Source organism: Anas acuta, chromosome 12, assembly GCF_963932015.1.
Source record: "Anas acuta chromosome 12, bAnaAcu1.1, whole genome shotgun sequence".
Lineage (NCBI taxonomy): Eukaryota > Metazoa > Chordata > Aves > Anseriformes > Anatidae > Anas > Anas acuta.
In genome coordinates, this window is record NC_088990.1 from 11,196,254 (window position 1) to 12,021,890 (window position 825,637).

At 50.5% G+C, this 825,637-nt stretch overlaps 26 protein-coding genes, 2 long non-coding RNA genes and 1 other non-coding gene across 97 annotated transcripts; 12 read left to right on the forward strand and 17 right to left on the reverse strand.

The window, feature by feature from the left end:
• Positions 1-7,098: 7,098 nt before the first annotated feature.
• Positions 7,099-31,963, reverse strand: RBPMS2 (RNA binding protein, mRNA processing factor 2). Of its 6 annotated transcripts, none has more exons than XR_011100581.1 (9): positions 31,545-31,963; positions 20,548-20,625; positions 19,609-19,647; positions 18,987-19,049; positions 17,974-18,124; positions 17,269-17,417; positions 14,314-14,476; positions 8,536-8,605; positions 7,099-8,303 (listed from the first exon to the last, which is right to left on the reverse strand). XR_011100581.1 is itself a non-coding variant. In XM_068695471.1 (8 exons), the coding sequence occupies exons 1-7, from the start codon at positions 31,602-31,604 to the stop codon at positions 8,543-8,545; spliced, it is 603 nt and encodes a 200-aa protein (XP_068551572.1). In that variant the 5' UTR covers positions 31,605-31,963; the 3' UTR covers positions 7,099-8,303; positions 8,536-8,542. The 6 variants fall into 6 exon arrangements, 2 of the variants coding, with proteins under 2 accessions (XP_068551572.1, XP_068551571.1); XR_011100580.1 differs by having other exon boundaries at positions 8,532-8,605; XR_011100583.1 differs by having other exon boundaries at positions 14,309-14,476.
• A 21,311-nt stretch (positions 31,964-53,274) lies between these two features.
• Positions 53,275-66,609, forward strand: OAZ2 (ornithine decarboxylase antizyme 2). The gene is given in 6 exon segments (XM_068696383.1): positions 53,275-53,309; positions 56,306-56,381; positions 56,383-56,463; positions 61,593-61,768; positions 63,479-63,564; positions 65,130-66,609. Coding segments are annotated over 6 exon segments (573 nt in total). The 5' UTR covers positions 53,275-53,289; the 3' UTR covers positions 65,264-66,609.
• Positions 65,998-116,732, reverse strand: ZNF609 (zinc finger protein 609). Of its 4 annotated transcripts, none has more exons than XM_068696380.1 (10): positions 116,559-116,732; positions 104,132-104,989; positions 80,713-80,938; positions 73,800-73,887; positions 71,350-73,702; positions 70,723-71,086; positions 70,302-70,477; positions 69,592-69,808; positions 69,408-69,477; positions 65,998-69,285 (listed from the first exon to the last, which is right to left on the reverse strand). In XM_068696380.1, the coding sequence occupies exons 2-10, from the start codon at positions 104,876-104,878 to the stop codon at positions 69,279-69,281; spliced, it is 4,248 nt and encodes a 1,415-aa protein (XP_068552481.1). In that variant the 5' UTR covers positions 104,879-104,989; positions 116,559-116,732; the 3' UTR covers positions 65,998-69,278. The 4 variants fall into 4 exon arrangements, with proteins under 4 accessions (XP_068552481.1, XP_068552480.1, XP_068552483.1 ...); XM_068696379.1 differs by having other exon boundaries at positions 104,132-104,992; XM_068696382.1 differs by having other exon boundaries at positions 69,399-69,477; positions 104,132-104,992.
• Positions 116,733-118,048: 1,316 nt separating this feature from the next.
• TRIP4 (thyroid hormone receptor interactor 4) lies at positions 118,049-149,485 on the reverse strand. Of its 2 annotated transcripts, none has more exons than XM_068695536.1 (13): positions 149,327-149,485; positions 148,594-148,760; positions 148,252-148,388; positions 145,238-145,471; positions 144,228-144,306; positions 142,353-142,482; positions 141,822-142,037; positions 141,126-141,252; positions 140,206-140,393; positions 138,887-139,011; positions 137,704-137,795; positions 121,998-122,100; positions 118,049-118,281 (listed from the first exon to the last, which is right to left on the reverse strand). In XM_068695536.1, the coding sequence occupies exons 1-13, from the start codon at positions 149,410-149,412 to the stop codon at positions 118,214-118,216; spliced, it is 1,752 nt and encodes a 583-aa protein (XP_068551637.1). In that variant the 5' UTR covers positions 149,413-149,485; the 3' UTR covers positions 118,049-118,213. The 2 variants fall into 2 exon arrangements, with proteins under 2 accessions (XP_068551637.1, XP_068551638.1); XM_068695537.1 differs by lacking the exon at positions 118,049-118,281 and adding an exon at positions 118,330-121,815.
• A 3,978-nt stretch (positions 149,486-153,463) lies between these two features.
• Positions 153,464-252,946, forward strand: CSNK1G1 (casein kinase 1 gamma 1). Of its 7 annotated transcripts, XM_068696185.1 has the most exons (16): positions 153,956-154,064; positions 165,814-165,899; positions 170,865-170,972; positions 192,953-193,369; positions 198,370-198,410; positions 203,159-203,228; positions 223,737-223,888; positions 230,603-230,837; positions 232,974-233,059; positions 235,134-235,218; positions 236,434-236,582; positions 238,162-238,266; positions 241,964-242,071; positions 244,394-244,500; positions 246,725-246,748; positions 249,675-252,946. In XM_068696185.1, the coding sequence occupies exons 4-16, from the start codon at positions 193,192-193,194 to the stop codon at positions 249,727-249,729; spliced, it is 1,395 nt and encodes a 464-aa protein (XP_068552286.1). In that variant the 5' UTR covers positions 153,956-154,064; positions 165,814-165,899; positions 170,865-170,972; positions 192,953-193,191; the 3' UTR covers positions 249,730-252,946. The 7 variants fall into 7 exon arrangements, with proteins under 7 accessions (XP_068552287.1, XP_068552285.1, XP_068552292.1 ...); XM_068696186.1 differs by lacking the exons at positions 153,956-154,064; positions 165,814-165,899 and adding an exon at positions 153,464-153,599; XM_068696184.1 differs by lacking the exon at positions 165,814-165,899 and having other exon boundaries at positions 153,903-154,064.
• Positions 246,783-282,855, forward strand: B2M (beta-2-microglobulin). 2 transcript variants are annotated; one of them, XM_068696195.1, is made up of 5 exons: positions 246,783-246,788; positions 279,546-279,640; positions 279,745-280,023; positions 280,784-280,818; positions 282,156-282,855. In XM_068696195.1, exons 2-4 carry the CDS (start codon positions 279,565-279,567, stop codon positions 280,795-280,797), a joined length of 369 nt encoding a protein of 122 aa, XP_068552296.1. In that variant the 5' UTR covers positions 246,783-246,788; positions 279,546-279,564; the 3' UTR covers positions 280,798-280,818; positions 282,156-282,855. The 2 variants fall into 2 exon arrangements, with proteins under 2 accessions (XP_068552296.1, XP_068552297.1); XM_068696196.1 differs by lacking the exon at positions 246,783-246,788 and adding an exon at positions 249,340-249,345.
• On the forward strand, positions 253,730-255,570 carry PPIB (peptidylprolyl isomerase B). The gene is made up of 5 exons (XM_068696192.1): positions 253,730-253,918; positions 254,117-254,230; positions 254,337-254,430; positions 254,926-255,110; positions 255,200-255,570. Exons 1-5 carry the CDS (start codon positions 253,763-253,765, stop codon positions 255,320-255,322), a joined length of 672 nt encoding a protein of 223 aa, XP_068552293.1. The 5' UTR covers positions 253,730-253,762; the 3' UTR covers positions 255,323-255,570.
• SNX22 (sorting nexin 22) lies at positions 254,948-257,659 on the reverse strand. Its single transcript, XM_068696193.1, has 6 exons — positions 257,225-257,659; positions 256,856-256,939; positions 256,627-256,731; positions 256,456-256,550; positions 256,306-256,379; positions 254,948-256,184 (listed from the first exon to the last, which is right to left on the reverse strand). The coding sequence occupies exons 1-6, from the start codon at positions 257,291-257,293 to the stop codon at positions 256,081-256,083; spliced, it is 531 nt and encodes a 176-aa protein (XP_068552294.1). The 5' UTR covers positions 257,294-257,659; the 3' UTR covers positions 254,948-256,080.
• Positions 257,798-270,421, reverse strand: SNX1 (sorting nexin 1). Its single transcript, XM_068696183.1, has 15 exons — positions 270,244-270,421; positions 268,311-268,413; positions 267,290-267,423; positions 265,962-266,028; positions 264,809-264,852; positions 263,716-263,857; positions 263,112-263,190; positions 262,325-262,400; positions 261,625-261,738; positions 261,408-261,501; positions 260,709-260,914; positions 259,460-259,603; positions 259,038-259,118; positions 258,554-258,625; positions 257,798-258,212 (listed from the first exon to the last, which is right to left on the reverse strand). Exons 1-15 carry the CDS (start codon positions 270,376-270,378, stop codon positions 258,162-258,164), a joined length of 1,542 nt encoding a protein of 513 aa, XP_068552284.1. The 5' UTR covers positions 270,379-270,421; the 3' UTR covers positions 257,798-258,161.
• On the reverse strand, positions 273,199-279,283 carry PATL2 (PAT1 homolog 2). 4 transcript variants are annotated; one of them, XM_068696180.1, is made up of 19 exons: positions 279,156-279,283; positions 278,658-278,760; positions 278,177-278,460; positions 277,900-277,968; positions 277,748-277,813; positions 277,494-277,661; positions 277,229-277,312; positions 276,681-276,835; positions 276,300-276,383; positions 276,080-276,218; positions 275,790-275,910; positions 275,614-275,711; positions 275,277-275,321; positions 275,015-275,148; positions 274,609-274,768; positions 274,117-274,257; positions 273,941-274,038; positions 273,713-273,862; positions 273,199-273,483 (listed from the first exon to the last, which is right to left on the reverse strand). In XM_068696180.1, the coding sequence occupies exons 1-19, from the start codon at positions 279,177-279,179 to the stop codon at positions 273,444-273,446; spliced, it is 2,163 nt and encodes a 720-aa protein (XP_068552281.1). In that variant the 5' UTR covers positions 279,180-279,283; the 3' UTR covers positions 273,199-273,443. The 4 variants fall into 4 exon arrangements, with proteins under 4 accessions (XP_068552281.1, XP_068552279.1, XP_068552282.1 ...); XM_068696178.1 differs by having other exon boundaries at positions 277,229-277,315; XM_068696181.1 differs by lacking the exon at positions 279,156-279,283 and adding an exon at positions 278,924-279,054 and having other exon boundaries at positions 277,229-277,315.
• Positions 282,856-283,003: 148 nt separating the features above from the next.
• Positions 283,004-290,884, forward strand: TERB2 (telomere repeat binding bouquet formation protein 2). The gene is made up of 7 exons (XM_068696197.1): positions 283,004-285,534; positions 286,213-286,294; positions 288,187-288,332; positions 288,597-288,658; positions 289,113-289,225; positions 289,320-289,411; positions 289,919-290,884. Exons 1-7 carry the CDS (start codon positions 285,471-285,473, stop codon positions 290,062-290,064), a joined length of 705 nt encoding a protein of 234 aa, XP_068552298.1. The 5' UTR covers positions 283,004-285,470; the 3' UTR covers positions 290,065-290,884.
• Positions 290,885-291,434: 550 nt separating this feature from the next.
• On the reverse strand, positions 291,435-294,296 carry RPS17 (ribosomal protein S17). Its single transcript, XM_068696194.1, has 5 exons — positions 294,149-294,296; positions 293,798-293,949; positions 293,291-293,396; positions 291,687-291,752; positions 291,435-291,560 (listed from the first exon to the last, which is right to left on the reverse strand). The coding sequence occupies exons 1-5, from the start codon at positions 294,149-294,151 to the stop codon at positions 291,480-291,482; spliced, it is 408 nt and encodes a 135-aa protein (XP_068552295.1). The 5' UTR covers positions 294,152-294,296; the 3' UTR covers positions 291,435-291,479.
• Positions 292,604-292,736, reverse strand: LOC137863387 (small nucleolar RNA SNORA71). The gene has a single exon (XR_011100887.1). It is a non-coding gene; the product is annotated as a small nucleolar RNA SNORA71 (small nucleolar RNA).
• A 234-nt stretch (positions 294,297-294,530) lies between the features above and the next one.
• On the reverse strand, positions 294,531-329,710 carry CPEB1 (cytoplasmic polyadenylation element binding protein 1). Of its 4 annotated transcripts, none has more exons than XM_068695757.1 (12): positions 329,563-329,710; positions 324,826-325,003; positions 315,882-316,070; positions 302,315-302,541; positions 301,145-301,394; positions 300,783-300,896; positions 300,419-300,508; positions 299,320-299,456; positions 298,252-298,450; positions 296,781-296,875; positions 296,496-296,576; positions 294,531-295,934 (listed from the first exon to the last, which is right to left on the reverse strand). In XM_068695757.1, the coding sequence occupies exons 1-12, from the start codon at positions 329,575-329,577 to the stop codon at positions 295,824-295,826; spliced, it is 1,686 nt and encodes a 561-aa protein (XP_068551858.1). In that variant the 5' UTR covers positions 329,578-329,710; the 3' UTR covers positions 294,531-295,823. The 4 variants fall into 4 exon arrangements, with proteins under 4 accessions (XP_068551858.1, XP_068551856.1, XP_068551859.1 ...); XM_068695755.1 differs by having other exon boundaries at positions 300,404-300,508; XM_068695758.1 differs by lacking the exon at positions 329,563-329,710 and adding an exon at positions 329,383-329,508 and having other exon boundaries at positions 300,404-300,508.
• Positions 329,711-330,068: 358 nt separating this feature from the next.
• On the reverse strand, positions 330,069-340,690 carry AP3B2 (adaptor related protein complex 3 subunit beta 2). 2 transcript variants are annotated; one of them, XM_068695751.1, is made up of 28 exons: positions 340,394-340,690; positions 338,512-338,587; positions 338,354-338,428; positions 338,151-338,246; positions 337,905-338,065; positions 337,645-337,711; positions 337,306-337,488; positions 336,979-337,155; positions 336,648-336,745; positions 336,360-336,414; positions 336,133-336,204; positions 335,904-335,966; positions 335,543-335,675; positions 335,352-335,461; positions 335,099-335,275; positions 334,814-335,000; positions 334,607-334,725; positions 334,286-334,397; positions 333,825-334,023; positions 333,570-333,750; positions 333,435-333,489; positions 332,778-332,884; positions 332,460-332,691; positions 332,278-332,362; positions 331,643-331,740; positions 331,521-331,544; positions 330,719-330,857; positions 330,069-330,495 (listed from the first exon to the last, which is right to left on the reverse strand). In XM_068695751.1, the coding sequence occupies exons 1-28, from the start codon at positions 340,504-340,506 to the stop codon at positions 330,345-330,347; spliced, it is 3,345 nt and encodes a 1,114-aa protein (XP_068551852.1). In that variant the 5' UTR covers positions 340,507-340,690; the 3' UTR covers positions 330,069-330,344. The 2 variants fall into 2 exon arrangements, with proteins under 2 accessions (XP_068551852.1, XP_068551854.1); XM_068695753.1 differs by lacking the exon at positions 331,521-331,544 and having other exon boundaries at positions 340,394-340,688.
• A 16,039-nt stretch (positions 340,691-356,729) lies between these two features.
• LOC137863033 (uncharacterized) lies at positions 356,730-358,856 on the reverse strand. 6 transcript variants are annotated; one of them, XM_068695844.1, is made up of 7 exons: positions 358,729-358,836; positions 358,549-358,566; positions 358,264-358,338; positions 358,102-358,167; positions 357,655-357,856; positions 356,943-357,151; positions 356,730-356,862 (listed from the first exon to the last, which is right to left on the reverse strand). In XM_068695844.1, exons 2-7 carry the CDS (start codon positions 358,564-358,566, stop codon positions 356,842-356,844), a joined length of 591 nt encoding a protein of 196 aa, XP_068551945.1. In that variant the 5' UTR covers positions 358,729-358,836; the 3' UTR covers positions 356,730-356,841. The 6 variants fall into 6 exon arrangements, 5 of the variants coding, with proteins under 5 accessions (XP_068551945.1, XP_068551944.1, XP_068551947.1 ...); XM_068695843.1 differs by having other exon boundaries at positions 356,943-357,175; positions 358,729-358,830; XM_068695846.1 differs by having other exon boundaries at positions 356,943-357,175; positions 358,102-358,119; positions 358,729-358,829.
• Positions 358,857-361,799: 2,943 nt separating this feature from the next.
• Positions 361,800-364,515, forward strand: NR2E3 (nuclear receptor subfamily 2 group E member 3). Its single transcript, XM_068695927.1, has 8 exons — positions 361,800-362,046; positions 362,592-362,742; positions 363,053-363,156; positions 363,234-363,488; positions 363,568-363,749; positions 363,890-364,121; positions 364,195-364,300; positions 364,383-364,515. Exons 1-8 carry the CDS (start codon positions 361,989-361,991, stop codon positions 364,513-364,515), a joined length of 1,221 nt encoding a protein of 406 aa, XP_068552028.1. The 5' UTR covers positions 361,800-361,988.
• A 463-nt stretch (positions 364,516-364,978) lies between these two features.
• Positions 364,979-557,893, reverse strand: MYO9A (myosin IXA). 18 transcript variants are annotated; one of them, XM_068695727.1, is made up of 44 exons: positions 557,874-557,893; positions 515,334-516,254; positions 486,863-486,957; positions 483,095-483,157; positions 480,569-480,668; positions 477,782-477,838; positions 473,585-473,682; positions 470,796-470,922; positions 463,177-463,266; positions 443,381-443,497; positions 436,594-436,728; positions 421,088-421,209; positions 419,728-419,869; positions 418,704-418,899; positions 414,276-414,395; positions 409,294-409,369; positions 404,768-404,911; positions 403,904-403,943; positions 402,089-402,211; positions 398,141-398,221; positions 396,921-397,031; positions 395,501-395,623; positions 395,020-395,169; positions 394,454-394,764; positions 391,818-393,476; positions 390,454-390,535; positions 389,687-389,902; positions 383,808-383,920; positions 383,222-383,379; positions 381,904-382,127; positions 381,293-381,409; positions 380,411-380,602; positions 379,851-379,898; positions 379,017-379,128; positions 378,075-378,136; positions 375,128-375,320; positions 374,647-374,775; positions 373,804-373,909; positions 373,555-373,686; positions 372,152-372,275; positions 371,019-371,072; positions 368,192-368,394; positions 367,849-367,991; positions 364,979-367,678 (listed from the first exon to the last, which is right to left on the reverse strand). In XM_068695727.1, exons 2-44 carry the CDS (start codon positions 516,174-516,176, stop codon positions 367,227-367,229), a joined length of 7,983 nt encoding a protein of 2,660 aa, XP_068551828.1. In that variant the 5' UTR covers positions 516,177-516,254; positions 557,874-557,893; the 3' UTR covers positions 364,979-367,226. The 18 variants fall into 18 exon arrangements, with proteins under 18 accessions (XP_068551828.1, XP_068551835.1, XP_068551834.1 ...); XM_068695734.1 differs by lacking the exon at positions 557,874-557,893 and adding an exon at positions 551,017-551,121 and having other exon boundaries at positions 389,687-389,899; positions 390,454-390,532; XM_068695733.1 differs by lacking the exon at positions 557,874-557,893 and adding an exon at positions 551,017-551,121 and having other exon boundaries at positions 380,414-380,602; positions 390,454-390,532.
• SENP8 (SUMO peptidase family member, NEDD8 specific) lies at positions 551,234-557,841 on the forward strand. The gene is made up of 3 exons (XM_068695750.1): positions 551,234-551,372; positions 551,684-551,842; positions 555,212-557,841. The coding sequence occupies exon 3, from the start codon at positions 555,255-555,257 to the stop codon at positions 555,891-555,893; it is 639 nt and encodes a 212-aa protein (XP_068551851.1). The 5' UTR covers positions 551,234-551,372; positions 551,684-551,842; positions 555,212-555,254; the 3' UTR covers positions 555,894-557,841.
• Positions 557,894-559,827: 1,934 nt separating the features above from the next.
• On the reverse strand, positions 559,828-567,962 carry GRAMD2A (GRAM domain containing 2A). Of its 3 annotated transcripts, none has more exons than XM_068695747.1 (11): positions 567,820-567,962; positions 567,579-567,692; positions 567,426-567,474; positions 565,733-565,805; positions 565,551-565,654; positions 564,713-564,811; positions 563,692-563,763; positions 562,564-562,626; positions 561,151-561,476; positions 560,956-561,063; positions 559,828-560,840 (listed from the first exon to the last, which is right to left on the reverse strand). In XM_068695747.1, exons 2-11 carry the CDS (start codon positions 567,680-567,682, stop codon positions 560,837-560,839), a joined length of 1,002 nt encoding a protein of 333 aa, XP_068551848.1. In that variant the 5' UTR covers positions 567,683-567,692; positions 567,820-567,962; the 3' UTR covers positions 559,828-560,836. The 3 variants fall into 3 exon arrangements, with proteins under 3 accessions (XP_068551848.1, XP_068551849.1, XP_068551850.1); XM_068695748.1 differs by lacking the exon at positions 567,820-567,962 and having other exon boundaries at positions 561,151-561,250; positions 561,323-561,476; positions 567,579-567,806; XM_068695749.1 differs by lacking the exon at positions 559,828-560,840 and having other exon boundaries at positions 560,952-561,063; positions 561,151-561,250; positions 561,323-561,476; positions 567,820-567,847.
• A 124-nt stretch (positions 567,963-568,086) lies between these two features.
• On the reverse strand, positions 568,087-586,293 carry PKM (pyruvate kinase M1/2). Of its 3 annotated transcripts, none has more exons than XM_068695745.1 (12): positions 586,135-586,229; positions 581,760-581,819; positions 581,382-581,551; positions 580,880-580,971; positions 578,458-578,589; positions 578,052-578,238; positions 576,977-577,247; positions 576,589-576,739; positions 575,632-575,784; positions 572,350-572,516; positions 569,192-569,373; positions 568,087-568,897 (listed from the first exon to the last, which is right to left on the reverse strand). In XM_068695745.1, the coding sequence occupies exons 2-12, from the start codon at positions 581,798-581,800 to the stop codon at positions 568,791-568,793; spliced, it is 1,653 nt and encodes a 550-aa protein (XP_068551846.1). In that variant the 5' UTR covers positions 581,801-581,819; positions 586,135-586,229; the 3' UTR covers positions 568,087-568,790. The 3 variants fall into 3 exon arrangements, with proteins under 3 accessions (XP_068551846.1, XP_068551845.1, XP_068551847.1); XM_068695744.1 differs by lacking the exon at positions 572,350-572,516 and adding an exon at positions 571,676-571,842 and having other exon boundaries at positions 586,135-586,228; XM_068695746.1 differs by lacking the exons at positions 572,350-572,516; positions 581,760-581,819 and adding an exon at positions 571,676-571,842 and having other exon boundaries at positions 586,135-586,293.
• A 1,348-nt stretch (positions 586,294-587,641) lies between these two features.
• Positions 587,642-594,704, forward strand: PARP6 (poly(ADP-ribose) polymerase family member 6). 8 transcript variants are annotated; one of them, XM_068695611.1, is made up of 22 exons: positions 587,643-587,795; positions 588,852-588,929; positions 589,049-589,143; positions 589,349-589,409; positions 589,514-589,604; positions 589,685-589,751; positions 590,013-590,162; positions 590,412-590,589; positions 590,804-590,857; positions 591,121-591,216; positions 591,305-591,397; positions 591,525-591,650; positions 591,742-591,807; positions 591,951-592,018; positions 592,196-592,244; positions 592,663-592,775; positions 592,877-592,949; positions 593,106-593,175; positions 593,678-593,757; positions 593,869-593,932; positions 594,079-594,163; positions 594,236-594,704. In XM_068695611.1, the coding sequence occupies exons 1-22, from the start codon at positions 587,793-587,795 to the stop codon at positions 594,336-594,338; spliced, it is 1,863 nt and encodes a 620-aa protein (XP_068551712.1). In that variant the 5' UTR covers positions 587,643-587,792; the 3' UTR covers positions 594,339-594,704. The 8 variants fall into 8 exon arrangements, 4 of the variants coding, with proteins under 4 accessions (XP_068551712.1, XP_068551713.1, XP_068551714.1 ...); XM_068695612.1 differs by having other exon boundaries at positions 592,666-592,775; XM_068695613.1 differs by having other exon boundaries at positions 590,412-590,562.
• A 614-nt stretch (positions 594,705-595,318) lies between these two features.
• On the reverse strand, positions 595,319-606,595 carry CELF6 (CUGBP Elav-like family member 6). Of its 8 annotated transcripts, XM_068695621.1 has the most exons (14): positions 606,301-606,441; positions 604,469-604,746; positions 604,038-604,120; positions 601,068-601,116; positions 599,882-600,010; positions 599,714-599,793; positions 599,110-599,253; positions 598,811-598,955; positions 598,561-598,710; positions 598,378-598,440; positions 597,647-597,727; positions 597,404-597,547; positions 596,711-596,866; positions 595,319-596,463 (listed from the first exon to the last, which is right to left on the reverse strand). In XM_068695621.1, exons 2-13 carry the CDS (start codon positions 604,530-604,532, stop codon positions 596,739-596,741), a joined length of 1,260 nt encoding a protein of 419 aa, XP_068551722.1. In that variant the 5' UTR covers positions 604,533-604,746; positions 606,301-606,441; the 3' UTR covers positions 595,319-596,463; positions 596,711-596,738. The 8 variants fall into 8 exon arrangements, with proteins under 8 accessions (XP_068551722.1, XP_068551718.1, XP_068551717.1 ...); XM_068695617.1 differs by lacking the exon at positions 604,469-604,746 and having other exon boundaries at positions 599,882-600,007; positions 606,301-606,595; XM_068695616.1 differs by lacking the exon at positions 604,469-604,746 and having other exon boundaries at positions 597,647-597,724; positions 606,301-606,595.
• A 2,495-nt stretch (positions 606,596-609,090) lies between these two features.
• Positions 609,091-620,560, reverse strand: HEXA (hexosaminidase subunit alpha). The gene is made up of 14 exons (XM_068696476.1): positions 620,292-620,560; positions 615,670-615,768; positions 615,245-615,310; positions 615,041-615,087; positions 614,688-614,798; positions 613,717-613,818; positions 613,509-613,641; positions 612,963-613,143; positions 612,579-612,665; positions 612,167-612,239; positions 611,576-611,753; positions 611,186-611,276; positions 610,727-610,831; positions 609,091-610,229 (listed from the first exon to the last, which is right to left on the reverse strand). The coding sequence occupies exons 1-14, from the start codon at positions 620,524-620,526 to the stop codon at positions 610,166-610,168; spliced, it is 1,572 nt and encodes a 523-aa protein (XP_068552577.1). The 5' UTR covers positions 620,527-620,560; the 3' UTR covers positions 609,091-610,165.
• A 9,957-nt stretch (positions 620,561-630,517) lies between these two features.
• ARIH1 (ariadne RBR E3 ubiquitin protein ligase 1) lies at positions 630,518-685,678 on the forward strand. The gene is made up of 14 exons (XM_068696475.1): positions 630,518-631,039; positions 652,188-652,255; positions 660,013-660,157; positions 664,722-664,814; positions 665,190-665,245; positions 668,764-668,830; positions 669,836-669,942; positions 670,658-670,700; positions 672,010-672,081; positions 678,684-678,814; positions 678,911-678,968; positions 680,276-680,536; positions 681,364-681,476; positions 684,048-685,678. Exons 1-14 carry the CDS (start codon positions 630,674-630,676, stop codon positions 684,130-684,132), a joined length of 1,665 nt encoding a protein of 554 aa, XP_068552576.1. The 5' UTR covers positions 630,518-630,673; the 3' UTR covers positions 684,133-685,678.
• Positions 685,679-686,290: 612 nt separating this feature from the next.
• BBS4 (Bardet-Biedl syndrome 4) lies at positions 686,291-726,283 on the forward strand. Of its 5 annotated transcripts, none has more exons than XM_068696491.1 (16): positions 686,291-686,411; positions 688,114-688,165; positions 703,719-703,798; positions 707,856-707,919; positions 708,716-708,827; positions 709,465-709,537; positions 711,364-711,417; positions 712,921-713,048; positions 714,851-714,905; positions 715,751-715,819; positions 717,028-717,180; positions 717,319-717,490; positions 718,012-718,081; positions 721,492-721,633; positions 721,995-722,205; positions 723,181-726,283. In XM_068696491.1, exons 1-16 carry the CDS (start codon positions 686,388-686,390, stop codon positions 723,330-723,332), a joined length of 1,611 nt encoding a protein of 536 aa, XP_068552592.1. In that variant the 5' UTR covers positions 686,291-686,387; the 3' UTR covers positions 723,333-726,283. The 5 variants fall into 5 exon arrangements, with proteins under 5 accessions (XP_068552592.1, XP_068552593.1, XP_068552591.1 ...); XM_068696492.1 differs by having other exon boundaries at positions 686,306-686,411; positions 708,769-708,827; XM_068696490.1 differs by lacking the exons at positions 686,291-686,411; positions 688,114-688,165 and adding an exon at positions 698,874-699,035.
• Positions 726,284-732,376: 6,093 nt separating this feature from the next.
• ADPGK (ADP dependent glucokinase) lies at positions 732,377-739,576 on the reverse strand. 2 transcript variants are annotated; one of them, XM_068696496.1, is made up of 7 exons: positions 739,268-739,576; positions 736,856-737,081; positions 735,568-735,630; positions 734,941-735,061; positions 734,232-734,428; positions 733,945-734,043; positions 732,377-733,375 (listed from the first exon to the last, which is right to left on the reverse strand). In XM_068696496.1, exons 1-7 carry the CDS (start codon positions 739,480-739,482, stop codon positions 732,827-732,829), a joined length of 1,470 nt encoding a protein of 489 aa, XP_068552597.1. In that variant the 5' UTR covers positions 739,483-739,576; the 3' UTR covers positions 732,377-732,826. The 2 variants fall into 2 exon arrangements, with proteins under 2 accessions (XP_068552597.1, XP_068552596.1); XM_068696495.1 differs by having other exon boundaries at positions 732,377-733,378; positions 739,268-739,575.
• A 30,974-nt stretch (positions 739,577-770,550) lies between these two features.
• On the forward strand, positions 770,551-778,337 carry LOC137863251 (uncharacterized). The gene is made up of 3 exons (XR_011100775.1): positions 770,551-771,067; positions 771,381-772,511; positions 772,611-778,337. It is a non-coding gene; the product is annotated as an uncharacterized lncRNA (long non-coding RNA).
• A 7,015-nt stretch (positions 778,338-785,352) lies between these two features.
• On the forward strand, positions 785,353-804,765 carry LOC137863201 (uncharacterized). The gene is made up of 3 exons (XR_011100744.1): positions 785,353-785,498; positions 785,842-786,000; positions 803,193-804,765. It is a non-coding gene; the product is annotated as an uncharacterized lncRNA (long non-coding RNA).
• Positions 804,766-825,637: the final 20,872 nt, after the last annotated feature.

The window sequence follows — 825,637 nt, forward strand, 5'->3', positions numbered from 1 at the left end:
TCATGTGAGAAGGTTACGCTGGAATGACGTGACCAGTGTGAATTGAAATGGAAGTAGCTATAACTATACTATTTTCCACAGTCTGCTGAAAACAAATGAACAAACAATTAAACAAAACAAAACAAAACAAAACAAAAAAAAAAAAAAAAAAAAAAAAAAAAAACAAAAAAAAAAAAACATTAATTCTGGTGGCTGGGGTTGGCTTTATCCACAGCAGCTCAGCCCAGGTCTCCCCTTCTCATCATGACTTTGACCTTGGCCACCTCCTCCCTTGCATTTGGAGCTACCCCTGCAGGTGTTTCCAATCTAATATTCACACTTAGGACTTTGCTCAGAAACAAAAGCCCCATAGTTTTGGCTATCCCCACTCAGAAAATGTGAGAAAACCTGCCTTGTTTTTTCCAAGCCTCACTCAACACCATCTTCTGTGTCACCACTGTTTGCTTCCACTTTCTAGATCAAGATCCTTAAGTGCACTGCAGCTTTACTCTGATCCGATACACAAACAAATACCTCTGGGAGATCGCCTTTCACATAACCACAAAATATTTCAGACACCCAAGGCACTTACCAGCTTTAGCTGTGTGTGTGTATGTGCGTAATAATATTTTTTAGGAATATAGACAGTTCAAAAAGCTGTTAGCTTCCATTTTCCATTTACATAGTGCTTTTGTAAGGGCATGTGTGATGAGAAGTGCCTAAACACTAAGAAATGCTTAAATGCTCTGGAAAATACTGGCTGCATTCAGTGGGTAAGATAAATGTAATCCCTAAAACAATATGTATTTTTTTGTTCTGAGCTAGAAACTTTCTTTCTAGAGCAAAGATCTGTTAAAACAAAGTTTATCCACATGTATTAAGTGATAAATGACTTCCTATGGAACGTGGCCAGAGAGAACTGCTCAGCCAGATGTATCCCTTCTCCCCTTCAATGTCTCCGTAAAGTGCAGGAATCAGAGAAAGTCTGAGGGCTGAAGGGATCTCTGGGGAGCTCAGTCCACACTCTTGCTCCAAGTCAAGGCAGGGTGCCCAAGGCCTTCTCCAGGCATGCACTGGAAGTCTCCAAGGTTGGAGATCCCACTTCGCTTCCCTGTCGCTGTCAGGCAGCTCCATCACTCTCAATGTGATTTTTTTTCCCTTATATCCAACTGGAAATTCCCCTTCTTTCCCTAGGGGTTTCGTTTTTTCCCTAACCACAGGATTTCTCCATCAGAAGTGAAAAATAAACATTTTAAAATAGAACAGAGACACTTAAGATAAATGTTAAGAAAAACTATTTAGTCTTAGCACAGTATTAAAATAGCTTTAAGCTTCTATGACCTGTTTGTTTGTTTGTTTTACGTATATCAGATATAAGCTTTCTTTCATCTTTTTAATAAAGCTGTATCCATCTTCTGAACTCAATACTTCCCAAGTTGTTACCTTTCAGTCTTTAGCAATGGTAAGTTTTCTGTTTGTTTGTTTGTTTTGTGTTTTTGTTTTGGTTTGGTTTTATTTTGTTTCATTTTCTTTTGTTTTGAGAAAGGAAACCAGGACAACAGGCCAAGTGGTCCCTGGGATTTCCAAGAAAGCCTTTTTTTTTTTTTTTGGACCTTAAGAAAAGTCCCTGTCCAAGTGCTCAGCTCAAGCCAAGAGATGGCGTTTTAAGATGCAGCTGTTGAAAACCTCAGTGATAGTGTTTTAGAAAGACGCTGCTGCATCTGGGCTGACCTGCAAAAGAGAAATATTTCACCCCAGTTTCCCCAGACCACCCCCAAAACCACCTCTGTAAAATAGGGAATGTCCTTGCAGGTGACAATTTCCCTGGAAAAGCAATGTTTCCTTACTGATCCCCATCTCTAAGTGCCTACACTAGAGGAGTAACCCAAAAACATGGGTTTTAAAATGAAATGTAATCAAGTTTTACCCTTTCTCCTTGTCAGCATTTTGATGTGCTCAGGACACAAATGCAAGGAGTGGTTCAGGAACAGCAGAGTCACAACTTGTGGTCAGTGATCTGCTTGGGAGTGCTTTTCTTGCAGAGATGAGCCCCTGGGACTGGAGATGCTCTTGTTGAGTAATATCCTCATAAAGACTCAGCCGTGGGGCATGGGGAGTGGTGGTGGTAAGCCTGATAAATGCATTCATTTCTGGGTGAAAAACTCGCTCCATGCAGGCGATTCAGCAGGGCAGCGCTTTCCATGCCCAAAGCTCTCAGCCACTCCACCTGCGAAGCCTTCATCCCTGGCTGGCCTTGATTCATCCAAGAGCAAGGATGAAAACCGAAGGGTTTTGTCAAGTGGTCTGGCCTCACAGACTCAGAGAGCAGCGGAGAACTTCAGCACATTTCCCCATGCAGCGGTGACACCGGAGGTGACGCCTGCTTCCCAAACCCCCAGGCACCACGAGGGCCGCGTGCTCCAGCATCTTGAAAGGACAAGCACCCCTGGGGAGCCAGTTCCACCCAGGTCCTGCTGCCGGCTGCCCAACCCTGGTGTTTCAAGTATTCCTCCAGCACAGAAGCCGTATTTGCACATGGCAGTCAGGTCTGGGATTTAAAAGCCAAAACGCTGGTCGTGAGAGGCTGGCAGGAAGGTGGGTGAAGCCACAAAGCTTCCTGCAGTACAGGGATGTGCTTATCAGGCCATCTATCAACACATTAGCTGCCTTAGGGAGCCGGGTACGCGGAAACAGTGCTGGCTGCTGTTGACTTTGGCCAGTGATGGTACCTGAGGCTCGGCCTGTCGGCAGCACCAGGGCCTGTTCCCAGAGCAAGGCGCTGGGAGGAAGGGGCTGGAGCCGTGGGGCCAGCAGGCACCTCGTACAGGGCCACACGTGGGCACCCTCAGCTCAGTGGCTTCTCCCAGACTGTGTTTTTCCACCAAAATTTATCTCAGCTCACCCATTGCTTTCACCTTTCCCTACGGTCTCCTCTGTGCCACCGAGTGCCACAGTGCAGACGTAGGGGCACGGCTTTTCCCCTGCTGCCTTGGGAAAACAGACAGAAAAGCCGTTTTCAGGGGGACTTCCAGCACTGCACCCACAATTTCCCAGCTGGAAATACCCAAAAGGCCCAAAGTGTGGGCCTGAGGCCTGGCTCACGACTCCCCAGCACACGTCCAGCTACCTTTTGTTGGGGCTGGACAATCTGAGAAACTCCAGCATGTCCTACATGAGCTTGGCCCAGCACTGGAGGTGGGCAGAGAAGGGGAAGCCCCTGCAGGAGAAGCAGGTACCAACCTCACCGAGAAAGCACGAGGAAGACCATGCCATTTGGCGTTGACATGTTGGCCCAAGCTGAAATCCTCCCCTTGCCTGCTGAAATTCCTGTCCTGGTGTGAGTGGCATGGAGATTTGGTTCCCAGGAGATTTTTGAGGGTTCCCAGTCACTCCGGTGACCTGGAGGGGGACACCAAGAGTGTGTCAATGACAGTGATGCTCAGGGGATGAAGCCCACCAGATGAAGCCCAGTGGATGAGGCCAACCAGATAACGTGTGCTCGGTCTGCCATGCCTGGAGGGTGTGGGAAATGGAGGGAAGGGGTGAGCTGTGGGTTCCCATAGCAGGACAAACATCCAGGAGACCCCAACCCATCTGCATCATATTGAAGCTGAGATTTCTCCTGTTTTGAGTGCTCTGGATGAAGGGGGCAGGATGTTTTTGCATGCATTTGCAGACACTTCTAGGGGGTCTATCAGGGTCTGGTGCTCACACTCTCTCTCTGGCCCGGGGCTTGGGTTGCTGCAGTCAATTCTTTCCTCTTGGTCTCCTGCCCAGCAGCATTAGGGTCCATGAGCTGCAAGTCCAGAGGTGGCTTCTGCTCCCTCCAGGCATCTTGGCTCGCTCAGTCCTTCCTGATCTCCTAGTGCCATCTGCTGCCTCACCCCAACACCGCCGTAGGGTGGTGGTAACACCCGTTGTCTCCTCATCCTCACTTGCAAAAAAAGATGGACCAGTTTGCCCACTGCCAAGCTTCATTGGTTCCCTGACATTTTCTCCCCTCTTTTTCAGGAAAAAGGACCCCCAAAAGCCCATGGGGTGGAGGTCTGTGTGGTTGCTACACCACGGTTCCTAATGAAGAGCTGAATGTCCCATTGCCATGTCACCACACAAGGCTGCTGTGTTTTTTTGCCTTTTGATTTTAACGAGGAATGCCAGAAGCTGCTCCCTGGGACAGGCACCCAGGGGGCTTTCCATTCTCAGGGGATCCCCCCCGATCTCAGACAGTGCTGGTGCCCGTCCCACCGCAGACAGGTTGGGCTACACCTGTTCCAGAGCCTCCCAGCAAGCCCACTGAGATCCAGTGGATCTTTTGGGTGGCGATGCTATAGCTGACCAAAATTAAAATAAATAATTTTTTTTTTTTTTTTTTTTTTTAAAAGTGATCTCTTCCTCTGTTCACGTAATACAAAATGTCTTAGTTTAAGTGCCTACACTTTGCCTCTCCCAAGGGGAAGAGGAAGGTGCAAGACAAAATCCAGGTGTGTGTTCCCCTTGCCATCCCAAGCTGCAACAACCTCCTGCTAAGCTCTTGCTTCGGAAAAGTGTCCAGCTATCGTGTGCTCAGGTCTTGGATGCCACCTCCTGGCTTTCCCACTGTACTGTGCAGCTCATTAATGTGCCTTGACTCCAGGCTGCTCGTCTCAATGCACATGGCAAGGGCCTGTCCCGTCACGACAATTTGTCCCTACGGGTTTTATATGATCCCTATGCAGCCTCTTATATTTCACCTGTATCCTTCTGTGCTCCCTGTTTGGGATATCGAGATGCTGCATCCAAGTCTCTGCAGACTTCTTGTGGGGTTGGGGACTAATTTAACCAGTGGGTGGTTGGGGGAATAGCAAATCAGAGGGATTTCTGGAGTTGTAAGACAGTCTGCTGTCTTATCTATACCAGCCTGGCAGGTGATCAAAACTCGTGAAAGGGGGCACTGTGCAATAAAGAAATGAAAGACAAGGTGCAAACAGCGTGTTCCCCGCTTGTTCTCCAGCATATCCCGGCTCTTTCTGCCCTCACAGTGATGTTTCTGGCTTGGGTTAGCCTACCTGTATGCCCACCAGCCAAACCCACCTCTCCCAGAGGTGTGGTATCACCAAGCAGCTTGGCCAGTCAATTTTTATTCAGCCCCACATGTAGCGTCTGGGCTGGGGCTCTGCAGAGCTGGTCCGTGTGCTGGTCCATGGCTGAGGCTGTTGATGTCTGTGCGGCATATGAGGAACTGGAGGACATCACTGGTCCTGAGGTAAAATGGTCTTCAGCCATGAAGGACTTTGGCCTGAGAGAGGAGGGATGCCGCGTGGAAAGACCATGACAGAGGCTTTTCTGCCTGCGCTGCCGCTGCAGACCAGCAGATGGAAGCTGCTGGGCTTCGCAGGAGCCATTTTAATTACTTGCAGGAGCTGTTTGCATTGCTTTCATCAGCAGAAATAGGGTGAAGGTGCTAGAGCACGCGACCTGTGCGGCCTAGAGGCATCTGGGCACTCTCAAAGACCAGTGACAGCAACAGCACCAAGAGAGCAGCAGCTCTGCCAAACACCCCTGGCCTCGGGGACAGGAGCTGTGGTCCCCTGCAATCAGCTGGTCTGTGGACCTTTCCTATGAACCCCGTTTCAAGCAGGAATTGAGTATTGCACCTGGATGTCCCACTGGCCTCCATGAAGATGCCCTGGCTTGCTACAAGCGTGGCTGGGATGCCCAAGCTCTGCACCCTGGAGCTCCGTGCCAGCAGCCCTTCCTGCAGGACACAGCGCAGCCAGGTTGGGGTCAGGGTAAATGCAAGCAGCACCACAGCTTCACACCCGTTAAATGCATCAGGGCAGGGGCATCGCTGGTGCACACATGGTCCTGTGCCCCTTGCATGCCCATGTGGACACAGACACGTGCCTACTCCTTGCCCACCCATGGTGGCACCGGCCCAGGGACCCTCGGCGCAGACGTGACCTACTTTAGCTCCGAGGCGAGCCGCGCTGCACCAGTCCCGGTGTAAAAGCTTAATAGAGCCAGGCATAAATTATTCATTGCCTGGCCATGTTAATGCATGTGCTAAAGGCTTTCTTTTTTTTTGTTGTTTTTTTTTTTTTTTTTTTCCAAAAAAAAAAATCTCCTTTATAATTTAAAGCCTCGCACGCTCCCATCGCCGCGGATGCTCTCCAGAAGTGCTTCCGCTCAGGCGAGCAGCTCTGTGAGATGCGGGTGGAGCTGGCAGGGCAGAGCTGCCCCGCAGCTGAGCCGGCCCCGATTCAGGCAGCAGCAGGGAGGGCAACCGCTGGCCCCGCTGCCTTCACCCCATGACCCTGCTCTGAGCCGCTTCCCCATGCGGCCAAGCCTGTTCCCAGGCACGGTGGCCAGTGGAGCTATTTTTAGAGCCGCCTCTTTCTCTTTTTTTTTTTTGGTTTATTTTCCTCCCGCTCCTTGCCTTGGCCAAGCAGCCTTGAAGCCCTGGGGAAGAGAGGAAAACACCGAGCCTTGGGGCAGGGCGCTGCGCAGGGTCCCGCTGCCTCCACATCCCACCCTGTGTGCTGTACCACACAGGGAGGCCACGGGTGGCACCCCATCCCGCTGTGCTGGCGGGGAGAAGGCGTTGTAGGGAGGCAGGGATCAGGGAAGCTCCTTTACGAGCACAGGGCCGCCCTCCCAGCACAGTTAGAAGCCCCCAGTGATGATTTTGTGCCATCAGGGCCCCTGGAAAAGCAACTACCCCTCGGCCAGGGCCGCTGCGCCCAGGGCTGCCCTGGCAGGTACTGATAAGGGCAGAAGCGCCGGGGGAGCCTCTCGCCCTCCTGCAGCCCCAGCTCGCCCCGAGCCCGGCAGCGGAGGAGGAGCTGGGCGCTGCTGCAGCTCCGCGGCCGTTTTGCCTTCTATGGACATCTCTGCAGCGAGGAACTGCGCTGGCACGGAGGAGAGGCCACCCCAGGCCCCAGGGAGGGGGAAGAAAAACACCCAAAGCCATCGTGGTTGCCTGTGCTTAGAGGCCTCTTGGAGAAGCTCAGCACCAACAGCCCCTTAACCACGCTGCCCTGTGGCCAGGGGGCAGAAGGAAGCCCCCAAACACCCCTGGCAGCCCCACACGCTGCCCCAGGCCATGCCCAGCCCCAGAAGAAAACACTCCAGACCACCAGAAAGAGTCACAGCAGCCTCTGGGTATATTTTTGTTTGTCTGTTGCATTTCATATATTATCCAGTTTCACATTCTCATAGGATCAGCAAGTATAGAGCAACTTACTCTCAAATCTTTTAATACAAGCGAGACAGCCATGGTCATATAATACTTAAAGCACTTCAATACCAAGCAATAAGATGCTAAAACAAAAATTGCACAATTTCTTGTTTACTATGCCTGACTGAATCATTGTTACAGAAGACAACCCTTCTCTGTTCAAGCTTTTAACTAAACATTAACTTATCTTACAGGATTACAATTTCTCTTTTAATAATAATAATAATTAATTGCACACAAACACACAAGAAATTCTTTATGATGCATAAATATTTCCTTATTACACATGGTACAAAAATACTCGTACTTTTTTTTTTTTGTTCGGTATTCCCATAAGGATGGCTGATTATTTGGCAGGACTGGATGCTCTCCAATCAGAGGGATGTGGAAAAGAAGAAAAAAAAAGAGGTTAGATATTTTACAGCCTTTCTATATATAGCAGTCTGAAAGAAATAATATAAGAACCCTGACTTTAAAACGGGAGAATGGATGAGAACAGAAACCCAGTGCATCGTACTTGGAGGAAAAAAAAAAATAAAAAAACATTTTTCAAATTCTTCTGGTCGTACTGGGAAGGGGGAGGGCGGAGGTGGGCGAAGGGGTGAGACAAGGACAGTTAGTATTTCTCAGAGCCAAGTCTTCACCGACGCAAGATGAAAACCTTGATGGATCAATCCGTTGGGCCAAGACCTGTTGCTAACGGTTACACAAACGCTAGAACAAACAAACTTACACTCACACATACACAAGTTAAGTGTTTTAATTCATGCCAGAAAACATGCAAAAACCCGATTTGCCTTTCGTTTCCTTCAGCCGAGCCGCGGGCGAGGCGAGCCCGGCACCGAGCCCCCCGCCACCCCGGCCGGGTTGCGGCACGGCCGGGCGGTGAAGCTCAGCCAGGGAAGAGGTCCTGGGGGTGGACGGACAGACAGCGGGACAGAGGGACGGAGGCGGCGTGCGGCAGCTTCACAGTCCGGAGGGGGGATGCGCCGGGGCCGGGCGCCTTGTCCGCTGGCCGCAAACCAAAGCGAGAGGAGTCGGAACAGTCGTCCCTGGCACATCCCTCCGCGGAGAGGCGGGGAGGAGGAACACGAGCCGAGGAGAGACGCTGTGGGATAGGGGTGGCAGTGAGTGGGGCTGGACGCAGCCGTGCCCCAGCCCCGTCACCCCATGCCCCCACAGGGAGCGGGGCTTGACCCCGCTGCTCATTATCAAGACCCAAGCATGTCCTTTGTGGGGTGCGTGGGGCTGGCGGCGGCCCAAGCTCCCATCCCTCCTCCCACCGGAGCTCAAGGACAGGCAGGACAAGGACAAGGCTCCAGGAGCGATTACTTACTTACTAACAAACTAACAAAACTGACGAGACTTCCATCCTTGCTGGGTAGCTTCGGAGGGAGGATACCAGCGCATCTGGAAGAAAAGAAAGCCACGCCAGAGGTCCGTGATCCAGAGTAATTGCAAACCTTCAGCTCCATTAGGCCACCGGAGAGGCACGCTGAGCGGAGAAGGCTCCAGCAGGGGAAAGGATGTGCCCCAAGGAGCACCCCAAGGGCTGGCGGCTTGTGCACAGACAGGCTGAGACTCACCAGGCACCAGGACCTTACCACGTCCTCCCTTAAGGAGCACAGCAGGATCCCACCGCTCTGAAGGGAGCTCGCTCCCCCTCTCATGGCCTGCCTCAACATCCCCAGTATTTTCCAAAGCCAGAAAACAGCGTCCAAACTCACACCCAGCTCGCTACAGCACACTGGGCAGCACCACCCAGGCTAGGAAGGGTCCTCACCACCAAGCCACATGGGAAGCTCATTGCTCCAGAGCTGTGCGTGAGGGGGCACACCCCAGATTTACACCCCAAATTTACAGCTCTCCCCCCCAGAACAGGCTCAGGCAGGGCAGAGGAGGCTCAGAGCAGGCACACAGCACCTCAGTGTGGTGGCTGCTCTGCCTTCTGCCACCACAAGGCCACACACTTTAACCAGGCAACCTCCCCTTGGCACGGGTAAGACCTGCCTCATCCGCACTGGAAGAGACCAGGGGCAGTGATCCAGCCATCCGGAGAGGCTCCAGGCAGAGCACACCACAGGAACAACCTGTAGAGCAATAAGGCAGCAAGACGCAGAGGCTTCCTCAGTCTTTGCAGCAGCATCTGCTGCTCAGGGCTGCTCCTTGGCAAGGAAGGACCCAACAAGCAGGCAGAGGTACAGAAACCAAACAGGCACTTTCAGCCTGTCAGTAGAGGCAGGGAGCTGGCAGCATCCAGTAGAATAGCATCAAGACATCCAGATGCTCACGTTCAGTTTGCAAGACCAGCGCATCAGGCTGGGCCACTGCAGGCTGGGACGGCAGCCGGCGATGCAGGAGATGCTCCTGCAGCCAGCACACTGCCGAGCAGATGCACTGGGGTGCATGCAGCAGAAGTCTTGCTGTAGTCACCCAGCAGTGGAGATGCAGACCTGTGTCCCTGACTCCAGCTGCACGAGACCTGCCAAGGGCTGTGCACAGGTCTCCAGAGCTCTGAAGACAGCCAGACTCAGTGACAGCCCTGGGATTACTCCCCAAGATAGGAACATCCCTGATAGCCCCTCCAAACCCCACTCCCTGGGAGAAGCAGCGGTCTGTCTGTTGATGGAAAGGCTTTGCACGCACCGCTGTAACACAAACACACAGCAAGTGCCAAGACCTTGATATGGCAGCCTCCTTACAGAGGCTGGAAGGGACAACAAGGTCACACCACCCAGAAAACACAGCTGCCTGTGAAGGCTGCATCCTCCCTCCACCAGCACAAGAGCTGTGACACCACTAACAACAGCCCCGAGCAGGAGCTGGAGAACTTGGGGTCCTTCCTGTGATGCTTCCCAGAAGGAGAGAGCCCTGCAGGTTTCCTCAGCTAGGCGAGGGCTGCTGGAAGCCAGGCTCTGGTACCTGCACCAGCACAGGGCAGGATCAGCCCCTTTCCCCCCCCCATCACCAGGAGGTGCTCGCTCAGCAGAGCTGCAGCCCAGGTCCTCCTCCGCTGGCTGACATCTCCCACTCCAGCACCCTCCCCTCGACAGCTGGAAGCAGTTTCCTCCTGCCCAGCAGCAACAGGAAACTCCCCCGAACTTCACAAGGCTGCGAGCGCTTAACCCCGGGAGCAGCCACCATCCTGCGCCTGCCCAGTTGGGTGCAAACACATGCAAGGCAGCCACCCCCATCCCCAAACCCAGTGGCTCTCCCACCCCTCCACAGGGGGTCTGAGCCAGCTCCTGCTCCATATACAGCCCAAAGCCTCCAGCAGCTCCAGCTCAACAGAAATCCTGCTTGTTCACAGCTCTGGCACAAATACACCTCCATCTCTGCGCCAGGCAGGGACATCCCAGGCCAGGAACCAGCGGGAAGCACCAGAACAACCAGATCTCCTAGCCAAGGGGGACACTGTTGGAAACAACAGCCCATCAGGACAATTTTTTCTTCACATCTCTCTTGGGTGCCTTGCTTGTCCTGGGATGCAGAGGTGCTGTGAATGGGGGCACTGCAGCCACCTGGAGGAGGCCAGGTACACCAGGACATGGCAGGGATGTCTCAAGGGCTGTGATGCACCAAGCCAGGTCAGAGCACTTCCCTGGAGGAGCCCACACCTGAGGGCTTCAGGGAGGTCTGCAGTCTCTCCAGGTGGGCTATCCGTCATGTAGGAAGCTGAGGCAGGGAATGGGGATGGATATCCAGGAGGGGGCTAGGGAAGTAGAGCAAGGGAGGCTTTTACTGGAAGACACGCAGTTGTTTCTGGAGCTGCATTAGCTCACAGTTGGAAGGGAGTCTGGCCACACCACTGCAAACATCCCCTGCTCGCCTGCCCGCAGGGACAGGACAGACACCGCCAGCCAGCTGCAGCCGGCCTCAGGTCCCAGAAAACAGCTGGAGAACAGCAATGTGTGCCTCCACTTGCCATCTTCACAAAACCAGGGGAAACGACAGGATCAGCACATGGGGCAGAGACATGCCCCATCGGGGCTCCATTCTCCTTGTGAAGGTCTGCTTCAGCTCTCCCGGTTGTGCTCAGAATTTAACAGCCACTTCTCTTGATTGCCTTCCATACGGAGAGCAGGAAGAGCAGGCCAAATACACACAGCGATCCTCAAGCCATCTTCAGCTTAGACAGCCCGTCCTTCCTCCTTAGTCACTTGTGGGTCTGCTCATCTTCACCCTGCAGCCAGCCCCAGTGCCTCAAGGAGCTCAGAGCTGTACCTACCCCAGAACAGAACCAGCAGCTCCCATGTACCAGAAAGACCTCCCTGTGTGGCCAGGAGGAAGCAGCCCCTCCTCTGGGCTCCCAGGAGCTGGTAGGACCCCAGCAGCTCACGACGGGCAAGGACAGCCTGCAGAGGCACACCACCAGCACTGACACCAACCAGCAGGGCTCTCCGGACGCCTCCAGCCTCATTTCAGCTGAACCTCCTGCTTCCAGGGTCCTGCAAGAGGGCTGGCTTGAGGAGATGAGCACACGAGCACTTGCATGCTCTGCAAGACCCGAGCAGCTCAGCCTACCATGAAAAGCCTCACTGCAGCTGAACCGAGTGCTCCCCGTGCGGCTGCTGTCAGGGAGGATCTGCACATCCCGTGCCGTGCTGAGAAGCACATGGAGGAAGACAGGCAGTGATCCAGCCCTGTTCCTCAGAAGGGGAATTTCAACACACATCCAATGCTCTGAAGCACTCTGGGTTGAAAGCCTATGCTCCAGAGAGTGGAGACCTCAAGCAAGCAGTTCTCCTTTTCCCAGAGCAGGAATGAGGTGGGCTGCTTCCATTTGTTGAGCCAGGGAGAGCTGTGCCCGTTGCAGTTCAGGGAGTCCCTTCTGACAGCACCTTGGTCCAGTTTGCTCCTCAGGTGTGACAGAGAAGGGCTGCTGAGCAGGTACCCTAAAGAGCTAAGAGCATCTCACGTTTGCTTTTCGCTGGCTAGGAGGAAACAAGTGGCTTGGGGAGAGCTTGCTCAGGGCTCCTTGGCCAGCACTGAGTCACTGGATTTTAGGCAAACATCACAGCCATGAGGTTCTTGAAGTACTCTTCACACTTCTAAGGATCCAAGCCCTGAAAAAATAATCCTGGTAAGTCCTATGTGTCAGCCCCAAACAGGCAATGGGTTATTACACAGAGGAAATCCACCACAGTTTCCAGCCTCCCGTTGCAGGGAGGGTCCATCACAGCTCAGCTGCCACAATGTGAAGTCCAGCAGATTTTGCAGACAGGACCCTAAGATCAAGCCAAGTGGTACACAAAGGGAAATCCCCATGGGCTGTGGATTGCCTTGGTGCCCACCGCTCCCAGACTCTGCCAGGCTGGTGGCACCCCGGTGGTCCCACATCACAGCAGACAGCAGCATCCAACAGGAGGCAGGTACTGGAGGAGAAGTGCAGCACCTGAACCCATCCCAGCAGATCTGCTCCATGCTCCCAGCTCTTTAGGACCAGCACCCGATAACAACCACTGGGACCAGCCTCATGTCCATCCACAACAGCAGCCACAGCTCAGGAGATCCAGCTTGCCCTGGGCAAGCTCAGGCAGCGATCAAGAGGGAAAGGCTGGAGAATTTCTCAGAGCACTGGCCTCCTCTTCCGTCGATGGGCTCTGCCTCAGCTCCATGCTGGGAAGCCTCAGGGTCCTGCTGGGCTCTGCATCACCACCACACAGCCACGAAGCAGAGCTGGGACAGCTCCTTCCCCTCCCCTGGGCAGTCCCAGCTTCAGAAGCCCACCTTCACCACCCCCTGAAAACCTCCAGCCCATGTTTCTGCTGCTGGCAGCAGCTTTGAGGCTATGATAGCACCTCAGGCAGCCCACCCCCAACAGGATGGGCAGCTGGGAGCTTTCAGTCCACAATTTGCTCCCTGCCTTGAGAGCATCAACACCCTGCTGGATCTCCTGCACGCACCATGCAGTGACTGCCACCAGCCTTACCCACACATTTATGGGATGTTCCTCTACGCTGATCTCAGGGCAAGTGCTGCCACCACAGCTGGAAGCATCACTTTGCAGAAGAGCACTGAGAGCCCCTGGTGTCTCCTGGTGCTCAGTCAGAGGCTGGCTTAGGGACACTCCAAAACCCAGTTCCACATCAGAGACACAACACAGCCCGACTCGGTCACACAAACGCTAGACGAAACAGTGCAACAGGTCTAGAGAGACCAGGTTTCCACCCTGGTGGAAAGATCTCCCTCTTCCCAGGGCACCGTCTCAGCACGTCTGTGCATCCCACAGCCTTCCAAGGATAAAGGCATTCCTCAGCCCCCATCCTTGAGGACATCTTTCCCCATCATCACTACCACAAAGGGGAGAGAAAAAAAAAGTCTACCCAGAACCACTGCAAAGAGAAGTGATCCCAGACTCAGTTCCTTCAGTAGATGACCACAGCAACCGTCCTCCCTGCCTGCCAGTCCCAGGCCAGGCCACCTTCCCTCTGCCCAGCCTCCCAGCTCCCTACACCGCTCCCAGGCCACAGATTCCCCTCGTCGCAGCTCACGAGAGCTGCATCCTGCCTGTGACTGCAGGCTGCAAAGAGAAGCCAAGCTCCAGGTAGGAACTTGCTCCACTTCCAGTGACTGGAGAGGAAAGAGGTGAGATTAGACCCATGAGTAGGGGCAGGGTCTGTCCCGATATGCGATTCTGGAACAAAGTGACCGGCAAGTGCTGTTGTCTAACGTGCCCGGTAGAATTTAGTCGTGTGCTACCGCTATCACGTCACTCACCTCCCCCACCGTGTGCCAGGAGTGAGGTCAAGGTGTATTTCTGGTTGCCCTCAAAGGGTCGTGGTTGGGGAGAAACCAGGTTTCCTTCCTGCCAAGGGGCAGGATCATCTCTGCCCCGGCTCAACCAGGCTGCTCCCCTCCCGCCGGCAGGACCTGGCTGAGCCTGGCTCAGCTGGGAGGAGTTGATGTAAGATGGTGCCATGCTGTGTGCGCCATGTCATGTGCTGCCAAGTTGGAGATGTGGGTTAGAAAGAAGGCCTGGTATCTCATTCCCCAGGCTCTGGTGGGTGGGTAGCGTGAGGCCCATGCACTGGGTGGGCAAGGAGATACGGGCTAAAGAGATGGGCAGAAGCTTGCAAATCCCATGGTGCACCTTGGAGGAGAGATGGTTACCTTACCAGTCTTTCCAGACGGGGCTGCCATCATGCTTAACACTTCTAGGAATGGAGCTGTAGTACAGCCACTCCACTAGCTGCAATTAGGCATCACTAGGGCGTCCCATCTCCAGGGACAGCTCTGAGCTTCAGGGCTAGCCTGCGCTGGCATCATGGCTGGAGTTCACTAGGGACATCAAAGGAGGGATTTGAGAGAGGGTGGGAGGGAGGGAAGGCAGGTGGGACAGTCTTAAAGTCAGGGGAGTCCCCGCAGGTAGAGGCTTTCAGCAGTGCCACAGTCACACCGGCAGCACGGAGGGACCCCATCCCCATGACACGGCGATGCCGGGAGCAGCGGGGTCAGTCTTCTGTGCACGGCTTCCCAAGATTGCCTAATGCACGAGCCAGGGCCAGCAGCCTCGTGCCACCTCCTGCCAGCCCTCCAGGAGGCTGCATTGTTGCAGCACAGACAGCAGCCACTCTCCTCTCAGACTTGAGCACAGAGATGCAAGAGGACGAGCTCTTGGAGTTTAAACCTTTTGCCACAAGCTCCCTTTAGCTGCTGCCTCCACCTACACGCTCCCTCTGCGATTAATGGAGCTGCTGCAGCTCCTGGCACCCCATGAATGCCCTCCAGCCAACACCAGCCTCTGTAGGAAGAGCTGCTGCTGTCCTGGAGAACAGCCCATGTGTCCCCCACGCTGACAGCGAGGTGAGCCAGCCTCACCAGGGCTCAGCACACCAAGACCGAGGCTACAGCTTTCAGCCCAGTTTGAGAGCAAAAGTCATCTCTTCTCACGCTGACTCAACTCCACCCTGCCTCAGCTCTGCAAGGGAAAGGCTTCCAGCCTAGAGAACAGGCAGCTCGGAGCGGCCACCCTGAGTAATGTTTAACCCCATAAAACTTTATTGGTAACGTATGCTGCGCCAGAATGTCTCCTGCAGGGTCACCGCCAGCTCAAGCACAACACAGTGAGCAGCAGCCGTGGCTGCTCAGCCAGCCTGGCTGCTCGTCTTCAGGAGAGGGAGCTGCAGTTTGGAGGGGCTACGCTGACTCCCCTAGGGCTTACAGGAGCATCACCTGCTTGGGCAGGGGATCCCTCGTCCTCCTGAGAGCTCCCTTGAGCTCAGGGGTCATACTGCAGGCCAAAAGACTTTTGGATAGCTAAGCTGTCTGCCCAGAACAGGTATCTTGCCAGCTGGGGGGCAGGAACTCAAACCCCAGCAGAAGATGTGGCTGAAGGCCTCCTTCGTTTTGGGAGAGCAGAGTTCTTTCCTCCGCCCAGCACACACCATAAAGTTTTGGTGTCTAACCTTTCTGCCCCTGCACAGTCACCGATGATCACCCTTGAAGGAACCACAGTAATGGTTTCACCTTCCTCAATTGTCCCCGGAGGGAGTGTTCCTGGCCCTCCCTGCTAGGGCAATTCTGGCAGCAACAGCCCTTGGCTCCACCACCCCATGCAAGGGGCAGGGATGGAAAGGAGAGACTTCTGCTCCCCTGGGCTGCCCAGGAGCAGAGCACATTCAGGTGCTCCTGGAGCTGTGGGCACCATCAGTAGCTCTTGGAGAACACCAGCAAACAAAACCTCCTGACTGGGATGGACCTAGTGAAGGACCAGCCTCCCTGGAGGCCTTTGAAAGATGGGGCCAGTGTCTGGTCCTGCCCTAGGCCCCACATCCCTCTTGCCTACCCTGCAGGAGCTTCAGCCCACTGCTAGCTCACCAGCAGAAGGCCAAAAGCAGCAGAGGACAAGCCTACACAGGCCAGAAGCTTGCATCCCCTCCAGTGTTTCCATCTTGCATTTGGACACAAGCTTGGGTTGAAGCCATTCAGTTACAGTCAAGATGCTTGCAGGAGCAAGAGGATGATGAAGGGCCAACTCAACTGCTGGCCAGGTAGACAAGGTGACGGGACACAGCTCTTCTTCCTTTCAAGCTAAGCAGGGATGAGCAGAGCTAACTGCCCTGCTTGGTGGGGCAGAAATAGCAGAGGTTAAACCCCAATGCTCTGGGGACTAAGCCCAGAGCCCCACCAGCACTGTTACAGGAGCAGAGACAGCAGTAGGCAGAGCACAGCTGGTGGTAACACCAAGCAGGGTTGGGACAGGGGCTCCAAGTTCTCCTGCACAAGTTCTCCAAACAAAGCACCTTAACGTGGGGTGATGACATATCTTCTCTACTTCAGCTTTCTTTTTGCATTTCCCCAGCTTCAGGAGATGTTATACTGGTGGTGGTGTCTCAGTACATTAAAACATTCCAGTATCAAACCAGTACAGGCACCCCTACACCTCCTGCTGTCAGCAAGCACACCCCAGGGACACCAGGCAGCTGGATGCACCACCACCAGCATCTCCACAGGCCCACACACCAGTGACCCTCTCTAGCCTGTGCCCAGAGGGGCTAACAGTTCACCACTGGCTCATGAACAGAGCTCCTTGCAGTGGCAGGGCTGCGGTCACTCATCTTCTGCAGGACATTCCCCTCCAAACAGAATTGTTTTTAAGTTACCTGGCCCATGGGGTTCCAGCTGAGCCCCTGAGCTTCAGCACTGAGCTAAGCTTTCACTTCACAGAGGACATCTCCTGGCTATCCTACATGCTGGCACACAGGGTATCCTCCCAGCAGTCACACCAGATTCTCTGGCCAAGGGTACCAAAGCCGGCCAAAAATTGAGCACTGACTTTCTCCAGCTGCCTGCCTCTGGCACAGGAGGAAGGCTGGACCTGAAGGGTCAGAAGCCAGCGCAGAGCTCTGGCTGCACTCAGGTCACCTATTTTTATCCAACAGGCTATGGCTGAGACATCTGCCCCGTGCTTTGTTCAGGGCTGGGGGCCCCTGCGCATGGCAGCCGGGAAGAGGCTTTGCCCAGGAGTCAAGGTGCAGAGGCCAGGGTCGAGCTGGCCAAACAGAACCCCGAGAGAGCAAGAACCAGGAGAAGGGGGGAGAGGAGAGCGCGGTTCTTGGCGAGCAACTCACCTGAGCGTGAAGAGCAGCGGCCGCAGCAGCGGCCGCCGGGTACGTGAAGGCGGCATGGGGGATGGCTGGGGTTAGCTCCGTGGTGTACAGGGGGTAGGGAGCCCATGCTTCTGGGGACGCTGGAATAAGAGCTGCTCCAGTCAAGTCATCTGGACAGGGGGAGACAAGGTGACAACCTCTCAGCGGCCGGAGCCAACAGCCTGCTTCAGGGACGGGCTCTGGATTTTTCACCCCAAACTAAAACCCTGCACTGCTGCCCCAGCAAGGTTTAAAATATAATGCAGGTAACCCCCTGCATTCTGCTCCTCTGGCCTCCCAGCCTTGCCAGGAGCATGTCCCATCCCTACTCCACACCCCACAGGGGCACTAGGCTTCATGCCTGGGCCACCACCAAGCCTCAGCAGGGCTGCCTGCCCCACCAGGACAGGCTGAGGGTGCATGGCACAGGGCCAGCCCTTTATGCCTTGCATCTAGCTTAAAGCACTTGTGCAGTACCACTGCAGCTACCAGAACCAACTCTGCTCTCCTGATGCTTCTGGTGTTGGCCAGCAGCCTCGGCAGATGCCTGTTGTTCTCCTACAACCCCAACATGCTGAGAGATTTCAGCCAGAGCAGGTGGCTACGGTTCCCTTGCTACACCAAGCTCTGACACCAGCATTCCCAGTGCCAGACACTGCCTCCAGCTGCCCCCCCCAGCATACTCACAGGGGTCCCGTGCAATGAAGTGTGCGCCCAGGGCAGGGTGGATATTGGTGGGGTTTGGTGTAGCCATCAGCTTGCTCTTGGCCATCTTTGTGTTGGCTTTAGCAAACTCTAGCCGCAAGGTCTGGGGGTTCTCTGGGTCAAAGCGGATGCCCTGTCACAGAAGAAAGCACAGGAATCTCTCAGAGGAAAGGCTTCCTATCCAAGCACAGGATGCACTCATGGAGTAGAGCCTAACCAGGGGATCAGGGCCATCACCCTGCAGTCGCACACCCAGTTTTTGTCACCTCATGTTTGTATTTTCATTTTTAGCTGGCCCAAGGTCACTACTTCCAAGATGAGGGACTCAGCTTTGCTCTTTAAGTGCAGTTTGCCAGCCAGCAGAGCAGGGATGTAGTGCTCATCGGGAAAGATGCCCCATCTGCTGCCATGGAAATGTCAGGGTGGGAAGGCTGCTCTCCTCTGACACATCCTTCTGGAGCAGGTACCTTCTGGCTACAGAGGTCCTGGCAGTCCAGAGCGCAGGACAAGGACCTGCTCTGCTGAACTGACACTTTCCACCAGGACATTTGGTAAGCAAGGCTTTAAATGAGGCTGTCAGCACCAAGCAAGCCTTGTGGCCATTTGGCAGAGCTTTGCAGCGAGCCTGCTTCACTGCCCAGCTGGGCTGGTGTGTACAACCTGGAGCCCCACAACACTGCTGGGACCACGGGCTGAGCACCGCATGCCACGACAGAGCACTGGGTGTTGCTGTACCTGTTCACTGAGGCTTAGTCTCCCAAAGGACCCTGCATCAGGTACCCCAAGCCAAGCACAACTGACATCAGCCCTAAACATGACTAGCCCTCCTACCTGCCTGGTGCTGCAGGACCATTTATTTGGTATTTGTGGGCAAATACCAAATTTGAGACTCCCTGACCCTTCCCATGCTGCGGGGAAGCCACACATCACCCCTGCCCACAGCTCCAGGTGGAGTGACCACAAGGTATACAGCCCCCAGCCCTCCCAGTACTCACATTTAAGGCATTCTTCGCTGCTTCAGCACCAGCCCGGCTGTCAAAAGTCACAAAACCAACTGGCTAGAAGAAACAACGCTGATTTCAGTTTGGAAGCCTCTTCCCACTCCTCAGACCACCCTGCCACCCTCTCTCACCCAGACAGCTTATAGGAAGCAGAAGAAACCATGTGAAGCTGCGCAGGGCTTTCAGGCAGAGCTTGAAGGGGCTTGAGTCAGTGACCCCTGCTCTGTCTGCTCCCACCACACCAAAGTGCTTTGGCATTCCTACACAAGTGGGCACTTGTCACCCCAGCAGCCCCCCAGCAGAGATCCCCCTTGCCCACAAACAGAACTGTTGCTGCCTTGGTTAGGATGGGTCTAGGGGAGGTTTTCTGGTGAGGCTGAAGCACCATTTCTCCTGCAGCACCCATCAATACGGGCAGCCATGGGCAATATGGAAATGCTCAGCATGTGCTGAGAGCTTGGGGCCACCAGGAGAGTAGGCAGTGAGCAGAACCCAGCTGGGTACGTGGTGCTGAACACAGACAATGCTTTAAACAGTGAAGTGGCATCTGCACCCCTTCCCTCCCAGCACATCCAGCAGAAGCCAAAGATATCCCAGCACTGGAAAAGGGAGGTACCTGCTTTGATGTTAGCTTGATCAGTGACCCTTCATAACCCTAGAGAAAGGAAGAAAGCGAGTCGGTGTCAGGTTCCTGAAGGAGCCAAGCTACAAATGAGAAGTGATGCAACAGCTCCAGGAGCTCCTGCAGCACCAAACCCTCCACAAGACAAGGTCTGCAGCAGAGGCAGATACATTAACCCATCTCCCAGGGAGCCATCCTTCTCTTTCCCACCAAAGGAGAAGAGAAATCAGTCACCAAGCAGAGCAGGTATCTCAACTAACCCATTCTTCTAGTCTGCTCAGGAAGGAACCCTCTTTTCCAGCTCCTTGTCAAGCTATTAAGATATGAAACCCTTGCCTGGGTAGCACACAGGGAGCACAGAGCACCCTGTGCTAGAGGAGCGTGAACAAGGACTCCTGGGGAAGAGGCTCATTTCAATGCAAATTTCTCTGCTCATTCCCCAGCTTCCCAGGTCCTGCACAGAAGGACTCCACAGAAGGACTTCCAGGACATTAGGACCAGACCTTCCAGAACCTCAAGCTGGCCACTTCCAGCAGCTACAGAGCCACCACTATCTCCCAAGCACTGGGGAGCAGCAGTACATGGGAGGAGAAGTGCTACCCCCAGACCCCAAGGTGGCCAGAGGGGAGATATCTAGTGAAGGTTGTATAGGAACTGGGTCCAGACAAGTGGTAGAGGAAGGGCTGGTCCAGTCAGGCAGCAGTGCTGACCACACAGCCAGCGTCAGGCTTGGAGACAGCAGGATTCCAACAACAGGCTCTAAGGGAGGCTGCCAAGCTGAGCACAACCCACAGGACACCAGTCCCATTTCCTAACGGGCTCCCAAAGCTTCCACAGAAGGCCTCACTTCCCACTTCATTCTTGCAAGGTCATTTCTGCAAGGCTGGCCATAAGATAGCATCTTTCCCCCAAAGCCCAAGCCTGAAGACTTACCTTGAATGGTCGGAAGAGTAGGTAGAGCTCTCTGGGTTTGATGTCCACAGGAAGACCACTGACAAACAGAGTCCGTACCTAGGAGAGAGGTCAATGAGATCTACTGAAAGGAGACGTTCAGGACTGAAGTGGGAATAGAGGACAGTACAGGAGCTCTGTGTGGTGGAGGCAGGGCATCTCGCACCAAAGGTGGCCTCACAGGCACTCACACTTCCCTATATCAGAGAATTACTGTCACAGATGAGATGCACCCAGTCCTTTTCCTCTTTCCCCAGAGGATTTAGGCCTTCACAAAAATCCAGATTCTAGAACAGTTTGGATTGAATAGGGTGTGGACAGCAGCCCCAGTCTTTGACTGGACCTTGATGACTAAGACAAGACTGTACACCATCCAAAGCACTAAAGCAGGGTGAAACATCTCACAGCTCCAGGAGAGACTGGTACAACCCTGACGTGTCTCTCCAGCTCGTCCCACAGACATGAAGTGGGAGATCTTGATCTCCTTTCCCTAGCCCAACCTAGCACCTCACTTCAGCCAAGAATTCAGAGACAGCCCTCAATTTTGTGAGCCAGCTCACTACTACATGCACATCTTTTACTTCTGCAAGAGCCCCAGAACATCACTGGGGGAGTGATTTTGGGTCCACCCCAGACCTTTCAGAAGTCCCTCTCAAAGCATCTCATAGTGTCCATCCTACTACAGCCAGCCATGAGCCAGCTGTGCTGCACCAAGTCCAAGGAGACCGCTGCTCCTTCCAAGCCCTAGAGGTAATACACCAAATCCAAACGTATTTGTACAAGCACAGATCCAGTACCAGAGGAAGATCTCAACAGACAGCGCCAGAATTCACATGAATAGCCAGGAAGATGCAGCAGTACTACAGGCTGATGGAGAATGTTGCTGAACACTCAGACCATCGCAAGCACCTTCTCCCTGCACTGGGAGATGTTGGCTGCCAGCCTATTTCCATAGGAAGCAGCACAACGAAGCTGCCAAGATTTCTTGTAAATCAGCACTGAGCTGGAAAGGGAAGTTATGCACTACAGAGGTCACCAAGACACCAGTCATCGTTAATAAGGAGCAGGAGACCGCAAGCTCAACTCAGCCAGCACCAACAGAGAAGCAAGGGAAGACAAAACTATGGGAACAAGATGGAGCTCTTCATTCCTTGCTCCGAACTACCTGGCTATGCCACCCACTGAAGCAATCCCAAAGACATCTCTGGAAGCTCATGGGACAGCAGCAGAGCATCAGTGCTCAGAGAGACACCAAACTGCACCAGAGACATTTGGGGTGGACGCAGCAGTAGCAGAGCCCTTGTGCTGGCCCTCTTCCAGCCGGGAGTTCACACTCCCGTTACGTTCCCATGGCAGAAGCATTCTGCTCCCACACTTCAGTTTTTTGTTTCCCCTTCCCCGGAGGAAGGGGGTTGTACCTGACACCTCGTTAAACCTCTTTTCCCACCGAAGTGAGCAGCACACTCTTGCCCTGCTCCTGGGCTGGAAGCTGTGGCCACCAAAAAAATTAAAAAGAGGGATGCAGCAGAGCCTCCACACCCTGCGGGTCTTTGGGAGTAGCCAGATCCAGACTCCTCCAAGCAAGGAAGCTTCTGCCGTTTTGCCACAGGGAATACACATCTCCTTGTGCTCCTGTGCCCAGGTCAGCAACACCCATCACATCAGCCCAAGTGGCAGCGTAAGCCCTCCAGGATGGACAGTGAACACCAAGTCTTGGGGTGCTCTGCCCCCCTTTCTCTCCACGACCTGAGACCAAAGCCTGCCACCACCCCCGTTAATGCACAGAGCCCTCCTCCAGTCCAGCACATCTGGGATGCAGCCACTGAGCATCCCTCCTACCCCAAGTGCCAGCATTCCCAGGCTCAGTCCTGGGGTCTTTCCATCCCACCCAGCACCTCAGATGAGGTCTCAGTGCATTCCTCGGGGCCATTTCATACCCAAACAGAGCAGGCAGTGGCAGCCAGCAAGCCACAACAGCACCTTGAAGACTCCAGGCTTCAGCCTGAGCTATGCGGAGCGGCTGCTGCACGTTCCCAGAAGACACGCAGCCATCTCTTGCAGGGGAGGACTGCGCGGAGCACGGTGGCACACGTGTGCCTCAGCCATGTGAAAGCACCATCCCTTTTCAATATTTCAGGATTTGAGTGCGTTCAGCCCCCAGAATGGATGTTTCTTCCGAGCAGATAGAAATCTGCATCCCTGTTGGGTCTCTAAATGGTCCCGTGATGTGCAGCTGGGTAAGTCCTTGCGACAGGCGTGACAGAATGGAAGATGTGCAGTTGCTTGGGGAGGGAGAAAGTCGGCTACTCAGAGCCCTTACAACAGCCTGAACAGAGCAGCGCAGGTGCCTAGAAAAGCTCTTTGTCAGAGGCAACAAGCTCCTAATGCTGTCCCCATCAGCTGCTGCCAAGGACAGGAACAGGAGACCTCCTTTCACAAGCTTCAAAGCTTCCCTTGGCCTCCAGATGCGGTCTGTCACTGCACATGGCTTTGGAAGGGGGACCCCAGCTGACCCACAGCACCCCCCAAAAACCAGCACCGCCCCAGAGCAAGCCTGGCCAGTCCTGCATGCCACAGGATCTGCAAGTGAGGTGTCCCCAAGGGTCTTGAGACAGATTAAGGAAGGGGCCTGCTCAGAGGAGCAGGTTAGGAAAGGAGATGAGACCAAGTGGCTGGTTTTCCAAGATCCCTGCAATTCAGCACATCGGTGAGCAATCTGGCAGAGGGCAGGGGGAGTGAGACCAAGATATTCAGGGAGGAGAGCCTGAGGCAGGCAAGAGACCCATTCAAGGTTTATAAACAGAGCAAGGCAAGCCAGACACTATTTCTCAGACCAGGTGTGAGCAGGAGAAGAGCAGAAACCATAAAGCAAAGGAGATCTGCAGTATTTCAACAGGAAGAGAGCAGGAGGCATCTCGCCAGTCTAAGCATTGGGCATGCACTGTGGGCAGCCCTGGTCCAAGAAGGAGGAATTATATAGAAGAGCATCAATAAAGGCTTTGGACAAGCACCTTCCAGTGTATTAACTACACTGGGACTCTCCAGACACCCCTTTGCAGCCCAAGTCCTGCCGGCTTTGAAGCCACCAGGACAGACACATCCACTCTTCCAGCCCTTACCCTCATGGTGCCACAACGGGGTGCTTTAATCAGCCCGCCCTGCCTCACCAAACACCGGATCCACTTTGACATTCATCCTCTCCACAGATCAGCTGGAAAAGCCACAGGGCAAACGTTATTATATATAATATATACATAACAAAAATAATGTGTGTGTATAGGGCTAGATCAGAAAGTACCTAAGCCAAAGTGGACGTTCAGCAGGAGTTTGGAGAAGATACTACAGAAAGCTCTCCAGAAACACCTTGTTCTGATGCTCTGAGACTCAAGTGGCTGGTAGCAGAGCAGAGGCAGCAGCTCAGAGCAGCCCCTTCTTGCCCAAGCTGCTCCTCACCGTGCACACAACCAGAGAAGCAGAGCAGCTCTCGCCTAGGACAGCCCAGCAGGGTCACGCTGCTGGAGGCCCTGCAGAAAACACGCTCCCTTCCCTGTCCCTGCCCCCTCTGGGGATGTCCCCAGTCCAAACACCCGGCAGAGATGGAGGAGAGCCATGGAAAACAGGATTCGTGCCAGGAGGGACAAGACCATCTAGGCCATCTCTTGAAGAGGGAGGATCCCAGCGCTGCTTCCCACGCAGGAGCAAGGGAGGGACAAGGACAAAGCCAGTTAGTGATCAGATCCTTGGAGGCTCTAAAGCCGTCCTTGCACAGCTGCATCTCCCAGAAGAGAAACGCACCCAGTGCGAGCACAGCCAGGTGCTTAGCACCAAAGTTTCAGCCAGCACAAGTCCTGTATATCCGCATCTCCTGCCTATGTCTTCTTTAAATAAGCGCTCGAAGGGGAGCCCTAAGAGCAGCCAGACGCTGCCCTGCAGCCCAGCAAGGGTCAAGTTATGTCAAAAATGCAAAAACACAAGCACCCGTCTCCTGCAAGGCTGCTCTGGTAGTTCTCTGGGCTTTCATTAAGAGATTGCTCCAAATCCTCCCACAAGCAAGCGAGGCAGAAGGGGAGGTTCTGCAGGATGAGGCTTTTAGCTGCGTTTCCCACATCCCTGCGTTAACAAAGCTGTGACCACTCCAGCTCCCATCAGAGCCCTGGAGCCATGCTGACATAGGAAGGGAGCCCAGCACCCAACAAGCTCAGACAGCATCCCAAAAGCTGTCCCCACTCCAGGCATGCAAGCCCACCACCCATCCCCTGTCCCTGTAATGCCCCACTGGCTGAGCCAAGCTGCCCCATAGCCACCTCCTGCACCGCAGCTATTCCTGTGGGAGCGCAACCCCAGCTGGGCACCCAGCACCCCAAGGACTGGGGCTGCAGCCCCCAGGATGCTGCTGAGCCCCAGCGGCCGCGATGCGGCTGGGGCCACTTGACACGAGGCTGCTGGAATGCAGCAAGGCTGCAGGCAGCCCCAGGAGCAGGGACTTATAAGGCATGGATGGGAAAGGCGGGGAGCCAAGCGTGCAGAGCTCGGCTGCAGAGAGGGGAAGGCTCGGGAGCGCTGCTGCCGGGGCTGAAAACCGATGGGGACTCTCCAGATGGGCTGCAGGGCTCCTGCCGCTGCTCCAGGTGGAGCCAGCCCTGGGCAGTTTTGCTCTTCTGCACAAACACCCCCCCAAATAAAGAAAACAGAGGAAAGAGGCAGCTGATCTGCAGCTCGCGGGCTGGATACCACTGAGCCCCAGGGCAGGATCAGAGCTGGAGTTGGGCACCAGCACTTGTCCCCCTGAGGCTGGGGCGTTCTGCACAGCTCTGCTCCCAGCTGGATCAACCCTTCTCCAACAAACCCACGGCAGGCAGGGGGACACCACCGGGGCTCAGCCACCCCTGCGGTCAGGGCAGGAAGCAGCTCGAGCAAGGGGAAAAAGCATGGAGAGGCACCAGCCCCTGCCTGGAGGAGCAGGAAGCACATGGGTGCCGATAAGGCCAGGCACAACGGGGCAGCACCCAAGAATAGGACATGGCCGGGGCAAAGGAAGTGCTGCTGGTTACTGTCCCAATGGGGCAGCTCCCCAGCTCAGGAAGATGCCAGCACAGCATCCCCCCTTCCTTCCACCTGGCCAAGAGGTCTGCTGGGCTAGGAGACACACGGGTGGTGCAGACAACATGCTGGACGCTCACCTCCACACTGGTACCACCCAGCCCATGTGGCACCATGAGGTGGCAAGGGACCTACAGACCTCTCACCAGCAGCTGGAGCCATGGGCATCACCCACGGGGAGGGCTCAGGAGCACATGCACCATGGAAAGCTTCTACAGACCAGCTCTGCCTGCTCACACCCTGTGTCTCCTGCCAGGAGAACAAATAAGATGAGACATGTTCCTGCCCTGACAGCAGGGTGTTGGTCTGGATGCAAGACCCTCACAAGGAACATCCTCCCCTTGGGTCCTTAAGCTTGTGTCCAAGGTCTCTGCCCAGCCACAAGTCAGATTCCTGGGCACCTTTCAGTCCTACATCTCCTCTACTCATACAGAGTACACCTGGAGGCACACAACCCCCTCCTCAAACCAGCCTGATGTAGGGCAGCACACTTCTGGCCACACTTTGCATCTCCATGGGCCAACACCAAGCAAGTCTTCCACAAAACCTGAGCTATGGTGAGCTGCAGGGTTTCATCAGTTCTCTGCTATTAATGCTAGCTACAGGAGCATCACTCTGATCCCAGGGAACCTTTTGGGATTATCAGTAGGATGCCTCAGCACTGAACCACCATTGCATTAGTTCAGTTCCTGGCAAGACAAGGCTACTAGACAGCGGGCAGAGGCCATCCTACCCAAGAACAGACCCTAAATGCCAACCCTAACCAGCACCAATCCCTAGCCTCCACACAGCGCTCTTCCCCACAAGACCCCAAGTGGGCAGCCAGCCTGTAAGAAACAGAAAACAAGGCAGAGGCAAGACTATCAGCCCAGAAGGAGAGCTTCTGCTGGCTCCCAAGACAACAGCTTTGATACGCAGCCAAGTTCTAGGACCCCACCCCACACTAACACGAGAACCCACCATGTCCTTAGCAGGGAACATGCCATCCCAAACTGGGAGGTGCAACCAGTCCACAGCCTGTTCTGGGCTACGCAGCAGGGCTGGAGGTTTTCCACGTGAGTAAGGCTGTCCTACTTGTCCCTTGGTTTTGAGCAGCCACAGCCTGTGCCCAGGTAAGTTTGGGCTCAGGAACAGAGGAAAGAGTTGTGCGAGGCCAGCACACGTGGTCCCATGCAGCCATGATCCAAACACACACCCCCACAAGCTCTGAGCACACCAAGGAAAGGCTGGAGGCAGGATCTCCTACCAACATCCTGCCTCCCTGTTCTCCCAGAGGGATAACATCCGTCTGGTGGGGCTCGAGACCGTTCCTTCCCACAGGGCATGCAGCAGAGGTCAACATCCTGCTCCTGCCCACATCTCCAAGCAACTGAGGGAGCCCCAGGCCCAAAGAAGTCCTCACCGCCCCAGACACACCAGGCAGAGCCCAGAGCTCACAGAAGTGCCCTACCTCCGCACCTTCTGCCATTCAGCCATCACCCAAAGCATCACAACACAACACCCTTCATCGGGGCTGAACCAAGGGGGACAGCAGGCCCTGGGGCAGGGGGGCCCTCAGGCCTCCCAGCCACACCAGGACCCTACAGGACAGCGGGCAAAGTACCCTTGCCAAGCTCATGGTCTCAGCTTCTGCCACAATGAGGGCAGGTTCACCTGGCACAGATGCCCTCATGGCATGAGGGCCACCACTTGCCCCAGGGTCCCTCCTCACCAGACGCAGCGGGCTGCCTCAGGACCACAGCTACACATGGCAGTGTGGCCCCAATCCAGCATCTCCAGCACTGAGGCTGCATCCCTCTGCCCCGCTGCCTCACCACGAGGAACTTCACAGCATTCGGCACACAGGAGGGATTCAGCTCCAGCCATCCCACGTGGTATATGGGTGTTTTAAAGCACAAATGGATCCTTCCCACTTACGGCCTCTGCCATGTGAGACGCCCCTGTGTAACAGTGACTGCTGCTGTAGAAGGCACTGCCCTCTTCCAGGGGTGGCCTGTGATGTAGGGACACGTGGGGAAGACACCTCAGGGCTTCCTGACAGGCTGAAGGAGCTGGGGTGTTCGGCCTGGAGAAGAAAAGGCCCTGGGGAGACCTCACAGCAGCCTGCCCGTGCTAAAGGGGGCTGCAGGAGAGCTGGGGAGGGACTTTTTGTCAGGGTGTGGTGATAGGACTAGGGGTAACAGCTTCAAGCTGAAAGAGGGTAGATTTAGATTAGATATAAGGAAGAAATTCTTCACTCAGAGGGTGGTGAGGCCCTGGCCCAGGTTGCCCAGAGAAGCTGTGGGTGCCCCATCCCTGGCAGTGCCCAAGGCCAGGCTGGGTGGGATCGGGGCAGCCTGGGCTGCTGTGGAGGAGTCCCTGCCTGCAGCAGGGAGGTGGAATTAGATGGCCTTTGAGTCCTTCCCAACCCAAACCACTCTAGGATTCCACAGCATAAAAGCTTTGGGACCACTCACCTCCAGATCTGACAAGGAGACCAGCTCCCAGGCCAGGGCTCCTAGAGAGCAGGTGAAGCACCTGAGCCTTTATTTCAGGCACTCGGGGCCAGGACAGGCAGAATGAAGCATTGCCCCACGATCCAAGCAGCTCAGTCTTCGTGACTCAGCAAAGCCTGACCTGGCTGAGACCAGCAAGCCCACGAGAACTTCTAGCTCCAGAAGCGCTCTGCACCAGCACTGAGGAGTCACGCTTGACTTCACACAGTGCCAATTCCTCCAGCACAGACAGGGCACCGGGACAGGAGGAGATAACAGGGAGACTCCCACAGCCCTCTCCCAGGAACAGGGACTCATTGGTAGGCCGAGAGGAGTGGGAACACTGCAGTTCCCAGACCCTCCACGTGCATGGTGACTTCAGGGTGTTTGCTGGGCCAACTATCTGTCAGTAGCAGAAAGCCGCGTCTAACATCGAAGATACTCTCACCATGCACAAAAACAGCTCTGAAGTGAATCACCAGCCAGACAGAGCACAAGGAGATTACCAAGTGGTGACCACAGCCCCTGCACCCGCAAGCTCCACATAGCAAAGAGCAGCATCACAAAGTCATTTGACTTCAGAAGGCACATTAATCTTATTTGTTTCAAGTCAGAGAGCTAGAATCCACGCATGTAGGAGGTATCTAGGTCCACTCAAGTGGAGATTACAGAAATCAAGAAGCGTCTGGCACCAGTCCATGAAGGGCTACAGCCACCCAGCGCGAAACACAGGCTGCTCACCACTGGCATTCCTGGATGCTTCTGGCAGCCCCAGCGTGCTACAGAGCTAAGGAAGGCCAGGGACAAAGTACTTGCTACACATGCCAAACCAGAGCTCTGCCCGTCCTCCTTCTGGAGGCTGCAGGGATGCCGAGAGCCTCCTGCCTCCCAGAGCGGGGTATTCTCCAGCTGCTGGGTACCACCACAGCCTCACCATGGGCCAGCAGTCTAAGATGCCCCTCTCCCAATGGAGAGGCCCCGAGGTGGTGAGCACACAAGCTCCCCCGGCTGCTCGAGGGGGGCACGCAGCACCCAGGCAGCTGCCAGTCTCACGCTGCCCCTGGGGAGTGCGGGGACATGAGCTGCCATGCAGATTGGCGGCTGCCTGGAAAACTAAACAGAAGATAGCAGCAAGTGGGGAGGGAACGGCTTTGGGGAGGTGTCGGGTGAGGAACAGCAGGGACTGACATTCGGCCCTGTTTGTTTAACATTCCCATTAACGACCCAGAGAGGAGCAAGAGGCATTCCTGTCCTCCTCATGTCACCGGGCAGGAAGGGGCTGCGAGGTGCGGGGGCTTGCAGATTAGATAAAGGGAGAGGCTGAATTTGGGAGCCTCATACCACTGCATCTGGGGCACACAGTGCCCTTCTGAGAATGCTCTGGGAAGTAGCAGAGGAGGCTTGGGGCGGGGTGCAGCCACAGCACCAGGATCTGGCAGCATTATCAATGCCGTTTGGGAAGATATTCCAGCATTCCCTGCTACTTGTGTTGGGATTGAAGGAGTCACCTTCGCATTAAATGCAATTATTGATAGAAGGGAGCAAACAGACCTATAGCAAAGGGAGCTCTGGGCAAGCATCTAGGCTAGCCTGGGACACAGCTGAGCCCCCAACCACAGCAGCACCCTGAACACAAGGTCACTCCTGGTCCTTGTGTCACCATTAGCTTCCTCTGCTGAGAGGATGGCTTCTGCTCAGCCACAAAAAACCCTTTGGAGGGCTCAGAGTGGCCACCAGGGAGCCTAACGAGCAACTAACACCGTAATTTGTGGTGACAGCAGGATCCCAGAAGAGGGCTTCCCAACAGCAACCCCACCAGGCACAGGGACACCCCCACCAGCCCATCACCTCCCAAGCACCCTCAGCCACCTCCGGGACGGTCAGACATCCTCTGCTTCCCTGGGGGCAGGGTGACAAACACAACCACGATACAGACCTAGCAGGGCGTGCCAGACTGTCCCCCTCCCCACACACAGCCAGAGGCGGCACGATGGAGAGCAGGGGACACCTCTGCCGCAGAGCCAGCCCCACGCTCTTTAATTCTGTTTTTCAGCCACTAAGCATAACCTTGGAGAACACCAGACTCCCAAAATGTAATAAGGGCACACCAGCTTCCAGCACCCAAGTGGCCAAGCCACTGCCAGGCTTCCTGAGCACCACGAGCCCACCTGGCCACCACCGAGCCAGAGCTGCGATGCACCACACGGCATCAGCCTCGGAAAGCTTTGCAGGCCAGTGAACAATCGGATCAAGGAGCCGCATTCAGTCTTCTGTGCGCACGTGAAAACCCCCTGGTACTGAGCACCCAGAAAGCAGCGTGGGTCCCCAGGTCCCTCTCTACACTCATACACACCAGTGCCGCCCAGTGAGGCAGGGACGTGCCACCAGCAGCATCACAGCCACGTCCCATCGCGTCACCTCAGCCTTGCTCAGCAGAAGCCGAGCCGCGGCCACCACCTGCCCATCCATTCCGCCCCATTACCCGGGACTCCACGCCAAGGGTCGCAAGGGCCCCGCAGGCAGCTGGTGCACGGGGTCTGTGCGGCCCCGGGGGTGGCAGAGCGGCCCGGGCGCCATGTTGCGGCGGCGCGAGCGCACGGCGCACTGGAGGAGAGCGAGGGGAGGGGGCAGCGCATCTCCCCGCTCCCCAGGGCTGGGTGCGGAGGACTGCAGCAAAACGCTGCCCAGGCTTTTTCCCAACGCCAAGATGGAGGAGAGGAGGCAACCCCATCAGACCAACATCGCCCCAACACACGGCGGTAGCAACGATGTTGATGCCCAGCCAGCGGATCCGCAGCCTTGAGGGCTGGGCTCCATGTGCTTCAGCAAGTGGCTATGGACAAGCAACCCTCCTCAAGAGCCCTCCCAGTGCAGGATCCGGCTCATGACAGCTGTCCAAGGGATGAGGATGGCAGCCAGGGCGGCTCCCAGCCCTCTCCAGCCCCAGCCGTGCTGCCAGCACACATGGCACGGGCTCCATCACCCAGGTTTGCCCATCCCTACAGCCCATCACTGGTGCCTGGATGCTACAGCCTGGTCCCACCAACCATGGGGGCTTGGGAACAGGACTCTGTCCCTCAAGGCAGCGAAGCCCCTGTCCCATGAGGCTATGAGACCACCGGGCTGCTCTCTCCCAGGGCTCACTACATCAGCACTGTCAGTCAGAACCCCCTGCCCTCAATAACCCCGATGCCACCATGCTCCAGCTCCCCGACTCCCCAAATCTCCAGCTCCCACAGCTGGACCTCAGCCCCACAGCCCAACGACGGGTCCCTCAACACCCCCATACCCCACCCCAATGCTCCATACCCCCAACACCCCAGACCCCCGAGGCTCCGGAGCTCCCCGCTCGCAGCTCTCCGGACCCCCGACGCCCCGGTTCGCGGCCCCGCCGTGAGCTCCCACCTCCTCCTCGACGTTGCCGCCGCCGTTGGTGTGCTCGGTGTCCTTGTTGAGGTTGCTCATGGTGTGGGACCGGGGAAGGGGAGAAAGAAAGAGAAAGAAAAAGAAAGAGAGGGGGCGAAGGGGAGGGTGCACAGCTGCTCCGGGGCTCGGCGGGGCCGGGCAGGGGAGCGCTGCCGGTGCTCAGGGGCGGTGCGGGGCGGTGCGGCGCTGCCCTCCCGGTTCACATGCGGTGACCCCCGGGCTCCGCTCCGCTGTTAAGGACCGGACCGGGCCGGGCCGGGCCGGGCGGAGCTCAACGAGCCGCAGCTGCGGGGCCGACGCGCCCCAGCCCCAGCGCCAGCCCCCGCCGCTCCCGGTGCCGCCGCTCCCGGTGCCGCCGCCGCCGCCGCGCACCGAGCAGCGGGGCCGGGACCCGCCCGCCCCCGCCCCGCCGCCCCCGGGGCCGCCCCCGGGCCGCCCGCCGCCAATCCCGGCCCGGCCCGCCCCCGGCCGTCGGGGGGGTGAGGGGTGTCCAGGGGCTTTTTTTGGTCGGGTTCTGTTGTGTTTTTTTTTTTTTTTGCGGGTCCGGGTTTTTTTTGTTGTTGCTTTTTTTTTTTTTTTTCTCCTCCCTTTTCCACGAAAAACTTTCTCAACTTTGATGAACTTTCGGGCTTCAGCTTTTTAAAGAGACCGGCGGCTCCCCGAGCCGGCACCGATCGCTCCGGGCTGCCCCCGGGGGCTGGGGGAAGGCGCTGGGCTCCCCCCGGGGCTCCGAGGGGCTCGGGGCTGCAGCTCCGAGCAACGCCGTTACCCCCGTGAGAGCCCCGAGCCCCCGGCACGCACCCCATGGGCTCAGGATGCGCGTCCTGTACCCTAGAACAGCATCCCCGGGGCGGCAGCCCCAAATTCCCTAGGACAGCAGCCCCACATCCCTAGGACAGCAGCCCCACATCCCTAGGACAGCAGCCCGAGTCCTCCTGCAAGAGCAGCCCCGCGTCCCAGGCGCACAGCCCCGCTCTCAGCCAGCTCTGATCGCCTGCTCGGCTCCACGGCTGGGTGGAAGGAGGGGAGATGTCAGCCCCACCCTGTCCCCCGTGGTCCCATTGCTCCCCCGAGCATTGTGTGCTCCCGGTCCTTGGCTGCTGGGGTTGGCCCCGCCTGGAAGTGCTCTCTCGCCCAGGCTGAGCAGCATCACTGCTCACAGAACCGCAGGAGCGCAGCACGGTTGGGGTCGGAGGCACCTCTGGATCCACGTGCTCCGACCCCTGCCCAAGCAGGGAGACCCAGAGCAGGTTGCCCAGGACCACGTCCAGGCGGCTTTTGAAGATCCCCGTGGGTGGAGACCCCACAGGCTCTCTGGGCAGCCCGTGCCAGTGCTCCATCACCTGCACAGCACAGGAGTGCTTCCCGATGTTCAGATGGAGCCTGCCGTGCTCCAGCTCGTGCCCAGTGCCTCTGCTCCTGGCACTGGCACCACTGACGAGAGCCTGGCTATCTTCTAGCAGAAATGTTCCAGTCCTTTGATCGTGTTGGTGGCTTCCTTCACCCAGCCCCACAGCCAGCTCCCCACCACGACCACGTGCCCTCATCTCCAGCACCATGTTGTCCCACCAGGGCTGAATTTCACTTCAAAATCAGACTTAGTCCATGACCAAGACTCCAACCAATGCCTTGCTTCCAGCAGCAGCTTGGGGACAACACTTCATTCATGTGTGTGCTGTGAAGGGGTGTGAGGATGGCTGGGTGCAATCACAGCTGATTTCTCTGCTGACACCTGGGTTCGGTGCCCTGTTCAAGCTCCCACTCCTGACTCGCTTCTCCACCTGGGTGCACGGAGGCTCATCAAGACAATTTCACCCTAAACTAAGCCACTAGCATGACCAAGGAGATCTGCGTCCAGCACCATCACCAAGGGTTCCCGTAGTCAAGCGAGTGCCCACTAGGCCATGTCTTCATGGGAGGTGTCGTGGTTCTCATGTGGCCAGTGGCAAGGAGGTGGCTTCTTTTAGTAAGGCTACGCAATGAGCTTCTAAACCCAAGAGCCTGATCCCTGCCAGGATGCCGTCCTCCAGGAGGGGGGTGGGAGGGAAGGAAAAACAAAAAAGTGCTTTTTAATTAAGAAAACCAATTATTTACAGTGTTGATCTATGGTATTTTTTTTAACTTTACTCCCCCAGCCCTGCCAAACCAAGGGAGAGCCCCTGCTCCACCCCCACAGCCGGGTCATCGGCCAGGCAGGGGTGACCGCTTCTCTGCTCAGCAGCAAGAATGTCGAGCAGACACGGAGCTCTGCACAGCTCTGGTGTTGGCCTGCTTGAGCAGCTGATGGACCACCTGGGTCCTTCCAGGTGACACTTCTGTCCCTTATTGTAGGTGGCAGCCTGAGCTTGGCCATCCGACGTGGGCATGGTGGTTCACTTGGCAGGAAAGCTCCTTGTGGGGTTGTTGGGCAAGAGCAAAGCATCCTGCTTGCAGGGCCACCCCTCAGAGCTGCATTCGCTGGCAGCATCCCGATGTCCCATTGTCCTGTGGCTCCTAAGTCCCATCGATGTCCCCAGCAGGGTCACCACCAGGCAACCTGTCCTGTCCCAAGGGGCTTCAGCGAAGCAGTGTGTGCTGCAGCGAGGAGCCCCTGCTGGTCCAATTTCTCCTCCACAGGGAGAAGATGATGCCTCCCATCCCAGCAAGCTCACAAGGGTGGACAAAAGTTGGGACAAATGATGCAGTTGCCACTTCCAGCTTGTGCAGGAGAGCCAGTCCACCAGAAAAGTGTGGGATTTGGGCTGAGGACTTCTTCTTTGGGTTGCTCTCCACTCCCCGCACCCAGTTGGAGCTTCAGCTGCATCATCTGAGACCACATCAGCTGGACCTGGGTGACACTGGCTGGGGACAAGCTTTACAGCAACGTGTTTTCATGCCAGCACTTTGCACCCTGGAGCACCTCCCGTCCAACAGTGTCTACCTCTGCAGTCTGGCCAAGGCCTGCATCGGGACATTGTCCTTGCTGTGCCATCCTTGGCAATGCAGTGGAGAGAAGAGCAGAGATGACCCCCAGCAACCTCTTCCACGTGGCTTCCCGTGGGGCAGGACCCCGTCTGGCAGGTGCTGGGAGGCAACACCAACAGGGCTTGGAGCAGTCAGCACTCATGGTCAGCTGGAAAATCATATTTCCATCTCCAGAGCAACCCCCAGATCTCTTGCTTCTGCAAACACAGGGATGTGCAGTGTGCACAGGGGCCCGCCCCGCCACCTGTCCCATGCAGTCACACCACTGTGTCCTGTAAAAGATGGGAATTTGGTGATGGCGCTCACCAGGGAAAGGTGCTCAGCTGTCAGGTGCTCATAACCATCAAGCAGGTCCTGGGGAGGGTACTGCTTAAGTACTTTAGATTAAAATAGTTTGCAGTCAGCTGAGAAATCAAGGTGAAACCTGATGAGGTTCACCAAGGAGAAGCGCAGAGTCCTGCCCTGGGGAGAACAAGCCCAGGACGTGCTGGGGGCACCCAGCTGGGGAGCAGCCTGGTGGAGAAGGCCCTCAGGGACATGGCTCTGGGTGGCTCTCCCTGAGCAGGGGCTGGACCAGGAGCCCTCCAGGGGTCCCTTCCAGCCCCAGGCAGTCTGTGATGCTGTGGAACAACCAGGAGTCGTTCACCCATCTGTAGGGATGCAAAAAGTTTCACCTGGGGGTTGTCATGGAGGGTGCCTCGGGTGCCTGCTAGCCCCGAGCCCATCACAGGCTGTGCTACACTGCGCTGTGCTGTTTTGCTATTTCTCGCTGCTTATCTGGGGCAACAGCTGAGCCTTGGCACTTGTCCCGGAGCAGAGAGGACGTTCCCGTGTTGTTTCCAAAGTGTTTGAGGTACGGGGATGGGAAAGTGCTCGTCCACCAGGCACAACACGGGGGGATTTCCGCTGCTCACTGCTGACACCGATTCCTCCTCCTCTCACCCTGGAAAGCTTTATGTCTCCCCAGACCACTCCTGCCAGCACCGCTCTGCTGCTCGGCTCCATCCTGCCCCGGAAAATCCCTGATTTCCAAGGGAGCAGAGCAGAGCAGCCAACCCCGCCGTGCTGACACTGTGGGGAGAGATGGGCACGTGCAGGCTGGGTGCTGGGGTCACCAAAACCTCTTTGCGGGACCATAAATTAATCCTGGAGACCTTTCTGGCCACCAGCAGGAGGAGGCTTTAGGGCTGAGATGGTGCTTTTGGTATTAATCAACATCCAAACATCTGGAGACTCATTACCACAGAATGTCTTGGGCTGGAAGGGACCTTACAGATCATCTAGCTCCAACCCCCTGCCACCCTGGAGCCCCCCAGAATGGGTCCCCCCTCCAGGTGCCCATCACAGGGCTCGTCCCTCCTGCACCTTCCCTAACACCCACCAAACCCTCCCAAGCTGTGGCTGCTGTCCCATGTTGTGTCGTCTCCCACTCCCAAGGGACGTGTAGCTCCACCAGCTTTCTAAATGCCCGCCCGGGAGCTGTAAGCTGCCAGCAGACCCCCTTTTAACCTCTTTTTGGCCAGACTAACCCAGCCCAGACCCTTGGCGACCCTTCCGCGGTTCCTCCACCTCCCATTCCCATCCCCAACCTGCGCAGGGAGCTCGCTCTGGCCCCACAGCCCCTTTACACCTCCCCAGCCCGATGTAGAGGGGACAGCAGCCAGCTGGGGCAAGGCTGAGAGCAGCCCCCAGCCCTCTGTGTGCTGAACACCCCCGCACAGCTCCCACGAGGCCCGGGTGGACGTGTGTTGGGCTGTCCCATCTACCCAACGTGTGAGCCCTGCTCTGGCACTTTACGGCTTTGGGTTTGTGAGAACACCACGAGTTTCATTTCTGAGGGTGCCTCGGGTCTGTCGGCACTAAATCTCATTTCCTGGTACTTTTTAAAAAGCGATTTATCCCAGCAACGCCCATTTTGCAGATGGGAAAACTGAGGCCTAGAGCATGCAGCATCACTGAGCTGGTAAGCAAAAGTGCCGTGGCCTCTCCGGAGACGGAAACACTGACAGAGAGAGGGTGATTGCAAATGGCACGAGGGCTCCAGAGCAGCAGAAGGGTGCCCGAAGGCAGCACTGCAGCATTGCCCCCCTCGGGCTGCTCTGAGCCCCAAACTGGTCAGCTCAGCGAGCTGCGGTGGCCGCACTCCCTTCTGCAGCCCGCGGCACCCCAAGGACCGACAGCAGCACGGCTAAAGGGCGAAGGATGAGAGATGTGGCAGGAAAACTGGCACCGAGCACGGCCGGGATTTGGGGGCACCTGGGTACCGAATGATGGGATGCAAACGGCCCGAGCAGTGCAGGATTTTGGGTGGAGCAGCAAGGAGGGTGCTGGGCAGAGGCAGGGGGAGAGCGGGGCTCATCCAGCATCGTCCGCCTGCAGCAGCTACTCCGAGGGTGGCAGCGAGCGCTTTCAAACTTTAATTCCTTCCCGCACGTCACTGCCCGTCTTCTCCGGCTCTGCCTTGCCCCAGGAGGACGCGCTGAAGCTAACCGAGAAAGACAGGGGCTCGGAGGTGTGTGCAAATGCTTGCTCAGACGCACCAGATCGCTGCAAAGCGGCTTTTATGGGCATTTCGGAGCGGCTCCTGGCAGCGCTGCCGGAGCCGAGGGCCGGGGACGTTCTCCGCTCGCCGCGCCCCGTGACGTCTCGAGGCCGCTGAGTGGGCTTCGGCCCAAAAAGGGGCGAGGAGAGCTCGTGTTTACGAAATTTGAATAAAAAATGCGCCAAACAGAAATGCCTCTCTGGAGCCAGGAGCGCGAACAATGAGCCCACACGCTTCTCCCTGATGGGTTGCAGATGCAGCACGCCTGCAGTCCCCCGGCGGAAGGAGAGGAGGGCTTTTGCAGTTTATTCACCCAGGAAATGAAGATCTCGCTTTAGTCTGCCCCAGAACTCCTCTTTTTTTTTTTTTTTTCTCTCTTTTTTTTTTTCTTTTTTTTTTTTTTTGCCTTGAGGGTGAAATACGCAGGAAAAAAAAAAGTTATGGCATTTTCCCAAGCTTGTGCAGTGCTTCAACAACGCGTTGTTATCCCGTTAGTTTCATAATTAATGTGTTGCTCGAGCTGTCATATTAATTACAGGGGAATGAAGCAGCGGGAATTTTTTATACGGACCCTTGTTAAAGGTCCCAGAGCCAGCTCTCCCTGGTGGCAAGCACTTGTGGAGGAGGGCACCGTGCTGGGACACTTCTGGGGGTCAGCAGCAGCAAGCAGCAGCCCCTGATCCCAGCCAGGATCACCCCCTGCCCTGGGATGGGTGCGGATGGACCCTGTGCCGTCCTGCTCAGCAGGCTCACCTCTGACCATTAATTCTCTCCCGACCTCCATCCTCTGTTAAATCACCTTTGGGCCCAACCAGCAGACCACAGAACATGCTGAAGGCAGGAGTGCTCCCCACATTCACCATTAAGCAGCTACGAGTCGAGAGGGGTTGCGTGATGCGTTTCCCTGGTCATCCCAGAAGAGATGACCAGATCTCCTCCGAGGGAAAGGAAGGCCCGTTTTCACGCAGGGTATTAATGTCCAGCCCTTTTATGCACTGGAGACCTTGTAAAGCAAAACAACAGGGCTTGTTGTGGATGAATCCTTGGCAACACGGCCAACATACACATGACCTTCCGACTTGGAAAACAGATGGCCAAAAACCCAAGCGAGCGATCCCACCGCACGCAGCGTCACTCGGCTCCCCTGGCGCCGTGGCTACGGCCGCGGGCTGGGATGCGCCGTGGCTCACAGAGCCCAGATGGGACGTGCAGGGCTGGACACCTCAATCCTCAGCCCCATCACAGGGGAAATGGCAGCACCGCCAAGCATGGCACGGAGAACTCCTGGTGGATTTGGCCTCCCAGGTCCTGCCTGCCTGGCCAGAGCTGCCCATGGCCTCCTCCCGGAGCCAATGCTTCCCGTTCAGGGGCTGCTGGCTGCTCCTGGATCATGTGGATAACGAGGGATTAGCAAGCCGGGGGAGGATGGGAGCTAAATGAAGCATCACCACCGCCTTGGAAGCTGCTGCTCTATCGATGCTGCCGGTCCGGATCCGGAGGGCAGCGCGCGCAGGCAGCCTCCATGAGGTGGGGGTAGGAGAGCCACCATGGGCAGCACCGTCCCGCAGCCCCTTGTGCCATCCCTGTGCAGAAGACCCTGGCCACGGCTTTGGCCAAGCTGAGGAGCCTGTGCGGGGGCTTTCAAGGGCTCCACGGCTTGGCCAAAGCCAGGGGGTTCCTGACGGGAGCAGGGAACATCCCGTCTCTGTCCCCAGGGCACCCCATGCTTCTCCTCTCGGCATTTCAAGCCTTGGCAGCAACCCAAAGCCATCTATCTTTCCAATCCTTAGTCCCAGAAATGCCAGACTTGTTTAAAATGGGCTGTTTAGATGAACCCGTCTACGTTGGTATGTTGGACACCCAGCATGAAAGACTTCAGCTCGCGATTAAAGCTTGGCACAGCCCTGAAACCACAGAAAACAAAGAGTTTTATCATGGGACGGTCCCTGGGATGAGCTGTAATTAATTCTGCTCTGCTTTGACCACAGCACATAAACACCAACGGCAGTGAGCGCCGATTTTCCAGGGCTGGCCGCTATCGATCGTTTCAGCTGATGGGGCAGGAGGGGACAAGCTGCATGTCCCGGGCTGATGCCTGCCTCTAGGCATTTCCCCAAATCCCAGATTCCTGGGAAACACCCATTGCATCCCTGGCCATCAATGCTCTGAGCATCGACGGCACTTCCAGGACAAAGCTTTACTCTGGTCAAGAGTCAAACTTCACTTGTTTCCCCACCACCTCTCCAGTGACTCCCCATCTGCGGTTCCCCACCAGCTCCAGCCCCACCATTTCCCCTTCCTCCCACCCCAAAGTGTTTGTGCGCGGACTTCCCAGGAATCATAGGGAATAGGGCCTGGAAAATTCCACCCTCAGCAGGGAACAACAGGCAAGGGGCTGTGATGGAAACTGTTTTGCAACCTCCGTTATTCTGCCCCAACGTTGGCAGCCCCGGCAGTGCCTCTCGCCCCGCTATCTCATCGGTCTCTCGCCCCCTCGGAGCGCCTGCCCCACCACAGCCCTGGTCTCTCTCCTTCTACACACGCTTGCCAAGGCACCCAAAAAGTTCCCGTCCGAGCCTGGGGAGCTTGGGGGTCCAGCGAGCCCCCCGTGCACGCGCCCTGCCAGGCAGGTCCTGGGAACAGCTGATTTATAGGCTTGTGCCTCGTTCTGTTTACGCCAGGCGAGTTATTTAAAACGAGGAGAGCGAGAGGAGCCGGGTTTTGTTTAAAGTCCAGCGAGGAGATTTGCCTTAAATAGGCAAGAGCTGAGATTGGAGGGGAGGCCGGCAGCAGCGCAGACCTCCGGGGTGGGAGCGGAGCCGGGCACCGCGGGGGGAACCAGCAGGGGGGGAGAGGTGGCAGCAGGCTCCCGGTTAACCCTTGGGTGCTGCTGGTGCCCCCGGCACCGCAGACGCTTCCCACCGGTCCCAGCGGGGAGAGAAGGGGCTGGCATGTCTGAAACGCACCAGACGGCAGCCCTGGGGGGGATGTAGCTGGGTCTCTTGAGCCAGTGTTCACTCTGAAACCTAATGATGGCAATTCAGAGAGCTGCTTGGTGGGCTGTGTTGGAGCAGCCACTGTGTGTCTGCCCCCAGGGGAGCCTCCACAGCCCGGCACGGCCCTGGTGATGCACCCCAAGCAGGGAGCCCCCCGATTGCCCCCCTCCAGCCCTCGAGGCCCCCTCCATAGGGGCGAGGAGCCGCACTGATGCAACAGCGTCCCGCGGGGGCATGCCATGAGCTGGGTTTGCTCAGTGCTGAGCACGGATCTGATAGCTCTCTATAAATACATCCGGGGTCACCAGCAGGGACGGGGCAGAGCTATTTAAACTCAAGAGGGACACTGGCAAAAACAAAAGGCTATATATAAACTTTCCATCAGCGGCGCCAGGCTGGGGGGGAAGGTTTTAACTCCTGGAGAAAGGAGGTGGAGGAAGAGCCCCCAGAGGAGTGGGGCGAGGCACTGGGATGGGGCCGGACATGTGCCTCTGTGTCCCCAGGGCGGGCAGCCCCCTCGTCCCTCCATCCCCATCCCCAAGACCAGCAAAACCAGTGCTGGCAGAGGGGGACAGGGTCCGGCCTCAGCGCCGCAGCTCCCAGCCCCGCTCCAGGCAGGACAGCAAGGGGCAAGAAGCTATTCAGATATTTTTCCACTTTCTTGACTTATTTGGTCAAAGCTGCTGATGCATTAATCAGAATAATGAGTAACGTGGGTGCCTCCGAGCACTGCGGGGGAGGCAGAGCTGCCGGCGCTCCCTGTGCTGATCCCCGTGGTGCTGCTGGTGCCTGCGCTCCCCAAAATCCCTGCACCCCTGCTCACCCCTGCACCACCACCTGCTAATCCCAAACCCTTGCAACGTCGCCAATGCCTGCGTGCCCGGCTGATCCCTGCACCCTGCCTCTGCATCAAATCCACATTGCCCTGATGTTTGCACCCAAAACTGCCGGCACTGCCACCCCACACCCAGTGGGGTGGGCAAAGACACCTTGCACCCGTTCCCACTGCTCTGGTGTCCCCGTTGAGTCCTTCTGCCCATCCCCGTGAGCTCTGACGCTCACAGGATTGCCATGGTCCCAAAATACTGCAGCCAGGGGAGAGGAAGAGGAGGGGGGATGTGGCTGTGAGGTGACACAGGGAGCAGGCAGGCACATGGGACATCGCCCTGCCTCTGTCTGCAGCTGGTTTTGGGGTGGATCTGGGCTTTGTCATGAACACCAGCTCGGGATCCCTGCCCCACTCACCCCCCTCGGAGGTCGTTCTGCTCCTACATTGCCACTCCACTATTTTGGGGCTCTCTGGGGGCTGAAGGGAGGAGGCAGCAGCGCTCGGCACAAGGGATGTGCACACCCTCAGGGGAAACCCCTCTGCCCGCACTAGCTGTTGGCAACCCACCCTGTCCTCACTGGAATAAGAGCACGATGAGCACAGAGGTGGATGCAGCGTGGGCTTTCGCATGAGGCCCATACACATCCACACCCATAAATTACAGCAGAGCTGCCCCAGCCTGCCACGCTCCCAAATCCCCTAAGCCGCAGCCCCGATAGCAGCCCTTCTGGCACCAGTGTGAGCAGAGGCACGTCCATGGCAAAAGGTTCAGGAGGTGCACAAGGAGGGCTGCAGGGGCGGGGCTGCACCCGGGCACAGGCTGGCACCATGCACCCCGCAGTCCCACTGCCAAGCCCCCACTGGGATGTCCCCTCTCCTGCACGACCCCACGGTGCTGGAAACGGCTTTCATTCCTGTTCCCCCAGCCAAAGAGGAGCTGCGAGTCCTCGGGGTCGCCCCATGGAGGCTCCTGCAGGGCTCGGGGACACGCACAGCATCCTTGGATGGCGAGGACCACGCACACAGGTCTGGGAGCCTGACGGTGAAATTTGGGGCAGGCGGCATCGCTGCTGAGCCGGCGCTGGGGCCGCATTCCCCAGGGACAGATAAAAGCACCGGCCGGGGTCCTTGCTACCGTAAAAGGGTTGTCCTGTCACTCGGGCTGGCCTGGCTTGTGTCAGCGCTGCGGGAGGAGCTGTGCATCACTCAGCGAGCGGCTGCCACCGCAGCCCTGGTGGCTCGATGCCACCTTATCGGCGTGGCGAGGAGCCGCCTGCCTCGGCCACCGGAGCATCCCTGAGCTGTGTCACCCGTGACGGGGCCGAGGATGCCAAGGACGGGCACGGGGCAAGCAGGCAGAGCCCAGCAGCGGCCCCGAGTGCGGCCGCACGCCCGGCTGGAGCCGTCGCATCCCATCAGGCTCAGCCGGCTGCCGAGCACTCAGCCCCTGCTCCCCTGCCCTCTCCTTGCAAAGGGAGAGCCACCCGCACTGGGGCGATGCAAGAGGCAGTCCTCGGGGTGCCCAAAATGCTCCCAGCAAGAGCTCGGAGATGCCCCCCTCCCCCTCCCCACACTCTCCAAATTCACCTCCTTCCCTTCCCCAATCTCTGGTCCCCCCCTCAGCTCCCTGCCCCATTCCTCCTTGACCTGCTGACAGCCTCCAGCTGCCGGCCCGGCCCCCACATATCTCTTGATGCCCCCGCAGCCTCTGCCCACATTTTTGCAGGGCAGGGGGACGCCACATCCCTCTGTCCCCATTTTGGCACAGCCCCGCTAGCCCCTCTCCATGCCAGCCCCCCCCCTCTCCCCAGCTTTTCCTTCACGAGCCGGTGGCTGCTATCAAATATTCATGGCCCTGCGTGGTAAATAAACATTACAAATTCATGACTTGCTGAATTAACAGGGTCTGTCTTGGGCCGCTCGGCCAGGCGGAAGGAACAGCGGTATGCCGGCACCAGGCAGGGCAAAGCAGGGAAGGAAGGGGTGTCCGCCTGTCCTCTGTGTTCCGGGCACCCCAAAACCGATGGCATTCACCCCCAAAGCAAGCCCCTCGTACCGGGGATCAGCCACTGCCCGCAAATCCTCCCCAGACCCCGCAATCCAGCTCGCCCCCGAGCTGCTGCCGCCTACAGAGAGGAAGGACACGAGGCTCGGGTTTACGGGCTTGAACAATATTTAGTGGTGCACTATGGTTACAGGACTGAAGCGGGTTAATAGATAACAGGGCAAGTGTTCACCCAGCGCAGGAACCGAGCTCGGGTGGTTTTGCTCGGCACAAAGAGGCCGGGGGAAAGTCAGCAGTGAAAGCAGAGCTGTCGGAAGGAGCTGGGTGTGTGCGGCTGGTCCAAAGCACGAGGAGAGGGTGAAAAGATTGCGTGGGCACGTGAACGTCTCCCTGCATCCGCAGAGAAGTGGGATGCAGGGACAAGGAGGGGGCAGAGGATGGGAGAGGCACGGCAGTACGAGGTGAGACATCACCCCGCCTGGTCCCGCAGCGTGAATGCTGAAGGAAGGGATGGAGGATGGGATTTCCAGGCCTGGCACGACACGCAGCACAGGGAGACACACCACGAGTGTCACCAAAGCAGTGCCAACGCCACCTCTCGAGGGAGCAGCATCCAGAGCTGCCTCTGCTTGAGGACAAATAAAAAACCCAGAGGGGAAAACATTTCCGTGTGAGCAAAAGCAGCGCTTCCCGTGCCCCTGCCATGCAGCGAGGCCGCGACACGTGGACGGCAGCCGGGCTGGCCGGGATTTGGCACGCTCAGCCCCAGCTGGGCCCTTTCGCCGCGCGCAGCCCCCTCCTCGCTTATCGGTTCCCACCGCCGGCTGCTCCCCCCTTCCCCTCCGCCCCCTCCAAAGGGTCAGGAAGTTCCCGTGGTCTCGCCTACCCCGGGGCGGCTTTCACACGGGACGGCAGCGTGGCCGGACCCCCCTGAGGATGCTCCCGACCTGCCGCCCCCGGCCCCTCGGCCACCGGGGAGGGGACCGCGGCATCAGCCTGCTCGGTGCCAAGGCCGAGCTGCGCAGCGCGGTGCCACCAGCTCCTCTCCCACCCTGGTGGCACCAGGGAGGGGTTTTGGGGGACTGCAGGGTGAAAGGAGCAGCTGGGGAAGGGAAGGGGTGAGCTGGGGGAGGCAGCAGCCAGCACCCTGCCATCTGGGTTTCGGGGTGCCCAGGAGGGGGCTGCAGCGACAGTGACAAATGCCATGGCATTGCCACCCGAGCGGCCACAGCACAGAGCAGCCAGGCAGTGAGCAGATCCCAGCTTCCTTGCTGGATCCACACCCAGAGAAACCCAGGGAGCTTGTACGTTGTTTTAGCAAACTGCCGAATCCACAGGAAAAAGCTTCTTCCTGCACACTTCTGCTCTTTAAAATCGAAGATGTTGTCGGTCTTTTTTTTTCCCAGGGAAGGCAGCCGCGAGAGCTCGAAATCCTGGCTGGATGTGAGCGAGATGCAACGCTCAGCTCGTCGTGCCGGGAGAAGAACGCTCGTTGTGAAAGAGTGACCCCAACCGTTGTGCTGCAAGGAAATCTCCCTGCCTGGCGCGACGGCGAGAGCAAGGCGAGGCGCTGGAAATCCGCTGCGGGGAGATGCGAGACAGGGGCAGAAGTCACAGGGTGCTGCAGGCGAGGCAGGGAGCTCAGCGGGGTTTGGCCAGGCGGAAAGGGCTGCGAGGGTCTGGTTTGGAGAGGGATCTGCTTTTGCTTTAAAAAGTTTGGAAATGTTTTGGAGACCGGAACGCGCACGGCCCCGTTCCTGCTGTCACCTCCCCGGGACCAGGAGGCTACCGGCTGCCCGTGTCCCCAGGCAGCCACGGGAAGATCATGCAGGAGGTGAAATAAACCCCATAAAATGGAAGAAAAACACTATTGGGAACACAGGGGCGCATAGGGTGAAGGGGGGAGCACTGCTGTATCCCCAGCCCCAGGGGCTCTTGTGGCAGAATGGGAGCCCCAGGAGAGATTTTGGGGAGGAAGGACGCCAAATCTCAGCCTTTTAGATCACCTGGAAGCAGGACGTGGCAAATAGCTTCCTTTAAAAAAACGTGCTAGCAGATCCTAAAGTGGCACTTTAATATTCTGTGGAATATTTGGAGGTTTTAGTGTTCAGAAGATCCTCCAAACTTCATTTAAAAGTAAAAGAGGAAAATGATGAAAGGTGCTGTGACAGCCGAGCAGGAAGCCGGGTGCGTTTCAGCGGGGGAACACAGGCAGCATCCGCACCGCAGCCGCTGGGGCCGCTTCCCACGACCCTCTGTGCATCCTGTTCCTCACGGCCCTGGGACACAGAGACGGAAACGCTGGGGTCTGCGGGGATGGGATCCACAGGGATGGGATCCACAGGGATGGGATCCATGGAGATGGGATCTGCAGGGATGGGATCCGGGGGACCAGCACTTCACCCGCATTGCTGGCCCCATGGTGCCCGACTTGTGCACGGATGCTCGGGAGCAGCGGGTTATGCCCACAAGGTGAGGATTGCCCATCACAGTTTTGGCACGCCGTGTTAAAAACAACCGCTGTGTTTCTCCAGGCTGGGAGCTGTAGGGTGAAGCCACCAGCCTGCCGCGTCCCGCAGGTACCTGCGAGGGAGCCAGGCTGCATGCTGGGCTGGCTGCGAGTCCCTGGTGTTGGCTCCAGCCCAAAGCTACATCCTCTCGCTCCCGAAGCTCGGGCCGGAGAGGCCGCACCAGCAGGCGGATGCCGGTGCTGCACAAAGAGGTGCAGGAGGAGGCAGGAGCTTTCCCACCAGGCTCAGCCCCTCTGCACGCAGACGGCACCTATCGTGGGTGCTGCTCACGTGCGCACTGGGACAGAGCTGCCAAAAAAAAAAAAGCAAAGCCAAAGGGTCCTGGTGACAGCTGCCCCTTGCAGCAACTTGCTGAGTCCCTTCTGCAGGACACTGTGCTCTTCTAGCAGCAAATACTCCCAGTTATGATGCCATTTCCAGTGGGTTTAATACTTTTATCCATAGCCTGAGCACATGTGAGAGCTCCAGCATGATGCGTACGCTGTGGAGTGTAGCTTTCGGTACCGTATTTGGGAAAGCCCTCCGTGAAGGTATCTCATGGAGCTTTTTATCAGGGTTTCAAAGGACTGCAGAGAGCCTGCTCACAAATCCCTTCCTCAGATGTCTGATGGGCATTTTCTGAAGTTCTTCCATGCGAAATATTTAGGCTGTTCCCAAGCTCACGTTTTCTGGGCAGCTGGAATCGGAGCCCCAAGACTACAGGCTGCATGTGGAGACGACAGCCCTGCAGCCCACACGTGCACAGATTTGGGTCACACCTGTAAAGGAGAGAGGTCCCTGGGGATATTTTTAGATGTCGGCTCTTGAAGAAAAGGTTTTTGGTTTCCTAGGGACTCCTCAGCAGCTGATGCACCTGCAACACAAAGGTGTTTCTGTCCCAAGTCTGCGCAAAGCCGTGCAGAGCCCGGAGAGGCCCTTTTCCTGTCTCCCCCTCATTTCTTTCCTCTCTCCATTCTTCGTGCAAAGCTTTGTTCAAACAACACTTCCCAGGAACAAGGAGCACCGCAAGGTAATCAGCACGAGAAGTTTTGGCATCTGAACGTGTTCTGAGCTGAGAAACCCTCAACCCGTTTTCCATTGCTCTTCTAACAATGCTGGAAAACAATGCTCAGCACACACCCCTGCAGAGAACCCGCCAGCGAGAGAGCTCACACGAGACGGGGCAGGCGCTGCACGGCGGGCGGGCGCGGGCAGCAGAGCACCCAGCCTCACCCCAGGCACGTACAGGCACCCGTGGCTGCTCTGCGAGGCACACGAGTGGAGGAACGGGCCCCTCTCCTAGGAGGAGAGGCTGAGAGAGCTGGGGCTGCGATCAGATGGCCTCCAGAGGTGCCATCCAGCCTCAACCAGTCTGTGAGATGTGATGGTGATCCTCCTCTCCCCACCCAGCTTGGTGCATTCATGCAGTGACAGCCCCTGGAGGGTCTGCAGGCTTCTCGGCAAGATAAAAAACCAGAGCCACTCATCACCTGTCTTAAAAGGAACCCACCAGAGGAACAGACATTTCACTTCTCCAGGCTACAAGAGGGCTCTTCCTCTCTGCGTGCCTGAGCAGTGATTTCTGGGATTGTTTCAAGTCAAGAATGCAATTTTATAAAAGTAATTTAAATTGCATCTAAAAAAAAAAAAAAAAAAAAAAAAACTCGGAATATAGCAACTGTGAAGCACTAGTAAAAGTGAATTTGGTGGTTTGGAGACGGCCAATAGAAAAGCTTGCATTGCACCAAGCAATTTAGCTGTGTCATGAATAAACAATCAGCCTGTCCCACTTAGGAAAATATCCATTAAGCCTTAAAGAAGAAAATTCTAGGAGACAAGTACCGGTGCCTCTTTATTCTCATTCATGCTAAAAACATCCAGAGAGCAGCTTTAACTGTATTTAGAAAATATAAGGGAGCCCATCTCAAGAAAATCAGCAACTTCATGGTTAGCCAGCGCCCCGGCTTGCGGTCGAGACGCAGCAGCCGCAGACCGGAGTCAGAAGCCGCGCTTTGGCTCCCAGGCTGCGAGCGAGGCGTGCAACTTTGCGGGGCAATTTTCCTCTCTGTGCCTCTGTTCCCAAGCGATCCGGAGGGCGAACACACAGCCAGCCTCAGCGGGGAGCCCCGAGCGATTTCACTGAGCCTGCAAATTCCTGTGGGGCCACAAAAACATGAGCTTTATGAATCCAACCGCACGGGAACAGCAAGGCACCGAGCAGAAGCCCTTGCACGTGCAGAAAGCCACGAGAGAGATGAATCTGAGCACACAGGTCTGGGGGTTTGCAGAGAGCACGTCCCCGAGCTCACACGTGCACAGGCAACATGGAAAAAGAGGAGCGGTGTTACCCTCTGCAGAGCAGTGCACGGGATGGGACAGAGGCAAGATTGGGGAAATATCTGGATACGAGACCTCAGCTGCAGCCTCGGAGTGATCTAGAGCATGAAAACAGGCCCGGACACATTATTATGGGGGTGTAGAATTGAGAAAAACAATATTATTACAGCAAACAGAGGAGGTGCTTTGCCTGGACAGGTCCTTGAGCTCCTCGGCTCTTTGTTTCCAGCAGCTTCACCGCCAGCTCGGGAGGTGTCAGCAGGCAGGCGCCCTGCAGCCACGAGCAAACCCCCGGTCCCGCAGCCATCAGGCTGCCCAGGCCACGCAAAGCATCCAGCACCACCTCACGTCCCTGAAACCCGGCCCCCAGCACCAAAACAGAAGTAAAACCAGCTTCCCAGCGAGCCTCGTTGTGCCAGCGTGGAGAACACGGAACAGCCTGGTTTGGGCTAAGATCTGACAGCTCGATTCGAAACACCTCGGGCTCCGCTCAGCCCAGCTTCACACTGTGTCAAAAAGTGGCCGAGAGGAGACCCCTGACGGCGCCTGTTGCTCCCCGAGGACAGCAAGCGGAGCTGCTTGCTCCCAGCTCACGTGTGGATGCCTGAGGAGAGGTGCACCGAAGCCTGCCGTGCCTGCGTTAAACGAACAAGGGAGTGGAGACGTGCCAGGAAGGATGAGCTCATTGCAAAAATAATTGAAAGGGCTTTTACAAGAATCAATACAAAGACCTCACTGGCTTCAGATGCGCAACGTGCCAGCAGCAAGACACCTCCTCACAGCCCCTGCCTGCTTTCCATTACTGTCCGTGCAACCTCCACCAGCCTTTTTGCCTTCTGACAGCCACAGCATTTCCTTCTCACCCATCAGTGTGCAACGCAAACAGGCAGCTTGCTTGGCATTAGCTGGAGGCACACGCGTGTTTCTGTGACGCCAGGAACCACGTTCCTGGGTTTACATTTTTAACAAAATCAGCTTTCCAAATGCCTCCTTTTCCCTGAGCAGATCTCTCCAGCAAAGCACCCCTCTCTCTTCGTTACCAGTTTACCCTCAGCTGTTTCCCCAAGGCTCATCGTTGGTGCTTGGGGCCAGCCACCAGACCCTGTGCCAAGAGGTTTGGGCCAGCTCTGGGAGCGCGACCTACTCCATGAGCAGCCAGGGAAAAAGGGCTCTGGGCACACAAGAGAGGGGATGCCGAGATGATGCAGAGAAGAAGCTTTGGGCATCCTCCCATCCCGGCAAAGCAAGGCAGAGAAACACAGAAGCCTTTATTCTGACTGAGAGAGGAGCGAGCTAACCTTGCATTGCTGCCGGCCAACTGCTCTCGGCTGACGCAGCCGCAAGCTGGGAGCCACATGCCCGAACCTCGCACCTACACGTTCCTGTCTTTGCTGCAGGCTCTGTACTTCACGGCTTACTTTTTCCATCACGCCCCGTTCCCAGGTTGTGTTATGCCAGGCAATCACGGGAGGAGGACCTGTCTTTTTCCAGTATTTTAGGAAAAACCCTGCCCGCCTCTCCAGGGCAACCCATCCCAATGCTTTGCACAGGTTTGCTGGGGACTTGCTCCGGCATGTGTCTCAGCATCTCACCCCATAACCACCCCATCGATTCAAGCAGAGCCTTCACTGGTGTCTGCAAAGGTGCTGGGGCTGGCCCAGAGCATCTTCACAGGGCGTGGGGCTCATCACGGATACACAAGATCACAATGGACCATCTCGTGGTGGGTCTTGTCTCCTGCTCTCATCCCCATGATGCCATCCAGATCCTTTTTCTTCCCTGCCCACACCCTAAATTTGTGCTGCACGACATGACCTGCGCTTGGTGCTGATGCAGGAAGAGGGATGATGCCTCCTCCCAGCACAGCAGAGGAAAGCCAGCCGTTTCCATGATGTCCACTTCTTCTTCTGCCTGCTCGAGCCCTGGGATGTACCCGTATCGCCTCTGCGAAGCTTGAAGCTCAGCGTGCTCTGAGACAACACGTTCCTTGACCTGCTTTTCTCTCATCACTAATTCACACCCAGCAGATTTTCAACTTAGCTCATGCATGAACTCTTCACTGGCACCACTTAGTGGCTAAGTAACCAATTCTGACAAAGCTCATTAAAAAATGAAAGCCATCGACGGCAGCGGCGTGCCTCAGTTCTGACCCCCAGCTCCAGGCAGGTCTGCCAAGGAATCAACTCCTCACGATGGAAACGTGAAGGAACAGCACAACGCCACACCAGCACAGCTTGCTTCAGTCATTAAAAGCCATCTCTGAGGCTGACGCTCACATGAAAACCTCGAGACGTGATTCCAGGCTCCCAGCTGTGCAGACGGACTGGCTTCCATGAACTTGTCCGCGGCTCACCCAGAAACACGGGGAGCCAAAATCAGGTGTCAGGAGCGCTGCTGGTGCTGCTACAGCTGTAACATGATCCAGACGTGTCGGCACAGGAAGGCCGAGCTGGCAGCGGGCTGGGAGAATCGAGGTATGAAAACAAAATTCCCTGGCAGCTTTTTTTTTTTTCTCCTAGCAAAACAAGATCCTAATGTAGAAAAAGAGCAATCACAGGAGCGGGGATGAAAAGACTGCTGTCGAAAACATAATTACATTCCCAGATGCCTCTTCAGCCCTAAAAAGTTCTGAATGACATGTTTCTAAGGATGTTTTTTTTTTAAATAACTACAGGTGATTCATTCCATGGAAAGCTACCAACCTTTTTCCATCTTCATTTTGAAGCCTCTGGAAGTGTTTTTGAGTAGACAACACCCTTCCAGCACAGGCAGCGAGGCCAGGCGGCTGCGGGTCCTGAGGGATGTGCTTGAAGGCTACAAAGATGAGGGCAGAGCCAAGGGAAAGGCACCCGGTACCCAGCGGGGGAAGAAGGAGAGGAAAGGGCTACAGCTTCCCTGGTGCCCTGCCTTATCTGAGCGGCTGCATCTCCGCGAGGTCAGCAGGAGAACCGGGGACTGCATTGCCACGGAGCCGCTCAGAGGGGGTGAAGGCGCTCCCGGACGTTTCTCACATGAACTCGAGGACAGCGCGGCCGGGACTGCCGCCAAGGCAGAGCACAGAGTGAACATCCGAGGGACAGCCTGTCCCGCAGGGACCCGCTGTCCTCCTCAGGCCCCAGCATCTGGGCAACATCTCTGCCGTCAGCCCCACATGCAAGGAGGCTGTGACCACGCAGCTGTCCTCCTGTCCCCTTCTCCTCGTCCGTCTCCACCTAGTGTCTTCTGGCTCAGGCAGCTCCACGAGGTGCTCCACAAGGATCCGTTCCACATCTGGAACCTGGGATAACTGACCCTAAAACTGGCATGACAAACAAACAGCAAGGCTATTCAGCCCGACCTTGGACTGGCTGCAGCACAAGAAGCGTTCCCAGGCCAGGAGAAGATAGAGGAGAACCAGGCAGTGCTCTGCTGGAGTGCCATGCAGGATGCTGTGCTAAAATAACGCACTCTGGGACCTAGGAATCTGCCGGCAACTGGATTTTATCTGAGAAGTAAAAATGGAGAGAAGGGTAACAGCTCACCAGGGAGAAGGGTGGTGGTGCCCGGCAAAACCTCACAGCTCTTTGGCCAGGACAGCAAATAAGGGACAGCAGAAACACCCTAAGCACAGCAGCAGTGCCCAGCTTTGCAGAGCAGGCGAAGGGAAAAGCCACAAGAGCCACAAAAACCGCTGGCAGGCACCAAGTGCCTCGGGAGCCAGGCTGGGGTAAGAGCCCAAGCAGCACGTCTCTGCTCTGCAAAACATCCAGAGGTGTGGGAATTACAGACACAGGCATGCTACAGACACGGGCACATGCAGGCAGAGACACCCAAACCGTCTCAGCAAAGCGTTTGGAGAGCTGCAAGCAGCAGCCAGAGACCTCGTGCTCGGCAAGCCTTCCTTGGCGCAGATGGGGACACGAAGGGACACGCAATAAAACCCTTCCCGGGGGATACAAAAATAATACCGTGTACATTCCAGCTTCCCGAACAACAATCGCCTGAGAAGCAGGCACTGTGGGAAAGTCTCAGCTCGCTTTTCCTGGGTATTATAAATAGAATTACGGCTGCGAGGCCATTTAATGGGCTCCGTTTGAACTCGGGCCCTGGCGGGAGGCCAGCTCCCTGCACAACAGCTGGCCCCTTCCTGACAAACCAAAACATGCGTGTGGCGGCGCTGGGAACCAGGAAGCCCCGACCGAGCGCTGCCCGTCAGACCCCGCAGGCTACGGGCCCGCAGATGAGGACAAGGAGGCACGGGGGCGGGCGGGCAGGTGTGAGGTTTCCCAAGATGTTCTCCAGCTTGCGTCTCAAAGGCCTGAAGAACTTCTCTTCCAGACGGCTGCCCGCTTCCTGAGCCCCCCGCAGCCTGCAGCTTGCTCTCCAGGCTCCGTGTCTGTGCCCAAAGGGCTGTCGGTGCCATTCCTTTAGGGGATGCTGCTCATCGCGAGAGCCCGCAGAGCCCTGCAGCGGGCAGCTCAGCACACTGGTGTTCGTGTTCCTCTTGTCGTGCTTCACGCTCCCACCCCTCTGTAGGTCTGTATGTCCTCAGACCACATGGAAGGGGCATCTGCATCCTCCAAGCAGTGGGGGCTGCAGACACCACCGGGGCCCAGCTACTTCACAGATTGCTCAGAGTGGTTGAGGTTGGAGGCACCTCAGGGTCCATCTCTGCCACCCCTGCTCGAGCAGGGACACCTGGAACAAGGCACCCAGGGCCACGTCCAGGTGTGGTGTGAAGATCTCCGGGGAGGGAGGCTCCACAGCCTCCCTGATCAGCTCTGTCACCCACACAGTAAAAAAGCACATCCTGATGTTCACAGGGCACCCCCTGCCCTCCAGTTTGTGCCCAGCGCCTCTCATCCTGATACTGGGCACATCAGGAGAGCGCCTGGCTCCCCAGCCTTGTCTCACACCCCACAAAACCCTTGCAGAAACCCTGCAGCAACCCTGGGGCTGCTCCAAGGGCAGGAGGGGCTGGGAGCTGCCTCAGCCCAGTATCACACAGCCCCAGGGCACACCATGTACCCCTGCACAGGGACGGGGGCTGCTGGATGGGTGCAGGGCAGGGCCATAGGGCGGCCATGGGGCTGGGGCTCCCCTCATGAGGGAAAGCTGAGGGAGCTGGGGAGCAGGAGGGGGAGGCTCTGGGGTGAGCTCATGGTGACCTTTCAGTACTGGAAGGGGTCTTGTGAAACACATGGAGAGGGACTCCCCCCTCAGATACTGACAGGATTTGGGGTGTGTGTGCTTTTTAACTAAAACAGAGGGGATTTGGGTCAGGATGATGAGGAGAGGGGAGAGCGCAGCGCGCATGCGCCACGCGCCTTTGTTTGGGGCGGCGGCGCTACCCAGCGGGCCCGGCGCGCGGGGAGCGGGGGGCGTGGCCTCAGCGAAGGGGGCGTGGTCTCGGGGTAGGGGGCGTGGCCACGGGGGATGGGGCGTGGCCTCGGGGGGAGGGGGCGTGGCGCGGCGCGCGGCGGGGGCAGTCGGAGCGCGGCGGCGGCGGAGGGCGGAGGTGCGGAGCGGAGCGGAGCCCAGCGCAGCCGGAGGCAGCCGAGGATGATAAACACCCAGGACAGGTGCGCGGCCTGGCTCGGCTCGGCTCGGCTCGGCTCGGCTTCTCGGTGGGCCGCCGCTGCTGGCTGAGCTCGGGGAGCCCCGGCCGGGTGGGCCCGGAGGGCCGCGGCCTTCCCCCGGCGGAGGCGGGCAGGGGGCGGCCGGGCCCCGTGTGCGGGCAGCGCCCTGCGGGGCGGCTCCGAGCACGGGGGGTGCGCGGGCATCCCCTCGGGGGGCTCCCCAGGGCCGCTGGGGCTGTCCCCGAGACCCTCAGCCTGGTGGTGAGGGGCTGCGGGGGGTGCGGGGCCGGCACTGGGCTGTGCGGGGTGTTTGCGGGGTGTTTATGGGGTGTTTGTGGGGTGTTTTTTGGGTGCTCCTCTGCTGGGGTTGCTCTGTGCGGGGCTGGCAGCACAGGGGCTCGTTCCTCTGGGCTGTGCTCATCTGCATCCCCAGGGCAGCCTTTAGGAAGCAAACAGGTTTGTTTTTGTAACACTGAGGGGGCTGCGTGGGTCCATCCACTTGGCACAAGTCTTTGGCGTAAGGAAAAAAACAACACCAAACCCACCCAAATGTGGAGCCTCCTGGACCCAGCGGTGCCGGTTGTTGGCATGGATGGAAAGTGGCAGCGGCCTGGAGGTGCTGGAGAGCCGGCGGGAGCGGGCTGAGGAGCAGAGTCGTCGTCCCCTGCGCTGCCCAGGGCCGGGGCACGGCTGTGGGGCCGCTGGCAGCGTGGCGAGTTGAAATGACACCCGCTGGGTGCACTCGCCAGCAGCTCCCATTTCAGGCAGGACTTGGTCAAGAAGCTCCGGGAGCTGCTGCAGTGCAAGGCGCTTGCTGAGCTCCACGCCTCTTATTCTGAGCTGCTGGAAAGCAAAACGAAGAGGAGCTGCAGCGGATGGGAGCTCAGCCCTCATTTTAAGCTCTAAACGGGGTGCGTCGAGGGACGAGGCTTTGCTGGGCCAGTGCATGAAGTTCTTCGCAGGACTGCTGCCGATGCACATCGGGATGAAGCAAAACATCTTAATTTGTGCCCCCCACACATACTTGCACCCCGGGGCTGCTTTTAGGGCCCTGCCTGGCTGCAGCTGCAGAGTTTGGTGGGAGGAGAGAGGCAGCGTGCAGGTCTGGGCTAGGCAAAGCCCCAGAGGGCTCAGCGCTTGAAGGGGTCTTGTGTTTTGACTTCTACATGTGCCAGAGGAAGCAAAACTGGGAAGTGCCTTGAGCTGCTTTGCATGAAAACTGCTGCCTCTCTTTTTTTTTATTTTTTTTTCCCACAACTACACTTCATTATCCAGCTTCTTGATGCATTGGCTGCAAGTCGGAGAGAGCTATCAATAGTACATTGTTAGCTGGGGGGGTGAGGGAGGAGGGAAGGGAAAAACAAAGCTGCCAACAGCTTTCTGGGGGTGGGGAATTGCACAGCAAAGTGCTTTGTCATGCCTCTCCACATCCACTACTACTGAATACACACTGGTCCATTGATAGCCCCAGTCATGCCGTGCGGAGGGACTGTATTAATACGGAGTGCGACTGAGCATGTGTGGAAGGGATTTTGCCCTCAGACATCTTCGATGCGACTGCTTAAGCTCTCTTCCGAGCGTGTCTGAGCAGCCTTTTCTGCAAGCAGCATCGGCTACACGCCACGGCCGCGTGGGAGCACCTCCGGAGAGCCCTGCCTAGCAAACCTGGAGGAGAAGGAAACACGTGGAGGAAGAATATTTGTGTTTCCTGCAGAAAGATTAGTTCGGTACGAGGTGGACGGACAAGATCTTAGCAGATTCTGCCTGTGTTGTCACCGTGTTGGCAGGCTGTTGGGTTGGGTTTTTTGGCACCCGTAAATGTTCCGGTAGTTTGTTTGCAGCCTGTTGGTGTGTGTTCCCTGCGTGCTGTTTAGGTGATGCAGCTCAGTGCTGGGTGCTTTGATACCGAGGACTGCCTGGCTCCTGGAGTGAAAAACACCATCCTGGAAGCACCTCAGCTGAGAAGCTTCAGCACAGCCAGCCAGTTGTGAATGCTTCTGCAGAGGCTGTCCCGTACAGCCGTGTTCCTCTGTCAGTTTGCCCATTGAAAACCCTCCCGTTCCCCTTTATTTCTCAGGGAAGCTGTGCCCAGGTGGTGTTTGCATAGCTCTGTGCTGGTGCGTTTCATCGTGGGAATGCTGGAGAATGACGGGCGACTCTGCCTTGCTTCTGCAGGCTTCGGGAGCGGAGTAACCGCTGCTGCCCCGTGCCTTGGCAAAGAGCTTTTACAGTGCTGAGAAAGGAAGCAACGCTCCTGGAGTAAAATAATTTGATTCCATGAATGTGCTGAAAACTAGAATAGATGTTAAAGCCCGTGTTAGAAGTGATCCTAAAAGAGCATACGGATGAGATCCCAGCAAACTCAAAGACCACAAGGGGAACTCTTTCTTCTTGCGTTAAACTCTTAAAATAGATCTTAGGACAAAGTCTGTGGGGTGAGCTTGTAATAAGTAGGGTTGGGCTGAAGGATGCTTGTGTGGTGTTTCACGTGCATGTGAGGATGGCAGCTGGGATGCTGCGGAGTACGTTCAAGGTATCTGAAGAACCAGCCCTTTCGCCTCCTCCCTGTTTTGAAAATGTGAAACTTAAACCTCCTCCTTCTGGGCCCTGTTGATCTATTTGTAGATATTTGTCTACAGAAAATGTGTGCTCATCTGGTCATGCGTTTCCAGCCATCTGCTATTGGCAGCCTTCCAGGCGTCCCTTATTAGCATGAGGTTGCTCAGCACTCTCTGGGATCTTGGCTGCAAAGCCCCTCCTCCATTTCGAACAGAGCGCTGCCCTTCCCCGATACAGCAGTGCCTGGGCAGCAAAATGTTTTACCAGAGACCTCCGGGCACCAAAGGCTCGGCAGCTGCCCCTCACCTCCCGCAGAGGAGCGGGAACACAGGCGGTTTGGGGTTATGGGGAGCTGGAGTATCAGAAACTTGGAGTATCAGAAACTTGGACCCCTGCTAACGTAACCTGGTGTTTTTCTGTTGTCCCTTTTTGTCTTGCAGTAGTATCTTACCTTTGAGTAACTGTCCCCAGCTGCAGTGCTGCAGGCACATCGTTCCAGGGCCTCTGTGGTGCTCCTGATGCCCCTCACCCACTGTCGAAGATCCCCGGTGGGCGAGGGGGTAGCAGGGATCCTTCTCTTTCAGCTCTGATATATAAGGTGAGAAAGATCGGATGTCTAAACAATGCTCCGTGTAACAAATCTGCTCGCTTCCTTCCGCAGCCTGATGGAAATAAATGCAAAAGTCTTCAAGGTAATAAATGGGGGAGGCTGCTAGCTTTTTCAGCAGCCCTGCTGGCAGATGACTGAGCTGCTTGCAGCTCTGCCTTGCTTAAGTATCACCTGTTTATTAAGAAACTTCTTATCAAAGGTGTGCAGCAAATGACTGGCTAGCCCAGTTCCCAGAGCCTGTTTCAGCTGCTGCCTGCAGAGCTGGCGTTATCAGCATGTGAAGCAACTTCTTACATGTTGTGCAAAAAGAGGAAATGGGAAGCAGAAAGGTGAAATGCTGGGAGAGAAGGGTCGATAAGCTCCTTCCCGTGCCCTGGTCCGGAAGGTAACGCTGCCTGAACCTCACAAAAGCAGGAGGCTCACAAACGGGAACGTTTCTGGAATGCACGCAGAGGGTGAGTCAAGATCGTGGGGTGTTCGTGGCTGCAAACTGGCGTAGGAGTACGTGGGTCTGTGTTGCTTTTGTTCCGTGGCCACCCTCATTCTAAAGGATCTATCCTTTTGGCCTTCCGATGAATTGGCTCTTTCTGTGGAATAATCAGCACTTGTGCAGCTTCTCTGCGTTACGTTACAGTGCTGCACATCTGTCTCCCTTCTGGGACAGGCACTGTTTTTCCCCAAGCCAGGGTGTAAAGTGCTATCAGATGAGGCTGCCTGAATTTATGCTAAGCTTGCAGATCTGGCTGCTCAGACAGAGAATTGCTGTCATAGGTGTTAGACTTGATTTTAATTACCCCGTGGGAGGCAAGCAGCCTTCGTATGATGAAAGGATGCAGGCCCTTTCAGGTTGCAGCTACCAAAGTCTCCTGTGGAAACTCATGAGAAACAAGAGACCTCGGGGCTGCTTTCAGAGGAGTTTGCTTTAATGCAGAGCTGGTGAATTTGTAGCGTGTGCCTTGCCTGCTTGCCTTGTGAATAAATGTCAAGCTCTAGCCTCTTCATAACAATGTGACATCAGCTTAATGCTGTTGAATTGTCGCAGATGTTAGAGGGATGTGGAGTCCAGAGAGGCAGCAAGCAGCTCGGCTGGCTTCGTTTCACACAAAGAGACAGCTTCAGGAGGGCTCAGGACGTGAGCTGCATTCTGTCAGGGTCTGATAGGTGACAACTAGGTGACCCTGCAACTTCAACTCCTGCAGGCCAAGTTTGCCAAGCCTTGTGTATGCACCAAGTAGGACCAGAAGTGGAAAATAGTCTAGACGTGGAGGAGATGCTGGTGAAAAGAGTCACAGTTTGGAGGCTTTGAAGTATTTGATTTCAGTACAGCCTTGAATCAGCACAGAAGCCCTCGGTGGTGGTGTGTAGGCAGGGCTTGCTGCCTGAGATCTCCTCCAGATAGCTGCTTCTCAGAAGTCAGAATACAACTTCCTCCAGGGCTTTGCTGACAAAACCCACCTTGCCACCAGAACCTGGCAGAGGATTGGCCCCTTCCTTCATGTAGCTCATCCCAGGGTGGAACAGGTTGTGTTTGTAAACCACCTCCAGCAGTTTAAAGTCCCACCTCTGATGTGGCGATGGGAGAGGGCCTCAAGTTGTGCTGGTGTGGCAGGGGGTTGGTTGGATGTTTGGAGAAATGCCTTCACTGAGAGGGCTGTGTGGCGTTGGAAGTGGCTGCGTCACCATCCCTGGAGGTCTCAAGAAACATCTACCTGTAGGGTTTTGTAACGTGGCTTCGTGGTGGACTTTCCAATGTGAAGGTTGGGGTTGGACTCGGTGATTTTGGAGGCCTTTTCCAACCTGAACAGTTCTGTGACTCTCTGCCCCTCTCCACAGCTCGCTGAAGGTACAGCAGGTATGGCAGGCTGGGCTTTCCAGACAGCATGACCTGGAAAGGCATCTGGGCCCAAAAGCTTAAGTACTTTTTCCAGCTGTGTCAGCTGTTCCAGTTCAAGGGCTGACCTTTCTGAACGAGCCTGCCTCCTCCTGAGCGTGCAGCACAGCGCTCGTGTACAGCAGGTCTATGAATCGGGCTGCTGGGGCTCCCAGTAGCTGTTGGTATTTTCATTTTAAGGGACTTGATGCTCCACCTTTTATTGAGGGAGCTCTGTAGAGCTGGGAAAGCAACGGTGATGGGAGTCAGTGCTGGGCAGCCAGGAGGGGCTTTGTGCAATGTCCATGCTCTGGCCAGCAAACTTGGCAGGAGGCTGCAGGTGTAGTGCATGCGGACAGCAGGCTGCCTGCGGGGGCTTCTGGAGCTGCCTGGCCGTGGCAGAGCTCAGTGTGCATCCCTCCATCCCTGCCGGCACAGAGGGGCCTCCCTCTGTCCTGATCGGGGTGCTCAAGGAGCGTAACTGGGTTTTGCTTGATGTGAAAACAGGGTTGTGCTTTGAGCAGGTTCCAGCGAACTCTGGGCTGCTGCTTCCCAGGAACAGCTCCTCTCCTGGGGATCTCGCTAGCTCTATTTTGATACACGGGAATAAAACGCCGGCTGCCCGAGCCAGGCTGCGTAAGCGTAATTCTCACAGAACCAGGGGCACAGCTTCTGTTCATCCCTGCAGTTTCGCTGCCTCTGCAATAGCGGGATGTGTACTGGGGGCTTGGAAAAATCTCCTGAGGTTGGGAGCCTGGGGAAGGCTTCAAAAGCGCCTGACTTCTGGTTGCAGCAGGGCTACGTGACGGCAGAAAAGCTCTTCCCCTGCTCTCACAGGCTTCTGCCAGCCTTCCCACACAAACGCACGCGTGTGCCTCCCCCTGCAGCGTGTCAATCCCAGCCTGCTTTACTCAGCTTCCTCGCCCTGTTCTTGTTTTGGTGAAGTATGAGAAAAGCATCTGTGAGCCTGTCTCTTCCTTGAGAGATCTCTTCTGGAATGGAGATGTTCTCTGCACAGGAAAACAACTGGAAAAGGCTCCCATGAAGTCACCGGTGAAAGATGTGCATAATCCCCTTGTTTTGCTCTGTTTTTAAATAGGCCTCTGCGGTGCAGAGCTCTCGCTGGGCTCAAACCTGACTTTTTCTGCAGCTCTGCTGTGTCTCGCTCAGCAGCTGTCTGGTTTAACCTCTCCTGGAGCAGCTGCTGGTGGGCTTCTTGCTGCACTGGGCTAAAAGCCGTGGTGAAACCTGACGGCAGGCACAACCACGCAGGCTCCTTTCAACCTGAATGAATAAACTATTTCCTACAGGATATTTACTCCGATGAAGTGTAAATTGTTTTGCAGTGGGCCTGCACTCGGCTTTGTGCGCCTCAAACAAACGGCAGCTTCCTCTGCTCCCCTTACCAGAGCCAGGCAGTTCCTGATTTACATGCAGAGCTCCCTCGCCGCCAGCATTAACATGCCCACTGCCTTCTCCCTTGTCACAGCAGACAAACCAAGGGGCTGGACTGTTTCAGTGTATGTGGTAATAGGGGTTAAGCCACTGGGAAATGGGGTGGAGGAGCCCAGCAACGTTCTCAGAGGGTTTTGCTGAGCATTGCCCTTTCTGCTTACACCTTAGTAGTATAAAACACCTGCAGAGCAACATCCCCTGCCCACCCTGTGGCTGTGAGGAGGAATTCTGCAGCCCCAAGCTACACTAAATGTCCCCAGGTGTGGATGTTACGGTCAGAGATGTGTAGATGTGCCTATAAGGGATTTATCGAGGGCAGTCTGGTGAGGTGCTGCTGTTCTGCACCCAAAGCACTTGTTCTGTTGTCAGCCCAGCTGCTGGTCAGCAGATCAGAGCTCATACTGAGCTGCTCAGTCACTCACCCTGATAAAATACAATTCCCAGAGGCTGGACAGACCCCTGCCCAGTGACCCTGTGGGTTAAAGCACCTCCCACCCAGATGTTCCTGAAGCTCGGGAGCAGCACAGGCTTGGCTTCTCCTCCCTGGTTTGCTCCTGCCCATCAGAGCTGCCCAAGTTGCACAAGCTGCACGTGGGACAGCGTGCACCAGCCTGCAGCCCAGCACATGGGAACAATTCAGCTTGTGCTGGAGTTGACAGCGTTAACTCTGGAGCCTAATGAATTTCTGGAGTTGTGACACTGGGGCTTTTCGAAGTTAAATGTGGAAGATATTATTGGGCAAGCCAACTGCCTACAGAGACTGCCAGGAGCAGGAATGGCATTTAACCACGGAATTGTTTTCTAGGAACTGCTAAGCTGAATTTGAGGCTGGCTGCATGCTTGTTAGAGAAGCGTTAGAGGGGGACATGTATGTTTGTGGTCTCTGGAAAAAGACTTTGTCACAATTTTCGCATCGGCGTAGCTTCTGTCTATTTTGGGGGTCTCTGTGCTATGCATTCTCCTCCCTTGTACCGGGAGGCGAGCCATTTGCCATACCAGTTGGCTGTAAAATCTGGGAAAGCAATTTGTGGTCATCCCTTAAACAAAAAGACTGTGCTGGGGACTGGGGAGACAAAAGTGGTCAGGCTGCCACAGCAGATGCTATTGCAGCTCGTCGGTTGTGTTCTTTGAAGGGTAGTTCATGAACCGCCCTCCAAAGATGTGGCTGGGAGCTGCGGTGAATGAATGGACTCTTGCTGCCCAGAAATTGAATAAAATGGGAATATGCAAAGCTGCGTTCTCTTGAACAGAAAAGCATGACTAGAAAATCACTCCAAGGCTGGAATACTCGTTTTGGTGTGTCCCCGAGCCAATGAAAGGGGAAGGGAAAAGTATAATGTTCTCAGTAAAATTATTATAGCATTTATTTTGCATTTGCATCCCCCCTGCCTGTTAGGATGTAGGGTTTTACTTTTCACTCCTATTTCTTTGTTAGGCCAGAACAAAAGCGAGGTGTTCTGGGAAATGCAGGCAGCTTAAAACAATAGCTCTTAACCCCTTGTGGGTGTGAGGGGCGCTGAGACTCAGGCATGAGTTTGTGCCTCGTGGTGCATACCTTTGTGAGCTGTGCTGGGTCTCACGGGGCTGAATTTTAGGGGCTGGCAGGACTTCAGGCACACACCGGTGTGCAAGGGCTGATCCCAGTTTTTTGGGAGGGGGCTCCCGTTGAAAGCACAGCCCCTTTGCATGTTCACTGAAGTAAGGTCTCTTACACTTTTGGTCTGTAGTTTCACGCTTAGTTTTCTTTAACCTTAAAGCCTATTTCACGAGCTCTCCTCCCTCCCCTGTCCAGGACGAGAAGATCACTGTTAACCAAGATGTCCCAGTGCACGAAGGGAAGCCTCATATTGTCCACTTCCAGTACAAGGTCACAGAGGTGAAGACCTCCTCCTGGGATGCAGTGCTCTCGAATCAGAGCCTCTTTGTGGAAATCCCTGACGGATTATTAGCTGATGGAAGCAAAGAAGGGTGAGTTTGGCATCCTGGAGCTGTGCCCACAGGGAGCAGCATTTCTCCTATGCTGGTGATGTTCCATGTGTGGGGAGAACGAGCTGTACATACATACAGTGCCTCTCTTCCTGATCTGTACAGCTAAAGCACGTCTTTGCTGCCTTGTCTTCACAGAAGAGTCCTGTTAGTCCTCCATATGTATTTTTTCCCCCCTTTGGAGACCGTTTGAGACAAGTTACTGTTTTTGAGGTCCTGTGCTAATGAAAAATAAGCAAGAAATGAGTGGAGTGATTCTTTGCATACTTTGTGGAAAATTCTGTTCCGCTGGCCAATTGGCAAGTATTTATTTTGGCAAGTGTCTTCCTCTCTTTCAGGGAAAAACTCCATTATATTGATGTGCTCCTTCTCATCAGTAGGTGGTTCTGCTCTTGGGCTGCTGCCATGCAGGCTTCTGGCTCTGCCAGAATCTGATTTTTCTCTGCTGGCAGAATACGGGAGTGTTTTGTCCAGACAGCTCTGCTCTGGGAAGTTTGTGTAAACGCAGCTTCCAGAGCAGCTACTTCCTGCCAACTGCTTCGCCAGAGATCTCCGCTGGCAGGGAGCGCTGTAGCGTAGATGTGGTTTCACCAGATTCCTGTGCAGAGCTCACTGAAGCCCTCCCAAATTTCCAAATAGGGTTTACCAGCAAATGGCACAAGCTAATTGCAAAAAAACATCATTGGGCACCTTCAGTAAGTGCCAGTATCCCTGCTGCCTCATGCTCGTCTCCTTGGAATCTGAGTCCAGATAAATGTTTCTGCATAATTTCCGCAGTCAGCCCATAAATCCTTTGGCTGTCCGTGTGCCTGCTCTCCTGGGAGCAGGTTCTTCCGTGGGGGTATTTACCCGCCCAGCTCATCATGACTTAAAGCACGATTTTGCAAGATTATTTTTAGCTAGGTAAAACAGCCTAGTAGAGGCTATAATTAAAGTAGTTCATTACCATATTAACAAAATCCTTGCAAATTTAATCTCCCTCGGTGCGCTCCAGTCTCACTGACTGCTGTTTAATTAGATCTCGATTCGAGCCCTGTTTGTCACTGCTCTAGCAGCCTGCATCGTAAATGGTTACAAGGCCGGCAGCACCGCGCGGCTCCCCGGGGCTCGGATGGGGTCAGTGCCACTCTGCTCCCGTCAAGAGAGGGGCAGAAATAATTTAGCTGGAAGGAAGCTGGGTTTCATGATGCAGCTTCTCAGCTGTGCCATCCAGATAATATGTTCAGGAAACAGCTTTGCCTGTGCACATGCTCCTGCAGCGATGGTTTTCTTTTCTGCCTGGCGTGAGCTCTTTTATTTTATTCTATTTTTTTTAAATCTTTACATAACATGCAAAACTTAGAGATCCCGTGTGGTGCCAGGGGAAGGAATGTAAACAGCTGTGATATTCAGCTTCCCACCTCTGAAGGCTCGTATGCAAAACTCCTGGCTGGCGGGGCCGTGCGTGCTGGCAGGCGGGTGCCAAGGACACGGAGCTGTGGGGTGACTTGGTGCAGGACAGCTCCCGGTTTTGCAGGGCTGGACATGAAGGCAGGAAGTCCATTGTTTCAGCACCCATTGTTCGCTGGAAGGTGTCTGTAAACAAGTCATCTTTCTGCCTGACAACATCCAAACAGTTGATAGTGCTCAGTGGCTTCCTCAGGACAGGACTTCCTATAGCTGATGTTCTTTTGTCTTCTTCCTCCTTGGCAGGTTATCAGCTCTGTTGGAATTTGCTGAAGAAAAAATGAAAGTAAACTACGTCTTTATTTGCTTCAGAAAAAGCAGAGAAGATAGAGGTGAGAACTCAGCCCTGCTGGGAGGTTTGCTCCTTAGATCTAAAATGGTGCTGCTGGATCTGTACAAAAATCCGGTCATCCCAGGGCTTCGGGAGACACGTGCTACTGCAGGAATTGTTACATGCAGAATTTCTGTGGTGTTCTCACAAATCAGAAATGGTTTCTCATGCAGGAAATAAGCCCTGTCTTGAGACTGAGGGAGAGAGAACATCTTGATTTCTCCAGCTGGATATGCTGTACTGTCCTGCAGTTAAATTATTGCTGGTATTCTCAAGGAGAAAGCTGCTCCTGAGTAACTTGGAGTACTTTCCTGTCCAGAAGTGGTTAATAATCCTTCTTGGGTAAGGAGGGAAGGCATTTGGCACCAGGATTCTGTGATTTGCAAGGGGAAACCAAGGAGAGGTTAATACGTGGTAAATGAATACTGGTAGCTTGTTGCCCTTGTGCTCATCTGCTTTTTAAAGATCTCCTGGCACTTTTGCCCTTCCTAGACCTACAGGTAATCCTGACCCTGGCTATAGATGCTTAGGGCTTAAGGGGACTGCATTAGGATCTAAAGATAGATGTGTCGGATGAGTGATTAGAGCACGGAAGTTTGAGATTTGTGATGAGGTACCAAGCTACGTACGTGTCACTTCAAATCCTACTAGACGCAGGCTAGTAACCAAGCAATTACCATGGCAGGAATAATTCAAATCTTAATTCTAATTTTACTCTGCTGCTTCGCAAGCTGCACTGCCTTCTCTGAAGTGAAGCACGTTGTTACAGCTAAGCTGTGCTGACCCCAGGAAGCTGTGGCTCCACGTTACGATACCAAGATTAATTTCCAAACAGAGTTCTTGCTCTAGTGTGTCACCAGCAGTAGCTGCATAGGTGACCTCCATGGTGGCTGTTTACAGGGGACATCTGATGCTGGGTTTTGCTCGTTTTTAAAAAGCACGGGAGAGTGTTGCTATTGAACCTGGCTTATTCGTACGAGCTCTAGACTCTGAGTCTTTGTACAGCTGAAATTCAGCATCGCCTTGAGGGCATGTAGGAGCTGCTCTGCGTGACTGTGCAGAGCTCTGAGGCCAATCATCAGGAGGTGTCACAGAGATGAGGTGCTGTGGCAGAGTGGCTCTCAGGTCACAGGGGAGCGGCTGCTGTAGTAACAAGGGGACACACACCCTGCTAGTGCCACGTAACCTCGCCTCACCCAGGTGAGCACGCGTGGGGCTCCGGGGCTGCAGCTCTCCTGGGGCAACGTGCGCAGCTGAGCGGAGGCTGCAGCGAGATCCAGGTCCTCCTCATGGAGCCAGCAGATCTCTGACTGCTCCCGGAGCAAGTAGGTTCCCACCTGCTGCTGCACGACCTGCTTTCAGGGCTCAGCAGGTGCTGGGAGCAGCCCCCCAGTTCAGCACGGAACAGAGGCATCGGCGTGCAGCTGGTGGGTAACCGGGCGGCTGCCGCAGTGGAGTGCACAGCTCGAGTCCCCCTCTCAGCCAGGAGTGATGGTGGTGGCTTCTAGGGCAGCACAGGTACAGAGGATTATTCCTGATGGTAACGGATTTCCTTCTCTTTGGTAGCTCCACTCCTGAAGACGTTCAGCTTCTTGGGCTTTGAAATCGTGAGGCCTGGTCACCCCTCTGTCCCGTCGCGGCCAGATGTGATGTTCATGGTGTACCCCCTGGATCAGAACTCTTCCTCTGACGAAGAATAGTTGCAGCGGGGGACGCGAGTGTGACCTGAAAATGCTTTTGAGGGGAGAGAGGGTTACATCTCCTTTCTTGAGGAAAGGGAAAACAAGCTTCTGTTGGACTGAAACTGCATTTCTCATTGTTAGATTGGCCTGTGTATCCTCAGAGTTGACTATCTCATTGAAACGTGTTGCCTAGAGAACTATATATACACATGTAATCACCAAATAGTAAATGGAAGATGTTTATGAACTGGCATAGGAGCTCTTTACATGCAGCTGTGTGGTGTGTTAGCCTAGAGGCGCCTCATGCCCCGGCCACGTGGGGGCCCGGCAGCGTAGGGGAGCACAGCGGTAGATGCAGCATCATCAACTCCTTGACTTCTCCACATCAGTGTTGGTTCTTTCCCCATCACCTGATGTGTGGTGTGCGCTCATCTGACCGGCTACCTTTTAATTTTCACTCAGACTCTTAAGTGTAAGGCATGTTTGGGGTGTTAGACACACGGAGGAGACGTGAGTTAACCTTTAACACTACATTAAAACCCCTGTGCATCTCTGCTTTGGGGCAACCAATGCTGTTTTAACTCATCTAACTTTTTTTTTTTTTTTTTTTAAAGAAAAAACACAAAACCTTCTTGCTCTTCCAGCTTTTGTTTAAACAGTCTTACTCTGTTCAATGTTACCACTGCACTATCACAGCATTTAATAAAAGGGGCATTCAGATTAACTTCACCCAGCTGGGGCTGCTTATTTAAAAAAGGAACGGAGCCTTTTTCGTGCTGCAATGGTACTCTGCTCTGCTAGGGTCAAGCGAGCGTTTGGAGCAATGCCTCAGGTCTGGGGGAGCGCTCCCTTCACCTGCTGGAGTCGCGCTTTCCGTGGTTCAAAGAGCACTTGAGCCTTGGGGCTCCTTCCCAGGGCGAGGCGAGGGGCTGCCCTCACACCTCTGTCCGGGCCCTTCCAAAGAGAGACGCTCGAGCCCCGAGAGGAGACATCGGCTGTACCCAAAGCCAAGGGAGTCGTGCGGGGGGCAGCTCGCGTTTCACTCGTAGCGCTGGGGAGCGAGGCTGTGCTCTTGTCTTCGTGCCACGTGGACGTAACCTGGCTGGCTTCCTTCGAGCGCCACATGAGAAGGGTGTATTTATAAACCGGGCCCTGGAGCCGTGTCGCGAGCTCTCTTCCTGGCCTGGCTGCTTGCGTGTGGAATTGTCTGTGTGTGCTTTGTTCTGCTCTCACTCTTCTGTGGAGGATTTTGTTAAAAGCTGAAGCCAAGCCATTCCATAAACATCATGGTCCGTGTTTTCTGTCTGGGGGAGAGAGGTGGGGCCGGGCTACGAGTTTGTGTGAATAAATCATCTTAAAGTTTGCGTCTCGTTGCCCTCCTTCCCCTCCAACACAGTGAAACAGGATAGACGTGGGCTCGAGGGGCGAGGAGCTGGGGGCTCTAATCCCTTTTAGAAGGGGACTTTGGGGGGATTTTGGTTTAAAATCAGGTGGTTGCTGTTTGTCCACCTCTGTCTCCCTGTCCCTAACCTGCTGGGGTGGGAACAGCTGTGCTCCTTCCATGCTGGTGGGGCGTGAGCTCCCAAGTATGGCTGTTATCCCGAGCTCGTTAAGAACCCGCAGTTATTGGTGCCTCTCCAGCAGGCACCCCACACTCGCAGCTGCTGGCGCTGTCCCTGGCCGGCTGGACCTGCAGTGGGGCAGCCTTGGTGAAGGGCTGAGGCTGCGGGGCTGGTGCCAGGGGAGGACAGGACCCCGCTGCGTGTGCCTGGTCAAGGCTCTCACTGCCCCAGTTCCAGCACACCCGCCCCATTAAATAGCTGTTGCCTGTTAAAGCCTCAGTTCCTCCTGTTACCTCTCAGCAGCAGATCTTCCCGACAAGTCCCTCATCAGTTATCCCTTCAGCTGCATTCCTAGGGCTTTGAATGGCACTGGGATGCTGTGCTGGCAGGTCCCCGCAGGCTGGGCACCGTGATGGTAGTGAAGGCCCCATGTCCCCTCCACCCCAAAGCCCAGCGTCCATGTTGGCTGGGGATGGAGGAGTCGGGGGGAGCAGGGACAGGAAGAAAAAGCCACCCTCACAGGTTTGTGATTGTCTCTTAAAAAGATTTATTCTCTCTCCTTGCCCAAATGTACAAAGGCAAGAAGAGTACAGTTTGTATATATATATATTTATATATATATATATAAAAAACAAGGAACTTGGTAATAATGTACACTTTACAGAAGGGCAGAATCAGGAAGACTGAAATGAAACCCAACACAGCAACTCCAATGGAAACGAGCGCTATAAACATCAACGGTGCAACACCCGGGCAGGGGCTGGGGACAGGGCCCCAGGGGGCTTCTGGGGGTCCCGCGGGCAGGGGCTGGCCCTGGGAACGTCCAAGGGCCCTGTGCTGCTTCAGCTGCTGGCTCACTTGACACCTAAAGGGAGAGGCAAGCGGGTCCCAAGGAGATGGGAGCAGCCCCCCACCCACCCAGGCACCCTCCTCGCGTGCTGGAGCAGCCTCGGCGGGGTGCACCAAGGGGCTCCCCGCATCGCCCCGACCCCACCACCTCGCAAAGTCAACGAAGAGAGGAAAGAAAAAAAAAAATGAGTCGAACTAAGAGGCGTCGAGGAGAGCAGGCTGGGGCTGCCACACTGCCGTGGTCAGAACCAGGGCCAGCGAGCATCTCTCCAACCAGGTAAAGTGGGTGAGGGGAACGGGGCGGGGAGGATGGGACGGGACAGGGGGAAGAAAACAAAACCCAAAAACAACAGCTTTCAAACAATTGCTTTTTACAGTATGTACAGAGCCCGGCGGGCAGAGCATCCCGGTACAGCGACCCCTCAGGGCCGGGTGTGACGCGCGCGCACGCACACGACGGAGACTGCCGCAGACCGAGGGGACCCCCCTGGCACTTCCCCGGCCTGGGAGGGACGGCGGCGGGCAGGGATGGGGGGGGACAGCCGGGGCGGCCGCGGGCCGAGGTAGCGAGGTGGCCCGGGGGGAGCCACACCGCAGCTGGGGCGGGCAGAGGACCAGAAAGCCCCTGTCCTGGGGCGCCGGGAAGCGGCTTCGGGGGGCTGGTGCCCTGCACCCCGGGTGCCTCCGGCAGAGCCTAAGTGTGCTTGTTCCTCGCCGAGCTCTGCTCGCAGCCTGGGGAAGCCGACGGAGACAGGGAAGAGAGGACACGAAGCGTGGCCGCTTTCCCTGGGGCGCAGGGCAGAGGAAAGGCCCCGGGGCAGGGTGGGTGGGTTGCAGAGTCACAGCTCAGAAACCAACTCGGAAGCCTCGGAAATGAGCTTCAGTCAGGGCTGGACCGTAACAAGGCACTGGGGGAGAAACCCTGGCAGCAGGGCCGGGTGGTGGGTGCTGCTCACGGCAGCCCCCAGCGCCCCAGCCCGGAGCCGTGGGGCTGGGAGAGGGGCTGAGGCCGATGGAGGCAGGGAGGCCGCCTGACCTGCTGATGTGCACACCCCCATGGCTGTGTCCCACGAAGCTGCCATCCCCCCCCCATGTCCCTGTCCCCTGCCTTGGCCCTGTGTCACCCACACAGAGCTGCTGGAACTTCCTTTCCTGAGACCGTGCCTCCCCTTGGGGATCGGCCCCGCAGGTTGAGCCTCACGGGGGGGGACACAGGGAGGGGGCCCCATCCTGCACCGCCCGCCCCAAGTCCTGTGATGCTCAGCCCCAACGGAGACGTGGCAACTCGCAGGGGCACAGCAGGGCCACAAATCCATCGAGAAACCTCAGTGCTTCCGTTTCCTCTTCATATGCACCAGGCAGGCGATTCACTTCCATCCCAAGTGCCGGTGCCCAGTAGAATAAATATTTCCGTAGGTACCAGCTCGCCCGCTCGCCAAAGGGGAGGGTGTGGGGGGGATTCAGTGTGTGTCCGACGGGGGGGAGAAGACAGAGTCTGCCTCAGATCGCGGCAGGAACGTCAAGCAGAACAATTAACACCATTCAACTGATGTCTAAAGGAGTCTCCAGCGTGTCCCCATGTGAGCCAGTCACATGTCTCGTACAGCCCAGGCGTCCCGGCCTCACGTCCTGCCGAACCCAAGGCCCTGTCAGCCCCTGCCTCCGCCAGCCCCCGCCGAGGGGCGAACCCCAAACCTGCGGCTCGAGGCGGCCCCGTGTCCCCCCCTCGCAGGCAGCCTTACCATTCTCACCTCCGGGGCGGTGGGTATAGGGAGGGAGCGGAGCCCTGCTGGCTGGCCACGATGGCTGTGGAGGACAGACCTGCAGGGAGAGGTCTCGTCAGGAGGCTGGGGAGCGCTGGAGGCGGCCAAAGCAGAGCTTGCCGCGGGGGCTCTGGCTCCCCAAACCCCGCCAGGGGTGAGGTGGGGCTCTCACCTGTTGCATAGGGCAGGTTGTACTGCGCCGGCAGCAGCGAGTACCCAAGGTGGTGGTGGTGGTGATGTGTCGAGAGCAGGCGCTGAGATGGTGAGGTCCGGGGACGGTCCGCGCTCCTCTCCCCGCTGCCAGCTCCCCCGACGCTGCTGCAGCTCCCGCCGCCCCCCACCACTCCGCAGCCGCCGCGGTCCCTCTCCTGAGATGTCTTCTCACTTATCTGCAGAGTCAAAAACAAGCGGGCGCTGAGGGATGCAGGTGGGCAGCTTGCAGTGATGGGGCCAGCTCCGTCCCCACCACCTCGGCTTGGCATGGGCACCCCGGGCTGCACAGCTGCCCAAGCGGCTGCTCCACCGTGCCCCGCTGGGACAACATCGCCCCTGCCTTGTCTAAAGGCTCCCCACGGCGCTGCTGGCACAGAGTGGAGGTGATGGGATAGGTGGCAACCAGCCCAAAAGCTACGGGGAGGTTGCAGAGCTGGTCAGCAAATCCCAGCCAAGCAGCTGGGACACAAGCCAGAGGTCGCTCCAGGCCTGAGGACACGTGGAGTTGTCCCCGTGCCTCCGGACCAGCACATTTGGCTCATCCATCCCAAAAAGGGCTGCATCATGGGACTACTCTACAGACCCACGTCTCCTGAAGGAGTTGCTCCAGGCACCTTCCTGAAGCTGCTGCACAGAGCTAGGCCAAGCCAGCATGCTCCTGAGCCTCACCGTGGGCGATTTGCTCTTGTAGTGGCTGGCGTGCTGCTGCAGGATGTCCAGGGCCTTGGACTCGGAGCTGGATTTACAGCTGACGCTGGGGCTGGCTCGGGACTTGTCGCTGTCATCGCTCCCGGATGCCTTGCTCCCGTACGGGGAGAAGGAATAGCTGGAGGGAAGGTACGATCCTGGGGGGAAAGAAGGCAGTCAGGGCATGGGGACACAGTGGGTTTGCTGCACAGGAGCCAATAAGTTGTGGCTGCAACCCGGTGAACATCCCAGCAGCGGCACAAAGACCACAGCAGATGCTCCCCTGCCCACCCCCTGGTCGCTCCCAGAGCCTGACCCACAAAGACTACCAGGACACAGGTACAGCCTGGGGAGGGATGTCCCCCCAGGGTGAGATGTCCCCGAGATGGCCGTGGCTCCCTACCTGGGTAATTCTGCATCATGACCGTGGGCATGGCCCGGTAGCTGGGGTGGTTGGGGTCGTACGACTGGCTGTAGGAGTAGCCGTGCATGTAGGGGATGTAGGACTGATGCTGTGTGAGGGGTGAGGACACGGGGACGTGGACACTGGGTCTGGGGTCCTTTCCCACCATGCGAGCCTCCTCGGTGGGGGTCAGTTTGCACTCGGAGCTGGTGCTCTCCTTCCCGTCCTCCTTGGACACATCTTTGCTGCGATTTCTTTCTTCCTTCAATTTTCTGTCCCGCTCCTCTTTCCACCGCTCATCCTCCGTCTTGATGTCCGAGTACTTTGCAGGGTAAACGTAGGTCCACATACGGGGCTCTGCTTCCTGCAAGAACCAGATCAACGTCAGAGCAGCTGCCTCCCCCTGGCCCTACATGCCCCAAAACTGGGCTGGACTGGGAAGAGACCAGAGCAGCCCCCTCCCTTCCCCAGCCTCATCCTTGCCAGCCCCAAAAGAACCTCGTGGAGTCCCATCACGGCAGGAACAAGTCCTGGAGCAGAGGACAACACACGTTCTCCACACTGACGGCCCCAGCCAACCTATGGGAGAAACCCCACCGAGGGGACAGTGAACGAGCACTGCATTACCTGTCTGTACCAGAGCACGGGGTCCACCTCCGCTTGCCGGCCACACTCGGAGCCAGCCTTCGTCTCAGCGGTCTCCTTCCCGAGGTGGCCGGCCTCGCTCAGCTTCACCTTCAGTCCCTCGGCCACCTGGCTGCCAGACAGCTTGGACGAGTCCTCCAGCTTGGGGATGATGACGGATTTGGCCATGTCGGCACCTCCCTGCTCCTTGGCCTTGCTCAGCCCCGACTTGACGAGGTCCGTGAGGCTCGGGGCCTTGGTGAGCGTCGGGGGCATGGGCGGCTTTTGCTTCCACTCCTCCTTGAGAGCTGCCTCCCTCTCCTTCAAGCCCAGCTCCGCTTTCTTCTCCAGCCCTCGCTGCTGCTGCTGCTCCAGGCTCTGCCGCTGCTTCTGCTGCTCCTCATACTGCTGGCGGTAGGCAGGGTTGGTGCTCAGCAGGTGAGCGTGGTAGCCCTGCTCGTTGTAGCCGTAGGGCGGCACGTAGGCGTACTGGTTGTAGTAGAGGGACTGCATGTACATGTTGGGGCGCTGCTGGATGACCGAGGGCTGCTGGCTGGAGCTGCCGAGCTCTGCCTTCTTCTCTTCGCTGCCCTCGCTCTTCACCTTCACCTCCGGGTTCTCCTGTTCCTCGTCCTTCTTCAGCTTCAAGGCTTGTGTCTCAGCCGCAGCCTGGCTGCTGGGGTTCAAGGGACCTGGGCTTGCCTGGGGGTAGCCAGGGGAGTAGTAGGTTTCAAAGCCTTGGTAATAGGGAGACTCTTTGCTCTGGGGTTGTGGGGGGAAAAGAGCTTTTTTGGCGCCTTCCTTGACCAACTGCTCTGGGTCCTTCGCCTTCACGCTCTCCAGCTTGCCCTCCCCATCCTCCCCAGCGTCGGAGATGTCCGAGTAGGCTGGGCTGTTGGTTTTCACTGAGCTCGCCTCTGCCCCGTTCTGAGTGACGACGTGAAGCGGGGTCATGGGTTGGGCCGGGTTGGTGTTCTCCAGCCTGCTGGCACCACCGATGGAGGGGCTCGGGGCGTTGTCAGTGAAGCTGTAGATCTTATCTGCCTCAGCCTTGATGCTGGCAAGCCGGCTCTGGTGGGGGTCGGACGAACCGTTCAGCAGTCCCTCACCTTTTGTCCCGAGGTCGCTGGATTCTCCCCGGAAGGGGCTCTTGCCTTCCTCTGCTCTGCAGACCTTGCCGGGGGTCAGAGGGTTTTCCACCTCTTTGGGCTCCTTCTTCTTCTTGTCCTTCTTCTTCTTCTCCTTGGAAGGGGTGAGGGCGGGGTTGACAGTGAAGGGCTCTCCCATCACTGTAGGTTTGGGCTGGATGGGTTTGAGCTGAGGGCTGTTGGGCATGGTCTGGACCACGGCGGTGGTGAGGCCCGTGGAGGAGCCAGGGCTGGCGGCGGTGAGGGTGGCCGTCTGGAAGGTGTAAATTGGCTGGGGGGGAATGGCTGGTGCGATGGGTCTGGCAGACTTCAAGCTTTTGGAAGGCATCTTTTCCTGCTTAGCACCAGATGCCTTCTTGGACTTGTCCTTATCAACACACCTCTTCTCCAGCGAGTCAAAGCCATCGTTACTCGTTTCATCGGCCACCGAGGGCCCGTCCTCAGAGCCGTCGTTGGACAGGGCACCCGGGTCGGTGTCTCCTTCCCCCCCCAGCTTCTTCTTGCAGGGCACCTTGGCGCTGAACTTGCTTGATGGGGACGGGCTGTGGGGCTCCATCAAACGGACCTTGGGGGTGGCCGAGCGAGCCGGGGAGAGCGAGCCCTTCTGCGAGACGGCGGCACCGTTGCAGCTCCCGATGTCGGCGTGCAGGGAGGGCTCCTCGCCGTACTCGCTGTCCACATCTGCCTCCAGCTTGCTGTCATCGTCCGTGTGCGCGTGGGCCTGGTGGTACTTCAGCCCGTTGATGTGCTTGTACTTCTTGTTACAGTTGGGGTGGGGGCAGTCGATGAGGATGGGAGAAGGGCAGTTTCGGTCGAGGACAGCCGGCTCCACCTTCACCGTGGCGGGGGGCACCGCCGCCGAGCCCATGGAGTTTGTGCGGATGCGTTTGCTGCCCTTGGAGTCCTCCGAGCTGGAGTTCAGCTCCATGTCGGAGAGGGGTTTGCTCTTCCGCTTGGTGACGGAGGAGGGACTGGCCTTCACGTCCTCCGCCGTGCCGCTGGGCGGCGTGCGGTGGTCCGAGGAGTTCTGGCTTCCCCGGCGCCCTTTGCTGTTGGCTCCCGCCCGGGTCTTGCTGCTGTTGCTGGTCCCTTTGCTGTCCGAGGCGGCGGCCGTCTCGTTCACGGGCGTGTTGCTGTTGGGGCGCATGCGCTTGCCTCTGCCCCGGCCGTTGCGCATCTCCAGGTCGCTGGTGGGAGAGTCGCAGAACCTGCGGAGAGGAGGATGAGAATTTTATTACACGATGGCCCTGCCACGCTTCCCAGGGGAAGGGGCCCAGAGGTGGACGAGACCCAGCAGGTGCTTACCGGGGAGGCGCCCAGTCGTGCTGCGTGCAGTCGAGCAGCGTCCCCACGTACGTCTTGTTCCTCCAGGTGACGTTGACCACCAGCATACCTGCAAGGCGAGGGGACAGCGTCACACGCATTCACGGCTTGAGGGGTACCACGAATGGAGCTCAAAGCCCCCAGGCTCCACGGGTGGTGGTGGTGGCAGTGGGAAGGTGACCTCCGGGGAGCCAGGGCTGCCCGTGTCCCCACGGAAAGGCCGGCGGAGGGGACGCTGCCGCCACTAGATGGCAAGCTGAGCCCGGCGTCCCTGCGCATCACCCGCCTCTGATGGCCACCCCACGGCCCCGCACTGGGGCAAGGAGAAGCCAGCTCTGGGGAAAAGCCCTGTCCCCTGCTTCGCTTTGCTCCTGCGCCCCCAGGACACCCAGGGAGACCCCCGGTGAGGCGTCAGCCCCTCGATGCCGCACCTGGGACCGTGTGAAGGTGTCAGGCAAGCTGTGCAACAACGGTATTGAAAACCACCAGGAGAGTGGACATTTCAGCTTTGGGCAAGGAAGAGAAACAGCCCAGTGAGCACAGAGCCGGAGGAGAGCCCTGCCGAGGATGCAGCCTCAGCCTCTTTGCTGGGGGTCTTGTGCAGCATCTCCTGGCTCTCCCCAGTGCTGCACGTGGGTAAGACCCAGCCTGCGCCCGCCCCGGCACTAGCACCTTCACTGGCCTCTCGTGGCCAGCAAGCTGCAAGTGCTTCCACAAGAAAGCAATTACACTAAATAATCTCAGGCCATTAGCAGAGTGAAACTCAAGTGGATATTTCCTCCCAGCGATGGACTGCTCTGATTACTGCATAACTAATTTGACCAGGAGCAGAGTCCATTGCGCTGAGTGCATTTATCTGAGCAAGGTAAAACTTGGGAGATAGAAATCTCATTTACAAGGGCAGACGAGTGCAGCTAGATATACAGCCGCACGGCCCTGGAAGATGGATGGAGCCGAGTGAGCCCAGAGCAGCTGTGCCTGAAGCACATTTGTAAATCTCGGTCCACATCCTCGCTTGCGAGGTGCCAGCAGCCAGCTGCAGGCTTTGGAGTGATAATGTACAAAGCGGAGAGATGCTCGCGGAGCTGTGGCCCGAAACGCGGGTTTCCTAAACAACAAGCAAAAGCCAAGTGCTCTCTGTTCCTCCTGGAACACACCGGCAGCTCCGATGGCAGCAGGTCACGGGAAGGGGAAGCAGATCAGCAGGAGGGGAGGACGTGTCCTGGCTCCGGAGCAAGGCGCAGACCTCATGAGGCAGCGGATGCGGGTAGGACACATGCAGGGAACGCAGCAGGCAAGAAATGAGCAGCGAAACCAACATGGGGGCCACAGCCCCACACGAGGAGAACGTGGGGAGAGAGGGGGTGCTGATCCCAGCATGAAGGGTGCCCACGACGCCCGGCCCAAGCCCCGAGCCCCAGCACAGCTCATCCTTCCCCCCGCCAGCTCTTTGAAGGCAAGCTGCAGCCACAGCCATCAGCCGCCCGTCCCCCTCCGCCTTCCCGCGTGCTGCTAGAAGTTAATTGCGTGACAAGCCACCAGAGGCTCTGCACATCCCAGGGCTGGCGTGTGATATTAGAAAGGACGTTCTGGCGTTCCTCCCTGCTGCCGTGAGCACAGCAGATGAAAGACGGGGGCTGGCACGCTCGGTGGCCGCCCCTTCCTCCCCTCCGCAGCAGCAGCCCGGCGCGGGGCGAAGCACAAACCCCGCGCCACGTCCCAGCCTATATTTAACCCGCTGCAACCAATCGCGCCAAATCCCCTCCTAATCCTCCGACAATAACCCAGGACAATTTAAAGCAGGGGGATAGATGCTAAGCAGCTTTTTAACCCGCCGTCCCCTGTGGCAGGAGGGGATGCTCGCGGATGCAAGGACGGAGAGCAAGGAGCAAAGCCCTGCACTCGGCGCAGGATGGCAACGTGTCACTGCTGTCCCCGTCAGCCTTTGTCCTTGAGCAGAAAAGCCCTGGGATGCATCGGGCTCTGCTTGAGGAAGCTCTCCCTGTTCCCATGGAGGGCTGGAGATGCTCAGGCACAAAGAGCCAGCAGCCTGCAGCCCCTGCGATGCTGCTGTGCTGTGCGAAGCCCGCTGGGATGACTCCAGCCCCACCTGCCTGCACGGGAAGGTGACACTTTGGGAGCGCTCCAGCGATCGATCCCGCCCAAGCCTGGCTGCAAAGCGCTAATGTCACTGCAGCAGGGCCCAGTCGCACCCGGCAGGGGAATTACAGGAGGGCTGACGCTGCTGGGCTGCTGCTGAGGAAGGCGGCAGTGGTTTTTGCCGTTTTCCTCCACAAATAAAGGCAGGGAGAGGCAGCCTGCACAAAGCCAGGAGCTGGCACGGGAGCAGGGCCCTGTGATGGATGCTTCAGCTTCACACCAGCTTCAGCCCAGGCAAGGCTGTGCAACACTGCTGGAGGAGCTGTGCCTGCGAAGGGAGCCCTCTCCCCATGGCCTGAAGCCCCTCCAGGAGATGCTCCAGGATGGTCAGGGATGGAGCGGGGCCCCAGGGGTCGCACCGAGCCCCCATCCTCATCCTCCCAGACAATCGACCCCGGCTGAGCTCCCAGAGGAGCACGGCACAGCAGGTCGCAGCTCGAGAGCCTCCTTGTAAACAAGTCCCTTAATCCAGCGCCCGGCGGCTGAGGCCAGCCCAGCTGCTGTTCCCCAGGGCAGCTCCACGCGTGCCTGAGGGAGTTCGGCACCGGCAACAGCCCTGTCTGGAGCAGAATATTGCTCACCTGTTGATAAAACAGCCTTCACACCAAGCTGACAGATGCTGAAATAAACAGTGCTTTGAGAGTGATAAGCAGTGCATTAGCTCTACCCGAGCTCCCTGCCTCCCCGCACTGTCAAGCATTCTGCCAGCAAATATTAGATAGGAAGCGGCCGCGCTGTGGGAGTACCAGGAAATTATGCATAATAAAGCTCCACTTCTCTCCGACGACGTGCGAGCAGCCGCCTGGCTTCCAGGGCTGATGCCTCCCCCTCCGATGGGTGCCAGAGGGGAGGCAACTCTTCACCTGCCATCGCTGATCTGAAGCCGAGAGCGGTCACGGCCACGCCGTCATGGTTTTTGGAGGCTTCAAAGGGCTGCGCTGAGCCCGGGCAGGCTGCTGAATGGCTCGGCAACCTTGGAGGGGATTTACAATCGCTCACGACTTTTGGAAATGCCATTAATGCAAATGAGAAATCCATATTCCCAGGCTCCTCTCCCTTGCTGCATAAGGCTTAAAAACTCATCTGTTTCTGGGTTCAAGTTCTCATGGCTACGAACGACGGATTTTGCTCACAGGGGATTGTGTCTCCCCCTCTGATGCCCCAAAGCCCAGCTCCAAGCAGTGCAGTTGTGGCCCACCCCCGATTTAAAGCAGCCCCAGCAGGACCCTCAGCAGCAATGCTGCTCCCAGCCACAAGGCAGGGCTGCAGGATCCAGCGAGGCAGCGCGCCGGGCATGCAAAGCCAGCAGGCTGGGAGAGGGCTCCCTCCTGGTCATGGCGAGACCTTCCAGTGCCTGCCGTCGCCTCCAACCCTGCCCATCCCTATCACCTCCCAGCTGCACCCCTCCTGCTCCTCCCTCGGCTCACACCATGTCTCCGAGCTCATGCTGGGATTTTGCAGGTTGGGCAGAAACAGGAGGCCGCTTGCCTCGTTCCTACAAGGGTTTGAAGCCCAGACAGAAGCTTGTTTGGGTCACACACAGCCCGGTCAGGTGGGATCTGGTCTGGTCCTGCTCCTGCTGAGCGTGGGCAGGGATCTGCTGGCCCACAGGTGACACCAGCGGGGAGGATGGAGGAGAGCCGGGAGCTAACGAGGCAGCGAGCGGAGCGATGCTCTCCGGTATAATTAGATCAGTTAATAGTTGCTGCAGATCGAAATCGCACCTAACAGAATTAGGGAAACTGCCAAGACAGCTGCTCCCATGAAAGGCATTTAACAAAACACATTCCCTGCACAAGACGGGCTCAGTGAAGGGGCGGCCGTGCATGGAAGCTTCCTCCATGGTGGGACAGCCAGGGGTGGAGAAGATGATGGTCGTGGCCATGAGACACTTGGACAAGGTTGGAGGATGTCATGGAGCTCCTCGGAGCTTCACACTCCCTCCTCTGATGGACCAGCTCTGCTTGTCCTTCCGAAGATGCGGCAGGCTTTGTCTTTATGACACCTTCTCCACAATTTCATGGCCATGAGGACAACCCAAAAAGCATTTCATGAGAAAAGGGAGCCACGCTGCCTTCCCCCATGCAGCCGACCCCTTCCAAGGAAGAGTTCACATCTTCAGCAGCCAGAGCTGGCCGTGAGGCAAACCCACTGGAAGAGGAGCTGTGAAGCCGGATGAGCCCAGATACACTTTTGCAGGCACGCACAGAGCGGTGCCGATCCCCTCAGCTTCTTGGCGTGGTCAGGAGCGAGTGGAGAGGAGCAGCTGGCAGGAAGGTCAGTGCTGGAGCGATGACCGCGGGGCAGAGATCCCTGAAGGCCAGCTGGCACGGCCGAGCTTCGCTGCTGCTCCCGCTGCCTTTCCCCAGGGTCCGGTGGGGCTGAGGCCCACGGAGGCTCCGCTGAGGCTGCGGCATCGCGAGGATGGGGACAGAGATGGAGCGTGGTGGGGTGGAGGTGGGAGGTGCCGCAGAGGGACTCAGCCGTGCCGAAGGACACCTCGTGCAGCTCTGCAGACCTGCCTTGCCCTGCAGCCCTTCTCCATCAGTGGGGCGAGGAGAGATGCTCGCCACATCTCCTCCAGCAACGCCCCTAACCCTGCCGGGAGAGAGGCGCCAGGCAGGGAACTGCTGAGAGGGGGATGGATTCACCCTGAGCTTCCAGGTGTACACAGCCGAGCAGGAGCGGTGCCACTGCTACGGGAGCTGATGTACGTGGCAGACTGGGAACGACCGAGGGAAACAGCAGGGTTTGTATTCTGCGTGACAGGAGTGCAGGGTTTGCTGCAAAAGCCATCGCTCCTGACAGCAGGAACCAAGCCGCAGCCAGCAGAGGCAGGCAGAGAAGGATCTTTGCACAAGTTCATTGAATTACTGCGGACTAAAAATAGCCGAGCTGCAGGAATCGCAGCGCGCCTCCGAGGCAGGGTCTGAGCCGAGAGCTGCACAGGCGAGGGGAGATGCAGCAGGACAGGCAGAGCGCGGCGGCTGGGGAGGAAGGGGAGGCTGCACACAAACACCCAGCAATGATGCTGAGGGAGAATGGAGCTGGGAGACCAGCAGCACGGCCGCCTCCTTCGAAGGATCGGAGGGCCCCGCGCAGCCACCAGGGCTCGTGCGCTTTGTGGAGCGATGCGGAGCTGCCATGGGAGCAGAGCACGGTGCTGGCACGGGCAGAAGGTTAGCACTTGTATGGCAGCTCCCCAGAGTGCCTCTTGTAAACCCCCAGCCCTGAAAGCCTGGATGAATCCTGCTCCGCTGCTTGCACTTCAACACCTCCCAGCCAGCCGCGGGGGCTGAGGGGAGGTGTTTTGGCTCTCTGCCTCCCGCGGCCTCGGGGATGCTCTGTTTGTTCCTCCTTGCATGGCCAAATGGGCTCCGCTGTCCACCACACGCACCTTTTTCCAATTTCCACCAAAAAATACAAAATAAAAAATCTCTCCAAGCTCTCATCAGCCCTCCCCATGGGGGGCTCCAACTGTGCCAGTAAAACCAGAGCCCTGGGGCTTTCCAGCTGCAGCTCAGGGGGGTTCTGGAGTCACACAGGACCTCATCACCTTGGAAGCACTGCTGCTGGGCTGGTGCTGACCCTGACGGCTTCCCAGGCAGATCCCACAGCCCTGGGCCCAGCAGAGCAGCAGCTGCACGGCCGCTTGTTCCCTTGTCCTCACCAGCAAGGCGAGCTCCATGACGAGGATCCCCGGGGTCTGATTTTACAGCCTGTGGCTTCCTCCTGCCTTGGGAGCAGCAGAAAAAACCACCCTGACAGCTCCCCGCTGCCTCAATTCAGACGAATTTTTCCATAGTGAGCAGAAGGGGAAGCAGGGAGGGCTGAGGAGCGTGAGACAGCTGGAGGTCCCCGTCCCAAGCTGTGCTGGAAGCGGGCCTCCAAAGGAGCTCTTGGTTACTGGCCGAGGCAACCTGTCAGCTGGCCCCTGTCACCTCTGCTCCTCCTCACCTTTGTGCCTCTGGGCTCTGCTTCTGCTTCCAGAGCCAGCTGAAGCCAGACGAACGCGAGGAGTTCACCCCAGGCCTCCAGAAGCAGCAACCTCCCATGTCCCGAGGAGGCTGGAGGGAAGGCCAGGTTCCAGCGCTCGCCGTGGTCCGCTGAGCCACCTATTCATCCCTGTGTGACTTGGCAGAGCCCCAACAGCAACTAAAACCCATCAAAGGAGCTGGGAAAGCAAACCAAGCTGTGCGCAGATGAGACGAGCTCCAGCGGAAAAAGGTTCGATTGGCTTGGCAAGAGAGACGAGAGCCTGATCTCCTGTCGAGTCTATTTTGAAAGCTCCGCTGGGGTTTTTTAATCCAGCAGGAGATTTCTGCTGCCTCCCAGGGCTTGAGCGCTTTTGTGACAGACCTGCAGGTTGCCAAGTAGAAATGAAGTCAACTCTGTCGAGTTCCCATTCGGGCTGGCATGGCCTCTCCTCTGGCACCTCCAGGAGCAAGTTAGCTCTTGCAGAAAGGCAGAGAAATGGCAGCTTAGATTTTCGCCCACTGTCTGGGCGACAGGATAACACAACGTGCTGGGCTGACGCAAGTTTTGGCCTGTTACTCCCTTTGCTGCACAGACTAAGAGCTGCTCCCACGCAGCTACTCTGTCCTGACCACCCAAATTGCAGCAGAAAGCCCAAGATGTGCCAACGAGCAGCACAGCAGGGACAGGGGAAGAAAGGGATTGCCCCAGCTCCACAATTTCGTTCTCAGAGAGCAAAAAGCTCGCCGGTGCCACTTACCGTCCTCAGTCTCCTGCCAGACGATGCCCTCCAGGTTCACGCTGGTGCCAGGCTCGCAGGGGCCGAGGCACTCGGGCTCGGTGGCCAGGGCCACGTCGCAGGTATTCACCCCCACGGAGCGGGTGCGTACCATGATCTGCTCGCAAGGCGACGAGATGTCGTTGTTGACCACGGGGACGAGGAGGTGCAGGGGCAGCACTGCGGGCGTGGAGACCGGAGACTCCATCTGCAGGGAAAGAGAAACAGGCCGGTCACCACCGGGAGGGGAACAAGTATCAACAGGCAGCTACATTTCTGGAGAACCTCGAGCCCAGGGCAAGCGCCAGGAGGCGGTTCAGGTCCCACACCCCAACGGAGGACAAGGATCTCGTCGGTCTTTCCCACCCCGGCGTGCCCACAGCCACGTAACCCCGCAAAGCCAGCGCTTTGTAGTCATGCAGATCACGCCCCTCGGCCCCCCGCGGGAGATAGCAGCTCTGCTGCTGAGAGCCGGTGCCAAGTTCCTTCCCCGACCGCTTCTGCTGGTCAGCGTGCCTCCTGGCCAGCGCTCAGATGTTAACGCAGTCCGTGACTTTGGACCCAATGGCTCATTAGAAAAAAATTACAGGCTTCTGCTCAACTGGCAGGACAGGCCCAACGAGCAGCGGTCTCTCTGCGGTGCCCGTGAAAACCAACATCCTCCTCCTCCCACAGCTACCCCGTGACCATCCAGAGCCACACATCCCCCTCCTCCACGCGCGCCTCGGCTCCGGATACCGAGCGCCTTGCACGCGGAGAGCTCGGAGAGCCAGCAGCACAACACAGCCAGCATGAGCGTGGCCAAGGCACGGCCGAGCTACGGGAACAACGGCGTTAGGAGAGGGAGGGCTGGCGCTGCTTCTGCTGCTGGGCCTTCAAGCCAAGCCACCCGCAGGCGGGCAGCACGTTTGGGGCTGGCTGCCCCTCCCCTGCTCAGTCCCCTCTCTCACAAGGAGGTTTGCAATCTCAGTAAGACGCCGAGCAACCTCAGAACAGAAGCAGGCTGAGGAAAATAATCAAATCATCAGCAAGCGCTGACCTGGGTTTCGGTTTCAATCGGGGGATGATCTCTCTAGAGCATCCAGCCCTGCACCGAGAGACATCTTCCGAAGCCTCTGCTGAGCTGAGCTGATTACAGCCCTGCAGAGGCCACGTTTGCTGGTCACCGAGGGGACACGGACACCCCCACGGCCACATCCAACCTCGCTGCTGCCTCTCCTTGGCCAACGTCGCTGAGCACAAAGTGCTCAGCCTGAACTGGCACCAGCTGCCAGAATTACCTGTTGACGCTCACACCTTACACCACCCTGCCCCAGGGTTTACACGCGGCCACCCTGCAGCTTCCTGCACCCCCAAAGCCTCTCCAAACCCTGGGCGATGCAAAGCACCCGAACAGGAGCCAAGGCGCCGCAGTGACCGCGTGGCGGAGCGGATCGCGCCTGCCAGCAGGGGACACGAGCACGGCCCTCCCGGACAGCGTGGAGGTCTTCAGGCTCTGGTGGATGTTTGCTCTTCCAGCCGTGTCCTCCTGCAACCGTCCTCTGCCTGCAGGGCTCATCGGGGCGCATCCAGCCCGTGAGGCATTACCGATGGCCCGGAGGTTTAAAGCAGCAGTGGCTGGACCCCGCTCGCTCGCTCTGCGTGCCGGCAGCACCAGCTCCCCCAGGAGCCCTTCCCCAGGTCTCCAGCACAGCCCCTGAGGCCACCCAAGGGCCAGCTAGTCCTGCAGGAGGTTTTTGGCATAGAAAGCTCACCCTCAGACAGCTCAGCCCCCCAAGCACGCCAAGCCCATCCTGTGCATCTCAGCGGATCCAGGGCAAGAAAGATGCTTGAAGGAGGCAGCAGGCTCCTCTGGAGGGGGGCCAAGAAAGCAAACTGCTCCCGAACGCTGTGCTTTCCGAATCCGTGCGAGTTCCCCTGCAATGAAACACGCGGAGAGGAGCGGGGAAGGGATGCGTGGCTTCGGTGGAGCCCTCGCCCCCAGCACCCCGAGCCTGCGAGCAGCGGCCAGCTGCCTGCTTGTGCGTGCGGAGGAGAGGAAGGGCACCTGTGGGTTTTGAAACTGTTCAGCTTCCTTCCACTTTGCAACAGAAACCACAGTGCAGCACAGGAGCGTTTAATTACAGTTCCAGCTCTGCTAATTATCGCTTGGTCACATTTGTAATCTGCATTACGCCACAGCGCATAATAAGCAGCTCGCTGCGATCTCTCTAATAAGCGAGGAGGCTTTATGGGATTTCATATTTCACCCTGCACTGGAACAAACAGAGCCTCATTTATCAGCCATTGGGAAAAGAGGCAGCTTGCCTGCTCTTGCCCAGAGCTCGAGAGCAAAAAAGGCCCAGGGGCCGGGCAGGAGCAAAGCCCCCAGAGCTGGGGACACGTCCCAGGCAGGCGACAAACCTGAAAGCCAAGGCAGAGGAAGAAGCGGGCAGATCAATCCCCAAATTCCCCCCGCCACCCCCCCGCATGCCTCTTATCTCCCAGCGCCGCAGCTTTTCATCCTCCTGCTTTATGGAGGCGAGCAGATTCGCCTGCTCGAGGCTGGGGGCAGCGGCAGCGCACGAGGGCTGATGTGGGGAAGGAGAGCAGCAGGCAGGCAGTCTCGCCGTGGGAAATAACTGCGTGGCACGGGGGCCCTGGGTACCGTCGACCACCCTCACCCTCTGCCATGGGGCAGGGTGCCAGGAGCTGCTGCTGTCCCTGCCATCTCCCCCAGGCAGCGAGCATGGGGCTGGGGAATGGAGCAGGCTCCTCAGAGCAAGCCCTGCGCTGCTGCGGCTTCCAGCACCCGGCACACACACACACCCCTGGGCAAATCCCTTAGTGATCCTGGGCCTGAGATCCCCTTTTGGCAGAAGGGGATTTCTTTCTCTTTCCTTGCAGGGTTGGTGCTAAGATTCGGGAGCACAAATGCAGCCGGAGGGAGCTTGTTTGTCCTCCGACAAGAGTTCAAGCAGGACGATGTTTCCCATGCCGGCTCCGGCCGTGCACCCGCCCCAGCCGAAGCCTCGCTAATGAAAGCCCTTTGTGTTCCTCGCCGAGGCTTTCCCATCACGAGGAACGTGCTCTCACCACCGCCGAGGACAGAGGTGGAACGCAGCCAAGCCCGGCGAGCGGCGGCCAGCACGATGGGAAAAAGCAGCTCCTGCCATCCCGGAGCCGCACGCCGCAGCCTCGTTAGCGTCCCTTGGCGTTAAGGGGACGCTACGTCTCCAGGGCAGCCATCAGCTAACGGCAGAGAGAGGGGAGGGCACAAAAAAATCAAACCACGGGGCTAGTTTTGGTGCCAACCTCTGAACCACCTTGCAGGGTAAAAGCAGGACTGGTATTTATCAATGTTTTAATTTGCTCACAAAGTCATCCAGGCACGAAAAGTGTGTTTCTGGGCACCGAAAGCCAACAGATGCACCCAAAAAAAACAGGAGAAGAGCAACCAGCGCTGCACCTCAGAGGGCAGAGGTGTCAGCAGCCGTGAGGTGTCAGCGTGCCAGCAGAGCTGCAGTGCCACGCACCCGGCAGCGAGCATCCCGCGGCGTGAGACTGCCTGGAAGGGCCCTGCAAAACCAGAGACAATAAGAGACAGTCAGTGCTGGGCACAAGCTGGGTGGCGAGGACCAGCCGCGGAGCAGAACTGCTCCGTTGCAGAAGAGTTGCTTGAGGCTGCAGCCGACGCTTCCCACGTCCTCACCAGGCTCAGAGCGTCAGCTCTTTTGGGAGCGTCAGCGCTGTCGCTCCTGCCCTGCCTGCTCAGCACAGCCCCAGCAGCTCTGCTTTTTCCTATTACAGCCTGGGAACAAGAGTTTCAAACTCCTTGAGGTGAGGTAACCATGGAGTAGATCCATCCCACAGGTGAGCACCTTTGGTTGGCACCTCCAAAGCTGAAGCCGCAGCACCTGAGGTGCCTCTGCCCTGTGCAGGTGACCTTGGCTTTCCAAGGATTGCCAAGAGGTCTTCTCCATCCTGAGCCCCAAAGTTGGGTGTGCAGAGCATGAACCACTTGCAGAGCATCTTGGGGATGGGAGGAGCCAAACATCTTCATGGCAAGGAGCTGAGAGGTTCCTTTGGGCCATGTCCTGCCCCCCAGTGCCACCAAATGCCACTGGCACAGCCCTGGGCGCAAGGACACAGCTGGCAGCACGGTCCTAGGCACCGACCCCAGCACCGCCACCCACTGCCCTTCCCTCCTGCCCACTGACATCAAGATGGGAAAAAAACAACAAAAAAACATGTTTTAGGAGAAATCTCCCCTTCCCCATCCTGGAAAAAAGCCAGCTTCAAGCCTCACGTCAGACATTTTAACGCATAATTAAATGCTGTTTGGGTAGGAGATGAGGATTTTTCCAGCCCCTGCTGCTCAGCGTGCGGAGTCCTCTAAAGGAGCGTTTCTTGGCCCAGGTTTCCCCCCTCCCCGGCCCATCGCTGGGGGCTGCTGGGTCAAGTGCAGCATCGCTGGTGCCAGCCCTGAGCCGGGAGGGAGTCAGCGAGACCAAAACCACAGGATTGGGTCTTTCAGGTTTCTTCCTGATGACAGCAAGGAGGCAACCAGCTCCCGCTGTCCTCAGGGATCACGGCACTGCCCCAGCTGCCCCCAGTGAGGTGGGCCTGCCAGGAGGAGAGATTTAGGGTGGATGCCTGGAAAACCAGCAGCCCAGCAGGCTACCCAAGGAAAGCCACCGGGGCTCAGCTCCACGAGGAGGACGGAGCCACGTGTGTCCTTGCAGCAGGGCTGGGAAATCGCTGCCTTTTGGGAGCGGCCCCCAGGCTTCATCGCCGCCCCCCCACAGGCCTGCGCCGTGCTTTCTCTCCCCGTCACCGCTCTCCGCTGGGTAAATCCCTGCTCGAACACAGCCAGGCTTATCTCAGCACTTGCAGCATTTCGAGATCAAGAGGAGGCAGACGCTGCAGAGCCACAGTCTTGCATGTTACTGCGCCTTCAATAAAGCCAGGAATAGCACCCAAGACAGACGTGCTGGCACCGAGTCACCTGCTCCAACCGTTTACGAGACTACCAGAGCTGCTCCAGCAAAAGAAAATGAAAAAAAAAGGTGTCTTGGAGAGGAGAGAGGTGGCAAAGAGCAGCCACAGAGGGGACAGGTGACAGGAGCAGGAGTGGGGAAGGAGAAGGCTGGGATGGCAGCCCCATGGGGTGACAATGGGATTGGTGTTGGGCCAGCTGCTGCCACCGACCCGTCTGCACGACAGGAGGAGCAGCAGGCTCACCCCTTCCTTGAAATAGAGAAGCACCACGGCTCGCTCCCACACTGCAGGGTGGCTGCGGGAAGCTGGCAGGGCCGCCCGCCTGGCAGCTCCGCTTCCTTGGGTCACCCTTTTTGTTGTTTTTCCCCCCAGTTTCCCTACCTCAGTCTTGCGAGTCTAAACCTCACTTGGCCCCAGCGCTTCGCACCATGGCTCGGCCGCACAGGCAGCGTGCAAACTGGGAGTGTTAATAATTAAGTCATTTCATTAATTAGTGATGCCCATCCGAGCACGAAGTCTTGCACAGCCCAAGCTCTTCTCTTTAGCAAGCCGCAGCGTCTCTAAGACTACCATGTCCTAGGAGCAGGCCATACCTGGCAGTGGGATTTCTACGACTGCAGTATCTCTAAGACTACAAAATCCTAGAAATATTTCTAAGCATTTCCACTATTTCTAAGAAATATTCCTTAAAAGTATTTCTATGACTATAAAATCTTCAAAAATAGCTTGGCCAGATGCAGACCAGGCTGCAAAGCCTCAGAAGCGGGAGCTGGAGCGGCGAGAGCAGCTTGCAGGAGACCTGGGTGCAGGAGCAGCAGATGGGACTTTGCTCAGGACACCAAATCCTCCTCGCCTCTCCCAGCCCCGACTCGGTTTGGACACGGTGTCGGAGGAGGAGAATTTGATGGTTTTGTCCTGGTGGCTCCCGGGAGAGCAGCGATTGTGCTCAGCTCTGGACATCTCATTACCGAAGAGGATACGGATAAATTGGAGGAAGTTCCGAGAAGAGGACAAAAACAAGGAGGAGGCTGAAGGGATTGATTCGGAAGAGGCAATTAAAGAGCTAAAAATACGGAGAGCTCGGTTCAGTGACAGCTAACAGGGGACACGACCGTAATCGACAGCTCCGTGGGGAATGAAAACAAGCAGAAGGAGAGGAATGGCGCAGGGTGATGCAGAGGGTAAGAGCAAGGAGGACTGGGATGAATTAAGGACAGGAATGTTTAAGAAAGGCATTGGCCACAGCCTCCTGGCAGTGAAACTGTTCCTGAGCACACGAATGCTTTCCAACGGGGAAAATCCTTCATCCTTCCCCGCCCTCCTCCTCCCCTCCCCACATCCCTCCACGGCTGGACCAGGAAGTTCATAAACAAGCAGATACAGAAAAAATCCTTCATTCATCTCCTCGGCCTATCTACAAAGAGCAGTCGGCGAGCTGGAGTGTGTTCTGAGCAGCTCTCCTGGGCAAGAAACCCAGCTGCCTGCAGCTACAAGCGGCGCCGGGTACTTTAAGGTCTCGTGGACTCCTGGCTCCGAGGCAGGAGAAGCCAAGCTGTGCGCCCAGCGCTCAGGCGTGGAAAATCTGTTTGGGGCTGGGGCGGGAGGGAAGGAGATGAAACGAGCTCTCTGCAAAGCACGACGCACCTCCAGAGGCACGGGAACGGCTCCTGGAGCAGCTCTGCCACCCGAGAGCTCTGCTCAGAGGGCACCCGGCCCGGCAGCACGCCGAGGAGTGCCGCGGCTCTCCGCCCTGCCCAGGCCACCATGGATTTGGGGGAAATAAGCAATCCCGTCTGCCAGGCGCTGCATTTGGAGCCGTGCAAGAGCGTTGCATGCGCCTGTTGTCGCTGGGTATTTGAGGCTCCTGGAGAGGCTCAATTCCAGGGCGAGAGAGACGTATTTCAGTGTGATAAGCGGCAAAGTCTACAAGGAGTTTCAGATCTATTTATCCCTCAGGCAAGAGGAGACATCTTCCTTCCATCTATTTAATATTAAAGAGCTATTTTGGTATGATTTTCACGTCCCAGTCCTTGCAGGCTGCACGTTTAGGAAGCTGCCCGCTTGGCTCTTATCTCTTCTTCTTTGTAGGTTTTGCTCGAGTTGCCAGGAGAGATGCTCGTGGTTTCTAGTCACAAAGCCAGCTCTGTCTGATGGCCTGATCGGGAGATTACAGGAGGGGAGCGAGCGAGAAATAAGCCAAATCCCGTGATAGCCACGGATGGGGGCAACAAGAGGAGGACGGCACCACACGCCCGTGCCAGGAGATGCCAAACACCTTCCCCTTGTTCTGCCTCTCTGTGCCACGGGTCCTGCGCCTCCCCCAGCTCCCCACATCCCAGCAACCTTCCCAAAACTGCCTTGGGAGCAGCCCAGCGCATTTTGGGCACCTGTAAGAGCGTGGAGCAGCGCCGTGCCCCACATAGCAGGATGCTACGCTTTCAGCCGTGCTTCTCCTTGAGAGCACTCGATGTAAAAATAGAAAAACATCTTCAAGTGGCTGCTTCATCAGCTCCTCTGGTCTGCAGCAAGGCAAAGAGCTCAGATCTGAAATCCAAATAAGCACGGGGACCCTGAGAAGCTCCACAGGGATGGGAGCGAGGGGATGCTGACACCGCCCAGATAAGCCCCTGGAAGCTTTTTGCCCTCCAACCGTGCATTTCTCAGCCTGCGCACGGAGAAACCCATCGCCAAATTTAAGCTAATGACTAATTGCTCTCCTTCGCCACGGAATGAAGCCCAACACTCGCTTTTAACAAGACAGAAGATGGTCGCCACCAAAAAAAATCCCATCCCAGGCCAGCAGCAGACACGCCGGCACTCCTAAAACAAAGCAAAGACGCTGTCAGACAGAGCAGGCCCACCGCAAGTGATCCTAATGTGGTGAGAAAGAGCAGGATGATAAAAAAAAAACAGGCATTTTTAGCACCAGACTCCTGCGGCCAGGGTGCTGCTGCCCTCGTTTCTCCGCCGAGCGCTGCCTGGAGCAGAGCTGCTGTGCTCAGCCCGTGCAGCGCCAGCCCGTGCCTGGCACCGCACCCACAGCATCTGCTTCGGGCTGCTTCAGCCCGGTCCCAGCATCAGGGAGTAAACACCAAGGGCTCAGCACTGGCCTGGAGGCCGTGGTCGGGCATTGTTCTGTAAAGGGGAGGCCTTCCCGGACAGGGATCAGTCCTTACGAATCCTTCCCGGACAGGAAACCTGCTGCCCCACAGCACCATGTCCCCAGGCTCCTTGGGAACACATCCCCACGTCCCCCACACCCCCAGAATTCTTCATCTTTGGTTCCTAAACTGAGATTGTCTTCCAAGTCTGGGTTCCTGGGGAACACAAAAGCAAGGTGACTGGGGCAGCACAGACCTCCCTGGAACGCCGCTGTCACCGCCTGTCACACATGGGTGCCGTGACCCTGCAGGAGAGGGTTCCCCATCAGCTACGGGACAGACCTCTGACTACCACAACGGTTGGCCAACAGCATTGGACACCTCCACTTCAGCCTGAAGAAGCAAAAAAAAACCATTTCTGCCCCCAGATCCCTGCAATAAACCCCTCTGAGCTCCAGCTACACCTGGAGAACACAGAGCGGGCGCATCTGCTCGCACTGACCTGCTCCTGCCTCGTACCTGAGGGAAGGAAGGATAATGCTTTAGCTGGGAAAAGCCACACCAGGCGCAATACGGACTGGGGGAGAGGGCCCCGGGCACCAGCTGTGAGCTCCAAGGCAAAGAGCAGAGGTTCAGGGCTGCCTCGGACCTGAAGGCAGGGAGGGCGGCTGCTGCTCGAGGGATCAAACGCATGCGGAAGCAAAGCCTGCCAGGACAAGAACGGGAGACGAGGGGCGCAGCAGCGCTGAGATCCACTTCTCATTTGTGGAGACAAAAGACCAAACACCTGCGTTGGAAGGGCACCGTCTCGGAGAAGAAAGGGGATGGCTGACAGGTAACAGCGATGCTGCTGCACGGGGGGAGCCTGGCACAAGAACTGCAGGCGTGCAGGGATGAAAGCCTCAGGGCAGGCTGCGGGAAGCTGGGAACACGACGGGGAGCCCCATTTCTGCCCCACCAGTGCAGCACAAAGAGGGGGGGACCCCCCCGGGAGGCCAGCAAGCAGCGGTACCGGTGCCGCCTGGCTGAGGTGCTGCTCGGCCTCCTCCTCACCCTGGCAGGCAGAGGAGAGCGAGGAGGGTGGATGTGAGCGTGGAGGCTGCAGACACATCTTGTTTTAATTGCATCAGCAATCGCTCAGCAATTAACGGCAGCGAGGAGGAGGAGGAGAAAAAGGAGGAGGTGTAGGGCAGCAGAGAGGAAGGGAGGCAGCAACCGACCCTTCCCCGTGTGACAAAGCTGTCGCTTCTCAAGAGCCACCACAAGCCCCTGGGTCAGGACAGCACCCCCAGCACAGACAGGCAAGGACCAGAGCTCGAGCCTCCTGATGACAGAGAGCAGGGGAGCCAGGAGCAAGTGGAGCAGCACCAGGAGCTGTAACAAGGACAGAGCTGGGCTCTGCTGCATCTTTCAGCCACGAGGAGCAGGTGCTGATGGAGAAGCCCCAAGGCAGCAGCACCGACAGCTGGAGCAGAAACCTCGGAGGCAAGGGAATGGAGCAGGAGCTGCTGGTCTGATCCACAGCTGGAAAAGCCAGCCTCAGGGGGCAGGCAGACGGATGAGGAAAGCGTCCATGGGAACAGCCCGCTGGTGGTTTGCAGCCTTCCCACCTCACCTTCACCTTCCTCCTTGTCGCACCCGGCAGCCCCACCAGGCCCAGTGGCTCCCGCTGCAGTTGGAGCCCAGCGCTCGGTGATTTTTTGCTCTGTTCAGTGAGTGCCGGTGCCTGCCAGCGCTCGCAAAGCTCAGGGCCTGACGGTGCCCCCGCCGAGCGGATCCGCCTGCAGTTCATCCAGCGACGTGAAATGGCTTTCAGCTCATTAACGAGCCTGCCGAGATCAAGGGGAGTCAGAGCTGCTCCATCCTCACCGGCTGGAAAGCGCCGCAAGCACGTACGCCTCCAGCCCAGCACCGGGATGTCGCATTTACAACGCTCCCTTTGCTCATTTCCCCCGCTTCCTCAAAGCCTGAGACACCCCAAAACTCAGCTCCAGCGATCCATCATCCAGCATGGGGGCAAGCTGAGTCCTTCCCAAGCACTGGGCCAGATCCCAAGTCCTCTGGCTCTCGTTAACAAACCTGCTGGCGGATCCAAAACCCCCTCTCCAGGGAGCTGGGCTTCAAATCCAGGAGGAGGAGAGGACAAAGCTGCCTGCACCCACCAAGGAGACTTTTTTGCTGCATTGATCTCCCTGTTTCTAATGGGGGAGGAAAAGGATCAGCTTTGAGCACGGATGCACAAACCCCACTCGCAGCACGTGGCTGCTGGCACACTTTCACCCCTGCGGGCTGGAAACCTGATGCACCCCCAGTCTGAGCACCGGGCAAACACCAGGAACCCCAGCTCCACTACAGCAAAACCAACACCAAAGCTCCCTTGGCTCCCCGAAGCCAGGCTTTTAAAGAGCTGGAGATCTTCAGCTCTTCACCCAGCGATGAGGAGCGATGGGGAAGGGCAGCGCTGCAGGGCAGGGGAGGCACAACGCAGCGCCCTGCGTGCCACGCCGGGTCACCTATCCACAAGGGCCTTGCCTCCTCCTCGGGCGGGGAGCCAGGCCGATTACCCGTCATATGCTGCAAGACGCAGTGCCAACAGCCCGGCCGAGATCACCCAGCTTGTTTGCTATAAAAAAAAAAAAAAACAACTCGGATGCAGGCAAGCGGCTTTTGTTCAAGCCCTTGCTTGCCTGCGGAAGGTGAGTGAGCACATCAGCCTGCGCTAAAGCATGTAATGCCCGCAGGCTGCTCCTCCCTCGCACTCCTGGAAAGAGCGATGGAGAGCAGCAGGCAGGAGCGCTGCCAGCGGGGCAGCCCCCTCCCGGCTCGCCCCGGCATCGGCCCTGGGGTGCTGGCAGCCTCATGGCTCTGCCGGCTGCTCCCCGAATCCCAAATCCCGCTGTTGGTGAGGCCAAAGGGCTGGTGCTGGCGATCGACTCAGGCTCCTGGCACCAGGTGGATGGGAGTTGCTGAGAAAACCATCTCGGTGTGCAGGGCACAAGCTTTCAGGGGGGCTAACGGCGCGTTAACCTCTCTGGCTCCCTTCTCTTCTACCGTGTGAAGCACACGATGCCATTTCGTACTCCTCAGGGAGCATCAGAGCCTTTCCTCCCCTTGGGATCAGGAGTGGGAAAAGGTTCGTGGCGCTCCTCTGACAGCCCTAGAGAACAAGCACAATGCAAATCTTAGCACTTCGGAAGAGCGTTTCATCCAGACTTGTAAGAGAGAAACTAAATTACATGGAAGAGAAAGGCAGGAAATGATGGCAGTGAACTTCAGAAGTGCTCGGTGCTTTTTGTTCCCTCGGGTTCTGCCAAAGACCTCAGAGGATGCAGATTTTCTGAGGGTGGATGTTCAGAGCTCCCCCAAAACAGGGCGCTCAAACAACCAAAGCGCCCCCCAATCCCCTCTGAAAACCCAGCCCAGCGCAGCGTGACCTGGTGTTCTGAAGGAATCCCTGGGCCTGGAAGACCCAAGCAGCCCACACACCATCACCATCGCTCGGAGTGAAACCTCTTGGTACAGATTTGTGGGTTGATGTACAGGGAGCCACCTTTTCCAGCCTGCAGCCCCCGAGCTGCGTTGTCCAGCCCCAGCAGAGCAGGAGCAACGCCTGCTGCACGAGGCTCCTCGAAGGGCTGAAGCCTCAGCTGCCCCGCATCTAAATAACAAATCTTCACCTGCGACTTCAAAGGCGGCGGCACGCCGGGAACCTGTCATTAGGTAATTAGGAACCTGAATTTTCACACCCAGGATCTATCACTGCGGGTCATGCCGACATCGAGCCGCCCACTGCACCGGGCTGCAGCCACGGGGAGGAGAAGCTCCGGTGCTGGCAGAAAATGGGAGCTCGAGGAGCCGGGAAGAGAAATAAAACCTTGGGTTTGCGAGCCAGGCTCTGTCCCAGCAGGGCTTGCGTGCTAGAAGTTTAAGAAGGGGTTTGTTTGCTGACAGCTTAAAGGATTTAAGGGAAGGATTAACCATGGCTTTGCTGATGAGAGAATCGGTGGCAAACTCGGAGCAATCCCATGCGCATGGGGAGAAGCTGGAGGAGGATGGGGAAAGGAGAGCAAAACCAGCAGGGACAGCCTGCTTTGTATGGTGAACTCGACAGGGAGCTGCTCTCCCCAGCGTTACCAGCCCAGAAGATACAGGGAAAGCCTAAGGATGACCAGGTGCAGGGTCTCACCTTCACGGGGGAGCGCTGGGACTGAGCCTGGCCATTTGGGGAACCAAAGGTGCCCAGATGCTGTATGGGCAAAGCGTTTACAGCCAGATCAGCCTCACATCCAGGAGGATATCGCAGAGAAAAGGCGGCAGGAGGCAGATATGCTCCAGATCGGCCACACGCAGAGGAAGATGCCACTGGAGAGGTTCTTCCTAGCACAAGATGTCCGTCACCGAGCCCGACGGGGCTTGGGAGCAGATGTGGACGGCTCGATGGGCTTGTCTGGAGGGCTGCAAACCCGCAACGAGGCCGTGCTCCTGCTGGGAGCAGCTCATCCGCCCGCCCAGCCCCTGCCAGCCGCTCGGCAAACGAGCACGGTCCCCTTAAGGGCAAGCACCATCCAGGCAGATTTAGCTGGAAGAGGGTGGGGAGATTGCTGAGCTGGAAGCCACGGTCTGAATCTTATCTGCTGCTTTAATACCTATCAGTGGTGATACAGATTAAAGGATTAGGCGGGATTACTGAAGGCAACCCCCCTGGCACCAGGCAGCCGGGGTGCAGCGCTCCCCTCCTGCACCCGCAGCCCTCCGGAGAGGAGCTGCCCCCCGAAAGCAGGACAAGGACGCTCTCCGTGAGCGACGGCAGCCCTGCAAAATCAGCCCACCCGCAGGGAGCAAGGCTGAGCTTCCCAGGAAGGAAAAGAAGGCTCGCCAGCTCTCACCAGGCCTGTTGCCCCTGCGGTTGCCCTACCAGCACAAGTTCAGCAAGTCTTCAGGGACCGCTGGCACCAACGCCAGGAGAAAGCATCTCGCCGTGCTCCACCCTGCTCCTTCCTACCCCTCTTCTACCAACGCGTTTGTGCAGCCCTGGGAACCCGACTGCTTAAAACCTGCCTTTTTTTTTCCTTGCTGCTCGGCACAGCTTTTAATTGGATCATTTCCCTGACCCAGTTCCCCACATGGCGGCACAAACCCCCGAGCAGCAGTGTGGGAGGATGTGGCCAGGACACCTCCCGCAACGCCCCGATGACCACACAAGGACGCAGAAGAGCTCCCATACCCGAGCCCAAGCTGAGCACGTGCTGGAAAGAGATTTCCCCTCGAGGCTCCCTACCTTCCAAGAGGTGCCTGCAGCCCGATGGCGCTGCTTTCACGTGCGAGTTGGCTTTGGTGGGAGAGCCCACTGGTGGGGCAGCTGAAGAGGAGCGTGCCACCAAGCCAGCGTGCCTCCCGTAGCAGTGAGTCCCAGAGCAACCACCCCCAGCTCTTGTGGCACTGCCCGTCCGAGGGGCTTTGCAAATGAGACACCAAAAGGTGGAACCGTGTCCACGTGCTTCCTCCTCGGGGACAGCTAGAGGAAGCAGAGCAGGTCGCCCCTCAGACTAAGCCACAAACAGAGGGAACAGAACACAAGTGAGCACAACACTGAGATTTCGATTTTAGTCTAGAAAAAACAAATAGTGTTTGCCCCCCAGTCCCCGGGAAGGTACGAGCTGCAGAAGCTGTGCCGGGTGCGACTGCCTGCCAACAGCAATAAATCCGGGGCTGGAGCCGTGCTGCAACCCGCCGCCAGGACAGATCCATCAGCCCCTCCAAATTCTTGGCCCTGACCAAACAGTGGCTCCCTCCGGAGCTCGGAGGGCCTCCTCTGGGTTAGCAGCACAATTATTTATGGAATCGAGGCGCTCAGAGTTGGTCACAACTTTAATCCCCCGCAGTGTCATCTCCAACAACTCCCGGCTGCGCTCGCGCTTCGCTCCCTCCAGCGCTGCCATCCTTTTAAACAAAGCGCAGTGGTGGCGAGCTCGAGACCGGGTGGGGAACTGCTCCCCGGGACGTGATGGCCGCTGGTGTTGTCACCAGGAAGCCCAGGTGCCAAACACAAACCCCACAGCATGACGGGATGCGCACGCCCAGCCCAACCAATGCAGTGGCCGTTAGGAGAGGCAGAGCACATCCCCAGGCCTGGGCTGGAGCCCTGAAAGTCAGGAGAGCGTGGAGCTCCCTCCAGTAAATCCCCCAACGCACACGGCTTCATGCGTTTTTGCTGCATTCTGGTATTTCAGAAGTATTTTGCTTCACGGCCGTGCCGCTGTGGAGCACACACACGTAGCTCCTCGTCACCGTGCCGTAGTTCTCAAACAAAGCCCCAGCATACGGACGGGTGACTTTTCGTGCAAACACTGCCAGAAGGAACATGACCAAGGGGGCAGAGTTGAGGCTGCTGTGCTCAGCTCAGCTCTGAGCTTCCCAAGTGCTGAGAACCAACCGCTCGGCTCCGGTACCGCACCAACCTACTTCTCAGATGGCTCCTGCAGGTATCCGTGTCGCGTTGCCACCGCTGCCTCCTCGGCACCTCAACGCTCCGCCAGCTCTCGGGCTGGGTGCAGGATCCGATATTGTCCTGGTGGAGCAGTTCGGTCCCCATCAGCCTGCCCACGTGTGCTCAGGTCCCTCCTCGCCAGGAGCCAGCCGTGAGCCCCCGAAGCTTCCCTGGCCGCTCTGCCATCACCTTGCCAAGCAGGTGACAAACTCGGATGCGCTCGCAGAGCAGTCAGAGTCCTGCAGCCCCCAGCGGGAGCACTCAGGGGCTTCCTCCGGCTGTTTGTCATGCCCACACGCCACGGGTTTTACAAGAGAAAGCCCCGAGAGCGGCACTTTGTCTCAGGCAAAGATTATTTTTGGCAGGTTTATCAGAACGGCTCTCACTCCCTTAACCTCTTCTTGGATGAAAGCACATTTAGAAGAAGAGCCCAGATGTTGGAGTATCAATAAAACACAAAGCAGCGGTACAATGCAGCCTTGGAAAGCCTGCTATAAATAAACAACTTTTTTTTTGGGGGGGGGGGGGGGGGGGGTTGGGGGAGTTGCTCTCATAAACCAAATCTACATGCTCACCTCACCTGGAGCTGGAAATAAAAGTTGCCTTGGGTTGCCCATCTGCCGGACATGTGCACAAAAATGCTCCTGCAGCTCTCTTTCCCCTCACTGGTCAAGCAACTTGTACTGCTCCATGGATTTTCAATCAAATTTCCCAAAATAAAGATTTGCAGAAGGAATTATGTGAGAGTCAAAGCCCCAGATGAGGAACTCGAGCCACAAGAACACCATGAGAGGGTCACCACCAGTTCTCAGCCAGGTCTGGAGGGCAGAGATGAGTCTCCCATTGCAGCAGCAGCTTTATCCGAGCAGGGGGACAGCTCTTCTGCTGCTGGGCTGGCTGCAGACCCCACAGCTCACCACTGGAAGCTCTCCTCTGTTGGCCATCCACGGATGCTCTGGACCTCACACCAGCATTTACCACTGCTACCAAAAGCTTCTCCAAGAAACCCAACCATCTCACACTCCTGCCCCAATCTGCACAGCAGTTATTACTGTAAATCAAGCCATTCTCTCCTCCCAAGCTGGTGCTGGACATCTCCAGCAGATCTGGGATGCCTTTCATCAGCTGACAGCAAGCCTCCAGCGCCAGGAACAAAGCTCACTTCTTGGTCCCCTCTCCGAGCTTGTGGGGAGCAGAAGTGCTAAATGATCTGCTCTCACAGCCCAGGAGAAACCCAACCCGGCCGCAGCCCCCATTTTCACCCTTTCCATTCATCAGCAGTCTCGGCACGAAGCGGGGTTGTCAGAAGATTTCTTGGATTTCCTTAAATTCTTCTGCCAAGTTCTGATTAAAATCCTCCTAAGTGGTTTTCTCTTTATTCGATTTCCTAGAACCGAGCAGCGAGGCAGTCCTGATAGCGGCGCTGAGTGCCGGCGTTAATAGCCACCGACGCGGCCGGGCCACCTCAGGCTCCCACGCAGGCTCGTTAGGATCAATGGCAAATTGAAAGCGATTCCCTTCCCATCTCCCCTATCAGGCCATCAGCTCCCAGAGGAGACTGGGTTTTAACAGCCCTGCTCGTGCGATGCTCGAAGCGCTCTGTCTCACGTAGCACCTCCGGGTACCTCTCCAGTGCTGCATTTGGGAAGCTTTGACCAGGGACGAGGGCTCCCGAAGGGTATGGGTCTTGCTGCCCAGGAAGGGCCAGCTCCACCGAAATCCCACACGCTCTGCTCGGCGCTGGTGGCTTCGGAACAGATCTCCCTGCCGGCGCTGAGCCCTGCCAAGCTGAACTCTCGTTACGTGCCATCAGGTTTGGAGCCCGTGCCAAACCACGGCCCGCCTTGCCCAGAAAATCTGGCTGCTTTGGTGGGCCGCAGGCTGAGGCGCTTGGGCTCCTGCCCAGGCACCAGGCACCTGCGAGCCCGGTCGCGCTCGTTCGTGCTGCCGAAGGCTGGAGACGCGAGGGACACCGTGAAGGGGTGGCCGAGAGAAGCCCCTTTTTCGGGGGTCTCCGACCCGAGGGCTCGCGCAGGCCTGAAGGCAGAGCAGCAGGAACCACGAGGCAGCCTCAAACAGGAAAAAACAGAAGGGAGGCTGCGAGTCCCTCGGCGCGGAGACCTGCTGGCTGCTGGCTGGGACACAGCTCCACCAGAGTGACCCCAGCTGACCAGGCACATTTCAGGGTGGTTTCATGCACGCAGCCTTTATGTTCTTTTTTTTTTTTTAATGCAAGATCCGACCTCGCCAAGGGCCGTGGCTCTTCCCCCGCCAGGTCTGCAGCTACCAAATGCTCTGCTCGTGGCTGTAGGGTCTTGAAGGAAAGGCTGCTTTCCTTCAAAGGGACATTCACAGCCCTTCCTGCAGAGGCTCAGCCCCTCCAGCTCCCTTCACCCTTGTACACAAAGTGGAGTATTAATAGCCGGCCTGGAAGACCATAAAACACTAAATACCTAAAGGGTTCCTGTGCCTTGAAATGTTAATGCTAAGCAAAAAAAAAAAAAAAAAAGAAGCCTTCCTGTTAGCAAACGGCTCGGGTCTGTGATATATATACACGCTGGCCTTCCTCCCCTGCAAGCCACAGAACAGCAAACAGCACGCCAAGCGCCGCATCGCCGCGCTGCTCACAAGGCGCCCCATAGATGCTCCCAGCTCCCCGGCCAGGCCAGGCTGGCTTCGCCAGCTCTTGCTGATGACTTCGTTACCACCTCAAAGATCCCGCTGGCTCCTCGCCATCCTCCCCTTACAGGATCCTTTTCAGCTTTCAAAAGAGGTTTCCCGGCCTCGCCCTGGAGCTTTCCTCTTCTTTCAAGCCTACCTCCCAGCTCGGCTGTGGTGCCCCTGCTCCCTCGGTCTCGCCAAGGTCACCTCATCTGTGCCGGAGGAGATTTAGGAGCGGGGAGTGCAGGGAGGGCTCCCACGCTGCCAGGCTGGCTGGAAATACTCGCTCAGAGCCGGTACGGCCGCGTTAGCTGCATCCCTCGGCGTGCCCAGCGCGGGACGGCGCTGCTCCATCACCGCCCCACGTGCAGGTCTCTGTGCTGGGCCAGCTGGGGTGCAGTTCTGCCCCATCTAAGCCATCCGGCCATCCGAAGGATGAGGGGGGCTGCTCCCAGCACACAGGCAGCGAACCGGCATCCGAACGACTGGAGGCAGGGATGGGGTGAGAGGGGACGCGGGGAAGAGCGCTCATTTGCATAGCACCTGGGAAAAATCACATCGCATTTACATGGCTAATTGGGGGAGCGAGCTTCCTGGAATGAAATTGCTTTCTGGCTTGGGGTGGGAAAAAAAAAATAAAATAAAATAAAAAGAAGAAAAATAAAAAAAAAACACCGCCATTTGTAGCTGTAATTGCACTCTCTCCACCTGCAGCACCTGCCAGCCCGCCAGCTCCCGGCGCGCATCCCGCTGCGTTTGGGGCAGACTGAGGCAGGGAGAGGGAGGCAGCGGCTCCACGTTCACCCCCAGGACGCAGGAGGGGCAGCTGAGAGCAGCAGGACATCTGTGGGATGCAAACTGCCTCGGAGCTGCATCGTATCCCACCCCTCTGAAGGGGTGGGCAATGTGAGGACCTCCTCCTGCTTGCTCTGCCCACTCCCCATGTGATTCACAGCAGTGTGTTTGCAGGGACCCCGAGCGCACAAGGGACAGGCAATATTTTAAGATCAACCTAGACAATTAACGACTTTTAAACCAACTTCAGTGTCAAGAGCAGGGGAAACATCATCAGATAGGAGCACGCGCTGTTACCACACCATGTGAAAAAGCTTTGTGGTTAGCTCCATCCTGCGAAGGGACATCCACAGCGCGCCAGGACGGACCCGTGACTGTTTTGGTTGGCTCGGAGCTCACGGTAACCTCTGGCTCAGCGGCCATGAGGTCGGCCACAGATTTGCCCGGCTGCCCAACGAGGATGCTCCGAAGCCACCCAGCCGTGGCCCCGCGCTCACCGGTGAGGTATCGGGAATGCAGAGCCACCACGGCGTGGGGATTGAATGGCACCAAGGACACTGCGCTCACAGAAAACCCGGAGAAGGTGGCCAGCGCTCTGTGAGGCAGCCTTAAAAAGCAAGGGGAGGGAGAAGGCAGAGCGCCGTGCTCCGCGGCCCTTCCCAGCGGCCTCCCCGGCTGCCAGGTGGAGGAGCAGATTTGCTCATTAGCGGATTATTCCTGGCACACTCCCCTTGCATCAGCTCCCCGGAAGGGCTGCGAGAGCAGCTCGCCGGTTTTGAAGCCTTCGGGGTTGCGAAGCGCTGGAGACGCCAGCGAATCTTCCTTTAAAGAAATCTCGCTCAGCCAGATAAATGGTGCTGTGTAGCAGGGGTCATTAGGCTAATAAGCAGCCACCGCCAGCCTGGAAGCAAAGCAACAAACACAAGAGAATCCACCAAAGCCAGTTAGCCTCAAAATCTGACCCATCTCAAGCAGTTACCATCTGCTAAGGAGTCTCCTTTGGAGGAGAAACCGGGCACATGAGTCAGCAGGATAGGTCACACGCTGGCCTTTTCATCCACAGCTCACATCACAAAGCGGCTGGGGAGCCGCGAAGCACACAACGGAGCGGGCTGACGGCTTTTCTGAGCTGGGGAAGCGGCGTGCACCCAGTGCAAACCCCTCCACCTCCTTCAACCTCCTCACTCCCACGTTGGCATTCTGCCCTTGTGCCTTCCCAGCTCCTCCAGCGTGGCCGTGCTTCGTGCCACCGTGGCCTCGACGGGGAGCCGCCAGTCCTTGTCTCCAGAGCACCATGGATGTGCACCACAACAGGGCTGAGCTTTGAGGTGAGCCCCCAGAGCTGTTCAGTTGGCTACAGCAACGCAAACAGGTCGTGCATGGACCTCGGCGCCTTGCCTCGTCCTTCCTTCTCACTGCTAAGGCGGGGAAATCCAACGGGAGGAGATGAAGATTTCCCCTGCCTGCACTACGGAATCTTACGAGGTGGGATCAGCCAAAACTCCCAGCCTGCTACATCTAGCAGCTTAAAAAAAAAAATAAAAAAAATGCACACATATAAATAACCTCTCAGTAGGAGCCAAAACTCAAAGACTAACCCCATGGTTTTAAGTGAACAAGTCCAATTTCCTCCTTTGTAGCTCTTGACACATGTTGGCTGCGTGCCCCCTCCTCGCCTTGTTCCTGCAGCAGAAGGCTCTGCACTGCAGGTCAGGGGACGATAAGGAAATGAGCAGTGTAATTTCCAAGGCCTCCAAACGCAGCCCTGTCAGCAGCTCCGGAGGCGGCTTACTCAAGCATGGCTGGAGAAAGGAAACCGCAGCGAGAGGAGCCGGCAGCTGCTGCCGCGCGCTCCCCGCCGCCTCCCGGGCGCCCTTGGCTCGGCCTCGGCCGGGGCTGCCAAAGCCGCTGCAGCTGCAGCTCCCTGAAGGAGCCGGGGCGAGGGTGGGGAGCGCTGCGAAGAGGCGAGCCCACAACGGGCACTGCCCAACACACACGGGTCAAAATCTCAAGCGCACAGCCAAGCACGAGGCCAGGGAAGCGCACAACGCTGCTCCCAAGGGCACCCTCTGCATCCTCAGCGCGATGGGAGTCGCCATCAGAGTGGCCCGGGTCTCGCCAAAGCCTCGCACGGCACGGCAGGGAGCTCAGAGGGCTTTGCAGGTTAGAGCAGAGAAGCTGCTTGAATCATTTGGTATCGGAGCAAAGGATCTGCCCACGGAGGGGTAAATATTGAGGCCAATACACGGTGTGCAGACAACAAAGCTGGAAGCTATGAGCGATGTGAATGTGCCACGCTGCTTTACCTGTGCCATCATCAGCCAGCCAAGAAGGGGGCGAGCAAGAAGCTGGCGATGGCTGACACCCTGGCAGACGGAGCTGCTCACACCAGCGGGATGAAGCGAGGCAGTGGCACACGATTAAGGACCACGGGCAACGTGCTGCTCCCACGATCGGGTCGGGTCCAAGCCCACAGCAGTCTCAGAGCATCCGTCTCTGTGAGATGCAGAGCTGGAAGAAAATGCAGTACCCAAAGTATAGAAACATCCCTACGTGGAGGGGAAAGGCAGGGTGAAAACACCCTGGTGGCTTCTGACCAAAATGCCCAGACCCACCCCCCGCGCTGCCCCAAAGCACGGCGCACGTGAGGCAGCGAGGGTTTTCTGAAGGGCCGCGTCTCCAGCGGCTTCTGTTTGCCTTTTCCTCGTTTGCAGCAGCGTCACATCTGGACACTCGTCAGCAAAAACGCCCTCCTCCTGCTGAACAACCTCTCAATCAAAACAAAGCCGGAGCAGCAGCCAAGAGCTGGGAGGCTCTTTTGTTCAGTGCTTGACATCCCCTGGCTGGCCAGCACCGCCGTGCTCCCCCAAAATGCCTGCTGCCCCCCAAAAAATGCTGTGCCCCAGCACCAGCGAGCCCAGGCACTGGTCCACACACACCAGAGACGGGTGAGGCAGCACAAGGCTCCCTGCGAGCATTAAGCTCCCGATCCTGCCCCCACAAACATTATCTGGGGAGGAGCAGCGCCTGCAGCACTCATGCCCAAGCTAGAGGAGGGCACGCAGGAGGCCAGGATGCGGCCAAGGGCAGACACACACCTAAAAAAAGGGTGTTGGGGCTGTCGCATGGCAGCTTCACCCCGGGCAGCAGCAACCACAGCAGACATCTGGTGACAGCGGCAAACATCTCCTGCTCGCTTCGCTGCCGCGACGCACAGATGTGAGAGGATGGCGGAAAACCAAAGCAAGGCTCTCCTACACCCAGCAAGGACTCGAGGGCTGCAACACCCTGCCGGGAGGTATTTAAAGAGCACAAAAGAGGAAGGAGGGGCAAACGGCGATCTGCCTGTGGCACCGAAGTACCTTGTCAAGGAAAAATACTCGCTGCAAGAGCGCTCTCGACTCCAGCCGGGAAGGCACAGCGAAAGCTCCCGGCCCCTCTTCTTCGTTTCCCGGGCGGGAAGCGGCCTCCCCGCCACGCGCCGCAGCCCAGACAGAAGCGGGCGCAGGGCAGGGTGAAGCGGAGGCCAGGTTGCCGGAGCCCAAAGGTTGGGCTGAGTCACGGCGTGACCGTTCCTGTTTCACTCTGAGCCAGTTTCTCGCTTCCCAGCGGGGTTTGCCTCGGGGCGGGCAGGAAGCCGTCGCCCTCCCGCAGCCGGCACGCACCTCCGCCTGCTCTCCAGACCTCGTGTGCTGTCGTAGATGGGTACGGGCAGCTTTCCCCCCAGCCCAAACCCCACAGACCTTCCTCCAGACCCAGGCTGTTCACACGGGGCTCAGCCCCACCAGGCCGTGCCTCCCCCTACATGGTTTTGCCCGACTCGGGGCGGGTAAAGCAGCACGGGCGGCCTCGTGGTGCAGCTGGATGATGTCTGCTCCCTGTCTTCACAACCCCTACCTCACCTCGGTGCTTCTCCCCGCAGGTAGGGCTTCTGCAGCTGAATCGGTGACAGAAAGACAGTTTGAACCACAAAATGCAGACAAGGCAGCGCGGGGTACAACCGAAGGTGCAGCCAGCAGCAGATGGCTGCTCGGGAGGGGAGCAGCCAAGCACGCTGTGACACTTCCCAGGCTCCAGCCCCCCTCGGGGTCTCCTCAAGCCAAAAGATGTTGCCCCAAACAAGTGCCCAAAGCACTGCTCCTCCACAAACCCACCCGGGTGCATAGAGCACCGCTAAACGTTCGGCACCTGCAGCTTTTTGTGGCCTTTCAAAGCCATCACACGGAAGAGCATCTGCTCCTCTTCCTGGAATCATTCACCCCGCTTCTGCTGCTGGGAAGCACACGGAAACAAGGCGCCTTCCCCACGCCACTCCTTCATTTTACAAGCTTCAGCCGACTGCCCCGGGAGTCTCCTTCCCTGACACACTCAGTAGCTTCTCACCCCGTGACCCGTCATCCCCACCAGCCTTTGCTCCAGATTTTCATGCTCTACACTGTGTTTTCTGTGTTTTTTTTTTTGCAGATATCTCCCCAGCATCTTGCTGATCTCAGCAACTCTCCCAAATCTGCTGAGCGCGGCCCATCCTTGCGTGCACCAATCCCTTCCTGGTGCCCAAAATCCCCCTGTCACACCCAGCAAGCATGTGCAGGACCCTTTGGGAGCAGGCCAACGCCTCCCCACACACCTGCCAGTCACGGCTCCCTCACTCGCCACCTGCACCGACAAGAAAATCGCTCCATGGGCGCACCAGGGCCACTCGGATTCAGGGGCACGGTGACACCGCACATGCGACCGGCACAAATGGGCTTTTGTGAGCACGAACACGCAGATGGGCGTGCCTGAGAGTACCCAAAGCGCTGCTCGGACAGACAGACAGACACGAGGCCAGGGCACGCTCCACCAGCAGGAGCTGCGGGGCTCCTGGAAGAGCAGAGGGCGTCCGTAGGCTGCTCCTGCCCAGACGCAGCGCCAGCTCAGCATCGCCGCCGCACATTAGCAGAGGAGCGACACGGAGCAACCACCCACAGCAGCACGGTGGCCCCAGGCTGATTGTCACCGCGAGTGGGACAAAGCCCACGTACCAACAGCAGGCCAAGCAAGGCGGCTCCCGTCAGCCCCGCACCTTGTGCTTGCTCACACGCCCACGCAGAGCCCGCGTTTACCAACAGGCGAAGGTCTCCTCTGCAAACGAGGCAACTGGAGAGAAACACATTCCTCGGGGAGCTCCAGCAGGAGAGGTGAGGCCGCTGGGAAGCAGAGCGTGGCAGCCAGCAGGCTGGAGACCCGCAGTGCCCCGCTCTGCTGGAGGTGGCACGGGAGCAGGGCATCACCCTCCCGTCTGCCCCGGCTCCTCTTGCAGAGCTGCAGGGACCGGGGGTCTCACGGGTGCTCGGCACCGCCGCCGCCTCCACCCGCAGCCCGGCCCCTTCCTTACCTTCTCCGATTTGACCTTTTTCAGCTGCCGGCACTCGCCTTCCCCGTCCTCCAGCTCCGACTTAACTCCCAAAGGATTGAGCGCCGCTCCCGTGTCAATAGCTATACTCCCAAGCTGCTCGGCAGCAGCAGGCTCCGTTCCCTGGCCACCATCGTACTGTCCCACCCGCACCGCCAGGGCCAGGGGCTGCAGCACACCAGGCTCCTTCTCCGACGGAGCCCCCGCACCCTCACTCCTTTCCTTCTTGCTTTTGGATGAACCACCCTCCTTGTCCTTCTTGGAGCCGGCCACACTGCGAGATGCCTTGGCCGACTTCTCCGAGCCCTTGGGGGTGACGGCAGGCACCAAGCCACCAGAGTTTGCGCCGTCCCCAGAGCGTCCTTGAGCCTCCTTCTTGCCGCCAGCTCCCTCACTGGGGGTGAACAAGGAGGTCCCCGGGGTTGGCTTGCCACTGTCCTTACCACTCTTGCTCCTTTTCGACTTGGATTTGCCCTCCTTGCCTTGCGGGCCTGGCACCGGGCTCACAAACTTGATGTTATCGGGCAGGGTCGCCACCGCGTTGGGTGCCGGCAGCCCCACCTCCTTGGAGCCCGACATTTCCAATTTCTGCTGATCCTTCTCCAAATCAGCGTCCAGATCAATGATGAGATTCCCTACGCCAATGTCCCATTCATCCCCGCTGTCGTACGTCTCTACCGGGTTCGCATCGATTCCTTTCCCTCCGGAAGCTCCGCTGCTCAAGGACATCTTAGAGTTAACGGCCCCTCACGGTTCAAGGCTCTTCCCTGCCTCCACGGCGCGGCTGCACCTACGTCCTTGGGCTGCCAGCGGTCGGGGTCTGCCCAGGTGACGGCATCGCTGCTGAAAGGGAGAGCAGAGAGAAGAGTTACAGGAGAAGAGCATGGCAGGCACTCCGGGCAGGGAGATGCACCATGGGCAGCATGCAGGCAGGGAACGGGGACTGAGCTGTCCCCACAGCAGATCCCCTCCAGGCTACCAGTGTCACTTTGCATCCCCAGTTACCCAAATCCCACATCAGGCCCAGCCAAACCTCCGCCGCCAGGCAGCAGGCTCCCTCCCTCCGCATCCCCTCCTCGCTGTCCCTGCAGCAGGAGCCATCTGGCAGCGGTCCCTCGATCGATACGAGGCCCTGGCAGGTCACAGCTCCCGGCTCCAACAAGACATTACTCACACATTCCCCGCTCGCCATTTCCCTCTGAATTATTGAGCGCTCCCCGCGCGCTGCCCCTGGGATGGAGGATTGATTCCTCTCCTGCCAATGCCACCCACGGCCAGGGGCTGCTTGGCGGGGGCTCCTCCCTGCTGCCAGGGACGAGGTTTAGTGCCTTGGTGGCAAATAAATCCCAGCCCCGGGGCACCTGCGACACGACCGGCGCTTGGAAGCATGAGAGCCGTCACCGAAGGCCAAATCGCAGAGGAAAGCGCCGGCTGCCCAGCTCACGTGCCCCAAGGTGGGACGGCAAGAGGTGGCACCGTGCTTCAGGGCCCTGCTCTGAATTATCTGGCTCCAAATGAGGGAGAAGGCTGGGCTGGGCCATGCGGGTACCTGGTTTTTAAACAGCACAGGGCCAGCTCCCAAGGCACTGCACACCGACACGTCCCTGGAGGTGGCGGGGCGGCGAGGAGAACAAAAAAGCAAAGCTACACGCGAGGTGGGAAAGCACTGAAGTCCCTCACTGCAATGAGCTGGTGGCAATTACATTTACGAGACGTAATTAACACATGAAACGGCCTCTTCCCAGCAGCTCCCTGGCCCCAGTCTCCAGATCTCGGAAGAAATCCTTGACCACCCATTTGGATGAAGCTCCTCTCCAGCGCCATCGTCCTTCCCCTTCCCGCCGCGCTCGCGGCCTGCTCCTGCTAGTATTTACGAGCAGCACTTCAAAAAACAGGTGACTTAAAGAGAAACGAGAAAAAAAACACGCACGCACACACAAATTTCTTCAAACCCCAGCAGGCAGGAGCCTGGAAAGCAGCTTCATGGTGCGTTTCCAGAGATGCAAACACTGTAAAAATGCCAAGGATTCTTTCATCAGACAGGCTGCCGCAGCCAGACCATTTTCCATCTGCTCCCCACAGCATCCCCAGCTCTGCACAGCTAATAATCCACTCTCTGACAGGTCATTACGGAGATTTTTAACCCCAGGAGCCAGGGGCTAGCATGCAAGCTGAAAATGAAAAGCACTGACCTCTCGTTTCAGCGGCAGGGAAAGTGCCGAATCAGGAGATCACTTTGTGCACCGGTGTCGCTAACGGCTTGCCAAAGCCACCCCACGCATTTCTCTCGCCTTCCTCTTCCTCCTCCTCCTCCTCCTCTCCCGGAGCCCTGACTCACCAGCATCCCCAGAGCCCCTCTCCCCGGCCGAGCTCTCCAAATCACCGCCAGGCCGAGGAAGGCCGCGGCTCCTCGGGAGCACAGCACGGCCTCCCTCTGCGCCATGGCACCCGCGGCGATTCCTTCAGCTGGAGGGGTAAAGGATGAGGAGCCAGGCGGCCCAGAGTTTGAGCCGGCAGCGGTCCCTTCCCCAGGCACACAGGGCTTGGGGACGTGGGACTGGCACGAGAGGTAACGAGGCTGGAGGCCGAGGAGCACGGGGCCACGCGGGGGTGGGACGATGGCCGAAGGGGCAGAGATTTGGCCCTGCAGCCTCCAGCAGGCGATGTGCAGTCTGCTGGGCCCAGCATCACCCCCTGCCCGTGCATGAAGGGATACACTGCAGCCAAGTATTAGTTTTGTCCAGAAAATACGAGGAGCAGATGAGGAGGACCTAGGTCTGAAGCTACGCAAACAGCAGCAGCGTCTGATTCCTCCCACAACAAAAGCAACGAGCCCACGAGTCCAGCGGAGAGCCGGGCACAACCGAAGGTTTGGCAAACAGGAGGAGAAAGCGTTCACCCAACGCAGGAGGCGGCAGAAGGGAGCCCGAGCCCTGCCGGGGCAGGGAAGGGAACCGCAAACAGGATGAACAAGAACGGGCTGGGGCTGCAGCAGGGAAGGAGAGGCGCGTCGTGCCGCGAGCACTGCAGGAGCCGGCCTCCAGCCCGGCACAGAGACCGCGGATCCGCGCCTTCTGGCCTTGGGTTCGAAGGCTGTGACCCCAAAATGAGATTTGGGTTGGTGGCTCCCTCGCAATCCAGCCTGCATACGTGGGTCCCAAGCATTTCCCACAGCTCCCCCAAATGCCGGGTGCTGCTCGGGTGCTCCCCGCTCTCCTATCAAGGGCAGCACCGCTGTGAATCCCGGCATCTCACGGAACAGACCGGAGGGATTGATCCAGCCATAAACGTGGCCTTCCCCTTACCTCCTGCCATCGCAGGATTGATCCCCGCACAACATGAAAAGCATGTGCTCACTTGTTGGCCTGGAGACCTGCCAGCAAAGCGTTTTAAGAGCAGTCCTGGAGCACAGATCCGACAAGGAGACAGCTTTCTGCTTGGGAATGCTGCACACACACAGCACCAGACATGAATAATTCAGCTCCATTAGGTGCCGAGACCTCTACAATCCACATCTCTGCACTGGGAAGGAGCCAGCGTATTAGAGACAAACCTGAAAGTTCACTTTCGGAGCTAGCAGCCAACTGCAAACACACCTAGAGAAAGCTATTCAAACAGAGCCAGGCAGCACTTCAAAAAGCACCAAGCCGAGAGCTGGGAAACCGCACGAGCCCCGGCTCTTTGTGCTGAAATACGCGCGGGATGCTCCGAGCCCGGCTCGCCGCCGCGCTACCAGAGGCCAGGAAACCAAGCTGGGGAGCGGCTGCAAGCCCAAGGGGGGCGAGGGGCAGGAGAAAGCGCTTCTCCTGGCGACAAGGCAGCCAGCCCACGCGTAGCAAGGCTGTCTCATACCCATGTGCTCCAGCCCGCAGCGCTCCAGGATCAGCCTCTGGTGGCTTCCAGACATGACTGACTGCAATTTTCACCCTGATTAACTTTCAGGAATGCCCGCGAGAAGGAGCGGCAAAAGAGGACGGAAAAAGCTCCTGGATGCGGCGCTTCCCCCGGCTGGGAGCGGAGGGCTCCGGCGCGCCGGTCTCGCGGGCATCCATCCCCGGGGAGGCACAGGGCAACGCGGGAGCGTGGTCCCTCCGTGCCACGAGGCCTTTCCTCCCGCCGCCCCTCGCTGGCAGCCAGCCTGCAGCTTTCCCCATACGCCGCCTCAACACCAGATCCCTTTTTGTTTCCTTTTACGACTAAAGCAAACTCCGAGGGGACGCGCCTCCCTTTCCAGGGCCGCCGCGCTCTCTCCCCGCTCGCCTCCTACCGCCGCGTTCGTAATCCCCCAGCTGGGCTTGTTTGGGTTGGATTTTTGTTAAGTAACTCCCGTGTCTTTTCTGCAGATTTCTTTTTAAGATGTTCCTTTTCTCCCCGCCCCCTCTCTCTAGAGATGGGGGAGAAAAAAAAAATAAAAAGAGAGAGAGAAAAAAAAAAAAGAAGAGAAATGTTGAATGAGAGCCAGCTGGCACGCACAAGAGGAGACGGAGAAATCTGCACAAAGGAGCTTCCTCACTCACTTGCTGCTTTCAGCTCCAGAAATCCGGCAGGGGAGGAGGGTTTGCTCTCCCCCGTGCATCAGTCAAGCCGAAGCAGACAAAGGAGATTTACCATGACACCCTCCAGAACTGCCACCCGACAGGGGCAGGGTTCCTCGATCGCGTCCGCACGGCGGGAGCCCGCGGCGTTGCGAAACCGAAACGCGGGGCTTCGAAAGCGGCCGCCCGGCGTGGCACCGGGCACGACCCGCGCCGAGGAGCCGCGCTCCTGCCTCCGCGCACCGGGAAAACTTCGGTGGCTCCCGGCTCGAGCGGGACGGCGCGGGCAAGCTGCCAGGAGCCAGCAGGCTGAGCCCAATTTGAATAAAATGGAGCCACCCTTCTCGTTTAATATGGAGGTGCGCCCCAGCGAGACTACATCTTCCAGCATGCAATGCAGCTGCAGCGCCCGGCGAGCGCTCCAGAAACTTACGCCGGGACTCCAAGTTTCCGTGGGCTGAGCCTTGACACCAGAGATGAACCTGACGCGGGGCACGAGTCGTTTGCTGGCGGTCGGTAGGAGCCTGCGGTGTCCAAACGCAGGCTGGGGATGGATGGGAGAGGGGAGCCCGTAGCCGAGGGGAGGCTGGGAGGCTCTGCCCACAGCAGGGTTTCAGGGTTACCAGTCGCGACGCCCACCTGCACCCAAACGCCCGGGTAAGCATCAATGTAACACTCAGCATCGGTCAAAAAATGTGGTTCAGGTCAGAGCTCTAGCTCGCATCCACCCCATATCTGCTGGGAACCCTAAAACGCAACCTTCGTGGCAACGTTCAACAGAGATTATCACAAAGAAGAGCAGCAAAACCAGAGGTGCAACAAAATACGGGCACACAGCACCAGACCTGAAGGAAACGCTTTGCTGGGCTAGCTACAGCTCAGCATTTACCTCTCCTGACACTTATTTAGCACCGATGCCAGACAGGCATTTAGGAGAAGCTCATTCAGGGACTGAAAACCCTCAGTGCTCTTGAACAAGGCTCGAGAGCAAAGCCAGCCCCGGCAGACCCCCACTCGCACACGCTCCCCTCAGCCCCCAACGAGCCAAACATGACCGGCAGCGACGTCACCGCTGCGTGAGGCACACAGAAAGGGGGGACCGAAAGGGAGGAAACGTTTCAGGCCTTCCTTATATCAGGAAACAGGAAAAGTGGCACGAGCTTGTCTTTAATCCTCCCATCACTCTTGGAAACGCCAGCACCAAAGTCACAATTTTTTGTTTGTTCGTGCCTCGAGAGCCGGTGGCTCTTCAGATTTACGGGTATTTTGGTTTGGGGCTCCTCAGCCCTCGTGGTTTTTTCAAGCTACCTGCCTCTGCACTGAATCAAATGCAACTCAGACATCTTCTGCCGACACGCAGGGAAATCCAAGGGCTTCCCATTTCAAGGCAACAAATGGCAAGAGAAACATCGCTTGTGTGCATGATCCTCAGCACCATCAGCAGGCACCAGGGTACCTGCAAACCCAGGTGAAGGCACCAAGCACCACCTCCTTCCATTCCGATACAGGACAACAGACACACGGCACCTTCTTGGCTCTCCCACAAACACGGAGCCACCCCCGGTACCTGGCTTGGACCTGCCGTGCTCACCAACACGCACACGGGGAGCGTACAATCAGGGATGCTCAACGGGGATCTGCTCTTGCACCACAGCTGCTCCTCAACTTGTACGTGAGGGTCCAACAAGAACCAGAATTACAGCACCGTCCTCACCCCAATCCTACAGCCCCCATCTGATCGGTGCAGATCACGGGTGCCGCCAGCTCCGAGCGTGGACCTTGTGGATGCTGGCAGCTACCTGGTGGCACCGGCAGCCCCTGGGAGCCACACCTGGCCAAGACGGGCTCAGAAACGCTTGGGAGCAGTCTGCAGAGCGGGATGGGTGCTACCAGCAGCGCCAGACCCAGTGCGGGTGCTCTCCTACCACGCTGCAGCTCGCTCCCGTTGAACCCAGTGAGCCACGCCGCTGCCGGCTGTGTCCAAAAATAACATGAAACACTCGAAACGGGACATCTGAGCGAAGCCGTTTGACTGGCACCGAGCTGTGCGTCGTGACGCTTCCCACAGGGACATATGGGACAAAGCTGGGGGTTGATTCTCCCTCATCCACGGAGCTGTTCTCCATTAGGAAACTGGAACGAACGCAGCCGTGCGTATTTCAAACCGGTCTGGTTACACCCTTGCTCACCCCAACACAGAAAGGAGCTGATTTATGAGAGGCTTAGAGATATCTGAATTGGTGCCCTGTCCTCGCCCACAGCCTCCAAGGGGGACCGGGCCAGAGAGCGCTTAGAAATAACCAAGAAGGCTCACAAATTGCAGATAAAGCTCCACGCAGGCTGGAGGGATGCCAACAGCCTGCAAAAGTCAGCAGCGAAAGGAAGCAGCGAGATGGATGCGATCAGGAAAGATCCCCAAAACATCAGTCACGGAGATGGGAAGAGAGAAAAGCTGGCACCGAGCGAAGGCGTGCAGCGGGCATAAACAACTGGCGGAGCAAACGCCGGGAAAAAAGGCAGCTTGGCCTTCTCCCCCGCTCGCCCAACGCTGTCCGCAGGGCTGCAGAGGCGCACCGGTGGTTCTGGCAGCAGCCCGAGCTGCTGGGCGGTGGTGGGAGCAGACCGGGCACGTCTCGGCAGCGAGCTGCACCCTTCCTCTCCAGGCCTTGGGAGGCAGGGAGGCTGCTCGCCTCGCCTCAGCCACGTCGGTGGGAGAGCACCCGGGCAGGGGGTGGTTCACAGGTCGACCTCTCCCTCCTGCCTTCACCACCCCAAGGAAGAGCCCCGGGGAGATGTGAACCAAGGGCTCTGCACCAGCTCCCAGCCACGCTCCCACCTGGGGCTCGACACAAAGGAAGCACTGAGCACATGCCAGGGCAGCACGATGCTTGTCCATGGAGGAGGACGGAGCGCTGCGTCCCCACCGCTCCTGGGACCGCAGGGCAGAGGCAGCGAGCTCCTGGGCTTGATTTTAATTTGAGGAGAGAGCACCGGCGGCCTTGGCCTTTTCCCAGGTGTCAGAGGAGGAAGAACATCTCTCCGCCGCTCCAAAAATGAAGGAGCCGCCACTTCCCCTCTTAATGCCTTTAATTCCCCTCATTCAATAACCAATTAGGGCACCTTGGCTACGCGAGCAAAGGCTTCATTTGCAGCAGAAGACTGTACGTGCGGCTGTAATCCCTCTTGCTGTCAAGCCATCAGCCTGGGAACACTTTGGGAAAAACCAGCCAGACTGCGAAGTGCGGGAGGAGGGAAGGCGGGCGCAGACAGGGACGGATGCAGGCACAGAGAGTACCAGACCAAGAAATCCCTCCAGCGCTTTATTTCCCCACCACCACCTTCTTTTTTTTTTTTTTTAAACGAGAGGGATAATAAATAGGTGTGTTTCACAGATTAATAAAGCGCATTTGCAAAGCTATGATATACATCAGAAAGTTGCTAATTCACGCTAATGGCCCATTGCAAATTACCGAATTTTGTGAATTAGCCAGCACGTAAAGGAATACAATACAAAAAAAAAAAAAAAAGCAAGAATCATGCATCAAAGTGTACTCGGCTTGTTTTGGTAGCTGTAGCCCAGCTGTAATTACTTGCGGCAATAAGTACAAAGGGAAGGTATGGATTAGATGCTAAACCAGAAAAAAAATGAAGAGAAAAGCTTCAGGACAAGAACCTTCACTGCAGCATCGCCCACCAAACCTTCTGGGAAGGAGCGTGAATTCTGCCGGAGAGCCTCCACCTCCTCCACGGGAGCAGGGCAGTTTGTGCCAGCCCCCCTCACACCTTCAGGAGCTGCAGGCAGGCTCCTGAGCTCTCCTCGAAGCACCAGCTCTCGGGGTAACTCAGAGCCAGATCTTGAGGGTCAGCCACGCGGAGATGCTCCCGTTGCACCACAACCCAGGAGGGGCTCCCTGGGTTTGTTAACAGCGCTCTGAAATCGCCTCGTTTTGTTACCGATAGATCATGGTACCCATGCCAAACGATGAGATGCTGCACCTGATGAAATGCAGTCCACAAACAGCCTTCCAGCTGTCCCGAGAGGCTGAGCAGACCCAGCAACAGCTCAAAGGGAACATCTCAGGCTGAAAAACTTTTCCGTGCCCATGACACGCTCGGTGACAGAGTGGCAAAAAGGGAGGTTATCTTCCCTCTCCTTGTTTCTTTTCTTGCTCCAGAAAACAAGGAAATGCATTGCAGAAGTTGAGCACTTAATGCTTAAATACAAGATCAAGATTCTCCTGAAGTTCTCTTTCCTCATCCACAACCACGCACTCACATCCTTCTGTACCTCTCTCCCCACACACACCCCCCTCACACCGCATCAGAGCTGACATTTAAACAGGTCCATCAGAGATTTCTTTGCATGTGAAGGACACTCAGCTGCGAAAAAAGCAAGACAACATCTCAGCTTCAATTAGGAAACAGATTTTTCACCGGAACCCAGAAGTGAAATAGGCATTTCCTTCACAGAAACTAATACATTTGACACACAAAAAAAAGAAATCTCAGAAGCAGCCAAAGTCACAGCCAGGTTTCCCAGACAGGCAGCCAGCCCCTTTTCCCTTACTACAAGGCCATCAGAGCACAAACTTTGCCTTCTCCCTGAAACCACGCTGCACCACAAGGCACTGATCCCAGTTAGCAGGAAAGTGCCTTTTTTGTGCTGCCGTGCCCTGATCGGGTCTTTGCCTTCCCTTGCACGAGAGCTGCTGAGGTCACATTGCTCTGCTCTGCACCCGTTCCACAGAGCAACCCCAGGAGCTGGGGAGGACGAACGGGACCATGAGGCTGGGTGCCAAATGAGCTCGCTGGTTCCTCACCTGCTTCTGCAAAGGCAGCCGAAGTACCCGTGTGCTCCGAGGCCACCCCAGGGAACCACCCGAGCCAGCAGAGCTCCGCAGAGCTCCCACACGCTTCACCCGTGCCCACAAAGCATCAGCAGAAAAGAGGTGCCAAGGGGGAACCCCAGACTAACGCTGCCTGGCCATCTCCAGGAGCTTTGGGAAGGTCGGCGTGCACAAACATCTCAAAAAGCCTTCCCACGAACAGCCAGCAGCCCCTGGGAAACGCGAGGCAGGTTTGGGAACAGCCCCGTGACTCTCGCAACACCATCTGGGGAAACTGCTGTCCACATCCCACAGCACACAGCACCAGGCTGCCCTGAAACAACGTACCTGGGAGCAGAAATACCATCCTCTTTACATAAGGCTCGGGATAAAGGGGACAAAGAGGCTTAGTGCCTTACAGCTGGCACCGGCATTGCATCAGCGCCCCGAGGCCTTAATCCGAATCTGAGCGCGGCCGCGTGGGAACGCAGCGAGGCTCCAGCCCACGGGGTCGACAGCAACAGGGCGAGTGAACAGAGGAGAAGCGTGCCCGGGAAACACCAAGGCAGTCAGTGCCAGAGACCGCTGCTCTCGCCGGGCGGCTGAGCAGCCCCAGGGCAGCTCCCGGCCTTTGTCACGGCCCGCGGTTACCGGCCGGGCACACGGAATCGATCCACGTGCGCAGGGACACCCGCGCAGAAGCACCAGATCCACGAGGCAACTCCTGGTGTTCTTTAACTCATGCAAAAAGGCAAGGAACGTAAAAAATACTGCGAACGCAAACCTAGAGGCAGATTTAAATTCAACATTGCCCAGTTCTCAAAGAGAACAAACCTGACCGACCTTGTTGTACATCACCAAGACGCACAAGCTGTTAGGTAGCTTCGACGTGGCTTGAGCATCCCCCCGCTGCCTTCCCGCCTCGTGAGCCATTTCTTCCCGCAAACGCTTCCAGAGAGCCAAAGGACTTCAGAGGAGAAGCTCTGGTGGCCGCAGGGCTGCGACCCAGGGTCACGGCCGCATGGCTGCTCGCGCTGCGGTTCCTGCAAGGGGCCTTTGCGACCTCGCCACTGCATGGAGGGAGAAATTATCCACCCTTCCCACCCAGCCCACGGCGCCAGGCTGCAGGTAGCTGAGCGTCCCTTACGCCAGCTTCTCCCTCAGAGCCAGGCTCTGCAAAAAATAATGTTGCCGCTCTGCAGGCGCGCAGAGGATGCGGTAACGTGCGCCGAGGCACCTCCACGCACAGCCCGGCACCTCCAGCTAACGAGCAGCCGAATGGCGACGCGCAAAGCGCACAGGCCCTCCGCTGGAAATGAAGTCCAAGCATGAAAAAAAAAAAAAAAAAGCCCCAGCGCCCCGGTCATACTCAATTACAGGTCATTACAACTTGTTTGATAATTAATTTCCTCTGGTGGCTCTAAACTGGCTCGGGGCCCTCGTCCTGAATGCGAGGCTGGTTTAGGTAAAACATTAAATCCTCGTTTTTTTGCACCAGCGAGATGGCCACGCTCCTGGCGCCGTGCACATCGCCCTTCCTCGGCGAGCTCTACCCCGCGGGGAGAGGAGAAAACGCTGGTGGATTAAAGGGGGTGGAAAAAGGACGAGGATTTCTGTTTTCGAGACCAAAACGGCCTCAGAACGATAAATTATAAATTATTCCGTTCAAAAGCTAATCAATAAAATAAGCTGACTGGATTTTTCGAGCGCTGTGCAGGGCTGTGTACTGCCAACAAAGAGCTAGAAATGTGCAGCATAATCCGATGCCGGAGTCATCACACAAAGCGTGGAAATAGGTTTTCCTGAGGATGTCCAGGCGAGGAAGGCTCGCACACCAGCATCGGCCCTGCTCTGAAAGTCAGCCCCGACACCGGCATCCTTATTCTTCTGGAGGGGGGGGAAAAAAAAAAAGGGCCCGCGAGCTCTTGGCCATACGTCACACAAAAAAATTCGTCTAACACCTCCTCCGAGGGAAAGGGCCTACCCAGAACGGGGGGAAGGGGGGAAAAAAAAAAAGGAAAAAAAAAAAGAGGCCTGCTGGGAGGTGGAGGGGAGCCAAGTCTGACAGACAAGACCTGAACCTGTGACCTTCCCTGTGTACACAATGGGCGGGAGGGAGGGAGCGCTTTATCTCAGGAGCGCCCGTTCTCACCCCTCGGCTGCACCCGGAGAAAACCGGAGCCGTTCGTGGCCACCGGAGCTGCTCGTGGCCACCGGAGCTGCTCGTGGCCACCGTGCCCGGCCGGCAGCTTCGGCACTTACCGCAGCCACGAGCGTCCCGGGGGGCTCGGGATGGGGCTGTGAGGAGCACGGCGATGGCTCCAGCACCGGGTGCTTGGGGTGCTCGGGGTGCCCTCGATTCCAGGCAGTGGAGGAGCCCCGTGCCCTCCAGCGGGTGCCCCCCCCGCGCCCCCAAACACAACTTACGCCTGGAAATCGCCTGGCAGGAGGCTCTCGCCCGCTGGCGGGGGGCACCCACGAGGTCCCTGCGGTGCCCAGGGCGCTGGGTGCGAGGGGAGCAGCCCCCCAAAAAGCCACCCCCGGGGGGGGGGGGGCTCCGGGCACCCTGAGGCACAGCGGGGACGAGCAGCGACCCCACAGCACCCAGAGCCCCACGGACACGGGGGGGGGGGGCTCCAGGGAGGGGGGGCGGCCCCTGCACACCCCCCACCCCCCAGGGGCCTGGGGGCACAAGGCGAGGCCCCCCCACACTGAGGGGTTTGGGGGGGGCAACGGCCACAGAGGGGGAGGGGGGGGCGTGAGGGGGAACCGGGACCAACGGTCCGGGAGGGGGGAGGGGGCGGCCCAACGGCCACCGGGGGAGGGGAAAAGAGGGGAAAAAGGGGAAAAAGGGGGAAAAAAGGGAAAAGGGGGGGGAAGCGGGGGAAAGGGGGGGGGTCCCGGCCCCAACGGCCGCACCGGGGGGGGGGCGGGCTCGGCCCGTGACGATCCCCTCAGGGAGGGAGGGAGGGGGGGGGGTGGGGGGGGGCACCGGGGGCGACGCCGTTCTCCGCCCCCCCTCCCCCTCCGGTCGGTGTCGGCACTCACCGGGCTCCAGCTGGCGTCCCGGCCGGCCCTAGGTGTCCTCCATGAGGGCCGCGGGGGGGGCTCCTGCCTGCAGCGGGCAGCTAGGGCCGGGCGGCGGGGCCCGCCATGCCGCCGCTCGGGGCAGGCCGCGCCGGTGTCCGCCTGGCGGGGCGGGGCGGGGCGGGGCGGGGCGCGCGGCCGCGGGATCGGCTCCGCTCGGCTCCGCTCGGCTCCGTTCGGATTCGTTCGGATTCGCTCGGCTCCGCTCGGCCCCGCTCGGAGGTGCAGCTCGCAGCGCGCCGCCTCCGTGCCCGGCTGGCCGCAAAACGCGGAGTGGAGCCGAGCGGAGCGGAGCGGGGAGCGCCCAGAGCTGCCCCAGGACGGGGGGGGTTTAGGGGAGGGTTTGGGGGCGCCGTGGGCTGGGGGTGGCTCCCAAGCCAGGTGGTGCAGCTGAGAGTCGAGAGGGGGTGTGGGGCAGGTGCACAGAGGTAATTCTCGGTCTGAAGCTGCTCACAGGAGCCGTGGGGGCCGTTTGGTCCCAACCCCAACACCCCAAAAGAGGGGAACCCCAATGGCACCCATGGGGACCCCTGGAAGGGCAGGGGGGCACCAATGGGACGGGCACTTGGGGCACATCCACCAGCTCCAGCCCCAACACATGGCAGAGGGCACCTCCTGGCACTGGGCAGCTCCCTTGGGGCAGGTTGTGGGGGTCCAGGAGGGTCCCCAAGGAGCAGGAGGAAGGGGCGGCAGCGCTTTGTGGGGGCTGCGGCCACACCAAAACCCCCCAGGGACTTGGGGACACCGAGGGCACGGTGGGGCAGAGCCTGGAGCGAGGTGGCACCGGGGAGCACGGAGGTGTGATGAGCAGGGGCAGGTCGATGCAGGGAGCTGCTGAATGTGAAGGATTAAGGAAAGGGGGAAATGAATCTTGCTCACAAGGCACAGAGGGTTTGTAACTCGCACACAAAGCTGCAGCAGGAGCAGCTTTTGCAGGGAGGCTGCTGCTCCAGCACAAACCAGGAGAGAGATGCACGGCCCAAAGGCACCATGCACCAACCCTTGGGGCAGGTGGGACCAGGGCCCACCTCCCACCCTGACTCCATAGATGTGCTGCGGGGCTGCAGGGTGCAGGCATCACAGCTGCTTGCAGCCATCCCACGAGCCCCACGTGGTTTCTTGGCCCAGCAGAAGGCATCGAGCACTGCAAGCCCTGCCGAGCACCCGGGAGCAGTCACGGTGTGCCATCCTGCGAGGCCAGAACGCGTCCCAGCCCAGCGGAAAGGCACGAGCTGCCTCTTTGCTTTGGAGGGGGACGCTGCCACGGCTGGGACAGAGCCAGCTCCGAGGGGCTGGGACGGTGGCTGGAGGCTGTGCCGCCTGCAGGCTCCCTGGGATCAGTCGTGGGGTCCCCACGGGGGACAGACACCAGCACCCGAATGTGTCACCGCATCAGCTCCACCTCCCACCCACCCCTTTCCGTGGCGCTGGGCCCTGGGCAGGGAAAGAGCTTGGTGAAAATACTTCTTTTAATGTTTTCCGAGTACAACACAGAGCGATACCCAACGGTGACATCGCAGCCTCCTTCCCGCGAGCACCTGCTCCAGAGGCGAGGGCCGCGGCAGCACCCGCGGGTGGCGGTCCCGGTGGCAGTGCCTTCATGGGAAGGTGGCAGCTCACAGCACTGCTTTCTGCTTCATCAACCCCTTCTTCGCTCCCTGATGGATCTTAGAATCCAGCTTCCCTGGAAAGAGAGGGGTGGGGGGGAAAGGGAAAAAAAAAAAAAAACCACAACCCTCATCAGTCTTTATTTTTAAATGCTATTTGCATTGCAAATCAGCTGGAGGCAGCGAGGTCTCCTAGTTAGTGTGTTGCTGTCACATTTAATTATCGTGCTTGAGGAGCCCGGCGTTTCCAGCCGCCATGCCTTCCCTCCGCAGGCGCGACACGGGAGCCAGGGGGGGCTCCAGCGAGGAGGAGAGCAAATTAACATCCAGGAGGAAAGCGATCGCTTTGCTCGCCCCCAGGATGCATGTCAACACGTTCGAAGGAAGCCCGCAGAGAGCGGGGACAAGCGGCGTGGCAGGGATGCGGCACAGCGAGCGGGCGGGGAGGGTCCCCCTCGCCCTGCCCAGACCCAAATTCTCCAAAGCAAGGAGAATTAGGAGAAGCTCCAGCCCAGCTACAGCACGGCCAGGGGAGCTCCCGGGGATGAGACGGCGCAGGCTCCAAACCTTTGGGCACTGCTCCTACAACTGCTGGTAAATGCCAGCGTGCCACGAGAAGCAGAAACTTGGCCAGAGACAACGGCTCTCATCCAGTCAGAGAGCATCACCTTCTCATCACGCTGAGAAAACTTCTCGTTTTAGCTCACAGAAGGGCCTGACAGCGCTTTTTTTCCAGGAGAGGCAGATGACAAAGCCGCTTTGCTCGTGGTTGTCCTAATGGGATCTCACCCCGGCCTCCCTGAAACTGCCTCCTTCCTTCAGCTTGAGTCACGGGTCAGCCTTGCTCCTCTCTGAATACAGAAGCCATAGATGTGCAAAAAAATACATATAAAAAAAAAAAAAAACATGAGTGAGCACTTGCAATTCACTGCGCCATCGCTCCACAAATGCCTACACCAGGCTATGGCTGTGGTTGAAATTGGTTGCAGGAACCAGGTGCTGCCGATGCCTCGGTGCGGCAGCTCCCAGGACCCAGCAGGGTGGCTGCAAAGCTCCCGTGTGCTGCTGCTGCCATCAGAAATAAACAGCAAAAGACCAGGCCCCCAGCAGGGCCGAGGCAGAGCATGCGGATGCTGCACGTCAGCCCTCCGAGTCACCAAACCGTGGGGTTTTGGCAGGAGAAAGGTGGCGAGTTCGTGCTCACTCCCCGCTCTGGTCTCCCAGCGCCAAAGCTCTGTCACGTCCAGAGCTGTTAGCTCCGTACTTAGCATGCCTGCCTGCTCCTCCCGGGTCCCCGAAGTGATCAGTAGGCTCCTCTGCTCTATCAGCTGGCAAAGATAAAACGTCACGTGGGTAACCTTTAAGAAAAGGCTAAAAATAAGGCAACGGCCCCAGGGTCCCCTTCTCTTTCCGCTCAGTGATTTAAGGACTCTCGTCTCGCAGGCAGCGCCGCGCTGTGTCCCCTCTCCCAGCCCCACTGCCACGCTCCTCCAGCCCTCGGCTGTTCAAGGCAGCTTTGGGAGCGCTGCTCCAGGGGGAGCTTTGCCCAGATTGAAGGAAATCTCCCCCGAGAGCCAGGGCTGAGCTTTGTCCCCACACGCTGAGACTAAGCAGGGACATGTTTGGGGAAAGCCGTGGTCACAAATGTGACACAAACGCCGTGCCCATCCCTTCCACGCAAACAATAACCCTGGCACCGAGTCGAGCTCTGTTTCTTTCTTCCTTCCCCAGGCTGCTAGAAACGACTAATTTGCAATGGAGAAGCATTCAGATGTCATTGCGGTGAGGTCCATGCTGTTATCTGGCAAGGAAAGCCGCTCGGGCTTGGCTTCCCAACAAGACAAACTGGCATTTTGTCACGGTTGAGCCAGGCTTCAAGGAGACCGGGGCAGCCAGCGAGCCCAGGTGGGGACGTGAGCCGGTGCAGCCGCTTCCAGCTCGGAGAGCCCCGCTTTTGACCGGCTCTCACGTGAAGCCAGCCCCTCATAAAACAGTGTGCCACCACCAGGAAAGGTCAAAGGCTCCCCCGCTCCTTCCCCCACCCGTCACAAACACTGTCTGTGTCTCCCCGGAGGGGGACGTGCAGCTCCACGACCTCTGCGCCGCAGCTCCCGCACTCTCTTGACAGATCCCGTGGGGAGGAGGGCAGGGGAGGCACGGCCAGCAGCAGGAGCGGGCCACGCGGGCGGCCGCGAGCGCAGCCGGCTTCCTTCCAGGCTGTTAGGCTGATCCTGCTCCAAGCAGGAAACTGTCACAACACAAAGGAGACGATGTGACAGATGGGGGGGCAGGCAGCGCCCGTGCCCGGAGAGGCAGACGTGCAGGAGGGAGCCAGCCCCGCGCCACGCAGCCGCTTCCCCTTCAGCCACCGCAGCTCTGCAGGGGCAGATGTGAAGGGGAAGGGGCACGGCGGCCAGGGCCTGAAAGAGTGGAGAGAAGCTGAAAATATAAATAAAAATAAAACGAAGGACACGGCAGCTGTTCCAGCGATGAGGCTGTTGTAGCGCAGCACAGACATTTCCATCCCAAATAACTCAGTACAGCCCTGACTGCTCACCGGCGCGCTGGAAAAGACCTGTCCCCGGGGGAGGACAGCGCCGCTAGCAAGATCCAAGCCCTCACATGAGCTCTGCAGCTGCAGATCACCGAGCATTGTTTGTTGCCATCGGCTGAAAGCACCTCCCAGATGTTGCTACAAAAGCCAGGGAATAAACCAAATTGTTTTGCCCTTCCACCCGCTCGGTACCACTGCAGGGAAGGTACACGCCGAGCGCCCGGGGAGAGAGCGAAGCCGTGGGAGAACGGTGCTCCTGCGAGTGGAGAAAGGGGAAAAAAACACCTCAGAAACAAGACAAAAACCCACACTGTGCTTCAAAAGGCCTTATTAACCAGTCCTGAGAAACCCTGCCGCTCCTGCGCCACCAGATAACTACTCCCTGAGAACCACGCTGCAAATGAGAAAGAAAACCCAGCCATCAGCTCTGCTAAACAAACAGCCAAGACTATTTCTGCTTATGCTGCTTTTAGCCTGTCAAATTAATTTTTCACATCCCCTGAAAGCATGTACGGTGCCTTCCCCAGGCTGTGTGGTGGGGAAGCTGCTAATAAGGATGGAGCTGACTGCAGACTCCCCAGCTGCTGCATCCATCCTCCATTCTTTTTACAGCAGCGGGCAGGAGGAACTGGCAGCCTGCGGAGGGCTGGTGGCTCATAAAAGGGACTAACGACGCTGGCAAGCAGAGCGCGGACAGATGCTGCGGCGCTTCCCCGCCAGCTCTGCCAGGACATCCCAATCCTGCCGGCCCGCGGCTGGGCTGGGGCAGCGCATCCATCTGGCCCCGCAGCCCTCGTTGCTTCAGCCTCTCACCTCCTCACAGGCGATTCGGAAAGGAAGGCAAGCAGCCAGCACTGAGCATGGAGCAGCGTCACGCCCCCCTCCTCGTCTGAGGATAAAGGGAGGCTTCTGCCTCGCGTCCTGACCCAGGCTCGGAGAGCTCGTGCCAGACGCGGATCAGCTGCAGACATGCGTTTCCTCAGAGCACGTGAGCGCTCTCTGAGTCCCGAGTGCTTGCAGAGGCAGGAAGAGGCATGTATTTAGAAGGAAACAACATCTGGGGAAAGGGGAACCGAAGACAAAAATATTACAGATGTATTTGAATCATTAAACAAACACCTCCAGATCAAAGAGCGCGGGGCAAAGGTTGTGAACTCATATGGCAAAGGCAAGCAGAGGTGGTGATGAGAGCAGGCAAGAAAGGCCAAGGGGGGCATCTGTGGAAACTTTACTACTTACAGATTTTGGGTTTTCCTTTGATGGGAAACTTCACAACCATCTCCTGGGGATTAGTGCAGATAAAGACAAATGGAGACCCAGACTCCTGGCTCAAATCCGGATACTGCAAAACACAGAGACACACACACAGCACAGTCAGGCGAACTGCAGCGGGCGTGAAGGGAGCTCAGCAGTGGGGAGCAGCACAAAAGGAAGCGCTTCCAGACAACCCCTTATTTCGGAGCCCAGCTATATATAGGCTGCACCAGCTCTGAGCCAGATCAAGAACTTTTAATGAAAGCAGTACGCTTGCAGGTTTGCCCCTTCTCATTTTTGCCTCTGCTGGGGTTCGCCCTGTGTCTGGAGCCGTGCACCAAGCAGATCCCCGCACGCTCCCTCGGCACAGACCTGCGTTTTGCTGCCTGAAGGTGTGGTTTCACACTTGGCTTACGCCGACCCAGAGCGTGGGCTGTCGCTGCGAGGCTCTGCCCTCCCAAGCTCGCCGGCTCACCGCCTACCTTGTGCTGGCTCTAACAAGCACGAGTGATCCTCAGCCTGCTGCGCTCCAGCTGACTGCAAACAGCACAGCGGCGCTTCAGCCAGAACAGCCTGGGCAGCCAGCACAACGAGGCCATGACCACCAGAAGAGCAGCAACACCTCTTCTGCTGTGACAGCCCTCCCAGCTCCAGATACAGCCCCATCCACTCCCCATGAGGCAGATCCGTGCTTGGTCCAACCACGCTGATTTGGAGAGCACGCACCGTCCTGCTGTGGGACACAGCCCTCGAGAATCACCTGCATCTAATGGGTGAGCAACCAAGAGCAGCGGGTAGGAAATGGGGCGTTATGGTGCAGCAACAGCTCGGCCCCAGAGCCCTTACGCAGCTTGTGACAAGGCCAGCTCCTCTGGGCCAGGCACCTCAGGACAGGAGCTCACACAAAGGTCTCCTGAGAGATGTGAAAACATCAGGGAATTTTACAGGAAGAGTGTAAACAGAGCACTTCTCTCGTTAACCACAGGGAAAGGGAAAAAAAACAACACTGGGTGAGAGAAGCGCATGGAAGTCCTGTCTGGATGCAGCTCAGCCTCGCTGGGTTAGAAGGGAAATGCAACAAAAAAATGCAAATACCAACCAGCCCTTCAGACCCTCCGTTGGTCGCAGACCTTGTGCTGCCGGGAGTGCTATCTGCCCCTCCAGGTGAGGGCAACGAAGGAGCTCCAGCCCAGGAAACGCTGCAGAAACAGGCAGGGGAAGCTGTTTCCCTTCCCCGGGAAAGCTGCCTTTTTCTCCCCTGCCTTCCTCGAGCAGATCCGCTGAGGCTGGTGTACGGGACAGGATGCCAAACCAGATGGAGCAGTGTGTCCTGGCAAATCCCCCATTTGTTACTAACAAATGACTTCTAGGCTGAGTGTTTGAAAAGCTCTCCCTCTCTCACAGATCTGCCAAGATGAGTTTGGATTTGCCCTGGAACAGCTGGGCATGGAGAGCAGAGCAGGGAGCAGCCCACTTCGCCGGCGCTGTAGCAGGGTTTGGCAGCGCTGCCGGCAGTTAGGGGAGATTTACAGAAGCCTGACACTAGGAGTGGATCAACTGGAAAGTGTTTCCAGCCCCCTCATTTTACAACAGCGTGGGCCACGCTCGCCGAGCGAGAGAGATGTACAGGCACTGAACTGCTCTGTGCAACACCCGCGCTGGGAGGGAAGGAGCTGCGCTCATCTGTGCGGCACGCAGACGCCCTGCTGCACTGAGCTGGCATTGGACAGGTTTCTCCCTTTCTTTTTTTTTTTTTTCTCCTCTCTCTAAGCCACGTTACTTGACTTGCTTCCATGGCTCCACGCCGATGCCAAGGATTTTCATTTCCCATCTGCAGGGAGGGAGGATCTTGGAAGGTTACAAAGCGCCAGTGTGAATATCCCCGGCCAACGCCTGGTGAGTGCGAAATGCTCGCCCGGCTTTATTGCTCTCGGTATCACACGGCCGAGCGGTCGCTCTTCAGAGCCAGGCATCTGACTGCCCCAGCAGCTCCCACAGCAGCGGGGTCTCTGCAGCTCACCCCGTCAAGCTGGGGGGACTCAGCCCCCTCCCTGGGGACAGCGGTGGTGTCCCTGTACGACACGTGGCTCGGCCACGGCTTCTTCAGCCGGGCTGCACACCCAGCATCAATGTGCCATGGAGGACTTGGTGCCTGCAGTGGCTTCCCAAATCCCTCCCAGGTGGAGCTGAGCAGCAGAGTGTCCCCCTCGCCCCTCACACAGGCCCCCACAGTGGGGAACAGCCTCACAACAGGCACTGAAAGCCAGGCTGCTTCCTCCGCTGAGAGATTTCATCCAAAACCAGGCTCAGCCCTTCAGTTCCACACGCTTAAAGCTCAATCCAACCCCAAGGCCGAGATGGATGCCACAGCTGCGACTTGGGTTTACGCTGCCATGCCGCAGCCTTTCATCTCCTCTCCCAGGGTACGGTTCTGTCCGCGTGCCAACGCCGCGCAGCCTCCGTGTCCTGCATTTTAAAAGCTTCAGCCCTTCCTCTGGCATTTCGCCCCCAGGAGGCAGGGAAAAGCGCCTTGGCGAGGGGCTCCCAGCTCAAACTCCCGACTGTACCCACCCCAGAGGTCTCCTGCCCTGTCTTGGTGAGCACCAAAGGTGGAATATTCCTGCCTCCTGGGGCTGAGAAAAAGCCGTCAGCCTTTCATCTGCTTCCAGAGAGACGCACTCAGGTGGAGGAACGGGGGCTGAGCCTCCCAAAGGGCCAGGCCCTGCTCTCCCCCTGCTCCCAGATGCACAGGCACGTCCCAGGGACTCACCAGTCCCTTCTGGCACATTGATTCAACTCATTCATCCTGCAGAAAGTTAGTCCCACCAGCAGCACCCTCCTGTAGCACTGTGCAGTCACCGTCCAAGGGAAGAGCAACGTAAAGAAGCCATCTGTGGGCACCGTGCCCCCATACCAGCACCAGGACCACGACAGACGTCGTGGCAGCACAGGGGCTCTCCCCGCAGCTTAGCTCAGTGCTAGGAAATCAGCTCCCACCTGCCACGCTCTGAAGATGCCTCTCCTATCGGCGACTGCTGGTTGACTTCTGTTCTCGTCTCAGCCACTGGCACCGGGACGTGGAACACATACATTTGTCTCTGTTAAATTCTCCACAGCTGCCCAAGTGCCTAATGAGTAAAAAATTTGTTTCTCAAAGTGCCTTTGGCACTTTGGATGGCTTTTAATGGCAGTTACACTCCTTGGCCACGCTGAGAAAGTTCTCCTTCTGTTCAGCTTTATGCAATCCTTCCCATCCAATTTCCTCCTCAAACAATACCCTGATTCCTCCCTCTCCCAAAAACATTTTCCCGAGGCAATGGGATTTCCATCCTACTGTTTTTATCAACTGTGTGCAGCTTTTCTGGACCAACAACTGACCCCTCAACGCTTCTGCTTTGGGCAGCAAGAGGTCAGCCGCGTCAGTCTGCAACCTACCACACAGTAAGCTTAGGAGGCAAAGGAAAAAAAAAAAATCTACTTCCAACTACCATGGCCCACAGACAGCAACTGCTGCCCATCAGCGCTTTAGCAAGCGTGAGACTTGTAGGAAAATGCCAAAAGCCAAATCTAGAGTGCCAGAGAAAGAAGACAGAGCATGTCCCCGGTAGAAATGGCATGCAACAGCTCTTTTTTCTTTAAATAAAACTCCAAGGTGAAGAGAAAGGGCAAACTGCACTCCCTCACTGCAAGAGGCCAAGAATCCCACCCAAGCAGGAGTTTTCATGGGGGATGTTCCTTCCCAACGCACTCGTCCTATTAATCTTGAACGCGTTAAGCAAGACAGGTGCCAGTAGTGCAGGGCTCTGGCATTGCCTCTCCAGGGAATCAGTTCAGCATTTAGGAGAAGGTGGCTACAAAGGCTCTCCAATTCTGCAGATAAGCCAGAAAGCTCTACAGAAAGGGGTTGCACAATGTAACAACAGCATAAAGAATAATTTGGTCTCCTTCCAGTCCTTCTGCCACCTCGTAGCAGGCTCGCAACGTGGCTGTTGGGAGGACGGTGGGCGCCGTGGGCTGCAAACAGCAGGCACAGTTTGCCAACTGCTGCTCCAGCCCACGTCTCCGCGTGGTCCAAAGCCCCACGTCCACCCCGCATGCGGCTGCGTCAGCGCAGCCACCGCCCTCCCTGCTCACCCCGGCCACCAGCAGATGTAAGCTCCCATCTCTGCTTCCACTCAGGCTTCCATTTGCTGCTAACAGGTTTGTAAGATCCTAGCTGTGAAGAGATTAGCAGGGAGGAGGAAAAAAAAAAAAAACACACCACCACCAACAAAAAACAGATCTCAAGGCAGCTTAACGCACAGAGAGAGCTCGAGGTTAAATGGAGCATCTGAGCACGAGCTGGAAAAGGGAGCTGCGTGCTGGGCTCCTCCAAAAGCCAGCCACCAGCTTCGCCAGCGCCCGCCCTCTCTCTGGAGCCAGCGCTTTGAACATGCATTAAGCGGCTATCAGATGTCCCCAACAGCCACCCCAATCAGGCTGCAGGCAGGGATAATTGCTAATGAATGTTCCCTACACTTTGTTTTCGCCGTCCCTCATCTCCCATCACCAGCTTGTCAAGGCCAGAAATAGCAGCAGGCCTGCCTTGCCTCCCCACTCCACAGCCCACAGCAAAGAGCAAAGGAGGAGCTCAGAGGCAGCGCGAGATGAACCCATCCTCTCTGACACTCTGAGAAAAATCCCTATTTCCCTGCAATTTCTCCCCCAGCAATCTGTTAAGGTGACAATTTTTTCCCCTAATTTTCCCCAGCTGGATGTGGGTGCCATGCAGGGCTGCCCAGACCCCGCTGGATGTTTTTCATCCCAAAGGACATCCCCGCTTTCCTCCCGTTTCTCCCTTGCTGCCTGTGCCTCCCAGGGCTCCCGGGACGGGCACTGTTTCTTTGGGAACCCGCAGGAGCGCTGCCCTCGGGCCAGCCCACTCGCACCCTCCATTTCTTCACCCCTCTCCCTAAATCTGCAATCGCTCTATCCCAAGCGCCTCGACCAGAAGGCAAGGGGATTGCAGCAACCGAAGGAAAACGTGCCAGGGGAGCGGAGCCGTCGCTAACGAGATGAGCTCTGCTCCGGTGAATCCAAGGCAGGAACAAAGGCGCCGCGTGCGACGGAGCAGAGGTTCTGCGCAGCACAAAGCGCAGAGCGAAAAACATCCCCCGGCGGCTCCGCCGGCGACCTTTCGAGCTCCTCTCTCGCTCTTATCACCACACAAAAAGCCGAAGGAAACAAACAGGAGATCGAAGGCTAAAAATACTGCGTGGAAACAGCCCCGGCGTGTGCGTGTGCCCCCCCCCCCCCCAGCCTGAGAGGCAGAGCTCTGCAATGCGGCCTGCTCTCCTCGCTCGCTGAGCACGGCACAGCCCAGCGCCCGCAGGCCCCGGTGGCGGAGAATTGCACTCTGGAAGCTGTAGTCCCGCTGGGCCGGCCGCCCTCGCTCCATCTTACGGCCACCAGGGCCGGGGGGCCGCTGGGGTGACCCCGGCGGAGCACAAAAAGGAGGTGGAGGTCGCGGTGAGGGGACGGGGGTGTTCGGCAAGGGGTGAATCATTTTCCTGGCATGGCTGCTCGGAGTGCTGAGGGGAAGGCAGCCGGTGCTGCCAGGCAGCGCAGGGCCAGGACACCAGCTCGAGCCCTGGCCTCCGCTTCCCCCGCCGCTCTCGAAGAGCTTCAAAATAAAAGAGGCAGCACTGGAAAGCGAGGCTGTCTGGAAAGAATAAAAGCGAGCAGAACCCATGTGTTGGCAAGAGCGCTTGATTATTCCTCACCGTAAAACACATTCAAGAGGGAAAAAAAAAAAAAAAAAAAAAATCTTGGCAGAGACGGTGTCCCTCCGAAAGAGCTGGGCTGCTGTAAGCAGGCCCGCGCGCAGCCATAAATCAGCCTCCCCCAGCAGGCAGAAACACGCAGCGGGCTCTGCCCCGAAGCTCCAGGAGTTACGAGAAGCTGAGGAGCGAGGGGAACGGGCGGCAGAGGGCTCCCCGCGAGGCGAGGGGAGGTCTGCGAGCCCGTCCGGCCTCCCCGCGACTTCCTTCACCCAGTTCTCCTCGTGATTTGTGGGCCAGGCAGATCCACTCTTCTTTCATGCCTCATAAGCTTCATAGCTGTCAGCCTAACATAACAGGTAATTAACTACTAAACAGCCATTTTCTCCTCCTCTCCTGAGGGAAATTGCTCACCATCCAGCTAGAAAATGTTTCTTTAGTGGTTTGCAAAAAAAGAGAAAAGAAACTCAGTAGTTCCTGGCAAGCGACAGGGCTGCCGCGGCCAAATGGGGGCATTTATGGCAATGCTCGCGGCATGGACGCTAGTCCCTGTGCTTGTAGGATTCAGGAGGAACAGAGCCCTCAAAACGGAGAGCGAGGGCACGTATCTAGCTGTGTAGCTGCCAGTGCTGCAGACTCCCTGATTCCAGTTCATGTGCCACCAGCAATAACCCAGAGCCCTGCTCACAGCTGCCCTGCGGGCTGCAGAAGAGCAGCTTAGGTACAGCTGCAGACAAAATGGATCCAGGGCTCGAAGCTCAGTCACTGGCCCTGCAATCAGGCAGCAGGTAGGAGCTATTTAACACCAAGAAAAAAATAAATTCCCCCGTTTCTCGCTGCGTGCGGGTCCAGCCTTCGGTGACAGGCAGCCCCAGCGGCGTCCTTCCTTGCCGCTTGCCCAAGGACAGGCGTGTTGAAGCAGCTTTTCCCCATCTGTTGTTCTGACAGCGGCCGTCTCCACCGCCTCGTTACACGGACGGTCACTTTCGGGGATTATCTAACCCATCCTGGCACAGCAGCCCGCACGCTGAAGTGCTTGAGGGCACGGCAAAGACGACTCCGATGGCCAAGGGACGCGGGTTTGCTGCTGCTCCGAGTGGCCTCTTCCCGGCAGCCAGTTTTGGGAAGTGCTCGCAGAAAACCAAGCGCTTCGCTCTGAGTTTTGATCTCCCTCACAACAGGGTCTTGCATCACGCTTCCAACTTTCAGCAAGCGTTCAGGCATCAGCTTTTAAGGCCCCATTCCCGCTGCCTCAGCCCAGGCCAAACGGGCTTCTGGCCCGCGACAAACACAACGCTTTCCTAAACAGAAATCCCAAAGCAGATCCAAATTTCTAGAAATGCCAGATTTTATAGCCTGAGGCAGAAACATCCAGTACTGCAGCCTTGAGAACAGGCACCTGAGGAGCTCTGCACGCAGCTCTCGGGCAAAGACCACCGCAGAGATACAGAAGGGAAGGCTGGGTTGGAGGAGGGATGCTCAGCCACGTTTGATCCAAATCAAGAGAAGAGGCAAAAAGAAAAAAGCAGGATGGCAAAAAACAAAAACAAAAGCCGGCAGCCAAACTTTTGTTTGAAAGCCTGTCAGGTCTAGACTGCAACGTGTGAGGAAGGAACAGCTCAAAACCACAGCTGCTAATGGTTATGGATTTGGCAATCAAAATGTCTTTGTTAAAAAAAAAAGTTAACTGCCTTACTATTGAGGTTACAAACCGCAGCCTTGATGCATTGTTGCAGTCAACATCCTCCCTGCTGTTTTTGAGAGCTTACATCTGCTGCTGGCAGATAATGTGCTGGCATAGGCTCCCTTCATGAGAATGCACAAGGAATTTTGCTAGCCTGCCTTCCTTTCCCCTTCTTCCCACAACGATGCCTGTCGGTTGGTGCCTGTTCTGCCCCTCGCAGGCCTGGCTGGTACCGAGCAGACGCGCGGGCAGCGGGGGCGGCAGGCTGGGAGCCCCGCAGGATCCTGCCCCCGGCCGGGCTGATCCATCCATGGGTGTTCTCCGCCTCCCAGCCCGGCTCGAGTTGTGCTTCTCCACCACAAGCTGTACTTTGATTCAAAGGGCAGGGGAAGCAATTAAAATGTAATAAGTAATAACAGGACTTTGAAATGTAGATTTAATATTTAAGCTCGTTCTGGTGCACTGGATTTGAAGCACTGAGCTGTCTGCCAGGGCCCTGATCCTCAGGGAGACCCGGGGACCCCAGCAGTGCCAGGGCACATCACATCCCCTCTGCTCTCCCAGAGTCAGCCTGTGACACAGGACCCAGAGCCACCAACACCCTTCTGAGGCTCAAATCTCAGCCCGAGAGAGCACCCGCCCGTGGTAAACCTACACGCAGCGCAAGAAGGGCCCGAGACATTTATAGAGTGCCTGACGACCATCGGGGGAAACTGGGTGGACTTGGAAAAATATTCAGTAGTGTAATAGGCTCAGCTGAAAGAACCATTTCATCCTCCTGTGCCGAGGGACCGTGGAGGCAGGGCTAACCTCAGCTGCAATGCAGCCCCACTGCTCACGCTGTCAGACGAAACCACGGCAATAAGGAGGAAAGAGGCAAAGGGAGGGGGGTGGAAATGAGGGGAAACCAGGGCACCTGCTTCTGCTCAAGCCACTCAGAGCGCCTGCACCCTGCTAGATGCAGCCAGGCATTTTCAATCAGCTTCATAAAATCCTTACCCCTCGCTTTGAAACTCTGATTTATGGAAGGCCAGCACAGCCAAGCTCAGCAGGTGAGGAAGATTATTTGAACTTGGAAAAATCTGACTTTGGTGAGCGCAGCTCTGCGTGGATAAAGCCTCCACATCCCTGCCCTGCTTCATTTCAGCAACCGCCACTCCCCACCGTGACCCTTGCTGCTCCCTTGCTGCCACCCCTCGAGGCTGATGATGCCGGCGGCAGTCTGCCCGTGCTATCGATTCCCTCACACCAACACCGCGCCGCTTCTCACGGGTGAAGGTGTGACAGAAGCAGGATGTGCATCCCAATGGCCTGCGTGCTCAGGGTTAGGGAATCGATGCCATGCAGATGAAAGCTGGAGCAAGCACAGTCCCCGAGCCCTCGCAGGCTTACGGCAGCGGCTGTTTTTGTAGCTGCCAGCACCCTCCCCACCCATTTAGGGTCACCGGCTAAAGCACGGTCACGGCTCAACCCAGTGGAACTAGGACTGGAAAGCCAGGGCGCAGGGCACCTGAGCAGCAGCCAGGCTTGAGGTCGATTTTATCTAAGCCTTGGTTTCAGGATTAATAAAAACCAAACAGCAAGAAGAAGGCAAGTATCAGTGACCACATCTGAAAGAAAAAAAATTCCCAGATCACTGACTAGTTTGTTAAAAATGGTAGCAGAGGCTAAGTCCACAGTCATCATTAATTAAGTCATATGCTTCAGCCTTGGCTTCGTTTTTTTTCCCTAGGGTCTATGAAACCAGAGGAGAGGGCAAGCTAGCCTCTATCATTCGATTTCTTTGGCATGTTAATGCATTCCTAAATTAATCATCATCAAGTGACAATCTCTCCTTCATCTTAACAGACTGAGCAGTGGCCTCAGTAAACCTGCTGGCTTATGCAAGGCAGCTGGAGCATTAGAACAGCCTCTGATGAAAACCAAAGCACTTCACATACGGAAAAACTCCCCCGTCTCTTACCATCTATAATCCAAACCAGCTGCATGCCTACTCCGCTCTGCTTCTCTAACCAAGAACCAGAGGTGCTTTATGCCTTGAGGAAGTACAGGGAGAAACTGAATAAAGATACGCGTCACCTGTAGGGCCCTGCAAGCCAGACTGATGCCTAACACCACTGCATCTTGCAGCAGGCTCCACGTCAGAGACAAATTCAGCTCAGGAGAACTCGGGGACCTGTAAAGTTCAAAGGCCTTTCTGTCGGTTGCAATCATTAACAGCCGCCTAGATATCCTTCCTTCGGCAACAATCTGATCTAGTCCTCAAAGCCCTGACACCCTGCTAAAAACCCTGCGTTGGCAGAGGTGCGATAACCATGCCTCGGGAACCAGAAGGCAAACATCCCGCTGGCGGGGGCGAGCAAAGGTGTTTCCTGCCAGCACGCGCCGGACAGCCACACCACTCCAAGGCAAAACATTTGTCTCGCTTCCAGCCCGTGCTAGGAAGCCTTTACGTCAGGGAGAAGGTCCTCGTGAAAAGCCGTACCTAAATCTCTACATATTTATACTGTTTTCCAAAGTACACTTCAGTGTACGCATTCACGTTTCTCCCTCTCATTAACCTATTTCTTGGGAAAACACCACGAGCGTGCTATTGTTCCTTTATCTGCAGATAATCTAAAAAGGCACCTTCTGGATGCTAAATACAGAAAATTTCTACCTCCCTTCCTCACTCCTGTAGGAGAAATTAAATCGAGCCCCGTACACTTGTCGCCCAAGTCTCATTTTTCTGCTGCTATTTTCATTGGGGAGGGAAGAGGAGGACAAGAGATTAAATGTAAATTTCCTGAGGGGGTAAGAAGGAGCCTATTTAAATGATAGTTGCAATCTCGTGGCACAAAAATAGCTTAGACATGTTCCCTGGTGCAGATTTAGGACACTAAGCGATCACCTCGAAATGAAAAATAAACACTTTACTCCCGTCAAACATAATTACCTGATATTTCAATCCAAGATTATAGCTACCGCTAGGTATCAGTATCTGTGTGTGCTCGCATTTAAAATAAGCCCAAACACACCTATCAGCTACTAAAATAGCAGCAACGGAAATGTTCTTTTTCCAGTTAAAATCACAGCCTCTCTGATCAAAGTCATTAGCAAAATGAGCGTGGACTTCAGAGCACGTTAAAGCAGCATAAGCGTAAATCGTTCTGCGCTTGCTTTAGACTGGTGCCAAGCCCTGCCTGCACCATCCCGTGTTTCCCCAGTTACCGCTGCTGAAGTCACCGACACCTAATGCAGGAAAAGAAAGGCAGCTCCTTGCTCTGCTCGAGGTGTGGGTGACGTCAGCCCGCGGCAAGGAAAAGCGGTCGTTAACGCTCCGATCTTGACAGGGGAAAAGTTTCCAGGTCACCTTTCGCGCCGAGCAGCGTAACAAAGGGATCATTCTGATCTGAAGCAACGCTTTTTGGGTGGCTGCCATTAATAGGAGGAAATGAGTTCAGAAATGAGTCCAGAAGGCACTCTGAGGAGGTGCGAGATGTCTAAAGCTCCACTGGAAATACTGAGATTTAAGAGCCACACAGAGGATCTCCTGGCACCAGCTAACCACCCGCCCTCAGCAGCGGGCTGGAATCGGAAAGCAGCTTTTGCTCCACTCCCCTGTGCACAAAATGAGCTACCCCGAGTGCCCTGGGTGGACTTTCCTACTCGGTAACAGCTTGGGCTCCGAGAGCAGCCTCTATCCAAAGATCAGAGCACAGCTTCGAGCTACAAAATTAGGTGTATGTAATCTCCAACAGGGAAGCAGTATTTTATTTTACACGCGGGAAAGGCACCCAGAGGAACTGATTTAAGTAGTCCACACAGTAAGTAGCACAACTGGGATTAGGGCAATGTCATCTGACATGATGCTGACTTTAATCACAAGGACATCTCTCCTCAGAAAACATCTTCCTCTGCTCCCTGCCAGCTACTGCGTACGAGATCTTGTTCTGTCATCACTTTTCGCACAGCCCTGCAGATCTGCGGAGCACTTCAGCAAAGTCAATCTGCCTTCAAACGCTGTGCACAGGGCAGAGCTGCAGGGCAGACCCCTCCAAAGGGGTTACGCGAGGCCAGACGTGCGTGTCCGGTAATAATGCGGATAAACAACCAGTCCCTAATAATAAGGCAAGCTCTCAGGGCAGGGATTTGGTCTGACTCTGTTGGCGCAGCCTTCTGTGAAAAGAGGCACCATTGCTTGATTCTGGTTTTTGAGCAAAGTGTAAAAAAATATTAAACGATGATAATGATAGAAAAATACCAGCAGGGTGCCACTAACATCTTCATTAACAACCTGACAGAGGACGCAAACAGCAAGGAAATTAAATCTGCAGATGGTACTAAACAGGGAGCGGATGACAGCATCAAAAGGACAGAGAAATAACAGAAAAGTCAGAGGAGGGACGGACCAGGAAAAGTCTCCTTTGCTTATGGGAAAGAACGGTCATAAGAGTCAAAACCAAGTCCTGCGGCTGCCGAAAAAGGCAGGGCCACCATCACCAGACAATGAGCACGACAGGAAACTATTTCATCTTCAGCTGGTGGGTATAATCCACAAATGTGGTTTGCCCTGTACTTGTGAAATGGTTTCTTCTGGAAGACGCAGAAGCTTCACATGAAAGTTGGCAAAGAGGAGAGGTGTGAGCCTAAGCACAGCGCCTGAAAAGCGCTCTGCTGTGGCTTCATCTCCGAGAGGTCTCTGCTGCTGCACCACGGCACTTACCCGCTAACATACTGCGGGTCTGCAGAAAATTGGCAGTGTTTCTGCGTGCTGTAAGCGGGGGAAAAAAACAACGTTCTCCTTTCCTGCTCCCCCAGGAGCTCGGAGGAGTCTTCGTACACAAGAAATTGCTGGATTATGCTGCTGACAAGTGGCTTTGGTGCTGCTTGCTGATGAACCTCAGCTGAATCATCAGTGTGATCAACAGGGATTTCCTGCTCCCAGCGAAATCCAACTCGGATTTCTGAGTTGGCGCTGCACACATTTTCATCTTGCTAGCACTTGCAATTAAATTAATCTCAGCTTCTTTCAGATGCACTTGCTGCTCATGCTACTCCAAAAACACACACATTTTCTCAAAAACCCACTTCAGAAGGATGCTCACATCTCCAAATTCAATCTTACAAGCCAGAGAAGTGAACGCTGCATATAGTGAGCCTGGGAAAAAGATTTACAAAAGCACCCAAAGAAGACAACAAATTAGGAATTATAAAAATCTTGCAATACAGGAGCAGCTGGTAAAATATAAACCTGCACGTGCCATGGCTTTGTGGCACCAAGGAGAGAAGAAAATCTCTTGCCTGTAGGCCTCGTAACAGCGCTCCTGGAACATGCTACTCGTCTCCTAGTACCTCTGCAGCCAAATGGTGTCAGAGAACTGGGAGGAATTTATAGGGAACATTATTTATTGCGAGTTTTCTCTGTGGGAACAGTAAAGACTAGTTACCTATAGTTTGATTTCAAGATTTTACGAAGCTGTGGCTGCCATTTTACCAATGCCTAAAGAATAAACTCATGAAGGAAGAGGAAGGATGGGGGTTGATTGTGCATGATACAGGGGGAAAAAAATCCTATACTGACCCCAGTGTCCTTTCCTCTTCTCTCTGCCAAGGTTTGCTCCCATACAAAGGCCACATATGTGCAGATTGTTGTAATCCAGTCCCAATGCTCCCTCTGCTGCTCGTACTCTAACCTCTCCCCCTTCCTGAAAAAACTGCCCCTGAATGAACAGAGACGCAGCCTCATCAGTAATATTCTCTTCATCTGTAGTTCCCAGGCATCTCTCCTAAATTCTGCTTGACAAAACCTCACGGGATCTGGGAAGGCCAGAAAAGCACTTCACAAGGAACAGCCCCCAACCACTGATGCCTCTCCAACTCTTCATGGCTAGAAGGCACCCACCAGCCCGGTGTGTTCTCCTCCTCTGGCCCAAATAATCCATTTATTCTTTCTCAGAAGCCAGTCTTGTTCACTACCAAGCCCTACGTGTCGGTGTCTGGTGACTCCCATCAGACCAAACCTGAGCTGTACCGGGGCAGTGGAATGAACAGACACGATGCAGTATTGAGAGCAGCGCTGCTGCGTGTGGCACTGAGCACAGGCTTTGTAAGTTAATAAAATGCAGCCTGAGGAAAGCAGCTGCTCCATTTTTGGGGCATGGAGGCAAGTCACAGCATCACAGAACAGACTCAGAGCCCAGGAGGCCTCTGGACCTCCTGATCAAAGCAAGGTCAACACTGAATTCAAGCGAGGTCGCTCAAGGCTCTGTCCTGCCGGGTCTTGGAAACCTCCAAGGGTGGAAACCGCACAACCTCTCTGGGCAAGGCCTGCTCTCACGGGGAAATACGGTGTCTTAAGTCACACTGAAACCTCATCTTCCAATTTACAACCTCTGCCCTCATCCTCCTGCCACATACATCAGGAAAGAGCCTGGCTCTTTGCCTCTGTAAGTTCCTGGTAGGCAGTGGAAGGTCTCTACAAAGTCTTCTTCCTCAGCCCATCCTCACAGGGCACATGCTCCAGCCCCTGTCCACCTCAGAAGCCTCCACTGGACTCACTTCAGTTTATCGGCCTGCTTTATAAGCACAGCAATCCAGGTGTGGTTTAAATGATGCTGAGCACAGGGAATGATCACTTCTGAGGGCCGTAACCCTGCTGCTGATGCAGCCCAGGATGCTGCTAGTTCCAGAACTCCCCTTTACCCTCCAGCCACTGCTAAATCCATTAAACAGGAGGTTTGAGGAACAAACCCAAGGAACAGCACCCGCAGCTTGCCTCCAGGGAGGTTACAAGCCAACCACCGCCACACCTGGAGCTGAACGGCCCAGCCAGTTTTTAACCAGTCCACCTCCCCGGGCTGTAATGGCTCATCTCGGATACATGCCCATTGCAGGGGATCCCACAGACAGCCCTGCTAAATGCAGAGCAGGAGACATTCACTGCTCTAACTGTTTGCTCATAGAAGGCAGCCAGATTAATGAAGCATGACTTACCCTAGGTAAATCAACACTGGCTATTCCCAGTCTCTTTCGTGTGCTCCAAAATGGCTTCCAGGAGCCATTACAAGAGCTCCAGCAATTTCAAAGGACCGAAGTGAAGTTGGCAGGCCTGAAGTGCCTGGGATCATCCCTCTTGCCCCTTATAAAAATGGATGTAATATTCACCTTTCTCCAGGTAATGGGGTCCTCTTCTGATCTCCACAACCTTTCAAAGATCAGTGGCCTCAGAAAAGCATCTGCCAACTCTCTCAGCAATTTTGGATGCGCACCATCAGCGCCCACCGACCTGTACAGGCTGAGATTTCCAGACATTCCTAACAACACCCCTGCACTACGGGTAGCTGCTGTTCTCCCTGAACCTTGCCACTAGGGATAAGATCTTGGGGAGACCTCGTTGCAGAAGCCTCAACCATACCTGTGTCCCTGGTCACCAAATCATCTGCTTCATTCAGCAGAAGCCCCACTTAAACCTCCCTTGAGTGTCTTGACCCACCGTATCCTCCAGCTTCCCCCCCTTCACTGCACCCAGGGGCTCAGGATGTCGACAAATCACTGCAGTAACTGCAGTCTCTGCTGTCCACACTCAGGGAGTGGTTTGCTGTCCTCCAAAACCAGCCAGACAGGTACCTGACCCTAGTGCAGAGTCCTCCCCAGGATAGGAAGGTCAGCACAGTTATCCTGCCCGGCTAGGCAAAACTTTGAGCCATTCTTCCTGTCAGGATGCCATGAAGTTTCTTTAAGAGAAACAATCAGTGCTTTAGAAGAAGTCGCATCCATGTGAGATGTCAGCTCCCCAAATTTGCCAGATGAGGATAAAAACCAGAAATACATTAACGCATGCCTGTTTTTCCACAGTTCCTCACAGCCACAGCATTCTGGGGCACATCTGTCCACGCAGCAAGGGAAGCAACAGCTGCCAAGAGCCACTGCAGCATGGTCTCTCAAGCTAGCGTTGGTTTAATTAAACAGCTACAAGTCCTTATTGAAAAGAGTGTCACAGTAGGTGAGACACTAGTTCCAACCCAGAGAGGCTGGCCAGAGACTGAGTCTTTATTAGTCCCCCACACCCTTCCAGAGCTGCTGAGACACATTACCTTGCACAGCCGCTGGTTATCCACACAGGACTGCGTGGTAGCAGTCTCTTCTCTCATTGCGCTTTAAGATTTTTATTCACCACCTTCTCCAGAGCATCTCACAGACGCAAGTTACACTACTTGAAAAGCTTGCTGCTATTGCAGGCTTGTAAAGGTCTGTTTGCTGTACTTACCTGCTCATTAAACTGCTCTTGTGATAAACAATCAGTTATGTCCACGCAGCCTAGGAGGCACCCCGAGGGATAATCGCTTGGAAATTCCACATCTGCATCAAAAGAAACATCTTTTAAGGGCTCCACATCCATACACACATAGCTGGGGTCCTTCCAATCCCCAGGTGCCCTTCACTCCCTCCGTGCACTTGTACTTTCTGAAGCACAAGAAAAAGCGATTTTAACACCCTGTAGGTCTTTTTTTTTCCATTTTTGGAGGAGAAAGAGCACGCTGCCCAGGACAGCCTCGCACTAGGGCTCTGTCATAAGCCACATGTGCTGATAGAGTTAAAGGGTGTGCACAGCTCTCCTCACACATCCTGAGCCTGGCATGTGCCAGGCTGGGGGTATTCATCAGAGTGCCCTGCTCTCAAGCTGTGATGCTCCGTTTTACCAGTCTGTCTGATAGCTCGGGGGGGGTCTTAAGGGATCAATCTACCCCAGCAGCCCACAGACAGCAACAGCCGAACATCCACGCAGACCCACTCATTTGCTTCCAAGCACAGCAAGAGGTTTCACAAAGTAAACTTGCACATTGAAGCAAATGAAGAGGAAGGGTCGAGAACAGAATGAAGCTTAGGATCCTCACCATGACAGGATGAGGGCTGGGAGAAAGAATTACACACACAACCTTCTCTGCTTAGCTTCTGAGAAAGGAACACTGCACAAACAGGCGTGCAGTGCAGCCACCCGCGTTCACCTGCCCACGTGAGAGAATAGCACCACGGTAACCTGCAGCTTTTCCATCCTGATTCCCACAAGGTCAGAACACATGAAAAGCCTTTAACATCACTGGGAACAGACTGAAGCACAAGCTACTTCACGCACAAACAAGCACACACTCAGTATCTTATTGCGTGAGCCCAGGATAAAATAAAGTCCTTTGCTGTCAAAAGTTACCACGGAAGTCAGGTGCAATTTGTCAGTGTTTGTGCTTGGAAAATCTGACCAGTCTAAGGACGAGTTAAATTCTGCTGCCGTACCCATTCAGCTGATGAAATGCAGAAAGGATGAAGAGAATTTCAAGAACAGAAGGTTAAAAAGTGAAGCAGTAATAACTGCTCAGCAGAGAGGGCTTTCTGACACTGCTCATTACGTGGCTCAATGTACCAAATAATACAAAGATCCAAGGAGAGAAGTTCACCTTTCCGGAGCAGCATTCTGTAGGTGGTCTCCAGTTCAGAGATCTCCTGAGGGGAAGGTCTTTTAGCAGTGGCTGCAATCCATAACCGCCCTCTATGAGATGTGTACCAGGTCCTGCCCTCCACCCTAGAGAACAAAGGAGAATCTAGGACTTAAATTTCAACAGAAATCCCACACGGACAGATTTTCAATCTATAGCTTCTCTATGTAATTCCTGTTGCTAAGCATTGCCCTGACTATATAGACCTCAAGCAACTCGCCAGCTCTACAGAGAAAAGCTGAGAGGGGCAAGAAATAATGCCACAAGCAGAGCATGTCCTCATTCCTTGAGAGTAACAGCAAGAAGGGACATCAATCCCTTGCAAATACAACAGCATGTCGGATGCGAGCAGGACAATCTGCTCGTACAATTTGCTTTCAAGCTCCAAAAGTTACGCGCAGTGAGCATGCAGTCTAGGGACTAATAAAGGACCACACAGCCGTATGAAGAAGTCGTTAGCAGCGGCTCTCGGAGATCCCAGCACGGGCACTCGACATCAAGGCTGCGGCTGTATCAGAGCAGCTGACAGCATCCCCAGCCCACCTCGATGCAGCTACGATTTTTGGCATCTTCAGCTGGAGAAGTGAAAACGCTTTGCTCTCTAACATGAAACATTCTTTGAAGGAAAGGAGAATAAAGACTAAAGAAGAATCCTTGTTCTACATTAATGGCAGGAAAGGTGAGTTAACATGCCAGAGATGTCAGGTTGAAGGAGCTTCTCTTTGGAATCTGATTCCTAAGCCAGAGGAGAAAGGTGATAGCAAGATGTGGGGTGTTGGTTTTTGGTTTTTTGTTTTTTTTTTTATTGTTTTCTATAACAGAAGTCAGTGCCACTATCAGCTCATTTATGATGAACAAAAAGACCAGATTTTCATCTTATTTATCTTTCAAGTCACAGACAGGTATGCCCTGACTATACTCCAGAAACCTCAGCCTCTCTCTAAATTTACCCTATATAAGAAGCTTCTACCTTCCAGCTTAGCTACTTTCACGAAAAACAGATTCACCAGCCTTCTCCAACCACCAGTACGCTGCACAGACTTCCCGTATGTGAACAGCTTTGCATTTTACACATCCCTCACAGTTATTTTCCTCTCAAGAAAAGGAACGTTTCGAATTAGAGTGCTAGATAAGCCCGTGGATTAACAGCTGGCAAAAACCAGCTCTGCACAGTCACTGTACAAAGCAAGTCTGCAAAGGTCCTTTGAGGAACTTCCCATCTTGCAAGACATGAAGCATGAGCTGGTCAGGGTAAGCCACAGTTCACGCCACCCCTTTACCTTTTGATTCCTCTTATGAGCAAGGACGCCCAAGGCTGGTGCATGCTGAGGCACCAGCCATCGTCTGAGATCTCCTGTAACTCTCGATCCTGAATCCGCAACCTGTTCCGCTCCGAGCCAAGCTCATCTCCAGCATCCACAGACCGCATGGCTTTCCTGTGTGGGAGCAAACCAGTTTGGTCCACCCACTTCAGTGTTCAAAATAAACAAGAAAAAGGTTAGTACCCCTCTAGTAACAACGTATATATCTACCAAGTGCAAATACTATTTGACGTTTCCCTTTGCTTAAGGACAGTGCTAATATTCTTACAGGGATCATTCTTTCCTCCTTACAAGCAGAATGCTGCACTTACACGCCACACTTTGGCAATAGGAAAAGCAAGGTAGTGAATCCACTGTGTGGCTCTTCCTCCTTTCTATTCATTGCAGCTAAACAATGGATTTAAAGGAAAAAAATGCATGCTGGTGTCTTAAAGTATTCTTAGGAAGATACAAAAAAGCATAATTGCAGCTGACAACACCCAAAACTGGTAATCATCCAGCTTCCAAAATGCTTAGCACATACCCATCATGTCATGACTGAAGTGGAATTAGAGGCTAGAGATTATGCCCATTGAGAACTGGAAATGTGGCAGAAAAGGCTTCATTAATAGAGCTGCAAAGTGACACTGCCTTAGGAATTCTTCCAAATTCCTGAAGAGGAGGCAGGAGACTACAACCCAGATAAACCAAACCTCTCAAGAGCTGGGAACAGAGTCGGGCACTGGCAAACTTCTATCTCCAACTCAGATGGAGAATGAGGATCTGAGACAGGGGAAGAATGAGGAGCTACTACAGAAATACTAGAATTCACAATTCTTAATCTCAGCTCTCCCAGAATTAGCCAGCTCTCTGGTGTAAAACATTCATCCCATACTGACCAAAGGAGCAGGCTGAAGAAGACGGGGATTCACTAAAACACCAGAATTCGGAGTCATCTTTGCTTCTGGGCTCCCAGCTGGCTTGCTCAGTGTGCCGCTATTAATGGCTTCAATGGTTTCATCCAGTCTGCAAACACAAACAAGAGGCATGAGAATTCCCTGCTTCCCTCTGGCAACATCCCCCTCCTCTCTGTGCAAGCAATTCTGACCCAAGACATTTATTTCAATTTTTATATATATACATATATGTGTGTGTGTGTGTATATTTTTTTTTTTTTTTACCACCTCCCCTAAATTGATCATTTCCTCACTTAATTTGAGCAGCCAGTCTTACCTACCACAGAAACTCAGCCTGGTTGGAAACTGTGACTACTTGGTTCTGGTGAGATAGTCCTGCAACACCTCTTTCGAGAGCATTTATTTTTTATTTATTTTTAACAATGCCAGCTCTGTGCAAGTCTCACACAGGTGGCCATCTCAGCAGACCTGTGCTGGAAGAGAGATGTTGCAAGCCAAAGAGACCCTCGAAAAGAAAAGGACGGAGGAGTGCAACCTAGGACGAGAGGTGCCCTTTAAGAGAACGGCGTGCTCAGCTTTCCTTACACTTGCTCATCTGGATTCAGCCAGACCCCCCTCTGTAATGATTTTCACCTCCCTGCTCTGAGGCATGCCTTTGTGCTGCCAGTTCTCACTCACTTGCTGTGGTATTCAGCCATCCCACCGTCCTCCTCCAGGATCTGTCTACCAGCGAAGTCAATGGTGATTTTTTTGGCAAGCCGGGAGGCGTGGCGCAGCTCCCGCAACTCCTGCTCTCTCTTCTGGAGGGCCTCCCTTTCTTGCTTGGACAGCCACTGGTTGGAGTCCGTAGCAAAATAATCCGATTCATCGTCAATGACCTGGGTTCGACGCACACTGGCAAGAAACAAATGTAACGGTAGATCAGCACAGCAGGACAGGCATGCAGCGCTGCCTGCCCCAAAGCTTCCCTTCTACCTGCTCCATCCAGAGAGCTGGACTGTCACGGGCACAGCACAAGGAAATCCAAACAGGACACATTTCAGGTGCTCACTTTTGTTTCAGTGAATGTGAACGCCAAAGTCCAATGTTAAGGTGTTGGTAGCTACTGCCCAGGTTTTATATTACTGAAGGAACTCCATAACCTTTCTGTTAGAGGCAGCTTTGCCTGCCAGATAATTTATTTCACCCTAGTCACAGCTAGTACCTTACCTTGTCCTGTCAAACTCCAACAGCTTGTCTTTGTGTTTCACAGCCATCTCCAGGCCTGCTTTGAATCTAGCTTCTTGCCGAGGCAGTAAGTCTTTGCTTATGGCATCCAAATTCCCTGAATTTTCAGCACCTGAGAGAGAAAATAAATCACAGTTCGATATTCAGGGACAGGATACTTGTTTAAAGTCTGGTCTTGGTGGGGCTGGCTGCAGAAATGCCCCCTAAAACAAATGTCATTCAAGGAACGAAAAGAGGCACCGAGATCAGCACCTTTCTAAACCAGGTTTTGATTTTCCCTCTAGCCCCTTTTCAGACTCCTTCCTCCAAGGAGGAGAAAGCACTTGAATGCCAGTGACAATGTCAAGGCAGTGTTTAGAGAGAAAAATCTTAGTCTTTGATTCTCTGTTAGCCTTTCCCTAACAATTTGGTCAATGCAAACTTTGCCCATTGTCAACCGCAGGCCAAATTACCTCCTAAGCATTGTTACTGCTACAAAGAGACTCTTGGCCACAATAGATCGCTGCCAAACGTTAGTTGTGCACAGAGCAAGCCTTGCATCTGCTGCTGTATGAGCTTCTCACAAATGAAATCCTCCCCCAATACACCTCAGCAGGTTTTTGAGACCGGCTATTGTTAGAGGAAGAAATATATTCCCAGCAATGATCTCTTATTTCTTACCATTTCTGGCAAGGAGCCAAAACCCAACCAACCGAACAAAAGGAGAGAAGGTCTGCCTCACAGCCACAATGGAACAAGCCAATGCATTTCACAGAAGCAACACGCAGCACAACGCCTTTATTTCAGGGAAACAAAAGGCCTGTATTCCTCTATCTCCACCAATCCCCATTTTTCCACTCCTGAGCCAAACAGCTATCCACATTTCGGCCTTCACCTACACAGATAACGTAACAAAGCAAGGCCCAGCAGAGCAGAAGCGGAGGCCAATAAAACATGTAAGAAAGTGGGATCCTGAAGCACAACAGGCTCTCTACAGCAAGATTATAAACAGACTGACTCTGACCAGCTATTATTCCCGAGGACTTACAGGACCTCCTGCAGCTCTACTCAGAAATTGACACTGAGACCCAAAGTAAATACTTCCCCAGTTCCTCAGCAAAGTTTATTTTTCAACCAAGAACATTGTGACCTTGGCTATATTTCAACTAAACTCAGACAAACATCCCCGTAACGCACAGGTCTTTGCTGGGAGACTGGGCATTATTTCCTTTTGCTTTCCTTGACTCTGTTCTTATTTTTAGCTCCCAAGATAAGTGTTAGATGAGAAAAGCCATTAGAAAATATTAACCAACACCTCTCTAGACCCAGCAAATCAGATAGCAGCACTTCATCTTCCACAGCACACATTCCACATGGGACTTATCCTCATTTTCAAGGACTGCTGCAGCAATCCAGTTCATATGATTGATTCAGGAATGCCTAACAAGCAGCCCTGGGGCCTCTGGGTAAGGACGTTATATGCTGCCATCTGACACTGGCACTTGTCGCCTCCGCTGAAGTCCAGAAACGCTGCCGAGCGGACACAACGAGCCAACATCCCAGCTACCCTTGTACACCCAGCAGCAGTGGGGGCAAGTGGCTCAGTGAAGCCTGAAGCAAACACAGCTCACAGCCTGTCCTGGCAATTTATGTCCCAGACAAACATTGAGGTGCCAGCTCATGAGAAAATATTTCCTTTCGGTTTTGCTGGCAGTTCTCTGTAACTCAGGTGAACAGATCTAAACACCTCATACACCAAGACACAGACGCTCGTTCCTTCACATCAAGGCAAGTCCAACAAGTAGCAGAGCGAAGCACAGCAGGGCTCCTGCCGCTGCACGAGGGATTGGATTTATTACTTTACAGCTTGCTACTAACCTGCCATGAGCTTCTTCAGCAGCTTCTGGCTCTTGTTTGAGTCCCGCTGAAGAATGTCCTGCTCTTCTTTAGTGCATACCTAAGGGGAAAAAACAAACAACAAAAAAAAAAAAGACTAGAAAGGACGTTGCATGCATGACCAGCATCAGAGCTCAGGGCAATTGTTCAGAAAAAAGCTGTTTAAGGTGGCCAACACAGCCCATGCCTTTCCTCCTTCTGCATCATCTATATGGGCAGAACCCTGAAAGCTTGCTCTTTACTACAAACAGTCCCTGAAATCTGTACAGCCTGCCTTTAATTGGTTCTGTGGGCAGACATACTGCTGGGGTCTCTCAAAGGACAAGAAATACACTCTGAGCTTCCCTGAGCAGATAAACAATGCTTAACTCATGGGTCCTTTCTCTTGGTTGACCAAAGGGAGTAAAACGGATCTTTGAAAAGAGCAACAAATCTAAAGTTTTCTTCATCCAACCAATGTTTCCTCCCTGCTGAAATTAACCTTACTGAGCCTGCAGTCCATACCTTGCCCCCTCTCTCACAATACAGGACACAAGAGACATCCCAAATGACGCACACAGCACAAGTGCTGAAGGAAACAGCACGCTACCCCAGCCACGTCTTCTCTCCCTCACAAGCCTAGCATGGCTGCGCCCAGGAAGCAGCTGAAGTCTCACAAGTGTTTTGGGCACTGCTGCACAGGAGACTGACATAAATCAGGCAAGCTTCAAAGCGATGCAAATTATAAGGGCAACCTCTCCACTCTCTGAAGCCGCACATCATAAAACCAACACAAAAGTGACTTAAAACCACAACGGTTCTTCTTCCCCTGGAAGGAGATGGTACAGGTTCTTTCCTGCACAGCTTCAGATTTTGGAGCACGTTGCTAAGGGAGCTTTGATCTGAGAGGAGAGGCTAATTCAGCCCTACACCATTTAAAAACCCTGAGCAAACCCCGCTGCATTCCAGCATAGCAAATAAAAAAAACAAAACCAAAACACTTCATTACTAACCAGCGAGCCACAAAACAAGCAGGGTCCAGAGCCCTCCTGCTCACAGACAATGCGCCCACAAACCAAGCAGTTGTTGATGAGCTTGTGCTTCTGGCCCAGGCACTCGCAGGCGTGACGGCCGGGGATCAGGACTGCCAGCCTGTCTTGCCCTTCCTTGGTATACAGGCTGACATATTTGGCCTTCTTCTTACAGGAATTGTTGCTGCTGCTGACTCCAGCGTTGTTCTCCTGTGCCTGAGAAGGAAAAATAAAATGAACAAACTGTATTCAGACTGCAATACCAGCAGCAAAGAGACAAGCATTGACACTTGAGCAGGCTGGAGAGACTCAGATAATCATTATTCCACCTAAATGGAATGAAACTGCCCCAGATTCACATCAAGACAACTGAAAGGCAAGCTTAGACCCGCCAGAAGTGGTCCAAGAGCTCTTAGCAAATCAAGGACATGAGGATGTTGCAGGCCCATTTGATCTCTTTGCTGTCTCCGAAAGCTGAAATTGCTTGGGTCTAGATGGCAGGTGTGCCGCCTGCCCTCTGGCCTGGTGTTATCAACCCTCTGGTATTTCACAGCTTCAAACAGCAGCTCAGCTACTCCCAGACACGCACTCTCATGGGCTATTTAGATTACAGCAACCCCCTCTTTGTAACTGTGAAGTCCTGCGCACGCCTGTCCCCAGAAACAGAGGTGCTGCTGGCAGGTGGGACCTCTTCCCTCACAGCCAGTTCACCAGCAAGAACTGTTCGTGTTTTCCACCCAGCACAGCCACTGGAGCAGAGGTTTGCCATGCCCTGCACATTTGAGTTTTTAGCTGCAATGTAAAGTCTTCTCATTCATGACTTGGCATCAGCGATGCTATAATTCACTGCTCTGAGTTGCAATCAGGGACCACACATATAGGTTTGGATTAGGCTGAAACAGAGAAATCCTGATCAGAAATGAAGTAAGATACTTTAGACGATGGCTGAATTAATAACCCGACGGTGGAACTCTCTATTTTCTCCCTCAGCTTCTCCATCTTGATCAAAGAAACAAATCATTCCCCCACCCACCTGACATCTCCAGCAGGTATCAGCTGAGAAGCGAATAGGTCTGGAGCAGTTAATCCAGCGCAGAAATCATTCCAGAGGGACAGAACAAAGCCACATCAATCCTGCTACTGTTTTTTTCTGGCAATACTCAAAACCAGATGCTTTGAAAATAAGCCCAACAGACTGCAGGCACAAACCCATCTCAAAACACTAGTTGAGACTGGTTTCAACCAAGAATTACACACTAGCCATGACCAAGAAGAACCAGGACTTACTGCCCTTGCCTATTTCAGCAAGCATCACTCCTACATAAATGCACTCTCTAGCCTTTACTTACCCTATCTGTGACACTTGAAAATCCTCTTGCAGCTCAAGCACAGCATCTCTTTGCCCCTCTCAGTGATAGTAAAGAGGATTTCTAGGATCCAGAACAACTGTTTCTTTCACCCCTGAACAACAACTCCCTCCCTCCTTGCCGCACGCTTGAGGATTGCCCCGCTTCCTGACCCAACCTCTAGCTCCCACATCACTTGTCCCAGCGACGGCACCGAGCTGTGGCTTTAGGACACCTCTTGTCCTGTTTTCACCAGCTTCCTCCACTCCCCGCTCTCAGCCACACTACTGGTTTAGAGACAAGGAGACAACATGTTTCCAGTTCCTCCAGCTCTGCCCAGAAGAAACATAAGCAGATAAAGCAACCTTGGCTAGCAGACCTTGACAGAGCTTTCTCAGTGTTTTTACTAAGTTAAAAGATACCTGCAATGAAATGGCACATCAACGTCCATTTTTAACTGCACAGTTCCAAAAAAAGTTTGTTGTTTTTTTTTTGTTTGTTTGTTTTTTTAAACCTCTACAAACATTTTAAGCACTTGCACTTACCCCACTACAAAAACACCAGTTTAAAAACATAACTAAGTTCCACTATTTAGTCAGGTGCAGCCCTGGCTTTTAGGATTTGGATGATGCTCCACAGCTTCGTGGCAGGGGTGCACCTGGGTAAATCACAGGGTTCAGCTTTGGGATGCACAAAGCGTTTGACATTTGTGGCACAAAGGACACTAAATCTCACTGCAAATCTAACAATGCAAGCCCATCGCCGTGCACTTCCACACTCTTATTTCCACAGAGCACACTCATATGCTTCAGACAGCTACCCGGTGATCTGCTGCATTCGATACAGATCAGGAGCACAGCTCTCCAGCTGGATCCACCTAAGAAAGGAGCTCGGGTTCCCAGCAAGTAGCTGTAACGCCCTAGGTCAAAGCCCTCTACAGAAGAAATAAAATCCAGTAACTCAGTCTGGGCAAATACCACAAAATTTGACCTCAGAGATCTCCACGTCTGATGTGCTCACACTCAGAAACAGTTCTGTTGAATGGAAAACAAGTCTGCTACCAAATGTGTTAACTAACAAAAAGAAAGGCAATGAACACTTGCTGCATGGGTTTGTGCTGCCTGGAAACTGCAGGATTCTCATATTTTGAAAGTTCTTTTGTTGGAATTTATGCACACTTCAAACCATTTGTCCACAGAATCGAACAGTGTCTCCGGAGGGAAACAGCCAAGCCGGACTGCCAAACCAAACCCAGCCTCAGCTCTCAGGTTCCTCTGCCTGGCAGTCAAGGCCTTCTCTCTGCAGCAGCAGGAGCCTGGCAGCCAGAAATGTGTCAGCTGTCAACTGGAGCTTTATTTGGTGGGACTGGCAAGTTTTAAATTGAGCAAGAAGGAACATTTCACCCACGTGGTGGATTTCTTAACTCCATAACCTTGAGAACTCCACTCTCACCCTTTCCAGATCTTTTCTCTGCCCCGTGGCAGTGGAAGACCCCCGGATACATACAGACAGAAGCACACAGTATGAGCACCGCCTGTCCAGATTGCAGTCAGCTTTGAATCAAGCCGCTGCACCAGAGTGGCCACCCCTCACCACCCCCTGGGACACGCCGCCCCACACAGACGGTGCTTACATGCCAGCTGCACCCACCTTGGCCAGGTCGATGGGAGTTTTTACTTCCTCCACAGGTGCGCTTGGCTCCACATACGCAGGTGTTTCCTGTTTGTTCCTGCCTTTGCGTTTCCCCTTTTTCGCTTGGTCTCCAGCCCGAGGTGCTTCTGAAGTCTCTGGAAGTCCGTAAGCACAAAGAAAGGCTCGGGAACTGACAGCAAGAGGAATACGTCCCTGACCTCCCACATCCAGCTGGGGAATGAAAACTGACTCCACAAATAGGATCAGCTACTGCCATTCATGGCAAAGAATTGTCTATGAACAGAACGACCGAGGCAAGCTCACTCGGTTTTGCAATTCCTCCCTCCCCATACCACTCACCATCCTTTTTCCGATACGCCGGTAAGGGCTCAGAAGGCAGCTGCGAGGATTTCCGCCACCGGGACAGCAGCTCTTCTACAAACCGACTCTTCTTCCCCTCGGTCCCCTGGAGGAGGTCAACGACGTACTCCCGGATCTCGTCCTCGTCTGATATTGACAAGATGTAGCTGCAAGGGGCAGAGAAATGGGTAAGGGGGGCTCGGTTCTGAGGAAACCCACGGCCTGATCCCGTAAGTCCTACTAGTCGCATATGCATCTCTCCTCTTTATAACAGGTTTCTGCGTAGTTTATGGTAAGGAAAAGGTTTTCTAAGAGAAATACTGAGGCAGACACTTGGGGAAATCCCTTATGGCTTTCCCTGAAAAATAAAAAAAAATGGGAGGGGAGGGGAACAAGCTATTTCTTCCCCCTTTCCTGGGCAAACTGACATTGCCACTGCCCCTTCCGCCAAATAATAAACAACTCTCACTCAGACATTGCTTCCTCTCATACAGCACACAAGAATAAATAAATAAGAATAAATAAATAAATAAAACAACGACAAGCTCCTCGTTAACCACACAACTCCCCCTCTCCCCTCCCTGCCACCTCCCAGGGCCACCCAAACCACCACCAACAACAACCCCCGGCACGGCTCTAAAACAAACGTTTCCCGTTTGTGTCAGCTGCAGAGGCTGAGGAGGAAGAGGGAGGAAGCCCAGGAGCACCAAAGGCCGAAGGGGGGTTGCCTCACCGCACCACCTCCTCGCCCACGTCCAGCCCGAAGTCGCCGCGCAGGTGCTGGACGCACCAGGCCAGCAGCGGGCTGGGCGCCGCCATCTTCTGCCGGGGGCCGGGAAGCGCCGCGCCCGGGCGCTCCCCTCAGAAACGCGGCCGCGGCGCTGCCGTTCCGGGCCCTTCCTAAAACCAACCCCACACGGGGAGCGGTGTCTCGTTGTTAGCGTGTTTGTGGTGTATATAGATGGATATACGTGTTTGTGTTTCCGTCTCAAAGGGTTTGCTGCTTTGGGCAAGGCAATGAGCAGCAGGTGGGCTCTGCAGGCTGTGCCCGCTTTTCAAAAAGCAAACAAAGATGCCTAAAACAGCAATAACGCGGGATTCTTAGCGCACGGGTCTGTGGTGTGTGCCAGCACCAGGAGGTGGAAGGGAATGGGGAATTAATCCACCATTAAAGGAAAAAAAAGCCAACACTAAAAGCCCAATTAGCCAAAGAGGCGTTAACATGAACATAAAATCACTTTTAGATAAGGGAGCAGTAACTGTTGGAAAGGGAGGGAGGTTGTTTGCAACCATCATCTGCTGAAACACTGGGCATGTTGCAGAAAAGGAGTGAGATTTCTTTACGACACAAGTAGCAGAGGTGGCACAGCGAGGCCCTCGGCTGCCCACGCCTGCAGGGCACAGCTGGGACATCCACATCAGGGAGACCACCATGAACATTTCGGAGCACAATCGTCCACTGAAACCACCCCTCGGTGTCTGGGCTCTGTGCGTGGTGGGCCAAATGAAGAGCCAGCCTTCCTCAGGCACAGCAGTTCTCACCCCCATTCCCCGTGTGCCCGCCAAGCATCTGGGAACCACTTGAAGCCTGGTGTTGGAAACGAAGTGCAGTCTTGGACCCAAATGTGACACGTTGTGGGGCTTTCCATGCTCCTAGCCAGGGTGGCTCACTGACTTCTTTTAAAAAATGCTGTAGGCAGTCAGCAAACTGTTTGGAGCTGAGGCTTCCACATCTGCGAGTGCCTTGGAAGGGAACAAACTTCCCTTGCTGGTGTTGGCGGCACTGCCTGGCAGCTGAGCACAGCCATCAGGGCTGGTCGCAGCGGGGAGCAGTGTCACTCCTTCTCCTCTGTCAGTTCATCCAGATTTGCACTGTTAAAAAAAAAAAAAAAAAGGTGGAACAAAGTTTGTGTTTGGTTGGAAAAATAACGATTCCTGTCAGACACCTCCCACAGGGAAACAATAGCATCATTGCTCCGAGCCAAGCACAGGCTGGGAAACAACTGTGAGAGCGTGATTGTGCCCTTAAATTAAGTGACGGGGAGGAAGGGAAGTGCCCGCGGAGCAGGAGAGGCTGATGCTGCCTCTGGGATGGAGCTGAGCTGCCAGAAGTGCGAGGAGCCGGGACAGAGAGCAGCGTGCCCTAAATCTGCTCCAGCATGGGGGCAGCTGTGCAAGGCAGCACTTAGCCTCAGCTCCCAGGCTGTGCCTCAGCGGAAGGGCAGCCCTGAGGAGAGCTGGCTGCCACCTCCTGCCCGGGGACCTATTGGGGCTGCTCGGCTTGGCCAAGAGGCCCAGCAAACAGCTGTGGCAAGCACAGAAGGCTTTCGGCAGTGCTCTGGGCTGTGAAGGGAGGTGGGCTAGGGGCACGCCGCCCTGGCAGGAGGAGGTGGGTGCCCACCCGCACCCCACACATGGCCAGGGTTTGGTCCTCCTGCAGAGCTCTGACCCAGCTGGCCGGACCTTTGTATCCTCAGAGGAATAATGTCTTGCTGTGAACTGTCTCTTCTGGTGAAACTCAGCTTCGGTATCCAACGATCTCGGGGGGGTGCCTAAAAATGGGTGCGGTAATTGGTAGTTGAGGCAAATTCTCTGTGCTCAGACAGGCTGTGTTTGCATGAAGGCAGCAGCAGCGCGAGTCTCCAGAGCTGTCAGCCCTGTTTCAGAAAAGCTTTGGGGACTGCCAGCAAGTTCTGTGTTTCTGAAACAATTGCTGTATCTAGCTGACACTTCAAAGATCAACTTGTAGTCAGTGCTACTGACTAAAGAGGTAACGGTGTGAAACATTCTTTAAGGCAATATCTCTGTTCTCTTCTCAAAGAATGAGTGTTTCGCAAATACAGATAACCCTAAGCTGTTGGGGAAGCCCTGTAGGAAGCTTTCCCAAATTATCTCGAAGGCCCCGCAAAGCAAACGAACAGAAAGACTTTTAATTGCTTCCTACCTCTTGGAGAAATTAAAGATGCTTGTGCTCTAGTGCTCCAAAGCCTTCTCCTCTTCCACTTGCAATTTGTTTGCCTGAGTTAGGACTGGGTGCTGAAAACACTACAGAGAACACTCAGTGCCCTTCTAAAACAATGCACATCCTCCCAGGGCATTCTGGAAGAAGCAGGAGCTGTACTTACTCAATTCTGCAACTTTTTTCTTTTTTTTTTATCATTATTGGAGCCTTGCAAGCAGCTGCTGGTCGAGTCCTGCTAACTCTTGCATTGCTAACACTTCTTACAGAGCTCACCCCCTGCCACTGGACCCTGCAGAAGATGGCACGTCCTCTGAAGAAGAGCAGGCGTGATCTGACCCTGACTTCAATAACACATCGTGCCCTCTGTATGTTTATGTATTAAAAAAAAAAAAATGTTATTTACATTTGTTATTAAACTTCAGAGTTGTTGTGGCTTATGTCCAGCTGTTGAACAGAACCAAAAGTATAAGTTTTACAGAGCACAAGAAAATTGCGGTAAAATTATTGTGAAATTAATATATGTTTTTGAAGCTTAGCATTCAGAATGAGTCACTGCTTTAATTTTTACCTTGCTTCCTTGACTTCCTCAGTGACTCCTGCACTTATCTTTTAATTGCTTTTCGCTTGTCTGAGACTTGCATGATCATGCTACTTCTGTTTTTAAAATGCAGATCTCTGATTTTCTAACACACAGAAGCATTCTGAAAGTCCATCTGTCATGTCTTTATTGAATTAGAAATTGTTAATGACAACCTCTTTTTCAGAATAGGGGAAATCTGGATTCAGAATGGGACAAAAAAAAGGTGAGGTGTAAGGGGAGTTGTCACTTGCTAACATCTTGTACGGCATCCCAGTACACAAACACGGTGTCTGCATGTCCCAGGGAGCAGCAGGCTGAAAAGATGGGCTTGGGGATGGGGCCAGAGCCTCAGATCACTTCACTGGAGGGAGACACCAAGTACTCATCCGTTTTAATTTATTTTATTTTTATTTTATTTTATTTTATTTTATTTTTATTTTATTTTTTAAATAAAAATAAATTACTGCAAAAGGTTCTGAGCCCAAAAGAGGATGTGACTCTTAATTAGAGTGGGATACTGCAGCGTGCTGGTGTGAGGAGCCCCGTCCTCTCTCTGCTGAGAGGAAAGAGGATCCTTCCCACCCCTCACAAGCTGTTCGGCCTGCTGGACATTAAAGGTGAGGTTGAATTAAAAACCAACTGTGTTGTTCTAATGTTTGTCCCAGGGGGAGAGTAGCGCAGCCTCTGGGTTGCTCTGATGTACAGGTCATTGAAGAGCTGAAATCGTGTGGTGTTGAAAACAAATTCAAGACGAGGATAAACTGGCTGTGTGCCTGTGCTTTGTGTCACTGCACCACACGACAGATTCCCCCGTGCTGTGGGACTTCCAGCACTTTGGGGCAAACACTATTTTCTAGAGAACTTCTCAGGAAGAACCATCAGCTGCAAATCGAGTGTTATTATTGCTATTACTGTGAGGTAGTATTCACTTTTGAGTTTCAGGTTTCTGAGGCCACTTCTCAATTCTTATAAGTTTAAAGGATTACTTGATAGCAATACTCTCCTGTTTAAATCCAGATGAATGCTGCTACTTTTTTAATGGGGAAGGAGGAAAACACAAAACCAGCTAAAACCCAGTGGTCTGAGTGCCTTGTGTAAGGAGGTTCAAAGATTTAGCTAATAAAATAGGAGCAAGCAGGGAAATACCAGCAAATGTAAAACCAATTTCTGTGTCCCAGCACCGGCTGATTTATTAATCTCATTAACACACGTACCAACATCCACAAAGAAAACAAAAGAGAAATACCCCGCGCTGACAATAGATGTCAGCAGCACCTCCAGCTATCAGGTACGGGGCCGTGCCAGTGGTTGGGGCAGCGCGCATTTTGCCCCTTTCTGTACCAAAAAGGTGCCCGTGCTGGGAAGGGACCTGAAGGCACGTAGGAAAGCGGATACGTGCGGGACGTGTGAACAGCAGGGTGTGGAGCTGCTGGTTGCTTCCTGAGGCTCGGCATTTCACAGCAGGTAACGCTGCCACCAAAATCCCCCATTTTGCTGCCTAAAATCGCTGCGGCTTTCCCAAACCCGGCACGGGAAGGAGCCGTTCTCATCCCCTACATGGGGAAATGTTCTCCAGAGAGCCCGGGCTGCTTCTCGGAGCCCTGATCTTGAGAAACAACCACAGCTGGGAGAGCGTGGAAGGGCTGCAAGGAGCAGGGAGGGGACGGGGGGAGCCCGCTGGGGGCCGGCAGCTTCCGCATAGCAACCGCGCGGCGTCGCCATGCGGGGCCCGGCCCGGAAGCGCTGCGGCCCGGCCCGGCCCCGCCGCTTCCCTGCCATGGGGCGGAGCCCACCGGGGCCGGGCCCCGCCGGTTGTTTCCGGGTCAGCGCCCGCCCCGCTCAGCGCGGCGGAGGCAGGAGCAGGAGGAGGAGGAGGAGGAGGAGCAGCGGGGGCCTGGCCCGGCCCTGCCCCGCGTTCACCGCCGCCAGGTAGGGCCCGGGGGGCTCCGCTGGGCTCCGGGGGGCTGCGGGGGGAGGGATGCGGGCGGGTAGGGGGGATCCGGGCGGGTAGGGGGGATCCGGGGGATCCGGGGGGGGGTTCCGGGGGTGTCCTCGCTCCGCCGCCGCCTCCTTTGTGCGCACTCGGGGGCGCGGTGCCCGCAGCCGGCAGGGCCCGGCCTCGCCCGCTGCCCCCCCCCCCACCACCACCCGGGGTTCGCTGCCGGTTCCCGGGTGGAGCCGAGCCCGGGGGGCGGAGGAGGGGAGGCTTTGTTCGCCCCCCCTCCTTCGAGCCCTGGTGGCACAAAGAGCCCCGGGAGCCGGCCCGTGCTGCCCGGCTGCTGGAGGAGCCGGGGTGGAGCTGGGCGGCTGTGCCCCGGGCTCCTCTCCTTGTGCTCGGGGATCCCCACGGGCAGGCCCCGGGAGCTGCTGCCCGAGCTGCGGGATTTTGGTGACCACCAGCAAGGTGCGGCTGTCAGGACCTCAAATGTAAACACCGGGGTGTCCACCAAAGGTAATTGTGTCTCAGGGAGGTTTAAAGAAGAAAGGCGTGCTCAGGAAGCTTGGAGGACACCAGTGAGAAAGCCACAAAAACGTCCTCTTGGTACTGGAGGTCCTGCTGGCGTGGTGGGACCCCAGGACAGGTGGTGCAGAAACCTTGTGGCAAAAATCCGCTGCCTCCAATGAAACGCTCGACCCTGAGATGATAAAATCAGTGCCGTGCACTCGTGGCTTGCATACGTAGCTGTGCCCTGTTTAGATACAAGTGTTTCTTCGAACGATGCTTGCCCTCAATTTGCTTTTTCTGGACTCAGCAGAGCGCCCAGCTGGTGCCTTCTCCTTGTTGCTCTTTTTTTGGAAGAGCTGTTGGGTTGTGAAGACGAGGCACGGCCCTGCGAGAGCTTGCTCTGGGAGTCCCCCTAGCAGAATATTTTCAGTTGCTTACCTAAAGCCCGCCCTGGTTTAGGCCAGGCTGGGTTTCCTCCTGTGTTGTTCGTTGTGGGAAAGCTCTTCTGCTCTCCTCTGGCCATGATGGTGGAGAACTCGCTTCAGATTCTCACAGCAAACTTATTTCCAGCCAGTACGTGCCCCTCTGTCTTTGTACCAACGTCACCTTTTTGAAAACACCTCTTTGTTCCTCCAGCACTTTCCAAGAGAGCGCTCTGCTCTTGGGTTCTTATTTCCAAGCCACCAGCACCAGCCTCCCAGTTGCTTTTTCCCAGATTATCGGCAGGTCTCTGCTGCACACGTGTTTTCCTTAAACTAATCCCTGACCATGACTGTCCAGAGCAGGGTGTGTGATGCGGGCAGGTCTCACGGGGATGCCGTGCGGTGTCACAGATAATTCCTTTGTGCCCGTATCTCTCACCGCTCATTCAGTTCGGTGGCTCTCAGGTCACAGCAGCAAGCGTATATCCTGTGTCTCTTTCCCTTGGATTAAAGAGCATCCAGTCACCAGTCCAGCTTTTTGCAAAGCCTGAAGCACCTGGCCTTACCTCGTTCCATCCCGTCCCATCTGTATTTCTCTTCTGTAGGAGGTTTTATGCAGTTCCAGTTCTCATTATTGTCAACAATTCACCTTTTTGTGTCAAAGTCACTGTTGCAAAGTATTCAGGTAAGCCTGATCCAGCAGCCAGGGTCGGAGAACAGCACTGCGAGAGGAATTGTTAGCTGGCTGAGGGCAGCCTCATCCATGGCCAGTTGCTGCCTACTTACTAACTTACCCTTTTTTTTTTGTGGTGGATGTCTTTTAAACTAATTTCCAGCTCTTCTGAAACAACTGGTTGCTACACGTCCTCAGCTTAACAGATGGAGTCCTGTATAGCGCCCGAAAAACGGCTTCCAGGGCAGACCAGTGATCCACCTGGCCCAGTGTCCAGTGAACTGGGAACCAGCAGCAGGTGCCCAGGAATGGGATCGCACAAGTATGGCAGATCTAATCTGGGAAATAATGCTCTAATTTTTCCTCATTCCAGTGGTTTGTGAACTTTGAGGTCATAACATTTGAACTCAGTGCCCTTCCACATTTCTCTTCCACAGATCTGCCCGCTCTCTTTGAGTCATCGTGGTTTTCGCAGGGAGGCACAGAGCTGGACGCTGAGCCTTTAGCCCACTTGTTGTGTAGCCCACCTGCAAGGAAGGGACAGAAAACACAGAACAAGGCTGTCAATAAGTTTAATAAATAAAAAGTTAATAATAAAAAACTGACAAGAAGCAAATTCAGAACAAATTCTTTCCTCACTTTCCCCACAACATCTGGGATTTTAGGAGACTGCTTTTCATCCTGGCGGTCTCTTGTCCTGTCTGAGCTGTGCTGCTCTGCTCAGACTCTCCTTTCCACATCTCTCCTCGTGGCTCCTGGCCGTGCCGCAGCCTTTCTGCCGAGGGGATGGATGGCACTGGGCGCGAGGCTGGTCATCCCGTCAGCAGGTGCCTCTTTCGAAAACGCCGTGTGCGGTGGATTTGTATTTCATTCCCTGTCATTGCCTTCATAATTACAGGCGCTCTGCCTGTCCCTCAGTGAGCAAAAGCCGCGGTGCTGCTGTTTTTTGTGGGCACGCTGTGGTAGCCCTGCTGTCCCGGTCCTGGGCGTTGGCCTGAGCTCCCTCTGTCACTCTTCATATTTGGAGTTCGTCGGTCCCGGCGTGCTGTGCTTTGACTCTATCACCCACTCGTATCGTGAGGTTTTACTGCAATTCCTTAGAGTCATTGCTCTTATTTACTGATAATGTTAAATTATTCAGGGTAGCAAATGTTGTCATCTCGGCATTGCCTTCCCTTGCACAGTTCAGTGGAGTTGAGCAGAGTGCTGCGGTGAGTCCCCTCCGCTGCAAAACTGACCAGCGATGCCTTTCTTTCCCAATTCTTTTCTTTTTTAAACCGGTTGTTTATGTCTGTGAAGAATTTTTCCTTTTATTCCATGGTAGTTTTGTTCCCTGAAGAGCTCTGGTGAAGGATCTTGTTATTTAGTATACTTTTTTTTTTTGTAATGAAATATATCAGCTGCCTCTTTCATGTACTCTCACTCCTTCAGGGGAGGAAAAAAAAACAACAAAAAACAACTCTTAACTACTCCTGAGACATGACTTCATTTTATAAAATATAATTAGCCCAGTGTCCATTTAGTCTGCTCTTTAGGACAACTCTGACTCGCCTGGTGTGGCTGCCTGGTTTGCGGCTGCTCAGATACCTCTGAATTGCTCTCTGTTCCTCTCTGTCGTGTCACTTGTAGCATATTGATTTTTTTTTTTTTTTCTGGCTTTGATTTTCATATTACTAACCTTAATCCCAGTAGGATTTTTTTCGAGGAGATGAGGTTCTTGTGAATCAGCTTCTCTTCCCCCAAAAGCTGCATCATCCTCAGACACGTGCTCTTCTAGCTGCTGGCTCTCTGCTGAAGTGTCAGAGGAGTCTTTAATCTTGATTTCAAGTGCCAGTACCCTGGTGCTATTTTGATTAATCCAGACTTCTCGTTCTTCCAATTGTCCCCAAAACTTCTCGGTTCATAATGAGTCGGAGCCCGAGTGTGGGAGCAGTTCTTTAAAATGCTGTCACAGAACTCTTGGTCATCAACTTCCCATTCTCAGCCCCCAGAAACTTCCCTGCCTCATATGACAGCAGCGCTCGCTCCTGTGGACCACAGCCAGCAGCTCCTTCCCAACGTTATTTAGGAGCGTGTTCCTGCAGAAACAGGTGGCTGCTGGACAGGGCCCCACCTGGAGCCACGCGTGGCTCGTGGCACTGAGGAAATAATGGTCATCGTGTGGTCGTGTTGATCTTCAGAGAGCCGAGAAGACCAGAGGCTTCAGGGTCTAGTGGTGTGGAGAGCGCAGGCTGCAGGATATGCTATGGCGAGGTAAAATCTCAGACTTGTGCCTCCTTGGTTGTTATATTTCGTAATCAATCCCCATGACCTTTCTCTTACAGAGGGAGGAGGTATTCTAACGCCTTGCTAAAATGTCTCTTAGATTTCTGGTTCATCAAACACTTCTACCTTTTGAAAGGCCGCTTAGAGAAATAAAGCAGTCAACAAAACCAGTGCTGAAACGCTACTGATCAGGGTGAGATCACCACCATTTTCTCTTGGCTCTTCGTCTGTTATTTCTTCCCGTAAACTCTGTTTGGAGAGGCTCGCTCTGAGAAATGGATAGGTGTCTCTTACCTGTCTGAATCTTCTGTTTTGGTTTGCTCGTCTGTGAGCAAATCTCTTCTGGATAATAACTTAATAGCCTAAGGAGTTGACAGCAATTCTACCCAGAAGATGAGTCTGACAGTTTGTGCTTTGTGGAAGACAATTGAATGGCGTGGATACGTTCCTCTTAGCATTTAATGCAGAAATTGGAGGTATTCGTTTGTGAGATGGAGAAACTGCTTTCCTGTCTGCCTCTGCTTTCCTGCTCCTCTTTTTCTCCCTTATGATTATATTATGACATTCCTTTAGGCTGGCAAAATTGCAGCTGTTTATAAAGTGAAGTTTTCTTCGCAGTCCTGAATCTGCAGTCATTTTTCTGAAGCTGTCATGTTTCTGTAGTCTTCTGAGGTGAGTTGGCCATATAGCACATGGTACCTTACAGAAGGCCACAGAACTTATCAGTATCTTGAGTAGCTGCTGTCCCCTCCGTGTGTTTTAATGTGTATTGATGAGTCCTGACAAGTCTGTGGCTTGTGATAAAGCTGAGAACTATCTGGCATAGCAGTATTCTGCAGAACAACTCCTATTTTTCCCAGTTCATGAGGAATCACTATTTTAGTGCCAAAAGTTAGGTTAAATAAGTTGTAGGAGAAACATGCTTAAACTCTGTGAAGCCAACCTGCTTGAAGCACGTATTTCTCAAAGCTTTTTGTTTCATGTTGCAGAATATGGTAACTTCCATCTTACCAATTTGCTGTGCAGCTCCATTCATAATTTAAATAGTCTTAGGTGGCAGTAAATCTTGCCTGCTTATGAGGTTGAAAGCTGTGTGAGTTTCTTCTTAAATACTTACCTTTGTTACACCTGCAATGAGGGTAACGTCCTGTTTGCAGAAATAACAAACAAGCTGTTCCTTTGCACATCCACTGAGTTACAAATCAGAGGGTGCATTCATATGCAGCCTATTTTTTTTTCCCTTTCACATTAATAGAGAGCACACTACAGGAAAAAACATTACAGGCAATTTGTTTGCATATGTCTAGTCTTGCTCATGGCAAGGAGAGGAATAGGAATTGAGTTACTAATCTTTGACAGTGTTTTTTTTTCGGTGAGTTTCTGATGTGTAGCAGTCTCAGTGTCTCAGTCTTGCAGGGTTTTCAAGCCTTCGTTCCTTGTCAGTCAGAATTCCTTGTAGGTTTGACTTCTGTTTATTTAGGTCTATTAAAAAAATAAAATAAAAATCAGGGGAAGTCCTGTAAAATGTGGCTTCTAAAGTATAAAGTTGTTCCATTGGCAGTCACAGTTCTGGCAAGTGTAATGAAACAATTCAGCTTCTCTGAAATGTGGTACAAGTTGCTTAATTCCAAGTCCTGCAGCAACCCTGCTTTAGCTGCTCTGGCTGTCCTTAGGTACCTTCTAACTGTTCTTGTAATGCGCAAGGCTGACTTCTACAGCTTCATTTTATTTCCTAGATCTTAAGAGAACAAGTTGGAGCGAACAAATGAAACTTATTAACCTGTAACATCTTACTTTAATGAGGCAGAGACCGCACACTTTGTAGTTGCCTCTTTTCAAGTGTGTTAGACTTCAAAGGTCTCACCTTCGGGAGCCTGATGGAGCCTGGCTCCTGCTGTTGCTCCGCGGCAGAGCGCTTTTGGCAGGGCTGAAGCACCAGGTAATGCCGGGCTGCTTTGCCGTGGGAGGGAGGGACTGCGGCAGCACTTGTGTTAAGCAACTTCTTGGATGCTTTGGGAGGAAATTCCAAAATGCTCCGTGTGCTTCCACCGGGCAGCGTGGTTCTTCCCCGCGCCAGAAAGTGCTCGCTCCCTGTTTACTCGTTCGTCTTGCTGGGTGTGGATTGCCTCGGCTGGCTTTGCTAGCGCCGGAGCATTGGTGCCGGGTTCGATGGTTTGGGGGTCCTCAGGTTCTCTGGGTCATCGTCCTGGGGCCGAGATCAGGCCTGCAGCCACTTAAGCATCTGGTGTTGCTTCCCAGCTGTCCTCTGTTTGGAAAGGTTTTGACAGGTTTCTAATTCTGAAAAAGCTCTGTGCAGTGTTGGCAGCGCTAAAGCTTCAGCTTTACTGGTGATAGATGCAACACCAGTGCTGGTAAATCAGAGTTAGGCAGTGTTCTGCTCCTGCGGAGTGTCTGCGCTGAAATTTATGGTATTCGGTGGTTGAGATTCAAAGCTGGTGTTAGGCTCCAAACCACTACGCAGCCCTTTGTTTTTGTCTGGCCTTACTGGCTGCAGCACTGGTACTCGGTGTTTTTTTATCGCTTGTGTTAGCAGTTACTGTGTGTGCCAGAGTGCCTTCACTTGTCCAGATCTATGGTTTGGGGCGTGGTGTGCTGGAACCACTTGTTCTGTTCCTTCTGGGCTCTGCAGAAAACAGAGCTTCGACAGCAAGGACACAACGCGAGCTACGGTGGGCTCCGGGGATCCCTCCTGGCCAGGGGTGCTGCAGTGGTGGGCTCAGGGGCAAGGAGCTGCGGGGGTGAAGGTCGGATGTTCAGGCAGCCTCCTGCTCTCAGAGACTCAGGGGAATGGGGTGTGACTTAGGGGTGTCTAGCTGGACCCCGTGTGCTCAACATCCAGCACGAGAAACCTTATGCTCATGTTGATGTGGGGCGGTGATCTCAGTAATCCTAATTTTGTTATGTTAAGTGTGATTGAATGTGCTCCTGTTCAAGTGTTTTGCACCAAAGTAGGTTTGTCAGGGTCTGCGAAGCCGGCAGGGCTGAGACAAATGGTGTAGTTATTCCTCAGTGAAGTCTTCAAACCAAATTCTTTAACTTTCATTTTGAGTGTAGGTTCTCTCGAACGCTTGCAGTGATCCTGGCCTGCGAACCTCGCTTGAGCGCTGTGATGCTTCCGTGGGCTTGCTGCTGATACTGATCCGAAGACCCAACGCAGCTAGTGCTGCTGCTGGAGGATCTGAGTCATCCCCGTCTTTCTGGCTTGGAAAATTAGTAAATGTGTCACAAAGCTGTTTGCTGTGACACCTTTTGGTAAACTGGAGCTTGTCTTCGCAAACTGTTCAGTCAGTCCCTGGTAACATTTACAAAAGCTCGGAGAAATCCCTGTGTTGATCAGCTCTTCCATGGCGTTACGCTTGTAGTGCACGGCGTGTTAGAGTCGGAAATCTGCTTGCTAAGGAGGTGTTCTAAAATACATTTGTGCTGAAACCCCATCTGTTAAACCTGCTTGAACTCCTCTCTTACCAAATCTAAAACTGAACGTAGTAATAGTTTACGCCACTCAAACAATCCTACCTTAAATGCTAGCTCTGTGTAGTATCTGAATGTCTCCTCTTTCGATGAATTGCGATCGGGCTCCCCGCTAATAGCTTTGAGATCATTTGCAATTAAATGGAGTCACGTCTTCCAGGGGATTTACCCTTGGACCCCTGCTCAACACCAGTATCCTTTCTTCCCAGAACTAATAGAATTGCCTGAGGCACAGGTGGCTAAATTTAGTCTCTTAGCAAGCTAGGTATGACCTTGTAACAACAAGGACTTTTTCCACTCATCTATAGATGCCAAAATCAGAACGTAAAGGCTGAATTTCTGTGGTGGACAGAGCTTTGGGGATCAGTGACGCTGAAAAGCTTTTTGTGTTGGATAATCGGCTGCTGCTGGCAGTAATTCCGTGTCTGGATGCAGTTCAGAAGGCCTACAAGTGATCTGCTGGTACAAAGTGATCCTCACCGATGGGTATTAAGGCTTCAAAGAGGACGGAGATGGCTTGGTGTGTAGTGGGGATTACTTGGGAATGAACACTTCCAATTGACAGCCACGCTGAAGATTAGGGATGGGAAGTGGAAGTTGAATCCAAGTTATCTTCGTCCGGGTGTGATTTCCTAAGTGTGTGAATGGTAATATTTGCATCAGGGTGAGGTTAAAGTCATCCGTACGAAGCAGTGCGTTATTCCAGCTTATGGGAGAAGCTGTCAGCGTGTGAGACGGTCTCGCTTTGCACAAGGAGGTAAATCCACATGGTACAGCACATGCCAGAGCTGCCCAGCTCTATATGCTGTCTGCCTGATCCTCCGTGTTCATCTTAACAGCTTTTTGTTACAGCTGATTCCAGTTAAATTCATCCTCTGAGTGTAATAAGGAGGTTACCTTTATATATAATGGGGTTTCTGGAGCTCTTCTGCCATCCCCAAGAAATGCCACACTTCTCTGCAGATGGTAGGACGCTGCCAGCTGAATGGGAGAAGCTGCTGCTGGGAAGTAGAACAGGATTTTCAAGTGTCTGCCAGGCTTCACGGTGCTCAGGAGTGCAGTGAGCGGTGTGGTTTTTTGGCTTGTGAAAGAAACTCCTTGCAGGTGAGTGGGCAAACCCCTTAGCAAGGGCACGGCTGGCTGTTTGGGGCCGACAGGGCTTATCTGTTCTCCCTGCCGTTGGCTGGGTTGTTGGCACGCTGGTCTCTTGCTACAGGTAGCGTGTGTTGTTTTTATTTTTTGGAGGGATGAAATCTTCATCTGATTAAGTGCTACGGTCATTGAGTAACGCTGAAGGAATTTCAGTGCGTGAATGTCTGTGAGCGCATTGCGCTGCGCGTTTCTGCCTGTTGCATCTTCAGTGGGAAACACACAAAGAAGGGCAGCTGGAGGCAGTGGAGCATCTGAACTGCCTGAGCCTCTACGGTTTGGAAGCATTTATTTGAAGAGCAGGCAACAAAGCTCTGGGTCTCACTGTTCGAGGAGTTTGTGGAGGCTGCTGGCCTAGATGTGTTCAAAAAGTGGTCGGAGAAACCCGCAGTCCATGAGTCCCCAAGGTGAGTGCTGGTGGGATGGGGCACACACGTCCATGCCAACATCTGTGATCCGCTGCGGGAATGCCAGCAGAGGATTTCTTGTTGAGTGTTCAACTATTCCTGCTTTGTGAACCCCCTTCTGTGGAAATATCGGGGAGAAAATGCTTGCAAAGAGCTCGGGAGGATGGCTCATGGATACCTAGAGGAGGGGAGCTCTCGAGGTGCTTCTCGGCACGCTGTGCCTACCTGCAGCTCTCCCGTCTGTGCACAAGCAGAGATTTCACAGAGTGCTGTGGTTTATGTGTAAAGGCGCGTCAAGGTGGGACGGGTAGAAACTGAAACCGGAGAAATTTTAGAAAGGGACAAATGAGGTGATTGAACAAGAAGTTCTCGGTCACTTTAAAAGGGAAGATTCCTTAAATTCCACCTTTTTTGTGCGGCGAGTGGGAGGAGGTGATCATAATGCTTCTCTTCAGCTCTCCTAGTGTGGGATTGCGAGCAGCAGACAATCAGGCGTTCCTCCGCAGGCGGTGATGGGCTAATAGCCCAGAACTGGGTCGTCACAATAACCAGCCTGGCATGCACCTACTAATGTCCTGCTCTGTGTCACAGGAATTACATAAGGTCCCCACAGCAGTGATCACAACACGTCGCTGCTGTTTGCCTTGTGCTCGTGGCGTGGCTGCCCAGCTGGGGATTGCTGCTGTGGTTTCTTGGCTTCCTGATCCACGCCTGCTGAAAATCTAGTTCCAATCAGAAACTGGGCTATCAAAGCGTGCGTTGGCCAGCGAGAACGTGCCTGTGGTCTTTTCAGCACGTTTGGGGAGCTGTCGATGTTTGAAGGCTGCGGCTCGCAGCGCTGTGCCCACAAGTGGAGGTTTGGGTCCTGCCTTTCCCATGCGCTGCTCCTGCTGCTCGTCTAACCTGTTCGTGAGCTGCTCTGCCTCTAACCTGGCACAAATCTCTCCAGGTACGGCTGGGTTGTTTTTCTCCTCTTATTGTAATGAGGCAGACTCCTTCACAAGCGGGCTGATAACAGAAACCAGCAGGAGTTCTGCTCGGGGTTGCTGCAGCGCCTGGGTTTGCTGCATTTTGTGGGGAGCGAGCTTTGAGTTGTCTTCAGAGGTCGTGTTTCATCCTTGTGTGAGTTCCATATTGTATTTCCCACTTTCTAGAGTGTGTTACGCATTTATTTTCATTGGCTCTTAATGTTTTCAAGTGATTATTTTTTATTTTTTTTCAACTACCATTAGCCACAACTCTGTGAGTTTAATTGAGGGAAGTATCACAAGTTTCCAACCTGATAGGCACTTAATAAAGCCATCTGGCTGGCTGGTAGTTGTTAGCTGTGGTGTTGGCCTCCACTAGAAGGAGACAACAAGTGGAGGAGGAGAAACAGGATAATGAGAAGCTGTGGAGAACCTGAAGTATGCTGGAACGAAGCTCTTGAGGAGTAGCACAAGTGCTGATGAACGGAGACTCGTGGGCTTCTTCTGGAAGGTGTCACCTCACTGTCACCCAACTACGTGACAAGCTTTCTGCTCTGCCGTGGTCATGGCCTGAGCCATCCAGGTAGGGAGAGCAGACCCCAAATTGCAGCTTGTGGGTTACTGGTTTGTGCTGGGGGAGGAGTATCAGCTGAGCAGGCAGCTATGCTGAGCGTTCGGAGTGTTGATGACTTGGTGAAGCAGCGTATGAAGTGGGGGAATGTTGAGCAAATCATCACAGCTAGGAGAGGTAGGTGCTCGAACAGCTTGATTACACTTTTCTTCAAAAATGCATGAAGAGCTGAAGTGTCTCATCATCAGGTGTCAATCAAAGGCATCTTGCAAGAAAACTTGGACTAGATGAGATTCTTAATTTTTCTTTTGATGTGTGCTTGCATGTTCCAGCCTGGGATTGAAATCTAGGAGTGTGAACTTGTGTAATAAGACAAATCCAGTTTGGGATGATTTCTTTTAGACTTCAGAGGGATTTGCAACCCTTTCTAGGAGGGACTGGGGAGTGGCAATACTCCTTGTATGGATGTTGTCAACTCCAGGAGAGTATCAGCTGTGTAACCTGGGGAGGGATCCTTAGGGAGGGAAATCCAAGGTCTGAGCAATGTGCATGGCAGTGCACGTGGCTAACGGTGGCACAGCACGGTCTGGGCACTGCGTGCTTCAGAGGAAGGTGCCAGGTGAGCGGAGGCACCGCAGACCAGTTGTGATCAGTGTTCCTGAATGCCTGCTTTGATAAGATAACAGGAGTTCAAAATCCCACTTCCAAATATAACTGCCTATATATGCGTCGTATTTGATCAAGGTGTATGTTCCATTTCAGTCCTTTTCTCTGAGCTCGCCTCGCGCTCAGGCCGTTAATCGGGGTGGTTTGGTTGGGTGCCCCTCTGCTCCTGCTCCAGGGAAGCCAAGCAGGAGGCTCGTTCTTTGCTCTGGGGTTGATTGGGGCCCACACATGCCAGGAGGGCAGCCCTCTTCTAACTTCTCACCTATCGCTCTGGTATATTTTTGTCATCAGAATAGGGCTGTCAAGCTAACTGTCTCCGTAGCAGCCTCTGTGTGAGTGAAAAGTGGATGTTTTGTGTGTTTATTTCTCCTGGAGCTGCACACCGTTGCTCTTTCAGGCTCCTGTTTCTTGCACAGCTTCCCCAGTTGTCTGGGGGAAAAGTTAAATCATCTGGAAGCGAGAAGTGAAATACTGCTTGGGTGGGTTTTGCCCGTTTGATTTTTCCAGCTTTTGGAGGCTGTGTCAAGCAGGTCAAGGTGTCGGGAGCAGAGGCTGGTGTCTGAAGGATAAAGTACAATTACTTCTGTGAACATCTTCCCTAACATCTTTGTCCACTCAGGCTGAGGTGTCACGGAACCACCTAGCGCCAAATGATTCATTGCCACTGGAAACGTGCGGTCTAGCTGCCTGTCGGGAACACCTCAAGTAAGTATAGGCAGTGAAAACTTCACTTAATGAAATTTAGAGTAAGCAGGGCGCTGCTCTGAATGATTCAGGATTTAAAGAATTTCCTTTCGTGACGTTCACGTGCTGGAAGCAGGGCTATCTGAACTCGTCCGCGTGTTTTCTCCGAATTTTATGGTCTCCTTGACTTATTCATGGCACCGTTCCGTTCCCTTTCATCACGCAGGCCATTGGCATCAGTTTTGAAGTCCTCAGCACTTTGGTGCTAACAAAATGTAGGCTTCCTGCTGCGCAGGCTGTTAGAAGTACGTGCAGGTTTCAGCAGCCGTCTGCAGCTTGGGTGTGCAGAGATTGCAGTTTGGCGTGCTGCAGTGTAACACAAAGTTTTTGGTTGCTGTTCTGCTTTTGTAAAAGGAAAATTGAGATCGAGACCTGCTCGCTGTACTCTGCTGCATCTGAAATGTGTGGGCTACTCATGAGACTTGAGGGAATTGAGAGAGAGATGCTGAATGGTATTTGCAAGGCTTTGCAAGCAGCAGTGTGGTTTTTTTAACTTGTTTTTACCTAGGTGTCAGACGATAAATACTGTTCTGAGCACTGCCCGAGTACAGTGCCAGAATAAAAGCTGACTTTTTATTCTCCAGCTGAGCAGAATAAATGTAGATGTCAGCTTTGGGGCGTATTCAGAGAGGAATTTGCAAATTACTGAATCCACACAGGGGCTTTGCTTCAAGCGTGGTGGTTAAGGCTGAGAGCTGTGTGCCCAGCTCTTCTCCAGGTGTTGAATGCAAGTATTTATTTCTAGTGAAAAGACAGGAAAATACCTGACAAGGTAAGATTTTTCTTCCTGACACAGCTACTTTCCACCTTCTGCGGGCAGACAGCCTTAATGTGCGCCGTGAGCCTTTTCTGCTCTTATGTCCGCTAGGCATAGGTTTTAATATCTCCTGATAAATAAGCAGTATTTGCTAATTATTCACTGATAGCCTGCAGATCGCTCTCTCTTGTGAAGAGAAATGTCTCCTAGTAGGGAAGGCGAGCCTTTCTCTAGACAAAGCTTTTGAAAGCTTATGTGTTTGACTTGGAATAGAAATGTTCCGTGTTTTTATGCCCAAACCATGTAGAGGTCTCCTGAGAAGTCTCCTGCCCACCAGAAGGGCCCTACGGAAGCCCTGTTTTTCCACGTGGGTGTGGAGCTCTCTGGTTAAAAATCTGCTGACTGAAATGGATGTCGATCCAGGTCTGATGGGTGATTTTTCAAATTAAGCACTTGTTCCTGTAGAGCTACAAGTTCTGCACGTGACCAGTCAAATTTCTCCTTGTTCAAACTTGAGGCAAGCGCTGGAGCGGTGTGTTTGCCCAGGAGGTTTTGCTCTCTCTTCGTGCCCCTGGGAGCCTTTCCACCCTTTTGTGGTGCTGGATGGATGGTGTGAAGACTTGGCAGTGGGGTACATCCTTTAGGCCCGAATTTTGCTATTGCTCCCATGCTTTAGTTTGTAAAGCTGTAGAAGCCTCAAGCCTAAAGACAAGCGTGTGTTTCTCCAGTGTTATCCAGAGCTTTGTGCTGCTGACTGGCAATAAAAGAATAATGAGGTAAAGTACAACAGATCCGAGACCTGTCTGTGTACCAGCTTCCCGAGAGCGCCTGTAAGGAGGGGTTTTGTGGAGTCATCTTCCCTGCCGTGGAGGAAGCGAGGCCCTCCCCTGGGAGCTGAGCAGCATCAGCGGTATGCCCTGAACTCACTTTGGAAATCTCATCTCTTGTCTCTGACTGGCACAGATTGCCATGGCCCCACGAGGAGATGAAAGATCTGGCCATGTACATTAAGGTAGCAAATTCAGCTATTCACGAGGTGCCTTCAGGGATGTTAGTTTTGACTCTGAACCTAAAACAAACTGCAAAGTTGGCTTCTTGGCTGCTCCTTGATTTGAGAAGTAATGGGGAAAAATATCTAGTGATACTGAAAGCCTCTGCTATGTCCTCGTCCCCTCTCACTGACAGCTAGAAGAGGGTTTGGGTGTCCATGGGGCTTGCCCAAACAATATGATGTATCTAGACACGGCTTCACATCTCTGAGTGCTTCCTATCTTTCTGCTTATGGCACTCCAAAATAAGTTTCCTCTTCCTGAGGAGAGTTCTTTGGTGGGAACCAGAGCGTCCTGGCTGAAGGATTCTGCATTATTCCTGTATGGCCACGCAAATCCAAGGCCTGTTGCTTTCAAGCTGAGATGTACGTCCCCGAGCCTGAGGCCTATAGCTGGTGCCATGAAGGAGATGTCACAGGAAGTGCGCCAAGTGTCTGGAGGTACTAATTAAGCACACAAAAGTTTAATTATCTGTCAAAAGCTGGAAGGGGTCTGTCCTGCTGTTTGTGGTTTTGGACAACATCTTTCATTCTCATTCCTTCTTTCTGTAGCAGCCTCAGTCTTCCCGTAAAGAACAGATGCCCTCACCTGTCTTCTGCATAATTTTAGGTTTTGGGCCGTGAGGCTTTCTGAACGTGGAAAGGCTGGAGCTCATTACCATGATAAACTTGTGCTCCAACCGGGTTGGCCACATATTCTTGCTTGTTAACCATTGCTTTTTCTCACTCCAGGAGGTGGCTTAATTTTGTGCCACGCTTAACAGCTGAACGAGGTTGCTGGCTTCTAGTCCAGGTTTAATGTGTGCTGCAGCTGTGAGCTGGATCCTCCCATTACTCCGAGCTCCTCCACACTTTGCTTGAGCGATCTTGCTCCAGACAGGACTTCTGGGTGAGCCCAGCATCGTCGGTGCGTGGCTGGGTTAAGGCTGGAAAATGAGCTCCATCTTTTGAGCTTCAAATGCTGCTAGGAGGCTGGAGTCCATCCGAGGCGGTGCTGTTATGTGAACGCGGGAGGAGCTGTGTTTGCTGTGCTGCAGGTCGAAAGGTCTGTTAGCAAATGTCTTGTGTGAGGTAGGGACGGGTTTTCATAACTTGGCTTTGCCAGCAGGAAATGGCAGGGATGGACCTGCGCTGGGGATCTTCTGACGTTGTACTTTGACTCTTCTGTAGCGTGCCAGCCTTCCCATTCTTCAAGCAGAATGTGAATAATGCCTAACCCCAGGTTCAAACTCTAGCCTTAGCAGAGCGTGAAATGATTTATTTAGCTTTATTCCTGAAGTAAATCACCGTGATGTGGAGCAGGTTATAAATAGCCTCCTGTCTAGCTTCCTTGTTGGGAGATGCGGCTTCTCAGAAGCTGGTATTTCTGTGGAGATACCAAGGCAGTCTTTGGTCAACGATCCCTGTTGGGAATTGGAGTGCATTGCTTCTCTTTTCCTTGTAAGTACAACCAGGGCACGTTCAAGGTGCTGAAAGAGCAAGCTTCACTGGGCTAAAGGTGCTCAGCGTTTACATAGGTGGACTGCCGTGTTAATGGGCTGCTCCTACCTTTTGCCCAGCAGTGCTGCTCGGTGCTTTGTCGAGTAACTGCAACCCCTCCTCTGCTGGGAGTAGAGGACTCACGATTTTCTGTTTCCTGTAGGGCTTGGATTGGGACGAGTTTGGCCGGTTCTTCCCTGCTGTAGCCTTTGGCCTGGTCAAATCACGTAAAACAGTTCTGCTTGAAGTCTGCCTTACGTGCTTTGCAATAAAATATCGGGGGATGTACTCAACCTCGCGCCTCTCTGCTCCACTGCAAGGGCTGTGCGCTGGAGCGCTTGGGCTGTGCCGTGTTCTCCTTGCCTGTGTGGCTTCATGGACAAGCTGGTGCTGGGTAATTGTAGGCGAGGATTAATGACGATGCCTGCTGTGAGCTCAGTGCGACTTCTGAAGTCCGGTGCAACGCCGATGAGCAATCCCCACAGGTCCTCGAGGAGAGGGGTGGTGAACACCTCTGGAGGAACGTGTGCGTGACTGGGGCTGGACTGACAACAGGTTTATAGGAGTACAGGGCAGAGAGGGACCAAAACCTTGTGTGCTTTGGTCCAAGTGGTGCCTCCTGGCAGTGCGGTGATGACTTTGTGTCTTGTACTTGATGTTGGAAATGGGAGAAGTACGTTCCTGGCTGACAGGGTGCAGGCCAAGTGACAGACATCAGCTTCTGCCGTGGCCAGGGTAAGGGGACCGGTTCTCCCCATGTGCCTACGTTACAAGCAGGCAGAGGGGACCGTATAGACCCTTAAACTTCTCCTGTAATAGTTATGAAAATAAAATAAAAGTGTTAGCTTTGCATGCCCCTGGACGTTAGGGAGCCTGGTTTTCTGTAGCCCATTATGGAGCATCACATGTAAGGGAGTCTGACGTGGCACTGCAGCATTTTGGGGCCTGTTTTGAGTGGACTGTCAGTTTTTTTGGAATTGAAGTTGCTTTTAAAATCAGGATTTTGGTTAGAACAGCCCATGCTCTTTCTCCAAAGGAAGTTAAACACCCAAGTTGTGAATGCAGAACAGAGTAACCTGTATTTGCTCATTCAAAGCAGAGCTTTCCAGAAATATTTTGGAACAGTTTCATTTTGGTTCTACCTTCACCTCCCTGTCACAGTGGCTATGGGCACTGGATGTTTTTTGTTTTTTAAGGAAAAAGACACAAACAAACAAAGCCTCTTGTGCTGACCAAACTGCCCGCAGCATCGCAGGAGGTACAGTCAGCCCAGGGATGCTGCTGCGGGTTTGGGAACCTGTTTCCCAAGGTGGGGAAATGCAGTTTACCAAAAACAAAAGGCAGAATTTCCAGACAGAAACTTTTGTGTTTTAAGAAAACCCTGTTGTCTTCTGAACTGAAGTTTGTGTTATTGCACAGAAGGCTGTTAGTTTGCCAAGACATGGGGGTAAGAAGAAATACTAGAATTTGTCTGTAGGAAGTGCTGTTTGGCTCAGTTTCTCCTGTAGCACACATGGAAGTTGCATTAAACTGAAAACTGTAAACCATGCTTTTGTTTCTTAGCAGAATAAAGCAAGATTGGAAGTTGCTGGCTTTAGCTGTTGCCTTTAGATTTTCTAGAATGTTGTCTTTTGCCTTCCAGATTGATTACGGATATGACTGGCTGGCTGCTGTGCTGCTCCTATGCCCCAGCACTTCCTGCCCTGTGATTTCAGATAGCAAACACAAGAAGTGAATTGCAACACGTGTGGTGAGTACCATGTGGCTCCATACTCTGGAGGGTCTTAGCATGCACCTCTTACCTCTGTTCCTAAGCAGTATCTAAGTATTAAGTCTGTGGAGTTATACCAGGAGACCCAAATGCAAGCAGTTCAGTTCCTATGCCTTATTTCCTTTTTAGTATTTTCTTTAAGTTTTGCCAGGATTTTTCTTACCTGAAGTAACTTCTCTGGGATCTTGCATCTCTGATCTACTTCCCCTAGCTTTATTTTTAGAAATATGCATGTTGAGCTGAAAAGTAGGTAGCTGCAATGCTGCCTGTCAACGATGAATATATTCAACAAGGAAATGGGGCGGGATAGTCAGGGAGAGTCCAAAGTCTTTTGTGAGGAGCTGAAGCTTCTAGGCAAGTGTTTTAACTCTGTTACCAGGAGGAGAATTGATGTGCTTAGTAAATGAGCATTTGTTCTGGTGTGACGTGTAAAATATGGGCTGGGTTGCCTATTCTGCTCGTTTCATCTGTTAATTTTAACAGAAAAGTTGAAAGATGCTGAGGGTTTTCTTCTCCAGAACAGAGAAAGCAAAGGAAATAACGTTCATGGGTGGGTGTTTGACGTCATTGTGGATAGATACCTTGATTTCACAAAACAGGTGGTAGTGATGAAAGTAAAAAAGCGAGTGTTTGGGTTTGATAAGAGAGGACCTTGAGAGAGCAATGTGCCTCTGCTTAGCATGCATTTTTGGGGTGTTCGTAATGAGTACTGCAGGAGTGAAAGTGGCACTCCAGTTTCCTTTCTGGGCTTCTGAAAAAAGGCAACAAACTACTTCTCTGTTGTTGTTTGAACGTAAGCCAGTGCAGACTCAGTAACACTGATAAAATGCTTTGGGCCTTCAGTTTCAGACTTTAATGGTCTCATCCTTTTGGGGTGCTGTTTCTACTTTTGAACAAAATGGGTCCACAAAACAAATTCTTTTTAAATTGTAACTTTAATTTTAAACTCTGTGTAGTTACACTTTGTGTAGACACCCTAATAAACTTCTGACTTTTGGTAATTTCAGTGGGGGCGGGGGGAACAAATGAGCAGCTGCTAGTTCGATGTTTTCAGTAGCTTCATGCCTGGGGGAGAAATCGGTTTTCAATTTTGCTTTGTACGGTATGTCCAATTATTATGCAGTTTCATCCCCTGAAACTGATTTATCTCTTTTTGGTGCCAGTAGTAGGAGTGCCGTTAATTGTCTGAAAAGTCTTTAGTTGGAGCAATTCAGGCTGGTGCAGTACAGTGCTTTTAATATCTTCGTATGAACGCAGCAGAGACTGTAGGCATCCGACTCTGCTTCGTTTTTACATTGTTTTGTCTTAAAGATAAGCAAGCCCCTGGAGTCTGAAGCAGCCCTCTTTGTTGATGTGATGTTGCGGAGGGTTGCTTTCATGACAGAAGTCGCTGGCTTGTTTTTGTTCTTCCCTGCCTGCAAGTCTGGGATCTTGAGAACTTTTTTATCAGATGAAACTGTTTCCATGGGGTTTGGGATCACAGTGTGCTGTTCAGCTTGAGAGAAGCTTCTGCCCAGCTCGCAATGTTTAACTTTCCTCCCTCGCTTGCTTTCTGTTCAGCCACTGACACAAAGATGTAGATTTTTAGCACAGACTGCTAGGCAATGTGAACGTGAGATCAGCTGCTGAGGAGACCCAAGTGCATGTTGTTTTCTGATTGTTGATAATGCATTTCTGAAGCTCTTTATCGGTTCCAAGACACTGAAAAGTGCTGCTGTCTCAGCCACAGATCTTGCTCCCGAGCTGCCTACGCTTGTATCCTGTTCCTGCCTCCTGTCTTATCTTTCTGTGTATTTTAACACTTAAACCAGCTCTGGTTTTCCTATTTCACGACTTTCATTCCCCCGTGCTCCTCTGTAAGCCAGCACCTTACCCATTCAGGGAGCCTCCATCTGCACGCTCCCTCTGCCGGGATCCCCAAGCAGAGGCACACCAGCAGGACTCTTCCCAGCTCCAGCAAAACCTGTGCCAGGCCCTTCTGCTGGTGTGTCTATGCTGTGAAAACATGCTTTGGCTGTACAGGAGAGGGGCTAGCTCCCCAGCCTGCCCTGTTTTCCTCCGGTGTGCTTGGCGAACCCGCAGTGCCTCCTCAAGTTCAAGGAGCGTGGCTTTAGGAGCAGATTTTATCCCAGGTGACACAGATGAAGAGGAGCAACAGCAGCTGATTAAACGGTGAAAATCCTGGATTGAGCAGTTGCTTGTGTGGCTCATCTCCACTGTTCCCAGTAAGTGGAGCTTTGGAGTGGCTTTCTGCCTCATAGTAGACACGGTAGGTGCAGGTATGTGGTACACCTGGACCAGTGGTGGCTTGTGCTGGACAGTACTGTGCCATCGCATCGATTGGGGTGGGTTGCAGATGGACTGCTCCATGAAATACCAACTCAAGCCAGCTGGACCCAAAGCCTGAGCCTCGATGCACAAAAAGGGGGACAGCGGTGAAATCCATAGGTGCCTCTGCTGCTCTGGGGCTGCATACTGAGAGTCATCCTGATGATGTGTGGTAGCTAAAATATCCTGCACGCGAAGCTTTCTAGTTGTATTAGTCATCCATCAGGCTTCTGGATTATTTAAGTGCTGAAGCTCTCCTCAAAGAACAGCAATATCTATTTGTAGAAAGGTACATAATGTGAAGTGCAATTCCAGTATATTCGAGTTAACGCTGCTTGAGATGTTCTTGGGAATGCTGCCTCCCCTCTTGTGGGACTTCGTGATCTGCAGAGCCTGTATCAAAGATCTGTAAGCTTATAAGGTGTCTTGGGGACTCAAATGGTGATGCCATTAGGGTTTCTTTTCAGCTATGAACTCTTTCTGCAGCCACACCTCCAGCTGGGCACAGTGTGGCTTCACCTGTTGGGTGTTGGTTGTGAAGCACTGATGTACCCAGAAGGAGAAGGGGACAGTGACCAAAAAGGTGCTCAGCAGCTACAGAAAAATATTCTTCCATTAAGTTGGGGGGCCTAACTCAAACTGTTAAGGACCAAAACCACCCTGTTTAACTCTTCAGCTTGCTCAGACTTGATCTGAGCCTGAAAATGCCTGGAGCTGAACTGGTCCACCCCGAGCTGTAACTCAGCTCTAGCAGGCTGCTTAAGGAAGGTCTCTAGGACAGCTGCTAGCCAGAAGGTTAATTACAGTACAGCACGATTATATTTCCATACACTTAGCAAAAACTGGAGTCTTTATTGCTTTTGTAATGCATACAGGTTAACTTCACGATATTCTAACCCCAAAATTAAACACGCAGTTTCATGTAATGTTTGAGATTCGTAGGCTGGCAAAACGCTTGTTCTTCCTTATGCGGTCTGGCTTTTATGTAACTCATTATTTCTGCTCAAATGTTGCAGATAGTCTGTTTCCTCTAGCAACAGCCACCAGATGTTTAGCTGAACAAGACTTAATTCTTTAAAATTGACCTGTAAGAAATGTGTGAAGGCGAAGCCGGGGGTGGAACAATTGTATGTCAGCATGATTTCCATTTTCTTGCTAAGAATCCAGTGCAAGCCTTGCAGTTTCATTTAGCAACGATGGATCCTTATTTTTTGTGGTATGCTACGAGGCCTTTTCCATGGTTTTTAATGTTTCCATAAATGTGTTGTTTTAAGGTGGGCCGGGAGGAGGGAAGTCGAGCTGTCTAATGAGGGTTAACATGGCTTGGGCAATTAGGGCTGTATGGGCTGGGTCTGTCTGGTGGATCTGCAGCCGTGCAGATCCTGCTGTGAATTCTGGTTGTCAGCAAGGTGTCTGACATACCTGTAGGTCACCTCTGGTCAGCCCTGGGCCTTTGCTGGGCTGACTGTTTCACAGTTCCTTGGGAAGCTGACTCCTCAGTTTCAGTGGTAGGTGGAAAGAGCCCCCCAGTGTGTTATGGGGAATAAAGACAGGACAAGGGGAACAATTTTAAACTTTTTTTTTTTTTAAAGAGGTTTAGATTTAGACATTTAGAAACTCTATTTATCTGTACTTGAGAAGTGCACGTGGGGTAGAGAAGTACAGCTCTGCAAATGGTTTCAGTTTTCAGTATCTGCTGGTTTAGGTTAGAGATGCTTCTGCTGGAAATGATGATTGTCTAGTACCAGAAATGCTTCAGGACATGGTGCACATGCTCCAGCCTTCTCATTTAGGGATTCCAGCATGTGTTAGCCTTTGTTTTGGTGCTCTTTCAGAAATTCTAGATGCCTCCCACAAAGTTTTGACACAGCTTAAGGGGGAGGTGACTTGAATATCCTTCTCTTGTAGTGAGGTGTGAGGCTGGTACTCACAGTAACGCTTCAAACTCCTATCCCTTGTGCTGCTTGCATCAGGCTCATGCTTTCAGTAATTTTCAGAACCAGTGCATGATGATACTTACAGTAAAGCCTTGCTAAAATGAGCTTGTGAGCAATGTGCTCACTGGCTACTTGCTGGATTTTACTGCTGTCACCTGATGTTGTCATCCTTGCACAACAAGCTCCTCCTTTAAGTATATTATAGATATCAAAAAGGAGATGGTACTGAATTATTTTGCTTACTACCTGAAGCTGATAACTGAAACATTACATTGAATTGAAACATCACCTAAATAATTGAAGTTCAGCGTCTCCTGTCCTAGCTTTCCACGCTGGGAAGGGGGAGGGAGACTGTGCCACCTCCTAGCGTTTCAAAAACATGTGAGGGTGGGAGATGTGGCTGGGGTTCTAGCGAAAGCTGTTGCTGCTGCAGTTAACACAAAGGAAAGCCTTTATGTTCTTGGCATGCTGCTATTATGCAGCATACAAAAAGCGCTTCCCCTGTTTGGTAATTTTCAGTAGCTAAAGTCCTCAAACATGCGTCTGTTTTGAGTTGTTAGAGGAATCATAATGTCCAATTGTCTGCAAGCTTCTTAACTGTTCATTTAACAGCAGCACTGTGACAGCTTGCTGTTGCTGAGGAGGGTGATAGCATCCACCTGTAGCTTTCCTCAGGCTGTTTCTGAGGCTTTTTTAACCTCTCAGGAACCTGATGGAAAGCTGTCCTGTTCTGGTAGGTGAATTGGCTTGCCGAGAGGTCAAATGAGTGCTAGAGCCTGGAGAGACTGGGAGGGTTTGCTGGATGGAGAAATAGGAGCGTGCCTTTGAGGTTTAGTAGATGTTAAATGGGTTAAGCAGTCCTTAAAACACTTCTGGTGTGTAAGGGCCACAAAAGTGACCAAGGCCAGGCTGGATGAGGCTTCGGGCAGCCTGGGCTGCTGCAAAGCATCCCTGCACATGGCAGGGGGCTGGAGCTAGATGGTCTTTGAGTCCCTTCCAACCCAAACCATTCTGGGATCATGCTGGGGACTCCCTGCCCCTTCTAACCAGCTCCTCTGTTTCCTGCAGCCCCCAGGAGGCAGCTGAAGCCTGGCTTTGGCTTGCGTTGCCCTCCCTCATGGGACATGGGCAGGTCGAAGGCTAGCACCAGGCAAGGCGAGGATGCAGTGAATGGGAGCAGGGAGGTGGCAGCAGCTTGGGAACATTTGTGCTCGGTGCCTCCTGTTGCCTGGGGAGCTGCAGGTCTGTCCTGAGCCATGACCCCAACCTGAGGCTCCTGGCTCTGAGAGGCCTCTTGGGGCTGGAGTTTCCTTGTCTCTGCTTCATTTCAGTTTTCACTCCTTGGTGTGGCTGCTAAACTACGAAGGTTGTTGCAGCCCAGGCTAATCATGGTCTGCTACATCCCTGGGGATGGGTGGAGGAGTCTGAACTGTGGTGTGGCGGCAGCATTTCAGACTTGCTGGGTGCTTTAGGGGTTTTATGTAGCCATTTGGGGATTCACGTGAAGTTGGCCACTAAGAACAACATGAAAAACAGAAAACGTTACAGGGATAAACGGATGGCTGGCTGAGAGAGGTTTGCATGCAGCTTTCTTCCCTCAGGTCGTGAGAAATCTGGAGGTAAAAGCTTAATTGTGTTTCGCTTTGAAGGCTTTGGAAGTTTTTTCTCATCACGTTGAACCTTTTCTCTGTGCTTCAGCACTTGCAGCTTATGGAATATTAAACATGTCACCATGTATCCGAGCTGCTGTAAGAACAAAACCAAAATCCAGAAACAGAGTACATATGGAGCTTTGACTCGCACCCAAACTCCGTCGTTACGCTGTCATAAATAGATCTGGGAAGGCTGTTTTCAAGCGGTGCATGGATGCTTAGCCTCACTGGTTTTGCTCAGACGGAGGCGGGGAGGGACATCAAGAAAACTAAAGCTAATTAATTGATATAATATGTATATGGTCACCAGGTGGATCAGGTATAAGCTGCTTTCTTACACAAATACTCAAATTGGAAAAACTGTTGTACAGTAACTGACATTTTGTAAAAACAAAAACCCACCACTGACATGCACCTAGCACAGTAATCCAACAATAATTCCTGGATTAAGAAATTGCTAAAGGCAAATACACAGTTGCTGTTGTCTGCTCTTCCTCTAGCAGCAGCAGAAGTTTGCAGTCTTGTAGCTCATCACTGTAACAAGGGTAGGTAATGAAGCTTCTGTAGCTCACGTGCCAAGGCTCTGGCAGTTGCTTGACATCTGTCTGGGCTCTGTAGATGTGATCAAGCAAGGTTTCACTCCAGACCACGTTGGAATGCATTTAGGTAGGCTTTCCTCTCTCCCACGCACAGTTTCACCTTGTCCCAAGGCTCGTTCTGATGTCAAACTGATGTCATAATCAGGACCTGTGTTTTCTGCGTATACCTGTTCTTACTTTAAACGGTGAACTTTTCCCAGAATGGCAGAATGTTAGGGATTGGAAGGGACCGTGAAAGATCATCTAGTCCAATCCCCCTGCTGGAGCAGGAGCACCTAAATCCGGCCACAAAGGAGCTCATCCAGGAGGGTTTTGAAAGTCTCCAGAGAAGGAGACTCCACGACCCCCTGGGCAGCTGATGACCAGGAATCGCCACTAGGCAACATTCTGTGATTAAAGGCAAGCATGGAGAGAGGTCTCAGGCTAATGAAGAAAAGCCGTCTCGGGAGAGACCGAACCCAGGAGTGGGCCCCAGTGAATCAAGGACAAGGTGTCACTTCCGAGCTGTGAGACTCCCATCGCGGAGTTGGGAGTCAGCCCCGCATCCCCAGCAAAGGCTCAGTGGGTTTGGGCTGGCGTGTAGGCAAGAACAGTTTGTGCAGCACAGGAAGCTCTGAGGGAGAGAGGCGCTCCATTTTGGGTGGAAAAGGAGTCTTTTTCTCTCAAAAGAGAGAGAAGAGGGCATAGAACACCATCTCCTTTGAGCAGCCGAAAGACACTGCTAATTTCTGTGTTTCACCTGAGACAAGCGATAGACCCCAATGCTTCCTAGTCTCTGAGAACAGCACCTTTCCCAGAGCAATTCGTCCTCAGACAGCCCATTGCGCTTGTAGTTCCTTGCTTTTGCCCTTGGTGGTGGTATCCTGAGGAAATCTCTGTTTTTTAGGTACCCTCAGGCTGCCCTTGCAGGAGGCCAGCAGCGCCTTCCAAGGATGCTGCAGGTTGCCAGGCCCGGTTCCCCAGCTGGCAGGCATTCTGTGCTGCCAGGCTTTTAGGAGACTTTTGCTGTCAGCCTTTTTCCCAGTCGGGCCAGGTCACCTCTGTGGCTGCTCCCATCCCCACCACTCTCCCATTCCCATGATGACTTCTCGTCCCCAAGTCTCACTTGGGGACCCGCCACCCGCAGCCATTCCCCGTCAACAGCCGACATCCCCAAACCACTTTGTGGTGCGGACAGCAGGAGAGGGCTGCGTTCAGCCTCCCGCTGACCTACGCCGGAAGAAGTGCAGGCAGAGGCTTTGTAGGGTGGAAAAGTCCTAATTTAATAGGGGAGTAATTGTGGCTGCCACCCCCAGCCAACCCCCAGCTGAGGTCCTTTCAGATCTGGGGATGGGCCTGGCGGCCTACATGGTCGCCGGACCCCGGCTCCTCTTCTTGGACCCGACGCAGCCAGGAGATATCGTTGAGGTCGACGTACCAGATGTCCTCATTGAGTCTGTGCCCGGAGCGCCTTCGGGCCATCCCCCGTTCTTGAAAGGGGCTGCGCTCCCTGCGCCGGGGCGAGGCACTGCGGGAGCGGTAGTTGGGGCTCCTCTGCCGCCGCTGCTGCTGCTGCCGCTGCTGCCGCCGCCCCATCCCCGCGTTGCGCTCCAGTCCTCGGCGGGGACGGGGGGGTGAGGCCTCGCGTCGGGGGGGTGAGGCGTTGCGTTGGGCGGGTGCCTCCAACCGTTCAATGGCCACAATGCGCCTACGGCACATTGGGCAGGTGAACCTCTGAGTGGCCCAGGGCTGGATGCACTGCCGGCAGAAGCAGTGCCCGCAGGGGCGCATCCGAGACGTGTCGGACAGCTGGCCCAGACAGATGGGGCAGGTCTGGTCCCCAGGGGCCTCCTCCTCTGGCTGCTCCCGCTCTTGCTGGTTCATTGTCCCTGCAGCAGCCCCAGCGTCGAGATGGTCTTGTGTGGAAAGCTGCCCTGGTGCAGGGTGGTTGTCAGCAGGCTCCGGTCTTCCCCTGCGGGTCGCTGGCAGGATGTCGACGCTTCACGTCTCCCTGGCTGGACCTCAGCACCTTGCTTGCCACCAGCAGGACCACTAGAGAGAGAAGCAGGAAGAAAACATTCTAGCAGCAAATCCACATTAGCTTTCTAGGTTCGGCCAAGTTGTCTAGAGTACTAGAGCAGTAAATGTTCTTCGTATGGACTACAAGCAATGCTATTATAACGGCAGCTCTGCTTCTGAGAGGTTATACTTCGAAGGCAAGACTATACTTAGGATAGGTGAGGACCACGTAGGTATAGATATTTGATGACATTACCGAAGGACCTTGATGGCTGGCGTGCAAGAAGAATGGCTTCGAGTGTGCTTTGCACAACACCTCCGCCTCCCGTCTTCCAGCAGTGGGACCTCGAGCAATTGAGTGCCACGAGCTGGACTGGCCGCAGGCGCGCCGCTCAGGGCTTTTATAGCCAGCCACCTTTTGTGAGGTCGTAGGGTGACAGTGACTCTGTGGTTCCATCACAAGGGTCTCGGGGTGCCCCTGATGGCAGCACTGACAGACGTCACCTGACGGCTGTGGGACAAGGCTGAGGTGAGATGGCTGCTCCACGCTGACAGGAGCCATGTCTGCCAGGCTGGGGTCCAGGCCCAGCCTGCGGCCTGAGAGCTGGGGATGTCCTTGACGTGCAGCTGGACACCCGAGCATTGGAGACGTCCTGAAGAGACCATGGAAACAACGAGTATTAAACCCAAAATATGAAACAGTAACCTGAAGGGATGTCTGGAGTTGCTCAAGTGTTGTATCGACTTTGCGTCATGAGAAGGCTCAGCTCTAGCCCCAAAATGCAGGCTGCGCTCTGTCATCCTTACTGTGAAAAAGTTTTGTCTCGTACTTAAGTGGAACCTCCTGTGTTCCAGCTTGCACCCATTGCCCCGTGTCCTATCATTGGATGTCACCGAGAAGAGCCTGGCTCCATCCTCCTGACACTCACCCTTCACATATTGACAACCATCGATAAGGTCACCTGTCAGTCTCCTCCAAGCTAGAGAGACCCGGCTCCCTCGGCCTTCCCCTCTCAGGGAGATGCTCCACTCGCGTAGTCATCCTCATGGCTCTGCACTGGACTGTCTCAAGCAACTTTAAATGTAGATGGGTGTGAAAGTGCAGAAAAAGGGGCTTTCAAGAATCTTTTTGGTTTAGTATTCGTAGCCGCATGGGAAGCTGGAATGGCTGCAGGTTGTTGCAAGGCCGATGTTTGGGACTTCACAAGGTTAGGCTTTGAGCAGCAAAATGTCAAATTGGCAGCAAATCCTGGAGGCTGATACTACAGATAAGCCAAATGGGAAGAGGCATGCGTTCAGCTGGTCTGGTTTCCAATTGAAAAGTCAATCTTTGTAGGCAGGCAGGGTTCATAGTGAGAAATATTCTCCCCAGATGCATCCATGTTGTCCTTGGGCTTCAGGAACCAGTGGCTTCCTCTGCTCGTCGCTCCTTGCGTGTTGTTTATTTCTTTGGTCTTTGGCTTTGGTTTCTCCCCAGTGGTAATCCAGGGGAAGCCAGGAGATGTCTTGTAATCTCTTTCCACCAAACTCCTGCCTTAATGTTATTACAGGGGCTTGTTTGGGTTCTTGAGAAATCTTTAGGCTTCTCCCTGCAATGTTGCCAACTCTGACTCCATTACAGGATGGGAAATACAGTCGCGTGGAGCTCTTCTTGCTACACTTAAAACTTCCTTGCATTTTTGTGGTGGTCTGTTTTGGGGACCAAAGGATAGTACAGGCCTTCTTAGCATAAGATTGCACTGGATGCCTGTTTTCAATTGCACCGTGCAAATGCTTCATCAGCTTCCTTTTCCGCTTTCCTGCTCACTCGTCCCTGAGCAATCCTGTTCTTAAGGAATGGCTCTGGAGTTGGCTGCTCAAAAGAAACACCATTGAAATTCATCTTAAATTTCATTGTTTGTTGTACTCCACAAGCTTTGGGGCAATCGACTTTCATCAAGCTTTCACCGTGGGACTTCCCAGAAGAACGGGGCAGGCATCAATACAGGCTGGGAGCAGCCCTCAGGAACTTCTCTGGGGACAGACAGTCACTTCTGTCCTGCAGCTCTTTTGCATGCTGTTGGGACTCCTCTCCTGTGTGTTCCTTTGTGTTCTGCTGTGTTATGGGGCTCGTGTTTTGTTATTTCTTCGGTGAGGGAACATGTGTGGATCTCTCCTCTGGCTTTGTCAGAACAGCTGCAGAAGTGGAAGGTCTTTGAAAACCGTCAGATGGGATTGAAACGCACGAATGGGTTCAGAAGCTTGCAAAACGGGAATACTGACGCATCTGAGGCCAACACAAATCTAAGTGCTTTAGGAATGGAGCGAAGTGCTTCCTTTTTTTAACAGCAAGACTTGGCTTTGCTCATGTTCACACTGGCTGGCCTTTACAGGTACGTGCCTTGCCTTCTGAATAAATTGCCGGACCATAAGTGGGTGGACAATTTGTTTATTTTGCCATAATGTTTGCTTTATATAGGCATTTCTCAAGTTTACAGCAAACAGAGGAGCCACGTCATGAGCTGTGCAAAGTCTGTAACATGAGGGAAAGAAGAGAACAAGGAAAAGCTGGCTTGTGAAATTGCCTCGTTGAAACTGGAAAAATCTCTTCTTCCCTTTTCCCCTGCTAACCTGCGCACCGTTTCCTTCAGCTGACATTGCTACATCAAATGCCTGCGAGCCTGAACGATTGTGTCAGTGCTGCTTGTTTCTGCTGCTCGCAGTCATTGCTTGAAACTGAGCGTGCTGTAGGTGGGCATCCCGTCGTGTCGCTTCTGATGCAATGCGTGGAAGTGCCCGACCGACCGTGGTGAGGGGAACAGCAGGCACCTCGTGGTGTGCCTGTTCTCCGCATTCGGTAACCTCAGTGGTCACCACCTCTGGCCCGGGGGGGTTAAATCTGGGTAGAAGGAGGCAAGGTGGCCTGGCAAATGCATTACGGCAGCTGAGATGTTTATTTACTACTAACATACTGTTTGTTGATCTTAGAAATAAGCATTGTGTGGTGCTGGGATGCAGACAGAGGGGTATTGGTACCAGCTGCAGGGGTCTGCATTACTGAGTTTGTGCCTTTAATGTGCCCTTAAGCAAAGGGAGAAACTCGACTGTGTTGGCCAGGTGGGTATAGCCGAAAGCAATCTCCACGGCTTATCTCAAGAGAAACCAGATAGTACTTGCTGCTTTCTCTTGCTCTCCTCGTGCCACCCAGGCGTCGAGCAGCTCTGTGTCAGGTCTGTCAGCACAGGGTGCCACACAGCCCTCCTGCGAGTGCCTTTATCGAGAAGCTGTGCCTTGTGAAGTGCAAGTAGACGAAGGACAGATCCTTCTGCCACATCTGGAAGAAGCACTCTTCCAGCACATGAAAACCTTTAAGCTGCTGTCAGCTTCATCTTGGCTTTCCCTGTGGGTCATTGATCTGGGCTGGGTCCTAGCCATATCAAGGGAGTAACTAGGTACAGACATTAACCCTCCGAACATCTGTAATTGTCTAATTGTGTATCTTGTGATGATGATATCTGATTGCTCTGCTGAAGAAGTGCAGGTTTTTATGGAGCTGGCAGTGTTTGTGTAGGTGTAGCCTATCCTGCCGCTGGTGGGCACAGAATGAAACCAGTAACCCAGCTTGTACCTTGTACTGGGAGGAGGCAGCTTATAGCTGCCAGCAAAACCACACCAGTGACCTTCGCTTGGTGTGAAAAAAAAAAAAAAAAAAAAAAGCGAGAGGCTGGATTATTTCACAAAACTGTCACAGAGCTCCTAAGCATCTCGTAGCCCTCCTGCAAGGGGGCTGTACATCTCCAGCAGGTATTTTGCTTTGTCTGCATGTCACTCTTGGCACCTTTTCAATTGTGAAACTATCAAAATCAATCTCTTTTGACAGCTAAACTGCTTCATAAGGATACACAGTTGAGAGCTTGGAAAAAAGGAAATCGTAAATTTCAGAGAAAGGAGAAGGTTATTCTTGATGGGCTATAAGGATGCTACCCTGTAGGATAGGTGGGCTTGGGGCTTTTTGACAGGTTGTTTGGGGAGTGTAGCACAGCTGCAGCGAAGACTTCATGAAGTTTTCATAATCCCTTAATGGAAAGGGCAGGCAGATTGCTGCGGCAGGTTTCAGGCTCTGAGTGTAACGGTGCCTTAAGTATTACGCTCCGTCTGTAAAAATTGTTCCTGGGGTTAGCAAAGGACTAAAGAAGATGATGCAGACACTTGTAGCCAACTTCTTTGCCTGCCTGCTTAGTGCTACAGGATCCCTTTTTAACTGAAGCGAGCTGTACCAGTAAAAACCTGGCGGCAGGGAAATGGTGTGCTGGGAGCTGCTGCCCTTTCCTGAATGTAGCTTTTAGATTTGCTTATACTGCAGCAACATATTTATCAGCCCTAAACAAGCATGATTTCTTAACCGCGAGCATCGATTCTTTCCTCTTCGGCTGCATTGTGCTCTCTAACCTGTGTGTGTGGCTGCAAGGTTTGTCACCTCTGCCCGCATACTGAAATTGCGTTAAGGGCTGGGGCAGATTTCTCTCCCTGTGCTCTCAGGTACATGGTTTCCTCCTTGAGAAGCAGCTCAGCTGCAAACAAAATGTAGGTAACGTCAGTTGAATCCCTGCCAAATGTCTAATCTAATTACATGAAGCGGGAGCATGGTCCTGTGACTGCTGGAAAAGGCAGCCCCTTCACGTAAGGAGAGGGTGGAGTTCAGGCACTAAAATGAAAAGATGATATATGCTAAAATTGCTCAGTATTTTTATATGTTCTCTTTTACTATGCTATCGTGACCCCTTTTGGCATTGCCATGACTAATTTTTAAGAGCCATCCGTCTCTCTGCTGCGTTTCCACTCTGTTGACCAGCTCTTGGGAGGAGTTCCCAGCGCCGAGCTGCCTGGAGGCAGGGACCAAGAGACATCCGCTGGGCAACGCTGGGAGCCTGCAGGGATTAATCCTGCCTGGTTTATGGTGTGTCTCTTCTCAGCGCCTAAATCCTTGTAACTTCAATCCTTTCTCACACAAGTAATAGCTTCTCGAAGGGTTTACTGCCTCCTGCAGTGCTGGCAGAGCCTTACCCAGCTTGTCGGTGGTGAGCGTGCCGCTGCTGGGACGGCGTGCACATGCATAGAGCTCAGTGCCCAGCGAGGCCAGACGAGCTTTCCTGTGTCTCCTGAGCCGTCAGGTGCTCAGCAGCATCACCAGGATGTTTTCCTCCTTGGCTGCCTGTCTCTTGGTCTTTGCAGCCATGTTCAGGGCATTGTGCTGTGTAAGTAACTTGATTGTGACTCCTGCATCTGACCAGCAGTGACTGAAGCTCTCTTTAAGAGATGTGAGCCTTGGCAGGGGTTTAGTATCCTCCTGATCCAAGACAACCAAGAGGCTACTTTGATCATTCGTGCTCTTTTTGAGGCACCCTGAGTGTTGGTGGGTCAGAGGAACGGCAACGGGTGTCCTTGGACTGCCCCATGGAACTCTGCAGTCTGGGGACCTGGAGCCTTCCAGCCTCCATGAGCCCCTGTTCTTATTGATAGTGGGTGGCACTTGACATGAGCTTGCTCTTCCACAGGCGAAATGTGTACCTGATGTGCGCATGTTCATCTTGGTGCACAGCCAGGTCAGAATGTGCTTCTCAGCATCACTTTGGATTAGTCAGGGCTGCCCGTCAGCTCGAGCTGTGTTTAATTAGCACGACTTCTACTTACTCCTTGCTATTAAAGGGTCGTTGGTTTTCTGTGACCCTCTCTGTTCGAGTTCAGGAGGACTTTTCTTCTAATAAGAGGCATTTCACCCCGCACGCGCACACCGTGAAAGCCGTGTTGGCTCTGAACTTGATACTCGCGTTCTTCTCTGAAAGCAGAAAAAAAGCATTTCATGGTTTGGATAGTGCAAAGGATTTTTTTTTTTCTTGCCTTTAACTGCCAAATCACCAGTCTTTTCAAGCTCTCCAAGCCTGTCTGCAATTCATCCTCCAGGCTGCTTTTCCTTGCCAGGCAGATGAAACAGTCTCAGACTATTGAGGTGCATCTGTGTTAAATTACGCTATAAATCCCCAAAAGCAGCGCTGCTCCCAGTGATCCCAGCCTGCTCCACAGGTGAAGCTGCAGCGGTGGTCTCGTTGAGTGAGGACTGTGCTCGTTGGTGGTACCAGTAAGTGCAAGCTATGTCCTGCAGCTGCTGTATGCCATCAGAGCACCCGAATTTGCCTGATGGGGCTTGTTCCTTGGAGATGCACGTGGCTGTCTGGAAGTAACCTATTCTTTAGTAGGCTTGCCCCTTTTTCCTTCAAAAACCATTGCTTGAAAGAAAGGAGGTGGCATAGGTGTGCCTGAGGCTCTCTTTTTGCTGGTATTTACTTGGTATTTTAAGATTGGGAAAAGAAAAAAATAAGTTTATGTGGTGGCCAGATTCAGAAGAGGACGTCTGCTGAGTTCTTGTCCTGCTCAGTGTCTGTTACAGCCCCTTCACCACTGCCAATTTTTGTCTCATTTCCTCTATAGCATCCTCATAAATATCTGTTTCTGCTGGAACCTGATCCCGCACGGCCGTACGCAGCCTGTTTTTGCAAGCAGATGGTATCTTAAATGTCACGCTTCTGCTGGTCTGCGGGAGCCTTGCAGAGGCTGGGCTTGGTGACTGTAATATCGAGGTGTAGATCTCAAAACCGGTGCGTGTGCGACGGTTCCCTCCTCGGGCTGCAGCGCTGGGCTTGTGCATGCAGCTGTGTGTGGGCTGCGCACCTGCAGCGTTTGGAGCGGGGTTTGGCTGCCTGTCAGCCCTGCATGCAGGGGGCTGCGCCTCTGACTTGTGCAGCAAGCCTCGGAAGCCGGGCTGGAGCTGGGCTGGCAGTAGCTCTTCGTCTTTTTTCCTCTTCCCAGCCTAAACAAACAAACAAAGCCTCAGGTTTCGTTAGGGGATTTTTTCTCGTTTTAAGCATCCAACTGTTCGTGTAGCTGTTCCAGCTTCGTGCAACTCCTAACGAAGTGCACTAACCCTCTCCTTCAGGCAGTCTGTGGTCTTCAGCCCTTTGTTACGTGTGTAGGAATATGCACACGTGGCTGCTGCAAATATTTGGCCTAAAAGTGAGTGGGGAAGGGGAGTCAGAGACTGCCCTGCATCACACAAACCACCTCCCCGAAAATGGTCTGTTTTGTTCTGAGATTCTACATGTGGAAGAAGGAAATTACTTCTTCCCCTCTGTAACACTCCCTGCTTTCACACTGAACTTGTATAAAGTCTTTGGAGGACAAAGTTCAGGAAGGAACCTACAGGATGCTCGTGGTGAGAGGATCAACATCCAGCCTGAGCCTCACTTAGAGAAGTCACCTGCCAACGTGTTCAGGTGAGGGTTACACAGTTAACATGTTTAGGAAGTTCACAAGATCTTTGGGAAGACTTCAGTCAGTTTACTTGCCAATAGGGGAAGTGAGACTTCATTTGGGTCCATCCCTTTCTGTGAAAACTGGAATTGTAGTAAGTCAGCTTGACAGTCCTGGGCATCTATGAGTAAGGGGTGAGTGTCATGCTCTGTGGTTGTCCATCCCTGTCCCTTCCCAACAATTTAGACTTAAGTACTGTTTGTATGCCTCACCTTTTTTTTTTTTTTCCTCCTTCCTGCCTATAAAGCGCTGAACAAAACTAACTGCATGAGCTGAAGATGAACTCATTTGGTCAAGTGATTCAACAGAAGTGACTCGTAGTGTGTAAAAGGCATCTGTAGCATTCAGGGTTGGAAGGAGCCTCCCACGTGTGGGACATCTGACATGGCATGCAGCCGCCTGCTGTAGTCTGCAGCCAGCTTTAAACTGAAACAGAGAATATTAACCTACTTTTTTCCGTTTTTCTGTTGTTTTTCACAACATTGAGGATGCTAAAACCAGGTCACTCTAGTGCTGTTTGTGGCTCTTAAAAAAAAATATAATTTTTCTTGGGGCCAGTTGGGAAGTAGCACGGGCAGAGGCAGGACAAGAGGTGGGAGGTCATGGGAGGATGAGGTGAGGCGCTGGGATGAGGAGGTGTGAAGGGCGCTGAAGCTGATGGAGGTGTTTGTGGGGAAGAGAGCAAAGCTGTAAGTGAAAGGTTGGCTGATCTCATTTTAATAAAGGAAGAGCGCTGATGCCTGGGAAGCTGCTAATGCATGCAGTGAAACACGGGACACAAAGCCAGCTTGTTCCTCTAAACTTAAGAGTGTAAGCTAATAAATGGAGTTGACAGGTGCTGAGAACGGTGTGAATGCATCATGTGTCCTGGTTTCAAAAAAAAACCAAACTCATAACCTTCACACTGACTGCTAGACCTCCTCCAGAGGGTGGAGGGCTTGTCCCGATCCGTGGCAGAGCAAGCGAAGCTTTGTGCAGCTGAAGGCTTCACTTTTTGCACAGAATGAGCGTGGAAGTTGGTGATCTCACATCCATCCGCTTATAACATCTCAGCTGAGAGCCCTGGAGGATTTTATGGTCTTTGAAGTCACATGGAAAAGAGCAGATCTTGCCTGGAAAACACTCCCCAGATCAAGAGACTTACCAAAAGTATTGCATGAGCACGTGGGGTGGATGTTGGAGGAAACAGTGTGACGGCACGTGCCATGTCCTAAAGCAAGAGTTGTGGAGATGCTTTGAGAAATGGAGTTCCTGTTTTCATACAGAGTGGGGTGAGGTCACTCATCCCAACAGAATATGGGGCTTTCTTCAAGATCTCGCCTTAAAAAAGGAGGAAAAAGGAGTTGTAGGGGTGAAGTGCCTCCACCCGTTAGCTGAGTAATCCATACACCACGCATTCGCAGCCTAGTGCATTTTGAATCCCTTGTGAATCAAAAATGCACATGGAGCTGGATCAGGCCTGCTTGGTTTGATTTGAGGAAAGGATTCACTTGCAATATTGGTTCAGACAGAAACTGTCTGAAACTGTGCCGCAAAGCAAGGCTGACAGCTCTTGTCCTTGTCTCAGAGGGCTCTGGAGCATCTCAAGCAGGTCAAAGAAATTTTCGGTGCAGAGGAAGCAAGCTTTGCCTTCGAAGGGTAGAAATAAAGATTGCTCTGACTTGTCCGTGCTAGTCTCATTCGCTTTGCCCTTCGCTGCTGCTGCTTTCAAACTGAGGGACTTTGGGGAAACAGGGTGGCTACAAGCAGTGCCTGTACCGAAGCAGAGCTGCGGCGTGCCTGCACTGTAAGGAGAGCTCAGCAAGCAGTAAACCTTTCTTTGGGAAGCCTTTCTCCGTGCTGCAGCTGATCGCAAGGGGCAGGACAGCTGCCTTCCCCGCCGGCTGGTAGCGGGTGCGCAGCTCCAACCGGGTGGTTTTGTTGGTGCAGGAGCCGCAGTGATTTAGATCTCAAGTCCTAAGTGTTTGGAAGCGTGTAAGATACTAAGCTGGCTGCTTTATTTAGCTAACTGTGCTTTAAGTAATTTCCTTTCAAGCCGGTATCTTTTATTAAATAACCGTTCCCCTGTCTTCGAGCACATTGTAGTGAAATGAATACTGGAATTGAACTGAGTCACCATTAGGCAAATATGTTCCTGCAGCTTTCTTTAAATGCACGTAACTTTCGGGAGCAATCTTGCTGAGTGGGTGGAAAGGTAGGAAGGAGAATCATTATGAAAAAGTTTGAATCGTGGCAGGAAATAGTCCTGGTGTTCTGAGCAGTCTTTAAATTTTAATGCGACTGACTTCAAATTGCAGTCTAGTCTTCATTCTTCTGCCACCCCTCTTCCAAAACCAAGTGCTTGTACTTTGTTAGCCTTCCAAAGCCATGTTTGATGCCAGATACTACTACTTCCACTATTGCTACGATATGCCCTCAGTATGCTGTTGGTTTGTAGTAGCAATAGTGGAAGATCTTTGTGCAATTTGGTGTACTGACAGCTGGGATCAGGTTGGCCGTAATAAAGACGTTGTCAAACCTCTTATTCGCTGCTGATATGAATTCCTGTTTGCAGGAGGCTTTTCAGCGAAGAAAGAGGATGTTTTGTGTTCTCAGATTCAGGCGTGACCTTTCCAGCCTTCCCCTTGGGGAGACCTTATACAAATTAGCGAAACGCTGGGGAAGGATGGGGGCGTAGGAGCTTATAACTGTTAAAATCTTATTTCACAAGCCAGAAAATGCGTGGTGGAGCTCTGTGCGCTTCATCTGCCTGCAAAGAACAGAGGTGCTCGTCCCGCCTGAGGAGCAGTGAGCAGGATGGTGCAAGCAGAGCAGCCCATTTCTGCTCTCGGGTCAGAAACCTGGCACGTGGGGCTTGGGCTGAGTCGGGACTTGAGTCTGGAGGAGGGGGAAGCCGTATTTATTGAGGCTCAGAGGGGCTTGAGCAGCCCTTATGGGAATGACATCCTTGTGTCATGGAGCAGTGACCGAGCAGCCACCTCAGGCTGAGGATAACTCAAATATCAGCTGTTTGAAATATGTTAAACTGCATCTCTGCCCCTGGTGGCTTTTGGCTAAGCTTTACAACAGCCAGTGAAATGCCTGCTGTATCATTGCCATCTTTTGCTAGCAGATCTTTGAAAAGATCTGCGCCCAGCATCAGAGCTGCAAAGCAACCCTGTTATTGGGATGCATCTGCTGTCGGGTAGGAAGCTGGTAGCTCTTCATGGCAGAACGGGCAGAAAGAAGGTTAAAAAGTTTCTGACATCGTACAACAAAATGGTGAGCTGTGGCATGGTGTCTGCCCAGTCCACCTAACGCTCATCACGGTTGTTCTGAAGCCATTTCTGGTGACTTCAGCTTACATTGACTTTTCTTGCCCTTTCTGCTGGCTGGGTAACTGTTAGCTGAATGAGCAAGAAAGTCTCGAGAAAGAAAATCAACTTGCAACTTTATCAAAACAGTATTTTTCGTCCTTCCTTTGCTGTAATCAGTCCCTGTCATGCAGATTTTGCTTCTTCCTCTCCAAGTTTTCAGCCCACCTTCCAAGTATCTCCTCAGTCTACAAACTGAAAAAAAATGTGCACTGATTTTTTTTTTCCAACAGTTAACTGGGAATGGATCTAGCTCTTGCTGAAGACTTTTTTGTTACCCTTTTGTGAGGTCTGCAGTTGTTGCCCGTGGATTTCCCAGCCTAGATGAAAATAACAGCTTCTGTCTGCAGGGAGAAAAAAATTCCCCTCTGGCTTTGGTAGGATCAAGGGTGTTTTCTTAACTTGTTCATTCATGGGATTCTTCTGTTCTGCTCATCTTGCTGGTCTCTAGGCCAGCCCCAGAAGCACCCCTTCGTCCTCAGACACTCCATTTCTGTTCTCCCGTAGTCCCAGTGACGGCCCCTTTTTTGTGGGTTGTTTTTTGAAGCAAGCCTTCTCCCAGGGCAGGCTGGGGTGGGGCCCAGTCCGTGTGCTGCTCTCATATCTGGCAGAGCATCGCCATTGCTCCTGCGAGCTGATTTCACAAAGCAAATAAAACCGTGCTGGCACCTATGTAAACAGCTTTGAGGAAGAGCAGCGCTCCCTCGCCCTGTCCCAGTAAGTGCTGCTGCTGGAAGCTGTGCCGGGGCTATCTGTGCTGGGAACCAGTTTGCCCCGTTTACCTCTAACGGTTACTTCCTGCTAATCCACATCCAGTTTGAAGCGTTGAAGCTTGAATTAACGTGTAGTGGAGGTAATACTGAGTGCTGAGTTCCTTGCAGGTGAGCATCTTCGAATATTTTCTCTCTGGCCGGCCCAGCAGTGACCGGCCGTGGCTGGGAGCGACGTGCTGCTGGTGCCCGGCAGGCACAGCACGGTTCCTGGGTGGTGGCAAGACCTCGTCTGCTTTTCTCTCTGGAGAGGAGGCTGCTGAGTCATGGGCTCGATACAACACCCTGTGGGTTGTAGCCTGGGCAGCCTGAGCTAGGCTCCTAGCGTTAGCAGATACACAGCTAAAGGTGGGTTTTTGTGGGACTGTCGTCCTGCATGAAGCGGGTCCACGTGTGGGGGCGTTTCCTGACCCTATTACTGGCTCCTCTTCGGGTACTGAAGGTTTTCTAATATGCTGCAGACTCGCACCTTCCTATGGAGTCTCTTTAGAGTCCCTGTCCAGTATAGAAGCCTCCGGTGAAGTATGAACAGAGGCAGTAAAAAGTAATTGCAAAGTGGGGTTAAAGCTGTGCCTTTTTGTTTAATCTTTGTGTTTTTTTTTTTTTTTGCTGAAGTATTTCTGATCTAGGGGAGGGGTCTCTGATTTAGGGGAGGGAGCTCAGGCTGGGGAGAACTGTACCTTTTTTTTTGTGTGTGTGTGAGCAGATAGAACGGCAAATGGAAATGAACAGAAAAGGTCGGAGTTGTGCTGCAGACCAGTTTAGTGTTCAGAAGTCGGAATTTCCAGCTTGCAGCTAGCAACCTGCATGCTCTGCAGGACCCATTGCGGATGACTTCTGCCTTGTATACAGACGCCTCAGATCAAAACAAAGTTTCAAGAAATAAAAGCACACCACAGCTGAAGGTTAGGGAGAACATACTCATATTTCAAAAGAGTTAATGCTTTTGTTCTGTGCCACTGGTTTGTGGATGGGTAATAATTCTTGCCTTTCATTTTTGGAGGACTGGAAGTAAGTAGGTTAGCTTCATTTAATTTCATAAAACAACCAGGCAAAGCCTTGCTAAGTCCTCTGAAAAATACGCTACACATGCATTGCTCCAGGAGGGCTGAGGCTATCGCCTTAGTAACTTTTGAACCCTTGCAAACACAGTTGGGTTTCTGGGCGCACCTGGTGGTGTTCTGCTGCTGGTGTCCCTCCACGGTGACTCAGGTTCCGTGGTTTCAGGCAGCACATCTCTGCTGACTGTTGAGCTGCCTCCTGACTGCCAAGCAAGCGCTGAAACTTCAGCGTCCACACAGAATTAGGAATACAGACCTTAGAGGGACACAACCCAGTGTGTGTAGTCCTGGGATGTGGGGGGTATTTCCAGCAATGTTGATTCTAGCTGCAAATAATACAGCTTTGTTTATTCATTTTGGTCATCTCTGATATTCTATCTTCAGCTGGCAAGTATGCTGGAGGTCAACTTAAGGACCTAAAATGAAGGAGAATTTGACTTTTTAGTGTGGTAGATGCATGCAACTTTGTAAGTGCTTCAGTATTTTCTTTTCTTGACACCTCTCCATTGCTCCTTTCTATTTTTTGTCTGACTTTTGTATAATCCTTTAAATATGTATGAAGCAAGAGGAAAAAAAAATGTAAGAGTTGCTTTAAAGGTAGAACGTGATTGCCTTGTGGCTTCCACCTGACGCACCATTGTGATAGGAATCGCTTTTGTCATTATGGGCAGCGTTTGTCCTGACAACTCCAGCAGCAAGTGGTGGATGGGCAGCACTTACTTCCCATCGTGATGTTGAGGCTTTTTATCAGAAAACTGTTAAGACAACGATGAAGTTCCTCTATAGCTGTTAATTTCCTCGAGGCCTAAATGGCTTTGGAAAGTACTGGAGGTTTGCCACATGGTACATTTCTTGCTTGGTATTTTAAAATAACGATTTTTACTTCATATATCTTTTTTTTTTTTTATTTTCCCCAGGTGAGAAACCAAAAGCAACTTGCCTTTATTGAGTTCTCAAGAACATAATCGACCACTTGGTACACTATAAAGATGCATTAGGAAACTGGATACGGTGCCAAAAGAACTCCACGCGTTTCCATGACTCTCTTGGACCCTGACTGAGATACTTTTGGATTACCTGTTTCTATTCCAAGGACAAGAGTGCACGCTCAGATTCCCTTCTGCCAGCTCGCTGGCAGAGAGATTTTTCTAAGATCATGGACCATCCCAATAGGGAAAAGGATGAAAGGCAGCGGACGACGAAAGGGATGCCGGGGAGGAGCGGCCATGGTTCTCGGCCGAGCTCGTCTGCGTCTTCAGGCGTTCTTATGGTGGGGCCCAACTTCAGAGTGGGCAAGAAGATTGGGTGTGGGAACTTTGGAGAACTCAGACTAGGTAAGAACTAGCTGTTTTAGTGGCCTGCATTATCCAGATTAGCATTTCACCACTGGAATATAAATACGTAAAAACTTACCCTGGCTTGAGAACAGCATGTGTCTGTTTCCCAAGTGTCGAGCTACCTTACCTGAAGCTTCTGACTCAGAAGATGTAACTGTTAGCATTATTTTTATTTGCATAAAGTCAAAGTGAATACACTGGAGAGGCCAAAGATGCAAATTTTGAACAATCCCAACAATGAAGACTGTTCTCAACGCTGATTGTCTTGCCTAAGGTGAAAAATCTTTCTAACTGTCTGGATTGCTAAATCTTGCTCTCAATCTCTTTTCCATAAGCTAGGGCTCCCTATGAAAGTAACGACTGAGACCCGTTTCCTAGCACTCTCATCTTCCCAGTTCCACGTCCTTCACTGTCCCCAGAGCCCCATTTTCTGCCCTGTCACCTGCTCCCTGACCTGCCCCCCGTGTCTGAGCGGGGCGTGCAGCCTGTGCCCATCTGGCCGCTGCGTCTGCTGCGTGGCAGCCCCTGCTTTTTTCTTGGTCTGTTGGTTTTCTGACCGTGTGCCTTGCAGCTGGCCGCCCAGACAGATGGCTTTGTGGGCTGCCGCCTGTTGGGCTTGTAAGTCAGCCTAGACAAAGGGCCCGTTAGCGGGGCGTTGGGTTGTTTTTTAAATGAGGTGGGGGAAGCAGGCTGTGTTTTTAATTACATGCTCCTGAGCTCGCAGTGTGTGGTTCTGGGGTAGCTTTTTCAGATCAGAAGCAGCAGCTTGCGGTGGTCTTGAGTGCCTCAAAACAGCTGCTTTTTCCTTCTGTCTGCTGAACAAAGTGGTTTGCTGCGCTAAGAAACTCGAGGGTGCTGAAGGCAGGTTGGCTGATACAAATACTGCTCTCCCCAGCCTCGGGATCTACTCAGAATTGAAGTAATCTGCGTGTCAGGCACGAGGGATGATGGATACATTGATCAGGCAGTTGTTTCAGGTAACCAGAGGGTTATAACGCATAACTACCGAGAGCATCTCTGTGGGTTCCTGTGCTGAATCTGTGAGATGTGTCTGTCATTCCGAGGTGTGCTTACTGCATCTGTAGGACACGCGGCTTCCCCGCAGGATGAGGAGCAACCGGCTTCTATTGGTAAATGGGTGGTCTTGGTTTCAGCATGACATCAGAGGAGGTTTATTGATTTGCAAGGGCAGAGATAATGCTCCAAAGGCGGAAACGCTCCAAGAAGCCAAGGGAGGGACAAAGTTTTCCAATTTCCTGAATGTGAATGCACATTATCTACAGCTGAAGAGAGTACAGGCTGGATCCTTCCAGTAACGTAACTTGCACAGCTTCGTAGCATTTTCAAAGACCCTCCCCCCAACAATAAATATCACAATATAGCCAGATCCATATGGAAAGAGCCATTTAATTGCTTTGCCATCCACACAGCATCGAGCATTCAGCAGCTGTGTTGGTTCCCCCCAGGTAAATGGTTCAGCTGGAGCCCAGATTCTGGTTTTTGTCTCTGTGGTTGCTCTTCTTCCCACATTTCTCTGAGCAGTGTTGGATTTCTGTACTAACACATTGTTTCAAAGGACTTCATACAAGAGATTTCACTTGTGAGAAGATCTGTTTACAGAGAAATTTGGTTTTAACCAGGGGAAAAAAAAACACCTCTTAATCGAGTGGTCGTTTTTTTTTTTTTTTTTTGGTTCAGTGGTTTGGGGTTGGTTTTTTTTGGTACACTGGTAAACGTTTTGCTAATATGTGTTAACCAAATGTGCTGCAGCCTGCTGCATTTGGGCAACGGGCAGTACATGCTGATAATGGCAAATAAAACAGGAAGCCTGTATAGAAGCTATATATTTTTTTAACTTCTATTACTTTTTGACAGTCACTATAACTGTAGGAACTCTTCCGTTAATTATCAGATCTTTCTGTTGCACAGATGTGATGCTAATGATTGCTGAGTTGTGCGGTGGGGAAGGAGAAGCAGTGTGTCTGAAATAGGAGCAAACAAGTCCCTGATAACAGTTTTGTTCTGCAAAGATGAATGGCGTGCCCTCTGTGTTGTGTTTTTTTTTTTTTAACATGATTTCAGAGAAGTAAAGTGTCAGCGAATGCTTTTAGTAACGCAGGGAGAACAAAGTCGTGCACAGCCTGTAGGCTGACAAGCAAGGGGAAAAAACATTTTCCAATTCTCCGAAGGATTTCTCTTTTCAGGTGCTGTGTTTTCACTCAAAGCTCTTCTGGAGCACCAGACAGAGGGCTGATGGCTCCGGGGGAGGGAGGGAGGTGCTGTGCACCGAGGCAATTCTGTAAACGCCAACTGAGCTGCTTTGGGCTGATCTCTCTTGCTCCAAATCCAGATAGCCCCGGGGGTATTACTTTTTTGAAGCTGTCGGTCACGTGGAGCTGAGCAGTTGGATTCCAGCCTGCAGACGAGCTGGGGTGGGAGGGAAGTGAGCACAAAAATCAGTGCCTGGCCCAGGGTAAGACGAAACACGCTTAACCGATGGCTGTTCCCTTGGACAAGCTGCTCAAATCCTTGGGTTGACCTCCTCAGAACTCACCACATGGATTTTTTCTGTCTTCACTGGAAAAACCTCTGGAGCTTGAACAGCTTGTGGGCAGGTTCAATGCATCAACTGTCACGTCTGCATTTACCTGAAATCCTGAACCATAAGAAACGTTAGGGATAAATAAACCTCTTCGATGGTCTTGTTTTTCTCCCAGTGTTTAGCACTTTTATTTAGTACAGCATAAAACAGATGCTAATGTAAAATTATTTGAGATTCTGTAGGTTCCCTTCCTTTTAAATAAGCATGAAGTTCTGGACAGACCAGTGGCTTATTTTAATGCAGAGATGTAGACTGGAGCCCAAATCTTTTTGCTCCAATGCAAACATAACCTGGCATTTTCAAAACTCTGCATCCACTCATGTAAAAAGGAGCTCATACGGCTTTTCTCCCTGTTTGAAGGGAAAAAAAAATGTTAGGAGAGCTGGATCCAGCCTGTGGGTTGGTGCAGTAGCTTATTAAGAGAGGATACAAAGGGATTTTTGGAGAAGTGTGTTACCCAGAGAACCTGTGTAGTGTTCTGAAGCCAGGCGTTGGCCTGGGGCGTGCACAGGTCTCACAAAGATCCAGCATCTCCGCAGCGAGGTAGTGATCGGTGAGCCCCAAGGGAGCACAGGCTGCTCGCTTGTTCACTGCAGGTGGATGAGATCTGGGAGGGCACCTTGCTGGGAGCAAGAACTGCCCAGCACAGCCCTGTGCTGCAGCTTCAGGTCCTGCTTGAAAAAAGGAAAAATGTATAAAGGTGTCTGATAGCGGGGCTGGTTATGTCTTTGCCCTAATAAGATCATCGTGTGCCTGCTGGGCTGGAGTAGTGCTAGAGGGGTAAGCGTAGGTTATAGGAAGGATCTATACTGCTGTCCCTTTTTTGGAAAGACGTGTTCTAAAAGGGATAGTGAGTGTGGTGCTACAAAATCAGTGTGACCTCGTGTCACACTGGGATATGGTCTCAGCAAACGCGGTGCTGTCTGGGGCAAGCTCTGCTTGGTCTTGAGGACGGCTGGGTGGGTGTTTGCTCCACTGCCCAGCCCTGTGCTGTCACCAAAATGTCATCCATACAGTTTTGAGCTGGACTGGAAGGTCAAGGCATGACTCCTCTGGGTCACAAGAGGTTTGCACTTCGGGCTTTTCACTTTGACCTGTGTGAATGTGCCCGTGTGCTGGGCGCATCTTGCTGCCAGGGCTTGGGAAATCCACGCTGCCAGCTTTCCCACGTTGAGGCATCGCATCTCATTTAGGACATACAGTTCTTAATTGTCAGTGGATCTTCCCAAAACGGAGGCATGGCGTTAATCGCTGCCCCATCAAAAGCTTTGCCTGAACTTGAAGAGCCTTTGTTAGCACAGTTGTATCATCTTGGGTGTATCACGGCTCCCTGCTGACGGAGATAAGAGGCAGCTTCTCTTTGTGACTTGCTGCTCTGTGCAGCTCTGTCCTGTGGGCAGTGCAGCCTTTGCTCTTCCATTTAATTTTTTTTCAGCTTTGTGTAAGGAGGCTTACATGGAGGCTGCTGCCGGTGTCCTCCTCCACCTTGTGGAGCCAAAGGAACGCTGTTTTCCAGTGTCATTTTGCTGTTTGGGTGGCAGAGCCCAGGAGCTGGCTGGGGGCCCTGCATGAGCCGTACCCCCCGTGCTGAAGCTGCGGCGAGGGTCCCACAGTCCACAGGATCGAGTGTTCTTGATGCAGCTGCAAACCTGCTTTCTTCCAGCCTGGACATCATAGCTTTTTGTAACAGATCTGAAGAAATTGTAGGGTGTGTTTGGGGTCTGAAGAATGAGTTTTATTCTTCTAGTGTAACTTCTAACAGCCTGGGAGCAGCTGTGTAGTTCGCTGGTACGGTGCTGTATGAGAGCTGTTGGCCGTAGCAGATGACGAGGACTGCCTTTCTGCTGCCACCAAGACAGCGTTTTGCCTGTCCTGCCTGTTTGTAGAGGAAGAAACAAAAGCCGGGTGTTGGTACGGAAGCTGTTTGTGTTGCCTACTTGCAGTAGTCTCTGATCCGTAGCACAATTATGCTGGTGAAGCTCCCTACTGACCATAGGATAAAATTGCTCAGTGTCCAGAATCAAGTCACTTCTGAAAGAAATGATACTGACTCTTCATTTTTTTATTCTCCAACCTTTTTTTTTTTTTTTTTTTAGCATGATGTGGATAATAAAACATATGTCTGCGATACCTCCTCAAATGAACATAACTGCTACTGTAAAACCCAGTTACCTTATGCTGGGTATAAGAGGGTGTTTGTCTGCCCTGGTGGGCTGCTGCAGCTTCTTACTTTGAGACTGAAATTGTTGGAGGCATGAAGCTGAGAGAGTAATTGAGAAAAGTCAGTGATCAGTGACACTATTCTGTGTTGTCTTCCAGTGACACTATTCTGTGTTGTCTTCCTAGCTGCAAGTGTTGAATGTGCAACTAAAAGATTTTTCTTTTTCCTTCACAGGCAAAAATCTCTACACCAATGAATATGTAGCGATCAAACTGGTAAGTAGGAGCTTCGGGTGCCCTTAAATCACTCGTACCTGGTGCTAGAAACTCAGGCAAAAAGCAGCTTCCCCACTCAGTGCTTATTGCTGCTCTTGATCTCAGCCAGATTAACAGGTTTAAACAGAGATAAGTTCTTGAGAATGCTGTGAACTCGGAAAGCACCCAGCCCTTCACAGTATGTAAATGGTCAGTAGCTGCGAGCGCCTTGTTCCTCTTCCCAAGGTGGCAGACAGCACTGATGGCAGGCTTGTCACCCTTTCCTCGGCCCCAGGACCAAGCCTTTCTGTTACAGACCCCATCAATTCTCTGGGCCGTGACCCTGCAGATGCAACAGGCAAAACAAGATCCAATCCAGCCAATCCTCTAGCTGATTTGGATGTCCAAGGATATGTGCTCACAGCCTCTTTGGTGTGATTTTTTTCCTTTTACATTACAGGATGGTAAAAATGAATCAAACCAGCTCACCAGAGCATGGCAGGGGTTGCATTTAAAAACAAAACCTTGGCCCCAGCAGCAGAAAACTTCAGAGTTTGTACATGAAATAATGTTCACAACTCCTCATCCAGTTGTACCAGCCTCGGTACCCAGTTACCAGTTTTTCTGCCTTGCAGTCTGTGCGTCCCTCCCCAGGTGGATGCAGTGGCAGTGTTCATGTTTCTGCAGTGCCCCGGCTGGCTCAGGTAACACTCCTCTTCTGAAGGAGCGTCAGGGCATGAGGGCACTACGGTCAGCTGTGGTTTGAAGCAGGAGTCTAAAGGATGGGGATGCTCCTAGCTCCGCCAGATTTATAAAACCATACCCTGGGAGTTTGATTTTATGCCTTAACTGTCTGTAAGCTAAGACTTTCAGTAGTCTCTTGGGGGGCCTTGAAATTTGATGCTGAAATACCCAGTGCTCTTCTTTCCTCTGCGTGTTCTTTAATCACAGATCCAAACCCTAGAATCTGAAGTTGAAGTTGTAACACTGATTTGGTATTAGCAGCAAGTGTGCCTGTTTTTCCAACCGATGTCTTGCAAAATGACAGCAGTCATTCACATTAAAGAAGATCAAGATGGACTTGGTGCATTAATTCTGATTCATGTTGAGATGCCCCAGACCTGACATCTCTAGTGTTCTCCTTATGTGATGCGTAGTGCCTGAAAAATAATTAGTGCTCTGCAGGAAGGCCTTGTTTTAAAGCCTGTTGGCAAAAGTCAGAATATAATCCCTAAAATAACAAAATAAATGTTTGCAGTGCAGCTTAAGGTGTGCGTGGATATGGCTGCACATCAGGAGGAAGGACTGGTGCTCGTCGCGTAGCTCGCTCTGTAGGCAGATGGGACAACAGAAAATGTGCTTGTGTGCACAGACCTGGCGTTTCATTGAATCAATAGTGCTTCTGTTTTTTTTGCTTTCAAAGATAATCCCACGGAGTTATAGCCTTGGAAGGAGCAAGGAAGTAAGAACACGGCAAACATGCAGCTGTGTTTGTTCAGAGGATGCTTGTTTCTCTCACGGCACTGCCTGCAGTAACACCTTCCCGTAACCTGAAGCCAGGTGGCAGAAGACTGAGGCAGCAATAATAAAGCTAATCCATTTTTTCCAACAGCATTCCTTCTCTTTTTTTTCAAAGTATCTGAGTGGTTGAGTGTTAGCACAGTCACTTTCCCCCACGTTTTATTTGCACTGTTACAATTCCTGCTTCAAAACCTCCGACCCTGGTTCAAAGGACTGGAATTGCCATCCCGTGGCTGTCCTGCACACCTGTGCCAGTTTTGTGAAGATCAATGAGGGATCAGAAGCAAGGACTTTTTTTGGTCTCCTAATCTTGGACCACAGGAGTGGGAATTACTCTTCCTCCTCAGCAGCAAATGTGTTGCTCTGTGTGTATTTAACTGCGATCACGAGGGAAGCAAGTACTTCTTGGTGGGAGATGTATTTTCTTCCAGGCTAGGCAGTGACGTGCTGCCTAATGCCAGGGACTCCCTGCTTCCCCAGAGGCTTAGAAATATTGTGACTACATTGTGGATAGCAAGCTCAGGGGAAGAAGTGCTTCTTTTGAGAGGGAGAGCTCCAGTTCTTTGAGGCAGCCCTTCGGCTCCAGACAACGTGATGCAAGAAGTCAGCGAGCTGATTGACTGTGAGCCCGTTTCCAATATGTTGTTCTGGGGCTGGAGTAAAAATAATGTTCCTGCTTTTCAAATATTTTTCTAAACAAAATGGCATTTACAAAGCCAGGTTAAATGCAGGGACAAAAGGTCAGGAGAACTTGAGACCAAAACCAGTTGTAAGTAGTCTTGCTTTCTTCCCTAGGCAATACCTGCATTAGATCTTGTTTTCAACTTTTTTTTATAACAACCTGCTACATTTCCAAAGATTTTCTTTATACTTCAGGTAATCTGCAGCCTAGTGGCTGCATTTGCTGTGTTTGAAGGCAACTTTTTCTATTTTATCTGCATCGTTGGACCAACTCAAAGCTCTGCTCAAATTCCTTCTAGCTGCCTGAGATTCTTGTAAAACTGCAACCCGGCTGTCTCTGCTGTTTCCTCCTCCTGTCGTTATGTTAAAGATGAATGGAGGGAAAATTAGAGAATTATGTGATGGGTGCCAGAGAGTTGATCAGAAAACGCTATGAAATTCTGTGCTCATCTCTTGGCTTGTCTGCAGGGGGTGAGGATGTCTGAGACTGTGTTGCGTCTTGGAAAATGGGAAAATGGGGACTGCTGCCTGTCCTCTGGCTTGTGTGGTGTCCCCACACAGCTCCTTGTCCTGAAGATTGTTTGGTTATGGGCATCTAGAGTGTGCAGGAGGTGAGATGCATTAGCCCTGTTTACTAGCTGCATCTTCTGAAGGTTTTTAATGCTGACTCACACGTCGTGGGAGTTTCTACAAAGTTCCCGATGATGCCCGTCAGTTTCAGCTGTGGGTTTTGTATGCTGGGCAGCAGCAATTCCATTATTTTCAGCACAAATGCAACATCTGCCAGCGTCCTTAAGCCCTTGGCCTGCAGGACAGCCATCTGCTCCGGTACGATCTTCTTGGGAGCTGCCACGACTGGCAAGCGTCCAGAGCTGCAGCTCCAGCAGCTCCTGATGCGGAGAGGCTCGGGCTTGGCTTTCCACTGCTTGTCCCAAGCAGCCTCACGTCCTCACACATTAATCCCTCCACCTGTTTGAACTGCTCGCTGCATAGGCTTGGGCTCCTGTTGCCCTAAATGTCCTTGCCGTGGAGGTGCCTGAAGACTCTCCCTCAAACCAGCATCAACAGTTATCTTCACGTGATAGTGATTGTACAGCAGACAGGTTTTTGCAATTCTTTGTACCTGCATTTGGTGCAGTATCAGGTTTCTATTTTAGAAATACTTTCTGATTAGCAACGTGTGCCTGGTGAACCTTTTAAATATCAAGGTTGAGAAGCAACCAGGAGCAATATTCCCCTTGCTGGCGAACGGGGGATGACTTGAGCAGGTGATGAACAGCTTGGCTGAAGTCCAATCACCAGAATTCCTGTACAAAAATTGTTCTTTTAATCTGAAAAGAAGTCTTTAATGTGGAATTCAGGCCAAATGTGGGCATTAATCTTAGAGTACAGACCACAGGTGGAACAAGACAAGTGGATCTGCTGAAGCCTTGTGTTCCCCTGCAGACAGCAGAGCTGCTGAAGGTGCCCTGTCAGACTCCTGGCTGTGCTGCACCTCCTCTGGGTGCTCTTGCTGTAACTCACCGGGGCTGATATGAAACATCATTTAGGGCTACTCAGCAGGTTTTTTAAATTCAGCCTAGTTTTGGTGCCGTGAGATGAATTTTATGTAGTTTAGGCATGGAACATTTATCTCCTGACATGCAAGAAAGCAGCGGCAGCAACAACAAAATTGAGGCCAGGATTAACTTCAGTTCCAAGATGTCTGGGCAGGAGGTGAATCCCCATCACTGCCTACAAGTGCGGTGTTATTGAAAATGTAATTACTCGGCTCTCTTAATCCTCTCCATGTTAACTTCGTATTTTTAGAAGCTCTGTAATCATGCATGTTAATGCGCTGCAGATTGTAGGCATTAAGTTTTGTGCAGGTGAGTGGCAGCTGAGAAGTGTAGCATCTTGGGTGTGTTGCAGGCTTATCCAATTTTTATCCCGTGTATAAAAACAGAATATTCCTGAGTGCTTTGAAATGTCTGAATGACACCTGCTAGTGAAGGGAGAGACTTCTCCCTGCATTTCTATCAGATCTCTGGCTGTGCTGTCGTGCTTGTTGCAAACAAGATGATAGGTTTATGTAACTGCGGTCTGATTTAAAGCACGGTATATGACTCAGTATTTTTTCAGAAATACAGGCTAGTGACCAACAAAAATATTGTGGGCAACCACAAGTCCACAGACTGAACGTGTGACTTAATCTTCTGCAACTTTGACTTTCCTCCTACAAAGGTACTGCCTGTTCAGGGTCACTCTTCAAGGATCAGGAACTTTGTTGAACAATTCTTGAATTCGACTTCCATGAATGAGATTTTTTTTTAAATAAGGAAGTTAATTCTCCTGCAGAGCGCATATTGCAAGTCTTTCTTTTCAGCATTTTGTTCTCTATTTGTTTAAGTGACGTCTAAGGGTGAAATCAATTGTTTGACTTCATCTAGGATGTTTTATCTAGAAACTTGAAGCAGTATGTATTGTCACAAAACTCTAAGCATATTATTAAGTATATAAATATTAAGTAATTAATATAAGTATATATTTTTTTCAAAGATTTCAGGCAACTTATTTTTTTATTCTAGGAACCAATAAAATCACGAGCACCGCAACTCCATTTAGAATACAGATTTTATAAGCAACTTGGAAGTGCAGGTAAGTAAACCTACCTTAGGCTTATCAGAAGGCTTGTGATTTCCTTGTTAAATCAAACATTGCCATCATGTTTGTTGTGTACCTCTAACATGAAACCTCTAGCTTGAACTTACTGATTTGAGCAAGTTCTTTTGTCACATGCAAGTTTTTGGAAGAGATTTGGTCAGAATAACCTCATAACGATACTGGGTAATTACTCAGACCTAGAAACTATCATTAGTAAACCGGTTATTGTGTTAGCGAGGATTGATTAATATGGGAAATACCCATGTAAGTGTGTTTGTAAGAACACAGGAACCGTCGATGGATGGGAAGCATCATAGAATGATGCTTCAGAAGCGTGATGGAAACTCTTAAAAATCTAGGAAGCTGTGCAAAAAGCTTGGAGTTTTTCTAATAAGATACTGAAATACCTTTTTAGTTGAGATTTGCTAAATGATAAATGATGAAGCCCACTAGCTCAGTGTGACAGTAACATATGTAAAATATGAGGAAAAATACAACAAACCAAAATTGTGGGGTTCTTTTGTTGGTTTTGGTTGGGGGAGGGGGGCAAACAGTAAGCTCTTTGATTTACCTAATATAAGGCTTGAGCCTGTGTCTAAATAGCATTTGGATTTTTCTTCTGTGAATTTATGGTTGCTTTTTAAACCTATGTAGACTCTTAACACGCACTGTTTCCAATGGAGAGGATTTCCACAGCTGCACAAGGAAGACCTCTGCTTTTTCTGTGCCTTGATAATACAATGCCATTGTTTTTTTGGCAAGCTTCTTAAGTCACTGTAATTTTTCTTACACTTGTGAGTTTTGCCTTGTGTTCCCTGGATGGACCCGGCTTTCACTCGCAGAGGATGTGTTCTCATACCACCAGGTGGTAACAAAATACTAAGCTGAACAGAATGAAAGGTAGATCTGCTCTGAGCTCATAAAATGCAGTACCTGAGCAGTCATCCCACAGCTTTATTTTGCTTGTTTCAATTTTTTCTAACCAGTTTACTAAATTTTGTGTACCACATCCTCTGGTGTCTGGGGTACTGTTGTACTCTTTTTTTCAGCTTTATTCTCCTCATAGCATGCAAAATCTGCGATGTGGAAACAAAGTGAGTTGGCACTATTAGAAAAACTAAAGTATTGTTGTTTTCTATTTTTCTCTTTTTAAACAGGTCTTATCCACTAAAATATGGTGCTGTTTCCTATGTACTTTATATTCTGATGTTTACACACAAAATGTGATGGGTTAATGTCATCACTTAATTACGGTTACCTGTGCTTTTAAGACTTAGTGTATTTCTGCTGAAGCCTTTGTAAATAAGTCAAATGCAGGTTCACAGGGTGAATTCTGCCCTTCTTTCCCTTCTTGATTTTTGTTGATGTGTGTGGTCTGTGTAATACTGCAGTGGGCATCTCTCATGACACATGAATGAGTCCCAGTGTGCTTTTTCTACACCTGCCAGCTTTCTACCACTCTTTAAAGATGTTATTGAGGAACTTAAAAACTAATTGAATGATGGAGGCTTTATTTTGTTTAGACTGAGTATTTTTAATGGGTTTTCTCCAGTTCATAATGAATTTAAATGTCTCATCCTACAACGCTCACCCAGATTTCTGCCCTGTCTGATCCTGTGCGTGCTGATGGAAGTATTTCTGAATATGCTGCCATCAGATGTGGAAATCCTGCCTTCGAGATCTCTCTTCTCGTTACATGGGGGGATGTCTGTCATCTCGAGCTCTTTGCCAGTATTTGTCAAGAGACTGTTGGGAGGCCTCCTGAAGGACATGACTTTAATTTCTAACTCTGTATGGTCCCACAGGCATCACAGCCCCAGCTCTGATAACCTGTTGAATGCCATTAGAAGCTCTCACACCATAGTTTTGCTAAAACAACTGGAAACAGGCCAGAAGCAAGGGTGGAGGATGTGAGCTGTATCTCTGGTCTCTCCATGAAACTTGGAAGATTAACAAAATAAATTTTGGTGGAGTCAGACTGCCAGGACCAGGGAGTTTTCACTTGGTGCCTGCACACCATGCTGAGATTTAGGGGAAGGCCGCCTGTCTGTAAAAACAGATTGGTGCCACATGTGTGACAGCTTTGGAGGAATAGCTGGGACTGTTCTCGGTGATGTCATTAATGCCAGGCTCTTTTCAGAGATCCTTGCTTCAAAAACTTCAGCTGCTCAAGCAGCCAGCCTTGAGCCTCCAGTAAGCAGGACTGGTTACTTTAAATTATCTTAGACTTGCCAAATTGAGACTAAAAGTGGCCAAACCCATGGTGCGTATGACTCAGCTGAGAACAACAGTAGTGTTGCGTGTGACATACTGTTCAATAAATTAGCCAATTAATCTTGCCAAATAATGTGCCTGACTGTGAACCTCCCACCGTTAACCTGAGAAGTAATACTAGTAAAAGCATTACTGCACCGCAGCAGTAGCAGCGTCGTCCTCTCGTTAGTGCAACTGCTGCGTTCAACTGCCTGTACAACCAGATGGTCTCAGTGAGCAGCATCTCTAGGAGAAGTCAAAATCGTCATCACTGGCTTTTATGTGCAGCACTTGTAGACAGAAGGCATTTTTTTCAAATGAGAACAGCTTTGGTGATTTCCCTGGATGCTCAGAACAAACATTTTTAAAGTATATTACTATAAAATCATGGGAAAAGCTAGGCTGGAAGGTAGCAGCTTACCATGGATCAAGCAGGAACGTTCTTATAGGGTTGTCTGCATGCATGTGGGTCTAAGAAGATGTATTTCACCCCTAGCAGGCTAGTGGATGTGTCTGGTGAAGTTGGTTTGCTAGTGGGGACGTGGGTAGCTGTTGCCCAGGAGCTGCTAGTGAGCTGCTCAGTTCGCCCTCATCTCCTTTTCCACCCTGTCCTCTGGCACAGCGCTGGGATTTATGACTCTTTTGGAAGTAAAGATGCGTTTTCATGATTGTTCCTTTGACTTTGCTATCCCTCTGAAGAGAAGAGGCAGGGGCCTGCTGCACGGTGACCATCTGCTGGGTTCTTCTGTCTCACTGTGGAATTAAATATTTAATAACCTAAAGCAGTGTATGACTGCTTTACCTTAATGTATGCCATGAAACGAGTGAAAATCAAACAAAAAACACAGGCATGGAGTCCAGCTCCTGATGGCCAGTCCATATGGTGCCTCAGGCAAGGGTGAGTATTCCTTTAGGTTTTAGGTAGTCTAGGAGACGCCTGCTTGCGAGAAAACTGGAGTAGTCTTACCAATTTCTGTGCAAATTTCTTCTGTTGCACTCTCATTGATCCTGCAAGATGCTGGTGTCATACGCTGAACTGTTTCATGGTTCTTTGCTGTGCAGTCCAGGTGGGTGTGCACGAACATCTTGACATACGTGTGGGCTTCGGTCTTGCCTCGCTGCTGCATCTCACTCCGGGGCTGGTGTTAAGCTCTGTGTGTGTCGGTCCCGATTTTTTTTTTCTTGCTGGATAGCAGCTAGCAGTGAATGTGAGTAGTACAGCTGTCTGGGTATTCCCCCAAACTTATCTTGTGTACAGCCACTTAAATCCGCTGCTTCTGTGCCTTGGGGATGAGGTGAGCTCACCCTCTGACTCGACCAGGTGCTGCTATATCTCCTGTGGCTGCCAGAAGTTCATTCTCCAGCGTGTTCCCCTGGATGAAGCATTTGACCACATAATTTGTCCTCTCTGTACTTCAAGTTTGTGGAGTAAAGGCCCGTTTTCTTAGCATTCACAGAAAATTTTGCATCACCAGGCCGTGCAGCCCGCAGGTTGGCAGGTGGAGGAGCTTCATCCCCACTGCAGGCTGGTGTTAGTGCCTGGTTCCCCGTGAGTACTGGGCTGCTGAAAGCTCGTGTTGGGAGAGCAAACTGACTGCTCTGCCCATGGTCAAACAGCCCCAGCTCTGAGCTCCTGTGATGGTTGTGTTTCCTGGGTGGTGTACCAAAGGGCAAAGCTTTTGCTTTGCTTGAGCGGACCCCTGCTCATCCAGCAGCATCCCAGGGGACTCTCTGTGGTGTGGGGGAATAAAGCAGTTCCACAGGCTGCAGGATCACTCTGGAGCCCTGCTGGGCCACCTTCAGCACCTGGTGGCACACAAAGGTCTTAGCAGTTGCACTATTTCTTGTGGGCTTTTTGCTTATTGGCCTGGTTTTAGGACCTTAAGCGGAAACAGTCTTATTTTTTCTATGTGAATTCTAGATTCTCACCTTTTCTTCAGATTAAACTCTTCTAAAGACTTATCGAGGAGGACATCTCTTCCAAAGTTTTTACTGGAAGCTCATCTTTTATCAGCAAATAGTACCCGTATTTCCCAGTCTTTCTCAGCCTTCAGCAGCCTTTGGCTTGAGCCGCTCTTTCCCATGCGTAACGTGGGCACACAGGAGAACGTGGCCACGTTTTTTCTCTCTGCCCATCCCATCATTTGGAGTTTGGCCGCAATCTGCAGCCTCTCCTCCTTTGCATCTGCTGGCATTCCCAGCCAGCGAGGCTGTCACACGTGGAGATACTGGACTCTCCTGTTTGCTCGCTGCTCTGATCACGATCTGGGCGGCAGCGAGGAGCAAGCAGCGCTGCTCAAGCCTGTTGTGTGAAAGGTGGATCCTGCTCTGCGCTCTGCTGGAAAACTCTCCAAATGTGTTCTGTATTTGTCAACTTAAAACGCTGCTGTGTTTCCTGCTGTAGTTAAGTTGCTGGAGCTGATGGGCTAATACAGTGAATACAGAGATGTCTTAGGACACCTTTTAAACACCAGCCATTACTTTAGATGGAATTAAAGATCAAATGGAGTCTGGAACCTCCGTGTTGCTACTCAGTGCCATAAGCACATCTCTCATCTGCTAAGTGTTTAACATCGCTTTGCCAATGGGAAGCTGAAGGCTCTGTTCATGACTGCTTGCAGAAAACCATTGCGTTCAGAGGCACAGGAGCGTGGTGAAGCTGTCTGCACGCCAGGGAGCCGGGCAGCTCCTCTCTCCTGGAGGCTGCGGCAGAGCCACGAGGCTGTTCCACATCACTTCGTGTGCTGCAGTGAGATATCTGGAGCTGCGTCGTGTGCCTGTGCAGCCACAAAGCTGATGCCTCTCCTGATCCAGCCGCTGTCACATCCAATGTAGCTCAGCTGAAACGGAGGCCAGTTGTGGAGACCTCGAGGCAAGTTTTGTCCAAAAGCTTTTCTCCTTTCCAGCTGTGCTGGTTGGAGGGGAAAAAAGGGTTATCTCCTCCTATAAACCCTGCTTTGCTGAGTAATTGAGGCAAACATCTCTGCATGGCTATATTCTCATGAAGCTTTAACTATTATTTCCCCAAAGTTCGGCATGTTTGTCAGCAAACTCTAAGCCTTTTCTTGAGGATGAGGAGCCCGCTGCCACATGAGAGTTGCTGTACTGCTTTTAGCCCACTTCCTCTCTCTAAGGACGTGATCATGGCTGAAAAACATCTCCAAGCAGTCAGGAAACTGCTTTTTGATCTTGTGCTTCTCCGCAAATAAATAATTCACCGTGGGCCTGGGAAGTATTGACTTTCCAGCAGTGACCAGGAGATGTACAGGACTGAATTTTTGTTCCTACATTTCAAAGCATCCCTGGCACCTCTCCCCTGTGGTTGTTAACAACGGACGTGATGCCTTCCCCGCGAGCTCTGCGTTCGGGAGGTAAGATGGAGTGCTGCTTATTTTCAGGTTTCTGCTGGCTGCGTGGAGCTGATGATTGAGTTCCTGCATAGTGACAGCTTCTGCCTGCGCACATGGTGTGAAGGAAGTCATGCATTTTTGATTCAGTAGTAGCTTATTTTTGTATCAGCTGGCAGATGAGTCACGCCGGCCCCGACTCCCTCGCAGTCCCACCTTGGCACATGTGATTCATCGCAGCCCGGTGTCAACATGCGTTCGAGTTTCACGCGATGGCTCGGCTGACGGGCTGTAGCCAACGCTCTTCCCCAGGACGGGGAGGTAATATTGGCAAGTGGATGTCAGGCGTAATTAGCCTCTGTGGTGTCATGTCGGAGAGGAGTCGGATGCGCTGGAGAATCCCAGGAAACCGAGAACATCTCCTCTCTCCCCTGCCCACGCAGAACATGAGTCACAGAGAAGCAAAGCAGAATATACTGAGTCAGGGAGGGATATGTTGTTACATATAGAATATCGAAGGGTTCTGCAGTTTTGTTTTAATCCTTGCTCTGTAAACAAGTTCACCTCTAATGAAGTATCGAGTCTGTGTGTTTACTTTTGGACCTCTTTCTGTTGCACAACTCGCTGGAGTGAAGCAGTCTGTTTACTTGTCAGGAAGCAGGACCAAGAAAAGTGAAGGTGGTATAAATAACCGAGCCTTTTACATAGTCTAGTCAATATTTGCATGTATATTTTTCAATGTAGCTGTAGCTGTCTGCTACTCCATACTGTCTATTAAGTTGCTTTTCAGGATTGCCTACGTTTAGCACGTTTTTCTCATCCTGTGTTGATCTTGCTTTACTCCTGACCTGCTGCACACTTGGTACGTACCGGTCTCTGCAGAGAAATTCTTTCCGTGCCGGTTGCACAACGCTGTCATTCATCAGCAATTAGACAGGGGTCATTTCAGTAAGACGTGCTACGTGGATGGCTGTAAACAAGTTCCCGTGGTGGAGCGTGCTGCCAGTACCTGCTGCTTCGTGGGGAACTCCCTGTGTGCAACGCTCTTCCCCGAGGGAGCGGGAGTAACTTGGGGCTGCGTAAGTGAGGGCTCATGCAAGATGCCTACACCCCTACCTAATTAACGAGCGCAAACATACGCGTTAGCTGTTGCTGTGGTCGCTTTAATCTTCAGAAATCCCACTTGGATTTGCCACCTGCTTTGAAGTGCCAGAAGCGCTTCCATGGCCGGGTGGTGATCAGGGAGCTGGTCCGGGGCGTGCCGGGGTGTCCCTCTGGGCTGCGGAGGGGATTTGTGCTGGTGCAGAGTGACACAAGTGCCCTGCTTCCTTGTAGAGTAAACGTAGTTTGTAGCCATCGCAGTGGAAACTCTAGATGAGTACTGCAACCTTGTAGTTCGAGGTATTTGGAAATATCTTACAGCAACTGCGCATTCACATTCTAAGTATTTGATCGACAACTTCTTTCTGTGCAAGATAATACAAAGTTGACATCCACTTACGCTGAAAGCAACTTTTTCTTTTGGATCACATCCCATGTTTAAGCAGTTCCCTATTTCATATCCCTGGCACAGACACTAAGCTATACTTTTAAGCTGTTGGCTTTATTTTCTAACAGCAAGCAAAAACTCTTGTACCTTCATTCTCAGTTCTTGCAAGGTGCTGCAAAGAAGCTTGCCATTGAAGGTAAGTCTGAGACGCCTCAGCAAGAAGTGGTAACGGGTATGGTTTTTATTCAATTGAAAATTAGTTTGTTTAAACAATGGGCAACATACAGAGGTCCCTGACAAGGTTAGCTGTGCCCTTGAAGAATAATGATCAACATCTCCAACCATTTGTATGCGTTCGTTATAAAGTCAGGGTAGTCCAATGAAATTCTGAGCCTTTGGGATCTCTGACTTCAGAGCTTTTGATTTGCAAAGTGAAATGCAGTGGAATACTGTAACATGCCCAGCTACAGCCTGCCCGCTTTCAAAGCAGGCTTGCTGTTGATCTCTGAGGCACAATATTTTGCTATCTAAAAATATATACATATATTTTTTAAATGTGGCAGTTGCATTGCTAGGAAGGGCTTACTGAACTTGCACACTTCAGCATCTCTTTTAACATCAGAAGTTTTGACTTCCTTGGTCTAAATTTAGGCTTTGTCAATTGGAAGCTATCAGATGCTTTTACAGCAAGGCCATTAATATTTGAATATGAGATTAGGGCAGTTTCCTTTTTATGTTTCAAAAAGTCCTTGTGCATCTCCTACTCTTCCGGTATTGGTTGCAGTAATTGCAAACCAGAACCCAGCGACACCGTGCAGAGCAGGGAGGGGGAAGGCTGGGAAAGGCGGCGTGCTGGGAAGCTGAGAAATGCCCTTCCTGCAGACGGTTTTCCTCGAAGCCCGATGATGTGCCTGCAGCGGTGGTCGTAAATCTGTCACAGCCGGGCTCTGCCAAGTCATCCAGATGCCTCCACAGGCTCCTCTGAGGGACAAAGCCTCGTAAGGGCAGGGGGTGCGATGTGCTTGCTCAGCTGCTGCAGCGATCCGCCTGTGCTCGTGAGATGTTTGAGGTACACAGCTGTAAAAACAATGCAGGTTTTTGAGAGCCTGTGTTGAGTACTGTCTCGATTCAATCCCCGATGTAGTGGGATCCTGTCCCATATTGGTTTGGAGTTTGCATTTCCAAGCTCTGCCCTGCCTGCCAGTCAAACTATGCTCCTCATCCTCCTCCCATCTCTAAAAGAGGAGCCACTGGCTCTGCCCCTGCATCTCAAAGGGGTCAAGCTGTGACAGCAGGTTGGTCAGCAAGGTCTGCCCTGCATGGAGGCTTGTGGTTCCATAAAGCTTTTGTCTGAAAGGGGCATCATTTTTCCTTCAAAACTCTTTTTTCACCTGCTTGTACTCAGCTATCTTGAGGTGGAGCAATGACACGATACCTGGACATATTATATTATTTAGTGCATCTGAATTTGTTCTGATTATTGAAGAGAACCTTCTGTAATAAGAGGGGTTGGGAGGCTTTCCATCAGTCTTTAAAGGACTGTGTGGGTAACACTTACCTACTAGTCTGTCAAATTCTTTTTTCCCTTCAAAAACTACAGCTGTTTGTATAAGTGGGACTGATGAATGCCAGCCTTTTGAATTGCTGTGGACAGCTTAGTTTTGTTTGACTCTCAGCATCCGCCTGTACTGGGTCTGGCTGGGATGTTAACTTTCCCTGCAGCAGCCCATACAGTGCTGTGCCTGCACTTGTAGCAGTGGTATCACACCGGGGTTGTGTCTGCTGCTGAGCAGTGCTGGCACAGCATCAGGACTCTCTCTAACCCTCCTAGGGGGTGGGCAAAAAAGTGAGAAGAGAAACAGCACCAGGGCAGCTGACCTAAACCAACCAAAGGGATATTCCATACCATGTGGTGTCACACTCAGCAATAAAAGGGGGAAACAGGAGGAAGAGGGGAGGGGTGGGCTCTCGTGAAAACGTTGGTCTTCCTCCTGAACACCAGCTACATGCATTGAGGCCCTGCTTCAAGGACGTGGTCAAGCATCGCTCATTTGTGGGAAGTAGAGAGTAATTTCTTTCCTCTGCACTTCCACGTAGCCTTTGTTTGTTTTGTTTGTGGTTTTTGTTCCATTTTTTCTGTTTTCCCCTTTTTCTTTTTTTCCCTTAGTTAAATTGTTTAGTTAATAATAATCTTTCTTTAATAATAATAATAATTTTTTGGTTTTAATTAAATTATCCTTAGCTCAGCCCGTGAGTTACTTTACTTCTTCCCCTCCTCATCTAAGGAGGGGGAGTGAGAGTGCAGTTGTGACGTTTGGCTGCCTAGCACGGTAAAACCACCACCCCGTCACCTACCTGTTTGATGCAATTGCAGGAGCAAACGTCGATCTTGTGGCTTTTCAATCAGTTGCTCTGTTGGGTCCTGCAATAAAGCAGCTTTGATGGCAACACTGGCACAGGAGGGTTCATGTGGCCGAGCTGCACGGGTGCCAGCAATGCCACCTAGCCTGTCCCCCTGTGATCACTGTGCAGGGTCTGGCCAGCTTCGAGTGTGGCCGAGTATTGTCTCGCTCCTGGGCACTCAGAGCTGGGGCTGCGTGCCTGTTAGACTTTATCCAGCTACCCTGGACCTGTCTGATCTGTCATCCAAGAACCAAATGTTGTTGGATCGCCGTGGATGCTGCTCGTACGTGCCAGCTTTGCCTTATGTTGCTGTACCATCCTGTCTCGAACAGCTCCTGGTCACTGCGCAGAGGCGTGGGTTGGAGCTGAGCTGTGCTTTAAGCTGTCAAATTCCTTCTGCGGTAGCACCACGAGGCAGCAGCAGTGTCACCCTGCTTTGCAGCTGGCCGGCACACTCACTGTAAGCTTAAAGTCTCACCTCATTCACACGATAGGTTTTTGGCATGCGGAGGGGGAGGAAGTAGGCGCCAGTAGGAGCTCAGCCTCCAGCTGACAGTCTCCAGTGGAGTTGAGCTGATGAAGGGCAGGGGCCACCTGGGATTTGGTGGGATCAAATCAAAATGTTTCTCTGGACAGCAGAGAAGAGATTCAGCAGAGGTATTTTATTATTGCTGCTTTCTTAGCGGTTGTCATCTCCCCAGGATTGAGTAGCCTCTTCCTTGCCAGTGCTTCTGAAGTTAAATTTGTGTGCAGCTGAGCGCTCTCCTGCAGCCTAGAAGCTCTGTTAAGTAACCTGTAGCTTATACGTGACATAACGCACGTAACTTGTTCTCAAAGCATAGAGTACAGTCAGCGGAGGATGCCCTTAGTTGTCTTAACTCCCCTTAAAAATGAAGGAGCCAAAGCCTGCTGCTTCGTTCCCTTCCAGCAGCTAGAGCTGTTCCAGTGCCAGAATTACACAATAAAGGAAAAAATGGCAGTTTCTATGCTACTACCCAGCAGAACCAAGTCAGTCATCACAGACGTGATCCGGATTTGCACCAGCAGGACAAAACTCCCCCAGCGCGTGGCCGGTGGCACAGCGGGAGCAGGAGGCGGCGCGGTGGAGCGACGTACGCCTTGGAGGCAGAAGCGTTGTGATGTGGCTGTAGCTGGTGATGAAAGGGCTCTGAGCTGCTGCTCGTGGCCGCAGCGTTGTGTTCAAGGTGTGACACCGCGGCCACCGAACTGCTGTGTTCGTTTTAAGTGCCATTGTGTAGGCACTTGGCTTTTGATGGCTTCAGAGAGAGGCTTTGGAGGTAATTTTGATGGTTGGATCCTAGCGATCTGAAAAGTGACCTTTCTCTGCTCTATGGGAGCTTAAAAACAGCCTGGGAAGGTGATTCACTGTGTGGCTGTATTTTAATTGCACAAGAGCTTTTTGTGCGAATCCCGCTGCCTTCAGCAGGCTGCTGTAACCCTTCACTTAACCTGCAAGAAGTTCAGAAACGGCAGCACCGCAGCTTCTCACGCCTTTCAGCAGAGACACAGGCTCCGCTGAGTACAGAAAGAAACCCAGAAAGCGACACAGACTGAAACATGAGGGTAGAGCAATAATTACGTGAAGTTAAACCTTTGATATTTTCTTCCATCCACGTCCCTGTGTTTGCAGGTACGTGGGAAAAGGTAGGTAATTAACTTAAGCCAGAACTTTCTGGGGTGGTTTAACATAAGTATTCTAAAATTCTGGTGTTTTGATCCTCCTGCTGAGCTGTTGCCTTATGTGCCAGCTGTTGCTGTTGCTGGAGCAAGAGAATGTGCAAAGAGTTTAGCAGCATAAAATGCAGCAGAAATGTGGAGACTTGAGTGAAATCATTTCCCTTGAGCCCTGGAGGTGAAATGTGGAATTTGGTCTCCCGAAACTTGCCAAAAAAGCAGGTCATTGTGTTGTGCTTTTGTCTTTGTAAAGAACCGAAACAAATTCACTCGTCTGTAGTTTACTCACTACAGCTAAAAAACCTGCCCACAAACAGGTGTTTTTGGGTAAATCTTGTGTGTAACAGATTTGAAAGCCTTCCTGCAGCTTAGCCTTCCCAGCAAGGGCTAATTCTCCTCCCTATCTTTTGGCCAGATCAGGTGCTGGCGTACTTCAGTCATCTGATGCCATGCTGACAGCATTTGAGCAGAGCTCTCTCTTACTGTGTGTTGTATCTGTCTGAAATAATCTCAGGAAAAGTTTGTTTTAGCTGGGTCATCAGTGCAACTGGCTTTGAACTTCTGCAAGGCTTTGAAAGGTGAGCGCTTGCGGTAGCCAAAGGCTGAGCAAAAAGTGTTGGTTTTACTGTACGGCTGGATTTGACTTTATGAATACAAATTTGAGCATCCTCTGGGTGCTCTCCGTAAAACTGCTTCTTTGTGCATGTGAAGAGTTGTTTAATAGAATCTAGCCACGTTATCAGGAAACCAGCGTGTACAACTCCAGGAAAATGAAATGCTGCCCCATGTTAATAACACAACGATTGTGAAAATTGTTTTTCTGTAACTGAAGTAAAATTAAATTGTTTGGATTTATACCAGCAGCAAGAACAAATATGTTCTTCCTTCTGTCCTTCCCATATCTGTTTTTCTTCTGTTCCTTTTCCCGTACTTTTTTTTTTTTTTGGAGACTCAAACACAAGCTACTCAAAACACAGCGGGGACTCAATGCATCCTGTATGTCCTGAGAAGAGGCACAAAATCTGCTAGCTTTCTGGAATCAACTTGGAGTCTTGAAGACTGTGTAGCAGCCACACTTTACTTGCAAACACGTTGAGATGGGAGCAGTTCTGTCTGCTGGTGGCATGAACACGACTGCTGTACTTCTGAGTGCTAGCTCTTCCCTTCAAAAGCGTCTGGCTTGGTTGCTCTGTGGTCGTCAGGGGAAGGGGAATTGGTCAAACTATGGTTTTGGGACATTTTCCCTTGCTCTGTTCCCCATGGGCTCTCTGCTGCAGCTACTCCTGCTGGGCAGTAACACTAAGGCATTTAGCACTTGCTGGAGAGGAGATGATTCAGTGCCCAACTGAAGCAGGAAAAAGATGTTGCAAAAAGCTGGCAACGGAGAGCTTGGTGTCTGGCAGCAGCCGGAGCAAACAGAACATGGGGATGTTGGGAGGAACGTGAATAAGAGGAGCTCGTAATGGTGCTGTAAGAGGGCTGCTGAGATGACATCTGGAGCAGGGGGAGCAGTTTGAGCTCCGTGTTACGGCGATGTCTAGAATAAATGGGGCTGGGAACAGAGAAAGCCAGCACCAAGGCTTGTTGAGCTTCGAGGAGGTGGCTTGTCTTCGCAGCAGCCCCCTCGGCTGCCTTCCTTGGTAGGCTGTGGGTGAGGGAGCTGGGTGGGCTCTCACTGCTGAGCGGGTTCTCACTTTGCCGAGTGCCCTTCTCCCCGAGGAGCCAAAGGAGAGAGGGGGCAGGAGACGAGGATGCTCTGGGGAGGTCCAGTTGCTCTTCTCCCCGTTCAGATAAGTGAACAGAGGGTAAATCGGGGCTCTCAAAACAGAGTATTGAAGCTGAGGAGGGCAGGGAAACAATCCAGAAGCTTTGCAGCCCTAAGCTGGGCTGAAAGCACTCGCGATTCCCAGGCAAGGTCGGTCACCTCTGTGATCCCCATCAGAGCAGCGGGAGGGGAGCAGGGAGCTCTCTCCATCCCAGGCTGTTCCCATGAAGGGTGTACCTCTGAGGAATGAAAGAGGTTAAAATGAGAATCTTAATTAAACCACTTATCACGTTTTAAATTTCCTGAAGAGATTGAGAGCACTTGATCATGCTTGTAGTAAGTGCCTAGTGACGAACGGCAAATCGAGCACTTCGGTAGGTATTCTGAGGACTCGGCTTGAGTGGAAGATGCTCCTTGCTGACAGATCTGACAGGTGGGATCTTCGCCAGTGACTGGATCACCATCCTTGTCCCACAGACTTTTTGGTCTGAACAGTTTAGTTTCACCTATCAATGAGAGGTTTCACAGGCTCCTACAGTCAGGCTCTTAAAGCAGTGCCATGTGGCCACGGATCTGAACTTCACCAAATGTGACCTTCCTGCAAAGAAACGGCCTTAGGTGATCAGCAGCAACACCGACAGGAGGCTTATGAGATGTAGTAAAATCTCTTTGTAAGAAAACTCACAAGGCTCCATCCTGTCTTGTGGAAGACTTTTATAGCACGTCCAGTTTGGAGTCAGCGTGCTCCTGGGCTAAACCTGGGCTCCTGCAGGCTTTCCTCGGGTTAGCAGCATGACCAAAAGCTTCATCCACTGCAGCCTCTTCAGCTGAATTGGATATTACTGGGCTAAAAATAGGCTATTTTTAAAGCAGTGTGTTGACTTCCTTTTCCTAGACTCTCGGGACTTGGGTACCTTTCAGTCCTTACCGTTAATGATTCTCCACTGCAGCAGTTGGGGTGGAAAGGCTGCCTGTGCTCGGCTCCGTTACAGATTTACTTTTAATCACTTGAGCTTGAAGAGTGAACCACGACGAACACACAGCTGATTTTTCTAAATAACCATGCTGGAAGGAGGTGGTGTTGAGGGACCTAATGACAGCTCGAAGGGAGTTAGGTTGTGAGGAGCCCTTAACATGGCTTGCTCGTTATTGACAGCTGGGAAGGTTCAAGCTGCTGGCATTTGAAAGCCATGCTTTTGTCTCGCTGGCTAATTGGTTTGAGGCTTACAGCCTTCTTCCTGGGCTTTGAAACTTCTGCAACAAAAGTTCCCCATCCCTCTCTCGTAGAGGAACTTGGAGGCTGGCATGAAGAGGGAGGAGCACTAGATAAGTCTGGACCTGTTTCTGGCTGCCAACAGCACTCCAAAATGGTCTTTCCAGAAAGCCTTGGATGTACACGTGTGCTTCACGCCGTCGTGTCTCATCTCCTCATTGCTGTCACTGAGGTCCAAACGCAGACTGTGGGTGGAAGGCCCGCTCAGCCCGTGTTGTGGCTGCGGCGTTTTCACCTCCTCTTTAGCCACTGGTCCCTCGGAGCGCTCATGTCCCTGTGGGAGCTCGCTGGAGCTGGTTTTCAGCTGCATCCCCAAGGTCAACCTGGTCTGCAGCCGCACGTGTCCTGCAGCCCACGCACAGAAATTGGGCATTAAATCAGTGTGGCTTCGCTGAGTGTCCTGTGGCCAGCTTTTGGCATATTCCAAAATGTTCATCCGTGTGTTGTCATGGACACAGCAAAGTACCTGCTGCTGACTTCAGGGAATGAAAGCATTCAGCTTAATTTCATCCGCCACTGGTAGTGATTGCTCTGATGACACTCAAACATGCTAAAGACAAGCAACGTGTGCTCTTTTCTATTTGTATTTTTTGCCTAAAGCTTTGTTTCAGTCCTGAAATGGAAGCAGCCTCGGTGAGGGGCTGTACTGAAAAGCCTTTGCAGTCTCACTTGGATATAAGACATCTCCGAAACCTACCATCAAACGTCTGAAAGACCTCTGAGGCAACTTTATTCCAAGTAACAAATCTATCTTAATTTTTCACCTCTGTTTCTATTTTTTTTTAAGTAGATCCTTCAGAAACCTGAAGGTCAGAATGAGCCTTTGTAATTTCAGCCTGCAGAACGTGGCTCGTAGACATAACCTGTTAACCAACATACTCGGGTAAATTTAAAGCTGCTGCAGGGTGTGTTTCAAGAGGTTAAAAGAAGAAATCTTGGCCCAGCTGATGTTGATAGCAGAGCTTCTGTTTCGGCTAGGATGTTATTCTGATTTGAAAATTAAGAGAAGGGTAGATCCTCATTAGTGTAATCAGCTTAAATGGGTTGACTACTCTAAAGCAATTTGTTTAATTTGTTTGAAACATGTTTAATTTTAGCTATAAATGTTCAGCTCTCGCACAGTTGCTATTTATGCTGTTTATCGCGTAATTTTGTGTTCTGTGATTTGTAAAAATAAACCTTTTTTTTTGCTCTGAATGAGAATTCTGTGACAATCTGCATCCTATTCATCAGTGCTGCTTTAAAATCTTGCCGAACTTTTTGTGCGTTAATGCTGCAGGGGGGCTGTTGTGCCTCTGGATGAGTTTTTATGAAGGCTTGTTCTTGCCGCTCACGTAGAGCGCGTTCCTGCATGGAGCATCGGCCGTTTGCTTGATGTTGGATTGCTCCCCCTTCCCTCTGTCCCTGGGTATCTCATTTGGGCTTTCTTAGCAGTGCCCCACTGCTATAGTTTTCAGTTTTGAAGCCTGTATGAACCTTCGTAAAGGAATCAAGCTGTAATTGCTCTTGAAGCTGAAGACCTCAGCTCCTCGGTATTTGGCCACACGATGTCTAAGGGCAGCGTAAGCCAATTTACAATGGGAGAAAAGAAGTGGTGATTCAGAAGCTAACAGTTTGGTTCACCTTTTATGAAATGTGGCTGCTTCCTGTTGCACTGGTGGATGGGGACTCAGGTTTTGCACCTCAGCTGATGTAGATGCCACACGCAGCTTTCTGTGCCCACCTCTTCTTGGGTGCACTTTAGGTTGCTCGATGTTGCACCAGGTTTTTTTTCTTAGCCTCTGAGAGCATCAGTACGTGTTCTTTGTATTCACAGCAGATGGTTTCTGCTTTCCGTGCCTTCCACGTGGAGCAGATGCTACAAAATCAGATTTCCCTTGGGCATATCCTTTGATTGGCATCTCTGCCATTCCCCATTTCATAACTGGTGCTGGAAGCCGCTTTGGACTGCCTGCATGGCTTGCACAGCTGACGCCTGGACTGACGCGGCTTCTTGGAGCATACCGAATGTCAGATGGGTTTCTGGGGCTGTTGGTCCCATCCGCACTGCCGTGCACCTCCTCCTGTCCCTTTTGGTGGCAGCTGTGCGGTCGCAGCACCTTGGGAAACCCAGGGCAGGAGTCGTGGGGCAGCGCGGGAGTGCGGTGGTGGCGGCAGAGCTTGAGTTTGGGCTTTGATGTCTGCGTTTGCTTTCATTCCAGCAATGATGCTTTAATCTCCGAAATGCTATGCTAGGTTTTCGCTGCGCTCAGCTTGAATTTCTTCCAAGACACCGCACTGCTGAAATAGCAGAATTTGCCTGTGGATTCCAGCACAGCGCTCAGTCTCTGTTTAGTGCGTTGATAAACTTTCCGCAAGAGCAAGGGTGGAGTGGGACCTCTTACAAATTGTCAGACCAAACCACTCAGCAGCACGACTGAAGCCGTTAAACAAATTCCGATGACTTCTCAACTGTAACAGGCTGCTTTTGTCTCCAGAGGGAAATCTGCACATGTCATGCCTGGGTTTTCTTGTGTTAATGTGTTGGTCTTGTTTAGCGCCGTGGAGAAATGACTTGTTCAGAAGTTATTTCATGCATTAATTGGGTTAAACTGGTCATGGTTTGTATCTGAAGTGTTGAGTTGTATCACTGAATCGCCCAAATCAGACTCTGCTCTGCCTGTAGCTTTTCGTCCTGCTCTCCTTGACTCCAGGCGTGCTCACCGAGCACAGGCTCCTTTACAGCACAGCCTTTTCCCTCGACCTTTCCAGTCCCCTGCCAGCACCACTGCTTTGCTTTAAAAACCTCAAGTTTGACTGCCCAGACAAAAGATCCTCCTCCTTCGATCCATCTCCTGTTAAAAAGTTCTTCTCAGGTATTTACAGATCTATGGGTGATGTTTGTGAGGTTCCTGTGGCAATGGACTTGGGGGGGGTTCAGGACATGTTGCTTGTTATTGAAATAGAGCCAAGCTACACCCTGAATTACACAGCTGAGCTCTGATTAAATTACATTTTACATAGATTTTCCTAGGTTTGTAAGAAGAATTGGTTCGGAGATGCCTCTATCTTAAACTTGCTGAGGACCACCCTGAAGCCATCTGGCCTGGTCGGCCTGCTCAGGCCCTGCAGGTAGCAGGCACCATTAATACCAAAACTTCTGCTTCCAGCCTTGCCCCTTCCCAAAAGATACTGCGTATTGACTTGTGTTTGAGTGAGCTGAGGCTGCGTTACCCTGCCTTCCTCCTAACTTTATCGTGGGTGTAGAGCTGAGGAGCCCTGGCTTGGGCTGGGGTGCCCCAAAAGGCCGGCCAGCGATGCTCCTCTGGAGCCAGGATGCGTGAGCAATGCAGCCTGGGCAGATTCCTCCAAATGCCCTCTGGAAAGGAGAGATGTTTCGCAGCATTTTTATTCTAGCAAAGCCGGTCTGTAAGTTCTTGACTGCAGAGCTGGCAGCAGCGCTGCCCAAAACCCTCAGAGAAAAATCGAACCCTTAAAATATGCCTGGAACTAATAACGTCCTCTGGAGGCTGGCACTTAGGATGCTTTTTTTTTAATGTTCTTAGCTACAGCTTCACCTTGCAGGAGCTCCCACCTAGGGCAGAGCCTTCGTGAGGCTTTATCCTGCTGCGGAGGCCGGGCAGGGTGCTCCAGGCTCGTGCAAAGCGCTCGCAGTTGATGGTGAAGCGAACTCGAGGAGCTGGGACCCCAGAGAGCACGGAGTGGCTGCGTTGCTTCCTTTCCCACGTGAAATCCCCATCTTCTGGGTCTTGCTGTAATCCGTCTTCCTGGTTCTTGTGTCCAGTAGGAATTTAATTTTGATTGCAGTGAACTCTCTTTACCAAGTAAGGCAGTAAATTTATTCCTTTTCCCCGTGCTCTGGGAATGGGATTCTTTGCCTTCCTTAAGAGCCTTTCTGCAATTTTATTCTCTGCTATTCCGTAATTAGCACACTCCTAGCCTGAGTGGCTTCCTTCCTGATTTGCACTTTTCAAGACTGTTCTCCTGATGTAGAAACTGTGCTACAAGTACTCGGTGTATAGACAACTTGAATTTATAATGGTCTCGGTTTGAACTTCTCGTAGAATATTCTATTATTTTCTAAAAAGTAGATGATTTTTAGTATTAGGGAACATTATTTGAAAACAAAACAGCAATTCTGTTTTGGTTGTCTGCCATTATGGCTCCCTTTTTTGGTGCTGAAATACAGATTTGTTTCAGTTCTGAGTCCTTTCTGTGTTTAGTCCTTTTTACAAAGTAACGTAGGTAAGTCCTCATCAGGTTTTACTGAAAACCTGATGGCTCTCTGTAAGCTACTTCAAGATCTATTGCAGTTGTTCAAGCCTTCAGCACTGAGCTGATGGCATTAAATTATCATTTATGTTTGTTTGGGGTATTTGAAAATGCTTTAGAGCTGCCTGGGTCACATCCCATCATTGCTTTCTGAATTGCCTCTGTGTCAGAGCCCCGTTTTCTCAGAGGACCTCACTGCTGTTAATGCTCACTAAAATGCAAAGCTCTGTTAAGAGCAGCAGCCTCCCGTGCTCGGATTGCCAGTGCCAGCCTGGGTAAATGTTTTACGCAGGACGTGAACTCTGGCTGGACTGGGAATTCCTGCAATACTCCGTAATACCTCATTAATGCATCCTGACGACTGATGCCTAATATGATTCCCCAAGCATGTGATTTAACGAGATTAAAACCATCCTACAGTAATCTCTGCCATGCCGTATTTTGTTCTTTTTGAGTAATTTATGAGTGTAAGTTCTGCAGTATTTAAGCTCTGGTAATCTCAGTGCCACATTTCTTTTACTGGTGGGCTGATGAGTGCCACTGGGCAGGTTACCAAGCTTTCTGAGCCTGCAGCAGGGGTAAAGCTGGTGGGTTTCTGACATCTCCAGTTCTGGTGTTTCCCTGGTTTGCTGCTTTTACCTGTGCTGGGCTAGGCTGACGAGCACAACACAGGGCAGATGAAAACAATCTAATCCCGGTGTCTGATAAACAGTGAGATGTTTTTTTCTACCTTTAATATTGATCTCCTATGTAAACAAAGTGTGTGATGAGGTTTATAAACGTTGTCCTTTCAGGCCCCATGCTGTACAATTTATGGACCTCCAAGGAGCTTGTTTTGTGCCAACAGGCTGCGTGCGTTGCAGTGCCCCCCATGCTCAGCCATTGCAGCAACCAGCAGGGCACTGCACCTCCATGCGCTCAAGCAAAGATGTTGTTTTGACATAGCACAAAGACGCGTATTTCCAAATTAAAATCCTTCCATTGTGCTTGGGAAGTGCTTATGAGACATGGGCTGGAAGTACGCTGACAAAAAAAAGTCTGATGCACAGCTTGATGCTGATGCCAGGAGGCTGAGCGCCCGTGCTAGATGCTGATTAGAAAAATTTGCAGTGAGCTCTGCACTGTGTCCTCCCCTCTGTGGGCTGGTCTGACTTTCCTGTTTGACTAAAAGGAAATTCGGGTAGTGCTGTGCGGCTCGGTGAGTGTTCAGACACAGAGGCTGTTTTTTGCCTTCGCTGGTGCCTTTCAGAAAGCCAGCCGGCACAAAGGCGCTGGCAGCTGGGCATAAATATTGCATGCTCTTGCTGAGAAATCCACTGCTGAGCTGTTAGGTGGGAAGGGTGGGCTTTGACTCCTACCAGTTGTGCCGAGTTCTGCGTGCAGCCTAGCAAAATGTTTTACACACATGCTTCATGACGGCGCTTGTTTATTTTCATGTGGTGATGAATGAAAATGTAAACCTTCGCTTTTTTTTTTTTTAATGGAAAACTTTTGTTTGCCTTTCTTGTGAATGTAATACACGTAAACTTTACGTAAGATTGTGCTGAATAACAACAGTGGATTAACTTTGTTTAAAAAGCTGCCCTTTTCTGGACGTGCCTGATGTTCTGCAAGGGCTGTCATCTTCTGACACTCAACGGAGAAGTCAGGCCCACGGTCAGGTTGTGCTCTGCCTGGTGTTAGTGCAATGCAGGGAACTCCTTGTCTTGTTACACGAAGCCCAAGCCTCTGTGCTGCCAAAGCTAGACGCTTTCATGTGGTCGTGTGAGTGCTTTGAAATCCATTTGTCTGTTCAGGGGTGTAGCTGAGCAAAGCCCGCACTGATTTGGCCTTTGGTTCGTTCGTGGTACATGCTGAAACTTATTTGCTCACTGGGTGAGATCAAACAGAAAGGACACTCGAGAGGTAAAAACAAAGGCTCTGCACAGCAAAAGGCTTACACCCAGGAGGAAGGGCATTAACGTCGTACCGCTGACTGATTTCAATTCTTTTCATATTCTTCCAGCTGAAGGGCTTCCCCAGGTTTATTACTTCGGACCGTGTGGAAAGTACAACGCCATGGTACTAGAGCTGCTTGGTCCTAGCTTGGAAGACTTATTTGACCTCTGTGATAGGACGTTCACTCTGAAGACGGTATTAATGATAGCCATCCAGCTGGTGAGTAGCAGGCACGGCAGCCTCCGCGAAACAACCTGTGCTTGTGTCAGGTCTGCGTTAGCCAAAGGGTCGGGCTGGCACAGCGTGAGGTTCAGGGATGTCTGCTGGCTGGAGACAGTCGTCCTCCAGAGAAGAGAGGAAAAGCTCTTGCTCAGGAGGGGAAGGTTGGCTTACGCTCAGAGCAACCTTCAACAGCAGAACCAGTGAAGCTGGATTCCTGTGGACCTGTCCTGTGTCCCCTGCATGCCCCTGCCACAGCACCTCCCCCAGCTCCCTCTCTCTGCTGGGTCATCCTCCACAACATCTTATTCCTTACCCGCGACACGGGGAGCACGGCATCCTCCTGCACTCCCACCAGTCGTACTGGCTTAGTGCTACCAGGGTGCTCAGAGTCTGAAGCCTCTCAGGGCAGCGGGAGCTGAGCTGTCCTTAACCACAATACCGGTGTTTGAAGTCTCTCTTGGTCAGATTTGGTCAAAATTGGCCAATGTGTTTAAAAAGCTAATAGATGGAAGGTGATAGATCTGTGGGCACCATCACAGAGACACTTTTTGCCTAAGGAAACCTGGTTAAAAGGGGTAGCTTTGAACTGAGTTTGAGTGAACCACATGAAAACTGAAAATACTGAAGGTGGCGAGTGCACTTCCACAAGTGGGTTGTGCTGGTCACTTCTAATTTTGGGTTGGCTTGCTGGCTTTCAGCCTGTGGCCTGCAGATACCTAAGTGGCATTGCAGAGGTAGAACCATGTATTCACGTAAATGGATCCGTGAATACAAGTGTTAAGAGAAGATAGTAAAGGAGCAGAGAGTGTGATATTATTCTAAATAAACTGAACTGTGCCATGACAGAATCTCAAGTGGAAAATTTTGTCACAGATGAACAAGTTTGAACTGTGCTGGCTTGGTGTTGGGTGCACATGGCTGATTAGTCCGGTTTTGTTGGGTTTGAGTGGTCCTTCATCACTGGAAAACCAACTTATAGTTCTGGTTTTGGTTAAATCAGCTGGCATCAGTTGGCAAAGCCTTGGATACAGTTTTGTAACCTTCCCATTGTGAGGGTGCGCTCCAGAAACAGCATTACCATTTTGGGTAGCTTTTCTGCAAGTGCTTAAAAAAACTCATAGCCCTTCTCATAAGCAGTGGGAACAGAATAGCAACATGGATATATTTTTAAGTGCATGTATATAACATAGGGCAAAATTGGGCTGGAACAACCTATGTCCATCAAATTTGACAGGCTTATATCTCCTACAGTTGTGCCAGTGAAATTTCCTAGTACTTGTAGGAATAATTTTATTTCTGTGAGGCTGCTGAGGAAACCGAGACCAACACAGAAGGGTCCCTCTGCCTTTCAGCAAGCCCTGTGGTTGTAGGTTAGTTCTGTACTCGGAGGGTCTTCACTGGCATCGTCTGCTGATGTGACCTCGCCTGGCCTGCCAGCTCTTCGTGACACTGACACCGGTTTGGGAAATGGATGCTCAAGGTGAAGGACAGGAAATGCAATCACAAACGGAGCCGATTTTCTCTGTCGGCAGTGGTTCTCCATGTTCCCTGGGGAGATGCATTAGGACCTTTTCAGTCTTTTCAGGAAGATTTAATGAGATACCAGCTTGGAGTGGATGTGTTAAGGAGACACGTTTGGCATCTTCAGGTGTGCCCCATCTCCTTCCCTGGAAGGTTTCCTGGGACAAGGGCTCATTTGGTCCTGAAGTATTTTCTGAAGGGGTTGGCACTTGCTGCTCAACTGGAACAAAAGCCCTTTGCTCCAACCACAAGGCTTTGGGGAAAATTGTCTTGGATTTATCTCAGTTCCTACACTAAATCATTACAGTCACTCTGTCACGCTCCATTGTGAGGGAGACATAAAAGAAGAGGAGTTGAATGTCACATTCAGTGGTTTTGCCTCCATAAATTGTTTTGCCGTTGTTTTTGACCAGCCAAGGCTGCTTAAGCTGCTGCTGTTCTAATCTCAGTCACAAGGAGACATAAAACTTCACTGCCAGAATTCAGTGCGCTGCACCAGCAGCATTTCTCTCCTGTGGTGTTTGACATGGCCGTTAACAAAGCCAAATGTCCAGGGAGACTTCCAGAGACATGAGCAGCCTGGTACCACCCAGAGAGCAAAGAGCACCTGCCCTGCTGCAGGGAGGGAGGGACTTCACAGAGAGGTGCTGTTCCAGTTTGACAAAATGCCATCAAATTACTGGTTTTTAGCCCAGGAAGACCACCCAGAGGTAAAGCAGTGTTACTGGTCGGCGAGACCCCTCTGGGAGCACTCCAGAGATGTGCCCAGTGCCAGGAGCTGCCTTTGCAGTTCCTCTCCTGCCTTGGGCTTGGTCCCTTCTGGAGGGGAGGAAGGAGAGGTGTACTGTGGATAATTTTGCACATGTGGAGCAGCAGCAGCATGTGTCGTTCTTCCCTTTGCTAGCTCACAGCAGGTTTCTGCACTAAAAGCATGCTGTCCCTGAGCTAGTAGGATAATAACAGTGTGCACTCCTCTCTCCCCTAATTTTTTCTCCCCTCACTTGCATCCCCATGACCACAGGGGGGTCCAGTCCCTCCTCTACTGTCCGTGTGCTCCCTGCTGCAGGCTCAGCCCGGCAGCAGCCAGCTGCTGCTTTCCACCTCCCCTTCAGCTCCCTTCTCCCCATGCTCCCCCAGCAGCCTGACCACTTTGCACAGCACGTCTCTGACTCATCTGTGCTTATGCTGGATGCTAAAGGTAGGAAGGAATGCAGTGTGATGGCACCCCACCTCCTTTTCCTGTGTCCAGTGGTCAATTTTTAGCCAGAGGCATACACAAAAGATGTTTTTTAAATAAGCACACATGCTTGGCTGGTCTTAGCTTGACAGGTAGCAGCAGCTCAGGGCTGGGTAGAACCCTTTAACTCCACAGATTTTAGGAGAAGGAAAACCCTCTGGGAGAAACAAACACCTGGTGATGGTTTTCAGGAGAGTAGCTTGAGATTAAGGGAAAATTTAAACTTGGTTTCATGTCAAGAAGACTCTGCTGGCTGAGGAAGATAGAGCCTGGATGATGATGAATCTTCAAAGAAAAAGGAGAACCCCTTTGGAGTATTTTCTGGTCAGATGACACAGTGGGGAAGTCCACCTCGGCCGGGGATGAGACACAGCCCTCAGGTTTGTCACTAGGCTTGGGTGTTTTTCTGGTAGGCGTGTGCTGTGCTCGGAGCTGTGGGAGCAGCTCAGCGAGCTAATTTTTCTTAGCCTAATTCACTGCTTCACACATCTCAGTGCAAACCTGTGTCAAAGGAGTCCTCCTCTGCTTTTCCTAACCCAGTGGAAGTTTTGGAGCTGTGTCACTCCTGCAGCTTGTGCGTTCACGATGCTTCACTTTGCTCTGTTCAGAGTATCAAAAGGGAATCTCGTCCTCCAGGTGCAGCTGAACAGATCGAGTGGCTGACATTCCTTAGCTACATAACACATGGAAATAAAAACATGGGCTCACTGATGCTGGTCCCTACAGCCCGTGAAGCAGAAGTCGTCTTAGCTTAGAGGAGCTGACTCAGTGATCGGGCTGGGGAAGGGAAGAGCACTTTTTACTCTGGCTTCGATTTTTCACTCTTGGCTGCATCCAACATCTGTGATGCTGCATTGACAGCTCAATTTGTCAGGAATAATGTGATTTGCAACCTTGCTGTACGTGCTCGCTGTCGGAGCCAAGGAGCACAAGGCCCCTTGTGTCAGGCATTGTGCAAGTACTTCTGGCTGTGACCCAGACCAAGTGGTGGTGAAAAGTGACCGGTGACCATCAGACTCCAGCCATTAAACGTGAAGTTTCTGATCTCTGCTGATCTGATCTGTATTCAAGCAGGTGATCTGCAGAAGAAGGGCTGAGATTTATCATGAGGATGTACAGATAAGATTGACAGCAAGATCAGATGATCAGCAGCTACTTTTTTGGGTTAAGAGGGTTTATCACAGTTCTCCTTGACATGAGAAAGGAAAACAAAAGCATGGTTTTATTTGGCATCTGGTTAAATGTCACAAATACCCTTGCATTTCTCAGCTGCGGGGCAGGGGTCCTGCTGTGTGCCAGCGGATGCTCTCCCCTCGCAGGGGGTTCTGTGATACCTGAAATGGGTATTTGTGGCTCCAGAGATGGGCCCCTGAGTAACTCGGCCAGCTGTGGATGCAGAAATCCTGCTGTAAGTCACAAGCAGAATCTCCTGTGGCTCTGCTCCATCCTGCCTCTGGACTGGGAACTCACGCCAGCCTCAGCTCCTGCACTGACCTCCTCTTCTTCAGCTGCACCGTGTCTGGGCCAAGGCCGTGAGCGGTTGCTCCGAGGAGCAGCTGCTGCAGCGGCACGGCACGGTTCTCAGCAAGCCTGGAGGGGAGACGCAGCACAGATCGGCACCCGCTCCCCATCCCCGGCAGACATAAGGAGGGCACGCATCCTGTCACAGCAAATAAAGCACTGAGGCTGCTTCAGGAAGCATCTTTCTGACGTGGAGAGCCTCTTTCAGCCATCCCTGGCTGCGTGTGGTTTTTCCAGCAGCACATCAGGAGGTGTCCAGGCAGATGGAAATAAAGAAAAAGGACAATGAAAGACCCGACAGCGTGTGTGTCTGTGTGATGGGAGCAAAAAAGGCAGGTACATAAATATCTCTAAGCGCTGCTGGAGTGCATTGTTTCAACGGACATCTCAGCCATCCAGATTGTTGTCCTGGCCAGAGCAACTCGCTGTCAATTAAATAAAAAAAAAAAGGCTTTTTTTCACAGCTGTGTAATTGCTGTTGTCTGTTTCAACAACTGGGCTTCTCCGGTAGCAGAGGCAAATCAAATGAGGTAGTCAGGCCACGCTTGAAAGCTTGTTATGTATGGAGAGGCTGGGAAACCCTTTGTCCCCATTTTAAGGGTTGCATCTTAATTTGAATTGCCTCCCCATATACCTTTTTGTCTTCTAACCTGCTGGTGTGTCATGTAGGTGATTCAAAGCGTGAAGAAGGGCTGAAGTGCAGAGCATCTGCTCTGTTCTGCATCATCCTGTAATTGATTAGAAATAATGGCTCTTAGCCGTGGAACCCATTTTCTCAGTACATTGAAATAAATCACTGCTTAAAATGAGAGAGGAGGGGAACTGTAACACGTGCTGTTACCTTCTTTGAAGAGCCTTTTAATAGTCCTGTTTTTTTTTCTTAAGACCGAGGCACCTGCAGTCAGTTTTTTCCTGTCGCCTGCCCTCCCTGTGCAGAACTTTGTTTTTATTAGGAGAGCTGCCCCCTTCTGCCTGTTACTCCTTTGCAAATGGTGAAAATGCAGCAAGTTTTCCTTAAAAACAAGGTGTCTGATAAACCTCTGGGAGCAGGACAGAGTAATCTCACATGCCCTGCAGGGATGAGGCTCTGATTTCACTGCCTGCAGAATTAAAGAGCTTCATTTGTTTTGTCTTGGCAAACATTCGGAGGTACCTGAAATGGCACCTGGGCTGTCAGATCCGGGCACGTGGAGCCTTCAGCCAGGCAGGCATCCAAGGTCAGGAAAGAAAAAGAGAGAGATGGGTTTGAGAGCTGAGGATGTGTCCAGATTCAGCAAGAAACAGCTCGCAGTCAGAGCAGGTCCCTGAGTCTGCTGCTATCACGCCGTGAGGCCGCTGCAGTGGCATAGCAGTGACCTCTGTGCGCTGGTGCTCGTTGATACAAAATCTGGAGTTTGTGAGAGCTTTGCCATGTTTTTTGTAGCATCATGAGCCTGCATGCAGATGGGTAGATCTAAACGGCCTTTCCAAAGCGTCTTGCTGGAAAATACGTACCCTCTGATGTGGGGGGCAGCCGTGGACCAAGGTAGCCTTAAAAGGGGATTTAGATCTTTTCAATTAAAACCTAAAGAGGAAATAAACATGGAATTAATGGAAGTAAGTTGTTAATTATCTTCACTTGGAATCATCTGATAAGTCGGGAACACAGAAGATAACTGCTTGCAGACCTACTCTAAAATCACCTGCAACATATTTCTTTTCAGAAGTGCTGTTAATGGTGAGCATCTGAATAAGGAGAGTGCTGAGAGGGGGAATGGCCCCTTCAGCCCTTGGAGCTGGGGGTACCTGCCTGTTTATTTCGTCTTCAGGGGCAGAACAAAGTTAGTCAAAAGCTGCAAAATATTCCAGCTATTTCTGTTTGACAGCTGGTGAGATGAATTATTATTTTTGGTCAGCATCAAGGCTCCCACCTGCCCAGAATCCCCCTCTGTGGAGGATCTGGCGTGTGTAAGCCAACATATGGGTCGAGGGAGGAAGGTGGTAAGACACAGAGCAACAAAGGAAGGCTGTGGGCAAGGGAAGAGCTCTTGGTAACCGGTTTAGTATATTTAAAATCAATACCAAGAGGCTGCTGCTGCAATTCTCTGTGGAATCCTTCCAAGAACGGTGTTCTGGTGGTAGTGTTTCAGAACGAGCCTGTCCAATTTCTTTTCAGTTCAAGTCAGGGAGCACAGTGTGGTAGCTGGAGAAAGGAGGGGATGACAAATTCTTTTTCCAGCTCTGCACCAATTAACGTGACCCAGCTCAAACAGTAACTTCTGCCTTGCTGTACTCCATCTGTTGTGTTTCTTGTGGGATATCGGAGTTCTCAGATAGCACCAAGCACTTTCAGGAGACTTTGTGATGGGCTAGCAAAACCTTGCTGTGCCGTTAGCTGGGAGAACATCACAGCCGGTCTGCTTGGGAATAACTTTTGCCTCATCCTTTTGCAGATATCTCGAATGGAATATGTGCATTCGAAGAACCTCATCTACCGAGATGTCAAGCCAGAAAACTTCCTTATTGGCCGGCAAGGCAATAAGAAAGACCACGTCATTCACATCATAGACTTTGGACTGGCGAAGGAGTACATAGATCCAGAAACCAAAAAACACATACCTTACAGGGAACACAAGAGCTTAACTGGAACAGCAAGATACATGTCCATCAACACTCATCTTGGCAAAGGTCTGTGCGGTCGGTGCGAGTTTGCCGTGCCGAGTACTGTAGAGCTCTGATTATTGCTTGGTTTACGGCTCTGTCCTGCCCTTTGAGGTCTTTGCAAACCATGCAGCATGGTGATGCTGTTTACAGCTGTGAGGTTTTACACTTTGGGGTTTTTTTGAGGCATTGAGACAGCTAAAATGTTGGAACTTGGAAGCCTTGTAATTATAGTTGTTATTAGGAACTAAACAGCTGGTAGCAACCCTGCTCTGATAAAAGGCAAGTAGGCGGGTTGTAATTGCTGCACTAAATGATGACCAAATAGATTTTTATAGCACAGCCCTGCACGGGTACCTTTCAGTTTCAGGTGTTACAGTTCAGTGTTCCCTGACCTAATAATCGGTTGGAGAAAATGCATAATGTTTTCCTTAATGACTTAACTAATTTTAAACCTGTCTTCTATCTCTTCTCCTCACTGTTTTGCATCCCTCTTTCATACTAGAAAATTACATTTCTGTGGCCGAAAGGAAAAAAAATAAAAATTAAATGTTTATATTCACTTAAATTCATGAGGGTAGTAAGATAGTGGAATATTCCTTGAGCAGCCTCCCAGCTAGGAGATCAGGGCGTTGCTGGCTTTTGGATCTCTCGGAGAGCTCTCTCTTTGGGCAGTAAGAAGGGATGGGCCCAATTTCTATTTTCGGAAAACCCAGCGGAGATTCAGGAAGGGATGGAGGAAGTGAGAGGCTGCAGTGGGAACAGGCCTCTCGCCAGGCTCGGAGGCTGCGGGTGGGATTTTCTGCAGGGCACGGCACTGCCACCACCTACCGGCGAGTGACCTTGCCATCAGCACGCCGATGTGTTTTCTCATCCCCTGCTTTCATCGGGTGGGAGGATTGGGAAGGAGTGCTGGAGTTGTCCCCTTCGCGTTTCAGGACTGAGCAAAGTGCAGCAGATTGATTACAGTTTTTCCGAAAGACGAGTGCTTTCAGCCGTCTCCCTGAGAAGTTTGTCTGCATCACTGCACTAAATTACCGAGCTCTCCCTTTTTTTTCCCCCTCCTTTTTACAGCTGTATCAGGGTGACATGCAGGAGCCATTATCCTGATTCCCTTCTGCTGACCCTTCTCACCTCCGGACCGTTTTGCGAGTTCCATTTGCTGCTGTGTGAAGGGGAGTTGTGCTGTGCAAAGCGCTGCCTTTTTCTCCCCTTGCAGATTATGCAGCATCGGGGACAGCTCACGCGCAGCTTGTTTTGGTGTGTGGGCTGCATGACTCGATTTGCTCCGTACTGCGGGTTCTGAACGCGTTATCTGCCTGCAGGTGGAGGCTGGCAGGGGAGGAGGTTGCACCAAAGCACTCTGCGAGCTCTGTGAACCCCAGTCTGGTGCTCCCTGGGAGAAGGGCTCGAACTGCAGCGCTCTGACCTTCCCTGTAAACACTTTCCTGCAGTGTGCTGGGAAGCCAGAGACAGCAGATGATGGATTTTGGGGTCCCCGTGCTGTTGAGGAGCTCCAGGGCTGTTTGCTCACCCAGCAAGCTGAAGGGTCACGCTGCCACCAGGGCAGCCTGCCTGGGGCGTTTAAGGATGCTTTTCCTTTGGCATGAGGCCCCTCTTTTTTCCCCTCATCTATAATCATAACATCTGCATGGCAACAGCAGCAAGTGTCTCACAAGCAAAGCAGTACCAAAAGGAGCTATTTTTAATCCGCTCTGATGCGATGAGCTACAGAAGCAGTCGGGAGAGGGCTGGCACTATGCAGCACGGTAGTTCCCTGCAGCTGGCTGCAAGTGTCCCCTGCCTGTTCTGCGTAGTTCAGAGGAAATAACACAACCCAGCACAACATCGCGGCTGTACCATGAGCACTGGCAGTCCTCAGAACAACTGGGGAACTGCTTTATTCCTCTGCGATTAATACCTCCACCTCCCATCCTTTGTGCCTCACCTTGGGCAGTCTGGCTCGCAGTTCTGTGTTGCCTCCCCTTGTTTAGCTGATACGTTCATGTGTTTTGTGTCTGTTGTAACAAGGTTTCAGGTACTTTTACTCGGAGCTGCAGACAGCAAGCGAATTTCCCTGGGATATTGCTGAAATACGTCTGGCTACTGGTCAGATCCCTTTCTGCAGCTGCAGCAATAATTTGTCATCTCTTCTGTTTTTAGAGCAAAGTCGTCGAGACGACTTGGAAGCCCTCGGCCATATGTTTATGTATTTCCTCCGAGGCAGTCTGCCCTGGCAAGGACTGAAGGTAGGTTTGAGTTTTAGGTTTTGCCCTTCAAAACTTTACTTGGTTTCTGCCCAAATGTGAGTCTGGCAGGAGAAAGTTTGCAGAATGCAAGCAGAAGAACTGTTCTCTCTGTCTGTCTGCCGACAAGGCGTTAGCTTTACCTACAGAAGGTACCGGGACAGAAGCGTTTTTCCTATCACATCGGGTTTCTGTAGCTTCACTGGGTCAGTACAGCTCTGGAGAGAAGATGCAGCAGAGGCAAATGAGCGACTGGGCCAGGGACAGTAATGAGAGGGCTGCCGAGCTGTCGGAGCAGCTTAGCTGTAATGTGAACCTGCCCCGGGAACACAATGGTTGTTTATGAAGTTCCCGTTACGGCACACAATGCCCCAGCTGCATCTGCGATCGTGTTTATAATGGGAGCCATTTGATGGTTTTAGACGTGCAGATGGAGTTCAGCCTGAAAAGACATTTTTTCTGGTGAAAGTATGGAGCTTGGCTTCCCTCCAGAGACACTGGACACTCGGTGCTTAGTTCTGGATTATAAGTTTATGAAATATCACGTACATGTGGAAGGTTGCAAGCAATTGAGTTATGGCAACTGCAGCTGAATGAAGCAGTCGTAAGTCGTCCGCTGGCTGTGGGGTGTTGGTAGTTGCATCATTCTGTCACCTTCCTGGTGATGAAACTGCTGCATTCACCTTTGGAATTGGAGTGAGGGAAGGGACTGAATGTGATCAGGTTAGGAGAGGGTTTATTAGTGAAGACAGTGACTCCTGTTAGGCCTGTTAATAGGGTTTGAAAAAGCAGCTGAGCCTTTGGGCTCGCAGGCTTCTCAGCAGAGTGCTGCTATGGTCAGTGGCATGATTGAAGCTGCTAAGCTGCTCTGTCACCAGCTATCCAGAGTTAGCCTCAGCTTCGCTTTGTCAGACATGTGCATAAATGTCAGAGACAATTCAGAAAAGCACAAGAGGGTTCTTCAAGCATGAAAATGCTTCTGAAAGGAATCAGAATCTCTCTGACATTAGGTGCGCCTCCTGTGGTAACTCTGAGTTTGTTACTCTAATAATGTTTTGTTTCTGGTTCAGTTGAAATTATCTGCTCTAAATTGATCCAGAAAATTACTCAAAAATAATTCCAGGTTTAGACAAGGCTCTGCAAAATTTCCTTAGATTAGTGCTGAGACTGCTTCTTGGAGTCCTGCATTTCTTTAGCTCCAGAGCACACCCACACTCTTCAGCTTGATCTAGAATACGATGTCTTCACTCTTCTCAGTTTCTTCTGCTTAATCTTTTGGTCTCTGCTGTCAATTCTAAAGTCCTGAGAGGACATCTTACAATGCTAATTATGTGGCTGGCAGGTCTAACTGGCATATTTTGAAATGGAGGCAATAAAACATGTTTTTTGGGTGCCAGCTGGAGTAGTTCTCTGCTTCAGGAGCGATTCAGGTGGGGAAACCATAACTGAAGGTTGTTTCATTCTTCTTGACGGCCAGCTGTTTAATCAATGCTAAGTGATAGGCACTTTGGGGGGTGAAAGGACAGGTGGTGTGGAAGTAGCACGGGACTTGGGAGAATTGTGACTGATATAAACTGATTTGACTTTGTGGTGGCTCAGTAAAAAATCAACGTGTCAAAATCATCACAATTTAACTACTTTTACAGTTGCTTATGAAGCTGTTCTGATTGCAGATGGCTCTAAGCCTCAGTCTGTTCTTTGCTGGAGTGTCAGGATCCTGATGTGCTATCAAAGTATACGCAGCTTTGTTTTCTTGTCCCATGAAAGCTTCCCTGTACAGTGTTCAGGACTGGGTTGGTAAGAAATCAGCCCTGTGAGAAACTAACCAATGTTCTCTCTTCGAAGCACTGAAGCTATTTTGAAAGCATCACTGGATATTCTTTGCTGATGGAAAATGTACAGGGAGAATTACAGTATTCCTGGTAGTGTAGTCTAGGATGCAGTTCAGCTACAAGTAACATTGTCTGATACCACGGAGGCTCGATATTAAATACTTTGTTTTTCTTCCCATCCAGCATGTCGTTTATCACATGGTTGAACTCTTTCTCCACAACTGTTTTGTCTTTGTGCGCTACAGGCTGACACCTTAAAAGAGAGGTATCAGAAGATTGGGGACACAAAGAGAAACACTCCGGTTGAAGTTCTCTGTGAGAACTTTCCAGGTAAAGCCCTGATGGGATCCCTGCAGTGCAGCTGGAGGTGGCCATACCTTGTTAAATAAAGTATTCTGGTGGTGTGCATCTGTTACATCATCGTCCCTCAAGCAGGCAAACAACTGGAGCTGGTGCTAGAAATTAGCACATCCTGTGAGCTTGTGACTGTGGCTTGTAATGAGTGTAGCTCTTCTCACTGAGGAAGCCAGACAATGCCTCATGTTGCTTCTTTTCTTTTTGGCTTGCTTCCCCAAGAGGACCTCATTACTGTCCTTCTCTCAAGTGACTGCGTTCGATCTACTGAGTTAATCCTTTTCCAAATGAAAGGATTTACAGCTGCTAAAATTTTAGGTGGCCAGCTTAAATGTGTGTCACCCCAGCTTAAAGATGGGGTGATATCTGGGCAGAAAAAGCCTCATTACTGCTGGTGCTCAGGGGTGCTCCAGGGTGCACACCAGCATCTCCTGCTTTCCTTCCCCAGCTGGTTGCTGAGCATTCAGATGAAATCGCTGTGGCTATTTTATGTCTGTGCGAGCAGGCGTATGTGTGAGCATGCTGTTGGCAGGCTCACTGAGTCGTCGTTTATTGTACAGTGTGTTTTAGTGTTTGTTTTGTACAAAGGTATAGAATACAACTTGTTGTGACACTTGGATTCAAGGTAGAGCAGCAGCTCCCTGGAGCAAGTGTGGGACTTCCAGCTTTGTCTGAGGAACATTTGAATTGATTTGCATTGCAGACCACTGCAAAAAACAGTGCTTTTTAAAGGAAGGCCAGGGTTAGAACTGGTAGCCCAGACAATCCTCTCACAGAATGATGCTCAATGCTGCAACACAGCCCTTGGTTTATAGCCACTCATTGAGAAGATTCAGAATAAAAACGGACTATTATTAGACTTTGGGCAGGGCAGGAGGGCTCTAGAGAGCTGAGTGAGATTCATCGAGCAATAAAAGACTGGGTAAAGACCTGCTGGATATCCTCAGCTTCTATCAGTCTATGGGGCTCACCTGAATTTGGTGAAGCCTGGACAATTCTCAGCTCTGGGGATTTGGTCATGGGTCCAACTCTGAGCACTGCCTTGCCTAGTGCCATGGCAAGGCCTTGCTGGAGTTAATGGTGAAGCACATTTCCAGCATGCATGTGTAGCCTCTGCTGAGAGGCTTGCAAGTGATGGAGCTCATGTGTGAGCACAACTAACGCTGCTTCTGTTTTCCCCTTTTTTAACAGAGGAGATGGCCACGTACCTCCGTTATGTTCGGCGATTAGACTTTTTTGAGAGACCAGACTACGATTATTTACGAACCATCTTCACAGAGCTGTTTGAAAAGAAAGGCTACACCTTTGACTACGCCTATGACTGGGTCGGCAGGCCAATTGTAAGTCAGTCCTGCAAAATGCAGGGCCTTGCCTTCCAGGTGCTGCTTCCCAGCCACCTGGCTCTTGGTTTGTCCAAATAATCCCAATTAGTGCCAGCGAGTTCAGGATCAAATCGTTCACATCTTTTCTCTAGCTAGCACAGGTTGAACACAGTGAGAAGCCCTGATGTTGTGTTTGGAGGTTCTTGTGGTGCCCTACGTTTCCCTAAGGGGCAGAAGGCCCCTTCCCACCTCTTTGGGTTTACCCTGGTGTGGGTTTTTCAAACCTGATTTTCGCACTTGAGGCCGTGAACGGGACTGGACTTAATTTGCTTTGGTCTAGCACAGGATTGGAGACCTTTGTAATCGATATCTAAAGACATCCATCTTACAGCAGGAGAGCATACTTGCTACCTCAGCACGGAATGATGGAAGACCTCCCTAACGCTTGGGTATAGGGGAGTACAGATCTGGGCAGGGCTCTAACAAATGCTCAGAAAACAGTAAACAGAAAACCCATTCCGATCTCAAAAGATCCTGGGGCTTACCCCATTCCAGAGGCTGGGCCAGCTCTAAATATTAAGCACATGGCAAGGAAACGTGGGAGTATCCACGCTCCATTTAGCAGCTTTGTGACACCAGGTGGAACACAACTGTGATCCTGATCCACCTCTTCTATTGTCAAAAGCCATTTGTATTCAGGAAGACCTTGGCCAAAAGATGTGTCACGGGGAAATCTGATAAAAGTGTCTAAAGCTCTTCCGCTGGCTGCCTGTCTGATTTGTGTCCGTGGTGCAGCCTGTCGCTTGTATTTTGTGGCGTGCTGCTGATAGCCTTCTTGCTGATAGACAGTCACTGTGCGCCGCCAATGGCAAAGGCGCCCGTAAATTAATTGTCACTGGTGCCAGATCAAATGCCTCCAGCGCTAAACTTGGTGCCATTGCCAGTGATTTCCAGTCCCAGCTATATTTAGCGTTACCAGTGTTTGCTGTGCCCAAACTGGTTCATTTTAATAAGAAATCATTCCATGAAATCATTCCGTGATTTTTCTCCTCATTTTTTGTTTAATTACAAAGGCAATTGATAAAAAGCCCCCTGTAAGACAAGCTGGCTGTTGCTGACAACTGCAGTGGTTGCTATGGAGATTGGATGTTGTGAGCAGGGATTACGACTTTGGTGAGAACAGAGCAGGTGAAGCTTTAATTTTAACACGTCCTGTTTCTATGCAAGTGTGGTTTTTAAAAGGAGCAAGACAATGAGATGAGGAAAATAAGCCTGGATATTTGCAGTCACAATAATCTTATTTGAGACACATTTGGAGTGATCTGCCATTGGTACAGATAGGCAGCTCTGTCTTTTTGATTCAGTTTTCTGTAAGATGTTTGGTGTTGATATCCAGCAAGCCACCAAATCAAAGGGATTTCATAGCCCTTACTGTAATTATCCTTGGATGCTGTCAGTACTTTTGGGCAGCGTTTTGATGTTTTCCTGCATTGTCCTTGCATGATGGGAGCCATCCCGACAAGTTAGGTTTGTACACACATGCTGAGAGACGTGTTGTAGTCATTGGCTTCATCCTAACGAACGCTTTATTTTCCAGCCTACTCCAGTGGGATCGGTTCACGTAGATTCTGGGACGTCTGCAGTAACAAGAGACAGCCACGTCCATAGGGATCGACCATCGCAGCAGGCCCTTCGCAATCAGGTGTGTTACTCACCGCTGCTTTGGCAGGACTGCGTTGTTTGGCATCTTTCTGAATTCCTCTTGGTCTGGAGAAGCAGAAACCCTGTGCCAGTAGAAGTTGATGGGACTGATTCTTGCTTTGTTTGTGGCAAGTGCATTTCTTGCTTAATTTAGGAAGACTGTGGTCTGAGCAAGACTTTGTCAAAGCAGCAGATTGCTGAAATACTCTGTTGGCCAGCGGAACTCCTCAGGACCGCAAGCCAAACAGAGTACAACTTGGAATGGGTCATAGTTTGTGGGTAAGCTCTTTATCTCAGCTGTCCGGTGTGGTCAGACTAGCTGACCAGCCTGGCCAAGAAGCACCTTTGGGTGCTTTTACTCACAGCACGTGGACTATGGAGCAGACCAACAGTTGTGGCTATGGTAGCCTGCTCCCAGCTGCCCTCTTTCCAAGGACTGTGCGGCTGTAATAAGATGTCCCCATGGACACGCACCATATCCATCTCGGGGTGTCCTGTTTGTGGCACGGGTATTGCAAAAAGGCAGCAAAAAGGACTGCCAGCGTAGGGTCCTGTGGGGAGGCTGAGCATCATGGTCCAGATTAACTTCAAGTTTCTGAATTTCCCCATTTTTTTCTTTCTAGTCGTAATATTTTCTTGGTGTTGTTGAGAGTCTGGATTTTCTATATTAACAGAGCTGATCAGAAGTTCAGTAGATCTCCAACTGCTGGCTCCTAGCTAGAGCTATTGGTGCTCTTACCTCCCAGTGAGTGGTTCTGGGCTCGCTCTGCTCCTCTAACTGCTGTGTGCTGTTCTAGCTCCTCGTCTGCGGTCTCTGCGCCCACGCAGCTCATGCGAGCTGGGGTTTGTGTGCACAGAATTGAGTGTGAGATGAAATAACCTGTCTGGGCTCGGCTTTCCTTGCTCCATGCAGCTGGGCTCTGAGTGATAGAGCACTTAATATAGACTAGAATCCATCTAAAGCCATCAGCTACAATCAGGATGAACATCCCTCGTTAGAAGTGTTGCTTGTAGGAAGCTGGATTGTTTGAAGCATGTGTGCAGTACTGGATTTATGCATGCTTATTAGTGTGGACTGGTATGAGAGCACTAGTAAAATAATCTGCTTTAATATATTGCCTGATTAATGCATTAACCCCCTTTTTGGGTGGCAGTTTCTAGTTGTCCGCTTTGACAACAGACCTTCACGTTGTGTACACGAGGCATCTTGTTTCCTTTAACAGACAATGACGCCTGGCTTCATTTTCAAGCATGTTAGTTCACAAATTATAGTGTGTAGTACAAAGACAGCTGGCATATTCCCAAAATGCTATTCAGACAACCTTCGGCCCTTGTTCTTCTGAGTTTCTCAAATTATCTGGATTCTGTATTGTGGGCACCTTCTGTCATCGTTTTCACCTAGACGTTATTTAGGATATGCTGAATTATGTTACATTCCTGATATACACAGCAAATAAGTTTCCCCTTGCCAAAACTTAAACAGTTCTTTTCCAAGGGATATTCCTTTTAACTGTTGAGCAAACTATTTCTGTAAAAAGGAGGAGAAAAACTAAATTTCTAGAGCAGTGGATTGGAGACATGGGTTTGGGTCAAGTAACTGCCTAGATCTCCAGAGTTAACTGCTTTATTTTTATTTCCAAGTATACTAACAGCAGATTCTCCTTTATAATGTTTGGTTTCCCAGTAAAGACACTGATAAGAGAGTGGTCTCCTTGTTGTAGCCTTTTCCTGTAGGAAGAGATTTACTCTCTATCAAACATGGGTGAGCCCTGCCCTGTCTGTTTTAGATGCCAGTCATGTCTCGCGATTTGGTAGCTGGTAGGAAGGTGATGAGTGTCGACAGGAACTTGTTGCTCTCCAATTCACAGGCACCGCTTCTTCAGTGCCATTCTTCGGGCTGCGTTGTGGGCTGCTCAGCTCAACCCTACTTCAAAACCAGTTTTGAACCCACATACGTGGGTGTAGAGCCAAAAGACAAAACTCTGGCTCTTGTGGTTTCTGAAGCCTTTCCTAGAAACTGCTTCTGGGCTCCTAGGCAGAAGCATGCTCCTCCCCGTGCTGACATAGGTGATACAACTTCAGCACCTGGGCTGACCAAGCAGCTTGGTGGTATAGTGCTTTGTAGGAAGCAGCACTCAAGATTTGTCTTCTACTAGCTCTTAAAACCTGCAGTTAAGTTCTCCAGTCCTTCATAGTCTTGTGACCTGCAGCAGCTAAAGAAGAATTTCAAGGAGTAATTCCTTTCAGTGCTACCAAGTACAAAAAGTGTAAGCAGCATCTCAGGCTGATGGGGCAAACATTTAAAAAGATTTACGAGGACAAGCCTGGACAAAGCCACCTCTAGGGAAATACTGCCTGTGAACTGGATGTGGTGACGGCTTGGATGGAGGAGATGCACTATGAGTAGCTCAGAGAGGGACTCAGAGGTCACTTACAAAGGAAATGGTGGCTCATACTGTATGAAGTGCAGACTTATTTTCTGCTCTGCAACTGCAGGGAGTAACACAAAGCAGTGCTGGGGAAAGGCAGAGTTTGGGCACTTCTCTTTGAGTAGCCAGTTCAGCTTCGCTGCTGATAACTTGGGGTTTATTCGCTTGAGCCTATTGTTTCCTGCCCTCTAGCTGGATTAAAGCTCGTTTGTGTGGCCAGGTCCATGATGTCTGTTCAGCATCCATTCTGCCAGGTGCGTGTGTGCTGTGAGGGCTCTGCTTCTCTGCCCTCTCTTCTTTTGAATTTGTATTTCAGCTTTGAAACCTTTGCTTACCTTTTTATATGGTGTCCAAGGAGACACCTTGTAAATGTGTCCCATCAGTAACTTCATGCTTGTTACATCCTCTGCCGTTGGCGTGAGACCTGACACAGAGCTGCCTGTTCGTTCTGTGCTTCCTGGTCTTGGGAAGCAGATGTGCTCCTTCAGCTGGCCACCTGGCTTTAGCTGCACTGCGGTACACTGGTGCTAGGTGACCGACGGATGTGTATCATCAGTGCTGCACAGCCTCTAAGCAGCTTCACATGCATGTGCACAAGGGTTTTTCTAATAAAACAAATCCAATTTGAATAATTTCCTTGCATCTATTGAGGACAAAAAAGAAACTGATAGTGAAAGTTTCTTGCTGCTGTAGTTTTCTGCAGAAAAACAAGAAAACAGCAACCCTCACTCCAGTAAAGGAGGTGTGGTGGATGTTTCCTTCTGCATCATACAGGTGAATTAATGTGTGGAACTGGCTCTTGGTGAAATAAAATGTGGCTTCATTTAAAGTTGCAAATTTGAGTTTAAAAAATGTGTATTTTAGGGAGGTCAAGTTTGTGTATCCAAACTTGCTGCCATGTCCAGTTCTCTGGTGCGTGACCTGACATGGACAAACATATTGTCAGCATGTTTATTTCTCTGCTGAAACACATGGAAATGAAGCCGTGTAAAGAAATAACTTGCTGAGTAGATCTGAGCTTTCTCATCATTTATTACCTAGAGAAGAAGAAATCCACTGCTGCGGTGGATAGAGACAGCTAAAGTACGGAATGATGTGTACTTGGTAAAGTGAAATTTTAGCCTAGCTGAATGTCAAATGCCTTGCTTTTTGCAAAGACAAACAAAACAAAGCACTACTAACTCACTAACAAGCACACTTTCGTTTTTTCACCTCATTCACCTGTTTCCCTCTCTTCTGTTTCTCTCCTGCTTCTGGACTTGCGAGCAGGCGTCATCAGATCGCCGAGGAGAGTGGGAGATCCAGCCAAGCCGGCAGACGAATACCTCGTACTTGACATCTCATTTGGCTGCAGATCGGCATGGAGGATCAGTACAGGTACCTTCTCCCCGTGATCTGCACAGCCTTGTTGTGAGAATCTGTGTTAAATCCCCTGAAGTCTCCTTGAATTGCAGTTACAGCACCGGGGCCAGGAAGGCAGTTTCATAGCGGTCACGTTTTGTGGGGTGCAGGCTGTGGTGTCCAACACGGCTGCTGTTACTGCTTCCATGAAGCCTTTCCTCTGAGAGCTGTTTAGGACCAGCGAGTGCTGGGTGATGGCACTGTAGAAGGTGGAGGAGCAGAGGATGGGTGACAGTGACAGCATTAAAGGTGCACTACAGCTAAGTTCAGAAATTCCTGAAAAGACTGCTTGTGATCCTTAAAATATGCCTGCCTCTGGTTGTCACTCAGGCTGGCTAATACTCTTGCAATATTGCCAGAGTAAGATGGCTGGAAATGCTGGAGAAAAGATGCAAGGCTCATTCAAGCAAACAAGAACTGTCTAATATTGCTGGCGAGGTGAACTCCTTGGCAGAGGTTTGCCTGTAAGAGCTGGCTCCAGTGCCAGACACAACTCTAGTGTGAGTTTGAAAATTGGCTCTGGTGAAAGGGGAAGTAGGGCCTGGTGTGGGACAGGGCTGAGCTGAGGAGACGGGAGGACTTACTTCTGGAGCAGTGTCTGTGTCTTACAACTGTCTGGTTTGTTGTGTACTCTTCCTGAATATGTCTTGAGACTGCTGTTACGCCAGTATGAGACCACATGCTTGGGAAAAGCCAAAGGCTGAGAAATTCATAGATAAGGAGGAACCCGTGTATGTATAGCTCTGATCTCGGATGAGAGCAGACAGTAAATGGGAGAATTCAGCCCTCAGGAACTATGGAGTGGGTGTCTTTATTGGCATTGTTTTACATAAGGGGAACAGTTTACTTGTGCAACGTCAGCATGAGCTTCAACTCCCCACAAACAATGCCCTGCCAGAGTAACTACAGCAATAAGGCAGCCCTCGTCTGAATTTGACCATGAGGGTTGCCTGCCTGGGCAGCTTACAAGCATGTGTGCTACTGTGAGCATTAAAATTCTGCTTATCTGCAGCCAAGAATGGGATGTCTTCTGCTGTGAATGGCTGCTCTGCCTGCAGCGTGATGGATGCTCGAATTTTTCTCAACAGATGCCCCAGCTAATGCTGAACCCCTGGGAAGTCAGGAGTTTCAGGAGGCTGTTTTCGTTATGGGAACGGTTGAATTTGCCACATCAGAATGGAGTGGCAGCACGTTAAAAAAAGGAGGAAGAAAAACAGAGACTTTTGTAAATTGAAATTTAATGAGAAGTAGCTGAAGAAAGTGTGGGAAGGTTACTGGGAATAGCACAATTAACTGCTTGTGTTTATCAAAGTTGTGTGGGAAGTGTGAGGGCCAGGAGAGCTTGGGTGGGCCTACACTGTGATGGGTCTGGGAAGGGGGCATGAAGAGAAACTGAGGGGCTCTCTTGAGAGGAGAGCTCTGAAAACCCAATGAGCTTGGTCCTGACTTCCCTTGGTGCAGAGACTGGGCATGGGACTTGATCTGCAGAAACAGCAACTGCTGGTAGGACTTGAGTATTCAAAACAAATGTGCAGATGCACTTAATTGTGAGGAGACATCTTTATAGACCTGGCTTCTTTCCCTTTGTCTCTGGTGCTTAGTGGCACTGCCACCTGCAATAGAGCAATCATGAATTGTCCAGAAAATAACATGTTCTCCTGGCGGAGGAACAGCTGCTGACAGCTGGGGATCTGGATAGTTATCCCTGTAATGGGCACGTTGAAGTCAGCCATAATGCAAACTGAAGCAGAAGGAGATCATACAAATAGGTTTTGGGCAAGGAGGTAATTCCAGAATCTGGCAGTGTAAGGAGTGAGATCTGGGGGCTCTGGAGTGAGTTTATCCCACACTAGTGGCTGGTGACAGGACTGAGTCACTCCCCTCTAAAGGTGTCAGGAGAATGCAGTCAGCACAGTGCAGTTTCTGTGTGCGTGTGAGGCTGTCGATCAGTCTTCACACCAATTTTTCTTTAAAAGACCCCAAATTGTAGCTTAACCTCCCACAGACGTTCAGGCCTGTGCTGGGCACAGCACAAGTGTGTACTAGTGAACAGAGTCCCCTGCCTGGCGTTCTGCTCTCACGAGCCAGATTATTCTCTCCAAACGGCTGCTGGAAGCACAGCACGTGATTTCAAGGCATCCCAGGAATCCCACAGCCTGCTAAGAGGGTGCTGGGAGACAGGAACAGAAATTTTGCAGACTTCCCATGCCTACAGCATCCCTTGTTGAGGCAAGTGGAGACGCCACGTGCCACGTGCTGTGTCCAGGGGCTTTAACGGGGCATTTGTTTGTCTTGCAGGTGGTTAGCTCGACCAACGGGGAGCTGAACGTGGACGACCCGACGGGGGCACACTCCAATGCACCCATAACGGCGCAGGCAGAGGTGGAAGTGGTGGAGGAAGCTAAGTACGTTCGCTTTACAAACAGGCTTTCCACTGGTGTGGTCATTTATCCTCCTCCTGTGAAACGAGTGGGGATATTTACCCGTGGTGAAGTACTCGATGCTCGTGTCCCATGACCTTTTCCTGCATATTGCTGCTTTTGTGCATGGTGCCTTCGGTGCTGCTGCTGCTGCTTCTTTTTACACTTGTCGTGGCTGGAGAACGTAACTCTTACTCAGAGCATGTGTTGCAAAATAGACAGTAGCAGAAATACCAAGGTAATATGAATTATTTCAGGAATCCCGGTGAGCATCCCCTGTTCCAAAAGGAGAGCTCACTGTACGCTCATGCTGAGAGCGTAGGAGTAGCTTGAACACAGCTCAGTGAAGGAATTGTTGGTCTGAAAGTTAACACTTTATTTCTGGCTCCCATCCACAAGAAGTGGATGCCAGGTATCCATAATGGTCCTAAAGTAATTCTTGTAGGGACTTGATTTATTTTTTTCTCTGAATTCTCTTGGTCCAGTTCTCCAGAAGCTGAGAGAGAAAACAGTAGCAGCCCTTCTGCTCATGGGGAACTGTGTGCTCACTCTGAGCAGACCTCTCCAGAGCTTGTGGCAAAGAGTGAGAACTGATACACAAAGTTACTGCTTTGACCATTTTGGCCTCCATCTGGCACCATCAATATCACCTTTTGCATGATCCTCAACACGAGACCTTCTTGGTACCTCTGAGCTAGAGCAGGACCACAGCAGGGTCACGGTGTAATCCCAGCTTCCCAGTACGAGGGGTAAGCAGGCCTGGTTGTGATCTGACTTGACGGTGTTGGTGCTGCTTGTCTCAGCCGCTTGTCTCAGCCTTTGTGGACACTTTTGGTAGGAATGACTCGTGGGAGCATAGGAAGGAAAGCTGGCAGCTGTGAGAAAGGGTGTGTTGATGGAAACCGTCCCTAGGAATCCGTCAGGCCGAGGCCTGCTTTCCCACCTTATCACTGTTGTGCTGAAGGTCTTTTGCTGTCCGTCCCTCTGTCCCTCGGGAAGCACTCCTGTGTGCTGTTCCTTGCTGGTTGCCGGCCTGGCGGGATCCTGGCTGCGAGCTGTCCGAGCAATGAATATTCTTTCTCCTCCTCCCAGCCAAAGGAGCGAGCCGTGGGTTTGGTACAGGTTCCTCCTAAAGCGTGGCAGGGAGGGGGAGGTCTTGAGGTGCGACTTGTAGAGTGGAAAATAAAAAAGTGCCTCTTAAATTTGGGTAGCATGGCCTGCAGGAAAGGCAGGCTCAGTGTCACAGGCCGTGTCTTGGTCACGATGACTGAACTGGGGCCTCCTGGGCTTGGGGCTGCTCCTGGGAAGGACGGGGCAAATCGCCACCAGAGAAGCGTCAAGACGGATGAAAAGAAGCGTGCAAGGGCTGTGTTGCCCAAGCTGTGTCTTGTGATTTGTTCTGTCCCTTTCCAGGCCCTGCCTGGGTGGTTCAGAATTGGTTTCGGAGGGTTTAACAGGTTACTGTGCAGCAGAGCACAGTCTGCTCTGCACCAGCAGCTTTGGGGGACTCCTGTCATAATTCCCTAGTGTGCAAATTCCCTAGTGCTTCATTCCTCTTGCCACGAGGAGGGCTGCATCATCTCTCCTTGCATCTGTGATCATAAATCCCCTTGGATTTTTAGACTCAAAAAAACTGCTTTGTTATAAAGCAGGCCAAAAAGAGTTAGAACTAGACGGAGATCGGGCTCTGTGTTTCGAGGTGAGGTGCAATGCTGGAAAGGGAAGGACCCTGGCACTCCCGGCAGGCAGAGGAGCTGTGCAGTGCTGCTTGGGGGTACTGTGGGGACGAGCTGCCAATCCCAGCCCTGGGGTTCACTGAAACCATCTCACTGATGGTCACACACGGCCGTCCACACTGGCCTTCCTGCGGTTGGAGCTGCAGGGGACAGAGCAGTCTCCCCGTCTGGTGGCCCAGAAGCCCTCTTTGATCTCAGCCGCTGAAAAGAACCTCACGGGGCCTGTGCCTCCGTGGAGAACGTGCAGTGTTTACCCAAGGCCTCAAAACCCTGCAAAACTTGGCAATTCTCAGCGGCACCGTGGCAAGGGCAGAGGTGGTATGAGGGCTGGGGGCGGGCGGTGGGCAGGCATGGTGTGTGTCTGCCAGTCTGCACTGCATGTTTGCATGGCTGCAGTGACATGCTTTCATCCCACCTCTGTGAACTAATTGCTCTTTCTTCCTTTCTGTGTTTTTTCTCTACACTCTCTGTAGCTGCCTGAAAATGCTCAACTTGTGGTGAGTCCCTCTCTCCAGTCCACATGCAAGGGGGAGCGGACCAGACTAGACTGGGGTTGGCAAAATCCAACCAACCAAGCCATAAAAAGGCACAAACTCAGAGCCAACCCAGGGCTGTTTTGATTTAGGACTCTGCTGAGAACCACACGCAATCCTGGGGAGGGTGTGGGCTGTGTCTGAGAGGCCGCATTGGGCCGAGCAATCAGACTGATCTTTGAATTGATCTATGCAAAAGACAGATTTTAATCCTCTCCTATTTGGCTTCCCATCTCCCCCAAACTGTTACGTCCGTGTGCAGATGATGTCTAATGGAGCTGGGCAGAGTCGGGACCAGGCTTGCCAGGCATCTTGCAGGAATTCCTCACACAGACGGTTACGAAGGGAAAGCCTTGCTCTGGGTATGGAGGGGAGGGGAGCAGCCACTTCCTAGGAGAGGTTCCTGCAAAAACAGAGTCCAGGGCATCGTTAGAGAGGGTGTAAAGAAATTACAACCATTCATGGCATTAGTGACAGACACCCAGCTGGAGCTACTGCTTGGAGAGAGTGGGTGGGCGATGGCTGCCTCCCAAGCAGGCTGACAGCTCGGGGGGGGGAAATGCCCTGCAGATGAGAGCTCAGGTCAACTGTCCACAGAGGGTTTGGGGTCAACGTCAGTCCAAGCCCAGCTTAGGTATAGGTGCAGTTTATCAGGCTCTCCAAGCTGTAATCCCGGCCTCAAAGAGGCCCGTGGAGGTGAGCGGGGACACAAGGTGCTGAGCTGAAGCTGGAGGCATTTTAGGCCCAGGCAGCACCCTGGGGTGCTGGTGGGAGGGAATTGCTGCAGAGTGAGGTGGTGACGCCGCTGTGTGGTGAGGAATGTCCTTGTTTGATGAGAGACTGACCCGCCTCTGCCCTGCTCTCCATAGGCATTGCCTCCGATACCTCTGGCATCTCTGGCTTCTCTGTATGTCATAGTCTGGGGCTGTTCTCTTGGGCATTGTCTGCATGCACAGAGATCACGTTCTGTAACTGTCGGCCTGCCTTATTCTTTTGTTTTGGTGTTCTGCCTCTGCCTGTCTGAACTGCCAGGACTTCCTTTCCTGAACCCTTCCCTGGACCGCTGAGTAACAGCCTAAAAAGACAGTCTCAAAGAAAAACAGCCAAAAGTCAGCCAGCTCCCTTCGTACAGTGCCCAAGGAAACACGCGCTGCTCAGCCCTCTTCCCTTCCCAGCTGCATGTCAGATCATAACTCGTGCATTTCCATCACCTCTCCCCGTAACAGTCCTCCCCCCTACTGACCATTGCCCAAACCATGAAGGAAGGTGGTTGCTGTGGGAGAGAAATACTGTGACAGGTCAACTAGAGAGGGTGGCAGGTGGGCTGGGACAATCAAATACATGCCCAGTCCTGGAGCAGGGGGGGACAGTGCCAGTAGTGTGCAGGAGCATAAAGCTTCAGGCAGCACGCTGCAAGCATCAGACCAGGGAGTAGTGATGGAGTGATCACAGCTGGCAGGTCGCTCTGGGACAGCGTTCCTGGAAGGACACCTCTGTCACATTTATTCTCGGCTCACCTCCAAGCTGGACCTGTTAGGGGTGCCTAAAAGAAACCTAAAGCCAAATCATGGACGTTAAACTGCCCCCGGCTCTCAGTCCATGCAGGAGTGTGCGATGGGAGGTCGCCCTCCTACAGCTGTGGCTTTGAGCTCTGAATGTTGCCGGGGATTTCAGCCTCCCCAGCAGATGGTCTGTGCTGTGGTGGTGGTGGTGGGCACCACTGCTTGTGCACCCCGAGGTAAGGCTCGTGCTTCCAGGGGCAAGCACACTCTGGGTGAAGGTGAGAATCTATTCCTCTAGTGCCGAGGGGACAGCAGCTTAGTGCCGGCTTTTCAGAGCTGTGATGGACCCAGCTGAAAGTAATTTGGAGACGTTGTTGCAGGGTTTTTGAACACTTTCGGTCTGGCTGTTGGTAAAAGATGCTCGTAGGAAAAAATGGTTGTTGCATACTCACATCTGCTCTTGCTGCTCAGCGCCATGTCCCTTGCACCAGCCTGGCAAAGGGGGCTTTCAGCTTCACCCGGGCTTCTCCGGAGATGGCTGTAATGGCAGGAAGAGAAAGATACATAGCTCAGGAGCACAAACGTGCACAGAATGAACACGTTTCTTCTGTGCAGAGGGTTCCTGGCAGCAGACCGAGGTTAGGAAGACAAATGCCTTAAATGCCAAATCATTCGGTAGGAAGCCAGCAGGACTAGAAAACCTGGGCGACTGCTTTCAGTATTCTCCCATAAGTGAAACCACCACTGCTCAAGGTTCAGCTGCGCTGAATGTTTTTCTCACCACCTCAGCCTCCACTCTCCATCCTTTGCTTCTCCTAACCCCCGGGCACTGTGCATCTCCCTCGCGCTGGAGGAGGGAAGAAGCAGGTGTTCTGCACGCCTGCACTGAATAACGCTTTACAAAGGTGGAAGCTCTGGTTATTGTGAAAGGTTCAGCAAAGAAACCTGGTCCCCGATCCAAGATCTCTTTGGAACTTGTCCTTTTAGTGGGCGGTGTCAAACCCATGTGTCTCACAGAGCAGCCAAGGCTCACTGGCCCCCTGGCCAAGAGGGAGCGGAGTATCTGGATCCTTGTTTCACTGCTTCCCCGTTTGGCTCCTCTTGTTCCTGCCCCAGCTGAGCCTCTAGAGGATGCCAGCCCTGCCTCGGGGCTCTCAGGGGGCTGTGCCCCGCTGTTGCCCGTGGGCAGCAGGACCAGGACCCGCAGCGTTCGGCCGCGGGCGTTTGCCCAGGCACAGGTGGGCCGTCCACCCGCGAGCTGCTGCCCACCTCGCGGGCAGGGCCGGCGGGGCCCGGGGCCGGGCGCGCGGAGCTGTTGCATGTCAGCGAGCGGGGGCTGGCCGGGGAGACGTGCGTGGGGCTGACTGTCCTTCTCCTTTGTGCCCCAGGTGCTGCTGCTTCTTCAAGAGGAAACGGAAGAAGACAGCGCAGCGTCACAAGTGACCGGTGCCTCCCGGGCCTTGCAGGAACGCCACCTGCACCTGCGGCTCCTGCCCTGTCTAACTGGAAGGGGCTTCTCTTTAGGGGGGAGGAGGAGGCATAGGAGGAAGAGAGAAGAAAAAAAAAAAAAAAGTGACATTTTAAACCAAAAAGAGAAGAAAACGTTCCAAAACAAACCACTCTGGGGTGGATCTGCTGAATGGTCTCCCTCGTTCACTCCAAGCCTGAAGCTCCTTTTGGGACCAGGACTGTGGCTGGCTCAGGTCTTGGTCGCCCTGGGAGGGGGGCTGGCTGGCTGACCCTCCTTCCCGTTGTTTACGGCGAAGGCATCGTTCATGCAAACCTGAGGACTGTGCTTAGTTCCTGCTCACTTTACTCCCCTCCCTCCCCTGCGCTCTCGGCTCCTCGGTCCTCCTCCCTCCTTAATTAAGAAAAAGAAATACTGTCGGCTCGATTGGCTCTCGAGAGGGCAGGAGGATGCAGTCTGGGCGAGAGAGTTGCGTGGGAGAAGGGCCTGACTGCTGCAGCAGTAAGACACAGGTTCCCTTTTAGGCTCCTTGGGAACAGTTACACTGTAATGTGCAAGCTGTGAGAAATTTGCAATCTACTGTTCCAGTTAGGTTTTCTGGCTCCCCTCGACACCTCCCTCCTCTGACGGTAACAGAGCAATGTGGATTGTTTTAAAGAAACTGACGTTGTTGCACTTTTTATTATTTTTAGCATTACAGATGCACATTGTATCTGTGGATTTCTGCGTGGACAAGTGGTGCCAGCGCAGACAGACATTCAGCTGGGAAGGCGGTGGGGTGCAGAGAATGCCCACAGGTGGGGATGTTGACAGCATCCGCACAACCCTCGTGCCAGTTTGGGGCTCTCGAAGCCCGCCTTGGGCCGTGCGCTGAGGAGAGCATTACTTGAATTTTCAGTCACCCTTTCTAGCTGCCAGTGAATGTCCCTACCATGGTTTCCTACGCCGTGCCTGACCCGAGCAGCCTGGAGAGGAAAGGCCGCCGCAGGAGGGAGCGGTGTCAGCTTTGCTGAGCTGGAGGAGGTCGCTCTGGCCAAAGGGGCAGGTCAGGATTAAGGTACCTGGGAACCCGGTGTTTCCCAAAGCGCAGGCATCTCTCGGTGCGTAACTGGGCAGCCTTCTCCAACCCCTCTGGTAGGGTGGTTGTGAACACGCACCTTCTGCGAGACAACGTTAGCAGGAGCAAAGCTTCCCCAGCAGAGGTGGGAATGCTTCACTGCCTTAATACTGATTCCATCTCCAGACGGTCAGGTGGGTTTGACTGCAACAGCCTTCACGCCCCCTCTGCGAGCTCCCGCCCTGCAGAGGAAGCCACGGTTCTCATGCACCGCTTTCGAGCCAAACCCACAGCTAGCAAAGGGCTGGGGGCACTTTGCGCAGGCGTAAAACCTCGCATCCTGCTGCAGCATTCCCAGCTTGAGGAGGCCGAGGTTGCTCGAGGGTTATTGTGGACGTGGCAGGGCTCTGGGTGAACTCGAGCAGCCTTTGGGGAGGTTGTGAATAGTTTCCTTGTGCTTTCTTTTCACGCGTGACACCTGACCAGGCTGGGACTGTTCGCTTGAGGGCCTTCACTTGTAAACTCGGGCCTGGCTCACCCCGGTCCCTGAATTCCCTGGAGAGTATGAAGGGAGGAAAGGGCGAGACTGGATCTCATTACCCGCTCTTAAATGATAACCTGCGCAGCTTGGAGCTCGTGTAGCGGCACTCACGGAAGGTTTGGTTCCCCTTGCTGGGCAGAAGCAGGCTGAGAGGGCAGGAGATCATCCTGAGCAGGGAGCCCCTGGGCTGGCTCTCCGTGCTTCCTCGAAGCAGGCACGCGGCAGTGCGGCATCGGCATGGCAAAGCCTCGCTTCTTGGCCAGGATCCCTTCTGGGTGTCCCTCAGCCATCCTCTGCCAAGTTCTCTCGATGCCTTACCCTGACGGAGCACGGCTCTCAGGCGTGGCTGCACCTTCCTCTCCCCAGCGGCACCCTAGGCTGCAGGCTGGCTTGCTCTCCGCTTGCGCACCCACCGGGAGATGCGTGCACCCCCGTTCTCGCTCTGCAAAGTGCTTTCCTCCAGGTGTAACGTGGGCCGGGGCAGGAAGGGACCGTCCATCTCCTGCATGCAAGTGCCGGGGCACTTTGTTCTCTCTTCCCCTCCCACTTGAGGGAGGACAGGGACCGGCTGTGTTCCACCCTTCTCTTTTTGAGCTCCTCCGCTGCGGGTGGCTCCCAGAAGTCCCACGTCTCTGGCACAGGCTGTAGGAAACCTCTCAGCTGTAGGAAACCATGGTTTGGCGTCTTGGGGAGGGGAAAGGGGGCACAGGCGCTCCCCGGGGAGCGGCCCCGTGTGCTGCAGATGGAGCCGGGCCCTGAGACACTTCTGTTGCTGCCCTCCCAAGCCCCACTAAGTGCCTGTCACCAGAACTCGATTCCTTCTGCATCTCCTGCCGTGTTTGGTCATTCCTCGCTGCGTCCGCTCAAGGAGCAGCTTGTAGTTGCAGCATATGTAAGTGTTTGCAGGGTGAGGGAGGGCGGGGGGAAAGGGGCCATCTCAACAGTTTTTGTTCTTAAATGTTTTTTTTAAAGTGAATGTATTTGATTGTTTAGAAACTTTCCTGACCTTGTTTTTAAGTGGGTTGGTTTGAAAGCTATTTCACGATGACCCGCTACTGCTTATCTCTGGAGATACGATGTTCTTTTAATCCTATGAAGATGTGTTTGTAGGGGAGGACTGTCCCCCCACGGCATGCTGGTAATGCTCACTTGTACCAAGCCCTCTTGCACTATAATCGTACGTTGGACTCTTCGAAAGGGCAAAGATGTTGTTGTGTGTGTTTTTTTTAAAAAAAAAGAAAGAATGCAGGTTAACAGTAAGCCCCGTGCTTGAGGAATCTGCTGTCCCCAGGGAGTCTGGAGGTGATGAGGAGACACAAGCCAGACTGAGCCAACTGTTCAGTGCTAGGAAGTAGGGCATTAATCCTGCCTGGGCCAGCTCCCCCGTCCTCGCTGGGAGTCGCCAGCACCTGGGAGACCCCCGGGGGGCCTCGGCTCAGCCCCCAGCAGCGTGGGGGGAGCGCCTGGCGCCGCACCCACCCCCCAGGCGCAGCCCTCCTGCAGTGTGGCCCCCCCAACGTTGCGATGCAGTCTTCTGAGGTGTCAAGTGAGATTTTTTTTTTTTTTCAATAAAACATTGCACTGCTGCATTGTTCTCCATGAATAGATGTGTTTATTACCCCTTCCTGAAAACATTGCTCAATGAATGTCTTCTTTGCCTCTGTTGGGCTCTCTTGGTACCCTTCCCTTTCTGGGGGACGCTCCGAGCCCCCTCTGAGGGGCTGATGCACACATGGGATCTCCTGGGAGCTTCTGCCCACTTTGTGCTGGACAGCTTGGCCAAGGAGAGGTGGCACCCAGTTCTCTTCTCCCGGTGCCCCCACGTTCCCACCTCAAGCACCCTGCGCCACAAAATGGCTCACAGGGAACACGAGGACGCAAACTGATGGAAGCCCCGAGCCATTTCAGTGTGGGGGCGGTGATGGGGAGGTTTGTCAGCACACAAATAGCCGCTGTGTGTTTATTCTCAGTACAGGTGGAGAAAAGCACTGGGGAAGGGGCTATGTGTTAGCAAAAAGAGCAGCTTTTAAGCTGCTTGAAGCGATGGGAAAGGAGGGGGGGGGGTCCCTCATGGCGCCCCCTCACGGGGCTCCCTCAGGGCTCCCCTCAGGCGCCCAACGGCCGTTGGGGGGGGGGGGGGGGGGGGGGGCGGCACGCGGAGCCCGCCGCGTTCCCGCCTCCTCCCCTCCCCCAATCAGCGCCCGCCACGCCCCGCGCCCGCTCCTGATTGGCCGCACCAACGCCGGGGCAACGTGGCAGCCGCCCGGCGGCCCGCACCGGCCCCTCCCCCTGCACCCCCCCCGCCCTCCAGCGTTGGTCTCGCCCGGGCGTGCGCAGGGCCGGGCCGGGACGGAACCACCTGGAGCGGCCGAGGGGGGGGGCGGGGGGGAGTTTGTCGGGGAGGGGCCGGATGCAGGCGGCGCGGCGGGCGCTGCGGCCGGGCTGCGAGCGGCGCAGGATGAAGGCGCTGGTGGCGGCCGCGGCGCTGGGCGCTGCGCTCCTGCTCCTGCTGCCCGCCGCGTCCAGGGCCGACGAGCGCAAGAAGGGGCCCAAGGTCACGGCCAAGGTCGGCGGGGAGCGGGGCGGGGGTGGGGGGGGGCTGAGGTAAAATGGGGGGGGCGGTGGGGGGGGGGCAGCGCTGAGGGGGCCGCGCCTCAGGGACCCGCGCCTGAGGTGGCGGCGCTGAGGGGGCCGCGGGCCCCAGCCCCAGCCCCAGCCCTTTGTGTCCCTGCGGGGCCGGGTAACGCCCCTGCCCCCCCCCAAGGTTTACTTCGACCTCCGCCTGGGCGAGGAGGACGCGGGCCGCGTCGTCATCGGGCTGTTCGGCAAGACCGTGCCCAAGACGGTGGAGAACTTCGTGGCCTTGGCCACCGGAGAGGTGAGGACGGCCCCGGGGGGGGCTGTGGGGGTGGTGCCCCCCGGGCCCGCCCTGGGTCTGAGCGCGCTGATCTCGCTTCTCTTTCCTCCCCCCCACCCCGCTGCAGAAAGGGTTCGGCTTCAAAGGCAGCAAGTTCCACCGTGTGATCAAGGACTTCATGATCCAGGGAGGAGACTTCACCCGCGGAGATGGCACTGGAGGTGACGCGGCCCGCAGAGGCCTGGGGGAGGTGGAGCGCGGTGCTGCAGCGGGGACGCAGCTCGGGGACCTGGCTTGGGAGCGGTGCTCACAGTGGGGAGGGGTGGTGGCTGCAGGACCTGGGTGTCCCGGCTGCTGGGTCACATCTGGTATTGACGAGCCTCCTACCAGCACTTAGCAAACATCAGTGAAATCAATAATGGCAGCAGCAGTGTTTTGGGCTTGTTAGCTCTTGCCTCACCTCATTGTCACGCTGCAGCCGCTGGCGTTGTGCAGTCAGGTCTGCTCTTGCACAGCCTCTTGCACCACTAATATGGGGGCACAGCCCCTTCTGTCCAGCTCATGGCTCAGCTTTTAGCTCCCTCCAGCTGCCAGTTTCTTCTGGTCCTCAGCAACCTTGTGGTGCTGGTGCTTAGATGTGCCTAGCCCCCGCCCCCCCAGTACTCCATCCCTGACATATTTCCAAGAGTGCAATGCAGTCTTTTCCCCCACCTTAGGGAAGAGCATCTACGGGGACCGCTTCCCTGATGAGAATTTCAAGCTGAAGCACTACGGCCCAGGCTGGGTGAGCATGGCCAATGCTGGCAAGGACACCAATGGTTCCCAGTTCTTCATCACCACAGTGAAGACACCGTGGCTGGACGGCAAGCACGTGGTGTTCGGCAAAGTGCTGGAGGGCATGGTAAGGGGGAGCGCAGCACCGGGGTGGGAGGGCACGCTGGGAGATGCACACAGCCACTGTTATTCCTCTCACACCTCTGCTCTCCCCAGGATGTGGTGAGGAAGGTGGAGAACACCAAGACAGACAGCCGGGACAAGCCCCTGAAGGATGTCACCATCGCCGACTGCGGCACCATCGAGGTGGAGAAGCCCTTTGCCATCGCCAAGGAGTGATCCACCCCGCTGGCTCAGCGACGCGGCGGGGCCCTGCGCTGCGGGGACCCGGCTGCAAAGGGCTGCGGGCCTGGGGCTGCCCCGCTGCCCCCCTGCATTCCCCCGCAGCCTCCCGGAGCACGGGCAGCTGCTGAGCCCCTGCTCCTGGCCTTCCAGCTGGCCAGCAGGCAGGACAGAGCGCTGGCTCTTCTTTCCAACACTTTTGTAAGAAGCACATGCACCAATAAATGTGACCAATGTGTTTTTTACAGAGGTGCCCTGTCTGCTCTGTCGGGGGGGTGGTTGCATGTGGAATCCCCAGCCACGCACACAGCGGGGCCGCCTTGTTCCTTCTGGTTCTCCTAGGCTCTGAGGAGAGGGGACCATCACCTGCCAGGTGTGATGGGTTTTGTGCCTCCCAGCCCTTTCCCCATAAGCCCACCCTCGTGCTGCCACCTCTCTCCTCCCTTCTGGGGCTCAGAGCAGCCCCACAGCTCTGCCCTCACATCGCAGCAGTCAGACGCAGCCACCGCTGGCCACTGCAACCACAGTGATTTATTGCACGGAAGCCCAGGTGCTGAGCGCTTTCCTCAGCATGTTTCAGCCCCCAAAAGGCTTCTCCCACAGCCCTGAGACAGAGCTCCTGCACATCGGAAAGTCGCTGTGGCGGGGCTTCTCCCACCGCTCCTTCACCAGTGCTCGCTCCATAGGCAAGGTGTTGGGGCCAAGATCCTTCATGTGCCCCCACCCCGTGTCCCTGCCCTCCATGCTGGGGGTGCTCAGGACCCCGGCTGCCCCTCGGCCACGGCTGCACGGGGGGAGCAGCTCCAAGGGGCGTAGAGGCCCTGCAGCACCCCGCTCAGCACGGTGTCAGGGAGCGCATCTGCAAGGAGAGGAGCAGGCGCTGCTCTGTGCCCCGCCTGGCAGCCCCGATAAATGCAGGGCGAGGCACAGGATGCACAGCACCAGGGGACAGCGGTGTCACCCCCGTCCCTGCGCCTTACCTGTGACTGGCAGCCGCACGTAGGGGTCAGTGTGGAAGCCGAGGACAGGCCGCTGGGAGGGCGGATGGCTGGTGCTGCAGGGGGAGAAGCCCCTCAGCACCTGCAGTGCCCTGCTCCCACCCTGGGGACGGGGGAACCCCTCAGACTCACGGGGCGCTGCTGCCCTTGGGGTCCTGCTGGCAGCGCCGCACCTTCAGGAAGTCCAGCACGTCCTGGGGCAGCTCCTTGTTGCGACACAGGACGCCCTGAGGCAGGGACGGGGGGGACATCAGCACCCCCAGGATGCGGGGTGCTGCCGCCACCGCCCGGTTGGTGCCTCACCTGGATGTAGAGCTCCAGGCCCTGCCGGCGCTGCTCCAGCACCTTGGGCACCCAGTTGGGGACCCGCCGCGGGGGGAAGTCGGGCACCTTGCAGGTCTTCTTGATCTGGGGCAGAGCGGGGCACAGCATGGACACGGGGCCGGGCGCTGCGTGTCCCCTGGGAGGGTCCCCAGCTGGGGACACACACCCCGAGCGCTCCCCCCGGTCCCGTTGAGCCCGGGGTCCTCACCCGCTTGTGCAGCGCCTGGAACTCGCTGTAGCGCTTCGCCACCGTGTGCCGCCGGCCATTGCACAGCACCTCCACCAGGAACACCTGCACCTCCTCATCCTCACCATCACCCTCCCGGGGCAGGAGGCCCCACACCCGGCCTTGGGACAGGTGGGACACCCCAACCCCAGGACCAAGGGGGGTTTGCAGGGACCAACAGCCCCCCCAACCCCTATAACAGCGGGGTCAGGGTCCTCAAAGCCCCTGGAGATCATGGGACCACCACCACCATGCGGGGCAGACGGGGAGCGTTGTGATGGGGTAGACGGGGACACCCCAGGGGACAAGCAGGGACCTCCACCACCACCACCACCACCTCCCACCCCTCACCGTGTGCGCCTTCTCGGGGCTGCGCGCTGTTGCCTCGGGTTCCGCCGCGGGGATGGAGACGACGATCATGGCCCACCGCCACCACTGCCACTGGGGCCAGCTCCTGAGGGGACGCCCCGTCCCGCCCCGGCTGCTGGGGGCCGGGCCCGGTAGCAGAGCAGCCTCCTGCGAGCCTTCGTGCTTTGCAAGCCGAAGGTAACACAGGGATAAGAGGAAAGGAAAGTGGGAAGTCAGCACAAGCTGGCTTTCTCTCTTTCAGTTGTTTTTCTTCAAGGCAGAAGACTCGGTATCGGTTTTGATCAGAGCTGCTGCAGCCTCAGAGCTGGAAAGAGGAGCATCGAGGCCCCAGGCTCCTGCAGCGCCAGCTCCCGCCCCAGGCTGAGCTCAGAGCCTAAAAACAGCAGCCTGGCCTTATAGAGAGAGCTTAATCAGAAGCCGAGACAGGTGGCTCAGCCAGGCCCAAGGTCAGGGGCTTCTTAGTCACAACAAAGCCGGAGGCACCGCAGCCTCCCACCAGCCTCCTGCCGCCAGCCCCCGTCCCTCCCAGCCCTCTCCCAGCACACCACACGCCTGTTTGCCCTGATACAAGTTTTATTACATAGTCGTAATGGCACTGCAGGAGTAAGATAGTCGTTAGAGCCCTAAAACCCAGCCTGAAAAATATACATTTACATATGTCGTTAACCCCCCCTCGCTCTTCGCCTACTGCAGGGCTGGTCAGAAAGCAGGAAACTAGTTTCTCTTCAGTAAGAAAATATATGTTGCTAAATGAAAAATATACAGTTAGAAGAGTTACTGGCTCGTAAGCTGCTTGTCGGGGGGGGGTTAAACCTCTACCAGCTCCCGCGTGTTTAAACTAGGGTTCATTCACATGTAAAAGACAGAGGTATAGTGTATAAAAAGGCAAAGTTCAGGTGTGCTCGTTCACTTGGTCCAATTAAGAAATGGCCTTGGCTTCAGGCAGGAACGCTTCCCAGTACTTCACCAGCTGCAGAGAGAAGGAAAGAGTCAGGAGCCAGCAAATCCAGTCCAGCACTAACGAGCTTCAGCAGGACTGAGGAGCTGTTAGGGAGGCAGAAGCTCCTCTGACACACACAGCTTGTGGTCAGGGCAGGGTGTGCAGCCCCCCCAAAAAGTCAGGCATCCAGCGGGGTGTGACTTTTAACGAGCAGCTCTCCCGTTAGCTGCTGTGGGCAACGTGCCCCGCTCCAGCCTGTGGGGGGCAGAGGGGAGCAGGATGCTCCCACCGCAGGGGGTTGTGCCTGGGGGGGCTCTCACGGAGCTCCAGGAGGTAAAAGAGGGCTGGCTGCTGGCACCGGGGACACTCACCTGCTGCTGAGAGTTTAGTAACGTCTCCAGGTACTTAGTCACGTGTTTTCTGAAGTCCTTGGATTTCTCTTTCTGCAAGAGACAGTTGCAGAAGTGAGAAGGAAGCTGCCGCAACCACCACTACCCCCTGCCCTTTGCGGGGAGGTCAAAATTCAGGGGGAATTTTCCTGTTCCTCCTGGGGTCATGTTGGAGGTTCCCAGCTGCCTACATGCCGGGTGACCAGCACAAGAGTTGGAAATGAGAGGGTGAAGCTCAGTCCTGGCTGTGAGCAGCAGGACAGATGAGCAGGCCTGGAGGAGCTTTGCACACCTGCCCTTATTTTGATGAACATGCCCGCCTGAATACTCTGAGCAGGAGAAAACCCCTCTTTAGCCATCAACAGCAGCTCTGCTGCAATGATGCCCCATTCAAACGTGCCCAAATTTGCAACCATTGCCAGCTGCTGGGGGAAAAACCACACACCGAGGGCTGGGGCTAACCTACCTCGAACCGTATCACTTCCTTGCGGATCACGGCAGAAATCCGTTCAAAGTCCCTTTCATACTGTGTCACGCGAGACTCCCACTGCAGAGAGAGGAAGCACGCTGTTTCCAGGGTAAGGAAGCTTTTCGCTTCCTGTCTGAATAGGTTTTGACTGCTCCAAGAGAGCTGATGCCAGCACTTCTGGGCCTCACATCAACTCGCCGCGTGGCTGCACCCTGTGCCCAAGCTTCCTGCGAGCCCAGCTCCCCTTATGCAAAGCCACACAGAGCGGGACCAAGAGCAGCCCCTCCTGCAGCCTTTGTGGCTCCCTGAGGCCTTGCTAAAGGCTGGCTTCTCCTCTTTGCAAGCCTGGCAAGAGAGACCCATCCCTTCAGCTCAAAACATCTCCTGTCACGCTGCTCAGAGAGCACAGCACGTCTCACCTCTGAAATCTCGTCTTTGGCCTGCTGCAGCTTGTCAGGTTTGTTGGCCCAGAGCAGCCTGGCCTCCATCTCCCTCTTCTTCTGCAGCATGGTCTGGGCGTCCTGCCACCGCTGCCAGGTCTTCATGCGCTGGTCAAAAGCTCCCTGAAAGGAAGGAGCAGAGGCTGAGCTGGCACATCCCCAAACAAGCTGGGAGCAGCGCGTCGGGTGCGCGGGGCTGAGCAGCAGGGCAGCCTGTGAGCAGCACAGCTGTGCCCTGTGCCACCTCACTGCAGCCGTGCTGGTGACGGTGACATCCACACCATCAGCAGAGCTGCTTCATCAGCCAGGTCCTGGAGCTGAGCACGGCCGAAGCTCCCACACAGGCCAGAACACGGAGGGTTTTCCCCGCTGCTCTGCCAGGAAAGGAGCCCGGGCACTACAGCAACCAGCTTCAGGAGCAGCTCCAAGGCCTCCCTCGGCACAGAGCCCCTTTTGTTACTTCACTGAGAACATTGCAGGGCAAGGAGCTGCCTTCACCAGTCCCACACTGGTTGCCCTGCAGAGCACAGTGACCACAAGTCACTGCTGAGCACTTGAGCACCTGCCAGGCAATACTTTCATAAACCACCAGCCCAAGCAAGGAAGAGCTGTCAAATTTCTGAGCGCGTCCAGCCAGATGGTGGGGAAGAGCCAGAAGAACAGAAAGCAGTGCCTGACAGCCTGGTCAAAAGCACAGAGCAGCCAAAAGACGGGTGAAGTCTGAGGCAATGTTACAGCTCCTTAGCAGAACATCCTAGACGAGTCCTGTTACCTCCAGCACCATCAGAGGTCTCGGTCCTGCCCTGCAGCACCCACCTCTCCCAGTAAGGACCAAGCAGGCTGTGTTCCGGCCTCTGCAGACTCCAGAAGCAGCTGCTCAGAGATGGGACAAGTCTGGGGCAGAACCAGGTCAGCCTGCCAGACCTGGAGGTCACTTGGGGCTTGTACCATTCAGCCTCCAGCACAGCAGCCTGCGCACCAGGCAGGCTGCAAAGACTTCGAGACCCAGGCCGTTCCCCAGCAGGTGCCTGGCAGCTCTATTTGCAACACAGATCGTAGGTCACCAAAGTACAGCCTCTGCAGCACCTGCAGACTTCTCTGGAAGGGCTGAGGCCACCTAAAGCCATGAGCTTGCTCCTTATCCCCCCTGAGGGACCTGCACTAGTGACCTGCACTAGCACTTTGCCCTACAGCTTGGCTCTGAGGATTACCCCAACAGAGTGCTTACCCTTACAACTGAGAGGAGGCGGATGTAGTCTCCCAGGAGCTCGGCCAGGAGGAAGAAGTCATTGTTAGCCTGTTCCTGGTGCAGCTGTTCAATCTTCTCTTCCACCTCAGCCAGCTGGGACAGTGCCCGGGACAGGGCCGTGTTGTCCTCCGAGCTCCCCAGCATGGCCAGGCTCTTTGCAAACTGTGCTGTGTTCAATGCTAGCTCTAGTGAACGGAATAAGAGAGTCAACCACGGGCTCTGCTACACCAGCTGCTCCGTGACACAAGCCCCAGCCTAGAGTTCAGCCCTGGGAGCTGGCAGCTTCTGCAGGACATTGGGAACCCCAGCGAGAAGCAGCAGGGGGAGGACAGGCACAGGTTTGCAGAAGTCAGGCAAAACATGCAGAGGAAGGAAAAACATTCCTGCTCCTTGCCAGAGGACTGCTTGGCAATTAGCAACAAGATCAGCTCTGCTCTGGTTTGCTACAGCAGCTTTCACCCACCAGGGCACTATTTCACATCTAAGCTCATACAACTGGGCAGAAGATGAGGAATTATCATTTTACTTCTGTCTCCCATGACAGAGAGGCCAAGAGTCCCTTACAGCAAGGAAGCACTGCCGGATCTTCTCACACCTGCTCACTGGTGGTCTCCAGCCAGGCACAAAGCTTAGCTGTTAAGGCCCAAGCTACAGAGCAAGTGGTACCAAGCTCGTTACCTTTCCTGTGGTTCACTAGTGTTTCCACAACAGCGTGCAGCTTCCGTAGCCGCTGCTCCTCGCACTCCACCTCCTGCAGCTTCTCCTCGAACCACTGAAATGGACAGACCCAGAGCTGGTTCCCACATTCTCTGCAGGGCTGCAGAGCCGTCCTTGCACCTCTCACCAAAAGCTGAGTGCAAGGACGAGGACAGCCCCGAGGTATCCAAATACTTACTATGTCCGATTCATTCATCTTAATGGTCATCTTACTGACAGCGTCGGTAGCTTTATTGAACATCTTCAGTATTCCTGCTCCACTCAGGGCCTGGGTGCCTACTGCTCTTGGCAGCTGTAGAGAAATAGGAAAGTTTGCTCTGCCAGAGATAACAGTCACTTCTGAGAGCAGCCACCCCAATGGCATTATTTCTGCATGTGGGCCCCTGGACATTGGTGTTTCTGCACCACAGCTATGACAAAGGATTAGCCAGGCACTGCCCAAGCAGTGGCACAGCCTGAAGAGCATTTCAAATAACAGGACTGGAGTTTTCAAGTAAGTGAGGAGTTCCTGAACCCTACACTGTATGTGGGTCTGTCTGATCTGCTTGGCCAACGTAACAAATCTGCCAAGAACCCCTCACCTCAAACAGAAGGCTATGCTCCCACTGTGAATTTCAGAACACTCAACCCTTGTCCTCTACGTGTGTCCCCACCGTGATGTAAGCAAGCTTGGCCACAGCTTGTTATCCGTGTATAGTTCTTAGATATGCACTAACACACAGAAGAGGCCCTATTCGCCCCATCACTGGTTAAGGGCTCTTAGAGGATCCTGCTGCTTCTCACGGAGCTTTGAAGCATCACACCTGGTTAACTTCTTGTGCACTGTTAACTTCTGTGCTCCCAAGGTACTCGTAGCTACATCATTTCACCCCACTGACCTCCTCCTTCTCCAAGAACTCCCTGACGTCCGGGTCTTGCAGCATGGTTGGATGGCTGACAACTCTCCGTAGGTACCTGGGGAGAGGAACACACCAAGAGTTACCTTTGTTGGAGCAAGCCTGGCTCTGAGACATCTCGGTGAGCTGCAGCGTGCTCATTATTTCCTCTGAAATGGCAGTTCAGTAGCTGAAGCCAGACCCAACAAGTCGTTCTCGTCCTCCCTCCCTGGGGACTCTAGTGAGACGAGTCAGCAAGACCAGAGCCGCACTAGTACTCACTGTATCAAGGTTACTTGATACACCAACTGACCGAGCTCCAGTCTGACATTCCTTTACAATGACACTTCTTCAGAGGCTGAAGCTGGAGGCGTACAGCATCCTGGTGCTAACTACAGCAGTCAATACAGGTGGCAGAGCAAAGGCCACTGGTGGCTGGATAGTTAGGGTGGCAGTTAAAGAGACCAAGATATTTCTCACCTGATCTGCTCTGCTTGTACTGCTATTTAACATCCATCTTTTTTTGGCTCAAGACAGCTCAGTTTCCTCTCTGCCTTGTCAGCAGAATTTGGCCAGATCCGGATCAAGCACCAGCAGGGGCATTTGAAGCAGGAGACGGTTTTAAAGTCAAAGCAACCTTAGAGTTGCAACTCTTCAGTGGCCTTCAGGTTCACACTAAACCTAGCACCAGACTGCTTTTCTCGTGTAGGGAGGAGAGTGCAGCCAGGCTGACCTTTCAGAGGTCCCTTGCTTGGCTCAGGCACGAGGGGATAGCTGTTGGGATCTGTACCTCTCTAGAGCAGCCCGTCTTTTTTCTAGGAACTCTGCAGAGGAGGAATCTTCTTTCCCAACTTTCACTTTGGTCATTCCTAGCATAGAAGGAAGGCGCAATTAAGGAGTGGCTTCAAACTGAACGTACAAGGTTGTGAGGTCTGTTACGGAGTGCAGACTACCAGGGTGATGGTAGAGGATTTCGACCTTACATTGACAAGAGCTACTTGGAAAATTGAAATCTGCTTACGCCTACATCTAACACAGATCTGCATCCAGAAGAGAGACAGAGCAATGCTAAGCAAGATTTGAGGGGTTACAGGTCCGGACCCAAGTGAACAACAATTCAGTGACAGTGCAGAGGACAAGGTTTTACTCTGCTTCAAGCAGATGCAGAGCCACCCATCAAATCTAACAAGGCTTCAAGCCCAGAGCTCCAAGTATGGAGCCAGCAGAGTTTGGTTTGTGCCACAGAACCCACATTATTTTATGTGCCTGCTTCCCATACTGCTCTGCAGCTTGCCTCTCAGCTTGCAGACTGCAGGCAGGCCTGTTTTTGGGGCACAAGGATCAACATCAGAAGGATGAGATCTAGAGCACCGCTCTGCACCTCCACCACTCACCTATGAGACTCTTCTCAGGCGGTGGAGGCACGATGAACCCATTTTGGGCATGCTTCTCCGACAACTTCTCATAGAGACCCAGAAAGTCACTGAACCTCCTTTTCACTGAAAACTGCTTGCTCCTGAACATTGGCATGCTCGTCTGAGGGAAGAGACGAGACTCAGGTCAGACTCACCCAGGGAAGCTTGCCTGTGCATGCACTGTGTGCACTGTCACTTCTGGGGATGGAAATAGGGCAGCTTGAGCTCTGTGGGATTGGAGGAGCACACCAGGCTGCACTGAGCAAGCTTTGGCCTGGGTTTTCAGCAAATCACCTCCTAAGAGCCCTCCTTGTGGTGATGCTGCAGCATTAAAGCCACTAAATAACAGAGCAGCTGTTACTGTGGCCACAGGATGCCTGATAAACCCTGCCCACTGCCTAATCCCATCATCCCTGCTCCCCACAAGAATAGGGACCACCGTTAGGTTAAGGCTTCAGGGGCCATCAGCAGCTTTTGACAGTATTTGCAGAGCAAGGCTGGAGGATAACAAATCCCCTGTCCCCATCACACAGCAGCAGCTTTGCACCAGAAGATGCAGTGCCTGTGGCCCAACAGCTGCCGGGCAGACAGCTAGGAAAGGCTTTTTGGAGAGCTCAGAGAAGTGCCCAAAGCTCCAAAGCAGGGCAGCAGCTGCAGAAAGCTTGATTTCTTGCGACTAGCCCAAGAGAACAGGTCCTGACAAGAGACTAGCTAGCTACAGCAGCAGCTTTTCAGCAAGAGCTGCATTAACATCAGCCACAGAGCAAGCATCTGGGGCTCTCCCTAGCAGATGCTATTCCTGCTGCTCAATCCAATGCTGAGCGGAGGTATCAGCCAGGACTGCAGTGGCTGGAACTGGCTGGAAAAGTCAGGCCCCTTCCAAATAGATTCAAACTTATTTCTCAGCTCATCCTTTGATCTGGAGGAGTGGATTATAACTCACGAATCCATGTAGATTCAGACCTCCCATCTATTTAGGTCTCCGTTGACTTGACATGGAAAGGACAACCCAGCAGCCTCAGAGCAGGGAAAAAAAAGGCATCTTATCTCACTGGCAACGAGTTACACCTACCTGTGTTGACACTTTGTAGGCTACGTACGCATTCATGCCATCCCCTGTGGGAAACAACAACAAGGCGTTAGTATCCCAACACCAGCCTTTTGCATCACCTGGAGGCTTCAGTACCTCCTGGCCTCTGCCTGCTTCGCTGGTTCTGATCCGAGCCCCAAATCTGCACGCAGACCCTCAAGTGGCTTCCTCCTGCAGGACCCTGGACCCCTGCCCACTGGGCATTTCCCCAGCCCGACTGCTCAGCCCTCCTTTTCCTTCCCCAGGCAGACAAGGCTGACAATCAGATGCTTGTTAAGCTGACGGCGTTTGGGCTAACTCCACACATCTGCTCAGCACGTAACAATTCAGCGGCTGTGCAGCACATGAAGTAGTCTATTCAGAGGATGCAAGTCAGACGGCCCCTGGCTGCGTGTGGTTTGATTCCGAGACATCACAGGCAGTTTTTTCTCCAGCTAATACAGAAATCCCCTTGTCTGGGGAAAGGAGGGTTTACCTGGTGGTTCAATCAAAGGGCATCCTCAGAAATCAGATAATGACCCAACACACCTCTGATTTACAAGTCAGCGCGCCTCCCAGCTCCAGAAGTCACGAGCTGGCTGGGATCATGTGGGTTCTCTGCAGACTGCCCTGGAGCTGGCTAAGTTGCTCTGGTCCCCACTTTCAATAGAGAAAGCCCCGTGCTTCTCAGAGCCCCACAGCTGCTGGGGAAGGTGCCAGAACATGGGATATTATACTTGATTTTAGGCTAAGGAAGTTCTGCCTCCTCCTTGCCAGCTGCACACAGGACAGGACAGTGCTGCCTAGAGGTCAAGCAGAGCTGTCACCGTAATCCCCGACACCAAACTCTGCTGGTGTTAGCATCATGCTTTGCCCTCTTAAAATCCACGCCTGGGTCTCTGCTTTCGAGCTGCCTGGTTTACTGAACCTGCTGCTACCTTGCTTGTTGGGTCCTAGACTTTTTGCTTTCTTTAGCTTCATCTCCTCGAGATGTTGGAAGAAGTTTTGCAGAAGTCACTCAACAGTCAGGTTTGTGTTTGCAGAGACAGCTGGAAAGCACAACGTGTGGGGACAGCAGCTGCATTCAGTGCTACCACCAAGCCTCACTTGCCTAACTGCGCTTCACCCCATGCAGCAAGACAGGATGGTAACTCACCAACTTTCTCTGGATCACTCACTCCTACAGTCAGCTCAAATTTGTCTTCCTGTTCCTCTTCTTCCAGCTGTTTAAAGCAAGCACACAAGGACAGCAAGTTAAAACTAGAAATCCAGGCTTCAGTGCACTCCAAACCATGAAGTCCCACATGTTAGTGTGCTCGTCACACTGCCGAGGCATCTTTGGTATTTCAGTCTGGCCAAGGCAGCTCTGTAAAGCCCTTGGGCTTCTCACTGATGTTGAGTCTCCACGTCCCAAGTATCCCAAACTGGTTTTGTCTTTACAATGCTGTCTGCTCAGACTGGTGCACAAACTGATCAGTGCTAAGCTGAAACTCTGCAGAGCGCAGCCTCAGCCCACCTCTGTGCAAGATGATTCCCTCTAGGCTCCTTTACATCATTTCTGTTTGCATTTGAAACTGCAGAAGGCACGGAATGCACACAGGAGGCAAGTTACACTGTGCAGGCATGCTGGGATGGACAGCCACGGCAGCAACCGGCAGACCCAGTCTGAACTGGACTTTCAGTCAAATCCTGCTTTGCTGAAGGTCAGCAGGCAGCAAGAGCAATGGGACTGCCTCTGACAGACCACAGGGGCTTCGGGCTTGCTCGGAGAGCATTACGCTTCCTGGTTAGCAGGTAAAGCACCAGGCCTCACACGGCCCCTGGTTGAAGAGCCTTAAGGTGAGAGCATCTCAGTTCACCGATCAGCTCAGCATCCTGCCCTAGTTCTGCGTTGCTTCTTCACTTGAGCTGGTCGGGAGCTAGCCTGAGACACCGACAGCGAGTCAGTCCTGGCAAGCTCAGAGGTGCTTGGGGCAAAAGAGGAGCTCTTTACTTGTCTCCAAAACAGTTTTAGTCTCCATGCAGGAGAAAACACAGAATTAGGCCCAGTGTCACCTAGCTGGGCTTGGCAACCAGACCACAAGTTCCGCTGAAGGAGTTTGCACTCCCATGTCACCCAGGAGCCTCCTTTAAACAAAAACGAGAGCAGTTACACCACCTGCCCCGTCTGTGGCAACAGGGGGTGCTAGAGCTCTGAATCCGAGCTCAGACCCCCAGGGACCAGTCAGCTGCTCGCTCTTCCAGCGCTGGCAGCAGCCTGCACCTCGCACGCGAGCAAGAATGCTGACGGGCTGACCTCAACCCTGCTTCGGTGGTATCAGCCCCAGACCGACGGCCTGAGATAGAAGCCAGGGCATCCAATATGCCAATTACATTCACTGCAGCGTTTAAGATGCAGCTTTACATCGAAGTAAACAGACAGGTTCCTGCCAATTACAGTCCCAAACCAGCAGGGCAAGTCAGAAAGCTCAGAGCAATTCTCACCTCCTCATAGCTCTTTGGAGGGTTTCTAGAAGAGCTTGCAGCTACTTCTAATGAGGGGGCAGGATTGGATGCTTTGGCCAGTTCCTTCTTCTGGTTGTTTTGCGTGCTGTCTAGAGACAGCTCTACAGTGGCATCTGTCAAGAGAAGTTTGCAAGGGTCAGCCTCTCTACTTTGTGTTTCTGAAAGTTTCAATATTTTCAGAGAAGTTCACGGGATCTAGGCAGTAACAGTAATCTTAATTAGCACAAAAAAAACACACAGGGAGGACATCTGTATGCATCGGCAAGAGCATGACTTCATGCACCTTCGCTGCAGCAAGAGCACCTGATCAAACCTGCTGGAGAACGTTTCGTTAATCCAACAGACTTCTGATTCTAGGGACAGCCAGACCACAGTTCCTTGCTGCTGCACACTAGAGCAGCTACAGCTGAGCTGGATTTTTACACAGCACGTAAACCCGCTCCTTCCCAGGATGTTTCTCCACCCAGAAGAAGCCAAAGCTTCCCTCTGTTACCAGGCATCCCTTTCAGCTGTCTCTGCCAGAGGTGTCACACCTAGCCGAGGAGCAGGGCTGCAGCAGATCTGACCCTCCTCGTTTCCCCTGCTGAGGGGCGTTACACTCCCTGTCCTGGGAACAGCCACGTCTCAGCTAGAGACGCTTCCTCCACCTGCACGGAGGGAGGAGAAGGCAGAGAACAAGAAGCCCTTCGACTCTGGGAGGACACTGCCTTGCAGTTTAACAAAATTCTTGAACCCCATTTTTAGGCAGCTTCAGCTTCCACTGCACGATTAATCCTGCTGCACGATTAAGCTGGAGACCTGGAGGAGGCGACTGGACCTTCCCAAAACCACCACCAGCACTCAGTGCTCCCAGAGCAGACTGCAACACACAAACTTCAGATAAGGACCAGCGATACTCCACAGTAAGCACAGTCTAGCCACTCGCAGGTGGCTACAACGCAGATGGCTCCCAGCTCAGAGGGCAGAAAGCCCCAGGAGTTCTCAGGACAAACAGACTCACCTGCAAATAAGTCCTGATCGTCTTGCTCTACGCGAACCCCATTTTCTTTGGAGCTGCTGCTCACAGGGAGAAGTGATTCCCTTTTCGGTGCCGGGGGCTTGCTCTGAAAAAGAATTTAAAGAGCACAAAGAGGTTATCTCCACTGAGGAACAGATGGTGGGGGGCCAAACAGCCCACCTTCCTGGCCACTGCCACACAGGGTCACCACTACAGACCCAGCAGGTGCTTCCCTTCTGCACCTCTGCAGTCCCAGCAGAGTACACATATCGCAACAGCTCGCGACGGCCACGACAGGCCTGGCCGTGCTATTTGTAGCCTCGTGCACAAGAACCATGTGGGGCTGAGCAGACCTCTCAGGAAAACCAAGCTTTTGCTGCCAGTGGCAGAGACCCACGGCGATTTGCTTCCCAGCTCGTGCCCCCTCCGCCAGCCTGTGGCCAAGCAAACAGGGGAGCTCCCCACGTTAGGTGCATCTGGGGAGCCATCTGGATCCCCTGCTCCTGCAGGGGCTCTTCGAGCAGGGAGGAAGCTCTGTGACAGGGTGAGGCAGGCACTGGTTTCCCTACCAGTCTTGCAGCTCTCAAAGATGGAAAGTTTCTAGGAACAAGAAAGTATCACGCCCTGTTCCACTTCTCCATCTGTTACCACGGAAGTTCAGAGCTGCAGCCTCTTTCAGAGCAGCCCATGACACAACGCCCACCACATCTGAGGCCCGACAGAGCGCACCCCTTCACCCCCCCGAGGCCGCCTGATATAAGCCTGATGCTTCTCACAGGGAAGCAGATCTCAGAGCTGACCACTCAAAGCCATCCCTAGAGGACCGTGGACAACAGGGATTGAAGCTGCACAAACAGATAAGTTCCAGCTTTGGTTATAAATATGCTGGCCCCAAACATTTTCTCACTGCCACCCCAACGCCCACAGCTCTGCCTCGCCAGCAGCTCCCCTGCTGCACAGGGAGTGTTTTGCTAACACTCAAGGGCAGCGAGACAAGCAAAGCCACCAGGGCACGCAAAAGAGCCAAGTATTAATTATGACAGTTGCTTCAACAACATTAAGCACTTGATAAGCTGCTTTAGCTTAACAGACTTCAGATTCTGCTACAGGCCACCTGATTTGCACAAAAGCCTGTAGTGGTCAACACTCATCTGCTTTAGCAGGCTGCCCCCACCACAAAGCAACAAGCCACAAACATTTTTATTTCTTCAGCGAAGAACAGTCCTGAGAAGCTCCAGACCATCACCACGTCCTGGTGTTGGCAAGAGGGCCCAGCATTTTTGGACACCTGCTGTCAAGTCAGGACTGTGCTTTCCCACGTTATTTTCAAAACATGGGACTGCTCTGTTCTGCCCAGACCAAATGAACAGTTTCACCCTTGCAAGCAGACACACACGGGGCAGTGTGTGGATAGCAGTCATGTCCCAAACTGCCCTCATCTCTGCTGCGAGGCCACCAGCAGTGACACGCAGCTCCGTTCCCTGGTGATGGACAGCTCTGTGTCTTTGGGCCAGCTCAAAGGAGGGCGAGAGTTGTGCCCTGGGCAAATCCATGGGCTGGGAAACTGATAATGGGTGATGTTGGATGGTTCCTGCCTTGCTTGCTGGAAAAGCCCTGAGTGCAGCACACAGACCACAGTGTCAGTGATCACAGGGGATGACACGCTCAGCCTTAGCTCGTAGGGCTAAAGAAACCAGTCCCAGCACCTGTCAGAGGAGCTGGCTCCCGGCTGCCTTTAGCTGATGCTGCCACTCAGCACAGCCTCCGAACCCCAGAACCGGCGGTGGGTGCTGGGGGGCGGCAGCCTTGAGCCCCAGCCCCAGCCCCACCCCCAAGGCCTGGGCCCGAGCTGCCGCCCCCAGCCCCAGCGGCGGGGCCTCCGCCAGGCCCCGGCCCCCGGGGCCCGCCCCCCCTCCCGGCCCAGCCCCGCACTCACGGTGCCGGCGAAGATGTCCTCGCCCTCCGTGTCGCTGTCGGCGGCCTCGCCGTCGCCGTGGGGCGGGGGAAAGGGCGGGGGCAGGTGCGGCCCGGGGGAGGGGGAGCGGGAGCCGCCGGCGCCGCCCGACGCCATCTCCGCGCCGCCGCTTCCGCCCTGCCACAGCCGGGACCGGAAGCCGCCGCCGCCACTTAAACCGCGAGGGCGGGGCTTAGAGGCGGGCGGGGCTCCGCGATTGGGCGAAGCCGCCTCTCAGCCACCAGGGGGAGCCAATGAGCGCCGCTGCTCGAAATCGGGAGGTACCATTGCACGGGCGGCGGGGGGGAGGGAGGAAAGAGGGGAAGCGCTCCCCCCCCTCCCCAACAGGGGTGGACGAGCCCCGAGCTGAGGGGAGCCCCTGGGGCTGGGGGGGAAAATGGCGATGGGGGGAAATGGGGGCACAGCACACACAGGGGCACAGCACACACAGGGACAGAGCTCTCAGCTTACTAAACCTTGTGCCTTTGAGTATTTGGTGTCAGACGTGACTGCAGGTGGCCCCTGTCCCTCTTTTCTCCTCCGTCCCTGCTGAGAGGAATGCGAGGGGCTGCGCCCTGCTCCTCTGTGGAACAAAACATAACAAACAGCAGCTGTCCTTATCTCACAGGCCTCGCTGCTGTCCTCCTGCCTGCCTGCAAAGCCGTAAAAATGATACAGAGACAGCACCAGAACGTTAGAGCTGATGCTTTCCCACACGGGTTCACCTTACAAGTTTTATATCCTGAGTGTCTGACCTGGCCCTTTTTCCCATGCCCTGACACCAACCTGCCAAGTGTCACCCTCTTGAAGTGACAGCTCAGACAGCTCAGGTGGTGGCTGTTCAGCAGAGCACAGATTTGGAGGTTAAATGCTTCATTCTCATTTGACACTGCCTTACTTCTGAGGCTGTACATTACAGAGCTCAATATGATGGTCACCATCCACACAGAATCACAGAATTTCTAGGTTGGAAGAGACCTCAAGATCATCAAGTCCAACCTCTAACCTAACACTAACAGTCCCCACTAAACCATATCCCTAAGCTCTACATCTAAACGTCTTTTGAAGACTTCCAGGGATGGTGACTCCACCACCTCCCTGGGCAGCCTGTTCCAGTGTCTAACAACCCTTTCAGTAAAGAAGTTCTTCCTAACATCTAACCTAAAACTCCCCTGGCGTAACTTTAGCCCATTCCCCCTCGTCCTGTCACCAGGCACGTGGGAGAACAGGCCAACCGCCACCTCACTACAGCCTCCTTTAAGGTATCTGTAGAGAGTGATAAGGTCGCCCCTGAGCCTCCTCTTCTCCAGGCTGAACAAGCCCAGCTCCCTCAGCCACTCCTCGTAGGACTTGTTCTCCAGGCCCCTCACCAGCTTCGTCGAGGAGATCAGCGTGAAGGAATAGATTAATCTACTCTAATTTACATAGGATTTGAGCTTGGAATACATACCATTGTTATTAGCCAAAGGATAAGATGACTTTCTGGTGTGAAAATCTCTTTTGAATATACAGGAGGCTTTGGGGGGGGTCAAGTTTAGACCTCTCCATGCCATAGACATCCCCAACCAGATGCTTAAACATATGTGTCCTAAAACACTTTGGGTGCCCCCTTTGCCCAGGAAGAGCACATCTCCCACAGGGTTAGGAGAAATCCCACTGTACAGCTGGAAGACAGGCAGGAAGCACAAAAATTTCTACACTAAGACCGAACATTACGGCTAGGCACCCTCTCTTGCCTAGATGAGGACCTTGAGGATAAGTTTGTAGCAGCGTTCTGGTTAGCTTCTGGGGGCTGAAACTGAAGGTGCCGATCAGCAAGGATCAGACAAGAGCTGTATGCATATATATAACGTAAGCAAGCTTTATTATGAGCTATTTACATACATACCAGCCCCAGGGTGATGACAAGGGTACCGATGAGCATGGTGCTTTTCCCAGTCATCGGTGTCCACCACCGTGAGACCCAATAGTCCATACTCAGGCAGGTTGTGGTCGGCGTCCTGCCAGTGCAGTAGGCATCCATGTCTTGTGGGCACCACCACAGAGGTGACATTAACCTCAGTTGATGTTCCTGCCTCATGGGACACAGAGCATTTTGCTCCGTTTATACCCCACCCCTGCATGCTCCCAGACCCAGAGCAATTGGCAGCCCCGGTCCCAGGGAGCACCCAGCAGCCCCTGACAGGTTACTGCAATTATGCACAGCACGAGGGGCCAGCGCACGCATTCCCGATGGCAGCATTTTTTTTCCATGCCAGATGAGTTATGGCCTGGCACCATATCTGCTGAACAAACAATATGCGTTATCACAAGGGCAGAGTTCCACCTTGTTCGTGTCACAACAGCACGACAGGGCTTTCCACAGAGCGTTTGTCTTACCCTGCTTCCATTTCACACCAGGTCAACCTAACAGGGTTTTTAGTCCTGACACAAGCAGTCGTGGTCTATTAAGGTATCTCAAGGAAGATGTGGTAACTTCAAGGTGTCCTGTCATGACCATGTCTCTATCTACATGTCTTAGACTAAGACCTCAGCAGAAAGAGGTTCTTTGTCCCTAGCCATGTGTTCAGACCCCCATCCTCTGTGCACACCCAGATGCCCTCAATGTCCCCTCCTGTGCGCACAGACCTTTCCTTTCCCCTTATACACACTCATCTGACATTGACCTCTATGCAAGCTCTGACCACAACCTCTCCCCTGCTGATGGGCTTTTTTCCCCCTCCTCTGTTCCCCATCAGGCCCATTTTCATCATTGCCTTTTCCTCCATCCCCCTATACCCTCTTTACTGGGTCCTCTGGGTCTTCCCCCCCTTTGCTGTCTTTTCTGCCCTTTTGGATCCCCCTCCATCCCCAACCAGGGGGTCTCAGGGCCCATGTCCCAGTGATGCCTCTATCAGAGCCTGGGGACTCAGGCACAGCAGTGGCTGCCCACAGGCGCTTGTTAATCACCTCTTTATTTTATTCCAAGTGCTGTACAGAAATTCCCCCCCAAAAGTGCTCTCAGTGCCCCTGTGCAGACCGGCCTCAGCACCCGCCACAGGCTGCTGCGTGGCGCGAGGCCGAAATAAGTTACCCGCGTTCCCTTCCAGTGCATCATGGCTCACCCAAAGTGCCCCACACCCAAGTTGTGGTTGCTTCAAAACTCAAAGTCCTTTTATCAGGCCCTGCCCCACTCTCAGGGCTTAGCACGGCATGGCAGCCTCTGACGGCAGCGGGGAGCACCTGTGGGGAAGCAAGGTTGGAACATCAGCTTGTCACACCACTGTGGGGGCAAACTGGTCAACGTGGGCTTGTGTCCACAACAGAGGTTTGTAGACTCATGTCCAACAGGGCAGAGAGAGCCACCAGCACCACCCATCGCTCCTCTCCATGGTCCCCCCCCACCAGATCCCCTCTCTCCATCCAAGAGAGGTGGCTACACACAGTGCTAGGTGGTCCAGGTGGTACTCACTCCATCTTGGCCTCCAGGTGGTGGACAGTCTGCTTGTCCAGGTAGCGGCAGAAGAGGGAGAGGAGGTTGCTGGGCAAGAAGAGTGGCTCTACCAACGAGGCCTTGGGCACTTGTGACAGCTCCCGAGCGACCAGGAACACTGTGTCTGTCCTGGAGGCACCAAGGGGACAGTGAGAGCCCTGTTGGGCAGCCAACCCCAACCCTACTCACGTGGCCCCATGCCCTCACCATGTCTCGAAGTCCCTGCCATGTGGCTCCAGTGGTGTCTCAGAAGACAGCAGCCCCTCACCACGGCTCAGCAGGGAGTAGAGCAAGGTGATGCCAAACTGCAGAGAAGCAGCAGGAGGAGCACCATGGCTGTGTGTCCATCCATGATGGGCACATGCTGGGGATGTCCAACATACCTGGTTCTTCAGGGCCATAGCCAGCGGAAACTCGTCAGACTCAGGCAGGGGCCTGGTAATCTCCTGCAGGACCTGGATCAGCCTGCTGAAGGTCATCCTGCCCACCACCTCATTCAAAGGGCTGTAGAGCAGGGGAAGAGACTGGGCAGGGCAGAGGGGAGAGCAGGGATCTGAGACCGCTCAACCCACCACGGACACAGCCCCATCTCCACCCCACACCTTCAGGGTTTCGGGATGATGCAGGGGACAATGCTGCATATCCCAGGAGCATACAGCCACCAGGACTGCTTTAATTCCTCCTGGAGACCTTTCTCCTCCTCCCCGCAAGGGCAGAAGCAAAGCCCTGCACCTGCCCTTCACAGCAGCCTCTTCCCATGCCGACCCCACCATCCACCCAGCCTTGCTGGGACCCATCAGGATGGCTGCCCACAGGCAGGGTGACAGGGAAGGGATGCAGCCCAGTAACCCCCTGCCCCAGCTGGAGGTGCTCGCCTCATCCAATGCATCTTTCTTCATGAGGAAGGGCAGGTGGTGGGTGATGGTCAGCAGGATCTTCTCTGCTTGCTCTGAGGCCAGGTGGGGCAGCAGCCGCGCTGTGAGCTTCTTGCCTTTCCGCACACACAGGACCTGCAGGAACTCATCCTCTGCCTCCCTGGGGACAAAGGCTCTGTGTTGGCACAGACTCTGAGGGACCTGAAGCCCCTCTGCCCATCTGGGTGAGGAACCAGCATCACATCCCTCGCTCCTGCATAGCTCCAGTGGAGGACAAGAGTTGCATGTGGGGTCACTACAGATTATGGTGACACACAGAGGATGAGAGCCCATCACCTAATGACTGGGAACTCAGCTAGGACCAGGACACGCTGCCCACCCCCACCTCACCACGGCCCGAACTCACTCCTCACTGCTGCAGGCTCTGATTTTCAGGGCCTGGTAGATACGCCCCGCTTCCTGGGTCTTCTGCTCCTGCTCCTCTGGGGCCAGGGACACCTTCCGCTGCATCTCCTCCACCTCCAGCAGCTGCAGGAAGAGCTGGAGGAATAACGTGGGATAAGGCAGCGGTTTGGAACATCAGACCTTCCCCACAGAGCTCCTTGGATGAGACCCAAGCCCCTGCTCCATCGGCACCGTGCCCCAAAATCAGGGCCCCGGCCACTCACCCTCTCGATCCTGTGCAGCGCTCGAAGCCGGTGGCTCCCCGCAGCCTTCAGGAGGGGAGAAAGGAAGGCAGAGTTACAGCCAGCACCAGACACCGCCGCCGGCAGAGCACTGGGCCAGCTGCTCCCTGGGGATCAAAGTGACTTCAGGACAAAGACCAACCCCGCACGGAAGCCACGGCCACCGCCGGCTGCCCCATCCCACCCTGCTGATGCCACCAAGGTGTCACCCAACCCATACCCAGAGCCAAGCAACACCCACACTGCAGCTCCTTATTGCTCCTGCTAAATTGCTCCAAGACCTTGAAGCAGGCTTGGAGCCCGGTGTCCCCTCACCTACCTCCTCCACCAGGGCATGGTGCACGGCATCAATGGCTCGGCGGGGGCTGTAGCAGGTGGACACAGCGACCTGGCCCAGCGAGCCAGCGATGCGCACCACTGGAAGAGAGCGGGGGGCACGGTGAGAGCATGCCCCACACCCCGCACCCCACCCCGGCCACCACCACGGCCCCTCACCAGAGTTGTAGGTCTCTACTTTCTGGATGAAGGGCGTCACCAGCTTGGGGGGCTCCTGCTTGTTGCGCCCACCCATGAGCTCCTCTTCTGCCTGCTTGCGCTCCAGCCGATGGTAGTAGGTCTGCGTGGGAGCCAGGAGGGCAGCTTGGGACCATCCGAGCCCTTTTGCCCCCCGTGCCAAGCCCATTTCTGGATGGGGCTCAGCACCCCAGCTCCCTCCAGCTCCCCAAGGTGGGAAGCCACAGCCCCAAGGAGCTGGGTGCCCCACGGGACCTATGGTAGAGGCTCACCTGGTAGTAGTAGTCATCATCCATGTTCTCACTCTGCAGCTGGATCATCTCCACCTTGACGACCCAGTCCTTTTCCTTGCAGGTCATCAGCCCAGCGTAAGGGTCAGCTTTAGGGGACCACAGCTTCTTAGGGGAGACACTGTCACGGGGGAGACCACAGCCTGCCGTAAGCACCCAGAGCCCCCTCGGGGCACTCCCAAGACCCCCGGGCCCTCCGTACCTCTGCACCGTGCCGCCTTGCTGCTGCCGCTGGGTCAGGATGCGCTGGTGCTGGGGGTGCAGCTGGGTGAGGTGGCTGGGCATGCTGCAAAGGGGGACAAGCGAGGGCTGCAGACACTGCGGTGGCTCCAGCGCATCCCCTGGAACACCCCCTGGGTCTGCTCTCAGCATGGTGCCACAAGGGCCACCACCTCCCCTGGTTTTCAGACCATCGCGCTCCCGTCCATCCTGACCTCACTCAGACCAAAAACCTCTTTGCCAGCACAAGCCGGGCTCAGCACCCACGCTCGAGCCATCCCCATGGAGCCACCAGCTTCTTTAGGGGGCCGCAGCATCCCTCCCCTGTGCCCAGCATCAAAACCCCACTCGCCGTGCCTTCTACCTGAAGTTGAACTGGCTGCTGGCCGAGGGGCTGAAGAAGGGAGAGGGGTCCAGAGAAGGAGACATGGGGCCGAAGTGCATTGCGAGGGGCCGCGGCGGGGTGCCCACGTTGGGCGACAGGGGCCTGAAACGGGCCGGGGGCGCATACCCTGTGGACTGCAAAGGAAGGAAGAAGCAGTCAGGAGGCAGGACACCCTGCTGTCACCTCTGAGGGCTCCTGGAGGGATGGGCTGGTTCTGCCAACACCACGTCTTGTGCTCCCATCCCAGGCAAGGGTACCCTGGAGTCATGCTGCTGCCCAGCACGCCCCAGATCCATCAGCAGTGCTCCAACGTGCCACCAAGCACAAGGTCACACCCAGTGCAGGGACAGCAGGACAGATTTGTGAAGCCGTAGCTAACACCTTCCCCATCCCGTATGGAGAAGGGCACCCAGGATGAGACCAAGATGGAAAGGCTGCTGCTCTGGGGAGGTGCTGAGCGGTGCTTGGAGGTGGCTCTTCCAGGCCACGGCACCATCTGTGGGGACAGTGGTGGCCTGCTGCGTTACCTGCTTGGAAGCAAAGGGAGAAGAAGCTCTGCGGGCTGGTGGGAAGGGCCGAGGGGAGCACGTGGAGCGCAGCATCAAAGGTGGCTGCTGCAGGGACAAGCAGGCATTACTGGGACCAGCTGGGCACCGGGAATGTGGTCACAGCCACGAATCCCAGCCTGATGGTGGGTTTCATAGGGGGACAGAGGCATTGCAGAGCTGGGGACAGCTTCTGGAGCAGAGAGGGCAGAGGAAGGGGTGAGCAAGACTCCCTGAGAGCCCGTACCTGCCGGAGGAAGCGCTGGGAGAAGGACTTGGGGGACGTCCCTCTGAAGTCAGGGCGCTTGAGCCGAGGAGAGCCCGCATACCCCCTCTGCACAGGGGAGCTGAGGAAGTCGAGGGCCACGTTGGCAGCAGGAGGGGGCGTCTCCAGGACCTGCAGGATGGCTTTGTCCTGTTGGAAGAGGTGGCAGGAGGTGGGAATGCAGCCCTGTCCACATGCCACAACCGGGGACGCGTGGGGATACCCCCGGGACCCACCTCCAGCACGGGGTGGGGTGGGATGCTGCTGGGGCAGGAGCCCCACACCATGGGCTCCATGGCCAGCTGGAAGACAGAGAGAGGTCAGCATGGGGAGGAGAGGGGCAGGGGACACTCAGACCCCGTCACCAAGGAGGAGGGGACATTTTTACCATGTCCTCTTTGCCAAATTCTGCCCAGACAGAGCCAATCCTGCTGTCCAGCACTGCTGAGTCCTGGCTCTGGGAGCAAAGAGGACAGTTAATGGCACACACCTGGCCACAGCACCACGGACCTGCCCTTGTCCCTCCCAGAACCACTCCTCGCCCTCTGTAGGGCACAACCCACGGCGTGTGGATGGAGGGACAAGCAGCAGGTCCATGGCAGTATCACTGCTTGGACACTGGGGGCTCAGCGCTGGGTCCCCCTCCCACCCCACTCAGGCATCACCTCCAGCGTGGGCTTGCTCTGCACAGCTCTCATCACCGCTGGGTCTCCCAGGTTGTTGGGCTCATCCTCATGCTCTTCCTCAGCCCCCAGCTGTTCTTCTTCCTCCTCAGAGCCCACCTGCTCAGCATCAGGCTCCATCCCACCTTCACCCTGAGGCTCTCCCTGCTCCTCTGGTGGTTGCTGCCCCTCATCTGCTTGGGGCTCCTCCTCGGTCTCCACGAGCTCAGGGCTCCTCTCCAAAGGCACTGGGGTTTTCACAGCATCCTCCTCAGTGGAGTCACGGTCTTGCAAGGGAAAGCAGAGTGCGTTGGGGTTAAATAAGCGCCCAGGAAAATGCCCCCAGGCTCCCTGCTGAGCTCTTTGTTAGGCATAAGGACACATCCCACCTGGGGAACACCTTCCTCACCCCCAGCCTCCATTCATCCTCATCCCACCAGGTGCTGGCTGGTCAGCCCGAGTCTGGGGCTCCCTTGAACCTTACCCAACCCAAATGTCATCTCATTGTACAGGTCAAGCTCCTCATCCTCCTCAGCCATCTCCTCCAGCAGAGGCACATCTTCCACTAGCAGGTAGTCCTCAAGGATCTGGGGGGCGAGAAGGCAAAAGCAGCATGGGCACCAGCGAAGGAGACAGATGGGGGAAGAAGAAACCCTTAACAGGGGGGCACCCAACCCTTCCTGGGAGCTAACCCCACAGCTGCCCTGCAGCTGGAAGAGACGAGCAGGAGCAACCCCCAGACACCAGCACCTGCCCCTGGTGGCTCCCGGGGACCACCCCTGACCCCTGTGGGACCCTCCCAGCTCCGCAGGGACCGAACACCCGCAGCAGCAGGCGGGGAGCACCGCGAGGAGCTCGGTGCGGAGCCCCAGCGCGCCCCACGTGCCACCATTAGGCTTCAGAGTGAACACCCTGCCGGGACGGGGCAGGGCCGGGCAGGACAAGGCAGGGCAGGACGGGACGGGGCAGGGCGGGCACTCACAACCCTCTGGCCGCCCTCCGCCATGCCGCGGCGCCGCCCTCCCCCGCCTCCCTCTACGGGGCCGCGCTGCCCCCGCCGCCGCCTTTTACCGGCCGCCGGCAGCGCGCATGCGCGGCACGCCCCCCCGCGGATAGACCACGCCCCCCTCGGATAGGCCACGCCCCCGCTGCCCCGTTAGGGCGGTGGAAACGAAAGTGAAAGCGAAAGCCGCGCACTGCGCACGCGCAACGCGCCCTCTGCCCGCTCTCTCCAACCTTTTCGCTGCCTGTTTGCCCGGATACAAGTGACGCGGCGGGGAAGTCGCCTCGCTATTGGCTGCGCGCCGCGGCGGTGATAAATAGGAGCGGGGCGCGCGCGGGAGGGGCCACTCGGCGAGGGGAGCGGAGCAGCGCGGAGCGGAGCGGGAGGCATGGGGCTGGCGGCCAAGGCGGCGATCGTGGCCCTGGTGGCGCTGGTGGCACTGCTCGGCCAGGGGCAGGCCAAAGGTGAGTGTCCGGCGCTGCGGGGGGCGCGGTGGCGGGGCTGTCCCCGGTGGTCCCGGCGCTGTCCCCGGTGGTCCCGGTGCTCAGCGCTGCCTCGCCCCTCACAGCGGCCCCCAAGGTGCAGGTGTACTCCCGGCACCCCGCCACCGCCGGCACCGAGAACATCCTCAACTGCTACGTGGAGGGCTTCCACCCCCCCAAGATCGACATCGCCCTGCTGAAGAATGGGGAGCCCATGAAGGACGTCAAGTACAATGACATGTCCTTCGGGGACGACTGGACCTTCCAGCGCCTGGTGTACGCCCCCTTCACGCCCACCAAGAGCGACGTCTACACCTGCAGGGTCAACCACGAGGCCTTCGCGGAGCCGCAGTCCTTCAGATGGGGTATGGTTTCCTCTCCGCGTGATGCATCCAGAAGCCTCGCTGATTTTGGGCTCAGCCTCTCTAGAAACAGGGCGCTGTCATGGGGTGTGTTTTGAAGGCTTTGTTCTAGACATACATGAGCACCAACAAAAGTAACTTGGTTTGAAAAGACTATGTGCCAAACCCATGCGAGAGTTAGCTCGCAGCAGATAGGAAAGGTTTGCTTTGGCATTGCCAAAGGTCCTGTAGGTAGTTGTCCTCTGCCTTCCTGGCCTGCCTATGCTGGGCCTGACAACTGTTAATAGAGCTCTCTGGGTGGATTTATCCAAAAAAAGATGGGTGATGCAATGATTTTTGGCTTTAATCTAGTGGTAAAGACTGACACTTACTGTTTAGATCACACTTACTGAAATTCCTGTCTTCCCCTTGTGTGCCTTGGTTCCCAAGCCGAGACTGTTGGTGCTCCTCTTAATGCTGATGGCAGCATGTGAACATGAAGTTCTGGTCTGAGGGCTGCTGGGCATCTCCTGAGGCAAACCAGGATCTTTCCAGCCCTTGGTTGTTGGGTGAAGCCTTCTAAGTGTAAAGCATGATGCATAGGGTGAACATAAAGAAGAATGCAGCAGTGGGGAGTGATTTTTTGGTGATCTGGTCTGTGGTTAGTGGCAGGAAGCACAAAGCCAAGCAAGGGCAGCTCTCTGAGGCTGTTCCCCACAAGGGTGGGCCCTATAGTGACTACTGTTTGCTCTGAAGACTAATGCTGTGTCTTTCTTTCTTGTAGAGCCAGACTTCTAAGATGTGCCGGGGATAATCATGGTGAGTTACACTCGTATTTTGTGTGCTGGTGGTAAAGGGAACATGGACTGCTCTCTGTGGAGGGAAGTACGTAGCTTGCAGAGTTGAGGAACAAGAGGAGTGACCACAAAAACCCCATGGTGTTGCCACTAAATGGGGGCTGAGCTGTTCTGAAGCTCTTGCTACTTACTAAATATGGCTAATCCTGCACTGGGCATAGGGTGGTATTTTGGCAACTTGTGATGTGCGAGGCACAGATCGGTGTAAACAGCTAGATTAACTCCTGATAGAGAAAATTGAGGATGTGTGGCTGAAAGACCTGAAACTGAAACTCCTCTGAGTACTCCAGCTGAGGCTGGGTAATTATTGACATTGTGCAGGATAAGCCTTTGCCAGGCCTTACAGGAATTACCCCCCTCCCCGTTGTTTCAGAAAGTGTTAACAAGGCTTTTAGACTGAGACTGAGTCATGAGTCACATGGACTTTGGAAAAACCCTGGGGCATTGCTTCTTAAGATGTAGAAGGATCAGAGTCCTTTCCTTGCTGCTGTTTTCTCTAAAGGTCTCTCCAACAAAGGCTGGGAGGGGTGTTGGTCTTCAGGGACAGGAGAAAACTGGAGGTGAGGTCACCAGCTTCCTGGGATGAGGAACAGGATATACTCTTAATTAGCAGCAGAAATGTGTGTGGTACTGAGGGATGGGGAAAGGCTCAGGAAATTCACCCAGAGTGGAAAATGGTTGGATTGGAAGAATATTTAGAAGGGATGCCACCAGCGGTTAGATATTTTCTTGTAGCTGTTGCTTGGGATATGTTGCTGAAGTAAATGGGCCTGTGATTTGATGCAGTACAGACAATTCTGGGTTACAGAGCTCAGAAAAGTGATATGGCACCTCTGCCACTTTCCTGGGGATGGAAACCCAGCCCTAGAGCTGGGCCTGGGGTGTGCCGTGCCCCAGTGGTTTTGGTGGGATGTCAGGAGGTCTCTGATAGTGAGGGATGCCAAGCTTGGTTGGGCTGGGACTGTAGGGCAGGGACAGTCCTGACTTTGCTGGAGTCTGGGGGTAAGGATTTACAGAGCTGGGTTAGAGGAGCTGAGAGCAGGATAAAGCAAGAACATCTGTGCAGGCATTGTTTAGGCTGCAGAGCACTGATGGTCTTAACAGGGGATTGCTTGTTGAAGTCTGAACCCCCCGGGTGGAAGGGACTGAAAGTGGTTTCTGCAATGCTCAACGGTGGGTCTGTGTGCCTGTAGCTGGGACTCTGCAGTCAGAATTCCCTTGTGGAGAGCTCTTCCTAAACAATAATTACAACTGAAGCTATGCAGAGTGACTGATGTTAGTCTTCTCTCTCCCATGCAGATCTGAAGAATTTTTCCCTGCAAGCCTAAATGAATTTGAGCTTCTGTCCTTTCTACATATGGAAAAGAGCAATTGTCTTCATCATGAAATTCCTTCTCTTCACAATGTTAGGGGTCGCCTACAGTTAACAGTGGTTGTCTGAACTCGGGTTCCTGGCCTCCTTCACCATGAAATTAAAATACTGAGGAATTTGGCATCAGAGGAAAAGTGGGCTGGGAAGGGCCTGAACACTGCAGCACGTGGCAGATGTTCTGCAAGCTCAGTCATGCTGTGCTGCTGAACCACCCTGACCTGGCGTTAGGATGGAGGTGCAAAGTGAGCTGATCTGGGGGGGAAGGAGGGGAGAATTCTGAAAATTTGGCTGTGTACCAGGAGATTTGTAATGCAAATTTACACCTTCAAAACGTGTGCGTAACTACCCCCCCCCCCATAATATAATTAAAAAAAACATCCTCTAACATCTGCTCTCTGTAAGCATGTCTGGCTGTAGCGACAACTGGTTGGTTTTGTAGAATCATTATTAAACAACTATTATTACAGCTTATCATCAAAATAACCTTACCCCAAACTAGTATGCTAACTAGACTTTTCTGAGCACATAGGTATAAGTGTCTGCATTACCCATTAGAAAATTGTAGCTCTTTAGTGGTCTGCAGTGTACCTAATTTTTATCTAAATACAATCAGAAAACTTAAAAGGAGTCTGTCTTTCTGAAGTATATGTGTCTTTAAAGTATCTCTCCAGAGTCCTGTACCAGCCTGAACCAATTTTTTGGACTCTGATGGGTTGTGGGCTGATGCAGAGCATGGTGGAGCTGCACTTGGCTGCACTTTTTTCCCCCACTGAGAAGGTGCAGGCACACTTTTCTTTTGGAGGGGAGCCACTTAGTCCCTCAAAAGGGAAAAAAATAACAAACGAAAGCAGGACATCTGGCTAATGCTTTTCAGGGCATGTGCTGTCAAAGATGGACTGAGGGGAAGCAGGATGTATCAGCTAGTTTTGCTTCCTTTTTTTTTTTTTTTTTTTTTTTTTTAAAATTCTGCAAGGGGCAAGCTACAGCACATGGCCTCATGGGGGCTGTTCTGTCACACCTCAAGCTCAACAAGAATTTGATGGCATTACCCAAAATGGTGATACTGCAGGAGCTATGCTGCACAGCTGGGCAGTCTGCTTTAATTTTATGAAGCAGCTGTTGTGATTCCTTGATCCTCCTAGATCAAGGAGGATCTGATTAGTGCAGAGCTCACACCTGAACAAGGATTCTTGGCTACCTGGTGTGTGTGGTTTATTGCACTTGCTCTCATGGGTAAAGATTCACTGCGGCTTGCATATGCCAAGGCATCACATACTGAAGGTTTACCTGATCTTGGCTTACTTCACAGCCTTTTCTGTTATATTTGCACTTTCCGTGATGAACACGGAGAAGAGAACCTGCCATATGCAAACCTCTGGCTTTCTGCTTTGCTTGAAACTATGTTTTACTCAGACAGATTGTTCACTACAAGGGGCATGCTCTCCTAGCCTCGGATTGGAATCAGTCAGGAACTGCTAGCTGACTGGGAATTTCTATCCAGCAGGAAAGGTGTGCAGGCGGGGCACTGGTCTTACCCAGGGCTCACTGTCCATCTCCTTCCAGACCCTTTGTTCAACCCAACAGTCTCTCAGGTGGAGGGGGTGGATGGAGACCTTGGGGTCTCCACTGGGGTGTTGGTGGTGGGTTACATATTCCCTATCCAGGAAAATCCTGTGTGAGTACAAAGATGGGTTCAGGACCTGGGAAGTTGGGGGGGTTCTGAGGAGCTGTACTCTGCAGGAGCAAGGGGAACCCTCGGGAGCATTCAAACCAGGGTGTCACAGTCAGGTGGCTGTACAAAACACACGTCACCCAGCCTGGGACAACAGAGCTCACCCAAGCCACTGCAGAGCTCAGCTTGCAAAGTCAACCATGCTCTGAAGATCAGCCATCCCCACCAGTGGTAGAAGATGGTCTGGGAAGGAAGACAAGGTTGGGAATTCCCCTCCAGAGACCCCTGTGGAGCAGCACAGTCTGCTGCAAGAACCCAAGGTGGCTTGAGACATAGATGGCGTTCTGGCCTCCTCTGTTTTAGGGGGAGCCACCAGATACCTGCCACCACCCTGGCTTCCCCTTTACTGGCTGCAAACACATCGCAGAGTGATGGCTGGGTGTCTTGCACCAACAGGAAAACCTCCTCCTAATTAAAAAATTGGCTCCGCACAAGCTGAAAACGCTATGGCACAGGTGGTGCAAGAAGACCACGTTGCTGAAGGAAACATCCAACAACATCATGCTGCACTAGGGAAGTCGTTGCCCTGATTGCATCTGTGGGCTTTTTGTGGTATTACTTAGGAATTATTTTGTCAGCATACTCAAAAATCCCCTTTCTGGGGAGTATGACGCATGACAGTCCCAAAGGCTGGTGAATTTTGGGATCATTTCTAGAAAAAAGTTCTCTGTTTGAGGGGGGTCCAGCTGGGGGGGGGAGGGGGGTGGTCCAGAGATATCTGGGATGTACTTGCACTACTGCTGCAGTTTTTTCAGTGCAAGTTCCTAGGGGATGGAATTGTCGAGGGATATTTTGGCAAGTATGAAGCATGAAACAAGCCTCATTTGTGCTTTATGAATTACGAGCAGTTTTGCTGAAAGCAAGCTGTTTCCCAGATCAACCAAATATGTGTTTTTAGAATGGGTTACTTCTTCAATGTCACATCACCTTAGAGTCTCTGACACTTCACCAGTTCCTGCATGACAGGGAGAAAAAAACAAAGGGCTCAGGTAAAAGAGGAGGGGAAAAATCTTTCAAGACACAGCTGAATATAGACGTCCTCCAGGAAAAGTGAAACACCAAACAGAAAAGTGAAAAACCAAACAGAAGAGATCCTGGTGCGCCTCCAAATGCTGATCTTTACGTCTTCAGATTGTGTAAAAAAAATGATGAAAAATGAGTATGAATCAAAGACCAGGGCTTTCTGCTTCACCTTTCAGTATGGCTGACACATCACTTGCCTGTTTGGGGCACATTCAGCTCTGTTCAGGTTTCCAGAGGTGTCACCAGCCAGGCTACATCATGGAGCATTTCTGGAGGACATGGTGGTCAAGCCTTGTACATAAACCTACCTCAGCTGGTTAAAAAGTCCCACTTGACCCACCTGTGTGCCTAGCTGAAACCACCCTGAGCTATTTTGGGGCTCCAGAGGCACTCAGAGCCCTCAGCAGGTCCCTCCCTGCCTGGCTCCCCTCAGCGTTTCCCGCCACCGCCATTGCCCCTCAGGCTCCTGCCTCAGGGCTTCTCCACCATGTTCCGGGGCCGCCATGCCTGGTTCTCCCACAGCGTCCAGCCCGGCCCTCAGCAGCTGTGGGGTGAGCCCTCAGTGGGGCAGGGACCCCCTCTGAGGAGCCCAGCATGGGTCATGGGGAGACCCATGGCTGTGGGGCCCATAATGGGGCCTGGTCTTGGACACCCCGGGTGCACTGGGGTGTGAGGGGACATGTTTGGGGTGTAGTGATGTGTCAGGGTGTGGGGACAAGGGGTAGGTAGTGCCCCACTGGTGTGTGTGGGGACACATTCGGGTGGTGGGGGGACACACTGGGATGTGGGGACACATTGGGATGTTTTGGGGTGTGGGGACACATTGGGGTGTGTGGGGATACACTGAGGGCCTCGGGGCATGTTGGGGTGTGTGGGGGCTGTCTTGGGGTGCAGGGGGACACATTGGAGGGATGGGGGCACACTGAGGTATGGGGATGCAGTAGTTTGTTGGGGTGGGGGGGGGCAACACGGTGGACGGGGCACACTGGGCTGTGGGTGAACACATTGGGGTATGTGGGGACATGTTGAAGGTGTGTGGGGACATGGAGTGTGTGGGGGGACACAGTGGGAGGTGTGTGGAAAAGTGTTGGGGTGTGTGGAAATTCTTTGGTGTTGGGGGTGTGTATTTAATGCAATGTGGGGACAAATTGGGTTCTGACGATGTCGGGGTGTGTGGGCACACACTGGGTTGCCTCCCGTCATCCTCACCCCTGTTCTTCCTCCTGCAGTGGCTGGCGGGGGGCTGCTCACCCGCTGGCAGGATGCTGACTACCTCTTCAGCAGCGATGCCGCCCACCCCGACACCCTCAGGTTGTTCCTCTCCCCAGCTGTCCCCCCCCCCCCCCGCTGCCACCTCCTCCATTTAATGGGTGTAAACATCCTCTGCAGGTCAGGGGGGTGTTCTGGAAGTGCCTTGTACAGTTCCTGCTGCGGTCTGCTGGGGTTTTACTCTTAGTCTGCTCTGACACAGAGCTCGTGCATGTGCAAATCTGCACTTACAATAAACTGTGTCTAGAGCTATCCCAAACAAAACATAAAATGGCTGTGAAAATAATGCAGCTTTCCATGCATGAGGCTGGCTTCAACCCAGCACTGGGGACAGTGTTGTGAGAAAAGGACGGTGCTGATACTGACATAGCTTTTTGTGTGGTGTCGTGGTTTAACCCGGCTGGCAGCTAAACACCACGCAGCCGTTCGCTCACCCTCCCCCCTCCCTCTCTGGGATGGGGGAGAGAAATGGAAAGTGAAGCCCGTGAGTTGAGATAAAGACAGTTTAATAAGACAGGAAAATAATAATAACAAAATAATAATAAAAATAATAACAATAATAATACAATGGTGATAATAGGAAAGTAATAATAGTATGTACAAACAAGTGATGCACAATGCAATTGCTCACCACTCGCTGACCGATGCCCAGCCTAACCCCGAGCAGTCCGGCCCCTTCCCCCCAGCTAGCCACCCCTATATATTGTTTAGCATGACTTCAGATGGTATGGAATACCCCTTTGGCTAGTTTGGGTCACCTGTCCTGGGTCTGTCCCCTCCCAGCTCTTACTGCACCCCCAGCCTGCCCGTTGGCAGGACAGAGCAAAAGGCTGAGATGTCCTTGGCTTAGTATAAGCACTGCTCTGCAACAATTAAAGCATCGGGGTGTTATCAGCACTCTTCTCATCCTAAGCCAAAACACAGCATTCCACCAGCTACTAGGAAGAAAATTAATTCTGTGCTAACTGAAACCAGGACATGTGGGAAGCGGAGCAAGGTAGGAGCTGATAAAACTGCATTCACACTCCAAGTAGTACTAGCAAAAATAAAACCCACCTACACTTAGCGCAGGTACAAGACCTCTGCACAGAACCAACTGATAAAAGCTTTTAATTGTGTAAATTGAAGTAATAGTGCTGCTTTGTTCTCGCTACCTTTGACCTGACATGCTAGAAAAGCACAGGGTCTAAAACAGAGCTGACACCATCCCCAAGGCCGTGGGGTAAACAAGGAAGTAACCACAAGCAAAAAAAAAAAAAAAAAAAAAAAAAAAAAAAAAAAAAAAAAAGCCAGGGCGGAACTTTGTGACAGCAAGCCTGGAGACGAGAATAACCCAGCCGGAAAAGGGTTGAATTGATATTTTCCTTCTGTTTCATATAAAAATAATAGAGCTCGACAATGTTTTTACAGGAGAACTACAGAAGTGAGAGATTATTCAGGATCTTCCTCCACCTAGTGAATAGCTGTGTAACTTATCATGCAAATATATTTATGTGAAAGGGAACGGTTTCTCCTGATCCTCTGCACCAGGCTTTCCTAGTGGCTGAAATAAGCAGGTTGTTTTAACACATTATTGCTTAGAATTGGCTTAGATTTTGTAAGCCTTCAGACACCGAGGCCAGCTTTGGGAGTGTAATCCAGCAGATCCTTAAACAGAGCCCTTCCTTCAGCCACAGCATTCCCTGGCACATCCTGCTGGAACAGGATGTTGCTGGTAGAGTCTCAGAAAATAACAGCTTTTCCTTGGGTACTTTTTCACCCTGCAAAAAGGCAAAAACATCCAAGCAGGTCAGTTTTAATGACAACACACATCCTTTCACACTTGTTTTACCCAAAGCTGCCCCCTAGCCCTGTATCTCCAGATTGATCGAAGCCAAAGCTATTCCTGTTCTGCTTTTATTTCAGGCTTACCTTCAGGAACCATTCTTTTTCAGAATACACGAGAGCCGGGAGTACTTGGACGGCAGAGCTACAGTTTTCCATTCCTGCTACCTCTCTGCATGGGCAAACACCAGTGCAGAAATGAAGGAGTCAGTGGTTCTGGGCCACTTCGTTCTGCCTCCTGCCTGCCTGCAAGAAGGTGAGGGAGAACATCAGGTGGGTGCTGCGCTCTGTATGCCCCAGTACACACAGGGGTGCCAGCTGGCATCAATCCTTGGTCCCCTGTGCCCTGAGGGTGGGGGATTTCCTTCTGCTGGGAGCAATTCTTCCTCCCTGAGGCTGAGGAATTAATGCTCCGTCTATTATACCGTGTTAGGGAGCAATGCCACTCAGTGAGCTCCTGCACCACTGGGCAGTCTTCTTATTTCATTCTTTTACGGTCATTTACTTTTGTTCACGGCAGAAATCAGAAGAAAAATTGGTGGCTTTATTTGGGAGCAGATGGATGATTCCCTTGCAGAGCAGGTAAGATGAGAAATACATACTGCAGGAGGTGGTGTAAAAATCAGTTGTAGCAACTGGTTTTCATCCCGGACCCTCAACCCAAATACAGGATGAAATATTCTTGCACTTGTTGTGCTGCACGTGTCCCTCTCAGTGTGACAACCCAGGAACAAAACACTGGCACATGCAGGAGGGATTTTCTCTCTTGCCCACACAGGCACCCTGTCTGTACATCCTAGGGACTGCCTGTTGCTGAGGTCCGAGTTCAGCCCTTTTGGTGCAGCATTTTCTTTCCCCATGACAATTCCTACTATGTGCTGTCTTCTTGAAGGGATTTCTCAGTACTTTTGAATCAAAATTCATCATCATCTTTATAACTTTATTATAAAATATGCTGGAAATCAGAATTTCTAAAACTGCCTCAAGGCAAATGGACTCAGGGCACAATTCTAAATGATCTCTGTGCTGAAACCAGCAGAGACCTAATGAAGATCTTCAATCTAATGAAGATCTGCCGGATGAAGCAGAGATGGTAAGAAAAGACTGCAAGCAAGATGTGAGGGAGGATGTACGGAACCTGTCTGAAAGGTATTTCTGGCCTCGATGGTAGGATTTGGATATGCCCTTGCCTTTCAGAAGATACCCAACATGAAGGAAATAACATCTTTCTCCCCCAATACAGCAGTGAAGAAAACCCAGGCTCAAGAGCATCGACCCAGGGGGAATTTTCATACCATGCACTTAAGGAGTACCCGATGAATAACATGGTGACAGGTAACACATAGCATAGGTGGGTTTGTAATAAGTGGAAAATATGCCCCAAAACAGCTGTGGGTGCCGATGAAGCCATACTCACCCCTTAGGATTGCTCTTTCCCCCTTTACTCTTGCTGGACTCAAAAATGGCTACAGGTTTCACCTGAAAGATTGTCATTTTTTGTTGACACTGCTAATTTCTGATGGAAACTGCTTATTGCTCATTGTCCTAATTTGCGTGGCATATGCAAATATCAGAAGTGGTGCAGCAGTTGTGTCAGGTAAGAAGGTTGAGCTTCCTGGGTGGTAGATCAGAGCTGTTTCCCTAGACATTATCTGACACCAATTTCCAGTCATTAGAACCTTGAGAGCGCAACCAGCCTTTGCTGTAATTCCAAGGGCACAGCTGGAATTGGTCCCCTCCCCTCAGCACTGCTCATTTTCCATAGTTCTAATTTCAGCTGAGAAATGAGAAATTAGGTAACTCAAAAGCTCCCGAAGTGAGACTGGCACTTTCCATTCCCAGGCTACACCTCTGCTCGTGACATGAAGAAGTACGTTGGAGAGCTACGCGATTTCATTCCTGGCACCTCGGGTTACACAGCGTACTGGATTCAAAACGAAATCAAAGTTTACTCTGATGTGAAAACTAAAATGAAAAGAAAATTGTAAGTAGCAGGAGGCTGTTCTCATCAAAAGCTTAACAGAGTGCTGCCAAAATGCTGTCAGCCTGGTACGGCAACTCAGTTCTGTTTAGCAACATCCCATGGTTAGATTCTCTGATGCCTTACTTACTTTTCTGCAGACTGATGGTTATTTTTACTGTCAGTCTGTGTTCTCACCGTGTTTTAGTTAAACAGTGAAGAAATTGGTGGTATTGAGCTGAGAATTCTGTATTAAATCTCTGTGGTGTTTGAGGGGATTTATAGTTTAGCCCTTTGGTTCATCCTGACTATGGCTCAGCATGTTCAGTGTACATTTAAACACCTGGCTACGTTTGTTGTAAACATTTTATTCCTAACTATTTAAAACAAATTCCACAGAACACATAAATATAGATGAATCTCTGAAAGACCAAACCCTTTGCCTTTTTATTTGTATGGAGTACTTAAGAGGGTCATCCTGTGACTGCGTGTTGGAAGAACACGCAGAGCAAAGGAAGTGGCTTCTCATCACAGCCCCACCTGTAGGATCCAGTGCCCCACCAGACTGCGTGGCCGCCACCATCACAGTGGGCCTGGGACCCCCAGTACAAACACGGAGCCTCGTGGGCTTGAGTGGGTTTTGAGCACAGGCCCTAAACGTTCCCTCAGCAAAACCCACCTCAATCATGGGTCCGAGTGCTGCAGGTGGTTGTGCCAAGACCCCTCGCCTCACCAGGGGTGCCCAGGGCACCGTGACCACAGGTTGTGGTGCTGGATGATGCCAACAGCCACGGCAGGGACTTGCAGGTCCTCTGCCTGTGCACAGAGGATGGGAGGAGCCTTGGGGGTGAAGGCCACAGCTCTGCCATGGCTGCTGCACCCTGGGGACATCGTTAGTGGGTGGGGTCTTGCTGGGGGCTTTGGGGCCTGTCTCCATGGGGGAGCTTCCACCACACAGGGCTCTGCTCAGCCCAGTTTGTTCCCCTCATAGAAATAAAATCCGGTTTCTCCCTCTTTCATTTAAGCACTAAAAAGTCACAAATGCGGTTATAAAAGGCAACTTTTATTCTGGAACAGCACGGCCCTGAAAGCTACCCACTCACAAGCAGCACAGCACAAAGCTGGGAGGTGCTGATGGCAAGGACACACCACGCTCGCCCTCTCCTGGCTGTGCGCCGCCATCCTGAGAGCAGCAAGCACGCATGCCTGCAGGAAAACCTGTAAAATAACAGCTTTGCACCTCACGCCCCAAGGAAAGACCCCCAAAAGGCGTCCACAAATGTGAAGGTGTCAAGTCCTCTTCACACAGTGAAGCCTTAGATGTGATACCCCGAGATAAACTGCCCTCCCCTCCTCACCCCTGCGCGCACAGGTTTCGAAAGACCAAGCAGTCCCGAGTTGGTTTCCCACATTTATTGGAAAAGTGACATAACAGCGACCGCCTCAGAGAGCTCCTCGGGGTGTTTTGAAGTTCATCCCCACCGTGGGCTGCGTGACCTGCAGGTTGGACAGGCTGCCGAAGTCCTGGAAAAGAGACCGGGGTCAGTCACCGCGCTGCCGGCCCTAACACCGCTGAGGGAGGAGGCAAATCCCTCCCAGCAACACCAGGCAAATAAATCCCTCCCAGTGAGTACAGCTCAAGCTACTCACCAGAAGCTTCAGCATTTCCTTGGTGTCTGGGTCCACTTCGATGATCTCCTGATCGAGGGCAGAGACCTGGGGACAGAAGCGAGGCAGTGGTTGGGCAGTGCTGCGTGGCCCAGCAGGAAGCCCCAGGGGCCAAGTCCGCGCTGCCACCACGACGTCCCCACCCAGCACGGCCCAGCAGCATCCTCCTCGTGAGCCCTGCTGACCAGCACGGTGAGCAGCTCCAGTGCCCTCACTGGGATGAGCCAGGAGGACCCCAACCAAAACACCGTGGAACCATCTCAGTTCCACTCTCCAGAACCCAAACCTTGGCCTCTGTGTGCCCCCTTCCACAGAAGGCTACGTTACACCGGTACCTTCCTAAGAAACAATGAGTAACCCACGTTCAGCTCATACAGCTGTAGCACCAACGCTCCTTCGCTGCTCAGGAAGAGCTGTGAGCTTCAGGGTGACTTCTGCCACCAGCACCACCCCACCCGGCCTTTGAAAGGCAGCTGGTATAAAACACCCCCGCTGTTTCCTCCAGAGCTCTGCTATCTGCAGGGAACTGCAGGAGGCAGCTCTGCAGGTCAGCACAGCTCTGGTCACACCTGGAATTTGGGGGACGTGAAAGCACGTGGAGCTGCTGGTATTTCCTGAGTCATTTCTGGATGCCAGGAGTGAGGAGTCACACCAAGCTGTGGCACCGGGCTCATCACCCCACCTGGGGCTACAGAACTATCTGTTCATCCCCGACCCAGACTTTGCACATCGATAAAATCAACCTTCCACATAACCAAACCCTGCACCAAACCCCAGCACCGATTTTGGAGGGCTGAAGAGCAGAGATAATGGTCAGACCGACCACTTATACAGCACGGAAGGTAACAGCACTACAAGCAGCTGAGTAAGGAGATGTGGAAGAGCAGCGAGGAGCAGCTTGTCCGAATGCTACAGGGTTTGGGAGGGACAGGAGCAAACCCACCAAACACGGGAAACGCTTTCAGGATTCCTCTCCCTGCACTATCAATGACCAGGCCACGCACCAGACCTTGATCACTTTCGAATGCAGGTTCAGGAAAAGGGACCGGGGCGGGCACTTCTGCGCGAGGGCCCCCAGAGCTATGTGTAGGCAAAACACCGCCCGCACGGAGATTGGGGTCCCGGTGGTGCCCCTCCACCAACCGGGATTTTACCGACCGCCTCTGGGATTTTACCAACCACCTCTCTTTAGCGACATCTACTGCACAGCCGGCTTTAGGCCGCTCTGAAACAGTTTTCTGTGTCATGTTATTTCTTTCCTCATTTAAAGCGAGGAAAATGGAGGATGGGTACCACCTTCTGACCAGCAGCAGAGCTGAAACGCAGGAAGTCAGCTGCTCTTCCCATCCCACGGCACGGAGTTTTTGAGGAAAAGCCCTCAGACAGGAGGCCAGAATGTGCTCCAGCTCTCCTCCTTTGACCCAAGCCCTCCTCAGTTCCTCCCCAACGATGTTTAAAGACTTTTGGGGCCAGTAACAAGAAAACACTGCATCTGGGTGCTCTTTAGCACCCCTGTGATAGAAGGCACCCCAAGGAGGATGGGCAGGCCCCACAATGTCCGTGCGGGAAGACGGCCGTGAGCTCACCTCTGGGACGTAGTTGTCCCTCCTCTCCCTCTCCTCCTCCTGGAGTTTGATGGAGATGCCTCTGACGGGGCCCCTCTGGATCCGCTTCATCAGGTGGGTGACATACCTGCGGGACACGGGGCTGCCAGGGGGACACTCCGCGCACCGCGGGGGCCTCGGCACCTCCGAGAGCACCGGGCACAGGGGAACAAGGGAAAATGTGCAGGAAAAAGGGGAAAGCGTGCAGGAAAAGGGAAAATGGATAGGGAAAACGGGAGAACGTGCAAAAAAGAGGGAAAATATATAGGGAAAAGGTGTAGGAGAAGGGAAAGCATATAGAAAAAAGGGGAAAACGTGTAGGAAAAGGGAAAACGAAGGAAAAGAAGGAAAGCATATAGGAAAACGGAGAAAGCGTGTGAGAAAACGGCGAAATGAATAGGGAAAACGGGAAAACATGTAGGAAAAAGGAAAGCTTATAGGAACAAGGGGAAAACGCGCTGATAAGGGGGAGCGGGGGGGCAGCCTCACCCCGCGATCTTGTTGCGCAGCTTCTTGCTGGGGATGATGGCGATCTCCTCGCACACCCGCTTGTTGGTGTGGAAGTCGTTGCCCAGCCGCGTGTAGTACTTCTCGATGATGACCCGCGCCGCCTTCTTCACCGTCTTCGTCCTAACGCGTCCCTAAGGGGGGGGAGGCACCGCTCGCTGCCGCCGCAGGCCCCGCTCCCCCACCCACCCCCCGCCCGCTCCCCCCGGGGGTCCCGCGGCTTCCACCCCGCTCCCCGCAGCTCCCCGGGGCCGGCCGGGGGCAGCGGGGCCGCGGATGGCGGCGGATGGAGGAGGATAGAGGAGGATGGCGGCGGATGGGGCCGGCACTCACCATGTCGGCGGCGGCCGCGCAGAGAGAGAGGGCGCAGGGGAGGGCGGGAGGCGCCTGGGGACGCCGGGAGCGGGCGGCGCCCACAGCGCCCCCTGGCGGCCTGGAGGAGCTGGGCGGAGCTTCAGTAAAAGGGGCGTGGTTTGGGGTGTGGCCACGCCCCCAGGGATCCTCCGGGTCCCTAAGCCTGCCCCAGCGCCTCCTCTGTGCCCCCTCTCACCTCGCCCCCCAGGGAGCCCACCCCACTCTTCACCCCAAAACACTTCGTGTGTTGGGGTGAACACACTTCGTGTGTTGGGACACAGCCCTGCTGTGTCCCCCCCCAAGCCCCTCAGGTGACAGCTCACCCATCCCCAAGCAGCAAAGAGGAAGCGCACAAGATTCATTATTTTTTTTGCTGCAACGTGTTTATTATGTGCCAAAAACTACACCACAGCTTACTCCACGCATCTGTAGGAGAGTGCAGTCTTGCCTGCATATACTACAATGAGGTAGAGACTTCACACACAGCTTCACGAAAACCCACAAAGAGCAGCTGGGATATGCAACAATGCAACATCAGCTCAGCAGGAAAGAGGGAGAAATTATGACACTGGTTCTTTGGCACACAGCTTCCGATAGAGGGGAAAGTAAAAAAAAAAATAACTATAAAGTTCTCAAATCCCAGCAGCATTTCAGTCGACTGCACCGTTACTTCATACATTTCTTAAACAAAAGGAAAAGTACTTGTCCCCTCTAAGAGAAAGGGCTCCTATGAACCTTCATCTGTCCACCGAAACGCAGCCCTTTTTTAGCTAGTTACAAAAGAAAAGTAAGTCCTGTGACTTTGTGATTAAAAACCTCTATCAACCCCCCTTAAGTGCAACTTAAAAAAGTGCAACAAACTATTTAAAACTATATACAGCAGCTCAGAGATCGTTTATCCGGTCCAGTTTCAAATCCAAAAATCCTGTCCTGTTCTGTTGCAAACACCTCGATTTACAACTTTCCACCAGCAGCCCCCAGACACAAATTGCAATAATGTTAAAAGCTGCCAGGAAAGAAAAATCTCTCGTTTCAAACGACTTAAAAACTGTTTAAGAGTGTAAAAAGGAACTGGTAAAAACCCTCGAGCGTAAAATATGAAATATGATTTGGTTTAAATGAAGAGCAAAGTCTCCTTGTTGTTACAGTAAAAAACGCCAGCTGAACATTCAGTTTATGCCGTTCAGATGGGGGTTAAATGAATGGAAAGGCACTGTATGGCAACTGCAAAAAAATGGAGCCAATGAGACCTGCATTATTACCATCAGTATTGCAAGGAATGTAAAAAAGCGCCTTTAATAAATAAAAAACCTAGGTGAAGGCATCTGCATAAACACCTTCTCAACACGCGGCCCTTTTTGCTTCTCGTCAGCAAACTAGGAACCAAAGTCTGGGAACTGCAGAATCACTTGAGGGGTGCTCCCCCCCTCAAAAACCCCAAACAAAACCCGACAAAATTCACTGTGCATTAGTGCAGAAACAAAAAGACCAGCAAGTGCAAACGTGAATGTAAGATTTCCCCATTAGTCCTCAGGAAGCGCGTTCCCAGCCTGGGTCTGGCACCAGCAGGCACGCTCGTGCGCTCTCCACTTGGCAGGTTAACAAAAGGACTTTCTCCTGCGCCCGCGGCGGCCCCCGAGCCCCGGCGGCCGCTTTAGCTGGAGTCTCTGTTCTTCTGGTTGCGCATCAGCGGGCGGTGGTGACGCAGGACCTCCATGGAGTGCTGCCAGTGCCAGCAGGAGCGACAGAAGTACTTGAAGCAGATCTGTGGGGAGAGCAGAGGGCAACGCTGCCGGTCAGGATGGGTGGACACAGCACACGGCAGCCTGCGGGCTGGCAGCCCCCCTCCCTGGTCTCACTGCCCACAGCAATGCAGCAGCTCCGAGGGCTGCTCGAGCAGAGGGAGGGAATTCCAGCAATGCTGCCAGAGGGCTCTGCCAGCGCTCGCTGCTCTCCCACTCCCACCTCCTCCCGGTGAGGTGGAGCAGAGCATGCTGCTGCTGCTCCATCTCCCATTGAGACTCCAACAGGGAGCTGCTGGACTCCAGCCCAGCTCCTTCAGCAGTGAGCAGAGGTCAGCCAGCGTCCTCTACATTTTGAGCAGCCTCAGGACAGCAGTGGAAGGCTGCCTCCGCCCCGGTGAGCAGCAGGAGGGCTCTGCCGCCTCCAGAGCTCTTGCTTCAACACCTCGTCCTCCCCAGCAGGGGAGCCTGGACAACAGGGAACCCCAAACACTGCAGCCATGAGGAGTGGAGCCTGCTCCTCCCTGAGGAAGTCCCTGCACAGGGCTGCCAGGAGCAGGAATGGCACCAAGGGAAAGCATTACCTGGTCTCTGCAGAAGAAAGGGCCAGGCTGAGCGCTGCAGACTTGGCACATGGAGTCCTCCAGGTATGGGTCAATCTGAACCTGCGCAAAAAAACAGGAAGTTGGCACAAAGCCGTGGCTCTGGGCAGCCCCAGCAGGGCCACGCCACGCAGGTCACCAGCACCCCTCACAGGGACACAGGGCAGGCCGTGCTGGTCAGGATGCTCCCAGCAGCATCGCCCATCACACACATACACAAGTCCAGCTCCCTGGGCTGCCCCAAAGCCCCTCCTGCCAGCTCCTCACCTTTTTAGTAAACTTGGTAGTTTTGATTTCCACAAAGGCAGCGGTCACAGCCTTCAGGTAACTGCGCTGGTTGTTAAAGGTGACACGGCCAGACCCTGGAAGAAGCCAGACCACAAGCATTACACCAAGCCTGCACCCTGAGGCAGGAGCCAGGGGAAGATGAGGAGCCCCACACACCACCCGCCTCCTCCACCAGGCAGGCACAGCAGGCAGCTGAGAGCAGAAAGGATTTTCCACACCTGCATGAGCTCTGGGGCCAGGACAGGAGGAGCAGGAGCAGCAAGCTCCACGCCTGCACCTGAAATAAGCCAGTGCCGAGACAGCTCAGCAGCTTTTATTTTAAGCCTCCCACTCATCCCAGAGTCTTGCTTTTTTGCATCTTCACTGCCAGTCAGCAGTGCTCCTGCACCACTCATTTCCAGCAGAGTTTTCTTATGCTACAGAAAACCCTATCTGTGCTCACCTACGAGTTTCCTTTCTTGGAGTAATAAGAGCTTTGGCTGTTACACGATGCTCCTGCGTGCTGGCAGCTAGAGCTGAAGGCAGCAGGGATGGGCACAGCGCAAAGTGCCACCCAGAACACATTTACGTTGTCCCCTCAGCACCCAGCCAGCATCACGGGACAGAGGCTGGGAGACCCGGATCTGTTCTGGGGCACAGAGATCACATCTGGGGACTCTTCCTCTCTACAAGGGTCACTTCCAGCTCTCAGTGGGATCTCCTGGGACTGTCCCCAAAAGCCACTTCAGCAGTGCCATGAGCACACCCCAAACCCAGGCCCTGGGCACCCAGCTTTGACCAGAAAAGCTAGGAAGCTGTCCATGGACAGCAATGAGCAGCAGGCAGCTCAGCACTAGCCAACTGAAGTTGTTCCTGCCTGGTGACAATCAAGAGACTCACAGTCCCTTCCAGAACACAGGGCTCACTGCAGCCTTCCCATAGCTTGAGTCTGGAAAACTGCTCCTGATGGTCTGTTGCAGTGTTTTTCCACACAGACCAGCATCTTCAGTGCTAAGGTCAGCAGCCAGCAGGCTTGAGTGTGCCCCAACACCGTAACAGCCACAGCTGTCCCTTCTCTGGGGATGGAAGAGCTCAAGCAGCATCTAAGGATCATTAGCAGCTGACTGTGCGCAGCACTGAACCAAGGCAGAAAACCCTTCAGCAACACTTGAAGAGGCATTAAAAACCTTGAGCTGCTGCAGAATGATCTGGGAACTGGAAGGTGCCAGGCACATCATCTCTGCCAGCACCCCCAAGGCTTGTCTCGCATCCCCGCAGCCAGGAGGTGAGGAACACTGCTGGTGGAAGAAGCTGGCTGGACATCTGCTCCCAGAGAGGTGGAGGCAGATGGCTGTCTGTCCTGCTGGCTGCTTGTCCTGCAGAGCTCAGCGCCCTGGGAAGCAACCAGCAACGGGCATGGCTGCAGCCTGCACATCTCCTCAGAGCGCTCCCTGGCAGGAGCGGCACTCACCGATCGGGTACTTGTGCTTGTCCGTGTCGATGCCAGCGTAGACCACCCCTCCGAACAGGTCATACATGACGGCTGCCAGGGCCTCTGCGTTCAGCATCCCGTGCAGAGCCCCCACAAACACCGTCTTGCTGGGATCCAGCCGCTGCGACGGGCTGCGCACAAAGTTGCTGTCTGCCAGCACCCACGGGATCACCTGCACCTGAAAGCAAACAAGCAGGTCAGCAGGCCAAGGGCCTGTGATCCCAGCACCGGGCTGATCCTGTACCCTCAGAGGGCAGGAACCCACCCAGGCCCTCAAGACTTCACCCCTGATCTGCAAACGCCCCTTCAGTTATGGCTGTTTAGGGTCCACATCCAGGGCATGAGCTCTGGAGCTCCAGACACCTCAGTAGAGCTGGGGCCTGCCAAGGGAACACAAACACTCCATGCTGCTCTGTTTCAGCCAAACTGGAATCCGAAACACCAGTCCACTGGGGCTGGCAGCCAGGAAACAATCCAGGCATGACCAATTTTACCTACTGCCTGCACCTATGTTTACAGCCCAGTCAGATGCCTCCCTGCACAGAAGCCTATTGTTGGAAGGAATCGATGAAACAACCCACCCACTGCCAATTTCAACAGGAGCTTCCATCTGCTAGACAGCTGATATAGGGTTCTGAAGAGGAGAAACTTCTGCCAGAGCTAAATCACCAGGCACAAAAGTGCTGCCAATAGCCAGACACCAGGAGAGCTGTCTGGAGTGCAATTAGTTTGCGCCTGTCTAGATAAGACCTGAATCTCAATTCTTTAACTCCACAAACTTGTGCAGCTGCACCTGATCTACAGCTAAGGCCCCGCTCACTGGTGGGCCAGTCCAAGCCCTTGGCTGCCGCAGCGCCTCCAGCACACGGGTCAGCCAGCCAGGGCTGTGCTGGGCAGCAGCTGCTGCTTCAGCTGCAGATCCAAAATATCTGCCTGCAGCACACACAGGAGCCATCCATTCCACAAGCAGGCAAGGTCTAATAGAGAACCAGAGGGATGGAAGTGTCTCCGCAAACAAAGGGATGCAGAACTGATGGGCCTGCTCACCTCTTTGCAGCGCATCCTGCGGCTGGACATCTTGAAGTAGTATTCACTGAGCCCGTCAGGACTCAGCAGATCCTGGGAGCATGCCTGGAGCAGAGCACGCACAGATTTCTCTGACTCAAACACCAGGTAAACGTATCCTTTAGAGATGAAGGGAGAGGAACAACTGTTAGAGCTGCACTGGGGGAGGAAGGTCATTCCAGCTTGCAAACACCTTCAAAAACACTCTGATAGCACCCAAAGTATCTGCACTGCATCTCTTGCAGGCCCCAACCCTTCCTCTTGGGAGACAGCGTTACTCCTGCTCAAGCACCACACACAGGATCCACTGCTGATGCACAGAGCTGGGGAAGAGCCCCCTGCAGCACGGGGCTGCTCCTCTCCATCAGGAGTCACCGTGCTCAGGGACATCTGGGCCACTGCCTCCTGCAGCCACCTCTAGACACATCAAGTGGCCACAGCCAGCCTGGACACAGCATGGGCTGCAGGAGAGCAGGCTCAGTTTCGCACTTCGGACATCTCAGGAGCATCAACACAGAGCTGTACACCACTGTCAGTGCCAACACGGTGCCTTGCATTGCTTTGGTGGCTGAGCAAGGCCAGTAGGCACTGCCAAGGCTACAAACCAGCCACTGCATTTGTTATGCGGTAACTCGTTCCTGCTTACACATCAGCCCAACTATTTCAGACAGGAGTAAGCCACGGGGCTGTTCAACTCAGTGGTGCCCGCAGCTTGCTGTGAGCACACGTTTGTATTCACTGTGGGTGCTTTACACCAAGGGCACACATGCCTTGGGTGCCTGCACCAGCAGAGGAGGCTGGCAGCCACCACCAGAGCAGGACAGCCCCGCACTGGGCTCTGGAAGCACCAAACAGGGGTTTTGCACCCCCACGCTTCCACCCAGCCCTGCTAGGGACAGGTTAGAGGTGACAGTGCTCCGCAACCCTGGTGCTGACCCCAGTGTGAGCGGGACATTTACCCTAGGGTGCTCTGTACCATCCAGTCACCAGCATGCAGCCGTACCATCCCAGCATCCGTGCTGTAACATAGCATGGGAAAAAAGTAACCCTACCGTGTCGCTATTACCTTTAGGCATATTACCTTTGGGAGGGCAGCGTGGGTGTTTGCCATCCTTACCAGGCCACTCCACACTCAGTGAGCCAAACACACGGAAGGTGTTGATCAGTCCAGCTACACACAGAAGGAGAGAAGTCAGTGCCCCTTCAGATGGCTCCCCCCTGCAGCCACCTCCTCACAGGGCTCTCCTGAAGGCCTGAGCAAGCTGTACACACACTGTGCCACCACATGCTGGCAACTCCAGTGGGAGTTGTGGCTCTTTTCACAGAGCTTCAGCTCCTTCCCTACCCCCAAGCTGCAGGGGAGCTGGCAGCAGCACCCCAGGGAGGATGGGAGCCCACCAGATTCCAAAACCCAAGGCCTGCGTGCATGGCCGTGGGCTGCTCACCTTCCGTAATGTCCCAGGGGACTCCACCTAGGAACACTTTGCAGGAGTAGACAGGGTTCTTGTAGTTTCGGGGAGGCAGCTGCCCACTCCAGGTGCAGGTTGCTTCATTCACAGCTTGGACAAACAGGCAGCACTCAGAGGAGGACCATAAGGACCACATCCCCCGTTACCCATTCAGCAGATCTGCAGCAGTGAGGCAGCTGCCCAAACGGCCTCTGCCTGTTTGTCCACCAGCTCATGGACCCAGAAGCAGGCCTGCATGGAAGCTCTGAGCTGCTGCAAGCTCATGCCAGGCCACCCGGTCCCCTCCCAGAAGCCACCACTACGCACTGAAGCCTGCTGAGACCCAGCACCCGACTTACCTGCTGCTTGCCTGTGCAGCCTGGCTTCTCTTTCAATACTAAAGGGGTCTTCTGGGGAGTCCAGGAGATCCCAGGAAGGCCACGCAGAAGCTCCAGGCCATCTTTTCGATGCACTGGCTGGGGAGGAAGTTACTGCAGCCAAGGCCGCTTGATCTTGTTCCAGCCGTGACCCCACTCCCATCTTGAGGGGGTCTCTTGACACCCCACTGAGGGGCAGGAAGGGCAGAGGCGGGGAGATGCGAAGGCTTGACTGCAAGAGAAACTCCACATTAAAACCCAGCTTCCTAGCAGGAGGACGCAGCACTTGAAGTCATGCACCACACCAGGAGGGGAGGCTCTGGGGATGCTCCTGCTCTGACTGAGGTCTGGCAAAGGCAGGAAAGCCACTGCCTCACCTCACCAGGGAAGAGGTGACCTTCCCAGAGGAGATCCCAATCCCCACCCCACACAGGAGTTAAGGAAGCAGCAGTGCCAGAGCAGAGCCAGGCGCAGCTGAGGCCCTGGCTTTATGCTCCGATCCCGAGGAGGAGCAGCCCACAGTGTGTGCAGGAGCACAGGGCACCCTGCTGGCACCCGGAGCTGCTGCTCACACTGCAACGCGGGTGGACCCAGCTGCACAGACTGGGTCACCGAGACAGGCGCTCGCCTCGCCTGCCGGCTTCCAAATTTAGCTGTGCTTTAGGGAGCACAAGCAGGCTAGACCCAGTTTGCTGTGGAAGAAACAGGCCTGTGCTGGAGGAGCACAAAGGGGAAGGGCAATGAAAGGCAGAGACAGGAGCTTGAGAAGCCCAGGCTAGAGGCAGCTGCGCTACTCGGCCACCTCGCTGGTGGAAGCAGGACACACACCCTGCCACACACCAGCTCAAGCACTCAGACCCTCTGGGAGATGCTTTAACCCATTAAGGCTGCAGGCACAGAGCAGCAAAACATTTAGAAGAAAAATAAGGATTCTGCTAGGCTGTTCTGAGGAAGGACTGCATGAGCAGCCCTTCTTCCAAACCCTGGGCTGCAGGAGAGCTACATCAGTGCACACACGGCAGCTCCCTCAGCATTCCCTTCCCAAGCAGGCAGGCCACAGCCCCACGCATCTCCCACACTCTCCAGAAATGCAGTGAGACACCACGAACCAGAGCCCAGGCTGCAGGGAGCAGGCGCAGGCCCCTGACTTACGATCAAGTCCGAGAGGTGGTCGGAGCCCGAGCTGAACCCGCTGGTGTCCGAGTCAGAGGGGCTGCTGGAGCGCGAGTCCAGGAGGGAGCGGGAATCCAGGCGGGAGTTCCTCAGCGCCGGAGTGGAAAACTTTTCCGACAGGTCTGAGCCGATGGGGTCTAGTGGCAGGAAACCCAGCGGGGGCTTCCCCAAGACGTTCCCCAGAGGGTTACTCAGCATGCTGAGAACTGCAGAGAAACGCAGCCCATCAGTGCCGCAGCACAACGCCTCCTTCCTCCTGGGCAGGGCCCAGGAGATGCCGGGTGCCATCGCCCTGCATGCGGGCGGGGAGGGAGGTGGCAGGCTGGGAAGAGCGAGGCCTGACCCACCCACGTGGGATCCCACGGGGGCACGGCTCCAGCCAGCTCTGGACAAGAGGAACAAGTCTCAGCAAGCTGAACACGTCCCCAAATCAAATGACAAGAGCAAAGCATTCAGAAACGGTTTTAATTATTCAGAGGCTGTGAGACAAGGCAGCCTGCCCTGAAGCTTTCGGTTTTCAGCAAAGCAAGTTCAGGATACACACGATATCCTCAGCCTCACAATGTTTTAACCCAAGTTTTCAGGAGAGGAGAGTCTAAAATGCTGCCCAAACCAGACGTTAAAAGAAGTGCTATCACACTGAGGCGCACTACAGCCACTGGACACCGGTGTCACCCCAGTGCCAGAGAGCTGTCGAGGGCACACGCAGCACTGGGATGTACCTGCCCCAAGCCCCATGCCTTCTGGGAGCTGGCACCTCTAACCTCACACTGCAGTGAGGAGCTTCAAAACAGCAACAGAAAACCCAGCCAGGCGCAGGCAGGTCCGAGGCATCTGAGGCAGAGCCAGTCCGCAGGAGCTCTCAGCTCCATCCACAGCACCTCCCCGCATTTGTGGAGCTTTATCCCCAAGAATTTCCCCAGCAAGAGCACAGACCTCTTCCTTCCCCCATTTCAGCCGTGGCACAGGACTGAACTCAGCGCTGTGCTAAAAGGAGACTTGGAAAGAGACCATCTGCAGGGTAAGGTCACGGGGAGCTTTTCAAATATCTGCTTAGCTCTCCCCAACACACAGACGAACCAGCAGAAGCCAGACCGACCCCGCAGCCACAGGAAGCCTCGGCAGTACTTACTGTCGGCAGAGCTCGAGCGGAGCAGCCCTGCGAGCAGCAGGAAGCCGAGGGAAAGCTGCTGCAGACGGCTGAAGCCGGGGAGGAGACTGCTCCCTCCTCGTCGCAGCACAGAGCAGGGCAGAGCATCTCCCAGCCCAGGCGAGCTGCGCTACGCTGGTTCGCCGACTTCTCTGAAGCCACGTGATGTGTTTAAAAATACAGCCAGCGTATTGTTCAAGGGAGACAGCTGAATTTGTTAAACAGGCTCAAAAATCTGATTAGTCACTAAACAGTACAAGAGTCAAAGCAAAGCAGCTGATCCCACAGCCCAAGCCTCACAGCTGACAAACGCTCCAGCACAGACGCCCTCCTCCACCGAGCTCAGTGGGTTCATAGTACTGGTCAGCAAGCAGCCCCATGGTGACCCCGTGTGCGGTGGGCACTCCCGGAGTGCTACAAACATTGTGCTGACAGCTAGCAGCCAACGCAGTCCTGTGCCTCCTCTCCTGGCTACAGCACTGCTTTTAGAGGTTCGGGACCAGAGCCCCAAACAGGTCACACCAGCAAGGGGTCAGGGGCACATCAGCAGCCCCCAGAGGTGTTAAGGGGTTATCGGTAGTGTCACCCTCATCCCCGCCACCATGCTGGCTTGCTACGGCTGCAGCTTATACATTTGCTCCCAGGATTGCTGGGATGTCACTGCAGCTAGAAATAGAAAAACAATGAGGCCGAAAGCAGCGTCTGCAAGAAGCAGGATTGCTGGCCTTAAAGGGATCGAGTGCTCAGGTGTCTGAAGAGCATGGGGCACCTGAGTTTCAGCACCAACCACCGCGCTGGCTACAACCAACCCACCCCTGACCTCTGGCCAGGAAGCACTGGCATCCTGCAGTTAATGCAGATGGACTCCAGCCACCCCAGCAGCTTTCTGACAGATCCCACTGGCAGCACTCAGCCACGGGCTGTGCTGAGCTTGTGGGAGACCCCCATGCCCCTGTGAGTCCGAGGGCTTATCTCGGCACCTACAGCTGCTCACAGGGAGGAAGAGCTGCCAGCCAGGCTCGGCATTTGCTCCTTCATGCTCACTGAGCGATCAGGTTGCATCCCCTGAAGCCAGCCCTTGCAGGTAGCCTAGGAAACATCCGCACTGGAGACCAGATCTTGTTTCTCACTGCACCCCTCCACCAACCTGGAGCACTCACACAGCTCCCTGCTGGCAGGGTCACCCGCTGAGCTCCCTCCTTGGGGAAAGACCCACCAGAAAAGGCCACCCACCCCAACAGAACCTCAAGTCATTTGGACCACTCAAGACATCCAGGGATGTTGCCTCATCTCCCCTCCCAAACACGGAGCCTGCAGGAGAGGAGACTTTAACTATCTTTAGTGCATAAGCAAGATGTATCAGCAATCTCCAGTGTCAGGAGCATCCCTGGAGATCCTGAAGAGGAGCAGCAGACACCAGACCACTTTTTTCTTAGCCTAAGTAGTTAAAAGCAAACAATCAAGTATTTTTCACACTTATATGGGAAATTTCAGCCTAAGGGTCCACACGATTCCCTTCCACCTGCTCACACAGCAGCCCCGGCATCCAGAGCACAGCGGGTGGCAGAAAGCTTCTGGAACTTTTCAGGCCACCGCTCAGAGCTGCAGGAGAGGCACATGCCAACTCTCCTTTGCAGGGGACAGCAAAACCAGTAGCTTTTAATAGAAACTCCGCTCTGACTTTTGACTCACTGCTGCAGCTTTAATGACTGAATTCGGAGCCAGCATGCTCCATCTCCGAGCACGTCAGCCAAACGCTGACAGATTTAAGAGCTCTGTGGAGCAGTCTCGACACCCGCGTGGCACTCTTCCAGATCGCAGGCGTTCAGGACGCTCTCTAGAGAATGAGCATTGGAAGATCCAGTCCTGCTTTTCCTAGTAAATGCCATCAGGATGCTGCTGCTGCAGTGTGCCCTCTTAATTCCTGCATCATCGCGGAGCCCCAAGAGGTAGAAGCATCTCGGGCCCATCACACCCAAGCCACACATTTCACAGCAGAAGTGTGCAGCCACACAGCCCACAGCCATGGCCAGGCTTAACTTTCATCCAACCCTGTCCTGCAGACCCCAAGTCATCTCTCGGCCCTACTACAGCCATATTTCACATGAGCCCACCCCATCTCAGACCAACAACTCCCCCAGCACAAGCCGCTGTTCTCAGTGTGCTCCCTGGGAAAGGAGCCCCAGCAGCAAGGCGTCCAACACCCAACGCAGCCAGACTCAGAAGAGCTTTTTTCCTTGCATGCTCCAGTTAGATTTACAATTTAAGATTTTCAGCACCTGCTCAGGATCTTGAAGCATATGGCTTTCTTCCCCGCATACTGTTATTTACAGCCACTTAAGGATTAGACCTTCCTGGTAGTTTTGACCAAGCCTATTTTACAAGAAATGGCTGTAAAGATGAGCCCTGAGCAGCCAGGCTTACCACTGCCAGCAGTTCAGGGAAGGACTCTGGGCAAATAAACCACCTTACCGCTACGCTGATGACAAATGACGCTTTACTGCCTTGAATAAGACCTTAAGATAAGCAGAACACTAGAGACAGAGCAGCCACTGAATTTTTATTCCCAGTGACTCGAGCTGACGAAGAGCCCTGCCACCATTAAGCTGTCCTCGAGGACTCCGGCCTCAGCTTTGGGCTGCAGGAGACCACCCAGCAGAAGGAGCCAACAGCACGTTCCACACAGCTGCTAGCAGAGCAGCGCCTCTGCCCCGTGGTGCATCTGTTCAAGGCAACTTACCCAGAAACAGAGCCTTGCCCAGAGCAAGGGCACTCACATCACACTTCTCACATCCCTCTGCTCAAGATCTTCCCCACACCATTGGAACAGCAGCCGAAGCTTCCCCAAAGAAGAAGTTTGCCACGGGGCAGCACGCACTGCTCTCAGCCCCCTCATAAGTGTGGGTAGCAGCGTGCACGCACACAAGAGACTCCCGTTCTGCCGAGCAGCATGCCAGGCCCCAGATTCCTGCATTACAGGCAACGTCTGGCACCTGCATGCTTAATGTGCGTGCAGTCAGACACCGCTTTTGGCAGTGGCACCGAGTGCTAGATGAGCACAGGCACCCACTTTTTGAAGTCGTGCTCTGAATACATATTTCAGCCTTTGAAAGCTCGCTGCAGGGCTGGAGGAAGCCTGTTTAGAAGGGACCAGAACTTGTACAAGCAGGTCAACAGCACTGAGATGGTCGCTTCTGCTGGCTGGCACCACCAGCAAGGGTAGAGGCAGGGACATTTCAATCTCCAAACACTACTCACATTGCAAGCCTGCCCCCTGCCCTGATCTCCTTGTGGAGGCAGGGATGAAGAGATCAATAGGAAGACTCACCAGGAGAAGCAGAGGAGATGATTTTCAGAGCCACAGCACTTCTGCTTCCACTCAGTGACACCTGCCGTGCCCAGAGGCTGCAGAGCTGCATGCACATTTGGGGCACGGCGGCGGAGGAGGGAAGCAGCGTGACCAAGGCCCTGGAGACTGAACACAGTGCAGTTTTCTTTGTCATTCGTCAAATAAGCTTGTAGAGGGGAAAAAAGGCTGATGTCCCAAACAATAGCCTGCTGCAGTTCCAGAAAAACAGCTTGTCTGCAGTTTTTACCGCCCAGCCAGACTCTACCCGTGTGGGGTGGGAGCAGGCTGACTGTTTTAGTCAGCCAAAAAGCAGCACCTCCTACAGACACGAAGCAGCTTCATGGCATGAGAAACATTTGCATGTCTGAAAGGCAAACGGGCACCTTAACCACCTCCTACAGCTACAGCCAACGTCTCTGTAGTTACGGCAGAGACACAGCCAGACAGGCTGCCAGGGTGAGTTCTTCCCCTCCACCACAAACAAGCACCAAGCTGCTTAGAACTTGGCCTGCTCAGCACAGGAAAGAGGAGATCCATACTCCAAACTAACCTCATGGGGTTTCTGCACTTCTCACCTGCATCCATGGCACCTTGTGCTGCCTGGGGGAGCCAGCAGGCCTGCAGTTACAAAGGATCACAGAGAAACAGGTAAAATCTGCAAAGAACTGCTAATGGCAAAAGAAAAATCCGTCCTCCTAAGCACAGAAGCAATGGGACAGTACCTGGAATGGACAAGGGAGAGCTGCAGCCTTAAATGTTCAGAGCTCACCTGAGCAAGACCTAGCACTACTGATCAGAGCAGCAGCCTGGATACCTCCTGAGGTCTTGCTGAAATCCTCCTCCTTCCATTATGCTCCCATCACTCCAGATGGAGCAGAGTCACCGCTGTTATGAGAAGAGCTACGTGAAGGCAGAGGCACAGAGCTGCACATCACAACACAAGTCTCAGTCATCTTGAACCAAATGCCAACATTCAAGAAAAGTAGAGCCCAGACCAGCAGATGTGATCAAGGATCCACTTTAGACAGTGGTTACTACTGGCAATCAAGAACTATTGCACAGCCCTTTTTTTTTTTCTTTGTTTCTGAACTACAGAAGAAGAACTCTGCCCTGACGGATTCTTCATTTGGGACAAAGAAGAACTGAGGATATTCAGGCAGCTATTTCTGGTTTGCTAAGAAGGGGCAAGGGAATAGAAAAAAGCAGCATGATCCCACAGCTGAACCACAGAATTAGAGTCAGGACACCTGAGGTCTATTCTTGGTTCTGGCACCAACATGGTAAGTCACTTCCCCGGCGTGCCCTGAAAAATGGAAACAGCAGCAGAACCAGGAACAGAGGCTTATTGCATTAACGTTTGAGAGCACAGGTCCTCCTCCTGCTCCGAGTGAGCAGGACCTGGCTGACAGCAAGCTTAACTGCTTCTTGAGGCAGGGAATTTACTACGATGTTTCTGGGAGGGGAAAATGGATGCCCAAGGTAGATGTAAAATCAGCAAGGACAGCTAAAACATGATTCAGGATTTTAGAAGCGCACAGGTAATTGCATTCACTAAGCAGACTGCCACAACTGCATTCGTCTTAAGAGATCAGAACAGTGAAATACAGCAAGGTTTAACACGTATCAGTCCCAGAGATATTTAAAAGCCAACATATTCAGGTCAAATTCTGCACAACAAGCTTCGGTTTTGCAAGCCTCAAGAACAAACACTTCTATATTTAAGTACTAAACTCCTCTCAATTATCTGCTGCAGCGTCCAGGGTGCAAACTCCGCAGCATGTGTTAGTTTCCGTGATAACAAGGCTGAGGCTGACTCATTTTCACTGCTCAGCTGTATCACAGTTTGTGGGGTGTCAAGTCGATCAGGATACCAGCTTTAGGAAAAGGAGAGCTCTTTGGAGGACAATGGGGGAGCAGCATGCTGGAAAAACCCCTCTGGGCAAAGGAAGAGCAACTAAAACAGATTGTTGCCCCAAATGCAAGCCTCTTTGGGAAATGGCACACAAGGAGGGGAGCCAGGCATTTCTCCACAGCCTTCTCACACGGATGGCCTTGGGACATGGTGCTGGCCCAATTAGTGTTTCTTTTTCTTCAGCCCCCCTTGGGCTACATTCCTTTCCCCAGTCTGTGCCATTCCGCATGCAGGGTCTTGGAGAAGGCGATTTACCTTGAGCCCACAGGCAGGCAGGTTCAGACCAGCCGCCCTCCAGCAGTGCCCTCACACAGCTCCACGTGAACACACTCAGCCTTGCACACACTGCAGGGTTTGTAACAAGGCAGGGAGATAAAAACACACTTGGGACTTCTTCTGAAGAGCTACCACGTTACCACAGCTGAGCTGCAGCAGGCAGACTTTGATACCTCGCTCTGCCCAGCAATAAGCAGCCCTGCCACTGCTTAGACACCTAGCAGCACAAGGGATGGAAGAAAACCTGTCTGTCCTATCCCTCATTTGATTGGCACAATTTTGGGGATGAATTTTACCCCAGGCCAGAGCTTGCATACATCTGAAACACCCTGCCACCATCTCCAATATCAATCACAGTGGAAAAGAGACTAAGCTGCTAGTCGCCTGGGGCAGCTCAGAGCCACCAAGGAGCAGCTCAGATGCTCTCCTTGGGAGGAGACACTTGTAAGGCTCATTTCAGCAGCTAGATGAGAGGCACACGCTTCAAACTACAATCTGGTGTCAAAAGCTTATAGGAAAGCTCCACGAGCCCCATGTATTTGTACACACCAGCATTACCAGGCGACAAAGCAACAGATAGCTTGTCTATGAAGGGTGGAGATCTGCCAGTGCTGGAGCATTTTCTCCACCACACCTCCACCAACGATCAGATGCTTGAGAAGTCTGTGCCTTCCTTGCACCCACACTCATCCGCCGTTACCTCCACAGGCTCAGTGGCCAGGCAGCAGCAACAGCCCCTCAGATGCTCTGGAGAGCACACTCAAACATCCTTCCCTCCCAGGAGGGACCAAGGGAAGAGATTTTTGGTGGGGCGTGCCTGCTCCTGCAAGCCATCTCCAGCACAAGCCAGGAGGCTGCCCTGACCCACTTTAGCTCTTGCTGGGTGAAGGCAGAGATGCTGGGAAGGTTCCTGTTCAAGTTGCTCACCTATTTGCATCTTCTGCCTTACAACATTAGTGCAAAAAAAAAAAATCTGTTTAGGAGAAGCTGCTCAAATGGAAGATCTAAAAGCCGGATTAAGAGCAGCTTCCATTAGAAGCCAATTGTAAACTTGGAGCTTGGATACTTGTTATACTTATTTGATACATGAGTTATTCTGTTAAGGATCAAGCACCACTGCCCCACAAACAGCCTGCAGCTATCAAGCGCTCCGGGCCCTCTGCTCCTCAGCACAGCCAGCTCTGGCCAGCAGCTGAGAAGTCAGCCCATGGAATGTGATCAGCCCTTACCGAGATGTCCTCAAGAAACAAGTGCCCATTAAGCATCCACACTAAGCACGCCCTCAGAAAAGCCCTACAGGAGCTAAGAGGGCACGGGGCAAGCTTTTAGGCAGGCCATCGCGTAGGCAGCGCTGCAGTACAATGGGCACACAGGAGACCCTGCAAGGCAGGCTAGCTTCCAGCTTGGAAAACTGGACATCCTCCCTTATTGTGTTATTATAAGGGATCTCCACATATGAGGCACTGCAGCTGTTTGTACCAAGCTGCCGCCCTGCTTGGGAGCGGGCACTTGGCACCGTGCTGCAGCACAAGTTAGCCCAGCAGCAAATTAAACAGAATGGATGCCCTGGGGACTTCCTCACCCAGATCCTGTCCCTCCAGGGTCTTCCTCGAGCTCTGCAGCTGAGCACTCTGAGCCAGCAGCTCCAGCCCTGTAAGAAGGGCAGCACCTGCTGTGTCGTGCTCATTAGCAACCACCCCAGACTGATCAGTAACACTCACCAACCTCCTCTGCAGCCATGGCACACACCAGGAGTCTGGATTATCCTGCAGAAAGAGGGGTGCTTCCTGCTTCCTTCTGCCAAAGCTAACCAGCTCTGGAGGAGGTGTTTTCCCAGGTGCCTGCCACCACAGATGCAGTGTTTTGAAGACAGTCTGCAAACAGACGGTCCTGGGGGAGCAGCGTGCAGGTCCCTCCTGCTGTTGTTGGGAAGAAAGGCTAGGAGTCCATGGAAACAGCCACGCTTCTTCCTGTGCAACAGGTCTTGTGTCTTGAAAGACACATCCCCCCCCTCAGAAGATGACAGGCTTTTGCCTTGCAGGCTTTAGAGCCTCCTAAGAGAGGCCCCAGCTCCTTGCCAGGCAGCACACAGACTGCCCACAGCCCTGGCCCAGCAGACTTTAAGCAGCTGCAGATGACCAGCACATCCACGCTTACGATGCAAAGAAGTCACTGTGCTCTGGGAAGCAGTAGAACTGGGAGCCCCTCTTGAAAGGATCCAAGACCAAACTCATCTGTTGCCACACCAGCAGCCTCATGGTGATGCTTAAGAATTCAGGGACATTTTGGAATTGCACATCTGCTCAGGCTGTTCTCACCCAAAGACAGCATCCCATGCTCCAGGAGGCAAAGACACCATCAGCAGTTTCCCAAGACACTGATAGCAGTGTTCAGAACTTATTTAGGAGCAAGGGAACAACAATGGTGACATCCCAGAGCAGAGCTGAAAACACTCTGGCAGTCATTGCCCCCAGAGACAGTGCTCAGCAAAAGGCCTGAGGCTGCAGATCTCTAAAGAGGGGCTGAAGGATCAAGATCCTTCTCTTTACAGGGACATGAGCAGAACAAGGAAGTCTGGAACTGACACCAAGCACTGCTCACACCTGTGTTAGAGCCTATGGAGGCCACACTCAGCTCAGGGAACAGGACAGAAAGCTCCTCCAGTGCATTTGTACCATGGCAAGCTTCACATTAACAGACTGGTTTTAGGATGATTTCCCAGTGGGCGAGCCTGCCTGTCCCACATAGGGAGGCTGAGACTAACCAATATAGGGCAGACCAGGCCAGCCAGACCAAGCAGCTGGCACACAGGCAGAACAGCGGTGAGGGAGCCGTGAAATCCACACTGCTGTCACTGGTTGTCTGGGCAAGAACTAGAACAGGACCCCATTTGCTCATGCTCCTTTAGGAACAGGAAGGATAAAGGATGCCACCGAGGGCAGTCCTGCCTTGCTGCCTCTTACCCTTTCCTTGCCCCTGCAGAGGGAGGAACACAGAGGTCTTGAGGCAAGCAGCTGCCCGCTGCTGGGATGCTGTAAAGGGGAAACGCTGCCTCCAGAAAGACAGCTGGGATGCCAGCACTGGAAGTGCTTCAGGCCAGTTTCCTGCAAAAGCCCCTCCCCAGGCCACCGAGCAGCTTTCTGGGGCTCGATGAAGTACTTCCAGCCTGACAGATCTAGTGGCAGCAGCGGGTTTGATGTGCCTTCCCAGCTATGAGACAGCAGTTCACTCCTACAGCCAATAAATGCAGGCAGCTTCAGCCTGCAGCAGCTGCTGCCTCCCGGGGAGGCTCTCTCCAGACACCAGCTTCAGGGGCTGGCAGTGCGTCTGGCACGCTCTCAAGGGCTAAGTACACGTCCTCAGTGCATTACGGTGCTACACCCAGAAGGAAGGCGCATTATAACAGGCCGGTCCTGCACAGCCATTCCAGCATCCCTTTGGGAAGGGGGACAGAGGCAGGACTGGAGCATACAAACCGGCTTCACCGCACCCTGGCCTCCTCTGGTGTGGCACCGGGTCCTGCTGTGCCATGCCACCACCCTGGGTGCGCAAGGTGACACCAGGAGGGTGTGCAGCCAGCGGGTCCTCCCCTTCAGCTCCGAGCTCCGCGCTGGCAGGGACGACAGGCAGCAGAGGAGGTCCCAGCTCGTCAGTGCTCAAGCACAGGCACTGCAGGGGACCACATCAGCAGTATTTTTAGCCTGACTGTTACTTGTGTTTTTTTTTTTTCCTCCTCCTTTTTGCACTTCCACCCTTCCAGCCACCTCCCCATGGGTCTGCGCAGCTGAGTCACTGCTGGAACCTTCCAAAGGCATTGGGTGCCAGCAGCACCATCCCTCCCCAGCCCCTAGAGACTGCCCAGCCCTGACACAGCTTCGCCTGCCTGCAGAACACCCCCAAAAGAGTTCCCAGCCCTGGGGAGCAGGCTCATGCAGCCTCCTAAGCTGCAATGCCGGGTGCTAGGAGTGCGCGGACATGGAAGCACCCAGCCTATGTCTTCCTTTCAGCCACAGCATGGTCAGGCCACCCACGAATGTCCGCTAGCTTCTCAGATTTGCACAGCTCACAGCCCCAGGAGTGCTCCTCCACCACCCAGAGAGGAGCTCCCAAGCTACATGGCTTCTTCTCCCCTGGAGCTTCACACTGCTGCTCCAGGGCCCTGGCAGAGCAGGCAGCCGCAGCTCTGCAACCCCAGGAAGCGTAGGCAGGCTGAAGCCATACCACAGCCACACGCAGACCCCAACATTTCACCTCCCCAGTGAGCAGATACCATCCCCACAGCGCTTGGAGCAGGACTGGAACAACTGGGCAGGCCCAGGAGCATACCCGGCCTAGCTGCTGCACATCCTGGAAGGGAGGGTGGGATGGACAGGCAGAATGCAGCCTCAGAACACCCCAACCATACAGCTGGGGTGCTCTGAAGGCCTGAGGCTCCTCCAGGGAAGCAACACAGCTGCATTTGGGCTGGTTTATGCCCCAGTCATCCCCACCTCCTATACCAAGGGAATAGGAGGAGTGAAAGTGAGAAAGTCTTCTCCAGACAATGCTGGGTGCCACCTCCCAACAGCTGCTGCTACCAAAAGCACCCAGGGGATGCAGGCCACCCAGGCACAGCCCCTTTCCACTGCTCCTCCCAAGCCTCTGTGGCAGGAGCTCCAGCACAAGACGCTGCAATCCACAGGGGCACAGCCTCTGCTAGCAGGGAGATCACCACAGCACCTTCACATCACCCCCCAAATTCACCTCCCTTACAAAACCAGAAGCCCCCTGCCCTTGGAAGGGCACACATCCCCCAGCACCAATCTACGCAGCTCAACCTGCGGCACACAGAAGCCTGCCACAGGCTCATGCAAGCGCTGCTGCCTGCCTGGCAGAGCGCTGCAGAGATGTCTGCACCTCTGCCAACGCAGCCTGGCAGGAAGCTGGCCAAGAGAGCTGGGGACGGCCGCACCGGATCAGGTGGGGCTGGGACACCAGCACGGAGCAGCCACCCCAGTGCGTGACAGCCCCAGTTCTGCAGCACTACGACCCAGCCCTGCATGGCATGGTTAGTGCTGGAGGGATGGTTCAGCACCGGCACAGCCTCCTTTGAGTGATCCTTTACATTAAGGTCCTACAGCACAGCCCAGGGCCCTACAGTCTGCTGGCTGCCATAAGGGGCTCTGCGCACAGCCTGTTCTAAGGCATCTGTCCAGCCCACAGCACCGCTAACTCCCATTCCTCCATCCCCCCACCATGCTTCAGCGGGGGTTGAGCTGGCAGTGAATCAGCTACAGGACACACAGTGAGCGTGGTGTTCCCTGGCTTGTTCAGGGAAACCCAGAGGACCATGTGCTGGAGGTTTCATACAGCAACCACAGCCCGACCGTAGCAGACCCTGGTTGCCTGCCCTAGGGCCCATGAGCTCTGTCTTGCAGGAACTGGATGTGGGAACTTGAGCGAGCTGCGCTGACAGAACTGTCATTTTAAACTCTGCCACCCCACAAGCAATTTTTATGACCAATGCAGTGACATGCTGTGTTGTGTCCCAAAAGCTCAGCTCTTCCTATCCAGGGGCAGCACCCCCTCAGAGCACACATGGTGTAAACAGCTGGGCATCAGAGGTGGTCTGCAGCACCCCCTGCCCCCCCCCAGACACCCACATGGCACTGCCCAGGGGCTATCTACATTCCTGTCAGCAGCAACTTCATGCCTGGGGCCTCCTGTGTCACCCAAGTCTGCGCAGAGATGCACTACCCTTTTAACAAAGCAGCAGCGTGCTGCTATAAAGGGATGAGTTTCTGTAGCAACCAGGCTGAACTTGTACAAACTCTGCCAAAGCACTAGATCTTTCCATGGACTGATACTTGAATGAGCACGCCAGCGCTGGAGAAGCTGGTCCTTACAGCCCTGCAAGGCTGGGAAATGAACATGTCCCTCTCTACCACACCCCCTGCCCCGTGACAGGGAGCTGCATCGAGTTTGTGCACGAGGCGCCCCTTCCTCATCCTGAGCACACACGGTTTGACAGAGAAAGCCGGTACCTCTGCAGGAGTTAACTGAGCCCTGCGTGGTGCTGGGGAGTGCCCAGCACCCCCAGGACTCCCCATCCCATCCAAGCTAGGGACACCGCACTGGGGAAAGGGAAGCCAGCAGCACGGCTGCAAGCCCACACCCTGCCAATCACATAGGTTTGCGCCGGACCACAGGGGTTCAAGCAAGAAGCCATTCTGCTGCACCTCCTCCAGCCCGCTGCTCGGAGCGGACCAATGCTTCCAGCCAGGCAAGGCTCCCTCTGAATCCTCCAGGCTGAAGTAGTTTGCCAGGTGCTGGCTGCACCTACCACACCCCAGAGGCAGTCGTGCAGCCAGCACTGCTGCTGCGCAGGGGCGAGCACTGCCACCGGGACTCTCGCAGCCAGGCAGGGGGTCTCTCTGCAAACACCCGGCTGCAACGCACCCTGCCTGCCGCTGGGGATTTTCTCCGGCCACCGGAGCGAAGTTGGGCTGCGCTCGCAGGCGGCGTGGCTCAGTGCCCTAGCACCACACCCCCCACCCACTCCATGCAGTGGCAGGGAGAGGATTTCTCTTCTCTCGGCTGCGTTATTCCTCCAGCAGCGTCACAGCGACAGCAAAAGATAAGCCCGGGCACTTCTGCCTGCAGTGAACTGACAGCAGAGCAGAGGGGGCTGTGGCACAGCCAGCCACAGCCTCCCCAACTCAACCCTGCCCTTGCCACCACGTTACACAAGCACTACAGGGCGACAAGCCCCCATCGGAAACTGCCAGCACCCTGTTACACAAGCAATTGCTCTGCATTAGCTTTAAAAGAGCAGGAAAAAAAAAGGAATCCAGCAACTGTTGCTGCATGTGTCACTCACCGGACTGTGTGCTGGTTTGTGCTGCAGCATCAGAGTCCTGGGTGCTCCAGGGTCTGTCCCACCCTGTCAGGTTGAGGGACTGCAGGCCAAGGCACAGGTCGTTGGTGTCGGGGAGGCCACGGGAAGACTCTTGCGTGGATGTGGGGAAAAGCATCCTGCTTGCCACTGCTTCTTCAGAGTCCTGGAAGTCTGCTCAGATTGAGAACAAACAGAAGCTTGAGAGTTCAGGGCTGCTTTTCTTTCGAAAGGAGTTTTCCGAAGCGTTAAGCCCCAAGGCAGGTCTGGCGCTGCTCTGAAGCCACTGCCGCCGCAGCCAGCGGTTGCACCCCAAAAGGGAGGGCTACCATATGTCCAGAAACCAGCCCCCCACCCCCCTCAGCCCCTCCACCTTCCTATCCCGCCTGCATTACTGACTGGGTCAGCATGTGACCAGGCTGCTGATGCTTACTGTGCTGACAGTGACGTCACTCAGCCATGCAAGAGAACCGCATCAGCTCTTACAAAATAGGGGTAAGAAGAAAGGATGGATTCCCCCGAAAGACAAGGCAGCAGGCAGGAGGAAAAGGGTGCAGCTCCGGTAAGCCAGGCAGCACAAAAGCAGAGCTCCACGGCGCAGCAGACAGCGATCCCCCCAGCAACGACAGCAGACAGTTAGTTTTAGTGCTACCCAGCTCTCCTGTCCCCGCCTCCCTCCGCCCACAAAACCCAAAAACACTTTAGTCCTGGACAGCCTCCAGCTGCTGGCTCCAGTTCAGAGCCCGATGCAAAGCTTCACAATTCTGCTAGCATAATCTATTCGGTTCAGCTTGGCCACTCTGCCTCCCTGACTCTGCATTGTTTACCACTGAGTAACAAGGATAACCTTCACCCCCTCCCCGCTACCCAGAGGGAAGCGCGTTATCCCTGTCCGGTCCGCGTGGGCACATCACACCGGTGTAGGGAGCGCAGGACCCGTTTCCCATCGGGAATTTCCATGGCCTATTTCCCTTCCGCCTGCCCAGTCCCCCCCTGCCCTGAGCCCTCCCCTCCCCTGCGGGAGGTGTGCGAGCCTACGGTACTGGAGACGCCGGATTCCTGCCTCGGTTTAAGCTCGTGCCAACAGCCTAAGGAAATGCAGCAGGTTCATAGTCTGCGAATTCCAGCTTAATGCGGGATCTGGGGGCTGATGAAACCACAAGATGCTCAGCCGTGCTACCCGAAATCTGAGTCAGAGGGCATTTATAAGCCAGCTCCAGGCAGTGGCAGCTGTCTCCTCCTCCTCCCCCTGCCCCCTTCCCTCCCACTGTGCCATCAGATGTGCACCTCGCACACACGCCGCTCGCGGCTCTTCAGCGACTCCAGCCCGTCACGTTATCCCTCACGTGCGGCCCTGGCCACCCCAGGCAGCCTGCTGGCCTCCACAGGCCTCCTTTTTTGCGCCCACAGCCGCATCCCTCCTCATTCAGCACCCAGCACAGCCAGGCACTGAGGTGGGGCCCTTGCCTTCACCCCGTAGTTGTTTCCAGGAGCTAAAACACCACAGTCGGGATGCAACCAGCTAAAACTGTACCCACTGACAACCAGCTGCCTCCCTGGCCACAGCATCTTCCATGGTACTCTGCTGGCATAGCATCCGCACAGCTTTTCCTGCTCCCCTAGTATGCTAGTACGAGCTGTAGCACCAATTCAGTCAAATCGCTACCAGGCGCCTGTAACAGCACCGAGTATTTCTCTGAAAGCATCGTGCCGCATCTCCGGCTGGGTGTTTTACTGCATTAATTCCTCCTGTACACTTTTTGGATTGCTCGTTTTGGACAGGCCCTAAAAACATTTATAATGCAGCTGTAGGGAGGAGAGGAGAAAGGCACATTGCTCAGACAACTCAGTTCCCACAGCAACCATAACTTGCCCATATGAATATGCAACATTTCTGTGTTTATGGAAATGCACAAGTGCTCTGCCTGAGTCCCCATCCCTGGCAGGAGGAGGCTACCTTCCACCTGGGGAGCAGGATCTCACAGGTTTTGTACCATCTTCACCATCAACTCCCATCACACCTGATGTTCTGACAAGCACGAACACAAGCATGAAGCATTTTCTGACAGCAGAACTCAAATCTCATCCACAGCCCCTCTGGAAAACCCACAACTTAACAAATAAGGAAAATAGGGAACGAACTCAAAGTGCTCACGCCACAGCATCCTAAGCCAGACATGCCAGCTTTCCCTCACTATCCCTATTTCTCAGGAAATAAGCTATTTTGTTTAATTGAACCCAATCAGATTTGGGTTCAGAGCTGTGTTTCTTTCTGACGACTTCAACCTACATTGAAGACAAGCTCTCTGCAATTCAGTTTACAGGCATAGCTGCTGAAACACAAAGCAGGATTTACTTTGATAACCAGCATTTCTTAATTAGACCTTCTCCCAACCGAAGCAAACAGCCAGCACAAGCCTGCTTCCCCTTTAACGGCAAACAGCCACAGAGAAAGATAGATATGGGTCATCAAGGAAAAAAATAAAAAGGGAATTTAAAATGGATTTCTGGAATGCTTATTTTCAAACTCAGAATGGAAATTTGCTACAAAACAGTCAATTGTTAATGGCACACATGTAAAACTAATAGGATGTGGGGCAGGAGGAATTAATTTCCTACAGAAATCCAGTCTGAAGAGTCACAACCTCAAGTCAGTTGCAAGTACGTGCCTACCAAATATTAGTTTCACTTTGCAATCTGACCCAGCCCGGCCCAGCCCAAATGCTTTGCCGCAGACTTTTCCAAGCCCCGAGAACCAGCCCAAATCTCTCCAACCTGGATTTTTCCCTGGAGTTGCCCCTGGAGCCCAACCATCATGGCAGAGGGAGCCGTGCTGCGGCGCTGGGCTCATGCCTGAGCCAGTTGGGTTTTGTTTCAGCAGCATCCTGAGAAGCAGGTCCTTAGCGAAGCGCTCCCGTGCGAGTCTCAGCAGCTCTCCCAGGCGACGTCCTCCCACCGGTCCGGGACGTCCCCGGAGCCAGGGCGCACGGCAGCACAGGCTGGGCAGCTTTCCACACCACCGCCCCGACAGAAAGCTGCATTTTTCAGACTTCAAATGTTAGCCCCACATTTAAGGCATTTCAAAGGCTTCTTCACAAGGAGCATCTCCACACGGCTCAGCCCTGAACTTGCAGCTCAACCCTACCAGCAGGCTTACGCAAGCCCCAGCCACTTGTCCCCACCCCAGCACTCCCTCCCCACTCACACCAGTTTAGGCAGATGAGCTTCCACCCTGGAAGCTGGGCTGGGGAACCGATCTGGTTAAAGCCACGCCACCAGGAGTTAGTTTTAGCCTGGCTCATTTCCCCAATCTGGTATGCAGTGCGGCTGCACCAGCCAGGCATTTCAAACAGGAAAATATTTAGAAAATTACAGCTTGAGCCTGAGTGGAGAAGACAAGGAAGGACTGGCACCAAGCACCACGGCCCGCAGGCAGCTTGCAGAGGGGTTAAGGCAGCACGAGGAGCCGAGCACAAGCCAGGCCCTGCCCCACAGCAGCAGCATCCCTCAGTGCCATCAGACTCGTTCTGCAAACTGACACAAGCAAGCACCAAGGCTTCAGACATCCAAACCCTCCAGACGCAGGCCACCTGCTAAGCCAGCTAAAATCCAGCAAGCACGCTTTGTCTTGAAAACTGGGAAAATACAGAGGGGAAAAGAAGGAAGCAGAATGGTTAAGCACACACAAACCAAACACTCCTCCTGCTGCTGTGGCCATGCAAGGTCCCCCTTCCCTCCCACACACTAATTTCTAGCGGAGCCTGAATGCAGAGGAAGCCCCTCCACAAACAAGCGTGGGCACAGGGGAGGGATAAGAGCTCTGCTGGAAAACAGAGCGGAAGGAGCTCTGTTCACCAAGAGATGCAGCTCCAAGGCATCTTTGTGCGCAGCAGCATTGTGAGCTATAGCTCTGAACTTCCAGATCAAATCCAGAGAAGCAGGAGGCCAGGAGAACCCTGCTAAGCCCTTCGGGTCACAAGCGGAAAGGCGGCTCACAGCAGGAGCGCCCTTTTGCCTTTCACACCTTTTTATCCCTCCGGTTTCAAAGGCTAGGAACTGCATCCATGAAAATTAAGCTTCTCAAATACATTTTGCGTACAAGGCAGACTACAACAAATCTTGAGCGAAAGCCTGTAGAGGATGAGCCAATTGTATTCCTCAGGTACACTGGGGATCATCAGGGGCTTAGGAAAGCTCTTGTTAGGCATAAACCTACTAGTTACAAGAGGTTTTTCTAATACGCAACTAAGCATCTTCCCTGTAATCTGAAAAACTCCTCAAGTGGAGAAATTCATTGCTGCATGAACCGTTTCACAGTCAGCTGAAGGAGTTTGACTTCTTTTGGTAACCACAAGCACTTGAACAGCTAGCAACCAACTATTTAAGAAACTAAGAGGGGCTGCAACTTTGGCTCACTGCTCTACCTACTTCTGAGAGACTGTCACAGCACTAGCGCCCCAAAACCCGCACAACCAAACACCATCTCAGCACAGCAGGTCACAAAACCCTCAGGAAACCTGCTGGATCTGCAGCGACATCCCGTTCTGCTCTCCTGGGTTTGTGTCCAGGGCATCCGGCACTTATCTGGGGCAAGCCACAGGCTTGCCCTGACTTAAGCACCACTGTGCTATGCTTTGGGTCACCATCCACAGTATTTTTCCCCTCATCCCCGTGCCATCTATCCAGTGTTTCCGTCTTGGTGGCTGCAGGGCAGTGAAGGACAGAGGCATTTACATTACAGTACCAGGGAGGACTTTTTCGGTGGCTAAACAAGGGATGCCATTAACAGCAGCTGATGGCAGGCAACAAGCTGATTTAGTCTTGGTCAGCATTCATCCTTTAGCTTTCCTTAAAGGAACTCCCCAGAATCATTAAGGGCTGATGGGTCTCAGCTAGCAGCCTTTTATGCTCACCTTGGCACCTCAAGCCACAATAAGCAGTTTAAGCATACCCCAATCCTTTGAACAATAGGCTGTCAGTTTACAGACAACATACAGCTACACTTGGGGTACCTACAGCCACTTCAAGCCCTTGTTTTCAGTCCATATCACCTTTAGTTGAAACAAGTCCTTTAGCCAGCTGAACAAATGGGCATACAAAGGCTAAAGAGAAGCTTTACTCGCTGTTCCACTTAGGCTGGAAGTTGTCCCTACAGAACAGACAGGATTTCAAAAGCTTTCCTACCTAGATCTGGTAGCCAACAAGGCCAGGCTTTGAAGCCTGGCAAAGAAAACCACCTGAACAGCTGTGCAACAAAAGCTACCTAAAGAGAATGGCTTCACTCAAGTTCTTTCTCAGACCAGCAGCGAGCACACACTTTAGCTTTACATTTTGGGAAGAACCAACACCAGAAGCTGTGGCATGCAGGGCCACAACAAGCTGATGTCTGTGTGACGCAGCCATGCTGAAGAAGTTTTGCCTTTCACACTGATTCAGTGCTCTCTGAAGAGAAGCAGGTGTTTTGAAGCACTGCGTGATCCCGTCTGGGAAGCAACCAGACAGGTTCCACAATTACAGCCTTCATGGCCAGCAGCCACCGTGCTGCCGCGCTGTACCCTTCAGTTTGGGCCTGACCTAAGCCTTGTGCTTGGGAAGCTCCTGGAGCAAGCACCCATAAACGACTGCGGTGTCAGGCTGGGCCTGACAGCTCAGATCATTTTGATGAGGCAATTAAGTTCACCGAGGATTATCATTAACTGCAAACTGATCTTTATAGAGATTTAACATTAGGTATGCCCACTTAAGTCTTCAGTGGCAGTCCCTTCCGCCACCTGGATAACTCCCCACCTGTGTCAGGAACAGGGCCCTGAATAAGCTCGTTGTCTCACATTGCTCAGCCCGATGCCATGGCCATCTCTGTGCTGCCTCGCTGTGCACTTCACCACACCGAGCAGGGCATCTCCACACGTGTTTCCCCAATAGCATTAGTGAAAGGTCATGAACTTCTGCAGTCCCTCCTCCTCCACCACGTGTAATCCTCTTAAGACTGAATGGGGCTTCTTAAACACACATTCAATCCAGGATAAATTTAGTTTGACCTGAGGAAGACAACTGAAAAGCTGTAGGGACCATGAACAGATTAAAAGTACAAGTTTCCCCTACTGGAATACATCTCTTCCCCAAGCCCTGCCACCAGAAGAGAGGAAGTCAAACAGAGGCAGTACTTTTAACTGCTACAGCTACTACATTAAGGGTGGATCTCCAGGCTCATTAAGTTGAGACAGTAGTGAGGACTGCAGGAGCTATGAGCTTTATGTTAATGTAGCCTAACTACTATGCACAATGCACAAGCTGTTCTTGCACTGAGTAAAAGCACTAGAGGCTCACAAGTTCATCAGGAGTGATTTAACCCAGAGCCAAGTCACCACATGAGAAGTCCCTGGCTCTGACCAAGGGACAGCTCTGCAAGGCCACCTACCCAACAGCCAGGCTCACTAAGAGACCCTGATCCAGCAGAGCCTTGTCCTGCTCACTCAAGAACACTGAGAACCGACCTGTAGAACTGCAGCATTCAGGCCCTCGCTACCTCTGGAGAGGTCCCAATGCAGACTAATGAGGCAAGGCCAGGACTGCTGGTGGGCTAACACGCACCAGACAGATGCTGGCCCACCCAAATATTTGCAGTTGGTAGTCGCTGAACCAGCCAGGATAGCTCAGGTTACTTTATTTTCAGTGTCTTGTGCAGCCCAGAGGCATCTTCTGGAAAGGTCGTGTTCCCATTAAATGGTGAAGGCACCAAAGGCAGCCACTTCCTAGCCCTGGCTCAGCAGCACCCAGCATCACCACTGTGCCAGCAGTCAGCACCTACTTGTGAGGCCAGCCTCACCTGCCAAGCAGGAACAAGAAACATTTATTACGATTTCCCTGAAAGCACAACTTTGCTTGCACCACAGCAGAAATAACATGCAACTGGAAGCCTCCTTTTTCATGGAGAAGTACCATCATACTTGTCCTACAGGAAGGTCTTCCACAGAATTAACTTGCTGACAGCCTGAAGCACACAGTTCAGCACCACAGAAGGGAGATTTACCCACTTTCCAATTAAGACTCCACCTCCCAGCAGCCCTGTGACAGGAAAGACCCCACTTCATCTAAGAAATACCACAGCAACTGACAGACGAGAGATTTACATGCAGAGGGTCATAAGCAGGTTCATTTCATGCCAGTCCTTCAGAGAAGAGCTTTGGAAGACAGCACTGTAAATCAGCATTGCTACACCAGCTCTAAGCCCAGACCTAAAGCCAGAACTAACCTACATCTTCACCAGGTGTATCTGCTCTGGTGGGGTGAGACATGTCCAACTAAGTCAAGTCTCAGCTTACTTGCCAACATTAATTAGGAAGTGCTCCATTCACAATTAAAAATGGAATATGAAGGGCTATAGCTAAGACTTCAATGAAGCAGCCAGAAAGAACCCTCATGAACCCAATGAGTGTATTTTCCTTTATTTTAGGTTTAATCCTCTATTATTACTCCAACACATCAAGGCCAGATGCAACACTGACAAGCACTGTTTTAAGGGACAAGAATTTCTAACCAGCTCAGTACAACAACAATCTCAGAAAAAGCACCACTTATGCATGCCACTGACCTGAATGAGTTAATATTCTCTATGCAACTGCTTAAAAGTTAAGAGCATATCCTCCAAAACTGTTTTACTTGCCATGTTTCAAGCAATGCTGGGTATAGATCCATACCCAGAAGCGAACAATTCACTTCCTCCAGCATTTCTGCAGCGCCAGCACAGGATCACATGGCCAGATCAGCCCCTAGTCCACAGCGCTAAAGCCTTCAATACGCAGGAGATTAAGCTGCACTGGAAGTCATCTGGTAGCAGTCATTTCACTAGGCCAGCACAATGTTGCACTACACAAGCACCCAAACCAACCACAAGGTGTCCAGAAACCAGTTTGCAGCTTTCTGTGACCATTTGGTTGAGGCTACCCACTGGCACAAGCAGCTACAAAGAAAGCTTGCAGTGGCCTGCAAGGTCACCAGCTGGTGAGGTTTTCCCTTTACTTCCCACTTTGTTTTGGGACCAGTCCCAAGGGTCTGTTTGCTCCCAATAATGGGAGAAGTGTTTATTGACCCTATAAATTCAGAGGCTGGAGGAGCAACAGCAAATCTCTTTCAAGAACCCAAATCCTTGGCACAGAAGTGCACTGGCAAGAGGAATATCAGGCTCTGGGCAGGTACATTTACTGGCAGATCTCACCCACTGTAAAGGGACAAAAGCACGTCCTTCAGTTACATAAAAATAAGTCTGGACCCAGTACTCTTTGCTTTGGCACCGAGCCTCCTGTTTTGAGGCAAATCAAGTGCAAGGCAGCAGAATATTCCCACTGCCCTCAGCCCGCACAAAGCAGGAACTTGCGGTACCAATTGCATAATCTCAAGCTCCTCTTTGAAAGTTTTCTCCTACGTGCACTGCTCTGTGTGTTCTTCAACACGAGATTAACTACGCTGTAGCAAACCAAACACGGTTATTCAAAAGCCTTTTGCATTTAATGCATGCAGCGGATCAGCCATAGGAGCCACCAACAGACTAATCCTGCCTCCAGGAGAGGCAGACTGCTTTACTGATGGAACCACCTATGCCAAAAGCAGCTGGCAGATGATACATTACACACAGGTCAGGCAACAAGAGCTCACATCCTGCCCACGCAGGACCTGGGGGAACATGAAGCCAGTCTTCCCAGGCACTTCCACACTGCCAGAAAACACTGGGTTATCCATTTCAGGCTCACAAAGCCCCCCCATCACCAAAAAAGCATTAGACCCAACTTTGAGCAGCTCTTTGTTCACAAGCAGGTGCCAGCCACCACACCACCAAGGAGCACACCATGTTTGCCAGGTCCCAGTAAGCAACTCCCCCATCCTACCAACCCCTGGCCCTCAAGCTTGCCTCCAACCCAGCCAAACACATCACCTGGCAAGATGTCACGTTTGCTTTTTGTGACAGGAGTGGTGCAGACTCCACTGAAATCCAAAGAGTTGTCCAGCATGGCGTTTATTCGGCGAAATATATCTGCATTGCTGCAAGTGGAAAGAGCAGGGGCATCCGGGCTATCCCAGCAGTCTTTTATGCTCCTCCCAGTATCTTCTTTCTGTTAAGAAAGAACAAGCATTAGTGTCAAGCACACTACCCACCACCTTACTTTCAACACATTGTGGAAAGCCTGGATTGCCTCCAACACTCATATTAGCTTTAGCTCCAGGTCTTCGCAAGGTTCAGGCACAATTCTTTGTACTAAAGGAACAGTTAAGCAAAAGGGTCAGCAGTTTGTCAGCACTGCACGCCTGAGCAGGACCGCCCCAGTCACAAGCAGGCACCAGCTCACCTAGGCTGGGTGAACTTTAGACCAGGAGCCACAGCACCCAAACCTGTTGGGCTGCTAACACAAGCTCTCTGCCTTCCTCCGGCACAGCACAGACCACGCTCCTTATCCCCACGATCAGCATCCTGACACCAGGGGACACTCGTGGCCAAGGCAGCCACCACCTGACACCACAGGGGTTCCCCCCCCACACACAATACGGCTCACTTCACCGCTCTCATTTTGGAGCTCTGGACAACATCTTGGGAAAGCCAAGTCAGCAGCCACGCAATCACTCCAGGCTTATGGAAAAAACAAGGCTTCCCAGCTAATCAAACAGCCCCAAAGCCCTGAGGTGTCACTCGGCAAGGTGAAATGAATCCCAGCCTTCTCTTTAGTTAGCAGCTCCTTATCAGAAAGGGGTTACCCAACAACAGCTCTGCTTTATCACCATCCTCCACCCGCACTGACCTACCCATTTCAAGGTTTTTTGGGTCTGACCATCCTACCACAAGCCACAGCTCTCAGTAAAGCTTCTTCTGCATGCCAAGAGCAAAACCCTCCTGCTTCTTGGTGCCAGTCCAGAGCCCCAGCAGCAGCAGCTGCTTCCCCCAGCTCTGCCTGGGAGCCACTTCCACACCCAGGCTTGCTTCAGTGCAGCTGCACAGCACTTGAGCCCTTGCCACTCTAGAAGCTACTAAATCTCCAACCAGCATTTTTGGACCATAGGCAGGTCTCCCCGCCACCCAAAAGCTACTGCAGCAGAAGCCTGCTCCTGAACACGCTGAGCAAGCAGTATTGCCGTCAATTAAGACACACATTAAAGAGAAGCGCAGGAAGGCACAGCCACTCCGGTTTTGGCCTCTGGACCAGAATCCCTGCCATTAAGCAAATCTAGCTGGAGCCAAATTCAAAGAACTGAATCACAGCTAGGCTGGCAAACGAGGCCTCTGCTACTCCAAGACACACAAGAGCCTATAGCTTTAAATTGGGCCATTTGTATTTGTCAAGGAGCCGTTTAATCCATCCACCATTTGGATGTGATCCTGACAACTTGGGGCCTGCCTTCCCCATGCTCCTGCTTCGCCCAGCAGCAAGCCCGAAGCACCAAGCTGGTTTTCCTCCTCAAATTATTCCATACTGATCCTTCCAGTGCATGGCCGGTAACAGGGTGCAAGAGGCAAGCCTAAACCAAATTTCACATGGTAACGGGAACTTGGCCCAGCCTGAGCACAGAACTCCCAGTTCCCCCGTTCCCCACCTCGTGAGCAGTTTTACTGCCATGAAGTATGCTCGGTTTTCCACATCTCAGTCAGCTGCAAGCAAATGAGCCCCTGTCCTGGAGGAGGCAGCAATAAGCCAGGGAATTGCTAACTCCTGTGCAGAGGCAAGCAATTGATTCAAGATTTCAGCCTGCTTAAGATTATTGCATCTAATTCAGCATCACTGCCTGGGCTATCTGTCTGTTAAAAGACCCAGCCCACCCTCAGATAAGGCCCTGGAACTCTGTCAGCACAGCACAGGAGCATTTACAAGCCAAGAATAAACAGGTAGGGCTCAAAGCAAGCTTCAGGCAAGAGTAAACAGGCAGAGCAAGCTTTAGGTCATCTTTATAAAAAGCAGCTGAGGAGTACAGAAGCTCAATTTAAGAAAGTATTGCCAGTCATCTTTAATAAAACAGAGTGCCGCATCAGGCTGCTTTGGCACAAGTGTGAAATGCCACATTCTCCTCATGTTACTGCTACAGAACCTCTTAGAGCAGAAGGCAAAGCCTTTTCCTCAGAGTTTGTGCTAGCAAGACAAAAATAAACTCCAGCGGCAAACCAGATGCCTGACCCATTCCTGCTCATTTAGCATTTGATGCTTCCCACAGCTGGCAGCACCAGTCCTGCCACAAACAAGAACAGAAAACAGCAAGAGGATGGCCAAGCATTTTTACGGAATTTCCTTTTACTTAGAGCTTTTAACTTTGAAGACTGAAGGATATCCTAGAGATACTGCAGGCACCACTGACTTCAGAGCTGGCATCCAACGCTTTGCGTAGGCAGTGGCTCGTGTCTCTGCATCTTCCCTAGTGAAGCTCACCCACCTCCCTGGCCCCCCAAGCCAAAAATACTCCTTTAAAAGAGCTCTGCAGGTCTCTGAAGCATGCAGGGTCCAAACAACTGGACTACACAGGCTGCTGAACAAAAGGAATTTACAATACATAGCTGGAAAAAACATCCACATCCCTTAGTCTCACCAGGGGTTAACACCAAAGCACAGGGAAACGTGTTTGAGGCTGCGTGCTCCAGGACCTGCTCCCTTCTCACTTTAAGCAAAGAAGCATTCTTGAATGCAGTGAGGATTAGCTTTCAACACTCCATCTTGAAGGACTTTGCTGACCAGAGCAATACATCAATATTCTTGCTCCTCTGGATGTCCTCTGCACCACAGCAACTACAGCCACAGCCCACGCTTGAGGCTACCCCCCTCTGCCTTCACCAAGGCACAGAGATGTGTGCCCAGTGCACCACAAGGCTCTGAAGCCCCAGGGAGGGACCATCAGGCACCAGACACCTGTAGCACCACACTCCAAACAAAAGCCACCTGAGCAAGATTGGGAGCACCTGGCTTGATGCAAAAACAAGGCAAGAAGTTTCTGCCCCCACAGAGCAGCAGAAAGACAGCTGATGTGCCACCTCACCTGCTTGCTCTGCATCCAGAAGCTGGCAGCCAAAACATCATTGTACTTGCAGCCATCAGGTCCCTGGGGTTCACGTCTTATCAGCCCCCCAAAACCATGACTGCAGCTGCACTTGAAGGAGATCCCACACAGGACACCCACAAGACACAGACCTGCTGCAGCTCAGTCCATGGAACAATGCCTGCTCACGTAAGCAAAAGCCACTAAAGATATCTAAGTGGAAACAAGACACACCTGGTGGAAGCCTAGCATTTAAACAGCAGATAATGAAATCCCAGGGCCAGGCAGCACCCCCAGCAGCGTGCAGGATTAGGATATCCTAATCCTGAGGGAAGCCATTAAACACAGCTCAGCTGCCAGCATAACCGAGATGTGCATTAGCTCCTTAGGAACAGGCAAGGCTCGTCCACCTCAGCTGCGATTCAGCCTTGACTCGTTATGCTTTCCACAGAAATCCCACTGAGGCAGCATCACGCTGATGCCTGAAGGGGTTCTCAGCCGAGAGGGCCCTGAATCCTGAAAATGTAAGATGTTGCTAAAATAGCATCAGTTTCTACATCACTAAATCAAGACAGCTCTTCACTTCAATCAAAAGCAGCTCTAGAAGTCTCTTACTGAGATGTTTTGCTCCCCAAACCAAAGTCAGGTGCACTAACAGAAAGCACTACTCTGAGGCCACTGCTCCTACCAATTAACACTGCTTAACGAAGCAGCAATTCAGCCTGTCCAGGGCTGGCACCGGCTGTCCAGGGCGCTCCCCACCAGTGGGGCCACACCAGCAACTGCTCCGTGGTTTGCATGGAGAGGGCCTCGAACACATCTGCCTGGAAAACAGCCCCGTTTGGGAAAGTTTTCTTTGGATTTACTTTTATGTGGGAGTGCTGACTTCGGAATTACACCAGTTTAGCCAAAATCCTTGTTTTGAAGGAAGTTTCACCGCTAACCACCTCCTTTTTGGTGTTTGTTTTTTTTATTTTCCTCAACTGAATACTTTGAAACGATTATTTAGAAACAATTAGCACCCCAAACAGAGGCTTCAGAAGGATATCAACAGAGAATAAGGCTCGGGACTGTAAGACAAGAGCCCTGACCTCCCCCAGAGCATTCCCCCCACAGGTGCCACCACACCGCTACCCTACCCCCCAAGCAGCCTCAACAAGCACCAAATCTAGCCAGGTGATAAAAAAAAATAAGACGTAAAGCCTGGAGAACACCCCACACAGGTGCAGGAGCACAGAGAGGGTGCAAACTACTCCTAAATCCCAACCACTCCGCCCTCCCTCCGCCTCCAAAAAGCGGCTTTGAGCCACGAAGCGACACCACGACAGCCAACAGCCCTTCAAGGGGGGGCGACCCTGAGGGACAAGGGGCTGGGGGGGGGGGAAGATTTCGCCTCAGCGCTCCCCCCCCCCCCCCCCGCAGCCCCCTCAGCGCCGCGCTTCCCGCCCGATCTCCTCAGCGCCCCTTCCCGCCCAGCGCTCACCCGCCGCGCGCCGCCAACGTGCGGGGCCACGTGAGGGGGCGGCGAGGAGGGGAAGGAGGAGGAGGGAGGACCCCGCGCGCCGCTGCGCCCCGCCCCTTCCCCCCCTCCCTCCTTGCTGCTGCTGCTTCCCGCCCGCCGCGCGCGCGGCCGCCTGAGCACGGCGCGCGCTTGCTCGCTCACCGGCGGGAACGCCATGGGCGCTGCACAGGGCGGGGAGAGGGGGGCGGGTGCTGGCGGCAGCGCTGCGCTGCGGGCCCCCGGCGGGGTTTTAAACGCGGGCGCGGCGCATGCGCGCTGGCGGCGCGGCCCCGCGCGCCCGCCTCGCGCCCCCTCACGACGCCCGGCGGCCGTTGGGCGGCTCCTCAGGGCGGGGGGTTGGGGGGGGGGCTCTGACACCTCACCGAGTTGCTGTGAGGGGAAAGGCTTTTTTTTCCTTTAAAGAGACATTTTTTTTCCTTTAAAGAGACATTTTTTTTCCTTTAAAGAGGCATTTTTTCCTTTAAAGAGGCATTTTTTCCTTTAAAGAGGCATTTTTTTCCTTTAAAAAGCCTTTTTCTTCCTTTAAAGAGACATTTTTTTCCTATAAAGAAATACTTTTTTCCTATAAAGAGACTTTTTTTCTATAAAAAGACGTTTTTTTCCTATAAAAAGACGTTTTTTTCCTACACACGCAGCGCAGAGAAGGGTGCGGGTTTGAGGAGAGCTTTATTGGCCATAATAAATAAGGTTACAGCGGGTGGCTGTGGATGAGGTGAGGGAATAGAGCCAGCGTGTCCTCACCGAGCAGCACAGCGGCCATCCTACCCTGCTCCTTCTTCACAGAGGCAAAACCAGCCCGGGTGTCACCGCCTCCTGTCCCACCGCCAGTGCTGGGGTGAGGAAGAACCCCGGAATAGGGGCAGGGAGGGTTTGGGGGAGTGGGGTGGGGTGGGGAGGGTGGGGGGGTTTGTGGCAGGGCCCTGTCACTGTGCCAGGGCCTGGACGATGTCCTTCACCAGCATGGTGCCGATCACCATCTTCTCGCTGTTGACGGTCAGCTGGGCTGCGGCTCCCTCGCGCCGCTCCAGGGTGACGAGCACCAGGCTGCCGCTGGTCACCGTCTTGGCCGCAAACCTGCCCGCCAGCGAACAGGGCGTCAGGGTGAGCGGTGCTCCTCTGTCCCCCCCCCCTTGTCCCCTGTCCCCAGCCCCTGGGATGCTCCTGTAGGGACTGGGGAGGTGTCTGCCACCTGCAGCCACTGTCACAGTGGGTCTGGGGGCAGGTTCCTGCAGGCTCCTTGCCCTTATGGCGTGGCACAGTCCCCAGGGAGCTGAGGTGCCCCGGGGTGCCTGGTTACCTGTATTCATTGTCAGCTCCGCAGGGCACACGTCCCACGTTGGCAGCCGAGGTCACTTGCTGGACGATGGCATGGTCGCTCCGGCATTTCTCAGGCAACGTCAGCTTCTCTGTGATCTCGCTCATGCCCGTGAGCTTCCCTGCAGCGGGCAGCAGAGCCCCTGCCTGTCTCTGGCCACGCACCCAACCCCGTGCCCACTGCTGACACCAGTCGTATCCCCACCAGGTCCCATTTTGCTGTCCCCAAATCGAGCCCTGGCTCCTGTCCCCTCCTGTCCTGCCCCAGGCTGAGCTCTGTCCCAGGCCACCTTGTTTCTATGGTTTCTGTGTGGCCTCACATCCACATACTGTCCTGCTTGCTCCTCTCCAGCTTGGCAGAGATGAATTTGGGAAAAAACCTTTCCTCCACAACCCTTTCTGGGCTTGTCCCTGTCACCGTGCCTGGTGACATCAGCCTGCAGCCACGTCCCTAGGGACGGGCTCCTCCAGGCAGCAGCGTTGTGGGGTGATGGAGCCAGGTACCACGGTGCCCTGAGCACACCCCAACAATCTCCAGCTCACCACAGACCCCGTCTGCTCCGGGAGCGTGGCGACAGAAGGCCAGGGTGTCCCCGTCACTTGCCACAGAGTGACACGAGGTTCCTGTGCTGGGCAGGGGTTTGGGGACCCTGTGCAGCCCTGCGGCACTGTGGGGCAGGACGGGACATGGAGGTGTCCCACCGCCCCCACGCCCCATTGGGGCACCCCGGTGCCCAGAAGGGAACGAGGGGAGCTACTCTAGGGCCAGCCGAGCTGCCACTTACCCTTGCCCTGCCGCGTGAGGTGCTCTGCGCCACGGCACGGGTGGCAGGGGGACAAAGCATGCAGTGAGTGCCACCATGGGGACAGTGGGTGCCCCCCCGCCCCGACCCCTGCCCTCACTCACCCTGCTCCTTCCTGAACTCGTTCTCGCTCATGAAGACGGGGGCCATCAGCTCCCCCACTGGCGGCTGGATGGAGACGTAGAAGTGACGCGTGTGGGTGCTGGGGACACAGGCAGGTCAGAGGGGATACGCTTGAGGACCCCCTCCCTCCCCCTGCCTCAGGCAGAGAGACAGCTGGAGGGAAACTGAGGCAAAAAATGGCTCAGGAATAGGGAACCCATCAGGCTGGACTTGGGACTGCTGCCACCTCCTTGTCCCCTGGTGCCTGTCTCACTGTGTCCTGGAGCACCCCATGTCCATCCCAGTGTCCCCCCTCCCCTGGAAGGACCCTGGGGTGCATCCTGGTGTCCCCATCCCCTGGAGAAACCCTGTACCTGTCCCTTGGAGCTCCCCATACCCTGTCCTGTTGTCCCTTGTCCCCTTATGCTCCCCATGCCCTGCGCTGCTGTCCCTTGTCCCTCAGTGCCCACCCAGCTCTCCCCAGTGCCCTGGAGGACCCCATGCCCTACCCTTCTGTCCCCCAGCGCCTCATCCTGCTGTCCTTTGTCCCCTGCTGTTCCATGTCCCATGGAGGGACGTCGGTGCCCATCCCTGGGACCCCCACCCTGTCCCCTCCCTCCTGGCGCTGGGCACTCACCACAGCTGGAAGTTGGCCGCCTGAGTGGAGTCGCAGAAGTCGATGCCCATCACCACGCTGGTCGTGTCCCCGGGCGCCAGGCTCTCTGGAAGCACCCGGCTGTCACCATGTCCCACCTCCCCTCCTCGGGCCGTCCCCCCCATCCCTCCCGAACACCAGTGCCGTGCCGTGCCAGGCCGTACCGATCTCGGGGAACTCCTGGATCCGCATGCCCGAGAGCGGCTTGGGCTCGCTGACCCGCAGGCTCTTCACCTCGGCGTCGGTGTTGTTGGAGATGTGGATCTGGACGGCCACCATGTGGGGGTCCCCCGGGAAGGGCCGGCGGCTGAAGCAGTACTCAACCGAGAGCCCCTCACCCGCCATGCGGTGCAGCAGCTCGTAGGTCCTCACCGCACCGAACGCCGGGCTCATCAGCTGCCAGGGACCGAGGGACGATGTGGGCCACCGAGCACACCCCGTTGGGTGTTGGGGCCCCAGAAGGGGATGTGAGGGACACTTACAGCGGGTGCCAGGGAGGTGTCGGTGAGCGTGAGGCCCTCCAGGTCGGTCACCAGGCTGGTGGAGACGATGCTGGTGGAGGGGACGGGCTGAGGAGGTGGGGGAGTGACTGCGGGGAGAGGAAAGGGTTAACAGAGCTCCGATGAGCCACAGCCCCTTGGGGACACCGCATGGGGACAGCCTCAGTGCCATAGCCCCTTGGGGACACCACATGGGGACACCACATGGGGACAGCCTCAGTGGTGTAACCCCATGGGGACACCACATGGGGACAGCCTCTGTGGTGTAACCCCATGGGGACACCACATGGGGACAGCCTCAGTGCTATAGCTCCTTTGGGACAGCCTCATGGGGACACCACATGGGGACAGCCATGTGGGGACAGCCCTAGTGGCACAGTTGCAGGGGGGAAGCCCCTCAGATGCCACCCACAGGGCAGGCATGTGGGGACAATCCCATGGGGACAGCCCTGGTGGCTCAGCCATCTGCTCCACAGCCATCCTCATGGGACAGGGGACATCCAACCCCCAAGTCCCCACCCCTGTTCCTGCTCACCCAAAGCCTCCACACAGCCTTGCAGCTCCCCACCCCAGGTGTCCGTGCCTCAGTTTCCCCAAAGCCACCACTGTGACCATCCCATGTCCCCTGCGGCCACTCACAGTCATCCAGGTCGAGCAGGGAGATCTCCTTGGGGCCGGCCCTGCTGCTGGGGGGCTGCAAAGGGGCAGGGAGATGGGGAGGGGTGAGCAGGGGGGCCGGGGTCCCCCTGGCCTCCCTCCCAGCCCGGTCCTCACCGCCTTCCTCCGCTTGGCCTCCACCACAGCCGGTGCCTCAGTGCCAGAGTCTGACCCTGAAGAGCTGCTCTCAGAGGCGCTGGCCTCCTCTGACGAGGTCTCTGCACGGCCCTTCCTCCCCTGAGGTCCTGCTGCCTTCTTGGCCTTCTTCCCCTCGGTCTCCTCCTCCTCCTCGCTGGGGCTGCAAGCAGAGGAGGCTTTAGGGGAGGCCAGGACACCAGCTCAGCCGGGGGGGACGCAGCCTCCTTGGGGTACCTGCCCGCACTCCCCACGGAGGAGGCTTTCTGGGGGCCTCCCTTCTCCTTCCTCTTCTTCCTCTTCTCCTCCTCCTCCTCTTTGTCCTCTGACTCCCCGCTGCCTTCCTCCTCATCCTCCTCATCATCCTCCTCGCTGCTGGAGCTGGAGCTGCTGGAGCTGCTGCTGCTGCCGCTCTCCTCGCTGACGGACTCGGGCTCTGCAGGGAGCACAACTCAGCCGTGCTGCTGTGTCCCCCCCATGTCTCCACCATTCCTTGCTGTGTCCCACCACATCCCTCTGCTGTGTCCCATGTCCCCACAGCTGCCCGTGTTGACTTACAGCGTCCCCACATCTCCCCCCACATCCCTGCTTCCCCCTGCCAGATCCCTCCACGTCCCCCATCCCCACCATGATGGGATGTCCTCATCATGGTGTCCCCCGCCTGGTGCCCCACCGTGGTGGCACCACCAGGTCCTCACCACTGTCTGCAGACTCGGTGGGCCCTGACTCGCCCTCTGAGTCAGAGTAGAAAGGTTTCTCCACCTTCTCCTTCCTCTTCTCCCGGCTGGTGCACTTGGTCCACTCGGGAACCTGCAGGCACAGGGCTTGTCAGGGTTTTCACCCACGGGTGGGATCCCAAACAACTGCCTTTACCCTGCTCCTGCCCCCAGGCAGTTGCGTGGTCACCAGAGAGGGGACATGGGGCAGCTGAGCAGCACCTGGGCCCCTTCTGGGGCTCTCCCAGGACCGCAGTGACCTCCCCATTATAGTCCCTCATGCAGTCCGGGTTGCCCACGCACCTCCACGTTCCTCACGGAGGGGTCGGGGGCTTCATCTGGCCAGTCCGGCAGCTCCTGGTACCCAACAGCCTTGGCGTTGAGCAGGTGGGACAGGGAGCCCAGCTGGAAATGGTCCCGATCTATGGCAGGACGAGAGGTGGAGGCAGCTCAGGGCCAGCTGTGCAGCACCAGGGTGACATCTCGCCCCTGTGCAAGCAGGGTGGGTACCTTTGAAGGAGGACTCCAGGATGGGAGCGGGTTTTTGGGCCAGGAAGAGCTTCTTGGCATATTTGTTGAGGGCCCCGCTCTTCTCGGTGGGCACAATGAGCTGGCGGATGAAGCGAGCCCGGTCGCGGATGTCGTAATTCTGGTCGTACTTGGCCAAGTTGAGCACGTACTGGGTCAGCAGCTTGCTCTGCACCAAGGGGCACGCTCAGGGCTGGCCTCTTCCTCCCACTGGGGAAACTGAGGCAGGCCATGGGACCGTGTCCCCAGGAACATGCCCCCAGGTACCTGCTTGGAGTTGGTCAGGTAGAGCTTGGCCGCCAGGTTGATGACCTGCAGCTTGACGATGTCCTCCTCATTGGTGAAGGACTTGGCCATCTTGCGCAGCACATCGGGTGCAATCTTGGGCACGTGCTCGCAGTACTCGCCAATCAGCCACAGGATGCTGGCCCGTGCCATCGGCACCTGCAAAACACCCTCGGGAATGTGGCATCGCTGTCACCCCCTCTGGTCCTGGGTGCCGCGCAATGCCCCAACCCACCTGGATGTTGTCGGTGAGCTTGGCCATGTGCTTGATGATCTCGCTGTGCTGAGCTGGCTGCATCTGCAGCAGCTTCTTGATGACCACCACGGATTCGGCCACCACCAGCTCTGTGAGCAGAGACCTGGCCTCAGCGGGGTCCTCCCTGAGGGATATGGAGCCCTCGTCTCACCCCCGCCATGAGTGCTCACCATCCCGGTTGGAGAGGAGCTGGACCAGGCCGTTGAGGCAGGTGTCCCGCACCTTCCCGATGTTGGTGGCACAGCGCCCGATGGCTTGGATGGTGGCTGCCACGAAGTCCTTGTCCATGCTGCGGATGTAGGTCTGTGCGGGCACAGCACGTCACCCCTGTGCCAGCACCGGGTGTCCCCCCCATGTGGTGGCCACACATCAGGGCTTTTTGGAGCCATCCATGGGGTTAGCACATCAGTCCTCTCCTCCCAGTGGGATTCTCCTCCATCCATTCCCCTCTTTCCACCCCCCAAGGAGGTGTTTTGGCATCCATAGCCATGACAGAGTTGCACCCTCGGTCTGCCTGGGGTCTCAGCATACCTGAAACTCACGCAGGATGGTGGAGATGTTGGTCTCGTTGGCCAGGTTGGTGAGGACCTCCAGCTGCAGGAAGGAGAGAAGGACTGTCAGCTTGAGACATGTCCCAGGGACACCAGATTCACAGTGTCCTCCTGTCCCCAGAACATGGAAGATGGCTGCTCCATGGGGAAGAGCTCCATGGAGCCCCAAAGCCACCAGTGATGGGTCCTGCCAGGTGTTTCCAGCTCACCTTGAGGATCTTGATCTGTGTGGGGTCCGTGGAGCGGATGTAGAAACTCTTCAGATAGGGCTCAAACATCCCCTGTGCGGAGAGCCAGCGGTATCAGTGACACTGATGTTCCCACCATGCCAAGGCCACCCACAGGCAGGTGGCCCTGGTGATCAGCTGCCAGCCAGCCCTCATTCCACTCCAGAGTTAACAGGCCTGACTCTTCCCGTACCAGGGCCAAGACTCACCCGCCTCTTGATGGACATGGTGGCCACGTTCTGCAGCACAACATACTGGACCTCGCTGTGGGGACAGAGAGGGGACTCCATCAGTGGGGCAGGCCAGACCTCCCTCCCAGCATGTCCCCATGAAGACGGAGCAGGACCCACCACCACGGTGATGCCACCGTGATGCTCCCACCCTTTGTCTGGGTTGGGAAGTTTTAGGAGTTTTCCCCAGGGTCTTGGGGCTCCCCATGGGTCCCACTGGCCATGTTCTGTGGGGTGGGAGATCACCAAAACCCAGGTGCCACAGACCTGTGACTCCGCAGGAGCCGCACCAGCGCCTTGGCAATGACACCAACCTCTGCCTTGGGTGCCAGATGGAAGTAGAGCTGTGCCACAGCCATCACCACCTGCGGGGAGACACCTGCCTGTCACACAGTGGTCATGGGGACATCCCAGGGGACAGTTGTGTCCCCCAGTGTCCCACCCAGCAATACCCAGATGAAACCCAGCCCTTGGTAATTCTACCACTTGAGGTTCCCTCAAAACTTTCCCAACACCCTGGTGGCTTCTTGGCTGGTGGGGACATCATGAGCCCAGGTTGGACACTACTGGTGGCCTTGGGTACAGGGCGGGGGCTCACCGCAGCATTGCGGCTCTGCAGCAGGGGCTTGGTGTTGCGCAGGAGCAGGCGGTGGTCAGGGTCCATGACATAGGGCTTGCGCTTGGCCAACGAGGCTGCCTCCGCCTTGGCATCCTTGGTGTCCTCTTCCTCAGAGCCATAGAAAGCCTTCTCGGCGCTCTCCTCCAGCAGGGACTCCTGCCAGCAGCACTCACCTTCACCCCACCACCCCACCCCAACCACAGTGGCAGAGCAACAGGATGCACCACGATATTGGAGCATCCCTGGTACCAAGGTGGCCAGGGGCACCCCAAGGTGTCCAGGACACCCTGAAGCTCCCAAACTCACGTTCTGGTTGGGGCTGAGGAACTGGGTGCGCGCGTAGCGGGTCAGCATGTTGATGATCACCACTTGGCCCCACTCCTCCACGTCGATGAGCAGGTTACAGAGCTTGCGGTAGTTCTTGTGGATGAGGTCGATGCGCTCGGGGCAGACCTCCTCAAATGCCATCACCACGCTGCCGGCCACCAGCTGCGGAGGGAAAGCTCGGGGTGGCTCACTGGGGTGGTGGCATCTCCACAGGAATGCTGGTTTGGTGGGGATGGTGACATCCCCACAAGGGATGGCTTGGTGGGGACATTGGCACCCCCACATTTTGGGGGAGGGGAGACATGGCGCCCTGCTCACCGTGGTCTTGTCCGCCAGCAGCTTCTCAATGACTTCGATGAGCTGGTCCTTCTGGTCCGAGTCGAGGCTGTGAGGGAAGAGTGGGATTGGTGCGGGTGGGAATACATCCAGCCCCCCAACTCCTCCACCCCTGCTGGCACCAAGCAGCTGGGACCTCCCCCAACAGGGTCTGCATTCCCAAAATTTAGCAACAGAAAGACGCACAAAGCCTTCAATGAGTTGTCCCTGTTCTCAGCAGCCATCTGGCATCCCCCCGTTACCTGTAGAGCTTGGGGATGGCATGGGCAGCTGTCTTACGCACGTATGGGGACATGTCTGATGCGGCCTCCTTGATGGCCAGCATCATGATGGGTACAATGATGGGTACGCGGATGCTGGAGAGGACACGCAGCGCGCTGGCACGGATCAGCTGGTTGGGGTCCTGCAGGGACATAGGCATTGTTGCAGCAAGCTGGGACAGCCTCGCAGCCTCCCCTTTTGCCCCCCAAAGCATCCAGGATGCCCACCTTGAGTCCTCGCTGGAAGGTGGAGATGGAGAGCAGGGCCAGATCCTGCTGCTCCTCCGCATAGCGCACCAGGTACACGTACACCAACTTCTTCACCTGCGGGGTGGAGTTGGCCAAGGTGGCAGGGACCCCCAAGCATCCCCAAAACCCTCCCAAACAGGGAGCATCCCAAGTCCCAAGGACCCCCATGGGTGCAACCTCACCTCAATGTTCTTGCAGGCGACATTCTTCACCACGGCTGGGAAGAGGTCAGAGGCATTTTTCCCCCGGGCGATCATCTAGGGAATGAAGGAGCAGTGTGACATGGGGTGGCTGGCACAGCATGGCACGGCACAGCACGGCACGGCATGCAGCAGCTCACCGCCACGATCCTCTTCATGGCCTCCAGCTTGAGAGAGTCCTTGTTGCTGTCCAGCATCTCCTTGAGGTCATCGTGCCTGCACCGTACCAGGATGGAAAGTCCCATAGGCCGTTTTTAGCCATTTTTATTCCTTTTTATTCCTTCTTTTGGCCCTATCCAGTGGGAGAGATGCCCGCGCCGTGCCAGCAACCTGACCCTCCAGTACTGTGCAATATTGATGGGGCAGGAGTTGGGTTACAGCCATATGAAAAAGGAACCGAAGGGACTGGCATGGCACTGGCCACCAGCTCTGTCCCCATCCTGGCCACCAGCTGGACATCCCTTGTCCCCTCCTGGGCATGGTGGTGCAGATGTGCTAGTGCACCCTAAGAAATAGTGCCCTGGAATGGTCAAATCCAGCACTTTTGTCACCTTCGTCACCTCTTATAAGGCTGTTTGCCATCTATGTCCCTTTTATAAGGCACATCTGTCCCTACCAAACCGGAGGGGGGGCTGCAAGTCTGCATCCACCCACAACAGCCCCATCATCATCAAGGGACAGCAATTTTCCCCAAAGAGCACAGATTTGCACCAAACCAGCCCCAGCATTTTGTGACACCCTTCTGGGGCATGCTGCACCCCAAAGCCCCCTGGAACGATGCTTAGCCCCAGCCACTGCTGCCACCATCCCTGGGGGGCTCCCTGGGGGAGTCTTACCGCGGTGGCTGCTCGGTGCTGGTGGCCACCTCGTCCTTGGGGACAGCCAGTGGCCGCAGCTCGTCGGCGTGCAGGGCGCTGTAGCAGGTGGGTGGCCCAGCCTCCGTGGCCAGCACTGGGCTGGTCACCTCCTCGGCCGCGTCACCGCCTGCCACTGTTTTTGGCCACAGCAGCTTCTGCACGGGTGGCAGCGAGAGCATTGCTGCGGCCAGGGGTGGCACTGGGGACAGCAGGGACAGTGGCAGGGCTGTGGCCCCGCTCCTCCTCCTGAAACCTGATGCTTGGCTGGGTTGGGTTGCAGAGTCAACCCAAGAAGGCCACCACGGGATCTCGCGGTCCCAAGTGCCTCCTGCCCCACAGCTAGTGGGACATGGCAGGGACATGCTTCCCTGGGGACTTCCAGTGGCTCAGCTGCAGGTGGGGACATCCCCAAGGGGATGGGACAGATGTGGGTGTCCTAAATGGGTGATGGGGGGGCACCTGGGGGGCTCACGGGGACAGTGACAGATCCAGCATGGTCAGTGCCGGGCTAGGGGACATTGCCAGGGGCTCAGAGTGGGGGACAGTGACGCAGTGGGGGACACTGCTGTGGCAGGGGGGAAAGTGACAAAGTGGGGGGCATTGCCAGATTGCCAGGGGATGAGGAGGGGGGGTGGTGACAGCGTGGGGGATGCTGCAGGGGTTTGGGGTAAGGGACACTGCCAGGCTGCGGGACACTGCTGGGGGGGGCGGGGGAGCAGGGGGAGCAGTGACAGAGTGGGGGATGCTGCAGGGGCTGGGGAGAGGGACACAAGGAGCCCCGCTTTCCCCTTTTACACTGCCCCCTCCCTGTCCCCCCCCACCCCCCGCTGTTCTGCATCCCCGTGCCCCCCCAGCAGCTGCCAGCCGCAGGTGACATCCACCACCCCTGCGCACCCCGTGCCCCCCATGGGTGGGGGGCACGGGGACCTGCAGCCCCCAGTGCCGCAGCAGATCTCAGACCTCTCCCCCTTCCTCCCCCCCATCCCTGCTCCAAAACCCAGCTTTTTCCCCTCAAACCGCCGCCGCATCCTGGTGGCCTTTGCAAAAAGCGATGCATCCCCATCCTTATCCAAAGCCGCGTCTCCATCCCAAGGCGGGGGGCACCACCAGCCCGCTGCCATTGTCCCCAGGGTGTCCCCGCGTCCACCCCCCCCTTCATCCCCACCTCTTGTAGTCGGAGGCGAAGATGCCGCCGCTGGCAGGGTCGTGGCCGTACTCGGGCTCCCCCAGGCTGGAGGAGCCCCCCTTCTCCTCGCCGTAGGCCGGGCTGGCCGCCATGGCGGTGCTGGCGCAGGCTGGGATGCGCAGGCCGGGGACGCCGGCACTGATGTCAGCGTCGTGCGGGGACGGCCACCGCCACTGCTTAAAGGCACCGGGGAGAGCAGGTACCCACGGCACCCACCCTACCCACAGCACCCACCCTACCCACGGCACCCGCGGCACCCGCAGCACCCTGGGGGATGCTTGGTGTAGCGGGGGCCGTGTGGTTCTGGGGGATGCTCCCACGTGGCTCCCCCCCCTCCCCAAATATAATAAAAGGATGGGTTTGCTCCCCCAAAATGAGGTGGTCCCCAGTCCTGCAGTTTAAAAGAGCCAATCGCATGGGATCTTGTTATTTGGGACACTTGTAACTATCTGAGATATCATTATTTGGGATATCATTATTTGGGATATTATTATCAGGATATTTTTATTATGATTCAGAATATTATTATCTTCGCTGTGATTTTCATCATCATCACTATCACTATTATTATTATCACTTACAATTATTATTATAACTTACTATTATTATTTACTATTATCATCATCATCTACTATTATCATTTATTACTACTAATATTATTACTACCATTGTTATTTTTATTATTTACAGATTAAGTAACACTATTCAGAGATAAGCCTCATTGCTATTAACAAATAATCAGTATGTTCAGAGAATTCAGGATTTCATCATTATTTGAAGATAATTCAGAAGTTCTATTCTTTTTCCACATTTTAACATTTTTTATTTCATATTTTCATATAAGACAGAAATAGCTGAAATTTCAGAAATGTCAGCTGGGCAGTTACTTCACCCAATCACTCAGGATATGAAGCAGCAAATATGAGCAGACTAGGTGGAAATGATTAATAAAGCAGCTGATTAATGTTTCTTTCCCGCGCAGAGGGTGCAGAGTGGTGTCTTTGAAATGATCCAGCGCAAAAAAAAAGAAAGGAGCACCCCCGAAAAGTCATGATTTGCAGGAAGCAGATGCGTGGAAAGGCAAAGCGTGGGGACGAAGGGACATGGCTGCCCTGGACATGGAGGGGAACGGGCCGCTGGCCGCCCCTCACACCTTCTGCTTGCTCCTCTGGAACACGAGCGGCCTGGTGACCACCACCCTCCTTGGAGACCCCAGTAACTCCTTGGGGGCCCACCCTCCTGGGGACCCAGGCAATATAAGGAGGACATAAAAACATTAGAAGGCGTCCAAAGGAGAGCAGCAAAGATGGTGAGGGTCTGGGGGCAAGCTGCGTGAGGAGTGGCTGAGGGCCAAGAGCAGAGCAGGCTGAGGGGAGGCCTCATGGCGGCCTGCAGATCCCTCACAAAGGGAGCAGGGGGGCAGGCGCTGAGCTCTGCTCTCTGGGGACAGCGACAGGACCCGAGGGAACGGCATGGAGCTGGGATGGGGAGGGTCAGGCTGAGTGTCAGGAAAAGGTTCTTCACAGAGAGGGTGGTCACACGGAACAGGATCTCCCAGCGCCACTGTACGGAACCTGCCAGAGATCAGGAAGCATTTAGAAATGCAGTTTCACTTTTAGATAGTACTAAAAAAGTTTCACTTTTAGATAGTGTGGAGCCAGGAGTTAGACTCCGTGGTCCTTGCGGGTCACTTCCAACCTGGTATATTCCATGATTCTGTGACGTTCTTATGGACCAGGAGCCTCTTGGGGAACCCAAATCTCCCTGGGGACCCCAGCCCTCCTTACGAACCGCATCCCTCCTTGGGGACCTCAGCCCTCCTGGGAGACCCAGCCCTGGAGGGAGCAGTGACACTCATGCAAATACTCACTACAGTGCCATGGCTGTCATTCTTCTTGATTTTAACCTGCAGGAAAAAGATGTCCGTTTGTCTGGGGACTCGTTTGGCCCACTGCACATGCGCTGCCCTGTCTCCATACTCACTGCCTCTGAGTAGAAATCGGACAAGTCCAGCAGGTAGAGTGCGAAGTGGATGCAGTTGTTTTCTGTGAGACTGTACTGGGCTGTGCTGTTCATCACCTCCCGGACTTTTTTCTGGAAAGCATCAAGGTCAAGCCCACCCTTTTTCCTGTAAATCCGGCATTTCTCCCTCCTCTTTAACATAGCTTGGAGGCCTTCCTTGCTGATTTGTCCTCCATCTGCATGATCGTCTGTTTCTGGAAAGGAAAGAGCTGTCCATTACCACGTGCCTTCACTGGCCACTGCCATGACCTGAATAGAAGATGGGGAGCATGAGCTCACTCTGGAAGTGGATGATCTCCTCATCCCCACAGTAGACGGCAACATGCTTGAAGAATTCTGGTACATATACAGGTTTGTTCTGTAAGGGGAAGAGCAGGACATCCCCAGGCTGCAGTTTGCTCTCCACCGGCAGCTCTTCAAAATTTGTGAACCAAGGCATAAGCACCTCGAACAGGAACCCGGCTGCCTCACTCACTCTACTGGAAGAATGCTTAGGAGAGAAAGGGAAGATGCAGCTTCAACATGGGGCAGAAGTGGTCCCCATTGCCCCAAAACACTGCCAGTGCAGGTCTTGTTGTGTACCCTGCCCCAGGACAGCACATCCCCTGCAGAAGCACTAGGAGGAAAGGCGAGAAATCCCAAATCATTCTACTCACACTGGACGACATCCTCAGGCCCACGTTGAGGGTGAAGAATGGCTACCTTGCACCAGGCTGTCCTGCTGTGGTTCTCTGTGTGCTCAGGGATGGGCCCCAACCTGCACTTTACCCTTGCAAGCACTGTTTGCAGGGCTGGTTTTCAGCACAGTTGGTTGATCCTGCCTCTGTCCTGATGCCCTTTGGTACCTGCATCTCCTAAAATGGAAACAGATGGGCCAAAGGCTGTTGTCACCTCCCACCCTGAGGTGGCACAGGGCTGCTCCTTTCTGCTGATTCCTCCTTCTCAAGCCACAAGGACATTTTATCCTCCCTCAAAAACCCTTTCATGGGCATGAAGCAGCCCAGGAGCTCTCCCACGGGTGTGGGAGCTGACCAAGTCCCCAGAAGAAAGCCCACAGAGACCTGGAGCAGCTGCCGTGGTTTTGGCTGGACATCCTGGGGCTCAGACTGAGCTCAAGCCAGTGGGACTGTCACCTGTGGATGAGTCCACATGGCAGCACGCATACCCTGAAGTGCCTGTGACCACACAAAAAAATCCACACGAGGACAGGTAGACCTTGAAGCATCTGCAACCATGGATTAGTCCATGAAACAGCAAGTAGACCTCTAAGGGACTGTGGCCAAAGGAAAATCCCAGGCTGGAGCAGGGACAAGGGTTGGGGTTAATTGCAACCCTACGGCCTGGTCCAAAAGAGCAAGGGGTGAGGACTGCAATGGAAATGCCTTTAAATTGTTGTAAGCCATGATCTGTGTTGCATATTATAGGAATTCCTGTGTCAGGACTATAGGACTGAGGTGGATGGGCCTCACAAGAAGTAGTGCAAGAACAGCAGTGACCTGACCTGAGATGGCGTTGGCATCCAATAGCTCCATGCAACACACTGCCCCTCCTGCCCTGAGTGACTGTCATAACAGATAGAAGCTAATCATGGACTAAAAGAACTCAACAGACATGTTATGGACATTTGGCAGGTGTGGTCCATAGACTAAGGCAATTATCTTTGTGTATTAATCAAAGGGTGGTGGCTAATGCGAATGTCTTAGAAAGCGTGGGACCTGAGCATGGTGTAAGTGGCACGGAATAAAGGGTGGATATTGTCATGGTTTCAGCTGGGAGACAGTTAATCTTCTTTGTAGAGGCTGGTGTGATGCTGTGTTTGGGATTTTTGATGAAAATAGTGGTAGAAACACACTGGTATTTCGGCTGATGCAGAGCGTTGCACACAGAGCCAAAGACTTTTCTGCTTCTTCTGCTGCTCTGAGTGAGGAGGCGGGGGGTGCACAAGGAGCTGGGGGGATTGGGAACAACCCATGCCAACGAGGCTCCTCTACCCTCTCTCCTCCAGGCAGGAGGCAGCGACCTGAGGGACAAAGGTGAGTTTATCTGCAGGGGACACCAGGAAGCAGCCACTTCCTTCTTGGAAGGCAGGAAGAGCAGGGTGGCGTTGGGCTTCTGAGAAGGGAAAGCAAAAGTGGAAAAGCCCAATGCTGGTGCTGGACATCTCCCACTGGGGCAGGCGGTGGCCGAGGGGCTTAAAGCCAGTGTTTGTCCCCGTAACAGACAAGTTGCTGTGGTGTCCTCATGCTGCAGTGGTGCAGGGTTTCACGTGCAACCTTTTATTGAAAAGCTGTGGGCACATGCCAGCACCCACATCCACACCTCGCATCCCATACCCCACACCCTCCAGCCTTTATCCCACATCCCGCCGGTGGCCCAGGAAGGATGCTCCAGCCCTGCGTGCTTCCCAGGTCGCATCACCAGCTTCTTCACTGTAGCTCTGGGGACATCTAGGAGAGAAGACAGCTCCAGTGACACTCAGCCGGGGTGGATATTGCGGTCCCCTAGGCTTGGGGATAATGGCACCCACCATGTCCCCAGCGAGCTGGCCCAGCCCCAGCAGGGCAAGAGCGAAGTGGACACAGTTGCAGGTGACAGCATCGTACTCCAGCACCATGTCCATGGCTGCCTGGGCCCGCTGCTGCAGGGTGGCCGCATCCAGCCCCTGCTTCATCCGCAGCACCTTGGCAGGGCCCCGTGTCCGCAGGAGGTGGCTCTTACTGTGCTTGGCCACGATCCCTGTTGGGGACGTTCCCGAGGTGCCTGTGGGGTGGAGGTGATGTCCCCCAAGAAGGTTGGGGTCACCGAGAAGAGTTGGGGTCACCGGGAGGTTGGGTCCCCAAACAGCGTTGATGTCCCCAAGGAAGTCTGGGGTCATCAAAAAGGGTTGAAATGCCCAAGGAGGGTTGGGGTCATCAAAGAGGGTTGGGGACACCAAGAGGGTTAGGTCCCCGAGGAGTGTTGGGGTTATCAAAGAGGGTTTAAATTGTTGTAACCCATGATCTCACAGAATCACAGAATCACAGAATTTCTAGGTTGGAAGAGACCTCAAGATCATCGAGTCCAACCTCTGACCTAACACTAACAGTCCCCACTAAACCATATCCCTAAGCTCTACATCTAAACGTCTTTTAAAGACGTCCAGGGATGGTGACTCCACCACCTCCCTGGGCAGCCTGTTCCAATGTCTAACTGGGTTAAGCTGAGGTTAAGGGTTAAGGGTTAAGCTGAGGCAGGGGAAATTTAGGCTTGACATCAGGAGGGGGTTCTTCACAGAGAGGGTGGTTGCACACTGGAACAGGCTCCCCAGGGAAGTGGTCACTGCACCGAGCCTGTCTGAATTTAAGAAGAGATTGGACTGTGCACTTAGTCACATGGTCTGAACTTTTGGGTAGACCTGTGCGGTGTCAAGAGTTGGACTTGATGATCCTTAAGGGTCCCTTCCAACTCAGGATATTCTATGATTCTATGATTCTATGATAACCCTTTCAGTAAAGAAGTTCTTCCTAACATCTAACCTAAAACTCCCCTGGCACAACTTTAGCCCATTCCCCCTCGTCCTGTCACCAGGCACATGGGAGAACAGGCCAACCCCCACCTCACTACAGCCTCCTTTAAGGTATCTGTAGAGAGCAATAAGGGCGCCCCTGAGCCTCCTCTTCTCCAGGCTGAACAAGCCCAGCTCCCTCAGCCGCTCCTCGCAGGCCTTGTTCTCCAGGCCCCTCACCAGCTTCGTCGCCCTTCTTTGGACCCACTCAAGCACCTCGATGTCCTTCTTGTAGCAAGGGGCCCAAAACTGAACACAGTACTCGAGGTGCGGCCTCACCAGAGCCGAGTACAGGGGGACGATCACCTCCCTAGCCCTGCTGGCCACACTGTTTCTGATACAAGCCAGGATGCCGTTGGCCTTCTTGGCCACCTGAGCACACTGCTGGCTCATATTCAGCCGACTGTCCACCATCACTCCCAGGTCCTTCTCCGCCTGGCAGCTCTCCAACCACTCATCTCCCAGCCTGTAGCTCTGCTTGGGGTTATTGCGCCCCAGGTGCAGGACCCGGCACTTGGCCTTGTTGAACTTCATGCAGTTGACCTCAGCCCATCGGTGCAGCCTATCCAGATCCTCCTGCAGTGCTTTCCTACCCTCGAGCAGATCGACACATGCGCATAGCTTGGTGTCATCTGCAAACTTACTGAGGGTGCACTCAATGCCCTCGTCCAGATCATTGATGAAGATGTTAAAGAGGACCGGCCCCAGCACCGAGCCCTGGGGGACGCCACTAGTGACTGGCCTCCAACTGGACTTGACTCCATTTACCACGACTCTTTGGGCCCGGCTATCCAGCCAGTTTCTAACCCAACGAAGCATGCGCCAGTCCAAGCCAAGAGCAGCCAGTTTCTTGAGGAGAATGCTGTGGGAGACGGTGTCAAAAGCCTTGCTGAAGTCAAGGTAGACCACATCCACAGCCTTTCCCGCGTCCACCCAGCGAGGTGGATAATAAAATATTTGTATTATTATTCAGAATATTATTATTATCATCGCTGTGATTTTCATCATCATCACTATCACTATCATTATCATCACTTACTATTATTGTTATCACTTACTATTATTATTTACTATTATTATCATCCTCTACTATTATCATCATTTATTACTACTAATATTATTACTACCATTGTTATTTTTATTATTTACAGATAAGTAACACTATTCAGAGATAAGCCTCATTGCTATTAACAAATAATCAGTATTTTCAGAGCATTCAGGATATCATCATTATTTGAAGATAATTCAGAAATTCTATTCTTTTTCCACATTTCAACATTTTTTATTTCATATTTTCATTAAGACAGAAATAGTGACTTTCATCTGGGCAGTTACTTCACCCAATCACTCAGGATATAAAGCAGCAAATATGAGCAGATTAGGTGGAAATAATTAATAAAGCAGCTGATTAATGTTTCTTTCCTGCGCAGAGGGTGCTGAGTGAAATGATCCAGCGCAAAAAAACAGAAAGGAGCACCCCCGAAAAGTCATGATTTGCAGGAAGCAGATGCATGGAAAGGCAAAGCGTGGGGACAAAGGGACATGGCTGCCCTGGACATGGAGGGGAACGGGCCGCTGGCCGCCCCTCACACCTTCTGCTTGCTCCTCTGGAACACGAGCGGCCTGGTGACCACCACCCTCCTTGGAGACCCCAGTAACTCCTTGGGGGCCCACCCTGCTGGGGACCCAGGCAATATAAGGAGGACATAAAAACATTAGAAGGCGTCCAAAGGAGAGCAGCAGATATGGTGAGGGTCTGGGGGCAAGCTGCGTGAGGAGCGGCTGAGGGCCAAGAGCAGAGCAGGCTGAGGGGAGGCCTCATGGCGGCCTGCAGCTCCCTCACAAAGGAAGCAGGGGGGGCAGGTGCTGAGCTCTGCTCTCTGGGGACAGCGACAGGACCCGAGGGAACGGCATGGAGCTGGGATGGGGACGGTCAGGCTGGGTGTCAGGAAAAGGTTCTTCACAGAGAGGGTGGTCAGAACATGTAACAGGATCTCCCAGCGCCACTGTACGGAACCTGCCAGAGATCAGGAAGCATTTAGAAATGCAGTTTCACTTTTAGATAGTCCTGTGTGGAGCCAGGAGTTAGACTCCGTGGTCCTTGTGGGTCACTTCCAACCTGGGGTATTCTATGATTCTGTGACGTTCCTATGGACCAGGAGCCTCTTGGGGAACCCAAATCTCCCTGGGGACCCCAGCCCTCCTTACGAACCGCATCCCTCCTTGGGGACCTCAGCCCTCCCGGGAGACCCAGCCCTGGAGGGAGCAGTGACACTCATGCAAATACTCACTACAGTGCCATGGCTGTCATTCTTCTTGATTTTAACCTGCAGGAAAAAGATGTCCGTTTGTCTGGGGACTCGTTTGGCCCACTGCACATGCGCTGCCCTGTCTCCATACTCACTGCCTCTGAGTAGAAATCGGACAAGTCCAGCAGGTAGAGTGCGAAGTGGATGCAGTTGTTTTCTGTGAGACTGTACTGGGCTGTGCTGTTCATCACCTCCCGGACTTTTTTCTGGAAAGCATCAAGGTCAAGCCCACCCTTTTTCCTGTAAATCCGGCATTTCCCCCTCCTCTTTAACGTAGCATGGAGGCCTTCCTTGCAGATTTGTCCTCCATCTGCATGATCGCCCATGTCTGGAAAGGAAAGAGCTGGCTATTACCATGTGCCTTCTCTGGCCACTGCCGTGACCTGAATAGAAGATGGGGAGCATGAGCTCACTCTGGAAGTGGATGATCTCCTCATCCCCACAGTAGACGGCAACATGCTTGAAGATTCCTGGTAGATATACAGGTTTGTTCCGTAAGGGGAAGAGCAGGACATCCCCGGGCTGCAGTTTGCTCTCCACCGGCAGCTCTTCAAAATTTGTTGTGAACCAAGGCATAACCATCTCGAACAGGAACATGGTTGCCTCATTCGTTCTATTGGAAGAATGCTTAGGAGAGAAAGGGAAGATGCAGCTTCAACATGGGGCAGAAGTGGTCCCCATTGCCCCAAAACACTGCCAGTGCAGGTCTTGTTGTGTACCCTGCCCCAGGACAGCACATCCCCTGCAGAAGCACTAGGAGGAAAGGCGAGAAATCCCAAATCATTCTACTCACGGCACTGTACGACATCCTCAGGCCCACGTTGAGGGTGAAGAATGGCTACCTTGCACCAGGCTGTCCTGCTGTGGTTCTCTGTGTGCTCAGGGATGGGCCCCAGCCTGCACTTTACCCTTGCAAGCACTGTTTGCAGGGCTGGTTTTCAGCACACCTGGTTGATCCTGCCCATCTCCTGATGACCTTTGGTACCTGCATCTCCTAAAATGGAAACAGATGGGCTAAAGGCTGTTGTCACCTCCCACCCTGAGGTGGCACAGGGCTGCTCCTTTCTGCTGATTCCTCCTTCCCAAGCCACATGGACATTTTCTCCTCCCCCGGGAACCCTTTCATGGGCATGAAGCAGCCCAGAAACTCTCCCATGGGTGTGGGAGCTGACCAAGTCCCCAGAAGAAAGCCCACAGAGACCTGGAGCAGCTGCCGTGGTTTTGGCTGGACATCCTGGGGCTCAGACTGAGCTCAAGCCAGTGGGACTGTCACCTGTGGATGAGTCCACATGGCAGCACGCATACCCTGAAGTGCCTGTGACCACACAAAAAAATCCACACGAGGACAGGTAGACCTTGAAGCATCTGCAGCCATGGATTAGTCCATGACACAGCAAGTAGACCTCTAAGGGACTGTGGCCAAAGGAAAATCCCAGGCTGGAGCAGGGACAAGGGTTGGGGTTAATTGCAACCCTACGGCCTGGTCCAAAAGAGCAAGGGGTGAGGACTGCAATGGAAATGCCTTTAAATTGTTGTAAGCCATGATCTGAGTTGCATATTATAGGAATTCCTGTGTCAGGACTATAGGACTGAGGTGGATGGGCCTCACAAGAAGTAGTGCAAGAACAGCAGTGACCTGACCTGAGATGGCGTTGGCATCCAATAGCTCCATGCAACACACTGCCCCTCCTGCCCTGAGTGACTGTCATAACAGATAGAAGCTAATCATGGACTAAAAGAACTCAACAGACATGTTATGGACATTTGGCAGGTGTGGTCCATAGACTAAGGCAATTATCTTTGTGTATTAATCAAAGGGTGGTGGCTAATGCGAATGTCTTAGAAAGCGTGGGACCTGAGCATGGTGTAAGTGGCACGGAATAAAGGGTGGATATTGTCATGGTTTCAGCTGGGAGACAGTTAATTTTCTTTGTAGAGGCTGGTGTGATGCTGTGTTTGGGATTTTTGATGAAAATAGTGGTAGAAACACACTGGTATTTCAGTTGCTGCAGAGCAGTGCACACAGAGCTGAGGACTTTTCTGCTTCTTCTGCTGCTCTGAGTGAGGAGGCGGGGGGTGCACAAGGAGCTAGGGGGATTGGGAACAACCCATGCCAACGAGGCTCCTCTACCCTCTCTCCTCCAGGCAGGAGGCAGCGACCTGAGGGACAAAGGTGAGTTTATCTGCAGTGGACACCAGGAAGCAGCCACTTCCTTCTTGGAAGGCAGGAAGGGGTGGTGGCATTGGGCTTCTGAGAAGGGAAAGCAAAAGTGGAAAAGCCCAATGCTGGTGCTGGACATCTCCCACTGGGGCAGGCGGTGGCCGAGGGGCTTAAAGCCAGTGTTTGTCCCCGTAACAGACAAGTTGCTGTGGTGTCCTCATGCTGCAGTGGTGCAGGGTTTCACGTGCAACCTTTTATTGAAAAGCTGTGGGCACATGCCAGCACCCACATCCACACCTCGCATCCCATACCCCACACCCTCCAGCCTTTATCCCACATCCCGCCGGTGGCCCAGGAAGGATGCTCCAGCCCTGCGTGCTTCCCAGGTCGCATCACCAGCTTCTTCACTGTAGCTCTGGGGACATCTAGGAGAGAAGACAGCTCCAGTGACACTCAGCCGGGGTGGATATTGCGGTCCCCTAGGCTTGGGGATAATGGCACCCATCATGTCCCCAGCGAGCTGGCCCAGCCCCAGCAGGGCAAGAGCGAAGTGGACACAGTTGCAGGTGACAGCATCATACTCCAGCACCATGTCCATGGCTGCCTGGGCCCGCTGCTGCAGGGTGGCCGCATCCAGCCCCTGCTTCATCCGCAGCACCTTGGCAGGGCCCCCTGTCCGCAGGAGGTGGCTCTTACTGTGCTTGGCCACGATCCCTGTTGGGGACGTTCCTGAGATGATGTGGGGTGGAGGTGATGTCCCCCAAGAAGGTTGGGGTCACCGAGAAGAGTTGGGGTCACCGGGAGGTTGGGTCCCCAAACAGCGTTGATGTCCCCAAGGAAGTCTGGGGTCATCAAAAAGGGTTGAAATGCCCAAGGAGGGTTGGGGTCATCAAAGAGGGTTGGGGACACCAAGAGGGTTAGGTCCCCGAGGAGTGTTGGGGTTATCAAAGAGGGTTTAAATTGTTGTAACCCATGATCTCACAGAATCACAGAATCACAGAATTTCTAGGTTGGAAGAGACCTCAAGATCATCGAGTCCAACCTCTGACCTAACACTAACAGTCCCCACTAAACCATATCCCTAAGCTCTACATCTAAACGTCTTTTAAAGACGTCCAGGGATGGTGACTCCACCACCTCCCTGGGCAGCCTGTTCCAATGTCTAACTGGGTTAAGCTGAGGTTAAGGGTTAAGGGTTAAGCTGAGGCAGGGGAAATTTAGGCTTGACATCAGGAGGGGGTTCTTCACAGAGAGGGTGGTTGCACACTGGAACAGGCTCCCCAGGGAAGTGGTCACTGCACCGAGCCTGTCTGAATTTAAGAAGAGATTGGACTGTGCACTTAGTCACATGGTCTGAACTTTTGGGTAGACCTGTGCGGTGTCAAGAGTTGGACTTGATGATCCTTAAGGGTCCCTTCCAACTCAGGATATTCTATGATTCTATGATTCTATGATAACCCTTTCAGTAAAGAAGTTCTTCCTATCATCTAACCTAAAACTCCCCTGGCACAACTTTAGCCCATTCCCCCTCATCCTGTCACCAGGCACGTGGGAGAACAGGCCAACCCCCACCTCACTACAGCCTCCTTTAAGGTATCTGTAGAGAGCAATAAGGGCGCCCCTGAGCCTCCTCTTCTCCAGGCTGAACAAGCCCAGCTCCCTCAGCCGCTCCTCGCAGGCCTTGTTCTCCAGGCCCCTCACCAGCTTCGTCGCCCTTCTTTGGACCCACTCAAGCACCTCGATGTCCTTCTTGTAGCAAGGGGCCCAAAACTGAACACAGTACTCGAGGTGCGGCCTCACCAGAGCCGAGTACAGGGGGACGATCACCTCCCTAGCCCTGCTGGCCACACTGTTTCTGATACAAGCCAGGATGCCGTTGGCCTTCTTGGCCACCTGAGCACACTGCTGGCTCATATTCAGCCGACTGTCCACCATCACTCCCAGGTCCTTCTCCGCCTGGCAGCTCTCCAACCACTCATCTCCCAGCCTGTAGCTCTGCTTGGGGTTATTGCGCCCCAGGTGCAGGACCCGGCACTTGGCCTTGTTGAACTTCATGCAGTTGACCTCAGCCCATCGGTGCAGCCTATCCAGATCCTCCTGCAGTGCTTTCCTACCCTCGAGCAGATCGACACATGCGCATAGCTTGGTGTCATCTGCAAACTTACTGAGGGTGCACTCAATGCCCTCGTCCAGATCATTGATGAAGATGTTAAAGAGGACCGGCCCCAGCACCGAGCCCTGGGGGACGCCACTAGTGACTGGCCTCCAACTGGACTTGACTCCATTTACCACGACTCTTTGGGCCCGGCTATCCAGCCAGTTTCTAACCCAACGAAGCATGCGCCAGTCCAAGCCAAGAGCAGCCAGTTTCTTGAGGAGAATGCTGTGGGAGACGGTGTCAAAAGCCTTGCTGAAGTCAAGGTAGACCACATCCACAGCCTTTCCCGCGTCCACCCAGCGAGGTGGATAATAAAATATTTGTATTATTATTCAGAATATTATTATTATCATCGCTGTGATTTTCATCATCATCACTATCACTATCATTATCATCACTTACTATTATTGTTATCACTTACTATTATTATTTACTATTATTATCATCCTCTACTATTATCATCATTTATTACTACTAATATTATTACTACCATTGTTATTTTTATTATTTACAGATAAGTAACACTATTCAGAGATAAGCCTCATTGCTATTAACAAATAATCAGTATTTTCAGAGCATTCAGGATATCATCATTATTTGAAGATAATTCAGAAATTCTATTCTTTTTCCACATTTCAACATTTTTTATTTCATATTTTCATTAAGACAGAAATAGTGACTTTCATCTGGGCAGTTACTTCACCCAATCACTCAGGATATAAAGCAGCAAATATGAGCAGATTAGGTGGAAATAATTAATAAAGCAGCTGATTAATGTTTCTTTCCTGCGCAGAGGGTGCTGAGTGAAATGATCCAGCGCAAAAAAACAGAAAGGAGCACCCCCGAAAAGTCATGATTTGCAGGAAGCAGATGCGTGGAAAGGCAAAGCGTGGGGACAAAGGGACATGGCTGCCCTGGACATGGAGGGGAACGGGCCGCTGGCCGCCCCTCACACCTTCTGCTTGCTCCTCTGGAACACGAGCGGCCTGGTGACCACCACCCTCCTTGGAGACCCCAGTAACTCCTTGGGGGCCCACCCTGCTGGGGACCCAGGCAATATAAGGAGGACATAAAAACATTAGAAGGCGTCCAAAGGAGAGCAGCAAAGATTGTGAGGGTCTGAGGGCAAGCTGCGTGAGGAGCGGCTGAGGGCCATGAGCAGAGCAGGCTGAGGGGAGGCCTCATGGCGGCCTGCAGATCCCTCACAAAGGAAGCAGGGGGGCAGGTGCTGAGCTCTGCTCTCTGGGGACAGCGACAGGACCTGAGGGAACGGCATGGAGCTGGGATGGGGACGGTCAGGCTGGGTGTCAGGAAAAGGTTCTTCACAGCGAGGGTGGTCACATGTAACAGGATCTCCCAGCACCACTGTACGGAACCTGCCAGAGATCAGGAAGCATTTAGAAATGCAGTTTCACTTTTAGATAGTCCTGTGTGGAGCCAGGAGTTAGACTCCGTGGTCCTTGTGGGTCACTTCCAACCTGGGGTATTCTATGATTCTGTGACGTTCCTATGGACCAGGAGCCTCTTGGGGAACCCAAATCTCCCTGGGGACCCCAGCCCTCCTTACGAACCGCATCCCTCCTTGGGGACCTCAGCCCTCCCGGGAGACCCAGCCCTGGAGGGAGCAGTGACACTCATGCAAATACTCACTACAGTGCCATGGCTGTCATTCTTGCAGACTTTAACCTGCAGGAAAAAGATGTCCGTTTGTCTGGGGACTCGTTTGGCCCACTGCACATGCGCTGCCCTGTCTCCATACTCACTGCCTCTGAGTAGAAATCCAACAAGTCCAGTAGGTAGAGTGCGAAGTGGATGCAGTTGTTTTCCGTGAGACTGTACTGGGCTGTGCTGTTCATCACCTCCTGGACTTTTTTCTGGAAAGCATCAAGGTCAACCCCACCCTTTTTCCTGTAAATCCAGCATTTCTCCCTCCTCTTTAACATAGCATGGAGGCCTTCCTTGCTGATTTCTCCTCTATTTTCATGATCGCCCGTGTCTGGAAAGGAAAGAGCTGGCTATTACCATGTGCCTTCACTGGCCACTGCCGTGACCTGAATAGAAGATGGGGGGCATGAGCTCACTCTGGAAGTGGATGATCTCCTCATCCCCACAGTAGACGGCAGCATGCTTGAAGAATTCTGGGCAAAATGGAGGTTTGTTCTGTAAGGGGAAGAGCAGGACATCCCCGGGCTGCAGTTTGCTCTCCACCGGCAGCTCTTCAAAATTTGTTGTGAACCGAGGCATATGTATCTGAAACAGGAACCCGACTGCCTCACTCGCTCTACTGGAAGAATGCTTAGGAGAGAAAGGGAAGATGCAGCTTCAACATGGGGCAGAAGTGGTCCCCATTGCCCCAAAACACTGCCAGTGCAGGTCTTGTTGTGTACCCTGCCCCAGGACAGCACATCCCCTGCAGAAGCACTAGGAGGAAAGGCGAGAAATCCCAAATCATTCTACTCACGGCACTGGACGACATCCTCAGGCCCACGTTGAGGGTGAAGAATGGCTACCTTGCACCAGGCTGTCCTGCTGTGGTTCTCTGTGTGCTCAGGGATGGGCCCCAGCCTGCACTTTACCCTTGCAAGCACTGTTTGCAGGGCTGGTTTTCAGCACACCTGGTTGATCCTGCCCATCTCCTGATGACCTTTGGTACCTGCATCTCCTAAAATGGAAACAGATGGGCTAAAGGCTGTTGTCACCTCCCACCCTGAGGTGGCACAGGGCTGCTCCTTTCTGCTGATTCCTCCTTCCCAAGCCACATGGACATTTTCTCCTCCCCCGGGAACCCTTTCATGGGCATGAAGCAGCCCAGAAACTCTCCCATGGGTGTGGGAGCTGACCAAGTCCCCAGAAGAAAGCCCACAGAGACCTGGAGCAGCTGCCGTGGTTTTGGCTGGACATCCTGGGGCTCAGACTGAGCTCAAGCCAGTGGGACTGTCACCTGTGGATGAGTCCACATGGCAGCACGCATACCCTGAAGTGCCTGTGACCACACAAAAAAATCCACACGAGGACAGGTAGACCTTGAAGCATCTGCAGCCATGGATTAGTCCATGACACAGCAAGTAGACCTCTAAGGGACTGTGGCCAAAGGAAAATCCCAGGCTGGAGCAGGGACAAGGGTTGGGGTTAATTGCAACCCTACGGCCTGGTCCAAAAGAGCAAGGGGTGAGGACTGCAATGGAAATGCCTTTAAATTGTTGTAAGCCATGATCTGAGTTGCATATTATAGGAATTCCTGTGTCAGGACTATAGGACTGAGGTGGATGGGCCTCACAAGAAGTAGTGCAAGAACAGCAGTGACCTGACCTGAGATGGCGTTGGCATCCAATAGCTCCATGCAACACACTGCCCCTCCTGCCCCGAGTGACTGTCATAACAGATAGAAGCTAATCATGGACTAAAAGAACTCAACAGACATGTTATGGACATTTGGCAGGTGTGGTCCATAGACTAAGGCAATTATCTTTGTGTATTAATCAAAGGGTGGTGGCTAATGCGATTGTCTTAGAAAGCGTGGGACCTGAGCATGGTGTAAGTGGTACGGAATAAAGGGTGGATATTGTCACGGTTTCAGCTGGGAGACAGTTAATCTTCTTTGTAGAGGCTGGTGTGATGCTGTGTTTGGGATTTTTGATGAAAATAGTGGTAGAAACACACTGGTATTTCGGCTGATGCAGAGCGTTGCACACAGAGCCGAAGACTTTTCTGCTTCTTCTGCTGCTCTGAGTGAGGAGGCGGGGGGTGCACAAGGAGCTGGGGGGATTGGGAACAACCCATGCCAACGAGGCTCCTCTACCCTCTCTCCTCCAGGCAGGAGGCAGCGACCTGAGGGACAAAGGTGAGTTTATCTGCAGGGGACACCAGGAAGCAGCCACTTCCTTCTTGGAAGGCAGGAAGGGGTGGTGGCATTGGGCTTCTGAGAAGGGAAAGCAAAAGTGGAAAAGCCCAATGCTGGTGCTGGACATCTCCCACTGGGGCAGGCGGTGGCCGAGGGGCTTAAAGCCAGTGTTTGTCCCTGTAACAGACAAGTTGCTGTGGTGTCCTCATGCTGCAGTGGTGCAGGGTTTCACGTGCAACCTTTTATTGAAAAGCTGTGGGCACATGCCAGCACCCACATCCACACCTCGCATCCCATACCCCACACCCTCTAGCCTTTATCCCACATCCCGCCGGTGGCCCAGGAAGGATGCTCCAGCCCTGCGTGCTTCCCAGGTCGCATCACCAGCTTCTTCACTGTAGCTCTGGGGACATCTAGGAGAGAAGACAGCTCCAGTGACACTCAGCCGGGGTGGATATTGCGGTCCCCTAGGCTTGGGGATAATGGCACCCACCATGTCCCCAGCGAGCTGGCCCAGCCCCAGCAGGGCAAGAGCGAAGTGGACACAGTTGCAGGTGACAGCATCGTACTCCAGCACCATGTCCATGGCTGCCTGGGCCCGCTGCTGCAGGGTGGCCGCATCCAGCCCCTGCTTCATCCGCAGCACCTTGGCAGGGCCCCGTGTCCGCAGGAGGTGGCTCTTACTGTGCTTGGCCACGATCCCTGTTGGGGACGTTCCCGAGGTGCCTGTGGGGTGGAGGTGATGTCCCCCAAGAAGGTTGGGGTCACCGAGAAGAGTTGGGGTCACCGGGAGGTTGGGTCCCCAAACAGCGTTGATGTCCCCAAGGAGGCTTGGGGTCATCAAAAAGGGTTGAGATGCCCAAGGAGGGTTGGGGTCATTGAAGTGGTGAAGTGTATTGAGGTCACCAGGAGGGTTTGGGCTCCAAATAAGGTTGAGGTGCCCAAGGAGGATTGGGTCCCCAGGAAGGCTGTTGTCAACAGGGAGGGTTGGGGTTGTCAAAGAGGGTTGAAGACATCGAGAGCATTAGGGTCCCCAGGTGGGGTTAGGGTCCCCAAGGAGGACTGGAGACACCAGGAGGGTTGGGTCCCTAAGGAAGGTTGAGGTCACTAAATAGGGTTGAGGTCCCCGAGGAGGGTTGGTGTCACCAAGGAGGAGATGCTATGCCCCATGTCCCTTGTGCAGGGATGCTCCCCCCGCCACTCACCTTCCAGGTGGATGATCTCCCCATTGCCACAATAGACACCAGCATGGGCACCCCACCAGCCAGGGCCACCTGAGGCCAGTGGGAAGAGGAAGAGGTCCCCAGGCTGAGGCTCCGCCACCCCGTTGGGCACAACATCAAAGTGTTGACCGAGCAGCCCCTCACAGAGGAAGAATGCCGCCGTGCTCGCAACTCCTGCCACTGCCTGGGGACACCACCATGTGTCACCTCCAGCCAGCTGCTGTGGGTGCAGCACTGACCCACTGGCTTGTCCCCATCCCACAGTGGTTTTGGGTCTCCATGGACCAGGAAAGGGGCTTTGGAAGTCATCTGCAGCTAGCACAAGTGGACTAGGTCCAGAGCACCCGTGGGTGCTGAGTAAAAGCCAGGTTTGCCCTGTTATGTGATGGGACGGGTGGTGTGGGACATGGAGGGGATGCTGGCACTTACCTGCTTGGAGCTGCTCACCTGGAAGGACAAATACTCACGGTCACCCCGGTGGCACTGGGACCCAACCTGCCCCAGACCCGGACAAATTTGGGGCAGCGTCACCAAGGTACGTCCCTTGATGTCACCCCCCCACCTGAATGGTGCCACCCAAACCTGCCGCACCCAGGAGCTCAGCCAGTGCCAGGGCTGGAGGAACAGGGGGACCTTGTCCTGCAGGGTCTGTAGCATGGAGCTCACCTGGGGGGAGAGAGCAGGACCAGAGCCACCCTGGTGTCACCAGATGGGTGGCACCCATCTCTTGTGGCACCCAGCTCACCCTCAGCACCCTCCCCATGCACCCACGTCCCCTTGCCCCCAGACTCAGCACAGACGGTGCAGGCTGTCAGGACCCCAGGGTGACACCATGGGGACAGGGTGCGGTGGCCTCCTTGGTGGCTCCCCAGCTACCTGTGCCAGGAGGTTCATCTGCAAGGACAGATATGGTGGGGGCCACGGTGACGTGCCAGCCCCAGCTTGGGGACCGCGGTGTCCCCAGGTCCTCGGTGGTGCCACGTCACTGAGCACCGAGCCCTGGCCTCGGGCACCGTGCCATCACTGGGGACGTGGCTTCACCTGCGCCCCCCTTACCTTGGGGTCTCCTCCGATGTCCCCTGGTTCTGCTGCAGTCCCCAAGCTTCAGGACCCCGACTCGCTGGCAGTGCCCGCGCCCAGGAATGTGCCCAGACTGTCCCAACCGGCCCCACCACTGCCACCGAGCCCGCCCCATCCCAGTGACACGGGGCCCTCCCAGGGGGACTGTCCCCACCTGGTGGGACATTTCCTCAGCAAACTCCTTGGGTGACTGTAAGGTTTTCACAAGACGCCTTTTATGATGGACCTGAGCCCATGGCCACCAGGGTGGTGCTGCCACCCCCCTATGGCCACCAGAATGTCCCCAGGGAGACGCTTGCCCCTGGGGCCGGGTTTCATGGCCAGGTCAGCCCCGGAGCCACATTAAAGTTTTATCTGGGGGTCAGCAAAGGTTTTGGCAAGGATCAGCACGGGTGATCTGGGAGCTGTCACCGCCCGCTGCCACCTGGCGTCATTTGTCACAGCAGGGGCACAAAGGGAAAAGGAGCCTCCGGTAAAGGAGAGCTAACGACGGGTGAAACCGGAGCCTGGCCTTGACACGGCTGAGCGCCGGTGGCTGCGTTAACCCATCACAGCTACCACTGGTGCCACCAGGGGCTGTGTGGGGCCAGCAGAGTCCCTCTTGTCCCCTTCCAGAACTTTGTGTCTTCTTTTGGTTTCTTTTGTCCCCTCCTGATCCCCAGCTCTTGGTCCCCACCATCCCCACCTGCACCTCACTGCCTCCTCCTGATCTTTGTCATCCCCTCCTGGTTCCCATTGTCCCCCCCGGTCCCTGCTGTCACCTCCTGGTCCCCACCATTCTCTCCCATGCTCCATTATCATCTTCTGGTCACTATCAAATCCTCCAGGTCTCCATTGTCCCCTTCTGATCCCCTCATCCCCTCCCAGAGCCAGTCAGGCCTTTCTGGTCATCATCACCTGTCCCCCGATCCTTGTTGTGCCCTCTTGGGCTCTGTTATCACCTCCTGGTCCCCACCATCTCCTTCTGGTCCCCTCTGTCCCCAGCTGTGCTCCACCATCTCTCTGAGGTCTCGATCAGGCCCTTCTGGTCACCATCACCCCTGCCTGAGCCTTGTTGTCCCCTCCTGGTCCCTACCACCAGCTCCCAGGCTCCATCATCCCCTTCTGGTCCCATCACCTCCTCCTGGTCCCTGTCACCTCCTTGTTCCCGTCACTCCCCTCCAGTCCTCATAGTCTCCTTCTGGTCTCCACCATCAACCCCTTCTGGTCCCCATCACCCACTCCTGGTCCCCACCTTGTCCCCTGGGTCCCCACCACCCTCTTCAGATCCCCACCATCACCACCAGGAGCAGGGCTTCCGATGTCCCCAGCTGAGCCATCCCCTGACCGGAGAACATCCGTGTGCTCCCCACGGCTGCTGGGATTAGGGCACGGGTCTCAAGACCGCCAGCAGCATCTTGGGGTAATTAGTAAATTAGTAATTAAATGCTGGGGAGAAGGGAGGGGGGCGATCCCAAGGTTTTAGGCTGGGTAATCCCGCGGCATCTGTCACGGAGCTGGGTCACGGGCTTTAACATTTGCTCCTTCACTGGGGACCCCAGCACTGGGGCCACTGGCGGCCCCTTGGTGGTGGCACCAGGCACCGGCAGGTCCCCGACTGCCCCCATTGCCCCATCGGGATGCTGGTGGGGACACCGCAGTGGGGACCCATGGGTGGGGGTCCCACAGCCGGGTGCAAGGGCAAAATGGGGATGGGAGCAATATTTTTGTAATTATTGGATTTCCTCGGCATGATGATTATTGGCCGGCAGCAGATGGCTGCCGGGGCTAATCCCCCTCCCAAATCCCAGCTCCGGAGCTGGCTTTTTACCGGCGGCACAGAGCAGAGCGCGGCGGGGCGACAAATTAGCCGAGTCAGCGCCTATCGCCATCCCAATGTGGCCAAAAACTGTCATGTCCCACTGCCATGGGGGTGCCCCTTTATGCAGTCCCTCCCCATCCCATAGAATCACTAAGGTTGGAAAAGAGCCTTCAAGATCATCTGGTCCAAACATCCCCCTACCATCAATATTACCCAGTAGAATATGTCCCTAAGCACCACATCCAACCCCATCCCCATCCCATTCCTATCCCATCCCATCCCATCCCATCCCATCCCATCCCATCCCATCCCATCCCATCCCATCCCATCCCATTCCCTCCTCATCCCCATCCCATCCTATCCCATCCACATTCCTGTTCAATCCTCATCCTATCCTATACCAGCTCATCCCCTCCCCATCCCAATCCCATCCCATCCCCATTCCCAATCCCACCCCATCCCCATTCCCATTCAATCCTCATCCCACCCCATTCCAATCCCACCCCATCCCATTCTATTCCACCTCGTCCCATCCCTCCCCATCCCCATCCCATCCTATCCCTGTCCCAGTCCCCCCCCACCACCACCCCCCCATCCTGTCCCCGGTGGCTGCAGGGGGGGGTTTAGCACCTAAAGCCCTCAAATCCCAAATTGTGCTGCCCTTTCACGGTGAGGGTTTAGCGGCCGTTGCGTAACCCTGGGGCCACCTGGCCCCGCACTGCCACGTCAGCAGCCACAGCCCAAAGCCCCAGGAGTCCCCCCCCCAGGGGGGACACCAAGGCTGCTGGCCTCGGGGGGGGGAGTGGGGACATTCAGTGGGGGCACAGCCCCATGCACCAGCACTAAGCTGCTTGGGGTGTGTGGGGGCTTCAATCATCTCCCTCGATCAGGGCTTGTAATTAATTGCTTGGGAGCAGGGAAGGGGGGAGTGTCACCCCTCCACTCCGTAATTACCTTTTTTTTTTTGTTATTCCCCTCTAAACTCCTTAGCAAGGGGCTTATGCGCTTACAGGGCCTGGTGGGCGCAGCATGGATGGAGGGGCCAGGACACCCCAGCCTCCCCCCGACCCCAACCTCCCTCCCACAATCTCAGCCCTCCACTTCTGGGGGCGGCTGCATCGCAGTGCACCCCCCCCCCCCCTCACCCCATGTCCCTCCACGGGTGGCTTTGGTGGCTTTGGTGTCGCGGGGTTTAGGGTTACAGGGAGGCGGCCGGGCTGGGGCTCAGCACCTTTTTAATTCTTCATCGCGTGGCTGATTGATCGCCCCCCCCGCGCAGACACTAAAGATTAAGACGGTGACAAACAGGCGGCTGCTTACACAGCGCCCGGCGCTAATCTGCCTTGAAGAGAGCACGGCCACGGCCCCCAGCCCGCAGAGCTGCCGGGAGGTGGGAGCAGCCCCGCGGCAGGGACAGGGACGGGGACATCCCGGCATGGCTGCGTCGCCGGTGGGGTCGGTGGTGAGCGCCGGGCTGGAGGACAGCCCCTCGGGTAAGAGCCAGCGCCCCGCTGCACGGGGTCTGCCGCCGCTGTCCTTCTTCGGGATGCTCGGGGTCCTCCACCGTGGTCCTTCTCTGGGATGCTTGGGGTTCCCCATGGTGGGCCTTGTCCAGGATGCTTAGGATCCTCAGTGGTGGTCCTTATCCATGATGTCCAGGGTCTCCTGTCCTTATTCTGGATGGTCCCGGTCCCCATCAGGGTTCCTGCATCCCCCTGCTGTGCCCCTTCTCTGCAATGCCTGTGGTCCCCGAGCCCTAGGTCACCCAGTGTCCCCAGCCCTAGGGACACCTTTCCTTCCCCATTTAAAAGTCCTGTGAGAGCTCCTCGCGGGGCATCCCGGGGACATGGGAAGATGCTGAGCCCTGTGGAGTCCCCGTTCCTGTCCTCTGGGACATCTGAGGTCCCCCGGGCTGGACCCGTGGAGGTGGGAGTGACCCCATCACCTGGGTGCTGGGGACAGTGGGGAGAGGTGAGGTGGGACAAGGGACACGGGGGTGCCCCTGATCACCCCGAGCATTGTGGCTCTGCTCCCGCAGGGCTGAGCCCGGCCCCCGGCAAGGCGCTGAGCCCCGTGCTGCTGTGCAAGGTGTGCGGGGACACCAGCAGCGGGAAGCACTACGGCATCTACGCCTGCAACGGCTGCAGCGGCTTCTTCAAGCGCAGCGTCCGCAGGAAGCTCATCTACAGGTGGGCAGCGGGGGGACGGGGACCGGGGGACAGGCAGCGGGCAGGGGTCCATGGGGACAGACAGAAACTGGGAGTACAGATGGGGACTTGGCGTTCATTGGGGTAGGACACCCAGCAAGGGAGGGTTTTCTCAGGGACAGGGCACCCAGAGGGGACAGGACACCCACGGGGACAAGGATGTTCGCTGGGTAGAGGCCACCCCCCAGGGGACAAGACACCCAGCAGGGACAAAGTGCTCCCAGCATGGGACACCCCTGGGGGGGACAGGGCCACCCCTGCGGGCACAGCCGGGTGCCACCTCTCCTCGCAGGTGCCAGGCGGGGACGGGGCTGTGCCCGGTGGACAAGGCGCACCGCAACCAGTGCCAGGCCTGCCGGCTCAAGAAGTGCCTGCAAGCCGGCATGAACAAGGACGGTGAGCGTGGGGGGACACGATGGGGAGGGAGGTGACCATGGGGGGTGGCCGCTGTTGATGCCACCGTGTCCCCGCAGCCGTGCAGAACGAGCGTCAGCCCCGCAGCACGGCCCAGGTCCGGCTGGATAGCATCGAGCTGGATGCTGAGCTGCCCCCCGAGCACGTGGCCGCCACACGCGAGGTCCCCTCGGTCCCCTGCCCAGCCCCGCGTGGCCCCGGGGCCACCGCTGCCACCACCACCGTCCCCCGTGCACCCACACCGCCCACCAACCACCGCTTCATGGCCAGCCTGATGACGGCCGAGACCTGCGCCAAGCTGGAGCCTGAGGACGGTGGGTGGCTGTCGGTGTTCGGGGGGACTCTGGGGTTGAGTCCCCACGGCAGGGTGACACCATGTCACCGTCCCCACAGCCGATGAGACGGTGGACGTGACGGGCAGCGAGCCCGAGCGGGCAGGCAGCGAGTACCAGGTGGCACCGTACCCGGCGGCTGGCCCCGAAAATGTCTACGAGACCTCGGCACGCCTCCTCTTCATGGCTGTCAAGTGGGCCAAGAACCTGCCCGTCTTCTCCAACCTGCCCTTCCGCGACCAGGTGGGGACCACCCCAGTACATGAAAGGTGACAGCGGGATGGTTGGAGCCTCCCTGAGCTCCCTTCCTGGTCATGGGAGATGTTCCTCTGCCCACCCGTGGGTGCTCCAAGGGGGTTGATGGGGTTTTGGTTGCCCCCAAGGTGATCCTGCTGGAGGAAGCATGGAGCGAGCTGTTCCTGCTCTGCGCCATCCAGTGGTCCATGCCCCTGGAGAGCTGCCCGCTGCTGGCTGTCCCCGAGCCGTCCCCTGGCAAGCTGCTGCCGGCCACCATGGATGTCCGGGCGCTGCAGGAGACCCTCGGGCGCTTCAAGGCACTGGCAGTCGACCCCACTGAATTCGCCTGCATGAAGGCCGTGGTGCTCTTCAAGCCAGGTGAGGGGACACGCCTGGGTCCCCCACGGCCTGTCCCCACGTCCCCCTACCCCAATGCTTGCTGTCCTCACAGAGACCCGCGGCCTGAAGGACCCCGAGCAGGTAGAGAACCTGCAGGACCAGTCGCAGGTGATGCTGGGCCAGCACAACCGCTCCCACTACCCGGGGCAGCCCGTCAGGTACGGCCGTCCCCATCCCCAGCGGGTGCCGGGGACACTGGGGGTGGTGACACCACCCACCACCAACCCCTCTGTCCCCCAGGTTCGGGAAGCTGCTGCTGCTCCTGCCCGCACTGCGCTTCCTCTCCTCCGAGCGCGTGGAGCTGCTCTTCTTCCGCCGCACCATCGGCAACACCCCCATGGAGAAGCTGCTCTGCGACATGTTCAAGAACTGAGCCCCCCCCCGCCGCCACCCGGCCATCGCTCGTTGGCTTTTGGGACCCCCCCATCGCACCCCTGGGCTGTTTGTTGTCCCCTTGTCACCCCCTGGGGCTCCTCGTCCTGGCCTGAACGTGCCCGAGGTGGTGGCCAGGTCCATGGGATGCGCCTCACGGACCGGCTCCCCACCCTGGGGGGCTCGCAGCCTGCCCCCCATTTTGTACTCAGAATAAAGAGGGCTTTTGCAGCCAGCCTCCTCCTGGCCTTTGTTTGGGGTCTGGCACTGGGGACACAGGGAACACTGGGCTGGAAAAAGCAACAGAAAAAACAGATTTCCAGCACCAAATGGAAAGCCAAGAAGCAAAACCCACCCGAAGACATGGAAACGGGAGAAAATGTTACCTTTTTGGGGCACTTCCCACGGCGCCAGCCCCCCCGAGCATCCCCCCTGCACCAAAGACATCACCCAGCGCCAGGCGCTCCTCGTTACAGCTCTTTAATAAGCGAGGGGTTCACTCGGCCACCAAGCCGCTTTGTACAGCCACACGGTATACGTCGGAGAAATATTACACAAAAATTGCACTTTATACAGAACGACGGCCTTATTGCAGGAGGGAAGGGAACAACATTAATTAAGAAATTAAAGAGAACCCGCGGACGCGACATGACAGCTTGCCAGCTGCCCCCCTCCCCGCTGCCAGGGGAGAGATAAATCATTCTCCTTTATATAATTACGCTTTTATTTCTTTTTTTTTTTTTCTTTTTCTTTTTTTTTTTTAACAGGTAAAATTTATAGAGAGTATGACACAGGATAATATATCCTCTTACAATACATACTTTGTTTTTTTTTTCCTTTTTAATTTACACTCAGCATACTTATAAATTACTTAAAAAATTTCCGTTAAAAATAATAATTAACAACACGCAGCCCATGTCCTTTCCAGTAGTAAGTACATTCACTTGGTACGAGGAGCGGATCGTCTTCAAAACCTAACCTTTTGCCTCCCCAAAAATGGCAATTTACCCTTGAGGGGAAGCAAGCTGGGCGCTGGATCCATGCCGAGTGGGAAGCGGCTCAAACACCCAATTTTCCATGATTTCTGGGGACCCAACGCTGACTGCACCAGGCTCTTGCTGGGTGCTCGTGCCGTTTACAGGCTTTTCCCCAGTAAATTCCTGCCCTTGTGAGCATCGCCGCGCCCCTGCCCCGCTGTGCCCCGCTCTGGTCCTAGCACGGCCCCGGCCCGTTTCGCCCAGCGACGGGGGTTTCATTCCTCCCAATCCCAAGCAGGGAGGCAGAGCAGGGACAACGCTTTCTTCCCCCATGCAGCTTAAATCATTTCCCCTTTCCAAAATAATAATAATTAAAAAAAAAGGAAGAAGAAAAGGAATGAAATAAATAAATAAAACATCCCTTGAAATAACTGGCACTTGGGCTGGGAAGAGGGGGCTGCACTGCAGGACCGAGCCGATGCCGCGAGCGCTGAGGGCAGGAGCAAGACTGGAAGGAGCCGAGCATCCCCAGCCCCAGTCAAACTAATGCAAAATACCCAGGAAGACACAATTATTGGTATTTTCCCCCTTTTTCTTGGCGTTTAGGGAAAGGAGCTGAGCCTCAGCCTGCAGACGCACGGAGCGAGCAGCCTATCCAAAAGGGCAGATCCAGCATTTATTAATCCAATTAGCGTCCCCGGGCTCCTAATCTCTCCTCTCTTCCAGCGACCGCGGTGCTTCTCCGAGCACCCGGGCTGCAACCGAGCTGGTGCGGGAGGGATTAAGCCCCCGGTTGTTGGCGAGCGCTGATAATTAGCGCGATCACGGGCACTGCTTCCAAGTGACGCTAATTACAGCCCCGTGGATTTCTCGCCAAAGACGATGTGCGCGGTGACGTGCACGCTGCCGCCAGGTGACGGGTGGGACAGCGGGACGCCCGCGGTGACCCCACTGTGCCCATCGCTTCCCTTGCCCTGGCACAGAAAAATAAAACTCCTATCTGGGGAAAAATAGTTAAAAAATAAAAAAAAAATATTTACAATAAACTCCAGTAAGCCAGAATATAAACAGATAGAGCTTCAAGTAAGTCCTTGATTATTATTATCATTTTTTTAATACTGATGGTCTCAAAAAAAACAAAACAAAACAAAACAAAAAAAAACAAGAGGAGGGTGGTTAGGTCACATTGAAAAACAAACGAACAAAAAAAAGATGACTTTTGGCAGATTTCCTTAACGCTTTTCCATGCACTTGGCTTTTGCTTGAATGACACGATTACAGCGCAGGGGTCTCGGAGCCCACTCCCGCCGGCAGCGCGGCCGGACCCAGGCGCCTTTGTGGGCTTTTGGGCTTTGCTTTCCACGCATTCCTACTTCCTCGCTTGATGATGGGACCTCCAGCCACGGGCAGCTCGGCACAAGGGTTCGGCTGCGGCGCTGTCACCCGGACAAAGAGCAACGCGCCCTTCCCGAGGTGGGACCCAGGGCTTTCCATTTCCCCACCGACGTCCTTCTGTCCCTCCTCTGTCCCTCTGTCCCCAGGCCGCCTGCCCCGGCCGCTCCCGACCCCACACCGTTAAGGCCACTGCTGAATCCGTCCCCACCAGCCTTCTGGATTGAGCGCTCGTCTTCCTCTGGCGCTGGCGCCCAAGCAATTGGTGAGGAAGATGGTGACGATGATGATGGTGACAACAGGGGATGCTCGAGGCTTCGCCACAGGGCCGGGGGCTCACACCTCACACCATGAACTCGTTGCTCCCCAGGAGGACGAGCTGCTGGCCGGCGGCCCGGTCGGCCTCGGGGTTTCTCTTGCGGCCCGTGCCCCCCTCTGGTGGCTCTTTGGTTTTCGGGGGGGAATTCTTCACGCTCTTCAGTTTCTGCTTGCCCTTCTCCGGGTTGAAGGTCCCGCGGGTGGTGAACTGAGGGCGGTCGTCAGGTGGCCCCGAGGTGGGCTCGGGGGGCTCACCCGGCCCCCCCGCTCGGTAGAAGGGCGATTTGGAGTACATCTGGAAGCGCTTGCGGGGCAGGTGGGGTAAGCAGGAGGTGGATGACTGGGAGGAGGAGGAGGAGGAGACGATGGAGGCGTCCGCCGTGTCCGCCGCGTCCGGCCGCGTCCTGGGGTGCCTTCGCAGCCGGCTGGGCCCCTCCGCCTTGGTGGGACGCAGGGAGCTAAGTGCTACGCTTCGCTCTGAGGAACAGGGACCACGGGAGGGTTAGTGGCCTGGATCCGGCCTTGGACAGGCACCTTGTCTCACTAACGCCAACCGCACTGCTACATGCACAGCAGGCAGCTTGGCTGTGGAATGGCCTAACCAAAAAAAAATAAATAAAAAAAATTCCAGGGAGGCTTTTACTCACCCGAACGATCGGAGATGGCTCCTTCAGAGTCAAAGTTTAGGTTTTCAGAGCTGTCAGCAGTGCCGATGGAGGCTTCGGATTCGAGCGTTTCATCATCAGAAGCGCGGGGCTCCAGCGTCAGCATCTCAAACGTCAGCTCCTCCCTGTGAAAACCAACCCCGTGACCAAACAGGACTGAAAAAGGGGGGGGAGGAAAACAAGAGGGATGTGGAGAAGTCCTCCAGCTTATCCCAGGAACAACACACCAACCCTGGAACGCAATCACACTCAAGTCATGCCCGAGCTGAACCTATAAGCATCGGGTGTGGGAGTGAGCGTGGCTTGAACTGCAGGCCAGACTCACTTCTCCTTCTGCAGGCTTTCGATCTGCTCGGTCAGCACCCTCTCCTCCTGCTGCATGGCTGCTTGCTGCTGCTCCGTGACGTCCATCTCCATGGCCTCCTCGCTGCTCATGGTCTCCTCAGGGACATCCGACACCGAGGGCAGGCGTACGGCGACGGGAGAAGTCGGGCTGGGGTAGGTGCCGCGCCGTATGCGTCCTTTGCCCTGGAGATAAACGTCGGTGTCAAACAAGCCCCCAGACAGGATTATTTGGCAAGCCTGCAGGACATCTCAGGCACCGGCAGCTTTCTCCCCTGAGTGTTCCACTCCCAAGGAGCAGAGGAGATGGCCCCAGCCTCTGCTTGCACCCCAGAGGCTTCAAAATCTCACACCCAGCTGGGAGATGTACCAGGAGCACTCAACACGCTGGGGATGGTGGAGATGAAGCCAACGCACCTTGACCAGCTATGCACGACCCAAAAAAAGCCAAGCACATGCTGCTTCTACAAATCCGGGTGGAGCGAACAACAGCGTTGGCTTTGGATGGAAGGAAATGCGGGCATGCACACGGAGACACTGCCTGTTCTTGGGGGGCTCGCCCTCCCCGGCAGGGAGGTGTCACGAGACTCAACACAATGGTGCAACGGGACGGCGGGTTGAAGAGGAGGAGGGTCTGCTAATCAGGTGGGAAATGGGAGGAAGCGCTGCATGAGAAAAGTGGGTGAGGAACAGCTGGAGAGCAGCAAAAATGAATGGTCAGGGAAAACATCATTGAAAAATGATGATCAAATGCAGCAGTGCCACAGCTACTGACTTGCACCTGCAGTTAAGGGGAGATTTAATGCAGCTGTGCCAGCAGCCCCCGCGCTGAAGAAATCTGAGAAAACATTTATTTTTACTAGTATTAAACCTTCTGACTATGAAAAAGTTCTCAAATGGGGGTATCATGGATGGATACACATGCAGCTGGCCTCTGCTTTAACGTTGGAGGAACAGCTCCACAGATCTGCTCCACACGGTAAAAGAAAAATACTGGTTTTGGATACGAAGGATGCTGTGTAGTAGCTACTGGGGCACACAGGTTAGAAAGATTTTAATTACGACTGAGTCGTAACTGAACACAACTCATCTTCTGAATTCAGGATCCTGAGCTGACCATGTCTTAGGACACCAGTGCAAGGTGGAAAACCCATCATTTGCCTCCACTCCACTCAAAAGCTGCCCTCATCCATCAAAAGATCATTTTATTTCTTAGGTGGTGAATACAGATCCCCCTTCTAGTTCTTGCTGTGCTCTGCCCCGTTCGCAAGCTCGTTGCTATCCATCTTCGCTTCTCTAAGGATATCTAAGCACTGTAGCTGGGACACCTCTTGGTCTTTCTCACAATCCACATGCCCAGAACATGGTACGAGAGACTCGTTTTTTTTTTCCTTGAAAGCAAAAAACTATCAGAAATGTGAGCAGAGATCTTTCTTCAAGCTGCAAAGCATCCCTATGCTGATGTTAATGGGACACAGCTCTTGTGGGAGGCAATGCTGAGCATTTCTTCCACCTGCAGTGTCTGTTAAGTTCTCCACCCCACACAAATGCTGCTGCCTGGTGCTGAGACATGAGATTTGCTCCATTTTACCCTTTCATCTCCCAGTGTCGCACCTGGGAGATCTCTTCTCCAGCCACAAAGAAGCTTCTGCACCCCAGAGCAACGTTGCTCTGATGGCAACCTCATCACGTGGGCTCCTGAGCTGAGGCACAGCCACCTGAATCCTATTAGCAAAAACCCCTGAGCTCCCAAAGATCCCCAGCACCTCGTGTACTGCTCTCCCTGCCTATGGGGTGGTCAGCAGCGAGCGGATGCTGCGGTGACGACGTACACGTGGGCTTTCAGCAAAGCCCTCTCCTCTCCCCGCTGCTGCGAGTGGAAAATTTCCTGACGGCTCGGATGTGCGTTTGCTCACAGCACAAGGGCTTGCGCCTCTGCCGCTGGCTTTCCTGCGTCAACCGAGCGTTTGTCTGGGCTGAGATGAGGGCAACACCACTTTCTGGTGTATTTAATGCGTCTGCTAAGCCTGGTGTTTGCTCCAAAAGCCCCCGAGCAGAGGGCTTGCAAAACAGTGTCCAGGGTGGCATGGTTCAGACCCAGGTCTCCTTTTTCCCCAAACAATTGTGGATGCAGAAGGGTGGGGAGAAGCATCATGGGCTGCAAGTGGTGTAAAGAGAAATAGCTCCACAAGCTTCCCCCTATCCTAGGGCAGCGTTTGTGGTCTGTGTCTCTCCTACGTCCACCACGGTCTCCCTGAGGAGCACATTGCTGCAGTGGCTCATGCTGGGATAGAGAGGTGAGGGAGGGGTGGGGACATCAGGAGCTGCTGGGTCCCCAGATTCATCCTGGGCTGTCCCAGCCATCAGGGTGCAGCTGAGAGCCCTTTGGTGGATGCCTCGCCATCCCCCAAATCCAGCCTGCAGGATTTACCCACCGTAGCCAACGCAACGGCTTCACGGCACGGTGCCTAAATGCATCCCGAGCAGAAATCGTGGGTGGAAGAGTCAAAGAAAGAGAAAGTCAGAGAAGCACAGAATGGGAAAACAAAAACACTACAGAAAAACAAGACGTGAGGGCGAAAGCTGCTTTTCAGGGAGCTGCATGCAGTGAGGGCAGCCCGCGGGGGAGCCCGGCAGATGCGACCGCTCCTGCTCCTGGGTGGGAACCGGCTGGTCCAAGAGAGGCGCCTGCACGGGGACAAGACGGGAACGTCATGGACAATGGCCGGTGGCACGGGGCTGGAATGAGCGGCGGTCACACACAATGGAGGGACGCGGCTGGCACAGAGCACCGTGCAGTTAATACATACCGGGATTGAACTGCGGGTTATGCTCATAAATCTAACTGCAATTAGTACGGGTTTCTGGATTAGAGAGGACATGAAAAGGAAAGCAGAAGGTTAGAGTGCACATGCCATCGCCCTCCAAAAGAACCATTTTTTGTTCATTTTTGTCTTTTTTTTTTTATTTTTTTTTAACTGGGATGAGTGAGGCAGCTCTCTGCTGCATCTGCGCCAGCGCACGGCCGAGCCCCAAGCTTGGCAAAACGAATCCGGGAATTGCCTGGGCTTAGTCCCAGAAGCAGCACCCGTGGTCAGAAATGCCCCAAGGGCAACAGCGGGCAGCTCGGCCCCATAGCACGAACCCAGGCCGAGTCTGTCCTGATCCCACAGCCAAAAAGCCAAACGTAGCGCGTGTCGGCAGCCCGCTGGTGTGCCGGAGCGAGATGGACCCAGACCCTGCCGTCGCTCACCCCAGAAGCATGGAAGCTCAATGAGATGGTTCAGGAGCCTTGAGGGAGCTCGGTTTGGGTTTGGATAGCATTATTGAGCTCGTCTGCACCAAAAAGAGGACGAAGCAAGGCCGTGGTTATGGGTTGCTTCGGTCCAGGTCTCCCCGGTGTTTGTGCATGGGGTGACAGTGAGGTGGTTGTAAGCAGAGGGCAAACAAAGGCTTGATTCAACGTAGGACCCAGTTGTTCAAGTGTGTAAAATAAAGCCTGAAATGTAACCAGGAGCCTCTGAGCTCAAGCCACTACATCTCCACGGTGCCTTCTCTCAGGCTTCTGGCAGACTTTCCCCATCACCTTTGCTGGACTCTTGTTTTTGTGTAATTCCCTGAAAACCCGAGGAGCTGCCATAGGGCTGGGCACGGGTCCTGTGCTGCTTGGGGTGGGATGGTTTGGCAGGTGCAAGGGGGCAGGGAGGCTGGAATAAGCAGGGGGAGGTAAGGCAGGGTTGTTTTGAGTGAAAGGAGAGGACAGGAGAGAAGAGAGTGTCAGAGCCAGAGGGAGGTCTGACTTTCCCTGCTGCAAGACAGAAACCCTCCGGGGCTGTGACAGACACACCACGGGAACACCTCATCTCCTCCTGGCTGCAAATTCCCTTGGAGCAGGGAAGGGGACACGAGTCCGTGAGCAGCAGGGCCGGGCGCAGCGTCTCACCATCGACCTGCGGATCAGGGACAGGCGGCTCTTGGCTTTGTTCTCAGCAAACTCCAGGCTGTTGATGTCCTTGAGACGAGCCTTGTATTTGTTCATCTGCTCGATGACAATTAGTTCTACGCAGCTGAGGGTAACGAAAAGACAAAATTGGTGTCAGAACGAATTTTATCTGAGCTGCCCCTGCTTGGCACAAAGATCTGCCTTGCTTGAGAGCTCCAGCGTGCAAGGATGGAAAAAACCAAGGAAATTTCCTAAAAAGGGCAGTAAAGGACTTTGGATGGACCAAGGAACTTGGACTAGGGGAATTAAAGACCCCCAAGGGTTAAAGCAGAGAAACTCCTGCCCTGGGAAGGGAGAGATGGGACAAGGAGAGGAAGATGCAAACCTGTGAAAGGCAGGTTGCTTCTGGGCTGCAAATGCACACAGACTTGTTTGCATGCAGCTGAGACAGTAACGCAGCAACACAAGCTCATTTAGCTGTCTGAGCTGACTTTTTAATGCTGTTGGGATCGTGTTTGGGGAAAAAAAACTTTCCATGTAATAAAATTAGAGGATGTGCTATAGCTGAAGTCTACAAGAGAAAATACAATGAAATCCCTTGCTGGGACAAGTTTAGGAGATTTATTCAAACTCACTCAGAGGTAGGCAGGGGAGTCTAGTGGGAATGTTTTTGGTATTTAAGGCCAAAAAGGGTCCTATGAGGTGGGTCTCCAAGCACATTCTGGTCTTTAACAATTTTAATACACTTAACTGGAGGCTAAAAACCTCTTTCAGTAGCCCAGCCCTTCACCGGATGGTTTCCCACTACAGTTCATCTCAAATGTCTCCATTATCCATTTTTAAATCTGCTTAGTGAGACAGGCTGAATTTGTTCAAGTGCTTCACTTTTTGTAAAACCTTTGCAATTATGTCAAATACCTTAAAGAAATCTAAGTAGACAGTATTGCTGCCTACCAAAAAAACTCATCTTCTTCTCAAAAAAAACACAACCACAAACAAACAAACAAACAAAATCCCAGCAAATTAAGTAAGAATAAAGACTTAGTTGTCTAAATGAGATTAACCACATCAGCACAAACTCCACTTATTCCTGCTAAGATCTGCTGGGCATGAAGGATGGAGAGAGCATGTTTTAAAATCCTGGAGAGCGAGTTGATCTGCTCTGGTGGATCCTCCCTTCCTTAATAATCCCCATTAACCACCGCTTGGCTGTTGAGAAAACATTAAATACTTCCTTAAGATGCAGTTAATATGCAAAGCTGTACGGTGTTTGTCATTTCCAGGCTAAAGCTCTCTATTTCTGAGCCATCTGACGGTACTAAAGGTTATTGAGTCGTAAGTGGTGACGTGGCCACAGCCACAGAGCAGGAGCTGGACCATCCTGCCCAGTGCCACATCCTTACGTGGTTGTTTTACTGATGTCCTGAACGCTCTGCAGTGGGTCTGTTGTGTCGGGGCAGCGGAGGATGCAGGGAGCAAAGACGATGGCCAAAGCGTTAGCTGACATTCGGTTGGTCTCCTCCTGGAGGGCAATCCTAAAAAAAAAAATAAAAAAAATACAAGGATTACTAGAGAAGCCAGGGATGAAGGCAGCTCCTTTGCCTCTGCCACTGGCAATGAGGAGTTGCAGCCTCCCCACTGGTCCTGTGTACCTGACGAGGTGGAAGATGAGGCGCTCCAAGGTGCTCAGATGGGTGCGGGAGAGCTGGTCGATGACTGAGTAGACTCCCCGCACCGTCTCCTTCCTCTCTTGCAGGCCTGCAGAGAACACAACAGCCTTGTCACGGGCACTGCTGGAGGCCTCACTGCAGCCCCCGCCACCAGTAAGACATCTCCATGGGGGCTGCAGCAAGGGCTCTCCTCCCCCTCATTCCTCTCTCAGCAGGTTCTCTCTGCCCTCCTCGCACTTGGCACGCTCTCAAACACATTCATTTTTTATTTTTTTTTTTTGAAAGGGTTGTTTCTTAGAGCCGGGAGCTGTAAAGCATACTGTACTGCTAAAAATAATATGTTTCTACTTCTTTCTCCTGTTTAAAATGGTTCATTCTTCATGCTTACCATCACCATTTAACAGACAGACCTGGATAGCAGGTTGAAATCTGCTGAACTCTGATGGAAAAACCCTTCAGCAAAAAACAGACTTTGAAACTGGACAAATAAGACTGGGTAAAATCAGATGCTTTGGGACTGAAGAGAAAGAATTAGGCACATAAAGCAGCTGACATTTCCCTTAGGAAATGATGATCTGGAGATGATCTGTCCTTTAAAGATCACCTTATCCAATGCCTCACCACGGGTACGGACACCTCCCACTAGACTAGGTTGCCCAAAGCCCCATCCAATCTGGCCTTGAACACTTCCAGGGATGGGGGTGGAGGGTTCCACAACTTCTTTGAGAATGGTGAGACCTGGGAAGATGTTGCCCAGAGTGAAAAAATTCTTCCTTATACCCAGTCTAAATCTACCCTCTTTCAGTGGCAAAGGATGTTCCTTACCCATCGCCCGCAGAAACTCCTCGTACAGCTCAAAAGTCATGAGAGGGTTGGGCAAGTCTCGGAGCCACTGCTTAAAGACACTGGCAATGACGTGGATGTTGTAGTCATCTAAATTCACATTATCAATGTCTGTTCGTTGGGGTTCAGCAGTGCATTGAGAAGAAGGCACAAAAACAAGAGATAATGATCAATATTAAGCTGTAAGTGAAGCCAGTGTGTGGGTAAGCTATACCTCTATGACAGAAAACATCCCTGTGCCACCACACTGCATTCAGCAGCAGGAAATCTGGCATCTGATTTCAGCTTTACAGGTTAAGACTAGAGGAAAACACATTTTCCAGGGCAAGAAACCTTGGGTGGTATCAGGACTTATTTTCTTGCTGGCACCATTTCTAAGACAGAGCTTTCCCTCAACTATAATTTTTTTTTGTGTTGCACCCAAAAAGAACCAGCCAGGTCTTCTGTCATTTTTCCCTTTTACCTGTATCAAGTCCTTGCCGCAGCTCCTTGATCTTGTTGGTGGACCCTGATTTTCTGTAAATGCCCTCTGTGTACAGCCCATGCATTTCTATGTAGTTGATCAGCTTCTCCACCAGCACTGGCACAGCTCGCTCCTCGCTGGTCAGCCGGGACAGCTCCACGCCGAACTGCCGAGATGAGAGCTCAGGATCATACTGACGGGGAAGAGAAAAATGCAAAAGAATTGAATTCTTTCAGTTCCTTCCAGAATTCCTTCCAGAAAGTAATGTGTCAATGTTCAGGCTGTTTCAAACCATCCAGTTTACCTGCAAGTCACAAGCAAAGGGGGACAGGACGCCCCTGGACCTTAACCCCAACCTGTTGTTTCACTATTACCAGCAGCCTCACAAATGTGCACAGTCCCAGCTTGCAACACAAAATCAGACTCTGGGCATGCGCCTGAAGTCATAAACATTTGGGTTTTTTTCATTTAACCACCACACTGTGGTTACAGTGTTCTTAGCAGCTGGGCATATTCCTCTCATCTCCTGCCCCTCTGGCACCATCTCCAGGAATGACTTCACTTGCCTGAAGATGATGCACAAAGCAGTCCTAACAAAATTTTGACACAAATACCCAGTACCAGCAAAGGGAATGTGAGACAGCATGCACTGCAATGCAGTGATGAGCAAGATGACCCTGAAACAGGTCACAGCTCCTCTTACAACCACTCCTACACCTTTTCCCATTCAATGTCGTCCTTTCATCAAAGAAAACATTATCAACCTCATGAGGTGATGTGAGGAAGATGACCATGGTATGTTCTGCAGTGAAAATGCCCCAGGAAACAACAGGTGGGGAACATCTAGTCCCAGCTACCAGCTGAAATTCATAGTCTGCTCTTCTACCAGCCCACTTGGCTGCCGAAACCACCACCAGATGTGACGCCACAAATGCTACAGGCTTCTTCAGTCCAGTGGGAAGACAAGTAACTCAGAGACATGGACAAAGCAAGGGCAAAAGCAGTTCCACATCCACCAAGAGAAATGAGCTCAGGATTTGCTCAAGCTCACCACTGTAAATCTAGAGAAACAGATCCACTCTGGGACAAGGTTAGAAAGCAGTTACAAAATTGGCCATAGCCAGAAAACAAAGACATCCTTCTTAAAGCATACTACACAGTTTGTGGCACTCTGTTGCTGAAAACAACCCTAAAAATGTTAATCCACCAAGCACAGACAAGCCAGAGCCTTCCTACAGGAGGACCTCAAACTGCCCAAACAGAGACACTGTAAATTTATTTTCTTGAAGACAGTACAAAAACTTTCTTGTGCAGAGAAAAAAAAAACACAAAACAAAACAGGAAATGAGAAGGTTCCAAGCATCTCTGAGCAACCATTTAGAGCTGCAATTATTTTTAGGTTTCATTTTTCACAGAGAGGAACAAAAAAGGACTGAAAGATCAACTTAGGCAAATACATCAGTATCTCTTTCACAACATTTAAATACGAAACTCACTTCAGATAGTGCTATTTTCCTGCAAAAGTCCCCTATTGTCCTGAAAAATTTTCATGGCCTCAACTCCCTTCCTGCTTCATTTCTGGGCGGGTGTGATGGAACCATGGCCAAGATGATGGGCTCAGACTGCAGACCCAAGAGCATGAGGACCAGCCTGTGAAATAGGCATCTAGCAAAGCCTAGAGGTCTCCTCCCTGTAAAGAGGAGGCTCGGTTGTTCAGATCTCAAATCACAGATGCAAAAGGTCTAAAAATACGCAAGGGAACGTCTTTGAAAAAATCAAGTGATCTCATTAAACTTCACAGATTTGTAGAACAAAACCTCAGAGAACCCATTCCCAACTCTTACAGAGACGGACTGCCAGAAAAGGAGAAATTGCAGAAGAAATATTGTATCAAAGCAAATATATTCATATATACGTATATATATATATATGCACATTTACATATATATATTCAGATTATTCCTTGGGAAAAAAGTAATCATAAGGCTTTATGGAGACTGTACACCTGAGAAGCCTCTTAGGGTCTGAAAAAGCTTTGCACACATTATTATCCTGCCTGCATTATTATTTTGGGGGCATATGCAGCACAAAATAAACTATTCAAAACAAAAAAAGAAAGCTTGATGACTCATTGTTAGCTGGGGTGACCTGCTGCATTCATTCACTGTCAAACATATCCTTGAATGCGGTAAACAATACTTAATTCACCTCTAATGAGCAGAGTAAGTGCTTCAGCACCATCCACCCACCCTTCTCCTCTTGCTGTCCTCATCCTCAGCTGCAGTGCCGTGGCTGTTTGGGGACTGTGCAGGGAGCCCTATCAGGGAGCAGCAGGGTGAAGAACAACCTGTATTTTTGCCTTTTGTACTGGGAACAAATGCTTCAGCCTTGCAAAACCAGGGCTGCGGGTGCTGTAGCGGGTTATGCTTCTGGCTGTGGATTGCAAGAACCCCACCGGCCGCATCCTGACCTTCTACGAATAAACATAAAATCATGGCAGCCAAAACTGCAGCACTACAGAACGAAAAAAAATGCGTGCCATGAAATGCGCTGGACATTGAGAGTTCTCTGTGTAGCACTGACTGTTCAAAAATGTTACCTTTTGATACCAATCACATTTTGAAGTACTCGAAAGCTATAAAATGAGGCAGCTTTCAATTATTCAGCATGGTTACAAGCCAGGAACATCACTGCAAGAGGTGTTGCATGACTGGGCAGATGTCTATCTTGATGCATCTCTGTACTACTACTGAAATACAAGCAGTCACAAAAGCAGTGGTTGGAGAAACCTCCAGGGAGCTCCAGCTCAACCTTCTCTCGATGAAGGGTTATTGCAAGCATTGTACCAAGTTCTGTGCTCATACGCATTTGTTAAAAAAGACTAAAAAAGATTGAGATGAGAGTCAGAGAGGTATTTAATGAGAGAAAAGGAATGAGAAAAACTTACCTTTTTGGAGCACTTGGTCGTGGTTTTAAGACAGCACTTCTTGTGACAAGCATATTTACATACTACAACAAAGAAAAAATAGTTTTTAATAATTCAAAACTTCAGACCTCTGCACAAATATGAATTAAGTAGCTCTTCTTAGGATTTGTGCATGTCGAAAGCATGTTGAATTTGCATTCTTCAAATTAAAAAAAAAAAAGAAAAAGAAGCCTTTAATTTTAAAGGCCCTATATTTAAGTCTCTGAAATGTTAAAAAAAAAAAAACACACAACCTGACAGATCAACTCAGAAAATAGCCCATGAGTCACTCTGAGCTATCAGACATGGATATAACTCAGAGGTTGGAAAGAGCACCTAATTTGTATTCTTCCTGCACTGGATACCAGCCTGAAGCACCACAGGGCTGATATTTTCAACTTAATAAGAGAATCATTGAAAAAAATAAAATTAAAAAAAAAAAGTCTCAACCTTGCCTGTTCTTCTTCGACTTTCCTGGGCTCCCCAAAAGTTCAAGTAGCCAGAGGTCAAATGGCCTAAGCCCAGTGACCTTGTGATGGTCATGAGACCCACAGCATCCATCCCACAGGCTGAAGCCATGGGGTACATTTGCCATACCTGCCACAGGCTTTCTTTACCATCCCTTCTGAAAGCACAACTTAAACATGGTTTGAACGGTTTGAAGACTTGGGTTAAGATCCGTTATGCAAAGCCCCCATGCACAGAACTGACCATAATGTAGGTTCTGGAAGGAATGCCAGTATGAACTTACCAGCGGACTTCAGAAATCCTTAAGATCTGTCTCAAAAGCTATTTTAATGTGAAAGATCCCAAATATTTGAGAGAGGGGTTATAGAAAACAGTAGCAAACACCTTTCAGAGCCTCAAATCCCAAGACTGTAACAGAAATACATGGCAAAAAAAAGCCGAATGGAGCATGCTTACATTTACAAACAGAAGCCCTGTCCATTATCCAGATCAAGGAAGAACAATATTCACAGTAGGTGGGGATGCTGTACTGGGTTGCCTTAAAAATGTGCCCATTGTGCTCTTCCACCTGCAATGAAAAAGATTCAGTGGTGAGAAAAAGAGCTGGATGCAGTCTGCTGCAAAACAGGGAGCCCGACATGGCCTGCTCTCCAATGTGGGCTTTTACACAGAACCAGCCTGCTATTTGTGTTCCCTTTTTGGACCAATAACCCCATGGGCTGCTCGGACAAAAATCCAGCCTGCATGGGAAACAAACCTTCTTGCAAGCAGGTTAGAAACCAGCTGCATTTGACTGTGGTTGACAGGTCAACCTCTCCATGTTGAAAAGCTCTTCTACACATCCATGGCCCCTTTTTGCTCTGCATCTTTCCCCGTGCTATTCTATCTTTTAGGCAAAAACTCTATCAGAGATATAAGATATGTGCTAAGTTTACGCAGAAACCCAGAACAACACTTTCTGCTTCATTCCCAGTTCTTCTATAATAATTCCTGACATATTTACTGCCTTGACAGATGTGGGACATGTTTTCAAAGGACAACCTACACCAGTCCTTGATCTGAACAGAAATGCTGATTTACAACCTCTTGCTTTTGCCTACAGCCATTCACAAGCAAAGTAAATCTACCCTGTCCATCTTTCTAGCACATCTTTGCAAGTCTGCACATTCACTGGGCTGGGATGTTCAGATCTCACCATAGGATACATCATGAGCAGGTCTCTTATCACTTGTAATCCTGGCCAAAAGGACATTAATTCTTTAACGCACAGACCCAGAGTGCTCAACTCACCACATCCGCTTCTTTTTTCCTTCTCTTTTTTCGTTCCGTTTTTGGCACCTGGTATTAAAAAGAGTCAAGCATATTTATGGGCAGTTCCCACACGTAAAGCCCGCAGAGGTCCCATATCTAACTTTTTCCACCTCTTTCCAGCCCCATCCTCCAGTGCACCTGCGGCCCCATGAAAACCACTCCAAGAAATGCTCCTACTGCAACCAACCGCCCGGCGTTCAGAAATCCCCTGGCCAACTGTCACCGTCTCCATCTCAGAGCTGGGATTAGCTGCTGCTCTGGCTTGAAGTCCAGCACCTGTGACCTAAAGCTCTCCGATCTCAGGCAAGACACCCAAGGGCACAGCACTGCAGCCGGAGCTGATGCTCAGCCTGCTCAGAAGAAATCCTGTGCAGAGAGCCTGGGGAGGACTCACAGCAGAAGAGCTGGAGAGTGGGATATTTGCTTTCCCTGTTCCACAAGAAACACCATCTCCCAAGCCCAGCCTGAGACCCGGGGGTGGTCCCTGAAGACAGCAAAGAGAGCTCACAAATCTTAAAGGACCTTGAGAAAATGCTGGCTACCTTCACTGCGGTGCAGTCCAGGGGTTTGTACTCTAACATATATTCATCCAGGAAGACTTTGAAGGTATTGACCCAGACTTTCACTGGAGACTCACTCCAGTCCCTCTGTTCAAGCCTCATGGTCTTCTCAAGGATCTGCTCGAATAAGGCGTACAGGTCCTTATAGCGGATGCTTTTCCCATCATCCATCTTTTATAGAAACAGAAGCAAAAAGAAAACGGATTTTTATACACATCAGACTGCCTCTTCTGCTCCAGACAATTATTTTAGCTTGACTGGCTTCCAACTGCTCGGGGAAAATACAATTATGATTAAAAGAAAGAAAAAAATATTTAATGGAGAGCTGTTTCGTGACCTTTGTCAGGGTGGCTTCTCAGCGCACAGAGTATAAGGACAGAAATCTAGGCAGCTGCTGTAAGCCACGTCAAATGACAGACCAAATATTACCACAGAGGGAACTTCTCACGCAATCTGGACAATAAAATGGCTTGGCTCAGCAATCACTGCTAGGATTTGGAGCAGCAGAAGAGCAGAGCACCACATTCCTCAGATGTTCACAACTCACAAATTTAACCCACAGGTTTCCAGACAAGTTGGGTGGCAAATGGGAATTTATTGATTTACTGTCATCTCCCTTTGACTGACAGCAAGCTGTACTGAAGGGACTAGAAATCTCTTCTCAAAGTATACTGAGAACTGGCTAACGAGGAAGCATTAGTCCAAGTTTACAGCTTTGTGGGACTGAATACAAAGGAAAAGCATCTTCCTTTTGGGATAAGGAGACCAGGAATAAGGCTCAGCAACATCTCTACCACCAAGACTCACAGCATCTCATTTCTCCTGGAAGTGGAAGTTCCCACCTGCCGTCCAGGCACTTACCGCTAACGCCGAGGAGTAAAAGCTGAAGATGTTTTGTCGGAATTCCTTCAGCGCTTTCTTGAACACTACATCCACCAGCGTGTCCTTCTTGCTGTCCTCATTATCCAGCTCATTCATCTGGGAAGAAACCAAAGGGTGTTATGCACCGATGTGACTGTGCTGTGGCAGAGCACTGCATTAGGTGGAGCACTACTAAATGAGCAGCTGCTCCACCACGGACAGGTGATGTTAATAACTACGTGTGTCTGCCAGGCGGTTTCTCCTGCGTGCAAACTTAGCACGTAAAAACATGAACGCTTCCCTGGAGCCTTCAGCTTCTGCCCTCTTGGGTCACCCGTTTCTGATGCCACCAGGGGCTGCTCAAAGCAGTGGAAGTACCAAAGCTGCTGTGCTCCCATAAAACAACCGTGCTGTGCATGCACAATGCACCCATCTTCTCTCCCAAGCCTGCCCTGGTGCACACTGTGCACTCTTCACAGTTTTGGGTGTGCACCTAAAGCTCTCCCCTAGGTGGATTATAAATTTCACCTTGTTGCCTTCAAGATAATACTGTTTTGTTGCCTCCATCTGCTCTCTGATGATGTAGCTGGAGCAGCAATGATAGGCATTACCTTTTTCAGGAGAAACTCATCCATGCTTTTCAGGTCGCTAGCACTGGTTATGATCTGCAGGGAGTCATTCTGCCATTGCACGGGCTCCAGAGCCACGTTGCTGATTTTGACGCTGCGCTTGCGTTTCACTTTGGGAGAGGGCTCCTTGTTCTCCTTAAATTCCCTCCGGTAGATTCCTGACAGCTCAGGACTCCGCGGGGGTGTCAGATGGTGAGGACCCAACTCTACGGGTGGTAATTAATAAAGAAGAAAAAGAACAAAATGCAGATTAGTTAACTTGCTCTCTGCCTAACCAAAAATGCTGTAGCAATGATTGTTTGGTATTTGATTTCACTGAAGCTCTGCAATACGTTTTGCTTTTCAGCATCTCCTGAATTAAGTGAGATGAAGCTGTAAGCAATAAAAATGCTTTTTCCCCATGTTCCATGCATGGCGTGAAAGAGAAGTAGGGTTTGTTCTCAGGTAATAATAAAATTCTGTGGCTCCAGATGAATTCTCAGCAAGAAAAAAAAATCTAGTGTCATCTCCCAGAGCTGCACCGGCAGCAAGATGGGAAGGTAGCACAAAGGAAAAATAGTCCTGTCACTAAAATAAGGAGACAGGCTGTGGAATAAACCTGCAGAGGAGAAAAGTACTGTGCAGTGCTTATAGGAAGATTAAATGTCACTTCTCCATTGGTTACTTCCTCTATCAAGAGGGGAAACATCTGCTGGTGTCCAGACGGCTGCCTGGAGGATTAGCTCCACAGTGGAAGATGGAAGGTGCTGGTGACAGCACACAGCTGGCTTCAGGGGGTCATGGAGAAGAGTTTGTCCTCTGTCCTCGTCCCCTGCCTCCCAGAACACAGCAACAATCCCTACTTGTAAAACTTCATAGAAATTTTGAAAGAAATAGTATTTGTTTGGTTTGCCGCATACTATCTTTTCTGAATGTTTTCTGAATTCCTCCAGACCCATTTTGTGCCCTAGCTTCTAACTTCCTGACTGCTGTTTCGTGTTCATGTCACCCATGAAGTCAAGAGAAGTTAAACAGCACGTCCTTTCTTTTTGTGCAGTTTTCCAACTCTTTCTCCTACACCATCCTCAGCTAGACCATATGATCATACATGGTATTCTAATTTACAGGTATCCTAACCCTACAGATAAACAAACTTATCGGTTCTACATCTTAACCTAAGCCACCATACATGGGGCTACACTTAAAGGTAGTGCAGAGCCAGGCTTAAAACAGTCACACATTTTATCTCTGCCATGACAGCAAATGCAATTTCTCTGTCCCTTACACATGTGACCCTGCTGCGTGCTCACCCAGCACTTACCTTCACCAAGCTGCAAGCCAGAAATCATCTCTCTGTTGGGTGCTTCTTGCTCTGCGTACAGCTCCAGCAGCTCAGACTGTGTAGCAAGCTTCTCCCGAGGGGTCTTCTTCTCCCCCTGCTTTCCCTTCACCCAAAATCTCATCTTGGCTCGTTGAGACCTGGAAATAATTTGTGGAAACAACTGCCTTAGCTGGGAAAATGTCCTTCGAGTCAAAACTACCTACAGTGTCCCAGACCTTCACATCCTTTTAGTAGGAGCTAAATCTGCACAACTGCTAACAGGAAAATCAGGCTATTTGTCCCCAGGAAATGCATGAAACTCCAAGTTTTATGTATGCTGTTGGGTGGTTTGGGATGGGACGCCTGGCATATGGCTTCAAAACTTTGTTGTGACATGAACTTTATCACCCTTTCTAACTGGGTGTGTTTGTGGTCACATATGAAGAGATGTGACGAGTAACTCCTTCTGATTTGGGCTGGTTGAGACAAAACCACCAAGCTGGGGACTAGGGCAGCTCAGCAGTGTGAATGAAATCAAAAAGGGCGCGGGGTGGACTCGTCCCCCAGCTCCAGCCATGTTCCATACCTCCCATCCGGGGCCAGGGTCTTCTGCGCGGCCGCCAGCTTCCCGATCTCCCCCTGAGACATGGTTTTATGGAGTTTTGTTTGGCCTTCCCCAGAGGTGAACCGCTGCACCGTCTGTAACAATTCAAGGATGAATCATTCAAAAATGAGACAGTTCTTGGAATTCCAGAACTCCTTAAGCAACAATCAGACATTTCTTCTGTTATGACTGAAATTTCTATTTCTATCTGCCTACAGGTGAAAATCTATGTCCCTGTCGAGCTAGCTGCAGCTCCTTCAACTACAGAAATATTTTAATGGCTTCTAAAACAAAAGGACATTTCTCTTACTCCAATTCTATCTCTAAGTCCAACCTTCCTCATCACCAAGCCCACAGGACTGCTCAGTCACCTTGCCCTGGGCAGCCCAGCTCTCCGGCCGAGAAGAGCCCCGTTAGCTGCGATCGTTAGCCACGCTTAAGTGATTTGTGGTGTTCCCCACCTCAGTCTTGTGGACACATCCCAGCACAGCCTGCCTTCAGCCTTTGTTGGAGACTTTGCAGAAGGAAAAAAATAAATCTTTGTGCCAAGGACACATTAAAATGTACCCTTACGAAATACGAGATTAAGCAGCTTTAATACAAAGGCTCTCTGCCTTTGTCACCTCTTTAAATGCCCTGGGATAATTTTTAAGGGTGACAGGAATTTGCAATAATCAAATGTTAACAGGGTTCCATGAATAATAATATCTACTAAATTCTAAAAATGTGGCTTTAAATTATTCTGCATTACACAATGATAAGTTTTGCACCGTTTCTATTATCTTGCACTCTGTAGGAGACAAGGCAAGCGATGGTGCTTTCCTCTTCTCCCCAGAGGCTGCAGAGGCCACAGCCATGACGCTGTATTTTAATGACTAGCAGCTGCTATCCAAAAAGCGCGTCCCAAGAGGTAGCAAAAATGGAGATGTTACCTTAGTCCCTCTCTTGTCACACACTCACAAAGTCTCCACCACTGTGTTACATGAGCAACGTTTTTTATCTTGGGAAATATTACTAAAATCTCTCTGTTTACCCAGCATGGAGGAGGAAGCCATCCAAAGGCAGCCTGGCAGCGTGCAGCCCAGAAATATTCTTGCTATATATATATATTTTAATACATTTTGGCTCTTGGAAGAGAGCCTTGCAGCACAAGGAAAGCAGGGAATCAGGCTGTATGAAATGATTTGGGAGATCTCTTCTTCAGCTTTCCCTTCACCTAAACGTTTCAGTTTAATGCACCATGCTTTTAAGCATTGCATTTTCCTCCATCAAAAACATTTCATATAAAATTCAGTAAAGTATGGGCGGCAGGGCAGTCACATTTACCACACTTCCTCTCCAATTCTTTATTTTTTACCCCTGTACATCCCTGCCAGCCAGGAGATGGCAGCACACAAGGCAAAACTGCCACTGCAAAAGAAAAAGCTGCTTTCATCAAAGGGTTTCTTATTCCTGTTGTTCTTACATTTAGGTGATGATTACATATAAATTGTGGAGACTTGCAAGGGAAAAAAGGACCTTGAAACCCATGAAAGTGATTTCCATCCAGTGACCCTATTAAAATATTTGCCCCTATGATATCACATCTGTAACGTGCTTTTTAGACAAAACTGAAGGATTTTTTGTTCATATTATTATTAATCAAAACATGCCACAAATCCTGTTCTTCATCAAGTATATCTGTGAGCCAAGGACCAAAGTTAAAATGACTGGGGGTAATTAAACAACTAAGGAATAACTGGATGCCAAGTAATACAAGCAATAATGAAGTACTTGAATACAGAGGCATAATGTACATCGTGATTGCTCTGTGCAGGCGATTCAGCATGTTTTCCTGGAATTGCCTTGGCTTGTCTGGGAGATAAGGGGATGCATTTCAGAGTAGAGAGGGGAAAAAAAATCTTTGAAATTCTGTTGAAAAGGGCTTTTTATAAAGCAAAACGCAGCAGGGACATCACTGCCCGCTGGATGTTAATGGATAGGGTCTGAAAACAGCCCTCGTCTTTACCAGTGTGGAATAAAACCATGGAGAAGAAATGATCCCTGACATCAGAGCATATGACAGGATGGAAGTGGCGCATAGCCTCATCATTAAGACTAAAGATAAAGTTTTGGACTTACTTTCATCACATGAAGATGCCTCAAGGACTGCATGCCTCTCTCTGAAGGCAGGCTTTGTGGGGAGATGAGGCTTCCTACCAGACATCATCTCCCCATCACCCTCTGGCCATTACCACTACAATCTCTCCCTGCTCTGCCCCTATTTTTTATCTATTATAGATCAGTGTTTCCTCTGCTACCACTGCAAACTCTCCAGGATTTGAAAGAAGGACCGAAGGCATTTTTGGCATGAGCCCCTCCTGTTTGAAGGACTCCTCCAAGAAGTTGCGAAGGGCAAGGTCCTCAGCTGGATGGGAAACCTTCTCAGCTCCCAAGACAAGACCTCTTCCATGCAGGGAACACCACAAAGCACCATGTGCGTGCAAACCACGATATCCAGGGGGTCTGTAGTCATCCCATGGAGCAAAAGGGGAACAATTTTTTTTTTTTTTTTTAGCTCTGAAAGAACAAACTGTATTTTGTTTGCCCATGCTAAAAAGAGGCCAAGTGAGATGACTTGTCCCAGCAGGCAGCAGTGCTACGTGCTGTGTTGAAGGGCTTCCTAAAGTGCAACACTGCCTCTGAACAGCCGAGGACAAGAGCTCTTCTTCCATGGCTGGCTCTTCAGGGATGCTTGGGATCAGCTGGTGACAAATGACAGATACTCAGACTGCTGTTAGTCAATTCATGGCTTTAGTACGGAGGTTGGAGCAAAATACATCACCACTTCATTATCCAGGGCCCTCTCTAAGAGCCTTTGCTGAAGGGAAATATATGCAGAAGGTATTTCTGGTGTGGTTTCTTTAACCAAGGCGTTCTTTCTATCAGCTGGAGGGAAGTTCTCCAGGCATAGGTGCAAAACACAACCGCTATTAATATGCACTGACCACAGCCAGGAACTGTTCCTCCCACTTGTACTTGTCTCACTGCAAGGCAGGTACATCCTTGGCCAAAAAGCTTGGGCAACCTTTGAAGGCTTGGTCTCGTCAGGAAGCCCTTTACCCTTAAACACACTTCGGCTCTTTGCAGATAACTGTACCTTAAGCAGCCAATTTATATACTGGTGCACCTTGGACTTCAGCTCTGGCTGAAGATGCTCTGGGCTACCCCGCACTTAGGTCAGGAGCATCAGTCTCCGGTGGGCCTGCAAGTACCAGCTGGTGACACTCAACCATTAACTCGGTGGTCGTGAAACCAAAGGGTCAAACAGCCGGGTTCACACAGCACAGCTGGAGACTCATCACATGCTTAACTTCACAAAGTCGCACTTGATCTCTGTTGTGTGTCCAGCAGCCCTCGGCCATCAAGCAGCACATCAAAAGAGGCTTTTTGGATAGCTGTAGCTGGGGGCAGGAACCCTATGAATAAACTATTCACTAGGAGGGCAATCAGCCTGCGTGTGGTGACTGCCTGGCGCGTCTTCATGTGAGCATCACAAGACACGAGGGATATGGCTACACACACATTCACCTACTTGAACCCAAACCAACATGCACCAGTACTGCTCTATTATAGGCTGCTTCATCATTTGCAACACCCGAGCAGGCTCTGCTAATAAATATGAACAAGCAGCCCTGGATTTTGCTGCTTTAAAGAGCTCTGCCCTACGGGTGTGGCGATCCTAACACAGAGAAGCCACAAGCCAAAGAGCTGGTCCCAAACCTGCAATACAGAATACAGACGGAAACACTGTACATGTGGTCAAGACATACAGACATACGATACCACTGGGCACACAACTTTACGAGCAACATTTGCTAGAAAGCAGAACTCAACCGCACAAGGGGTTGCGTCAAGGCGAAACCGCTGGCTAAGCCTGACCACCAGTTAGAGCTAGTGATGGAGCGCAGAGAAGAGGGATACAGGAGGAGAGACGATACAGTTGGCACCTACTACTACTTGCATGCAGTGAGAGCTGTTAACCCAGGTGAGCAGAGGCCCAGGAGCATCTCTAATGAGTGGGATGAGCCAGGTCCCTCCCAAGGATGGAGATTCCCAAGCGTTAGCCCAGCACCTTTCGCGTCTCAGCAGAGATTGCCAGTGGAAAAGACTTCTACGGCTAAAAAACTAGGGCTTTGTAACAGGGTAGCCTCCAGGAACACAGCATGGCAAAGCCCAGGACTCTTGCCACGTTTTTGAGCTGCTGCTTCCAGCATTTCCAGGGACCAGGTCCATGTGCCATTCAACCAGACAGTGAGACTGTGGCAGAAGGAAGTCCAGATGAAAATGCTGGCATTTAGCATCAATCGTGGATAAGTTTGTTGCCTTCTTGCCAAGGCTCCCTTGGGCTCCTGGCTGCACACACCAAGCATTTACAGAGGGACACGCCAGGCAAGTGTGGCTTTCCTACAGGTCTACAGCTGGTTTTGGACCTACACCTCCAGATTTGGCTTCCTGTTCCTCCCTATTTTTTTTCCCCATCTTAATGGAGTCTTTGGTTCTTTTGTGTAGGGGGCTTGAACATTTTATTTCTCATTTTGTCCTCAAACACGTGTCTTAAGTGAAAGTAAAGGTGTAGGATAGGAGGCACTGCATTTGCATGTGCAAGTTTATTTAAGCTGACTTCTCGTCAAATAGGGGACAAAAAATGAAAGCTGGTCCTGATATTACTCCTCTGTAAAATTCTCCCTTTCCTGTTATAAAAACAGGGAGATGAACTAAAACACAGCCAAGTGAGTTCAGTTCAAAGAGCCACATCTTTCAATCACATTTCTGCCAGATAGCACTTGAAGTATTCCTGGCTCAAAACCCTTGAAAATTTATCATGAGTAACCTTAAAAATTCAGGGAATTTGTGAAACTCTGCTCCTTCCCAGTGAGGAAAAACGTGTTGTTTATAATAAGAACTGCTAACAGAAAAGTCACGAAAAGCCCTCCTTAGCCATCTGCCTTTCTTGCAAAGGCAGATTTTAGGATCACACGAGATATTTGCTGGATCTTTGGCAATGTGAGCACTTACGGCATGAGACACTGCTGTGGGTTTATCCGTACATCTATGTGGACACCTCTGCCACCTCCTGCCACAGAAAAACTGGGAGAGAGGTGGAAGTTACTGTCCTCTTCCACTCCTGAAACCTCTCAGTTCATGGTTTTCTGAACAAAGCTTATCCAGGCTGCCATCTCTCCCTGACAGAACCACTAACATGCTTTTTCTCTCTTTTTTAAAAAACAAACAAACAATCAAACTATGTTTTATTGCCCAATTTACAGGTTTTTGTTTCTCAAAGACAGCATCTGCCAGTGTTACTCCAATAATTGAGGACTGAATAATCATTGGATACCCTAGGTAAGGATACCAAATCAAAAATTATAGGAGGTGCAAGGTTCATATTGTTTTCTTTGTTCTGTTACTTTTTTGTCCAGTGTTTGCCTTGATTTTTTCTATGCATTTCTGTAGATAATTTTGCTAGAGCCAAAGGATCCTAGTGGGATTTTGTAATGGAGGTAATCCTAGTTAAAAAAAAAAAAACAAACAAGGTAGCTGTGCAATGAGTTGCAATGCTACCTAAAACTTATGGAAACCATGGAAGCTTCTCTTAAATCATGCCAGCAAACATCCCCATGGCTGACAGAAATTCAAATAATTTCCCTTTCTGTTTTGTACTCATTTCTGCTGTGTTCTCCGAGTTTACCCATCTACAACATCTGTGTGAGTGGGAGAAGAAGCAGTGTAGGATCCGTGCAGCTAAGGTTAGCAAAGAAACGCTCCCGCAGATCTGCTTGCTCCCTTTTTTTTCCAGCCCCAACACGTTGGAAAATTACCATTTCGGAGTCACTGTAACAGGCCTGCCCGAGCCGGGCTGCAGGCCCTGTCTCAGGATGAGGAGGTTGGTCAGAGGAGAGAAGGAACTCAAAATTGCCATCGTAATCATCTTCCTCCGTATCCCCCTCCCCATCAGCAAAAGTACCTCTAGTCAAGAAATCGGAGCGCGTCCGCGCCATGCGGGCTTTCTTTTTATGGGTCGGTCTGGGAACCTGCTTGACCAAATGATAAAACATAACAACAACAACAAAAAAAAAGGTTTTAAAAATAAAAGGAGATTCTATAAAAGGAGATTCTACCAGTGTTTGGCATCATAGCATAGCTCAAGTACAGCCTTACAACAACGCTGAGTAACACTGCACTCCACAGAGGACACACACTATTACATGTAGTGCAAAAACAACCAGGAAAACAAAAGCCAAGACAGCACGGAGAAAATGGGACAATAATGGATGTTACTAAAATGGACATTAAAGCAAACAAGACAAGACTGCGTACTACAGTGTTTGCCATCAGGACTGCAAGATCCTTTTCATCCAGAGCAATTCTGTGCTGCTACACATTAATGCTACGGGGGCTTTTTTCAAGAGAAGGTGTGAAAGTTGCCTTAGTGTGACATCCCCCCCATCCCCAAGAGCCCTGCGCAACCCTTGTGCTTTATATTTCTCTTCTCCAAAGCACTTGAGGGAAAGCTGGCAGAATAAGGGTTTGGGATTTTTTTTTCCCCTTTTCAATTAAAAGAGAAAATAAGAAAACTGCAACTTACCTCTCCTCTGCCAGACCCAGGCATCTTAAATGGCTTCCTAGTTAGCTCACCCTTGGGAAGGCATTGATGACTTGCTTCCCTGCTGAAAGGCAACAAAACAGAGACGTTTCATTTTCTCTAAAAGCTTTCCCACCGCGCCAGCCCAGCTCTCAGCAACATAGAAGTAGGCAGCCCGAGCAATCAAGAAGAAATCACTGTTTGAGGTCACAGGTTTTCAGAACCGCTTCAAATTCTTCAGGATTTGACTTAATACCAAAGGGCAAGAAGATATGAATTTCTTCTTGCCAGAGCTGCACTCTACCCTTCACAGTGGTTACTGATGGTATTTTTCCAGTTCTGTATTCTGAAAAGTGATTGCTCTGTTGGAACATTAAAATTTTTAAGTTCCAGGAAAACTAAAGATGAGGATTTTTGATATATTTTTCCTTTTTCTCTTGCTTGTTCTGTGCATTAACAAGGAAAAAGAAACTGAAAGGAGCATGGGGAGAAGACTGTTCTCAAATACTTACTTCCAAAGCAATTCTCTGGGACCTCCTGCAGATTTCAACTAAACTGGCTCAGAAGGAGAGCATCCTCACTTTGCATCTAACACAGCATTCAAAAACATTCCCAATTTAACTTGCTCTTTGCTCAGCTCACTCTTTCTGCCACCATTTCTGAACAAAACTCTACCATGTCCATGGGTGAGGGCTCCATAAAGCCCTCCACTGCCTTCCTGCTCATGGGATGCTGCAGGCTCTATCGGGGATAAAGGAGTATTTTTATTGACCGTTAAAGACTACTAAGCCCATTACATGTGTAACTTTTTATGCAAGTGATACACTGGCAAAGTGCATCCACATCCTAAACTCCCTTTGGGCAGTTGCTGTTTTTTCTCAGCAATAGTATAATCACCTTTGCTGATTATTTTAATTCTACAATTAGCAAGAAAAATCCAGAAATATTCTTACTTGTCTAGTCATTCCTGCTCTGGCCACCCAAAAAATCTTTTGCTCTTTTGATTTTTTCCTTTCAATTTTTTACCTTTCAAAAGAAACCCATATCACTGTTCATACTTAGGGTAAATGAAACAAGTGTCAACTCTCTCTTGCTATTAACACCTTTCACCTGCTAATAGCTATGATTATCTCCCCTGGCTTATATAATGCCCAACACATGGAAGACTTAGAAATAGCATTTCAAGCTCTTTTTCTTCGTCCCCTGATTTCTGCCCACTCACTGTTTTAAGATCAAAAAATCTGACCCTGGTCTGTTTCAACAGCTTTTTTTTTTTTTTTTTTTTTCCAATCTCCAGACCACATTCTGCCAGAGACCACTTTACCCAACAAAGGCCTACAAGGAAATCCCATCATATTTTTACTCACTGGAGGCCGAAGGGATTATCTTTCGGTGTGAAGAACATGCTGCTTGCCCTCGTCTCCTCGGTGGCCTGGTGTGGCGCTCGGGGCTGCCGGAGGCGCTCTGTCCTAGAGAAAGGGCTGCCCGGGACATCCCTGGGGTCGGGAGCCAGCCTGGAGCTGCACCGTGACTCCAGCGCCGTCCCCGCCTGACCTTCCCTTCGCTCCATGAACATGCTGACAGGCCTGTCTTTGGCAGCACCGTGGGCTGGAGAGCCTCCCCTGTTCCCAACGGTGAGACCTTTGATGTCCACTGATGAGGTTGGCGTTCCAGCTGTGGTCGTGCCCTGGGGATGCAGGATGAGGGCCGACTGAGGCCGGCTGTCTGCTTTTTTGGATGGTTTCAAAGTGGGGTCCTTTGTTCTGCTCAGCTCAGCCCTCTGCAAAGCCTCCACACGGCCTTGCTTCTCGAGCTGCTCGAAGGCTTTGCGCTGTCTCTCCAGAATTTCCTTCTGCTGACGGATCTGCTCCATCATCTCCCTCTCGTTTTGCAGCTGAAGTTGCTTTTGTCGTTCTTCCTTCTCCACATTGAGCTTCTCCAGTCTCTTGATAACAGAGTCTGGAGAATGGGTCTGAGTCGCAGCAGCTGTCCCACGTTCCTCTCTCTTGGCAGAAGACTTTTCTCCTTCCTCCCTTCCCAAGGCTTTGCCCTGGTCTTGCTCAGAGTCCTTCCTGATCTCTGAGAACGTAACTGTTTTCTCCTCTCTTTCCGCTGCTTTATTCCTCAAGTTATTCTCCACCAGTGACTGCTTTACCTTCATGTTGTCCTGTGGTGGAATGTAGAAAGTAGGTAGGTTACTAGAAAGGAAAGTTTCTCTTGGATGCGTCTTGTACAGATAATTCTGGGGGTCACAGACCACCTGCTCCTTTGCAGTGTGGTTATCGGGCAGCTCAGAGTCTGAAAGCATCCTTCTGCAACTGGATAAATTGCTGTTCACATCAGCTGTGCAGAAAGACTTGTCCTGCAGATGGGGCTGGGGACTGCTAGGCACAGAGTCCTGCGTCTCAGGGGAAAATGACTGCACATCTTGCTCATCTAAAACTAAGGAAACAAGTTTACTTGGGGTATCTTCACAGCTTAACATCTCTAAGCTCCCTTGAGAGCTTTCACTCTCCGGGGTTCCCTGAGGGGAATGAAGTGCCTCTGATACCAGCTCGGTAGACCATCGTCGCTCTTCTGAAGGCGACAGCCCTCCGGTGGACCGGACCTTAAGCAATTCCAAGCTGAATTTTGCCTGTTCCAGCTCACGCATTCTCCGGCTTTCTCTTTTTGCACGAACGACTTTCTTCTGGTTAAGATCCTCCAGTGACTTGGGTCTCTCTCTCACAATTACTTCCTCTTCAGTGTCCATACCACTCTGGCTACTGGCTCTCTCATGCCTTTTGTACAATAAATTTGCAGAAGTGTCCAGTGGATCCACATGATTCACACGATTATTCTCCATCAGTGATTTATGTTCCTCTACAGCTCTCACTCTCTCTTCAAATGAGCCATCCTCCCACTTGGATGGGTCGGAGCCCTTAATTTCCAAAGCACCCTCTGCCTCCAGTCCATCCTCTTCACTAATTGACAGGCCATTCTCCAGCTGCATCTCTTTTAACCTCTGCTCTTTCAAAGCTCTAAACCTGCAAGAAAGCAGAAAAGCAGCACATTGTAACCCCATGCCCATAAACATTGTTCCAAGGCACCACACCGGGGGCATCTCATCACCACCATCTCACCACCATCAGCATTTCGAAAAATCCTCCTCGCCAGTCAGGTGCAAGATGATGCAAGTTCATGGTCAATGCACCAAGTGCACTTTCAGTCTTCTCTTTTGCCATCTCACCTACTCAAGAATTGCACCAACGCACCTGAAAGTTTCTCCTGTGCCGATGACAGCAGTTCCAGACTTCATCCCTGGTGTAGACAGTTTGTAAGCCAGGAAACCGTAACACATTGCATCACCTTGGCTTCCTCATCTTCACCATCATGCCTGGGATGCCTCTGGCACAGCTGACAGGCACTCGTACCCTGCACTAAGAGCTATTTCCAGCTCCCAATTCTTTGTCAGTCATTCCACACCTTACAGGCAGCGCTTCCTGAGAGTGAACCAAGACCTGCCCTACAGCCAGTGAGCCAAGGCATGGCTGCAAATGTTTTTCTTCTCGCAGCAGCTGGCTCGAGTAACTCCTGTCCCTGCTTCTGCCCTCACCCCACTTGCTGACTGATTGTCTGTGAGACAGTGCAGCAACCAGATTGGCAGCCAATCTGAGTTAAAAATAGGCTACTTAAACTGGTGCTGCTGCCAAGAAAAAAAAAACAACTCACAAGTATTTATGTCCTCGGCTTTCCACTGCCTACGTGCTCTAACCTGAAATAGGCTCTGCTTATTCTAAGAGTAGGATGTGCAGCTAACTGAACTCCTCTGTTAGAAAGCGTGGACGAGTGAAGGATTAGGGCAGGTCGGGACAGTGTCAGCGATGCTATGAAGGGACACCATCAGCTGTAAGTCACAGTGGTCTGAGCAGTCCCAGAATTCACATCGACCATACTTCTCCCCACTGGGCACTATCAGAAAGTACTTCTTTATTTTATTCATTTATTTTAAGATCAACGTTACCTTTGTCGTGCTAAGTATCCTCTGCACGCTGCTTGCAAACTGATGATTTTGCTTCTGCTGGCTCTGTAAAGCCGCTTTGCGCAGTGCCCTCGCCAGGCTGCCTGGATGCTGGTGGCTGCATCGTGCCTCCGCTTCGAGTGCTCCCGCCAGCAGCTCTGGATGAGGTGAGCAGCAAACTGCATCTGCAGAAACCTCCGCCTCTCCACGAAGCCTCGCCAGTGGGTCTGGAGCACAACTGCGGCTTTGCTGAGTACCAGGGGGTCTGGGGATGGTTCGCCTTGCTTTCGGCTCTGGTAACTACGCCAGAATCTCTGCAAACACAGCAGGCAGCTCCTTGAAACATGAATGATTTGGGAACTGGAGAGCACCTGCCTCTATGCAAGCTTTCCAGCTCGGTCTCTCCCATGACCAAATTACCACCCTTCTAGGAGTCCAACCCTGATGGCAAGCTCCTTCCTAGCAGAGGGGAACTGATTTTAGGCCTCAGATACTCCAGCTACAGCCAGAGCTGCATCTACAAGACTTACAGATTGTAATTAGTGATGAAATTAGGCACCACCACCTACCTGTATGATTACTGCCGCTTGCCTTAAGCTCAGGAACTGCCTCCTGCAGAGCATGCTGCGGAACCAGCGCTGCAGCAGTGTGATCCTGCGCAGTACCTCCTGATGGAGCAGGTCCTGCAGAAGCTGCCGCTCTCGCTCCTTCACAAAAACCTGCAGAAAAAAAAAACCACACATCAGTCATGAATTACAAAGCCTCTGCATTCCCCTCTGGGGAGGCAAAATGATAACAACAATCATCTGTCTGCACACAGATGAGTTTTAAAGGCTACCTTGTTATAACCTGACCACTGTGGCTTGGTCAGAAGAAAACAACAATGTTCCTTGCTATTTTGTGTTAACAGTATTCAAAGCATCAACTAAGTTATTGGCTTTTTGCAAACAGAAGAAAATTACTTTCATTAGTTAAAAACATATATGAAGATGTTAATATAACTGTGCACAAATGCAGGTGTATCTTTATCTTAAACAGATAAAAATTTACCATGGTTCTTCCAACTTGGTAATTGTCTGGATTGAGTTTTATTTTCCTGAAGAAGTCATGGATATTGTGCTTAGATGGGCTGATTCCTTGTGGCAGAAGGACATGAAAATGGTTCACAAAATCCTGAGGAAAAAAAAAAAAAACAACAAGATTGGATTAAATGGGATGGGTACTGCTGTGTCACCTTTTTGCATAAGCAGCTTGGATTTGCTCCACTGGCCACATGAAAAAGGATCTGTCAAGGAGCAGAAGGACAGATAGCATTTTACGGACTGGAAAACACCGAGTTTCCTCCATTTGTGGTTCAAAATTGCATGGAAAACACATCAAAGAAGAGGCCCAGGAACATTCAAATGTCATCCAGTGTGGGAGGAGAGACCCTGCACAATCTGCAGAGGTCATTTTGAGCAAAAATGCTACAAATCCTTAGGAATGGCCACTACAAAAGGGAGTTACCATAATCTGCAATGCATCACAAGGAAGAGGTTGCTTCAATCACTGTTGCTGTGAGGACTCAGAGAGCAGAGGTATCAGACGAGTGATCCTCCCAAGTAAGGTTGGGATTCATTCTTATGGCAAAAAAAAAACACCCTAAGCAGTCCTGCTTTCTTAACAGCTGCTGCACGGACATGACATCTGGCCGAAAGCAGCTGCCAGCAGGAAACAAATCAGCAACAGCAAATCATGAAAGAACTGACATGTGCACAAAAGCTGGCAAAAATATGGAAAAGCAAAAAAAAAAAGAGAGAGAAAAGCTGGATAACTCCTGAGTGATTTAGTGATTTAGAGGATCCCCATCAGCCTCCTGATGGGACGCAGCCAGTGGCAAAACAACAGGGAGAATGCTGCTCCCAAAGAAACGAGCACCGAAAAGCAGCTCAATGGCCAACGGTAGGCTTAAACATAAGAGAAGGGACTTTGTCATTTGTCTGGGTCACACTGAGGAGGTGTCTCCCACAAAGCATTCATAAAGCTTTTAACGTTGATCTAAAGGAACCCATATCTTAACTCTTACATTTTGTTGACCTGGCCTGTTACAGCTCAGACAGGGATCAGCCATCATTAGTCTGAACTTCTCATTATCACTCTGAAGGGATATAGATTTGTCTAAGTGATTTTGCATACATTATGAAAAAATACTGCATGCATTATGAAAAAAATATTGCTTTTGTTCAAAAACCATGAAGTTATCTGCAGAAGGACTTGCAGCCTTTGGTCTAGAGCAGCTTGCAATAACTCAGGCGTAGCAAAACAGCCCACGACTACTCCCTTCCCAACGTCATCCAATTACATCCACTGCCTTGCACAAGCCATAAATTCATTACTTTGTAAAACACAAATATACTTACAAGCTAGCAACACTCAGACAACTGTGATAATGATGATAAAAGTGGTGAAAGACTGAAAATGTTTAGCCAACCTGGAAAGAGTATTTGCAGCTGTATCCTGACTGGCGAATCCGAACAGTCTCCAGCATGCCCGTGTACCGCAGCTGCCTGAGCACCAGGCTATCGCTGAACCGCAGGGGCAGCTGGAAGGGAAAAAATATTTACAGCCAATATTTCCTTGAACTCCAAGCACTTGGTGAAACTTCTAAACATGCAAATGGGTCAATGGTTTCAGCACATGTAACACATCTGCATCACATGCACGTTGGCAACGATGTTGAGAGGGAATGTGGGTTTTCAGGAACCACACTAATACCACCACGGTTAAATCCTCTGTGTTTCCAAAGAGCCATCAGATGGAGACTTTCAAACATCTAATTAGACAGAAAGCTTCCACAAAGGTTTTATGGATCTGCTGAACTGAATAAGAAAGAACTCAACGGCATAGCCAATGAGTAAGGTAAGATTGTGCGTAATGAAACAATCTGCTCGGCATAAAGCTTCTCCTTGTATTTTTAAATGTCTGGGTAAGACTCCAAAGGATTAATGTGAAAAAAAAAATGTTTCTACAACCTTATTTTTAAATTAAGGATCCTTATCCCATGAGATAAATGACTCTCTACATCATATTTCTTGAATTTGGCTTCATCTTTGAATCAGCCTGAATAACATGGCTTATTCTGAAAAAAAATGTGCTTTTACAAATGATTAAAAAAAAAAAAAGGCATTAGAGCTCAGTAGGGGCACAAGTGAATTCACAAGTCTGTAAATTTCTATTACAGGTGGCAGAAGCTTCAGAGGACTCAGAGATTGGTTTATTAAAGATTTTTCATCTAGGTGTTTCTATTACAAGAAAAGACAGTGCACTTTACCAAGAGTGATCCTACACCGAAGTGATAATGTCCATGCTTTCCATTACTAAGGTACAAATATCCTATAAATCCAACTTGATTTTGACTTTCATTTCTTTTTTTTTTTTTTCCTTCAATTAGACGTTTACAAAATATTTTTAAAATTATTTTAAACAGGAGATCAGGAACTAAAGGCCAACTCTAGTCCATTTCACCATGTGCTTCCCAATCCAGTAGCTATGCTGCAGAAGGATCTCTGTTTCCAAAACCTCAAAACACTACAAGTTTGGGTTGTTATCTCCAAACAGTGAGAGAAGGAATCAGTTACGCACGAACAAACACCGAGAGCGGGTTTTGCAATCACATCCTTCACAGCAGTGATCTTACAGGTCAGAGTTTACCTTTTCAGCATTGGATCGAATGCACTTGACAAAATAAGGCTCTGCCTGGCCAAGAGTCTCCATCAGCTTGTTGAGCGATGCCTGCAATAGAGGAGACATCTTCAGTTGGGAAACAGAGAAGGGAACATAAAGAATAATGAAACACCAGGCACTTATGTCAGAAAACAAAACTATGAACAAACGATGAGTAAACCAGGCAGATAGGAAATTGTTCCCTGAAACAAGCATCTCAGATGTGCTACAACTTGGCTGCTTTTGTCTTTGTACCCAACAAATTAGCAACAGGGAAATACAACCCTGTTTGTTCAGGGTTCCTGCAGAAACCAGGATGGCACTCACAGCAGTACACTGTGCAGAAATGTATTTTGAGACCCCCAGTTTGACGTTTCTGAATCTGCCACTGGATCCCAAAGTCACCTCCTGCTCCGTACCAGTAAGCCACATATAAGTATTGAGTGGGAGCTCCAAGATAATGACCGAACCCTTTTGTACCCAATGGTTGCTGATGTCTTTAAAAGACAAAGAGAATTTTCAGCTGTCAAAAATTATTCCACTTTTTAATTCTGAGAACATCATCACTGGCCTAGAAAGAAATTCTCTTAATGATAGTTCTGGAACAGGAAGATGACCTGACTGCTTGCCGAATAACCGCTTTCTAGAGCGTGCCTGATTGAACTCCCATTCTGTCAAATAACTGCATTTATATAGATTTTTAAAGTTGCAAATCCTAAAAAACTTCATAGGCTGCTTTGACATGAAAGTAGTTTCAAAGCTGGCATATTCCTGGCCATACTTGTCTGCTGAAAAATACAGCTGTGATCACTGAGAATCGAGGTTTTGCCAGCTTCCCATTTCTGACACTGAGATTTCATGGCATTTTCATTTCCCTTAATTTCTGTGCGATTATTAAAAGCGTAGACCATGAAAATGAATTGGTATTGGCATCACTACTACATACAACTCCTTCAGTGGGATGTCATCCCAAGTTACGCCTCCGACTTGCAAAAGCGCAACAAAGCACAAGCTCTCTGAAATAACAACACACTGACCGCCTTAGATCAGAGCACACACAGTCACTGAGTCATTCTGCGGCTGGACCGACTCCTTGACTGCATTCTGCAGTTTATTTTTTTTATGTGCTCTGTAAATGCTTTGGATGTCTCTAATTGCAGAGCACTTTACTGATGTGGTATTAATAACGTGCTCCAGAGTTGATTACTCACGGCAATGACCCAATTTTAATAGCATCTAAAACTCAGTTATTTAAAGGGTATTCTGTTGTGTATTTACTATATGCAGCTACAAATTTATGAATATACATGGTCATAAACCTGTGTGCACAAGTGCATAATATTAGCAAGACGCATGTTGTCTAAAGACTGGCTTGCAGAAAGCCTTTTATTCTACTTCTGATCATTTTAAAGCCACCTTTATGGGAAGCCTTTCATGTTAATAAATGTTTGTCTGCATGCGGCATCTGGGGAAGAGGAACTGGCGAAGCACACACGTGTGGTGCAGCTGAGCCCCCGGTGATGCCAAACACCAAGCAGCCCCCTCGCTCCCATCCCGGGGAGGCTGCGATGCCGCAGACCTCAGCGGGTGGGCGCGTTCCCGGATTTCTGCCTGTGGGTGTCTTTTGCGGAAGGTAGATTGGAAAAAAATAAATAATCAATTTCTAGTAAGCAATAACCAGCAGCGACGTACATGGGTGGTGCTGGGAATTGCAGCAGAGCGCGGTGTTTCCATCCCATCAGCAGCCACTGCTGCACCGTGCGTGGCAGATGGTCCCCCCACCGCATGCCCCCCGCCGCCATCTGGCCTGCCCCGAGCACCGGGAATCCGTAAGGCACAGGCGGGGTCCCCGGATTAACTCCCTGCCCTGCTCCTTTGTCCAATGCCTGCAAAACCTCTCCAGCTCACGCTCTTGCACCACTGGGACTCAGCCTCGCAGGGCGCGATTTGTCATTTCTGCATCGCCCTGAGCAAGGGCAGCCTCCTTTTGCCGGGGAAAAAAACACCTGAAAGGCGGGTAACGGGGAAGCCTGTACAAATCCCTGTCCTTCCATTTATTTATTTATGTATTTATTTTACCAAGAAAGCCATCATAGCGTCCACTAAATACAGGCAGCAGTGACTCAGAGCTATTTCGCCTATAGAGCAGTGTAACTTAAGGCATGGTTAAAATCAATACGAGACAGAGCAGCTGCAAGCTCCCTGTCCAGGCATTAGCCACAAGGCAGCATTTATCTGAAAAACAAAACAAAACAAAAACCCCATGATAGGAAACATTTGTATTTCCTGTCTGTGACCCAGTTGCATGCTCTGCAATTTTATTAGCGTGCTCTTGATAAAAAGCTATGTGGCAGGCTTGCACCAGGCTGGTCTCTAGAGAAAATACTTCTCCCTTACGAGTGTTAAATGAAATTAGGGCTGGAGCGCCCAGCATTTTTCTAAAAGGAGAAGCAGGCAGTAACACCAGAAGCCAGCATGCTGCCTCTGACTTAAATATGGTTTCATTCATTTAAATAAAAGAGGATGTGTTGTAGGCACAGCTCCTACGTTGTCAAGTCACTGCTGGGGAACGTCAGAATGCATATTTGCTATTTGAAGGCTCTGCTTTGCTGCACAGGGGAAGGGAGGAATCTTCACGGTGTTCGGAGCTCTGTCATTTTTATGTGCTAGAAAATATACAGGAATCTCAGTCCTGCACCCTGGTGCTTTTCCACATCTCCTTGGAACGATGAATGGGTTTCAGGAAGACATCCTCACTTCAGCTCCCCCATGTACATGTATGTATTAATTATGTATGACTTAAACTCTGCAGACATTTATTTTAACCAGCATACCATTAGACTAGACTAAGCTTAATATATATATATACAGATGTGCATTCTGCATATTATATATACACAGATATACACGCATACATACATATACATATATATATATATATATTAAATTACTTAATCTTACCCAGATCTATGCATGGAGACTTTCTAAAAATGACTCACTTCTCAAAAAGAAAAAAAAGAGTAAAAAAAAACAAGCCAGACTTCCTTAGAAAATGATTTTTAACTGAAATGCTGCTTTCTAATATTACCACATGCTCGTGCATGTGTCTTGTACCAATTTCCAAGCCCTGATGCACATTTCTGAGAATTATTTTAGCTGCAGCTATTCCCAGGGAAGGCTGGCTGGCGCACAGCACTGCCAACACAACAAATGCTGTATTGATCCTTCCTCTGAATTCCTCTGCGTGCCTTGAGATAATGCAGCAATATTTTGACCTTTCCGCACCTATTAAAATTCACATTCTGGCTGACTTGAAAACAGATTGAATTTCAGATGCTGAATGCGAGTAAAAGAACACTTTAAAATGTCATTGCAGATTTTTACTAGATTTCTAGATACAGCAGAGAAAACACCACAATGTGATTGCCTTGCGAGGAAGGCACCAGAGAAGAGGGAGTGCGAGCACACAGAGCTACATGCTACATGTATCGGTGTTTGGTCATGCATTTCACTAGGAGGGTACTTAAAAAATCACAGACATGGAGACCTGAATCAATCCACCTCAACACAAGGCTTTCCCTGCTGCTTTGCCCACTGATTTTACACAGATGTGACTGCCTTTCTCCCAGCCACCTTCTGCAGTAGATGAAATTCTGTTCTGCAGCTCATCTTCATGTCTCACCAATGCTGTCTTGGCACATCACCCCCCTGCTCATCACGACACCTGCCATAACCTGCTTCTCTTGATTTCCATCATTCAGACAAATGCAAGGCGCTGCACTCCATCCCAGCCTCCCCAAACCCCATCTTGAGCTGAATTAATGTCCTAAACAAATAGTGGTGAGGATGGGACCGCACTGTGCCTGCAAGTGCTCCTGTGGGGAGCCAGAGCAGGTATCTGCCTTTTATTCAGAACCACACAGGGTGCTGCATTACCTGGAACTGGGCACTGATGCTGGGTGGTTTCTTCTTCTTATGGAGATGGAGAAGGGATTTTGTAATGCGGTCGTGCAGTGTTAGGTTGGTCAAGTGCTTGAGAGATTTCACATCCAGCAGGTGCTACAGAAGAGAGAGGCTTAGTTTGTTCTTTATAAATAAAACTAGACCCTACCGCCATGCCCCCCTTCATACCCTCTGCAGGGCTTCCTTAGGGTAACCACCCTACCCTATTTCATCTCAATGGAAAACATCAAGATCAAGGAACAGCTGAAAACGCCTATTTGGCCTCTGAGGACTTGCCAAGGGCATCTTTGACCATGTGAATTTTGGCTTTCTGACCCACTAATGTGCAGTTGTAGACAAACATAAATACATTGCTGGAAAGCTGACCCTTTGTTGATTATTTTCACGGCATGTTAACAACAGTCTTGAATTGTGGCCACTGCAAATAATTCATCACACGCATATAGAAAATGAGCCATCAGCAATAATTAGCAAGCCCGGGGGCTTCATTCCTGTGAACAGGAAACCATGGATGGAAACCACGTGCTTGCCAGCAGGGCATAAGCATCTCCTCTTTCAATAAGTGTGGGGGGATGAGAAAGTCCATGGGAGGACTTGCTTGAAACACACATTGTCCAAGAACTAGTGGAGAAGTTCACTTGAGTGAGCCAGAACCATGAACCATCAGCCCACAAAACCTACTGAAAACCTCTTTCCTTGTAACTGCTATGAAACAGTTGCTTCATCACACGCAGTTCATTCACTATTAATGAAGAGTTCATTTACTAACTGCTTCTGTGTCTCTCCCAGTGCAATCTGCATGTAGGAAAATAAAACTAAATTTTGTTCCTTCTCGTCCTTTTGGGAAGGCAGAAATCAAAACTGAGAACAAAAGGCAGCCAGCATCAGTGCTTTGGGCTATCAGAAGACTGAGGTGGACTGAAAACTATTACATAACTGCACAATCTGCAATGTCAATCAAAGGAGTAAGAAGCATATCTGCCTGCGTGGAAGTTACATGGGTCTTAGTACAAGGATGCTCTGATCTGGGCCGCACCAAGCCTGCCACAGCAATTTGTGCCAAACTGCTCTTTTTATCCAGAGATCATTTAGTAATGGGCAAGAGAGAAATTTTGGGCACATGTTAGTTGCACTTGAAGCTGTAGCCTGCTTCATTCTGTCATTACACTGAGCCCTCTGCAAGTAAAATCCTTATGAGAAGCCAGGCAGTGACCACAAAAACATTATTCTTCCAGTTAAAACAGATTTCTCAGCTTTTCTTGTCTTACAATACAGTAAATGCAGCCAAAGTGGAGAGAACCTGAGAATTAGACAAGCTATTCAAAGATTATGGGGACTCTAAGTCACACACAGCATGCAGTCACGCTGTAGGGTAGGGTGGAAATTTTGAGATTAATTTCAGACAAAACTGGGTAGGCCTCATGGCAACGACTTTGTCTATCAGGTACCAGCCATCTTGCATAACCTACTTGCTCATTTTAGAGATTTAATTATCAAATTTCCCCAGCATGTACATACTTCTCCCTCAGGAGGAGGAAAAAAGGAGCCTGAGCAGGTCAGAGAAAGGAGGGTGTGAGCGCTCACACAGCCCTCTCCCAGCAGAAATCAGAAATCCTTTGGTTTTACAGAAATTAAAGAACTCTGAACAGAGCAAAACAGCAGAGATGACGATGGTCCTGAAAGCAGCCACAGCCACCTTCCTTCCTTACACACACACAAGCATCTCAACACTGTACATACAGCCTTAACCCGGGGACTGGCAAGGTCAAAACATTGCTTCTCTCTCACCTTTGGGAGACTGGGTTTGGCTTTGAAGTTCTTATTTCGCCTGGAGAGATAATAAATGGCTCAGATTAATCCACGTGTGCAATTGCAGAAGAGCGTGTATGGTTACCATTGTGGTATTGCAATAGGACAGCTCAACTTCTACCATTTAGAAATGCTTTTTTTTTCTTTACTGTGGCACGGTACAAGCAATAACAGAAGATTCAGAAAAATACAAGTTTCTGAAACAAGCCCTTCAAAATCCCCTTTAGAAACTCCTTCCTACAACCTGCACTGAAATGAGGTTCCTTCCGTAAGCTGCAAACTAGTTTTCCAAATTTATCTCCACAGCTTGGAGAGGAAGGCATTCAATTAAAGCAAACTGTTACATCAGGAACGATGGGCTGACTGGTAATTTGGGTAGAACAGGGAGCGGCATCGCAGAACAACTGACCACCCTGCTTTCTCATGCCGCGCGTTACCTCCAGGCGCCCTGGTGATGTTTTCTGAAACTTCTGATGAGGCTGTACCATGATTCATCAACATCATTTCCACAACTCATTTGTAATGGAAACTTTGATATCACGTTAAAAAATGTTACTGCATAACATCGCTGTCATCTCTTTAGACTGGTTTGACAAGAAGACTCATCCCTTCTCTTGCTTCCCTGTACCACTTTCCTGTGTCTGTCATTATAAATGGATGATAAGAAATGAATAAATCAGACTTATAAAACATACCAGGGTCACTCTGACCCAACAGTGTCCAAGTCCACTTGAAACTTGAATTTTTTGTTGTTGTTGTTTTGGCTATTTACATTCCCCTTATTACCCATACTACTCACTATATTCTAGAAATAAAGCCAAAATCCACTCCTTTTGTACTAACATGAGAATCCCATGGGCCCTTTCCAGCAGCTTGCTGTTGGTTGTGTTCACGAATATCCCATCTTTGTCTAGGAAGGAGCTGGGGCTGGTGAGCCTGCTGTGCCGCATCCCCATCCGGCCGTTCCAGCCGACCGCGTAGGCATCCCTGAAACACCAAACAGGGCAGTCAGCATAGGATTAGGAATATATATTACAAAAGGTGATTCTATGACAGAATAAAGCTTTTGGAGCATTCACTTAATAACCACCACCGTCTTCTAAAGTGGAAGATCATGAAAATTAACAACAATAGAAAATGACAGTCACTGATTTATTCTTTTCACCATTTGTTCACTCCCAAATGATGAGGTCGCGATGCCAGACGCAGCATGTGAAGTGACTGACTAGTTAAGCACTTTCCAAAACTCAAGTATTCATAAAAGGATCTATCTGTCAACAGGATAACTTCCCGTCCTCTCTGCCAGAATGCTTGGCTCTGCAGATACTCCGGTGGCCCAAAGAATACGAGACTATGACCTCTGCTTATCAGCCTTGCTGTCATTAATAGCATTCACTACTTTAGATTCTGCTGCTGCTGACCCTGTCTTTTCTAATTCATGCAGTCCTTTCACTATAAAAAGAAAATAGCATTTGCAATAAACTAATTATTCTCCACAAGCTGAGGATGTCAGTCTCAGCAGGATGGAGGGGTTGGCCCGGAATCGCTCAGTGGTACCCAACCATGAAACCATCACACCGCCCACTCACCCAGTTCGTTCCTCTCTGCCGTGGAGCTGAGACATGCTGGTACCCAGGAACTGGGGTACCCTGGCAGCCCTGGCTCACAGCAGGACTGAAGGAGATGACGAGAGGAACCGAATTCCCCCCTTGGAGGAAGGGAAAGCCTTGACAAAGCTTCATGTCAAGGAAAATAACTTCCAGGGTTGCGGAGGCCAAGAGGAGCCTCCCTCCAGTGCCTGGGGTTACAGAAAGCCTCTCCCTGGGCTGCAATACTTTGTTTGTTTTTGTAATTCTCTACCAGCCTTGCAGAAACCGTCACATCAAATAACGCTGTAAGCTGGTCTAAGGAGAGATGTGGGGTCTGCACGACCACTAGAGATACAGGAATAGGAAGAGACCCAGCACATGGAGGACACCAGTAATGCAGCCTCAGTTTTCTGGTCATGAAGATGCTGATGGACACGGTGATTTAAATGAGGCCTCGGGCATCACTTCTGAGGTCTAGCAATGAAGCAGCTATTTGCCTTCAAGTCTTGTTTTGAAGGAAGGGGAAATATCATCAAGTGCCACATGGAAAGAAGAAATTAAGCAGGTAAAGTTGTTAATTCAGCCAGCTCAAAGCCTATAGCCAGATCCTCGGAGCAATATAATATTAAAGTCCAAATCCCCTTATTACCTTGCCGCAGTGCTTTTAACATTCCTTCCTAGTTCCATTAAATCTTTATTTTGACATGTACTGCTATTAAAAGAAAGGATGAATCACAGCAAAGCAAACCTTTGACAGAGCACTCAAGGATCTTTTTTATTTTTTTTCAGCATCCCATTCGATGCAAGGAAGGCCAGTGAGAAGCTTTAATCACCAAGTGATGTCTCCAGGCCACCTTCTTTACCTTCACAACTAAGGTCCCAAAGCCTCCCACTTGCAGGGGAAAAACATCACCAGTTGACCAATTCCCCTAAACTTCAATGGCCACTTTTGGGATCTACAACCTGTCATTAATTTGCGCCAACCATAACGTACTCTCTTAAGACAGGCCATGGTTATACAGACTCTAAATGAGGATAAAAAAAGAAAACCCTAGGAATTCCCATGAAATTTAAAAAAAAACAGAGAGAACAACCCTCTTTATTAAGGACACTTTGGGATGAATACATGCAAACAGTGACCGGCACAGCTGTCTTGGTGCTTGGGAAGGCAACCATCTCACCGGGCAGAACCAACTGTTTCAAGGTGGACTGATCAACACCTGCTTCCCTGCATGCTGTGCAGACATCAAGGAACATAAAAAGGCTTCTGCTGCACAAAAACAGACAGCCCAAGAGTTTCTGGTTAGCGATGGCATGGCTTTCATTACTCGGTGGCCGTTGGAGGCACTTCCAAGGCATGCTGGCTCCCCGATGCTCTGCCGAGGCCTGGTTTCCTCCCGCTGCCGTCCCAGCATGTGTGAACCACACGGCCACTTTCTTCCAAGGAGATCAGAAGAGAGAGCAAGGCTTGCTAAGCCCTCCCCGTGACTTCCTGCATGATGTCATGCCTGAAATTTGCTTTTAGACGAGAGCCCGGGGCTATCCTGTGGGTTGGATGTACAAGGCAGACTTATCAGCCACCACATGATAATGAGATGGCTTTAAAAGAGGAGTCCTCTGCTTAATTTAGCTCTGTAAATCACTCACCAACTTATCTGTTGGGAAGTATTGGGAAGCTACAACTCTGCACTTCTGAAATGAGGGATAATCAATCAGCAGGGCTGTTAAAGTAAATCTCTTTTCTATAGGTGTTACCTTTATCTCTGTAGTTAGCTCCTCTTTTCTGACAAGTGCAATTTAAACAAAAAACCTACATTTACAAAGTGCAATTCACACCCCTTCAGATCAAAATTATCCACAATAAAAGGCATTAAAGTCACGTGCCTTCTCCAAAAGCCCATTCTGGATTTTAAAGGTATCACACATCACACTTTGGTTCGCAGTTTCAGATGGAAAGGGCACAGATGACGATTGGGGACTGGTCACTCATGATGCCCAAGGCTGCATCGCCCAAGGATGCCAAGATTATGGCCCACACTGCTGAACCACCTCACCGGGAGGAACATAGGAGTTATGCCCTTAAAAATACATTTTCTGCCCGTCACTGCAAACGTGTCCATCAAAGGAATAAATGTCTGTCCTGACTATTGTTAGGATACAACTGCTGAGGATAAAGGAAGGAAGACACGGAAGGCACAGCAGTTGCTACCCTTGATCGTGACTGTTCAAGGGAACTTGTGGGCTGTACTGGCTTGTTTTAAGCCAAATAAATACAGCTGACCACAGACTGAACTCCCCAGCGAGGAGTAAACAAATACATCCTCCTTGTTCCCTGGGACAGTAGGAGTTCCCCTGCCTTTACAAGATGTGCTATCAACAGCTCCAGATAATTAAAACGTTTTGGGCTATGAAAATAGTGCCACCTTGACAGGCCCTGAAGTTGGAGCTGTACAACCTGAAAAGCCCTGTCTTACTTCATAGACGTGATCCAAGCACCAACATCACATCTGAAGGCTTTCTTCCAATAAGCATCCTCCTTCAGACTGCTGTGAGAGAGATTGCAGCTAGAGAAACTGCAGAACGCCTCTTATCTACCCAAGATCTTCACAGCGACAAAGTTTCATGTTACATCACATTTAAGGATACCTGTGCAACCAGAGAAGCTAGAAAGAGAGAACATCATTTCTGGAGACAACAAACTTCTCTGCTTCAAATGCTGCCATACACTTGCTCTATGTAACCCAACGGATTAGAGCTGTAGCAGCACGAAAAACAAAAGGAGAGGTGGGAAAGACTGGCATAAGGAAAGACAAGGTAGTAATCTCCTTTCCACCAGAGGATGAGATTGTTGTTGAAAGCAGGATTTCTGCACAAAGCCATGAAGTGTCACAAATTTGCAGAGATGGACTGAATTCCTAAAAGATCACGTATCAGCTTTACAGCTACACATCCTCTACCAGCCTGCCTTGCTCCCTGTAGAAAAGGTGTTACTCTGCAGCAAGACGTTCCTGTCTGAATGGCTCAATCCTTTTAGGTAAAAACTTCACAGAAATAGAATCCTATTTGGCCACAAAATAAGCCAACTTGTAGTGGTTTGAGAGTATTCAGTGCTCCTTCAGCAGGGTGCTGTGCATGATCAGCAGTATGCTGATCCACTGCTCTCAAAGGGAAGAAATTCAGGGAAATTCCGAGGACATGTTCAAAAAAGCCAGACAATAAAAGGCCCTTCTGTTCCCCTAGATATCCTTGCTTTTCTGTGATGTCTATCTTGGCCATTTGACATTAAAGTAACTAAACCAGAGATTTCATGAGATATTTGGAGGATATTTTGTGTCACATGCATACAAAACAAACAATACAGTGAGATGCAAGCACCATGGTGTTTGGTGAGCATCTTCTGGACTTGTTCTGTTCTTCTCATGAAACTCAGAGCAGCCATGAAGGCAGACCTGAGCAATCAAGATGCTCAATAAACTATTTCATTTTTTTTTCCTTGATGTTGGCACATCCTTTTTATTTTTTTTTTTGCATGTTTCTTACCACTTCGTACATCAGACCCCCTACAACTTCTTCCTTGTGACTGAGGAAAGTTGCTTTCTGTGCCTGCTGTTAAGTCACATAAAGATATTTCAATATGACCACATAGCAGCACGAGAACGAAGAGAAGACAACGTTAATAAACATGCTGGGAGAAACATTAATACAGTCATTTGTAAAAACCGCTAGCGCTCTCCCATCTAACATTTCAATGCTGTGGCAATGTAAAAGCAAGAGACTTACCGCTGGGTCCTCTCGTTGATGGTATTGACTCCCTGGAGATCTGAGAGCGGTGTTCGTGGGCTTTTCCGGGTAATACCTAAAGCAGCACATCAAGAGAGAAGTTTCTACCTGGCTCTTCACCAGAATGCAATTAGCAGAGCCATAGCTTAGTGTTGACTACAGCGAGGAGGAGTATGTACGTGTCATGGCACATGCTGGGCATACAAACAAGGGTGCCAAGGATGCTGACATACCCTTCGTCTACTACATCGTACCTCTCTGCCCCCGAGTCATCATCCTTATGAGTAACACTGTTTGCTCAAGCGTATTGCTTTCCCTCCCACATACACACCTCGTGTTAGGGACACGCTGTCCCGGCTCGTAAGCAACAGGGGTGAAGGAAGCGCTGCTGTGACGCTGGGGACTGGCCACCCATTTCCTGCACGTCCAAAATACTCCTAAGCAGTAACACAGGGTCCCCAGTGCCCATGGGACAGCCTGGTTGCTTACACAGGCAAAATACCTGGCTATAAATAAGGTGCTTGGAGAAAGACAGGTATTCGGATCACTGCAGGGAAATGGTAATATTTTTCTTGCATGCTTCTTCCCCTCTTGCAGATAAATGGGTATGGATGTGCACAGCAAGTTGTGCTGCATGAGGAGGTGTTAATGAGCTATACCCTTTGACAGGGGTAGTTTTAGAGCATCATACATAAGAAATAGCCAAGGAAGTCATCGTGCATGGTTACAGAAGCAGATGTTTCATCTGTTACCTTCCCCAAAATGAAAATGTTTTGTAACCAAGCATTTATGATGACAGAAGGCAATTTTTGTAGAAAACAAAACACCTTTCAAGTCACTAAACTACAGATATTTAAAGACCCAATAAGCTTGGATTTGACAAGAAAACAGCCAAGCAATTTTTAAGTGTCTTGAAATCTCTGCTGTGAGACAGGAAACATTGTAGCACTCGTTTAAACACAAGAAAATTGTATATTCCTTTACCCTGACACTTCTCTAGTGGGACAAAACTGGAGAAAAAAATACACAGAAAAGAAGTCTAAAATAGTTTGTAGCTGAATAGGAAGAAGCAATATCATATTCCCTGCCCAGATTTATCATTTTTCTCTCTTATACAGCCCAGTTTCTGAGCTAAGAGTTGCCATAAGGATCTTTTCTGAGGCTGAAGACAGAAGTGAGCACGCAGAGACTGGAGCCAACCCCAGTCCACTCCTTACAGCCTGGTTCCCAAAGAGCAGCTGAGCTCCCAGCAAACCTCAGCATACAGCATCCCTCCAACAGGACACCTGATGGCCTCTTCCACCTCCTCAGACATTATAATATGGAGCCTGAACACCAAAAAAGAAAAAAGCTAACAGTACACTTGGTTAATGTTATGTCTAAAGGTACAAGTGTCCAAATATCCTTTAAATCTCAGTGAAAAAAATGGGACTGTGCTGCCACAGGCCATCTAAAGCTTCCCTTGCTCCAAGGCAGAAACAATTCCTGCTTAGGAGGTTTTGCAATCTCTAACTGAAGATTTTTCAAAAGCAGACCAGATAATCTATTCTAGTGCTTAGCTATGCCTGGAGTTTAAAGCTCCCTTTGAAATCTCCATTGTTGCAATTTAAGCCATTTTTTCTGTTACATTACTCATCATCAGAGGTGCATTCTTTTACCTCTTTCAAGACTTATATTTCTGTGGCACAAATTGCTTCTTTAGAGCACAGAAACCCAAGTACAAAGAAAAAAAGACAGAATAGTCAGAAATCTGCAATAATAAACCTTCAGACTTCTGTTTCTAGGGCCCAAGTCCAGAGAACTGAAATGCCAGCAGAGCAGCAGTGATTCTGCTAGAGGTGGGTGGTTTCAGGCACTGTTTAGGTATCCGTCCTGCTCCTCTTTGAGGACTTTTCCACTATTTGCTGATTTTTTTTTCCCTCCTTAAAATACTGTCTTACTATTTTTTGCAGTTACCTTTACAACAGGAAAGCACCTAATGTCTGGCTGTGTCTATTTTATATAGAGCACACATGCCTGGATGCTTGCCCGTTAATGCACAGAAGGCTCCTTTAACCTAAAGCACTTCACTTTGCTTGCAGTGTTTGGTGACCAGTTCTAGTAATCACAAACAGCGAGTTTTCACTGGTACTGCAAAATTTTTCTTTCCTTTTTGGAGCAAACTATGTCCCCTCCTTCATTCCTCACCAAAGAAATCCCTAAAACAAAAATCCCAAGCCATCATCCAACCAGGTCAGACCAAACTTATGAAGGCAAGGTAGCATCAAAATATCACTGCATCTGCACCTGGCATTGATCAGGAAAAGGGATTTGTTCTTTCAGACTTCCAGATAATAGCTGCATTAGAACTGCACTGTAGTTCTGCCAGCTTTGCACCTTAAGTGACTTTTTGATTAATAAAAGTTATGGTGCACAATGGTACAAGAAATGGTACAAGGGTTAAAGAAACCTCATTTCGACATACAACAAAAAGACTAAAAAGCCACTCCTTGGTTCTCAAAAGCAGACCTAGAGTAGTCAGGCACTGGAACGAGTTGCCCAGAGAAGTGGTGGCATCACCGTCCCTGGGGATGTTCAAGGAAAGGTTGGACCTGGCGCTTAGGGACATAATAATATGGTGATATTGGTAGTAGGGTGATGGTCGGACCAGATGATCATGGAGGTCTCTTCCAACCTTTATGATTCTATGATTCTATACATGCCAAAGCTAAATATAAGTTGCCATACTCGTGTAGCCCCTCTTCTGGGAAACAGAGAGGGCTTCCTATGAATCAGATGATTTTAATCAGATGATCTGTGTATGGCTTACAGGATTATGTAAAATTATTATGGGTTAATAAGTTGTACATACTAATACACTGCATGCCAAGGAACAATGGTGAGAGTAGAAGCAACTCGTTCCCTGCACCCAGCTCAGATGCAGGATGATCAATTTTATGTTTCAGGAAAAAAACTATTCCCATCTCCAAAACCTATTCCCTTTTCCTCAACTGCAGTTTCAGAAATACTGATTTGCCTAAGGGACGTTTTCACTGGGAAGAGCTTTGGACAATATCCAGTTTGCTCACTGCTCATGAGCAACAACCAGGACAGATGTGGTCTTGAACTGAGATGTCTAACCACTGGGCCTTATTCTTGAAGACAAGGACACAAAGACACCAGTGAAATGGCCAGTGTTAGGGAGGGGCAGGGCATGGGTAGATAAGAATGATTTCTCAAAGGAAAACATGAAGTGCTTGTTTGTCAGGTCAACTGCTCTTGGCCAATTCACAAAACCATGGCAACATTGCTTGTGGATCCATGCCTTGTTTTCATTTGAGGGGCCTATATCACAAACTGCATGGACTATTAGACTAGCCCATAATGAACAAGGTCTTAGAGCAGTGAACTCAACAGCCATATACATATGACTTCCCTGCCTCACATTAATTTAAGACTGTGTTTCAAAATAGCTCTGTATGAATCCCCCCTTTATTCCCAAGCAAACTGCAAATTAAAAAACAATAACAACAACAAAAAAACCAGACAGACTTCCTATACTGCTGAGCTAACCTACACATCTTTACCTGCAATTAAAATTGCTCAATTGACAATTGCCTTCAGTAAGGACACTTAGCACAATGCTACTTCAGAAAATCTATTGCTATGTTTGCTCCATTGCTTTGTATTTCCTTGTAGTAATAAAAGCAACAGTGGGAAGTTGCAGGAAAAATAACATGGGTAGACAAAAGTCTAAATTAAGAATTAGCATTCTTCCTCTGCTCCCTGAGTGCTGCAGGAAACAGAAAAGAGAAACCTGATCTGAAGTTTCTCGCAAGAAATTGTACATTTGTGGAGAGTTAACATGCAACTGCTGTACTTACCGTGCTCATTTCTGCAGAAACAAACCACAAAATTTTGCATTCGCGCCTAAGTTGCAATGATGGCAAAGTTAGGAACTTGGGCAGAGAATTTGCCCTTGACTGCATATAGCAATGCTGCATTTCTGTAAGCTTTGGTATGCAAAATAATGGAAGATAATAATGGCACAAAATCATACATCTAAAGCTGCAAGCACAAAATAATACATCCATACATATATATACACACACATACTTCTGAAGGTTCACCTGTAGGTTTTTGCATCACTCCCTGAAAGCAGTGAGGCCACTCCTAAAACTACATCGTTTCCTATTCTCCGACAGGTTACAGGGTCTGCAGCTGGAAGTGGCCTCTCAAGTGATGCAGTGGCACCGTGCTCACGAGCAGCAGGACGTCCCTGCACGGCATTACGCCGCTGACCGGCCCCGTGAGGTTATGCTCAGACTCCCTTCTCCTCCCACCACACAAGTCCAGCCCTGGAAATTAGTAGCGCAGGCAGAAGTGTACGTGTTGTCATGCAGAACTAGTTTATTACGTGACAGAGGAGTGAGGAGGCAGAAATGGAGACCAAGTGCATCTTTACCTGCTCATTCTTTTTAACATTGCCAAACGCTTTATAAGTAATAGTCCTTGGAGACCATGTTGGTGCTTTCACAAGCTATCATTATTTTTAGAGTCTGATGAAATTAATGGAGGTGCAATTGAGAAACAAATCAAACCAGAATGAGATCTGTCTGCAAGTCTGAAGTCAAATTCAACTGCATCAAGCCACATGCAGAGATATTCCTACTGCATCTGCAGCTCTTTGGGCTTAATATCAGATGTGTGGTAACAACAAAACAAGAATACCCCGCGCTTCAGCATCCTGACTTAGGTCAGCAACAGGGAAAGCACTTAGCAAAACCACCCCATGTCTAAAAAGGCATGGGTTTGTGTTTGATTTTACTCTCCAAGCTCTGCCTAATAATTTCCAATGGGCTCAGAATTTCTTTTGGCAACCAGCAGGTTGTCCTGGAAGGCTTCTCAGGTGTTTTCACCCTTTCTCTGCCGAATGCACCTGGTTTCCATTTCCTGACGTGTGAGTGTGGTATCAGAGAGAAGGGCGGGATGTGGAGCCTTACTGTACTTCTCCTCCTTGCATCTCTGCAGAATCTCTAAGCTCCTCTGGTGAACTGGGTGATGGAGAAAGCTAAAACTATCCACACTTTTCAAAACCGCACATGGCACTGCATCATCATGCCCTTGGGAAGCAAAATAAAAACAAAAAAACGGAGAGAAGAGAAAGATTACATAAGCAGAAATCAGGAGAGAGTGAAGAACAACGCTGCCAACTGCCCGAGGGACACGAGAGCTCGAGAGCCACGCGCTTCTTGCGCCTGGATCAGAGCTTCCCTAAATTGCAGCAGTTCGGACCACATGCAGCGAGGACACAATTTAACTTCAGTTACCTCATGACACGGCAGCGGGGCGATGGGGCTGGATGGCATCCCAACTCCAGCACTCCCCAGTGCCGTACGGTTTTTATTAGCCAGAGCACAATAACTTCATAATTACTCCAAGATTATTTGGACATAAAATAAATGATTACACAAATCTTTGCTTTTATTAACTGCTATTCAAAATCCTTTCCGTGCCTCTGCCAGCTGTTAGCTGTAATTTCCTGCACAGATGCTCCCAGGCACAGCCACCTCAAATTCTCATTTCATCCCAGTTCTGGGCTTTGCTCGGATATTGACAAATAAAGGGAAAAAAGAAATTACTTGTATTAACAAGGATTCAGTATTCCTTAAGGGACATTGACTGGATTGAGGTGGGACTGTTTTTAAGGAGAAGACAGAAATAGTGATGGGTTGAGGCCAGCAGCTGGAAGAAACCATCTCTGGGAGGACTTTGGTGGCCCAGCTCCAGCCCCGTGTTGGAGGAGAGGTTACACAGGTGCCACTCTGTGACCAGGCAGCACCTCTCCGTCAGCATTCAATTAACTGATCAAGGCAGTCAGAACTCCCCGAGATACATCATGCTCCTGTGTGATGAGGTTACTGAGGAGTTACCTTGTGCCAGCACGTACGGAAGCATTTAAACCAACGCATTAAAACATCAGAAAGGACCGAGCTGAACTTTACAGAGGAACACTGTCAAGGGTCGTCCTTCTCCAGTAACACCCCTTCATCCTGCTCAGTGGAACCTACACGATCATTTTTTGCAGTTTTACTTCAGTTACCTCATGACAAGGCAGCGGGGCGATGGGGCTGCATGGCATCCCAACTCCAGCAAAAAACAAATGGGAAAGCTCAGAGTCCCAATAGCCTGATTTATATGAACACCAACTCTTCTAAGTTTTCACTAGAAAAAGTATTTTTTTTTTTTTTTGCATAATACATTCATAGCAATGATACAGCAGACCACAAAAAATTGTCAATCAGCCAAATTTCTTTCCTAAAAAGCTTGATAATGTTCCTTTCATCAAAGTTCATTAAAAACAAATCTACTTCCAATGTATAGTTCTTTTGGACTATCTCAATCCTCCCTGATAAATTAAATAATAATAATAACAACATCCAACTATGGAAAAAGTCCACCCTTCAGCTAATTGCATCTGGCCAGATCGAGGAATGGTTCATTTGCAGAGCGTCGGCAGCACCGTGAGAGCTATCTCTTGGGGAGAAGAAAGCTTGCAGTTATGCTGCTTTGCTGCTATTCGCCTCCAAGTTAACAGGGACAGTCACACAGTTGCTAAAAGCTGCACTACAAGAATATTAGGAGCACGAAAGAGAAAAAGGAGAGCCCCAAAAACACAGCGGGAAGCAAGTGCAGTCATCCCTGCAGCAGCACAGATCTCACAGCACTGCTTGGCACTGCTGGCACAGAGAAGATAACTGAAAGGCTGACAGAAAAAGAAAGCAGAGCAAATTTTGAAAAGCTGCTTATGCACAGGCTACAGATTTTTTTTCATGAAAATCCCCGCTGGGTATTGCAAGCATGACTCGGACAGGCCTTCAGACAGGTAGAAGCAGTGCAGATCAATTTGTGGTGAAGACAAAAGAATACAAAGAGGCTTGAAAAAAAGCAACATGCTTCAGACATTTTTCTGTTCATTAGTTACACCTGCCCGATGGATTGTAGCAGCAGCAGACAGGGCTTCAGAAACCAAGAGCTGGGCAGCACGCCTTTTAACAAATTACATCAAATTATAACGTGTGCCACACTTGCGTGAACGTACAAGGTTATTTGTGTGAGGTTCTTCTCAGCTAATCCACCATAATTTCAACAAAAGCTCCACATTCACAGGCACTCAGGCATTCAAATCAGGCTAATTAAAGCCAGTAAGGTTTGGTAAAAATAAAATAAACTTAAAACATATGCTGCCTTCAGTTGCCTGCATTTTCCAGAACAATTACCAGGTAATTTTAGTGCCAAGTGACTCTTTAATAATTTATAAATGCATTTTGCCATAGGTGCCCTGTCCAAAACGTCATGTTGTGGCTTTTCAGCATTATTTTGGGGAGCAGGAGGGTTAATAGTCCTAAATACTGGCCAAGCCTTCTGCTCAGCGACGTCTCCTTGAAAGCCTTTTGATTTGGGATGCTTCTGAAAGACAGGTGGGATTTTGTACCAGCTACATCCTCTGCAGAGACCCAGGCACTGTCACTGCCCCTGCTCAGCCATTGCTTGGAGGGGAAGCAAGAGATGTTCTCTGACAGATGAAGGTTTACCTCATCACAGGAATTAGCTTTAGGTAAAGTCTTCCCATTACTTCTGTCTATAGAATGGTGAATTTCCATGACACTTTCCCAATTCAGGAATTATTCAGTAACATCCTGCACGTGGGCAGAAATTCAGCATACAAATTGTTGGAGGATTATCAGGAAGTTTAATGTGAACCTAATCTATCCATCATTTTGAGGATTCTTGTTTTTTTTTTTTTTTCTTTTTTTTTTTCTGCCTTTTTAACTTTTAAAAATAGAGGCTTTGAAGTAAAAAGTGGGGCAATGACACTTGAAAGTGGTCCAAATGATCTAAGACAGATAAAATAGCAGCACTGTGTGCCAGAAAAAGTTTGAAATTGTCTCAGCCATTACCGGGTACTGGTTAGTTGGAAAAAGAAGGTGGTGCAAGAACTGAGTTTTCCAAAATTGTCCGAAAACCTCCTGGACTCTGATTTATATCTATACATTGATTTATATAGATATAAGCAAGTCACTGCCACAAACTCAAGGCTGGGAAGGCAGAAAGCTGGCTATGGAGATGAGCACAGCAAGAGGCAGAGAAAGCAAAGCAGAGCTTGAAACCAGCAGGGGAAGAGCTCTTACTTTCAGAGCCTGAACATATATATATTTATTTTATTTTATTTTATTTTTTTATTTCCTCAAACAGCTTGCTGTAGCTCAGCCTGGGATTTGTGAAAGATTAAGAGGTGATGCTAGGAAAATGCAAATTGAGATTTTCAGAGCCAACTCATTTAAGCGGCCTTTCTCCAGTGCCAATGAGAAGCTTCAAGAAAGCTCCAATGCACAGGGAGGCTGCGGTATGAAATGTCCCTGCCACTCTCCTTTTGGCATGGCAAAACACCGATGTCCAAGTGCTGCCTTGATGTGCCAGGCAGACACAGGTTCATGAGAAATGTCCTTTCTCATTCCCCTCCAGAGTGGTTTGGGGGAGAGTTTCAATAGCTGAAAGCCGGTTTTGTCTCCTGCTGTTCTTGGTATTTGACCAAGAGGCTGGTATTATTCTCCCCAAACAAGAAAATTATTCTTCCTGCTTGCACAGCTTCCCTATCTATGATTCTCGTCCCTTGGCTCTCCTGACGCACACCTCACCGCGTCTCAAACTGAAAATGAATGGGGCAGCTCTGTGCTTAATTTTAACTCAGCTGACGCTTTCCCTGCTGATGTTCTAATTTCATCATGAATTTCAAGCCCTCTTGTGCACGGAAATTAATAGTAATAGCTTGTACCCGTCTTTCCAAAATTGCTTTAATGCAGAGAAATGTTCTAAAAGCACAGCCAAGTATTGCCTGCCACAGCATGATGATGCACCATTACTTTCCTTTAATTTAATGCCCCCATGTTCTGCATGAGGACGGATAGGTGGTTCTGCATGACTGCGAAGCAATGAATTTTGCTAGACAAGAGACACGCTCTCTTTCAGCTCAAAGGGTGAACAGCTTGAAAAACTCTAAAGAAGAATTACGTCCCATTTTCTCCCAGATGTAACCTTAACAGCTAAAGAACTCCTAACTAAAAAGAATGTGCTTTATCTGCTGAATAATTTTTATGCTTCTGTTTGAATCTTTCTGGATTTCCTATGCATGCATCCTACAAAAAAAAGAAAAGTTGGAGCAGCAGTAAAATTAATAACTTAGAGTGCTAAAATTCTACTGCAAACACGACTGTAAACATAACTTTTGGATATCAGCTATATAAACATTTCTGGTAGTCATTTTTAACTCCTGGTAAGTCAGTCTGGCAATTTAAAATATTGTAGGAACATACTAGATCCATGCTGCTGGTGGAAAACATACACTAGAGTCAGGAAATTGGCACACTTACCAGTTTTCTTCTCAATGTATCGTTTCCCAGCCTCCCTAAAAGCAACCATTGCCCTGAAAAACGCCCGGAGGACTGCCCATCGGAACACAGCCACCGGGTCAATCCCTATCATTCCGCAGATAAAGGCATTTTTGCTGCTTCGCAGGAGAGCTACAATGTCTGGACGCATATGATCTGTGTTTTTCTCACGGAAATCCTAGGGAGAAAGAGAAACAAGGAGGAGGAAGGAGTGAAATAAAGAATATCTGCAAGACACACTAAGGAACAGGACTACTGAGTCATGCTTTTATCTTTTTTTCTGCCTCCATATCAGACACTTCTTTATCTCCAGAGAATAAATGTTTTATTCCAAGGCACTCGGAACAACCTGAAGCATCTCAGAGATGATGCTTAAGTTTCTCATGTGTAATTATTGCACCGGAAGCATGATTACAGATTTGCAGTTGTAAATACTAATGCAGTTTCTTATAAAAGGTCATCTTCCCACCAAAAATCCTTCTGCTAATAACTCAGTTGGCATGCAGGTAAATGGGGTCAACTTTGAGAACATTTGCATGGGATTTTAAAATTACCTGCATTACTGAGATGCAGGTAATGCATCTCATAATCTCAAAAATAATAAATAAGATGCATCACATAACCTCTATGCTCTAAGGCTAATGATGAAACAGTAAAAGACATTAGGTTCTCTAGATGAACCAAGCCCCAAAATGCTACCAAATACCAAATTTCAATGCATTGCTAGGGTGTAGCATCAGCCTGAGTGCGTGTCCTTAATTCTTCTCCAAAATACCAAGAGTTTGCAACATGGAAGAGAACAGGAAGACACAATCCTCACCACCACCCCACCTTCCCCTTGCATATTTTAGCCAAGCTTTTCACCAAACACTTCTTTCCCAAAGCTTGCTTCTTTTCTCTAGCCAAGTACTCTTCATAACATCTTTACAGAGCCTTTGGTGCTCTCCATCCCATAACAAGATGGTTTAAATGAAAGCAACCACTGGGGAACAGCTGGGTGACAGACCTTCACTCCATACTTGACTTTGCCTGCATAGTGTTTGATGATGAAAGCTGGCTCCATCACCGCTGGAAATTCAATGTAGGAGTTGCCTTCGTGTTGACGCTTAAACTTGTCCAGCAGAGTCTGGTTGGTAGCTTGAGGAAAGCTGGAAAGAATTAAAGAGGACAGCTGTAAACACAATGAAAGAACTTCACTTCTTCCTTGACCACAAATATTAAATAAAAATATTCCAAGCCTCCACTTCAGTGCTTGCAGATGCTAAACACACTGAGTGCTATTTTGTATGCTGTCAATGGTTATATACAAATACAAGATATACATGGTGTCTGAAGAACTCTTAATTGACTTAGTAGTGGTCTGAAATCACTTATAAAAGTATAAATAGGTATATATTTATTGAGTGATACTGCACTGTGCTCCCATTGCATGTAAATTCTTTGAGGTAGCTGCATGTATGTGAAGTTCAATGTTTCTGTCATTGGTTTTGAGACTTTGAACGCTAAGTCCTAGGTCTACGGGGAATTCACGTGTCAAGGAAATCCTGATCCATTTTACCTACAAATGCAACTTCAATTACAGGAGTTAGCCAACTGACCCTGGCATAGGAAAGAGGAAGGAAAAAAGAGAGTGTGAGCCCAGCCTCTTGGTGACAGCAAGCCAATTCTTCATCCTCAAACATCATGTAAACCTGCAACATGCGGGGGGGGGGGAGGGGGGGAAAGGGGGAATTCACAACACCTGAGTGTGTGATTCTCAGATGCATCCTTGATGTGCATCAAACCCTACAGAAGGATCATCCCTATGTAAAAGTGCCCTTGGTTCTCTCAGGCTTAAATTTAGGATTAAATTGACAAAGTCACCTTATAGCTGAATAGCAACATCCATACAGCTTTAGTGCATACGCTTGGATTCTCCATTCACTCTGTTTAACTTCAAACATTTCCATGTTGTTACCCCCCCAAGAGAGGGAGATAGAAGCAAAGCAAAGGCAGTCTTTGTCCTTCCCTCTAACAGAGGAGATTATTGAAATATAATTTTAATTATGATTTTGTCAGGGTCTTAACTTGGCTTGATGATTTTTCACTGTTTTGTGTTACCACTCTGGAAACAAGAGACCTAAGATGATAAATCAGCCCATATGGCTAAGAGCATCCTTCTGAAAAAAATCACAAGAGGAGATACGACTCGAGGATAAACTCTTCCTAGGTGAAGATCAAACACCATTAGCAGAAACACCACTTTTGGATGTTTCCCCTCTACTAAGGCACAGCATTTCTTTGCCCTGCTCGTATGGGACTCCGTACAGGGCAATGTCACCCCTGACTTGGGGGCAGGTTCAGCATCCCTCCTGGCTCCCACTTACTTGCTTTCCTCATCCAGCAGATGGAGCAGGCCAGTCGGCTTCTTGCTGATAAGGTTTATGCAGCCAGAGTTGTCTATGTAGTCGATGTTGTGCCAGCTAATCCCTTCTGCTCTGTATTCCTCCTACAAAGAAGCACAGTTAGATGTTACAATGATATTGGGTGCAAGTAAAAAAAAATCATAGGGCTAAAGGGTTTCAAAGAAAGTGACGCTTCATTTAGCAAAACAAACTGCTCTTCCATTAATATGCCATCATTTTTTTCTGATGCAGAAGAAAACAGGACTGGAACATCTGCACAACTTCAATCACAGGGAACTGCATGGCATTTTACAATTTTAGGTGCAGCAATCTTTAAAACTGCTTTGCAGATAGCAGGGTTGGTACTTTTTGGAAAGAATAATCACTTTTGACCCTATGTTTCTTTAAACTGCAATAAAAAACAATTCTAATTTTTACCTGCTTTCTCTCTGAGGTGGCCTAGCCATGTTGCAGACCATGCCTAGTGAAGATGTATGGCATGCTACACATTGTTTTTTATTGCTTTCCTTTTTCTGACTTGCTGTTAAAGCATCATATGAGATAGCAACATCAACTTCAGGAAACTACTACGACAGCATTTAAGTGCACATGAAATTACTGAAAGAAAATGGTGGTACAATACATTCATTTAATTACATGGAAAAAGCAGTATAACTCCCTTTCCTGCTTGACTGGGCTCTCCCCTTTCGTATCTAACAATATTAATGGCTGGTGCTATAAAGGCTAACAGAGGGGTCTCCAGCGAGCATAAATCACCACTCCCACGTCAGCAGAGCCACGGAGCTTTACAGTAAAAATGAGGGTCTGTCCCCAGATTCACGCTGGGGAAAAAGAGCAAGCAATTTATTTTCTGCCAGACAACTCCGATCCTTGCTCTTCTGTAAGAGGTTATCTCTGCCAAGATGGATCTGCAACTGCATTACCTAGAAAAGTCTTCTGGAGAAATTATTTTAGCGCATCTGGAAGAAAGTAGAACTGCTCTGCTCATAAAAATCATAATCTTTATCATATGCTTTTAAGTAACAACTTGTGACTCACTCTCAAAAGAGTGATATTGAAAATGTGTGTTACTCCATGTGTTGGAAAAAGTATCACCACTCCAAGCTGCATTTTTACTTCTCCATTGTAAGATGTTATGATGATAGAGTTGGAGAAAAAAAAAAAAAGAAAGAAAAAAAAAAGAAAAAAAAAGAAAAATCTCTTCAGTTGCACTAATAATGTGCACATTTATACCAATCCAATTCATTTTTATTGCTCCTTCTGCTTTTACTGTTGAGTGCAAACTTTAAAAAATAAGTATATTCTTCCAACTATCCAACGTGTCTTATCCAAAATTAGCACAAACCCTTCATATATTATTTCAAGGAACTAGATAGCTTTGGACATCCCACAATGAAATTTTTGCTAAAAATAAAAAATAAAAGCAAGGTATGTCACGATCAATGGTATTCAACATCAGTCATGCAATGATGCTCAAGATTGAGGCTTGGCTTGGTTTTATTACTTAACTGAACCTCAGAAGAGTGAGCTTTTCAAGTTGTTTTTAAGTATAAAGTGTTCTAAAGGAACAGATTTCAGAATCCCCATAGTCAATAAATCTTTCTAGAAATGCCGCACCTACACACAGAAGGTGGAGGGCGATTTTCCATTGCCATGAGAAAGCTTTTCCCAAAATCTCAGGAACTGAAATTCTGACAGCATTCACCCCAGGCCAATCAAGCTGTATGCTGAATTCAGAATTTGAGGCTTCAAATAGCATCACACCAAAACCACCCATTGCATGCATAGGTGTGCGTGTGTAGAAGAATTTTGAAAATGGTAGAGTTGGAAATGGAAATCTCTAATTTGTTCTGAAAAGCAAACGCACCTCACTTCAAACCTAGGAGATGATGTGCTCCTGGCAAACCTTTCCCAATTTTGACCAGCTGATGCTTTTGACAGTAAAAATACTCTTTTGGAAGACTGTCAACCCATAAACCCCTTCCATCTCTGCTGTGCTGACAGACAACAGTGAGCAACCAGAACAGTTTCCCTCAGCAATCCCCGTGAAGTATGGAGGATAAAGCCTTCTGTATTCAAAGCAGAACACATCCCACCCGCTGGAACAAAACTCCCGATAATAAGCAGTAACTCTGTGTTATGAATTTTGTATTTGTTTTTGCATCTCAGGTCTCTGTGGAGCAACCAGAACACGGCAGGCACGCAGAACAACAGGACTTTCACAGGTCCCTGCTAAACTATAGGCACTGAAAAAATATACTTATTTGGAAATCCTGCCAACTGTAGAAGAATGAGTATTTCTTGAGCAAGCGTGAGCTTTTCCTGAGTGATTCAGGAGGGAGAGACGGCGACGCATGCAACGGTAACGAGAGCCAGCACCATTCATCAGCCGCCTGCTCCTGACAGCTGCTTAATGGGATGCAGGGTCCATTAGCCCCAGCTTTGCCTGCTCAGGACAGGTCCTTTCTGCAGCACTGAGCACCCAGGCAGCAATAAAAGTTGCTGTGATGAGTGCAGATTATAAAAGAGGAGCTCTACATGTGGGTTTTTTCCCCCAAAAAAATCACCTAGAGCTTTAAGTCTGCATAAACCTAAACTGGGCATATGCCATCGCTCTGCTCTACACGTTTTCCTGAAAGCCATTTCAGCTGGTGTACGCTGTTCCGCATGTGATGGTCAGCAGCTGCACAGCTGATGTTGCTGTGAAATTCTTCCTAAAAAGTTCTGCTAATCCAAAAATTTGTACAAAATTACTAATTAGCAATGCTAGCTGTTTTTCCTTAATAGACCTCAGTAAATAGCCAAAAAATACCACTGAGTGTCCTGTGGTTTATCAGTTTATTCACACTTCAAGTTGCTTGTTACTGTAACTAGCTTGGGAAAAATTATCTAATGATTAATGCTTGCACCAGAACTCCACTTATTCAGGCTCCTCTTCAGCTCTGCCACAATGTGTGCGTGACCCGAGACAAAACATCATGTACCTCCTGGCCTCAGTTTCTTCAACTGCAGAATTTTGGCTAAAAACCTGCTCTCCTTCGCTATTTTTTCCCATCATTCTCAGGCCATAGATTTATTCCCCACATCTGTCCATCTGTTGCTCCCTCCCTTCCATCCCCAGTTCAACTTCTGGCTGCAGTGGCCAAATATGAATTGGGATTAAAGTCCTCAAAGCACAACCTTTTCCACAAGAGCTCGGATGTAAGCTCTCATTTCAGGACAGGCGTAAACGCAGCAGTAACTACACCAGAGCATTTGTTCCAAAGCACAAGTGGAAAAAAAAGTTCCCTTTATTTCTTTTTTTCCTAGCATTTTTCCAGTTATCAGTTTGGTTGTCTTTAGAAGGACTCACAGCCCAGGAGAAATAACTGTAATTTTGTGATCTACCAATATAATTTCTTGGACCTTTGCTAGCCTGCAGAACACGATAGAAATTGTGCATAAAAAAACAGCAGCTGTGCAGGAAAATCCTTGCTGTCCATATGTACCTTAAATTTACTCTCTTAAGTTTCAGTTGCTAATCTTCAATACAGCAGTGACTGTTTCTCTGCAGAACTTGGGAGACATCCTTAAAAGCTACCTCCAAAAATTCCTTCATCTCTAAGTACCACAACGAAGTCTGTGCCCTCCTTTGATGGATGCGGGGTCCCCACAGAGCACTTGAAGATGAAGGAATTATAGCAAACCAACATCAGGTTTTCATTTAACAAACATACGGTTGAGATGAAGATGAAACAAAACACGTATAAGGCCATTCAAAGAGAAAAACTCTCATACCAGAGATTAACACCTTGCAATTAAAAATCTGCTACAGTTTATACTTCAAATTAAAACTAAGTTATTTTTAGAGACAAATTAAAATTTCCTATTTCTGAAGTGTAAGACACTGCCATATCCCATTCTCAACAGGGCTCTTCTCAAACAGCGTCTTAGGACCTACTTGGTATCCAAAATCAGCTACCCCAGGGAACTCCAGGCCTGTTTGGATGACTCTTGCACGAACTGCCAAATTATCATCCCTGAGTGAGAGTGGACAAAATTGCTTTTCTTAGCAGAAGGAACGACCTGCCATGACTCCTGTCCACGTGTGGCCCCTCCAGCAGCATCCTGCAGCAGAGGAGGTTGATGAAGGCAGGCATCGCTCCCTGCAGCCTTGCCAAGAGCACTGTGCCTCACAGAAGCAGGACCACAGCTCCACAAAGACACCTTTGTGCATCCCACCGACAGCCCGTTGTCCTTCCTGGTGGTGGGACCACAGCCCTGTCTGACAGTGGCTGGGGAGAGGTTAACTCTGGAGAAGAAATTTCGATATTTTTGTGCTGTAAGACGCGAGTCGACAACACACAGGGTATCTCAGACCCCTGGGGATGACAACATCTGCATCTCTCCATCCTGATCCAGCAGCTGGGAGTGACAGATCATTCATCACGGTGCTTGGCTGCTGGACAACACGCTACGGGAAGGTGAATCGCAGCATTTACACACCACATCCACGGATCACCACAGACTCCCCGCAGCCATCTCAGCCAGGTTTGTTTCTCAGCACCCTGAGGTATGGGCTGGGCAGGGAAGGGTTTGATGCTGACAAACAGCACTGCCAAGGGTTTGTTGTCCACCTGGCTCCTTGATGGAAGCACAGGTCTCAGTTCTTTTGCCAGCATCAGTTATATCAGTTCTGCGGGTAAAAACCCAACTTTTTGAGACACACTTACAACAAGGACCCCTGACAGCGAGTGAGAGTTATCAACAACTGAACAAACCATCGACATCACCAGGATATACAAAACTTTCTAGTGCAGTAACGTCCACAGATTCCTATTTTTGGCACTGTTACTTCCAGGAAAAATGCACAGCCTTACTCTTCCCAGCCCCAGCCCACTGAAACCTGCTCTGCTGGGAGGAGGAGCAGTGCAGGTTTGCTGGAGAGGAGCGCAGAGCTTTGGCCGTGCTCTGAGTTCCCAAACACAAAACTCAGCGAAAGGAATTGAGCAACGAGCCAACAGCACGCACTCAGGTTTCTCAGTGTCCAGCAGCTCCACAGTTAACCCTATCAGGCGAGAAATTACCGATTGCTCTCCTCTCAAGCACCCACACAAAGACGGCTGCCTGCTGATTTTGCTTCTAGAAGCTCCTCTGCTGTTCTGGCCAGGCCGGCGCAGTGTCAGGGCACCCGTGGGGATGCACACCACGTGTCAGTGGGGGGAGTTGTTCTGCTGGCACAAGCACAAGGGCTTCTCAAGCGGCGTAACCCAAAGTGACGGAGTGGAGTTTTGTTGCCATAGCTGCATCGGCGAGCTTGCTAACGCAGCCCGGTCAGCGAGGTTGCATAAGATGGACTCGGCCTCAGCTGAAGCTCAGGGGAGAAGGGGGTCAGTGACTTCACCTCACCTCTCACTAGGGAAAAAAATACTTATGTGTGCGCTTCATAACTGCATTCAATATTTAGAAAGGTGTGGCTAAGCAAGGAGCTGGCTCCTTGATTTTTTCTTGCTTGCAAGGCATTTTTGAGAGCTTAAAATGCTCAGACTGATCTGAATGCTGTGACACAAAACGTAATTTGCAATGTTCAAGTAGAAGAAAAATAAAAATGAGGGTCCTGATGTTGAAATGCACGCAGAATGAGAGCCCAAGTCTCTACTGAATTCAATATGACATTATTTGAGGAGTATAAGCATGTAAAATTTGGGGCAGAACATGACAGAATTTCCAACATCTTCATGTGTGAAAATTAAAGGAAATACAGCAAACAGACAGCTAAGCAGTATTAAAGAGAAGCACTGCCTGCCTACAGCTGACCAGAGTGCAAACACTGAAAGAACTGCTTATGCCAGTATACAAGGACACCGTGCAGAATAATGAACTGACATTGAACACGTGTGATTTCTCTTTACTGTCTCTGCAATTTCCAGGATGAGTGAGAGAAAAGATGATGCTTGGGATTTTCACTTCTGCACTCAGCATCAGAAATGAATTCATTTCCTCCAAGGAGAACAACACACTTATAATGTAAGTCTTGCAACAACTAGGAATTGCTCCACATCCAGCTACGATCAACAGTAAGGGATACAAAATGCTAAAAAAAAGGAGAACTAAAGGGGGCTATTGCTTCCCAAACCATGAGGTGAAATTAAGAGATGGTCAGAGGGAGTGAACTGATGCTTGAAAAACTTACAGAAGGGGAGCATGGAAACCCTGAGACCATGTATATCAGAGAAGTGAAGCAGGAGAGACGTGATATAAGTACAAAAGACAAAGCAGCACAAAGAAAACATAATAAACAGAAGTTTCCCATCTGTCTTAAAGCATGAAACCAAGGGAGTGGGAAATGAAATCAAAAGGCTGTGAAAAATTCAGGCCTGAATATAAAGGCGGGGGGGGGGGAGGAGGGTTCCACGATGTATGGAATTTGTTGCCCTATCAACAGATATCAAAGGTCAAAAATTTGTCACAATCTAAACACGTCTGGAGCGTGTTGGGTATTCAAGTGCCCAGCCTGCAAGCCACGAGCACAAAACATCTGAGGACTTTGGTGACCACGATATGGTCATATCATACAGCACAGCTACTGCCATAAGGTGCAGACTGGGAAGCAGCCCAAAAAGATAATATTTATAACCCAAAGAGCCCTGACAAAGAAAAGGTGACAGGTTGGTTGTTGCTGAAATGGTTTTGCACCTTCTCCTTTTTTTTCCTATCAGAATGTCCACACTCATTGTGCTGTTCCTGAGCTGTGCAGAGGGACGTGACTCAGAGCTGTTCATGATCCAGATGCAAAAGCTATCAAAGCTGGTTTAGAAAGCAGGGAAATGTGTGAAAGGCCCTCAAATCTGGGGATTCATCTCCCTTTGGCAGGTCCGCATCAGGCATAGCACTCTCTCCTCCTTCCTTAGGATGAGGCAAGGATGAAGGCAAAAAAGAGGGGTGAAACCAAGGGGGCAAACCACTACCCAGCATGTGGTGCTATTACAGCTTTTATCGAGTCCAACTGCAAAATTAGAGGAGATTAACAAGGAAATGTAAAGCAAAATGATTTGTTATTTGCATAGAATTGTGTGCAGGTTCCATATGGCATTTTCCGTTTTCCAAAAGCAGGAAAATGCCTGTAATGCTGGAGTAAATCCCCAAAGCAGAGGAAAACCTGACTGGCTCATTCGTTTCCTTCCCAGATGGAGCCAGATAAGCCCCCGGAGTTTATCTGCGAGAGCTGATCTGACGACTTTCATTACCGAGGCATAAGAAAGCCTTGTTTCCACATGAAAATTCCCCAAATAAAGAGGGAAATCATCCGAAAATCCTTCTTCCAGAGTAGCTTACTGCTATTGCAGGCTGCTCATGAATAACCTCCCGTAACCCACGCCCGACGCCGTACACTGCGCTCAGATGCCATCAACAGACAGACGCTTCGGGGTTTCTGTACGAATGCGTTTTTCCCAAAAATTTACAACTGAACAGAAGGCTGTGAAATTCTGCTTGGCTCTAGCACCGTCTGCTTTGGTTTGAGACGACATTTACAAAGTGAGAAAGGAGGAATGAAACCACTTCCACATCTCGCTTCGTTCCTAGTCGACGTCCCCAGCTTGCTTAAAAAATATCACAAGTTGATTCAACACCCACAAAAATACAAGCTTTTTGCAAATACGAGCTTACAGCCAGCAAACCCAAGCATTTCATCTGCTTCTCTTGATTGCTTACCCAATAACAACCCATCACCTGTGCAGATTCTGATGGATGAAAAAGGTGAAACACCTAAGAGAGACAGTTCAAAAACTGGAACAGAATCCTTATATTTCATTCTATATGAAAAACTTCCAGGAAAGAACATAATATTATTTTTCTAAAAATTACATCAAAATAGGTCAGCAGCATACGATACACTAAACGAGCTAAACCTTTTAAAAGGTTCCTTAAAAGCTCCTCTCTGGAACTTTCTGGATACGTCGGTCTGGAATTTCACGATGTATTTGTGCTGCTGCTTTTATGGTTGTGTCCAACGAGAGAGCATCAGCTGGGACTTGTAAGGACCCAGCAAAAGAAAAAGTTTTTCAGGGGAAACCAAACCATGGTAAAAGAAACTTCACTCTAATCCCTGGCAATCCCACGCTTTTTAAAAGAAACTTTGATCTTTGCAGCTAAAAGGTTTTATTCTCCTCTAAGTGAGTAAGGAGTCATGAAAAATCTTATTTATTGTCACAAACTCCAGTGGGATGGACTTCAAGGGGAAAATGGGATTACAGCTTTAAATGCTGTTCCTCCTGAGCAGTCCTGCATTTTCTACTTACATTAAAAAAATACTTAAATATATTTGAAAATATTGCTTTTCCTGCAAAATCACTGACAGATAACACAGCAAACCAGAAGAGCCAAAAGCTGTCCTAGGGAAGGGCTAGCAAAGGTAGCTAGAGCTCCTGAGGTCCACCTTCTACGACACACATCACTGAAGCAAAATCATCCCAGTGCAACGTGTTCATTAAAATGACCTCAAGGTGACAAATCCTCAAGATGGGAAAACCTCACTGTGAGTGAGCTCCCGAACGAAGGAGACCCACGGCTGCGGGCGGCAGATGACACAGATGCCTTGAGTTCCTGACGCCCCTCCAGACGCGCGTGCCAAGGCTGACGATGCCAATGCTTCATTTAGGAGCTTGCCAAGTATTTTTTGTTTGTTCTCAAGCTAAGTAGAAAAGGAATTTATACACACAGCATTTTTTAAAAAAAGCGCCCACAGACAGCATATATAAATACATATCCACATGCTGTATAAATACGCCATCTATAAACAGGTTTATAAACTGTGCTATTTTTAATGACACCATCTGGTGATGCAGGGGTTCTGATAAACAACCTTCACTGTGGACCATTCAAGCTATAAACAACCAAGTCATCATGTCTTTGGGTGCCTGCAAAAACTTGCCTGCCTGCATGCAGCGCGTGGTTTTGCATTGGAGACATCAAATCCCCATGGGATCTTTGTAAGAGAAGAAGATACTTTTATTTAAAGAAAAAAAAAAGTGAATTACCATTTTGGATTCAAAGCACCTGAGATGAACACTGAGCTGTCATTAAATCACAATTAGAAAATCACAGGGAGATAACTGCCACGGTTTGTAAGCAGACATCGTGCCCTGCGCTCCAGCCAGCAGCACCACCAGCAGCCCACGAGCACGAGCTGATGCCCTTAGGATTGCCGTTATTCAACACAATCTGAAGCCAGGGTTTTGTGGCATACAGGCTCTCCATATGAGCCCATATCAATTTCCTACACTAATGGCAAAAAAGGGTTTTGCTCAAAAATTGCATTTTGCTCTCAAAAGATGGAAAACTGAGTTTGTGCCATTCAGCTTGCAAAACACACGTTGCCACAGTCCCACTCACTCCTTTAGCATCCTTTTTCCCAACTCTGTCCCTACAGCCAGGTAAAGCAAGAGTCTGACGATGCCATACGATCTGTGGGTAACTTGTATTGAAATCATAGAGAAAAAAATGTATATAGCAATGGTTTTCACCATCAGGCTTGGACACTGTGAGTGGAACCCCAGCTAAATGCCACCTTCCTCTTATGACAATAAATACACACTCTCCCATTTCCCATCACATTCATCTACTCTTGCAGTGGGCTCACAGCTCTCCCTGTTATAAAAATCATCTTAGGCTGCCCCTATAAAATCTTGTTACGGTGCCAAGCCAGCTGTCCAGGCAGGAATCTCGCACATAGTGGACCAGTCGCTCCTGCCTTGCTAAGGCATCGTTTCAGACAAACCGAAATATTTCAGAGGTTTTCTGCTTCCAGAGTTTCCTCGCTCATCATCCTGCCCAAAAAGAAGGGCACTCACGTTGGACCTGTTGGACCCCCATCCTGCTTATGAAAATCCACCAAGGTGCATACAGATTTTTTAAGAAAAGCTGTTGTTCACGGGTACTTGCTGGTGATTTTTAGTTGAAATAATCAAATATTTCATTAAATCCTTGCCTAGTGTAACTGAAAGGTATAGAGAATGTGCAAGAATTTCCCTATAACCACAGCTCTGGTCAAAGACTCAGGGCTTGGACCCAAAGCACCTGAGATCAGTGCTCTCCAAAGCCGAGTGTACAAAGCAATCCACTGGGGTGTGGAAAGAAAATAGTTCTGTACCATTAAATATAAAAGTTACAGAATAGTGTTTATTTCATCTTTATCTAGTCCCTTTTAATACCTATTTCTGCCTCTGTTGCATAATATACATTATATCAGTACAGTAGCATTTTTTAATTTACTTTTTAAAGAGGTTTGGTCCTCCTGTTGTTTGAATCCCAAATCAGTTCTGCTTCTCTATCTTTCTCCTAACCAAAATAGGAGTTTGAGCCTTAAAATTAACATACTCCCCAGCCTGCAAATTGAAGCATTTACCTCTCGGTGCATTTACCTTATGAGTTTTACACGGCTAACCATAATGACAATATTTTCACAAAAACTAAATCCTTAGTGGGCTTCACAGACATAGTACTTCTCTACATTGGGCTTTAAGCAAGTATCAAGGAAACAAAAAACAAGGACAAAAACAACCCAAAGCACGCCAAACTGTTTCTTATGGATAGCTAGACCTAGTGTAGAAAAGATGCAAAAAGCCTTGGTGTCTTTTACGCCACTACATCACCCCATGAGAGCTTCCCAGAACATTTTCTAATAATATTTTAAGCACATTTTCCAATTTGCCTACCTAGGATGCTGCTGTGCAGATTTAATAAAATCAAAATATGCTTTTCCAAACATTTTTTGTGCTACCCCCAATCCTAAGCTCTCCCCTGCCTCACTCCTGCTCAGACTTTTACCAAAATAGAAGTGAATCACCGCATCCAGCACGTGCTCATTGCTTGAAGGAGCCTGGGAAGGGGCCGGCGGCTAACGCAGCCCCTGCAGACCCCAGCGCCTCTTGTCCCAGCAGGGGACTGGCCGCAGGAAACATTTTAGGGGGCTGGTGGCAAACAGAGACAGGTTTTCTTCCAATCTTCCTATTCTGAAGATAACATTTAAGCAACTCAAAGCATTCTTTTTTTTTTTTTTTTCCCTCCACGTGTGACTTATGTAGGATGGCATATTTCCAAATAATAAATCAATAACTTCTGCAGCTTGTTATTTCTCTGTGTGTCATGTGCAATAGAGCTGAGCACAGCATTTTTCAGCGAGCACCCGCCAGCCCATCTCCAACGAAAACAGAAACCCGAACCCAGCCTCCCAGCGCTCGACGCTTCACTTCTGATGGTCGCCTCTTGTCTCCGGCCACGATAAAGATGAAATATGTTCATGCCTAAGCGGAGCGATGAGCCACTGGAGGGAAGGGAAAAAGCCCTCCACACAATAGGAGAAAGAGCCTTTTTCATTAGTTATTTCTCTTTTATTTTCCCTAAATGACATGCATGGTAGGCTGCTGGGATATGAAGCCAAATGAGAAATCCTGAATATCCAAGATGCTTTAAAACATTGCAGGTGATAACCATGGCTACAGACATTTCACAGACCGTACAAACTGCATTATCATCACATCCTGCAACAAATTCAGTGCTTTTAGCGTGTTTGTTTTTTTGTGTGTGTGTGTGTTTTGTTGTTACATCATCCACAATATAGTCCGGGCTGTCAACCTTCTCCACCTATTCTCCAGAAACAGTAAAACCTCTATACCTCTGGAAATATTTGCAGAGCTTTAGATGACTGAGCAAACATTTTGCAGGACATGTTATCTTTATGAAATTAAGTTTTTCTGTGTGAGCTGGCTGGGACATCAAACTCACCAGGGACCGTGCCAGAAAACAGACTTTGCTCAACACCTGAGAACATGCCAGTTGATCATGCTCCAAGTCTTTTTTTTTTTTTTTTTTTTGAGGCTCAACCTCAGTTATTCGTCAATTTTTAAAACAATAAAAGGATGTCCTCGAAATTGAAATCTGGCATGTAAACAAACCGCGAAGTAGAAAATTAGGCAGAGAAGTTTCAGCAGCAATGCCCGTGGGATGGAAAGCTGCAGGACTTCTCAAACTTTGCAAAAAAATCAGCTGAAAACAGGAAGAGGAGGGTGGGGGTGAGCCAAAACAATGAGTACCAGAAGGCTGCCTAACCATCAGGACAGCATGGGATACGTAATGAAATAAACCCCTAAATTCCTGGCCCTCTAAGTGCCAAGGATCTGAAAACTCGGTACTCAGAGCAGAGTTCTGCAGCAGAGGCAAGATGCTCTGAGGGAAGCCAACAAGATGAAGCACCGTGAGGACATCTGGCCTTACGCCAGGGCCGTACCAGTCAATGGGAGACCATCTGAGCAAACCACATCCTCGCTTTGCGAGGAGCCTGCCAAAGGACACACGTCCTCCTGCCACCCAGAGAGGGCACGGCACCAACCATGGGAGCACCCCTAGCAGCCACCAGCAGCAGGAGCACAGCCCCTCAAACAGCCTGGTTGGTGAGGCATTCCTACAGTAACAATCTTTAAATCTTAAAGGGTAAATCATTACCCTTCTGAATCCGTGAGTTTGCCTACACAGATATACCAGAATTTATGAGCCCAGGCTTCACCGCATGGTTAGTGCTGGTCTCTCCTGTACTCTGCTGTCATCTGCTAAAGCACATTGCCATGCATCGTGAATCACCACCGGGTCTTCCTCAGCTATCCAGCCAGAGGCTGGCTGTCGATGAGGTCTTCGCATCTGTCCTGGCCTGGAGCAGGCTCCTGGTGGGCAGCACAACTGCGACCACTCTGACAGAGGCACCAGGCTGAAGACAGACGGCCAGAAGATGCCTCGGACGGTTGTTTGCAAACAGCTGGAAATAGCGCTGTCTTCAGACAGACGGTTTAAAAAAAGATTCGCGACGCGCATTGTGTTAGGTTTCACCAGGAATCAGAGAAGGAAAAAAAGAAAATGAGGTTAAAATAATCCCACGCCTGCGCTAGATCGCTTTACGGTGGGGATTCTGGTTTCCATAACATGAGGGGTATGTCATAGCAACAATTACATCATTGCTATATACCATTCTTGCACACAAATTCTACTACAACCTTAAGAAAAACCCTTGGTGATTACTGGAATTTGTCCTTTCTTCTGGCAGAAATGTCCAGATAGCTTGGGTAATGCTGTCTGCCACCTCCTGTAAGCTCTGAAGATACAAGAAGCCTCTCTCTGGAAGCAGAGGACACCTGCACATCACCAATAACCCCACTGGTTTTTCAGCACAGAATACATCAAATAAATCCTTGCAAGCACCAAATATCTCTGACTTTTGCAGCTCAAGGTAACGCAACTACTTTGCTGTCTTGAAACACAATATTAACTACCCTGTCTTCATTTGTAGACTGGCTATTATTATTAAAAAGCAGATTAATCTTTGGGCCAACGAGGAACAAAGGATGTTCTCAAGTCCCAAAATCTGAATATGTATCAACACTTTTCTTCTCATCAGATGCATTCCTCTACATGCAGCACATAACCCCCAGAAGAACAAGAGAAAATGATGTAACTGTGAGAGTCAACCAGGAATTAGCACTCATGTGGCTGTGCAGTGTATTTATACTTGCAGGAAGCAAAAAATGAAGAGATGAGCATGTTTTCCACTGGCAGAGACTGCAAATGACGTGCTCCAGCATTAAGAATTGGAATGAGTACTGGGGAAACAGATGCCCCTGAAACTGTTCCTCTCATCCATATAGAAAATATGGACTTCAATGACTTCATGCACTTGACAGATTTATTGTAGAAAGCTAATTAGGTCATTGGTTATAAGCTGGCCCAGGGAGAATTAGAGGCACATTCCTTCCACCAAACTGCTGCCGTCAGGAGCTCTGTATATACCCCAGACCCAGGGTGGAGCACTGACCTGCTAAGAAATCCCAGCCCGAGCACAGGAATTCTCTGAGGGATGCTGGCATCTCAGCTTGTTCCCTCAACTGCCCTGAAATCCCACCTCACCAATGTGCATCCTCCCTCCAGCTTTCAGGAAGGGTCCTCCCTACCCAAATCCCTTCTAGAAAGTCTATTGGTTATCTTCATAGAAAAAAAAAAAAAAAAAAAAAGCATATTGACTTTGCAGCAGTCTCTTAGTTTGCTCTTATATTGTGGCTAATTGTAACCCAGACCTGTTTCCTAGAAATACAGTCAGGTTTCCTCAATAGCTTCTCACAACATCCATTGAAGGGTGCATCAGAATATAAAGAACCAGCTACAATACTGAAATAAAACATTTAGTGGCTCCACTCCATCTTCTTGATGAAGAGAGCTAAGACAGAAGGGTCAAACTCTGCAGCAAACAGCCCGATAATGATCCAGCTGGGGCTACATTGCTCATTTTTGCCCTTCCTGTATGCCCATCCCTTTTCTGGCTTTCCAGATCTCTTGTATTGCTTATCTCTTATAATGCAGGGGCCCAAAGAAAAGCTATCAGAGTTTCTGGGAAGGGCTGGCTTAATTCTCTGATCTCAGCTGGACTCAGGCTGCAGAGTGCAGTTCATCAAATACCAGCTCTGCTGAAACTAATGATAAGGAGGATTTCCACTGACCCCACCCAAAGAAGAATTTCACCTGAAAGAAGGGCATGTGGACTGGCATAAAAAAAAAAAAAAAAAAAAAAAAAGCATTTTGAAGGTCTATAGCATCTACTGTACTTTTAAAATATTTCTTTATATATATGTATACACATATACATATATTTAATTCTTCCGAAGGCATCTTCTATCAGTCACTGTCAGGGACAGGATACTACAGAAGACAGACTGCCTTTTATTCAGCCCAATTATCCATTGCGCATTCAAAAAATGACACGTACTTTAGCAGTTGTCGTGTCCTGCTTGTTAGTAACTAACAAATGATGTTTGGAAAAGCCTCCTCTCAGCCTATTGAGAAGCTATGTCATTTTGTGGTATATGTTACCTGTTAAATTATAGCCTGTACTTTTGTCATCTCTCTTACAGCCCATTAATCTGAGGCTGAAAAGAAACACCCAGTCTTGACGAACCTAAAGTAAAGCTTAAAGTTCAACCTCTCCTAACGTGACACTGCTATCAGAAGGATCTCAAGTCCGACCTTGCAGGATGTGTTAAATTTTCAATAGGTGTAGACATATAGTACATGAGATACTAAATTATACAGCAGCAAGTCCAGACAAAGGCAAGAAAGAGATTGCTCACTGACAAATCCTCCGAGCATATAATAAAGAGACAAAAGAACGACAGTTCAGGTCTCCATGATGTTTGGGGCTGCTTCTGTTCTGCACTCACAAAGGGCCTGGAAAGCAAGCATTAATTGGCAACAGCAAATCTCTGGATTTTATCTTATAGGTAGCAGTAAGTAATCTGATAAATAAAAAATATGATGATAGAAGGTAAATATGAATAATTTACACCTTTTAACACAAAGAAATTAGTGAGACAGTTGAAGAACTCTGGGTCCATTGGTGCTACAAATTCATGCCTAGGCTCACTGCATTACAGAGTAAGCATTTACAGACCTACCTGTTCGAGTTTGAAGATGTGTTGGTTGAAGTAGTGCTGCAAGCGCTCATTGGCAAAGTTAATGCAGAATTGTTCAAAACTGTTATTCTCATAGTCTTCAAACCCAAAAATATCAAGTACTCCAATGGATAAAGTCTGGAAGGAAAATAAGAATGCAGTTTAAAAAAAAAACATCCAAAGTGAATGGATTATTTGTATGCAGTACATCATCAAAGCCATATAAACATAGTTAAATATACTTAATAGCAGGACTTTTAATTTTTATTGGAACTGTTAATATTACACCATCTGGAAGACTTCACTTACATCAGAGAGACAACATGTAACTTTAGAGGTCTGGACAGATGGCCTTTTTTTTTTTTTTAAATAAAAGTCCTTTCAGAGATAATTTATAGAAAAATTGCCATCTTTGAAGAAACTTGAACCCAGTTCCAGGTTTTTCTATTGGATCTAATATAGCAGTTTGGGGGAAAACAAGGGTAGGATTGGAAAAGAAGCTCGCACCATGAAGATAGTGCACAGAAACAGGCTTACAAGATAGACAGAGTGTCTACGTAAACACAGCCCAGCTGTAAGCCTTCCAAAGTGCTTGCCTGAACCTCCTCTAGCCTGCCACAACTTCCTGAGACAGGCATCAAGACGTGGGTGCAGCACGAGTTTTTACGTGATGTCGCTGTGAATTCACAGCTTTCTTTGCAACCTGTTTCTGCTATACGTGGTTCCTGTGTTTCAGAAAACTTGAGAATCCAGAACCTCTGCAGTCAGATGGATTTGAGGAGCACAGGGGAAAAGGGAAGTGGGGCTGTGGCAGCATATAAACCTTGCTCGCCTTGGTAAAGAGCAGCTGAAGTAAGCATAATTCCTGCTGCAGCATTCAAGCCTGTATAGAACTGTTCCGTCAAACAAGTAATTAATAATCAGTTACAAATAAAACTCAGCTTGTCCCCATCTAACAAGTGTATTGCCCCCTCCAAGAGGAGCACTGAGCATGAGGGGCATGTGCACAGAGCTCCAGCAGCTCACCGTTAGCAGCCTTTGCTCTTCAATGAGCTCCCACATCTAACCATCATCCCACTTGTGCACAAAGTGCTCTGTTCATATATTATAATTAATTAAATTAAAATAGTTAGAGAAGTAAAAGCATTAGCACTGGTCAAGTGACCCAAAGCTGAAGCAAGGACGCAAACACCTCTCTGCTCCACCCGTAAGAACCCACAAGTTGCTGGGCATCATGTTTTTAATTTTATTGGTCTTATCTATGCTAAGGATTTTATAAAACCACCTTCCTAAGGCTGGTGTTATTCCACTGCCAGAAATATAAACCAGACTACCCACAAGGCTCTCCACGCTGCAGTTTGACAGTTTTCAACAGATCACATAACGTGGCAGTAAAATATTCCTTCTGTACTGGGTCCATAAACAGAGAGACACCTAAAACTGAAGGAGATGCAGCTGCCGTGCGCTGGGAAGCCACACTTGTGAGTTGAAGCTCTGGGGACTGTGGCTATGCTAACAGTCACACGCACAAAAACACAACTGAAAAAGCATATAAAGCACAGCAGGAACACTCCCAAGTGCGCCTAGACCATTTTTCCAAAAGGTCTTTGGCCCCTTTATCCTCCTCTTGCCTGATGTTGAGGTTTTCCTCCCTATTCCAGGGCCGGATGGGTTTTACCTCCTCACCCGCAGCCTTGCCTGTTACAAGGACGACTGTTGAGAGCCCTTGGCCAGCTTCCCAGAGGTTTGAATCCCCTGGCAAGATGCCTGCAAGAAACAGCCATTTGGCCAGGAGATGGAAATTGGAAGCCTCAGGACCAAGGATGGAGCCTGGCAGAGTGATCGGCTCGTGGTCCTTCCCCTGCGAGTCCTAACGATTTGTTCATGGACCCATTCATTAATCCTCAGACTGAGAGGTAAATATATATATATATTTTTTTCTTAAATCTCCTTTAGTTAGCAGATCACTTGTTTTATCTATAGGATACATGAAGATGATGATGGAATCACCAGACAGTGACTATTTTGAATCCACGGTACTGATCAGCCATCCGCATCGCCCTTGTGTAGGCAAATCACAACCCCAACTCTTCCACTGCCATGCAAACTTTTCTGTACAGTGCAAAAGAGCTCCCAAAATGACTCAAGATCAACGTCTTTATTACTGCGACCAAAAACAAGACTTACAAGAAATAACTGTTCCCACTTTCAGAGTCCTCATCGCAGTGCCTATACCGGCTGCACACGTTTTCATAAGCATTGCGTTGTTTCTGTGTGGACATTGCTAAGCCCCTACCTTGAGTGAACGCTTTAAATTAAACACAGACAGCCTTTCACAACAAAATTTAACATGAAATAGCTGAGCACAAATAACCTCCTCCTGTTTTTAGTGCTGATGAAGTTACTGTGTCCAAACTGCTACTGAAATACTTTTTAATGTGCTGTATGCAAGTAAGTTTATAAAGCAAAATAGAGTTATTAGATATAGAAAAAGTGACTATTTCACTTGTAAAAGAAGAAGCCTATTAAAAACGTTTTATATTTTAAAGTTCCTTTTCTATGAGTTTCTATGAAAGTGCCACAAAAAACAAGCTCAGAAGTAAGGTGCTCTAACAATGCTGTATTTGACATCACTGCAGCCGTACAAGATGAGCATGGCCAGGGCTGCCCTGGTTGTCCCACTGGGCAAAGCAGCAGTTCCCTCGTCTCACCTCAGTTGCGCCCAGCTCCTGACTGCTTTTGAACAAGTAGATTTGCAGTGTGGCTTTAGCCACACACTTTCATGCAGGAGAAACAAGGGCAGTGCTCTGTGGTTTGCTTTCTGGTGTGGAAGGCAGAGCCGTGGAGTTCCCAAAAGAAAGAGGTCAACACCTTCAAGTTGGTCCAGCTTTTGAAAACAAGAACTTGTGAATTTCTGTCTATTTCTCTGCCTCCTGAGCTGCTATCCTCCAAAAATCTCACTCTATATACACACAAAAGGGTTGTATTGTTTTTTTCCATTATAAAACAGCACAAAACCTTTCACCAATACAGCCACTTCTAACAGAAAGTTGAAAAAATGATTTCCATTGAGGTGTGAATGAGTGAAATTTTTCTGTTAAAGTTCCAGACTCCTTAAAGCATGTAATCTGGGATTAAGTTTACAGCCCAATATATAATGAAAATAATCAAAGGAGTTTTAAATTTAAAAATCTGTAATGCTTCAGTTTCAAATTCAGACTTCAAATAAGTGCCATGTGGAAATCATGCCAGGATGCAACACAATTTAGATTTCATGAGCTGAAGTCTAGCTTATGTCTTAATCTTGTTCCTTTACTGAAACTAACATTTAAAGAGAACAAGTGCACAGCAGTGACAAGCCTGCGAGTGCGCAAGCCTGCAGCAGGACCAGCAGCAGACGAGCGCACCAGTATACCAATCTACAGCAAAACTCCTGTAATTAAAAGCCTACGTCTACAAGGATTTTGAAATTTGTGCGAGCCCTGGGCTAGGAATCACTCTGTAGTTGAGATAAAAGTGGCCTCGCTCTTTTCTGGAAATGCCACAGCTGTGAATCAGGGAGCTAAATGCCACGCAGGGGCCTCGAGGGCATTCTGCAAATGACAGCCTTGGAGCTCAGTGCTCCACAGCTCCCAAATTACCTATAAACATCGACTGTCGGAGCTGACTTATTGTACCCTGAATGCATGCTGGTGATGTCATTCCAGCTCTGAGGTACTCTTTGGCAATTACAAATGGGTTTGTTTCAAATTCTGGGGAAAAGGAATAAAATTAAACAATATTCCAATGCAAGCCAATACTGTAAATACAGAAAACCATCACCAATAAATCTAAAAGGATTACTCCAATTTGTATCACCACAACATACACGGTGACATATGATATCAAGTGTGAGGCAGAGATTTGTTATGAATTTGGAAGTTGGGACCTGAAAACGATGAACAGATGCGCACTAAACCCATGAAGCGCTCAGCAATTCTTCCTCTGTTTCAGGTCAGACAGCCAGGAATGAACTTAGTTGATTAATTTAAATTATTTAGAGGCCATGAATTCACATTCACCGTCATAAACACTTACAGAGCACCTCCGCTGAACACAATGGGGTTATTTAACAGGAAAGGAAGATGCTTCACAAGAACCAAATGGGAAAGCTTAAAAACCCCCTTGAAAGAAACGTCTCTCGTTCAAACATGATCTGTACTATATCATCATTTTAAGCGGCAAGACGGACCTCTAACAATTCTTAACCTAATTTATGGAGGGGAAATTAAATAAAAGACTCTCTGAGGTTTAGTAATCTAGTTCTCATGAGGAAGAAACGTCTCCGACCTCATTAATAAAGGTCAAATTTCGGACAGCTTGTAGGGTATCACGAGCAAAGCCATTATCAGAACAGAAACTAAAAGCTAAAGGGAGAAGACCAAGGAAAACGGAGAACACACCAGCAGCGAGTCATAGCAAAACTCGTACGTAGTAGTGCTGCTGTAAGCATAAAACAGCCCGTTTCAAATGACTATTCACAACTCAGCTCAGATATAATGCACTACAAGTCCTGCCAGCAAGCGAGATAAGCCAAATCCTACTGTGCTTTCCCAAAATAATTCACTGTACATTTAACTAAATTTGGATATCAAAGGTCTGATTTACATCTTTCAAATACTAGCTTGAAAAACAGTGGGAGAGTGATGACCGAGTGTTTATTTTTTTTAAATCTAGCTTCATCTCTTGATCTTCTCCTTACTGCTGATAATAAATAAACACACATACTGGGATATAAAAAATCTCTCCATTCCCATTGTCCCAAGTTCTCTTGGGGCCACAGACTTTGTTAGGACCTAGGTCTTCTTCCCACCTATCAACAAAACAGCCCTCCAGAGATTCAAAAACCACCACCAGTTTGGCCAAGTCTTGGTCTACAGAGGTTTGCTTCAGTGGCCAGCTGCTCTTCCCCAGCAAAAAGGCTTTGCAGGGTACAGAGATAAGTTTTTACAGCGTGCAGAGCAGGGAGCAATGCAGGATTTCATGTGCCTGATGAAGATGCAGCTGTGTGTTTGGAATATTTGTCTCTTTCTCCAACTTCATCATGCACCAGCAAAATCCTGATCTACCACCATCAGGCAAATGACACCTCTGGTTGAGCCTGTTTCTGCAAAGCCTATATGAGCTGGAATCAAGGGCTTTTAAAGGGCAGCTGAGTACGAGCACTGAAATCAGACTTTATGCTCACAGACATCCTTTCATCTTCACTTCTGTCACCAGCCCCAGATACAGTTCTGCTCCCACATACACTCTGAGTTCAGATGGTTTTGAGTCTTATTTTACCTATGCAAAACATGCCTGCCACACAAGAAGTTATTCTGAGTTTGAGACCCAAAGTCTAATGGCCTGTAAGCATCTACAGTTCTGCCCTGCTGTGACAGGCTAATAGCAAACAAATGGTAATGTCCCAGTCTGACTTTGTATGTACATATTATGGAACACATACTATTTGGAAAAAAAATCACCAATATTGGATCATTAAACAAAACGATCAGTATCTGAGATGCATCTCCTTGCCAAAGGAATCTACCTTTCATGTTTCACCAAATACACAACTGTCTTTTTTCCTGATGGCCCAGACAAAACTTTTGATGACTTGAAAAAAATTAGGGAAAAAGCTCAATGTTTTCTGTAAAACGTTAAACAGAAGGAAAAGAAGCACATTCAGTCTGAAGATTCACTAGACATCAACAGCTTCAAAAAACTTCCCTTGTCAGTAGTGTCACCGCAATACATTAAAAACAAACTTTATACAAACACATTTATTTGCGGTCTATAATTACTCTCCTCTAATCACCACAAGCATTTCTGTGCAGTTAAATGAAGGATCGGCTACACTGCAAGCCGCTGCGACTTCGCTCAGTCCTCCAGCATGATTCAAACACAACGTTAGCACTCAGTGAAACAATCCTCTTGGCAGCTTCAGCCTGGATGTATGACCCAGAAAAAAAAAAAAAACAAAAAACACAAAAAACACAGTGCTGGCTTGCGCCCAAAATTTCCAAGCCAAGGGTAGCTGGCAAGCTGCAAGCGCGTGAGTGCGTGTCCACATATATACACGTACATGCTCAGAAAGCTTCTCGAGGGTCAGCCCCTGCTCTGAGCCTGGATGAACATGGGACAGGTTTGGGAACACTGGAGCAGAGAGGATGTCCTGGGTCACCGTGTCCAGCCCCTGCTATCGCAGGAAATGTCCTGTAATCCCTTCCATAAATTCTTTGGGAAATCGGTTAGGCACCGTGCTGACTTCACTCTTCCCGTCATAGAGCTTTTCCCTAATTTTGCTCTTCTGCGAATCAGAGAGGTCTCTTACCTTGCTATCTCCCAATGCGACAGGTTTTTAACTTTTTTGGATTATTCTTATTGAACAACCTCATCGAAACACCTCACGTTAGCAAGATTTCCAGTTTTTCCCTCAATTACATGTGGTCCTACAGACTTACATGAGGAGGAAGAAGGACTTGGCATTGCTCCTGGAGGGGGTGGGGGACTAGGCTTTTGTGACTAAACCAAACCCTTTTCCCCAGCTGCTTTGAGGATATATTATTTGAGGCGCTTCTCTGCTCCTGGCTCAGCAAACACCACTTAAAATAATGATATACTCAGTCCGAAATATTAACAGCAATGTTCCACGAGGAAAAGTTAACTTTACGTTAAGCAATTTGCCATTAGCAGCTTGTGTAATGTTTTATCCCGTAGTTACCTATTTTAAAACTGAAATGCATAGCCAAAATAGCTGGCAAGACGTTACCTTGGTGCTTTCCTCCATGTCCTTCGAGTTCAGGAGTGCATGGTTAATCCTGAAAACTATCCAGTCGAAGAGGGCACTGTATAATGATTTAGCCATGGAGTTTCGCACGGTCACAGCCTGAAAGGAAAAAAGGAAAAGGGCGATTGGAAATGATTCATGCTCTGCACTGAAACGTGTTTCACCTCTTAAGCAACCACGTACAATGTTCGTATTTTGCCCTCGCCAAAGCTTTTGTCTACTGCTCTAGTTTATGTTGCATACACCACTGGTCCTGAAGCCATCGGGTGTTTGCTGTGATCCCTACGCTGTTCTGCTCAGCCGAACCATGAGATGTGCCCTAGACTTTAACTTGGCTTACCCTGGTGCATTCAAGTGGATGATGCATGAGATCACACAATAAATCCCATCACCAACGGAGAAAGGAAATAAAAACAAAACGTGTATTTAACTTCACCAAGAGGACCGCAGATTTATTTGTGGAGAAGGGAAGAGGAGGGGGAATACTGCACAGCAACCATCAAGCAGGGTGGAAGCGTGTGTCGGGGCAGGCACCGCCTGGTGCCAGTGGGAGGCTGAAACCCACATAGTAAATCTGTGAACGGCGCTGAATATCCCAAGCTTTCCAGGCACTACAGCTCTCCTAGAAAGAGAACTAACGCTTCCCCGGAGGGGCCTCAACATCACAGTCCTCTCAACCACGACACGAGAGATTTCTTTCGATTGACAGTGATGAAGAAGATGTGCAAAGGAGGGTCACCAGCCCACGTTTCTCCACACTGCACGTGCTTTGGCACAGGTAGTTACACACCAAGCCAGAAAGCAGCAATTCATACTTAAGGGCTATCTTTGCTTGTGATTCCTTGGTTTAAATTTTTACCTTGAATAGTATTATGGTGCTTCTGCACATACTAGTCACCCAAAACCTTGCAATACCAGCAGTGACCATCAAGTCACAGCTTGGTTTTAGCTGCTATGTTAGAAGAAAGAAGGAAACAGGGTTCATACACAACTAATTCAGTAAAACCTTGAACCATAACAAATCAGCAGCTTTGTATACATTGCATTGAAACCCTTCCCACCAGACTTCTAACCAACATATGAGAGCTGTGCAGCCTCATGACACCAACCTGAAGCAAAAGAGCAAAGCTCACGTAGCATCATTTGTTTTCTCTCAGCTTGCTTCCACCAAAAGCTCCCTCTTTTCCCCTAAATATTTTGGGATGACATCTTTAACCATGATTGCATGCTCTTCTGCCAATGTTTTGCTCCTACATGCAATTAATTCAGTCTGTGGTCCTCTGTCTAGTAGGTTGCAAGTGGGGTACCAGGAGCCCAAGCATGCCAGCCTAAGGATGTTCACAAATCCCTGCCTCTGCACATTGACCATCAGCCTGATGTGGCCACAGCCATCTCTTGCTTGGTGGCAATAAACACTGCCAGATAAGCAATGTAGGAGGGCTAATTATGAAACATTACAACAATTAACAAGGAATCATTTGGGGAATCACTTGTCCCAAACCAGCACTGGGATGAACCAAAACCAAGGATGGAAATACGTGAGCAGTGGGGCCGAGCAGTCTTGTGCTGCAGATCAGCACGGTGCCTTCAAAGGCCCTGGGCGAGCTGCTGAAACATTGGGGTTATCCAACAAGCACACTGGAAACCAGATGGCACCTGGAAATGCACACAGGGCTATGTATTTTCCAGTAACTGCTTTCTCTTCCCTTTACTGAAGGAAAGACCTGGGGGAGTTCAGAATTTTTCTTGTTTATATTATAAGCAATATGGAAGGGGTATTTTTTTCCCCAAAAAAGTGTGTGGGGAAAGATTTCAGTCATTAATGCAGAACTACCTCCATGCTCTCTCTCAGCCTAATTAATCTGGTAATGCTAGTAAACAACTGGTGCCACTGTCACCCGCTGCCACCAAACAAACCTGTCCCTGGGGAAGGACAAAGGCTAAGGCAGAGATGCTTCTTGTTGCTGTAATGATCCGTCCAGCATAAACCAGTCCAATTAACTGGTCTGACACAAAGGCATGCAGTTAAAACCAAAAACCATTTCTATATAAAGCCAATGAAGAAGAGCATTGTTTCCTCTGTACAGTCCCATATGGTTTTCTATTACAATAGACTGTTTTTCTCCCCCCTGTTATAACGGAGAGCTGCTCTCCTTGCTCTGCTCCGGACCCAGGAGCCCCAGCACGACAAAAAACCCCAATCTCTGATTTCCAACAGTTATTTTTACACACCATGTCTGTAGCAGACAAGCTGGCAAAAGCAACATATATAGAATAAGAGGCGGGGGGATGCGTATGTACACATGGATCTCATTTGCGAACTTGTTGGCTCCTTATAAGCCAATTTCTTCTCTCGTTTGTACCAACAAATCCCGATAACTCTCGGCAGCCACGCTGCCACCCTGGGCTTGCTGCAGCGCCTGGCCCCGTGCACACAGCATCGAACTATGCAACACCTGCAGAGACATGCACCTACTGCAGCTGACTGGCTTTTAGCACTTCTTCCCACTTCAGTAAGGTATTTTTTCTTCAGAACTGATCCTGCATGATCTTTACATTATAGATAAAGTCCCTTCTCTAGCCTAAGTACATATAAACTGCACGAGGGAATATTGTTTCTTTCCAAATTAAGCTGCTACAATTTTGAGAACACGGTATCGAGCTTTCCCCCAAATTGCTGAAATGGATCGCTTTGGAAACAAGTCTTCCACCTCCTTTTTTTTTTCTTTTCTTTTTCATCTTTGGCATTCATCTTGCATTGCCACATGCCACCGTGCAGACAGTTTAAAATAATGTCAGCCCATAAAGCCCTTTAAATACAGAAAGGCTAAAAGAAAACCCACACGGCAACTTGTCCCCTTCAGCACGTCTCGCTCTTATTTTCTCTGCTCGGTGGGGTAGCACTGCTGCCGAGAGGCTGTGTAAAGGATGCTCTGCCTGCCCAAACCTCCCTGTTGTTCACAGCACAACCTGGTGCACAATATTCAGGACTTGCTCATAATTACTCAAGAAAGGAATTAGCCACACACTCACATCCACTCTGATGCAGCAAAGCATTTAAAATACATGCTTACAAATCTTTTCTATTTGAGAATTTGAAGGCTTTAACTTTTCCTGGGTGATTTAGTGATGGCATTTTCTTCTTTCCAAAGTGCTGGCACTCAGACATAATCAATGCGACCAAGCTCACGACATGCAAATGCTGCATGCATCGTACACAGCTGAAACAGTTTGTACCTGGATTTATTAGAGAAGTAAGAGAACAAACATGCATGGCCTGCTGAAGGCAACACACAACTTTTAACTAGCACGTATGTTAACTGGGGATGCCCTTTGAAACACACGGCACATAGTATGTATGTATGGCTTGTCCCCACCTAGCCTCCCTTCCTTTGCTTTTACTGATTTATAACCCAATTCCTCTAAGATCACCACCTCATAAGTCCTTCTGATTTAACTCACATTTTTAAACTGAAAAAAGGCAAAAAAAAATTTGCTTACAGCAAACTCTCAACTACACAAAAACAAATGGAAGCTCTACAGGCTGCTCTACCAGTTTCTTTGGTCTTTGCAATTGCGAAAATAAATAGTCCCATGAAGTTCTTCCAGGGAATGGTTCAAAATTCCTGCTTGGTATTTTGAAGCAGCATTTGTGTCATCTCCAGCTTCTTGTCTCTTGCATGTCTCGTTACGTGACCATTTAGGCAGATCTCTAACACTGCAGCACTCATAAAATTCACTCACAAAGCAAAATAAAAATAGCTCATGCGATGCCAAAACAATCTCTCTGGGATCAAAGCAAGCACAACATCTTGCACACACACAGAAAGATTGCTTACTGATTCAAAAACAAAATAGATCAAACGCTCTTGAATGTGGTGATGCAGGAAATAAACTGAAGACAAGGTTTTAATCAATAGGTTTCCTGCAGATAGGACTGGCAAGGAAGAATATTTGATTACAGGCATTGCTGCTTAGACGCTAGAGGTGCCACTTGCTAGGGCTGGCCAACATTCCCTACTAAGATGCTTGGTTTTGTTCATAAGATTGCATTGCCAAAGCAAATGGCCCTTGAGTTTTCATGATGGGCATTAGATTCAGGCTAATTTAAAAGCAGATCTACTTTTGGAAACGTCTTCTGCCACAATGAACAAGGGGCGACAGACTGAAGAATTAAAATCTCTCTTTGAAGCATTTTGGAGCACGGACTTCAAGTCTCGGTAGCGGCAGCCTGTGTTTTAGAGATGGCAAAAGATATAATCTTAGAAAACCAAATTTGCTCAAATTAAAAGCCTCTGCAAAACACATTGGTAGACATTCAGGTTGTTAATTCCTAAGATTACAAAGTCTCTTGACATACGAGCTCATCTTCTGTCTGCTGGTGCTCACCAGACGCCCTATCTGCCACCCCCAGCACCATCGCCCTGGCGCTGGCCTCCCAAATTCCTGCTGCCCTGCTCAGAAGCAGTGACTCAAACAGCAGAAACCAGAAAAAGGCCATACGTGGTGACGTACAGGGTGGTATTTTAGCACACCCTCTTTCTGCACTGCTTCTGTGAGGGGGGTGGGACGGACAGAGCTGGTACAAGAAGAACTCGGGTTGTTAATAAATGCCAGAATGGTTTCTTTCACCTTGTTAAGTATTCAGAAGCCGCAGGAGCTTACACGTAGATGACCTAGTTGAAATCATCCTTTTTGTTTCCTAAAACCCTGGTTAAATCAGCAGCTTTTTACTCATTCTGACACAATCTTTGCTTTAAAAAAAATAATAACTGAAGGGAAATAATTTCATGCCAGAAGCTGCGGTTTAGTCAGGTTAATTTTATGGCTTCAAATACCAAAGAAAAAAATGCCGCAAATTTAGTGCTTCGTGAGCAAATGTGTCCCTTCACTTTCATGCTTGTCTACTGGAGGTACCAAATCTAAAAATCTGAGTAAAAAAAAATTATTCTTACTTCTTATTCCTCTTAAAAACCTCACGTCTTTCCCCAGCATGCCTCCCTGAACATACCCAGAGCTCCAAGACTTTCAGAAATTGTGAAACTCCTGCTTGGGGCTTGTATTTGTGCAAAGTCCATGCTGTCACCGCAGTGTCACAAGCTGCCTGTTTTATAGACTCTGGACTTGATCCTGGAGCCAAAACCAGGGCAGTCCTGCAGCTCAGCTCTGTGACCCCATTAAGGCAGGCTATGGGGGTAGCACCAGCACTTAAGCTGCACCTACCTGTCAGCATGCAATCGGATGGGAAATCTACCCCAAAACACGAAAATGAAACGCAGGCTGACAGCAAGGTAGCCCATCACATCTCAGCTGAGCTCACTCCGCTCATTACCCGTTACCAGGGCTGGATGCAGCTGGTGCCCAGTGAATCCTTACCGAACACCACTCTTGACTTTATGCTCTCAACAGAACCCATTTGAGAAGAGGAGGTGGTGTCAGACCTCCACGTCGTGCCCTGCTTTGGGATTTTCAGCTCCCCACAGGCACGGGTGACTTTGAGACGCCCTCGTGCCGTCACGCAGAGCCCTCGGTCGCGGTGATGCCAACGCTGGCTCCTTGCCCTTTACCAACCTAACGTGTCAGCAAGCGTGATTTCAATTCGAACAGCAAAACCATAAATCTTTAGCAAGTTTTCAGCCTAAAGGAATAAAAGCCTGGAGAATGGAGGGTGGAGGAAAACAAACCCTGAAGGGCTTTTAAAGGCAAAGAGCGCCAGTTTGTCGTGCAGAACTGCAGCAACATCCCAGGGGCTGCACGGGGACCAGAAGGCAAACAGAACCTGCTGCAGAAAAAGTGAGTAAGACCCTGCTGGAAGCGATATGGCTTTAATCAGGCACTCCCATGGCCAAGGCGAGCATTTTCTGGAGTGCAGACCCCACGATCTCCAGTGAGATCCAGAGAGAGAGACAAATTCAAAATCCTCTCCCCACCTACTCTGTCCAAACCAAACAAACCAGAACCCGTATCTGTAACCGGCCTCCGACATCCAACTTTAAACATTTTGACCCAAACAAAAACACAGCATAAAGGCCTCTTGCAACCAGTATAAACACTTCCACTAACATTCTGTTGAAAAAATGCCTGCACAAAATAAATAACCATTTCTGTGCGGTGCATCACTCGACACAGTGCCTCCAAAAATTAGAAGGCAGCAGAAGCAAAGCGAAGTTTGTCGCTTTTGCTATCGCTTGGGAAGAGTGTTGCATCAATGCACTGAAAAGGCTGGGTGATGGACACTTGGGTACAGGCAGGGGCAGATTTATTTTATTTTATTTTATTTTATTTTATAACACCAGCCACTGAGTGGCTCCCTTTAGGCCAGGCACATTGGACAGCAGAAATCTGTTATTGCAGCTTTTGGGTCACTATTGGAAGAAAGGTGGCTTTTTTTATATTTTTTTGACCCTGCTTACTAAATACAGGCTCAGATTATCAGAAGTGAAATTTAAAAGCAGAACTGGAAAGTAAGTGTAAGCACCATACTGAATTGAAGCCCTGGGAAGATTAAAACCCTGTAGAGTTTAATAGTGGGCAACCCTTATCCTGCTTCTTCAGCATTAAACAAAACTATGAAACATCCACAAAGATGCACTGAACAATGCTGTTGGTCAACACAATGTTAAAAATTCAGCAATTTTGGGTCAACTTGATGTTATTACATCCTCTCCCCATTTTTCACCAGGGGACAAAGCAGACACGGGAGCGAGGTCAATGCATCCACTCCAGAATTGCTAAAAGCCACGAGTACTTGAAAACAGGATGTTTAAATGCCATTTCTCAGGCACAAATTCATAGGGTTCTAAAAGTGCAAACATGTCAGAAATGTGCTTTGTGTATCAAGGTCCCTCTTTGTCCATTTTTCTGCATTTCCTTATGTGTGTGTGCATCTCATGATAGACACTGTCGGCGTTATTTGCTCACACAGGGTAAAAGCCTGTAGCCAGTCCTTGTATTCTACAAATGCAAAATTCCCATTCATCCCCCAAAAATCTGACTTTACAAGCAGCTCTTACTGCAAACTTTCCCGTAAGAACTTGCACTAATCTCTGCAAATCAATTTTTTAGAACATAAATGCTCTCAAATGCAGGCACAGAAACTACCTACAAACTTTCGTCTCCCAGTAAAGCCAGAAATCCGCCATAGCACACACAGAGCTACAAACACACGTGTGCACGTGTTTCCTGCCCTCCAGGAAGAAAACAAGCAGCACCCGCTCTCCTTTCAGGCTGGGATTATCAAATACTTACAAAACCAATCACAGCAGTTCCAAGATAACAAGTAATGTTTCTTTGCAATGAGTGTGAAGTTTGCGAGAGTTTACGTAAAACGCAGTACAGGCACAAGTTAAGTTCTTTAAGTAAAGCCACTCACCATAAAACACTTAAGGTTTGCTGCTTGTGTACAACAGAAATGGAGATTCCTATTCTCTACAGGAAATAAGATATGAGTGCAGGAAGAGAGGAAATATCCCGCTCTTCCTTAGGGCCTTTGATAGACTTCCTATCATTTCTATACAAGGATGAACGGTGCTTCCAATGAAATATTCACGGAAAAAAAAATCAGGATTCTTCCTCTTCAGGAAATCCCTCAAAAATCCAAGCTGTATACATATTTATAGTGCCTCTATGGGGGCTTTGTTTGTTTGTTTTTCTTTTAATATGTGGAATACATTTTCTCTGTGTTATCCAATGAATCAATTCTCTTTTCTGCTCACAGGGATTTGGCAGTAAAACCCAGGAACCTGCTGATAGCCCACAAAAAATTTAGAGAGCTATTATCTGCAGATCACACACAGGATTTGATTTTTGTTATAATTTGACGTCTGTTTTAAAATGCTTATCAGCCATTCCCCTTTTTCCCCATTTATTCTCCAAGGTGAAATTCAGCTGCATAATTACATTTGTACTAATTCTAACATAAATGTCTTATTCCAAGATGACTCACAGGAAAAAACACATTTTAATACACACTGAATTTTGCCCTTGGTATTCAACTAATGTTTTCTGCTGTTGCCTCCTTCAATCACTGCTGTGGGTTTGAGCAATATCTATAATTTTCAAGTAGGGGGAAAAAAAAAAGGTGAAGAACTATATCTGTTATCTTATTGCACTCAAGGTATCGACAGAATCATGCTGCACATGTGAGTAAATGCTGGAATAAATCAGCTCCTGTTCTTAAAAATGTTTTACTTTAATATTGGCAATGCTTAGCCAGCGTGATTGGCAATGGTTAACCAGTGAGATCAGAAACAGCAGAAACAAGAGCACTGCCAGCTCCCGTAACACACCTACTTTTCATCTCATACAGGGGCCGAATCAACAGGAGCAGGTCTTGGGCATTCAGCACACGCAGGCACCTAGGCGATGACATTCTCTGCAGCTAGCATGAATTACGTGAGCACATAAAGCAGACACAAAATACAGTTTTACTTAAATCTAGCTCAGAGGTACTCGATTATCAGGTTACTAATAAGACCGAGCGTGCATGCATATGGAGTGCTCGTGTTGGGGGAGTACCACAATAATGTTAAAATTAAGTGTTCATGTCTGCTGCTGTTACTGCTCAGTGAGGGCTGGGGAAGAAAAACATTTGTAAGGTGGATTTGGCTTTCTTGGTACTTGCATGGACAAGAGAACAGCTGAGGCAATGGTTGTTAGGTCTGTCACCCCTGTTCTGAAGTGGAGCAGCAGATAAGGAAGGGAGAGATGTGTGGCTGTGAGGCTGAGCTAGGGAAGGAGCAGAAGACAATCAGGCTGGTGATGAAGTGTAGTAGCACCGCATACAAAGCCTGGCTGTGCATCAGATCCTCTCTGTGGCTCACTGAAGCTGGGACAGCATGTCAGTGGACTGCCAGGTTTGCAAAACAGATGCATAAGCTATAAGCTGCTGGGATTAGGCAAGGTCTAAGTCCTTCTTTTTGTCCAAGTGCAGGTTTCGGTGACTAACTCTTATCTAATGTCAGGTTCAGTGGGTCCCAAGTCACACGTGTGAACAGAGAACGAAGGCTTCCTGCTGCTCTGCTCGCTTTCTGTGCATTACCCAAAGTGTCATGTGTCTGGTTTGCATTCACAGCCGCGTCCTGCGGTGAGAGATAGATTAAGCAGCTTTTGTGGTTCCCCTTTGGGTCACAGGACATAGGCTGAGACAGGCAGCCTTAGCTTTTTTTTTTTTTTTTTTTTAAACAGGGGCTTAACACCCAGAGGAAAGTACTCTTGCAGGATATCAGACTCAAGCTTAATCCCTATCTTGGCATCAAGGAGTATTATATCATACTCAGGCTGAGCAAGGATGATGTAATTTTCCATGCTCATATTTTATCTGAGCATCATATTAAAATCCTGTCGTTCTCTGGCTTGCTTTTCCTAAGAGATCTTGAATTGTTAATGCAGCATGCTGACTCGAGCCTGGAAAAGGCTTTTTATGATTTTTGTTTGCATTGATTAAGGACGAGGAAAATCTTTAGAAGGGTCACAGGAAGAAGAGAGGGAGCAGCAGATGTAAGAGGAGTTTAATTACCAAAAGGGAAAAGTTAGTTTAGAAATGCTATGAGCTTTTCTATAAAGGTTCATTTTTAGCTTTTATTTCTATGAATGTAGCAGCAAACAATATACCCTCCCAAAACCCCTAAGCCCTGCACTGCCCTAAGTGCTGGTGTCTGAGCTCCCAGCTGGCTGCCACGTACCTGCAGAAACCTCCTGCTGTCACCCTGAAGCCAGGGGACAACAGGGGGTGGCCTGCCAGGGGATCAGTAAACCCAAAAGGTGTAAGTGTCCCTCGTGCTTTCCAGACCTTGCTTGTCATTTGGTGGACTTTACAATGAGAAAAAAAATAGACTGAAATGTCATTACAACACTGAATCGTTCTCCAGTGCAACACTGAAAGAAGCATTTTAGGTATTAGAGATATTTTTAAGTCACTTATGAAGCTGTCAAGAGGCAGAGCTTTTTGTTGTACTAGGTTCCAACTTACATATCAAATGCTTATTAATTTTAACTTGTCTTGGGCTCTCCCTTCTCTAGTCCTCATTTCCCAGCACCTTCCCCAATCTCTTCCAACCAAAGGCCTGTCTCCCATCTGCCTGCCTGTATCGCTCAGAGGTAATCAAACCACGCAGACACTTCCCAGAAAATCCAAACCACAACCAGAGCAGTAAAATCAGTGGTTATGCCCAGTGAGACAGTCTTCCTGTCTCAATATACCATCAGGTTAACCAGACAGTCCTTCAGAGCTTCCCTGCTAGTCTAGCAAATAGGAAAACCCAACCTTTATTATTATTAATTAAAAAAATTATATATTTTTTTAAGATGTTATTCCACTCTTTTCATCATGTGTTAATTTGCTCATCCTTGCCCCACTCTCTATCTCGCTTATGTTCCCACTGAAATCGCCGTTCCTGTACTAACACGACTTCTAAGGAATAACTTTCCCCTCCTTACTCATCCTCCTGTCATCATACGTACATAAATAGGGAAAACAAAGTGGAAAATCTGAAACAAGAACAACAACATCTCCTGTGGGTGTCAATTGTATCTCAGCTGGTGGTAGGCAGGACTGAAGAGGACAGATGGGAGACCCGTCATTCCCATCACGAACTGCAGCCTGCCTACTATTTATTTTTAGAGCTGTTTTGCAAGCTCCTGTCTTTAATATTGTTGGAGAGATGAATATTTGTAACACGCTCTGGTCATGCTTTTCAGAAAAATCACCCAGGTTACAGTTAGAACCAAACTAAATCAACAAAGATCTCTTCAGTGATTTTCTCAGTCTCCATGCTGGAGCCATGTGGTTGCAAACGTCATCTTCCTAAAAAGATTTTAGTCAGTCTTCAGCCTTTGTACAATGTGGTTAGAAAATGTGATCTGTAACAAATTAAAAGAGAAAAAGAACAAAAATACCCTCTCTTCCTGAAATAAAACTCCTCCGGAAAACAAGCCTGTGGTTCTCAATTCTCCCTGTGGAGGAAAGGATGCAAGGAGAGATGTCCTACTGAAGGCGTGATCGTGAGCTCAGCATAAAGAGCTGCCGAAGGACAGTCACTGGGCAGCCAAATTTGAAGGCAAGGGAAAAGAGAAGTGCTTTTCTCCACCTGTGTTCACCCAGAGTTTTTTGTATCAACAACTGAGATCCCAGTCAGACTTCCAGGTCTTCCTTTGTCTGTGTTTTCACAGTGGAACCGGTACATAAATAAATTAATGGGTTACTCAGTGACACAAGAACAAGGCATGTGACCTGACCCGAGGAGGAAACCGTAGGCTACACTTAGGGAAATTTGTTCCCAAGCTCACGGGCACCATGTACCAGCATTCCAATTGTGAAGCACAACACATGGCCAAAAATAGCACTTTAGCTATAACAGCCAAATCCTGCCTTTCTGTTGGCCCTTCCCAAGCCAAAGATGTGATCGTAGAAAAACTTGTTTTGCCAGTCTATCCTTGTCCTCACCACAGGTGTTGTGTTTTGTTTTTTTTTGGCAAGCCTTCTCAATGCAAAACGTGTCCTCGTCACACCTCAACTACTCCAGCTACGGAGGCACAGTCTGTGCCACAAACCCTGTCCAGCCACCGAGCTTCTACACCTCGTCCTACATCACGTGCTGATGAACAGCCTTATCAGCTGGCTAAGAAATCAACTTGGATTTACTCAGATTGAGATTATAGAGAAAATCCCATATTCCTACCATCAATACCAAAATTACATGCTGTGTGGGAAAAGCTGACTTGTTAATTCAGGAATGGGTGGTTTCCATTCTTATAAAGCATTGAGTTTAGTGTAAATTTAAATCAAGAAACTACTGAGGACACATACTAAAGGGATTCTATGAAATTAAAGCACCTTTTCAGTAATCAAATATAATTAAAAGAACCTTTAACGGAGTCTAGAATGGATTTGATGACAGAAAGGGCATCTGGAGAGGGGAGGCTGATGACAGGCAGAGCACTCTACGGAAAGTCACCATTTCTCTTCCTGAAGTCCTTATTTTGGAGTCTGCTCAGAATTCCAGAAAGCTGAGTCTTCTATTTTCCAAACACCAGTGCCAACTTGATAGCACAAACACTGCTGATACACAAGAATTTACAAGGCTGCATGGGCACAGAGGAGAAAAGTGAACTGAACAGTTCTGGCACAGCAATGTTGAGATAGGTGCTGTCACCATGAAGCTCTGCAGCTTTGGGAAATTCTCATAGACACGAGCTCCATTCAGCCAAATCTCTGCAACATCTGCCATGCACAGCTTCACGGAAACATGAGGACACACAGTCATATTACACTGTGAAAAAAAAAATAAATCATCAAAGCACGTTAAAAAAGACCCATCACTGATGGACTCGGTCCTCCTAACAAAAGAAAGATGCTGCATCTCACAATGAAATACGTGCAGCCCACCCATCCTAAAAAAAAACAAGCGTCTTGGCTAGTCCATGCTCTGCCACCAAGCATGGCTGTACCTGGCATTTTGAAGAGGAAATGAAAAACCTAATCCCATAAAGAAGTTTCTTTTGAAGTTTTGCATCAACAGTGCCTTCATATTCTGAAGCGGAGACACTTGCAGGTCTCTTAGAAGCTTTGTGGGGTTCCAGGCTTATTCTATTAATATTTTTCTGTAATTCTGAATATACTCATCAACGTACCAGCTCTTCAAAGGAATCCTGCTAAGCTCCAAACGTTAATGACCTGTGGTGACAATGAGTCTCATAGGCTAATGGTGCCTGGTATAAGTAGGTGCTTCCAGCAGTTTTGCTCCTTTCTACTTTATTAAGTGTCCTTATACGTCAGGACTGAGAATATTCATCCCATTTTTTGCATGCTATTAATTATTTTGTCTCCTTCCCACTTTTTCCCCTCTGTTATTTTCAGTCTGTTAAGTGTTCATAGTTAGTTGCAACTATGATATTTTCCTTTGTGCTTTTTTTTTTTTTTAACATCTTAGATAATGTCACGCCATTTGAAAACTTGGCCGTGGAACTCCATTCCTTTTCTCTCTATAATGGTCTGAAAAAGGCATCAGACAGTACCACCACTAGCACATGAGCTAATGAAACATCACTCAGCTCTTTGCTGTAATGAAATACTTTTTTCCTCTCATTAAGGTCTGCTCCACAAGGCTTCGCTATCTCGCATTTCTGCCAATTAACTGTTACCTCGCTGAAAATAAAGTGTTCCCTGCAAGCTCAACCCCAAACACGGCACGGCTTATCATCTGAAATAACCATCTTGGGAGTATCTCCACGAACACGCCAAAATTCATCCCAAGTAAAGACAGCTGGGGTGAAGTCACACATCATGACATGAAGAAGAGATCCGATGGCTTAGTGTTACCAGAAGGGAGAGATGTGCCAGCCCTATCAGCTACCCCTGGTCGTGGCTCCTCTCTCCTTTTCTGAACCCAGCACAAGGCTGGTGTTTGCTGGCCTTTTTTTGAACCAACTTGACTTAGCCAAAGGACACAAACCCAGCAGTGCCTCCGCTCCCAGACTCTCTCCAGGCTGGCTAATTGAGTCAGGACAGCCCCAGGGATGACAAAGATGTGAGAATAGCAAGCAGCAAGAGGCAAGTAACCTCAGCCCCTCTTCACATCATCCTCAGAGGGACTGCCGAACCGCAACCTCCTGCATTTTCATTGCATTGACTACGCAGGTCCAAAGAACCCCTTGGTCTTTTCTGTACCTAGCAGATTTTCACAAGCCTGAATACTTCTGTTAGCAACTCTGACCTGAATTGCATAAGCACTTTTCCAAGTAATCATCGGCTGATTTCACACGGACCTACAGCTGCACGTAATTATGCAGAATAAAAAGCATTTTGCAGATTGAGAATACATACAATTGCAATTTGGGCGTTCAGCATCCATCACAGAAAGGTTACAGTGTGCTTCCATGGCCACGTAACTGCCTGCATCTAAGAGCCACGTGCTGAGTTACTGGCACAGAGCCATTTAAGAAAAGATATGATAGCACGTTATATCCTGTATAAGCTTGGAAATAAAAGTTTCAAAAAAATATTATCGCTACATGGAGTTTTAGATCTAGGGACACTCACAGACATGCAGAGGGACTAAAAGAACGGTTTGCATCCCAGGTCTTGCTGTCACCATAAAGACAAGTGCCACAGTGGCAGCAAACTGCCTGCCTTCCTTCTGTTGTGCTCCACCACCTCTGCTTGCAGGGATAGTCTAGGACACACCACCCAGTCCCTTTCAGGTCCTCTGGCTTTTAAGATGGTTATTTTCCACTTACAATGATGAATACACATTCAATTAACCAGAAGACATTTACTGACACTCATCAAACAAGCAGCTCCTAACAGCTTTCCAGACTTGAAGGAATTGAAGATTCGAGTTACTTGTTGCCCAAGAAGTTGTCTCACATCTTTCATTTCCCTTCTCTTTGGTGTTTTCACATCAGATTTCTTCAGAAAGTGTAAATTAATTAATTAACTAACCCTTCAGGGATAAAAACTCCTTGGTCACAAATAGCTGACAACTATACAGGTCTGTTAAAACAAAGTCTTTTTGCAAAGTCATTGGCTTAAGTAACGCCAACAGAACTAAATTGAAGGCATCATGGAAAAATCTGTTTTCTGGAAAGATGTAAAAGAGGATTCATTAACAGATGTATTTACTCTGATAACGAGTTTCTTTCTTCCTCTGATGAAGAACATGGAAAAACACACTGAGACTCTGGTGAAAAACAAAGAAGCAGGTGACAGACGCCAGCACGATAAGCAGAACAAATGGGATGGAAACGATGGGGACGGGTGATGAGCTCCGATACGGGGCTTGACTCCGGCGCCACAGACAGGGGGAACAAGCTGAAGAATGCAGTGCTCGATCGGAGAGAGAAACACCAGTCAAGATGGATTTCAGAGAGGTAAAAGACCAGATTAGTCAAGGCACAAAATAATTGTCTCGGAGCCCTGCAGTAAGCTGAGGTGGAAAAAAACAACAGAATTTTTTGAATTATTCAGATAGAAGCAGGAAGACAGATGTGGCCCAGAAGGGCAGTTCTTTGCGCAGATTAAGCTTAAGATGATGCTCAGATTACACACATAAGGAAGAGTGATTTTTTTTTTTTTTTTTTTTTTGCTAGGAGCCCCCAGGTTCTCCAACAAAGCTTTGATTAAAGTGCTTTGCTGCTGGACCTGCTGCATATTCCCTACCAGACATAAGTCAAGCTGCTTAGCATTCAGCATGTCTGTTGTTTTTTCTTTTGGATACCTGAAATGTGTCTTATGAAACTTTTCAACCTGCCGGGGAGGCTGCAAAAACACATGTAATGATAGATGAAGAAACGAAGTCTGGAACTGAGGGTAACATTAACTCTCAGAAGACATTACTCTTCTGCTACCATTAAAACCCCATTTTTCTCCATTTCATTTACGTGCCTGTTGCAGTTCACCTTGCTAGGAAGGAGAACCATGGGGGCACTTCTGCAGCCACAGGGAAGGCAAACCTGAAGCAAAACACCACCCAAGGAATCGATGACGACTCTCTTGCTCCCGTAGCCAGATCTTCTCTTTTGAAAGGGTCCTCGCTGCCACATTTTGTTTGCTCACTCAAGTGGAATTGGCCAGCTCACTGTTATCAAACACAGCGCTTGCCCTGCACAGACACACCGTGGTTTCTCTGGAAATCCATTAACTGCTGCTGGCTACGTTAATACACAGGCTCGCTCCTGATAAAGACGTTAGCAGCTGTTTCGGGCAACGAACCTAGACCTCTGAACAAAACTACAGCCTTTTATGTCTGCGCAGCCTTTTCTTAGTTTATCTACAGCACAGAGCTTCTGAACCTTAGCACTAGACCAAATTATGCAGTCATTTCAAACACTGCATTAAAATACCATCCAGCTGCTATAAAAGGAAAAATGAATGGTTCCAGGAGGCAGCTCCACAGCAGACAGCCCACTGTGGGTCTGAAGATAAGAGGCAGCTGCCAGAGGTAAATATAAGCATTATTTATGGATGTGGTGTCCTTGCTCATCTGAATTTCGACAGCCATTGGAGATGCAGACTGGATGTGTACAGGAAACTCGCTCCCCACAGGGTTCAGCTACACAGGGGGTCCAATCAAGCCCACGTTTGCCATTAGTTCCAAAAAAAGGACTGCAACTACAAAGCAGGGTTGCTTTTTACCTTTTAATAGCCTGAGGACAGGCACCTTGAACTGGGAACTCTGTTCACAGTCTTTCCACTCCTGGTTGCATCCCTGCTCAATAGGTGCTGCTGTCACACATCTTGTATCCACCTGTGTGACACAAGTAAGATGAAATCTGTACATGTTGGGAAGAACCTGCTCTGCTGAAAACAGCACCAGCAGCTGCTGGGGCATAGGAGGGCAGTGCTTTTGCTTTTTGCTGAAGTCTCACCTTCCTATTGGAGTTGAATAATTATATGTTAACCTGATTGAGATCCTCCAAGGCCACCCATCTTATGAAAAGAAGCACAGAGTTGACAAAGCCAGCATTTCTGCCTAGCTGAAAAATGGCATGCAACTCTTAAAAATAAAGCCAACAAGAAATGTTGTAATAAAGAAGTACAATATGAATAAACACAGAGACAGTTGCAGCTGTCATCTTCAACGCCATGGGCTTCAGGCCACTGGGATCTCCTGTTATAAATTGTCATCACAAACACTGCTAGAGGACATTTTGCAATACCTTTTACTCAAGCGTCAAAAGATGTCAGAATAAAATATCAAGCTTTACTTAAATTACTGCAGAGACGAACAGAACAGGCTTACAAAAGGAGTCTGATATAAATTTAGAACTGTTATGAAGGAGAATGTTTCAAACGAGGAGCTGCCAACTGCTCGAACCACAGTTTCAAAAAAAGCCCCGAACCACACAACAGTGTTTCTAATCAGCGTACAATAACAACGCAGTGAGCAAGCATGCGGATGGGGAGGAATGCGGCATCGCTGCAAATCCAACAAAGGCATCCTCTTTGTGGGGCTGCAGCTTGGGACAATCGAAGAGAAAAGACTTCACTTTGTATAATAAAGCCCGATCTCAGCTCTGATGCTTCCAGGCTGGCTGCATCTCCTCTGCCCATCCAAGACTATTAAGGTGGGGTGGCAATGGTCACGGTGGGACCAGGAGGTTACAGACAGCACAGATGCCGGTCTGCGATCAGACAGAGAGCATTTGCCATTTCACATACGGTATTTCCCATGTCGACTTGTCAGCCACACATATTCCAATGCTGTTTGATGGAAGAGATCAGCAAACACCAGCCCTTGTGCAGAGCTCACAGAGAAACAATTCCCAGACCTGGGCTGGAAGCACGTGGGAACCTCATCAAAGCTCAAAAACCCATTCAAAATGTAAGATCTCAAGGCTTTCTATGTGTGAAAAACACTTATTTTAAATTAGAGCTCCTTCCTTATAACTCCTCTCCAATAACCAAAGCCTAAGAAGCACAAGACAACCAAGATCTGTACGTGCCTGGTCTGCACAGGGGACACACCACCTTGCTCACTGTGCCAAGGAATCTCATCAGCGGTACTGGAGGTAGATGCCCAGTGCTACCACCAGAGACCCCAAATTTGCTATTTCCACTCACAGTTTACACAACAGGTTTCAGGACAATTAATCTCACTTCTTAGAGTCCCTTCTTTCAGTGTAACGTTCGCTGAATTTTTGCGCTTCTTTTAGTGACTGCTGCTCTGTCCAGACATTTGGGTGCAGGCTGCACATATAAAATTCTTCAAAGCCTTACAAGGCACTTGGTAGATCCAAGCTGCTCTTCTTGATGGTGTAAAAGAGCAAGTATATGCCAAGATAACATTTTTACAGTCCTTTTTTGAGAGCCACTGCCGTGTAGCCTTTTCCAGACAAATTCCACTGAATTCCACTAAAACTTTCAGACTATCAATGATCTATGAAAAAAGCATCAAGCATTTTAGCATCTGGAAAATAATGTAGCTGCTACACACATCATTGCTTTATCAGGAAAGACAGCTATGAGCTGTAGGAGTCGTGGTGGGACAGTCATGTCTGCAAATCCTCAAAACCTCAAGCACTCCATCCATTTGAGCCAACTGTAATGCTCTTTTGTAAAACACACAAAAATAACCGGTCTCTTGGTTCCCACTAAGGCCAACTGTGCTGCTGGTCCAATTAGTCATGAGTGGGACGATCAGATAGCAGTGTCCTGTGCAAAGCCCTAAAATGTCCCACAAATCCTACGCTTCCTTCCTCTTTCAGACAGATTGGGATGTCTCCTCTCCTGCTCCCCAAGACCAGGAGGAGACCTCTTACTGCAGTGAGGTTGCAGTTAGAGCAGCTCAAATCCTGCTCTAGTGTACAGAGCAAAAGCCAGTCGGTGGTGAACCACAGAGCTCACTGGCAAATACATTTTGGCAGTCAGGGTGCTAATGCTGTAGGGACAGTGGACAGAAAGCACATGCAATGCCTGTCTTTTCTCGATGAAATTCATGGCTTCTTACTTAGTGATTTAGTCATGAGATTACTTGAGAGCATAATCATCATGTAATGAGCCACTGGAGTCTGATGCTCTGTCTCCCCCCTCACCACACCCTGATTTTTTTTATTTTTTATTATTTTTTAAACCAGGTATTAGTAACAAACCTTTATCAATGAACACCTGAGATTTGTGAGCAGAGACATCACTAAGAACAAAGATACAATAAAAGCATATGTGTCCTTTGTTAGGAGAGATTCAAACTTTGCACAAGGGAAATAATTTCCAACATGAGAGGTTGGTTTCAGTTACGGAACTTGAACACACGATCTCAAAAGGGGAAAAAGAACAACAACACAAAAATCAAAATATTTACAGATGACCCTAAATACATCACATTAAGCATTTACCTACTTCCAACATAACAGACTGATCTCACGGACATTGCTCAAGGCGTTGCATGTTCTCATACAACCATATGACAACAAGAAGGAACCAGCTTGGGCCACGCTCTACGCTCTTAAATTGAGGAACACAGGAACAGTAGGTGCAGAAACAGCCAAAACAAGTCTTGCAGCAGAACAGAGCTGATATACTTTGGAGGATATAAGAAAAAAACAGAAGTATTTCTGTTTACCAGCCACAGAATGTAATTCAGAATTCCTGGAAACCTCATATTTAGGAAAAACATAAATTTGCTGACATTGTAATCCAAGTCAGACCATAATAAAGAAGTTACTTCATGCAGTGCCATCCCAAAGCTAGCAGCAGCACTGGCTACCCTTGGAACAAGCTGAGAGAGGCTGACTGAGTCGTGGCCACCCCAAAGCACCATGCAAGGGCCAAGGACATGAGAGGTCTGTAAAAGCGATAATGGGAATTTTCTGCAGAGGAACTCCAGCTCCTCCCATACAGGAACTGTGACTAATGTAGGCACTTCAGAACCATGCCAAAAATGTCTTGGAGGTCTTAGATCACCTCTCTGTTGTGGGATGAATCAGTGCTGCAGTTTAGGGAATGATGTATGAAGGCTACTACTTAACTCATATCACTCACATACATTCAGTGATGCACAACTCTGCTCTGGAGATCATTTACACAACTCTAAGTCATTAAAACAGTTAAACACAATCACAGAACAACACGTAAATCTGCTTTCCAAGAACAGTCTAGAAGGTAAAGTCAACTGTTTTCTAGCTCCACACACATCAGCTTCTCCTACATTTAAATAAAGTAAGTAAATAAATAAATACTAAAAGAAACTCTAGCAGAGCTAAGAGTACGTTTCAAACTCATTTCAAAGCTTTGAAAACCATCCCAAGCGTTTTCCTTTTAAAAATAAACATCGTGTACAGACCTCTGCTAGCTTGTAGGGTAAGATGAGCTTCTCTCCTACTGTCACTGTCTTTCTGGTAACCAGGGCCTCAAAGAGCATTTCTTCTTTTACCTGAAACAAAAATCTTGATGTTAACAATTATTCTAGGAATAAAAAAAAAAAAAAAATCCATTCTGTTTCACCAGCCTTCACAAAGTTAATGTTCCATGCATAAGAATGAGCTAGATATTGGGAGAAGATAACTCAGCCCATAAATCCAGCATCAGAAAACAGACACCACAGTATTCAAGGGAACCTGATTTTCTGCATTCAGCCACCTCATTTCTAGCAAGTTCCCATTGGTCTCCTTTGTTCCTGCTGTAGCTCCTCCCTCCCATGCTTTTTTCCCCTTTGTTGGCAAAATAACTCAACTTTCTAGTGTTATCAAGATGACATAATACAAATTACTCTACAAACAAACCAAACAGTGTCACTGGTTTAAGAGATATATCTGGATGGGATTGGGTTTTAAATTCTTGTTTTGTTTTCTGTTTTTCAGGGTGGGGAGAAGGGAGGAATTAGAAGGAGAAAGAAACCTTTTGAAAAGAAAAGCACCTGATATTTGCTCTGATATTCACACCTGATATTTAACTCCCTGAAGAAACCAGTTCCCAACCAGGCGACAACCACTTGCTAATCAGCCATTTGCAGGAAAGGCAGTTGTATAAACACAGACACTTGGGCAAACAGGTAAATGGTGCCAACAAATTAAACATTCCCTGCTACTAATTGTCAGGAGAAAGCCTCCTGCGCCCCAAGATTCAAGTTCCTGTTATTTTCATCTTCTTGAGAAATCCCAAAGCGTGTCCTGTCTACCAGAACAGATGATGATATGCTCATGCATAAGTTATACCTAAATACTTTGAGTCATTCACTCCTCTCTTTGCTAAATTTCAATGTCAAAACTGAAATTCTTCATCTTGGTGAAAACCTTTGAGCCAGGACTTAGCAGCTATACCTTGACCCAGAGATACTGCCATTGGAGGATATGTAACACGGGCTGTACAAGCTGACTGCCCTAACTGAACAGCCCAATGTGGACACCAGACCAGTTCACATCACCTCTATGGAAAGTTAGAAGCACCAAATCCATATTTCTGAAACCATCCTAGGCCTTTTTTATTTTTGTCTATTTTTAAACACAGGTACATCCATTTATGACTTGGCATTGATGATGCTAAACTTAGCAGCTGATGTACTTTGGCTTATTGGTTTAACCCAATAATGAGTGTTGAGAGCAATGCAAACAAGCCAGTTGAGCCTAAGCTCACAAACCATTGCAAAAATTATTCCACTCTGGACAAAAAAAAAATATTTCTTTGTACCGGATGTACTGTCACAGGGTTTTCCCTGATACACTCCAATTAATTTGTATACAACAAGTCACCGGGACACAGCCTTCACTTACCAACAAGTCCTTACCGTGAGGAATCAAACTTCAACACCTTGAGATTAATCTCACTTGTGCTCAGTAATACCCTAGAGCCCCCAGTTATTGCAATTTTATTTTGCCTTTCAAAACAAAGTGGGGGAAAAAAAGTATCTTCTGGTTAGCCCGGAAATCCACAGCAAGTTTTCACATTTGGTTTCTATTCCTCTACATACAGCAAAATGGCAATTTGCTAGGCTCTCCAGCCAGAACGACTGATCATTTTCTGCGTGTGCCACTAAAGCACGACCTGAATCAACCCAGTCCTCATCTTGGCTCCAGGTTCCCACTCAGTTCTTCTTCAGTCCCAGGCTCCCGTCTCATCGAACGCAGTTGGGTCATTTGCTGACTCGAGCACGCAGCCAAAAGCAAAATGTGGACAATTTTTCAGCAGCTTGCAACTGCGGGACATCAGCTGACATCCCTCAATTGCAAAGCCTGGAACAAAAGTGAGTTTTACACCGTCCATTTTGCCGCATGAACAGCAAATACGCTGAAGTAGGAACAAGGGAGGACTGCTGCAAACCCACAGCCTGCGTGCTGGCTTTTTTTTTTTTTTTTTAAAAAAAAAAAAAAAAGCAATAGGCAGAGGGGTATCAGATGGTTACTAATCAAAACAGTCCAATGCAATATTCTTGGTGCCCAGACTAAACAGCCTGAATGCTTCCAAGTCTCAGATTTGTCAGTAAACATAGGCATTTTAAATGGTTTTAACAACTACCCGTACCCTTCGCCCTCCCCATCTGTCTGTGGTTCTCCATAGCTTCCTCTTCCCTGAACTCTCTGGATGGGTAAGACCTGCAGATGTGTGTCCTACATCCCAACCCTGCTGATGATCTTTTCATGAGAAAACATACTTGGCAAGGATGGGATATTCAGCTCCAGATGGGGATCCTCCAGATCTCTGCCCACAACTAATGCCCAGCAGAGCTTGGTCTGATTACTTCACTGCTGAAAGTCAATACCTGACAAGGAGCACTGCTGACTTGGCCAAATTTTAATTGAAGGTCAGAGCTTTAAGGTGTCTGATTCCTGATATCCATAGGAGCTTTCTAAAGATGAATTCAGCATATGGCAATGACTAAAGATGCCTGGTGCACATGGTTGCTGTTTCCAAAGCATGCATCCCAAGCATCCTCCGGTATTCAGTATGAGTGATATACTAAAATGGAGACAAAACCAACCTAGGAGATGAGCAAAGAAGAAAACACAACTTATTCCTTTAGTTTGTTCCCTGGGAGTCATACTTTTGGGTTACGTTTCAGGGACGTTTGCTTTCCAGTGCTAAAAGGGCAAGTCTCAAAAAAGCTACATGGCCTGTAGGAGTTCCTACCTTAATTACAGGGACAAAACACAGATGTTAGAGTTGAATGCCACATGCAAGTTGAACGGATGCTGGGATGGCTGGTTGACTAGACCTCTAAAACACAGTTAAGGATGACCTCCAACCCTGCCACTGCTGTAAATGTCAAGAGAGGGAGGCAGTAGGGACAGCAGGGACAGCCAGGCAGCCTCCCGCAAAGGCTGGACAGGAGCCCAGGCGGGCTGTGATTACTTCTCCTGTAATGCTAGGGTATTGTGTTATGAAGTAAAAGGAACCATTTCCAGCTTGAGAGCAAGAAATCTTATCTTCTTCTCTTTCCTTCTAGTTGCTTCCATGTTTGAGAACAGGATTGAGATGCTCAGTGCTCGTTCGAAAGCTGCTTGGTATGGAACGTAAATACAGACAGTGCTAGGATGGACTTCATTTTCTATCAGCTCTTCCCGAGAAAGAGCAGAACTTTCTATTCTGACTTTCTTTCAAGCCAAGCTATCTGACGGGAGATCTGGCTCAGAGCTTCACAACCCCAAACTTAACCGGAGAAGGGATGCAGAAGAAAAGGCTGGATGCCATGCTGAGCGCAAAGCGCCTGCTGCCCCATAAACCTCTCCTCCTTTTCCCTGCTCTGTTACATTCTGAGATGTCTATCACATGAGGAGCACGCTGTCTGGGGGATTCCTGTGCAAAGCCAAAGATAACTTTTTAGTAGAAAAAAAGCTTCAGCACAGTTTCCTGGGGAGGTAGATGTTGGCTGCAAAAGCCAACATGGTCAATGTAAAAGAGAATTGGCAAAACTAATTTTGGATAGCTCATAACTTATATTTACCACTATTTGCATTGAGTCTGGTTATCTAAGCCGAACAACTGAATAGAAAACTATTCAGTGAAGACAGAATTTGTCTTCCTTATTCAGCGCTCTCCATGGAAATAATTTCCAGTATTAGTAAATGCACATAATTAAAACATTCTTGCTCTTCTAATGAAAAAAAATAGTCAACTTTAGGGTGATCTAACACTTGATCATTTCTAATGGATGACTTTTGATAATTATTCTTAGGAATTCAGAAATCAGAAACATACCACAATAGTTTAATAAAACCACAGATCCTTGCCGACTTGCAGCCCAAAGATTGAGTTCAGCTACGAGTTCTGAACAAACAGCTCCTCAAGCTGAACTACAGCTCAGGGTGAATTACACATCCAAATACAAAACCCCTGCTGTTCTAAGTCCATGTTGCGAGGCTGGAGAATTTTTTTGTTTGGACTGATGGAAAGAGATGGATACCAATAAGCCCACAGAAGGAGCACTTCCAGGTTTTTCCCCAGAAGAGTTTTACACAATCCTCCATCGTTTCTGAAGAGGATTTCTCCCTCTGCCTGCACTAATTTCACTGCTTGCACAGACTTCCACGTCTGTTCAATCCATCAGGCAGAACTGACATCACGCTACAGCGCCGTATTTCAGCAAAGTTTAAACAAAGGCCGAGAAAAACCTGCCAAAACCCTCACATAATCCGCACGCTATGTCTATTCTTGAGGAAAGGAATCAGGGTCTTACTGTAAATGAAACAATGATCCACGGAGTCTGGCCAAAATCCTATATTGCAATTTGCTTTTTCAACAAATGCTGGTCTGAATGTTTTAATAAACTAAAAACATATTGGACTGGGCTGTCAGTATCTAAGAAAAATAAAATCCATCTCAGGTCATCAACTCCTCCCAGATTCCTTAAAAAATCTGCATATTAGCTTCATTTTATAGGATCAGAAGTCTCTTGATACAACGGAAGGATAGGTATCAGAAGAAAGAAAGAGAAAATGAGAAAAAGAGGAAGAAAAAGAAGGGTGCTGTCGCATTAACTACTGAAGGTTCCCCAGTTGTCCTTAGAAACTCAAAGGTTTCGTTCTTTCTAATGTAGAACAGCAAGCTCATGATACTTTTGGTCAGACTGGCCTTTGGAGGGGGGAAAACATGGCTAATTTTGCCTATTTGTTTCAGTTCAGACACTCTGGTTGTTCTTCTCCCCAAGAAAGCAACCACCCCCTTGGTTATGTGCATCAGGACCACTGGATCCCTTCTTGGCAGCTCTCAGATCCAACCAATTCAGTGCCCTTTCACCAAACCCAATTAGATTTTTTTCTTCTCTTCTTCTCATCAAATCCTTGAATGGACAAATCGAGCAAGTCATTTAAAGAAAAAGAAAAAAAAAACAAACACACACCCCCAGGATTTTTCTCTGTATCAGATCACAGAATAGATGGTTCCTTGCATCATTTTGCTACACCCAGCCTGTCCTGTCAAGCACTCAGTGGCCGTATGAAAAGAAATTGTAGTATTTGTCAACTATTAATTTTCTTCTGAGATGATTTTTCAGTCTTGGTAAGTAATAGCAAGAGCTAGGGAAGGAATTAGCAACTTTCTAAAGCCAATTCATATTTTTAGCAACAATGGCATGAAAAGCAGAACTGTATACTTTTCAGTGACCACAAAATAAATAAGTAAAATTAATTACCCAAATGAGACAAAAATACAAAGTGTCAAATTGTTTCAACCAATATTTTTGGTCTCTGGCTAAGATTTCACCACACTTAATTTGGACAGTTTTAAGTAGCTAACTAAGTGCAATGTAATAATGCTTCATCTGTCTGAACCCTTTAGTCGTCCCTTTGGTCAAAACTGAATAAACATTACAAAAGATTTATTCAGGTCTGCAAATGCTGAGCATTTCAGAAACAAATCAGCTTCTTAAAAGGCGTTTGCTGCCTTTATTTTGGCTGATCAGGGAGTGGGTCTATCAGAAATTTTACACCTGCGGGCAACATCTGCAGTTCCATCCAAATAAATGCAACTTAAAGAACAAGCAACACTTATCCAAACACAGCAGCGCCATTCACAAACCATACCTGAGATCTGCACCGCCGTTATCTAATTAACGAGCTTTTCATACTGTATAGGATCAGTCTGCTCGCAAAAGACTTACCAAGAGCAACAGAAAGAGATCATTTTGCTCAGCTACACCAGATTCTAGTGCTTTTTCAAAATAGTAAAGTTTATATATGTATGTACGTATGTATATTTTCTACAAATTGTTGACACTATCTGCAAGTGAGCATGGTGTCCATACCTGTGCTGTACCGGAGCATGGCACTAAGCCACCGTTGGATCTGTATGCCTCAACTGATGCATAATTTCAAATGCACACGTGCAAAAAATACGCTGATACCTTACAGCACACAGATGTTGCAAAAGAATTTGTTTGCAGAAGAAAGCCAGGGCAAAGACCCAAAGCCTGGAACTTCTTCAGATCTCTAAGTCACTCTCTTATTCAAAGCTTTTTTAAAAAATGATTACTTCTTAAATGACTTGGCACTCTTGCTACGACTTGATATGGCCATTTTTAACAGGGTCAGATCAACAACATTCTAGTCCATACTCATATTTTCCTTCTGTTTATTTCTGCAGTCTGAAGTCCAAAATGCAAAGAGCATCCAGCTGCTTATACCCATACTTTACAGAAGCTTTCCCCTCCCTAAATTCAGAGCATTAATGAAGTGCTATGAAAATCTGAGAGCCAACTCCCAAGAGTTCAAGGAGTAAGATAGCACAACAGCTGTTTGAGGGAAGGAATGAGAGAGCCTCACATGTGCACGAAAGGACAACAAGTTATCTTCTGACAGGAACATAAAATTAGCAGAAGTTAACCTTCCACGCTGTCCAGCAAGTTTTGAGAAGGACCAAGGAAATCTAAGACAGCTGGAATTAGAGTGCTCTCCTCTGTTTCAGCAAGTTTGGATATGATGGGAATTGCTCAGGTGAGATGTGACAAGGACAATAACAAAAGAGCAGAGATTGTACAGTTGTTTTAACCAACTACAAGGATAACATTTCACGATCACTTAGAGCTGCAAGTGACTTAGATGGCAAGGATTGCTTCTGGCTATCTGTATCCACATCAAGAGGTTTTGTCCATTGCTATTGAACACGGAAAGCAAGCACAGGGCAACTTGGCTCGCTGCAGTAAAAACTCCTGAGCAAATAATGCCACAATTTCATAACCTGCACAAGCTAACAGGGCAGTCTGGTTAAGAACTTCTGCACTGACCTGCATAACTAGATATGGCCCAGGGCCATCAAGGCTGAGACACTGAAACCTGTCCCAAATTATACTGGCACAACAGTCATCCACAGAGAACAAAATCCTCTTTGTAAAGGCTCTTACACAGTAAAACAGCAGATAGCATCATCAGGCTCAAAACAGAATTAGATAAATGCACAGATAGTAAGTCCATAAATGGGTACTACAGGAAGCAGACTGAGATGCACCCTCCAGCAAGTCTACCACAACCTTTGTGGATGCTGGCAGAGTAACAAGAGACTGCAAAATGTGTTGAGTTCACTCAAAATCTCCTATTGCCACTACCTGAAACAGAAGAGTGGGTCTTACAATTGCTCCACTTTCTTGAATTGTTTTTAACAGAAATACTGGAACAGATTTCAGGAGCATTGGGGAATTCTGGTGAGGGAGCTGATGGCTGGCAATTAGAGAAAATAGCATGTTGAATGGCAGGTTTTCTTTCTACCTAAAACTGGCTTGCAATCTTCCAAATTTTAATCAAGGTAACACTATATTCAGTCAATTAAACAAGTGTATTGAAGCTGAAGATTAGGAAGAAAAAAACTTCACATGAAAAGCCTCATAAGAAAATCCTTGTAATGTCTCACTGGGAAACACAAACAGTCTACATTAACATAAGACAACTTACCATTCATTGTAACTGGAAACAAATTCTATTATAAAATAAAGGTAGTTCATTAAGCATGAAAGTTACAGGACAGAAAGCAAAGACTTACCTCCAGCAGGTCCGACACGATAGGCAGTATTTCAGGGTTACAAATATCGATGGAATCATCCCGATAGGTCTTCTTTTTATAACGGATGTTTCCCAGATGTAGTATTGCAGACAAGAGAGAAAAAATTCTAAAGAAAATAGAGAGATCTCATTTTCATTTTTTTTTCCTTTCTTTTTTTTTTCTTAAAGATAATGAAAAAGCAAACTACATGTTCAATGCCAAAATTGGTTGCAAAACTTTTTCAAATATTTATCAGGATCCCATCACCATGAAAGCTGAAAAGCTACAAAAACACTTCCAAATTCTGTTTAAAAGAATGCAGCACTTCTCAGTCCACGACTTGTACAAAATATCCTGCCCTTTCCACAATCCCTTCAGTTCCCAGACATCCAAGTGCCATCTTCATATTTGACTCATCCTCTAATTTTTAGTCTGAAGCAGTTTCTGTCCCAAATCTCCAAGTGTTTCTTAAAAATGATGCTCAAAATAAGCATCCACTTTGTAATTTTTTTCCATTTAGTCAAGTACTAAACTTGCATCACTACAGCCTTCTTGAGAAGTATTCTGCAAAATCATTCAGGTCACCTAATTCTCAGCCTGAAGTTCAACACATTAAACCCATGGTTACAAAATGGCACTCCATATGAACTACAAACTGAAATCATCAGGATGAATGATGGCTGACTTCAGCTATATACTCCATTTGTCCCTCATTCTACAAACTCTGGGGAGCTAAAAATGATTAAAATTGAACTTGATTCCTAGCCATGTCACCAGTGTGTCTGGACAACACAACTTCACCACTCCAAGCCTGTCCTTCATTATCTCTAAAATGGAGATAGTGATTCCTCATCATGAATTACTTGAATGCCTTTATAAACAATTTTCTTCTGTAGCTGTTTCCACAAAGGTGAAAGCCCATGCTTTGCTATAAACAATCACTTCAGAAAGTAATAACAGCACTTAAAATGCCCTTCCCTTTTTTGCTCAGCTGGAGGTGGTTACTTTTTCTTGTTGAAGTTGCACAATGCCAAGTAGAACAGATTTGCTCATACAGTGAAGAATCTGCTACATTTTTTTTTAAGAGAGGCAGACATGCTTTTGACAACACGCACTAGCAGAAATACAAGAACTTGTCCACCAAGTAAAGTTATTGCACAGTAAATCAAAATGACATCCTACTCCATTCAGTCCAGACACTTACCGATTGCTTTACTCTGCCAATTAAAGTACCTTGCCGTACTGCAACCCTGCACTGTAAGCAGGCTTTAGAAAAGCCTTGTCACTGAAACCTGATTCTTGCTGCATAACAAGTCACCTGGGGCAGAATACAGGAAGCAATTTGGTTCTGCGCTACTAGCTCCTTGCTGCTGCAGTATCTGCAAAGCAGCTTTGTCTCAAGTGGGATGCAGTGGCATTTGCTCGTGGAGTGAAGATGCGTGATGCTTGCAGGAGAACGTGAGCATGTGCTTGGTGCAAAGCAGACACACGTGAAGAATAAGGACCTATACTGATATATACCCTATTCATAGTAAAGACATGTATATTTGGCTTATCTATTTGTGTGGAATGTATAGAGAAAAAGCAGTATTGATTTCAGAATTAATTTGTTATGCTTGGGATAAAGCATGAACGTACAAAAATGATTTTTGGGTAGGTGAAACAAGTTCTTTATTGGATCAAAATGCAGGACAATGTCTCACACTTTTAAGGGCTTATAGCTGGCTCAGACACGTGTTAAAAGGAAAGAAAAACAATGCTTAAAAAAGGAGGGAGGTAATCCACCCAATTGCAAAATAATGCTAGCTGTTAGCATCTTAAATGTCATCTACCCAAGGGTTTCAAGTGCCATTAGCACAAAGCAGTAATTCCTTGTTCCCACATAAAGCTCCAGGATTTCCGATAAAGGAACAAGGTTCATTAAATTACCATTTGAACATTTTTACCTAAACAAGCACAAGCTTTCTCACTGTGTTCCAGTTACTGATTTGCCTTTCAGCAATACTTATGATGTCAAGAAAAAAAAAAACACAACACAACAAAATCACTGTAAGATCATTTTTCAATACCTATTTTTCTAAGCCTGTTCCCAACCTTAGTAACTTACTTGTCAAATTCATTCAAACCTACTTGAGACTTTGGAACAATGAAGGCAGTCAACGATTAACACAACAGGAATTACTTTGTGGTTTCAGTGAAGGACAATCTTCATGTAAAGCATGTAATTCCTTGCACTTGGTGGAAGACAGTATTGCAAGCCAACTACAAAAATCTAGGTTTTCAACTGGCACCTTCACTGTGTTGGTGAATGAAGGCCAATTGGAAATGAGCCCTCAAAACCAGCAATTGCATGGAAGGGGATTAAGTGTGATGACTAATAATCCGGATTTCTAATTAAAACAGGATCTGGATTCATGACATGCAGAGTAAAACATGACTATTCATGAACATACAAAATATATTTCCAGGTACCAACTTCCTGCCAACACTCATTTTACATAAAGAGTCATTAACTACACTAATGATGGGCATAGTTTGCTTATGCCTTTATATTTTGTTTACTCCTTTATTGTACGAATGGTCAAGCACCATTCTTCTTTCTCACCAGCCTGAAACATTATGCAGAGCAAAACAGTTATGTTAGCAAAAATTATGTGATTTTTTCTCACTATTTAGGGAGACTGTATTTACAGTAATATTATATACATATTTTATATTATCATGTTATTTCAATTAATCAATATAATCTCTAATATGTTAATACATGTTAATATGGAAAAGAAACTCACTGTCTGCGAGTCTTGGGAAGAAACCCCACCATCTCCATGGCGAGTTGTAGACGCTCAAAGTCATGCTTCAAGTCCTCCCCTTCGACGGAAAAGCAGTCCTGTTGGGGTCAAAGAGAAAGATTAAGCATTGACACAAATTGAGGTCAGAACAGGTCCAGATGGCCAAGTCAGCACTTCATAAATATCATCCTGTGATTTCCAAGTCTTTTATCGGCAACTAGGACATTTCCAATCTGGCACTGGGAAAATGAGATATACAGGAGGCCCTGTTAACACGATGCAGACTAACGGTCGCTAATTACCCAACACCCACCCCCTCGGACACTGCTCTGAATCCTGTTCCTGAGAGAGAGCACAAATGCACAGCACCAGAGCAGACAGAGCAAGAAGCACATACGTGATGCAATTAAAATCCAGGATTAGCTCCAGTGGTAAGGCACAATTTTTCTTCTTAAATATTGGAAAACATGTTCACAGTTTAAAATCAAATAATAAATAACAATAATCAAGCTGTCTAGGAGAATCAGTTTTTCAGTAGTCTCTGTATAAGCAAATCAGAGTTGTCATATTTAAAGTAGCACTACTTGGCAAGAGTTTTGGACAAAAAACATATAGAAAGGCTGTGAATTAACAACAATACGCTGTGCATTGTTAACATTTACAGGCAGTTTATTCCACATTAAGTCCCGGTCCATTAAGAGTTCCTGTGAGTAAATGGGAAGAGTTCTGTTTTAAACTGCTTCAAAATAAAATGCATGTAATTCCATGTAATCAGTGAGTGAAATGCTGCATAATGAAGGAAAAGTTTCAAACATTTTATTCACTATTCTAAAATGCTGGTGCATTTTCTGCAGGAATTTGAAGTCCACCACTTTTTATATCTCCCAGAGGCTAACGCGCCATGGCTGAACACTTTAGTTATCCAGATTCTCCTCAAACTGATGGAAGTCATCGATGCTTTCAAAGGAATCAGATGACTTGCTGAGTCCAAATAACACTGACCTACACCAATATTTAGAGAACATAGTGAAACTTACTCTCCTTAACTTAGTAAATGAATTAGCAATGCCAAGAACCTTTTGCAGGGTTTGACTCACTTTTGGTCCCCTTGGATTATTTATTATTCTCTCTCTTCACAGCCCAGATTTAATATTTTTCCCATTGCTAGCTACAGAAATCCCCAATCTCCAATTAGGTTATTATGTATCACACAATATAGTGTTATCTTAAACATCAAAATATTTAGTAACACTTAAATAGAGACTCTCTACAAGTTAATCCAGGTGTATAATTTAAAAATTGCTGCTGCTGCTGTAGCGACAATGAATTAAAGCAGCTACATCCAGTTTCTTTTGGTCATTTGTCTGTGAATCATCCTTACACCATGAGCAAGCGTGCACAGACTTCTGCACAAACAGATCTGAAAATCTGTACTGAACACAGCTACATGAATACAAAAGTGAACATCATTAAACAGATACCAAGCAGTCTTAAAATATGTAAATCATAAATGTAGAATATATAAAATTATTTTATCATATCAGCTTTGCATCTCACAATAGATGCAAAGCAGGCATTTTAAGCCTTACTGAGGTATCAGTGGTATGTTCTTCATCCCACTAGGTAGCATTGGTAAAGTGATAGCTACCAATTATAAAGAGACATTCTTATTTAAGATATTTATGCCAACATAGGAAATTCCTCAAACAGTAGTCCTGTCCCCTCAACTAAACACTCTAGAAGCTCAGAGCACTGCCATAAACCCAGATAACCAAAAATAAAATCTATCGTCGATCCTCAGGGGCAACAAGTCACTACTGCACTGCCTATTTAGAGATGTTGATGAACAGCAGAATCATTCTGAGTAATTTTTAAAACCATACCAACAATCAATGAACACAGAGTTTTAAAATAAACTAGAAAATACCATTTCTGCCTTTCTTAAGAAATACTCGTTAATGAGTGCACTTTTCATTTTTTGTTACAGGTTATTGAAATTTGCCCTCAACAGTAACAGATGTATAGGCTATTTGCACGATTTATTGAAAGGAGTGCTGTACTGACAACTACACTATATATCAGTAGGGACCAGCAATGGGGTTATATAAATCATACAATATCAGGATAAAACTTTTTCACTCCTAACTCAAACCTGGGCTGATTAGCATCCCTGGTCACTACAAATACGCTGCAGATAACTTGGAGGAGATTTCACCATCACTAAGGCAGGACCTGGAGGCTGCAGAACAAAAAATGCCTTGCAAATTCTACAAATAAGGTCTTTTTAAAAATCTTTTTAAAGGGATAACAAGTGCCACTCCTACTGGCCATCCACATTCCCAGAAACAATTTCATTTTGTGGCATCGTTCATCCAAAATTGAGTCACAAGACAACACTGAAATACCAGAGCAGACTCAAAAGTAGTACAATCTATGCCAAAGGCAATTTAACGAACAATTTACATAACAATTCCCAAACTCATTAATCTGTATGGAAAAGCTTTTGGGAAATTATCTACTTAAAAGCAGATGCACTTGATAGTATTCCAGGTCTGTGCTAGGTACTGTTTCCTAATGGATGATTTTATATATATATAAAATATACATACATATATAGTGTGTGTGTGTCTGTATAAATACACATACCTATATATGAGTTTCACTGATATTAGGGCAGACAAGTGTTATAAAATCTATGCCCACGTACCAAAATAGTTATTAACATTCTGCTGGGCCAATTAGTTTCCCAGAGTGTTCAGCACTTCGAAACAGCTGTGAGTTCCCTGCTTACTGTCAAACTGAAGCAATCCCTGGATTTCCAGGAAACCCTTAAAGAAGATACAGAAGGGTTTCTTTATAAGCTGAAAGTGCAGCAGGTAGAGCCCATTCTTTTTGCCACTAGTCCCTTGGAGGGAAAAGGCCAGAGGATGTTTAAGAGCAAATCTTCACTGAAGCCAAGACGTGATCTACCAGGAACATCATGGAAAACAACCCTGAGCAAATAAAATACCAGATCAACAGCCAAATTGTAAGGGCACACAGTTTTGCTATGCAAAATAAGGCAACAAACCTGGGGCTTGGTTTTCTTGGCGTTCCTCCAGTCGATTGTCCTAACCCACTCCTAAAGCAATTAAAGTCTTTGCAACTCATTACAGCATCTTGAGGCATACAGAGAAACATCCACTCTTTGCTCTCTGGTCTCACAGAGCCTCATAATGATGCTAATACAATATTTGACATTTTTAAACCTCCGGAGGCTAGACTGCCTTCCCTTCCTCCTCTCCTAACGACGGTTTGCATCTGAAGGCTTGCTGGCAATGTGCTGATTTAGCCTCAGAGAACCACAGCTCCTTACCAGATAACCTTTTCTTCCAGATACATTCACTGGGTTTGGCAACCATTAAGTGAACGGCAAAATTAGCACGGACAACATGCAGCTGGTTGAAAACATGCTTTCTGGTGCAAGACACAACTGACACAGACCATCACAGGGACACAGCTGCAGGCCACACAAACCCAAAGCACACCACTGACCAAAGCCACCGCCTCTGCCTTAGATGCAAAAGAGGAGCTGAGGAAGGTAAGAAGCATCATGGTCCCTTTTTTGGGTAGATCCATATGGAAAGGACAGCAGAACTACTTTAGGAGAAGAAATTGTTTGCATTCTCAGTAATAGCAGGATTTGATTGTCCCACAGATGGCTGAGGGGTGCTTTTGGTTTTGTTGTCTTTTTCCTGGAAGCTGGACGGCAGATAGGCTGCAACAATCACCATACGTTGACGCTGAACAAGCCATCTCTTAGCGCTTCCAGAGGCTGATTTGCAGTTGTATCAGGAAGCAATTACACTTCTCACAATGCTTCCACATCACAAATTACTATGTGATTACCAATTTACACGAAACAATGTGTATTATATATCAGGAAGGAACGACTGTGAAAACTAGGTGACCAAATCCAAACCAAGCTGCTGATGAAGCTTTCCAGATGGAAGTAAGCAAAAAAGGGCAACAGAAAGAGCATCTATGTTGTCACCAGATAACACACAAGCAACACCACCACAGGGCAGGGGAAAGGGTCATTAACAGGTTAAATTTCATTTCATTTCTGCTCGTGGCTTGTTGCACCTCCCAAATTCAAGTGAGCAAAAGGAGCAGCCCTGCACCAGCGACACAGAAGACGCGTGTACTTGTACTGACCGGCTCAGAGTCATAGCAATACTCATCCCAGCTCTGTCTGAGGGGTTTCTTTGTCATCTGAAAGCAAGGCAGACCGAGTTAAGTAGCATTCGGACCAAACACGACACCCACCACCGGCTCTTCAGGCAGGGCAGCAATGGCGACCTCCCAAGTAAAATAATTGTCACTATTCTGCGCAGTCATTCCTGATCTTCTTTTTCAGCATGAAGTAAGATTTATAGTTCTTTCAAGGCCTGTGATGCTCTGATTTCTGCTCCCAGTGTTTTCAAGGTAGTGGGGATTTCTCAGGCTATCAGCTTAATGAATTTTTAAGAGTATTCAACTGCCATGGTTGGAAAAATCTTTGTTTTGCTGAGAGCAAAGAGGTATTCAAGCAGAGTTGATTTTTGTTTCCAGTCTCAGCCTCTCTCTAGACCTGTATACGTGCTGCAAAACTGAGTTCTTGGTTGAAAGCACTTTCTTTTTCTGAGTTTCTAGCTTTTTCCTATCAGATAGTGATGAACTTGAAAGGCATTGCAGGAGCTCAGGACTTGCGCAGGCTCAGGACTTGGTGTTCCTGAGAGGGACACAGACACAGCACCGCAGCTCCTGTTGCAATTAAATATGGATCTAATACTGCAAATTACTAATTTCAGAATGGATAAATATGGATGTAGAACACAGAAAATATTTAGCAAATAGCAGGGTAGGACTCTTATCATTGGTATGAGACCGAGACGCCGTCCAAACTCAGGATATTTTAAGTAAATTTGATTTTAAAAAAACAAAAGTGAAAATATTTTTTGTCCAACCTGCTTCCTACATTTACAGATCAACAAAACGCTCCGTTATTTCGCTGAAGGACCTGTATAGATTATTTCTCATATGAAATGGAAAATACATTTTTATTTTGCATAACAATGTGAGTTGAAGAACCTGGGAAAATAAAACAATGTTTGACTTGAGGATTGAGTCAGTCCGTGACTTAAGGGGCCTGATTCAGTATTTTATAGCTTTTAAATTTTAGTATTTAATTTTAGTTACACACTTATGCTCACTTCTGGGCTTGTTCTTTTCCCTCTCTAAAATGCAGGGATTTCCCTAGGACACATTCAAGAACTTACTGAGAATGCTCAAGGGTCATTTTATTACTTTTCCCTTATAGGTCTGCAGAGTTTCTCTCCCCATTCATCCATTACTACTTTTACCTTCCTCCTCCTCATTTTCCTTTTTTCCTCTTTTCCTACAGGACACAGGAAGGCAGTTACTGCATTGTTGGGAGTCCTAAATATTAAACGATGCACTGAACTCGTCTTTAGGAGCCGTTTTCTCATAGTTGTCAGCGTTACCTGATCTCCCTAACATGAATGCTAAATGCAGTAAAATGATTATAGAATACCCCAAAGCCCCAAATGTTACTACTCTCCATAAACTGTGTTCAGGTAAATCCAGAGTCTGCTTCTTTCATCTGCTGGATGTACCTCAGCATCCTCCTGCAGCCTTCTTGCCCACAGCAGCATAATTTTGGTTAAAATAAACATTTAACAACCTAAAATATCACACTACTATCAGATCTACACACTACGCACCATGAAATTCATTACTATGCTTTAAATATTAATGACCTTAAACATTAAAATGCTACTAAATAAAGGGAAGGACTATAATTAAAAGCAATATTTTAGGCTAAAACAGAACTACCGGATTGCCCAACAAAATCTGTGAATCTGACAAAACATTCCATCCAAATTATCTTGGCATTTTTAGCTGAAAAACTGCAGCGCAGATGGTCGCAAAGAACACACCACGTTCTCCAACCTCTGCACTGCTTCCGAGCACAGGAGGCACAAACAGAGAGAGCAAAAGCATTAAACTCTTAGTATGTTCTTCATTTGAGCAAATTTCCTGATCCTGCTAAGAGTTGGTGGTAGCCATTAATATCACAATATATTTTGGCTTTGATAGTCCACTTTAAAAATCCTTAAAAAGCCCTGGATAATTGAGATATATTACAGAGCTAAATTATATTTCTAGAAATAAAGGTTATTTGCATTGCACACTGCATGTAAGTTGCTCTCCAACTTGTGGGCTAAATCAGTCTTTATTGCTAACCATGTCTCACGTCCAAGAAAACGGCAATTAGAGTTAAAATCAACATGTAACCTAAGTGCTGTTCCATGTCATCCTACGCCATTAATTGTGTTTTTGAACAAAAAGCAGTAAATTTCCTCTTTACAAGCATCAATGCATATTAAACAACTGACGTAAATTAGATTTTCTAAAGTTTGAAGTTAATTGGCCATTGGTAATACCTCACACATTTTTAATTCTGACATTTTCAGTAGTTTTTATGTTTTTATATTAAGCTTCTTGTGTCATTAAATTCAAAGGCTCATGCAAACAGCCAGCCAAAATTAGGACTATCTTATCCAAGATACTACTTCTTAATGGTCTCCTGGCATCACACATTTTTCTCTTTTCTTCTGCTCAGCAGACAGATGTTAATGACTAAACATTCATTCAGAGAACAGGTAGGTTATCACTGTTTCTCCCTTATATGCATTGTGTTTATAGTCATCTATTTAACATATCCCAGTTAGGGGACAGAAAATGGAAAACACCGATTTTTCCATGCTATCAGGTGTTCAGGTTGCCAACACCGATTAATTTCCAATATAGGACCACTGCCTATAGAGCAGTGGACAACCCATTTTCATTACTGCACACATTTTCTTCATTAGCATTAAGCTTCAGCGGTGGAAAAGATAAGACCATGTACTGCCAGCACTACTGGTAGAGTATTCCCACCTGGTTGAGGTAATGATATTCCTCAGGCTGCTTAAGATGAAATGCTGATCTCTCTTCCTCACTTGCTCCTGCCAGGAGGTAATAAAATACATGGTAGTTCCTGGTAACAAAGAAAAAAAAGATGTTAAACATGAAAACAACCAGCAGCATTGAGTAGAGAAACACACATAAACCTCATAACTTCATTTTCCAGCTTCTGAACTTGGACTTGTGTGCAAAGTTTTAATCCATAGATTGGGAGAAGTCCCATGCTTTTTAGCTAGTAGGGCAATTTTGAATGAAGTTAGAATTTTAGGGAATAGCACAGCAAAATAAGAAACTAAAAAATTCATAAATTTGGAAAGGAGAAGAGACGCTGAGTCCCATGTCACCAAAGCCCTCCAGATAAGAGACAAGCCCAATCTCCATCTCGTATTGGACTAATCTTGCTTTGATGCAGAAACAGATGAAAGCTCCAAAGACGATTTACAAAGATTTTTTAGATCTAACATATAAATATACAATAAAGCCTTCTGCAATGACTGGAACGCTCGACACTGATGGTGGTTTAGGAATGGCCTGAGACCACTGTACATCGATGCAAAAGATTAAACCAATTAATGGAGATTTAGATCTGCCTCTTCGTCCAAGGACGCCCACTCTCCAAGAATATACTTAAAGAATTCCTAGCTGACATCGTTGTGTTTTCCTCCAGAAACATGTGCAATATTTATTGGAATCAAAACACTTTTGCAATGCAGAAATTATTACTTTTTAATACTTCATTGCCACAACAAAGTAATACTTTTGCAGTTGCAGTTCTGCATGACAGAATGGAAAAATCTTCAATTTTTTTGGTTACTCAAATACTTGGAATACTTGAATTTTACTAAAAAAACACAAGTGACACTCATCTGTTTTGCTTCAAAACAACTACGACATGGATTAATGCTAACAGCATAGCAGAATGTAAAACCACAACTTTGGTTTATGCCAGACATTTTCCAAGAGAAATCAAGTTAATAATTACAGCACCCAACAGCGCATTTATCAAGTCTGAGGCTGTGTGTGCCATCTAACTTTGGGATCAATCCATCAGCATTAGAGAAAACTTCCCGCACATCTATCCCAAAAAGGAAGCACAGACAGAAGTGCCAGTAGTTGAAAGACAACATGATGGAGAGTTAGAAGCAGCAAATTTATTACAATCAGAATAAACAGTTACTGAAGAGGACGTAGCAATTAATATGTTGCAAGTAGGAAAGAATAATTTGCTTAAATTTGTTGTCTATATAATCTTAGCTTTTTCTAGAGGCCTTTCTGATGTTTTCAATCTGGTAAGAGCTATAAAATAGAATTAAAATGTCATCTTGTCCCCAAATTAGATATTAAGTAGTTTACAAGTTGTGCAAGAAAACAAATGGTATGTGATAATCCATATGACATTAATCATACAGACAATGGAAAATATAAGTCAAGGACTGTTAATAAAATAACAAAGTCTCTTTTCCCTGGGTAGTACATTCCTCCCTAAACAGGCAAGGAGACAGCAAAAACAGGCTTCTATGGCCAGACAGCATCTTAGGAAACAAAGCCTGAAACTAGACAGACTTCGGTGCCTGAGTCCAAAATTATGAATAAACACATGCATATAAATATAATAAAAAAAACAGCAGAAGTAAACATAACAAAAATTGCAACAAATAGGATTTTTTTTTCAGTTTCAGATACACCTTCCCCATCACCCAGAGCACTACCAATGGTTCTGGGTACAGCATCCTCCATCTGTCTGGGGCTTCAAGAAGCACAAGTTGTTAGGCCCTGAAGATGACCAAACGAGGAGGGTTTGATGAAGATTTAATGCAGGACCTGTCACGAGGATTGCTTTTACCCTTTAACCCTATGCAACCCAGGGCTGGAGCTTTCCAGCCCAGCAGCTGGCTGCCCGCAGGCTTGCTGGCTGGCACAATGCACCCCCCAGTCTTTGCTGCCCCATCCCACGGGATGTTCCCTTTGGAAATGGGAGTGGCAAGTTTCCAACAGCCCTGGCTGCAGAGAGCAAAACACCTTTCCCCCTTGGCTGCTGTTCTGCTAGGCTACAACAGCAGACCCAGTGCCTGCAGCCGTTTGAAAGATACAAATCCTGCTCAGTTATCTCAGCAAGTTTTTGGCAGCGTCCTTCCCTCCATGCACAGGTATTTGCTGCTTCACTGAGTCGTTACGGTATGTGTGACCACTGACGTGTGTTTTTTTTTTTTTTTTTTTTTTTTGAATAAAAGACATTTTCAGGGGGCCAGCCCATGCGATGATACAATTTAGTGTCACCCACTCCGGACCCACACTAAGAGCTGTTGGAGTTTGGGCTTGTCTCCTCAAGCCAAGATGCTACAAAATGTAAACACGGACTTTATCCGTGAAGCACACGGCTAGAAGTGCGAAATCCCGATTCCCTGTGCCAGTTCAAACAGGGATTTAAGCCGTCTGCGCCATGCTATCAACACATTCAAGAGTCAAAGCCAAGCATGGAAGCAAAACACAGGCACCTACCGTTCGTTGTGCTCCTGGTACACGAGTCTGGACTTCTCCAGCAGATACTTTTCAACATAAGCACTGGAAGGAGAAATAAAAGCGTTATTCATTGACCCAATATTCAACTTAAATGAACACAGCTTTACTGGGACTTTTCAGTTTTAGTACACAAAAAAGTTTCAGCCTTGTTTCACTTAGTTATATAAATTTCTTCCTAGGCAGAACAAGCCCAATATTATGTTTGGCTTTTGAGGTTTTTTGGTTTGATACAAAGCCAAAACTAACTTGGATATGAAAAACATGATCTCAGACGAGTTAGCCTATGGGCAGGGAGTGCAGGGGGAAATTCTGACAGAAACTAAGAATCTCTGATACCTATTTAATCCAAAGCCAGCAAAATAAAATCGCTTGCAGACTGAAATTCATGCAGAAACTCTACTTCAACAAGAAATACATCTGGATGCAGAAGTTTGCAAGATAAGATTTAGCTGCAGATTCATTACCCAAATTACCACCCCCACTCCCACAACAGCCACTTCTCAACAAAAACCTGGGTTATTAACTTGTGGCTACGGTCAGAAAACAAACAACTGCAGAAGCTCCTTACTGGTGCTTACGTTTATCCTAACAGCCTCATAATGAACTTATTTCATCTACATATTAATACAAGGCTTTGCTAGCTGAAGCAAGCTTCGGCGTGTTCTCTGTTTGTTTGTTTGTTTTCTGTGCAGTACCAACCAGTAACGATAGGGATTTAGAAACCGGAGCTATAATTGCCAATGGAGATGATGTAACACGAAACACAAAAGCAGAGGCTGGGCTTTTCCAGCTACCGGCTTGCAGCAGGGTGGCACCGACACAGGCAGCAAGGTGCAAGCCCAGAACCCAAGGAAGCTTGGACATGGTAGGACAACGCGGTGCTCGCATCTCCACCTCCAATGGGGAGGATGTTACCGGGGGTTCAGTCCCTCTCCTCTGCCTTCATGGAAAAATCAGCCACGTGGTCATGCCCAAAGGCGTTCGATGACTCCTAGGGCAGGCAGCACTGAGGAGAGGCCACTGGAACAGGCACACCCTCGGGAGGCTCTTGCTGTGCAGGAGGAGTACGGATGTGCAGACAGGCTGCAGCACAGCACCATTTTCCTGTGCATGCTGTGCACCACAGGTTTTTTTCTTGTTTATTCCCTGTGAGGAAGCTGACAAAAGCTATGGATATTCCTTGCCAAGAGGTTTCCTTTGCATCCCCCCTTCTAACCTTAAGCACGGGCTTGTGTTTCACCAAGTTTTCAAGGCAGGACATGAGGTTCCCTGCAGACTCAAGGAGTAGATAGGGTAACCCAGGAAGGTATCAGAACGTCTGCTGTAGGATGAGTTGGATCGAGTCCACTGTTCCTGACGTTTAATCCCTTCCCCTGTGATTTCTGCTCTTATTATAGACCCAAAATAAAGTCTTATACAATAATTTAGGTTGGAAGGGTCCTCTGGAGGTCATCTGGTCCAACCCAGTATTTAAAGCAGGGACAATTTTTTTTTTTTTTTTTTTTTTGAGGTGGGATGGGGGGTAGATGCATGCAAATGCTGTTCTGGTAAGATGCTTGCTCAGTGGGAAGGCCTTAAGGAATACACGTCCAAGGAAAAAGCTATGCCCCCTTATTTCAATAGGATAGTGAAAAGGAAAAGAACACATGTATAAAACAGCAAACCCCCTCAAAATCTTTTCTATTTACTGCTGTCAATGATACAGAAACCACCTTATCATTACTCACAGTTTTACCAGTAAGGAGTTTTTGAGAGTATGATTTCATGCAAAATATTCATTTAACCACGCTACAGAACCTGTACCTGGTATACCAGGTAATATCAACCGAAACTTGAGAATGAATTTCGCATACAAATACCACCATGCAAAATACCCAAGCACTGTGTTTGAAAGTGCTGCCTCTTGCTATTTGTGATACAGCCCCATGCTGCTGCACAAATTTAATTAAAATGTCTCCCATCTGGCTGTTCTGCAATTTTAAGGAGTATGTAAGATGTTGAGGCTTTTGATCATCTTAGGAGGACTGAACACGTTGCAACGACCTTCCTCCCAGTTCACTTATCACTGAACAGGACATAATAAATTCATAAAGCCTTATGGGAACGCACTTCAACGTAGCCATTGCTCATGCTCCACTGATTTCAAACGAATCTTCAAAGGCTTCATTTCGTGGGGTGGGGTTGGCTGCTACTAAATCTCTCAGCTATTACATCTCTTAAGTTGAAATTCCCTTCAAGTTTGGGTCATTATCTGCATATAGTTTGTAATCAAATATCCAACTGCTATTTTCAGCCTATGAACGGAGCAAAATTCTGATTCGGTACTGCAAATTGCACTTACATTAACAAAACAAATTGCATGCACAAAATGGGGACAGAGCTGATTTGTGTAAGCACAGATTTTAAGCACACAGTCTGACAAATTTTAAAAGGGTACTTGTGATCTTCCTCCTAAGATTATGGAAAAAAAAAATTACTGTCATAGGCCGGGAACAACTCACAGGTTGGTGTTTTTGTTTTGTTTTGTAAAGAAAAGGGAGAAAAATTGTCTTATTTTTTAGAACTGGAGCATACAAATGCAATGCTATTTGCAGGTAACTGCAAACCATCAATAGAGGCCACTACCAGAGAGCTGGCACAGCACGCCAAGAGAATACATTGTTATGGCATTTGCCGGATTCTACCCTATGCTTCCGTTTAAGTAGGTATTAAAAAAAAATTGAGGCTTGTCCTTTTAAGATAACTGTTCACCAGAGTTAATAACAGAAGAAGAGAAAAGGAAAAGAACATCAGATTAGAAGTTGGATGAAAAAAACAGCTGCCTGACTGCAAAGTACGCAGAGTACCCAAGCTCATTTGAAAAATTAATGGCATCTATTTGTGTGATACTGTTCTGCTGGAAAGTAAGAAAGAAAAAAATTTAAAAGCCATTCTCTACAATAACAACAAAGTCTCAGCAAGAGATCTCTTAGCTAGCTGCAAAAATTACCCAGCCCCTGGAATGCCACATCTACTCTTCACTTCTCCAACTGAGTTAATTAACCCAGCCAAAAAGCAGAGTTAAGGCAGCACTGCTCTCTTAGAGCTAGTTTGAGTTGCTTCACGATGCCCTGACACCCTTAGGAGAGGCCAAAGAGAAATCCGGGTCCGGGTCTGCCACCCAGAAGCCTTCATCTAGCTGCAGCTTTGGGAAGCAGCAGCAACACTGGAAATAAATCCCGTGATGGTAGAGTGGAAAAACACGATGGAGACAAGCATCTCTTTGCAACAGCCCACGGAAAAAGATGCCCTAACTGGTCATGAGTTTGGTTCAAGAGGCACTTCAGGGTAGAGACAGAAGCATATGGAGAATTAGACCGCGATGCTAAGTAGTCTGGCTCCATCTTCTCCGTAACACCCAGCAGGCAGCTGGGAGGATTAAATCCCCCTTGGCTTTCTCTTCTGGCGACTGCACCCAGCCTCCTCCTGCCCATCATATGCTCCAGCCCCCCAGCCCAACCTCATGGCCAACCCTAGCTAAAACAATCCCCTTCCTGCCTTGCTGGCAGAAAACTTTTCTTCTTCTTTGGAAGAAAAATTCCATTTTGGCTTAATTACAAAGTTAACACCATGATTAATGAGATCTGGACTGGCTTAAAGCCAGCTCAGGTGTATTCATACTTTAATGTGCAGCATAGGTACGCCAACATTTTCATAACATTTAAATATGCTAAAAAAATATACGCGTTGAATCCGATTTCCGCTTACCCTCGCACGGTGCCCGTCTCCTGATAATTCACTTGAATAAATTTGCCGAAGCGACTTGAGTTGTTGTTATGCGCAGTTTTTGCATTTCCAAAAGCCTGTTAAAAGAAAGAGATACCATCAGGACATTTGAAAAGCCACCACCTTTCCTTATTTATACGCTCATCGCTAACAACTGACTTTCCAGATTTTGCTGTCATCGTATCGTTAATAAAAAACACATGGCAAAAGTTAGTTGAATGGGCTACAACAAAATAATATGATGAGCTTCTGGGGACCACATTCATTTTCAGTTTGGGATTCATGAAGGACAGAAAAACACTCTCTAAAAGTAAAGCACAGCTATACATGAGATTTAATATTTGAAGTTATTATATTCTACATTAAGATTATACTTTATTCATTTAAATAGATATAAAAGTACGCTGCTCCAACAAGACTAACTTTAATGAGCTAAAGGAAGCTGCTTTTTAATTATATATGGAATTAGGGGAGAACACTTTGAAGGCTTCTCAGATGTTCGACAACGTTGTATGTAACACCGACAGTGCCTGTAGTAACCTCAGTATTTCAGACACTGTCGCTTCGATTTGTCGCCGCTGTTTTTCCAAAATTGAAATGCTTTTAAGGCTTTATGACACAAAGCTTTCATTAAAACCCTGCCTTACTGAGGCATCTAATACAGACTCATTTACCATTGGTTAAAAGAAACCCCTAACCACAAGAACTGTTGGAAACCCATAAGAGCTGCATCTCAAACCAGCTTAATTGAGAACTGGTATTTGCAATTGTGCCTAAATCACTTTAATAATCTGGCCCACGGTGACAGAAACTGTCATGCTGCCAGGTACAATTAATGCTTCATTTATTACATCGGTTTTGGTAATCATTCACCTCTACTCCCAAGCCAAACCTATTTAAGGCAGTTACACGCAGAGTAATTCCGGGAGCTGTGTATGTACATTGACTCACAGACACATTTTGTGCTGATGTTCAACATCAGCGTTCAGCTCCGAGCTCCCAGCAGATTTATTTCCTACTCAGCTATTTATTAGAAAAGATTAAAAAGGCTTTACATCTATAATCCCAACCTTCTCAAATGACCTTTGCAGGTTTTATTTTGCATCTAAAAGCTAAAAAAGAAAGGCTAAAAGAAAGGAAAGGCACTCCCTGAAGGCACTCTCCCCCTCCCGTGCATCGTGGGCTCCCCATCAGGGGGACGCAGCGGAGCGTCTCCGGGCTGCAGAGATTTGGGTGCCCAGAATGGTGTAACCATTTTCCTCAAGTGGCACCAATAATCATGCAGAGTGTTACATCCCAGCCCCGGAACTGCAGGTTTGCTAGCATAATGGTGACGGACCTCCCCCCCCCCCGACCCGTCTGAATACACACATTTGTATCAGCTCATGCTGTTGCATATGAATTTGCCTCGGTTGACTAAAACAAGTTCTGCAATAGCAGAAACCTGCCAAACGAGCAGCTGATGGCTGTGCTTGCACAGAGAGGCTGGTTTCATAACACTAATGAGTGTTCCCATGTACAAGTCTCCAACCTTTTCAGGCTTAACATACTTTGTTTTCTGATTTTTTCCCCCACATCACTGCTGCACGTAGGGGCTTTTCCCCCAGCATCCTCTCCTGCAAGGGCCCTGGAACCCTCCTCATGCCCCCAAAACCTCCTCCTGGCCACTGAAACTCAGGCATCTGCTTCTCCAGAACGTGCATGTTCAGATTAAAAGTCTAAAGCTATTTCAGTGTTGTCAAAGGATTTACCTGTCCCTTGCAGGTGTTTCAGCTGAACGGCTCGGCGAGCACACGCAGCAGCGTTTAAGCAGAATACAGTGATATTCAACACAACAATATTAAAAGGGTTTTCTGGTTCAGCTCCCTTTGCTATAGCACAAGGAAATGGCCCAAGGGGAGAAGCAAGTCTGTTTATTGGGATTTCTTTGAGCAGAGAATAAAACAGAGAAAGCTTCCCACCAGCTGCAATGCTTCCTCCTTGAGCGGGCACAGGACCTGAGGCGATCGCAGCCCCACCTCCACGCAGCAGGGCTTCTACCTCAAGGTGATGTAGTATCAGCAAATTCCCGAATCCCCTCGCTTCCCAACAGGGTGGATTTCTCTTATTTCTATTAAAACAGATTCAGGATAAACTGTGTCGAATGTGTGAGTGGGAAACTGCAGGATTCCTTTTTTTTTTTTTTTTTTTTTTATGAGGAATAGGTTTCATGGCTTTTTCTGGATTAATATGCCAAATCATGTTATAGTTTATAACCCAAATGCCCACAGAAATCGTAAGCCATAGTATCTCTCTTTCAGGGATTTTCTGTATTCCTTGCGTAAATGAGAAAGCTCTCTGCATCCTGCCTTGTTAAAGCTGAAGCTTACTCTATGGCATAGGCATGCTGGTAAGGGGCCAGTAAGTAGCTCAAGACATGTCTGATGTTTAACTTGAGACAACTTAATACATTTTTGTTAGTTTTACTCACCGCATTTCTTTAACAGAACTCGCAGATAAAAAAAAAAAGCATGATTAATTCAATTTATGCACATCTAGTCTACATATGCTTGAACAACACCCTACATTCTTCCGCAGCCAGTGATGATGGGGCACAACATTGTTCAGCCTCGGAAAACAGAAAATGAGTTACAACTGCTTCACTAAAATTAGGTTCTGTTCACATTATTTCACTTCTCTAACCCGCCGATTCCAAGCTGTTCGACACTCAGCGGAAAAACTCAGTAACAGCATTCCTCAAATTCTTGGGGAGACCAAAGCTTGTCCTGGCCGGAGCTCAACACTCTGAAGGAAACGAATTCAATACGCTCCTCTGTGCGAGCAACGCGTCCGTCTGGAGCGGCCGCTGGTGCTCCAACGGCTCGGCAAACGCAGAGGAGCGGACAGCCCCATTCCTGGTACCTCCTACAGCCCTTCTGCACAAAGAGATGCTTATCGTGGACCAGGCTGGGAGCTGAACGTTTGCACCACAGGCTAATTCACCAGGCAATATTGTTGGCGATGAAGACTCAAAAATGAGCTGTGTTCCTGAAATTGTGCAACTGCGTCTGATTGAATCTCAAAACCTCCTTGTTCAGCTATAATCTGCTCCGTCGCCTTCAGGAACGCTCAGCGTTCGCTCATTCATGGGGCCCAGGAGGCAGGAAAAAAAACACTAACGTTTTCGTGGCTCAGTACCTGCCCTCCCTCCTCTCCTGATCCCCAGTGCTTACGGTCTCTTCATTTTGGACTCTATACCAGTGCAATCTGGAACGTTGATCCGGAATAAGGACCATCTCCGGGTCTTTCCTGAAATAAAATTGTTTTCCAAACCCCTTGCTCTTGCCTTGCTCTTTTGTAATGACAGTAACAAGGCATTTTATAGGTAATTCTACCTGAATATTACCCCTGCATAGAGTAAGAGCTTCCGCAGAGCAGAGCAGGTAGGAAGATACATGCCTTGGGTATGTAAGGTCCCCTTTTTTTGCACAACCCTTTGCAGATGAGCCTCTAGCACTCAGCTCTATTTTTGATGCTGCTGCCCTTAGAGTGAAAACTAAACAAACCCAGCATTTTATCTTTGTTATTTAGAGCTATGTATTAACAGGCACGAGTTTGAAAATGCCCAACATGCACAGCATGGCAAAGACTATGAAATTGGTACAGAGATTCAAGAATAAAGTCTCTGAGTAAAGCAGGACTGCTTGTAGCTACTGCATAAGCCAGGAGGAAACTCAAAGTGTCGGCATAATGAAACCCAAGACTGAACTTAGACCACTGAGCATGACGTCTGTTGTCACAGCCACATGTTTAAATCTCCACATACATCAGTGCTGTTAAAGCACAGCAGCAAGGTGACGAGTCCGCCTGACCAGATGCCCAAAGAGCCCAAGCCCTAAGACATGGGGAATGCAGCGAAGAGGGGAAAAAAAAGGTGAAATTGGAAAAGCCTATTTGCTATCAAATAGGTTCAGCAAAGGACAGAGCCAGAAGGAGGTGAACAGGAAAAAAGCTGCGCAATGCTAGGGACACTTATTTCAAAGAGAGCCTCCATAAAACTTAATTAAAAACCATGACAGAACAAAGACTGTTATTAATATATATATATATATATCATTAATATTGAGTTTGCTGACCTGTAACAATAGCTACTGAGCACAATAAAACAAGCACATCATCACAAAAAGTGATTAATAGCAGGAAGTTCCCTTTGCAAAGCAAGTCAACTAACTTCTATGCAGGAAAGAACAGCCCACAGGAAAAAAAAAAATGCATCTTTACATTTCACCATGCTGCTAACACTGCTATGTCTGTGTGAGCTCCACACAGAGCGCTCACGGAGTTTTTAACTTAGCCTGTACAGTTAGGAGCTCCTTTCTGCATCTTCAGACATAAATACATAGATGTTAAAGACAACTTTTGCTTGATTTGGTTCAATCTGCAACCAATTTCACAGCACTCATCCTGCCAGGAATCTTTTTTAACAGAAATGCACTGAACTGGGACCAGAACAGTGATCACTTCATCACCCAAAATGCACCTGGATGACTTGAGTTAGAGCCTCCCTAAATTTCCTCTCGTTATAGCTGCCACAATAACAGCAAAAGTATTTCTTTTACTTAAATACTTTTATTTTAAATTCTCATTTGAAGACTTCCATTTAGAAGAAATACTTCTTTTAAGCCTGCAGCTCACTGCGTGATACAGCTCGTCAACCTGAACTGCACTGCTCAGTCGCTCCAACAAACCTCACCCGACTTTCAGTTTCCATAACCTGTGTGCAGCAGAGAGCAGGGCAGCGAAAAAAAGTGCTGAAACCAAAAAGCATGAGGTGCAACTCGAGTTCTGCAAACCAAAAGAGGATTTACGTTTATTATGTTCATTTTGCGGGACATCGTTCTGCATGGGCAGGCACCAGCACTCAAGGTCTAGGCTACAGCAATTAAATACCAGGTCGAGTGCCGACACCTCACCCTTTAATTCTCTTCACTGGGGCTTGGTGCTTCACACAGCCTAATGAAACCATTTATGCTTTTATGGTAACCAGCACAAACCACCAAGTATTTATAGTGCATGTGCTGCGATGCTTGAGGTGAGCTCTTGCCAAGAACAGACCTGCAGCGCTGACCAGACCTGGCAGCACAAACCTGCTTCATCTTTGGGCTAACTTCTAAACATTTCTCCTTTAGTCAACATATAACATATGCATATGACAACCTATAACATTTGTATATCAATATATTATGCCTATACATAAAAACAGCATTATTCATCCTTCAACCGGTCACTGAAACCCATTGCATAACCACAACACAATTTTCCATTTCGAACCTCAAAGGTTACAAGGCAGCTTAGGTGTAAGGTCTATAATGAGAAAATGCCTTTATTTTTTTACATTACAAACTGATGGTGTTTGTCCTTGATTATTCTAGAAAAAAAAAAAAAAAACCTCTCCTGGCTGTTGCCATGCCCAGAAGAACTGAAGGGCACCCAAATCTCTGCAAGCCCTGCAGAAGTCGTTTGCCCAGCAGCAGCCAACGAGGATGCTGGTGACTGGACCCATCGCAGGAATCCAGCTCTGCTTCAGCAGCTGCTACTGGAAAGGACGGTGGTTACTTGCACAGCACAGGAGGGTGGAAACCCTGAATGTACCAAAATTAGCTTCAGTTTTGGGCTCCTCGGTACAGGAAAAACTTAAAACAGAGGAGCCCGGGCTGCTGAGCTGGCTGGGGGCTGGTTCTCCCTAAAACACCCATGGAGGTTCAGCGATGGATCAGCAACACGCACAAGTCACAGAAGGAAAATTCTGATTATATGGAAGAGAGGAATGTTTTCAGCATGAGGGCAACCAAATACTAGAACAGGGCCCAAAACAGCTGTGGGATTTCCATCTCTGGGAATACTCAACACCCCCCTGAGGCCACTTGACCTGCACTGCTGGACCAGGGGACTCCCAGAGATCCCTGCCAACCTCAGCCGTCCTAGTTTCACAAATCTACCCGCATTACTTGCCCTTCTGGCACAGAGGGCAGCTCTACACAGTGCCTAGAACAAAATTTTACAGGTCAAGGGCAGCACACCTGCCATAAGCTCGCCCTGTGCAGGATTAAACACGGCGGGTTCTTTCAGCATAAAGCATATTAGGTATGTTAGGAACAGTTCAGAGTAACAGCCAGAAAAGGACCATCACTGGGTGGAAGCCAAATGAGTTCCACCAAATTAAATTACTTTCTGCAATTTAAACCATATATAAAATACTGCTTTTTCATGATATGGGCAACAAAACACCTGGTTTTTAATATTTATTTTACTGCTAAGTGTCTGCCATCTCCAAGTGTCTTGTCATTGTAAAGCATTTGCACTAAATACCCCCCTGACAACAGCAAAACAGAATATTTGGGGGCAGAAATTCCTCCCCTCTCCCAAACAACATGACCATCCTGGAAGTGAGCAACTAACAAAAAAAAAAAATCTTTTGCAGCAATTAGCGTTAAGATAGAGGGTCAGTCATGACCACTTATCTTTATACACTTCAAGTTCACACTCCCAAACTAAGATAAGGGAGAAAATTACTTGTAGTCTGTGAGTACTCCACTGGAGAAGGTTTGGGTGTCAACTGAATTGAATAACGAGTTCCAGTGTATGAAATGCAGCTTTCAAGAGAACCATTAAGTATACTCAGTAAGATACTCTAGATACAATTATTATAAAAGTGATTACAATACACAGTTTTGGGGGGAGATTTCAAGCTCTGCTGATGCAGGTGTTCTATGTAAGAAATAGGATTTAATGCCAGCATTATGGCCAAATGCTCCATCCTTGACAGATTGTTCCTTCTTTTCCAGGTTAGTGCTTAGGCAAAGGATCAAGGAATTGCCACATAACCACAAAGCAATAAAACCAACGCCAAACCAAGGCCTCCTACTTGAGTCCTCTTCCCAAACGGGGATGCTTTCCCTACACACGCTGTAACGGGGGAAAAAAGGCAGCTGAGCACTCAGCAGGCATCAGCAGATGTTGGCACAGATTGATGCGGGAGGCAGAGGCTGCCAAATCTGTAAGGTTTTCATGCACATAGTGGATGGCCCTGGGCAGAGCAGCCAAACTCTGCTTTTGATTGTGTGTTTTCCAGCAATTTCAGACACATTGGCAAACAAGTGATTTGGTGGAGAACCTTCAGCTCAGGTTCAGCTTTGCATTTATAAAGTATCCCAAAACGGTGCTTGGTAGCTGGTCGCTGTTTTGCCGGTCTCCTCCCTGACCCAGGGGATGTCTAGGCCTCTCAGCTCCACATGGTTATTTGGAGTAAAAGAACATTTTACTACATCAGCTGGCTGATGCAGATAGTAAGCGTCTGGCAGGTTCCAGGATTGAGAAAAATCGCCTTAACTGGAGCTTCAAATAGCTTTTTCATACCGATGGAGATAAAAAATAACCACAGAACTATAAGATGAGAGGCTGAAAACAAGACACAGCTCAAGGAGGAGACTTTCCTCTCCCCCAGCATGCAATGCAAGCATCCCCACTGAGCACGAGAAGGAAAAGCAGCCTGTAACAGAATACTGACAGATGAAAAACACTTAATATACACTTAAAGTGACTGGCAAATAGGTTATGTTATTTATTACAGCACCGAGCCATACCACGATTTCCCCACCTTGCAAAATCAATTTTTACAGACCGAGGTTGAGTACAGTGATCTATCACGAAGAGCTGATTCTACAATTAAAACTTCCCTGTGACTTCTAGAAACAACACTAGCATGTGCCAGGACACAATTCCTTCACAAAGGCCAGCACATGCCCCACTGCAAGTAACGCGGCGGCTCGTTTCCCTTGAGATGAGTACAGGATGACGCATGTGGCACTGAGGCTGCCCTTGCTGGCAGAACTATTGAAAAAAAATGAAAAATTAACAAGACCCAAATCTCAAAACACATTTCATACAGGCCAAAGCCCCTGAGACATGCCACTCGGTGCTGGGCTTGCCTCTTCTCTTGGTAGAAGCTTCATTGTCTCCAGAGCTGCTGGTCACCCACATCTCACCTGCCCTGAAGCCGCCGCTTCGAATGACACAATTCCTCCACTTCCAAAACCGAATGGCCATGCAGCTCGGTGCTCGGCTCATGCTGGGGTCTGGCCCTGTCTCCCAAGCATCTCCCATAGGTCTGGAGCTCATTGGGCACTGCATTGACCCGTGCAGAGGCAGCCCTCGCCCAGCACCTCACGTGCTTCCAGGAGTGGGGTGGCACAGGTCCTCCAGCACGCTGCTTGGCACAAGACCAACCCTCAGCCTCTAATTTAGGGAGAGGGACACGGTCTGGCACACTCCCCCTGGATACCCGCCAGCCCCTGGAGGAGGCCTCTCAAGGTCCCTTCAAAGCCCTGTTTTTTCCTCTTTTTTTTCAAGCAACGATTCCACAAGGGGCCATAAATGTCTAGAAGCCAAGTTTCAGCTTCCCGCTGCATACTTGGACAGCCCCGACAGCACTAGAAACTGAAGTGTTCCCTGCTCAGGCCTGACACAAGTTTTCCTGTAGTTTGTCACCAAAATCAGTGCCACAAACCAAAACGCAGGAGAAAGCGTCCCTAACGTCAAACCTTCCATCTGGAAGCTCTTAGCGGAGGCATGGGGTCGTTATGTATATTTTACACACATATTTTCGTGATTTTCCCAAGAGAAATATGTGTAATGAATAAAAACAAAAACACGTTAGCAGCAACAAAAACATACCACTGTAATACGAAACCCAGCTTGGCTTCTGCGCGTGTTATCCTTCCTTTTAGACCTCGGCTACTTTTTGCTAGTTACAGACAAAAATAATACACCCTCCCCTAAAAAACTGTCCGAGCTCCGCCATTGAGCCGACGCAATAAAAAACACATTTAAACTCTGCCATGGAAAGCCATGTTGCACAAGAAAGGACATGGTAAAACGGGAAGACAGAAGCCTCCGCCTCATCCTTGATCTTCTCCTGGATTATACAAATAATCCGCACCTCCTCTTGAGGAGGTTCCCAGATTTCAAGTGCTGTTTGTGTACGCACAGCATCAGAGTTGGGCGCAGCATGCCCATGGCTTGCTCACCCTACAGCAGCTCTGCGTGCTTGGTGTTTTCCACCGATTGCAACATGTCAGAGGCAGCTCCCGTCATCCAGCCCGGCCACAAGAACGCCTTTTCCCCTTCTGCAGTGCAGTTCGAGCAGTCAAATGGGAAGAAAGAGAACTTGAACGTGGCTATTGCTAAGTATTTACAATGGACCACGATCTTCTCTCTGGGTAACGCTAAACAAAATAAATAAATAAAAAGGAACAATTGGCTCATCTGCGACCGGAATATTTGATAAACCCCAGGAAAATCAAGGGCTGGCACTGGCTGCTCACAAGCAGCAAAAGGGAACTCTCAGAGATCAGTATACTTTTATTGACCTAAAATGAATGGCTGATTTGTCTGATCAGAGGACACGAGTGCTTAAAAAAATGTATTTTCAGCCATTAGGTAAAGCAAAACAGACAATTTAACAGGTATTGCCTTCCATTTTCCAACAGCATAGGATTGGAGCATTTTGAGGCTGTGATGGAGATATTTAATGTGAAATGGAAAAGGTTGAGAGGGCAGGGTGAGCATAACATCGCCCCGTTGGCTACCTGTGGAGGAAGCAGCAGCTGTGATGCGTGGTGCAGAAGCGGCACAGCACGGGCACGGTGCCACAGCACTCTGCCATGCCTCCCAGCAGAGCAACAGCTCTCACCACAGAGCACGCCCTGCCCAAATCCCCTGCTCGGCTTTGCACGTTATTTTCCATTGCCATTGAGGCCAGTATTTATGAGTTTAAAAAAAAAATCTGAAAAAAAGAAAGCTCTGAATGAATCAAACGAAGGGGAGCATGCTAAGACTTGTGCTTGAGTTTTCATGGCAGCGAGCCATGCTGCATCAAACACAAAACCAATGCCGATGCTCGTCCACCGTTTTCAAGCCTAGCTTTTGCTGAAAGCTAAGCATTTGGGACATCACTTCAAGTACTGAAGTCATCAAGTTTGCAGTGGAGGTTTGATGGGTAGCAGAGCAAACCAAAGGCGAAGAAGCACAGGCTCTTTTTTTTTTTTTTTTTTCCTCTAAAGCTGCATCTGTGAGCCATCGACCCTCCTTTTGGGATCTCCCTCCTTAGGTTGGGAAACATTTCCCAAATTTTGCAGCGAAGGAAACTGGGGTCCTCCCAGCAGTAAGCTCATTTTACTGCACAAATTAACTGATCCCCAGCTGCAGGGAGCCAGGAGGAACATGCTGTGTCCTCAAGGATGCCTAAAAACCACAGCACAAATTACATCTCCAAATGCATTTAATAGCACTTAGCTTTGCAATCCCTTCAGCCTTCATATGTAATGGCTTTCACTTGTTTTTGGGAGAGCAACCATTTAAATCCTGATTGTTTTTCAAAAGAATGTAGCCAGTGCTAAAAGTAAAATGCAGTGTGCGTCCATTTAAATCATAAAATCTTCAGAGATAAGGGTGTGCGATGGCTGGACAGACCACAGCTTGCTCAGGATGAGTGATGTTCTGCTGCTTGTGTGCCAGGAGCCGTGCACCTTTATTCCATGCTGCAACACTCACGTGCCTGACAGCACAAAAAACGAGGAAAAGACACTGGGATGCTGCTTGCCTTTCACCAGCGAGTTAACAGGAACTTGCAGTTGGTTTTCCAAATAATTTCCTGCGAATAAGCAATGGCTGCTCCAAAGACGCCTTCACTCGAGTACACACTTGTGACATTCCCCATTTTCCCAAAGTGGGGGCTTCCAGCTGACAGCTTCTATATGCAGAGCTTCTGTAACCTCTTTCCTGTTTAACTGTCTGATAAACCCTCTCTGGCTGTTTCCCATCCCAAAGACCTCTAACCATCACGCTCCCTCTCCATCTCTGTGTAATTACACAAACAGTGCGCTCAATTTGCTCACCTTATAGAAGCCTGCAAGCTCTGCACCATTACAATTTATACCGACCTTCCTTCTTTCAAGCTTTCAAGAACCACTACAGCGTGCTGAAGCATTTCAGCAGTTCTTCTCTAACAAAACACATCGTAAAGCAAGAAAAATCACAGCCTGATACTAGCGTTGTGGTAGCTGGAATGGGATAAAGATAGATGTGCAACAAATTTTGTAGGCGAAAGTAACTTTGTCTGTCATCGAAATAACTGGAAAAGCGAACAAGGTTTCACATAAGCAGGCCTTCTGCCAGCCTGCAGCAAACCTCAGAGCTCGCGTACAAATTCAGAGTAGTTTTTCTCAATTTAGCACAAGATTCATTGGTGGAACCCAGTGGGAGAAAACGCTCTTAGCCTGGGGAGCACAGGAATGTGAAAAAGGGAGCCAGGAAGGGCGAAACCCAGCACTCCCTGTGCTAAGCAGCGATATGCAATTTATACCCTACATAAAAACACATTTTCTTCTGTTATTTGGAAGTGGGTGGCTACATAACACATAGCAACGGCTGCACCACGTCGGAATAAAGAGTGGGCCACAGATAACTATGCTTAGCTTGTGAAAAAAATGAACCGTGAAGCCACATTTGCAAGGCAAGGGAAGGATTGCACTTGTTTCCTGGGTGGGAAGGGGCTGTGCTGAATCCCTCCCAGCACGACTGAGGCCAGAGACAAGGGTACAAGCATCCTCCCCCAGTGAGAAGCAGAGTTTACTTGCTCCTTCGCACATCACCCGCTTCTGAAGCCCTGACTGGGATGGCAGGCAGCAATCTGTTCTCCTTACGCACCTCCCCAACGTGCCAAAGCCAACGAGGAAGCTGAGGAGGTGATTGCTCAAGCGTTCTGTGGTGCCTGCCATCGTGCTAGCCATTATCTGCACTTCACACCGACCTCCGAGAACAAAACGCTGGAAGCAATGCCTATGGCATGGGAGAAAGGCGGCTCTATGCAACCAAACGTCTCCACGTGCATCACTTGGAGTGATCTGGAAAGGTTTCTTGGGGTAGAGCTGAAGGAACTCTCCCTTAAACAACACAGGACGGGCTGTCCTGAAGTGGAGTTCAAGTGACAAACTCAGCCACCCTGCTTGCATTTGGGATGATGTGAATTGATTTGGAAACCACTTAGAACTCTGTTTCCTTTTTACACATAAAAGATGCATGCAGCACGCAGCAGAAATTGCTGGAGCACATTTATTTATTCTGAATGGGAAGCACAGGGATGCTGCTTCAGCCTTATAAAATCAGAAGACCATTAGTGGTAGCTAAGGGGAGTTTGCTTGCATCTTTGTCTTTGAAGAGTATTAAATGCATCTCTTTATTGACTTTAATCAGCAAGCAAAACACTACATTAAAAAATTAAATGCATGCGAAAACAGCACTTCTTCTCTACATAGCTCTGCCTGCAGTTCAAGGAGGAGGAATGGCAAAGGAAGCTAAAAACTGACAAAAAGGAAAAGTACAGAAAGAAACCTTTCTTTCTGCTAAGTGGGCATTGCTGAGCCTTCATCCGCTTGTTTATAACCACCGGGCAGAACAGCAGCACAATTGTCCTACCTCGCGCTGGCCTGTTTTCAGCAGGAATGCTTTGGTCATTCAGCCCCTGGCATCAGATACACGACGCTTTTACCCTGGCAGTCTCTCCTTTCTGCCATTTCTTCCCTGTCTCTCCCTTTGGATGCCATCCAGGCACGCAGGATCTGCTGAAAATTCATCAACTGCCTGGCTCGAAGTGGCTGTAATAATTAAAAGCGAGGTGGAAGCTGAAGCAAGGCATGGAAAAAATCCTCCATTGTCAGGGATTGTACAAAAAAGGAGAAAAAGGGGGGAAGGGGAGAGGAATGAGTGCTGAGGAGCTGCATGTACTGAAAAACATGGTTTGAAGATAAGTGGTGCTGAGCAAGAGCATCACCATCAGGGGGTCCCACCTGGGTACCATGCTGTGAAAGGGATCAAGATCCCAAATGAGCATAAAAGCAAAGCATTTAGACCCAGTACTCTAAAACACCCCACAGGAGCAGCTTTTTTCTCAAACATGAAACATTTAGTGGCACGTCATGGTTTGTATTTGTTTTGTTAAGCCTTGTCCTTTTCTACTCACTTCTGTCTCAGACGCTACCTCATTTAACGTGGCCATCTATCCTCAGAAAGACTTTTTCTTGAGAGGCAATGACTGTGCAGGTGAATTTACACAAATAAAATTATATTCTGTGTATTTTCTCAGCTCACTGGGTACTCTCTGCCTCAAGTCGTATTAGAAATCAAAAAGAAGCTACGTGTATAGGTTACTGTATTTATAAGTGCATTTATACGCTAATGCATACTTAAGTAGTTTGGGGAGTATTACTGCACTAGAAATTCTCTCCATGCCATACCAGAAAACAAATGCATCAGAGATAACTCATGTAATAGGCAGAAGCAGGTATTAACATCTCTACCTTGAATTACTGAGGGATTTTAGCACCAACTCAAACTATTATTAGCCTTGCACACCCCTTAGCCCAGCCCACGGCACCGGACTACAGCAAGATGGGCATGAGGAACTGGGCTGATGTGCAATTCGGCTGTGAGGAACAGGATGGCACCCAAAAAGAAAACATTTCCCTAATTTCTTGTCAAGAAACCATCAGCATCGGCAAGTGCCCTACCCAGTGATGCTTCCTTTTCCAGAGAAATGCTACTTTTGGTATCTCATGAGCAAAATAACACGTGGATCCAGCTACTCAGGAAGCAGTGAAAGCAAGCCTTTAAGTAGAAATGTACGGCTTTCTCTCTGAGAACAGAACTTACTATTAAGTTAAGACCTATTTTACTTCTCAAATTTCCAATTGAAAGCTAGCAACTTAATTAAACTCTCAGGAAAAATTAGTGCTTAAGATCTTTCAACACTACAACCATAAAGCAATTTAAGAATTACAACCATTGAAGTCCAAACGCAAACTTATGACTCCTGCAGACTTCAGCACGGCTCACACAGATCCTTTATAAGCTAATGCTTAGGACAACCTAGTTATTCAGAATGCTTTGCATGTTGTCAGAGTAGGAATAACCAGAAACCCTCTCTTCCCAACAGCCATTTCTCCTCTCAGCTAGCTACATGCAATTTTCCCCCTGACTAGATGCAATTAATACAGAAAACTAGAAATATTTTGCTTATTTATGATTATACTTTAATGAAATTTTTCCAGCATCAAGAAACAGTGAGGGCAGAAACAACAGATCTAATTGATCCCCAAGAGTTCTGCAACCTAAATAGGGGAAAAAAAAAGACTAAATATTCCTAGAGTGCCCAACTGTTCGGGTCAATATTGCTCGTAGCATGACAAACGCTCCATTTTCACACAGTGGAGCCCTCGCTAATAGCTTATGGAGTTCTTTAAAAGCCTAGCAATCAATAAAATGCAATTTAAAAACTTAGTCAAAAGGGTCTGCTAATGCCATAGAGATTAAGCAGACACTGACCCAACGTTTCCTCTAAACTCTAAAATTAGCCCAAAGGACAAGCTTGCCATTGCGATCAGAGTTAGAGGCAGAGATGCAAAGAAAATGCAGTACATTTTGTATTCTACCATTTTTAAATGCATCTAGCTCCAGGCTCACACCATGCAGATATTTTCAAGTGGGTAATTCTTGCATGGATAAGCATAGTCCCACCGAGATGAGGCTGTGATGCACGGGGCTGTGCCTGCGTTAATGCTTGGCTGAAATGACAGCACAGTGGTTTCCCAAAACTCGGAGTAACCCCAGTTATTTATCATTTCACACCCTCGCATGTACCAACATCAGGAAAAGCCCGGAGCTCTGACCTCATTAAGCTGTAATTGCACAGTCCGTCAGCAGACACATTTACTCATCCAAGTAAGCGTCCACTCTGTCAATAACCCAAGCTGATAAATTTAGTTAATAACCCCGCCTGAAAAGCAGGCAAACTTCAATAAGTGCCTTTTTTTTTCCCCCTCCCCAAATCACTCTGCTTTCTCCCAGCTTTATTGAAATTATTTAGCTTTCCTGTACCAGATGAAAAACAGATGTCCTACAGAGGGAAAGCCTGCACGAGCCAGGAGAAACCAAGACAGCAACAAGCAGGTCCCACCCATTCATTACCCCTATATTTCACTCATGCCATAAGGCTATTTATATTGCATCTCTATTATTACAAATATTATAATTGTGATGTAATTCTGGAAACCACAATTTTCTCCTCTGTAGCAGAGGAAAGGAGAAAGCAGCAAGCAAGTTAAAAGGCTCCAGCAAAGTTTCTTTGTGCTGCATAAGCACTTTCAAAAGCTTCGCTCACATTTTGCGGCATTAATGCCAATATTATGGTTTGTAATCCCTTTTGAAGCAGCCCAAGCCCAGTATTAATCCAAGCTTACTAGCTCTTGGATGCCCACTTGCTATACTTACAACAGGAATAAAGGAAAGGAGCCTGCACACACGCACACGAGGCAATTCAGGAAGTATTGCCACGCGTGTGTTTGAGGGAATACTGAAGGCAATCCTTCATTTACAGTCTGCATGAGGAACAGAGATGTACTGGCAGTGAGCAGCTGCCTGATGCAAAAATGGGGAGCGAGAGAAAATCCTGAGTGATTTGCACACTGCCTGGCTACACTTGTGGGCAACTGCAGGGCAGGTGACCTGACCTGGGTGAATCTCCAGGCACACGGCCCCAGGAGGGCACAGTTTTCCTTCAAACTGCTCCATCTGTGCTCACCCAAAGGTTTTGGTAACAGAGCTCTCGGACTCGAATCACTCGTATGAAAGCCATTAAGAGCGGCTGCAATGCAGAGCACAGGAAAGCGAGTGGGGAAACAAGCCTTGTCATGCTGGATTTGCTGCACAAAAATCAATGGCCAATACGTGCCTGCGTACAGGCAGCCTGCGCACAGACAGCAATGCTCGGAGGACCACAATGGCAATCACAGAGCATCCCTGGGATATGGAGCTCTTACTTTGGGCGATTCACTTGATTTCTTCAAAACTGACTTAATACTTGAAATACACCAACAGCAAGCTAGTTTTGACATCCTATTCACTTCCAGTTACACACACATGTCCTGCAGTCCCACCTTCAGCAGGGCCACCTGCGAGCAATAACACCCCTCACCTTCAGTTAAACGCGGCAGGTAAAACAGCAGGGACGTTTCACCAAAATATTTTCTGTATCCTCCACAGATGGATGCACATTCCCATCACAACAAAAGGCTTTGCTTATGTTATCATCTGTGTTCCTCCGCAGCTTGAGAATTAAGTTCAGGTACTGTGTTTTAGGAGTTGCCAAAGCACAACACAGAAAAAAATCTTGGGTTTAGGTGGTTGACCATTTTTTGGCCTCCCGCATGGCACCTGCGACACATCCTCGTGTTCAGCATCCACGATCTCAACGAATGCAAAACACCAGCGTGCGCCCTCCTCAAGCCGAGGTTCAGCAATGTTTCCGTGCTGTAGTTTCTCCTGGCAAGCATCTTGTGCTGCAAGCCAGCCTGGCCCCACGAGGCACACAGGGAAGAGCAGTGCCCTTGTCCCCTTCTGCAGGGCTCATCCGCTCTGGGACAGAGGGGAGCGAGCTAGAATTAACAAGAGCAACCAAATGCAAAAATTGCATGTTACGTTTGGCAGCAGGCTGGTATTAGATCACTGCGAATCCCAGCTTAAGCCCCTTAATAAAGTTCAAACATGAATTTCCTGACTAAGGTAAAAAGCCTGGCTAAAATTTATGAACTGCTGGCAAGTTTACCGCTATCCCAGAGGCCTCCAAATACCAAGACAACTCTGGCCCACAAATGCAGAGTTCAGGCAGATAACTTGGATACATTCCTCTTTTAGCATCGCTGGAGCTGGAGCCTAAGCAATGAAGAAACAAAATTTAGCAAGAACAGAAAGGTACTCTGGTGAAAATAAGAGGTTTGATTAATCCACAAGAGGCAAAATATCCATTTTATATATTATGAGACTATCACTCTCTGACAGCAGTGATTTCAGGGCTTGTTCTTGTGCACGCTGCTGCTGAAGCACAGCTGTGATGAGATACCCGCAATATTTTTTTCTGTTTTTGCAAATGATCGAGTTACTCCAGCAATAAGGACACAACTTACTAGAAGGCACCCCTACCTTTTCAGAGCCTTAAACTAAATGGCAGAGCATTATTGCCAAAGCTCACAGAGTTTATTTTCAATTAAGGAATGGATACAAGCCTTGCACAGAAGGGCATTTAATTTCCTGCTTCGGGGAGGCAACCCAAACCTTCCCCAGCTCCATCAGACACAGCCTACTCCACCTACCACGCAGCTGATTCATATCTCTCCCTTGAATAATGCCTTACAAGAAGTCTCATTGTACTCACTTCAGAGCTCGCTTCTTATCTGCAGGGTGAGGAGCATTTACAGTCGAGTCGAGGATCTGCAGAGTCTGGAGAATTCAGAACGCCAAGCTGGCAGCGTATGCAAAAGGGCAGAGAGGGGCAGAGTCGTCAGTCAGGCTGCAGCACTCAGCAAATGCAAGCTCCATGCAGGAATATGGTTCTGCAGGTTGTAAATAAAGTGGGGCTTGCCCCACTCAATTCAGAGGTGGAAGAAATGCTGACTTGCCTGATAGTTGACACTAAATACCTATTGACAGCAGCAGATGCTCTTTCCTCTGACATTTTCATTTGTATTTTGGAAACAAACAAAAAAACACCAGAATTTTCTGCTCCTCAGGATGACTTTCTAGAGCAACAAGATCTCCTTCATTAGAAGCTACCAGTGCAGCACACAAATGCAGTAGTTTCACAGTGACATTTAGAAGCTGTGAGAAGAAAAAACCCCAAAGAACCCCACACATCTGTAGTGGAGAGACTCAGCATTGCCCACTGCATGTGCCCCCGCCAGCCTGCGTTTCTGTAACTCCAAATATAAAGAAAGCAGGAATTCTGCAAAAGAGAAACTAGATTCATATTTTATTAAAATCAGCTTGGTCTCTTCCTCTATCAGTTCAATGTGAGCAAGGAGGGAACAACAGGGATGTGGCGGTACTACCAAACAACTATGAACCATTATAAGTTGCCTATCACCAAAAAAATAATGTAAGAACCAAAAAGGTGACATCAGAATTTTTTCTTTTCCTCCAGTTTTGGTAGAATTCTACAGAACAACAGCATTGCTGACACTGCAAGGGTCACCTGTAACATTTAATTATTTTGGAAACCAGAGGCTGGACCAGTTTTTGTATGTGCAAGCCCAATTGTGGCTATCACTGGCAAGCATGCAGCATCACTCCTTCCTCAAACTCTCCTGAAACCATTTCCACTTCCCAAGACAGCCCATGGATTTGAAGCAGATGAAGGCTTTAACACTTGGCCTTCATCTTTGATGAGAGCGTTTTTATTCACCTGCTTTCATTCTCATCAGGTATCCCTCATGCAACTCCTTGTCCAAGATCCTGATGAAAAATAAATAAGTAAATCTGCCTACGTTGGGGCAATCTGCAGATATTTGATCCCTACCACAGTTACTGCATAGGAATCCCATGTCTCTGTTTTCATTCCCTTCAACCAAACACGAGGATGCTACAGATCTGGAAAATGCTGTCAAAATAAAACCACATTTTGTTATTGCACCATGGCCAGAAATTGCTTTCAGAACCAGAAATTGTTGGTTTTTTTTTCAGCTTTCTCTCCCCACCATCAAACTCGTCCTCTTGCCCCACAGCTGCTGGTACAGCCACCCATTTTCTGAGACGTGCTCTCTCTGCAAAACCTCGCTTTCCTGAAAGTGGCAATGAGGGGAGTTTTTGACACAGAGAGGGCCTTTCAAACAAAGTTACAGATTTTGCACTGCTGACCTGAAGGTAATAATTCTTCATTCACTGCAAGGCACCTAAAGTATAAAAAAAATAGATTTCATGCACTCCTCATTTTTTCCTTAATCACTTTTTTTCTTGAAATTTATACTTGGTGTGTGGCATTACCACTTCTTAAGTATTTTAACAGGAACTGCTTGACAACCATTACAGTACCTCCTGCTACCAGTCTGCCCATAGCAGGGTGTACTGCCCCAAACTGAATTGACCACTTTGATAGAAGTACTTAACACATCCAAAAATGCTCAAAAAATCAGAAATAATTCTGATTCCTACTTCTCCTAGTAGGATTAGTGAATTATGTGGTTTCTCGGTACCTTTTGTAATGAAGCTAACTGACACAATCAGCCCTCATGATTGTAAGTAATGGTTCTCCATTACTGCAAACTGCCCCGATTTGGCTAAATTTGGAATATGATTTCAATTCTTAAAAAACATTGCAACATCTCTTCTTCTATTCTGGCCTTACCCACGCTTGTTGTCAGGGTTAAGACTCTTGAAAACTGAAACACATCCTCTGAAAGCTGCTCGGCTCTCGCAAGAAGGAACTGAATTATTCATCTCGGGTTTGGACGAGCACACCCGCAGAGGATGCCTGCCGGTCCTTCCTCTAGGCACCGTTCGTTGCATCGGCTCTGCAGTCATACCAAAAATGTTAAGTGTCACGTAGCTGTAAGATGAATTTTTATGGAACTGCTGCGGGGTTGAAAATAGGAAACCCTTACTGGCTTAGCAGCCGGGAGCACAACAGCAGACAGCACGTCCATGGTGCCACCTGTATCAAGATCACTGCCAGCAGTCAGCACAGACTTCATGTAGTCCAATAACCCCCAAAAGTCCATCCAGACCTACCGGACTGATTTCTGATGCCAAATGAGGGATTCCCTGAGCCCTAGGCAACTGAAAGCCATGGGTGAAAGTCACCTGCCCTGCTGACTCTGCTTCCCAGAGATGTGAGAGAGGATGAGGTGAAGCCTTTGTCCTGCTAAGCCCAGCCATCCCCGCTGCGGGGAAGGAAAGGAACCTTGTGGAATGTCATCTGGGGGAAGGATTGTTCCCTTGCCCTCTCCACGTGCCCAGCTTTAACTGGGCTTGGCAGTATTTAACTCCAGAAGCTGCAGCAGCTAAGCAGGTACCTGCCTATGCCCTGATGCATTGCTCCACTCATTGATCTGATTCCTGTTAAAGCCACCAGCAGCAGAGCTGTTTGGTCAGCACGTGATGCACTTTGTTCAGCTTCATATTTAGCAGGCGCTGGGACCGTGATGAAGCAGCAATCTTCTCCAAGCTGCAGAAAAGACCAGAGCAACAGCAGACCTACAGCTACATCACAATTCAGCTGGCTCCCAGGTAGGTCCTAAAAGGGAACCTCCTGGTCATCCCCACCTGAGTTTCAGTGCTCTGAGTCCACTCAGACCCAAACAAAATCCATGTTTTTATCAGAGTATAGTGCAATAGGAGGCGTTCAGCCACAGGGCCAAGTTGGGGCTCATCAGAACTAAAACTCCAGAGACATGTGTGTGGACTCGGCCTTGGCTGCTTCCCTCGGCACAACAGCTCCCTGCGGTGCTGAACTGCTTGCTAACGTACACGTACTATATATACACAGGCCCTGTAACGTATGCTTGTGTATTTATCTTGTAATTCCCATCAAGGGCAGCTAGGTAGTACAGTACCTTTAAAAATAACAGTGCTTGCGGACCTGCCCCAGCTCATACAGAGAAGCAAAGCAAAGGAGGAACAGGAACAAAGGCCAGGCAGGTGCACCCACTCTGAAAGCATCCCTGGTCACTTAGGTTTATACAGAAAAAAAGGTTGATTTAGAAGAAAAATCGTTAATTAATCATGCTTACTCTGTCTCCACTGCACAGCAAAAACGAAGTAACAAAACCCACTACCATGTTATAAATAGCAAGGGCAGGGGAGTTGAAACCAGATGATCTCTAGGTCCCTTCCAACCCAAGCCATTCTGTGACTCCATGACTTGAGGACACTGAGACTTGACTTCAAAGCTTTTATGTGCTGTCTTGGCAAGCAATGTGTTGGCACTCCCAGTGCTCAGGAGGATGCTGTAGCTGAGTCATCAAGCAGGCAAGGGGCTAGCGCAAGGCACAGGTCCTTGGGCACCCCGCAACACGCAGGATTTGGCAGCGAAACCCTGCACTCTAGAGAGGTTTAATGGGGGGCACTCATGTTGCATGCCTGTAACAGCCATATGGACACCAGAAACCATTAAAAAGCCAAAATTCATCAACTGCTATTTTGCATTAATTACTGATTATCCTGTAACTAGAACACCACAGCTTTTTCCAGTGCTGTACCAACTGCATAAGGGCTGGGACTTCTGCACCTCTGTTATCAATACTGAGTTCTCATGGAAGCTTCACTGAGCAGCAGCGGCTCAATCTTCCTTTGAAACATCACTTACCAGGTGCTACGTTATCATTGCACAATCTAGTGAAAATGAAAGAAAAGCTTCATAAAGCGTATGTTTTCATATTCAGGTTAAAATGAAAAGCTTACACGTAGCACAAAACCAAATAACAGATAAACTGAAGAAATATATGTGCTAAGCCACTACAAGAAAAAAAAAAAAAAAAAGTATTAATGAAAAATCAACAGTCCTCTAATACCATATAATGCTGACATGGTTAAAAAAAAATGCTGCTGCAAAATAATTCTGAGGGTGACAACACACATGCTTTCAGACCAGAAGTCTTAATCTGGATTCACTATGGTAGCACATAAGCACGAACACACGGCCCCCTGCTAGGGACAGACTCAGGATTATATACCTCAATAGAGGAAAAACGTGAAACCCTGAAAGAATGAAAGAAAACTAAAGAAAGAAGATAAAAATGGAAAGGTATGAATGAGAGCAAATGGCAAAGCAAAGCAATTCGCCCAAAAGAGATGGTGAGGGGGGCTAAGGAACACAGGAGGGAGGAAAAGACAAGGAGGTGGGGAAAAAATGGGATATTTGGACTCGAAGGTTCAATAAAAAGCACCGCACTCAGCATGGTCAGGGCTTTATTTGTTGTTTCCACCAGGGGAAACAAAATAGCTGCTTATTCTTAGGGGTAGAGAAAAAGGCCATTTCTCATAAACCTGCTTTAGTAACTGATCGATTTTCCTGCAGCCACCTCAGGTCAGAAATAACCATTTCCATCATTCAAACATAATAAAATGACTTTTGAATTGAGGTGGTGAAATATTTGCTGAGGATAGCAAATAATGGAGAAAAAGAAAAGTCAAATTCCACCACCGATGTGGTCAATCTGGCTGTTCCACAGCCTCTAAAGAAAAAGGACTGAGTAATTCCGAACCGGAGAAGCCGATGAATGGCACACTTTGACACAGAGGCAGAAAGTGTAAAATATCACGAGCTGAAGAATAACAGCATTTTGGAAACACTGCTGAAAAGCATTTAGTGCATGGGCATTGCTGTATGACTCCTTTGTGTCGCTGCTGCTGTCAGAGGCCTGCACAAATTCTTCTCACATTAGACATAATCTGTATAATCTCTGTGAGCTGTTCCCCTTCTGGCCTTCCCGTGCGTTTGGAAGAGGAGAAAGCAATGCTCAAATCCCGGCTGCTGCACCAAACTTCCATGCCTAACTCAGGCCACACATGAGATCAGTAATAATTGTACATATTACAGGCTAAAAGTTATCAAGAGCAAGCAAAGAGCAGACGTAAATCCCTACTTCAGATGTAAAACCTCTCGAAACACTTGGCCCAACATCATGATTTGAAATGTTGTGTGCAATTGGCTTCTGGTAACAACAGCTCCTCCTTGTCCCGTGCTGCTCGGGTACCCCAAAGGTCCAGGACATGCCCAAATGTCGGAGTTAACTGATTTTTTGCTCCATTCAAAAGCTCTTTGTGGCGCTCTGAAGCACTCAGAAGCATCTACTGCACTTCTGGCAGGGAAGCAGTATTTTCTCCTAGCCTCAGCCAGCTCCTCAGCTGCTGCAAGCAGCTCCCTGGCTTGACTCAGCTCGGGAGGAGGAGGGATGGAGCCTGCTCGTGACCATGGCCAAGTTCTATACAATAAAATTAAATACCTTTTAATTGCTGCTTACGTATTCCTCCAGCAATTCAACAAGTAAAAGAAAAAGAAAAGATGTTAGACTTCCAGGCCTAAAGGTTGAAGCTGTGACTTTCACAGACCTGCTAGAGGTGTAAAGTTGTTCCAGAAATTAAAAAAAAAAAACATTGCTACGGTGCTGTTCCTAACATCTCAACACAACCCCCCACCTATTGGGAAGGCACGTAGCATTGCTATCACTACGAAAGGCTAGCTGTTATTTTCCAAAAGCAATTCAAGCCACCAATTCTTCTTATTTTTTTTTTTGGCACAGACAATGCAACCGCACATCAGTGAATGACAGCAACAGCTCCCATCCACAGCCAGCAGTGATCGTTAGCCTGTCACAGAAACATTTCTTTTTGTTATTATTTCTTTTTTTTTTAAAAAAGCAATTGAGAAATCCCCACTGGGACATTTTTAAGATGCATGCAAACAGCTGCTTAGAAAACACGTCTGGTTTTTGTAGCTGCAGTGCTTCTTGCGACAACCGAGATGTCAGCAAAACTTCAGCTGCTGGATCGATCCGGCACAGGCTCCTGGAGCTACAGGAACGTCCTAAACCTGCCTGGAGATACGTGGCCATACCAGGGCCAGGGGGCAGTTTGCTACTGTTTGCATTTATACTGAGAAATAAAGAAAAATCACACAGCCTGACAAATCAACTTGCACTCAGGCTGCTCCAGTGAAGCTTATGTGTGCAATTTGTCTTTCACTGGGTCCTGAGCAGAGGAGGACGCTCGTGATCCTGCTGGGGCTGGGCTTTCCACCCCTACAAGATTTAACACTATGAAAATACAAGTTCATCCTGACGTTTTAGCTAATGTAATTAAAGGGAAAACGGTGTCTTAAGACACTGTCATAAACAACTTTTTAAAGTTTGTATTGATTAGAAGTAGAATGAAACAACAGTTAATGGGAAAATGTTCCTGCATTACAACTCTACATACAAGAATTCAAATACTGCTACCACTTAATGGAAAAAATTTGGAAGAAAATCCCAAGAGTGAAGTTACTGCCACGTCACAAAGATCAAGCATCTATGGTATAAACTTGAACTCCTCCATTAAATGCTTTGTAAAAACAAAACATGCATTGTCTACAAAGCTGTTTTGTACCAGCTTGCAGAGATCCATCCCCAGAAGTTAACAGAAAATACAGGGATACTTCCTAACAGACTTCTTCCTTCTCCTCATGACCTATAGCAGTGGATAATGACTTTCCCAAAGCCAAAGCTACACTTTCAAGAAATAAAATAAAATCCAGTTCGCCTCCCAAAGTTTGTGTGGACACTAGGAAAAGCTCTTCAGAATTTTTAAGCATTCTTAGCCTGAAGTCACCGTAAGAAAAAAAAGGAAGACCTGATCCTCTTGCCTTCCTCCTCACCCTGCTGAGATAGCCACCAGGAGCAAGTCTCCCTACCTGAAAAGATGAGAAAATACATAACGTTCTGATTTTATTTTTCAGAACACTAGGTAAAAGCTTGGACTAGAGGATCTTGGAGGTCTTCTCCAACCTGAAAGCCTCTCTGATTCTACAAAGGTAAGCCACCCAGGGGCTGTTTTCCAGCTGGACATTCCCTAAATCCACTAGCCTCTGGCTCCCAAGGTTTACATGACCATGACCCGTCTCCAAGAGACCTTGACAAATGAGAACAAAGCGTGGTTGTAGCGTGCATCACACCCTTCAAGTCAAGAATTCAAAGGAAAGAAAGACAGGAGTCCTAGGTTTCCTGGTCTTCCCCCAACACAGAACATAATGAAGCCTCGTTTGCAATAAAAACATCTAATGTTCTTGACAAGAAATAAGCCCTTGAACTATTAGCATATATCTGAAATCTTAACTTCACCTTCATACCTTGCACCTTCAGGTTAGTATTTATATCAAACACTGGCACAATTTTCATCTCTTACTTAGATAGGAGAGAGAGATCTAATTTCAGACAAGCTCGTGCTTTTATATGCTTGAGTCTTAGCTAATTATACCCTAGCTCAACTATCTGGGAATTAAAGTGGGTCCCATAACTTCTCCCTATCACACTATTAAAAACCTCCCCTTGGACAGGGATCAGATCCCACGTAACTTCTGGAGCCGCGGTTCACTGACTCGGTGCTGGAGAGCTGCAGCTTAGTGGTTCTGAAGAAATTCTTCGTGTGTGGTGTAAGCAGCAGAAACGGAACCAAGAGCAAGTGCCTATTTTGCTGCATGCACGTTCTTCCCAAATATTCTATAATTTCTGTCAAAACTGGCAAGGTTCAAGTCCAAACCTAAGTTGGAAAGCAGCCTGGTGATTACAGCATGGAGAAGAACAGGTTTTGATGCTGAACGATGTGTAGGAAAAAACCCACCCCAAAATCACTGAACTCCAATCAGTCAATGACATCAGGCTTGAATAGTTCTGGCCAAGTAGCTCTGACCTATTCAGTTTGGACTGTGAGCTGTGAATATTTCGGTTAGGTGAATTAATTCAGTGAATTAATGCCATCAAGAGAGGCTGAGCAGCAGCTCTGCCAACGCACATGCTCCTGAAGCTAAACGAGTGAGGAGTGGGAATACTGCACAGGAAAACCTCAAGAAACCCACCGTCTTGAGGAAAACCTCAAGAAACCCACTGAGACTTCCATCTCAGGACAAAATATCGCAGTGGGACTCTAAGTGATTTCAACAGATTTGTAAGCTAGAGATGATTGTTACAAACCTGGCAACAGTCATTAAAAGACCATATAATACACATAAAATATCTTAATTTTTCAGTGAAAGATAACTAGAGGGGAGCAACCACTTTGCATGTGGTGTTTATTCCACGGAGTTCCACTATTTTACAGTAGGTTAGACACACTAGTGTCTGGAAGTCCTGTGATAATAGCACTTTTCTGTAGAGCAAACCTTTAACCACAGCTTTTGGAACGCAAATGGAAGTGGAAAAATCTCTTCTGCGTGTTGCTTATTTCTCTCTCAAAAAAAGAGAAATTCTTGGAGTAAAATGTTTCACTAAAAGACATATATACAAACCTACATGCACACACATTCCTGGCACACTTTCTTGATGCTTCCTTAAATAGTATCAGGGTTGGCATCTAAACGAAAAGTAACAATCTATATGGAAATTAAGCAGCAAAGCTACGCACTCTGGGTCCCTGATGGAGCATCAAGCTGAGCATAATGAAGTTTTCATCTGAAGTACTCCATGAAGTAGATCAGAAACAGAACTCAATTGCACATGCAATTATTCCTCTGATATCTGCATAAAACACCTGAACTTAAGAACTGAATTAAGCACTGAAACTAAAAAAGGCAGAGAGCAAAACTTTGGCCAACTCAGCTCTACTGATACCCTACTGGAAAATGGACCTTCTGCAGGCATACTGTGGCCTCCTGTCCAATGCACGGTGCTAGCCACTGCACACAGCTCCTGGATGACAACACCACACCTAGATGGCAATAACAGCTTGCCTTGACAGCCATCCCAAAAAGCACAGCTTGGACAAGGCTCACAGGAATCTCGTAATGACCTCTGCAAGAAAAAACAAAAAACAAAAAAAAAAAACAACAGAACAATAGCCTTGGGCTATTCCAAAAGGTAAACTTCGGAAAACAGTGAAGCTGCAGAAAGCCTTAAGTTGGCCATGCTTCCGCTCCTTCCATGCGAGCACGGCTGCAAAGGCATTCCCAGGGACGGGGGGAACAGCTCGTGCTGCTGGAAATGCTCTGCAAGCAGGCAGAGAGCTTGACAGGAGTGAACACACTCCAACTTGCTGTGCTCCAGCCCCAAAATACCAGGGGTCAACCCACCAACAGGTATGTTGCAGCACATGTGCCTCCTAAAAGGCAAGCCTGAGCCCAACACGATTTCATTTTAAATGGGCAGAAGGAGAATGAGAGGGTCCAAGGAGGCTTCTGGAGAAAGGGAAAAGAATGGGAAGGAAGAGGAAACGTAAATGAGATGCACAAGTTTAGCATCAACCACAAATGGAAGGAATCAAAAGAGGTCAACCTGCAAACTGCTCTCAGGGCAACACAAGCCACGAGAGCCCATCTTCTCTGAAGATCCCTTTTTTAGGCAATTTTAGGAAGCGAGGAAAAAACAGAGGTATGCACATCTTATCTTTCAGACTGCTTGATTTGTGACTATTTTGAACCGAAGCGGCAGACCAGAAGAAATTCTGGATTAACCTGACTTTCTCAGAGCGACCTGGAGGCAGCTGAAGTGCAAGAGCAGAAGCGCAGCTGCCGGAGCAGAAGAATGCAAGCTTCTGTCCCCAAAGCAGAACCAGCCAGCATTCCCTGAATCCTCAGTGCTTCAGGGACAAATCCTGAGACAACAGTCAGGAATTGGAATACACCTAAACAAACTGTTCAAAATAAAATGCAAACAAACCAACCAAACTGTGAGTTTTATTATTTTTAGGAGACACGGTCAAAGCCACTTTTTAAGACAATAAAATGTAATCCAGCATTTCCTTCTTAAAAAGAAAAACACTGAGAAATTGCTAGAAGTTTGTAGCTGAGGCCAGGGCTCCTGCGACATCCATGCAGAGGTTTCACCACTGTCACTCGGACTGAGAATTTTGCTTGGTAGCCTTTTTGACTGAGGCAGCACTCACACAGACACAGCCAAAAACACGGTTTGCAATAACAGCTGAACGTTTGCTTCAAAATAATCCACCGGGGAGTTGACAGCGGGCTTTTCTGAGGCGAGAGGAGTGTTTTCCCCGCCCAACAGCAGCTGCCTTTTCTTGGAAAGCCAGCCTGTGCCCCAGGTTTCGGGAGGGAAACTGGCCCGGCTGTGGCGGCTCTTCCATGCCAATGTGAGCCCACCGCCCGCACCAAGCCCCACACAGCCAGGCTGCACCGACAGAACTCTTTCTGCAAGCAAAAATGGACAATTCTAAGGGGAAGCTGTTTCCAAGAATTACACAGCTGGCTCAAAGCAAATTAACTAATGACCACTCGCATTCCACCTGTAGAGTTTCATATCTGTGACATTAATGATCCAGTTATCTCCTTTCATCACCAGGAGAAATCCTCATAAAGTACCCACTCACACAGATTAAACCAAGCACTGATTATCAGAAAATAAACTTTTGACCATTAAAATCACTTTTGATCTATTCCTCAGCTCAGTCAAGCTGCGGGTACAGAAACCACCCAAATGCAACGCTATCCATACGCTACCCAACATCAGCTCAGTTTGCAACACGCTACGAAAGAGGCCACCGTTAATTCATTAAAGGTTTTTTCATTTCCATTTTCCAATTAAAAAGTCACTGAGATACCTTGGTATGAAGGAACATTTGAGTGAAAATATATGCATTAATAAATCTGTCAAAGCCACTTGCTGCAATTCTTTTCCCTGTTTTGAATCACGTAGCGTTCTTTAGGCAGAGAGGCTACCTCCTCTCATTACTCATTCTGTTGCAACTCAGTTTATTATCAGTGTTTACTAGATAAAAACGTAATAAAACCACAACTACTTGGGTTTGTTGTGTGTGTGTTGTGTTTTGTTGTTTTGTTTTTTTTTTTACACGATTAAAAGTTTCCACACCACTATCATTTTCATCTTACCTCAAGCACTGGTCCAGCTCCAAGAATAATCTGTTCTACTCCGCTAGCAAATCCCTTCTGGCTGAGGGCAGTGAGGTGATGAATCAGAAAGTTTGTGCTCTGTGTTTTTCCTGACCCACTTTCTCCTGAAATCACGATGCACTGGTTCTTCCTCCGCTGAAGCATGGCATGGTAGGCCACGTCTGCCACGGCATAAATATGGGGCTCCAGCTTTCCCAGCTGATGGTTATCATACATTTTGACATATTTAGGATTATAAATAGGTAGAAACTTGAACGGGTTAATAACTATTAGGATGCTGCCTACGTAGGTGTAGATTTTTTCTTGCTTAAAGCGGTTTCTGAGATTTTCCAAGAGCGTTTTCTCGTTTAAGTCCGGCAGGCTGCACAAGTCGTCATAGTCCTTCTGCTGTGGCTGGGGCAGGAAGCCCCGCTCCACCATCCTGCGGCGCTCCTCCGTCACCCGCAGCCACGACTGCAGGCTCCCATAGTGGATGGACCCATCGAGGTTCTTCTCCCGCAGGAGGAAGCGGTAATCCTCGCCGCTTATCCGGTTCTCCAGGGCCATGCGAGGCCACAGCATCATGCGCTGGACCGGGCAGTCCGTAGGGTTGAGGATCCATTCCTCCCCACCGAACTCCTTCACTTCCGCAAGGACGTAACATTTTGTTTTCTCGAGCTGGAGTTTATTGATGAGAGAATCGATCACCTCGGCAGCCGTGGACGTTTTCCTGGCGGTGATGGGGCAATAGATCGTCCCTTCTGCGATGCTCCCGGGGTATATGTGCAACGTGTACTCGCTATCCTCAAAGCGTCGTCTGCCTCCAACATCATTTACACTCATATTGGATCCTTTCCCATCAGTACCTGCACTGCATAGCTAGGACGTCCTGTACCTCGTCAGGTCATCATGTTATCAGCACTGAAAATGAAAAATAAGCAAACAGGTTAAGTATTTTATCTTTATCTATGAGATGCAGTGCAATGCAGCAGCTAAGTAATGATACCAAGCACCTAAAAGTAACCAATCATTCCCAACTGACACCTGAAAAGAGAGCAGGGTAAAATACCAAAAAAAAAAAATAATAATAATAATATACCAAAGCTGTGGCCAAAAATAAACCCCACCCAGTGCAGTCAGCATGCACCTGACACCCAAACACAGGCGCAGTTCTACCCAGACACAGCCACCCTCATCATCTCAAACTTTGATCATTTTTTCCCAGATCCTGAGGCATCAAAGATGCAAGCAGACCCTCTGCTTTTCCATCAATGTACCTTACTGAGAATAAAATCAACAAGAAAAGCATTATTTTGTGAACAACATACTGGTCAGCACACCGAATCAACAGTGGCATCCCGTTCACATCAAAAGTTGGTTCGGTTTAATCAGCATTACCAAATAACTTCTTCAGAGTTAGTGCCTCTACTTCCATGTTCATGCTCTGCATGAAAACCCAGGCAAAGTATGGCTCAGCTAACCGTGACTTTGGAAAACACTCCATGATTTTCCCAACGCTGACTTTCTGTGCACACAAACTACGTATTTTCTAGACACTCGAAGAGAACTAAACCTCTTGAGACTTTGAACAGTTGTATAAACGCTAACTTACAAAGCTCTGATGTGTCACCTTGCAGGCATGTTCCAACCGAAAGGAAAATGCCTTCTTTGTCAGCTCAAAGGCCTGAACAGGAATGCTGAACAGCATTTAGACTCTTGAAACAATGATTTGCCCAGTCACAAGTTTTTTTAAAAAAAAGTCGTTTACTCGGCTGTCACAAGCTTCACGTTGTCTCAGGCTGTAAGACATCACACAATTCCTGCGTTGCTCTAAGAACACAAACTGCTGCTATGCCCAACGCTTTGCTGCAGCACTAATGGGACCAGGAACTCATATCGATTTAATTTACCTCCTCTGATCGCTGCTCTGAAATCCAGACTGCAGTAAGAATCACCACGTTATAGCACGTATTTATGGAACACAACACCTCCAAGTTGTAGGGTATTGCTACCCCATCAGCAGCCCTTTGCCCCACCAAGTCCACCTTCTTCCAACGTGTCCATACTTAATGCCAGATGTGACATGTTACAGCCAACTCACTCGTACAATCTCATTTTCTTTCTCTCACGCTGCTTAAAAAACAAAGAACTGAAAGCTCCAGTGTTGAAATATGCAATGCAGATAACTTCCTAATCCCTATGAGAATAAGCCACCCACACCACCACCAGCCCCAAATTAAAGCAATTCCAGACTTAGGGGTCCGCAGTTCTCCAGTGACGGGATGCTGTAACAAACGCAAAACTCCCCTCGAAGATCTCCCAGTTATTCCAGGATGAAGACAAAAGAGATCCAAGGCAGGTGAATTTTAATACAGACAAAGGTTTGTGTGATGGAGAACCTCACGCTGAGCTTTCCATCAAGCTCTGCCCCATAGGAGGAAGATCCTGCATCTATGACTGCTCCCCAACAGCACCAAGATGTTAGTGGTGGTTAAAAAACAAACAAACAGTCAAAGCCCAACTGCACTTGGGGTACCCCTGAGCTTCAGATATTCAGTGTTGGGAAACATTCAGGGGAAGCATTTCAAGTGCTCACCCTGTCCCTGAGCTCTTCCCAAAGTCACTCTTGGCACCCAGAGCCGAGGCCCCCATCCAAGCACCACCACCCTCATGTTCTGCAGCGACACGAGGCAGAAATTGGGTTATTTGTTTAATTTATTGCACACGTTTCTGAGGTCCTCAAATGAAAAGCATTATTTTATGTTGCATTGTTTCTCGCCCCAATATTTCACCAAGTGTATTATCCCTAGCCACACGCTATTTGAAGCAAAGAAATTAATATGTCACAGTGAAATACATCTGGTGTGGCTCCGCAGTGCAATGCTTGGTAGCAGGACATATATTATATACTGGGAAGGGCTCCAGCTGCTTTTCTATAGGTTTAGGCTCCGCACAGATGCAGCAGGGATGATGTCAGTTAAGTGCTGGGTTGGGCTTTCTTTGTCTAGCTCCTCGACTCCAGTATCAGCCTTTCTTTAAGGAGGAAAAAAAAAACAACACTTAAGCTCAGTAATTCCTCACCAAGATCTCACTTCAAAGCTTACCACAAGATGGTTGGCTATTTTTATTCAGGTTATCTGAGCGTATCGAAGGCTGCTGACTCACTTGAGAGCTGCAAACAGTACTGCAAGTGAGCCATCCAGAGCAAAGCCTCCTTCCCTGCTGCCTCCTCCCTCCTCCTGATACTCACAAGCCCAATAAGTTCTCCATAAAGCAGCATCAGCAGCCTGCCTCTCTCCCCTACTTCTCCTAAAGCTTTCATCCCCACAGATGCTTACTCCACCTGCACCCAAACAGCTCCAGGACCGAGTGCCAAAAGCCCAAACCTGCTGCAGAGCCAGAGCCAAGTCTCCCCGAGCTGCTCCAGCGCCAAGAGCTTCCACCAACCACACAGAAATCCGGCAAGGTGCGAAAGTGAAGAGGCGTTAATTTGAGCCTTATAAATCCCAGGAGGCAGGCTACGTGATTTGCTTTTAATGACGTTAAACGCGGCTTGGAGTATTGTGTCAGGTCAAAGAGACGTTAACGAAGGTAATTGCTTGTGGTCTCCCAACCGCTGAGGTGCAAAAGCCTGGCTCTGCTCAACATCAAATGCGCCTCAAGCAGACAGCAAGGTTTAAAACCACGTCGGAGAAAACACTGCGCTGAAACACAAGCAAATGGGAATTAGCAGGTATCGGGAGAGGGGCTGTCTTTGTGAAAGGTGCTCTAGCAGACTGTCATAATCAGCTTTTTTTCCTAACTAAACACTGTTTTTGTGTTCGGATGCAAATACTTTAAATATGGTCATGGTAAGTACAAACAAGAAGAGGCGCGCTGCAATCCCTGCCCTACGCACTGCTTTAATTACGGACACCCAGTGTTGCTGTGCATTTGCACTTACACAAGACTGGATCAAAGATTATGACACACAGAATAGGCAGGCCACTTACAAAAAGCTATTATCTTACTATAACAGGATGCCTGTCTCCGGACCCAATCAGTGGCAGATTTTAGGAGTACCTGACTTCACCACTGAGCTGTCTTTCAACTGCTTCATTATCGCAGAACTGGCTTTGGCAAGGATGAAGGATGCTGATGCTGCAGACTGACAGCTGGAGGATGCACGACAAATAAATGCAAAAGTCTTTGGCCAAAATGTACAGATTAAGCATTGCTGTGAAAGGAAGGGTTTGGAAATTTATGGCATTTTAACCGATATGCTTTCATCTTAATAATTCCTGTATTTGTTTACGTTTTCTGTATTTGAATGAAGACTCAAATTGACCCCGGACACTGATTTTGCTCACTTTGCTGTAACATAAATCTACTTGCAACATACAAAGCATGACCTGGGCACAAATGCGAGGCTGCAAACTAAGCCTTATGCCCTCCCACTTAACAAAGCACGTCCCAAAACACAGAATCCCATATAAAAATCTGAACAAAGATCTGATGACATGCTGAACAGGTTGACAGGAAAAGTATACTAAAATTCTGGTGGTCAACTAGGCTTTGTGCATACACGGAACTTGCATGTGGTGTTTTAAATCCACACTATAGGCAATCTTTCATTAATTGACCATAGCTTATGGTACTTAAACACTGGTAGTAAACGTGCTTTCTTAAAGGAAACATATATGACTGTATATAGGGAGTGTTTTTGTATTGGAAGATGCATTTTCAAGCAAGTGTTATTCTCTTAAGAGATATCAAACAAACTGCAATGGTTCGATTACCTTCAGAAGGAAGGGAACAGTGTTCAGACCAACAGGGACAAAGCCACTGCAACAAACCAAGCCAGGGCAGTACACTGCTAGCAGGACGCTCCAGAGCACACTGCTCGCTGTCTGTGAGCAGGCACAAGGAAGCACTGCAAATTTTATGGTGACAGATAGGTAAAAAGCAGGGAGAAAAGGGGTCTGGGGCCTCTGTGGTAAAGTGTTTACCACAAAGTGCATGAATGGAAGCTTTTGGTTGTGCTGTTTCCTGCTTTTCTGCTCAGAAAGACAAACCTCAGTATTTCCCTTTTCAGGGACAGTGTAAGAAACACGCAGCAAAAAGCCAAAATAAACTGTCTAGGGGAAGCATCAGTACCCGCCATAAATAATTTGAGACAGCTATAGCTTGAAATCATGGCCAGGGTTTGCCAAATACTGAATGAGAAGAAAAAAAAAGAAAAAAAAAAGGTAGTGTCAGTGTTGAGACTGCTGAAAGAGCAACTCTGGAAGCAAAGTTCACTTTGCTGTACTGTAGCATCACATAACCCAGACGAGTGGCTACAAAAATAGCAAAACTTTCTCCCCCTTCCTAATCCTCAGACGACTGCAATGGCCCAGGTTGCTCAAGACAGACTGAGTTCACCCCTCCGCTGGTACGTCAAAACGCATACCGTGTGCCGCCGAAATTCCTGAAATAGATAACTTAAAAATCCGAAACAGCCAATTTAAACATACTTCACCATTTAACCTGAACACACTGGCCTGAGAGCTCTCTGAAGTTTTCTTAGGCAGCAGCAAATGGCCCAGGGCCGCCGCTGCCTGAAACACAGGCAGAGCAACTCCCTGCCACGGAGCTGTTACCAGACCAAAATGACTGTGACAATGCCTCCAGAAAACCACAGCATCCAGAAAGGCAGGAAAAGCCCACCTAGATGCCAACCTTCTCTTTGCACAAGGAGGAGGAAAATAAGGGCAGAGAGCTCCCTTCATTTACAAACAAAAATGAGCATCAGTCACACACAGTCTTGATGGTTTCAGTCATCCCGAACACAGTTATTGTGTGCAGTTTTACAAACCCGTTCATTTGGCAACCTATACAGTGCTATCCTCTCCTTTTTATGGTCCCTCTCTTCCTCACTCACCCTGATTTTCTTCTTTCCATGATGGAAAAGAAACATCCCATGGTAGCTTAGTCAATGACTTCAGTGAAACTCTCTCAGAACCTTGTGGTGCACATGCTACCTAAAACTAGCATTTCTGTGCCCAGGTGTTGGTGCAGGGACAATAAGAGGAGCAAAAGGGGGGTGCCTTGCAGTAAAGCTGTCTGCGAGACCTCTGTAAGAAGAGTTACATCCAGAAAGAGTTACAACCACCAAAGGAATTAAAACAAATGCAGGAAAAGTGAGATTTGTAAGCGTTGTTGTGCCAGTCTGCAATCACAGGTCAAATCGAGCTCTTCAGAAAGCATGAGAAACTTGGAAAGCAAAGAACTCAGCCCTCCAGGATTCTCCATATTCAGAGAAAAGCTCTCTCAGATAAGTTTCAGAGTAGCTTATTTGGACTGTCAGGTGTCAAGCAAGAACTGATACATGACTGCCACGGACACCTAACAAACCCAGTGTCCCTTCACCTCTTGCATCACAGCAAACCCAAACAATTCTCTTGAAGCCTGCAATCCAAGGCAGACTTGTAAACCCCAGAAGTTTTTTTTTTTTTTGGCTGTTATTGTCATGAGAAAAGGAGAAACCACATTTGGCAGGTGTCAACCTCCATCCCTCTGGCAGGGGGAAGAAGGTGGAGGTATTTCCACAAGCAGGGGTCACCCACCACTGCCATGCCTTTGGGGTCAAAGATGTGCACTCTGCCCCAAGGAAGATTCCCAGAATATGAAAGTATTTGTGAACACTCAGCTAAAACCATGTAAATATTTCCCAAAGGTTTGCAGTTGCCCACACTAAGTATAACCTAAAACAGGTTGCAAACACTTTGTGAGCTGTTCCTAAGCTCGCTGGCTTTTTCATTGACTTGAAAGTTGAGAAAAGTCATCTCAGGCTTATTTTATCCTGTGTTTTTATATTTTTACTCATCACTTTCAGCAATGGCATCAGCATCTTGTCTATTCCATCCTAAAGAAAGAGACTGACACCTATTTAAGAGGCCCGTGGATACACAGAGTAACTCTGCAGATGACTCCCCTTTCCAGAACCTGGAATTACCCTGCACTGAGGTTTTGCTATTCCCCCGTGCTCCAAGAGCTACGAACACTGCTCAACAGTTCCCCTCCTAGCAGCTGGAAGCAGGGCTAGGACACCGGTACCCATTAATCATCTTGCTGATGTCTCATGTGGAAATCTGTCAGATTACAGCCAACTTTTCTCCAAGACAAAATGAAAAGGAAAGGTATCTAGATATACACACCTAAAAAACACACAGGAAAAAACTGTTGCAAAGCAAATCACTCCTAGAGACCGTTACAAACGAGGAACTGAATTAAGGCATGAATAATATCACAATCACTTACTCTTCCCCTTAAGGTCAAAGCACCTTCTGTGCAGAGAATGAATCAGTGTTCAAGGAATTAATCACGGCCACACCGTGAATGAAGCCCTTGTCTGCAGGGTTCCTGCCTCGCTCGCCGGAGAAGCTACAGTAGGCACAGAAGAAGGCATGCTGTAAAACAGAAAAAAGGGACTACAGGAAGGCAAACTGTGGTCTTATGATTCAGACAACTGAATGGGAGAAGTGCCTTCCATCCCTTCTTCCGTCACACGCTTTCTGCGTGATGCTGGGAAGCAAAAGGAGCGGTGCAAACAAAACCCAACACAGACGGCCCCAGCTGTTCCTCTTTCTTGAGATCCCAACTTGAGTCACAGCAGCTGAAGCAGAGGCGTACGTTGCCTTTTTTTTTTTTTTTTTTTGGGGGGGGGGGGGGGGGGGGGGGCAGGCAGGGGGAAAAACCCTAATAAAAGCAGCTAGAAGCAGCGTCATCACCCAGCATCCATCAGCATTTCCGCAGAAACTCCTTTTTCTTTGGTGTTCCCTAGCTTCTGAAAGTTGGACCTTACACATATAATGTTACCTACGTAATACTATGGTTTGTGTTTCTAATAGAAATTAGACTGTGGTCACAAATGAGCAAACAGAGTGACTCTGGTTTTCAGAACCAGAAAACCCACCCTGTGATGGATGGGTGATAATCCAGGACCACAGGGGCCAGAAAGAAGTGCAGCCAAGAAAAAATAAGGAATAAAATCAAAGGAGGCATGCCAGTGCTGTGCCTTCAACACAGCCATCAGAGATCCCAGAAATATTTGCTGAAAAACTCTGAATGGACATAGCATCTTCCTGTCAGTGCATGAAGCACATCTGTAGTTACTTATATTTCTGTTTGCAGCTAAAATTTCATGTATCAAGCCTGAAGAAAAAAAAAAAAAGAAAAAGAAAAAAAAAAAACACCCAGTGTTTACAATAAAAATCTCAAGGAACCTGCTAAAAATAAAGGATACAGAGTGGTAGAGCAGAGAGAGACTGCCAAGTGTCACAGGAGTTCCCGCTAAGGACATCCCACCAGCCCCAAAACAGACAGAGAGAACACCTATTTCAGAGATCAGGGATTACAGAGGCGTTAAGGACAAGATGCTTCTATCCTACAGAGCTCAGGAGCAAAGCCCAGGGAAACGAATGCATCCTGCACCTTCTAATCCAGCCCTGCAGGCACCGGTGTTAGGAGAAACATGGCTACAGCTGCCTGGAAAGCGTGCTGAAGGATGCAGCCTCAGCAGGGGAGGCAGCACCCTTGGTCCAGAACAAACAGGCCTGAAGCAGGAGTTGGGCAAAGCTGATCCCTGCCTATGCAGAAGCAATACATCTCACAGATGTCACTGCATCGCTGCATCAGAAAATGTCAGAAGTGAAGTGAAGTCGGCGATTTGCGTAACGCAATGTCACCGCGCCGTTTTTGAGTAGTGAGTCAAATAATCTCGTGATGATTTCAGGGTGTTGGTTTTTTTTTTTCTCCCCAAAGGTTTCAGGAGCGCTGATGTTATCTGGCAGAGGTTTACACAACCAGGCTGCAAAGTCAAATTCACGTGCAGCAGTGCTGGGAGGAGCTGCAGCTTCACGACTGCTGGTCTCTCCTTCCTCAAGGACTACAGATGCAACCGACAGGGGAAAAGGAAGGGTTTTACAGCCTTCTCACTGAAAACTCTTTTTGGCTATCTGTCATATTCAAATATAATATTCCAGTGTTCCCAAGTCAATTTTATTACATTGCACAAAAAGTTATTACCCATCTACTCCCGGAGACCCATCAATACATAAAAACCTGAGCTTCCTCTTCCGCCAGAAAGACATTTCCAGCTCTCCTACTGATAGGATACATCCTGAAAATACATACTCTGAGATTAAAATGAATGATAAAAGCCAACTCTCACTGGCCTTAAGCCAAATACTTAAAAAAAAAAAAATAAATAAAAATGCTACATTTTAAGTACAACATACCTTTTAACAAACTGCAGTTCAAATAGCCAATTCTCCAACAAAAACCTTTTCTGTTCCATTTGTCTCCTATCCCTTAAGTGACACTACAGTTCAGTTTGAACTCTCTTGCAATGTCATTTCCAAGCAGTGGTTTCTCTTGCTGCAACTCTCACTTCGGAAATACGAATCAGCAAGGCTTGGACACCATCCACCCAGGGTCTTTCAAAATCCTCCAAATCCTCAAATGTCATTTCCATAACGTTATGAATGAAGGCAACCCTCGCCTCGCTGCAAAGCGCGTATGGGTTTCGCCTTCCTGTTTGCCACTTCTGCTTGCTTCACCTTCCCGTTTTCAATCCGTCGATGAAATCATTTCCCAAAAGAGAATAATCTCCTCTGCAGTAAATGAAAGCCAGCCCTCAGCAGCAATGACTGCAGCCTCGCCAGAAAAAAAAGCAGCTGCTCCTGGCTGGAACTAAGGTTTGCATTAAGTGAGAGACGACACCATGCGTCACCCTAACGCGCCCATCTCAGAGCTCAGCAGCCCAAACAGCCTCGTGCACCACAAGCCAGCAGCTACAGCACCATCAGCTAAGGGGAAAATAATGTACACGAGAGCACAGATCCTCTAAACACTGTACCATAGAGGACTTGAACCCAGGAACATAATAATCCTGAACCATCGTGTGCCAAGCACGGGGTGCTACGAGCCAAGGCACTTGTGGAGCGAGGTTTCCCTTTCCGTGGGGGACTCAGTAGTGTCCAGCCATGGGGAAGCCCCTAGCAGAGCACATTTTCCAGGTGGGAATCTCACAGCACCCCTCTGGGAGTGCTCTGGAGGAGCTAACTCATCCTGCAGCCCTCAAGCTTCTCCTCCCTCACCTTCAGGTTCCTCCTGCAATTCACTGTTTCTTAACATTACCAAGACCAACCTTAACCAAGAGTTTCAGCAATCAAAACTCTACGGACAGAAGCAGGAGAAACATTTGTTCCACTGCTCCTTTTAGCACAAGGCAGCACATGTTAGTTCAACTGCTTTGGTTGCTCGCAGAGATCTGCCTCAACCGGAACAATTGTTTTCAGAGGGTCAGCAGGGTTCCTTCCAACACGATAAGCTTCACAGCTACTTAATTAGTTTATATGGGGGAAAAAAAAAAAAAAATTACTAAATTAGAAGCCACGGATTATTTTCCCCTCCTAGAAGTTGACCAGAAAGCTGTTTGTTCTGAATCTCTTAGCCAAGCAGAGCACGCTTTAAGCAAAGGGACATCAGACAAAGCATGGCGAGGCAGAGGCCAGTTTCTCTTCCTCCCCTTTCTCACCGTTGCCGAAAGCCCGAGAAGGACTGAGGACTTTAGAAACTGCAGACACAGAAGAGCTTCCAACCCAATAAATGGAGCACACTCCAACAGCATCCTACAAAACCAGTGCGGAGCCTCTTGGTGGAGGCAGAAAGGAGCAAAAGCTCCACTTAAGCGGCAGGTACCCCATCCCATCACCCGCACACTGCGAGCCCGTGCATGGTCTAGAGCGACTTCAGCCTCCGTGCTCTCCAGAACAGCAAAGAAAAAGTCTTGGCACATTTCTGAACGCGTTATCAGACATGAGAGGAAAAGGAATATTAAAACTGTACTGCCAGATCTGCTCGGTTACCTTAAAAACAAACAAGAAGGGTGAATCATATTTTAAACAAGACTTCCAGCAACTAGTTTATGAAAAAAATAAGTCTTTTTCCTGTAAAGGCCGTATGTAAAAAAAAAAAAAATACTCATCCCACAGATTATGATAATTTACAAGGGCACAAATAGGTTGTTGCATTTAAATTAACCACAAAACAATATAATCAAACTCAAAATTAAATTGTCAGCTAAGTGCCACAACACCAGCGTGTCTTTTAAATGTGAAGATGAGTACTCTGAATGCAGTGGGACATGAAACTGAAAACAAAGCTTTATTGCAGTCCACGAAGAACTGAAAATACCGTGAATTATAGATGACAGCTTCACTAAAAATAGTCATTGTCAGGTATCTGACAACACAGGCTTTGATTTCTTGGAAAACATTAATATCTAAAGGAGAAGTAAAAAAAAAAAAAAAAAAAAAAAGGGAGGGGGAGACATGCAAGTATTTAATAATGTATACCACCTGCCTTTTGCAAAAATACTTCAAATCCACTGTTTCAATCACTACTTTAAAACTGAAGGGATAGCTTGTTCCAAATACCACTCAGCATTTGCTGAGGTTACCCCAATTACCACTTCCAACTCGACTCTGCATGGCAACAAGCTTTTTGCCCACTAAGCCCCAACAGGGGCAAGGTTTCCTACATGAGTTTTGTGTTTCCTAAATTTCCCCGCTTGTTTCTGGGTTCTGCAGCTGCAGGAGCGAGCGGGCAGCTCCCACAAGAGGACACGGAACTGCAATCAGCGGCTGTTTTAATTTTTCATGGTGTATGTGAAACGAGCTGTGCACTTCTTCGGAAGGCGGAAGCAAATTGGATGCCATCCTGGCAGCACTGCCAACAATTTTAATAGAGAAGGCAACAACTGGGCAGCTTGTAAGAAGGGAATATTTGGGGGAATTGGTGATTCTTCTAATATATAAGGCGAGTTGAGAAAGTTTTCACCTCCACTGCTCGTCTATGTATATGCACAAAAAGCAAAGAGAGACGGGGAAGTCAAGCTGTGTTTTGAAAAATGGATCTGACACACTAATGCATGAGAAAGATGCCTTGCTCCAAGCCCCTATCTTCTGTAATGCCGTCAGACAGCAGATTAACTCGCTCGGATTGCGGCGTGGCAAGCTAAGTGCAGCAGAGACAGTGAAAGCTGGTTGGGAAAACGAAAACAGAAGTCAGCCTCATGATCAGAAGCCGACAAACACCTATTATACTGAGTGCGCTCCCTCCTGATCTTAAATCAAAACAAAAAAGCCAAAGCTCTCTGCATTTGGCAAATGTGGATTCTTAACAGACAGCAGCATCCTTATGAACGCAACAACCCCAAGCCTGCAGAAAAGGCTCACATAATGAGAAAGCAACGCACCAGAAATCATCTTTACTGCTCTTTACAATGAATATGATCAGGTATTTACAGCAGCAGCCACAACACAGCGCACAGCCATCATAAGCACAGATTTCACTATACAAGCCCTTTGGGTTTGATTGGCCTTCATACGCCTTTTGCTAATGGTACATTGCTGAGAAGGATAAGGAAGAATGCATCCTGAACTCCGGACCCATCCAGAGTAAATAAAGTTCAAAAGTACAATTCTAAGTTCTGGAAAAATAAAATCAAATCACAGCATCGGTCCAGTAAGGTGAGAATAAAGCTGACTGAGGTCACAGCCTGAGCCTCACTGCAGAGAACAAGAAGCCTGTCTCATCTGATGGTTGGAGAGGTTTCTCTGGAGATCCAGCAACAACAACTAGCAACATTCACAAGATCGGCAGCGGAATGATTTCCACGCTTCAGTAGGCACAAATTGAAGAGAACATATTCAACTGGAACCAGCACAAGCTATTTGCTTTTTTGTCTCGCAGCCGGACGGCCTGAAACTTCCACAAGGCAGCCCCGTGCTCAGAAAGGCTACTTTGCACGCAGAATAAGAAGGCACGAGGGAGGTGGGAGGTAAGCATCCCACTTTTTTCCAGGCACAATTTCTCATTAGAACAGAGCAACACTAAAAGCCATAGCAGAAGACAGGCCTTTCCCCCCACCTCACCCCCTCAAGTAACAGAACAGATTCACACGGCCAGAAACACAAAATTCTGACCCGGTCCGTCCTCAGAAAGGGAGCATTAAAACAAACAGGCACGGAGCACACAGCTCAGGCAGCCGGCACTGCTAAAGGTCAAGCATCCCCCAACGCCTTGAGAAATTAGACGAGATTGCAACAGAAGAGTACCCCAACCTCAAAGACGATTCCACATCCTGAGCAGAAATATCTCGGGGAGGAAGAGGAGCTGTTAAGCGAGGCCTGCAGAAGTGCTTCTTTGACATCTGTTCAGGCATTTACCACCCAGCGGCTCCCAAAGCTGCTTCAGCAATGGCATTTGCCCTAATTGCAGGCGGTGGATAATCACATTTATCCCCAAACTGCTCGCTGCTGCTTTGAGGGGTGCCAAATGCAATATGAGCAAAATCTCCCACCTCACATATTCATTTTCTTTAAGATCTGCTATAAATCTTAAAGCCTCCCCGAGGATATTTTGGTCTGGAACGTTTCAGAGGCGATTCTTCTCATTATTCCAGGAGTGCTACCTTCAGTTGCTTTTATGGGGTTACTCCCAGGGGAAGTCAGGCTGAACGTCTCGGAGGAGCCCACACAGGCAGGCACCTAAGAAAACCTCACCATCCGTCTCTACCAACATGTTAGGAGCCCACTAGAAACACTTTTGTTGAACTTTGCAGAGCCTTCTTGCATTTCTCTGGTTTTCACCTTAATGCTCGCTCCTTCAGCTGCCCTGTGCCCTCCCTTTCCCCTCCTACTTTCCATCACAGGCAATCTGTCTCTCCCGATTTCTCTTTTCCCCCTTACAGGGGAAGCAGAGGCCTCTTCACCACAAATCCCACAGCTATCTCAGCCCCTTCCATGCACCAGTGCCAAGAACTATCAGTGCCACAGACATGGAAGATGAGATACAGACATCCCTCAAAGAGCTGCAGGATACAGGGGTCTTTAATCTCTTTTTTTTTGGAAAGAACAGTAGCAGTATCTTTGAGATGCTTTCTTTGCTAGTATAAAGAAACCACCAGTAAGAACGACTATTGCATTTTTGTTAAATGCAGAATTAACAACTGATTGCACACTCCTTTATGTTTATTTTTCCAATTATTAGGACTTCTAAATTAGAGAGCAACCAGGTGACTTACGTAAGTTTGAAATGATTTATCAAACTTGTCTCTACATTTCCTAAGAGAAGGGCTCTATAAAGAAGCAAGGTCCCTGGAATGACCACCTCTGTTCCTGTAAGGGAACCTAAACTCAATCCAAACCCTACAGAAGATCATTTCCATGAGCAGACCACATTTTTCAAAGCGTTGCCCTAACTCAGGGATACCAAACGTCCACACGTACAAACTTACATTCAACACGTAAAATTTTTAGCTGAAGCATTTTCAGCTTTGAGTGTGCATACTGCATATATTTTTGATACATTTTCCATACTCACAAGATTAATTTCACAATACTCATCAGTACCTAGGTACTGATGAGTATTTAGGTACTTTAGGCAGTACCTAAAAGCTTCACGCGCTGCAAGCAGAAGTTAGGGGAGGGGGTGCTGAGAATTTAACATAACCCACGTTAACCGAACGCTTCCAGGTTACGACAAAGTATTCAGCTGGCACGAAGCCAGCAGGACTCTCCATCAGAGAAAGAGGTCAACGAAATCCAATAACAAGTATTTAAAAAGACAAGTAAACAACATTAGTTCAATTTTCTGGCTGGAGGCAAGGCAAGTTCATTATGAAACGGGGAGGAGGGATAGAGGGGAGACCCAGCAATAAAATACAAATCAGAAGATTTAACCTATCATTTTTTTTTTCTCCCCCAATTACTTGCACTCCATTTCACTGGCAGAATTAGAAACATTAGGACAGCAGCGCTCGCCACAACAGGCAGCTGCCCGGGGCCATAACACACAACAAGCCAGCCTTCCTCCTGCAGGCTTTCGCCACGGCGGTAACGGGTCGGGCACGGAGCAGATGCTGCCTCTCAGCTCTCATCAGACACGCAGAGACACGGCGCTTGCCAGATGCACAGCCAGCTCCCAGGACGAGCTGCTGCCCTCACGGACCCTCCAAACGTGTGTTGGAAGCGAGTGCAGGTGTGTTGTCGCTCCTCCTGCAGATTTGGAAATGCTCTCGGCAAGGAAATCGTGAGGCACGCTGGCTGATCTCACCGCAAGGTTTTTAGGACTCATCGTAGTTCATCGCATCAATAAAACGCCACAGGAATATCAAGAGGCATCCATTTTCTGTTACCGTAAATGCACTGGCAGAAAAGGGACAAGTGAAAGCCAAGTTGCCGCTAATTAACTCGCATTGTTCAGAGGACTGAAATAGATCTCGCTATTTCTTCACCATCACCGCTTTACACACAGGCTGTATTATTTGAAAGATAAGAAGAACTTCTCATATTGTCTTTCTATCTGTTCATTGGCAATAAGCTTTAAAGAGCTTTTTCACTCCCCTCCGTAAAATGCTGTCCCTGATACACCACCTCCACCTCTGCTGCATGCACAGGAATCACAGCCCAAGATTCAGATCAGAAATCCGAGATTTCGCTGACTTTTCTGAAAGGCGATACGCGCTGCTCTTGCCATTTCGGAGGGCTCAGGAGCTGCAGGAGGCTGAGGTCAGGCAGCAGCAGTCGGGCATTTCCCACTCACAATGCAGCCTTGATTTTACCTGACCAAACTGATGAAGTTTTCCATGCTTGGACTCGGCCTAAAAGTCACTTTCTAGAGAAAAAGCATTTTAAGCAGCTTATTATTGTTGTTACCAATACCTCAATCGCAGGCAGAAACTAATATCAGAAGTTTCACACCCATTTAAGGGCATCAGTGGTTTTTAGCTGTAAGTATTTGGCATCTGCCACATGCACGGAAAACCATTTGTTGTGTTCTTGGTTATTCTAATTGACTTCAGCAGAAACAGCCTCTGACTCGAGTCTCATCGATTTTCCGCTCTCCTTGATCCTTTCCAATCAAGCCTGCAGTGAAACTCATCTTCAGTTTGACTAAAAGCAGCATCATTAACCCTAACTTTTAAAGGGTAATCAGGTTTGACAGACCACAAGTTTTTAAAAGAATGAAGGCAGAGGGCTTTTTGTTGCCTATTTTTAAACATGGTTGTCTGAAACTGAGGTCGGCTTTTGTTGTGATAGAATGAAATGCGAGACCAGAAATAAGGATTTAAAGAGCTTAGACACCAATAAAATACTAGTAAGCTGCACGAAGCTGACAACACCCCCAGGTCTCAGACTCTGGGACATTTTATTGTCCTTGTCCTTTCAGCTTCTGCTACATTTGCCCATTTCTCCCACTACTTTGCCAACTGCTCCTTCAGATACGTAAAATTACTGTAAATTTTATTGCCTTATTCATCCTTCTACTCCATAAGCTGCTGTTTTGCAGTTCCCCCTCATCAAAACTCATCCCAAGGTCTCAGGTTTTTGACAGGGAAGCACCACCTACATCTCCATCTTCCAAATACTACTACTAAAGGAATTTTGCAGTTTTACACTCCTAACCAATTTCATGTCCCTTCTTCAAAGTCCCCCTCATCGCCTTTGGTAACATCAAACCCAGTTTCTGTTAGGAACATCTTTCAGCCTCTTGGACAGTGATAGTTAATTCACCCAAACACAGCCAGCAAAGCAACACAAAATGCTTTTCTCCCTAAAAAAAAATACAAGAACTATCTGACAATCCTCTAAGAACCAGAAAAGGAGGAGACAGCACTTGGATCCCAGTCACAGTCCTGTTACCTTCTAATTAGAGGTTTCAGCTTCAATAACCTAAAATATGTCAATGGATTTCATGGAGTAAAGTTACTCTCAGTAACAGAACACTATTTTCTTTAACTAGACAATTTCAAATTTATCTTCTAACACTAATTATTAGCAAACATATTTTCAGAGTGCTTCAAGATTTCTCCTCTACTAAGACCACAAAGTTTAGCATTTATATTTAAGGATACTGATATCTACAAAATGAAAAAAGCACTAATGAAGTGCATGTGAGGATGTTTCCCAACCTATGTTACCAAATAATCAAATTTACAAATGAACTTCTTGAGTCTAAGAACAACTTATTCATCTCTAGCACAAAACCACTGCACATGTTTAAAGAAAGAAAGTATTTAGTACCCCCCAGACGATGTTAAATTTGTCAGTTTCAGTACCTTACTCAGGTGATTTAGCAAAATTTGGTGTGTTAGTGAAGCATCAGCTGCAGCTTGTAATTGCAGCTCAGCTTATTCTTCAGGCACCAATCACAGTTTCTTAGATAGGAGAAATCACATCCTTCCCAAATGAGATCGTGCTTTCCCAGAGTACACAATTCAATTTTGTGATTTATGTTTACAGTTAACTATGGCAATTTAAAAAGCCATTCCTGGAGTCTTTTACAAACAATGTAGCGTGCAGCCCCAAACATTTTTCTCCAATAAATCTGAAGCAAAGCCTCTTTTCCAGCCTGAGCCGAAGGAAATCCAGTGCCACAGGGAATGCTGCTTTTGCAATAATCAACGTTACATAAATTAAGGTTTAGAAGTCATTCATCAAGGTCACATTGATGGGCTAGTGGGTTAAAGAAGTCGTCACATCCCAAGTGCCATCCTTCCTGACTGCTCTGAAAGAGAACGGGAGACGGTACCACTCAGGGGAAAAAACAAAGCATCTCGCTCATAGCTTCTCTGAAGACCTCCTACCTCTGTTACCTGAAAAACAGAGTACTTTCTGGTATCGTGTGATAAAATAAAATGTATAAGCATTATCATTATCCGTCCAAAATGTCTTAGAGAACATATGGTATGGAAATGAAACTGCCTTAAATCTATTAACTTTGCTATGTGATGAGATCAACAGAAGGAAGCGTGAAGAAATGTTTAAAAATATATTCAGTGTAGGATCACACAACTGAAGAACATTCATCATCAGGATAATGTAATGACACTAGGAAATGAGCTAAGTAAATTTAAGATTGAAGTTTCATTTTTTTTCTGAAGTGCATCTGTTTGGCTCATATCAACCTGAACCTCATCATTTAGCCATGCTGGTTTTCATCTCAGATGCATACATGTAAAAGATCCAGGAACATAAATCAAAAAGGCTTCTTCGACAAGCGCTCATGAAAAATATGCTTTTAATTTATTTTTACAGTCCTGCTGAATAATCTGGACCCCAGCAGATCCTAAGTCGCAGCCCTCCATGCAAGTATTTAATGGATGACATCTCCTTTCAGGTCGACCCTTACTGGTTTGCCAGGCTTTGTTTGTTTCTTGGTGTGTTTGGGGGGAAAACGTGTCAATCTTCACTTGGAAAAGTTAGACCAGCTGCTTTCTCACTGAAGTAGATGAGAGGCACTGGAAGAAGCCAAGGACATGCACAGGCACAGCACGTTCCTGCAGAGGAGGTGACATCTTCCACCACTCTCATTCCCACTCTCAGGAGACCATCACTTTCCGAAATGGGGAACACAAAACTAGTGGGCTCACCGGGGAGCCAGTCATTAGAGGCTGGAGACTGGGAAGGTCTCTAGATATTCCCAAGCTGAGCTTGAAGGAGATGTCAAGTTTTATTTTTTAAAATATTTCATGCACTAAGAGTACAAACACCTGGCTAAAAGAGTCCTCAGAGGGACAGCAGGTGGAGGAGGGCTGGCTCCCTCCAACAAGCCGGGGGGAGGCCCATCACACCCGCCACCAGACACCCAGTTTGTCTGAGAGAGGCTTCTCCTGGTGCCTACAGAGCAACCAGACAGATCCAGGGAAATTTCCGAAGGAAAGCATGCATCAGCTTGCCTTTCTTCTTCCTGCCCCGGGTGCACGAAGAAGGCAGTTTCCAACTCCTCTATCAATTTAATTTTAAGGTGGACGACACAAGCAGAAGACAACTCACCCGAGAGCAACAAGAAGATGTTAGGCAGCTGCAGCCCTACCAGTTCTGTGGGCAAACATCCTCAGGAGCACAAGTGAGAGGAAAACCAAGCAAAGACCGTGATGCAAAGAAGCTTTCAAAATTAACACGGAATTGTTGATGCACACAAAAGGAATTTTGAAGTGCTTCCTCTCAAATTACCTGAATTGATGATGACGGCTTTGTATATCGTGCAACCGTCTCCAGTATGCTGAGCTGGTTAGTGATTTCACCAACCACGGGGTCTGCAATATCACCTTCAGTACTCCCTCACCTCCTGGAGGTCACGGAGGCTCCTTTGTGCTTCAACACAGCCAGAGCAAACTGAAGCACCGGCAGTGCTTTCCCAGCCAGTGGAAAGAACGATTGAGTTAGATGTTAAAGGCACCGAATGATGGCACTAGGACATTTATAGCAGGAATGGGGAGAATATAAAATGGAAAAGGTTAGCTACTTTTACAAAGAAATATGTGAAAAAAAAAAAAAAAAGCAAACACCATTTAGTGGGTTGGGTTGTTTTGCAAAGGGGGGGAGCCTTCCAAGGGCTGTCTCGGTGTTATTTTAGAAAAGATCACCCTGCACCATAAAGCCTGGACATGAATTTTGCATAAGAACAAGAAACCTCATCTGTCCGTGACACCTGCCACTTCCATCCACACGCTCCCTCAGTAGATCGTTCCCATCAGCTGCAGGATCACCCCTGGAAGCAATTTTCTCTCCCTCTTCCCTTTACTAAAGAACATCCAGAGAGATCCCCATTGCCACCAGCAGCGCTCTGGTGCTATCTCCTTGAAGCTTCGAGGCTCTGCACAGCTCAACTCGCTTGCTCTGCTCCCACTGCCCAACCTCTGGGACATGTGGGCTCGGGACAGGGCTGTGGGGCGGACGAGTGGTTTTATTTGCAAGGGCAACAATCTGCTGCTGGCCCCCGCCATCCTCCTCCTCACCAGGTCACTGGGCTGCGGAGGCGCCGCGTGAACGAGCTGCGCATATTTCAGATGCGTTGCTGGAAAGCCCAGCCTGGTGCAGAGCTGCCCACAAACACTGGATTCTTTATGCATTTTTCTGCGTGCACGCCGTAGGCAGCACCAGAAATATTGCACACGTGGAAAAGTGGGAAAAATATTTTACTTGTGTGACAGGGAAGGGGCTGGAAGCATTCATCTAGCCGAATCCGGCTTTGTTCAGGGGCAGGAACGCTCACTTTGCAGGAGGGGTAATTCGGGAACCCAGATAAGTTTGTTCTGTGTGCATAAATAACCTGCGTTCAAGCTCAACCGCTGTATCTCGGCAAAGGATAAAGACCTTGGTGGTAATGCGCTAATATTTGTCTACTCACTTATCAAGCAGGAGCCTTATTACCAAGGCTAATTGAAGCAGAGATTAGATTTCACGTATGAAGGAGCAGACAATAGCATCAGATATTCTTTGAACAACAGTAAATAAGATAAGCGTGAGTGCCACTACTGTGAATTTTCCCCTCAACAATGCCTCCAAAGAGCAGGAAAAGGGCACAGCAGAGCGGGGCAGACAGTCCGGCCACTAGGAACAACCTGAATGCCACCCCCAGTGATCCCTGTGCCTCCGGTAAGACACGTCTGCTCAGACTTCCTCTGAAACGCTGCCAAGCCACGCACATTATTCGTGTGTCATGTTTCTGCTATAAGAAGCTACAATGCTTTGTTTCATCCTCACCTCCTCGCACAGATGTCCGAGCGGCTACAAGTAGGTCAAGCCTTAACGCCGCGGTCTTAGAAGTCTTCTGCTTTTGGCAAAGCGCTGAAAACAGGCATTTCCCTCCGAGACGAGGCTGCAGCCCGCCCTTAATCCCAACTCTCCTGTTCTTGCACAAATGTATTAAACGCGAGCGCCCTGAGATTCGCTCAGCCTTCGCTGCTTCCTGTCCAGAGCGTGCGGCTGAACGCAGAGCAGGAAGGAGAAGCCTCAGCACGAGTTCCCAGGGTGAGAAATGGCACCAACGGGGACTCTGCAGCGGCCAAGAATCGGCACCACAGTCTCTCTGTCTCCGCTGACAGCTCCCTAAGCAAGAGTAATTCTCAGCAGGTTTTGTTTTCCTACGCCAACAACAACAAAAAAAAAAACAACACCCCAGTACCTCCAAACTAATTAAAGAAGCCAATAAACCAATGGAACAAAAACTCTTAGTTCTGGCTCATCCTCAGAATCCAAAAGCAAGCTGCAACAGCGCGTGGAGGAAGGCGATCAGCCGGAGGGTACGGGGAGCCCTGCTCCTCCTCCGGCCGCAGGCAGCTGCGCTCCAACGGGAGCAGAAATCGCACGCGGCATCCTCAGACCGCTATCGTGCCCGGCTGTATCACGCTAATCCTAGAAAAGGAAAGAGCTAATCCTCCCAAACACTTTATCATATTTCATTGCATAGACATCACCTCACTCTTCTCGGCCAGCAGCAACTACAAATAGTCTACAGGAAGCCACTAATTTCCTGAAAAGAGGGTTAACTCAGAATCATAGGAAACGGAGAAAACTAAAGCTGGTTATAACATTTTGACTGGGCTGAGCATATTGTGGGAGGAAAAAAAGTCTATCAATCATAGTGCTGAGCCTGAACAAAAACCTAGAGTCATGCAAAATTAAGTAAGACCCTCATTTATTCAAATCATTAATACAGACCTAGCAAAGTAGTGAGAATTATCTTCTTCAGCGCACATACCTACTGAAAGCCACTTTGCAGGCTTGGGTACAGTTTTAAAGTGTTCCTTTCTAAAGGGGACCACACAAAAATCTCAGTTAGAGACAGAAGTAGAGCTATCTTGGTTGTCAGCTACCCTGAGCATCTCACAAGTCCTAATACATTGCTATTAAATGCTCTCACCTAAATGAATACTTGAAAAACTGACTGGCAGCAGAACCACAGGTTAAGCCACAGGAATAATTCACATCTCCAGTCCTTCACTTGACTCTGCTCCCAGGAAAGCACATGCTTCAACCACTGCAGACTTTCAAATACCCCACAGCTTATCCTGTATTCTGTACTAACAGTGTAAAAATAATGCAGTTTAAGACCTGCAATGCAGTGAAATCCCACTTGTTCAAACACTTCTCAACAGTTGTGCTGACAGATTAGAGGCACGTGGAAAAGAAACTTGGTGCTGTCGCTGCCAATCGCTTGTTGCTCTCTGCAGGAAACAAGCCTAAATAAAACCTGAAGCTTTGATGACTTCGCAGAAGAGTTGGATGTAAAATGCCCTGATTGTCCCAAAACATAGCACACAAATGGAGACGGGAACGCACAGACCGACACACAAACACCCTCTGAAAAAAAGGATGAAAAAGTGCTTAAATATACCTGGAAGGCTGCTATAATACTTACAAAACTCCAGGGATTGCCCAACGTCAGATGCAGGGTAAGTAAGTGATAAAAAAAACACACCCCTTCCAAGCAGCTCTGGCCTGTGGACTTTGTCACACAGAGGAAACAATTAAGATGTGGGCGAAGGAAAGAAATGTGTGTGCAATGTGGCAGCATAAGAGAGACCAGAACAATCCCATCATTAAAATGTCACTTTCAAAATAAAAATTGAGGGGGCTAATCTAATAGATACAGGATAAAAAGGTCTCACTATTAAGTAAGAACGGCACAGACCAGGTTTTGGAGCTCTGATACCACTTCACAATGCCAGTATTTAAAACCACATCTATCTGTTTTTGTCCTTTTCCCTTAGCACAAAAAAAAAATGTAAAGATGAAGATTTTTCACTTTCACCACACTTGTAAAACTCTCATCACAGGCACTAACCTCAGCTGCCAGAGCAGCTTCCCTCTAACCCTGTCTCAACCTAACAGAAAGTTGCTGCAAAAATAATTTATTTTTTCTCTATGACCACACCACTCTTTTCTTGCACCCCAATGCATTCTTACTGAATTCATTTTACATTTTTATCTGCACCTTTAAGGCTCTACCTCGTGTGTAACTTAAGATCCCTATCGAGAGGCTGGCTCCTGTGCCAGCTCAGGATGCCAATCTCCATTTCCAACCCATTAAGAAAAAGACAACAGCCACTTTCATGGTTTTCCAAGAGCCTTCCCTTGCGCGTTTGAGAGAAGCAGCCTCTAAGTATTTACACATTCTTCTCACTTTCTCTCCAGCATTTCCCTTCTTTGCGTGACACCTACAGAAAAGAAATCCCCCAGTTAGGGCTGTGCCCACACCTACCCGGAGCCTTTGGGTGCTGTTTCGCTGCCCTGTGGGTGTGATGAAGCTGTTCGCAGCAGGTACCAGCTTTTCTTCTCTAAGAGATGCTGGGTTGTAACTGGGGCACACAGGCTACGCAGTAAGTAAAAAACAGTCTACAAATACTATATAATACTGTAAGACATCAAAGAATCCCTCAAAACATGAAGAGCTCAGTTCAGTTAAAAAAATCTCTAAGAACTGGAGTAAGTAACTGGCAATATATTCCCCAAAAGCCCCACGCTTTCCACAAGGCAGCCCTAAATTCCAAAACAAACCTTCTTCCAAAATCTTTGCTGCATATCCTTCAAGCTGCAGACTGACATCCTCTCCTGGATCCAGCCCTGTCTTTTCCCTGCCGGTGACACCATCCCAAATTCCTCCAGGTGGAACTGTTCATGCTCCCGAGCCATCTTGCTCAGAATAAATAAGCTTATGAAAAAAAAAAAAAAAGCCATTTTGAAGGCTTACAGCAATCTTGGTTTTAACTATAATGAGAGAGAGGAGGGCAAGATACTCAGCTGGCATCATAGCTCCAAGCAGAGAGCAGCTCTACCTGTACCTTCAGGAAAAAGAAATTCCCTTCCTAGTCATGAAATTTTTTAGCTGACATACTAAGCCTGGAAATTGAGCTCAAACCCTAAATATGAACTCTACAAAAACAAGAAATCAAGAGGAAAACCAGCTCTGCTCTCCGATGGTATCACAGATCTGGGAGGGGTGGGCAAGACCCTCCAGACAAGCAGGTGCCTTGCTCAAACCAGCAAGAAGAAACCCTTCTCGACCTGAATTACCCGACTTCACCATGAATTTCCCTGAGAGATGGGCGCATCCTGCAGTCTCCTGCACATGAAAGGTTCCAGGACAAGCAAAACAGCCTTCGCTCAAGGAAAGTCCTGGTTCAACTACGGTCTAAAAGCATGGGCTTCTGCTTTGATGCGCTGCCAGAAGTCGCCTCCAGCGAGGAAGCCTGGGATGAGTCACGGCACCGGCAGAAGGAACTTGCCAATCTGGATAGAAAAGCATGAACAGAACTTTGCATTTTCTCCCCGCTTTTCCTCCCTGCTCCACCATATTCGTTCCTGCACAGTAATTCTGAGTAATTGCACGCTGCAGGATGGTCAAACCAGCCAAAGAAAAGCAAAAATACACCGCAGAAGTGGGGAGGGTGTGCCAATTGGTGCCTTTTTTTTTTTTTTTTTCCTAAAAGGAGAAAAACTGAGACAAGGGTGTGTTAAAGGACTAAAGGGTCATCTGGTAAGAGTGCAACAGAAGGTTTTCTTTACTGGCTTGTATGAATTCCAGACAGCACAGGAGTTTATTACTTTCCACACCTGTGCAACTACGAGCCAAAAGCTCATACTGCTTCGGCATCACCTCTTTAAATACCATTTCCTCTAATCGGAGTTAGTTCACACATAAATCCAGGAAAAAAGCTTCTAAACCCTAAAGACAACCTCAAGAAAGACAAGCCAAGCCCCGGTATGCTCTCAAACGGGGGATAAAACATGCCCCAAATTGATCCATTTCACATTTACATAGATGTATGGTTTAGTCTTTTTTTTTTTTTTTTTTCCTAAATTAAAATACAGCATCTTGAGTGCAGAAGACAATTCCTTCTTCACACAAGCCCACATTACTCATATGCTGGGGGCATGGCATTCCCTCGCTTCATTCAAACCACGGTCACGACCGGTTGCTGTTGGGAAGCCTATTAAAGGAAAAGCAGTGGTAACATCTTTTCAGTCTCAAAGCAATCTGGCAATTCAGTAACACAACTACTCATTCAACACGTTCTTTACTTACAAACCAAACCAAAATTGCAAAACATCATCTGCTGTAGCTGCTGGCAGGACTCCGCAGCAGAGCAGTTGAAATCTCACTCCATGCTTCTTTATTGTTTTTATCTCTTCAGCCCAACTACTAATTTAAAGGAAGCTGTGCTGGATGCTCTAATTGACCCTGTTCTCTTCCTTCCCCAGTTTGTCTCTATAATTAGCCCTTTCCAGCTCAGCCTAGCAAACAGAACCAGCAACAAGACCTTTCGCAGCCACACCCTGCAGACCACAGCAACTGGCTCGTATTGTTTGCCCAAATCAACATCTCTCTGCATTAACTGCTTCAGGACAGAAACAAAATTGAAAAAAAAAAAAAAAAAAAAAAAAAAAAAAAAAAAGGACAGCAAGAGCAAACTCGTCTCCATCATTTTCAGGCATGGTGAAGTATACGAGGCAGCTAACCCAAGCAAAATTTTCACCTGCAACATTAATCTGATGGGGATACTTCAGAACAACACGAGCATAACTGATACAAATACACAATAATAGCCAGCACTGAATTCACGTACATACGACTTGCACTGCTGCATATTTTAACACGCAGAAAACTTAGAGAACAACTCAGCTACACGTCGAGTAAGGCACCAGAAGGACCCACACCTTATTTGCTTGAGAAATTAGACGGCACGTAGAGAATGAGGAAGGGACATGCAAAAGAAAAAAAAAAAAAGTCTTATTTTCCTACTTGCCTCTACAGTTGGCTATGATTCCTGCCAGGTGACCAAAGTTTTGTTTATTTTCAGGTACCTGGGCAGAAAAGCCAGTTTGGGCCCCAGTTGGCAGAGGCGCTGTGCCCCAACAGATGCAGCACCAGCAAAATGCAGGGGGCTCGAGGAGAAGCCCAGAGCTCAGCACCCTCCATCACCCCATGGGTCTTTCCATCTTCGTCTTTGCATCCGTGTAAGGATAACACTACAGCCTAACCAACAAATCTCAGCTAAATGAGAGGATTTTGAGCTTTGTTTCCCTCCAGCTCAGGTGGAAGCAGCCGGTAACCCCGTGCTTGAGGAGAAGCGAAGTGTCGAGCTCACCTGCTTCTTCCCCAAGCATTGAGCAGCTCCCAGTACCTGCAGGAAGATCACAAAATTCCAAAATTATCAACTGCCCTGATGCCTGGGCTCAAATGGGGACAATACTGGGTGCAGTGAAGAGCTAACTTGCTGTTCAGTTTTCACGTTTGCCTTAGCAACTCCAATTTTTACTGTAATTCTGCAGACAGACTGCCCCACGAAGCTTTTAGCCTCACGGAGCTCAGAACCAGAAGCCTTTGCCTTTTGGAAGATGAACACACATTACCATGTACTTACGACCTAATCACAGCTGAGACTGAAGTTCTCGTCTTCAAATTCATCTGCAGCACTTAGCTAAATATTATTCCAGCCTTTCAGAGCTATAGCTCCCTAAAGCACACAAATATGCATGCTTCCATAATTGCCACACAGTCCTCTCTTACTCCAAAATGAGGTTTTTAGCTCTGAAACATGAAGATTACACGCAGCGAAATCCTAAAGGACTGCCAGTGGAAAATGCCCCATGCTGCCCAGACTCTGGCTTGCCCCGCGCCACAAAAAAACTTTTTAATTATAAGTCACAGTTCAATGTTCACATAGGGTAAGAGTCGTAACCCATCTAGTTTTCCCTCAGATCAAACAGGACATGCTTATAAGTAAGGATTACTCCCATCTCAAGTGGGAATTTTCTCACCTTTGTCTCTCTCCTGCTTCAGAAGTTCCTGTGGTTTTAAATTTATAATCTAGATCCACAAAGCTTCCAATCTCATATCTTACCCTAAAATGGCCCAGTACAGCCTAGACTACAAACGAATTCAGGGGATAAATGGCGATGAAAGGAGAAGGAAAAGAAAACTCTTCCTTAGCTGAAAGCGTCTGCTCAGCCCCATCTTAAAATCAGCTCCGACAACCCTGCACAGCCAAAAATAACTTTTTACAATGGAAATGTTTGTGCAGCTTAACTGAAATAGTCACTTTCCTTGCTCATCCTGCAGCATTCAACAAACACTTCAAGTCTCCAGACCTTAAAAAGCTCAAGGACTCTTAGAAAAGGTCACATCAAGATGCAGGAGAGCATATCACAAGCAGGAATTTTGACATGCAGAAAGTTAAATGGTAGCTGACAGGAGTCTCACTAATAACAGCAGGATCTAAACCTGTAATGATCCTTCACCTAAGGAAAATTGTTCAAGTTTTTTGAATACTTGTCCCCTCCACCCCCTGAACAGCATACCTGAAACAAAAGTATGTAGATTAACACTCCCAGAAAACCTAAACACAAGAAGAGAAAGTCATTCCAGACCAAAGTCCTCCAAAATCTCGCTTTCAGTCCATGCTCAAGTAGAGTTAACTTACAAAGCATGTGGCACACACAAAAACTGCACCCAAAACACTTGCAATCCATGTCTACAGGTTGGGGTTTAATTTCAAAAAGGTGCTTTTTTGTTTGTTTGTTTGTTTTTTGCTTGAAAGATGATATTCTTTCAAGGATTTCACTTTTACTAAAAAAAACACAGTGCAAGAGACAAGAGTACAATCTTCATATCAAGTCTCAGACACCGAGCTACTTCTAAATTGAGGTTTAAATGAGCTTTCTCTGTAATTGAAAAGCGTCCATATTCAGCACCAGAGAGCTCACACCGGGGCTATTCTTCAAACAACAACAATTGCATAAAACTCTTCATTCAGCTTTAATCCTCAAGTTTCACAGGCTCCTGAACAAACCAAAAATGAAAGCAGCGTGAGGGCTTGCATGAAAATAGGACAGCAGGACCGATGAGAGGTAAACCAGAGGAGGAAACCTTAAAATATATAAAAACTCAAAAGCCAAGTGGCCCTGCAACACTACAGGTGATGCTCAGGTCTTCTTGCAGGAAGAAAAAAATACAAGAAAAATATAGGAATATGTCTTTCCCTGTTCTAGTTTTCAGATCATCTTTCTTTCCAGCAAAGACTTTTAGGTGTGATGATGAATTCTCAATACCCAAACCAGGCATGTTCTTCGGTGCTCAGCTTCTTCTGTATTTCATTATTCTTCCCCTATTCACTGGAGGTGCTTTATTTATTTTCCCCCGTGTTTATTGTATTGTTTATCACAGCTGAATAGCAGCAGCACTGGAAAAGCATTTAAATCAAATAAATGGAGGGAGAGGGATAGGAACAGAACGTATAGTAAAACTGAACTCAGAAACAATACTTTTGGAAGCAGGCTCGCCGTTCCCGTTCTGTAATTAAAAAGGGATTTGAGCTTGAAACAATGCACATGAATCCACGACACTTCTACAGAGTGGTAGGGGCAAGTGATGGGCAATTGCTGGTAAGTAATCCCTCTTGGTAATTTACTGCTTAGAGGTATGATTTCAGTCCTGCAGGAAGAAATATTACAGCTCAAGGTTAATAAATTCCTTAATCAAATCTCTGCATAGAACAGTGAGATCACAGAGATGTACTAGGAGAAGTATAACTACGGCGTCAGCCTTGAAATGGATCCTGTGCTTTGACAAGTCATGATGAATTTGACAATCGCCTATTTAGAGGTGAACAAGACCAGGGTATGCAGTCAGCAGGAAAAGCAATTTTTTGTTTAGAAAATCATACCTGCAGACTCCTTGCTTGCTTTTGGGTAGTTAATTCCGTTCATGATTTAGTGAGACTCTTAAGATTCCTCACTGGCATTACATTCCTAAACAGCAACGACCTCACACACAGCTTCCCACCTTCTTCAGCTGGCAAGGAAAGCCCACGTTCCCCCTCCAAAACGACAAACCTGCCTCACTTCTACCTATCTGAACCACCTCTGGGTCTGTCTGCAGCAATGTCCCAAATCCAGCTGCAACCATCAGAAACCCCCCACAGCACAAACCTCTCCTCAGGGATTTATCTGCCACAAGCAAATCTACCCCGGCCTGTGCCCTGCATTGTCTCCTGACCCCCGTGCTTACCTTCCAGGCACGGTGAAGTGTCTCTGGATAAGATTATCTGAGGCGATGACCACGGCGAACAGTCTGCCCTCCTGACGTGAAGCCCAAACACCTGCCCGCACGGATTACCTCTCAAACAGTCTTCCCATGGAAGGTGGGAGGATAAGCACGTCACGCGTGCCCTTTTTGCTCACCGAGACGTCTCACCTCGCTCTGCAAGTGAGATGGCCCAAACCCAAAACAAGCTGCCTGTCTGCTGCATCCTCGTCCAAATTCCTGCACACCCCGGCCCTCTCAGCTGGCAGTATCTTTACTCTCTGATGAAAAGAAACGGAAGAAACAATGGTCCTGCTTTTAGACGACACCCGCCGAAATCCCTCTTCAAACAGGAGTTGTTCAGCTGCCCTTGCCACTGACAGCAGCAACAAAACCCATGAAATTATCCACTGCTTGCTGAATGATTGGCAAATGGAGGCTGAACACAGCCCGAAGGTGCGGGGAGCGGCCTCCTACACAGCTCTCCGGCACTTGGTTTGTCAAAGAAACCCCCAGAAGGATTATTTACAAACACAACCCGCTCTTCCAACAGCACTAATTCCGAAACCTTAAAATGTTGCTTAACGTCGTTTCAATCAAGTGCTAAATTTCTAATGATTTATTGCCTTCAATTTTTTTAATTTTTTTTTTTTTGCACCTAATGGGACCACATTCCTCCACAATTAAATCATTGCCTAATTCCTTCCAGGAGAGGTTGTCCTACACACCCAACAAGCACAAACCAACGTAACAGTTCTTTACCTCAGACAAGCCTTACAAAAGTAAAAACGTCAATGTTTTTAAGAACTGTACTTCAGTCTATGTACTTATGTAACGGAAGAAAAAACAGTAGGCTTACGGAAGTCTTCTAAAGTAAATATTTTAACTGTTTTAAGTTCATCACTCTAAACAAAACCAACACGAAGATGTGGAACACAATAAAAGAATGCTTGGCTGTCTATCAAAAACATTCATAATGTGCATTGTTGGTCGGTTTTTTTATTTCTTTTTCCTTAAGAGTTTGGGTTTTTCAAAGATATCTGCATGGATTAGACGCTCCGCTCCCATTAACGCTCAGCCACCACTGGCCGACACAGCGTATCTGGGATCGTGTACCTTCTTAAAGGTCATTCTTTACAAGTAATGCAGTCTTGAGAATTTTGATTAAAAACCGTGTAGAGGCTGTCAGATGATCAGCATTTGATGGATATAAGCAGGGACTCTAAACAGGCATCCGGAGAGGGAATAACTCTACAACAGACTCAAGGTCACGTTGTGGTACACCAGATGTGATTCAAGGTGAGACAGCGGCAGAGAAGATTCACACCCGACAGAGAAGCCCATAGATTTTTTTTTCCTTAACATTAATAAAGGCGATAATCAAAGTAGCTGCAACGGGAGAAAAAAAATCATAAATCATAAAAATAATAAAACATTCCTTGCATGTTTAGTTAGGTCCTAACTACTTTCGTTTCACGTAGCAGAAATATCGAACAGCAGCCCATTGCACACCAAACGCAGTACCTACATGCATTACGCTGGTTATTTTTATAACACATTTGTCTTCTGCTGCTGCACGCAGGATACAAGGGGGCAGCCCACTGGCCTGTTCCCCACCAGCCCTAAAAAGCACCAGTATCAACGCCAGCAGGGGCTGGAAGGGCCCGATACACACAATCGAGAGTGGGTTTCATGGCCACAGCCAAGCTGGAGCACACAATCCGTCTGGCTGCCTGACAAGAGTGGGATCAGTTGGTGCCTCACCAGTTCACATCGCTCCCACCCGCCTTCTGCTCTGTGGCAGCATCGTGTGCCGAGTCAGTGCATGTCCCAAGGCGAGGAAAACGAGCTTCAGCCCTCTTCCCCATGCAGCAGGCTTGTGCCACGGTGAGGAACATCGGGGACCTCACTGTTAAAACACCACACACGTGTAGTTGTTTCGGTGCTGTGCTGAGGCCCTGCTTACAAACCGAAGTCAGAGCGAGGAAATCGAGCAGCCTGCAGCAGTCGGCAGCCCAGCGAGCTGCGGTGTCATGGGACTGACAGAGCGTCCCTCGCATCGCGGGGCTCTCGGCCCGTTTCGTTTCAAAGGCTTAACCCAGCTCCCAGTCACAAGGGCAACAGGAAAACCAGAAAACGCAAATGCAGAAGTCACAGCTAATCCTCTCCTAACCACACAGAAGCGGCACGCGAGCCATCAGCATCCTCACACATAACACACGGCCCCATCCTGCACCAAAGCCCACCGCGCTGCACCCAAGGGGCCCGGGGCTGTGTGGATGTCCAGTGGGGCTCAAAAGCAACAACGAGACCCCTCAACTTAATGGCAAGTAGCGAGCAATGACAGTTCTTGAAGGAGCAGCTATGTATTGTTTATTCGTGTCGTTTCACCTAGAAAAATGGAGCACGACCGTTTCACCCCCAAAGAGCTCAGCACCGTCAGCGGGCAGCGCTGTCGGCCTGCCAGCTTCAGGCTGCTGAGCGAGGAGGTATCAGCAAACTGATCCGGCTGAGAGCTCTCTCCTTTCCCCTGCCACGATTATCTTCAGCCAGCTCAGATCCTCTTTGGGCAGGAGCCTACGGCTCCATCAGCTTAACAGCAGCACAGAAACACCGTGCAAGGTGGCAGCACGTCGTGCCAGCGGGCACCGAGTGAGGGACACGCCCTGCAGAGCCCCATGAAGCAGGGATCAGGGATAACCCTGCTCTCCCCCGACACTTTTCATCCATTTTGGATGCCCGAACTTCTCCCTGCCCTTCTTTTATTGCAACCTGCAAGCCACAGGGTGAGGAGGACCGATGTTAGCCAGCTATAGCCACGGGCAGGAGTTTGGACTACGTGACCTGCTCGGGTTGCTTCTGATCCCGATGATCCCGATGTCCTGTGAAGGCAGGAATGCAAGAGGGTGCGGGGAAAGTGATGAGGCAGCTCCTCAGCACCCCACTCGCTGCAAAGCAGCTTTTGTTCCATCGGAAGGAAAGCGGTTTCACTGTGAAGGAAAAAAAGCTACAAGCAACGATACACAATTGCGCAGCATTAAAGTTTGTGGTTTTAAAAAAAAAACACAACAAAAAGCATTTGTGGCAAAGACGGACAGGTCTCACCTTGCCTACAGAACTTTTCCGTGGGTACCTGCTTGCTGCACAGTTCCTCCCCACAGAAGAAAATCGCTAGTCACAGAGCCCCAACTCTTGCTAATATTCTAGGACAGATACACGAATCACTTCAGTCCTAAAAATCACCCCGCAATATGCCTCCCTTTTTGAATTTTGACATTTTCTGAGGACGCATGGCTTGTGTTTGCTTAAGATACAGAGGTAAAGCATTTCGGGCAGTCACACCAGCGAGAATTGCATCACTGTGGTGCTCAACCTGCCGACCAGGACAGCAAGATAAAACCAAGTCCTCCCCAGAACACAAAGACAATTGCATTTCCTTTTTTCCCCCTTCATCCTTGACAAGCATTTCACCTGTGTAGCTTACTTAGGCTAAATCCTGGGCACCTGCGCATCCACACCTACCCGAAGCATACAGAAAAATTTGGCCTGTGTAAAAATAAACACAGAAAACTGACCATAAAATTGACCTCGATCAGGAGACAGTCATGACGCTCTATGCACATCCCATCAGCAGCACTTGACTCTCACGGCTCCCTGCGAGCGATAATCCCAGCCGCCCAACCTGAAAACACGGCGCAGCATTTTAACCACCACCACGTAGCAGGAAGTCCCAACAATTAACAAGCTGTGCCTCGGAGCAAGGAGCTCTCCAGACACAACCAAAAATCTCTTATTATCCTGCTCTTGTCTAAAGGAATGCTAGAGAAAGTCTTGAATTTGCAAACTTGAGCCGCCAGCCTTTAAATATTTATGCTCATGTTTACTTTTAGAAAAGAGAGAAATCCCATTCACTTAAGAGGAAGTTAAGCAAATGTAGGCACACAGGACCGAAGCCTGAGAAAATAAGGCACTCTTTTTAACCTCAGCAAAAAACAAAAACAAAAACCCAACAAAAACTCGTCTTCTGAAGCCGGAACCTGCACCCATCCCATCCTGGGGAGCCGGCCTGCAGAACGCAGCCAAACGTCTCATAAACGACCCGACGAGCGTGTTTGGAGCCTCACGGTCACACAGCAGCAAAACAATTCATCTAAGGAACGGTCAGGTTTCTTCCTGCAGACAGCAGCTCTTCTGAAGCACTTGGTTTGTGTTACTACTTCTCAAGTATTTCACATGCCAGCGGAACCGCGGTTCCATTTTATTTAGGAAAGAACTGGAAGCGGGAATTTCTACAAATCAAGTTAAAGCAGCCAGGACGCTTCAGCAGAAATAGCTCAACAGCATCGTTCCCCCCCATAAATGTACTTTTAAAGGAATTATACTCAACCGCTCCACGGTTTGAACGAGAACCAGAATTTGGCAGAAAATGGCCTTCTAATCAGAGACACGCTGCTTGCTGTGCTCACTAAGAAAAAACAACTCCAAACCTGACAAATGCCTTGAGAAACACTCACATCGCTTCAGCTCGCGGTTTCGCTAAACACTGGCAGCTCGAGACCACGAAAACTTCGGGATTATGGGGCAGGCTTGGTCCCAGACCCCATTCTTCCTCGCTGGCTTTGCATGTGGAGCTGTGGAACCAGCACGGGGAGCGGCACCGTCCCTGTGCTCCCAGTACTCCCCCTGTTGACTCGCGGCCGACGCGAAGGAGCGATGGATCCATCCCCACTGGGAATCCCGAGGTGCCAGAGCTGGAAACCATCCTTAGGGAAATCAAGTGGCGGACGGGCAATTAGGATTTCTGGTACAGCTCTGCCTCGAAATGGGCTAAATTACGGCCGTACAGGTAACCTCAGGTTTCGTGTTTCCCGGGCGCCTGACCTCGCATGCTTAACATTCTCAGAGGTTTTCTTGCAAACCTGATGAACGCTCACTAAGACGGACATGATAAGAAATAATTCAGGCACACGACATTTAGATGTTTGGCCCAGTATGAAAAATGGAATCAAAGGTTCCCAAAGATTTGGGTAGAGTACTACTAGGTAGCACATGTAAGCACCAGTGTTTTTAAAAGATACTGCAACAGCAGACGTCATGTCAGCCACTTGATACCTTTAAAGCTTACAATGCAGATCCCCACAAAAAGAAAAAAAAAAAGGCAAAACTGAATTTTACAAATCATAACTGCAGCTGTGGATGCGTAGAAGAAATAAATTTGAGGCGCGCACATGCTGCAAAGCTGAATCTACATTTTGATACTCTTTAAGAAATAAGAAAATCAAGTGATCCAAATGAAGCAGCAGCTTGGTTCCCTTCAGATTCATCACAGTTGCCACCGACTGACCATGGGATTTTAATCTGTAACGTCATCCCCGTTTGTCCACTGCTAGTATCGAGTTGCACCATCATTGATAGACCGGGAAACAAGAGCTTATCACTCGCCGGTCACGCTGCTCAATTATCTCCCCTGCTCCAAGCAGCCTGGACCGAGAGCTTTCAAAACAGCCTTGAGGATGGAAAAACGGGGCCAGGAGGGAGAAGCTGCCACGAGCAGAGCAAGGCGGTCAGCCCGCAGGTCCTCTAGGGCAGGACGCACGGGGAAACACCCCAGAGCCCGGCACGAGCATCCCAGCACAGAACAGCCCTCGATAAGGGAGAACAGGGCGATTTCTCACTAAATTTAAATTTAAACAACTGGATAAGCCGCCACGATTGACATTTACTCATAAAACGTCAGGGCAAGCGTGATTATCACGCGGCCCCGGAGCAAGTGACCGAGGAGGAGATGCCGCCCGGCGATAACGCCCGTCTCTGTGACCCCGCGGGCAGCTCGGCACGGCGGTGTTCGGCCTCGTCCCTCGCTCCCGTCATCCCCACCACCGCCACGCACGGGAAGGCGACGCTCACACCTCGCCTCCGAGCGCTCCTCGGGGAGGAGAAGCCGCGAAGGCAGCCAGAAAGCCATGTCCCCAGCTGGGAACCTCTTCGCGGTGACGGGACCATGGGTTAAGGCGCGATGGGTTTAGCACAACGCCACGCTGGGGATCAATCCCCGCAGCGGAGCTCTCCTCGCCACCACGCCGAAATCTCCTGAAATCGCTCCCAAAAGGGTGCACGAGGGCTGCAGCAGGGGCTGGGCGAGCTCCGGGCAATGCCCAGCCCGGCTGCGGGGCTCTCTGCGGGGAGAAGCCCGCAACAAAAGGCACCCCCCGGCTCCCCGCCTCGTCGCGAGGGGGGTCATTCGTGCCGAAAAAGGGGACGATTCGCACGGATTTAGGAAAATTCCAGAAAGCAACAGTGCCCGCACCTCCCCGGGAAGGGGCTGGAAGGGGCTGGGGGGGGGCGTGCGGGGGCACCGGGATGGAGGGGGGGGGGCTGGACAAGGGGGGGACCGGAGGGTGCTGAGAGGACCAGGGGGTGCTGAAGGGACCGGGGGGGTCCCAGGGGAGGCGGAGGGGACCCGGGGGGGGCACCGGGGAGATGCCGGGGGTGACAGGGGGGGACCGAGGGATGCCGAGGGAGTACCGGGGGGTGACGAAGGGAAACCGGGGGGTGACGAGGGACGCCGAGGGGCTACCGGAGGACACCGGGGGGGGGGCACCGAGGAACCGCTCCTCCGCGGGGCGCTCCCCGGGACACGCCGCCCGGCCCCGCAGCCGCTCCCCCGGCGCTGTCAGCCCCCTCCCGCTCCCTCCCCGCCGGTACCTCCGCGGGCGGAACAAAGGCGCTGGGTGCAGCCCCCCCCCCCCGGTTCTCCCCCCCTACGGCCCCCGCCGCTCACCTGGGGGGTGCCGGGCGCGGCGCATCCCGGCCGCCGCCGCCGCCGCCGAGGGGCCTCGCGCCGCGGGTTGGGGGGGGGGGGGGGCGGCGGGGAGGGAGGGAGGGGCGGGGGGGGGCGGCTCGCGCGCTGCCCGCCCGCCTGCCCGCGCGCCGCCGGGTGGGGACGGGAGGGGAGGGGGGAGGCGCCGGGGGAGGGACACGCCCACTCCGCACAAGCCACGCCCACTCTGCCCAAGCCACGCCCACTTGGTCTAAGCCACGCCCACACGGTGCGGTCCCGCCCCCCGGCCGCTTTGCGACGCGCCGCTCGCCTGCTTTACGGCAGCGCCCGGCAACCGGCCGGCGCCGAGGAGGCAGGTGAGGGAGCGGCCCCGCGGTTTTGGGGTGAAACGTGAGGAAAAAGGGGTTTTGGGGAGCAGGGCTGATAGGGTAAGGGTAGAGGGGTGTCTGCGTTGTGCCGGGAGGGGGGTTGGTCGCCGGGGAGGAGCGGGAGGGGCGGCCCCGCGGCTCGCAGCCCACCCGGGCCCTCCTCGGCCCTCAGGAGCCGGCCGCGGGCAGCCTGAGGCGGTGCCAGGGGGGCCCCACAACAGCAATAACAACAACAACAACAACAACAACATCAACAACAATAATAACAACAATCACACCGCTGCGCCTCTTTTTGCCAGCTGCCCCGAAACCCAGGCTCTGCCCCGCACCAGGAGCCCCAGCCGGGCACGGAGCAAGCTGGGGCCGGCAGCCACGGACCCCTCGTCCCGCCGCGGAGACCCGGAGATGCGAGGACGGCGGCCACCTGTGGGACCCGTGTAAGAGCGCGGCCGTGTCAGGTCGGTAACCCTGAGGGGGTCCCGGAGCGGGTGGGCTTGCTCGTGGGGCTGGGTGGTGGTTGGAGCGATCCTTTATCCCTCCCCCTGCTGCTCTTGTCAAAATCAGGTAAGCCAGCACTGCTCTGAGGAGCCAGGGATCATGGCTTTTGCAAATCCCAGCTGCTGACACACAAATAAAGCAAAGGAGGCAGACTCCTGCTTGTAACCCAGAACAACTGTTCCAGGCCTGCATCAGTGTTTATTCCTATTTTCATGAAAACCTTGGAACAGAGCGTGCTGAGCCTTCAAGGAGGCAAATCCTGGCTGGGTTCAAGCAGAGCCACTTGGAGCCCAAAGACCCTTAACGCTGGATGCATTGGGATCCACGTCCCAGCTCCTCTATGGGTTTGCCTTTAGCATCAGCGGGAGCTCTCTGACAGCACATGCCTTCTGTGACACAGTGCTTTCAGTCCTTGCTGCTGGCCCTGAGCAGCTCTGAAGGGCGCGTGGGGCTGTGGAGGGTTTTCCTGTGAGCCACCCAGCACAACTCACGAGCAGCTTCACAAATGCCAGATGGCGGTGAAATTACAAGTAGTAGCTCGTGGTGGTAAGGCACTTGCTATAACCATTCTCCCTTCCTGACTGTAGGAGGAGGCCACATGTCCCTCTTTTTTATCTTTGACAAAAAATAAATAAAGCTGTGTTGCTGCAGAGTGGAAAATTAACAGAACACAGGATGCTCGCATCTGTCCATTGCCTGTAATCACATTTCGACTGGCCTGGAAAGCTACTGGGTGTATTTTGTACATCGCTGGGAGATGATGATGCAGAAAAAAAATGTGGTAAAGGAGAATTCGGGGCTCTGTGTGGGTATGTGTAAAGTTATGTGAGCAGTGACCCTCTGACCCCCTTAAACTGGTCACTTCACGCTTGTGTGATGTATCACACAAGAAACATGTTTATAATTAAGCATGGTACTGTGTTAGAAACATGGTTATAATTAAGCATGGTACTGTGTTCCTGGGACTTGGTTTGGATTTTTTGTGTTGTTTTTATACCACAGGCTGTTGCAAAGGATTTGCTCCATAAACTTGGAAATGGTTTGAGTTCGTTAACATAGGAAGCGTGTCCAAATACCATTGTGCTTGGCTCAGTGTAAATAACAATGACTGCTCCCCTTCCTTTTCAGTGACTCCTGCAGCTTGGCATGTGCCGGGTCTATCGGTGATGCACAAATAGTTATTAGCTCTCCAAGACATTCTACCTCGGCCCTTCCTTCCGCCGTATGACACACGCAGCGTGTTTCAGCCATTCTGGTGCTTGTGAGTCACGTGCGCTGTGGCCCTGCCAAGACTTATTAGATCTAAATCTCTCTGAGATTATGCATACCTGGACAGGAAGGGTTTTTTCATGATTCATGTTGCAGTGAGAAGCACAAATCGTCTTCCTGAGGTGTAAACAACAACACGTGATTTCTTTCCCCTATCATAACAGATAATTAGTGTCTTCTTCACAGTGAATCATACCGAAGCAATCTTATCGTTATTAGTTTGCACACAGCGCTTCGAGAAACCCCAAGATGTTTTCGTGCCGCATTTGGCACAGACGAGGAGAGGGTGAGGCAACAGCACTGCTGCTGCCCGAAGCTGCTTTGCTCCCAGACAGCCAAAGAGATGCCTCGGGGCTGATGCTGCATTGCAGCAGAGGAGCAGCCCAGGCAGAGGATGGGGGAATGGAAGGAAAAGAGGGCTGCTGCAGCGGGGTGAAAGCAGCCATTTGTGTTTGGAAGATCCCATGGCTCAACCCCAGCCTGGTCCCAGACGGTTCACCATTGCCTGCTGAGCAGCACCTCCTAGCGTGCTGCAACCTCCTTCTGGAAACGCTTTAATCCTCCCAGCCAGGAAGGCAGCAGCTTCTGAGAAGGAGCTGTATGTAAGCTAGAGGTGGCCCTGTCACTGGGCTGAGCGTAGGAACCAGGAAAGAACAGAATTAGGGGATGCACAAATAAAGCAGAAAAGAGGCTGATGTTTTGCCTGGCAAACCCAGGTGAGTCCCCTGAAGATGTCCTCAAACGTGGGTGGGGAGACCGAGGTGCTAGCATCTGCTTGCGTTACCAGATGGCTCCTAAGGATAAGCAGCCACTGCTTGTGGTAAGCAGGCACAGATTAAGAGGACACAGCATAGTCTGGACAAACAAGGAGGAAAAGGTGGGACAGAGCAGGTCAGGGCGAGGACCCACTTCTGTCTGGAAGGATGTCAGTGCTCGGTGTGCACAGACTGATATGGGAGGGTTGTGAGCAGCCAGGTGGCCACATTCGCCTGCAATAGCCAACAGCAAAGACAAAGCAAAAGGGCTTCAAAAACAAGATGGAGTGACTCAGCCTGTGTCCGTGCGGAATTTCAAAACAGTTTGGAGCTGGGAGAGCTTGAGGCATCTGGTCCATGTGGCCGGTTGCAGTGCCATTCACCAGGTTTCTCTGCTACCAGAGATGGGATGGTCTGACGCAGTACTGACACTCTTCCCTTCTCAAGATCACCTTCATAGCCGTGCTTGTACACCTGCTGCAAGACAACTTCCTGAACCCAAATTCAGGAAGCTTAAAATAATCAGTATAACATCTTTTATGAGCAAAATGTTGGTGAGTTAAAACCCAAGCTGAAAGACAGAGATGCTTGGTGGATTTGACAGCTTCGCTAGTACAAGAACTACTGAAATCTTTAGCAGGTATCTAGAGAATTGTCCTAAAAATTCCCACGGCAGGGAGCTGGTTTGTTTGTCATCTTGTTGTGCTTGGCTTCTCCTTACCGCAGCCGTGCCTCTTGTGCTGGCGGACCAGCAGGTTTTCCTGGAACAGGTCACGCGTCTGGCACGGAGCTGCGGCACTGTCTGCTGGGCAAAGGGGGACGTATGCCATCAGGCAGGCTTGAAAAGACTGTTTCTAATGAATACCAGTGGTGCAAGGCGTTACAGTGGTTGTCACCATGCAGGTAAAACGCTGCAATGCTGACTGATTTCTGCTAGGTGAAGATTTTTGTGTTTTTTCTATGCAAAGCACGGAGCTGAAGGAATGCTGGCAGTTTCTGAGCAGGAACTGCTTTGAAACCACCCACAGCACAAATGAAGATTGTAACCATGAGGCTTTTTATCTCCTCAGAGACACAGACTGCTCCTAGAGCAGCACGAGCAGCCAGCTCAGCCTGTCGCATACTGCAGACAAGGAGCCTGTCCTCAGCCTTGCCCTCTGGCAGGTGGTGCCAGTGCTGCTCCTTCAGCCTGGGAGACTTGGTTTTCTGCTAGCTGAGAAGGAACACGACATAGCTGTGGCTCTGTGTCTTGTCAAAGGTGTGGTCTAATTGCCTAATTTCTCTCCTACCCTTCTTGTGTTGCAGCTTCTGAAGTTTCCTGGAGCGCAGCGGCCCCTACCCACGCAGGATGGACCCTGTTGTTCTCAGCTACATGGACAGCTTGCTGCGGCAGTCAGACCTTGCCTTGCTGGAGCCCCCGAACTGGCTTAACGATCACATCATCGGCTTTGCCTTCGAGTACTTTGCCAGCGACCAGTTCCAAGAATTTAGCGATCAGGTTTGCTTTATCAGTCCCGAAGTGGCTCAGTTCATCAAATGTGCCCTTAGCCAGGAAGAAATAGCCATATTCCTTCAACCACTAGACCTTCTCCACAAGAAGCTGGTGTTCTTGCCCATCAATGACAACTCCAACCAGGCTGCTGGGGGCACGCACTGGAGCCTACTGGTTTACTTCAGGGACAAAAAGTGCTTCGCCCACTATGATTCCCACAGTAAGTGCAACTCCGTCCATGCCAAGCAGGTGGCGGGGAAGCTGGAGGCCTTTTTGGGCAAAAAAGGGGGCAAAGTGACCTTCGTGGAGGAGAAGGCACCAGCCCAGCAGAACAGCTATGACTGTGGGATGTATGTGATCTGTAACGCCGAGGCTCTGTGCCAGGGATACTTCAGGGGCCACCAGGAGTCTTTGCTGCAGCTCCTCACCCCCTCCTACGTCACGCAGAAAAGAGCAGACTGGAAAGCCCTCATCACCAAGCTCGCCCAGAAGTGATGCTCGTCCCCACCACCGCCTCTCCTGTCGCCATCATCACCCCCAGTGCCTGAGGGAGGTGCCCAGGCGCAGGATTTTCCCCAAAGAAGAATGTAACCCCTCCAGCACTGCCACAACCCGCAGTGCCCTCCTCCCAAAGCCTTAGTCTCCTCTGGAAATCACTGGCCTTTGAACTTCCCACCAGTAAAGCCCCTTTGCTTTCAAAGGAATCCTCCTATCAGTGCCGATTTATTTATTTATTTATTTATTTATTTTACACTAATTGCTGTGGCAAAATGAGGTGCTAAAGATAGTTCTCCACCTCTGCCCAGCAGGCAACACGCCCTCGTTAGGTGGCTTTAATTAGCTGTGGGCATTGCTCTTCTGGCCAGGTTTAGCAATCACCTTTAAATACAAGCCCCAAACACTTCATTATGGACTTTCCTAATTTGTGCCTACAGCTCAGTGTGTTTGAGAAGCCTGGATTTAGCAGCAAGGCTGCAGAATGCATGACGCTGGGATGATTGTGTCAAGTGATGAGACTCAAAAGAGAATGCTGTGATTATTTAAAGATTGGGGCAGGAAAAAAAAAAAAAGCTGTCTTCTTCAGATAGGTGCTCCTAGGCTGCATCAAGGTTGCTTTTTTTTTTTCCTTCCCCTTTTTTCCCCCCCTTCCCCACCTCTGTCTGCTCTGATTACAAATTAAAGCCTGACTCTGAGCTGCTGGAAGATTAATAGGAAGCTGAGAAAACAAATCCTAGAAAAGGAAACTTAATTGAGATGGAAAGTGACACTCAGGCTTTGAAGTTTCTTTTCTCATTACAATTTTAGGTCATCTCCGTTTGGTGGGGAGGGTTCTGCAGTGCTCCCCAACTCTTGTTATCATTTGCTGTGCTTTCTCTAGCACAAAACCAGTTCTTGCATTACTCCAGATAAAAAAAAGAAAAAAAAAAAACATACCAGGGAGAACAAAGGGGCAGAATTTGAGGTATAAAAGCCAAAGATAAGCGCGGTCTCCTTGAAGCTCAAGATTCAGTCCTTAATATACTTCTCTCACGATCGGCCTACACGAAACACACTTTTCCTCCAGTGCTGAACTCCAAATGGGATCTAAGAGCAGATCCTATTATTAAGAGACAGGACTGGCAGTGGGAAAGCAAACAAGATGGCGTTGCAGGATAAGGAATAATCTATGACCTCCTGAGAAACGAGGAGCCAGTTGTTCGGGTGGTGTCTGGCAGAGCAACCACACCCCTGGTGCCAACTGGACCAGAGAAATCCAGGACAAAAATAACCTGCGGAAGAGGTGAGGGATTGTTTTCAACCTGCAACTCCTCACCCGGCTCATTTGCAGCCCAGTCCCACAAGTGCTGGTACCAGCACAGAGTAGGATGGGGCGGAAACATCAATTTCCCTTGTTTTGAAGAAAAAGGTAAGTAGATACAGCCCCACAGGCTCCTCCAGAACCCAAACAAACCATCACAGACAGCAGTGGGGCGAAACGAGGCTCCGAGCCGCTACTGCCAGCAAGCAGCCAGCAGCACAGGGCTCTCCTCCCAGCACCAGCGCTCCCTGGAAGAGCACCTCCACCACTCAGACAGATCCAAAACCACAGAAGTTGCCCCAAAGGGCATCGAGTTGCTTGCCGAGGGGATTTCTTTTTGAGCGTGGGGCCCGTGTTGCTGAGACAGAGCTATACCACTGCCACCGAGGCTGAGCCTGCCATTACCCAGGTGTAACACCTCCACGCCCCACCGCCTGCCCCGCAGCACCGAGTACAATCACCGCTCAGAGACTGCAGGCGAGCTGCTCATTGAATGCAAACGAACACTTCTGTCTGTGCTGTGACAACATCACCTCCCTCATCTTCCTCCCTGCCCAAGCAAGAGGAGGGAGTGAAGGAAGAAAACGCCTCCAGGGTCCCACTTCTTCCCTGGGGAACCACGAATAAAATTTAATTGAAGCCCTACGCTTGTTGTCCCTTCTTTTGAGAGTACTTACAGCCAGCACCCAGCAGAGCGGTGGCTCCGGCTGTCCTGCAGCACCGTGGCATCGCGTCTGCGGTGGCTGTGACTCGGTGGCAGAGTCCTCCTCCGTGCAGGCACTGCTCCTGGGGCTGGTAAAACGAGGGAGATTTGTGGAGCTGGTGAGTGCAGGAACTCCACCAGCACCTGTGTGGGCTGATTCAATCGCTCGTGATGGACATCCACCTGCCCGAGCCTCTGTCCCACACCAGGAGGCTGCTGGAGACGGTTGGTGCACCCTGAGCTTCTACGTGGTGTTTCTTTACACAAAGAAAAGTAAATACGCTCAACCAGGCGTCACCGAGCTCAGGAGAACAGGAGCAGACAAACACCCTCCAGAAAAGAAAGCAACCAGCTTCCAGCAGAAAGGAGCTCCCAAATCACACCAGGGTCCCCAAAAAATCAGAAAAACTCCAAACCTTCTCTGCAAGCATATACGGGAGAGCAGGGGAAACCAGGAGGGGCAAATTCCCAGTGCTGGGACAGAGAAAATTCCTACACAGCCTCCGCAGAGATGTGCGTGCAGTGCTCACACAGCCTTACCTCATCACCCCGTGAGCACTTGCGTACGCCCATGGGGCGGGCGTGGGGTGGTGGCAGCACCCCGTGGCTCCGGCTGGGCACCTCGCCGCTGTGCTCACCTTCGTGGCTGGGAAACAAACCCCAAAAAGGTGTTTTTTGAGGGAGAAGCAGGGGAAGATGGTTCAGTATCTCCTGCTTTGCGTTCGCTGCAGGGTGCCCTTCCTGGAATACAAAGCAGGTCAGCATGGAAACCTGCTCCAGAAGCCTCCTTTCCCACGTGAGGTTTCATCCAGTCCCTGCGGTGCCAGCCCAAATAAGCCCGGTCCTGCATTCACCAAAACCGCCCTTCGCTTCTGCCTGCCCACTGCCGTGACCGAGCCAAAACCTTTTTGCAGCATCCCTGCCTTCAGTTCAGCCACCAAACACACTCCCTGCTGGGCTAAAACCACCCAGAACTGTGCAAATACAAGAAAATAATAACAAAAAGAGCTTGGCACTGCGCAAACAGCCATTCAGGGACCTGTGCCAGCCAAACGAGCAGAACAAAACCCCTGAGGGAAGCATCACGGTGCCTTTCCTGTGCCAGTGAAGGATGAGGAGCACCCCAGGGTGCTGAAATCTCCCCAAAAACCGAGGTGATGAGGTGTCACCCGGCCTCGTCCCATTCTCGCTGTGCCCCCCAAAACACGTTCTGAGGGTCAAGGGCAGCAGTGGGTACTGCAGGGCCAGGCTGGGAGGGGGATTTCGGCTGTGGGTGCTCAATGAGGAGGAAGAGGAAGAGGAGGAGGAGGAGGAGGAGGCAGCTGGAGCCTGTCCCCCCGAGCTCCAGCAGCTCAGCACCCCACCAGCAGGCTGACACCGTCCCCAAGGTGCCCCTGCAGTCCCGAAGTCTTTGCTGCCACCTAGTGAAAAATCCCTCCCTAGCACCTCACCCCCTGCTCCCCAAGCTCTGGGTTTCCCAAAAGCTGTCCCTGGCCCTGTAATTTAGAAACAAAACCCCGGGGAACCCGTCCAGAGATCCCTGGGGACCCTTCGTGGCACTTACCTGGTGCTGGAGAAGCGACACCGAGTGCCCCACGCACACCCCGGCGTCCCCCAAACGGTGCCAAACCACTCCGTGTACCTCCTGGCCTCTCCTACGTGGTGATGTTTGGGGCTCAAGAGGTCTGCCAGGGCTGCCCCAAAGGGATGCCACCGGTCCCGAGCCGTGGCATGAGGACAATACCCAGGACCTTCTCCCAACACCAAAATGTAAGCCGTGTCCTCGCCCTCCTTGCACAGAGGGGACACGGTCAGCAACGAGCCAAAGCTCCTGGGACAGCCCAAACACGCGGGAGCACCGAGCACCCCGCTCCGGGGCTCGCAGCCCTTCCCCAACCCCGGCATCGACACAAGGATGCTCGCGGCACTGCTAGAAAATCGTGGTTTTATTTATTTTCATTTAAAATACTTTCACAGCCTTGAGCCAGGCAGCGAGTTCTTTCCCCAGGGCTCAGGGATTTGGCCCCATCAGCACTTTTAGTTCCCAAAAAACAGGAAAAAACAAAAAAACAAAATAACACCATGAAATCGCACAGGTATCCCCTGCCTTCCCGACGCGCCGCCCAAGGGAAGGGTTCAGACAAATCCTGCTCGCTCTGCACAGTGACGAGGGCAAACACACGGAGGGGGCACGTCGCCATCCCGGCTGCTGGCCCGTGACAGCCAGGCCTTTTGGGACATCTTAACGAGGCGAGCGGGGCTAACGAGCCCTTGGTCCAGCACCATTCCCAGGCACGGTCCCTGCAGAGGACGCCTGTTGTGGAGGACCCTAAAGTGCTTTGCGCGGGGCCACGCGCCCCGGGGCCCCTTTGCTCCAGGACAGAAGGGGCAGGGGGAGCCCAGGTTGCGCCCCCATCCCCGCGGTGTCTGGGCTGCAGGAGGGGCTCACGGAGAGGGACAACCAGGCCGGTGCAGCTGCACCTGCCCCAGAGCTTCACCCAGGGCACACACAGCTCATCCACGTGCTTATAGGGCTCCCGGTGAGCCTCAGGTCATCTTTCAACAAGAAAACCCACGTCTGGAGTAAAAAACAGTGACCATTTTAGCAGCAAGTCTTAAGGGGGGGGCTCGCTTCCCTCCCCGAGCCATCATCCGGTGCTAGGGCACGTCGGCGTCCCGGGGAGGAAAGGGGTTCGTAGTGGTAGGGGGAGTTGGCACCCGCGGCCGCGAGCCGGCCGGGCAGTCCTGCGGGGAGCAGGAGGCAGGAGGAGAGGTGTTTGGTCCCATGTTACCGGCTGGGGGGAAGCCGGGCCGCGTGCGAGGCGCGGGGTTCGGCTGGAAGACGGCACCGGTGCCCTCTGGAGGGACGCCACAGCCATGCTGGCCCTGTACACAAAGTGCTACCGTCTGGTCCTCGTCCTGGGCTGGGGGTGACGGTCACCTGCAGGCAGAGAGCGGGGTGAGACAGGGTGAGATGGGGTGAGACGGGGTGAGTGCAACCTGCCTCCCAAAAACATCCCCGTCTGCGGCGCTCGCGCTGCCCCAAGGGCGCTCACCTCCTGTGCCCGCGGGAGAGGTAGTCCCGGTTCAGGGAGCAGAGCTGCTGCTCCAGGCGGAAGATGCGGAACGCCAGGTAGGAGGAGGACACGACCAGGAGGCAGATCCTGGGAGAGGAGGAACAAGCACCAGTGCTCGAGCACACCCCGCGTGCCCCATCCTCCCCAGAGCACGGCCACCCGCGGCGCACTTACAGCACGATGAAGATCTTCAGCAGCTGGTAGTCGGAGGGTCTCAGCTCCGCCACGCAGCTCTGCTCCACCTCCAGCTCCTCCTCCGTGTTTATTGCACTTTCTGCAATGCAAACCGAGAGTCGGTTTCCGCGCCTCCTCCCACGCCGCGTCCCCGGCCAGGCGCAGCCCTCACCTGAGGCCAGGGGCTCCTCGGAGGTGAAGCTCTCCTTGGCGCTGAGGCTGCTGACGGAGGCCCGGTGGATGCACTGGTAGTCGGCGTCCGGCAGGGACAGGGAGAGCGACGCAGGTGACACCTTCCTCCACTTGCCCTCGGGGACGATCACCTCCTGCGGGGAGGAACCGGCGGTGCCGAGGGGGCCGGATCCACACCCGAACCCTCACACAGCTCCACTGAGCACAGCCACGTCCAATGCGCCATCGTGATGGCCTCCACGGGGACAAAGGTCCCTTGGAAGCACCAGGAGATTGCTGCCAGCCCCAAGTCACGCCTGGAGAAACACCTTCAACCCCTGGGATGCCCCATGCAGCTCCCAGCTGCGTACCCGTGGCCTCGCCAAGGAGCGATGAACTCCCCAAGCTTTGGCTAGGGAAAGTTTTGGGACAACTCCACCACGTTTACTGGGGAGCTGCTGGCACCACAGCAACCTCCTGAGCACGTCCAGCAGAGGACACGGCACTGCCCTCGTCTTTAGACCTGCATTTAAAACACCTGAGGGCTGTTCCCCCGCGCAGCCGAGGACCTTCGTGCTGCTCTCCGAGCTGCCAGCCGAGCTCTCGCCCACCACACACCTGCCAGACCTCGCCGCGCGCCCACGGCTCCTCCCGAGCTGCGCGGTGCCGCAGAAACGCGCTCGCTTTTCCAAATGTTTTGACAGAAAAATTACACAGACGCCGCACAGCTGATCGCAGGCTCGGCGGAAAACCCACTCCCAGCCAAAACTGCGGGCGGTGCCAAGAGACGCCGGGGAGGGCACCAAACACTTCGTCCCCCTCGCCTACCGCCTGGCGCGGAGCTCGCGTTGTCCTTGTCCCCAGCCTGCCTCTCACATCGCAGCCCCTTTGCCAGCAGCTCCCCGAGGACCAGCCAGAACAGGAAAAAAAAAAAAACACTTTCTTTTTTTGGGGTAATCCAATCACATTCCCAAAGCGTTATCGGTGTTCGCAGCTGGGAGCTGCATCAGTTTCAGAGGTCGCAGTGAGAGCTGAGAAGCGTTTTGCACTTCAGTCAGAATTTTACGGCTATAAACAACCCCCAGGGAGCGGCTGGCTGTGCCGGTGGCTGCCGTTCTGCTGCAGACTTCCCAAATCCGTCACTTGACTCTTTTTTTTTTAAAGCTGTTTCTGCCCCATCACGAGATTGCTCCTGCACTGCCCTGGGCTCTGCCGGAGCCGTGGGTGAGCCCCAAGCCTTACCAGGGACACGGCATCAGGCTCCTCCGTGAACTCCTTCAAGCTCAAGCTCTTCTTACTCGAAACCTGCAGGGAGAACAAGACGGGCGTTACGACCCACCCTCCTCTCACCGCCTGCTGCCCCTCTCCCTGCTCCAGCTGGGGTTACAAAATGAGATTTTGAGGTTTTCGACTGGTTCACCAGCGGGTCAATGAAGATGAGCTGCTTTAAATCTCACAAGCATCTGATGGGGTTGCTTCCCATTTCCAAAAAAAAACAAAAAACAAAAACAAACCACCACACCCAAAACCCAAAAAACAAGGAATTGCAAAAGGTCCCAGCCAGGCAGAGGGGATGAACCAGAAGAGAGGGGGAAAAAAAGTAATGTTAGGGCAGAGCTGGGCACGTTTCAGCAACAGGTATCTCCAACTTTTCATCCACCAGGTGAAAAGCTGCCCTGAGAAATCTCATATTTGGGAAATCGCGCTGGGCTGCTGGCAGCACGCAACCTGTAAAATGTTTCTTAATGGCAAACCAGTATTACCACTGGGTAAATATCCACGGAGCAGTTTCGGGGGCAGAGCTGCTGTGTCCCACTGGGTCAGGGATGGGGCTGAGTCACCCAAATTGCTGTCCCAGGGGACACCCATCCGGGCAGGAACGGCTCCAGCACCACTTCCCACACACTTCCAAGGCAGGGAGAAGGAGATTCATGATAACCCTCACCTCCAGCCTGAGGACTGATGGATTTCTTCCCCACCTCAGGCTTTTTAATTCAGATTTTTATTATATTTTATAGCATTTCCCACCCCCCAACAAACTTTAGAAGATCTGGGGAAAAGGCAGCGATGCGCATACTGGCAGAACGAGTACTGCTACCAGATTATAAATATTGCACCTACACACCCTGCGAAAGCGAGAGGAGAAACTGCGGGCTCTGCCCCGCTCATCTGTGACCCAGAACAGGTCCCCGGTGGCTCACGGGGACAGGACACCTCCGTGACACCCACGTGACAGGGACGGGCTCTGTCCTGCTGGGATGCTGAGAGCGGCTCTGGCCCCGTGATGCTCAGCAGCATGTCCCAAAGCGGGACACAGCCAGCGTGACACCGAGACACAGGATGGGGACAGGGGGACGTGGCAGGGGGTACCTGCAGGTGCGTGCAGACTCTCCGCAGGACATCGTAGACGCTGTCACGGGAGATCAGCGACACGAAGATGTACTGAAAAACAGAGAGAAGATGAGAGAGAAGAAGGGGGGAGAGGTCTCCAACCACCCCAAGCCCAATCCTTCCTCCAAAAGCAGTCTGACGTGGCCAAACAATTCCTGCTGCCCGGGGTTTGCTGGAGCACCAGTTCTCCAAAGACAGGGCCAGGCAGAGACGTCCTGCCCTTGAATCTTCCCCCTCCGGGAGCTGCATCCCCCTGCCCTCCCCCAGGTATTTATCTCCCTGAGTTTTTCCCCGCTGCTATTTTTGCTGCCTGCTAAAACACAGAGCAGATTTTTCAGGGCCAGTTTTGCTCGGCTGCTGTCCCCACGGGCTCTGAGCAGGAGGTGGTGGAGGAGAACGGGGTCGGGAGCGACCGAGAGCATCCCCCAGCCCGCGGCTCGGTCCAACACACAGAGCCCACGCGATGCACGGCGCAGCCAGGACGGCTGCAAAGGGCAGATGGACCTAAACGCCCAAATCCTGCCTTGTGCTACCCCCTGCTAAAATGCCATCCGCGTAACGTTGCCACGAGCAGCAGCCTTGGCAGGCAAGGACTCGGAGCACTGAGCAGGACGACGTCAGCACATTTCGGCAGAAAACAAGCAGCGCATTTTAAAAGCTCGACCACAGCTCAGCCTCAGCCCATTAACCAAGCTCTCCGCCAGCTTAGGCTGTGTATTGTGGCCCAAACCCCATCCCCTCCTCGGGTTTAAGAAGTTTAAAGGTTTTACTCGAGCCTGGCAGGGATTTGCCAGGCTCGGCCGGGTTTTGCTTGGGGTTTGCTTCGGCTAGAAACAAAGTGAAATTCAGGAACAAAAGCAGAGCTGCAGTGTTTGCCCTGGCCGGCCGCCAGCACGAAGAGCCGCGCTCACTCCCCAAGCAGCCCACGGCTTCAGCCGGCGATGTGAGGCCTTTATCCCCCCCAAAAAATGCCGCAGGGACCCTGGGGAGGGCTCGTTACCTTCCTGCTGGCGGTGGTGGTGATGGCCAGGCCGTTGGGCAGCAGCCGCGCCGTCTTGTGCTTTTTGATGAGCTGGACGGAGACCACCGGGATGACGACCTGGAGGGGAAAACACAGGGCGAGGGGATTTAGCGTGGCCCCCAGATGGCTTTGTCTCCGTTAAAGGCCGTGGCAACCCCCCAGCGTTAAGCTCAGCTTGGAGCCGATCTCTGCTCGATGAAAGCAGCGGGGACGCGGAGAAGGATTCATCCAACACAAACACAGCGAGTCCTTAAGGCTCGTTGCAAGAGGTCCTGCAAGCAAGGTTAAAAACGAGGCAGGCTGCAATCTGTGGCAGAATAACCCCATCGAAACGTGCCGAGCTTTGGGAGTGCGGCACCTCGCTTCCATCAGGTACATTTGTTTAAAGCTGCCAATATAAATAATTCAGCCCGGCTTTGAAGGAAGTCGTTTCTCCCAAAGATCCCCGTCAGCCACAACGTTAACTGGGGAACGTCAGACTGTAAAGCAAGCAGAGAAGTGAAGAGAGATGCAAATCTCCTCCCGAATCCTCTGGAAACCTTTGATCTTCCTTCAGACACCACTGCGGCTTTTATGAGGTTTTGCATTGGGGAATTTTACACCCGACCAGTGTTTGTTTTCCCAAGGCGGATCCTGCAGGTTATCGGAAGAGGCAGAGCTGGGCTCGATGCAGGCAGCTCTCCCCGCTGCATCGCAGGCTCCTGAAGGCAATTCTGGTGGCACTCGGGTGTGGGAAGGGATCAGCAGGCTGCTGGGAGAGCTGTTTGGGACGGGGAGAGGGACACGCGGGGCACCCTGCACCCAGGCACCGCGTTACCTTGATGTCCTTCCCGAAAAGGTTCGCGTAGAAGCAGAGCCAGTTGGGGGAGATGTAAAGCCGTCCCTGGATGAGGATGTCCCTCTGGAGCGCACAGGAGCAAACTGCAAGGCAGAGCAGGGTCAGGCTGGGTGCCAGCACCCCTCAGCCCCTCGCCACCCTCCCCTCGCCGCGCTGCCCACCTTTCAGCACGCTCTCCTCCGTCGGGATGTCCTTGAACAGCTTGTGGTACTGCGAGTTGTACTTGCTGGCAGCCTGCAAAGGGAGCAGAGCAAAATCACCCGATAAGGAGGAGACCCAAACCCACCCTGTTGGTTTTTTTGCAAATTTGCAAATTGCAAATGCATCGGGCTGGGGACATCAGGACCCAGCACCACAGGGATAAGGAGCTCAGGAGGGTCCGCAACAGCAAACACCGCCCTCCCAAAAACATTTCCAGCAAGAGTTTATCTAAGGAGACGCCCAAGTTTCTGCTAGGATGGTTTTCCACCGAGCTCATCTGCAGCCCGTTTATTTTGCCCAGCGGGTTCTCCCTCCATGCCAGCACGATGCAGGGCATGGTGACACTTGCTTTGCGCCCGTCGCGCCGCGCCATCCCGCTGCTTATAGTCCCGGTGCCTCCTCGACGTGCGGCTCGGCAGCGGTTTGCGCCTTGACGCGGTGGTTAAATAACGCTAAACAGCAGGGAAACGCAGGGCAGGAGCTCAGCTCTTCACGTTACATCCGCTCGGTTGCTCCTCCGAGGCTGTGCGGGCAGATTTTTACCCCCGTCCCTCCGGCGGCACAGCTGAAATCCAGGGCAAACGCAGGAGGGAGAAGACGCTTTCCCAGGACACGGAGAAATCCAGCACAGCCCTCCTGCGACAAGGTCACCCCCGCCCCGCGCACCTTGTGGCTGGATGAGCTGGGTTTTAAGAGGATCAAGGCTCAGCATCACCTGGGGGCGGCTCAGACACCCTCCAGAGAGCCACCAGGCTGGTGGCGGGCATCGGTGGGAGCATCTCGGGGCTTTTAGGGGTGAGGAAAAGGACCGAGCCACCCCTGGATGTCCCTTCAGCCCATGAAGCACCTCCAGTCCCAGCACGAACCCGTTGCCATCTCGGGAGCAGCACCCAGCTGCCTGGCGGCCTGCCCGGCGCTCAGAATCCTCCCAGATGCCTCTGAATAATCGGCAAAATATTTTGCTAAATATATCCGCTCTGGCGCAGCGGGACGGGGAACGGCCTCGCCGGGCGCGGGCAGCAACGCGCCTGCTCCCTGCCAGGCGCAGGAGGCGAGGCTGAAGTGGGCCAGGCCTCAAAAAATTAAAAATAAAAGATGGGATCGGGAGCAAGCGGGGGCGGCTTGGGGTGAGAGGAATCTCTCCGTGCCGCCCCGTCCCGTGCCAACCCCAAGCTCCTGCTGCACCGAGGAGCTTCTCCTTGCTCCTGGAGCCCAGGCACGGGGCTGCTGTTGCTCCAGATGTCCCCTTGCTCGCAGGGAGGCTTTGGCTTACCCGGGATTACTCCTGCGTCACGCCGCCAGCTGCAGCGGCTCCGGCTTCACCCCACGGGCAGGGGCTGCCCCGCTCCCAGCACGGGACAGGGCCCGGCTGCTGCTCCGGGAGCCGCAAAGCCCAGCGGACAGAGGGCTCCTCAGCTCCCTTCTCCTCCCGTGGGGGGAAAGTCCCACCTCAGGTGCGATTTGAGCAACCAAACGGCTCAATTAGAAGCGAATTGATTTGCTCGCAAACTTTCAGCTTTCTGCTTTTCTCTGCACAAAGCCCCCAAAATGCTTCCAGGGCAGCTCACGGCCACGAACCGGCCCCCGGCTCCCCGCGTTCAGCTCCCGCAGCCCGGGGCAGGCCCCGAGGGGCGGCTGAGGGCCGGGACTCACCGCTTCCCGGGGGCATTTCTTGATGTCCTCGTCCTTCAGGGCCTCGAGGCTGCGCGACAAGGCGACACCGGGTGAGCGGGGACCGCGGCCCCCGGCACCGGGGAGGGGAACGGGGACAGGAGCCCGGTGCCCGGTGCCCGCCCCCCCCCTCACCTGCCGTCCAGGGCCTCCAGGCTGCGGTGGCCGCGCGCTGCCTGCAGCTGGGGGCGGCCGGGCATGGGCTCGGGGCTCCGCGGGGGCGCCGCCTTCTCGTGCATGGGCGCGGCGCTGCGGGGGGGGGGGGAGGCGCTGAGCGCTGCGGGGCCCCCGCTGCCCCCCCCCCTCCCTCACCCCCCTCCCCCCGCGGGACCCCGGCCCCCGCCGCCCCCCCCCCAGTCCCGGTCCCGGCCCCCACCTGCGCGGCCGCCCCGCGCTGCCCGGCGCCGTCGCTGCCTCGCGGCCCCACGCCGCGCGCCCATTGGCTGCCCGCCGCTCCGCCCCGCGCCCCCATTGGCCAACGCCCCCCGCATCGCCTCACACGCGCGCTCCGCCCACATGCTTAAAGTAGGCGTGGCCTGGTGTAACCCCGCCCCCTTTTGGGTGTAGCCCCGCCTCCTTTCCCCACCCGCCCCGCCCCTTAAAGGGCCCGCCCGCCCCATTTGCGGCAGGAGGCTGCGGGCCGTGCAGGGGTGCTCAGCTCTTTATTGACGCGCGCGGCGGCGCCCACGGCCCCGGCCACCCGCGGGTGCGCAGCGCCCGGACACACGGACAGGGACACTGGGGGAAGGCGACGACACACGCAGATGTGACACGGCGAGGGAAGCGTGCCCAGGACCCCGCTGCAGCCTCCAGTCACCCCGTGGGGATGAGCAGCAGCGTGCCCCCAGCATGGGGTGGGAATTGGGGTTTTGGGGTTTGCCCAAATTGCCCTGACCCCATGGATTTGGGGACCCAACTGTGTCACCAGAGGGTGCTGGTGGTGCTGCGGGTACAAGGCGGGGGAGCTGCGGAGTGTTACAGCGGAACCGTTCACCACACCGCGCCTGTTCCCTTCCCCGTCGCCCGCCGCGGGGGCAAGGGGAGGCACGGCACACCCTGAGGACAGGCACTAGGCTACGGGGAGGTGGAGGAGCAGAGTCCCATCAGCATGCAGGACCCTCCCGAACCTGCTCCGACAGAGAAACTACGGGGAGAGGGTGGAAAAAAACTAAACACTTCAAGTATCGGTAGTGACGGAAGGTTTCTTCCCCCTGCTGCTGCACTCGGTGGCGTGGAGCAACCTAAATCTGACTCTAGAGACAAGGAGAACATCGCAAGCGACTGCTGGCCTAATGCACGGGGAGGGGGAGCGGGGGGAAGGAAGACGGTGCTGGTCTTGGCGGCGCTTCAGGGAACGGGCACCACCCGCATGGTGTTGGTGTAGCCGGAGCCGGGGCGCCAGCCGGTCAGCACGACCACCAGGTCGCCGGTCTTGAAGAATCCACGCGCTTTGCCTAGAGGAAGAGGAGAGGAGGAAGATGTCAGGGCTCAGGTGCTCTATAGAGCAAGGAGAGCATCAACCCCTCCATGTGCTTGTTGAAACAAAGCTGGTTCTCTGCTGGATGCTATTTAAAGGCTGCCGTGATGAAACCCGTCCCACTTCCCAGTTAGATGCAGGGCGCTTACGCAACCGCTGGCCCCCATTTCCCAACGGGCAGCTTCCCCAAAACAAGGGTCCCCACATCAACCACTCTGGACTCAGGGTGACCTCAGACCAGGAAAGCCAAGGTGGGAGCGGCGCCACTCACCAACATTCATGCCCAGGTTCACACGGAGATCCACATCCTCTGCCCAGGCGTCATGGGCGGGCTCTTTGCACAGCACGGGGAAGATGCCCCGGTAGAGGTGGGCCTGGCGCGCCGTCTGGTCATTGCGGGTGACAGCGATGATGGGAGCCCGCGGGCGGTACCGGGACACCAGGTGTGCTGACCTGCAAGGAAGGACAGCGGGCACGAGGTGAAGCATCGCGTTACGGCTGCCCCGGAGCACTTGAGGGAGCCCCTGTTCCACCCATGGGGCACCTCCACTCCAGCACCAGGAGCAAACTGCCCGTCCTCTGAGGGCTTTGCAGCCCCAAAACCATGCTGGGGCTGACCAGGGGGATGCTGGCACAGTGTTTTGCAAGAGCCAAGCTCCACCAACAGAGCGTGATGCTCAAGTGATTTCCAAATTTAGCAATTGGGTGGATCAACACCAGAAGGCAACAGACCCTACTCCAGTCTTGGGGAAGGAGATGGCCTCACCTCCAAGATCTAGCTGTGCCATCTGCACGTTTTGGTCCTGAAAACAAGCGCTTATTTGTCTCGGTTGCTATGTGAAGGTGGCTAGGAGCCATTTATTCCGGCCTCTGCAAGCAGCCCTTGGCATCTCAGTGGGGTCCCTGCAAGTTCCTGCTGTTTTGATGAGCTCCCGCTTTATGGGATGGCAAGCGCCTGCGCCAGCAGCGCTATCCAAAGCTTGCCAGGGAGGATGCTTTCAGAAGCATCGCTACAGGGGAAACTGTGTCAGGGAAAAGCAGAGCTGCCCCAGAAACGGGTTTGACTACACCAATCACTTGATCCCAGAGGAGTGGCAGCCAACACACAACCCCGTACATTTGTACTCCCACCCAGCCAGAAACAAAGCGATGCCCCTCTGTAGGCCATGCAGACAAGTGCCTCTCACCCCAAAATGGGGACCCCATACACTGGGGGAGCCAGGCAGCTGCCAGGTTCCTCTCCAAGAGGAACTGCTGCCAGCCCTGCGTAGGGACACGGATGCCTTAACACGGCAAACAGCAGGCTCTGGGTGGGGACTGCAACTCGCCCTTCCTTGGGCACTGCTTGCTTACAGAAGGAACCTGCAAAAAATGAGGTTAAAGCTGCAAGGCCAGGACATTTAGAGCTCCATGGTTCTGACAAGCATGCCAGCAGCTTCGCTAGCTTTTGCGACCTCGTTTCCCAGAGCCAAGCTCAGCAATGCTCTGATTCAAAGACCACTGCTCGGAAATAGGCAGCAGCCTGCTTGAAGCGCCCAGTCACACGTGCCAGCTCTCAGACAATCCTTCCCACACTGACCAACGAGCTGCCCAGAAGCTCTACAGGACCCAGGTACTCAAAAGCTGTAACAGAATCCAAGGCTAAAAATATTCAAATATCAGAGTTCAAGTCTTTTCAAAAAGGTCAAGTGTAAGACTGGAACCTTTTACAAAGAAACTTTAGAAGTACAGGAGTATCCAGAAACTCAGTCGTTCCTCATCTCTCCAGAAAGTAGCTGCTTCAAATCATTTTAAGCTGTATGTTTACATGGAGAATTCACTGATGGTCTGGTTCTTCAGGTACACCGTGCTCAGCAATGCACTGTCACATCTCTGCCACAGCACCAGCTCTGTTCCAAATTCAGACTCTTCCAGAAAGCAGCCTGAGACTTATGGTCCAACGCGCTTTGAACATGGGGCAGCCTGGTTCCTCTAGCTGGAAGGGCTGATCACAGCAAGGCTGCAGCTCTCTACTTTGCTTCCTCTCCACAACTGGAAGAGTGAGTCTCTACGCAGCAGTTGTCACCATCGCTGGACAGAAATCCCTGCTATGCAGCTCACCTGCAGCCAAGGCACTGAGCTAACCTCACCGTGCAGGCAGGCACTCGGCTGCTGGGTGCCCGCCTCATTGAGCGAGGCTACTCGCAGGCAGGCATGAGGAAGGAAACTTGCAACACTTTCACACTCCCTCTTCGCCCCAGGGCTTCGGCAAGCTGTGCTGATGCCCGGAAGGTTCAGCAAGGGACCTCTGGTTTGGATGATACATTGAAAGGCTAAGGTCTTGATTAAAAATAGTAATAAAAAAAAAATCTGCCTCCACTGAACTTCTGTCTTACAGCTAACTTGACAATTCCTTGCTTTCCTTGTTAAGACATCTGAATGAAGCTGCAACACTTATTTTCCCTCTACTCTTCCAGCCAGCATTCCTGGCAGAGATGCCGCACAGAACAGGAAGAGGAGGCAGGGCCCGGTGCTGGTGCCACGCTGGCAGGGGCAGGCTCAGGAACTCGCTGCTTGCGTACGTGCGGATGTCTGAGATGTCTGCCCATCTCCTGAGGAACTGGCACTGCAGACAGGCAGCCTGGGCTCTGAGTCGCTGCCAAAACCTGAGCTTCACCATTACAGCTCTGGGCTTTCAAAGCGCTCTTTTTGCACGTCTCCTTCCCCCACCCGGTCACGATGTCCGCGTGACCTGAGGGAACCTGTCGCCTCCTACCTTCCAGACTTGGTGAGGACAATAATGGCCCCGCTGCAGCACTTGAAGGACGCTTCCACAGCGCCAACAGCAGCGGCCTCAGTGGGATCGCAGTTCAGGGAGGTCAGACGACGCAGTTCCTCAAACAACTGCCTGTGAAAGATGGCGGCCTCGGCCTCGCGGGCAATCTACAAGAGCAACACGCGTCCGGGAAGACAACACTCACGTCAGTCACACGGGACAGCACATGGCAAGGCGAGGTGCTCAGTCAGCAAGAGAATGCTGCCAGCTGCTGACATTCAGAAGAGTGGCCAATTAGCCCAAATTCAGCTCAGTGCGCTGTGGTGATGGGGTCACCACCCCAGCCAAAGAACCCTTTGATTCTCAAGATTTCTCTTCTGGATTGGAGGCACCTCACCCCGCCGAGCCCACACTCAGGTGACATCCATGCCCAACTGCCAGGCACTCTTGCTCTGCTCCTACCTACCTGAGTCCTGCCCTGCGGGTGTGTGCAGCTGACACCAGAGCTGTGTGCTACTTGCTGAATGTTTGCAGTGTTAGCATGGAGCGTGATTTTATTGCCTGAAACAACTGTCATAAAGCACCTGTTTGCACTTTGAGCACCTAACCCACATGCCGGGAATAAGCGTCAGTTACCTTACAGAGCCTAAACCTGTCCCCGCTCTGAGCCCTACCTGCCGGACTCGGTCAGAACTATCAGAGCTGCAGCTAAGCACTTAAAAGAAGCCTCCACTGCGCCTACTGCCATGGCATCAGCAGGGTCCCTGTTGTTTACATTGAGGCGGAAAATTTCTTCGAACAGCTGACGGTGAAACATTGCGGCCTCAGCCTCACGAGCGATCTGCAGGCCCGAGTAAGAAGGAAGGAGAAAAGAGGAAAGAAAAGGAAAGGTAGACCAGAGTAACATGAGATCACGTTAATTTACTTAATTTTCATAGTAATGCATGCTAGAGGATACTAAAGGACAGGCTGTGAAACACTCATTGGCTCTCAGGTTTTGAGTTAGTTGAATGCAATTCTGTCTACCACACCACAGCTGCACAGGCTGCTCCACCACACCATTTATCTGGGGGCCCTGTCCGCTAGGCCTTCAAAGGTGGCATTCTGGCTGTAATTTGGATCAAGGAGCAGAGCAAGCCAATTCGGAATACACTTTGCTGCAGGTGCTTGTTTTTACTTCCTTGCCAACAATGCCTCTAGAGTACTCTTTGCAGCTGTTCATGTCCCCTTCGTACTCTGAGCCAACAGGTGAGCAACTGGTTTCCTACTTCACCCCCAGAAAGGGGAGATGGGCTCCCTCCCAGCTTTGTTTAAGTTCAGAGCCAATGAAGTTTCACCTCCCAGTACTATACCAACTTCTTTCAGTAAAGAGAGGAACAACAGAAACAAGCTTTCGTTACAGGGCTGTCACACCAAATATGCTGGGGTATTTGTGTAGTGCCAGATTCAGACCAGAGGTGCACAAAGAAGGGCTTTCTGGTCACTGACTAAGCATTTGCAACAAGCTCAGTAAGTTATTCATCCCGCTGTGCTGAGAACTGCTCACATTTAAGGACAATTCTCATCTCAGAAGGCGACACTTGCCCTTGACAACCCGATAAAGAAGGCTTGCAGAGACTAGAAAAGCATGCAAAGGCTGATCATCTTTTCAAGGACAACTTCATTCAGTTACTCCCGAAGCTGAACAGCTGCTACACAAAGCATGACAAGTTGATGTTTAAGCAGAGACTGTAGTGCCATTGTCATGAAAGCTTTGTAGTTAGACCCCTTCCAAATAAGAATTTTGCTACTCTAGTGTTAATGGATTACTTTTCATGATGCTGGGAATTATCCCTCTTCCACAGATACCAGTTTAAGCCAAAGCAGTTAAGTGTCTTATGGCTAAATATAACTGCACACGTGACAGGCAGGAGTGCAGTGCCAACCCTAGTTGGGAAGCAGTCAGTTTTGTTACCACCAGCTTCACGTTTCTGTTCGGTAAATAGGATGTGCATGTCCACCTCACAACACTTACTCCAAATGCAAGCGCTGGCAGCCAGGCAGCACGTCGTCAGCTCCTGGTCCAGAGGCAGGCAGCTTTGCACAACATGCAGAGTGAGGCCGAGTTCAGCAGGAAGCCTACGGCCCCCGTTTGCAGAGTCAGAATGTGTGTGTACGTGTGCCTGCTCTGACAATGGCTACAGAAGGGCACAGCAATTCTTCACTCCACATCACACCTGGCTCTATTGGCATGGAAATGGCTACAGGGTTTGCAGTTGGCATGCGGGCACAGATAGGGGGTAGAAGCGGGAGAAAGGGAAGCAGAGGAGCATTGCACACCCTGGTCCTGTCAAACGGCCAGGGCAGCACTTGAAGATTAACGCAATCGTGGATCATGAATTGGGATTGGAAGGAAGCCCAATCCCACAAGTAGGAAATGGCCTGCCCAATATTTGGAAACTTGCTACCAAACTCAAGGCAATTGTTTTTGTCACAGAGATGCCAGCCTGGGAACAGGAAGCTCACTTCTGGGAAGTTTGCTAGAAAGTGATTGCTACTTGAAACCACTGCAGCAACCCCACAAACCACTGGCATAGGCAGGTCAAGTCACTGAGACAGAGGTGCAATGGCACTATGAAGTAAACTCCACTTGTTTTCAGTGTCACAGCCGATTTTAGTGTCTGCATCTCCTCAGGGACAAAGCTTTACCTGAAATACTCCTGTGGCAGGGCTGGGTAAGCAAACTATGAGCCCAGACCAGCTTGAGACCAGACAACATACAGAGCTACTCCATGCCTGAGGCAAGGTGCTCTCTTTGTACTGTGACTGCCTGGTGACTTCAGATGGAAGTATTAGGGTAAAAACCTTCCACATTTCTCTAGGAGCCTGGCAGAATGAACACTGTTACTCTTGGGTCCACAGAAGAGGGGAGCACAGGCAGTGGGTACTGGGCTCACACTACAAGTAGAGCACTACCTGCCTGTGTTGAAGCTTTAATGCCACAATTTGCTGCAGCAAGTTTCCAAATCTTGGTAGGAAGATTCACCACAATTTAGGGGTGAAAAGCTGAGGAAGAACTTTTTAGGTGAGAATTCGACCAGCAGTCACTGCCCGATGATCATCAGGTCGTATTTTGTATCTGCCATGTGCAAAAAACACCACTCCATACTGGCCAGATAAAAAGGTATTTAGTTAATGCACTGCAAACACAAGGAGTCACTCGGTTTATTAATCTATATAACCTGAACTGCAGGTGAAGCTGCTGTGATTCACAGCACTGGTAACTGGGGAGAACCAGTACCTCTAGATACTTGGCATCACGCTTTTTATCAACTGAAACACAAGCTGGGTGAACTTGAAGCAGAGCAGAGGTTTCTGGCAGTTCAGGCATGTAAAAATATGGTGCTGTCAGTAGTCATGCAACAAATATCCCCCCCACCAAAAGCACCAGGTGCCAAATGCAACAACAGTGCTGTAAATCAGACTCACCAGCCTCCCTGGTTCCCTCCCACAACCCAGAGGAGTTAGCTGATACTTTTCACTATCTAGAGATAAACTGCTTAAGCAGCTTCCTGACCTTGGAGAAGTTTAAGGAATTTAATACACTAAAAGGAAGAGGGCCTTTGAAGAAACCTATACCAAGGTAACAGCAAGAAAACTTGACCTTGGTCTTAAGTCAAAATTAGAGTGAGGAAAATAAAGTTTTAGAACTCAGAGCACTGCAAAGCAGTTCTCAGCTCTGCCTGGCAGTAGCATGCAGCACACCTTGTGAGGTTTCAGGCCCCACAGGACCATGCTACAGTAAAGAAAACCCCACAGAGGAAGCATGAACCAAAAAATGGCTGGTTTACACTGCTAGGTGCTGCCACCTAGCACCAGACACGTTTAGATCTTCAGATGCAGGCTCAGATCTAAGACAGCGTGCTGCCACCTCCACCTGCGGGCCGGGCTGGGTTCCCACCCAGAGCACTACTCACAGCGTGCTGCATGCGCACAGCCTCCAGCGGGTAGTCTCCCTTGGCAGTCTCTCCGGACAGCATGATGCAGTCTGCTCCGTCCAGGACAGCGTTGGCAACGTCGCTGCCCTCAGCACGGGTTGGGCGAGGTTTCTTGATCATGCTTTCCAGCATCTGCAGGAGAACAAGCCCAAAGTCAGGGCACCAGGAAAGGAATCAGCTGCTTTTTCACTAATGCTTGATTGATAGCATTGAGGATGTTGTTTGGGGTTGTGGGTTGTTTTTTTCCATCTAAAACCAGGTCAACAGTAGGTCTGCACCAACTACAGTAATCTGTATCTAACACAAGATGTTCCTCTTTTTATATAGGGTATCTAGAGGCTCAACCTTAGTACAGCTGCTAATGTCAGCACCTGTACTGAAGTGTGAAATCAGACTGCTCCTGAGCAGAGCTCTTCCTACCCTTCTCCCAGAAGCTGGTGCAACTCCACATATTGCTATCACAGGCTGACCAGCTTGTGTCTTCCTCAGGTGCTCAGCTTTACCCCCTGCTGCAGCATGCACAGAGGAAGCACAGCTCAGAAGTAAGCCCTGCCAGCACCTGAAAACTGTCTGAAAACTATTTGTTCATGATCCCTACTGGAATGCACAAAGCTGAGGAGTGGCAGCCCCCAGGCTAAGGTGACTTCTTTTTACCCATTTCTTCCTGATGCAGCAGTGTGGGTGCAACTTGCTCAGATTTGCCATGTCCCTTGCAAGAGTTCCTGCAACCTTACTGGAGTAGATAAATAAATCTCTGAATAAGTGCTTCAAGATGAGCTACTCAGCCACTGCAATTAATGCCTCTTTGCTCTTGGTTCCTTATCTTCTACCGAATGCCATCAAGGACATGCCCTCAGACAGCTACTGACACTCCTCCTGCCCTGCCAGACCCACAGACACTCTGGCAGTTAGGAGCTAGCTTTGTGTTTCACGTACCTGAGTGGCACAGATGATGGGTTTGCCAGCCCTGTTGCAGCGCCCAATCATCATCTTCTGGGCAAGGAAAACTTTCTCAGCAGGGATCTCAATTCCCAGGTCACCACGGGCCACCATAATGCCATCGCTGGCCTCCATGATCTCATCAAACCTGGCAGCAAGAGAAAAGGTTCATTATCCCTGTTGTTCTGAGGGCGGATCGCCTGCTCTGTCCTCCCCCTCCAAAAGGGAGCACTGCACTGCAATGCTATGGGCACTCTGCCCTTCCAGGTGCCATTTTGGTACCCGGTAACACCACAGTAAGAGGAAAAAAACAAGACCATAGGAGGCAGACAGTTTACAAAGCTATGCAAAACCAGATCAAGAGGAGCACAAGTTGATCACTCACCTGCGCACACCCTCGTGGTTCTCAATCTTGCTGATGATCTTGATGTTCTTTCCCTTTTCCCCTAGCACCTTCCTGACAGCATGGACATCAGCAGCTTTACGGATGAAGGATGCAAACACCATGTCCACATTCTGCTCCACACCGAATTTCAGGTCCTGAATGTCCTTTTCAGAGACAGCAGGCAGGTCGACTGCAGCACCAGGGAGATTCACGCCCTTCTTGCTGCCAAGCATGCCACCGTTCTCGATCTCAGTCATGACATAGTCCTTGCCTGGAACAGAAGTGCTCCCACAGTCAGCATTTACCAGCAAGCTCCCCACTGCCAGCTCCCACACCACCACCTGCCTGAGAACTGCAGCACTAACAGCATCGATGCAATAAAAGCACACCACATCTCTCTTCAGTAGTTTCATGGAACATAGGAACTTCAGTTCACCCACAGAAGCACAGAAGAGCAGTTCAAAACAACTTCTGTGCTGCTCTGGGGGAAGATGCCATTTGTTCCCTGCAGTAGTGGGGCTGCCAGGCTGCATTCCTGCATGTAGGCACCCCATAACACTAAATGGAGTACCCAAGAGCCTCACCTCCACGCTCCTGCACCCTCTGGGATTGGAGGCAACACCTCCAGGCTGGAGCAGTTTATGCAGCACCACCAAGGGAGTGGTGTGGAACTCACCTTGCCCCAACATTACCAGTAAAGCTAGTTCCATCTCCAGCTACAAAACTTGGTGTTTGTATTATAAAATATTAAATCCTGCATAAAAAATTGAAATAGCCTGCATGAACAGGTGTACATTACAAGCACAGGTACACCCCCCACACATGCACCTCTGAGGAGAGTTTTAGATCAGTCCGGTGAAACCCTGCTCAAGTTAGTGACTGAAAGCTTGCTACACTTGAAGCAGAGATAGTTTTGTTCAAAGTCTTGCTACAGCATTAAGCCTAGCTGCAAAATGTTCCTTTCTTTAACATTAAACTGCAAGTTAAACAACAGTTGCTGAAAGAAAAGTTAAAGAGGTTCTTAGGAAAGAGCAAACAGGCAGAGCTGGCAAACCCTGGAAGGGCTGTTACACACCTTTCTCCTTAACCAGCAAGGAAATGAGACCATCATCCACGTAGATTTTGCTGCCAACTTCTACAACCTTGGTGAGATTCTTGTAGTCCAGCCACAGCACGTTCTCATCGCATTTCTCCATGAAGGCATCATCCAGAGTCACTTTAAGAGCTGCACCCTTCTTGAGTTCCACTTCTGCTGTGCCACTCTGTGTCAAAACACACATTTTCAGCAAAATCAGCACAAACAGGCACCCACCAACTGCCTCCCAGCTTGCAGCAGTTCATCCTAACTTCTGGTACAAATGCCAGATAATGCACACAGTTACTTTGTTCACACAAAACATCATTTGTCTGGGGAAAGCAGGACACAGGAATAGCATTATGTAGTCTTACACACTAAAAAGGATGGAAAAAAATGAACTTACTCCCTTGATGAGTCCAGTTCGGATTTCAGGTCCCTTGGTATCCAGTGCAATAGCCACAGGTCTGTAGGTGATCGGATCAGAGGCGAAGCTCTCTGTAGCTTCTCGCACGTTCTTGATTGTGCCCTCATGATACTGGCAAGGGAAAGAGATGGAAACTTTAATCTACCACTGTGCACCCCAAAAACTGCCCAAGCTACCATTCAACATAGCAGAACAGCAGCATGACCAGGCCTAGGATTCCACTGTCAGGCAGATGGACAAATGCTTTTACAGCTCTGGCCTAAATCTTCCAGACGGATAAGGGATTTACTCAGAGGATATTATCCATGTACGCATTTGCATTTTATTTCAAGAGCTAAAGCAATATCAGACGGAAGTTCAGGACTCCAGCACTGTGCACCAGGCTTCAAAACCCTTTCACATGCTCACGTCCTGCTAATACCACTGGTTTCAGACACTTTTGTGAGGAAACTCCACCTCAACTACCCTTGAATGAGCTTCAGATAATCAGCAGGTCAATTTACCTTCTAGTTTAAACAAGATTAGAGATAACCTTGACAGAGTGATGCAACACTTGACAGACTTTTGAAGATAAGAAATACCCTTTCCCCTCTCTGTGCCACGGGCCTGGCTGTGTAAGGCCTGGCTCACCCGGAAACGTGCAACTGCCCCCATAATAACCTGCCTCACAACCAGAACCCAGCACCAGCAAGGTGGGGCAGGAACTGGCTGTGCTCAAGTTGGCCTGCATGCCCTCGGCCAGAGATATGCCGCAGCTAACTCTTTAGAGGAAGAAAAAATTAAGGTATTTACTGATCAAGTGTGCAAGCTGAGACTGAGGAGGCCCCTGATCATTCCATGTGCCACGGCCTAAAGAGAGGCAGGACAGGAAGTGCGCCCAAACAGAGCCATTAGGTTTATCTGGCCCTAGTCACCTGGAATTTATTTGCTTTTGATACAAATCAATTAGTGCCTCCTAGGCAGGCTGACTTCCTGAAGAATGACATACGCCGAACAGGAATGCAGACAAATCAAGTAAAAGCCAACTTCCTCTATAAAACAACTGCAGCCAGGTGCTGGGGCTTGAAGTTGGTAATTTAAGTCCTATTGAGTGTTTTAGGGTAAACACTGCAACTGAAACACATACGGCACATGAAAACCCCTGAATTCACTGAAAAATTGAGTGCTTCAGAGGAGCAGCAGGGAACACAAACTTAGCCTGGCTACACTTGATAGTCAGACTAAACAAGAGATGACAGCAAGACAAACTCTACTGTCACCTAACCTCATCTGTACAAAACACAGAATTAGAAGGGACTTCACCCAAAACCAAGCCACACTCCCTGTCCTTCACCCCAGCTAACAAGCACACAAGCCACAGGAGCAGCACTGTGTAAAACTCAGTATTTAATTGAGTCAAGGTCCGATGGCTGTCCACAGCTAAGCACCAGACCTTTTGGTTTCTACAGTGCCCTGTGGCCTTTAAAGGCCACAAGGGTGACAGGCCGAGCTATTACGCACCTCAAAGCTCCTGGTTCAGTAAGCAAAGCAACCTACAGCTGTCACTTGGTTACTGTTTGACATTTTGAAAGCTGGAGGGCAGCCAGTGTGAAAACGCAGCCTCAACACTCAGGGCAGCATTCGAGGCAAGCTGGAATGGGATCCTTGGCTCCCCCAGCATCGCTAAGGATCTCATCTATTTTTATCAATAAGGGCTCGTCGGCCACAGTGTTGATTTCTTTTGACCTTATTCTTATAAGTTTATCGCCCCAAGACCCGCATACCGTGGTGCTAGCCTTATGACCACCAGGAGCATAACCTGAGCAGCTGGTTAGCCAAGCAAACTCAGGAGTTCAACTCCTCCAAACGGGCACAGTTGTGACTTCAAATTGCTGATAGTTTTCATTTGAGACAAGGTCATTCATTGATTATTGGCTTGCAAAGCCCCCAGCAATAAAGCAGGATCAACAGGACAGTTGTGTACTCCTGCTGAGGTGCCCAGCACCGTGAAATAGCTCTCGGCTTCTGCAATTAACTGGGGAGCAGCAGCCTTGTGAAGTGAGCAGCAGGGCATGAGGAAGAAGTGAAGGACCTCACAGCGAGCAGCTGGCACACATGTCTCTAACATCAGCTACCTGGCTCCCGGGTACAGGTTGGTGCACAGAAGGGTGTGGAACCAACCTGATCTGCTTCCAAAAAGGCTTGGAAAGTGCACTAAGGTGTTACTAGCAGTCTCACAGGTTCAGTATTTACATCTGGCATGCTTTCCCCAAAGGCAGAGCTCGGTCTTGTCTTGCCACATGATTAGAGCTGCTCTGGAGCAGGCTGGGCTTCCCTTCATACTCTCTTCCACAAGGGAAGGGGTCAGCAGACACACATAAGGACCTGCTCAGGGCAGCATTAGCTCAGCCCACACCCTTACCTCGTGGGTGCCGTGAGAGAAGTTGAGGCGGGCAACGTTCATTCCAGATTTAATCATTTCCTTCAGCTTCTCCACGGAGCGGGAGGCTGGCCCTGGAAGAAGGAAGCAGTTGGAATATTAACTTTATAAAAAATAATGAGATAACCCACAGACGTCAAGACCGTTTCATGTGGAAGGGATAAGTAAGGTATGGTGGATACAGACTTGCTCAACGCCGAAACAGCTCATTTCTACAGCAGCAAGCATTGTTTTAACTTGCCTTTGGGAGTGCATTTGAACCCAACCAGTCCAGACTTCCCTGGCTACTGGATCCACTCCTAGCAATGCTATGGGTTGGGCAGGCATGGGAAAGTCGTGCTGTTTCAACACACGGAGCCAGCCTTGGCAAGGGATAAAGGCTCAAGTCGTCCCACGATTTCCACAGTGAGTTTCACCGGCACAGGGGTTCGCAGCTTAATTGCTGCGGAGAGCTGCAGCTCCCTGTTATCTAGGAACCACCTACCGATGGTACAGATGATGCCGGTGTTCCTCGCAATGGTTGGCTCGGAGTCGATGTCCAGGCGGCACATGTGCTCCAGGAAGGTGTCCGCCATGGCAGCATGGAGCTGCTGGGTCTGGATGAAAGCAGTCCCCGCATCATGGTGCTTCGACATCGTTACTGGAGTCTTTTGTCTGGAAGAGAAGAAAGCCTTGCCAGGTTTAGGGATCACCCACGCTTGCTCGTCAGAGACACCAACACACCCACGTGATGAATATGGAGGTAACAAGAAAGCTGCTACTGGGTCAGACTATCTTTATGTTCCTACTTGAGAGTCTCAGATACAGGCAAGACACACTTCTATTTAAATGTCATTCCCCACATAGACCACCCAAAGCTCACCTGCCTTCTATGCAGAAGTTCCCTTCATAGCTTCTCTTCATTGTCAGTCTTCCCCTGGAGCTACACAACGCAACAAAATTCAAGCACTTCAGCACACTGCCAGTGTTCTGCCTCCTCCCTCCCAGCTCTCAAGTCCTCTCTCCTACAAGCCTCAGCTGCGGTGCCCATCCCAAGGGGGGGGCCGTGGCAGCTCGCTGCTAGCATGGCCGCAGAGGTGCTCTACGCAGGCAATCTTCTGCAGGGACGCACCTAATCACAGCAGGGTCCACCTAAGCTTAACACCCGTCCTTCAGCCTGCACAGATAAGTAGACTTGAGTTGATTAAACACAACACCGTGGCAGAGAACATGGAAAAGACTGAAGATTCCTTTAACGTCCTCCTCAAGGTCTCTCTTCAAACCAAAGACACCACATGGCTGCTCCCACCCCCTCTGTTCACCCTCACCCAGGGTGGCAGAAAGCCACCACAGGGCTCAGAGACTGGTTATTTTTGGGATAACAAACTGTGAGCTCTGCCTGCTGGCTTGTACAGGACAACAGCATCCCCAGAAGAGTGGGGAAGGTCCCCATCACACAAGAAAGCTGAACTGAATCTCACAGATCTCTGCTGTGATGGGAGGGCATCTCATTCACAACCGTGTCCTCTTGTACCTCCCATCTTCCTTCTGCTTTTACACCCAGGTAAAAGACAGCCTGGCTGGGCAAGGCTTAGCTGCTTCCTCTGCTGGTGCTACCACCTGGAGAAGTATTTTACCACCTCTGTATTGAAAAAGCTGTCAGCAAATGTGTGATGTGAGGTTCCACTGAGCAACATGGGGTTTTCTGCCTGCCCCGAGCACACAAAATGGTGCTCGCTGTGCATGCCAGCTAGCCCAGGGCCTCCAGCTTTGAAGCAGGGCGCTAGGAAGCTGACAGTTCTGCGGAAGAATGAAATCGTGCTGCTAAGGCAGGGGCAGGGAGGTCCCCAGAGACCCCGCTGCGGCGCTGTGCTGCCAGGCCCTCCCTCTCTCCCCCCCTCCCTCCCTCCCCACCTACGTGCGGATCCTCTCGCAGGCAGCCCTGAGTCACCCCCGCCTCACCGCCTCGCTGAGCGGAGCGAGGAGACAGGCCAGTGAAAACCATAATTTGTCCTGGCAAGCGTCCTTCACCTCAGCCCTGCCAGAAGCTGCTGATTCACTGCAGTCAGAACAAGAAAGCCTGCCCACATAAAAAGCTTCGACAAAGTCACATTATTACGGGAATGCCCGCTGGTCAGACCTGAACACTGTGTTTCAGCCCTCTAACTGCTGCTGCCGCATCCCGGAGCACCTGTCTGACAGCGCCAGGCACGAGCAGAGAGGCTCTGCTGGGAAACTGCCTCCGTGCACCTCCAAAGAGGATGTGGAGGAAGATGAGACAGGCTGCACCCGGAGCACCACTGGTGCAACTTTCTGAGAACACGTGGAGGAGCTCTGCCTGTTTCATAAGCAGCTCCTGTCTCCTGGAAGTCCCCCACCCACTCGAGCCATTTGTAATGCTAATTTTTTTTTTTAACCCCCAAAGGCTTTACAAATTTATTAAAAGGGAAAGTGAAGTTGCCTTGAGTCAGAATCCCCTTTTCAAGATTTTCCTGCAAACCCAGGGAGATCAGAAGAACTGCGGTGCTGGGACCTTGGCTGAGGGGGAGAGCAGAAACGCAGCAGCAAAAAAAAAAAAAAAAGAAAAAAAAAAGAAAAAACTCATCTGCCTGCTACCAGTAAGCTTCTGTTTTTTATACTTCCTCCTGCCTCCCTTTACCACACGTTCACAAAGCATCTACTGAATTCTCCTGGAAGGACCAGTTTTATAAATCTGGCAGGAATGTCTGGCATTTAATAAAAAGCAATGGGAAACCAGGACTTCACGGACACCTGAAGGCACCGTGCCCTCAGTCTGAGCGGAGCTTGGAAGGGGGAAAGTAATACCCTGCAAAGCCTGATTCCCTGGATAAATCTCATTTCCTTCCTCGGGGCACAACTCATAAATCCCCACGCTGATTGCGAGCTGTCCGTGCTCCAGGCAGGGTGCACCAAAGATGGCTGGTGCCTCCCTTGCCGTTGAACGTTCTAGAAAGCCGGGACCGTTTGAGGTCGGCGTGCCCGGTTTCAGCAGCAAGGTGACTAAGTGGAGCCGGCTCATCCTGCGGTCGGCAGCAAGAAACGTTACGTCTACGGCATCTCCAGCCCTGCCCCGGGGGAGGAAGAAAGCAGAGGCTGCGCAGAGCGGCAATCCCCGCTGCAACCCCCTTATCTCAGTCTGCAACAGAGGCAAGTGTGACTTTGCAGGGCTGGCGTTAACCACCGCCACGCTGGGCAGAGATGGTTCCCTGCTCCAGGGTCTCAGCTGCAATTAAAAATAAATTTCTGTGGCAAAACAGGCTTTTAACAGGGTCAGTTCCTCTTCCAGGGAAGGACAACTCCCAGCTGCAGCAGGATGCCACGCCACATCCTTACGCAACCATGGGATGCCTCCCAAAATGCAAGGCTTTTGGAGGCCGGATGCAACCCCAAGCATGCCCGCAGCTCTGCCACGGCTTGGGCTGCAGTAAGCTGAGTGCTGGGACTGGGGAGGACATGCTCACCCAAACAGTTCTGGGTGACACTGGTGCTCTCCCCGTGTGCCGGTGGGTGAGCTGTCAGAGCCACATATGGCTTGGCTGTGCCTGCCTTCCCCAGAGGGCAAAGGTACACAGCAGGCTTAAAGTACCATAAATCAGTAGAGGTGACTATCAGGTGTTTGCTGGTGACAAGGAAGAACTTATCTAGAGGATACAGCCGGAGCAGACACACCTACCAACTTCGCTGTGCAGTGCTCCAACACAGGCCGAGCAGCCCTCCAGCCACACCAGCACAAATCAAACCTCCCCGCTATCGACCGGAAAGCTTTTTAACATGACAAAAAAGGGCCTTTTTTTCCTTTAAATGTATGCATAGTTGGGGGTGGAAACTGAACTCCCCCAGCCACACACCGCCCAACCGCGTGAGCAGCCTGGGGATGAAGATGTTGTGCGCAGGGTCTGGCAGTGGCAGCAGCAGGGTACTGCAGCCCCATTCCCTACGTGCCGGCCATCACAGCACGCTGCAGCCACCCCGGCCCCCTCCCAGCAGCCACCGGCTGCCCTTAGGGCCAGCCCCAGCCGGGGACGCAGGGAGATAAAGGATTAGCACGTGGCCCGGCCCGCCTGCTCAGCCAGAGGAACATTTTGTCTGTGTTAAATTGAATTACCAGCTCGGGGCACGGAAGGGGAATTAACGCCGGCTTTGCAGCACTCCGGCTAACGGCGATAAATTAGAGGTTTTAATAAAAACGTGTGTTTAGTTGGGAAAAAACAGACGGCTCGGGTGGGAGGCCTGGATGCAGCGCTGCGGTCTCCGCCAGCAGCAGGAAGAGTGCTTTCGAGTGAAAGCAAAGTTTCGGGGCAGGGTTTTGCCCTGAATCACGGCGTCCAACACCTGGCCGGCAGTAGAGCTCCCTGTGCTGAAAGAAAAGACTGTTTTTAAGCCGGCCGCAGCAGCATGGCACATGGGGCCACCGAACCGCAACCGCAGGGCTGTCCCTCCCTTGAGCACACCTAGCGCTCTCACAGCACCACGTGCGGGCTCCTTCCTAGAAATACTGAAGTTTAAGTTCTGCTTTGGAAATGGGACACAAAAACGTGCTTAGGATGGTGGGGGGTTTTACCTCAGCCCTTAGGGTTGCACAAGCAGCCCTGGAGCTTCCCCGGAGGCACTGAGGCAACCCGAGCAGCTCCTCGCCGCCCAGCCCAGCCCGGCCCAGCCCAGCCCTCGGGTGCCGGTGCCAGCCGCCGTCAGGAGCCGTCCTTGCAGCGGGGGGGGCGCTTCCCGGCGCGTTAATCACCGGCATCCCCGGGGCTGCCGGCTGGGTAGCACCGAAACCAGCCCTGAGCACGCCCCAGCCCTCGCCTGCTGCTTGTACCGCTCGGGGGGAGGCAGCCGAGGGGGTCCCACTGCCCGCACCCCCCCTCCTCACCCCAAACTCGGTGCGAAGCGGCCCCCAGCCGGGGACGGGGGGGGCAGGAGGCAGTGGGAAGGGCCCGGGGCCGCCGACACGAGCGCTGCCGCGGCTCTGCCTCAGCGCCCGGGGGCAGGGAGCGGCTCGGGGCGGCGGCGCGAGGCCGGGCAGCCCGCCAGGGACACGCGGGGCCTCGCGCCCCTCAGCGGCCCCTCAGGGACCGCTCCCCGCTAACGGCCGCACCCCCCTAACGGCCGCTCACCCCTAACGGCCGGCCCCGCGGGGAGCCCCCCGGCCTCGGCACGGGCACCGGGGATGGCGGCGGTCCCCGGTACCCGCCCGCCGCCCCCTTCCTTCCTTCCCTGTCCGGGGCCGCCGCCGTTACCTCCTGGTGCCGCTCCCGCCGCCAAGCACCGCTCCCGTCCTGCCCGAGAGCCGCCGCTCCTCTGCGCGTGGCCCGGCCGCGCCGCCAAGGTGATCCCGGCCGCAGCACCGCCCCCACGGATCCCTCCGCCGGCCTCGCGCCGCAAGGGGAGAAGCGGGGACTACTTTTTCCGGCGGAAGCGCAAGCTGCGGTTGAGGAGTGAGGCGACTCACGCGCCCCGCAGCCAATCAGGCGGCGGCGCAGCAGGCGGGCACGCCGGAGGAGAGTGGCCGCCGCTCTTAAAGGGGCCGCGCCGCTCTTAAAGGGGCCGCGCCCCTCAATTCACCCCCCCCGCGCCCCCTGCCCGCGGTACCTGCAGGGGCGCTGGGCGGGCGGGGGGCACCGCGTGGTGCCTCCCTCGACCCCCCCGGCCACCCCGCGGTGTCCCCCGGCTGTCCTTATGGTTGTCCCCAAGTTTTGGGGACAAAACAGGCGTTCTGGGGAAAAAAAGGGCAGGTGCCCAGGCGGCTGGGTCCCGCGCGGTGCCCTACACGCAGCGGCACCCCACAGGAGATGGAGGCAGCGGGGGGCACACGCCATCCCCTGTGCTGCCAGTGCCATGGTCTGGGGACAAAAATAGACACTTGGGGACAAAAATAGGAGTCTCGAGTTACGCGCTGGGCCCAAGAGCCCAAAAATCTCAGTGGCCCTTGGGGGGGGCACCAAAATGCTGCTTTTTGGCCCTGTTTTCCACCAAACCTCAATGTAGCATGCAGGAATTGAGCCATTTGGCTGTTTTGGCCAAAAAGAGGAATTTTGGGGGTGGCTTTGGAAGGTGGTGACACCATTGTCACTGCTGGGCTTGGGAGTCCTGAGGGAGCGTCCCCTGCTCTCCTGTTAGCCCCCACGGAGGGGACATTTGGGGACCAGGATGGGGACAGTGCCATGTTCATGGTGCACACCCCTTGCTCGTTGTCCCCATGGGGCAGCAGTGCCACCACTGGGGACAAGCCACCCGTCCCCACGAGGTGCTTTGACCCCACTCACCCTGGCAGAAACACAGATTTGGGGACAAAACTTCCTCCTGGGGTGGCACATCCCTGTCCCACGTGTCCCCCTGCCACCTTCCTCACGTGCCCAGCGCCTGGTGGCACCTGGGGTAAAGTCCAAGGTGGTGGCGGGGACAAGGTGTGGGGTGTCCCCACGGCACCGCGGGGTGCGGCAGCGTGCCCTGTCCCTGTGCCCTGCCAAAAAGGGGGGACAGGGGCAGGAACACCGGGCTGGGGACATTGGGGACCTCATAACAGCACTGTGGGGACCTTCTGCTGGGAATATGGGGACACCATGGGGACACTGGGGACACCATGGGGACACGGGGGACACCACGGGGATATTCTGCACTGGGACCTTGTGCTGGGGACACTGGGGACACTGAGGGCTGGAGGGGGGATGCAATGTGGGGCCGTGAGGGACCACACACACACACTCGGGGTGTCCCTGGGGACATTTTGGGGACATTTTGGGGTTCGATGCCGGGGTCCCTGCGGTGACGTCACCTCCCGGGCGGCGTTGCTGGGAGACGGAGGCGCCGGGGCCCTGACGTCAAGGCCCGATGGCCGCCCGCCCGCCCGGCAGCATGGAGGCGGCAGGGCCGGGGGCAGGCCGCGGCCAGCGCTGAGATGGTGAGGGGACGGCCGTGGGGATGGGGACGAGGGGACAGGGGGACAAGGGGACAGCATCCTCCCCCCCCCCCCGCCATCATTCGGGGCCTGGCGGTGGTGGCGAGACCAGGCCTCGCCGCACAGGCCGGCAGGGGGATGGCGGTGGCAGCGCTGAGGGGGGGGACGGCGGCGAGCGTGGGGTTCGGGTCCCCCCCCGTGTCCCCTCCGTCTCCCTTCGTGTCCCCTCGTGTCCCCTGCAAACGGCTCCTGTGGGGCGGGAGCCCCCCGATGAGGGAGGGAGGGGTGAGGTGCAGCCCCCCCCCCCCATCGGCTGCGGGGTCCCTGGGTGGTGATGTGTGGGTCCCCCTCCTGCCTGTGCCCCAAAACCTGAACCCTAAAGCTGCCCCCAGACCCAGCCCCTAAACCTGCATCCCCAAATCTCTCATCCAAACCTGCACCCTGCTGCCTGCACCCCAAACCGCCACCCCCAAACCTGCCCTGCACACCTGCACCCCCAAACTTGTCCCCCAAACCTGCACCCACAAACCTGCCCCCCAAATCAGTCCCACAAACCTAAAACCTGCGCCCTTCATTATGCACCCACCAAGCCTGCACCCCCAAACCGCTTCCCCTGCCTATACCCCAAACCTTCCCTGTGCCTGTTACCTGGACCTGAATCCCCAAACTTGCACCTCCCAATCTGCCCCCCCAACCTACACCTCCCCAAAACTTTATCCCTCAATCTGCACCCCCAAACCTGCCCCTTGAGCTTTCTGCCCCTAATCTGCCTCCCCCAAATCTGCCCCGCAACCCAGCTCCCCCATCTGCTCCTCAAAACCTGTACCCCTAAACCTGGCCCCTAACCTACCTATAGGCTTCCCCTCTCCCCCCAAACCCTCACCATCCTCAACCTGCAACCCCAAACCTCCCCCCAACACCTCCCCCCCAAAACCTGCTCCCTCAGCCTGCCCCCAGACCCATCCCAACTTCCCTTTCCAACCCCCCAATCTGCTCCCCAACCCCTCTCCCCCCAATTCTCTCCCCCCCTAACTCTGCCCCCCAACCTGCTCTCCCCAGGACCTCAAGGGCCAGTACTGGACGGACGATGACTCCGACGGGGACAATGAGTCCGAGGAGTTCCTCTACGGGGTGCAGGTAAAGCCACTGCTGGGGACAGGTTCCACTGGGCACTTGGGGGGCTTGGGGAACCCCTGTCCCTTTTATGGGGGCCCGGGGGCTCCGTGTTTGACGATGCCACGGGCACTGTGCCACAGGGGACCTGCGCCGCCGACCTGTACCGCCACCCGCAGCTGGACGCCGACATCGAGGCCGTGAAGGAGATCTACAGTGAAAATGCCGTGTCCGTCAGGTGGGTGTGTGTGCACCGTGACATCCCCTGGCTGTGACAACTCCTTGTCACCCACTCGTGGCATCCCCAGGTCCCCCGCACTCTCCCCATGCCACCCCGGGACGCAGGGAGCCACGTGTGCCCGTCACGATGCCCACAAGGCCACCCGCTGTGGCACAGGGGGCACGCCAGCCTCACCCCATCCCCTCGCCTCGTGTTGTTGCAGGGAGTATGGGACCATCGACGACGTGGACATCGACCTCCACGTGAACATCAGCTTCCTCGATGTGAGTCCCCGTGGCATGGGGGGTGTCCCCGTGGTGGGATGCCGGTGGGGTGTCCCCCGGGTGCCCTGGATCCAGCTGGGGTCCCCATGGCTGTCCCTCGGCAGGAGGAGGTGGCGACAGCGTGGAAGGTGCTTCGGACGGAGCCCATCGTCCTGCGCCTGCGCTTCTCCCTCTCCCAGTACCTCGATGGCCCCGGTGAGTGGGGATGGGTGGTCGGGGTGTCCCCACGTGCCCATGGGATGGGCGCTGGGTGACAAGTGGCTCGCTCTCGGCAGAACCGTCCATCGAGGTCTTCCAGCCATCCAACAAGGAGGGCTTCGGGCTGGGTCTGCAGCTGAAGAAGTAAGAGCTGAAACACTGCAGGGACCCGGGGTGGTGGGGAGGTGGCTTGGGAGTGTTTTGCCTCAAAACCATCCGGGTGCCCCTGTCCCCATCATGCCACGTCCGCTTGCCCGCCCTACAGCCCCAGGATGGGATTGTCACCGGGTTCTGGTGATGAGGAGCTGGGGGGCAGGGGGGCTCCCAGCAGAACACCCCCAGCTTGGCCAAAGCACCCTTGGGTGCTGGCACCCTGCTGGGGCACCCATGCCACCTCTCTGGCAGGATCCTGGGCATGTTCACATCCCAGCAATGGAAACACCTCAGCAACGACTTCCTGAAGACCCAGCAGGAGAAGCGGCACAGTTGGTTCAAGACGAGTGGCACCATCAAGAAGTTTCGAGCGGGCCTCAGCATCTTCTCCCCCATCCCCAAGTAAGGTTCCAGCTGTGTCCCCAGGGTCCCAGCCCCCGTCACCTTCACCAGGGACCCTCGGTCCTCTGTCACCATGCCTCAGTTTCCCCATTTTCACCTCAGATGCTGCTGAGGAGAGCAGGAGCTCCCAAAAACCTGCAGAAAGGCATAAATTGGGTGGCAGATTTATGGGAAAGGAGGAGCTGGGAGGGAAGCCACCATCTGGGGAGGGTAACGGTGACAAGCAGCCCCCCGGTCCTGTGCCCGCAGGTCGCCCAGCTTCCCCGTCATCCCGGACTCGGTGCTGAAGGGCAAGCTGGGCGCACCCGAGGTGCGCGTCAACCGCCTGATGAACCGCTCCGTGTCCTGCACGGTGAAGAACCCCAAGGGGGAGGTTTTCGGCTACGCCCCCAGCACCCAGGCAGGTGTCGCCCCCTTCAACATCCTGGTGGGTGCCAACCCCGGCTCGGGGCTCACTTTGCTCTCCCTCCCCTTCCCCTACCCCCAGCCGCGTGGCATCAGGGCGGGTGGCACGTCCCCGGTGCGGCCGTGTCCCCCCAGGAGGGTGCTGGGGGCACCCGAGGCCTTCGGGGGCTCCCGATGCGGCAGGGGGTGTGTAGGGAAAGGATGACACAGCTGGCACTGCTCCGGCTCTGTCGCAGGTTGGTGGCCACTGCAAGAATGTCCCCACGCTGGAGTACGGCTTCCTCGTCCAGGTGAGTGCCCTGCGTCCTGCTGGGACCTGGTCCAGCACCCAGAGCGTTGTCCCCTCTGTCCCTTGTCACACGTGTCCCCATCCCGCTACCCAGAGCATCTTCCCCACTGCCCCACATCCCGCTGGGGTTTCCAAAGCAGGGGCTGGCTCCTGCTGTGGGGCTGGCTCCTCGCAGTGGTCCCAAACATTTCCCAGGAGCAAGGGACCCGAGTGGCCGGGCCACCGCTGCCACCACGGGGCTGACTGCCACATCCTGCCCCACAGATCATGAAGTACGCGGAGCAGCGCATCCCAACGCTCAACGAGTACTGCGTGGTGTGCGACGAGCAGCACGTCTTCCAGAACGGCTCCATGCTCAAGGTGTGGTGGTGGCAGCGGCCAGGCGGGCACAAATGTCACCCCATGTCGCTGTCACCGATGCCACATGTGCTGCCTGTCCCCTCCGCAGCCGGCCGTGTGCACCCGGGAGCTGTGCGTCTTCTCCTTCTACACCCTGGGCGTGATGTCCGGTGCGGCGGAGGAGGTGGCCACAGGTGCTGAGGTACGGGGACCAGGGGTGTGGTGGGTGCATGGTACAAGGGTGGCTACTCTGGGATGATCACCACGACATCTCCTTGGGGTGCTGCCCTCACCCCGTACCTGTGCCCCTTGACCATCTCCGTGCCCAGGTGGTGGACCTGCTGGTGGCCATGTGCCGCGCTGCGCTGGAGTCTCCTCGCAAAAGCATCATCTTCGAGCCTTATCCCTCTGTGGTGGACCCCAACGACCCCAAAACACTCGCCTTCAACCCCAAGGTAAGCAGTGAGGCAGCAGTGGGGCAGCGCTCCCCAGTGCCAGGGCTGGAGAACCCCTCTGACAGCTGCCCCTCTGCTGCCCCATGTGCAGAAGAAGAACTACGAGCGGCTGCAGAAGGCCCTGGACAGCGTGATGTCCATCCGGGAGATGACCCAGGTATGTGGTGTGGCCCCAGCCCAACATTTTGGCCCTGTGTGAGACTCTTCCCATCGGTCATCTCCATTGGCTGGCATTTTGGTGCCCTTCACGAGCGGGTGGGTGGGTGACGGGGGCTCTCACCTCCACCGTGCCTCTGCCAGGGCTCCTATCTGGAGATCAAGAAGCAGATGGACAAGCTGGACCCCCTGGCACATCCCCTCCTGCAATGGTAAGGCCGAGGGTGCTGCAGGGGACAGGGCTCAGGCCCCTTGCTCCATCGCGGTTGCTTTCTCCTGGGGTTTGTGACCACCCACCAGGCAGCACCCGAGGCTCAGGAGCAGGGTGGGACTCACATCCTGGGTCAAACCACCCTGTCTGACCTCCTTCTCCTCCTCCTTTTCCCAAGGATCATCTCCAGCAACAGGTCCCACATCGTCAAGCTGCCTCTCAGCAGGGTAAGTGGCCCAGCTAGGATGGGGATAGAGCTGCACGGGCATGGGATGCAGGATGTAGGGTGTGGGCTGTAAGGTGCAGGTGGTGGGATGCATGATATGGGATGTAGGATGTCGCTACAGGATGTGTGCTCAGAATATGGGGCATTGGATGCAGGCTGTGGGATGGAGGATGAAGGATTTGGGATGCGGGAGGTGGGATACAGGACAAGAGCCAGGAGATGCTGCGGGCAGCGATGGGTGAGCTCCGATGGCTCCTGGCCCTTGTGCCATGCCCAAGGCCTCCAGCCAGGCTCTGGGCAGTCTCACTGGGCTGGGGTGGGCGTGGGGTTGGGGACTGCCGTGCATGATCTGTGTCTGTCTGTCTGTCTGTCCTCTCTCCCCGCCGGCGCTGCCTTTGCTCTTCCCTTTCCGCTGGTAGCAGCTGAAGTTCATGCACACCTCACACCAGTTCCTCCTGCTGAGCAGCCCCCCGGCCAAGGAAGCCCGTTTCCGCACCGCCAAGAAGCTCTACGGCAGCACCTTCGCTTTCCAGTGAGCTACTGGGGGGCGGCGGGGGGCTGCTGGGACCCCCACGGGGCACCGCGGGGCTGGGCGCTGTGGGGCCGGGGCTGACACGGTGCTGGCTCTTGCAGTGGCTCTCACATTGAGAACTGGCACTCCATCCTCCGCAACGGGCTGGTCAACGCGTCCTACACCAAACTGCAGGTACTTTTGGCTGCCGCTGGCCCAAAATCCGTGTGGGAGGGCAGGGAGGGATGTGGGCAGCCCCAGGGATGCTGCTCGCCGCCGCCGCCGCGGCTCGTGCCCCGTGCCCAGGCTGCTGTGGGCCCCGTGTCGCTCACCCCGGTGTTTTCCTGCAAGCTGCATGGAGCAGCCTATGGCAAGGGCATCTATCTGAGCCCCATCTCCAGTATTTCCTTTGGATACTCAGGTAAGAGGCTGCCTGCGCCGCTCTGTCCCGCCTGCGCTCCCACCCCACCCCCTGCATGGGCCCGGGGCCGCTCGGTGCCGTTCCGGCTGGAGGAGCCGCGTGGGAACAGGGTGCCGAGGCCTCCTGGCCACATCCCACACCCATCCCACCAGCATCAGCCTCTCCCTGCCAACCCGGGGCTTTCTGATGTGCCCTCTTGGTCACTGGAGAAAAAAAATACAAATAAATCAGCATTTTCCAGGCTCAAAAAGATAAATTTAAGGTGTCACAATGGCCACTTCTTCCTTTTGCCAGCTCCAAAAGCTGCTGCTCCCCCCGTGTGGGTTCCCAGGGTTCAGCTGTGGGCCGGGAGCATCCCGCATGGCCGTCCCCGCGGGTGTCTGTGGCATGTGTCCTCGCCGATGTCTCCACGTCACCCCGGGGAGCTCCTGCCCACTGGCTGCAGCATCCCCCTGGGGTGCCCTGTGGGCGGGGAGTGACGGCGCCGTGTTGCTTTCCGCAGGGATGGGGAAAGGGCAGCACCGGATGCCTTCGAAGGATGAGCTGGTGCAGAGGTACAACCGGATGAACACCATCCCCCAGGTGACACAGCGGGGGACGCGGCCGTGGGGGTCAGGGATGGGAGGGATGGGGCTGGGGGGGTGTCAGGGACCGGAGCAGGACGGGGGGTGACGCCGTGTGCTCTCCCCGCAGACCCGCTCCATCCAGTCCCGCTTCCTCCAGAGCCGCAACCTGAACTGCATCGCGCTTTGCGAAGGTGCGGGGCTGCGTGGGGTGGCGGGGGACGGGCAGCACCCACCTCCCTGGCTGGGCACCGCGGGGGGCCTGGGGTCCCCAGCGCAATGTCCCGGTGCCCGTTCGCCACCCGTCCCCCTCCTGACAGCCCCTTCCTTCCCTCGGCAGTCATCACCTCCAAGGACCTGCAGAAGCACGGCAACATCTGGGTCTGCCCCGTCTCGGACCACGTCTGCACCCGCTTCTTCTTTGTGTGAGTTCTGCCACCTCTCATATGCCCGCACCCGGCCCCCGCGGGCCATTCTCACCCCCTCTACCCCTCCAGGTACGAAGACGGCCAAGTGGGAGACGCCAATATCAATACTCAGGACCCCAAAATCCAGAAGGAGATCATGCGTGTGATTGGGACTCAGGTGTACACAAACTGAGCGGCAGGGACCCGCCGCGGCGCTCCCAGGCGCTGAGCGAGGGCCCTTGGCTGAGGACGGGCGAGTGGATTTCGCGCTGGCCGGGCGACGCGCGCGGCTCCAGGCAGGGCAGAAGCGGGGGCACCGGTGGCACCTCCCTGTACATAGACGTGAAGTGGCGAGCGCGTGGCGGGCGGGTTGAGCGGTCCCCTTGTCCCCACATCGTCCCTGAGCCAGCGTAGGGCACGGCGCGTGCCCAGTGGTGGCCGTCCCTCCTCGTGTTTACAACGACGGCGTTTTTACCGAAGTCGAGAAACTGAAGCAAAAAAGAAAAAACAAAAAAAAACATGCAAAAATGAAAAACAGACAAAAAAAAGAGAAAAGAAATCTGTCGTGGCGTAGTAAAATTCTTTGAACACCCTGGTGGGCAGGGGCTGTGGGGAAGGGACGGGGATGTAGCTTCGCGCCGCGGTTAACCATGGTCCTGGGGTTAACCCGAAATAAATAAAAAACCCAAACTGCCCTTCCCCGCTGCACGGCGGCTGAGACCATGCCATCGTTTTTTGCTTAGGTTTGTGGGCTTTTTTTTCCCTTAAAAATAAAATGAATAAAGCCACTTTCCCACGTTTACTGAAGTCTCCCGGTGTGGCAGCGAGGGAACACCCAAGGGGACGCACCAATGCCCTGCGAAAGGTCCCCATCGCTTCGAAACAACGCTGACACCGCGGGCAAGCGGTGCTGGGGGCCTGCTCCTGCCCCAGAGATGCTGCTCGCACCCACTTCTCCAGCTTGGGGAGGCAAATACCTTCAGGAAATGTCAATTTCCAGAAAAAAAAAATAAAAAAAAAAAGCAAAGGAAAACCCCAAAACAAGAGGCTGCTGGTGCACATTGGGTCCCATCCCATTTCCTTCTCTGGGGAAGAAGCGCGGCCGCGCCAGCGCTGTCCCAGCTCGCAGCAGGATGCCAGCATGCAGTGATTGCTCCAAAGAACAAACCAAGGTGAAGATTTTGACAAAATAATTTTATTTTGCTTCGCTTCATTTCTGCCGAAACCTCACATTTTTCTTTTTTTTTTTTTTTTTGGCTGAAAAACAAACAGAAAAAAAAAAAAAAAACACAAAAGGGCCAAAGAACCAATTCGCTTCGCCGTCTCCCGCAGGCGACCGAGGGGCTCTTTTGACCAGATTTGGCTGCTGGGGCCGCCGCAGCCCCCCAAAAACCCCTCTACATCCCCCCCTCCCCGGCGCTCAGCCACAAATCAGCCCCCCCAGACTGAGCCCTTAAGCTCCTCTTGGCGCCGCTCGCAGCTCTTGCGCCCGAGGTTTTTCTTAAATCTTTTTTTTTTCTTCTTCCTGTTTTTTTTTTTGTGTGTTTTTTTTAAATTAATTTATTTATATATATATTTAAAAAAGCAATAGTCCTTTGGTCCCTAAACTCTAAGGAATGATATGACTCTGAAACAAGTAATCCTATGTCCCTGTGCCAGTGACAAGCAGGGGGAAGTGCGTGTCCCGCCACCCTGCTCCATGGGATATATATATATATACTTATTTATATATATCTTCTATAAGTCCAACATCCTTTTATCCTTTTTTTTTTCCCTCTTTTTCCCAGCCAGACGTGGAAAAAACAATCATGATTTCTCTTTCCAAACAAGCATCCTCCAGGTGAAACGCCCAAGGCTGGTCCCTTCCCGCTGCCTTTGGTTTAAAGTCCGTTTGGAGCCTCTGTTCCTCATTCCTCCTGGGAAATTTGTAGCAGCAAATGAGTGCTTTAAAAAGGTAGCTCACGTCCCGGCCGCCCGGGCCTTGGTCCTCTCTCCCGGCGAGGGATTTGGCGAGTCCCAGCAAGCGGCCAGCAGCGAATCTCAGCCCCGCTACCACTGCCGCATCGCTCTCCTTCCTGCCTTCCTCGCTCTCTCAATCCCGTTAAGAAACAAACAAGACCGTTTGGATCAAAAAAAAAAAATCAAAAAGGAAAAGAAAAGCTACGACCAGAATGGCTCTCTTCTTCGCGTTTTTTTTCTCCATCGCCTCCTCCTCCTATTCCTCCTCCTCCGGGACATGTTGCAAAGAAAGAGAGTTACGGGTTTGGATACTGCACTTGGGGAAGGGGAAAGTCGTCAGACACTGCGGGACGCCCAACCTGCAAGACACCGAAGGCTCCGTGAGCGATCCACGGCTGCAGGGCAGGATCCGGCCCATCCCAGCAGCGCCCAGCTGAAGCACCAATCCCACATCACTGGGATTTTACCCAAAACGGACGCTCTTTATCTCAAGTGCCCAGCCCCACACAGTCTTCTGGGAGCAGAGAGCCCAGCACAGGCATTTTTTGAGCAAATCCGGCTAAAAACAGCGGTGCTGTAGGTGACACCCCCAGGTCCCCACCTTACCTCTCCGTAGGGCCAGGGTGGGCAGGGGTCAGTAGGGTCTGTTGGCATCTTTCGGCCGCTTTAGCTGGACTTTTAGCCTCTTCATGCCGATCTGGAAGCCGTTCATGGCCTGAATGGCTGCCTGAGCGCTAGTCGGATTGTCAAAACTGACGAAACCTGGGGGTGAGGAACGGGGTGACAGAGGGGGGGACAGTTTGTCACCATCAGCATCACACCTCGCTGCTCGACTGCAACAGGGTCACGGCCCAGCTTCATCGTGGACCCCATGCTCCCTCAGATGGGCTCACAAAGTCCAGGAATGGCCTCTGGGATGCGGAAGGTCAGGGGGACAATGCAGCCCCAAATTGCACGGTGCTGGGTGATGACATCTCTGGGGACACCGAGGTTTGTGAGGACATCGAGGTGGCAGGGCCTGTGGGGACTCTGGGGTGAGAGGATCCACAGGGACATGGGGTTGACAGGGTCTGTGGGGACACTGGGGTACGTGTGTTTGCAGGGACACCAGGGTGATGAGGTCTGGGGACACTAAGGTGATGCAGTGACATCCTAATTAGTGGCAGCAGGAGGCTATGTCCTTCTGTCCTGGCACGGCGTGGTCCTTCAGCCCTGGGGTGACAGCCACCACGCTGCTTTGGGTTTGGTCACCCATCGGTGCTGCCCGGCCACCAGGGAGAGCCCCAGACAGCGACTTACCAAAGCATTTACTCTGGTTGGTGGCACGGTCCACAAAGACTTTGGCAGAGATGACATTGCCGAAAGGCAAGAACATCTGCGTGAGCTCCGCGTCCCCGAACTCCTGGGGCAGGTGATAAATAAACAGGTTACAGCCTTCGGGACCTGGGTGACACACAAAGGACAGGGCCACACGTCAGCCACGAGGCGGGGGCCACCGGGAGCGGCAGAGCAGCCAGCTCCGCGGCGGGGTGCCCCCCTTACCTTCTCGCTGCTGCTGCGGGATGATGGGCGCTTGCTGGGGGAAGGCTTGGCTGATGGGCGCGTAGGCGGTGGGATATGCTGCTGGAACAGAGAGACACGGTGCTGAAACCCCGGCACGGGATGGGGACCGGCCCCCGGAGGGATGTCCCCAACTGCCACCCTCGCGGGCCCCAGCACGCGGGGTTTGGTGGCGCAGAGGTCTGAGCGAAGCCGTGGTCACCGCTCGGGTGGGGGCTGCTTGCTGAGGTCCCGTTCCTCCCTTGTGGCACCGGGGTGGGACGTGGCACCGTGGGAGGGCGCAATTGGGCTGCCAAAGCCTTTCTGGGGTGCTGGCTCCCCCTGCAGTGCAGCCTGCCTCTGCCAGCACGGCCCTGGCCTGCGCGAACGGCTCTCCCAGTAGGGATGCTGGGGGCACCAGTAACACGGCCTTAAGGTGGAGGAGAGAGGCTTTTATCCACTTTTGGTTGGCCAAAATAATAACCAGGGGTCAGAAACTTTGTCTTCTATTGCAAAGCTGGAAATTGCCACTGGTGCTCCTAATTAAATGCCAACTGCCGGGCTCAGAGTACTCCCACAGCACGCTGACACCCTTCTCTCGTTGCGTTACTGCCCCAACCCGTGCCCAGGATGCGTGGGGCCGCGCTGCCCGGCTTCAACCCCCCCGCGGCGCTCACAGAACCGGCACGGAGCAGAGCAGGGAGAGAGGGAGACGTGCAAGCGAGGTTTGAGACCTGCATAGTGCTGCATGCCCGCGTAGGCTTGCTGGAGGGGATCTGCCACTGTGGGGCTTTGAGCTGGGAAGAGAAAAGAAGGGAGAAGGAAGAGAGTAAGCGAGGGAAAGCCGAGGATGACCAGCTCCCAGCACGCGCCCCCGGCACCCCCCCACGCTGCGCGGGGCGGCGCAAGGCCGGCACCTGGGTAGGGGTGGATGCCGTTGGTGTAGATGGTCTCAGAGGCGGGCTGCCCGTTGGTCTGCGGCGGCAGCGGGCTGAAGCCGTTCACCCCGATCGGCGTGGCGATGCTGGGCACGGGCGCCGTGCTGATGCCGGGGGGGGTGCTCGTACCTGCGGCCCCACGGGTAGGAGGGAGGGTGTCAGTGCTGGCGTGCCCCCCCTGCCGAGGCCACCGGGGAGGTGGGTGGAGGGGTGAGGCTGGGGGCTGTACCTGAAGAAGGGGTGAGGGGGGCAGCCACCAGCCCGCTGACGTTGAAGGCGGCCATTTGCTGCATCTGGGCGGCAGCGATGGCAGCCATGGGGTTCAGGCAGGTCCCCTGCGCCGCCGCCATCAGGGCCGCCTGCTGCTGCATGATCTGAAGGGGGAAGGAGAAACAGAGGGAGGAAAGAAGGAAAAGTGAGCGAGGTGCAGAGGAAGAAAGAGGCAAGGGGGGGTAAGAGCATTTTCAGCACGTTCCCCGAAAAAAAAAGACACGTCCCCTCCCGTGCTGACCCCATGCCACCTCCTACCGCCTGCGTGTAGGCCCCGTAGGCGCCGAACTGGATGGTCATGGGGTTGAAGATGCCCAGCTGCCCGGCCATCTGATGCATCCGCCGCAGGGTCCTCTCCTTGTCTGTGTCCGCAAACTTCACCACCAGGCTGGACGAGGCGCCCTAGGGCAGGGGCGAGACAGGGCTGACGGCGGGGCCACTGGCCTGGCGTGACCCCAAAATGTCACCCTGCTCTGGGGACAGCCCGCTGGCTCCCGGCAGCCGCAGCGTCCTCGCCCCGCAGCCCTGGGATGCCGCCTGGTTGGCAGCAGCAAGCAGTGATCGATGCGAGGTTTAATTACAGCCGTCTTTCCTCCCAGCGGCTGCTCCCTGACCGCTGTTTTCCTTTCCCCCTCGCTCACAGTTTTGACCTTCGGTGTTAATTAAATCACACCTTTCTCCTGGAGCGAGGGAATTAGCCCCACGCACCCACCCCCAGCGCACGGCAAGGATGAACCTCAGGGTGATGTGGACAACAAACTGGGATTTTGATCCAATTAGACAGATCAAATTAGCTGGTGATTGGATTATGGAGACAGCACAGGGGGTAAGATGAGGGCCGCGGGGTGCGCCCGGCGCTTACCGGCATGGTTTGGCTGCCGTGCAGGCTGTTGATGGCAGCCTGCGCCTCAGCGTGGCTGCCGTACTTCACAAAGGCACAACCTGCGGGCAGAACGGGGGCACGGGAGAGTTGGGGGTTGTGGGGGCTGCCCGGCTGGCAGCTCCCATCCCCCAGCTCCCTGCTTCCCACCTTTGCTGGCTCCGTCGGGCCCGCGGAGGATGGTGCACTCCTCGATCTGGCCGAAGGGCTCAAAGAGGCGCCGGACGTCGTCCTCGCTCTGCTGCTTCCCCAGCATGCCCACGAAGAGCTTCCTGTCTTCTAAAAGCAAAGCAGAGCCCGTCGGCGAGGGGGATGCCACGCGCTGTTCCCTCCCCTGTGCCAGGTTTGCAAACGGTCGTGGAGGAAAAAGAGGCTGGGGAGGGAGGGAGGCCAGCAGCACCAGCGCAAAACCCCGCGGTGGAGACGCAGGGTTCCTCCTCCTCCCCATCCTACAAAATGCACGGGGTGGATCCCTCCTGCAGGGGGATTTCTTAGGGGTGAAGAGGAGCTGAGAACCGGGACCCTGCTCCTGTGGTGCAGATGCTGTCCCATACCACAGGATGCATAGGGATGTGGCTGGGGAACAAAGCCCACAAAACCCCAGCAATTGCATTCGTATGATTGACTATCAGAATAACCCGCAGTCCCTGGCCGTGCCCGGGGGACATCAATAACCCAAACAGGAGAGAAGGGAGAGTAAATAATGAGAATTTCATGATTATTACCAGCATCTGTCTTGCGCGGCCGCACGGTCCCGCCGCGCGCTAATGGCATTTGACAAAGAAAATAAGGTGCCCTGTCAGAGCGTTGCCGGGGAAATAAATAAATAACGGCAGGAGACGATTAATGCACCGCCCGTTAAGGTACCGGGCAAATTAGTTAAGGGAATAGGGCTCACGCATTGTCTGGTTAAACATAAACCATCTCCCCGCAAAGGCGGCCGAGCGTCGCCTCCTGGGCGAGGGGGCCGGAGCTGGGCACCCGAGCTCACCCATCGATTTTTAATCCCTCACCAATTACGCTCGGTAAGTGGGTAATTTATTTGCTGTGTCCCTCCGGGACGCGCTCGGAGCAGCTGCGTTGTGCTGAAGAACCGCGGCGTGCTGTGGACGTGTGGATGTCCACCCCGGGCAGAGGGACAGGGTGCAGCTGGCTGTCACGCCAGCACCCCGTGGGTCCCCATGCTGCTGCGGTCCCTGAGGGCCTCTAGGACCCACCAGCATCACGAGAAGTGCCAGGTCTCAGCCCTCTGCCTTTAAACGTTGCCGAGCCGCGTGCTCAGGGCATCCATCGGGCAGCCCCACACCCTTTTAGGCAGCTCAGGGGGTGCACCTACCTCCTCGTCCCTCGCTGTCCGCCGGCTTCACCTGGATGGGGCGGTTCATCTGCAACACACAACCGGGAGCAGGCGGTCGGCGGCGGTGCCACAGCCCCCGGTGACACCTTCCGTGGGGAAGGGCAGGATGTGGGGGCATGGGACGAGGGCACAGCACGGGGACAGAGCGGAGGGCCCAGCCCCAGCCCCGTGGGGCTGGCTGCGCTTCGGGGGCAGCAGATGCCCCCTGCTGCCTGGTGGCACCAGGGACGTGCACGGGCGTGACATGTACCAGGCGCCGTGTTGTCCCTGCACCCATGGGCATGACGTGTGTGTGCACCAGGACGCGGGGACAGTGCGAGCATCCCCACAGCCGTGCCTCGCCGCACGGGGCCATTTCTCCTTCCCACCTCTCTCCCCCCTCCTCTTCCCCCCCTTTTTTCCGAAAAAGCGCTACAATTACGGCAGTTTCCACGGCAACAAGCGTGCATCCCCCGCGCTGCTGTGCCATGTGCTTGATAGGGTCGTCACGGCAACGGCAGGCCGACACGCGTGCACCCAGCATGCACGGGGGGGGCGTCACGCGTGCAACACGCCACGGGTGTGCCGGGAACGTACTGCACGGCCTGGGCGCACGACGGCAGCATGCGAGGACGTGCGTGCAACGGGCGTGTAAAGACGGGCACGCGCGGCAGGCTGGACACCCGCAGGAGGCAGCCACCCATACAAGGAGGTGCCCCAAAATGCCACCGCCGCCACCGCAGGGGCACCCCCAGAGCTGGGTGGGGGCAGCGCCGGCCCCCAGGTGACGATGAGGAGGAGGAAGGCTCGATGAGGAGGAGGAGGAAGGCTCGGGAAGAAGAGGAGGGCGGTTTCCACGGCAACCGCCTCGTCTCCCGGGAAACGCGGGGAGGAGATGTCAGCGCAGAGGCAGGGATGCTCGGGGAGGGGACCGATGGACACGGGGTCCCTGCCTCCTGCTGTCACAGCTGGGAGGAGGGACCCCATTTTTTGGGGCGGGGGGGAGGCGCTGCTGGTTGCGTTCAGCAGCACGGCGGCCTTTGATGGAAGATGTTTCCCATTCCTACCGTGATACACTCAACATAATGAACCCAGTGCGTGTGATTTAGAATAACATTTTGGAGCCGCAGAGCGCCGTTTTGATGTGCCTCCCGTCCCCGCCCGCCGCTTATGAACCCGCAGCAGTCCTCCGGGAGCGGCTGATGTTTGGGAACGCTGGGCCACGGGGACCCGCCAACCTCCCCCGGGGCTACGTTGCACCGGGGAGAAAACCAGAAAGGTTTTTTTGGTACCCCCGGGGCTCTCTGGCTGCTCCCACACGCGTCTGTGGTGCCCACGGCCGCACACCCACGCTTGCACGCGTGCCGTGCCCGCAGCCCGCTGCCTGCCCGTGCCAGCACGCCTCCGTGCAGCGCCGTGCACGCTTGCGCCCGCGCAGCCCCACGGCCGCCCGTCCTCGCACGCCCTCGGCGCAACCGCACGCCCACGTGCAGCCGCACGCCGGCCCCACGCGCACGTGCGGGCGGCCACACGCCCCTGGGGGTGTGCGAGCTGCACCGCCCGCGCACCCACGGCCCCTGCGCACAGACACCCACCTGCACGCCCACTCCGCCCTGTGTGCCCCCATTGCACACCCCTTTGCACACACACACACACACACACACACACACACACACACACACACGCGCTGCCCCCCCGCAGCCGGGCGGGGCCGTGGCGGCGGACAAAGGCGGGGGGGCCCTACCTCGATGCAGAGGATCTTGGAGCCGGCGGGCACCCACAGCACGGGCGGCCGCGGGCCCGGCGCCGGCACCTGCGGCAGCTGCATGGCCCGGCCCGGCTCGGCCCGGCCCGCTTGGCTTGGGCTCGTTTCGGGCCAGCCCGGCCCGGCTCCACCCGCGGCGGCTCGGCGGGGTCCGGCCCGGCTCGGCTCGGCTCGGTTCGCGCAGCGGCGCGCGCGGGAGGCGGGGCGGGGGCGGGGCCGAGCCGGACCGAGCCGGGCCGAGCCGAGCCGGGAGGTGGGGGGGGATTGCGGGGGGGGGTGGAGGGGGGGCGGGGTTTCGCCGAGGCCACGCCCCCCTCGCCGCGCCAGGGGGCGAGCACGAGCACACGGGGGCGAGCGGCGCGCACCCGCAGAGGCGCGCCCCCGCGGCGAGGAGCGGGGCTCCAGGGACGGGTGCGGGGCGCGGGGCGCGGGGGGGGCGGCTTCGTCCCGCAGCTCCCCGCGGGGGCGGCGCCGAGCGCTGTTCACTCGGGAGCCTACTGATGGCAGCAGGGACATGGTGGGGGGGGGACAGGATGGGGATGGTGCCCCCAGGCCCCGTAACAAAAGGGCTCCCCCCCCCCCCGCGCGTGCCCGAGCGCGGCGTTTGTATTTACGGGCCTGGCTGCTCTCCCCCGCCAAGCGGCTGCCCTATCGATTTTGATTTAGGAGAATAATTAAATATTTATTTTCACTTTGTTAAAGCTCGGGAGGTCGGAGCCCGCAGAAGGCGCAGTGGCACGCAGGCGGGGAGAAAATCAATGCCTCGGTTTGCGGCCGCTGGAGCGGCTCCTGCGCCCTGTGTCGGGACCCCGCTGCGCCCCGGAGCCCCGGCGCGTCACCCAGGGGTGACAAACCCACCCCCACGGAGGGGGATGTGTTAAAATGTGACGAGCCTGCGTTTAATTGGGCTGCGTTTGAGCATGCACCCAGCACCGATGGAGTTGGTGCCATTCCCAGTCCCCTGGCCACCCTGGCATCATCCCCAAGCACTAGGCTGAGTGCTCGGAACTCGTCACAGCGGTGACGCGGTGACACAAGGCACAGCTGAGGCCACAGCTCCCCCGTGCAGAGCATCCCCTGAGCCAAAGTGATGCCCGTGCACACTGCATGTGCCCAGCACAGCACCCACGGCACCGCAGATGGGCAGGGGAGGTCAATGCGGTGCCAGCCCCCAAATCTCACCCCGATTCCCGGCTGTCACTTACCCCTGGCAGCGTCTTCTGCTCGTGCAGGGCACTCTGAGCCTTCAGGGCCGAGTCGCGGGCGCAGTAGGTGAGAAAGGCACAGCCTGCAGAGACGGGGAGGCAGGGTTAGGGTATGGCCTGGCACCCATCGCAACGCCCTGAGCACCCCAAATTCCAGCACCCAGTGGCTAACGTGGCTCTGGGGCGCGTCAGCACCCGGACACCCATCCTGGGACCACGTGCACGTGAGCAAAACCGCCAGCCCTGAGCTCAGCCCCAAAGCAGAGAGGGAGATGTTAATGCAAAAGAGACGAGGGAGCAGCAGGAGGAAGGTGAGGGCGCACAGTGAGGCCAGCAGCTCTCCGGCCCCAAGCACAGCACCAGGGAGCCCTGGGGAAAGCCGCAGCCAAAGTCCTCCGGGAAGCAGATTTCCAAGAGTCGCTGCCGCGCACCCCGGAGCATCCTCCCCGCTGCGGATGGCATCGCGCCGCCAAGGCGCTCCGGCTCCTCCAGCATCACGTCGCGGCGCTTCGGGAATCAGAAATGCGCCCGGGGCGAGGTTTTCCCACGCTGACTCACGCTGCCGAGCGCTCGCTCACCCCACGGCTCGCGCGGCAGGGCCGGGGCCGGCTCTCTTCTGTCCCCACGGGAGCGTCCCGGGTCCCCGTGCCGCCGCGCCGCTCCCTATCCGAGGGCTCCCCGTATTTGCCGAGGTCACATCCATAAGCTTCTGAAAGTGATATTAAAACAGCAGCAAAACAGTTTCCCTTCAACAAAGTAAATATTTAATGAATAAAATTGACATTGATGCATTTTTAATATTGGCACAATTAAATCCGCCAGCTGATTAAGTATTAATAACTCTTAATAAGTACAATCAGCGTGCCTCGGAGGAGAGGGAGCGTGGCAGCGGGGCGGGGGGCGCCAAGGGATGGGGTCCTTCAGCCACCCTGGGGTCCTGGGCACATCAGCTTGTGTGGGGGCAAAGACAGAGCCCCTTTGGTTAAATATTAGGTGGAAAACGGAGGTCGATGCAGTGGCTCGCTTCAGCCCCGAGCTGCGTGTGCCTCTGCCTTCCCAGCCGCCTGCGTTTCCAGTGTTTGCCATTTGTAATCAAGCTGGCTTCCTCCTCTCTGCTCTGTTTTCCTTTTTTTTTCCCTTCTGCGGGCAATGATGTGGACGGTGCCCAGGAGAAGTTGGGAGGGCAGCAGCAGCAGCCACGTTTCCCCTCAGAGGCTCTCCAGGAGCAAGAACAGTGTTTGAATTAGAGGAGCATCCACAATAACATTGTGTTCCTGGGCCGTGGTGGTCAAAACCTGTGCTGGACAAAGCGCCGTTGGGGCCAGCACCGTGCAATTCCCTTGCCTTAGGGCACAAATTCAGCGTCGGAGGCATTTTGGAGGCCTTGGTGCTGGGAATGAAGGAGTCCAGGAGTCGTCCCAGGCCAAAGGGGTACTGATACACCGGCACCCACTAGCGCCAAGTTTCGGCTTCCCAAAATCTCGCGGTGAGGCGGGCGCTGCCCACAGCCCAGGAGCGCGGTGGCAGCTTGCAGAGGAGCACGAGGTCCCATCCAGGTGACACCCAGAGCTCCGTGGTCCCACTCCGGTGTGGTGCACCCAGCTGGGTGTCCCCAGCCCAGGCAGTGCCCAACACAGCCGGTGGGCGCTCCCAAGGCAGGCGGGAACACCCCAGACCTAGGTGGGTGCCTTCTGCTTGGGCGGCTGTCCCCGTGGCAGGGGTTTCTCTGCTTCAGATGGGTGCCTCCACCTCAGGGGTGTCCCTCTATAGGGGTACCCAAACCTCTGAGGTACCTCACCTCTGGGGTACCTCCATCTGTGGGGCGCTTATGCACCTCCTGGTGTGTTTACCTCAGGGCTGCCTCCACCTCAGGGGCAACTTCACCTCACGACACCCCACCTCAGGGGCACCTCCAGACCGGGGATAACTTCACCTCATGGTGTCCCATCTCACCGAGCCCTACCTCACCCGGAGGAGCCTCCACCTCACGGTACCCACCTCAGGGCTGCCTCCACCTCAGGAATACCTCAAATCAGGGCTGCTTCCACCTCACGGTGCCCCATCTCACCCAGCCCTACCTCAGGGGAGCCTCCACCTCACGGTTATCACCTCAGGGCCGCCCCCCCCCCGGGGATAACTTCACCTCACGACGCCCCACCTGAGGAGCCGCACCTCGGGGGCGCCCCCGCCTCACGCTGCCCCACCTGAGGGGCCCGTCCGCCTCACGGCCCCCCCACCCGAGGTGCCGCCGTGCCGCCCGTACCTTTGTGCATGCCGGTGAAGCGGTCCTTGAGCACGGTGAGCTCGTAGATGCGGCCGAACTCCTCGAAGAGCGGCTTGAGGTCGCTCTCCTCCAGGTTGCGCGGGATCTGCCCCACGAACAGCTTGATGGCGTCGTGGTCCTTCATGGCGATGGCGCCGGCCGGGTGGCTCAGCCCGTTCACCCGGCCGCTGTTCGCGGTGCTGAACGCCGCCCCCGCCGGGCCCGGGCCCGCCCCCGCCTCCGCCGCCGCCGCCGCCGCCGCCACGCCGCTGCCCGCCGCGGCCATGGCCGCTCCGCGCCGCGCCCCGCCCCGCCCGCCCCGCTCGGCGCCGCTCGGCACCGCTCGGAACCGTTCGGAACCGCTCGGCGCCGCTCGGCTCGGCCCGGCCGCGCTCGTTCCCCCCCCCCCCCCTCCTCCTCCCCTCCGCCCGGTGACGTCAGCCGGCCGGCCCCGGCCGGGCGCGGGGCATTAGCATAATGAGGCGGCGGCGGCCAATCACCGGCTGGCCCCGCCCACTGCTGCTTGCGTCATCGCCGCCTGGCCACGCCCCCCGGCCGCCCTCGGTAGGCTTCAGAGTTAACGCCCGGGGGCCGGGGGGGCACGGCCGCAATTAGGGGACGGCCGCTAATTGGGGGCCTGCGGCTCCACGCAGCAGGGGGCTGGCGGCACGCGGGGGTGCAGCCACATGCGTGTGTGCACCAGGCATGTGCATGCGGTGGAGGAGTGTGCAAATGTGCAGACATGTGCATGTTGCATGTGTGTGAGCATGCACGTGCATGAGTTGCAAGTGTGCACGTGTTGTAAGAGTGTGCAGCTGTGCAAGCACGGGCATGCACGTGTTGCAAGTATGCAAGTCTGCAAGAATGCACATGCATGTGTTGCAATGTGCAAGTGTGTTGCGTGTGCAAGTGTGCAACTGTGAAACATGAATGCATTGAAAGTGTGTGCAGATGGTTGCAAGCACGTGCAAGCAGTTGCAAGCACATGCAAATGCACGCCTGTATTGCAAGCCTGTATTGCACGACTGTATTGCAATTACACACATGTGCAAGCACCTGTGTGAATGTGTTTGCAGCCTGTGTTTGCAAGCATTGTATGCATACACTTCCAAACATGGACACAGGTACGAGTGTGTGCACATTCATGCAGCACATGCATGTGCACACGCATCCGGCTGCACACGTGTGTGCACAGGCAGGAGCTGCCCCCGCGGAGATTCCCACCCCGGGCAGGGCTGAGGCCGGACCTCCCGGCGCTCCCGGGGGGGCGACTTCATAGGGAAAATGAAAATTAATTCCTCCAGCACGGAGCGGCATTTAATTCCCAACAAAACCCAACGGCAAAACATCCTTATCTCCCATCGCCTCAAACCCAGCCAGGAATTATCGATTCCTGCCGCCTGTTGCACCAAGAAACCCATTTGTCCGTCGGCCCGGCTTTGGTAATTACTTTTTTAATCTCGTTTTTGAAACGTTTTTGCATAAACGCGGTCATTATTGTTTTTTTTCTACCCTCCTTTGCTGCCGGCCCTGCTTGTGGGCAAACTGTGCCCCTGGGCGTGCTCCCAGCGCTGGGTGGAGGCAGCACCCATGGGTGCCCCGTGTCTGCGGCGGGCGTTTTCGGGGAGCGGAGCCGAAATCTCGGGGCTGGGCAGGAGGCATCTGCCGCTCCTCGGCGCCGCTTGGGTTTATTTTTAAACCCGTTGGCCCCGAGTGATTCACACGCTGCATGTTCCCGTGTTCTCCCCGGCAAGTTTTACATGACAAATCCCGGGTAAAAATAGATGTTCTCGAAGGAGCCGACACGCCGCGAGGATGCAGTGGGGGAAATGGGGGGACCGGAGGCACCCCCGTGGGTTGGGACCCCACACCAAGCAGCCCCCTGGTCCCCGGCCACCAGGTCACCCCATGATGGGGAAAAAACAATAGGATTGCTTTAAAAAACCAACAGGATGGGTTAAAAAGGATCCCAAAAGATGCAGCGGGATACTCACTGGGAAGGGGCTGCTGAGGAGCATGGGATGGAGCAGAAGTTGTCCTCGTGGGGCTGAGAAGCTCCTGTGGTTGCAGCAGGGCAGTGTTTGTTTGCTGCTACAGGAGCTGTGCTGACACCGGCCTCCCGGAGCTCTTTAGGACTTGGCGGTGCATCGAGCCCCAGCAGAACGAAGCAGCCATCATTGTTATTTATGCCTTTTGTGTTACTCAGTTTGAGAGAAACAAACATCACGGGAAGAGCAGGAGGGCACATTGGCAATCCCAGCTCACCTTCAATGCCCCTACCTCAAACACCAGGCCAGGACAGCAATTACTGACCGAAACAACGGAGAAAAGGGGCACGAGTTTCCCAGAGAGACCCAGAGGAAGCAGAGGAGCATCTTCACTCAGGAAGCAGCGTGCAGGATGGCTTCCCTTCCCTTCCCTTCCCTTCCCTTCCCTTCCCTTCCCTTCCCTTCCCTTCCCTTCCCTTCCCTTCCCTTCCCTTCCCTTCCCTTCCCTTCCCTTCCCTTCCCTTCCCTTCCCTTCCCTTCCCTTCCCTTCCCTTCCCTTCCCTTCCCTTCCCTTCCCTTCCCTTCCCTTCCCTTCCCTTCCCTTCCCTTCCCTTCCCTTCCCTTCCCCAGTTGGAAGAAACACCCCCTTTTTCCCCAAATCTGCCATGGGCTACGCTTCCCTGCTCCATGGTGGTTGGGCTTCCCAATCCTTTTTCTCCCTAAAATTGGGGCAGTTTTACCACCACAGCCAAGTACCGCCTGGGTACCCCTGCGCAGGAGGGTGAAGAAAGGCGAGGCTTGGTAATTTAGGAATATTTTTAATTCCAAGTAAACAACAGTGAAAAGTTTCCATCCATCACGGAGAGCAACCAGCAGAGCTCACTCATTTCAGACCGGGACACACGCACAGCAGTCCTGGCCTGGGGGAATTCTCCCCGGGAGCCCAACCTTGATTCTCCCCAACCATCAAAGGACAAGAACCACGGCCGACCCCTCTGGGACAGCCACGTGGCAACGCCAGCCTCTTCCCCAAAATACTGTCCAAACCCAGCCCCCTGGGTGCAGGAAGCAGAGCTGAGCCCCTCCGAGGACAAGAGAGCAGCGGGGGGACACAAAAAGCCCGAGCAGAGGCAGCAGCCGATGGAGGAGCTGAGCGGTGCCTCGGGAACATCCGCACCCAGCTCCCGGCTCAGCGGCTTTGTGAGGTCTGAGAGGCTTCGGGGCTCATCTCAGGAGCAGCCAGGGTTTAGGGATGCAGCCGAGGCACAGAGAGAAGGGACAGGGAAAGGCCAGGAGCCAGCGGGTGCCATCCCGGCACAGGCAGCGCCTTCAGGGGCCAACAGCAGGAGGTGGAAACGGAAATTGAGGGAGCCCACTTGGCCTGCAAGATTAGGATTCCCCCCACACACACGTTACTGTGAGACTGAACACCAGATTCTCTTAGCAGGGGTGAAATTTGGGATACTGGCAGAGAACAGGCATGGTTAGCCCAGCCGAGCAGGCACCCAGCACGCTGCAGGGCCGGCAGGACGAGGCACAGCCAGATGCTCCTCCACCGGCATCCCTGCAACGAGCCTGCTCCAGGGCAAGGCCTGCCCAGCAAAAAGCCCTTGCGTGGTCTTCCCAGGCCCCAGCTGGGTATGAAAAGGCACCTTTTCCTCTTTGGGGTCATTTATTTATAGATTTAAAGAAATAAAAATAGAAAAAGGGGCAAAGAGTGCATACTAAGGAAAAAAAAACACACATTCAGTGCAACAATGCAAGAGCAGGAGCAGGGGGAGTGAAAGGGTCCCTTCACCATGCCAGCAGCTTTTGAGGGAGGGAGAGAGAGCTCATTCCTCCTGTGCGCAGAGCCCGAGGGCAGCGGGACTCTCCCTTCAAAACCCGTCGAATTCGTGGTCACAGTATCCTACGAAGAGAGGCTGTGCCTGGACACCACGCCTGGAAGCAGAGCAGGCAGCGGGCGTTACGCGGAGGACACAGAGCTGGTGAGGGGGGGTGAGGGGTCAGAGGAACCCAAAGCAGCCACCGGAGCCCCGGTTCAGATGCGAGCGGTTTGCATCCTGCACTTACAGGCTGTTATTTTTTGCTCACGTGTGGAAGCGAGGCCTAAGGTTAATTTTTCTGGGGATGCAGCAACCGAAAGTGCCACAGGGCAGCACCCGGTGCCACAGGAGCTGATGGGGCCCCTTCCCCAGCACAAAACCCTCTCCCCCACACAGCCACCACCCCCTCCACCAGCAGGGACCCCCTTTTCCAGCCCAGCCCAAAGCAAGCCCTGCCCACACTCAGGCACGAGAAATGCTCCAGGCTTTACAGCTCGTTTCACACCCAGGGAAGCTCACCTCACCCCCAGCACCCTCCCAGCCCTGCCCAGGGTCTGTGTGCAGGTGGTGTCCCCTGCAGTGTCCCCCCACACTGGGAGGGGGGACGGGTACCTGAGGAGCTCGCAGCGGAAGCTGGCCAGCCGCCTGTAAGCATCTTGCAGGTTCCTCACGGTCGCGTCACTCCACAGCCTCTCGGCTACAGCCCCAGCTCTTGGCCTTAAGGAGCAAGTGACAACAGCAGCCCGGTCAGGGAAAGCTTCACACACATTCCCAAACACTTCCCCAGCCCAAGTCCTCCAACACACGAGGGCACGTGGCTTCTGATTGTTAAAAGCCCCTCGCCCAGACGGGTGCAGATCGGGAGGTGTCCCAATGACAGGACAGAACAGACTGGCTGCAGCAGCAGGTGGCACAGGAGCGAGTTTTGCTCTTAGAGATGGCCACAGAACCTCGTTTAAGCCTCAGTGAAGCTGTTAGTGCCACAGCCCTGCTGCCAGAGGACATACAAGCACCATGAGAACACCACGCCACGCTGAAGGACCAAGCCAACCTCCCCAGGACATCTCTTACCAGAGCCTGGGGGCCAGGTTGGTGACGTCCACGTATTCGCCCCACATGCACGCCTCGCCGCCGATCACCAGAGCCTTCTGCTCAGGGCTGCCTGCCAGAGGACACAGCTTTCAGGTGATCGGGTGCTGTAAGACAACAGTTCACCTTCCTGCCCTGCACGGGGGGACAGCTACGGAAGCTGGGATTTTCTCTTCTGGAAGCCCCAGCTTCAAACCCTGGGGCAGGGAGAGCTGAGGTGCAGCCTGTTTGCAGCGAGGGGACAGCAGGGAGCCCAGGAGCCAAGGCACGGTGACTCGAGAACATTCACACCAGCAGTGAGAATCACGAGAGACAGCCCCAGAACTACCTCTGAGCAAGAAGCCAGAAGGAAACGTGCCCCAAGGGACGCACCTGTGAAATCCAAGGGCTCCACCTGGTAGGCTGCCATCCAGTCCTGCCCGTAGGAGATGCGGTTGAGGTACCAGGGGGCAGAGAGCAGGGCCCTGTAGCCAGCCTTGGTGACGTTCGCCATCTCCTCCTTGTAGGGCGGGGAGTTCTTCCACACGTGGATGATTGTGTCCGGCCTCACCTGGACCCGCAGCACAAACACACGTGGAGCCCGTGCACAGCGCCAGGGCAGCAAGGGCACCGCCCCCCCCCCCCCCCAAGCAGAGTGCCCCAGAGACATCCCCAGCTCCAAACACCTCTGGTGACCAGGGCTCTGCACCAGAACCAGTCCATAACCAGTTATCACAATACTGAAAGGTAGAGTTACACCCACCCCCCTACATCGCCACTGTCCTGGCTCATCCAGTCCCTCCGGGGAAGCTTTCCTTGCTCTGTGCTTGCTGTTTCATGGCAAAAGCCCCCCAAAGGGCCAAAGCACCGAGGCAGGCACTGGATCAACTTCTGAGCCCCGTGCAGGCTCACTCGAGTGAGCAGCACCAGTGCCATTCACTCAAAATTTAGGGAGTTGTGCCGGGGAACGCAGGCAGCTCTCACCTTCACCCTGTTGTCGAACACCTCCTGCCACACCATGTAGCCTTTGCCAAGGGAAGAGACGATGTCTAGAAGCCTGGAGTGGAAACATGACCGAGTGTGGGGTCCTCCCTGCTACATTCCCCTCTCCTTGCCAGCTGCACACAGCCAGAGCAGCAGCACCACCGTCCTCACCATCCCCAGGGGGACAGGAAGGAGGGAGAAAGCACAGCCCCTCCCAGGGCTCTTTTCTCCCTCAGCCCCAGGCCTTTTTGTGGCCAGTCTCCCCCCCCAAAATGTGGCCAGGCTACTCTGTTCAGGGACAGAAAGGCCCAAAGGCCTACACTCCTGAAAAGGAGATTCGTTGTCTGAGACAGGAGGAGACATTTGTGCCTGTCGTACTGCAGCTGCAGGCCCAGGACTCAGCCGTCCTCACCTCTGGATGTAGAACGACTCTAACTTTGTGTAATCGCCACCAAATCCCATCTCCTCCATGAAAGCACGAATTTGTGGGTTGGACTTCCTGCGTACCAAAAAAGAAGAGAATAAAATCCCCGGGCACCAACCCGGAGAGCCTCTCTCTCTGCCTAGGGGAGCAGGGCACCAAAGATTGTGCCCATGATGCATGGCTGGGACTAAGCGGGCCCATGCCAAATTTTTGGCTCCCTTTCCCCCAGGAACAACCTTCTGCTCTCCCCCTACCCATCAAGGAGGCTGTTCTTTCAGGCCCCCATCCCCAGGCACCCAGGCAGCAGAGCACCAGGCCTGTTTTAGACCCCAGGCCCCCTCCAGCCCCGATCTCTGCCCAGGCATCACTCACCAGCACGTGAAATCCACCTCATCACCACCCAGGTGCAGGAAGTAGTCAGGGAACACAGCGCCCACCTCTTGAAACAAACTGGTCACAAACTGGTAGGTGCTGTTGAGGATGGGGTTGATGGGCCCGTAGGTCCCAGAAGGATCCTTGCCCAAGTAACAGGGAGTCAGCAGGTCTGGAGCACCTGGGGCACGACAAGCCCAGCAGAGTGAGGAAGGGGCTGAGGGGCTGTAGCGCCTCGTGTAGCCACCCAGACCGCCCTCAGCACAGCCCAGAGGCTACTGGGGGACAAAAACCCCAGCCAGTGCACCAGAAATGTGCTCAGACTTGGGAAGTCTGAAGAAGATCCCCATCCTGTGCTGCTCTGCGCTCCCCACTGCACCCACACACACAGCTGGGGCAGGGGGCAGCGTGTCAGGACAGGGGAATTGGCACTTCACCCCTGCAGGATGTGGCTGCCCGCACCCTGCTTTTGAGATCCACGTTGCAGAGCCCCCTCCCCGGGCAGCTACAACCACGGCTCTCACTCCCAAACCCCCGGTTCCTCACCTGGCCCCCAGGACTGGGTGTGCCCGGGGGTGTCAAACTCAGCGATCACCCTGATGCCCCGGAGCCGGGCGTACTCGATCACCGCCTGCACGTCACTGGCTGTGTACACGTGGGTCATGGCGTTGAAGGCGCCCTGGGGGAAGACGTGCGGTCACAGCAAGCAGCACGCGGCCGGCCGGGGGGCTGCAGGACAGCCAGCAGGGGTTACCTGCTTGCTGAGCTCCGGGAAGGTGAAGCTCTCGTAGGGGAAAGACGGGTCGTCCACGATGTGCCAGTGGAACACGTTCAGCTTGTTGTAAGCCATGACGTCCTGGGAAGGAATGGGAACACAGATAAAAACGTCATGCTCCTTCTGAAAGGCCAGCCTGCTGTCACAGGAAGGAACCACAGGACCTCAGGTTGCTGAGTAATGGACAGCATGAGATCCCCAAGTGCTCCCCAGGACCCATGAGCGATTCCAACACCACAAAGAGCTGCAGAAGGCCATCAGTGCTTCTGCTCACAATAAAATCCCTGCTCTCCTTATACCAGAGCCAATGGTTGAGATTGGGAAGTTTAATTCTGCCTGGGATGGATGCAGAACCACCACCCACTTTCCTCTAATGCCACTGGGACGTGTTTTTCCCTTGCCTCAGAAAGGATCCAGCCTTGGAAAGTAAGCCAGGCTGCAGGAATCCGAGATACCTCAGGGCTTTTTCTTCCTTCTCCCACTTAGGAAGGGAGCTGAGAAATCACCTAAATCAGCTGTGAGTTACACCAGGAGCAAACACAGCCACAGGCACAGAGAACTGCACTAGGAAAGGCTGACAGCACGGAGGCATTTTTCCATCATGCAAATCTGTGTACGAAGAATTCAGGTCAGGCTGCCATCCCACCCCAGCCTGTTGCTTCATCCAGAAATAAGCACGCTGGTGCTCCTCAAAAAGCTTCCGTTTGGCAAGCTCTTCCCTGACGAGAAGTGAACGCAGTGGCCCATGCTCAGCCGCATGGCTGGCTCTCCCTAGACAGCTCCTGGAATCGTCAGAAATGAGCAAAACACACCCCAAAAAAAAGCGAGAAAACAGAAAGGTGGCCCTCCAGGCTACTCAGGGAGGCTCAGCTGTCAGAGAGGGACACCCAGCTAAACGGTTTTGCCTGCCAGCGGGGCAGGACACACGCCTCCCAGCCCAGGAACCCTACCAGGGTCTGCAGGATGGCTTTCAGAGGCAAGTAGTGGCGAGAGGTGTCCAGCAACAGGCCTCGGTGAGGGAAGCGGGGCGAGTCCACAATTTCTGTCTCGTTGACGTAGTACTGCAGGAGGAGAGGGGAGAAGGAAGAAGTGAGCAGGGCTCCAGGCAACGCAGCCATTAGCAGGAGGAAATCAGGGTCAGCCTCATCCCCAGGGCCAGCAGGACGAGCAGCGTGCGAGCTGGCCAGGAAGAGCTGCTGTGCTGTACCAGCTCAGGAGGCAGCACACGCTGCCCCGAAGCACAGCTTGCCCCCAGGAGACGAGGCAAGGATTCGTCCCCCGCACGAGCCAGCCACGCACTCACCGTGCCGTTCTCATCTCTCCCAACAAGCTGGCTGAACGTCTCCAGGCCTGCGGGAGAACCACACGCAGTCACTCGCTCAGCACGGATTCCAAAGAGAGCTCAATTAATTAAGTCTATGGGAGAAGGGAGGCGCAGGGAGATGTCCCAGCCTGCAGGGACGGCAGGAATGCCCAGCAGAAAGCTCCGTGCCTAAGCACGCCTCACCTCTGAGAGCTCCCCAGACGGCATCGGCGTAGAGCAGCAAGGAGTCCCTTGAGATGTGCAGCTTATCTGAAAATACAGCATCGGTCGGACTGGCACAGGCATTAGGTTCCTCACACACTGCCTGAAGGCACGAGAGCCCCAGCTGTGGGGTCGGAGCTGGACCAGCAGTGGTTTTGGTACAGGACTGCACCCCTGGGTCCCAGAGAACTGATTTTGGGGTAGTTTTTTTGCATTGTTTCTAAACCTCTCTCACTACATTACCAGCAACCTCGGGTGAGTTGCTCGCCCCTGTCCAAATTTCTCCACAATACAGTGAGGATCCTGCCTCTCCAAAAAGAGGATTAAGTGCTGTAGGGTGCAATTTCCAACCAAGAGGCACAGAAATACCTGCGCTCTGCTCCAGCTACCTCCTCCCCAGTACTTACAGCTCTCGTTGGAGTTGAGGCTGGGAAAGCCATCGCAGCCCGGCGTGGAGACCAAGACGGAGAGCTCAGTGCAGGGCTTCCTCCAGGGCTGCTTGCTCTCTGCAAGGCACACAGATCCAAAAAAAAGGTTGAAAATGAATGCAGGTGAACTGCAAAGCTGGGCTGGATTAGAGGCAGCTGCAAAACCTGGCCGGAAGCTTTTCTAGCACAGAAAGGCCCCTGTCCGACCCCATCTTCTGCAGAGCTGGTGGCAGCCCCAGCAGCTGGAAAAATAAACCCAGTGGGAGCTCTGGCTGCTCTTCCCTATCTGAAGAAGCATTTTGAAGCCCAAATCTTCCCTGGAGCACACAGGAGATGCTGCCCCAACTCCCAAGGGAGGTGCTAAAGCTGCCCTGAGGTAAGGGGTCTGCTCAGAGCCATCTCTGGCCAGGAGGAATGTTGGTGGGTCACACCGACAGCCCCACAGTATTCCCAGGGACAGCCAACACTCAGCAAAGCCACCAAAAAATAAAAATCTTGGCTCTGAGCCTCATCAACAAGTCAGACACCAAGCTTTGGAGAGACCGTGGCACCGCCAGCATTTGGGTAAAACGCGGAGAGCAGAGGAGCCAGAGACCCCAAACGCCCCCATGAAGGAATGGTGAAACCTCTGTGGTTGGAGCAAAATGGCTCAAAAACACTCCTCCATTTTCAGGTTTCCTCTCAGTACAGACAAGCCGGTAGCCAAGGCAACCTTGCAGACGTGCGAGCTGGCACATGGAGCACAGCAAGACCAGCTCCCTACGCTTGGCAAGGCAGCGGCTCAGCAGGGACGGCTGCTCTCAAGCCTGGCGACACGGCAAATACTCATTTTCTCCCTAGGGCCCTTCCCAGGGTGAGCACTTCCCAGCCTGCGCCTCTCACCTCCGTTCGGGTGGAGATTTTGGTTTCGTCGCAGGAAAGCAGCCTCCAGGAGCGAGCAGCAGCCGCTCCGAGGACGAGGGGGGCTGCATTTAAGGTGCAGATGTTTCCAAATTTCCTACCAAGCACCAGCAGCCCTTCCAGCAGCCTTGAGAGGAAGGAAGTCAGTGCCCAGCAATAATCCAGGCGCTGCTAAGCTCGGCCTGCAGCATGCCACGGGGTACCAAAAAAGCACTGCAGCAGGGCAGCACAAAGGGGAAGAGAAGCAGCAACAGAATCGGTGCCACCACCACACTTAAACCTGCCTGAGAGGCATCTCTGAGCATGAGACACCCAGTGCAGAGAGCACAGCACGGGTAAACCTCGCTTGTCTGATGGGGGAGGGAATCTGCAGCCAGCAGAAGGTGAATTTGAACAAAGATGAATCTGTGATTCTGTGAATTACTGTCACGGGGTGCAAGGACGCTAACGCGATGGTCACAGCGGGTTCTTAGCAGTAAGGCATCAGGGATGAGAGGTCCTGGCTGCAGCTCCACACAGGGTGCAGGTCACACGCTCACAGGCGTTTTGGAGGCACGCAGCTGAAGGACAAGAGACGAGGGAAGAACAGCAAGGGAAATCCCAACTAGAGACTGTACTGGGTCTGCCACAGAGACAAGAAAAAGGAATATGCTTCACCTTGAGGGTGTTCAAACCCTGCTGCATGGGCTGAGCTCTCTGTCCTTGCAGATATCTCAATTTCAGCTGGACACAGCCCTGAGAAGCCTGACCCTGCTGCGAGGCTGGCTCTGACTCCAGGGCTGGCCCTGATCTGACCAAATACTCCCCCGTGTCCCTCCCAGCTTTCATCAGCCTGCTTTCATGCTTGAAGTCCAGCAGCGTTTGGGCATAATCCACAAATCCCCAAAACATTTTCAACCCCTGGCAACACGCGACTGCCCCTCCAAGTGTGCTATGGTAACAGCTGCTGGAGCATCCCACCCGCGGCAGCGGTCGCTCTCCCTCCATTCAGAGGGAGAAAGACTCCGAGACGCCTGCTCTCGGGGCACAATCCACACCTGCTGGATGTGCTGCAGAGCTGATAACTCACTCCGGCACGCAGAAGGCAGGAGGGGACGGCTCACTAACATTTGGAGGGCTCTAAGAGGACCCTAAACTTGTTCTGTGGGAAGTCCAGCGCTGCCTTGGCACGCTCTGAAAGCAGGTCAGGAGAAGATGCTGAAGTCTCCTAAATTCTCTGCAGTGCGATCGGCGTGCTTGTTTGTTCAACTGACATAGCTGCTTGCTAAAACAGGAAGAAAACTCTTTCTGTCATTTATTTTCTCTATTAATAGAAACTATTTTTTTTTTCCAAGCAAGGTTCCCACTCCTTGCTATTACTAACCACTCATGTGGAAAAAAAAGGAAGGCCGAGAGGAAAAAAGCCCTAAAATTAAACATGCAGACCCAACTCCACATAAAAAGAGCGTATGGAGACCGGTGAGTGTGCACGGAGAGCTCGATCTGGTGTTCACAAGACATTGCTCCAAACAATGCGATGGCCACAGCTCCCTCTGACAGGAGCAGGAAAACGTGAAAATTTGTAAAAATCATGTTAAGAAACGATGCGGTCTTTGCAACCCTCAAATGGAAAATTATTTCTTTTGCTACCTAGAAGAGTCAAGTTTAAGAGCTAAGCCAAACGTCTCTTCTCGGTGTTTCACACTTGCCTTTGTCACGATGCACCTGAGACAAAGCAGGGCAGCTTCCAGTGCTGTCACCCTACTCTGCTCTGCTCAGCAGTGACAGAGTTCACGCTGACATACCGGGAAGCAGAGTTACGAGCTCTTTTGGATGAATGGAGCGTTTCACACTTGGGAGATGGAGCTCTTCGGGCTGCCTGCAGACCCACGCAGGCACTCAGCCTTAGTGCGTGCCGGCTCCTCGATGTGTGTGCTTGCCCTGCAAAAGCAGCCAGGGAGTTTGCAGCATTTCACCTCAGACGTGCAGCAAGGCAGCACTTTTTCACAAAGAAGGCCAGGATGCAAGGAAGTTATGATCAGCCCCAAACCAAGCCTAGGCTCTCAAAGCTTTCTGCCTTTTCTCATCTTATACTATAGATAATTTCAGGGTGCATCCAAGGGCTGTCACCTCTTTGCTAGAAAAGCCACGCTGCTTCGGGATGCTGACCTGCTCACCTTGTGGAAAAAAAAAAAAGGGCAAAAAGAGCCCCAAAACAAGAGTATGTACTTGTGAGAACCAGGCAACAGCAGTTCTTTCTCAAGGCAAAATCTTTGCACTGGATGCACAAAGAGCTGCTCGAAACGGGAAGAGCCAAGACTTGTGAAAAGCGCTGGTAAGACTGGCAGCAGCTCTCCCCGGTCACGAGTAAGAAAAGGAAGTAAAACGCAACGCTGCAGTGCTGAAATGCAATCTGGGGGAGATAAAAATGAGATAAAAAGAACACGCTGACTGACTAATTCCTTGAAAGAAATGCAAGATGACTGGTGCTCACCGTGCTGTGGAAGGCTAGGCTGTTTGATTTTGAGTTTTTATTAAACACAACAACAACAGAAGCACAGCAGGCACTGCCCTGCACATAAAAAACAACAGGGGCTTTTGATACAAGACTCAATTGAACCAACCGAGCCACCAGACTACAGCCACCGCTTCCTCTAGCCATCAGCCCCAGGTGAATTAGAGAAGCACAAGGAGGGAAAAAGCAATACGTGGGATTCACACACCCAAGACAGGAATTTTCATACAGGAGCTGGGCACTGAAGTTATAGGCGCATTGGGCTTGTGCTCCCCAGTACAGAATCACTAAAAATTCAACAAGTTGCTTTACTTGAGGCAGTTAGTTCATTTGCTGACACTGCAAAGTCCCCTGAAAGCCTTGTACAGGAGGTGGTGACACCATGAGCAGGCTACCAACCCAACAAGCAGATGGAGATGAACCGCAACACTGGAGGTTTCCTTATCTTGTCATTGGGTCAGCACATCCCCACTCACCTTTGGGAGATGGTTTTAAGGAAAACCCAGGGTTTAACCCCAAAAAACACAATCTCTGTTTCATCAACTACATCATGGAGAACAACATCCTTTTGCTGAACTAGGACTGGGTGAAACCCAGCGTTCAACACAGAAAAACGCAGTCTCTTTCATCGACTACATCGTGGAGAACCACGTCCTTTTGCTGAACAAGGATTTGGTGACACCAAACTTCCCAGTAGCCAAGTTTCTGCTGGGCTGAGCTAGAACCGGGCAGGTTTCGGTGCACATTTTGGGGCAACACGAGGCTGGTGTGCCACGAAGCGAGTGGAACAGCTCTCGCCTGCCACAGTTACCGCATCCAACACCCTGATGCAGCTCGGGGTGCCGCTCCTGGAGGCACACACACCGCTTCTATCCCACACGGACACCCAACCTGAAGCCAGGAGCATTTCTACAGAGCCAGTTTTGTTTCCTTGGCCTGGGGAGAAGGACTTTGACAGGCAGAAGAGCCGTGCCCCACCTGGGCGCTGCCTGAGGTGCAGACCTTTGCTTTATTACAGCGTGAAGCTACAAAGTCCCACCACAACACAGGACCCCTGCGCGTCAAGGCGCGTGTTTCCACAAGCCGCACACAAGTTTTTAGGGACTCAAAGCTCCGTGCCCGCTTCCCAGAGCGGCTCCTCGCCCCCTTCCATCCCCGGGACCCCGCCGGGCGCCCCCCGCCCCGCGCCCTCTCCCCCTCTCCTCACCCGCGGACCGCGCGGCGCCGAAGATGAGCGCCCGGTACCGCTGGAAGGCTTCGTCCAGCACGGCGCAGCCCGGCCCCACGGCCGAACCGGAGGCGTAGGAGAAGCGAAAGAGGCCGGGGGACAGCGGGCAGCGGCCGGCGGCCGGCGGGGAGAGCTGCCGGAGGGGCTGCGGCCACACGGCGCCCGCCGGGCCCAGCGCCGCCAGCAGCAGCAGCAGCGGCCGGGCCGCCGCCATGTCGCGCTCCCCTCCCCGCCCCGCCGGGGGTGCGGCTTCGGGCCGGCTTCGGGCCGGGGGAGGGCGGCCCCGGGTCCCTCACGGCTGTGGGGTGACGAGAGAAGGGGTTAAAGGGGGATTTGGAGGGGTTTCTGAGGGGAAGTTGTGGCCCCCGAGCGGCCTCAGGCTGTTTGCTGCCAGGTCCGTGCGCCTCAAAGAGAGGTGCTGAAGTCCCAGCTGCTCGGTGCAGGGTTTACCCGTGTTACAGCCCTAACATCGCCCCCGAGCAGCGTTTTAGTGAACGATCCTCATCCCCTAAGGAATTGAGATTTTGAGCATCGCAAAAGCATCACCAGAGGCTGAGGGAATGGGGTTCTCTGTGGGGCCGGGAGGGTGGAGGAGGATGCTCGCCACAGCGAGGGCAGCCTGGGGGTGCCAGGGTGCAGGAGGGGGTCGCAGTTTGGTTGGGGTCTAAGCATGAGTGTGGGGATTTTGTGGGGTTGCCACAAGCAGGTGGGGGAATTTCAGGTGGAGGGGGGCTGTAGGGCAGCCCCTGGCTCCATCTGTGAGCCTGGCTCCATCCGTGAGCTTAACTCCCACACAGCACCGCAGCCTCCTTCCCCAGCCCTGAGGAGCCCCCGGAGCTGCCTGTCCCCTCCAGGACGAGGTGGATCTGCAGCCAGCAGTGCCCATACAAAACCAAGGCACCAAGGTAAGCCCATGATCAGCCTTGGGAAGCCCGGGAGCACAGCCCCACAAACAGCTGCCCCGGCCCGAGCTTAAACAGAGCTCCTTTAGAAACCTTCAGGGCTCCTGGTGGCCTGCACTCAAACCTGTGCAGTGCCAGCTGTTGCCACTGCTGTTCTGACCAATTCCAGCATCTCTGGGCTCTTCCTTCAGTGTATTAAGATTGCAGGAAACAACAAAACACGGTTTGCTGCTGTGTTACAGCAGGCAATGGCAGCAGCAGCAGCAGGGCTGCGCTTCCCAGCATGTGAGGCTGAAACGCAGGAGAGCCTTGGCTGCTCTCCCTGGGGCTGCTGCCCTGGCTTGAAGCAAACCCTTATTTCAGTCTGTGTCGGGTGGCGTGTTCACCAGACTTATGTAAAATGTTGTGATCGTAGCCCGCAGTCGAAATATCCAAGCCTTTCTACGTACTCTGTTGTTGTTGCTATTTTAGGGGACCCTGATGTCTCTGGGGGATGACTCAGAGAAGTTGGGCAGCATTAATCCAGACTAACAGTCTGATTCAGGAATGCATCTTTACGTAAGAAAACTGCTTGAGCATATGCTTATCTCTGGAGCCTGGAATTAAACTGTCTCACACGCTATCCTGCTTTGGGCATGGAGCAGCCAGAGTCTGCTGATGCTCTTCAGTAGCTCCTAGGTAGCCAGCTCCTGGTCTCAGAGCATTTCTGGAGGGCGATACATCCATCTGGCAAGTTGGGCTACTTCTGGCGAGGTCAGCAAAGAACAAGCACAGGATAAACTGTGAGACACGGGGTTCAGAGCTTACCTATGCTCCCCCACAACTCTGCTCACCCTTGCTGAGATCTCCAGCCCCACAGCACGCTTGTATCAGTTCAGAGACAGTAAGAGGCAGGTGCCCGCAGATGTCAGTGCACTGGGCTGAGAACATCGCAGTGCGCCAGCCGGCTGATGCCTGTTGCAGAGGTACCTGCAAACACCTCTTGTTTGACTGCAAGAGCCGTCCTGTTCCAGGCAGAAAGCCAAGTTGCTGCGGGACTCTGCAGAAAACTGTACTCTGCACCAGGGCTGTGCTGGATTACCTGTTTTCTGCATGAGGTAGAAATACAAATTTGTTATTCTAGCATAAATGGTGATAAAGTCTGGCCAGTGCCATGCTTGGTTCTTTCTGGTTTGTCCACCTTGGGTGCCCGAGGGTGGCCTTTGGGCTGTCAGTGCAGTTCTGTGTTCCACAGCATTTATTTTTTTTTAAGGATAACACCATCTATTATGCTGCCTAATTCCCTGTAACGCTGGCTGCATCTGCATTCAATCGGGAGGATGGTTTGCATACAGATGCCTCCGCCGGTGGGAAGCATGCGAGCCGGTGAAAGGGGAGCAGAGGAAGCGGATCATCCCGTGGCCCCAGTCCACCCTAGCACCTGCTCCAGTCCTGCCGGATGTCAGCACGTGCCTTAGCGTCTCGCAGGGCTGGAGCCTGATCTGTCCTGCCCGCTATTAAATCAAGCTGGGCTCGCTTTCTGGGATCAGTTTGGTATGCGCGATCATGGAAACCTCCACAGGGCACTCCCAGGACTTTTCCTGTTTATTTTGCTCTTTGAGCCAAACGCTATTTAAGCACACTCACTCCTGAATGAAGCCAGCTCCCAGGTCAGTAGACCTGCTGCTGCTGTGGCTGGAAGAGGGCTCTGGAAAACACAGACCATCTTCTGGAAATGCCTGCAACTGCCTGCAGATCTCTGACTTGAATTTTGATGGCTCAGAAGCTTGCCGTGCTGTCTTACTATCTCCATTTACTTGTTTACCTCTCATTTAATCCTTGGTAAGATAATTATGGTTTTTGAATCAGAACCACAAGGGCTGCAGTGATGAAGTGACCTTACTTGTGGTGATGCTCTGGGGGCATTAATGGTGTGTGTGTGTAGGGGATTTGCAGGCGTGGACCCTCCTGTTGCCAATCTCCTAATTTCAGAGGGGACATTGCTCAGTGCAGTGTCATGCAGGTGCTGGCAGGGAGTGAGCTGTCTGCATGACTTAGTGACGATGCATCTGCTGTTCCAGCTCATGGCCACTCTGTGGACAGAGCGTACGCTCCGCTGGAGGTGGGATGACGAGAGAGGACTGCTGGAGCTTTAGCAAACGCACAAAGAAGATCCTAAATGAGAGGTGGTCCTAAATCCATGTCCATCGTAGTTTCATCAGCCAGATCCCTCACTAACAGCTCGACCCATGGGGAACACCCACACTTTTAGGGGCTGAAACAGGCTGGTGCATGGCAGGCTGCTTTCAGAGCCACGAGCGCGTATCCCGGCGCTTTTCAAAACACGGGATGCCTCGTTCTTAATCTCCCCGCTTCCACCTTGACCACTGCGTGTCACGCTACGTGCTGCCATTGCACGGTTTAGCAGATGCATGTGGTAAATGAATTTCTCGGCACAGATGGAGTTTAGCAGAAGGCACCTCTTCAGATGAGAGAGCACAAGCAAGGGGAGCAAGGCCTGGGATATTCAGTGTTAGCAGGCAGGAGTGGGGCTCGGCTCTGGGCATATTTGCGAGGAGCAGTATTTCAACAAATATGAACTTAAAAGCAGAGTCCAATGTAAAAGCTTGAGGCAAGATGTGTTAATCAGTCAGAAGAATTTGGGTTCCTGACTCAGTAAGCGCTGCAGAGCTCAGCCAGGTGGTATTTGCACTACTGGCATTATTTGCAAAGCCTTTTTCTGCTGGAATTTCTCCAGCTTGCACAGCTTCTGGGCCACGGTGATCTGAGGGGCATCTCAGCACACACTCGGGGTTCAGGTAACTAATGGGTGTGCAGGCAGCCAAAATCAGCCCTCAGGGAGAACAGCAGAAGCTGGGCACAGGGAGCTCTCTTGGGTTTCCCTTCTCCAACTGCAGGAACTCCACAGGTCTCAGGGGATGGAGGAGAAGGTGGTTTTTTTTCCAGAGATATTTGCCCAGTCCCACCTGGGTCAAGGAGCAGTGGAGTGGGAGTGAGGCTGGGTGCAGCACTGAAACGGGTGAGATGGCTGGCATACGTCGAATCTCCAGGTCTCCTTCTCAGAACAGAGCCTCGGTGCGGTTCTGGGGCCACCAGACTTTTGTAGCATTTTGGTACAGCAAAGAGGGGCTTTTGGGGGTGCTTGTGTCAAGGCCGTGGGGCTGGATGGCAGATCGTTGAAATGTCGGGCTCCACGCGGTGCTATCAGAGAGAAGCGAGGCTGCTGTGAGTTATTGTGCAGGCCGAGTATTTGTGGCTGCCGTCCCTGGCTGCTCTCAATCACAGCTGTGGGGCTGAGCAATCAGCTGAACTGGAATCAATCAGGCACCCGTGGATGTGCGGTGAAGAACTCCTCCATCTGGAAATGAAATGAGCGTGCAGAGAAGCCCTGCTCCCGTAAATCCCTTAAGCATGTGCTTAACTTCATGGAGCAAGGTGATTGCAACGCAATATTTTATTCTTGTCAGCTTCAGTGTTAGCAGTTACTAGAATCACTTGTGTAATTAAGCTCTTGCAAGAATAAAATGAAAAAGCACCAGGTGCCTATGGAGATCTAAATCATTTTTCAGATTGGGTAGAACAGCAGTTTTCAACTTTCTTAGGCAGCTGGAATCCTAAAATTCTCCATGGCAGCGCAGATCCCCTCGCAAGGAATTGAAGGCAGCAGCCGTGCTTCTCCCGGGTGCCTTTCACCAACCTCTCAAGGAGACAGCGAGCACCCAGGGCTCTGCACGTGACTGGGGCAGAAGCTTTGTAACTTTTGCAGAGGCCATGGCTTAACTTCATACCGAGACATCTTTTTAATAACTGCAGATCAGTGTTTGAACCATGCTCGTTAAAACAGACCGGTCTCGTCATTAGCACAGACTGACACGCACAGCTCTGAGGAGCAGCTGGCAGAGAAGTGCTGATCCGTGTCTTGCTGGGAAAAAAATAAGGCCGGGACCGTAGGAGGAGAACCACATCTCCACGTATGTGGGATGGCGTTCTTTGGTGCACAGGGAAGACCCCATCACCGTTTATAAATGTTTAGCACTGGAATTAGGCACAAAAAGGGAGACAGTCAGGTTTGGAAGGCAGTGATTGTCTGAAATTGCCCCTGCACTGGGTGGGAGGAAGAAGAGAACGAGGGCACGTTCACTGTGCGTGTAACGGAGCTGCTGTGACCGATGGTTTCTGCGAAGAGCAGGTGAACGTTCACTGGTGCCTGGAGATTTGACACACCGTGAGCCTGAACGCAACCTGCCTTCCTCTATAAACACATACCTGAGAAAGTTTCAATGTTTCTAAGGGACTATGCACTACCAAATGGGCTGCAGCATTTACCCTGCGAGATGTTCAGGTGGGAGGTGACACTGCCAGGTCCCTGGGGGACAGCGAGGCGGTGCTGCTGGCACTGTGCATCGCTGCCCGGGGCTTAGGACACCCGTGAATTAAGCGACAGCGCCCATACCCGGTACCCTACCCCTGCAGAGCTGCAGGAAGCCGGAGGGGCACAAGGGCACCGTGCTTGGAGCAGGCTCCGGAGCTCTGCAGCTTCGGCAGGGGCCAGGAGAGGGCAGCGGGGAGGCGCTGGCGGCACGGGGCGGGGGTGCTGGGGTGGCTGCGGGGCTGCAGCCGGGGCAGGGACCCCTGCCCTAACACCTGGATGACCCCGTCCCGTGGAGAAAGGTGAAGCACGGCCTCTAGGACGCTGCTCTGATCAAACCGTGCCGCCTGGTCAGCACCTTTCTCAGCTCCTCAGGCCCAGTGGGTGCTGCAGCAGATGCGCTGCCCTAAGCCCGCTTGCTTGTTGGTGACCCACGTCACCAGCTGGGCAGGACACAGAGCTCCTGGAGGTGCCACACACCCCCTGGGGACACTGCACCACTCTGTGACCCCTCCTGCACCAGGACATGAGGTGGAGTTGTGCAGCCGGCCACCACCTGGCACGGAGGGTCCTGGAGCCACAGAGGTCGGAGCGTGGGCTTTGTGGCACCAGGCGAGGGCCTGTGACAACCAACAGAGCCACCAACGCTTGACATGTGAGATGGCACCAGCCTGGCAAACGTCCAGCTGGTAAGCCCAGAGCTAAACAAAGCCGGTGCTATTTATATTTATGTAGGGCAGGATGATTAATGCCCAGGCCTTCGCCATTCTAAATAAGTAGGGTAATTAGGGAGCTGGCTTTATTTACTCGGTAGGTTGGCATGAGGCAATGTGCGTGCCCAGCCCCGATGTCTCCCAGCCCAGCCCGCACCCACCTGTGCCACCGGGATGTGCTCCTGACCCGGTCACAGGCACGATGCTGGGGCAGATCAGGACGCGGGGACAGCAGGCACCCCGTGGATGGAGACTGTGGTGCTACAAAACACCTGGCGCTGATTTTTGGAGCTACTTGTAGATCTGAAGATGCAGACGGGTACCCAGCAAGGCCTCCAGAGCATCTACCCAAAATCAGACATATCTGCTTGGATCCCCAAGGGCCTCACCCTGCGCTTCAGCCCCTGACACTGCGGCCATCGTTACGCTTTACATGCTCTGTCAGCAAATAAACACCCCTGCAGCTTTTGGGCGGCAGCTTCTAATTTTCTGCAAGTGCCCCTGCCTGTTTCGTAAGGTATTTGTTGTTTGTGCTGCATTAGGCCAGCGGAAGCACAAGCAGGAAGCAGGATCCTGCTGTGCCAGGTGCTGCACAAACACAAAGCGCCGCGGTGACTCCCGTCCCAAAGAGCTGACGAAACTCGTCACACCTACGCCGCATACTGCGAGGCTGAGTCTCCCCCGCCCTCCGGGCACTGGGTCATTTTCATCCTGGCAAAGTGGGTGAAGAATGTTACCACATCAGAATGACCTGCTTCACCCAGGTAGAAACGATCCCCCAGGGCACGAGGAAGCCGAGGATTAGTGCCTGGCGGTGGAGAAGGCAGCCCTGGAGTCCTCCCGGGGCTGTGCAGTCTCCTCACATCCGCAGTGAACAGCAAGGGAGGATCTGCTATCAGCCGGCTCTCCTCTGGGCCAGGCTACAGCCTGTTACCAAGCCAACCGGAGTCCCTCGCGCTCCCCAAACGGCTGCAAACAATAAGCCCAGCTCGCCTCCCCCGTCCCTCGGCTGTACCAGGCCCAGCACGTCTGATATTGGCAACAGAGCTGCAAAAGCAGAAAGCCGGCGGGCATGGGGTGCGAGCTGAGCTCAGGGCGCTGTGTGACGTGAGGGGCAAAGGGCGCTCAACCCCTGCCGCGCCCCAGACCCGCAGCCTGGCGGCCAGCTCGGTGTCTGCCCCTGCCCTCCGTGGCAGCGTCCAAGAGAGGCCCCAGCAGGGACAGGGGCACCTGGGCGCAGCACTGCTGCTCCACGGCCCTGACCTGCCCAGAGCATTCTCGAACGGCAGGCTCAGCCCCGGCTGTTTGCAGAAGGGAAAGGTCTGTTTGTGAGCACGTTACAGAGCCACTAGTGCATACTCTGCTCCCCTGCAAAATGCCAGATTAAATAATAAACAGCTCCAGACGAGGCTGCCTCTTTTTATAGTACCTGCCCTGCAAGGAGCTTTTTTTTTTTTTCTTTTTGGGTTATGCAGCCCACTGAAGAAAGGGAATCATGCCCAGCACAACTGTGAAAAACTGGCTATTTTTATCACCGCTGACCAGAAAGCAAAGCTGGAGCAGAGATGCCACCTGGCATAGCTGGGGTCACACAAGGCCTCGTGGTTGGGAACCAGGGAAAAACAGAGGCTGGATCGCCTCTCCCTGTGTCCGTGGGCAGATGTTGCTGTTCCACACGTGAGCAGTGCCTGCATGCCTGCTGCTGCACGATCTTTCCCAGGGGCTGAATGCCCTGCGTGGCCCACACAAAATCAGTTTTCCTTGGGAGAGGTGTGTGGACCTGCTTTCCTTGGAAAGCATGGGCTGTGTGTAGGGACCCACTGCTTGTAATCACTGTTGCCCATGTTCTTCCTGGGACACTGGAAACAGCCCTCAGAAACACAGAGATGGAGGCATCTGATAAAGCCTGGCTGGTCAGGGGCTGCCCCACGTGTGGGCAACGTCTGCATCAAATGAAACCTGTGAAGCATCAAACAGAGGGGTCAGGGCCAAGCCCACACACCCATATGGGTACCAGCACCTCACTGAACCTATTTTCCCTCACCTTTCTTCACGTTTTCCTGTAATTTCCCACACATTCCCCTCACGTTTCCTTCCTTCAGGTTTCCCTCCTATTTCCCTCACATTTCCCTGGGATTTCCTTCCCATTTTTCCTTTAAATTTCTCTCCTATTTCCCTCACACATCTTTCCTTCACATTTCCCTGTCATTTCCCTCATTTTATTTTTCTTTTCCCTTCAAATTTCCTCATATTATCCTGTCATTTCCCCCACGCTTCTTTTCTTCACACATCTCCGGAATTTCTCCGACATTTTCCCTTTAAATTCTTCTCCTATTTCCCTCACACTTGTTTTCTTTGCATTTCCCTTATATTTCCCTGTCATTTCATTTCCCTCACACGTCTTTCCTTCACGCTTCCCTCTTATTACCCTGTCATTTCCCTCACATTTTCTCTTTTTCTGTCATATTTCCCTCACGCTTCTTTCCTTCACATTTCTCTGGGATTTCTCTCATATTTTCCCTTTACATTTTTCTCATATTTCCCTCACACTTTTTTCCTTCACATTTCCCTCACATGTCTTTCCTTCACCTTTCTCTGGAATTTCCCTCCACATTTGTCTCATATTTCCCTCAAACTTCTTTCCTTCACATTTCTCTGGGATTTCTCTCACATTTTCCATTTTTCTCGTATTTCCCTCACACTTCGGGATTTCTCTCACATTTTCCCTTTACATTTCTCTCCTATTTCCCCTCACAAATTATTCCTTCACATTTGCCTTATATTTCCCTGTCATTTTCCTCATGTTACTTTCCGTCACATTTTCCTCACATCTCTCTGGAATTTCTCTCATGGTTTCCCTGTACATTTCTCTCACATTTCCCTCACACTTCCTTTCTTCACATTTCTCTGGGATTTCTCTCACATTTTCCCTTCACATTTCTCTCCTATTTCCCTCACACTTTTCTTCACATTTCTTGGGGATTTCTCTCCCATTTCCCCTTCACATTTCTGTCCTATTTCCCTCACGCTTCTTTCCTTCACATTTCTCTGGGATTTCTCTCACATTCATGGTTTAACCTTTTGGGCAGACCTGTGCGGTGCCAGGAGCTGGACTTGATGATCCTTATGGGTCCCTTCCAACTCGGGATATTCTGTGCTTCTATGATTTTCCCTTCACATTTCTCACATTTCCCTCATGTCTCTTTCCTTCACATTTCCCTGGGACTTCCCTCACACTTTCCCTTCACATTTCTCTCCTATTTCCCTCATGCTTCTTTTCTTCACATTTCTCCGGGACTTCTCTCCCATTTCGACCTTTACATTTCTGCCCTATTTCCCTTATGCTTCTTTCCTTCACATTTCTCTGGGATTTCCCTCACATTTTCCCTTTACATTTACCTCCTATTTCCCTCATGTTTCTTTCCTTCGTGTTTCTCTGAGATTCCTCTCCCATTTTCCATTTCTCTCCTACTTCCCTCACACTTCTTTCTTCCACGTTTCCTTGGGATTTCTGTCCCATTTCTCCTTCACATTTCTCTATTTCCCTCACACTTCTTTGCTTCACATTTCTTTGGGATTTCTCTCCCATTTCCTCTTCACATTTCTCTATTTCCCTCACTTCTTTCCTTCACATTTCTCTGGGATTTCCCTCACATTTTCCCTTTACATTTCTCTCCTATTTCCCTCATGTTTCTTTCCTTCACATTTCCCTGAGATTCCTCTCCCATTTTCCATTTCTCTCCTACTTCCCTCACACTTCTTTCCTTCACATTTCCCTGGGATCTCTCTCTCATTTCCCCTTCACATTTCCCTCCTATTTCCCTCACACTTCTTTCCTCCACATTTCCCTGGGATTCCTCTCCCATTTCCCTGCTTTAGTGAAGGACTTTTAGTGTTAGGTCAGAGCTTGGACTCGATGATCCTGAGGTCTCTTCCAATCTAGACAACTCTGTGATTCTGTACTTCAACTTCTCTCCTTCACTCCCCCCCAACCACCAACCCCAGCAATGAGCCCCCCCCCTTCCCAAACCCCCGCGGCCACTCTCAGCATGGCGGCGTCGCCGCACTCAAGATGGCGGCGGCGCGCGGGGCGGGAAGGAAGCGGAGGGGGGGGGGGAGCGGCGCGCACTCAAGATGGCTCCCGGCGGGGCGAAGGGAGATGGCGGCGGCCGCGCAGGCGCGGCGCCTGAGGCGCGGCGCCGTGACGTACCGCGCCGTGCCGTGCCGTGCCGTGCCGTGCCGTGCGGCGCCGCGCCGTGCCGTGCCGTGCCGTGCGTGCGCGGCGCGCGGTGACGGAGCGGGGCGGCCGCGTCCCTTTGTTGGCGCTGAGGCGGCCGAGGCAGCGGGCGGGGTGAGCCGCCGCTTGGCCGCCTCGCCATGGACTCGGACGAGGGCTACAACTACGAGTTCGACGAGGACGAGGAGTGCAGCGAGGACAGCGGCGCGGAGGAGGACGAGGAGGACGACGAGGAGGACGAGCCCGACGATAACCTGGACCTGGGCGAGGTGGAGCTGGTGGAGCCCGGCCTGCGCGGCGGCGGCGAGCGCGACGGGCTGCTGGGCGGCGAGACCGGAGGGCTGGGGCCCGGAGGCGGCGGAGGAGGAGGCCTGGGCGGCGGGCCGGGCCCCGGCGGCGGCGGAGGCCCGGAGCAGGAGGAGGATTACCGCTACGAGGTGCTGACGGCCGAGCAGATCCTGCAGCACATGGTGGAGTGCATCCGCGAGGTCAACGAAGTCATCCAGGTGCGCCGCCGCCTCGGCGAGGGCCCCCCTAACCCCCCCCGGTTTCTGGGGGGCTCCCCCGGTTTTTGGGGATGGGTCCTCGGCCTCCCCTTCTCGGCCTCCCCCCCCATCCCGACCCCCCCGCCGCCCCCCTTTGTGCCTTTCCCATTTTGGATTTCTTTCCTTTTGTTGCTAATATCGCCGTTTTGCCTCTTTTCCACTCCCCCCCCCCCCCCAACCCCCCCCCCCAGCCGCCCAGTTACCGGAGGCAGGGCAGCGGTTGGGCGCTCTGGAACGGGCTGGCTGTGCCCCCCCCCCTCCCCCTTCCCTTTAATTGTAGCGTTTTAAAAACGAAGCAGGGCTCCAAAGCACACCCACTGCCTTCCGACCAGCGTATCTAATCTCCCGGCTCTTGTGCTGCTGGAAGAAATTCAAGCCGCCGAGGCTATCCAGCATCCCTTCCTAAATATTTACAGCTGGGTTTTCCTCCGGCTTGCCCTAAGTTTCTGGTGCCGTCCGTTTTTCCTGCAGGTGACCGGAGTGCGTGGGTTTTCTTTTGTTTCGGTTTGCTTGGTGGTATTCAGAGTTACAGCCAGCAAACAGCAAATGCTTCTCCTTACCCAGCAGCGTGAACAGCAGTGTGAAGGTATTGCATTTCCTAAGTGGTGTGAGGAGGCTGAATGTATTGATACTACACAACAAAGGACACCATTCCCCCAAATCAGTCGCTTCCTAGTTGTGTGTACTTCCAGCGTTAAATACCAGATGTCTTAGTGAATGTTTTTGCCCAGCTGGCCTCTGCTGTACAGGGACTCCACGAGCAGCTTTAAAATGTGGCTGCACGCGCTGTAAATCCACCGTAGTTTATGGGGAGCTTGATGCAAACAACTGCCCGAATGTTCACCTAGGAAATGAGTAAATGGCAGCTCTTCAGTCAAATTAAAGTTTATAACTTTAATAACAGTACCGTGCATGTAAGGCTTATAAAGGAGTCTGGCTCGATTAGCTGATTATGAGAGCTAAAGAAGATCTCCTGGTTACGTATGGATATTTCCTTGCTCCCAGTTATTGATCCTAATGGAGGGAAATGAAGATGTGCAAATGGGGAAGTAAACATGCAAACACTCGGTGAAGTTTTTAACTCTTTGAAGTAGTGATTAAAATGGTGGGGGTGTGTTTAATGACTAAGGCTGTGAGAATCACCACCCGTACTGGTGGTATTGGACAGACTCAACCATTTGTCCCAGCTTTGAGTAAGCAAAGTGGTGGAAATGTTTCTGTTGATGAGGAATAGTGAGCATCCCGCTCCTGTGTGTCCCTGGCTTGAGGAATTCACCGGCATGTTTTTAAGGAGCTGATTTAAATGAGGTCCTCTTTTCTGGTCCATGGCTTTTCTTCCTTTTTACATTGCCCTTGAGCTGTATAACTTGAGCACTTGGCCTCAGCATAGCAGAACAACTAGCCAGAAGTTGCGGGAGGTGGAGACCCTTCCCCTGTTCTTGCACCCAGGGGGGTGGTGGGAGGCCTGGCCCTTCCCTGAGCTGGCTCCGTGGGGCTCTGCAGAGCACAGCCAGCCTGCAGGAGCTCTGTGGCTGCTGCTTTAGGTCTTGGTGTTAGGTTTGTGGTGGTTATTCCTGGTTTAGCAGGCTGCAGAATGTCAGTTGGTTTGGAGTATGAGTCAGCCGAGGACCTAACATCAGCTCAAGTGCTAGCAGACATCAGAAGAGGGTAGGAAAACATTAAGTTACTCCAAATTGCTTTGAAATGGCACCTTACTGGATTTCTAGCCTGTTCGGAGGTAAGTGAACTCAATTCAGTCAGTGCCTCAGCATTTGCTCATCCTCACTTCTCTTGCTTGCGCTGAAAGCTTCCAGGGCTCCGTTCTGTATATTTCTTGCTTTTGGCATCCAACCAGGATTGCTGCTGCTGCTTTTCTGGTTCAGTAAACCTTTTCTGGACTCACGTTGGCTCAGGATCCTGCTGCGGATCCTTGGTTGCAGTCCTGTGATTCACTTGTTCCAGTCTAGAACTGGATGGCTTTGGTCCCTGTGCATCTAAATTCAGTTTGATATCAAATGATAACGGTTGCAGTTGCCTGTTGCAGTCCTCAGGAGCTTATTTGTTACCACACAGAGGGACCTGATGTCCAAAAGCTTCAGCTGTAGGGCCTGTGCCCTCTCATCAGAGGAGGTACCAATTTCTGGTCAGAAGTAAGTCGTGGGTTTTATTTTTCAGTTGATTGTTTTGCAGGTGCAATGAGAAGAAAGGGTATCGGTGAGCAATGAAGCATCTGCAAGAGGGTACCTGAGCTGCAGATACAGCTTCCATGTGCAGGGACTTGGGCCTTTGTCCCTGACGAAACACAGGCCCTGAAGAACAGTTATTAGCTGACACGACCACCAGTGGAAGGAGTTGAATTAAATCTATTTTCCCATCCATTTAATCACTTCCCAACTGCGAGCTGTATAAGAACAGCCCAAAGTTCTCAGGACAGGGATTTGACCTGACAAAGGCTTTGCTGAAGTAGTGGCTAATTTGTGAGAAACTTCCTGGCTACGAGGCGTGTGATTTGTGCTGGCAGCAGGTAACGTGCACGCGAAGATGGCTGCTGAGTGCTGAGCTGTTACCTTTTTCTATCACTTGGCCATCTAAGACCGCTAAACTTGCAGTGAACTCAGGAGGTTTCAGAGTGAGTCAGATACTCAGCATGTTTTGCATTCACTCTCTCTTGTCTGAACGTAAGGGGGATTTCAGGTGCCTGATGATGATTTTTGCACAATATTTAGCATTTATGTGATAATTTGATTTGACTCCCTGTGCCACATGGCAAGAATTCCCCTTCTCCTCCAAATGCAAAAATAGGGGCATGAATAAACGTCTAACCTCGCGCTGTTGATTGGCTGAGACGTTCAAACCCCACCTCAGATCCGAATATCGCTTCCATTATATTGCTATAATTACACGGAGAAGAGAATCATTCCACAAGTTATTTTGGTTTTAGTTGTCAGCGTAAACGGGCGGACTTCTGGGGTGTTTTTTTTTCCAGCTGCTGGCAGAATAACTGACTGAACAACTGCAAAAAACTAGACATGAAGGCTCTGGTAAACAAAAGGTTGTCTCCTTTGAAAGGCATTTTCCCACAGTTGGATGTCATCTCTGTATTCGTCTTCTCTGTACTGTGGGATGAGGGACTGTCCAAATAAGTTTCTACCATCATTACTTTTTTTTTTTTTTTAATATCAGACTGCTATTTCTGTCCTTGCTGTAGATTTTCTGAAAATAAACTTGGAAATGTTTAGAATAGCATGTTTATTTCTACTCTGAATAGAGCACGTGATGGTCGGTGTCTCTCTAGTCTTGCTTGGCTCAGTGTTTCTGCCTTGTTGCAGCTTGGTGCAACTTTGCTATTTCTAAGTTGGGTTCATTTTCCGCTCTCGGTCAGCTTTTTCTGGAGTGTTTGACATCACTGTGATGTCACCTGACAACATTTGTTCTTTTTGGACTTCAGCAGGGTTAAGTATTGGGAAACTCTCAGAGTGAAGCTCGGAGATGGTTAGTGACATTTAAAAACAAAGCACAGAAAAGGGAGCTGAGCCCTTGCTTTTGTTTTTTTCCACCCAGAGCAGCACCCTGGATGCAGCCAGGTGTCACATCTTGTGAGCTCATGAAACCCCCCTGGCTTAGGGAAGAGACAGAAGCACCGCATCTCACGCAACTTAGTCTAGCTCAGAAATACCTCTCATTTACTGCAGGCTGTGAAATGAGGTTCTGCGGGGTAGAACAGGTAACGTGCAACATCAGAACAGTTATACTGAATACTGGTCCTCGTTTAGAGGACCAGGCTGGATAACTTGTTGAGCAGTGAGTATCCTTACCGGCTGCAGCTTTGATGTTGCGATAAGCCAAAACCCCAGGCTGCTCTGAAGCTACAAGGGGTGGCTTTTTTTGTGACCGGGGCAGTGCAGATCCCCCAGAACACTGCTCTGCAGTTAATCAGGCTCTCTTACAGCAACTGTCAGTCCGGTGTGGCTTGGGAAGAGCGGTGTTATTCCACAGTGGCTTCTCTTGCTCAGACAGAATGTGCTGATTTCCAGTCGTAACTTAGGAAATCTCCCAAGTAGTGGTGTAATTCAGTGGTCTTGGCAATGCGTTCAAAATACTTTGTCCAAAATAGGAATGACTTTCCAGCGAGCAACAGGCACCGCTGCTGTCATCCAGGGCTGTGCTTAGAACTGGATTTCATGTTCGAGATGACATCTTGAAAACCCCGAGTGCTTGAAGCTGCTTGACAAGCATTAGGTAGGAGTCTGTGGGAGGAAGCACTTGAGGCTGATGCTGCTTGCTTTTGGGTCTGCTTGCGGTGCCTGTACGAGGTGAGTTTGCAAGGCTCTGACTTCTCTTACTGTGTGGTTAGCTATTTGATAATAAAATTCAGTTGGGGCCCTGCATGTTATGATGCTGGAAGGAAATGCTTTGTTAAACTGCACGGTTCTGTCACACGGCGTTTATAAGGTGTTTCATTATCGGAGGAATGCGCTTAATGTTTCCAAGGAACGGAACAAACTTCGTTGTGACAAAGTGCTCCTGAAATCTGCTACAAGCCATCACTGTGAGGCTTTTGGAAATGACATCCTATCTGTTCCCTGGCTGCTAAGACATGTAATTCTGAATATAATAAAGCTAACAAAAAATACTATTATAAACTTCAGAGTTACCAGGTTCGTTCTATCTTTTAAGTCTCCACATTAAGCTAAAGCTCATGCTTAACTGTCCCACTTGCTTTGTGCTTTAGATTTGTTTCTTTTAGGCCAAATATAAATCTTATGGCTGTCCATGAGTAAAAACTGATGCTGGGCTCTGTTGCCCCAACGTCACTTTGCAGGAATCCCAACAAAGCCGCCGTCTCTCAGGGGGCCTGTGGGTGCAAATGGGGACTGCTGTGTCCTGGGGACGTTTGCAAAATGAAACTGAAAACACTTTGTTCTGGTTTTAGTTACTTTTAAACATTTGTTTATGGGGGGGGAGGAACAAAAGATATGTGCAGCCATTGGTATTCCCTGTGGGTTTAGCTCTAGTTAGCAGAACCATACGTGCCACGCAAAGCAGAAGTGGTGGTTCTGCTCTAAATCCCTAACTGTTGTGCCACGGAGAAGTCCTAATAGAGACTGCAGCACTCACCTTCCTTGGTGTGAAACAGTAGCTGTGTTAGACGTGTGTTGTTAGTCATACACGAGCTGTGGTTTCCTTTCTATCTGCTTATCCTGAGCTCTCACTCCTTAGTTTCTGACTTGCAGGAATTTAAACTTCATAATAGGAAATCAAGCCGGCCTTCTGATGCTTCCAGGGTTCCTGTGGTGTGGCATGGAAGTGTAGGGCAGTGCTGTGCCTATTCAGAAATACTTTGCATACTTGCTTAGTGCTGTTTGGCAAGCAGTATTGGATTTAAGAGCACGGTGCACAGAACTGCAGTTTGACAGGGTGTGCTTCTTGTGATGAAAACTGAGACCTGGAAGACTTCAACTTTTGTTTGAAGTGAGGCTGTAAGCTCATAAATTAGAAGTAGCTCCCTGTACAGCACCTCCCTGAGCCCCTCTGCCACCTGTTGAATTTTTTCTCTTTGAAAACAAGCTCTCTTCCCCCTTACTCCATGCGTGAGGCAGAGTAAACAAGGAATTTTGGGTTTGCTGTGATGGCTCTCGCTGAACTCTGAACTGTGCTCTTCTTATAATGAAAGCCCCGTCCGTGTCATTCAGTCTGCACCTTATCTGTTCTGGGTTGTGTTTTCAGTCCTCTGGAGGGATCTAAAAATATTGGAAGTGATATTTTGTCTTGCTTGTGGCTGTGTTCCCTGTGTTGTTTGGCATCCATGAAGGTTGGGAGACTTTTTTTCTGTCTATAGGTGTGTAACGCTGCTGAACATCACGAAGTTGCTCTGGCTTCTGCAATTGCAGGAAAATTGCAGTCTCGTTTATTGTAAAATGCACACGGCAGGTTCGTAGCTACTTGGTGATGCCAAATGGTGCATCTGAGTGCAGCCCGGAATACAGATGCCTGCGTGTTTGATAGAGGAGCTCATGTAGGGTACTGCAGGAGGCTCGGGCGTGAAGTGACCAACTCTGAGCTGGAGCAAAAACTGTGGGTTGTAATCTGATGATGGAAAATCTGCTGATACTTCAATCTGCACCATCCCAGGTATTTTTTGGTTGGGGAAGTTGAACATCTTTGCCTGGCTCATATTTGATTCCTCGGCTTGCTTTTTAGCTTTTGATCTCGAGCTGTGATGGAAATACTGGCTTAAATGAATGCATTGAGAACTGCTATTGAAGGCTTCCTAAGAAGCCGAGTTTCATCTGTAACTTAGTTCAGCAGTGTTTGTGCTTCACAAATCAGAGCCTTTTAGAATTTGAAATGTCCTTATGACTACAGACACTCTTTCAAAAGAGGTCCCTTGTTTACATGGCATAGTAACGCTGAGTAATTGGTTTTGGTATTCAGGGTAGTAAGAGTGCTGTGCGAGTACAGTGGTTCACACAGCTAGCTGCACCGAGCCTTTCCTCTGTTTGCAGAGGCAGAGATCTGCAAATGCCCGGAATAATTTCAAATTCCAAGTCTTAGGCAGGTATTTTTAACAGCATGTAAGTTGTTTGGGACAAGGAGGAAGCTAGTAAGCCATTTAGAGACTTTTTTTTTTTTCAGGAGAAAAAAATGCTTCTTGTAGCTTAGGCACCTGCCTCTGAGCACACTGGCTTGCCTCGTGCAAGTGTGGTGGCATCGGGGTCCCTTTTGGCAGCACACCTGGTCTCGCCAGGTCTTTTAGGCAGTGCTGGAGAGCTGGTGGGAACAAAGGAGAGCCCTGTGAGCGGGTGGCTTGTGGCCACGAGCTAGGAGAACTGGGGTGGTAGCCTGCGTGCCTACCCAAAGCTCTGCTTTGTGGCCTTTTTTTGAACCGCCGATGGTGCCCTCGTGCTCATGCTAGCATGTTCAGTTCCTTCCTTTCAGCCTTTTTAAAAACATTCTGGGGTTTCTACCTTCCTCATTTATAACTTTTACATACTAGAGCATGATGTGGCGCTTCCGATTTCCAGAGATGGGGAAACACTGAGAGAGGTGGTGCGAGGAGCCTGTCTTGGCTGTCTTGCTTCAAAACCAGGTGTGCAGTGAAAGTGATTGTGGCTGAAACAAAGGCTAAAATATAAAGGAGAAAAATTTATTTTTTTTTTGGTATGACTTGCTCAATTTTTTGAGGGTTTGAGGTTTCCTCTATGTTCTGGGACATCATGAACATGCTTTTTCTTGTGGAGAGAGGGTGCATGGCCATTTACAAAAGACCCAGCTTTGATTGCTTTGTAATTTGAAGAATTTGGGAGCTGGAGGGAGGTAGTCTCCAACACTAGGAATTCAAAGCTTGCTCGTTCGCTTATTGCCTTCATACCATTTTGAGAAAAATCCCCGGTGCTTGATAGAATAATGTTTTGCTTGTTGCTTCGCCAGGTGAAGGATGCAAACCCTGAACTCTGTTTTCCAGCAGGTGAGCAGGGTAGAGTAGGAGCCCTTGCTGAGGGATTCTGCTTGGGCACAGCTCAAGTCGTCTTGAAGTGCAGAACGCGTGCTAAAAATGCAGAACTAGGTTTGTATGGTTATACCTGAAAGTAGTCAGCTGGTGATACAACTGACTGCCTTGGGTGTTAGTGCCAAGACGCTCAGTGTGTGTATCAACACGTGGAGGCTCAGCTTCTGTGGCCTGTTCTGGGCACGTACAGAACTTCTGGCAGAGCTCAGCATGGCTGTGGTAAGTGCAAATCCCTTCTGCAGCTGATAACTTTGGATCGCGTGTGTTCTTGTGTAACAAAGCACAAAATGCAAGCAGCATTCCTTTGTCTGGCAAACAAATGTGGAGAGGGATTGGGGGGAAAATAGGAGAACTCTCATGAGCAAACGGTCTGCACTGCGCTTCCCTCTGTGGGAGGAACAACATAAGAAGTTAACTCTTAAAAATTGGCATCGAGTTCAGGCTCTGGGATCTGCAGACTAGGGAGTTGGAAGGGAATGGTCTGAAACACAAAGAGTTGAGGACCAAGAAGGGAGCGTGTGTGCCAGATCTGTGTCTTGAGGGGCCTAGGGAGAAATCTCCTGAGGCATCGCAAGTTCAGGCTCCAGAACAGGGAGTGACAGCACTTCGCTGATCAATGCATTTCAAAGCTAGAACGAACACCAACTTCTTAATAAAGCGATGGAAGAACACTCCAGCATGTAGTCAGCATTTCATTTCTCTTCTGGGAGCTCTGACAAGTTCTGGTAAGCCCAGGCAATGAGTCCCTGCCTTACAATGAAAAATGCAGGTTCCTGTTCTGCATTCCTCAATAAACGAACCCAATAGGTGCTATTAATGTGAAATTTGTTTTCGTGTGAAGTGGAAGTCTTCAGGGTAAAATCCCACCTGGTGTGTGCATACAGAAGATTAAGTAACAATTTCTAATTACTATGAAGATCTGATGAACAAACATGTCTGACATCCTTGTTTGGGTAATTAGTAATACTTCTGTGATGACTTGAAAGGCTCTCTGAGCAACTTGGGTTTATTCTTCAATTTCATACATATTTTATGTATGCATTAGCATGTGCTCTAACAACCCTTCTCATACTCAGCTTTATCTTACTTGATAAAGTGATGCGTTTGAAGCTTCCTTATTTGTATTGCTAAGAGGTGAAATGAACACCTGAAGGTATTTTTGTGTTGGGCAGATAGCTGATAGTGAAGGCGAGTTTAGTTAGCTATGACAGTTAAGATTAAGTATAACTTGATAAGGTCTTAAACTATTGCATTTAAGCAATGAGATAATTTACTTCCAGATGGGAAATCTGTGCTGTGTATTGCAAATGGGTTTGAAAACTGTACAGGAACTGGTATAATTTTTGAGAAATTAGTAAAAAATAAATGCTTCTTGGCCTGCCGCCTTCATTTCTGAATCTCATCTGCCTTCTCATGTTAATAATCCTCTGTGGGGGTCACTGCTTGGGATCGAGCCTTCTATCTCTGGTGTTGACTTTTTTGGCTGGGATGCTGTGTGCTCTGTGCATGCATGATAAGGACAGTTTTGAGACACACCAAGTGCTGTTTTTTAACAGCAGCATGGCTTGGAGGAGTTCTCGTGGGTGCTTTGTAGGTAGCTTATGGGAGCGTGCAGGGCTCGGTGCTGTTGCTGCCAGGTTTTGCTGTGTTCCTTAGGGACCCTTCAGCGGGCTTGCAGTCATGGTACTAACAGAGGATGCTTCTAGGAAGAGATTGTGGTGTAGGGACCCATGTTGCTTTTTGGGGTGGCTGAGAAGGGAACTAACTGGAGGGGGGGCACTTGGAGATGTGCAGCAGTTGGAGCAGGTGTGACTGTGCCTTATTCAGTGGCATAAATGAGCATCAACAGAGGAATCACCAAACTCTTCATGCCTCCAGAACATCCTTTCTTCACTGGTGGCTTCTGTGCAGGAAAGTTTTGAGGTGTAAACAGGCAAAATCACCTCTCCAGTGGAAGTTTTGGCTCGTAAAATGGGATGTTGCTGGGGCTCCGTTTTGCTGGCTATAAAACTGAGTACAACTAAATGAGCAGAGTGTGGTAAGTAAACTGCAAAGTCATCAGTAAGAAGTGGTCTGAGCTAGAAGAGGCTTGTTGGGGAAAGGCTGCTGGCAGGTTTTCCTGGTGCAGATGCAACTTCTGCCAGAAAATAGCTCTTCTGCAGGTAGAGCTGCTTTTCTGTGGGGGGAAGTGATAGATGCCGTAACCACATCTGCTCCGGGGCTTTTGCCAAGGTGAGAACGTTGCCAAAGATTACGTCCCCGAGATGCACCGGCGATGACTTCCTGGGCCTGTCAGGTTGAAAAGCACGAAGGTCCCCAACTTGGATTTTGTGTTTTTGTGCAACTTGAGGGTTGTAGGCTCTGCTGGGGGAGACTTGCTCCTCAAGGTGACATCGTGTGTGCGAAACCACGTCTGGCCAGCAGCTACTTCAGAGGGTTATGTTCTTCCTGTTTCGTGTCCCAGCTGGGTGACTGTCCATCTTTCTACTGGCTGCTGCGGAGGTAACACACGGTGAGGGCTGGAAATGAGAAGGTGGCAGCAGCAGCAACATGAAGAAATGAAGTCAGCCCAAGGAGTGTTTCTGCTTGAGAATTACGGTGCGTGTTGCTGTCCTGGTGAGCGGCGAAGGCTTCTCTCTGCCCACTGACTAAAAGTGTGCCCTGCCTTGAACAGGGGATGCCATCGGAAGCAATAAGGGCTGGAGGGGAGAGATATGGAGCTTTTGGATGCTCACCAAACCCGGACCTGGGGAAGGAAGATATGATGGAAGGACGTTAAGGATTTCTCCCTAAAAATTTGCTTGTAAAGTGTCGCTGGCTAAACATTCTTCTGCTGAGTCCGTGTGTGTCATCAGTCACATCGTCTGACAGGCTGAGCGGCTGCGTACCACCTGTGACCCTGTCTCAAAACTTACTTGAGATAACCTGGCCGCTGCAGTGAGAGGTGGTTTTGTGTTGGGGTGGGATTCGTTTAGCTTTCGTAGTAGATTTTTAAGTGATTGATTTTTGAGTGCTACTCGAATGCTGCTCATTGAAGTTATTTTGCCCTACCGTTTTCTACTTATTGTGTACCTTCTCTGTTGGAAAATGTTAATTGCAATGTTCTGAAGAGGAAGCCTGGATTCAGGGCACGGGCTGCACAGGTGTGGTACTTCAAGATGTTGGAGCAGAGAGCATTTCCCCTGCAAGCACCTCTGAACCCAGGAGCTCTGCCTTTTGCTAAGGGGGTTAGCCTGTCCTTTTGTTCAAACTTCTTCTCGGAAGAGCAAAGCGCCGTGTAACCAAGCACTGCAACAGCTGCTGGGACAGAAGAGCCATGTTTGTGCCAGCAGCATCCTTTGGGGTGAAGGTGTGCTCAGGATATCTGTGGAAATGATTGATTTTAGAGGAGTCAACATGAAGGCAGTGGGCTCAAGGCAGGCACAATTTGGTTGGATTCTCTTTCTCCTGTGATAAAGCTCTCATCTCTCTGTGTGAGCTTGCCGTGATGGTATAGATATTCCCCATTGTCTTCCACCTGCTTTTATCAGGAACCAGATTCCCTGACGGTTTGAGACGTATTTGAGTTGACTATTCCTTGGTTCTGATCCTCTGCTTGCATGCTGTCTGAAGGCAGCTCACTCGTTCTTTCATAATCATCATCTGGAAGAACTGTTGAGACCAGGAAAGGGCAGTTGGAGATACCAGAGACCTTTCCAGAGAACTTGCAGCGCTTAATCCAGAAAATCAATTAGTTGTTATTGTTTTCTTGGCACATGTTTGAGCCCAGAGGCAGATCTGCTATAGAAATTGTCTACGGGAAAGCAAGCACAAGTTGTCAGGAATTTGCCCTTCCTGGCGTGCGTCGCTGCCATGGGTGTCAGGAAAATGTTCTCATCTGCTCTGCCTGACTTCTGCTACACACTTGAAGTATGTCACGGTATTGTTACTTCTTCACTGTTTTTTTTTTTTTTCTCCCAGAAAAACCCAGTCTTTTGACATCACAGAAATACTGCAGGATACTCTTCCAGGAAGGACTTTGGTGCAGGTACCTTGTGGGATAGGCGTTTTTCAGTCAGTTCTGTTCTAGCATACAGATTTTTTAATGCAGAGTAGCAGATCTTTGGGAATGAAGTGATGGGTTGGTTTCTTTGAGAAGAACACGTGGAATGTTTTTGTTTTGTAAAACTGACAATAAAAAAAAAAAGGATTTCATAACCATTGTGCATGGTCGTATGGTGCTGGACTGATTTCCTCCTGGGGTGAAGTCCAGTTTCTGCCTTCTTCACAGGTCTGCTGGCAGCATCCTTCTGAGGCAGCAGAACTGCCTGTTGAGTGCTGCAGTGGTTTAACCAGGTGCTTAAGCAGCAAAAATGAAGTTGTGTTACCCAAGGGCATGCAAAACCCACGGAGAAGGCCCAGCTATTGCTGAGCAGGGTCGAGGCAGCATGCTCCTTATGGTCCATGAGCTGCTGGGCCTTGTGGAGCTGGCAGAGCAGCGCCTTTGCTACTTGATGGGGAGGAACAGCGCCAGGTTCCTGCCGAGAGGTACTGAGCCCATGAACGGGTAAAGTCCTGTGGGTGAGTCTGGCTCTGGACCAGAATCTGGCAATGCACAGTGCTGACTGTGGGGAAAGAGCAAAATTAATGTTCTGATACGCGTCTGAGGGAGGAAAAAGAAGCAGGGACAGCTTTTTTTTGTGATAGCTCACACTTCTGTAAAATGATTTAAAGGAAAAAGCATTTGTACAGCAGTGTTCCTTTTCAGCTGTATTCCTTTACCATCTTCTCCCTGCACGCAGGCCAGGCTCTGGGGGTGCCACGGGCAGATCTGGGCTTTCCCAGCAGCAATTTGTTCCGAAGTTGAGGTGAGCACCCAGAGAAGACAGCATTTCCCCCCAAGCCCCAACGTGCTGCTTTGGGTTGCTCCAGTAATGTGCATCAAATCATACCTTGATGAGCTTTCAAGCCTTCAGGACCAGACGATCTGGCAGGAGAACCCAACTTGGACATGTCTGGCATGTGGCTCTGGGCAGTGATCTCCCAAACAGAAAATCGTGTTGGGAACAAGACCCTCCTGTCCAAGTTGTGCCAACTCGGCTGTCTGGCCTCACCGTGATCTTGGTCCCAGAAGTGGTCTGGGTTAAAATAAACCAGGAAACCCCTTCCCCGGGTCAGTGCCTTCGTCTGCTTCACTTGTAGCTGTGCAGGCAGTCGTGCTCCCACCACGGAGAGGTCAGCGGTTGCACGAGTTTGTGTTGCTGCCAAAATAAATACTTTCAGAGCCACTTCTGGTAGCAGTGGGATGCAGCTGCTTCAGAGCAGGTTCTGACGAGCCCGTTTTACTGCTCTGCCCGGTCACTGTCCTGTTTGTTCTTCCAGTCAAAGGTACTGTCGGTGCACGGGCACTGGAAAGGGTTCAGGACGGCTTTTTCCATTCTCAGAGCGTAAGTTTCTTCTAAAAACGCTGCTCTTTGCAGCCCTGTTGCAGAGCTGAGGGCTTGTGGTACCCATTGCCCCCTCGCTGAATTCTACCGCTGTCATTTGGGGTCATTCCTTTCCGTGGCAAAATCAGCTTTTGTGTTCCTCTTGAATCAATATTGTTCGCTTTCCTTCAAGCTCCATGCTAGTGAATTGTCTTATTGGTTTGAGACAAGAATTGAACCCATAACCTTGCATCTTTTCTGTGGGACTAAAAGTATCGATTGCTGCTGCTTTCTGCTACTGAGGTGCTTGTGGTCTCGAGAAAACCAACACTTTTCCTCCGTATTTGGCACAATTGGATCCATTCACAGTACATTTACATGAACGGTGCAGCAACTGGTGGGTCAAAATGAAGTGGAGTGGGGTTGAGAAGCTTTGTAGTGCAGGTTCAGAGGGGACAAAAGGGGAAAAATTGGAGCCTGGAGGTCTGGAAGAGCAGTTCTGTGTAACAGCAGGAGGGAATGGGGCCGAAATACACGTTGTGGATAGTGCTTGTGGTAGTGATACACGGTGGATGAGCAGGGAAAGTGACGGCACCTTGTTGATGATTTGGGAACCAGAGGGCTCTGAGTGCTTTTTCCAAATACCCATCTGTTTGTTTCAGTGACTTCTCACCCTAACAGCAGCAGTGCTGTGAGGCACGAGATGTTGGCTAAAGCTTTGGCCTGAGGGGGAAGTGGTGGTTACCGAAGACCTGACCTCTGCCCGGATGAACGTGTGGGTCCTTTGCATTCAGGAATGCCAGAACTATTTTTGGGTCACGTATTGGGCGCCTAAAATCACCCCTTCTACAGCTCAGCTGCTGCGCCGTGTGCTGTTTTCTTCCGCGGCAATGGGAGACTTTAGGGAGCCACCAAAATAGTAAACTGAACGAATTATATGGAAATGATGCCATCACCTTCTCCTACTCTTTTAAGGCAAGTCTTTGCAAATTGGTGAGTGGGAGGCAATGGGTTGAACAAACCCATTCGGAAACACACTCGGCACCCGTGTGCTCCCACTCCGCTTCTCTCTCACTATGTCAGCTACAGCCCTCGGCGGCAGCTCCAGAAACCGTAGACGTGGCTCGTTGCTTGCACGGATCTGCTGAGCTTTGCTCCCACGTTGGGATTTCTGGGGATGGGAGACCCCAGGAGGAGCAAAACACTGGGTGTGATGCTGCCTTTGGGAAGGGTCCCCTTTACACCCAGAAGCTGGAGTGAAAGGCAGTAGAAGCCAAAGTGTTCTTCATACAAAATGTGTGCAGTAGGGGCTGACATCTTCCCATATCCCATTATCAGACCTGGTAGAGAAGCAAATGCAGGTGAAGCACTTAAAAACAGCCTCCCTGCTCATATCCCATGTGGTTTTAAATCTGCGTCGAGTTGGTGGTGGAGCTTCTGCAGCCATCAGATAGCCAGAACTGCCCAGAACACCGAAGCATGGCAAACCCATCTGCTCTGCTTTTATTTGGAAGTATTGCAGTGTGAATGCAGTTCTTGCATTTCCAAATCTGCTAATTCATCCCGGAGTTGTTGCTTGAGGATTTCTTTTTGGATTTAAAAGCTTTGTTAGACAATGGATCTTTGTTGTGGCTCTTAATGATTAACCTGAAAACTTTCCAAAAGGCTCGGAGAAAATGCGAAGCAGCTGACTGCTTCGGTTTTGTCTCTTGAACCAATTAAGTGGAGTAATAAAGTTTTCTCCAAAGTTGCTTTTTATTATCTCCCTCTGCTAAAAGAGTGTATGTTCATCAGCTAGAAACAATCAGTAAAGTGAAGATAAAGAGGTTACTACAAGCTGAGATCTTCGTATCAAGCTGCCATTTGGTGCCAACGTGTAATGTTACTAATTCAATAATTCTGGAAAACTTAATTTTCGAAATTAGAGATGATGTGTGAAGGGCGATTGAGATGAAGTAAGACGTGGGAAGCTAAGGAGATGATCAGGGTGCAGGCTGAAGCTGCTGTGTGTGTTAGGGGGAGCTGCAGTAGGTGCCAGCCAGAGGACAGCAGTGCTGGGCGGTGTTGCAGGGAGGTAGCCTGTCTTCTAGTTTAGCTGCCTGGAAATGCAGGAAAAAGGGAAATTTGAGTGATTCGGAGCTGGATAATTGAAAGGATCACTTCAGTGCAGTTATAGGATGCAAAGACCATGTCCTCAGTGGGTGCATAGAGATAAAGTGCCAATTTCTTTTCTTATTTCTAGCAGGCTTAGGAAGCTGAGATCTCTCTGGTCCACGTGTGTTTGTTGACCTGGCCCTACAAACAATGAGGTGGCTCAAGGCAGAAAGGCACCTCCGAGTAATCCTCCCCCTGGCCTCGGGATGGCAGAGATGGAGACTGGGGATGGCAGCAGTGGGCTGATAGCTGTAGCTGCTGTCCTCATCATCTCCCAGCAGCACTCACGCTGTGTCTGTAATTGAGCCAGCCACTGGGTTACGCCAGAATTTTCTAGGGCCTTCTCGGAGCTCTTGGTTGGTGGTGTTAAAAATGAGTAAGTTTGAAGGTAAGCCCTTCAGGAGATCAGGTCCTGGAGGTGCTCAGCACTGACGTCTCATCTTCCCTCGTCTGTTCCTGGGGATTTTATTAAGCTGCTAGAAAAGGGGTTGAGTTTGAGATTTCCTGTAATTGTCTCCTGCAGGAATAGATGTGAATGGATCTTCACAAAGGGCACTCAGCACACGTGTAAGACAATGCAGACCTGATGATGACAGTATTACTGTAACGTGATTCTGGCTAGGAGCTTATCTAAAACGCTTCCAACTCTGTTTATGTCTAAGGTTACCTGCACGGGGCCGGCAGACACGCAGATGAAGAGCCGTGGTGCTAGCAACAGTTGGTGACCTGGTTAGTGCAGGACTCGCTGCTGGCGTTTGCTCTGCTACTGTTGGACCGAGGAAGCAGCGGTTTGGTGCCCGGCGTGCTTTGCTGGCTGCCCCTGGCCTGGAGATGGAGTGAGCTCTTCTCCTTGAGAAAGCAGGCTCGGTACAAACCTGGTCGGGTTTGAAATGAAGGCTTGTTGGGTTGTGCTGCTCCTGCTCGGTGGTGGCATTAATGCCATCGACTGTTGCCTGCTTGTGCCCATCAGGTGTGACTCAGTTTAGGGCACGCCAGCCTACGGTCACCTGCAGGGCAGCGGGGAGAAGCGCGTGGTGCATCCAATGCTGATCCTGGCCATCAGGAGGGCTACAGCTAGGGCAAGCCAGAAATCTCCTTAATTTATCAAGAAATCCTTCAAACCTCTTCATGGGGGAGTGGCTCTCACTCCACCTGCTAACGTGAGACGTGTCACGTTGGGTAGTTTTGTTTGTTTCTGCGTCCTTCTGTGCGGTGTGTGCAGTGATGCGGCAGCAGGAAGCATTGGTGCTGTTCACTCCTGCACGTGCTCGGAGGGCAGCTGGAGTTTCCACTTGGTGCTCTTCTGTTGGCAAACGCTGTGGTTTTGGCTGATTAAATATTTACAGTGGTGGCGTGACATGCTGCCTCCTTACTGGAACACATGGTGGTTGGCTTCTTTTTTTTTTTTTTTTTTTGGAGCAAATGCTCCAAACAAACTTGATTGTTCCAAAGAGGTGTAGTTTTGAACTCTTTTTGGCAGCCCTCTGCTTTTTTGACCCACGTGTGTCACCTTCATGCACAAGTCTTTGACCTCAGCCATCTGCCCTGAAGCCAGTTGGGTTCCTTTTGCCAGGAAATTTAAAATACGGTCTTGGGGCGTTTACTTGCCCATGGAAAGTAGCTGTGGATGCTGCTGAGGCTCAAACCATTCATCGATGTGCAGGGCTTGGGTGAAGCCAGTGTTTCTGGAGCGTCTTCTCTGTGTGCCAAAGCAGATTCATAGAAAACCGACCTGGAAGCAGTATCAAATTCACATCGATGCACAGAGTCTGGGAAAGCCGCTGCTAATGGGAAATAAATGCTGCAGTTAGGATGAAAACTGTTGAAATGCCAGAGCTGCCGTGATTAAAAAACAAAACACAAGCAAAGCCATGAAATGGGAGGAAACAAAATGAAGAATTTATCAATACCAGGTCTCAGGGAGGTGAGAGAGAATTTTTCTGGAGAACACAGAGTTGTTGTTAAATGGTTTTTATCTGCAGTGAATGCTCAAATTGGAACAGCAGCTTACTCTCAGCATGTGCTGAGAAGCTGAAGTCTGAAGTATGCTTTTGTCTGTAATAACTGCAAGAATTAACCATGCAGCTCGTCTTGACAGATGAAAACATGAATGGATCAAGTGCTGCAAACTGTCATTCAGCAAATTATGCTGCTTGGAAATTCTGATTTAAGCTAATGTCCCAATAATCTTTGATTCATAATTCATTTATAGCATTTACAGGCATCCATGTTCCTCCTTCCAATTTGTTCTTTTCTTGTGGTGGCAAAAAGAATTTAACTCAGGTATTTGTGACCAAGCTTCCAGTCCCTCACATTCTGCTAAATCAGGGAGTTTTATTGCAGTTTGTGATGCTTCTTTGGTGAAGTCCAGATCTGATTTCTGAACCTTTGTAGGGTTTCCCATCCCTGCGTCTCCTGCTTGCATCAGTGTGTCCAAATACGACAACGTAGACGAGAGCAGTAAACGTAAATATCTCCGCTGAGGAGCAGTAGTCAAGTGGAATCTGTTTGAAGCAGATTGGGACTTGGCTGCTTTGTTAACCTAAAAAAAAATCCCTGCTGCAGGACTGCCTGCATTTCTCTGTGGGCAGAGCTTTATTCTGAGTGTTTTGTTAGCTAGCTAGTTGTGACAGCGAGTCTTTGAGAGTGCCCTGAGAATTTCAACAAAATGGCTGCTTTCCTCGGGTTTCATTTATATCTGGATATCAACAGGCTCGCTGCCCCGAGCTCTAGGCAATCTTCCTCAGCTTGACATGTAAAATTTAATAGGCGGCTGCTGTAAATTAGATCTGCTGTTTCAGCTTTCATCAAACCACGTCTGAATGGAAATTGAACGTTTGAATGTGTTAGCTTTTCCTTAGTTTACCAGCTGTTTCTGGCTGCTTCACTTCTTTTTCTTTGGTAAACAGAAAGCACCCTTTGTAAAAGCCCACTTCTCCAGCCGCAGCTCCGAGTCCGAGTGGTAATCCCAGCTGAGCAGCCTCGTACCCTGTCAGTAAGTTATCTTTGTGGGGTGATACTCTCAGACCACAATCCTGGGTGAAAAATGAGGAACCTGTCTAGTTTCAGGACAGAAAACGTACTGGCACTGCGTAACTCAGCATCATTTGGGAGTTAATTCCCCCAGGTGCCTGGAGCACAGCTGAGGTCTCCTAGCAGCAGCCACGCTGATGGAGGGCTGCAGCAGAACTGGTGTCAAAGCAGCGTTTGGGGTGATTTTGGTGCCATTTTAACCCATACACAACTGAGCAGGTGATGGGACATAGCTGCTCTGCAGCACCTAACTCCTTGGGGTAGGTGCTGATGACTTACCCCAACCAGAGCTGCTCCCCAGTAACTGGGAGAAGCATGCACATGCCAGCAGTTAATGCTGAGCAGCTGTCACCCGGCTCCTTGCAGGTGTGCCCAGCCTTAAATTAAACAGCCCTTAGTGCCAGAGGTTTGTGCATTTGTGTTTAGGGGTGGTTTGTGTTGTGCACACCAAGCCTCTCACCACTGCCTCCCTCCCTGCTGGATTACGGTGCTGCGCGCGCAGCCTGGGGGCAAGGGCAGAGCTGTGTTAATCCTCGGTGGCGGTGGCGCTGAACAACCAGCCAAGTTGTAAATATCCCATCTTGTATGGGGCAAGCAGCTATTGTTGGTGGGAGCTTGTTGTGCTGCTGGTCTTTCCTTTTTTTTAAAACTACCATTGAACAAATCCTGCTGTAGCTGAAGCCCACCAAGAGGTGTGTTTGCGTTACAATCCACCTCACCAACTGCACTCCTCTCTGAAGTGTAATCCTCTAATAACACGCTGGTTCGTGTGCTGTCGCAGTGGAAAAACAGCTTTTTTGTGTGTGACACGTGGGTGTTTGGGGCATCTGATCAGGAGAAACTTGTCCTGCAGTGGCACTTGGTTAGGAAAATGGACAGGCCCCAAACGAGATGCTCCTGTTCTTCGCAGCCGTGCGTCCTTTGGCGAGCGGCGTTTGCTGGGTTTGCCTTGCAACACTCGATAATCACCGCAGAGCAATGAGTTCTGTGTTAGCGCAGCATAATTTACCCTCCAGAGCGGGGAGAACTCGTCTGTCTGCCTCCTCTGAATGAGAAAACTCAGGCTACTGCATCCATCACCTCTTGGCCTGCAAAGCAACTGATGGGTGATCCCTGAGGCCGTAATGCTGCAGCCAAGGGGCTGCTGTAGCACAAGTCTTGGGGCTAATTTAAAGCTCCCAGTGTTGCTTGAGAAGTTAAGAAAATGTTGCTTTGTTGTGCATCCTTCGGGCAGATCTCTGGACCAAAGGATCCTTGTGGCTGAAGGAGCCGCGCGTTTGCTGCCTGAAATTTGCTTGTAGCTCTGGAGCACAGGCATGGGTGGTGGGCCCAAGGGATCAGATGGAATGAGCTGTGCATGGGAAGAGGCTGGTATGCTTAGTGGGTTCCCTGGTTTGGGGCAGGATTTGTTCTGTAGAAATAAAGATTTATTTAAAAATAGATGTTGTACTGACTATTTGCTGCAGGAGGCTTGAGCTGCTTGGTGGCAGGGCTGCTCTGAAACCCTTTTCCTTTTAAAGGGTGCTCCGCGCTGGCTTAGTGCATCTCCTGCGTGGGTTACGGCTCCGAGTTCACATCCACATCGAATGTGAGACCTGTTTGGAGGGGGACTGGGGCTGTGTTCACAGTAGGGAGTGTTTGGCAGTGCTGGCTCCCGGGTTTTTAGCTGCAGACTGACCATCACAGCTGTTCATGGGGCTCCACTGGAACATCTAACCTTTTTAAAGCAGGTTTGCCTGGGCTTTTTAAGCTGGAAAAAATTCTTAATTTGGCCTTAAACAGGCCACGTTGGATTAATAAGACTAAGAGCAGGCTGAAGAGGGAGAGAACCATCACTTTTTACAGCATAAACTGCAAGGCTAGTTCTTTGTGCTCAAATTTTGACTCTAAGGCTTTATTTCAGGGAACATTTCTGATGCTGTCACTGCTGGAAGATGCTGTCCCGCTTGTCCCCGGCTCCTTATTCCTGCCCTCTCCCTTGTGCTGATGCAGCTGTCTGTGTAGGCAGGCAATAAAGCAGAGGGTGAGGAAGGGGTGGGACCGCTGCTTTGGGCAGCGGTGTTGGCTTCTGGCAGCTTCAACTTGTAGCTATAGCCTGCGGGCTCAGAAAAGCACATTGCTATTTCATGTCCTACTTTTCAACGGCTTCAGAGTGTCCATTGAAAATCTGCCCTCAGGCAAACTTCCATTTTGGTGTGGAATGGCAGAGGACGGGCTCCCACTCTTAGGGTGCTTGCTGTTGTGTGTAAACGGTCTTCGGCCTGAGCTGAGACAGCTGGGATTTGGGGAGCTAGGGCACAGTGCTGGGGTGTAACAGAAGCTACATGGGGTTTCATCCCGTGTGCCCAGAGCCTTGGCTGAAGATACAGATGTAGCTGGAAGGAAAAACTTGAGTAAAGTGAAAATTGGCTTTTATTTGTAGTGGTGTTTTTGACCTTTCCAGGCTGTATTTCTTTGTGTTGGATAATGACTTACTGCTTCTGAACCTTGGGGTGCTTTGGGATCGCCTGGAGGCTTCACGGACATCGTCACCCTATGGCTGGTTACTTTCTGGGCAAGTTTTGAGCCCAGTGTTTGGGGGTTTGAGGTTGGGACAAATCTGGAATATTCTTTTTCTGGAAATACTGTGCAGGAAAAAAGGGCAGGGTGGGTGCTGGTGAGCCCTTCCTGCATCTGAAGGGCATCCTGGGTTCACACTGCGTGAGCACGTGGGACGTGGAGATGTCCCACCTGTTGTGGCTGCAGTAGCTAACGAGTTCCTGAAGTCTTCAGCTGTACTCCTGTGTAGATGTTTTGCTTTAGAGATGTGTTGCGGTTTTGTTATTTTTTTCTATCTGTCAAGACAAACTGTTCTCCAGTATAGGCTGACAGAATTCGTGCAGGCAGCCCGTTACCAGGCACGCTGTTTTCCCTATCTGCTTTTTCAGAACTCTGCTTCGGATCCTCAGGATACAATATCAGCTTGGTAAACAGTTTTACTCAATTATTCTTTTTCTTTTTTCTCTAGAATCCAGCGACTATCACTCGAATACTGCTTAGCCATTTCAACTGGGATAAAGAGAAGCTGATGGAGAGGTAAGCAGCCACACTTCACATCGTACCCGCAAGAAATGTTTATTACTGGATTAGTGTGAGAACAGATGAATGCAGTGTGTGTGGTAGGAGAATCTCTTGTGTAAGCTCTGGATGTTTCCTCCTCCAGCAGCTCTTACTGGCTGAGTGGCTCCTTGGTTTAATATTAATGATGCCTTCAAGACTTGAGAAGTTTTGGAAGCTAGATGCCACTTGGAGCGGTGGGTGCCTTTCAGGTTCAATACGTAGAGCTGCTGGATTTTTGCAGACTCTGGACTAAAGCAAGCAGGAACAGATTCCTGTTATCTCACGACTGTTTTGGGTTTGGATTTAGGTGCTTTTGCATCTGATCCTAGCATGCATGTTCCTGACTTGATTATTCTTTAGTTTTGCTGAGACCAAACTCATCTTGACGGGGGGGTGCTGGTAAACTGCATCTGCCTTCCTGGTCTTTGTTTTGCAGTGCTAGTTTTTTTCCTTTGTAGGGTGTGTATAAATAACATCTGTATAAATAATGGCTGGAGTTTTGTCTCTCACTCTGAGCAAAGTGTTTTATGGCTGCTTCTCTTTGGCTCTTAGCTTTTGGAAGGTGTTGCAGGTAAAGGTGCTTTCTAGCTTGTGTCTTAGAGTGGAGGTCAAATCTACCTGCAGTGGCAATGCACCTTTAAAAAAAATAAAATAATAATCCATGCCAGTGCTGCTGTTGAAGAGTATGAAGGAGCTGGAGAAATCAGTTCACTTCAGAAGCCCGTGGAGGAATTGGGCTGGACCAGAAGGAGCAGTAAAGGCAGCACGGTGACTTAGGGTGGTTGCAGTCTCCGCTGGTCTTTACACCAAGAGTAGAAGACATGGTTGGGTCGAGGGGTGAGGGCAGAAGAAGTCTGTGCATCTGTAGGGTTGTTTCGTTACTCAGCTTCTTCTCAATTACCGTCTCCTGATGATCAGGGCAGGAGAAAGCAGCCTGGAGCTCTGTACTGTGGGTGGAGGCAGGAACTTCCACTCATGGTCACTCTGAGGCTGACTGACTGTAACTGCTAAGCTTTCTGCCTTAGCTCCTTCTGTGTAACTTCTCCCCCTTCATTTCTTTTTGTTTAAGCTTCTTGTGCTGGTTCATTCAGTCAGGCTAAAGTTCACTCTCCTTGGCTATCTCCTTCTCACTTTGAGATATCTCTGCCTAAGTGTACTGAAACATCATCCATTTATTAGGAAGACTTCTTTTTTAGTCCATTCTCACCAAAAGCTTGGTAAGGCTGCCATCGATTTGAAATACAGTTTAGCCTGTGGGTTTTTTTGAAGGGGGGTGTCAGCCACTTCTGTGCAAGGTGTTATTGCTAAAGGCTTTTACAGTTTGCAGCCAAAACATTTTAAGTGTAAATATTTATGAAGTCCACAGGTAAATATTTACTCTGGGTATGTATTCATTAAAATACTTATCTTAATTCCATAGGATCACCCCTGTGAGTAATGTAATACATGGCCCTTGCTTACGCAGAGCTATTGCACACGAGCTGCAGTTCTGGTGCAGGTACCCTGCTGTACTAGAAAAACACTAAAACATTTTCCCTCGAGGAGCTTATTGCTGCTTTCTGTCATCTCTTCACCAAACGAAGCCATCTGCAGCCCTCCGCTGGCACCCAGCTGCGTGAAACAGGAGCGGGATGCTGGGGCAGAGGCTGGGGCTGGCTCTTTGCAGAGGGTTGAGGACGGCTCTGCGACTGCTGCAGTGTTAGATGAGGGTGAGGGTGGGAGGCGAGTGGTCACGAGCTAGCTGCAGATTATGTCTTTTTTGTCGAAGTGGAGGATTTTGCAAAAATAGATGCTTTGGAAGTTTTTCCTGTTTAGACAAAGACAAGCTGATTAAGCCCAAATCCAGGCTTGGTTAGTCTTCCAAAACAGAGATTGTTTTTGAGTCTGGCTTGGCTTCGTGTATTCCCAAATCTTAGGGCAGCATTGTGCTACTGTCACCAAACTAAAAAACACAACTGACAGGGAAGCATCCACGGGGAGAGGAGAGGTGTGCTGTGATCGGGCACAAACTTCGACTCAGATTCCTCCGATTCAGAAGCTCCTGCAGTCTGGCTGGGTTTAACACTGGCTGAGGTGTGATGTTTGGGTGCAGTTTGTGGTAACTGCTGTCACACCGAGTCTGAGCTCCAGCTCCGTTGCTTAATGGCGTGTGTTTACAGACCTGGGCAGTGCCTCTCCTACCTTAGCTCATCGTGAATCAGCATGACCCGGCGGGCAGCCCCATCGGACTTCGCCTGCAGGAGAGCAGATAAACCAAGTGGCTTTTTTCTGATAAGTGCCGAGTGCTACCAGCTCTGAGCTCGTGAGATGAAAATTCCCATGTGTTTAATACACAAAAACCTCTTTGCTTTGTTGTATTGTTATGCACGTTTTTAATACGTGGGTTATTATGGTCTGTGACAGGTTATTATGGTCTGTGACAGCTTTGTCATGGAGTAATTGCCCGGAGTTACTAAGAGGGCAGATATGTTACAGGTGTTTATTCTACCTCAAGTGAGGTAATATCCACAGTTCAAAAGCTGCCCTATCCGCTCCTCAAGTACTAATTATTTGATGGGGCTGCAAGCCACATTGGTGTTTTGGGGTGGGTTGGTTTGAAGGATCGAAGTGGGTAGTGGAGGAAATACTCCAGCTTCTGACGTGTTGCACGTGTCTCAGACAACAAGGATGTTATTGTCTTGAAGAAAAGCAATTCAGCATATAACCAGAGGCCCGGTTCGGGATACAGAGAGAGATCTGATGTCGCTCATAGGTGCTTCTTGGTGGCTGCATGTTTGCATTGCCCTGAGCAGAGGACAGATGCTCAAACAGCCTCTGTGGCTTGGCTGCTAGCCCAGGCTGCCTCTTGCCCTTGCTTTTGGGGTCCCTCTCCTGCCTGTAGGTGCTTTCATGCCTCCCTCCTTTTCCTTGGGCATGTAAGTGCTTTAGACTATTCAGCAGGGCTGAATAGGTGAAGAAATTATTGCTTATGGGCAGCTTTTTGGTGCAAAGGTATCTTTTACTGGGAGTGTGCTGATTTTCTGACATTCACAAATACCCTTTCAATAAAGTAAATAACCCAAAGTGTGTACTAGGAGCTTGTTTTGAGTGGAAAGGGTTTTTGTATTGAATACTCCCTGGGATGAAATTTGATTATGTCTAGAAAATTGTTATTGGGCAGTTACCAGCAGCGGTGTCTGTAGAGATGGATGCTGTTTTGAGAAAATAGAGGAGTCGACAGCTTAATCCCTCTGCCAACAAGACCCGATGCTATTATGGACTTGGTTTTGGTAAGCAAAGAAGAAATTCTAGAAGAACTTGAACAGAATTTTTGCTGTGTGGCTGATGAGTTTAAAGTGGCAGAGAAAACATCTTGGTTTGTAATGAAAAGAAGGAACATCAATAACTGGCTCTATTAGTTTTGCAGTCAGCTGTATTGAACAAAGTCTGCTGCTGAACAGACCACAACACTTCGGGAGTGGCCTAAGTGCTGGAATCACTGAATTTGTGAAGAGAGGAAGGGAATGCAAGGGATTTAACAGAGAGGGGTGTTAAAGATGCTGTGCTCCCACCTAGGATGGAAAGGAGGACCAAGCTACCAAGAAGAAACCCTTTGGTAGTGAGAGGTTCAGGGATGGTGTGGGAGTAGTCAGAACCCAGGCGCAGTTATTTGGTAAAGCATCCGAGCCAAGAGAATGAGAAATTGGGGTAGAGGAATGCTCTGCAGTGAGGATGTGGTGCAGAACCTGTGCTATCAGTAAGAACAAAATGAATCTTTGGGTTTCCTTTGAGAAATGACTGTGGCCGCGTGGCTAAGGTGGGAGAGGACAGTACTGCATCCGCAATGGAAGCAAACCTCAGGGCCCTGCAGGTGAGCGGGGAGAGGAGCGGAGGGTGAAGGGGGTGGGATAACTCTGGAGCCCTGAAGGAGGGGAGATGGGAAATAAAGGCTTTTTCTCCCGTTTTTCTCCCAGGTTTCCCAGCAGAGATGCTGGCATGCAGCTGGACGATATCAAATGTGGGGTATGCGTTATGGGTACAGGGATTAGGAGGGTGTGCCTGGAGTCCCTTTGCTCGGGAGGGAGGGTAGCAGACCAGATGGGACTCGTTAATAAGCCCCTTATCAATTAATTTGGGGATGAATGTTTGTTAAAGTGTTAATGAGTGACTTGGCACAAATCCGTTAGGAGGCATTCGGCTCAGAGGAAGATCCAGACGTCATATGGGGGAAAAACAGACAGCCGGAGGATCCTAGCAGTGGAAAGTAGTACAAAGTGTCACGAAGGGTCTCATCAGCACAGAGCTAGAAAAGAATCTGGGATTTGAAGTAGGTTAAAATGGAGCTGCTAGCATGAAGGAGTTCTGCAGAAAGGTGGGCATCATGCAGGAGGCGCTAGGTGGACATCTGCAGGAGAAATCCGGGTGAATTTGTATGAGGGGGCAGTGAGAACTTGCCAGGACTAAATCTGCTTGGGTCTCCTTGGATTCGAGAAGGATGAATGGAGGTGGAAAGCAGCGGTTGTGTGGGGCTGCTGGGGTGGTTGGGGAAGTGGGGAGGTGTCATGCGAGGAGCTGACTTGTGGTGCCAGGAAGGGAGTTGCAGAATCCGTCCCCCAGACCCTCAGAGGAAGAACATAGAAAGGGCAAAGGGGGAACTCTGGGTGCGTGGTCTGTGCTGACGTTTGTACAAGTGGGGAAAAAAGATGTGGTGGCTGAAATTAGGAGTCATCCCTAGCCGTGTGAGGAGCTGGAACAGTCTTGTGGCTGGGCAGCGAGTGCCGTGACATAAGGAGTGGTGGAGCTGCTGGAGAGACGTTGTTGGACTTCACTTTGGAGTTCCCGTTTCAGTTGTGTGTTTTCAGGTATTCGTAGGCATTTCGTAGAGTTCATGTTCCCTTGCAGCATCATTTTAAGTCCGAGATGCATGCGTGCAAATAGTTGTGGAAATCACTTGCTCAGAGCATCCTGGCACAGCAAAGAAAGCAAAGGCATTAAATGCAAACAGCCTGTGGGCACAGCGTGGAGGAGGAGTACCCAGTGCCCTGTTTCCCTCGACATCAGTGAGGTTAATCTCCCATTCTCTCTCTCTATGGGGAAAATAGGGAAAACTTGGGAAGGGGATGGCTGTTGTGAGTTGGGCCCTGTTGGTACTTAGAGGAGGCAGGCGATTCTGGGTGAAAAAGCAGCTGCTGGCAACTTCTGTCTGTGTGTTGGTGTCCTGGCTCAGAGTAGCTTTTTCAGAGACCTTATAAGAATGTAGCTAAAAGATGAAAGTGCTAGAGTGAAGTTCCTGATCTGGTTATGTGCTTAAAAACTGTCTCACTGTTACAAACATCGCCGCTGTTTCCATAAGCGTTGAGCTGACCACGAGTGCCAGTCTTGTGGTTGCATTGTAGGATTTGTCTTCAAAACTCTTTTCTTTGCAGACATCCCGCCCCACTGTCCGTGTGCTCTTTTTGAACAGAGGCTGTCCTACGCTGATCACCCCACAGGTCCAAACAGTTTCAAGGATGGAAACTTCTTGTAGGGTTAATAATTATCCATTATAAATATGGTGTATAATGGGACTGCACTGAATTCACTTGCTGAAGTTTTCTAGATAAAAGTAACCCTGAGGGCACGCAAAATACCTTGGGTAAACCAAATCCCTGGGCTAACCTTGAGGAGCAGCAGCAAAGCCCTCATGTGTGCTGCAATTCCAGAACACGCCAGTACAGCATACTGAAAATTCAGTGCCTTGAAAATTCAGGTGTAAAGTATGTGAACTGCATCGAGATGCTTATAAAACAGCCGTGAACCATTTTTGCGTGGCACGTTGCCTCATTGCATTCATGATTTTAAAGCCATTGCAATCAGGTGGTTTGGCAGGAATGCCAAAATGCCGTGTGTGTTTGCAGTGGGATCGGAATCAGGATTGGAGTGGCAGTCACTGAGCACTCACTGATGGGAGACAGCAAATAGGAGACCTTTTCTTAACTCTTCAGAAATAGGTTTTCCTTCTAAGAAAGAATTAGCCCTTTAAATCGGATCTTTTTGGTAGGTTTTTGGTAGGTAGAGCTGTATGAGAGCTGCTGCAGATCTGGGACTTTTTGGGAATGCTACAGGATAAGACCCCTCTTGCAAGAGGCGCTTTGGTTAGATGATGTGTATGTGCCTAGTCCCAGATTTTTGAGAGCCACTTGGTAAATTCTGACCCTGGCAGAAAGACTTGGTTGCCTTCTATCTGTTGGTGGACAGTAGAGTTGTTTTTTTTTTTTGTTTGTTTGTTTTTTTGCCTGGTCTGTGAGGAGTTTAAAATATGCCTTGTAAAGAACCTTTAACATCAGTCTTGCCTGTGTGCTTTGCTGTAGGGAGAGTTGCTGGGAGTAAATTTACTGGTCTTAAATGTGGCTGTGCTATGATCAGATGCGTGTTCTTCTGTTTGTTTTTTTTGTTTGTTTGTTTTTTCCCCCTTAGGTAGGTGCCACTTTATTTGGATTTAACTCCCTGATGGAGGAAGGGAGGGGAACAACTTGTTTAGTGACATTGAAAGGGGGATGTTCATGCAGGCAAGGTTAGCTGGTTAATTGTCAGATTTGATTAGTTCTGTGCAACTGCTGCAGGCTGCAGGAAGGCGTGGTGTGGTGTCTTGGTATTGGGAAGAGGCCGACTTGCCTGCTTGTGGCTTTTTCCAGTGTGGCCCTGCACCAAGCTGAAGAGCCTTCTGTAAGACACTAAACCAAAGCAGTGCTTTTTTTTGCTTAAGGGAAGAGTAGGAAATAGCAAGTGGCCTTTCATCTCCCCACCTCCCCCCTCCAACCAATTTTATGTCCTCCCTTCCCTGACCTTTGAACCACTGCAAACCTGGAATTGTATTTTCTTAGGATCTGCTTAAAACATCTCTGCATTGGCTGGAAGCAGCTGATTCTTCAGTGGCTAGGGTTTGAGCCTGAGAAGAGGGCTGTGAGTCCTCTCTGCAGGCACGGATGTAGGCAAGGTGTGCAGCTGCAGCCTGCTCCACCTGGAGATGGGATCTCATAGATGCCTGCCCAGCAGCCGTTGTTCCCAAACTCTGGAGGTGCTTGGAGCATGTGAAATGCAGTCCTGCAGTTGCCTTAATTGAACCTCGGTGAACATATGTAAGTGCTCGATCGGCTGATCCTGCTGCTGCGTCGCTTCTCGGAGAGAGAAGTGCTGAAACCAGAGTCAGGACCTCTCCGAGACACTTCACATAAATGAGCACTCTGAGGAAAACACAAAGTAGAGGAGCTAGGGACCCGTTAATGTCTGCGTGATGACCGATTGCTGTTTTCTGCCTCCTCGATGTTTTTGTGATTAGAATATTAGCAAGAAATGGAAGGCTGGAGCTGAAAAGAGAACTGAACCTGAGAAACCTGTGCTTTAGGAAGGTGCCCTGATGCCTGGACTATGAAGTCAGATGTTCTTGTTCCAGTTGTCTGTCTTGGAGCTTTAATGCAAAGCAATCTCTTTCAGAATTATGAATTACTTGAGGAATTGAAGGTACCTGAATTTTCAGGAATATGCAATTCAAGCCCAGACCTCTGAAACTTTGGATTTATCTAATAGACCCCTCTGGCCAGGGAAGTGAAGAGCTTGTTAAAATAAGTTGATGTATGTGGTGGTTGTTTTCTTTTTCTTTTTTTTTTTTTTTTGAAATATCAAAACCAACCTTGTACATTTAACGGCTAAATGGAAATTGAAAAGTGACTTAAAGGGAAGGGAGTTAGATTTTCGTTTTCTTCTGTGTCGTGCAGGTACTTCGATGGCAACTTGGAGAAGCTCTTTGCAGAGTGTCATGTAATTAATCCCAGTAAAAAGTCTCGAACGCGCCAGATGAACACAAGGTCATCAGCCCAGGATATGCCTTGTCAGATCTGCTATCTGAACTACCCAAACTCGGTGAGTACTTGGCATCCAAAGCAGATTCTGATGAGTAACCCCCAGTTTTGCTGTGTGAAACTCGACATTTTGAGCACTTTTGTAAGGACTTCTCCAACAGCACTTTAGAAAAGCCTTTGAAAAGAAACTGAGGTTTTATTTTCTGATGGAATCTTCTTATCTGTAGTATAGACATAAAAAACTGTTCAAGATGGTTTCTTAACACAGTGAAGTGTCTTGTGTGCTGCAGTTGATCTGAGTAATACGGCAGGGACCAAAGAACTCTGTAATGCTTTTTGTATTCTCTTTAATTTTTACTCTGTGGTTTGACAAACTTTTTTTTAAGCAAACCTCAAACAGTATTAGTTTTCCTGAAGTGGCATCATATTTCAAACGAAGGGACTATCCTTTCTGCAGAAACCTTTGAGGATGCTGGGTTCTGCACAGCAGCACAGTGAAGTTACTGAGGAAAAAAAAGCAAGTGGTGGATTCAAAGGTCAGATACCAATTGAGACATACAAATAAATGGCAGGCGAAAAAAAAAAGTAGGAAGCATGACAGGCAGAGCGATTTACTTAAATAGAACAGCAGGGCAGGAAACAGCTTATAATAGTAAATCATGATGCAATACAGTCAAGCTAGAAAGCTCAGAATAAAACTAGGTGTGACTAGGAATAAAAGTTGTGCTCTTTGGAGGAAATAATGGGTATTACTTATCGTGCTCCCACGATACCTAGCTGCTGGGAGAAGGTCGGGGTAGAAGGACTTGTTGGGCTCTCATTCAGACTTTTGTTTAAGATTGGTGTTAGTACTGCTTTTTGGTAGCTGTTCACAAACACTTTTTGGTGTAAGTGCTGAGGAGAGATCCAGGCTTTCACCCTGTCTTGCTCAGGCAGGCAGCTTGCTGTTGACCTTCCCGGGGCAGAACGCAGCGATGGGCAATCCGGGAAGAAAAGGAGATTAGTGGAAAAGCTCAATCATGGGAGTCCAACAGTGGCTTTGCCAAAAGGCAGGGTGCTGACATAGGTGAGGAATTCTTTTATTGGAACTTAGAGTTCCTGGTGGAGCTGTACTGATCCTCCAAAACACCGTGACATCTGCCTGACCTTTAAAGAGAAAAGCAGCCCATACGTAAGACTTCCACTCTTGCTCTGGGTGTGTTTATGGGCTTGCTTTTCAGCAATAATGGAAACCATTATGAGCTTTGGGTTTTATGAGTAGCCATGAATGAAGGGCTCTTGCTTCCATGACCTCGCTTGCCAGCCTTTTCCTTGCTCTGGAGCAGGCAGAGCGAAGCAAAGCCCAGTTTGAGGCACCTGAGATGCTCAGCATAAGATCTCTGTTGCTCTTGGGCCAGTAACCACAAGCCTTTGTGCATCTCCTTTTAAGCCTTGTACATGCTTACAACTTCCTTTTTAGAGAGTATCTGCGAAGGAGAATCATTGCTTGCTTTGTATAAAGTGCTTCTGAGAAGAAAGACAGGTTTGAGAAATCTATCTGCCCCTCTACCTTGTGCTACAACCCTGCTGTGTAATCACTACAGACCTCTCCATGTTCGAGTGAGGAAATGACTTAGGACCGGCAGCATTTTTGATGAGAACAGGAGAAGGACTGAAGGGCAAAACAGAGGGAGACCTCTTCAGTTGTCTTAAGGTCTATCTCCAGAAAAGGTCCTTTTGGAGATTTCAAGTACAGGTTTGATGTCATTTAATAGGTATTATTTACCTTCTTTTCAGTGTAATTGCTGTGCTGGATGGGAGCAGTGTGCCCAGCACTCACACCTGACATACTTATGCTGCCTGGGAAGCGTCTTCCTTGCTGCTGGAAAGAACTGCCCAAAGCACACTGGTTCTTGCTTTTGTAGTTCGAGTAGGTCATAAAAATAGCAGTGGCCCAGTTATTAGAAGAGCACTTCCCTAACTGGAGCAGTGAGGTGTTGCAAGGGAGCAGGGGTTTCTCTGAATTGGTAATGTTGATTAACGAGAGACAAATAAGGGGAACCTCTCTGTCTCTGCTGTACCCAGGAGGTGGAAGTACAGGGAAATTAATGCTCATGGCTTCTTCTGTAAGGGGCTGTGGTGTCTCTGTCTGCAGTGACCGTAAGCCGTCTGTTTGGAAATTTAGTCAATGTAAATTCTAAATTCTAGGGTAAGCTATATTCAAAACCCAAGTCTCCATGAGCCGAGGTCAAGTCCCAGTAGTTACTGCAGACAAAATCCTTCTTGGTGAAGCTGGGAATTGAGAGGGCGGTGGCTTTGCCCACCTCCTCTCTTGCATCTCATCCTTCGGATCCCATTTGAGAGGAAAGCTGCCAGGCTGGGGGTGTTTGGGAGACATCACGCTGTTGTGAAACTGTGCTGAGCACACACAGCTAACGTAAGGCTGTGCTGCCATCCTTACAGACCTAAAGAAAGCCCGAGCGAAGCTGTCAGCACATCCTGCAGCAGCTGGTCCCCTCTTTGGTGGGCTTGGTGCTGTGAGGACAGCATGCTTGTGCCTGGCGTCCCACAAAGTGTAGGTGATGAGCATAGGTGGGGTGACAGCAGAGCTGTCCCCTGGGCTAACTGTTCGGACGCAGTTACCCCTTTCACGCGTTTCCTGTTGGTCTTTTTCACTTGCTCCTTTGACATCTGCTGTCAACTTGGCCAAAAATAATTGGGAACTCCCTCAAAGTAAAGAAATGAGTTAAAAGGAGCTCTGAGTTCTTTGCAGCTCGGGAGGAGGTGTGGTGGCTGCCTTTTCTGCGGGCACTCAGCACATCTTTTCACTGCCTGTTTTTGCCACACTCCCCTTGTGTGCTTGCTGCAGGAGCATTTAGGTTTGCTAAGGGGTGTGATCCCCTTGTCTCTGCTTTCTTTCCATGTGGAGAAGCATCAATTTGAGGCAAAACTGGTGACTTCAGGCTGGTTATGTGTTGTTAATAGCTCAATAAGTTGTGGAAACCAAGAGACTTTTCAGCTGTAACCCTGCACCTCCAGGGAATGTCAGCTTGGTCACTGCAGCATCTGTGGAGAGCCTCAGCTGCCTTGTTAGCCCGTTCAGAAACTGGCAGCAAATTTCCTGTCCAGCCTTGAGGAGTTACCTTGGCCACGGAGCTACCTGTGGCCAGTCTCCCTGACACAACACTCAACTCTGATTTGCAGAGGGGCTGGGTGGCTGTCTCCATTTCCACCCAAAGCACAGCCAGATACTCTCAGCTCCTCGCTGACCACTCAGGCCGGCTTTCACCATCCTCCTGCTGCCATTATGGGCTCTCTGGCAGGGCAGTGGGGCTGGCACGCAGAGTCCTGCAGCCCGTTTCCAAGCCTCAGGTCCAAACCTGTGCCTCCGCTGATGGTAGGGGTGCCAGCCAAGTGTGAATCAGAAGAGCGAGGCCGTGGGAAGAAGGTGCTGAGGAGCGCTGCGCAGTCCCAGCATGGTAGCAGTGGAAGACGAGTGTAGGCCGGTGTCGGATGGGCAAAATGGGCAATGCCGAGCGGTGGCTGTCACCTTGAGTTTCACATTGACAAGGAAGCTGTTTAGGGAGAACACTTTTTTTCAAAATGGGCTTCTCCTTTTTGTGATGAACAGCATCCTGCTGCTGGTTCGGGCTGTTCTGCAAACAGCTTTCCTTCATTTACAGAGGTGCATCCAAGGTGATGGCATCTTAGGGTTGAGCTTTTGTTTTATCTGTAAGGGAGTTTGCAAAACTCGACTGTCACTTGCATAGCACTACGGGGGCACAGTTTCAAATCTAGCTTGTCCCTGCCCCTGGCTCTCAGTGTAAAGTAACTTTTAAGATGACCTTAGAAAAGTGACTTAATTCCAGTCCTTGCTGAGCACTGTGTGCTTCTCCACCCCTTGTGTAACTGCTCAGTCCCAGATGGTATCTTGACACACTCCGTGTAGATGATGCATTCACAGGTGAAGCTGTCCTTGTTTCTGTCTGCAGCTGCTTATCAGAGAATTTTATTTAGTAATTTACACCTGCCAATTAGGATCTTTAGTGTCCTCATCAGATGAGCATCTGGGTTTCAGAGGGAAGCTTACCAAGCAAGTTGGCAAACTTTGTGTGCGCATTAAGACCATAAGTGGGTGCGTTTTTATTTGTTGTTTAATGCTCGCTGATCGCTTCTTGTTTCCTGTCCAGGAGGGAGGTAAATTACTGCCTGCACAATAGCAGGTAGGCTTGTTCTGGGAATTAGGGGGCAGCCCCCACGTGTTGCAGCAAGCCAAGTGGGCAAACAGGAGGCACAACTCATCATATAACTGACCTGCTTGGTGGTGTTACATTTATTTTATTAAATTCCCAGAGAAAAACAAGGGGAGAGCCGTTTTGTACTCTTAAGATGAGGATCAATGTGAACGGGCAGGCAGGATGGAAACGTCGGCCACACCTTTCCTTTCTGCTAGGGCTGGGGATTGAAGTCTGGCTTTGAAAGCGTGTCTAGAGCTGTGTTAGTGATGCCCCATGATGGTGGTGATGGAAATAAATACTAGAGGCTCAGGTTTGGTACTGGGGATGAGGGATGCAGTAATCTGCACAGCATCGAGGAGGCTGGAATACATAAAATGCCCCAATGTCTTGTGTTCTTTGTCGTTGCAGTACTTTACTGGCCTAGAGTGTGGACACAAGTTCTGTATGCAGTGCTGGAGTGAATATTTAACTACCAAAATAATGGAGGAAGGCATGGGACAGGTAAAATGTCAACTCGTACACCTCACGACTTCTCAGCATTCTGTGTACTGGAGAGGAGGGAGAAGGGAGGGGGAAATCCTTCACTAAAGTTTAGAAAAAACAAAAGAGCAACAATAAAACTACAAACCTTTAAAAACCTTGGGGGCTGCAGTCTTTGCCATGAGTGAAGCTGAACGGAAGCGTATTGTGTAAATCTTTGCTCTGGGTGGGAGGAATCGTGCTGTGCAGGGTGGCACATCTGGGATGTGATGATAAAGTCCATCTACTGTTTTTGCTGTGGTTGGAGTGAAGTCTGTTGCCTTAGAATTCTCTGATGCAAAAAAAAAAAAATAAGATAAACACTGTTCTTTTTATGACCTTTTTGTTTTTTTTCAGACCATTTCATGCCCTGCTCATGGCTGTGATATCTTAGTCGATGACAATACAGTTATGTAAGTATGATGAGTTGCTACCTCTTGGCTTTCTTCTCTTTTTTCCATTTTGTTATTCATGTGCTATTCAAATATGTACTGGCTTATAAAAAGCTGGGTAGAAGCTTAAGGCACTAGGGAGGTTGGCACTGAAGTGTCTATTTTGATTCTGGTGTGTTTCTTAACTTCCCGTTTAGGTCTGAAAAACCCGTGCCCCAGTACTTGGAGGAAAGACTCCTTGACCAGTTGGGTCATCAAGACAGCATAATAAACATCAGGCAGTCTTTCCAAACCCTGTTTAACAGCTTTGTGCATTTTGTTTCCTTTGATTTATGTAGGAATTTGACTTCCTACCTAGGTCAACCCACTGGTTCACCAGGTCCTATGGCTGTAGTTACTCTGTGAGTCAGAGGATGTCAGTTCTGTGTACAGTCTGAGGTGGGGGATGTTTTATGCCCTCTGATAGAGAGCAGTTGACCCTCAAACGCAAGATCTGATTAAACTGGTATGTCAACCTGTGTCACTTGGCTTATTAAGTTGTCTCGCTGAAGGATGGCTGCTTGCACAAGGCGAAGCAGTGAATTCCACAAGCTTCCTCCCCTTTTATGCTGTGTGATGCTACTGCGTGAGTAATATCCTTCATAATGCTGAACCTTGATTAAGTTCATTTTAATTCCTCATGCTAAAAAGCATCTAAATAGAAGCTCGTTCTCTTACCTTATTCCTTCCTTCCTGAAGCCTGACTCACTCATTGATATTAATTTGCTGTTTTTTCTATCAGTTGCTTTCAGACGAGTGATTTCCCACATCCCTGTGCGCCAGTGGTTCTGTTAGTCATAAAGTGTAGGCTGAAGAGAAGTGGAAGTAGCTGAAATATCCTCGTGCCCTGTTGAGGGGTGGTTTGTGGAGTTCAGTGGGTGGAAACCAAACTGAAGTTGGCATCTCTTGAGTGATGTGATGGAGATTTTTGTTTACTGGAGTCTGAGCTCGACTTGCGGCGTCATACGCTCTCAGCAGGAAATCACTCAAGGGTGTTCCTGGTCGTAGCTCTCAGCGACTGAGATGTGCTCAGGGGTCTCTTCACATAGGCTAGCTGGGGGTCTTCAGGTCACTGGAGGCTGTGGTGGCCGCAGTAGAAGGGGGAGGAAGAGGAAGATGGAAGCATGTGCTGTGCCCCACCTAGAACCAGCAGGGATAGCTGGGACTTTGGGCAGTAAAACAAGCAAGTTCTCCTTGTTTAAGTGAAATGTTAAGCACAGAGGTGAAAACCCTCCTTTCCCTCCCCTTATAGGGGACACCTGCAATTTCTGGGGAAGGGGAGGTGCATTTTCTAGTGCTTTGCCTGAGAAGCAGCGATGGTGATCTGCAGCTATTTTACAAAATGGCAGGAACGAAGATGTCAGTAATGCCATCTGGAACTGCACCCCCTCCCATGTGCTTAGTTTTTCTCTTTTTAAGTCTTGTTCTTTTTACGAAGTCTCCAGCTCTAGGTTTCCAAGCTATAGAAGCCTAAAAGGAATGTGCAATGCAGAGAGACATTTAAGTTTCCTTATCCATCAAATCAGAGTAGATAGGCCAAGCTATTCACTTACTCCCTTCTCGGTACTTTCCATCAATGAGGCAGTACATCTCCAAGTTGCATTCTCTCCGTACAAGTCCAAATTGAGCAATTCAGATGAATTTCCTTGATTTGTGAGTCTTCAGCTAGCAGATTGCTAGCTCTCCTGCTGCTGCTCTTCCTGCTGACCTTAAGCAGGAAGGTTGCAAAGACCCTTTGGCTCTTTTGAGACCTTCAGATTGGCTGAAGGTAGTCTGTTCCCATCCCTTGTTCACTCTCGCTAATGCTGCTGGTAATTGCTTTATCCTACGTGCAAAGTTGTTGATTTCATTAGGAAGTGAGGCAGGCTTACCTGGCGGCTGTACTGGTGGATGGCAGCAGGCCGGTACTAACCTTTGAGAATCAACCCACTCGGGGGAAATGGGTGAATTTGGGGTTTTCTTATGGGAAGTTGTATGAAGCACTGCCTTGATTTTAATCTTCCTTTGCATAATTGCAAAAAACATTGCTGCAGTGTCACTTCAGAATGCAGTAGGGTCTTGGAGTAATTCCTGTGGGAAGGTATTTGAATTCTCACCTGATGTGGGGCTTGAAATTTCACTCTTTTATGTCTTTGAGGAGTTTGCATTGTGAAAATGGAACAAAAGTGTCAAACTGATGGCCTTATAAAGGGGAGCTGCCATCTTCGGATGGATCTGAAATAGTTCTGAAGACATGTCAGTGTGTAATACTCTTTCATGAACTTCGTTTCATCTCATAAATGCCACTTAAGGAATTTATTTATTTTTTTTGTATCTAGAAGGTTAGGTATAGAGTAAAGTGAGATTTATAATTTATTTTACAAATTTATTTTTATTTTCCTTTTTTGGTTAGTTTCACTCTGAAATTGCAGGCTCGTCACGGACAAGGGCCTGATGAGCTGCTTTGTCAGTCGATTTGTTTTATTTTAGCACTGGGAATTTGGCTGTCACGTGCTGTGTTTATGTAATAACCAGCGTGTCATTTGGTGAGGAGCTCCCCAGACTGCTAAGGGCTAGGATTTATGCAACATCGCATGGTCACGTGCGCTGTTCGTCAGTGAATGCTGGCGTGATAACATGCAGGAGCATGCTTGATTCTGGCTGCACCCTGAAATGGGCAGTGTATTAATTAGAATATTTATACGTGATGTGGCTGTACCAGGCTGCACTACAGTTGGATTTAAAACAGAAATATCACAAAGTGTGTACTAGGCCAGCTTTATGTTGTGAAGCTTTATAAATGCAGAAGATGTTTCTTTAATAACCAAAAGATGTATATGACAGTCTTCAGCAGTACATAATTAAATTATTTATAACGCATCTAGCGTGGACAGTTTGCAAACGCCAGCTGGATCGTTGTGTTAAGGAGAAAAGTGGTCACCATGCTTTTAAAGGATTCCTGTCTGCTTGTCATCTGCTCTGAGCTGACTCAATTCAGAAGTAAAGTGGATGCTGTGGACACTATCACTCTGTGCTGTTGGATTTCAATCAGCTTTGCCTTTTTTGTGATGAATATAATAGATTAAAGCCACATTGACTTTCAAACTGAAATTGCTGCATTCCGTTCAAACCCAGCTAACATAAGGTCTACCAAAGTCAACACAGCAGTTCTGAAGCTTTTTAAAGGAATTTGACACAAAATGCACCTGTAATGTGAACGAGCTAATGAAACTGCTCTGGTTCTTGTGCTCTCCAAGAAAGTGATTTTTTTTTTTTAAAGCAAACATCCTCACACTGAGAGATTAGTTCCCTTGAACTTCATGGCATTGTCTGATTCTGAAATTAATATTACAAGTTGAATGCAGTTATCTGTAGATTTCATAATATAATAGAGAAAAGGTAAGCGCAAAAAAAGCACCTGCAAGCATAGAAGGAAGAATCAAAATCCTTTGTCTGTGTATACTGGCTATGTGTGGGGGGAAAAAAACTGAGTTTACTACATTTTTTTTCTATTTCCACAGGCGTCTGATCACAGATTCCAAGGTTAAATTAAAGTACCAGCATTTAATAACCAATAGTTTTGTAGAGGTGAGTTTTCCTTTGGAATTTGTAATGGCTTCCAGGGTGTCTTTTGTCTTGCATGTGTACTAAACCATGGAAGTGAGGCTCATTTATAGGTGTAGAATAGGATTTCTTTTGCGTAGTCTCTAATCAAATGTAACTACAAATGAGAGGCTTTGCGGGGGCTGTTCTATAGCCCAGTTAGCTACAGCTACAGTTGTAGGAGAAGAGTAAAAATGTATAGGACAAAAGCCATGGTGACATGGTTACCTAGAGGTATAGCCAGCTGTTGTAAATACACATTGGACAACTGTTGCAATTGCTAAGTTCTGAGGAGCACTTCATGTTTATAGTTCTTGAATGTTATCTGAGATGCTTCAGACTGAAAACCAGGAAACAGCGTTATAAACAAGAAAGTGCCTTTAATGTTTGCCATTTGAAGTCAAGCTGTAAAGTTGCTTTCAGCAAAATTCTAGTGGTTTTACACCTCCAAAACCAGAATTACCTTAGAGAAAGGTGCTTTGGAAGACTTTCCTCTATCCCCTTTTTCTTCTTGCATTTGTTGCAGAGCCTGGTATGCAAGTTATTACTGTGATTACGCTTACACTCCTTGTTTGAAGTGATGCAGTGGTAGTAAGAGCTAGTTACTGTGCAGGGTTGTGAGCTTCTTAAGTTTCAAAAAGGCTGTGGGAGCAGTGGAACAGAAGTGAGTAGTTGCAGACAAGTTTAAATGCACTATTTCGGTGGAGAGCTCCATAGCTTCAAATTATTCAAATGTGTTCTCTGAGTGAACTCCGAGGTCAGCAGGAGAGGTTGTGCTCCTCCTCCTCTTTCATAAAGGACTCCATTTGGCAGTGGAATGCTGATGGTTGTATTCCTGCTTTCTCTCGCTAGTAAGGGAGCAAATGCCTTGGCTGAGGAGACTTACAGTAAGGCAGGAGGAAGTGCGATTGAAGGGCTGAAGGGTAGTAGATGGGTAAGTTTCTTGTGCAGCATCCTTTCTCTATTATTTTTTTTGGCTTTATTTTGTAGTGTAATCGACTGTTAAAATGGTGTCCTGCCCCAGACTGCCACCACGTTGTTAAAGTCCAGTATCCTGATGCTAAACCTGTTCGCTGCAAATGTGGACGTCAGTTTTGGTAAGAACAAACAAGTAGAAGTTGATGTTGCTTTTTGTGTTCAAAGTGTTTTAGTATGTAATCTAGAAGACTTTATATTGAGATGGGGTTTAAATGTGGTGGGAAGAGCATGGGGAGGAGGTGGGCTTCAAATGGCAAGCCAGGATTTGGCCCAGCTGGTGTGTAGTTGTTGCAGCTGGTGTCTCAAGGCTCCTTTGACCAGGCCCCACATCTGGCTTTCAATGAGAGTTGGCCTTCAGGTAATTGATTTCGAGTTAGGTGAGGTTCTTGATTGCAAGCAGAAAATCCCACTGATTTTTAGGTGTATATAGTCCTGACATAGCGTTTGTCCATTAACTTTGAATAGCAAGTTTGCCTGCAGCATTATGTGTTTATAATAATTAGGTAAGTCAAGGGTCTTGTCCAGGTGAGGTCCTTTTGTTTGCTTTTTTTTTTAAGATACTTAATTTATTTTGCAAAGCTGCCTGAGGTGCTTGAAGGAAAATAAATCCCTGTTGCACCTAAGCATCTAACATTGGCACTGAGATTCACAGATGTGATATATATTCCAGTGAGGCTGTGGGCTTTGAGGTGTTTGACGTGTGTAATTTTTCCTTGAGGTTGTCCATGGTCTTTCAACAGAATAACCTAGAAGATTTCCATGGTGTTAATCAAGTGAAATAAAAGTATAGCTGGCTACCTAATTTTGCTTATTTTCCATTTCTTTCACTTTCAGCTTTAACTGTGGTGAAAACTGGCATGATCCTGTTAAATGCAAGGTGAGCATCTCAAAACAATTTTCCAAATGTGTGACTTTGAAACAATTAAAGTCAAGTTATGTATAAGACACAAAAATGATGTGAACAGCTGCAAAGCTTGTGCTTCAAGAAGCATAGTAATTCACCTGCTTAGATCACTTCATGAGAAGAATTAGAGAAGTCCTCCTGGATTTCTTTAGGAAGCCTGGAAGTTTTTTTTTTGATAGAACAATTCCTCAGCTGCATGGGGGAACACCCAGAGGAGGAGGCTGTACAACAGAGACCCTGGAGGAGAAGTGGGTGGCTTCAGAAGTGAATGCCTCACTTGACAAAGAGCATTCCTACACTCAGCGTTTCCGTAGGTGTTGGTGCTTCTGCAGGGTTGTGGTTTGTAGTACTGAAGGAATTTGGTCCTGGTTCAGGGATCTGCTGCCATGCAGTGAACTCTGGAACTGGGCTGTTACTTTTCACGGGGCTGCCAGAAGCTGCAGTTAAACCTAGGATTCCTGTGGCCTTGTGCAGAGCTCACACAGATGTTTCACGCCTTGAGGCCAGGGCAGTCTGTGTTCTTAGTGACAAATGCATAAAAACTTCATTGGGGAGGGGAAAGGGAAGCCTCACCAGAGGTGTAGCATGCTTTGGCTGGTCTTTCTGGAACAGTAGTGGTCAGTTTGTTATCTACCAGGTGTAAGCAGTCCTTTGGTTTTGTAACTCGTGTTCACTTGGTAAAGCCATGTTCCCTCTAAGGTTAGGAAGGGGAAAAAAAAAGTTAAGGTGGATGGCAAGGGAAAAATATATGACATGGCTTGGTGTAAAGGTAGCCAACACAGAGGGTCTGACTGCAGTTTTGGCAGATCACTCTTAAAATATCTATAATGTCAAGTACTACTTGAAGCTTTAGCTAGTTGAACTTCAGGAACTGTAAACTTGTTGCTGAAGTGTTAGTGCAGTGGTCCTGCTCACTGCATCAGGTTGGTGCTGCAGGAAATGTCTGCAACTAAATTAGTTGCCGTTTGCACTGCTTTCTAGCATCACCTACACTGTTTCCGTATCCCAATTTACTAAAAGATAATTTCCAAAAGGTGGTAGGATTTTGGAATAGTAATAATTGCTTAGACTTCTGATCCTATCTTCTTCTCTTCTGGTATGTATCTAGTGAGCAAGTCAAAGGATTTGTATCTGCTCTAGGAAGCTTTGTGAAGTTGCCCTTCAGTGTGGTAGCATTGAGCTCTGTGTTTTTTGCTATCACTTTAATGTAAGCAGCTGTCTTGGGAGCCTTTACAGATGGTTCCTCTGTTCTAATGTAACTCTTTCTGCATTTCTCTAACAGTGGTTAAAGAAGTGGATTAAGAAGTGTGATGATGACAGTGAAACTTCTAATTGGATTGCAGCAAACACAAAGGTGAGGGTGTTCTCCTTGTGTTTTATGTACTCTATCAGATGAAAAGAAGAATGGCAACTTAATTTGTCAGTACAGGATTCTTTTTTTCTGCTGCTGTCATTAAAAGCAAACATTAAAATCCTCAGCTCACTCAAGTACACTTTTTGAAGTGCAAATAGGTGTTACTGCCTCAATCGGGGGACGTTCTTCAGGTTAGAGTTTGTTCACGTAAGAAAGTCGACTGGAGACCCAAAGGAAGCTCAAGTTTTAAGTCTTTGGGCTCCTGTCTGGCACTGATGGCTTCCCTGAGCAAGTCAGTGCCTCACTCCAGGTGTGTGAAACATGTTAACACCACCCGTGGCTTGATACAGCTGTGATAATTTACATCTGCCTTTAAATCCCCGGGGCTGGTCTCTTGAAGAGTTGTTCATTTCCGCTGGGCAGCATTCCAGATAGAGACTGGCAGAACAGCTGTTAAGATTTTATTATGTAAATGTCTTCCTTCCAGCAAGCCCAACTTCGCGTGAAACTTCAGCAGGTCTGCGTTTGTTGGGAATAAAAACAGCGGCGGGGTGGTGGCGAGGAAACAGGAGAAGCAGATGTCATCAGGAGGCTGGGGCTAGGAGCAGACTCAGGTCTCGCTTCTGCCGGCAGGGTGGAAGAAGGTGGGGAGGGTGTGAGGAAATGGCCGCTTTGTTTTCTTAGCCCCGTTGTGTAACTGGTTAATGGCATTGTTTGCGGCAGCGCTGCTGCTTTCTGGGGCTGGCTGCGTGTTTTTCATTGAACTGGAATGTCGCATTATGGTGAGAGCAGAAACACCCATCACTGAAACGCACGGCTAAAGGCGTGCTGGAATTGTGCAGTCTCGGTGCTTTTTTGTTTCACGGGCTGAGGTTTGTGTGGTCCCTGCTTGGGGACTGAGCTCTGCTCAGGAAAGTGAACTTGGCCGTTTCTGGGGTGAACGTGTTCAGAGGTGGATCATGGGTCAAGAACCGAACCAAATTTATTCGGTTTGCCTGCTCTTCAGATACTGCCTAAATTAAACCTGAGGGAGAAGAACCAAATAATTTGGAAAGGTTTGAGTGCAAGCACATGTAAAGCAGCTAGTTTAGCCTTGGGAACCAAATACCTGGAATATCACAGTGGCGCAGCCCTGTTTTCCTGTTGGACAGCCCTATCTTGCTTGTGGTGGAGCCCTTGGGAGCCAGAGGAGGAGCTGCTGCTGCCCCTTAGGGGTGACACTGGCTCTGACCTTAGGGCTCTCCGTCTCCTACCTTGTCCCTACCTTGGCATGTGCTGCAAAAGGCCAAGGTCTGAGCTCTCCTCCTTTGTGTTTTTTTGCCTGCTTTCCTGGAGAGCCTCATGCTTGTGGGGTGTTGTTACAATCTCAAGTTAAGCTTTCCCTTCCTGGATTCTGTGCTCATCTTAAAAAAAAAAAAAAAAAAAAAAAGCCAAAATATACTTGTGTGTGTTCTGTAAATGAAACATGAGTAATGTGTCACTAAGACAGGCTGCTGGAAATACGAAGCTGCTTGTCTCCTTGTATTTTTTAGATGGGTATCTGCAGCTTGCTTGCCCAGAGTGTTGTAAAGATGGTCATCCTTTTTTTTAAACTGGGATCTAGACTTTGTCAGCAAGGAGTCATGCTAGGGGTATTTAAAGCATATCTCAGACTATCAGAAATAAGCTTAAATGGCAGGAGCAAGAAGCTTTTTATTTTTTTTGTGGGAAACACCCATCCAGAGGAAGGTGAGGAGGGGAAACAAGTGTGGCCAAGCCATGCTGGCATCAGCCCAGCTTATCTGTTAGTGCCTGTCGTCTGGTGTCAGCAGCAGAAGGGCTGTTGTCCTTGCACATCCCTGTCTAAGCTACTTCCTCTAATACCATAAGAGATGCTCCTGCAGCAAGAAAATTCTTTGGAGCCCAGACTGTGCAGTAGCACCAGGAGGGGGGGGGGGGAAAGGCAGGGTAATTACACCAGACATCTGAGCAAGCCAACTGTCGTGGAGCCCTGTGGTGTCCGTACTGATTGAAATAACTGAAGGACAATATCACAATTCTCTCTCCGAACTGATGCTAGATTGAATTTGGGGGAAAGCTGGCAGGAAACATAACCCTCCCCCTTCATAATGAGATCTCTGCCTTCTCGAGGGCAGCAAAGATGGGAGTTTTGTGCTGCTGTGATGATGTGTGAGAGGGGGTGGCTGTTGGAAGACGCGTGGTTGGAGCTTTGCAGCCCGCGGTCACAGAGGAGCCAAGTGTTTGTACAGCTTGGGAAAGATCCCCTCCTGCCATATTAAGACATTGGGGTAGGAGCTGCACAGTTTGGGTGTGTGTATGTTTGCCCTTGCTGTCAGTCTCCTTACTATTTCTAAAAGGAAAGCAGGGCAGTCGTGTTTGGGGAGGGGTGTCTTGAACCTTCTTCACAGCTGCTCGCTTCAGTGAGTACAAGTCAGAGGCCAAATTCTGCATCGACTTTATTCATTCTGAAGAACCAAGAAGGGAATCGGATCAGATCCCATCAGGTGCAAAAATCCATTTTAAGGTGGGGAAAAAACCTCAAGTCATTTAATTGCTGCTGTGTTCCTGTTGCTCCTGCTGTCTCCGTTGCCATTTCTAGCTTTTGAGAAGTGCTTTCTCAAGCCCTCCGAGCGTGACGCTGGGCTGCAGTCCTGTCCCATGTGGTCTCTGTGCAGGGAAGAACACTTCCCATCTCACCGTGATGGAGGCGTAACAGAAAAACACCAGTCTTCCTGGAACGTGTGCGCTTCGAGTCTGGGTAATCCTCTGCAACAGGAGAATGTGAGATACGTTTGTTCCAGCTTGCCCTGGGAGACAGGATAGGAAAGGAAAATGAGGCAATTGTTATATGAGAGAGTAGAAAAGTGAAACCCAGCTGAATTGGTTTCTGTTCAAAAACCGGAGTGGTGTGATGCATTTTTTGACAAATCTGGAGTGGTCTACATGAAAAATGAGGAGATTTGAGGAGTTTTGTGGCCTCCTCTATATTTTTTTTAATTTTATTTGATCTTAGGAGACCTATACACTAAATTGTTTCTGCTTATTCAAAATATAGAGCTCTTGCAGCACGATGTGCTTGAGTAGATGGCTTTTAGTTTAAGTAAATGTAAATTCAAGGTAAGCCTAAGCAAGTTCTTTACCACGGCTTTAGTTCTCAGTATTCTTGCAGACAAAGGGTTGAATAGTTGAAGGTTTTGTGTGTTTGTTTCCTCAGTTTGTTGTATAAACTTGGTTCTTAAACAGTTCCTTTCTTGAATAAACTAGGCAGCTTTCTGGTGGTGTTTGGTTCGCGTGGCTTTGGCAATAAAGAAACCACATGAATCAGTTACTTCTACTAAGTGGACCTTCAAAGGACAAAGAAATAAAAACAGAAAACTTGGATTTGTGTGCTTATTTGGGGTTCCTAAGGTGTTTCAAAACTGTCCGAAAGGATCTTAGAAGGGTTTGGGGGGCGGGAACAAAACCTTTTTAACCCTGAGTTTCAGTGACGTTGGTCTTTGGGCATCTTGAGCACTAAGGGAAGAAGAACAAAGATGTTAACGGTCTGGTCTTCACCCAAGGCACTGTTTTTTGTTGAAGTTAAATTGGAGTTAATGAAAGTTGTTCATCTGATACTAAAAATGCCCCTGCCTTACCACTTCTGGCTCCTGGCGTGTCACCATCTCATTATCTTCTGGGCTAGACAGGACTTGAAGGTCTGATGTATAAAACAGGCAGATTTTTTTTTTTCTTCCACAAAAGCTATTGGGCATTTTCCTCCTCCAAGCGAGATAAAATGGCAAAAACCCAGTTCTCTTCCTTTTCAGGTTGCTTTTAATGCCTGAACATGTACTCCCTCTGTACTTTCTGGAAGTCCTACATTTGTTCTAACGCGTGGAAATTCTGGCAGCCGCCTGGATCCTCCCTGGGCACCAGCAGCGAACTTTGCTCTTTCATTTCTCACCAGCGCGGTTTCGTGCCAGAACTGTGAACAGCCTTCCCTGAGATGTCAAAATGCCATCCTTCCTCTCAGACGAGCGAGCGTTTAAAATATCCTCCCTTTGCTCAACGATTCTAGGTGGTGTCAGAGCGTGCTACTTTGCACCAAGTGTAATTAAGTTCAGTTGTGGATTTTGTTGAGGTGCTCGCTGTGGTGTTGGAGGGTTCATCTTTTAGGGCTGGTTATAGGTGAAGGCATCGTGGTGAATACGTCAGGGAGGCCAATGTGTGTCCCTTGCCTCTGGGAGTCCTGGGGAGGACGAATCTGTTTCACCTGCATGGAAATCTGGAAGGTGTTTCTATTTAGCCTCCTGTCTGCAGAGCAGCTCCTGAGGTTTGTGGGGTTTTCTGTACACGCAGCCTTTTAGCACAGAATGGGGATTGTTCTCCTTGGCCAGGTTTGCCTGGGCTTTTGTTGCATAGTGCAGCGTGTAAGCAAACACCGAATTGTTCGGAGTGGAACAATGTTAATGAGGTCACTTCTGCATCGTGGCATGATAGATAACGTGCAGAATAATCTACCGGTTTAGTAATTTGATTTGCTGGCTATTATGTTGTTGCATGGCCGTAATTCTCCATAAGAACTGCCTTCCATATCCTCCTTAATCTCCACTCATTGCATTAGTGGCTTGAGTAGTTGCTGCTTTTTTTCTTTCTGCCAGCATTCGCTGTTTTTTTTCATGCATCCTTCTTATAGCTTTTCCTTAATTTCTAATAATGTTCAGCTTCTTCGCTTTCTCAGAACTTGCACAGCTCACTGTGTAATCTCTCCCTTGCGCTTTGCTTAGCAGAGTGTAAATGCATGACCAGGATGGCATTCCCTGTACTGCAAGGGCTGTAGTTAGGGTCTTTTTGTTCTGGTTTGCATCACGGTGCTGCCTAGATGCTCCAAGCACCATCGTGTTGACACTCGGAGGAGCTCACTTGCATCCTCCAAAACCTGAGAACAGAATTTCAGCACTCCAAAATGAGTGTAGCTGTGTGTGAGGACGGCCGTAAAAGCAGTGTGGATGTGCTCCACTGTGCCTTGGCACGTTGGCAGGTTGTCTGGGAGCTGTTTCTCTCTTGCCCCAGCTGTGGGACTGTCCTAAGCAGGAGCTCTGGCTGCAGCTGTTTGGCTATAGCTGTGTCTTCCACGGAGGCACTCGAGTGTTGGCACCTGAGCAGATGAGACACGTGGCTGGGGAAAGCTGTGCAGCTCTGCTACCATCACCTCCTCTTGGAAAACCATTCACTGCTGAGCACAAGCAGCTCAGAGCACTTCAATCGTGATGGCCAAAACCAAGTTCAGTTTCATGCCAGCATCTTCTCCCTTGTCTTTTTTTCCCCTTGTAGCCTGCTCATCTAGTGAGACAGGTCATCTCTGACAGGTGGAGACCATGATGGTCTTTGGCACTTCTCAGTTATACTCTGAGTATGTAACTGTGCAGATTCTGCTCTTACAGCACAAACAGACCAACCTGCATGCAAATGTAGCTTATGTGGTAGTGCTTGGGACATCTGGAGTGTGTGTGCACCAGTGTGTTGGGTTGTGCTCTGTATAGCTTCCCAAATGCTGGTGTGGCTGTGTGATGAGCTGGGCTGATCCAGCCTAGATGTATTTGTTTTGTTTTTGTCCAACTGTACTCGTTGCTTGGTTTTAACCCAAGTTGTTTCTCAGTTCAATTCTGGTATTGCCAGCATGAGAGAAGTGCCAGAGGGGCAGGAACAAGCAGCAGATGAGCTGGACTGGCTTCCTTCACCTGTAGATGCAGCTCAGCGTGGTTTTGCTACTTCAGCTTTGTGTACTCAGTAGGACACTACAGAAGTTGTTTATATTCTGCATGAGGTGAATGTCGTTTTGGAAAGTGGCCATGTTCTGCTGATCTATGAGAGTGATACTGGTGTTATTAAAAAATATATATATGATCTTCCCTGAAGATTTCCCCGTGCAGTGCTGCTCTTTGATATGCTCATACTCGACAGAAGCCTTACACCTGAAAAGGAAGCCCCACGTGGACTTGTGTAAGAAAAGCCTTCAGTGAGGTGTTACATGAAGAGGAGAAAAGGAGCCTGACGGGAAGTGTGGAAATGCCCCAGGAGGAGCATTGTCTTTTTAGCTGACAGAGGCTTCTTTGAAGCACAATGGATTCTTGCTGCTAGTTTTCGGATACTTTTTGGATGACATTTCACAACTTGCAGGTGTCTCGGATTGATAGCAGCGTGATACCAGCTCACTGCTAGGCTTTTTTGAGGTTTGAGTGCTGCACTGGACCAAACACTTGGTGAGGAAAGCCAGATGCCTTCCCCTGGGCAATTATGAACCATCGCTGCTACCATTGTAACTCTGGAGAAGGTCATGAAATTATCCATCTCTTGTACCATTAGCAATGTGTGATAGCAACGAAGGTGATATTTGTTGCTTTTTTGGTCTGTCTAGCTGCTCTGAGGTTGGAATTATTTGGAGACTTAACTTTGAAGAGGACCTTGATGATCAAAGGGAAAAATTAAACCGGGTATTTCACCCGATGTGCAGTCTCTTACTGCCGTGAGAACCCTTCTCACTTCCTAAGATTTTTAAGGGATGCCTGTGACTAAGCCCGCCTCGCTTTCCGTGCTGACAGTGCTCTGTGTCCTGTCCACAGGAGTGCCCAAAATGCCACGTCACCATCGAGAAGGACGGGGGCTGCAACCACATGGTCTGTCGGAACCAGAACTGCAAAGCTGAGTTCTGCTGGGTGTGTCTGGGCCCCTGGGAGCCCCATGGATCTGCCTGGTGAGTTCAGAAGCGTGGTGGGAAGGCGAGGCAGCCACGAGAGAACCTGCATCGAGTTTTGAATTGAACTCTGTGGCATCGGTGTCCCCGTTACAGGTACAACTGCAATCGTTACAACGAGGATGATGCAAAGGCAGCAAGGGATGCACAGGAGGTGAGTCCATAACCTTTGGCGGTGAGGGAGCTCAGCAGCTCTGTGCATGTTTTTAGGCTTTCTGTAAACCTGTAAACCAGCCGCGAGGAATTTCCTGGATTTGGGCACGAAGCCAAAAGACAGTTATGTTCACCAGCAGCTTTGGATTCTTGCCTTGCGCTGGGTGGGGGGAAGGTTCAAAATCACTTCAGTGCAGCGTAGAGAACTTGTTAACTCAGTTGTTATCTGTCATGCTGCCTTGCCTGTTTTATAGCAGCTCCTGCATGAAGTCGTCATAATGCTGTGGGTCTGAGACAGCAATCCCAACGCCCTTTGGAAAATGCTCTTCACTGCAAAGTTCTTAATGCTAATCCCGAGGAGTTTAAACACAGCAGACCTTTCGAATGTAAATAGAGTAGACTTCAGTTGTTCCAATACCTATACTTGGAGGCCTGACAGAAGTAGAAATTGGGAGTGAAGCTGCAGCTACCTTGAACTGCTTTGTGAATATGGCTAGCAGAGCCAAAGTCTCTTTTAATGGGGAGGGATTGCATGCTGTGTGCTGCAGCTTGCAGAAATCCATTTCCTGCATCTCTGTCAAAGTACCGTTACAGCCAAGAACCAAAGTATTTCCTGCAGCCCCTCCTCCTGCAGATCGGGATGACTTTGGCTGGCGTGTGCTACCTTTGTACATCCACTCTGCAAGTTTAACCATGCCCATGTTGTCCTTGTTTTCAGCTGATCTGTCAGTGAGAAGAAAATAAGATTAATGGCTGTGTATTGAGTCATCTTGGTTCTCTTGTACTACTTAGCACATCGCGTCTTTCCCCTGCTCTGTAATCGACATGCCTAGGCAACCTAAGGTTGCCCTCTTAACACAAGCACAATAATTGTTTAATTAGAATTCTTTATTAGCCAAAAAAGGAAAATCTGCTCCTGGCTGTCTGTTATGACACTGGAAGCATTTAGGTCCTTGTAACTTGAGAGGGGAGGCTGAAATTAAAACAAAAAAACTTTAGGCTTCAGCAATGTGATTTCAATTACTTTCAAGGTTGGGAGTGAGGATGCTGCAGCTGTGCTAGGAAGTCCCCTGCATGACAGGGAGCTGCAGAGGGTCTGGCCTCTCCTCTGTGCACAATGTCAGGGTTAACAGTGCCGCACAAAGTGGCGCCGTCTGAATCTGGCCAACGTGTGAGGAGAGGAAACACCTTTGGAAAGGAAGCTCATTCTCAGGGTCAGGAAGAGCTTTGTGAAGGGCTTACTTCTCTTGCAGCCATTACTTTGTTTTAACTATTTGTTCTCTTTTTCCCTAATGGGAATTAACACAGCGATCCAGAGCAGCCCTGCAGAGGTACCTATTCTACTGCAACCGCTATATGAACCACATGCAGAGCCTGCGCTTTGAGCACAAGCTCTATGCTCAGGTGAAGCAGAAAATGGAGGAGATGCAGCAGCACAACATGTCGTGGATCGAGGTGCAGTTCCTGAAGAAAGCAGTCGACGTCCTCTGCCAGTGTCGTGCCACACTCATGTACACTTACGTCTTTGCCTTCTACCTCAAAAAGAATAATCAGTCCATTATCTTTGAGGTAGGAGAAAACATGATTGTCAGGAGTTCAGATCACAAAGATAAGTGGCATAGGGGTGTAGTGCTTGGAGAAGCTGTTGTCCCCCAGTTGTACAGAAGTGAGTCATTCTAAATATTGTTGTCTGTAAATGCCCTGCTAGGCGTTTTGTAGATCCTCTGCTGGAGGATGAAATATTGCTACTTGTTGCTGCACTCTGAGGAGAAAAAAAAAAAAAGGATTGGGGTTCTGGCTTGAACTGGCAAAAGAATGCATTAAACTTAACGCCAGTGTTCTGCCTTTCCCTGGTGCTGACTTTTTTGCAAGGGCACTACCATTAAAATTGCTCTTGACAACCTACACAGTCTTTTTCACCCGTGAAGCTGTATTGGCTGTTTAAGGTTTACAGCAATCCTTCACTGGTCTATGTGCAGAACTTAAGCATAAGGCTTCTGGGCTGTGTGGTCAGGGTGCACCGAACTACTGAACAGTAGTCAAAGCTGTATGTACCAGGAGTCAGTACAGCTGTGCCAATGCTGGGGGGGGGGGGGAAATAAACTTAAGGGCATAATGGGAGACCATTTGGCTTGTACTGCAATGTAGTAGTAAGGAAAAGATTCCTTAGACTTGCCAGGATATTGCAGATCGAGGGAGGAATAGGGCTTGCTGGGAGATGTAACGGTTCTCTTCTGATCAAATGAAATTTCTGCTTTTTCAGTCACAGTGCTCAGAGCAGGTTACTGCAGTGTTACATGGTTTATATCTCACCCTGTTCTTTTTTTTTTACTTTGGTTGGATTGACAGAAAAATCTTCCCTTCCATCTAAAAACACTTTTTTTTTGTCTTTGCAGAATAACCAAGCAGACTTAGAGAATGCTACAGAGGTGCTTTCTGGGTACCTTGAGCGAGATATCTCCCAAGATTCGCTGCAAGACATAAAGCAGAAAGTACAGGATAAGTACAGGTTTGTTTCTGAAAAATCCTCGTATCTCAAAGCTGCTCTAGCACCTGTAATGCCATCTCCTGTGGTGGGTAGCAGCATGTATTTGCCAAGTTACTGTTTTCTCCAGAGTCATGTCCCTGGGAAGCTGTTTGCTGTTGGCCCTCTGCCATACATTGTGATCATCAGCCTGTCCCTGGGCATCTCAGAACAGCAGTGTCCTGTGCCAGAGCCTGAAATTGCTGGCAGTGAAGCCCTCGTGCAGGGGGCTTCACAGCTGCTGGCAGCGTGTTTTTGTGCCCCTGATGGGACCAGCCCTCAGGGGAGGTGGCTCCTAGCTCTTCTTTGCATCTGCTCTGCTGAGCAGTAGCTAGAAGGTTCAAGCCCTGAACAGAAAAATCTTGTGACCAAAAGCAAAGGCTCTTCATGCGCTACAGAGAAGGAGCACTGGGGAGTGGCCAGGACCTGCCAAAGGAAAACAAGGAGTGACTTTGTTGTTCCCAACCAACAACTTTGGCCTAGGTTGCATTGCCATAAGAAAGCAGACAGCTCTTCTCATTGTCTTGCTTGCACAGTGTGTCCCCCGAGCAAAAAGTGGGTGCAGAAAAGCTGTACTGAAGAAGAAGGAGAGAGTAACCTCTTCAGCCCTGAAAGGGAGCAGAAGTGGGGCCCAGGTGACAGAAATGCCAGTGCTTTTTACGGTCCCTGGGGAATCGCTTCTGCACAGTGGAAAATTTCAAAGCTGTAAATGTGGATGAGTCACAGGATTATGGCTTGCATTTTTTTGAGGCATTTTGCCAAAGTCGCTAAACTTGTCGTGTCTAGGTTGGGGGTAAAAAAAAAAAAATGCCCAAGTAGGGTAAGCTTTAGTGATTAAGGAATGCTGGGGAGTGGAAGAAGCAGCCATTAACTCACAGTGGGCCTGTGGCCAATTTTGCCAAAGGGTCTGGCAGCAGGGCTGGGACTGGACAAGGCTTTCAGACTTCCTCTTTGGATAAGTTTTGTAACTTAGCCTTTAAAATGGCCGCTAAGTTGGTATCTCAGCTCAAGCAGCTGTTTGCTTTGTTTCTGTGAAACTGGATGCCCTTCTAGGGATGGCTACAGCTATCCAGAAGAAATTAAAAATTGTATAGCTTGAATTGCCTGACAACATATATCCTCAGTCTGCCTTCAAGTTTCTGGGAAAACAGTATGCATCTGTCAAGCCTGTGCAGGTCCCTAATTAACTAGTTCAGTCATGTCTTAATCATGTCCTGCGCAGTGCTCTTTGTGTACATGTTACAGTGATGCAAGATTGAGACCAAGGATGTTATCAAGGTGGTCAGATGGGGTTTAAAAGACTGGGAAACTGATTTCCTAGCTTGCAAAGATATTTCTAGAAAAGAGAATTGACCCTCTCATCGACAACAAAATAACTGAAGTTGGGAAAGCAGTAATCGTGCATGTTCTTTATTGCATGCTTTGTAAAAATCAGTGGGACTTGGTGTACGAGGACGTGTGTTGCAACAGCTGATGGCAGGGAGAAGAGCCAGAACAGTTTTATTCAGATAAATCTGTTGATCTGATCTGATACTGAATGCTAACAGTATTAGGGCATTAAACATTTGAGTTCAGGCTGCTATGATGTACTTGCACTCCTGCCTACGTGTTGGCATGTGCTATGCTTGGATAGCTTTCTGTTAGGGTCTCCTGCAGTGTGTTGGGGGGCTCCTCCTGTGCCTCTGCTGGGCAGCTCCTTTTAGTGAGCAGAGGGACATGCTCCACTGGAAGGGGTTTAGTCCAGAATTGCCTGCTGCTTATTTATAATTTGCTTTTGGAACCTGAATACTTTAAACGTTTCTCTGCTTTTATCTTTTTAGTTGGCTAACGCACCTGAAATGAACATGGCATCTTTTGATATGTTCCTATGATATCCCTTTTCCTCACTATCATTGATCCTGGTAGGACTGTACCTAACTCTGGGATCAGCTTTATTTGCAGCTTTGTCAGTTTAAGTGTGTAGGTGGGAAGACCTTGCAGGGCATAGCGCCCCTCTAAGGCGCAGGAGCTGTGGGGTGAGACCTGCCCTCCAGCCAGGCCAGTGCCCTTTTTGTAGTCATCTCTCAATGCTCTGCCACTTTCATCTCTACAGGGATTTTGGAGGGGAATAAAACAGGGTCAGCATTCCAGGGTTTTGCCCAGCTAGCTCCTGGAATTGTGTATATACAGCTCAGTGAGCAGGCATCAGCACACCTTTGAGGAGAGTTCCCTCCTGTTGCAGGTGTCACCACTAACCTGTGCTCTAGCTTCTGCAAATTGCAGCCACCCCTTCCTCATTTTTCAGTTATCAAAGCAGATTTCTCAGTTCTAGGGGCTTTGGGGATACTTTTGCACAGGAAACTATAAATTTGCATGGTTTTCCACCTAGGGACCTGAAGTGAGTGACTGGAGTAGCTGAAGTCTTAATTAGTGCTGTTAACTGGCTACAGATACAAAGCCCTTCTCTGGGGATCTCCCCTTTGGAAGCAAGGCTTAATGTAGGTTTGCATTACTCAATGCCTGGGATGAGCTGTGCCTCCTAACCTGTCTTTTCTGTGCTGTCCCCCTTTGCTGCAGATACTGCGAGAGTCGACGAAGGGTTTTGTTGCAGCACGTGCATGAAGGCTACGAGAAGGACCTGTGGGAGTACATTGAGGACTGAGACTGGCCCCGCATAAAACGAACTCTGAAACCTTTACCATCTAGAGTGCTCATGTGATAAAAATAAAAACACACACAAGGCACTACGCCTGTTACACCGCTGGTCTGTAGTACCGGGATTCTGTTTTGTTAACAGAAAATTTAAGTAAATTATATTGTAATAAAAAAGGTAGATAAACCATTGTACAACAGTATTCTAGGCGGCCAATAAGAGTGTGACAGACGCACTAAAAAAAAAAAACCCTCCAACTTTAACTTGTAACGTAGCTTCATTCTCCAAGCCGACTCCTTTTTCTTTTCTATCTTTCTTTTCCTGTGTGTAGTACAGATGAAATTTAAACCAATTTCTTGACACTGCTTTTCATGTCCAAACCAGCCATTTTGATGTACTTTGGTAAGGGGGGATGTCTCTCCCGCCCCCCTCCTCCTCTCTGCCACCCAAGTACACGGATGAATGTCGATTTGGCTCCTTGTAAAGGTGATTCTTGGGGAGGGGAGGAGGGGGGTACACAGCAAGGAAAAAAAATTTGTATATGACTTTTAAAACAAAAAGAGGACAACACAGTATTTTTCAAAGTTGTATATAGCGCATATGCATGGACAAAGAGCAAGCGTGGCACGTGTTTGCATAATGTTTAATTACAAAAAAATATTTATTCTTTAAAAATCTTCAAGATTATGTCTATTTGCTGTGCATTTTCTTTCAGTTTGATTTTTTTTTTTGTTTTGTTCTGTTTTCCCTGTGATGGGGTGGGGGAAGCGTGTGCTGGTGTAGTGACTTTTTTTGAAGGCTTTAACCAGAGAAGTGGGGTTTCTCCTCTTCCTGCAGTTCCTTTACAGCCGTGGCCTCTGTGGTTTTGTGTGTACCTATTGCTGGCGACGGACCCGTCCCCTCACGCTCAGCTCCTGACACTCGGTAACCCGGTGTGCACCGCATTAGTGACGAATGTACATTGTGGTTCAGGATGCTTTGCCTTTTTTTCCTTTTTTTTTTTCTCTCCCCACATTGGTACTGCTTGGCCTGCCCAAATCAGACTCAGCTGTTCCCATCCATGCACGCAGGACACGCACTCTGAACCTGGAGGAAGTGTGTGTATGTGTGTGGTTAGAGTTGTTTTTTTTTTTGTTTTTTTTTTTTAATTTTCCTTAGTTCTGAGGCAGGAAATGGAGGGGTATGTTGCACCACTTCTCAAAAGATTCTTGCAAGATTTCGGCTGTGGATCTCCTCTCCCTCCCCCTTTCATCTGTCAAATGGAGCGTTCCTTGCTGTTAAGTTTCACTTACATTATAACGAGTCGTAACATTGAAAAGGAAAGATGATGGAATTGTCTTTGTGTTTGTTTTGGGCTCGATTACTGGGCATACTGTCCTGGCAAATATTTAACACTCCATCTAGTGCAGTAGAAATTGAAATCAGTGGGGGTATTTTTCAATTAAAAGGGGAAAGAACTAATGAGTTAGCTACTGAGTCCATTTTTATGATTTCTGTAACAAGAGCTATGTTAAAGTAAACAATTGGTGGTGGTTTTATTAAATTTACTCCTGTATAGGAACTCCTCCTGTGGTATTTTTCGCCAGGCTAGTGTCCTATGAGCTCTGCCAGCCTCGAGGGGGAAAAATGGCAAAGGGGCAGCTCGCAGGCAGGGTGATGATGTGAAATGCAGTCACTTTATTTTATTTACTCCCTGTGGATGTGGATGCCGATACCTGCACCTCACAGCTTTCCTGCTGCAACTCGAGTGCTGGCGGGTGAGGGGTGGGACGATGCAGACGTGTTTGTGCCTACCACCATGGCAGTGGCTACTTGGGCTTCAACTATTCAAAATACATATTAAAATGCCTCCGTAAAATGTCTGCTCCGGGAGCAGTGTGGTTTGAGCGAGGCTGAGCCTTCACCCTTGAATTTTACTCAGCATTTCCCAAACCGTGTACCCCAGCCCCAGGGCTTCTGCTCCTGAAGAGAAACCCCAGCTGTTGTTTGATCCGAATCCCAATCAGGAGCCGGTCACGTCTTTTAAATACTTTTTAAAGCCGGGGGCGGGCAGGGCGACGCGTTTATAACAACCAGCGACCCCTTTCTAGGAGGGGCTCCCCTCAGGAGCCGCGAGCCCCCCTCAGCCCGCGGGCGGGAGCCGGCTCCATCCCCGCCGCCTTCCCGTCGGGCTCCGCGCGGCGCCGCTGCCGCCATGGCGGGCCCGGCGCCGGAACTGGGCCGCGCCGTAACCCCGGCAACGGCGCCGCCCGCCCGCCGCCGCCATGGCGGAGCCGCAGGCCCGGCCGGTGAGGGGCTGAGGGGGGGGTGGGTGGGGGAGCGGCCCGGGCTTAAAAAAAACACCGAATTTAAGGGGGTGAGGGGGTGGGAGGACGCCTCCCGGCGCTTCTTGAGGCGATTTTAAGGGGTTTTAGGCGTTCCGTGAGGGAAATGATGGCGGGATTGGCTTAAATCTCGCTCTCAGGGGGGTGGGGAGGTGTTGACAGGGCAGGGGGAGGGGGAAATGAGGTGGTTTGTGGGGCCGGCCGCTGCCACATGGGGTGGCCAAACGAGGGGTGTTTGAGGAGGTGGGAGGCGAGGAACGGGAGAAGCCACTGAGCGGCACTCGAGGGGTGATGTGTTGGTTAAAAAAACACTGAAAATATATCAAAAAGAAGCTCTCTGCACTCATTACTGCTGCTTGGGAAGAAAATCTTGGGGATAGGTAGCTCTGCGAAAGGACCGACGCTACGCTTCCCATTGACAACCAGAAAAGTGACTAAATATTAAAAATTAAGAAACGAAGCTGGCCAGAGCCAGAAAACTAGACCTAAAAATGTTCCCAAAGCACTGAAAGGAACAAATAGGTAGGCTGAAACTCCACCCTAACAAAATAAAGTGTTAAGGTGGGACAGGCCTGTAAAATCCTGTAAGAAGAGGAACGAGGACTGTCTGAGGACTGTTACCTGTGAGCCTTGGAAGGCAAAAATGAAAATATTTCCCCTGGGTGATCCTGGGTAACTTCTGTGAGTGCTCGATTTTGATGTACAGTAAGAAAAATTCCCCACTGGGTTTATTTCCACAGGCTGTGAGCTGTGGGCAGTGTGTGTGGGGTGAGGTTTGCTGCCCTGTGTGGCACGGTGTCGCTGTGCTCCCAAAGCAATTGGGGCAGGGGTCTGCCCTCAGTGTGCCTTTGGTTTTGCCCCTATGTTCTGGAGCATGCACTTGTTTTCCCTAAAAGACTGCATTTTCACGAAGAGTGATTAAACCTCTCCTCAAGAGAACCTCAAGGACTGGTTAGCAGCCTGCAGGCCTGTGGAGAATGCCCCTGCTGGGAAGAAGGCATTTGACTTTCTCTCCTCTTGCTCTGGGTGACTTCCACGTTGTCATTTCTCGACCAAGAAAAGGCAGAATGCTGGGTGTTTAATTAGGTCACCTTGGCCCTAAATAAATCCTTTAAAGATGACCCCAAAACGCTTTAAGATGCACTGTGAAACTTACCTTTCTCTGGAGTGAGCTCCTCTCAGGTGTGGTCTGAGCCTGCACAGCCTTGTGCCTCTCATGTAGGTCAGTACAGAGGCTGTCTGTGATTTTCCTTCACTTCTCAGAACCACTTCGTTCAAATGAATTTTATAAATGTTTATAACAAACTTCTAAAATTTTGCCTTGTGATCTCCAAGTAGCGTCTTAAATGCTTGAGTTTTTTTTTTAATGTAAACACATGCAATGTGATCACTTTTTGGAATCCTAATCAATAGCAGTGAACCTACAAAAACTGAACGATCTGTAAGACAAACAGGTTTATTTAATCTAACAGTGAATGGAAATCTCAAATGAGCTATGGCTAGGGGAGATTAGTGCTTGGCAGGGCAGAGTTTGTCTAGCAGCAGCGATGCTATTTTTGTGCACTCTTTTGGGGTTTGCCGGTTGTCCTTTCTGATTATTTTGTGGAATGTGTCTTCAAGAAACCTTGCCTGGTGTATTTAATACTTCTCTTTTCTGTCTTTCTAGGTTTCTACATTGCTAGTGGCTAGAGAGCCTCCAAAACCCCATCCTAAAAGAGGTTTGTTTAAAGATATGATTGTGTTTCTTGGCAGGTTGATATTAAGATTTCTTCATAGTGTGTGCAGCTGTCTAGTAAGAAAGAAATGTCCACTGGGAAAAGACGAGGCTTTCCAGACTGCAAGCTGCTGAGTACTTTTTTTGTAGGGTCTATGTCAGCACTAGCTCAGTGCTTTTGCTGGCTAACTGATTGTACCTACAGGCTGCATCTTATAATCTAACGGACTTTATTTTAGTGGTTACATACTTCTTGGCTTGCTAATGAGTTGATATTCATCTACCTTCTTAAATAATATGAGTGTTTTTGTCCTTTTTGGTTGTGTGTATACTTGCATTCTTCAGAATAATGTTTTGCTTTAAAAATGATCTTGGGAAACAAACATCATGTCTCGTCGATTTTTTGACATCACATTTTCTACATTTTGAAGTAAAAGCATGTGCAACTGGGATCAAACCAGTCAGGTTGTAACTGTTTTAACTCTAGATTTGTTTTTTCTTTGTTATATACCAAAATGGGTGTTAAGTCTCCAAGTATTTCTGAAATCTTGATTGAATCTGAACTAGATCAGTGGCATTTTGAGTTATTGAAATATTGAAATATTTGACTAAATCCTGATATTTTGTAAAGGGTCTTGTAAAGCCTGCAGTGCAGCTTGGTGGTGCAGCCGCTCCTTCCCCCTCTCCCCTAAATCTTGCGGGGTGACTTGCCCCAGTGCCCTCTGTTTCCTTCTCTGCAGTTCTCAGCTGTGCCCACGTTCCCCATACGGATCTGTTCATTGTAGAGACCTGCATACCTGTGAGGTTTGGTTCTCTGCGTTTCCCTTACTCAAGCACCCCCAGGGCCCCATCAGCTCAGGTGATGATGAGGAGTGAGCTCTGCGGTGTTGCCAGAAGCCCAACATACTGACAGCACAAGTCGGAAGCAGTCCCCCTTTTCCTTTGCTGTTTAGTTCAGGGACGCTCAGGTAGGGAGCACTGCAGTTTGGCCTTTTTCTACCTGAATGTGTGGTGTTCCTGTCAGAGCATGCTTTGGGAGAAAGTATTCCATGTTTCTGTATCCCTCGTGATGGAGAATGCCCCGGTGGTAATGCTGGCATTAAAAAGAAGCTTGTTTGGCAACTGGGCATTGTGTTTTCTGCCTAAAGGTGAAGTTCTTTGTCTTGCATGTAGGCACAGTGCTATAACTGGCCCTGGGAAGCTGGAAAAGCCTCTTTGCCTTTTTTTGGGGGAGGCCAGGCTAACCTCACCTAGCCCTGTATCCACCTACTGTTGTTGCCTTGGACAAGTGTGAGCCTCTGGTATGTTGCCTGGAGCTAAGACAAGGTTGCTACTGCTGCTGGCCAGTATGCAAGTAAAAATAAATCTAGAACTTTTATTTCCACCTGCAACTCTTTGGGGGCAGGGATGGCTGTCACTTCACAACAGTTAGTATGGCTTCCATGGAGGCACTGCTTGGTTCATCTCCATCCAGTTCTGTAAAGATTGTGACTGATTCCTTCATCTTCAGGAACCTCACCTTGTTCTGCCTTCTCATGCAAGCCACATCTATGATATTTTCCCTGACCCTGGGAGGCTGCGTCTGCTGCCTGTTTTTTCAGGACAGCATCCCCTTCAGCTCTCTAAATAAGACAGCTGCAAAGGGATCAGGCGGATGGTGTTTGCCGAGAGATGGACTATCACTCCGTGGCTCTTTCCTGGCGGGCTGAGGTCTATTAAATCAACTCTGCATAATTCACGAGCGAACGGAATAGCTGAGCAAGAAAGATGGGGCCGTCAACCTTACGAACGAGCCGTGGAGGTGTGCTGGGTAGAAGCTGCCGTGCCTCTGTCAGCTTGCTTGTTAAACTGTCAGTCGCGAGCCTTCCTGCTTTTAAGTGCGCGCAATTTAATATTGATTGTTTGGGGGAGCGAACGGAGGCAGTTGTGACTTTCTTAATGGGACCGCTTTTGTGGATCCTGCCTGCCGTTTGATCAAGAGGCTGATCGACAGCCTCGAAACCGAGCCGGGCGCTTCTTTAAGAAGGGCCACCAACACTCCTTCAGGTTTTCAGGCTGCACGGAAGAATTGCTTTGCGTCCGTCACCACCCGATATTCCTTCTGCCTCCTTGATTTGGCATGGGTGTTTGCACAGCTATCTGCCAGAGGGGAAAATTGTAAATGAAATCCAACTGTTGGTGCCCCTGGGTCTCCCTTGTACGACTCTTGAGTCAAAATGAGCTAGCATGAAGACAAAAAGTCTAGCCTGTGACTTGTGTAGTTATGTCTGGGTCTCGAGGTAAAGTGGGGCACCTCCAGTACCTGGCTCACCACAGGAAGTTCTTAAATGCTTTGGAAGCCTTTGCCATTTAATATTTGACTCTGTTGCCTTCCATACAGTGGGTAAAAGCTGATTTAAGCCTCCTGTTAATCTCTAGGAAATGAGGGCGGCTGCAAGATTTGTTATAGGGTGTGATGTAACTGTCCTGTGTGAGTATGATGCTGTGGATATGTTAGAGAGGAGAGGAAAAAATGAAAGTGATGTTGTATATTCTTCTGGGGACTTTGGCAGGGAAGAGTAGCATCTCTTACCTGTGACAGATTTTTTTTAAACAGGATTTTTTCTAGAATTTCTTAATGAAGTTTCTGTCCCTATGTAGTTTGGCTAAGGAGAGTTTTAGTAAACTTTAAGGAGCCAAGCAAATCTGCTTGGTGTGTTTGTGTAGAAGAGCACTGCTAAAGTTATCTTAAACTGACATTTTTTAAGCACTGAATGGTAACTTTCTATTGCAGCAATCTGCCTTTATTATCTGCATTGCATTTTCAGGTGGGAGGTGAGAAAAACATTAGAATTAGTGCAAGCAGGTCGATGAGATATGAGACTGCGTGATGCAATAGCATAGGGCCTTCTACAGGGGGTTTGGTGTGGATAAAATTTGTCCCTGAACAGAGCGTGTATTATAATAACTAAATAATGTCGTTGCACGCAGATGTAGTAGACTATGACCAAGTCATCACTGAATCCTAACTGAAGTCATCGCAGTGGCTGGGTTCAGCTTGCCCGTGTTTGTCCTGGGCAGATGTAAGACATTAAATGGATGGTTCTGAAAATGTTGTCTCAGATTTGCAAAAAGTAATTTGAATGAGAAGCTACAAACGTGGATTTGTTGCTCAGCCAGAAGGAACGCCGCACTTTCAGTCTGAATTGTGCAGAGGGGAACACGTCGAGTGCTGTCGAACTGCACAGCTGGAGGGTCCAGTGACTTCGCCTTGCTGCTGCCTGGTGCTTCTCACAGGGATGCTCCCTGTCCTGGGAGACAACTTAAAATGGAAAGTTGGAAGCAGTGTTTTGCACCCTGGCTGTTAAACAAGGCTAACTGTGAGATAAGAGGCAGAAATTGCTCTTCAATTAGCAGCTGTCGGGGCTGATGAGTCGATCAGGTGGCTGCGAAAGCCCAAGGGGTTTGGAGTGAAGAGAGCCCCTCCTGCAGGAAGGTCAGCCCAAAGGGAGAGCAGTGAGCATCCGCCAAGCGTGTAGGGGGTCTGCAGCAGGCTGTGGTGCTGCTGGGGAAAGGCACTGCAGCAATCAGGGTCGAAACCTCTGAACATAGCAATCTAAATTAAAGGGGGTGGCGGACGGCAAGCCCCACCGAGTATCTTGTAGCTGCGCTTGCTGACAAGCATTATTCAGTAACTGACACGTTAGTAGCTAAAACCGTTCATTATTTTGTCCTTTACCCCCCGTGGGGAGAGCTCCTCTGAAAATCAATTCCCTTTGTTGCTACATCAAGATCCATAACTCTCCCTGTGTTGATATTTTCTCCCCAAGCAATTGGTGGTGGAATAAAGGAAGCTCTGTTCCTTGAAGCAACGTAGAGTTAATATCTGCCTGCTGAGATGGGGTTTTAATCTCCCTGCTGCATTTTAAATTAATCAGATATTTCCCCAAATGCTGAACTGGTTTTGAATTGAGCTCGACTGTCTCCCAGCTCTCCACTCCTTTTGCCACGCAGGCCAGTCAAGTCATTTTATGGTAACTGATAGTGCCGCAGCAGAGAAAGTCAACAATACAAGCTGGGAAAAGAGCTTTTATGGAACTTGAATTTATTTCCCTTTGTCATGAAAAATATTATTTAGAAAGCAAGTTCTGGGCTCTCGTGTTAGTCTAATAACAGTTCAGAGGTTAATGGATTTGCATTTGGATTTCTACACAAATATTAGACCCCAGCTTTTGCAGAGATACAGTGATGGATTTTTAATAACAGGATAGAATCCTAAAATCCTAAATCCTAAAAAAAACCCCTAACATATTAAATACACTGTAGAAAAATAAAGTGGAATACACTTGAGTTACTGGAAAAACGTGGGCCAGAAGCCCTTAAGACTGTGAAGAAGGCGATTCTGAATTGTTACCAACCCTGCTACGCGTACCCAAGGATGGGGCAGGTTGATAATATTCAAAGAGAAAATCTCCCACTTGAGAATTGCAAAAGGATTAGCAAGGATTAAGTGTTCTCCCCAGTCCGGGGCATTAGGATATTTTTTGGATCCATTGTAGGTATGATTTTTCTAATGTTTATAGCAAAGGAATTCTGTTTTGGATTAGCTGTGACCTTTGGCAAAGTGCTTCAGCTTTGTTTTTTAACATTTATCAAAGAGAAGATTGGTCTAACGTTCAGTGACAGCGTTTGGATGCTGCAGGTTTTCAGTTAACAAAACATTTGGAGACGTTCAGTGAAAAATATTACATAAATGTAATATACTGCAGAGTACTACTTGACCTGTTTGAGTGCTGCTAAAGATAGTACTGAAGGGTGCAGGCAAGATGTACGAGCGTACCAGAAGGGAGAAATGTTGTGTTCCCTGCTCAGCTCTGCCCGCAGGGTGATTTAACACACTCATCGCTTCACATCAGAGCACTTCTGTAAAATCAGCCAGGTGTCTGGCTGTTTTCTGCCTGCTTCAAGGCTTGTGAGTCTTCATCTGATTTTTTTTTTTTTTTTTGGTGGTTTCCACTTCTGTCTGGTATAATTACAGCTGAACTAGCCAATATGGCTTGTAAGGCCAGTGTGGGCCACCGAAGGGGAGGAAACAAAGTTCCCTCTGGTTTAATAGCACTCTGCTTCGCAGAGACAAAATAAGATACTGACCCAAACAGCTGATGAGACAGGTTTAGCCGTGGTGAACACACAAGTGCTCAGTGTCACTTTGTACGTAATAGCAAAGTTTGGTGTAGACCTGGCTATTACAGCCAAACTAGACACCAGAAGTGGGGAAGCATATAATGTGAGCAGATGTTTTAAAGCAGTGGTTGTGTCCTGTTTTTAAACTCTGCAGTAAGGAGGGTGTTCTTCTTTGTGGCTCAAAGCTTCTCAAAACTCTTTTACCACGCAGAAACCTGGGTTTTGGATAGATGACAAAGCCCCAGTGTTTTGCATCTTACCGAAGTAGTTTCTTTTGCTTAATTGAATTTTGAAACATTCTCAAGTGCCGAGTATTATTCTTGTCTAGTTATTCCTGTCCCCATCAATATTTAGCTCAAATACTGATCGTGCTGTCCTTTTCACGTAGGTCCTCATTCTTGAAGACAAGGATGTCGTCACTGGACTCTAATAAAAAGCAGGTGCTGGTGCCAATTTGATGGGCAGTAAACTCACTTCATGTGGTACTGGCTGTAGTTAGGAAGCACTGGTGACGATCTCAAAATGTGACTGTTGCATTATAAATAACTTCCAGCTTATGCAGAAAAAGATAGGCATCTTTTATGCGGTGTCCTGCGAATGCGTCTCGCTTTCTCTCTAGGCAGCTCACGCAGATGAACCGATGGGCATCCCTCCTGCAAGTATTTTAATGGCTCGAGCACTCTGAGGAGCAGGAACTTCATAGTGCCCTGGTGAGTTGGTTCTGTGCGCTGCAGAGCCGGTCATTTCTGAATTCCTGATAAATCAATATAAATCCATTCTTTGAGCCAGCTTCAAAGCTGCCTTTGAACTTGTAAGAGTGAAGCTGCCTGAGAAATCCAGATAAAAAACGACGCCCTTGAGTTAAATTAATTAATACTTTTAAGTGCGTCAAAACGAAAATATGTTAGTAGAAATGCTGAGGGGAGACTCAATGACACAAATGTGGTTCCTCGTTTCTGGACATACAAGTTTGGTTCCATTTGGCCATGTTTAAGTCAGGTTTTGTAGCCCATTTGAACCTAAAAACCCATTGAAAGAAAATGATTTCTAAATAATACGGATTGGTTGGTGATTGTTTTGTAAGAAAAGCCAGTATTTTCATCTCTGGTATGTGGGTGGCACTGGCACACGTGTTTTGTGCAGGATCTGATGAAGGTGTTTTCAGTTCTGAAGAGAGCTGTTAAAAAAGGTGAGTTATTTTGGGTTAATTAAATTGTGTAATACACTTCATCGTCTTCGCCTCAAAGCAACAACCCCGCACCATAAAGAACTGGAAACATTTAAGTTTGAATGTGCTAGTACAGCTCTGCCCTCTTGTGTGTGCACATTAATATCTGTGATAACACGGGGACTCGTTTTAGATCGAGTGTGGTAGGTGTGTTGTTCTGTCAAGGCTGGTGTCACCGTAAAATTTTAGTGCAGACTTTTAAATCAGACGTTTTATGGTTTCACTTCTAGTTTTACAACTTTTGGCAGCTGTCAGCCTAATTTCATTTCCCCCCTGTAAAAATGTAAATTCATATCTGCTTCTTAAACCTATTGCAAACCTAATTAGACAATGAAAAGTGCAAGAAAAGTGCTAACTCTTGAAGCAAGCAAGTATAATTTGAGTACCTTTTGCTGATTTGATAATTCAGAAATATCTACCACTATATATATGGGGTGCAGTAGCCCAGCGTTAGGAGATCTAGCCATACAATTGCAACATACTACTTTAGGATGACATTTAAGTTGGCAAATTTATTTTTTTTCATCTTCCTTTAAAAGTTCTCAGTGCTAGGCAGTTTCTTTTGTATTTTAAAGTATTCTGTTTAGTTTGTCTGGTGTACTGCTTACAAATGAAATGACATCTCCTGATGTAAAATTAAAAAATCTGTATACTAAAATAGTAACAAACAAATTTAGGAAGGGCAGCATTCATCTTTCTTAATTTAGATGTCTCTGATAACCCAGCTCCAGGTCAGAGCAGATCACCTATGCCCATGTTTAGTGAGTGGAAAGCCCCACCCGATGCCACCCCTCTGATCTCTCCCCGCCACCTATCTCCGGGTGAGATGAATCGCTCCCCGAGGACGCGTATTCCTCTCCTTTACTGTAAAGACAGCCCAAGGCAAATAACTCAGCTGGCTTAATTTTCTGACGCCTAAGTTAAGGGAGATGCATCCCACTCAAAAATGTCACAATTAACCTTGCCTGCGCAACATTAATCCAAGCCCCTGAGTCTTTCGTGACATAATTACACGCTGGCTTTTGCCCAGCTCTCCAACATCACCCGTTGCACAGGGATGGTGGCACTCACTGAAAAGGGAACAGCTCAGTGGGAGTGTGAAGTCAAAAATATCTCCCTTATTTAGGGTATAGCCAGATGTCTTGCTTATCCCAGCACAGACAAATTCCCTGGTGCTGCAAGGTCATAGTCAAAAGTAGGTACTGATGTGAGGTTCTCTGAAGCTTGAGGGCTTGCTTCTTCAGAGTTACAAACCCTGTGTATGCTAACACTTTGGTGTCTAGAGCATCCCTGCCGTGCATCGTGCTTACTGGAGTCAGTGCTGGGAGGTACCAGGTCTTGTGGGCAGCCGAAAATGAGGGATGGGCACGTGGGGAAGATCTGGTAGGTGATTTTTCCAGCATCAGAGTGAGGTTTCATGTCTCACGCAACATTGCAGTGACTTAACAAAGAAACTCTTCATTTCTTCCAGGTTCTGTCCCCTTTGCCCCGTAAGGTTTAAGCTTTGTAACAGAAGTCCTGCAATTTAGGCACTGTATCGTTCACATTTTGCAGCAATTTCATTCAACACCCAACCTTAATTTATTTTTATATTCATCCTAATTAGGATGAGGCAGGGCACCTGGTGAAAATACCAATGCTGTAGAAGTCCTCATGTAATGAAGACATGACACCCATGCAGTAGGGAAGAGCAAATCTTTGATCTGGGACAGACATCTGGTGTGGAAAACTTCATCCCGAGGCAACACGTCAGGAAAAACAGCGGCATTCAGAAACAGGGGCTGGTAGCAGGAAGCGCTGGACCATTTTCAAGACCACATATGAAATATCCTTCTTTTGCAAGGGATGAAACAAGGGGAGGTTTTAGCTATTGCTCTCTGATGAGTGGGAAGTTTGGGAAGCTGTCGGGACTGAATTGCCGTGCTATTCCTGCCTTAATTTTGTTTTGCTTTTACATGGGAAAGCTTTTTCTTACAAAGGCCTTATAACAATTTTGGTTTCAATTTCTATGCAAAACACCTCGCACCGTAGACAGAAAAAGCCTAAGCATAAGTATTTAAGCCAAAAGAAGGATTAGTTTGGAAATCCTGAAAGCACTGATCGCTACCGCGCTCCTGGAACTGGAATTAATGAGAAGCTGGTTAGGAGGGTTATTTTGGGAACGTCTGCAGCCAGCATGACTTCTTTTTGTGGGGGAAATATCTTCCATCCCTGCTTTACTGTCATCAGCTCATATCTTGGACCTCCTGTGCAGTTTTATTCTGGGGCGGTGTTCTCTGGCAAACAAACACCCAAAGGGAGCTCCCTCTCCCCATTGCCTACAAGGGTATTGAGCGCAGGGCATCGAGGAGGATGAAAGCATTGAAATGGGGAAGATAACAGCGGGGGGGCTCTGCCAGGGGCTTGAATCCTTCAATATCTCCAGCGTAGAGTTGAGAGCTGTTGTCGAATCAGCCTGTTTTTTTCTAGATTAGCTTGCGTTTAAAAGCAAACACGGCAAAAGTTGTTTCAGACTTGTTTTTCTTCTGTTCAGCATGCGTGCTGCTGCTCAGCAGACAGCATCAACGCTCAAAATTGGCTCGTGCAGAGGAAACAGATGGTTGGTGTCTTTTTTTGAGGCCAATAAACGAGAGTCTACTTTTTTAGTTTGCTTTTGAAGGTATGTGTGCGTTACTAAGCTTCACCCCAAGGCTGCTCGCTCTTTTAGGTCTGAATCAAATGCTTCGTGTCGCAGTGCTCAGGCTAATGCATTCGTGCTTAGGGAAATATAATTCCCCTCCTCTTGTTGAAAGGAGTCAGGGTTGCAGAGCGGTATCTCGCCAGCCTCGTGCTGGTACTGGAGGTTTCCCAGTAAGCAATCTGGTTGTGCCACTGGGAGGTCTGGGGTGGTCGCAAGCATTGGTTCCTTTACTTCTGTAACCTCCTCACTTCACCTTTCAAAGGTTAAACTGGAGCAGCCCACGCTGTGGGGGCATTTATATGGAATAATCTGTGCAGGTATTTGTTTTGCAAATAAAAACATTTCATTTGGAGGAACTCAGACCTTAAATGCCTTAACTCAGGAAAACCACTGACTTTGAAGTCTGAGCTGGCTGCTCTTCAAGATTCATGCAATGTAAACTAGCAACAAAAATTGCCCCCCCTTTTTTTTCCTAGCGTGTAAATCAACTTTAAGATACAATTTTCATCTCTTCATATAACTTTGGCTAATTTTCCTGCAGGGGGAGGTGTAGAGTCAGAAATGTTGCCTTTTTGTTTAAACCTGCTCTTGTTTTTCAGCCTCCTTGCAGTTCTCTCTGTGTCTCGTGAAGCTATTAATACGTGATAGTAAGATCACAGCTATGAATTATGGCTTTCTTTCCAGCGTCAGGGTTGTATATGATGAGTTTTACTAACCCCAGCTGACTGTAAATAAGGGGGAACCATACGGGTTTATCGTTTGATTTAAAGGTGTTCCAGCAGCAATTTGCAAAAGGGAAAACAGAGGGAAGGGAATTAAACAGAGGGAATGGCTGCAGCTGTGCGAGGAGATGGTTGCAAAATTCTCTTTCCTTTTTTCTGTTATTTACAGGTATTTTACATTTACAAATGTTTCTGCATTGTACAGGTATTGTTGTGTACTCAAACACCCGTATTCTCACACATGTATGCAGATATACACACGCAGTGAGTGCAGTGTAGCATAAACAACCTCCGCTGGGTGGTGATTTTCTGAGCTATTTTTTATCATTACCAAATTTTGAATACATTTTGTCTCCATTTATACACTTCAAACTCCAAAGCTGGATGTGGGCGTAGGCAGGACGATGTTCCTCTACTAGTTTTCTTCCCAAGCTATAATGTGTTTATATTGCCACAATCTCAGTAAAAGCCTTTGGGTGTCTGGGTAAGGAAGAGGATTTCTTGTTCTTGTGTCTGTGCACCAGCCTAGCTAGGGATTTGTAAGATGCTTCACTGCTGTCAAAGCAGCCTGTTGTTTTTAAATTTAAAAAGCTTGAGAGCTTAAAATGCTTTCTATCCATAATTTGTACCTTATTTTGGAAAATAAGGTTCCCTGGTACATCGTTCTATAGCAGCCTTTTAAGTTTGTTCCTTATTATTTTAGTATTATTTTTATTCAGAAGATGCTCATTACCTCTATTTCATCAGCTTTACCTTATTTCCCCACTTTGGGAGCTTGTGAAGCTCAAGGCAAGAAGGAGAACAGCACAGCTGGTTTCATCCTTGCCTTTCCCTTCCTATTGGTGTCTAATTAAACACAGTTGTGGAAGCACCGAGCTTCATTTTGGGCTGCAACCGCAGCCATGCCCAGCAGCAAACCTTCCCCAAACTCTGCAGGTGGGAACGAGCACATCCTTGGCAATAATGCCAGCAAACGTCTCAGGGAGACTGAGCTGGGAATTGCAGGATGTGGTAGATGTTGGTGCTGAAAGCCTTAACCACACGTCGGATCTCGGGTTTGAGGAGCCTCCTCCAGCCGCAGGTGAAACATCGTTATGGTGCCGTGAGTTTGATGCTAAGCTGAGGACCAGAAGTACTTGTAGCCAGGAAATGAATCCCAAATCGAAAAGATCAATCCTGCTTTTGTGTCTTCGAGAGAGCTTTGCCCTCTCCGATGGCACAAGATCATAGCCTTGTGCCTTTGCTGCAGCAAAGCTCCTCTTTCTTTTTGAGCAAGATGCACTGTCCCACATTTTTTCTTTGGTGCAGCTCTGCTAATACCAAAGCACCACGGTAGTGAGAGACTTGAGTCATTCCATCCTTACTCATTAATCTTGAAAGTCCCTGTGTGCTGGTGTGCTTTCTCAAGACTGCAGGGTTTTGTTTTACAGCATCCAGTTTTGGAGTGGGCTGTAACTAGGATGGGTGACGGGCTGCCTGGTGGCTGCGCCCATGTGGTTATGGTGAAGTCGGCTTCGTCTGGCATTGCCTACAGCACAAGTAGTCTCTGGGTACCTTCTAGAGGACAGCTGGTGCTTTAGCAATCGCTTCTCCCTGAAATTTGGTTGTTTGTGCTTTTTACATGGCAGCAATTTGAATAGGCTTTTATTAAATCTGAAAACCGCCGGTTGATAGCTGGTACCTAGGCTGTAATTACCCAATACGAAGACACGAGCACAAAGTAATTTCCTAGGGAGGTTTCCACAAAAGGGGACGATTCAGATTTCATTTTTTCCAGTCCTTTGAGAAAATCTATAACAGGATGAATGGAGTGAGGAGCGATGATAGTGCAGCGCAGATACAAACCTGATGATCTTCCTCCGATTCTGTCGGGGTTTCCACTCCAGTGACTTCCGTAAAGGCGCGTTGTCAGAAAGAAAAATCACGTTGCTGAGAGCAAGTTGTGCAATCAATCACTGGCCACCGAGAAAGAGGGGGATCAGATGGATTCCCTTTTGAATTCAATCAAAACACTGCAGAGCAACTGGCCTGTCTCTTGACTGAGGTATTTAATCATATATTTGGTGCCTGGCACCCTGTCGCAGGTGCTTAATGAGAGTAGACTTTTGTACTCTCAGAAAAGAGAGACGAAAAGATAATTACACAAGCTATAAACCCTTTTCACTGTAACTACAGTTTGGGGGTAATTGCATTTTCTTTAACTGGCCCTTGATCAGCATGATTTACAGAAAATACGTCTGTTTTCTCTGCTAGAATGGTCAGAAGCCCTGCTTTTCTAACCTGTGGTCCCTGCATCCCCGTGGGCACTGGATTGTAGAGGACTGTGCGAAAGGTGGCAAAGAAAGGCATGTTTTCCTGTGCTCTGCAGCAGTTACATACAAGGGACTTCTGAAAGTCCGTGTGTTGAAAAAGGTGGAAAATTGCATTGCAGGCAGCCTGAGGGACGTGATGAATGTGCTCAGCTCCTCCCAGCGAGGCCAAATTCTTCCCTGTGCAGAAACCTCGTGGTTGTGGCCTCTGATTAGGGTGAGATTGCAAACCACTGTGCCACATGAAAACTCCACTGTTCCCCATCATCCCTACCCTTGAGGAGTCTGCAGTGTGGTGCCAGTGCTTCTTTCCTTTCTTTGTGCCCCTTGCAGCAGCCCCGTGGCCAGATCCAGCCACGTGCTGCTGTCAAGGCCAATGCAGCAAGCACTGTACGGCATGGCATGCTTCACCCAGTTTTGTGTTTGTAGGTAACATACAGCCCAGTTAGCAGTCCTTTGCTTCCCACAGCCATTTTTGGGTGGATTAGACAAGTTCTTGTCTAATGATTTATTAATTTCCTTGCAATTTCTTTGTCTTTCCATTCTTCTCTGTCCTCTGTGGCTTCCACACCAGGTTTGGTACGTAATGTTTGTCTTGGAGTTCTTCAGAGAAAGGGTCAAACCACTGATATTTTCTTTCTCGAATAGGCTCAGGGAGTCTATCAACATTCGTCTATGAATCTTTGTGTTTCTTTTGTGTTCAGATCGCTTGTATCTATGAATTAATCTAGACATCTTTTTAGAAAGACATCAGAATTTATTTATCTTTTTTCAATTTATTTGTCTTAGGGAAAGAGGAAAAAGGAGGCTGATGTCATCTCAGTCAGGTTTGTTGCTATTTCCAAATGTGTTTTAGGAGAGGAAAAACTCCACGTGTTTTCCCAATTCCGCCTGGTTATCCGAGGAGATAGCTCAGCGCATTGCTGGGGGGAAGCAAAACTGTTTTATCTCTGCAGATGTGAATGCCATTCACTTGTGTGTCTTGTGGCTTTTTTGTTTCCTCTCAGTTTTATCTCCAGCCCAGCTCTTTTAGGTAACTCTTCTGGGTTTTGCAGTCTCAGACCCATAAGGCAGACGGTGTTTGTGAGATGTCGGTGTCCATTTTGTCCTTTTCTTTCCTTTCCTGCTTGTTTCTCTGCAGCAGGACAATGGCAGAGGAGATGACAAGGAAAGAAAACACTGCCGTGGCTTGTGCCTGTCTATGCTGCAGATGTTTGAGGTAGATTATGGTAAATTGATCAAGCTCACACTCAAATCCATTATAAAATGTGTTCATTTCCAGATGGCATTGTTCTCTTTGGTCTCTGATGCTTTTTTGAAGTGCATGCGCAGGATCGATTGCAGCTCGATACCCAGCTCAGTGCTGTGACATTTAGCGTTCGTGTTGCTGGCTGGGGTGAACGTCGCCTCTTTCTTCCTTCCCAGCACTGCTCTCAGCAGGCATTGCCGTCGTGTAGGCGGCAGTGCAGCGTCCTTCTGGTCCCACAACTGTGAAAAAGCCCTTTCCTTCAGGAATTCAACAACCCATCTTGCATCTGCTCGCTGATGTGCCATCCGTATCCCAAAGCATTCATGTAGGGTCTAACCTCATTTGGTCTTTCCCACCTCAGCTGGAACACACCCCAGCCAGCTCGATTTTCTGTATGTTTTAAGGTTTAATGGTGCTCTCTGTTTCTTTTTGTCCTCTCGGTAAGGCTTGCAGTACTGTTGGCATCAGACTGGAGACCAGGTGGGATTTGTCTGGAGTCTCTTCTGATTGTTCCCTATTTAAAACAGTTTCCATTGTTTGTAATGATACAGGATTTTGTAATTTTAGGCTGTATTACTAGCACAAATTGGCAAAGTGTACTTTAGTTCGGATTGGAATTCGAATGTTGATGGTTAAATAGAGTTTGCAATGCCTGCCTTTAAATCCATGCTTACAAAAGAAGGTAAGGAGTACCTGAATAGGTCAGGTTGATGTGCCATCTAGTTCAGTATTTTGTGCTGGGTGGTGGCAAGATGCCACACAGGGGCAGCACACAAGTCTGGCTGCTTTCTGCAATTCATTTCCAGTACCCCTAAGTGCTGTATTTCTAGGAAAAGAAAGTTCTGTCAGAGCCTGGCATCTGCAGTAACTTACACAAGGAAGTCATTACAAGTCTGCCAATGAATTAGGTAACCACCCGATGCAGTCCAGAAGAGCAGCCCTCTGCGCTCTTTATGAAATAGTGCTTTTTAAAAAATCACTTTGTAGACACTTTTAACTCCTTACTTGCTGGGAAACCACGATGAAGAACAAATGGAAAACATAAAGCTGGTGGAAATCAATTCAACTGATCGGGGAGTGTGCGTGTGCAAATGCCGTTCTTACAAAGGTCTGAGAGGGAGCAGCATTTGATGAGAGCTTTTGGATCCCCGATCCCTGCGTTGCCCTAAGTTGGTCACGTCAGCTTTCCAACTGACTCTGCCCCATGCCGCAGGCTGGCAGTGGGGACCGTGGGGCATCCCTGTGGCCTCGGCCCCTGCGACAATCTTTGCCTTCCACACTTCTGTCACAATATTGACTTGCAAACATACAGCTTTTTGCCAGTTGCTATGGTTACCTCTCAGCTACCAGCATCTGAGCTGCAGAAACGAGAACCAAGCAATACATTTTGAGCCGTAATGAAATGCACAGCAGTGTGTTAAACTTTTAAACCCAACACGAATATCACCAAGCAACATCCATTCGTGATTTGCCATAATTACTGCTGCAAGCTCCATACGATTGAAACACCGGAGCACAATCCTCTCCCTTCCACTGCATCAAATAGGTTTTTCTGCCAGTAGCTTCACAGCATCTCAGACCTGTGATGTTTCATACTCCCTTCACAGTTTCAAAGAACCAAGCCTGACCTCTCTAAATTATTCACACCTCGAGAATGACAACATCTCCAAAGTCTCCTTTTGTGTGTGGTGCCTATTTCCTTCTCATTCACTCCCAGAAATTTATGTTAAAGAAGTTTGATTCTTCTGCCCTACTTCCGAAATGTGAATCTAACTCATTTCCCCAAGCTGCTTCTTGCGTATTTGGAAAAACCAATCCCATCAGACTGGCGTTAGTGCTAAATTAAAATGTGTGCATAGCCAACGTGTTGCTGCTCGGTGCTGCTTGCTCCTGTAGCTGCACCAGAAGGAGCAGATGCCTCAAGCCTTTTGAGGTGGTACTTCTCTGTTTTCTGCTAAGAGACCTCATTTAGTGTCTCTGTCTCTAACAACACGTTTTACACATCAGCTTGAGAACTAAAATGAAACTGGACATGGGTTGTATGTCCAGGCTCCAGGTTTCAAGTCGGAAGTTTAATTGCACCGACGGGTGCAATTGCTGTTCTCAAATTAGTTGTGTTGTGCTTGCAGAGCAGGCAGTTCAGAATCCCTCTCGTGCTTTGCCCAGGTTCCCTGCTGATCAATCTCATTTTGTATTTTACATGCAGTGCCGGAGTTACCCGTTATAGAGAGGAGAAACTGGTACATCTATCTGCTGTATGTTCGCAGAGACTACGACGAGTGTAAGGTAAGAGCTGCTGCTGAGATTTTGCATGAGGAAGTACTTAACTGCTGTTGTCAAATGGTGGTTTTCATGCCTGGCCTAGCCGTGTTGTGGACAGGGGAGGTGCAGAGCTGTGGCCTTCCAGGTTTGCCAGATCACCTGCTGTGCCACAGGGTCGTTAGGACCCCTCTTTTCCCCATAAACCAGTACATCACCAACGTAATATCCCGACTTTGAGGTAAGGCTGAGCCCTAGTCACCCTCCTTTCTGACTTCTCTTGGAATCAGGGGACCAAAAGAAAGTAGAACTAAGACAAGGATCAAAACAGCTTTAATTTTATTAAATCCTCAGCTACAATCAGGATTCATACGTGCAGTTCTCTAGAGTGCTCCATAAACTCACCATATGTTTGGAAGTGGTAAAAATGAAAGGATTGCAAGCTTCTCTTGTTCCAGGTGATACACGGGGTCTTCCACACTGATTATAATGCAGTTCCATAGTGCAGGTCTCTCAAGGGTACTACAGAGCTGCTACAAAAGCACTTCAATCGAGTAATACATTTCTACCAAGTCTAAAAATACATCTTGGCTATCCTTGAATGATATTCTTTCATTTTGCTTGTGACACGCTGCACCTTTTGATTTCTTGTCAGTTTGGTGGGTATCATGGAAGTGGTTGTTTGATTTGGGATTTAACAGTAAGTGGACTAAGGAAATGCCAAGTTTATTAACCGGTGTGTTTTCCTGACACGCTGAAGATGATGTGCCAGTGGCAGGAGGAGGGGTGTAAGAGTTGCCTTTCTGTTTTTGTAATGTGCAAAGAAGATCTGAAAATAGTTTTTCCCTCCTGAAACACCAGGATCAGCCAGGACTTGTCTCTCTCTGTTGGAGAACTCCTGGGGGTGCTTAAGAAACGGGTAGGCCAGAGGAAATTCATTTAGCTCTTAATTAGCGGAGCTGGAGGGCTCTATCATCAGCAGAATGATTTCCTCTCAGACCTTGGTTTAAACAGATCTAAGCAGAGGCTGGACTAGTAATCTAAATAGAAAATTGCTTCCCTTTTCGGTTGATCTGACTGCATTTCGTTGGTCTCCTGTTTTGTACGTTTGCCAGTTCCATGGCAGGCTGTAGACTCGTGGAGTGCAGAGACGTACAGCTCAGGAAAACAGAAAGTAGCCCTGTGGATGGTGTGTGAAGGGAGCATTGACTTCTGCAATTTGTCTTTAGTCACTGAAGGAAGTAAAAGATGGGGAAAAATGTAGAGAAGACAGCTAATAACGTTTCCTGTGGCAGACCAGTTTTGCTTTAGCTGTCAGCTCCTTCCTCCTGGCTCACAGAACCATGTTTTTGTGGTTACATTGGGAGAGTTTGGCACCGGACAGTAGTTGGTTAAATAATCTTCCATCCATCCTCTCAGATGTGATGAATGTGTGCTCAGAGGCCTGGATTTGTCCCAAAGAAGATAAGAACATCAGCATGCCAGGATCCTTCTGCAGTCTCTGAACCATTGCCGTGTCCAGAAGGCAATGCAGATCCTAGGTGCACTGAACTGCCCTCCGGTAGCCTCTGGCTCTCTCTGCTGGTGCTCGGTGGGGTTACAGGTCTACGCAGGATGCCCCAGCTGCCTGCCTTTACACGCCGTGAGCACAGGCAGCCCCAAACATGCTATTCAGGGCCAATACTTTCAAAAATGAAAGGTGGCATCGTTATTCCTGATGACTGAAATGGCTTTAAACTCACCGATTTCAGTACAGTTTGGGCATTCATTAATGCCCATCAGTTTTCTTTTAAGACTCAGCTAATAAACAAATGACCTCTGATGCTATTAATTTTGGCCTGGTCTTGTTAGACTCTTTCCCACTCAGTGCCTTGAGATGCCTCCTCTCCAGCGCAACTGTAGAAGCTCCCCTATTTGTCAGCGGTGTAAAAGCCCAAGGAAAAAATATTTCCTAACATTGACTCCCTAAAATCCAAGCATTAAATTGGCTTTAACCCTTACAGGGCCGCTCCTGCACCTATTCTGGCGTTCCCAAGCTTCTGACAAATGCTGCTGCTTATTACAGCGTGAGATGGATAACTCCGCCTGCTTGATTCCACTACCCAGCAAGGCACAAGGCAAACATCCCCTGGAGCCAGAGGCAGCAGCAGCCCTGCTATTGCAGTGCAGGCAGAGTGGATCTGGGGGGTGGCGAGGGGGGAGCGCAGGGACGGGCCCTGCTAAGCAGTCGTCATCACTCAGCTCTTGCTCTTCACATAGGCAGCTCATAAAGTGTGTGTTCTGCTTGTAGCAGCAACTCCAGCTCTTCCCCCTAACCGTTTTTCACAACAGAAATCTTCTGTTATGTGTGAGGGAAGGATTATTAAAATTACCAGATGCTTTTAATTAATTAAAATCACTCATGTTGGTTGGTCTCCTGCCAATACGTCTAAATTCTGTCAGCAAGTTAAATAAACTTGGGAGGAAACGCTGGGATTACAGATCATATTTCTCAGCTCAAGGCCTTTCACTATGGGATTTTTAGGGCTTAAGGAATTAATCAGATCTCTATAAAAGATAGCTCTATTGCCTGCTCTTGCTCTGAGACTGGTTTTATGTAGATGGGGCAGTGTTGCATACCTGTGTTCAGAAATGCTTGTTTGTGTCTGAGCTGAAAGTCCGATGATAAAGTACTTGGTTAAGACTAAAATGTAGGCTTGTGGCGGGTCTCTGGTCAGGAGATCAGAGGGTATTATGTCCAAGGGGAAGAGCAGCCTGCGTTTGTTCTTTCTGTTCCTTCCTTTGTTTAATTTTCTTTCTGTCAGTGAGGTTTCTCAATAATAACACTCCTTGCCTTCACCCCGCTTTCCATCATTCCGTGTGCTATGTTTGAGGTTCAATTTTCCTTCTTGCTTTCTGGTCCTTTCATTTCTATTCGTCTTGGAGGCAGGGGATAGTGGTACTGATCACACACTAGACAGAAGTACCAGATGAGTGCCAGGTTATTGCTAGCCCAGAAATCCTCCTTTCTTTCCCCTCTTTGTCTTCTATGTCAGAGCAAAGGAGGAACCTCAAAGAGAGCAGAAACAGAACGTTTGCTTCATAGTCAGTTTGCATCCTGCCCAGAATCACTCATTTTGGCTACTTTTATAATTTCAGGTCATGTGTGACTATGGAATATAGCCAAACTGCACCCGCACCCCAAGCTGTCAGCTGCAGGAGTGCATCCAACAATAATTTACATTTTCCTCAGTTTTCTTCCTTCCTTTCCCCATGTACTCATCATTTGTTCATTTGACTTTCACTGACTCAGCTGCAGTTGCTCCAATTCAATTTATTTCTTCACAAAGTGCCTAGAGTAGATACCCTTATCAGCAGAGGATGCTTTCATAGATTTCTTGTGGCGTTTTCCCCAGGTAATATCTAATTATCTTTGGTAATGGGAACGAACAGAGAAACACTGAACGGCTGTGGTATTCCTGGCACCGTGCTCTCACAAACAATGATGAATTTGCACTCTTCCATGCTCTCTTGTAGTTGTCCCAAATGCAATCCAGTGCCTGTCCTATATGTGCAGTTGTGGTTTATGTAGCTGAAACAAAATCTCTTTCACAAGTTTTGTTAAAATGTTGAAAGTTGACCACTTTTTTAGCATATTGCAAAAACTAGCTGCGAATTCTGTCTTAATACTGTCTTAATACTGACTTTTCCATGCACAAAATATGGTTCTGTGAATGTTGCATTTGTCGTGTCCTATGTGATGCCACAGTTACTGTCACAAAAGGAAGCACCGTGTCTGACAACATGTTGCGTGATGTTTTAATTCAAGGTATTTCAGGGCACTCTGCTGTGCGCCCAGATACAGCACAGCTATATGCGGCACGTGCAAAAAGGTTCTCCAAATCAAAGTCACAGGAGGCATTTGGTTGGTCAGAATCATTTTTCTTTCGTAGAGGTTGCCTTTATTAAAAAATGTGAAGGGTTTATATTCATTTGAAAACTGTCATGCTACGGTTTGGAAAGGGGGTGATGGTGGCCCAGTAAATGGGCTTCTCAGAGACGGGGATTACATTTACCCTGTGGTCTTTGCACTTCCTCGTTTCAGGCTGTCATCAAAGAGCAACTCCAGGAGTCTCATGGAAGGTGTGAATATGCTGTCTACGTTCAAGGTATGTCACATGAGGCCTCTGAAAGTCTTAATATTGCTAAAGCCAGTTCCTTTTGATACAAGATACAGTGAACAAGTGGGGACAAAAGAAGGAAACGGGTATAAAATTCATATGTAAGTATATTTGGCTTTTTTTCTACCTACCTTCTAGTGTTGAAATATGGGATTATCACATGGACAGAGACAAGATGTTCTGTTTTCTCTTCACTGATGAGTTTGTCGTCAGTTCCTTTTTGGACTCGTGGCTCTTGGCCTTCGATGTGCTGGTGTTCGATTGGGTCGTGTTTGATCGTGTGCTGTGAAATGTATTGTGGATGTGTGTTGTCTGTCAGAGCTACGTGCCTCAGGTGGCTGTTGTCTTGCCGCTGGCTCTAAGAGTGGTCTTCCTCTGCCTTCTCACAAACGTCTCCCAGACCTTGGCGTTGAAATTCAGAGGGCTGTGTGTCACCTTGGCAGATGACTGGAGTGGGGGACAGCTGAGATTTCTTGGCCAAGGGCTTATTGCAGCCTGTAGGAGGAGGGGAGAGATCCAGACTGCATCGTAACAAACAGTTGGCCAGGGTTTCAAGATGCCTGTACCATAAAGAACAGATTTTTTTCCCAAACGAGCATGGGTCCTTTGCGTGTATTTTCATTCTGTCCTCGCACACGGCTTCTGCATGAGGTTGCTGCAGGAGGAGAAAGACCAAACAAGTACTGCTATAATGTATTTGTACCCCCTGTTAGCTCCCTGCTGTCAGAGGTACGTTTTTCCTGCAGATAATGGACTAATTTGCCTGGTATATGTTGTCTTGCAGCTTTGATATTTCGCTTGGAGGGGAAAATTCAAGAATCTCTTGAACTCTTTCAGACATGTTCCATTCTGAACCCTCGAAGTGCTGACAACCTCAAGCAGGTGGCACGATCGCTGTGAGTGGTGTTTTTATTGTTTCACTTTGATGTGCTACCCAGGACCTTCCAGGTTTTGTTTTTCTCCCAGGCATCAAGTGGAATCTCTGGCTGCTTAATTCCAAGCATGCTTCCTCCTTATCAACACTTGAGATGCTTTCCAGAAGCGTGGGCTACCCTTTAAAGCACATTCTCTGTTACATGCTTGGCTGCTATTGTGTTGTTTGTTTTTTTTTTCTGTATTTTTTTTTCATTTGTGTTTGTGCTTTAAGTGAGAGAAGTAGCACACCGATTTCCAGGTCCAGAGCTAAAGCTGCAGCCTTGGGCAGTGTAAACTTGCCCTGCAGACCCCTTTCTGTCTCTGAGTGTCCAGTCTGCTTTTGATCACCCGTGCTTTTCCTTTGAGACAAAGGCAGATGACAGAGCCTGTGGATTCATTCCTTGCATCTCCAATAATGTAAGGGAGTGCAGAATTAATGACCTTGGTCCTGAAAGGGAGCAGTGCTGACATATTGCTCAGATTGGAAACTTCTCAGGGCTTCTCAGGCAGGTCTCTGGAGAACTAGCAAATAGCATCATTTCTCACTGGCAAAGGTGATAGTGGTTGCACAGCAGGGTTTCAAAGCAAGAAAAAATAAAAATTGAAATGCTTTCACAGGTTTCTTTTGGGGAAACACAAGGCAGCCATTGAAGTGTACAACGAAGCAGCTAAACTCGATGAAAAGGACTGGGTGAGTGTTGTGTTGATTTGGAGATTACTGTGCTGTGCAGATGTTTCTGCAGTTTTATGGAGACAGCTGCAGACGTGTTCCAGGCAGAGGTGAGCTCATGCTGCCTGCAGTGCGAGCTGCAGGGCTGAGAGGCAGAACGATGATGCTGATGAGGCTCAGCAGCCGCTGGTTTGGATTGCAGGAGCAAGGCATGATCTCAGCCTGCAGTCCCACACCTTGTCTTGGGGCACAAGCAGCAGAGAATCTAGCAACGTGTTTGAGCTTTGCAAAGTACCAGTATCAACACAGCCATATATAGTACAAAGAGCTAAATGACATTAAGGACAGTATGGGAGGTGCCTCCTTTGGTCATCATTAAACCCTCATTATCACTAAAACTTGCTTCAGTAATTGGGAATCCTTTCGTAATGCAAAACACCATTGAAAAAGATCGCCCTCAAATTAGCTGAAAAGGTTACTTCTTATCTACCAAGCATTATTTACTTGGACAAAATGTAGGCTGATATCTACAGAAGCAATAATAAATTAGCTCTTTCCTCTTAAGAGGAAAAGAAGGAAGGAAGAACACTGCAAAGGGAGATGTGTGACAGGAGGTGAGAAAAGAGAGGACGCGGCTTGCAGTTAGCTGTGGACAGCCTTCTGCAGGTGGCCGTTTTGCCTGCAGAAGTGTTGTTCCTAAGACAGACTCGCCACATGTGATCTTTTTTGCTAAGACATGATGCACTTGCTGACTTTAGCTGTACTTTTGGTGCTCAGTGTGTCTAATATTGAGGCTTGATACCAGAATACATTTGACGTTACTCTCATCAACTCATTAGTGCCAAACAACTCAGAAACCTTTTATGCTGGGGATCGTCCCTTAGCTAACCAAGCTACCTGCAGTATGTGCTTGGCATGACTATAACCCTATTTACAGCCACAGCAGGCAGACTTCAGTGGGCATTTTGATCAGTTATTTCCCGTACCTGGCTCAGCACTGGCAGCAGCCTGTGCTCTTTGCTTGTGCTGCCTCATTCTGCAAGCCGCAGTGACCAGGAGTAGCTCTTTGATTCATTACTGTTCTCCACAGTTGGAGAGACACATCGAGGAAAGTATCATTGTGAGGGTAAATAAGAGAGTTTCCTCTCAAAGGTCAAGGCTGTCTAAACTGATGAAGCAGTGAAATGCTTACCAGAATAGAAACGAGGAACTTGTGGACCTTGCTTTTCAGCTCCGCGGGATGTGCCAGGGCGAGGAAGATGACAAGTAGCTTGGCTGTTACACTGTTGGCGATGAATTAGAGGCATGATTGTTCCCTATGGTGGCACTAGAGTGTTTAGGATGCCAAAGTGATCTTCCTACTGTGTTGCAAACGTGTTTCAGTTGCCAGAGATCCTGGATATCAGCCCTTCTGGTGCTTGACTTCTTTTTTGGAAAGTTAGAAGCATCTTTAAATTTTGTCCAGCTGGATGCAGTGTTGTGTGTGTCTTTGTGATTGTACAGGTAGACGGAGAGCCACCCACGAGGGCAATGGGTGTTAGCTTCAGAGATCTCACTGGGAACTGAGTCACATGAAGAAAACAGTCTTTGCTCCGTATTCTCCAAAGAGACCATTGTCGTTTCTGTGCTTTAGTCCCTCTGGACTGTAGTCATTCCCATTCTGTCACAGTTTAGCTCTGTAGGTTCCCGGAGCAACTGGAATTCATAGGTTTATTTGAACTAAACAAGAAGGGTATGGGCTGGGAGTCTCCCTGTCCATGTCAGCGATGACTGTTGTCACTGGTAAATTACGTATCGTATCTCAAACTTCTTGCTGATTGGGTTTTGTTTTGCTTTGTCTCATACAGGAGATCAGCCACAACCTGGGGGTGTGCTACATGTACCTGAAACATTTCAACAAGGTAATGCAAATGCTCACCTACCTGATAGATGGGAAGCAGCACTCCTGGAAATTTCACACTCTGGGGGTTTGAGGTGGACCCTTTGCAATGCTGGGTATCAAGGAAGCTTTTTGCTTTGGTGTTCATTTCTGGGAGCAAAAGTTCATGAGCTGTGTCTGTTCCCATTTGCATGTTGAATTATTTTGAGTCAGCTGAAAGTTTGTGAACTTGGATAAGAGTGAAACTGAGCTTAGCCTTGTTGCTGGCCAGGAGGCTTTTCCTGAACTAGAATTTTTCAGAGAGCATTTCTGTTCTTAAAAGGAATGTTTGAGGAACCTCAAAGAGCTGCCTCAAACAAGACAGAAAACCAGCTGTGCTCCATCAAGAGCTGCATCTGTTTCAGAGCCTTTTAAAACCACTGTGGTAAACATTGCAGGTTTTGTGAGGAGCAGCAAACCACTGAGCATGCCAATTTCATCTTCTTGCAGCAAGAGAAGTGTGATGGTTAAGACCCAAGCTGTTTCCCCAGCATAAAGCTCAAACTGCTGCATCTTGTGAATAGTCTCATTGATCTGAAGGAAAACCTGCTTCCCCTTGTCTCTGGCAGGATTCAGGAAAACACAGCACTTAGCCTTTGTTCCCAGTTTGGCCCAATTGCTCCCTGCTGCTCTTTCTGGTGGAATGCTGTGGTCCTTGCAGGCAAAACCCCGCTGCGTTCCCTGTTGGAGGCATTGCTGTAAAGTAGGATGCTGTGGAGCATAGGTTCATCAACAGGATTTGTTATCTGCACTATCAGTTTCCATACTGGGACCTGCTAACCTGCCAGCTTTCCCATAACTGAGACGTATTGGTCACCCTGGGCAGCAGTGTGTGCTGAATAATTCCTGGAGGACATCTAAAACACAACGAAGCCCATGGGGATGGCTGTCTTTTCAGTAGTTGTTGGTAACATAGTGCAGAATTCCTTTAACCCGTCAGCATTTCTCTTTCTAATATATGGTGTGTCCAGAAACAGCAAATGTTCTTTGCGGTCCTGCTGGCTAGGCCTGAGGAGGTAAGAGGAGGACATGTTGCAAAGCGTCTCCTGTTGGAGGGGAGCAGTGTGTGCCTGACAAGGGCTGATTCATTCCCCTGGTTTACTTGGCAATCCCTGCTTGCTGCTGGAGTAAGCATTTTAGCGAGGAATAAACTACAACGTACCTGTTAACCTCACAGGGCTGAGGCTTCCCTTAAAGCAAACAAATTCAAGCACAGGAACAGGCCTGTGCTCCTCTCTTCCTCATGAGGTTGTTGCCTCTTGGCTTGGAGCATGCTGCTTCCCTTTTTTCTGTCCCAGAAAGCTCATGGCCCCCAATGCAGAACTTGTTTCAACAATTAGCCGGGCTGGGCTTTGCTAGCAGGGCTCTCTGAGCTCAGGGGGTGCTAGCTGTTCCCTTTCCTAGCTGCTGTGGATTGCTCTTGGGCTGTTGCTTCACCGAGGAGTGATCACTGATTATTTTTTATTCTCTGTGGTTGTGTGTTTAGGCACGAGACCAGCTAAACAATGCCCTGGAGCTCAACAGACATGATCAGACTTACAAGATGCTGGGAAAAATTCACCTTTTGGAGGGGGAGACTGATAAAGCCATTGAAGTCTATAAGAAAGCTATAGAGTAAGAATATATATATTTTTTTTTTCTTTTTTTCTCTGTCAATGTTCCATCCTATGCCAGGATTAATTTGATGGGTGTCCCAGATCTGAATTGAGGACACAGTTAAAAAGCTAATGGTAATTACAGTGTCTCTGTGCAAAGCAAGCACTTTGCAAGCTCTTCAGCTGTCTCTGCTCTCAGCTGTAGTCCTCCTCCTGCTGACAACATGTCAGGGAAGAAGGTAGCTGTTTGAAGGTCTGCCAAGAAACAGTGGAAAACAAATGGACAGAAATGCCTCGGAGCAAACATATCCCAAATGGACTTAATAAATCCCAAAGGTTTTTCTACCAACAAGATCTAACCCTGGCTGTCTCTCTAACCCCGACTGTCTGTCAAAACTTAGTTGCTGGGTTTCTCATGGAGTGATTTGCGTTTGAAGGAGTGTGAGTAGGCAGACTGGAGATGGGCTGGTGCATGGTGAGTTTCTCCCACCCTGTCACCATTTCTGAGTACCAATCTGTCTTTTTTAGGACGTTCCTGAGCGTCTGATTTACCGGTGCTTTTAAAAATGTAGGCAAAAGACTAAAGGAAAACAGGAGCATGTCAGAAACCACTGGAGGATCTGCATTTTGTACTAGCTGTTTTTCCTTCTTACACATCTGCTTTTGGCTGCTCTCTGGCAGTATATTGGGTCGGGTAGACATTTGGATTAATCTAGAATGTTTATTACATAAATAATCCTTGCTAAGCATTTTACCAGGTTTATACTGGTTATCTTGCTGCCCCCCTTCTCTCCCTTCTTCCTCACTCCTGCTTTTTTCTTTTTGTTCTCATCTGCCCGCTGCATTTAGCTTGCTGTTACCAGCTGTAGGTTAGTCTGTCGCTGCTCTCTGTTTATCTTCCAGCTGCAGGTTAGTCTGTCACTGCTTTCTGTTTATCTTCCACCAGGCACACAGGTTTTGCTCCAGTTGAGATTTAAATGTGCCTGTGTGATTGTACATACTAGATTTCTTAAGACTTGATAGCAGTGACTTGAAAATTCACTTCTGTTAAGTGAGGCCACAAACATACAGTGTCCCTTTCTACTTTGTTGTTGTTTTTTTTTTTTTTTTAATGCTATTTATTTCTTCAAAACCTCCTGGGAATGGGGATGCTTTTAAAAATGTTCATGACATTGCTGCCTGAACCCCAAATTAGCCATGAGGGTTTGGGAGTTGCATGCAGTAACTGAAAACACTAAGGGTGTCCTTTTTGAAGCCTTACTGTGCTAAACAGTGGTGTATATTGTCCGAGGTGTGTTAACTACTAGAGCAGTGCCTGTGGATTGCAGTGTACCACAAGGCAGTCCACAGCTCGTAATCTTTTTGTAGAGTAGTGAATGGCGAGTCTGATGATGAATGTGTGGGATCCATCAGAAACGCTGAGGTTTGTCTGTCACACGTGGCCCCAGAAGCTGGGGAGGGATTTACAGGATCATTTATGGGAGACAGGAGAACCCCATTTTCTATTTCCAGGTCACTCATGCAGGCTCACTGTGAAGCTTAGTAAAACCACATCCTCTTACCATGCTTCCAGACCTGTTTCAAAGAAGCTACCTTCAGTTCTTACTAGTATCTATAAGGCATTTTGAAATCTTAGATGTATTATTGTTCAAAGGAAGTCCCCATGATGGTAACTGTTCCAATATTTGGGTATTATTAATAATAACAGTTAATTTCCTAGTGTGACACTAGGGCAGTGTAGCATAGCGATGCCATGTTCTGTATTTACCTTGTTCTAGAGGGGCCAATTCACAATGCAGCTCTCTGGCTTTTGTGTTACAGGTTCTCTCCAGAAAATACAGACCTCCTTACAAAACTGGGTTTAATTTACTTGCAGGTACTGAAAACTTCCCATATCTATTACATGAACTTACTTATTTACAAAACAACTAAGACTGTTTTAGAGAGTTAATTTCTATCCATCCTTATGTGACTACCCTGCGTTTCTGTAAGGACTGTATTTATCACGACAGAGCTTGCTTTTTTCTCCTTTTCTGTTTTACTTTTGCTGCCAACAGTAAGTTGATCCTGGATCTGAGCCAGAGCAGGAATTCTGTCTGGCAGCTGCCCTAATTCTGTTATAAATCCTCTAAGTACAGTAAAACATGACTAGTCATTACCTTACTTCTGGAGCTGGAGTCCAGCAAGTTAATCTACAACAAAAGCAGCCGTGAAAGCAGCATTAATGCACCATAGAAGAAAATCATTGATTTAAATAACAAAAGCATACTTATCACTTATCTGTGAAATGTATGGGCAGGACCATCTGATTATTCCAAAAGTAAGCTACCCAAGGAGCAAACAGGCAAAGAAGAGCTGGCAGTATCAATCCTGGCAGGATTGATGGGCTAGAAAACTTGCACTGAGTGCTAATTCAGAAAGCTCCTTAAGCATTTCCCTATCTATTTAGATGCTCGAGAATAAGGTGTAGATCTTCATAAACATTGTCTTACACTGGAAATAGGGAAATTGGGATGGAACAGTGCTCAGCATAATCCATTTTTAGGATTTGTTTTGTAAATCATCAAACAGGAATATGTGTGTAAGTTAGTAAGTGGAAGCTCTGCAAAAATCACTTTTCTGAGTCCTTTTTTTAGCTGAACAGAAATTTGGGTGTCCATAAAGCCTATGTTTTCCTTTCTTATTCCTGATTTTCTGATACTCATTTACTTCTTTTCCCAGCTTGGGGATTACCAGAAGGCTTTTGAACACCTTGGAAAGGCACTTACTTATGACCAAGGCAACTACAAGGTATCAGGAGGAGTGGAAATGAACCAGCTGACCTCTTGAAACTAATTCCAGTATCAAAGCTTTGCTGTCTGTATCATTGAGAGGCTAAAAAGGATTATGCTCCAGAAAACTTTTTCCAAAATACATTTCTGGGACCTTTCCCTGGAGAGGAAACTGGATGTGTGTGGAAGCAGAGAAAGGGAACTGGGCAGAATATGTGGTGTTAAATGCATCCCTTGTTTTTTAATTTGAAGTTGCACCTAGTTTAACAAACTGAATTTGCTTTGCAATGGAAGATTTCCAGACGTTGTTTTAAAAATCCCAAGACCTGTGCCTGGGCCACTGTGATTCCTAGGCATGGAGCACAGGCCCAAGTGATGTCCCATTACATTATTCTCCCATCTGCTAATAATCCTCTGTGTTTCCAGCTGTTACATACAAGTGTGACTTTTCCTTGGCTCCAGTCTGGAAAGCTGAGCTTGGCATCTAGGTTTCATTCCTGATTGTGGAACTGCTTCCCTTTTTAAACATGTTACTTCATTTCTTGCTGCCTCCTTTGGTACGATGTTAGCAAAGTAGAATATTGAAATGCATGGTTGACAACTGATACATGAATGCAAGCCAAATGTTATTGTGAAAACACCTTTACACTTACAAATTTTACTTGTCACCGTGAAGTATCATAAATGACTTAACTAGCTTAGTGTGGTTTAAATATATATGTGTTGCAGCCACTTGCCTTTTTTCCCCCAATGCATATTTCCATTAATTTGCAGTATCAACTAGTTGGTGTGAACTAGGCTGCTTTGTCTCGCTTGTGTTTTTTACTCTCCAGATAACTTACACCAGAACTGTTTCTATCAGTACTTGCTGGTAAAAAGAAAGTAGTAGTGCATAGATCTTCTCAGACACCTGGGCTGTAGAAGATATGCTATCAACCCAAAACATACCCTAAGCACTTTTCACATTACAGGATTTCAGAGACTGCTATGATTGAGATAGGGCAGGAAAAAGTGGACTCAAGTCCCTCTTTACCCTGTCTTCACTATATGCTGAGAGGTTCTAGAGGTTCGTCTGCTCCTCACTGTTGGTGTTGGCAGCCCCTAGAAGAAAACAACTGAAAAAGTTAAATGGTTGCTTTTGAGATGGCTTTAGCTTAACAACTTTGTCCTCTCATCATGTTTGGGAAACGCAGTTCCTCAGCTGGTTGCTCTCCTCTTCTTCCAAAGGCCACCTTGGCGGCTGGCAGCCTGATGCAGACCCATGGAGACTTTGATGTTGCCCTCTCCAAATACAGGGTGGTAGCCAGCACCATGCCTGAAAGCCCCCCTCTGTGGAACAATATTGGGATGTGCTTCTTCGGCAAGAAGAAATATGTTGCAGTAAGTATCTTGTTTCCTTACTTTTTTTCACGTTTTTTCGTGTTTTAAATTTTATGGAAGAACACGAGTCCTGTTGTGGCAGAGACAGGAGGTCTGCTTGGGTGGGCTGCATTACAGCATGCTTATTCCTTTTTGAAGGCTATCAGCTGCTTGAAGCGGGCAAACTACCTGGCTCCCTTCGACTGGAAGATCCTATACAATTTGGGCTTAGTGCACCTGACGATGCAGCAGTACGCATCAGCTTTCCACTTCCTCAGTGCTGCCATCAATTTCCAGCCCAAGATGGGAGAGCTGTACATGCTCCTCGCAGGTATGTTACACGCCGTTATGCAGCTCTGGTGTATATCCAGCTTAGGAGATGCAGCGTTTTGGAGAGGGAAAGTTTGGCCTTAAGGAAAAAAACATTGGACAAAGGCTATACCAAGTTCCCCAGCAGGTCACCGGTGGGTGTAAAGCCTGAATAGTCTGTTCTCTCTCAGTAGTGAACAGAAAGGTTAAATTGCAGTTAGATCCAGGTTACACATTTGAAAAAAAAAAAAAAAAAAAAAAAAAGAAAAATACAAAACCAAACACTTTTTACCTTTAAGAGTTTGGGTTTGTGTTGCCTAGAGGGTGTTCATGTCCAGCACTGGTAATTTTTGTGATTTGGTGAGATGAGTAGTTATAAGAAGGGACATTAGAAGAGTTAATCCTCACCTGCACTGGGGGCAGTAATGCAGACAACCCTGCTAGCACCTATTTATTTCATGATTTAATGACAGTCAGAAGTATCCCAAAAGTAAAGTCCTTGTGAAGTATCATCTTCTATGTGTACCTTTTCCTTTGGTACAGTTGCTCTGACAAACCTCGAAGACATTGAGAATGCAAAACGTTCCTGTGAGCAAGCTGTGGCATTGGACAAGTAAGTCTTAATCACATCTTTTAGCTCTTTGATCACGCTGCTTTTCCTCCCTGCACCTGGTTTCCTTCACATGCTTTGTTGCTCTGACTACTCTGACCCAAGACGGTTTTCATTAGGGAAATATTTTTATTCCTGAAGCAATGCAAATCAGTTTGAAAACCACTTGTTTTTTTTTTTCCATTCAGGTCAGCTCTGAAAAATGAAAGAAATTTTGTTTGAGACCAAACCAAAGCTGATTTTTATTTTGCTGTTTATTTAGTGAGTCAGTGATGATGGCTTTGGATTCCAGTCCTCCTTTATTTACACACAATGGAGCAGATTCAATAGAAGGAAACCAGCCATCCCAGAATATTTTATAACCCAAAGTTCAAGCACTGGCGAGAGCACTGAGAGGCTTGGGTTAAAGCCTGTTCTGAACTGGTCAGAGGGAAGATTTTAGCTGGGAAAATGTGGGCAAGAAGCTAATATAAAGCATATAAAGGACAGTGGTGCAGCTCTTTCTCCTCCATTTTCTTAGCAATGCCGGTGTTTGCAATCTAGCTCTTAAAATCAGAGCACTTGCTTTCAGAAATGTTAAAGTGAGCCTTTCAGTGGTAAAGAAAGTCATTTGCGTCATTTCAGGCAGAAAAAACAGATTTGTCTCAAGTTTAGGAATAGTTCTGGCTGCCTGGGTCTGCTTTTCTTTACCTTTCATTTTTCACTTTTCACATTTTAACTAGTGGGAGGTTTGATGGTGATTCTCCCCAGTTTACTGCGAATATTTGCATACTGAGAGCAGCCTGCACAGTGAGTCTTAAGGCAGGCTCTTTTCCATAGTGGCCACCACAAGATGGCAGGAGAAAACACTGGTCCCTGTCCCCTCTAACCTAGGCACACAGGCCAGGCTTAATTCTGGGAATTCTGGAAGTTCCCAAGGCCATTAAAAAAAGGCAGCAAGTTTAAAAGAATAGTGTCTGACCCCTTAGTGCAGTTCCTTTTGCAAAGAGGTGCTGTAAATGCTCTTGGCGCTTTTCTGAGAATTGCCTGGCTTGCATGCATGACAAAGCCCTTGAATCGGTTAGCCCGGCGCCACCAGCACACATCTGGCACTGAGATTCTTCATGATTATGCATCAACAAAGTTACAAAGCAAGATTTAAATATTTCTACTTCTGCCTCAAATGTCAGGACGTCTGGGCAGCCTCCTCTCAGGAAGTGAACCTGTGTAAGCCATGGTCAAAGATTTACACGTCTTGCTGTGTGTTTTGCAATTATGCATCAGCTGTTCTACCAAAAGCTCCAACCTAGCAAGGGCATGCAGGATCTTAAGCTCATTCAGACTGCTTAGTCATGAGTTTGTGTGCTTTGATCAAAGAGAGGGAATAGGAATTGAGCTCCCCAACTTTGCCTAAATATCTGGCACCAGTAGCATGCTACAGCTTTATAGTTTCACCAGGAAAATAAAACTTCATCAAAGCAAAAATGAATACAAACTGCCACTGACTGCTGGGAGGAATATCCAGGCTCTGTCAGGCTCTTTGTGCCTCGTTCAGCTGACATGCCTTGTATTCTCTACAGTTATTTTGTGGCTGAATCCGTGTCCCCGCAGGCTTACTTTCTTGGCACATTATGAGCTGTTTGGCTGGGATGAAGGTAGCTGTGTCTGTTCCCATTGCCATAAATACTTTTATAGCCACGCTGTGACATTTGGTCTGGGTACCATGCTGGGGTCTGGAAGGGAAAGTGTTCTGCCAAAATCTTCAAAAAAGATGTTTCTTCATCTTAATACTGGTTTTAGCTCATAGCTGTGCCTTTTTTTTTTTTTTTTTTCCCTTTGGTTATTTAGCTATTGATTTTTCTAACCATTATATTGCTTCTCAGCTCTTGAAGGATAACTAGCATGATAGGGTTCAATTAATTTTAAAAGTGGCTGTTCCAGATCTGGCCAATTTCTGGTTTTGGTGTTTTGTTGTGTGAGTCTGTTTTTGTGTTTTTTTTTTTTTTTTTTTTTTTTTTCCTGTTTTTATTGGCTTTTTTTCTTTTTTTCCCTCAAGAAATCAGGTTTTTATATTTATCTGCTCATGCATTACATCCCTTGCTTTGGCAAAGACGATGAGGAGGGTGGGTTTTTTTATTATTATTTTTATTGCAGGATCAGTGTTCCAGTTTCTCAGATAAAGGAAATCCAATGGTGATGAATGCTATCGGATTTCTTCTAATAGACTTCTTCCTTGCAGCGCTGTCATATAACTTACTGAGGGTGGATAGTCATGGCCTGCAGACGATGCTTTCTATTTATTGAACAGTGATGGAAGAAGCCTTTCCTTCTGCACTTTTCACAAAGGAAGCTCTCTGTCTTGGCCCCCTGGGTGTGGGTGCTGGAATCTTTGGATGGCTCCAGCTATCCCTGCCATGCTCCAGGAGAGGGCACCAGTCCCACGCTCACATTTATTGAGCGAACTCCAAAGCATCTCTGGCTGACCCGTGTGCAGGGATACACGTACACGCTACGAGCTGGCCAAATGCAGCCTCTGCTTTTCCAGGTCTCAGCCTTGCAGCCAGGATGAGCCGAGTGTCTGCCTGAGCTCCTGCGGTGCCCCTCTTGCTGTTCGTTTCTTTGTCAAATAACACCTATGCACTTTGCTTCACCAAGTTAAGTGTGAGATTCAGACTGCTGAAGATGGTCAGAGCATTTTGCTGAGTGTAAACCTTGGCTTGTGAAGCAGCTAGAGAAGGAAGAGGTCTCTGAGGGGTTCACTGAATCCCAGAACCCAGGGAAGCAGCTCGCTCTTTCCTTCCAGCTGAGTTTGCTCACATTCCTGGCTAAGCTGGAAGAAAAGCTGCTGCTCTGGGTTAATGTATCCTGGTGAAGAAAATGGGTACTGTAGAAAATGAGAGCAAGTGGAACAATTCTATTCCATTCTTGTTCCCAAAGGTGTAAGTGGTAGCACGGGTAAATACAGCGCAGCGCTGGTTTCTGCTCTCAGCTGGGCTTCTGCTGCTGCCCTTTTAAGTCTGACAAGTGCAAAACTGCTCTGCAGGTCTTTGCAGCTGGTTTCAAACCAAACTCTAGCACAGCACAGCTGCCTTATGCTCTTCCACCCTCCCACAGGCAGCCCCAGTAGTTCTGAGGCTGGCCCCAAACGTAGCGTACATTTTAGGGAGAGCTCTTGCCTCCTTTGAACCAATCTTGCAGACGCTAACAAAGCCAGCTCACCTACCTGAGAGCAGAGGTCACTGCTCGGGGAGATCTTTGTAGCCCTCACCTCAGAGCAACTGAGACTGGGCAGTGGAGGAGTGATGTGAGCAGATGTGACTTCAGGGCCAGAGCACCCCGTGGCTTGTCGGAGCCAGGCTGAAGCTTTGCTGCTTGGGCATGTCAGCCTGGTCTGAGTCCGGCTAAGTGCGATGCATCCCTTTTGTTTGCTGCAGGTGCAATCCCCTCGTCAACCTCAACTATGCTGTCCTGCTGTATAACCAGGGGGACAAGAAGGGAGCCCTCTGCCAGTACCAGGAGATGGAGAAGAAGGTCAATGCAGTGAAGGAGAGAAGCACTCTTGACTTTGACCCTGAGGTAGGTGCTTACGAGTTGTCAGCAGGAACTAGATAGCCACATTAAGACTCGCAACAAACAAGGAGGAAATTTGACTTTTGAGTCCAATTATTAGGAAGAAATTCTGCTTATGAGATTTTCTGAGCAGAGCAGTCGCCTGCTGAGAGCTGCTTACTTCTTTTCTGCTCTTTGAAGCCCAGTTCTTCAATCAATACACAGCAAGACAAGATTCCCTCTTAATTAAGGGAATGAATTAGCGGAGATGTTTCCCTTGAGCACCAAGGCAGTTGCCAGCTCTGCACAGCTCTATTTCTTTGTTGACTTTATTGTTGTCTGAAGTATTCCTGTTTACAAGGGTCTCCTCTCTTTGTTTCTCGAGAAGATGGTGGAGGTTGCCCAGAAGATGGGAGCTGCCCTGCAGGTCGGGGAGAGCCTGCTCTGGACTAAGCCTGCTAAAGAGTCTAAATCCAAGCAGCGAGCTGCTCCATCAGGGAAATCCTCCAGCACTCAGCAGCCCTTGGGCTCTAACCAGGCCCTGGGTCAAGCCATGTCCTCGGCTGCTGGGTATGGGAAAAGCATGCAGCTTCCACCAGGTACTTCTCCTTTGCACCTCTGCAAAGTGGAACTGTGGGAGGGGAGAAGCCTCTGTCCTTTTGGGTGTGGAGTTACAGCGTGTGTTTAGGAGGATATTTACTTGCATACAGAGCTCCATTCAGATATATTCAGCCTTAGAAGACCTAGGCTGATAGCTGCACGTGTTGCTTCTTGCTGGGGGCTTGGTGGGGGCATCTCCATTGCCTATGGCCTGACCTGCTCTCGCCCCTTGGCTCCCAAGGAGGAATGCACTCAGGATACTGCTGATTGTGGTGATTTTCTGTCACTGTTAAGTTTTGTTTCCTGTGGGTTGGAACAGGAAGGAGGTTGTGTAACCTAGGCCTCTTTCCTTGGCACCCCTGAGGACCCATTCCATTCCTCACACATGGAACAAACTTTCCATGCATGAAAGATTTGGAGGCTGAAAAATAAAAACATACAGGAGTTTGGGGCTTACCTGAAGGACTTTATCACCTATGTCAGAGGAGCTGGTTCATAACATTATCTGTTGGCCTAAGTATGTACAGATACAACTGCAGCATGGCAGTATCCTGTTTTGATTTTATTCTGTAAGGAGCTACATTAACTGCCTGCAAACTCTTCCTGAGATTACTAAAACTGTGAACTGAAAGCTACGCTGTGGTTTTGGTTCCAGTTTGAGTATAAACCAGCCTTAGTGGGACAATTTTCCCTTCCAAAGCACAACTTAATTCCTAAGTTCCTGCTGACTTCTCACAGCAGCCTGACTGAATGAGACAGTGTGCTTCAGCTGCTTTTCAGCAGAACCCCAAGTTCTGTAAGGTCTCTGGCTGAATAGCTTACAAAATAATTGAGTGCTGCTGATAAGCTAATGCTAGACAGAAGAAATCTGAGAACAAAAAATAGCTGTGATTGTTTTGCATCTCCATCCTGCTTGGAGGGGTAAAAGAACAGACAAAACACACAGTTGTTCTGTAATTGTGTTCTCTCCCCAGGTGCTGGAGCATCAGCTCCTCTTGCAAAGCCTCCCTCGCTGCCCCTGGAACCAGAACCGGGCTCAGAACCGGGCCCTGAGGAGACCACAGCACCAACAGAGGCCGAGGAACAACGGAAAGAGAAGCGCAGGAGCCGGCAGGCAGAGGACTAGAACAGACTCTGGTCAGCACGGGCAGGTGTGGGGACATCTGCAGCGCTGCCTGCTGACCTGTGGGGAAGAGGACCTGCCCTCTCCCCCGACCCACGGTGGCTTCACCCCACTGTCAGTTAGGCTAAATGCAGCTGTTTTTGGTTAATGATTTTAGCACGTGCTCTCTGCCTCGTCCCAAGGAGTAGTTGCAGCGGTCAGAAGCAGTTCCCATGTAGCTACTGTTAGCGTGGTCACACCTTACTGCAAGAGGCTGGAGGATGGAGACCTGATGGGGTTGGATGTCTTCAGTGTTCATCTCTAAGTCCTCCAGAAGGGTGCTGAGGCATCCAGTAAGTTTAGAAAAGCCAGCAGTAGTGACTTAGCGTCCTGGAAAACAAGAACCCAAAGAGGATCAACCTCTTCTGGTGGCTGAACTTGTAAGCTGAAGAAGCTCTGCATGAGCCATAGTAAGGTCAGTGATAGTGCACTTGGAGAAGGGGTGAAGGCGAAACACCTCACCAGGGTGATCACAGAGCTGTGAGCCTGGCTTGGGCCTGGCACAGCCTGGATCCTGGCAGGGAGGTGCTCGTCACTCCTGGTTTCACAAAGGCAAGACTTCCTAAATGCTTTCTCAAGGCTGGGCCAAGGAGGTTGCTCAGGCAGGGAGCTGAGCTGGGAGCTCTCATTCCTTGGCAGGGCCATGTGGTGGCCATGGAGTACACGAGCGCAGCCTTTCTGTAGTGGTGACAGCTGCGTGGCAAAGCCGAGCTGGTTGGTCTTGAGGCAGTCGCTCTGTTAATGTGGCAGCCCCGTGGCAGCACGAGTGTCAGCCAGCTGAGCCACCTCCTTTAGGACCATGGTCCCATTCCAATGCCAAGATCACTCTGTGTATTTCTTGAATCCAACAGGAGAAAATCTATTTGAAAGCATGTGTGGTAGCTAACAACAGCCAAAGAAAACTGTAGAGCTGGGTGAGAGCAAGGCAGGTGCTCAGGGGCCAGCTATTCTGGAAGCAGGCTAGCTGCAGCAGCACAAAAGTCTGCCAGAACCAAATTCCTAATTGTTTGCCGAGAAACGGGGTGAATGAGCCTCAGTGAAGCTCTGTGTTCATGTGATTGGAGTTCTTCCTTTAGAATTAGCGTTGCCCAGCATGGGGGAAAGATTGGTTCACAGGAAAAAAAAGATTCTTTCTGAAAAGGCTTGCCATGGTCAGCTTCAACACTAAATTTAAATTGTTTTAGTATGACAGCAGCTGTGCTCTGAATAACTCAGTTATGCCCTCCTTACAGGAGCATTCAGGAGAAATCATTTCTGCTAGGTTCCAGAAGGCAAAGCAGCCTCTTGGTGAGCGGAGCAAGGAATTTTAATGCCCATGTGATACTTGAGACGCTTTGAAAGTGTTTTTATCCTTGAACAGAAAAACCTTAGCCTTCCTTTCTCTGCTCCTGTCAGCTTTTTTGCCCCTGGGATTTATCCAGAGCTTGATACAGGTCCTCAAAGCAACTGGTTTGGGGAGTTAAGGCAGGACCATCATGCTTTACAGAAAGAACCAGTAACTGGGTTAAGTACATCTGCTTTTTCGTCTTCTTCCCCATCAGTGTGCAGAGAAGTGCACAGAGCTGATGTTGCTGTGGGACTTCTGATCCGAGTTCTCTAAGCAGGATGTCTAGCACTTGCCCAAAGCAGCTGAAGCTTGAGGCTCAGCCTATTTGCTGTTTGGGCTGCTGAGCTTCTTAAAATATATTCCTGCTTTTTGTTCTGCACTGCTGCATTCTATCGCTCCGTAATCAACAAGTCCGATAGGGCAAGGTTAGTAATGGAAACTTCTCAGCAGCAACTTGTAGCGGCAGCCTGAGGAAGGCTCTGGATGCATTAACATCCTTCAGCAGTGCTTTCTGGTTAGCTGCTATTATCCAGAGTGACGTTAATGCATATTTAGAGTGCAGCTGGGAACTGAAGTACTATCCTGCTCCCCAGGGGCCACTAAAAGAGTAGGAACCCTTCACTTTCTCTCTTTTGATTGCCAAAATCGCTGGCTTATCTCAAACGTGGCTTTTTCCACCTCTCCTCTACGGGCTGGTTTGGAATTGGTGCAGCCCTGGGGTAGCACCATGGTGAGGTTTTCATCATGCTGAAGAAATCACAGGTTCTTCTGTGGAGCACTGGCAAATTTAAACAAACCAGACAAGAAGCAGCATAAACCAGGTACAGTGCAGTGATTTTATTCACATTAAACTTTTTACACGGAAAGTTACTGCAGCCTAACTGTAGCTGTGAAGAAGTTAAGATCACAGAGCAAGGGTAGGCAGGGTGTGGAAACTTTATCTCACCCCAGAACTCTAGTTCAAGACATTTTTTCCTGTGGCAATTGCTCATTGTAATCATTTGGTCTTACCATGAGGGCTCGCAAGCTGTGGAAGTTTCAGTGACCTGAACACAGCACTTACAGGCACGTGCTCACCAGCACTGCTGATAGCAGAAGGTTTTCCCTCCAGTTGCTCGATCCCCTTGTTTTCATATCACCATTTGCTTTCCCCTGCCTTCTGCCAGTTGTACACGGGGTAAGTTAACTTCAGCACTGCAGCATCACGAAACCAACCAGCTACGTGCAACAGCCCTTGGCCCACAGGTGCTGTGGGAACCAGAAGGGCCGAGCAAGAATCGGAGCAGGTTCTTTTCTCACCCGGTCCCACTGGTGCAACCTGTTAGCTTCTGGGCTGCTTTTTAGGGTAATTGTTACGTGTCACTACTGAGGGGGTGCTGCATGGGGAGGTGCTGTCAAGGTATTTAAAATACACCGTCTGGTAAAAAGCTTACGCAGATGATTAACTCTCCTTCTGTGAAAAGAAAAGGTAGCACCTTGTTCTTTCCAGATTTCAGCAAAGCAGAAGGGAGCTTCACATCTAAGGAAGTGTTTTTAAATCTGCAATTACAGTTGGATAATAAATAAAACTGCAGTTCCTTGTCCCGTCTCCTCTCCGCCTCCTGGGTACTGTGATGACAGCATTTGCATGCCGTAAATTTGCAGTATCTTTATGGAGAGTTTTTTTATGCTATCTAATGATGAGAATGAGGCTGGACTGCTCTTTCAACTGAAATTAAGCAAGGGAGTTTTCGGCAGGACTGTAGAAAGTCATTTAGGGATTTTGGAAATCACACCTTATGTTCCAAAACCTGCTTCTGGCATCAACCATAATTCTAATTTTCTGTTTTTTCCCCCTGTAATTGAAAACTTAAGATGGAAAGTAATAATGAGCTTAATTTCTAGGGAAGCAGAAACCACCTGCTTTAGGACATTTTGTTTCCCTTTTCAGGAAAAAAAAAGTGTTACAATTAGCCAGGTTAAATCAAACTGCTTACAAGGTAGACTGCAGACTGACTTCGTGACAGGAACAAATCTAGAAGACAGTTAAAAAATAAAAGCCTGGACAGCAAGACCTTGTTTCAGCCAGGAATAATTATCTACCCATCCAGCAACTTGCATTAAACCCAAACAACTCTGATTCTGAAATCCCTGAGACAACTGGATGCTGGCTGATGCGCTGTTACCATGTACTCGCTGGGTTCCTGTATGCCCTCGTTTGCCCAGTTGTGGTCACTGACAGACAATAATGGCAAGAGCCTGGGTCCTACTCTAACGTCCTGTTCTTGCATAAAACACCTAAAATTTAGACTTCCCTGTTGGGAAGTGGCAAAGTCTTTTCTACAGAGGCAGACAAACCTCAGGGGAATGAAGAAAAATGAGCCTTATTAAAATAATAAGCTCCACACCTATATACGCTACAAGAAAGCACATAGTATTACAAGTACTTCATCTGTCAAGATTGGTTTCTGTAACAGAAAACAGCTGTGCTACAAGGAAAGCTGTACCACTCTCTCAAACTAAACTGCACACAAAAAAATTAGTGTTTTCTGCAGGGGTTCTTAATGAGAGATGCAGGTGAGATTTGAATCCAGTTTTAACCAGGCTGCACTGTACAAAGAGCAGCTTTCCTGAGATATTCACAGGTGAGGTTTTCAGGGTTTTTTTGTTGTTGTTGTTTCCTCCACTTGCATTTTAATGAGATTATTCACCTTTAGCTGCCAGTATTTGTATTCTTCAGCTGCTATGAGCTTAGCAAAGGCTGATACCAGGTTCAGTTTTCAAAGCGACACGGAGCCGTTTGGAACCTCCGCCTTTTCCAGCTTCTGGCACAGGAGGGAGTGGCTGTGCCTGCTATTTCCACCCTGCGTTTGTTCCCCTTGCTGAAAGGACATCCTACCACAAGAGTCTGGATCGGTAACTCCCTGAGAATTCAGTTTGGTCAGGGCGTAGGATCCACCTGAGATTATTATGCAAGAAACTGCTCCATCTGCTTGTGGAACAGAGCTTCATCTGGCATCTGAACAGACAGGAGAGCAGTCACTCCTGGGTCTACAACAGTTTGGCTAAAGAGCTCATTACTCGGTGGTGCTGAGGAAAACAGGCCTGAGAGCAGACCAGGGGTAAAGAGAACGCGTTGCAAATAGGTTTGCTCTGCCTCTTAGCAGCCAAATTTTAAAAACAAAGAGCAAAGACAAACTTCAGCATTCCCATTTCTCTGATATCCTCATTGCTGCCTGAATGTGGAATGTGAGGTGGTAGTTGTTGTGGCTTCTGCTCTAGCTCATTTTAACCAATGAGTCTATAGACACGTATTTATTTATTTCCCCTCAAAATGAAACTACTACTTTGCTGTGATCACAGGTTTAAAACCTAACTGTGTGCTTTTACCAAAACACAAATTGCACTAGAGAACAGCACAATTAATATGGGTTGAAACGTTCACTTCTAATGCAGAACATAACAACCCAACTAATGCTATAAAAATGTAAATTTGGTATTTCCTCCGTTTTTATACTGTTCTTTCAAATGTACTCATCAACTCGATGAGTTTCCTTACACCAGAAATAGTAACGCACATGGTGTGACAGGAGCGCTTGCCGGGACTGCTCCAGAACAGCTTGCTCTGAGCACGTGTACCCACAGCCAGTGCCGAGTACCCGTGCAGGCAGCATAGCTGCTCACTAGCCCACTCCATCAGCTTCTACCTAGCTGCAAGCTCCAGCAAGGAGCCCAACAGCACGATGTCTGAAGAGCTTTTGGGGTACCTGCAATGCTGTACATGCCCTTGGACCCCTCTCACAGAAGCTGTTCCCCAGTTTTCCTTTTCAGTTCTCAGAGCATGGCTGGAAAGATCACGCTGCTGTGGCACATCATTCCTGGTGATTCAGTCCAGGATTAGAGAGTAAGAAAAAAAGTCAGCCACCAGTAGCACCAGCAGACTTCACAGCTTAAGATCTTTTATTTCTGTTGTTGTTGTTGGGAGGTGGCTACAAAAAGCCTTAGGCTAGCCTGTCTTGAAATAGATATGGGCAGAAAATACCTGATGGCAAAGACCTACACACTGCTGGCATTGTCCATTAGGCTCTGGAGGCAAATCTGTCCCTGCTGCTGTCCAAGCCTGGGATTCCAGTAGCTGAGAAGTGGAGCCGGGCTCTACAGAAAGCTCTAACCATATTCGGGCAGTTGATGTGGACTTTGCTAGAGACAAGGCATAAAAGCTAAGGAAGAAAACATCACCATCATTTCTGTAAGAGGAACTCACACAAAAGAGCAAATGTAACCGGATCTTACGTAGCACAACAGGAGATAACCAAGAAACACAAAAGCAAAGAAAATCAAGGAATTCCTTAGCAGTGCTGTGAAACACCAAAGAGCATTTAAACTGGAAAGAGTGGGGTTTGGGATAGGCTCTTCCTTGGCCAGGGAGCAACCACATGGCACCATGGGCACAGTGGAGAAGCAACGTCCCTGCTGAGGGATGTTGAACCTTCCTGAGCTTCACGCGCCTCAGCTAACCTGCCACCTGGCCTTCAGGAGGCAACGTCATGGAACATGCCAGCACCTTCCATTTGAAGGAAGATGGGAACCACTGCTTGGTTTTGGTCAAGGGTAAGTGAAAGAAAAAAATAAAAAACAAAAAACACAAATGGCTGCACTGGCTACAGGCAGTCAGAGGTGGAAATACCAACACACACCAGTTCTATCAGTTGGAGAGCCACTGACTTACTGCCACAGTGATGAGCTCATGTATTGCATCTTCAGCAAACTATGTGCAAATAAACATTTCCAGTGCATTTCCAAAGGAAACCCTTCTGCTGGGGAGTACAAGGCTAGCTGAGGTTTGAGTCAGCCATCACTGGATTTCAAGGTATGAGGAGGGCATGAGAACACAAAGAGTAAGGGGGCATCCTTTCAAGACTGGTTTTGACACTTGGGTATTATTGCAACTTTTCTGATTTTTCAGTAATCAAGTAAGTGAATTTGTGGATAATCTCTTGCCTACCAAGGACTTTTGGATTTTACAAGAAAAAACAACCACACGCATGCATAGATCACAGGACCCCTTTCTAAGCATTAAGTACTCATAAGAAAACAGGACCCATGGTTTTAAGATGTGCTCCAGCTGTTTTTCGTGGGGAAAAAAAATACAAAAACTAAAGCTCCAGGAACTAAAAGCAACAGTATTGCAATGGGGATAGTAAAAATAGCAGCCTGGGGGACAAGTTCCAACCCCCCAATGAAAGGTATTTCACTATTTTTTTCTGTACACAGACTAAAAAACCACTGTCTATTTCCATTTCAGTTGTTCAGCAAGATCTGTTCAAGCAGCTTTCCTTTGTTGTCTCTGTTGCTGCTGTGCAGAGGTGTGGGACAAACAGGTTTCAGGAATCTGCAAGCCTTGCTGCAATTAAGTTTGGGAGGCAGAGGGAAGTTAAGCAGATCAAATTCACAGCATGTGAAATGTGAAGCGTAGACAGCCTGCCATTTGATTCAGTTTTATTATCATATAGATTGTTTCAAAACATAATCAGGGATAGCGAGGGCCTATCTGATTAACGGGTCACGCTTGTTACGAATTACCCTGGGTAAGTCAATCTGGTGACCAGGCGAGCTGGCAGCGAGATGCCTGATCAAAGCAGATACTCGGGCAGAGCTGCAGCCCCGCCAGGCTCGCAGCACAACAACCACAGGCCAAAGGCGAGGCAAAACAGTACCTGTTGAGAAAGAACAGAGCAATAGGAGGAAGTTCAGAGGCATTGCTCCATGGTTAGGTTTTTTAGGCCCTGATGAATTCTTAAGCAATAACTGCCTTTTTCATACTTACTTACAGCAGTTATTTATTCAAATTAGTTTTTAAAAAGAGACTGGATTTAAGTCTGTAACATTCATTTTAGTGTAAGCATGCCTTACCCTTGGGACAAGTTCTGGTGGCGCAGTTACCTGATTTTAAATGGCCAAAAGACAATCACAGCCCAACTGGCCTCGTATCTCAGCAAATGCTTTTGGAAGAGAGAAGGGAAACAGAGCAGCAGGACCACTGCTCATGACAGCTTGTGTGTATTTAGTTTTGTTTCGTTTCCAACCCGAGAATCCACACAGCTTGGCCCGACGTCAGGAAAGTGGGACCTATCGTAAGCAAAGGATTACTTCTCCAGCTGGCAGGATGCGTGGCCACTGGTGGTCCCAGCGGTGTTGTACCAGAAGGCTCTGATCAAAGGTTGCAAATAACCCTGCTAATGGCCTCAGACCTTTTAGATGGCTGAAAGGAGAAAATTTTTATTTGTTTTTTCTGTAGGAAGACTAAACCAGAACTCTAAGTTCCATGCTACAATTTATAAATTAAAACAAAACAAAGCACCAACAAAAAATAGAAAGCCTTTCAGTCTTAAGAAGATCCTGCATTGTGATAAATACTGAGACTTGGTGGAAGACCAGGATGGGATAAGCTACAGGAAAGCACAGCGCTGCCTGTATTTCTCCTCTGGTGCAACACTTAAGACTTTCCTCAGAGGGAAAGGAGAAGTTAAATACACATTGACAGACAGCATTTTGTGTTGAGTCAGTACAAGTTACAACAGCTGTCAATTTTTATCCTTACAGAGCATTCACAATGGCATTTTCCACCAGGAGAACATCACTGACGGCAATGTGACAGCCCTGCTGAAAGAGATCAGGCCAGCCTAATGGGTAATGTTCTCTCCTCCCCACTGCTGAGATGCAAAGGCTGACCAAAAGTGTCTCCCTACAAATTCTGGTACAGTGCAGACTTGCATAGACACGCTGATTGCATTTAATTCAGTTACAGTGAAAAAAAAGTGTCTGATTGCTATGGGAATGGGCTTGAAGATCCTGGAAACGGACAGAGACAAAACCATGCTGGAAAAGAGACAAAACAAAACTGGTGCTGTGCAATCAATGGTGTGCTGCTACCTAGAGGTAAAAAATACATAAATGAAGTAGTTAACAAACTTTCTCAACTAGCAAGGCAATGGTAGTAGATGATTTGACTCCTCTGTTTTTATTTTCAAAGGCTGTCCACAGCAAAGACAGCCTAGTGATCTAGTCACAGTAAATAAGAAGCTCCTCACATCTGTCTTACCTGTTGCAGCATTTGAGCCTCCAGAGCTCCAGAGGGCCCTTCCCTAATAATTTAACCCTTCTGAACGGAAGGCAGGGAGATGAAAGATTGCACATCAGTTCTCAGACAAAACAAAAGAAAAAGTCTCTATCACTCAATAGCTTTTCTGTCAGCTGGAAAATACCAGACATAAGCACCTGCCATTAGCAAAGAAAGCAAGCTGTGAGCCCCTCTGGCTGAAACCCTTGGCATGTAGTGGTCAGCAGACACAGGGAACGTTTTGTGGTTTACCTGGCAATAAAATAAAGCTGTGTTCCCAAATAAAAACCCTGACTATCTTCACTTTTAGTTGCCCCCAAACTAAATGCAGGCAACTAGGACTCAGTTGAATACCAATAATCACAGAGACAAGAGACCCAAAATCACCTACGCTGCCTTGAGTCTGGTTTCCTCTGTGCACGTGGGGAGGAGGTACAGCATGCGTCACATTTCAGGGCTGCGGCTCCCTCCAGCTCGAGGGGCGCTGAGGTTGAGAGGTAATTTTGTCAGTAACAGATTTCATCATCGCACCAAGCAAACGCAAGGTTTGCTCTTGCCATGTAGCAATGTGCTGAGAGGAGATAATGCAAGAGCCTTTTATTTTTACTTTATCAGAAGCAAGGCAGGGCCAAGCACTGCTGTGCTCAGCCTGGGATCCACACACACAAAATTCTCCTGGCTGTAGCACTTTCCAGCACTAACAGACAAGACCCACAGAGCAAACCTACTCCAGACAGGGATTTTGGCATTTGTTTCCCTCCCCGCATGCTCAAGACAAAGAAAAGCCAATTTTCACATTAAATACTAAAACCTCTGCACTTCAACATGAAATGTTTTAGTCGCTGCAAAGTGACTGGAATGTATCTGACAGTTTATACCTGGAATTATTCTTTGGCTCTTTTACAGTTATGTCCAGAAAACGTAGCACACCCTGATTCTGTTCCTATATCACCGCTGCCTGAAATCCTAATGAGAAGAGCATGGTTCCTCAGACACCATACAGTACTGGAGACAAAGGGGGGCCTTGGTCTCCTACTGAGGATACACTTCTGAATATAGCAGTCCTTCAGCTGAAATAGCATCCCCGAGTCCCACGGTCCGGACAGGATCCTTACACACCAAAACGGGTGTGAAGTGGAATGAGATGCCTTCTCTGTGCCAATGCACTACTGGCTCATCTGGATTTAAGGATATTTTGGAAGGTGCCTCTATCTGGGAGGTCACAAATTCCAGAGGAGCCTTCAGAAAGACTTTGCTGGTGTCGATGGTTTCAGTCGCGCAAGCCTGAGCCCCTGCAGCTCTAGCTCCAGCAGCCACGGCAGCAACCTGGTTGCCCCAGAACCCGTCCACCGTGGCAAGGATGTGGTAGGCCAGGGTGTGGAAGTGGATGCGTGTGAGATCAGAGGCCCGGTCTGCGGTCTTCCCGTGCTCCTTCAGGACCCAGAAGAGGATGTCGCTGACTACGCCCACATCGGGGATGCCGTTCCAGGAAGCAAGGGAGGCGTGGGGACCAGAGGCCGACTGCGTGAGGAAGAGCAGCTCCTGCTCGTTCAGCCCGATGGAGTTCACCAGGGGAAAGACCTGCTAACAGGAACAAGAGTTCTTCCTTCAGAGACAGATCGGACTTCTGGGTTCTCCTTCACAGCACTGTTTTTACCCAAGTGCATCACAGCCTGCTGGCTATTTCTGAAATTCTTTTTCTAGAGGTGCACTTTGACATTAAAGAGCAACAGAACATCACATCCACATGAAACATAATGCTGGGATTAGAGCTGTGTCAACTTAAACATTGGGATTTGCAGGAAAGAAATACTGCAAAAACCCTGAATTGATGATCAACCAAAAGCTTTTTAAGATACCTCCTATGTGAAACCTCACAATCAGACCTTTCTATCCTCTGAGCTAAAGAAAACAAATCTGGCCTCTGCTAGGCCACAAGTCATTGCAGTTCTCTGCTGCCCAGAGGAGACTGGTAAGCTCAGTAAAGAAAATCTGTTCAGAATGCATTAGCAGACATTAAATCCATGTTTTCAATTTTAATAATGATAAACCTCATATTTTTTTTTTTATTTCTGTATTTATCTATCAGTTTGTGCATCGTAATACTAAAGAAAAGGAAACTGATGAAAAGAGCACGTCCTTTTTGTTACCTGATGCACAATGTTGCTCATAAAATCCTGGTCAGTCATACTGGCCAACTCCAGGTGTATTGGAATGTCAGTAGGGATGTCAGAGATGGAGGCCACAGCCTGCAGGGGTAGAGGAAAAGGTGAAAAACAACACCTAAAACGTGTTTTAAAAGAAATAGAAGTAACGAAGGCTTTCATACTGTGGGAGATAGGAAGATGCACCTTATGATAAGTTCAAGCCTGGGAAGCCCAGAGTTTGCTATGGATCACTTGTTGGGATGGAAATGAAGGAGATCTAAGTATCTTACCTCCATAAGTCGTCTGTGTCGCATCTCCTTGCTCTGGCCTTCCATCATGTGAAGTCCTGAGAGCACCACAAGATCCGGTTGAAATTCATCCAAGCTGGACACGAACACTTCCAGCATATTTAAGGCGCCGTTTGATAGGTCGTGGGAGAAGATAAAGCGGTTGGCATTGGGCGCTTTCACCTGTCCCCACTCTTCACCTAGGGCAAAGCAAAGAGGAGCAAACCAACTCAGAAGAGAAGCCAATCAAACCACTTATCTACAGATTATTTTGGGATATCCTGCTGGAATCTGAAGGCATGGTTTCATACCATGACTGCACCCAATTAACAGCTATTGGCAGCAGAATTATACCCCTAGGTCTGCTTAGGATATATACCACAAAACAAAAAGTATACCAAGTATACCTGGTTTTTATAGGCCACAGTGCACAAGAATACAGAACCAAGAGGATGGCAGCACAGCAGCATAAGTCAGTATTTACAGTAACTGCATTACAAAGGAATAAAGTTTCAAAGGAGTTTAAGATGTTTGCTCACCTACCACAGCTCCCTGCAGCGCACAGAATTACCAGATTAGCCCAGTGACAGCTGCCAGTACTGATAACTTACACAGTCCTTTTAACCAATTCAAAAAAAAAGAAAACTGTAAACCCAGGAATCTCTTAGTGATGATCAGGGTTCCATCCAACATTCAGCCTTTGGCACGGTACCTGCTTGATACTCCAAGATGAGATGGAATTCATCTCTTTCCTGCATGGATTCAGGTGGCACAACCACATTGTCATCAAGCAGTTCGTGGAGCTTGGGACCAACTGGGCCACAAAGGAGGATCTAGAAAACAATGAAAACAATCAAGGATCCCCTGCCATGTCCCCTGCCAGCATTTCAGTGCTATCTGAAATGTAAAAGTAGCCATCTCATTTTGTGTGAAGCCATTCTATGCATGCATTAGTCCCGCATTTCATCTCTTCCCAGTAGTTGCTGATGAGCAAGATAGTTCTCATACAGGAAAATATTTCCTTTCAGGATTTGTTATGCACGGTACAGAAATACATAAGCCATCGCAGCTTTAGAACCAAACTCTCTTTACTCTTGCAAGCTCACTGGAAGATGGAGGACCTTACACTAGTCTGTTTCCAACAATTTGGCCTCCACATGAACATTTGAAAAGAAGCCACCTTTATTAAATAAGCAAAAATTAAGAGGGTCAGCACAGCACTGGGATCCATATTTGTTTTATTAGAAAAGGGAGCAGTAAGCTGTAAACCATTACCTAAATAACAGGTTTGAGACTCCTTAAAGCCGAGTGAATAGCGTATAACTTTTGACACACCTACCTTCAGGTCTGGATTTGCTGCAAGCTTCTGACCAATGAGAGCAGCGTTTCCTCCTACGTAAAGCTGTAAAACAGATCAAGGCAGGTATGGGCATTCCCTTGCTTTGATAGCTTTACATGAGCTTAATCCTTAGTACAGGCTTCAGATTTTAGCTTCTAGAAAGGTTCCAGCATTAGAGAATTTAGGAAAGCTTAGCGGGGATGAAGATAAAACAATTTTACAATTTACTGTGAGATGCCAACAACTTAAGTGTTCTCTTCTTAAAGTCTAAATATTTGCCTTCAGGTAACTGACAGCCCTATGCAAATCAACAAATCAACTGATTTTTAACACTCCCTCCTACTTCAGTGCAGATTTTCTGCACTGGCAATTGGTAACTTTTTTTTTTTTTTTTTTTTTTTAAATCAGCAGGCAGACAAGCAGTCATTCGAAAACTACAGTATTTCAGGGTTAAACCTGCCATCTATGCCCACACAAAGCGAGCAGAACTGTGAAAGTTTCTTCAGGTAAGAAAGGTCGAACTTTCAAGTAAGAAAACACCTACGTGAGCTCTGAAACTAAAGAACATAGATCTGTCACGAGGATCACAGGTGCCAAGAGGTGACAGAAAACAAGCTGTAGAAAGATACAGCTGATAATCAAGTGATGCCAGAAAGCCCACGTAGCAAACATCGAGAAATAGACCAACACGCAGAAGTCCTGACCAATAAAAGGTCAGATTTTCAAAAGCAGCTGGCAAACTGCATATAAGGCAGCATTAAATAGTCTGTAGAAATGAGCTGTGAAGCAGATATGCAGCTAGATTCAGAAGACCCAGCATAAAGAACTACATACATAGCAACAGAACTTTGCTTTTGCAAAGCAAAGCTTCAGGAAAATCACTGAGTTCTTCTCATCATCCCTACTTCTAGAGAGAATTTAAACCCTGCATTAAGGTCCTAGAGCTGATCAGCATGTTCATAACTTCTCATGTGTGGATTTTTTCCTTACTTCCTCTCTCACTACAAGATGTTAGAGCCTCTTTTACAGCATCAATCCCACCTGGCTCCCATGAAACATGAAAATGTCTTTAGTACTATCCTTACAGAGGTAGTCTTGGGCTGGTATTTCAATTTGGAAAAGGCAAGCAAGGGACAGACCGTTCAAAACCTTTCAGTTTGGGACAGGTGCAGAGTTCTGTTCTCTGTTTTTTCCTAAATGATCAGAGCTCTCACTAGACAGAGAACAAGAGTCACCAACAATGCAAGAACTGTACTTCTCAAAACCTGTCTTCCCATGGAGGACATACCTGGGCACCTGGGTACTCTGAGGCTGTCCGTGCTATGTGATGGAAAGACTCCGCATCGCTGAAGAAGCGCTCGGCAGCCGCCCCTTTCTCCATGAAGTGCATAAATGCTTCCCTCAGGTCCTGCTGGGAGGCCAGTACAGCGTGGTTTTTTCCATCCCCAGGTTCGAGACCAAGCGCCTCCAGCAACTTCACGCCAGACAGAACCACGTCCACGCAGGCGTTGACGCTGAAAGAGAGAAGGAAAATGCACTGCGGGGAAAGCCAGCATACGTTAGGGCGCCTGGGAGACAATACAATGACTTCACTTCCCAGCCAGTGATGTCTGCTGTTAAATCTGGGCAGCCCTCAGGAAAAACAAACAAGTTAAAAAACAAAACAAAACAGAAAAAACCACGGGGATATGAATTTTCTGAATTTTTACTGAAGTGCTTTCTCTTTATTGTGCTCCATCACAGCACTGAAGAGTTGGATTTTGAACATTCTGCTGAATCAAAACAAAGTGTAAGTTCTTCATGTTCAAAGGTGGTTGTAAATGTTGTTACATTTTGCACTTTGCTTGCTGTTTAGGCTTACTCAGAAAAAAGAGGAGGCACCATAATAATAGCATTTTTAACTTTTAATTCTTAAAATAAAGAAGCCTTTATTGTTCTAGTTCTGGTTTAAAACCTGCAGGCAATTCAGAACTGTTAAAACTGAAAGTATTTCAGCCCACTAGATCAGCCTCTTGAGTTTCAACTACTGCTAATAAAAAGCAAAAGCACATACACAAACACCCTGTACCTGGAGTGATTCTGTTTACAAGAAGTCAAGAGAGCCACTTTTCAGTCAAAACATTCGAAGACTGCAGTTTGAAAAGAACCATCCCCAATTTCCAGAAGTGGCATGTCTCCTTCTCTCAAATGGCAAAGCAGGAGAAAAATCCAGCACCACTTGGGAAATTACAAGAACCATTTTGGCAGATTCAGCCTTAGGTGACATCAGACCTGCTGCTCAAACCTTCCAGTTTTATAAACTTTTTATAAATGAGAGCAATTTAAACACAGCGGAGCCCAAGTCAGAGCAAAGAACAGGACAGTTTCTGTGCTGGAACCAGGCCTGCAGGAAACGTCTTACATGCTCTACTGATGTATTTTAGGGGAAGTTTATGACTGCTTGCCTTCATTCCTATTCCTTGGTTTCAGAGAGACAGTAATATAAACAAAATATTTACTGAGATCACATGAACAATTGCTATAGCATCTTCTGGAACTGCTCTAAGGGCATTTGCTGTTTCTCTGCCCCATGCTTCCATGACAGTGATCCAAACAACCTATAAAGCTTTCCCAGGATCTTCAGCTTGCTCTGCATCTGTCCACAACACTCCAAATACCAATGTCAGCTCGAACCGCATGGCCTTTCCTCCTCATCGGTGACCTTTCATGCACGACTTGGGCTGCAACACGTGAAGTGTGCATCACACTGAATAAAGGACATTAAAAACCTCAGGGGTTTTCAGTGCACTTTTAACGCAGCTCCTGTTTGATTGGAAATCCGCTGCACTGTGCATCACATACTAAGGGAGAAAAATCCCCTTGCACAGCAGACAAAAAAAAAAAGAAAGAAACAATAATTTTCAACAGCATTTTAGCCACAACCTCACTGCAGCAAAAGGGCAGCAATCTTATGTTTTAATGAATCATTAAAGATGCAAAGGGACAGAAAACAAGTCACAGCTCTTTCAAGTGAGACCCTTCTAATCATCCTCCAGCTGTCTTTCTTCTCCCTCCCTGCCACTCCTCTGCTAACACACTTCTTGCTTTTAATAATCTGCCCTAACAGCAGGGAGATGCTGCTAATGAACTTATTTTGCTGTGGAACATTGAGGCCCTGGGCCTTTGGGTTGTGTATCTATTATGTGTATCTAGCTATTTCTATGTATTCAGTCCCTTTAAAGCAAAGAAGAAAGGGCTAAGCTGAAGATAACTGTCTCTTTTCCAACGAGGGCATGGCATAAGACTAAAGGGGACACTAGAAATGTTCTGTATTCAGGGGAGAAAGTTTGCATCGACCATAATGCAAGAGCAAGACTCCAGCTGATCCCACAGCAGCTATGCAGCCATTACACTGAATACCTTTTTGCAACACTCGGAGGCCAAACCTCGCATCAAAGTCAAGTTATCCCATCGCATCCTTTTATTTAAGCCAAAGTGAGTCAAGCGCTATATATATAACAGCGAGATCCATGGCCACGCTTAAACCCAGCTCTGAAGATCCGCCTCAGGAAGATATTCCTGAACTTTCCCCTTACCCTCTTTGCAGCTTAAAAAGAGAGAGGGCGTTGGGTTTCCCCACAGGTAGCCTCCCACTTGCTCCTCGCCCTTCCCTCTCCCGTTTGTCCCCTCGGTGCCCCCCCCTCACACGTCCCTGACCTACCCGACGGCGACGCGCGCCCAGCCCCGCGCCGGGCGGACGATGGCCGCCTGCCAGGCCGCCACCATGCGGCTCTCGAGGGAGCCGGCCCGGCGCAGCCCCCCCAGCAGCGAGGCGGGGAGGAGCCGCAGGGCCGAGGGGGGCAGCTGAGGGCCCAGCAGGCACAGGTAGCCCAGCGCCAGGGCCAGCAGCCCCACGCACAGCGCCCGCCGCCACATCGCGGCCGCCCCCACCGCCACGTCTGAGGGGAAGGCGGGCGGGAGGGCAGGCGGGCGGCCGCCCCTCCTTACGCCGCCTCCGTAGCGCCCCGCCTCCGCCGGGCGCCGGCTGCCGTAAAGCCGCTTCGGGAATCGAGGCGGGCCTCACGCCGAGTGCGCAGCCTCTCCTAACGCTGCGCATTTTGCGTATCTCCAGTAGAGCGCTGCGGCGCGGCGGGCGTAGCTGAGCTACGGGAATAGGGCCGGGGGAGCGCCAGCGCGGCGGCGCTTCGTGAGGGGAAATGGCGGGCGTGGGCGGTCCTCGGCTGCCTCAGGGCTGTCTGCGGCCTCCAAAGTTTCTCTGCTCGGCCCCGAGGAGCCTGCCCTCGTTCCCCCAGGTCAGCGGGGAGCAAGCAGTGTGGTGTGAGGAACAGGGAGCCTGTGTCCCTTTCTCTCAGTGCCTTCCCAGCACCTGTGTAGCCCCGTGTGCTGTTTCTGCTCTTTGTGTTCATCAGCCTGTGTCTCAGCAGCGCAGCTTCTGCTCTCAGCCTCTTTTGTGCCTTCCCCAGGTGAAGTTACTTCAGGTCTGTGCCCACGTTCCTGTGAGGCAGCCTGTGCTGGGTTTAGCAGGGAGCAGTGGGAGGACATCCTTTTGTCTGCCTCAGCCCGTCACACGGGTGTTGTAACAAGTCAGGAGAGAGGCTTTCCTTCCCTTAACGAAAGGGAAACGTTCTGGGCTGCTTTAGAAATTACAGAAACGTTAGCTCTTAAGGCTTAATGACAAAATTTGCGGGAGTTTGACAACTGTGTGCCACAGTGCGTTGGCTGAGGCAGCTGATAATTTTCCTACTCAGTTCTGTGTTGTGAATGATTGTCACTTTCTTTGACTCTGACAAAACAAACAGTGAAAGAGAGAGGAAGGCATCTTGCTGATACTTCTTTCTAGATTACAAGGATGGGTATTTGGACAGTGGCTCATCTACTCCTGGTTCATCTCAGTGGCTCACTGCTCTGGCCCTGTGTGGTCACTGGGCTGCCCATCAGGTTGCCTTTCTCGCCTGCCCTTCTCAAAAAGGACTGACTGCCTCAAGGATTTTGTTCCTGTGATGTTGTTCCTAGAGACAAGTGAAGACAGAGGGCTTGGAGGTGGGCAGGACTGGAATTTGTGAGGGAAAGAATAAAAATGGGCCTCACCTGGCAGTGGGTGGTGTGCAGGGAAAGTTTTTAAAGAGCCTAGAGCAGCACAATAATGTAGTGAGTTTTAAGAACCATATACTGCAAACAAAGTGGGGGCCTAGCCACCTTCCCCATTGTTCAAGAAATCCTTCAGATGGTTCTTTCTCTTCAAATAGCTACCTGCTTCAGTGCCCCTTAAAAGGCTGATAACAGCACTTAGACCTGTGTTCAGCCCATCAATGTTGGTCTGTTAATATGCAAACACTCTTTGCATTTGCTCAGGTGGTCTTAGGGGCTTGTCAGTTGGCTTTTTCATTTGAACAAATTTACTCTTTTTCCCTTTGGCACTTTTCCCACAGATGTTTTATCTGTATGTGATTATGAAATCTCACTTGCTTCCATACTCTTCGAGTCCCTAGGGTATAGGCCTGCAGGGCTCCCACAACCATAAGCAACCCTCCAGTTCAAGCAAGCAGTGCTGTGTTGTTGGAGAACAGAGCAAATACCTGCTGGAGCCTCTCGTTGCTCAGTACAATCAGGTCTTCACCTGTGGGAGCACATGTATTTATAGCCTTGTCACAGAACATCATAATTAGACATGCCCATAAGGCAGCTGCGACCCATAACATTGTCACAGCTCAGGGACTCCATTATTAGTACTGTGTCATCAGAGGGTTAGGCTGCAAGCAGATAACCCATCTAATACAGTAGTACTTTAGGGAATTAGCCACGATTCCAATTTGGGGTGATTAGTTTTTGATCTGATGCTAATGCCATGTTCTGCGTTGTTGCCCTGAAGACTAAAGTTGTCTTTTTCACTCCCAGAACAGGTGCAGTTTCCACATCAACAAAATCAAACCTGCTCAGGAGGAACCATTGCTATTTGGTCTGTCTAAACTGCCAGTGTTCACTCTCCATGAATGGTTTTATCGGTGGACTTGAATGAGACTGCAAAGGTAATTGAAAGATTGCTTTGATGACCTTGGTTCTTGTCGACGAAAATAAGGTGTTTTTTCAAAAAAAAAAAAAAAAAAAGGAAAAAAGGCAGTTCCCTTGGAGAACCTGTTCAGTTACAGAGCTAATCTGCAGCTTTTTGGTTTATATTTGTTTTAAGCCAATGCAGATTTATATTTTCCTGTAAGAGCTAAACCAGAAGTGAAAGTGTCATCTGACAAGTGAAATGCATCTCCTTATTTCCTTTCCCCTGAACCACCTAGCATCCTGCAAACTTTGGTTAGAGGTAACAGAGAGGGACACAAGGCTGATAGTTTCATATGAGATGACTCAGATTGAGTAAAAAGTATTAATTAAATACCTGTTTAATTAGTTCTGGTTCAGGGCTGTGCCTTATTTCAAAGATGTGACACTGATTTTGAGAGCTTTTGCTGGGGTCCTTTAATAAAACATAGGAAGAAAAGGTAAGACTTGGTGGATTTCTAAAGAGTTTAAATCAAAACTCATGGCAACAATTTTCCTTTGCTGCTTCTTCCTGGTTTTATGAAGTTCTTTGAAGATCCAATCCTTTTCCTGATGCTGTATATGAGCTGCCTGTGACTTGGAAGGTTGGAAGGGATGTGTCAGGGAAGGTGGGTTTAATCAGTCTTCAGTTATTGGAAACTGAACTTGTTCCCTTTAGCAAAAAAAAAAAAAAAAAAAGGGGGGGGGGGAAATGGGACTCTGTCTGCAGGAGGCAGACAAACAAGCAGGAAAATGCTGCTTTTAAAAAATTTGCCGTGGAGAGTTATGCACAGAGCACATGCTCTCAGTAGCCACTCAGGTTCACACATAAAGGTTTGTGAGCTTTTAATGCTGTTAGTGAGTTTGCTTTTCTGATCACAGGCTTGGTTTTGAGAATTGGGGGGTTTGCCAGAAGCTTATTAGGCAGGAAGCGAGAGGAAAGGGGATGAAGATGGGCAAGCAGAAGAAATAGCAGGGAGGGGTGAAAGCCTAAGCTTTGAGTTCCCAAAGGAACTACGAAGACCTGTTTTTCTTAGCTTGAACTCACAAGCAATTGTCTTCACTCCTTGTTAAGTTGAATTTGCATATTCAAATGGACTCTCTTCTTTTGACCTACTTTGGCCAGCTTAAATTGTAGGCCTGTGCACAGTGTGGGAAGGGGAGGAGTTTTCCTTGAACTATGAATTCCTTTATTGTTGGTGGGATCGGTCATGCGTATCTGTAATGCCTGGAATTAAATCTTTAGCTGTACCTAATAAACATTAGGCAGCACCCAAGGCGGGATTTGCATTGCAGATGCTTTCAGGGCTGCTCCCTCCTGTGGTATCCAACACTCCCATGGTATTACTGCCTCTCTCTGAGTTCCCTAGGCTTCGTGAAGTCAATTATTCAGGTGTTGTGTGTCCCACTACCTCTTCTGTGTTCTCTATCAAACCCCTCCCTGAAATCCCACATCCTCCCGTCTTTGATTGCAGGCCTTTGATCTGAATTGGAAAGATAGAGTGGCAACCGTGCATCAGTCCCTACTGGTGAAGCTAGTGCAGACATTTCTGATGCTTGCCTGGTGACACATAGCGAGAGCCAGTAGTGGAATTTGGTGGGTGTGACTGGTTGCTGCTGGAGGAATAGGAACAAGTGGCACCCAGGCTGTTTGGATGGGTCCTAATAAAGGCCTGGAAAATTCAGAAGATGGAAATTTGTACTGAGCCCTGCAGATGAGCAGAGGAACTCTAATTAAAATACAGAATCAGTGCTATGCTCAGAAACTGGGCAACATTCCCCATCTCAGCTCTGCCAACATGTCTCAGTCCTGGACTTCAGCACCCACTGCTTCCCTGCTCCATAAGACACACTCAGCTTGGCCACCGCATCTCAATCTTGATCTGTAACACCTCCTGCTGTTCCAATTCTGGGGCCTTTTTGAGCAGAAAATACCATCTCTCTTCTAAATTGTGCCAAATTGCTTGGTTTTGGCCACAGAACTCATTTTCACTTGTCACCTAACGGGATACCTAGAGACTTTCATCTAGCACTGTCAGCGCCAGAGGAAAAAGAACATGTGAATACCCAGCCCCCTGCTAAGTCCCCTAATTATATAGTGATTGTGTTAATAACAAACACGCTTTCATGTCTTGGCAGTTGCAAAACACTCATCAGTAGTGCAGTGCTTCAGAACTGGGAATCACACAGGAAAGATGCAAGTCCCCATTTAAATTACTTAATTAGTATCAGCATTGTCTGTACCCAGCACTAGGGTCTGGAAGAAAGTGCTAGCGTGAAGCTGCCAGATGCCAGTTGTTTGGGTGCTCTGCAGAATCGGAACCTACCATGTTAGACACTTGTCATTGCAGAAGTGAGACTTGCTGTGCAGAGCAGCTCTTTTTCTTTGGGGGTGGAACAGCTTCTGTCTTGGCTGGAGCTGGGAGCTTCCAGACCCAGAGTTACGTGCTGCTTTCAGTTTGAGCCAAATTGTTGGTTTTTGCAGTGCTGATTGCTCGCACCCTGCGGTGATGAGCCTGGTTGGCTGCACAACGCCTGGGAGTTGGAGTGAGAGTGAACCTCTGTGTGTGCTGGTGAGCACCCTGAGCCAGTAGGGTTCATGGCAGTGGCTGCCTGAGCTCAGCAACAATTGCTGTTTCTGGAACAAATGGCTCAGATCGTCAGAAATGGAGGAAATAAACCCTTTGTCAGAAGGTCTTCTGGAAGCAAGGTAGAAGTCAGAAAACCCAAGGGTGTTAGTGTGGGGGATAACATGCTTGGGGGGGGGAAAGAGAGGAGGATGACAAAAAGAGGGCAGCCAGGTGGGAGAGGTTTCCTTTCCAGAAGATGGAGGGACATGGCTGATGGTTGCATCATGTTCCCTTGTGAGCAGAACCTTCAGCTGTGCTCAAAGTTCCTGCTTGTGCGTGCAGCCTGTGTGTTGGCTTGGGCTTTGGGGTCTGGCATAAGCCCCCTGGCAGGAATGGCAAACTCAGCTTCCTCCTGCAGATGGTGCAGCTGTGAGCAGTGCTGCCAGGTGTGTTGAGAGCTGCAGAGGCCACGGCCCAGCTAAACGCCTGTTTTATCTGTCACATTTGGCCTGTAAACGGCCCTGTGAGAGCTGTTGGACGCTGACGTATCCTGGGCCCAGGAGAAAGGATGGATATACAATCTTGCAGCTGAGCTGTGCGTAGGGACAGAGCAGTGCTTCAAGTACTTTCTTCTGTTCCAACTTCTTTGGCAAGCAGAAGATGAATGGCAGATGCCCAATCTTATCTTGGGAAAGGAACACTGAAATGAAGCTCTCAAAATACTCCTCGGTCCCCTAGATCCATCCAATTTACATACTCAGTGTTGTGCGGATTGTATCTTATGCTGCGTACTTTGCATTCTTTTATGTGGGGTTACAAATTCTGTTCGTGTCACTTCACGCTAACAGCAGTGCCGGTGTCCCTGATAGCGAGCGTGCCTTGGAGCGCTCGCTGTCTGTTGGGATCGCAGCTCTGAGGTCAGATGGAGGCCACTGCTCGCCCAGTGTCACAGCAGCATCGGTGCTCGCCTCTGACAGATTAGCCTGGTACCACCCCATCGGCGGAATGATGTGTTGTGAATGCGACACTTATTTCTATTACTATTCAAGAAAATGCCTAAAAACAGGATCTCTGAGAAGCCGTGCATTTGCAACCCTTTAGGCTTTAATTTAAGCTCTTGCTGTGGCAGAATACCGTGGAAGAAGGATGTAGGCAGGTCTGGAGAGACTGGAAGAGAGAAACCAAAGCATTTGCTGTATTTTAGGTCTGTCTGTGTGCAGATCTGTGCACGAGGGGCCTGCTGAGGTTACTTTGCCAATGGGTAGGATGTGCTATTAGGTCAGATTTCTGTGAGTGTGAGGGAGGGAAGAAGCATGATCTCTGGCTGAGAGCCGCACAGTTTTACCAGCAAAAATACACGATTACTGTATGAAAATAGGCTTATTTGTTTGTCTTATTCATCATGTGTCTGATGCATGTCTGAAGGAGCCACAGCCTCGATCTTAGGCACAGGTCTTTGGTGGGGAGCAGTTCTTTCTTCTGGCTCAGAAGCTGTTTTGCCATTCCAATCACATGCACAACCGAAAGAATCGCATTGGGTGGAGAGAACACAAGGTGATGTAACAACAGCTGTGTGCTGCTCATCCTTGGAGGTGACCCATCTCCCAGCAGGGCCTGTGTGGGCCCTTATCCAGTAGCCTGCTGAATCAGGAAAGCCCCAGGTTCACCTTTGCTCCACCCTCCTCAGGGCTCTCTTAGTGCCATTCAGTAGTTCAGTAGGGTGAGCACAAACTGCTCAAAGCACGGGAGCTTGGGGCTGTAACGCTCAGGTACCTGGTTCTGCATTCCTACAGATAGGAGACCTGCTGCCTGATGTGATGTGCCAGTGCTGTAAGCTCAGCACATTTTAACGTGCTAACTGAAGCCCCAGATTGCATTTTGCAATAAATTTGTGTATAGGTCTACTGAGAGGCAGTTGTTTCAGAATTTCACCAGTGAGACTGCCAAAACTATTTGTGAATTTCATAGTTCATATTCTAAACGACTTGCATGCATCCCCATGTCATATATTAACCGACACAACTCATAAACTGTGGTGCCTAGCACAGCTCTCGTCCCTCGATCTGTCTACAGAGGCTTTAGCAATAGAGCTTGCTTTATCCAAGTTGTCCCTGGTATTTCCGTTGTGTGAATGTCCGTGTAAGGCACGGAGGGTTTGGTGTAAAATGAACCGATGACAGTAATTGTTGCTGCTGTGAAACCAGATTCCTCTTAATTGGCAGAAGAGGTCTCTAGCCTCTTCTGCAAATGGGCAATGAGTGGAGGGGTAGAACCTTCTCTAGAGGAGATGTGGCTGAGAAAGGTGAAACTGAGAAAATGTTTCATAAAACAAAAAAGAGGTAGGGAAACAAAGGGGAGGTGAGACTGACTATATGGGGAAGGGGTTGAACAAGTTTCAGAGAAAATGCCTTATGCTCTGGAAATAGTGCTTGCTCTATTGCAGAAATCCAGAATGAAATCGGTGCTATTATAAATACTATTTGATGTCTCTTTTGACTTATACAAGCATGCAGATATTACTGAGGCACTTTGAGCACTAAATTCATTTTTCCTTTGTAGTTTTGAGGCACCTGTAACTCTTGTGAGGAAGCGTTTCCTCTAGGCTAGGCAACGTGTATGACAAGGAGAGGTAGCTGGCTGAAGGAGATTGAGCTGAAACTCAAGCATTTCCCAAGGGAAATGCTTTGTGCTTGTATGGCTGGCCAACCAGTTTAGGTTCCGGGGACTTCATTTTCAAAGTTTGCATGCGATTTATGCTGTCGTCTTCATTTTATGAACTTGGAGATTCAGCTTTATTAACGCTGCAGGAATGAATGCTTTTGTGCAGTATCTTCAGGCTAATTTGGGTGTTTGGGTTGTTCTCACCACCTTAAAGCAAAGCACATCTCTCCTGCAGAAATACAGCACCGATGGCTCACGTCATCTCTCTCTGGAAGAGAAGAGCCAGTAAGCAAATGAGCTAAAGAAACAAGAGAAGGCATTGCAAGCACCTTCATGCTGAATGCACAGGGAGGACTCTTCCTCCTTTGTCTTTACAAAAATGTAGAAGAAAGCAAACCAATCCTTTTCTACCTCTGTCGTTTTTGGGATTTCAGAAATAACTGCTGTGAACTTTCACTACTACAGTCGCCAAAGCAGATTATCGTGTCGCTTAATTCTTCCCCATTTTAACTTCAGTTGAAAAATCGAGCATGCTAAAGAAGCCCTTAACAGCAAGTGACTCCATCTGCTGTCTAGAGGAGGTCATTCATCTCTGAAGGCAAGTGATTAGACTTGTCAGTGTGCCTCACTCCAAAGTCTGCTGCTAATCCCTCTTGGACAGAACGCCTGGTGTAGCCAAGCACTGGTTTATAAGAGCAGTTTTGGTTGCCCATCAGTCTCAAAATATTTTGTATTAAGAATTCTTCAGAGAAGAGCAACAAAGATGATTGTGAAAGCTTCTGGGCAGAAATTGAATTAATAGGGATGCTTCAGCCTTGAGCAAAGATGCTCTGGAGGACTGTCCCAGAGGGCTATGAAGTTGTCTGTGTCTGGAAGGTGACCTGTGGAGGACTGCTCGCTGTCTCTTTCCCAGGCATAGCGCTGTTCACCACTGTCAGGCAGGAGATAATGGGTGTCTGCAGTCTGACACGCTGTGACTGTCTTTTCCTTGTGGAGTGCGAGGTGTTGCTGAGCATGGTCTTTACTTCAAGTGAGGTCCTGAGATGCCAAACAGGGAGGTGTGTGAGAAAACCCTTCCCAAACAGAGCTCCCTTAGGTGAGAGCTGATAATTCTGTGGAGACTGCTACTGGTTTAGCACTTAGCAGGCAGCTGAAGGTGAGAAAGACAGCTCTGGGCAGCTGCTGGGGACGCTAAACTGTGAAAGGGCACAGCAATGCACTAAGCACCTCACAGGTTATCAAAGTAGGTGAGCCTGACTCTGGTGCTGCAGCCAGATGAGGAGCAGGAGCCGGAGGCTGGCTGGATTTTCAGTGGCAGTGCATGTTATTTTCTCTGTCAAGTTCAGCTGAAGTCACAGGTGCTGAGATGCTTCTTGCTGTTAGGCTCTTGAGCTTTCAGCTGGGCAGCCGTCCAGCCATCCGTCACTCCTTGGATTTTGTCCACGGGAACCCAAATGTGATCTGAGAGTTGCCACCGCAGCAGAGATATCAAACAGACACCTGGCATTTAATCCAAACTGAGGTAAATTCAATCCGAAAATAGAAGCGGGGTGCGCCTTGGCTGCCAGGCAAGTGAGCCCGTGCTGGGGCTTCTGGCTGCTCCCTGAAGGCTGGGTCGTAACCCTGTAGATCAGCTCCAAACAGAAGGCAGGAGCAATGTTTGGATGTGACTGTAGCAAAGCTGATGTGGGGCGGCTCAGAACCAAGCTCAAAGCCAAGACATTTTTTTTCCTCCATGATGTGATCAAATGAGTAACAACTGAGTGAGCTCTTTTGTTCTTTGTGGCCCAACTGACAGATAATGCAGGGGGTGGAGAGATTGGCTTTGTTTTTAACTGCAAAATCCATGAAGGGATATATTCTTTGTGAATTAATTAATTTGGAGAAAATGGGGCTTAACTATTCCACAAAAGATTCATTTCCACCCACTTCCCAGCTGGCTCTGGAGTGCAGTTTAAACATAGACTGTCACATTCGCAGCACCCGTGAATGTTTGAACCGAAATAGCAACTCGTAGCTGGCGGGGCAGCGAGCAGCAGTGGTGCTTCTTCTGGGTGACGGGTGGCATCACAGAATCAGTTTGGGTGGAAAAGACCTCTGAGATCATCAAGTCCAACCATTAACCTAGCAAATGGCGTGGTTGTTGTAGTGCCAGCCATGTTCTGCAGACAGGTGCAGCGACATCTTCAGCACAGGAGCTGCAACAGATCATAACTGCAAACTCTGCTAACAAGAGCTGGGGGAACCAGCCTGGAATGAGGTCGCCCCTTGACCTTGGAATGGTCTGTGCTGTATACCCCCCGGTAATGAGCCAGCACTCTCACACTCTCAGTGACACACTCTCAGGATGTGTCAACTCCAGAGTCCTTCCAAATCTTCCAAATGGTTTTAAACCTTTAGATCTGCCAATGAGAGCATGGGTTTGGCGGTGTTCACGTGGCCAGGCCCACAGCAGCCTTATCCCTACATGTACAGCCCGATGATACGAGCTGAGAGGTGACGGTCATCTGTTGCCCGTAAGTGGAGTGGCAGGACAGTGACAGCTTTCCTGTTAATGTCACCACTATCAACAGAGCAAAGACGCCTCTAAATAGCACGGGAATGCTCAGCAATTGTCATCTCATGTGGAAAGTTCAAACTGTAGTTCAAGGACAGAAGGTCTTCTAAGTAAAAGGAGATCAAATCCCCAAGGAGCAGTTGTAAAATGCTGCTCTTAGTGCCCCCCAAATGCCTTTAGCTTATTTTGCTGAAGTGGCATGCTGCAGCTTATATCTGTATGACAAGAAAAGGACAAAAGTGTGTGCAGTTGGGACCATGAGCAACTTTGCTGATCGTAAATACAGCGAGGCACCAATAAAATGAGACTCTTATCCTGAGCAAAAGAAAATGCAGAAAATTGAGCATCAGACAGAGCCAAGCTGTGTGCCTACTTCGGGTGCAGTTAGGAGGAATCTGAGAAAAAAATGTGTAAGAGAACAATTAAAATTCAAAAAACTCCAATTGCAAGTACTTGCTACTCTGTCAGGATGGTGGGACACCAGAGAAGTCTACAAATTTACTACATTTACTGTCTACAAATAGCATGCTGCACATGGGCCCCTGGAGGTGCTGATGTGAGAGCTGCATGGCAGAAGACTGAGGTGTTTTTGTGAAGGGGGAGGAGTCAGAAGGGCAACATAAGGGAAAGGCCTTAGGTCACTAAGGTCAAGCTCAGTGAGTCTAGACCTTTTCATCTCTTGAGATACCTAAAAGAGAAAATATATATCATTTTTTTAAAAGATTCCTTTTTGTCAGTTCTGTGCACTTATGTTTTTCATCTGCAGTGTCACCCCTGAGAAATAAACTGTGACCTTCAGTACCTGGAAAGCTGAGGCTCTGCGTGACCCAGCTGATACAGCAAATCCAGGGCAGATCTCTGGGCCTGTCAGGGCTGGGCATGGCACAGGGCTGGCTGTCAGGTACACGTAAGCACTCTGTGACAGCCAGGGACCTGGGGACCTTACCTGCATCTCCTTTGGGCAATATAGAATTGACCCGTTCCTCAGTCTAGAGCAGAAAAAGGGGAATTTACTCACTTTTTGGTATCTGTGTGCCCCAAGGCTTATTGCTGTCATTGCTGCCACAGCCAGCAGTGGTGGGAGGGCTAACACAAAGAGGAAAAGAACAAAGAAAAACCCAAACCTATCACCAGCACACAAAAGGCCACCTGGAAGTACCACCAGGAGATGCTGTCAGTGTTAGGCTGCTTTTTTCCAGGATAAATCATGCATTTGGAAGCCGGCAGAATCTGTTGAGCAGATAAATTCTTGTTCGTATAGCCTAGCAGCAGAGTCATATATTTCACTGAAGCCACAAACATACACTCACTGCAAGTGTAAGACAAATGAGACTTGGAGGCTGGTGAAATATGCAGTCTCCCAGGGCTTGATCAGCAGCGCACAGAAGGAACGTGGGCCCACCAGCTTGCTGGAGATTTTGGAAAAGGCTCTCAGCCCCATTAAAACCCCAGAGAAGCCAACCTACCATCGTAAGACTGGCTTGCACTCGCCCACATCTAGCCTCCCCCACGGTGTGCGCAGGATGTGTCACAGTGGCAAGAAGAGCAGGAACAGTCTTCCCAAGCCCAGAGAAAATTGCGCCAGTGCCAAGTGAGCTGAGCTAAGGTAATGTGCAAAAGGGTTGGTGTGGCACGGGATGGTTTGCCTGTTGCCGGGGCTGCAACAGGATGGATCTCTGAGTACATAACGTTATACAAGATGTGTGATCCCCATTTCTGCGAGGCAGGAAGGAATGTTTTGAAAAAACACATTTTTCCAGAAGCTTAGGAACTGAGGATGCATTTGAGCAAGTGCTGTGAGTTCCTTTGGTGGGGAGAGCAAGGCTGAGACCCCACACAGTGCTGTGTGGCCAGAGCTGCTGCTTCTCGCTCATGAGCAGCCCTGTGCTTCTCATTTTCTCTTAGGACAAGTGAAATATTCAGGTCAACTGAAATCCTTTTTTTTAATTTCCCCTTTTTAACTCGTTTTGCTGACTGTTCATTCCAGCAACCACAGTATGGTGCTGAATGCCGTGCCAGGTCTGCGACCCCGCTGGCTGGGACTCTGAGGACCTTCTGCAGTCCCTCGCAGCGAGGTCAGGGAGAAATGCTTCTGCTTTGCAAGTGTTTTTGTGCCGGCTAGAAATCTGTTGCTTCCTGGGAGCGTTGCTCCTCGTAGAGGAAGGCTGACTTCCCCGGCACGTCACTCCTGATAGCAGGGAAGCACTCAGCCAGCTGCTTCTAGCAGGCCTGCCATCTCAGGCACTGTTTAATGTCCAGCCTCTGTTGACAAGGTCTGATCCTCTTCTGGATCTCCTGGGGTTGGCATACTTTGTCTTCACCCACTTGGAAAGAGAAACGGCGACTGTAGATGAGCTTTATTTATTCTATCCGTGCAGCGTATCTGTATTCATGAAGCTCCTTCATTCATACCCTTGGCTTCCAGCACTTGTCCTTTAAAATGATAATAATCCCAAACCATCCAGGCAAGCTCCCTATGGAACCAAACTTGTCATTGCTTTACCTTTGGCTCTGCAAAAGATTCCTCCTATTTCTTCTCCCAAAGTGTGCAATGCTCCTGTGCCACCAGGATGGGAGGTGCAGGTCCTGGGGCAGGCCGGAGCCGGCTGCTGGGGGCTCCTGGTGCGAGGGGCTTGAGCAGGGCTTGAGCAGCTCAGGGAGTAACCACACGGGGAGTAACAGCGTGGGGAGTTGTCCCTGCTGTGAGACGCAGTCAGACCTGGGGCACTGAGCACTCCACGCTCCTCTGGTGCCAAGCTCAGGCCCCTGGCAAACCTGTGTGAGCAGGGCTCGCCTTTATCTGAAGTGCCCAGCAGTTGATAGAAAGCAGTGCTCCGGCACGGATTTCTGCCTTCGCTTGCCAAAATGCCTCAGGCCTTGGCTCAAGGTGCAGGGAAGTTACTGCTATTTTGGGTGCTGCAGCCATCAGCCCTTGTGAAACGCCAGCTCTGCCCGGTGAGAGACACCCAGCAGCTCGCCTACCAGGCAGGGAGCTGGGACTGGGGCAGCACCCCAAAACAAGCGGGGCTCCTGGGCCGTACGCACCCGGTGCTGTGGGTGCCGCAGCGCCCCTTGGCTGGCTGTGCGGCGCCGCACGGGCTGGCCCGCGGGAGAGGGCGCTGCGGGCCTGTGCTGCGCAGCCCGGCTGCTCCTGCCTGCCTGCAGAGCTGTGAGCGGAGGCTGGAGACAATGCACAGGGCAAAGCAGACAATAACGGGCAGGAATCGGCAGCGGGGGATTCGCCTGGGAGCCCGGGGATTTCGTTCCTTTGGAGGGGGGGGGATGGTTCTGGAAACTTTGCACCAAACAGCCTGAAGAGGAGAGGGAAGAGCTCGTCGCCAAGCACTTGTACGAAAGAAGGAGCCTGTGAATTACAGAGCTGTGCTTAGTGCGTGTGAGAAGAGAGCTCTGTTCGCCTCAAAGGGTGTTTTCAGTAGATTAATGTGCTTTAGAGTTCCGTTGCTGCTCACCAGAAAGCTTGGTGCATTTTCTTTCATAGGATTATGTTTTTTTTCCCTTTCGTCCTGGCTGCAAAATATCCAGTCCTGAAGGGTTTTGGTAGGAAGGAATGCTAGAAATGGTCCAAATCTACATCAGAAAAGGGGTGTCATGTCAGAGGCATTTGTTCTCTTCCCATTTCCATGGAAACATGCGAGCGTGGACTTTGGTTTCAGGCAGAGCAGCCTGGCAGGATCCAGCTGACTCTCCAGGATGAGCTGCTGGCAGCAGCACACAGAAACGTGGCTTGGTCCCATCAGGTTTGAACCTGGTCCTTTAGAAAAGCAATGCTTGATATATAGCCTCAGAAAGAACAGCCCTGACAAAGATTTGACTCCCAGCCTTCCCCTTCCTATCCCACCCTTCCACATCCCATTGCCCCGTCCAGTCCCGCTGAGCAAACGGTGTACACCACAGGCTACAATTTTTAATTTCCTTAGGGGTGGAAGGGGTGGAGAGCACATCTTATGGTGTCTGACAGGCTTTTTTGTTCTGCGTCAGTCCTTTTATTAACCCCCTGCTAGATCATTCACTCTCTCTGCTTAGCTGCCCCCGCTGCGTTAGTGATGAGAGCGTTTGTAACAGCAGGTCTGCCTTGGGAGATTATGGGGATCCCGTGGACAGGGAGCAGTGGGTTGGTCGCTGTGTGCACACAGATTGCTGGCTGCAGCTTTGCCTCCATCTGCCCTCTCTGCTAGCCTAGATACCTTTCATTATCCCTGTGGCGACAGCAGTCGCATGGCTGATCCCCCCGGAGCAGCCCCGCGGCGCCCCGTTCGCGGATTTGGAGTCCCACCTGTGCGGGCTGGCAGGAGGCGGCGCGGTGCCAACGGGTGGCCGGAAGCGTGGCGAAGGCGAGAGCATCTCCCCTTATCCCGTGCCCTTTGCCATCCTCCAGCTTCAGCAGCCCCTTCTATTTAACTCACATCTTGGGCAAAACCAAGCAAAACCAAGCGTTCCAATCAATAAACTCGCCCGTTTCCCCTTCTGCATTTAGGCCTTTGGTTCCATAAAACATTTGTCCCAGACAAGGGGCTGAAGAATTTATGGGAGCCATCTAGAGCTCTCTGGGCCGTTATTTCGTTTTTCATTTGGATCAAACTGTTGTTGCTTGATTATTCTACCTAGATTTGGGGTGCTCATGCAAGTTCTAATTAGCTGCAATTATTTGCTTATTTCCTCCCTCCCACATCGCTCGAAATTCAACAACATCCCCCTAACCCAGTGCAATAATTATCCTCCAGGCCAACGCTGCACCTCTCAATCTACGATCAATACCTTCATCTGTCAGCCGCGATTAATTAACCGGAATCCCACTTTCAGGGCTTTGATTCATATCACCCCGGAACAGCTTACTGTGTGTTATAATCCAGCCGTGATTCTAATACCAGCCTCAAGTGAGAGGGAGGAGCTGGCTGATACATCAAAAACAACTTCATTACAAAGCTAAACGACGCAGGACCTCTCATTGTAAGGCAAGTGGTAAGTAGGTGGCACCAGATTCTCCTCCAGAGCCTGGCTGCTTCATCTGGGGAAATAAAGCTACTGAAATCAAAGGTGTGAGCAAGGATATTGCTCTGTTTGAGGAAGGGAAGCAGAGTTAGGCCCAGCATGATCATTTGATGTCTGCGCCATCTGCGTGGGTGTATTCTGCTCTGCGGAGGCTTCTTTTTTTGGCCAGCGGTTGCGGTTTTGGAACTTGATCTGGTTCTGAGCAGTAACTCAATATCCACGGGCTGTTCTAAGCCTCTTGGCTCTGGTCTGTGGTGGTCCAAGCCAGAAAGCCAAAGATGCTATAACAAAGGTCTTAAAAACAATGAAATTGTTTTACTTGAGAATCTTCTGGTGCGTTTAATAACTCTCTACTCTGCACACAGAGTGGTAAAAGTGAAGAGGGATGTCAGGCCAGGCCATGCAATGGCAAAGCAGGGACCGGATCCAAGATTCATGGCTCCCTCTCCTCTTTGCTGTCTTCCTCTGACAGGAAGGGAGGTCAGATCTAAAAGGGGTGATTTGAATCTGTTCCAGGTCTTAAACCTGAGAGCCAGTACCCTTTTTGCTGATGCTGACCATGTGTCCCAGCCAGACAGCATCCTCTCCAAGGATTTCTGCCGTCATAGTCTTTTTTTCCTGATTCATGGTCAGGCTCTCACAGCCTCTCTTTCCCAGAAGCACATCCCTTGCACCTTTACTTTCGGGGCTTAAAACGTCTCAGACTCAACTTTTAGGAGCCTGAGGGCAGCTGGTGGTATTTGCAAGGGGCAGGCAGCTCAGCAAATCTCCAGGCAATGTGACAATGATTTCCAACCTCACACCACCTGGAAGAAAGTGGAGCTGAGGATGTTGCAGAGTCACCGCCTCAGGATGGGGGCAGCAAATCCAACTATTCTTGAGCTCTCCAGCAGCCCTCAGCACACAGATTCATCAGTGCAGATCTGTGGGGGTTCTCAGGACGTTCTGCATCTTCCAAATGATGTGTTTTGTTTTGTGCCCTCGTAGGACAAAGGACTTCTGAACCAGCATCAAGGGGGAATGAGCAGAAGCTCGTTCTCAGTGCTGGAAATGTTAGATTTGGTCCACCTGTCAAAATGTACAGCTCAGCAGTATGTAACACGTACAGAGCCTTCTGCTCCCCGTATCTGTGTGTTCAGCGGGGGCTGAAGCCCAGCATGGCAGTGGTGTGGAGCTGTGGAGCTGACCTCGGCCTGGGGAGGCACGCTTCGCCCAGCTGCTGGCATTTCAAAGTTCATTCCAGTTCAGAGAGGCGAGCGACGCTTTCATGCATACCGAGTTCTAGCATTCAAGCCCTACCAGTTCGCCTGTTTGCATCCAGAAATGATTAAAGCTGGAACATTTGCTAGGCAAACTTCCTAAGTTTGATAGGGCATTCAATTAGGGAAGAGAAATGGTAGCATGCAGCCGACTAGTCACTGGGTATGCCTTGCTGAAAGCTCACCAAGAATTTCACAATTGCTTTGCAGAGAGGAAAAGCCAAGATGTGAAACCTCAAAATAATTTGCTGGGAGTTTGCTGCCTGGTTATTTTCAAAACCCTGTTCTTGCCTTTTGCCGAAGATTAGAATGGGAGCCGAGATGTTACTTGATCTGCACTGTAAGCTTTAGTTTGTAAATAGCAAAATCTCTGTGATCAGAATGGTTTTAGGTACATGGAAGCCAAAAAATGCCAGTTTCTCTGCTGCCCATCTAAGAAATTTGAGCACGGGGATTTAATAGAGCAATAAACCACAGTGCCTTTGTGGGTGAAAACTGTTAGCCCTAGGTTCATTGCAAGACAGAGGAACAAAGGCCACTTTGCTTTCATCAGCCACTTGAGAAGTACAGACCCCCCACCACACTCACAGGGTGAGAGGCTCTGCTGGTGACGCTTTATTGCCAGTATAAAATGAAAATTGCACACAAAATATAGAAGAGAAAATTCGTATCTCTGCATTTGAGTGCTGTGCCGGGTATGACATCACTGCTAGCCAATCAGCAAGCTCCCTTTGTGTCTGGCTTTCTAATAAAAGCCACTTCATCAGAGTAATTTACAATAATAATTTATTCACCTTCTAGGAACGATACCACCTGATTCTCTTAACAGCCGGAGAGAGCACGCAAAGGTCTCAGGGACTAGACACCGCAGCGATGCCCTGAGCCAGCACATCCCCAACGCTGGCATGCGAAGAGTTGCATTCCAGTTGCGGTTAATATGAGTGATTACTGGTGTTAATTAATTGCCCCACAGGTGCTCAGCACTGCAGGCTCCCAGAGCAGGTCCCTGTGGCAGCAGGAAGGGGCTCTGGTAGGAAGCAGCGCTGTGACCATGTCTCTGGGCTCAGTGTGAGCCTGGGCAGGGTGCGGTGGGTTCCCTTTGTTCTGCGGGGATATATGGGAGCAAGGGGCTGCTTTGAATGGAAACTGGGAGGAATTGGGTCACTTTCATTTGGGGTTTGCCTGAATGAAGGGCAGGGAATGTTGCACTGGAAGCACAGAGGGAGTGTGAGGCATCCAAGTGCTGAGTACAGCTCAGCTGCCTGGTACTATGCAGAAGATCTAGCCACAGAGTGCATATGGCCTTGGGCAGTTGGGTTGCTCAGTTCAGCTCTGAAGCCTTCTTTCCGGGCTGATATCCCAAAGCTCCTCTGTGATGCACACGTGGCATACAGTGTAACATGCAATGAGAAATAGCTCTGTGTGCAGGGTTCAGGGACCCCAGCACAGAGATGCTGAGGAGTGAGGACAGCCCACGCTAAAAAGAAGAGCAGAGCCTGCAGGAGCTCTCCCTGAGTCACCAAAAAACCTCGCTCAGAGTGAGGTCCTGCCGTGCTCTGGGGCGGAGGACGAGTATGTGTTCTGCAGCTGTACGTTCCCCTCGCCAGGCTCTGCATGGGCGATGCTGGATTTGGAAGCAGAGCACAAACGCGCTGAACAGACGCCAAAACATAAAGACTACCAAAATAAGAGATCACTTCTGCCCTGAATAATTTGCTTTATTTCACAGGGAGAGAAGGCAGCGGAGCTGGGAACAGCAAGCAGATGCCCTGTGTCAGCGCAAGGAGCACAGCAATGTCACCGTCAGCACACTGAAACAGGTAATGGAGATGTCAGCTGGGAATGCAGCTGGGCTGAAAAAAAGGAGTTGTTAGGTGGGCAAGTGACAGGGGTGTTCTCCCAGTGTGCGAAGAGCAGCCCTCCTTTCTGGCTGGGGGGACAGCATTGCTGCCTGCCGGTCACCAGAGTGTCTACACAGCTTTTGATTCTAAAATCAGAAACCAAAATCCAAATAATTCAACCAGCGGAGTTAATTTGGTCTGTGATTTTGGAAGTGTATTCAAGTAGGGTTTCTGTCGGGAGCTTCTCCAGGAGTTTACCCTCGCCCTGCGTGCCGCATTGGTCCTGCAGAGCAGGCCAGCTGCACGTGATGAACCACCTGCTCTTCCTATTCCCTAGGGACGTGTTCAGCCACCAGCCTGGGCTGCTTGGACAGGATCTGTTACAATCCCGGTTGGAGGAGCCACTTACAGAGGTAGAGCCCTGTTAGCTTGATGGAAGGCTGACCAGGAGCAGGTCCTGGGACTGCTGGGTGGGTGCACAAGGAGCCACAGGCAGCCGAAATGCCCACAGGGCTGACTGTGACTATCCCCTTTGGCTTCCTGAGGAAATCCACCACAGCTGTGCTCTACGTGGCTGTGTTACCCTCTGTGTGACAGCAGGCCTGAGGGGCCCTAGGTGCCTGCAGTGAGGGGTGTGTGGCCCCTTCCTGAATCCAGCCTTCGTGGAGCCCTGAATTGGTTCAGCTCCCCCTGCCTGATGCCCTTGCTCTGCTTGGTCCCCGTGTTGGCAAGGTGCTCAGGAAGGGCTTTGGGTTTCTCCAGGCAAGGATGGGGCAAAGAGGCAGGCCTGTCGTCTTCCCCAGTGCCCTCTGATCCGTGCTCATGTTACTCCAGTCAGTTCTGGTTACATTCCTAGAGGTCAGATCCCAAATCAGTCGAAGGCCCCATGGACACGAGCTATTCCGGTGCCTCACAGCTAGCTGGGGACAGAGAAGGGCTGCGGCGTTGCACCCAGTCTGTGTCTGCAAGACCCCTTTAAGTGTTGTTTATTGATTTACTTTGCAACTACATCCTTGCTCTCATCTGAGTGCAATCAAAGGTGACAGAACTCCAGAGCAGAAGAGTTTATAACCCGTGTTCTAAGAATTGCTTGTCATATCTGAAGGGAAAATGTAAGGGTAACATAAACACACACAAAGCTTGAGGATGATGGCTATTGCTGTGCAGAGACAGCGGCCTCGGAGTCCGGAATGATCTGATGAAGTCTTGTAATGGGCATTTGGACAAAGCTGTGTTTTGCAGCCCTGATTCTCTTTGTAAATGAAGCTTCATAGAAAAATCTCAGAATTGCTGGGGCTTCTTGGAGAGACCAGGCTTTGTCCTGGCTGTACCTCTGTACTTCTTGGAGCCTGGCTACTCACCCCCTGGAAGCAGCTCCCCACAGACTACTTGTCAGTCAGGGAGGGATGTTTTCTGAGGATTTAACATTTACTGGCTTGTTTTCTGCATGGACTTGGTCAGGCCTTTCCAGGCTGTAAGACATCTGACTCCTCATTGTCCTCAGATTAGACAGCAGCAAAGTTGCTTCCACCTGGTTTAAGTGCCAGAATAGGTCCTCTTTGTACAGCTACACTGGTGCGTTCCCAGTGCCCTATTCCCTTCCCTCTGCCCGGGGCTTGCTGTTCATGCTAAGAGTCTCTACGTGGCTAGAAATGGATCCTCTTTTTTCAGAGTCTCTTTGCACTATTGAGCTCTTAGGGCAGCTGCCTAAAACCTGCAAAGACCCCCGCATCCCTCTGTAAATGGTGTGAATCCCTTCATGACAAATTGGAGGCTGTTGCCAGTGATGAGTTAACCTGGACGTTCCCTGCATGCTGGCTCTGCTTTCCAGCCAGCCGGCTCAGGTAAATGGGCAATTTCAACAGACGGTGTCGTGCCAGCTGGCTGTGATCTGGGGTCAAGTGTGACTTCAGTATCCCGCTGCTCCTGCCCCTGCACATCACAACCATTATCCCTCTCTTCCAGCATCTGGGCAGCAGCTGAGGAATGCTGGACGTGCTCGTTTTCCCGGCACAGCTCCCTGCCAGTTACAGCTGTGTGGTTGTCTTTTCCATTCCATGGCCACCAACAATGCTTTTCTCCCTCTCTTTGGATTTGGAAGTGAGCTTGTAGCTGTGTCTGGGGGGGCCTGAAGAGCTCAAACAAGAATATGGACCCTTCCCACTGCCAGGTGTGGTCTCTGCAGCTGCAGGAGCTGGTCTGTGTCTGCACTCAAGGGCAGGGAAACTGAGGCAGAAATTCACCCCTGGGGAACCTGCAGCTTCCCGAGCCCTTTCTATGTTTCTTAGTACGTCACATTTACCTGCAGGGGACAGCCTGGCTGGTGGGGCTGTGTTTATTCCCCCCTGCAGCAATGTCTGTAAGGCTGTGCCTGTCCTGCTCAACAGTCTTCAGGTACTGCTGGCTGCTTCACCTGCTCCATCACTCACCGTTCACCCAGCCTTCCTCTTTTCCTCCTCTGTGTTCCCTCTCTGGGTGACCTTATTTACAAGTTTTGCATATGTTATCTCCTGCTGATGACTCACAGAGTGATCGCCTTGCTCCCTGCCTGTCCTGTGCTGTCCAAATTAATTCAGCCTTTCTGACAGCGCTTCGTGGATATCCACCTACTAGCTTCAACTCAATGCAGTCGAAGTAGAGCTTTTAATCTTCTCTTGCTTGCTCTTCCCTCCTACCTTTCCTGATGTCTCTGATCTTTCTCACCATCCTCCCAGCACCCGGCTCCTCTTTAACGTGACCCCTCTCTAACTACCCATATCCTGACCAGTGAACTAGCCTGTTCTTCCTGAAGAGTATCTCCAAGATCCAGCTCCTCCTCCCTGTCTGCCTGGCTGGAATCCTTCTGGGTGCCCAGCTTCTCTGAGCAACCAGATTGCTGCCGAGCCTCTCAGTTCCGTGTGGAGTACCACAGACCCTTATCGTCAGGGTTTTCACTGGGAACCTCTGGCAGTGCAATGTTAAAAGGTCCTGCAGGGCACGTCTCACCAGCCTCTTAATCATCTTCACCCAAACTGCGAAGTGCTTGTGTCTTCCACAGACAGCCTCTTCCAGCCCTGCTCCATCGAGCCAGCTCATCAAAATTTTCCACTGCGGAGATAGAGCCCTGCCTGTCTGCCAGCCGTGCCAGTTCCAATATGCAGCTGCATGTTCCTCCTGTGTCACTCCCTCTGCAGGGGAGTAGCAACCTGTAAACACTCACGGAGCCTTTCCTCCATCCTCCAGACCCCTCCTAAAAACTTGCTGTTCTCCATTGCCTACCAGCCCCAACATACCCAATGTCTGCTACTGCTACCCAGCATCTGCCTTTGTGACAGTTTAGCTCTTTAGCCTGTGCACAGTATTTTTGTTGCATTTAAGTGTGTCCTTGGGATGTACGGACACTTCTGAGCGTGGAACTGCCCCTCTGCGGCATTCTTGCAGCGTGCTCAGCAAGATGAGATCGTGGCTTAATGCTGCACCTGTGATACAGCACATAGTTACGGGGCAAAGAGCTCTTATTTGGGAGGCTAAATTACTAAGTCTGGTCATTTTAGTTTCTGGGAGCAGCAAACACAAGATTGGTTTTAGTGCATGCAAATCATGTGTGTACGCTTCCATTTCCCAAGCGCATTGCAGTTGTGTTGCCTCTGTCAAATGTAGCAACTTTGGCTCTCCTCCCACAGATTATCTGGGCATGTAAATGACCTAAGACAGATACACTGTCATTTTCTCATGCTGTGATTTTACTTACACCCCCCTGTGGTACATGACAATAAAATTACCCTTCTTGTTCCTTTCCCACAGACAGTCTTCCAGGCTTGTCAGTCAGCACATCACGTGCACAGTCCTTCATCAATTGCATTTGGGACTTAGGAGGTGATTTGGGACAGGTCTGTTGTGCTGTAATTTGCCTCTGTCTGCCTTCAGGAGAAGGATTCTGGTTTCCCTGCTGTTTCCTCTGGGCCCTGCATGGCTCTTTGATCGCCATTTGACTCCTTAGGCCTGCAGAATTACAGTTACCTTGTACTGTTTGCCCATCACCTTGGTGAGGTTGTTTCCTGACAAACTCCCAGCTCACGATTACCAGGTAGTTCAGATAGACTCTGTCTCTGTTCTTGTCACATATTCCCTGTTTCTCACCTGTACTTAAGCGCTATTTGGGTCTGAAACACTTCTCAGCTTCTCTGTCACTGTCATCCAGCCTTCAATATTTTCACTTTAATATATGAAAGATTTCAGTATCGGATCCTTTTCTCTCTCATTTTTGTCCCCACTGACCCTTCCACACGACGTTCAGCCAGACCTAACCCAGCAGTAACTCAGTGGAAAGCCTGCAAGTGCCTGCTGCACTCACCAGCACTTGTTAACAAGGCTCCTGTCTTGAAAACACAAACAACGGAGCTCTGATATGCCAGCAGGGTCTGTGTCAAATAAAACCCTTATGCTTTCTCATATTCTTCCCCCAAAGACTTTATATATAACGTGTACGCTCTTGGGGCTGAGTTTGAGCCAGTCAAGCCAGGATTAGAATTGCTTCCAGGCAGGAAGCTTTTTAATCAAATGTTTCTCCTCTTACTGCTTATTATGCAGTGTGTACTTCTGACACCAGGGGAAACAGGAGCAGGATATCAGAGTCTGCTGCCAGCTGCAAGCCAACCGGCGTGTTCTTCCCGGCGTTCTTCCCCAACACGGGGCCACTCCCTGCTTCCCAGCAAAGTCAGCGGGGTGTGGAGCTGCTCCAGGAATCCCAGCTATAGGAGAGCCACGCATTGGGCAAGTGGTGCAGTTAACGAGCAGTTGTGGAGAGCAGTTACTGAGCATGTCAGCGCTTCATACACGTGTTAGTTCAGTCCTGAGGACAGCTTTTGGAAAAAAGACGAGCGAGGAGGAAGACAGTGCAGTGGTGGTGGGTTTCAGCCCTTGGGCAGCAGGTGATTTCTGTAGAGAGAGACCTTTTTTTGGTGGGCTCAGCTCCACTGTGCAGGGAAGTGACCGTTCAGGCATAATTTCCCACCTGGATGTCCTGGAGCTTGGATTTCCACCCACCTCCCACATGGCCCATGCTGGCAGAGGGAGAAAAGCACAAAAGCACTGAGGAAGCTTGCTCTAAAAGCAGTAGCCAGTCATCATCTATTTTTTTCTATTCCGTCAGACTGAGCCCTCCAGCCAGTCTTGTTGGTGTGTAAAAGGAGCAATTACCTGTGTTTTGACTTTGGAAGCAGTGTCCAGTGGAGGTCCTTAATAACTGGCAGGTCTTTTCAAGGAGCTGCTGCACTCTCTTCATCCCAGGTCTGGCAGGTGGATCAAAGCCCGTTCTGGCTGCAGATCCCCCCTGCGTGCTGGAGGGATGAGGCACAAGCCCATCGTGCTTTTAACTTGGTGTTCTGCCTCCACGTTCAAAAAGGAAACAATTTCCATTTTCTGTAGTATTTTTTTCTGTTTTGTAATATCAGTAGTGACCTCCTGGTCAGACATTTCAGGGAATTTAATGACCAGCTGTGAGAAGGAACGTAGGCTTCAGTCTTTATCTTCCAGGCCTGCAAGAGCTGCCCATCTCATTACTGGCACATACAGCAGCCTGCTGTTACCTGGGGGTTAGCAAGGTAAAGTTTTCCTAGATCCTTCTTCTCCTGCCTGAATTCTGGGCAAATAGGGCTCACGAGTCCCTATTTATACAAGCATAAAATGTCATTATTCTGTCCAATTATAATCCCAAACTTAAAAATTAATTGAGGCAGGTATTAAATTAAGCGGGTTTTGCTTGAGTAAATATTTTCCATTGTGGAGCCTAATCTGTTCACTTAATAATCTAAAGCAATTTTATTAATTTTTTTTTGGTTTGCAAAAAAAATAATAATGTCTGTTCCATTAGGAAATGTCACTGGCTTAAGAGGATTTTACTCCCATTTTATGGTTTGGCTCAAAGAAAATTTATTCTTGCAATAGGTTTAATAATTCGTAGCTAACGTTGCCTTCCCAACCGCCATTGGACTGTAATAAAAAATAATAAAAAAAAACCACCTTTGGCTTTTGTTAGACTTGCACATTCTTGGCTGCCAATAATGATTAATCTTTCCCCCTACAAGATCATCTTATTACTCAGGTTTGACTTAGGAGCTGCCGTTCCCTCCGGAGCTTGGTAAGGGCTTTCTCCCGGAGCAGCTCTGGTGCAGCGCAGGTGTGACCTGCAGTGCCTTTCCCCGCAGTCTGTCTTTGCCCCTTAATTGCTGCTCTGTGCCACTGCTTTCTGAGCTCCTCTGCACGGAAGCACTGTGCAGGGATGATGAAGAATTAATTACGAGAGGAATTCCTGAATGCTTCCATGTGAAGGAGGGCCCTCAGAGAGCCCGGCTGCCCAGCGGGAGGAATGTCTGCAGTGCTGGGTGAGCAGGTGAGGGATGTGCAGGGCAGGCTCCGGCTCCTCTCCCGAGTCACAGAGTGCTCTGATCCCCACCCAAATAACGAGCAAATAGCGGCAGCGAGCTGAGCCTCTGAGCTGCGGTTAGAAGCTCTTTGCTGCTCTGCGCCCATGTCCTCTCTGTTGCAAAGGCTGAGAGGGGGATGCCCAGGTTCCAGAGGTGCTGGAGGAGGCTAAGAGGATGGGGCTGGGCTAGGTGGCTGTCTGTGAGAGCGTTACAGCAGCTGGTTTTGGGGCATCGCCAAACATATGGGACTGGAGCTTCATGCTGAGAAAGTTTGTGTTTTAATTCATGGCCATCTTGGCAGTGTGCTCATGGTTCGTAGGAATAAAAACCCTGGGAACAGGAAGGGAAGAGATGCTTAACCGAAGGCAGGGAGACCTTTGCCATCAGCAGGACTCGCATGCTTTCTGATGGGCTTGTGACAGCAGCCTAAGTGAATTTGCGGTACACGAACTTGCAGTACTCTCTCTCCGCCTTTGCCTGGGGGATCTTTTGGGCAAGTTGATCGCAGCAGGGATTTTACTTAAAGGAATGTCTTCCCACTTCCCGTGCTCTGAAAGACCGCTAACTCTAGGGCAGAACCTGGCAGGTGATGGTACGAAAAGAAGCGATCATCAGCACCGACAATTAAAATTGAAGTGGAAAATGCGTGGGGCGTTTGGGCTAGCATCTGGAGTTCCTTTTAGAAAGCCCTTGCAAGCAAACACGAATGCTCAGGGCTGTTTTACATCCATCAGAGCCCTGCTACATACCAAAGAAAAGATTCATTTTTGACAATAGTTGTCAGCAGTAAGAGCTGCAGAACTGATGCTAACACAGCCTCGCTCCAAGCACAAAGACAAACTGTGTTCAGCATCGTTTCAGGAAGCAAGGTTTTCATCGGGCTGGCCCAAGCAGGTTTTATGAGCCTCCCTCACATAACAAGTCCATCTGGGTGCAAGGGGGGAGCATAAGTGCTTTTTGGAGAGTTGCTTCACTTCACAGTTTCTGAAGGCTTATGCTAAATCACAGCCTGAACACTCAAAACCAGCAGCTTGATGTCTTTGCCTCTCATCTCGTAGTGAAATGATGGGTGCTGAGGTGAGAAGGCACCGCCGGGAGAGACCTGGGTAGGCACCGGTGTGCACGGAAGGAAACAGAAAGACTCTAGCTTGGATTAGCAGTGTCTGCCTGCCTCCAAGGTGGGTTTCTCAAGGCTGAGATCACCGGGGTATCTCTACAGGCTGATGCTTCTCTGGAAGGCCTTGAATGTGAAGGTGCTTTGTCACGGGAACTGTGCCATATATGGGCTAAGCAAAGCTATTTGCAAAACTCTAGTCAAATGCAGCAGGTCATTCCAGCTGGGTAAAACACCCAGCATTTGTGGGAATAGGTCTTCAGTCATTTCTGGCTTATTGAAAACAGTTCTTTTTTTTTTTTTTTTTTTTTTTCTTTTTTTCTGAAGCACTGTTTTGTTCAGACATTTTGCTGGATGACATTTTTAAACTGCAAAATCTGGAACCAGAAGTAAAAACAAAACCAAAATGATCTTTTGGGTTGGGCAGTCTTGTGTCGATCGTGAAAAAGGGTTTTGGAAATAATTGTTTTTGCTTTGGCAAAAGAACCTGACAATATTTTTAGTTACGGGTTGTCCTGAGAGTGTTTTTTCCCTGTTTCTTTGTTGTTGTTCAGTCTTTGAGGAGCCCTCCAACATTCCTGCCAGCTGAGATGTTGGGGATTTGTTACTCAGAGGGGAACACACCTGGGCCCAGCAAGACCAACTGGGTGCAGAATGAGGGCAGGACTGGCTCTGACAGCAGATTCCTGGTGACACAGTTGAGAGTAGATGTGGATGGACATCATTTACCCCCTGCTTATGTGAGCAAAGAGATTTCCGTGCCTCTCTCTGCCTGGCCTTCAGCACCAAATGGGTGAGTGCGCCCACTCGTTTTCCTTGTTAATCATCGTACCTGTATTCCTTTCCAACTACTGGGTCAGCGTTGCCATATCATGTGTAGGGAATACATTTTCACGTCCTTGCAGTTCAGCGAGCTGCCCATCCCCACATACACGTACCCCCCCCCGATGCTATTTCTGGCCTCGGAGCACTTATCACCTTCCTTGAGAGATGCCCATATTTTCTCACGTCCTTTTCAGCTGTTCAAGTAATGTAAGAAACACTTTCTTCTGTCCAAGGGGCTGCGAGTGCGAGGCATGTTGTGAGGGCACTGGGAAAGGCTGGTTGACTTTTAACCCTCCCGTCTCTCCCACCAAAGCCTTTCTTGTCCTGGATTCAGCCCCCAGACGGGCTTGGGCTCGGGCAGTCGCGTGGCTTCCCCGCGGTTGTCCTGGGATCGCAGGCAGCCTGCGCTGCGCTGACGCATTGCTGTTCACAGACACTTCAAAGGGGCTCCGTGGACAGGAAGCAGGGCAGATTAGAGGCACACTGAGGCTTTTATTTTATGCCAGGGCTTGAAAACGTTCCTGTTGGTATTTCTGAGGCCCCGTTTTCAACCACTCTTTATACATGTATATAATACAGCAGGAGGCCAGCTTCCCTGACTCCTGTGAGCCACACAGCGAGTTTCCATGGGATGAGAGTCACAAGACGCTTCACATGCCTCCGAGAGCCAAGGGGCTCCAGGGGAGGTGCAGGACCGGCTCCTTCAGGTCTGCTTCCCGCAGCAGCTGGAGGCAGCTCGCCCAGCAGCCCCTGACCAGCCTCGTGGCCCATGCTCTCTCTGCAGCCTGAGGCTGGCTTTTCCTGGGGCGTGGGGCTCTTCCAGCTGACACAGCCACCCCGCCTTGTGCCCTAGGGTCACGCCAGCTCCCCCCAGTGAGCTCAGGGAGGCAGTGTGTGCGCACAGAGGTCCTGGCAGGCTGGGGGAGTGGGTGGCGCAGGGATTTTGCTGCCTCTTCTTTCCCTCATATGTTTGCACCCATTCCAGACATGCGTCAGCTCCACTCCCACAGGAGCACTGGGAAGAACATGCTCCAGCTGCTGTTCCTCCATGGTTTCTCCCCAGCAATGTAAACAGTTTACAGGGGACTTTGTAAACAGCAGATTTGTTTAGGATATTGTCTGCATTCCCGCCCCAGCCTTCCCTTGTTTTGCGGCATGGGGGGAATGCTGAGCTGCTGGCTGGAGGTCCGCAGCTTGCATCATCAGAGTGCCAGGTGGCGGTGACCAAGGCGTTGTGTCTGCTCCTGTGGTCTCTGTGAGCCTGGTGGATTTTGGGGATCACACCGGGGTCACACACACGTGTTTCTGCATCCAGCAGAGGAAAGCTGGCATGGGATGCGGCTGCTGCTCAGCCTTTTGCAGGACACGGTTGCATGAGAGAACAGAGTGTATGTGAACACAAACCTTGCTTATTCAGTGCCCAGGGCACAGGGAGATAGATGAGAAATCTTCCAAGATAGGATCTTCATTTCAGGAAAGCTCTGCCTATTTGAGGAGTCTCAGAAACTTGCTGGCTCCCTGGGGAAGCTTATTTTCTACCCAGGGAAATAAGGCTGTTAAATCAACTCGGCCTTCATCTTGTGGGATTAACATCTGAAGATGTCTGCTCTCCTTTCACAGCTGTCCACACAGGGATTCGGCTCGTGCTCATCAGTAGATCAGCTTCTCTCTGCCGCCCCTTGACCTTTGTAAAGAAGCAGAGAAGGGAGAGAGCAATTCTACCTGAGCTTCTGCATCTGCCACAGGAACTTTGATAAACTTGAGCTGTATTACTCACAGGTAACCATTAAACCTAAGATGCACACATGGAACATGAACAGTTGCAGAGGTGAATGAGGGAAGCTTCAGATAGAGATTGGCGTGCCAAGATAAGGGTGTAGGGCTGGGGTAAGAAGCAAACATATTTAGAAGCGGTCAGTGGCAGCTGGGTCAGTGAGGGATAACCCCCAAGCCCCCCGGTGTCTGTTGGGTGAGTCCAGCCTTCCTTCCACTGGTAAAAAAACGCTTCTGCAATGTGGCTGTGAGAGGTAGGTACGAAACAGGAGAGCTTATGAGAGGCTGACTTTCAGGAGGCATCTGAGGACAACCAGCAGACCTCACAGAGGCGGGAACATGGCCTGAATGTTACAATACACTTCCTTTCTGTTGTCGTGCTTAAACCTGAGCAGTTTAAACTTGTGACAGGCCCTTGAGCTGCTACCTCAGCTATTCCCCACTGACAGGGGGGTTAGCTATTGCAGGCCAGCCTGGCTGCCCTGTGCTGGGCTGTCAGGAGCTGACAGCTGATCATTCTGCTGTTTGTTTGCCCCGCTCCCTGCCAACCACAAGTTCGAGTTTTGAATTTAAACATCCTGAGTAGCAAGGACGAGATCTCTAAATGGCACCTCCAGTTCGTTGCCAGGGAGGTCTTGCATCCAGAAGATACAAACAGCTCAACAAAGCCAAACCTAGGGAGAAGCAATCAGACCACATTTTCCACAGCACTGGCTTCCCAAGTATGTGTCTGCTGGTTGTGGCTCAGAGACTTTCTCCTCTGTTAGCATGCCCATGCGAGGGACTGGCTGACCCACTGTGTCCATATCCTCGTGCTCAGCATTAGGAGGAAGAAAAGACCAGGCAGTTCTTCCAGCTGACTGCTTCTGCTTCCGCCGGAGGCATGGACTCCTGAGGCACAGACTCAGCTTGGCCCAGGAACAATCGGGAAGGTTGAATTTTGGTTGTCTCTGGATTTTTTAAATACCATGTTAAAGCCCTATTTTCCTTTGGGGGATGTGGATAGTTGAGTATTGTCCAGCAGAATCTTGTTGACTTTCTGGTGAGCTTTAACGGTAAATATTTGAACAAAAATTTTTCTTTTCTTAGCCTTAGCAAAATTTAATCCTTCTGTACATAATGAAATCTGGCTTAAGTCACAAGTGAAAACGAGAGTGGTAGTTTCGGGTGATTCCCGAGTGGGTGTCAGTTCCAGTCAGCGTGCTGCCCATCCTGGGTGGCAGCGTGCTCATCAGGAAGGGCTGGGAGGGCAGCTGGGACAGCTGGGCAGGGCAGAGGTGCATTGGCCAGGTTTAATCTGCTCCTGAACAGGAAAGCAGGAGGGCTACGTGTCTTATTGGATGAAATGAGACAAATGAGACAGGGCTGTCAGGAGAGTTGCCAGTTCTCACCTCTTCCCTTACACGTTCATGATCGTGTAAGGGAATCCCTGTAGCTTGGGACCAGGCTTGCTATAAACCCCAGTGCTTAAGCTGATTGTCAGCCCAGCTTTAGGTGAAATCCCCCTCTGCTCAGCTTGCTCATTTGCTTTACTCCCTCTTCTTCTTCCTTTGATCCATCGCCTTTGTCACGCAGAAGGATGGTGAAGAGGAGGCAAGAAGCTCTCCAGGTACCTCCACCTTCCCTCCCACCTCCTGTCTGCCTGATTCATTCCTGGAGAACTCTGCTACTGCATGGGATAGGGATGCTGAGCTCCCAGAGGGCAGGCTGAGTCTGAGGGGTGGAAGAGGAGCACAGTGTATGCATTACCAAAGCAGAAGTGGGAAGAACAAAAATGTCCAGGGGGGCTGGGAGGTAGGTGGGCATGATAAGAACGCTCCTACAGCCCCAAAGGACCACCCAGGGCTCGTACACACTGGGGCTGGGAGGAGGCAGAAAGATTCAGTACAACCAAGCTGACCCAAATGTGCAACGTGATCCTCAGAAAAACAAATTCCTTAAATAAGGAGTCTGAGAGGGCTGGGGTTCCTCAGAGCCGGCAGCGTTAGTGCTGCTGGAGGTGAGTGGAACGACAGGTCAGGAGCGAGGGGCAGAGCCAGCTGCTGGGGTAGCGGGTCAGGATCAGGGCACTGGCAGAAGGGCTCTGCAGTTCTGAACAGAACACAGATTTAAAGCATTGATGTTTCCAATGATCAAGGAACTGACAGCTACCCTCCTGCAGCCCTCCAGTGCCTTGAAATCCCACCTTCCTTTACGATAAACAGGTGCCTCACTGAGATAGATGTCTTGAGTGGAAACATCTGGAAGCCCCCAGCCTTCACCCCAAATTCACCCTGCTCAAGACACCCAAGCAGGCAGGACTGTTCCTCTTGCATGCAGACCCTCTGCCAAGGGGGATGAGCGCAGGACGCTTTTAAGGCTGTGCTCCTGTGCTTTGACCTGGGCTGAACTGTGTCTGGGAACCCATCAGGGAGGGAGGTGTGTGTCTGTGGTCCAGCCGTGTCCCGCTGCCTGTTTCAGGCCTTGGATTCAGCATAGGGACTAACTTCTGCTAACTTGTGCCTTGTGTTCCTGCCATTCCTTCTGGGGGAGGAAAGCTCTGCTGTGCTGCTTTTGGCCCCTTAAAGCAGCAGAGTGCCCTTAGCAGCAAGGCTCAGGCCTTAGAATAAAGCTCTGCATAAATGTCTTCAGGCTTCTGGGCACGTGCTCTGCTTCCCTGTGTGCTGCATGGGCTCAGCCGATCTTATGGCCACCTCCTGGGGATGGGAGGGCAGCAGGGTTTGTGGTACTTCTGTGGTGCTGCCTGAGCTCAGCGGTATCACAGACCTGGCACTGACGGCAGTGCAGCTTTTGCTGAGGGCTGTGCCAGAGCACCCCTAGAAACCGGTGTGTAGGGGAAGGACAGCCCCGCTCCTGCCATTTGGAGCAGCCTTTTTACATGTGGATACGGGGAGGAGGCAGGCGAAAGAGGATGGCAACACCTTTGGGGAGCCGGGTGCCTTCCACCACAATCGCAACACTGCGGTGGCAGAAGGTCCCAGGCTCTGGAACCGGACGTAGGGCAGGCAAAATTTGCAGGGTCAGACCAAGTAGGGCCTGCCTTTGCAGGTAGGGCCCTGTGGGTTTCATTCCCAGGCCCTTTTGGCAAGATGAGAGGCTGTGAAGGTAGGGCTGAGAGTGTGCTTGCGAGATGGCAAGTGCTATCAAATTAAGCAGGGAAGATGATTGCTAATAAACTGGGCGTGATGATCCTTGGCAGGGGTGGGAAGGGTTGATGAATGTTTGCAGAGCCACTCAGAGACCCGCGAGCACCTGGAGCGCTGAAACCTGCAGCAGCGTTTCCAGGGCCGGGCACACGAGGGCCTGGGGAGCGCGTGGCGTTTGTGCAGGCGGGGGCTCCGGCAAGCTGTAACAATTCCCATTTAGGTTTGACCTTTTGCTGGATATTAAAGCCTGGCTGTGGCTCAGTGAGATGAACACTGCAGCAAACCCAATTCCTCAAGATGAAATATCTCTCCGGTGGGTAATTCCAGCCTCATTTGAGGGTTGTTGTATTATTTTTTTTTTCTTTCCCGCTGAATCATTTATTCCTGGTGTCAGGAAGGTGCAGAATGACTTTCCCCACTGGCTTTCAGAGCCTCATTGATTCAACTCCCACTCCTGCAAATCTGCTAGACCAGCAGCCCTTGGCCTCTCTGATTTTCCCAGGAGGGGGATGGAGAAGGGGAGGGTCTCAGGACCGCGGGAGCTCTTCAAGTGAGCCCATTCACAGCCTGGGCGAGATGTGGTCATATTTTAAGCTCTGTAGTCCAGAATCTCTCTTGATTTGCAGGTTTGTCGCCTTAAGTGCCTTCTCAGCACTCAGCTGTCGGCATGGGGAAGTGGGAAATACGGCTCCTTTAAACTGTGGGTGGAAGCAGGTCTTGTGCTGGAAGGATCGGGAGTGGGCAAGGCTTGGGTCACCCCAAACACATTGACACAGGTCACAAAATGCAGCGCAGGCCCTTGCCTGGCCGAGCAGTCCTCAGGAAGACAAGGGACAGGATTCATTGCAGCAGCTCCCCCGGAGCAGGGAGATAATCACAGATCAATGGTAGACGGAGGAGCGGTGAGCGGGAGCATCTGCTGCAGCTGGCGTGTGCAGTGCCTGTGGGAATGCCTGAGATTGCACAGAGCACCAGAGACCTTTGGCCCTCCCTCCTTTCTGGTTCACAACTCCTTTGCTCACGGTGGGTAGGAATCCGCTCCGTCCCCTTCGGCAAGGGAAAGCAATCTACTCCCCAAAATGTGTCCTGAACAAATCCAATCACTGGCGTGGCTGCCAGGCAGCAGTGAGCGAGCCCAGGCCTCTGCCTGTCATCATCAATCCATTTGCAGTCCTGTCTCCAGCTTCCACTTCGCAGAGCGTCCCGAAGGATGCGCCCGGTCAGCAGCAGAGGCCGTGACTCCAGCCTTGTTAGGGCCCTTCCCGTCTGACTTGCAGCCTTTTGTCCAACAATTCAGGGCTGTTTTCCCGTGGCTGTGTGGCACCAAACGCTCCCTCTGCCTGCGTGCCATCTTTCCAATGCATCTGCAGGGAGGAGAGCTGTGATAAGAGGATGAGTGGCAGGGAAGGGCTGCCAGCTCTCCCTGGGGAGTGAGTCTGGAGCTGTGAATCCCAGAAGAAGAGAAGTGTCTCCCTGCAGCAAGGTGTCTCCTGCCTTTTCGTGGGAGCTGATGTAGGTGGTGTCCACCTCGGTGCGTGGCGCTGGTCACTATGGTCCCCACCCCAAAGCACATCGCTCTCCCCACACGCTGCAGCAGGTGTTTGGCATCCTGGAGCTGAAGCAATTCATGGTTTCACATCGAAGGCGGCAGTCAGCTGGAGAAAGAAGGCACCATCCTAAATAGCTCCCGTCCCTCCTCCTGCACCCCCAGCAGGTTATAACCCCCTCAGATGTGGCAGCAGGCATTCCTCAGTCAGGTGAGCTATCATGTGTTGGCTTTGGAGCTTTGATTTTGAATTTTTTGCTCTCTGGTTTTTGTTTCAAAGGTTGTTTTTGTTTCTCTGCTGGCTGTTCAGATGCTGTGGTGTCTTTTGACGGTGCTGGGTTGCCTCACAGACCTCTGTACCCTGCTCAGGGAAACCCTCTGCAGTCCCCATCAGAGCAGCAGTCACTGTGAACACACACCAGGCTTTTCTCTTCCCTGATCTCATGACTGCTTCTGTGATGGCTCACTCCCAGCCTGCTGTCATGCACTGTCACTGCCTGGTGATGCACTGGGACCTGCTGTTACTCCAGAAGGGGGCTTTTACTGGGGAAAAAACGAGGGTGAACTGAGCTGTCTCCTGGACAGGGAACCACCTTGGTACCATCTGGGAGTCCTGTGACTTCTCACCACTTTGCCTTCTGTGAGTGCTGCTGTGAACAGGGATGGGGATCCTTCAGCCAGCATCTCTCCCTCTGGCTCTGCAGTCCTGGAGGCAGAGGTGAAATCTCAGCTACTTCTGCCTCACGCAGCTCTACAGAGTTTTGCTTTGCACTGTGAACTTTTTTTTTTTTTCTCCCATCTCCTGAGGTTCCTTCACCCCAGACCCTTTGGAGATGACACTCCCTTTATCTGTGAGCACTTTCACTTATGGGATCAGGCCTGAGTCACCGCTGCTTTGTGCTTTGGTATGGCACTGAGTGAGGTGAGGCAGCCAAGTGGGTGTGAAACACTGCTTGACCCCTCTCCAGCAGAGGAGTAAATAGAGCAGGACAGCCACGACGTGGACCCAGGGCTTGAAGCAGGGCTGAATGGATGCCTCGTGTCCAGCAAAGCTTGCAGCCAGGCGCTTGCTTACTAAGCTCCAAGCATTGATTTAAGGAGTTTCAAGTTGTCTGACCATGCCTATTAGCGCTTACATGATTCCCTTGCCAAGTAATTGCAAATGTTTCCATTTGTTCTGTGCTTGGCCCAGTTTCTCCTGTTTGTTATCCTAAATGTGCCCAGGACATGACCCTCCCGCCCTCCTCAGCACTCATTCCAATTCCATTTAATTTCTACTTCTTCCTATGAATCACTGTAGCATAAGCACTGTTTAAAGGACAGATAAATAAAGGGAGATGGAGCTTTGCAGTGCTCTGACCTCTGTGGGATCAGGCGTGGTGCTCTCACATCAGGTGGGCCCAGGCAGATGTAAGAGAACCCCAAAAGGCAACAGGTGCTGGTGGGGACTGCAGGGGAGCTGGGCATGTGAGAGAGCTGGAGGCTGCAAAGCAAGGAGGATGCTCGGTGCTAGCAGATTTTTGAGTCACTGTTTATTGCAGTGCTACACAGGAACAAAAAAGATCAATATTTATTAGTCGTAGAAAGCATAATTTTGCATGAAAAGCATCGATCAGCGTGTCAGCCGAGACAATGTCATTACATCTTCTTTATGATTTGGTCAACATCCCTGTATGAGTAAGGATGTCATTGCCCTAGACAGACAGAGCCGGGGGCACAGGGGGGTGAAGTTTAGTGTTGTGCTGTGTTTGAGGGGAGCAGAGCAGGGGCTGCAGGGGCTGTGAGGCACAGAGGATGGGATTTTGAAATCCCATCCAGGAGGAATAACCTTGAGTTCAGCCTGCCCGTGGCTGCTTCAGTCAGGTCCTAATTTTTGAGTCTTTTTTCCCAGTGAAATAAGCAGCTTGCCAGCTGGGGTCAGGGTGAAATCTCCCCCCAGAGGGTAGTATTGCACAGTTATGGGCATTATGGGATGTTGCTGCCATCCTTTAAGGCAACACAGCGTATGTGGGGAGGATGCCTGTCAGTCCCAGTTCTCCTACAGACGTACTTGTGCACGTGGACTGACCCCAGAATAATATGACAAGTGAGTAGGGGTGTCCAGTGCCGGGCATGGGCCACGTGCAGTAACCAAAACCATTTGTTTGACCTGAGTAGGGTCGCACAAATTTGGCAGTGAGCAGCTGGGCAGGCGGGCTGCGTGGGCAGGCTGCTGGGGCACTCGTGGTGTGGGGCGCTGCAGGGGAGCAGCTGGATGCAGAGCCGAAGGGAAGAGGCTTCTGGGCTGCTATTGAAAACTCTCCTTGGTGTGGGTGCAGTGCTGGTGCAGCAAGATCCCCTTGTGCCTCTGCACGGGAGGTTCAAACTTTCTGTTAACTGGAGCTCCACAATGGGCATGGAAACAGCAGGCCCTGTGGTTTTGCAGAACGCCTGAGTCAGGGCTCCTGGGTCAGGGTTCCCAGCAGCGCCGTTGGCTCCCTCAGGGCAAGCCACAAGTCAACCGCACGCGCTGCAATTGCAGAACTTGGCTTCCACGTAGACACCAAAATAATGGGCTCACCAAGCTGGGGGCATGGTTGGCTTTTCGGAGAAGTCCTGCTGTAGAAGTCAGGCTGGGAGCAAGCAGTTCTTCGTGATCCAGCCCCATGCCGGATCCGAGCCAGGAAAGTGTGCCCCTGGCTTGGTAAAAAGATCCTGACCACTTCACAGACTGGCTGTGAGACTCAATCTAGGTGTTTGTAGATAAAAGGTGTCGTCAAATGAAGATGAGTGGCCCTTCCTGGCTGTCTGGATGATGGATGAGGTGTGGGTCCATACAAGCAGAAGGGACCTCCGTATGGATCCTCAGATACAGTTCTTAAGACAGTCGTTCCTGCTTCCACAGTCTGCCTGACCTGGCCGACAGCCCTTTTGTTGGCATGAGAGGCTGTTGAAGAGAGAACAGCCCAGAAGGCTGGGCTCTGTGTGGGGCATGAGGGCACAGATTCACCTGCCCAAGCCGGGCACCCGCTGGCAGGGAGCTCGGGGGTAAGGCAGGAGCATCAGCGCAGGTAAAACCGAGCCGAGATGTGTACAAGGAAGGGAAGTCATGTCCAGGCGGCTTTCCATGCTAGCCTGGCCGTGCAGCTCCCCGGGCTCCCCCAGGCAAAGGAAACGTGCCGGTAACTCTGCTCAGCAGGGAGGCCAAAACGGGTCAGTCGGGGCTTGTGGGCAAGGATGTGCGGGCAGGTCAAGGCAAATCGACCGGTGTGCACGGGTTGTTGCAGTCCCATCCCTGCTCCTGGCCAAGCAGAGCCTTTCCTTGTTGGGTTGAAAGAGTGAATTTCATGGAGTCGTAGAATATCCGAGTTGGAAGGGACGCACAAGGATCGCATTTGCAGTCCTGCTTTTGCCTTGCCAGCTGCAGCGCTCAGAGCAGGCAGCTTTACTGCATGGTATCTGAGCGAGAGAACCATTAATTTTGTATTAGGACATAAAAACTGTTTGAGCTGAACAGACCGATGGTCCTTCCAGCCCGGTATCCTGTCTCCACCAGAAGCCAAGGCCGGATGCCTTAAAGGAAGGCATAAAAATCCCATAATGCCCGTAATTGTGCAATACTACCCTATGGGGGGAGATTTCCCCCTGACCCCAGCTGGCAAGCAGCTTATACCCTGAAGCAGGGGAATCAATAGCTGTTATGATTTTCATTTGAGCTACTGTCGCTGCGGATGCTGTTCTTATTCACATAAATGTCTGATCCTGTTGTGAAACTCTCTAATGCTGTTTGTTATACTGCTTTTTTGATATCCTGGCGTGGAGCTGATGTTCTCAGGTCTGGCACTCACGGTACGTCCTTGGTGGCCTGCTGCTGGCAGGGGATCCAGAAGCTTAGCCCCTTGGCCACCACCCCAGCACGTTCATTTCCCCTTCCTCCTGCTCTTTATTTTGTAGTGATGCTCCCCATGGCCCTGCCATAGAGTGACCATGATGGGGAGAAGAATTCCCATGTCTGTGTTGATTTTTGGCTGAGGAACTGCCCTACGGGTAGGGGTGTACCAAAGGTAAATTCTTCGCCTCTGGAATATCTGCAGGAATATTTTCTTAGAGAGGGATTTTGGAGCTAATTGCAGATGGGTTGACCTTTAGTCAGCTGTAACCTCACAGCTACTGCAGGTGATGGAAGCAGTTTCTTGTCTGGCAATGCGCTGTCACTTCTTTTCTCCTTGCATATTCCTGCCAAGCCTCCTGCCGCTAGTGCTGGGCGAAGCCCGCTGAGCAGCTCAGTGTATTGTCAGCAGCTGGCCACCAGGACTGGGGCTCACTGCAACGGGTGGGAGAAGACCTTGACGTGACTTCAGCTCTAAAGAACTTCTGGTTATGTTTTCACTAAGTTCACTACACCAACTAGCCACCTGTAGGGTGAGATGTCCAGCCCAGAGACTGCTCTTCCACTTGCCTGCCTTCCCCCAGCCCCTGCCAGCCCTGAGCATGGGAGAAGCTAAAAAGAAGGCTACCCAGGAAGGAGCGGCAGAGGTGTGTTTGCCTGCTAGCGAAATAGGAGAGGGGAATGAAGGCAGGAGAGCAGGTCTCGTCATGTAGAACGGGGAGGAGGTGACACAGCCTGTGATAATTGGACCATTAAATCTAGCAAAGGCACCGACACTTGCACAATGTGGCTCAGGGAAACAAGCGTTCTGTAGGAACAATAACTCTTCAATAGCAAGCGATAATAAGTAGCTGCAGTCATTTTTCTGCTGATCCAGTGCTTAATCCTGTTGTTCACACTCCGGGTCAAATTGTCCTCGAAGCACCGTGCAAGGGCCAGGTAGGTTTGCAGAGATGTTCAGGCGAGACTCAGAGGAAGCTGTGGCTCAGAGACTGGTTTGCACTTTGCAAATGCCTCTCAAGTGTCTGCTCTTGCGTCCTGTGCCTCCTCTCTTCCACGTCCAGAAATCTCTGCATCGGAGAGAACCATCCCAGTCCTCGAGGTCAAACCCCCGTATGCAGTGAATCACCAGCTACAAAGAACAGCCAGGACTGTCTGAGACAGTTGGCTGTCAAAATTGGCTTAAAAAAACGTGGAGGTTAAAAATCTGGCTTTAACCCTGATTTTCTTGTAGGTCTGAGGAGCAGGGCTTTCATCCTTGATCTGCTTCCTCAGATTTTCATCTGTGAGAGCTGAGTGCCATTTTTGCACTAACAAAAATGGAATTTTGGCCGTGGAGGCAGGGCCCCGGGAGCTGGGGACTGGAGAACACCACCCTGAAAACACCACCCTGTTTCTGAAAGCTTCACAGTAAAGTGCAAGCTCTTGGCAGTCTGGGGCTTCCAAGGCTGCTGCCCATCTGGACAATTTCTTGTTTGATTATTAATCCACCATCTCTAATCCCAGAGATTATCAACCCCCGCTGGACTGTTACATGTACTGTAAGGTACGGGAGCAAAGTTGACCAAGGCTGCTTACATCTGCAGCAGGTGGGGAGGGCCCTGGAGCTTGAGGCAGTCTCAAACTGGGATGAAGAGCAAAGACAGAGAGAATTTACCTCACCACTTGCCGGTAGGAGTCCTGGCTCTCCTGCTTCAGAATCAGCTTCACCACTTCTCTTGCACAGTCGGTCCTTGTGGTAGGAGAGGAGCATAGCCCTTTGCTGGGCAGGGGCTGAACGGGGACAGAAGGAGATGTCAGGTTGTGTGACAGGGGTGTTGTGGGATGCCTGGCATGTGGCTGCAGTCTCCTTGATACACGGTGAGCTGGTCACAAAAGGTTCGTGGCTACCCATACCTCATTCCCTCCCTGGGGCCATCTGAGCTGGTTATGATTTTCAGAGATGCCTAGAAAGGGGAGATGTCTGGGATATGTTTGTTTTCCTCTTCTATCTCTTTGATGTCTCCCTAATAATGGGAGACTTCTGCAGCTTGGGGTTGACCTTCCCTGCTCGGTCTGGACCGGGGCTCTCCTGGTGAGCAGGGAGTGATGGCAGGGGAGGGCAGGACCTGTGATAACTCAGTCTGGCAGCCCCAGCCCTGTCAGCACCGATATGATGGAATAGTCTTGATTGCCCCAGAGCCCCAAGGGAGTTGATTGCTTCAGTCAGCTCTTCTTTCTGAAAAGGGTTGTCATAAAAAAAAAGAAAAAAGAAAAAAAAAAAGAAAGAAAAAGGTAAGGGAATGTAACTGTACGTAGCCCTGGAAACCTGGAGGAGAGGACAGAAACTGAGATCTGAAAAGGTGTAAGGCAATTTAAGAAAAAAAGGTTGAGGTGATGCAGTCCCTGCAATCAGCACTGGTGTTAGTGAGTCTGGGCTTGATCCTGTGCTTCCTGCTGATGAAAGTCCTGCTCGTGTCCGCGTCTGAAGGTGTTATGCCCTGCTAAAAGGTGTGGAGTGGGAGCAGGGAGGCCCCAGACATCGCTCAGCCGTGTGCTCAGCCCTGCTGAGGAAGCCCTGAGGAGGAAAGGGGCAGGGGCTGCAGGGCAGTGCAGGTGGCAGTGCCGTTTGGGCTCACTGCCCGGTGACACCTGCCTGGACTCGGAGCTTGTCCCTAGAGCTGCAGGCAAGTGCTGTCCTCTCCCCCCACAAAGCTCCAGGGACTCGTCGCTCTTCCTTTGGGAGGCTGTGACAGGGCAGAGGCTTGCTAGCAGCCGTGTGGTTTCTTCTTAACAAAGAAATAAAAGAGGGGAAATGGATTTTCTCTCTGCCAAAGATTTACACACGTCTGTCTCAGCCCGCCCCTTCCCCGAGTGCCCTGCAGCTTTGGGCCCTGCCCCTTAGCAGCTCCTGGGGCTTTGGGCTCCCTGAGTTCAGACCCTGTGGCCCAAGTGCAGCACAGGGTGTGTTGTGTGGAGGCACTGTGGGAGTTCAGAAAGCCGTTCCTTGTTCTTTCAGCGGTGGTGCTGGTGTCAAGGTACCGTCCTCTTCTCTGCATATGGTTTTCATCAGCCTCCTATTAAGTCACAGCAGCCTGTTAGCACAGAACACATCCCAGGACACATCAGCTGCTCTTCTGCAACGTGCAGTGGCAAGGAGCAGTGGTGTGTTGCAAAAGGATTATTTCCTCATTATTTCCACATCAGCCTGACGTGATGGCAGGGCGCTTTAAGGGGTAGGGAGCACCTTTAGATGGTGAGCACAGCTCCGTTTCCCTATTTCCTTCCCCAGTGAAGGGACAGCTTGGTGCTGGGGTTGGCTCCAGCCAAACGTTTTCTGCCACTGCTTCTTACCAGTCTTGTGGCATCCCCAAATGAGGCTCAGGGGATTACAAAGCAGTCAGCTTTTGTTTTAAGCCTGACCTTGGCATCAGGCTGTTAGCATGGCAAGGCAGAGAGATGAGTTAGCTGGCAGCCTGCCTGTGTGTGGCAAGGGCTCTTTAAAGCCTCAAAGGATGCATTAGTTTGATGTCAGAGGCTTTGTTTGTGGCATTCCCCGGCACAGTTATCCTCCCTCTGCGTGCGTGTGCGCGTGTACACGCATCTCCTCCCCGGCTGAACCTCTGATGCTCCCCCATCCCATGTCCGAAGAGCACAGTGAGGCAGCGTGGATAACTCCAGCGAGACAGATGGAGCTGGATCTAGGCCTCTGTGGGGACAGCTGCGGCCCTGACAGTCCCCTCTGGTCACGCACCTGTTAGGAACTATACTTAGCACGGGAAGGCTTTCCAGAAGAGAGGACGCAGGGGAGAAGTGGGGAGGCGGAAGGGCTGGGAATTTGGCCTCCATCTCTCCAGCAGGTCTCGAAGCTCCGAAATGCCTTTCAGTAACAGTGACCGAAAATGACAATGAGGTGAAAAGCAGGCAGCGTCCTGAGCCATGCTGGCTCTGTTTGTAGACAGTCTGAATGCGTGACGGCTTCATAAGCCCTGGCCGAAGCGCCAGGAAGCCTGGTGTGCTGGTCCTGCCGGGCCCAGCAGGTTGCTCGGTGACCACCACATGGGAATTGCAGTCGGTGCAGGGTGAGGAGCGTGCTGGGGCCACAGGTGGGACCTTCACGGATGCCAGACTGCACAGACTGCTGTGCCCGTCACGTATCACCCAGGACTGTTGCAGTCCCTCCAGAAATTGAAGCAGGTCCCGTTCCTGGAGCACCCAGCACGCTGCCCACCTGGGCTGCAGCCCGGCTGTGGTGCCGTTGTCCCTGTGTGTGTCCACCTACCCGTATGGCTCACAGACCCGTGTGGCACAAGCTGGGGGGGAATTCCTCCATCCTCTTGGCACCGAGCAAGGATCTCCGTGAGGGGATGGAAGGCATTTCAGCTCTTCTGTTTATAAATGAAGAGCCTGGAGCTAGGTGCCTGTGCTCTGATGCTGACGGAATGTGCAATAAGCTTCCCTGCTCCTTGCAGCAGGAGCCCTGCAAGGAGGCGGGCTGAGCCATGGTATCTCTCCTGAGCAGTGGCAGCAGATCCAGGTAGGCTCAGAGCCCGTGTTTTCTTTCATCTTCTTCCCCTTTGCTGGGTGCTGAGCTGCGTTTTCCCCACCCGGGCTCCCTCAGGCCCAGGAGGTGCCTGGTGGCCATCTCTCTGCCACGCCGCTCGCGCAGCGCAGCAGCGGCTGACGCAGAGCGAAACTCTAGCAGTGCTTCCGACCCGCGGGAGGCTTGGGATGAATGGGAATCCTGCAGCTCTCAGATGCCTCCCGAGCCGTCCCGTGGCAGACCCAGCTCCTGACAGGTGGCATTGCCTCCCTGAAGGACCCCGTGTCTTCAGCTGCTCTCCGCACGCCCTCCCTAATGCCCGCACGCCGTGCAGGCAGTTAGCCTTGCAGCATTTGTGGCCACCTGGGCTGCTGCTCCGTGTGGGGGATTTGCTGTACTTAGTGGAAAAATGCATCAGGAACTTTAAACTTCCCCGTGGCTAAATGTGGGTTCACTTTTCCGGTCTCTGAAGCTCTCAGCTATCCTCCTCTGCCCTGTTGCTGTGTCCTTGTAGCCAGAAGTTCTCTTTAAAGAGAAAAACTATTGCATTGCTCCCAGGAGCCACCAAACGCTACGGGTTTCACTCAACATCTTTCCTGGATGATGTTCTTAGTGTTTTCCCAGCCTCGGGGAAGATCTGAGTGTGAAAGCAAGAAAGGAAGAGGGAATCCAGCATATCCTGAGGATAGCCACAGCATCTCCAACTGATAGGATAAATCTGAACAGTTCCTGGCTGCCTAATCTGGCTCTCAGCGGTGCTGGAACAATGTTCATTAACATCGTTAGCGTGACAGTGCTGCAGTGCAGGGGAGATCTTACATCCCCCTTTCACTGATGGGGAGGTGAACCCCAGACAGGCTACAGAGCCTCTGCCAGGTGACACAAGGAATCCTTGGGGCGTAGCATCCTTCTCTAGGCATGTGCCAGGGGAGCTGAGCTTCTCTTTCTGGCACGGGCAGGCTCCTGTGGGCTGCAGGCTGGCTCTGGGCAGCAGACAGCATGGGGACACCTTACCACCCCCACCCCCAGCACCCTGCCACTGTCTTTTCTCAGCAGAGCTGTGGGGTCCTCAGGGAACTCCTCCATCTCCTCCATTTGGTATCTCCAACCACACCAGTACCTTCAGAGCCTGTGGGAAGGCAGCGCTTACCTGCAGGGCTGGCCCATCTGGCATAGATTCCTCTTAGCTTGGCTTTCTACATCACTTTAGGTGCCTAACCTTACAGGCAGGGAGCTACACGCCACCGTTTGAGACAAGGGAGAGAGACGAGGGGCTCCATGAGCAGCTCCCCAGGCCAAGTGGTCCTGAGTCCTGGCAGCAGGGGTTGCACCCCGCTGGAACCGGTGCCTGCTGTGCCAGCTCCGGTTGTTCCTTATCTCAGTTGTGGAGGTGGATTGAACGGAGCTGGGAAGGTTGGGATAAGCAGCGGGTAACCTGGACGTTGCTTTACCTCTCTTCATATATGCTATGGGCTTTCCTGGAACTAGAGGCACTAGGCAACATAAATTGCTTCTGTCGATGTGCTTTATTGGACTACATCAAAGTAGAATCGATAAAGAGTTAAAAAAAAAAAAAAAAAAGCCCCCAAAACAGGCTTGCTAAGCCAGACCAAGTCATAAACAGATTAGAGTGCTGCGGAGGTCAGGTTTCAGCTGGCATTCGCGAAAATAGGGGGGTTCTGGCATTGTCAGAGGGTGATTCATTGCACTGGAATATTTCAGGGGAGGAGAGCCGTACAGGAGCTGCGAACACCATGCTGCAAGGAGAGGGGCTCATTGTGTGCCGGGTTTCTGCCTCCAAGTTCGCTCTCCCAGATTTATGCTGATACCACGTATATCAGGAGCAGTTATCTGTTTCTGTTTAACTCGGATGAAAGCCCATGTGTGGTTATTGCATTCTAAGTTTGCTAGAACTTGTTAATAATTTAGAATAATAAAGTCAGTCAAATTAATTCACTTCTAAAATTGAGCTTATTTGCATTGGCTTGTCTTTTTTGTAACAGATCTCTCTGAGGGCATATGTTTGTATAAGCTTTTGTATGTGCTTGTGAGTGTTTGTGTGCATACGTAATTTCCTTCACCATCTTACAACCCAAAGAGGCTGAGTTGGATTTAAACATTGTACAAGAAAAATAGTTTTTCCCTGCCTGTGAATATATTCTATGAAGGTTCACCCCAAAGTGAAGCCAAATAGCTAAGAAATAAATCCGCAGGAAAAAAAAAAAAGAGGGATTTGTAATGGAAATGCTCCCTTGTCTTAAATTATAGCTAGGCATATGTGAAGCTGAAATGCATGCTGCAGCATCCAGACGGTGCCTCAAGCTGGCCGTGCATTCCCAGAAATCAAGAAAAATACCCCAGCCTACCTGCAAAATGACCTTTCTCCTAGCACCGACTTGCAGCTCAGAAGCTTTTGTGCTGGAAGAGGCAGGGTAAGATACATGAAGTGACAGATTGCTACTGACAGTGAAAGGCTCTTTCAGCTGCATTTCTCTACAGCCACAGTGATATATCCAGGGGCTTGTTAGAGAACAGCAGCACCAGCCAATAACCGGTTGGTCTAAGCCCTAGAGATAGACCGTATGTCCCACACTCTGTCTCCTAATCACCGAATGTAGAGTGAATTCAGCTGCAGCATCGCCTCTCTCCCTGCCTGTTATATAGGAAAGAAACGCGCCCGTGTATTTATCTGTCTGGGACAATGCCTGCGTCTATAAATAAGTGTTTGTGTCTATGCATGCGTGTGTGTGTGCATATTTATGTGTGTGTGTATTTATTGTGGGTGAGGCTGGTTGTAGAGCAGCCTGGAAAATGGAAATCCTTTTGTGCAAATCACGCGTTTTTGGAGGAAAGGAGAGCCAGGAGACCACGGGTGATGAATTGGCCCTGAACTGTGATGATTTTTATTTTTTTTTAAAGGCAAAACAATTTCAGGGAAAGGGTCTCCAAAAAAGTCCAGTTTCGGGAGGTAACTCAATTGAATTTCTGGTTCCTGGCTGCCTGCCTGGAGGGCCTCTTGTCACTTCTACTTTCTTCCAACAAGGCAGAAGGCGGAATTGACAGCAGCCTTCCCGCCAGGCTGTTAGAGAAGCAGGGAAGCCAGATGCTTTGCCTCCCTCTTCCCTCCCCCTTGTGCGGCCCAAGAGCCAGAGAGTTCAGCTGCTTAACTTTTCCATCTTCGTTTTCCAGTGTTCGTGGTCTGACCCAGCAGGGATCCAGTGGAACAAAATAATGCCTGATAGTCAGCAGAGTCAGCATGTACGTACAGAGGGGTTCGTAGCTGTTGAGGGATAGGGGTGTGCGGGTCATACAGCCAAGTGTCATCATACTTCTGTATACAAAAGTAAAATTATACTTTCATACACAATGGTTATGCAGAGAGACGCGTTGATGAAGATGAGCTGAACTATGAGCCCCTCCCCTGGAGCAAAACCATGGCAAATGGTTGTGTAATGCAATTTCAGAGCTTCCATTGCTGTACTTCCAAACTCAATCTCAACCTGTGCTATTTGTGTAACTGCGAAGAGGTTATGTTACAGGCAATATCTAAAATATTGTTATGATTTCTTCTGCAAGGACAGAATGCACAGCCCCTCACTTTTCTTCTTCATATAGGGTTATTGCCTTCAGATGGTAAGAAATTTAAGAAGGTTTCAGTTGCTGTTGAATTAACATTTCTATACGCATCATTTAACTAGATAATTTGCTGACTCTAAAATTTCTGTGTAATCAAATTGATTGGCTGTTTTAACATTCCTAAGTGCTAGTTGAAATGATGCGGAGAATGGGCCCCTTTCTTTAGATTCAGGGCAGCAGCAGGGTGAGGTTATCTCGTGCAGTATCCTGAGGCCTGACCTGCTGCAAGGCAGGGCTCGTGCATTTCCCAGCACACATGACCTGCAGCGCTCTTGCCCTCCCTCATCTGTGAAGCCTCCTGGCTGTGCTGAGGGGCATCCAGACATCTCAGAACAGTGAGATCACAGGGTTTTATTAAAATACATACAGCCCTCTTCTCCTCCCAGAGTTTTATTGTCTCCTCGATGCTCAGAAGTTGTACCCAGTGAGTGCTCGTGCACTCCTTCCTTCCACCTCTGGTCTCCTGTTCTCTCTGCCACCTGCCCTGGGAGGGGAGGATTGTGATGGAGGCAGCTTTCCTCCTCGTTTGGCATGCGTCGCTGCTTGTGCCAACTCAGGCAGGAATGAACGTCGGCCTAGGGCAAACCACGAACATTTGTAGCCTGCAGCAAGGCAAAAAAGATTGCCCAGAACAGCCTTTGGAAATATTTTAATTACCCTTGGTGAACTGGCAATCAACTAGCTTGAGGTAAAGATCACAAGTGGAGACAAAATCTAAGGGGAATTTTATGCTTGGAGTCAAATTTCAGCAGCATTTTTGAAGCATTTCTAATTGGTATGGTTTAACAGCCATCACCAAACATCCCCAAATCTAAACAGTTCTGATGTATGTGGAAAGCAAATCACAGTCCTGCAGCTCTTCTACAGTATTGTGAGGTGGATGAACACAGGGCTTATAAAAGAGTCTGGGTAGCAGCCTAACCACAGAGGTCTTTCTGAACAGCTTTATAGGCAGAAGACTTTTTTAATGGACTGTTTTAATGGAGTGAATCAAAAATCAAGTTTTACATTTTGTTTCTGCAGACTTGCCAGTGAAAGAAGAGCGTGGTGGCTTTCAGATCAAATCATCTTTGCCAGCCAAAGCAGTGTCTTCTTCCCTGCTTCTAAGAGGCATGAGCTTAATCAACGAGTCTCGGAGTGGGGTGTATCTACAGTCGTAGCTGTGAAGAGAGGTGATTATTCCTCCCTAATAATTCAGTTTCGCATAAGGAAATTATCACACACACAGGGGCGTGCACCTTCCTCTGTTCTGTCAACATGCGCTGCTAGAAAGATTTATTCCAGTAATAAGGTCTTTGCAGTGAAACTTAACAAAAACGAGGGGGCAAGTTTATTAATTATATATTTTACAGTTAATGAAACATAATATTTAACAGAAATAATTGCAGGCATCTGCCTCGATGGCACAACTCATTTTCTGTAATAAACGGTTTGTGTTTCCCTTTGTTGGACCGATCAGTTACAGAGACAAATCCTGCCTTGTGCTAAGCCCTTCTTATCTCTTTTCATTTGCAGGAGATGAAATGTTCTCCTGTTCAATGTACGCGGAAGAGACCAGAGCTGAGCTGCTATCATCGTAACAGTAAAACTACAGCGAGATCTGAATTCTTTGTTCATGTTTCATTGCCTGCTTTGAGGAAAACAGTGATCATGAGATCAGACATCAGCCTTAGGGTGAGTATAGATACCACCCACACCAGCTCTACCAACAGACTGCAATCTGTATCTGGTTCGCTCCGTTCCCGTCTGTCCCTCACAGCCTCGCTGCAGGCTCTGCTAGACGAGGCCCCCTTGTTGTACAGGGCTCAGGTATTTCACCCCACAGCCTCTTCCACGTCTGCTGAAACATCATGTAGGAGCACTTGGCACGCTCAGCTCACCTTGCATTCAGGACTTTTTAAAACCTGCTCATGGATATACATTAGTTGTCCATGTAGTAACTTGACAGGTTGTCAGAGCATATGCTCCTTTGGTATCTGCTACAAAGGGTGGCTGGGTGTTGTCTTGTGTGCCCTGACATTTGTGGAGCAGGGAGGTTTATTTTGCAGTATCACTGATAATTTCTCTACGCTCCTAGCACCTTTCAAGCAGGTTGGCAGATTCTACCTCATGTAGGTGTCCATCTCCCATTATCTCCTGCTACCTGAGGTACCTCAGAGGCTGTGACACGCAGTTGAGTGATTTTTATTCCCTCCACTTGAGGGAAGTATCTTACAAGATTTTACACTGGTCCACTGCAGTTGACTCATGCCACCTATTTTTGAAATGCAGCCAACAAGGTAAGAGAAGATTTTAAAAAAAATAACAGCATGCAGATAAAATTAGGAGAGAAATCACAAACAGCAGTCAGATAAAACATTGTAAACAGACAAACCCGGTGTGCCCGCTAAACACAGAGCCATCCTGGGTGACAATGTGGTGTTCCTTCTTTCATTTTTGTCTTTACAAACTGTTGATGCGGTTGGTGGGTTCTCCCTGTGGGGTTCACTGCAAATAAGCTGTGACAGGTGAAGTCATTAGCTCTAATAGCTATGCACACCTCAGGACAACAGTCCTTCATACATAAGAGGTTGATGGGAACTCTTCAAGGAGGTGTTTATCTAATGGCATGCCACAGGGATCAGGGTTAGGTCCAGTCTTCTTTAGTGTCTTCATTAATGAGCTGGAGGAGGGGATAAGCAGCAGGTTAATGACATCTGTGGATGAAGTGGAGAGGGAACGATGCAGGGGCCAGGGGAGGTCACTCACACCAGCCCATCAGAACTGAGTAGAGCTGGGTTGTATCTGCCGTAGGCTTTCGGCCTGGCTTCACGTTCGCTGATTTTGTGAGTAAAATGTGGAGTCTGGGCAAGCAGGGAGGTGGGCTGGGTATTTGTAAGGAAATCTGTTCAGCCAGAGCATTGGCTACTCTGCTCTGAAACACAGGTTTTCTGCAGACCCATCTTGTAAATATTTAAATGCACAAGTAGCGGATGCAGCAAGTCTGGGTAGAGACTTGTGAGCGTGGAGGGAAGTAAAGAGTGCGTGTGAGATGCGTGTCTCCTTCTCACGTGTCAGCACTTGCACATGCACGTCTTCCAATACCTTCCAGACAGATTGTCATCCAAAGAGCTCTGCCAGTCTTTCAGGCATCAATCACATGAGCTCCGCAATAACCCTGCAAGGTCAGGAAGCGCTGTCAGGTGGGGAAAAGCCCGCGTCTCTGTTCCTCAGAGGAGCAATTTGTGCCTGAGCAAGGAGAGGTGAGCAGAGGGCAGCAGTGACTCCTGCAAGAGCGCGCATTTGCTGCAGTCAGAGCTCCCCTGATTTGCCTAGAGCCAGGGATGGGAGCCAGGTCTGCTGAACCCCTGCTCCCTGCCTTGACCACTAGAAACACTTCCTCCCCACAGAAACCTCACCATGAAACCACCCACAGGAGAATGGCTTTGTTATTTGGCAAGGAGAGCACAGGCTCTGCTCTACCCAATCCGCAGGCACATTTTTGGGGTTGTGTGTTTACTGAAATCTTGGCTTTGCTGGTCTGGAGAGGATAAAAGTTGATTGTTCACCAGCCAGGGGTTGGCGTCTCCCTGCCTGTACGTGTAAATATCTCTGTGCAGCCATACCAGGCCATAGGGAATGTTTGTGGTGCAGCAGCCTGCTAGTGTTAGAAGCCTTGTCTCTCCTCGGTGGTAAACACGTCTCTTGTTACCTGTCCTCACTGAAGCTTTTCTAGCTTCTCCTATCCTTGGCCACTTTGGCTTCAGGGCCTCGTGATCACTGGATTGATTTATTTATCTAATAAGAAAACTTAAAGAACTCCTTGTTTTCCAGAGTGCTCTGTCCCAGGCACTGGCTGTCTCTGAGGAGCCAGGTCATGCGGGAAGGAAACAGGGCTGCTGGGTGTGAGCTTCAGCTCTGCCAGCCTTGCTGTTCGTTCTGCCTCTCAGCCTTCTCCCAATACCGCCCTTCTCCTGGATTAGCAGGAAAGATTATGCTGCTCTTCAGGACGCCCAGACCTTGCCAGTTCTGTCCCTCAGCATGTGGAACAGATCGTGTAAAAGGGAGTTCACCCCCAGCTCTACGAACAGGACCATATGGGAGTACAGAGAAGACAACAGAAGACCAGAGAGTGAGTGGCCCTGCCATCTGTTGCTTCCCCTGTGCAGGTCCTGCTCGGTGTCACAGCACGTGTTTGCTGCTCCATGGACCCACGTCCAAGTGTGGCTGCTCAGCACATGGCAGATCCCCCAGAAACCAGGGTTGACTAAGCAGATCTGGGCTCATTGGGCAGAGCAGAGCCTCCCTGCACCGCGCTGCTGGTGCATCGGGTCCCAGTTCTGGTTCAGAACAGAAGTCGGAGATCTGTGCTCTGGATTCCATCTGCTGCTGCAAATCTGAAGGCAGTTGGCTCCTGGCTGGTGCAGGAACGTGTTCTCCCACCCCACAGCTTCACACATGCTAGTAACAGGTCTGACGGGACATTTTGCTGCTTCAGGAGATTTGATGTTGTTCAGCTTCCTAAAATCCTGCATTCTGTGATACCTGTGTGACAGCGCTGCTTTGAGTCAGCCTAACTGGTTCATCGCTGATGTTTTCCTGTCTGTTGGTTTTACAGCCGAATAATGAAACCCACTTCCCATCACTCTCTGACCTTGGTTTTGCAGAGTGCTCAGGTGCATCTTAAAGACTTTGTGTTTCAGGAGGCAGGAGGCTGGCACAGCTGCAGCTCAGTGCCTTGAACAGTTCATTGCATTGAACTGTTCATTTCCCTGACCACGTGGCCCTTCCTTCAGGAGGAAGGCTGTCTCTTCACAGTGTTTTTGTCCACAGACCTGATAACGTTGGGGTGGTTTTACACATTAGCAACAGAACGAAGAAAGCAGAGGCAATCAGGACCCAGAATAATTACGTTTATCATCTGTAATCATCACGCAGAGTCTAACTGCACATAAGCACTTCTAGCTGGGTGCCTGCAAGAACACAGAATGCAGGGAGTATCATTAGAGGATCCATTGGTTATTGAAAAGGAAACTAGCCAGCTGCTGAACAGGGCAGCAGGGGATTCTCTGGACTGCAAGCACACCCATTTGTTATCACATATGTAGAAAACGAGGGCATATCCAGTGCTGAACCCTTCTCTGTGTGTGCATGTGTTAGTGGGTGTTGTTTCCAGAGTCAGGCTGCTGAGGAAATAAGAACCCAGCCCCTTTCTGGCTGACCCTGGGGGTTCAGAAGGTATAATCTGGAAGAGCCTACAGCTGCTCGAGCCCTTCTCCACGAAGGGGATTATTCCAAGGGAGCTCTCTGATGTTTCCCCTCGTGACTCTGTCTACTCCTCCCTAGTTGCATGCCATTCAGGAAACACATAACCCCAAGCAAGGGCTTCAGTTTCCCACTAGCAGAACTCTCCTCCACCACGCTGCTGCACTGGCTGAGGCTGCCAAGCAGAACTGTCCAAGCAACTTCAATTGATCTCAGTACAGAAAACGCCCCTGAAAACATTTGCTGCATTCCCAACGGAGAGCAACAAGAAGCAACCTTCTCCCACCCATATCCCTGCAGCTTGGTCCAATCTCTCCTAGAGCTGCACTGAGAAAGGGCTAAAGAATGTCTTGGCTGCAGTGAGCACAGCAAATTGCTGCACTTGGCCGTTTTGTGGAAGGTTTTACTAAAAGTCTGCTTGAATGTAAAAACCTTAAGGCTGATAGCACAGGAAGAGTTAAAGCCAGCTTTTGTATGCGTAGTGGAATTAGTTGGAATCCCATCAAAAGCCTGTGACACTTCATCTCTTGAGCAAAGCATGTGAGATGCTGCACGTTTACTTATTCTGATGCTCAGGGTTATGAAGTGGCTTTCTAAAACCCTTCTTTTCCATGATGATCTCCAGATGAGGATGTAAAATCTGTCCTTGCAGGAGGCCAATCCTGAGGTGTCTGTGTGTGTACAGGAGGGCTATTTCTCATCCTGAGGATCTGTCAATGGGAACTGGTGTTTCTCTTGCAGACACCCCACCTCTGCCAAGAACTCTTCTTTAGCAAGGCTCTTACGAACCTGGAACTTTTTTAAAGAGTCAAACCTTGATATAAGTGCACTTCCACTAAAACTCAAATGCAAACCAATCAGCATTTCACAGCAGCACTTTACTTTTCCTGCAGATTACTTTTCCAGGGGCACCCTCTAGTTCTGGCTTATCTACAAGCCTCTGGGAATGCTGTCAAGACAGGAGCCGTTCTCCTGCATCTAAAGGGCAACGAGCACAGGGACTGAGCCAGATTCTTCCGCTGTGTGGGCACCTTGTGCCAGTGAGCTGAGGAGGAGAGCTGAGCTCCGTGGGGTGCTCTGCACCTGGAGGAAAGTCCTGCTGTTAACGAGGCAAGTGAAATTCTGCCTGCTGTTTCAGGGCCATATACTCCTACAGTCACAGGATAATGTTGGGTGAAAGGAGCCACAGGGAGTCTTTGGTCTGTGCCCTTGCTCAGAGGCAGCTTCAAAATTAGGTCCAGGTGATCTGGGCCTTCAGAGAGGTTTTATTATATCTTCACGGTCCCATATCCAGTGGTTAGCCACCCTCAGCGTGAAAAACGGCTGCATGAAGGTTATCCTGGAGCTGTGTGAAGTCTTTTCTAAAATTTCTGTGTCTTCAATGCCCAGGAGATGGAAGGAGGCCAGAATACTTTCTTGTCGTTTCACTTGACAGTATCCATCCAGACTGATTGGCTCTTGGGAGGGCAGGGCAAGCAATGCATGGTTTTCTAGGTCTTGCTTCCCTCTAATGCAAAGCCCTTCTCTTACTCATAGCATCTGCACAAAGGAGGAGATTGTTTCCTGATTGTGGCCAAAGAGGACTTGTTCCTTGTGGAACCTCCTTGTGGAGTTGAACAGAGGAGCAGGGAAGTGATACTGTGGTCTTGGTGCTACGCTGCGCTAATGGCTGTCAAACATCCTGCAGAAATCACAGGGCAAGATTTTGAAGAAGACAAGTAATCAGCTTTGTGGGTGTTCCTCCCTTCCATGAGTATGAATAAGGAAAAGCACGGCAGCGCTTCCCTGAAAATCTGGTGGGTGGACTGGTGCTGTGAGCTGATATAAGATGGGGGCTGCTTCCTTCATAATGAATGAAAGATGACAGATGGGGGAAGGCAAGGAAAGGCCTTCAGCAGTAATGTAATTAACTGTCTTCTGAGAACATTGGGATGTTTTTTTCCTGATGTGAAGGAAGAGAGGATTTTTGGCTGAGAGTCTTGGGGAAATGGGAACTACAGAGGTAAATATGGCTGGTCCTCAGTCCAGCCCAAAGCTAAGACCTTATACCAGCTTCAGAAGCAGTGAGGGAGGGTGGCCTCCCTGGTCTAAGAGAAGGTGGGCTGTGTGGGGCTGGTCCTCCCTCCTCTTAGCTTCATCGCTGGCCCGGAGCTCTTGTTTTGGAAGAGGAGGTGAAGAGCCAGTCCCCCTTCAGACCAGTAATGACTTCACACCCTGACTTTTTCCCCGCAAGCCTTTCCTCTTACACGCTAACAAGTCTGAGCCTACTTCATTGTGCCTTCAGTAATTGTGCTTTTAATTATGCTCTGTGTCTTTGACCATCTGTTGTGCTTTTTTCGGAATCTGTTTCAGTTCTGCTATCCCCTTTGAGATGAAGGGACCATGAGTGCACACACTATCCAAGGTGTGGATGAATCATAGATTTTTCCGTTCTGATCTTTTTTTTTTCTTTCCAAATGATTCATACCAGTTGATCTGTTTCTTGATGGTTAAGCTGACATTTTCATGGTACCAACAGCTTTCTGTATGGGGAAAAACGAGGGCCTACAAAGAGAAGTGAAAACGATGTCCTTTGGACAGGAAGAGACAAGATTTTTTGGGAACATTGCAGGAGTCTGAAGGGAGAGGTTACAGCACCTCCCAGCATGGTGCCCACTTGTGAGAGCGGCCAACACACAGCTGCTGGTGTCAGGAAGATGCTGCAACTTGCTGACAGACATCACAGCAAGCACGGCAGACCTCTGCTTTGAGCAAGAGTCCAAGGGAGAGGAAATTCAAGTCAGGAGAGGGAGCTTGAAAGGCTTCAGCTTGAACAGAGGAAGAGAAGCAAAATGAAAGGTTAATGAGCCAGAGAGCTTGTTAGGAAGATGGAGCAACTGCAAGCTTGGGCTTGAGAGCTGAGGTAGCTGCAGAGAAGGCAGAGCTTTCGGTGGGTGAGAGGAACACGGCTGGACCAGAGGGCTGAAGACTGCAGAGTGGCTGGAGCTGGAGGAAAACCAGAAGGTGACACTTGCAAAGTTTAGGATAAGGGAATGAAACTGTGGTCTGAGGCAACTGTTTGAGTGCTTCTAACACCTTTTTAGTGTGTATGAGGCATATTTTCCCTTCACAGGGAGAGCACAAGTGCACATGGCTTCCTCTTTATCATGTCAGCACTAGCTCTGGCTTCTTTCTGCGGGTGTGCAGGGGTGTTCTAGCCTGTCCTCTGCTGTCAGTGCGATACTGTGCTATCTCAGGCTCTGATACAGGAATATCTTGTTCTTAGCAGGATGCCCTCTTTGTACTCTTTTCCAGCCAGAGCAACCCTCGGTAACCTTAGAGAAGTCTTGTTCCAGGATCATTCATTGACCTCTGGCAGCTGCTCCTCATCTCGTCTTCTGAGCGTCCTTTACCTTCGACTGCCTTGATGTGATTTCCTCATGCCCTTGCTGACCTCCCTCTGCCCCCTGGGTCTGACAACGTGGTTGTAGACATCACCCATCATCACTGCTCCCTACATGAGCAATGAGAGCCACCCGATCTTCTGCTGGCTGTCTCCTTTCCAGCTCTCTGAGGCCTTTCACCTCCAGCTTCCAACCATGGGAAGGAGTCATGGTATTTGGCCTCACAATTATCAGCCCAGCAAAGCTGTCCCTTCCTGACCCCTCCAGACAGGATGTCCTGATGCCCACTTCATGCCCATGTCCTGTTTTAGCGGGGTTTTCTTGCTCTTTTGGCAGAGATTAGCTGCCAGACCTGTCTCTGTTATCCTTCTGCTCTGGCTGTTTTCTTATGCATGGAGGATGGTGAACAGAGATAGCTCACCAAATTACCTGAGGGGCTTTCTCTCTTATTCCAGCATTCTGCAGGCAGGTTTCTTTCCAATACATTCCCGTACCTGCAGGGTTAGGTGCTAAGCATCAGTCATGTGAGAGGACTGTAAATGAGGTTCCTTCAAAAACTAGTTCTGTTTTGCTTTAGGCCATAATGGGAAAACTGCTGTGTTTCCATTAAATCCCCTTTGTATCAATCTGGAGAGCTCGGCTGTGGGCGAGAGGTGCTGGGATCCCAATAGGCTACTAATTAATTACCAACCCCACATTCTTTATTGGCAATGCGGGGGCCTTCCGGCATCGCCTCCTGATAGTTAATTAGGGTGGAAGCCAAGCAGAGGCTCCGTTTCAGTGGTGATCAGTTAACATTCCCTCTGGCTTTATCCCTTGCAGACATGCCTTGGCACTGGGAGGGGAAGCCAAGGCTGAGCATATGGCTTATTGCGGTGCTTTGACCTTCCCAGGGTGCCAGCGATCTGGGGCAAAGCCAAGCGGCTGGATTTCCGTCAAGTGCTGCTCCAAAGCCTACCTGATGCCATGGAAAGCCTCCGTGCCATTTCTGGGAAAACAAACCTACGGGGAAAGCACCAGCAGTTGCTGTTCTCTCATGTTATTCCTTACTGTACAATATGGGCAGCTAAAAAATGTCTTCTGGTGGTGCAGGAGGAGGAGGAAGAGGCCGACAAAATCTCCTTGATAGGGCTCAGTGCTTACAGGTGGAAACGAGGAGCATAGCTCCATGGATGCTTCCTGATGGGCACCTGCTGGTGCCCCTTCCATGGCTCTGTGAACCCAGGGCACCATCAGATAACGGACTGGGAGGCCTGAGGGCATGCTTCTACAACCCCACACGCAGTCTGTTGGGATCCTGTCATCAAAGGACAAAGCACATTTGGGATGGGTTCAGAAATGCTCCAGCCATTCTGAGTGTGAAATCTGCAGCTGGCCGGCCTGGAAGAGACTTCGGATAAGCAAAACATAACTGCTCGTGGTGGCCTGCCAAGATCTGGGTGGGAAAAGCCTTCCTTTGAAGAGGATTTTCCGTCATCTCCCAAGGACTCCCCAGCTGCTGAGCCTTTCTTGTTGCCGTGGCCTCGTGTCTGGGATTTGCTTTCCTCAAGACCTTGAAGCCCGTTCCCCTCCCCGATTTCTTGTGGAGCTCGCTGCAGCCTGTCTCCGGTAATGCAGCTGTTCTCTCCTTCGCTGGAATCTGCTTTGAACAGAAACGATTTCTACTTTATTTTCCTTTTGCTGTGCAGCGACCTAATTAGTTAACTCTATATTGCAGCCTCTTCCTACAGCACTTGCCAAAGAGCTCATCAAAGCCTCCCTGCCCCGGCGCTGGGGGAGGTGGATTATTAGTCCCTCTGTGCTCAGCCTTGGAGGAGATATTTCCTTCTCTTGTGGACTAGCGACTCTTTAGCCTCGCCATTTGAGATCAAAACCACAGACAGCTGGGAGCGCGCTGGAGTAACGTGCACTCAAAGGCAGCGCTTTGTTTCCTTGAAGTGCCTATCAGCTGCGCCTCTGATGTGCTGAAGACAGGCTGGCTTCACCCTGCAGAGGAGAGCAGCCTGCCTGGGAAGTGGCTGTGGTCGCTGGTGACACAGGGCCTTGTCCTGGCATCCCCGGGGCACCCTCCTTGCTCCTGTGCTCCCCAGCATGCGCTGCTCTCAGCCTGGCTGATGGCCTCTGCTGGGTCATCTCTGCTGTGCCAGCCAGCACGAGGGCAGCTCGCAGTGCTTCCAGAGGGCGTGCTTGTGCCTAGCACAAGTCTCAGCCTGATGTCTTTAGGGGGGATAAGCCCCAAAAGGAAAAGGCTTCAGCAGCTGAGGTGGGTTTGTTACTTTGGAAACTCCCTGGGCTGTGAACCCTCCTCCTGGGAGGTGTCGGCACCATGAGCTGGGATGTGCTGGGCCAGCGGAGGCTGAGCATGTGCCGTGGTGCGATAATGCTGATCTGGTGGCTTGTGCTTTTAGCCCGGTGTCTGGGTGATGGCAGCGGGTGTTTCCATAGAGAAACAGCACAGATCTGAGATTCCTCCAGGCCCTTGAGGCTGCAGTGGAATATCACAGTCTTAATTCTTGGGGTAACTGGATCCACTTGGTCTTGGGATGATGAGAGGAATATCTGGTCTTCTCCTGCCTTGACAAAACAAGGCTCTAAAATTGACATGTTTCTCTTCTCTATACACATACCAAGTGCCAAAGGCTGATGTAGACAAAATATATCAATGCTGGCTGTGATTTCCCAAATATGTGATGTCCTAGAGATGCAGTAGTGTGCTGGGCAGGAGGGGATATGTGAGCGAGCAAGAGAGCCTGGTTAAACACCTCAGTCCTGCACTCAGGTTTCATATGCATGTGCCTGAGCTGCGTGCAGAAAACAGCTGCACAGGCCTGACTTCACCAGTGTCCAGGGCTGCACACAATTCTGTAACACCGGGAGGGGAAGCAAGGGCAGGATTTCCAGTGGTGAGTCAGGAGAAGGAGCCAGAAATAGAGTAGGAAATGCTGGAGGGGCAGTGGTCAAAGTCAAGGGAACCAGACCTGACTTGTGCTCACAGAGGCATCCCACTCATTCCTTACATGAGCAGCTCTGCCCACAGCCACTTGTTCCCCCAACAACACCATCCCGGGACCTGCAGGGATGTCCTCCCCTGCCCCAAAGCTCAGGTACCGCTGCAGTCCTTGGGCAGGCGCAGGGCACTCCACTCCCTCCAGCACACAAGGCGCTCGCGGGGCTGTGGGCACGCAGCTGCTGGTGCCAGCACGTGCCTCTGCTCCTGGGCAGCAGCTGGTGAGTCCATTGGCTCAGCAGGTATGTTTGTGCTTTCTCAGGAGGGATTGGCTTTTCAGAAGAGAGGAGAAAGAGAACAGAGGAAAAACTGGACGGGGAGCAGGAGGAAATAAAAGGAAATGGGAGACAGAGGGAAAAGGCAGCAAATGGCTGGAAGAATTAGAGATGGAGTGTAGAAAGGACTGCGTGTCCCCAGTTGCTTTGAGCACTCAGCAGATCCTGTGGTGTGTCTGCTTTATTACTGACAGAGTTCTCCCTTCTGTCGGCTTGTTTCCTAATTGCTGGTCTTGTAAACTGCTTGATTTATGGCTCTGTTCATCGGTTCTGGCCCTCGGGTATAACATGCTTTTCCTTCCAGGCTGGGAAGTGAATAACGAATTAACAGCCCGCCTTAGGTTCAATAAGAAGCTGAGCATTCAGGGATCTTTATTGTGATGCACGTGCCAAATCTAACTGCTTAATTTTTTACTTCTCATTCACGGAGGCTATTCAACAGCTTCTTCCCCAGGGCAGCAGCTGCGTTGTGGATGCTTGGTGCCTTTGAAGTGTCCCACAAGAGAAGCCACCAAGGAATGGATTCGCAGTTGGTTTGCACAGAGAACTCAATCTGTTTCCTCGCAGCTTGTTCTGAAGCTGACATTGTGTGCCATACACGCTTGTCTCGGACAAACTTCCTTTCAGTACAGCTGAGGGATGAAGATCAAGGCAGAGAACAAGCAGCCCCGCTGAGCTGGAGCTGTGACCCCCCGGTGTGCGAGCAGCCATCATGCCAACCCCTGGCTGTCATCCCCGTGTTGAGAGGTTTGTCCTAGACAAACCCTGGAGTAGGTTCCCTTGAGTCAGTGCAACTTTAATCTTCTGTTGAGTGAACCAAGTTCCTGTGCCTGCGCAGTCCTTGGTGCCCATCCTGTGCCTTCCACTCAGCTCTGATCCACGCGGCTGCGTCGTCGCACCACGATGCACCGGGGTTACAGAACGGAACATCCTGGCCTTGCTGTGATAAGGTTTGTCCACCCCTGGAGGACCGTGGGGATGGGAGCTCCCCTGGGTTCAGAGCATGTGGCTCTTCTCCTTAACCAGGTCCCAGGGCCAGGAAGTAATGTGGTGTTCGTACAACACCTCTGCAGCACTACAGGCACACTGCAGTGGAGCCCTGTGCACCTGGCAGCGTGGCAGAGACTTCATGAGAAGAAAATGTCTGTGAAACAAAACCTTGTGAAGGAGGAAGGCTCATGCACAGAATGGAGGGGCTACTGTCGAAGTGTGGGAGCTGTTCTGTGAGCATAATGCCCTGCAAGGACTACCTCAGGACTTGCAGGCCTCGAGCAGATAAAGTTTAAGCTGACAAGTCCCCTCAGGACTTAGCAGCTTTCTGCCTTCTTGCCCTTGATCAGCCTGGTAGGATGCTGTTGCTGTCTGCGAGCTGCTTCGTGGCTGCAGCAGGTAAATCTCATCGGCCTGAAAGGGAGGGTCAAGAGAATAGCTTTGTGCCGTCTGCACGCTGCTGTAGGAACAGGGGCTCAACTCTGCATCACAAGAGGCCAGGAGTGAAGGGCAGAGAGCTCGGAGAGTCATGTGGAGCATTAACAGGAAGGCCTACAGCTCCTCAGGTGCTGTACAAGCCATTAGAGGGAAAGTTGCAATGCATCTGCTCAGTCCTGATCCAGTCCTCACGTGTCTGCAGGAGCTGAGCATGCAGGAGCTCTGCTGGATGGAGCATTTTCTCTTCTGAAGGTCTTGTGGCAGTGGGGGAGAGTTGCTCGTGTCTGTTTTTTCTCCTAGGGCACATGCAGTAAAGCAAAGCAGAAATAAACCACACAGTCCAGCACTTCTTTCCTAGGAGCATTAGCAGTACAGCTAGGTTAGATTGTTGTGGCCATCCTGCGTGCTTTGTCTCTTGCTCTTCCTTCCCCTGCTGGGTCTGCAGGTCCATGCCCACACACCTGAGGATCACTGGGCCAGTGTCTTTGGGCACTGTGTGCTGGAGGTGTGACTGGGCCAAGCCTGTCACCGTGGTGCATCTGTCCCGGACAGCCTAACAGCACCGTGCTGTGTTCCTCACCTTCTCACGAGGCTCAGGAACCTGTCCGTCCCGTGGAGCACACTGGGCCCCCACCTGTGTGTGTGCCATACCCAACAGGATCCCTGATGTGACTGTAGTTTTGATTAAACTCCACGAGGCCACCCCCGGCTGCCTCCTTCCAAGTAACCTCGCAGGCCTGTCAGGAGGCGGCAGGATCTGGAGATGGGGCAGCAGCGCTCCTCACGGGCACAAGCAGCTGCTCACCGTGGCTGTCGTCAGCTGCTTCCTCCTGCCAAGGAGTCCAGGATCCAAGAGCACTCGAAGAGGAGACCAAAAACCCCTCTTGCTTGCAGTTCACACATTCTATCAGCGAGAATATTAACTACTAATTGCTAAATAAGCTGAATATATGCTCAAAGTCCAGGTGTTATCGCTTACTGATAAAAAGGCTTCAAACTGCCTTTGGTTCTGCGTTAGAGCGTGCTCGCTCCCATGCAGAGTATTGGTCCTGTTTCCTAACCTGCGTGACAGGCAAGATGGTTCAGATACAATAACCGCAGGAGGTTCAAGGTCCTGGCCGTATCTTGCATCTGGCTGATCAGCCGTCCAAGACTGCGTGCCAACAAGCAGAGATCAAAGGAGCAGAAGTGTGGGATCCGTGCTCGGGGTGAGTAGAGTTGATGCCTGCACCCTTCTTCCCCTCTGGTGCAAAGGTTGGGGCAGTTTCTAAGCCTGGGACCGAGGCATTTCCTTTCTGGTTGCTGCTGTGGGTGGCATCACGGCACAGACAGCTTCTCTGTGGACATGTTCCTCCTGCTCACACCGCACGTGGGGCTTTAAATGGGATCAGAGTGAAATATTTCTCTTTAAACTCTATATTCACATGGCAAGATCCTCTCTGTCACCTCTGACCCGCTCCCGCCTGGCTGCTGGTATGGATCTAAGTGCTACAGCATTCAATCACCTTCCAGACAATTGAGCAGGAGCTGTTCCAAATGCCGGCGCTTTCCCTCTCCCCTGCCCCAGAGTAGGAATTACCTCGAGCAGGTCGTAGCGGTGTGTGCAATAATGACTGTAGCAGTGAGCCTCGTTCCCGTTGCCTGGATGCAGGTAAAAGAAAGGAGAAAGGGGAAATTTTGTAGCTGAAGATGTGATCAGATGAGTGTCTGATCCATCTTTAGACCCCTTTTTAACTAAAGTTCCTGTATTTCAGCTAAAGCTAATGCCCCTCTGCTGTCAGGTCCCTTCCTGCAGCGCAGGCAGTAGCTGTTCGTGCCTCTGTTCTGCACAGCTCAAAGTAAAAGAGGCTTGTGTGCAAACCCTGCTGGCACGCTCTTCTTGCTCTGAACACGATGAGGTCGGGGACCTGACCTTTTGCAGGAGGTGGCCTCAACGTGCGTGTCCTGAGGTCACGGAAGGCAGCCCCTTGCTGCTCCCAGCCCCACTTCTGTCCTCCCAGCCATGTAGCAGCTACGAAGGGATGGAGCTGGGTTTTGGGGGGTGAGCCCAGGGGCTCCTGCATAAACCACTGGAAGAGTTTTGAGTTTTAGGTCATAGATTGAGCTAAAAATTGCGACCAGGAGAGTGCAGTAGACAGCAAAGGCTTGTAGAGCTTGTGCCAGCTGGGTGAGGAGGCTCTCTTGTAGCTGAGTGCCACAACAAAGGGCTGGGGTCAGAGCTCTGGGGCTGATCCGTGCCCCTAACACAGCGAGCAGGCTGCACACAGCATTTGGGTGGCTGCTGGGCACCGAAGACCTGGGAGCTGGGTCGATGGAGCTGGCTTGATGGAGTTGGTTCTTGCCCAGGCACTGCTAGCGTTGCTTGCCCAGGCTCTCCCTCCCTTAGGTTCATGCTGAGTCTCGTGGCTCACCCCAAAACATCCATCCCTCACAGCAGGGCACGGAGGCAGAAGCAAAGCATCGGTGCACACTTAAAGCATGGGAAACAGCAGCCCTTTCTGGCAGAGCTAGCTCAGGGAGCGTTCACAAGCAGATCCCCACGGCGGGTCTGAGCAGGGCTGCTCTCAGGGGTGGGATGGTGACAAGGCGTGAGCAGCAGGCTCGGCTCGAGCTGGCGCAGCTGCAGCTGAGCGGGGAGTTTTCTGCTCACTTGCCCCGCCGTGCACTCTTCCCTTGGCAGCGGCTTGGAGCCTGCATCCCTTCTCCCTACCCACAGGACTGATTGCAAGCTGGAGGGAGAATCTGGTGGCAGCCCCCACAAGCAGTTGGGTGTTTTCCAGATCTCTCCTACTCTCTGTTGCAGCTCTCAACTTGCTTGGAGTCAAGGACACACATTAACTCCCTGTCTGTCTTTCTCTCCCCCACGCAGCGCATTAGCTATGCTGTCTGACAAAGATGTGCTCTGCTTAGTGAGCGCAGGTTACCTGCAGGGTGACAGGAGCCTTTCCTGGCCTTTGTGGTGAGAGAAATTCATCTGCTTTTGGTTTTTCAAGCTGGTGGGGGACGCTGCACAGCTGAGCATCGTGCCTCTAGATTCTTGGATCACCCCTGCTGCTGGGAAGGGAGAGCTCCCCTCGCTTTCCTTGTGCTCTGCATGGATCGCTTGCGCTCTCCTCTCTTTCCAGCTGGACCACAAAGAAAGTTGAAAATGTGAAGACCTGTAAATCGTAGCTGCCCCTTCTCTCTGGCAGCCCAGGTTCCTGCTTTTTTAGAACCAAGGCTCAGCCACTGAAGACAACCAACCCAGCAGTGGGGTTTTTGCTTGCACAGAAGCAAATGCAAAAGCTGTTAGAGCCCTGGGTGAGACCAAAGCTCGAGGCTGCCAAGAGCTCTCTTTGCAGAGGGACTCTTAGGACCATGCTGCCTCTTCTTCCCAGTCTGCAAGGAGACACGAGGCAGGGAGTGATCCTTAATGATCCCTTTGCCCTGGCTGCAGCACCAGGTCCCCAAGTACGTCCCCAGGAGCTCACTGCCCCGAGGAAGGCAGAGCCCCACGGGCTGTACAAGGCGAGGAGACGCTGCCCTCCCCGACGGGCAGCGCTGGCGTGGAGATGTCGGGTTCTGGCAAGGCGAGCACGGGGAAAGGGAGGTGACTTTTTCCTCTTGGTTGCTTTGTTCCTTGTTTAGGTAGCGGGTGAAAGAAAGCCTTTGCCGCCTGGGTTAAGGAAATTATTGTTTAGCTGAGAGCTTATGTGTTCTTTTGGGGAAGAAGATTGTGTTTGCCTTTGGCAGGGAGGGGTTATTGTGTAATGGCAGTTCATTTTAATTAGTTGCTTTTCTTTACCTTGGCTTTGTTTAACTAGAGGAGGAATTTCTGAAAGGAGACTTTTTAAAAGAGAGGGAGAAAAACAACAAAACAAAGCCCAGATTTGCCTGGGATTTAGGATATGTGCTTCTAGCTTGTCCCCGGTGTGTACCCATTTACCAAGAAAAGCTTTTCCCAGAGAGGCAGAGGTGCGGCCTCATCTCTTTCTCTCTCTTACTACACTCTACATTCACTTTAGGGAATGAACAAGGGAAGTGTCTGTATCTCCGTGGTGGGATTAATGGCAATATGGAGATGAGCTGAATGTATAATGGCCAATTTTCCTAGAAGAAGGGGCTTGTTCCAGCAGCAGTTTAGCCCATATGTCTGTGAGGGCTGTAGCATTTTCTTTTTTATGAAAGCACCAAATAATCTTTCAGTTCTTCTGGGATGTGTCATGTAACTGGTGCTGCTGTGAGGGTGTTCAGGCTCCTGGTTACGTGACTTTTGTGAGAACTGGACATTAAATGGGAGGTTAGTTTGGGACAGAGGATCTTCCCGTCTCTTCCCTTCACATCCATCCTCTTTAACATGTTTTTTTTTTTCTTGCAGTCTCATGGCAAGGGAGCAGGAGCAGGATTCCCCTCCTTGTCCCCTGGCCCTGTTTCCAGGTGCAGCTGTCCGTGAGGCTGGGGCAGCGCTGGGGGCAGCGGCTCCCCCCAACATCGCCACCGCATCCTTCCCTCCGAGCTGGAAGGTGACAGTGGCGACAACAGCCGGGGAGCAGGGACAAGCAGCTGGGCTTTGGCAAGTGGCAGGGCAGGGCAGGGGTTGCTTTCATGCAGGCCATAAGGAAAGGAGCTCTCCCAGTACAAAGGGAGTTAAAAATGTCTCCATTAAAGTGCTCCCGGCAGCCCAGAGCTCTCCAGCCCATACCTCTGGGCTGGCGGCGCTTGCAGGCAGCCTGTTGCCCTCGGCGCGGAGCTCGGTGCCTTCTGTCCCCCCTATTCTCTCCGAGGGCACCTCCCCGCTGCTCGGGTCTGAGTGAGCCTGGGGTCACTCCCACCTCAGGCCTCTTTTCCCTTCCCTTTCCAGCTCCTTAAACAACAGAGGTGCTGAGGGAATTTATACCTCTGCCTGGTAACAAGACAGATCAGTGAGACGCTGTCACGGTTTTGTGAGGGCTCCATAGATTTTTATGGCTTTTCAGTCCTTGGGTTCCCAACCTTCCTTTGGCTTGTAAATTGCCCACAAAATGCAGACACAGCTCCTATTCTGTGAGTTCCTTTGATGATTTTATTTATATCTCTTGCTTTGTCTTGTCTTTTATTACAGGGAGACTGCAATTAATTATTATCCCATCAGCTTCTATTTAGGCTGACAGTACAATGCAACACACAGTGTCCAACCTTCCCCTGCCTCTGTGTACACAAGCGGGCAGCTATTCTGGAGAAGAACAAAGGCGCTGGCAGTTTCAGAAAGGGACATGCTGCTAAAGGGCAGCTTAAGGGAGTTCAATAGCACCAGCAGAGCAGAGTTGTGACCAGGCGTCCTGATTTTAGTTGTGATTTTATCTCCTCATCCAAAGATTGTCCCTTGCTGAGCAAGTGTAGGCTCATGATGGTAATTTCAGGACCCCTTTCCTGTCCAGCCTTTTACACTGGATTCTGTACGGGGAATATCAGTTTTCTCTCCTGGCTGTTCTGCCACTAGAAAACCTGCAAAGCTGTTTTCACTCTTTCCTTTTTCTTCGGGTCGTGCAAAAGGGTTTATTTGTCCTACAGGCCCATGGATGGCATGACACTTGCTGAGCAGTGCTGGCGATGAGCTAAAGATGTTTTGACAAGATTCAGTGAGAGGTGAGTGGAAGCTGCTGTTAAACCAAATGTTTGTTCACTCCTTCTTATTTCTCTCACCGTCTCATTTGTTCATTTATACCTGGTCTTGGCAGTTTTTGGTAGTGTAGCTCTGACTCTGACCTCCTCAGACCAGCAAATGACAACGAAGCAAAGCCTCTGTGCCAACATTCTGGTGGAAAGGTCAATGTAGTGCTTCTGCAGTGGTGTCCTCTCCGCTTCTCCCCAGCAGAGCCCGCTCCCAGATCCTTTAGAGGAAGCTGCAAGATAACCCCCATGTGGGCTGTGGTGCCGTAAGTTCAGAGAGACGTTTCTCGCTCCTGTCCTCCACAAATGACATGTGCTCACTAGCCCACGCCGCTACCAGCAATTAGCTGGTGTAAGGTTTGCAGTCCAAGCTCATGTAGCTGTGGGGCTCCGTGGGAAACGAAGGGCATGTCTGGGCGGGGAGGCCAGGCAGACTGAGCTGGCTCTGCCATTGCTAACGCCAGAATGGAAGTGCCGGGAACTGCTGGGCTGAGATGCTGACTTGGCTCAAGCTTAGGACTGTCTGCGTTCACCCCACTTAATTAGCCTTCCTGAGAGAGCACATCCACTGGCTTGGGTGCAGTTCTGCTCAGGTGTGCTGATCTGCTCCTGAAAGCGAGCGTGGATGATCTTGCAACCCTGGTCTGTGTTGTGAGAACTTAGCTCGGCTCTGCATTGCTTCAGGTCTCTTTCTCCCATGCTTAGAGGATGAAGCCAAAGGTAAGAGCAGTAACTCTGTGACTGATTCCACATCACCCATTTAGAAACCTTGACTAGGTGGTCAAGTGAGCTGTTCTTCCCTCCTCCACCCCAGCTGCATCCCAGATACAGTCCTACTGACTGTGATTACTGTAATAAAATTGCAACTAAACCCTGTCAGCTCTGAAGCAGGAATGATGAGGGTTGGTCTTTACATCAGACATGTAATTACCTGTCTACAAAACCATGAAAATGTGCAAGGGAAAAAAGAGGGAAAAGCAAGATCTCTGTCAAATGAGAGAAAACCTATCATTTCCCCCTTTTTTTTCTGTTTTGTTTTTGTTTTCCTCCATTCACAGTAATACATAGCTGGGCTTAATCCACCGAGGAACCTGCTCAGAGGTCACACTAAGCTACCTTGTGGCTGCTGGCCCTCCAGCCTGCTCAGAACATAGGGCTTCTTCTTTGAAAACCCTGGAGAAACTCAAGTTTGCAAGATTTTAGAATCAGAAAAATCCATTTCCTGCATAAGATCTTTTCTATGGTAAATGAATACTGAACTGCAATCAGAATGCCACTACTGTTTGTTAAATGCAAGTTGCTTAAATAGTTCATTTTTCGTACTAATTATACAGTACGTGGTTAGCTTCAATGATCACGTGTAATTAAAGGGGAACGGTTTCTGCAGCATTGTCATGACTTTGACAGTGCTGATCGAGAAGAGGCCAATATTTCCTGGTAGCCTACAGATTATGTGCTAATTAGGGGGTTTACATGGAGCGGCATGTGTATCCTATGCTTGGAGCCAGACCCTGAACATGCACAGGATCTGCTGATTTCCTGGAGGTCCTTAGCTTTGACTGAGGTCCCAAGTTATCAAAGCTTCTGCTTAATTTTAAATATGTGCTTAAAACCGTTTGAAGTCAATGGTGCTTAAGTATGTGCTTCAGCTTTAGTCACACACTTGAGAATTTTGCCGAATCGGGCCGCTGGCAAGTTAGGGATAAAACCTGGCTGGCACCTGTTCTTCCCCAAGGACACATCTTATCCACTCGATTAACCGATCCAACGGTGCAGGCTTCGAGCACCCCGGTGATTGTCACGGTTAACTTTATTTCATTTAAAACACAATAAGCAAATCCCTAAGAGTTTGAAAAGTTTTTTTTTTCTTTTTTTTCTTTTTTTTTTTCCCTAGAAACTAAGTGAGAGTATATGTAGGGGGAAAAATGTCATCTCTGGCTATATTATTTTACCGTGCTAAACAGTGGGGGAAGCCTTACAGAGGGTTGCTGTATGGTGGAAAAGGGTTGGTTTCCTGTGCTTGCTTTAATGCCTGGACCTTTGTTCTACCTCTTAGCTGTGACCATTTAGTAACCACTTGACTCACTTTGCCCTCAGCAGGATGTTGCATGTAGCTTCCCTGTGTTGAAGAACAGTCGAAATTAAAAGTATAATTTAATGATTCAGTTGGTAGCAGACAGATTTCCTGATAGCCTGCCTGTGGAGTGGACCTTTGTAAGCACCCTTCTGTCCAGGAGCACTTCCTTAGACAAAATCTAGCTTGGAGGCAGGACGCAGTAAATTCCCAAGTCATCACGTCTGCAGTCTTTAAATCCTGTGTGTTGAATCTCTACTGAATACTCAGCCAACAGCAAACTGAAAGAAAACTCTTTTAATGCAGAGTGGTTCGTACCTTTATAAGGGAAGCAGATTTAGGTATCTTTGGACAGAGGGCCCTGGGAAATACCTGAGTTTGTCTCTTCTCAGAGGAGTTCAGGATTTAAACATACAAAGTAGGCTCGAGGTGGAGAGGAGGCTGGCTCCCAGAGAAAGGTGATGTGCCTGAAGGAGGCACAAGGGGCCACTAGCACAGCTGGGATTACACCCCTGGCCCCTGTGCAGTGCCTGTGCACTGCAACAGCAGAAATCCTTGTGGGCTTTGCTCGTTGTGGTTTGACAACTGCATTCAGATGTGGAGGAAATTATTATCTGCAAGCTGTTGTGATGGGTAAAGAAAGTGTAAGAAGCAATTTTGTGTACCCAGAAGAACTGAGAAAGCCTCCTGAGCTTCCCTGCAGCTCAGGAGAAGGAGGTGCCTGGGGGAGGCAGGCAGCTGAAGCCATGGGCTGGGGCAGAAAAAGAAGAGAAAGCGTGTTGTGGCTGAATGTGTCGGTGGAGTTTATTTCTCTGGACTTCAGCCCTGTTCCTGCAAGGAAATGTTTCCTACCAAAAACCCAAGCAATTCCCTTGAAAGCCCTGTTTCGGCAGACAGAGATCTCTCAACATGATTGCAGTGTCCAGCTACAGGTCCCAACCAGACAGTGGAGCAAGGGAAGTGGAAGTTTCAGTTTGAGAGAAAATTCTCTGTTGCCCTGGGGAAAGAGCAACAGGTCTTTCTGCTTGGTCTACAAAAACAGATTCATTGGACCTGACTCTCCTGTTAGGCAGGGATAGGATAAGAAATGATGGATTTGAATTGTGTAGATTACATGTCAGGAAATTCTTCCTGCAGTGAGGATAGTTTATGGAAAAGCCTTTTTTAAATTTTTTTAATGGTTTTGTTTGATGTAGAAGGCAATGCAGTGGTTGGGAGCTACCAAGGTAGACCTTACTGGTGTTCCTGCTTCATCAGAGACTGTAGAAAATCAGATCAGATGAAATCCCATTTTGAGTGTCTCATACCAGGCTTAATTCTTTCTGCTGAGGCTCTCTGTGAAAGAAGTCAAGTGTCCTTGAGTATAGCAGCCCTCTCTGGAGAGACAATTCTTTTGTACTTCCAATTGTACTGTCTGGCTCTCTGAATCTGGCCCATTCCCAAAATGATGCAAAAATGTGTACGCTCCACCCCAGCAGAATTACTAACAGAAGGCGAAGATTCAAGGAGAACATTGTTCTTAGGAAAGCCTTTTGGTAGCCTTCATTTACAGCTAGTTTGTAGCTGTTTTTTTAAAAAGAATAAATGTACTGTGATGGGAGTGAGTCAGCATGGATATATTGCAGGTAAATCATGTCAGACTAATTTGATCGCTTATGCTAATGAAATAACTATCAGTCTAGATAGCATAAATCTATCTGGTTTTCCAGAAGGTTTTAACAAAATTTTGCATGATGGATTATGGTACAACCCCCCTAAATGTAGGTTAAAATAATCCATTACTGAAAAGGATAAAATACTGGCAGGAAGGCAGAGCCACAGCTTGGAGTGAAAGGTGGGTGTCAATGGGGAGGTGGCAGAGGCATTGAGTCCTGCAAGATCTTCTGCTGCAGTGTCTTAATATTTTTATTAAAGATGAATGCAACACCACAACAAGTAGGATCATTAAATTTCAGACGACGCAAAGCTCAAGGGATCAGGCAAGCCTCAACGGTCTTTCTATTCAGAGAAATTGCTTTTTGGCAGTATTATCTTGCTAAATTATGTAAGTGGGCTGAAAATTGCAATGCGATTTTGACTGGTCCAAGATCCTTCCGTGACAATTACAGTACCTTTGACAGAGAACTGGAGGTGTGACCTGGACTGCAGTCTTGTCAGTGGAGATGGGCAGTTTATACCACAAGGTCTGCTGGAGGTATGGGGGTGAGGAGTGAACGGCAGGAGGAGTGAGAGAGATTTTTCCTTCATTTCTGGATTTACGAGCCCTTTATACACTCTTGGTGTAAACATTTGCACAGTAGCATTTTGATAGAAAGTTCTGTAACAAATAATACAGTTGATGGAACATATTATTGTCGTATATAAAATATATATTGGGTTTGGCCATGCTTTATTATAGCATATAAAATATGTATTCTGTTTGTAGCTGATGTAGCAATTATATCAGAGAATTTATATTGGTGTGTGAGCAAGGACTAACCTAAGCATGCAGCTGTTCCTGATTACCTGCAGATAAAGGAGGGGGAACTGGATAGGAACAAAACACTCCTGTTCTCATGCAGGCACGTTCACATGCTGAAGAGTTAACCAGAAAGAGATGCTACACTTCTAGTCCCTAGCCTGTTACAGCACACAGCGATGTGGAAGTGTAGCTGTGCCTCTGTGTATGGTTAACTCTAACAGTTTTATTCCTGTCACGGCCCTCATCTGAGCCACTGAACACCATGCTCGTCTGGGTCTCTGCTTTTAGGTGCTCTTCGTTACACAATATCTCGGCAGCACCGTGCCAGTCCGGGCAAGAAAGGCGCTTCCTGCACTTCAGCCTGCCACATCTCTCCCACCGAGTGTGAGACAGCTGAGCTGTCCAGCAGACAATGCTCAAGGCTTTCCAGCAGCTTTCTGACCAGTTTTTTGAGGGTAATGTGATGCCTCTGCTGCTCTGCTGATGGTGCTACTCACGCTCATCTTCCTGCCACTCTGTGGAAAAAAAGTTCAGTCTTTGGAAGACGTGCGATAAGCAGCGGCTCATTTGTTGCATGGGATTCTGAGGAAGGGAAGAGTGAAAATACAGGAGAGTGGTTTTTCCCCTATTTCAGTCTCTGATTTAAATCAGCTTCTGAGGCAGCATTCATTTCTGGGAGAAGAGTGATGGTTTTGGATTGAGATTCCTGCAGTAGGACCAATCTTTTGGGGGTAGCCACCACCTGCATTTCTGAGCTGGCGTAGTTGTTAAAAGGTGACCAGTTACACCGACAGTATACCCAGGTGCCGTGTTCCTCATTTCTCCGCCACTGAGAAGCTGAGCCACAAATCTCCAGACATCTGTTATCATTAACAGAAGGGCAAAAATATTAAAATGTAAACCATAAAATAAATCTGTTGAATAAATCAAAGATAGAACTGAAGGAGAAATATGAAATCCCTGTGTAGCTGGCATAACTCATTCTCGCCGACAGTTCAAAATCAACCGTAGCAGGAGAATTTAATGATACCATTGTTTAGTGAAATTAGACATGACACTAGCCAGTTACCTTTTATTTTGGTTGGTTAGGATTTGCTATTGTTTGACACTCATTAGAAATCACAGTAACCTGTTTTTAGGGCAGGCAAATTAAGATTCCCTCTCTCTGTACAAGATTACTCATCATACCACAGCTACATGGTAATTGGAAAATAACTAGTGGATGAGTACGCCTTACACAACCTGTCATCTGAGCACGTCAGGTAACGTACCAGAGGTGATCCTGCGAAGAATTTGGTTGTACACACAACAGCTAAGAAAAAAACTAATGCAGGAGATTAACACTACAATCACTTATCAGATGCAGAAATAATTATTAATCCTTAATGACGCCTGTAATTTCTTTATGGAAATTCACCTGCCCTTCTGTTTCCTTCAGTGCCTCCAGCATGAGAACACTTGTTTTTCAACCTGAACCTCAGCCCTGGCTTTTCTTTAGTCTAGGAATTAGAGTGTGTGTGAGTTTAAGAAGCCCTAGGGTTCGCTGTGCCAAGCCAGACTTCCATGAAGACCTGTGAACTTGCTACGCTTGCAAGCAAACAGGGTGAGCTGCTAGCTCCAGGTGTGTTTATTGCCTTCTGTCCTCTGCCAGAGGAAACCTTGCTTAGCTAAACCATGTAGAGTGGGGGAAAAATTAAGGGGACGTGTACTACAAAGCATCATGAAGTCTTGCAGGAGATGAGCAAATGCAGGGAGAGGTTTAATAGCTGTTGTGCTGGCATTAGCAAGCAGCAAGGTGCAGTAAGAGCAGCTTTGGGGAGTGAAACATTTGGTGCTGGTCCACTACGTGTGTTCTGGGTGATTCATCTGGGATAGTGCTAATCTGGCCCCGTGGCTTAGAATACGCAGTAGCACTGGGACATGTTAGGTGAGCTTCTGGAGCACACTTTGCCATTTAGTTTTGGCTGAAAGGAATCCAGTTCTGCAGGGTGGACCAAAGTGCAGTGAGGTCATCTCAGAAGGGCTGTCCTAGTCCAAAATAAGACAAATGCCAATACAGCTGTAGAAGAGTCTATAGAAGAGTCTTCAGGAAGCCAGTCAAACCAGCCTCCCATTCCTGGAAGTGTTTAAGGAAAGACGATCTGAACATGCACAGCCTGTTTTGTTGTTTTTATACCATGTTCACTCTGCAATGCTTTTGTTCTAGGGAAGCAATACTTTGCAATCAGGAAGTTGCTTGTTTTGTGATTAGCATTGCTGCTTCACCAGAGGGAAGGGACGGCACTGTCTGGACAGATTTCGGATCTGCTGAGAACATTTGCTTCTGGTACTCCACCCAAGATCCAGTCTACAACTGGAAAAGTTGCCTGATTCCCACGGGTGACTTTGGATTTAGGAGCCAAGAGATGTGTGGGGCACCGTGTCAGGTGAGGCTGGTCCACAATGTAGTTCACCCAGTAGCTGTGACAAGAGTTTCCAGTCTCAGTTTGGCAGGAAGATGTGCAGGTAAGATTAGCATTATCAGTTTATTCTCTGCAATGCATTCATTTGTTTCAAACTGGAAAACACACTCCTTGCATCACAGTGCTCAGCTCTACGTGTTGCCTGCATATTCAAACAGAAGATGAATTTTCACTTTTGATAGTTCAGCTTACAAAATGAAGAGAGAGAGGGAAGAAAGACCCTTCTGCATCGGTGTGATGATTGATCACTTTTTATTTTTGCTCAGATGCCAGGTCTAGATTTGCAATGGAAAAGCAATACACTGTTTCACACAGATACTTCAGGAAGGGGCCGTGAAGGAGGAATGCAGAGTCTGTAAGACGGGGCTGGAGAGATCAGACAGGAACCAGGAGAACAAAAGCCGCCACTGTTAGAGATCTGGGAGCTGGTGCTGGATGAAGCGGGGCCTCCCGCTGTTCGCTGCTCACTGTTGCTGTGGCCAGGCTGGCATCGCTGTGCAAGGGGAAATGCAGGCGAAGAGCTAATCTATTGAAACAGAAGGACAGACTTAGCTTGAGAAGATGAGCATGCTGAGCTGGTTTCTGCTCTGTTACACCCTGAAACCTCACTGATATCTGTAGAGTTCCCCAGCTGTAACGAGGAGCGGACGGGGGTTCTTTATGCATTTTCTCCAGAGCCAGACTGGTGAGGATTTGGTGAGGACTGGAGAAACTGATACTGAGATTTGCAGCTCTGCAGGAGGGAATCTGTGTTTGCTTAATTTGGGAAGAGACAGTCATATAACTTACAGTGTGTAAAGCTTAAGCAGTGGAAGTGTCCCCCAGAGCACAGTGCAGAGTTCGAGGCAGCTAGGAAAAGTCTTTCAGGCTGCCTGAGTCTTTCCACAATGCTTCCTCCAAGTAGTCACAGGGAAACGCCTGCTCCGAACAGCTTGAGCAAGAACTCGGCTCTGGGACCAGCTGGGCTTACGACAGCCTTGTTTTGTCTTACAGCCGGTGTAATTTCTCCCAGAAGGTGAATGAAAGCATGGCTTCTGAAACACAGCTAATCCCATAATTTCACCTAGTTCCCTGGCAAATGCTTCCAGTACTGAATGGCCTCCGCTGCTGTGTGTGTCTCGTTTCAAGGTTAAATTTCTAATTTCCAGCTTTTGCCGTTGTCTTAGGAGAGGCACCGTGGTATCCCAAAGCCCTCTCCCACAATTGCCTTCCCCTGTATCGGTGCCAGGAGCAGCAATGAGGTCCCTTCTCAGTCCCATCTTCGATAAGTCAACAGGCCTGGGCTCCTTCGGAAGCACGCAGGACCCAGCTGCTGGGTCTTTTTGTATTGCTTTGCCTGAATTGCTTCTGTGTTTTCTCTTTCTCCTTGAAGGGGAGAACACAGACCGGGCACAGCTTTCCAGCAGATTGTCACTGGTGCCACAAATGAGAAGGATCACCCCCTGCTGGGGTCTGTGATTGCCCTTTCTGAACACGGAGGGATCAGAGATGTCCCTTATGGCAGCTTGCACCGCAGCTGGGGCTAAAGCAGAGCTCTGAGATGTCCTCTAAGTCCTTTTCAAAGCAACTGCTTTCCGAGGCAGCGTTCTGTAAGCGTAACCTGCATTTCTGGTTTCAGATGCCTTACTTTGCATTTGACTTTTTAAATCATATTTCACTGGAGTGTGGCCAACTCCCAGTTGCTTCAGATCGCTGAGTATTGATAGTCCAGCCTTGCTTGTTGTTTCCCTACCGCTGGTCTTGTTGGCATCTGCAAACTTTGCCACAACAAGGATTTTTATAGCGTCATTTAGATCATTGATAAAAATACCGAATAAAAAACGGTAATAGGAGTTTCACTCTTCTATCACCCCAAATATTTTTGCCCAACATACATGTAATATTGCTGTACGTTTATTGAATTGTGGCTATTGGAACAGCCAGTAAATATGCCTTTGAAGAATAGCCAGTTTCCAGAAATGCTTTCCACCTTAAATGTGTATTCCCAGTCCATTATGCCGACAAGTGAGGTTAAGGCTTGGGAAAACAGAAATGTTAAATGCAAAGGTGTGTGCGTCACTGCCTGGTGCCAGATTGTTTGCACAAGTGTAACCAGATCGTGCCCCGAGGTATCTAGGCAACTTGCCGGGTTTTAGATCAGCAATTAACTCTTCTTTGGCTTTCAGAGGTCCAGTAGAAGGTTTTCCCATGAAACCAACCCCAGTAATGCAGCTTTGCTTCCTGCCATCCTGGGGAGGAGGAAGGACTGACAGCCATGCTGGCCCTTCTTCTTGGGGTTGTGCCCACCTTGTCAAACCATGTTCATACACATTTTGAATGTTCCTTTTCCTGTAGAGAGGCCAGTGTGGAGCCAGTGACGGTTATCAACCTGGATCTTGGTGGGGAACAGGGCTGCTCTGATTGCTGTGGAGTGAGCTGGATCCACAAGCTTATCCTGAGCCAGGCGAGGTAGGTGCCAGTGTTCCCAGCAGTACAGGACCTGTTGAAGGCTGGCTCTGAAACTAAGGGAGTTTCAGGCTGTGCAAGAATTGTTAATGGGGAAAGCACTGACATGGCATAAAGATACCCTTGTCTGAACGCTTCAGGGTGTTCGGGACCTCTGGGGAATGCAGCCCAGGAGCTTGTTTAGATCCCAGGTTTTGAGGGTTTCAAACCAATGAATTTGTTTCTATCTCTTTTCACCTCCTAAACCAAATTCAAAGCAGCTACCACCTGACTGTGGGAGGTGTTGGCGTGGTAGGAGTTTGTACCTTATGCAGAGCTTCCTGAGAGGGGTCACTGCTGCACATGGGGACAAAGGCAGCTCTTCTGACAGGGGCTGTGTAGCAGAGCTCTTTACACAAATGACATCTCAAAGTCTCAGAACTGCTCAGAGTGCCCCAGCCAAATATCCCCAGGCTGGTACAGCAGAGCACAAAGGAAATCATTGATATTCAGAACTCGATCTTTAGCTACACAGGACCTGAAAGCACAGGCACGTTCGTACCTCTGGGGAGAGGTGTGAGGAAGTGGGGCAGCCTTTGACATGGTAACAGGAGCTCTCACTTGCAGAGCTAGAGGCAGAATAGTTGTCATTAAAAGAAGGTGATGTGGCCTTCGTGGAGACATGTGAGCTGCTCTGGTTCGCAGACCCCTGGGTCTTGAGCCCTGAGCCAGTGGGGCTGGCTTGGCACGAGGCACTCTGAAGGAGGGCTGCGGCTGGGGAGCTCTGGCACTGCCAGTGGGAGAAGGTCGTGCAAAATGAATGAAAGGTCCTCCCTTTGACAGGAATCAAGGAATACTTCTGACTGTACACCAGTACCATCCAGCTGCTTGATTTACAACCGATTGCTCGTGGTGTGCAGGCAGGAGAAATTGAGAAGGGAAAGCTCCCTCTGCATTCAGCTCAGTGCAACCTGGGAAAGCTTTGTGCAGCCTACCCCCCACCTCTGTCTGCTTTTCATTATTATTTTTTATAGCCAGAAATAAGAACTTTATTGACTTTATTCATCTCCTGTCAGATGTCCAATCAACATCTGGCAACACAGCAATTCCCAGAAAGTGCTGACCTAGTGGAGCAGGACCTCAGGGAAGGTCCTTAATCCCCCCTCCCATCCCTGGATGCCCTTTTAATTCTCTTCCCAAGCCAAGGTAGGATGCGTACCTCCACCTTGCTCCTGCTGCCTGCTTGCGTTCCAGAGCACCAGGGTCATGGGAGCTCTGGATGTGATGCTCTCGTTGGGCTTAGGGTCCCTGGCAGGCTTACGGGAGGTACCAGCACCGGGGGAAATCTGCCTTCCTCTGGTGGTCCTTAGAGCAGACTTCTTGTGGGTTTGTTTCTTCCTTTAAAAACAAACAAACAAACAAACCAAAAAAAAAAAAACAAAAAAAAAACCAAAAGGAAAAAGAATCTCAGTGCTGATTTCTAGCCAGGTGTTCCTAGGTGTGCTGGCTGCCTTGTCCAGGGAACATTTAAGCTTTTCTGTTCTAACAGCCCACAGACAGCCTAGTGTGAGTGTCCCTGGAGAGCTGTAGCATACCACTCCCAGAGTTTATATCCATCCCTGAGCTTCCCCCAGCTTGCTTTCCATGCAGGCTAGCTGTCAGACCTGTAGAAGCACTAAGGAATGGGGAACAAAACAGATCAGAGGCCACGCAGGCAGCCGAAACTGTAGCAAAGGAGGGTGACTGGGGAAGCAGCCTTGGGCACCCCCTCGAAGAGGTGCTGCAAATCTCAGCAGTGTGATCTGATCGTGGCCGTGGTTGCAAGGCTCCTGAGAAAGCATCTAGGGCATGGAGGGCAGGGACAGGAGGAGCTGTGTGGGAGCTGGGCTGTCCTGACAATGCTGCTGGGTCCTGGAGAGCTGACAGGGAAGGACTGCACCCCCTGTCAGGGAGGAGAGGAGACAAAGGGAGCAGAAAGTTGCAGTGGGCCACGAGCAGTGCCTGGGTAGCATAACAGGGGTGCATGGGGCAGGGCAGAGAGGAGCTCAGCTCTCCCTCCTCTGTGCACTTTTGTTTGGCTTTGCAGAGGACCCAGAACCTCTGTGTAAAAATGCAGCGATCCCTCCTGAAGGGTTTCTGATAGAAATTCCTGCAGGTTAGAGGATTTCAAGATCTAGCAGCAGATTGACTAGAGAGGAACACATTTTTATTTACTGCGGCATGTTGGGCTCACAATCAAATCCAGGTGTAAGAAGCCAGAGGCAAGTTGTGTTCTATGTGCGCAGCTGCTCCAGCAGGTCCAGCAGGTTCCCTGCCCGATCCCTGGGCTCCCACAGCAGATCTCTTGAGCCCCCTTTTCCCACACGGTCCCGCCCTGATTTCTCCCTCAGGTGTGGGTGGCTTGCTTTGCTTTGCTGCTCTGTGGTACCGGCCTTTCCACGTCTTGGCTTTTCTTCGCTCCCTATCTCCTAGATTCCAGCTCCATGCAGTCCCTCAGGACAGTTCTTCCCTCGTCTCTGCTTGGGTCTTCTCCCCACGTTTTGGTCTTTTTCTTTCTTCCACCTCTATGGGAAGTTCCCTCCCATTGCTGTGGGTTCCCAATTTCTCCTAAGTAGCCAGGACAGACAGGGGAATAGTTTTTCCCTCCTACTGCCTGAGCCCAGCTGGGCCAGCTCCTGGGCTGCTCTCCCTGGAGTCGGAAACCTTGCTGAGAACCCAGGACACCAACCCCTGCAGCCTTCATCCACATCGAGTGACTGCAGCCTGCTCCCTTCCTGGCCAGTTTTGGAGCATGCTGTCCCATCAAGCCCCCTGTCAGGTCCCTGCAGCTGGGTAGCTTTGCTTGTCCTCGGCTCCAAGAGACACAGATCCTTTAGAGAAGGGGTCCCGGCCGTGCTGCGTGATCAGGTGCCCACTCATGTGAGCAAATGCCACCAGTGGGAGCCGAGGCATTGCAATCCAGCCCACAATGCTCCTTTAAAGACATTTCAGCAGCTCAATTAACTTTCCACTTGGGTGTTTTCTTTTTCCCCCCTTTGCTTTCATGGTCATTTAAAACAAATAAAGTGAGCAGAACATGGCAGCGTGATAACCACCATTTAATTCCCTTCCCACGGGTCTCCAGATTATTTGGTGATTCAGCGGCAGCAGGGGGAACATTTACGGAAAGGGAGGAGGGAGCTTCCCACAGGGACAACAGCTCACAAAACAGGGCCCCTGAGCATCTCGGAGGAAAAACGTGCCTCTGGTTTCCTTTGAAATGCCATGGATATGGTGAATGCAGCGCGAGAGCCCGGGCCTTGGAACAGAAGCAGCCACCCGCTCCCCCACTTTTGTGGCATTCCCGTTCTCATTCCATGTCTCACTGCCCTCGTTGTTCTCACATTGTGAAGTGTGGGTGACGACCAATGTTCAGGATACATTTCACGCTTCTGTGCAAACACAATATGAGATGAAGAATTCATACCCTTAGACAAGGAGACGAGAGTGTATTTTCTCATAATAAGGAAAAGCAGCCAGATTGGAGCCTGCCAATTTCTCTTCAGTGCTCCCGACTTCCCTAGGAAGTTCAAACAAGCCTATGCTTTTAAGCTGGCAGAGGGAAGTAAATTATATTAAAAAAAAAAAAAAAAAAAAAAGACCAACAAAAACAAGCAACACAAATCCTTTTGGATCTTTTTTACATTATTCTCCAAGCCTCTGCCTTGGTAGGTGACTTTTCCAGCTCCCCCATTTGATCTGCTGGGACCGCAGCGGTGGGGAGGGAGGATGCCGGGTGCTTTCTGTGCGTGCGAGCAATTAATAGTGGTGCAGCGTTTCACTGGAGCAGCATGTAAAGCGCACCCCAGGAGGGGAAAAAATAACAACTAACCAGACTCTTAAGCAGGCCAGAGCATTTGCTGTCCTGTAGGAAAACACAGTGTGGGGGTTTGCTTATTCATCAGCAGCTGTAAATAACGGGTGCTCACCTTGAGTTCTCCTTCAGCTATTTCTTTATCTCCCCAGCCTCTGTGCTAGCAAAGAAAGGAAATATTTACTGTAGTTTGGTTGACAAACTGTGTTTTTATAGCTGTTCAAATTTTAGCTTGTGTTTTCTCCCTAAAAAGCAGTGTTTTCGCAGCTTTGGCTTCATCTCCCCCAGCCTCAAGAGCCTCTGTCTGGAGCGCCTTCTGCCAGTCTGACACTGAAAATTAGTCCTGAACCATTTGCCTGAACCTGTCAACCCCACATCATAGCCACACATTGTGTATGCAGGTGGTTTGGCCTGGGAAGGACGCATAATGCACGTTAGTCATTTAATACATTTAAAATCTAATCTCTCAGCGCAGCACAGTCAGCAGCTTTTCTGCTTTTTACCCCTTGTGCAGTACGCTGAGCCGCGTTTCCATCCCTGTGCTGTCCTGTGCCCGTGCCAGGGAAGACATCAGCTCACCCAGCACCGGGCTGGAAGGCTCCAAATTCCCTGCAGCAAAGGCCACAGGGGCCTCAGCTCCCCCGTGCTCCCCTCTGCCTACCCTGTGCCTGCCCTGGGAGCCCCTGGAGCCCCCGGTTTCTTCGTGGGCACAAGGAGGTCAGGCACCAGAGTGTCTGCTGACAGCTCCAGCAGTATCAGGAGTCTCTGGGCATGTGCCTGGCTTCGAAGGTTCACAACGTCCCTTCCTTTCATCCACACGTCAGGGCTTTGGGTCGATCTCGCTCAAGCTGAATCCGAGCCTGGAGACCCCAAGGTTACCGAGCATTTTCCCCCAGCCATCTGCACTCGAGAGCCCTCCCATCTTCTGTAATTTCCTAGGGAGGTCAAGGCAGGCTGGGCAGCAGGATTTGGAGACTGCCGTGTGCCTTGGCAGTCCCAACAGGCCATGAGCAGCCAATACCTGCTGCGGCGTGTTGGCCAGCAGAGCTGCAGCCGCTGGATTCCCCAAACCTGTGCTTTACCTAACGTCCTCAGACCGTTCCTGAATTAAAATGATCCAGGAAATGCATTTTCAGACTGTCAGTGAAATGCATTCATCACCCCCCTGAATATGCACCAGATTGTTAATGCTTGAGGCCAAATACCATGTCTTTTTTAATGCCTACAAATGTAGTGCATGTTGCTGCCTCTATATTTATAATAATTATAAAGGTAACGGGAGTAGCAGCATTCCTATAGGCTAGACACGGCCAGGCACAGACAAAAAAAAAAAAAAAAAAGAGTGATTCATTGTTGCAATTAATGCTTATGCTTGCACCTGTGATTAATTAGCCTGGCGATAGTGCTATGCAAAAGATCAGGGTGAGAATTAATAAGGAGACAAGTGCCGACTGTTAAGATGGTGAGACTACTGCTTAGTGCTCTGTCCCTGGGCTGCCCGCTCCTGTTTAGTTACAGGCACGGGCACAGCCTTGCTGTGCACCACTAGACCCTCAGGCGGGGTGTGCAGAATATTTATATATCAGTGTTCTGTAGCAAACTTCAAAATTAAATTCACATGCAGGTCTCTAAATATAATTCCGAAATGTCAGAGATGCTCAGAAGAATGCTGGCACTGATGAGATTGCTGTCAGGAGCAGGCAGCAGCGTGCCAGATTTATGCTGGTCTCGATATGCAAGTGACTTCTCAGCTTTTGTGTCTGGTGGAGCCTACAATGCTCTGATGGACATACTTCAGCTGGCAGAAGGCAGAGAGACAAAGAGGAACGTGTGCTGGACATCCCTACTCCTGCAGGTGCCTGTTGCTCACCTCTGCATCCAGCGGATGTGCTTTGATTAATGCTGTTTTAATTGCAGGGCTCGCTGGCGCTGCGCAGGGATCGGGAGGGTAACGCTGCAAAGCTGGCCCAAAGCGTGCACCCTGTTAGCACAACGCCGTGCCCGGGGAGGGTACAGAGGGGAGCGTTGACAACTGGAGCCCGATCAGATGCCAGCGGGGAGCAGAAGGGCAGCAGAAGGGGTTCTTGAGATCAACCCAGGGAAAAGATCTCTGCAGAAGGGGCTGTAGCACCTTGCCTTGAGCGTGAAGTCAGCTGCAGTTTGTCTTCAATGACCTTTTGCTGACTTCCATCTTGCAAGGTATTTCTCCCTTTTCCTCCCATCCTCCCTTCCCTTCCTGTGTAGCCCTCTGAGAGAAAACAGCTTTTTTCCTTTTTAATAGGTGGCTTTGACGGGCGAGATGGAGCAGGGGCAAATCCCGTGAGCCTGCGAGTTCCCATGAAGCACAAGCTACTCCGAAGAACCCGCTCTTTAAGGTGAGCTACGCTGGCAAAGTTTCTTCTGCAGGTTTTATCCATCACTCCTACTGGCTCATTATCTTTCCCGTCGGCGTATTTGCGCCTCCCACCCCCCCAATTCATTTTTCCCAGTTGCAGCAGCTATTGACTGGTTTATATAGATGGGGTTTAACCGGTCCTCCCTCCGGCTGCTCCTGAATCGCTGACGAGGCCGCTTTTGTCTGTTCACACATCAATCTGAAAGCACATGCAAAGTTATATCTTGGCTGACTTAATTGTTAGGAGCTGCAACCCCAATGTCTTTGTAAATAAAATGGTTTAATCTCATGGGGCATGCCTGGTGGAGAGAGCCGAATAAATACATCAATATGTAAATAGATCCACAAGAGGAGGATGAACTGGGACTTTGCAAAACTGATAAAGCATCTTAGGAGACGTGTTGTCACTGCACTTCTTGCATATTCTGATTAAGCAGACAGGAATGCTGGATCTCAGCCCTGGGTTGCGGGAGAGGAAGGGAGGGAGGGAGGAAGTGTGGGCACGAGCACACCGTGACTGAAATTCTTGTATGGATTGATTTGACTTGAATATATTCCGGGGCTGGTCTAATTGCTAGTTTAGTCTCAGGCTTTGATTTTCCTGTTCCTTTCACGTCGCTGCTGCCGAGTCTTCCCTGCATCTCAAGCAGCCGTGTTGGGGGCAGCATCCAGACCAAACCCAACCTCTGTTAGAGCAGAACAGCAAACACCTGTCCTTTCTCAGTCCTTCCTCAAAACGTTTGCAGCAAAGTGTGGCACGAAGGTCGGACTTGTGCTGCATGGGCGTGTGCCTGTGTAACGGCAATTGGGGCTTATTCCGAAAAACAAAACCTGAAGAATTTGGGACCCACTGTTTGTGATGGGCCCCGCTGCCCTGTCCCTCAGCAGGGATCTTCTTAGTGAGAATTCAGCGAAACACAAACGGGAGAAGGTGCCGAGGCCAACTCGTTGATGCTGACACGGGGCCTGCAGGATCCTGCCTGCTGCAGGATTCCCTGTGAGGCCAGCCCAATGTTTCTGCTGCTTTGCATCACCCTTGTGCTCCCACCACACGGGTGGGAATAGAGCACCAGGCAGGGAACCCCACTGGGTGCTCGGTTCACGAGCAGCAGCCGTGGGGCAGGCAGAAACGTGTCGCACACCTCGGGTACCCGGGCGCTTCTGGACGGATTTCCAGGGAGAGGAGAGGAGGAGAAACTCCCGCCGCGTTGTCTGGGGCTGCCTCCCCTTCTGCGGGCTGAGCTCCAGCCCTTGTTTTGCAGCGCGCCACGTGGAATTTTATCACCTTCAACAATGAAATCTGTCACCTTCAAGCTGCTTTATTGTAATCTGGGGACTCGCGCCCTGCCCGCTGGAAGCCCGCGCTGGGCTCCCACGGCAGCGCGCTGCGGTGCTCCCCACGCCATCACCAACATCGATCGATCGGCTCCTCGCTGCAACCAACGGCGTTAACTTTAGGGACCACATTTGTACTTGTTTTCTCACCGGGATCGGATCGTTAATTGATCTTCCTCTTTCCCTTTGCCTCCCTTCTCTCTGGTGTGCATCTCAATCCTCTTCTTCTGGCGGCTGCTTCACCCCCCTCCCTGCCCCCTTCCCATTTGGAGAACAGAAGCCAATCAGACGTGTGGTGTAGGCAGCATTCAGGAGCTTTCCTGATCTGATATTTTAAAGAATGTGATGTACAAATGCATCCCTTAAATGATGATACCTCTATGTTGCATTGGTTATAAAAATACACACGTTGGAGTCAGATTAACCAGCATTATTCTATCTTTCAGAAAGCAATTTAACAATGATCTCAGGGCATGGTACTGTCAGCAGCAGATACAGCTTGTGGATCACAGCTCCTGAACTGTGTTGTGGGTGGCTTTTTTCTGGACAGTTTGGGAGTCCTGCTCAAGCAGGGGGAGATAAATTAACCCTATTCGTCTGCTTACCAGACGTATTACCGTATATGTTAGGATCAGAATATTTCTGTTTGCTGGTTTTCTGTAGCTTTTATTGTAGAAGCATTTTTGTTTTAGAGAGTCAGTCGTTTTCCTTTGAAATGCAGTTATGTACATTTGCATGCACATTTATATGGGCTAATTAAAAACTTACCATCAGAGTTGCTTTTCTGCTAACGATCACTGTACAGCAAAATGGTTGTTGCTTTTTGGAAATGTCTGCTTTGATGCAGAAATCTGAACATTTTAAGAAATCACTCAGTCAAATCTTTGGGATTTATGTTTTCAATGAATAATCAATTTTGCAACAAAAGATTTAAACAAAAAAGGGTGTTCATTGAAGTTTTTCTGCAGGAAGAAATCGATAGCATGTATTATTAAATCTAAAGAGGCTCATGTCCTGAGTTTTATCATGCCACATCTTATAATAGCCCTTCAGAAGCTTGAAATGGGATTTTTTTTTTTTCCCACTGAACAAAACGTTGCATTCCCCCTGCCACATTTATTGCAGGCAGCATATTGAAAGGTGCCTGCACCCAGCAGTTCGGGCCTGGAGGGCTGCTCTCATCAGTCTCCGTCAGTGACATGAGTTATTTCATAAGCCGTGGAAGTAATTATTTCAAAAGTGGATGTGCTGGGGATGACAGCAACAGCAGAGGTGTGAGCACCAGCCAAGGGGGCAGTGTGCTTTCTCGGTGGCCTCCAAGGATTTCCAGTGCCACCAGCAAGGAGCCAAGGAAAAAAATCCCATTGCTCTGCTTCCTTTGAATTGCTGGATTTGCCAGAAGTGGGACTCACAGGCCAGTGCCCCAAAGGATCACTTTGGCTGCCGGGCAGGGTGAGGATAAAGCAGTCGTGCTTCAGTTGTGTTTTCATTCCCCATGGCCAAGTTCCAGTATGTAAAATGCAATTATCAGAACCGAAATGCAGTTGGGTCTTGCCTCTGCTGACCTTCAGCAGCTGTTGAGCTCTGGGGTACCGAAGTGTCGGTCTACTTCTCCTGTCCTCAGCCCATCCGAAGCAGAGACTGACGTACCCAGACGTGGAGATGTTGTGACGAACCAAAGGGAACCTTTTCCTCAGCACATACAAATAAGTTTTGCAACACAAAAATAAGCAGCGATAGAGATGATGTACTCTTTTTTTTCCTCTTTGCTTTAGGAGAACTGGAAGAGGCAAGGAAGGAATGACTCTTTGTCCCACCGAGGGCGTTTTCCACGATTCCTGCAGGGACCACTCGCTGGATGTTCTTTAGGTAGCAGCTCTTTTGATTTCCTGGCCACCTTGCAAGTCACACTGAGGTGCCTGGAGAAGAATTTGGTGACTGCTTATGAAATCCATTCTCCCTTGAGGATCTGCTCTTTCCACTTTGATAAACTTTTAATTCTTGCTTTCTAATAACACTGAGGGACTGTTCTGGGGGCCTGCCTTTATGAAGGACTTGTGATTGATGTTCATCTGTGCTTGCAGGAGACCAGTAACCTTACTTTATTTTTGACAGAACATCAGGACAAGCACTCTGTGTCCTTCTTCCTTCTTGGTTACTTCTAAATGAAAGAGAAAGTAGAGCAGCTATCATCTGTCCAGGTCTGTCAGTTTGGCTCACTTGTACTGTCTCACCATATCACTAAACTTCTGACGCTCTTTCTGTCCAGCATGGCACACAGGCACGTGTTTAAAGGACACGGTCAGCTTATTTTTAATACTGCTCTGTTATCTTGTTTTTATTCTCGGTTCTGTACACTCGTGCCTGGGATGTTTGGAAGTAACTGCTGTAACTTCGTGTGGGAGTAGGTTGCTTAGCTGTTACCTCACAGACAATGTAAATTTAGAGCAGATAAGGCTTGGACCCCAAATGCCTTTTTTAACCCATTGCTGTCTTTTTCCAATTCTGTTCTCTCTGCCCTCTCTGATCTATTTCTAGCAGTTTTGAGATAAACATGGTTCCTGTTTTATGCTTAAACTGACCTCTCCTGTAACACCACAGCAGTTTGTAGGTGGCCAACAGAGAGATCTTGCACTTATACAGATGCATATATGCCCCCCCAACACATATCCACCACTGGTGAGGGATTTGTTGGTATAAGAAATCCTGGAGGAAAATGCCCACAGTGATGAATTCACAGAAAATACAGAAAATGCTATACCCAGATAGCCAGGTGATACCATTCACCAAACTGTGACACTGTTCTCAGGGAGCAAATGTAATTTCCCTTAAAAAATCCATTTTCTTTCCTTAGGAAAAAGGACATTCAGAGCACCTTTACTGAAGGAGAGAAAGTAGAAGAGCCTTTGTGCATGCCTTTCTTCTTGTACTCTTAAGCTGATTCTAAACACAGGTTTGGTTATTTCTTATATCTATATTTTCTCTCTGCTTTCTTGCTTTGAAATGTCTGTTTGAGTTCTCAATGAAGAACAGCTGAGAGATCAGGAAAATGGCTTAAGAATTCAGCAGGCTGTAAGCTATTTGGATTTAAAACAATGCCTGGGAGAGAGCTTTTTACACTGCCTTGCTAAACAATCCTCCTTCTGTCACCGACTGAGGTTGCCGTCCTTTGTTCGTCATGTCGCCTTCCCTCTAACTCTCCAGTGAGCTGTGGAGCCTTCAAGGGAAGGAAAAGAAGGATGAGCGAGGCTTCTTTCTTGTTTCTTTTTCAAATCCCCCAAGGTCTTTCTTAAAAAAAGAAACAGAACAACACAAACCTCATGGGCCATATGCCGTTGTTTTAGTTGTGCTCTTGGCTTTGTTTCTTCCTCATTTCCTCCTCCTCTCCCCTTCACAGGGCACTCTTAGGCACTCAGGGAGAGCTGTGCCAAGGCAGATGAGCGTCCCCAGTCTTGGCCACAACACTTGTAGCATCAGAGCCTGCTCGCTTGACTACATCCAGAGTCATCTCCAGCACACGCAGAGGCTTCTTCCTTCCCCCTCCCAGGCTCTGCAAAGGCAAAGCAGTTGCTGGCATGCCGGGCCGTGACACAGCAAGGTGGGTGCCCTCGCGGCACGGGCGGGCAGGCGGTGGCAGGAGGGCCCCATCACGCTCGGGTTCCTGCTTGTTCCCCCTGCAGATGCAGAGGCAGGCGGGAGGGAGCGTGGGGTGCCCCACGGCGCAGGCAGTGGCTCATCTTTTTGCCTTTGCTTTGCAGCAAAGCGAGGAGGGAGCTGTGTCAAACACACAGCTCTCCCGGACAGCTCAGCAGCACGCACACTGGGAGCAGGTGAGGCAGCCAAGGGGCTTGGACACCTTTTTGTCACAAAACCCTGATCCAGGGGTGTTGGGAGCAGGCCTCTGGTGCCACCCTTAGCTGCAACTCACCCTTTGCCTCCTGCTCCTGTGTGGCTTTGCCTGCGAGGAGAGTGCCCGCAGGACATGCAGGCACCACTTCGGGAGTGTTTCTAAAGCCATTTTTGTTCAGAAATTCCTGTTGTTGTTGTTTTTGCTGACCTAAGCGGGCTGTATCTTTTCCAAACATTTCTGACGTTTCTCACAGAGTAATCTATTAATGTCGCAGACAAGGATTCTGCTGACTTCAGTTTGGCTTCTGTTTCCCATTGGGCAGGCTCTTCTCTTTATGGGGGAATGCCTCAAGCCAAAAAGAGAGGAAAAAAAAACAGCCCCTGAGATAACTGAAAACAGGCCCAAAGGGAAGCGCTTTCCAGCCGCATTGCCTCTCGCTGGCTGGCTTCTGTTCTGTGCTTGGGGACGTGCCAGACTTCAGTGCCTCCGTGCTTTTGATTCCTGTTTATCCCCAGCAACATGATTGTCTATAATTATATATAATCTCTCCCTTGTTTACTCTTCTTCCTCCAGGTCTGAACACAGCTCGATGGCAGTTCTCTGCTCGGCCTGCCAAGGCTCCGGCTCCAAACTGCTTCTCGGCATCCTCCACCTTCTTTTTGAAAAGTAACAAAGACATCTGATTTCCTCCCACCCCTTCTCCGCGCGCCCCTCTGCTCCCTCCCTCCCCCTCCCTGGCACTGGGGTTATTTATACAGAATGTGGAAACAATTTGCAGGAAAGCGAACAATGTAACCCGGAGTGAGGGAAGGGAGACAAGTTTATTGTGCACACTGAGGGGCCTAGAAGCGAGGCGCTGCGCTTTTGGGGTGAGAGGGAGCGGGCTGCTTTCCTTTCTTTCTGCTCCCCTCTTTCAGCATCTCACTGCGTCACTTTGTCTTGCCAGAGCCAGGTCCAAACCAGAGCAACCAGATCTGACTGCGTGATTTGGAAGAAGCTCAGGTTGGATCCCCTCCCTGCACCAGAGCTTGTGCTTAATCCTCTGAGAGGTTTTGCTCTCGGATCATTTCTGCTCCCGGGCTAGCATTAATGAAGAGCATGTGTGCCGAGAGGTCCTGATCCAGGCCCTGAGAGCTACAGCACTGCTGCAGGCACTGTTTTATGCCAGGGTGTTGCACCTAGCTGGTCAGAGGAATGGTTAGGCTGAATGAGAAGATTCCCCCAGAGTGAACGAGGCAGAAGCTTTGTGCAAAGTGTGATTTTGCTCCTCCTCCCCTTGCCCACTAAGGGTGAAGTTTTCAGAGCAGCCCAGCATTTTGTTAGCACAGATGTGAAAGCATCTTTGTAAATCTAGCAGTTTGCTTTGGTGCCCACCACAGAGCTGAGCTCTGCTGGAATTTGGGACCAAAGCACGTGCACTTCTCAGAGGTGAGGGTGCCCTTTGTCCGTGGGTGTAAGCTGAGCCAGCATTTCAACCAGTAGCCTTGAGCAG

What these genes read in the sequence shown, in the direction of transcription:
- RBPMS2 (XM_068695471.1), bottom strand. Translation starts at nt 31,604, where the DNA reads ATGAGCAACCTCAACAAGGACACCGAGCACACCAACGGCGGCGGCAAC. An exon ending in CTTCATTGCACGGGACCCCT is followed by an intron (nt 17,418 to 17,973) that starts GTGAGTATGCTG and finishes CCCCCTGTCCAG; the next exon opens with ATGACTTGACTGGAGCAGCT. An exon ending in CCGCTGCTCTTCACGCTCAG is followed by an intron (nt 8,606 to 17,268) that starts GTGAGTTGCTCG and finishes CTTTTCTTCCAG; the next exon opens with ATGCGCTGGTATCCTCCCTC.
- ZNF609 (XM_068696380.1), bottom strand. Translation starts at nt 104,878, where the DNA reads ATGTCCTTGAGCAGCGGAGCTTCCGGAGGGAAAGGAATCGATGCGAAC. An exon ending in CATGATGCAGAATTACCCAG is followed by an intron (nt 70,478 to 70,722) that starts GTAGGGAGCCAC and finishes CTTTCCCCCCAG; the next exon opens with GATCGTACCTTCCCTCCAGC. An exon ending in CAACCTGCCCTATGCAACAG is followed by an intron (nt 69,478 to 69,591) that starts GTGAGAGCCCCA and finishes CTCTCCCTGCAG; the next exon opens with GTCTGTCCTCCACAGCCATC.
- TRIP4 (XM_068695536.1), bottom strand. Translation starts at nt 149,412, where the DNA reads ATGGCGGCGCCCAGCCCGCTGCTGGCCTGGTGCGTCCAGCACCTGCGC. An exon ending in GCTTGTTTTGTGGCTCGCTG is followed by an intron (nt 144,307 to 145,237) that starts GTTAGTAATGAA and finishes TTTTCCCCTTAG; the next exon opens with GTATGCACTAAAGAAGAGCA. An exon ending in CTCATAAGAGGAATCAAAAG is followed by an intron (nt 139,012 to 140,205) that starts GTAAAGGGGTGG and finishes TTTGTTCTCTAG; the next exon opens with GGTGGAGGGCAGGACCTGGT.
- CSNK1G1 (XM_068696186.1), top strand. Translation starts at nt 193,192, where the DNA reads ATGGACCATCCCAATAGGGAAAAGGATGAAAGGCAGCGGACGACGAAA. An exon ending in CTTTGGAGAACTCAGACTAG is followed by an intron (nt 193,370 to 198,369) that starts GTAAGAACTAGC and finishes TTTCCTTCACAG; the next exon opens with GCAAAAATCTCTACACCAAT. An exon ending in ACTGGGTCGGCAGGCCAATT is followed by an intron (nt 236,583 to 238,161) that starts GTAAGTCAGTCC and finishes TTTATTTTCCAG; the next exon opens with CCTACTCCAGTGGGATCGGT.
- PPIB (XM_068696192.1), top strand. Translation starts at nt 253,763, where the DNA reads ATGCAGGCGGCGCGGCGGGCGCTGCGGCCGGGCTGCGAGCGGCGCAGG. An exon ending in CCGCGGAGATGGCACTGGAG is followed by an intron (nt 254,431 to 254,925) that starts GTGACGCGGCCC and finishes CCCCCACCTTAG; the next exon opens with GGAAGAGCATCTACGGGGAC. An exon ending in GCAAAGTGCTGGAGGGCATG is followed by an intron (nt 255,111 to 255,199) that starts GTAAGGGGGAGC and finishes TGCTCTCCCCAG; the next exon opens with GATGTGGTGAGGAAGGTGGA.
- SNX22 (XM_068696193.1), bottom strand. Translation starts at nt 257,293, where the DNA reads ATGATCGTCGTCTCCATCCCCGCGGCGGAACCCGAGGCAACAGCGCGC. An exon ending in GCCCCGAGAAGGCGCACACG is followed by an intron (nt 256,940 to 257,224) that starts GTGAGGGGTGGG and finishes GAGGAGGTGCAG; the next exon opens with GTGTTCCTGGTGGAGGTGCT. An exon ending in CGTGCGGCTGCCAGTCACAG is followed by an intron (nt 256,185 to 256,305) that starts GTAAGGCGCAGG and finishes CTCTCCTTGCAG; the next exon opens with ATGCGCTCCCTGACACCGTG.
- SNX1 (XM_068696183.1), bottom strand. Translation starts at nt 270,378, where the DNA reads ATGGCGTCGGGCGGCGCCGGCGGCTCCCGCTCCCCCTCCCCCGGGCCG. An exon ending in GAGTGATCCAGAGAAAGTTG is followed by an intron (nt 264,853 to 265,961) that starts GTGAGTTACCAT and finishes TGTTTCCCACAG; the next exon opens with GGGATGGCATGAATGCGTAC. An exon ending in TACTAAACTCTCAGCAGCAG is followed by an intron (nt 258,213 to 258,553) that starts GTGAGTGTCCCC and finishes TTCTCTCTGCAG; the next exon opens with CTGGTGAAGTACTGGGAAGC.
- PATL2 (XM_068696178.1), bottom strand. Translation starts at nt 279,179, where the DNA reads ATGGCGGAGGGCGGCCAGAGGGTT. An exon ending in AGAGCAAGCCCACGCTGGAG is followed by an intron (nt 277,969 to 278,176) that starts GTGATGCCTGAG and finishes CTTTGCTCCCAG; the next exon opens with AGCCAGGACTCAGCAGTGCT. An exon ending in CAAGGCGGCACGGTGCAGAG is followed by an intron (nt 276,219 to 276,299) that starts GTACGGAGGGCC and finishes CCCCCGTGACAG; the next exon opens with TGTCTCCCCTAAGAAGCTGT.
- B2M (XM_068696195.1), top strand. Translation starts at nt 279,565, where the DNA reads ATGGGGCTGGCGGCCAAGGCGGCGATCGTGGCCCTGGTGGCGCTGGTG. An exon ending in CGGCCAGGGGCAGGCCAAAG is followed by an intron (nt 279,641 to 279,744) that starts GTGAGTGTCCGG and finishes CGCCCCTCACAG; the next exon opens with CGGCCCCCAAGGTGCAGGTG.
- TERB2 (XM_068696197.1), top strand. Translation starts at nt 285,471, where the DNA reads ATGTTCCGGGGCCGCCATGCCTGGTTCTCCCACAGCGTCCAGCCCGGC. An exon ending in CGGCCCTCAGCAGCTGTGGG is followed by an intron (nt 285,535 to 286,212) that starts GTGAGCCCTCAG and finishes TTCCTCCTGCAG; the next exon opens with TGGCTGGCGGGGGGCTGCTC. An exon ending in GCCCACCCCGACACCCTCAG is followed by an intron (nt 286,295 to 288,186) that starts GTTGTTCCTCTC and finishes ATTCTTTTTCAG; the next exon opens with AATACACGAGAGCCGGGAGT.
- RPS17 (XM_068696194.1), bottom strand. An exon ending in GGGACAACTACGTCCCAGAG is followed by an intron (nt 291,753 to 293,290) that starts GTGAGCTCACGG and finishes TTCTGTCCCCAG; the next exon opens with GTCTCTGCCCTCGATCAGGA. An exon ending in AGGAAATGCTGAAGCTTCTG is followed by an intron (nt 291,561 to 291,686) that starts GTGAGTAGCTTG and finishes TCTCTTTTCCAG; the next exon opens with GACTTCGGCAGCCTGTCCAA.
- CPEB1 (XM_068695755.1), bottom strand. An exon ending in GCAGGATGCGCTGCAAAGAG is followed by an intron (nt 298,451 to 299,319) that starts GTGAGCAGGCCC and finishes GTTTGCTTTCAG; the next exon opens with GTGCAGGTGATCCCGTGGGT. An exon ending in CAAGCACAAGTACCCGATCG is followed by an intron (nt 296,876 to 298,251) that starts GTGAGTGCCGCT and finishes GGCTTCTTCCAG; the next exon opens with GGTCTGGCCGTGTCACCTTT.
- AP3B2 (XM_068695751.1), bottom strand. Translation starts at nt 340,506, where the DNA reads ATGGCGGCCAGCCCGGCCTACGGCGAGGAGAAGGGGGGCTCCTCCAGC. An exon ending in TGCTGGCGGACAAGACCACG is followed by an intron (nt 337,489 to 337,644) that starts GTGAGCAGGGCG and finishes TTCCCTCCGCAG; the next exon opens with CTGGTGGCCGGCAGCGTGGT. An exon ending in CACAGATCAAGATCCTCAAG is followed by an intron (nt 335,967 to 336,132) that starts GTGAGCTGGAAA and finishes TCCTTCCTGCAG; the next exon opens with CTGGAGGTCCTCACCAACCT.
- LOC137863033 (XM_068695843.1), bottom strand. An exon ending in AGGTGAGCAGCTCCAAGCAG is followed by an intron (nt 357,857 to 358,101) that starts GTAAGTGCCAGC and finishes TGGTGTCCCCAG; the next exon opens with GCAGTGGCAGGAGTTGCGAG. An exon ending in GCCAGCTCGCTGGGGACATG is followed by an intron (nt 356,863 to 356,942) that starts GTGGGTGCCATT and finishes CTTCTCTCCTAG; the next exon opens with ATGTCCCCAGAGCTACAGTG.
- NR2E3 (XM_068695927.1), top strand. Translation starts at nt 361,989, where the DNA reads ATGGCTGCGTCGCCGGTGGGGTCGGTGGTGAGCGCCGGGCTGGAGGAC. An exon ending in CAAGCTGGAGCCTGAGGACG is followed by an intron (nt 363,489 to 363,567) that starts GTGGGTGGCTGT and finishes CCGTCCCCACAG; the next exon opens with CCGATGAGACGGTGGACGTG. An exon ending in ACCTGCCCTTCCGCGACCAG is followed by an intron (nt 363,750 to 363,889) that starts GTGGGGACCACC and finishes GTTGCCCCCAAG; the next exon opens with GTGATCCTGCTGGAGGAAGC.
- MYO9A (XM_068695727.1), bottom strand. Translation starts at nt 516,176, where the DNA reads ATGAGTGTAAATGATGTTGGAGGCAGACGACGCTTTGAGGATAGCGAG. An exon ending in TGGCTTGCAGCTTGGTGAAG is followed by an intron (nt 382,128 to 383,221) that starts GTAAGTGCTGGG and finishes TACCACCCGTAG; the next exon opens with AGTTGGGTCCTCACCATCTG. An exon ending in ATGAGTTTCTCCTGAAAAAG is followed by an intron (nt 381,410 to 381,903) that starts GTAATGCCTATC and finishes GTTTCTTCCCAG; the next exon opens with ATGAATGAGCTGGATAATGA.
- SENP8 (XM_068695750.1), top strand. Translation starts at nt 555,255, where the DNA reads ATGGACCCTGTTGTTCTCAGCTACATGGACAGCTTGCTGCGGCAGTCA.
- GRAMD2A (XM_068695747.1), bottom strand. Translation starts at nt 567,682, where the DNA reads ATGCACGAGAAGGCGGCGCCCCCGCGGAGCCCCGAGCCCATGCCCGGC. An exon ending in GGAGGAGAGCGTGCTGAAAG is followed by an intron (nt 565,655 to 565,732) that starts GTGGGCAGCGCG and finishes TCTGCCTTGCAG; the next exon opens with TTTGCTCCTGTGCGCTCCAG. An exon ending in AGCCTGATGCCGTGTCCCTG is followed by an intron (nt 561,477 to 562,563) that starts GTAAGGCTTGGG and finishes TCCTCCCCGCAG; the next exon opens with GAGGTGATCGTCCCCGAGGG.
- PKM (XM_068695745.1), bottom strand. Translation starts at nt 581,800, where the DNA reads ATGAAGAGAAGCTATGAAGGGAACTTCTGCATAGAAGGCAG. An exon ending in CGGCATCATCTGTACCATCG is followed by an intron (nt 580,972 to 581,381) that starts GTAGGTGGTTCC and finishes TCCTTCTTCCAG; the next exon opens with GGCCAGCCTCCCGCTCCGTG. An exon ending in GAACTGGACTCATCAAGGGA is followed by an intron (nt 578,239 to 578,457) that starts GTAAGTTCATTT and finishes GTTTTGACACAG; the next exon opens with AGTGGCACAGCAGAAGTGGA.
- PARP6 (XM_068695611.1), top strand. An exon ending in CCAGTACCTCGATGGCCCCG is followed by an intron (nt 589,605 to 589,684) that starts GTGAGTGGGGAT and finishes CGCTCTCGGCAG; the next exon opens with AACCGTCCATCGAGGTCTTC. An exon ending in CACTCGCCTTCAACCCCAAG is followed by an intron (nt 591,651 to 591,741) that starts GTAAGCAGTGAG and finishes CCCCATGTGCAG; the next exon opens with AAGAAGAACTACGAGCGGCT.
- CELF6 (XM_068695615.1), bottom strand. Translation starts at nt 606,586, where the DNA reads ATGGCCGCGGCGGGCAGCGGCGTGGCGGCGGCGGCGGCGGCGGCGGAG. An exon ending in AGCAGAAGACGCTGCCAGGG is followed by an intron (nt 601,117 to 604,037) that starts GTAAGTGACAGC and finishes TGTGTGTTGCAG; the next exon opens with ATGAACCGCCCCATCCAGGT. An exon ending in CCCCCTCACCCCTTCTTCAG is followed by an intron (nt 598,711 to 598,810) that starts GTACAGCCCCCA and finishes GTGGGGCCGCAG; the next exon opens with GTACGAGCACCCCCCCCGGC.
- HEXA (XM_068696476.1), bottom strand. Translation starts at nt 620,526, where the DNA reads ATGGCGGCGGCCCGGCCGCTGCTGCTGCTGCTGGCGGCGCTGGGCCCG. An exon ending in TCCCGGAGCTCAGCAAGCAG is followed by an intron (nt 613,642 to 613,716) that starts GTAACCCCTGCT and finishes GTCTTCCCCCAG; the next exon opens with GGCGCCTTCAACGCCATGAC. An exon ending in GGAGCCCTTGGATTTCACAG is followed by an intron (nt 611,277 to 611,575) that starts GTGCGTCCCTTG and finishes GTCCTCTGGCAG; the next exon opens with GCAGCCCTGAGCAGAAGGCT.
- ARIH1 (XM_068696475.1), top strand. Translation starts at nt 630,674, where the DNA reads ATGGACTCGGACGAGGGCTACAACTACGAGTTCGACGAGGACGAGGAG. An exon ending in AGGTCAACGAAGTCATCCAG is followed by an intron (nt 631,040 to 652,187) that starts GTGCGCCGCCGC and finishes TTTTTTCTCTAG; the next exon opens with AATCCAGCGACTATCACTCG. An exon ending in GTCGATGACAATACAGTTAT is followed by an intron (nt 665,246 to 668,763) that starts GTAAGTATGATG and finishes CTATTTCCACAG; the next exon opens with GCGTCTGATCACAGATTCCA.
- BBS4 (XM_068696490.1), top strand. Translation starts at nt 698,918, where the DNA reads ATGCCAGCAAACGTCTCAGGGAGACTGAGCTGGGAATTGCAGGATGTG. An exon ending in AAGCAGGTGGCACGATCGCT is followed by an intron (nt 708,828 to 709,464) that starts GTGAGTGGTGTT and finishes ATGCTTTCACAG; the next exon opens with GTTTCTTTTGGGGAAACACA. An exon ending in AACTCGATGAAAAGGACTGG is followed by an intron (nt 709,538 to 711,363) that starts GTGAGTGTTGTG and finishes TGTCTCATACAG; the next exon opens with GAGATCAGCCACAACCTGGG.
- ADPGK (XM_068696495.1), bottom strand. Translation starts at nt 739,482, where the DNA reads ATGTGGCGGCGGGCGCTGTGCGTGGGGCTGCTGGCCCTGGCGCTGGGC. An exon ending in TGGGCGCGCGTCGCCGTCGG is followed by an intron (nt 737,082 to 739,267) that starts GTAGGTCAGGGA and finishes TCTCTCTTTCAG; the next exon opens with CGTCAACGCCTGCGTGGACG. An exon ending in TGAGCAACATTGTGCATCAG is followed by an intron (nt 733,379 to 733,944) that starts GTAACAAAAAGG and finishes TGTTCCTGTTAG; the next exon opens with CAGGTCTTTCCCCTGGTGAA.